Source organism: Neofelis nebulosa, chromosome 8, assembly GCF_028018385.1.
Source record: "Neofelis nebulosa isolate mNeoNeb1 chromosome 8, mNeoNeb1.pri, whole genome shotgun sequence".
In the NCBI taxonomy this organism is placed as follows: Eukaryota; Metazoa; Chordata; class Mammalia; order Carnivora; family Felidae; genus Neofelis; species Neofelis nebulosa.
In genome coordinates, this window is record NC_080789.1 from 87,529,400 (window position 1) to 88,610,874 (window position 1,081,475).

Sequence of the window (1,081,475 nt, forward strand, 5' to 3'; positions counted from 1 at the left end):
GATATCTGCCCCTTGTGAAACAAAGGGCTAATACCCCAAAATCTCTCTAATCCATCTCTTCTTCCTCCCAACTCCATCTCCACCCACCCATAGTCCCTGCCACTGCACCTGGAGATGAAGTCATATCTGGTTTCCAGCCCCTAGGGATTACAGGACCCTGCAGAGGTGTGATTCTTAGTTTTTGGACATAGGCCTGACCTTCTAAGTCAGTCCCCATCCTGTCTCACACTGTACCCTCTCTGAGTCATAGGCTCTTCCTAGAGCTAAGCTCTCTCTCATTTCTGCTCCCTTTTCACAGTGTCATTGACTAAGTCTCCATATCCCAGGCTCTGTCCCCTCAGTCCCTCCTTTTCTATCTCCTAACATACTTGAGCATTCCAAATTCTTCAGCCTCCAGCTTCCCATCCCACCCCCCCACCCCCAACATCATTTGGTTCTTGAACGAAAAATCCTACTGAAGTGTGGGGTCTGCTCATTCTGAGGAACACTCCACATGTATCAAGGAGTTATTTACAACACCTGAAATCAACAAATAATCTCTGAAAGTAATGGCTGAGTCTTCAGAGCTGGAAAATGGCTGGGGGGAACCAACAGCCCTATCCTCAGGCCCCTGAAGTCTCAGTTCTCTCCCCTCTATGAATTGTCTACCCCATGAATTGAAGGAAAAAAAAGGCTTCTGCTCTTATTCAAGACACAAAGGGAAAGGGAGATATAAGGAAAGGTTCTATCTCTCAACTTTGTTACTCCAGGATGTTGAGAATTCTGGAGGCGGCTGCTTCAAGAGTGGAGTGAAACATTCAATAGGACATGGTGGTGTGGGGAGATGGAATTTGGGAACCTGGAACCAGGAAAGTCCCATTCCCTGGTAGGGGATAGACTGGAAAGTGGGAAGTAAGGGGTCCTGAGAAGGGGAAATGTACATATATTGTGGAGAGAAAGGAGAGATAGTTCAAAAAGAACTTAACATTCTTTTTTTCAGGTCTTGCCAAGAACAGGACTAAAAACCTGCTGGTGTGACTATATGTGAACCCAGCTCTAGTATTTCTCTCCCCGTTTTCTCTCTGCCCCATTTAGCCTCAATTCTAAGTGCCTGGATAGGTAGTTGGAGGCATACTATAAGATGGGATTGAGAGAAAAAGGTGTTCCAAGTTAGGTGGGGAGAGTTAATCGAGAAATATGGGGTTGGGTGAGGAACAACAACAATCAGGAGAACTCCTCAGCCCAGAGCTGTGACATTGCCCTTCTCATCACTCCTTTCCAGCCTACTAATCTTCATCCTCTGTCAACCACAGTGGACAGTGTCCAATCAGCCATGGCCACTAGTCGTGTGCACACCCCCAAATATCACACCCCCAAGCCAGGCTGAAGTCAGAGGGTCAGGTAGAAACTTTAAAAGACAACAGAAACTCAGCAGAGAAGGAAAGGTGGGCCACCTCCAGACTTAAAAGAAGCAACTTGTTCCTCCAAAATAAGTACTAGATTGAGAACAAGGGGTTTCTTTGGGATTTCATCTCTGAGAAACCCCTAGTTAAAATTTGTCCATGTTTTCTCCAAATACAAATCTTCTGACTTTCTAAGTGGGGATGAATTGTCCCTAAAGATCTAAGCCTGAGGAACCTCAAATACTGCCCACAAATAAAATCCATAACAGTTGGAAACATTCATCAAATATGAAACAAAAGTCTTGATCGGGGGAGGAGTTAAGGTGCTAATACCTTCTGCATAATGCCTTAAAAGGGGCAGGATGTGTTTGCAGTGCACTCTCCTGTTTGCTTTACACCACAGGCTGTAGGATAGATAGTATTGTTGCTCACACTTTACAGATGAAGAAACTAAAGCCCAGAATGGTTATGGAACTGGTCTAAAGTATCAAAGGTATGAGATGGTAGATCTCCACCAGGGCTGCCTGACTCCATCATGGCTACCCACTGTTTAGGGGATGGGGAACTCTTAGCTGTGGTAGCAGTTTCTTCTTTGCTTCAACATCCAGGACAGTCCCTGTAAAAATCATGTATTGTGCACTGCTATTTTTTTCCCCAACTTGGTTTCTGTGTCAGGGGTCCTTGGATGGGGCTTTCCTAGAAAGTCCTCTAGGTCTAGTAAGGGAACTGGTTGCCTGAGGTGGTGGTGGTGATGGGGAGGTAAACAAAGAATAAAACTGAAAAGAGAGCCTGTAATAATTCAGGACCAGTCACAACTCACAAACAAGCCACTTGGAGGAGCTGGTTTGCCCAAACCTTTGAACTGGCTTAAATGAATTAGGATAACACATGTCCCGGCTCCTGTCTTTGTTTAGGAGAGGTGAAGGATTCACACTCTACCCACAACCCAAATCAAGTTAAAGACTTGGGCATCCTTCTCCCCACTTACTCCAAACCCACTTCCTGGACTCTCCAGATAGTCTGAGACATTCAAAATGATCTTTCTCCTTATCTGCTTTATTAAAGGATTAGAGTCAAAGGATTGATTTGCTCTTCCTGGATGCCTGCTTGTCTGCTGCACTAAGTTATGGAGCATCTGCCTTTTCCAAGTTATTTGATAGTATTTTGCTTTTATGACTAAATAGGGTGTCTGTTGCTTGCTTTTGTGTGCCTTTCACCTGAAGCCTCCAACCACTTAAAGCAGGCAGAGCCTACTATGTATTAGCAGAATCTCTTCCTTTCTTGTTCTTGAACACACACTGGACCACACTTTTCAGTTTCCCTTTGAGTAACATGTTCCACTTCCAGGCTTGGCCCGTGAAGCCTCCCAAGGGAGATCCTTCATGTTCCTTCCTTTGTGGTTTGATTCATATGACCTTAAGCACACGGACCTTGAAGGCCAAATGTTAAAGATGGTAGGGCCACAGGTCAGAAGGAACACAGTTCTCTGAATCGCTACCGGGCAGAGGACTGCTTGCTAATCAGGGTCATGTGTTTTGGACTTCACTTGACCAATAATCCATTTCTGTTTGTTACCACTCTAAAATTTTGGGCTGTATGTTTTATAGTAGTTAATGTTTTCCTAACCTATATGTCAAGTTAGAAGGTTGGACTTGATTGCCATCAGGAATAAGAAGTTAGTCACTGACAGTCTTTAACAAGGGGAATAATACCATGAAGACCAGTGGAAGTGACAGATACAAGGACTGAAGAATACTTACTGAGTGAGATTGTGAGATCTTGGGACAGTTGGTGTTGTCAGAATACAAGCTAACTCCTGACTATGTCAGAAAGAAGGTTGACGTGACTTTGAAAGTCTCTCGAGAGGCTTCCTCTCTAGAGGAAGGAGCTGCTGAAAAATGAATCCTATCTTCCCGAAGTTTAAAGTCTCTTTTCTCTTTTGTATAAGTCCTGACTCTGGGGGCATCTGGGTGGCTCAGTCAGTTGAGCATCTGACTCTTGATTTTGACTCAGGTCATGATCTCAGTCAGGGTCATGGGATCAAGCCCTGCATCAGTCTCTGTGCTGAGTGTGGAGCCTGCTTAAGATTCACTCTCTCCTCTCGTCTCTCTCTCTCTTTCCCTCTCTTTCTCTCCCTCTGCCCCTCTCCTCTGCTTTCTTTCTCTCTACAAAAATAAAAAAATAAATAAATAAATAAGAAATTTTTCAAATGTCCTGACTTCAGTATTGCTTAATCTAGCCCAGTGCCTGATACCTAATAAATATTGAATGGATGCTGGTCCTGGACTCTTGGAAGGCTTTAAGGAGCTACCACTAGCTGAGTGCTTATGGTGTGAAGAGGGTACTTTCATATACAGAATCATTACAACAACCACACAAAGTGCTAGCAAATTTTACAGAAGAAGTAATGTAAATTCTAAGAGTAACTTGCTCAAGGTCTCTTGGAACAATCTTATTATGAGACCCATATCTTTTCCAATATAACAAGAAACTAACTCAGAAAATCTTAATGGCTAGTGTTTACTGAGTGTCTGCCATGTGCCAGGCACTCTGCTGGGTGCCTTACAAACATACAGAAGCAGCTGGAGTATCAGATATTGCAGGCCTTTACTAGTGTTTCCAAACTGGGGATTCTGTGGGAATCAGGTATTATAGTCTTCTCAGGCTGCGATAACAAAATATCATAGGCTGTGTGGCACAATTTATTTCTCACATTTCTAGATGTTAGGAAGGAAGTCCAAGATCAAGGTACTGGTTGATTTCGTTCCTAATAAGGACTCTCTTCCTGCCTTGTTGAAAGCTGATTTCTCAGCGTGTCCTTACATGTCCTCACATCTCTGGTCTCTACTTGCAAGGGCACCAATTCCATCATGAGGGTCCCACTCTCATGACCTCATCTCACCCTGATTGCCTCCCAAAAGACCCATCTCCAAATCCCATCATATCGTGCTTTAGGGCTTCAAGATATAAATTTTTGGCGGACACAAATATCCAGTCCATAACAGTAGGGAAAACATTAACATAGTTTTAGATCAAAGCATGATTCTTTTGGACTTTTCTTTAGGGCTCCTGACTCATTTTCTTTTGTCCTCTTAGTTCTTTGGCTCCATTTTCCTTGCACTGGGTCGAAGGGTGGTTTAGGGTTCTCACTAATACTCTGGTCCTGCAACTCCTGCTTCGCTCCACAGACCCACACACCCACTCTGATCTCACGGTGTTCAGATTGCCTTGGCCTTCTTTTATTAGTGGGGAGCAAGATGCTAGTCTGAGCCTTCACCACCCATTTATTCACATTACATCATTCATATTTATTTATTCAACAGATTTTTAATAAGCAGTAAGTGTCACCTATTAGAAAATAGGCAGTGACGTTTGTAACTCTGGTTTCAAAGGACTTTAACATTCTTGGACTCCTCTGATCTTTACAACCAATACTATGAAGTGGGTCATGTTAATACTATGAATTTGTATCATTGAAGAAACCAAGCCCCAGAAATATTAAATAACTTGCCTAAAGTCACAAAGCTAGGATGAGATTCAAATAAAAATTTCTGACTTCCAATTGCTCTCTCCTGCCATCCACAGCTGTTAAAGTCCACATTCTACGGTGACTCCAGCCTCATTGCTTGCAGATGTGTCCTCATTACATTTATTCGTGTATTATTATTTTTTAAATGTTTATTTATTTTTTAGAGAGAGAGAGATACAGAGTGAGAACAGGAGAGGGGCAGAGAGAGAGGGAGACACAGAACCTGAAGCAGGCTTCAGCGTCTGAGCTATTAGTGCAGAGCCTGACGTGGGACTTGAACCCATGAACCCTGAGATATGACCTGAGCCAAAGTTGAATGCCTAATCGATTTAGCCACCCAGGTGCCCCTGATTCGTGTATTAGTTAGGGTATATATAATAGCTGCAAAGGACAAACCTCAGATCTCAGTGCTTCACATGATAAAGAGTTATGTATCATATAGTCCAGTGTGGAGATCTGCGATCAGGTAACTCCAGAATCCAGACCTGCTAACGTAGTGGGTCTGTCATCTTATATATGTGGCTTCAGGTGGCCCAACAATCACCTTTCCAGTAGATGGGGAGGGCATGTGGGAAAGGCACAAATGCTCTTAACTTCCTCAGCCTGGACAATTATATTCCAATGGTGATAACCAGTTATACAACTTCATCTGGCTACAGAGGGGCTAGAGGTCAAAAAATTTAGCAACTTTGTATCAACACTGAATTGAGATAACATCCTAGGGTTGAAAGAGTTGTCCTGGGAGAAAGATGCCTTTGGAGACAATGATTCTATTTTTTTTTTTTAATTTTATTTTTTCTTCAACGTTTTTTGTTTATTTTTTTTTTTGGGACAGAGAGAGACAGAGCATGAACGGGGGAGGGGCAGAGAGAGAGGGAGACACAGAATCGGAAACAGGCTCCAGGCTCCGAGCCATCAGCCCAGAGCCTGACGCGGGGCTCGAACTCACGGACCGCGAGATCGTGACCTGGCTGAAGTCGGACGCTTAACCGACTGCGCCACCCAGGCGCCCCTGGAGGCAATGATTCTAATCCGTCTACATGTTCACACCTCTTTGTCTCTCATTCATTCCACCAGAATTCACAGCGCACCAACTTTGTGAACCAGTCATAATTAAAAATTTTTTTTTTTTCAACGTTTTTTTTTTTTTTTTATTTTTATTTTTGGGACAGAGAGAGACAGAGCATGAATGGGGGAGGGGCAGAGAGAGGGAGACACAGAATCGGAAACAGGCTCCAGGCTCCGAGCCATCAGCCCAGAGCCTGACGCGGGGCTCGAACTCACGGACCGTGAGATCGCGACCTGGCTGAAGTCGGACGCTTAACCGACTGCGCCACCCAGGCGCCCCTTTTTTTTTTTTTTTTAAATTTTTTTTTTTCAGTGAACCAGTCATAATTAAAGATCTCCTGGCTGAAGAACAGATTAGAGCCCAGTCAACCAAAATGTTGGTGGGGCATTAGGCTATAGGCTGATTGGTGATAGAAGTGGTCTCTTCCCCTCAAGAGGGTGTTTGCTATTCCTACAATTTTATTTTTATGTTCTATCAAAAGCACTATCACAAAATAAAAAGGACTTTGTTGTGGTCACAACTTAAGTAGTTGATTTCATGTTCTTAACTGTTCTATCACCTTTTAGCAGTTTCCAAATACTTCTCTCTGGGAAACTGTAGTGGGCATATCCTATTTGCTTCCTGGGCCTCCCCAGTACAGGAGGAAGGGAGAAGGTTAACTTTGGAGCCTGGGAAAATAGGAAGGAGGCAGCTCAGTTATCTTGCTGAGAGTTACTCTCATCAGCTAGAGAATGGAGCAAAGTGGTTAGACTCAAGAGTTATTTAGGAGGTTGTCTGGGCAGCATGTAGGGGATGTAAGGGAGAGGAAGCAGGACATTTTGATTTGTGAAGTCATTTTGATGCCTGTGTATATGTGGCATACTAAAAATGCCACATTTTAAAAATGAACTAAAAATTTCATCTTTTAGTGCCTTAAAAAGGCACTTTGTCATTTTAATGTGGGCAACAGAGTCCCTTGTCCCATCCTTAACTCAGGGAGAAGGAAGAGTTGCGACCGATCCCATGTCCCTGGCTAGGTGCATGGTGGTCTTTCCTTGAGATAGGGACCGTGATAGGAGGAGCATGTTTGGGGTGGATCTGGGTGAGGTTGAGATGGGGGAGGTTGTTCCTCTACATCTGGACATAGAGGGTTTGAAGTACTTCTTGGTCCTCAGAAAGCCATTCCTTGTGCTGTGCAGCTCAGCCTTCTTGGCCAACTTTCTGTAACTCCAAACTTGCTCTTAAAGAAGAGGAAGGGTGGTTCAGAAATTTAGGTACTGGGAGAAGCAGAGGAGCCAAACGTATATAAAATAGGTAAAGTGTGTGTGTATAAATACCATTAGGAGTAGGTTGCAACTGTAAAGCCCATAGATGTTCATCTGCCTTGTGTATAACATTTGCAAACTAATTAGCACACATAAAAATGCAAGAAGACCCTCCAACTCTCAGCCCCTCTCCTAAATGAAGAATCATCCTTCTCTTTTTTTCTAGTTGCACCCTAAAGCCCTGGTTCCTGTTATTTAAAGTTGGGCTGGTCATACTGGAAAAGAAACAAGTGGTTGGCATCTGTCTTGTCAGTATAGGGTGACTTCCCCTTTGTGCCTGGGTCAGAGTTGTGGGGGAAGGAGTGGCTGTTGAGGGGCCAGGATGGGGACAGAGATTGGCTTAGTCTGGTCTCAGGGAATGTCCTTGTTTTTATCTATCTGGGTCCCTCTTTCTGTCTCTTTTCACTCACAGATTGTGTGGCATTTTGAGGGTGGAGTGCTTGGGCACCTAGCCCACTACTTCCCACTCCAATGTGGCCCTGGTCACAAGCCACATGGTAATGGCCATCAGCCTGGCCTCTTGGCCATCCATCATAGCCTCAGCTGCCACACTGGCACAAGTATTAAAAGGAACTTTTACTAGGTCCCTCCCACCCCCAGTTCTGTTCCCAAGGCTAAAGTGGTGGAGACTTATGTGTAAAGAGCCACTCTGGGTTGGAAACCAATGCCAACATAACCCTTTGATGACGGAGGGGGCTGTCTGTGCCTTGAGGAGGACGCTGAGGCATGAGGCTGTAGTCCATGGAGGAGGAGCACCTCAGTGTGCACTTGGGCCCTGCAGTGTTGGGAAGAGGCAACAATGGTTGTTGTGGTATGAAGGAAGACTCCCTACCAGATCCCAGGGGATGTTTTTTCCTCTCCCTCCATGTATGTGCAAAGCCTGTGGACTTGTGCTTGTTTCCTACTGAGGCTGCATCCCCAGGTGAGAGTGTGAGCAGGGCTCCAATATCATAGGGAGAGGCCCTTAGCTGTGTCCAGGCAGTGCCCAGGTGAACCTGGAGAAAACACTGCAGGTCAGCACATCTGAATCTGTCCTGTGTGGGAGTGAGAGCTGTCAGACTCAGGGCACAGGAAGAGCACAAGCATGGCTGAGGCATGAGACCTTTCAGTCCCATAGTACAGACCCCCTTTGTCTGCTATATGGGACACATGAATACTATATACATGGACCTCAGCTATGGAAGATGTGTGCCCTCCTTCCTGAGAGCAGTGGCCTGGTCCTGGTGTAGACTGCATCTGTGCAGGGGCAGTCAGGAGTGGTGAGAGATTGCTGAGAGATTGTGCCTATGGCTGATTGCACAAGCTAATTAATTAGTGCTCCTCTGGTGTCCAAGAATGAGAAGGATCTAGGAGGAGGTGGTGGTGGGGTGTCTCAAAGCCCAAGAGCTCAGCTCTTCAGAGCCCAGAGTGTTACCAAGACTCAATTTCAGCAGCCCATCGCTTGAAAAGCCATACTCAAGAGAAGAATTTTGATTGGAAACGAATATGAGCTTTATTCAGGAGGCCTGCCACCTGGGGAGAGGGTAGACTCTTGTTCAAAGGCCAACTCCCAGGTTTCTACCTGGCCCAGGGATTTTTAAAGGAGCTCAGGGCAGTCCATCAGTAAAGGCAATACAGTGGTCCCTAACATTTTTAAAAATATGTCCAGACTTGATGGTGCCAGCTATCCTAATTCCTGGGGGTGGTTCAAGGGGGTCTTGTTCCTTGGTGCGGGGGGTGGGGGGAGGTTATGCAAGAGTCTTTGGTTTCTGTTTCATGATGTGCATAGGGCTCTGTTCCTTTCTAGAAAAGAATGCATGATCTATATGTACACAAGAAAGATTAATCATCATTTGGGCTTAGGGTGCTAGCTAATGCTTAAAGACTCCTAGGTTGACTAGAGAGGCCCAGGTGACTCAAAGAGGTCACCTAAGATTCTGCCAGAATGGGGGCATTCAGCCTGGTATGCAAGGTGTGGGATCAGAGATCTGGGAGCCCTGGCTGAAGAGAGGATGTGTGTGGCTTGTGGGGTTGGAGTGCAGAGGCTGGGCTCTTGAGGATGGGTGTCCTGGTGTTCTGAGCTGGGCTGGGTGGAGGTGGATGGAGGGGAGGACACCCCCTCTGCTTAGGGAGGACTCCAGGCTCAGGTCTTATCTTAGAGCATGTTCTCTCCAGGTGGCCCAGAAGGGAAGGGAAGAGAATGGGGATCACACACTTCAGACCAGTCCAGCCTCATTCCTTCCCCTCTATCCTTGCTCACCTCACTAAGTTCAGCTTCACAATGGGCCATTTCACACTTATTACACACCCACTGTGTGCACTGAGCCCCAAAGTGTTCTTGTGCCATTCTCACCCCAGAAACCACTGCCTTCCCCTTGCAGCCCACACAGATCCTCAGACCCCTCAGCTCCTGGGTTGATCTCGGAGGCCAGAAGCTTCTTCTGAAGCCTGGGATCTGGAACCTAGATATTTGGGACATGCCATGAAGAAGTGGGGGAAGGGAAGGTTGGGAGACAGCCCCACAATTTCCTGGGGACAGGACTTACAGCAGCAAGAAAGATTCAAGTGAGGGGAGAGGAAGAACTTCCTAGGAGCAGACACTGCGGCTGGTTTTCTAGAGCAGAAATCCTGGGCCTGATACAGGGATGGAGCAAGATGAATAGGGGTGCATAGAGAGAGATCCTGTCCCCATGAGTGTTGGGGTTCAGCAAGGTATGGCGGGTGAAGGGGAGACCACATCTAGCAAACAGTCAGGAAACAAGGCGAGACTCTGGGGGAATTCTTGGCTTCCATGTGGAGGTGCAAGTCCGCTCCTGAACACACATGGCTAACTGGGAAATTATGGGCGTCTGCTGGGCTCTCAGACATCAGTAATCCTGGACCGGAAAAGATGCAGAGGACAAGTGGTTTCCTTTCTCTCCCACAAACCTCTGCTAGGAGCTGAGTGAGTCTCCCTCCAGCATGAGTGGAGGAGCAGGTGGTGGGACCAGCAGATATGAACAGTCACCATTTGCCTCTATTGTCTCCTGAGATGGAGTGGCTTTGGGGTGACCAGGTAATCAGGCCATCCTGAGATCCCAGGGCTGCCAAAGGTCCCATCTAACCTGGGGTGGGACTGAGCTGTGGGCTGTCCCTGCTCCCAGGCTACTCAGGAGGGGATGGCTCGCCACGGTAGGCAGACTTCTCCCAGGTGGGACTCAAGTGCTCTGCAGGTTTCCCCTGGTCACCCTGTTATTCTGTGAACCCCTGCCCATCACTTTCCTAATGGAGAGATGGCTCTTCAGCACCTGTCTGAATCTGCCCACAGGAAGAGAAGGGGGAGATGGCAGACAGAGGGCAGGAAGAGAAAGTAGGAGCCAATTGTCCTTCCTTTCATTGGGCTCTGAGTCCTGCTCTACTCCTTAGATTCTGGAGGGTGTGAGAGGTGTGAAAACAGACGTAGAAATGACTTGAAATTGGGCAAAATGGTAGGATAGCTGGGTGGAGAGATGGAGGTAATGGGAAAGTGGAGCCCACTGGGAGGTGGAGTTGTCTGGGGAAGTGAGCCAGGAGGGGAGGGAGGCAGGCTGGTGGGGTGGAAGGAGATCAAGGTGGGAAGGAACTGGTGGGAGGTGGGCAGTGCAGGGGTCAGAGGGATGGGGTTGGGCAGGCAGGAGGTGGAGGAACCAGGATAGGGCAATGCCAGTTGGAAAATCAGAGAGGGTCAGGGTGGTGGGTTGTCTGGAAGGAGGGCTGAAGGAGGATCCCACTGGGAGAAGGGGAAGACAGCACTTCAGAAGCAGTCAGGGCCTGGGAAGAATGTAGGGAGTACAGGCTGTGGCAGGGAAAGCAAGGGTGTTTGTGGGTCACTGGAGGGTCCCAGGAAGGTGAGGGTAGGACCTTCAGAGCCACTTCCCACTCAGGCTGAGGCTTGATTCTGAATGGGAGCTGAGGAGGCCACCTGAGCAATAGCGTAGAGGTATCATTCCTGCTTCCCCTTAACCCAGGGCAAGTGCATGGATTGCCCATCAGGGTGATGTTTCTGTTTCTGTTTCTGTTTCTGTTTCTGTTTCTGTTTCTGTTTCTGTTTCTGTTTCTGTTTCAGGGAAAGCAGGGTGGAAGGTTTTTGGGGAGATGCTCACCACAGGGACTGGGGTTTTGAATGGGACAGCTTTCCACAGTGGACATATGCCTTTCGGAAGCTTTATCTGTCTTTATCTTCACACAATTATTGGGTAAATTTTATTAATCCCATCTTACAGGTGATGAAACTGAGGCTCAGAGAGGCTATGTCAAGGGCCCAAGATAAATTAGCTTATTAATAGGCAAATCTGGATTCGAACTCAGGTCCTTGACTCCTGTGCTCTTGCTCCTTCCACCACACCACTGGGCAGAACGTCTTACTTTGTTATGTGTCTACGTCAGCTTCAGGCCTGGGGGTGGGGAGAGGTGGGAGACGGCGGATAGATGCTCAAAAGTGCTTGTTGTATGAATGAATGAATTACCTCTACAGGTTCCCCTTCCATGGTGTGGGCCAGAGTCTTAGAACACTGGTGGCAGGAAGGGAATATAGCAAAGGAGTGCCAGTGTGGGCAGAAAACTTGAAATAGGTTTCCTGTGGGTTTCCATGCTCTCTCCTGGACATTCTAGATCTCTAGAATCTAGAAGACTGGGCTCTGGATCCTTAGAAGAAAGGAATAGAGTGGAGTGTAAATGTGCACAAGTGTGTTTGATGAGTGTATAAAAGTGTGTATATTTGTGTGTGTTAACTATAGATGTGTGAGTTAGTGAGTATGTGTCTTTGTGTTGCATATATGTGAGAAGGTGATGTGTGGGTGTGTATATGTGTGTGTGTATGTATGAGTGTAAGCATCTGTGCGTGTGTGTGTGCATGTGTGCAGGTGTGTGTGTGCATCTGTGTATGTGTGGGTGCTGTCCCAGGGGAGCCTGAAACCTCATAGCCAAAGGTGTCTTTGATTTGATTTGTGCAAAGTTCCAGCAGGTTTCAGGCTGTAGTATGTGGTGGGGGAGGTACAGGGCAGAAGAGGAAGGCTGTCTGTGCTTGAGGTCTGGGGGATTGCATAGCCTGAGCAGTGGGTGCCTCTGTCCTGCCAGGCACAGGGGGATGGCATAAGGGTCCTGGGTCTGAGGCTGGGTGGAGACTGGGTCATGATCCCTTCACTCAGGGCTTGCATTGGAAGAGCTCACAGGCCCTGCTCTGACCAGGGAGGGCCATAAAGAGGTGGGGCCAAGGTGGGAAGGTGACCAGTCAGTGGAGGGTTCAGGCCTACTCTCTCCTCACCCCCACCCCCAAGATTTGGGAATGATGGAACCAGGCTGCAGTTCCTAACTCTAGGATCCACCCATTCTATCTGAGAGCCATAGAGTCCCCAGAAGTCTTTGAGTGCCACCTTCTGAGGCTGGGATGACAAGAATCACAGTGAAAACTTCTCTCTGTCAGTATTAGCCAGACAGGTCCCAACCAAGTCCCTGTCCCTTGGAAGCCATTGATAAGGCCCTGTATGCATTCTTAGTGAATGTCACAGAAACTGAGGCTTTCTCACACCTTGTGCTGGGAAGTTCTTACTGAGCATAATTCAGATCCTCTTGTTGACTTTGTGCCAGATAAGATCAGGCTGAGTTTGTGAAATTGGATCCCAGCACCCCTTCCCCCAAGTATGGAAGTAGCTTCTTCTAGACAGGGAAGTGGGTCAGAGTGTAGGGAAACTGAGAGGATGTGGGGCTAAAGCTGGTGGATCACAGATGGGCCAGACCTTTCCTGGGCAGGAGGGTGGTGATTAACAGGGCAGTTTCAGAGAAGGGAGCTCAGAGACCACCAGTTTTCCCTCTGTTTCCCCTGTTACTCCAAGCTCTGCCAGGGGAAACAGGGGAAACAGAGGCTGTGGAAGGAGGGACCAGATTCGAACAGGAAAGTGCTTCCCTGGCTGCAACTTTGAAGAGCCTCTGGAGACATAGGACAAAGAGAAAATGATGAATGAAGAGAAGTTCCTCTTGCAGCTCATGAAATAGGAAGAGAGGGGCAGGGGCCGTGGGACTCTGAGGGGCAGAGGGGTGTGTGTGCTGAGGGTGAGGGTGCGGACAGCACAGTGTTTGTGGTGTATGTGTCTGTGCTCCGTGGTTAACAGTCCTGTGTACATCAGTCATATATGTAAACATATATCACATGGGGAACGGTGCAGCTTTGGCGGGTTTTTTAAATCATGGTTTGTAAGCAGGCTTCCCACTGGGGCCTATGAAGTATGCTTTTCTGTTATAAGCAACAGTCAGAACAGATGGGAAGACCCCCAGATTGGGAAGCAAGAAAATGTGGGTTCTAGTTCTGGCTCTAATTATCAGCTGGGTCACTGTGAAGCATCACCTTTTGAGCTGGGATGTCACCTGCTATATGAAAAGCCACACAGCCCTTCTGTGCCAGCAGCCTCAGTGCTGGGACCAGAAAAGGGAAGGGGTCTGGAGTAGAGGAAGGCATTTCAGGGGCCAAAGGGAATAATGGATACAGGTGGAAAGGGCTGCAGGAGGGGAACCCAGAATTCGGAAATTCATGGGTTCTTGCTGGAGCCAAAGATTCGCCCAGCATGGGTAGCCCAGGCCTATCTCTGGACCCAGAGCCCAGGGCTGGCTCTGCAGGGAGAGACATTCTCTGCCGCCCTCTTGTGGCCACCAAGCCCTTCAGGGGTTACTGCTGAGAATGTTCCCCTCAAGTTCCCAGGGCAGCAGCATCCTTTACCCCTGGTGGAAATTGCCTACAAGTGGAAAAGACATGTTTGGTAGTCCAACCACACTTTCCCCCCATCTCCTCTGGTTTCTGGAGGCACTCACAACCTCCTTAAGGCTGAGAGAGTCTTCCCGAGATTTATCTCTCTTTTTTTTTTTTTTTTTGCCATTGTCTGAAGTTTTCTGCTTTTGGACATGTGCAGTGGAGACAGGGGGCTAAGATCAAGATATTGAACAGAGAAAGAAACTTCTCTTCCTCCTTGGATTCCATCTACACCCCCAGTTTCCCAGGGTGTTTGGGAGTTTTCAAAGAAAGATTGCAGGTGTAGTGACATTCCTGGAGAAAATGGGCCTGGGGCTGACCAAGCATTATGTTTCTAGGTTTCCATGAATTTGCACCTCAGTTCAGTCCCTCAGCCTCAACAGGGAGGTGGATTGGCAGGAGCCAGGAGGCAAGAGATGGGATGCTGGAGGGAGATGGCATATTTGGCAGATGCTGATGGGACTCCTTATCTGCTAGCTCTGGAATCCCCTCCCACCCACCAGGCTGCCCTTGACCCTCCCTTCTAGTGCTTAGTGCTCATTGGTGATTGCCTGTCTTTGGGGAGACACCGGGGGCCAAGTGCCATTTGGTGGGGAAGGGGGAGGTTAGGAGGAGGGAGTGACACCAGGTAAGTGATGGAGGAGGAGGGGTTGGAATGACTGGGATTTGAGCTGGTGTCTAATGATCACTGGGGTGCTTGGAAGGCTTTGCAGGGGAAACTGTCATGGCTGCAGATATTGACTTGCTGGGGGTGAGCGAGTAGAGGGTGGGAATGGGAGGGAATATTGAATGAGATTGAGTTCCACTTATTTAGGTACTTATTTTGGGGGACCCAGTGAAAAATGAACCAATGACTTTATTGAGAGCTTCCTATGTCCAAGAAGCGTTACAGTTGCCACAAGGGATAAAAGAGAGACATTTGAAAACCTGCCACATTCCCTCCCTGGACTTGTTGCCCCATGTGGGCTTCTCTAAGGGGTACAAGGAGCTGCTGGGAAGTTCTCACCCAGGATGCAGAGGCAAAGCTTTCAGGCTTTTTGTTCTTCACCTCTGCAAAACACCTCGAAGTGGCCTTCTGCCTCTCCTCACTCCTCTTCTCACAGAATGCTCCAGACTCATAGATACCTGGCTGAGGGGTACATTGAGTGCCCTCCCAGAATTTCCAGTAGCTCCAGTTGACAAAGTGGGCATGGGTAGGGCCAAGCCTCAATGCCTCACCTGCCAGCAAAGCAGACGGGGAGGTGACTCACATCTAGAGTCCTGGAGAATATTCAGTAAGAAACCTGTGCATTCTAATCTTCCAGCTGTCCATCTTCCACACAAAGGGCTGCCTGCCACACCCCATTGCACTCTCTATGACAGTCAATCCCTTGAATCACACAACAGCATGGGGGAGGCAGAGAAGGTTGCAGTTGGACACAGGGACATGGGCAGAAAGGCCCAGTAAATTCAAGCCAAAACCAACAGAATTGGAACAATAAGGCAGAGCGGGTAAGAGCACCATGGAGAGTCCAAGAGACAAAGATACAGAATCAAGAGAGACAGACAGAATCAAGAGAGACAGACAGGATCAATAGACACAGAGACAGACCCAGTGACAGGAGAGAGGAAAGAGAGGAGCGTCCAGAGAGCACAGCAGAAGATCCAAAACAGAAACAGAGAGATACCCAGAGGCCAGAGATAGTAGAGTCAGACATAGACTCAGGGACATGAATTGGACCCAGGCTCAGGGGTCTGAAAGCCATGGACCCAGAACCAAAGACAGATCTATGAGAAGAGACAGGTAGAACAGAAGGTTGGATGCAGACTTTGCGTGTGTGTGTGTGTGTGTGTGTGTATGGCAGGAACACAACCAGAGCTCCATACAAAATGGCAGCATCCTCTGGTGCTGAGGGAGACCCCACACCCCGCATGAAGGACTGCTCTGAGCAGTGGAGGTGAAGGGGGGAGAATAGGAATAAGATGCGAGTTAGAGAAAGACTGAGATGGAGAAGAAATGGCAGAGCCCTGACTGAGATCAGAGGGAGAGAAACAGAGTGAAGCAGGGAGTAGAGACATGGACAGAAGACAGAAGGAGACAGAGCAGGAGAAGGAATATGATGGAGGCTGGTGTGCAGAGACACAGGGAGAGGGAGGGGGGCCCTCACTACAGGAGGGAGAGAGGAGCAGGGAGAGAGACAGGCTGTTGAGAAGCAGATGAGGGTAAAGGGGGAGAAAGCAGGACACCTGTCTCCCCAGAGAGGCTGGGCTGGGATAAAACCACCCAGTGGGGGGCACTTAGTGAGTGCTTTTTTAGGGTGATCTTGTCTCTCTCTTGTTTTAAGTACAATGAACGTATTCCATGCAACCATCTTCTTCACAGGAGCACTTACAACTGCTGCTGCAGGTGCCTGGTCACCTGGCATCCTCTGTGGGGATCGGCTTCACAGCCTGCAGCACAGCCCTGAGCATCTTCACCAGAGACACATGGTCATCCTTGGGGTGTATCTGATTTTTCAGAGTTGCCAAGTTTTTTTCTGATGCTGGAGAGGAGGGTGAGAACCCAGTTGGGAAGCAGTATTTCCAGTTAAATACAAGGTGAATGTGGGAAGACACAGTGGAGGATGTGCCTTCCTCCAAAATGGCTCTGAAAGGTCATTGTGAAGGAGATGCTTGCAGCATGTGACAGGAGACATTCCTAGTGGCTGCTGGAGCCCAAGTTTAATGTTTCTGTGTGTTTCTGAAACCAGGTAGTGGTGCACCCAGGAGCATTCCCAGCCTCGTACTGGAGGGTGAGGCCTGAATTTGCCTGAAATACTTGGTCCAGTGGTCCTGCCCTTGGGGAGCTCACAGTCCTTTCCATACCAACTAATATGCAAAGTAACCTGGTGACACTGACACAACACAGACCAACAAGTGCAAAGGACAAAGGCAAATTGAGAATCAGAGTCAGTTAGTTTATCAGGGCATGCTGCCTGGAGGAAGGGAGTTATGAGTGGGCTGTAGAAGGAGAAACCCAACAGGGCATAGGGTGGAGGAGGAAAAGAAGAGAACCTGTCTCTGTTGTTTCTGAAGCAGGATAAGCAAACATAAGGCAGGCAGGAGACAGCTTTGCTAACTTGGAATAAATACTTGGACTGGGGAACCAGCATGAAGGGGAGTAAAGGGGGGCAGATGCTGAAAGCTAGGCTGGATGTTCTGAATTTGCTAGGAGAAGTATTGGGGCCCACTGGAGGGTGCCCTGAGTTGTGTTAGGCAGTGATGTGCATGAGCAAAATTGTCTGGAGAAGTGCGTACCCAGGTTTGCATGTCGTGTGTGTGTGTGTGTGTGTGTGTGTGTGTGTGTGTGTGTGTTGGGGGGTTGGGATGTACATCCAGGTGAGTTTGTGCCAAGTTGCTTTGTGTCCCAAGCTTGTCTATTACATCTGTGTGGGTGATTGGCATTCTGGTATGTCTGAGTGCCTTTTTCTTTGTGTTTCTCCGTGTAGTCACGTGTGATTGGTATCTCGGTTGCATATCGTGTATTTTATTTGGCTGCAGGCAGTGGGAGGGCAGCGTGTGTGCATAGGAGTGTGTTGTGCATGTGTGTGTGTGCATGAGCATGTCTGCAGGAGGAGTGGGACCAGTAGGGAGCCCTGGCTGCCCAAACATCACTGTCTGTCTCTCTCCCTCCATTGGCTCCGCCTGCCCTTGCTAAGGAGGTAAACAGCAAAATGGCAAAGTGCTTTGCCCAAGGAGACCTAAACATTGTAAACTGGGAGAGGACTCCCCCTGCAGGAGAGAAATGGCAGGAAGAGCCAGAGGACCAACACACAGAGTCCTGCAGGCACAGGCTTCTCCTTGGAGCAGGTGACTCACATGCACACACAACTCTCAGGCACCCAAAGGCATGCCAGGCATAGAAGGACACACACACACACACACACACACACACACACACAGAGAGTGGTTCATGACCTCCCGTTTCCCTCCCTTCCTCAAAGTCCTGTGACCTACTTTCCATCACTTCTAAAAGCCTCCGGGGTTTGGGGAGATGGGGCTGGGGGCACTGTCTTGGACTTAGGAGCCAATAACCAGACAGTTACTTAGCCTTGTAAGGCTGTACATGTGTGCGTGTGTGTGTGTGTGTGTGTGTGTGTGTGCACCCACGCCCCTCCCTCCTCCTTCACTCCTCCCACATTCCACCACCATCTACCCTGCACTCTTTGAGGCTGACTCCTGCTCCCCCTTTCTGAGCACTGCCTCTAGCCCTGGGTTCCTCTATCTGCCTCAGTCCCACACGTCTTCCACAGGGTCCCTCCCTTGGTCAGGCTTTTTGTAGTTTGGCCTGGACTTTATCTTTCTGCCCCAGGTCATCATTATCTCTCCCTCCCTGGTTCCATGGACTCTGTAGCCTGGTTCCTCCACCCTTTTCCTCCTTCTACACCCTCCTTGGCCTCCCCCTAGGGTTCTTCTTCCCTCCTCCCGTGCTCTACCTGAAGCTGCTGCCTCCTCCCAGTGTCAGTCCTGTCCCTCAGTGTATTTCTGCCTGGGTTCTTCTCCCATTCACCATTCTCCTGCTGGGTTTCAGATGTGGTCGCTGTGTTTTACTCCCCTTCCATGGGAGTTCTTCTGGCCCCTCCAGAGTTCCAGTTTCCTGTTTCCTCCTCCCCCTTCCTGTTGTGAAACTGCTGACACTGCCTTCTGGCTCCCAGTCTCTGCCAGGACTCCCCTGGTTGTGGGGGCCAGTGGTGAAGCAGGAGGTCCTGGGGTGAGCTGAAATCCCAGCCCTGTTCCTCCCCATGTAGCCTCTTCACCTGGACTCACTCACCTGTAAAAGGTGGCAAATAATGGCAGGGGCAACAGGAAATAACTCATGGGACTATAGTGAGAATTAGCACTGAAGAAAGGATGCAACATACTTGGCACATAGTATGTGCTTAATAAATATTAGCTCTTGTTATTTGTCCTTCCTCAGTCTGCTCCCCTGTCTCTTCAGCCTGGAGTCAAAAAAATATTAAGAAGAGAGAAAAGAAAAAGTAATAGACAATATAAGCCAAATCCAACTAAATATCAGGAATTTCTTATGGTTCAGCCTAATAAGTGCTCTAAGCTCTGAACACAGGAAATGCCCGTGAGTGTGGACAAGAAGGGAGGGTGGGTACTGACTGAACACAGAACACAGGAAGCCATGTGGATTGTGCACTGGAAGGACCAAATTCAACCCCAGGGAAGATGGGGGCTGCCCAAAGTCCAGCCTGTGTTCATCCTGAGGTGGCCATGCTGGCCGCACTCTGTCCCTGGGCTCATGGGCCTGTGTCTGCTAGGGCTGCAGAGTGTGGGAGTCCAGCTCCTAAAATACTCTCACTTCCAGACAGGACCTGGATTCCTGGAGACTTAGACCCACCTCTTCTTGTCCTCTCTTTGCATGTCAGGGACACACACACACACACACACACACCCTGGGATTTCTAAAAGAAAGCAGGGTCCCACTAGAGATGGATTCTCTCTAGCTGCTTGCTTTCCTGACACTAGACATCACAGGGCAGTGTAGGCCCAAATGATGTTCCTGCTTGGGTTTCTTTCTCAGTTCCCCCCTTTCTCCAAGGGAGCAGAATCAGTGAATCACACACTCTACCCTCTATATGTGTGTTGGGCACTGAAGGGAGACCCAGAGGGAGGAGCAGGGGCCCTGTCCTGCAAGAGCTCCTTGAAGTTGGTGAGATGAGTCTGAGAGCCAAGACAGAGAGGCATAGCACTCTGGCTGCTCCCTCAGCAAATGTTTGTGAGCTGAGTTGGTCAAGGGTAAGTGGACCAGGCCCCATGAGTCAGATGATGGGAAATAGGCAATGACCAAAAGAGGGAAGATGGAGGAAGACACAGAACTCCAGAAGGTTCCCTAGGAGACAAAGAGAATGATACTCACTTATTTAGCAAGGAGCAGGAAAATGGAGAGGAGAGGATCAGATAAGTCAGAGCTCTCAGTAAGTACAAGATCTTGGGGTAGGGAGTGTGAACCTTAGAGACAGATGAGGAGGGAATGTGTAGGTGTGAGTGAGTGTGCATGTGCACTAGGAAGCTAGGCTGACGTCCTTGGCCTTGATGTGTCCTCATAGGCTGTGAGGATGACTGAGCCTGGACTAGATAGACTAGTGAGCCATGGCTGGGGGGGAGACAGCTGCCAGGCCCATGCCAGGGGAAGAGGTCCCTGGGGACCAGGAGACAGAAAGAGGGAGAGGGAGACAGGGATGCAGGTGAAGAGGGGTAATGGGAAGACTGAGGTTTTAAGCCCTTTATCCTGGCAATCCCCTCACCCACCCCTTTCATGCACTGAATTCTGTGTTTTAAAGCTCAAGTCTTCAATAAATTATCTGGTTTAGCCTTTCATCTTCAGAGGGTAAGGTATGACTTCCCCATTTCTCAAATGAGGCCTCAACTTGGCCAAGCTCTCCTGGGCAGAACATGCTGAGAAGGGCCTCAGGAGGAAGGGCCTCTTTTGCCCTCTGGGGGTCACTTCTCCCTCACACAACAGGCCCCAAGCCTGGGTGCTTCCCAAGGCAGAACCTGCAGGAGTGCAGTCATTTGATTCTTTGCTCCTCCCCTTACCAGCTCTGTGACTTGAGGTAAGTTACTTAACCTCTCTGTGCCTTAGTTTCATTATCTATAAAATGGCAGCACTAATACCTGCCTCTGTAGCTTGTTATTGAGCATAAAATGAGATTTAGGCAAAAGAACTGTGTGCAGTTGTAAAGACTTATAAATCTAAAATCATTAGGCATTTTAGGGACACCAGTGTGGCTCAGCCGGTTGAGCATCTGCCTTTGGCTCACGTCATGATCTCACAATTCGAGGGCTCAAGCGCGATGTCAGGCTCTGTGCTGACAGCTCATAGCCTAGAGCCTGCTTCGGATTCTGTGTTTCTCTGTCTCTGTCCCTCCCCCGTTCACACTCTGTGTCTCTCTCTGACAATAAATAAATAAAACATTAAAAAATACATATTAGTAAAAACATTAGGCATTTTAAACCATCCTCATCCTCATCTTTGATATCTTCTTAGTTTATACTCTCTGTACCTACTGTGCACACCATCTCTGTTTCCAACCTCTTTTCCATAGGTCCCTCAGCCCTTGAACATTCTGGATACACTCTTTTAACTTATATGCTTTTTCCTTTTTTTTTTTTTTTCCCTTTCGTCCCTCCAACCCTCCCTCTCTTTCTCCTTCCCTCTCTTCCTTCCTTCCTTCCTTCCTTCCTTCCTTCCTTCCTTCCTTCCTTCCTTCCTTCCTCCTTTCCTTCCTCCTTTCCTTCCTTCCAGTCCGTCTCTAGCACTTTCTCCAGAGTTTGTCAACCTGGCTTCCTGCCTGGCTCTGCTTCTCTTTCTCCTTGACCCTCACTACCCCTTGCACTGGTTCTGCCAGGATGCATTAACTCTGTGAAATTTAAGACTGAGGTTCAGGGATCTTTTGATTGCAGCATTTTGGGGGAGATGGAAAGGGAGGCATATACATGTCAGAGTCTCTGGGATCCCCAAGTTGGCACTAGGAGGGGGCCTGGGGCAGTTATGACAGCAGCTTCACCCTGTCAGCTTTCTGGGCACATCCACCACCCAGCAGCACCTGAGAGGGGACTGGGCTCAGCAGGGATCAGGTACAATGGAAGAGGAAAATAAAGCAAATATATGTCCCTTCCCTGGCCTGGCTCCCTCCTCCTGCTCCACACTTGACTCCTTCTCTCTCTTTGTCATTTTCCCTCCCACGTCCTCCCTGCAGCCCTGTCTTCTTCCTTCCTACTTTGTGTCCTTCACCTTCATCTCTGTTAGGCAGATATGTCTGTCTATCTGTCTCTCTGACTCTAAATACTTTGTGGTCTGAGATTCTCCAGGACTGAGGCTGCCCTCAGCTCTTCCTTCTGGCTGTCTCCCTCCCTTTCCTCCCTCAGTCTCTGAGGATTTCTCTTCCCATCACATCTTTGTGAGTTTCACCCTGTTTGCCTTTTAGTTTCTCCTCACACATCTCCTCCCATCTGTCTCCATTTGCTGCCTCACCTTCCCTGTTCCCTCTCCTGCCCTCCTTTCCATCTCATTCTTTGCTCCTCTTATCTCTGTGTCTTTTAGTCCCTTCCCCTGTCTCTGGCTCACACACCCTCTCCTCTCCTCTTCCTCCTTCTCATCCCTCAAGGTTCACATACCTCATGTGAAATCATCTGGATGGGCTCCCCCTTCTTATGGCCCCAATCCTGCATCCTCTGCATTCCCCACCCCCCAGGTCTGGGCCAGTTCTTTTCCTTACCTGGTGATTGTCTGGGGTCCCTGGTATTTCACCCAGCCTCCCATCCATTACCTAGTAGGCAGTGTGTAGCACAGGGGGAAAGGGGAAGGATTGCTCTTGGGACCAGATACAAAGATAGACAGACTCCCTGCACTTGCCCTTCTTTCCCTCAAGCAGATGTACATCTGGGAAAATCCCCACTTGCCACAGGAGAACACAGCCTAGCACTGTTGGAACAGTGGCTTCATAGAATGAGTTTGGAAGCTCTCCTTCCATTTCTATTTTTTTTGGAACAGTTTGGTTCCAAAATGGTTGGATTAATGGTTATTAACTCTGCTCTGGTAGAGAATTCTGGTAGAATTCCCCTGGGAAGCCATCTGGCCCAGGACTCTTATTTGTTGGGAGATTTTTTGATAACCGATTCAATTTCTTTTCTGGTGATGGGTCTGTTCAAATTTTCTATTTCTTCCCATTTTAATTTTGGTAGTGTGTGAGTGCCTAGGAATTTGTCCATTTCTTCCAGATTATCTAGTTTGCTGGTATATTATTTTTCATAGTATTCTCTTAAGATTGTTTGTACTTCTGTGGTGTTGGTTGTGATCTCTCTTCTTTCAATTGTGATTTTATCTACTTGGATCCTCTCTCTTTTCTTTTTGAGAAGTCAGGCTAGGGGTTTATCAATTTTGTTTATTTTTTCAAAGAACTAGCTTTTAGTTTCATTGATCTGTTCTACTGTTTTGTTTGCTTGTTTGTTTGCTTTTTGTTTTGGATTCTATATCATTTATTTATTCTCTAATCTTTATTATTTCCCTTCTTCTGATGGATTTGGGCTTTAATTGTTGCTCCTTTTCTACCTCCTTTAGATGTAAGGTTTTATTGTGCATTTGGGACCTTTCTTAATTCTTGAGATAGGCCTGAATTGCAATGTATTTACTTCTTAGGACTGCCTTTGTTGCATCATAAAAGGGCTAACGTGTATTCATTTTTATTTGCTTCCATGTATTTTTTAATTCCATCTTTCACTTCCTGGTTAACTCATTCATTCTTTAATAGGATGTTCTTTACCCTTCATGTATTTGGGGGCTTCCCAAATTTTTTCTTGTGGTTGATTTCAAGTTTTTAGCATTGTGATATGAAAATATTCATGGTATGATCTCAATATTTTTGTACATATGAGGGTTGTTTTGTGACCTTATATGTGGCCTATTTTGGAGAATGTTCCATGTGCACTTAAGAATGGATTCTGCTGCTTTAGGATAGAAAATTCTGAATATATCTGTTAAGTCCATGTAGCCCAATATGTCTTCCAGAGTCATTGTTTTTTTGTTGATTTTCTGCATAGATGATCTGTCCATTGTTGCAAGTGAAGTATTAAAGTCCCCTACAATTACGGTATTATGAACAGTAAGTTTGCATATGTTTGTGATTAATTGATTTATATATTTGGGTGTTTCCACGTTGGGGGAATAAATATTTACAATTGTTAGCTCTTCTTGGTAGATAGACCCCTTAATTACGATATAATGCCCTTCTTCATCTTTTGTTACAGTCTTTGTTTTAAAATCTAGTTTGTCTGATATAAGTATGGTTACTCTGGCTTTCTTTTGATGTCCATTAGCATGATAGATGGTTCTCCTTCTCCTCACTTTCAACCTGCAGGTCTCCTCAGGTCTAAAATGAGCTTCTTGTAGGCAGTATTAGATGGATCTTTTTTGTTTTTTCTTTTTATCCATTCTGATACCCTATGTCTTTTGATTGGGGCATTTAGTCCATTTACATTCAGAGTGATTACTGAAAAAACTGAATTTAGTGCCATTGTGTTATTTGTATATTTCATACACCAGATGTTTTCTGGTCCTTTGTAGTCTTTGCTGCTTTCCACAGAGCCCCCCTTAGGATCACTTGCAGGAGCTTGTTTAGTGGTCACAGACTCCTTTAGTTTTTGTTTGTCTGGGGAAGTCTTTATCTCTCCTTCTATTCTGAATGACAGTCTTGCTGTGTAAAGGATTCTTGGCTGCATATTTTTCCTATCCAGCACATTGAATATTTCCTGCCATTCTCTTCTGGCCTGCCAAATTTCAGTGGACAGGTATGCTACTACCATTATGTGTTTACCCTTGTAGGTTAAGGACCTTTTGTCCCTAGCTGGCTTCAGAATTCTCTCTTTATCCTTGTATTTTGCCAATCACTGTGATATGTCATGGTGTTGATCATTTTTATTGATTTTGAAGGGAGTTCTCTGTGCTTCTTGGACTTGGATGCCTGTTTCCTTCCCCAGATTAGGGAAGTTCTCAGCTATAATTTGTTCCAATAAACCTTCTGACCCTTTTCCTTGCTCTTCTTTTGGGACTCCTATAATATGAATATTGTTTCATTTCATGGAATCACTTAGTTCTCTAATTCTCCCCTGGCGATATAATAATTTCCTTTCCCTCTTTTTTTTCCAACTTCATTATTTTCCATAGTTTTTTCTTCTTTATCACATATTCTCTCCTCTGCTTCTTCTATCCTCTCTGTCACTGTATCTAGTTTATTTTGCATCTCAGTTATAGCATTTTTTTCATTCATCCTGAGTCGTTCTTAGGTCTTTGATCTCTGCAGCCAAAGTTTCTCTAGTGTCTTCTATGCTTTTTTCAAGCCCAGCTATTGTTCAGATATATTGTTTATATCTGTTTATATTGTTTATATCTGCAGTTATTTGGCTGTGATTTCTTCTTGACCTTTCTTTTGGGGGGAATTATTCCATTTTATAATTTTGGGTAAGTTTCTATCTTTTGCATGTTTTAAAATCTTGTTATTTGTTCTGCACCTGAGAATACTACTATATTAAAAAGGGGTTATACATTGTTCAGGGCCTGTCACTCCAGGAAGTGTTTTTGGTGTATGTTCATGCACTCTGTTGTTGTGTTTTGGCTGGTCTATCCCACTGATGTCCTCTGAAGAGCTCCTACTTGCTTGTAGTGGTGGAGTTTTTGGACCTTTAACTAGGTGTGCCTTGATTTATTTGTTGAAGTAACCCTGGAAAAGAACAAAAAAACAGGGTGGGGAGAGTCTGATCCCATAAATGGAAAAAAAATGAAAGGGGAGAAAATAAAACCAACAGAGAATCAAAAACCTATAAGGCTAATTCCAGAAAAAGAGAAAGGAAAATAAAGAAGAAGAGAGAGAAAATATGTAAAAAGAATAGAATAAAAATGCCTGATATATCCATATCCATATCATCTATATCTATATCATCTATCTCTATCTCTATCTTTAGATATATATAAACAAAACAAATCAGAAACTATGAATCTGATTCCAAAAAGAAAATAAAAAGGAGGAAAGAAAAATAAAATAAAATAAAATAAAATAAAATAAAATAAAGGAGAAGGAGGAGGAGGAGGAAGAGGAGGAGAAAGAAACAGTTGTCTGCCTAGGATCAGTGGCAGTATTCGTTGGGAGGAGAGGCCAGCTGCATTGGGTCAGACAGTCTTGCTCCAGTAGATAAGCAGTTGCCAAGCACACAGGGCTGGGTTTGGCTTAAGTGTGTCTCACCACCCCTGAGAGCTGCTGTGCTGTTCTCTCAAGTCCACCATATGGGTGTTTGGGACAAAAATGACGACGGCCCAATCTCTTCTCCCCTCAACGGGTATCTCAACCCATGCTGTTCAAGCAGCCCTCCCAGAATAGTGAGGGCAGTCAGCTTGCTCTGCTCCATAGTTCTCCTGAACCTTCTAGGCACTCAGCTGGGATTCAAAACCTGAGGTCATAAAGAACCCAGTTCTGTGTGGCTCCTCTTCTGTTCCAGAATAGAGTCTCTCTACCCTGGTGATAAAAGGCCTTTGGCTGGCACCTGCATGGTCTTTTGTCCCTGGGGAGGCAATAAACCCTCTCCTGAAAGTACTCCAGGAAGGGACTTTTGTCTCCCAGTGTGCCCCTGATATAGCTACATGACATTATTCACTCCAGGGCTGGCTACCTCCTCCCCAGGAATGTGTGCCACAGCTCCCAGCTCCCTTCTGTAGAAAGTTGTGCACTTTTGAAACCTCTGAGTTTCAGTTCTAAAGGTTGTTTGCAAAAAAGAAACTGGCACTCTTCATATTTCTCATTCCCTAGTCTGTGGTCCAGAGAGGTTTTCCTCTTGTGCTAACTCGATGCTGCACTTTCACAACCCCTCTCTCTTTCTCTCCCTTTTGTGCCTCCACAGAAAGGGTTCTCTCCCCTCCCTGCCTATGCTTTTTTATCACCTTCAATTCGCATACTCCCACTTTGATCCTGCCAAGCTGTGTCCCTCCCAATGTGGAGATCCGTGTGTCAGTCCGCAGGTCAATTTCCTGGGTGTCCCAAGTGGTCTGACCTCAATACAACTGTGTTTGAGGGACGAGGAAAATCCCAGTCCCCCTACTTCTCCACCATCTTAACTCCTTCCCCCTATGCTTTGGTTTTATTCCTGGAGTGATGGGAAAGTTGGATGATGGGTTGAGGCTGGATGGTGCTGGTAGAGGAGCCTAGTAGGAGATTCTGAGAGGGGTGGTTGGATGTGCTTCTATTCTAGTTTAAATACTTCTTAATGGGCTTTTTAGATGGTCCTAGGACTGGCTTCCAAATCACAGGCTGGGCTTTACCTGGCTCCCCACACTCTCTTGCCAACCAGGACTTTCTCCATACCCAGGACCTTGGGAAGCTTGTTTACTTCTAAATTCACATCTTGCTGCCAGCAGAGTCTCCAGCAAAGTCCCATTTAAGTCCTCAGCCACCTCCTCACCAATGCAGAACCCCACTAGTCTTCCATTGCCCACCTCCAGCTTTCTTCCAGGATTCCAGCTAATCTACCTCCTTCATCCTTTTCCACTCTTTGGATGTCCCTGCCTCCCTATGGTCCCAACTCCCTGAGGGCCAGCCTTGCTAGTGCTCTGCCTCCCAAGAGCCCCTCCTCCCAAGGGCCCCACCTCTTTGAGGGCCTCAACTCCCTGAGGGCCTCACTAAGCTCCATTCCAAGTCCTGACACTGCTTGGCCAGCCTCCCTACTTGTCTCTGGGTTTGGCTTACACTTTCTTGTCAGGTCTCTCTCCTCCAAGGAAGAAAAAGCCTATAGGTAAGTGATTTCTCCTGTTTATGGGATTGTCAAGGAAACCGAGGCAGAGCCAGAGAGGAGGAAGGCTGGCCTTGGATAATAGCTGGCTGTCCAAACCCTATGGGTTTGAACAGAGGGTATTTCACAGCACCAGAGCTAGACTTTTCTCTGCAAGTGCAGATCAGAGGCCTTAGGAATTTGGGAAGGGCAGGTAGGTTTGCTGAGGCTAGAGTGATTTGGAGACCTACACTCTGCTGTCTTCCAGATCAGAAACATTCTCAGTTCTACTGAGGAAAATGAGTTAGGGGAGGTTATTCCTTGGTGCTTCTCCCCCAGAGTCCTTTCCCCCTCTTGGCCCTGCCTTCCTTCCTGGCCTTTCTTTTCTGACCTGGTGCAGAGCTTGCTTTCTTCATCTTTGTCTTTTCCACAGGGTCCAGCACATAGTATGCTTAGGCATGTTCTTTGAAGATTCTTCCACCTGGCTCTGCTGTCTTCTTGCAGTTTTGCCACACTTTTCTCACTGAAGGTTCTGAAATTGTATTCTATCTTCTTAGGGAAGGCATTGGTGTGGATTTTGCAGAATAGCATGTCAGGTTGATAAGGTGGTCCACCATCACAATGGAGGATTTGAGGGTCTTCTTCCTTCTTGCTTAAGGAGTTAGATATCTATTTTTACAGGTGCTTGAAAGTATCTATCAGCCTTTTTATTTTTTATTTTTTTTATTATTATTATTTTTTAACATTTTTATTTATTTTTGAGACAGGGAGAGACAGAGCATGAACAGGGGAGGGTCAGAGAGAGAGGGAGACACAGAATCTGAAACAGGCTCCAGGCTCTGAGCCGTCAGCACAGAGCCTGACGCGGGGCTCGAACTCACGGACCGTGGGATCATGACCTGAGCCGAAGTCGGCCGCTTAACCGACTGAGCCACCCAGGCGCCCCTCTATCAGCCTTTTTAAATGTAATTTGAAAAGTTGTTGTGCAGATTGATTACAGACCAGGTCAGGTTGTTGGAGGAAAGATTACCTAGTTCCCCTGGGGTACAGTTGCCTAGTGGTATTAAAACACTTGGTCTCAAAGAGGCAGTTTGCTGTTATTGCAAAGCATATTTGCAACTCTTTAATTTTAAACACGCTTTGAAGTCTTAAACTGTTCTTCACCCTCCCCCTCCTCCCCACTGCCATGTACACTGTGAGCAATACCCCAACACCAGAAGCCCAGACAACACTTATCCATGCATGACACTTGTTTTATGATTACATGTGGCAAATGTTTATTTCTAGATTGTTCCTCTCTTGCTCTTTAGCAGTCTTGTGCAAATTCACTCCATTATCATTGATATGCATTATTGCCTCCCAAAGGCAGATTCTTTTTAACCTCAGTTTAAACAAAATCACGTGGAAAGGGCTGGTTCTTTCACAAAGTATATTCTTAATTGATAAATATACTGTATTCTCTTGGTTTATCCTCATCCCTTTTTCTTTTATTATTGCCTAAATCTCAAAACAGAGCGGGGATTAAAAAGAATTAGGAACGAGGGATGAAGAGTGTCCCCTAAAAGTTGGTGGCAGTGGATCTTTGTTATAGATTATGTTGGCTGATCTGGGATGAGCCAAGTGGGTCTTGGTGGAGAAGTCATGTTGATCTATATTTGGAATAGAACTCAGGACTCTGACTCAGATGATCTGGTGTCTTTCCTATAACAAATCAAAACAAAACAAAACAAAATTAAACAAAACAAAGCAAAACAAATTAACTTTCCAAGGAAGATGGTGGCAGTGTGAAGCAGCTACCTAGGGCTGTGAGAGGAGCCAAGCAAGTCTGGTGAGAGATGACAGAGATAAAGAGACAGGTAAGTACTTACATGGGAGGACAGAAGGACACATTTAAAGATATGAATGAAGATAACCAGAGAGATAGTCAGTCTTTCTAAGCCACTTTGTGTGCAGTGTATTACTGAGGGTGTATACTGGGAGGAGGTACATGGAAGTAGTAGCCATGGGCTCTGACAACTCACAACTGCTAGTCTGAAGGTGGAGACAGAACTTAGGGATAGATGGGACCACTGGGTGGATCTAGATTCTGTGCTTACAAGAAAAAGAAGGATTTGTGAGAAGAAACAAAGCTATTTAGCAAGTGTTCTTGGAAAACATGTGTTTGGATCAGTGCTCATTGTAGACAAAGTCCATCCTCCATCATAGTTATATTTTGGAAAATAAGTTGGGTAGACAGATGGATTTCCTTCTACTGCTTTCTCCTGAGGACTTTTATTAGGTGTTCTATGTTGACAGGATCTGGAGCTGAGTAGAGAATCGTAGGGGGAAGTGGAAAAGAAGTTGATTTTCACTGTTGACATCAATGCACCACATCACTTTATTTTTAAAAATTTTTAATGTTTATTTATTTTTGAGAGAGACAGAGTGCAAGCAGGGGAGGGACAGAGAGAGAGGGAGACACTGAATCTGAAGCAGGCTCCAGGCTCTGAGCTGTCAGCACAGAGCCCGATGCAGGGTCCAAATTCATGACTTGTGAGATCATGATCTGAGCCATAGTTGGATGCTTAATTGATTGAGCCATGCAGGCACCCCAATCACATCACTTTCTAATCCCTTAATTGCACACACTCCCTGGCTTTTCCCAGCTCTCTTTCTGATTTCTGTTTGGAAAATCTAATTCTGATTCTTCCTGGTAGCCCACCTAGTTTCTGAAGACCTCTAGAAGCAGAAACTCAAGCTATTCTCATTTCTTAGGCTGATCATCTTGTTTTTGCGTGATAGAAATGTTAAGAATTTACATAACTGGATTCTGACTGAAATTAAACTTATAAATGTGTCAAATCATGAATGAGGAACATTGCATTTAACTCTGTCTTCTCTGAACTTATCCCAGAGAAACTAAGAAAAGCCGCTTTGTTCACAGCCACCCCAGAAAGATACTAGATAAGTATTTATAAGAGTCTATACAGTTTCTAGAGAAGCTCTGGCTATCTAATTGTTTACCCATGGTGGTACTAGTGTGATGTTTGCATGTAGCAAGGACTCCATAGGTATTGTGGGAAGGAAGCAAAAATGTTCTGGTCTACATCTACATAGATTTTGGTCTACATTTGTGTGGATTGGTCTACATACAGTTGGTCTGGTGTGTGTTAGTCTGCATCAGGATGAGTTTTAACTGACTTGGAATTCAGCCTCTGCCAAGGTGGGATCTCATTTGAGAGATGTATGACTGGGGTGGTAGGGTAGGTAGGTGAGTTGGAGGAGGTGGCTGTGTTTCCTCTTGGTCTAATGAGCAGGCAGTTTGGGGACTGTCATGCCTTCAAGTCTTGGTTTCACCTAGTAATGTTTACTTGCATGCAGAATTAGGGTTTTTAGCCTCATTCAGAATACATGAAGTAGGTTCTACCCTAAGGAGTTTCTATTTTAGAAAGGGGGGACAAAGTCTTCTTCCAAATAACATGCAAACAGAATACAGTACAAAGTAAGATCATAGATGGGAGGATGCTTGTTAAGGAATCAGTTGGTGAGGTTGTTCTCAGGAGACGCCTGGGAGAGAAGTTTGGATATTTATTTTCTTTAGTTTGAGGCGAATTTGGTTACTTCAGCTTTCTTTCCATCCTTTCAGGGAAGCTATCTGAGCTTTACTTCTCTTTCCCCAGGGGAGAAGTTACACATTTCTTACCATTGCAGTGGTTTGTCTCTTTTTTTATTTTTCTGCCCAGACCAAGACTGAGAATTATTGTTTTTAATTATTATTAATATTATATCATAGTATATAGATCTGTATCAATATCTCTAGCAAATATTTACCTGGATCTGTCTAGTTGGGCAAGCTGGATTTACTGGTTCAAGGTGTTATGGAGTTTGTTTCATGTTTTTGGTGGGGGGCATGGAAGGAAGCCCTAAATGAGGCTCTGTTTATTGGATCATGGCCCACGCTGAAGATGTAACTTGAACTGATGTTTTCCTGGGAAACAGTTATACACAATGCCAAGATAGCATAATTCCCCACTCTTCTATGTGGCCTTCAGGGTGACTAACGGTACACAGAAGGTATTCACAATTCTTGCCAACAATGGAAAATGAGGTCCTTACTACTCTTGCCTTCCATCTAGGAAGGCATCTGGGAACTTGACATGCCCTTGCCTTTGTTCATTTCTGATTGAGGAATATCTTCCTGGTTCATAGTGTATGTAGGTGGAAAGGCATTCATGAAGTGCCATTAATTGTAAGTTCCCAGGGTGGGGAATTCTAGATTTGCCACCATTGTCTTATGCTGTTGAAACTGAGTGTGTGATGATTTGGGGGGTAATAGTGGTGGTGTTGATAATTTAGGGGGAAGAAAATATTGTTTTTGCTTGAGTTCTTTTGTACAAAGAATCGCTGTGGTGCCTGAACTTTCTAATTTGGATTTTTTCTTTGTATTCACTTACAGTAGTTGAAATCTCGTCTGTAATAGATTGAATCCAGTGTATCTCACATAGAAACGTCCTGTGGTTTCTACTAGAGGGACCATCCAATTTTTCACTTTAGATCCAACTCAAAATACACTGAACCCACCTGTATATTTATTCACAGATAGTACAGGAAAAATGGTAGCCAATCCAGAAAATTCTTTTATCTAGGAGCTATTATTTAAGGGCATTTCATGGATACGTCCCTATCCTCCTTAAACAAGTTTAATCGTATTCTACACAGCATTTAGTCAATTGACTATTGTCCCACTCCTCCCTTTTGCAGACAAGACTTAACTATAGTTATTGTAGTTTGAGTCCTGTGTCATGTTGTCTAATTGCAAAGCATTAGGTGAATTATTTTCCAAATGAAGTAAATCAGTGAAAGTAATAAAACTTGGTGTTGATGTCAATTGTCACACATCAAGGGTATGACACTGGAGCAAATCATAAATGTGATAGATAATGCACTTTGTCTGAGCTCACTTGAGTTGCTTCCTTTGTACTTTCACTTTGTGGTGAAAGAGACTTGGACTTCAGTTCTTGTGTGAGACCCCTGATATCACCAAAAGGGCTCTAAATCCTGGGGTACTTCCTTAGCTGTGGCCAGTTAATTCTTTCTACCTCTGGCTTCAGCTGGAGAAGAAAAGGCAAGATGGAAGTGTCTTCAAGCAGAAGATCTGCTCCTCAGCTCCATCTCACCATCTTTGACTCCTACCCTCTTTCTTAACTGAGTGTCCTCTGAGTACAAAGTTCTAGTTCAGTGAGTTATGCCGCTGGACATTAATGAGGAGAGAGCAGGGGACAAAGAGAGCACACTGGAAAGATCAGATATCTATTTGTAGGTGTGCCCAGAGAAGCTTCCAGAAGGAGGGTCATGTTGAACAGGGTTTGGAGTGTTCTAGGCAGAGAAGGACAGTCTGTGTGAAGGCTGATATTAATGCTAGCAAGATGTACATGTGTGGGGAAAGGTTTATCCTGTTCAAGCAGGAGCCACAGAAAAGGTTAATAGGATAAGTAAGTGGTAGAAGAACTTTAAAAGAAAGCTTTAGAAATACAATCTTAGAAGTTTGGATGTAATAGCATGAAACTGCAGGTCTGGTTGGGACTGTGTGTGTGTGTGTGTGTGTGTGTGTGTGTTTAAGACTTGAAGAAGGGGCTTCTGGGTGGCTCAGTCAGTTACGTGTCTGACTCTCTCTCTCTCAAAATAAATAAACTTAAAAAATAAAAGGCAGCTCAAGTTAAAAAAAAGACTTGAGGTAAGTGTCATTTTCCAGAAGGATGGTAATGAGCACTTACATGTCACTTATCTGGTACAATGTAGTGATCAGAAAGAATGTGATTTAGGGCTTCATCCTACTTCAAGGGCAGTACTCTCTGATGGCTGCTGGTTGTTCAGAGTTACCAATTTTATGGACAGGAGGGTGGACCAGGGAGAATGGCAGGAGGCTGGCCCTGGGTATATATAGTTTTCCTTCTATTTTGTTAACTATTTGCAAACCATGGGATCCTTCTAGATGAAGGGGTAGCATGGACAAGGTGATAAGTGTCTAAGTGGCAACATGTAAAACTATCAGTTTTTCTAAGGTTTCCATCACACCCATAGGAATAGCCAAAGTCCTCACTGTGACTCTCAGATCCTACATGAAGGATCTGGCTTCCTGCTTTCTCTCTGATTTCATCCCCTACTGCTTCCCCCTCACTCACTCTGTCTTGGCTCTACAGGCTTCCTTGATATTTCTCAAAAGTAGCCATTTACCACCACACACCCATTAGGATAGCTGCTATTAAATAAAAACAGAGGATAATGAGTGTTAACTAGGATGTGGAGAAATTGGGAGGCTTGTGCATTGCTTGTGGGAATGTAAAATGGTGCAGATGCTGTGGAAAACAGTATGATAATCTCTCTCTCTCTCTCTCTCCATGTGTGTGTGTGTGTGTGTGTGTGTGTATACATACACACACAATTACCATAGGATCCAGCAATCCCACTTCCGGGTGTATATACTATTGAATTGTATGCAAGAACTCAAAAAGATATTTCTGTACCTGTATTCATAACAGCATTACTCACAAAAGCCAAAAGGTGAAACAACGCACATGCCCATCAGTGCATGGATGCATAAGCAAGATGTGGGATATACACAATGGAATATTACTGAGCCTTGAGGAGGAAGGGCATTCTGACATATGCTCCAACATGGGTGAACCTTGAAGACATTACGTTAAGTGAAATAAGCTGGTAACAAAAGGACAATATTGTTTGATTCCACTTACATAAAGTACTCAGATAGTCAAATTTATAGAGACAGAAAGTAGGTGGTGGTTGGTTGTCAGGGGCTGCGGGGAGGGAAGAATGGGGAGTTGCTGTTGAATGGGTACAGAGTTTCAGCTGAGGAAGATGAACAAGTTCTGGAGATGATGGTAGTGATGGTTGCACAAGAGTGTGCAGGTAAGGCTGTCTCAGATCATCCTTTTTTATAATCACAACACCCACTCTGAACACATCCTAACCTTTCCTTGTTTCCCTTTTCTCTGCAGCATTGATTGCAAATCCAACACAGTATATCTTCATAGTACTTATTTGTTTATTGTTTGCTTTCCACTGCAGGAACGTAAGCACGTTGAGTGGAGGGATTTTTGTGTTTTATTTGTTTTATGTGCAGTGCTGAATAAATGGGGAGCAGCATATTTGTTGAATGAATATATGAAGGACTATGATTGGACATAGACTTCTATTTTTTTTTAATTAAAAAATTTTAATGTTCATTTATTTTTGAGAGAGAGAGAGAAAGACAGAACACAAGTGGGGGTGGGGCAGCAGAGAGAGGGAGACACAGACTCTAAAGCAGGCTCCAGGCTCTAAGCTGTCAGCACAGAGCCTGATGCAGGGCTCACACCCACGAGACATGATCTTGCCAGATCATGACCTGAGCTGAAGTCGGATGCTTAACCAATTCTGCTACCCAGGTGCCCCTGGACACAGACTTCTAGAGAAGACAGAAACAGGGAAAATGGGAAGATTTCATTTTTCATTTGATTTTGTTAACTAATTTTTGGTACCCTTGGATATAAGACTTGGCCCCAGTGTTCATGGCAGCTTTTGTTCTGTTTAGCTTTTCATATGTACTCTGAACTGTTTCTACTTTGGAATGTTGGTGTACACATGTACCACACTTAGTATTATTTCAAGCTCTGGCCCTTAACTCAAACCTCTACTCCTGTATTCCTGACTTCCCCCTTCCAGAGTTGCAGGGCTGCTTGAGTTAGAAGTTCAGAAACTCCAGGGAAGCTCAGCTATCCAAAGAGCTTTATACTTGTTTGTTTGGGAGCCACTGGTTAGATTGGCTCCAGAGTTTTCCTTGTCTGGAAAATTTTAAGGAGGACGAGATAATTTATACACTCAGGAAGGAGCTGTCCTTGGATACAAAGAATTGTTATAATCTTTGGAGGTGTTTCATTTAAGTCCACTTCCCTGAATCATTGAGAACTGGAAAATAATTATTTAACAGCCTCATTAACACTCAAGAGTGTCTCAAACTTCTAGCAAAGTAACTGGTATCTAAACTCTCTTTGAGGCTATTCAAGAGGAGCCACTAGGCCAACTTCCTGATTGCAGGGGTGTTAACATCCAACCAAGAAAGCCAGTAGAACTTACTGCCTTGGAAAAATGTTTTGAAAAGGAAATGTCCAGAGTGAGGGCAGTACTCTTTTTAGAGACAGAGGAGTCTCTAGGACCTCCAGGACAAAGGAGAGCAGGTGGGGCTGGTTGAGAAAGCAAGACAGCTTGCAATTAAGTGAGTGAAATTTTGGACTTGACAGGAGTTCTTTTGGTGACTTGGGATGGAACTTTTGTATTGGAGTTTGGAAGGAGCTCAGAGACTGAGAGAAACCCAGGGAGGAGAGAGGGAAGGAAGTGGGGAGAACAGGGCATTATGGAATTTATATATGCTGTCTTCATATTCCCTGGCCTCTCTCTGCATTTCTTTCAGCACTTCCTCTGAACAAGCACCTCCTTTGGGAGAGACAGTTTCCTAATTAAACTGATATTCATATACTCTGGGGCCTCATTAGGAAATGCCCTTAGGAAATGCACTTGAAATAGATGATGATGCATGTTCTAGTTTCCTGTTTCCAACTAGGTTTGGCCCTTTCTCTCTCTCTCTCTCTCTCTCTCTCTCTCTCTTTTTTAAATACAACTTACAGGAATGTCAAGATGTAGTAGTGAATCAATACATCTGCGTATTCATTTTCTCTGTCCTAAATGCCTTTTGGTTTCTTGGTACAATTATGAGCAGATCCTTATCCTGGTTACTGTAGGTTGGGGGTGGGAGTGTGAAATTCAGAAAGAGGAGGTATATGAAACCTGGCCCTGCCCTCTGGCAGCTTTTAGAACTTAAAGGAATTTAAGTGACACACCCAGGACACCAGCTGACAGAAAGGGAAAACTAGTTTCAGCTAAGCATCAGGACAGGCTGTAAGTGCTGGCAGGAAGGGGAGGAGGTGGGCGATGGGGATCAATCAGGAAGTCTTAGGAAAGGCTTCTTTGATGTGTGTAGTGGGAAGGTTGTAGAATAGGGTTGAGAAGAGGTAGAGCATAAAGACTGGACAGAAAGGAGTGAGGAGGGCATCCCTTGCAGGACAGGCACTTACTTAGGCCAAAGGCTCATCCCAGAAAGGGTAAGTCAGGATCTGAGGAGCTGAGTCAGGAAGGAGGTGATGGGCTCAGGGTGGGGACAGAATTAGGGTGGGACTTTGACAGCTGGGTCAGAGTCTGGACTGAATATAAACTACTGGATATAAACTATTGGAATAATCATAGATTATTTCAAAGAGAGAGGGCATTTCTGAACATGGTGCTTGAGGACAGTGTTTCTCTCTGCTGTTATTATAAGCTGGATCCGTGGTACTTTCTCAGGATTCCCAATCACTGGTGTGCTTTCTCTTCTGTGAGTTTGCTTGTTCATTTGTTTGTTCGGCCTGCTTCTGTTGGAGTCATGAAATGTAATTGTTTCATTCCCAGATGTTTTGTTCTCTGGGTTGCGTCTCTGGTATCTTCATACTTTGCAGCCCACTGTCCGCCATCTTCAATAAAAGTGGGAAGAGCACAAAGACTGCCCTGCACAACACAGTTGTGGGAAACAGAAATTATCAAAAGCATTACCCATCTCCCACCCTGCCATTCAGATGGTCCTCCTCTGGGATTCCTCCTCAGGATCCATGGATGGACTTCAGAAGAGTGTAGGACATTTTTTTGAGGTGATCAACCTCAGAGGGGCATGTGACTCAACAAATGTTAGGACCCATTTTTGTGTCTTTGTTGTGAGGTAGGTGACTAGGGACAGTTCCCCAGAGAAAGAGATGTGGTACAAGCATCCTTAGTGTCCAGAAAGAAGCATCCAGAGACAGTTGAAGGATCTGAAGGAGAAAGAGGAATTGGGAAAAGGGAGATGGGTTCAGGGGGAACTGGTAGGGGACTCCACCCTCTTTCTAGCAGGTATTCCTTCTCTGTATTCTCTATATGCTGATATTATAGGATTCCAGTTCCCTTCAATTTAAATCTGTTGAGTTTCTGTCCTTTATTAGATTATTAACCAGCTGTTCTCACATTGTCTCATGCAATTCCTTTGTTGAACCTGAAGTGCGCAGAGTGGAGTCAACCCCTTCCTCAGTTATGGACTGCTAGCACCATTGCTTCCTGTCAGGCCCCTTTTCAGTGCATTTTTTTCACCTTTCATCCTGATCTTTATTCTCATTTTCCATCCTCACTGGAGGTACTTGTTTTATTATATTAACAAATGCTCTTCCAATCCATGCTCTATATGTGTATTTAGATACATTCAACCATTTAACAAATTCAAAGTGTCAACTGTGTAAGTCACAGTTACAGGTGTGGGGAATATAGCCAGGAGCAAAACAATAAAAAAGAAGTCCTGCTTTCATGGAGCTTACATTCTTTTGGAGTGAGATAAATCATGAACAAATAAATAGGTAAAACATATAGTACCTTCAATAGTGATAAGTCCCACATCGGGCTTTGCACTGACAGTGGGGAGTTGCTTCGGATTCTCTGACTCCCTCTCTGTCTGCCCCTCTCTTACTTCCTCTGTCTCTCTCAAAAATAAATAAAAATTAAGAAGGGAAACCAGTGGAAGACTTTGAGCAGAGGAATTTCATCTCATTTTTATCAAATGCACGTTTATCCTTGACAAATAGACGGCATTTTTTGGATGTTTTATAAATGTCCATAAATGGCATTGCGCTATACACCTCATCCTGCTTTTTACTTTTCCTACTAAACATCATCCTATCCAATTGCTATTGAATGTACTTTATTATATCTGAGTGCTGTGTAATGTTTCATTGTGCATGTAGGGCACTTTTTACTTACATATTCCTGTAGTAATAGACTCTGGCATAGGTTCCAACTTCCTGCTATCATAAACTTCCTTTGTTGAACGTGCTCATATGAGTCTCCTTATGGACTCAGGAGGGAGTTTCCTTGGGGTGTTGACCTCAGAGAGAGATTGTGGGGTGGGAGGGTGTGCATTCTTAATGGCGCTAAAATTGTGCTTCACGATGGTGGCCCCAGTTACACTCCCACCAGATAGTTTGTATCTTCTCATCCAATTCTCATGTTGATCCAGTAAGGAAAGTCCAGTAAGCTTCTAGGTGGATGAGGAAACTGAGGCTTACAGAGATTAAGCAAATTACTCTAGTTTATATAGTCAAGCAGAGGGGCTAGGTCTCAAATCCAAAATTTCTGATATAATATTCATTGCTCTTACCTCTATAGTACCCAGTACTGCCTCTTCCAGGAATAAGATGAGGCATCCATGGGGAAAGATATTATTATTGTATTTGAGCCTTGCATTTTTTGATGCCTGGTTGAACTCAGTCTTCCTGGGACCCGCATGTGTTTAGCACCAGCTTGTATGAGGGTGTTTAATTAGAGTCCTTAGAGTTTCAAGGTGAATTATATGGAATAAAACAGTTTTCATTTTCTCATTAGGGTTAGCTAACAAGCTCGGGTTTAGTGAGTCATTTTGAGGTTAGAAATTTATAAATACTAAATGATTTTCAAGGTTTGTGGACTTCGAATCAGATTTCAATATTAAACATTTAGGTAGATTATATTAAGTACATATTGTTTGCTAGGTACTGAGCTAAGTACTCCTTACTACAACCTTGTGAGGTATTTACTTTTACTCCCATTTAACTGTCATGGAAACTAAAGCCCTGAGAGGTAAAATAATTTGTTCAGAGTCACCAGGTATGAGGTTGAGATGTGATTTGATCCTAAACAGTTTACCTGCAGAGCTTTACTACTAATTACTAAACTGTGCTGCCTTCCTGTGAAGGAAGCTTTTAGAATATTTTTCCTTTGAGATTGACAGCAATTCCTGTCAATTGGGTGGCTTAGAGCAGTCATGGGAAGTATGGGGCTAGTGGAAAAGAATCTCCATAGGGAGAGGATATGACATTTGAAAATGTTCCAAGATGTCTTCATTATGCCTCCCTCTGTCCCCTGAAGTGAGAACCTCTACATTAGGACACCTCACCTAGATTATAGGGCTTGAACATGATGCCTTCAAAAAAAATAGGGATTCCCTAACTGGGCTTGGGTGGTTGGTTGCCTATAACCCAAGGGTGCCTGATAGTTTTAAAACAGCTGTCCTCAAAGGCAAACAATTTTTTTTATCACTCTTTGTGGTTTATACCTGCCATGAATGATGTGCAGTCTAGGTGTTATCACAGTTGGTTTTCTCTCCACACTTTTGATTTTGATTGCCTTTTATAGGAAAGGTAATGTCATTTATATCTTTACCTGGGCCAGATTTATAAAAGTTACTTGGCTACAAAGTATGTATCTCAAAGTAAAGTAGATAGGAATTCTGGATTATGTGTTCTTTCAGGATTCTCTTCTCTGTGTATTTGTTCAACAAATATTTATTGAGCACTTAACTCACACTCTGATGGAGGAGACAGGCAGCTGACCTGGAATTTTTGCTACATTATGATAAATGGCACATGAGGGAAGCCTGGGTGCTATGAGAACACATAAGAAAGGCAGCATAAGGGTCAGGGGAGGCTTCCTGGGGCAGCAACATCTGAGCTGGGAACCGAAAGAGAAGTGGGGTTAGCTAAGTGAAGGGGACAAGAAGGCATTAGAAGCAGGGGAACAGGGTGGGTGTAGGATTTTGCAGTTGCATTACGAACTGGGCAGGGGATGATGCTAGAGGAATAAGCACAGGTCAGATGATGAAGGAAGACAGGATTAAGAATGAAGGGCAATGGGAACCACTGAAGAGTTGAAGCCTGGGGGTGGGTGGGGGATACGTCAATCACATTTATAGTGTAGAAAATTTCCCTGAGTTAAGTATTGACTCTCTTTGTCTATGTTGTGTGCTTGTTAGTAAATCATAACATTAGAACTGGTGGGTGGCAAATAAGGAGTCTAGATGGATTTGTAGACAGAAGGTCCGACCCATAATCCAAGGGTTCCTTTTGATAATCTGTAGAGAAGACTTTTCAATTTTGACTTGTCTTTCCATCTTTAGAAACCTCTATTAACATTTCTTAAAATTCTCTCAAAATCCAATCCTGAATATAGAGGAGAGTGGGGGCTGCATGATTTTGTTTCTCTGTTCTCCACTACTCCTTTCTGGGGCATTGCTGTGAATTGTTCACCTAAAGTCTTGCTCCCCTTGAGGAGGGGCCCATTTGAATAGCAGCCAGGGGAGGAGGGGAAGGAGGAACCACACGTAGGATTCCTTCACTAAGAACACATTCAGACTATGGTTTAAGTGAGTTAAAAATAACTCCTTGTGAAAAATTAAAAGGGAGTTACAGGTGAGTGTTTTAATACAAGTCCACAGATCAATGCAGGGTCTCCAGGCAGTTGGCTACTGACACCACAGATGGTGCAGGGTGTTTATAAAGCACAATGTGGCCATTGAGGAGACTTTCTGCAGAAGTGAATTCACCTTCTTTCTTGGAAACCAGAGAGGAAGAAGACAGAAGGAATTGTTTTGGTCGTGAGATACTGAGCTAAATGACTTCTTTTCTTTCTACCCATCACAGTCTCAAAACTGTGGACATAAAAACTGTGGTGAATATTTATCTGGTTACTTTATGTGGTTTATTGCATATCAGATATCATAAAATGACTTTTCTGGCTCTTCTCCCCTCTTAGTAATGGACTCTTGGTTGCCTGCTGCACCCATTTCTCCAGTGTTTTCTTTCCAGAAATCCTGTTTCTTACCTTGCAGGTAGTTATCCCCCTTTCTCCCTTTTCCTCTCTTTTCACAGCACCCATGTGGGCCTAGGAGGGTAAAGTGAAGAGTTGGACTGTACATTCTGTGACATCAGTACAGCTAAATGGATGATGCAGAATGGGGATAAAGGGGGCAAAAATGACATCAGACCTTGGCTAGCTGATTTGGGGGTAAGGGTCTTAAAACTAGGGGCAAATATTTGTATTTTAAACTCAGATGATATTCTCAATATGGCTCTATAATTGCAACAAGGACCTCTAGTCTGTGAACTGTGTCATAACTCAAGCTCAAGCACCATGCAAATATCCCATGTGTAAATTATTGCACAATACATTCACCCTGTTATGTCTTAAAGCTTAATTAGTACACAAAGCTACATGAGTTAGATGAATCCAAATGGGATTATGTCATGTGGTGTGCAAAAAAAGGAGAATGTTGGAAGGTATTTGGCACTTTTTTATGGGGGAAAGCAGAGTTGATTTCTCTATAATTTCTTTTGGTGTCGGTTTCTGTGATATTTGGGCTGCAACAAGTTATATGCGACTTCTGAGTTTTTTTGTTTGGTTGAACAACATTATTCAATAAATATTTATTGTTTACCTAGGAATTATGGAAGAATACCACATACTAGAAGAAATATGAAGCAGCAGCTTTGAATCTTGAACAAGGGAAATTGGCTACCCCAACGGAACTCAGCTTAACTCAGCCTCACTGAACTGATCCAACACTCCCCAGGCTTGCTATAGCTCTCTAATCCTTAGAATCTTCTTCAATTCCAGCTAGAATGCTGTGTCAGGCATTTCACAGATTTGGCCAAAAGCTGGTATGCAGACGTCCACTGGAGGAAAAAGTATTTGAGATTTCCTTTGAAAGAAGCCTGAGCACTCTGGATTTAGTGGTCCTGGGTGTGGGCTGCACAATAGGCGCAGGTGTGTACATCCTGGCTCGTGAGATGATCAGCAATCAAGCAGGACCATCCATCGTGATCTGCTTTTTGGTGGCTGGCTTATCTTTTGTGTTGACTGGGCTGTGCTATGCTGAGATTAGTGCCTGGGTTCCCCATTCTGGCTCCTCATATCTCTATACCTATGTCATTATTGGTGAACTCTGGGCTTTCATCACTGGCTGGAACCTCATCCTGTCCTTTACTGCTGATACAGTTATTTATACCATGACCTGGGTCTTAACCTTTGAAAACCTGCTTGGGAACCAGATGTCTCAGACCCTGCGTGAAAGCATCTCTCAGCATGTTCCTCAAGTCCTTGCAGACAATCTAGGCTACTTTGCTGTGGCCCTTCTGTTGTTACTTAGAGAAATTGAATATATGAATTTTTATGAGTTATTTGCCCTTTCCAAAGTGTTCATATTGGTGAAAATTTTGGTTCTCAGTTTTGTCATCATCTCTGGCTTCATTAAGGGGGACCGCACAACTGGCAGCTCACAGAAGAGGACTACGTAAAGGCTGGACTCAATGACACTTCTAAGTTGGGCCCTCTGGGCTCTGGAGGATTTGCGCCTTTTGGCTTCCAGGGGATTTTCCGTGGAGCAGCTACTTGTTTCTATACATTTATAGGTTTCAGTATTATTGTTACCAGAGTGAAAGAAGTCCAGAATCCCCAGCGTTCTATCCCCATGGGCATTGTGATTTCACTGTTCATCTGCTTTGTGGTATATTTTGGTGTCTTTTCTGCACTTACACTTATGGTGCCTTACTACAAGCTTCAACCTGGGAGCACCTTGCCTGAGGCATTTCTCCATATTGGCTGGGCCCCTGCCTACTACGTTGTAGGTTTTGGATTTTTCTGTAGTGTTTGTGGCATTTTCATGGGCTTTATGACCCCCATACAGTGGGTGATATGCATGATGGCAGAAGATGGCCTCCTGTTTCCTGTCTTGACCAGGATCTATACCAGTATATACCCCCGATTCATGGCCACTGTGGTATTTACGATTATTGCAGCAATCACGATATTCTTCTTTGGAATCACTGATCTTGTGGACCTCAGGTCAATTGGGACGCTGGTATCTTATTCTATGGTTGCTTTTTGTGTTCTCATCATCAGGTATCAACCTGATAGGAGGAATGGGGGACATGAAGCAGAGGTGCAGCAACAGAATGTATCTGCAGCAGAGAGGCTGACTCTACAGGGACTACTTTTTCCATGCAGCCCCACCCCCACTCCACTCTCTGGCCGGGTTGTCTATGTTTGCTCCTCACTGCTTGTTCTTCTGCTCACTCTTCTTTGCCTGGTGCTGGCCCAGTGGCCAATTCTGCTTTCTGGAAACCTAGCGTGGATTTCAGTGGTTGTGCTCCTCCTGATGCTCATCACTGGGATCACTGGGGTCATCTGGAGACAGCCGCAGAGCTCCAGTCCCCTTCACTTTAAGGTCCCTGCTTTGCCTCTCCTCCCAGTACTGAGCATCTTCATGAATGTTTACCTTATGATGCAGATGACAGCTGGCACCTGGGCCCGATTTGGTGTCTGGACTCTGATTGGGTTTGCTATCAACTTTGCCTATGGAGTTCAGCACAACCTGGTCACTAACCCCACTTAAGTTAGGGCCCAAACTGTAGAACTTGAACTCAGCAGTGCCAGTACATATTTGTTTGAAATCATCACACCTGAATGCAGTAAGTTTTCCCTGCACAGTAATGGAATTTACTCCTGAGTTCATGGAAAGCTAGGCCTCCCATGGGATGTTGGTGGGGGAAACACTAAAAGAGCTGTGTATTTATGGTGAAGTGAAGGATATGTGTTTGCTCCCCCCACCTTTTTTTACTTGTCTCCTTTTCAGTTGTGTCATTAGCTGCTTTCTGACTTTAAAAAATTATTTTTTAAAAGAAAGTTGTAAAATGTTTTCCTTTTCTTCGTTAAATATCTACTAGTGGCTAGGAGGTAGGGAATGCCTGGCTGGTTCAGTCAGTATAGCTGACTCTTGATCTCAGCTTGGTGAGTGTGAGCCCATTTTGCATGTAGAGATTGTTTAAGAAAATATCCAGTAGCAGAATTACTGGATCATGTGGTAATTCCTTTTTCAAAATTTTTGAGGAACCTCCATACTGTTTTCCATAGTGGCTGCACCAGTTGACATTCCCACCAAAAGTGCATGAGGGTTCCTTTTTCTCCACATCCTTGCCAACACATTTTCTTGTTTTTTTTTGTTTTTTTGTTTTTTATTTTTTTTTTTATTTTAGCCATCCTGACTGGTATAAAATGATATTTGATGATGTGATTGCAGTTTTAATTTATATTTTCCTGATGATTAGTGATGCTAAGCATCTTTTCATGAGTCTGTTGGCAATCTATATGTCTTCTTTGGAAAAATATCTATTCAGGATCTCTGCCCACTTTTTAATTGGATTATTTGTTTCATTGGTGTTGAGTTGTATAAGTTCTTTATGTATTTTGAGTATTAATCCCTTATTGAATATATCATTTGGAAATATCTTCTCCCATTCAGTAGGTTGCCTTTTTGTTTTGTTGATGGTTTCCTTTTCTGGAAACCAAAAGCAAAAGCTTTTTGGTTACATTAATTTGTAAAGGTGTGGGGTGCCTGGGTGGCTCAGTCGGTTGGGTGACCAAGTTCACTCAGGTCATGATCTCACAGATTGTGAGTTTGAGCCCCATGTCAGGCTCTGTGCTGATAGCTCAGAGCCTGGAGCCTGTTTTGGATTCTGTGTCTCCCTCTCTCTCTGCCCCTCCCCTGCTCTGATTCTGTTTCTCTCCTTCAAAAATAAACATTAAAACATTTGAAAAGATATATGCACCCCTATGTTTATTGTAGCATTATTTACAATAGCCAGGACATGGAAGCAAACCCAAATGTCCATCAGTAGATGAATGGATAAAGAAAATGTGGCACATATGTATATATAATGGACTATTGCTCAGCCATAGAGAAGAATGGAATCTTGACATTTGTAACAACATGGATGAACTGGGTGAGTATAATGATAATTGAAATATGTCGATCTGAGAAAGACAAATGCCATATGTTTTTGCTCTTATGAGAAATTTAAGAAATAAAACAAATTAAAAAGAAAGAAAGAAAGGAGAAAAGGCAGACAAACAAAAACAAAACACACACACACACTCACTCACAAAACAGCAACAACAAAAACTGTCCCAGATTCCTAAATCAGGGAACAAACAGGTAGTTGCCAAAGGGGAGATGGGTAGAGAGATGGGTGATTTAAAATTTTTTTTAACATTTATTAATTTTTCAGAGACAGAGAGAGACAGAGTGTGAGTGAGGGAGGAGCAGAGAGAGACACAGAATATGAAGCAGGCTCCAGGCTCTGAGCTGTCAGCACAGAGCTTCTGATGTGGGACTTGAACTCACTGCCTTCGAGATCATGACCTGAGCCGAAGTAGGATGCTTAACCGACTGAGCCACCCAGGTGCCCCAGAGGGATGTGTGATTTAGATAAAGGGAATTAAGAGTATACTTAATATCTTAATGAGCATGGAGAAATGTGTGAAATTTTTAAATTATTATATTGTATATATGAGTAATATAACAACACTGTGTATTAATTATACTTCAATAAATAAAAGAAACTAGAAAAAAAACAAAAAAAAGATATAGCCCCTGCTTTTAAGGAGCTTATATTGTAATATAAGAGGTAAAGCATAGCTGTAACACAAAGTGGAAAGTGTTGTCATAAGGAATATGCAAATAAAGTGTGCTAGGAATTCAGAGTGGAGGAAGATCATCTGTGGCTGACACAGTGGTGAGGGTTGATCTGTGAAATCAGAGAAGACTTTGTAGAGGAATGCCATTTGAGTTCTCTCTCTCCAGGGACAGATAGGATTTTGCCACACATGGACAGCAGGGAGAGATTGTACGCAGAGTGAACACCACAAAGAAAAGCAAAGGAGAACGAAGCAGTGTTTAGACCATACTGAACATGGCGTGTCGCTTGAGCCTTGGCTGTGGGAGGGGCCAACAGAATGTGCACAGGTGGATTGGAGCCAGAGCTTTCCTCTGAGCACAAAGCACTTTGGCTTTGAACCCACTACCCATACTGAAAATCCCTGGGGTTAATTCTTCTACTTGGCAATATCTACATTTTTGGACTTCAAAATTTCTCTATGGTTGTCTGTTTTGGTCCAGTGCTCAGAAAGTGAACAGCTGAGAGCCAGGTGTCCTATGTTCTGGTCTTGTTTCTACCACTAATTGGCAATGTGACCTTGAGCAAGCCAGTCAGTGCCTTAAATGCTATGCTTATTTATCTGTAACATGAGAGGTCAGAACCAATACTTTCTAACGTTCTTTTTACTTAAAAGATTCTAGGATTTCCTCTGGTTCTTATGCCCTGTTATTATCTTAAATATGTCTCTCTACTGCATGTGATCTGAACCCACTTTTTACTACAACCCATTGTTGGAGCTGTAGAGGTACAATAAGTAACACCCCAATTTCCCCTACCTATGTTTGGAACCAATTGATAATCAAGACATAGAGATGATTAAACCATCAGCTGTAGATCTGCAGCCTAATTGGGTTGCCAATCCTGCATCATTAAATTCGATTTAATCCTCATTGCAAGTTGCGCTGAACATCCCCCACCCTCCACCACTAGAGAGAGTCTGATTTTATTAGATTTTCTCCTGTATGAGCAGGTTGGAATGCATGTGTTCTGGGCAGGTTGGTTCTGGATACAGAAAGAAAACCAACGAAAACTGGGGCTGAGCTGGGCATACTCAGTGCTGTCTCTTCAACTCACTAATCAAGTCACAGTGAGAAGGGTGGGTGGATAGAGGCCAGGAATAGTACTCTGCTCAGCGGTGCTCAAATTTTAGTGTATGTCACCTCGCCTGGAGGGCCCGTGAAGGCACTGCTGGGTCCCACCCCAGATTTTGGAATTCAGTAGGCTTGGGTGGGACCCAGAACTTGTACTTCTAACAAGCTCCTAAATGCTGCTGCTGCTGCTCCAGGGACCTCACATAGAAAACCAAAGTGCCAACTGATGTCCTTCGGTATGTAAAGATGAAGTGAGGGAAGCAAAAGGTGACCTTTGAACACTTACCTTCATTTAATGAAACACTTAAAGTACCATGTTAATCCTTTCACAGTGGGGAAATCATAGTGAATCATTTCACAATGAATATGTCCATAAAAATACCACAATGTACACTTTAAATATCTTACAATTTTATGTATCAGTTATACCTCAATAAAGCTGAAATTAAAAAAAAATTAAGATACCAAAGTTATCTGAGTGTCTTTATTTTCTTCATTTTGTTCTTGATTGTAGATCATAGGTAAGGAGTGTATCTTGTTCACCGCCCCAGAGCATCCAGCTGGGACCAGGCACATTATGAGCATTTAACAAATTTATGTTAAATTGAATTGAACCTTCCACATTTCTTTGGTACAGAAATTCTTCTACCTTTCAGGCTAGCACTGTGTTATTCCTTTAACTATCTTCTGTGAGAATTCTTCTGCAAGAATTGACAAACAGCATTCTCTCCATTCAAACTATATCTAGAACTGTATCTGGATCTGTACCCAGAATCTAGAACTGTACCCAGGCACTTCTACTTTTGCCTTAGTGTGGTTATGCCTGAGTTCTGGTGACTGCCCTGTTCCATCAGAGTGGAGTCTTGTTCAGGGCAAGGAGTAGGTTCTCTCCTTCCTCTAGACCCAACAGTAAGAACAGTGTTCATTCAAATAGCAACAGGGAAAATACAGCCCTGGGCAGGAAAATGCCTGACATGACCTCCTTTGGTCCCATTGCATCTATTCCCATGGGCTGTGGGGAGGGGAGTGAAGTAGCAAATTTATAGAAGGCCCAACCAGCTGGCTCCATGGAATCCCTGAAGATGAGACTGATTCCAACTTGGGCACGACAGGCATCTTTCTTGAGGCAGTCAGAGTTTTATGGTTGGTATAGAGGGCCAGTGGTTTTCTATTGTATTTATGTATGGATCTGCCCTGGGAGGGAGGGGTTGGAAGCTACTTTTTTACTTGTGGAATTTCTCATCTTCCCAACAGGTAGTAGGTGATTCCAGGGAAGCCTGCTAGAGGCAGGATTACCCATATACTTACTCACTCCTTTAGATGCTTTTTTGAGAGCCTGGTGCAAAAACCTTGTGAGAGCATCTAAGATTCTTTTGGGAGAGAGAACGTATAGTCCAAATGGGGAGAGACACAGACTGAAGTAGGAGGAATTAGTAACTGGACAGGGATTGAGACATCATTCCTTTGGAAGGAAGGTATGAGTAGAAACTGAGAAAGAGGCATTGATCAAGAGATACTTTGGTAAATAGAAGAGGGACAGGTGAGTTGGAAAAGAAATGGGACAGTAATCTGGGCTACACAGACCTCTAGCAGTCATGAAAGAATGAGAATATTGTGAGGGATGTGGGAATTTTGTGAGGGATTCACACTTGAAGGGAATTTGTGAGCCAGATTTGTATTGTAGATCGTGTCATGGAGTGAGATTCCTGAATCAGGAAGGAATGGAATACGATTCTCATTGTCATCTGGAGGATGTGAGAGAAGGAGGAAAGACAGAAGGATGTGGACAGATAGACTCTTCCTGGGAGACAGTTGTAGCACCTGCTCCAGTCATCTACATCCTTGCTCTTCAAAGTGTGGTCTGTGGACCAGCAGCATGGGTGTCACCTGGGAGCTTGTTAGAAATGCAGAGTCTTAGGGGCACCTGGGTGGCTGAGTGAGTTAAGCATCTTACTCTTGTTCTTAGCTCAGGTTTTGATTTCAGGGTTGTGAGGTCAAGCCCTGTATTGGGCTCTGCGTTGAGTGCGAATCCTGTATTAAAAAAAAAAAAAAGAAAGAAAAGAAATGCAGAATCTTAGACCCAAACCAAGACCTACTGATTCAGAATCTGAATTTTTAACAGGCTCCCAAGTGATCTGTATGATCAGGTTTGAGAAGCACTGACTTTAGATCCAGGATGATAGGTGTCTGGCCTCAGATGAGCACTATTGAAGGTCTGAAAACTTTGGAACTGGGAGCACAAGAGGAGGGTCTTAGGCTGGGGAAATTGAATTTGGGAAAGACAGAGAAATATGTGTCCTGGCTGCCCTCCTGTCCCCAAGCTTCGCACTCCACCCACTTTGGGAAAGTGCCTGCTGTGGCCACACTGGAGTCTGCCTGGTCCTCGGGGGCTCCCCCGGGGCAAGCATTGTGTGAGTCAGGACTGCTGCCAATTGTTTCCCCTACTTCATGTGATGGCCTGAAAGGGACTGGGGAGGTCATAGTAGTCATGCCCCGCCTCAGGGTTGTACTGTCTCTTAATCAAATGAGTAATAACATGATGATACTAAATGAGGAAACTATAGAGGTTGGGGGATGAAATAGGAGTTCTTAACTATCTGTCCTAGAAATTAGGGATACTTTCATCTATCAAAACCTTTAAGGAGAGACCAGACGATTGCATAAGGAGTTATATATACCCTGGTAAGGACCAAATTAATGCTTTTTAAGGGATCTTTTGGTGATTTTTAATAGGTCAATATTAAAATAAAAGAGACCAATATTTCCAGGGACCTTGGAGCATTGGCAATAAAACAATGTTACCAGGTGGGCATTGAAGAATTTTCTTCAGCGTTTGAGGGTTCGTGTACTTCATCTTCAATCATAATGGGTGATAAAGAGAGGCCAATATTAAAGTAAAAATGATTGATATTGAGCATGAGGTAGAATTTTCTGAGATTTGAGCATGACTAGAGGAGATGGGAGGGTGCAGGACCTCTGGCCATGAGGATGGTTGTCTTACTTGGGTTCGGAATGCCTCAGATGGGCTCCTGCCCAGAAACAAGGAAATTTACAAAATGAACTATCAAAATGTTTTTTATTCCAGAAACTCTCCAGTTAACTTCTTGAAATGGAAGATTGGTGTGGATGTGATGGGTATATGAGGTGGCGATTCATGAGGATGATGAATGACAGGAGAAAATCTTATTAGAGGCTTTAAATCTGGTAGAATTTTAAAACAGGGCTTGGATTATGGAGAATAAATGCATGTTAGGGCTCAAATAACAGTTTCAGGTTTTCATGTTGTGCCTCTCTCCATGTATTTATCTTGTATCATTGATGAGATTTAAAAACCTCCTAAGGGAAAAGAACACCTCTTTTATGTATTACTTCTTTACATCTCCAATATCCCCCAAATGATGATGATAATAATAGCTACCATTTACTGAATACTATACCCTATATTTTGTTCCAAACACTTGTCATAATCAACAATTTTTTAATGTTTGTTTAATTCTTTATTTATTATTTATTTTATATTTTCAATTTATATACCAGTTAGCACATAGTGCAACACTGATTTCAGGAGTAGATTCCTTAATTCCCCTTACCCATTTAGCCCATACCCCTCCCACACCCCCTCCAGTAACCTTCTCTTTGTTCTTCATATTTAAGAGTCTCTTATGTTTTTCTGCTTCCCTGTTTTTATATTATTTTTGCTTCCCTTCTCTTGTGTTCATCTGTTCTGTGTCTTAAAGTGCTAATATGAGTGAAGTCATATGATATTTGTCTTTCTCTGACTAACTAATTTTGCTTAGCATAATACCCTCTAGTTCCATCCACATAGTTGCAAATGGCAAGATTTCATTCTTTTTGATTGCCAAGTAATACTCCATTGTGTGTGTGTGTGTGTGTGTGTGTGTGTGTATGTGTATCTCACCTCTTCTTTATCCATTCATCCATCGATGGACATTTGGGCTCTTTCCATACTTTTGCTATTGTTGATAGTGCTGCTATAAACATTGGGGCACATGTGTCCCTTTGAAACAGCACACCTGTATCCCTTGGATAAATACCTAATAGTGCAATTGCTAGGTCATAGGGTAGTACTATTTTTAATTTTTTGAGGAACCTCCATACTGTTTTCCAGAGTGGCTGCATCAGTTTGCATTCTCACCAGCAGTTCAAAAGAGATCCTCTCTCTCTGCATCCTCACTAACATCTGTTGTTGCCTGAGTTGTTAAGCTTAGCCATTCTGACAGGTGTCAGGTGGTATCTCATTGTGGTTTTGATTTGTATTTCCTGATGATGAGTGATATTGAGTATTTTTTCATGTGTCAGTTGGCCATCTGGATGTCTTCTTTGGAGAAGTATCTATTCATGTCTTTTGCCCATGTCTTCCCTGGATTATTTGTTTTTTGGGTGTTGAGTTGGATAAGTTCTTTGTAGATTTTGGATACTAACACTTTATCTAATATGTCATTTGGAAATATCTGCTCCCATTCTGTTGGTTGCCTTTTAGTTTTGCTGATTGTTTCCTTCGCTGTACAGAAGCTTTTTATTTTGATGAAGTCCCAATAGTTCATTTTTGCTTTTGTTTCCCTTGCCTCCAGAGGTGTGTTGAGTGAGAAGTTGCTGCGGGCAAGATCGAAGAGGTTTTTGCCTGCTTTCTCCTCAAGGATTTTGATGGCTTACTGTCTTACATCGAGGTCTTTCATCCATTTTGAGTTTATTTTTGTGTGTATGGTGTAAGAAAGTGGTCCAGGTTCATTCTTCTGCATGTCACTGTCCAGGTTTCCCAGCACCACTTGCTGAAGAGACTATCTTTATTCCATTGGATATTCTTTCCTGCTTTGTGAAAGATTAGTTGGCCATATGTTTGTGGGTCCATTTCTGGGTTCTCTATTCTGTTCCATTGATCTGAGTGTCTGTTCTTGTGCCAGTACCATACTGTCTTGATGATTACAGTTTTGCAGTATAGCTTGAAGTCCGGGACTGTGATGCTGGCTTCACCCCTGAAGACCTTGTTCCAGCACCAGCGAATGTGGTTTCTCTCCTGGATCTTCTGGGGCCTTTGCCTGTGGAGTGTCACAGACTCTACCAGATGTCCTCCTAGCAGGGGAACCTCCTCTCCCTTTGTGGCCCGAAGACCCTGGACTTCACTCTGCTCCTGGGGATTCGCCCTTCTCACCAGAGCACCACCAGGTATCAAGCTGCGGAGTTTCAGACTCTGCGCTGCCCCTGTTTATAGTCTTAATGGAATTTAAACCCTCTCCATTCTCCTTTCTCCCTTTTTTGTTCAGTCCCTGTGGCTGTTTCCACCTTTCCACTCTCTCTCCAGCTGCTTGAAGGGGGATGCTTTTCCTGTATCCCCCCCACCCCACTCTGTCTTCTCGCTGATAGCAAAAACAGCTCCCTGCCCATGGTGGCTTCTCTCCCCCAGTTCACCTCTCTGCGCTGTGTACCTGCTGAATTCTGTGGTTCCGGTTGTGCAGATTGTTGTGTTAATCCTCAGATCAGTTTTCTAGGCATGCAGGATGGTTTAGCGTTGATTTGGCAGAATTTCATGGATGCGAGACACAAAAAAACTTCCATGCGGTTCTGCCATCTTGGCTCCTCCCCCAATGTTTATTTATTTTACAGAGAGAGAGAGTGAGAGAGAGTGAGCAAGAGCAAGCAAGAAACAGGCAGAGAGATATGGAGACACAGAATCCAAAGCAGGCTCCAGGCTCTGAGCTGTCAGTACAGAGCCTGACGCGGGGCTTGAACCCAAACATTGTGAGATCATGACCTTTGCTGAAGTCAGATGCTCAACCAACTGAACCCCCATAATCACCTATTTAATACAGAAGTGTATGAGTTGAGTAGTGTTATACTCATTTTACAAAAATTGAAACTAAGGCTCATTGAGGTTAAGTCATTTGTGTAAAGTGAATAGTGAAGGTAGGATTTGTCCCAAGTTTAAGCAAAGCTGGTGCCTTTAATCCCTGAGCTATATTCTGTATTGAGCAGACACTCAGTAAGGGATAAATGAGCACTGAAACTTGATGGCATAGAGGTAATTGAAAGATAGTGGATAATTCCAAATACTGAAAAAAAAAATTTCTTTTTGTTTTGTGGAGTGTAGTTGGAGAAACGCTTAGTGACACATGCAAACTTCTACTCAGACATTCTCTCATTCCCCCTCACCGGGCCCCACCCTGCAGTCAGGACTTTGGAAAGGGGGAGACGATGGGTATATACATTCACAAAGCACAACATTGAAAGTCATATATGTCCTACTCTCTGGACATATGTGCTTGAATTTGGGTGGAAATATGCACCAAGGACTGAGGTACATTTATCTCAGTGGTCTATAAACATAAGCATATTTGATAGACTCCTGTGTATGATGTGTGTGTGTGTGTGTGTGTGTGTGTGTGTGCGTGTATACAAATCAGAAAGGAGTTCAATGAATCATCAGGAACTGGCTGCCTTCCACTCTCAGCCATGGTTGGTGTGTTTGTACCAAACCCTGATATTTATTTTTTGTTGCCTCTCAAGGGAACATAAATGACTTTTATTTCTGGGAAGTTTATGGCTAAGATGCTGGGCTACTTGGAGGAGTCCCTATAAATCTTCTACAACCAGAAGAGGTTTGCATAGAAGGAGAAACAGTGACCACAATGCAATCCCCTCCTGTTTCTTACTTTCTAGCCTAATATACAGACTCCCTTGTATGTACACCACACACCTAACCACCTCTCCTCTCCTAGAACACCCTCATGGAAGGTACTAAGAGAAGCCATTTAATTTGCTTCTAAGTGGAACTCTCTGTTTGAGCCATCCCAGAAAGAGGAGAATGGAAAATTATGTTAATTAAGGAATCAAGAGTTGAGATTGTGAAAAACTGGTCATTTGTGCAACTAATTTTATAAAAAAGCAATGAGGTTTGACAGAAGCAAGGTTGGTAATAGGAACTGAATGTCTGCGTTTACATCTTTAGAAAAGCTGAAGCAAAGTTCCTGGAAATAGGAGGTGGGATGACCTGTGGTTTGAAAGCAGACACAGTCATGATAGGGATAAAAAAAAGGGCATGGGGATAAGTTATGTTGTGGGTGATTAGGATCAGACTGCAGATCTATATGGGGTGAATAAGGTAGGTCTTGTTATTAACGTGCTATTACACCAAATGTGGGGAAGGGAGCAACTACTTGGTTATCTGGGGTAAAGGTGGTGCAGTTATAGGGGACAGCAAGTACTAAGACCCTGAGGTAGAGTCTTGCCTGGTATTTTAGGAAGTCAGAATGGTTAGGAGACCAGTGGCTAGAGAATGATGAGTGGGAAGACAGAGAAACAGAGGCTGAGAGGTAGCTGGGTCAGTGACCAATACTGTGGGACTTTGTAGGCCATTGTAAATGCGAACTTTGGCTTCTACACTGAATCAAAAGGAAACCGGGGCGCCTGGGTGGCGCAGTCGGTTAAGCGTCCGACTTCAGCCAGGTCACGATCTCGCGGTCCGTGAGTTCGAGCCCCGCGTCAGGCTCTGGGCTGATGGCTCGGAGCCTGGAGCCTGTTTCCGATTCTGTGTCTCCCTTTCTCTCTGCCCCTGCCCCGTTCATGCTTTGTCTCTCTCTGTCCCAAAAATAAATAAAAAATGTTGAAAAAAAAATTAAAAAAAAAAAAGGAAACCAGTGGATTTCCACCAGCAGTGCAAAAGAGATCCAGCAATGGCACTACTAGGTATTTATCCAAGGGATACAGGTATGCTGTTTCAAAGGGACATATGCACCCCAATGTTTATAGCAGCACTATCAACAATAGCCAAATTATGGAAAGAGCCCAAATGTCCATTGATGTATGAATGGATAAAGAAGATGTGGTATATATATGTATAATGGAGTATTACTTGGCAATCAAAAATAATGAAATCTTGCCATTTTCAACTACGTGGATGAAACTAGAAGGTATTAAGCTAAGCAAAATTAGACAGTCAGAGAAAGAGAAATATCATATGACTTCACTCATATGAGGACTTTATGACACAGAACAGTTGAACATAAGGTAAGGGAAGGAAAAATAATATAAAAACAGGGAGGGGGACAAAACATAAGAAACTCTTAAATATGGAGAACAAACAGAGGGTTGCTGGAGGGGTTGTGGGAGGGGGAAAGGGCTAAATGGGTAAGGGGCATTAAGGAATCTACTTCTGAAATCACTGTTGCACTGTAGGCTAACTAGAATGTAAGTTAAAAAATATTAATTAATTAATTAAAAAAAGGAAACCAGTGGAAGGTTTTGAGCAGAGGAATGACATGACATTTTTAACAGATATATGTGTGTAGCTTTGACAAATATGCAGCATATTTTGGCTGTTTTAAAAATGTACATAAATAGCATTGTGTTATACCCCTCATCTTGCTTTTGTTTTTCCTCCCTAATATTGTTTGTGAGATCTACCCAAGTTGCTTTCTATAAATCTGCTGTATTATTTCTGGCTGCTGTGTAATATTTCACTGTGTACATACAACACATTTTACTTATATATGCCTCTAGTAACAGATGCTGGCCTAGCTTCCAACTTCCTCCCACCACAAACAGTCCTGTAATGAACATACTCATATGGGCCTCCTTATGGACTAAGGAGAGAGTTTCCTTAGGGTGTTTACCTCAGAGAGGGATTGTGGGCTGAGAGGGTGTGTGCATTCTTAATTCCACTAAGACTGTGCTTCAGGATGGTGGTCCCAGTTACACTTCCACCAGGAGTGCATGATAGTTTGTTTGTATCTTATCAAATTCTTATGTTAATCCAGTAAGGGAAGTCAGGTAAGGTTCCTTGTAGATGAGGAAACTGAGGCTTAGAGAGATTAAGCAAATAACCCTGTTTATACAGTCAAGTGAAAAAGTCAGGGATGTGGGTGCCTGATAGGGCACAGCACTACCAGGCACAGAAGGACACATACACAATGGCTCATGACATCCTTCTCCCCTCCCCTTCTCCAATCCCTGTGGTCCTGCCTTCATCACTTCCAAAATCCTGCTAGGATTTGGGGGGGTGGGGTGGGTATGCTTACTGGGACCTTGGAGCAAATGACCAGACAATTGTTCCTTTTGCCTTGGAAGGGCCTGTGAGTGTGTGTGTGTGTGTGTGTGTGTGTGTGTGTGTTGTCCCTGCTTCAATCCTTCCCCAATCCCACCACCCTGTCCACCCACCCCTGCCCTCTTTGAGGCTGACTCTTACTCCCTCACTGAGCACTGCCTCTAACCCTGGGTTCCTCTGTTTGCCTCAATCCCACATCTGTTCCACAGGGTATCTCCCTCCTTCCTGCTTTTTGTCCTTTTGCCTGGACTTTATCTTTCCTCCCCATGTAACCGCTATTGCTCCCTCCCTGATCCCCTGGACCTATAGCCCTGTTCCTCAGCATCATAGCATTTCTGCTCTGTCTACACAGGCCTCCCACTGCATTTCTTCCTTCTGCCCTCCCTTGCTCTGTCCCAGGCAGCTGCCACCTCCCATTTCCTGTCTAGGCCTTCTGTCTGTTTCTGCCTGGGTTATTTTTCAGACTGACCCTTCTCTAGGTGGGTTTTGGGTGTGGTTGCTGAGCTTCCAACCCCCTTCCATGGGGGCCTTTCTGGCCCCTCCAGAGTTCCAGTTTGGCCTGTTTCCTTCTCCCCCTTCCTGTTGTGAAGCTGCAGCCATTGCCTCTGGCTCCCAGTCTCTGCCAGGATTCTCCTGGTTGTGTGGGGCAGTGGTGAAGCAGGAGGTCTTGGGCTGAGCTGGAATCCCAGCCCTGTTCCTCTCCATGTAGCCTCTTCACCTGGACTCACTCACGTGTAAACGGTAAGAAATAATTGCAGGGGCTGCAGGGAATAATTCATGGGACTGTAGTAAGAATTAGCACTGTGGTAAGGGCACATAGTACGCTGTCAATGCATAATAGCTTTTATTTGCCCTTCCTCAATGTGCTTCCCCGTCTCCTTAGGCTGGAGTCCAGAAAAATGCTTAGAAAAGAGAAGAACCAAAGTAATAGATAGTATAAGCCAAAACCAATTGAATATCAGGAATTTCATATGATTCAGCCTAATAAGTGCTCTAAGCTCTGAACACAGGAAATGCTTGTGAGTGTGGACAAGGAGGGAGGATAAGAATGGGACTGAAACACAGAACACAGGAAACAATGTGAATTGTACCCTGAATAGAGCAAATTCAAACCTAGGAGAATGGAGGTTGCCCAAATTCCAGCCTGCATTCATCGTGCGGTGGCAGGACTGGCTGCCCTCTGTCCCTGCAGTCATGGGCCTGTGTCTTCTGGGGCTGCAGAGGGTCTGGGAGTCCAGCTCCTGAAACACTCTCACCTCCATATAGGACCTGGACTCCTAGAGTTTCACATACACATTCTCTTCTCCCATCTGTGGATGTCAGGTGTGTATGCGCATGTGTGTGTGTGCATGTACACACACACAGGTGCCCTGGGATCTCTAAAGGAAAGCACTGCCCCACTAGAGATGGATTCCCTCCAGTTGTCTGCTTCCCTGACACTACACCTCTCAGGCCAGTGTAGGCTCAGATGATGACCCTGCTTGGGTTTCTTAGTTCCCTCTTTCTCCAAGGGAGCAGAATCAGTGAGTCACACACTCTACCCTCTATGTGTGCTGGGCACACAGGGTAGACCCAGAGGAAGGAGCAGGGGCCCTGTCCTGCAAGAGCTCCTGGCAGCTGGTGAGATGAGGCTGAGACCTAACACAGGAAGGTACAGCATTCTGGGTGCTCTTTTTCAAATTTTTGTGAGATGAGTTGGTCAAGGGCAACTGGACAGGCTCCATGACTTAGATGATGGATGATGCAAAGGAGGGAAGATAGAGGAAAGCCCAGAAGTCTAGAAGGTGCCCTAGGAGATAAGTAGAACGATACTCATTTAGTTAGCAAGGAGCAGGAAAATGGAGAGGAGAGAGTCAGATAAGTCAGAGCTCTCAGTAAGTGCATAATGTTGGAGTAGGAAATCTGATTGCCTACTGAGGCAGAATTGTGTAGGTGTGCATGTGTGCATGTTGGGAAATGTGCGTTAGGGAGGCAGAAGTATGGAGGAAGCTGTGACTGCCCAAGAGAGGGTCAGGGAACTTGGGCTGAAATGACCTGGAGAGCTACCTCTCCAAGGGTGGGATGTGATGGTGTGGCAGTGGTGCTAGACATTTGGGGGCAGCAATGCAAAATGTGCCATGGTTGAAGCTCCACAGTGACCCTGGCCTGGGTGGACAAGAAGGCTGACTCTGTGCCCTGAGGTGACTTCATATGCTGTGCGGATGACTGAGCCTGGACTGCATAGGCTAGTGATCCATGGCTGGTGGGGAGACAGCTGCCAGGGCCTAGACAGGTGGGGAAGAGGCCCGTGGGGTCAGGAGACCAAAAGAGGGAGAGGGAGACAGGGATAGGTGTGGGGAAGGTAATGGGAAGACTGAAGGCTTTGGCAACGTTAACTTGACTATCCCCTTCACCCACTGTTTCCATGGCTTGAGTTCTATGTTTTAAAGCTCACAGATCTTCGATCAATGGTCTGGTTTAGTCTTTCATCTTCAGAGGGTAAGGTGTGACTTCCCCACTTCCCAGATAAGGCCTAAATTTGACAATGCTCTCCTGGTCAGAACATGCTGAGAAGGGCCTCAGGAGGCAGGTCTTTTGCCCTCTGGGGAGTAACTTCTCCCTCACACAACAGGCCCCAAGCCTGGCTGCTTCCCAGGGCAGAACCTGTAGGAGAGGGCACCACAGTGCAGTCATTTGATTCTTTGCTCCTCCCTTGCCAGCTCTGTGACTTGAGGCAAGTTACTTAACCTCTCTGTGTCTTAGTTTCATCATCTATAAAATAGTAGCACTGATACCTGCTCTGTAGCTTGTTATAGAGGATGAATTTTTTTGCATAAATGAAATTTATTCAAAAGAACTGTGTACAGTTGTAATGATTTCTAGGATTGGATTCAGTGTGCTTCATAAAAGATGTGTGTCCATGGGGGAGAGATGGATAAAGGGTAGGAGTTGGAGAAGAAATGTAAGTATGCAGTTCATGATTTAATTACATGGAAGCCCTGAACATCCCGAACTTTATCAAACTTCTTTATCAAGCTAAGCATCCATGTGAATGGGATGGACCTGCTGGGTTTTCTCCCTGGTCAACTCTGCAGGACTTTTCTAGAAGGTTCCCTCTCTACCTTCCCTCCTGCTGCTTAGGAGACTCATTGGGCTTTAGCTATAACCAGACTTCTGGTCTCTGGGACCTTCAAATGTGGCTGGCAGGGAACAAGACTGAGAGAACAACTCCCCTTTAGATTGCTTGAGTTAAGGTTCTTAGGGTCTCCCCTGGCCCTGAGAGGAGCTGGGGGAGCTAGTCTTTGCAGAGCCCCAGGAAAGTCTGGGAAAAATACTGTCTTCACATACTTAGCTGGTTGCTTCTTTACTGTTCCCTGAAAACCTAGATTCAAGCATGTACACTGGCCTCAGTGTCTCTATTTCTTTAAAAAAATTTTTTTAATGTTTATTTATTTTGGAAAGAGACAGACACAGAGTATGAACAGGGGAGGGGAAGAGAGAAAGGGATACAGAATCCAGAGCAGCCTCAAGGCTCTGAGCAAGCTGTCAGCACAGAGCCTGACTCGGGGCTCAAACTCACAAACTGCAAGATCATGACCTGAGCCGAAGTTGGATGCTTAACCAACTGAGCCACCCAGGTGCCCCTCAGTGTCTCTATTTCTGCCTTGTTTCTTCTTTTGGGAATTTCATATGTATATTTGTGGAGGCCTTATAGTGAAGAGCTGCTTGGAGGCTTCATTGTGACTGAAAAGAAGGTGTCTGCATGCTTGATCCCAAATTAATGGACAATCACTAGTATGTTATTTTGCTTATTCTTTGCATGTTGCTTGTTTAGCTCTCAATGCAGACATAGTCCCTGTCCTTACCCTCTCCTCCCTCTTCTCCATGTGATCCCTAACCAGTTGGTCCCCAGCACTTTCCCCAGAGCTTATTAGCTTCCCTTGCCCACCAGCCTCTGTTTCTGCTTCTCCTTGGCCTCAAATCCCCTTTCCTCTGGTTATGATTGGCTGCATTAACTCTGAAATATGTAGGCCTGAGTTCAGGTGTCTTTTGAATGCAGGATTTTGGAGAAAGGGGAAGAGAGGCAGTATTCATATCCATGTAGGGTCTCTGGGATCTGGGGTTTGCACTAAGAAAGAGCATGGGGCAGCTATGGCAATAGCTTCACAGAAAGAAGATGTACTTTCTGGGCACATCCACCACCTGGTAGCACCTGAGAGGAGACTGGGCTCAGCAGGGACCAGGTGAGATGGAAGAAGATCCTAAATGTATATCCTTCTCCCTGACCTGGAACCCTCTCCTGCTCCACACTTACCTCCTTCTCTCTCTCTTACTCCCCCCCCCACCCTGCTCCCCTGTCTTTACCTCCTTCACCTTCATCTCTGTCAAGCAGATCTGTCTGTCTGTGGGTCTGTTTGTCTCTCTGACTGCAAGTACTTTGTTGTCTCTGATTTTCTGGCCCTGAGTCCGCCCTCAGCTCTTCCTTCTGGCTGTCTCCCTCCCTACTTCCCTCCCTCAGTCTCTGAGGGTCTCTTTTCCCATCACATCTTTGTGAGTTTCATCCTGTGTGCCTTTTAATTTCTCCTCACACATCTCCTCCCATATGTCTCCTTTTGCTGCCTCGCCATCCCTGTTCCTTCTCTTGTCCTCCCTTCCATCTCTCTTCCTTGCTTCTCTTATCTCTGTCTCTTCCAGTCTCTTCCCCTGCCTCTGACTCCGCCCCTGCCTCCTCACCTCTTCCCTTCTCCCACCCCTCAAGTTTCAGACACTTCATGTGAAATCACCTGGATGGGCTCCACCTTCCAGGTCTCCACACTCTGTCCCCTCCTCCAGGAGAGACGTATGTCCCCTAACTCTGTATCCTCTGATTCCCCCAACCCTCACAGTCTTGGTCACTTATTTTCCTTTCTTCTTCTTTTTTTTTTAACTTAAAATGTTGTAATAGGCTCTGTACAAAAGGAGGGAGTGAAAGGTGGGGAACATGCAGGGTACACAATAACACAATGACATGGCAGGGCCACAGCTTCTGTCCTGTGGGAGGGGTATGAGAAGAAAGGGCCATGGCTGGAGCTGGGGAGCAAGAGGGATGGGGAGTCTGTAGCTGTATCCCTCTACTTCCAGGAAGCATCTATAGTTCCTGGGTCTTTCCCAGTTTACTCCGTAGCCTACAATTCTGTATCTTGTCCTGCCTCTGGCCCTAGTGCTCCTTCTTTTGCTCCCCCTGACTTTATTTACCCTGATAGTTATTCTAGTATAATGATGTTTAGGTCCTGACCCAAACAACCCCATCTTATGAAGGTACTACCTTTGCATCCCTGCTTTTGCCCCTTTTCCAGTCTCACATTTTCCTGTCTCTGGGACAGAACCTTGATTCTCCTCCTTCCTCTCTTCCCTCCCCCTGAAAAATATAAGTACTAACTCCCCAGGGAGAGGCAGCACACAGTAGTGGGAGTAGAAGGGGAAGAGTAGGGACCATCAAGGAGAAGGTCACACATCCCTCAAAGGGCAGAGCAGGGGGAAGGTATGGGGAGGAGGGGAGTGAGGACAGTGGTCACTCCTGTCCTCCACCACCCCTGCCCACTGTCCTGGGGACTTCAACACAACTGAGGGGGCAGGTGTGTGTGGGGTCAGGTATGATAGGGAGGAGAGAGGAGCAGGAGAGACAAATAAAAACCTAGGAAAATTCCCCTAAGGACGATCTCTTTCTCCTTTCCTTCTGGAGTCTCTTTGGTTGGTGGAGGAAGAGAGACGAGGCAGTGGGAAGAGAGAGGGGAGGAGGAGATGATTCCAAGGGACTTTCCTTCACTTTCCTATCCCTGCCTCCAAATGGTAGCTCACCAGGGCTGGGAAGGAAGTTCTGAGAGCAAGGGTGCCCTCTTTGGCTGAGAGGGAGCCCCCAGCTGGGGAAAGGTGTGCCACCACCATCCTCACTGCTGCCCTAGGACAGACCTCACCAGTACCGTGGTTGCATACCTCACAGACATGGTGAGAGTCCTGGCAGTGCACCTTCTTGTGGGCCGAAATAGAAGCTGAGCTCAACATCTTACCACGCATGACATGGCACCTTCTTCTCGAGTGGCACTGTGTGCGTCCACAGTGGATCCTTTGGGCAAAAGCTGCCTCACGTGGGCCACATGTGAAGGGTAGTCTGTGGAAGGCACTTGTGGGACATGACTGTTGAGATGATTCTGAGGAAGAAGCTTTCCCACAGTGGAAGAAGCTCTCCCTCCACAAGCTACAGGGCTTGTGCATTCTGCCGTCCTGTTCTATAGCTTGTGTGCACATGGTGGCTCCTGTGGTCCTTGCACTTGCAGCGCTGTTGGCACTTGGACATGGGTAAGCCTCCTCGTCTGAAGCCACAGCTAGTCTATGCTCAGGTGGGAGACGTCGCAGGGGTCTTGCAAAGCAAATCACAGGCGTGCTTCTCCTGGATGCACTTTCCAGAGGCAGTCCTGGTCACCCTTGGCTCCCGTGGCTCCTGAGGCTCCTGTGGCTTCTCTGCCTCCAGCATCCACATCTCCCCCTCCCCGACCAGCTCTGCTCAGCTAGGGATGCTCAGGAGGCTAGGGGACCATGGTGGGTGATAGGGTTTTGGAATGGTGGGAGTCTGGAGATCACGGCCAAGAAAGATTTTTGAGACATCTTTGGTGCAAAAGAGGTGATATTATTAAAGCACAGGGACAGGACCCCAGGGCAGAAAGAGCTGCCCTGGAAACATGAGGAGAGACTGATTATATACTTGGGAGTTGGGGGAGGTAAAGTCAAGGAAGTTTCCAAAGGAAATTTGATATGCTAAAGAAGACTCACAGGATACTGGAGGCCTAGCTATTGTCAAGCTAAAGTTCCTTTTCCCTTAGCAAAGCATTAACATTAAGACAGTAGGGAGTTCCTGGAGAAATGTTACACTCTGTCTGCCTCAAGTATTTGCCAATGGGCTGCAGGTTATAAGGAAATTTAATTTTATCAGTCATTTTCTTCTGCCTTTGTTTTCCATATCAGTGGGTATCTCCATAGTACCTGAGGTGACCTGGCCTGTCTTGACTCCCATGTGGATGATCTTGTGCCTTGCGGTTGTACCCATCCAGAACTCCTTGGCACAAGGGCACACATGTAGGGCCCCTTGCTCTTTGTCTCTTCCCAGGCAGGTGTGACCCGGGCTACAGCAATCATCCAGGTAGGGGCTATGAAAGCAGTGGTTTGGCTGTGGCAATGGTGGCGGCAGAGACAAGACTGTGGCCTGGGTAGTGGGCAGAGATCCTGGTTGGGGCGGCGGGGTTGGAGCCTCTGTGTCCAATATGGAAATGGCGGTTAAACTAGGGCTCAGCAGCAAGGGTAGTAGTGGTGGGGGCAGAATCTTGGGCAACAGCAGGAAGCCAGAGCACGTCCACTTGGAGGGGTTTGGCCTGTGGGCTGTGGCCTGGCTGCAGCCCTTGTCGTGCCCTGGAATGGACTCTGGTAGCAGCTCTGAGAGGCAAAGAAGGGGGACTAGAGCTCAGTCCTAAGTTGCAGGGTATTCTGGGCAAGACCCTTTAGTGGGTGGAAGGAGATCATGAGGCCGCCCACCAGGGAAGTCCAGGCCCTACCAGGGAAGCAGGGGTGAGCAGCATGCTAGGGAATACAGGGAACATGGCCTCAGCCACTGAGGGGCTCCATGGGGCTCAGTGGGTTCCAGGGGTGCAAGCCCTACAGGGTCTAGGCCCTGGATGCCAACCCTGGCTTGTTAGGCTGGGTCAAAGCATGGCCTTAAGTCCCCCAGGCTGTTTCAGGATGCCTGCTGGCCTATGGGAGGTAGGAATGGAGGACACCTGGGCCAGGTTTTTCATTACCTGAGCTGGTATTTCCCCAGCCCCCCACCCTCTATCTAGCAGGTAGTGAATAGCACAGGGAGAAAGGGGAAGGATTGTTCCTGGGACCCGATACAAGGATAGACGGACTCTCCCCCGCACCTGCCTTTCTTTCCCTCAAGCAGATGCACATCTGGGAAAAATCTCAGCTTGAGGCAAGGGAAGAGAGCCTAGGACTGTTGGAACAGATGCATATGAAACCCCCAGATGTCCCTACCCTACAGTTCTGTCCTGACAGCCATCTTTCCAATTCCTGCCTGCCTCCTTTGCCTATAGGAATTTTGGCTCTGTAGTCCTTTCTGGGCCACTCATCCACCACCCAGCATAGCACCTGGAGCAAAAGAGGTGCTCAATTAGTGCCCTTGGTCCATGCCTACTGGAGAAGTGTTAGGGCAAGGTCAATGTGATTTTTAGGTTTTCCTTCTTTAGAGGTTCTTCCTGACATCTGGAGCAATTCTTTCTGCTCAGAGTTCAGTGTTCTGTGTGAGTATAGTTAGTATAGACTCTCCCTATTAAGTATCTGCCACTACCCTTCTCTTCCCTCCCTCCACCTCCACCCCAGTCTTTAAGGAACCTAATGTAGGGTCTACAGGAATCTCAGCACTATCAAGAGATGGCAGTGATGCCCCTTTTCCTTGACACTGATGGTTTCTTGGGCCCATGAATTGTCCTCAGTCTCTGAGTGGGCCCCACCTTCTGCATATCTGAGAGGTCTTGCTTCTCTTTGAAGATTAACATTCTGGGAAGGAGGAGGTACCTTCCTTTGGTCACTGTTCCAGGGTCTTGGAAGCTTTATGTGTTGAATGTCTAGAGAATAAAACTCTCCAGGCAGGGACTATATCTTTTTTTTTACTTCCTCAGCACAATGCTCAATGGGTATTCAGTTAGAATATGCAATGGACATTGAGTGACTATCAGGAAATACCTTGTGGTGAAGCTTTAGTGAGTTCCCTTTTAGTTTTATTTCTGTAGTGAAGGGAAACAGGAATGAGGGGGCGGTGATGGATGATGCTGGTAGAGGAAACTAAAAGGAGATTCTGGAAGAGGTTGTGGGCAGGAGGTGCTTCTATCCTTGATGAAAGGGCAGCTGAGTGGGCTATTTAACTGGATCTGGGACTGGCCTCCAAATCACTACAGGCTGGGCTCCACCTGGCTCCCCATGCTCTTCTCCTGAAAACCAGGACCTCCTCCATACTTAAGACCCTGGAAAGCTTGTTTACCTCTAAGTTCACATCTTGCTGCCACAAAGCCTTCAACAAAATTCCATTTAAGCATTCAGTCCACCTCCTCACCCAGACAGGGCCCTACTAGTCTTCCATTGCCCAGCTCCAGCTTTCCTCCAGGATTCTGCCTAATCCACTTCCTTCACCCTTTCCCACTCTTCCCATAAGCCCTGCTTCCAGACACCTCAGCCTCATGATGGCCCCACCTCCTAAGGGTCCTGCCTCCTAGGGCCCCTTCTTTAAAAAAAAAGTTTTTTTAAATGTTTATTTATTTTTTAGAGACAGAGCATAGGCGGGGGAGGAACAGAGAGAGAGGAAGACACAGAATCCAAAGCAGGGGCTTGTCAGCACAGAGCCTGACATGGGGCTTGAACCCATGAACCATGAGATCATGACCTGAGCCGAAGTTGGACACTTAACTGACTGAGCCACCCAAGTGCCCTTCTCAGGGCCCCTTCTAAGCTCCACTCCAAGTCCTGACTGCTTGGCCAAGCTCCTTCCCTCTCCTGGGTTTGACTTGTACTTCCTTTTCAGGTCTTTCTCCTCTGAGATGGGAAAAGCCCATGGGTAAGTGATTTCTCCTGTTTATAGAGTTGGTCAGAAAACAGAGACAGAGTCAGAGACGATGAAGGCTGGGCTTGGAGTGCTTCTGGCTTTCAAGCCATGTGAGGTTTGAGCAGAAAGTATTTCATGGTGCCAGAGGTCTGTGGATTGGGGCGGGTAGGCCAGAGGCCTTGTGAGTTTCAGAAGGGCAGAGAGGTTTGCTGGGTCAGAATGGTTTGGAGGCCTACACTCTGTTCTCCAGACCAGAAAGGTTCTCTGCTCTGCTAAGGAAAATATGAATTAGGGGAGGTTATTCCTTGGCACTTCTCCCCCAGAGTCCTTCCCAACTCTTTGCCCTGCCCTCCTCCCTGGCCTTCTTTTCTGCCCTGGTGCAAAATTTGCTTTTGAAATCTGTCTTTCCCACAGGCCCCAGCACATCATATGCTTAGACCTATTCTTTGAAGAATCTTCCACCTGGCTCTGCTGCCTCCTTCATGTTTTGCCACACTTTCTCATTAGAGATTCTGAAAGACTCTGTATCATATCTTCTTAGGGAGGACATTGGTTTGTGTGGACTTTGCAGAACAGCAGGTCCAGTTTGATAAATTCTAGTGGTCCACTATAACCATGATGATTTGATGGGCTTCTTCCTCCATGCTCAAAGACCTAGATATCTATATTTATAGCTGCTGAGGGTATCTCCCTGCTTTCCTTTTCTAATTTTAAAAAGCTGTGGTGGGGATTGATTACAGACCAGGAAAAGCTGTAGGAGGAAAGATTACCAAGTTCTCCTGGGGTGTAGCTGCCCAGTGGTCTTTAAAACACTTAAGGAAATTTTTGTCTGAGGTCCCAAGTATATTTTAAATCAGCCAGTGCTAAATAAACCTTGAAACTTGATGGCTTTGTTCATTCTCTTGGAATCTATCAGTTTTATGTACATGATAGGCATATTCATTGACCAAAAAAGGCTTGGAGGAGAAGCTTGAAATAGGACTGGCTTCCTGGGTCTTCAAGAGGCAGTTTGCTGTTATGGCAAAACTCTTCAACTTATTTTATTAAAACTCTTTGCCACTCTTTAATTTTGAAGGCCCTTGGAGTTTAAATTGTCCTTCCCACTCCCCCACTCCCTACAACCATCTACACAGTGGGCAGTGCCACAACACCAGAAGCCCAGACAACACTTATCCATGCAAGACACCTACTTTATTGATTGTGTGTGGCAAATGTGTATTTCTACATTGTCTTTCTTGTTCCCTCAAGCAGTTCTGGGGCAACGTCTCTCCATTTCCAGTTGATAGGTATTATGTGCTTCCAGAAGACAGATTCATTTTAACTTTAGTTTAAGCAAAATCTTGTGGAAAGGGCAATTTCTTTCACCAAGTATATTCCAAATTGATAAATATGATTTTTGGATTATATTCTTTTGTTTTATCTTCATCCCTTTTTTCTTTTATTGTCACAGAAAGCACAAAGCAGAGTGGGAGTAAGAAAGAACTAGGGAAGAGGGACAAAGAGTGTCCTTGAATGTGATGTCAGAGGTTCTTTGTTGTAGATATGCTGCCTGCTCTGGGGTGAGGCAGATAGGTCTTGGTGAAGTCATATCAATCAATATTTGGGTAAGAACTCAGGACTTTGAGTCCTGACACAACTTTCATATGGCTTTGTTGATCTGGTGTCTTTCCTACCACAAAACAAAACAAAACAAAACAAAACAAAACAAAACAAATGAACTTTCCAAGGGAGATGGTGAGGATGTGGGATACCTGACTCTGAGAGGAACCAAACACTGGTGAGAGAGGACAGAGAAAATAATCACATGGGAAGACAGAAGGACATATTTAAAGATATGAAGTAAGATAAGCAGATAGTTGGCCTTCCCAAGCCACCTTGTGTGCAGTGTATTATTGAGGCTGTATATTGGGAGGAAGTACATGGAAAAAGAAGCCATGGATTCTGACAAGTCACAATTGCTTGTCTAAAAATGGAAACAGGTGGGGGTGCCTGGGTGGCTCAGTGGTTAAGTGCCCAACTTTTGATTTCAGCTCAGGTCATGATATGACAGTATGTGGGTTTGAACCCCTCATTGGACTCTGTGCTGACAGCAGAGTCTGCTTGGCATTGTGTCTCTTCTGTCTGCCTCTCCCCTGCTGGCTCTCTCTATTACTCTCTCAAAATAAATAAATAAACATTAAATAAAATAAAAATGGAGACAGGATACAGTGTTCGGTGGGACCACCGGATGGATTTCTAGATTCTGCTGAGAAGGAAAGGAAGGATTTGGAGGAAAAAACCAAAGCCGTTTAGCAAGGCTTCTTGAAAATGAGTTTGGATCAGTGCTCATTGTAGAACAAAGCCCATCCTACATTATAATCGTAGTATGGAAACTAAGGTGGACTGCACTTGATCTTAGCCAAAAGGCCGAGAACAGATAAACTAAGGTGGACTGGCAGATGGGTTTCCTTCTGCTGCTTTCTTCTGATGACTTTTATTAGGTGTTCTATGTTGACATGGTTGGGGGTTGAGAAATGGGGAATAGAGATTCACACAGGGAAGTAGAGAAAAAGTTGATTTTCACTGTTGAAATCAGTGTATCACATCACTTTCTTATCTCTTATTGGCACACCCTTCCAGGCTTTTCCCAGCTCTGTTTCCAATTCCCGTTTGGAAAATCTAATTCTGATTCTTCCTGGTGTTCATCTATTTTCTGAAGACCTCTAGAAAAAGAATATGAGGCTTTTCTGATTTCTCAAGTTAATCATCTTGTTTTGATGTGATAGAAATGTTTAGAATTTCCAAAACTGGATTCTGACTGAAACTAAGCTTGTGTCATATCATGAATGAGGAATGTAGCATTTAGTTCTGTCTTCTTTGCAGTTATCCCAGAGGGACTAAGAAAGGCCACATTGTTCAAAACCATCCTAGAATCATTCTAGATAATATGGAGTCTATACAGCCTCTGGAGAAGCTCTGGCTATTGGATTGCTTACCCACATAATGGCACAATGATACTTGTGTGGTGTGTGCACATAGCAGGGATCCAATAGGTTTTTTTTGGAAGGAAGCAAAAATATTTTGTTCTACATATACATAGATTCTGCTCTACATTTGTGTGGATGGATTTTGTCTACATATAGTTGATCTAGCTTGTGTTAGCCTGTATATGAATGTGTTTCATTGATGTGGAATTCAGCCTTTTCCAGGCTGAGATGGGATGTGAGAGGTGCAGTGCTGGGGGTTGTTGGTTAGGTAGGTGAGTTGGATGATGTGGCTGTATTTCCTCTTGGCCTAATGAGCAGACAGTTTGGGACCTGCCATGCCTTCAAGTTCAAGTCTTGGTTGCACCTAGAAATATTTACTTGCAGAATTCGAGTTTCTAGCCTCACTGAGAGAACATGAAGCAGGTTTTACCCTGAATAGTTTTTTTGTTTGTTTGTTTGTTTTTATTTTTAGAAAGGGAAACAAAGGCTTCTTCCAGGTCACATGTAAATAGAATACAGTACAAAGTAAGACCACAGGTAGGAGGATGCCTGGTAAATGATCCATTTGGTGAGGTTGTTCTCAGAAGACTCCTGGGAGATAAGTTTGGATATTTGTTTTCTAGTATGAGCTGAATTTGGTTACTTCAGATTTCTTTCCAACCATCAGGGAAACTATCTGACCTTTCTTCTCTTTCCCCAGGGGAGAAGTCACACATTTATTACTACTGCAATGGTTTCTCTCTTCTTTCCTATCCTTTTTTTTAAATGTTTGTTTGCTTGTTTGTTTATTTAAATACAATTTATTGTCAACTTAGTTAACATACAGTATATACAGTGTGCTTTTGGTTTTGGGGGTAGATTCCCATGATTCATCGCTTACATACAACGCCCAGTGCTCATCCCAACAAGTGCCCCCCTCAATGCCCATCACCCATTTTCCTCTCTCTCCTGCCACCCACCCCCTCCCATCAACCCTCAGTTTGTTCTCTGTATTTAGAGTCTCTTATGATTTGCCTCCCTCCCTCTCTGTGGGTAATTATTTTTTTCCCCTGCCCTTCCCCCATGATCTTCTGTTAAGTTTCTTAAGTTCCACATATGAGTGAAAACATATGATATCTTTCTCTGACCGACTTATTTCAGTTAGCATAATATCCTCCAGTTCCATCCACATGGCCACCAATGGCAGGATTTCATTGTTTCTCACTGCCAAGTAGTATTCAATAGTGTATATAAACCAAATCTTCTTTATCCATTCATCAGTTGATGGACATTTAGGCTCCTCCCATTTGGCTATTGTTGAAAGTGCTGGTGTAAACATTGGGGTACATGTGCCCCTATGAATAAGCACTCCTGTATCTTTGGATAAATTCCTAGTAGTGCTACTGCTGGGTCATAGGGTAGTTCTATTTTTAATTTTTTGAGGAACTTCTACACTGCTTTCCAGAGTGGGTGCACCAGTTTGCATTCCCACCAACAGTGAGAGAGGGTTCCCATTTCTCCAAATCCTCGCCAGCATCTGTTGTTTCCTGAGTTGTTAATTTTAGCCTCTCTGACTGGTGTGAGGTGGTATCTCATTGTGGTTTTCATTTGTTTTTCCCTGATGATGAGTAGTGTCGAGTATCTTTTCATGTGTCTGTTGGCCATCTGGATGTCTTCTTTGGAAAAGTATCTATTCATGTCTTCTACCAATTTCTTCACTGAATTATTTGTTTTTTGGGTGTTGAGTTTGGTAATTCTTTATAGATTTTGGGTATTAACCCTTTATCTGATATGTCACTTGAGAATATCTTTTCCCATCTCGTTGTTTGCCTTTTAGTTTTATTGATTGTTTTCTTTGCTGTGCAGAAGCTTTTTATCTTGATGAGGTCCCAATAGTTCATTTTTGTTTTAGTTTCCCTTGCCTTTGGAGATGTGCCAAGCAAGAATTTGCTGTGGCTGAGGTCAAAGAGGTTGTTGCCTGTTTTCTCCTCCAGGATTTTGATGGTTTCCTGTCTCACATTTAGGTCTTTCATCCATTTTGAATTTATTTTTGTGTATAGTGTAAGAAAGTAGTCCAGTTACATTCTTCTGCATGCTGCTGTCCAGTCTCTCAGCACCATTTGCTAAAGAGGCTGTCTTTTTTTCCATTGGATACTCTTTCCTGCTTTGTCAAAGATTAGTTGGCCATACATTTTTGGGTCCAATTCTGGGTTCTCTATTCTATTCCATTGGTCTGTGTGTCTGTTTTTGTGCCAATAACATACTGTCTTGATGATTACAGCTTTGTAGTAGAGGCTAAAGTCTGGGATTGTGATGCCTCCCCCTTTGGTTTTCTTTTACAACATTATTTGGCTATTCAGGGTCTTTTGTGGTTGCATACAAATTTTAGGATTGTTTGTTTTAGCTTTGAGAAGAATGCTGGTGCAATTTTGATTGGAATTGCGTTGAATGTGTAGATTGCTTAGTAGTATTGACATTTTAACAATATTTATTCTTCCAATCCGTGAGCATGGAATGTTTTTTCATTTTTTGTTTCTTCAATTTCCTTCATAAGTTTTCTATAGTTTTCAGCATACATATCTTTTGCATCTTTGGTTAGGTTTATTAGGCATTTTATGGTTCTTGGTGCAATTGCAAATGGGATTGATTTCTTGATTTCTCTTTCTGTTGCTTTATAATTGGTGTATAGAAATGCAACCAATTTCCATACATTGATTGTGTATCCTGCAACTTTGTTGAATTCATGTATCAGTTCTAGCAGCTTTTTGATGGAGTCTTTCAAGTTTTCCATGTTTTTCTTTCCTTTCCTGCACATACCAAGACTGAGAATTTATTATTATTATTATTATTATTATTGTTATTATTTAGTATCTAGATCTGTACTAATATCTGTAGCAAATTATTACCTGGATTTCTCTAGTTGGGCAAACTGGATTTACTGGTTCAAGGTGTGGTGGAGTTTGTTTTGTATTTTTGGTGCGGGGTGGGGTGGTGGTGGCATGGAAGGACAGTTTAAAAGAGGCTCTATTTAAAGACTAAGGTCCAAGCTGAAGATGTAGATTGAGCTGATATTTTCCTGGGAAACAGTTATACACAATGCCAAGAAGGGGTAACCCCCTCCCCATGCAATCTTCTTAGGCTGACCCATGGTGCACAGAAGATACTCACTAGTCTTGCCAACACTGGAAAATGAGGTCCTTACTACTTTCCTCTTTCATCAAGTAGGAGGCCATTTGAGATTTTGACATGCCCTTGCTGTAATCATGGGTTCGAGCCCCACATTGGGCTCTGTGCTGACAGCTCAGAGCCTGGAGCCTGCTTCAGATTCTGTGTCTCCCTCTCTCTCTGTTCCTCCTCTGCTCTCACTCTCTCTTTCAAAAATAAATAAAGATTAAAAAAAAATTAAAAAAAAAAGAAAATATGCACAGTATGATCTCGCTCTTTTTGTACTTACTTAGGGCTGATTTGTTTCCCAGTATGTGGTCTATTATGGAGAATGTTCCATGTGGACTGGAGAAGAATGCTGCTTTAATATGAAATGTTCTGAATATATTGGTTAAGTTCATTTGGTCCAGTGTGTCATTCAAAGCCATTGTTTCCTTGTTGACATTTTGATTAGATGATCTGTCCATTACTGTGAGTGGGGTGTTGAAGTCTCCTACTATTATGGTATTACTATCGATGAGTTTCTTTATGTTTGTGATTGATCTATATATTTGGGTGCTTTCACATTTGGCACATAAATGTTTATCATTGTTAGGTGTTCTTGGTGGATCGACGCCTTGATTATGATATAATGCCCTTCTGCATCTCTTGATACAGACTTTATTTTAAATTCTAGATTGTCTGATATAAGTATGGCTACTCAGGCTTTCTTTTGTTGACCATTAGCACGATTGATGGTTCTCCATCCCTTATTTTCAATCTGAAGGTGTCTTTAGATCTAAAGTGGGTCTCTTGTAAACAGCATATAGATGGATCTTGCTTTCTCATCCATTCTGTTACCCTATGTCTTTTGATCGGAGCATTGAGTCCATTGATGTATAGAGTGAGTACTGAATGATATGAATTTATTGCCATTATCATGCTTGTAGAGTTTGAGTGGCTGACCAGAGAACACCACCAGACACTCAAACTCTACAAGCTTGAGTGTAAGGGGGACTCTCTGAGGGGAGAAAAGATGAGAAAAATATGTCTTTTTTTCCTCATCTATTCTCCCCTCAGAGAGTCCCCCTTAAAATTTCTTGCAGGACTGGTTTAGTGGTCACAAACTCTTTTAATTTGTATTTGTCTGGGAAAATTTTTATCTCTTCTTCTATTTTGAATGACAGCCTTGCTGGATAAAAAATTCTTGGCTGCATATTTTTCTGACTCAGCACATTGAATATATCCTGCCACTCCTTTCTGGCCTGCCAAGTTTCTGTGGATAGGTCTGCTGAAAACCTGATCTGTCTTCCCTTGTAGGTTAGGGACTTTTTTCCCTTGCTGCTTTCATGATTCTCTCCTTGCCTGAGTATTTTGTGAATTTGACTATGATAGGCCTTGCTGATGGTCGGTTTTTGTTGAGTCTAACAGGGGTCCTCTGTGCTTCCTGGATTTTGATGTCTGTGCCTTTCCCCAGGTTAGGAAAGTTTTCTGCTATGATTTGGTCCCATAACCCTTCTGCCCCTATTTCTGTCTCTTCCTCTTCTGGGACCCCTATGATTCTGATGTTGTTCCTTTTCAATGAGTCACTGATTTCTCTAATTCTTAAATCGTGCTCTTTTGCCTTAATCTCCCTCTTTTTTCCTGCTTCATTATTCTCTATAAGTTTGTCCTCTATATCACTGATTCTCTGTTCTGCCTCATCCAATCTTGCCATCACTGGATCCATCCGTGATTGTAGCTCAGTTATAGCATTTTAAATTTCATTCTGGTTATTCTTTACTTCTTTTATCTCTGCAGAAAGGAATTCTAATCTATTTTCGACCCCAGCTAGTATTCTTATTATCGTGATTCTAAATTCTGGTTCAGACATCTTGCTTGTATCCTTGTTGGTTAAATCCCTGACTCATTTCTTCTTGCTCTCACTTTTGGGGTGAATTCCTTCATTTTGTCATTTTGAGGGGAGAAAAGGAATTAATGAGGTGGAAAAACTGTAATCAAAAAAATTAAAATTAAAAAATATTAATATTAAACATTAAAGACACACACACACACACACACACACACACACAAATCGAATAGATGATGCTAGATCCTAAGTTTGTTTTGGCCTGGGAGTTGAAAGTGGTTTGACAGATTAGAGAAAAAAAGTGGGAAGGAAGAAAAAAAAAGGAAATCGTTTGAGAATTGAAAAAATGAATACACTGAAGTCGACTAAAAGGAGATGATGGGGGTAAAGTAGAATTTGAAAAAATATACACAAAAGTAAAGAATATAGTAGGAAAAAATTAAATAAAAATATTTTAATAAAAATTAAAAATAAATATAAATTTTTTTGTTTTTCTGTATTCAAGCAAAAAAAAGAAACGACAGAGAAAAAAGATAAAAAAGAAAGAAAAAAGAAAACAAAGGAAATCATTTGAAAATTTGAAAAAGTGAATACACTGTAGGAGACTAAAATAGAATGAAGGAAGTAGACATTGAAAAAATTTACATAAACACAAAAAATATAGCGAAAAAATTAAATAAAAATATTTTTAATAGAAATTGAAAGTAAAAATGAAGTTTTTCTCTTTCTGCATTATAGAAAAAGAAAAGAAATGAAAAAGAGGAAAAAAGAAAAAGAAAAAAAGAAAAAGGAAATTGTTTGAAAATTTGAAAAGGTGGTACACTGAAGTAGACTAAAATAAAATGATGGAAGTAAAATAGAATTTGAAAAAAATTACACAAAATTAAAAGTATAGTAATAAAAATTAAAGAAAAATATTTTTAATAAAAATTGAAAATAAAAATGAATTTTTTCTTTTCCTGTATTCAAGAAAAAGAAGTGTAAAAGAGAAAAAGAAAAAAAAAAAGAAAGAAAATTGAATAGATGAACCTGCTAACAGATTGAAGTAGGATTGAAATTACTTTGTTTTCCCCTAGAAATCAGTCTATGTAGTGCTTTATAGTCCATAAGCTAAGCTGGCAGTGAGACTTGTGTTCTTGAAGAGGGAGGTTGGCCCAGTTGGGCGGGGCTTAGTGTAACAGCTCCGCTCTCCACTAGATGGCGCTGCTAGCCTACTGGGGTGGATAGTTGCAGTGCTCCTAGGTGCGTATGTGCATGCGCGGGAGTGGTCAAAATGGCTCCACTCAGCTACCCAGTCTGTTCTCCTGGATCAGCAATCGGGTATCGGTCCTCTATCTTCAGCTTTCATCCACTTTTTTCATCCCTGCTTTTTTCACTCTACGTGACCAGGCCCCAGGCAGTACCTCTCTCCCAAGTTTTGTCTCAGATGCGGCTGTTTTCCCTGGCCCCTTACTTCTGAAGGACTGTGGCTTTGACCCGTTCCGCCCCTCTGTGGGAGGGTCTCACGGAGCAGTGACTGAATGAATGTCAGCTGCCACCCAGGAATGCTTGCTGGACCCTACTGCTGCCGGTGCCCCGAGACCGCGACCAGGTGCCAGCCCGCCCCAGAAAAAGGTCGCGAGATAGTGTAACAGCACCATTTCAGGGATTATGGAAAATCATCACACACATCTGGCACCAGGCTTCACCCTTAACGACCTTGTTCCAACACCAGCGAATGTGGCTGCCTTCTGGGGTCTGCTGGGACCAGGTGGCTTCAACAGTCTCTACCAAATGTCCTTCCAGCAGTGGAACCGCTTTTCCCCATGTGACCTGAGAACCTCCCGGACTCCACTCTATTCCTGGGGATTCGCCTTTCCCACCAGAGCACCACCAGGTATCGAGCTGTGGAGTTGCAGACTTTGCACTCCCCTTGTTTACACTCTTAATGGAATTTAAACCCTCTCCTTTCTCCCTTTTTAGTTTAGTCCCTGCATTTGTTTCCAATTTTCCACTTTCTCTCCAGCTGAGCTTTTGGGGAGGGGTGCTTTTCTCGTATTCTCTGCCCCTCCTCCCCCCAGTCTTTGTCCTTTCTCCGCCCCCAAAAGCAGTTCCCTACCTTCAGCGGCTTCTTGCTCCTCAAATTCCCTTCCCTGCACCACGTGCCTGCTGAATTCTGTGGTTCAGATTGTGCAGATTGTTGTGTTAATCCTCCACTCAGTTTTCTAGGTGTGTAGGATGGTTTAGTGTTGGTCTGGCTATATTTCATGGATGGGAGACACACAAAAAACTTCCATGCTGTTCTGCCATCTTGGCTCCTCCCCCCTGGTGTTTGGCTTCTTATAACCCAAGGCAGCCTGATATTTTTAAACAAGTTTCCTCAAATGCAAACTATTCTTCATCACCCTGTGTTGCTCATACCTGCCACGAATGATGTGCGGTCAAGGTTTCATCAGTTGGCTTTCCCTTCACACTTTTCATTTTTCTTGCCTTCCACAAGGAAGGTAGTACCATTTATATCTTTACTTGAGCCAGGTTTATAAAGATTGCTTCACTACAAAGTATGTGTCTCAAAGTCAAGTAGATAGGAATACTGGATTATGTGCTCTTTCAGGTTTCTCTTCTCAGTTTGTGCATTTGTTCAACAATATTTATTGAGCATCTAACTCACAGTCCAAAGGAGACAGGCAGCGGACCTGGAATTCTGATACATTAGGAAAAATGGCACATGGGGTAAGCTAGGTGCTATGAGAGCACACATTAAGGGCAGCATAAGGGTCAGGGGAGGTTCCTGGGGAAGTAACTGGGCTGGGAACTGAAAGAGAAGGAAGGATTAGCTCAATGAAGGTGCCAAGAGGATATTAGAGACAGGGAACAAAACATGGTGAATGTAGAATTTCACAGCTGGAGCAGGAACTGGGTAGTGATGAGACTGGGGGAATCATCACAGGTCAGATGATGAAGGAAGGAAGGACTGTGCAGGAAGTGCAGTGGGAACCACTGAAGGGTTTGAAGCCTGGGGGTGGTTGGGGGACATGTCAATCACATTCATAGTGTAGAAAGCTCCATGAGTTAATTAATCCTCCTTATCTATCTCACGTGCTTGTTGGTAAATCATAACATTGGAACTGGTGGGTGGCAAATAAGGAGTATAGACGGAATTGCACAAAGATGTCTGACACATTTCCCAAGGATTCCTTTTGAATATCTCCAGAGAAGAGTTTTCAGTTTTGACTTCATCTTTCTGTCTTTAAAAACCTCTGACAACATTTCCTAAAATTCTGTCAATACCAAAGCCTGAGGAGTGAGGAGAGTGGGGGCTGCATGACTCTCTTTTCTCTGTTCTCCCCTACTGATTTCTGGGGCATTGCTGTGAATTGTTCATCCAAAGCCTTGTTCCTCTTGAGAAGGGGCCATCTGAACAGCAGCAGGGGAGGAGGGGAAAAGAGGAACCACAGGTGGTGTTTGCTCAACAAGAAAATATATTTTGCATATTCATAGTGTGAGTGAGTTAAAAATAACTCCATGTGAAAAATTAATAGGAAGTTACAAGTGAGTGTTTTCATACTAACACACAGAGAAAACCAGATTCTCCAGGTCGCTAGAAGCTGACATCACAGAGGGTACAGGGTATTTATAAAGCATGGTGTGGCCAGTAAAGACAGTGTCCACATAAATGAGCTCACCTTCTCTCCTAGAACCCAGAGAGGAAGGACACAGAAGGACTTGTTTTGGTTGTGAGCTACTGAGGTAGGTGACATTTCTTTCCTCTCTACCTATAACACTCTCATAACTGTAAGCATAACTGTAGTGATTTTTTTCTGGTTGCTTTGGGTGAGGTTCGTTGACTGTCAGATTTCACAAAACAGCATTTTTGGCTCTGCTCCCTTCTTAGTAATGGACTTTTGGTTGGCTTCTGTTCCCATTTCTCTAGGGTTTCCTTACCAGACAGCCTGTTCCTATGGTTTTTTTGCATGGTATGAAGGACTGCTCCTTTCTTCCTCTTCCTATTTTCACAGCACCCCTGTGAGCCTATATGGCTAAAGTGAAGGGTTGCACTGTTTATTCCTTGACATCAATACAGTTAAATGGATAAGGCAGAAAGAGGAGAGAGAGGGCCAAACTGACACCAGACATTTGACAGTTGATTTTATTGCTAAAGGTCTTTAAGAATGGGAGACAAATATTTGTGTTTTAAACTCAAATGATATTTAAAAATTTTTTTTAAACATTTATTTATTTTTGAGACAGAGAGAGACAGAGCATGAGCAGGGGAGGGTCAGAGAGAGAGAGGGAGACACAGAATCTGAAATAGGCTCCGGGCTCTGAGCTGTCAGCACAGAGCCCGACACGGGGCTCGAACTCACGGACCGCGAGATCATGACCTGAGCCGAAGTCGGCCGCTTAACCGACTGAGCCACCCAGGTGCCCCTAAACTCAAATGATATTTTAAAAACGATTCTGCATTTACAATGAGGCCCTCTGGTCTGTCCATGTGTCATGGCTCATGTCATGCAAGCGCCATGCAAACATCCCACGTGTGAACTACTGTACAATACATTCATGCCCTGTTGTGAGCTACAGCCCAATTAGTACATGAAGCTACATGAGTTAGATGAATGTAAAGGGATTGTGTCACATGGTGCACAAAGGAGAATGTTGGGAGGTATTTGGCACTGTTTCTGTGGCAATCAGGGTTGATTTTTCTATGATGACTTTTGGTGTCAGTTTCTGAGATATTTGGGTGGTGTGAGGTGACATGGGACTTCTAAGCTTTGGTTGGCTTGTTGAACACCATTGTTCAATAAATATTTATCGTTTGGGCACTTTGGAGGGATAGCACATACCTGATGAAATACAAAGCAGGAGATTTGAAGCCCGTGCAACAGAACTTGGCAGCCCAAAGACAACTTGGTTTAATTCAGCCTCTGACCCAGATGTGAGACTCTGCTTCCAGGCTTGCTAAGGCTCTCTGATCCTGAATCTGATCCTGTATCCTCTTCAATTCCAGCTACAATGCTGCATCAGGCACGTGGCAGATTTGGTCAAAAGTTGGTATGCAGACACACCCTGCAGCAAGATGTGGCTGAGCCTGCCCCTCTCAGAAGACTGAGCATTCTGGACTTAGTGGCCCTGGGTGTGGGCTGCACAGTAGGTGCAGGTGTGTATGTCCTGGCTGGTGAGGTGGCCAGAAATCAAGCAGGACCATCCATTGTGATCTGCTTTTTGATGGCCAGCCTATATTCTTTGCTGGCTGTGCTGTGCTATGCTGAGATAATGGCCCAGATTCCCCATTCTGGCTCTGCATATCTCTACAGCTATGTCACTATTGTCACTATAGGTCAACTCTGGGCTATCATCACTGGCTGCACTGTCATCTTTTCCCTTGTTTCTGATACAGCAATTTATGTTGACATATTTATCTTAGCTTTTGAGCACCTGCATGTGACCTGCATGAAATTATCTTACCGTATGTTTACCATTTCCTTAGAGAAAAATATCTAGACTTCATTGTTATGTGCCTTGTGTGGCCTCTCATGATTTTGTGGCATAATCACTTTTCTTCACTTATCAAGGTGCTCACTTTGGTTCTCAGTTTTGTCATCATCTATGGCTTTATTAAGGGGGACCTGCACAACTGGAGGCTCACAGGAGAGGACTACGTAATGGCTGGACTCAATGACACCTCTAGCTTGGACCCCCTGGGCCCTGGAAGGTTTTTGCCTTTTGTCTTTGAGGGGGTTCTCTGGGGAGCAGCTACTTGTTTCTATGCATTTATAGGTTTTGACAAAATTGTTACCAGAGTAACTCTGTTACACCAGAGTTTAAAAAGCCCAGAATCCCCAATGTTCCATCCCCCATTGGGATTTCACTGTTCATCTGCTTTGTGCGGTATTAAAAAAAATTTTTTAGTGTTTATTTATTTTTGAGAGAGAAAGAGTGTGAGTGGGAGAGGAGCAGAGAGAGGGAGACACAGAATCCAAAGCAGGCTCCAGGCTCCGAGCTGTCAGCACAGACCCCCGATGCGGGGCTCGAACTCACGAACTGTGAGATCATGACCTGAGCTGAAGTCGGACGGTTACCAACTGAGCCACCCCGGCGCCCCTTTGTGCCATATTTTGGTGTCTCTTTAACACTTAAGGTTATGTTCTCTTACTACCAGCTTCATCCTGTGAGCACCTTGCCTGAGGTAGTTCTCCTTATTGTCTGGGCCCTAGCCTACTATGTTGCAAATTTTGGATTTTTCTGTATTCTTTCTGAAAGGATCTTTCGCTTTATGTACCCATATGTCAGCTATCATACAAGATGGAACTAGATGGCCTCCTGTTCCCTGTCCTTGGCATGATATGTACCAGCACAAACTTCTGCATCATGGCCAAGGTGATTTTTGTCATTATTGCAACAATGATGGCCTTCTTCTTTTTTTTTAATTTTAATTTTGTTTTTTTAAATTTACGCCCAAAATAGTTAGCATATAGTGCAACAATAATTTCAGGAGTAGATTGCTTAATGCCCCTTACCCATTTAGCCCATCCCCCCTCCCACAACCCCTCCCGTAACCCTCTGTTTACTCTCCATATTCAAGAGTCTCTTATTTTTGTCCCCCTCCCCGTTTTTGTATTATTTTTGCTCCCTTCCCTTATGTTCAACTGTCCTCTGTCTTAAAGTCCTCATATGAGTGAAGTCATATGATATGTGTCTTTCTCTGACTAATTTTGCTTAGCATAATACCTTCTAGTTCCATCCACATAGTGGCAAATGGCAAGATTTCATTCTTTTTGATTGCCAAGTAATACTCCATTGTATATATATACCACCTCTTCTTTATCCATTCATCCATCGATGGACATTTGGGCTCTTTCCATACTTTGGCTATTATTGATAGTGCTGCTATACACATGGGGGTGCATGTGTTCCTTAAAAACAGCACACCTGTATCCCTTGGATAAATGTCTAGTAGTGCAATTGCTGGGTTGTGGGGTAGTACTATTTTTAATTTTTTGAGGAACCTCAATACTATTTTCCGGAGTGGCTACACCAGTTTGCATTCCCACCAGCATTGCAAAAGTGATCCTCTTTCTCCACATCCTTGCCAACATCTGTTGTTGCCTGAGTTGCTAATGTTAGCCATTCTGACAGGTGTAAGGTGGTATCTCATTGTGGTTTTGACTTGTATTTCCCTGATGATGAGTGATGTTGAGCATTTTCTCATGTGTCGGTTGGCCATCTGGATGCCTTCTTTGGAGAAGTGTCTATTCATGTCTTTTGCCCATGTCTTCACTGGATTATTTGTTTTTTGGGTATTGAGTTAGATAAGTTCTTTGTAGATTTTGGATACTAAACCTTTATCTGATATGTCATTTGCAAATATCTTCTCCCATTCTGTCGGTTGCCTTTTAGTTTTGCTGATTGTTTCCTTCGCTGTGCAGAATCTTTTTATTTTGAAGAGGTCCCATTAGTTCATTTTTGCTTTTGTTTCCCTTGCCTCCAGAGGTGTGTTGAGTGAGAAGTTGCTGTGGGCAATATCAAAGAGGTTTTTGCCTGCTTTATCCTTGAGGATTTTGATGGCTTCCTGTCTTACATCGAGGTCTTTCATCCATTTTGATTTTATTTTTGTGTATGGTGTAAGAAAGTGGTCCAGGTTCATTTTTCTGCATGTTGCTGTAAAGTTTTCTCAGTACCACTTGCTGAAGAGACTGTCGTATTCCATTGGATATTCTTTCCTGCTTTGTCAAAGATTAGTTGGCCATATGTTTGTGGGTCCATTTCTGGGTTCTCTATTCTGTTCCATTGATCTGAGTGTCTGTTCTTGTGCCAGTACCATACTGTCTTGATGATTACAGCTTTATAGTATAGCTTGAAGTCTGGGATTGTGATGCCTCCTGCTTTGGTTTTCTTTTTCAAATCTCTTTGACTATTTGTGGTCTTTTCTGGTTCCATACAAATTTTAGGATTATTTGTTCTAGCTCTGTGAAGAATGGTGGTGTCATTTTGATAGGGATTGCATTGAATATGTAGATTTCTTTGGGTAGTATCAACATTTTAACAGTATTTGTTCTTCCTGTCCAGGAGCATGGAATCTTTTCCCATGTTTTTTTGTGTCTTCTTCAATTTCTTTCATAAGCTTTCTGTAGTTTCCAGGCATAAAATTTTCACCTCTTTGGTTAGATTTATTCCTAGGTATTTTATGGGTTTTTGGTGCAACTGTAAATGGGATCGATTCCTTGATTTCTCTTTCTATTGCTTCATTGTTGGTATATAGGAATGCAACCAATTTCTGTGCATTTATTTTATATCCTGAAACTTTGTGGAATTAATGAATCAGTTTTAACAGTTTTTTTGGTGGAATCTTTTGGGTTTTCCATACAGAGTATCATGTCATCTGCGACGAGTGAGTTTGACCTCCTGGCCGATTTGGATGCCTTTTATTTCTTTGTGTTGTCTGATTGCAGAGGCTAAAGCGTCCAATACTATGTTGAGTAACAGTGGCAAGAGTGGATATCCCTGTCTTGTCCCTGACCTTAGGGGAGATGATATTAGCATTGGGTTGTTCATATATGGCTGTTATGATCTTGAGGTATGCTCCTTCTATCCCTACTTTCTTGAGGGTTTTTTATCAAGAAAGGATGCTGTATTTTGTCAAAGGCTTTCTTTGCATCTATTGAGAGGATCATAAGGTTCTTTTCTTTTGTTGATATGATGAATCACATTGATTGTTTTGCAGATATTGAACCAGCCCTACATCCCAGGTATAAATCCCACTTGATCGTGGTGAATCCTTTTTTTAATGTATTGTTGGATCTGGTTGTGTAATATCTTGTTGAAGATTTTTGCATCCATGTTCGTCAGGGAAATTGGTCTATAGATCTCCTTTTTAGTGGGGTCTCTGTCTGATTTTGGAATCAAGGTAATGCTGGCTTCATAGAAAGAGTTTGGAAGTTTTCCTTCCATTCCTATTTTTTGGAACAGCTTCAAGAGAAGAGGTGTTAACTCTTCCTTAAATGTTTTGTAGAATTGCCCTGGAAAGCCATTTGGTCCTGGACGCTTGTTTTGGGGGACATTTTTGATTACTAATTCGGTTTCTTTATTGGTTATGGGCCTGTTCAAATTTTCTATTTCTTCCTGTTTCAGTTTTGGTAGTGTATATGTTTCTAGGATTGTCCATTTCTTCCCGATTGCCCATTTTATTGGTGTGTAATTGCTCATTATATTCTCTTATTATTTGTATTTCTTTGTTGGTTGTGATCTCTCCTCTTTCATTCTCGATTTTATTTATTCTTTTCCTTTTTCTTTTTGATCAAACTGGCTAGTGGTTTATCAATTTTGTTAATTCTTTCAAAGAACCAGCTTCTTTCTGGTTTCATTGATCTGTTCTCCATTTGTTTGTTTGTTTATTTTGGTTTTGATAGCATTGATTTCTGCTCTAATCTTTATTATTTACTGTCTTCCTCTGGCTTTGGGTTTTATTTGCTGTCCTTTTTCCAGCTCCTTAAGGCATAATGTTAGGTTGTGTATCTGAGATCTTTCTTCCTTCTTTAGGAAGTCCTGGATTGTTATATATTTTCCTCTTATGACCGCCTTTGCTATGTCCCAGAGGTTTTAGGTTGTGGTGTTATCATTTTCATTGACTTCCATATATTTTTTAATTTCCTCTTTAACTGCTTGGTTAGTCCATTCATTCTTTAGTAGGATATTCTTCAGTCTCCAAGGATTTGTTGCCTTTCCAAATTTTTCTGTGGTTGATTTCGAGTTTCATAGCGTTGTGATCTAAAAATATGCATGGTATGACCTTGATCTTTTTGTACTTACTTATGGCTGATTTGTGTCCCAGTATGTGGTCTATTCTGGAGAATGTTCCATGTGCATTGGAGAAGAATGTATTTTCTGCTGCTTTAGGCTGAAATGTTCTGGATACATCTGTTATGTCCATCTTGTCCAGTGTGTCATTCAAAGTCATTGTTTCCTTGTTGATTTTTTGATTAGATGATCTGTCCATTGCTGTGAGTGGGGTGTTGAAGTCTCTTACTATTATGGTATTACTATTGATGAGTTTCTTTATGTTTGTGATTAATTGATTTATATATTTGGGTGCTCTGACATTTGGCGCATAAATTTTTCGCATTGTTAGGTGATCTTGGTGGATAGACCCCTTGATTATGATATAATGCCCTTCTTCATCTCTTGATACAGTGTTTATTTTAAAGTCTAGATTGTCTGATATAAGTATGGCTACTCCGGGTTTCTTTTGTTGACCATTAAGCATGAGAGACGGTTCTTCATCCCCTTACTTTCAATCTGTAGATGTCTTTAGGTCTAAGGTGGGTCTCTTGTAAACAGCATATAGATGGATCTTGTTTTCTTATCCATTCTGTTATCCTATGTCTTTTTATTGGAGCATTGAATCCATTGACGTTTAGAGTGAGTACTGAAAGATATGAATTTATTGCCATTATGTTGTTTGTAGGGTTGGAGTTTCTGGTGGTGTTCTCTCGTCCTTTCCAGTCTTTGTTGCTTTTGGTCTTTTTTTTTTTTTTTTCATCTTTTGTCCCCTCAGAGAATCCCCTTAAAATTTCTTTCAGGGATGGTTTAGTGGTCACAAACTCCTTTAATTTTTGTTTGGGAAACTTTTTATCTCTCCTTCTATTTTGAATGACAGCCTTGCTGGATAAAGAATTCTCAGCTGCATATTTTTCTGACTCAGCACATTGAATATATCCTGCCACTCCTTTCTGGCCTGCCAAGTTTCTGTGGATAGGTCTGCTGAAAACCTGATCTGTCTTCCCTTGTAGGTTAGGGACTTTTTTCCCTTGCTGCTTTCATGATTCTCTCCTTGCCTGAGTATTTTGTGAATTTGACTATGATATGCCTTGTTGATGGTCGGTTTTTGTTGAGTCTAACAGGGGTCCTCTGTGCTTCCTGGATTTTGATGTCTGTGCCTTTCCCCAGGTTAGGAAAGTTTTCTGCTATGATTTGGTCCCATAACCCTTCTGCCCCTATTTCTGTCTCTTCCTCTTCTGGGACCCCTATGATTCTGATGTTGTTCCTTTTCAATGAGTCACTGATTTCTCTAATTCTTAAATCATGCTCTTTTGCCTTAATCTCCCTCTTTTTTTCTGCTTCATTATTCTCTATAAGTTTGTCCTCTATATCACTGATTCTCTGTTCTGCCTCATCCATCCTTGCCGCCATGGCATCCAGCCATGATTGCACTTCAGGTATAGCATTTTTAAATTTCATTCTGACTATTTTTTACTTCTTTTATCTCCACAGAAAGGGATTCTAAACTATTTTTGACTGTAGCTAGTATTGTTGTGATTCTAAATTCTGGTTCAGACATCTTGCTTGTATCTGTGTTGGTTAAATCCCTGGCTGTCATTTCTTCGTGCTCTTTCTCTTGGGGTGAATTCCTTCATTTTGTCATTTTGAGGTTAGAAAAGGAATTAATGAGGTAGAAAAATTAAAATTAAATTTAAAAAATTAAAATTAAAAAAATAATAAAATTAAAAAAATTACCCCCCCCCCCCCAGACAAAAATCAAATAAATGATGTTAGATCTTAGGTGTGTTTTGGTCTGGGTGTTGAAAGGGTTTTGAAAGATTAGAGAAAAAAAGGGGGGGATGGGAATCATTTTAAAATTTGAAAAAATAAACACTTTGAATTAGATTATAATGAGATGATGGAGGTAAAATAGAATTTGAAAAAAAATTACACAAAAGTAAAGAATACAGTCAAAAAAAATTAAAGAAATATATTTTTAATAAAAATTAAAAATAAAAATAAATTTTTTCCCTTTCTGTATTCAATAAAAAGAAAAGAAATGAAAAATAAAGAAAAAGAAAAAAGGAAATAGTTTGAAAATTTTAAAAAGTGAATACACTGAAATAGAATAAAATAAAATGATGGATGTAAAATAGAATTTGAAAAAAAATACACAAAATTAAAAAATATAGTAAAAAATTAAAAATATTTTTAATAAAAACTGAAAATAAAAATGAATTGTTTCTCTTTCTGTATTCAAGAAAAAGAAAAGAAGTGAAAAAGAGGAAAAAGAAAGGAAGAAAATTCAATAGATGGGCTTTCAAACAAATCAAAATAGTACTGAAATTACTTCATTTTCCCCTAGTAGTCAGACTATGAAGAGCTTTATAGTCCATAAACTAAGGAGGTGGTGATACTTGTGTTCTTGAAGAGTGAGGTTGACCCAGTTGTGCGGGGCTCAGTGTAACAGCTCTGATCTCCACTAGATGGCGCTTTTAGCCTACTGGGGTGGGGTGTTGTGACTCTCGTAGGTGCATAGGCGTATGCGCAGTAACGGTGAAAATGGCGTCACCCAGATACACAGTCTCTAGTATCAGAACTCTGTTTTCCCCAATCAGCAATCAGGCACCCATCCTCTGTCTTCAGCTTTCGTCCACTCCCTGCCTTTTCACTGCCCATGACCAGGCCCTAGGCAGTACCTCTTTCCCGGGTTTTGTCTCAGATGTGGCTGTTTTCCCCGGCCCCTTAATTCTGAAGGACTGCGGCTTTGACCCGTTCTGCCCCTCTGTGGGAGGTTCTCACTGAGCAATAGCTGAATGTCAGCGGCACCCAGGAACATTTGCTGGACCCTGCTGCTGCTGGTGCCCCAAGACCTCAGCCAGGTGTCAGCCTGCCCCAGAAAAAGTTAACAAGATAGTGTAGCAGCAGCATTTCAGGGATTATGGAAAATCACAGCACACATTTGGCACCAGGCTTCACCCTTAATTACTTTTTTCCAGCACCAGCGAATGTGGCCATTCTCTGGGATCTGCTGGGACCAGGTGGCTTCAATAGTCTCTACCAAATATCCTTCCAGCAGTGGAACCAGTTTTCCCTGTGTGGCCCGAGAACATCCTAGACCTCACTCTGCTCCTGGGGATTTGCCCTTCCCACCAGAGCATCGCCAGGTATTGAGCTGTGGAATTGCAGCCTTTGTGCTCCTCTTGTTTACCATCTTAATGGAATTTAAACCCTCTCCTTTCTCCTTTCTCCCTTTTTAGTTTAGCCCCTGTGGCTGTTTCCAATTTTCTACTTTCTCTCCAGCTGCTTTTGGGGAGGGGTGCTTTTCCCGTATTCTCCCCCCACCCCAGTCTTTGTCCTCTCTCCACCCACAAAAGCAGTTCCCTACCTTCAGCGGCTTCTCACTCCCCAAATTCCCCTCCCTGTGGCACATACCTGCTGAATTCTGTGGTTCAAGTTGTGCAGATTGTTGTGTTAATCCTCCAATCAGTTTTCTAGGTGTGCATCATGGTTTAGTGTTGGTGTGGCTATATTTCATGGACATGAGACACACAAAAAACTTTCATGCTGTTCCGCCATCTTGGCTCCTCATGATTTTTTAATAGTCTCTTGAGGCCAGAAGCCAAGCCAGATGCCTGCCATCAGATTTTCCTGTGATACTTATATATTTGGGTGAATTTGTCTCCTGCAGTTTCCCCAAATATCCTGAGGTGTCCTGCACATGCCAGCAAGTGATATTGTTTAATCACCTGGTAAGAATGCTGGGAACTCTGTAAACAAGTTATCAGGCCAACATGTCCAAGAGGCTTTATTGGCTCCATAAAGTTAACCTTAGTCCTTAGAGATGTCTAGTGATATCTGAGTCTATGCATGACTCTCTCAAACATGACATTCTAGTCAAAGCCTTGGTGAAGTAACAAATGTTTCCACTGGTGTCCTGTTACAAGGAGAACATCTTTTTAATGAACTTATGCAAATAATGCACTTTCCTTGAAACAAAGAATACTCACAAAGAGTTTCAGTGACCAATGCTTTAGTGTTCTATCTTATTTTAAAAAGACTTAGAAACCCAATGAAATCAACCCAGTGTTGCATTTCATTTAGCAGAACTTTAAAAATTTCAAATTACTAAAGATTTTGAAAGATATAAACCTTTCTATTTCTTCACCCAACTTATTCCTAACAATTATTCATGAAAACTTTATGAGACAGGCATAATTAATCATCATTTAAGTCACCTTTTTGCTGAACAATGGCAGCTGAAAGAACATGAGCTCCTTTGACCTTTACTAAAACTTGCTGGAATAAAAGTTTTATATTTAATGCTGATATCTCTAAAGATGTGTCTTAACTTTTAATGAAACCAACAAATTTCAATTTACATTGGGGTGGTTTTTGCTCCCTGATAGTGAGGGTAGGAGGACCAGAAGCCTTTGGCACTCCAGGCAGGGAGGATGGCATAGGAGCCCGTTATATAAGTCCTGAAGATGCTGGGGCAGTAACAGGAGGAAAAGGAGTAGGTAGGGGTGCAAGGGAGTCTTCAGAAAGTTTGTTAGTTTGGACTAACATTCCTTGCTTGTCTTGGTCTTGTGTCCCCCTCCTGCAAAAAATAAAAAATAAAAATAAAAATAAGTGCCTCTGCAGCATTTATTTAAAATATTTCCTGATGGATGGATGAAGTACTTTCTTTGGGAACAGGAGTATTCCTGTTTTCTTCCTGGGCAAAAGTTGAGAAGCAACACAGAAATAAAAGTATGACTCCATGAAACCCAGAGTACCTCTTCTGACATTCCTTTTCCCTAAAAGTTGGGGCATGATGGACTGAACCAAATGGCTTCCTGGTTTCTTGTTCCTCCCTGAAAGTCAGAGTTCCACTAACTGACCAACGGTCTCCATAGACAAGCTAAAAGCCAAACCCAAACCCCCTATTTAGAGAGAACACAATGGGGGGAAGAGATCCAAGAGACCCATTTCATGGTCATCTTTCTTCTGAACCTAACATACATGACAAGGTGCTGTCACAATAAAAAATATCACTTTCTTAGTCATAGATCCCTGCCTATATTCCTTCCACATATTCCAATTTCGGTCCAGTGGGCTAACTGCTGGGATAGAGATGGAACTTGGCATTCTACACAAATTTAAACCACCACCTCTCCATACCAAAACAGATCTGTTACAACTTCCAAATAAATTGAACACTAGTCACATCCCTTTTAGTTCTTGGGAAAGCTGAGGCTTTCTAATGGGAAAAGTATGGACAGGAAAAAAACAACACACAGTGGTTTACATCTGAGAAACTTGTGTAGGTGAGCACTCTGAGGGACTTACCTGGTCCTGAAGCTCCTCAGCTTCCCCAAATGCTCCTTTCCTTCCACTCCAACCAAAAAGCAAAATTGGCAGTCAGCTTCAGTGAAGAATCATCAGGGAGTTTCTCTTAGGCAAAAAGAATCTGGGAAGCTGGAGGGACAGATGCCTCAGATTCCCTCCCCAAGAGCAACTAGCCTGGAGCAGCTAACCTCCTGCTGTAGTTCAAGTTACCTGCCCAGGAGACTAGGAAGGAAGCCCTGTCATGGTACAGACCAACTTCTCCGACTTTGGCATACAGGGGAACTGGATGGATGCCACAGAGACGTTGGCTCCCAGCTGGGGCGCCAAATTTTGTTACTTTAACCCAGTGCAGCTGCCCACCACTCCAAATGCTAATACTCAAGAGAACAGTTTATTTTTAATTGTTATTTATTTTAGAGAGGGGCAGAGTGCTAGTGGGGGAGGGGCAGAGAGAGAGGAAGACACAGAATCTGAAGCAGGCTCTGGGCTCTGAGCTGTCTACACACAGCCTGAATTGGGGCTTGAACTCACCAACCATGAGATCATGATGAGCTGAAGTCAGATGCTTAACTGCTTGAGCCACCCCAGTGCCCCTCAAGAGAAAAGCTTTGATTGGAAAGGATTATGAGTTTTATTCAGGAGGCCGGCTCATGGGGAGAAGAATACTCTTGTCCAAATGACAGATCTGAGGTTTTCACCTGGCCCAGGAGTTTAAAGGTGCTTTAGGATGTTCCTCAGTAAAGGGAGTACAGTGGTCTGTAACATTTCTTGAACTTGCAGATACACTGGTATCAGCTCCAAATTTTATCTCAGTGCAGGTGGGTGTGGTTGCTTGATGAGGGGTAAAGGGTTGTGCAAGAGACTCTGGTTTCTGTTTCATGATATGCATAAGGGCTCTGTTCTTTTCTCGGGAATAATACATGATCTATATTAGGAATACAAGGGAAGGTTAGTTAATCATTAATGCAGGCTAAGAGTGCTGACAAATGCTTCAGGAATACTAGGTGACTGGACAGGTCCAGGCTGCTTCTAGATGTCACTTAAGATTCTGCCAGAATAGGGGCATTCGGCCTGGTGTGCTAGGTGAAAGCTCAGAGATCTGGGTTCCCTGGCTGAAGAGAGGGTGTGTGTGGCTGTTGGGGTGGGGGTAGAGTGGCCTGAGCTCTTGGGCATGAGTGTCCTGGTGTCCTGAATTGGGCTGGGTGGAGGTGGATGAAGGGGAAGACATCCCCCTCTGCTTAGGAAAGACCCAAGGCTCAAGTCCTATATTAAAGCATATTCTTTCCAGGTGGCCCAGAGGGGAAGGGAAGAGAATGGGGATCAGACACTTCAGACCAGTCCAGCCTCATTCCTTCCCCTCTACCCTTCCTCACCTCCCCAAACCCAGCTTATTGATGGGCCTGTCACACATATTACACACCTGCTGTATGCACCAAGCTCCAAAGTGTTCTTGGGCCATTCTCACCCCAGGAACCACCGCCTTTCCCTTGCAGCCCAGGCAGATCCTCAGAGCCCACAGCCGCTGCGTTGATCTCAAGAGCCCAGAAGCCTCTTGGCTTGGAAACGTGGGATCTAGAACCTAGATATTTGGGACATACCAATGGAGACCCTAAATGCATGGGGGAAGGGAAGGTTGGGAGAGAGCCCCACAATTCCCTGGGGACAGAATGATGACTTAGAGCAGCAAGAAAGATCCAAGTGAGAGGAGAGATGAACTTCTCTTGAGCAGACAGCGGGGCTTGTTTTCTGAAGCAGAAATCCTGGGCCTGATACAGGGAGAGGGCAAGAAGAAAAGGAACCCATAGAGGGAGATCCTCTCCCCATAAATGTTGGGGTTCAGCAATGTGTGGTGGCGGAAGGGGAGTCCACGTGCAACAAACAGGCAGGAAACAAGGGAGACTCTGGGGGAATCCTTGGTTTCCATGTGGAGGCACGAGTCCCCTCCTGCACATACAAAGTAATTGCGAAACTACGTGCCCTCTGATGGGCTCTCAGACATCCCTGATCTTGGGAGGAGAAAAGATGCAGAGACTGCGCAGGTTACTTTTTTCTTCTGCAAACCTGCTCTAGCAGCTGAGGGGGAGTCTCCCTCCAGTGTAAGTGGAGGCACAGGTGGTGGGACGACCTGATGGGAACAGTCACCATTTCCTCTGTGCTCTCTGAAGATGGAGTGGCTTTGTGGTGACCGGGTAATTAGGCTGTCCAGAGTTCCCAGGTAGGCCAACGGTCCTGGGGCAGGGCCAGGCTGTGGGCTGACCCCGCCCTGCTGAGGCCATTGAGGAGGGGACAGGGCTCGCGATGGTGGGCGGGGCTTCCTCCTGTTGGGACTGAGTTACCTAGGAGGTTTTCCTTGGTCACTCCATTCCTGTGAGCACCCCAGCCCAGCACTTTGCTGACGAGGAGATGTCTCTTCCGCTTTCGTTAACACCCGATCAGGTCTGTCCCCAGGAAGAGAGGGGGGACAGCAGGCAGAGGGTATGAAGAGAGAGAAGGGGCAAATGTCCATCCTTTCACTGGGCCCTGAGCCCTGCTCTACTCCCTAGATTCTGAAGGGTGGGAAAGGTGTGAAGGCTGGCGTAGAAATGACTTGGAATGGGGCAAAACGGTAGGATGCAGCAGGGTGGAGAGATGGAGGTAATGGGAGAGTGGAGCCCACTGGGAGGTGGTATTGTGTGGGGAGGTGAACCAGGAGGGGAGGGAGGCAGGCTGGTTGGGGTGGAAAGTGGTCAAGATGGGAGAGGACAGGGTGGGAAGTGGGCAGTGGAGGGGGTCAGAGGGATGGGTATGGGCAGGGCAGGGAGGTGGAGGAACCAGGATGGAGCAATGCCAGATGGAAAGTCAGAGATGGTCAGGGTGGTGGGTTGTCTGGAAGGAGGACTTGAGGAGGATCCCACTGGGAGGAGGGGAAGACAGCACTTCAGAAGCAGTCAGAGCCTGGGAGGAGTATAGGGAGTACAGGTTGTGGCAGGGAAAGCAGGGTGTTTGTGGGTCCTTGGAGGGTCCTAGGAAGGTGAGGATAACACCTCCAGAGCCACTTCCCACTCAGGCTGAGGATTGACTCTAGAGGGGAGCTTAGGAGGCCACCTGAAGAGCAGGGATAGGGGTACGGTACCTGCTCCCCTTAGCCCAAGACACCTGAGTGTGTGCCAGTCAGGGTAGGGGTGGGCTGGGCTGCTTCTCAACTCTGAGGGCAGAATCTAATGGGGTTTCTCTGGAACAGTTTTTTAGTATTCATGTAGTGACACAATCTCACCCACATCTGCTTATCACCCCAAGTCCTGTCATATAACTGTCTCCTGCTCTGTGTATAAAGAATGTTTCAGATAGGAGTAATTTAGGGAATTTAAGGACAACTGGAGGACTCCCCTGGAGATGATTAAACCCTTCATGCCCATCTGTTGTGTGGGCTCAGTGCTCCATGGAGAACTTTGGGACAGTGGTTAGCCTCATTAAAGGTTTTAGGGAAAATGCAACCTGTAAAGGGGCAAGAGGCATGATGGACCAGGAGGGGCAGAGGCATAGTAGGTTGAGGGTGGGGGATGGAGCTTGCCAAGTTTGAGATCAGATTTCCCTTAGTGTGGGCACCTGGTGGTCTGAGCCTGAAGAAGACTGATTTCTATTTCAGAGACCCAGGACTAGAGAAATGTTGGGGAGATGCTCACCACAGGGGCTGGGGAATGGAATGAGATGGTTTTCCAAGGGTGGACACATGGCTGATGGAAGCTTTACCTGTTTTACTCTTCCACAATTATTAGGCATATTTTATTATTCCCACCATATAAGTGATGAAACCTAGACTTGAACCTAGTTCTAGGATTTGAACTCAAGTCCTTGGCTCCTGTGCTCTTGCTGTTTCTACCACACTACTGGGCAGAAGGTCTTACTCTGTTATGTGTCTGCCTCAGTTCAGGCCTGGGGGTAGGAGGTGTAGGACTGGTATGGCAGATAGATGCTCTAAAGTGTTTGGTGTATGAAGGAATGTATTGTATCCGCAGTTCTGCTTTGGTGGTTGGGCCCAAGTCCTAGAGACTCTGTGGCAGGAAGGGGAATGTAGCAAAGGGATTCCAGTGTGGGCCAGAAAGCTGGAAATAGGTTTCCTGTGTAATTTCATGCTTTTTCTGGGCATTCTAGTTCTCTAGAATCTAGAGGTCTGGGCACTGGATCCTTAAAAGAAGGAATAGAGTGGCATGTATGTGTGCAAGGTGTGTTTGATGAGTGCATGAAAGTATATAATTACGGGAGTGCATGCCTGTCTGTAAATAAGAGTTTGTATGTGTCTTTGTGTTGCACACATGTGAGAATGTTTGTGATGTGTGGGTGTGTATTTGTGTGTATTTTGAGAATATGTGTTTGTATGAGTGTGAGCATGTGAGTGTGTGTTGCAGACTAGGAGTCTGGAGTTCTTTCTTGTCTAGTAAGAGAGTGGACACAGAATTAAATACGAGAGAGGCTAATGTCCAGGAGGAGACAAGAGCCCCAAACAGGGGTTTTGTCTCCATATTTATTGATCTCCAATGATCTTAAACATGTGGAGAATGTGAAGAAAAACAATCATACTAATTATTAACTTGTGCAAGAAGCAAAGGGTCTGGGGATCAGGTGGAGTTTGTGATTGAAGTACATTTGTATATTGGTATCAAAAGGAAAGTAACTTCCTGCAGGTGATATAACAAGTTACTCATGATCCGATTACAATAGCTCCCTAGCTGACCTTGGGGACTTTTGCCCCGTGGTTTCGGTTTTCTGCCTTAAGCTTTTTCTAACCCATTTGTGTAAGTAGAACTTATTTCCCCATAGTTCCCCTTTTTTGTTTTTCTTCATTTTCTTAAGTTTACATGCAAGGACTGTCATGATGAGCTCCTGATCCATTTTTGCTATCAAGTGGTTTGGAGGGTGATTCTGCAAAAGCATAAAAAGAGACATAGTAAAAGTATTCTGCTTCCCAGAGTTATAATGGAGGATTAGTGCCTTTTGTCTTTTTCCTATAAATTCAACAGAACCTCAGGTGCTTTGAAGCATGCCAATATTTGTGTATAGAAGTTTGGGTTATTAGCTTTTTGTTAGTGTTGGCCATAACTTGGTTAAGTACATGGGCAATTTGATAGTGTGGTGAAGACTTATTCCAGTAACAGTAGCAGAGTCTATAATGCTTACTGCAACTAGGATCACAACGATTAAGAGGCTTATGAATCACCTTTGCCTGTTTAATGAATACCAGTGATGGAGATCATGGCCATCAGATGCAAATTGTGGATATATGCAATACCATTGTGTTTTAGGAAGATGCTGGCCTTGTTAGACAGGTGTTTAAGCCTTCCCCATGTTATATCAGGGGCAAGGACTTGAGTTTGTGGAATGGTTTCAGAATGAGGAGTCAATGAATAGGCTTCTTCCATCTTGAAAGAACGGGGTGGTGGTTGCTCATTCAGAGTCATTCTCTGGAAGTCCTGGTTTATTGAAAGATATCCTGGGGGGTCTCCACTCCATAGAGGCTCAAGATCTGAAAGAACACAAGCATATCCTCTACCCCAGGTGAGTTTAGTGGGTCCAATCCATGTGGGTGCCCCTTTGGGGGTTTTGTATAGCACTATAGGATGAGAGGGTTTATCTAATTTAGAAGAATGTTGCTCAGCTGCAGTTAGTCCTTGAGGGTCAAGATTTAAAATGTTAAGAGTGATCGTAGTGCAATCAAGGAGAAGTTGAGGTTGTAATGTAGACAGCCATGGGTAATTCCCCCCCCTTTTTTTTTTTTAAGGTATTAAGTTGACTATGTGCTCATCCTACAACTGCTTGGCTTTGCATATTATAAGGAATTTAATTTTGTCTTCCATTTCCCTCTGCCTTTGTATCCCACATCATCCCCCCCACCCCCACCCCCCCCCCCCCCGCCCCGAGCAATTTTGACTATTAAAGTCTTTAAGATTGCTGAGAGTGGATGATCTTCTCTTCTGTAACTTCTTCCTGATGAATAGGGGCATAGAGATGCTGCTACCTATGGGTCAACATTGCTCAGTTGGGATAGGTATAGGGAAGTTATGAAAGAGAAAGATAGAGTTGAGGGCAACCAGAGCCTTCTTGAGAAGGAAGGACTGTCTGTGTACCAGAAGTTATAGCAGTGAAGTCTTCCAACAAGAGTCACAGAACTATGACAGAAAGACTAAAAAATGGACATGATTAAAGATTTAATATAATTGATAAGTCAATTCAATTATTTCTGTGACACATAGCACTTAAACAATTAGAGTATCAAGTGATTACCTTGTACCAAAAAATATTAAAAGTAGGAGTTGCATATAATCTCTAGAATAGTTATAGCATTTACTCAAATGTAACCTAAGGATTATTATATGTTTGACAGTGCTTCCAGAGTAACTTAGCATACCAAAGAAGCCTAATTGGTCAAAAGGCTTAATTTACAAATTAAATCTTGGGAAATTCATTTAAAAAATTCTCAGAAAGTTATAAAGCACAAAGCATGTTTACCATCAGACCCAAATATCCTTAGTTTCTCTGCAATAAGAAGCCAAAAGCAGATAAGCCTTGTTTAGTAATCAATCCTTTCACATCCCATTCTAATTAGAAAAGGTGTAGATGTCCAACGAATTCAATCCCAATTTATCATGCAAGAAAAACTTTTTAGGTTACCGAAGTCTTTGATAGCTATTGTAACAATTACCCGTGAAAACTAGGAGACAAAGTCAACCATTACATTAAGTCATAACATGAGCTTAATTGACCTTTGATAGACATGTCTATCAAACAACAAACTTACATTTGAGTCCATCTAAGACAATTTGTTCCCCATGGTTAATTTTTACCTGGAACACTGTGGGAAGTCTGAAGTGGGTGGTCTTTGCTCCTTGACATCTCGGAGACAATATTTAAGGGTTGGAAAAAGGTTTCTATAGCTAATAATATGGCTCATAGTTCTAAATGTTAGGTAGCGACTGGTCCAGTGTATAATATATGTTTCCATTTTTTTCCAGTTTTACAAACACAAGAAACCTGGTGAGCTTTACCCGAGGCATCTGTAAACACTGTAAGGGCATTCTTAATAGGTTGTAGCATTGGGGTAAGGATGTCCTCAGAGGGAATCTTTTGATTCTTTAAAAGGTTAGATTTTTTTCCAATGACAAAGGGGATAGTCAGCGTTCTCTGGATGTAGGGATGCCAAAGGTGCTGGCTGACAATAAGGAGGCTTAAATTCCTTGGAAAAATTTTTATTTACTTTGGGTGGGTCTATATCTTCACAAACATTATTCGCACTCAGGGGGAGAATGACCGTAGGGACAATAGACCATGTAAGAATGACCTCAGGTGGAACATTGGTGCCTTCCATATGGCATGATTTTATTGTTTTACCTATTCGTTCCCAGATGTCTAGGTCAAAGTTTCCTTGCTCGGAAAATCAAGAGGAGTGTTGCTGGATAATCATTAATAATTTAAGGAGTGGTATATGAGTGTACTGTTCTGTCCTGGGGATAGGGAGTCTCCCATAAATTCTCTCAAAAGTTCCACAGCAGCAAATATTAATATAGTTTCACTTTTCTCTTACCTCGTCAGGAGAGATTAAAGTCCCATGCACTTTTTCTTTTATAGCTCTAGTCATTCCGTGGCATTCTTTTTTTTTTTTTTTTTTTAATTTTTTTTTCAACATTTTTTATTTATTTTTGGGACAGAGAGAGACAGAGCATGAACGGGGGAGGGGCAGAGAGAGAGGGAGACACAGAATCGGAAACAGGCTCCAGGCTCCGAGCCATCAGCCCAGAGCCTGACGCGGGGCTCGAACTCACGGAGCGCGAGATCGTGACCTGGCTGAAGTCGGACGCTTAACCGACTGCGCCACCCAGGCGCCCCTACATTCTGCAGTCCTTGAGTACACATTACTTTATAGCCACATTGAACTCTTGTCACATAGGCTTTTCTTCTCATCACGTCGGGGTCCCCATCTGTCACAGACTACGAGTCTGGAGTTCTCTGTTGTCCAGCAAGAGAGTGTGGATGCAGACTTGAATACAAGAGAGGCTAATGTCCTGGTTGAGACAAGAGCCCTGAACAGGGATTTTGTCTCTGTACTTATTGAGTGCTCAAGATCTTACACCTGTGGTGAACATGAAGCAAACAATCAGATAGTAATCATTAACTTGTGTGTGCAAGAAGCAAAGGGTCTGGGGGGCAAGTGGAGTTTGCGATCAAAGTACATTAGTATATTGGCATCAGATGGAAAGTAATTTCCTGTAGGTGATAAAACAAGTTACTTGTGATCCCATTACAATATCTTTCTAAGTAACATTGTGTGCTTGTGCCCCATGGTGGCAGCTTTCTGCCCTAAGCTTTTTTCTAACCCATTTGTGTAGGCAGAACCTATTTTCCCACACATGTGTATATGTGTGTCCTGTCCAAGGAGAGCCTGAAGACTCATAGCCGAAGATGTCTTTGATTTGTACACATTTGTAGCAGGATTCAGGCTGTGTTATGGGGTGGGGTGAGTTGGGAGGACAGAATAGAAAGGCTGTCTGTGCTTGGGGTGTGGGGGTTGGGTGGCCTGAGCAGTGGGTGTCTCTGCCCTGCCAGGCACAGGGGGATGCCATCTGGGTCCTGGGTCTGAGGCTGGGTGGAGACTTGGTCCTAAGGCCTTCAGTCGGGGCTTGCGTTGGAAGAGCTTGGATGTCCTGCTATGAACAGGGAGGGCCAGACAATGGAGGGTTCAGGCCTACTGTGTCCCCCAACTCCACCCCCATCAGGATTTGGGAAAGATTTAACCAGGCTGCAGTTCCTAACTCTAGGCTCCACCCATTCTGCCCGAGGCCTTAGAGTCCCCAGAAGTCTTTGTGTGCCACCTCCTGAGGCTGGGATGACTACAATCACAGTGAAAACTTTTGTCTCTGTCAGTACTAGCCAGACAGGCCCAAAACATGTCTTTGTCTCTTGGAGGCCTCTGGTAAGGCCATTCCTACATTCCTAGTGAATTTCACACAAGCAGAGGTTTTTCAGACCCCTTATGCTGGGAAGTTCTACTGAGTCTTTGTGTCTATAAGACCAGGTTAAGTTTGTGAAATGGAGCCCAGCACCCTGCCCCCAAATTATGGAAGTGGTCTCTTTGTAAGGGACATGGATCCAGAGTGTAGGGACGCTGAGAGGATGTGGGGATAAGTCTAGTGGTTCGTGGATGGGTCAGATGTTTCCTGGGCAGGTGGGCCATGATCAACAGGGCAGATTCAGATAACGGAGTTCAGAAACCACTGGTTTCCCCTCTGTTTTCCCTGTTACTCCAAGCTTTGCTGTGTCAAACAGGGACAAAGTTAGAATTTTAGAATTGGAAAGTGTTTCCCTGTCTGCAGCTTTGAGGAGCCTCTGGGAAAACAGGACAAAGAGCAAATGATGAATGAAGAGACATTGCTCTTCCAGCTCAGGAAGTAGGGGGAGAGGGTCAGGGGCTGTGGGACTCTGAAGGGCAGAGGGGTGTAAGTGCTGAGGGTGACGGTGTGCAGTGCATGGTGTTTGTGGTGTACGTGTCTGTGCTCTGTGGTTAACAGTCCTGTGTGTACCGTCATGTATGTGCACATGTATCACATGGGGAAGGGTGCAGCTTTGATGGGTTTTGTAAACCACGGTTTGTGAGCAGGCTTCCCACTGGGGCCTATGAAGTGTGCTTTTCTTTAGGTGCAACAGTCAGAACAGATGGGAAGACCCCTGGAATGAGAAGCAAGAAAATGTGGTTCCATTTCTGGCTCTAGGTATCAGCTGGGACCCTGTGAAGTGTCACCTCCATGCTGGGATGTCCCCTGCTGTATGAAAAACCACACAGCTCTTCTGGGCCAGCAGCCCCAGTTCTGGGACCAGAAAAGGGAAGGGGGCTGCAGTGGGTGATGGCATTTCAGGGGTCAAAGAAAATGAGGAATGCCATGGGCAAAGGCTGTACAGGGGTTCCAGAATTGGGAAATTCATGGGTTCCTGCTGGAGCCAAAGACTCCCCCAGTCTGGGCAGCCCAGCCTTATCTCAGCACTCTGGGTCCTGGTTGGCTCTACAAGGGGAGCTATTCTCTGCTGCCCTCTTGTGGCCTCTGAGCCCTTTGCAGGTCGCTGCTGAGAATGTTCCTCTCAAGTTCCCAGGGGAAGTACATCACCCTTTACCCTCTGGTACAAATTGCCTACAAGAGGAGAAGAGATGTTTGGCAGTCTAATCACATCTTTTCCCCATATCTCCTGGTTTCTGGAGGCACTCATGACCTCCTTAAGGCTGGAAAAGTCTTCCTGAGATCTATCTCTTTTTGCCATTGTCTGAGGTTTTAAGTTCTGCTTTTGGGGATGTGCTATGGAGACAAGGGACTGAGATCAAGATATTGAGCAGTGAGAGCAACTTCTGTCCTCCTTAGGATCCATCTAAAACCTCAGCTCTCAGGGTCTTCGGGAGTTTTCAAGGAAAGATGGCAGGGGTAGTGACATTCCTGGAGAAAATGGGTCTGGAGCAGACCAGAGATTATGTGTGTAGGTTTCCATGAATTTGCACCTGAGCTCAGTCCCTCAGCCTCAGCAGGGAGATGGGTTTGCAGGATCCAGGAGGCATGAGACAGGGATGCTGGAGGGAGATGTCACATTTGACAGATGCTGACGAGACTCCTTATCTGCTAGCTCTGGAATCTCCTCCCACCCACTACACTGCCCTTAACCCTCCCCTTCTAGTGCTCAGTGCTTATTAGTGACTGTTTGTCTTGGGGGAGACATCCAGGGGGCCAAGTTGCATTGGATGGGTAAGGGGAGAGGTGGAGGGAGGGACACCAGGTAAATGATGGAGGAGGAGCTGTTGGAATGACTGGAATTTGAGCTCAGGTCCCATGATCACTAGGGTGCTTGGAAGGTTTGGCAGGAAATTGTCCTGGCTGCTGATACTGACTTGCTGGGGGTGAGTGAGTGGGGGTGGGTGTGCGATTGATTATTGAAAGGGATTGATATCTACTAATTTAGACACTTATTTTGGGGGACCCACTGAACAATGAGCAAATAACTTTATTGATAGCTTCCTACGTACAAGAAGAGTTACAGGTGCCATGAAGAGACAAAAGGGGAACACGCATATTTTCTGTTCCCCTTCCCATATTTGAAGACCTGCCACACGTCTTCCCTTGACTGGTAGAACCAAGGTGACCTCTCTGAGGGGTTCAAAGAGCCGCTGGGCAGTTCTTACCCAGGATGCAGAGGCAAAGCTCTCAGTCTTTCTGTTCTGCACACCCTGCAAAGACCTTCTGTGAGCCTCCTGTCTCACCTCACTCCTCTTCTCACAGAATTCTCCAGACTCATAGATACCTGGCAGAGGGGGACCTTGAGTGCATTTCCAGAATTTCCAGTGATCCCACTTGATAAAGTGGGGAGGGGCAGGGCAGCCTCAATCCCTCACTGGAACCTGGAATCCAATAAGCAGACAACTGCTCCTTTCACCTTGTAAGAGTGTGTGTGTGTGTGTGTGTGTGTGTGTGTGTGTGTGTGTGTGCGTGCCACCTCCTTCAATCCTTCCCAATTCCACCTCACCCCCCTTCTCTGCACTCTTTGAGGCTGACTCCTGCTCCCCCTCTCTGAGCACTGCCTCTATCCGTGGGTTCCTCGATTTGCCTCAGTTCCACATTCCCTCTGCAGGTTCTCTCCCTTGCTCAGACTTTTCATACTTCCTCCTGGACTGAATCTTTCTGAGCCCAGGCCATCACTACCTCTCACTCCCTGGTGTCCTAGATTCTGTAACCTGGTTCTTCTGTGTCATTATCTTCTGCTCTGTCTACACCTTGCTTGGCCTCTCCTTGCAGGTCCTTCTTCCCCGCTCTCAGGTGCTGCCTGAAGCTGTAGTCACCTCCCAGTGTGAGTCCTGGTCCTCAGTGTACTTCTGCTGGGGTGCTCTCTCCCACTGACCCTTCTCCTGCTGGATTTCAGGTGTGGTTCCTGGGCTTTGCCCCTGCCGCTTCCATGAGGGCTCTTCCGCCCGCTCAGAGTTCCAGTTTGGCCTGTGTCCAAAGGATATCCTTTTATCCAAAGGATACAAAAATGCTGATTCGGGGGCACATGCACCCCACTGTTTATTGCAGCGCTATTGACAATAGCCAAATTAGGTAACATCCGTAATGTCCACCAACTGATGAATGGATAAGGAAGATATATATATATATATATATATATATATATATATATATATATATGTATATACACACACACACACACACACCACATATACACACACACATGCATACATACATACATACATACATCATACATACTGGAATACTACTCAGTGATGAAAGAATGAAATCTTGCCATTTGCAACTCTATGCATGGAACTACATGGAAGGAATTATGCTAAATGTAATAAGTCAGTCAGAGAAAGACAGCATATGATTTCACTCGTGTAGAATTTGAGAGACACAACAGATAAACATAGAGGAAGGGAAGGAAAAAATAAGATACAAACAGAGAGGGAGGAAAACTAGAAGAGACTTTTAAATACAGAAAACAAACTGGGGGGGTGATGTGGTAGGGTGATGAGCATTAAGGGGGGCACTTTCGGGGATGACACTGAGTATAATATATAAGTGATGAATCGCTGATGAATCCTTTATCCTGAAGCCAAGACTACACTGTATATTAATTAACTTGAATTTAAACAACGGCAAAAAATAAATGTACTAGGCACTTTCAACCTTCCTCCTCCTCATCTTTGTCATCTTCTCAGCTGATGCTGTCTATAACTGCTGCACACATCAGTCTTCTGTCTCCCAAGCACATTGCAACCCCAGCTTCTAAACCTGGCATTTCCTTCCTTCTGATCTTGCTTGGTATTCTCAATCTCTGTTTGCATCCTCCTCCATAGGTCCCTAGGCACTGGAAGGTTCTGTATACACTCTATTAGACTATGTGCTTCTCCCTACCCCTCAGGTTTCTTGTCTTAGGTGTCTCTCTTCTCACATCCCAGATAAGGGCCCTGTCTTCTCCTCACTTGGGATGCTTTTCATCCCCGTGGGCTGAATTTACAGAGTGAGTCCAGAGAATGGACACTGAGAGGGGCAGAGAGGTTGAAATCCAACAGCAGAGGTAGGCCTTGGGGGATAGGACAGCAAACTAGGCTTCTGCGTTTGGGGCTCTTACATAGGCTGTGTAATTCTTAAGAATGTTTGTGTTGACTGGAGGAAGGAAGCAATCATCTCCCTCCTGGAGCTTAGGCTTAGAGGAGAATTAATTTCCTAAAGTTCAGAGAGACTATGTTTTGTTGCCTGATGTAGGACACATTATGTGGAGGCCAATCCCACGGGGAAAGAAATAACAGTCAAGAGAGAGCTTTCTTTTTTTTTAATTTTTTAACAATTATTTATTTTTGAGAGCCAGAGCATGGGCAGGAGAGGGGCAGAAAGAGAGGGAGGGAGACACAGAATCCAAAGCAGGCTCCAGGCTCTGAACCGTCAGCATAGAGCCCTACATGGGGCTCGAACTCACGAACCACAAGATCATGACCTGAACCAAAGTCAGACGTCCAACCAACTGAGACACCCAGGAGCCCCAACAGGGAGATTTCTTTATCCTGTTTGGTGTGTGTGTGTGTGTGTGTGTGTGTGTGTGTATTTCTCTGGTTCTAGCACTCACCAACTCTGCTCTATGGAAATCCTTTCAAAGTGTATTCTAAATTTCTTTTGCTAAAATTAACCCCGTCTCTGGTAGAGGCGGTTTCTGAAGACAGGGTCTGGTCCTATGTGTTTCATAAATGATCTGTGTATATTTCTCTCGTTCTAGCACTACCAACTCTGCTCTATGGAAATCCTACAAAGTGCATTCTAAATTTCTTTTGCTAAAATTAACCCCATCTCTAGTAGAGGCAGTTTCTGAAGTACAGGATCTGGTCTGTGTGTTTCATAAACGATGTGTGTCCATGGAGGTGGGGAAGAGTAAAGGGTAGAACTTGGAGAATAAACGTAATTACCCAGTTCCTGGCTTTAATTACATGGAAGCCCTGGACATCCTGAACTTTATTAAACTTTTAAATGTCCATAGGGGTTGGATGGACCTGGTGGGTTTTGCTCCCTAGACTTCTCTGAGGACTTTTCTGGAAGGTTTCCTCTCTACTCTCCCTCCTGCTGCTAAAGAAACTCTTTCACCTCTGGCCAGACATCTGGCCTCTAGGACCTTCAAATGTGGCAGGCAGGGATGGGGGTGGGGAGAATAATTTCCCTTTAGATTGCTTGAGTTAATGTTCTTAGGGTCTCCACTGTCCCTGGGAGGAGCTGGGGGAGCTAGTCTTTGCAGAGCCCCAGGAAAGCCTGGTGAAAAAGACAGGGACCAGTGTTAGGTCTTTATACTTTTGCCTAGTTGCTTCTTCACTGGTCCCTTGAAACCCAGATTCAAGCATGTACACATGTCTGAAGGTTTCTGTTCTTTGCCTCAGTTTCTCCTTTTGTAGGTTGCATATATAGATTTGTGGGGTCTTTTAGTTCAGAGCTGCTTGAAGGCATTGATGGAGACTGCTCAGAAGGTGTCTACATTGTTGACCCCCATGAATGGACAGTCTCTAATATCTTATTTTGCTTATATTTTGCATGGTGCTTATTTAGCTCTCAATGCAGACATAGTCCTGGTCCTTACCCTCTTTTCCTTCTTCCCCACGTGATCCCTAACCAGTGTGTCCCTGCAGCACTTTCTCCAGAGCCTGTCAGCCTCCCTTGCCTGCCTGCCTGCCTTTGTTTCTCTTCTCCTTGGCCCCCACTCTCCCTTGCACTGGTTGTGATGGGCTGCATTGACTGTGAAAGATTTAGCACTGGGCTCAGGAGTCTTTTGTTTATAGCATTTTGGGGGCAAGGGTAGGGGAGGCAGTTTTTATATCCATGTAGGGGTTTCTGGGATCCCCAGTTTGGCACTGGGAGAGAGCCCGGGGCAGCAATGGCAGCAGCTTCACCCTGTCAGCTTTCTGGGCACATCCTCTACCCAGCAGCGCCTGAGAGGGGACGAGCTCAGCAGGGAGCAGGTGAGATGGAAGAGGGTCCTAAAGCAAATATATGTACCCCTCCCTGGCCTGGCTCCCTCCTCCTGTTCTGCACTTACCTCCTTCTCTCTCTTTGTCTTACTCCCTTCCCACTCCTTATCACAGCCCTGTCTTCTTCCTTCCTACTTTCCTCCTTTACCTTCATCTCTGTGAGTCAGATCTGTTTGTCTGTGGGCCTGTCTCTCTGACTGCCAATACTTTTTTGTCTCTGATTTTCCAGGACTGGTTCTGGCTGTCCTGGCTGGTTCCAGTGTGGTTCTGGCTGTCTCCCTCCCTGCTTCCCTCCTTCAGTCTCTGAGGGTGTCTCTTCCCATCATATCTTTGTGAGTTTCATCCTGCATGCCTTTTAGTTTCTCTCACACATCTCCTCCCATCTGTCTCCTTTTGCTGCCTCTCCATCCTTGTTCCTTCTCTTGCTCTCTCTTCCATCTCTCTTCCTTGCTTCTCTTATCTGTGTCTTCCAGCCTCTTCTTCTTTCTCTGACTCACACCCCTGCCTCCTCACCTCTTCCCTCCTCCCACTCTTCAAGGTTCAGACACTTCATGTGAAATCACCTGCATGGGCTCCACTTTCCAGGTCCCCACATTGTGTCCCCTCCTCCAGGAGAGACTTATGGCCCCAACTCTGTATCCTCTGATTCCAACCCCCCCTCCCAGTCTTGGTCACTTCTTTTCCTTTCTTCTTCTTTTTTTGACTTAAAATATTGTAATGGGGTCCACAAAAAAGGAGGGAGTGAAGGGTGGGGAACATGCAGGGGACACAGGAACACAATGACATGGCAGGGCCACAGCTTCTGTCCTGTGGGAGGGGGATGGGAAGAAAAGGCCAAGGCTGGAGCTAGGGGTCAAGTGGGATGGAGACACTGTGACTGTATTTCTCTACTTACGGGAAGCACCTATCATCCCTAGAGAACCCCAGTTTACCCTGTACCCTACAATCTATCTCTTGTCCTGCCTCTGGCCCTAGTGGTTCCTTGTTTTGCTCCCCTTGATGTGTTTTGCCCTGATAGTTATTCTAGTAGAATGATATTAGGTCCTGTCCCCAAACAACCCACCTTATGAACTGATTACAGTTGCCTTTCCTGCTTCTGCCCCGTCTCCAGTCTCACATTTTGTAGTCTCTGGGACAGGATCTTTCATTTCCCTCCTTCTCCTCCTCCCTCCCCCTTAAAAGAATAAAAGCACTACCTCCTCAGGGAGAAGCAGTAGACAGTAGTAGCAGTGGAAGGGGGAGAGGAAGGACCATCAAGGAGAGGTTCACTAATCCCTGGAAAGGCAGGCCAGGGGGAAGGTACAGGGAAGAGCGGGGGTGAGGGCAGTGGCTGCTCCTGTCCTCTGCCACCCCTGCCCACTGTCCAGGGGCTTTACCACAACCGAGGGGACAGGTTTTGTGGGGTCACGTCCGATAGGGAGGAAAGAAGAGCAGGATAAGCAATTTGTAAAAACCTAGCAAGTTCCCCTAAGAAAGATTTCTTCCTCCTTTCCTTCTGGAGGCTCCTTGTTTGGGGGAGGGGGCAGGAAGAGAGTGGAGGTGGTGGGAAGAGAGAGGGGAAGAGGAGAGGTTTCCAAGAGACTTTCTTTCACTTTCTACTCTCTCTGCCCCCAAAGGGTAGCTCAGCAGGGCTGGGACAGGACAGAAGTGGCTGAGAGTCAAGGGCACCCCCTTGGGCTGAGAGGGAGCCCACAGCTGAGAGATGTGTGTGCCACTGCATTGGAAAGCCAAAGCAAGTCCACCTGGATAAATCTGCAGTTGGGGGGCTTTGGTCTGGATGGGACAATGGGCAGCTTGGAATGAACTTGGCCAAGCCTTGCATGGCAAAGAAGAGGGACTGGAGCTCAGTCCTGACCTGCAGGGGGTTCTATGGGAGACCCTGTAGTGGGTGTAAATTCATGAGGTCACCCACCAGGATTGTTGAAGGCCCTGCCAAGGAAGGAGGGATAGCAACATGCTAGGATATGGGGGAATGTGGTCTAGGCCACTGAGGGTCCTCACAAGGCTCAGTGGGACCAGGGATATAAGCCCTGCAAGGTCCAGGCTCTGGGTCAAGTCTAAAGCATGGCCCTAAGGTCTCCAGGATGCCTGATCACCACTGCTGGCTTAAGGCAGGTAGGTAAGTAGGGCACCTGGGCAAGTTCTTCTCATTACCTGCTGATTATCTGGGGCTCCTGGTATTTCCCCAACCCCTACCTTCTACCCAGAAGGTAGTGAATAGCATAGGAAGAAAAGGAAAGCATTGCTCTTGGGACCTGATACAAGAATAGACTGACTATCCCCCTGAACCCTCTCTTCTTTCCCTCAAGCAGATGCACATCTGGGAAAATCCTACCTTGAAGCAGGGGAAGACAGCCTAGGACTCTTGGAACAGACACAAATGAAACCTCCAGGTGCTCCTTCCCTACTGTTCTGTCCTGACAACCATCCTTCCAAGCAAAGCCTATCTCCTTTGCTTCTAGGAATTTTGGCTCTGTAATCCTGGCTGGGCCACTCATCCACCACCCAGCATAGCACCTGGAACATAAGAGGTGCTCAATAGTGCTTTTGGTCCATGACTCCTGGAGATGTGTTAGGGCATGGTCAATGTGACTTTTTGGTTTTCTTCAGTTGGAGGTTCTTTCTGACATCTGGAACAATTCTTTCTGCTCCATTTTCAATGCTCTGCCTTAGTGTACTCAGTATAGACTCTGTCCCTTTAAGGACATCCCATTACCCTTCTGTCCCCTCCCTCCACCTGCACCTCAGTTTTTAAGGACCCTAATTTAGGGTTTAGAGGCATCTCAACACTATTAAGAGAAGGCAGTCATGCCCTTTTTCCTGGAGACGCATGCCTTCTTGGGTCTATGACAGGTGCGTTCAGCTCTCAGTCTTTAAGTAGGTCCCACCTTCTCCATCTCTGAGAAGTCTTGCCTCTGCTGGAAGATTAATGTTCTGGGAAATGTTCTTTGGTCACTGTTTCAGGATCTTGGAAGCCATGTTTTAAATATATGGAGAAGGAAGCTCTCTATATAGGGACTATATATTTTCCCTTACTTCTTTTAGCCCAATGCTTATTGCATATTAAGTTAGAATATGCTATTAACTCTGAATGACTGTTTCAGGAAATCTCTTGTGGTGAAGCTTAAGCCAGTTCCCTTTTAGTTTCACTCCTGGATTGATGGGGATTATGGGTGATGTGTTGGGAGTGGATGGTGGTGGTAGAGAAACCTAGTAGGAGATTCTGAGAGACGTGGCTGGTGAGGAGGGTGCTTCTACCCTTATTTAAAGAACTGCCGAGTGGATGCTTTAGCTGGATCTGGGACTGGCCTCTAAATCACCATAGGTTGGCTTCACTGGCTTCCCACATTCACCTCCTGAAAACCAGGATCTCCTCCATACCCAGAGCTCTGGGAAGTTTGTTTGCTTCTAAGTTCACATCTGAATGTCTTCTTTAGGAACTCAGTCCATTTTCTTACCCACGGAGGGCCCCTCTATTCTTCCATTGCCCACCTCCAACTGTAGGATTCTGCCTAATGTACCTCCTTTACAGTTTCCCACCCTTCCCCTTTGCCATACTGCCTGACACCTCAGCCTCATAATAGTCCTGTCTCCTGATGGCCCTGCCTCCCTGAAGGCCCAGTTACCTTTAGAGCCCCCTCTAAGCTCCATTCCAACTCTTTACTGTGTTTAGCCAACCTCCCTCCCTGTCCATGAGTTTGCCTTGAATATTCTTCTCAGGTCTTTCTCCTCTGAGTCTGGAACAGTCCACAGGTAAATGATTTCTTCTGTTTGTAGAGTTGTCAAAAAAACTGAGACAGAGCCAAAGAGGAAGAAGAAGGCTGGCTTGGAATGCAGGTTGGCTGTCCAAATGCTCTGGGGTTTGAGCAGAGGGTATTTCATGACTCCAGACTTAGACTTTGGATTGGGGGTGGGGGAGGTGTGCAGACCAGAGGCCTGGTGAGTTTGGGAAAGACAGGTAGATTTGCTGGTGTTGGAGTGATTTGGAATCCTACACTCTGTCCTTCTCCAGACCAGAAAGGTTCTCAACTCTGTTGAAGAAAATACAAGTTAGGGGAGGTTATTTCTTGACACTTCTCCTGCGGAGTTCTTCCGATCTGTTGTCCCTGCCATACTTCCTGGCCTTTCCTTTCTTACCTGGTTCAGAGCTTGCTTTATTAATCTTTGTCTTTCCCACAGGGCTCAGCACATAATATGCATAGACATGTTCCTTGAATGAAGATTCTTCCATCTGGCTCTGCTGCTCCTTCATGTTTTGCCACTTTCTCACTGGAGATTCTGAGAGTCTCTGTGTCACATTTCCTTAGGGTGGACATTGGCATTGACTTGGCAGATTAGCACATCCAGTTTGATAAGGTGGTCTCCTGTCACCATAGAGGAATTGATGTTCTTCTTCCTATAGGCTCTAGGAGTTAAATACCTATTTTTACTGCTGCTAAAGTTAGCTCTCTGCCTTTCTTATCTAATTTTAAAAAGTGTGGGGATGATTGATTACAGGCCAGGTCAGGCTATAGGACAAAAGATTACCAAGTTACCCTGGGGTGTGTCTGCCTAGTGGTTTTTAAAACACTTTAGGAAGGCCTCTCTGAGGTCCCAAGTATATTATAAATAAGTGAGTGCTAAATAACCTTGAAACTTGATGGCTCTGTTATTTCTCTTGGAATCTATCAACTTTATGTGCATGACCGGCATATTTTATTGATTGATAAAGGTTCATAGGACAAGCCTGAAATAGGTCTGGCTTTGTGGGTCTCCGAGGCTGTTTGCTATTATCTCTGAACATATTTGCAACTCTTTAATGTCAAAGGCCATTGGAGTCTTAAACTGTTCTCCCCCCTCTCCCCTCCCCACCACCATGTACATTGTGGGCTGTACCCCAACACCAGAAACACAGACAACAGGTATCCATGCATAACACCTGTTTTATTGTTTATAGGTGGCAAATATTTCTTTTTGGGTTGTCCCTCTTTTGCAGTTCTTGTGCAACTTCTCTCTATTATCATTTGATAGCTGTTATTTGCTCCCCAAAGGCAGATTCGTTTTAAATTTAGTTTAAGCAAAATCCTGTGGAAGGGCCAATTTCCTTCACACGTATATTTCAAATGGATAAATAAGACTTTTGGAATATATTATTTTATTTTATCTTCGTCCTTTTTTTCTTGTATTATCCCAGAAACCACAAAGCAGTGTGGAGATTAGGAAGAACTGAGGAAGAGGGATAAAGAGTGTTCTGTGAAAAGTGGTGGTAGATGTTCTGTGTTGTAGATTATGTTGCTTGAGCTGGGGTGAGGCAGATGGGTCTTGAGGTATGTCATGTGGGTCTATATTTAGATAAGAACCCAGGACTTTGAGGCATGATACAACTTTCATATGACTCAGATGATCTGGTGTCTTTCCTACAGCAAAGCAAAGCAAAGCAAAGCAAAACAAAACAAAACAAATTAGCTTTCCAAGGGAGATGGTGACAGTGTGGAGCAGCCACCTAGGGCTGTGAGATGAACAAAGCAGTGTGTTGAGAGAGGACAGAGAGACAGAGATAGCTAAGTACTTACATGGAGGAGTGAAGGACACCTTTACAGATATGAAGAAGATGACCAGAGAGATAGTCGGCCTTCCCTAATCCACTTTGTGTGCAGTGTATTACTGAGGGTGTATATTGGGAGGAAGTACATGGAAGAAGGAGCCATGGGCTCTGATCCCTCACAATTGCAAGACTAAAAGTGGAGACAGGACATAGTGTTGAGTAGGGTAACTGGATGTATATTCTGAATCAGCTTACAAGGAAAGGAAAGATTTGAGGGAAAAAAAACAAAGTTGTTTAACATTACTTCTTCAAAAAAATTTTTTTGCGGATCAGTGCTCATTGGAGACAAAGGCCATCCTGTATTACAGTTGTAGTTTGGAAAATAAGGTTGACAGGCAGATGGATTTCATTCTTCTTTCTACTGAGGGCTTTATTAAGTGTCCTGTGTTGACAGGACTCAGTGGCTTAAAAAGTAGAGAATCATATAGGAAATAGAGAAGAAATTGATTTTCACTGTTGATATCAGTGTATCACATCACTCTCTAATCCATAATTGCATAACCTTCCTGGATTTTCACAGCTGTCTTTCTGATTCCTATTTTAAAAATCTAGTTATGGTTCTTCCTGGTAGCCCATTCAAGTTTCTGAAGACCTCTAAGAGCAGAAGCTGAGGCATATCTGATATGTCAAGTTGAACATCTTGTTTTGGTGTGATATAAATGTTAAGAATTTCCAAAAGTAGATTCTCACTGAAACTAAACCTGTAAATATGTCAAATAATTAATGAGGAACATTGCATTCACTTCTGTCTTGTCTGAAGTTATCCCAGAATGACTAAGAAAAAGTGCCTTGTTGACAAACATCCCAGAATGATAGTGGATTATATGGAATCTATACAGCTGTAGTAAAGCTCTAGCAATCTGCTTGTTTACTCAAATAATGGTGCATTGATAATTGTGTGGTGTCTGTAGATAGCAGGGACTCCATATGTATTGTGGGAAAAAAGCAAAAACAAGTTGGTCTACATCTACATAGATTTTAGTCTATATTAGAGTGGATGGATTTGATCTACATACAGTTGATCTGGAGCGTGTTAGTTTATATCCGGACAGGTTTTCACTGACTTGGAATTCAGCTTTTGCCAGTCTTGGATGGGATTTGAGAGGTTAGGGCTGGTGGTGGTAGGGTAGGTAGATGAGCTGGAAGGCATGGCTGTGTTTCTTCTTGGTCTAATGAGCATACAGTTTGGGGGCTGTCATGCTTTTAAGTTCTAGTCTTGGTTGCACCTATTAATATTTACCTGCAGATTTAGGGTTCCTAGCTGGATTGAGAGACAATCAAGCAGGTTCTATCTTGAGGGGTTTTTATTTTAGAAAGAGAGACAAAGGCTCCTTCCCAGTAACATGCAAACAGAATATAGTACAAATTGAGATCATATGTGGGAGGATGCCTTGTAAGTAATCCGTTTGTCATGCTGTTCTCAGAAGAGTCGTGGGAGATAATGTTGGATATTAACTTTATTATAAACTGAGCTTTTTTACTTCAGTCTTTTTTCCAACCTTTGAGGGAATTTATCTGACCTTTCTTCTCTTTCCCTTGGAGGGAAGTTACACTTTTATTACTGCAATAGTTGTTGGTTTTTTTGTTGTTATATCTTAGTATATAGATCCATATAAATATATGTAGCAAATATTTAACTAGATCTGTCTAGTTGGTCAAACTGGATTTACTGTTTCAAGATGTGGTGAATAATGTTTTGTCTTTTTGGTGGGGGACATGGAAGGAAGACCTAAAAGAGGCTCTATTTATTAGATCATATATAGCTGAAGAGATACTTAAACTGATGTCTTACTGCAAAACAGTTATACATAATTCCAAGATGGGGCGATTTTCTGCTCTTCCATGAAACCTATTCAGATTGACTAACAGTGCACAGAAGATACTCACTACTCTTTTTTTTTTTAATATTTAAATTTTTTTATTTTTCTTTTAATTATTTTTAAATTATTTTTATCTTTTAAAATTTATATCCAAATTAGTTAGCATATAAGTGCATCAATGATTTCAGGAGTAGATTCTTTAGTGCCCCTTACCCATTTAGCCCACCCCCCTCCCACAACCCCTCCAGTAACACTCCGTTTGTTCTTTATGAGTCTCTTATGTTTTGTCTCCCTCCCTGTTTTTATATTATTGTTGTTTCCCGCTCCTTATATTCATCTGTCTTGTCTCTCAAAGTCCTCATATGAATGAAGTCATATGATTTTTGTCTCTCTCTGATGGAATAATTTCACTTGGCATAATACCCTCCAGTTCCATCCATGTAGTTGCAAATGGCAAGATTTCATTCGTTTTGGTTGCCAAGTAATACTCCATTGTGTGTGTGTGTGTGTGTGTGTGTGTGTGTGTGTGTATAGTGTATATATATATACATACTCCATTGTGTATATATATATATATATTGTATATATATATATATATATATATATATATATATACAGTTCCATCCATGTAATTGCAAATGGCAAGATTTCATTCGTTTTGATTGGCGACTAATAATCCATTGTGTGTGTGTGTGTATATATATATATATGCATATATATAAATACATATATATATAATATACATATATGTAATATATATAATATACATATATAATATACATATATGTAATATATATAATATACATATATACACATATATAATATATATATAGTGTGTATATATATATACACACTCCATTGTGTCTATATATATATTGTGTATATATATATTGTGTATATATATATTGTGTGTATATATATATATATATATATACTCCATTCTGTGTGTGTGTATATATATATATATATATATATATATATATATATATATATATATTTGTGTATATACCACATATATATACCACATCTTCTTTATCCATTCATCCATCGGTGGACATTTGGCTCTTTCCATACTTCGGCTATTGTTGATGGTGCTGCTATAAACATGGGGGTGCATGTGTCCCTTCAAAACAGCACACCTGTATCCCTTGGATAAATGCCTAGTAGTGCAATTGCTGGGTCGTAGGGTAGTTCTATTTTTAGTTTTTTGAGGAACCTCCATACTGTTTTCCAGAGCGGCAGCACCAGCTTGCATTGCCACCAACAATGCAAAAGAGATCTTCTTTCTCTGTATCCTCATTAACATCTGTTGTTGCCTGGGTTGTTAAGGTTAGCCATTCTGACAGGTGTCAGGTGGTATCTCATTGTGGTTTTAACTTGTATTTCCCTGATGATGAATGATGTGGAGCATTTTTTCATGTGCCGGTTGGCCATCTGGATGTCTTCTTTGGAGAAGTGTCTATTCATGTCCTTTACCCATTTCTTCACTAGATTATTTGTTTTTTTGGGTATTGAGTTTGATAAGTTCTTTATAGATTTTGGATACTAACCCTTTATCTGATATGTCATTTGCAAATATCTTCTCCCATTCTGTCCGTTGCCTTTTAGTTTTGTCAGTTGTTTCCTTCACTTTGCAGAAGCTTTTTATTTTGATGAGGTCCCAGTAGTTCATTTTTGCTTTTGTTTCCCTTGTGTCCGGAAGTGTGTTGAGTTAGAAGTTGCTGCAGGCAAGATCAAAGAGGTTTTTGCCTGCTTTCTCCTTGAGGATTTTGATAGCCTCCTGTCTTACTTTGAGGTCTTTCATCCATTTTGAGTTTATTTTTGTGTATGGTGTAAGAAAGTGGTTTAGATTCATTCTTCTGCATGTCACTGTCCAGTTTTCCAGCACCAAATGCTGAAGAGACTGTCTTTATTCCATTGGATAATCTTTCTTGCTTTGTCAAAGATTAGTTGGCCATATGTTTGTGGGTCCATTTCTGGGTTCTCTATTCTGTTCCACTGATCTGAGTGTCTGTTCTTGTACCAGTACCATACTGTCTTGATGATTACAGCTTTGTAGTATAGCTTGAAGTCTGGGATTGTGATGCCTCCTGCTTTGGTTTTCTTTTTCAAGATTGCTTTGGCTATTCAGGGTCTTTTCTGGTTCCATACACATTTTAGGATTATTTGTTCTAGCTCTGTGAAGAATGCCGGTGTTATTTTGATAGGAATTGCATTGAATATGTAGATTGCTTTGGGTACTATTGACATTGTAACAATATTTGTTCTTCCTATCGAGGAGCATGGAATCTTTTTCCATTTTTTTTGTGTCTTCTTCAATTTCTTTCATAAGCTTTCTATACTTTTCAGTGTATAGATTTTCACCTCTTTGGTTAGATTTATTCCTAGGTGTTTTATGTTTTTTGGTGCAATTGTAAATGGGATCGATTCCTTGATTTCTCTTTCTGTCGCTTCATTGTTGGTGCATAGGAATGCAACTGATTTCTGTGCATTGATTTTATATCCTGAAACTTTACTGAATTCATGAGTCAATTCTAGCAGGTTTTTGGTGGAATCTTTTGGGTTTTCCATATACAGTATCATGTAATCTATGAATAGTGAAAGTGTGACATCCTCCTAGCCAATTTGGATGCCTTTTATTTATTTGTGTTGTCTGATTGCAGAGGCTAAGACTTCCAATACTGTGTTGAATAACAGTAATAAGAGTGGACATCCCTGTCTTGTTCCTGACCTCAGGGGGGAAGCTCTCAGTTTTTCCCCATTGAGGGTGATATTAGTGCTGGGTCGTTCATATATCGCTTTTATGATCTCAAGGTATGCTCCTTCTATCCCTACTTTCTTGAGGGTTTTTATCAAGAAAGTATGCTGTATTTTGTGAAATGCTTTTTCTGCATCTATTGAGAGGATCATAAGGTTCTTGTCCTTTCTTTTATTGATGTGATGAATCACGTTAATTGTTCTGTAGATATTGAACCAGCCCTGCATCGCAGGTATGAATTCCACTTGGTCATGGTGAGTAATTTTTTTAATGTATTGTTGGATCCAGCTGGCTACTATGTTGTTGAGGATTTTTGCATCCATGTTCATCAGGGAAATTGGTCTATAGCTCTCCTTTTTAGTGGGGTCTCTGTCTGGTTTTGGAATCAAGGTAATGCTGGCTTCATAGAAAGAGTTTGGAAGTTGTCCTTCCATTTCTATTTTTTGGAACACCTTCAAGAGAAGAGGTGTTAACTCTTTTTTAAATGTTTGGTAGAATTCCTGGAAAGCCATCTGGCCCTGGACTCTTGTTTTTTGGCAGATTTTTGATTACTAAATCGATTTCCTTACTGATTATGGGCCTGTTAAATTTTCTATTTCTTCCTGTTTCAGTTTTGGTAGTGTATATGTTTTTAGGAATTTGTCCATTTTTTCCAGATTGCCCATTTTATTGGTATATAATTGGTCATAGTATTCTCTTATTATTTCTTTTATTTCTGCTGTGTTGATTGTGATCTCTCTTCTTTCATTCTTGATTTTATTTATTTGGGTCCTTTCCTTTTTCTTCTGATCAAACTGGCTACTGGTTTATCAGTTTTGTTAATTCTTTCAAAGAACCAGCTTCTGGTTTCATTGATCTGTTCTACTGTTTTTTGTTTGTTTATTTGTTTGTTTTGATAGCATTAATTTCTGCTCTAATCTTTATTATTTCCTGTCTTCTGCTGGTTTTGGGTTTTATTTGCTGTTCTTTTTCCAGCTCCTTAAGGCGTAATGTTAGGTTGTGTATCTGAGATCTTTCTTCCTTCTTTAGGAAGGCCTGGATTGCTGTATACTTTCTTCTTATGATCGCCTTTGCTATGTCCCAGAGGTTTTGGGTTGCGGTGTTATCATTTTCATTGACTTCCATATACTTTTTAATTTCCTCTTTAACTGCTTGGTTAGCCCATTCATTCTTTAGTAGGATATTCTTCAGTCTCCAAGTATTTGTTCCCTTTCCAAATTTTTCTTGTGGTTGATTTTGAGTTTCATAGCATTGTGGTCTGAAAATATGCACGGTATGATATTGATCTTTTTGTACTTAGGGCTGATTTGTGTGCCAGTATGTGGTCTACTCGGGAGAATGTTCCATGTGCACTGGAGAAGAATGTATATTCCTCTGCTTTAGGCTGAAATGTTCTGAATATATCTGTTTAGTCCATCTGGTCCAATGTGTCATTCGAAGCCATTGTTTCCTTGTTGATTTTTTGTTTAGATTACCTGTCCATTGCTGTGAGTGGGGTGTTGAAGTCTCCTACTATTATGGTATTACTATCGATGAATTTCTTTATGTTTGTGATTAATTGATTTATATATTTGGGTGCTCTGACATTTGGCGCATAAATGTTTACTATTGTTAGGTGTTCTTGGTGGATAGAGCCCTTGATTATAATATAATGCCCTTCTTCATCTCTTGATACAGTCTTTATTTAATTCTAGATTGTATGATATAAGTATGGCTACTATGTGTTTCTTTGTTGACCATTAGCATGATCCATTCCCTTACTTTCAATCTGTAGATGTATTTAGGTCTAAAGTGGGTCTCTTGTAAGCAGTATATAGATGGATCTTGCTTTCTTATCCATTCTCTTACCCTATGTCTTTTGATTGGAGGATTGAGTCCATTGAAGTTTAGAATGAGTACTGAAAGATATGAATGTATTGCCATTATTATGCTTGTAGAGTTGGAGTTTCTGGTGGCGGTCTCTGGTCCATTCTAGTCTTTGTTGCTTTTGGTATTTATTTATTTATTCATTCATTTATTCATTGATTCATTCATTTATTCATCTTTTCTCCCCTCAGAGTGTCCCCCTTAAAATTTCTTGCAGGGCTGCTTTGGGGTTACAAACTCCTTTAATTTTTGTTTGTCTGGAAAATTTTTTATCTCTCCTTCTATTTTGAATGACAGCCTTGCTGGATAAAGAATTCTTAGCTGTATATTTTTCTGATTCAGAAAATTGAATATATCCAGGCACTCCTTTCTGACCTGCCAAGTTTCTGTGGGTAGGTCTGCTGCAAACCTGATCTGTCTTCCCTTGTAGGATAAGGAGTTTTTTTCCCTTTCTGCTTTCGTGATTCTTTCCTTGCCTGAGTATTTTGTGAATTTGACTATGATATGCCTTGTTGATGGTCAGTTTTTGTTTACCTAATGAGGGTCCTCTGTGCTTCCTAGATTTTTATGTCTGTGCCTTTCCCCAGGTTAGGAAAGTTTTCTGTTATGATTTGTTCACATAATCCTTCTACCCCTATTTCTCTCTTCCTCTTCTGGGCCCCCTATGATTCTGATGTTGTTCCTTTTTGATGAGTCACTGATTTCTCTAATTCTTAAATCGTGCTCTTTTGCCTTAATCTTCCTCTTTTTTTTCCTGCTTCGTTAGTCTCTATAAGTTTGTCTCTATATCGCTGATTCTCTGTTCTGCCTCATCCATCCTTGCTGCTGCGGCATCCATCCGTGATTGCAGCTCAGTTATAGCATTTTTAATTTCATGCTGGCTATTTTTTACTTCTTTTATCTCTGCAGAGAGGAATTCGAATCCATTTTTGACTCCAGCTAGTATTCTTATTATCGTGATTCTAAATTCTGGTTCAGACATCTTGCTTGTAACTGTGTTGGTTACATCCCTGGCTGTCGTTTCTTCGTGCTCTTTTTTTGGGGTGAATTCCTTAGTTTTGCCATTTTGAAGGGATAAAAGGAATTAATGAGGTAGAAGCATTAAAATTAACAATTAAAATTAAAAAATTAAAATCACACACACACACACAAATTGAATAAATGATGCTAGATCTTAGGTGTGTTTTGGTCTGGGTGTTGAAAGTGGTTTGACAGATTAGAGAAAAAAAAGGGGGGGAGAAAAAATAAAGAAAAAAAGGAAATAGTTTGAGATTTTGAAAAAATGAATACACATCCCAAATGAGATAATGGGAGTAAAATAGAATTTGAAAAATATATACACAAAAGTAAAGAATATAGTAGGAAAAAAATTAAAATAGCTTTGATAAAAATTAAAAATAAAAATGAATTTTTTCATTTTCTGTATTCAAGAGAAAGAAAAGTAACGAAAAAGAGAAAAAGATAAAAGAAAGGAAATCACTTGAAAATTTGAAAAAGTGAATACACTGTAGTACACTAAAATAAAACAATGAAAGAAATATAGAATTTGAAAAAAATATACATAAAATCCAAAAATGTAGCAAGAAAATTAAAGAAAAATGTTTTTAGTAGAAATTGAAAGTAAAAATGAAGCTTTTCTCTTTCTGCATTCAAGAAAAAGAAAAGAAAGGAAAAAGAGAAAAAAAGAAAAAGAAGAAAAAAAGGAAATAGTTTGAAATTTTGAAAAGGTGAACACACTGAGGTAGACTAAAATGAAATGATGAAAGTAAAGTAGAACGTGAGAAAAATTTACACAAAATTAAACAATATAGTAATAAAAACTAAAGAAAAATATTTTTAATAAAAACTGAAAAAAAATTATTTTTTTCATTTGTGTATTCAAGAAAAATAAAAGAAGTGAAAAAAGGAAGAAACAAAATAAGAAAGATAATTGAACAGATGGACCTGCTAACAGATTGAAGTAGGACTGAAATTACTTCGTTTTCCCCTTGAAGTCAGACTATGTAGCACTTTATAGTCCATAAACTAAGCACGCTGTGAGACTTGTGTTCTTGAAGAGCGAAGTTGGCCCAGTTGGGCAGGGCTCAGTGTAACAGCTCTGATCTCCACTAGATGGCGCTGCTAGCCTACTGGGGTGGGGTGTTGCAGCGCTCATAGGTGTGTATGTGCATGTGCGAGAGCGGTGAAAATGGCACCACCCAGCTACCCAGTCTCTAGTTTTGGAACTCTCTTTTCCTGGATCAACATCATGCACCCGTCCTGTCTTCAGCTTTTGTCCACTCCCTGCTTTTTCACTGTCCGTGACCAGACCCCAGGCAGTACCTCTCTCCTGAGTTTTGTCTCAGTTGCAGCTGTTTTCCCTGACCCCTTACTTCTGAAGGACTGCAGCTTTGACCCCTTCTGCCCCTCTGGGGCAGGGTCTCACTGAGCATTGGCTGAATGAGCAGTGGCCGAATGTTGGCTGCACCCAGGAACGCTTGCTGGACCTTGCTGTTGCTGGTGCCCCAAGATTGCAGCCAGGTGCCAGCCCTCCCCAGAAAAGTTTGCAAGATAGTGTACCAGCAGTGTTTCAGGGATTATGGGAAATCATAACACACATCTGGCACCAGGTTTCACCCTTAATGACCTTGCTCCAGCACCAGCAAATGTGGCCACCTTCTGGGGTCGGCTGGGACCAGGTGGCTTCAACAGTCTCTACCAAATGTCCTTCTAACAGTGGAACCACTTTTCCCCATGTGGCCTGAGAACCTCCTGGACCCCACTCTGCTCCTGGGGATTCGCCCTTCCCACCAGAGCACTGCCAGGTATCGAGCTGTGGACTTGTAGCTTTTGTGCTCTCCTTGTTTATAGTCTTAATGGAATTTTAACCTTCTCCTTTTCCTTTCTCCCTTTTTAGTTTAGTCCCTGTGGCTGTTTCCAATTTTCCACTTTCTCTCCAGCTGCTTTTGGGGAGCGTTGCTTTTCCCATATTCTCTCCCCCACTGCCAGTCTCTGTCCTCTCTCCGCCCACAAAAGCACCTTCCTTTCCTGCTCCTTCTTGCTCCCCAAATTCCCCTCTCCATGCCGTGTACCTGCTGAATTCTATGGTTGGTTGTGCAGATTGTTGTGTTAATCCTCCAATCAGTTTTCTAGGTGTGTGGGATGGTTTAGTGTTGGTCTGGCTGTATTTCATGGATGCAAGACACCTGAAAAAATTCCATGCTCTTCCGCCATCTTGGCTCCTCCCCTCAATAATCACTATTCTTGCCAACACAGAAAATGAAGTGTTGTTACCTTCCATCAACTAGGAAACCATCTGGAATCTTACTATGCCTTAGTCTTGACTATTCATTTCTGATTGAGGAGTACCTGTTCTGGTTCATAGTTGATGTGTCTTTTATTTATTTTGGCATTTGGGGAGATATTCATGAAATGGTCTTACTTGTAAGTTCCTAGAGAGGGGAATTCTGTATTTGCCACTACTGTCTTGCTCTACATGTAACTGAGTGATGATGATTTGGGAGTAATGGTGGTGGTGGTAATGATTTATCGAAACAAAAATGTTCATTTGGTTTGAGTTCTTTTGCATAAAGAATCAGTGTGGTTCCTGAATTTCTAATTTCTAATTTGCCTTTGTATTCATTTAAGCTTAGTTGAAATCTCATCTTTTTTCTTTGAGATTCACAATTATATTTATTTATATTTTATTTATTTATTTATGTATTTATTTATTTATGTATTTATTTATTTATTTAATATATGAAATTTATTGTCAAATAGGTTTCCATACAACACCCAGTGCTCATCCCAAAAGATGCCCTCTTCAATGACCATCACCTACCCTCCCCCTCCCTCCCCCCCCCATCAACCCTCAGTTTGTTCTCAGTTTTTAAGAGTCTCTTATGCTTTGGCTCTCTCCCACTCTAACCTCTTTTTTTTTCCTTCCCCTCCCCCATAGGTTTCTGTTAAGTTTCTCAGGGTCCACATAAGAGTGAAAACATATGGTATCTGTCTTTCTCTGTATGGCTTATTTCACTTAGCATCCTACTCTCCGGTGCTATTCACGTTACTACAAAGGGCCATATTTCATTCTTTCTCATTGTCACGTGGTACTCCATTGTGCATATAAACCACAATTTCTTTATCCATTCATCAGTTGATGGACATTTAGGCTCTTTCCATAATTTGGCTATTGTTGAGAATGCTGCTATAAACATTGGGGTACAAGTGCCCCCATGTATCAGCACTCCTGTATCCCTTGGGTAAATTCCTAGCAGTGCTATTGCTGGGTCATAGGGTAGGTCCATTTTTAATTTTCTGAGGAAACTCCACACTGTTTTCCAGAGTGGCTGCACCAGTTTGCATTCCCACCAACAGTGCAAGAGGGTTCCCGTTTCTCCACATCCTCTCCAGCATCTATAGTCTCCTGATTTGTTCATTTTGGCCACTCTGACTGGCGTGAGGTGATATCTGAGTGTGGTTTTGATTTGCATTTCCCTGATGAGAAGCGATGTTGAGCGTCTTCTCATGTGTCTGTTGGCCATCTGGATGTCTTCTTTAGAGAAGTGTCTATTCATGTTTTCTGCCCATTTCTTCACTGGATTATTTGTTTTTTGGGTGCGGAGTTTGGTGAGCTCTTTATAGATTTTGGATACTAGCCCTTTGTCCGATATGTCATTTGCAAATATCTTTTCCCATTGCGTTGGTTGCCTTTTAGTTTTGTTGGTTGTTTCCTTTGCTGTGCAGAAGCTTTTTATCTTCGTGAGGTCCCAGTAGTTCATTTTTGCCTTTAATTCCCTTGCCTTTGGGGATGTGTCGATTAAGAAATTGCTGTGGCTGAGGTCAGAGAGGTGTTTTCCTGCTTTCTCCTCTAGGGTTTTGATGGTTTCCTGTCTCACATTCAGGTCCTTTATCCATTCTGAGTTTATTTTTGTGAATGGTGTAAGTAAGTAGTCTAGTTCCATTCTTCTGCATGTTACTGTCCAGTTCTCCCAGCACCATTTGTTAAAGAGACTGTCTTTTTTCCATTGGATATTCTTTCCTGCTTTGTCAAAGATTAGTTGGCCATACTTTTGTGGGTCTACTTCTGGAGTCTCTATTTTATTCCATTGATCTATGTGTCTGTTTCTGTGCCAATACCATGCTGTCTTGATGATTACAGCTTTGTAGTAGAGACTAAAGTCTGGGATTGTGATGCCTCCTGCTTTGGTCTTCTTCTTCAAAAGTACTTTGGCTATTTGGGGCCTTTTGTGGTTCCATATGAATTTTAGGATTGCTTGTTCTAACTTAGAGAAGAATGCTGGTGCAATTTTGATTGGGTTTGCATTGAATGTATAGATAGCTTTGGGTAGTATGACATTTTAACAATATTTATTCTTCCAACCCATGAGCATGGAACGTTTTTCCATTTCTTTATATCTTCTTCAATTCCCTTCAGAAGCTTTCTATAGCTTTCAGCATACAGATCTTTTATATCTTTGGTTAGATTTATTCCTAGGTCTTTTATGCTTCTTGGTGCAATTGTGAATGGGATCAGTTTCTTTATTTGTCTTTCTGTTGCTTCATTATTAGTGTATAAGAATGCAACTGATTACTGTACATTGATTTTGTATCCTGCAACGTTGCTGAATTCATGTATCAGTTCTAGCAGACTTTTGGTGGAGTCTATCAGAATTTCCATGTATAATATCATGTCATCTGCAAAGTGTGAAAGCTTGACTTCATCTTTTCCCAATTTTGATGCCTTTGATTTCCTTTTGTTGTCTGATTGCTGATGCTAGCACTTCCAACACTATGTTAAACAACAGCGGTGAGAGTAGGCATCCCTGTTGTGTTCCTGATCTCAGGTGGAAAGCTCTCAGTTTTTCCCCATTGTGGGCTTTTCATAAATGGCTTTTATGTTTAAGTATGTTCCTTCTATCCTGACTTTCTCGAGGGTTTTTATTAAGAAAGGATGCTGAATTTTGTCAAATGCTTTTTCTGCATCAATTGACAGGATCATATGGTTCTTATCTTTTATTAATGTGATGTATCACATTGATTGATTTGCGAATGTTGAACCAGCCCTGCATCCCAGGAATGAATCCCACTTGATCATGGTGAATAATTCTTTTTATAAACTGTTGAATTTGATTTGCTAGTATCTTATTGAGAATTTTTGCATCCATATTCATCAGGGATATTGGCCTGTAGTTCTCTTTTTATACTGGGTCTCTGTCTGGTTTAGGAATCAAAGTAATACTGGCTTCATAGAATGAGTCTGGAGGTTTTCCTTCTCTTTCTATTTTTTGGAATAGCTTGAGAAGGATAAGTATTCTCTCTGCTTTAAATGTCTGGGAGAATTTCCCAGCGAAGCCATCTGGTCCTGGACTCTTATTTGTTGGGAGATTTTTGATAACTGATTCAATTTCTTCACTGCTTATGAGTCTATTCAAGCTTTCTGTTTCCTCCTGATTGAGTTTTGGAAGTGTGTGGGTGTTTAGGAATTTGTCCGTTTCTTCTAGGTTGTCAGTTTGTTGGCATATAATTTTTCATAGTATTCCTTGATAATTGCTTATATTTCTGAGGGATTGGTTGTAACAATTCCATTTTCATTCATGATTTTATCTATCTGGGTCCTCTACCTTTTCTTTTTGAGAAGCCTGGCTAGAGGTTTGTCAATTTTGTTTATTTTTTCAAAAAACCAACTTTTGGTTTCATTGATCTTCTCTACAGTTTTTTAGATTCTATATTTTTTTTTTTTTTTAATTTATTTATTTATTTTTGGGACAGAGAGAGACAGAGCATGAACGGGGGAGGGGCAGAGAGAGGGAGACACAGAATCGGAAACAGGCTCCAGGCTCCGAGCCATCAGCCCAGAGCCTGACGCGGGGCTCGAACTCACGGACCGCGAGATCGTGACCTGGCTGAAGTCGGACGCTTAACCGACTGCGCCACCCAGGCGCCCCATTAGATTCTATATTGTTTATTTCTGCTCTGATCTTTATTATTTCTCTTCTTCTGCTAGGTTTGTGGTGTCTTTGCTGCTCTGCTTCTATTTCTTTTAGGCGTGCTGTTATATTTTGTATTTGTGATTTTTCTTGTTTCTTGAGATAGGCCTGGATTGCAATGTATTTTCCTCTCAGGACTGCCTTCGCTGCATCCCAAAGCGTTTGGATTGTTGTATTTTCATTTTCGTTTGTTTCCATATATTTTTTAATTTCTTCTCTAATTGCCTGGTTGACCCATTCATTCTTTAGTAGGATGTTCTTTAACCTCCATGCTTTTGGAAGTTTTCCAGACTTTTTCCTGTGGTTGGTTTCAAGCTTCATAACATTGTGGTCTGAAAGTATGCATGGTATGATCTCAATTCATGTATACTTATGAAGGCTGTTGTGTGACCCAGTATGTAATCTATCTTGGAGAATGTTCCATGTGCACTGGAGAAGAAATTAGATTCTGTTGCTTTGGGATGCAGAGTTCTAAATATATCTGTCAAGTCCATCTGATCCAATGTATCATTCAGGGCCCTTGTTTCTTTATTGACCATGTGTATAGATGATCTCTCCATTGTTGTAAGTGGGGTATTAAAGTCCCCTGCAATTACCACATTCTTGTCAATAAGGTCTCTTATGTTTGTGATTAATTGTTTTATATATTTGGGTTCTCCCGTATTTGGTGCATAGACATTTATAATTGTTAGTTCTTCTTGATGGATAGATCCTGTAATTATTATATAATGCCCTTCTTCATCTCTTGTTACAACCTTTAATTTAAAGTCTAGTTTGTCTCATATAAGTATGGCTACTCCAGCTTTCTTTTGACTTCCAGTGGCATGATAATTAGTTCTCCATCCCCTCACTTTAAATCTGAAGGTGTCCTCTGGTCTAAAATGAGGCTCTTGTAGATAGCAAATAGATGGGTCTTGTTTTTTTCTCCATTCTGATACCCTATGTCTTTTGGTTGGGACATTTAGTCCATTTACATTCAGTGTTATTATAGAAAGATATGGGTTTAGAGTCATTGTGATGTCTGTAGGTTTTATGCTTGTAGAAATGTCTCTGGTACTTTGTCTCACAGGATCCCCCTTAGGATCTCTTGTAGGGCTGGTTTAGTAGTGATAAATTCCTTCAGTTTTTGTTTGTTTGGGAAGACCTTTATCTCTCCTTCTATTCTAAATGACAGATTTGCTGGATAGAGGATTCTTGGCTGCATATTTTTTTGTTCATCACATTGAAGATTTCCTGCCATTCCTTTCTGGCCTGCCAAGTTTCAGTAGAGAGATCGGTCACGAGTCTTATCAGTCTCCCTTTATATGGTAGAGCGTGTTTATCCCTAGCTGCTTTCAGAATTTTCTCTTTATCCTTGTATTTTTCCAGTTTCACTATGATATATCATGCAGAAGATCGATTCAAGTTACGTCTGAAGTCAGTTCTCTGTGCCTCTTGGATTTCAATGCCTTTTTCCTTCCCCAGATCAGGATAATTCTCAGCTATTATTATTTCAAGTACACCTTCAGCACCTCTCCCTCTCTCTTCCTCCTCTGGAATACCAATTATGCATAGATTATTTCTCTTTAGTGTATCACTTAGTTCTCTAATTTTCCCCTCATACTCCTGGATTTTTTAATTTCTCTTTTTCTCAGCGTCTTCTTTTTCCATAATTTTATCTTCTAGTTCACCTATTCTCTCCTCTGCCTCTTCAATCTGAGCTGTGGTCATCTCCATTTTATTTTGCAGCTCATTAATAACATTTTTTAGTTGCTCCTGGCTGTTCCTTAGTCCCTTGATCTCTGTAGCAATAGATTCTCTGCTGTCCTTTATACTCTTTCCAAGCCCAGTGATTAATTTTATGACTACTATTCGAAATTCACATTCTATTATACTGTTTAAATCGTTTTTGATCAGTTCGTTAGCTGTCGTTATTTCCTGGAGGTTTTTTGAGGGGAATTCTTCCGTTTCATCATTTTGCATAGTCCCTGGAGTGGTGCGGAACTGCAGGGCCACAGTCAGACTGGTGTGTACCTTCTCTTCCCCTCTCCTAGGGGCAGGATTCACTGTGAGGTGGCGTGGCCCATCTGGGCTACTTGCACACTGCCAGGCTTGTGGTGCTGGGAATCTGGCGTATTAGCTGGGGTGGATTGGCAAGGTGCACAGGGGCTGGATGGGCAGGCTCAGCTCACTTTTCCTTTGGAGGTCTGCTTCGGGATGGGCCCTGTAGCACCGGGAGGGAATCAGATCTGCCAGAGGGATGGATCCGCAGAAGCACAGCATTGGGTGTTTGCAAGGTCAAGCAAGTTCTCTGACAGGAACTGGTTCCCTTTGGGATTTTGGCTGGAGGATGGGTGAAGGAGATGGCACTGGTGAGTGCCTTTGTTCCCCGCCAAGCTGAGCTCTGTCATCCGGGGCTCAACAACTCTCCCTCCCGTTGTCCTCCAGCCCTCCCATTCTCCAAGCAGATCTGTTAACTTATAACCTCCCAGATGTTAAGACCCGCTTGCTGTCAGAACACACCCTGTCCAGCCCCTCAGCTTTTGCAAGCCACACTCAGGGGCTCTGCTTTGCTGGCAGGCTGCCCCTCCGCCCCGGGTCCCTCCTGCCAGTCCATGTAGCGCGCACCACCTCTCCACCCTTCCTACCCTCTTCTGTGGACCTTTTGTCTATGCTTGGCTCCAGAGAATCCATTCTGCTCTTCTTCTGGCAATTTTCTGGGTTATTTATGCAGGTGAGGGTGGAATCTAAGTGATCCGCAGGACGCGGTGAGCCCAGCGTCCTCCTATGCCGCCATCTTCCCAGAAGTCTCTGAAATCTCATCTTTAATAGTTTGAATGCAGTATTTTTCATTTAGAAACTTTTTGTTGTTTTGACTTGAGGGACAACCCAATTTCTCATTTTAGATCCAACCGGAAGTACACAGAACCCATCTGTATTTACAGATAGTACAGGAAAAATGGTAGTAAATACAGAAAATTATTATCTCTTGGAGTTTTCAATAATTTTTTTAATGTTCATTTATTTTTGAGAGAGAGAAAGTGTGTGAGAAGGGAGGGGCAAAGAGAGAGGGAGATACAGAATCTGAAGCAGGCTCCAGTCTCTGAGCTATCAGCACAGAGCCTGACGCACAGCTCGAACTCATGAACCCGAGATCATGACCTGAGCCAAAGTCAGATGCTTAAGTCACTGAGTTTAGTCACCCAGGCAACCCTGTGGTCTTGCAATATAAGGGCATTTCATGGATACTTTCCTATCCTCTTGAAACAAGTGAAATCCTGTTGTACATATCTTTCAATCAATCGACTATGGTTCCACTCCTCACTTCTGCATGGTAGCCTTGAATGTTGTAGTTTGAGTCTTGTGTTATGATGCCTAATGTCAAAGCATTACATGACTTATTTTCCAATAAAATAAAGAAATGAAAATACAAACTCTGTGCTATTTATATGTTCAGTTGCCACACATCAAAGTGATGACACTGGTGTATATAATGACCCTCACAGATCATGTATATTCTCTAGGCTGACTTGGGTTACTTCCTCTGTACTTTCACTTTGTTGTGGTGGAAGAGACTTGGACCTCAGTTGTGTCAGATCTCTGACATCGCCAAACCTGGCTGTATATCCTGGGTTACTTCCTTGGCTGTGGCCAGTTAACTCTTTGCAGCTCAGACTTCAGCTGGGGAGAGAAAGGCAAGCTGAGAGGATCATCAGGCAGCAGCTCTGCTCCTCAGCAACACCTCCCCACCTACTACTCCTACCCTCTTCCCTAACTGTGTTCTCCCAGTTGAAAAGTTCTAAATCAGTGACGTATGCCACTGGATAGTATTGAGGGGAGAGAAGAGGGCAAGCAGAACATACTGGAGAGATCAGATATCTATCTTCAGTTATGCCCAGAGAAACTTCTGGAAGGAGGATCTTGTTGAAAAAGGTTTGGAAAGAGCATGTTCTTGGCAGAGCAGAACAGTCTGTGTGAGGGTGATGTTAATGCCAGCAAGATGTGCATGTGTGGGGAAAGATTTGTCCTGTTCAAGCAGGAGCCACAGAAAACATTAATGGTAGGAGTAAGTGGTAGAAGAACAGTGAAAAGAAAGACTTTCAAATACACTCTTAGAAGTTTGTTTTGTCAAGCTCTCTTCATTAAGCTGGCACCATCTACCCTCCTACCCCACTTTGTTCCAGTTGGGGCTGTCCTTTCTGACAGAAGTTTCCTAACAGTGTGTGTCTCCACCATCTGGAAGCCAGGGATTATGGCTGAAGTTTAGGAAGGTCAAACGTGAAAGTAATCAGGATATCAGGGAAATTTCAAGCATCTTCCTGTCATTGGGCTCCCATTTTGGAAAATGCCTGCACCCCAGACCTCCTGTCTTCCTTTATGCAATGAGAATCAAGGTTTCACTTTCTTCTCTAGAATTCCCTAAACTGCACTGAGGTGGTTCTTTTTCTTCTCTAGAATAAGGCAGTGACTAGAAAAGATTTATGATAGATCAATGAAAGAATTAGATGGTGAAAGAAGTCTCAGGAAGGTGCTACTTGTCATCTGGAGATCTATTATCCTATATTTCCACTAAAAGCCAAGTAAAAGGAGATAGGCTAAAGTTGTGAGCAGGAATTACAATTAGCTGTAAAATCATATTTGGGAAGTATTGGAATAACTAAGGGATACTTTGGAATCTTTCTTGGCATCTAAAAGGATAGTCTGGAGTTTTTGGGCCCTAGGTTATGTTTGGGACATGGTGTAGAGCTTTCAGATTTAATGGTTTCAGTAATTTTAACTCCTGCCTATCAGTATCTATTTGGGAGGAAAGGAAAGTGATTGAAAGTGAGTGACCTGGGCACAATGATAGGAACTGGCTGAAATACTCCTTTAATAGCTCTACCCTGAGTCTTCACTCTTTGTGGTGGTAGTGTTCTTCAGGAGAAAGAACATGGTCTTTGAAGTAACAAAGAACCAAGTTCAAATTCCACCTCTTCTTGTTAGTGGGTTATGGGCTTGGGACAGTTGTCTCACCTCTCAGTCTGTAAAGTGGAATAATACTTATTTCATTGCGTTGTTATGGGGATTAAATTAAATAACATCTCTGCATTACTTGCAGCTCAACAAATTCTGGTTCACTTTCACACCTCTCTCCATTTATCCCTAAATCTTGCACATACACCTGGTACCCCTATTTGCTAGATGCTATTTTTCTCTGCCCTCAGCCTCTGCATATGTTTCCCCAATGCTCCTAAGAGTTCAAGTCTTGGGCCTTTGTTTATTACTGTGTGTTAGTCCCACAAAAAGACAATAAGAGAATGGATTTTTTATAAGTGTACTTACATGAGCCAAGGTTGTGGTGTCTTTCCAGTCATTTTTGCTTGGTGACAACTTTGGTCTCAGACAAAGGAGTTCTACCTTCCCACCTACTCTTCTGATCCAATGTTCTTGATTTGAGGCTAGATCATTCAGGGTGGGGTTTGGTTCTAATTAAAAGTGATGGCAAGCTTGTTTATAAAAGGCATTCAGGGATGGGGAATCCATAATCTTTACTATCAGGATATACTTTTTTTCTTCCTGTGTTTTTAGTTTGCAAAATATCAATCCTACAGAAAGTTGCAAAAATAGTATAGTAAACACCCATTCATTTTTCACTAGGATCGACCAGTTGTTAATATTTTGCCACATTTGCTTGCTCTGTCCAATGTATATGTGTATGTGTGTGGGTGCATGTATGTATGAAATACAGTCTATACTTAAGGTTTACTAATTTCCTATTTTGCTTTGGTACTAAAGTGTTTCTCCATGATCCAGGTGCAACCCAGGATTATGCATTGTATTTCTTTGTCATATCTCTTTATTCTCATTTAATCTGTAATGGTTCCTCAGCCTGACATTGATAGTTTTGAACAGCACATGTCCGTTGTTTTATAGAAAGTCCACTTTCTGTAGAAAGTTGTTTTGTAGACTGATCATTTTTATCACCAGTATTAGGTTACACATTTTACACAGGAATATTATATAAGAACATATTAAAGACAATGAGTGCCATGCATGCAGGGAACATCTCTTTTTCCTCCCCATTGTGTTTGTAACATCAAACCCTAGGCTGACTTTTAATTTTTTTTAATGTTTTTATTTTTTCTTTTTTTTGAGATAGAGAGACAGAGTGTGAATGTAGAGGAGAAGAGAGAGAGGGAGACAGAATCTGAGACGGTCTCCAGGCTCTGAGGTGTCAGCTCAGAGACTCACACAGGGCTCAAACACATGTACTATGAGATCATGACCTGAACTGAAGTCAGATGCTTAATTGACTAAGCCACCTAAGTGCCCTTAGAACTGACATTTAGGAGTTTCTGAATATTTGTTCACTGAACAAATAAATGAATGAAATAAGATTTTCACTGCCACTTAGGTCTGTTATTTTTCTACTCGAGGAACGGGGAAGAGCAGCCTTCTCCTATATCTTGGTCCCCTTTTTATGATAAATGGGTGAAAGCTTAAGGATAACCCAGGACATATGTAAAGACCCACAGAAAAGGAAAATGAGATGGGCAGTATGTCATGAGGCAACCTGTGGAGTCTCTTTACCCTGGGAGTGGGTGGTGATCATCCTATGTTGTGAGTGGTTGCAACAATTCCCACAGAATTGAAGGGAGGGACTCAGAAAGACTTTTATTACATATGTATTATATGTATATGTATAAAATACACATATTTATTACAGCATTATTCATAACAGCTAAAAGGTATATCCATCAGTGCATGGACACATGAACAAGATATGGGATATACACAATGTAGTATCATTCAGCCTTAAAGAGGAAGGCCATTTTGACAACACGGATGAACCCTGAAGACAAGCTGTATGCAAAAGGACAATATTGTGTGATTCCACTATATGAGGTACCTACAGTAGTCAAATTGAGAGAGAGAAAGTAGAATGGTGGTGCCAGGGGCTGTGCGGAGGGAAGAACTGGGAGTTACTGCTTATGAGTGCAGAGTTTCAGCTGAGGAAGATGAACAAGTTCTGGGCATGAATGGTGGTGACAGTTGCACAACAGTGTGAAGGTGAGGCTCTCTTGGATCACCCATTTTATAATCACAACACCCACTCTGAGCACATCCTAACCTTTTCTTGCTTCCCTCTTCTCTGTCTCACTGATTGCAAATCCAACACAATATATCCATATTACTTATTTGTTTATTGTTTGCTTTCAACTATAGGATGTAACCAACTTGTGTGGAGAGATTTCTGTGCTTTTTCTGCTTTATCTATAGTGCTGAATAAATGAGAATCAGTATATTATTTGAACAGATAAATGAAAGACCATGATTGGACACAGACTTGAAGAGAAGGCCAAACAGAAGGAGAAATTGGGAAGATTCCATTTTTCATTTGATTTTGGAAACCAATTTCTTCTACCCTTGGGTATGAGACTCAGCCCCAGTGTTCATGGTGGCTTTTGTTCTGTTTGCCTTTCCATATGCCTGTGAACTGTTTCACTCTTGGACATGTTGCTGTACATGTACACGACATTTACCTTTACTTAAAACTCTTGCCCTGAACTCAAAGCTTCTACTCCTGTATTCATGACTGCCGCTACCTCAGTTGCAGGGCTGCTTGAGTTAGGACTTGAGAAACTCTGGGGTAGCTCAGCTTTCTAAAAACCTTTATAGTTGAATGTTTGGGAGTCACTAGTTTGATTGGCTCCAGAGTCTTCATTGTCCAGAAATTTTAAGGACAAAGAGTTTTCCTATACTTTGAGGTTAGAAAGGATCTATGCTTGGATACGGAGGATTGATATGATCTCTGCAGATGTTGTATTTAAATTCACTTCTCTGACACTTTGAGAAGTGAAATAATCATTTAACAGCCTTCTTAGCCTTCCTCTCAAGTCCTTATCAAACTTCTAGCAAAGCAGCTGGTAGCCAAACTCTCTTTGATGCAATTCAGTAGGAGCCACTAGGCCAACTTCCTGATTGGTAAGAGTGTTAACACTCAACCAGGGGAACCAGTAGAACTTACTGCCTTGGAAAATGCTTTGAAAAGGAAATGTCCAGAGTGAGGGCAGTGCCACTCTTAGAGACAGAGGAGTAAACACAATGACCTTCAGGACAAAGAGGAGTGGTTGGGGCCGGCTAGGAGAGGAAGGCAGCCTGCAATTTAATGGGTGGATTGTTGGACTTGACAGGAGTTGTTCTGGGAGCCTTGAGCTGAACTTTGGTTTTGGAGTTTGGAAGGAGCTCAGAGACTGAAAGAAATACATGGAGGAGTGAGAGGGAAGGGGGAGGTGACGGCATTATGGAATTCATACAAGCTGGTTTCATGTTCCCTAGCCTTTCTCTGCATTTCTTTCAGCACCTCCTATGCACCAAGCACTTCCTTTCAGAGAGACTGTTTCTTAATGAAACAGATTCACAGAGTCAAGGCCCTCAATGACTCTGGAAATGTGCTTGAAATACATGATTGTGCATGTTCTAGCTCCAGTTTACACCTCTGTTTGACCCTGTGTCTCTCAAAAATGAAAACAAAATCCCAAACAAACAAACAAAAAAACAAAACAAATTTCCTCTAGGAATCTCAGGATATAGTAGTCGATCAATACATCTATAAATTCATTTTCTCTGTCCTAAATGCTTCTTATCATTGCTTCGTACAATTATGTGTAGATCCTTGTCCTGGGTAGTGAGGGTTGGAGGTGGGAGTGTGGAATCCAGAAAGATGAGGTATATAGATCCTGGCCCTGACCTCTAGAAGCTTTTAGATTATAAAGGAATTTAAGTGACACACTCAGGACACCAGCAGACAGAAAGGGAAAATTAGTTTTAGCTGAGCATCAGGGTGGACTGTAAGTACTGATGGGAATTGGAGGGAAGTTGGAGGTGGGGACCTGTCAGGATGGATTAGGAAAGGCTTCCTAATCACCAGGGGAAACGTTGTACAATAGGACTGAGAAGACCTAGAGCATCAAGACTGGACAGAAAGGAGTGAGGAGGGCATCCCTGGCAGGTCAGGCACTTACTCAGGCCAAAGGCTCATCCCAGGAAAGGTAAGTCAGGATGTGAGGAGCTGAGTCAGGAAGGAGGTGATGGGCCTGAGGGTAGGGAGAGAATTAGGGCGGGGCTCTGACAGCTTGGTCAGAGAGTCTGGACTGAATATAAACTATCGGAGCAATTGTAGATTACCACGTGGAGAAAGGGCAGTCCTGAAAATAGCATTTGAGGGTGATGTTTCTGTATTGTTATAAGCTGGAATTGTGGTAGGGTCTCTCAGGATTCCCAATAATGGCTTTGCTTTCTCTTGTATAAGCTTGCTTGCTTATTGTTCTTGTGCCAGCTTGTGTTGGAGTAATGAAATATGATTATTTAATTACGAGATGCTTTGTTTCTTGGGCTGCTTCTGTGGTATCTTCATACTTTGTCTATAGCCCACTCTCCCTCATCTTCAGTAAAATTGGAAAGAGTACAAGGACCACCCTGCACAACACAGTTGAAGTAAACAGAAATGATCAAACCATTACCCATCTCCGACCCTGCCATTCACATGGTCCTCCTCTGGGATTCCTGCTCAGGGTCCATGGATGGACTTCAGGAGAGTGTAGGGAATTTTTTGAGGTGACCAAACTCAGAGGGCTCTGTGACTCAACAAATGTTAAGAACAACTCTTGTGTCTGTTGGGAGGGAGGTGGCTGAGGACTGTTCCACAGAGGGAGAAATGTGGTACAAGCATCCTTAGTGCCCAGTAAGGAGCCTCCAGAGACAGTTGAAGGAGTGAAGGAGAAAGAAATTGGGAAAAGGGAAATGGTTTCAGAAGGAACTGGTAGGAGGAGTGCCCCATCTTCCCTTGTTCTCCACCCTCTTTCTAGCAGGTATTTCTTCTCTGTGTTCTCCATGTCCTAACAATTACAGGATCCAGTTACCCTTCAACTTAACTCCCACAACATTATCTCATAAATTCCTTGTTGAATCTGAAGTGCGCAGAGTGGAATCAACCCCTCCCTCAGCCATGGACTGTTAGCATCATTGCTTCCTGTCAGACCCCTTTGCATGCAATGCATTTTATTTTACCCTTTCATCCTGATCTCTGTTCTCATTTCCCCTCTTCACTGGAGGCACCTGCTTTAGTGTATTTAACAAATGCTCTTCCAATCCACGCTCTGTATGTGTATTTGGATACATTCATCCATTCTACAAATACACAGTTGTAATGTGGGGAGTATAGCCAAGAGCCAAACGGTAAAAATGCCCTGCTGCCATGGAAATTACATCTTTTAGTGTGAAGCAAATAATAGACAATTAAGTACAACATATATTACCTTGAATGATGACAAGTGCTATGAGGAAAATGAGGGCAGGGGGATAAGGTATGGCTGGGTGGTTAGGAACAGATTGTAGTTTTATATGTGGTGATTAAGGAAGGCTGTGGTACACATGTGCTATTTTACCAAATTTAGTGAAGTGAGCAACCATGGGGCTATCTGGGTTCGAAGTGGTATGGTCATAGGGACAGCAAGTACAAAGGCCCTGAGGTAGGGTCTTGCCTGGTATGTTAAGAGTCCAGCATGGTTAGGAGGCTAGAGAAAAATAAGTGGGAAGAGGGAGAAACTGAGGCTGAGTAGTAGGTGGGTCACTGACAAATACTGTAGGGCTTTGTAGGCTATTGTAAATCCAGACTTTGGCTTCTCCTCTGAATGAAAAGAGAAACCAGTGGAAGATTTTATCAGAGGAATGACGTGACATTTTTAACAGGTATGTGTGTATCCTTGACAAATATGCAGCACTTTGTGGGTGTTTTATAAATGTATATAAATGTGATTGTGTTGTATACCTCGTCCTGCTTCTACTTTGCTACTTAACATTGTTTCTGAAATCTACCCATGTTGTTATCTTTAATCTACTTTGTTTCTGACTGCTATGTAATATTTCATTGTGTACATATGGCACATTTTACCTGTACATTCCTCTAGTAACAGAGGCTGGCATAGCTCCAAATTCAGAAACAGTCCTGTGATGAACTCGCTTATATAAGCCTCTTTACGGACTCAGGAGAGAGTTCCCTTGTGGTGTATATCTCAGGGAGAGATGGTAGGGTGGGAGGGTGTGTGCATTCTTAATTCCACTAATTGTGGTTCAGGATGGTGATCCCAGTTACACTCCCACCAGTGTTGGGTGATATTTTGTATCTTCTCATCAAATTCTTATGTGGATCCTGTAAGGGAAGTGAAGTAAGGTTCCTTGTGGTTGAGGAAACCTGAGGCTTAGAGAGATCAATAAAATAACCCTGGTTTATATAGTGAAGTGGAAGGACCAAGGCTCAAATCCAGAATTTCTGACATAATGTCCTTTGCTCTTAGCACTACAGTACCCAGCACTGCCCCTTCTAGGAATAAGATGAGACATCAATAGGGGAAAATATTGATGATGATGCTGATGGGGGTGATGTTTGAGGCTTGCATTTTTTTTTTTTTTTTTGATGTCTGGACTAACACAGTAATCCTAGGACCTCCAAGTGTTTAGCACCATGTATGAGGGTGTTTAATTAGGGTACTTAGCTTTCAAGGCAAAATATATGGAATAAAGCTGTTTTCATTGTCTCACGAGAACGAGCTAACAAGTTTGAATTTTAGTGGATGATTTGGGGGCCGGACATTTATAAAGACTAACTGATTTTCAAAGTTTGGCAGTTTGCATCAGGTTTCAATAATAAACATTAGGTAGATTATATTAATTATATATTGTTTGCTAGGCACTGTGCTAATTACTCTATAGGCATCATTTCTCTCATGCCTCATAATTACCCTTGAGGAACTTTTACTCTCATTTGACTGCTATTGAAACCAAAGCAGCAAGAGGGTAACTAATTTGTCCAGAGTAGCTGGTACAAGGTTGAGTTTTGATTTGAACCTGAACCATGTATCAGCAGAGCCTTACTCCTATCTGCTAAACTGTGCTGCTTTCCTGTGAAGGAAGCTTTTGTAATCTCTTCTCTTTGATATGAGGACAATTTCTTGTCATTTGAGGTGGTTTTGAGCAGCCATGGGAAGGATAGGGCTAGTGGATAAGAATCTCCAGAACGACTGGATATGAAGTATGAAAATATTTCCCAGTCTTCGTCATCCCTGTCTCTGTCCCCCAAAGTGAGAGCCTCGGCCTTAGAATATCCTGCCTAGGTTACAGGGCCTGAGCATGATGCCTTCAAAAAAAATTGACAATTCTTTGTCACCCTGTGTGGCTTATACCAGCCATGAATGATGTGTAGGCAAGGTTCATCAGTTTCCTTTTCCTTCACACTTTCATTTTCATTGCCTTCTACAAGGAAGGTAATACAATTTATATTTTTACATAATTCAGGATTATAAATATTGTTTGGCTACAAAGCATGTATCTCAAAGTCAATTAGCTAGGAATTCTGGATTATGCTCTCTTTCAGGTTTCTATTCTCAGTTTGTGTATTAGTTCAACACGTATTTATTGAGCATCTAACTAACACTTTGATAGAGGACACAGGCAGATTAGCTGGAATTCTGATACATTAGGATAAATGACACATGGGGAAGCCCGGGTGCTATGAGAACACACAGGAAGATCAGCATAAAGGTCAGGGGAGGCTGTCTGAGGCAGCAACTTCTGAGCCGGGAACTGAAAGAGAAGTGGGGGTTAGCTAAATGCAGGGGACAAGAGGACATTAGAGACAGGTAACAGGGTAAGTGTAGAATTTTGCAGTTGGAGCAGGGAGTGGGCAGCGGATGAGCCTGGAGGAATTAGCACAGGCCAGATGCTGAAGGACGAAATTAGCAGGGAGGGCAGTGGAAACACTGAAGGGTTTGAAGCCTGGGTGGGGGTGGGGGGGTGCACATCAATAACATTCACTGTGTAGAAAGATTCCATGAGTTAAGTATTGACTGTCCATGTTGTGTGCTTCTTAGTAAATCGTAACCTTGGAACTGGTTGCCACTGGTGGGTGGTTAATAAGGAGTCTAGATGGATTTGTACACAGAAGCTTTGACCCACAACATTAGGATTCATTTTGATAATCTGTACAGAAGACTGTTCAATTCTGATGTGATCTTTCTGTCTTCAGAACCCTCTGACAACATTTCCTAAAATTCTCTCAAAACCAAAGCCTGAGAAGTGAGGAGAGTGGGGGCTGTATGACTTTGTTTTTTCTGTTCTCCACTACTCATTTCTGGGGGCATTGCTGTGAATTGCTCATCAGAGTCTTGCTCCAATTCAGGAGGCAGCCGTTTGAATAGCAGCAGTGGTGAGGGGGAAGGAGGAACCATATGTAGGGTTCCTTCATTAGGAAAATATCTTTGGCATATTGAGACCATGGTTTGAGCGAGTGGAAAATAACTATAGTGGAAAATTAATAGGAAGTTACAAGTTAGTGTTTTAATATAAGCTCACAGAGCAGGGCAGGGTCTCGAGGTGCTAGCAGCTGACATCACAGATGGCTCAGGGTGTTTATAGAGGATAGTGTGACCAGTGAGCACAGTTCCTGCAGAAGTGAGGTTATCTTCTTTACTGGAACCCAGAGGAGGAGGAGACAGAAGGAATTGTTTTGGTTGTGAGCAACTGAGCTAGGTGACTTACTTCTTTCCTTCCTACCCATCATACTCTCATAATTGTAGATTATAGTAAGTTTTGCCTGGTTGCTTTGGGTGAGGTTTACTGAATGTCAGAATTCACAAAATGGCCTTTCTGACTCTTCTCCCTTAGTAATGGACACTTGGTTGGCTTATGCACCTGTTTACTCTAGTGTTTCATCACCAGACAGCCTGTTCCTGTCGTTCTTGCAGCTAGTTATGAAGGCCCTGCCTCTTTCTCCCTCTTCCTCTTTTCTCACAGCGCCCCCTGTGGGCCTAGATGGGTAAAGGGAAGGGTTGGACAGGATGATGCAAAATGGGGAGAAAGGTGGCTATCTGACCTTGGGAACTGATTTCGGGTCAAAGAGTTTCAAGACACTGGGACCAATATTTGTATTTTAAACTCAGATGATACTTAAGAAATGGTTCTGTAACTGCAACAAGGCCTGCTAGTTCATGAATTAATGTGTCATAACTTATGCTCAAGCACCACACAAACATCCCATGTGTAAATTATTGCACAAGAATTTCATGCCCTTTTGTGTCCTATAGCTTTATTAGTACATGAAGCTCCATTAGTTAGATGAATCCAAAGGGGATTTTGTCATGTAGTGTGTAAAAAGGAGAATTTTGGGAGATATTTGATGCTTTTCTGAGGGGAAAGCAGTGTTGATTTTTTTTTTTTAATGATTTTCTTTGATTTCAGTTTCTGTGATGCTCAGGCTGCAACAGGTGACTTCTGAGCTGTGGTTGTGAGCTTTCTTTAGTTGGTTGAACACCAACTCATTTCGGTAAATATTTATTGTTTCTTTAGGCATTATGAAGGGCTATCAAATACCAGATGAAATACAAAGCAGCAACTTTGAAACCTGAGGAAGGGACTTCGGCAGCCCCAACTCAACTTTGCTAAACTTAGCCTCACTGAACCAGATCCCAGACTCTGCACCCTGGACTTGCTACAGCTCTGTGATCCTGGAATAGTCTTCAACTCCAGCTAGAATGCCGTGTCAGACATTTCATGGATTTGGTCAAAAACTGGTACGCAGACGTAAGCTGAAGGCACACGTGGCTGAGAGTGACCCACGGAGAAAATTGAGCACTCTGGATTTAGTGACCCTGGGTGCGGGCCGCACACTGGGTGTAGGTGTGTATGTCCTGGCTTGTGAGGTGGTCAGCAATCAAGCAGGACCATCCTTTGTGATTTGTGTTTTGATTGCTGGCCTATCTTCAATGTTGGCTGCGCTGTGCTATGCAGAGATTACTGCCTGGGTTCCCCATTCTGGCTCTGCATTTCTCTACAGCCATGTCACTATAGGTGAGCTTTGGGCTTTCATCACTGGCTGGAACCTCATCCTCTCCCTTGTTGCTAATGCAGTCATTTATTTCCATGTAATGTTCTTAGTTTTTGAGTCACTGCGTGTGACACTGCAAGAATTTATCTTACCGCATGTTTCCCACTACCTTAGAGAAGACCATATAAGCTTCATCTTTATGTTCCTTCTGTGGTTTCTCATGTATTTCTGGTATGATTCAACTTCCTCACTTGCCAAAGTGCTCATGTTGGTGAAAATTTTGGTTCTCAGTTTTGTCATCATCGTTGGCTTCATTAAGGGGGACCTGCACAACTGGAAGCTCACAGAAGAGGACTATGTAAAGGCTGGACTCAATGACACCTCAAGCTTGGGCCCTCTGGGCTATGGAGGATTTGTGCCTTTCGGCTTCGAGGGGATTCTCCGTGGAGCAGCTACCTGTTTCTATGCATTTATAGGTTTTGAGAAAATTGTTAGCAGAGTTGAAAAAGCCCAGAACCCCCAACATTCTATCCCGAGGAGCTTTGTGATTTCAGTCTTCATCCTCTTTGTGCTGTATTTTGGTATCTCGTTAGCCCTTCCACTTATGGTACCTTACTACCAGCTTCAACCTGGGAGCACCTTGCCTGAGGCATTTCTCTTTATTGGCTGGGCTCCTGCCTACTATATTGTACTGTTTGGATTTTTCTTTAGTTTTTTTGGAAATATCTTTCAATTTATTGGCCCCATCTATGACCTCTTATACGATATGGCAGTGAATGGACTCTTGTTCCCTGTCCTTACCAAGATCCTCAGTTGGAGATACTTCTACCGCGTAATTTATTTTATTTTTATGATTATTGCAGCAATCATGACATACTTCTTTGGACTCACTGATGTTGTGGACCTCATGTTTATTGGGTCCATGATATCTTACTCCATGGTTGCTATTTGTGTTCTCATCCTCAGGTATCAGCCTGAGAGGAGGAATGGGGGAAATGAAGCAGAGATGCAGGAGGAGAACGGACCTGCAGCAGAGAGGCTGACTCTACAGGGACTACTTTTTCCATGCAGCCCCACCCCCACTCCACTCTCTGGCCGGGTTGTCTATGTTTGCTCCTCACTGCTTGTTCTGCTGCTCACTCTTCTTTGCCTGGTTCTGGCCCAGTGGCCAGTTCTGCTTTCTGGAAACCTAGCGTGGATTTCAGTGGTTGTGCTCCTCCTGGTGCTCATCACTGGGATCACTGGGATCATCTGGAGACAGCCACAGAGCTCCAGTCCCTTTCACTTTAAGGTCCCTGCTGTGCCTCTCCTCCCACTACTGAGCATCTTCATGAATATTTACCTTATGATGCAGGTGTCAGCTGCCACCTGGGCCCAATTTGGTGTCTGGATGTTGATTGGGTTTGCTCTGTACTTCAGCTATGCAATCCAGTCAGTACAGCCTGGCCTCTAACCATACTTATGCTAGGGCCAAAACTGTAAACTTTGAAGTTTGTAGTTCCAGTACCTAATTTTTTTTTTTTTTTTACTTATCTACTTTTCAATTGTGCCTGTGTCTGTTCACTGACTTAAAAATATTATTAAAAATGTGTGCCTTGGTGGCTCATTCGGTTAAGCATCCAACTTCAGCTCAGGTCATGATCTCATGGTTTGTGAGTTTGAGCCCGGTTTGGGCTCTATGCTAACAGTCAGAGTCTGTGTCTCCCTATCTCTCTGCCCCTCCCCACCCACACTCTCTCTCTCTCTCTCTCAAAAATAAATAAACATTAAAAAATTCATAAAAATATTTTTTAAAAAACTTAAAAAATATTTTTATTTTCTTTGTCAAAGTATCTGGTAGCAGTGGGGTGCCTTACTGGCTCAGTCAGTAGAGCATGTGATTCTTGAACTAAGAGTGGTGAGTTAGAACCCCACATTGGGTTTATAGATTACTTAAAAAATATGCAGTAGCAGAATTACTGGATTACATAGTAGATCTATTTTTAATTTTGTGAAGAACCTCCATACTGCTTTCCGTAGTGGCTGAACCAATTTACGTTCCTTCCAATAGTGCATGAAGGTTCCTTTTTCTCCATATCCTGACCAACATTTGTTTTTCTTGTCTTTTTTATTTTAGTCATTCTTACAGTTATAAAGTGACAACTTATGTGTATTATTAATATACATTTCCCTGATGATTAGTAAGGGTGAGTATCTTTCCCTGTGTCTATTGGCCATCTATATGTCTCTTGGAAAAATGTATATTCAGGTCATCTGACCATATTTTTAATTGGATTATTTGTTTTTCTGGTGTTCAGTTGTATAAGTTCTTTATGTGTTTTGGGTATTAACTCCTTATTTGATGTATCATTTACAAATATCTTCTCCCATGCAGTAGGTGACATTTTTGTTTTGTTGATGGTTTCCTTTTCAGTGCAAAACCTTTTAGTTACACGAGTTCAAAAACATAGATGCACCCCTATGTTTATTGCAGCATTATTTATCAAACCCTGGATATGTGGAAAGAAAAATGAAATACAGCCTCTGACCTTATAGAGCACATATTCTAATATAAGGGGTAAAGCATAGCTGTAACACAAAGTGCAAAGTGTTGTCATAAAGAATATACAAATAAAGTGTCTTCGGAATTCAGCGTGCAGGATGATCATTTGTGGCTGGCACAGTGACTAGTAAAATGAGAGAAGACTTTGTAGAGGAATGGCCTTTGAGTGGGCTCTCTACAAGGATGGATAGGATTTTGTCACATGTGGGCAGGAGGGAGGGACTCAGGCATAGAGAACAACACTTGGAAAAGCACAAGAAATGAAGTAGTGTTCAGAGCACACTGAACATAGAGTGTAGCCTGAGCCTGGCTGTGAGAGGGGGCAACAGAACATGCACAGGTGGATCAGAGCCAGAACTTTCCTCTTAGCACAAAGTTCTTTGTCTTTGAACCCACTACCCATGCTGAAAATTGCTGTGGTTGGTTCTTCTACCTGGTGATATCTGAATTCTTGGGCTTTAATTTTCTGTACTGTTTCTTGCTTTGGTCCACCTGCTCTGAAAGTGTACAGCTGAGACCCAGGTGTCCTGGCTTCTGGTGTTGTTTCCACCACGAATTAGCAATGTGACCTTGATCAAGCTGCTCAATTACTTCAGTGCTCTGCTTATTTATCTGTAACACAAGAGGTCAGAAGTTATTATTTATAAAGTTCCATTTCCTTAAAAATTCTAGGACTTCTGATTCCTCTGTCCTTTATTCTCTCCCTTAGGTGTCTCTACTGTGTGGGATCTGAATGTGCATCCTTCCCACTTTTCACTGAAGCCCATTGTTGGTGCTGTAGAAGTCCAATAAATAATACCCCAATTCCCCTGCCTGTGTTTAAAACCAAGTGATAATCAAGACATAGAGACATACTATTAAACAGTCAGCTACAGCCTAATTGGTTTGCTAAGCCCACATCATTAAATTAGACAGACTTACTCCTCACAGGTAGTGCTGAGCACACCCTGCCTCCCACCACAAGAGACAGTCTGCTTTTATCAGATTTTCCTTGTATGAGCAAGTTGGAATGCAAGTATCCTGTGGACAAGTTGGTTCTGGATAAATAAAGAAAACCAACACAAAACTGGGAGGGGCTGAGCTGGGCATCCTCACAGCTGTCTCTTCAACTCACTACTCAAATTCTCAATGAGAGAGGGTGTGGAGAGAGGCCAGGAATAGTACTGTGCTTAGTGATGGCTCAAATTTCAGCTCCTGCCACCTCAATTGGAGGGCTTGTGCAAACCCTGCTCCCAGTGTTTGGAATTCAGTAGGCTTGGGTGGGACCCAGAACTTGTACTTCTAGCAGTTACCAAGTGATGCTGCTGATGGTGGTCCAGGGACCACACTTTGAAAACCAAAGCTCCAGCTGAAGCCTCTCCACATGTAAAGATGAAGGGAAAAAAACAAAGTGCCTTTTATGTGGGAAATAGGTTCAAGAATTCCTTACACTTACATAAATGAGTTATAAAGGCTTAGGGCCCAAAGCCAATGCCACAAAGTGAAAGCGCCCACGGCTAGCCATTAAGTAGAACACAACATAGAGTGGAAAGCCACGTTTCCACAGGACAAAAGCATCTGAGAACCGCTAGAAGTGGAAAGCCACTTTAACAGGACGAAAGAGTCCAAGAACAGCCAATGGTACATAGGTTGTAATTGAATCTTGTGTGGCTTATCGTTCTCAGGATAGCATGCTCCATTTATCTTAGTCCTTATAAAAGTCAGATAGCCAGATGCAGTGCCTGCAGGAAATGGCCGTCTGCGTGGCCCCGAGATGTTATGACCCTAACCTCTAACACCGCATGCTTTTGAGACCCTTTATCTCTCACACCCAAGTTAATGATGACTGTTTTATTGTTTCTTTCTGCATGCCCATCATGTATTTAAGTTTTCAAGATCCTAATAAACATGGAGAAAGGACCCTTATTCAGGGCTCTTGTCTCCCCATAGACATTAGCCTCTCTCATTTTCATTTCTGTGTCCACTCTCTTGCCGGACAAGAGAGAACTCCAGATTCCTGATCTGTGACAACCTTCATAATTTAAACATTTAGATTAAAATATCATCATTAATACTTTCACAGTGTGGAAATCATAGTGATTAATCTTGCAATGTATGTGTATATGAAATCACTACAAAGTACACTTTAAATATATTACAGTTTTATATGTCAGTTATACCTCAATAAAGCTGAAACTTAAAAAAATAATATACCACAGTTATCTGTGATTATTTATTTATTTTATTCCCTGATTGCAGATCATAGGTTGTAAGTGTGTCTTATTCACTCCTCCTGACCATCCAGCTGGGGGCCAGGAACAGAATGAGTATATAATAAACTCATGTTAAATTGAATTGAGCCTTAAACATTTCTTTGGTACTGAAATTTCTCCTAACCTTTCAGGCTATATGGTGAGGGATGTGTTGTTTCACATTTGAAGGGAAATAATGGAACAGATTTGTATTGTGTATTGTGCTCTGGAGCAAGATTCCTGAATCAGGAAGGGATGAGATATGACTCTTGTGTCAGCTGGAGGATAGACAGAAGGATGTGGGCAGATAGACTCTTAATGGGAGACAGTTGTGTCAATTACTCTGGTCATCAAGATCCTTGCACTTTGAATTGTGGTCCATGGGTCAGCAGCATGGCTGTCAGCTGGGAGCTTGTTAGAAATGAGAATCTCAGCCCCACCCAGACCTACTGAATCAGAATCTACATTTTTAACAGGCTCCCAAGTGATCTATATGCTGTTTCCACTTTGAGAAGTACTGGCCTTAGATGATGGATGATAGACATCTGGCCTCAAATGAGCACTAAGGAAGGTCTGAAAACCTTGGTATTCGGAACACAAGAGAATGGGCCTAGGCTTGGAAATTGAATTTTGGGAAGAGAGGGAAGTGTAGACCCTGGCTGCCCTCCTGTCCCCAGGACTCCCACATTAGTCACTGTGGTAGGATTTGTCACTCTGCCCACGTAGGGAAAATGCCTGATGTGCCCTCTCTGGAGTCTGCCTGATCCTCAGGGGCTCCCCTGGGGCAAGAATCGTGTGGGTCAGGGGTGCTGCCAATTCTGTTTCCCCTACTTCATGTGATGGCCTGAAAGGGACTGGGGAGGTCATATTAGTCACACTGAGCCTCAGGGTTGTACTTTCTCTTAATTAAATGAGTGATAACTTGATGATGCTAATTGAGGAGGTTATGGAGGTTGGGGATATTGAAATTGGAGTTCTTAACTTTCTGTCCTGGAAATTAGGATATTTTCATCCTTCAAAAACTTTAAGGAGAGACAAGATGACTGCATGAGATGACTAAATCAATTCTTTTTGAGGACTCTTGAAGTTTTTAAAAGTTTACTAACAAAATGTATGAGACCTATAATTACAGAGACCTGGACTGATTGGCAATGCATCAGTGTTACCAGGCGGGCATTTGAGAATTTTCTTCAGCCTTTGAAGGTTTGTGTACCTCATCCCCAACCATAATGAGTGTAAAGAGAGGCCAATATTGAAGGAAGACAGATAGAGGTAGAAGAAAAGGAAGAATTTCTGAGATTGGACAGTGACCAGGAGAGATGAGAGGGAGCAGACTCCTCAGCCATGCACATGGCTGTCTCACTTAGGTTTGGAATGCCTCGGATGGGCCCCTGTCCAGAAAAAGGGTACTGTACAAAATGAACTCTCAAAATCTATTTCATCTCAAGAATTCTCCAGTCAACTCCTGAAATAAAAGGCTGGGGTGGACATTTTGTATGTATAAGGCAGTGAGGTATGTGGATGATGAATGGCAGAAGGAAAAACCAATTTTAGAGAATTGAAATCTGTTGCAAATTTTAAAACAGGGCTTGGATTTAGGAGAATAAGTTGCATGTTAGGGTCAAGTAAGAGTTTTAGGTTTTCATGTCCTTCCCATCTGTATGTATTTATCTCACCTCACTGATGAGATTTAAAAATCTCCTAAGGGAAAAGAACATTTCTTTCATGTATGACTTTTATATCTGCAATGCCCCCAAAATGATGACAAAAGTAATAACTCCCATTGGCTGAGTGGTATGCCCTGTACTTTGACCCAAATATTTTACATAATCACCTCTTTCATACAAGAATTGTATGAGGTGAACATCGTTATGTTTTTACAAAAGTTGAGACTAATGCTTAGAGAGGTTAAATAATTTGTGCAAAGTGAGTGTGAAGCTAGGATTAGTGCTGATTTTGAGCAAAGCTCATGCAGCTCAGCCCTGAGCTATACTCTCTGTGGGGTAGTGGCTCAAAAAGGGGTAGATAATCACTGACACTTGATGGCATAGAGGTAATTGAAGGGCAGTGGATAATTCCAAATAGTGAGTCATGAGAAAACAATTTCTCTTTGTTTGTGGAGTGTAGTTGGAGAAACACTTGGTGACACATGCAAGCTTCTACTCAGACATTCTTTCATTCACCTTCACTGTGCCACACCCTGCAGTCAGGAGATTGGAAAGGGCCTGAGGCTGGGTACATTATTCATAAAGCACCTCATTGAAAATCATGTATGTGCCTAGTATCTAGAACTATGTTTAAATTTGAGTGAAAATATGCAGCAATGTTGGGGTACGCTTTCTAGGTACATTTACAAACAAGCATATTTGTTAGACTTTCTGATTATGGGGTGTGTGTGTTGTGTGTGTACACAAATCTGAAGGAGTTCAGCCAGTTATGAGGAATTAGCTGCCTTCCACTCCCAGCCATGTAGGTGTGTTTGTATCAAAAACTGACATTTATTTTTCATCACCTCTCAAGGGAACCTCAGTGAGTTTTCTTTCTGGGAAGATTATGGCTAAGATGCTGGGCTGCTTGGAGCCCTAGAAATCTGCTACAATCAGAAGAAGTTTGCAGCCACAACACAATACCCTCCTGCCTTTTACTTTAGCCTAATACACAGCTGCCCTTGCATGCACACCACTCATAGAACCACCTCCTCTCTCCTAGAACCCCTCATGGAAGGTGCTAAGAGAAGACATTTTATTTACTTCTTTGCTTGCAAGTAGGACTCTCTATTTGAGCCATCCCAGAAAGAGGACAAATGAAAGTTTTACCAATGAAGGAACCTAGAATTGAGATTGTGAGAATCAAGTAATTTGTGAAACTAGCTTCATAGAAAGCAATGGGCATTTATGGAAGCAAGGATAGTGAGAGAAGTTGACTCTCTCTCTTTACTTCTTTAGAAAACCTGAAGCAAAGTTCCTGGAAGCAGGCAGGGTATGACCAGCAAGTGGTTTGAAGGCAGACAGAGCACAGGAACCTCCTCCTCCACCTTTCAATGCCAGTATTTGGGAGACTTTTATGAGGGATTTTATGACAAACTTTACTTCACATCTGACATTTCACAACCTCTCTTTTCCAGAGAAGAAGGAAATGTAGATAATTATTGACATATAGTATCAGAATATGAAGGAAAATGGACTCTGGAGATGGAAGAGGAGATTTTCTCCCTTTCCCCAGGAATGCAAATTACCTAACTTATTTGTGCAGTGTCTGCTTTTCTGTGCTTTGTGCTCTTCTCAGTAATGAGAGTAAGAAATCCTTTCATTGTTTATAAAGAACCCAGTGGGGGGAGACAGGAGATAAGAGACATATAGATGGAAGCATAATGGTTACATATGTTTACCATATATTCTTTATATCTATGGTGAAAATGTCCCATTTGAACTGTATACCTCTTCAATAAGATCAGGTGTAGGAGAAGTGGGGATAAAAAAGCTAAGCTGGGACCCAGGACCTGGCTCTGGTCTTCTGTATTTAACGCCTCCAATTTCTGCAATTTTGCCTGGAATTTCACTGGTCCTTTCAGTTCACTCTCCAGTGATGAAGAGAAGTTCAATATCAATTGATGCCCAAAGTCAAGAAATCCTTGCCAGTAGCTGTGTCTTTTCCTTGGAATGCCACTTCTCAGTCTCTGACTACTGAAGTCCTACACAGTCATCATGGTCCAATTTAAATGTTACCTCCTGTCACTGACTTTCTGGATAATCCACCTCAGAAGTAATTTATTTCCTCTGACGCTATCATTTGTGACAGTGTTACCATAGCTATCTTTTTTTCTTTCCTTTTTTTTTTTTTAGTTTACAAGAGTCAATTTATTAAAAGAGTAAAGTCATTATTTAAGATAAAAATCAAAATATTACATAAACATGCCATATTACTAAGAGTAACAGTATTTCTTTATAGAGAACATTTAATAACCAACATTTACTTTATTGTAACAAATCTTTTAATAACTTCAAGTTTAGTCACCTGTTATTTCTAACATTCGTCTTTCCCATGACAACAATATATCACTATTTTTTGGTTAAAAACTAGATGTTCAGTTTTAGGTGAATGCAAGTGCTACACTTTGTCACTTTACAGTACTCAAATGCAACCTGTAAGTTAGGAATACACTTTCAATTCATAACACATGAACAGTGATCAAAATCTGAGAAATCCTCCAAACTCTGATATTATCATTAACATTTGTTGCCCTGACATCTTAGTGAGTTCTTTAAAGGTTGCAAACATTGTCATTAGGCAATTATAGGGTAAGGGTGGGACAAGTTTGTCCCAGACAAGGGCACTGCGGACAGGAGATCATGGGTTACAGAAATGGAAAAGCTTCTGAGGCCTAGAAGGTGCTAAATTGGTGGAATCCACATCTCTTATGAAATGTCTCCACTCCAGCAGAGTGATGGGGCAGGGATCTACAGGGACAAAGAAAACAGGACTTAGAAGAAACAGGCGAAGAGGAAAACAGCACTTGCGCTGTCCCTTTTGGGGTCCAGGCATTAGATCAGAAGCCGCTGGGCTGGGGGTTGGAGGCTGGTGGGGTGCTGAGCTCGTGGGGCCAGGCAGGACCCCGAGAAGCGCGGGGCCACCACGTCCGCTCACCTAGCCAGGTCCAGCATGTCCCCAGTGACAGCAGCTCAAGGGGTCTGGGTCAGCTCAAGTGCCACCCTCCACCGCCCTGGTCCGCCTGTGTCTTACAGGCCCCTGCGCCACTTCTCCTCCTACCCACAGACCCCCTTGGGTCCCAACTTCTTCTGCTTTTCACCTCAGAGGGAGATGTCTAGAGTCCTGGGAGGAAGATAACCCCAGGTGGTTTCTTAGCTGAGGAAATCAGCAGTGGGCGTCCCCTGGAGCACTCCGCCCCCAGAGTCTCCTGTGCTGCCAATTCCCATGGCTGACTCTCCACAAACTGTCTTCAGTGGTGCTTCCCTTCCTCCCTCTTCTTCTCTTCCTCCCTCACTAGCCTGTGGGCTTCTGGAGGGCAGAGACTGCCTGAACATACTGATATTCTCTCCACAGTGCTTAACACAGAGCTAAAGACTTGTTCAACAACTCTCACGTGTGGATACAGTTGTAGGACAGAGGCCAGGGGTAGAGAGGTAGAGGTAGGGGCATTATGAATATTGATTAAGGTTATTGTTAATAGAGACCTACACCATACTTTCAGGTAAAGATCATATTAGCAGGAATATTTTATCCCACCGTAGATTTATTCCCATATAATATGTTTACTCATCATTCATTCTTTCTCTCGTTCATATATAGAGATTTTCCTAGTGGGAAAGCAAATGTTCACATAGTTACAGAGGGTTATAAACATCCCAAGGATATGAACAAGACTTGGGATAAAGAATAACAGAATTTTCTTTAGATAGGGAGGTTAGGAAAGGCGTTTATGGTCACTGTCATATATTTATCCTACTATAATTATGAGTTAACTCAATTTCTAATCTGAAGAGCAAGAAAGATAAAATCATTAACAGTATGAGAGTAACAGCCTTCCCACCAGGGGGTGTGTTAGCCAATCCAACCTTAGGAATGGCTCTTTCTCTGGTGGAGCTTCCCAACCTCCACCCTTGCTTTGACAAGAGGAAAGTCAGGGCCCTCCCCTTGCCTCAGGATGGACCCTGCCCCCTCTTCTCTAGCCTAGGAGTTGGGGGAAAAAAAACAGGTGTTAAGAGTTTTGAGCTTGCTAGAGACTTGGAGGCAGATCAGTGTAGTGGCCTGTGAATAATGCCTTAGGAGGTGAGAAGCTGAGGCAGAGATGGAGACAAAAGTACTCAGAGAGAGAGGGAAACTGCTGTCACAGAGATTCCCCTTTCACCTCCCACCTCAGTCTCAGTGGGTTGTGGGCTCTGTACACTTGGGGAGCTGGTCAGGGCTTTTAGGCTTTAGGGGAGGGGGTAGATATCCCATGAGGGACTTTAGAGAACCCCTCCTCCTCTCCTGCCCCAATCATTCTTGGATCCCCTCCAAGTCTGAAGACATGCAAGGCTGGGAGGAGCATGCAGTCTGCCAATATCCCAGCAGCCTCAGCTAGCTCTTTCATTACCAGGGTCTTTGACTACTTTCCTGCTGCCCACACCCGAGCACAAGTTGGTATCATTAGTTTTGGTCTCTTGCAGGGCAGGGGGCACATTAGGAAAGCTTTGGGAGTGGGTAAGAAGAATCTGAGACTGGTTCCCTGGAGCTTTTATACCCATTAACCCTTTCTTCCCCTGCTTCCTGTTGGGATAACACGTTTTGGTTGCTAGATCAAGAGGAATGGTTCCAGTTCACACGAAGGGCCTGACCTCCTTGGTCCTGCTGAGGGACACCACAGGCTGTTAAGAAGTTCTTACTGAGGTTACCATAAGTTCCTTGAATTCAAGTTGTTGCCTTAACCTCTCTTCAGCCTTCCCCCAACAACTGGAACCAGCTTCTCTGCAAGTGGTATCTTGCACAAGAGTAAAGGCTGTACTGCTTTAAAAAAAATTTTTTTAACATTTATTTATTTTTGAGAGACAGAGCATGAGTGGGGGAGACGCAGAGAGAGGCGGAGACACAGAATCTGAAGCAGGCTCCAGGCTCTGAGCTGTCAACACAGAGCCCCATGCAGGGCTTTAACACATGGACTGTGAGATCATGACCTGAGCTGAAGTTGGACACTTAACCAACTGAGCCACCCAGGAGTCTTTAGGCTGTACTTCTTCAAGAGGAACCTACCTCTCTGCTCCATAGTGCCTAGAGGACCTACATTGCTTTGTTTTAAAGAGATGCCTGTTCAGAGAGGAATAACTATACTTCTAGCTGCTCAGGGCACACACAAGACACACTCCTGATCCTCAAAAAGGACAGGCAATTTGGAGTAGTGGTACCTACAGAGTGCTTGAAGTCAAACAATCAAGTTCTCGTCCAAGCAGGTCCACTTGCTGTGCCTGAAGCAGGACTTATATCTTCTAACATCTGCACTAAGGCCGGCACCTGAGATGAGATGAAGTGGTTTTAGATCTGGCAAGGGACTTCAAACTATGGGTACAGGGAAGTGAGGTGGAAAGAATGAACACTGCTTGGAGAAGGAAAAGAAAGAGTGGGGCCAGAACACACATGGAGGCAGGGGAATGAGACACTTGACTCCTGAACCCAGGGAGCTCAGATTTGTATCCAGGGCAGAGTTCATAATCTGTACACTGTACTCATGCTCTAGTTCCAAGCTGAAGGTCCTTTCTGGAGTCTCTCCCTCAATGGCAGCAGACTTACTATCTCCCTTCTGTGGGAGACAGGATAGGGCATTAGGCTCAGGATAGGTCAGAGCAGATTCTGGTGGGAGAGCTGACATTAACGTGGGTGAATATAGACAGATTTTCCCAAGAGCTTTGTTCAAAAGTAGGAGGATTAGGGGATGGAAGACAGAGGAAGGAAGAAGGTCCAAGTATCCTCTCTGTGTTCACTGGATTAGGGGATGAGAGAGAAGGGGAGGCTTCAGTCAGATTCATGTCTCCATTAACTGTTTTGGTTTCCTACTTTATCCCTTTCAACCACAATCTAAGTGACTGAAAATAGAGGGTATATTGCTAATAACTTCCCTGGTCCTCCATTCCACATCATGTAAGTTTATCCTGTCACGTGTCCCCAGAGCAGATACTCCTGTGACCCATCTCCTTCAGGGGAAGGACTTTCAGTCCCAAGTCCCTCCCAGAACAGGCTCTACAACAGCAAAGCAGAATGTGTACTGGGGATTTCTCCTCATGCCTTAACTCATGTTGTTTTTCTACAGCAAAGCTGTCTGCCTACCTCCCCATTCCTCTCCTTTCTTCCTCTTTTCCCTCTTCATCACTCCTGTTTCTTTCTATAACCACCTGCTGGGGTTGGGGATTATGTTCTCTACATTTCACTCCCTCTACTCTTGCTTCTTCTGTCTTTTGATTCTCCTCTTAAAACCTCCCCCCCCCCCATCCCCCATCCTTGTCACTCCTCTCCTCTCCCTGCCTGGTCAGTTCTTCCTGTCTTCTTCTGGGTCATTTCACTTCTCTTTTTCCTCTCAACCTTCTTTATCTATGACTCCAACACTGAAGAGATGGGGAGATGAGTTTTATGGACAGCATCTGTGAGGGAGTGGGCTTTGGACACAGCAAGAGGCATGGTGGTCAGACATCCAGAGGAACCTGATAGGCACTGACAATGTGGCCTAAATGTCTTCTAACCCATCCTGTTTCTTAGATGGGACTGAGGTGCAAGTGACAGAGTCTAAAATAAAACTGGTTAGATTATGTGGTCAATAAGTCCTCTTTGCCTAAAGTCTAGGCTTAACAATATCCCAATATAAGGGGCACCTGGGTGGTTCAATCACTTAAACATCTGACTTCAGCTAAGGTCATGATCTCACAGTTTGTGAGTTTGAGCCTCACATTGGGTTCTGTGCTGACAGCTCAGAGACTGGAGCCTGCTTCAGATTTTGTGTCTCCTTCTCTCTCTGCTCTTCCCCTGCTCATGCTATGTCTCTCTCTGTCTCTCAAAAACAAACAAATGTTAAAAAAACAACTTAAAAAAACCCAAAAATAAATTTGAGGAGTCACTGGCAAGTGCAAGTGGGGATATGGGCATCCCCAGGTGCATCCTGCCTCTAGTCATAAGGAAAGTGGGGCCACCCACTACTTCCTCAAGTTCACAGGTAACCCCATGAAATGGGGTAAGTTCCTGCTTTTAGAGCTCAATTTTGTATCCCAGCCACAGAGAACTGGTCAAGGTGATAGCTGAATCACACAATTGTCAGGGAGTGCATGCTATTGTTCAATTGTTCAAGTAATTGTATGCCCATGGGGTCCTGTTATTATCCCCACAGAGTAATAAGCATGAAGTTGGTTATAGATGAGACAAATTATATACTGTGATGAATTCCCTGACATTTACTAGTTGCCTTGCTTAGACAAACAACAAATATTCAAAGACTAATTAGAACTAGAATTTATAAATAGAATAAATTTATAAATAGAATTTATAAATAGAATAAATTTATAAATAGAATTTATAAATAGAATAAATTTATAAATAGAATTTATAAATAGAATAGAATTTATAAATAGAATTTATAAATAGAATAAATTTATAAATAGAATTCAATATTTATAAAGGTGTGTTACTGAAAGATAAATTTTCTCTCTAAAATCACCTTCATTTCCAAAGAGAGTCAAATAGGGACTAAATCCTTGGAAAAAGAAGTCCAATTTTAACAAAGGTGACCTAATTATTTACATAAGCTCAGCAAGAATAGTGATTGATCTTATAGATTCTTTTAAACTTGCTTTGCTGGAACTTTTCATAAGGACTCTCTTGATGGCACTTTCAATAGTCTCTCGAGGCCAGAGGCCAAGCCGAATAAATACCTGCCATCAATTTTGCCAGTGTTACTTGTAGATTTGGGTGAATTTCTCTTCTGAAAATCCTCCAAATTTATCCTGAAGTATACTGCACCTGCCAGGAAGTGATATTGTTTAATCACCTGGTAAGGCTGCTGGGAACTCAGTAAGCAGGTTATCAGGCCAACATTTCCAAGAGGCTTTATTGCCTCCATAAAGTCAACCTTAGTTCCTTAAAGCTGTCTGGTCATATGTGAGTCGATGCATGACTGTCTTAAACATGACATTCTAGTCAAAGTCTTGGTAGAGTAACCAATGTTTCCACTGGTGGCCTGTTACAAGGAGAATACCTCATTGAACTTGTGCAAAAAATGCACTTGCCTTGAAACAAAGAATACTCACAAAGAGTCTTAGTAACCAATGCTTTAGTGTTCTATCTTATTTGGAAAAGACTTAGATATCCAGTGAAATCCACCCAAGTTTTTATATAACTTAGCACAACTTTGGAAATTTCAAATTACTAAAGATTTTGAAAGCTATACACCTTTTCATTTATTCACCCAACTTACTCTTAACAATTACTCATGAAAACTTTATGAGTTTAATTAATCATCATTTAATTCACTTTTTGCTGACAAATGGCAATGGAGAGAACATGAGCTCCTTTGACCTCTACTAAAACTTGGTAGAATAAGTTTTATACATAATGCTGATATCTCTAAAAATCTTTCTTAAATTTTAATGAAACCAATGAATTTGAATTTACATTGGGGTGCTTCTTGCTCCATGATAGTGAGGGGAGGGGGAGCAGGAGCCTTTGGCACCCCTGGCAGGGAGAATGGCATAGGAGCCCATTATGTAAGTCCTGCCAATGTGGGAGTAGAAACAGGAGTTTTCAGAAAGGCCAGAGGCAGATCTAAAGTTTGGACTAACATTCCTTTCTTCTTTTGTTCTTCTGTCTCCCTCCTAAAATAAAAACAAGGAAGTCCCTCCACACCATTTATTCAAAATATTTCCTGATGGATGGATGAACTACTTTCTTTGGGAACAGGAGTATTCCTGTTTTCTTCCTGGGCAAAAGTTGAGAAGCAACACAGAAACAAAACTATCACTCTGTGAATCCCAGAGTACCTCTGATGGCATTCTTTTCCCCCCAAAGGTGGTGCATCATGGACTGAACCAAATGGCTTCCTAGTTTCTGGTTCCTCCCCCAAAGTCAGAGTTCCACTGACTGAACAAAAGGTCTCCCTAGACAAACTTAAAGCCACACTTAAACTCCCTATTTGGAGACAACTCAATGGGAGGAGGAGATCCAAGAGACCCATTTCATGGCGATCTTTCCTCTGAACCTAACATACATGACAAGGTGGTATCACAATAAAAATTGTTTCTTTCTTCCTGCCTACATTCCTCCCACATATTCCAATTTTGGTCCAGCAGGCTAACTGCTGGGATAGAGATGGAACTTCCCATTGTACATAAATTTAAACCACCACCCCCACACACCAAAACAGATCTGTCGCAACTTCCAAATAAATTGAACATTAGTCATGTCCCTTTTAGTTTCTCAGGAAATCTGAGGCTTTCTAATGGGAAGAGCATGGGCAGGAAAGCAACAACACACAGTGCTTCACAATTGAGAAACTTGTGTAGGTGTGGAGTCTGAGAGACTTGCCAGGTCCTGCATCTCTTCAGCTTCCCCAAATGCTCCTTTACTTCCAATCCAACCAACAAGCAAAGTTGGAAGTCAGCTTCAGTGAGGAATCAGCAGGGAGTTTCTCCTAGACAAAAAGAGTCTGGGAGGCTAGATGGACAGATGCCTCAGATTCCCCCCCTAAGAGCAACTAGCCTGGAGCAGCTAACCTCCTGCTGTAGCCCAAGTTACTAGCCCAGGAGACTAGGGGGGAATCCTTGGCCTGGTATACATCAACTGCTCCAACTTTGGAGTCTAGGGGAACTGAATGGATGCCACAGGGACGTTGGTTCCTGGCTGGCTCGCCAAAATTTGTTACCTTATCCCAAGTGCAGCTGCCCACCACTCCAAATGCCAATACTCGAGAGAAGAGTTTTGATTGAAAAGGATTATGAGCTTTATTCAGGAGGCTGGCCCATGGGGAGAAGCTGACTCTTGTCCAAATGACAGATCTGAGGTTTTCACCTGGACCAGGAGTTTTAAAGGTGCTTAATTCATTAGTTAAGGGAGGACATTTCTGGAGCATTCAGATTCAATGGTACCAGCTATGGATGTTATCTCAGTGTAAGTGGGTGTGGTTCTTGATGAGGGGTAAAGTGTTGTGCAAGGTCTCTGGTTTCTGTTTCATGATGTGCAGAAGGGCTCTATTCTTTTCTAGGATAGAAGGCATGGTCTATTATAGGAATACAGAAAAGGTTAATCATTCATGTAGGCTAAGCGTGTTGATAAATGCATCAGGAATACTAGGTTTACTGGAGGGGCCCAGGTGCTTCAAGGTGTGATCTAAGATTCTGCCAGAATGGGGGCATTCATGCCAGTGTCCTAGGTGAAGGCTCAGAGGTCTGGGTTCTCTGGCTGAAGAGAGGGTTTGTGGCTGGTGGGGTGGGGGTACCGTGGCCTGAGCTCTTGTGTTAAGCATCCTGGTGTCCTGAGCTGGGCTGGGTGGAGGTGGTAGGAGGAGAGGACAACCCCCTCTGCTTAGGTAAGACTCAAGGCTCAGGTCCTGTCTTATAGCATATTTTCTCCAGGTGGCCCAGAGGGGAAGGGAAGAGAATGGGGCACAAGACACTTCAGACCAGTCCAGCCTCATTCCTACCCCTCTACCCTCCCTCACCTCACTAAGCCCAGCTTCTCAGTGGGTCATGTCACACTCATTACACATGTGCTGTGTGCACAGAGCCCCAAAGTGATCTTTGGCCATTCTCACCCCAGGAACCCCTGCCTTCCCCCTTCAGTCCATACAGATCCTCAGACCCCTCAGCCCCTGGGTTGATCTCAGAGCCCTGAAGCCTCTTCAGAAGCTTCGGATCTGGAACCTAGATATTTGGGACATACCATGGAGACCCTGAAGAAGTGGAGAAAGGGAAGGTTGGGAGATAGCCCCACAATTTCCTGGGGACAGGATGATGATTTACATTAGCAAGAAAGATTCAAGTGAGAGGAGAGGAAGAACTTCGCAGGAGCACACATCAGTGGCTGGTTTTCTGAAGCAGAAATCCTGGGCCTGATACAGGGAGGGAGCAAGAAGAAAAGGAACCCATAGAGGGAGCTCCTCTCCCCATGAATGTTGGGGTTTAGCAATGTGTGGTGGGGAATAGGAAGACCACATGGAGCAAACAGGCAGGAAACAAGGGAGACTCTAGGGGAATCTCTGGCTTCCATGTGGAAGCGCGAGTCCTGTCCCACGTACACACTGTAAATGCCAAATTACGAGGAATCGGCTGGGCTCTCGGACATCACTGATCTGGGAGGAGAAAAGATGCAGAGGCGGCACAGGTTACTTTCTCTCCTGCAAACCTGCTCTAGCAGCTGAGGGTGAGTCTCCCTCCAGCGTGAGTGGAGGCGCAGGTGGTAGGACGACCTGATGGGAACAGTCACCATTTCCTCTGTCCTCTCCAGAGACAAAGTGGCTTTGTGGGTAATGAGGCTATCGCGAGTTCCCACTAGGCAAAGGGTCCTGGGGCAGGGCCAGGCTGTGGGCTGGCCCCGCCCCACTAAGACAATGAGAAGGGGGCAGGGTTTGTGATGGGCGGGGCTTCCTCCAGTTGGGAAGGAATTACCTAGGAGGTTTAACTTGGTCACCACCATATTCCTCTGAGCATTCAATCCAGCACCTCGCTGATGAGATGTCTTTTCAGCTCTCCTTAACACACCCGACCAGGTCTGTTCCCAGGAAGAGCGGGGGGGGGGGGGGGGGGGCGGGGCAGACAGAGGGCAGGAGGAGAGAGAAGGGAGGGGGCAAATGTCCATCCTTTCACTGAACTCTGAGCCCTGATCGACTCCCTAGATTCTGAAGGGTGGGAAAGGTACGAAGACAGGTGTAGAAATGACTTGAAATGGGGAGGAAAGGTAGGATGCAGCAGTGTGGAGAGATGGAGGTAATGGGAGAGTGGAGCCCACTGGGAGGTGGGGTTGTCTGGGGAGGTGAGCCAGGAGGGGGGAGGGAGGCCGTCTGGGTGGGGTGTAAGGTGGTCAATGTGGGAGGGAACAGAGTGAGAGATGGGCAGTGCAGGGGGTCAGAGGGATGGGGGTGCGCAGGTGGAGGAACCAGTATGGAGCAATGCCAGATGGAAAGTTAGACATGGTCAGGGTGGTGGGTTATCTGGAAGGAGGGCTGAGGAGGATCCCACTGGGACAGCAGTTAAGAAGCAGTCAGAACCTGGGAGGAATGTAGGGAGTACAGGCTGTGGCAGGGAAAGCAAGGGTGTTTGTGGGTCCTTGGAGGGTCCCAGGAAGGTGAGGGTAAGACCTCCAGAGCCACTTCCCACTCAAGCTGAGGCCTGATCTGGAGGGGACCTGATGAGGCCACCTGAACAGCATGGGTAGCGGTGCAGTACCTGCTCCCCTTAGACCCAGGCACCTGCAGGGTGTGCCCATCAGGGTGGGTACAGACTGGGCTGCTTCTCAGCTCTGAGGGCAGAATCTAATGGGGTTTCTTTGGAGCATTTTTTTAGTATTCATGTAGCGACACAATCTCACCCACGTCTGCTTATCACCCCAAGTCCTGTCACATAACTGTCTCCTGCTCTGTGTATAAAGAATGTTTCAGAATAGGAGTAATTCAGGGAAGTTAAGGACACTGGAAGACTCCCCTGGGGATGATTCGCCTTTCATGTCCATCTGTTGTGTGGGCTCAGTGCTCCATTGAGAACTATAGGACAGTTTCCCCAGGTGTGGACACCTGGTGGTCTGAGCCTGAAGCAGACTGATTTCTGTTTCAGGGACACAGGACTGGAGTGGTGTTGGGGAGATGCTCAGCACAGGGGCTGGGGAATGGAATGGTGTGGCTTTTCATGGGTCGACACGTGGCCAATGGAAGCTCTGCCTGTTTTAATCTTCACAAAATTATTAGGTAAATTTTATTAATCCCAACCTATATGTGATGAAACTGAGGCTCAGAGAGGCATGGCAAGGACCCAAGATAACACAGCTTATTGATAGACAAAGCAGGATTTGAACTCAAGTCCTTGGCTCCTGTGCTCTTGCTCTTTCCAGCACACCTCTGGGCAGAAGGTGTTATTCTGTGATGTGTCTGCCTCATTTCAGGCCTGGGGGTGGGAGGTGAGGGACTGGGATGGCAGATTGAGGCTCAAAAGTGTTTGTTGTATGAAAGAATGTGGATATAGTATGGTCCTGCTTTGGTGGTTGGGCCTGAATCCTAGAGACTCTGTGGTAGGAAGGAGAATATAGCAAAGGGGTTCCATTGTGGGCAGGAAACTGGAAATAGGTTTCCTGTGGGTTTCCATGCTTTTCCTGGACATTCTAGGTCTCTAGATTCTAGAGGTCTGGGCACTGGATCTTTAGAAGAAGGAATGAAGTGGTGTATCTGTGAGCAAGGTGTGTTTAATGAGTCCATGAGTATGTAAGTTTGGGTGTGCATGCCTGTCTGTAAATACATGAGTTTGTGAGTAGGTGTCTTTGTGTTGCACACATATGAGAATGTTTGTGATGTGTGGGTGTATATATGTGTGTATTTTGAGAGTATGTGTGTAGGTATGGGTGTGAGCATCTGAGTGTGTATCTGCATGGGTGAATGTGTGTTGCAGACTAGGAGTCTGGAGTTCTCTCTTGTCCAGCAAGAGAGAGGCTAATGTCTGGGAGGAAGCAAGAGCCCCAAACAGGGCTTTCATCTCTGTATTTTTTTTTAAAAAATTTAATGTTTTTTTAATTTATTATTGAAAGACAGAGTAAGACAGAGCATGAGCATGAGTAGGGGAGGGGCAGAGAGAGGTGGAGACACAATCTGAAGCAGGCTCCAGGCTCCAAGCTGTCAGCACAGAGCCTGACACGAGGCTCAAACTCACAAACTGTGAGATCGTGACCTGGGCCAAAGTCCATCACCCATCCTACTAAGCCACCCAGGCGCCCCTCGTCTCTGTATTTATTGAGCTCTCAAGATCTTATGCATATGGTGAATGTGAAGAAAACAATCCAAAATGATCATTAACGTATGTGCGCAAGAAGCAAAGGGCCTGAGGGGCAATTGGAGTTTGTGATCAAAGTACATTAGGATATTGGCATCAAGTGGAAAGTAATTCAGTGCAGGTGATAAGACAAGTTACTTGTGATCCCATTACAGTATCTCGCTGGCTAACCTTGGGTACTTTCGCCCTGTGGTGGCAGCCTTAAGCTTTTTCTAACCCATTTGTTTAAGTAGAACGTATATCCCTACAATTCCCTCTTTTTTTGTTTTTGTCTTCTTCAGTTTACATGCGAGGACTGTCATGGTGAGCTCCTAATCTGTCTTTTGCTGTCAGGTGATATGGAGGGTGATTCTGCAAGAGCACAAAAACGACACAGTAAAAGTATTCCACTCCCAGAGTTATAATGGAGGATTAGTGCTTTTGTCTTTTTCGTATAAATTCAATGGCAGCCTCAAGGCTTGAAGGCATGCCAATATTTGTCTATAGAAGTTTGGCTTATTAGCTCTTTGGTAGTGTTTACCATAACTTGGTTAAGTACATGTGCAGTTTGGTAGTGTGGTGAAGGCTAATTCCAGCAATGGTAGCAGAGGCTATAATGCTTACTGTGGCTAGGATCCCCATGATTAAGAGGCTTATGAATCACCTTTGTCTGTTTAATGAATACCAGTGATGGAGATCATGGCCATCAGATGCAAATGGGGGATATATATGCAATACCATTGTGCTCTAAGAGGATGCAGGCCTGGTTAGACAGGTGTTTCAGGCTTCCCATGTTATATCAGGGGCAAGGACTTAGGTTTGTAGAGTGGCTTCAGGATGAGGAGTCAATAAAGAGCCTTCTTCCATCTTGAAAGAGGGGGACTGTGTCACTCATTCATATTCAGGGGGGTGTCTCCACTCCATAGAGGCCTGGAATCTGAAAGAACACAAGCATATCTGCGACCCCAGGTGGATTTTGTATAGCACCATAGGATAGGAGGGTTTATCTAATTTAGAAGAATGTTGCTCAACTGCATTAGTCTTTGAGGGTCCAGATTTACAAAGTTAAGAGTGATAATAGCGCAATCAAGGAGAAGTTGAGGTTGTAATATAGACAACCATGGGTAATTCTCCCTTTGTTTTTTTTTTTTTTAAGCATTTTTAAGTTTATTATGTGCTCGTTCTACAATTGCTTAACTTTGTGGATTATTAGGAAATTTCATTTTGTCTGCCATTTTCTTCTGCCTTACTCCCCCCCACCCCCACATCATTCCCCCCTGAACTATTTGACCCTTAAAATCTTTAAGGTTGCTGGGGGAAGATGGTCTTCTCTTCTGTAACTTCTTCTGGCTGAATAGGGGCATAGAGATGCCCCTACCAATGGGTCAACATTGCTCAGTTGGGGTAGGTATAGGGGAGTTATGAAAGCAAAAGATAGAGTTCAGGGGAACCAGAGCATTCTTGAGCAGGAAGGACTGTCTGTGTACTGGAAATTACAACAGTGAAGAGGTCTTCCAACAAGAGTCACAAAACTAGGAAAAAAAGACTCAAAAATGGACATGATTAAAAGATGTAATACAGGGGCGCCTGGGTGGCGCAGTCGGTTAAGCGTCCGACTTCAGCCAGGTCACGATCTCGCGGTCCGTGAGTTCGAGCCCCGCGTCAGGCTCTGGGCCGATGGCTCGGAGCCTGGAGCCTGTTTCCAATTCTGTGTCTCCCTCTCTCTCTGCCCCTCCCCCGTTCATGCTCTGTCTCTCTCTGTCCCAAAAATAAATAAAAAATGTTAAAAAAAAAAAAAAAAAAAAAGATGTAATACAAGTGACAAGGACATTCAGTTATTTCTGTGGCACATAACACTTCAATAATTAGAATATCAAGTGATGACCTTATACCAAAGAAATATTAAAACTAGGAATTGCATATAATCTCTAGAATAGTTATAGAATTTACTCAAATGTAACCTAAGGCTTATTCTGTGTTTGATTGTGCTTCCAGAGTAACTTAGCATACCAAAGAAGCCTAATTGGTCAAAAAGACTTCATTTACAATTTAAATCTTGGGAAATTTGTTAAACAAAACCTCAGAAAGTTATAAAGCACAAAGCATGTTTACCATCAGACCCTAATATCCCTAGTTTCTCTGCAGTAAGAAGCAAAAAGCAGATAAGCCTTGTTTGGTAATCAATGCTTTAGCATCCTATCCTATTTAGAAAAGTCCTAGGGGTGCCTGGGTGGCTCAGTCAGTTAAACATCTGACTTCAGCTTGGGTCATATGAGTTGGAGTCCAGCATTGGGCTCAGTGCTGACAGCTCAGAACCTGGAGCTGCCTCAGATTATGTGTCTCCCTCTTTCTCTCTGCCCCACCACAGCTTGCACTCTCTCTCTCTCTCTCTCAAAAATAAACATTAAAAAAAAATTTAAAAAGTCCTAGATTCAATCCCAATTTATCATGCAAGCAAAACTTTTTAGGTTCCAAAGGCTTTGAAAGCTATCTTAACAATTACCATGAAAACTAGGAGGCAGGAAAAATTAACCATTACTTTAAGTCCTAACATGAGCTTACTTGACCTTTGATAAACAGGTCTATTCCAAACCAACAAACTTACATTTAGGTCCACCTAAGACAATTTGTTCCCCATGGTTAAGTTTTACCTGGAACACTGGTGGGGAAATCTGAAATGGGTGGTCTTTGCTCCTTGACATCTCAGAGACATTGTTTAAGGGTTGGGAAAAGGTTTCTATAGCTAATAATATGGCTCACAGTTCTAAATGTTAGGTAGATCTCGGTGCAATGTATATTATGTTTCCGTTTTTTTCCAGTTTTCCAAAGGCAAGTAGTCTTGTGAGTTTTCCCCGAGGCATCTGTAAACACCATAAGGTCATTCTTAATAGGTTGTAGCATCGTGGTAAAGATGTCAGAGGGAATGTTTTGTTCCTTTAAAAGAACAGATTTTTTTTTCCAATGACAAAGCGGAGAGTTGACATTCTCTGGACATAGGGGTGTCAAAGGGTCTGGCTGACAATAAGGAGGTCTAGATTCCTTGGAAAAATTTGTATTTACGTTGGGTGGGTCTATATCTTCATAACATTATCCGCACTCAGGGGCAGAAGGGCTGTAGTGACAATAGACCATGTAAGAATGACCTCAGGTGGAACATTGGCACCTTATGTATGGCGTTCCTTTAGTGTATTACCTATTTGTTCCCATGTCTAGGTCAAATGTTCCTTGTTCAGGAAACCAAGGTCAGTGTTGCTGGATGATCATTAATAATTTAAAGAGTGCTATATGAATGTATTGTTTCTGTTCTGGGGATAGGGAGTCTCCCATAATAATTCTCTCAAAAGTTCCACGGCAGCAGCTCCTAATATAGTTTCACTTTTCTCTTACCTCATCAGGAGAGATTAAAGTCTCATGCATTTTTTTCTTTTAGAGCTCTAGTCAATCCATGGCATTCTGTAGTCTTTGAGTACACACTGCTTTCTAGCCACATTGACCTCTGGTCACATAGGCTTTTCTTCTCACCACATCGGGGTCACCATCTGTCACAGATGATGAGTCTAGAGTTCTCTCTTGAGAGAGGGGATACAGAATTGAATATGAGAGTGGCTAATGTCCAGGAGGAGACAAGAGCCCCAACAGGGGTTTCATCTCTGTATTTATTGAGGTCTCAAGATCTTACACATGAGGTGAATGTGAAGAAAGCAATCAGATAGTAATCATTAACTTGCTTTGTGCAAGAAGCAAAGGGCCTGGGGGGCAAGTGGAGTTTGTGATCAAAGTACATTAGTATATTGACATCATATGGAAAGTAATTTCCTGCAGGTGATATAACAAGTAACTCATAATTCCTCTACACTATCTCACTAGCCAAGCTTCGGTGCTTTTGCCCTGTGGTGGCAGTTTTCCACCCTAAGCTTTTTTCTAACCCATTTATGTAAGTAGAACCTATTTCCCCACACATGTGTATATGTGTGTGCTGTCCCAGAAGATCCAGAAGACTCATAGCTGAAGATGTCTTTGGTTTGTGCACGTTTGTAGCAGGACTCAAGCTGTTTTGTGGGGTGAGTGGGAGGCCAGAAGAGAAAGACTGTCTGTGTTTGGGGTGTGGGGGATTGCATAGCCTGAGCATGGGGAGTCTCTGCCCTGCCAGACACAAGGGGATGGCATCAGGGTCCCAGGACCTGAGACTGGGTGGGGCCTGAACTGAAGCCTTCACAAAGGGCTTGCATTGGAAGAGCTCAGATGTCCTGCTCTGACCAGAGGGCCAGACTACGGAGGGTTCAGGCATACTGTCTCCCCCAAATCCCCCGAATCCCATCAGGATTTTGGAATAATGTAACCAGGCTGCACTTCGTAACTGTAGGCTCCACCCATTCTGTCTGAGAGCCATAGAGTTCCCAAAAGTCTCTGTGTGCCACCTCCTGAGGCTGGGATGACCACAATCACAGTGAAAACTTCTGTCTCTGTCAGTACTAGCCAGACAGGCCCAAACCATGTCCTTGTCTCTTGGAGGCCTCTGGTAAGGCCATTCCTACATTCGTAGTGAATTTCACACAAGCTGAGGTTTTTCAGACCCCTTGTGCTGGGAAGTTCTACTAACTTAAATCCTCTTGTTGCACTTTGTGCCTATAAGACCAGGTTGAGTTTGTGAAATGGAGCCCAACACCCTGCCCCCAAATTATGGAAGTGGTCTCTTTGTAAGGGACATGGATCCAGAGTGTAGGGACGCTGAGAGGATGTGAGGATAAGTCTAGTGGTTCGTGGATGGGTCAGACGTTTCCTGGGCAGGAAGACCATGATCAACAGGGCAGATTGAGATAATGGAGTTCAGAAACCACTGGTTTCCCCTCTGTTTCCCTTCTGTTTCCCCTGTTACTCCAAGCTGTGCTGTGTCAAACAGGGACAAAATTAGAATTTTAGAATTGGAAAGTGCTTCCCTGTCTGCAGCTTTGAGGAGCCTCTGGGAAAACAGGACAAAGAGCAAATGATGAATGAAGAGACATTGCTCTTCCAGCTCAGGAAGTAGGGGGAGAGGGTCAGGGGCTGTGGGACTCTGAAGGGCAGAGGGGTGTAAGTGCTGAGGGTGACAGTGTGCAGTGCATGGTGTTTGTGGTGTACGTGTCTGTGCTCTATGGTTAACAGTCCTGTGTGTACCGTCATGTATGTGAACATGTATCACATGGGGAAGGGTGCAGCTTTGATGGTTTTTTTAAACTACGGTTTGTGAGTAGGCTTCCCACTGGGGCCTATGAAGTGTGCTTTTCTTTAGGTGCAACAGTCAGAACAGATGGGAAGACCCTTGGAATGAGAAGCAAGAAAATGTGGTTACATTCTGGCTCTAGGTATCAGCTGGGACTCTGTGAAGTGTCTCCTCCATGCTGGGATGTCCCCTGCTGTATGAAAAACCACACAGCCCTTGTGGGCCAACAGAAAGGGAAAGGGGCCTGCAGTGGGTGATGACATTTCAGGCATCAAAGAAAATAAGGGGTGCCATGGGAAAGGACTGCACAGGGTTTCCAGAATTGGGAAATTCATGGGTTCCTGCTGGAGCCAAAGACTCTCTCAACTTGTGCAGCCCAGCCCTATGTCAGCACCCTGGGCCCAGGGCTGGCTCTGCAAAGAGAGCTATTCTTTGTTGCCCTCTTGTGGCCTCTGAGCCCTTTGCAGGTCGTTGCTGAGAATGTTCCCTCAAGTTCCCAGGGGCAGTACAGCACCCCCTACCCTCTGGTGGAAATTGCCTACAAGAGGATAAGAGTTGTTTGGCAGGCTAACTATATCTTTTCCCCATCTCCCCTGGTTTCTGGAGGCACCCACAATCTCCTTAAGGCTGGAAAAGTCTTCCTGAGATCTCTTTTTGCCATTGTATGAGGTTTAAGTTCTGCTTTTGGGGATGTGCTATGGAGACAAGGGACTGAGATCAAGATATTGAGCAGTGAGAGCAACTTCTGTCCTCCTTAGGATCCATCTAAAACTTTGGCTTCTCAGGGTATTTGGGAGTTTTCAAGGAAAGATGGCAGGGGTGGTGACATTCCTGGAGAAAATGGGTCTGGAGCAGACCAGAGATTATGTGTGTAGGTTTCCATGAATTTGCACCTGACTCTGTCCCTCAGCCTCAGCAGGGAGATGGGTTGGCAGGAGCCAGGAGGCAAGAGACAGGGATGCTGGAGGGAGATGTCACATTTGACAGATGCTGAGGAGACTCTTTATCTGCTAGCTCTGGAATCTCCTCCCACCCACTACACTGCCCTTAACCCTCCCCTTCTAGTGCTCAGTGCTCATTAGTGACTGCCTGTCTTGGGGGAGACATCCAGGGGGCCAAGTTACATTGGATGGGTAAGGGGGAGAGGTGGAGGGAGGGACACCAGGTACGTGATGAAGGAGGAGGTGTTGGAATGACTGGGATTTGAGCTCAGGTCTCATTATCACTGGGGTGCTTGGAAGGCTTGGCAGGGGAAACTGTCCTGGGGGTAGATACTGAGTTTCTGGGGGTGAGTGAGTGAGGGTGGGTGTGGGATTGAGTATTGAAAGAGATTGATATCCAATGATTTCGGCACTTATTTTTGGGTACCTGTTGAAAGATGAACAAATAACTTTATTGAAAACTTCCTATGTACAAGAAGAGTTACAGGTGCCATGAAGTGATAAAAGACAGATACACATTTTTTTATCTTCCCCTTCCCATATTTGAAGACCTACCACATGTCTTCCCTTGATTGGTTGAACCAAGGGGACCTCTCTGAGGGGTTCAAAGAGCCGCTGTGCAGTTCTCACCCAGGATGCAGAGGCAAAGCTGTCAGTCTTTCTGTTCTGCACACCCTGCAAAGACCCTCTGTGAGCCTCCTGCCTCTCCTCACTCCTCTTCTCACAGAATTCTCCAGACTCATAGATACCTGGCAGAGGTGGACCTTGAGTGCCCTTCCAGAATGTCCAGTGCTCCCACTTGATAAAGTGGGGAGGGGTAGGGTAGACTCAATCCCTCACTGGGACCTGGAAGCCAATATGCAGACAACTGCTCCTTTCACCTTGTAAGAGTGTGTGTGTGTGTGTGTGTGTGTGTGTGCACGTGCCACCTCCTTCAATCCTTCCCAATTCCACCTCACCCCCCTTCTCTGCACTCTTTGAGGCTGACTCCTGCTCCCCCTCTCTGAGCACTGCCTCTATCCGTGGGTTCCTCGATTTGCCTCAGTTCCACATTCCCTCTGCAGGTTCTCTCCCTTGCTCAGACTTTTCATACTTCCTCCTGGACTGAATCTTTCTGAGCCCAGGCCATCACTACCTCTCACTCCCTGGTATCCTAGACTCTGTAACCTGGTTCCTTTGTGTCACCATCTTCTGCTCTGTCTACACCTTGCTTGGCCTCTCCTTGCAGGTCCTCCTTCCCCGCTCTCAGGTGCTGCCTGAAGCTGTAGTCACCTCCCAGTGTGAGTCCTGGCCCTCAGTGTGCTTCTCCTGGGGTGCTCTCTCCCACTGACCCCTCTCCTGCTGGATATCAGGTGTGGTTCCTGGGCTTTGTCCCTGCCGCTTCCATGGGGCTCTTCTGCCCACTCCAGAGTTCTAGTTTGGCCTGTGTCCTCCTCCCCCTTCCTTTTGTGTAGCTGCAGGCATTGCCTTCTGGCTCCCAGTCTCTGCCAGGACTCCCCTGGTTGGGGACAGTGGGTGGGATGGTGGTGGTGGGGCTGTGGTGAAGCAGGAGGTCTTGGGCTGATCTGGAATCCCAGCCCTGTTCCTCCCATGTAGCCTCTTCACGTGGACTCACTCACCTGTGAAAGGTGGGAAGTAATTGCAATGGCTGCAGGAAATAATTCCCAGGACTGTAGTGAGAATTAGTGCTGTGGTCAGGACGCAACACTCTCAGCATGTAGTATGTGCTCAGTAAATAGTAGCTCTTATTATTTGTCCTTCCTCAGTCTGTTCTGCTTATCCTGGAGTCCAAAAAATGTCTAGAAGAGGGAAAAACTAAAGTAATAGACTAAAGAAGCCAAAACCAAGTGACCATCAAGAATTTCATACAGTTCAACCTAACAAGTACTCTAAGCTCTGAACACAGGAAACGCCCGTAAGTGTGGACAAGAAGGGAGCATGGGGACTGGACTGAACCACAGAACACAGAAAACCATGTGAATTGTGCACTTAATGGAACAAATTCCAACCCAGGGAGGATAGAGCCTGCCCAAAGTCTAGCCTCCATTCATCCTGTGGTGGCTGTGCTGGCCCCCCTCTGTCCCTGTAGTCATGGGCCTGTGTCTGCTGGGGCTGCAGAGGGTCTGGGAGTCCAGCTCCCAGAACACTCTCACCTCCAGACAGGACTTGGACTCCTGGAGCCTCATATGCACATCTTCCTCTCCCCTCCATTTGTGTTGTTAGGTGTGTGTGCGTAAACTCATACACACACATACACACACATACACACATGCACACCCACCCACATGCACACACAGGTGCCCTATGATCTCTAAAGAAAGCATTGCCCCACTAGAGATGGATTCCCTCCAGCTTCCTGCTTCCCTGACACTAAACCTCACAGGGCAGTGTAGGCTCAGATGTCCCTGCTTGGGTTTCTTTCTCAGTTCCCTCTTTTCTCCAAGGGAGCAGAATCAGCGAATCACACACTCTACACTCTATATGTGCTGGTCAATGAGGGGAGACCTAGAGGGGGGAGCAGGGCCCTGTCCTGTGGCAGCTCCTGGCAGCTGGTGAGATGAGGCTGAGAGCCAAGACAGAGAGACACAGCACTCTAGGAACTCCCCCAGCAAATGTTTGTGACCTGAGTTGGTCAAAGGCAACTGGACCAGGCCTTGTGACTCAGACAATGGGAGACAGACAAACACCAAAGGTGGGAAGATGGAGGAGACACAGAACTCTAGAAGGTGTCCTAGGAGACAAGAAGAATAATAATCATTTATTTAGCAAGGAACAGGAGAACAGAGAGGAGAGGATCAGATAAGCTAGAGCTCTCAGTAAGTACATGACATTGAGGGAGATAATATGAACTTTATAGGCAGATGAGGCAGAAATATGTAGGTGTGGGGGGGGGGGTTAGAAAAAGTATGTTAGGGAGGCAGAGGGATGGAGGAGGCAGGGTCTGCAGGAGAGACAGAGAGCTTGGAGAACCCACCCTCAAGGGATAGTATATGACAGGGTGTTACAGGTGGTAGAGATGTGGGGCAGCAATGTAAAATGTGCCATGGTTGTAGCTCCACAGTGACCCTGGGCTGGGTGGGCAAGATGCTGGGAAGCTAGGCTGACGTCCCTGGCTGTGATGTGTCCTCATAGGCTTGAGGATGAATGAGCCTCAACTGCATAGGCTAGTGAGCCATGGCTTGGGGGAGACAGCTGCCTATGCCTAGACAGGTGGGGAAGAGACCCCTGGGGGTCAGGAGACAGAAAGAGGGAGAGGGAGACAGGGATAGGGTGAGGAGAGGTAATGGGAAGACTGAGGCTTTGAGCCCTTATCCTGGCTATCCCCTCATCCACCCCTTCCATAGATTGAATCTTGTGTTTTAAAGCTCAAATATCTTTAGTAAATGATCTGCTTTAGCCTTTCATATTCAGAGGGTAAGGTATTACATCCCCACTTCCCAGATGAGGCCTCCACTTGGCCAAGCTCTCCTGGGCAGAACATGCTGAGAAGGGCTGCAGGTCTTTTGCCATCTGGGGGTCACTTCTCCCTCACACAAGTAGGCACCAGGTCTGGCTGCTTCCCAGAGCCTAATTTACAGAAGGGGGCACCACAGTGCAGTCATTTGAATCTTTGCTCTGTCCCTTACCAGCTCTGTGGCTTGAGGCAACTTACTTAACCTCTCTGTGCCTTAGTTTCATTATCTGTAAAATAGCACTAATACCTGCTTCTGTAGTCTGTTACTGAGCATCAAATGAAATATATGCAAAAGAAATGTGTAGAGTTGAACAGATTTATAAAACTAAATGTACTAGGCATTTCCATGTGTCTGTATCCATCTGGTTGTTTGCTTTGGAACAGTGTCTATTCATATCTTCTGCTCATTTCTCCACTGGCTGATTTTATTTATTTATTTATTTATTTATTTTTTTGGTGTGAGTTTGATGAACTCTTTATAGATTTTGGATCCTAACCATTGATTCCATATGTCATTTGCAAATATATTCTCGTTGGTTGCCTTTTAGTTTTGTTGATTGTTTCTTTTGTTGTGTAGAAGCCTTTTATCTTGATGAGGTCTCAATAGTTCATTTTTGCTTTTATTTTCCCTGCCTCTGGAGACATGTCTACTAGGAAGTTACTGCGGCCAAGGTCAAAGCGGTTGCTGCCTGTTTTCTCCTGTAGGATTTTGACAATTTTCTGCCTCCCATTTAGGTCTTTCATTCATTTTGAATTTATTGTTGTGTAGAAAGTGGTCCGGTTTCATTGTTCTGCATGTTGCTGTCCAGTTTTCTCAGCGCCATTTGCCGAAAAGACTTTTTTCCATTGGCTACTCCTTCCTGCTTTGTTGAAGATTAATTGGCCATATATTTGTGGGCCCATTTGTGAGTTTTCTGTTCTATTCGATTGATCTATGTGTCTGTTTTTTGTGCCAATACCATGCTCTCTTGATGATTACAGCTTTGTCATTCAGCTTAAAGTACGGATGTGATGCCTCCACGCTTTTGTTTTCTTTCTCAACGTTACTTTGGCTATTTGGGTTCCATAAAAATTTTAGGATTGTTTGTTCTAGCTCTGTAAAGAATCCTGGTGTTATTTTGATACATGAAAAGATGGTGAGCCTCATTCATCATCAGGGAAATACAAATCAAAACTGCAATGAGACACCACATCTCACCTGTCTGAATGGCTAAAATGAACACCTCAGGAAACAACAGATGCTGGTGAGGATGTGGAGGAAGGGGAACTCTTTTGCACTGCTGATGGGAATGCAAACTGATGCAGCCACTCTGGAAAACAGTATGGAGATTCCTCAAAAAATTAAAAATAGAACCACCCTATGACCCAGCAATTGCACTAGTAGGTAATTATCCAAAGGATACAAAAATGCTGATTTGGGGCACATGCACCCCAATGTTTATTGCAGCGCTATCAACAATAGCCAAATTATGGTAACATCCATAATGTCCATCAACTGATGAATGGATATGGAAGATGTGGTGTGTGTATGTATATGTATATATGTATGTGTGTATATGTATATGTATATTTATATGTATATATATATACACACACATACATATATACATATACATACACATGGTGATGTCTCAAAAACTACATATCCAATTACCATAGGATCCAGGAATCCCACTTCTGGTTCTGGTCCCACAGAATTCAGGGAAGGACTCAAGAAGATATTTCTATTCACATATTCATAACAGCATTATTCATAACAGCTAAAAGGTGAATCCGCCAGTGGATGGAATGTGAACAAGATGTGGGAGATACACAATGGAGTATTATTCAGCCTTAAAGAGGAAGGACATTCTGACATATATTCCAACCCGGATGAACCTTGAAGACACATGCTAAGCGAAATAAGTTGGTCACAAAAGGAGAATATTGTGTGATTCCACTTATATGAGGTACCTACAGTAGTCAAATTCAGAGAGGGAAAGTAGAATGGTGGTGCCAGGGACTGCAGGGAGGGAAGAATGGGGAGTTAATGTTTATGGGTACAGAGTTTCAGCTGAGGAAGATGAACAAATTCTGTGCAACAAGTTGCACAACAGTGTGAAGGTGAGGCTCTCTTAGATCACCCATTTTATAATCACAACACCCTCTCTGAACACATCCTAACCTTTTCTTGCTTCCCTTTTCTCTGCAGTGCTGATTGCAAATCCAACACAATGTATATGCATACAACTTATTTGTTTATTGTTTGCTTTCAACTGCAGGATGTAACGAACTTGTGTGGAGAGATTTCTGTGCTTTTTCTGCTTCATCTGCAGTGCTGAATAAATGAGAATCAGTATATTAGTTGAACATATAAATGAAAGACCATGATTGGACACAGACTTGAAGAGAAGGCCAAACAGAAGGAGAAATTGGGAAGATTCCATTTTTCATTTGATTTTGGAAACCAATTTCTTCTACCCTTGGGTATTAGACTCAGCCCCAGTGTTCATGGTGGCTTTTGTTCATTTGCCTTTTCATATGCCTTGTGAACTCTTTCACTCTTGGACATGTTGCTGTACATGTACACAACATTTACCTTTACTTAAAACTCTTGCCCTGAACTCAAAGCTTCTACTCCTGTATTCACGACTGCCGCTACCTCAGTTGCAGGGCTGCTTGAGTTAGGACTTGAGAAACTCTGGGGTAGCTCAGCTTTCTAAAAACCTTTATAGTTGAGTGTTTGGGAGTCACTAGTTGGATTGGCTCCAGAGTCTTCATTGTCCAGAAATTTTAAGGAGGAAGAGAGTTTTCGTATACTTTAGGTGAGAAAGGATTTATGTTTGGATACAGAGGATTGATATGATCTCTGCAGATGTTATATTTAAATCCACTTCTCTGGAACTTTGGGAAGTAAAATAATTATTTAACAGCCTCATTAGCCTTCCTCTCGAGTCTTTATCAAATTTCTAGCAAAAAAACTGGTATCCAAACTCTCTTTGAGGCTATTCAGGTGGAAACACTAGGCCAACTTCCTGATGGGCAAGAGTGTTAACACCCAACCAGAGTAGCCAGTAGAACTTACTGTCTTAGAAAATGTTTTGAAAAGGAAATGTCCAGATGAGGGCCGTACCCTTCTCAGAGACAGAGCAGCAAACACAATGACCTCTAGGCTAAAGAGCAGTGGTTGGGGCTGGCTGGGAGGGGAAGACAGACTGCAATTTAATGGGTGGATTGTTGGACTTGACAGGAGTTATTGTGGGAGACTTGGGATGGAACTTTGGTTTTGGAGTTTGGAAGGAGTTCAGAGACTGAGAGAAATACACGGAGGAGAGGGAGGGAAGGGGGAGTTGGGGGCATTGTGGAATTCATACAAGCTGGCTTCATGTTCCCTGGCCTCTCTCTGCATTTCTTTCAGCACCTCCTATGCACCAAGTACCTCCTTTTGAGAGACTGTTTCCTAGTTAAAATGAGATTCACAGACCCAGGGCCCTCATTAGGGAAATATCCTGGAAATGTGCTTGAAGTAGATGATGGTGCTTGTTCTACTCTCCTGTTTACACCTCTGTTTGGCCCTTTCTCTCTTTCAAAAACAAAAACAAATACAAATACCCAAACAAATAAACAGAAAACAAAACAAGCAAAACAAATTATATATATAAATTTATTTTCTCTGTCCTAAATGCCTCTTACGGTTGCTTCATATCATTATGAGCAGATTCTTGTCCTGGGTAATGAGGTTGGAGGTGGGAGTGTGGATTCCAGAAGAAGGAGGTAGATAGATCCTGGCTCTGCCCTCTGGAAGCTTTTTAGACTATAAAGGAATTTAAGTGACACATGCAGGACACCAGCACACAGAAAGGGAAAATTAGTTTTAGCTGAGCATCAGGATGGACCTTAAGTGCAGATGGGTATTGGAGGGAGGTTGGAGATGGGACCAGTCAAGATGCCTTAGGAAATGCTTCCCTTACACAAGGGAAAACATTGTAGAATGGGACTGAGAAGACCTAGAACATGGCAACAGGATAAAACGGAGTGAGGAGGGCATCCCTGGCAGGACAGGCACTTACTCAGGCCAAAGGTTCATCCCAGGAAGGGTAAGTCAAGATGTGAGGAGCTGAGCTAGGAGGGAGGTGATGGGCCTGAGGGTAGAGGAAGATTTAGGGAAGGGTTCTGAGAGGTGGGTCAGAGAGTCTGGACTGAATATAAACTATTGGAATAATTGTAAGTTACTGCACAGAGAAAGGGCCTTTCTGAAAATAGCACTTGAGGATGATGTTTTTGTGTATTGTTATGAACTGGATTTGTGGTAGGCTTTCTCAGGATTCCCAATCATGGCTTTGCTTTGTCTTCTATAAGCTTGCTTGTTCATTTTTCTTCTGCCTGCTTGTGTTGGAGTAATGAAACGTGATAATTTAATTCCCAGATATTTTGTTCTTTGGGTTGTTTCTCTGGTATCTTCATACTTTGTCTGCAGCCCACTGTCCCTCATCTTCAGTAAATGTGAGAAGAGCACAAGGACCACCCTGCACAACACAGTTGAGGGAAACAGAAATGATCAAAAGGCTTACCCATCTCTGACCCTGCCATTCAGATGGTCCTCCTCTGGGATTCCTGCTCAGCATCTATGAATGGACTTCAGAAGACTGTAGGACATTTTTTTGAGGTGACTAACCTCAGAGGGGTCTGTGATTCAGCAAATGACAAGCACCACTGTTGTATCTTTGTTGGGAGGTTGGTGGCTGGAGATGGTTCCCCAGAGAGAGAAACATGGTACAAGTGTCCTTAGTGCCCAGTAAGGAAACTCCAGAACAGTTGAAGGAGATGAGGGCAAAAGAGGAATTGGGCAAAGGGAAATGGGTTTGGAGGGAACTGGTAAGAGGGGTGCCCCATCTTCCCTTGTTCTCCACCCTCTTTCTAGCAGCTATTCCTTCTCTGTGTTCTCCATGTCCTGACAATTACAGGGTACAGTTACCCTTCAACTAAACTCCCACAACATTATCTCATGCAATTCCTTGTTGAACCTGACGTGCACAGAGTGGAGTCAACCCCTCCCTCAGCCATGGCTGAGCATCATTGCTTCCTGTTGGGCCCCTTTTCAATGCATTTTATTTTACCCCTTTCATCTTGATCTCTATTATTTCCCCTCCTCACTGGAGGCACTTCCTTCAGTGTATATAACAAATGTTCTCCCAATCCCTGTTCTATATGTGTATTTAGATACATTCCTTCACTCTACAAATACACAGTTGTAGTGTGGGAACTAGGCCAAGAGCAAAACAATAAAAATTTCCTGCTTTCATGAAATATACATCTTTTGGTGTGAGGAAATAATACAATTATTTAAAAGATATAGTACCTTGAATAGTGACAAGTGCTATGAGGAAAATGAGGGCATGGGGATAAGGGATGGCATGGGTGGTTAGGAACAGATTGTAGTTTTATATATGGTGATTAAGGAAGGCTATGCTATACATGTTCTTTTACCAAATGCAGTGAAGTGAGCAACCATGGGGCTATCTGGGCTAGAAGTGGTATGGGCATAGGGACAGCAAGTACAAAGGCCCTGAGGTAGGGTCTTGCCTCGTATGTTAGGAGTTCAGAATGGTTAGGGGGCTAGAGAAATATGAGTGGGGGAGAGACAGAAACAGAGGCTGAGTAGCAGGTGGGTCAGTGACAAATACTGTAGGACTTTGTAGGTCATTGTAAATGCAAACATTGGCTTCTACTCTGCATAAAAGGAGAAACCAGTAGAAGGTTTTATCAGAGAATGACAAGAAAATTTTAACAGGTATGTGCGTATCCTTGACAAATAGGCAACGCTCTTTGGCTGTTTTGTAAATGTATATAAATGTAACTGCTGTATACCTCATCCTGCTTCTACTTCCATTACTTAACATTGTTTCTGAAATGTACCCATGTTGTTATCTTTAATCTACTTTTTAAAATTTCTGACTGCTGTGTAATATTTCATTGTATTATATGACACATTTTACTTACACATTCCTCTAGTAACAGAGGCTGGCATAGCTCCAAATCAGAAACAGTCCTGTGATGAACTCGCTCATATGAGTCTCCTTATAAACTCAGGACAGAGTTTCCCTGGCGTGTATATCTCAGAGAGGGATTTTGGAGTGGGAGGGTGCGTGCATTCTTAATTCCATGAATATTGTGCTTCAGGATGGTGACCCCAGCTATACTCCCACCAGCAGTGGGTGATGTTTTATATCTTCTCATCAAATTTTTATGTGGATCCTGTAAGGGAAGTGAAGTAAGGTTCCTTGTGGGTGAGGAAACCTGAGGCTTAGAGAGATCAAGCAAATAACCCTGGTTTATATAGTGAAGTGGATGAGGAAAGGTTCAAATCCAAAATTTCTGACATAATGTTCATTGCTCTTAGTACTATAGTATCCAGAACTGCCCCTTCTCGGAATAAGATGAGGCATCCATAGGCAAAAATATTGATGATGATGATGATGATGATGATGATGATGATGATGATGATGTTGTTGTTGTTTACGGCTTTCATTTTCTTGATGCCTGAACTAACCCAGTGAGCTTAGAACCTCCAAGTGTTTAGCACCATGTAGGGGGGTGTCTAATTGGGGTACGTAGCATTTCAAGGCAAAGTATATGGAATAAAGCTGTTTTCATTGTTTCATGAGGGCGAGCTAACAGGCTCGAATTTTAGTGGATGATTTTGGGGCTAGAAATTTATAAAGACTAACTGATTTTCAAATTTGGGAATTTGGATCGGATTTCAATATTAAACTTTAGGTAGATTATATTAATTGCATATTGTTTGCTAACTACTTTATAGGCATAATTTCTGTTATGCCTCACAAATATCCTATGAGGTACTTTTACTTTCATTTGACTGTTATTGAAACTAAAGCACCGAGAGGTTAACTAATTTGTCCAGAGTACCCAGTATAAGGTTGAGTTGTGATTTGAACCTGAATCATGTGCCTGCAGAGCCTTTACTCCTAAATGCTAAACTGTGCTGCTTTCCTGTGAAGGAAGCTTTTGTAATCTCTCCCCTTTGAAATTGAGGACAATTTCTTGTCATTTGGGGTGATTTACAGTAGCAATGGGAAGCACAGGGCTAGTGGACAAGAATCTCCAGAGGGACAGGATATGAAGTTTGAAAGTGTTCCCCAGTGTCTTCATTATGCCTCCCTCTGTCCCCCAAAGTAAGAACCTCTGCCTTAGGACATCCCACCTAGATTATAGGGCCTGATATCTTCAAAACATTTGAAAATTCTTTGTCACCATGTGTGGCTTATACCTGCCATGAATGATGTACAGTAAGGTTTCATCAGTTTGTCTTCCCTTCACACTTTTCATTTTGCTTGCCTTCTACAAGGATGGTAATATGATTTATATCTTTACCTAAATCAGGATTACAAATACTGTTTGGCTACAAAGTATGAATCTCTCAAAGGCAATTAGGTAGGAATTCTGGATTATGTTCTCTTTCAGATTTGTATTCTCAGTTTGTGTATTTGTTCAATAAGTATCTATTGAGAATCTAACTCACACTTTGATAGAAGACACAAGCAGCTGAGCAGAAATTCTGATACATTAGGATAGATGGCACATGGGGTAAGCTAGGTGCTATAAAAACACACAGGAAGGGCAGCATAAGGTCAGGGGAGGCTTCCTGGGAAAGCAACTTCTGAGCTGGGAACTAAAGAGAAGTGGGGTTAGCTACGCAAACTGGACAAGAGGACATTGGAGGCAAGGGACCAGGTTGAGTGTTGATTCTTACAGCTGCAGCAGGAAGTGGACAGGGGATCAGGCTGGAAGAATCAACACAGCTCAGATGGTGAAGGAAGGAAGAAAGGAAGGAAGGAAAGAAGGAGGGAGGGAGGAAGGAAGGAAGGAAGGAAGGAAGGAAGGAAGGAAGGAAGGAAGGAAGGAAGGAAAGAAGGAGGGAGGGAGGAAGGAAGGAAGGAAGGAAGGAAGGAAGGAAGGGAGGGAGGGAGGGAGGGAGGAGGTGGAAGGAAGGAAGGAAGAAAGGAAAGAAGGAAGGAAGGAAGAGGAAGGAAAGAAGGAGGGAGGGAGGGAAGAAGGAAGGAAGGAAGGAAGGAAGGAAGGAAGGAAGGAAGGAAGGAAGGAAGGAAGGAAGGAAGGAAGGAAGGAAGGACTATGAAGGAAGGGCAGTGGGGAACCACTGAAGGATTTGAAGCCTGGGGGTGGGTGGGCAACATGTCAATGCTATTCATAGTGTAGCAAGATTCCATGAGTTAAGTATTGACTCTGTCTATGTTGTGTGCTTGTTAGTAAATCATAACCTTGGAACTGGTGGGTGGCAAATAAGGAGTCTAGATGGATTTGTACACAGAAGCTTTGACCCATAACATTAAGATTCCTTTTGATAATATGTAGAGAAGACAGTTCAATTTTGACTTGGTCTTTCTGCCTTAAAACCCTTTGACAACATTTCCTAAAATTCTCTCACAACCAAACCCCAAGTAGTGAGGAGAATGGGGGCTGCATGACTTTGTTTTCTGTTTTTCTGTATTCATTTCTGAGACATTGCTGTGAATTGTTCACCAAAGTCTTGCTCCATTTGATGGAGGGTGCCATTTGAATAGCAGCAGTGGAGGAAGGGGAAGGAGGAACCACATGTAGGGCTCCTTGAGTAACAAAACATATTTGGCATATTGAGACCATGGTTTGAGCTAGTGAAAAATAACTATGGTAGAAAATTAAGAGGGAGTTACAAGTTTGTGTTTTAATATAAGCTCAGAGAGCAGGGCAGGGTCTCCAGGTGGCTGGCCACTGACATCACAGATGGCCCAGGATGTTTATAGAGCACAGTGTGGCCAGTGAGAAGACTCTCTCCAGAAGTGAGCTCACCTTCTCTCCTGGAACCCAGAGAGGGAGGAGACAGAACGAATTGTTTTGGCTGTGAGCAACTGAGCTAGGTGACCTACTGCTTTCCTTCCTACCCATCACACTCTCATAAGTGTGGACATATAAACTGTAGTAAGTTTTTCCTTGTTGCCTTGGGTGAGGTTTACTGAATGTCAGAATTCACAAAATGCCCTTTCTGGCTCTTCTTCCTTAGTAATGGACACTTGGTTGGTGTATGCACCTATTTCTCCTGTGTTTCCTCACGAGAGAGTCCTCTAGTTCTTTCTGGGAATTATGAAGGCCTTGCTTCTTTCTCCCTCTTCCTCTCTTCTCACAGTGTTCCCTGTTGGCCTAGATGGGTAAAGGGAAGGGTTGGACTGTACTTTCCTTGCCATCAGTACAGCTAAATGGATGATGCAGGATGAGGAGAAAGGGGGCCATCTGATCTCGGGTACTGATTTGGGGGTAAAGAGTTTTAAGACAGTGGGACCAATATTTGTATTTTAAACTCAGATGATATTTGAGAAATGGTTCTGTAACTACAGCAAGGTCCTCTAGTCCATGAATTAATGTGTCATAACTTATGCTGAAGCACCACACAAACATCTCATGTGTAAATTGTTGCACAATAGCTTCATACCCTTTGTGTCCTACAACTTAATTAGCCCATGAGGCTACATGAGTTAGATGAAACCAAATGGGATTTTGTCATGTGGTTTGTAAAAAGGTGAATATTGATAGATATTTGGCACTTTTCTGGGGGGTAAATGGCATTAATTTTTTATGATCTTTTGTTTCAGTTTCTGTGATACTCGGGCTGCAACAGGTGACATGGGAACTTCTGAGCTATGGTTGTGAACTTTTGTAAGTTGGTTGTATGCCATTGTTCAGTAAATATTTATTGTTTACTTAGGGTTTAGGAAGGGCTATTACATACCAGGTGAAATACAAAGGAGCAGCTTTGAAGCCTGAGTAACAAACCTTGTCAGCCCCAACTCAACTTGGCTAAATTCAGCCTCACCGATTCTGATCCCAGACTCTGCTCACTGGACTTGCTGCAGCTCTCTGATCCTGGAATCCTCTTCAGTTCCAGCTAGATGCTGCGTCAGGCACTTTGTAGATTTGGTCAAAAACTGGTACGTGGACCTACGCTGAAGGAACCGGTGGCTGAGAATGACCCACAGAGAAGATTGAGCACTCTGGATTTAGTGACCCAGGGTGTGGGCCACACAGTGGGTATAGGTGTGTATGTCCTGGCTGGTGAGGTGGTCAGAAATCAAGCAGGACCATCTTTTGTGATCTGCATTTTGGTGGCTGGCCTATCTTCTCTGTTGGCTGGGCTGTGCTATGCAGAGATTAGTACCCTCATTCCCCATTCTGGCTCTGCATATCTCTACAGCTTTGTCACTATAGGTGAACTCTGGGCCTTCATCACTGACTGGAACCTCATCCTCTCCCTTGTTGCTGAGAAAGCCATTGTGTTCATCACATGGATGTTAACTTTTGACAACCTGCATGGGAACCGGCTGTCTCAGACTGTGCAAGAGAGCATCTCAGCACATGTTCCCCCTGTCCTTACAAAATATCTAGAATTCTCTGCTCTGGGTTTTGTGTTGTTGTTCATGGAATTCAGGAGTCTTTGGTATTCCGCATCATTATTGAGTTCCACAGCTGCCAAACTGGTCACATTGGTGAAACTTTTGGCTCTCAGCTTTGTCATAACCTCTGGCTTCATTAAGGGGTACCTGCACAACTGGAAGCTCACAGAAGAGGACTATGTAAAGGCTGGACTCAATGACACCTCGAGCTTGGGCCCTCTGGGCTCTGGAGGATTTGTGCCTTTTGGCTTCAAGGGGATTCTTGGTGGATCAGCTACCTGTTTCTATGCATTTCTTGGTTTCAACCATATTGTTACCAGAGTTGAAAAAGCCCAGAGTCCCCAGCGTTCCATCCCCATTGGCATTGTGATTTCACTGTTCATCTGCTTTTTGGTGTATTTTGGTGTCTCTTCAGCATTCACGCTTATGGTGCCTTACTACCAGCTCCAACCTGGGAGCACCTTGCCTGAGGTATTTCTCCATATTGGCTGGGTCCCTGTCTACTATGTGGTAGCTTTTGCATTGCTGTGCATTCTTTCCGCCAGCCTTTGGAGCTTTGTGTGGCCAATGCGTCAGGTGCTATACATGATGGCAAAGGATGGCCTCCTGTTCCCTGTCCTTACCCGTATCTCTTTCTTCCAATACTCTCTTATCATGATCATTGTGTTTGTTGGAACTATTCCAGTCATTGTATTCATCTTTGGAGTCACTGATCTCTTGGACCTAAGGTCAGTTGTGTCCCTGATTTGTCATTCCCTGGTTGTGATTTGTGTTCTCATCCTCAGGTATCAGCCTGAGATGCAGAATGAGGAAAATGAAGCAGAGGTGCAGGAGGAGAATGGACCTGCAGCAGAGAGGCTGACTCTACAGCGACTACTTTTTCCAGGTAGTTCCACCCCCACTCCACTCTCTGGCCGGGTTGTCCATGTTTGTTCCTCACGGCTTGTCTGTTGCTCAAAGAAGTTTGCCTGGTGCTGACCCAGGGGCCAGTTCTGCTTTCTGGAGACCCAGTGTGGATTTTGGTGGATGTGCTGCTCCTGGTGCTCATCATTGGGATCACTGGGGTCATCTGGAGACAGCCTCAGAGCTCCAGTCCCCTTTACTTTAAGGTCCCTGCCTGCCTCTCCTCCCACTGCTGAGCGTCTTTGTGAATGTTTACCTTATGATGCAGATGACAGCTGGCACCTGGATAGTATTTGGTGTCTGGATGCTAATTGGGTTTGTTATCTACTTCGCCTATGGGATCCAGCACAGCTGGGTCGCTATCCCCACTTAAGTCAGGGCAAAAAGTGTAGACCTTGAATTCAGCTGTGTCAGTACATATGCAGTTTGACATCATCGACCCAGTCGGGTCCCCCTGCATAATAATGGAATACTCTTGATCACAGGGAAAGGTGGGCCTCCCATGGGATGTTGGTGGGTGAACACCAATAGAGCTCTGTGTATATTGTGGAGTGATGGGTGCATCTTTGTTAATTTTCCTTTTTTTTTTTTTTTACTTGTCTACTTGAATTGTATCTGTAGTTGCTTACTGGCTTTAAAATGTTATTATTATAAGAAACTAGAAAAAACATTTTTTATTTCCTTGCTTAAATATCCAGTACCCGTGGGGTGCCTGGCTGGCTCAATCACTAGGGCATGCATTTTTTTCTCTCAGGGTGGTAACTTTGAGCCCCATGTTGTGTGTAGAGATTATTTAAAAAAATAACCAGTAGCAGTATTACTGGATCATAGGTACTTTTATTTTTAATTTTTTGAGGAACCTCTATACTGCTTTCCGTAGTGGCTGCACCAACTGACATTCCCAACAAGAGTACCTGAGGGTTCCTTTTTCTCCACAATACTTGCTTATCTTTGTCTTTTTGATTTTAGCCATCCTGACAGGTTTAAAGTGATATCCAATTGTAGTGTTAATTTACATTTCGCTGTGATTAGTGATGGTGAACACCTTTCCGAGTGTCTGTTGGCCATCTGTATATCATCTTTAGAAAAATGTCTATTTAGTTCCTCTGCCCATTTTTCAAGTGGATTGAGTTGTATAAGTTGTTTCTGTATTTTGTGTATGAACCTCTTATTGGATATATCATTTACAAATACCTTCCCTTATTCAGTGGGTTGCCTTTCTCTCTTGATGCTGATTTCCTCTTCAGGGCAAAAGCATTTTAGTTACATGATTTCAAAAAGATATATGCACCCCTATGTTTACTGTGGCATAGTTTACAATAGCCAGGACATGGAAGCAACCCAAATGTCCCTTGATAGATGAATAGATAAAGAAGATGTAATATCTATCAAATTATCTATTTGTCTATCTATCTATCTGTCATGGAATATTACTCAGCTATAAAAAAGAATGGAATCTTGGCATTTGTAACTACATGGATGGACCTAGAGGAAATAATATTATGTGAAATAAGTCTGTTCAGAGTAAGACAAACACCAAATGGTTCCACTCTTATACCAATTTAAGAAATAAAACAACAACAAAAAAGGAAAAAGTGAGACAAACAGTAAAAACAACCCCATACACTCAAATATAGGGAAAAAAACTGTTGGTTGTTGCAGTGAAGTGGGTACAGGGATGGGTGAAATAGATAAAGGGAATTAAGAGTATACTTATCTGGATGAGCACTGAGAAATGTGTGGAATCAATAAATCATTATGTACTACACCTAGAATAATATAATGACACTGTATGGTAATTATACTTCAACAAAAACAACAAAAAAAGAAACTAGAATCAAACCAAAAAAAAAAAAAAAGATGAAATATGGCCCCTGCCTTTAAGGGGCTTATATTCTAATACAAGGGGTAAAGCATAGCTGTAACACAAAGTAGAAAGTGTTGTCATAATAAGTAATATATAAACAAAGTGTCCTGGGAATTCAGAGTGGTGGAGGATCCCATGGGGTTGGCACAGTGGTGAGGGTTGATTGGTGAAATCAGAGAAGACTTTGTAGAGGAATGGCATTTGAGTTGGCTCTCTCCAAGACAGGTTAGGATTTTTGCACATGTGGGCAGCGGTGAGAGACTGTAGGCTGAGAGAACAACACTTGGAGAAGCACAGGAAAATGAAGCAGTGTTCAGAACACACTGAACACACTGTAGTGTGTGTAGCCTGAGCCTTGGCTGTGAGAGGGGCCAACAGAACATGCACAGGTGGATTGGAGCCAGAGCTCTCCTCTGAGCACAAAACACTTGGATTTGAACCCACTACCCTTAATGAAAATCCCTAGGGTTGGTTCTTCTACTTGGCAATATCTGCGTTCTTGGACTTGAAAGTTTCTCCACTCTTGTCTGCTTTGGTCCACCTGCTCATAAAGTGCACAGCTGGGAGCCAAGTATCCTGGATTCTGCTCTTGTTCCCACCATTAACTAGCAATGTGACCTTGAGCAAGCCTTTTGTTTCCTTCAATGTTTTGCTTATTTATTTTTATTTTTTTGTAACACGAGACATCAGAACTGATTATTTCTAAAGTTAGGTTCACTTACAGAATTCTAGGATTTCCTCTGGTTCTTGTGTCTTGTTATTCTCTCAGCTAGGTCTCTCTACTGCAGGCAACCTGAATGTGCATCCTGCCCACTTTTCACTACAACCCATGTTGGAGTTATAAGGATGCGATAAATAACACACCATTTCTCACTCCTATGTTTGGAACCAACTGATAACCAAGACATAGAGACAGTTGATTAAACACTTAGCTTTTGATCTGTAGCCCAATTGGCTTGCTAAGCCTGCATCACTAAATTAAACAGACTTATTCCTCATCAGAAGTAATGCGAAGCAATCTCCACAAGACGCCACAAGAAAGATTCTGCTTTAATTAGATTTTTTATGTATGAGCACGTTGTAATGCATGTGCTTCGGTCAGTTTGGCACTGGATAAAAAAGGAAAACCAATAAAAAATGGAAGGGGCTGAGCTGGGCATGATTAGTGCTGTTTCTTTAACTCACTAATCAAAGTGACAGTGAGGGGGGCAGTTTTATTCCTGGAGTGGGGCCAGGAATAGTACTCTGTCAGTGGTTCTCAGTCTTCAGCAGGTGTCACCATACCTTGAGGACTTGTGACAAAACAGATTGCTGGTCCCTGGCCCCAGCATTTAGAATTCAGTAGGTCTGGGTGGAGCCCACAACATGTACTTCTAACAAGTTCCCAGTTGATGCTGATGCTGTTGGTCCTGGGACCACATATAGAAAACCAAGTCTCCACATGGAAAGATGGAAGTGAAGGACACAATTTGCCTTTTGAACACTTGCCTTCATTTCATGAAACATTTAGATTAAAATACAATTGTTAATCCTATCACCTTGGGGAAATCATTGTGAATCATTTCACAATGTATATGTATGCCAGATAACCACAATGTATACTTTAAATATCTTAAATTTTATGTCAATTGTACATAAATAAAGCTGAAATAAAAATGAAATACCACAGTTATCTGAGTGCCTTTATTTTTGTATATTGTTCCTGATTGTAGATCATAGATAAGGAGTATATCTTGTTCGCTCCCCCAGAGAATCCTCCTGTATCTAGACACACAATGAGCATTTAATAATTCATGGTGAATTGAATAGAGCTTTACACATTTCTTTGGTACAGAAATTCTCCTTCCTTTTAGGCTAGCACTGTGTTTCTCCTTTAAAACTATCTTCCTGGAGCCTTGCTTGACAAACAGCATTTGCACCCAGAACTACATCTAGAAGTGTATCTAGATCTGTACCCAACATCTAGAACTGTACCCCAGCACGTGTAGTTTTGCCTTTGTGTGGCTCTGCCTGGAGTTCTAGTGACTGTCCTGTCTGTTCCATCAGAGTGGAGTCTTGCTAAGGACAAGGAGCAGATTCTCTCCTCCCTCTAGAGAGGGTAAGAACAATGGTAAGAACAATGTTCACTCAAAGAGCAACAGCCCTGGTGCAGCTGATAGCCTGACATGACTCTCCTGGTCTTGCTGCATCCATACTCAAGGGACTTGGAGAGGGTCCAAGGTACCAAAATTAAGGGAAGTCTACCTGACTCCAGGGAATCCCTGAAGATGAGACTGGCTCCAGCTTGGGCACAACAGGCATCTTTCTTGAAGAGTCAGAGTTTTATGGTTGGCATATGGGAGCCAGTGTTTTCCTATTGTATTTATGTATGAGGCCTTAGTAGAAAAGAAGGATGGGAAGCTACTTTCTTACTTGTGGAATTTGTCACCTTTCCAACAGAGAGTAGGTTTTTCCAGGGAAGCCTGCTAGAGGCAGGACTACCCATATACTTATCCCTTCCTTTAGATGCTTTCTTGGGAGACTGGTGCAAAAATCTTGTTGAAGCATCTTCAATTCTTTTGGGTAAAGAGAATTTACACCCCAAATGGGAAGAAAAATGAACTGAAATAGGAGGAATTACTAACTGGACAGGGATTGAGACATCATTACTTTGGAAGGGAAGGTATGAGTAGAAACTGAGAAAGAGTCACTTCCTGGAGAGGGTGCCTATGGAGCAATTTGGGAAGTAGAAGAGGGACAGATGAACTGGAAAAGAAATGGGACAGTATTCTAGGCTACATGGACCTCTAGGAGGCATGAGATATTGAGACTTTTGTGAGGGATGTGTGTTGGCATTTGAAGGGAATTTATGACCCAGGTTTGTATTGTGTATTGTGCATCGTGTCATGGAGTAAGATTTCTGAATCAGGAAGGAATGAGAGGAGGAGTTAAGATGGGGGAGACATAGCTGGAACCTGGGCTTTCCTCATCCCTCAAACACAGCTGTCAGCTCACTTGGAAAACCCAGGAAACCTATCTGCAGAATGGCAGAAGGATTTCCACAGTTAGAAGGAGAAATCTTGGCAGGTGTGAGGTATGCGAAAGTGAATTGGGAGAAAGATGGCAGGCTGTAGAGGGGAGGGAACCCTTTCCATGGAGAGACAAAAGAGAAAAAGAGACCCCGTTTGAGACAGTGCTGCATCAAATTCACACAAGGGGAAAACCTCTCTGGACCATGGGCTGGGGAGTGAGAAGTACTGAGTGTCCCAGTTATTTTTTTGCTTGCATTTGGGGCTCAAAGTCTGAAATTTTGGAATTGCACAACTTTCTAGAGTTGAACTGTAGAGCTGTTGCTTGTGCTCATGGTGAGGTGGGAGCTGGCCCCACAGTGCTAGCTTGGTGTAGGGATCTCTGGGATGCACTGGGACAGTAAAAGTCCCCTTCTCGGAGTACTTGTGGTAGAGGATGTATTGCCTCCCCAAGGACAAAATACTCTGCAGGTGCCAGCAAAAGGCCTTTCATTAGTGGGGGACAGAGACACACTCAGATGGAATATAACCTTTGCGGTTTTTAGCATTGCTACTCCATAGATTCCTAACACTGCTCAGGTGTGGGACAGTTTTTCAGGGACAGAGAACTTCCAGCATGGAGAGGCTCTACTCTGGAGGAGGGGAGTGGATCTGCACAATGTCAGTCTCACACTGGGGTGCGAGAGTCCCAGACCAGGATGAGAGACTGGGGTAATGCCATTTTCCCCCTAACACCAACATGGTGGGACTTCAGAGATCAGACAGTGGCGCTCAGTAGAGTTGGGACCTGCATACACTGAACCCTGGTCCCGTGCTGGCAGCTGCTTATTAATTGCGGCAGGACTGACTCTGAGCCAATGCAGCAGACCTTTCCTCCAGACCAGCACAGCCAGCACCTCTCATGCACCAAGTGCACTGAAAATGAAGCGCTTCAAAATGACGCCTGCAGTCCTTTTTTCTTTTTCCTTCTTCTTCTTTTGTTTGGAGTCAGGCTTATAGTTTCTTGTTGGTTTCATTCAGTTGTCTTTCTTTTTCCCGATTTTTTTGTGTAATAGGCTTCTCCCTCATCCCTTTTATCCAGGGTTACTTCAACAAAGAAACCAAAGCACACCAAGTTAAAGGTCCAACACTCCTACAATGAGTGCAAGGAGGAACTCTGCAGAGGACTGACCAGTGGGAAAGAGCACCCAAAATGCAACAGCAGAGTGCACACCAAAAATACTGGAGTGCCAGGCTCTGGGCAGTGTATGGCCCCATTTTAATATAGTAGTAACTCTCAGTGGTAGGAAACACAACAAGCTTTTATTTTTTTATTACTTATTTATTTAATATTTAAATTTTATTTATTTATTTATTATTTTTTAATATGAAATTTATTGTCAAATTGGTTCCATACAACACCCAGTGCTCACCCCAAAAGGTGCCCTCCTCAATACCCATCACCCACCCTCCCCTCCTCCCACCCCCCATCAACCCTCAGTTTGTTCTCAGTTTTTGTTCTCTTGTGCTTTGGCTCTCTCCCTCTCTAACCTCTTTTTTATTTTTCTTCCCCTCTCCCATGGACTTCTGTTAAGTTTCTCAGGATCCACATAAGAGTGAAACCATATGCTATCTGTCTTTCTCTGTATGGCTTATTTCACTTAGCATCACACTCTCCAGTGCCATCCACGTTGATAAAAAAGGCCATATTTCATTCTTTCTCATTGCCACATAGCAGTCCATGGTGTATATAAACCACAATTTCTTTATCCATTCATCAGTTGATGGACATTAAGGCTCTTTCCATCATTTGGCTATTGTTGAAAGTGCTGCTATACACATTAGGGTACAAGTGCCCTTATGCATCAGCACTCCTGTATCCCTTGGGTAAATTTTCCCTTGGGTAAATTCCTAGCAGTATTATTGCTGGGTCATAGGGTAGATCTATTTTTAATTTTTTGAGGAACCTCCACACTGTTTTCCAGAGTGGCTGCACCAGTTTGTATTCCCACCAACAGTGCAAGAGGGTTCCTGTTTCTCCACATCCTCTCCAGCATCTATAGTCTCCTGATTTGTTCATTTTGGCCACTCTGACTGGTGTGAAGTGATATCTGAGTGTGGTTTTGATTTGTACTTCCCTGATGAGGAGTGACTTTGAGCATCTTTTCATGTGCCTATTGGCCATCTGGATGTCTTCTTTAGACAAGTGTCTATTTATGTTTTCTGCCCATTTCCTCCCTGGATTATTTGTTTTTTGGGTGTGGAGTTTGGTGAGCTCTTTATAGATTTTGGATACTAGCCCTTTGTCTGATATGTCATTTGCAAATATCTTTTCCCATTCCGTTGGTTGCCTTTTAGTTTTGTTGATTGTTTCCTTTGCTGTGCAGAAGCTTTTTATCTTCATGAGGTCCCAATAGTTTGTTTTTGCTTTTAATTCCTTTGCCTTTGGGGATGTGTCAAGTAAGAAATTGCTGTGGCTGAGGTCAGAGAGGCTTTTTTCCTGCTTTCTCCTCTAGTGTTTTGATGGTTTCCTGTCTCACATTCAGGTCCTTTATCCATTTTGAGTTTATTTTTATGAATGGTGTGAGAAAGAGGTCTAGTTTCATCCTTCTGCATGTTGCTGTCCATTTCTCCCAGCACCATTTGTTAAAGAGACTGTCTTTTTTCCATTGGATGTTCTTTCCGGCTTTGTCAAAGATCAGTTGGCCATACTTTTTGTGGGTCTAGTTCTGGGGTTTCTATTCTATTCCATTGGTCTATGTGTCTGTTTTTATGCCAATGCCATGCTGTCTTGATGATTACAGCTTTGTAGTAGAGGCTAAAGTCTGGGATTGTGATGCCTCCTGCTTTGGTCTTCTTCAAAATTACTTTGGTTATTCGGGGCCTTTTGTGGTTCCATATGAATTTTAGGATTGCTTGTTCTAGCTCAGAGAAGAATGCTGGTACAATTTTGATTGGAATTGCATTGAATGTGTAGATAGCTTTGGGTAGTATTGACATTTTAACAATATTTATTCTTTCAATCTATGAGCACGGAATGTTTTTCCATTTCTTTAAATCTTCTTCAACTTCCTTCATAAGCTTTCTATAGTTTTCAGCATATAGATCTTTTACATCTTGGTTAGGTTTATTCCTAGGTATTTTATGCTTCTTGGTGCAATTGCGAATGGGATCAGTTTCTTGATTTGTCTTTCTGTTGCTTCGTTGTTAGTGTATAAGAATGCAACTGATTTCTGTACATTGATTTTGTGTCCTGCGACTTTGCTGAATTTATGTATCAGTTCAAGCAGACCTTTGGTGGAGTCTATAGGATTTTCCATGTATAATATCATGTCATCTGCAAAAAGTGAAAGCTTAAGTTCATTGTTGCCAGTTTTGATGCCTTTGATTTCCTTTTGTTGTCTGATTGCTGATGCTAGCACTTCCAACACTATGTTAAACAACAGCGGTGAGAGTGGACACCCCTGTCGTGTTCCTGACTCAGGGGGGAAAGAGCTCAGTTTTTCCCCATTGAGGATGATATTAGCTGTAGGCTTTTCATAAATGGCTTTTATGATGTTTAAGTATGTTCCTTCTATCCCGACTTTCTTGAGGGTTTTTATTAAGAAAGGATGCTGAATTTTGTCAAATACTTTTTCTGCATCATTTGATAGGATCCTATGGTTTTTATCTTTTCTTTTATTAATGTGATGTATCACACTGATTAATTTGTGAATGTTGAACCAGCCCTGCAGCCCTGGAATGAGTCCTACTTGATCATGGTGAATAATTCTCTTTATATGCTGTTGAATTCGATTTGCTAGTATCTTATTGAGAATTTTTGCATCCATATTCATCAGGGATATTGGCCTGTAGTTCTCTTTTTTTTACTGGGTCTCTGTCTGGTTTAGGAATCAAAGTAATACTGGCTTCATAGAATGAGTCTGGAAGTTTTCCTTCCCTTTTTATTTTTTGTAATAGCTTGAGAAAGATAGGTATTATCTCTGCTTTAAATGTCTGGTAGAATTCCCCTGAGAAGCCATCTGGTCCTGGACTCTTATTTGTTGGGAGATTTTTGATAACTGATTCAATTTCTTCACTGGTTATGGGTCTGTTCAAGCTTTCTATGTCTTCCTGTTTGAGTTTTGGAAGTGTGTGGGTGTTTAGGAATTTGTCCATTTCTTCCAGGCTGTCCAGTTTGTTGGCATATAATTTTTCATAGTATTCCCTGATAATTGCTTATATTTCTGAGGGATTGGTTGTAGTAATTCCATTTTCATTCATGATTTTATCTATTTGGGTCATCTCCCTTTTCTTTTTGAGAAGCCTGGCTAGAGGTTTATCAATTTTGTTTATTTTTCCAAAAAAAGCAACTCTTGGTTTCATTGATCTTCTCTACAGATTTTTAGATTCTATATTGTTTATTTCTGCTCTGATTATTATTATTTCTCTTCTTCTGCTGGGTTTAGGCTGCCTTTGCTGTTCTGCTTCTATTTCCTTTAGGTGTGCTGTTAGATTTTGTATTTGGGATATTTCTTGTTTCTTGATACAGGCCTGGATTGAAATGTATTTTCCTCTCAGGACTGCCTTTGCTGCATCCCAAAGCGTTTGGATTGTTGTATTTTCATTTTCATTTGTTTCCATATATTTTTTAATTTCTTCTCTAATTGCCTGGTTGGCCCATTCATTCGTTAGTAGGGTGTTCTTTAACCTCCATGCTTTTGGAGGTTTTCCAGACTTTTTCCTGTGGCTGATTTCAATCTTCATAGCATTGTGGTTTGAAAGTATGCATGGTATGATCTTAATTCTTGTATACTTATGAAGGGCTGTTGTGTGACCCAGTATGTGATCTATCTTGGAGAATGTTCCATGTGCACTGGAGAAGAAGTATATTCTGTTGCTTTGGGATGCAGAGTTCTAAATATATCTGTCAAGTCCATCTGATCCAATGTATCATTCAGGGCCCTTGTTTCTTTACTGATCCTGTGTCTAGACGATCTATCCATTGTTGTAAGTGGAGTATTAAAGTCCCCTGCAATTACCACATTCTTATCAATAAGGTTGCTTATGTTTGTGATTAATTGTTTTATATACTTGGGGGCTCCTGTATTCGGCTCATAGACATTTATAATTGTTAGCTCTTCCTGATGGATAGACCCTGTAATTATTATATAATACCCTTCTCCATCTCCTAGTTTGTCTGATATAAGTGTGGCTACTCCAGCTTTCTTTTGACTTCTAGTAGCATGATAGATATTTCTCCATCCCCTCACTTTCAATCTGAAGGTGTCCTCAGGTCTAAAATGAGTCTCTTGTAGACAGCAAATAGATGGGTCTTTTTTTTAATCCATCCTGATACCCTATGTCTTGGTTGGAGCATTTAGTCCATTTACATTTCAGTGTTATCATAGAAAGATATGGGTTTAGAGTCATTGTGATGTCTGTAGGTTTCATGCTTGCAGTGATGTCTCTGGTACTTTGTGGCCCTTGCAACATTTCACTCACAGAATCTCCCTTAGGATCTCTTGTAGGGCTGGTTTAGTGGTGATGAATTCCTTCAGTTTTTGTTTGTTTGGGAAGACCTTTATCTCTCCTTCTATTCTAAATGATAGACTTGCTGTATAAAGGATTCTTGGCTGCATATTTTTTTCTGTTCATCACGTTGAAGATTCCCTGCCATTCCTTTCTGGCCTGCCAAGTTTCAGTAAGTAGATCTGTCACTAGTCTTATCAGTATCCCTTTATGTGTTAGAGCATGTTTATCCCTAGCTGCTTTCAGAATTTTCTCTTTATCCTTGTATTTTGCCAGTTTCACTATGATATGTCATGCAGAAGATCGATTCAAGTTACATCTGAAGTGAGTTCTCTGTGCCTCTTGGATTTCAATGCCTTTTTCCTTCCCCAGATCAGGGAAGTTATTAGCTATGATTTGTTCAAGTACACCTTCAGACCATTTCTCTGTCTCTTCCTCCTCTGGAATCCCTATTATATGGATATTGTTCCATTTGATTGCATCACTTAGTTCTCTAATTCTCCCCTAATACTCCTGGATTTTTTTTATCTCTCTTTTTCTCAGCTTCCTCTTTTTCCATAATTGTATCTTCTAATTCACCTATTCTCTCCTCTTCCTCTTCAATCCAAGCTGTGGTCGCCTCTATTTTATTTTACACCTCATTTATAGCATTTTTTTAGCTCCTCCTGACTATTTCTTAGTCCCTTGATCTCTGAAGCAATAGATTCTCTGCTGTCCTGTATACTTTTTTCAAACCGAGCGATTAATTTTATGACTATTATTTTAAATTCATGTTCCGTTACATTGCTTAAATAGTTTTCGATCAATTCGTTAGCTGTCGCTATTTCCTGGAGTATCTTTTGAGGAGAATTCTTCCGTTTTGTCATTTTGGATAGTCCCTGGAGTGGCAGGGAACTGCAGGGCACTTCCCCTGTGCTTTCTGGAGTAACTTGTGTTGGTGGGCAGGGCCACAGTCAGACCTGAAATCTGTCCCCAGCCCACTCCTGGGGCCACAGTCAGACTGGTGTGTACCTTATCTTCCCCTCTCCCAGGAGCAGGACTCACTGTGGAGTGGTGTGGGCCCTGTCTGGGCTACTTGCACACTGCCAGGCTTGTGGTGCTGCTTCTATGGGTTCTGGTGTATTAGCTGTGGTGGAGCTGCAAGGTTGACAGGGGCAGGAGGGGTAGGCTTAGCTTGCTTTACCATTGGTGGTCCCCTGCCAGAGAGGCCCTGCATAACTGGGAGGGAGGCAGGCAGACCCGTTGGAGGGAAGGATCCACAGAAGCACAGTGTTGGGTGTTTGCATGGTGCAAGCAAGTTCAGTGACAGAAACTAGTTTCTTTGTGGTTTCGGCTGGGGGATGGGCAAGGGAGATGGCGCTGGCCAGTGCCTTTGTTCACTGCGGAGCTGAGCTCTGTCCTCCAGGGCTCAACAACTCTCCCTCCCGTTGTACTCTAGCCCTCCAGCTCTCTGAGCAGAGCTGTTGACTTATAACATTCCAGATGTTAAGTCCCGCTGGCTGTCAGAACTCATGCAGTCTGGCCCTTCCGCTTTTGCAAGTCAGACTTGAGGGCTCTGTCTTGCCGGGAGGGCTGCCCCTCCACCTCCCCAGCTCCCTCCCGCCTATCCGTGTAGTGCGCACCGCCTCTCTGCCTTCCTAGCCTCTTCCGTGGGCCTCTTGTCTATGCTTGGCTCCAGAAAGGCCATTCTGCTAGTCTTCTGGTGGTTTTCTGGTTTTTTTAGGCAGATGTGGGTGTAATCTCAGCGATCAGCAGGACGCAGTGAGCCCAGCGTCCTCCTATGCCACCATCTTGTCCTTGCTCTAAATTTTTATTTATTTTTGACAGAGAGAAATACAGAGCATGAGCAGGGGAGGGTCAGAGAGAGAGGGAGACAGAATCTGAAGCAGGCTCCAGGCTCTGTGCTGTCAGGACAGAGCCTGATGTGGGGCTCCCACAACAAGCTTTTATATCACATAAAAGACAGAAACTTAGCTAAAATGACAAGACAGAGGACTTCTCCCCAAAAGAAAGGTTAAGAAGAAATCTCAGCCAGGGACTTGATCAAACATATAGAAGCAATATATCTGAACAAGAATTTAGAACAATAGTCATAAGACTACTAGCTGGGCTTGGAAAAAAAAAGCATAGAAGACACCAGAGAAACCCCTGATGCAGAGATCAAATACCTAAGAACTAGTCAGGATGAAATAAAAATTGTTATACCTAGGGGGGCTGGGTGGATAGTTGTTTAAGTGTCTGACTGTTCATTTTGGCTCAGGTCAAGATCTCCTGATTGTAATTCGAACCACACATCATGATCCCCACTGACAGTGTGGAGCCTGCTTGGGATTCTCTCTCTCTCTCTCTCTCTCTCTCTCTCTCACACACACACACACACAATTAAAAAACCACATAAACTTTTTAAAATTGCTGTAACTGAGATGCAAAACAAACTGCATACAGTGACGAGAATTGAAGAAGCAGAGGAGAGAATAGGTGAGATAGAAGATAAAATTATGAAAAATAATGAAGCTGGAAAAAAAGAGGGAAAGGAAATTATTAGATCACAAGCGAGACTTAAAGAACTGATTCCTTGAAATGAAAAAATATTCATATTATGGGAACCCAGAAGAAGAGTGAGCAAAAGTTGTAGAATATTGATTTAAACAAATTATAACTGAGAACTTCACTAATCTGGGGAAAGAAACAGGCTTTCAAACCCAACAGGAACAGAGAACTCCCCTCAAATGAACAAAAACAAGGCAACACCACAACATAGCATAGTGAAACTTGCAAAAATACAAATATGAAGATAATTCTAAAAGCTGCTAGGGATAAATTATCCTTAACCTACAGGGGTAGACTTTTAAGGTTAGTAGTACACCTGTACATGGAAATTTGGGAGGCTAGAAGAGAGTGGCAGGAAATATTCAATGTGTTGAATGGGAAAAATGTGCAGCCAAGAATCCTTTATCTAATAAGGTTCTCATTCAGAATAGAAGGAGAAAAAAAAGACCTTCCCAGACAAAAAATAAGGAGTTTGTGACCACTAAACCAGGCTTGCAGGAAATTTTAAAGAGGACTCTGAGTGGAGGGGAAAAAAAAAAAAGATCAAAGCAACAAGACTACAAAGTACCAGAGAATGTCACCAGTAACAGCAACTCTATAGGTAACACAATGGCACTAAATTCATATCTTTCAATAATCACTCTTAATGTAAATGGACTAAATGGTCCAGCAACAGACATAGGGTATCAGAATGGATAAACAAATGAAGATCCATCCATACATTGCCTACAAGGGACTCATTTTAGACCTAAAGGCACCTGCAGATTGAGAGCGAGGGGATGGAGAACCATCTGTCATGCTAATGGAGGTCAAAAGAAAGCTAGATTAGCCACACTTATATCAGACAAAGTAGATTTTAAACCAAAGACTGTAACAAGAGGTGAGGAAAGGCATTATCTCATAATTAAGGAGTCTATGCATCAGGAAGATCTAACAATTGTAAATATTTTTGTCCCAACTTGGAGCACCCAAATATAGAACTTAATAACAAACATGAAGAAAATCATTGATAATAATACAATAGTAGTCGGGGACCTTAGTACCCCAATTACAACAATGGACAGATCATTTAAACAAAAAATCAACAAGAAAACAATGGCCTTGAAAGACACTGGACCAGATGGACTTAACAGATACATTTAGAACATTTCACACTAACGTTCTTCTCAAGGGCACATGGAACATTCTCCACAATAGATACCATACTGGGTCACAAATCAGCCCTCAACAGGTAAAGAAAGATTGAGATCATACCATGGAGTTTTTCAGAGCATAACACTACGAAATTTGAAATCAACCATCAGAAAAAAATTGGAAGGCCCTCAAATATATGGAAAGTTAAAGAAAACTTACTAAAGAATGACTGGGTTAACCAAGAAATTAAAGAAGCAATAAAAAAAATTACATGGAAGCCAATGAAAATGAAAACAGGACAGTCCAAACCCTTTGGTATGCAGTAAAGGCAGTCCTAACAGGAAAATACATTGCAATCCATTCTTATTTCAAGAAACAAGAAAAGTCATAAATACACAAGCTAAGCTTACACTTAAAGGAGGTAGAAAAGGATCAGGAAATGAAGCCTAATGCTAGCAGAGGAGGGAAATAATAAAGATTAGAGCAATAATAAAGGATTTGGAAACAAACAAACAAACAAACAAACAAACAAAAAACCCCAAAAACCCAGTAGAACAGATCAATAAATCTAAGTGCTGGTTTTTTGAAAGAAGAAAGAAAATTGATAAATTCATAACCAGACTTACCATAATGAAAGAGGACCCAAATAGATAAAATCACAAATGATAGAGGAGAGATCACAGCCAACACCACAGAATTACCAACGTTATAAGAAAATACTATGAAAAATTAAATGCCAACAACCTGGGCAGCAAATGGACAATCTCCTAGAAACTCACAAACTACCAAAATTGAAATAGGAAGAAATAGAAAATTTGAACAGCAAGGTATCTATTATCAGAAATTCCAACAAATGAGTCCTGGGCCAGATGGCTTCCCAGGGGAATTCTACAACATATTTAAAGAGCGGTTAATACCTATTCTTCTCCAACTGTTCCAAAACATAGATATGGAAGGAAAGCTTCCAAACTCATTCTATAAAGCCAGCATTACCTTGATTCACAAACCAAAGACCTGACTAAAAAGGGGAATTACAGGCCAATATCCCTGATGAAACTGGATGCAAAAATTCTCAACAAGATACTAGCAAATTGAATTCAATAGTACACTAAAAGAATTATTCAACATGATCAAGTGGGATTTATTACTGGGCTGCAGGGATGGTTCAATAACCAGAAGTTAATCAACATTATATATCACATTAATAAAAGAAAGTATAAGAACCACACGATCCTCTCAATAGATGCAGAAAAAGCATTTGACAAAACACAGATTTCTTTCTTTGTAAAAAACAAAAGCAAAAACAAAATCTTTATAAAGTGGGTATAGAAAGAACATACCTCGAGATCATATAGGCCATATGTGAAAGACCCACAGCTAATATCATCCTCAATGGGGAAAAACTGAGAGTTTTCCTAAGGTCAGGAACATGACAGGGATGTCCACTCTCATGAATGTTGTTCATGGAGTGTTGGAAGTCCAGGATTGAGCAATCAGACAACACAAAGAAATAAAAGGCATTCAAATTGGCAACAAGAAGTCAAACTTTCACTCTATGCAGACGACATGATACTCTACATGGAAAACCTGAAAGACTCCACAAAAAAAATGCTAGAACTGAAACATGAAATCAGCCAAGTCATAGGATAAAAAACCAATGTACAAAAATCTGTGGCATTTCTATACACCAATAATGAAGCAGCAGAAAGAGAAATCAAGGAATTGATCCCATTTGCAGCAGACCAAAAACCATAAAATACCTAGGAATAAACTTAACCAAAGCGGTAAAGATTTATACACTGAAAACTGTACTCCCAAAGCCAATACTACACTGTATACACTGTTGAATAAGGTGTCTGGTTTGTCTGGGTTCTGTTTCATTGTGTGCAGGAGGGCTCTGTTGTTTTCCAGGAAAGAATGCACAATATATAGGTATACAAGGAAACATTAATCAATCATATGGGCTAAGGGTCCTGGCTAAAGCTTCAAGACTACTAACTTGATTGCAGTGGCCCAGGCAACTCAAAGAGGTCACCTAAGATTCTGCCGGAATGAGGGCATTCACCCTGGTGTCCTAGGTGAAGAAGGCTCAGAGATCTGGGAGCCCTGGCTGAACAGAGGTTATATGTTGCTGGTGGGGTGGGAGTACAGTGGCCTGAGCTCTTGGAGATGTGTGTCCTGGTGTCCTGAGCTGGGCTGGGTGGAGGTGGTTGGAGGGGAGGACAACTCCATCAGCTTAGGGAGGACTCCAGGCTCAGGGTCTGTCTTAGAGCATATTCTCTCCAGGAGGCCCAGAGGGGAAGAGAAGAGAACGGGAAACAGACATTTCAGACCCATCCAGCCTCATTCCTTCCCCTCTACCCTCCCTCACCTAGCTTAGTCCAGCCTCTCAATGGGCCATTTCACACATATTACACACTGGCTGTGTGCACCAAGCTCCAAAGTGTTCTTGGCCCATTCTCACCCCAGGAACCACTGCCTTCCCCTTGCAACCACACAGATCCTCAGTATTCTCAGTCCCTAGCTTGATCTCAGAGCCCAGAAGCTTCTTTGGAAGCCTGGGGTGTGGAACCTAGATATTTGGGACATACCATGTAGACCCTGAAGAAGTGGGGGAAGGGAAGGTTGGGAGAGAGCCCCACGATTTCCTGAGGACAGGATGATGGCTTACATTAGCAAGAAAGATTCAAGTGAGAGTAGATGAAGAACTTCTCTTGAGCAGACAGCACTACTTGTTTCTGAAGCTAAAATCCTGATACAGGGATGGAGTAAGATGAATAGGGGCCCACAGAGAGAGATCCTCTCCCCAGGAGTGTTTGGGCTAAGCAAGGTGTGGTGGGGGAAGGGGAGACCACCTGGAACAAACAGTTGGTAAACAAGGTGAGACTCTGGGGGAATCTGTGGTTTCCATGTGGAGGCCCGAGTCCTGTCCTGCACACACCATGTAATTGTGAAATTTTGCTGAATCCTCTGGGCTCTCAGACATCAGTGATCTGGGAGGAGAAAAGATGCAGAGGCTGAGCACATTCCTTTCTCTCCTGCAAACCTGTGCTAGGAGCTGAGGGGGAGTCTCCCTCCAGCGTAAGTGGAGGCAGAGGTGGTAGGACAACCTGCGGCAACAGTCGCCGTTTGCCTCTGTCCTCTCCTGAGACGAAGTGGCTTTGGGATGGCCAGGTAATCAGGCCTTCCCTGAGGTCCCTTTCAACCTGGGGCAGCACTGAGCTGTGGGTTGTCCCCGCCACTCAATGCCTGTCAGGAAGGGACAAGGTCACCATGGAGGTCCGAGTCCCCCAGGTGGGACTGAATTACCTAGGAGGTTTTTCTTGGTCACCTTATCCCACTCACCAATTTCCTGATGGAGAGAGGTCTCTTCAGCTCTCCTAAACACCTGACAGGGTTTGCCTAGAGGAAGAGAGAAGAGACAGTAGGCATATGGCAGGAAGAGAGAGAGGGGGGCAAATATCCTTCCTGTCATTGGGCTCTGAGCCCTGTTCTACTCCCTAGATTCTGAAGGGTGTGAAAGGTGCAAAGGAAGGTGTAGAAATGACTTGAAATGGGGGCAGATTGGTAGGATGTAGCAGGGTGGAGAGATGGAGGTAATGGGAGAGTGGAGCCCACTGGGAGTTGGGGTTGTCTGGGGAGGTGAGCCAGGAGGGGGGAGGGAGGCAAGCTGGGTGGGGTGGAAGGTGGTGAAGTTGGGAGGGAACAGAGTGGGAGGTGGGCAGTGCAGGGGGTCAGAGGGATGGGGATGAGCAGGGGAGGGAGGTGGAGGAACCAGGATGGAGCAATGCCTGATGGAAACTCAGAGATGGTCAGGGTGGTGGGTTGTCTGGAAGGACTGGAGCACGATCCCACTGGGAGGAGCCCAGAACCCCTTCCCCCAAGCATGGAAGTAGTTTCTTCTGGATAGGGAAGTGGGTTCAGGGTGTAGGGACGCTGAGAGGATAGGGGGTAAAGCTGGTGGATCACAGATGGGTCAGACATATCCTGGGCAGGAGGGCCATGATCAACAGGGCAGATTCAGAGAAGGGAGTTCAGAGATCACTGCTTACAACACTCACACTTTACAGACAGGAGCCAGAGGCCCTGCAGGAGGGAACACTCCATGTCCCCTGCTATGTGATGGCTGCCTCTGGAAAACCTGCCCCTGACTCCTAGTCTAGGAGTCCTTCTTGTTCCCCATTTGGAGGACCCTGGACTCTATTCCCATTCTCTTGGCTTTATGGGATGGGAAGAGGCAGAGAAGGACTTCAGCTAGACTGGGATGATATTCCCCTTCCTCCTCCTCTAGTGACTCCTTTCCAGCCTTCCAGCTAGACTTCCAGGCCTCCCATCCACTACACCCATTCCTTCTCCTTCCCACCCTCCCTCCACACTCTCCCAGGATCTGGTCTCTTAGCTCCTCCGGGCAGACATTGCAGTGTTTAGTCCTCCCTACCCTGCTCTGGCCTCATAGTCTGACTCCAGTCTGAACCACCCCCTCTCCTCCTCTTCCTGCAGATTAGCCTCCTAGTCCTTTGCAAAATCACTGCTTACTCTCCTCCTCTGGGATGTCTTCTATGATTAACTCTCCTGGTTTTGGATCCCACACTGTTTCTTTCTAAACCACAGGAAATGTACAAGGCCTTTCCTTGTTCTGGTCTCTTCTGTTTCCTGACTGAGAGCCTTGTCCCTGCTCCTCACTCTGACATCCTCCCCTGGCATGGGACATGGACCTGGGCCTCCCCAAAGGAGGGGCTTGGTTTTCTCCTTTCTCTCAGGACTCCATGTATGCACCAGGAGGGCCAGGACTGCCCTGGAGAATTGCCTGAGCCCCTCTGTGTTCTCTGTGTTCTGGGAATGGCAGAGATAATGATGTCCAACTGGGTCTCACCCCAAGGACGGAGGTGGCAGTGCAGACCCTTCCCTGTCTGTATCTTAGTGTTTTATTGGGGTGTAGACTTCACCTCCAGGTTGCATCCTCCTCCTGTTCCTGGTTGCCCTTGATCCAGTTAACAGGCTTCTTAAGGCTGCTGCCCTGGAGCTCCTGGGATGCTGGGACAGGCGTGTGTTGCAGGGAGTATGGCCGGAGTTGCAAAAGATGAGTCCATAAACAAAATGCAGTTAAGTGAAGGTTGGAATACTCATACTCATGTTGGAATGAGGCTCCAACTCCAGAAGGAAGCTTCTTTTTATTAGGATACTTGCTAAAGACTATGTGCATAAAGTCAGCTAAGCATGTGTATTAATCAATTTACTGGTTTAGCTTTTCAAGGTTGAATTTCGAGTTAATTGGTTTCTATAACACTAGGAAGGGTCAGGTGGGAAGAAGGATCCGGCCCTGGACAATGTGAATGGCTCTAGGCGTTCCTTGTTCCTTGGGGAGCTGCAGCTTGCTTTCAGCTGTGTAAATGCATCCTAAGGCCTTGCGCCTTCTCCAGCCTTTCCCTTTTGAAGTCTCTTCTTTTGATGCTTCTCTCCTGCATCTCACACAGGTGGGGGGAGTGGCAGGCAGTCCAACTATGATTTCTCAACTTGGGCTTCACACTGCACCTGACCACTTGCTTCCTGGTTGGGTCTCTGCAGACCCGTTTTCCCTCTCAGGCTTGTCTTCCACCCTCACTTTCCTTCCTCCACTCCCTCCTCACACAGCCCACCTATCTCCAAAGCCTGAGTTCTCTCTGCAAGCTCTCTCTTTCCTGAGAACCTTGGGGTTGTCCTCCTTTTCTGGCAAGGAGGATGTGTGGATGGAGATCTGGGTGGAGAAGATCTGGGTCCTGGCTCTGGTGAGGCACCAGGCCTAGTTCTGGGCCCATCTGTGCATTAGTTGCCACCTTATGGCCATTCTGAGAACTGCAGGGTTGGGGTCCTTGCTGAGAAAGGAAAGGGGGAGGGCCTGGTTGGCTTTTAGAGGGAAGCAGGCCTCAGAATTGCTAATTGACATTGGAGGTTTTCTCAGGGAGCCTTTGAATTCCTACCTGGCCTGGGAATGGAAGCCAGGGAGGAAAGTCAAATAGCAGGGATACACCTAGATGGAAAGAGATAATTGAAACTCTGTCCTCAAGTCTCAAACCTACAATTCAAATTCTCCCTCCCCAAAAGTGCTCTAAAAGGGAAACAATCTGAAACCAAAGCAGGAGGAGGTGATATCTGACCTGAGAACTTCCCAATAAATTCCAAAGTGTATTGGGATGCCACTACTTGTGACAGTTGCCCAATTTTACAATGCCTTGGGTCCCAGTGAGTGGCTCCTCCCTCTTCCCCAGGTTCCCTGATCTCATCATGCTCAGCTCATTGTGCCTATTCCGAAAAGCCCAGTTTCCTCAGCCTTCCCTACTCCAGTCTGAGTGTGGCTATGGGCAAGATGCTAATCTGGTAAGTCCCTTCTGTGGTCTAACTGCAGTCCTGCCTGGAGCACTGGAAGTGGAGAGAACTTCCATATGCCCAGAAGAACTGCAGATGGGAAGGAGGCCAGAGAAAGGACCCTGGGAGGAAGGTTCTAAGGGAGGGCAGTTCTACCTCAGGTTCTCCTCCATCCTCCTCTCTCCTGCCCCACTGGGTCTGTGGAGATGAAGACCATGGGACAGAGTGGTTCACACCCTGGAGAACTCTCTCTGCTTGGGTTCAGGATTCACAGGTGCTGGGGGGAGGGGAAGCTGAGTTCCATCATGGCCCTTGTTATTGTCTTCTGTAGAGTGGGTATACTGGGGAGGGAAGAGGGGAGGCAGTGTTTGTCTCAATCAGCCTGAGTCCTTCTGGTCTCACCCAGAGTCCCTTTGAAGCCATTTTCTCTCCAGGCCCCCAAATCCCAGTCTCTCATAAGCCCCATGATGATACCTCCTCCTCCATCCTGACCACCCAACCCAGCACCCATTACTGGGGGCTCAGAATCACTGAATCCTCCTGACCATCACCCCTCTGTTTCCCCTGTCACTGCTTGGACATCTTGTCCAGGAGCCTTGGCTCTGTGGTTGCAGGGTGGGAGCTGTGTCCACGCACCCTCCCTCTGAGGTACCATTTCTCCCTTGCCTCTTTTGCTGCCACCCACCTTACTGAGTTAAATTAAACCGTAATTCTGTGTGTGGCTCCAACCCCATGGAGCTTGGCTCTGGAAAATGGAGACAATTCCTGTCTCTGTCATCTGGTTGCCTTATAAGTTTTTCCCCTGCTACCTGGTATGCTCATTTCTGTATTTGATAACATCAGAATGGTTTTGACGTCAAGAATTTATAACAGAATGGGCACCATGAGAGCCCCTAAAGGTGATTGGCATTTGTCTCAATCCTAAGCAAGGAGGAGGCTCTGTCTGCTGCCTCTTCCATTTTGGGGAAGTTGTGTGGGAGCTGCACCCAGAAGGTCGAGGAGAAAATGCAAACACTAGAGTGGACAAGGAGGCACATGGGGAGAGGGAAAGAAAAGGAGAGGGTTTTGTCTTTTCAGGTTTCCCCCATGAGAGGAAGGTTGGAATAAGGTGTCGGAAAGCTTGGCATATTTTTCTCATCTGTTTTTATAAGGAAGGAGTCCTGGATTGGGGAATGGCAGGGAGTTCATGTGTGTGTGTGTGTGTGTGGGGGGGTGCTACGTAGAAGCAGTGGTGTGTGGCATGCCTGCATGCCCACATTCACCCTTCAGTTCACAAGTTTGCACATGTACCCCCCCCCCCAAACTTGCCCCATTCCACTGAGTCAATGCATTCAATCTAGTTACTATCACTGCCTCAGCTTAGCTCCCAGGAGAGGGGAGGAAGTAAGGCTAGTCAGAACACTGGTCATACTCAAGCCAGAAGTTCCCAGCTGAGGGTAAAGGGAACAGGACAGAGCCTTCCCTTGGTCTGCAGTTAGGTTTTCTTCCCTGTCCCTCCTATTCTTCCTTCTCTCTCCTTTCAGTGCTCACCTCCCTAGTTGACCCAGCTTTTGAGGTTAAAAGAGGGTCAGTGGCAGCAAGAAGGATCTGGAGGAGGAGTCAGTAGGTCAGAAGAGGGATGGGAGGGGCAAGGAGCATTGAAGGGCCTGAGAGAGAGGATCCCTGGGAAGAGAGACATGAAGACCCTGGATGGCCCCTCCTCTCCATGTGTACAGGGCTGTGGTGGGAAGGAACAAGATTGGAACAGGAAAAGCGCCTTTCTGTCTATAACTCTGAAGAGCCTCTGGAAACACAGGACAAAGAGAAAATAACGAATGAAGAGAAGTTTCTCTTGCAGCTCAGGAAGTAGGAAGAGAGTGGCAGGGGCCGTGGGACTCTGAGGGGCAGAGGGGTGTGTGTGCTGAGGGTGAGGGTGTGCACAGCACAGTGTTTGTGGTGTATGTGTCTGTGTTCTGTGGTTAACAGTTCTGTGTGCACAAGTCATGTATGTAAACATGTGTCACATGGGAAAGGGTGCAGTTTTGATGGGTTTCTTAATCCAAGGTTGTGAGCAGACTTCCCACTGGGGCCTATGAAGTGTGCTTTTCTGTTAGGAGCAGCAGTCAGAACAGATGGGAAGACCCCTGGATTGGGAATCAAGAAAACATGGATCTGGCTCTAGCCATCAGGTGGGACCCTGTGAAGCCTCACCTGTGTGAGCTGGGATGTCACCTGCTGAACAACCATAAAGGGAAAGCCATGTGGCCCTTCTGTGCCAGCCGCCCAAGTCAGGGGGACCAGAAAAGGGAAGGGGACTGGATGGGTGATGGCATTTCAGGGGCCAAAGGGAATAAGTGATTTGAGTGGAAAGGCTGTAAGAGGAGTTTCCTGAATTTTGAAATTCATGGGTTCATGCTGGAGCCAAGGACTCCTCCAGGCTGGGCAGCCCAGCCTTATCCCTGGGCCCAGGGCCCAGGGCCCAGGACTGGCTCTGCAGGGAGAGCTGTTGTCTGCCGCCCTCTTGTGGTCACCAAGCCCATCGCAGGTCTTTCCTGAGAAGTTCCTGCTCAAGTCCTCCTTCCAAGTCCCTTGCCCAATGGTGGAAATTGTCTATATTAGGAAAAGGGACTTTTGGTTCTCTAACCTCATCTTTACCACCATCTCCTGTGGTTTCTGGAGACACTCGCAATCTCCTTAAGGCTGGTATAGTCATCCTGAGATTTCATCCTCTTTGCCATTGCCTGAAGATTTAAGCTCTACTATTGGGTTTATGTGGTGGAGACCAGGGGTTGAGATCAATATATTGAGCAAAGAGAGAAATTGCTCTTCCTCCTTGGGTTCCATCTACAACTTCAGCTTCGCAGAATTTTGGAGTTTTCAAAGAAAGACTGAAGGGAATAGTTACAGTCCTGGAGAACATAAGTCTGGAGCAGACCAGGCATTATATGTCTAGGCTTCTGCAAATTTGCTCTTGAACTCACTCCATCAGCCTCAGCAGGGAGGTGGATTAGCAGGAGTCAGAAGACAAGAGACAGGGATGCTGGAGGGAGATGGCATATTTGACAGATGCTGACAGGACTCCTTATCTGCTAGCTCTGGAACCCCCTCCCACACACCAGGCTGCCCTTGACCCTCCCCTTCCAGTGTTCATTGCTCATTAGTGACTGTCTGTCTTTGGACAGACACCCTGGGGGCCAAGTTGCATCGAGTGGCAAGCAGGGAGAGGAGGAGGGAAGGTCACCAGGTAAATGACTGAGGAGGAGGGGTTGGAATGACTGGGATTTGAGCTGGGGTCCAATGCTTACTGGGTTGTTTGGAAGTCTTGTCAAGGCAAACTGTCCTGGGGGCAGATATTGACTTGTTGGAGGTCAGTGAGAGAGGGTGGAGTGGGAAGGATTATTTAAAGGGCTTGATTTCCACTATTTAAGGCACTGTTTTGGTTGTGAAATATGAGCCAATGACTTTATTGAGAGTCCAAGAAGGGTTACATGTGCCATGAAGAGATAAAAGAGGGACACACATATTTTCTCTTCCCTTCCCATATTTGAAGCCCAGCCCCATCTCCTCTCTCAACTGATTGACCCATGTGGGACTGTCTGAGGGGTGCACGGAACCACTGGGCCGTTCTTGTCCAGGATGCAGAGGCAAAACTCTCAGACTTTCTGTTCTGCACATCTCCCACCCCTTTGACAAATAACCTGCACAGGTTCTCCTGCCCCTCCTCACTCCTTTTCTAGCAGAATAATCCATTCATGTAGATCCCTGGACAAGGGAACTTGGAGTCCCCTTCCAGAATTTCCAGTGGCTCCCAGTGGAAGGATTTGGGAGGGGAAGGCCCAGACTCAAGGCCTGTCAGGCCAGCATAGCAGGAGGGAAGTGACCTGTATCTGGAGTCCTTGGGAATGTTCTGTGAGAATCAGAGTGCTGCAGTCAGGGCTGGAAGTGCATCCTAACCTGGCACAGACCACCTTCCACACAAAGGGCTGCCTGCCTCATCTCTCTGCCCTCTGAGCCAGCCCACCCCTGGAATCCCAGGGCAGCAGGGGGAGGGTGCACAAAAGGGGAGAGATGGACACAGGGATGGGGACAGTAGGGCTCAGTAATTCAAGCCAAGTCCAACAGTTGGGACTAGTAAGGCAGATCCAGTTCTAGCACCTTGAGTGTCCAAGAGACCAAGACACAGAGTTAACAGAGACAGTGGTCAGTGGAACAGAGAGACAGGCAGTCAGACTCAGAGACAGAAGAGAGGGAAGAGAGCATCAAGAGAGCAGAGAGAAATTTCCAAGACACACACAGAGAGACTTTGAGAGGCCAGAGAGAGTAGAGAGACACAGGGATTCAGAGACAGGAGTTGGACTCAGGTTCAAGGGGCCCAACAGCCATTGACCAAAAGCGAAAGACAGATCCATGCACCCAGGTCCAGGACTGAGGAGGCAGCCAGGGAAGTGAACACAGAGAGGGAGGGAGAGGGAGACAGAGAAGGGAAAAGAGGAGGTGGAGACCAGAGGGGGAGGCAGTGAGAAGGGGCAGGTAGAGGTTGCAGAGGTGGGATGCAGACTCTGAGTCAAGGGCTCTGCTGCTGCTGCTGCTGCTGTTGTGTGTGTGTGTGTGTGTGTGTGTCAGGAACACAACAATTCATAGCTCCATACAAAATGGCAGAGCCCTCTGGTGCTGAAGGAGACCCCACACCCTCCCTCTGCAAGATTGCTCTGAGCAGTGGAGGTGGAGGGGGGAGAACAGAAACAAAATGTGAGTTAGAGGAAGACTGAGATGGAGAAGAAATGACAGAGCCCTGACTGAGATCAGAAGGAGGGAAAGTGAGAGTGGAGCATGAAGAAGAGAGATGGACAGAAAACAGAAGGAGACAGAGGAGGAGGAAGAATATGTTGGAGGTGGGTGTGCAGAGGACAGGAAGAGGGAGGGCACCTCTCACTGCAGGAGGGACAGAGGTGAAGAGAGAGAGAGAGAGAGAGAGAGAGAGAGAGAGAGAGAGAGAGAGAGGCAGGCTGTTGAGAAGCAGATGAGGGAAAGGGGGGACAAAGCATGGCACCTGTCTCCTCAGAGACGCTGGACTGGAATGAAACAACCCTGTGGGGAGGTGGGGAGGAGGTCAGTGAGTGCTTTTTAGGGTGACTTTCTCTCTCTCATGTTTTAAGTACAATGAACCTATTCCATGCAACCATCTTCTTCACAGGAGCACTTACAACTGCTGCTGCAGGTGCCTGGTCACCTGGCATCCTCTGTGGGAATTGCCTTCACAGCCTGCAGCACAGCTCTGAGCATCCTCACCAGAGGCACATGCTTGTCCTTGGGGTGGATATGATTTTTAAAAACTGCCAAGTTTTGTTTTTTTTTTCTGAGGCTTGAGAATAAGGTGAGGACCCAGCTGGGAAGCAGTATTTCTGGTTAAATACAAGGTGAATATGGGAAGACGCAGTGGAGGGTGTGCCCTCCTCCAAAATGGCTCTGAAAGGTCATTGTGAAGATGACATTTGCAGCAGGTGACAGATGAGACATTCCTTGTGGCTGCTGGAGCCCAGATTAATGTTCCTCTCTGTGAAATCAGGTAGTAGTGCTTCTGGGAACATTCCCAGCCTGGTACTGGAGGGGGAGAACTGCATTTGCCTGAGATACTGGGACCAGTCCTGTCCTTGGGAAGCTTACAGTCTCTCCCTGCTAATTGATATGCAAATTAACTGATTACACTCACCCAGCTCAGACCAACAAGTGCCAAAGACTAGGGCAAATTCAGAATCAGGGCCAGTTAGTTTATCAGGAAAGGCTACCTGGGGGAGGGGACTCATGAGTGGGGTGTAGAGGAAGAAATCCAACAAGGCATGGGATGGAGGAGGAAAATAAGAGAAATTCCTTCTGTTGCTTCTGAAGCAGGATGAGCAAACCATAAGGCAGGCAGGAGTCAGCTTTGCTGGCCTGGAATAAACAGCTGGATTGGGAACCAGCATGAAGGAGAATGGAGAGGAGCAGATCTTATGGCCAGGGTGGGTGTTCTGAATTTGCTGGGAGATGTGTTGGGGCCCACTGGAGGGTGCCCTGAGATGTTTGGTCAGTGATGTGTATGCACTCAATTGTCTCACTCAATTGGAGTGTGTATTGGATGTGTATGCACTCAATTGGAGAAGTGTATACCCCAGTTTTCATGCCTTCTGTGTGTGTGTTTATTAAGGGGGAGAAGCTGTACATCCAGTTTGCTTTGTGTCAAGGGGCTTTGTAACCCCAGCTCTTGGCTTTCCATTTGTGTAGACTATTGGCACAGTGGTATGTTTGAGTGATTTTGTTCATTTGTGAGTCTCCTTGTGGTCACGTGTAACTGGTGTCTCAGTTTTGTGTGTGTGTGTGTATATATGTGTGTGTGTATGTATTTTTTTTTTTGTCTGCTATAGGTGCAGGGAAGTGTGAGTGCAAGGTTGTTTATTGTGTTTGTTTTGTGTGTGAGTGTGCATGCACATGTCTGCAGGAAGACTGGGGTTTTCAGTGAGCCCTGACTACCCAGCATCACTGTCTGTCTCTCTCCCTCCACTGGCTCCATCTGCCCTCGCTGAGGTCCTGACAAGGAGGCAATGGTAAATTGGCAAAGAGCTATGCCCAGAGAGCCCAGAACTATTGTAAACCATGCAGTGATTGCACTTATGGGAGAAACCCTCATGAAGAACCAGAGGACCAACAAACACAGAGTCCGGCAGGCACACAGTACTCCTGGAGCAGATGCACTCACATTCCCACATTCACAGACACCCACAGGCCTGCCACATAAGAAGGACACACACACACTGCCTCATGATCTCCCTCTCTCCTCCCCTCCTCTGAGTCCTGAGGCCCTTTATCTCATCAGCTCCAAACACCCACCAGGTTTTGGTTTGCTGGGGCTGGGGCACTCCCTTGGTCTTCAGAGACAATGACCATACAATTGCTCCCTTTCCTTGGAGGCTGTGTGTGTGTGTGTGTGTGTGTGTGCATGCACTTGTGCATGAGTCCCTTCCTTCATTCCTTCTCCAGGCCTACCCCCTCCCCCATCTTCTTTCCCTTCTCCAGGCTGACCCTGACTCCCCCCTCTCCACAAGCTGCCTCTACCCTGGGTTTCTCTATTTGCCTCATTCCCACATCCCTTCCAGAGTCTCTCCCTGCCTCCTGCTTTCCACACTTTCACCTGGACTTTATCTTTTCTCCCCCATACCTCTGCTATTGCTCCCTCCTGCTGTCCTGGACTCTGTAGCCTGGTTCCTCCAAGTCACTTCCATTTTGGCCTCCCCCTGCAGGTCCTCCTTCCTCTGTCTTGTGCTCTGCCCCTGGCTTCCTCCATTCCCATGTCTGCCCTAGGTGTATTTCTGCCCTGGCTTTTATTTGGACTGGCCTTTCTCCTATCGGGTTTCAGGAGTGGTCCTTGGCCTTTCTCCCAGCCCTTCCATGGGGGTTCTTCTGGCCCTTCCAGAGTTTCAGTTTGACCTGTTTTCTCCTCCCCCTTCCTGTTGTGAAGCTGCAGGCATTGCCTTCTGACTCCCAGTCTCTTCCAGGACTTCCCTGGTTGGGTGGTGGGACAGTAGTGAAGCAGGAGGTCTTGGGCCGAGCTGGAATCCAAGCCCTGTTCCTCTTCATGTAGCCTCTTCACCTGGACTCACTCACCTGTAAAAGGTGGGAAATAATTGCAGGGGTTGAAGGAAATAATTCCTGGGACTGTAGTGAGAATTAGCACTGTGGTAAGGATACAACATACTCAGCACATAGTAAGCACGCAGTAAATATTAGCTCTTACTATTTGCCTTTCCTCAGTCTGCTCCCCTGTCTCCTTAGCCTGAAGTAAAAAAATATGTTTGGAAGAGGGAAGAACTAAAGTAATAGACTGTAGAAGCCAAAACTAAGTGTCAGAAATTTCATATGGTGGAACCTAACAAGTGCTCTAAGCTCCGAACACAGGAAATGCCCATGAGTGTGGGCAAGAAGGGAGGATGGCGCCTGGACTGAACCACAGAACATAGGAAATCATGTGATTTGTGCACTGGACAGAGGAAATTCCAACCCAGGGAGGATGGAGGGTGCCCAAATTCCAGCCTGCATTCACCTTTGGTGGTAGCGCTGACCACCCTCTGCCTGCAGTCATGGGACTCTGTCTGCTGGGGCTGCAGATGGTCTGGGAGTCCAGCTTCTGAAATACCCGGACTCCTGGAGCCTCAGACCCACTTCTTCCTCTCCCCTCCATGCGTGTTGTTAAGTGTGTGTGCAGAAACACACACACACACACACACACACACACACACACACACACACACACACACTGGCACCCTGGGATTTCTAAAGGAAAGGACTGGCCCATTAGAGATGGATTCCCTCTAGCTGCCTCTTTCACTGACACTAAACCTCACAGGCTAGTGTAGTGTCAGATGATGTCCCTCTTCAGGTTTCTTTCTCAGTTTTCTCCTTTCTGCAAGGGAGCAGAATCAGTGAGTCACACACTCTACTCTCTCTGTGCTGGGCACCCAGGGGAGACCCAGAGGGAGGAGCAGGAGCCCTGTCCTGCAAAAGCTCCTTGCGGTTGGTGAGATGAGGCTGAGACCTAACACAGGGAGGCACAGCACTGTGGGTGCTCTCTTGCAAATGTTTGTGAGATGAGTTGGTAAAGGGCACCTGGACCCGGGCCCATGATTCAGATGATAGGAGGCTGGCAATGACCAAAGGAATATGAAGAAAGACATAGAAGTCTAGTAGGTGTCCTAGGAGACAAGAAGAATGATATTTATTTAGCAAAGATCAGGAAAATGGAGAGGAGAGGATCAGATAAGTCAGAACTCTCAGGAAGGGCATGATCTTTTTTTTTTCTCTCTCTCTTTTCTAATTTAATTATTTTTTTAAAAAATTTACATCCAAGTTAGTTAGCATATAGTGCAACAATGATTTCAGGAGTAGATCCCTTAATGCCCCTTACCCATTTAGCCCACCTGCCTCCTGCAATCCCTCCAGTAACCCTCTTTTTGTTCTCCATATTTATGAGTTTCTTAGGTTTCGTCCCCCTCCATGTTTTTATACTATTTTTTATTCCCTTCCCTTATGTTCATCTGTTTTGTATCTTAAAGTCTTCATATGAGTGAAGTCATGATATTTGTCATTTTCTGACTAATTTCGCTTAGCATCATACCCTCTAGCTCCATCTATCTAGTTGCAAATGGCAAGATTTCATTCTTTTTTTATTGCCGAGTAATACTCCATTGTGTGTGTGTGTGTGTGTGTGTGTGTGTGTGTGTGTGTGTGTGTATCACATCTCCTTTATCCATTCATTCATCAATGGACATTTGGGCTCTTTCCATACTTTGGCTTTTTCAATAGTGCTGATATAAACATTGGGGTGTATGTGTCCCTTCGAAACAGCATACCTAGATCCCTTGGATAAATACCTAGTAGTGTAATTGCTAGGTTGTATGGTAGTTCTATTTTTAATTTTTTGAGGAACGTCCATACTGTTTTCCAGAGTGGCTGCATCAGTTTGCAATCCTACCAGCAGTGCAAAAGAGATCCCCTTTCTCTGCATCCTCACCAACACCTGTTGTTGCCTGAGTTGTTCATGTTAGCCATTCTGACAGGTGTCAGGTGGTATCTCATTGTGGTTTTGATTTGTATTTCCCTGATGATGAGTGATGTTGAGCAATTTTTCATGTGTAGGCTGGCCATCAGGATGTCTTCTTTGGAGAAGTGTCTATTCATGCCTTTTGCCCATTTCTTCACTGGATTATTTGGTTTTTGGGTGTTGAGTTTGGTAAGTTCTTTATAGATTTTGGATACTAATCCTTTATCTGATATGTCATTTGCAAATATCTTCTCCCATTCCATCAGTTGCCTTTCAGTTTGGCTGATTGTTTCCTTCGCATTACAACAGATTTTTATTTTGATGAGGTCCCAAAAGTTTATTTTTGCTTTTGTTTTCCTTGTCTCTGTAGATGTGTTGAGTAAAAAGTTGCTGCGGCTGAGGTCAAAGAGGTTTTTGTCTGCTTTCTCCTCAAAGATTTTGATGGCTTCCTGTCTTACATTGAGGTCTCTCATCCATTTTGAGTTTATTTTTGTATATGGTGTAAGAAAGTGGTCCAGGTCCATTCTTCTGCATGTCGCTATCCAATTTTCCCACCACTACTTGATGAAGAGCCTGTCTTTATTCCACTGGATATTTTTTCCTGCTTTGTCAAAGATTAGTTGGCCATACGTTTGTGGGTCCATTTCTGGGTTCTCTATTCTGTTCCATTGACCTGAGTGTCTGTTTTTGTGCCAGTACCATACTGTCTTAATGATTACAGCTTTGTAATACAGCTTGAAGTCTGGGATTGAGATGCCTCCTGCTTTGGTTTTCTTTTTCAAGATTGCTTTGGCTATTAGGGATCTTTTCTGGTTCCACACAAGTTTTAGGATTATTTGTTCTAGCTCTGTTAAGAATGCTGACGTTACTTTGATGGGGATTGCATTGAATATGTAGATTGCTTAGGGTTGTATTGATATTTTAACTATATTTGTTCTTCCTATCCAGGAACATGGAATATTTTTCCATTTTTTTTTGTCTTCTTCAGTTTGTTTCATAAAGCTTTATAGTTTTCATTGTGTAGATTATTCGCCTTTTTGGTTAGGTTTATTCCTACGTATTTTATAGTTTTTGGTGCAGTTGTAAATGGGATTGATTCCTTGATTTCTCTTTCTGTTGCTTCATTGTTGGTGTATAGGAATGCAACTGATTTCTGTGCATTGATTTTATATACTGCAATATTGTGGAATTCATGGATCTGTTTTAGAAGTTTTCTGGTGGCATCTTTTGGGTTTTCCATATAGCATATCATGTCATCTGTGAAGAGTGAATGTTTGACCTCCTCCTGGCCAATATGGATGCCTTTTATTTCTTTGTGTTGTCTGATGACTGAGCCTAAGACTTCCAATACTGTTTTGGATAATAGTGGACATCCCTGTCTTGTCCCTGACCTTAGGGGAAAAGCTCTCAGTTTTTCCCCGTTGAGGTTGATATTAGCATTGGGTCTTTCACATATGGCTTTTATGATCTTGAGGTATGATCCTTCTGTCCCTACTTTCTTGAGGGTTTTTATCAAGAAAGGATGCTGTATATTGTCAAATGATTTCTCTGCATCTATTGAGAGGATCATGTCTTGCTTGTCCTTTATTTTATTGTTGTGATGAATCACAGTGATTGTTTTGCAGATATTGAATCAGGCCTGAATCCCAGGTATAAATCCCCCTTAGTCGTGGTGAAAAATTTTTTAATGTAGTGTTGAATGCAGTTGGCTAGTATCTTGTTGAGGATGTTTGCGTTCATGTTCTTCAGGGAAATTTGTCTGTAGTTCTCCTTTTCAGTAGGGTCTTTTTTCTGGTTTTGGATTCAAGGTAATGCTGCCTTCATAGAAAGAGTTTGGAAGCTTTCCTTCCATTTCGATTTTTTGAAACAGCTTCAAGAGAATAGGTGTTAACTCTTCCTTAAATGTTTGGTAGAATTCCCCTGGAAAGCTATCTGGCCCTGGACTCTTGGTTTTTGGCAGATTTTTGATTAATTCTATTTCCTTACTGGATATGGGTCTGTTCAAATATTCCGTTTCTTCCTGTTTCAGTTTTGGTAGTGTACATGTTTCTATGAATTTGTCCATTTCTTCCATATTGCCCATTTTATTGGCATATAATTGCTCATAATATTCTTTTATTATTGTTTTTATTTCTGCTGTGTTGGTTGTAATCTCTCCTCTTTCATTCTTGATTTTATTTATTTGGGTCCTTTCCTTTTTATTTTTGATCAAACGGGCTAATGGTGTATCAATTTGCTAATTCTTTCAAAGAAACAGCTTTTGGTTTCATTGATCTGTTCTCCTGTTTTGTTTTGTTTTTGGTTTTTATAGCATTAATTTCTGCTCTAATATTTATTATTTCCTGTCTTTTGCTGGTTTTGGGTTTTATTTGCTGTTGTTTTTCTAGGTCTTTAAGGTTAGGTTATCTTGTGTATCTGATACCTTTTTTCCTTCTTTAGGAAGTCCGGGATTGCTATATACTTTCCTCTTATGACTTCCTTTGCTGTGTCCCAGAGATTTGGGGCTGTGGTATTATCATTTTCATTGGCTTCTGTGTACTTTATTATTTCCTCTTTAACTTCTTGGCTAGCCCATTCATCCTTTAGTAAGATGTTACTTAGTCTCCAAGAATTTGTTACCTTTCCAATTTTTTTCTTGTGGTTGGTTTTGAGTTTCATAGCGTTGTGGTCTAAAAATGTGTACAGTGTGATCTTGATCTTTTTGTACTTGTTGAGGGCTGATTTGTGTCCCAGTATGTGGTCAGTTCTTGAGAACGTTCCGTGTGTAATGGAGAAGAATGTATATTCTGCTGCTTTAGGATGAAATGTTCTGAATATATCTGTTATGTCCATCTGGTCCAGTGTGTCATTCAAAACTATTGTTTCCTTATTGAATTTCTGATTAGATGATCTGTCCATTGTTGTAAGTAGGATGTTGAAGCCCCCTACTATTATGGTATTATTATCAATGAGTTTTTGTGTGTGTTTGATTAACTGATTTATATATTTAGGTCCTTACACATTTGGTGCATAAATGTTTATAACTGTTAGGTCTTCTTGGTGGATAGACCCCTTAATTATGATATAATCCCCTCCCTTATCTCTTGTTACAGTCTTTATTTTAAAGTCTAGATTGTCTGATTAAGTATGGCTATTCTGGCTTTCTTTTGCTGACCATTGGCATGATAGATGGTTCTCCATCCCCTTACTTTCAATCTGAAGGTGTTGTTAGGTCTAAAGTGGGTCTCTTGTAAACGGCATATGGATGGATCTTGTTTTCCTATCCATTCTTTCACCCTATGTCTTTTGATTGGAACATTTAAACCATTTATGTTTAGAGTGAGTACTGAAAAGTATGAATTTATTGCCATTATGTTGCTTGTAGAGTTTGAGTGTCTGGTGGTGTTCTCTGGTCCTTTCTAGTCTTCGTTGGTTTTGGTATGTATGTATGTATGTATGTATGTATGTATGTATGTATTTTTCTCTTCTCCCCTCAGAAAGTCTCTGTTAAAATTACTTGCATAGCTGGTTTAGTGGTCACAAACTCCTTTAATTTTTGTTTGCCCAGGAATCTTTTAATCTCTCCTTCTATTTTGAATGACAGCCTTGCTTGATAAAGAATTCTTGGCTGCATATTTTTCTGATTCAGCACATTGAATATATCCTTCCACTCCTTTCTGGCCTGCCAAGTTTCTGTGGATAGGTCTGCTGCAAACCTGATCTGTCTTCCCTTGTAGGTTAAGGACTTTTTTTTTCCCTTGCTGCTTTCATGATTCTCTCCTTGCCTGACTATTTTGTGAATTTCACTATGATATGCCTTGTTGATGGTGGGTTTCTGTTGAATCTGATGGGAGTCCTCTGTGCTTCCTGGATTTTGATGTCTGTGTCTTTCCCCAGGCTAGGAATATTTTTCACTATGATTTGCTCACATACCCCTCTACCCCTTTTTCTCTCTCTTCTTCTTCTCGGACCCCTATGATTCTGATGGTGTTCCTTTTTAATGAGTCAGTGATTTCTCTAATTCTTAAATCATACCCTTTTGCCTTAGTCTCCACCTTTTTTTCTGTTTCATTATTCTCCATAAGTTTGTCCTCTGTATCGCTGTTTTTCTGCTCTGCCTCATCCATCCTTGCTGCTGTGGCATCCATTCAAGAATGAAGCTCATTTACAACATTTTTCATTTCATCTTGACCAGGTTTTACTTCTTTTATCTCTGCAGAGAGGGATTCTAATCTATTTTTGACTCCAGCTAGTCTTCTTATTATCATGATTTAAATTCTGGTTCAGACATCTTGCTTGTACATGTGTTGGTTAAGTCCCTGGCTGTCGTTTCTTCCTGCTCTTTCTTTTTGGGTATATTTCTTTGTTTCATCATTTTGAAGGAAGAAAAGAATTAATGAGGTAAAAAGAAATTAAAATTTAAAAATTAAAATAAAAAAGTTAAAATTGAAAATTAAAACGCACACACACGCACACAGACACACACACAAATCAAATAAATGACACTAAATCCTAGGTGTGTTTTTTCCTGGGTATTGAGGGGCTCAATAGACTAGAGAAAAAAGAGAAAAAAAAGAGGAAATTGTTTGAAAATTAAAAAAAATGAATACACTGAAATAGAATAATATTAAATGATGTAAGTAAATAGATTTTAATAATTTACAAAAAAGTAAAAAAATATAGTTGAAAAAAGTTTTAAAAATATTTTCAATAAAAATTGAAAATAAAAATAGAGATTTTCTCTTTCTGTATTCAAGAAAAAGGAAATATTCGAAAAAGAGAGAGGTAAAAAAAAAATTGAATAGATGAATGAGTGAACAGACTGAAATATGATTGAAATTACTTTGTTTTCCACTAGAAGTTAAACTATGCAGCAGTTTATGTTCAGTGCACTAAGCAGGCAGAGAGATTTGTGTTCCTGAAGAGCGAGTTTGGCCCATTTGTGCAGGGCTTAGTGTAATGGCTCCGATCTCCACTAGATGGCTCTGTTTATCTTACTATGATGGATTGTTGTGGCGCTGTGGGTGTGTATGCACATGCACAGGAGTGGTGAAAATGGTGTCACCCAGCTACCCAGTCTCTAGTAATGGAACTCTGTCATCCCAGCTCAGCAATTGCACACCTGACCTTTGTCTCTGGCTTCAGTCCACTCCCTACTTTTACACCGTTTGTGACCAAGCCCCAGGCAGCACATCCATCCCGAGTTTTGTCTCAGATGCGGCTGTTTTTCCCATCCTCAAACTTCTGAGGGACTGTGGCTTTGCCCTGTTCTGCCTCTCTCCAGGAGAGTCTCACTGAGCAATGGCCAGGTGCTGGCTGCACCTAGGAACGTTCACAGGACTGTGCTACTGCCGTTGCCCAGAGACTGTGGCTGGTGCTAGCCCTCCCCAGAAAAAGTTCATGTGATCATGTAGCAGCAGCATTTCAGGGATTATGGCAAGTCACAACACACATCTGGTACCAGGCTTCACCCCAGCAACCTTGTTTCAGCACCAGCTAATGTGGTTGTTCTCCCGGGTCCACTGGGGCCTTGCCTGTGGGAGACCACCCAGCCTCTACCAGATTTCCTTCCAGCAGGGGAACTGCCTCTCCCATGTGGCCCAAAGACCCCATACTTCACTCGGCTTCTGGGGATTCACCCATCTCATCAGAGCACCACCAGGTATTGAGCTATGGAGTTTCAGACTCTGCATTCCCCCTGTTTATAGAGTCTTAATGGAATTTAAACCCTCTCCTTTCTCCCTTTTTTTGTTCAGTCCTGCAGCTGTTTCCACCTTTCCACTTTTTCTCCAGCTGCCTTTGGGAGAGTATTTTTCCTGTATTATCCCCCCACCCCATCCCCATCTTCTCTCCACAGCTCCCTGCCCTTTGCTGCTTCTCTCTCCACCAGTTCACCTCTTGGTGCTGTGTACCTGCTGAGTTCTGTGATTCAGGTTGTACAGATTGTTGTGTTAACCCTCAAATCAGTTTTCTAGGTGGGCAGGGTGGTTTAGTGTTGATCTGGCTGTATTTCATGGACACGAGAAATACTTCCATGCTGTTCTGCCATCTTTGCTCCTCCACCCCACATGGGTCTCATTTGAAGGGCCATTTGTGGATCACATGACTACTGAGGTGATTCTGAGGGAGAAGTTCTCCCACAGTGGGAACAGTTGCAGGGCTCATGCACTGTGCGATCCTGTCCTATATGCACACGTGGTAGCTCCCTGGGTCCCTGCACTTGCAGTGATGCAGGCACATTGGTCATGGATTGGTCTCCTCTTTGAAGCCACAGATTGTTGGCTCAGGTGAGAGACATCGAGGAGGCCTTGCCACGCAAGTCACAGGTGTGCTTCTCCTGGATGTGCTTTCTAGAGTGGGTCCTGGCCACCCTCCACCTGCTTCCCAGGGCCCCTGCAGCACCTGTGACTGCCCAACCTCTTATACCACCTTCTTCCCCTCCCCCACCAGCTCGCTCAGTTGGGATGCTCAAGGTTAGGGGCATCACTGTGGGCATCTCCATAGCACCTGAGGTGTGCCGGCTGCAGGCCTTGACTCCTGTGTGGATGGCCTGATACCTTGGGATGTTGTAGTCATCTGGAACTCCATGACACAAGTGCACATATGTAGGTCCCATGGTCTTTGTCTTCTCCCAGGTAGGTGCAGCCTGGGTCACAGCAACCACTGAGATTAGGGCTATCATGGCAGTGGCATGGCTGTGGCACTGGTGGCTGCAGAGAAAAAGGTGTGGCCTGGGCATGTGGCGTGGACACTGGTGGGGACAGGGGCGGAGACTTCAGAGTGGCTGTGTCTATTGTGAAGTGAGAGGCTGGGCCAGGGGCACGGTAACAAGGGCAGCAGTGGTGCAGCAGACTCCTAGGTGGCAGGGAGAACCCAGAGCAGTCCACCTGGAGGAGCTGGACTTTGGGGACTGGGCCCTGGCTAGCAGCATTGGCACAGACTGGAATAGAATTCCCTGGGATATAAAAAAGGGGAACTGGAGCTCAGTCCTGACCTGAAAAGGGTTCTGGGTATGACTCTGCGGTGGGTGGAAGGCATTCTTGAGGCTGCCTACCCCAGGGAAGTCCAAGCCTTGCAGGGGGAAGGCCATGGCAACAGTGTGCTAAGGAATATAGGGAATGTGGCCTTGGACACTGATGGGCCCCAGGGGTTCAGTTGGAGCCAGGGGCACAAGCCCCAAAGGGCCCAACACTGGCCTGCCATACTGGGTCAAGCTTAAAGCATGGCCTTAGGGCCCTCAGGCTGCCTGAGCACCTCTGCTGGACAATGGGAGGTAGGGAAGGAGGGATCCTGGGACAGTTTTTTCACTACCTGGTGATTGTCTGGGGGCCCTATTATTTCCCCAACCACCCACCTCTACCCAAGACAGTGAATAGCACAGGGAGAAAAAGGTAAAGATTGCTTTTGGGACCTGATACAAGCATACACAGACCCTCCCCCTGCACTTCCCCTGAGGTAGATGCATATTTGGGAAAAATCCCAGCCTGAGGCAGAGGAAGATAGCCTAGGAATACTGCAACAGACACAAATGAAACCCCTAGGTCTCCCTTCCCCAGTGTTCTGTCCTGACAGCCATCCTTCCAATTCCTGCCTGTCTCCTTTGCCTCTAGGAATTTTGGCTCTGTAGTCCTGGCTGGGCCACTCATCCACTACCAAGCATAGCACCTGGAACAAAGGAGGTGCTTAATTAGTGCCTTTGGTCCATGCCTACTGCACATATGTTAGGGCAGGATCAATGTGATTTGTAGGCTTTCCTCAGTTGGAGGTTCTTCATGACATCTGTAGAAGTTCTTTCTGTTCAAATTTCAACGTTCTGTCTTAGTATAGTTAGTATATACTCTGTCCCTTTAGGGTCCTGCTACAACTCTTCTCTCCCTTCCCTCCACCTCCACCCCAGTGTTTTTTTTTTTAATATAGGTTATCATCAAATTGGTTTCCATACAACACCCAGTGCTCATCTCAACAAGTGCCCTCCTCAATGCCCATCACCCACTTTCCCCTCTCCCACACCCCCCCGTCAACCCTCAGCTTGTTTTCAGTATCCAAGGGTTTCTGATCATTTGCCTCCCTCTCTGTAACGTTTTTTCCCCTTCCCCTCCCCCATGGTCTTCTGTTAAGTTTCTTAGGATCCACATATGAGTGAAAAGATATGGTATCTGTCTTTCTCTGCCTGATTTATTTCACTTAGCATAATACTCTCCGGTTCCATCCACATCGCTGCAAATGGCCAGGTTTCATTCTTTCTCATTGCCAAGTAGTATTCCATTGTATATATAAAGCAAATCTTCTTTATCCATTTGTAAGTTGATGGACATTTAAGTTCTTTCAGTAATTTGGCTATTGTTGACAGTGCTGCTATAAACATTGGGGTACATGTGCTGTATAGCTTGGGTAAATTCCTAGCATCCACCCGACTGTTTAAGGAACCTAATTTAGGGTTTAGGAAAATCTCAGCACTATCAAGAGAAGACAGTGGTGCCCCCTTTCCATGAGGCCAATGGCTTCTTAGGCCCATCATTTCTGCATTCAGCCCTTGGTCTTTAAGTAGGCCCCACTTTCTCCATCTCTGAGAAGTCTTGGCTTTTGTTTGATGATTAACATTCTTGGAAATGTCCTTTGGTCATTGTTTCAGGGTCTTGGAGGCCCTACGTTTTGAATGTCTAGAGCAGGAAGCTCTCTAGGTAGGAACTATATCTTTTTCTTTACTTCCTCCAACAAAATGCCCAATGCATGTTCAGTTAGAATATGCTATGAATTCTGGATGACTGTGTCAGGAAATCCCTTGAGGTGAAGCTTAAGCAAATTCCCTTTTAGTTTTAATCCTGGAGTGAAGTGAATGCTGAATGAGGGAGTGGGGATGTGTGGTGCTGATAGAGGAATCTAGCAGGAGATTCTGAGAGGTATCTGTGGTAGTGCTTCTATCCGTGTTTACAAGACTTCTGAGTGGCTCCTTAGCTGAAACTAGGACTGGCCTCCAAATCACCACAGGCTGGTACCACGTGGCTCCCCACACTGTCTTTCTGCCAACCAGGCCCTCCTCCATACCTTGAAAAGCTTGTTTACTTGTACACGCAGATCTTGGGTCAACAAAGTTTCCAACAAGTCCCTTTTAATCCCTCAGTCCACCTCCTTACCCATGCAGGGTCCCACTTGTCATCCTTTGCCCATTTCTAGCTTTCCTCCAGGATTCTGCCTAATCCACCTCCTTCACAGTTCCCCACCCTTCTCATAAGCCCTCCTCCCAGGCACACCAGCCCTCTGATGGCCCCGCCTCCTGATGGCTCTGCTTTCCTGAGGGCCTAGCCTCCCCACTGCCCTACCTCCCTGAGGGCCACCTCTAAACTCCACTTCAAGTCCTGACTCTGCTAGGCCAAGATCCTTTCCTTTCCCTTGGTTTGTCTTGCACTGTCTCTCAGGTCTTTCTCCTCTGATACAGAAGGAGCACATGGGTAAGTGATTTCTCATGTTTATAGAGTTGACATGAAAACTGAGACAGAGGCAGAGAAGAAGAAGGCTGGGCACGAAGTACAGCTGGCTGTGAAAGCCCTGTGGGGTTTGAGCAGAGGGTATTTTATGGCACCAGAGCTAGACAGTGGATTGGGAGATGGGGGTGCAGACCAGAGGCCTTGTGAGTTTGGGAAGGGCATGTGAGTTTCCTGGGGTCAGAGTGATTTGGAGGCCTATATTCTATTCTCTTCCAGACCAGAAAGGTTCTCAGCTCTGCTGAAGAAACTATGAAGTAGGGGAGGTGTATCCTGGGTGCTTCTCCAGAGTTCTTCTCAACTCTTTGCCCTGCCCTCCTTCCTGGCCTTTCCTTTCTGACCTGGCACACAGCTTGCTTTATTCATCTTTGTCTTCCCCACAGGGGCCAGCACATAGTATACTTAAACATGTTCTTTGAATGAATATGGATCTGGTGTTTCCTTCATGAATATGAATATGGATCTGGTGTTTCCTTCATGTTTTGCCACATTTTCTCACTGGAGATTCTGAGAATATCTGTGTCCTATCTCCTTAGGGAGGACATTGTCGTGGACCTTGCAGAATAGCAGGTCTAGTTTGATAAGGTGGTCCACCATCACCAGAGGGGATGTGACTGTTTTCTTCCTAGATGTTCAAGGAGCTAGATATCTATTTTTACTGCTGAAGGTACCTCCCTGACTTTCTTATCTAATTAAAAAAAGTTGCCTGGTGGGGATTGATTATAGGCCAGGTCAGGCTGTAGGAGGCAAGATTACCAAGTTCCCCTGGGTGTGGGTGCTTAGTGGTCTTTCAGTCACTTTAAGAAGGCTTCTCTGTGGTCCCACACATGTTATAAATGACTGCTAAATAACCTTGAAACTTAATGGCTCTGTTATTTCTCTTGGATTCTATCAATTTCATGTACATGATAGGCATATTTCATTGATTGATAAAGAATTGGAGGAGAAGCCTGAAACAGGTCTGTCTTCCCGGGTTTCCAAGAGGAAAAAGAGAGTTTGCTGTTATCTCAGAACATATTTGCAACTCTTTAACTTTAAAGGCCTTGGGAGTCTTAAACTATTCTCCACCCTCCACCTTCCCCAGTGCCATGTACACTGTGGGCTGTACCCAGCACCAGAAGCCCAGATAATAGTATCCATGCATAAAACCTGTTTTATTGATTATATGTGGCAAATGTCAATTTCTAGGTTGTCTTGTTCCCTCTAGCAGTTAGTTCTTGGGCAACTTCTCTCCATTATCAATGGATAGGTGTTATGTTCTTCTTGAAGCAGATTCATTTTAACATTAATTTAAGCAAAAACATGTGGAAAGGTCAATTCCTTCAAATGTATGCACTAAATTGACAAATATGATTTTTAGAATATATTTTCATTTTATCCTCCTCCTTTTTTCTTGTATTATCCCAGAAATCACAAAGCAGAGTGGGGAATAGAAAGACCTGGGGAAGAGGGATAAAGAGTGTCCCTTAAATAGTGGTGTAGATTTGTTGCCTGAGCTGGGGTAAGGAGGATGAGTTTTGAGGGAGAAGTCATATGAATCTATATTTGAACAGGAACTCAGGACTTTGATGCAGGATACAAGTTTCATATGACTCAGATGATCTAGTGTCTTTCCCACAACAAAAGAAAGCAAAACAAATTAACTTTTCAAGGCAGATGGTGGCAGTGTGGAGCAGCTACCTAGGGCTATGAGAGGAAACAAGCACAGTATGTTGAGAGAGGACAGAGAGAAAGAGACAGCTGAGTACTTACATGGAGGACACAAGGACACATTTGAAGATATGAAGTAAGGTGACCAGAGAGAGTCAGCCTTTCCTAAGCCACCTTGTATGCAGTGTATTACTGAGGATATATATTGGGAGGAAGTACATGGAAGAAAGAGCCATAACCTCTGACCACTCACAACTGCTAGTACGAAAGTGGAGATAGGATGTAGTATTGCATGGGATCACTGGATGGATATTCAGGATCAGATCGTTACAAGGAAAGGAAAGATCTCAGGGGAAGAAAAATAAAACTTCTTAACATGACTTCTTAGAAAAAAATATTGTGGATCAGTGCTCATAATAGACAAAGGTCATCCTATGTTGCAGGGTTTTATTTTGTTGTTTTGTTTTGTTTTTAGAAAATAAGGTGGACAAGCAGATGGATTTCCTTCTACTGATTTCTCCTGAGAACTTTTTATTAGGTGTTTCATGTTGACAGGATTCAGAGTTGGGAAGAAAGAGTGGTCAATTGTAAGGGAAGCAGAGAAGAAATTGATTTTAATCATTGACATTCATGTATCACATCACTTTCCAATCACTTAATTGTACACCCTTCCTGGATTTTCCAGATATGTTTGATTCCTGTTTTGATTCTTCCTGGTAGCCCATCTGGTTTCGGAAGACCTCTAGAAGCAGAAGTTCAGGCCTTTCTGATTTTCTCAGCCCAAGCTGAATATGTATCTTGAACTAATGTTTTCCTGGAAAACAGTTATACATAATGCCAAGTGGGGTAATTCTTCCCTCTTCTATGTGGTGTCCCAGGCTGACACATGATACACGGAAGATACTCACTAGTCTCATCCACAATGGAAAATGAGGTCCTTAATATTTTACTCTGAAGCCATCTGGGATCTTGACATGCCATTGTCTTGAGTATTTATTTCTGATTTAGGAATACACTTCCTCATTTATACTTTATGTATCTTTTAGTTCTTTTAGCAGGTGGGGAAGTGTTCATGAAATGTAATCTACAATTTCCAGAGAGGGGAATTCTGTATTTGCCACCATTGTCTTGTACTGTGTGTAACTGAGTGCATGATAATTTGTGGGTAATGGTTGTGGTGATGATAATTAAGGGAAAGAAAAATGTTTCTTTTGCTTGAGGGTTTTTTTTTTTCCACAAAGTATCACTGTGGTGCCTGAATTTGCAAATTTGGAATTGTCTTTGTATTCATTTACGTTTAATTGAAATCTCATCTTTAATTTTTTTTAACATTTATTTATTTTTGAGACAGAGAGAGACAGAGCATGAACAGGGGAGGGGCAGAGAGAGAGGGAGACACAGAATCTGAAACAGGCTCCAGGCTCTGAGCTGTCAGCACAGAGCACGACGCGGGGCTCGAACTCATGGACCATGAGATCATGACCTGAGCTGATGTCGGACGCTTAACCGACCAAGCCACCCAGGCGCCCCTAAAATCTCATCTTTAATAGGTTGAATCCAGTCTTTCTCACTAGGGCTTTTTGTGGTTTTGATTTGAGGGACCACCTGAATTCTCACTTTAGATCCAACCCCAAGTACACAGAATCCATCTGTGTAGTATGTATACATAGTACAAGAAAAATGGAAGCAAATACAGAAAATTATTTTCTGGGAGTTCACAATATAAGAGAATTTTATGGATACTTCCCTATCCACCTAAAACCAGTGAAATCCTATTCTACGTACACCCCATTCAATCAATTGACTATGGTCCCACTCCTCCATTCTGCAGGCCAGCCTTAAATGTAGTTATTGCAGTTTGAGTATTGTGTCATGTTGTCTAATGCCAAACAATTAGAGGACGTATTATACAAATAAAGTAAGGCAGTGAAAGTAGTAAAACTCTGTGTTGTCTGTCTTTTCCATTGTCACACATTACAAGGATGACACTGATGTAAATCATGAATGTCATTGATGATGTACATTCTCTTGGCTGACTTAGGTTACTTCCTTTGTACTTTGACTTTGTTGTGGTGAAAGAGACTTGGACCTCAGTTCTTGTGTCAGATCTCTGACATCACCAAATTGGGCTGTATATCCTGAGGTACTTCTTGGCTATCACCAGTTAACTCTTTGCACCTCAGGCTTCAGCTGGAAAGGAAAGGAAAGCTAAAAACTTCATTAGACAAAAGCTCTTCTCCTGGGCTCCACCTCAGCGCTTACTCCTTCTACCCTCTTTCCTAACTGGGTTTTCTTCCAATGCAAAGTTCTAGGCCAGTGAGTTATGCCACTGGACATTAACGAGGCAAGGAAACCATACTGGAGAGATCAGATACCTATCTGTAGCTGTGACCAGAGAAGTTTCCAGAAGGAGGGTCATAATGAACAGGGTTGGTAAAGAGCATATTCTAGGCAGAGAAGGACAGTTTGGGTGAGATCTGATGTTAACGCCAGCAAGATGTACATGTGTGGGGAAAGATTTGTGCCAGTAGGAGCCACATAAAAGGTTAATAGTATGTGTAAGTGGTAGAACAACAGTGAAAAGAAATCCTTGGAAATATAATCTTAGAAGTTTGGACTTAATAGAGAGCAGGAAACTGCAGGTTGGTTTTGTGTGTGTGTGTGTGTGTGTGTGTGTGTGTGTGTGTGTGTGTGTGTGTATGTGTGTGTGTGTGTGTGTGTATGAGTGCCTTTTTAAGACTTGAAGAAAGTGTCATTTCCAGAAGGAGCACTCACACTTCAATTCTTCTGCATGTAGTGATCAGGAAGAATGTGGTTTAGGGCTTTATCCTGCTTCAAGGGCAACACTCTCTGGTGACTGCTGAGTGAATCTGAGTGAGAGTCTAGAGGATCTCTGTTTAGAGTTACCAACTTTATGGACCAGGAGGGTGGACTAGGGAGTATGGCAGGTGGCTGGCCCTGGATATGCAGTATTTGCAAACCATACAAATCTACTAGATAGAGAACTAGTGTGGACAAGATGTTAAGTGTCAAATGACTTCATGTCAGCCGACTTGAAATGAGGGTTAGGCTAGTTATTTCCAAATACCTGGAACCAGTGAGGTTCAGGTGGAATTCCTTGCATTTATTCCAAGTTTTTATGCAATTTCCCTGGATAAGATCAGGATCCTAAGAAGCTGCTTTGCCAACCCCCTTGTTTCTTAACAAAATTTTGATTTTCTTCCTTTTGAAATTAAAACAGAAAGGCAATCCTTTATCTTCTCTGTTGATCTCCCTATACAAATAGCATGTTCAGAACACCTACTATTCCTTCTCTCATGGTCATATTCCTTCATAACTTTAAAAAAATAGCAAGGAGTCCAAAAGTAGCCATAGAGGTCTATATTCATGCCTTATGTTCGTTGGTCTTTGCTCTTATTTCCATGGATGATTAATAAATACTAACGATGCTCAGAGTTGGTCACAGGTATGAGTCACCATGGGGGATACAAATGCCCATTTTATATATTCTAGTTGGTCAGATGTCTTGTTGTCAACAATAGCCAGAATGATCAATCTGACATAGCTGAAATCTTTTTTCCAGCATCACCCTGATGTTTTACTTCTGAAATGGGTTTAATCATATTTTGGAGTGACTGTTGAACTGATATTCTTCTGGTACTGGATCTTCTGGGTTAAGGATAAGAGGACATTGCCATTCTCTGGCAAACATTCCCAATCTGCTCCTCATTGGCAGCCCAACCTGGAGAGCAAATGGCCAAGTGAGATAGGAAGCTTAAAAAGAGGTTTTTGTTAGGTGCACCTGGGTGGCTCGGTTGGTTAAGTGCTAGAATTCGCTGGGATCATGATCTCAAGCCCCATGGGTTTGAGCCCCGCATCAGGCTCTGTGCTGACAGCTCAAAGCCTGGAGCCTGCTTCAGATGCTGTGTCTCCCTCTCTCTGCCCTCCCCTGTTCATGCTCTGTCTTTCTCCATCTCTGAAAAATGAATAAATATTAAAACAAATTTAAAAGAAAAAAAGAAAAGTAAAAAAAAAAAAAAGATGCTCCATTAAACCACTTTCATTAAACTGGAGCAATCTACCCTCCTGTCCTTCTTTGTCCCAGTTGGGGCTCTCCTTTGTGACAGAAGTTTCCTAATGGTGTGTGCTGGCTACATCTTGAAGCCATGAATGATGGCTGAGGTTTGGGAAGCTCAAACCTGAAAGGAATTAGGTTGTCAGGGAAATTGCAACCATCTTCTTGCCATTGGGCTCCCATTTTAGAAAATGTCTGTTCCCCTGTCTGCCTATATTTCTTTACACAATGAAAATCAAGGTTTCATTTTCTTCTCTAGAATTCCCTAAGCTGCCCTGAAGATGGTTCTTTTTCTTCTTAAGAAGGAGGCAGTGACCAGAAAAGATTTGGAATAGAGTGGGGAAAGAATTGGATGATGAAAGAAGTCTCAAGAGTGTGACTTATATTTGGCATCTAGAGATCTATTATCCTGTATTTTCACTAAAAGCCAAGCAAAAGGAGATAGACTAATGTTGTGGGCAGGATTTTACAAAAGTTGTAGAATCTTATCTGGGAACTATTGGAATGGATATCAGATGCTTTGGAGACTTTTTCGGCATCTCGAAGTCTCTAGATTAGGTTTAGATTTTAGTAAGACATGGTTTAGATGGAACATTCAGATTTAACGTCCCAACACTTTTTTTGTTTATATATTTATTTTCAGAGAAAGAGACAGCACGAGTTGGGGAGGGGCAGAGATAGAGGGAGAGAGAGAATCCCAAGCAGGCCCCTCGCTGCCAGCACAGAGTCTGATGTGGGGCTCAAACTCATGAATCTGTGAGATCATGAGCTGTGCCCAAACCAAGAGTTGGATGCTTAACCAACACCGCCACCCAGGCATCTCTCCCTCACCACCTTCCCCCCCTCCTTTTTTTAAAGTTTGGTCCCAGCACTTCTAACTGGCTCATCAGTTTCTATTTGGGAGGAGAGGGAAGACATCAGCAGAGTGTGACCTGTGCACAAAGGTAAGAAGTGGCTTAAATACTCATTTAATAGCCATGCCCTTGAATTGTGTTTCTTTGTGGATGTCGGGTGCTGGAGGAGAAAGAACATGGTTGTTGAAGGAACAAAGAACCAAGTTCAAATACCAGTTCTTCTTTGTACCTGGTAAATAGTACAAAGAATCAAGTTCAAATTCCAGCTCTTCTTTGTACTGGCTAAATAGTAGTTGCCTAATATCTCAGATAGTAAGTGGAATAAAAATACTTACTTTATTGGGTTGTTATGGGGCTTAAATGAAATAACGTATGTACATTACTTGCAGCTCCACAAATCTGGTTCTCTTTCACTGCTCTTTCCACGTATCCCTAATTCTTGCACATATACCTGGTAACCTTATTTGCCAGATACCATTTTTCTCTGTCTTCAGCCTCTGCATATGTTCCCTTAATGCCTCTAGAGTTCAAGTCTAGGGCTCTGGTTTATTAGTGTGTATTAGTCCCACAAAATGTCAATGAGAGCATGAAGTTTTTATAACCATACTTACATGAGGCAAGGCTGTGGTATCTTTCCAGTCATTTTTGTTTGCTGACAATTTTGATTGTAAATCAAAGACAAAGGAGTTCTATCTTCCCACCCAATCCTCTGATCTAAAGTTACTGATTTGAGGCTAAAACATTCTGGGTCAGATTTGGTTATAACCAAAAATCATGTCAAACTTGTTTATAAAGGGCATTCAGGGAGAAGAATCCATAAACTTTACTTCTGGGACATTCTTTTTTTCTTCCTACATTTTTAGTGTGCAAAATATCAATCCTACAGAAAGTTGCAAGAACTTTGCAACATTTATTTTTCGCTAGGATTGACCAGTTGTTAACATTTTTCCACATTTGTTTGCTGTGTCCAATGTGTGTGTGTGTGTGTGTGTGTGTGTGTGTGTGTGAAATATGGTCCATAGTCTAACTTTTCTAATTGTCCATTTTTTTTTACTACAGTATTTCTCCATGATCCAGGTACAATCCTTGGTTATGCATTGCATTTCATTGTTATGTCTCCTTATTTTCATTTAATATGCAACATTTCCTCAACCTGTCATTCCTGACATTGACAGTTTTGAAAAGCAAAGTTCACTTGTTTTATAGAGAGTCAACTTTCTGTACAAAGTTGTTTTGTAGACTGATTGCTTGTATCATCAGATTAGATTACATATTTTGGAGGGAATATTATATAAGAACATGTTAAAGACAATGAGTGCCATGTATACAGGGAACATATCTTTTCCTCCCAGTTGTGTTTGTAACATCAAGCACTAGGAGTGGCATTTAGAAGGTGTTTAATATTTATTGAATGAATGAATAAATGAATGAAATAAGACTTTTGCTGCCACTTAGGTCTATTATTTTTCTACTTGAGGAAGGGGGAGGAGCAGCCTTCTCCTATATCTTAGTCCCGGTTTTATTATAAATGTGTGAAAGCTTAAGGATAACTCAGGACATCTGTAAAGACCTACAGAGAGAGGAAATTAGATGGACAGTATGTTGTGAGGCAACCTGTGGAGTCTCTTTACCCTGGGGGTGGGTGGCGATCATACTGTGTTGCCAGTGGTTGATGAATTAGGTGGTTGTCAGCTGGAAAGAGAACCAGCACAGAGAACCTATGGGAACATGGCCTATTTATTTGAAAGAGAAATTAATTATTTAGGCTTCCATATTTTACTATAATAATCTCCACCTACACCCATTTGAATCCTAAGAATACCATAGTGAAAATTGGTTCTGTGTCTCCTTCCTTTCCCGCAGGAACAACCCCATTATTCTCTCCTTATCTACCCTCCATGTCACCCCCACCCCCATTCACATACATGTGTATTTATAACATTTTTGAATGGTGGTTCAGTAGTCATTCCAGATTTTCGTTGTTGATAAAATATATAACTCCTTGGACTTCTCATGTGGATGTAGAAGTTTTCATTGCTCTTTCCCAGGGGGAAATGAGGTTATGAGAAGTATTCTTTACCTCTCAGAAATGTATTTTCATTTCTGAATGTACTTCCCTCTGGGGCCCTTTCTCTCTCCAGCCGTGAGCTACTCAGATGCTTCTGCCATTCCTTCCTGAGTCATCTGGGGCTTGGGAGTGGCTTAACCTATTCAATTTTTCAAGGCTTGCAAGTGACTGATGCACATGGTTACTGTCCCATTTCTGAGAGTCTCCCTACCCATATCTTTGCAGTCCTTAACTTCATAAGGTTCTGGAAAACCCACCCTTTATCTCCATGTCAGCTCGCCATTATTCACAATAATGGTGGAAATCATCTAAAATAACGAATGATACTAAAATGACTTTTGTTTGGTATTTAAGTATTTGAGTCCTGCCTAGAGATAATCCAGGGAGTGGACATTTACAGTAAAAGCAATCCATCATGTTACTCTCCCATAGTTATCTGTATGACATCTCTCCCTTGGCATGTAGAGAGGGAGGCAGCAGCAGGAACACAGCTTGTCCAGCTCTCATTGGGTTGTCAGATGCATCAGACATCTATTAAGAACTCTGCAAAACTTGTCTCCACGCTTTTTCTTCAAAATCGGGAGGAGGCCTTCCCTTAACCCAATACTTAATTCACAGAACATGAAAATCAGTAGGCAACCTGTGAAACTGTCACTTTTTCTAGGGTTTTCATCTCACCCAGAGTCAAACAGCCAAAGTCCTCACAGTGACTCATAGACTATACATGAAGGGTCTATCTTCCTGCTTTTTCTCTGACATCATCTGCTACTGTTTCCCCCTTCACTCACTCTGTCCTGGCCCATTGGCCTCCTTGTATTCTTCAAAAGTAAGCAAGTACCACTTCACACCTGTTAGGATGGCTAGTATTAAAAAAAAAAAAAACAGAAGATAACAAGTGTTGGGGAGGATGTGGATAAATTGGGACACTTGAGCATAGCTGGTGGAAATGTAAATGATGCATTCATGTGGAACACACTATGGTGATGTCTCAAAAAACTACATATCCAATTACCATAGGATACAGGAATCCCACTTCTGGTTCTGGTCCCACAGAATTCAAGGGAAGGACTCAAGAAGATATTTCTATTCACATATTCATAACAGCATTATTGATAACAGCTAAAAGGTGAATCTGCCAGTGGATGGAATGTGAACAAGATGTGGGAGATACACAATGGAGTATTATTCAGCCTTAAAGAGGAAGGACACTCTGACATATATTCCAACCCGGATGAACCTTGAAGACACATGCTAAGTGAAATAAGTTGGTAACAAAAGGAGAATATTGTGTGATTCCACTTATATGAGGTACCTACAGTAGTCAAATTCAGAGGGAAAGTAGAATGGTGGTGCCAGGGACTGCAGGGAGGGAAGAATGGGGAGTTAGTGTTTATGGGTACGGAGTTTCAGCTGAGGAAGATGAACAAATTCTGTGCAACAAGTTGCACAACAGTGTGAAGGTGAGGCTCTCTTAGATCACCCATTTTATAATCACAACACCCTCTCTGAACACATCCTAACCTTTTCTTGCTTCCCTTTTCTCTGCAGCGCTGATTGCAAATCCAACACAATGTATATGCATACAACTTATTTGTTTATTGTTTGGTTTCAACTACAGGATGTAACCAACTTGTATGGAGGGATTTCTGTGCTTTTTCTGCTTTATCTGCAGTGCCGAGTAAATGAGAATCAGTGTATTTGTTGAATGGATAAATGAAAGACCATGATTGGACACAGAGTTGAAGAGAAGCCCAAACAGAAGGAGAAATTGGGAAGATTCCATTTTTCATTTGATTTTGGAAACCAATTTCTTTTATCCTTGGGTATGAGACTCAGCCCCAGTGTTCATAGTGGCTTTTGTTCTGTTTGCCTTTTCATATGCCTTGTGAACTCTTTCACTCTTGGACATGTTGATGTACATGTACACAACATTTACCTTTACTTAAAACTCTTGCCCTGAACTCAAAGCTTCTACTCCTGTATTCATGACTGCCGCTACCTCAGTTGCAGGGCTGCTTGAGTTAGGACTTGAGAAACTCTGGGGTAGCTCAGCTTTCTAAAAACCTTTATAGTTGAGTGTTTGGGAGTCACTAGTTGGATTGGCTCCAGAGTCTTCATTGTCCAGAAATTTTAAGGAGGAAGAGAGTTTTCGTATACTTTAGGTGAGAAAGGATTTATGTTTGGATACAGAGGATTGATATGATCTCTGCAGATGATATATTTAAATCCACTTCTCTGGAACTTTGGGAAGTAAAATAATTATTTAACAGCCTCATTAGCCTTCCTCTCAAGTCTTTATCAAATTTCTAGCAAAACAACTGGTATCCAAACTCTCTTTGAGGCTATTCAGGAGGAAACACTAGGCCAACTTCCTGATGGGCTAGAGTGTTAACACCCAACCAGAGGAGCCAGTAGAACTTACTGTCTTAGAAAATGTTTTGAAAAGGAAATGTCCAGATGAGGGCTGTACCCTTCTCAGAGACAGAGCAGCGAACACAATGACCTCTAGGCTAAAGAGCAGTGGTTGGAGCTGGCTGGGAGGGGAAGACAGACTGCAATTGAATGGGTGGATTGTTGGACTTGACAGGAGTTATTGTGGGAGACTTGGGATGGAACTTTGGTTTTGGAGTTCGGAAGGAGTTCAGAGACTGAGAGAAATACATGGAGGAGAGGGAGGGAAGGGGGAGTTGGGGGCATTGTGGAATTCATACAAGCTGGCTTCATGTTCCCTGGCCTCTCTCTGCATTTCTTTCAGCACCTCCTATGCACCAAGCACCTCCTTTGGAGAGACTGTTTCCTAGTCAAAATGAGATTCACAGACCCAGGGCCCTCATTAGGGAAATATCCTGGAAATGTGCTTGAAATAGATGATGGTGCTTGCTCTACTCTCCTGTTTACACCTCTGTTTGGCCCTTTATCTCTTTCAAAAACAAAACAAACACAAAAACCCAAACAAATAAACAGAAAACAAAACAAGCAAAACAAATTATATATATAAATTTATTTTCTCTGTCCTAAATGCCTCTTATGGTTGCTTCATATGATTATGAGCAGATTCTTGTCCTGGGTAGTGAGGTTGAGGTGGGAGTGTGGATTCCAGAAGAAGGAGGTAGATAGATCCTGGCCCTGCCCCCTGGAAGCTTTTTAGAGTATAAAGGAATTTAAGTGACACATGCAGGACACCAGCACACAGAAAGGGAAAATTAGTTTTAGCTGAGCATCAGAATGGACCTTAAGTGCGGATGGGTATTGGAGGGAGGTTGGAGATGGGACCAGTCAAGATGCCTTAGGAAATGCTTCCCTTACACAAGGGAAAACATTGTAGAATAGGACTGAGAAGACCTAGAACATGACGACAGGATAAAAGGGAGTGAGGAGGGCATCCCTGGCAGGACAGGCACTTACTCAGGCCAAAGGCTCATCCAAGGAAGGGTAAGTCAAGATGTGAGGAGCTGAGCCAGGAGGGAGGTGATGGTCCTGAGGGTAGAGGAAGATTTAGGGAAGGGTTCTGAGAGGTGGGTCAGAGAGTCTGGACTGAATATAAAGTATTGGAATAATTGTAAGTTACTGCACAGAGAGAGGGCCTTTCTGAAAATAGCATTTGAGGATGATGTTTTTGTGTATTGTTATGAACTGGATCTGTGGTAGGCTTTCTCAGGATTCCCAATCATGGCTTTGCTTTGTCTTCTATAAGCTTGCTTGTTCATTTTTCTTCTGCCTGCTTGTGTTGGAGTAATGAAATGTGATTTATTTAATTTCCAGATGTTTTGTTCTTTGGGTTGTTTCTCTGGTATCTTCATACTTTGTCTGCAGCCCACTGTCCCTCATCTTCAGTAAATGTGAGAAGAGCACAAGGACCACCCTGCACAACACAGTTGAGGGAAACAGAAATGATCAAAAGGCTTACCCATCTCCGACTCTGCTATTTAGATGGTCCTCCTCTGGGATTCCTGCTCAGCGTCTATGAATGGACTTCAGAAGTGTGTAGGACATTTTTTTGAGGTGACTAACCTCAGAGGGGTCTGTGATTCGGCAAATGACAAGCACCACTGTTGTATCTTTGTTGGAAGGTTGGCAGCTAGAGGTGGTTCCCCAGAGAGAGAAACATGGTACAAGCATCCTTAGGTGCCCAGTAAGGAAACTCTACAGACAGTTGAAGGAGCTGAAGGAGAAAGAGGAATTGGGAAAAAGGAAATGGACTCAGAAGGAACTGGTAGGAGGGGTGCCCCATCTTCCATTGTTCTCCACCCTCTTTCTAGCAGGATTTCCTTCTCTGTGTTCTCCATGTCCTGACAATTACAGGATGCAGTTACCCTTCAAGTAAACTCCCACAATATTGTCTCATGCAATTCCTTGTTGAACCTGACGTGCACAGAGTGGAGTCAACCCCTCCCTCAGTCATGGACTGAGCATCATTGCTTCCTATCAGGCCCCTTTTCAATGCATTTTATTTTACCCCTTTCATCTTGATCTCTATTATTTCCCCTCCTCACTGGAGGCACTTCCTTCAGTGTATATAACAAATGTTCTCCCAATCCCTTCTCTATATGTGTATTTAGATACATTCCTTCACTCTACAAATACACAGTTGTAGTGTGGGGACTAGGCAAAGAAAAAAAAAACAATAAAAAATGCCTTGCTTTCATGGAACTTACATCTTTTGGTGTGAGGAAATAATAAACAATTAAGTAAAACATATAGTACCTTGAATAGTGAAAAGTGGTATGAGGAAAATGAGGGCATGGGGATAAGGGATGGCATGGGTGGTTAGGAACAGATTGCAGTTTTATATATGGTGATTAAGGAAGGCTATGCTATACATGGTCTTTTACCAAATGCAGTGAAGTGAGCAACCATGGGGCTATCTGGGCTAGAAGTGGTATGGTCATAGGGACAGAAAGTACAAAGGCCCTGAGGTAGGGTCTTGCCTGGTATGTTAGGTGGCCAAAATTGTTAGGGGGCTAGAGAAATAATATGAGTGGGGGGAGAGAGAGAAACAGAGGCTGAGTAGCAGGTGGGTCAGTGACAAATACTGTAGGACTTTGTAGGTCATTGTAAATGCAAACATTGGCTTCTACTCTGCATAAAAGGAGAAACCAGTAGAAGGTTTTATCAGAGAATGACATGAAAATTTTAACAGGTATGTGCATATCCTTGACAAATAGGCAGCACTCTTTGGCTGTTTTATAAATGTATATAAATGTAACTGTGCTGTATTCCTCATCCTGCTTCTACTTCTGTTACTTAACATTGTTTCTGAAATGTACCCATGTTGTTATCTTTAATCTACTTTTTAGGGGCACCTGGGTGGCGCAGTCGGTTAAGCGTCCGACTTCAGCCAGGTCACGATCTCGCGGTCCGTGAGTTCGAGCCCCGCGTCAGGCTCTGGGCTGATGGCTCGGAGCCTGGAGCCTGTTTCCGATTCTGTGTCTCCCTCTCTCTCTGCCCCATCCCCGTTCATGCTCTGTCTCTCTCTGTCCCAAAAATAAATTAAAAACGTTGAAAAAAAAATTAAAAAAAAAATCTACTTTTTAAAATTTCTGACTGCTGTGTAATATTTCATTGTGTATATATGGCACATTTTACTTACACATTCCTCTAGTAACAGAGGCTGGCATAGCTCCAAATTGAGAAACAGTCCTGTGATGAACTCACTCATATGAGCCTCCTTATAAACTCAGGACAGAGTTTCCCTGGGGTGTATATCTCAGAGAGGGATTGCAGGGTGGGAGGGTGTATGCATTCTTAATTCCACTGATTGTGCTTCAGGATGGTGATCCCAGTTACACTCCCACCAGTGTTGGGTGGTGTTTTGTATCTTCTCATCAAATTCTTATGTGGATCCTGTAAGGGAAGTGAAGTAAGGTTCCTTGTGGGTGAGGAAACCTGAGGCTTAGAGAGATCAAGCAAATAACCCTGGTTTATATAGTGAAGTGGAAGAGGAAAGGCTCAAATCCAAAATTTCTGACATAATGCTCATTGCTCTTAGCATTATAGTACCCAGAGCTGTCCCTTCTCGGAATAAGGTGAGGCATCCATAGGCAAAAATATTGATGATGATGATGATGATGATGATGATGATGATGATGATGATGTTGTTTAAGACTTTCATTTTCTTGATGCCTGAACTAACCCAGTGAGCTTAGAACCTCCAAGTGTTTAGCACCATGTAGGGGGGTGTCTAATTGGGGTACTTAGGATTTCAAGGCAAAATATATGGAATAAAGCTGTTTTCATTGTTTCATGAGGGCAAGCTAACAGGCTCGAATTTTAGTGGATGATTTTGGGGCTAGAAATTTATAAAGACTAACTGATTTTCAAATTTGGGAATTTGGATCGGATTTCAATATTAAACTTTAGGTAGATTATATTAATTGCATATTGTTTGCTAGGCACTGAGCTAACTACTTTATAGGCATAATTTCTGTTATGCCTCACAATTACCCTATGAGGTACTTTTACTTTCATTTGACTGTTATTGAAACTAAAGCACCGAGAGGTTAACTAATTTGTCCAGAGTACCCAGTATAAGGTTGAGTTGTGATTTGAACCTGAATCATGTGCCTGCAGAGCCTTTACTCCTAAATGCTAAACTGTGCTGCTTTCCTGTGAAGGAAGCTTTTGTAATCTCTCCCCTTTGAAATTGAGGACAATTTCTTGTCATTTGGGGTGATTTAGAGCAGCCATGGGAAGCACAGGGCTAGTGGACAAGAATCTCCAGAGGGACAGGATATGAAATTTGGAAATGTTCTCCAGTGTTTTCATTATGCCTCCCTCTGTCCCCCAAAGTAAGAATCTCTGCCTTAGGACATCCCACCTATGTTATAGGGCCTGATATCTTCAAAACATTTGAAAATTCTTTGTCACCATGTGTGGTTTATACCTGCCATGAATGATGTACAGTCAAGGTGTCATCAGTTTGTTTTCCCTTCACACTTTTCATTTTGCTTGCCTTCTACAAGGATGGTAATATGATTTATATCTTTATCTAAATGAGAATTACAAATATTGTTTGGCTACAAAGTATGTATCTCGCAAAGGCAATTAGGTAGGAATTCTGGATTATGTTCTCTTTCAGATTTGTATTCTCAGTTTGTGCATTTGTTCAATAAGTATCTATTGAGCATCTAAGTCACACTTTGATAGAAGACCCAGGCAGATTAGCTGGAATTATGATACATTAAGATAAATGGCACATGGGGAAGCCCAGGTTTTATGAGAGCACACAGGAAATGCAGCATAAGGTCAGGGGAGGTTTTCTGGGGAGGCAACTTCTGAGCTGGGAACTGAAAGAGAAGTAGGGGGTTAGCTAAGTGAAGGGACAAGAAGGCGTTAGAGACAGGTAATAGGGTGAGTGTAGAATTTCACAGCTGGAGCAGGAGCTGGGCAGGGGATGAGGCTGCAGGAATCAGCACAGGTCAGATGATGAAGGAAGGAAGGGCAGTGGGAACCACTGAAGGATTTGAAGCCTGGGGGTGGGTGGGCAACACGTCAATGAAATTTATAGTGTAGCAAGATTCCATGAGTTAAGTATTGACTTTGTCTATGTTGTGCGCTTCTTAGTAAATCATAACCTTGGAACTGGTGGGTGGCAAATAAGGAGTCTAGATGGATTTGTACACAGAAGCTTTGACCCATAACATCAGGATTCCTTTTGATAATCTGTAGAGAAGACTTCAATTTTGACTTGGTCTTTCTGCTTTTAAAACCCTCTGACAACATTTCCTAAAATTCTCTCAAAACCAAAGCCCAAGTAGCGAGGAGAATGGGGGCTGCATGACTTTGTTTTCTCTGTTTTTCTCTACTCATGTCTGAGACATTTGCTGTGAATTTTTCATCAAAGTCTTGCTCCATTTGATGGAGGGGGCCATTTGAAGAGCAGCAGTGGAGGAAGGGCAAGGAGGAAACACATGTAGGGCTCCTTTATTAACAAAACGTGTTTGGCATATTGAGACCATGGTTTGAGCGAGTGAAAAATAACTATGGTAGAAAATTAAGAGGAAGTTACAAGTTAGTGTTTTAATATAAGCTCACAGAGCAGGGCAGGGTCTCCAGGTGGCTGACTGCTGACATCACAGATGGCCCAGGGTGTTTATAGAGCATAGTGTGGCCAGTGAGGAGACTGTCTGCAGAAGTGAGGTCACCTTCTCTCCTGGAACCCAGAGAGCAAAGAGACAGAAGGAATTGTTTTGGTTGTGAGCTACTGAGCTAGGTGACCTACTTCTTTCCTTCCTACCCATCACACTCTCATAACTGTGGACATATAAACTGCAGTAAGTTTTGCCTGGTTGTTTTGGCTGAGGTTTACTGAATGTCAGAATTCACAAAATGGCCTTTCTGGCTCTACTCCCTTAGTGATCGATACTTGGTTGGCATATGCACCTGTTTCTCCAGTGTTTCCTCATCAGACAGTCTCGTCCTCTAGTTCTTGCAGGTAGTTATGAAGGCCCTGCCTCTTTATCTGTCTTCCTCTCTTCTCACATTGCCCCCTGTGGGCCTAGATGGGTAAAGGGAAGGGTTGGACTGTACTTTCCTTGCCATCAGTACAGCTAAATGGATGATGCAGGGTGAGGAGGAAGGGGGCCATCTGATCTTGGGTACTGATTTGGGGGTAAAGAGTTTTAAGGAAGTGATACCAATATTGTATTTTAAATTGAGATTTTATTTAAGAAATTGTTCTGTCACTGCAACAAGGCTCTCTAGTCCATGAATTAATATCATAACTTATGCTCAAGTACCACACAAACATCCCATGTGTAAATTACTGCACAAGAAATTCATGCCCTATTGTGTCCTACAGCTTCATTAGTTCATGAAACTACATGAGTTAGATGAACCCAAAGGGGATTATGTCATGTGGTGTGTAAAAGGAGAATGTCGGGAGATATTTGCCACTTTTCTGGGGTGAGGGGGGACAAGGTTAATTTGTTATGATCTTTTATTTCAGTTTCTGTGATACTCAGGCTGCAACAGGTGACATGGGACTCATGAGCTGTGGTTGTAAACTTTCGTTAGTTTGTTGAACACCATTTTTCAGTAAATATTTATTGTTTATTTAGGATTTATGAAGGGCTATCACATACCAGATGAAATACAAAGCAGGAGCATTGAAGCCTGAGTAACGGACCTTGTCAGCCCCAACTCAACTTAGCTAAACGTAGCCTCACTGAACCTGATCCGAGACTCTGCTTCCTGGGCTTGCTGCAGCTCTCTGATCCTGGAATCCTCTTCAGTTCCAGCTAGATGCTGCGTCAGGCACTTCGTAGATTTGGTCAAAAACTGGTACGCGGACCTACGCTGAAGGAACCGGTGGCTGAGAATGACCCACAGAGAAGACTGAGCACTCTGGATTTAGTGGCCCTGGGTGTAGGCCGCACAGTGGGTGTAGGTGTGTATGTCCTGGCTGGTGAGGTGGTCAGAAATCAAGCAGGACCATCCTTTGTGATTTGTGTTTTGGTGGCCATCCTGTCTTCTCTATTGGCTGGGATGTGCTATGCAGAGATTAGTGCCCGGGTTCCCCATTCTGGTTCTGCATATCTCTACAGCTTTGTCACTATAGGTGAACTCTGGGCCTTCGTCACTGGCTGGAACCTCATCCTCTCCCTTGTTGCTGAGAAAGCCATTGCGTTCAGCACATGGATCTTAATTTTTGACAACCTGCGTGGAAACCAGGTCTCTCAGACTGTGCAAGAGAGAATCTCAGGGCACATTTCCCATTTCCTCAGAGAATATCTAGAATTCTTTGTTCTTGGTTTTATGGTGGTGTTCATGGAGTTCAGGTATTTTTGGTATTTCTGGCCATTATCGACTTCCACACTTGCCAAAGTGTTCACATTGGTGAAAATTCTGGTTCTCAGTTTTGTCATCATCTCTGGCTTCATTAAGGGGGACCTGCACAACTGGAAGCTCACAGAAGAGGACTATGTAAAGGCTGGGCTCAATGACACCTCAAGCTTGGGCCCCCTGGGCTCTGGAGGATTTGTGCCTTTTGGGTTCGAGGGGATTCTCCGTGGAGCAGCTATCTGTTTCTATGCATTTATTGGTTTTGAGAGTATTGTTGCCAGAGTTGAAAAAGCCAAGAATCCCCAGCGTTCCATCCCGAAGGGCATTGTGGTTTCACTGTTCATCTGCCTTCTGGTATATTTTGGTGTCTCTTCAGCACTTACGCTCATGGTGCCTTACTACCAGATTCATTCTGGGAGCACCTTGCCTGAGGTATTTCTCCATATTGGCTGGGTCCCTGCCTACTATGTGGTAGCTTTTGCATTGCTGTGCATTCTTTCCACCAGCCTTTGGGGCTTTGTGAGGCCAATGCGCCGGGTGTTATACATGATGGCAAAGGATGGCCTCCTGTTCAATGTCCTTACCCGTATCTCTTACCGCGAATACATCATTATCATAATCATTGTGATGATTGGAACAGTTGCAGTCATTATATCATTCCTTGGCGTCACTGATCTCTTGGACCTCAGGTCGGTTGTGTCCCTGATTTCTTACTCCCTAGTTGCGATTTGTGTTCTCATCCTCAGGTATCAGCCTGAGAGGAGGAATGGGGGAAATGAAGCAGAGGAGCAGGAGGAGAATGGACCTGCAGAAGAGAGGCTGACTCTACAGCGACTACTTTTTCCAGGCAGCTCCTCCCCCACTCCACTCTCTGGCCGGGTTGTCTATGTTTGTTCCTCACTGCTTGTTCTCCTAATTATTCCTCTTTGCTTAGTGCTGACCCAGTGGCCAGTTCTGCTTTCTGGAGACCCAGTGTGGATTTCAGTGGTTGTGCTTCTCTTGGTGCTCATCACTGGGCTCACTGGGGTCATCTGGAGACAGCCACAGAGCTCCAGTTCCCTTCACTTTAAGGTCCCTGCTCTGCCTCTCCTCCCATTACTGAGCCTCTTTGTGAATGTTTGCCTTATGATGCAGATGACATCTGGCACCTGGGTGGTATTTGGTGTGTGGATGCTGACTGGGTTTGTTATCTACTTTGGCTATGGGGTCCATCACAGCTGGGTCACTAACCCCACTTAAGTTTGGCCAAAAGTGTAGACCTTGAACTCAGCTGTGTCAGTACATATGCAGTTGGACATCATCACACCTGAATGCAGTCAGGTCCCCTGCCTAATAATGCAGTACTCTTGATCACATGGAAAAGTAGGCCTCCCATGGGATGCTGGTGGGTGAATACTAATAGAGCTCTGTGTATATTGTGGAGTGAAGGATGTGCCTTTGCTCATTCTTTTTTTTTTCTTTTGTTTTTTTTTTCCTTTTTGACTTGTCTACTTATATTGTGTCTGTAGTTGGTTACAGGCTTTAAAATATTATTAAAAGAAACTAGAAAAAAAATTTATTTTCTTCGTTAAATATCCAGTAGCTGTGGGGTGCCTGGCTGGCTCAGTCAGTAGAGCATGCAATTCTTCTCTCAGGGTGGTAACTTTGAGCCCCATGTTGTGTATAGAGATTATTTAAAAAAATAGCCAGTAGCAGAATTACTGGATCATAGGTACTTTTATTCTTAATTTTTTGAGGAACCTGCATACTGCTTTCCACAGTGGCTGCACCAACTGACATTCCCAACAATAATATCTGAGTGTTCCTTTTTCTCCATATCCTTGACAATACTTGCTTATTTTGTCTTTTTGATTTTAGCCATCCTGACAGGTTTAAAGTGATATCCAATTGTAGTGTTAATTTACATTTCCCTGTCATTAGTGATGGTGAACACCTTTCCAAGTGTCTGTTGCCCATCTGTATGTCATCTTTGGAAAAATGTCTGTTTAGTTTCTCTGCCCATTTTTTAAGTGGACTGAGTTGTATAAGTTCTTTCTGTATTTTGTGTATTAATCCATTATTGGATATATCATTTACAAATATCTTCCCTTATTCAGTGGGTTGCCTTTCTCTCTTGATGCTGGTTTCCTTTTCAGGGCAAAAGCTTTTTAGTTACATGAATTCAAAAAGATATATGCACCCATATGTTTATTGTGGCATAGTTTACAATAGCCAGGACATGGAAGCAGCCCAAATGTCCCTTGATAGATGAATAAAGAAGATGTAATATCTATCAAATTATCTATCTATCTATCTATTTATCATCTATCTATCTGTCATGGAATATTACTGAGCTATAAAAAAGAATGGAATCTTGGCATTTGTAACAACATGGATGGACCTAGAGAAAATAATACTATGTGAAATAAGTCTGTTCAGAGTAAAACAAACACCAGATGGTTCTACTCTTATACCAATTTAAGAAATAAAACAATAACAACAAAAAAAGGAAAAAGTGAGAAAAACAGTAAAAACAACCCCATACACTCAAATATAGGGAACAAACTGTTGGTTGTCAAAGTGAAGTGGGTACAGGGATGGGTGAAATAGATAAAGGGAATTAAGAGTATACATATCAGGATGAGCACTGAGAAATGTGTGGAATCGTTGAATCATTATGTAGTACACTTAGAATAATACGACACTGTACGCTAATTATACTTCAACAAAAACAACAAAAACAAGAAACTAGAATCAAACCAAAAAAAAAAAAAAAGATGAAATATGGCCCCTGCCCTTAAGGGGCTTATATTCTAATACAAGGGGTAAAGCATAGCTGTAACACAAAGTAGAAAGTGTTGTCATAATAAGTAATATACAAATAAAGTGTCCTGGGAATTCAGAGTGGTGGAGGATCCCATGGGGTTGGCACAGTGGTGAGGGTTGATTGGTGAAATCAGAGAAGACTTTGTAGAGGAATGGCATTTGAGTTGGCTCCCTCCAAGACAGGTTAGGATTTTCCCACATGTGGGCAGCAGTGAGAGACTGTAGGCTGAGAGAACAACACTTGGAGAAGCACAGGAAAATGAAGCAGTGTTCAGAACACAATGAACACACTGTAGTGTGTGTAGCCTGAGCCTTGGCTGTGAGAGGGGCCAACAGAACATGCACAAGTGGATTGGAGCCAGAGCGCTCCTCTGAGCACAAAACACTTGGATTTGAACTCACTACCCATAATGAAAATCCCTAGGGTTGGTTCTTCTACTTGGCGATATCTGTGTTCTTGGACTTGAAAGTTTCTCTACTCTTGTCTGCTTTGGTCCACCTGCTCATAAAGTGCACAGCTGGGAGCCAAGTATCCTGGATTCTGCTCTTGTTCCCACCATTAACTAGCAATGTGACCTTGAGCAAGCCTTTTGTTTCCTTCAATGTTTTGCTTATTTATTTTTATTTTTTTGTAACACGAGACGTCAGAACTGATTATTTCTAAAGTTAGGTTCACTTACAGAATTCTAGGATTTCCTCTGGTTCTTGTGTCTTGTTATTCTCTCAGCTAGGTCTCTCTACTGCAGGCAACCTGAACCTGCATCCTGCCCACTTTTCACTACAACCCATGTTGGACTTATAAGGATGCGATAAATAACACCCCATTTCTCACTTCTATGTTTGGAACCAACTGATAACCAAGACATAGAGACAGTTGATTAAACACTTAGCTTTTGATCTGTAGCCCAATTGGCTTGCTAAGCCTGCATCACTAAATTAAACAGACTTATTCCTCATCACAAGTAATGCGAAGCAATCTCCACAAGACGCCACAGGAAAGATTCTGCTTTAATTAGATTTTTTATGTATGAGCAGGTTGCAATGCATGTGCTTCGGTCAGTTTGGCACTGGAAAAAAAAGGAAAACCAATTAAAAAATGGAAGGGGCTGAGCTGGGCATGATTAGTGCTGTTTCTTTAACTCACTAATCAAAGTGACAGTAAGGGGGGCAGTTTTATTCCTGGAGTGGGGCCAGGAATAGTACTCTGTCAGTGGTTCTCAATCTTCAGCAGGTGTCACCATACCCTGAGGACTTGTGACAAAACAGATTGCTGGTCCCTGGCCCCAGCATTTAGAAATCAGTAGGTATGGGTAGAGCCCACAACATGTACTTCTAACAACATCCCAGTTGATGCTGATGCTTCTGGTCCTAGGACCACATATAGAAAACCAAGTCTCCACATGGAAAGATGGAAGTAAAGGACACAAAATTGCCTTTTGAACACTTGCCTTCATCTCATGAAACATTTAGATTAAAATACCATTGTTAATCCTATCACCATGGGGAAATCATTGTGAATCATTTCACAATGTATATGTATGCCAGATCACCACACTGTATACTTTAAATATCTTAAATTTTATATGTCAATTTTACCTCAATAAAGCTGAAATAAAAGATAAAATACCACAGTTATCTGAGTGCCTTTATTTTTGTACATTGTTCCTGATTGTAGATCATAAGCAAGGAGTGTATCTTGTTTGCTCTCCCAGAGCATTCTCCTGTATCCAGACACACAATGAGCATTTAATAATTCATGGTAAATTGAATAGAGCTTTACACATTGCTTTGGTACAGAAATTCTCCTTCCTTTTAGGCTAGCACTGTGTTTCTCCTTTAAAACTATCTTCCTGGAGCCTTCCTTGACAAACAGCATTTGTCTCCACCCAGAACTACATCTAGAAGTGTATCTAGATCTGTACCCAACATCTAGAACTGTACCCCAGCACTTGTAGTTTTGCCTTTGTGTGGCTCTGCCTGGAGTTCTAGCGACTGTCCTGTCTGTTCCATCAGAGTGGAGTCTTGCTCAGGACAAGGAGCAGATTCTCTACTCCCTCTAGACTCAATGGTAAGAACAATGTTCACATAAAGAGCAGCAGCCCTGGGGCAGCTGATTGCCTGACACGACCTCTCCTGGTCTTGCTCCATCCATATTCATGGGACGTGGAGAGGGGCCAAGGTACAAAAATTAAGAGAAGTCTACCTGACTTCAGGGAATCCCCGAAGATGAGACTGGCTCTATCTTGGGCACAATAGACATCTTTCTTGAAGAGTCAGAGGTTTATGGTTGGCATATGGGGACCAGTGTTTTTCTATTGTATTTATGTATGAGGTCTTACTAGAAAAGAAGGATGGGAAGCCACTTTCTTACTTGTGGAATCTGTCACTTTTCCAACAGAGAGTAGGTGCTTCCAGGGAAGCCTGCTAGAGGCAGGATTACCCATATACTTATCCCTTCCTTTAGATGCTTTCTTGGGAGACTGGTGCAAAAGTCTTGTTGAAGCATCTTCAATTCTTTTGGGTAAAGAGAATTTACACCCCAAATAGGAAGAAAAATGAACTGAAATAGGAGGAATTACTAACTGGTCAGGGATTGAGACATCATTACTTTGGAAGGGAAGGTATGAGTAGAAACTGAGAAAGAGGTGTTGATCAAGGGTCATTTCCTGGAGAGGGTGCCTATGAAACAATTTGGGAAGTAGAAGAGGGACAGATGAACTGGAAAAGAAATGGGACAGTTTCTAGGCTACATGGACCTTTAGGAGTCATGAAATATTGAGACTTTTGTGAGGGATGTGTGTTGACATTTGAAGGGAATTTATGAGCCAGGTTTGTAGTGTGCATTGTGCATCATGTCATGGAGTAAGATTTCTGAATCAGGAAGGAAAGAGAGGGGAGTTAAGATGGGGGAGACGTAGCTGGAACCTGGGCTTTCCTCATCCGTCAAACACAGCTGTCAGATCACTTGGAAAACCCAGGAAACCTATCTGCAGAGTGGCAGAAGGATTTCCACAGTTAGAAGGAGAAATCTTGGCAGGTGTGAGGTATGCGAAAGTGAATTGGGAGAAAGATGGCAGGCTGTAGAGGGGAGGGAACCCTTTCCATGGAGAGACAAAAGAGAGAAAAAGAGACCCGGTTTGAGAAAGTGCTGCATCAAATTCACACAAGGGGAAAACCTCTGGGCCATGGACTGGGGAGTGAGAAGTACTGAGTGTCCCAATTATTTTTTTTGCTTGCATTTGGGGCTCAAAGTCTGAAATTTTGGAATTGCACAACCTTCTAGAGTTGAGCTGTAGAGCTGTTGCTTGTGCTCCTGGGGAGGAGGGAGCTGGCCCCACAGTGCTAGCTTAGTGTAGGGATCTCTGGGATGCACTGGGACAGTAAAAGTCCCCTTCTTGGAGTACTTGTGGTAGAGGATGTATTGCCTCCCCAAGGACAAAATACTCTGCAGGTGCCAGCAAAAGGCCCTTCTTTAGTGGGGGACAGAGACACACTCAGATGGAATATAACCTTTGCGGTTTTTAGCAGTGCTACTCCATAGATTCCTAACACTGCTCAGGTGTGGGACAGTTTTTCAGGGACAGAGAAACTCCAACATGGAGAGGCTCTACTCTGGAGGAGGGGAGTGGATCTGCACAGCGTCAGTCTCACACTGGGGTGTGAGAGTCCCAGACCAGGATGAGAGACTGGGGTAGTGCCATTTTCCCCCTAACACCAACATGGTGGGACTTCAGAGATTAGACAGCGGCGCCCAGTAGAGTCAGGACCTGCATACACTGAACCCTGGTCCCATGCTGGCAGCTGCTTATTAATTGCAGCAGGACTGACTCTGAGCCAAGCAGCAGACCTCTCCTCCAGACCAGCACAGCCAGCACCTCTCATGCACCAAGTGCACTGAAAATGAAGTGCTTCAAAATGACACCTGCAGTCCTTTTTTTCTTTTTTCCTTTTCTCCTTCTTTTCTTTGGAGTCAGTCTCATAGTTTCTTGTTGGTTTCATTCAGTTGCTTTTCTTTTTCCCGATTTTTTTGTGTAACAGGCTTCTCCCTCATCCCTTTTATCCAGGGTTACTTCAACAAACAAACCAAGCACACCTGGTTAAAGGTCCAAACACTCTACCACTGCAAGCAAGGAGGAACTCTGCAGAGGACTGACCAGTGGGAAAGAGCAGGAAAATACAACAGCAGAGTGCACACCGAAAATACTTACTGGAATGCCAGGCTCTGGGCAGTGTATGGTCCCGTTTTAATATAGTAGTAACTCTCAGTTGTAGGAACCACAACAAGCTTTTAAATCACATAAAAGACAGAAACTTAGCCAAAATGACTAGACAGAGGAATTCTCTCCAAAAGAAATATTAAGAAGAAATCTCAGCCAGGTACTTGATCAAACAGATAGAAGGAATATATCTGAACAAGAATTTAGACAACAGTCATAAGAGTACTAGATGGGCTTGAAAAAAAAAGCATAGAAGACATGAGAGAAACCCCTGATGCAGAGATCAAATACCTAAGAACTAGTCAGGATGAAATAAAAATTGCTATACCTAGGAGGGACTGGGTGGATAGTTGGTTAAATGTCTGACTCTTCATTTTGGCTCAGGTCAAGATCTCCTGATTGTAATTCGAACCACACGTCAGGATCCCCACTGACAGTGTGGAGCCTGCTTGGGATTCTCTCTCTCTCTCTCTCTCTCTCTCTCTCTCTCTCTCTCTCTCTCTCACACACACACACACACACACACACACACACACAATGAAACAACTACGTAAACTTTTTAAAATTGCTGTAACTGAGATGCAAAACAAACTGGATACAGTGACAACAAGAATTGAAGAAGCAGAGGAGAGAATAGGTGATATAGAAGATAAAATTATGAAAAATAATGAATCTGGAAAAAAAGAGGGAAAGGAAATTATTAGATCACAAGCGAGACTTAGAGAACTGATTCCTTGAAATGAAAAAAATATTCATATTATGGGAACCCAGAAGAAGACTGAGCAAAAGGGGTAGAATATTGATTTAAACAAATTATACCTGAGAACTTCCCTAAGCTGGGGAAAGAAACAGGCTTTCAAATCCAAGAGGCACAGAGAACTCCACTCAAATGAACAAAAACAAGGCAACACCACAACATAGCATAGTGAAACTTGCAAAAATACAAATATAAAGAGAATTCTGAAAGCAACTAGGGATAAAATGTCCTTAACCTACAGGGGTAGACTTTTAAGGTTAGTAGTAGACCTGCACGTGGAAACTTGGGAGGCTAGAAGGGAGTGGCAAGAAATATTCAATGTGCTGAATGGGAAAAATATGCAGCCAAGAATCCTTTATCTAACAAGGCTGTCATTCAGAATAGAAGGAGAAAAAAGACCTTCCCAGACAAAAAATAAGAAGTTTGTGACCACTAAACCAGGCTTGCAGGAAATTTTAAAGAGGACTCTGAGTGGAGGGGAAAAAAAAAAGATCAAAGCAACAAGACTACAAAGTACCAGAGAACGTCACCAGTAACAGCAACTCTATAGGTAACACAATGGCACTAAATTCATATCTTTCAATAATCACTCTTAATATAAAGGGACTAAATGGTCCAGCAACAGACATAGGGTATCAGAATGGATAAACAAATCAAGATCCATCCATACATTGCCTACAAGAGACTCATTTTAGACCTAAAGTCACCTGCAGATTGAGAGCAGGGGGATGGAGAACCGTCTATCATGCTAATGGAGGTCAAAACAAAGCTAGATTAGCCATACTTATATCAGACAAAGTAGATTTTAAACCAAAGACTGTAACAAGAGATGAGGAAAGGCATTATCTCATAATTAAGGAGTCTATGCATCAGGAAGATCTAACAATTGTAAATATTTTTGTCCCAACTTGGAGCACACAAATATAGAACTTAATAACAAACATGAAGAAAATCATTGATAATAATACAATAGGAGTTGGGGACCTTAATACCCCAAATACAACAATGGACAGATCATTTAAGCAGAAAATCAACAAGAAAACAATGGCTTTGAAAGACACTGGACCAGATGAACTTAACAGATACATTCAGAACATTTCACACTAACGTTCTTCTCAAGGGCACATGGAACATTCTCCACAATAGATACCATGCTGGGTCACAAATCAGCCCTCAACAGGTAAAGAAAGATTGAGATCATACCATGGAGTTTTTCAGAGGATAACACTACGAAATTTGAAATCAACCATCAGAAAAAATTTGGAAGGCGCTCAAATATATGGAAAGTTAAAGAAAATCTTACTAAAGAATGACTGGGTTAACCAAGAAATTAAAGAAGCAATAAAAAAAATTACATGGAAGCCAATGAAAATGAAAACAGGACAGTCCAAACCCTTTGGTATGCAGTAAAGGCAGTCCTAACAGGAAAATACATTGCAATCCATTCCTATTTCAAGAAGCAAGAAAAGTCATAAATACACAGGCTAAGCTTACACCTAAAGGAGGTAGAAAAGGACCAGGAAATGAAGCCTAACGCTAGCAGGAGGGAAATAATAAAGATTAGAGCAATAATAAAGGATTTGGAAACAAACAAACAAAAAAACCCAAAAACCCAGTAGAACAGATCAATAAATCTAAGTGCTGGTTCTTTGAAAGAAGAAAGAAAATTGATAAACTCATAACCAGACTTACCATAAAGAAAAGAAAGAGGACCCAAATAGATAAAATCACAAATGATAGACAAGAGATCACAGCCAACACCACAGAAATACCAACGTTATAAGAAAATACTATGAAAAATTAAATGCCAACAACCTGGGCAGCAAATGGACAATCTCCTAGAAACTCACAAGCTACCAAAATTGAAATAGGAAGAAATAGAAAATTTGAACACCAAGGTATCTATTATCAGAAATTCCAACAAACGAGTCCTGGGCCAGATGGCTTCCCAGGGGAATTCTACAAGATACTTAAAGAAGGGTTAATACCTATTCTTCTCCAACTGTTCCAAAACATAGATGGAGGGAAAGCTTCCAAACTCATTCTATAAAGCCAGCATTACCTTGATTCACAAACCAGACAAAGACCTGACTAAAAAGGAGAATTACAGGCCAATATCCCTGATGAAACTGGATGCAAAAATTCTCAACAAGATACTAGCAAATTGAATTCAATAGTACACTAAAAGAATTATTCAACATGATCAAGTGAGATTTATTCCTGGGCTGCAGGGATGGTTCAATAACCACAAATTAATCAACATTATATATCACGTTAAAAGAAAGTATAAGAACCACATGATCCTCTCAATAGATGCAGAAAAAGTACTTGAGAAAACACAGCATTCTTTCTTTGTAAAAAAAAAAAAGCAAAAACAAAATCTTCATAAAGTGGGCATAGAAAGAACATACCTCGAGATCATATAGGCCATATGTGAAAGACCCATAGCTAATATCATCCTCGATGGGGAAAAACTGAGAGTTTTTCTAAGGTCAGGAATATGACAGGGCTGTCCACTCTCATGAATGTTGTTCATGGAGTGTTGGAAGTCCAGGATTGAGCAATCAGACAACACAAAGAAATAAAAGGCATTCAAATTGGCAAAAAGAAGTCAAACTTTCTCTCTATGCAGACGACATGATACTCTACATGGAAAACCTGAAAGACTCCACGAAAAAAATGCTAGAACTGAAACATGAAATCAGCCAAGTCATAGGATAAAAAACCAATGTACAAAAATCTGTGGCATTTCTATACACCAATAATGAAGCAGCAGAAAGAGAAATCAAGGAATTGATCCCATTTGCAGCAGACCAAAAACCATAAAATACCTAGGAATAAACTTAACCAAAGCGGTAAAGATTTATACACTGAAAACTGTACTCCCAAAGCCAAGACTACACTGTATACACTGTTGAATGTAAGTGTCTTGTTTGTCTGGTTTCTGTTTCATTATGTACAAAAGGGCTCTGTTATTTTCCAGGAAAGAATGCACAATATATAGGTATACAAGGAAACATTAATCAATCATATGGGCTAAGGGTCCTGGCTAAAGCTTCAAGACTACTAACTTGATTGCAGTGGCCCAGGCAACTCAAAGAGGTCACCTAAGATTCTGCCAGAATGAGGGCATTCACCCTGGTGTCCTAGGTGAAGAAGGCTCAGAGATCTGGGAGCCCTGGCTGAACAGAGGGTGTATGTTGCTGGTGGGGTGGGAGTACAGTGGCCTGAGCTCTTGGAGATGTGTGTCCTGGTGTCCTGAGCTGGGCTGGGTGGAGGTGGTTGGAGGGGAGGACAACCCTATTAGGGAGGACCCAGGCTCAGGGTCTGTCTTAGAGCATATTCTCTCCAGGAGGCCCAGAGGGGAAGAGAAGAGAAAGGGAAACAGACATTTCAGACCCATCCAGCCTCATTCCTTCCCCTCTACCCTCCCTCACCTAGCTAAGTCCAGCCTCTCAATGGGCCATTTCACACATATTACACACCGGCTGCGTGCACCAAGCTCCAAAGTGTGCTTGGCCCATTCTCACTCCAGGAACCACTGCCTTCCCTTTGCAACCACACAGATCCTCAGTATTCTCAGTCCCTAGCTTGATCTCAGAGCCCAGAAGCCTCTTTGGAAGCCTGGAATGTGGAACCTAGATATTTGGGACATACCATGGAGACCCTGAAGAGGTGGGGGAAGGGAAGGTAGGGAGAGAGCTCCATGATTTCCTGGGGACTGGATGATGGCTTACATTAGCAAGAAAGATTCAAGTGAGAGTAGATGAAGAACTTCTCTTGAGCAGACAGCACTACTTGTTTCTGAAGCTAAAATCCTGATACAGGGATGGAGTAAGATGAATAGGGGCCCACAGAGAGAGATCCTCTCCCCAGGAGTGTTTGCGCTAAGCAAGGTGTGGTGGGGGAAGGGGAGACCACCTGGAACAAACAGTTGGTAAACAAGGTGAGACTCTGGGGGAATCTGTGGTTTCCATGTGGAGGCCTGAGTCCTGTCCTGCACACACCCTGTAATTGTGAAATTATGCAGCGTCCTCTGGACTCTCAAGACATCAGTGATCTGGGAGGAGAAAAGATGCAGAGGCTGAGCACATTCCTTTCTCTCCTGCAAACCTGTGCTAGGAGCTGAGGGTGAGTCTCCCTCCAGCTGTGGTGGAGGCACAGGTGGTAGGACAACCTGAGGCAACAATCACCATTTGCCTCTGTCCTCTCCTGATGAAGTGGCTTTGGGATGACCAGGTAATCAGGCCTTCCCTGAGGTCCCAAGGGTCCCTTTCAACCTGGGCAGCACTGAGCTATGGGCTGTCCCCACTACTCAATGCCTGCCAGGAAGGGACAGGGTCACCATGGAGGACCGAGTTCCCCAGGTGGGACTGAATTACCTAGGAGGTTTTCCTTGGTCACCCTATCCCCCTCACCAATTTCCTGATGGAGAGAGGTCTCTTCAGCTCTCCTAAACACCTGACAGGGTTTGCCTAGAGGAAGAGAGAAGAGACAGTAGGCATAGGGCAGGAAGAGAGAGAAGGGGGCAAATGTCCTTCCTGTCATTGGGCTTTGAGCCCTGTTCTACTCCCTAGATTCTGAAGAGTGTGAAAGGTGCAAAAGAAGGTGTAGAAATGACTTGAAATGGGGCAGATTGGTAGGATGCAGGTGGAGACATGGAGGTAATCGGAGAGTGGAGCCCACTGGGAGTTGGGGTTGTCTGGGGAAGTAAGCCAGGAGGGGGATGGGAGGCAAGCTGGGTGGGGTGGAAGGTGGTGAAGTTGGGAGGGAACAGAGTGGGAGGTGGGCAGTGCAGGGGGTCAGAGGGATGGGGGTGAGCAGGGGAGGGAGGTGGAGGAACCAGGATGGGGCAATACCTGATGGAAACTCAGAGATGGTCAGGGTGGTGGGTTGTCTGGAAGGACTGGAGCACGATCCCACTGGGAGGAGCCCAGAACGCCCTCCCCCAAGTATGGAAGTAGTTTCTTCTGGATAGGGAAGTGGGTTCAGGGTGTAGGGACACTGAGAGGATAGGGGGTAAAGCTGGTGAATCACAAATGGGTCAGACATTTCCTGGGCAGGAGGGCCATGATCAACAGGGCAGATTCAGAGAAGGGAGTTCAGAGATCACTGCTTGCAACACTCACACTTTACAGACAGGAGCCAGAGGCCCTGCAGGAGGGAACACTCCATGTCCCCTGCTACATGATGGCTGCCTCTGGAAAACCTGCCCCTGACTCCTAGTCTAGGAGTCCTTCTTGTTCCCCATTTGGAGGGCCCTGGACTCTGTTCCCATTGTCTTGGCTTTATGGGATGGGAAGAGGTAGAGAAGGACTTCAGCTAGGTTGGGGTGATATTCCCCTTCCTCCTCCTCTAGTGACTCCATTCCAGCCTTCCAGCTAGACTTCTAGGCCTCCCATCCACTGACACCCATTCCTTCTTCCCGTCCTCCCTCCACACTCTCCCAGTATCTGGTCTCTTAGCTCCTCCGGGCAGCCATTGCAGTGTTTAGTCCTCCCTACCCTGCTCTGGCCTCATAGTCTGACTCCAGTCTGAACCACCCCTCTCCTCCTCTTCCTGCAGATTAGCCTCCTAGTCCTTTGCAAAATCACTGCTTACTCTCCTCCTCTGGGATGTCTTCTGTGATTAACTCTCCTGGTTCTGGATTCCACACTGTTTCTTTCTAAACCACAGGAAATGTACCTGCAGGCCTTTCCTTGTTCTGGTCTCTTCTGTTTCCTGACTGGTTTTCCTGGTTTTTTCCTTTCTCTCAGGACTCCATCTATGCACCAGGAGGGCCAGGACTGCCCTGGAGAATTGCCTGAGACCCTCCCTGTTTTCTGTGTTCTGGGAATGGCAGAAATAATGATGTCCAACTGGGTCTCACTCCAAGGACGGAGGTGGCAGTGTAGACCCTTCCCTGTCTGTATCTTAGTGTTTTATTGGGGTGTAGACTTCACCTCCAGGTTGCATCCTCCTCCTGTTCCTGGTTGCCCTTGACCCAGTTAACAGGCTTCTTAAGGCTGCTGCCCTGGAGCTCCTGGGATGCTGGGACAGGCGTGTGTTGCAGGGAGTATGGCCGGAGTTGCAAAAGATGAGTCCATAAACAAAATGCAGTTAAGTGAAGGTCCTCATACTCATGTTGGAATGAGGCTCCGACTCCAGAAGGAAGCTTCTTTTTATTAGGATACTTGCTAAAGACTATGTGCATAAAGTCAGCTAAGCATGTGTATTAATCATTTTACTGGTTTAGCTTTTCAAGGTTGAATTTCGAGTTAATTGGTTTCTATAACACTAGGAAGGGTCAGGTGGGAAGAAGGATCCGGCCCTGGACAATGTTAATGGCTCTAGGCGTTCCTTGTTCCTTAGGGAGCTGCAGCCTGCTTTCAGCTGTGTAAATATGGTCCTAAGGCCTTGCACCTTCTCCAGCCTTTCCCTTTTGAAGTCTCTTCTTTTGATGCTTCTCTCCTGCATCTCCCACAGGTGTGGGGAGTGGCAGGAAGTACCACTGTGATTTCTCAACTTGGGCTTCACACTGCACCTGACTACCTGCTTCCTGGTTGGGTATCTACACCTGTTTTCTCTCTCTGGCTTCTCTTCCACCCTCACTTTTCTTCCTCCACTCCCTCCTCACACAGCCCATCTATGTCCAAAGCCTGAGTTCTCTCTGCAAGCTCTCTCTTTCCTGAGAACCTTGGGGTTGGCCTCCTGCCTGGCAAGGAGGATGTGTGGGTGGAGATCTGGGTGGAGAAGATCTGGGTCCTGGCTCTGGTGAGGCACCAGGCCTAGTTCTGGGCCCATCTGTGCATTAGTTGCCACCTTATGGCCATTCTGAGAACTGGAAGACGGGGGGTCCTTACTGAGAAAGGAAAGGGGGAGGGCCTGGTTGGCTTTTAGAGGGAAGCAGGCCTCAGAACTGCTAATTGACATTGGAGGTTTTCTCAGGGAGCCTTTGAATTCCTACCTGGCCTGGGAGTGGAAGCCAGGGAGGAAAGTCAGGTAGCAGGGATACACCTAGATGGAAAGAGATAATTGAAACTCTGTCCTCAAGTCTCAAACCTACAATTCAAATTCTCCCTCCCCAAAAGTGCCCTAAAAGGGAAACAATCTGAAACCAAAGCAGGAGGAGGTGATATCTGACCTGAGAACTTCCCAATAAATTCCAAAGTGTATTGGGATGCCACTACTTGTGACAGTTGCCCAATTTTACAATGCCTAGGGTCCCAGTGAGTGGCTCCTCCCCCTTCCCCAGGTTCCCTGATCTCTTCATGCTCAGCTCATTGTGCCTATTCCGAAAAGCCCAGTTTCCTCAGCTTTCCCTACTCCAGTCTGAGTGTGGCTATGGGCAAGATGCTAATCTGGTAAGTCCCTTCTGTGGTCTAACTGCAGTCCTGCTTGGAGCACTGGAAGTGGAGAGAACCTCCATATGCCCAGAAGAACTGCAGATGGGAAGGAGGCCAGAGAAAGGACCCTGTGAGGAAGTTTCTGAGGGAGGGCAGTTCTACCTCAGGTTCTCCTCCATCCTCCTCTCTCCTGCCCCACTGGGTCTGTGGAGATGAAGACCATGGGACAGAGTGGTTCACACCCTGGAGAACTCTCTCTGCTTGGGCTTCAGGATTCACAGGTGCTGAGGGGGAGGGGAAGCTGAGTTCCATCATGGCCCTTGTTACTGTCTTCTGTAGAGTGGGTATATTGGGAAGGGAAGAGGGCAGGCAGTGTTTGTCTCAATCAGCCTGAGTCCTTCTGGTCTCACCCAGAGTCCCTTTGAAGCCATTTTCTCTCCAGGCCCCAAAATCCCAGTCTCTCATAAGCCCCATGATGATACCTCCTCCATCCCAACCACCCAACCCAGCACCCATTATTGGGGGCTGAGAATCACCGAGTCCTCCTGACCATTACCCCTCTGTTTCCCCTGTCACTGCTTGGACATCTTGGCCAGGAGTCCTGGCCTGTGGTTGCAGGGTGGGAGCTGTGTCCAGGCACCCTCCCTCTGAGGTACCATTTCTCCCTTGCCTCTTTTGCTGCCACCCACCTTACTGAGTTAAATTAAACCATAATGCTGTGTGTGGCTCCAGCCCCATGGAGCTTGGCTCTGGAAAATGAAGACAGTTCCTCTCTCTGTCATCTGGTTGCCTTATAAGTTTTTCCCCTGCTACCTGGTATGCTCATTTCTGTATTTGATAACATCAGAATGGTTTTGACGTCAAGAATTTATAACAGAATGGACACCATAAGAGGCCCCTAAAGATGATTGGCATTTGTCTCAATCCTAAGCAAGGAGGCTCTGTCTGCTGCCTCTTCCATTTTGGGGAAGTTGTGTGGGAGCTGCACCCAGAAGGTCGAGGAGAAAATGCAAACACTAGAGTGGACAAGGAGGCACATGGGGAGAGGGAAAGAAAAGGAGAGGGTTTTGTCTTTTCAGGTTTCCCCCATGAGAGGAAGGTTGGAATAAGGTGTCGGAAATCTTGGCATATTTTTCTCATCTGTTTTTATAAGGAAGGAGTCCTGGATTGGGGAATGGCAGGGAGTTCATGTGTGTGTGTGTGTGGGGGGGGGCTACGTAGAAGCAGTGGTGTGTGGCATGCCTGCATGCACACATTCACCCATCAGTTCACAAGTTTGCACATGTGCCCCCTTTCCCCAAACTGGTCCCGTTCCACTGAGTCAATGCATTCAATCTAGTTACTATCACTGCCTCAGCTTAGCTCCCAGGAGAGGGGAGGAAGTAAGGCTAGTCAGAACACTGGTCATACTCAAGCCAGAAGTTCCCAGCTGAGGCTAAAGGGAACAAATCAGAGCCTTCCCTTGGTCTGCAGTTAGGTTTTCTTCCCTGTCCCTCTTATCTTTCCTTCTCTCTCCTTTCAGTGCTCACCTCCATAGTAGACCCAGCTTTTGAGGTTAAAAGAGGGTCAGTGGCAGCAAGAAGGATCTGGAGGAGGAGTCAGTAGGTCAGAAGAGGGATGGGAGGGGCAAGGAGCATTGAAGAGCCTGAGAGAGAGGATCCCTGGGAAGAGAGACATGAAGACCCTGGATGGCCCCTCCTCTCCATGTGTACAGGGCTGTGGTGGGAGGGAACAAGATTGGAACAGGAAAAGCGCCTTTCTGTCTATAACTCTGAAGAGCCTCTGGAAACACAGGACAAAGAGAAAATAACGAATGAAGAGAAGTTCCTCTTGCAGCTCAGGAAGTAGGAAGAGAGGGACAGGGGGCGTGGGACTCTGAGGGGCAGAGGGGTGTGTGTGCTGAGGGTGAGGGTGTGCACAGCACGGTGTTTGTGGTGTATGTGTCTGTGTTCTGTGGTTAACAGTCCTGTGTGCACAAGTCATGTATGTAAGCATGTATCACTTGGGGAAGGATGCAGCTTTGACGCGTTATTTAATCCAAGGTTGTGAGCAGGCTTCTCACTGGGGCCCATGAAGTGTGCTTTTCTGTTAGGAGCAGCAGTCAGAACAGATGGGAAGACCCCTGGATTGGGAATGAAGAAAACATGGATCCAGTGCTGGCTCTAGCCATCAGATGGGACCCTGTGAAGCATCATCTCTGTGAGCTGGGATGTCACCTGCTGGACAACCATACAGGGAAAGCCATGTGGCCCTTCTGTGCCTGCAGCCCAAATGGGAGGGGGTGCCAGAAAAGGGAAGGGGGCAGGATGAGTGATGGCATTTCAGGGACCAAAGACAATATGGGATGCTAGGGGGAAGGTTGTAAGAGGAGTTTCCTGAATTCAGAAATTCACAGGTTCTTGCTGGAGCCAAGGACTCCTCCAGCCTGCAGCCCAGCCCTATCTCAGCACCAAGGGCTCAGGGCTGGCTCTGCAGGGAGAGAGCCCTTCTCTGCCGCCCTCTTGTGGCCACCAAGTCTATCGCAGGTCTCTACTGAGAAGGTTCTGCTCAAGTCCTCCTGGCCAAGTCCCTTGCCTCATGGTGGAAATTGTCTATATCAGGAGAAGGGACCTTTGCTCCTCTAACCTCATCTTTCCCCACATCTCTCCTGGTTTCTGGAGACACTCGTGATCTCCTTAAAGCTGGGATAGTCTTCCTAAGATTTCAGCCTCTTTACCATTGCCTGAAGATTTAACCTCTACTTTTGGGGATGTGTGGTGGAGACAAAGAGCTGAGATCAACATATTGAGCAGAGCATGCAATTTATCTTCCTCCTTGGGTTCCATCTACAACCTCAGCTTTCCAGAATTTTGGAGTTTTCAAGGAGAAACTGCAGGAGTAGTGACATTCCTGGAGAAAATGGGTCTGAAGCAGACCAAGGATTATGTGGGTAGGTTTTCATGATTTTGCACCTGAGCTCAGTCCATCAGCCCGAGTAGGCAGATGGATTAGCAGGAGCCAGGAGGCAAGAGACAGGAATGCTGGAGGGAGATGGCATATTTGACAGATGCTGACAGGACTCCTTATCTGCTAGCTCAGGAAGCCCCTCCCACCCGCCAAGCTACCCTTGACCTGCTCCTTCTAGTGCTCAGTGCTCATTAGTGACTGCCTGTCTTTGAGGAGAGGGCCAAGAGGGGCCAAGCTGCTTTGGGTGGATAAGGGGGGTGAGAAGGAGGGAGGGACATGAAGTACACGATGGAGGAAGAGGGGTTGGAATGACTGGGACTCAAGCTGGGGCCCCATGGTCACTGGTTTGCTTGAAAGGCTTGGCAGGGGAAACTCTCCTGGGGGCAGATACTGAATTGCTGGAGGTCAGTGAGTGGGGGTGGGGTGGGAAGCAATATTGAAAGGAATTGAGTTCCACTGATTAAGGGACTTTTTTGCGAGACCTGATGAAATATAAGTCAATGACTTTATTAAGAGCTTCCTATGTCCAAGAAGGGTTACAGGTGTGATGATGGGATAAAAGAGGGACACACATATTTTCTGTTCCCCTTCTAATATTTGAATCCCAGCCCCATCTCCTCTCTGATTGATTGACCCATGTGGGCCTGTCTGAGGGGTGCAAGGAACCACTGGACTCTTCTGGTCCAGGATGCAGAGCAAAATTCTCAGACATTCTGTTCTGCATATCACCCACCCCTTTGACAAAGAACCTGCACTGAGTCTCCTGCCCCTCCTCATTCCTCTTCTAGCAGAATACTCCAGTCAGGTCCCTGGTCAAAGGGACCCTGGAGTGCCCTTCCGGATTTTCCAGTGGCTCCCAATGGAAGGATTAGGGAGGGGAAATGCCCAGCCTCAAGGCCTGTCAGGCCAGCATAGCAGGAAGGGAAGCAACCTATATCTGGAGTCCTGGGGTATGTTCTGTGAGAATCAGAGTGCTGCAGTCAGGGCTGGAAGTGCATCCTAACCTGGCACAGACCACCTTCCACACAACGGGGTGCCCTCCTCATCTCTCTGCCCTCTGAGCCAGCCCACCCCTGGAATTCTGGAGCAGCAGGGGGAAGGTGCACAAAAGGGGAGAGATGGACACAGGGATGGGGACATAAGGGCCCAGTAAATTCAAGCCAAGTCCAACAGTTGGGACTAGTAAGGCTGAGCTGGTTCTAGTACCCTGGAGTGTCCAAGAGACCAAGACACAGAATCAACAGAGACAGCGGGCAGTGGAACAGAGAGACAGGCAGTCAGACTCAGAGACAGAAGAGAGGAAAGAGAGAATCAAGAGAGCAGAGAGAAATTTCCAAGACAGACACAGAGAGACACTGAGAGGCCAGAGATAATAGAGACACACAGGGACTCAGAGACAGGAGTTAGACTCTGGCTCAAGGGGTCCGACAGCCCAAAGCCAAGGACAGATCCATGGACATGGGGCCAGGGCTGAGGAGGTAGCCAGGGAAGTGCACACAGAGAGTGGGAGGGAGAGGGAGACAGAGAAGGGAAAAGAGGAGGTGGAGACCAGAGGGGGAGGCAGTGAGAAGGGTCAAGTAGAGGTTGCAGACAGTGGGATACAGACTCTGAGTCAAGGGCTCTGTTGGTGTGTGTGTGTGTGCATGTGTGTGTGTGTGTGTGTGTGTGTGGCAGGAACACAACAATTCATAGCTCCATACAAAATGGCAGAATACTCTGTGCTGAAGGAGATGCCACAACCCTGCTGAAGGACTGCTCTGAGCGGTGGAGGTGGAGGGGAGAAACAAGATGTGACTTAGAGAAAGACTGAGATGGACAAGAAATGGCAGATCCCTGACTGAGATCAAAGGGAGAGAAACTGAGAGTGGAGCAGGGAGTAGAGACAGAAGACAGAAGACAGAAGACAGAAGACAGAGGGAGACAGAGCAGGAGAAGGAATATGATGGAGGCAGGTGTGCTGAAAGACAGGGAGAGGGAGGGCTCCTGTCACTGGAGGAGGGAGAGAGGGGTAGGGAGAGAGACAGGCTGTTGAGAAGCAGATGAGGGGAGGGGGAAAGCAAGCAGGGCACTTGTCTTCCCAGAGAGGCTGGACTGGGATGAAACAGCCCTTTGGGAATGTGGGGAGGTGTTCAGTGAGTGCTTTTTAGGGTAATCTTCTCTCTCTCATGTTTTAAGTACAATGAACCTATTCCACACAACCATCTTCACAGGAGGGCTTACAACTGCTGCTGCAGGTGCCTGGTCACCAGGCATCTTTTGTGGGAATCGCCTTCACAGCCTACAGCACAGCTCTGAGCATCCTCACCAGAGGCACATGCTTGTCCTTGTGGTGGATCTGATTTTTTAAATCTGCCAAGTTTTTTTTTTTCTGAGGCTGGAGAATAAGGTGAGGACCCAGCTTGAGAGACATATTTCCAGGTAAAAACCAGATTAATGTGGGAAGACACAGTGGATAATGTGCCTTCCTCCAAAATGACTCTGAAAGGTCATTGTGAAGGGGATGCTTGCAGCCTGTGACAGAATGAGACATTCCTAGTGGCTACTGGAGCCCAGATTAATTTTCCTGTTTGTTTGTGAAATCAATTGTAGTAGTGCTCCCAGGAGAATTCTTGGCCTGGTACTGGAGGGTGAGGACTGCATTTGCCTGAAGTACTTGGTCAAGTAGTCTTGTCCTTTGGGTCTCCTCCCTGCCAACTGATATGCAAAGTAACCTGGTGACAATCCCCCAGAACAGACCAACAAGTGCAAAGGACAAGGAAATTTGGAATCAGGGCCAGTTAGTTGTTCAGGGAAAGCTGCCTGGAGGAGGGGACTCATGGGTGGGTGTAGAAGGAGAAACCCAACCGAACATGGGGTGGAAGAGGAAGAGAACCTCTCTCTGTTGCTTCTGAAGCAGGATGAGCAAACCATAAGGCAGGCAGGAGACAGCTTTGTTGGCCTGGAATAAATAGCTGGATTGGGGAACTAGCATTAAGGTATATGGAAAAAGATCTCATGGCAAGGCTGGGTGTTCTGAATTTGCTAGGATAAGTATTGCAGCCCACTGAAGGGCACCTGAGATGTGTTAGGCAGTGATGTGTATGTGTACAATTGTCTGGAGAAGTGCATACCCAAGTTGTGATGTCTTCTGTGTGTGTGTGTGTGTGTGTGTGTGTGTGTGGCGGAAGTTTAGATGTACATCCAGGTGACTTTGTGCCCCAGGCCTCTTGTCTGTTACATCTGTGTGGGTGATTGGCACGTTGGTATGACTGAGCATCTTTGTTCATTTGTGTGTCTCTGTGTGGTCATGAGTGAATGGTATCTTGGTTGCATGTTGTGTACTTTATTTGACTGTATGCTATGGAGGGCAGTGTGTGCAAGAGTGTGTTGTGTATGTGTGTGTATGTGAGTGTGCATGCATGTGTCTTCATGGGGAGTGGGGCCCGCAGGAATTCCTGGCTGCCCAAGCATCACCTTCTGTCTCTTTCTCTTCCCTGGCTCCATCTGCCCTCCCTGAGGTCTTGACAAGGAGGCAAACAGCAAAAGGGCAAAGAGCTATGCCAGAGTGACCAGAACCTTTGTAAACCACATGCAGACTCCTCCAAGGGGAAGAAACTGGCTTGAAGAGCCAGAGGCCAGCAGACAGACACAGAGTCCTGCAGGCACAGACTGCTCCTTGGAGTAGGAGCACACACACTCTCAGGTGCCCACAGGCCTGTGAGGCATAGAAGGACACACACCAGCTCAAGACTTCCCTCTCTCCTCCCGTCCCCTGAGCCCTAAGGCCCTCTGTTCCATCCCCTCCAAACACTTGTCAGGGTTTGAGGTAATAAGGCCAAGGGTGTTGCCTCTGATCTTGAAGCCAATGACCAGACAATTGCCCTGGTGTGTGTGTGTGTGTGTTTGTGCGCGCGCAGATGCTCTCAATCATCCCTTCCTTCCCTCCTTCAATCTCCCTCCGACATTTTTCCCTCCTCACTGCTGACTCTGGCTCCTCTTCTGCACAAGCTGCCTCTAACCCCAGGTTCCTCTACTTGCCTCAGTCCCACATCTCTCCCACAGAGTCTCTCCCTCACTCACACTTTTCATACTTTGGCCTGAACTTTATCTTTCGTCCCCCATGCCACTGCTATCACTCCCTCCTTGCTGTCCTTGACTCTTGTAGCCTAGTTCCTCTAAGTCACCTCCCTTCTGCTCTGTCTACACCCGCCGTGGCCTCCCCCTGCAGGTCCTCCTTCCTCTGTCTTGTGCTCTGCCTGTGGCTTCCTCCAACTCCCATTCCCATCTCTGCCATAATGGTGTTTCTGCCCTGGCTTTTACTCAGACTTTCCCTTCTCCCCCTGAGTTGCAGGTGTGGTCACTGGTCTTTGCCCCTACCCCTTACATGGGGGCTCTTTTGGTCCCTCCAGAGTTCCATTTTGGCCTGTTTCCTCCTCCCCCTTCCTATTGTGAAGCTGCTGACATTGCCTTCTGGAGCCCAGTCTCTGCCAGGACTACCAGTGGTGAAGCAGGAGGTCCTGGACTGAGCTGGAATCCCAGCCCTGTTCCTCCCCATTAGCCTCTTCACCTGGACTCACTCACCTGTAAAAGGTGGGAAATAATTGCAGGGGCTGTAGGAAATAATCTCTGGGACTGTAGTGAGAATTAGCACTGTGGTAAGGATGCAAAATCCTCAGCACATAGTAAGCACTCAATAAACTCTTGTTATTTGTCCTTCCTCAGTCTGCTCCCCTGTCTCCTTAGCCTGAAGTAAAAAAATATGTTTGGAAGAGGGAAGAGTGAAAGTAATAGACTGTAGAAGCCAAAAACAAGTGTCAGGAATTTCACATGGATCAGCCTAACAAATGCTCTAAGCTCTGAACACAGGAAATTCCCATGAGTGTGGACAAGAAGGGAGGATGGGGACTGGATGAACCACAGAACACAGGAAACCATGTGAATTGTGCACTGGACAGAGCAAATCCCAACCCAGGGAGGATGGAGGCTGCCCAAAGTCCAGCCTGCATTCATCCTGCAGTGGTAGCACTGGCTGCCCTCTGTCCCTGCAGTCATGGGCCTGTGTCTGCTGGGGCTGCAGAGGGTCTGGAGTCTAGCTTCTGAAATACTTTCACCTCCAGACAGAACCTGGACTCCTGGAGCCTCAGACCTGCATCCTTCTCTCCCCTCCATGCATGTCAGGTGCACACACACACACACACACACACGCACGCACTCACGTGCCCTGGAATCTCTAAAGGAAAGCACTGCCCCACTAGAGATGGATTCCCTCCAGCTGCCTGCTTCTCTGACACTAAACCTTACAGGCCAGTGTAGGCTCAGATGATGTCCCTGCTTGGTTTCTTTCTCAGTTCCCTCCTTTCTCCAAGGGAGCAGAATCAGGGAGTCACACACTCTACCCTCTATATGTGTGCTGGGCAGTGAGGGGAGACCCAGAAGGAGGAGCAGGGCCCTGTCCTGTGGGAGCTCCTGGGCAGATGGTGAGATGTGGCTGAGAGCCAAGACAGAGAGGCCCAGTGCTCTGGGTGCTCCCTTAGCAAATATTTGTGAGGTGAGTTGGTCAAGGACAACTGAACCAGGCCCCATGACTTGGATGATGGGAGACTGGCAGTGACCAAAGAAGGGAAGATGGAGGAAGACACAGAACTCCAGAAGAACTCCAGAAGGTTCCCTAGGAAACAAAGAAAATGATATTCATTTATTTAGCAGGGAGCAGGAGAATGGAGAGGAGAGGATCAGATAAGTTAGAGCTCTCAGTAAGTCCATGATCTTGGGGTAGAGAGTATGAAACTTAGAGACAGGTGAGGAGGGAAAACGTAGGCATGTGTGTGTGTGTGTGTGTGTGTGTGTGTGTATGTGTGTGTGTGTGTGTGTGTGTGTGTGTGTGTGCGTGTGTTGGTAAACATGTCAGGGAGGCAGAGGGATAGAGCAGGCAGGGTCTGCTGACGTGGGGCAGCAATGTAAAATGTGCATCGGTTGTAGCTCCATGGAGATCCTCGGCAGGGTGGGCACGATACTGAGAAGCTAGGTTGACTCCACGGCCTTGATGTGTCCTCATAGGCTGTGAGGCTGACTGAACCTGGACAGCATAGGCTAGTGAGCCATGGCTGGGGGGAGACAGCTTCCAGGGCCTAGACAGGTGGGGAAGAGGCCTCTGGGGTCAGCAGACAGAATGAAGGAGAGGGAGACAGGACTGGGGGTGGGAAGGGATGATGGGAAGATTGGGGTCTTGAGAACTTTATCCTGGTGATCCCCTCACTCACCCCTTCCACGGACTGAATTCTGTGTCTTAAAGCTCAAAGACCTGCAATCAATGCTCTGGTTTAGTTTTTCATCTTCAGAGGGTAAGGTATGACTTCCCCACTTCCCAGATGAGGCCTAAACTTGACAATGCTCTCCTGGGCAGAACGTGCTGAGAAGGGCCCCATGAGACAGGTCTTTTGCTCTCTGGGGGTAACTTCTCCCTCACACAACAGGCCTCAAGCCTGGCTGCTTCCCAGGGCAGAACCTACAGGAGGAGGCACTACAGTGCAGTTATTTGATTCTTTGCTCCTCCCTTACCAGCCCTGTGACTTGAGGCAAGTTACTTAACCTCTCTGTGTCTTAGTTCCATTATCTGTAAAATAGCAGCACTAATACCTGCTTCTGTAGCTTGTTATACAGGATGAAATAAAATTTATACAAAAGAACTGTATGCAGGCATAAAGGTGTATAAATCTAAGTGCTTAGCCATTTTAAACCATACTTGTCCTAATCCTTGATATCTTCTTAGCTTATTCTTTCCAAACCTGCTATGCACATCAGCCTGTCTTCCAAGCCCTTTGCATCCCCAGCCTCTAAGTCTGCCATTTCCTTCCTCCTGATCTTACTTTTTATTCTCCATCTCTGTTTCCATCCTCCTTTCCATGGATACCTCAGCACTCCAAGTTTCTGGATACACTCTATTAACTTCTATATAACTTATATTAACTTTTTCTTTTCTTTCTCTCTCCCTTTCTCTTTCCCTTTCTTTCTTTCTCTCTTCCTCCATCCCTTCCTTCCTTCTTTTTCCTTCCTTTCTTCCCTCCTCTTTCTTTCTTTCTTTCTTTTTCTTTCTTTCTTTCTTTCTTTCTTTCTTTCTTTCTTTCTTTCTTTCTTTCTTTCTTTCTCTTCCTCCTTCTCTTTCTCTTTCTTTCTTTCTTTCTTTCTCTTTCTCTTTCTTTATTTCTCCCTCTTCCTTCTTTCCTCCCTCTCTCTTTCTCCCTCTTTCTTTTTCTTTTCTTTTCTTTTCTTTTCTTTTCTTTTCTTTTCTTTTCTTTTCTTTTCTTTTCTTTTCTTTTCTTTTCTTTTCTTTTCTTTTCTTTTCTTTTCTTTTCCTGTGTATCTCTCTTCTCACATCCCAGAGAACAGGGCCCTGTCTTCTCCTCACTTGGGAGGCTTTCCTCCTCCCTTCCCCCTGGGCTGGGTTCACAGGGTGATTCCAAGAATGGACATGGAGAGGTTCAGAGAGTTTGAAATGCAACAGTAGAGGGAGGCCTTGTGGAATCAGAGAGCAAACTAGGCTTCTGCATATGGGGTACTTACTTACAAGGTTGGGGATATTTCTTCCGAATGTTTGCCATGACTGGGGGAGGGAAGCAGTTATCTCCCTCTTAGAGCTAAGGGTTAGAGAGACTACATTTTGTTCCCTGATGTGCAACATATCATCGGCAGGTCAATCCCACAGGAAAAGAAATAGCAGTCAAGAGAAGGCTTTTCTTTTCCTGTTTGGGTTCTGTGTGTGTGTGTGTGTGTGTGTGTGCATGCATGTGCACGCACATATGTGTGTGTGTGTGTCTGCATCTATAATTTACCAACCCTAGCTATAATGAAATACTTTCTAGAATATTCTAAATTTATTTTGCAGAAATTAAGTCCATCTCTTCAGAGGAGGCAGTTTCTAAAGTCCAGATTCTGGTTCAGTGTGTTTCATAAAAAATGTATGTACAGGGTGGAGAGGGATGGTAAAGGGTAGTTTGGAGAAGAAAAGAACTTGGCAAAGAAAGCCTAGCTCCTTGGTTTAATTACATGCAAGCTCTGGACATTCTGAACTTTATTAAACTTCTAAGTGTCCATAGAGGTGGGATGGATCTGGTGGATTTTGCTCCCTGATCTTCTCTGCAGGACCTCTCTAGCAAGCTCCCTTTCCACCCTCCCCACCCTCTTGCTGCAAAGGAGACTCCTAGGGCTCTGGCCTCTAGGACCTTCAAATGTGGATGGCAGGAATGGGAGCCAGGAGAACCATTCCACTTTACATTGCTTGAGTTAATGTTCTTAGGGTGTCCCCTGGCTCTGAGAGGAGCTGGGGATCTAGTCTTTGCAGAGACCCAAGAAATCCTGGGGAAAAAGGCAGGGTCCAGCCTGTCATGTTAAGTCTTAGGTCTTCACACATTTGTCTGGTTGCTTCACTGCTGGTCCCTTAAACCTAGATTCAAGGATGTACACTGGCCTCAAGATCTCTATTCTCTGCCCCAGTTTCTCTTTTGTGGGTTGCATGTATATTTCTGTGGGCCCTTTAATGGAGAGCTGCTTGAAGGCATTAATGGTGATGCTCAGAAGGTATCTATGTTGTTGACCCCAAATTAATGGGCAGTCACTAGTATCTTATTTTTTTTTATACTTTGCATGGTGCTTAGTTAGCTGTCAATGCAGACATAGTCCCAGTCCTTACACTCTCCTCCCTCTCCTCCATGTGATCCTTAACCAGTCTGTCCCCAGCACTTTCTCTAGAGCTTGTCAGCCTCCCTTGTCCACATGTCTCTGTTTCTCTTTCTTCTTGGCGCCCACTCTCCCTCGCATTGGTTGTGTCAGGCTGCATTAACTCTGAGAAACTTAGGAATGAGCTTCAGGAGTCTTTTGATTGCAGCATTTGTAGGGAGATGATATGTGAGGCAGTCTTCATATCCATGTAGGGGCCTCTGGGATCCCCAGGTGAGCATTGGGAGGGAGCCTAGGACAGCAATGGCAGTAGCTTCACCATGTCAGCAGCTTCACCATGTCAGCTTTCTGGGCACATCCACCACCCAGCAGCACCTGAGAGAGAACCGCCCTCAGAAGGGGGCCAGGTAAGATGGAAGAGGATCATAAAGCGAATATATGTCCCTTCCCTGGCCTGGCTCCCTCCTCCTGCTCTATACTTGCCTCCTCTCTTTGTCCTGCTCCCTCTGCTCCTCCCTGAAGCCCTGTCTACTTCCTTCTAACTTTTCCTTCTTCACCTTCATCTCTGTCAGGCAGATCTGTCTGTCTGTCTCTCCAAGTCCAAATATTTTGTGGTCTGAGATTTTCCAGGACGAGTCTGCCACCAGCTCTTTCTTCTGGTTGTCTCTCTCCCTGCTTCCCTCCCTCAGTCTCTGAGGGTCTCTCTTCCTATCACATCTTTGTGAGTTTCACCCTGTGTGCCTTTTAGTTTCTCCTCACACATCTACTCCCATATGTCTCCTTTTGCACCCCCCCTTTCCCTGTTCCCTCTCTTGCCCTCCCTTCCATTTCATTCCCTGCTTCACTCTCTTTTTAAAAATCTATTTTGACAGACGGATGTGATGGGGGCAGGGAGAGAGGGAGACAATATCAAGCAGGCCCTGTGCTATCAGTGCAAAGCCCATTGGGGTCTCAAACCAGGAACCCTGTGATCATGACTGTGAGCTAAAGACTGGGCCACCAGGCACTCCTCCCTGCTTCTCTTATCTCTGTGTCTTTTAGTCCCCTCCCTTGTCTCTGGCTCAAATCCCTGCTTCCTTTCCTATTCTCTCCTCCCACCCCTCAAGGTTGAGGTACTTCATGTGAAATCATTTGGATGGGCTCTGACTGCCAGGTCCCCCATTCTGTACGCTGCCCTCCAGGATAGACTTATGACGACAATTCTGTATCTTCTGCATTCCCCCAGCCCTGAGCCAGTTCTTTTTCTTGCCTGGTGATTGTCTGGGGACCCTGATATTTCACCTGCCCCCCGCCTTCTACCTAGCAGGTAGTGACTAGTGCAGTGAGAAGGGAAAAATTGCTCTTGGGACCAGATGCTCTTGAGACCCTTCCCCCACACTTGCCCTTTTCTTCCTTAAGCAGATGAACATCTGGGAAAATCCCAGATTGAGGCAGGGGAAGACAGCCTAGGACTGTTGGAACAGGCACAAATCAAACACCCAGATGCCTCTCCCCTACTGTTCTATCATTACAGCCATTCTTCTAATTCCTGCCTGTCTCCTTTGCCTCTAGAAATTTTGGCTTTGTGGACTTGGTTGGGCCAATAATCCACTACCTGTAACGTAGAACATAGAACCTGTATCAAAAGAGGTGCTGAATTAGTGTCCTTGGCCCATGACTACCGGAGATGTGTTAGGGAAGGGCCAAGGTGATTTTTAGGTTTTCCTCCTTTAGAGGTTCTTCCTGAGATCTGGAGAAGTGGTGCCTCTTTTCTTTGAGATCCATAGCTTCTTGGGCCCATCACTCCTACATTCAGCTCTAGGTCTCTAAGTAGGCTCCACCTGCTCCACATCTCTGAGAAGTCTTGCCTTTGTGTGAAGATTAAATTTCTGGGAAGGAAGAGGACCCATCCTTTGGTCACTAGCTCAGGGTCTTAGAAGCCCTATGTTTTGAATATCTAGAGCTGGAAGCTCTCTAGTCAGGAACTGTCTTTTACTTTACTTACTCTAGCACAATGGTCAATGCATATTCAGTTAGAATATGCTATGGATGCTGAATGACCATCTCAGGAAATCCCTTGTGGTGAAGCTTAAGCCAGTTCCCTTTAGTTTTATTCCTGGAGTGATGGGAAATGTAGGTAATGGGTTGAGAATGGGTGGTGCTGGTAGAGGAAGCTGGTAGGAGATTCTGGGAGAGGTGGCTGGGGGTGGGAGGTGCTTCTATCCTTGTTTACAGGACTCCTGAGTCTGTTACCTTTAGCTGGATCTAGGACTGGTTTCCAAGTCTCTCTACAGGCTGGTCTCCACCTAGGTCCCCACACTCCTTACATCTAGGACCTCCTCCATATCCAGGACCCTGAAAAGCTTATTTACTTCTGAGTTCAGATCTTGCTGCCAAAAATGTTTCCAGCAAAGTCCCATTTAAGCCCTCAGTCCACCTCCTCACTCAGACAGGATCCCACTAGTCTTCCATTGCCCACCTCCAGCTTTCCTCCAGGATTCCAGCAAAGCCACTTCCTTCACCCTTTCCCACCCTTTGGATGCCCCTGTCTCCCTATGGCCCCAACTCCCTGAGGCCCAGCCTTCCTAACTCTCAGCCTCCCAAGGGCCCCTCCTCCCAAGGGCCCCACCTCCTAGAAGGCCCTGCCTCCCTAGTGCCTCAATTCCCTGAGGGTACCATCTAAACTCCACTCCAATTCTTAACTCCGCTGGGCCAAGCTCCTTACCTGTGTCTGGGTTTGACTTGCATTTTCTTCTCAGGTGTCTCTCCTTTGAGGAAGAAAAAGCACATGGGTAAGTGATTTCTCCTGTTTGTAGAGTTGACATGAAAACTGAGGCAGAACCAGAGAACAGGAGGGCTGGGCTTTGATCATAGCTGGCTGTGGAAGCCCTGTGGCATGTGAATGGAGGGAATTTCATGGCACCAAAGCTGGACTTTGAATTGGGGTGGGGGCTGTAGAGCAAAGGCCTTGTGAGTTTGGGAAGGACAGGTAAGTGTGAGGGGTCAGAGTGATTTTGAGGCCTATATTCTGTTCTCCTCTAGACCAGAAATTTTCTCAGCTCTGATGAGGAAAATATGAATTAGGGGAGGTTATTCCTGGCATTTCTCTTCCAGCATCCTTCCTACCTCTTTGCTCTGCTTCCTTGCTTTTCCTTCCTGACCTGGTGCAGGGCTTGCTTTACTCATCTTTGACTTTCCCACAGGGCCCAGCACAGAGTATGCTTAGACATGTTCTTTGAATGAAGATTTTTCCATCTGGCTCTGATGTTTCCTCCATGTTTTGCCACACTTTATCACTGGAGATTCTGAGAGTCTCTGAGTCATACCTTCTTAGGGAGGACATTGGTGTGGACTTGGCAGAATGGCAGGTTTGATAAGGTGGTTCCCCATCACCAGAGAGGAGCTAGATATCTATTTTTACAGCTGTTGGAGTTATCTCCCTGCCTTTCTTATCTAACTTTAAAAAGTTGTGGTGGGGATTGATTCATATGCCAGCTCGAGCTGCAGGAGGCAAGATTACCAAGTTTCCCTGGGGTGTAGCTGCCTAGTGGTCTTTAACACACTGGGTTTCCAAGAGGCAGTTTGCTGTTATCACAAAACATATTTACAACTCTAAAGGCCCCTGGAGTCTTAAATTGTTCTCCACCCTTCGACCCTCCCAACCACTTTGTATGCTGTGGGCTGTACCCCAAAACTAGAAGTTCAGACAACACTTATCCATAATTGACATCTGTTTTCTTGACTATGTGTGGCAAATATTTATTTCTAGGTTGTCTTTTTCTTGGCCTCTTTCCCTCTAGCAGTTCTTGGGCAACTTTTCTCCATTATTAAATGATATGTGTTATGTGATTCCAGAAGACAGATTCATTTTAACCTTAGTTTAAGCAAAATCATGCAGAAAGGTCAATTTCCTTCACCAAGTGTATTCCAAATTGATAAATGTGGTTTCTGGATTGTATTCTTTGGGGTTATCCTTGTCTCTACCCTTTCTTTTTGTGTTATTGCAGAAGTCTCAAAGTAGAAAGGGATTCAAAAGAATTAGGAAAGAGGGATAAAGAGTATCCCTTAAAAAGTGGTGTCAATGGATACTTGTTGTATATTCTGCTGCCTGAGCTGGGGTGAAGCAGATGGGTCTTGGTGGAGAAGTCATATGGATCTATATTTGGATAAGAACCCAGGACTTTGAGGTATGATACAACTTTCATATGACTCAGATGATCTGGTATCTTTCCTACAACAAAACAAAGCAACACAAATTTACTTTCCAAAGGAGCAGGTGGTGGTGTGGAGCAGCTCCCTGAGGCTGTGAGAGGAACCAAGCACAGTGTGTTGAGGGAGGACAGAGAGAAAAAGACAGCTGAGTACTTACAAGGAAGGATAGAAGGACACATTTAAAGATATGAAGTAAGATGACCAGACAGAGACTTGGCCTTCCCTAACACACCTTATATGCAGTGTATTACCGAGGGTTACATTAGGAGGAGGTACATGGAAGAAGGAGCCAAGGGCTCTGACCACTCACAAGTGCTAGTAAAAGTGGAGAAAGAGTCTAGTGAGAGATTGGACACTGGATGGATCTAGATTCTGTGCTTACAAGGAAAATAAGGATTTGGGGGAAAAACAAAGCTGTTTAGCAAGGTTTCTTGGGAAAAAATGAGTGTGGATCAGTCCTTAATGTAGACAAAATCTATGCTACATTACAGCTGTAATTTGGAAAATAATGTGGATAGACAGGTGGATTTCTTCTAATGCTTTCTCCTGAGGATTAAATTTTTTGTTTTAATTTTAGGGAGAAAGAGAGAGAGAGAGTGGGAGGTGAGGGTCAGAGAAAATCTTTTTTTAAGTTTATTTATTTTGAGAGAGAGAGAGAGCATGAGAAGGGAAAGGGAAGAGGGAGGGGGAGACAGAACCCCAAGTAGGTCAGCACAGAGCCCCACAGGACACTCAGCCTCATGAAGTGTCATGACCTGAGCTGACTGACCATGAGCTGAAACCAAGTGCCAAATGCACATCTAAGCAACTGAGCCACCCAGGCACCCCCAGAGAGAGAGAATCTTAAGCAGACTCCCTGATCTGTATGGAGCCCAACTCTGGGCCCTATCTCAGGACCCTGGGCTCATGAGAAATCAAGAGTTGGGAGCTTAACTGATGGAGCCACTCTTAACCAGTTAACTCTTCTTAACCAGAAGCCCCTCTCCTGAGGACTTTTATTAGGTGTTCTGTGTTGACATGATTCGGGGTTGAGAAAAGGGAGTAGAAAATTGTAGGGGGAAGTAGAGAAGAAATTGATTTTCACTGTTGACATCAATGTATCACACCACTTTCTAATCCTTTAATTGCACACCCTTCCTGGCTTTTCTAAGATTTGTTTCTGATTACTATTTGGAAAATCTAACGTTATTTCTTCTTGGTAGCCCACCTAGTTTCTGAAGACCTAGAGAAGCAGAATCTCAGGCTTTTCTGACTTGTCAAGTTGATCGTCTTCTTTTGGTGTGATAAAAATGTGAAGAACTTCCAAAACTGGATTCTGACTGAATATAACCTGAAAATTTATCAAATGATGAAAAATGTTGCACTAAACTCTGTCTTTCCTGCAGTTATCCCAGAGGGACTAAGAAAATCCACCTTGTTCACAAACATCCCAGAATGATACTAGATTATATGGAGTCTATACAGTCTCTAGAGAACCAGCATCTGCTTGTTTACCCAAATAATGGTGCAACAATACTAGTGTGCTGTGTGCATGTGACAGGGATTCCATAGGTATTGTGGGAAGGAAGCAAACATGTTTTGGTCTACATCTACAGAGATTTTGGTCTACATTTGTGTAGATGAATTTGGTCTACATAGATTTGGCCTGGATCATGTTAGGTTGCATCAGGATGGGTTTTCACTGACTTGGAATTCAGCCTCTGCCAGACTGCTTCATGAGAAGCAACATCTGAACTGGGAATGGAAAGAGAGTGGGGGTTAGCTACATGAAGGGGCCAAGAGGGCATGAGAGGAAGGGAACAGGGTGAGTGTATAATTTCTCAGCTTGAACAGGAACTGGGCAGGGGATGAGGCTGGAGGAATTAGCACAGGTAAGATGATGAAGGAAGGAAGGACTGTGCAGGAAGTACAGTGGGAACCACTGAAGGGATGAAGCCTGGGGATGGGTGAGGGACACATCAATCACATTCATAGTGTAGAAAGTTCCATGAGTTAAGAACTGACCCTCCTAATCTATCTTGTCAGCTGGTTGGTAAATCATAACATTGGAACTGGTGGGTGGCAAATAAACAGTCTGGATGGATTTGTACACAGAAGGTCTGACCCATTTCCCAAGGGTTCGTTTTGACCATCTATTAGAGAAGACTTTTTAATTTTGACTTCCTCTTTCTGTCTTTAAAAATATCTGGCAAGATTTCCTAAAATTCTCTCAAAACCAAAGTCTGAATAGGGAGGGAAGTGGGGGCTTCATGGTTTTGTTTTCTCTGTTCTCTACTACTCATTTCTGGGGCATGGCTATGAATTGTTCACCCAGAGTTTTCTCTCCTTGAGGAGGGGCCATTTGAATAGCAGCAGGGGAGGAGGGTGAAGGAGGAGCCACATGCAGTTTCATTCATTAAGAAAATGTATTTTGTAGGGGTGCCTGGGTGGTTCAGTAGGCTAACTGCTGGAGTTTGGCTCAGGTCATGACCTCAGAGCTCAAGAGTTGCAGCCCCACATCAGGCTCTTTGCTGTCAGCACGGAGCCTGCTTGGGTTCCTCTGTTTCCCCTCTCTCTCCCCCCTCCCTTGCTTGCACTCTCTCTGTCTCAAAAATAAATAAAAAAAACATTAAAGAAAAGAAAATGTATTTTGCATATTCACACTTTTGTTTGAGAGTCAAAAATAACTCCTTGCGAAAAATTGTTACTTATAAGTGAGTGTTTTAATACAAGCTCACAGAACAGGGAAGATTCTCCAGGCTACAGTAGCTGACATCACACAGATGATGCAAGGTGTTTTTAGAGGACAGTGTGGCCAGGGAGGAGAGTATCTGCAGAAGTGATCTCACCTTCTCTCCTGGAACCCAGAGAGGGAAGAGACAGAAGGAATTGTTTGCTTGTGAGTTACTGAGCTAGGTGACTTATTTTTTTTTTCTCCCTGCTCATCACACTCCCATGACTGTGGATGTAAAAATTGTAATGAATTTTGCCTTGTAGCTTCGGGTGAGGTTTATTAATGTCAGCATTCATAAAACCACCTTTCTGTGTCTTCTCCCTACTTAGTAATGGTTCCTTGTTGGCTCTGCACTCATTTTTGAGTGTTTTCTTATCAAATAGCTTTGTCCTCTAGTTCTTACAGGTAGTTATGAGGACCCTGACCCTCTCTCTCTCTTTCTCTCTTCTCACAGTGCCCCCTGTGGCCCTAAGTGGGTGAAGGGAAGGATTAGACTGCACATTCTTTGCCATCAGTCCAGCTAGGTGGATGACACAGAATGAAGAGAAAGGGGGCCAAAGTGACATCCGACCTTGGCTAGCTGATATTGAAGCTAAAGGTTTTAAGACCAAGAGACCAATATTTGTATTTTAAACTCAGATGATATTTAAACATTATTCTGTAATTGGAACACGGCCCTCTAGTCCATGAATTAATGTAACATAACTCACGCATAAGCATGGCACAAACATACTGCGTGTGAAATATTACACAATAAATTCATGTCCTGTGTGTCTTCATTAGTACATGACACTACATGACTTTGGTGAACCCAAATGAGATTGTGTCATGTGGTGTGTAAAAAGCAAAATGTTGGAAGGTATTTGGCACTTTTTCTGAGGGGAAATCAGGGTTGGTTTTTCTATGACATTTTTCATATCAACTTCTGTGATATTTGTGCTGCAATAGGTGACATGGGACTTGGCTTTGGTTGGTTGGTTGAACACCACTGTTCAGTAAATATTTATTGTTTATTTAGGAATTATGGAGCGATAGCACATACCAGATGAAATATGAAGTAGCAGCTTTCAAGCCTGAGCATGGAAACATGCAGGCCCAACACAACTTGGCTTAACACAGACTCACCAAACCTGATCCCAGACTCTGCTCCCTGAGCTTGCTACAGCTCTCTGATCCTGGAATCTTCTTCAATTCCAGCTAGCATGCTGCACCAGGCACTTCGTAGATTCGGTCAAAAACTGGTACGAAGACCTACGCTGAAGGAACCGGTGGCTGAGAATGACCCACGGAGAAGCCTGAGCACTCTGAATTTAGTGGCCCTGGGTGTGGGCAGCACAGTGGGTGTAGGTGTGTATGTCCTGGTTGGCGAGGTGGCTGCCAGTCAGGCAGGACCATCCATTGTGATCTGCTTTTTGGCGGCTGGACTATCTTCAATGTTGGCTGCACTGTGCTATGCAGAGATTAGTGCCCGGGTTCCCCATTCTGGTCCTACATATCTCTACAGCCATGTCACTATAGGTGAACTCTGGGCTTTCATCACTGGCTGGAACTTTATTCTCTCCTATGTTGCTGGTACAGCCATTGTGATCCAGGCTGGGACCTTAGCTTTTGACATTCTACTTGGGAACCAGAACTCTCACACCCTCCATGAGAGCATCACACAGCAAGTTCCCCGTGTTCTTGTAGAACATCCAAACTTCTTTGTTGTGAGCCTTGTATACTTCCTCATAGAATTGCAGACTCTGAGATTTAGTCAGTCTTTCATGGTTATAAAAGTGATCACATCGGTGAAACTTTTGGTTCTTGGTTTTGTCATCATCTCTGGGTTCATTAAGGGGGACCGGCACAACTGGAAGCTCACAGAAAAGGACTTCTTAAAGGCTGGACTCAATGATACCTCCACCTTGGGCCATATGGGCTCTGGAGGATTTGCGCCTTTTGGCTTCAAGGGGATTCTCCGTGGAGCAGCTGCCTGTTTCTATGCATTTATTGGTTTTGACAGTATTGTTACGAGAGTCGAAGAAGCCCGGAATCCCCAGCGTTCCATCCCCATGAGCATTGTGATTTCACTGTTCATATGCTTTTTCTTGTATTTTGGTGTCTCTGTGGCACTTACACTTATGGTGCCTTACTATCAGTTTCAACGTGGAAGCACCTTGCCTGAGGCATTTCTCCATATTGGCTGGGCCCCTGCCTACTATGTTGTAGCTTTTGGATTCCTCTGTAGTCTTTTGGCCAATGTCTTGGGCTTTATGGTCCCCATACGTCAGGCGATATCCAGGATGGCACAGGATGACTTCTTATTCCCGGCGTTTGCCAGGGTCCAAACTGGTACATGCACCCCTCTCATGGCAAATGTAATCTTTGGCATTATTGCACCAATCATGGCCTTCTTCTTTGGACTCACTGATCTTTTGGACCTCAGTTCAATTGGGATCCTGCTTACTCATAGCCTGGTGGCTATTTGTGTTCTCATCTGCGGATACCAGCCTGAGAGGAGGAATTGGGGAAATGAAGCAGAGATGCAGGAGGAGAACGGACCTGCAGCAGAGAGGCTGACTCTACAGGGACTACTTTCTCCACGCAGCCCCACCCCCACTCCACTTTCTGGCCGGGTTGTCCGTGTTTGCTCCTCACTGCTTGCTCTTCTGCTCACTCTTCTTTGCCTGGTGCTGACCCAGTGGCCAGTTCTGCTTTCTGGAGACCCAGTGTGGATTTCAGTGGTTGTGGTGCTCCTGGTGCTCATCATTGGGATCACTGGGGTCATCTGGAGACAGCCACAGAACTCCAGTCCCCTTCCCTGTAAGGTCCCTGCTCTGCCTCTCCTCCCACTACTGAGCATCTTTGTGAATGTTTTCCTTATGATGCAGATGACAGGTGGCACCTGGGCCCGATTTGCTGTCTGGATGTTGATTGGGTTTGCTGTCTACCTCGCCTATGGGATCCAGTACAGCCTGTTCACTTAACCCCAACTAAGTTAGAGCCAAAACTATAGGACTTGAACTCAACAGTGCCAGTACATTCAGTTTGACATCATTACACCTGAATGCAGTCGGGTCTCCTGCATAATAATGGAGGGTACTCTTGATCGCATGAAAAGCTAGGCCTCCTGTGGATTGTTTGTGGGGGAACACTAATAGAGCTCTGTATTTATTACAAAAGAATGGATGTGTCTTTGCTCTTAATCCTTTTTTTTTTTAATTATTCTACTTGCATTTGTGTTTGTAACTGCTAACAGGGTCAAAACATTATTAAAAGAAACTAGAAAAAGTGCTTCATTTCTTTAGTTAAATATTTAGTACTGGGAGAACATGGGTGGTTATGTTCCTGGCTGGCTCAGTTGGTAGAGCATGTGACACTTGATCTCAGGGTGGTGTGTTTGAGCCCCTGTTGGGTGTTGGCTGAAATTATTTAAAATAATATTGACTAGCAGAATTACTGGTTCATATGGTAGTTCTATATTTAATTTTTTGAGGAACTTCCATCGTGTTTTCCATAGCAGCTACATCAATTGATATTACCACCAATAGTGCATGAGGGTTACTTTTCCCCCATATCTTCACCAACACTTGTTTTTCTTGTCTTTTTTAGCCGTTCTTACGGGCATAAAATGATATCTCATTGTTCTGTTAATTTATGTTTCCCTGATGATTAGTGATGTTGGGTATCTTTTCATGTGTCTGCTGCCCATCTCTATGTCTTCTTTGAAAAAATGTGTATTCCTATCCTGTGTCCATTTTTTAATTGGATTATTTGTTTTTTTGGTGTTGAGTTCTTTAGTTTTAAGTTTTTTTTTTTTTCTGCATTTGGGGCATTAACCCCTTATTGGATATGTTATTTGCAAGTATTTTCTCCCAGTTAGTAGGTTGCCCTTTTGTTTTGTCGATGGTTTCTTTTTACATCCTTTTACAAGAAGCAAAAGCTTCTTGGTTAAATAAATTTGAAAAGATATATGCACCCCTATGTTTACTTTATTTTTAACTTTATTTGTTTTGAAAGAGAGAGGGAGCATGAGCAGGAGAGGGCAGACGAAGAGGGAGAGAGAGAGGATGCCAAGCAGGCTCCATACTGTCAGCATGCAGCCTGATATAGGGCTTGATCACATGAACCATGAGATCATTACCTGAGCTGAAATCAAGAGTGAGATGCTTATTCGATGGAACCACCAAGGCACCCCTATTGCACATTATTTACAATAGCCAACAACAACAACAACAACAACAACAACAACAACAACAAATAGCCCAATGTTCTTAAATATAGGGAATAAACTGGTAATTGCCAATGAGGGAGTGGGTAGAGGGATGGGTGAAATTGGTAAAGGGAATAGAGAATATACTTGATGAACATTTGAAAAGTGTGGAAGTGTTGAATCATTATATTCTACACCTGAGAATGGTATAATGACATTTATGCTAATTATACATCAGTAAAAAATAAATAAATAAACATAAAAGACCAAAAAACCCCCCAAAACAGATAAAATATGGCCCCTCTACTTACAGAGCTTATATTCTAATACAAGGGGTAAAGCATAGCTGTAATACAAAGTATAAAGTATTGTCATAAGTAATATACAAATAAAGTGTTTTGGGAATTCAGAGTGGAGGAAGATAATTTGTGGTTGGCACAGTAGTGAGATTTGATTGGTGAAATCAGAGAAGAATTTGTAGAGGGATGGCATTTGAGTTGACTCTCTCAGGGACAGATAGGATTTTGCCACACATGGGCAGGAGGGAAGGATAGGCAGTGAGAGCACCATGAGGAAAAGCACAGGAAAATGAAGCAGTGTTCAGAGCACACTGAGAAGGCTGTGTAGCTTGAGCCTTGGCTGTGTGTGTGTGGGGGGGGGTGGGGGGAGGAGAGGGGAAGTAACATGAGCAGGTGGATTTGAGGTGGAGCTTTCCTCTGAGCACAAAATGCTTTGGCTTTGAACATACCACCCATAATGAAAATCCCTGTGGTTGGTCCTCCTACTTGGAAATATCTGAATTCTTGGACTTCAAATTCCTGTACGGTTGTTTGCTTTTGGTGCACAGAAGGTGAACAACTGAGAGCTAAGTTGTGATCTTACTTCCACCACCAACTAGCAATGTGATCTTTTTTTTTTTTTTGGTACGCATTTTTTATATTGTGTGTATTTTAGGAAGAATATGTATACTTCTTTTCCTAAAAAAATATTGTTCCTTTTACTCATGTAGATTATTTAAAATTTGCATTTTAAATTTCTTTTTTTTAAATATGAAATTTATTGTCAAATTGGTTTCCATACAACACCCAATGCTCATCCCAACAGATGCCTTCCTCAATACCCATCACCCACCATCCCCTCCCTCCCACCCCCATCAACCCTCAGTTTGTTCTCAGTTTTTAAGAGTCTCTTCTGTTTTGTCCCCTCCCTGTTTTTATATTATTTTTGTTTCCCTTCCCTTATGCTCACCTGTTTTGTCTCTTAAAGTCCTCATATGAGTGAAGTCATATGACTTTTGTCCCTCTCTGACTAACTTCACTTAGCATAATACCCTCCAGTTCCATCCACGTAGTTGCAAATGGCAAGATTTCATTCTTTTTGATTGCCGAGTAATACTCCACTGTATATATATACCACATCTGTATCCATTCATCCATAAATGGACATTTGGGCTTTTTCCATACTTTGGCTATTGTTGATAGTGCTGCTATAAACATGGGGGTGCATGTGTCCTTTTGAAAGAGCATACCTGTGTCCCGTGGATAAATGCCTAGTAGTGCAATTGCTGGGTCGTAGGGTAGTTCTATTTTTAGCATGGAATCTTTTTCCTTTTTTTTTTTTTGTGTGTGTGTGTGTCTTCAATTTCTTTCATAAGCTTTCTATAGTTTTCAGTGTATAGATTTTTCACCTCTTTGGTTAGATTTATTCCTAGATATTTTATGGGTTTTGGTGAAACTGTAAATGGGATCAATTCCTTGATTTCTCTTTCTGTTACTTCATTGTTGGTGTATAGGAATGCAATCGATTTCTGTGCATTGATTTTATATCCTGCAACTTTGCTGAATTCGTGAATCAATTCTAGCAGTTTTCTGGTGGCATCTTTTGGCTTTCCCATATAGATTATCATGTCATCTGTGAAGAGTAAAAGTTTGACCTCCTCCTGGCTGATTTGGATGCCTTTTATTTCTTTGTGTTGTCTGATTGCAGAGGCTAAGACTTCCAATACTATGTTGAATAACAGTGGTGAGAGTGGACATCCCTGTCTTGTTCCAGACCTTAGGGGGAAAGCTCTCAGTTTTTCCCCATTGAGGATGATATTAGCGTTGGGTCATTCACATATGGCTTTTATGAACTCGAGGTATGCCCCTTCTACCCCTACTTTCTTGAGGGTTTTTATTGAGAAAGCATGCTGTATTTTGTCAAATGCTTTCTCTGCATCTATTGAGAAGATCATATGGTTCTTGTCTTTTCTTTTATTGCTGTGATGAATCACGTTAATTGTTTTGCTGATATTCAACCAACTCTGCATCCCAGGTATAAATCCCACTTGGTCGTGGTGAATATCTTTTTAATGTATTGTTGAATCCAGTTGGCTAATATCTTGTTGAGGATTTTTGTATCCATGTTAATCAGGGAAATTGGTCTGTAGTTCTCCTTTTTAGTGGGGCTCAGTCTGCTTTTGGAATCAAGGTCATGCTGGCTTCATAGAATGAGTTTGGAAGTTTCCTTCCATTTGTATTTTTTGGAACAGCTTCAAGAGAACAGGTGTTAACTCTTGCTTAAATGGTAGAATTCCCCTGGAAAGCCATCTGGCCCTGGACTCTTGTTTTTTGGCATATTTTTGATTGCCAATTTGATTTCCTTACTGGTTATGGGTCTGTTCAAATTTTCTATTTCTTTCTGTTTCAGTTTTGGTAGTGTATATGTTTCTAGGAATTTGTCTATTTTCCCCAGATTGCATATTTATATGCCTATAATTACTCATAATATTCTCTTATTGTTGTTTGTATTTCTGCTGTGTTGGTTGTGATCTCTCCTGTTTCATTCTTGATTTTATTTTGGTCCTTTCCTTTTTCTCTTTTGATCAAACTGGCTAGTGGTTTTTCAACTTTGTTAATTCTTTCAAAGAACCAGGTTCTTTTTTTCATTGATCTGTTCTACTGTTTTTTTTTTTTTTTCGGTTTCAATAGCATTGGTTTCTTCTCTAGTCTTTATGATTTCCTGTCTTCTGCTTGTTTGGATATTATTTGCTGTTATTTTTCCAGCTCTTTAAGGCATAAGGTTAGTTTGTGTATCTGAGGCCTTTCTTCCTTCTTTAGGGAGGCCTGGATTGCTATAACTTTCCTCTTATGACCGCCTTTGCTGTGTCCTAGAGGTTTTGGGTTGTGGTGTTATCATTTTCATTGACTTCCATATACTTTTTAATTTCCTCTTTAACTTCTTGGTTAGCCCATTCATTTTTAGTAAGATGTTCTTCAGTATCCAAGTATTTGTTACCTTTCTAAATTTTTTCTTGTGGTTGATTTCAAGTTTCATAGCATTGTGGTCTGAAAATATGCATGGTATGATATTGATCTTGTACAATTGGTATTGTACTTATAGGGCTGATTTGTGTCCCAGTATATGGTCTATTCTGGAGAACATTCCATGTGCACTGTAGATGAATGTATATTCTGCTGCTTTAGGATGAAATGTTCTGAATATATCTGTTAAATCCATCTGGTCCAGTGTGTCATTCAAAGCCATTGTTTCCTTGTTGACTTTTTAATTAGATGATCTGTCCATTGCTGTGAGTGGGGTATTGAAGTCTCCTACTATTATGGTATTACTGTCATTGAGTTTCTTTATGTTTGTGATTAATTGATTTATATATTTGGGTGTTACCACATTTGGCACATAAATGTTTACAATTGTTAGGTCTTCTTGGTGGATAGACCCCTTGGTTATGATATAATGCCCTTCTTCATCTCTTGATACAGTCTTTATTTTAAAGTCTAGATTGTCTGATATAAGTATGGCTACTCAGACTTTCTTTTGTTCACCATTAGCATGATAGATGGTTCTCCATCCCCTTATTTTCAATCTGAAGGTGTCTTTAAGACTAAAGTGGGTCTCTTGTAAACAGCATATATATGGATCTTTCTTTCTTAGCCATTCTGTTACCCTACATCTTTTTATTGCAGCATTGAGTCCACTGATGTTTAGAGTGAGTACTGAAAGATATGAATTTATTGCCATTATGATGCTTGTAGAGTTGGAGTTTCTGGTGGTGGTCTCTGGTCCTTTCTAATGTTTGATGCTTTTGGTATTTATTTATTTATTCATATTTTCTCCCCTCAGAGAGTCCCCCTTAAAATTTTTTGAAGGACTGGTTTAGTGGTCACAAACTCCTTTAATTTTTGTTTGTCTGGGAAACTTTTTATCTTTCTTCTATTTGGATTGACAGCTTGGCTGGATAAAGAATTCTTGGCTGCATACCTTTCTGATTCAGCACATTAAATATATCCTGCCACTCCTTTCTGGTCTGCCACGTTTCTGTGGATAGGTCTGCTTCAAACCTGATCTATCTTCCCTTGTAGGTTAGGGACATTTTTCCCTTGCTGCTTTCATGATTCCCTCCTTGCCTGAATATTTTGTGAATTTGACTATGATATGTCTTGTTGATGGTCAGTTTTTGTTGAGTCTAATGGGGGTCCTCTGTGTTTCCTGGATTTTGATGTCTGTGTCTTTCCCCAGGTTAGGAAAGTTTTCCACTATGATTTGCTCACATAACCCTTCTACCCCTATTTCTGTCTCTTCCTCTTCTGGGACCCCTATGATTCTGATGTTGTTCCTTTTTAATGAGTCACTGATTTCTCTAATTCTTAAATGATGCTCTTTTGCCTTAATCTCCCTCTTTTTTTCTGCTTCATTATTCTCTATAAGTTTGTCCTCTATATCACGGATTCTCTGTGCTTCCTTATCCATCCTTGCCGCTGTGGCATCAATCTGTGATTGCAGCTCAGTTATAGCATTTTTTATTTCATTATGACTAGTTTTTACTTCTTTTATCTCTGCAGAAAGGGATTCTAATCTGTTTTTGGGTCCAGTTAATATTCTTATTATCATGATTCTAAATTCTGGTTCAGACATCTTGTTTGTATCTCTGTTGGTTAAATCCCTGGGTGTCATTTCTTCGTGTTCTTTCTTTTGGGGTGAATTCCTTATTTTTGTAATTTTTAAGGGAGAAAATAAATTAATGAGGTAGAAAAATTAAAAATAAAAAAGTAAAAAAAATTAAAATTGAAGTTAAAATTAAAAACTTAAACACAAACACACACACACAAATTGAATAAATGATGCTACATTCTTGGAGTCAAAGGCTCTTCCTCTAGGTGTTGGAAGTGGTTGACAGGTTAGAGGGAAAACAAGGGGAAAAGAATGAAATCATTTGAGAATTTGTAAAAAATGAATATACTGAAGTAGACTAAAATAAGATGATGGGAGTAAAGTAGAATTTGAAAAAAATTACACAAAAGTAAATAAAGTAGTAGAAAAAAATAAAGAAAAATATTTTTAATAAAAATTAAAAATAAAAATGATTTTTTTCTCTTTCTGCACTCAAGAAAAAGAAAAGAAACAAAAAAGATAAAAAAGGGGAAAAAAAGGAAATTGTTTGAAAATTTGAAAAATTGAATACACTGAAGTAGACTAAAATAAAATGATGGAAATAAAATAGAATTTGAAAAAAAATACAGAAAAGTAAAAATATAGTGAAAAATTGAAAGAAAAATATTTTTAATAAAAATTGAAAATAAAAATGAATTTTTTCTCTTTCTGTATTCAAGAAAAAGAAAAGTGAAAAGGAGAAAAAAAAGAAAGAAAATGGAATAGATGGACCTGCTACCAGATTGAAATAGGACTGAAATTACTTCCTTTTACCATAGAAGTCAGACTATGAAGCACTTTATAGTTCATAAACTAAGCAGGCAGCGAGACTTGTGTTCTTGAAGAGGGAGGTTGGCCCAGTTGGGCGGGGCTCAGTGTAAAGGCTCTGTTCTCCACTAGATGGCGCTGCTAGACTAGTGGGGTGGAGTGTTCTGATGCAAGTAAGTGCCTATATCCATGTGCGGGAGTGGTGAAAATGTCATCAGCCAGCTACCCAGTCTCTAGTATCAGAAATCTGTTCTCCCCAACCAGCAATTGAGCACCCATCCTCTGTCTTCAGCTTTCGTCCACTCCCCACTTTTTTACTGTCTGTGACCAAGCCCCAGGCAGTACCTGTCTTCCGAGTTTTGTCTCAGAGGCGGCTGTTTTCCCTGACCCCTTACTTCTGAAGGACTGTGGCTTTGACCCGTTTTGCCCCTCTGCAGGAGGGTCTCACTGAGCAATGGCTGAATTTTGGCTGCACCCAGGAACACTTGCTGGGCCCTGCTTCTGCCAGTGCCCTGAGACTGTGGCCAGGTGCCAGCCCACCCAGAAAAAGTTTGTGAGATAGTGTAGAAGCAGTGTTTCAGGGATTATGGGAAATCACAACACACATCTGGCACCAGGCTTCACTCTTAATGACCTTGTTCCAACACCAGCGAATGTGGCCATTCTCTGGGGTCTGATGGGACCAGGTGGTTTCAACAGTCTCTACCAAATGTCCTTCCAGCAGTGGAACCGCTTTCCCCGTGTGGCCCGAGGACCTCCCAGACCCCATTCTGTTCCTGGGGATTCACCCTTCCCACCAGAGCACTGCCAGGTATCGAGCTGTGGAGTTGCAGACTTTGCATTCCCCTTGTTTACAGTCTTAATGCAATTTAAACCCTCTCCTTTCTCCTTTCTCCTTTCTCCCTTTTTAATTTAGCCCCTGCGGCTGTTTCCAATTTTCTACTTTCCCTCCAGCTGCTTTTGGGGAGGGGTGCTTATCCCGTATTCTCCCCCCACCATCCTTCCTCTGCCCGCAAAAGCCTGTGGCTTCTCGCTCCCCAAGTTCACCTCTCCACGTACCTGCTGAATTCTGTGGTTCAGGTTGTGCAGATTGTTGTGTTAATCCTCCAATAAGTTTTCTAGGTGTGTAGGATGGTTTAGTGTTGGTCTGGCTGTATTTCATGGATGCAAGACACAAAAAAACTTCCATGCTGTTCTGCCATCTTTGCTCCTCTAGAGGTATCATTCTTAGTCTTAGGACATAGGCCTGGCCTTCTAAGTCAGTCCCCATCCTGTCTCACACTGTACCCTCTCAAAGTCATAAGCTCTTCCTAAAGCTAAGTTCTGTCTTATTTCTACTCCCTTTTTACAGCCCCATTGACTAAGACTCAATATCCCAGTGTCTGCCCCCTCAGTCCCTCCTTTACTACCTCCTAACATCCTTAAGCATTCCAAATTCTTCAGCCTCCAGCCTCCCATCCTATCCCCCACATGTTTTGGTTCTTGAATTAAAAATCCTACTGAAGGGTGGGACCTGCTCATTCTGAACAAGTCTTCTTGTGCACTCCACCTGTATCCAGGAATGACTTAAAACACCTGGAAACAGCGACTAATCTCTGAAAGTAATGACTGAGTCTTCAGAGCTGGAAAGTGACTGGGGGAACCAAAAGCCCTATCCTCAGGCCCTGCAGGTCTCAGTTCTTTCCCATCTCTGAATTGTCTATCTCATGAATTAAAACAAAAACAAAAACATAAAGCACTCTCATTCAAGAGACAAAGGGAAAAGGAAGGTATAGGGACAGACAGGTTCTCTCTCTCAGCTTTGTTATTCCAGGATGTCAAGAATCCTGGAGGATGCTTCAAGAGTGGAGTGAAACATTCATCAGGACATGGTGGTGTGGGGAGATGGAATTTGGGAACTTAGAGCTGAGAAAGTCCCACCCCTTGGTAGGGGATAGACTGGAAGGTGGGAAGTAAGGGGTCCTGAGAAGGGAAATTGCATATAGGATATCAAGAGAAGGGAGAGAGAGTTCAAAAAGAACCTAACATTCTTTTCTTCAGGTATTGCCAAGAGTAGGACTAGAAACCTGCTGGTGTGACTATATGTGAACCCAGCTCTAGTATTTCTCTCCCCATTTTCTCTCTGCCCCATTTAGCCTCAATTTTAAGTGCCTGGATGGGTAATTGGAGGCATACTATAAGATGGGATTTAGAGAAAGAGGTGTTCCAAGTTTTGTGGGGAGAGTTAATTGAGAAATATGGGGTTGGGTGAGGAAGAACAACAATCAGAACTCCTCAGACCAGGATTGTGACATGGCCTGTGTCATCACTCCTCTGCAGCCCACTAATCTTCATCCTCTGTCAACCACAGTGGACAGAGTCCAATCAGCCATAGCCCCTGGTCATTTGCACACCCCCAAACATCACAACCACATGCCAGGCTGAAGTCAAGGGGTTGGGTAGGAGCTTTAAAAAATAACAGAAACTCAGTAGAAAAGGAAAGGTGGGCCACCTGTACATTTAGAAGAAGCAACTTTTTCCTCCAAAATAAGGATTAGATTGGGAACAAGTTTTCTTTGGGATTTCATCTCTGAAAAACCGCTAGTTAAAATTTGTCCATGTTTTCTCCAAATACAAATCTTTTGGCTTTCTAAGTGGGGATGAATTGTTCCTAAAGATTTAAGCCTAGGGAAGCTCAAATACTTCCCACAAATAAAATTCATAACAGTTGTGAACATTCACCAGACATGAAACAATGGTCTTGGTCGGGGGAGGAGTTAGGGTACTAATGACTTCTGCATAATGCCTTAAAAGGGGCAGGATGTGTTTCTGGTGCACTCTCCTGTTTGCTTTACACAACAGGCTGTGGGATAGGTGGTATTGCTGCCCACACTTTACAGATGAAAAAACTAAAGCCCAGAATGGTTATGGAACTGGTCTAAAGTATCAAAGGTTTGAGATGGTAGATCTCCATCAGGGCTGCCTGCTCCATCATGGCTACCTACTATTTAGGGGATGGGGAAGTACTAGCTGTGGTAACAGTTTTTTCTTTGCTTCAATATCAGGGGCAGTCCCTGTAAAACCGTGTGATGTACACCGCTATATATATTTATATATTATAATATTATAATATATTATGATATTTATGTATGTATGTATGTATGTATGTATGCCAACTTGGTTTCCATGTCAGGGGCCCACCGCTACTCACGCAGTTGGAGGGGGCTTCCCTAGACTGGCCTCTAGGTCTAGTAGGGGAAACCATTGCCTGAGGTAGTGGTGGTGATGGGGAGGTAAACAAAGAATAAAGCTGAAAAGAGAGCCTGTAATAATTCAGAACCAGTCACAACTCATAAACAAGCCACTTGGAGGAGCTGGTTTGCCCAAGCCTTTGAACTGGCTTAAATGAATTAGGGTAACATCACACGTACCTCCTCCTGTCTTTGTTTAGGAGAGGTGAAGTTAAATTAAAGACTTGGACATCCTTCTCCCCACCTACTCCAAGCCCCCTTCCTAGATCCTCCAGTTAGTCTGAGGCATTCAAAATGATCTCTCTTCCTATCTCTGTATTAAAGGATTAGAGTGGAAGGATTGATTTGCTCTTCCTGGATGCCTGCTTTAATTCTCTGTTGCACTAAGTTATGCATCTGCCTCTTCCAATTTGTTTGGTAGTATTTTCCTTTTATGACTAAATAGGGTGTCTGGTGCCTGCCCTTGGGTGCCTGTCATCTGAAGATCTCCAAGCATTTAACGAAAAGTCACCGGGCTCCACAAACATTAAGGTGACATGTCTATGCCATTAGTCAGGATTTATGAGTTAGGGAACAAGCTGTTGGATAAGGATCCTGCTCAAGGTTCTGGGGTGGATTAAGAGTGAGGCCTGTTCAGGGACCCAAGTCTCAAGTGTTCTTGGTTTTGTCTTACACTCAGAATAAAGCCCTGGAAGAAAAGTTGATCTCAGTTGGAGTTAAAAATTTCCATGTATTAGGTGCTTATGATGTGATCATACTAAGAATTTTTCCATTTAATACAATAGGCTTATATAGTAGGCCCTATTATTATCTTCATTTTACATATGATACTAACTCCAATTGTTCCAAGGAACAGGACTATTAATCAAGGGACAAATGTTCACTGAGCATTTGTGTCTAAGACATTGGTGATGTGAAACTGACTCATTCAACCGATATGTTTGTGAGGTATTGTGCTAGATATTCAATACATTTTGTTGAAAGAATGAACATAAAATACAGATGTTTGAAGGATGGATTGGATTTGGATGATTTGGCAAGACAAAGTGTAGGAAGGCTAAAGCTTATTCCAGGCTGAAGTAAAGATTCAGAGATGGGAATTTATGATATTTACAGAAACCTAGGAGGTCACATAATAACAGCATATCTATTTCAGCTTTTTGTCTCAAACATATATTGGCAGTGACTGTCTGAAGTGTCTTAAGGATTCTGAGGACAGAGTTCTGGGATTAATTAGCAATGTCCATAACTGTCAGAGGCATATACATAGGTCAGAAATGAACCCTTGTTGCTGTAAGCCACTGAGACTTTGTGGTTAGTTGTTAATGCAGCAAAGCTGACCGACAGCCATACCTGCATAATGGTATCAAGATTGAAAAGTTATTGGTATCATGTTTGGAAGGTAAAATTTGAAAGGTTTAAGCCAGAGTGTGGAGAATCTTGAATGCCAGGTGAGGCAGAGCCTGCTATGTATTTATCAGAATCTCTTCCTTTCTTGTTCTTGGACACACAACTGGACCACACTTTCCAGTTTCCTTGTAAGTAACGTGTTCCACTTCCAGGCTTGGCCCATGAAGTCTCCCAAGGGAGATCCCTCATGTTCTTTCCTTTTTGGTCTGATGCATATGACCTTAAGCACACTGATCTTGAAGACCAAATGTTAAAGATGGTAGGGTCACAGGTTGGAAGGATCCTAGTTCCCTGAATTGCCACCTGACAGAGAACAGCTTGCTAACCAGGAACACGCGTTTTGGACTTCACTTGACCCATACATCATCCACTTCTGTTTGTTACCACTCTAAAATTTTGGGCTCTATGTCTTACAGTAATTAATGTTTTCCTAACCAATATGTCAGGTTATCCATCTTTTTCAGACTTCCCACCCCCTCACCACCCAACATTTGTCCAGGGGATACACATATTTGAACATACAATTCACATGCAAAAGTAAGGGATAACCGGCACCCCCCAAGGACATACCACTCATCAAGACCACCCTCACTGCCCATACACAGATGTAGTCTACACCAGGACCAGACCAATGCTCTCAGGAAGGAAGGCACATGTCTTCCACAGCTGGGGTCCATGTATGTAGTACTTGTGTGTCCCATACAACAGACACAGCATGTCTCTACCATGAGACTAAAGGTTCCATGCAGCAGCAATTCTTGTGCTCCTCCTGTGCCCTGAATATGACAGCCATCACCCCCACACAAGACAGATTCAGATGTCCTGACCTACAGTATTCTCTCCGAGTTCACCTGGGGACTGCCTGGGCATAGCTAAAGGCCTCTCCCTATCCCTGCCCACACTCTCATCTGGGGAAACAGCCACAGTAGGAAACATACACAAGTCTACAGGCTTTGTACATACATGGAGGGAGAGGAAAAAACATCCCTTGGGATCTGGGAGGGAGTCTTCCTTCACACCACAGCAACCACTGCTGCTTCCTCCTAATACTGTGGGGCCCAAGTGCACACTGAGGTGCTCCTCCTCCATGGACTACAGCCTCATGCCCCAGCAGTCCTCCTCAAGGCACGGACAGCCCCCTCCACTATCAAAGGGTTATGTTGGCATTGGTTTCCAACCCAGAGTGGTTCTTTACACATGACTCTACACCACTTTAGCCTTGGGAATAGAACTGGGGGAGGGAGGGACCTAGTAAAATTTCCTTTTAATACCTGTGCCAGTGTGGCAGCTGACGCTATGATAGATGGACAAGGGGCCAGGCTGATGGCCGTTAACATGAGGCTTGTGCCCATGGCCACATTGGGGTGGGAATTAGTGGGCTAGGTACCCAGACACTCCATCCTCCAAAATGCAACACAGTCTGTGAGTGGAATGAGATAGAAAGAGGGACCCATATTGATGAAAACCAGGACATCTCCTGAGACCAGACTAAGCCAATCCCCATCCCCATCCTGGGGGAACCAGGAACCAGGATGGGGCAATGCCAGATGGAAACTCAGAGCTGGTCAGGGTGGTGGGTTGCTGGAAGAAGGGCTGGTGGAGGATCCCACTGGGAAGAGGGGAAGACAGACAGCACTTCAGAAGCAGTCAGAGCCTGGAAGGAATGTAGGGAGTACAGGCTGTGACAGGGAAAGCAAGGGTGTTTGTGGGTCCTTGGAGGGTCCCAGGAAGGTGAGGGTAAGACCTCAGAGCCCCTTCCCACTCAGGCTGAGGCCTGACTCTGGATGGAGCTGAGGAGGCCACCTGAGCAGCAGTGGAAGGGGTGCAATTCCTGCTCCCTTTAGCCCAAGGCACCTGCAGTGTGTGCCCATTAGGGTGGGGTGGGCTGGGCTGCTTCTCAGCTCTGAGCACAGAATATAGTGGGGTTTCTTTGGAGCAATCTTTTAGTATTTGTATGGCGACACAATCTTACCCACATCTGTTTATCACAGCAAGTCCTTTCCTATAACTGTCTCCTGTTCTGTCTGTCCATAACGAATGTTTTGGAGTAGGAGTAATTCAGAGAAGTTAAGGACTTTCTGCTGGGAGGACTCCCTTGGGGATGATTAACCTTTTATGTTCATCTGATGGGCGGGCCCAGTGCTGCATTGAGAACATTGGGGCATGGGTCATCTGCATGAAAGGTTTTAGGGAAAATGCAACCTGTAAAGGGGCAAGAGGCATGATGCCCCAGGAGGGGATGGGGTAAGGGCAAGGGGGAGGGATAGAACCTGCCAAATCTGAGATCTCAGGTGTGGGCACCTGGTCATCTGACCCTGAAGGAGATGGGGTTTCTGTTTCAGAGAGAGCAGGACTGTAAGGGTATTGGGGAGATGCTTACCACAGGGGCTGGGAATAGAATGGCATGGCTTTCCACAGGTGGACACATGGCAGATGGAAGCTTTACCTGTCTTTATCTTCACACAATTATTAGGTAAATTTTATTAATCCCACTTTATAGGTTATGGAACTGAGGCTCAGAGAGACTGTGTCAAGGGCCAAGATAACAGTTTATTAATAGGAAATTCAGGATTTGAACTCAGGTCCTTGACTCCTGTGCTCTCGCTCTTTCTGCCGCACCAATGGGCAGAAGGTCTTACCCAGTTATGTGACTGCTTTGGCTTAGGTGGGAGGTGAGGTGGGTGTTTGCAGACAGGTGTTTGTTGCATGAACAGATGAATTATCTGTGCAGGTTCCCATTTCATGGTTGGGCCCGAGTCCTAGAGACTCTAGAGGCAGGAAGGGAATATAGTAGAAGAGTTCCAGTGTGGGCCATGAACTGGAAATTGATTTCCTGTGGGTTTCTATGCTTTGCCTGGACACTGTAGATCTCTAGAATCTAGAGAACTAGACACTGGATCCTTAGAAGAAGGAATAGAGTGGGATGTATGTGTGCACAGTGTGTTTGATGAGTATATGAGAGTATATAAGTTTGCATGTGTTTAGCTGTAAATGTATGAGCTTGTGAGTATGTGTCTTTGTGTTGCATACATGTGAGAATGTTTGTGATGTATGGATGTGTATACATGTGTATTCTGAAGGTATGTATCTGTGTATATGTATAAGGTGTGAGCATATGTGTGTCTATCTGCATGTGTGCAGGTGTGCATGAGTGTGAGTGTCTGTGTGTGTGTATGCATGTATGTGTGTGTGCTGTCCCAGAGGAACTTGAAGATTCATAGCTGAAGATGTCTTTGATGTGGTTTGTGCAAGTTTCCAACAGGTTTCAGGCTATGGTGTGGGGTAAAGGAGGTGGGAGGCCAGAAGAGAAAGGCTGGCTGTGCTTGGAGTGTGAGAGGTTGGGTAGCCTGAGCAGTTGGTGCCTCTGTCCTGCCAGGCACAGGGGGATGGCATCAGGGTGTCAGGTCTGAGGTTGGGTAGAGACTGTGTCCTGAAGCCTTCACACAGGACTTGCATTGGAAGTGCTCAGAGGCCCTGCTCTGACCAGGGAGGGCCTTAAAAAGGTGGGGCCAGGATGTGAGGTTGGCCAGACTGTGGAGGGTTCAGGCCTACTGTCTCCATACCCCCGCCCTCAGGATTTGGGAATGATGTAACCAGGCTGCTATTCCTAACTCTAGGCTCCACCCATTCTGCCTGAGGGCCTTCGAGTCCCCAGAAGTCTCTGTGTGCCACCTCCTGAGGCTGGGATGACCAGAATCACAGTGAAGACTTCTGTCTCTGTCAATACTACCCAGACAGGTCCAAACCATGTCCTTGTATCTTAGAGGCCTTTGATAAAACCATATATGTATTCTTACTGAATTTCACACAAACTGAGGCTTTCATACCCCTTATGATGGGAAGTTCTTACTGAGTCTAACTCAAATCCTCTTGTTGTACTTCATGCCCTGTAAGCCCAGACTGCGTTTGTGAAAATGGATCCCAGTGCCCCTCCCCCAAGCATGGAAGTAGTCATTCTGGATAGACAGACAAGTGGGTCAGAGTGTAGGGATATTGAGAAGATGTGGGGTGAAACTGGTGGATGACAGATGGGTCAGATCTTTCCTGGGAAGGAGGGCCATGATCAATAGAGCAGATTCAGAGAAAGGAATTTAGAGACCACCGCTTTTCCCTGTTTCCCCTGTCACCCCATATATTACCAGGGGAAACTGGAAACAGGCTGTGGTAGGAGGAACCAAGATTAAAATGGGAAAAGTGCTGGAGCACCTGCGTGGCTCAGTTGGTTAAGCACCCGACTCTTGGTTTCGGCTCAGCTGTTGATCTCATGGCTCATGGGTTTGAGCCCCACATTGGTCTCTGTGCTGTCAGTTTAGAGTCTGCTTGGGATTCTTTCTCTCTCTCCATCTCTGTCTGGTCCTCCCCAAATTGTACTCTCCCTCTCAAAATAAATAAGTAAACTTAAAAAAAATGGGAAAAGTACTTCCTTGTCCGCAGCTTTGAGGAACCTCTGGAAACATAGGACAAAGATCAAATGATGGATGAAGAGAAGTTCCTCTTGCAGCTCAGGAAGTAGGAGAGGGGCAGGGACTGTGGGACTCTGAGGGGCAGAGGAGTGTATGTGCTGAGGGTGAGGGTGTGCACAGCATGGTGTTTGTGGTATACATGTCTGTGCTCCATGGTTAACAGTCCTGTGTGCACCAGCCATGTATGTAAACATATCACATGGGGAAGTGTGCCGCTTTGACCTAGGTTTTTTATTTTTTGTTTGTTTGTTTGTTTGTTTATTTATTTATTTTGAGAGAGACAGAGAGACAGAGAGAGAGAGAATGAGAGAGACCACAAACAGCGGAGGAACAGAGAGAGACAGGGAGAGAGAGGATCCCAAGCAGGCTCCATGCTGTCAGCACAGAGCCCCATGTGAGGCTTGAACCCATGAACTACAACATCACGAACCGCTATATCATGACCTAAGCCGAAATCAAGAGTCAGACATCGACTGAGCCACCCAGGTGCCCCTTGATGTGAGGGTTTTCTTGTTGTTGTTGCATTTTTTTAATTTTATTTTTTATTTTTTAAAATTTACATCCAAATTAGTTAGCATATAGTGCAACAGTGATTTCAGGAGTAGATTCCTTAGTGCCCCTTACTCATTTAGCCCATCCCCCCTACCACAACCCCTCCAGTAACCCTGTTTGTTCTCCATATTTGTGAGTCTCTTCTGTTTTGTCCCCCTTCTTGTTTTTATATTGTTTCCCTCTCTTTATATTAATTTGTTTTGTCTCTTAAAGTCCTCATATGAGTGAAGGCATATGGTTTTTGTCTTTCTCTGACTAAGTTCACTTAGCATAATACCCTCCAGTTCCATCCACGTAGTTGCAAATGGCAAGATTTTATTCTTTTTGATTGCTGAGTAATACTCCATTGTATACAAATACCACCTGTTTTTTATCCATTCATCCATCGATGGACATTTGGGTTTTTTCCATACTTTGGCTATTGTTGATGGTGCTGCTATAAACATGGGAGTGCATGTGTCCCTTCAAAACAGCACACCTGTATCCCGTGGATAAATGCCCAGTAGTGCAATTGCTGGGTCATAGAGTAGTTCTATTTTTTGTTTTTTAAGGAACCTCCATACTGTTTTCCAGAGTGGATGCACCAGCTTGGATTCCCACCAACAATGCAAAAGAGATCCTCTTTCTCCACATCCTCTCCAACATCTGTTGTTACCGGAGTGGTTAATGTTAGCCATTCTGACAGGTGTGAGGTGGTATCTCATTGTGGTTTTGATTTGTACTTCCCTGATGATGAGTAATGTTGAGCATTTTATCATGTGTCGGTTGGCCATCTGGATGTCTTCCTTGGAGAAGGGTCTATTCATATCTTTGCCCATTTCTTCACTGGATTATTTGTTTTTTGGGTGTTGAATTTGATAAGTTCTTTATAGATTTTGGAAACTAACCCTTTATCTGATATATCATTTGCAAATATCTTCTCCCATTCTGTCGGTTGCCTTTTTGTTTTGCCAATTGTTTCCCTCGCTGTGCAGAAGCTTTTTATTTTGATGAGGTCCCAGCAGATTTTTGCTTTTGTATCCCTTGCCTCTGGAGACGTGTTGAGTAAAAAGTTGCTGTGGCCAAGGTGAAAGAGGTTTTTGTCTGCTTTCTCCTCAAGGATTTTGATGGCTTCCTGTCTTACATTGAGGTCTCTCATCCATTTTGAGTTTATTTTTGTGTGTATGGTGTAAGAAAGTGGTCCAGGTTCATTCTTCTGCATGTCGCTGTCCAGTTTTCCCAGCACCACTTGCTGAAGAGACTGTCTTTATTCCATTGGATATTCTTTCCTGCTTTGTCAAAGATTAGTTGGCCATGCTTTTGTGAGTCTGTTTCTGGATCCTCTATTCTGTTCCCTTGATCTGAGTGTCTGTTCTTGTGCCAGTACCAAAGTGTCTTGATGATTACTGCTTTGTAGAATAGCTTGAAGTCTGGGATTGTGATGCCTCCTGCTTTGTTTTTCTTTTTCAAGATCGCTTTGGCTACTCTGGGTCTTTTCTGGTTCCATACAAATTTTAGGATTATTTGTTCTAGCTCTGTGAAGAATGCTGGTGTTACTTTGATAAGGATTACATTGAATATGTAGATTGCTTTGGGTAGTATTGACATTTTAACAATATTTGTTCTTCCTATCCAGGAGCATGGAATCTTTTTCCACTTTTTTTGTGTGTCTTCTTCCATTTCTTTCATAAGCTTTCTATAGTTTTCAGTGTATAGATTTTTCACCTCTTTGGTTAGATTTCTTCCTAGGTATTTTATGGTTTTTTGTGCAACTGTAAATGGGATTGATTCCTTGATTTCTCTTTCTGTCACTTCATAGTTGGTGTATAGGAATGCAACCGATTTCTGTGCATTGATTTTATATCCTGCAACTTTGCTGAATTCATGAATCAATTTTAGCAGTTTTCTGGTGTAATATTTTGGGTTTTCCATATAGAGTAACATGTCATCTGCGAAGATTGAAAGTGTGACCTCCTCCTGGACGATTTGGATGCCTTTTATTTCTTTGTGTTGTCTGATTGCAGAGGCTAAGACTTCCAATACTATGTTGAATAACAGTGGTGAGAGTGGACATCCCTGTCTTGTTCCAGACCTTAGGGGGAAAGCTCTCAGTTTTCCCCCTTAGAGCATGATATTAGCATTGGGTTGTTCACATATGGCTTTTATGAACTCGAGGTATGCCCCTTCTACCCCTACTTTCTTGAGGGTTTTTATTGAGAAACGATGCTGTATTTTGTCAAATGCTTTCTCTGCATCTATTGAGAGGATCATATGGTTCTTGTCCTTTCTTTTATTGCTGTGATGAATCACGTTAATTGTTTTGCTGATATTCAACCAACCCTGCATCCCAGGTATAAATCCCACTTGGTCATGGTGAATAATTTTTTTAATGTATTGTTGGATCCGGTTGGCTAATATCTTGTTGAGGATTTTTGCATCCATGTTAATTAGGGAAATTGGTCTGTAGTTCTCCTTTTTAGTGTGGTCTCTGTGTGGTTTTGGAATCAAGGTCATGCTGGCTTCATAGAATGAGTTTGGAATTTTTCCTTCCATTTCTAATTTTTGGAACCGTTTTAAGATTATAGGTGTTAACTCTTCCTTATATGTTTGGTAGAATTCCCCTGGAAAGCCATCTGGCCCTGGACTCCAGTTTTTTGGGAGATTTTTGATTACTAATTCAATTTCTTTACTGGTTATGGGTCTATTCAAATTTTCAATTTATTTCTGTTTCAGTGGTAGTGTATATGTTTCTAGGAATTTGTCCATTTATTCCAGATTACCCATTTTACTGGCATATAATTGTTCATAATATTCTCTTATTATTACTTTTATTTCTGCTGTGTTGGTTGTTATCTCTCTTCTTTCATTCTTGATTTTAATTATTTGGGTCCTTTCCTTTCTCTTTTTGATCAAACTGGCCTAGTTGTTTGTCAATTTTGTTAATTCTCTCAAAGAACCAGCTTCTGGTTTCATTGATCTGTTCTACTGGTTTTTGGTTTCTATAGCATTGATTTCTGCTCTATTCTTTATTATTTCCTGTCTTCTGCTGGTTTTGGGTATTTTTTGCTGTTCTTTGTCCAGCTCTTTAACATGTAAGGTAGTTTGTGTATCTGAGATCTTTCTTCCTTCTTTAGGAAGGCCTGGATTGCTATAGAATTTCCTCTTATGACCACCTTTGTTGTGTCCCAGAGGTTTTGGGTTGTGGTGTTATCATTTTCATTGAATTTCATATACTTTTTAATTTCCTCTTTAACTGCTTGGTTAGCCCATTCATTCTTTAGTAAGATGTTCTTAGTCTCCAAGTATTTGTTACCTTTCCAAATTTTTTCTTGTGGTTGGTTTCAAGTTTCATAGTATTGTGGTCTGAAAATATCATGGTATGATATTGATCTTTTTGTACTTAGGGCTGATTTGTGTCCCAGTATATGGTCTATCCTGGAGAACGATCCATGTGCACTGGAGAAGAATGTATATTCTGCTGCTTTAGGATGAAATGTTCTGAAGATATCTGGTCCAGTGTGTCATTCAAAGCCATTGTTTCCTTGTTGATTTTTTTATATGAAATTTATTGTCACATTGGTTTCCATAAAACACCCAGTGCTCATCCCAACAGGTGCCCTCCTCAATACTCATCACCCACCCCCCATCAACCCTCAGTTTGTTCTCAGTTTTTAAGAGTCTCTCCTTGTTGATTTTCTGATTAGATGGTCTGTCCATTCCTGTGGTTGGGGTGTTGAACTCTCCTATTATCATGGTATTACTATCGATGAGTTTCTTTTTTTTTTTTTTTTTTCACAATGAATCGCTTTTATTTCGGTATGCATCCACATCTCAGCATTTAGTGGTCCTGAACAGAAAAGTGGAAAAACGCAGCAATTTGCCAGGAAGTCAAGCCCGCCAATTTCGGGGATCTGCTGTGCACACCGAGTTCTTTTTCAATCCCTGCTGAGGACCGTGAGAAACAGCAGCACCAAAACCAAAGTATGCACCGAATTCAAGGTTCTTTTTGTTCCAGTTGCCACATTCCAAACTAGACCCAAACGGATTGCAAGATGACCACATGAGAACCCTGTGTAAAACTTCTTCAATTTTTAAAAGCAAAAGCAATTACAGGAAAAGAAAATTCATTCAGAGGGATCGTGTGTGCTTACGAGTGTCTTCTGTGGCCTTTCTCCAAGTTTAACCACCAAGAACTTTGAGAGCTGGCAGGTGTGAGTACCCCTGGTGACTGTTCTTTTCACTTTATCAAAACCTGAGCTAAAAAACCGCATCAGCTGACGATGACAGCAGAGGGTGGCAGGGCTGAGGACCCAATATTCCTTCCCAGGCTGGTGGAGAGTGAGTAAATGTGGTTCCAAAACTAAACGAGGGAAGTCAGAGACTCTTTCCAACCTTACCTGATGGCTTCTGGCCAAAGCAAGGAAGTATTGTGAAAAGTGTTGGGTGGTGATGGTACAAAAAGGGAGTTGAGGAGGAGGAAGGAAAAAGCAGCACCCCTCGATTAAGGTGGGGGAGAAGATATGGGGAGAGCCCTGAATTCCTCACCAAAGGCCAATTTCAGAGGGGAGCAGAGGGGGTTACAATCTATGCTTCGGCCAAGGGTGGTGGTGGAAAGTGAAGAAGGGACAATGGCTTGGGGGGGGGTGTGGTGGTGGGGGGCATCATTTAAGACTTAAAAAAAAGCAGGGGTGCAGCTGGAGCACCCCCACACACCCAGCAGTAGTCCCACAGGCTGTGACCTGAAACCTTCACACCTACTCTAGCAAGCCACCCCAAGCTGGAGGGCTGTTGCAGGGAGGGAAGGAGGGAGGGAGGGAGGCAGGGGGAGGAGAAGGGGAGAAGGCAGAGACCCCAGGCCATGTAATCAGCAGCAAGGTGATTGTGTGATGTGTCTTTTCACAGTTGAGTTAGATGTGCCCCACCAGTTATGATGGGAACCAATTTAAATATACTTTCTTGATCCCAGAAGTTCAACTATGTGGACAGTGGTTACACTTGACAGGATGATTTGTTATAGCACAACTTATATATTTTAAATGGACAAAAAAATTAGTATCGTTTACAGTATCTTAAGATAAATTGCCTTTGAATGGGAGCTTCCTTTCCAGTACTTTGAGGTCTACAAGACGTATCTAGAAAATTTACTACTGTGGAAAATGAAGACTGCTTAAATCGAATGGGAGGGGGGGGAGGGGGAGGGCCTGTGGTTTTTCTTTTTGATTAATTGCTGTAACACTGTCCTTCGGGCGGCTGAGGGAGTTTCATGTTTTCTTTAGACATCATTAGGCGCCGGAGCTCTTGCAGGACGACTTTGATGCTATATGAATTCTGCCACTTTGCTAGCACTGATATGGCTCTTGGGTCCACCACTCCATTAGAACTATTAACTCCATTCATATTAATTTTTGTTACAAATCTTACAAACGGGGGTGCTTCTGGGTATTTAGGTCCACATTCTATTTTAAGGCTGTATATTCGGTTTTCATAAATTGTTCTTGGAGGCCCAATTATCATCCCTGTCCATCTTGTAAGTGTCATGTCTTCGTCATCTTCTAGACCCCAGCTAACTGTGCCATCTCCTACTCCTTTCTGGCCTTCTTCCAGTTCTTCCAACAGTCGAAAATTGCGAGGGACTTTTACTCCCGAGCCCGTGGTGGCTGCCATCTTGCGTCGCTGTCGCTCCTCGATGAGTTTCTTTATGTTTGTGATTAATTGATTTATATATTTGGATGTTACCACATTTGGCGCATAAATGTTTACAATTGTTAGGTCTTCTTTGTGGATCGACCCCTTGATTATAATATAATGCCCTTCTGCATCTCTTGATACAGTCTTTATTTTAAAGTCTAGATTGTCTGATATAAGTATGGCTACTCCAGCTTTCTTTTGTTGACCATTAGCGTGATAGATGGTTCTCCATCCCCTTATTTTCAATCTGAAGGTGTCTTTAGTCCTAAAATGGGTCTCTTGTAAACAGCATATAGATGGATCTTGCTTTCTTAGCCATTCTGTTACCCTATGTGTTTTGATTGGAGCATTGAATCCATTGACATATAGAGTGAGTACTGAAAGATATGAATTTATTGCCATTACGATGCTTGTAGAATTGGAGTTTCTGGTGGTGTTCTCTGGTCCTCTGGTCCTTTCTAATCTTTGTTAGAAAGATACATATATATACATACATACATATACATATATATACATACATATATACACACACATATATATACACACATTTATATGTATATACATGTATATATGTATGTATGTGCATATATATGTGTGTATATATGTATATGTGTGTATATACATGTATATATATGTGTATACATATGTATATATGTGTATATATGTATATACGTTATGTGTGTGTGTGTGTATATATATATATATATATATATATATATATATATATATATATTTCATCTTTTCTCCCCTCAGAGAGTCCCTCTTAAAATTTCTTGCGGGGCTGGTTTAGTGGTCACAAACTCCTTTAATTTTTGTTTGTGTGGGAAACTTTTTATCTCTCCTTCTATTTGAATGACAGCCTTGCTGGATAAGCAATTCTTGGCTGCATATTTTTCTGATTCGGAACACTAAATATATCCTGCCACTCCTTTCTGGCCTGCCAAGTTTCTATGGATAGGTCTGCTGCAAACCTGATCTGTCTTCCCCTGTATGTTAGGGACTTTTTGTCCCTTGCTGCTTTCCTGATTCTCTCCTTGCCTGACTATTTTGTGAATTTGACTGTGATAGGCCTTGTTGATGGTCTGTTTTGTTGAGTCTAACAGGGATCCTCTGTGTTTCCTGGATTTCGATGTCTGTGTCTTTCCCCAGGTTAGGAAAGTTTTCTGCTATGATTTGCTCACATAACCCTTCTACCCCTATTTCTGTCTCTTCCTCTTCTGGGACCCCTATGATTCTGATGTTGTTCCCTTTTAGTGAGTCACAGATTTCTCTAATTCTTAAATTGTGCTCTTTTGCCTTAATTTCCCTCTTTTTTTCTGCTTCATTATTCTCTATATGTTTGTCCTCTATATCACTGATTCTCTCTTCTGATTCATCCATCCTTGCCGCCGCTGCATCCATCCGTGATTGCAGCTCAGTTAGAGCATTTTTAATTTCATTCTATTTTTTACTTCTTTTATCTCTGCAGAAAGGGATTGTAATCTACTTTCAACTCCAGCTAGTATTCTTATTGTGATTCTAAATTCTGGTTCAGACATCTTACTTGTGTCTGTATTGGTTAAATCCCTGGTTGTCATTTCTTCATTTTCTTTCTTTTGGGGTGAATTCCATCATTTTGTCATTTTGAGGAGAGAAAAGGAATTAATGTAGAAAAATTGATATTAAAAAATTAAAATTAATAAAAATATTAAAATTAAAAATTAAAATCTCACACACACAGAAAATCGAATAGGTGATGTTAGATCCTAGGTGTGTTATGGTCTGTGTGTTGAAAGTGGTTTGACAGATTAGAGGGAAAAAAAGGGGGGGTAGAAAAAAAAGGAAATCGTTTGAGAATTTGAAAAAATGAATAAACTGAAGTAGACTAAAATGAGATGAGGGGGGTAAAGTAGAATTTGAAAAAATATACACAAAATTAAAGAATATAGTAGAAAAATATTAAAGAATAATATTTTTCATAAAAATTAAAAATAAATATGAATTTTTGTTTTTATGTATGTAAGAAAAAAGAAATGAAAAAGAGAAAATATAAAAAAAAGAAAGAAAAAAGAGAAAATCATTTGAAAATTTGAAAAAGTGAATACACTGTAGTAGACTAAAATAGAATGATGGAAGTAAAATAGAATTTGAAAAAAATTACATAAATGCAAAAAATATAGTAAAAATTAAGTAAAATATTTTAATAGAAATTGAAAGTAAAAATGAAGTTTTCCTCTTTCTGCATTCAAGAAAAAGAGAAAAAACAACAAAGAAAAAATAAAAAAGGAAATTGTTTGAAAAGTTGAAAAGGTGAATACATTGAAGTAGACTAAAATAAAATGATGCAAGTAAAATAGAATTTGAAAAAAAATTGCACAAGAGTAAAAAATATAGTAATAAAAATTAAACAAAAATTTTTTTATTAAAAATAGAAAATAAATATGAATTTTTCTCTTTCTGTATTCAAGAAAAAGAAGTGTGAAAGAGAAAAAGAAAAAAGAAAGAATGAAAGAAAATTGAATAGATGAACCTGCTAACAGATTGAAGTAGGACTGAAATTTTGTTTCCCCAGAAGTCAGTCTATGTAGTGCTTTAAAATCCATAAGCTAAGCTGGCAGTGAGACTTTTGTTCTTTAACAGCGAAGTTGGCCCAGTTGGGCGGGGCTCAGTGTAACAGCTCTGCTCTCCACTAGATGGCACTGCTAGCCTACTGGGGTGGATTGTTGCAGTGCTTGTAGGTGCCTATGCGCATGCGTGGGGGTGGGGGTGGGAAATGGTGCTACCCAGCTATCCAGTCTGTTCTCCCAGATCAGCAATCGCGCATCCGTCCTGTCTTCAGCTTTCATCCACTCCCCCACTTTTTCACTCTCCGTAACCAGGGCCCAGGCAGTACCTCTCTCCCGAGTTTTACCTCAGATGCGGCTGTATTCCCCCAGCCCCTTACTTCTGAAGGACTGTGGCCTTGACCCGTTCCGCCCCTCTGTGGGAGGGTCTCACCAAGCAATGGCCCAATGAGCAATGGCCGAATGTCAGCTGCACCCAGAAACGCTTGCTGGACCCTGCTGGTGCCCCGAGACTGTGGCCAGGTACTAGCCCACTCAGAAAAAGTTTGCGAGATAGTGTAGCAGCAGCATTTCAGGGATTATGGGAAATCGCAACACACATCTGGCACCAGGTTTCACTGTTAACGACCTTGTTCCAACACCAGCGTATGTGGCCTCCTTCTGGGGTCTGCTGGGACCAGGTGGCTTCAACAGTCTCTACCAAACGTCCTTCCAGCAGTGGAACCGCTTTTCCCCATGTGACCTGAGAACCTCCCGGACCCCACTCTGTTCCTGGGGATTTGCCTTTCCCACCAGAGCACCACCAGGTATCGAGCTGTGGAGTTGCAGCCTTTGCTCTCCCCTTGTTTACACTCTTAATGGAATTTAAACCCTCTCCTTTTTCCTTTCTCCCTTTTTAATTTAGTCCCTGCGTCTGTTTCCAATTTTCCACTTTCTCTCCAGCTGCTTTTGGGGAGGGGTGCTTTTCCCGTATTCTCCCCCCACCCAGTCTCTGTCCTCTCTCCGCCCGCAAAAGCCACTCCCTACCGTCAGTGGCTTCTTGCTCCCCAAATTCACCTCTCTGCGCCATGTACCTGCTGAATTCTGTGGTTCAGGTTGTGCAGATTGTTGTGTTAATCCTCCAATCACTTTTCTAGGTGTGTAGGATGGTTTAGTGTTGGTCTGGCTGTATTTCATGGACACGAGATACGCAGAAAACTTCCATGCTGTTCTGCCATCTTGGGTCCTCCCTTGATGTGAGTTTTTTAAACCAAGTGCTGTGAGCTGGCTTTCCCCTGGTATCTATGAAGTATGCTTTTTTAGGAGTAGCAGCACCAATTGGAAGACCCCTGGATTAGGAATCAAGAAAACATAGTTCCAATTAAGGTTCTAGTTATCAGCTGGGACCTTGTGAAGCATCACTTGTGTGAGCTGGCATGTCACCTGCTGTATAACCATAAAGGAAAAGCCATTCTTTTTGCCGTCAGCCCAAATACTGGGGACCAATAAAATGAAGCGGACTGGAGTGGGTGATGGCATTTTAGGAGCCAAAGGTAATAAAGCATGCCAGTGGTAAATGCTGAAGGAGGGTTTTCTGAATTAGAAAATCATGAGAATTTGCTGGTACCAAGGATTACCCAGCCTGGGCAGCCCTGCCCTATCTCAGGACCCAGGGCCCAGCGCTGGCTCTGCTTGGAGAGCTGTTCTATGCTGCCCTCTTGTGGCCATCAAGCCCTTCGCAGGTCCTGCTGAGAAGATTCCCCTCAAGTGCTCAAGGCCCTGTTCCTTGCCACCTGGTGGAAATTACATATGAATCAGGAGAAGTGATCTTTAGTCCTCCAAGAGTGCCTTTCCCCCTCATGTCCTCTGGTTTCTGGAGGCATTCACAACCTCTTAAAGGCTGGGAAAGTCTTCCTGAGATTTCACCCTCTTTACTATTGCCTGATTTTTAACTTTGGCTTTTGGGGATATGTGGTAGAGACAAGGAGCGGAGATCAAGATATTGAGCAGAGAGCAATTTCTCTTCCTCCCTGGGTTCCATCTATAACCTTAGCTCCCCAGGGTCATTGGGAATTTTCAAAGAAAGACAATATGGTCTAGTGACATTTCTGGAGAAAATGGGTCTGGAGCAGACCAGGAATTATGTGTCTAGGCCTCTGAGAATTTTCACCTAAGCCCAGTCCCTCAGTCTCAGCAGGGAGATGCATTGGCAGGAGCCAGGAGGCAAGAGATAGGGATGCTGGAGGGAGATAATGTATTTGACAGATGCTGACGGGACTCCTTATCTGCTAGCTCTGGAGTCCCCTCCCACCAACCAGTCTACCCTTGACCCTCCCTTTCTAGTGCTTAGTGCTCATTAGTGACTGCCTGTCTTTGGAGAGACATCCAGGGAGCAAAGTTGCATTGGGTGGGTAAGGGGGTGAGGAGGAGGGAGGGACATAAGGTAAGTGATGGAGAAAGAGGGGTTGGAATGACTGGGATTGTCGCTGGGATCCCATGATCACTGGGGTGCTTGGAAGGCTTGGCAGGGGAAACTGTCCTGGGGACAGATACTGACTTGCTGGGGGTGAGTGGGGGTGGGGGTGGGAAGGAATACTGAAAGGGATTGAGTTCCATTGATTTAGGCACTTATTTTGGGAAATCTGGTAAAATATGATCCAAGGAGTTTATTGAGTATTCTTATGTACAAGGAAGAGTTACAGGTGTCATAGGGGATTTTAGAGGGACACACATTTTCTCTTCCCCTTCCCTTATTTGAAGACCATCCACATCTCCTTCCTGGACTCGTTGCCCCACATGTGCCTGTCTGAGGGGTGCAAGGAGCAGCTAGGCAGTTCTCACCTGGGATGCAGAGGCAAAGCTCTCAGTCTTCCTGTTCTACACACACCCTCCCCCCCTAGGCAAAGCATCTGCAATGGGCCTCCTGCCTCTCCTCATTCCTCTTCTCACAGAATGTTCCAGACTCATAGATACCTGGCCTACGGGGACCTTAAGTGCCCTCCCAGAATTTCCAGTGGCTTATAGTGGATACACTGGGGAGGGTGAGGGCCAACTAGCAGGGAGGTGAGGCGAATCTCAAGTCCTGGAGAATATTTGATGAGGAGCAGAGGGCTGTAGTCAGAGCCTGTGCTGCATCCTAATTTTCCAGCTTTTCATCTTTCACATGAAGGGCTGCTTGCACAGCCCCCTCTGCTCCCTCTGAATAGCTCACCCTAGATGCTGCAGGGCAGCACTGGGAGGCAGAGGAGAGGGCAGACAGACACAGGGACAGGGAGAGGGACAGCAAGGCCCAATAAATTCAAGGCAAGACTGACAGAGTGGGACCAAGAAGGCAGAGACAGTCTGGGCACCCTGGAAAGTCCAAGAGACCAAGACACAGAGTCAAGAGAGGTAGACAGTCCAAAGTGGAATAGAGAGATAAGGAGATAAACTCAGAGACAGGAGAGAGGGAAGAGAGGAACATCCAGGGAGCAGATTGAAAGATCCAAGGCAGACACAGAGAGACACCCAGAGGCCAGAGATAGTGGAAATACACATGGTCACAGATAAATGAGTAGGCCCAGGTTCAGGAGGTGGGAAAGCCATGAACCCAGATCCAAAGACAGATCCATGGACATGGGGCCAGGGCTGAGGCGATAGAGAAGTGCACAGAGAGGGAGTGAGAGGGAGACAGAGAAGGGAAAGGAGGTGGGGGCCAGAGGGGGAGGCAGTGAGAAAGGGAAGGTAGAGGTTGAAGAGAGTGGGATACAGACTCTGAGTCAAGGTCTCTGCTGCTGCTGGTGTGTGTGTGTGTGTGTGTGTGTGTGTGTGTGTGTGTGTCAGGAACACAACAATGTAGAGATCCATACAATGACCTAGTCCTGTGGTGCTGAAGGAGACCCCACTCCCCTCCCTCTGCAGAACTACTCTGGGCAGTAGAGGGAAGGGGGGAGAACAGAAACAAGATGTGTGTTAGAGAAAGACTGAGATGGAGAAGAATTGGCAGAGCCCTGACTGAGATCAGAGGCAGAGAAACTGAGAGTGGAACAGGGAGTAGATAAATGGGCAGAAGACAGAGGGAGACAGATCAGGAGAAGGAATGTGATGGAGGCTGGTGTACAGAGACACAGGGAAAGGGAGGGAGCCTCTCACTGCATGAGGGAGAGAGGGGCAGGGAGAGAGAGGCTGTTGAGAAGCAGATGAGGGGAAAGGGGGGCCAAGCAGGGCACCTGTCTCCCCAGAGAGGCTGGGTTTGGATGAAACAACCCTGTGGGAGGTGGGGAGGTGGGAAGTGAGTGCTTTTTAGGGTGACCTTCTCTCTCTCATGTTTTAAGTACAGTGAACCTATTCCACACAAGCATCTTCTTCACGGGAGCACTTACAACTGTTGCTGCAGGTGCCTGGTCACCTGGCATCCTCTGTGGGGATTGGCTTCACAGCCTGTAGCACAGCCCTGAGCATCCTCACCAGGGACACATGTTTGTCCTTGGGGTGGATCTGATTTTTCAGAGTTGCCAAGTTTTCTCCGAGGCTGGAGAATAAGGTGAGGACCCAGCTGGGAAGCCATATTTCTAGGTAAAACCAGGTGAATGTGGGAAGACAGAGTGGAGGATATGCTCTCCACCAAAATGGCTCTGAAAGGTCATTGTGAAGGAGACGCTTGCAGCATGTGACAGAGGGAGACATTCCTGGTGGCTGCTGGAGCCCAGATTAATGTTCCTGTCCATTTGTGAAATGCTTCCGGGAACATTCCCAGCCTGGTACTGGAGGGTGAGAACTGCATTTGCCTGAAATACTGGGTTTAGTGGTCCTGCCCTTTGGGAGTTTACAGTTCCCTCCCTGCCAACTGATATGCAAAGTTACCTAATGACAGTCAGCACAGGCCAACAAATGAAAAGGACAAAGACAAATTCAGAATCAAGGCCAGTTAGTTCATCAGGGAAGGCTGCCTGGAGGAGGGGACTCTAGAGTGAGGTATAGAAGGATAAACCTAACAGGACATTGGACAGAGGGGGAAAAGAGGAAGAGAACTTCTCTCTGTTGATTCTGAAGCAGGATGAGCAAACCATAAGGCAAGTAGAAGATTGTATTGGTGGTCTGGAATAACTTGGATTGGGAACCAGCATGAAAGGGAGTGGAGAGGCGCAGATCTTATGGCTAGGCTAGAGGTTCTGAATTTGCTGGGAGAGGTGTTGGGACGCCCTGGAGGGTGCCCTAAGATGTGTATTGGCACAATGGCATGGAGGAGTACCCAAGTTTGTATGTCTTCTGTGTGTGTGTGTGTGTGTGTGTGTGTGTGTGTGTGTGTGTGTGTGTTGGGGGGTGGGGGCAAGATATACATCAGGTCACTTTGTGCCAAGTGGCTTTGTGTCCCAGGTGCCTGTCTTTCCATCTGTATGGGTGTTTGGTATGTCAGTATGTCTGAGCGCCTTTGTTCATTTGTGTGTCTCCTTATGGTAACATGTGAATGGTATGTCAGGTGCATCTTGTGTATTTTATCTGGCTGCACTCAGTGGAGGGAAGCATGTGTGCATGGGGGTATGTTGTGTATGTGTTTGTGTGTGTGCATGTGTCTGCAGGAGATGGGGGAGCCCTGGCTGCCCAAGCATCACCTTCTGTCTCTTTCCTTCCACTGGCTCCATCCATCCCTGCTGAGGTCCTGACAAGGCAAACAACAAAATGGGAAACAGCTATGTCCAGAGAGACCAGAAAATTGTACACCAGGTACAGAGCCCCCCTGGGGGGAGAGGGGGCTCAAGAAGACCCAGGTGGCCAACAGGCAGACAAAGAGTCCTGCAGGCACAGGCTGCTCCTTGGAGCAGGTGCACTCACATGCACACACACTCTCAGGTACCCACAGGCCTGCCAGGCACAGAAGGACATACACACATTCATGATGTCCCTCTCCCCACCCTCCACCAAGCACAGTGACCCTGCCTTTCATCACCTCCAAAAGCCTCCCAGGGTTTGGGGATATGGGGCTGGGGATGCTCACTGGGATTTAGGAGCCAATTGCTCTTTTCTTGGAAGGGTGTGTGTGTGTGTGTGTGTGTGTGTGTGTGTGCGTGCGCGCACGCCCACCCTCACCTTCAAGCCTTCCCACATCCTCACCTTCCCCAGTGCTCTTTGAGGCTGACTTCTGTTCCCCCTCTCTGAGCACTGTCTCTAACCCTGTGTCTCAGTCCCACATCCCTCCCACAGGGACTCTGCTCCCCGCTCTTGCTTTTCATCCTTTTGCGTGGACTTTATCTTTGTCACCCATGCCTCCACTGTCACTCTCTACATAGTGCCCTAGACTCTATAGCAGAGTTCCTTCTGTGACCACCCTTCTGCTGTGTCTACACCTGCCTTGGCCTCCCCCCACAGGTCCTTTGTCCACCCTACTGCATTCTGCCCATGGTTGCCACTACCTACAATTCTGGTCAGAGGCTTGGGTGTGTCCCTGCCCAGGTTCTTCCTTAGATTGCCCTTTTTCATGTTGGTTTCAGGTGTGATCTCTGGGCTTTGCCCCCTCTCCTTCCATGGGGGCTCTTCTGCCCCCTCCAGACTTCCATTTTGGTCTGTTTCCTCCTCCCCTTTCCTGTTGTGTAGCTGCCTGCACTACCTTCTGACTCCCAGTCTCTGCCAGGACTCCCCTGGTTGGTGGGGGGCTGTGGTAAAGCAGGAGGTCCTGGGCTGAGCTGGACTCCTAGCCCTGTTCCTCCCATGGAGCCTCTTCACCTGGACTCACTCACCTGTAAAATGTGGGAAATAATTGCAGGGGCAACAGGAAATAATTCCTGGGACTGTAGGGAGAATTAGCGCTGTGGTCAGGATGCAACATACTTGGCACATAGTAGGCACTCAATAAACATTAGCTTTTGTTATTTGTCCTTCCTCAGTCTGCTCCCCTGTCGCCTTAGCCTGGAGTCAAAAAGATATTAAGAAGAGAGAAAAGAAAAATTAATAGACAGTATAAACCAAATCCAACTAAATATCAGGAATTTTGTATGGTTCAGCCTAACTAGTGCTCTAAGTTCTGAACACAGGAAATGTCCATGAGTGTGGACAAGAAGGGAGGGTGGGTACTGGACTGAACCCAGAACACAGGAAGCCATGTGAATTGTGGACTGGACCAATCAAAGTCAATCCCAGGGAGGATGGAGGCTGCCCAAAGTCCAGCCTGCATTTACCTGTGGTGGTAGTGCTGGCCACCCTCTGTCCCTGCAGTCACGGGCTTTGTCTGCTGGGGCTGCAGGGGATCTGGGAGTACATCTCCCCCAATAGTCTTACCTCCAGACAGAACCTGGACTTCTGAAGCCTCAGACTCACATCTTCCTCTCCACTCCCTGCATATCAGGTACACACACACACACACACACACACACACACACACACAGGGCCCCTGGTATTTCTTTTTTTTTAAATGAATTCTTTAAAGCCTATATTTATTTATTTTTTTAATTTATTATTATTTTTTAAATTTACATCCCATTTAGTTAGCATATAGTGCAACAATGATTTCAGGAGTGGATGTCTTAATGCTCCTTAACCAGTTAGCCCATCCCCCCTCCCACAACCTCTCCAGTAACCCTCTGTTTATTCTCCATATCTAAAAGTCTCTTATGTTTTGTCCCCCTCCCTGTTTTTATATTATTTTTGCTACCCTTCCCTTATGTTCATCTGTTCTGTGTCTTAAAGTCCTCATATGAGTGAAGTCATATATTTGTCTTTCTCTGACTAATTCTGCTTAGCATAATAACTTCAAGTTCTATCCATGTAGTTGCAAATGGCAATATTTCATTCTTTTTGATTGCTAAGTAATACTCCTATATATATATATATATATATATATATATATATATATACACTATATATATATATATATATATATATATATATATATATATATATCACATATTCTTCCATTTATCCATTGATGGACATTTGGACTCTTTCCATACTTTGGCTATTGTCGATAGTGCTGCCATAAACATTGGGGTGCATGTGCCCCTTCAAAACAGCATACCTGGATCCCTTGGATAAATACCTAGTAGTGCAATTGCTGGGTCATGAGGTAGTTCTATTTTTATTTTTTTTTTGAGGAACCTCCATACTGTTTTCCAGAGTGGCTGCACCAGCTTGCATTCCCACCAACAATGAAAAAGAAATCCTCTTTCTCTGTATCCTCGCCAACATCTGTTGTTGCCTGAGTTGTTAACATTAGCCATTCTGACAGGTGTGAGGTGGTATCTCATTGTGGTTTTGATTTGTCTTTCCCATTCATCTTTGATGATGAGTGATGTTGAGCATTTTTTTCATGTGTCGGTTGGCCATCTGGATGCCTTCTTTGAAGAAGTGTCTACGCATATCTTTTGCCCATTTCTTCACTGGATTATTTGTTTTTTGGGTGTTAAGTTTGGTAAGTTCTGTATAGATTTTGGATACTAACCCTTTATCTGATATGTCATTTGAAAATATCTTCTCCTATTCCATCAGTTGCCTTTTAGTTTTGCTGATTGTTTCCTTTGCTGTGCAGAAGCTTTTGATTTTGATGAGGTCCCAATAGTTAATTTTTGCTTTTGTTTCTCTTGCCTCCAGAGACATGTTGAGTAAGAAGTTTCTGTGGCCAAGGTCCAAGAAGTTTTTGCCTGCTTTCTCCTCAAGGGTTTGATGGCTTTCTGTCTTACGTTTAGGTCTTTCATCAATTTTGAGTTTATTTTTGTGTATGGTGTAAGAAAGTGGTCCAGATCTATAGTTCTCCTTTTTAGTGGAGTCTTTGTCTGGTTTTGGAATTAAGGTAATGCTGACTTCATAGAAAGAGTTTGGAAATTTTTCTTCCATTTCTATTTTTTGGAACAGCTTCAGGAGAATAGGTATTAACTCTTCCTTAAATGTTGGGTAGAATTCCCCTGGAAAGCCATCTGTCCCCGGACTCTTGTTTTTTGGCAGGTTTTTGATTACTAATCGATTTCTTTACTGGTATGGGTCTGCTCAAATTTTCTTTCTTCCTGTTTCAGTTTTGGTAGTGTATATGTTTCTAGGAAGTTGTCCATTTCTTCCAGATTCCCCATTTTACTGGCATATAATTTCTCATAATATTCTCTTATTATTGTTTGTATTTCTGCTGTGTTGGTAGTGAACTCTCCTCTTTCATTCTTGATTTTAATCATTTGTGTCCTTTCCTTTTACTTTTTGATCAAACTGGCTAGAGGTTTATCAATTTTGTTAACTCTTTCACAGAACCAGGTTCTGGTTTCATTGATCTGTTCTATTTTTTGTTGTTGTTTATTTGTTTCGATAGCATTGATTTCTGCTCTACTCTTTATTATTTCCTGTCTTCTGCTGGTTTTGGGTATTATTTGCTGTTCTTTTTCTAGCTCCTTAACGTGTAAGGTTAGGTTGTGTATCTGAGACCTTTCTTCCTTGTTTTGGAAGGTCTGGATTGCTATATACTTCCCTCTTATGACCGCCCTTGCTGTGTCCCAGAGGTTTTGGAATGTGGTATTATCATTTTCATTGGATTCCATGTCCTTTTTCATTTCCTCTTTAACCTCTCGGTTAGCCCATTCATTCTTTAGTAAGATGTTTTTTAGTCTCCAAGTATTTGTTATCTTTCCAAATTTTTTCTTGTAGTTGATTTTGAGTTTCATAGCATTGTGGTCTGAAAATATGCAGGGTATTATCTTGACTTTTTGTACTTCCTGAGGCCTGATTTATTTCCCAGTATGTGATCTATTCTGGAGAACGTTCCATGTGCACTGGAGAAGAATATGTATTCCTCTGCTTTTGGATGAAATGTTCTGAATATGTATGTTAAGTCCATTTGGTCCAGTGTGTCATTAAAAGCCACTGTTTCCTTGTAGATTTTCTGTTTAGCTGATCTGTCCATTGTTGTAATTGAGGTGTTGAAGTCCTCTACTTTTATAATATTACTGTCGATAAGTTTCTTTATGTGTGTGATTAATTGATTTATATGTTTGGGTGCCATCACATTTGGAGCATAAATGTTTACAATTGTTAGGTCTTCTTGGTGGATAGACCCTTTAATTATGATATAATGCCCTTCCACATCTCTTGATACAGTCTTTATTTTAAAGTCTGGATTGTCTGATATATGTATGGCCACTCCAGCTTTCTTTTGTTGACCATTAAGCATGCTAGATGGTTCACCATCTCCTTACTTTCAATCTGAAGGTGTCTTTAGGTCTGAAGTGGGTCTCTTGTAAACAGCATATAGATGGGTCTTATTTTCTTACCATTCTGTTTCCCTATGTCTTTTGATTGGAGCATTTAGTCCATTGACATTTACAGTGAGTACTGAAAAATATGAATTTATTGCCATTATGTTGCTTGTTGAGTTGGAATGTCTGGTTGTGTTCTCTTGTTTTTTCTAGTCTTTGTTGCTTTTGGTATGTATGTATGTATGTATGTATGTATGTATGTATGTATGTATTTTCATCTTTTCTACCCTCAGAGAGTCCCCCTTAAATTTTTTTGAAGGGATGGTTTAGTGGTCGCAAACTCCTTTAATTTTTGTTTGTGTGGGAAATTTTAATCTCTCCTTCTGTTTTTAATGACAGCCTTGCTGGATAAAGAATTCTTGGCTGCATATTTTTCTGATTCAGCACATTGAATATATCTTGCCACTCATTTCTGGCCTGCCATGTTTCTGTAGCTAGGTCTGCTGCAAATCTCATCTGTCTTCCCTTGTAGTTTAAAGATTTTTTTCCCTTGCTGCTCTCATGATTCTTTCCTTGCCTGAGTATTTTGTGAATTTGGCTATGATGTGCCTTGTTGATGGTTGGGTTTTGTTGGTCTAATTGGAGTCCTCTTTGCTTCCTGGATTTCAATATCTGTGTGTTTCCCCGGGTTATGAAAGTTTTCCATTATGATTTGCTCACATAACCCTTCTACCCCTATTTCTCTCTCTTCCTCTTCTGGGACCCCTATGATTCTGATGTTGTTCCTTTTTAATGAGTCACTGATTTCTCTAATTCTTAAATCATGCTCTTTTGCCTTAATCTCCCTATTTTTCTCTGCTTCATAATTCTCCATAAATTTGTCCTGTATATTGCTGATTTGCTGCAGTGTCTCTTCCATCTTTGCCGCCATGACATCCATTCGAGATTGTAGCTCAGTTATAGCATTTTTTATTTCATCATGAATAGATTTACTTTTTTAAATCTACACAAAAAGGGATTCTAATCTATTTTTGACCTCAGCTAGTATTCTTATTATCATGATTCTAAATTCTGGTTCAGACATCTTGCTTGCATCTGTGTTGGTTAAGTCCTTGGCTGTTGTTTCTTCCTGCTCTTTCTTTTGGGGTAAATTCCTTTGTTTCATCGTTTTGAAGGGAGAAAAGGAATCAATGAGGTAAAACCAATTAAAATTAAAAACTTAAAAACAACACACACACACACACACACACACACAAATCAAATAAATGATGGTAGATCCTAGATGTGTTTTGGTCTGGGTGTTGAAAGGAGCTTGATAGATTAGAGAACAAAAGGGGGAAAAAAGGAAAATGAAAATTTGAAAAATAAATGAATACAATGAAGTAGAATAATATGGAATGATGGAAATAAAATAGAATTTGAAAAATTGACAAAAACAGTAAAAATTAAGGAGAAATATTTTTAATAAAAACTGAAAATAAAAATATTTTTTTCTATTTCTGTATTCAAGAAAAAGAAAAGAACAAAAATGAATAGAGGGACCACTGAACAGACTGAAATACGATTGTATTGCATCGTTGTTCCCTAGACGTCAAACTATGAAGCACTTTATAGTCCATAAATGAAGCAGATGGAGAGACTTATGGTGTTTCTGAAGTGTGAGGTTGACCCCATTGTGCAGGTCTTAGTGTAATTGGCTCCATTCTCCAAGAGATGGTGCTGCTTAGCTTATTGGGGTGGATTGTTGTGGTGCTTGTAGGTGCACATGGCATGCACGAGAGGGGTGAAAATGGAGTCACCCAGCTACCCATTCTCTAGTATCAGAACTCTGTTCTCCCAATCAGCAATCGGACACCCATCCTTTGTCTCTGGCTTTTGTCCACTCCCCACTTTTACACTGTCCATGAGCAAGCAGTCAGGCTCCCAGGCAACACCTCCCTCCTGAGTTTTTTTTCTCAGAAGCAGCTGTTTTTCCTGCCCCCTTACTTCTGAGGGACTGTGGCTTTGACCCGTTCTGTCCCTCTGTAGGAGTGTCTCACAGAACAATGGCCAAGTGCTGGCTGCACCTAGGAACTTTCACAGGCCCATGTTGCTGCCAATCCCGAGACTGTGGCTGGTGCCAGCCACTCCAGAAAAAGTTTACATGATCATGTAGCAGCAACATTTCAGGGATTATGGAAAATCACAAGACACATCTGTCACCAGGCTTCCCCCTTAATGTCCTTGTTCCAGCACCAGCTGATGTGGTTGTTCTCTGGAGTTTGCTGTCACCTTTGCCTGTGGGGTAGCTACCCAGCCTCTACCAAATGTCCTCCCAGCAGAGGAGCCACCACCTCTCCCTGTGTGACCCAAGGACCCCTCGGACCTCACTTTCTGCTCCTGGGGATACACCATTTCCCGCCAGAGCACATCAGGTAATGAGATGTGGTGTTTCAGACTCTGTGCTCCCCTGTTTATAGAGTCTTAATGGAATTTAAACCTTCTCCTTTCTCCTTTCTCCATTTTTAGTTCAATCCCTGCAGCTATTTCCACTTTTCCACTTTCTCTCCAGCTGCTTTCGGGGGGGGGGGGTGCTTTTCCCATACTCTCCTCCATCTCCATCCTCTCTCCACAAAAAACAGCACTCTGCCCTCTGTGGTTTCTCTCTCCCCCAGTTCACCTTTCTGTATCACATACCTGCTGAGTTCTGTGGTTCAGGTTGTGCAGATTGTTGAGTTTATCATCACATTGGTTTTCCAGATGTGCAGGATGGTTTATTATTGATCTGGCTGTATTTCATGGGTGTGAGACACACACAAAAAAACTTCCATGCAGTTGCGCCATCTTGGCTCCTTCAGGGGTCCTGGGATCTCTAAAGGAAAGCACTGCCCCACTAAAGATGGATTCCCACAGCTGCCTGCTTTCCTGACACTAAACCTCACAGTACAGTTTAGGTTCAAATGATGTCCCTTGGGTTTCTTTCTTAGTTCCCCATAGTCCCCACAGGGGCTGTGGACCACCCTGGAGGCTGTGAAGTGGGTAGAGGGCTGGGCTCCTCCCCACCCGTCTGGCCCTCTCTGGTCTGACAGCTTCGTCCTCTTCTATGTGGCCTTAATTCTGTTGCTCTATGTCCTGTCCTCTACACTTGGCTCTTGGGTTCCTAGGGCCTGAATTCACCCTTTCCTCCATCTTCTTGACCTATTTCTAAGTCTCTTATGCAACCCCCATCCCTACCAGTGGTGTCTTCAGCCCCTACACTAATGAACCCTCTCCCCTCACACACACTGATCTCAGAGGCTCCCTAACTGTCTTCCCCCTGTTATGAGGAGATAAATTGCCTATATTTTGTAGATATACCTATATTTTTAGGGGATGCAGGGTCCCAGGCTTGGTCCCTGTCTTGTGCATAAATTGTACAGATCATGAAAAAAAATACAGTGAGTCACACACTATACCCTTTATGTGTGCTGCACACTGAGTTGAAACCCAGATGGAGGAGCAGGGCCCTGTCCTGTGGGAGGCCCTGGGCAGCTAGTAAGATGAGGCTGAGAGACAAGACAGAGAGGCCCAGTGCTCTGGGTTAGGAAGCTAGGCTGATGTCTCTGACCTTTTAGACTATGAGGATGGCTGAGTCTGGACTGCATGGGCTAGTGAGCCATGGTAGGGAGAGACAGTTGCCAGGGCCTAGACAGTGGGGACAGAGGCTCCTGGGGGTCAGGAGGCAGAAAGAGGGAGAGGGAGACAAGACTGGGGGTGGGGAGGGGTAATGGGAATACTGAAGTCTTTGAGACCTTTATCCTGGTTATCCCCTTACCCACCCCTTCCATGGGCTGAATTCTGTGTTTTAAAGCTTAAAAGTCTTCAATAAATGACCTGGTTTAGTCTTTCATCTTCAGAGGGTAAAGCATGACTTCCCCATTTCCAAGATGAGGCCTCAACTTGGTCAAGCTCTCCTGGGCAGAACATGTTGAGAAGGGCCCCAGGAGGCAGGTCTTTTGCTCTCTGGGGAGTAACTTCTCCCTCACACAACAGGTCCCAATCCTGGGTGCTTCCCAGTGCAGAGCCTGCAGGAGGGGGTACCACAGTACAGTTATTTGATTCTTTGATCCTCCCTTACCAGTTCTGTGACTTGAGGCAAGTTATTTAACCTCTCTGTGCCTTAGTTTCCATATCTGTAAAATAGCAGCTCTGATACCTGCTTCTGTAGCCTGTTATTGAGGATAAAAATAAATTTATGCCAAAGACCTGTGTACATTTATATTTATAAATCTGAATTCATTAGGCATTTTAAACCATCATCATCTTCATCTTTGATGTCTTCTCAGTGTATTCTCTCCACACCTGCTGAACACAGCAGCCTCTTGTCTGCCTAGTATTTTGCACACCCCCATCCTCAAAATCTGGCATTTCCTTTCCTCTGATCTTGCTTTGTGTTCTCAATCTCTATTTATATCCTCCTTTCCATAGGTATCTCAGTACTGGTAGAATCTGACATACTCTATCAGTCTATATGCATTTTTCTCTGCCAGGATTTCTTGTCTTGTGTGTCTTTCTTCTCACATCCCAGAATAAAGGGCCTTGTGTTCTCTTTCCTTGGGATGCTTTGCTTCCCTCTGTGCTGAGTCACAGTGTGAGTCCAAAGAATAGACACTACAGGGAGCAGAAAGATTGTGATAAAACAGGAGAGGGAGGCCTTGGGGGTATATAACAGCAATCTAGGCATCTGCATGTGTGGTTCCTACCTATAGGCTCTGTGATCCTTCTTCAGAGTGTTTTCCATGACTGGAGGAGGGAAACAATCATCTCCCTTCAGGAACTAAGGGTTAGAAGGGAATTAATTTCCTAATGTTTAGGGAGACTATATTTTATTCCCTGATTGGGATACATCATCTGGAGGTAAATGCCACAGAAAAAAAGAATACCAGTCAAGAGAGGGTTTTCCTTATACTGGATACTGTGTGTGTGTGTGTGTGTGTGTGTGTGTGTGTGTGCGCGCGCGCACGCATACATGTATTTCTCTGGTTCTAGTATTTTCCAACCCTAGGTCTAAGGAAATACTTTCCAAATTGTCTTGTAAATTTCTTTGCTGAAATTAAGACCATTTCTATAGTGGAGGAAGTTTTTAAAGTCCAGTTTCTGGTTCAATGTGTTCTATAGAAGATGTGTGTCCATGGGTGAGGTGGGGGTAAATGGTAGAACTTGGAGAAGAAATATAATTACCCAGTTCCGGGCTTTAATTAAATGGAAACCCTGGGTATTTTGAACTTTATTAAACTTATAAGTGTCCATGTGGTGGAATGGACCTGGTAGATTTTGCTCCCTGGTCTTTTCTCTGCAGGATTCTCCAGAAGTTTCCCTCTCAACCTTCACTCCTGCTGCTAAAGAGCCTTCTTGGACTCTAGTTATAATCAGATATCTGGTACCTGGGACCTTCAAATATGGCTGTCAGGGATGGTGACTGGGAGAACAACTCCCGTTTAGATTGCTTGAGTTAATGTTGTTAGGGTCTCCCCTGGCCCTGAGAGGCCCAGGAGAGGCCCCATCTCCTGAGAGGAGATGGAGGAGCCAGTCTTTGCAGAGCCCCAAGAAAGCCTGGGGAAAAAGGCAGAGTCCAGCCTGCCATGCTGTCTTGCATCTTCACACAGTTGGATGGTTGTTCATCACTTGTCTCTTATAACCTAGATTCAGCATGTACATTGGCCTCAAAGTCTCTATTATCTGCCTGAGTTTCTTCTTTTGTGGATTTCATGTGTATGTTTGTGGGAGCCCTTTATTCAGAGCTGCTTGAAGACATTGATTGTGACTGCTCAGAAGTGTCTACATTGTTGACTCCACATTAATGGACGGTCTCGAATATCTTATTTTGCTTATACTGTGCATGGTGCTTATTTAGTTCTCAGTACAGACATTGTCCCAGTCCTTAAACTCTCCTCACTTTTCTCCATGGGATCCATGACTAGTCTCTCCCCAGCACTTGCTCCAGAGCTTGTCAGCATGACTTGCATTCCTGCCTCTGTTTCTCCTTCTCATTGGCTCAAACTCTCCATTTCTACAGTTGTGCCAGGCTGCAGTTATTCTGAGAAATTTAGGGCTGAGCTTCAGGCCTCTTTTGATTGCGACACACACACACACACACACACACACACACGTGTATGTGTGTGTGTGTGTGTGTGTGTGTGTGTGTGTGTGTGTGGAAAGGGTAAGGGAGGCAGTTTTCACATCCATGTAGGGGCCTCTGGGATCCCCAGGTTGGCATTGGGAGGGAACCTGGGGCAGTGATGGCAGCAGCTTCACCCTCTCAGCTTTCTGGGCACACCCACCACCCAGCAGCACCTGAGAGGGGACTGGGCTCAGCAGGGATCAGGTGCAATGGAAGAGGATCATAAAGCAAATATACATCCCTTCCCTGGCCTGGCTCCCTCCTCCTGCTCCACACTTGCCTCTTTCTCTCTGTCATTTTCCCTCCTCCATCCTTCTTGCAGCCCTGTCTTCTTCCTTCCTACTTTTCCTCCTTTACCTTCACCTCTGTCAGGCAAATCTGTCTGTCTGTGGGCCTTTCTCTTTGACTCCATATAGTTTGTGCTGAGATTTTCCAAGACTGAGTCTGCCCTTAGCTTTCCTTCTGGCTGTTTCCCTTCCTGCTTCCCTCTATCAGTCTTTGAAGGTGTCTCTTCCATCACATCTTTGTGAGTTTCACCCTGTGTGCCTTTTAGTTTCTCCACCCACATCTCCTCCTATCTGTCTCCTTTTGCTGTCTCTCCATCCATGTTTTCTCTCTTGCCCTCCAATCCATCTCTCTTCCTTGCTTCTCTTATCTCTGTGTCTTTCATCCTCTTCCCCTGTCTCTGACTCACACCCCTGTCTCTTCTCCTCTTCCTTCCTCTAACCCCTCAGAGTTCAGACACTTCATGTGAAATCACCTGGATGGGCTCTAACTTCCAGGTTCCCCATTCTGTCTCCGCCCCCCCCCCTCCCCCGCCCCAGGAGACACTTATGGCACCAACTCTGCATCGTCTGTGTTCCCTCAGCCCTGGACAAGTTGTCTTACTTCTCTGGTGATTGTCTAGGGCCCTGGTATTTCCCCTAGCCTCTACTGAGGAGGCAGTGTGTAGCATAGGGAGAAAGTTGAAAGGATTGTGTTTGTGACCAGATGCAAGGACAAAGAGACCCTCTTCTTATACCCTTCTTTCCCTCAAAGCAGATGCACATCTGGGAAAAATCCCAGTTTGGGGCAGGGGAAGACAGCCTAATATTGTAACAGACACAAATCAAATACCCAGGTGCCCCTCCCCTACTGTTCTGTCATGACAGCCATCCTTCCAAATCCTGCCTGTGTCTTTTGCCTCTAGGAATCTTGGCTCTGTAGTCTGGCTGGGCCACTCATCCACACATAGTATAGCACCTGGAACAAAGGAGGTGCTCAATTAGCACCCTTGGTCTTGCCTACTGGAGATGTGTTAGGGCAGGGCCAATGTTATTTGTAGTTTTTTTCTCAGTTGGAGACTCATCGTGAGATCTGGAACAATTTTTTTCTGATTCAGTTTTAATGATTTGTCTTAGTATATTTAATGTAGACTTTAGGGACCTGCGGTTACTCTTTTTGCCCCTCCTTCCACTTCCACCCAATTCTTTAAGGAACCTAATTTAGGGTTTAAAGACATCTCAACACTGTTAAGTAGAGGAATCAGTGCCCCTTTTCCTTGACATCCATGCCTTCTTGGTACCATCACTTTTGCATTCATCCTTTGTTCTCTAAGTAAGCCCCATCTTCTCCATCTCTGAAAAACATGCCTCTGTTTGAAGGTTACCATCCTGGAAAGGAGGTGGCACCTTCCTTCGGTCACTGTTTCAGGGTCTTGGAAGCACTATGTTATGATTGTCTAGAGCAAGAAGCTCTGTAGCCTGGAACTATATATTTTTCTTTACTTTCTCCAGCACAATACTCAATGCATATTCAGTTAGAATGTGCTATGAATGACGAATGAGTGACTCAGGAAGTCCTTCATGATGAAGCATAAGCCAATTCCTTTTAGTTTTATTCCTGGAGTTTTGAGACATGTAGGTGAGGGTGCTGGGATGGATGGTGCTGGTAGAGGAACATAGTGAGAGATTGTTGGAGAGGTGGCTGGGGAATGTGACTCTATCATTGTTTATAGGGGTGCTCTTTAGCTGCTCCTGGAACTGGCCTCCAAATCCCACAGGCTGGGCTCCACCTGGCTCCTCACACTCTTCTCCTGACAATTAGGACCTTCTCTATACCTAGAGCCCTGGGAAACTTATTTACTTCTAAATTCACATCTTGCTGCAAATAAAGTCTCCAGCAAAGTCCAATTTGAGCCCTCAGTCCACCTCCTCACCCAGACAGCGTCCCACTAGTCTTCCATTGCCCAGCTCCAGCTTTCCTCCAGGATTCCATCTAAGGTACCTCCTTCATCCTTTCCCACCCTTCCCAGGCTGTGGTCTCCCCCATGGCCCTGTCTCCTGATGGCCCCGCCTCCCCATAGGCCCCACCTTCTTGAGGGCACCCTCCAAGTTCCACTCTTCATTCTGACTCTCCTTGGCCAAGCTCCTTCCCTGTCTCTGGATTTGACTTGCTTTTTCTTCTCCTGTCTTATCCTCCAAAAAGTCTATAGGTAAGTAATTCCTCCTATTTGTAGAGTTGGCAGGAAAGCTGAGACAGAGCCAGAGAGGAAGAAGCCTGAGCTTGGAGTGCTGCTGGGTGTCCAAGTGCTCTGGGGTTTGAGCAGAGGTTATTTCATGGCTAGATTGTGAATTGGGGGTACACACTAGAGGCCTTGTGAGTTTGGGAAGAGCAGGCAGGTTTGCTGGGGTCAGAGTGATTTGGAGGCCTACACTCTCTTCTCTTCCAGACCAAAAATGTCTCAGCTCTGCTGAGTAAGATATGAGTTAAGGGAGGTTATTTCTTGGTGCTTTTCCTCCAGGGTCTTTCTCACCTCTTTGCCCTGCCCTTCTTCTTGGCTTTCTTTTCTGACCTGGTTCAGAGCTTGCTTTATTCATCTTAGTTTTTCCCACAGGGCCTAGCACATAATATGCTAGACATGTTCTTTGAATGAAGATTCTTCCACCTGGCTCTGCTATGTCCTTCATGTTTTCCCACACTTTCCCACTTGAAGTTCTGAAAATGTCTGTGTCATATCTTTTTAGGGAAGACATTGGTGTGGACTTTGTAGAATGGCAGGTCCAGTATGATAAGGTGCTCCCCCTGACCATAATGATTTGAGGTACATCCTCCATACTCAAAGAGACATATCTATTTTTACAGCTGCAGAAGGTATCTCACTCCCTTTATCATTTAATTTTTAAATAGGGTGTGTTGGGGATTGCTTGTAGGGTAGGTCAGGCTGTAAAAGCAATAATTACCACGTTTCCCTAGGGTTTGTCTTCCCAATGGTCTTTAAAACACTTGTGATGGATTCTCTGAGGTCCCAAATGTATTGTAAAGGAGCCAGTGTTAAGTTAGCCTTGAAACTTGATGGCTTTGTTCTTTCTCTTAGAATCTATAAAATTTATGCTCATGATAGGCATATTTATTGATTGATAAAGCCTTGAAGGATAAGCCTAAAATAGGTATGGCTCTCTGGGTCTCCAAAAGGTAATTTGGTATTATTGAAAAACGTATTTGCAACTCTTTAATTTTAAAGGCCCTTGGAGTATTAAACTGTTGTTCATTCTTCCTGCCACCGCACTGCCACGTACACCGTACCCCAACACCAGAAGTCCAGACAGCACTCATCCATGTGTGACACCTATTTTATTGATTATAGGTGGCAAATGTTTATTTCTGGGTTGTCTTTCTCTGCCCTCTAGTATTTCCTGGGCAAATTTTCTCCATTGTCAATTGATATGTGGAAGTGCCTCTAGAAGACAGATTCATTTTTTTCTTTATCAAACACATCCAAATTGATAAATATAATTTTTGCATTATATTCTTTTGGTTCGTCCTTGTCCCTTGTTTTTTTTTTTTTTTATTATCACAGAAATCATAAAGCCAATTGTAAACTAGAAAGAACTATGGAAGAGGGATATACAGTATCCCTTAAATAGTGGTGGTAGAGGCTCTTTGTTATAATTTGTGTTGCTTGAGCTGAGTTGAGGCAGATGATCTTCGTGGAAAAGCCATATTGATCTATATTTAGCTAAGAACTCAGGAGTTAGAAACATAATACAACTTTCATATGAACCAGATTATCTGCTGTCTTTACTACAACAAAACAAAACAAAACAAAGCAATGAACTTGATAAAGGAGATGGTGAAGGTGTGGAACAATTACCTAGGGCTATGAGAGGAACCAAGCAAAATACGGTGAAAGAAGTCAGAGAGAAGGAGACATGTGAATCCTTACATGGAGGACAGGACACATTTAAGACATGAAGGAAGATAACCAGGGAGATAGTCTTTCCTAAGCCACCTTGTGTGCCCTGTATTATTGAGGATGTATATTGGGAGGAGGTACATGGAAAAAGGAGCCATGGGCTCTGACCACTCACAAATGCTTTTCTAAATGTGGATATAGAGTATAGTGATAAATGGGACACTAGATGGCTTTCTGGATTCTGTGCATAAAAGGAAGGAAGGATTTGAGGGGGAGGGGGAAGCTGTTTAACAAGGCTTTTTTGGAAAAAAATGAGTGTGGATCGCTCCTTATTGTAGGTAAATGTCATCCTAAATTATGCTTGTAGTTTGGAAAATAAAGCGGACAGGAAGGTGGGTTTCCTTCTACTGCTTTCTCCTGAGGACTTTTATTAGGTATTCTGTGTTGACAGGATTGAGGGTTGAGAAAAAAAGGATATAGAATTGTAGAGAGAAATGGAGAAGAAATGGATTTTTACTTTTGACATCAACGTATCACATTGCTTTCTAATCCCTTAATTTTACTCCCTCCCTGGATTTTCCCAGCTCTCTTTAATGATTCCTGTTTGGAAATTGTAATTCTGATTCTTCCTGGTATCTGATATAGTTTCTGAAGATCTCTGGAACGAGAAGCTCAGGTTTTTCTGATTTACCAGGTTGATCATCTTGTTTTGGTGTGATAGAAATGTTAAGAATTTCCAAAACTGGATTCTGACTAAAATTTAAGATTTGGAGCAATTATCACTGCTCTAATTTTAATGTTCTGTCTTTAGTGTAGTTATTATAGACTTTGTCACTTTAGAGACATGCCACTACCCTTGAATCCTTCCCTCCACCTCTACTCCAGTCTTTAAGGAAACTAATTTAGGGTTTAGAGGCATTTCAGCACTACTAAGAGAAGGCAGTAGTTCCCCTTTTCCTTGAGACCCATTCCTTCTTGGGCCATCACTTGTGCATTCAGCCCTCAGTCTCTAAGTAGGCCCCATCTTCTCCATCTCTGAGAAGTCTTGCCTCTGTTTGAAGATTATCATTCTGGTAAAGAGGTGGTACCTTCCTTTGGTCATGTTTCAGGGTCTTGGAAGCCCTACATTTTGAATGTCTAGAGCAGCAAGCTCTCTAGGCAGAGAGTACATCTTTTTCTTTACTTTCTCCAGCAGAATTTCAATGCATATTCAGTTGGAATTTTCTATGAATGCTGAATGCCTGTTTCAGTAAATCCCTTGTGGTAAAGTTTAAGCCAAATCCCCTTTGGTTTTACTTCTGGAGTGATGGGAAACATGGGTGAGGGAGCTGGAATGAATAGTGGTGGTAGAGGAACCCAGTAGGAGTTTCTGGGAGAGGCAGGTGAGTGGTGGTGCTTCTATGCTTGTTTAAAGAGCTCTTCAGTGGGCTTTTTAACTGGATCTGTAACTGGCCTCCAAATCACCACAGGCTGGGCTCCACCTGGCTCCCCACACTCTGTTTGTGCCAACCAGGACCAGGGGAAGATTGTTGACTTCTAAATGAACAACATCTTGCTGCCCACAAAGTCTCCAACAAAGTCTCATTTAGGTCCTCAGCCCACTTGCTCACCCATGCAAGGACACACTGGTCTTCCATTGCCCACTTCTAGTTTTCTTCCTGGTTTCCCTCTAAGCCACCTCCCTCCCCTTTCCCACCATTCCCATGCCCTGCATCCCTGAAGGCTCCAATTCCTAGAAGGCCTGCTTCTCCCAAGGGCCCGAATCCCTGAGGGTCCCCTGCTAACCTCCACTCTAAGCCCTGACTCTACTTGGCTAAGCCCTTTCCTCTCACGGGGTTTTGATTGCACTTTCTTCTCATGTTTCTCTCCTCATTGGCAGAAATAGCCCATGGGTAAGTGGTTTCTCTTGTTTATAGAGTTGGCAAGAGAACTGAGACAGAACCAGAGAGGAAGAAGGCTGTGATGGAGTGCTGCTGGCTGTCTAACTTTATGGTGTTTGAGCAGAGGGTATTTAATGGCACTGGAGCTAGACTTTGGATTGGGGAGTGCAGATTAGAGGCTTTGTGAGTTTGGGAAGGGCAGGCAAGTTTTCTGGGGTCAGAGGAATTTGAGTCCTGCACTCTGTTCTCCTCCAGACCAGAAAGGTTCTCAGATCTGCTGAGGAAAATATGAACTAGGGGAGGTTTTTCCTTGGTGCTTCTCCTCCAGAGTCCTTCCCGCATCTTTGTCCTGCTGTCCTTCCTGGTCTTTTATTTCTGACCTGGTGCAGAGCTTGCCTTACTCATCTTTGTCTTTCCCACAGGGTCCAGCACATAGTATGCTTAGACACATTGTTTGAATGAATGAAAATTCTTCCACCTGGCTCTGCTGCTTCCATGTTTTGCCACACTTTCTCACTGGAGATTCTGAAAGTCTCTGTGTCCTATCTTCTTAGGGAGGACACTGGTGTGGACTTCAGGACAGCAGGTCAAGTTTGATAAGGTGGTCCCCTGTCACTATGATGATTTGAGGGGCTTCTTCCTCCATGCTCAAAGAGACATGTATCTATTTTTACAGCTGCTGAAGGTATCTCCCTACGTGTACTATCTAACTTAAAAAGTTGTGGTGGGGATTGATTATAGGTCAGGACAGGCTGTAAGAGGAAAGATTACCAAAATCTCCTGGGGTATGGCTGCGTAGAAGTCTTTAAAACATTTTATGAAGGCTTCTCTGAGGTGCCAAGTATTTTATAAATGAGTCAGTTCTTTCAAGGTTTGAATAAACCTTGAAACCTGATGGCTCTGTTCTTAATATATAAATTTTATATTCATGAGAGATGTTTATGTTTATTTATCAATAAAGGTTTAGAGGAGAAGCCTGGAATGGGTATGACTTCCTGGATCTCTAAGAGGCAATTTGCTCCTATCACAAAACATATTTCCAACTTTTTAATTTAAAGGCTGTTAGAGTCTTAAATGGTTGTCTGCTCAACACTCCCTACCCCCAACAGGCATGTACGCTGTGGGCAGTAGCCCAACACTAGAAGCCCAGACTACCCTATACATACACAAAACCTGTTTAATTGATTATATGTAGCAAGTGTTTATGTCTAGGTTGTCTTTCTCTTGCCCTCCAGCAGTTCTTGGGCAACTTCTGTCCATTATCAATTGACATGTGTTATTACCTCCCAAAGGCAGATTAATTTTAACCTTAGTTTAAGCAAAATCATGTGGAAAAGCAAATTTCCTTTACCAGTATATTCCACATTGATAAAATATGAGTTTTGTATTATATTCTTTTGGTTTATCTTTGTCCTTTTTTCTTTTGTTATTACAGAAATCACAAAGCATCCTGGGGATTAGAAAGAACAAGGGGATAGGGATAAAGGGCGTCCCTTAAAAAAAGTGGTGGCAGAGGCTTTTTGTTATACACTATGATGCATGAGCTGGGGTGAGGCAGAGGGGTTTTGGTGGAGAAGTGATATGGATTTATATTTGGATAAGAACACAGGACTTTGAGTCATGATGCAACTTTCATATGATCTGATTTCTTTCCAACAAAACAAACAAACAAACAAACAAACAAACCTGATTAATTTTCCTACGGAGCAAGAAGCAGAATAGAGCAGCTCCCTGGTGAATGAGAAGAAGCAAGCATGGGGTGTTGTAAGAAGACAGAGAGAAGGAGTCAGCTGAGCACATCCATGGGGAGGATAGAAGGACACAGTTAACGATATGAAGAAAGGTAGCTGAGAGATAGTTGTCCTTTCCTAAGCCACCTTGTATGCCGTGTATTACTGAGGGTGTACATTGGGAGGAGGTACATGGAAGAAGGAGCAGTGGGCTCCCACCACTAACAACTGCTGGTCTAAAAGAGGACATGGGGTTTGGTGATAATGGGGCCACTGAATGGATTTCTGGATTCTGTTGAGAAGGCAAGAAAGGATTTGGGTGTAAATACAGATGTTAAGCAAGGCTTCTTGGGAAAAAAAAAAAAGTTTGGATCGGTTCTCATTGTAGACAAAGACCGTCCTACATTACAGTTGTAATTTGGAAAATAGAGTGGACAGCCAGTTGGATTTCCTTCTACTGCTCTCTTCTGAGGACTTTATTAGGTGTTTTGTGTTGACTGGATTCATGGTTGAGAAAAGGAGTAGGGAATCATAGGGGGAAGTAGAGAAGAAATAGATTTTTACCATTAAAATCAATATATCACATAACTTTCTAATCTCTTAATTGCACACCCTTCCTGGGTTTTCCCAGCTCTATTTCTGATTCTGTTTTTGGAAATTCTATTTCTGATTGTTCCTGCAGCCCATCCAATTTCTGAAGACCTCTGGAAGTAGAAACTAAGTCTTTTCTGATTTCTCAAGTTGATCATCTATGTTGTTTTTGGTGTGATGGAAATATTAAGAAACTCCAAAACTGGATTCTAACTGAAATTAAACCTGTAACTGTGTCAAATCATGAATGAGAAACATTGTATTTAACTCTGTCTTCTCTGAAGTTACCCAGAGAGACTCAGAAAAGTCTCTTTGTTCACAACCATCGCAGAATGGTAGTAGATGATATGGAGTCTATACAGCCTCTGGAGAAGCTCTGGTTATCTGCTTTTTACTCAAATAATGGTTCACTGTTACTAGTGTGGTGTGTGCATGAAGCAGTGACTTCATACATATTGTGGGAAGGAAGCAAAAATGCTTTGTTTTCCATCTACATAGATTTTTTTCTATATATACATAGATTTTGGTCTACATTTGGATGGATGGATTTGGTCTACATACAGTTGGTATGGAGTGTGTTAGTTTGCAGCAGGATGGGTTTTCAGTGACTTGGAATTCATGGTCTGCCAGACTGGAATGAATTTTAGGCGTGGATCTGGGGGTGGTAGGGTAGGTGGGTGAGTTGGACGAGATGGATGTGTTTTTGCTTGGTCTAAAGAGCATAAAGAGCATACAGTTTGGAGGTTGCCATCCCTTCAAGTTTAAGTCTGGATTGCACCTTGTATGATTGGCTTGCAGAATTCGGGTTTCTAGCTGTATTCAGAGACCATGAAAGAGGTTCTACACTATGGAACTTTTATCCTACAAACTTAGAGAATGGTTTCTTCCAAGTAACATGCAAACAGAATATAGTGCAAAGTAAGATTATAGGTGGGAGGATGCCTGGCAGGTGATCCATTCGGTGAGGTTGTTCTCAGGAGATTCTTGAGAGATAAGTTTGGATATTTATTTTCTTTAGCATAAGTTGAGTTTGGTTACTTCAGCTTTCTTTCCAACATTTCAGGGAAGCTATCTGAGCTGTACTTCTCTTTCCCCAGGGAACAACTTACACCTTTGTGGTTTTTCTCTCTTTTCCTTTTCAGCACAGAAAAAAAACCCTGAGAATTATTATATTATTATTATTATTAGTAGTAGTATTACTATTATTATATCTCAGTATCTATATCTGTATTAATATCTGTAGCAATTATTTAACTGGATCTGTTAAATCCAGTTAAAATTGGGCAAACTGGATTTACTGTCTCAGTGTGTGGTGGAGTTTGTTTTATATTTTTTCATGGGGGTCATGGAAAGAAGGCCTCAAAGAGGCTGTATTTATTGGATCATGGTTAAAGCAAAACATGTAGCTTGAAATGATAGTTTCCCAATGAACAGTTATGCATAATGCCAAGATGGACTAATTCCCACCTCTTTCATGAGGCCTCTCAGGCTGACTTGCAGTGCACACAAGATACTCACTTTCTTGCCAACACTGGAAAATGAGGTCCTTACTATTCTTACCTTCTATTGACTAGGAAGCCATCTGGGATCTTGACATGCCCTTGCCTCAACTGTTCGTTATGATTTAGGAATACCCTTCCTGGCTCATAGTTTATGTATCTTTTACATATTTTAGAAAGTTGGAGTTGTTTATGAAAAGCTCTTAATTATTCATTCCCAGAGAGGAGAATTCTCTATTCGCCACCACTGTCTTTCACTTTGTGCAACTAAGTGCATGATCATTTGGGGATAATAATGTTGGTATGATAGTTTAGGGGGAAGAAAAATGTTGCTTTTGCTTGAGTTCTTTTGAAGAAAGAATTACTGTGGTGCCTGAATTATCTAATTTGGAAATTATCTTTGTAGTGATTTATGCTTAATTGAAATCTGATCTTTAATAGATTGAATCCAGTCTTTCTCACTTAGAAAACTTGTGATTTCTATTTTATTTTATTTTATTTTATTTTATTTTATTTTATTTTATTTTATTTTATTTTATTTTATTTTATTTTATTAAGTTTATTTATTTTGAAGGAGAAAGAGAGAGCACAAGCCGAGGAGGAAAAGAGACATAGAGGGAAAGAGAGAGAATCTCAAGCAGGCTCCACACTGTTAGTGCAGAGCCTGAAGCTGAACTCAAATTTATGAACCATGAGATTATGACCTGACCTGAAATCAAGAGTTGGAGGCTTAACCAACTGAGCCACACAGGCACCCCCCCCCTTTCTCATTTTAGGCATAATCCAAACTACCCAGAAGCCATCTATGTAGCCATTTACAGAGAGTACACCAACAATGGTAGCAAAGAGAGAAAATTATTTTATGTGGGAGCTTACAACACAAAGGCATTTGATGGGTACTTCCCCATCCTCCTGAAAATAGTGAAATCCTATTCTCCATACCTCTCAATCTACTGGCTTTTGCCCCACTCCTCCCTTCTGGAGGCCAGCCTTAAATATAGTTGTGCAGTTTGAGTATTGTGTCATGTTGCCTAATGCCAAAGCATTAGGTGACTTATTTTCCAAACAAATAAAATCAATGAAAGTAATAAAACTGTGTGTTTTCTGTCTTGTTCAGTTGTCACACATCAAAGGGATGACACTGGAGCAAATCATAAATGTCATGGGTACTGTACTTTGTCTGAGCTGACTTGGGTTACTTCCTTTGTACTTTCACTTTGTTGTGGTGAAATGGACTTGGGCTTCAGTTCTTGTGTCAGATCTCTGACATCACCAACTGATATGTAGAGCCTGGGGTACTTCCTTGGCTGTGGCTAGTTAGTCTTCTCAGTTTCAGCTGGGGAAGGAAAGGCAAGCTGGAAGTATCATCAGGCAGAAGCTTTGCTCCTTGGCTCCACCTCATCACCTACTACTCCTACCCTCTTCCCTAACTGGGTGCCCTCCCAGTAAAGAATTCTAGTTCAGAGAGTTATGCCACTGGATATTAATGAGGGGAGAGAAGGGCAAGGAGAGCACAATGGAGAGATCATGTTTCTATCTGTAGGTGTGACCAAAGAAGCTTCCAGGAGGAAGGTCATGTTGAACACGGTTTGGAAACAGTGTGTTCTAGGCAAAGGGATGGTCTGTGTGAGGGCTGATGTTAATGCCAGTAAGATGTGCATGTGTGAGGAAAGGCTTGTCCTGTTCAAGCAGGAGCCACAGAAAAGGTTAATATAGTAGTAAGTGGTAGAAAAACAGTGAAAAGTAATCTTAGAAGTTTGGACTTAATAGAGAGCAGGAAACTGTGGGTCTGGTTGGAAGTGTGTGTGTGTGTGTGTGTGTGTGTGTGTGTGTGTGTATCTTTTTAAGACTTAAAGAAACTGTCCTTTTCCAGAAGGAGGTTATAGAACATTCACACTTCAGTTATCTGATGCAGTGTAGTGATCAGGTAGAATGTGATTTAGGGCTTTATCCTGCTTCAAGTGCAGTACTCTCTGAAGGCTTCTGGGTGAATCTGAGTTAGACCCGAGAGTTAGACCTAATCTTATTGTTTAGAGTTACCAATTTTAAGGACCAGCAGTGTGGTCCAGTAAGTATGGCAGGAGGCTGGCTCTAGATATGCTATATTTGTAAAGTATAGGAACCTACTAGGTATAGGTCTAGTATGGACAAGGTGCTAAATGTCTAAGTTACTTCATGTCAGCTGAATTGAATTGAGGGCTAGGTTGCTGATCTCCAAATATCTGAAACCAATGAGTTCAGTTGGAATTTCTTAGATTTATTCCAGATTTTTATGCAGTTTCCATGAATAAAGTCAGGATCCTTAGAGACTACTTTGTGAATTCTTTTGTTTCTGGATGTTTTTGTGGTTTTCTTCCTTTTGAATATAAAATGGAAAGGCAATCCTTTCTCTTTTCTGTTGGTCTTCTGTTGACTAATAGCATGTTCAGAATACCCATTATTTCTTAGCTCACATCCATATTCATTGATAACTGTAAAAAACAATGAGCTTCAAAAATAGACAAAGAGGTCTGAACTGATGCCTGAAGCCCATTGGTCTTTATGTTTATTTCCATGGATGATTAATAAATACTAACAATGCTCTAGGTGCTGTGAGCTCAGTGCTGGTCACAGATATGGCTCACGATAGAGAACGCTAATGCCCATTTTATATATTCTACTAGGTCAGATGTCTGGTTGTCAACAAGAACCAAGCAAGAATGATCAGTCTAACATAGGTGATGTCTGTTTTCCCAGCATCACCCTGACATTTTAGCTCTGAGACGGGGTTAGTCATATTTTGGAGTGACTGGCAAGCTGACATTTTTCTGGCGCTGGTTCTTTGGATTAAGGATGAAAAGGATATTTTCATTCCATGGCAAACATTCACAGTCTGCTTCCAATTGGCAGCCCAGTCTGGGGAGCAAATAGCCAAATGAATTAGGAAGCTTAAAAAGATGTTGTGTTAAACCATCCTTGTTAAACTGGTGCCATCTGCCTTCCTACCTGCCTTTGTAGCATTTGGGGCAGTCTCTTGTGACAGGTGTTTCCTAAATGTTTGTGCAGGCAGCATCTGGAAGCCCTGTATGATGACTGAGGTTTGGGAAGTCCAATCCTGGAAGTATTTAGGTTGTTAGGGAAATTGCAACCATCTTCCTGCCACTGGGCTACCATTTTAGATAATGTCTGCTACCCACCCCCATCTTCCTTTACACATGAAGCATGCCTGACAGAGCAGGTGATTTACCCAGGCCCAAGGCTCATTCCAGGAAGGGCAAGTCAGGATGTGTGGAACTCAGGAAGAAGGTGATGGGCCTGAGGGTAGAGGGAGAATTAGGGTGGGGGTGTGACAGCTGGGTCAGAGAGTCTGGACTGAATATAAACTATAGGAAAAATCACAGATTATTGCATTGACAAAGGGAATTTCTGAATATGGTGTATAAGGGCGATGTTTCTGTGCTGTTATCAGCTGGATTTGTAGTAGATTCTCTCAGAATTCCCAATCATGGGTTTACTTTCTCTTCTGTATGTTATTTTGTTCATTTGTTTGTTCGTACTGCTTCTGTTTGAGTCACAAACTATAATTATTTAGTTCCCAGGTGTTTTGTTCTTTGAGTTGCTTCTCTGGTATCTTCATACTTTCTGGCCCACTTTCCCTCATCTTCAGTAAAAGTGGGAAGAGCACAAGGACCACCCTGCACAACACAGTTGAGGGAAGCAGAAGTTGTCAAAAACATTACCCCTCTCCCACCCTGCCATTCAGATGGTTGTCCTCTGTGATTCCTACTTAGGGTCCATGGATGGGATTCAGTAGAGTGGAGGACATTTCTTTGAGGTGACCAGTGTCAGCGAGGTCTGTGATTCAACAAATGTGAGGAACTACAGCTGTGCCTTTGTTAAGAGGTAGGTGGCTGGAGACGGTTCCCCAGAGAGAGAAAAATGGTACAAGCATTCTTAGTGTCCATTAAGGAGCCTCCAGAGACAGTTGAAGGACTAAAGGAGAAAGAGGAATTAGGAAAAATGAGATGAGTTCAGAGTAACTGGTAGCAGGTATGCCTGATCTTCAGTTGTTCTCCACCCTCCTCTAGCACCCTCCTTCCTTGTATTCTCCATGTCCTGGAGATTATAGGATTCCAGTTTCCTTCCATTTAAATCTGTTTAGTGCCTGACATTTCTCAGGCTCTGAACCTCATCCTCTCACATCATCATCTCATGAAATTCCTTTGTTGAACCTGAAATGCACAGAGTGGAGTCAACCTTGCCTTAATCACGGATTATTAGCACCATCGCTTCCTGTCAGGCCTTGTATCAATGGATTTTATTTCCCCCTTTCATTATGATCTATTCTCGTATCCCCTCCTCAAGGGGGGTGACAATTTCTTTAGCGTATGTATAAATGCTCTTCCAATCTATGATCTATATGTGTATTTAGATACATTCATCCACTCAAACAAATTCACAGTGTTGACTCTGTGTCAGGCACAGTTGTAGATGCAGGGAATACAGTCAGGAGCAAAACAATAAAAAATCCTGTTTTCATGGAGCTTGCATTATTTTTGAATGAGAAAAATCATGAACAAATATATAACATGTAGTACCTTAAGTAGTGATAAGTACCATGGAAAAAAAAGGGGCGGGGTGATAAGGTACCTTGTGGGTGGTTAGTGGGAGACTGCATTTTTTTATGGGTTGCTTAAGGAAGGATATGCTACAAATGTGGTATGTCACCAAATGCAGTTAATGAATCAACCATGTGGATATGTGAGCTAGAAGTGGTGCGGTTATAGAGACAGCAAGTACAAAGGTTTTTATCTGGTATGTTAGGAGGCCAGAATGTTTAGGAGGCCAGTGGCTAGAGAACAATGAGTGGGAGCAGAGAGAAACAGAAGGCTGAAAGGTGGCTGGGTCAGTTACAAATACTGTAGGATTTGGGGGCCATTATAAGTGCAGACTTTGGCTTATACTATGAATAAAAAGGGAAAGTAGTGGAAGGTTTTGAGCAGAAAAACGATGTGATGTTTTTAACAGATACATGTGTATTCTTGAAAAACGTACATAATTTTTTTGCTTGTTTTTAAATGTACATAAATAACATTGTGCTATACACCTCATCCTGTTTTTACTGTTGCTACCTAACATTGTTTCTGAAATCTACCCAAGTAACGCTCTATAAATCTACAGTATTATTCCTGACTGCTGTGTAGTATTTCATTATGCATATACAGCACATATTACTTATACATTCCTCTAGTAACAGATGCTGGCAAAGCTTCCAACATTTTGCTTCCACACAGTCTTGTAATGAACTCACTCATATAAGTCTCCTTATGGACTCAGGAGAGACTTTCCTTGGGGTGTTTACCTGGGAGAAGTAGGAGGGTGTGTGCATTTATAATTCCACTAAGACTGTGCTTCAGGATGGTGGCACTCCCACCAGCAGTGTCAGATAGTTTATATCTTCTTACAGAATTCTCATGTGGATCCAATAAGGGAAGTCAGGTAAGCTTCCTTGTGGATAAGGAAACTGACACTTAGAGAGATTAAAAAATCACCCTAGTTTATGTTATCAAACAGAAGAGCCATGTCTGGAATCCAAAATTTCTGACATAATGTTCATTTCTCTTACCTCTAATGTCCCCACCACTGCCCCTGAAATAAGATGAGGCATCTGTAAGATGAGGCATCTGTAGGCAAAGTTGTTGTTGTTGTTGTTGTTGTTGTTGTTGTTGTTACTGTATTTGAGCCTTGAATTTTTCAATCCTGGTTTAACTCAGCCAGTCTAGGACCAAGTTTTTAGCACCAGCATGTATAAAGGTATCTAATTAGAGCCCTTAGAGTTTCAAGGAGAAATATATGGAATAAAACTCTTCCATTTTCTCATGAGGGCTAGATGACAGGGTTGAGTTTTAGTGGGTGATTTTGATACTAGACATTTATAAAGACTAATTAATTATCAGATTTTTGGTACTTTGGATCAGATTTCAATATTAAACATTAGGTGGATTATATTAACTACATATTGTATGTTAGGCACAAAACTAAGTACTTTACAGGCATCATTTCACTTACTCCACACATAAACCCTATGAAATATTTACTTTTACTCTCTTTTGACTGAGGCTTTTGATTAAGTTGTGGAAACTTAATCCCTGAGAGGTGAACTAATTTGTCCAGAGTCACCCAGTGTGAGGTTGACGTGCGATTTGAATCTGAACACTCTACTTGCAGAGCCTTTACTCCTAACTCCTAAACTGCGTTGCCTTCCTGTGATCAAAGAATTCAGAATCTCTTTCTTCCCTTTAATGTACTGTTGAACTCGATTTGCTAGTGTCTTGCTGACAATTTCTGCATCCAGTTTCATCAGAAATATTGGCTTGTAATTCTCCTCTTTAGTGGGGTCTTTGGTTTTGGAGTCAAGGTAATGCTGGCTTCAGAGAATGAGTCCAGAAGTTTTCCTACCATTTCTATTTTTTGGAAGAGTTTGAGAAGAATAGTTATTAATTCTGCTTTAAATGTCTAATAGAATTGCCCTGAGAAGCCATCTGGCCCAGGACTCTTACTTTTTGGGAGATTTTTGATAACGAGTTCAATTTCTTTGCTGGATATGGGCCTATTCAAATTTTCTATGTTTTCCTGTTTGAATTTTGGTAGTGTGTGAGTGTCTAGAAATTTGTCCATTTTCCAGGTTATTCAGTTTGTTGGCATATAACTTTTTATGGTATTTTCTTATAATTGTGTTTCTGTGGTGTGTTTGTGGTCTTTCCTCCTTTGTCATGATTTTATCTATTTGGGTCCTCTCTTCTTTTTGAGAAATCTAGCTAGGGGGTTATCGATTTTGTTTATTCTTTCAAAACACCAGCTCTTAGTTTCATTGATCAGTTCTGTTTTTTGTTTGTTTCTTTTTGTTTGATTCTATATCATTTATTTCTGCTCTAATCTTTATTATTTACCTTCTTCTGCTGGCTTTGGGATTTATTTCCTGTCCCTTTTCTAGTTCCTTTAGGTATAAAGTTAGATATATTTTAGGTATTAAGTTAGGTATAAAGTTACTTATATTTGGGAACTTTCTTCCTTCTTGAGATAGGCCTGAATTTCAATGTATTTTCTCTTATGACTACTTTTTATAAATCCCAAAGGGTTTGTATTGTCACGTTTTCATTTTCATTTGCTTCCATGTAAAGTATTTTTAAATTTCTTCTTTAATATCCTGGTTAACCCATTCATTCTTTAGTGGGATGTTTTTTAACCTCCTAAGTATTTGAGGTCTTTCCAAATTTTTTCTGGTGGTTGATTTCAAGTTTTATAGCATTGCGATCTGAAAATATGCACTGTATGATCTCGATCTTTTTGTACTTGTTGAGGGGAGTTTTGTGACCCAATATGTGATCTATTTTGGAGGATGTTCTATGCGCACTCGAGAAGAATGCATATTCTGCTGCTTTATGGTGAAATGTTCTGATATATCTGTTATGTCCATCTGTCCAAAGTGTCATTCAGAGCTGTTTCCTTATTGACTTTCTGCTTAGATGATCTGTCCATTGATGTAAGTGGAGTATTAAGATATCCCACAACTATGGTATTATTATCAATAATTTTGATTATGTTTGTGATTAATTGATTTATATATTTGGATGTGCTTAAGTTGGGAGCATAAATTTTTACAATTGTTATTTACCATGATCATGTAGGATTCATTCCTGGGCTGTAGGGCTGGTTTAGTACTCACAAATCAATCAGTATGATACACCACATTAATAAAAGAAAGGATAAGAACCATATGATCATTTCTATGGATGCAAAAATGTATTTGAGAAAACACAGCATCCTTTCTTGATAAAAACCCTGGAGAAAATAGGGATAAAAGGAATATGCCATAACATCATAAAAGTCATATATGAAAGGCCCACAGCTAATATCATCCTCATTGGGGGAAACTGAGAGCTTTCCCCCTAAGATCAGGAACATGACAAGGATGTCCCCTCTCACCACTGTTATTCAACATAGTATTGGAAGTCCTATCCTCAGCAATAAGACAACAAAAAAAGATAAAAGCCATCTGAATTAGAAAGGCAGAAATAAAATTTTCACTCCTCACAGATGACATGATGCCCTACATAGAAACCCTAAAGTCTACACCAAAAAAAAAAAAAAACCCAATAGAGCTGATACATGAATTCAGCAAAGTTTCAGGATATAAAAACAATGTATAGAAATTGGACACATTTCTATATACCAATGATGAAACAACACAAAGAGATATGAAGGAATCAATCCCTTTTGCAATTGCACCAAAAATTATGAAATACCTAGTAATAAACCTAACTAAACAGGAAATAGATCTATATGCTGAAAACTATAGAAAGATTATGAAAGAAATTGAAGAAGACCCAAAGAAATGAAAAATTATTCCACGCTCATGGATTGGAAAAAAATATCGGTAAAATGTCTATACTACCCAAAGCAATCTACATATTCATTGGAATTCCTATCAAACTAACACCAGTACTCTTCACAGAGCTAGAACAAACAATCCTAAAATTGGTATGGAACCAGAAAAGACCCCAAACAGCCAAAGTAATGATGAAAAAGAAATCCAAAGTTGGAGGTATCACAATTCTGGACATAAAGCTGTATTACAAAGCTGTAATAATTAAGACAGTATGGCATTGGCACAAAAGCAGATACATAGATCAACGGAATAGAATAGAGAACCCAGAAATGTACCCACAGATATATGGCCAACAAATCTTCAAAAAAAAGCAGGAAAAGAGTATCCAGTGGAAAAAAGACAGTCTTTTCAGCAAATGGTACTGAGAGAACTGGACAGTGAAATGCAGAAGAATGAAACTAGACACTTTCTTATGCCATACACAAAACTATATTCAGAAGAAATGAAAGACCTATATATAAGATGAAAAACCATCAAAATCCTATGGAAAAAAAAACTGGCAACAACCTCATTGACCTAGGCAGCAGCAACTTCTTACTTGACATGTCTCCAAAGGCAAGGCAAATAAAAGCAAAAATAAACTATTGGGACCTCATCAAAATAAAAATCTTCTGCATATTAAAGGAAACAATCAACAAAACTAAAAGGCAGCCAACAGAATCGAGAGGAGATATTTACAAATGACATATTGGATAAAGGGTTACTATCCAAAATCTATAAAGAACTTACCAAACTCAACACCAAAAAACAATTAATCCAGTGAAGAAATGGGAGGAAGATATGAATAGACACTTTTTCAAAGGAGACATCCAGATGGCTAATAGACACACGAAAAGATGCTCAACATCACTCATCATCAGGAAAATACAAATCAAAACCACAATGAGATATCACCTCACACCTGTCAGAATGGCTAAAATTAACAACTCAGGAAATGAGGATGTGCAGAAAGGGGAACACTTTTGCACTGCTGTTGGGAATGAAAACTGGTGCAGCCACTCTGGAAAGCAGTATGGAGTTTTCTCAAAAAATTAAAAATAGAAGTACCCTACAACTCATCAATTGCACTACTATGAATATATTGAAAGGATACAAAAATGCTCATTTTATGGGGCACATGCACCTCAATGTTTACAGCAGCACTATCAACAATAGCCCAAATATAGAAAGAGCCCTAATGTTCATCGGCTGATGAATGGATAAAGACAATGTGATACACACACACAAACACACACACACACACACACACACACACACACACACACACACACACAAGGGAATACTACTCAGTGATGAAAAAGAATGAAATCTTGTCACTTGCAACAATATGGATGGAACTAGAGGGTATTATAGTGAGCAAAATAAGTCAGTCAGAGAAAGATATTATATGGTTTCACTCATATGTGGAATCTGAGAAAGTCCACATATGAACATAAGGGAAGGAAAAATTAAAAAGAAAAAACAGAAAGGGAGGTAAATCATAAGAGATTCTTAAATACTGAGAATAAACTGAAGGTTGCTGGAGGAGCAGTGGGTGTGGGGATGGGGTAAATGGATGATAAAAATTAAGGAAGGCACTTTTATGGATGAGCACCTGGTGTTATGTGTAAGAAATGAATCACTAGGTTATACTCCTGAAGACAAGACTACACTTTATGCTAACTGACTTAAATTAAGAAAGAGAGAGAGAGAGAGAGAGAGAGAGAGAGAGAGAGAGAGAGAGAGAGAGAGAGAAACGAAACAAAGAAAGAAAGATTTTACTCTGACCTGCATGGCAAGCATGACAAACTCAGTCGTCATGACTCAGTAGGAAGTTTTGGGCTTCTTTTCTTAACTGCCTTTCAAAATGTCAATTATTAATACAAAAGTAAATTTATTATTATGTGATAAATGTATCATGCTATATCTTGCTATGCCAGAATGAACAGATTACTTGTAAATAACATTTTATGTTAAATAAGTTAGGTATCTTTTTCATTAAAATTTTATGTGTATTTATTTTTGAGAGAGAGAGAGAGAGAGAGAAAGAAAGAGAGAGAGAGAGAACTCACAAGCAGTGAGATCATGACATGAGCCAAAGTCAGACGCTCAACCAACTGAACCACCCAGGAGCCCCAAGAAATCTTTGTCATTGAACAACAACAACAACAACAAAACTTCAATCCTTTCCTATCACCAGATATCCCAGTGTGTGGCATACCTCTTTAGAGACCATTTGCCCATGCTTTTGAATATACATCTATAACTATATACTTATAGAGATAGATTTCATGGAAATTATGTAATATTACATAGAGTTGTACTGTACATATAATTTTGCAACTTCTTTTTTTCTCTCAATAATGTATATTGAATACATATTAATGTTACTTTACATAGATTTAACACGTACCTTTTAGTATTAACATAAAAAAAGAATCTCTTCCTTTTAAAATTGAGGACCATTTCTTGTCAGTTGGGTGGTTTAGAGCAATCATGGGAACTACTGGACAAGAATCTTCAGAGGGAGAGGATATAAAGTTTGAAAATGTCTCTAGGTGTCTCCATTATGCCTCCCTCTGTCCCCTGAAGTGAGAACCTCTGCCTTAGGACATCTCTCCTAGATTATAGGTCCTGAAAATGATGCCTTCAAAAAAATAGGAATTTTATAACAGGGTGTGGGTGTTGGCTGCCTATAACACAAGGCAGCCTGGTATTTTTAAAACAAGTCTTCTGGCAAATAATGGTTATCACCTATGTGTGGCTTATACCTTCCATGAATGATGTGTGGTGAAGGTTATATCAAAGTTGGTTTTCACATTATATTTTCATTTTGCTTTCCTTCTACAAGTAAGATAATACCATTTATATCTTTACCTGAGCCATTTTATAAAGGCTGCTTGGCTACAAAGTAGTTATCTCAAAGTCAAGAGATAGCAATTTTTGATTTTGTGTTCTTTCAGGTTTCTTTTCTCAGTTTGCACATTTGTTCAACAGATATTTATTGAGCACCTGACTCACAGTCTAATGGAGGAGGCAGGCAGCTGACTTGGAATTTGGATACATTAGGATAAATGGCACAAGAGGAAAATTCAGATTCTATGAGAGGTCACAGGAATGGAAGCATAAGGATCAGGGGAGGCTTCCTGGGGAAGCAACTTCTGAGCTGGGAACTGAAAGAGAAGTGGGGATTAGCTAAGTGAAGGGACAAGAGGATATTACAGACAGGTAACAGGGTGAGTGTGGAATTTCTCAGCTGGAGCAGGAACTGGGCAGGGGGTGAGGCTGGAGGAACCAGCACAGGTCAGATGATGAAGGAAGGAAGGACCATGAAGGAAGGACAGCAGGAACCACTGAAGGGTGTGAAGCCTGGGGATGGGTGGGAGACATGTCAATCACATTCATAGTGTAGTGTCCATGAGTTAAGAATTGATACTCCTTAGTTTTCTCCCATGCTGAGAGTAAATCATAAAATGGAATTGGTGAGGGGCACTTGGGTGCTTCAGTCAGTTAAGACTCTGACTCTTAATTTTGGCTCAGGTCATGGTCTCATGGTTTGTGGGATGGAGCCCTGCATTGGACTCTGAGCTGACAGCATAGGGCCTGGTTGGGATTCCCTCCCTCTCCTTCTCTGTCCCTCCCCTGCTCTCCCTCTCTCTCTCCAAAATATTAAAAATAAATAAACCTAAAAAAATTTGAATTGACCTTTCATTCTTTTGAAAGCTTTACCAACATTTCCTAAAATTCTCTTAAATTCAAAGCTTGAGTAGGAAGGAGAGAGGGGAGTTAATGGCTTTGTTTTCTTTGTTCTCCCCTACTCATTTCTGGGGAATTTCTGTGAATTAATTGTTCATCTAAAGTTTTGCTCCTCTTGAGGTGGAGACCATTTGAATAGGAGCAGGGAAGTAGGGGTAAAAAGGAACCACATCCAGGTTTCTTCATTGGGAAAATATATTTGGCCTCTTCAGATCACTGTTTAATCCAGTTAAAAATAACTCCTTTTGAAACATTAGTAGGCAGTTACAAGTAAGTGTTTCAACAAAAGCTCACAGAGCAGGGCAAATTCTCCAGGCTCCTGGCAGCTGACATCACAGATGGCCCAGGGTGTTTACAGAGTACAGTGTGGTCAGCAAGGAGACTGTCTGCATAAGTGAACTCACCTTCTCTCCAGGACCCAGAAAGGGAGGAGACAGAAGAAATTATTTTGGCTGGGAGCTACTGTGATGTAGGTGACCTAACTTTTTTCTCCCTATCCAGCATACTTTCATAACTGTAGACATAAATATTGCAGTAAATTTTGTCTGATTGTTTGGGTGAGGTTTATTCAATGTCAGAATTCCTAAAATGACCTTTCAAACTCTTCAGCTTTCTTAGTAATGGACCTTTGAATGACTGCTGCACCTGTTTCTTCAGTGTTTCCTTACACAGCCTGTCACTCTCCTTGTTGCAGGTAGTTATGAAGGCCCTGCCGCTTTCTCCCTCTTCCTCTCTTCTCACAGTGACCCTGTGGGCCAAGGTGGGTAAAGCAAAGGGTTGGACTGTATATTCTTTGACATCAGTACAGCTAAATGGATGATGCAGAATGTGGAGAAAGGGGGGCAAAGTAAAATTTGTCCTTGGATAATTGATTTTGGGGATAAATGTTTTAAGGCCAGGGACCAATATTTGTGTTTTAAACTCAGATGATATTTTTAAAAATGGTTCTGCAATTGCAATGAGGCTGTCTAGTCAATGAATTAATGTGTCATAGCTCATGCTCATCATACACACCACAGAAACAACCCACATGTGAATTATTGCACAACAAATTCATGCTTTCTTGTGTATTACAGCTTAATTAGTCAGCTACATGAGTTAGATGAACCTAAATGGGATAATGTCATGTGATGTATAAAACAGGACAATATTGGGAGGTATTTGACACATTTTCTGCAGGGAAAGCAGGGTTGATTTGTCTATGATGTCTTTTGATATCTGTTTCTGTGATATTTGTTTTGTAACAGGTGACATGAGATATCTGAGCTGCATTGGTTGGTTGAGCATCATTGTTCAAGAAGTATTTATTGTTTATTTAGATATTATGAAGGGATAGGACATACCAGATGAAAGATGATGCAGCAGATTTGAAGCCTGAGACTTGGAACTTGGCAGCCTCAAATCAACTTGGGTTAATTCAGTTCTCCAAACCCTATCTGAACACTCTCAGTTCCCTGGCCTTATTGCAGCTCTCTGACCCTGGAATCCTCTTCAGTTGCAGCTAAAATGCTGCATCAAGCACTTCACAGAATTGGTCAAAAGCTGGTATGCAGACGTAAGCTGGAACAACCAGTGGCTGAGGATGACCCATCCAGAAGTCTGAGCATTCTGGATTTAGTGGCCCTGGGTGTGGGCCGCACAGTAGGTGTAGGTGTGTATGTCTTAGCTGGTGAGGTGATCAGCAATCAAGCAGGACCATCCATTGTGATCTGCTTCTTGGTGGCTGGCCTATCTACTGTGTTGGCTGGGCTGTGCTATGCAGAGATTAGTGCCCGTATTCCCCATTCTGGCTCTGCATATCTCTACACCTATGTCACTATAGGTGAATTCTGGGCCTTCGTCACTGGCTGGAACCTCATCCTTTCCTGTGTTGGTGGTATAGCCAGTGTGGTCCGAGCCTGGATCTTAGCTTTTGCTAGCCTGATTGGGATCCAGATCTTTCAGAAACTGCATGAGAGCATTGCACCATATGTTCCCCAGGTCTTTTCAGAATACCTAGACTTCTTTGTTGTGGGCCTTGTGTTGTTGCTCATTGGATTGCTGACTCTGTGGGTGGATGAAATTTTCCTGGTTAACAAAGTGCTCACATTGGTGAGCCTTTTGGTTCTTACTTTTGTCATCATCACTGGCTTCATTAAGGGGGACCTGCACAACTGGAAGCTCACAGAAGAGGACTACGTAAAGGCTGGACTCAATGACACCTCAAGCTTGGGCCCTCTGGGCTCTGGAGGATTTGTGCCTTTCGGCTTTGAGGGGATTCTCCGTGGAGCAGCTACCTGTTTCTATGCATTTATAGGTTTCAGCAGTATTGTTACCAGGGTTGACAAAGCCAAGAATCCCTGGAGTTCCATACCCATGGGCATTATGATTTCACTGTTCATCTGCTTTTTGATATATTTTGGTGTTTCTGCAGCACTTACACTCATGGTGCCTTACTACAAGCTTCAACGTGGCAGCACCTTGCCTGAGGCCTTTCTTAATATTGGCTGGGCCCCTGCCTGCTATGTTGTAGCTTTTGGATTTATCTGTGGTTTTCCTGTCAGTATCTTAGGCTTTATGGTCCCCATACGTCAGGTGATATACAGGATGTCAGAGGATCACCTCCTGTTCCCTGTCCTTGCCAGGATCCAAACAGGCAAATACACCCCCATCGTGGCCACTGTGATCTTGAGCATTATTGCACCAATCATGGCCTTCTTCTTTAGACTCACTGATCTTGTGGACCTCTGGTCACTTACTTTCCTGATAGCTTACTCCCTGGTGGCTCTTTGTGTTCTCATCATCAGTTATCAGCCTGAGAGGAGGAATGGGGGAAATGAAGCAGAGATGCAGGAGGAGAATGGACCTGCAGCAGACAGGCTGACTCTACAAGGACTACTTTTTCCAGGCATCTACTCCCCAACTCCATTCTCTGGCCAGATTGTCCGTGTTTGCTCCTCACTGCTTGCTCTGCTTCTCATTCTTCTTTGCCTGGTGCTGGCCCGATGGCCAGTTCTGCTTTCTGGAGACCCAGTGTGGATTTCAGTGGTTGTGCTGCTCCTGGTGCTCATCACTGGGATCACTGGGGTCATCTGGAGACAGCCACAGAGCCCCAGTCCTCTTCCCTTTAAGGTCCTTGCTCTCCCCCTCCTCCCACTACTGAGCATCTTCATGAATGTTTACCTTATGATGCAGGTGACAGCTGACGCCTGGATCTTATTTGGTATCTGGATGTTGATTGGTTTTGCCATCTACTTTGGCTATGGGCTCCAGGGCAGCCTGGTCACTAACCCCACTTAAGTTAGTTCCAAAACTATAAACCTTGAACTCAACAGTTCCAGTACATATTTGGTTTAACGTCATCACACTGAAATGCAGTCTTGTCCCCTGCACAATTATGTAGGGTACTCTTAGCACATGGAAATCTAGGTTTCCCATGGGATGTTGATGTGGGGGAACACTAATAGAGCTTGTAGTTATCGTGAAGTGAAGGGTGTGTCTTTGCTCTTTCTCCTTTTTTTTTAATTGTGTACTTTTTATTTGTCTCTGTAGCTCTATACTGGATTTAAAAAAACGATTATTAAAATAAACTAAAAATTATTTTGCTTTCTTTGTGGTAATATCCAATGGTGGAAATACTGGATCATTTGGCAGTTCCATTTTCTAATTTTTGAGGAACTCCCATACTGTTTTCCATAGTGGCTGCACCAATTTACATTCCCAAAAAGAGTGCATGACAGTTCCTTTTTTTCTACATCTTCACCAATACTTGTTATTTTGTCTTTTCAATTTTAGCCATGGGGCAGGTGTAATGTGGTATCTCATTGTAGTTCTAATTTACATTTCCCTGATGATGAGTGATGCTGAGCATGCTTTCATGGGTGCTTTGACTTCTGTTTTTAATTTTTTAATGTTTATTTTTTTTGAGAGAGAGAGAGAGAGAGAGAGAGTGAGCGAGCGAGCAGGGGAGGTGCAGAAATAGAGGGAGACACAGAATCTGAAGAAAGTTCCAGGCTCCAAGCTGTCAGCACAGAGCCCGACATGGGGCTCAAACTCACAAACTATGAGATCATGACCTGAGCCAAAGTCAGAAGCTTAACCGACTGAGCCACCCAGGCACCCCTCTTGACCTCCATTTTTAAAATGGATTATTTGTGTTTTGGTGTAGAGTTGTGTAAGTTCGTTATGTATTTAATATATTAACCCCTTATTACATATATCATTTGGAAATATCTTCTGTCATTTTGTAGGTTGTCTTTTCATTTTTGATGGTTTCCTTTGTTGTGCAAAAGCTTTTTAGTTACATGAATTTGAAAACATATGTACACCTATGTTTATTGCAGTGTTACTTGACAATAGCCAGGATATGGAAGCAACACAATGTCCATCAATTGATGAATAGATAAAAAAGATGTGATACACACACACACACACACACACACACACACACACACAAATGGAATATTATTCAGCCATAAAAGTGAAATCTTGTCATTTGTAACAACATGGATGGACCTATAGGGTATTATGCTAAGTGAAATAAGTCAGCCTGATAAAGACAAATACCATATGATTTCATTCATATGTTGAACTTATGTCTTAAAACATAAAACAAATGAACAAACAAACAAAAAGAGACAAAAAAGCAACCTCCCCCAGACTCTTAAATACAAGGAACAGACTAGTGGTTGACAGAGAGGAGATGGGTGGGAGGATGGGTGAAATAAATAAAGGAACTAAGAGCACACTCATCTTCATGTGCAGAGAAATGTGTAGAATCATAGAAATATTATATAGTACACCCGAGAATAATAGAATGACACTGCATGTTAATTAATACTTCAAAAAATAATAAAGGGGAGACAAGAGGCCAGAAAGAGATGAAATACGGCCCCTGCCCTTAAGGAGCTCAAATTCTAATACAAAGGGTAAAGCCTAGCTGTAGCATAAGGTAGAAAGTGTTGTCCTAAGTAATATGCAAATAAAATGTCCTGGGAATTCAGAGTGGAGGATGATCATTCATGGATGACACAGTAGTGAGGATTGATCCGTGAAATCAGAGTAGACTTTGTAGAGGAATGGCATTTGAATTGGCTCTCCCCAGGGACACATAGGATTTTTGCCACACATGGGAAGCAGGGAGAGATTGTAGGAAAAGAGAACAACTCTAGGAAAAGCATGGGAAAAGGAAGCAGTGTTCAGAGCACACTGAGCATGTAGTGTAGCCTGAGTCTTGGCTGTAAGAGGGGGCAACAGAACATGCACAGGTGGATTGGAGCCAGGGCTTTCCTCTGACCACAAAGCACTTTGGCTTTAAACCTACTACCCATACTGAAAATCCCTGGGGCTGGTTCTTCTACTTGGCGATATCTGCATTCTTGGACTTGAAAGTTTCTCTACAATTGTCAGCTTTTGTCCACCTGCTCAGAAACACAGAGCTGAGAACCAAATGTCCTGGGTTCTGGTCTTGTTTCCACCACTAAGTAGCCATGTGACCTCGAGCAAGCCTCCCAGTTCCCTCAACACTCTGCTTATTTATCTGTAACATGAGAGGTCAGAACTGATCATTTCTAAAGTTTCATTTACTTAAATAATTCTAAGATTTCCTCTGGTTCTTGTGTCTTCTCATTCTCTGAACTAAGTCTCTACTGCATGTGATTTGAACCAGCATTCTGCCCACTTTTCACTACAACCCATTCTTAGAGCTGTAGAGGTCTAATAAATCATACCCCATCTCTCCCTCTTATGTTTGGAACCTATTGATAGAGACAGATAATTAAACCTTCAGCTTTAGATCTGCAGCCTAATTGGTTTGCTAATACTGCATCCCTAAATAAGCTAGACTTACTCCTCATCACAAGTAGTGCTGAGCACCCCCACCCTTCACCATAGGAGAGAGCCTGCATTTATTAGATTTTCTCATGTATGAACAGCTTGGAATGAAAGTGTCCTGTGGGCATGTTGTTTCTGGATAAAACACACACACACACACACACACACACACACACACACACACACACACACTCACCCACCACCACCACCACCACCACCACCACCACCATCACCACCAACAACAACAACACAGACTGGATCATGTTATGGTCTAAGCTGGTTATTCTCAGTTGCTGTCTTTTCAACCCACTAAACAAAGTCAAAGTGTGGGCGAGGGGAGGGGAGAGAAGCCAGGAATAGTACTCTGTTCAGGGGTGCTCAAACTTCAGCAGGTGTCACCTCACCTGGAGGGCTTGTGAAAACAGACATTGCTGGCCCTCACTCCTAGGATTTACAATTCAGTAGATCCGGTGGGGCTTAGAACTTTTACTTCTAACAAGTTCCCAAGTGATGCTGATGCTTCTAATACAGGGACCACACACTGAAAAGCAAAGCTCCAGCCGAAGCCCCTCACATGTATGATGAAGTGTTGGAAATAAAGTCGCCCTTTGGACATTTACCTATATTTAATCAAGATGTAGGTTAGTATTTCATCCTTAATACCTTCATAGTGGAGAAATCATGGTGAATCATTTCAAAATGTATATGTTTATCAAATCACCGCAATGTATACTTAGATATCTTATAATTTTATATGTCAATTATACCTCAATAAAGCTGAAATAAAAAAAATACCACAGTTATCTGGGTGTCTTTATTTTCTTCATTTTGTTGGTGATTTATATCTTAGGTAAGGAGTGTATCTTGTTCATTCCCTCAGAACATCCAACTGGGGGCCAGGCATATAAACAGCTTTTAATAAATTCATGTTCAATTGGCTGGATCCTTACACTGTTCTTTGATACAGAAAATGCTCCTTCCTTTCAGGCTAGCACTGTGCTAACTGTTTAAAACTATCTTCAGTTTTAGAAGACTTCCTTAACAATCATTATTTCTCTCCATTCAGAACTATCTCTCTCTCTCTCTCTCTCTCTCTCTCTCTCTCTCTCTCTCTCTCTATCTCTATCTCTATCTCTATCTCTATCTCTATCATCTCTTCATCTCTATATCTATCATCTAGAACTGTGCCCAGGCACTTTTGATTTTGCCTTTTTGTGACTGTGCTTGAGTTCTGCTGACTGTCCTGTCTGTTCCATCACAGTGGAATCTTACTCAGGGAAGGAGGTTATTCTTCCCTTCTCCCAGGCCCAACAGTAAGATCAGTGCTGTTCATTCAAAGAAAAACTATTCCCATGGGATTGGGGAAGGGTCCTGAAGTAGTAAAATTGATAGAAGGCCCACCTGCTTTAACCTGACTCAAGGGAGTCCCTGCAGATGAACTGGCTCAAGAATTTCCCAGAGTCATCTTTCTTTCTTTTAAAAAAAAAATAATGTTTGTTTATTTATTTTATAATTTTTTTTTACTTTTCTTTTTTAAGAATTTTTTTAATTTTTTATTTTTTTTTAAAGTTTACATCCAAATTAGTTAGCATATAGTGAAACAATGATTTCAGGAGTAGATTCCTTAATGCCCCTTACCCATTCAGCCCATCTCCCCTCCCACAACCCCTCCAACAACCCTCAGTTTGTTCTCCATATTTATGAGTCTCTTCTGTTTTGTCTCCCTCCTTGTTTTTTATATTATTTTTATTTCCCTTCCCTTATGTTCATCTGTTTTTATCTCTTAAAGTCCTCATATGAGTGAAGTCATATGATTTGTGTATTTCTCTGACTAATTTCACTTAGCATAATACCTTTCACTTCCATCCACGTAGATACAAATAGCAAGATTTCATTCTTTTTGATTGCTGAGCAATACTCCATTATATATATATATGTATACATATATATATACATATATACAATATATGTATATATATATGTACAATATATGTATATATATGTATGTATATTATACATATATACAATATATGTATATATTATATATATACATATATACATATATATATATACCACAACTTCTTTTCTTTTTTAATTTTTGTAACGTTCATTTATTCTTGACAGAGAGAGAGAGAGAGAGAGAGCATGAGCGGGGGAGAGGCAGAGAGAGAGGGAGACACAAAATCCCAAGCAGGCTCCAGGCTCTGAGCTGTCAGCACAGAGCCCAATGCGGGGCTCGAACTCACAGACTACGAGATCATGATCTGAGCCGAAGTCGGACACTCAACCGACTGAGCCACCCAGGCACCCCTATACCACAAATTCTTTATCCATTCATCCATCGATGGACATTTGGGCTCCTTCCATACTTTGGCTATTGTTGATAGTGCTGCTATAAACATGGGAGTGCATGTGTCCCTTTGAAACAGCACACCTGTATCCCGTGGATAAATGCCTAGTAGTGCAATTGCTGGGTCATAGAGTAGTTCTATTTTTCATTCTTTGAGGAACCTCCATACTGTTTTACAGAGTGGCTGCACCAGCTTGCATTCCCAAAACAATGCAAAAGAGATCCTCTTTCTCTGCATCCTCACCAACACCTGTTGTTGCCTGAGTGGTTAATGTTAGCCATTCTGACAGGTGTCAGGTGTTATCTCATTGTGGTTTTCATTTGTATTTCCCTGATGGTGAGTGATGTTGAGCATTTTTTCATGTGTCAGTTGGCCATCTGGATGTCTTCCTTGAAGAAGTGTCTATTCATGTCTTCGCCCATTTCTTCACTGGATTATTTGTTTTATGGGTGTTGAGTTTGATCAGTTCTTTATAGACTTTGGATACTAACCCTTTATCTGATATGTCATTTGCAAATATCTTCTCCCATTCTGTCGGTTGCCTTTTAATTTTGCTGATTGTTTCCTTCGCTGTGCAGAGGATTTTTATTTTGATGAGGTCCCAGTAGTTCATTTTTGCTTTTGTTTACCTTGCTTCCGGAGACGTGTTGAGTAAAAAGTTGCTGCAGTCAAGATCAAAGAGGTTTTTGCCTGCTTTATTCTCGAGGATTTTGATGGTTTCATGTCTTACATTGAGGTCTTTCATCAATTTTGAGTTTATTTTTGTGTATGGTGTAAGAAAGTGGTCCAGGTTCATTCTTCTGCATGTCGCTCTTCAGTTTTCCTAGCACCACGTGCTGAAGAGACTGTCTTTATTCCACTGGACATTCTTTCCTGCTTTGTCAAAGATTAGTTGGGCATAGCTTTGTGCGTCCATTTTGGGTTCTCTATTCTGTTCCCTTGATCTGAGTGTCTGTTCTTGTGCCAGTACCATACTGCCTTGATTACAACTTTGTAGTATAGCTTGAAGCCTGGGATTGTGATGCCTCCTGCTTTGGTTTTCTTTGTAAGATTGCTTTGACTATTCGAGGTCTTGTTCCATACAAATTTTAGGATTATTTGTTCTAGATCTGTGAAGAATGCTGGTGTTATTTTGATAGGGATTGCACTGAATATGTAAATTGCTTTGGGTAGTATCAGCATTTTAACAGTTTTTTTCTTTCTATCCAGAAACATGGAATCTTTTTCCACGTTGTTGTGTCTTCTTCAATTTCTTTCATAAGCTTTCTATAGTTTTCAGTGTATAGATTTTTCACCTCTTTGGTTAGATTTATTCCTAGATATTTTATGGTTTTTGGTGCAACTGTAAATGGGATTGATTCCTTGATTTCTCTTTCTGTCACTTCATTGTTGGTGTATAGGAATGCAACCGATTTCTTTTTTTTTTTAATTGTTTTTTTTTATTTATTTTTTATTTTTTAATATATGAAATTTACTGTCAAATTGGTTTCCATACAACACCCAGTGCTCATCCCAAAAGGTGCCCTCCTACCCTATGACCCAGCAATAGCCCTGCTAGGAATTTATCCAAGGGATACAGGAGTACTGATGCATAGGGGCACTTGTACCCCAATGTTTATAGCAGCACTCTCAACAATAGCCAAATTATGGAAAGAGCCTAAATGTCCATCAACTGATGAATGGATAAAGAAATTGTGGTTTATATACACAATGGAATACTACGTGGCAATGAGAAAAAATGAAATATGGCATTTTGTAGCAGCGTGGATGGAACTGGAGAGTGTGATGCTAAGTGAAATAAGCCATACAGAGAAAGACAGATACCATATGGTTTCACTCTTATGTGGATCCTGCAACCGATTTCTATGCGTTGATTTTATATCCTGCAACTTTGCTGAATTTATGAATCAATTCTAGCTGTTTTTTGGTGGATTGTTTTGTGTTTTCCACATAGAGTATCATGTCATCTGCAAAGAGTGAAAGTTTGACCTCCTCCTGGCCAATATGGATGCCTTTTGTTTCTTTGTGTTGTCTAATGGCTGAGGCTAAGGCTTCTAATGCTATGTTGAATAACAGTGGTGAGAGTGGACATCCCTGTCTTGTTGCTGACCTTAGGGGGAAAGTTCTCAGTTTTTCCCCATTGAGGATGATATTAGCATTGGGTCTTTCATATATGACTTTTATGATCTTGAGGAATGATCCATGTATCCCTACTTTCTTGAGGGTTTTATAAAGAAAGTATGCTGTATTTTGTCAAATGATTTCTCTGCATCTATTGACAGGATCATGTGGTATTTGTCCTTTCTTTTATTGATATGATGTATCGCATTGATTGTTTTGGGGACATTGAACCAGTCCTGGATCCCAGGTATAAATTCACTTGGTCATGTTGAATAATTTTTTTTTAAAATTTATTGTTGGATCCAGTTGGCTAATATCTTGTTGAGGATTTTTGCATCCATGTTCATCAGGGAAATTGGTCTATAGTTCTCCTTTTAGGGGTCTTTGTCTGGTTTTGAAATCAAGGTAATGCTGGCTTCATAGCAAGAATTTGGAAGTTTTCCTTCCATTTCTATTTTTTGGGGAAAAAAAGCTGTTTTTTGCATATTCTCCCCCCCCCCCCCGCCATTTCCATCCTCTCTCCACAAGCAAAAATAGCTCCCTGCCCTCGGCGGCTTCTCTCCCCCACTTCACTTCTCCACGCCATGTACTTGCTGAGTGCTGTGGTTCAAGTTGTGAAGATTATTGTGTTAAACATCAAATCAGTTTGCTACATGTGCAGGCTGGTTTAGTGTTGACCTGGCTGTATTTCATTGATGTGAAACACAAAAAAACTTCCATGCAGTTCCACCATCTTGGCTTCTCCAAAATCTCAGAAAGTTCTAAAGCAAACACCTAAATATAACTACAGACCTTTGCAAAAACTTAATATGTAATTATTTACTTAAGCTGGCAATAAGATTCTACAGAAGGTCATAGTTGTTAGAAAAACTTAGTTCCTTTAACATTGAGAAGTTTTAGTTCTCTTAAGTAACCAAAGACCTGATAAAGATAAAACACAGAAACTGGTTTTCTGGGCAAGGAAAAGAAGAAAAAAAACCCCTTACTTTATAATTTTTTATACAGAGGAGACCAAAAGTCCAAATAAACTTTGTCCTCTAATGGAGAGAAGAGCAGAATTTCCATTTTATACAAGTGTGGGGCTAGTTGTGGTGGGCAGGGCATCCCCCAGGTAGGACTGAAGTGCCTGCCAGGTTTTCTCCTGGTCACCCTGTTCCTCTGTGAGCCCCCGCCCATCACTTTGCTGATGGAGAGATATTTCTTCAGCTCTCCTTTACACCTGACAGGGTCTGCCTACAGGAAGATGGGGGGGGGGGGACATCAGGCAGAGGGCAGAAGGAGAGAGAAGGGGCAATGTCCTTCCTTTCATTGGGCTCTGAGCCCTGCTCTTCTCCCTAGATTCTGAAGGGTGGGAGAGGTGTGAAAGCAGATGTAGAAATGACTTGAAATGGGGCAAAATGGTTGGATGCAGTGGGTTGGAGAGATGGAGGTAATTGGAAAGTGGAGCTCACTTAGGAGTTGGGGTTTTCTGGGGGAGGTGAGCAAGGAGGGGAGGGAGGCAGGCTGGGTCAGGTGGAAGGTTGTAAAGGTGGGAGGGATATAGAAGGAGGTGGGCAGTGCAGAGGGTCAGAGGGATGGGAGGTGGGTAGGGCAGGGAGGTGGAGGAACCAGGATGGGACAATGCCAGATGGAAACTCAGAGATGGTCAGGGTGGCAGGTTGCTGGAAGGACTGGAGGAGGATCGCACTGGGAGGAGGAGAAAGCAGTACAGAAGCAGTCAGAGCCTGGGAGGATTGTAGAGAGTAAGCCTGTGTCATGGAAACAAGGATGTTTGTGGGTCCTTGGAGGATCCCAAGAAGGCGAGGGAAAGACCTCCAGAGACACTTCCCACTCAGACTGAGGCCTGACTCTGAATGGACTTGAGGAAACCACCTGAACAGCAGAGGAAGGGGTGCAATTCCTGCTCCCTTTAGCCCAAGAAACCTGCAGGTATTGACCATCAGGGTGGGGGTGGGCTGGGCTGCTTCTCAGTCTGAGCTCAGAATCCAGTGGGGTTTCTTTGGAGCAACTGTTTAGTATTCATGAGTTTAAGAAATCTCTCCCACATCTGCTTGTCACAGCTAGTCTTGTCATATAACTGTCCATAGTACTGTCCATGAAGAATGTTTCAGAATTGGAGTAATCAGAGAAGGTAATGATGACTTTCTACAGGAGGGCTCCATGCGGGATGATTAACCCTTCATGTCCATCTCATGCATCGGCCCAGCACTCCATTTGGAACATTTGAGCTTTTGTCAGTCGCTTTAAAGGTTATTATGGAATGGGATCAGAAGTTTGAAACTCAAGAGGTCTCACTCAGTTCTAGTACTGAATGTTCACCCTGCTATGGCTTGTGAAATGATGTTTTTACTCTTTAGAGAATTATAGAGATATTTAATTTTTATAATAAAAGATTTACTAATGTCTAATAACTGCCAACATGTACAGATACACAACAATGCAGTATGCTGATTACAGAAACAATATGCAATCAAAGAGGAGTTTCAGTTGGATCCATAATGCTATAGTATCTAAAATATAGATCTGATAGCATGTTCATATTTTCAACTTTTAGGTGTATGGGTGTTACATTATTCTTTTCTCTTTTTTAAATTTACATAAAGAATCAATAAATCATTATGATGTTAAAAAATAAAATAAAGACGGGGTGCCTGGGTGGTTCAGTCAGTTGGCCGTCTGACTTCGGCTCAGGTCATAATCTCGCAACTCATGGGTTCGAGCCCCACATCAGGCTCTGTGCTGACAGCTCAGAGCCTGGAGTCTGCATTCTGTGTCTCCCTCTCTCTCTGCACCCCCATCCCCTTCTCACGCTCTGTCTCTCTCCCTCTCTCAAAAATAAACATTAAAAAATAAATAAATAAAATAAAATAAAGTTTATTATGGAAAACGCAATCTGCAAACGAGCAAGAGACTGATGGAACAAGAGGAGTGGGGGCTGGTGTGGGAAAAGGGGAATGGGATAGAACCTGCCAAGTTGAGATCAAGTTTCCCCAGGTGTGAGGACTTGGTGGTCTGACCCTGAAGGAGACTGGGGTTTCTGTTTCATGGACACAAGACTGGAAGGGTGTTGGGGTGATGCTCACCACAGATGCTTGGGGATTGAAATGGGGTGGCTTTCACAGGTATACATAGTCCTGATGGACTGTCTTAATCTTCACACAATTATTAGGTATATTTTATTAATCCAACTTTACAGGTGATGAAATTGAGTCTCGGAGAGGCTATGTCAATGAGTCAAGATAACATAGCTTATTAAGAGGCAAATCTGGATTTGAACTCAGGTCTTTGACTCCTGAGCTCTTGCTCCTTCCATAACACCACTGGGCAGAAAGTTTTACTCTGTTATGTGTCTGCCTCAGCTTCAGGCCTGGGGATGGAGAGTAAGGTGGGTTGTGGCTGTTAAATGCTCAAAAGTGTTTGTTGTATGAAGGAATGAATTACTTATTCAGGTTCACCTTCCATTGTGTGGTCCTAAGTTCTAGAGACTCTGTGTCAGGAAGGAGAATATAGCAAAGGAGTTCCAGTGTGGGCCAGGAAACTGGAAATGGGTTTCCATCCTTTTCCTGGGCATTTCTAGATCTCTAGAATCTAGAGGACTGGGCACTGGCTCCTTACAAGAAAATAATAGAGTGGAGTATATGTGTGCACAGTATATTTGATAAGAGTATGACAGTGTGTAAGTGTGGGTGTGCATGCCTGTCTGTAAAGGTAGGAGTTTGTGAGTATGTGTCTTTGTGTTGGAAACATGTGGGAATGTTTGTGATAAATGGGTGTGTATATGTGTGTATTTGAGGGTATGTGTCTGTGTGTATGTATGAGTGTGAACATCTGGGTGTGTGTATCTGCATGTGTGCAGGTGCAAGTGTGCATATGTGTATGTGTGCAAGCTGTCGCAGGTGAGCTGAAGACTCATAGCTGAAGATGTCTTTGATGTGATTTGTGCAATCTTCTTGCAGGATTCAGGCTGTCATATGGGGTGAGTTGGGAGGGCAGAGGAGGAAAGCTGTCTGTGCTTGGGGTGTGAGGGGATTGGGTAGTCTGAGCAATGGGTGCCTCTGTCCTGCCAGGTACAGAGGGATGGTATCAGGATTCCAGGTCTGTGGCTGGGTGGAGACTGGGTCCTGAGGCCTTCACTCAGGACTTGCACTGGAAGAACTCAGACGCCCTATTCTGACCAGGGAGGGCCATAAAGAGGTGGGGTCAGGATGGGAGTGTGGCCAGACAGTGGAGGGTTCAGGCCTACTCTCTCCCCCACCCACACCCCCAGGATTTGGGAATGACGTAACCAGGCTGCTATTCCTACCTCTAGGCCCCACCCATTCTTCCCAAGGGCCTTAGAGTTTCCAGAACTCTTTTGTGTGCCACCTTCTGAGGCTGGGATGACCAAAATCACAGTGAAGACTTGTCTCTAGTCAGTACTACCCAGACAGGTCCAAAACAAGTCCTTGTTTCTTGGAGGCACCTGGTAAGCCAAATATGCATTATTACTGAATTTCATACAAGCTAAGGCTTCAGACCACTTGTGCTGGGAAGTTCTTACAGAGTTTAAACTCAAATTTCTGGTTGTACTTTGTGCCCCATAATCCCAGGCTAAGTTGGTTAAGTTGGAGTCAATCACCTTCAGCCAAAAGTATAGAAGTAGCTTCTTCTGGATAGGGAAGTGGGTCAGAGTATATGGACACTAAGAGGATGTGGGGCTAAAGGTGGTGGATCACAGAACTCTCCTGGGCAGGATGGCCATGATCAACAGGGCAGATTCAGAGATGGGGGCTTAGAGATCAACAGTTTTTGCTGTTTCCCATGTTATTCCAAGCTGTGCCAGGGGAAGGAGCAGAAACAGAGGCTACGGTAGGAGGGACCAGATTAGAAAGGGAATGTGTTTCCCTGACTACAGCTTTGAGAAGCCTGTGGAAACACAGGATAAACAGCAAATTATGAAAGAAGAAATGTTCCTTTTGCAGCTCAGGAAGTAGGAAAAGAGTTGCCGGGGCTGTGGGACTCTGAGGGGTGGAGGGGTGTGTGTGCTGAGGGTGAGGGTGTGAACAGCACAGTGTTTGTGGTGTACATGTCTGTGCTCTGTGGTTAACAGTCCCATGTGCACCAGTCATGTACGTAAACATGAATCACATGGGGAAGGGCGCAGCTTTGACATGGTTTTTTTAAACCAAGAATTGTGATCTGGCTTCTCACTGGGACCTGCAAAGTAAGCTTTTCTGTTAGGAGCAGCAGTCAGCACCAATGGGAAGACCCCTGGAGTGAGAATCAAGAAAATGTGGGTTCCAGTTCTGGCCCTAGTTATCAGCTGGGACCCTATGACGTGTCACTTCTCTGAGATGGGATGTCATCTGCTGTCCAAAAATAAAGGAAAAACCACAAATTCCTTCTGTGCCAGCAGCCTCAGTGCTGGGGACCAGAAAAGGGAAGGGGACTGGAGTGGGTGATGGCATTTCAGGGGCCAAAAGGAATAAGGGATGCCAGTGAAAAGGGCTGCATGAGGGGTTTCCTGAATTCAGAAATTCATAGGTTCTTGCTGGAGCCACTGATTTCCCCAATCTGGGCAACCCAGCCCTATTTCAGCACCCAGCATGGAGGAATGGCTCTGCAGCCAGAGACGTTCTCTGCCGTCCTCTTGTGGCTGCTGAGTACTATGTAGGTCTGAGAAGGTTTTGCTCTAGCCCACAGGCATCTTCCCCTGCTCCCTGGTGGAAATTGCCTATATTAGGAAAAGGGACCTTTGGTCCTCTAACCTTGTCTTTCCCCCCAACTCCCCTGGTTCCTGGAGGCACTCACAACCTCCTTAAGATTTAAGTCTGTCTGAGATTTATCTCTGTTTTCCATTTCCTGAGGTTTTAAGTTCTGTTTTGGTGGATGTGCAGTGGGGACAAAGGATTGAAATTAAGATACTGAGCCAAGAGAGCAACTTCTCTTCTCTGGGTTCCATCTATAACCTCATCTATAACCTTAGCTTCCCAGGTAGTAGGAATTTTTGAAAACATTTAGGGGCTAATGACATTCCTGGAGAAAATGGGTTTGGAGCAGACCAGGGTTATGCCTCTAGGCTTCTGTGAAATTGTACCCAAGTTAGCAGGGAGATGGATTGCCAGAAGCCATGAGGCAAGAGACAGGGATGCTGGAGGGAGATGGCATATTTGACAGATGCTGACAGGACTCCTTATCTGCTAGCTCTGGAGTCCCCTCCTACCCACCAGGCTGCCCTTGACTCCCCTTCTAGTATTCACTGCTCATTAGTGACTGTCTTTGGGGACACATCCAATGGGCCACATTGTATTGGATGGACAAGAGGGGTGAGTAGGGAAAAGGGGACACCAGGTAAGTGATGGAGAAGGAGGGGTTGAAATGACTGAAATTTGAGCTGATATCTGAGGATCACTCGGGAGCTTGGAAGACGTGGCAGGAGAATCTTTCCTGGGGGCAGATGCTGAGTTGCTGAAGAGGAGTAACTGGGGTGAGGGTAAGGGTGTGAAGAAATACTGAAAGATATTGAGTTCCACTTATTTTTGGAGACCTGATAAAAATTAGCCATGATTTTATTGAGAGCTTCCTATGTACAAGGAAGGGTTATAGCTGCCATGAGAAGATAAAAGAGGGACACACATTTTCTATTCTCCTTTGAGTATTGAAGACCTGCCTATCTCCTCCATGGACTGGTTGTCCCATGTGTGCCTATCTGAGAGGTGCAAGGAGCACTTGGGGGATTTCACCCAAGATGCAGAGGGAAAACTCCCAGGTTTTCTGTCCTGCACTCCCCACCCCTTTCTGGCAAAGCACCTCCAGTGGGCCTTCTGCCTCTCCTCACTCTTCTTCTCACAGAATTCTCCAGACTCATAGATACCTGGATGAGGGGGGACATTGACTGCCCTTCCAGAATTTCCAGTGACTCCTGGTTGACAAACTAGGGAGGGGATAGGGTCAAGCCTCAGTGCCTGAGTAGCCAGTATAACAAACAGGAAGGCAACTCGCATCTGGAGTTGTGGAGAATGTTAGGGGTGGAACAGAATGTTTCAGTGGAAACCTGAGTTTCATCCTAATCTGCCAGCCATCCATCTTCCTCATAAAAGGCTGCCTGCTGAATCCCCTTTATGTCCTCTGTGCCAGCCCACCCCATGAACCACAGGACAGCGTGTGGGAGGCAGAAGGGGGGAGATGGACACAAGGACAGGGACAGAAAGGCTCAATAAATTCAAGCCAAGACTAACAGGAGACAAACAGTCCACAGTGCGATGGAGAGACAAGGAGACAGACCCAGAGATGGGAGGGAGGGAAGAGGGGATCATCCAGAGAGCAGAGAGAAAGGTCCAAGACAGACACAGAGAGACACCCAGAGGTCAGAGATAGTAGAGATAAACATGGATGCAGAGAAGTGAGTTGGAATCAGGCTCAGAGGGTTTGAAAGCCATGGATCCAGAGCCAAACAGATACATGGGCATAGGGCCAGGGCAGAGCAGATAGCCTAAAGAAGTGCACACAGAGAGGGAGGAGAGGGAGACAGAGAAGGGAAAGGAGGAGGTGGGGGCCAGAGAGGAAGGCAGTGAGAAGGGGCAGATAGAGGTTGCAGAGGTTGGGATGCAGATTCTGCTTCAAGGGTTCTACTTCTCTCTCAGGATCTGGGAGTCCAGTGTGATGAGAGCCTTGTGTGTGTGTGTGTGTGTGTGTGTGTGTGTGTGTACGCACTTGCACACACACACACACACACACACACACACACCCTCTCTCTGTCTTCACTCCTTCCCAAATCCTATGCCTCTCCCCTGTGCTCTTTGAGGCTTATTCCTGCTTCCCCCTCTCTGAGCACTGCCTCTCACCCTGGGTTCCTCTACCTGCCTCAGTCCCACATCACTTCCACATGGTCTCTCCTTCACTCAGGCTTTTCATACTTTTGCCTGGACTTTATATTTCTCCCCCATTCTGCTGCTATCACTCCCTCCCTGGCACCCTAGACTCTGTAGGCTGGTTCGTCCAAGTCACCTCTGCCTTGGTCTCCCCTGCAGGTCCTCCTTCCACCCTTCTGCACTCTGCCTGAGGCTGATGTTGCCTCCCAGTCTCAGTCCCAGTCCTAGCTGTGTTTCTGCCCTGATTCTTTATCAGATTCTCTCTTTTCTTGCTCAGTTTCAGGTGTGGTTGCTGGCCTTTGCCCCCACCCTCTTCCGTGGGGGCTCTTCTGGACCTGCCAGAGCTCCAATTCAACCTATTTCCTCCTCTCCTTCCTGTTGTGAAGCTTCAGGTGTTGCCTTCTGGCTCCCAGTCTCTGCCAGGACTTCCCTGGTTGTGAAGCAAGAGGTCTTGGGCTGAGTTGGAATACCAGCCATGTTGTTCCTCATGTAGCCTCTTCACCTGGACTTACTCACCTGTAAAATGTGGGAAATAATATAGGAGCTTCAGGATATAATGCATGGTAATGTAGTGAGAATTAGCGCTGTTGTAAGGAATACAACAGACTCAGAGACTAAAGAGATGGTGGAGTATGTCTCGTCCCTGAAACACACCTAGTTCAGCATGAAACCATTTTATTTATTTTTTATGTTTATTTATTTATTTTGAGAGAGAGAAAAAGATAGAGAGTGAGCAGGGGAGGGGTAGAGAGAAAGGGAGACAGAATCTCAAGCAGCCTCCTCCCTGTGTAGGCACAGAGGCCAATGAGGGGCTCAAACCCATGAACTGTGAGATCATGACCTGAGCCAAAATCAAGTCAGATGCTTAACTGACTGAGCCACCCAGGTGCCCCTCAAACCATTATAAACACCTAGGAAATTGACCTGAGAAATAATGCAAAATCTGCATAATTTGAGCCAGAGAACACGACAGCTTTGTGGTGTGGAGAGGTGAATTGAGGGAGAGAAAAGCTACAGAGCTGCCAAGTGTAGGAAGCCATTTTCACAGAGGACAGAGAGAGAAAGAGAAGGGGGGAAAGTGAGGCGCATTGGGATCATGCAAGCAAAGCACTATCCCTGAAAGAGGCTAGACAGAAAGAGTGAAAACACTTGCAGGGAACTGGAAGTTCCCCAAACCATTGTTCCCCAAAACCATTGTTAGGGAGAATGGAAAGGGTTTCATTACTGCCAGCATTCTATAAACAGTGGAGCACAGAGTCTGAAGTTTCAGAGCTCAGTGCCTGGCTATGCTCTGGTGAGGAAGGAAAGCGAATCCTCAGGAGCAGGCAGCTTGGTATGAGTGGTCTGTGTGCCACATGGGGAGAAGTGGTTCCCCTGCTTGGACTGCATTTGGTAGAGGCCATACAGCTTCCCTGTGGACAAAAGTCACAGAAGACCCCAGAGAGCTACCACGTTTACTGCTATAGTGAAAAGATACCAGCTGAGTGCAGCAAAGCCTGGCACCAGGTATGTGTTGTGATTTACCATAAACTCTGAGCCTTTGCCACTGCACAATTGGGTGACTGTTTTCTGGGACAAGCTGGTACCAGGACATTGCTCAGCAAGATACACAATGGAATATTACTCAGCGATCAAAAACAATGAAATCTTGCCTTTTGCAACAACGTGTATGGAAGTAGAATGTATTATGCTAAGGGAAATAAGTCAGGCAGAGAAAGACAAATAAGGGTAATGATATGGCACCTTCTTTTGGTCACCATTCAGGGTCTTGGCAGCCCTAGTTTTGATTACTTAGAGTAGGAAGCTCTCTAGACAGGGACTATATATATATATATATATATATATATATATATATATATAATCTCCAGCACAATGCTCAATGTATATTCAGTTAAAATATGCTACAAACTCTGAAAGACTATCTCAGAAAGTCCTTTATGGTGAAGCCTAAGCCATATCTCTTTTAATTTTATTCCTGGAGTGATGGGAAACATGGGTGAGAGGGCAGGATGGATGGTGATAATAGAGGAACCTAGTAGGAGATTCTGGAACAGGCAGCTTTAGAGAGTGCTTCCATCCTTTTTAAAGAGCTGCTTAGAGGACTCTTCAGCTGGATCTGGGAGTGGCCTCCAAATGACATAGACTGGACTCCACATGGCTTCCCTCACTCTCCTCCTGCCAACCAGGACCTCCTCCAAACCCAGGACCCTGGGAAGCTTGTTTCCTTTTAAATTCCATCTTGCCTCCAAAAAGTCTCCAACAAAGTCCCACTTAAGCTCTTAGTCCACCAAGTCACTCATGTAGGGTCCCACTAGTCTTCCATCGCCCTCCTCCAGCTTTCCTCTAGATTTTGCCTAATCTACTTCCTTTACTCTTTACCATTCCCTTGTGACCGCCTCCTGAGGGCCCTGCCTCCTGAGGACCCCGCCTCTGGAGGGCCCTGCCTGTCTAAGGCCCTGCCTCTCATGGGCTCCACCTCCAGAAGGCCCTGCCTTGGGATGCCCCAACTCCCTGTGGGCCCAGCTAAGCTCCACTCCTGGTCCTGACTCTGCTTGGGTAAACTTCCCTCTCCCTGGGTTTTACTTACCCTTTCTTTCAGGTCTTCCTCCTCTGGGGTAGGAAAAGCACCTGGTAAGCGATTTCTCCTATTTACAGAGTTTGGCAAGAAAATGCAGACAGAGCCAGAGAGCAAGAAGGCTGGCCTGGAGTTCCACCGACTGTGGACTAGGGCTTTAGAGCAGAGGATATTTCATAGCGCCAGAACCAGACTCTGGATGGGGGGGAGGGCCGTGCAGATCAGAGACCTTGAGAGTTTGGGAATGGCAAGTAGGTTTGCTGGGGTCAGAGTGGTTTAGAGGCCTGCACTCTCTTCTCCTCCAGACCAGAAACCTTCTCAGCTCTGCTGAGGAAAATATTAATTAGGGGAGGTTATTCCTTTGACCTTCTCTGGCATCCTTCCTACTTCTTTGCCCTGTCCTCCTCCCTTGCCTTTCCTTTCTGACCTGGTGCCAAGCTTGTTTTATCCATCTTTGTCTTTCCCACAGCGCCCAGCACATTGTATGCTTACACCTGTTCTTTGAATTAATGAATATTTTTCCACCTGGCTTTGCTGCTTCCTTCGTGTTTTGCCATGCTTTCTCACTGGAAATTTTAAGTCTCTGTATCATATCCTCTTAGGGTGGACATTGTTGGGGACTTTGCAGAGTAGTAGGTCAGCTGTATAAAGTGGTCCACCACCATGACAGAGGATTTGAGGGACTTCTTCCTCCATGCTCAAAGAGCTAGATATCTATTTTTACAACTGCTGAATGTCTCTCCCTGCCTTTCTTATCTAATTTTCAAAAGTTGTGGTGGGGATTGATTATAGGCAAGCTCAGGCTGTAGCAGGCAATTTTACCAAGTTCTCCTGGGGTTTGGCTCCCTATTGGTCTTAAAACACTGGGTCTCCTAAAGGCAGTTTGCCGTTATCCCAAAGTATATTTGCAACTGTTTAATTTTAAAAGCAATTGGAATATTAAATTGTTCTCCACCCTCCTCTTGACTTCCATGTACATGTGGACAGTGCCCAAACACCAGAAGCCTAGATAACACTTATCCAAGCACAGCACCTGTTTTATTGATTATATGTGGCAAGTGTTTATTTCTAGGTTGTCTTTCTCTTACCCTCTGGCAATTCTTGGGCAACTTCTGTCCATTATCAACTGAGACATATTATGTGCTTCCAGAAGGCAGATTCATTTTAACCTTAGTTTAGCAAAATCATGTGGAAAGTCCATTTTTCTTCAACAAGTATATTCCAAATTAATCAAAATAGTTTTTCAATTATATTCTTTTGGTTTATTCTCATCCCTTTTTTATTTTATTACTGCAGAAATCACAAAGCAGAGTGGGGATTAGAAAGAATAAGGAAAAATAGATAGAGTGTCCCTTGAAAAGTGGTGGCAGAAGTTATTTGTTGTAGATTATAATGCCTGAGCTGGGGTGAGACAGATGGGTCTTGATGGAGAAATCATATTGACCATTATTTGGATAAGAACACAGCACTTTGAGTCATGATACAACTTTCACATGACTCAGATAATCTGGTGACATTCCTAAAACAAAACAAAGCCAAACAAATTAATATTACAAGGGAGATATTGAAGATGTACAGCAGGGCTATGAGAGGAAACAAGCACAGTCTTGTGAGAGAGGATAGAGAGAAAGAGACAGTTGAGTCCTTACATGGGAGGACAGAAGGACACATTTAAAGATATGAAAGAAGATAACCAGAGAGATAGTTGGCTTTCCAAAACCACCTTGTGTGCAGTATATTATTGAGAGTGTATATTGTGAAGAGGGACACAGAAGAAAGAACCAGTGGTTCTGACCACTCAAAATGACTAGTCTAAAAGTGGAGACAAGAGTATAGTGATAGATGGGATTATTAGATGGATTTCTAGAATCTGTGCCTTCAAGGAAAGGAAGGGCTTGGGGGAAAAAACAAAGTATTAAACAAAGCTTCTTGGAAAAAGTGGTTTTTGATCAGTGCTCACTGTAGATAAAGGCCATCCTACATTAAGTTGTTTGGAAAATAAGGTAGACAGCCAGATGGATTTCCTTCTACTGGTTTCTCCTGAGAACTTTTATTAGGTGTTCTGTGTTGACAGGATTTGGGGCTGAGAAAAGGGCATGGAGAAGCATAGGGGGAAGAAGAGAAGAAGTTGATTTTCACTGCTGACATCAATGTATCACATCCCTTTCTAATCCCTTAACTGCATGTGCAGACTGGCATTCCCCAGATCTCTTTCTTATTCTTTTATGGAAATTCTAATTCTGATTCTTCCTGGTAGTGCATCTAATTTCTGAAGACCTTTAGAAGCAGAAGCTCAAGCTTTCTGATTTGTCAAGTTGATTATCTTGTTTTGGTGTTTTTGAAATATTAAGAATTTCAAAAATGGATTATGATTGAAATTAAACCTGTAAATGTGTCAAATCATGAATGCGGAATGTTGCTTTTAACTTTGTCTTCTCTGCAGTTATCCCAAAATTACTATGAAAAGATGCCTTTTCACAACCATCCTAGAATGATACTAGAAAATATGGAGTCTACACAACCTCTACAAAAGTTATGGCTCTCTGATTGTATACCCAAATAATGGTTAAATGATGCTAATGTAGTGTGTGCATGTACCAGGGACTCCATTGTCATTGTGGGAAGGAAGCAGACATGTTTTGTTCTACATCTACATAGATTTGGGTCTATATTTGGCTGGATGTGTTTGATCTACATAGAGTTTGTTTGGATCATGTTAGTTTGCATCAGGATGGGTTTTCACTGACTCAGAATTCAGCTTTTGCCAGACTGGAATGGTATTTGAGAGGTGTAGGCCTGGAGGTGCTAGGGTAGGTAGGTGAGTAGGTGGAGGTGGATGTGTTTCCTCCTGGTCTAATGAGTTTGGGGGTTGCCATGCCTTCAAGCTGAAGTCTTGGTTGCACCTGGTAATATTTACTTGCATAATAAGGGTTTCAAGCCTTATGAGAAAAAATGAAGCAGATTCTACCCTAAGGAATTTTTATTTTAGAAAGGGAGACAAAGGCTGCTTTCAAGTAACATGCAAAGTATACCACAAAGTGAGATTCCAGTTGGGAGGATGTCTGGTAAGTGATCCATTTGGTGAGGTTGTTCTCAGAAGACTCCTGGGAGATTAGTTTGGATATTTATTTTCCTTAGTAAGAGCTGAATTTGGTTACTTCAGCTTTCTTTCCAACTTTTCAGGGAAGCTACCTGACCTTTACTTCTCTATCCCCAGAGGAGAAGAAACACATTTATTACTATTGCAATGGGTTCTCCTTTCCTTTTCTGCACAGACCAAGAATGAGAATAATTATTTTTATATTATTCTTATATTTTAGTATCTAGATCTTTACTAATATCTGTAGCAAATATTTATCTGGATCTGTTTAGTTAGGCAAAATGGATTTACTATTTCAAGATGTGATGAAGTTTGTTTTGTGTTTTTGGTGGGGGGGCATGGAAGGAAGGCCTAAAAGAGGGTCTATTTATTAGAGTAAGTCCAAGGCTGACAATGTAGCTTGAACTGATGTTTTCCTGGGAAACAGATATACACAAGGCCAAGATGGGGGTAATTCCCCTCTCTTCCTTGCAGCATTCTCAGGTTGATTCATGGTGCACAGAACATACTCAGTAGTCTTGCCAACACTGGAAAATGAGGTCCTTACTACTCTTACCTTCCATCAACTAGGAAGCCATCTGGTATCTTGACATACTCTTGCTGTGACTGAGGAATACCCTTCCTGGTTCACAGTTTATGTATCTTTCACTTATTTTGGCAGGGTGTAGGTCTTCACGAAATGCCCTTGGTTGTAAGTTCCCAGACAGGGGGATTCTGTATTTGCCACCATTGTTCTTGCACTGTGTGTAACTGAATGCATTATGATTTTGGCATAATAGTGGTGGTGTTGATAATTTATGGGGAAGAAAAATGTTGATTTTGCTACAGTTCTTTTGCACAAAGAATCAGTGTGGTGCCTAAATTTTCTAACTTGGAATTTTCCCTTGTATTCATTTATGCTTAGTTGAAATCTTATCTTTAAAAGATTGAATCCAGTCCTTCTCACTTAGAAATTTTATGTGGCTTCTACTTGAGGAACGATCAAATTTCTCACTCAGACCCAGCTCAAAGTACATTGAATCCATTTGTGTAGTTATTTATAGACAGTACAGGAAAAATGGTAGCAAATAGAGAAAATTCTTTTCTCCAGGAACTTAGAATCTAAAGGAATTTCAGAGATACATTCCTAAAATCCTGAAACAGGTGAAATCATGTTCTACACACCATTCAATCATTTGAGCATTGTACATTCCTCCTTTCTTCAGGCTAGCCTTAAATGCAATTATGCAGCTTCAGTCTTATGTCATGTAGCCTAAGGCGAAAGCATTAGTTGGCTTATTTTCCAAATAAAGTAAAGCAGTGGAAGTAATAAAACTCTGTGTTGTCTATCTGTTCAATTGTCAAACATCAAAGAGATGACACTGGAGAAAATCATAAAGGTCACAGATAATGCACTTTGTTTCAACTGACTTGGGTTACTTCCTTTGTACTTTCACTTTGTTGTGGTGAAAGCGACTTGGGCCTCAGTTGTTGTGTTGGATCTCTGACATAACCAAACTGGGATGTAAATCTTCGGACTTCCTTGGACGTGACTGTTTAATTCTCTGTACCTTAGGCTTCAGCTGGGGAAGGAAAGGCAAGCAGAAGCAACATCAGGCAGAAGCTCTGCTCCCAGTACCACCTCACCACCCACTGATTCCTACCCTCTTCCTTAACTGGGTGTCTACTTAGGGCAAAGTTCTTGGCTAGTGGACATTAATGAGGGGAGATCAGGGGGCAAGGAGAGCATACTGGAGAATACTGGAGAGATCAGGTATTTCTGTGTAGGTGTGCCTAGAGAAGCTTGGGGAAGGAGGGTCATGTTGAGTAAATTTGGAAAAAGCTTGTTCTAGGCAGAGAAAGGCAGTCTCTGTGATGGCTGATGTTAATGCTAGCAAGATGTGCATGTGTGGGAAAAGATTTGTTCTGTCCAAGCAGGAGCCACAAAAGTTAGCAGTAGGAGTAAGTAGTAGAATAACAGTGAAAAAAGAACCTTGGCAATACAATCTTAGAAGTTTGGACTTAACAGAGAAGAGGAAACTGCAGGTTGGTTGGGAGTGTGTGTGTGTGTGTGTGTGTGTGTGTGTGTGTGTGTGTGTGTGTGTGTGTATCTTTTTAAGACTTGAGGAAAGTGTCATTTTCCGGAAGGAAGGGTAGAGAGAACTTACACTTCATTTATCGGCTGCATGTAGTGATCAGGAAGAATGTATTTCAGGGCTTTATCCTGCTTCAAGGGCAGCAGGGTGAATCTTAGTGAGAGCTGAGGGCATCTCATTGTTCAGAGTTACCAATCTTATGGAGCAGGAGGGTGAACCAGAGAGTATGGCAGGAAGCTGGCCTTAGACATGCAATATTTGCAAACCATAGGAAGTTACTAGATACAGGTCTACTGTGGACAAGATTCTAAATGTCTAAGTGATTTCATGTCATCTGAATTGAACTGAGGTCTAGGTTGGTGATCCCCAAATATCTGAAACCAATGAGTTCAGATGGAATTCTTTAGATTTGTTCCAAATTTTTATGCACTTTCCCCGAATAAGGTCAGGATCCTTAGAGGCTGCTTTGTCAATCCCCTTGTTTCTGGATATATTTGAGGTTTTCTTCCTTTTGAAACTAAAATAGAAAGGAAACCCTTTATCTTTTCTGTTGATCTTCCTGTACCAATATCATGTTCATAATGCCCATTATTCCTTATCTCAAGTTCATATCCCTTAATAACTTAAAAAAAATAATGAAGAGATCCAAAAACAGACAAAGAGGTCTTACTGATGCCTGATGTCCATGGATGATTAATAAATACTAACTTTGTTTTAGGTGCTGTGAGCTCAGAGCTGGTCACAGACATGGGTCACAATGGGGAATCCTAATGCCCATTTTATATTTTCTACAAGATCAGGTCTCCTGTTTTCAACAACAACCAAGTCAGAATGATCACTCTGAAATAGCTGAAGTCCTATTGCAGCAACACTCTGCCATTTTAGCTCTGAAAGTAGTTAATCAAATTTTGGAATGATCAGCGAGCTGACGTTTTTCTGGTACTGGTTCTTCTGGGTTAAGGAGAAGAGGACATTTCAGTTTCTGGCACACATTCCTAGTCTGCCTGATTGGCAGCCACATCTGGGGAGCAAGTAGCCAGGTGAATTAGGAAGCTTAAAAAATGTTTTGTTAAACTATAGTCATTAAACTGTCACCATCTGCATTCTAACCTCCTATGTTCCAGTTGGGGCTGTCCTTTGTAACAGATTGTTCCTAACACTATGTGCCAACAGACTGTTGTCTGGAAGACTTGGGTGATGGCTGAGGTTTGGGATCCCAAACTAGAGATATTTAGGTTGTCCAAGAAATTGTAACCATCTTCCTGCCATTGGGCTCTCATTTTAGAAAATGTCTGTTCTCCATCTTCCTTTACACAATGAGAGTCAAGGTTTCATTTTCTTCTCCAGCGCTCCCTAACTGCATGAATGTGGGTTTATTTCATTTTAATAATGAGGTAATAACTAGAAAAAATTGGATAAAAGAATAGGATGATGAAAGAAGTCGTGGGAGGACAATTTATACTTGGCATCTAAAGATCTATTACCCTGTATTTCCACAAAAAGCCAAGTGAAAGGAGATGGGCTGAAGTTGTGGGTAGGAATTACAATTATCTGTAACATCATATCCCAGAACTATTGGAATAGCTACATGGATGCTTTGGAATCTTACTTGGTGTCTAAAAGCATAGTCTGGAGACCATTTGACCCTAGGTTAGGTTTGGAGTTTAGCAAGATAAGATTTAATTGTAGTTCTCATATTTGATGGTCCCAGTACTTGCAGCTCTGGCTGATCAGTATCTATTTGTGAGGAAAGGGAAGAGATTAGCAGAAGGTAACCCTGGCACAGATAAAATAACTGGCTCAAATACTCCTTTAATAGTTATTGCCTGAAGTCTTGACTTTTTGTGGAGGTAGCATGCTGCATGCAGTAGAAAGATTATCATCTTTGAAATAATAAAGAACAAAATTCAAATTCTAGCTCTTCTTTGTACTGGCTATATGAGCCTGGGACTGTTGTCTAAACTCTCAGTCTGTAAAATGAAATAATAATACTTATTTAATTGGGATGTTATGGGGGTTAAATGAAATAGCATGTGTACATTACTTGCAGCTCAACAAATGTTCGTTCTCTTTGTCCCCCCTCAATGTATCCCCAAATTTTGCACATATACCTGGTACCCCTATTTGCCAGATCCCATTTTTCTCTGCCTCATGCCCATTCACGTGTTTCCCAATGCCTCTAGAGTTGAAGTCTAGGGCCCTGATTTATTAGTCTGTGTTCATCCTACAAAATGACAGTAAGGATATGGAATTTTAAAAACCGTGCTAACATGAGTCATGGTTGTGGTTTTGTTCCAGTAATTTTTGCTGTTGAGTTTTGGTTGTAAATCAAAGCCAAGAGAGCTCTATCTTCTCACCCACTCCTCTCATCTAAAGTTCCTGATTTGGGGCTAGATCATTCAGGGTGGGATTCGATTCCAAACAAGTATAATGACAAGGTTGTTTATAAAGGGCATTCAGGGAAAAAGAATCCATAACGTTTACTATGGGGACATTCTTGTTTTTCTTCTACCCTTTTAGTTTGAAAAATATCCAACTTACAGAATGTTGCAGGAATAGTATAATTAACACCCATTTATATTTTACCATGGTTGAGCAATTATTAATATTTTGCCACATTTGTTTGCTATCTCCAGTGTGTGTGTGTGTGTGTGTGTGTGTGTGTGTGTGTGTGAATAAAATATGACCCATATTCAAAGTTTACTAAATGTCCAGTTTTTCTTTTTAAAAAAATTTTTTTAACGTTTATTTATTTTTAAGACAGAGAGAGACAGAACATGAACAGGGGAGGGGCGGAGAGAGAGGGAGACACAGAATCTGAAACAGGCTCCAGGCTCTGAGCTGTCAGCACAGAGCCCGACGCGGGGCTCGAACTCACGGACCATGAGATCATGACCTGAGCCGAAGTCAGACGCTTAACTGACTGAGCCACCCAGGCGCCCCAAATGTCCAGTTTTTCTATAGCAGAATGTTTCTGCCTAATCCCTGTGCAGTCCAGCGTTCTGCATTGCATTTGATTGTCATGTCTTTTTATTCTCCTTTAATCTGCAACAGTTCCTCAGCCTGTCATTCCTGACATGGACAGTTTTGAACAGTACAGGTCAGTTTTATAACAAATCAATATTCTTTGGAAGGTTGCTTTGTACACTGATCATTTTTTATCATTAGATTCAGGTTACACAATTTATATAAGAACATTGTTGACAGCAATGAGTGCCATGTCGGCAGGGGGCACATCTTTTTCTTCCCCATTGTGTTTGTAGCATCATGCACTAGGACTGGCTTTTATAAGGTGCTTAATGTTTATTAAATGAATGAATGACCTAAGATGTTCACTGCCACTTAGGTCTATTATTTTGCTACTTGAGGGCTACTCCCGTTTTTATTATACATGTTTGAAGTCTTAAAGATAACACAGGACCTCTGTAATGATCCCAGAGAGAAGGGAAATGAGATTGGGACTATGATGTGAGGCAATCTGTGGAGTCTCTTTACCCTAGAACTGGGTGGTGATCATAGTGTGCTGAGAGTGGAGGATGAGTAGATGGTCCTTAGCTGGGAAAACACAGCACACAGAAACTAGGAGTACATGGCTTGTTTCCTTGCCAAGAGAAATTAGGTTATTTACATTTCCAGATTTTACTATATTTCCCTCCCCTCACCCCCATTAGAATCCTAAGAATGCCATAGTGAAAACTGACTTCTGTCTCTCCTACTTTCCCAGCTGAGACAACCCCATAATTCTCTCCTTCTCTACACTTCATCTCTCCACACACACAAGTGTGTATTTTTTTAACATTTATAAATGGTGGTTGGGTGGCCATTCTTTCTTGATTTGTGTTAAGAAAATATATAACTTTTTGGATTTGCCATGTGGATATAGAAGCTTTCATCCCTGTTTCCTGGGGGGAAATGAGGTTATGACAGTTACTCTTTACTTTTCAGAAATGTGTATTCAGGCTTCCATTTGGGGCCCTTTCTCTCTCCAGCTCTGAGCATCTCAGACATTTCTGACAGTTCTTCCTGGGGCATCTGGGGCTTGGGACTGGATTCATAGATGTAATTCTTCAAGGCTTGCAGTGCCTGATTCACATGATTCCTACCCTCTTTCTGAGAGTCTACCTACCCTTATCTTTGCAGTCCTTATTTTCACCAGGTTACAGAAAGACATCTTTTTATCTTCATGTCAGCTCCTGATTATCCACAATAATGCTAGAGAATAACATTAAATAGTGAGTGATGCTAGAATGACTTTTGTTTGATTTATAAGTGATGGAGTCCTGTCTAGAGATAATCCAGAAAGTGAACAGCTTCAGTCAAGTCAATTCATCATGTTATTCTCCCATGCTGGTGAATGGAATTTCTTCTTTGGCATCTAGTCAGGGAGGCGGATGCAAGAACACAGCATGTTCAACCCTCATTTTGTTTCATACCCACAAGTTATCTATTGAGAGCTCTGCAAAACTTATTTTCATGCCTTGTTTAAAACTGAGAACCCAATATTTAGCTCACAAAACCTTTTTTTTCCCCAACGTTTTTTATTTATTTTTGGGACAGAGACAGAGCATGAACGGGGGAGGGGCAGAGAGAGAGGGAGACACAGAATCGGAAACAGGCTCCAGGCTCCGAGCCATCAGCCCAGAGCCTGACGCGGGGCTCGAACTCACGGACCGCGAGATCGTGACCTGGCTGAAGTCGGACGCTTAACCGACTGCGCCACCCAGGCGCCCCACAAAACCTTTTTAAAACTGAGAACCCAATACTTAGCTCACCAAACATTAAAATCAGTAGGCAACATGTAAAACTATCAACTTTTGTAGGGTTTCCATCACACCCAAAGTAACAGCCAAAGTCTTCACGGTGACTCTCAGACCCTATGTGAAGGATCAGGCTTCCTGCTTCTCTCTTTGATCATCCTCTCCTGCTTCCCCCTTACTTATTCTGTCCTGGCCCCACATGCCTCTTTGTTATTTCTCAAAAATAGGTGGTTTTCATGACTGAGATGTTGATATGACAGAGTAGTATAGGGACCCTGAGATTGTCTCATCCCTGAAACACTGCTATATCAGCATTAAACCATTTTGAACACCTAAGAAATTGATCTGAGGATTCACAGAACAATATAATTTTGCATAATTGGAGCCAGAGAACTTGCCAGGTATGTGGTATGGAGAAGTGATTTGGTAGAGAGAAAAGCTGCAGAGCCTTGGAGTGTAGGGAGCCATTTTCATGGAGAGAAGACAGAGAGAAAGGGGGAGAGTGAAGCACATCGGGATTGCACAAGTAAAGCACTCTCCCTGGAAGTAGCTGGAGAGAAAAAGTGAAAACACTCGCAAGGGACTGGACAAAAAATCTGTTCCCAGAAACCATTGACAGGGAAAAAGGAGAGGATTTCATTGCTGCCAGGATTCTATAAACAGTGGAGTGCAGAGTGTGAAGTTTCAGAGCTCAGTGCCTGGCGGTGCTGTGGTGAGGAAGTAGGATGAATTCCTTGGAGCAGGCAATGTGTTTTGAGGGGTGCCACATGAGAAGAAGTACTTCCCCTGATTACAGTGCATTTGATAGAGGTTATATGGCCTCCCCACTAGCAAAACTCCAGGCTGACCCCAGAGAGCAGCCATGTTTGCTGTGGTATTGGAACAAAGATGCCAAAGGACAGCAAAACTGCCCTCTGTGTGTTGCACAGGCTGTGTGTTGTGATTTGTCATAATCTCTGAACCTCTGCCACAGTGTAATTGCATTAATATTTTCTGAGACAAGCTGGCACCTGGACATTGCTGGGGAAGACCAATCTCCCAGAGAGTTGGCATGGGTCCAAGTGGAGTGGTCTCTGAAGTGTGGGGTTTTTGAAACACAGTTCCATCTCAGATAAAACTTTGGAGGAAGGTGCCACCTGGAAGACAGACAGTTTGGATACTGACAGGGAAGAGGTGGGGAGCAGATGAAAACCTGAGACAAAGGAGGGAGTTTACAGGTCGGTGAGGGCAAGGGGTTCCTGTGCCAGAGACTAGGGAGCTGGGTGAAGCCATTTTCACATCTAGCATGTGCATGTGTGCACACACACAGATGACCCTAGTAAGCTAAGTAGTGCCACCAAGTGAAGAAGGAGCCCTCACACAAAGCCCCATCCACCTGTGCCCTCCAGGCACAGCCCCAGAAGACCAGCACAAACCCCTTCCATAGGCTTATTAGTCTGCAGACTATAGTGTGCTGCAAAGTTTCAGTTATAGAAGAAACTGGATGTAACTTCATTTAGGTTTCATTCTGTGTGCTGGATCCTTTGTTTATTTGTTCATTTTCTTCCATTTTTGGTTAGGTTGTTCTCCTTTTTCTTTCTTTATTTTCTCTTTCTTTCTTGTATAAAGAAAGAGAAAATTCTTTTTATTGTTTTGTTGTTTTAACTTTTTAATTTTTATTCTATTTCATTTTCTTTATTTTATTCTACTTTATGGTTGAAAACTTTATTTTTTTTAACATTTTCCCTTTCTCTTTTTTTCTCTATTCTATCCAGCTTTTCTCAATAAGCATACCAAAACACACCTAATATCTAGCTTCCTTTATTTGATTTTTTTTGTTTTCATTTTTTAATTTTTATTAATCTTTTTCTTCCTTCACAATGAGAAGATGGAGGAATTCATGCCAAAACAAAGAATAGGAAGAAATGATGGCCAGGATTTTTTTTTTAATTTTTTAATATATGAAATTTACTGCCAAATTGGTTTCCATACAACACCCAGTGCTCATCCCAAAAGGTGCCCTCCTCAATACCCATCACCCACCCTGCCCTCCCTCCCACCCCCCATCAACCCTCAGTTTGTTCTCAGTTTTTAACAGTCTCTTATGCTTTGGCTCTCTCCCACTCTAACCTCTTTTTTTTTTTTTTTCCTTCCCCTCCCCCATGGGTTTCTGTTACGTTTCTCAGGATCCACATAAGAGTGAAACCATATGGTATCTGTCTTTCTCTGTATTGATGGCCAGGATTTAATCAACAGATATAAGTAAGATGTCTGAACTAGAATTTAAAACCACACTTACTGGAGAGAGTTAGACCTTCGGCTTGTGAGCAGGCACCTTCGCTTTGCGCACAAAGAGCAGTGAGCGCAAAGCCGGGAAGGGAGGCTGAAGCAGTGGCAGGGGAACCTCAGCCATAGGGGCACACAATTGCCTTGGTGGGTATATGGGTGGGGCCGAGGTTAGTGCCCAGGTGCTGCAAGTGGGGCCCACGCGGGTACAGCAGGCCTGGAAGTGAAGACCCCGGACTTCGGCCAGCCAGAACCCGATTTAAAAATGGGTGATGTTGAGAAAGGCAAGAAGATTTTTGTTCAGAAGTGTGCCCAGTGCCAAACTGTGGAAACGGGAGTGAAGCACAACACTGGGCCAAATCTCCATGGTTTATTTGGGCGAAAGACAGGTCAAGCCCCTGGATTTTCTTACATGGATGCCAACAAGAACAAAGGCATCACCTGGGGAGAGGAGACACTGATGGAGTATTTGGAAAATCCCAAGAAGTACATCCCTGGAACAAAAATGATCTTAACTGGCATTAAGAAGGCAGGGGAAAGAGCAGACTTGATAGCTTATCTCAAAAAAGCTACTAAGGAGTAATAGTTGTCCACTGCCTTATTTATTACAAAACAAAAAATGTCTCAGGACTTTTTTTTGTCTTTATCAAACTTCTAGTGAAGCAGCTGGTATCCAAATCTCTTTGAAGCTATTCAGAAGCCACAAGGCCAACTCCCTGATTGGCAGGAGTGTTAACATCCAACCACGGGAACCAGTGGAACTTACTGTTTTGGAAAAATGTTTTGAAAGGGAAAGGTGCAGAGTGAGGGCAGTGCCCTTCTTAGAGGAGTGTACACAATGACCTCCAGGACAAAGAAGGGTGGATAGGGTTGGCTGGGAAAGCAAGAAGGCCTTAATTTAGTGGGTGGATATTGGATTTGACAGTGGTTTTTCTTGGGGACATGGGATTGAACTTTTGTTTTGGTGTTTGGAAGTTGCTTAGATACTGAGAGAAACCCAGGGAGGAGAGGGAGGAAAGGGGAAGCCTGGGGTATTATTTCATACAACCTGGCTTCATGTCCTCTGGTCCCTCTCTGCAATTCTTTAAGCACCTCCCCTAAGGAAGCACCACCTTTGGGAGAGACAGTTTCCTAATTAAATGGAGATTCACAGACCCAGGGCCCTCATTAGGAATTGTTCTTGAAATAAATGATGGTGCATATTCTTTTTAAATTTTTTAATGTTTATTTATTTTTGAGAGAGAGAGAGAGAAAGAGAGAGACAGAGACAGAGAGAGAGAGAATGCAAGCAGAGGAGGGGCAGAGAGAGGAGACACAGATTCTGAAGCAGGCTTCAGGCTCTGAGCTGTGAGCACAGAGCCCAATGTGAGACTCAAAACGAACAAACTGTGAGACCATGACCTGAGTTGAAGTCAGACGTTTAACGGACTGAGGCATCCAGGTGCCCCTTTTTAAAATTTTTTAATGTTTATGATAGTGTATATTATAATCTCCTGTTTCCACCTGGGTTTGCCCTTTTCAATCTCTCTTTCTCTCTCTCTCTCTCAAAAAAAATCCTACTTATAGGAATCTCAAGATATGCTAGTCAATGAATACATCTATATACTCATTTTTTTTCTGTCCTAAGTGCCTTGTATGGTTGTTTCCTAAAATTATGAGCAAATCCTAGTCCTGTGTAGTGAATATTGGGGCTGGAAGTGTGGAATTCAGAAGAGGAGGTATATGGATCCTGGTCCTGCCCTCTGAAAACTTTTAGGCAATAAAGGAATTTAAAAAACACACCCAGGACACTAACATGCAGAAAAGGAAAGTTAGTTTCAACTGAGCATCAGGTTGGGCTGTAAGTGCTGGCAGGAAGGGGAGGATAGTTGGAGACGGGAATCAGTTTAGGAAAGTCTTTTTAGACATGGAATGGGGGAAATGTAAGATGAGGTTGAGAAGGGATAGTCCTGTCATAACTAGACAGGACTGAGGAGGGCATTCCTGGCAAGGCAGGTAACTTACCTAGGCCAAAGACTCATTCCAGGAACAGTAAACAAGGATGTGAGGAGCTGAGTTAGGAAGGAGGTGATGGACCTGAGGGTAGGGGGAGAATTAATGTGGGGCTCTGACAGCTGGGTCAGAGAGTCTGGACTGAATATAAGCTAATTGGAATAATTACAGGTTATTGCACGGAGAAAGAGCATTTCTGATCATGGTATTTGAGGCTGATGTTTCTCTGTTGTTATAAACTGAATTTGTGGTAGGCTTTCTCAGGATTCCCAGTCATGGATTTGCTTTCCCGTCTATAAGTTTGCTTGTTCATCTCTTGTTCTGTCTGCTTCTGTTGGAATCATAAAATATTATTATTTAGTTCCCAGATGTTTTGTTCTTTGGGATGCTTCTCTGGTATTTACATACTTTATTGTAACCCTCTTTCCCTCATCTTCAGTAAAAGTGGGAAGAGCACAAAGACCACCCTGCACAACACAGTTGAGGGAAACAAATGATCAAAAGCCTTACCCCTCTCTCACCCTGCCGTTCAGATGGTCCTCCTCTGGGATTCTGGCTCATGGTCCATGGATAGACTTCAGGAGAGTGCAGAACCTTTTTTTGAGGTGGTCAACCTCAGAAAGGTGTGAGATTCAACAAATGTTAAGAATCACTGTTGTGTCTTTGTTGGGAGGTAGGTGGCTGGAGACAGCTCCCCAGATGGAGAAATGTGGTACAAGCATCCAGAAACAGTTAAAGGAGCTGGAGGAGAAAGAGGAATTGGGGAAAAGGAAATGGGTTCAGAGGTAACTGGTAGGAAGGGTGTCCCATCGTTCCTTGTTCTCCACCCTCTTTCTAGCAGGTATTTCTTCTCTGTGTTCTCCAAGTCCTGGCAATTACATGATTCCAGTTCCTTCAATTTAAATCTACTGAGTTCCTGCCATTTATTAGGCAATGAACTAGGTCCTCTCACAACATCACCTCATGCAATTCCTTTGTTGAACCTGAAGTACAGAGTGGAGTCCACCCTCCCTCAGTCGTGGACTGTTAGCACCATCACTTCCTGTTAGGTCCTATATAAATGCATTTTTTTCCCCTTTCATTCTTATCTCTATTCTTATTTCTCCTCCTCACTGGAGGCACTTGCTTTAGTGTATTTAGCAAATACTCTTTCAATCCATGGTCTATATGTGTATTTAGAAGCATTCATCCACTCAACAACTACACAGTGCCAACTATATGTCAGACACAGCTGTAGGTACAGGGAATACAGCCAGGAGAAAAGAAAAAGTCCTGCTTTAATAGAACTTACTTTCTTTTGGAGTGAAACAAATCATGAACAAATGAATAAGTAAAACATATAGTACCTTAAATATTAAGTGCTATGGGAAAAAAGCGTGGTGAATAAGGTATGTTGTGGGTGGCTAGGAGTGGAGTGACTAATGAAGGCTGTGCTACAAATGTACTTTTTCACAAAATGCAGTTAAGGGAGCAACTATCCAAATATCTAGGTTAGAAGTGGTACAGTTATAGGGGACATCAAGTACCAAGGGTCTGAGTTAGGGCCTGCCTGGTATATTAGGAGGCTAGTGGCTAGAGAAAAAATGAGTGGGAGAAGAGAGAAACAGAATACTGAGAGGTAGCTGGGTCAGTGACAAATACTGGAGGATTTTGTAGGCCATTATAAATGCAGATATTGGCTTCTACTCTGAATAAAAAGGGAAACAGTGGAAAGTTTTGAGCACAAGAATTATGTGACATTTTTAACAGATATATGTGTATCCTTGATCAACATACAATATTTTTTGGGCTGTTTTTGTTTGTTTGTTTTGTTTCATTTTAAAGTTTATTTATTTTTGACATAGATACAGAGCAAGTGCAAGAGGGGCAGAGAGAGAGAGGGAAATAGAGAATCCCAAGCAGGCTCCACGTTGTCAGTGCGGAGCCTGACTTGGGGTTCAAACCCAAGAATTGTGAGATCATGACCGGAACCAAAATCAGGAGTCATATACTTAACCTACTGAGACACCCAGGAAACCCATGGCTGTTTTTTTTAATGTACATAAATGGCATTGTGCCTTACACCTCATCCCCCTTTTACTTTTCCTACCTAACATTGTTTCTGAGATCTACCCAAGTTGTTGTCTGTAAATTTACTTATTTCTCTGACCTGCTGTATAATATTTTATTATGCATATAGGACACATTTTACTTATATATTCCTCTAGTAACAGACTCTTGCATAGCTTCCAACTTCTAGCTACCACAAATAGTCCTGTGATGAATGTGCTCATATGGGTCTCCTTATGAACTTGGGAGTTTCCTTTAAGTGACTACCTCAGAGAGGGATTGTGGGGTGGGAGGATGTGTGCATTCTTAATTCCAAGGTTGTACTTCAGGTTGTACTTCAGGATGGTGGGCCCAGTTACACTCCCACCAACAGTGAATGATAGTTTGTATTTTCTCATCAGATTCCCATGTTGATCCAGTAAGGGAGGTCAAGTAAAGTTCCTGGAACTGAAGCTTAAAGAGATTAGACAAATCACCCTGGTTTATATAGACAAGCAGAAGAGCCAGGGCTGAAATCCAAAATTTCTGACATAATGTTCCTTGTTCTTGCCACTATAGCACCCAGCACTGCCTCTTCCAGAAATAATATGAAGCATCTGTAGACAAAGATATTGTTATAATATTAATTATAATAATTATATTATATAAATATATTATAATTATCATAATATATGTTATAATATTCTATATCACAATTATTCTAATTATGTAATAATACTTATTATTATCATTGTATTTGAACTTTGCATCTTTTGATGCCTGGTCTAATTCAGTAAGCCTAGGACCCCCATGTGCTTAGCACTAACATCTATGCCGGTGTCTAATTAAGTTTCAAGGCAAAGTATATGGAATAAAACTGTTTTCATTGTCTCAGGAGGACCAGCTAACAGACTTGAGTTTTAGTGGATGATTTCAAGGTTAGACATTTATAAAGACTAATTGATTTTAAAGTTTGGGCACTTGGGTCAGATTTTAATATTAAACAGGTAGAGTATATTAAGTATATATTGTTTGTTAGAAACTGAGCTAAGTACTACTTTACAGGTATTGTTTCACTTACTCCACACAACAACCCTATGAATTATTACTTTTGTTCCCTTTTGACTTGTGGAAACTAAAGTTCTGAGGGCTGAACAAATTTGTCCAGTCACCCAGTATGTGGTAGAGTTGTGATTTGAACTTGAACCATCTACCTGCAGAGCCTTTACTCCTAACTACCAAACTGTGCTTGCTTATTGTGAAAAGAAAGCTCTTAGAATCTCTTCCCTTTGAAATTGAGGACAATTTCTTATCAGTTGGGTAGTTTAGAGCAGTCATGGGAAGTATGGGGCTAGTTGGACAAGAATCTCCAGAGGGAGAGGATGTTTGAAAATGTGCGCAAGTATCTTCATTATGCCTCCCTCTGTTCCCTGAAGTGAGAACGTCTGCCTTAGGATATCCCACCTAGATTATAGGGCCTGGGTGTGATGCCTTCCAAAAAGTAAGAATTCTCTAATTGAGTGTTGGTGGTTGGCTGTGTAGAACTCAAGGCAACCTGATCTTTTTTAAACAACTGTCCTCAAAGGCAAACAATTCTTTATCATCGCATGTGCCTTATACCTGCCATGAATGATGTACAGTCAAGGTTTTATCACAGTTGGTTTTCCTCTCATACTTTTCATTTTGCTTGCATTCTACAAGGAAAGTAATACCATTTATATTTTTACCTGAACCAGGTTTATAAAGGTTGCTTGGCTACAAAGTATGTATCTCAAAGTCAAGTAGATAGGAATTCTGGATTATGTGCTCTTTCAGGTTTCTTTTCTCAGTTTGTGTATTTGTTCAACAAATATTTATTGAGCACCCAACTCACAGTCTAATTGAGGAGACAGGAAGCTGACCTGGAATTTTGATTCATTAGGATCAATGGCACATGGGGGAAGCCCGGGTGCTATGAGAGCACATATGGAGGGTAGCATAAGAGTTAGGGGAGGCTTCCTGGGGAAATAACTTCTGAGCTGGGAGCTGAAAAAGAAGTGGAGGTTAGTATGTGAAGGGGCCAAGAGGGCATTAGAGACAAAGGAACATGGTGAGTGCAGAAATCACCACTAGAGCAGGAACTGGGCATGGGATGAAGTTGAAGGAATAATCACAGGTCAGATGATGAAGGAAGGAAGGACTAGGAAGGAAGATCAGTGGGAATCACCGAAGGGTTTCAAGCCTGGGGGTGGGTGGGGGACATGTCAATCACATTCACAGTGTAGAAAAGTTCCATGAAATAAGAAGTGACCACCCCCCTTATCTATCTCATGTACTTGTTAGTAAATCATAAAATTGGAACTGGTGGTGGCAAATAAGGAGTGTAGATGGATTTGTACACGGAAGGTCTGATCCATAACCTAAGAGTTCCTTTTGATAATCTGTAGAGAAGACTTTTCAATTTTGACTTGATTTTTCTATCTTTAGAAACCTTTGACAACATTTCCTAAAATTCTCTCAAACCAAGTCTGAGTAGGGAGGAGAGTGGGGGCTGCATGACTTTGCTTTCTCTGTTCTCCACCATTCATTTCCAGGGTTTTGCTATGAATTTTTCATTCAAAGCCTTGCTTCCCATTGGGGAGGGACCTATTTGAATAGCAGCAGGGGAGGAGAGGGAACCTCATGCAAATTCCTTCATTAAGAAAACATATTTGGCATATTGAAAGCCTGGTTGAATGAGTTAAAAATAACTACTTATGAAAAATTAATAGGAGTTACAAGTGAATGATTTAATATAAGCTCACAGAGCAGGGCAGATTCTCCAGGCTGCTGGCAGCTGACATCACAGATGGTGCAGGATGTTTATAGAGCAAGTGTGTCCAGTGAGCAGAGTTCCTGAAGAAATGAGCTCATCTTCTTTACTGGAATCCAAAGAGGGAAGAGACAGAAGAAATTGTTTAGGTTGTGAGCTTCTGAGCTAAGTGACTCACTTCTTTCCTTCCTACCCATCATACTCTCATAACTATGGATATAAAAATTGTACTACATTTTTCCTGGTTGCTTCATGAAAGCACCTTTATATCTCTTCTCCCTTCTTAGAAATGGATTGTTGGTTGGCTACTGCACCTATCTCTCCAATGTTTCCTTACTAAACAGCCTGCTCCTCTCCTTTTTGGAAGTAGTTATGAAGGTCTTGCCCCTTTCTCCCTCTTCCTCTCTTCTCACAACACCCTGTGGGCCTAGGTGGGTAAAGGGAAGGGTTTGGACTATATACCCTTTGTCATCACTGCAGTTAAATGGAAGATGCAGAGTGAGGAGGAAGGGGGACAAAGTGACATCTGACTTTGGCTAGCTGATTTTTGGGCTAAAGATTTTAAGACTGGGAGACCAATGGGGCACCTGGGTGGCTCAGTAGGCTAAGCATCAGACTTCAGCTCAGGTTATAATCTCATGGCTTGTGAGTTCAAGTCCCGCATCAGGCTCTCTGCTGTCAGCACAGAGCCTACTAAGTTCCTGTCTCCCTCTCTCTCTCTGTCCCTTTGCATTTGGTGCTTTTTTTTGTCTCAAAAATGAAACCATCAAAAAAAATACTGGGGGGCCAATATTTGTAATTTAAACTCAGGTGATATTTGAAAATATAGTTATGTAATTGCAATCAGGCCCTCTAGTCAATGAATTAATGTGCCATAATTCATGCTCAAGCATGGCCCAAACATCCCACATGTGAATTGTTGCACAATAAATTCATGCCGTCTTGTGTCTTATAGCTTAATTAGTACATGAAGCTACATGATATGTACCCAAATTTAAATATGTCATGTAGTTCATTAAAAAGCAGAATGTTGGGAAGTACTTGGCACTTTTCTGGGGGAAAGCAAGGTTGGTTTTTCTGTGATGTCCTTTAGTGTCAGTTTCTGTGATATTGGGCTACAACAGGTAACCTGAGACTTCTAAGCGTTGGTTGAACACCATTGTTCAGTAAATACTTATTGTTTACTTAGGCATTATGGAAGAATAACACATATAAGATGAAATACGAAGCATCAGCTTTCAAGCCTGAGCAATAGAACTCAGCAGTGACAACCCAACTTGGCTTAACTGAGACTCAGTGAACCCAGCTCCAGACTCTCGGCTCTCCACACTTCCTGCAGCTCTCTGATCCTAGAATCTTCAACTCCAGCTACAATGCTGAGTCAGGCACTTTTCAGATTTGGTCAAAAGCTGCTACGCAGACGTCAGCTGGAACATTTGGTGACTGAGGATGTCCCATGCAGAAGACTGAACACTCTGGATTTAGTGGCCCTGGGTGTGTGCTCTACAGTGGGTGCAGTTATATATGTCATAGCTGGTGAAGTGGCTAGAGATAAAGCCGGACCATCCATTGTGATCTGCTTTTTGGTGGCCGGCCTAACTTCTGTGCTGACGGGGCTGTGCTATGCAGAGTTTGGTGCCCGTGTTCCCCATTCTGGCTCTGCATATCTCTACAGCTATGTCACTATAGGTGAACTCTGGGCTTTCATCACTGGCTGGAACCTCATCTTTTCCTATGTTGCTGGTACAGCCATTGTGGTCTTTGCCTGGAGCTTAGCTTTTGACAACCTGTTTGGGAACCAGATCTCTCAGACCCTGCATGAAAACATCTTACTGCATGTTCCCCAGGTCCTTGCAGAAATTCTAGGCTTCTGTGTTGTGGCCCTTGTGTTGTTGCTTATCGGATTGCTGACTCTGAGGGCTAGAGAGTCAGGACTGTTTACCAAAGTAGTCACATTGGTGAGCCTTTTAGTTCTCAGTTTTGTCATCATCTCTGGTTTCATTAAGGGGGACCTGCACAACTGGAAGCTCACAGAAGAGGACTACGTAAAGGCTGGACTCAATGACACCTCAAGCTTGGGGCCTCTGGGAACTGGAGGATTTGTGCCTTTTGGCCTCAATGGGATTCTCCATGGAGCAGCTACCTGTCTGTATGCATTTATAGGTTTTGACAACATTGTTACCAGAGTTGAAGAAGCCCAGAACCCCCAGCGTTCCATCCCTATGGGCATTGTGATTTCACTGTTCATCAGCACTTTGATGTATTTTGGTGTCTCTTCAGCACTTACACTTATGGTTCCTTACTACCAGCTTCAACCTGGGACCCCCTTGCCTGATGTATTTCACCATATTGGCTGGGCCCCTGCCTACTATGTTGTAGCTTTTGGATTTTTCTGTAGTCTTTCTGCCAGCCTCTTGGGCTATATGTTCCCCATACGTCAGCTGATATACATGATGGCAAAGGATGGCCTCCTGTTCTCTGTCCTTGCCAGGATCCAAACTGGCACATACATCCCCATAATGGCCACTGTGATCTTTGGCATTATCGCAGCAATCATGGCATTCTTCTTTGGACTCACTGATCTTCTGGACTTCATGTCAATTGGGACACGGCTAGCTTACTCCCTGGTGGCCTTTTGTGTTCTCATCCTCAGGTATCAGCCTGAGGTGAAGAAAGGGGGAAATGAAGCAGACGTGCAGGATGAGAGTGGACCTGCAGAAGAGAAGCTGACTCTACAGGGACTACTTTTTCCAGGCAGCTCCACCCCCACTCCACTCTCTGGCCGGGTTGTCTATGTTTGCTCCTCACTGCTTGCTCTGCTGCTAATTCTTCTTTGCTTGGTGCTGGCCCAGTGGCCAATTCTGCTTTCTGGAGATGCAGTGTGGATTTCATTGGTTGTGCTGCTCCTGGTGCTCATCACTGGGATCACTGGGGTCATCTGGAGACAGCCGCAGAGCTCCAGTCCCCTTCCCTTTAAGGTCCCTGCTCTGCCTCTCCTCCCACTACTGAGTGTCTTTGTGAATGTTTACCTTATGATGCAGATGACAGCTGGCACCTGGGCCCCAATTGGTTTCTGGATGCTGATTGGGTTTGCTCTCTACTTTAGCTATGGGATCCAATACAGCCTGGTTGCTGAATCCCACTTAAGTTAGTGCTACACTGTAGAACTTGAACTCAGGAATGCAGTACATATTTGTTTTGACATCATCACACTTGAATGCAGTCCGGTCCCCTGCACAATAATGGTGAATACTTTTGGGCACATGGAAAGCTAGGCCTCCCATGGCATGTTGTTTGGGGGAACATGAATAGAGTTGTGTATTTATTGTGGAGCAAAGAATATGTCTTTACATTTCCTCCCCCCTCTTTGTTTTTACTTGTTTCATTATCAGTTGCATCCATAATTGCTTACCGGCTTTAAAAAATTTTATTAAAATAAACTAGAAAAGGTGTTTTTGTTTTCCTTGGATAAATATCCAGTTGTTGAAATAGTGTATTTATGGTAGTTCTATTTTACTTTTTTGGGGAACTTCAATACTCTTTTCCACAGTGGCTGCACCAATTTACGTTCCCAATAACAGTGTACAAGTGTTCCTTTTTCTCCACTTCCTCTCCAACACTTTTTATTTGTGTTTTGATTTTAGCCATTCTGACAGGTATAAAGTGATATTTCATTGTAGTTTTAATTTACATTTCCCTGATGATTAGTGATGCTGAGCATATTTTCATATGTCTGTTGGCCATCTGTTTGTCTTCTTTCCAAAAATGTCTATTTAATTCTTCTGCCCATTTTAAAATTGGCCTGTGTGTGTGTGTGCATGTATGTATATGTACAAATACAAACAACGGGATACTACTTAGCCATAAAAAAAACATGAAATCTTGCCATTTGTAACAACATGAATGGACATACAGTATACAAGTGTAAGTGAAATGTTAGTCTGAGAAAGACAAATGCTATATGATTTAACTTTTATATGGAATTTAAGATATAAAACAAAAAAACAGACAAAAAAGAGAGACAAGCAAATAAAAAAAAATCCAAGACTCTTAAACACAATGAACAAACTGGTGGTTGCCAAAGTGGAGGTGGGTAGGAAAATGGGTGAAATATATAAAGGGAATTAAGAGTGCGCTTATCTTGATGCTCCTGAGAAATGTGTGGAAGTGTTGGATCATTATATAGTACACCTAGAGTAATATAATGACACCGTATCTTAACTATTCTTCAATAAGAAAGAGAAAAAGATGAAATAAAAAGATGAAATCTGAACTGTGCCCTTAAGGAGCTTATATTCTAGTACAGGAGGGAAAGCATAGCTGTAACACAAAAGAGTGTGGTATCATAAGTAATATACAAATAAAGTGCCTTGGGAATTCAGAGTGGAGATTGATCTTTTGTGGCTGGCACAGTGGTGAGGTTTGGTGAAATCAGAAGACTTTGTAGAGGAATGGCATTTAAATTGGCTCTCTCCAAGAAAAGATAGGATTTTGCTACATGGCAGCAGGGAGAGATTGTAGACACAGAGAACAACACTAGGAAAAGCCCAGAAAAATGAAGCAGTATTCAGAACACACTGAACAGGCTGTTAGCTTGAGCCTTGCTGTGAAGGGGGGGGGGGGGGGCAACAGAACACACACAGGTGGATTGGAGCCAGAGCTTTCCTCTGAGAAGAAAGGATTTTGGCTGTGAACCCACTACATATGCTGAAAATCCATGGTGTTGGTTCATCTACTTGACAGTATCTGTATTCTTGGACTTTAAATTTCTGTACTATTGTCTGCTTTGGTCCACCTGCTCAGAAAGTGCAGAGCTGAGACCCAAGTATCCTGGGTTCTGGTCTTGTTTCTACCACTAGCCTAGCATGTGACCTTGAACAAGCTGCTCAGTGCCCTCAATACTCTGCTTATTTATCTGTAATATGAGAGGTCAATTTTTTTTTACTTAAAAAAATCTAGGATTTCCTCTGGTTATTCTGTCCTGTTATTCTCTCAGCCAGGTCTGTCTACTGAATGCAATCTGAACCTACATCCTGCCCACTTTTCACTACAGCCCATTGTTGAAGCTACAAATGTCCAATAAATAACACCCCATTTCCCTCTCCTATGTTTGGAACCAATTGATAATCAAGACAGAGACAGATGATCAAACCATCAGCTTTAAATCTGCAGCCTAATTGACTTGCCAATCGCACATCACTAAATTAGACTTATTCCTCATCACAAGTTGTGCTGAGCACCCCCTGCCTCCCATCACAGGAGAGAGCCTGATTTTTCTTAAATTTTCTCCTGTATGAGCAAGTTGGAATACATGTGTCCTGTGAGCAGATTGGTTCTGGATAAAAAAAGGAGTCCTCCAAAAACGTGGAAGCCCTTGAAGCGAGCATGTCTCTTTGACTCACTAATTAAAGTCACAGTAAAGAGTGGGTGTAGGAAGGACTGGATTAGTACTGGATTAGTACTCTGCTCAGTGGTGCTCAAACTTTATTGGGTGCCACCTCCCTTGGAGGACTTGTGGAAACACAGATTGCTGAACCCTGCCCCCATCATTTGGAATTCAGTAACTCTGGGTGGGGTCCAGAGCTTGTCCTTCAATCAAGTTCCCAGGTAAGGCTGAGGCTGCTGGTCCAGGGACCCCACTTTAAAAGCCAAAGCTCCAATTGAAGGCCCTCCACAGGTAAAAATTAAAGGAGGGAAATGAAAGGGCCCTTGTAACACTTGCCTGCTTGCTTTCTTCTTTCTTTCTTTCTTTCTTCTTTCTTTCTTTCTTTCTTTCTTTCTTTCTTTCTTTCTTTCTTTCTTTCTTTCTTTCTTTCTTTCTTTCTTTCTTTCTTCTTTCTTTCTTTCTTTCTTTCTTTCTTTCTTTCTTTCTTTCTTTCTTTCTTTCTTCTTTCATGTTTATTTTTGGGAGAGAGAAAGACACAGAGCATGAGCAGGGAAAGGGGCAGAGAGACAGGGAGACAAAGAATCCAAAGCAGGCTCCAGGCTCTGTGCCCAACTTGGGGCTTGAACTCACAAACCACAAGATTATGACCTGAGTCAAATTCGGATGCTTAACCGATTGAACCACCCAGGCACCCTATCACTTGCCTTCTTTAAATGAAAGATTTAGATTAAAATATCATGGTTAATCCTTTCACAGTGGGGAAATCAGTGAATCATTTAACAATATATATGTATATCAAATCACCACAATGTATACTTTAAATATCTTTCAATTTTATATGGCAAGTGTACCTCAATAAAGCTGAAATTAAAAAAAAATACTACAGTTATTTGTATATTTTTTCATTCTGTTTCCTGATTATAGACTATATGTAAGGAGTATATCTTGTTCATTCCCCCAGAGCATCTACATGGGGGCCAGGCACATAATGAGCATTTAATAAATTCATGTTAAATTGAATTGAGCCTTACACATTTTCTTTTTTTGGAACAGAAAATTCTCCTTCCTTTCAGGCTAGCACTGTGCTACTTACTTCTTTAAAATTATCTTCTGGGAGGGGTGCCTGAGTGGCTCAGTTGGTTAAGCTTATGACTTCAGCTCAGGTCCTGATCTCAGGGTTTGTTCCAGCCCCATGTCAGGCTCTGTGCCAACAGCTCAGAGCCTGGAGCCTCCTTTGGTTTCTGTGTCTCCATCTCTCTATGCCCTCCCCTGCTCATGCTCTGTCTCTCTCTCTCTCTCTAAAAAATAAATAAACATTTAAAATAAATAAATAAATAAATAAATAAATAAATAAATAAATAAATAAAATTATCTTCTGGGAGACTTCCTTGGTAAACAGCATTTCTCTCCATCTGGAACTATATCTAGAAATGTATCTAGATCTGCACCCAGCTTCTAGACCTGTTCCCAGGCACTTGTAGTTTTGCCTTTGGGGCTATTTCTGAGTTTGGTGATTATACTGTCTCTTCTGTCACAGTGGAATCTTGCACAGGGCAAGGAATATTTTCTCCCCTTTCTCTAGACCCAAGAGTAAGAACAGTGTTGTTCATTCAAAGAGCAATAAGGAAAGTACAGCTCTGGGGCAGGAGAATGCCTGAAACGTGCTCCACTGGTCCCAGTCCATCTATTCCCAAGGGATCTGGGGTGGGGCCAGAAGTAGTGAAATTGGCAGAAGGCCCAACTAGCTCTAGCTGCCTCCAGGGGATCCCTGAAAATGAGACTGGGTCCAGTGTGGGCATAACAGGCTTTCTTGAAGGAGAGATTTATGGTTGGCATAGGAAGGCCAGTTTTTATCTATTGTATTTATGTATGGGGCCTGCCCTGGGAGTGAGGAATAAGAAACTAATTTCTTACTTTAGAATTTCTCATTTTCTCAACCGAGTAGGTGATTCCAGGGAAGCCTGCTAGAGGCAGGATTACCATATACTTACCAACTCCTTTACATGCTTTTTTGTTTGTTTGTTTGTTTGTTTGTTTGTTTGTTTGTCTGTTAATTTTCTGGGTTTTTTAATTTACTTTTTTATTTTTTTTAATTTACATGCTTTTTTGAGACTGGTGCAAAAATATTGTGAGAGAATCTAAGATTATTTAGGAAGAGAGAAATGGGGAGAAAAACAGATGAAAATAGAAGGAATTAGAAACTGGACAGGGATGGAGACATCATTACTTTGGAAGGGAAGGTAGGAGTAGAAACTGAGAAAGAGGTATCGATCAAGAGACACTTTCTGTTGGAGGATGCCTATGGAGAAAATTGGCAAATAAAAGAGGGTCAGGTGAATTGGAAAATAAAAGAGACAGTAATTCTATGCTACAGGCACCTTTAAGAGTCATGAAAGAATAAGAATATTGTGCGGGATGTGTGTTTTCACACATGAAGGGTATTTATGAGTTAGGTTTGTATTGTGTATTGTGCCATGGAGCAAGATTCCTAAATCAGGAAGGGCTAAGATATGATTATCATACCATCTGGAGGACAGACAGACAGAAGGGTGTGGACAGACAGGCTCTTTTGGGGAGACAGTTGTAGCACCTTCTACAGTCATCTAGATCTTTCTCTTCAAAGAATGGTCCATGGACCAGCAACGTGGGTGTCACCTGGGAGCTTCATAGAAATGCAGAATCTCAGACCTCAACCCAGAGCGACTAAGTCAGAATGTGTGCTTTTAACAGGCTCCCAAGTGATTTGTATGCTCTTTGGGGTGTGAGAAGCACAGGCCTTAGATAATCGATGATAGGTGTGTGGCCTCAGAGGAGCACTCAGGAAGGTTTGAAAACTTTGGAATTGGGAGCACAAGAGGAGACACCTAGGCCAGGGAAATTTAATTTGGGGAAGAGGGAGAAATGTGGGCCCTGGCTGCCCTCCTGTCTCCTGGCCTCCCACAACAGTCACTGTGCCAGGGTTTGGCACTATGCCCACTTTGGGAAAAGCTCTGCTGTGCCCATGCTGGAGCGTGACTGGACCTCAGGAGCTACTCAGCGGCAAGCACTGCATGGGTCCACTGCTGCCAATTCTGTTACACCACTACTTCATGTGATGGCCTGAAAGGGTCTGTGGAGGTCATATCAGTCATGCCCAGCCTCAGCTTGTACTGTCCCTTAATGAAATGAGTGATAAGGCGATGATAGTGATTGAAGAGACTATGGAGGTTGGGGGAATTGAAATAGGAGTTCTTAACTTACTGTCATAGAAATTAGGATCCTTTCATCTTTCAAAAGTTTAAGGAGAGACCAGATGATTGTGTAAGTGGCATACCCTGGTAACAACCAAATTAATGCTTTTTAAGGGATCTTTTGATGATTTTTAATGAGTTAATAACAAAATATATGAGAACATAATTCCAGACCCCTGGACTGATAAGCAATGTAATAATGTTACCAGAGGTCATTTGAGAATTTTATTCAGCCTTTGAGGGTCTGTGTACCACATTCGCAATCAGAATGAGTGATAGAGAGACCAATATTGAAGGAAAATAGATTGAGATTGAACATAAGGAAGAATTTTCCGAGATTAGAGGGTAATGGAGGGAGATGGGAGGGTGCAGTATCTTTGGCCGAGGACATGGCTATCTCACTTGGCTTTGGAATACTAAGATGGGCTCCTACCTAGAAACAGGGAAGTCTAAAAAATGAACTATTGAAATTTTTTTTATCCCAAGAAATCTTCAGTCAGCTCTCAAAATAAAAGGCTGAGGTGGATATGTGGTGTATGTAAGGTGGTGAGGTATGGAGATGATGAGTGGCAGAAGGAAAAAAAATATTTTTAGAGCATTGAAATCTGCTAACAATTTTATTTAAAAAAAATTTAACATTTTATTTAGAGACAGGGAGAGACAGAGCATGAACGGGGGAGGGTCAGAGAGAGAGGGAGACACAGAATCTGAAACAGGCTCCAGGTTCTGAGCAGTCAGCACAGAGCCCGACGCAGGGCTCAAACTCATGGACAGTGAGATCGTGACCTGAGCTGAAGTTGGACGCTTAACCGACTGAGCCACCCAGGTGCCCCTGAAATCTGCTAACAATTTTAAAATAGGGCTTGGATTTAGGGGAATAAATTGTATGTTAGGATTGAAATAAGAGCTTTAGGTTTCCATGTACTTCTCTCTCCATGTATTTATCTTGTCTCATTGATGAGATTTAAAAACCTCTTAAGGGAAAAGAAAAACTTTTTTATGTATTACTTCTTTATATCCCCAATGCCCCCAAAATGGTGATGATAGTAATAGCTACCATTTGTTCAGTACTATGCCCTATACGTTTCTCCAAATACTGTACATAATCACCTATTAAATACAGAATTTCTATGAGTGAATATTGTTATGCTCACTTTACTAAAGTTGAAAATAAGGCTCAGAGAGGTTAAGTAATTTGTGCCAAGTGAGTAGTGAAGCTAGGATTTGTATCAAGTTTGAGCAAAGTCTCCTGTTGCCAATCCCTGAGCTATACATAGTCTGCATAGAGTAACAGATCAGTAAGGATAGATGATCATTGAAACTTGATGGCATAGAGATAATTTAAAGGCAGTGGATAATTACAAATAGTGAATAATTAGAAAAAAATTTCTATTTCTTTTGTGGCATGTAGTCAGACACACACTCAATGAGACATGTAAGATTATATTCAGACATTCTCTTATTCACCTTCACTGTGCACCACCCTGCAGTCAAGAGCTTGGAAAGAGTGCAACTGGGTAAATATATTCATAAAGTACCACAGCCAAAGTCATGTGTGTGTGCCTACTATATGGACATATGTGTTTTAATCTGAATGGAATGTGCACCAAGTAGTGGGTATGTTTTTCTCAGTAGGTCTATACACATGAGGATATTTGTTAGACTTTTTGGGTATGGTATGTACGTGTGTGTGTGTACAAATCCTGAAGGAGTTCAATGGGGTATAAAGAACTAGCTGCCTTCCACTCTTGGCCGTGGTTGGTCTTTTTATACCAAACCCTGATATTCACTTTTCATTACTTCTTTAGGAAACATCAATGAGTTTTCTTTCTTGGAAGATTATGGCTAAGATTCTGGGTTACTTGGAGCCCCTATAAATATGCTACAATCAGAAGAGGTTTGCGGAGAAAGAGAAACAGCAGCTGCAAGGCAATCATCTCTTGTCTTTTACTTTCTAGCCTAATTCACAGCTGCCCTTGCATGCACACCACTCGTGTAACCACCTCCTCTCTCCTAGAACCCCTCATGGAAGGTACTAAGAGAAGACATTTTATTTACTTCTTTGCTTTCAAGTGGGACTCTATTTGAGCCATCTCAGAAAGAGGAGAATTAAATATTATACTAATTTAGGAATCTAGAGTTGAGATTGTGAAAAACTGGTCATTTGTGGAACTATTTTCATAAAAAAGCAATGAACTTTGACAGAAGCTGGGATGGTAAGAGGAGCTGAGTGTCTCTGTTTACATCTTTAGAAAACCTGCAGCAAAAGTCCTGGAAATAGAGACAGGATAATCTGCACTTGGTTTAAAAGCAGACAGAGCACAGGAACCCCCTCCCCTACCTTCCAATGCTAGTACCTGGGAGACTTTTTTATGAGGGATTTTTATGACAAACTTTACTTTACATCTGATATTTCACAACATCTCTTTTCCGGAGAAGGATGAAATACAGATATTTATTGACATACAGCATCAGAAGATGAGGAACATTTGCTATAGTGATGGACATAAAAAGGGTTTCTCCCTTTCCCTGGGTATGCAAATTTCCTGACTTAATTTGTGTACTTTATGCTTGTCTGTATTTTGTTCTCTCCTCATTAATGAGATTAAGAAATCATTTCATTAAGAAAGGACTTAGTAGATGGGAGACAGGAGAGGAAAGACATATAGATGGAGACATAATGGGTGCCCTGTACCATTTGAACCCATACCCCTTCAAGAAGACCAGGTACAAGAGAAGTGGGGATAAATGGAACCTGATATGGGACACAGGTCCTGGCTCCTGTCTTCTGTATTCATAACCTCCAGCTTCTGCAGTTTTACTTTGAATTTCACTGGTCTTTGCCTTTCAGTCTCTCATGTTGAACAGAAATTCAGTATCAAATGATGCCCAAAGTCAAGAAATCCTTCCTAGTAACTGTGTTTTTCCCTTGGAAAAACATGCTCTCAGTATCTGAGTACTGATATCCTACACAGTTATCACAGTCCAGTTTAAATGTTACCTCTGTTCACACCTTCCTGGGTAATCTGTATCAGAAGCAATTTATTTCCTTTGATATCCTCTAATCTTTTGTTTCAGTCTTAACCATAGCTGTCTTTTCCCACACTGTCTTCAGTTGTGGTTACCCTGTGTCTTCCCTTTCTCCCTCACTCAACTGTAAGCTTCTGGGGTGGGAAGACTGTGCCCTGTATATTTTTATATTCTCTCCACAGGGCTTAACACAGAGCTAGAGAACTGTTAAATAACTTTCATTCATGGTATACAGTTGTAGGGAAAGAGGCCATGGGTAGACATGTAGAAGTAGGAGCATTATGAATATTAATTAAAGATATATTGTTAACATAGGTCTCCACATGATACTTTCAGGTATAGACCATATTATTAGGAAATTTTTGTCCCACCAGTAAATTTATTCCTATACAAAGTATTTATTTACTATTAATTCTTTTCCTCATTCAAATATAGAGTTTTTCCTAGTGAGAAATAGACAAAAAAGAAGACAAATGTTGAAAAAGTACAGAGTGTGATAAACGCCTGAAAAAAAAAACAACAACAAGGTCTTATGAAAAGAAATAACAGGGATTTTTCCTTATTTTATTTTTATTTTTTTTAAGTTTATTTATTTTGAAAGAGAGAGAGTGAATGGGAAAGGGGCAGAGAGAGAGAGAGAAAGAGAGCAGGAGAGAGAAAGAGAGAGAGAGAGATAAAATCCCAAGCAGACTCTGCACTGTCAGTTCGCGGAGCCCAATGTGGGGCTTGAACTCATGAACAGTGAGATCATGACCTGAGCTGAAACCAAGAGTCAGATGCTTAACCGACTGAGCTACACAGATGCCCAGGAAATTTTTCTTAGAGGTTAGGAAAGGCATTTATGGTCTCTGTCATATATTTATCTGTCTGTTTATAATTGACTAATCAGCCCTTAGTACAGTCTGGATCACAGGTGTTTGCTTGGTGCAAAAATGGAAAATACACACCTAAGGATTACACGTTTGAAAACAACTCTCGCACTTCTTGCACTATTTCTGTGACTTCGGTGATCACTTATGTTTACTTTATATCAACAGAATAGTCCTTTTTGGAATGTATATATGTATATATTTTGTCTGATTATTCACTATAATCAGAAAAACATTCCCCAACTGCATTTAATCTATCTATATCTCTTACTAGACATAGGAAACAACATAAGGTCTTATCAATTATTTAAAATGAACTAAGGACCTATTATCTATGTGGAAGCTGAATTCAATACACTAATTAAGAAAGGAGGGTGAATTTTCTGACCAAGTATCACTAGTTTTAAGTCCTCTTGTCTGCTCTGCCATAACTAGGACCAGAGTTTGGTTCAGGCAGTTTTGGGGTTCCTCCTAACAACTTGCTCTCCCCTCCTCCTCCCTATGCCTAAGGTGAAACTTGTGAGGTACTAAGAACTTGGTCCAAGGGGCACCACACAGTCTCTAATATCTGAAAGCAAGAAAAGTGTGGGGGCACCTAGAACAAACAATCCTAAAATTTGTATGGAACACAAAAGACCCCAAATAGCTAAAGCAATCCTGAAAAAAATGGAAGCATCATATTCTGGATTTCAAGTTATTTTACAAAGCTATAATCATCAAGACAGTATGATACTATCAGAAAAACAGACAGATAGATCAATGGCACAGAATAGAAAACACAGAAGTGGGCCCACAACCATATGGGAAATTCATCTTCAACAAAGCAGGAAAGAATATCCAGTGGGAAAAGACAGTATCATCAACAAATGGTGTTAGAAAAACTGGACAGCAACATGCAGAAGAATGGAACTGGACCACTTTCTTACACCATACACAAAAATAAATTCAAAATGGAGGAAAGAACTAAACTTAAGATAGGAAACCATCAAAATCCCAGAATATATAGGCAGTAATCTCTTTGACCTTGGCTACAGCTTCTTACTAGAAATGTTTCCAAAGGCAAGGGAAACAAAGGCAAACATGAACTATTGGAACTTCATCAAGATAAAAAGCTTCTGCACAGCAAAAGAAACAATCAACTGGGGTGCCTGGGTGGCTCAGTTGGTTAAGCATCCAACTTTGGCTCAGGTCATGATCTCACGGTTCGAGAGTTAGGGCCCCGCATCAGGCTATATGCTGACAGCTCAGAGCCTGGAGCCTGCTTTGAATTCTGTGTCTTCCTCTCTCTCTGTTCCTCTCTCTCGCTCTCTCTCGCTCTCTCTCTCTCAAAAGTAAATAAAGGTTAAAAAAAAAGAACAATCAAAAAACTGAAAGGCAGTCTATGGAATGAGAGAAATATGCAAATGACATATCTGATAAAGAGTTAGTATCCAAAATCTATAAACAACTTATCAAACTCAATACCCAAAAAATGGACAGTTAAGAAATGGACAGAAGACATGAATAGATACTTTTCCAAAGAAGACACCCAGATGGATAACAGACACATGAAAAGATGCTCAACATCACTCATTATCAGGGAAATGCAGATCAAAAGAACCATGAGATACCACCTCACACAGGTCAGAATGGCTAAAAGAAACAATAAGTGTTACCAAGGAGTGGAGAAAGGAGAACATTCTTGCACTGCTGGTGGGAATGCAAACTGGTGCAGCCGCTCTGGAGAACAGTAGAGAGGTTCCTCAAAAAACTGAAAGTAGAACTACCCTATCCTTAAGCAATTGCACTATTAGTTATTTACCCAAAGGATACAAAAATATAGATTCAAAGGCCTACATGCACCCTGATGTTTATAGCAGCATCATCAACAATGGCCAGACTATGGAGAGAGTCCAATGTTCATCAACTAATGAATGGATAAAGAGATGTGGTGTATATATATATATATATATATATATATATATATATACACACACATATATACATATACACATATACATATGTGTATATATATACACATATATACACATACACACATATATACATATACACATGTATACACACACACACACATATATACATATAAAATGGAACATAACTCAGCCATCAAAAAGAATAAAATCTTGTCATTTGGAATGATGTGGATGGAGCTAGAATGCATTATGCTAAGTGAAATATGTCAATCAGAGAGAGAAAAATACCATATGATTTCACTCATATATGGAACTTAAGAAACAAAACAGATGAACATATGGGAAGGGGGTGGTGGGAAAGAAGAGAGGTAAACCAACCACAAGATACTCTTAATGATAGAGAACAAACTGTAAGTTGACGGAAGGAGATGTTTAGTAGATGGGTGATGGTATTAAGGAGGGCATTTGTTGGGGTGAGCACTGAGTGTTGTATGTAAGTGATAAATCACTAAATTCTACTCCTGAAACCAATATTGCACTGTATATTAACTAAAATTTAAATTTAAAAAAAAGTACGTGGGGGTGAGGGGCGGTTAGTAAGAGCTAAAGATGGATCTGGAAGAAGGACATGGAGAGAGGTGACAGGGTACCTAGAGAGCCACTGTCTTTGGGGTTGGGAAAGAGGTGGAACTCTGTGCTCCAGCCTATTTGCTCAGCACAGGTAATACCCAGGAAGCCACCCCCAACACCACAAACTTCCCACTGTGAAAGGAATTTGCACTACCTCCATGCTCTCACTCTCCTAGTGGTTTACTGACTAGGGGTGGCCCAGCTGGGAGAGTTTGTACTCTGCTAGCAGAAGTCAAGCCGAGAGACTGCGTCCTGAGCCTGTGCCTGATCCTGAGAATCTGAACTACAGGTGCCCAGCAGCTTACACTTAGTGTCCTTGCATACCGGTTTGGGCTGTGATTCAGAAGCATAAACATGTCTCTGATTCCAAGGTTTTATTTTACTGTCACTACACCTGAATGTAGTTTTTCCATGTAGATTTGATAAAGAGAAGACAGAAAGAAAGAAAGAAAAAAAGAAAGAAGAACGAAAGAAAGAAAGCAAAACAAAGTAAAGAAGATGGATTACCAAGAGAAGATTGGCAAACTGTCTAAACACAGACCAGAGTTCTCACAGGACAGAGCAGTCTCAGAATAAATGAACTGCCTCAAAGTTTTCACTATTCATTCCTGAGAGAAATTTGGCATAGGGACAGTTTTTAAACTCTTATGCTTTAAGCAATATTATCTTTCCCCACCTTTTGCTTAGCAATCCAAGATTGTATATTTTGGGAGCACATTATTCATGACATATTAAAGCAAAGCAATACTAGTGAATTATTCACTGAGAAGTTATTTCCATTTACAATTTTGACCTCAGCTAAAATTCCCAGTATTATAGCAAGTTTCTTGCCATTTTGTCAAAATAAATGAACATTCCTCCCAAGTTTCCAGTAAATAGCATGTGTGAAGGCTGAATTAAATATTCCCAATCTTAATTTAACTGCTACTACCATTTTGTAATATTCATTTGTTTTAAGAAATGACTAATTTTTTAAGAAATGTTTTTTACTATATTCTCATTATTCACTATTTTTCATTATTTTGCTATTTACTATTGCATTTACTGTCTCAAATGATATTTTCCCTTGGGGTTGTATTATAACATTAAGAAGGTACAATTTCTCTAAATGGCTCACTCTAAAACTGGTAATTACAACCCCCCTTTAATTCTTTAAATTCTGGAAATAGCCATTTTATATAAATGGGAAAACCTACCATGTAATTATTGATATTTACTGATACCCTAATAATTATTATGCTTTGAAAATAGTAGGCAATTCAATAGTGATTCTAATTCCCATTTCTAGCTTAGACAACCAAACAAAATGTTTCTGGGAGGAGGAACTAGTACTTTCAGCCCATTGTTTATTTCTGTAGCTTCTTATTTTCACATGATCTCACACTGCTCTAACTACATTGAACTACACTGGCAGACCCCAGGATATGGTATGTTCTTTCTTAACATTTGCACATAACTTTTTCTGTGAGGCTTTTCCTCCAACTAATTTCCCCTAGCTAAATCCTCACAGACCTTTGGTTTCAACAAGCCATCACCTCCCCTAAGAATCTTTATTGAATGTCCTTAAGACTGACCTAGGTGTCCTTTCTATATGTTTCAGTAACACCTTGTCATTCCCTGGATTTAGACTTATGTCAACCTGTCCCCCACCTCCAACCCATAAACTCCTTAATCTCAAGGATTATTACTAGCTTCCCTTTGTATCCCCAGTCTCCAGTTAGTAATGAGTGCTTAATGTAAATGCCCTGAATGAATTAGCAACTAGGTGGATCATGAGACTACCTGGAAGTCCCCTAAAGACCTTTCATTCATTTTCCAGGGTCAAGATCTTCCTGTATATTATGAAAGCTAGTTTCCCTTTAGGAAAGGCAAAGTGAAGAACAGACTGGAACTCAAGCTCCCAGAGGAAATGAGGAAAGGTCATTAATTGAATTATTGTTTAATTATCTTGATGTCTAACTAATTTCCATTTTAGTGTGTAAGGCAACATTTTAACATCAGTTATAGTGAAGATAAGAAAAATTCAGATTGTTTTCTGATAAATAAAATATTTCTCACAGCTAGTTATTATACTAAGGGAAAAGAAAGAACAACAGTTTGTATTTATACTTTTTGTTTATTAAAATTTCTTGTAGTTCCCATAAAATGAAGGTATAAAAAATAAAGCACATTTTCTTGCAAAAGAAAAGGAAGACTAAATTATGGTATCAAACAGATGTGGATGATTTATTTTAGTTATAAAATACTGACATTAGAAATAGGTTGTATCAAAGAATTTTATCTGTTTTAAAAAGAAAAAAATATTTTGTTTCAAAAAATACTGCAAATACTGCATCATCTTACCCATTAATTTTTTTTAAGTTCACATTAACCTGAGATAGATTTATATGAAAATTTTAGAAAATTTCTCCTTTTTAATGTTGAAAATATTTTCAGGTTTACTTTAGAATTCCAGCTGTCAAAATGATCTTCAATTAAATCATATTTGGTAGCAACAATGATTGACATTGAACATGTCAACTCAAACACATCAAGCTAAAAGTGAGAGAAAATTTGCATCTTGTCCTTAGACTTGGAAGACATAAATTCTACCAATTTGTAGTTTGGTTCAGGTGAGGTCCTTTATTGTATGGGTCACATTTTTAAGAAGAGCTATTTAAAAAACATTTTGTATGACACCAAAAGCCACACGACCCTTCTATGCCAGCACCTCCAGTGTTGGGGACTAGGAAAGAGAAGGGGGTTGGAGTGGGCGATGGCATTTCAGGAGCCAAAGGGAATAAGGGGTGCCAGTGGAAAGAACTCTAAGAGGAGTTTCCTGAATTCAGAAATTCATGGGTTCTTGCTGGAGCCAAAGACTCCCCCAGCCTGGGAAGCCCCAGGACCCAGGGCCAGATCTAAAGGGAGAGCCATTGTCTGCCACCTTCTTGTGGATGCAGAGCTCTTCCCACATCACTGCTGACAAGGTTCTGCTCAAGCCCATAGCATAGTGGTCCTTCCCCGCTGGTGGAAATTGCACATTTCAGGAGAAATGATGTTTGTTTCTCCTACCTCATCTTTCTCACCATCTCACCTGGTTTCTGGAGCCACTTGTGACCTCCTAAGGCTGGGAGTCTTCTTGAGATTTCACCCTCTTTGCCATTACCTGACATTTTAAGTTCTGCTTTGGGGGATATGCAGTGGAGACAAGGGCTGAGATCAAGATATTGACCCAAAAGAGCAATTTCTCTTTCTCCTTGGGTTCCATCTACAACCTTAGATACCCTTTGGAAACTACCTGGGAGTTTTCAAACACAGACAGCAGGGGCTAATGGCATTCCTGGAGAAAATAGATCTGGAGTAGAACAGGCATTATTCATCTAGGCTTCTGCAAATTTGCAGATAAACTCAGTTCATCAGCCTCAGCAGTGAGATCGATTGGCATGAGCCAGGAGGTTAGAGACAGGGATGATGGAGGGAAAAGGCATATTTGAAAAATGGTGACAGGACTTCTTATCTACTAGCTCTGGAATCCCTCCCACCCACCAGGCTGCCCTTGGCCCTCCCCTTCTACTACTCAATGCTCATTAGTGACTTCCTGACTTTGGGGAGACACCCATGGGGTCAAGTTGCATTGAGTGGGCAAGAAGAGGGGAGGTGGAGGGTGGGCACCAAGTAAAGAAGGCAAGAGGAGGGGATTGACTGAGATTTTAGCTGGGGACCTATGGTCACTGGGGTGCTTGAAAGTTTGGCAGGGGAAACTGTACTGGCAGCAGATACTAATTGCTGGGGGTGACTGAGCAAGTGTGGGGAGGGGAGGGAATATTGAAAGAGACTGGGTTCCACTGCTTTAGTTTTGAGAGACCTGGTGAAATAAAATCCAATGACTTTATTTGAGAACTTCCTATGTATACGAAGGATTATAGGTGCCGAGAGGGAATAAAAGATGGACACACATAGTTTCTGATCCCTTTCCTATCTCTTCCCTAGACTGGTTGCCCATGTGTTCCTATCTGAGGGGTGCAAGGAGCCCATGGCCAATTGTTGTCCAGGGTGCAGAGGCAAAGATTACAGGCTTTCTGTATTCACACCCCACTCCCCTCCAGCAAAGCACCTCCAGTGGGCTTCCTGCCTCTCCTCACTTCTCTTCTTACAGAATGCTCCAGACACATTGATACCAAGTAAAAGGGGACTTATAGTGCCCTTCCAGAATTTCCAGTGAATCCCAATTGATGGACTGGGGGAGGGGGGAGGACAAAACCTCAAGAAATGACCAGCCATCATGGCAGGAAGGGAGGCAACCCACATCTGGAGTCCTAGAGAATGTGCTGTGAGGAGAGTGCTTCAGTCAGAGCCTAAGCTACAGGCTAACCTGCCAACCAGCCATCTTCCACTCAAAGTGTTGCCGGCAAAGTCCCCTTCCCACCCTCCATGCCAGCCTACACTTGTAACCACAGGGTGGCAGGGGGAGGCAGAAGAAGGAAGAATGGATACAGGGACAGAAATGTCCAGTAAATTCAAGCCAAGACTGACAGATGGGATCATTAAGGCGAGTCAGTCTTAGCACCCTGTAGAGTCCAATAGATCAAGACACAGAGTCAACAGAGATAGTGGGCAGTGGAACATACAGGGAGACAGACCCAGAGACAAAAGAGAGGAAAAAGAGGAATATCCAGAGAGCAGAGTGAAAGATCCAAGACAGATACAAAGTGACACCCAGAAGCCAGAGATATTAGAGACAGACACTGTCTCAGAGACAAAAGTTGGACCCAGGCTCAGGGGGTCTGAAAGCCATACACCCAGAGCCAAAGACAGATCCATCAACATGAGGCCAGGGCTGAGGAAATAGCCAGGGAAGTGCACACAGAGAGGGAGGGAAAGGCAGACAGAGAAGGAAAGGGAGGTGGTGGGGACCACAGGGGGAGGCAGTGAGAAGGGACTGATAGAGGTTGCAAAAGGTGGGATGCAGAATCTGAGTCAAGGATTCTGCTGACCTCTCAGAGATAATTTAGGGTATAGGGGACCTATCTGGGATGTAATTTCGGGTATAAGGGGGGATTTCAACACTGTCAAGTAGAGGCAGTAATGCCCCTTTTTCCTGAGACTAATGGCTTCTTGGGTCCATCATTTGTGTATTCAGACCAGACTCTAAGTAGGCTCCATCTTCTCCATCTCTGATAAGTCTTGCTTCTGTTTGAAGATTAGTGTTATGGGAAGGAGGAGGTACCTTCCTTTGGTCACTATTCCAGGGTCTTGGAAGCTCTACGTTTTGAATGCCTAGAGCAGGAAGCTCTCTAGGCAAGGACTGTATCTTTTTCTTTATTCCTCCAGCACCATGCTCAATGCATATTCAGTTAGAATGTGCTATGAATACTGAGAGATTGTCTCAGGAAATTTCTCCTGGTGAAGCTTAAGCCAATTCTCTTTTAGTTTTATTCATACAGTGATGGGAAACATGGGTGAGGCAGTAGGATAAATGGTGTTGGTAGAGGAACCTAGCAGGAGATTTTGGAAGAGATGGCTGGGGAGGGTGCTTCTATCCTTGTTTAAAGGACTCCTGAGTGTTCTCTTTAGCTGGATATGGAACTGGCCTCCAAATCACCACAGGTTGACTCCAAGTGGCTCCCCACACTCTCCTCCTGCCAACCAGGACCTCCTCCATACCCAGGATCCCAGGAAGCTTTCTTACTTCTAAATTCACATTTTTCTGTCACAAAGTCCTGAACAAAGTCCCATTTAAGTCCTCACTCCACCAACTCACCCAGACAGGATCCCACTAGTCTTCCATTGCCCACCTCCAGCTTTCCTCCAGGATTCCAGCTAAGCCACCTCCATCATCTCCAACCCTTTCCTTGCCCTGGCCTGAGCAAGATAGGAGCCCCAGAAGCCACACCTCCCTAGGGTCCTGCCTCCCCAGGGCCCCACCTCCTGAGGGCCCCAACTGTCTGCCACTCTCTAAGCTCCACTCCAACTCCTGACTCTGCTTGGCCAACCTCCTTACCTGTCCCTGGGTTTGACTTGCACTTTCTACTCAGGTCTCTCTCCTCTGAGGTAGGAAAAGACCATGGGTAAGTGAGTTCTCCTTTTTGAGGTTGGAAATAAAACTGAGACAGAGCCAGAGAGGAAGAAGGCTGGGCACGATGTGCACCTGGATGTCCAAGCCCTGTAGGATTTGAACAGGAGGTATTTCATGGCACCATAAATAGACTGTGGATTGGGGTTGCAGACCAGAGGCCCTACAAGTTGGGAAGGGCAGGTAGGTTTGCAAGGGTCACAGTAATTTGGCCCTCCACACCAGAGAAATTATCAGCTCTGTTGAGGAAAATATGAAGCAGGGGAGGTTATTCCTTGGCACTTCTCCTCCAGCATCCTTCCCACCTCTTTTCCCTGCCCTCCTTCCTGGCCTTTCCTTATTGGCCCAATACAGAATTTGCTTTATTCATCTTTGTCTTTCCCACGGTGTTCAGCACATAGTGTGCTTAGACATGTTCTTTGAATTAAGGAAGATTCTTCCACCTGGCTTTGCTTCCTCTTTCATGTTTTGCCACACTTTCTCACTGGAGATTCTGAAAGTGTGTCACATCTTAGGGAGGACATTGGTGTGGAATCTGCAAAATAGCAGGTCCAGTTTGATAACGTGGCGCCCCCACCATCAGAAAGAATTTGAGGGTCTTCTTTCTCCATGCTCAAGGAGCTAGATATCTATTTTTACAGCTGCTGAAGTTATCTCCTTGCTTTTCTTATCAAATTTTAAAAAGTTGTGGTGGGGATTGATTAGAGTCTAGTTCAAGCTGTAGAAAAAGATTACCAAATTCCTCGGAGTGTGGCTGCCTAGTGGTCTTTAGAAACACTGGGTCTGCAAGAGGCAGTTTGCTGTTATCACAAAATATATTTGTAACTCTTTAAATTTAAAGGTCCTTGGAGTATTAAACTGTTCTCCACCCTCTTCCCTTCCCCACCGCCATGTATACTGTGGGCTGTACCCCAATACTAGAAGCACAGACAACACTTATCCATGCATGACACCTGTTTTATTGATTATATATGGCAAATGTTTATTCCTAAATTGTCTTTATCTTGCCCTCTAGCAGTTCTTGGGTAACTTCTCTACATTTTCAATTGACAAATGTTACATGCTTCCAGAAGATAGATTCATTGTAACCTTAATTTAAGCAAAATTATGTGGAAAGGACAATTTCTTTCACTAAGTATATCCTGAATTAATAAATATGAGCTGGGATTGTATTCTTTTGATTTATCGGCATCCCTTTTTTCTTTCAGTATCATAGAAATTGCAAAGCAGAGTAGGGATTAGAAATAATGAGGGGAGAAGGATAATGATTGTCCCTTAAAAAGTGGTGGTTGAAGCTCTTTGTGGTAGATTATGTTGCCTGATTTGGAGTAGGGCAGATGGGTCTTGGTGGAGAAGTCATATGGACCTATATTTGGATAAGAAATCAGGACTTTGAAGCATGATACAGCTTTCAAATGACTTAGATGATCTGGTGTCTTTCCTGCAAGAAAACAAAATGAAACAGTTAACTTTCAAAGGGAACAGGTGGTAGTGTAGAGCATCTACCTAGAGTCTATAGAGAAAAAAGAGCACAGTCTGGTGAGAGTGAACAGAGAAAAATACAGCCTGGTACTTACACAGAAAACAGAAGGACACATTTAAAGATATGAAAGATGATAACCAGCGACATAGTTGGACTTTCCTAAGCCACCTTGTGTGCAGTGTAGTACTCTGGGTGTGTGTTGGGAGAAGGTCCATGGAAGATGGAGCCGTAGGCTCTGACCTCGCACAACTGCTAGACTAAAAGTGGAGACAGGGTATTGGTGATACATGGGACCAATGGATGGACTTATAGATTCTCTTTTTACAAGGCAAGGAAGGATTTTGGGGGGAAAGAAGCATAGCTCTTTATCAAAACTTCTTGGAAAAAAATATGAGAAAATCAGTGTTTACTGTAGACAAAAACTATACAATATTGCAGTTGTAGTTTGGAAAATAATGTAGTGAGACACTTGGACTTCCTTCTAGTGCTTTGTCTTGAGGACTTTTATTAGGTATTCTGTTTGACAGGATTCAGGGTTGAGAAAAGGCAGTAGAGAATCATAGGGGAATATAGAGAAGTAATTGATTTTCACTGTTGACATCGATGTATATCACTTTCTAATCCCTTAATGGCACACATTTCCTGACTTTCTGTTTATCATTTGAAAAATCTAATGCTGATTCTTCCTGGTAGCCCAACTAGTTTCGGAATAACTCTAGAAGCAGAAGTTCAGATTTTTCTGATTTGTCAAGTTGACCATCTTGTTTTAGTGTGATAGAAATATTAGGAATTTCCAAAACTGGATTATGACTGAAACTAAACCTGTCAATGTGTCAAATCATGAATGAGGAATGTTGCATTTAACTGTGTCTTCTCTAGAGTTATCCAAAAGGGACTAAAAAAAGTACCTTGTTCACAACCATCCCAGAATAATACTACATAATACGGAGTCTATACAGCCTCTAGAGAAGCTCTGGCTATCTGCTTGTTTACCTAAATAATGGTGCAATGATACTAGTAAAGTATGTGTATGTAACAGGGACTTCTTGGTATTGTAAGAAGGAAGCAAACATGTTTTGGTCTACATCTACATAAATTTTGGTCTATATTTGGCTGAATGGATATGGTTTACATACAACTAGTGTGAAGCATGTTAGTTTGCCTCAGGATGGGTTTTTAGTGACTTGGAATTCAGCCTCTGCCAGACTGGAATGGGATTTGAGAGGTGCAAGCTGGGTTTGTAGAGTAAGTAGGTAGGTGAGTTGGAGGAGGTGGATGTGTTTCCTCTTGGTGTAACGAGCAGAATGTTTGGAGGCTGCCATGCTTTCAAGTTTAAGACTTGGTTGCACCTAGTAACATTTACTTGAAGAATTAGGGTTTCCAGCCTCACTGAGAAAAGATGAAGCCAATTCTAATCTAAGTAGTTTTTATTTTAGAAAGGGAGACAAAGGCTTCTTCCCAGTAACTTGAAAACAGAATATAGTACAAAGTAAGATCACAGGTGGGAGGATGCCTGGTAAGTGATCCATTTGATGAGGTTGTTCTCAGAAGACTCCTGGGAATAAGTTTGGATATTTATTTTCTTTAGTATGGGCTGAATTTGGTTACATCAGCTTTCTTTTCAACCTTTCAAGGAAGCTATCTGTCATATACTTCTCTTTTCCTAGGCGAGAAGATACAATTTTATTACTACTGCAATGGTTTCTCTCTCTTTTCCTTTTCTGCACAAAGACTGGGAATTATTATCATTCATATTATCATCATTATTATCACATCCTAGTATCTAGATCTGTATTAATATCTTTTGCAATTATTTAACTGGATCTGTCTAGTTGGGCAAACTGGATTTACTTGTTCATATAGTCATGGGGTTTATTTTGTGTTTTTGGTGGGAGGCATGAAAGGACGGCCTAAAAGAGACTCTATTTATTGGATTATGGCCCAAGCAGAAGATGTAGCTTGAAATGATGTTTTCCTAGGAAACAGTTATACATAATGCCAAGATGGGGTAATTCTCCCCTGTTCTATGTGGCCTTCCCAGGCTGACCCAGAGTGTACAGAAGATACTCACTAGTTTTGCCAACACCAGAAAATGAGGTTATTACTATTGTTATCTTCATCAACTACAAAACTATCTGGAATCTTGACATGCTTTTGCTGTGACTCATTTCTGAGTAGGAATACCCTTCCTGGTTAATAATTTATGTATCTTTTACTTATCTTGGCAAGTGGAGAAGTGTTTATGAAATTCTCTTAACTGTAAATTCCCAGAGAGGAGAATTCTCTATTTGCTACCATTGTCTTACAGTGTGTGTAACTGAGTGTGTGATGATTTTGGGATAATGGTGGTACTGTTGATAATTTAGGAGAAGAAAAATGCTGCTTTTTCTTGAGTTATTTTGCACAAAGAATCAGTGTGGTGCCTGAAGTTTCTAATTTGGAATTTTCCTTTGTTAACATTTATATTTAGTTGAATCTGATGTTGAATAGATTCAATCCAGTCTTTCTCACTTAGAAACTTTTTGTGGTTTCTACTTGAGGGACAATCCAATTTCTCACTTTAGATCCAACCCGAAGTTGATACCAATCTGGGTAGTTATTTATAGAGAGTACAGAAAAAATGGTAGCCAATGCAGATTATTTTTCCTGGGAGATTACAAGGACATTTTACAGATACTTCTCTATCCTTCTGAAACAAGTGCAATCTTATTCTACACACCATTCAATCATTTGACTATTGTCCCACTCCTCCCTTCTGAAGGCCAACCTTAGTTTTTACAGTTTGAGTATCATGTCATGTTGCCTAATGACAAAGCATTGGGGGAATTATTTTCTAAATAATGTAAAGCAGTGAAAATAATAAAAATCCATGTTGTCACACATCAAGATGATAACAGTGGATTAATCATAAATATGACAGACATTGTACTTTATCTCAGCTGACTTAGGTTACTGCCTTTGTACTTTCACTGTGTTGTGGTGAAAGACTTGGACCTTAGTTCTTGTGTCAGATCTCTGACATCACCAAACTGGGCTGTAGATGCTGAGGTACTTCTTGGCTATCACCCATTAACTCCTTGCACCTCAGACTTCAGTTGGGGTAGGAAAGGGAAGCTGCAAGCATCATCAGGCAGAAGCTCTGCTCATGGGAACGACCTCACCACCACCCTGACTGTATATTCTTGTGGAAAGTTCTAGGTCAGTGAGTTATACCACTGGGCATTAATGAAGTGGTGAAGGGGTGAGGGTAGAGCAGAGGGCAGGGAGAGCATACTGGTGAGATTAGATATCTTTCTGTAGGTGTGCCCAGTGAAGCTCAGGGAAGGAGGGTCATGTTGAAAAAAATTTGGAAAGAATGTGTTCTAAGTAAGGAGGGAAAGTCCATGTGAGGGCTATGTTAATGCCAGCAAAATGTGCATTTGTAGGGAATTATTTGTCCTGTTCAAGCTGGAGACACAGAAAAAGTTATTAGTAGGAGTAAATTGTAAAACAACAGTGAAAAAGATTTAGAAATACAATCTTATAATATTATAAGTTTGGATTTAGTAGAGAGCAGAAAAATGCAAGTTTGGTTGGAAGTGTGTGTGTGTGTGTGTGTGTGTGTGTGTGTGTGTGTGTGTGTGTTTAAGACTTGAGAAAAATGTCTTTTTCCAGAAGGAGGGTAGAGAGAACTCACACTTCAGTTATCTGGTGCATGTACTGATCAGGAAGAATGTTATTTAGGGTTTTGTTCTACTTTAAGGACAGCACTCTGATGGCTACTGGGTGAATCTGAGTGAGAGCTGAGAGGATATCATTGTTTAGAGTTACTAATTTTATGGACCAGGAGGGTGGACCAGGGAGTATGGCAGGAGGCTGGCCCTGGATATGAAGTATTTGTAAACCATAAGAATCTACTAGGTAGGGATCTAGTGTAGACAAAGTGCCAAGTGTCTAAGTGATTTCCTGTCAGCTTAATTGAATTGAGGGCTAGGTTAGTGATCCCCAAATATATGAAACCAATGATTTCAGTTAAAATCTTACATTCATTATTCATTTTTATTCAATATCCATGATTAAACCTAGGATCCTTGGAGGCTGCTCTGTCATTCCCGTTTCTGGACATATTTGGATTTTCCTCCTTCTGAAACTAAAATAGAAAGACAAACCTTTATCTTCTTTGTTGATCTTCCTATGCTAATACCATGTACATAATACCCATTATTCCTTATCTCATGCCCATAATAACTTTAAAAAATAGTGAGGAGATCCAAAAATATACAAAGAGTCTGTACCAATGCCTGATGCCTTTGTGCTCATGTTCGACATTGCTCTAGGTGCTGTGAGCTCAGAGCTGGTCACAGACATGGGTTACATTAGGGAACACTAATGCCCATTTTTATATTATACTAGGTCAGGTCTCTGGTTGTCAACAATAACCAAGACAGAATGATCAATCTGATATCGCTGAAGTCATTTTTTTCCAGCACCACCCTGACATTTCAGGTCTGGAATCGAGTTAATCACATTTTAGAGTTACTGGCAAACTGACATTTTTCTAGTACTGGTTCTTCTGGTTTAAGGATGAAGAGGAGATTGCCATTATCTGACAAATATTTACATTTTGCTCCCCTTTGGCAGCCAAATCTGGGAGCAAATGGCCAAGTGAATTAGAAAGAATAAAACGATGTTTTGTTAAACCATCTCCTGGAACCATCTGTCTTCCTACCCTCCTTTATCCCATTTGGGACAGTCCTGTTTTACAGATGTTTCCCAATGGTGTATGCTGGTGTATGCTGGCCATCAATGATAGCTGAGGTTTGGGAAGGCCAAGACTGGTGGTGTTAGGTTGTCAGGGAAATTGCAACCATCTTTCTGCCATTGGGCTCCCATTTTAGAAAATGTCCACTCGCCACCCCCATCTTCCTTTGCACAATGAGAACCAAGGTTTCATTTTCTTCTCTAGCACTCCCTAAGTGAACTGAAGGTGGTTTATTTCTTATTAAGAATGAGGTTGTAACTACAAAATATTTGGAATAGAATGATCAAAGAATAGGATGATTGAAGAAATCTCAGGAGAGTGACTTATATTTGGCCTCTAGAGATATATTACCTATATTTCCACTAAAAGCCAAGCAAAAGGGAATGGACTAATGTTGTGGGCAGGAATTACAACTAGCTGTAAAATCATCTCTAGGAAACTACTGAATTAGGTATAGGGATGCTTCAGAATCTTTCTTGGCATCTACAAGGATGGCCTGAAGACATTTTTACCCTAGATTAGGTTTGATTTTAGCAGGACATGGTTTAGATGGAACTTTCAGGTTTAATGATCCCAGTGCTTCTAACTCTGGCCCATCAACATCTACTTGGGAAGAAAGTGGATACATCAGCATAGGGTGACCTGGGCACAAAGATAAGAACTGGCTCAAATACTCCTTTACTAACCATGTCAGTCTTGACTCTTTGTGGAGGTAGGGTGCTGCAAGAGAAAAATTATGGTCTTTGAAGTAACAAAGAACCAAATTCAAATTCAAGCTTTTCTACATACTGGGTATGTGAGCCTGGGACTGTTGCCCAACCTCTCAGTCTGTAAGGTGGAATAATAATTATTTCATTGGGTTGTTATGAGGATTAAATAAAATAGCATGTGTGCATTACTTGCAGCTCAACAAAAACTGGGTCTCTTTGGTCCCCCTCAATGTTTCCTTAAATCTTGTACATATACCTGGTACTCCTATTTTCCAGATACCATTTTTCTCTGCTTCCTGAACCTGTACGTGTTTCCCAATGACTCTAGATTTGAAGTCTAGGGCCCTGGTTTATTTGTTTGTTTTCATCCCACAAAATGGCAGTAAGGATATGGAATTTTTAAAACTGTGCTAACATGAGCCATTTTTGGTGCTCCAGGCATTTTTACTGCTGACAATTTTGGTTATAAATAAAAACCAAGAGAGTTATATCTTCCCACCCACTCCTCTGATCTAAAGTTCCTGATTTGGGGCTGGATCATTCAGGGTGGGATTCAGCTCCAGTCAAGTGTAATGTCAAGCTTCTTTATAAAGGGCATTCAGGGAAAAATAATGAGGATATCTTTTCTCTTTCCAAAAAAAAAAAATCCTACTTCTTGGAGTCTTAAGATGTAATAGTCAATCAACATACCTATATATTCATTTTCTATGTCTTAAATGTCTCTTTTGGTTGCTTGGTACAAATATGAGCAGATCCTTGTCTGAGTAGTGAGAATTGGAGGTAGGAGTGTGGAATTCAGAAGGAGGAAATGTATGGATCCTGTCCCTTCTGGAAGCTTTTAGACATTAAAGGAATTTAAATGACAAACCCAGGATACCAGCTAACAGAAAGGGAAAATTAGTTTCAGCTAAGTGTCAGGATGGGCACTAAGTTCTGGCAGGCAGATAGGAAGGGTTTGGAGATGGGGACCAGTCAGGATGGCTTAGGACTGTGGGTGGAAAGGTTGTAAAATAGAGTTGGGAAGAGCCAGAAGGTCAAGACTGGACAGAAAGGAGTGAGGAGGGTATCCTTGGCAGGGAAGGTACTTACTCAGGCCAGAGGCTCATCCCAGGAAGGGTAAGTCAGGATGTGAGAAGCTGAGTTAGGAAAGGGGTCTGAAGGAAGGGGGAGAATTAGGGTGGGATTCTGACAGCTGGGTCAGAGGGTCTGGACTGAATATGAACTATTGGAATAATTGCAGATTATTTCACAGAGAAAGGGCATTTTTGGACATGGCATTTGAGGATGATGTTTCTCTGTGTTGTTATAAACTTGATTTGTGGTAGGCTCTTTCAGGATTCCCAGTCATGGATTTGCCTTCTCTTCTGTAAGTTTGCTTGTTCATCTGTTTGTTCTGCCTGCTTCTGTTGGAGTCATAAAATATGATTATTTAATTCCCAGATGTTTTGTTCTTTGGGTTGGTTCTCTGGTATCTTCATATTTTGTCTGTAGCCCACTGTCCCTCATCTTCAGTAAAAGTGAAAAAGCACAAGGACCACCCTGCACAACAAAGTTGAGGGGAACAGAAATTATCAAAAGCCTTACCCCTCTCCCACCCTACCATTCAGGTGGTCCTCCTCTGGGATTCTGGCTCATGGTCCACTGATGGACTTCAGGAGAGTGTAGGACATTATTTCAGGGTGACCAACATCAGAGGGCTCTGTGATTCAACAAATGTTAAGAACCACTGTTGTGTCTTTCTTGGGAGGTAGGTGACTGTGGATGGTTCCCCAGAGAGACAAACATGGTACAAACATCCTTAGTGCTCAGTAATGAGCCTCCAGAGACAGATGAAGGAGATGAAGGAGAAAGAGGATTTGGGAAAAGGGAAATGGGTTCAGAGGGAACTGGTGGGAGGGGTGCCCCATCTTCCCTTGTTCTCCAGCCTCTTTCTAGCAGGCATTCCTTCTCTGTATTCTCTATACCTCATAATTACAGATTTTGATCCTCCTTCAGTATAAATCTGTTGAGTGCCTGCCATTTATCAGGTTCTGAACCAGTTCCTCTCACAACATCACCTCATGCAATTCCTTTGTTGAACCTGAAGTGCACAGTGTGGAGTCCACCCTTCCTCAGTCATGGCTGTTTGCACCATTGCTTTCTGTAAGGCCCTGTATCAATGCATGTTATCTCCCCTTTCATCTGGATCTCTATTATCATTTCCCACCTTTAGTGAAGGCACTTGCTTTAGTGTATTTAACAAATACTGTTCTGGTCCATGCTCTACATGTGCATTTAGATACATTCATCCACTCAACACACAATATTGACTATGTGTCAGGTACAGTTGTAGATGCATGGAATATAGCCAGAAGCAAAAAAAAATGTGTTTCATGGGGCTTATATTCTTTTAGAGTGAAACATCATGGCCAAATAACTAAAACATATACTACCTTAAATTGTGATAAGTGCTGGGAGGGGGGAAGGACAGAGGAATAAGATATGTTGTGGGTAGTTGGGGGGATTGAATTTTTTATGGAGTAATTGATGAAAGCTGAGCTATATGTATGCTATGTCATCAAATGCAGTAAGGAAGCATCCATGTGGATATCTGGGTCCCAAGTGGTATAGTTATAGGGGACAGTCAATACAAAAGCCCTGATGTAAGGTCTTACCTGGTATGTTAGGAGGCCAGAATGGTTAGAGGCCAGAGGTTAGAAAAAAATAACTGAAAAGAGAGAGAAGCGGAGGCTGAGAGTTACCAACATCAGTGACAAATACTCTTGGACTTTGTAGTCCATTGTAAATGCAGACTTTGGCTTCTAATCTGAATGGAAATGGAAACCTGTGGGAGACTGTGATTAGAGGAATGATGTAACATTTTTAACAGATATATATATATATTCTTGACAAATATATGACATTTTTTGCCTGTTTTTAAATGTAGATAAATGGCATTGTGCTATACACCTCATATGCTTCAATTACATTACCTAACATTGTTTCTGAGATTTACCCATGTTGCTGCTTGTAAATCTACTTTATTATTCCTGACTGTTGTGTAGTATTTCATTGTGTGCATATGGCACATTTTACTTATATATTCCACTAGTAACAGATACTGGCATAGCTCCAACTTCTTGCTACCACCGTAGTACTGTGATGAACATGCTCATATGATCCTCCTTATGGATTCAGGAGAGTTTCCTTGGAGTGTTTACCCCGGTGAAGGATTGTGGGGTAGGAGGGTGTGTGCATCTTAATTCCACCAAGGCTGTGCTTCAGGATAGTGGCCCCAGTTACACTGCCCTAAGGAGTGCATTATGATTTATATTTTCTCATCCAATTTTCATGTTGATCCAGCAAGGGAAGTGAAGTTAATTTTTCTTGTGGATGAGGAAACTGAAGCTTAAGCAAATTATGCTAGTTTGTATAGTGAAGTAGAAGAGCCAGCACTCAAATCCAAAATTTCTGACATAATATTCATTGTTCTTACCAATACAGTGCTGACCACTGCCTCTTCTGGAAATAAGATGAGGCAACCACAGGGAAAGATTTTATTATTACTATTACTATTATTATTATTATTATTATTATTATTATATTTGAGCCTCACATACTTTTATATCTGGTCGAACTTAGTAAGCCTAGGGCACCATACAGTTTAGCACCAGCATATATGAGAGTGTCTAATTAGAGTCCTTAGCATTTCAAGTAAAATTAAACGGAAAAAAAAGTTTTCCTTGGTTCATGATGGCTATCAAACAGGCTTGAGTTTCTTTTTTTTTTTTTTTCAACGTTTTTTATTTATTTTTGGGACAGAGAGAGACAGAGCGTGAACGGGGGAGGGGCAGAGAGAGAGGGAGACACAGAATCGGAAACAGGCTCCAGGCTCCGAGCCATCAGCCCAGAGCCTGACGCGGGGCTCGAACTCACGGACCGCGAGATCGTGACCTGGCTGAAGTCGGACGCTTAACCGACTGCGCCACCCAGGCGCCCCCAGGCTTGAGTTTCAATGGATGATGTTGATGCCAATTATTTAGAAAGGCTGATTGTTTTTCAATGTTTGGGGACTTTAGATAAGAATCCAACATTAAATATTAGGTAGATTATATTATATTATATTATGTACATATTGTATGCTAGGCACTGAGCTAAGCACTTTATAGGCATCATTTCTCTTACTCCTCACAAGTACCCTATGAAGTAGTTACTTTTACTCCCATTTGACTGTTGTAGAAACTAAGTCCCTGATAGGTGAACTAATTTGTCCAGAGTTATCAGGTGTGAGATTGAGTTGCAAGTTGAACCTGAGCAGAGCTTTACTCCTGCAGAGCTTTACCCCGAACTACTAAACTGTGCCACCTTCTTGTGAAGGAAGCTTTTAAAATCTCTTGTTGAAATTTAGGACAATGTCTTGTCAGCTGGGGTGGTTTAGACCAGTCATGGGAAGTACAGTATTAGTTGGGCAAGAGTGTCTAGAGAGGATCTGAAGTTTGAAAATGTCCCCGGGTGTCTTCATTACGCCTCCCTGTGTCCCCCAAACTGAGAACCTCTGTGTTAGGACATCCCATCTATATTATAAGGCCTGAGTGTGATGCCTTCAAAAAAGTAGGTAATCTCTAACTGGGCGTGGGTGGTTGGTTGCCTGTAACCCCCAGCTGCCTTTTATTTTTAAAACAGTGTCCTCAAAGCCAAGCATTCATTATCACCAATGTGTGGCTCATCACCGGTGGTTTTCTCTCCACACCTTTTGTTTTGATTGTCATCTGCAAGGAATAAAGTACCATTTATATGTTTACCTGAGTCAGGTTTATAAAGGTTGCTTGACTACAAAGTATGTATTTCAAAGTCAAGTAGACAGGAATTCTGCATTATGTGCTCTTTTGGGTTTCTCTTCTCTGTTTGTACATTTGTTCAACAAATACTTATTAAGCACCTAAGTCACAGTCTGATGGAGGAGAAAGGCAGTTGACTGGAATTTTGCTACATTAAGATAAATGGCACGTGGGATAATCCCGGTGCTATGAGAGCACATAAAAAGGGCGGCATAAGTGTCAGGGGAGGCTTTCTGAAACAGCAACTTTTGAGTCAAGAACTGAAAGACAAGTGGGGGTTAGCTATGTGAAGGGGCCTAGAAACCATTAGAGGCAGGAAGGTAGGGTGAGTATAGAATTTCACAGCTGGAGCAGGAACTGGGCAGGGGATGAGGCTGGAAGAATCAGCACAGATCAGACGATGAAAGAAGGATTATGAAGGAAGGACAGTGGGAACCACTGAAGGGTTTAAAGCCTGGGGGTGGGTGGGAGACACACCAGTCACATTTATAGTGTAGAAAAGTTCCATGAGTGAAGAATTTACTCCTTATCTATCTTATCTATCTCATATGCTTGTTGGTAAATCACAACATTGGAACTGGTGGGTGGAAAATAAAGAGTCTAGATGGATTTGTAGACAGAAGGTCTGACTCATAACCCAAGGTTCCTTTTAAGCATCTAAAAGGAACACTTTTCAAATATGACTTGTTCCTTCCTTCTTTGAAAACATCTGTCAACCTTTTCTAAAATTGTCTCAAAACCAAAGCCTGAGTTGAGAGGAGAGTGGAGCTGCAAACTTTGTTTTCTATGTTCTCCACTACGCACTTCTGGGGTATTGCTGTGAATTGTTCACCCAAAACCTTGCTCCCCTTGAAGAGGGGCCTATTTGAATAGCAGCCAGGGAAGAGGAGGAAGGAGGAACCACATGCAGGGCTTGTTGACATATTCAGAAAATAGTTTGAGCCAGTTAAAAATAACTCCTGTAGGGGCACCTGGGTGGCTCAGTTGGTTGAGAGTCTGTCTCTTAATCTTGGCTCAGGTCTTAATCTCAACACTTTGCAAGCCCCATGTTGGGCCCCACACAGACACTGGACATGGAGACAACTTGAAAAAAAAAACAAAAACAAACAAGCAAACAAAAATTCCTTGTGCAAAATTAATAGGGATTTACAAGTGAGTGTTTTAATACAAGCTCACAGAGCAGGGCAGGGTCTCCCAGCAGCTGGCAGCTGACATCGCAGATGGCTGGTGCAGGGTGTTTACATAGCACAAGGTGAGCAGAAGTGAGCTCACCTTCTCTCCTGGAATCCAGAGAGGGAGAAGACAGAAGGAATTGTGTTGGTTGAGCTACTGAGCTAGGAGACTTATTTCTTTTCTCGCTGCCCACTGCACTCTCATAACTGTGGGCATGAAAGTTGTAGTTAATTTTTGTCTGGTTGCTTTGGGTGAGGTTTCTTGAATGTCAGGATTCATAAAATGGCTTTTCTAGTTTTGCAGGGCCTGATCTCACAACCATGAGATCATGACCTGAGACAAATTCAAGAGTCAGACACTTAACTGACTGAGCCATCCAGGCCACCCAATAAATAAACAGTTTAAAAAATGATTCTGTAACTGTAACAAAGCCCTCTAGTCTGTGAATTAATGTGTCTTAACTCATGCTTAAGCACTACACCAATGTCTCATGTGTAAATTATTGCACAACAAATTCATACCTTGCTTTGTGTCTTACAGCTTAATTAGTACATGGAACTACATGCTAGTGGAAACCAATTGGATTGTATCATGTAGTTCATTAAAAAAAAGCATGTTGGGAGATATTTTGCACTTTTGGGGGGGGAAAGCAAAGTTGATTTCTCTATGATGTCCTTTGCTATCAGTTTCTGTGACATTTGGGCTGCAAAAAGTGAAATGAAACTTCTGAACTTTGGTTTATTGTTTGAGCATTATTGTTCATTAAATACTTATTGTTTACTAGGCATTATGGAGGGATAACACATACCTAATGAAGTATGAAGCAGCAGATTTGAAGCCTGAGCAACAGAAGTCAGCATCCCCAACCCAACTAGGCTTAACTAGCCTCACGGAATCTAATCTGAGACTCTTGGATTTCTGGGCTTGCTACAGTGCTGACCCTAGAATCCTCTTCAACTCCAGCCACAATGCTATGTCAGGCATTTCACAGATTTGGTCAAAAGCTGATACGCAGACGTATCCTGCAGCAAGACATGGCTGAAGCTGCCCCTACCAGAAGCCTGAACACTCTGGATTTAGTGGCCCTGGGTTTGGGTCACACAGTGGGTGTAGGTGTGTATGTCCTGGCTTGTGAGGTGGCCAGCAATCAAGCAGGACCATCCACTATGATCTGCTTTTTGATGGCCGGTCTATCTTCTGTGTTGGCCGGGCTGTGTTTTGCAGAGTTTGGTGCCCGGGTTCCCTATTCTGGTTCTGCATATCTCTACAGTTATGTCACTGTAGGTGAACTCTGGGCTTTCATCACTGGCTGGAACCTCATTCTGTTTTTTGTTGCTGGTACAGCCATCGTGTCCTGTGCCTGGACCTTAGTTTTTGACAACCTCCCTGGGAATGAGATCTCTCAGACCCTGCATGAGAGCATCTCACCCCATGTTCCCCATGTTTTTGTAGAATATCTGGACTTTTTTGTTGTGGGCCTTGTGTTGTTATTCATTGGATTGCTGACTTTGAGGAATAGTGAGATTTTCCTTGTTACCAAAGTGTTCACACTGCTGAAAATTTTGGTTCTTGTTTTTTTCATCACCTCTGGCTTCATTAAGGGGGACCTGCACAACTGGAAGCTCACAGAAGCAGACTATGTAAAGGCTGGATTCAATGACACCTCAAGCTTGGGGACTCTGGGGTCTGGAAGATTTGTGCCTTTCGGCTTTGAGGGGATTCTCCGTGGAGCAGCTACCTGTTTCTATGCATTTATTGGTTTTGACAATATTGTTACCAGAGTTGAAGAAGTCCAGAATCACCAGCGTTCCATTCCCATGGGGATTGTGATTTCACTACTCATTAGCTCTTTGATGTATTTTGGAGTCTCTGCGGCACTTACGCTTATGGTGCCTTACTACAAGATTCAACCTGGGAGCACCTTGCCTGAGGCATTTCTTCTTATTGGCTGGGCCCCTGCCTACTATGTTATAGCTTTTGGATTCCTCTGTAGTCTTTCTGCCAGCCTCTTGGGCTTTATGTTCCCCATACGTCAGGTAATACATGTGATGGTGAAGGATGGCCTCCTGTTCCCTGTCCTTGCCAGGATCCATACTGGCACATACACCCGCATTGTGGCCACTGTGATCTTTGGCATTATTGCAGCAATCATGACATTCTTTTTTGGACTCACTGATCTTGTGGACCTCAGGTCAATTGTGACCCTGCTGACTTACTCCCTGGTGGCAGTTAGTGTTCTCATCCTCCGATATCAGCCTGAGATGCAGAATGAGGGAAATAAAGCAGAGGTGCAGGAGGACAATAGACCTTCAGCAGAACAGCTGACTCTACAGGGACTATTTTTTCCATGCAGCTCCACACCTACTCCACTCTCTGGCCGGATTGTCCGTGTTTGCTCCTCACTGCTTGCTCTGCTGCTCACTCTTCTTTGCCTGGTGCTGACCCGGTGGCCAGTTCTGCTTTCTGGAGACCCACTGTGGATTTCAGTGGTTGTGGTGCTCCTGGTGCTCATCACTGGGCTCACTGGGGTCATCTGGAGACAGCCTCAGAGCTCCAGTCCCCTTTACTTTAAGGTCCCTGCTCTGCCTCTCCTCCCACTACTGAGCATCTTCATGAATATTTACCTTATGATGCAGATGACAGCTGCCACCTGGGCCCGATTTGCTGTCTGGATGCTGATTGGGTTTGCTATCTACTTCAGCTATGGAATCCAACACAGCCGGGTCGCTTAACTTTACTTAAGTTAGGGCCAAAACTGTAGACCTTGAACTCAGCAGTGTGTGTACACAGTTGGCTTGACATCATCACACCTGAATGCAGTCTGGTCCCCTGCACAACAATGGAGAGTAGTCTTGAATACATGGAAAGCTAGGCCTCCCATAGCATATTGGTGGGGGAAAGTTAATAGAGCTTTGCATTTGTTGTGGAGTGAAGGATTTTGTTTTTGTTTTTGTTTTTTTGCTTTTTTAACTTGTCTACTTTTTTAATCTATTTTTCAGTTGTGTCTATAGCTGCTTGCTGCACTTAAAACAATTTTAATTGGGACCCTTGGGTGGCTCAGTCAGTTAAGCTTCTGACTTTTGATTTTGGCTCAGATCATGATCTCACAATTTGTGGGATTGAGCCCTATGTCAGTCTCTGTGATGACAGTGAGGGGCCTGCTTAGGATTCTCTATCTCCCCCTCTCTTTGCCCCTCACTCCCTTTTCTCTGGAAAGTAAACACACATTAAAAAGCAATTATTACTAAAAGAAACTAGAGAAAGTGTTTTTGTTATCTTAAGGTAAATATGTAGCAAGGAAAACACTGGATCATATGGCAGTTCTATTTTGAATTAGTTGCAGAACAAGCATACTGTTTTCCACAGTGGCTACACCTATTTACATTCCACCAACAGTGTATGAAGTTTCCTTTTTCTCCACATCCTTGCCAACACTTGTTATTTCTTATCTTTTTGATTTTGCCTATTCTTACAGGTATAAAGTGATATCTCATTATGGTTTTAACATCCATTTTCCTGATGTTTAGCAATGGTGAGCATCTTTTCATGTGTCTACTGACCATCTGTATGTCTACCAATAGACATTGGGAAAATATTTATTTAGGTCCTCTGCCCATTTTTAAATTGGATTATTTGTTTTCCTTGTGCACAGTTGTGTAAGTTCGTTATGTATTTTAGATATTAATCCCTTTTGAGATATATTTTTGTAAATATTTTCTATCATTCATTAGGTTGCTGTTTTGTTTTGATGATGGTTTCCTTTGCTGTGCAAAAGCTTTAGTTATATGAATTTGAAAAGATATTTGTACTTTTATGTTTATTGTAGTACAATTACAATAGGATAGGGTAGCAACCCAAATATCCATTGATAGACTAATGGATAAAGAAAATGTCACACACACACACACACACACACACACACAGGAATATTACTAAGTAACAAAAAAATAATGAAAATATCCCATTTGTAGCAAAAAGAATAGACATAGAAGGTATAATGCTAAGTAAAATAAGTTAGTCCCAGAAAGACAAATACCATATGTTTTCAACATATGTGGGATTTAATACATAAAACAACCAAACAAAGCAAAAAAAAAAAAAAAAAAAAGGCAAAACACCACACCCAAACTCCTAAATACCAATAACAAACACCAGAGCAGAGGTGGGTGGCATGGGTGAAATAGATAAAAGGAATTAAGTGTGTCCTTATCTTGATGCACACTGAGAAAGGTATAGAATTTTTGAATCATTATATTCTACACCTGAGAGTTCTATAACAACACTATATGTTAATTAATATTTCAAATAAAAAATAAAAGAAACTGGAAAAAGACAAAAGAAAAGAGATGAAATGTGACCCCTGCCCTTAAGCTGATTATATTATAATATGAGAGGCACAGCGTAGCTGTAACACAAAATAGAGTATGGTATCATAAGTAATATAAAAATAAACTTTCCTGGGAATTAAGAGGGGAGGATGATCACATGGGGTTGGCACAGGGGTAAGAGTTGATTGGTGAAATCAGAGAACAATTGGTAGAGGAATAGCATTTGAGTTGGCTCTCTCCAAGAAGAGATAGGATTTTGCATATATGGGTAGAAGGGAGAGATTGTAGGCAGAGAGATGGACACAAGGAAAAGCACAAGAAAAGAAAACAGTGTTCAGAGCAAACTGAGCAGGCTGTGTAGCTTGACCCTTTGCTGTTAGAGGGGCAACAGAACATGCATAAGTGGATTGGAGCCAGAGCATTCCTCTGAGCAGAAAGGACTTTGGATTTGAACTCACCACCCTGCTGAAAATCCCTGGGGTTTGTTCTTCTACTTAGTGATAGCTGAATTATTGGACTTGAAAATTTATCTACTGTTGTCTTCTTGGGTCCACCTGCTCAGAAAATGCATGGCTGAGAGCCAAGTGTCCTTGGTCTTGTTTCTACCACTAACTAGTAATGTGACCTTGATCAAACTTCTCAGTTCCCTCAGTGCTCTGCTTATTTATCTGAACATGAGAGTCAGAACTGATCATTTCTAAAGTTCCACTCATTTAAAAAATTCTAGGATTTCCTCTGGGGCTGTGTCCTGTTGTTCTCCCAAATAGGTCTCTATTGCATGCACTCTGAACCTTCACTTTGGCCACTTTTAAGTACAGCTCATTGTTGGAGCTGTAGAGGTCCAATAAATAATATCCCCTTTTCTATTCCTATGTTTGGAACTAATGGATTATCAAGACATAGAGACAGATGATTAAACCATCAGCTTTAGATCTTAGCCTAATTGGCTTACAAATCCTGAATCACTAGACAGACTTACTCCTCATCACGAGTAGTGTTGAACACTGCCTGCCTCCCATCACAGGAGGGATTTTATTAGATTTTCGAATCTGATTTTATTAGATTTTCTCATGTATGAGCAGGTTGGAATGCACGTGTCCTTTAGACAGGTTGGGGCTGAATAAAAAGGAAAGCCAACAGAAGATTGGAAAGGGCTGAGATGGGCATGTTCACTGCTGTCTCTTCAACTCACCAAAGTCATAGTGAGAGAAGGGGGTTGGAGAAAGAGCAGAAATACTTAGTGGTGTTCAAATTTCAGCAGGTGCCACCTCACCTGGAGGGCTTGTGACAAGAGATTGCTGGGCTCTGCCCCTGGTGTTTGTATTTCAACAGGTCTGGGTGGGGCCCAGAACTTGTACTTCTAACAAGTTTCCAGGTGATGCTGATACTGCTGGTCCAAAGACATCACTTTGAAAACCAAAGTTCCAGCTGAAGCATCTTCACATGTAAAGTTGAAACAAGGGAAACAGAGGTGCACTTTGAAACCTTACCTTTATTTAATGAAACATTTACATTAAAATATCGTTGTTAATCCTTTCATAGTGGGGGAATCTTGGTAAATCATTTCACAGTGTATATGTATATCAAATCATCACAATTTACACTTTAAATATCTTATAATTTTATATGTCAATTATACCTTAATAAAGTGGAAATAAAAAATACAATACCACAGAAAAAATACCCCTGTATCTTAATTTTCTTTATTTTATTCCCTTATCATAGATTATACGTTAGGAGTATATTTTGTTCACTCCCCCAGAGAATCCAGCTGGACACCAAGTATATAATGAGGATTTAATAAATTCATGTTAAATTGAATTGAGCCTTACACATTTCCATGGTATAGAAATTTCTTCTTCCTTTCAGGCTAGCAATGTGCTACTCCTTTAAAACTATCTTCTGGGAGACTTCTTTGAGAAACAGCCTTTCTCTCCATCCAGAACTATATCTAGAAATGTATCTGGATCAGTACTTAACATCTAGACCTGTGCTCAGGCACTTCTAGTTTTGCCTGTATGTGGCTCTCCCTGAGTTCTGGTGACTTTTCTGTCTGTTCCATCAGAGTAGAGTCTTGTTCAGGACAAAGACTAGGTTCTCTCCTTCCTGTTGACCCAAAAGTAAGTGCAGTGTTATTCATTCAAAGAGCAACAGGGTAAAGACAGCCCTGGGGTAGGAGAATGCCTAAAATGTCCTCCCCTAGTCCTGCTCCATCTATTCCCATGGGATTTGGTGGGGAAACCTAGATACTGAAATTGATAGAAGGCCCAACCTAAGCTACCTGTCTCCAAGCAATACCTGAAGATGTCCAGTGTGCACAAAACAAGTATCTTTTTTGAAACAGAGTTTTTGCTTGGCATACAAAGGCCCCTGTTTTTCTGCCATATTTACCTATATGGCCTGCCTTAGGAGGGAGGTATAGAAAGCTAATTTCTTACTCATGGAATTTATCATCTTCCCAAAAGGGAGTAATTCAGTCCAGGGAAGCCTGCTAGAGGCAGGATTACCCATATACCTACCAACTCCTTTGGATGCTCTTTGAGGGACTGATGAAAAAAACCTTGTGAGAGAATCTAAGATTAATTGGAGAGAGAATTTATAGCCCAAATGGTGAGAAAACTGCACTGAAATTGGAGGAATTAGTAACTGAAAAGTGATTGAAGCATCATTACTTTGGAAGGGAAGGTATGAGTAAAAACTGAGAATGAGGTATTGGTCAAGAGAGACTTCCTGGAGGAGGATTTCTGTGAAGCAATTTGGGAAATAAAAGAGGGACAGGTGAGTTGGAACAGAAATTGGACAATAATTCTAGGCTACATGGACCTTTAAGAGTCAGGAAAGATTGAGACTCTTGTGGCAGATGTGTGTTATCACATTTGAAGGGAATTTATGAGCCAGGTTTGTATTGTGTATTGTGTCATGGAGCAAGATTCCTGAATCAGGAAAAGATGAGATCTGATTCTCATTTTCATCTGGAGGAGAGACAGACAGAAGGAGATGGACAGATAGACTCCTCCTGGGAGACATTTGTAGTAACTGCTACAGTCATCTAGATACTTCTCTTCAAAGAATGGCCCATGGACCAGCAGCATGTGTATCACCTGCGAGTTTGTTAGAAATGCAGAATCTGGGGCGCCTGGGTGGCGCAGTCGGTTAAGCGTCCGACTTCAGCCAGGTCACGATCTCGCGGTCCGTGAGTTCGAGCCCCGCGTCAGGCTCTGGGCTGATGGCTTGGAGCCTGGAGCCTGTTTCCGATTCTGTGTCTCCCTCTCTCTCTGCCCCTCCCCTGTTCATGCTCTGTCTCTCTCTGTCCCAAAAATGAATAAAAAACGTTGAAAAAAAAATTAAAAAAAAAAAAGAAAAAAAAAAGAAGAAAAAAAAAAAAAAAAAGAAATGCAGAATCTGAGGCCCAACCCAGACCTACTGAATCAGAAACTGTGTTTTTAACAGGCTCCCAAGTGATCTGTATGCTCTTTCAGTTTGAGAATCACTGGCCTCAGATGATCCATGATAGGTGTGTGGCCTCAGATGAGCACTAAGGAGGTCTGAAAATTTTGGAATTGGGAACACAAGAAAAGGGATCTAAGCTGGGAAAATTGAATTTGGAGAAGAGGGAGAAGTATGGGCCCTGGCAGCCCTCCTGTCCCCAGGCCTCCCACAACAGTCACTGTGCCAGGGTTTGGCGTTCTGTCCACTTTGTGAAAATGCCTGCCATGGCCACACTAGAGTCAGCCTGGTCCTCAGGAGCTCCCCTGGGGCAAGCATTGTGGGAGCCGGGACTGCTCCCCATTCTGCTACCTCTACTTCATATGATGGCCTGAAAGGGACTGGGGAGGTCATATTAGGTCATGCCCTGCTTCAGGGTTATACTGTCTCTTAATCAAATGAGTGATAACTTGATGATACTAATTGAGGAGACTATGGAGGTTGGGGTAATTGAAATAGGAGTTCTTAACTATCTGTCCTGAAAATTAGGATATTTTCATTTTTCAAAGCTTTAAGGAGAGACAAGATGACTGCATAATAGATTATAACCTGGTAGAGACCCAAATAATACTTTTTAAAAATTAATTTATCTTTAAAAATTTACATCCAAGTTAGTTAGCATACAGTGCAATAATGATTTCAGGAGTAGAATCCAATGATTCATCCTCTACATATAACACCCAGTGCTCATCCCAACAAGTGTTTTCCCTCATGCCTCTTGTCCATTTAGCCCATCCCACACACACAACCCCTCCAGCAACCCTCAGTTTGGTTTCTGTATTTAAGTGTCTCTTATGTTTTGTCCCCCTCCCTGTTTTTATATTATTTTTGCTTCCCTTCCCTTATGATTATGTTTTATATCTTAAGTTACACAAATGAGTGAAATCATATGATATTTGTCTTTCTCTGACTAATTTCACTTAGCATAATACACTCTAGTTCCAACCATGTTGTTGCAAATGGCAAGATTTCATTCTTTTTGATTACTGAGTAATACTTCATTATATATATATATATATATATATATATATATATATATATATATATTACATCTTTATCCATCTGTTGTTGGACATTTGGGCTCTTTCCATACTTTGGCTATTGTTGATAGTGCTTCTATAAACATTGGGGTGCATGTGCCCCTTTAAAACAGCACACCTGTATCCTTTGGATAAATACCTAGTAGTGCAATTGCTGGGTTACAGGGTGGTTTTTATTTTTAATTTTTTTAGGAGCCTCCATACTATTTTCCAGAGTGGCTGCACCAATTTCCATTCCCACAAGCAGTGCAAAAGTGTTCCTCTTTCTCTGCATCCTCGCCAACATCTGTCATCCCCTGAGTTGTTAATTTTAGCCATTCTGACTGGTGTAAATTGGTGTCTCATTGTGATTTTGATTTGTATTTCCTTGATGATGAGTGATGTTGAGCCCAAATAATGCTTTTTAAGGGATCTTTTGATGATTCATAATGGATCAATAACAAAGTATATGAGACCTATAATGCCAGAGACCTGAACTGATAGACAATGGTATAATGTTACCAGATGGGAATTTGAGAATTTTCTTAAGGTTTTGAGGATTAATGTATCTCATCTCTAATCAGAATGAGTGATAAACACAGGCCAAATTAAAGGAAAACAGATTGAGAGTGAATAGAAGGAAGATTTTTCTGAAATTAGAGCGTGACCTAGGAAGATAGTAGGGTGCAGGCTGTCTTGCAGTGTGCATGGCTGTCTCACTTGGGTATGGAATGCCTCAGATAGGCTCCTGCCCAGAAATAGAAAATGCTCACAATTAACTCTCAAAATCTTTTTTATCCCAAGGGTTCTCCAGTCGACTTGTTATGTGAAAGGTTGGTATGGACGTATGGTGTATGCAAGTGGTAACACATAGGAGTGATGAATGACAGAATAAAAACAATCTTCTTACAAGATTGAAATCTGCTAAAAATTGTAAACGGAGCTTGGATATAGGAGAAAAAAGTTGCATTTTAGGCCTTAAATAAAGCTATAGGCTTCCATGGTCTTCCTCTCTCCATGTATTTATCTTGTGTCATTGATGAGATTTAAAAACCTCTTAAGGAAAAAGAATGTCACTTTTATGTTTTACTTCTTTATATTTCTAAAGCACACAAATGAACATAAGAGCTGCCACCGCTGAGTACTATGCTGTATACTTTCTTCCAACTCTTTACATAAATACCTATTTAATACAAAAATTGTGTGAGGTGAGTATTGTTGTGCCCATTTTACAACAGTTGAAACAAAGGCTCAAAGAGGTTAAGCCATTTGTGCAAAATTAAAAGTGAAGCTAGATTTATACCAAGTTTGAGCAAAGTCCCTGCTGCTAACCCCTGAGCTATAGTCTGCATGGAGTAACTGCTCAGTAAGGGACAGATGATCATTGTAACTTGATGACATAGAGGTAATTAAAAGGCAATGGATAATTCAAAACAGTAAATAATTAAAATACTATTTCTATTTGTTTTGTAGAATGTACTCAGAGACACACTTAATGACACATGGAAGCTCATACTCACATTCTCTCATTTACCATCACTGTGGCCCACCCTGCAGTCAGGAACTTAGAGAGGCAAAAGGCTAAATAACTATATTCATAAAGCATCTTATTGAGAGTTATGTGTGTGTGCCTACTATATTAAATTTGAGTAGAAATATGCCCCAAAGATTGGGGTACATTTATCTCGGTAGGTCTATAAAGATGAGCATATTTAGTTGACTTTTTGGTTATGGTGTGTGTGTGCATGTGCGTGTGTGTGTGTGTGTGTGTGTGTGCGTGTGTGTGTGTGTTCACAAATCCTGAAAGAGTTCAACAAGATATAAGTAGCTGCCTTCCACCCTTGGCCGTACTTGGTGTGTTTGTACCAAACCCTGATATTTATTTTCATTACTTCGCAAGGGGTCCTAATTGAGTTTTCTTTCCGGAATATCATGCCTAACACACTGGGATACTTGAAGCCTCTGTAAATCTGCTACAATCAGGAGAGGTTTGCAGAGAAAGAAAAACAGCAGCCATAAGGCAATCATCTCTTGTCTTTTACTTTCTAGCCTAATAAATACACAGCCACCCTTGTATGCACAACACTCATGTAATCACCTTCTCTCCTAGAACTTGTAATGGAAGGTACTAAGAGAAGAAGACCATCCTGGAAGAAGAAGAATTGAAAATTATACCAGTGAAGGAGTCTCGAGTTGAGATTTAAAAACAATGGTTATTTGTGAAACCAACTTAATAGAAAGCAATGAGCTTTGACAGAAGCAAGGATGGTAAGAAGACTTAAATGTCTTTGTTTACATCCTTAGAAAACCAGAAGCAAAGCTCCTGGAAGCAGGAAGCTCCTGGAAGCAGGAGGCAGGCCAACCTGAATGTGGTTTGAAGACAGACACAGCACAGGAAACTCCTTCTCCACCTTCCAATGCCAGTACCCTCTTCTAGAAAAAAATACATGATCTGTAGATATACAAAGAAAGTTAGTTAATCAATCATGTGGCTAAGGATGCTGACTAATGCTTAAAGACTAGTAGCCTGACTGGAGGGACCCAAGTAGCTTAAAGAGGTCACCTGAGATTCTCCCAGAATGGGGGTATTCAGCCTGATGTGCAAGGTGAGGAGTCAGAGATCTAGGATCCCTCGCTGAAGAGAGGATGTGTGTGGCTGGTGGGGTTGGAGTGCAGAGGCTGGGCTCTTGAGGATGGGTGTCCTGGTGTCCTGAGCTGGGCTGGATGGAGGTGGGTGGAGGGGAGGACACATCTCCCCCCTCAGCTAAGGGAGGACTCCAGGCTCAGGGCCTGTCTTAGAGCATATTCTCTCCAGGTGACCCAGAGGGGAAGGGAAGAGAATGGGGAGCAGACACTTCAGACAGTCCAGCCTCATTCTTTCCCCTCTACCCTCCCTCACCTCCCTAAGTCCAGCCTATTGATGGGCCATGTCACACTTATTACACACCTGCTGTGTGCACCAAGCTCCAAAGGGTTCTTGGGCTATTCTCACCCCATGAACCACTGCTTTCTCCTTGCAGCCCAGGCAGATCATCATACTCTTCAGCCCCTGGGTTGATCTCAGAGCCCAGAAGCCTGTTCTGAAGGCTGAGATATAGAACCTAGGTTTTGGGACATACCATTAAGACCCTAAAGAAGTGGGGAGAAGGGGAAGGTGGGGAGATATATCCACAATTTCTTCAGGCAGTATGATTACTTACAGCGGCAAGAAAGATTCAAGTGAGAGGAGAGGAAGAACTTCCCAGGAGCAGACAAAGCTGCTTGTTTTCTGAATCAGAAATCCTGGGCCTGATACAGCAAGGGAGCAGGATGAAAAGGGACACATAGAGGGTGATCCTCTCCCCAGGAGTGTTGGGGTTCACCAAGGTGTGGCTGGGGAAAGGGAGATGACGTGGAGCAAACAGGCAGGAAAGAAGGTGAGGCTCTGGTGGAATCTTTGGCTTCCATGTGGAGGAGGGATTCCCGTCCCCACACAAACTGAGCAATTATGCAGCATCTTTGTGGCTATTACACATCAGTGATCTGGGAGAAGAAAAGCCCCAGAGGCTGTGCAAGTTCCTCTTTCTCCTCAAGCCAGGCTAGTAGCAGAGGAGGGTCTCTCTCCAGCAGGAGTGGAGATGAAGGTGGTGGGGCAATGTTATGGGGAATAGTTACCATTTGCCTCTGTCCTCTCCTGAGATGGAGTGGTTTTGGGGTGACCAAGTAAACAGGCCTTCCTGAAGTCCCAGGGCTGCCAAGGGTCCCTTCAGACCTGGGTCATGATGGAGCCAAGAGCTGGCCTGCCCGCTCCCCTAGGCTACTCAGGAAGAGGCGGCGCTCGCCCCAGTGGGAGGGGCTTCCCCCAGGTGGGACTGAATTGCCCGGCAGGTTTCCCTTGGTCACCCTCTTCCTCTGTGCACTCCTGCCCATCACTTTCCTGATGGAAAGACAGGTCTGCCCACAGGAAGAGAGGGAGGAGAGCAGGTGGAGGGTATGAAGAGAGAGAAGGGGCAAACATGCTTCCTTTCATTGGGCACTGAGCCCTGCTCTACTCCCTAGATTCTGAAGGGTGTGAAAGGTGCAAAGGCAGGTGTAAAAATGACTTGAAATGGGGCAAAATGGTAGGATGAAGCAAGGTGGAGAGATGGAGGTAATGGGAGAGTGGAGCCCATGGGAGGTGGGGTTGTCTGGGGAGTGGAGCCAGGAGGGGAGGGAGGCAAGCTGGGTGGGGTGGAAGGTAGTGAAGGTGAGAGGGGACAGAGTGGGAGGTGGGCAGTGCAGGGGGTCAGAGGGATAGGGGTGGGCAGGGCAGGGCAGTGGAGGAATCAGGATGGGGCAATGCCTGATGGAAACTCAGAGATGGTCAGGGTTCTGGGTTATCAGGAAGGAGGCCTAGAGAAGTGTCCCACTGGGAGAAGGGGAAGACAGACAGCAGTTCAGAAGCATTCCTGGGAGGAATGTAGGGAGTACAGGCTGTGGCAGGGAAAGCAAGGGTGTTTGTGTGTCCTTGGAAGGTCCCAGGAAGGTGAGGGTAAGACCTCCAGAGCCACTTCCCACTCATGCTGAGGCCTGACTCTGGATGGGAGCTGAGGAGGCCACCTAAGCAGCAGGGGGAGGGGTGTGATCTCTGCCTCTCCTTCCACCCCTTCAGTCCCCTCTACCCTACGTGACTGGCCCATGCTTTCTCCCAGACATTCTACATCTCTGGAATCTAGAGGACTGGGCTCTGGACCCTTAGAAGAAAGGAATAGAGTGGTGTATATGTGTGCACAAGTGTGTTTGATGAGTGTATGAGAGTGTAAGTTTGTGTGTGCATGCCTATCTGTAAGTGTATGAGTTTGTGAGTATGTGTCTTTGTATTGCGTGCATATGAGAATGTTTGTGATATATTGGTGTGTATATGTGTGTATTTTGAGGGTATGTGTCTGTGTGTATGTATGAGTGTGAGTATATGTGTGTGTATCTGCATGTGTGCAGGTGTATGTGTGCATGTGTATATGTTTGGGTGCTGTCCCAAGGGAGCCTGAAGCTCACAGCTGAAGATGTCTTGATGTGATTTGTGCAAATTTCAAGCAGGTTTCAGGCTGTGGTATGGGATGGGTTGGGTGGGAGTCCAGAAGAGAAAGGCTGTCTGTGCTTGGGGTATGGGGAGTTGGGTAGCCTGAGCAGTGGGTGTCTCTGTCCTGCCAGCCACAGGGGGATGGCATCAGGGCCCTGGGTCTGAGCCTGGGTGGAGACTGGGTCCTGAGGCCTTCACTCAGGGCTCGGAAGAGCTCAGGGGCCCTGCTCTGACCAGGGAGGGCCAGAAACATATGGAGTCAGGGTGGAAGGTTGGCCAGACAGTGGAGGGTTCAGGCCTACTCTCTCCCCCACCTCCACTCCCAGGATTTGGGAATGATGTAAGCAGGCTGCAGTTCCTAACTCTAGGCTCCACCCTTTCTGCCTGAGGCCATAAAGTCCCCAGAAGTCTTTGTGTGTCACCTTCTGAGGCTAGGATGACCAGATTCACACTGAAAACTTCCCTCTCTTGTCAGTACTACCTGGACAGGTACAAAACAAGTCCTTGTCTCTTGGAGGCCTCTGGAAAGGCCATATGCATCCTTACTGAATTTCATACAAGCTGAGCCTTTCAGACCCTTGTGCTGAGAAGTTCTTACTGAGTCTAACTCAAATCCCCTTGTTGCACTTTGTGCTGGACAAGCCCAGGCCGAGTTTGTGAAGTTGGAACCTAGCACCCTCACCTGCAACCGTGGAAGTAGTTTCCTCTGGATAAGGAAGTAGGTCTAGAGTGTAGGCACACTGAGAGGATGGGGGGTAAAGCTGGTGCATCACAAATGGGTCAAACCTTCCCTGGGCAGGAGGGCCATGATCAGGGCAGATTCAGAGAAGGAAGTTCAAAGATCACTGCTTGTAACACTCTCACTTTACAGACAGGAGCCAGAGGGCCTGCAGGAGGGAACACTCAGTGTCCCTTGCTACATGATGGCTGCCTCTGGAAGCCTGCCCCTGACTCCTGATCTAGGAGTCCTGCTTGTGCCCCATTTGGAGGACCCTGGAATCTGTTCCCATTCTCTTGGCTTTATGGGATGGGAAGAGAGGGAGAAGGACTTCAGCTAGACTGGAATGCTGTCCCCCTTCCTCCTCCTCTAGTGACTCCATTCCAGCCTTCCAGCTGGGCTTCTAGGCCTCCCATGCACTGACACCTACTTCTTCTTCTTCCCGCCTTCCCTCCAGACTCCCAGGATCTGGTGTTTTAGCTCCATCTGGGCAGCCATTGCAGTGTTTAGTCCTCCCTGCCCTGCTCTAGCCTCATAGCCTGTCCCCAGTTTGAACCTTCTTCTCTCTTCCTCTTCCTGCAGATTAGCCTCTCAGTCCTTTACAAAATTGCCCCATACTTTCCTCCTGTGGGAAGTCTTCCATGATTAATTCTCGTGGTTCTGGATCCCACCTTTTTTCTTTCTAAGCCACTACTAGGTACTCACAGGCTTTCTCTTGTTCTTCTGTCTTCTCTTTCCTGAGCCTTGTCCCTGCTCCTCCCTCTGATTTCCTCTCCTGGCATGGACTTGTGCCTCCCCACAGGCAGGGCTGGTTTTATCTTCCACCCAGGTCCCCCTCCATTTACCAGGAGGGCCAGGACTGCACAGGAGAATTGCCTGAGCTCCTCCCTGTTCTCTGTGTTCTGGGAATAGCAGAGATAATGGTGTCCAACTGGGTCTCATCCCAAGGAGGAAGGTGGCAGTGCAGACCCTTCCCTGTGTGTATCCTAGTATTTTATTGGGGTTTAGGCCTCACCCCCAGGTCTGCATCCTCCTTTTTCCTTGTTGCCTCTGACCCAGTTAACAGACCTCTGGAGCTGCTGCCCTGGAGCCCCTGGGATGCTGGGTCAGTGTGGGGAGCAGCAGGCAGTCCAACTATGATTTCTCAACTTGGGCTTTACACTGCACCTGACTACCTGCTTCCTGGTTGGGTCTCTGCAGACCTGTTTTCTCTCTCAGGCTTTTCTTCCACCCTCCCTTTCCTTCCTCCATTCCCTCCTCACACAACCACCTGTCCCCAAAGCCTGAGTTCTTTCAGCAAGCTCTTTCCTTCCTGAGAACCTTGGGGTTGGCATCCTGCCTGGCGAGGAGGATGGGTGGGGGAGATCTGGGGGGAGGATGGTCCTGTCTCTGCTGAGGCACAGGACCTAGCTCTGGACCCATCTGTGCACTGACTTCCACCTTGTGGCTATGATGAGAACTGCAGGTAGGGATCCTCAAGTGGAGAGGGGAAAGGGGGAGGGGGACGCCCACCTGGGCATGCCTTAGGAAGAGAGCAGGTCTCAGAATTGCTAATTGATATAGGAAGTTTCCTCAGGGAGTCTTTGAATTCCTAACTAACCTGGCAGTGGAAACCTGGGTGGAAAGTCAAGTAGCAAAACCCATCTAGATGGAGAGAGATAATTGAAACTGTCCTCAAGTCTCAAACCTTCTATTCAAATTCTCCTTCCCCAAAAGAATCCTAAAAGAGAAACAATCTGAAACTAAGGCAGGCAGAGTTGATATCTGACCTGGGAAGAGCTTCCTAATAAATCCCAAAGTGTATTTGGATGCCACTGTTTCTGAGAGTTGCCTAACTTTTTCAAGGCCCCCTCCAGTGAGCTTCTCCCCACCTTCACCAGTCCTCCTGATCTTGTTAGGGAACCAGGCTGGAATGCTGGCAGAATAACCAAGTGGCACTCAGAGATCTTGGTGGGTTGGAGATTTATTCAACACCGGTGTTTCTCCAGAAGAGACCGTTTCTCCAAAAATCTGAGTGCCAAATGCAAACGGGGAGGGTAATTTATAGTCGTCAGCTTCCATATCTGTGGGGGGTTTTGCACCCGCAGCAAACAAAGGAAGAAGAACCCAGAGGAGGGGTCTCTAAACTAGAGACCAGAGTTTGTTTTAGCCCCATTGGCCATCTTTGGCGTACTTTATTCATTTCTCCAACATTCCCCCCCACCCCCCACCTTTGATGTCTTTCAAAAAAACTTTAGTAGGCATCACCTTTCGGTTTTACAGGTTGGTACTCTTGGAAGGCTAAGATATGTGCTGTAGTTTGGTAAGCAACAGTATTTTCAATAAAATGTACCATGGTATTCAGTATACTGGGGACGATGGATACAAGTAAAATTATGGAGAGGAGGGGCCCCACCAGGCAGGAAGCCAGGACTCTCAATCTGTGAGATCCCATCTTTTCCATTGATTAATACTTTCCTGTTGTCTACCTTGAATTCTTTCCTTGAGTTCTTAACCTTAGTTGTAAGTATTCCTGACTGGTTTACAAAATAGCAACATTCCTCCCCCAGATATGCAAGTCCCTCCTTTTTCTGAAGTGAGGAGGTAGAGGGCTCACCTATTTTGGAGGGTCACTGCCGCCAAAGAGTTTATTTGGCTTCGTAAGCTTACCAGAGAATCTGCCACCCGTTCCATGTCTTCATTTAGCTCTTGAGATAGTCTATGGTATAGTCCTACAGATGAACCTATGCCCCCTATTCTGGCTCCTATTCCTGTCTCAATTCCTGCTCCTATCAGAATGGGTAGCAATACTGCCCATTTAGCCTGGGACTTGGGGCTAAAGGCTGTTAGGAGCTGATCTTCAGTGTATACAGATATCTCTGGGGTTAGGAAGATGGAATATAACATATCTGAGTCCAGTTGGCCTCTAAGCATCCGTAGGCTGAATTAGAACACAGATAGAACACCCTAGGGGTTGAACACAGTGTTGCATTCCTCTTTAAGGTTATATTTCTTCTGCATAGAGAGGTACCATTCATACCTTCAGGGACTGTACAGATTAGATTGTTGGCATTTGTGAGACAGGTCCCAGTGGCCAGGGGTCCAATTAAGACAGAGGTGTTGGTTTTGAGATTTTCAGGAGCTTCCCAGGTCAAAGGCATAGGAGTGGCTAAATAAGCCCTCTGGCTGAGGGGCAAGCACATCCAGCAGGTTTGGGTGTGATTATCTATTTTATGGAGGACTTGTAGAGTAGTGTTGGCCCAATGCTGGAGTGGGGAATTGGTAGGTGTCTGATTGAGGGTTGAAAATTTCAAACCCTGGTAGGCTGCCAGGGTAGTGGTCACCTTTATGGCTTGTATTACCCTGTCCTGGGTATTCTTTTTTTTTTTTTTTCAATGTTTTTTATTTATTTTTGGGACAGAGAGAGACAGAGCATGAACGGGGGAGGGGCAGAGAGAGAGGGAGACACAGAATCGGAAACAGGCTCCAGGCTCCGAGCCATCAGCCCAGAGCCTGACGCGGGGCTCGAACTCACGGACCCCGAGATCGTGACCTGGCTGAAGTCGGACGCTTAACCGACTGCGCCACCCAGGCGCCCCCTGGGTATTCTTTATAACTTTTTTAAGGGCCCTGTCTTGCACCCCTCCCCCATCCGAGATCCCCTTTGAGGAAGGTAAGTGTAGCAAGCTCGCTTCCCTCTCTGGAGGCCCTTGTTGTGACATGGGTTCCTGACATTTTGTGTTATCTCCACAGCCTAATACTTAGTTCTTGGGACACTGGGTGATTGACAGAGAGGGGGTGTTTTTCCCTTGTAGCAATCTTTGTGGAGGGAGGTGAAGGCGCTGAATGCCCTTGACCCCCTTATTGCCATATAACAATCCTGGGGACAAAGTGGGTAAGCAGCAGTTGTGAGGGTGAGAGAGGTTATCATAATATACAGGCAATACTTAACAATCCTCCCACCCAGAGGAGGTATGTGAGACTTAGCATGCATCTTTTGTCCCATGTCCAGCTTGTTGGTGCAGTCTCTATCAGCCCAACAGTAAGAAGTAAGATAAGGGCTATGACACCAGTAAGGGGCAAGGGCTGGCAGAGTTGCATCCAAACCCCTGGGTTAGGTTCATGTGTTGATTCCTCAAGCTTCTGCCATGCGCAGGCCAGCCAGCTTCCGGGGTGTAGCTGGAGCAGGGCTGGAGTTCTCAGGGATCAGTTTCCCTTTTGAGGGTCAGTTTAAGCGGGTTGACTGGATCTGGATCACTTTGCCAGGTTGTGGGTTCTTCTGAGTTGGCCTTCTTAACTCTGTAGTGATGGACCCATAGGGTGATACCTGAAACTTTAAGGGCTGTAGGAGTTGTTAGAATAACAGTATTAGGCCCAGGCCACCATAGTTTAAGAGGTTCCTTCTTCCAATCTTTGACCCACAGAGAGTCTCCTGGCGGAAAGGGGTTAAAGAGGGTCCCTAAGGAAATTGGGACCCTCTCTATGATGTATCTCTGTAACTTGTTTAGGACTGCCCCCAATGTCTGGAGCTGTTCCCTTATTCCCTTGTCTCCAATCTGGTGTAGGTTTACTGTGAGTTTTCCTAAACATGGTGGGGGGGTGCCCATATAATAACACAAAAGGGGAGAATCCTAGTGTCCCAGACATGCATCGGGGATGCATGAGGACCAGTGGTAGTAAATCTGGCCATGGGAAATTAGTCTGTTGGTGGAACTTAGCCAGGGTTTCCTTGAGGGTGTGATTCATCCGCTCTACTTTCCCTGAGCTCTGGGGTCAGTAAGCAGTGTGCAGTTTCCAGGTAATGTTGAGGGACTTTGTCAGGGTTTCTATAATGTCTGCCACAAATGCGGGTCCATTATCACTGTGTATGGTTTAAGGGTAGACCAAACCAAGGCACAATCTCCCATAGAAGAGCTTTGGCCACCTTGCGACTTCATTCCATTCTGGTCGGGAATGCTTTGACCCATCCCGAATATGTGCAGATTATTACAAGAAGGTACCTTAACCCTTTATTTGGTTGTATGTTGGTAAAGTCCACCTCTAAGTCTTCTAAAGGGGTGGCCCCCATCCTTTATGTGCCAGGCGGGGGCTGTGGGACAGACCAAGCATTGTTTTTGGCACATGTTACACATTGTTCACTGACAGCTCGGCATAATACCGGCAGCTGGATAATATAGTAGTTCTTTTTGAGGAAGGCCTCTAGGGAAGTTTTTCCTAGGTGTGTGAGTTGTTGATATTCATTCACTAGGTGTTTTCCCATAGACAATGGGACAAAGATATGTCCATTTGGCATGACCCACCATCCCTCTTTACTTAGTGTGCCCCCTTCTTTTGAGGCCCAACTTCTTTCTTCATTTGTGTACAGGGGCGGGGAGGCTTCCCTCTGGGAGGCAAGAGTCATAGTGTAGGTAGGAGCTTTGCCTGGGTCACCACAGGCGGCAGCTCTGTGATTTCCTTGAGTTATGGTGTCATTTCCTTTCTGATGTCCTTTACAGTGTAGGATAGCTACCTTGTCTGGCAGCCATATGGCCTCAAGAAGCTTTAGTATTTCTTCCTTGTTTTTGATAGTTGTCCCTGCAGCAGTAAGGAGGCCTCTTTCTTTATAGATGGCCCCATGTACATGCACAGTAGTGAAGGCATACCAGGAATCATTGTAGATGTTAACTCATTTACCTTTGCTAAGGATGAGGGCTCAGGTTAAGGCATACAGTTCAGCTCATTGTGCTGACCATCCTTCCGGCAAGGCCTTGGCTTCCAGAACTTCAGTGGTTGTGGTTATCTTGCTCTTCAGCTGCCCTCTTGTAAATAGCTGCTCCCATCTCTGAACAGGGTGATCTCCAGGCTTGGTCAGAGAGGTCTTATAGCCTGGTCTTGGAGTTCTGGGCAGCTGGTGTAGACTTCATCCACTACTTCAGAACAGTCATGGTAAGGTTCTCCCTCCTCCATGGGAAGTAAGGTGACTGGGTTTAGTGTTCTTACTGTTTCGAGAGTGACACTTGTGTTTTCATAGAGAAGGCCTTTGTATTGTGTCAGCCGAGAATTGGAGAGGCAACAATATCCTTGGGTGCTCATGAGGGACATGACTGTGTGTGGGACCTTAACATTAAGTGTTTGTCCCAGTGTGAATTTGTCTGCCTCCTTGATGAGCAGGACTGTGGCTGCCAGCGCTCTGAGGCACGGTGGTCATCCTGCAGTCAAAGGTTCAAGTTTTTTTTGACAGGTAGGCTACTGGCCATTGCCAAGGCCCCATGCTCTAAGTAAGCACTCCAAGGTCTATTTTGTCCTTTTCATGTATGAAGAGGTTAAAGGGCCTTTGTATGTCAGGCAAACCCAGGGTTGGGGCTCGTCCCAGAGCAAATTTTATTTCTGTGAAAGTGGCCCTTGCCTCCTCAGTCCATGTGAGGGGCTCCCGGTCTGGCCCTCCCAACTGGTCATAGAGGTGCCTTGCTATGGCTGAGAATCCGGGAATCCAAATGTGACAGAATCCTGTGGACCCTAAAAATTCACGCAAGCCTCATTTTGTTTGGGGCTGTGGCAGTGTGGTGGTAACTTTCTTCCTTTCCGGTCCTAGTTCTCTTGTTCCTTATGTGAGGAGCAAGTCTAAGTATTGGACCTGGTGCTGAGAAATCTGTGCCTTTTTCCAAGAGGCCTGGTACCCCAAAAATGACAGGAGCTGCAGAGAGCCTTGGTACCTTTTATGCAGTCTTCTTGGGTGTCGCTGGCAAGGAGGCAGGCATCTACATATCTACAAACACACCCTGTGGTTTCCCTCAGAAAGTCAGTGAGGTCTGCAGCTAATGCTTCCCAAAAAAGAGTGGGAGAGTTCTTGAAACCTTGGGGAGATTGTGTCCAGGTCAGCTGCCTCTGGCACTCTTTAACGGGCTCAGTCCATTCAAAGGCACACAATGGTTGACTTTGAGGAGCCAGGTGGAGGCAGAAGAAAGCGTCCTTTAGGTCAAGGCATGTAAACCATCTGGCTGACCCAGGAATTTGGCTGAGGAGATTATACAGGTTCAGAACCACTGGGTGTAAAGAAACAGTCACTTTGTTAACGGCCCTTCAAATCCTGTACTGTCAATATCCTCCTCCTGGCTTCTTGACTGGAAAGAGAGGGGTATTCCAAGCCGATTGGCACTCAATTAGAATACCTGCTTCTCTGAGCTTGGTCAGGTGCTCTTGTATACTCATTCTAGCCTTGAGTGGAAGGGGGTACTGCCTTTGTCTCTGAGGTTGGGCTCCAGGGATCAGGTCAACAATGATGGGGACCTAACTCCGAGCTAGTCCAGGTGGGTTATCATCAGCCCATACAGAGGGGAATGTAAGCCTAAATTCTGAGGGGCTACAGGGTAAGGCCCTGGCACAGATTTGTCTCCATTCTTCTTCCCTTGGCAGGGTAATCACCAAGACCAGGGTTTCCTTCTGTCTTGGGTTTAATTGGAGGCTAGTGTGTCCAGTGGGTTCAAAAGTTATCTGGGGTCCAAGTTTGGGGAGCAGATCCTGGTCCAGGAGAGGAATTGGGCAGTCAGGTAAGTAGAGAAACTCATGCTGGACCTTGTGACCCCCAAGTTCACATTGTCAAGTTTGACAGAAGGGCTGTTGTATCGCCCGTGTCCCAGTAGCCCCTTTTGGTTGCCGTCTTTTGGCTTAAGGCCGCCACCAGGGAAGTAACAATGGACTATTCAGCTCCTGTGTCAACCATGAAAGTTATTGTCTGTCTCCCTATCTTCATTTCGACCGTGGGCTCATGGGGGCCAAGACAGAAAGAGTCCAGTCCCCCTCAGTCTGATTCTATCCCAGAAAGACCAATGAGGTTCTCGCCTCAAGGTTCCTCCCAATATCGGCTGCGTTTTGAGGGCCCCTTCTGATTCCAACGTTCATTCTTCCAGTGTCCCTTCTCTTTTCAGTATGCACATTGGTCCTTTGCTAAGGGAGCTCTGGGCTTCCCCCCTTTTGGTGGTTGGGGTCTTCCCATCTTTGCAGCATCTGTTTCTTTTAGTGCTGCTGTGAGAAGGGTGGCCTTCTTTTTTAGTCTTCTCTCCGCTTCTCTTTTGGCTGTGACTTCTCTGTTAATGAAAACTTTACTGGTGACCTCTATCAGCTGAGTGATATTCATCCTGGCAAAGCCCGCCAACTTCTGGAGTTTTCTTCTGATATCTGGGGCATCTGTGCCACAAAAGAGGTATTTACCATTTGTTGACTTTCTGGTGCCTTGGGCTCAAATGGGGTGTGTACATGGTATGCTTCACATAATCTTTCATAGTAGTCTCCAGGAGACTCTCCAGGGCGCTGTGTGACTGACAATATTTTAGTCATGTTCATGGGCTTTTTGGCTCTAGCTCGGATTCCCCAAAGAAGGGCTTCCTGGTATCATCGGATGTGGGCTTGTCCTTCTTCTGTAGTGAATTCCCATGTTAGGTGTTCTTCAGCTGTGGCAGCTTGAGCCCAGACAGCAGAGTCATTAATCCCTGGAGGTGCATGACTTTTTAGGTATTGTTGTGTTTCTCCCATTCTTCTTCTTTTTTCTGTATTAAACAGAGTACGGAGTAACTGTTGACAATCTTTCCAAGTTGGTTGGTGGGTCTGGAAGAGGGACTCCATCAAGTCGACCATTGCTTTGGCTTTTCAGAGTATGATGGAGTGTTGTGTTTCCAACTGAGGAGGTTGGTTGTAGAGAAAGGTTGATAACACATCATGGAACATCTGGGCTGAACTATTCCATCCTCATTCTGTCTTTCAGGCTCTCTCGTCTCCCTTGCAGGAATTGGGAGAATGTTAGGTCTGGGTCTGGGGCACAGTCTGGCTGCTGGCCCCTGTGGGGGAGTGTTCTCCATGTCCAAAAGGGGCAGGGAGATGGGTAGCAGCGACTGCAGCAGCAGCAGCGGTGATAGTGGCCGTGGTGGTGGTGGTGGTGGTGAGACAGATGGAGGAGGACTTTCAAGCTCAGGGAGAGGGGGAGGGAGGGAGCTTGATGAGTCATAAGGAGGCAGAAAGACAATATCTTTTTTGTCTCCTTTAAATATTAGAGAAAGAGTGGGTCACTTCTTTGGCTCCCTGGGCGAGCCTCCGGATAAAGTGGCTAAAACCTTTGGCTGTTTGCTAACGATGAATCGCACCCAGGGCGGGGGAGTTTGGGCAATTTCAAGCCAGGAGTCAATGTATGGAAACTGATCAGGGTGGCCTGGGTTCCCAGTGACTATTAGCCAAACCTGCTGCACTATTTAAGCATCTAGTGTCCCTTCTGGGAGCCATCCTACATTGAATATGGGCCATTCTAGTTCACAAAAAGTCCTTGACTTCATGGGTGTCATTTTCACCCTGTAACTGCCTGAAAATCCCTTTTTAAAATTTTTGAGCATGACCTCTAAAATCGTAGGCTTACTCTGTTTTGATCCCATTATTAATTTCTTTCTCCTGTTCGGTGTCACAAAGACAGACAAAAGGAGGGTATCCCCTCAGATGAGAGGACCAATCAGATACTCCTCTGGTTGCATTCCTGAGGGAAACTTTAGGTGAGGTTTGGCCATAGCCGACTCAGCTTTGTGACTTGCCATCGGAATCTGATCTGATACCGCCCTAGGCCTTATACACTCACCACGACACAGTATAGCCCATTCAGACTCCATAGACTTTTGGGTACCTTAAGGGTGCCCATCCATGGAGCCACAAACTCAAACTTGACTGGCAAGCCTGGCCGAGCCGCACATTCACACACACACACACACACACACACACACACACACACACACACCAGAGTCTATTACATTCCCTCCCATAAAATTTTCTACCTGTGAGACCATTAAGGCCTCTGGGGATTGATCATGTCCCCCTTCCACCCTTTTGGGTGGGCCTTCTTTGGGGCCTCAGCCTTACCAGTTCCAACGTCGGGTCCAGGTCCTCACCTACCAGGTCTCTTTGAGTCCGGCGGGAACGATGGAGTGGGGTGGGCCCAAGATGACTGAGTAGGAGACTGCTGAAATTCAGGCAGAGCGCTCCTTCTCCCCTGCGATCACTTGCTCTGTCACTGCCTCACCGTTTTTCCAAACCGGTGACAACAATGGGCCAGTTTGATTGGGTTTCCTGGTCAGGGAACCAAATATGTTATGGAACAAGTCTGGAATGCTGGCAGAAAAACCAAGCAGCACTCAGAGATCTTGGTGGATAGGAGATTTATTTAACACCAGCAGGCTCAGAGGAGACCATTTCTCCAAAGATCTGAGCGCCAAATGCAAGTGGGGAGGGTAATTTATAGTAGTCAGCTTCCATATCTGTGGGGGTTTTTGCATGCACAGCAAGGGAAAAAGAACCCGGAAGAGAGGTCTCTAAGCTAGAGACCAGAGTCTGTTTTAGCCCCATCGGCAATCTTTGGCGTACTTTATTCACTTCTCCAACAATCTCATCATGCTCAGTTCTTTGGGCCTATTCAGAAAAACCCAGGTTCCTTAGCCTTCCCTACTCCAGCCTGTGTGTGGCTATGGTTAAGATATTAATTTTAACCATAGACCTGGGAAGTCACTTCTCTGGTCTGACTGAAGTCCTGCATGGAGCACTGGAAGTGGAGAGAACCACCATATACCCAGAAAAACTGCATATGGGAAGGAGGCCAGAGGAAGGACCCTATGAGGAAGGTTCTGAGGGAGGGCAGTTCTACCTCAGGTTCTCCTCCATCCTCCTCTCTCCTGCCCCACTGGGTCTGTGGAGATGAAGACCACGGAACAGAGTGGTTCACACCCTGGAGAACTCTCTCTGCTTGGGCTTCAGGATTCACAGGTGGTGGGGGGAGGGGAAGCTGAGTTCCATCATGGCCCTTGTTATTGTCTTCTGTACAGTGGGTATATTGGGGAGGGAAGAGGGGATGCAGTGTTTGTCTCAGTCAGCCTGAGTCCTTCTGGTCTCACCCAGAGTCCCTTTGAAGCCTTTTTCTCTCCAGGCACCAAAATCCAGTCCCTCATAAGCTCCCATGATGATACATCCTCCTCTACTCCCCCCCCCCCCCCACCAAGTACAGCACCCTTTACTGGGGGCTGAGAATCACCAAATTCTCCTGACTACCCCCCTCTGTTTCTGCTGCCACTGCTTAGACATCTTGGCCAGGAACCCTGGCTCTATGGACTCAAGGTAGGGGGCTGTGTCCAGGCACCCTCCCTCTGAGGTACCATTTCTCCCTTGCCTCATTTGCTGCCACCCACCTTACTGATTAAGTTAAGAGGTATGCTCTGTACGGGACTCCAGCCTAGTGGAACTTGACGCTGGGAGCACAAGGACAAGGACTGGCTCCTCCTGCTCCCTCCCAATTGGCTGTCTTACAGTTTTTTTCCCTGCTGCCTAGCATCCATTTGAAAACATCAGATGGTTTTGACTTGAGAATTCATAGCATAATGGGTACCTTGAGAGGCCCCTAACATGACTGGCATTTGTTTCAGTCCTTTGCAGGAGGAGGCTATATCTGGTGCCTCTTCCATTCTGGGGAAAGTGTGTGGGGGCTGCAACCAGAGGGTCTAGTGGGAAACTGCACAGTGAACAAGGAGGCACATGGGGTGAGGAAAAAAAAAAAGGAGACTTCTGTCTTTTCAGGTTTCCCCTATGGGATGAAAGTTGGAATGAGGTTTTTGGAAGGTTGGCATATTTTTCTCATCTTGTTATATAAGGAAGGAGTCCTGGATTGGGGAATGGCAGGGAATTCATGTGTGTGGGGGCTACATGGAAGGGGGTAGGTAGAGGGGTGGCATGCCTTTTTTCATGCATTTATCCCATCAGTTCACAAGTTTGCACATTTGCTCCCCTCCCCCAAACTGTCTCTATTCCAATTAATCAATGCATTCAGTCCAGTTACTATCCTATTTTTTAGCTCTTTAGCTCCCAGGAGAGGGGAGGAAGTAAGGCTAGTCAGAACACTGGGGTCATCATACTGAAACCAGAAGTTCCCAGCTGAAGGTAAAGGCAACAGAACGGAGCCCTCTCCTGGTCTGAAGTTAGGTTTTTCCTTGTCCCTTCTATCCTTACTTCTCTCTCCTTTCAGTGCTCACCTCCCTAGGAGACCCAGCTTTTGAGGTTAAAAAAGGGCCAGTGGCAGCAAGAAGGATCTGGAGGAGGAGTCAGTAGGTCAGAAGAGGGATGAAAGGGGCAAGGAGCAGTGAAGGGCCTGAGACAGAGGATCCCTGGGAAGAGAGAGGTGAGGACTCTGGATGGCCCTTCCTCTCCATGTGTACAGGGCTATGGTGGGAGGGACTAAGATTCAATATGGGAAAGTGCTTCGCTGTCAGGCAGTTTTGAGGAAGCTTTGTTAACACAGGAAAGAGCAAATTATGAAAAGAAGTTCCTCTTGCAGCTCATGAAATAGGAAGAGAGAGGCAGGGGCCGTGGGACTCTGAGGGGCAGAGGAGTGTGTGTGCTGAGGGTGAGGGTGCGCACAGCACAGTGTTTGTGGTGTACGTGTCTGTGCTCCGTGGTTAACAGTCCTGTGTGCATTGTCATGTGTGTAAATATATCACATGGGGAAGGGTACAGCTTTGACACACTCACAAGTGAAGTGAGCAGGCTTCCCACTGGGGCCTATAAAGTATGCTTCTCCGTTAAGAGCAGCAGTCAGCACAAAATGGGAAGACCCTTGTATTGGCAAGCAAGAAAACGTGGGTTGCAGTTCTGGCTTTAGTTATCAGTTTGGATCCCGTGAAGCATCACCTCGGGAAGCTGGGATGTCACCTGCTGTACAATCTTAAAGGAAAACCTATGTGTCTCTACTGTGCCCCCAGAAAATGGAAGGGGGATGGATGGGTGATGGAATTCCAGGGGCCAAAGTGAATAACGAATGCCAGTGGAAAGGGCGGCGGGAAGGGTTTCCTAAATTTGGAAATTCTTGGGTTATTGCTGGAGCCAGACTCCCCCAGCCTGGGCAGTCCAGCCCTATCTCAGCACCCAGGGCTGGCTCTGCAGGGAGAGCTGTTCTCTGCCGCCCTCTTGTGGCCGCCACGGTCTTCGCAGGTCGAAGCTGGGAAAGTTCCCATCAAGTTCACAGAGTTATCTCCCTAGACCCCTAGATGGAAATTGCTTGTATCTGGATGCACAACACTGCATCCTAATAAGGTCATCCAACCTCATATTTCCCCCCCATATCCCCTGGGTTCTGGAGCACTCACGATCTCTTTAGGGCTTGGAAAGTCTTCCTGAGATTTAACCCTCTTTGCCATTGCCTGAGGTTTTAAGTTATGCTTTTGGTAATGTGTGGTGGAGACAAGCAGCTGAGATCAAGATATTGAGCAGAGGGAGCAATTTCTCTTTCTCCTTGAGTTCCATCTACAACCTCAGCTTCCCAGAATCTTCAGGAATTTTCAAACCCTGTCTGGCACGGGTAGTGAGATTGCTGGAGAAAATGGGTCTAGAGCTGAGCATGCTTTGTGCATCTAGGCTTTTGTGAGTTTGTGGCTAAACTTAGTCCCTCAGCCTCAGCAGGGAGATGGATTGGCAGGGAGTGATATGGCATATTTGACAGATGCTGACAGGACTCCTTATCTGCTAGCTCTGGAATCCCCTCCCACCCACCACACTGCCCTTGACCCTCGCCTTCTAGTGCTCAGTGCTCATTAGTGACTGCCTGTCTTTGGGAAGACACCCCGAGGGCCAAGTGTCATTGGGTGGACAGGGGGGAGAGGTGGAGGAAGGGGCACCAGGTAAATAAATGACCGAGGAGGAGGTGCTGGAATGACTGGGATTTCAGCTGGGGTCCCATGATCACTGGGATGATCAAGGAGGGTTACAGTTGACATGAAGAGATAGAAGAGAGACACACATATTTTTCGTTCCCCATCCTGTATTTGAAGACCTGCTGCATCTCCTCCCTGAGCTGGTTGCCCATGTGGGCCTGTCTGAGGGGTACAAGGAGCCCCTGGGCAGTCTGGCCCAGGATGCAGAGGCAAAGTTCCCAGGCTTTCTGTTCTGCACACTCATGTGCCCCTCCAGCAAAGCACCTCTAGTGGGTCCTCTCACATCTCCTGAAACCTCTTTTGACAGAATGTTCCAGACAAGTAGATACCTGACCAAGGGGGACCTCCAGTGACTTCCCAGAATTTCCAGCAACTCCTAATGGACAGACTGGGGATGGAGAGGGCCAAGCCTCAGGGTCTGACAGGTGAGTATAGCAGGCAAGGAGGCCACCAGCATCTGGAGTCCTGGAGAATCTTCTGTGAGGAGCAAGGGATGCATTTGGAGCTGGCACTATATTGTAATGGGCCAGCTGTCCATCTTCCACACAAAGTGCTGCCTGCCATGTCCCTTCTGTGCCCCTAGCGCCACCCCACCCCAGGAACGATAGGGCAGAAGTTGGAGGCAGAGATGGGGTTTGGGAGCACCAATACATTGATAGGGACAGAAAGGCCCAGTAAATTCAAGCAAAGACCAGCAGAGTGGGAACAAGAAGACAGAGCCTGTATGAGCACTGTGCAGTCCAAGAGATGCAGATAGAGTCAATAGAGACAGTCCATAGTAGAAGAGAGAGTGGAAGACAGACTGAGAGACAAGAGAGAGGAAAGAGAGGAGCATCCAGAGAATAGAGTGATAGATCCATGACAGAGATACCCAGAGGTCAGAGATAGTAGAGGCAGATACCTGAGACACATGAGTTCAACTCAGGCTTAGGGGGTCCAAAAGCCATGGACCCAGATCCAAAGACAGATCCATGCACCCAGGTCCAGAACTGAGGAGGCAGCCAGGGAAGTGCACACAGAAAGGGAGGGAGAGGGAGACAGAGAAGGGAAAAGAGGAGGTGGAGACCAGAGGGGGAGGCAGTGAGAAAGGGCAGGTAGAGGTTGCAAAGGATAAGGTCTCAGCTGGTGTGTGTGTCTGTGTGTGTGTGTGTGTGTGTGTGTGTGTGTGTGTGGCAGGAACACAACAATTCAGAGCTTCATACAAAATGACCTAGTCCTCTGGTGCTGAAGGAGACCCCACTCCCTTCCCTCCGCAGGACTGCTCTGGGCAGTAGAGGGGAAGGGGGGAGAACAGAAACAAGATGTGAGTTAGAGAAAGACTAAGATGGAGAAGAAATGACAGAGCCATGACTGAGATCAGAGGGAGAGAAACTGAGAGTGGAACAGGGAGTAGAGAAATGGACAGAAGACAGAGGGAGACAGAGCAAGAGAAGGAATATGATGGAAGCAGGTGTGCAGAGACACAGGGAGAAGGAGGGAGCCTCTCACTGCAGGAGGGAGAGAGGGGCAGGGGGAGAGACAGTCTGTTGAGAAGCAGATGAGGGGAAAGTGGGGAGCAAGCAGGGTGCTTGTCTCCCCAGAGGGGCTGGGCTGGGATGGAACAACCCTTTGGGGAGGTGGGGAGGTGGCCAGTGAGTGCTTTTTAGGGTGACTTTCTCTCTCTCATGTTTTAAGTACAAGGAACCTGTTCCACACAACCATCTTCTTCACGAGAGCTTCACTTACAACTGCTGTTGCAGGTGCCTGGTCACCTGGCATCCTCTGTGGGGATCACCTTCACAGCCTGCAGCATGGCTCTGACCATCCTCACCAGAGGCACATGCTTGTCCTTCAGGGTGGATCTGATTTTTAAAAACAGCCAAGTTTTCTCTGAGGCTGGAGAATAAGTTGAGGACCCAGCCGGGAAGCAGTATTTCCAGTTAAATACAAGGTGAATGTGGGCAGACATGGTGGAGGATGTGCCCTCCTCCAAAATGGTTCTGAAAGGTCATTGTGAAGGAGATACTTTTGCAGCATGTGACAGAAGGAGACATTTCTGGTGGCCACTAGAGCCCAGATTAATGTTCCTGTCCATTTGTGAAAAACAGGTAGTTGTACTCGTGGGAGTTTTCCCAGCCTGGTACTGGAGGCATGAAACCTGCATTTGCCTGAAATACTGGGACAAGTGGTCTTGCCCTTGGGGAGCTTACAGTCTCCTCCCTGCCAACTAATATGCAAAGTTACCCAATGATACCCACTCAACACAGATCAAGTGCAAAGGACAAGGGGAAATTCAGAATCAAGTCAAGTTAGTTCATCAGGGAAGGCTGCCTGGAGGAAAGGAGTTATGAGTGGGCTGTAGGACAAACCCAACAGGACATGGGGTGGAGGAGGAAAAGAAGAGAACGTCTCTCTTGATTCTGAAACAGGATGAGCAAACAATAAGGCAGGTAGGAGACAGCTTTGTCGGCCTGGAATAAATACTTGGATTGGAAATCAGCATAATCTATCCTCAGAGGCTATGAGGATGACTGAGCCTGGACTGCACAGGTTAGTGAGCCATGGCTGGAGGTACTGCCAGGGCCAAGACAAGTGGGGAAGAGACCCCTGGGGATCAGGAGATAGACAGAGAGGGACACAGGATTGTGTGGAGGGGTATTGGGAAGACTGAAGGCTTTGAGACCTTTATCCTGACTATCCCCTCACCCACCCCTTCCATGGACTGAATTCCGTATTTTAAAGCTAAAGGAATTTCAGTAAATGATCTGGTTTAGCCTTTCATATTCAGAGTGTAAGGTATGATTTCCCCACTTCCCAGATGAGACCTCAACTTGGCCAAGCTCTCCTGGGCAGAACATGCTGAGAAGGGCCTCAGGAGGAAGGGCCTCTTTTGCCCTCTGGGGGGTCACTTCTCCCTCACACAACAGGCCCCAAGCCTGGGTGCTTCCCAAGGCAGAACCTGCAGGAGGGGACACCACAGTGCAGTCCTTTGATTCTTTGCTCCTCCCCTTACCAGTTCTGTGACTTGAAGCAAGTTACTTAACCTCTCTGTGCCATGGTTTTATTATGTGTAAAAGAGACCTACTCTGTGTCCTATTATTGAGAATAAAATGAAATTTATACCACAGAACTCTGTACAGTTGTAAAGATGTATATATCTAAATGCATTAGGCATTTTATTTTATTTTTTATCTTTTTAAAGTTTTATTTATTTTGAGAGAGAGAGCGTAAGCAGGGGAGGGGCAGAGAGAGAGAGAGAAAGAGAGAGAGAGAGGGAGAGAGAAAGAATCTTTCTTTAGCAGGCTCCGAAGCATCAACGCAGAGCCCAATGTGAGGCTCAAACCCACGAACTGTGAGACCATGACCTGAGCCGAAACCAAGAACTGACTGAGCCACCCAGGCGCCCCACGTTAGGCATTTTAAACCACCTCATGCTCATCTTTGATATCTTCTCAGCTTATTGTCTCCATATCTGTTGAGCACAACAGCCTCCTGGCTCCCAAGCCCTCAGCACTCCCAGACTTTAAATCTGGTAATTCTTCCCCTCTGATCTTGCTTTGTATTCTCAATCTCTGTTTCCATCTTCTTTCCCTCAGCCCTGGAAGGATCTGGCTACACTCTATTAATTTATATGTTTTTTTTCTCTGCCAGGTTTCTTGTCTTGTGTGTCTGTCTTCTCACATCTTAGAGTAAAGGGCCCTGCTAATCCTCCCTTGGAATGCTTTCTTTCCCCCTGGGCTGGGTTTACAGGGGGAGTCCAAAGAATGTTCACTGACAGGTGCAGATTGGTGGAGATCCAAAGTTTAGGGAGGCCTTGGGGGATAGAACAGCAAAGTAGGCTTCTGCATACCGGGCTCTTACCTACAGACTCTGTCACCTTTCTTCAGAATGTTTGTCATGACTGGGGAAGGGAAACAACCATCTCCCTCCTGGATCTAAGGGTTAGAAGGGAATTGATTTCCTAACGTTTAGAGAGACTATATTTTCTTCCCTAATGTGGGACAGATCATGAGGAGGTGAAACCCACAGGCAAAAAAATAGTTATGAGAGGGCTTTCCTTTTCCTATGTGGTGTGTGTGTGTGTGTGTGTGTGTGTGTGTGTGTGTGTGTTTCTGGTTCTAGCATTTACCTACCTGAGGTCTAAGGAAATCCTTTCAAAATGTATTCTAAATTTCTTTGCTGAAATTAAGGCCATCTCTCTAGTGGAGGCAGTTTTTAAAGTTTCTGACTCAATGTGTTTCATAAAAGATGTGTGTCCATGGGGGAGGAGGGAGGTCAAGGGTAGAGCTTAGAGAAGAAATGTAATTACCCAGATCCTGGCTTTAATTACCTAGTAGCCCTGGACATTCTAAACTTTATTAAACTTCTATGTGTCCATGGGAGTGGGATGGAACTGGTGGGTTTTGCTGTCTTGTCTTCTCCAAAGGATTCTGTGGAAATTTCCCTCTCCACCCTCCCTCCTGCTGCTAAAGAGAATCCTTGGGCTCTAGTTATAACCAGACTTCTGGCGTCTGGGACCTGCAAATGTGACTGTCAGGGAAGTGAGCCAGAGAGAACAACTCCCCTTTAAATTGCTTGAGTTAATGTTCTTAGGGTCTCCCCTGGCTCTGAGAAGAGCTGGGGAGGGTAGTCTTTGCAGAGACCCAATAAAGCCCGGGGAAAAGGGCAAGGTCCCACTTGCCATGCTAAGTCTTGGGTCTTCACAAATGTGTCTGGTTGCTTCATCACTGGCCCTTTGAAACCTAGATTCAAGCATGTACACTGGCCTCAAGGTCTCTGTTCTTTGCCTCAGTTTTTCCTTTTTCATGTTTCATATGTGTATTTGTGGGGGCCCTTTAGTGAAGAGCTGCTTGAAGTCATTGATGATGACTGCTCAGAAGGTGTCTACATTGTTGCCCCAAATTAATGGACAGTCACTAGTAGGTTATTTTGCTTATACCTTGAATCGTGCTTATTTAGCTCTCAATGCAGACACAGGCCCAGTCTTTACCCTCTCCTCCCTCTTCTCCATATGATCCCTAACCAGTCTGTCCCCAGCACTTTCTCCAGAGCTTGTCAGCCTGACTTCCTGCCTGGCTCTGTTTCTCTTTCTCCTTGACCCCCAAACCCCCTTGCACTGGTTCTGCCAGGCTTCCTTAACTGCAAAATTTAGGGCTGAGATTCAGGGGTCTTTTGATTGCAGCATTTTGGGGGAGACAGAAGGGGAGGCATATACATGTCAGAGTCTCTGGTATCCCAAGGTTGGCACTGGGAGGGAGCCTGGGCAGTGATGGCAGCAGCTTCACCCTGTCAGCTTTATGGGCACATCCACCCCCAGCAGCACCTGAGAGGGGGCCAGACTCAGCAGGGACCAGGTGAGATGGAAGAGGATCATAAAGCAAATATATGTCCCCCTCCCTGGTCTGGTTCCCTCCTCCTGCTCCACACCTGCCTCCTTCTTTCTCTTTGTCTTACTCCCTCCCCCATCTTCAATGCAGCCCTGTCTTCTTCCTTCCTACTTTGCTTCCTTCACCTTCATCTCTGTCAAGCAGATCTGTCTATCTCTCTGTATTTCTGACTCCAAATATTTTTTTTTTGTCTGAGATTTTTCTGGGACTGAGTCTGCCTTCAGCTCTTCCTTCTGGCTCTCTCCCTGCCTTCTTCCATCCCTCAGTCTCTGAGGGTCTCTCTTCCCGTCATATCTTTGTGAGTTTTACCCTGTGTGCCTTTCAGTTTCTCCACCCACATCTCCTCCTATCTGTCTTCTTTTGCAGTTTCCCCATCCCTGTCCCCTCTCTTGCCCTCCCTTCCATCTTCCTTGCCTCTCTTATGTCTGTCTTTTAGTCCCTTATCCTGTCTCTGGCTCACACCCCTCACTCCTCTCCCTTCTCTCCTTCCACCTCTCATGGTTCTGATATTTCATGTGAAATCACTTGGATGGGCTCCAACTGCCAGGCCCCTCATTCTCTACCCCTCCTTCAGGAGAGACCTAGGGCCCCAATTCTGCATCCTCTGCATTCCCTGCAAACCTGAGATACTTCTTATACTTACTTGTTGATTATCTGGAGGCCCAGGTATTTCACTAGCCTCCCACTCTCTACACATGAGGCAGTGAATAGCACAGCAAGAAAGGGGAAGGAATTGAATCTTGGGAGCAGATGCAAGCCCTTCTTGCCCTCAAGGAGATACAGCTTTAGGAAAATCCCAGCTTGAGGCAGGGGAGGACAGTCTAGAATTGTTGGAACAGACACCAACCAAACATACAGATGCTTATCCCCAGGAATTCTTCCAATTCCTGCCTGTCTCCTTTGCCTCTAGGAGTTTTGGCTCCTTAGTATTGGCTGGCCTCTCACCCACTACCCAGCATAGCACCTTCTACAAAAGAAGTACTGGATTAGTTCCCTTGGTTCATGCCTACTAGAGATGTGTTAGTGCAGGGTCAGTGTGATTTGTAGGTTTTCTTCAGTTGGAGGTTCTTCCCGAAATCTGGAGAAATTCTTTCTGCTCCAGTTTCAATTATCTGCTTTAGTATAGTTAGTATAGACTCTGTCCCTAGAGAATCCTGCCACTACCCTTCTCTCCCCTCCTTCTATCTCCATCACAGTCGTTATGGCAACTAATTTAGAGTTTAGAGGAATCTCAGTATTATTAAGTAGAGGCAATGGTGCCCTTTTTCCTTTAGATCAAATGCTTCTTGATAATCCTCCATTCAGTTCTGGGTCTCTAAGTAGACCCCATGTTCTCTATCTCTGAAAAGTCTTGCCTCTGTTTGAAGATTAATGTTCTGAGAAGGAAGAGGCACCTTCCTTTTGTCACTGTTTCAGGATCTTGGAAGACCTACCATTTGAATGATTAGAGCAGGAAGCTGTTTAGGCAGGGAGTCTGTGGCTTTATTTACTCCAGCACAATGCTCAATGCATATTCAGTTACAATGCACTATGAACTCTGAATGACTGTCTCAGAAAATTCCTTGTGGTGAAGCTTAAGCCAGTTCCCTTGTAGTTTTAGTTCCAGAGTGATGGGGTGAGGAGATGGGGATAGATGGTGGTAGAGGAATCCAGTAGGAGATTCTGAGACAGGGAGCTGCTGGGGTGGGGGATGTTTCTAATCTTGTTTAAAGGACTGCTGAGTGGGCTCTTTAGCTGGATCTGGGACTTGCCCCAAAGCACCACAGGTTGGGCTCCATCTGGCTCCCCACACTCTCCTCCTGCCAACCAGGACTTCCTCCATAACCAGGACCCTGGAAAGCTTACTCTAATTTCACAACTTTCTGGCAACAAAGAGTCAAATAACGTCCCATTTAAGTCCTCAGTCCACCTCCTCACCCATGCAGGGCCTCCAGGATTCCAACTAATCCACATCCTTTACCCTGTTCCACCATTCCTCTCACCTGCCTTTGGAGGGCCCCGCCCCCCTGAGGGCCCGCCTCCCCGAGGACCCGCCTCCCCGAGGGCCCCCTGAGCTCCCACTCCAAGTCCTGACTCTGCTTGGCCAAGCTCCTTTTCTTTCCCTGGTTTTGCTTAAACTTTCTTCTCAGGTGTTATCCTCTGAGGAAGAAAAAGGCCATGGGTAAGTGATTTCTTGTGTTTATAGAATTGGCAAGAAAACTGAGACAGAACCAGAGTGGAAGAAACTGGGCTTGGAGTGCCGCTAGCTGTCAAAGCTCTGGGCAGTTTGAGCAGAGGGTATTTCATGGCTCCAGAGCTAGACTTTGGATTGGGGGGTGCAGGCCAAAGGCCCTGCAAGTTTGGTAAGAGCAGGTAGGATTTCTGGGTTATTCCCTGGCCCTACTCCTCCTTAGTCCTTCCCACCTCTTTCTTTGCTTTGCCCTCCTCCCTGGCCTTTCCTTTCTGACCTCGTGCAGAGCTTGCTTTATTCATCTTTGTCTTTCTCACAGGGCCCAGCACATAGTGTGCTTAGACATGTTTTTTGAATGAATGAAGATTCTTCTACCTGGCTTGGCTGCCTCCTTCATGTTTTGCCACACTTTCTCACTGGAGATTCTGAAAGTGTCTGTGTCATATCTTCTTAGGGAGGACATTGCTGTGGACTCTGCCGAATAGCAGGGCCAGTTTCATAAGGTGGTCCATCCACCATCAGAGAGAATTTGAGAGTCTTCTTCCTCCTTGCTTAAGAAATTAGATATCTATTTTTTACAGCTGCTGAAGGTATCTCCCTGCCTCTCTTATCTAATTTACAACAGTTGTGGTGGGGATTGATTATAGGTCAGGTCAGGCTGTAGGAGGAAGAGATTACCAAGTTCCCCTGGGGTGTGGCTGCCTAGTGGTCTTTAAGACACTGGGTCTCCAAGAGGCAGTTTGTTGTTATCTCAAGCATATTTGAAACTCTTTAATTTTAAAGGCCTCGGCAGTCTTAAAATGTTCTCCACCCTTCTCCCCTCCCAACTACCATGTACACTGTGGGATGTACCCCAACACCAGAAGCCCAAGACAGCACTTATCCATGCATGACATCTGTTTTATTGATTATATGTGGCAAATATTTATTTCTAGTTGTCTTTCTCTTGCCTTCCAGCAGTTCTTTTCAATGTTTCTCCATCATAATTTGATACATGTTATGTGTTTCCAGAAGGCAGTTACATTTTAACCTTAAAGAAAAATCATGTGGAAAAACCAGTTTCCTTCACAAAGTATATTCCAAATTGATAAAAGTTATTTTTATGGTACATTCTTTTGCTTTATGCTTGTCCTTTTTTTTTCTTGTATTATACAAACCACAAGGCCAACTGGAGACCAGAAAGAACTAGGGAAGAGGGATAAAGAGTTTCCCTTAATAAGTGGTTATAGAGGCTAGTTGTTATAGATTATGTTGCCAGAGCTGGGGTGAGGTAGATGGATATTTGTTCAGAAGTCATATTGATCTATATTTGGATACAAACTCAGGACTTTGAGGCGTTATACATCTTTTATATGACTCAGATGGTCTGGTGTCTTTCCTACAACAAAACAAAACAAAACAAAACAAAACAAAACAAAACTGACTTTCCAAGGGAAATGGTGAGTATGTGAGCAGCTACCTAGGGCAATGACAGGAACCAAGCCAAGTCTGGTGAGAGAATACAGACAGAAAGAGACATCCAAGTACTTACATGGAAGGACAGAAGGTTGCATTTAAAGATATGAATGAAGATAACCAGAGAGATAGCCGGCCTTTCTAAATCCCCTTGTGTGTAGCATATTACTTAGTGTGTACATGGTAGAACAAACCATGGGCTCTGACCACACAAAACTGCTAATCTAAAAGTGGATACAGAGTAGAGTGATATATAGGACCACTGGATGGTTTTCTAGATTCTGTGCTTACAAGGAAAGGAAGGATTTGGTTGGAAAAAAAAAGCTGTTTACAAGACTTGGAAAAAATGAGTGTAGATTAGTGCTCATTGCAAACAAAGACAAAGTGTTCATTGTAACTACATTACAGCTTTAGTTTGGAAAATAAGGTGGATAGGCAGATGTGTTTCCTTCTGCTGTTTATTCCTCAGGATTTTTTTGTATTATTTTTATATTCAGATAATCTTATTTAGTTAACATACCGTACAATATTGGTTTCAGGAGTAGAATTCAGTGATTTTTCCCTTACATATAACACCCAGTGCTCATCACAGCAAGTGCCCTCCTTAATACCCATCACCCTTCTAGCCCATCTCCCAACTACCTCCCTCCATCAACCCCCAGTTCTCTATCATTCTCTATCATTCTCTACCATTCTCTACCATTCTCTATCATTAAGAGTCTCTTGTGATGTTTTCCTCTCTCCTCTTCCACCCCATATGTTCATCTGTTTTTTCTTATATTCCACATATGAGTGAAATAATATGGTATTTGTCTTTCTCTGACTGACTTATTTCACTTAGCATAATACATTCTAGCTCCATCCACTTCATTTCAAATAGCAAGATGTCATTCTTTTTGATGGCTGTAATATTCCATTATACACACACACACACACACACACACACACACCACATCTTCGTTACTCATTCAACAGTGAGTGGACATTTGGGTTCTCTCCATAGATAAGCTATTGTTGATAATGCTGCTATATACATAGGGAGACATGTACCCCTTCGAATCTGTATTTTCATATCCGTTGGGTTAATACCTAATAGTGAAACTTCTAGATCATAGGGTACTTCTATTTTCAGTTTTCTGAGGAACCTCCATAGTGTTCTCCAAAGTGGCTGCACCAGTTAGCATTCCCACCAATAGTGCAAGAGGGCAAGAGGGTTCCCTTTTCTCTGCAGTCTTGCCAACACATACTGTTTCTTGTGTAGTTAATTTTAGCCATCCTGACAGGATGAGGTGGTGTAAGGTGCTCAACATCACTCATCACCAGGGAAATAAAAATCAAAACCACAGTGAGATTCCTGAGGACTTTTATTAGGTGTTCTGTGTTTATAGGATTCAGGGTTGAGAAAATGGAGTAGAGAATCATAAAAGTAACTGGAGAACACATTTATTTTCACTGTTGACATCAGTGTATCACATCATTTTCTCACTTTTCCCAGCTGTCTTTCTGATTCATGTTTGGGAAATCTCACTTTGATTCTCCCTGGTAGCCTATCTAGTTTTTGAAGACCTCTAGAAGCAGAAGCTCAGGCTTTTCTGATTCGTCAAGCTCATCATCTTGATAGGTGTGATAGAAATGTTAAGAATTTATAAAACTGGATTATGACTGAAACTAAACCTGTAAATGTGTCAGATCATGAATGAGGAGCATTGCATTTAACTCTGTCTTCTCTGCAGTTATCCCAGAGGGACTAAGAAATTTGCCTTGTTCACAACCATCCTGGAATGATACTAGATTATGTGGTGTCTATACAGCCTCTAGAGAAGCTCTGGCTATCTGCTTGTTTACCCAAATAATGGTGCAATGATACTAGAGTGGTATGTGCATGAAGCAGTGACTCCAAAGATGTTGTGGGAAAGAAGCAAAAATTTTTTATCCTTCTCTACCCTCTGTCTCCCCTGCTTCCCACACATACAAGTGTGTATTTTTTTAACATTTATAAATGGTTGGGCAGCCATTATCTTCAGATTGTTTATTGTTGAGAAATTGAATAACTCCTTGGACTTCTCATCTTGATGTAAAAGCTTTCATCCTTTTTGCCCAGAGGAAATGAGGTTATGAAAGTACTCTATGCCTCTCAGAAATGTGATTTCAGGCTTCCCTTTGGGGCCCTTTCTCTCTTTCCAGCTCTGATCATTTCAGACATTTTTTGACAGTCCTTCCTGAGGCATCTGGGGTTTGGGACTGGATTCATCTATTTAATTCTGCAAGGCTTGTGAGTACCTAATTTACATGGTTCCTGCCCCCTTTCTGAGAGTCTCTCTACACCTGTCTTTGGGGTTCTTAATTTTACCAGGTTCCAGAAAAAGCCCTCTTTATCTCCATGTCAGTTCTTGATTATCCATGATAATGGTGGGGATAACCTACAATAATGAATTGTACTAAAATGATTTTTGTTTGATTTTTAAGTGATGGGGTCCTGTCTAGAGATAATCCATAAGTGAACAGCTTCAGTGAAAGCAATCCATCATGTTACTCTCCCATGGGTGGCCGTATGGCATCTCTGCTTTGGTGTCTAGAGAGGGTGGCAGATGCAAGAATGCAGATAGTTCAGGGCTCATTGTGTTATCAGAAACTGCAGATCTATTGACAGCTCTGTGAGCTGTCTCCATGCCTTTGTTCAAATCCTGGAGAAGTCCTCTCCTTACTTTGAGAATCCAATATGTAGTTCACAGAACATGAAAATCAGTAGGCAACATGTGAAACTCACGTTTTCCTAGGGTTTCCATCACACCTAGAGTAACAGTCGAATTCCTCACAGTGACTCTCAGATCTTCCGTGAAGGATCTGGCTTCCTGCTTTCTCTTTGTCCTGATCCCTGACTGCTTTCCTCTCGCTCACTCTGTCCTGGCCCCACAGGGCTTGTTATTCCTCAAAAGTAGCCAAGTACCACTTCACACCCATTAGGATGGTTGCTATTAAAAACAAAACAAAACAAAAACAGAGGCTCACAAGTCTTGGTGAAGATGTAGAGAAGTGGGACACTTATACATTGCCTGTGGGAATGTAAAATGTTGTAGCTGCTGTGGAAAACAATATGATGATTTCTCGATTATGTATACAGTTACTGTATGATCCAGCAACCCAAATTCTTGGCATATATTGCAAGGAATTGAAAGCAGGGACTCAAAAAGACATTGTTACTCACAACAGCTAAAAGGTGAAAGAGCCCACATGCCCATCAGTGGATGGATGAATAAATAAGATGTGGGATATACAGGCAATGGAACACAATTCAGCCTTAAAAAAGAAGGACATTCTGACATATGCTATAACATGGGCTATAACCTTGAAGACTTTATGCTCAGTGAAATAGGCCAGTGACGAAAGGATAATATTGTATGATACCACTTATACAAGGCACATAGTATAGTCAAATTTATAGAGACAGAATGTAGAATGCCGGGTGCCAGGGGCTGCAGGGAGGGAAGAACTGAGAGTTATTGCTTATGGGTGCAGAGTTTCAGCTGAGGAAGATGAACAAGTTCTGGAGATGGATGGTGGTGACAGGTACACAACAGTGTGAAGGTGAGGCTGTCTTGGATCACCCATTTTAAAATAATAAAACCCACTAGAGAACATCCTAACCTTTTCTTGCTTTTCTTTCCTCTGCTGCATTGATTGAAAATCTTACACAATATATATTTATCTTATTTATTTATTTATTTATTTATTTATTTATTTATTTATTTATTTTTAATATGAAATTCTTGTCAAATTTGTTTCCATACAACACCCAGTGCTCATCCCAGCAGGTGCCCTCCTCAATGCCCATCACCCACCTTCCCCTCCCTCCCACCCCCTATCAACCCTCAGTTTATTCTCAGTTTTTAAGAGTCTCTTATGGTTTGGCCTCCTCCCTCTCTATCTTCTTTTTTTTCCTCCCTCTCCCCTATGGTCTTCTGTTAAGTTTCTCAGGATCCACATATGAGTGAAAACATATGGTATCCATCTTTCTCTGTATGACTTATTTATTGTTTGCTTCCTACTGAAGGAATGTAAGCAACTTGAGTGGAGGGATGTTTGCGTTTTTCTTTGCTTTATTTGCAGTGCTAAATAATTGGGGACCACTATATTTGAATAAATAAATGAAAGACTATGATTGGACACAGACTTCTAGATAAAGTACAAAGAGAGAGAGAAAATGGGAAGATTCCATTTTTCATTGGTTTCGTTAACCAACGGTTTTCATTGGTTTTGTTAACCAAGAGTCTTTTACCCTGGGATATGAGACTCAGCCCCAGTGTTCATGGTGGATTTTATTCTGTTTAGCTTTTCATATATATTCTGAATTGTTTCTGCTTTGGAAGTATTGGTTGTGCACATGCACCACACATTATTATTTAAAGCTCTTGCCCTGAACACAAAGCTTCTACTCTTGCATTCCTGACTGCCCTCTACCAGAGATGCAGGGCTGCTTGATTTAGGACTTTGTAACTCTGGGGAAGCTCAGCTATCCAAAAAGGCTTATACTGGTTTGTTTGGGAGCCACTGGTTGAGTTGGCTGGAGATTTTATTGTCTGGAAAACTTTTAAGGAGGCTGAGAGAATTTATATACTTTGGGATCAGGAAGGAGTTGTACTTGGATACAAAGGGATTGATATAAACTCTGGAGATGTTGTATTTAATGTCCATTTCTCTGAACTTTTTAGAGCTTGATTTAATTATTTAACAGCCTCAGTGCACTACTCTCAAGTCTTTTTCAAACTTCTAGCAAAGCAACTGGTATCCAAACTCTCTTTGAAGGTATTCAGGAGGAGCCACAAAGCCAACTTCCTGATTGGCAGAAGATTTAACACCCAACCCTGAGAACCAGTATAATTTGCTTACTTGGAAGAATGTTTTGAAAAGGAAACGTCCAGAGTGAGGGAAATAATCTTCTTAGAGACAGAGGAGTGAACACAATGGCCCCCAGGACAAAGGGGAGCGAGTGGTGCTGGTTGAGAAAGGAAGACACCCTTGCAACTTAAGTAGTGTACTGTTGGAATTGACAGAAATTCTTCTTCTTAGTTATTTGGGATAGAACTTTTGTTTTGGAGTTTAGAAGGAGCTCAGAGACTGAGAGTAATATGGGCAGGAGTAAGGAAAGAAAGGGGAGCTGAGGGCATTATAGAATCCATAAAAGCTGACTTCCTTTTCCCTGGATCTTCTCTGAATTTCTTTCAGCATCTCCTTTTGCTAAGCACCTCCTTTGGGAGAGACTGCTTCCTAATTAAACTTAGATTCACAGACCCAGGTCCCTCATTGGGAAATTTCCTCAGGGAATTCTCTTGAAATAGATGATGGTGCATGTTCTAGTGTCCTGTCTACACCTTGGTTTGGACCTTTCTTTCTTTGAAAAAGAAAAGTCCTACTTCCTGGAATTTTAAGGTATAGTAGTAAATAAATACATCTATATATTCATTTCCTCTGTCCTAAATGTCTCTTATAGTCGTTTGGCACACTTATGAGCAGATATTTTTCCTGGGTAGTGAGAGTTGGAGATGAGACTGTGGCATCCAGAAGGAGAAGGGATATGGATCCTGGCCCTGCCTCCTAGAAGCTTTTAGGAGAAGCTTTTAGCTTTTAGACTGTAAGGAATTTCAGTGACTCACACAAGGCACCATCAGACAGAAAGGGAAAATCAGTTTCAGCTGTGCATCAGGATGGGCTTTAAGTACTGGTGGGAAGAGGAGGAAAGTTGGAGATGGGCGTCAGTCAGGATGGCTTAGGCAAGGCTTCGTAGATGCAGAGGAAGGCTGTAGAATAGGGTTGAGAAGAGCTGGAGGGTCAATATGGACAGAAAAGAGTGAGGATGACCTCCATGGCAGGACAGGAAACTTTCCCAGTACCAAGTCTCATCCGACGAAGAGTAAGTCAGGATGTAAGGAGGTGATGAGCCTGAGGGTAGGGGGAGAATTACAGCAGGACTCTGACATTTAGGTCAGAGAGTCTGGACTGAATATAAACTGTTGGACTAATTGCGGATTATTTCACAGGGAAAGGGCATTTCTAAACATGGAGTTTGAGGGTAATGTTTCTCTCTGTGTTGTAATAAGTTGGGTTTGTGGTAGGCTGTCTTAGGATTCCCAATCCATGGGTTTGTTTTGTCTTCTATAAGTTTGGTTGTTCATTTGTTTGTTCTCCCTGCATATGTTGAAGTAAAATAGACATGATTATTTAATTCCCAGATGTTTTTTTTTTCCTGTGGGGTGCTTCTCTGGATCATCATACTTTGTCTTTATCCCACTTTCCCTCATCTTCAGTAAAGGTGGGAAGAACACAAGGGCGACCTTGCACAACAAAATTGAGGGAAACAGAAATGATCAAAAGCATTAGCCATCTCTAAACCTTCCGTTCAGATGGTCCTCTGGGATTTCTGCTCAGGGCCCATGGATGGACTTCAGAAGAGTGTAGAATATTATTTTGAGGTGACCAACCTCAGAGGGCTCTGTGATTCAACAAATGTGAAGAACCGCTGTCATGTCTTTGTGGGGAGGTAGTTGTCTGGATATGGTTCCTCAGAGGGAGTAAAGAGGTACAAGCATCCTTAGTGCCCAGTAAGAAGCCTTCAGAGACAAGGAGCTGAAGGAGAAAGAGGAATTGGGAAAAGGGAAATGGGTTCAGAGGGAACTGGTGGGAGGGGTGTCCCATCTTCCCTTGTTTTCCACCCTCTTTCTAGCGGGTAGTCTTTCTCTGTATTCTCTATGTCCTGATGATTATAGGATCCAGTTACCCTTCAATTAAAATCTATTGACTGCCTGCCATTTATCATGCCCTAAACCCTGTACTCTCACATTTTCTCATGCAATTTCTTTGTTAAACCTGTAGTGCAGAGTGGAGTCAACAGCTCCCTCAGTCATGAACTATTAGCCCCATTGCTTCCTGTCAGACCCCTTTACAAAATGTATTTTATTTTCCCCTTTCATTCCTATCTCTATTCTCATTTCCCCTCCTCACAGTGGGGGGTGGGGAGGGTACTTACTTTCCTGTATTTAATAAATGATCTTCCAGTCTATGCTCTACATGTGTATTTAGATACATCCATCCACTCAACAACTACAGTGCTGACTATGTGTGCATTCTTAATTCCACTAAGATTGTGCTTCAGGATGGTGGACCCAGTTAATTTCCCAAGAGCAGTACATTACAGTTTGTATCTTTTCATGGAATTATCATACTGATCCAATAAGGGAAGTAAAGTAAGGTTCCTTATGGATGAGGAAACTGAGGCTTAGAGATATTAAGCAAATTACCCTAGTTTATGTAGTCAAGCACAAGAGCCAGCGCTGATATCCAAAATCTCTCATATAATGTTCAACGCTTTTACCACTGTAGTACGCAGCACTGACTCTTCCAGAAATAAGATGAGGCATCTGCCTCATTATGTATTATTATTATTATTATTATTATTATTATTATTATTATATTTGAGCCTTAGATATTTGGATGCCTGGTCTAACTCAATAAGCCTAGGACCCCCAAGGGGTTAGCACCAGCATGTAAGAGGGTGTCTAATTAGAGTTCTTAGGGTTTCAAAGTGAATTATGGAATAAAACTGTTTTTATTGTTTCATGAGGACTAGCTAACAGGCTTGAGTTTTAGTGGGTGATTTTGAGGCTAGACATTTATAAAGACTAATTTTCAAAGTTTGGGGACTGTGGATCAGATTTGAATATTAAGTATTAGGTAGAATATATTAAGTACATATTATATGCTAGTTACTGAGCAAAGTACTTTACAGGCATCATTTCACTAAATCCTGACAAAAACTCTATGAGGTATTTACTTTTACTCCCATTTGACTGTTGTGAAAACTAACACACTGAGAGGTGAGTTAATTTGTCCACAGTCACTCAACTATGAGGTTGATTTTTGACTTGAACCTGAACCATCTACCTGCAGAGCCTTACTCTTGACTACTAAACTGTGCTGCCTTCCTGTGAAGGAAGCTTTACAATATCTTTGCTTTGAAATTGATGATAATTTCTTGTCATTTGGGGTGGTTTAGAGCAGTCATGGGAAGTACATTGCTAGTTGGACAAGAATTCCAGAAGGAGAGGTTATGAAGTTTGAAAGTGTCCCCCAGTTGTCTTCATTATGCCTCCCTGTGTCCCATGAAGTGAGACCTCTGCCTTAGGACATCCTACCTAGATTTTAAGGCCTGAGTATGATGCCTTCAAAAAAGTGGGGATTCTCTAATTGGGCATGGGTGGTTCATTGCATATAACCCAAGGCAACCTGATAGTTTCAAGACAAGTGTCCTCAAAAGGAAACAATTCTTTATCACCCTGTGTGAATCATACTTGCCAGGCATTATCTGTGGTCAAAGTTTTATTACAGTTGGTTTTTCTTCCACACTTTACATTTTGCTTGCCTTCTACAGGGAAGATGATACCATTTATATATTTACGTTAGCTGGGTTTATAAAGATTGCTTGGCTACAAAGTGTATACTCAAAATCAAGTAGATAAGAATATTTGATTATGTGCTCTTTCAGATTTCTCTTCTCTGTTTATACAATTGTTCAACAAATATTTTTTGTGCACCTAACTCACAGTCTAATGGAGGAGACTGGCAGCTGACCTAAAATGTCGATATATTAGAATAAATAGCACATGGGGTAAGCCGGGTGCTAGGAGACTCATAAGGGTAAGGGCAGCATAAGTGTCAAGGGAAACTTCCTAGGGAAGCACCTTCTGAGCTGGGAACTGAAAGAGAAGTGGGGGTTAGCTATAGGAAGAAAACAAGGGGGCATTAGAGGCAAGGGGATGGGGTCAGTGTAGAATTTCATGGCTGAATGCAGGAACTGGGCAGGAGATGAGGTTGGAGGAATCAGTAACAGGTAAGACTATGAAGGAAGGGCATTGGTGAACCACAAGAGGTTTGGAAGCCTGGGGGTGGGTGGAGACACATCAATCACATTCATTGTGCAGAAAGTTCCATGGGTTAATTGACCTTCCTTATTGGTCAGATGTGTTTGTTGGTACATCATAACATTGGAACTGGTAAATGGCAAATAAGGAATCTAGATGGATTCGTAGATGGAAGTCCAACCAATACCAAGCATACCTTCTGATAATGTATAAAAAATATTTTTCAATTTTGACTTGATTATTCTGTCTTTACAAACCTCTGACAACATTTGCTAAAAATTCTCTCAAAATCAAAGCCTGAGTAGAGAGGAAAGTGAGGGCTGCATGACTTTGTGTTCTCTGTTTTCCACTACTTTTCTGGGGCATTGCTGTGAATTGTTCATCCAAAACTTATTCTCCTTGAGGAGGGGCCATTTGAATAGCAGCAGGGGAGGAGGCAAAAAGAAGAACCACATGTGGTGTACATTAATTAAGAAAATATATTTAGTATAGTCAGACAATGGTTTGTGGGAGTTAAAAATAACTCCTTGTGAAAAATTACTGAGGAGTTACAGTTAGTGTTTTAATACAAGCTCACAGAGCAGGGCAGATTCCAAGGCTGCTGAAAACTGACATCACAGATGGTGCAGGGTGTTTATAGAGCACAGTGAGGCCACTGAGGAGACCATCTGCAGAAATGAGCTCACCTTCTCTCCTAGAAGCCAGAGAGGGAGGAGACAGAGGGAATTGTTTTGGTTGTGAGCTATGAGCTAGGTGACTTATTTCTTTTCTCTCTACCCCTCATACTCTCTTAACTGTGGACATAAAACATGTGGTAAATTTTTGTTTGGTTGTTTTGGGTGAGGTTTATTGAATGTCAGAATTCACAAAATGGCCTTTCTGTCTCTTCTCCCTTTCATGGACCCTTGGTTGGCTGCTTCATCCATTTCTCCAGTGTTTTCTCACCAGACAGCATGTTTCTCTCTTTCATACTGGTGTTTATGAAGGCCCTGCCCCTTTCTCCCCCTTCATGTCTTCTCACAGCACCCCATGTGGGCCTAAGTGGGTAAAGAAAAGGGTTGGAGTGTATATTTTTTGCCATCAGTACAGCTAAATGAATGATACAGAATGAGGAGAAAGGGGGCCATAGTGACGTCTGACATTGGCTAGCTGATTTGGAGGCTAAGGGTTTTAAGATTGGGGGACCAATATTTGTATTTTAAATTCAGATGGTATTTAAAATATGGTTCTATAACTGCAATGAGGCCCTCTCGTCTGTGAATTAATGTGTCATAACTCATGTTCAAGTACCACACAAACATCCATGGTGTGAATTATTACACAATAAATTCAAACCCTGTTGTGTCTTACAGCTTAATTAGTACATGAAGCTACATGAGTTAGTTGAATCCATGTGAGATTACGTCATATGGTGTGTAAAAATGGAAATGTTGGGAAGTATTTTGCAGTTTTTCAGGGGAGAAAGCACGGTTGACTTTTCTATGATGTCTTTAGTGTCAGTTTCTATATTTGTGCTCAACAAGTGATGTTGGACTTCTGAGCTTTTGTTGCCTGGTTGAACACAATTGTTCAATATGAATTTATTGTTTATTTAGGCATTATGGAGGGATGACAGACACCAGAAGAAATACAAAACAGCATCTTTGAAGCCTGACCAATGGACTGTGGCAGCCCCAAGTCAACTTAGCTTAATTCAGCCTCACCAAACATGATCCCAGACTGATCCCAGACTACATGGGCTTGATACAGCTGTCTGATCCTAGAATCTTCTTCAATTCCAGCTAGAATGCTGTATCAGATACTTCGCAGATTTTTTCAAAAGCTGGTACGCAAAAATATGCCAACAGAGCATGGGATTCAAGTTAACATCCACCTGAGCACTCTGGATTTAGTTGCCCTCGGTGTGGGCCGCACAGTGGGTATAGGTGTGTATGTCCTGGCTGGTGAGGTGGCTAGCAGTCAAGCAGGGCCATCCATTGTGATCTGCTTTTTGGTGGCTGGCCTAACTTCTGTGTTGGCTGGGCTGTGCTATGCAGAGATTAGTGCCCGTACCCAGGTTCCCCATTCTGGCTCTGCATATCTCTACAGCTTTGTCACTATAGGTGAACTCTGGGCTTTCCTCAGTGGCTGGAACCTCATCCTCTCCTTTGTTGCTGATACAGCCATTGTGGCCTGTGCCTGGACCTTAGTTTTTGCCAACCTGTTTGGGAACCAGATCGCTCAGACCCTTAATGAGAACATCTCACCTCATGTTCCCCAAGTACTTGCAGAATATCTAGGCTTCATTGTTGTGGGCCTAATGTTGTTGCTCATCGAATTGCAGACTCTGCCATTTCATACATTTTTCCTGGTTGCCAAAGTGATTACATTGGTGAAACTTTTGGTTCTTGGTTTTTTCATCATCTCTGGCTTCATTAAGGGAGACCTGCAAAACTGGAAGCTCACAGAAGACGACTATGTAAAAGCTGGACTCAATGACACCTCAAGCTTGGGCCCTCTGGGCTCTGGAGGATTTGTGCCATTTGGCTTTGAGGGGATTCTCCATGGAACAGCTACCTGTTTCTATGCATTTATAGGTTTCAGCATCATTCTTACAACAGTCAAGAAAGAGCAGAATTCTCAGTGTTCCATCCCCATGGGCATTATGATTTCACTGTTCATCTGCTTTGTGCTGTATTTTGGTGTCTCCTCAGCACTTACGCTTATGGTGCCTTACTATCAGCTTCAACGTGGGAGCACCTTGCCTGAGGCATTTTTCCTTATTGGCTGGGCACCTGCATACTATGTTGTAGCTTTTGGATTTTTCTGTAGTCTTTCTGCCAGCCTTTTGAGCTTTATGTTCCCCATTCGTCGGTTGATACACATGATGGCAAAAGATGGCCTCCTGTTCCCTGTCCTTGCTAGAGTGCGTACTGGCTCATACTCCCGCATCATGGCTTCTGTGATATTTAGTATTATTGCAGCAAACATGGCATTCTTCTTGGAACTCACTGATCTTGTGGACCTCAGGTCACTTGAGTCTCTGCTAGCTTACTCCCTGGTTGCTCTTTGTGTTCTCATCCTTCGATATCAGCAGAGTGAAGGAAATGAACCAATGGTTCAGGAGGAGAGTGGACTGGCAGCAGAAAGGCTAACTCTACAAGGACTACTTTTTCCAGGCAGCTCCTCCCCAACTCCACTCTCTGGCCGGGTTGTCCGTGTTTGCTCCTCACTGCTTGCTCTGCTGCTAATTCTTCTTTGCTTGGTGCTGGCCCAGTGGCCAATTCTGCTTTCTGGAGACCCAGTGTGGATTTCAGTGGTTGTGCTGCTCCTGGTGCTCATCACTGGGCTTACTGGGGTCATCTGGAGACAGCCTCAGAGCTCCAGTTCCCTTCACTTTAAGGTCCCTGCTCTGCCTCTTGTCCCACTACTGAGCATCTTCATGAATGTTTACCTTATGATGCAGATGACAGCTGCCACCTGGGCCCGATTTGGTGTCTGGATGCTGATTGGGTTTGCTATCTATTTCAGCTATGGGATCCAGCACAGCCTGGTCTATTAACCCCACCTAAGTTAAGGCCAAAATCGTAGACCTTGAACTCAGCAGTGCCAGTACATATTCTGTTTGATAAAATAACACCTGAATGCAGTCTGGTCCCTTTGCATAATAGTAGAGAGTATTTTTGAGCACATAGAAAGTTAGGTCTCCCATGGGATGCTGATATGGGGGAACACTAATAGAGCTCTGTATTTATTGTGGAATGAAGGATGTGGCTTTGCTTTCTTCTTTATTATTTCTTACTTGTATATTTGTTAATTATGTCTATAGTTGTTTACTGCCTTTTAAAAAAATATTTAAAAAACTAGGGGTGCCTGGGTCTCTCAGTCAGTTAAGCATCCAACTTTGATTCAGGTCATAATCTCACAGTCCGTGAGTCTGAGCCCCATGTCAGATCTGTGCTGACAGCTCAGAGCCTGGAGCCTGCTTCAGATTCTGTGTCTCCCTCTCTCTCTGAACATACCTTACTTGTGCATGCTGTCTCTCTCTCTCAAAAATAAATAAATATTAAAAAATTCTTAAATTATTTTCATTTTATTTGGTTAAATATTCAGTAGCTGGGGGAGGGGACCTGGTTGGCTCAGAGCATGCAACTTTTGATCTTGCAGTGGTGAGATTGAGCTCTTCATTGAGTATAGGGATTACTTTAAAACACATCCAGTAGTATAATTACTTGATTGTATGGTATGTATTTTAATTTTTTGAGGAAGCTCCATACTGCTTTCCATAGTAGCTGTACCAATTTACATTCCCACCAACAATGCGTGAGGGTTCCTTTTTCTCAATTTCCTCAACAACACTAGTTATTTTGTATTTTTTATTTTATCCATTCTTACAGGTGTAAAGATATATCTCACAGTGCTTTTAATTTACATTTTCCTGATGATTAGTGATGCTAGTACCTATTCTTATGTCTTTGGCCATCTATTCCTTCTTTGGAAAAATTCAATTCATGTCCTATGCTGAACTATTTTTTTAATTTGGATTTCTTACTTGGATTATTTGTTTTTTTGGTGTTGAGTTATATAAGATATTTATGTATTTTATATTAAACTTTTTTTTGGATCTATCATTTGGAAATATCTTCTCCCATTCAGTAGGTTGCCTTTTTGGTTTGTTTATGGTTTCCATTTCTGTTGCAAAAGCTTTTTAGTTTCATTAATTTGAAAAGATATATGCAACCCTACGTTTATTGCAGCATTATATACCAAAACCAGGAAATGAATGCAACCAAAGTATCCAAGTATCTATTGATATATGAATGGATCAAGAAGATGTGAGATACACACACACACACACACACACACACACACACACACACAATGGAATATTACTCACCCAATACACACAGTGGAATATTACTTGGCCACTAAAAGGAATGGAATCTTGCCATTTTTAATAACATGGATGAACCTACAAAGTATAATGCTAAATAAAATAAGTCAGTCAGAGAAACAAATACCATATGTTTTCACTCTATGTGGAATTTAAGAAATAAAACAAACTTTAAGGAAAACAACACATAAAAAAATAAAAAAAATCCACTCCAGACTCCTAAATACAGGAAAAAAAAAATACTGGTGGTTGCCAAAGGGGAGGTAAGCAGGGGAATAGGTGAAATAGATAAAAGGAATTAAGAGCACACTTGTCTTTTTTTTAAATTTTTTAAATGTTTTTATTTATTTTTGCGACAGAGAGAGACAGAGCATGAGCAGGGGAGGGGCAGAGAGAGAGGGAGACACAGAATTGGAAGCAGGCTTCAGGCTCTGAGCTGTCAGCACAGAGCCCGATGCGGGGCTCTAACCCACAGACTGTGAGATCATGACCTGAGCCGAAGTCGGATGCTTAACTGACTGAGTCACCCAGGCGCCCCAAGAGCATGCTTGTCTTGATTACACTGAGAAATGTGTGGAATTGTTGAAACATTATATAGTAGACATGGAGCATATAATAACCCTGTATATTAGAAATAAAATACCTAGAAAAAAACTGAAATAAAAAAGATGAAATGGCCTCTGACATTAATGAGGCTATATTTTATTTTATTTATTTTAATTATTATTATTTTTTAAATTTACATCCCAGTTAGTTAGCATATGCTGCAACAATAATTTCAGGAGTAGATTCCATAGTGCCCCTTACCCATTTAGCCCATCCTACCTCCCACAAACCCTCCAGTAACCCTCTGATTGTTCTCCATTTTTATGAGTCTCATGTTTTGTCCCCCTCCGTGTTTTTATATTATTTTTGTTTCCCTTCCCTTATATTAATCTGTTTTGTCTCTTAAAGTCATCATATGAGAAGCCATATAATATTTGTCTTTCTCTGACTAATTTAACTTAGCATAATACCCTCCAGTTCCATCCATGTACCTGAAAATGGCAAGATTTCATTCTTTTTGATTGCTGAGTAATAATCCATTGTATATATACACCACATCTTCTTTATCCATTCATCCATCGATGGACATTTGGGCTCCTTCCATACTTTGGCTATTGTTGATAGTGCTGCTATAAACATTGGGGTGCATGTGTTCCTTTGAAACAGCACACCTGGATCCCGTGGATAAATAACTAGTAGTTCAATTGTTGGGTCCTAGGGTAGTTCTATTTTTAGTTTTTTTGAAGAACCTCCATACTGTTTTCCTGAGTGGCTTCATCAGCTTGCATTGCCACCAACAATGCAAAAGAGATCCTCTTTCTCCGCATCCTCACCAACATCCGTCATCGCCTGAGTTGTTAATGTTAGACATTCTGACAGGTGTCAGGTGGTATCTCATTGTGGTTTTGATTTGAATTTCCTGATGATGAGTGAAATTGAGCATTTTTTCATGTCGGTTGGCCATCTGAATGTCTTCTTTGGAGAAGTGTCTATTCATGTCTTTTGCCCATTTTTTCACTGGATTATTTGTTTTTTGGGTGTTGAGTTGGATAAATTCTTTATAGATTTTGGATACTAACCTTTTATCTCATATGTCATTTGCAAATCTTCTCCCATTCCGTTGGTTGCCTTTTACTTTTGCTGATTGTTTCTTTCACTGTGCAGAAGCTTTTTATTTTGATGAGGTCCTAGTTGTTCATTTTTGCTTTTGTTTCCCTTGCCTTTGGAGATGTGTTGAGTAAGAAGTTGCTTCGGCCAAGATTAAAGAGGTTTTTGCCTGCTTTCTGCTCGAGGATTTTGATGGCTTCCTGTCTTACATTGAGGTCTTTCATCCATTTTGAGTTTATTGTGTATGGTGTAAGAGTTTATTTCATCCATTTTGAGTTCATTGTGTATGGTGTAAGAAAGTGGTCCAGGTTCATTCTTCTTCATGTCTTTGTCCAGTTTTCCCAGCACCACTTGCTAAGGAGACTATTTTTATTCCATAGGATATTCTTTCCTGCTTTGCAAGGATTAGTTGGCCATACATTTGTGGGTCCATTTCTGGGTTCTCTATTCTGTTCCATTGATCTGAGTGTGTTCTTGTGCCAGTACCATACTGTCTTCATGATTACAGCTTTGTAGTATAGTTTGAAGTCTGGGATTGTGATGCCTCCTGCTTTGGTTTTCTTTTTCAAGATTGCTTTGGCTATTCAGGGTCTTTTCTTGTTCCATACAAATTTTAGGATTATTTTTTCTAGCTCTGTGAAGAATTCTGGTGTTATTTTGATAGGGATTGAATTGAATATGTAGATTGCTTTGGGTAGTATTGACATTTTAACAATATTTGTTCTTCCTATTCAGGAGCTTGGAGTCTTTTTCTATTTTTTTGTGTCTTCTTCCATTTCTTTCATAAGCTTTCTATAGTTTTCAGCATATAGATTTTTCACCTCTTTGGTTAGATATATTCCTAACTATTTTATGGGTTTTGGTGTAATTTTAAATGGGATCGATTCCTTGATTTCTTTTTCTGTTGCTTCATTGTTGGTGTATAGGAATGCAACCGATTTCTGTGCATTGATTTTATATCCTGCAACTTTGCTGAATTCATGAATCAGTTTTAACACTTTTTTGGTGGAATATTTTGGGTTTTCCATATAGAGTATCATGTTATCTGTGAAGAGTGAAAGTTTGAACTCCTGGCCAATTTGGATGTCTTTTATTTTTTTGTGTTGTCTGATTGGAGAGGCTAAGACTTACAATACTATGTTGAATGACAGTGGCGAGAGTTGTGACAGGTCCCTGTCTTGTTCCTGACTTTAGGAGGAAACCTCTCAGTTTTTCCCCATTGAGTATGATATTAGCATTGGGTCGTTCATATATGGCTTTTATGATCTCGAGGTATGATCCTTCTATTCCTACTTTCTTGAAGGTTTTTATCAAGAAAAATGCTGTATTTTGTCAACTGCTTTCTCTGCATCTATTGAGAGGATCCTATGGTTTTTTTTTCCTTTCTTTTTTTGATGTGATGAATCTCATTGATTGTTTTGCAGATATTGAACCAGCCCTGCATCCCACGTATAAATCCCACTTGGTCGTGGTGAATATATACATACACACACACACACACACACACACACACACACACACACACACATATATATATATATATATATATATATATATATATATATATATATATAATGTATTGTTGGATCCAGTTGGCTAATATATTGTTGAAGATTTTTGCATCCCTGTTCATTAGGGAAATTGGTCTATAGTTCTCCTCGTTAGTGGGGTCTCTGTCTGGTTTTGGAATTAAGGTCATGCTGTCTTCATAGAATGAGTTTGGAAGTTTTCCTTCTATTTCTATTTTTTGGAACACTTTCAGGAGAATAGGTGTTAACTCTTCCTTAAATGTTTAGTAGAATTCCCCTGGAAAGCCATCTGGCCCTGGATGCTTTTTTCGGGGGAGATTTTTTATTACTAATTCGATTTCCTTACTGGGTATGGGTCTGTTCAGATTTTCTATTTCTGTTTCGGTTTCTCTTCCTGTTTCGGTTTTGGTAGTGTATATGTTTCTAGTAATTTGTCCATTTCTTCCAGATTGCCCATTTTATTGGAGTATAATTGCTCATAATAGTCTCTTATTATTGTTGTTATATCTGCTGTGTTGGTTGTGATCTCTCCTCTTTCATTTTTGATTTTATTTGTTTGGGTCCTTTCCTTTCTCTTTTTGATCAAAGTGGCTAGTGGTTTGTCAATTTTGTTAATTCTCTCAAAGAACCTCATCCCTAGTAGTGCTGAGCACCACCTGCTTCCTACCACATGAGAGAGTCTGCTTTTATTAGATTTTCTCTTGTTTGAGCAAGGGAGTTGTCCTTTGGGCAACTTAGCACTAAATAAAAAAAGAAAATCAACAAAAAACTGGAAGAGGCTGAGCTGGGTATGCCCAGTGCTGTCTGTCTCTTCAACTCACTAATGAAAGTCATGGTGAGGGAGGCAGAGGTGGAGTGAGTCCAGGAATAGTTCTCTGCTCAGTGGTGCTCAACCTTCAGCAGGTGTCCCATACCTGGAGGGCTTGTGAAAACAAAGATTGCTGGACCTCACCCCTAGCATTTGGAATTCAGTAGGTCTGGATGGATCCCAAAACTTGTACTTCTAACAAATTCCCAGGAGATGCTGAGGTTCTAGGGATCACTCTTTGAAAACCAAAGCTCCAGCTGAAGCTCCTCCACATGTAAAGATGAAGTGAGGAAAGCAAAGGTACCTTTGAACACTTATCTTCACTTAATCTAACATTTAGATTAAGATACCATCTTTAATCCTTTCACAGTGAGGAAATCATAGTGAATCATTTCACAATGCATATGTCTATCAAATTACCATAATGTACATGTTAAATATCTTATAATTTTATGTCAATTATACCTTAGTAAAGCTGGAATGAAAAAATAAAATACCACAGTTATCTGAGTGTCTTTATTTTCTTTATTTTGTTCCTGATTGTAGATCACAGGTAAGGAGTGTATCTTTTTTTTTCTATTAATTTTATTTATTTTGAGAGAGTGAGAGTGAGCGGGGAAGGGGCAGAGAGAGAGAGAGAGAGAGAGAGAGAGAGAGAATCCCAAGCAGTCTCAGACCTGTCATTGCAGAGCCAAAGAGAGGCTTGATCCCATGAACTCTGAGATCAAGACCTGAGCCAAAAGTAAGAGTCAGAGGCTTAGCTGACTGAGCCACCCATGAGGCCCAAGGAGTGTATCTTATTTACTCCCCCAGAGCATCCAGGTGGGCTTCAGGAACATAATGAGTATATAATAAATTCATGTTAAATTGAATTGGGCCTTACACATTTCTCTGGTACAGAAAATTTTTCTTCCTTTCAGGCTAGCACTGTGCTAGTCCTTGAAAACTATTTTCTGGGAGACTTTCTTGACAAAAAACATTTCTCTCCATCCAGAACTATACCTAAAAGTTTATCTAGATCCATACCTCATCTAGAACTGTACTCAGGCACTTCTAGTTTTGCCTTTGTGTAGCTATGCCTGAGTCCTGGTGACTGTCCTGTCTGTTCTATCAGAGTGGAGTCATGTTCAGGACAAGGAGTAGCTTCTCCCCTTCCTGTAGACCCAACAGTAATAACAGTTGTTCATTCAAAGAGCAACAGGGAAAATATGTCCCAGGGCAGGAGAATGCCTGACATGTCCTCCCATGGTCCTGTTCCATCTATTCCCATGGGATGTGGAGAGGGGCCAGAAGTAGTGAAACTGATAGAAGGCCCAACCTGCTCTACCTGATTGCAGGGGATCTTTGAAGATGAGACTGGGTCCAGCCTGGGAAAGTATGCATCTTTCTTGAATCACTCAGGGTTTTATGGTTGGCATAGAAAGGCCAGTGTTTTCTATTATATTTACGTATGGGGTCTTCCATAGGAGGGAGGGATGGGAAGATGCAGGCACTCTTGCTGTGTGCATGGCTGTTTCACTAGGGTTTGGAATGCCTCAGGTGGTCTCCTGCCCAGAAACAGGGAAATATAGAAAATACACTCTCAAAATACTTTTTATCCCAAGAGTTCTCCACTCAACTTGTTAAGTGAAAAGCTGGGATAGACATGTGGTGTATGTTAGGCTGTGAGGCATGGGAGTGATGAATGACAGAATAAAAATCTTATTAGAGCATCCAAATCTCCTACAAAGTGTAAACAGGGCTTGGATTTAGGAGAATAAGTTGCATGTTTGGACTCAAATAAACAGCTATGGGTTTCCATGTTCTTCCTCTCTCCATGTATTTATCTTGTGTCATTGATGAGATTTAAAAACCTCTGAAGAGAAAACACCTCTTTTATGTATTACTTCTTTGTATCTCCAATGCCAACAAAGTGATGATGAAAACATAGCTATCATTTGCTGAGTACTATAGCCTATACTTTTTTTTTCCAAACACTTCACATGATCACCTATTTAATACAAAAGGTGTATGATTTGAGTATTGTTATGCTTACCTTACAAAATTTGAAACTAAGCCTCAGAAAGGTACAAAGTGCAGTGAAGTAATTTGTACAAAGTGAGTAGTGAAGCTAACATTTGTACCAAGGTTGAGCAAAGCTCATGCCACTAACCCCTGAGCTATACTCTTCGTGAAGTAGCAGCTCAGTTAGGGATAGATGATCACTGAAACTTGGTGGTATAGAGATAATTGAAAGACAGTGGATAATGCAAAATAGTGAATAATGAAAAAACAATTTATATTTGTTTTGTGGCATGTAGTCAGAGACACATTCAGTGACAAATGTAAGCTTATACTCATACATTCTCTCATTAACCTTCGCTGTGCCCCACCCTGTAGTCTGGAAAGGGGGAGAGGCTCAATATATTATATTCATAAAGTACCTCATTGACAGTCATGTGTATGTGCCAGATATGTGGACATATATTATTGAATTTGTGTGGAAATAAGCACCAGAGAGTGGGGTACACAAGGAGGAGGGGTACATTTTTCTTGGTAGGACTATAAACATGACCATATTTGTTAGAGTATTTGGGTATGGTGTGTGCATACCTATGTGTATGCGTGTGTGTGTGTGTGTGTGTGTGTGTGTGTGTGTGTGTGTTTGTGTGCATGTACACAAATCCTGAAGGACTTCAACTAGCTATAAAGAACTGGCCTCCTTCCTTTCCTGGCCCTGGTCTGTGAGTTTGTACCAAATCCTGATTTTCACTTTTCATCTCCTTTCAACGGGAACTCAATGAGTTTTCTTCTGTGAAGTTTATGGTGAAGATGCTGGGCTTCTTTGTAGCTCCTATAAATCTCCTACAATCAGAAGAGGTTTGTAGAGAAAGAGAAATAGCATCCACAACGCAATCCCTTCCTGTCTTTTACTTTCTAGCCTAATACACAGCCACTCTTGTATGTACACCACCCAGGTAACCATCTCCTCTCCTCCAACCCCCTGACAGAAGATAATAAAAGAAGCCACTTTATTTACTTCTTTACTTCCACGTGAGACTCTCTTTTTGAGTCATCCCAGAAAGAGGAGAATTAAAAATATACTAACTAAGGATACTAGAGTTGACATTATGAGAAACTGGTACTTTGTTAAACTAATTTCATAGAAAGCAATGAATTTGACAGATGCAAGGTAAGAGGAGTTGAATGTCTCTGTTTACATCTTTAGAAAACCTGCAGCAAAACTCCTGGAAGCAGGAGGTGGTATGACCCGCACGTGGTTTGAAGGCAGACACAGAACAGGAACCCCCTCCCCCACCTTCTAATGCCATTGCTGGACTTTTTTATGAGGGATTTTATGACAATCTTTACTTTACATCAGACATTTCACAGCATCTCTTGTCCAGAGAAGGAGAAAATACAAATATTTATTGACATATAATGTCAGAAGGTGGAGGAAAATTGACTATGGAGGTGAAAGGAGGAGAGATTTCTTCCTTTCCCAAGGTATGCAAATCACCTGACTTAATTTGTGTAGAATATGCTTTTCTGTGCTTTGTGATCTTTCAGTGATTATATTAAGAAATAATTTCATTGTTAATAAAGAACACAGTGGAACACAGTGGGGGGAGAAAAGAGATGGGAGACATATAGATGGAGGCATAATGGATATCTTGTCTCATTTGAAACCTACATCCCTTCAGTGTGACCAGGTGCAAAAGAAGCTGGGAATCAGGTCCTGGGTCCTGTTTTCTGTATTCAAAGTCTCCAGCTTTTGCGGCTTTTTCTTGAATTTTACTGGTCTCTGTACTTCACTCTCTATTGATCAAGAGAAGTTCAATATCAAATGATACCAAAAGTCAAGAAATCCTTCTCAGTAGCTATGTCTTTTCCTTGGTATTCCTTCCTCTTAACCTCTGACTACTAAAATTCTGCACAATGATCACAGTCCACTTTAAATATTACCTCCTACCCATGCCTTCCTGGATAATCCACATAAGAAGAAATTTATTTCCTTTGACTTCCTCTACTCCTTTATGTCAGTCTTACCATAGCTCATTGTCCTCATTTGTGTTACTGTATCTTCCCTTTCTCCCTCATTCAACTGTAAGCTTCTGGAGTGGGTAAACTGCATCCTGTATATTTTTATATTCCTCCATAGGGCTTAACACAGAGCTAAAGAATTGTTAAATAACTTTCATGCATGGTGTACAGCTGTAGAGAAAGAAGCCATGGATAGAGATGTAGAATAGAGTCATTATGAATATTGATTAAAAGTACTATTAATATAGGTCTGGACATGATACTTTCAGGTATTGATCATATTATAAGGAAATTTTTATCCAACCAGTAGATTTGTTCACATATACCATATTTATTCATAATTCATTCTTTTTGTCATTCAAATATAGGTTTTTTTTTTCTCTTGGGAAACAGACAATAAGCAAAAAAAAAAAAAAACATAGTTCAAATAATTACAGAGTATAATAAACATCCAAAGGAAATAATCTTGGTATTGTGATAAAGAATAATAGGAAATATTCTTTAAATAGGGAGGTCTGGAAAGGCCTTTATAGTCACTGTCATATATTTACCCTTCTATGATTATAAGTTAATTCAATTTCTAACCTGAAGAAAAATATAATAAAATTAATAACAGAATGAGAAGAACAGCCTTCCCACCAGGAAGCATTTTTGTCAACCCAGCCTTAAGACTGGTTTCTTCTTTAGTCCAACCTCCCAACCTTCCCCCTGCCTTAGGCAGAGAAGAAGTCAGGGCCCTCCCCTTGCCTCAGGATGGATCCTGCCCTCTTTTCTCCAGCCTAGGAGTTGGCAAGCACAACAGGCGTTAAGAGATTTTATCTTGCTAGACACATGGCGACAAATCAAAGTGGAAGCTTCTGAAATGATGCACCAGTATGTGAGAAGCTGGGAGAGATGGAGACAGAAGTACACATAGAGAGAGGCAAATTACTGTCATAGAGACTCCCTTTCATCTCCCACCTCTGTCTCAGTGGGTTCTAAGCTCTGTACTCCATAGTGGACCTAGTCAAGATTTTCAGGCTTTGAGTGAGGGGAAAGATATCTCCTGAGTTACTTTGGAGACACCATCCCAAGCCATACCTGGATCCCTACTCCAAGGTTGAAGACAACAAAGGCTGTGAAGAGCATGCAGTCTGCTAACCTCCTGGCAGTCTTCACCTAGTTCTTTCATTTCAGGGTCTTCCTTTGACTACTTTCCTGGCCCCCTCCTCCTGGCACAATTGGTAGTTTTAGTTTCTGTGCCCTGCAGAGCAGTGGTCATATTAGGAAAGGCTTGGGAGTGGGTAACAGGAATGTGAGACTGGCACCTGGAACTTTCACACCTTTACTGAGCCTTGATTCCTGTTGTTAAAAAATAGTTTGGTTGGTAGCTCAAGAGCAAATGTTTCCCTCCTCACAAAGGCCCTGGCCTCCTTGGTAGAGTTGGGGACAAGGTCCTATATATTTAACTCCCTCTGCTCTTGCTTCTTCAGTCTTTTGATTCTCCCCTTGCAACTTCTCCCCCACTTCCTCCCATCCTTGTAACTCCTCTTCATTCCCTGTATGGTCAGTTCTTCTTGCTTTCTTTCTGGGGCATTTCATTTCTCTTATTCCTCTCAGCCTTCTTTATCTATTACTCCAACTTTGAAGAGACAGGAAGATGATATTTAAGGGAAGCATCTGTGAGAAAGTGGGCTTTGGACACAGCAAGAGGCATGTTTGGCCAGGCATCAGAAAGATCCTGATAGACACTGAAAAAGTAGCTGAAATTCTTGCTGATCAATCTTCCCTAGTAGATGGGGCTGAGGTGCACATGACAGAGACTTACAAAAAATTTGGTTAGATTAAAGGATCACACAGCCCTCTTTGCCTTATGTCTAGCCTTAACAATATAATAATTATGAGGACTCATTGGAAGTGGGAGAAGTTTTGTCTGTGAATATGAGTGTCTCCAAGTGCATCCTCTATCCAGTCATAAGGAAAGTGGGGCCATCCACTACTTCTGCAAGTTCACAGTTACCCCAAGGAGTGAGGTACACTTCAGATTTTAAGGAGCAATTTGGTTATCCCAGTCACATATATCTGGTCAAGGTGATAGCCGAATTACCCAATTTTTTGGGAGTCTATCCTATTGTTCAGTTCTTCAAGTAATCAAATGCCCATGGGGTGTTATTGTCCCCATAGAGTGACAAGCATGAAGATTGTCTACACGTGAACTATTGTGGCAAGTATTTGAAGTTTCCCTCAAGTTGTCTAGCTTAGGCAGACAACAAACATTCAAAGAATGTTAATCTAATTAATCAGAACTAGAATTTAACATTCACAAAAGTGTATTATTGAAACATAATTTTTCTCTCTAAAATCACCCTCATTTCCAAAGAGAGCCAAGTTAAGACTACTTTATTTGAAAAACAAGTCCCATTTTAACAGTTTACCTAATTATTTACATAAACTCAGCAAGAATAGTTATTGACCTTATAGATTCTTTCAAACATGATTCACTGGAACTTTTCATAAGGAATCTGTAGATTGAACTTTTAAAAGCCTCTCCAGGCTTGAAGACAAGCCCAATACTTGACATAATACCTGCCTCTAATACCTGTAGATTTGGGTGAATTCTTCTAGAGATCCCCCAAATATCTTGAGGTGTCATGAACCTGCCAGGAAACGATGTTCTTTACTTTCTGTACTCACCTGGTAAGGCTGCTGGGAGCTCTGTAAGGAAGCCATCAGGCCAACACTTCCAAGGGTCTTTATTGGATTCATAAAGTCAACCTTAGTTCATTAAACCGGTCTGGTCATATCTGAGTCTATGCATGTCTCTCTCAAACATGACATTATGTCAAAGCCCTTGTGAAGTAACTAATGTTTCCAGTGGTGTCCCGTTACAAGGAGAACAGATTCTTGTTGAACTTATGCAGACAACTGCAATTGTCATGAAAGAAAAAAATACCAGGAGTTCCTGAGCTCTAGAGTGTTTCAGGTAGAGAGAAAAGCTAAAATTGTTCAATTTTCTCACAAAACAGTATTTTATCATGTCTTAGATATCTTAAAAGAAAGTCTCTTTAGATCTGATAGACCCGATGTACAGAACCAGCAGTTTCCAACAAGAATCACAAAAACTAATCATCTTCCTCAATTCATACAGTCTCATGTTACTAAGTATTGTTCTGTTTGAATTAGATTTTCCATTAGTTCCAGAAAGTCTTACCCAGTTTAGTTTTGTGATTTTAAAGATATCAAAACCCTATATCTGTCAAAAATCCTTTACATGAATTTCCTTGAAGACAAAACACATTTTGCAAGAGCATCAGAACAATAAGTATAAATGATGAAACACTCAAAAATGGATATGGTTCAAGATCTGATGAGAGTTCACTATAATGCAGTTGATGAGGAAATCTAGTATTTCCGTGAATGCATTTCCTAATTAGAATATCAAGTGATGACCCTATACCTGAACATATTAAAATTTCAGTAATTTCTGGGCACCTGGGTGGCTTAGTCTGTTGAGCGTCTGTCTTCAGCTCAGGTCATGATATCACAGTTCATGGATTCAAGCCCTGCATTGGGCTCTGTACTGACAGCTCAGAGCCTGGAGCCTTCTTCAGATTCTGTGTCTCCCTCTCTTTTTGTCCCCTCCCCCACCCCCTGCCTTGTTTTCACTCTCTCTCTCTTTCAAAAATAAATAAACATTAAAAAATAAAACTTCAGGAATTTCCTATATTTTCTAGAACAGTTACAGTATGTACCCATACAACACAATCTAAGAAGGTTTATTATCATTGTGTTTGATAATGCTTCCCATGTAATTAACACACCAAATGAACCAGCCTGATTAGTCAAAAAGACTTAATTGAGAATTCGAATCTTAGGAAATTTGTTCAACCTCAGAAAGTTCTAAAGCACACACCTAAATAGGATTACAGATCATTATAAAACTTAATATTTAATTATCTATTTAATGAAGCTGGCAATAAGAGCTTCTCCATAAAGTTTTATGGTTGTTAGCATAACTTAGCTCCTTTACTATTGAGAAGTTTTAGTTCTCTTAAGTAATCAAAGAGCAAATAAATGCAAAACATAGAAACATTGGTTTTTTGGCAGACAAAGGAAACAAAAAAAAATCTTCTATAGAATTTCTTATTAAGAGCAGAGCAACAATCCAAGAAAACTTTGCCTTTTTTTAAATTTAAATTTTAGTTAACATACTGTGCAATATTGGTTTTAGGATAGAATTCATTGATTCATCACTTACATACAACACCTAGTGCTCATCACAGCTGCCCTCTTTATTACCCATCATCTATCTAGCCCATCCCCCACCCACCTCCCTCCAACAACTCTCAGTTTGTTCTCTATCATCAGGAATCTCCTGTGGTTTGATTCCCCTACCATCTCTCCCCATCTTCCCATATGTTCATCTGTTTTGTCTCTTAAATTCCACATATGAGTAAAATAATATATTTTTGTTTCTCTGATTGACTTATTTCACTTAGCATAATTCATTCTAGCTCCATCCATGTCATTGCAAAAAGCAAGATTTTATTCTTTTTGATGTTTCAGTAATATTCCACTGTGTGTGTGTGTGTGTGTGTGTGTATTCTCACATCTTCTTTATCCATTCATTACTCAGTGTACATTTGGGATCTCTCCATAGTCTGGCTATTGTTGATAATGCTGCTATAAATGTTGGGGTACATGTATCCCTGCAAATATGTATTTTTGTATCCTTCAGGTAAATACCTAATAGTTTAATTGCTGGATCATAGGGTAGTTCTATTTTCATTTTTTGAGGAACCTCCATATTGTTAAGAATGGCTGCACCAGTTTGCATTCCCACCAACAGTGCAAGAAGTTTCCTCTTTCTCTGCATCATCACCAACATCTGTTTTTCTCTGTGTTGTTAATTTTAGACATTCTGACAGGTGTGAAGTGGTATCTCATTGTGGTTTTGACTTGTATTTCCCTGATGATGAGTTATGTTGAGCATCTTTTCATGTGTCTGTTAGCCATCTGGTTGTTTTCTTTGGAAAAGTGTCTATTCATGTCCTCTGTCCATTTCTTCACTGGATTATTTGTTTTTTGAGTGTTGAGTTTGATAAGTTCTTTATAGATGTTAGATATTAACGCTTAATCAGAAATGAAAATATCTTCTCCCATTCCATAGGCTGCTTTTCAGTTTTGTTGATTGTTTTCTTTGCTGTGCAGAAGCTTTTTATCTTGACGAAGTCCCAATAATTCATGTTTGCCTTCAGCAATGTGTCTAGTAAGAAGTTGCTGCAGTTGAGGTCAAAGAGGTTGTTACCTGTGTTCTACTCTAGGATTTTGATGTGTTCCTGTCTTACATTTAGGTCTTTCATCCATTTTGAATTTTTTTTTGCATATGGTGTAAGAATGTCGTCGAGGTTCATTCTTCTGCATGTAACCATCTAGTTTTCCCAACACCATTTGTTGAAAGTACTGTCTTTTTGCATTGGATATTCTTTCCTGCTTTGTCAAAGATTAGTTGACCATAAGATACCTAGGAAGAAACCTAACTAAAGTGGTAAAATATATGTACTCTGAAAACTACAGAACACTTATGAAAGAAACCATAGAGGAAACAAAGAAATGGAAAAGCATTTCATGCTCATGGATTTGGAAGGACAAATATTGTTAAAATGTCTATACTACCCAAAGCAAATTTTTATCTCTCCTATTTTGAATGACAGTCTTGCTGGATAAAGAATTCTTGGCTGCATGTTTTTCCAATTCAGCACATTGAATATATCCTGCCACTCCTTTCTGGCCTGCCAAGTTTCTGTGGATAGGTCTGCTGCAAACCTGATCTATCTTCCCTTGTATGTTAAGGACTTTTTTTCCCTTGCTGCTTTAATGATTCTTTCCTTGCCTGAGTATTTTGTGATTTGAATTTGACAAAGTTTGATATCCCTTGTTGATGGTCGGTTTTTGTTGAATGTAATAAGAGTCCTCTGTGCTTCCTGGATTTTGATATCTGTGTCTTCTCCCTGGTTAGGAAAGTTCTCCACTATAATTTGCTCACATAACCCTTCTACCCCTTTTTCTCTCTCTTCATCTTCTGGGACCCCTATGTCTAATGTTGTTCCTTTTTAATGATACGCTGATTTCTCTAATTCTTAAATCATGCTCTTTTGCTTTAGTCTCCTTCTTTTTTTTTTTTTTCCTGCTTCATGGTTCTCCATAAATTTGTCCTCTATATCACTGATTTGCTGCTTTACTTTATCCATCCTTGCCACCGTGGCCTCCATTCGAGATTGCAGTTCAGTTATAGCATTTTTATTTCATCCTAACTAGCTTTTATCTCTACAGAAAGGGATTCTAATATGTTTTCGCCCCAGCTAGTATTCTTATGATCATGATTATAAATTATGTTTCAGACATCTTGCTTGTATCTGTGTTGGTTAATTCCCTGGCTGCCATTTCTTCCTGCTCTTTCTTTTGGGGTGAATTCCTTTGTTTCATCGTTTTGAAGGAAGAAAAGAAATAAGGTAAAAAAATAAAATTAAAAAAATTAAAACAACACACAAAAAAATCAAATAAATGATGGTAGATCCTAGGTGTGTTTTGCTCTGGTTGTTGAAAGGAGCTTGATAGATTAGAGAAAAAAGGGAAAGATAAAAAACAAACAAACAAAAGAAAAGGGGAAAAAAAAGAAAGAAAAAATGAAAATTATAAAAAATGAATACAATGAAATAGAATATGATGAAATGATGGAAGTAAAATAGTATTTGAAAAATTTGCAAAAAAAGTAAAAAAGTATAGTAGAAAAAATTAAAGAAAATACTTCTAATAAAAATGGAAAATAAAAATAAATTTTTTCTCTTTCCATATGTGAGAATAAGAAGAGAAAAGAAAAGAAAAGAAAAGAAAAGAAAATTGAATAGATGGACCAGCAAAGAGACTGAAATACAATTGAAATTACATCGCTTTCCCCTAGAAGTCAAACTACGAAGCATTGTATAGTCCATAAACTATGGAGGCAGAGAGACTTGTGTTCCTGAAGAGTGAGGTTGGCTCAGTTGTGCAGGGCTTAGTGTAAGGACTCTGTTCTCCACTAGATGGCGCTGCTTAGGTTACTGTGGTGGATTGTAGTGGCATATGTAGGTGTGTATGCGCATGCACAAGAAAGGTGAAAATAGTGTCACCCAGCTACCCATTCTGTAGTATCAGAACTCTGTGCTCTCGCTGACCAGCAATCACACACCCCTCCTTTGTCTCTGACTTCCATCCACTCCCTGCTTTTACACTATGACCAAGCAATCAGGTTGTCAGGCAGCATCCTCCTCCTGAGCTTTATCTCAGATGCAGCTGTGTTTCCTAACCCCTCACTTCTGAGAGACTGCAGCTTTGACCATCTCAGACCTTCTGGGGGAGAGTCTCACTGAGCAATGGCCAGGTGCCAGCCACACCCAGGAAAGTTCTCAGGACTGAGCTTCTGCCAGTGTCCAGAGACTGTGGCAGGAGGGCCAGCCCGCCCTGGAAAAAGTTCACATGATTGTGTAGCCGCAGCATTTCAGGGATTATGGAAAATTACAACACACATCTGGCACCAGGCTTCCCCCCCCTTAACGTCCTAATTCTAGCACCAGCCAATGTGGCTGTTTTCTGGGGTCTGCTGGGAACTTTGCCTGTGGGATGGCCTCACAGCCTCTACCAAATGTCCTCCCAGTAGGGGAACTGCCTCTCCCCATGTGGCCCATGGACCCCTCAGACATCACTCTCCACTCTTGGGGATTCACCCTTCCCATCAGAGCTCCACCAGGTATCGATCTGCAGAGTTTCAGACTCTGCGCTCCCTGTTTATACAGTCTTAATGGAATTTAAACCCTCTCCTTTCTCCTTTTTCCCTTTTTTGTTCAGTCCTTGTGTACTCTTTCTTTTCTCTCCAGCTGTTTTCATACTCTACTGCCATCTTCATCCTCTCTCTGAAAGCAAAATAGTTCCCTACCCTCCGTGGCTTCTCTCTCCCCCCAGTTCTCCTCTCTGTGCTGCACACTGCTGAGTTCTCTGGTTCAGGTTGTGAAGATTGTTGTGTTAATCCTCAATCCGTTTTCTAGGTGTGCAGGATGGTTTAGTGTTGATCTGGCTGTATTTCAGGGACAAGAGATGCAAAAAAACTGTGCTGTTCCACCATCTTGGCCCCTCTGCCTAAAATTATTATATTAATGCAGATAATGCTACATATGTATCTATTTCAATTAAACCAACAAACTTCAATTAGCTTTAATATGGAATATGTTGTACCTGTCTCCACTAAAAGTTAATCAATTTGTTCCCAACTGGCAATTTTTACCTAGGGCGCCTGTGGGGAAATCTGCAGTGGGCAGTTCAAGTTCTGTGCAGCCCATGAATGCCTTCATGTTAATTTGGGAGGTGCTTTATCTTGAACCTCATGAGGAAGGGACCCAACAGTTTAGGTGTTTTTGCTCCTTGATAGTGAGGGTAGGAGAAACAGGCACCAATCATGCCCCAGGCATTGGGGATGGGGCCCATTATCCAAGCTGCACCCATGCTGGTGCAGGAAGAGGAAGAGGAAGAGGCCAGCGTGAAAGGGTACCTCTTGAAAGGCCAGAAGTAGATTCAAATATTGGTATAACATTTCTATATTCTTTTGGTCTCCTGTCCCTCCTCCTGCAAAACAAGAATTTTTTTTTTCATGATTGTTTTCAGGCCTATGCACCTTTTATTTAAAATATGTTCTAATGTATTTTCTTTGGGAAGAGAAGTGTCCTCATATTCCTGGGAGAAAGTTCGGAAAGAACACGGTAGAAACAAAACTATGATTACATGAAGCCCAGGGTACCTCTGTTGGCATCCTTTTCCCCCCAAAAGTTGGGGCATTGCCAACTGAACCAAATGGCATCTTAGTTTCTGGTTCCTCCCCCAAAGTCAGAATTCAATGACTGAACCAAAGGACTCCCTAGACACGCTGAGGGACCCAAACCTAAACCACCTATTGGAGACAACCCAATGGGAGGAAGAGATCCAAGAAAGCCATTTTATGGCCATCTATCCTCTGAGCTTAACATACATGACAAGGTGGTGTCACAATAAAGATTATCTCCTTCTTTGTCATGGGTTCCTGCTTGTATTCTTTCCCATTATTCCAAATTTGGCCCAGTGAGCTACTGGGTGGGATAGAGATGGAACTTCCCAATATGGACAAAGTTAACACTACACAACACAATGCCTGCACACACACCAAAACGATCTCCAGATTCCAAATAAATTAATAATTATTGAAACAACTTTTAGTTTTTCCTCAAAGCCATGCCTTTTGAATGGGAAAAGCATGAACAAGTAAACAAAAACACATAGTGCTTCATGAATGAGAAACGTGTGTAGGTGTGCACTCCAAGGGATTTACATAGCCCAGAAGCTCCTCAACTTCCCCAAATGCTACTTTTCTTTCCAATCCAACCAAAATGAAAACTTGGCAGAGAACATGTGTCTGGAAGCAACAGTGAGGTTCCCAGAGACAAAAAATAGTCTAGGCAGCTGCAGGAACAGACCCTCAGATTCCCTCCCTGAGAACAACTAGCCTGGAATAGCTAATTTCCTGAAGCTGTCCAAGTTACTAGTCCAGAAACCAAGAAGAAAGCTTTGGTCTGCTACTGGCCAATGGCTCCACCTTAAGATTCTGGGGGAATTGGATACCACAGGGTCATCGGTTTCTGGCTGGTTCAACAAAATTTGTTACTGAAACCAAATCTCAGCTTCCCATTGCTCCAAAATCCAATATTCAAGACAAGAATTTTGATTGGAAATGGATATGAGCTTTATTCAGGAGTTCAGCTAGCTGGAGAGAAGAGGAAATCTTATTCAAAGGCCAACTCTGAGGTTGCTGCCTGGCCCAGAGGTTATTAAAGGAGCTTAGGGCAGTTAATAAGAAAAAGTAGTACAGTGTCCCTAACATTTTCTGATTACATGTATACTCAATGGTACCAGCTACAGATGTTATCTTGGTGCTAAGAGGTTGTGCAAGGGTGTCTGATTCCTTGGTGTGGAGAATGGGGTTGTGCAACCGTCTCTGGATTATTTTTCATGATGTTCAGAAGGCTCTGTTCTTTTCTAGGAAAGGATGCATGATCAGTAGGTATACAGAAAAAGGTTAGTTGATCAATCATGGGGGCTCAGAGTGCTGGCTAAAGCTAGAAGAATAGGAGGACAATTTTCTCTGGCATGGCTCCCTGGTGATAATTAGCACTTCATTTCCTTCTGATAGGTAGGCTCTGTGCTCCATTGTGAAAATTTGGACCTTCGTCAGCTGCATCAAGGCTTATTATGGAAAACTCAACCTGCAAAGGGGCAAGAGTCATGATGTAACAGGGGGGTGGGGACCTGGATTGCGGCAGGGGAGTCCTATGGAGCCAGCCAAGACAGGATCAAGTTTCCCTAGGTATGCCTAACTGAGAGTCTGAGAGTAAAGGAGACTGGGTTTCTCTTTCAGGGACAGCAGGACTGGAAGGTAGCTGGGGAGATGCTCAAAACAGGGGCTGGGGAATGGAATGGGGTCCCTTTTCATGTGTGGACACATTGCTTATGGAAGTTTTACCTGTTTTTTAATCCTCAGAGAATCATTAGGTAAATTTTATTAACCTCAGCTTACAGGTGATGAAACTTAGGCTCAGAGAGGTTATGTCAAGTGCCCAAGATAACACAGCATATTAAGAGTCAAATCAGGATTTGAACTCAGGTCCTTGACTGCTGAGCTCTTGCTCTTTCCACCACACCACTGAGAAGAAGGTCTTACTCTTTTATGTGTCTGCCTAGGCTGCAGGCTGTGGGATGGGAGTGGGGTGGGAGGTGGCAGATAGGTGCTCTAAAATGTTAGTTGTGTGAAGGAATTAATTATCTGTGCAGGTTCCCCTTCCATGGTTGGGCTAGAGTCCTAGACACTCAGGAAGGGGAATATAGCAAATGGGTTCCACTGTGGGCCAAGAAACTATAAATAGGTTTCCTGTGGGTTTCCATGTTTTCTCCTGGACATTGTTGATCTCTAGAATCTAGAGGACTGGGCTCTGGATCCTTACAAGAAAGGAATAGAGTGGCATGCATATGTACATAGGTATATTTGATGAGCATATGAGAGTGTATAAGTTTGGGTGTGCATGCCTGCTTGTAAATGTATGAGTTTGTGCTACCTCCTGAGGCTGGGATGACCAGAATCACACTGAAAACCGACAGGTCCAAACCAAGTTCTTGTCTCTTGAGTACTCTGAGAAGGCCATGTATGCATTCTTTCTGAGTTTCACACAAGCTATCTTTCAACCATTTGTTCTGGCAAGTTCTTCCTGAGTCTAACTCGAATCTTCTTGTACTGCATTTCAGATAAGCCCAGAATGAGTTTGTGAAATGGATCCCAGCACCCCCTCCTCCAAGCATGGAAGTAGTTTCTTCTGGATAGGGACATGGGTACAGAGTGTAGGGACACTGAGAGGATGTGGGCTAAAGCTGGTGGATCACAGATGGGTCAGACATTTCCTGGGAAGGAGGGCCATGATCAACAGGGCAGATTCAGAGAAGCGAGTTCAGAAACCAACGGTTTTCTCTCTGTTTCCCCTGTGACTCCAAGTTCTGCCATGTCAAACAGGGGTGAAATTAGAACTGGAAAGTGCTTCCCTGAGTGCAGCTTTGAGGAGCTCTGGAAACACAGCACAAAGAGAAAATGATGAATGAAGAGAAGTTCCTCTTGAAGCTCAGGAAGTAGGAAGAGAGGGTCAGGGGCTGTGGGACTCTGAGGGGCAGAGGGGTGTGTGTGTTGAGGGTGAGGGTGTGCACAGCACAGTGTTTGTGGTGTACGTGTCTGTGTTCTGTGGTTAACAGTCCTGTGTGCACCAGTCATGTATGTAAACATATATTACATGGGGAAGAAAGCTCAGGGACCACTAATTTTCCCTCTGTCTTCCTTGCACTTCAAGCTGTGCAGGGGGGAAACATGAGAAGAGCCTGTGGTAGGAGGGACTAGGTTAGACTGGGAAAGTGCTTCCCTGTCTGCATCTTTGAGGACACTCTGGAAACATAGGGCAAAGAGCAAATGATAAATGAGGAGAAGTTCCTCTTGCAGCTCAGGAAGTAGGAAGAAAAGGGCAGGGGCTGTGAGATTCTGAGGGGAAGAGGGGTGTGTGTGCTGACGGTGAGGGTGTACACAGCATGGTGTTGTGGTGTATATGCCTGTCCTCCATGGCTAAAGTCCTGTGTGCACCAGCCACGTACATAAACATGTATCACATGGAGAAGGGTGTAGCTTTGGCATTGATTTTTTACCTTTTTAATGTATCTTTTTAATTTTATTTTAATTTTATTTTTTTAATTTACGTCCAAATTAGTTAGCATATAGTGAAACAATGATTTCAGGAGTAGATTCCCAATGCCCCTTACCCATTTAGCCCATCCGCCCTCCCACAACCCCTCCAGTAACCTTCAGTTTGTTCTCCATACTTATGAGTCTCTTCTGTTTTGTCCCCCTCCCTGTTTTTATATTATTTTTGTTTCCCTTCTCTATGTTCATCTGTTTTGTCTCTTAAAGTCTTCATATGAGTGAAGTCATGATTTGTGTCTTTCTCTGACTGACTAATTTCACTTAGCGTAATACCCTCCAGTTCCATCCACGTAGTTGCAAATGGCAAGATTTCATTCTTTTTGACTGGCATTGATTTTTTTAATGTTTTATTTATCTTTGAGAGAGACAGAGAGAGCATGAGTGGGGAAGGGGCAGACAGAGAGGGGCACAGAAGATCTGAAAATTTCTCTGCACTGATAGCAGCGAGCCCAAAGCAGGGCTTGAACTCACAAACTGTGAGATCATGACTTGAGCTGAAGTCGGAGGCTCAGCCGACTGAGCCACTCAGGCACCCCTTGACCTTGATTCTTAAACCATGGGTTGTGCGCTGGCTTCCCACTGGGGCCTATGAAGTGTGATTTTCTGTTATGAGCAGCAGTCAGCACAAATGGGAAGACCCCTGTTCTGGGAAGCAAGAAAATGTGTGTTCAAGTTCTGGCTCTAGTTATCAGCTGGGATCCTGTGAAGCGTCACCTTTGTGAGCTGGAATGTCATCTGACCTTGTGTTCCAGCAGCCCCAGTGCTGGGACCAGAAAAGGGAAGGAGTCTAGAGTGGGTGATGGCATTTCAGGGGCCAAAGAGGATAAGGGATGTCAGTGGAAAAGGCTGCAGAAGGGGGTTCCAGAATTCAGAAACTCCTGAGTTATTGCTGGAGCCAGACTCCCCTCACCTGGACAGCCCAGCCCTTACCCAGATCCTAGGGCCCAGGACTGGCTCTGCAGGGAGAGCCATTCTCTGCTGCCCTCTTGTGGCCCTGAGTTCTTCACAGGTTACCTCTGAGAAGGTTCCCCTCAAGGGCTCAGGGCTGAGTAACTACTCCCGTGGAAATTGCTTATATCACAAGGAGAGATCTTTGTCTAAGAGCATCTTCTGCCTGCCTGCCATTTTCCCTGGTTTTTGGAGGCACTCAGGACCTCCTTAAGGCTGGGGTAGTCTTCTTGAGATTTCCCTCCTTTGCCATCTGAAATTTTAAGTTCTGCTTTAGGGATGTGCAGTGGAGACAAGGGTATGGTATCAGGATATTGAGCTTAAAGAGCAATTTCTCTCCATCCTTGGGTTTCATATAAACCTCAGATTCCAAACTCTTCAGAGATTTCAAAAAAATATATTAGGAGTAGTGACATTCCTGGAGAAAATGGGTCCGGAGCAGACTGGTCTTTGCCAAAATTGCACCTAAGGTCTGTCCACCAGACTCAGCAGAGAGATGGATTGTCAGGAGCCAGGGAGCAAGAGACAGGGATGCTGGAGAGAGATGGAATATTTGACAGATGCTGACAGACCTCCTTATTTGCTAGCTCTGGAATTCTTTTCCACCCACCAGGCTGCCCTTAACCCTTCCCTTATAGTGCTCAGTGCTAATTAGTGAGTATCTGTCTTTGGGGAGACACCCAGGGGGCAAGTTGCATTGGGTGGATAAGAGGGTTGAGGGGGAGGAAGGGACATGAAGTAAGTGATGGAGGAGAATGGGTTGGAATGACTGGGATTTGAGCTGGAGTTCCATGATCACTGGGGTACTTGGAAAGCTTGGCAGGGGAAACTGTCCTGGCTGCAGATACTGGCTTGCTGGGAGTGAGTGAGTGGGGGGTGGGGTGGGAACAATATTGAAAGGGATTGAGTTCTACTGATTTAGGTGCTTACTTTAGGAGACTTGGTGAAATACAAGCCAATGACTTTATTGAGAACTTTCTATGTACAAAGAAGGGTTACAGGTACCATGAGGGGATAATAGAAGGACACACACTTTTTGTTCCCCTTCTATTTCAAGACCAGCCACATATCCTCCCTGGATTCATTGTACCAAATGCATCTATCTCAGGGATGGAAGGATCCACTGGTTAGTTTCTCCCAAGATCCAGAGGCAAAGCTCCCAAGCTTTCTGTTCTGCGCAACCCTAACCCCCTCCAACAAAGCACCTTCAGTGGGCCTCCTGCCACTCCTCACTCCTCTTCTCATAGAATGCTCCAGATACATAGATACCTGGCCTAATGGGACTTTGAATGCCCTCCCAGGATTTCCAATGGCTCCCAGGGGATGAACTGGGAAGGGGAGGGGCCAAGTCTCAGGGCCTGGCTGTCCAGCACAAGAGGCAGGGGAGGTGATCCGAATCTAAAGTCCTGGAGAATGTTAGATGAGAGTGCTGAAGTGAGAGCCCAAGGTACATCCTGATAGTCCAGTCATCCATCTTCCACATGAAAGTCTGCCTTCCCAGTCACCTTTACTCCCTCCCCACCAGCCTACTCCAGGAACTGCAGGACAGCACTGGGAAGCAGAGAAGAGGACAGATAGGGACAAGGATAGGAGCAGGAAGAAAATACAGTAGATTCAAGCCACACCTGACAGAGAGGGACCAATAAGGCAGAGCTGGTATGAACACCATGAAGAGTCTAAGAGACATAGACATGCAGTCAACAGAGGAAGACAATAGGCAGTGGAATGGAGAGACAGGGAGCCAGACCCAGAGACAGGAGAGGGGAAAGAGAGCAGCACCCAGAGAGCAAAGCAAAAGATCCAAGACAGTCAGAGAGATGCTCAGAGGCCAGAGATAACAGAGGCAGACATGGACTCAGAAACAGGAGTTTGACCCAACTTCAGGGCTCTGAAAATCATGGACCCAGAGCCAAAGACAGGCCCATGGACATGGGACCAGGGCTGAGGAGGTAGTCAGGAAAGTGCACACAGAGAGTGAGGGAGAGGGAGAGGGAGACAGAGAGTGAAAAGGAAGAGGTGGGGACCAGAGGGGGAGGCAGTGAGAACGGGCAGGTAGAGGTTGCAGAGGGTGGGATGCAGACTCTGAGTCAAAGGCTCTGCTGGTGTGTGTGTGTGTGTGTGTGTGTGTGTGTGTGTGTGTGTGGCAGGAACACAACAATTCAGAGCTTCATACAAAACGGCAGAATCCTCTGGTTCTGAAGGAGATGCCACAACCCTCCTGAAAGACTGCTCTGAGCAGTGGAGGGGGAGGGGGAGAGAACAGAAACAAGATGAAAGTTAGAGAAAGAGTGAGATGCAGAAGAAAAGGCAGAGCCCCGACTGAGATCAGAGGGAGAGAAACTGAGAGTGCAACAGGGAGTAGAGAAATGGACAGAAGACAGAGGGAGAGAGTGGACGAGAAGGAATATGACGGAGGCAGGCGTGCAGAGACACAGGGAAAGGGAAGGCGCCTCTCACTGCAGGAGGGAGAGAGAGGCAAGGAGAGAGACAGTCTGTTGAGAAGCACATGAGGGGAAAGAAGGAAACAAGCAAGGTACCTGTCTCCCCAGAGAGGCTGGGCTGGGATGAAACAGCCCTGTGGGAGGTGGGGAGGCAGTCAGTTAAGTGCTTTTTAGGGTGACCTTGCCTGTCTCTTGTTTTTAAATACAATGAATTTATTCCATGCTTCATGCATTTCAGAAGTGTGAGAGCACATACACACACATGCACACACACACACGTACACACACAGGTATCCTGGGATCTCTAAATGAAAGCACTGCCCCACTAGAGATGGATTCTCTCCAACTTCCTGCTTCCCTGACACTAAACCTCAAAGGGCAGTGTAGGCTCAGATGATGTCCCTGCTTGGGTTTCTTCCTCAGTTCCCTCCTTTCTTCTAGGGAGAAGAATCAGTGAGTCACACACTCTACCCTCAGTGTGTGCTGGGCAGTGAGGGGAGACCCAGAGCGGGGAGCAGGGGCCCTACCATGTGGGAACTCCTGGAAGCTGGTAAGATGAGGCTGAGAGCCAAGGCAGAGAGCTCTGGGTGCTCCCTAGCAAATGCTCTGGGTGCAAATGTTTGTGAGCTGAGTTGGTCAAGGGCAACTGGACCAGGCCCATGACTCAGATGATGGGAGACTGGCAATGACCAAGGAGGGAAGATGGAAGAAGACAAGTCTAGAAAGTTTTCTAGGAGACAAGGAGAATGATACTCATTTAGTTATTAAGGAGCAAGAAAATGGAGAGGAGAGGATCAGATAAGTCTGAGTTCTCAGTAAGTGTATGATATGGAGAATGTGAATGTGAACCAGATGAGGAGGAAGTGTGTGTGTGTGTGTGTGTGTGTGTGTGTGTGTGTGTGTGTGTGTTGGGGAAAGTGTGTTAGGGAGGGAGGCAAGGGATGGAGGAGGCAGGGTCTGCTGGAGAGAGGGGCAGAGAGCTTGGGCTGGGATGACCTGGAAATCCCACCTTCCAGGGGTGGGAATTGATAGTGGTAATATTGGGCAGTAATGTACACTGTGCCACAGTTGTAGCTCCACAGTGACTCTGGGCTGGGTAGACAAGATGCTGGGAAGTTAGGCTGACATCTCTGATATGTCCTTATATGCTGTGAGGCTGACTGAGCCTGGGCTGCATAGGCTAGTGAGCCATGGCGGGGGTGGGGGGGAATACATCTACCAGGATCTAGACAGGTGGGGAAGAGGCCTCTGGGGTCAGGAGACAGAAAAAGGGAGAGGGATACAGAGATGGGGTGTGGAGGGGTAATGGAAACACTGAAGGCTTTGAAACCTTTATCCTGGCTATTCCCCTCACCCACCACTTCCATGGATTTAATTCTGTTTTAAAGCTCAAAGATCTTCAATAAATGATCTGGTTTAGCTTTTCATCTTCAGAGGGTAAGGTATGACTTCCCCACTTCCCAGATGAGGTCTAAACTTGGCCAAGCTCTTCTGGGCAGAGGATGCTGAGAAGGGCCCCAGGAGGCAGGTCTTTTGCCCTCTGTGGAGTAACTTCTCCCTCACACAACAGGCTTCAAGCCTGGGTGCTTCCCAGGGCAAAACCTGTAGGAAGGGGCACCACAGTGCAGTCATTTGATGCTTTGCTGTGCCCCTTCCTAGCTCTGTGACTTGAGGCAAGCTACTTAACCTCTCTGTACCTTAGTTTCATTATCTGTAAAATTGTAGCACTAATACCTGCTTCTGTAGCCTGGTACTGAGGATAAAATGAGATTTATGTAAATATTTATGTGTACATCTATAAATATTTGTAAATATAAATGTACTAGGCATTTTAAATCATCTACATCTTTGTTATCTTTTCAGCTTATTCTCTCCAGACCTGCTGAGCACATCAACCTCCTGTCTCCCAAGCCCTTTGCACCCCAAGCTTCCGAATCTGGCATTTCCTTGTCTTTAATCTTGCTTTGTATTCTCCATGTCCATGTTAATCCTCCCTTCCATATGTCCCTCAACACTGGAAGGATCTGTTTACAGTATATTATCTTACATGTTTCATTTCTTCTTATTTATTTATTTATTTATTTATTTATTTATTTATTAATGCATGTATGCATGCATGCTCTCCCAGGGTTTCTTGTTTTGTGTGTCTCTCTTCTCACATCCCAGATATGTCTTTTCCTCCCTTGGGATGCTTTCCTTCCCCCTGGGCTGGGTTCACAGGGTGAGTCCAAAGAATGGACACTGAGAGGTGCAGACAGGTTGAGATCCAACAGGAGAGGGAGGTTTGGGGGATAGGGCAGCAAACTAGGCTCTGGATTTGGGGCTCTTATATAGACTGTGTAATTCTTCAGAATATTTGCCTAACTAAAGGTTAGGGAGGAATTAACTTCCTAAAGTTTAGAGAGACTATATTTTGTTTCCTGACGTGGGACACATCATCTGGAGGTCCATCCCATAGACAGAGAAATAGCAGCTAAGAGAAGGCTTTCCTTTTCCTTTTGGTTGTACATGTGTGTGTATGTGTTTCTCTGGTTCTAGCATTTAATAACCCTACCTCTAAGGAAATCCTTTCCAAATGTATTCTAAATTCCTTTTCCTAAAATTAAGTCCATCGCTTTAGTGGAGGCAGTTTCTCAAGTCCTCTGGTTTAGTGTGTTTCATCAGATGTGTGTCCATGGGGAAGAGGGAGGGTAAAGGGTAGAACTTGGAGAAGAAGTGTAATTACCCAGCTCCTGGTTTTAATTACATGGAAGCCCTGGACATTCTGAACTTTAGTAAACTTCTAAGTGTCTGTGGGGTGGGATGGACCTGGTGGGTTTTGCTCCCTTATCTTTTCTTCAGGATTTTCTGCAAGGTTCCCTCTCTGCTCTCTTTCTTGCTGCTAAGGAGACTCCTTGAGCTCTGGCTATAACCAGACATCTGGCCTTTGGGACATTCAAATATGGTGGTCAGGGAAGGGGGTGGGGAGGACGACTCTCCTTTAGATTGCTTGAGTTAATGTTCTTAGTGTCTCCACTGGCCCTGAGAGGAGCTGGAGGAGTCAGTCTTTGCAGTGCCGCAGGAAAGCCTGGGGAAAAAAGGCAGAATCGAGCTTGCCATGGCTAGTTGCTTCATCTCAGGTCCATTGAAACCTACATTCAAGCATGTACACTGGCCTCAAAGTCACTGTTCTCTGCCTCAGTTTCTCCTTTTGTGGGTTTCATATGTATATTTGTGGGAGCTCTTTAGTGAAGAGCTGCTTCAAGGCCTACATCATAACTGCTCAGAAGGTATCTACATTGTTGACCCCAAATTAATGGACAGTCACTAATGTGTTATTTGCTTATACTTTGCATGGTGCTTATTTAGCTCTCAATGCAGACACCATCCCAGACCTTACCCTCTTCTAACTCTTCTCCATGTGATCCCTAACCGTCCTGTCCCCAGCACTTTCTCCAGAGTTTTTCATCCTTGCCTGCCTGCTGCCTCGGTTTCTCTTTCTCCTTTGCCCCCACTCCCCCTTGCACTGGCTTCTCAAGCTACATTAACTCTGATAAGTTTAGGGGTACGCCTCAGGGGTCTTTTGATTGCAGCATTTTGGGGGAGAGTAGGGGTGGCAGTTTTCATATCCATGTAGGGGTTTTTGTATCCCCAGGTTGGCAATGGGAGGGAGTCAGGGGCAGTGATGGCAGCCGCTTCATCCTATCAGCTTCCTGGACACATCTACCACCCAGCAGCACCTGAGAGAGTACGGGGGCTCAACAAGTACCAGGTGAGACTGAAGAGGATCATAAAGTAAATATATGTCTTCTCCCTGGCCTGGGTCCCTCCTCCTGCTCCACACCTGCCTCCTTCTCTCTCTCTCTTGCTCCCTCCCCCCTCCTCCCAGAAACCTTGTGTCCTTCCTTCCTATTTTGCTTCTTTAACCTTCATTTTTGTCAGGCAGATCTGCCTGTCTATAGACCTTTCTGTTTCTCTGACTCCAGACATATTTTGGTCTGAGATTTTCAGAACTGAGTCTACCCTCAGCTCTTCCTTTTGGCTGTCTCCCTCCCTGCTTCCATTTCTCACTCTCTCACGTGTCTCTTGCCATCACACTTTTGAGTTTCACCTTGTGTGCCTTTTGGTTTCTCCATGCCCATCTCGTGTCTGTCTCCTTTTGGTGTCTCCCCACATCCCTGTTGCCTTTCTTGCCCCACCTTTTATCTCTCTTCCTTGCCTCTCTTATCTCTATGTCTTTCAACCTCTTCCCCTATCTCTGGCTCACACCCCTGCCTCCTCACCTCTTCCCTCCTCCAACCCATCAAGGTTCAGATACTTCATGTGAAATCACCTGGATGGGCCGCAACTACCAAGTCACCCCATGATGTACCCCTTTCTCCACGAGAGAATTATGGCCCCATTCTGTGTCCTTTGTATTCCCCAACACTGTACCCATTCTTTTCTTTACCTAGTGATTATTTTGGGGGTCCTGCAATTTCTCCCCAGCTACCCACTCTCTATCCAGTAGGCAGTGAGTAGCATAGGGTGAAAGGGGAACATATTGTCATTGGGACCAGATGCAAGGACAGGAAGACCCTCCCCCTACACATTTCTTTCCATCAAGCAGATGCACATCTGGGAAAATCCCAGCCAGAGGAAGGGGAAGGCAGCCTAGAACTGTTGGACAGACACAAATCAAACATCCAGATGCTCTCCTCATACTGTTCTGTTATGGAAGCCATCCTTCAAACCCCTGACTGTCTCCTTTGCCTTTAGGAATTTTAGCTCTGTAGTCCTGGCTGGGCCACTCATCTACTACCCAGCTTAGTACCTGGAACAAAAGAAAGAGGTTCTCAATTAGTGCCCTTGGTCCATGCCTACTGGAGATGTGTTAGGGCAGGGTCATTGTGATTTGTAGGTTTTTCTCACTTGGGGGTTCTTCCTGAGGTCTGGAATAATTCTTTCTACTCTAATTTTAGTAATCTGTCTTAGTATAGTTAGTATAGATTTTGTCATGTAGAGACAAAATCTGCTACCCTTCTCTCCCATCCCTCCACCTCCACCCCAGTGTTTAAGGAACGTAATTTAGGGTTTAATGGAACCTCAGCAATATCAAGTAGAGAGGCAGTGGCACCTCTTTTCCTTTGAGGGATTCTTTGACCCATCATTGGTGTATTCAACCCTCAGTCTCTAAGTAGTCCCCCCCTTCTCTATCTCTGACAAGTCTGCCTCTGTTTGAGGATTAACATTATAGGATGAAGGAGACACCTTCCTTTGATCACCATTTCAGGGTCTTGGAAGTCTGATGCTATGACTGTCTAGACCAGGAAGCTCCGTAGGCAGGGACTATATCTTTTCATTTATTTCCTCCAGCACAATGCTTAATGCATATTCAGTTAGAATGTGCTATGAACTCTGAATGACTGTCTCAGGAAATCCCTCAGGGTGAAGCTTAAGCCAGCTCTCTTTTAATTTTATTCCTTGAGTGATAGAAAACATGGGTGAGGAGACAGGGATGGATGGTGGTGATAGAGGAACCTAGTAGGAAATTCTGGAAGAGGCAGCTGGGGGAGGGGGGGATGCGGTGCTCCTATCTTTGTTCAAAGAATTGCTGAATGGGCTCTTTAGCTGGATCTGGGACTGGCCTCTGAATCACCACAGGCTGGGCTCCACCTGGCTCCCCCCCACCTCCTCCTGCCAATCAGCACTTTCTCCATACCCAGAACCCTAGAGAGTTTATTTACTTCTAAATTCACATCTTTTGCAAACAAAGTCTCCAATGAAGGCCCCCCATTTAAGTCCTCACTCCACCAACGCACCTAGATATGGCCCCACTTGTCTCCCATTGGCTACTCCCAGCTTACCACCAGGACTGCAGCTAATCTATCTAGTGCACCCTTTCCCACCCTTTGCATGTATCCCGCCTCCCCAGTGGCCCCACCTCCTAGAGGGCCTGCCTTCCAGGGCCCCTGCTAAGATCCAATCTAAGTCCTGATTCTGGCTTGCCAAGCTCCTTACCTCTCCCTGGGTTTGACTTGCACTTTCTTCTCAGGTCTTTCCCCTCTGAGGCAGAACAAGTCCATGGGTAAGTGATTTATCCTTATATAGAGCTGGCAAGAAAATGGAAACAGAGCCAGAGAGCAGGGCTGGACTTGGAATGCACCTGGCTATGGAAGCCTTGTGGGGTTTCTAGCCCCATGGCTAGACTGTGGATTGCAGGGTGCAGACCAGAGGCCTTGTGCATTTGGGAAGACAACTAGGTTTGAGGGGTTAGAGTGATTTAGAGCCCTACACTCTGTTCCCCTCCTGACCACTGAGGTTCTCAGCTCTGCTGAGGAAAATATGAGTTAGGGGAGGTTATTCCTTGGTGCTTCTTCTCCAGAGTCCTTCCTACCTCTTTGTCCTGCCCTCCCTCCTGGCCTTTTTTACTGACCTGGTGCAGATCTTGGTTTCTTCATCTTTGTGTTTCCCACAGGGCACAGCACTTAGTCTACTTAGACATGCTCTTTGAATGAAGGAAGATTCTTTACCTGACTTTCCTGCCACCTTCATGTTTCTTTATACTTTCTCATTTGATATTCTGAAAGTCTCTGTATCATATCTTCTTAGGGAGAGCATTGGTGTGGACTTTTCAGAAGAGCAGGTCCAGTGTGATAAGGTGGTTCCCCATCACCAAGCTCCAAGCTTAAGGAGCTAGATATCTATTTTTACAGCTGCTGGAGGTATCTCCCTGGCTTTCTTATCTAATTTTAAAAAGTTGTGGTAGGCATTGATTATAGGCTAGTTCAGGTTGTAAGAGGAAAGATTACTATGTTCCCTTGGGGTGTAGCTGCCTAGTGATCTTTAAAACACTTTATGAAGGCTTTTATGAAGTCTCAAATATATTGAGTCAATCTTGAATAAACCTTGAAATTTGATGGCTCTGTTCTTTCTCTTTGAATCTGTCAATTTTATGTATATGATAGGCATATTTGTTGATAGATAAAATGGGGGTGCTCAACACCCCCCAACCACCATGTACACTATGGGCTGTATCCTAACACTAGAGCCAAGAAAACACTTCTGCATGCATGACACCCATTTTACTGATTATGTGTGGCAAATGTTTATTTCTATGTTGTCTTTCTCTTTCCCTCTAGCAGTTCTTGGGCAACTTCTCTCCATTATCAACTGATACATGTTATATGCTTCCAAAGGCAGATTCTCTTTAACCCTAGTTTAAGCAAAATCATGTGCAAATGCCAATTTCCTTCACCAAGTATCTTCTGAATTGAAAATATGATTTTTGAATCATATTTTTTTGATGTATCCTCATCCATTTTTTCTTTTATTATCACTGAAATCACAAAGCATACTGGAAATCAGAAAAAAAAGTAGGGAAGAAAGATAAACAGTGTCCCTTGAAAAGTGTTGGTGGAGGCTCTTTGTTGTAGATTGTGTTTCCTGAGCTGGGGTGAGATAGATGTGTCTTGGTGGAGAAGTGATGTAAATCCATATTTGGATAACAACTCAGAATTTAGAGGCATGATACAACTTTCATGTGACTCAGATGATCTGGTGTCTTCCCTACAACAAACAAAACAATTAACTTTCCAAGAGAGATGGTGGCAATGTGGAGCAGCCACCTAGGGCTGTGAGAAGAACCAAGCAAAATCTGTTGAGGAAGGACATAAAGAAATAGCTTAATCCTTACATGGGAGAGCAGAAGGACACGTTTGAAGATATGAAGGAATATAACCAGAGATAATCGACCTTTCCTAAGACACCTTGTGTGCATTGTATTACTGAGGGTACATGATGAGAGGAGGTACAAAAAAGAATAAGCCACGGCCTCTGACCACTCACAACTGCCAGTCTGAAAGTGGAGATGGACTGTAGTTATAGTTGGGACCACTGGACAGATTTCTAGATTCTTGCTTACAAGGAAAGGAAGGCTTTGGGGGGAAACCAAAGGTTCCTTGAAAAAAAAATGAATGTGGATCAGTGCTCATTGTAGACAAAGGGAATCATATGTTACAGCTGTAATTTGGAAAATAAGGTAGAGAGGCATTTGGATTTTCTTCTGCTGCTTTCACCTGAGTACTTTTATTAGGTGTTCTCTGTTGACAGGATTCGAGGTTGAGAAAAGGGAGTAGAGAATCATAGGGAGAAGTAGAGGAAAAATTGTATTTCACTGTTGAAATCAATGTATCACATAATTTTCTAATCCCTTAATTGCACTCCCTTCTCGGATTTTCCCAGCTCTCTTTCTGATTCTTGCTTGGAAATTCTAATTCTGATTATTCCTGGTAGCCCTTCTAGTTTCTGAAGACCTCTAGAAGCAGAAGCTCAGGCTTTTCTGATTTGTCAAGTTCATCATATGTTTTAGATAGTAATAGAAATGTTAAGAATTTCCAAAACTGGATTATGACTGAAACTACATCTGTAAATGTGTCAAAATCATGAATGAGAAACATTTCATTTCACTCTGTCTTCTCTACAGTTATCCCAGAGGGACTAAGAAAAGCTGCTTTGTTCACAACCATACAAGAATGATACTAGAAAATATGGAGTCTATACAGCCTCTAGAGAAGCTCTGGCTATCTGATTATTTATATAAATAATGGTGCAATGATACTAGTATGATGTCTGCATGTGTCAGGAAATCCATAGGTATTATGGGAAGTAAGCAAAATGTTTTGTTCTATGACTACAGAGATTTGGTCTACATCTGGCTGGTTGGATTTGGTCTACATACAGTTGGCCTGGAGCATGTTATTTTTCATCATGATGGGTTTTCACTGACTTGGAAATTCTGCCTCTGCCAGACTGGGAGGTGGTTCGAGAGGGGTAGTGCTAGCAGTAGTAATGTAGGTAGGTGAGTTGGAGGAGGTGGCTGTGTTTCTTCTTGGTCTAATGAGCAGACAGTTTGGAGACTGCCATGCTTTCTAGTTCAAATTTTGGTTGCACATAGTAATGTTTACTTGCAGAATTAGGGTTTGCAGCATTATTGAGTGATAATGAAGTAGGTTCTACCTTAAGGATTTTTTATTTTAGAAAGGAATGCAAATCTTCTTCCAGGTAACATGCAAAATGAATACAGAGCAAAGTAAGGTTATAGATGGAGGATGCCTGGTAAGTGATCTGTTTGGTGAAGTTTTTCTCTGAAGACTCTTGGGAGATAAGATTGATACTTATTTTCTTTATTATGAGCTGAATTTGGTTACTTCAGATTTCTTGCCAACCTTTCAGGAAAGCTATGTTTCTCCAGGGAAAAAGTTACACATTTATTACTACTGAAATGGTTTCTCTCTCTTTTCCTCTTTGGCACAGACCAAGACTGATAATTATTATTGTTGTTGTTGTTGTTATTATTACATTTACATCTATATCTGTATTAATATCTATAACAAATATTTACCTGGATCTCTTTAGTTTGGCAAGCTGAATTTACTGGTTTAAGGTGTTTTGGAATTCGTTTTGTGGTTTTGGTGGGGGAGCATGGAAGGAAAGCCTGAAAGAGGCTCTAAGCTTTGGATCCTGGCCACACTGAAGATGTAGCTTGAACTGATATTTTCCTGGGAAACAGTTACACGTTTTGCCAGCGTGGGGTAATTTCCACTTCTTCCATGAGGCTTCTCAGGCTCACCCATGGTGCACAAAAGATACTCACATTTTTTAAATTTAAATTCAAGTTAGTTGACATACAGTGTAGTCTTGGTTTCAGAAGGAAAACCCAGTGATTCAACTCTTACATATGACACCCAGTGCTCATTGCAAAAAGTTTCCTCATTAATGCCCATTACCCATCTAACCATTCTTCCCCCACCCACCTTCCCTCCAGCAACCCTCAGTTTGTTCTCTGTATTTAAGATTCTCTTATGGTTTGCCTCCCTATTTTTATCTTAATTTTTCTTCCCTTCCCCTATGTTTATCTGTTGTGTTTCTCAAATTCCACATGAGTTAAATTGTATGATAGCTGTCTTTTTCTGACTGACTTATTTTGCTTATTACACTCTGGTTTCATCCACATCGTTGCAAATGACAAGATTTCATTTGTTTTCATCGCCAAGTAGTATTCTATTGTGTGTGCATGTGTGTGTGTGTGCGTGTGTGTGTGTGTGTGTGTGTGTGTGTGTATAGATAGATAGATAGATAGATAGATATAGATATAGATATAGATACATAGATATATAGATATATACATGTATATGTACACATATACATTTACATACACACACACACATCTTTATCCATTCATCAGTCAGTGGACATTTAGAGCTACAAGAAACAATCCTAAATTTTTTATGGAACTTCAAAAGACCCCAAATAGCTAAAGTAATATTGAAAAAGAAAACCAAAGCTGGAGGCACCACAATTTCAGACTTTAAGCTGTATTACAAAGCTGTAATAATCAAAGCAGTGTAGTATTGGCACAAAAACAGACATGTAGATCTATAGACTAGAATATAGGACCCAGAAATGTGTGTGTGTGTGTGTGTGTGTGTGTGTGTGTGTGTGTGTGTAAAACCAACTATCTTTGACAAAGCAGGAAAGGGTATTCAATGTAAAAAAGATAGTCTCTTTAGTAAATGGTGCTGGGACAACTGGATAGCAGCATGCAGAAAAATGAAACTGGACCACTTTCTTACACCATACACAGCAATAAATTCAAAATGGATCAAAGACCTAAATGTGAAATAAGAAACCATCAAAACCATAGATGAGAAAACAAGCAGCAACCTCTTTGACTTCAGCTGCAGCAACTTCTTACTTGACCTGTCTACAGAGGCAAGGGAAATAAAAAGAAAAATAAACTATCGGGACCTCATCAAGTTACTCACTTTCTTGCCACCAGTGGAAAATGTGGTCCTTCCTACTCTTACTTTCCATCAAGTAGGAAGCCCTCTGTGATCTTGACATGCCCTTGTGTTGACTGTTGCTTTTTGCTTTAAATACCCTTCCTAGTTCAGTTTATGTATCTTTTATGTATTTTGGAAAGTTATGAATTGTTCACAAAAAGCCTCTATTGTACATTCCCAGAAAGTGAATTCTCTTTTTCCCATCATTATCTTGCACTGTGTGTAACTGAGTGCATGATGATTTGGGGGTAATGTTGATTGTGTTGATAATTATGGGGGAATGTTGCATTTCCTTGAGTTCTTTTGCGCGAAGAATCAGTGTGGTGCATGGATTTTCTAATTTGGAATTTGTGTATTTATTTATTCTTAGTTGAAATCTGATCTTTAATAAATTGAACCCAGACTTTCTCACTTAGAAACATCTTGTGGTTTCAGCTTGGGAAACCATCCAATTTCTCACTTTAGACCCTACCCAAGTACATAGAACCCAACTGTGTAATTATTTATAGACAGTACAAGAAAAATGGTAGCAAATACAGGGCATTCTTTTCTCTGGGAGCTTACACTATAAGGGCATTTCATGGATACTTCCCTATCCTCCTGAATGAAGTCCTATTCTACACACCAGTCAATGATTTGACTATATTCCCACTCCTCTCTTAAGCAGGTTAGCCTCAAATGTAGTTATTGCAGTTTGAGTATTGTGTCATTTTGCCTAATGTCAAAGCACTAGGTGACTTGTTTTCCAAATAAATTAAAATGGTGGAAGTAATAAGATTTTGTGTTGTCTGTCTGTTCAGTTGTCTCACCTCAGGGGATGACACTGGTGCAAACCATGATCAGTTGACTTTGGTTACTTCCTTTGTGCTTTAACTTTGTTGTGGTGAAGGAAATTTGGGACTTAGTTTTTGTGTCAGATCTCTGACACCACTAAACTGGGCTGTAGATCCTGAGGTACTTCCTTGGCTGTGGCCAGTTAATTCTTTGTACCTCAGGATTCAGCTGGGGAAGGAAAGGCAAGCTGAGGGCATCATCAGGCAGAAACTCTGTTCCTCAGCTCCACCTCGCCACCTACTACTTATACTCTCTAACTGGGTTTTCTTCCAATGCAAAGTTCTAGGCCAGTGAGTTTACCACTGGAGATTAGTGAGGGGAGAACAGGGGTCAAAGAGAGCACACTGGAGAGATCATATATCTATTTATAGGTGTGGACAAAGAAGCTTCCAGAAGGAGGGTCCGTTGAACAGGGTTTGGAAACAGTGTGTTCTAGGAAAAGAAGGACAATCTATGAGGGCTGCTGCCAATGCCAACAAGATGTGCATGTGTGGGGAAAGATTTGTCCTGTTCAAGCAGGAGCCACAGAAAAGTTTAGTAGTAGGAGTAAGTGCTATAAGAACAGTGAAAATAAAACCCTGGAAATACAATCTTAGAAGTTTGGATTTGATAGAGAGCAGGAAACTCAGGGGTGTGTGTGTGTGTGTGTGTGTGTGTGTGTGTGTGTGTGTGTGTGTTTAAAACTTAAATAAAGTGTTATTTTTTCCAGGAGGGTAGAGAATAGCCACACTTCAGTTATCTGCTGAATGTAGTGATCAGGAAGAATGTGAATTAGGGCTTTATCCTGCTTCAAAGGCAGCACTCTCTGATGGCTGCTGGGTGAATCTGAGTGACAGCTGTGAGGACCTCATTGTTCTGAGTTACCAAATTTATGGACTGAGAGGGAGTATCAGGGAGTATGGCATGAGGCTGGCCCTAGATATGCAGTATTTGAAAACCATAGAAACCTACTAGGTAGGGTCTAGTGTGGACATGGTGCTAAATGTCTAAGTGACTTCATGTCAGCTGAATTGAATTTAGGGTAAGGTTGGTGATCCCCAATATCTGAAACCAATGAGTTCACTTGGAATTTCTTAGATTTATTACAAATTTTTATGCAATTTCCCTGAATAAAGTCAGGATTCTTAGAGGCTAGTTTGTTAATTCCTTTATTTCTGGACATATTTGGGATTTTCTTCCTATTGAAACTAACATATAGAGGCAATCCTTTATCTTTTCTGTTGATCTTCCTATACTTACAGCATGTTCAGAATACTGATTATTCCTTACCTCAAGTTATTCATGAATAATTTTAAAAAAATAATGAGGATATCAAAAAATAGACAAGGAGGTCTTACTGATACCTGATGTCCATTGGTCTTTGTGATTCTTTCCATTGGTGACTAATAAATACTAACGTACTCTGTGCTGGGAGCTCAGAGTTGGTCACAAATAAGGGGCAAAATATATATTATACTAGGTCAGGTCTCTAGTTGTCAACAACCAAGCCAGAATGATCAACCTGACATAACTAAAATCCTTTTCACTAGAATCACCCTGCAATTTTAGCTCTGGAATTGGGTTAATCATATTTTGGAGTGACTGGGCTAGCTGTAATTTTTCTGGTACTTGTTCTTCTGGATTAAGGATAAACAGAAGATTGCCATTTTCTGGAAACCATTCCCAGTCTATTTTTGATTGGAAGCCAAGACTGGAGAACAAATGGCCAGGTGAATTAGGAAGCTTAAAAAAATGTTTTGTTAAACTATCCTCATTAAACTGACACCTGCTTCCTACCCTCCTTTGTCCCAGTTGGGCCTGTTCTTTATGACATATTTTTTCCTAATGGTGGAAGCTGGTAGCATCTGGAAGCCACAGATGTTGGCTGAGGTTTGGGAAGGCCAAACCTATAGTTATTTAGGTTATCAGGAAAATTGTAACCATCTTTCTGCCATTGGGCTCCCATTTTAGAAAATGTCTGCTCCCCACCCCATCTTCCTTTACATAATGAGAATCAAGGTTTCATTATTTTCTCTAACACTCTCTAACTGCACTACTGATAGATCTTTTTATTCTTAATTATGAGGCAGTGACCAGAAAATATTTGGAATAGAATGATAAAGAAATAGGATTATGAAAGTAGTCTCAGGAGGGGGACTTATATTTGCCATTTAGGGATCTATTATCCTCTATTTCCACTAAACCCTAAACAAATGGGCATGGGCTGAAGTTTCAGGCAGGAATTACAATTAGCTGTAAAATCATATCTGGGAACTATTGGAGTAGGCTAAGGGATGCTTTGGTATCTCTCTTGGCATCTAAAAGCATAGTCTGGAGACATTTTGGCCCTAGATTAGGTTTGGATTTCAGCAAGACATGGTTTAGATGTAGCTTTCAGATTTAATGGTCCCGGTAATTCTAACTCTGTGCTATAAGTATGTATTTGAGAGGAGAAGGAAGACATTGGCATAGGGTAACCTGGGCAAAAAAATAAGAACTGGGTCAAATATTCCCTTAATAGCCATGCCCTAGAGTCTTGATTCTTTGTGGAGGTAGGGTGCTGCCTTTGAAGCAACAAAGAGCCAAGTTCAAATTCCAAGTTCAAATACTGGCTATATGAGCTGGGTACAGTTCTCTCAGTCTCTCAGTCTTTAAAGTAGAGTAATAATACCTATGCCATTGGGCTGTTATTGGGATAAATGTGTACATTACTCACAGCTCAACAAATCTGGTTGTTTTCTTACCCTCTCTCCATATATCTCTAAACCTTGCACATATACATCATACCCCTATTTGCCAGATACCATTTTTCTCTGCCTTCAGTCTCTGCACATGTTTCCCAATGCCTCCAGAGTTCAAGTCTAGGGCTTTGGTTTATTAGTTTGTGTTAATTCCACGAAATGACAATAAGACTATGGAATTTTTACAACCATACTAACATGAACCAAGATTGTGATTTCTTTCCAGGCATTTTTTTTCTGACAATTTTGGTTGTAAATCAAAGACAAGGGAGTTCTATATTACCCACTATTCTGATATAAAGGTCCTGATTTGTGGCTAGAACATTCTGGGTAGGAACTACCTCCAACCAAAGGTGATGACAAGCTTGTTTGTAAAGGACATTCAGAGAAGAAGAATCCATAACACTTACTGCTCAGACATTCTTTTATTCCTCCTACCTTTTTAGATTGAAAAAATATCAAACCTACAGAATGTTGCAAGAATAGTATAATTAACACCCATTTATCTTTTACCAAGATTGAGCAACTGTTAACACTTTGACTACTCTAATGGGGTGTGTGTGTGTGTGTGTGTGTGTGTGTGTGTGTGTGTAAAATATGATCCTTATTCAGTTTACTAACTGTGCATTTTTAGGTAGAATGTTTCTCCTTGATTCAGGTTCAATCCATGGTTTTGCATTGCATTTCATTGTCACATCTCTTTATTCTCCTTTAATCTGCAACAGTCCCTCAGCCTGTCATTCCTTATATGGACAGTTTTCAACAGCACAGGTGAGTTCTTTCATAGAAAGTGAACTTTCTGTAGAAAGTTGTTTGTAGACTGATCATTTTTATCATCAGATTCAGGTTACACATTCAGGGCACGAATATTACATAAGAACATGTTAAAGACAATGAGTGCCATATAGGAAAGGAACATGTGTTTTTCCTCCACATTGTGCTTGTAATATCAAACGCTAGTATGGGCAATTGGAAGGTGCTTAATATTTTTTGAATGAATGAATGAGTGAATGACCCAAGACTTTCACTGCCATTTAGGTCTATTATTTTTATTCTTGAGGAAAGAAGGAGGAGCAGACTTCTCCTATATCCTAGTCCTGTTTTATCATATGTTTGAAGAGTTAAAGGTAACCTGGGACCTCTGTAATGATTCCACAGAGAGAGGAAATGAGATGAGACTATGATGTAAGGCAAGCTGTGGAGTCTCTATCCTGGGGGTGGGTGGTGATGATAGTATGTTGAGAGTGGAAGATGAATAAGGTGATCCTCAGCTGGAGAGTAACACAGCACACAAAATCTAGGAGTACATGGCCTGTGTCCTTGCTGATAAAAATTAGTTATTTATGTTTCCATATTTTACTATACTTCCCTTCCCTAACCCCAATTTGAATCCTAAGACTGTCATAGTGAATATCAATTTCTGCCCTTCCTCCTTTCCCATCAGGGATAACCCATAATTCTCTCCTTCTCTACCCTACATCTCCCCCACTTCCCACACATGCAAGGTGTATTTTCTAACATTTATAAACAATGGTTTTTGGCCGTTCTCTCCAGCCTATTTGTTATTGAGGATGTGTATAACTCCTCGGACTTCTCATTTTGATGTAGAGCTTTCATTCCTGTCCTGAGGGGAAGTGAAGTTATGACGGGTACTCTATGCCTCTCAGAAATGTGGTTTCAGGCTTTCTTTGTGGGCCATCTCTCTTCAGCTCTGAGCATCTCAGACATTTCTGTCCTTCCTGAGGCATCTGGGGCTTGGGACTGGATTCCTCTATTTAATTCTGCAAGGCTTTGTGAGTGCCTGATGCACATGGTTCCTGCCCCCTTTCTGAGAGTCCACCTACCCCTGTCTTTGCAGTCCTTAATTTCACCTAGATCTAGAAAATAAACTCCCTTTATCTGCATGTCAGCTCTTGATTATCCACAGTACGGTGGGGAAAAAAAAAAAAAAAACTAAAAGAGTGAATGACACTAAAATGACTTTTGTTTGATATTTAAGTGATGGACTCCTGCCTAGAGATACTCTAGAAAGTGAACAGCTTCAGTGAAAGCAGTCTGTCATATTACTCTTCCATAGGTGGCTATATGGTATCTCTGCTTTGGCATGTAGGGAGAGGCAGAGGCAAGAACACAGCTTATTCAGCCCTCATGGTGTTGTCAGAAGCCCCAGACATCTATTGAGAACTCTGCAAAACTTGTCTCCACACCTTGTTTTCAAACTCTGGAGGAGGCCCTTCCTTAGTCTGAGAACACAGTACTTAGTTCACATAACAGGAAAATCAGTGGGCAACCTATGAAACTATCACTTTTTCTAGGGTTTCCATCTCACCTAGAGTCAAACGGCCAAAGTCCTCACAGTAACTCTCAGACCCTACCTGAAGGATCAGGCTTCCTGCTTTCTCTCTGACCTCATCCCCTACTACTACCCCCTCACTCACTCTGTCCTGGCCCACAGGCCTCCTTTTTATTCCTCAAAATAACCTCTTAGTATCACTTCACACCCGTTAAGGTGACTGCTATTAAAAAAAAAAGTCAGAGGATAACAAGTGTTGGTGAGGAAGTAGAGAAAGTGGGACACTTTTGCACTGCTGGCAGTATGATGATTTCTCAAAAAATTACCTACACAATTACCATATGATCCAGCAATCCCACTTCTAGGTATACAACCCAAAGAATTGAAGACAGGGACTCAAAAAGATATTTGCAAACCCATGTTCATAATAGCATTACTCAAAACTGCCAAAAGGTGAAAGAACCCACATGCCTATCAGTGGATGGATGCATAAGCAAGGTGTGGGATATATACACAATGGAATATTATTCAGCCTTACAGAGGAAGGGCATTATGACACATATTACAATGAATGAACCTTCAATATATTATGCTAAGTGAAATAAGCTGGCCACAAAAGGAAAATATTGCATGAATCCACTTATGTGAAGGAAGCCCATTTCAACACCCAGACCAAAACACACCTAGCATCTATCATCATTTATTTGATTTGTGTGTGTGTTTTGTTTTTAATATTATAATAATAATTTATTTTAATTTAAATTTGGTGAGCTCTTTATAGATTTTGGATACTAGCCATTTGTCCGATATGTCATTTGCAAATATCTTTTCCCATTCCGTTGGTTGCCTTTTAGTTTTGTTGATTGTTTCCTTTGCTGTGCAAAAGCTTTTTATCTTCATAAGGTCCCAGTAGTTCATTTTTGCTTTTAATTCCCTTGCCTTTGGGGATGTGTCAAGTAAGAAATTGCTGCAGCTGAGGTCAAAGAGGTCTTTTCCTGCTTTCTCCTCTAGGGTTTTGATGGTTTCCTGTCTCACATTCAGGTCCTTTATCCATTTTGAGTTTATTTTTGTGAATGGTGTAAGAAAGTGGTCTAGTTTCATTCTTCTGCATGTTGCTGTCCAGTTCTCCCAGCACCATTTGTTAAAGAGACTGTCTTTTTTCCATTGGATATTCTTTCCTGCTTTGTCAAAGATTACTTGGCCATACGTTTGTGGGTCTAGTTCTGGGGTTTCTATTATATTCCATTGGTCTATGTGTTTTTATGCCAATACCATGCTGTCTTGATGTAAATCATCCTCATTTTGAAAGATAGCCAAAGAAAGACTAATTCTCTTGAAAAACAACCCAATTTTAACAAAATTGGCCTAATAAGTTACATAAGCTCAGCAAGAATAGTGATTGACCTTATAGATTCTTTCAAACATGCTTTGCTTGAACTTTTCATAAGGGATCTCTAGATTGAACTTTCAATAGCCTCTCAAGGACAGAAGCCAAGACACATACCTACCATCAGACTTGCCTACAATACCTGTAGTTTTGGATGAATTCCTCTTCTTGGGGTCCCTCAAATATACAGAAGTTTCCTGCACCTTCCAGGAAGTGAGATTCTTTACTCACCTGGTAAGGCTGCCTGGAGCTCCATAAGCAAGGTATCTGGCTAACATTTCCAAGGGGCTTTATTGGCTCCATAAAGTCAACCTTAGTTCCTTTAAACTGTCTGGTCATATCTGAGTCTGCTCACGTCTCTCTCAAACATGACATTCTAATCAAAGCCTTGGTAAAGTAACCAATTTTTCCAATGATGTCTTGTTACAAAGAGAATACATTCTTATTGAAGTTATGTAAACAACTGCAATTGCCATGAAAGAAAGAATACTCACAGTTTCCGAACTCTGGAGGGTTCAGTTAGAGAGAAATTTAAATGTTTCAATTTGTTCACAAGAATATTTTGTCATGTTTCTGTAAGTCATAGATACCTTAAGAGAAAGTTTCCTTAAGTCTGGAAAAGCCAACATTAGAGAATCAGCAATGTTTCAAAGGAGAGTCCTAAAAACTATAACCATATTCCTCATTTCATTCAATCCCACATTACTAATACTTGTTCTGTTTGAATGCAGCTTCTCCATTAGTACCAGAAAGTATTAACCACTTTAGTTTTATGATTTTAAAGATATCAAAATCCTGTATTTGTCAAAAGTTCTTTTCAATAATCTCATTGACAGTGAAACACATTTTTCAAGAGCTCAAAACAATAAGTGACAAGATTCAAAAATAGACATGATTCAAGATCTGCTGAAAATTCACTAACAATACAGTTGACAAGAAAATCTTGTCATTTCTGTGACACACACCATTTTAATTACTAGAATGTCAAGTGATGACTCTATACCAGGACATATTATAACTTCAGAAATTCGATATATTTTCTAGAGCAGTTCTAGCATACGCCCATAGAGTACAACCTAAAAAGGTTTATCATCATTTTGTTGGATGATGCTTCCCATATAATTTAACATAAAAAATAAACAAGCCTAATTAGTGGAAAAGGTTTCATTTAGAATGCAAATCTTGGGAAGTTTGTTCAAAACCTCAGAAAGTTCAAAGCACATATCTAAATAGGATTACAAATCATTACAAAACTTAGTATTTAATTATGCATTTAACCAAACTGGCAGTAAGAGGGCCTACAGAAGTCTATAGTTGTTAGCAAATCTTAGCTCCTTTAGTATTGAAAAGACTTAGATCTCTTAAGTAATCAAAGATCCAATAAAACAAAACGTAGAAAGCTTGGTTTTCTGAGAAAACAAAGAAAAGAAAAAACAACAACTTTGTTTACAATTCTTTTTTTTTTATTTTATTTTTTATTTTTAAAATTTTACATCCAAATTAGTTAGCATATAGTGCAATAATGATTTCAGGAGTAGATTTCTTACCCATTTAGCCTATCCTCTCTCTCACAACACCTCAAGTAACCCTCAGTTTGTTCTCCATATTTATGAGTCTCTTCTGTTTTGCCCCCTGCCTGTTTTTATATTATTTTTGTTTCCCTTCCCTTATGTTCAGCTGTTTTGTCTCTTAAAGGCCTCATATGAGTGAAGTCATATGATTTTTGTCTTTCTCTGACTGACTAATTTCACTTAGCATAAAAAGCTTCTGCACAGTGAAGGAAACAATCAGCAAAACTAAAAGGCAACCGAGAGAATGGGAGAAGATATTTGCAAATGACATATCAGATAAAGGTTTAGTATCCAAAATCTATAAAGAACTTATCAAACTCAACACCCAAAAAACAAATAATCCAGTCAAGAAATAGGCAAAATAGGGCGCCTGGGTGGCGCAGTTGGTTAAGCGTCCGACTTCAGCCAGGTCACGATCTCGCGGTCCGTGAGTTCGAGCCCCGCGTCAGGCTCTGGGCTGATGGCTCAGAGCCTGGAGCCTGTTTCCGATTCTGTGTCTCCCTCTCTCTCTGCCCCTCTCCCGTTCATGCTATGTCTCTCTCTGTCCCAAAAATAAATTTAAAAAACGTTGAAAAAAAATTAAAAAAAAAAAAAAGAAATAGGCAACATACATGAATAGACACGTCTCCAAAGAAGACATCCAGATGGCCAACCAACACATGAAAAAATGTTTACAATTCTTTAGCAAAAGCAGACCAACAATCCAAGAAAACTTTGTCTTTTATTTTTTTATTTTATTTTATTTTATTTTATTTTATTTTATTTTATTTTATTTATTTATTTTTAAAAATTTACATCCAAATTAGTTAGCATATAGTGCAACAATGATTTCAGGAGTAGACAGGGAGAGTGACAAAACCGAAGAGACTCATAAATATGGAGAACAAACTGAAAACTTTGTCTTTTAACAGAGAGTAAAGCAGATTTCAATCTTATACCAGTGTGCTTTCAAAATACATTTCACTCCCTCTGTGTAACTTTTTTTTTTCTTCCAGTCTGAGTCAGTCCTGAAGTCCAAAGCCTTCCCTTCACAAACCTTCTACAATTTTTTTTCTCATTCATATTTTGCCCTAAGCTTTTTGTTTCTACATAACAGTCTCATTTTAAGACAAGATTACTTTGTTTTACCTCAACAAACATGTATTCTCATTTCTATACTTTCCTTACACGTCAAATTTCCTACATACTGAACTGATTTCCTTATAATTTATATCAGTCTTGATGACATTTAGCAGAATTTTAACACTTAGAAACCTTAATCTCCAGAGAATATTAAACAGTAACCAATTGTGAACCGTCTGTTTCACAAGAATTCTTTAGGCTGGAAATTTATGAACACATTTCATAATTTCTAGAGACGTGTGCTTCTCCATAGTATAATCTTTTAGTAAAGCACAAAGCACGTTTACCAACAGACCCAGGTAGCTTCAGTTTCTCCATAATAAGAAGCCAAAGCAGGTAAACCACGTTCAGTAACCAATCTTGTAGTGTTCTATCCTTTCTGGAAAAGACTTAAATGTCCAGTGGATTCAACCCAATTTATCATTTAATTTAGCACAACTTTAAAGTTTCAGTTTACCAAAGATTTTGAAAACTATAAGCCCTTTTTTAAAGTTTCTTTGTTTGTTTGCTCATTTGTTTATTGAGAAAGAGAGGGAGAGAGAGAAAATGCACGACCAGGGGAGGGGAAAAGAGTGAAGGAGAGAGAGAATCCCAAGTAGGCCCCGTATTATCAGTGCAGAGCCAGATGCAGGACTGGATCACACAAACTGTAAGATCATGACCTGAGCCAAAATCAGGAATCAGATGCTTAACTGACTGAGCCACGTAGGCACCCCAAGCTATAAACCTTTTTATTTAATCAGTCTAGTTGTTCTTACCAATTACCCATGAAAACTATGAGACAGACACAATTAACCATCATTTAAATCACCTTTCAGCTGCCAAAGTGCAACAGAAATAACAGGAGCTCATTTGATCTTTATTAAACCTCAGTAGAATAAAAGTTTTATACTTAATGCTGATAAACTCTAAAGATGTGTCTATTTTAATTAATCCAATAAACTTAAATCAGCTTTAATACAGAATGTGTTGCACGTGTCACACCAAAAGTCAATTAATTTGTTCCCCATTGTCAATTTTTACCTGGGGGTACCTATGGGGAAATCTGGAGTGGTGGTTTAAGTCCAGGAGATTCCATAGACTTCTTTAGGTTGATTTGGGAGGGAATTAGTTTAAGTTTTATAAGGAAGGGGCTCAACATTTTGGGGTGCTTTTTTGTGATAGTGAAGATAGGAAGAACAGAACCCTATTGGGTCCTAGGCAGCTAGGATGGAGCCATTTATGTACAACATGCCAATGGTGGTGCCAAAATAGGAGTAGGAAGAGGAAGAGGAGGGGGAGGAGGAAGGGGAGGAAGGGGGGAAGGAGGAAGCAGAGGACCAAGGATGCATCCTGACAGGTCAGAGGGAGGTCCAAATCTAAAATTCCTTTATTCTTTTGGTCTCCTGTCTCTCCCTCCTGCAAAACAAGGTTTTTGAGTGCTTTCAACTCCACTGCACTATTTTTTTTTTCAAAATGTTTACCTGTTTATTTTGAGAGGCAGGGGGAGGAGCAGAAAGAGAGGGAGAGAGAATCTCAAGCAGGTTCCACACTCAGTGCAGAGGTGATGTGGGGCTCAATCTCATGACCATGAGATCATGACCTGAGGCAAATTCAAGAGCTGGAGGCTTGACTGACTGAGCCACCCAGGTGCCCCAAGTCCTCTCCACTATTTATTCAAAATATGTCCTAATTTGTGAATAAAAGGAGTATTCCCATCTTCCTGGACAAACGTTCAAAAAGAACACAGAAGAAACAAAACTATGACTACATGAAGTGCAGAATGCCTCTGTTGGCATTCCTTTTCCCCAAAAGCTGGGGCTTGACTGAATGAATGAAATGGCTTCCTAGTTTCTGGCTTCTGCCCCAGAGGCAGAGTTCCACTGACTGAACCACAGGGCTCCTTAGACAAGCTGAGGGAGCCAAATCAAAACCCCCTATTGGTGGCAACCCAATGGAAGGAAAAGATCCAAGAGAGCTATTTCATGGCCATCTTTCATTTGAGCTTAACATACATGGCAAGGTGGTGTCACAATGGAAATCATCTTTTTCTTAGTCATAGGTTACTGGCAATATTCCTTCCACTTATTCCAATTTTGGCCCAGTTGTCTACATGTTGGGATAGAGATGGAACTTCCCCTTATACACAAATTTAACACAACACAACCTCTCCGCACACACCAAAATGGAGTTGCTCCTAATTCCAAGTAAATTGACACTTATGCAATTCCCTATCAATTTCTCCCCAAATTGGGCCTTTCCAGTGCGAAACACATGGATAAGAAAACAAGAAGACACAGTGCTTCGTGAATGAAAAACTTACATTAGTGTGCATTGTTGGGACATATCTGGTCCAGAACTGCTCATCTTCTCCAAATGCTCCTTTCTTTTCCACTCCAAACAAAAATCTAAATTGGCAGCTAGCATAGGTCTGGAATCAGCAGAAAGTTTCTCCAAGACAAAAATAGTCTGGGAAGCTGCAGGGACAGATCCCTTAGAATCCCTCCCAGACACCATCTAGCCCAGAGCACCTAAACTCATGTGGTCTTCCAAAATATTAGCCCAATATACTAAAGATGAGGCCCTGGCTTGGTATAAGCCAACAACTCCACCTTGGGGTTCCCGGCAAACTGAAAACCACAGGGGCATTTGTTCCTGGTTGGCTCACCAAAATTAGTTGCTGAAACCCAAGTTCAGCTGCCTGTTGCTCTAAAAGCCCATACTTGGGGCGCCTGGGTGGCTCAGTCGGTTGGGCGTCCGACTTCAGTTCAGGTCACGATCTCACGGTCTGTGAGTTCGAGCCCCGCGTGGGGCTCTGGGCTGATGGCTCAGAGCCTGGAGCCTGCTTCCGATTCTGTTTCTCCCTCTCTCTCTGCCCCTGCCCCATTCATGCTGTCTCTCTCTGTCTCAAAAATAAATAAAATGTTAAAAAAAATAAAAAAAAATAAAAAAATAAAAGCCCATACTTAAGACTTTTTTTCTAATGTTTATATATTTATTTTGAGACAGAGAGGGAGAGAGGGTGTGCAAGTGGAGGAGGACAGAGAGAGAGAGGGAGATACAGAATCCTAAGCAGGTTCTGCACTGTCAGCCCAGAGACCTACTCAGGGCTCAATCTCACAAACCATGAGATAATGACCTGAAATGAAATCAAGAGTCAGATATTCAACTAACTGAGCCACCCAGGTGCCCCACAAGTGAGTAGTTTTAATTGGAAAGGAATGTGAGCTTTATTCAGGAGTCCATCCACCTGGGCAGAAGGTAGACAACTCTGAGATTTCTGCCTGGCCTGAAGATTTTTTAAGGAGCATATGTCCTTTAATCAGTAAAGGGAGTACAGTGGTCCCTAATATTTCTTGATTACGTGCAGACTCGACGGTACCAGCTATAGATGTTGTCTCAGTGCTCTGAGGTTGCCCACAGGGGTCTGGCTCCTTTGTGCATGGGTGTTGTGCATCATTTCTGTTTCATGATGTGCAGAAGGGCTCTGTTCTTTTCTAGGAAAGGATGCATGATCTATAGTTATACAAGGAAAGGTTAATCGATCATGTAGGCTAAGGGTGGGTGCTGCCTAAAGCTTAAAGACTAGTAGATTGACTGGAGAGGCCCAGGCTGCTTCATGAGGTCACCTAAGATTCTGCCAGATGGGAGGCAGTCAGCCTTGCATGCAAGGTGAGGGGTCAGAGATTTGGGACCCCTGGCTGAAGAGAGGATATGTGTGGCTGGTGGGGTAGAGGTACAGTGGCTGGGCTCTTTGGGTGGGTGTTCCGGTGTCCTGAGCAGGGCTCAGTGGAGGTGGATGGAGGGGAGGGCACCCCCTTCAGATTGGGGAGGACTCCAGGCTCAGGGCCTGTCTTAGAGCATATTCTCTCCATATGACCCAGAGGGGAAGGGAAGAGAATGGGGAGCAGACACTTCAGGTAAGTCCAGCTTCATTCCTTCCCCTCTACCCTCCCTCACCTCACTAAGCCCAGCTTCTCAGTGGGCCATTTCACACTTATTATACAACTGCTGTGTGTATTGAGCTCCAAAGTGTTCTTTGCCTATTCTCATCACAAGAACCACTGCCTTCCCCTTGAAGTCCATGCAGATCCTCACACTCTGCAGCCCTTGGGTTAATCTCAGACCCTAGAAGCCTCTTCAGAATCCTGGAATCTGGAACCTAGATATTTGGGACATACTATGGAGACTCTGAAGAAGTGGGGAAAGGGAAGGTTAGGATAGAGCCCCACAGTTTCCTGGGGATAGGATGATGACTTACATTAGCAAGAAAGATTCAAGTGAAAGGAGAGGAAGAACTTCACTGGAGTAGACAGTGCTGCTTGTTTTCTGAAGCAGATTCTCAGCCTGATACAGCGAAGGAACAGGATTAAAATGGACCCATAGAGAGAGATCCTCTCTAGGATTGAGCACTGGATCCTTAGAAGACAGGAATAGTGTAGAGTGTATATTTGCACAAGTATGTTTGATGAGTACATAAGAGTGTGTAAGTTTGGGTGTGTATGCCTGTCTGTAAATATATGAGTTAGTATGTGTCTTTGTGTTGCATACATGTGAGAATATTTGTGACATATGTGTGTATTTTGAGCATATGTGTCTGTGTGTATGAGTGTGAGCATCTGTGTGTGTGTATCTGCATGTGTGAAGGTGCATGTGTGCATGTGTATATGTGTGTGCTTTTCCAGGGCAGCCTGAAGACTTCACCTAAAGGTGAAGATGTCTCTGATTTGATTTGTGTAAATTTGCAGCAAGTTTCAGGCTGTGGTATGGTGTTGTGGTGGGGAGGCCAGAAGAGGAAGGGGTGTTTGTGCTTGGCATGTGGGGGTTGGGTAGCCTGAGCAGTGGTTGTCTCTCCCCTGCCAGACACAGGGGATGGCATCAGGGTCCTGGGTCTGAGGCTGGGTAGAGACTGGGTTCTCAGGCCTTCACTCAGGGTTTGAACTGGAAGAGCCCAGAGACCTACTCTGACCAGAGAGGGCCAAAAAGAGGTGGAGCAAGGGTGGGAGGGTGCCCCTACAGTGGAGAGTTCAGGCTTACTCTCTCCACACCCCTACCAGGATTTAGAAATTATGTAACCAGGCTGCAGTTCCTAACTCTAGGCTCCACCAATTCTGCCTTAGAGCTTTAGAAGTCTTTATGTGCTACCTTCTGAGGCTGGGATGGCCAGAATCACACTATAAACTTCTCTCTAGTCAGTACTACCCAGACATGTCCAAAACAAGTCCTTGTCTCTTGAAGGCCTCTGGGAAGGCCATGTATGCATTCTTACCGAATTTCACACAAGCTGAGGGTTCAGATCCCTTGTGCTGGGAAATTCTTACTGAGTCTGACCCAAATCCCCTTGTTGCACTTTGTGCTCCATAAGCCAAGGCTGTGTTTGTGAAACTGAACTCTGGAACCCCCATCCCCAAGCATATAAGTAGTTTCTTCTGGATAGGGAAATGGGTCCAGAGTATAGGGACACTGAGAGGATGTGGGCTAAATCTGGTGGATCACATATGGGACAGGCCTTACCTGGGCAGGAGGGCCATGATCAACAGGGCAGATTAAGAGAAGGGAGTTCAGAAACCACTGATTTACCCTCTGTTTCCCCTATGACTCCAAGCTCTGCCATGCCAAACAGGGATGAGATTACAACAGGAAAGTGCTTCCATGCTGCAGCTTTGAGAAGCTCTGGAAATACAGGACAAAGAGCAAATGATGAATGAAGAGAAGTTCCTCTTACAGCAAAGAGAGGGGCAGGGGCTGTGGGACTCTGAGGGGCAGAGGGGTGTGTGTGCTGAGGGTGATGGTATACACAACACGGTGTTTGTGGTGTACATGTCTGTGCTCTGTGGTTAACAGTCCTGTGTGCACCAGTCATGTATGTAAACATATATCACATGGGGAAGGATGTAGTTCTGGCATAATTTCTTTTAAAGTTTATTTATTTATTTTTGAAAGAGAGAGAGAGAGAGAGAGAGAGAGAGAGAGAGAGAGAGAGAGAGAGAGAGGGAAAAGGGCAGAGAGGGAGGGAGAGAGAGAACTCCAAGCAGGCTCTGCTCTGTCAATGCAAAGCCCAGCTCTGGGCTTGATCTCACAAACCTTGAGATCATGACTGGAATGATGAGCTGAAATCAAGAGTTGGATCCTTAACTGACTGAGGCACTTTATGCATTTTTTAAACCAAGTGCTGTGAACTGGCTTCCCCCTGGGGCCTATGAAGTATGCTTTTCTGTCAGGAGCTGCAGTCAGCACCAATGGGAAGACCCCTAGACTGGGAATCAAGAAAATGTGGGCTCCACATTTCCACATCAGCTCTAGTTATCAGCTGAAACCCTGTGAAGCATCACCTCTGTGAGCTGGGATAGCACTTCTGTACAACCTTAAAGGAAAAGCCACAAGGCCTTCTGTTCCAACAGCCCCAGTACTGGCGACCAGAAAAAAGAAGGGGGCTGGAGTGTTTGATGGTATTTCAGGGGCTAAAAGGAATAAGGGATGGCAGTTAAAAGGGCTGCAGGATGGGTTTCCTGAATTTGGAAACTCATGAGTTCTTGTTGGAGTCAAAGATTCCCCCAGCCTGGACAGCCCAGCTCTATCTCAGCACCCAGGACCCTGGGCTGGCTCTGCAGGGAAAGCCGTTCTCTGCCGCCCTCTTGTGGCCACAGTATGCTTCTCAGGTCGCTGTTAGAAGCTTCTGCCTGCCCCCTGGTGGAAATTGCACACATCACAAAAAGGAATCATTGGTTGTTCAAGAGCAGCTTTCTCCCATCTGCTCTGGAGGCACTCAGGATCTCTTTAAGGCTGGGAAAGTCTTCCTGAGATTTCACACTCTTTGCCATTGCCTGAAGTTTTAACTATGGTTTGTTGAAGTGTAGTAAATACGTGTGCTGAGATCAAGATATTGAAGAGAGAGAGCACTTCCTCTTCCTCCTTGGATTCCATCTACAACCTCAGCTTCCCAGGGTCATTGGGAGGTTTCAAAGAAAGATGGCAGGGGTAGTGAAATTCCTTGAGGAAATAGGTCCGGAGAAGACAAGGCATTATGAGCCTAGGCTTCTGCCAATTTGCACCTGCTCTTGGTCCCTCAGCCTCAGCAGGTAGATGGACTGGCAGGAACCAGGAGGCAAGCCACAGGGATGATGGAGAGAGATGGTATAATTGACAGATGCTGACAGGACTCCTTATATGCTAGTTCTGGAGTCCCCTCCCACCCACCAGGCTGCCATTGGTCCTTCCCTTCTAGTGCTCAGTGCTCATTAGTGACTGCCTGTTTGGGGGGAGACACTTAGGGGGGAAAGTTGCATTGGGTCGGCAAGAGGGGAGAGAAGGATACAGGGATACCAGGTAAGTGATGGAGAAAGAGGGGTTGGAATGACTTGGATTTGAGCTGGGATCTAATGATCACTGGGATGCTTGGAAGGCTTGGCAGGGAAAACTGTCCTGGGGGCAGATACTGAGGTTCTGGGGGTGAGAGAGTGGGGGGTTGGTGAGAAAGAATGTTGAAAGGGATTGAGTTTCACTGATTTATGTGCTTACTTTGGGAGACTTCGGTAATAAGAGCCAATGACTTTATTGAGAGCTTCCTATGTACAAGAAGGGTTACAGGTTAATGAGAGGATAAAAGAGGAACACATATATTTTCTGTTCCTCTTCCTGTGTTTAAAGACCTACCTCATCCCATCTCTGGACTGGTTGTCCCACATGTGCATGTCTGAGGTTTGAAGGATCCACTGTACATTTCTGGCCAGGATGCAGAGGCAAAGTTCCAAGGCTTTCTTTTCTGCACACCCTGTGCTCTTATGCAAAGCACTTCCATTACGTCAGCTACCTCTCCTTGTCTCTGTCTTTTATTTAAGTACAATGAATTTAATTGAACCCATGACATCTTCTTCACAGTAGGGCTTACAACTGCTGCTGCAGGTGCCTGGGGGATTCTTGGCTTCCTCTTTGGGGGTCACCTGTACAACCTGCAGTACATCTCTGAGCATTCTCACCACATTTTTGTCCTTTAGGGTGGATCCGAATTTTTAAAACCACCTAGGTTTCTCTGAGGCTGGAGAATAAGGCAAGGACCTAGCTGTAACGCTGTATTTCCAGTTAAAATCAAGGTGAATGTGGGAAGACATAGTGGAGGATGTGTCATCCTCCAAAGTGGCTGTGACATCTCATTGTGAAGGAGATGCTTAGAGCATATGACAGAAAGAGACATTCCTTGTGGCTGCTGGAGCACAGGTTTAATTTTTCTGTCTGTTAAAACCATGTACTAATGGTTCCAGGAGTACTGACAGCCAGTACTGAATTGTATTAAACTTCTAAGTGTCCATGGGATGGGATGGACTTGGTGGTTTTTGCTCCCTGGTCTTCTCTACAGGACTTTTCTTGAAGGCTCCCTCTCCACCCTCCTTCCTGTTGCTAAGAAGACACTTAGGACTCTGGCTATAACCAGACATCTGGCCTCTGGAACCTTCAAATGTGGCTGGCAAGGAAGCAGGGGAGAGAGTAATTCCCCATTAGATTGCTTGAGTTAATGTTCTTAGGGTCTTCCCTGGCACTGAGAGGAGCTGGGGAGCTAGTCTTTGCAGAGCCCCAGGAAAGACTGGGGGAAAAGGCAAAGTCCAGGTTTCCAGGCTGTCTTGGGTCTTCACACACTTGGCTGGTTGCTTCATTTTTTGTTGCTTAAAGCCTAGATTCAAGCATGTACACTGGCCTCGAGGTCTGTATTCTCTGCCTCAGTTTCTCCTTTTGTGGGTTGCATATGTATATTTGTGGGGGCTCTTTAGTGAGGAGCTGCTTGAAGGCATTGATCATGACTGCTCAGATGGTGTCTACATTGTTGACCCCAAATTAATTGGCAGTCACTAGTATGTTATTTTGCTTATACAGTAAAACCTTGGTTTGTGAGCATAATTCATTCTGGAAGTATGCTTGTAATACAAAGCACTTGTATATGAAAGTGAATTTTCTCACTAGAAATAATGGAAACTTAGATTATTTGTTGCACAACACAAAAATATTCATATAAAATGATTACAATACTGTAATATAATACAAAATTATAAAGAAAATACAAAATATAAAGAAAAATAAATTAACCTGCACTAATCTTTGAAAACCTTCATGGCTGGTATGAGGGAGACAGGAGATAGGAGGGTTATTGTGTAGGACAACTTTCACTATCACTAACAGAATCACTGCTATCGGTTTGCTCAATGGAATCTTTTTCTTTTTGTACAACTTTAACAAGGAACCTATCCAATTATCTAGAATGAAGCAAAGCATTCTGAACCTTACTCTTGTATGGAAAAGCAAAAGACTGTCCATAGGTGCTTTGAAGTGACAAAAAAAAATACACTACTGTCAGTTGTGGGCACTTTCAAAGTTCTGAAAAATCACTCATTTCTGCCAAACACTTGATACTGAGCATCTGAGCATGGGAGATGATCACCCACAATCCCACAGTGAGAATGAGAGAGAGAGAGAGAGTGAGAGAGAGAGGAGAACCTTGGCTCAGTTGTGATCATGTGACATTTGGTGTCACATAATACTCATTGCAAGACATTGCTCTTTTATCAAGTTAAAATTTATTAGAAATGTTTGCCCCTCTTGCAGAACACTCTCAGAATAAATTACTCACAATCCAAGGTTTTACTGCATTTGCATTGTGATTATTTAGCTCTCAATGCAGACATAGTCCTCGTTCTTACCCTCTCGTCGCTCTTCTCCATGTGATCCCTAACCAGTCTGTCCCCAACACTTTCTCCAGAACTTGTCAGCCTTGCTTGCCTTCTGCCTCTGTTTCTTTCTCCTGGGCCCCCACTGTCCTTTGCACTGGTTGTGACAGGCTGCATTAACCCTGAAAAAGAGGTCTGAGCTTTAGGAGCCTTTTGATGAAAGCATTTTGGGGGAGAAGATAGGGGAAGCAGTTTTCATATCCATGTAGGGCTCTCTGGGATCCCAGGTGGTGGATCACAGAGTGTGGGGCATCCACCACCAGCAGCACTTGAGAGGGAACTGGGCTCAGGAGGGATCAGGTGAGATGGAAGAGGATCATAAAGTAAATATGTGTCCCCTCCCTGCCTGGCTCCCTCCTCCTGCTCTACACCTGCCTCTTTGTCTTGCTCCCTCCCTCATCCTCCTTGCCACCCTGTCTTCTTCCTACTTTGCCTCCTTCACCTTCACTTTTTTTCAGTCAGATCTGTCTATCTGTCTGTCTCTCTGACTCCAAATATTTTTGGTCTGAGATACTCCAGGACTGAATCTGCTATCAGCTCTTACTTCTTACTGTCTACATCCTGGCTTTCCTCCCTCAGACTCCCATCCCTGTTCACTCTCTTGCCTTCCATTTCATCTTTCTTCCTTGCTTCTCTTATCTCTATCTCTTCCAGCCTTTTCCCCTGTCTCTGGCTCACACCCCTGCCTCCTCACCTCTTCCCTCCTCCCACCTCACCCCTCAAGGTTCAGATACTTCATGTGAAATCAGCTGGGTGGGCTCCACCTTCCAGGTCCCCACATTGTGTCCCCTCTTCCAGGAGAGACTTATGGCCCCAACTCTGCATCCTCTACAGTCCTCCCCCAGCACTGGGCCAATTCTTTGCATTTCCTTTTTTTTTTTTTTTTTAATTTTAAATTTATTGTAATGGGTCTGCACAAAAGGAGGGAGAGATGGGTGGGGAACATACAGTGGACACAGGAACACAATGACATGGCAGAGCCACAGCTTCTGTCCTAGGGGAGGCAGATGAGAGAAAAGGCCAGGGCTGGAGCTGGGGTGGAAGAAGGATGGGGACATGGTGGCTGCTTCCCCCCACTTCCAGGAAGCACCTGTAGTCCCTGGGTCCTTCCGTTTACCCTGCACCCTGAAATTCCATCTCTTGTCTTTTCTCTTACCCTAGTGGCTCCATCTTGTGCTCCCCTTGGCTTGTGACAGATTTTAAGTGAAGGAGGTTTAGGGCCGACTCCAAACAACCCACCTTATGAATTTACTACAGTTGCCTTTCCTGCTTCGGCCCCTTCTCCAGTCTCATGTTTTCTGGTCTCTGGGACAGAATCTTTCCTCCTCCTCCTCCTCCTCCTCCCCCCTCCCCCCTCCCCCATGAAAAAAGAAAGCACCAACTCCATAGGGAGAGGTAGCAGACAGTATTGGGGACAGAAGGGGGAAAGGAAGGACCATCAAGGAGAAATTCACCCATCCCTGAAGGGCAGGGCAGGGCAGGGAGGGTACAGGGGAGAGAGAGGGTGAGGGCAATGGCCATCCCTGCCCACTGTCCTGGGGACTTCAAAACAACCAGGGCAACAGGTGTGTGTAGGGTCAGGCCTGATAGGGAGGAGGGAAGAGCAGGAGAAACAAATAGTGAAAATCTAGCAAATTACCCTAAGGAAGATCTCTTCCTCCTTTCTGGAGGCTCCTTGGTTGGTGGGGGAAGAGAGAGGAAGTGGTGGGAAGAGAGAGGGGAGGAGGAGAGGTTACTGAGAGAGCTTCCTCCACTTTCCACTCTCCCTGCCATCAAGGTGGAGCTCATAGGGCTGGGAGAGAAGTGGCTGAGAGTTCATGGGCACTCTGTAGGCCAGAGGGGGTGCCCACAGCTGGGGCATGGAGTTGGGGGGAGGGCAGTTTTGCCACTGCCAAGTCCGCTGTAACTGCCTCTGGTGCCTAGACCTCACAGGTACCTCTGTACAGGGCTCACAGACATGGTGAGGGTCCTAGCAGTGCCCCTTTCTGTGTTCTGAAATATAAGCCTCACTCAGCACCTTGCCACACACATAAATGGCACAATCTCCTCATGTTGCACTGTGTGCATCTGCAGTGGATCCCTCAGATCAAAAGCTACCTCACATGGGTCACATTTGAAGGGCCGTCTGTCAAGGGAACTTGTGTGACATGACTGTTGAGGTGATCCTGGGGGAGACACTCTCCCACAGTGGGAGCAGTTGCCAGGCTTGTGCACTGCGCTGTCCTGTCCATGCGCACACATGGTAACTCCCGTGGTCCATGCACTCGCAGTGCTGCTGTCACACTGGGTGCAGGTGGGGTTCTTATTCTGAGTCCCACAGTTTGTCTAGACTCCCGCTCCAGTGGGAGACACCTCTGAAGCCTTGCCACACACATCACAGGGGTCCTTCTCCCAGATGTGCTTTCCTGAAGTGTTCGCTATCACCTGCCACCCTACAAATATGTATGGTGTCTCTGCTGCCCTCACCTGAGTCTCCCACTCCCCACTGGCTCTGCTTAGCTGGAGACACTCACTTGGCTCGGGGGCACCACAGTGGGCATCTCCATAGCAGCTGAGGGGACCCCGCCAGCCTTGGCTTCCACTGTGGATGGCCTCCTGGCTCTGGAGGTTGTGGCTATCTGGAACTCCTTTGCAGGCAGGGCACACATGAAGGGCCCCTTTCTCTTTGTCTTCTTCTCCCAGATAGATGCGACCCAGGACGTGGCGACCATCAAGGTCAGGGCTACAAGGCCAAGGCTGCAGGGATGATGGCGGCAGAAACAGGGGCGCAGCCTGGGCCATGAGTTCAGAACCATTGTGTCCTCTGTGTAGGCCTGGCCTGGGCGCTGCAGGAGAGGCAACAGTGGAGGTGGCAGACTCTTGGGCAGCAGTGATAAATGGCAGCAAGTTCTCTTAGAGGGGCTTGGCCATCGGAGCTGGTGCATGGGTACAGACCCAGGCTGAGCACCCCTGCTGGCCTGTGGGAGGGAGGGAAGGAGGGCTCCTGGGACATTTATTTCATTAACCGCTGATCGTCTGGAGGCCCTGGCATTTCTCCCAGCATCCCACTCAGCAGGTAGTGAATAGCACAGGTAGAAGGGAAAAGATTGCTCTTGGGACTAGGAAAGTGAGACCCTCCCCCTGAACCTGCACTTTTCTCATTGAGCAGATGTACATCTGGGTAAATCCCAGCTTAAGACAAAAAGATATCCTACGATTGTTGGAGCAGACACAAATCAAATATCCAAATGCCCCTCCCCTACTTTTCTATCATTACAGCAATCCTTCCAACTCCTGCCTGTCTCCTTTGCCTCTAGGAAGTTTTGCCCTGTAGTCCTGGCTGGGCCACTCATCTACTACCCAGCATAGCACCTGGAACAAAGGAGGTGCTCAATTAGTGCCCTACTGAAGATGTGTTAGGGAAGGATCAATGTGGTTTTTAGATTTTCTTCACTTGGAGGTTTTCCCTGACATCTGAAGCAATTCTTTCTGTTTCAATTTCTTTTTTTTTTTTTTTTATTTATTTTTGGGACAGAGAGAGACAGAGCATGAACGGGGGAGGGGCAGAGAGAGGGAGACACAGAATCGGAAACAGGCTCCAGGCTCCGAGCCATCAGCCCAGAGCCTGACGCGGGGCTCGAACTCACGGACCGCGAGATCGTGACCTGGCTGAAGTCGGACGCTTAACCGACTGCGCCACCCAGGCGCCCCTCTTTCTGTTTCAATTTCAATGTGCTGTCTTAGTATAGCTAGTAAAACTCTATCCCTTTAGGGGCCTGCCACTGCCCTTCTCTCCCCTCCCTGATCTTCCACCCCAGTCATTAAGAACCCTAATTTAAGGTTTAGAGGATCTCAGCACAATCAACTACAGGCAGTGGTGCCCCTTTTCCCTGAGGCACAAGACCTCTTGGGTCCATCACTTGTGCATTTAGCCCTTGGTCTCTAAGTAGGTCTCACCTTCTCCATCTCTGAGAAGTCTTGCCTATATTTAAAGATTAATGTTCTGGGAAGGAGGAGGCACCTTTCTCTGGTCACTGTTTTCAGGGTCTTGGAAGCCTATCTTATGAACTGTCTATAGCAGGAAGCTCTGTAGGCAGGGACTATATCTTTTTCCTTACTTCCTCTGGAACAATGCCCAATGTGTATTCAGTTAAAATGTGCTATGAACTCTGAATGACTGTATTGGGAAATCCCTTGTGGTGAAGCTGAAGCCAGTTACGTTTTAATTTTATTTCTTGAATGATGGGAAACCAGGATAAGTGGAGTGTATGCATGGGGTGGTAGAGGAACCTAGTAGGAAATTCTGGGAAAGGCAGCTGGGGGTAGTGGTGCTTCTATCCTTGTTTACAGAACTTCTGAGTGAGCTCTTTAGCTGGATCTGGGACTGCCCTCCAAATATCAACATGCTGGGCTCCACCTGGCTCCTCACATCCTCCTCCTGCCAAATAGGACCTCCTCCATACCCAGGACCCTGGGAAGCTTGTTTACTTTAAAAATTCACATCTTGCTGCTATAAATCTCTAACAAGGTTAAGCCCTCAGCCCACCTCCTCACCTATGCAGGGCCTCACTAGTCTTCTATTGCCCACCTCCAGCTTTCTTCCAGGATTCCAGATAAGGCACCTCCTTATCTGGAGGGAAAGGGAAACCTCCCTTTCCCTCCCCACCTCCCCAGGGCCCCGCCTCCTTAGAGCACCAACACCTTATGGGCCCAGCTGAGCTCCACTCTGAGTCCTGACTCTACTTAGCAAGCCCTTCCCTGAATTTGCTTACAGTTTCCTCTCTGAAGGATTAAAAGCCCATGGGTAAGTAATCTCTCAAGTTTATAGAGTTGGCAGAAAACTGAAAAAGAGCCAGAGAGAAAGAAGGCTGGGCTTGGAGTGTCACTGGCTGTCCAAGCCCTGTGGGTTTGAGCAGAGGGTATTTCATGGCTAGACTGTGGATTCAGGGATGTTGACCAGGGGCCTTGTGAGTTTGGGAAGGGCAGACAGGTTTTCTGGGGTCAGAGTGGTTTGGAGGCCTACATTCTCTTCTCCTCTAGACCAGAAAGTTTCTCAGCTCTGCTGAGGAAAATATGAGTTAGGGGAGTTTATTCCTTGTCCTTTCGCCTCCAGTGTCCTTCCTACCTCTAAGCCCTGCCCTGCTTCCTGGCCTTTCCTTTCTGACCTGGTGCAGAGCTTGTTTTCTTCATCTTTGTCTTTCCCACGGGGTCCAGCACATAGTATGCTTAGACATGTTCCTTGAATGAAGATTCTTCCACCTGGCTCTGCTGCCTCCTTCATGTTTTGCCACATCTTCTCACTGGAGATTCTGAATGTCTCTCTGTCATATTTTCTGTGGACTTTGCAGAATAGCAGGTACAGTTTGATAAGGTGGTCCACCATCAAGAGGGAGTATTTAAGGGTCTTCTTCTTCAATGTTTAAGGAGCTAAATATCTATTTTTTTTAGTTGTTGAAGGTATCCCTTTACCTCTCTTATCTAATTGAAAAAAGTTGTGGTGGGGATTGACTATAAACCAGGTCAGGCTGTGGGAGGCTAGATTACCAAGTTCCCCTGGGTGTAGCAGCCTAGTGAACTTCAAAATTCTGTATGAAGGCTTTTCTGAGTTCCCAAGTATATTGTAAATGAGCCAGGGCTAAATAAACCTAAAACTTGAAGTCTCTCTTCTTTCTCTTGCAATCTATCAGTTTTATGTCCATGATAGGCATAGGTATTGATTAAGGATTGGAGAAGTCTGAAATAGGTCTGGCTTACTGTGTCTCCAAGAGGCAGTTTGTTCTAATCACAAAACATATTTGCAACTCTTCAATTTAAGGCCCTTGGAGTCTTAAATTATTCTTCACCCTCCCCACCTCCCCACCAGCATGTACACTGTGAAAAACAGAGACCCATACAATGCTTATCCATGCATGGCACCTGTTTTATTGATTATATGTGGCAAATATTTCTACATTGTCTTTCTCTTACCCTCTATCATTTTTATTTTTGTTTTAGAGAGAGCAAGAGTGGGGGAGAGGGACAAAGGTGGGTAGAGAGAAAGAAACTCAGGCAGGCTCCATGCTTAGAGCCCAATGTGAAGCTCAAAAACAGGACCCTAGGACTGTGAATTGAGCCTAAATCAAGAGTCAGATGCTTACCCGACTGAGCCACCCAGGCATCCCTACCCTCTAGCATTTCTTGGGTAACTTCTCTCCATTATCAATTGATACGTGGTAAGTGCTTCCAAAAGGTGGATTCATTTTAACCTCAGCTTAAGCAAAATCATATGGAAAGGCCAATATTCCTCACCAAATATATTCCAAATTGATAAATATGAATTTTGGATTATAGCTTTTAGTTTTTCCTTGTCCTTTTTTTTTCTTTCATCACACATAAATCACAAAGCAGACTAGAGATTAGAAGGAACTATGGAACAGGGATTAAGATTATCCCTTAAAAACTGGTGGCTGATGCTCTTTGTTGTAGATTATGTTGCCTGAGCTGAGGTGAGGCTGATGGGTCTTGGTGGAAAAGTCATATTGGATATGAAATCAGGACTTTGAGTCATGATACAACTTTCATATGACTCAGATGACCTGGTGTCTCCCCTACAATAGAACAAAACAAAACAATTAAGTTTCCCAAAAGAGATGGTGGCAGTGTGGAGTGGCACTATGAAGGAAACCAAGCACAGTGTGGTGAGAGGACAGAGGGAAAGAGACAGCTGAGTCCTTCCATGGGAGGACAGAAGGACATATTTAAAGATCTTAAGGAAGATAAACAGATAGCCTTTCCTAAGCCACCTTCTGTGCAGTATATTCCTGAGGGTATATATAGGGAGGAAGTACATAGAAAAAGGACCCATGGGCTCTGACCAGTCCTAAATGCTAGACTAAAAGTAGAGACAGAGGCACTTGGATGGCTCAGTCAGGTAAGCATCAGACTTCAGCTCATGTCATGATCCCACAGTTCATGAGTTTGAGCCCCGCATTGGGCTCTGTGCTGACAGCTCAGCCTGCTTTGGATTCTGTGTCTCCCTCTCTCTCTGCTCCTCCTTCACTCATGCTCTGTCTCTCAAAAATAAATAAATGTTAAAAAATAATTAAAATAATAAAAAATAAAAGTAAAGACAGAGTATAGTGACAGATGGGACACTGGATGGTTTCTAGATTCTTTTATTACAAAGAAAGCAAGGAACTGGAGGCAAAATATATCTGTTTAGCAAAGCTTCTTCATAAAAATGAGTGTAGATCAGTGCTCACTGTACACGAAGGCCATTCTATGTTACAGTTGTAGTTTGGAAGGTAAGGTGGGCAGGAATATGGATTTCCTTCTAACACTTTCTCCTGAAGACTTTATTAGGTGTTCTGCTTTGACAGGATTCAGGGTTGAGAAAAGAAGAGTAGAGAGTCATACAGTGAATTATAGAGGAAATTGAGATTCACTGTTGACATCAATGTATTGCATCATATTCTAATCCCTTAATTGCACACCCTTCCTGATGTTCCCCCCTCTCGTTCTGAGTCTTATTTGGAAAATTTCATTCTGATTCTTCCTGTGGCTCATCTAGTTTCTGAAGACCTCTAGAAACACAGGCTCAGGATTTTCTGATTTGTCAAGCTTATCATCATGTTTTGGTATGATAGAAATGTTAAGAATTTCCCAGTGTGCAAGTAGCCCAGACAGGGGCCACACCACTCCACAGTGATTCCTGCCCCTGGGAGAGGGGACGATAAGGTACACACCAGTCTGACTGTGGCCCCAGAGGGGGGCTGGGGGCAGACATCAGGTCTGACTGTGGCCCCACTCACCAACACAAGTAAATCCAGACAGCAGAGGTGAAGTGCCCTGCAGTTTGAAGCTACCACAGGGACTACCCAAAATGACAAAATGTAAGAATTCTCCCCAAAAGAAACTCCAGGAAGTAGTGACAGCTAACGAATTGATCAAAAACTATTTAACCAATATAACAGAACAAGAATTTAGAATAATACTCATAAAATTAACCATTAGGCTTGAAAAAAGCATAGAGGACAGCAGAGAATCTATTTATACAGAGATGAAGGGACTAAGAAATAGTCATGAGGAGCTACAAATGCTATAAATAAGGTACAAAATAAAATGGAGGCGGCCATAGCATGGATTGAAGAGGAAGAGGAGAGAATAGGTGAATTAGAAGATAAAATTATGGAAAAAGAGGAAGCTGAGAAAAAGAGAAATAAAAAAATCCAGGAGTATGAGGGGAGAAATAGAGAACTAAGTGATGCAATCAAAAGCAACAATAACCATATCATAGGAACTCCAGAAGAGGAAGAGAGAGAGAAAGGGGCTGAAGGTGTACTTGAACAAATCATAGCTGAGAACTACCCTGATCTTGGAAAGGAAAAAGGTATTGAAATCCAAGAGGCACAGAGAACCCCTTTCAGACGTAGCTTGAATCGATCTGCACAACATATCATAGTGAAACTGGAAAAATACGAGGATAAAGATAAATTCTGAAAGCAGCTAAGAATAAGCAGGCTCTAATTTACAAAGGTAGACACATAAGAATAGCAGCGGACCAATCCACTGAAATTTGGCAGGCCAGAAAGGAATGGTAGGGAATCAATGTGATGAAAAGAAAAATATGCAGCCAAGAATCCTTTATCCAGCAAATCTGACATTCAGAATAGAATGAGAGATAAAGGTTTTCCCAAACAAACAAAAACTGAAGAAATTCATAACCACTAAACCAGCCCTACAAGAGATCCTAAGGGGAATTCTGTGAGTGAAATGTTGCAAGAACCTCAAAGTAGCAGAGACATCACTACAAGCATGAAACCTACAGACATCACAATAACTCTAAACCCATATCTTTCTATAATAAGGCTTAATATAAATGGACTAAATGCTCCAAACAAAAGACATAGGATATCAGAATGGATTAAAAAAAAAAAACAGGACCCATATATTTGCTGTCTACAAGAGACTCATTTTAGACCTGAGGACACCTTCAGATTGAAAGTGAGGGGATGGAGAACTATTTATCATGCTACTGGAAGTCAAAAGAAAGCTGGAGTAGCCATACTTATATCAGACAAACTAGACTTTAAATTAAAGGCTGTAACAAGAGATGAAGAAGGGCATTATATAATATTACAGGGTCTATCCATCAGGAAGAGCTAACAATTATAAGTGTCTATGCGCCAAATATGGGAGCCCCCAAATATATAAAATAATCACAACCATAAGCAACCTTATTGATAAGAATGTGGTAATTGCAGGGGACTTTAACACTCCACTTACAACAATGGATAGATCAACTAGACACAGGATCAATAAAGAAACAATGGTCCTTAATGATGATACATTGGATCAGATGGACTTCACAGATATATTTAGAACTCTACATCCCAAAGCAATAGAATATACTTTCTTCTCAAGTGCACATGGAACGTTCTCCAAGACAGATCACATGCTGGGTCACAAAACAGCCCTTCATAAGTATACAAGAACTGAAATCATACCATGCATACTTTCAGACCACAATGCAATGAAGCTTGAAATCAACCACAAGAAAAAGTCTGGAAAACCTCCCAAAGCATGAAGGTTAAAGAACACCCTACTAAAGAATGAATGAGTCAACCAGGCAATTAGAAAAGAAATTCAAAAATATATGAAAACAAATGAAAATGAAAATACAATGATCCAAACACTGGGATGCAGCGAAGGCAGTCCTGAGAGAAAAATACATTGCAATCCAGGCCTATCTCAAGAAACAAGAAAAATATAAACATTGGGGTACAAGTGCCCCTATGCATCAGTACTCCTGTATTCCTTGGGTAAATTCCTAGCAGTGCTATTGCTGGGTCATAGGGTAGGTTTATTTTTAATTTTTTGAGGAACCTCCACACTGTTTTCCAGAGTGGCTGCACCAATTTGCATTCCCACCAACAGTGCAAGAGGGTTCCTGTTTCTCCACATCCTCGCCAGCATCTATAGTCTCCTGATTTGTTCATTTTGGCCACTCTGACTGGCGTGAGGAGATATCTGAGTGTGGTTTTGATTTGTATTTCCCTGATGAGGAGCGACGTTGAGCATCTTTTCATGTGCCTGTTGGCCATCTGGATGTCTTCTTTAGAGAAGCGTCTATTCATGTTTTCTGCCCATTTCTTCACTGGGTTATTTGTTTTTTGTATGGAGTTTGGTGAGCTCTTTACAGATTTTGGATACTAGCCCTTTGTCCGATATGTCATTTGCAAATATCTTTTCCCATTCCGTTGGTTGCCTTTTAGTTTTGTTGGTTGTTTCCTTTGCTGTGCAGAGCTTTTTATCTTCATAAGGTCCCAGTAGTTCATTTTTGCTCTTAATTCCCTTGCCTTTGGGGATGTGTCAAGTAAGAGATTGCTATGGCTGAGGTCAGAGAGGTCTTTTCCTGCTTTCTCCTCTAGGGTTTTGATGGTTTCCTGTCTCACATTCAGGTCCTTTATCCATTTTGAGTTTATTTTTGTGAATGGTGTAAGAAAGTGGTCAGTTTCAATCTTCTGCATGTTTCTGTCCAGTTCTCCCGGCACCATTTGTTAAAGAGACTGTCTTTTTTCCATTGGATAGTCTTTCCTGCTTTGTCAAAGGTGAGTTGGCCATACATTTGTGGGTCTGGTTCTGGGGTTTCTATTCTATTCCATTGGTCTATGTGTTTGTTTTTGTGCCAATACCATGCTGTCTTGATGATTACAGCTTTGTAGTAGAGGCTAAAGTCTGGGATTGTGATGCCTCCTGCTTTGGTCTTCTTCTTCAAGATTACTTTGGCTATTCGGGGCCTTTTGTGGTTCCATATGAATTTTAGGATTGCTTGTTCTAGTTTTGAGAAGAATGCTCGTGCAATTTTGATTGGGATTGCATTGAAGGTCTAGATAGCTTTGGATAGCATTGACATTTTGACAATATTCTTCCAATCCATGAGCATGGAATGTTTTTCCATTTCTTTATGTCTTCTTCAATTTCCTTCATAAGCGTTCTATAGTTTTCAGCATACATATCTTGTACATCTTTGGTTAGATTTATTCCTAGATATTTTATGCTTCTTGGTGCAATTGTGAATGGGATCAGTTTCTTTATTTGTCTTTCTGTTGCTTCATTATTAGTGTATAAGAATACAACTGATTTCTGTACATTGATTTTGTATCCTGAAACTTTGCTAAATTCATGTATCAGTTCTAGCAGACTTCTGGTGGAGTCTATCGGATTTTCCATGTATAATATCACGTCATCTGCAAAAAGCGAAAGCTTGACTTCATCTTTGCCAATTTGGATGCCTTTTATTTCCTTTTGTTGTCTGATTGCTGATGCTAGAACTTCCAACACTATATTAAACAACAGCAGTGAGAGTGGACATCCCTGTTGTGTTCCTGATCTCAGGGAAAAAGCTCTCAGTGTTTCTCCATTGAGGATGATGTTAGCTGTGGGCTTTTCATAAATGGCTTTTATGATCTTTAAGTATGTTCCTTCTATCCAGACTTTCTCGAGGGTTTTTATTAAGAAATGTTGCTGAATTTTGTCAAAGGCCTTTTCTGCATCGATTGACAGGATCATATGGTTCTTATCTTTTCTTTTATTAATGTGATGTATCACACTGATTGATTTGCGAATATTGAACCAGACTTGCAGCCCAGGAATGAATCCCACTTGATCATGTGAATAATTCTTTTTATATGCTGTTGAATTCGATTTGCTAGTATCTTATGGAGAATTTTTGCATCCATATTCATCAGGGATATTGGCCTGTAGTTCTCTTTTTTTCCTGGGTCTCTGTCTGGTTTAGGAATCAAAGTAATACTGGCTTCATAGAATGAGCCTGGAAGTTTTCCTTCCCCTCTATTTTTTGGAACAGGTTGAGAAGGATAGGTATTATCTCTGCTTTAAACGTCTGGTAGAACTCCCCTGGGAAGCCATCTATTCCTGGACTCTTATTTGTTGGGAGATTTTTGATGACTGATTCAATTTCTTCGCTGGTTATGGTTCTGTTCAAGCTTTCTATTTCCTCCTGATTGAGTTTTGGAAGCGTGTGGGTGTTTAGGAATTTGTCCATTTCTTCCAGGTTGTCCAATTTGTTGGCATATAATTTTTCATAGTATCCCCTGATAATTGCTTGTATCTCTGAGGGATTGGTTGTAATAATTCCATTTTCATTCATTATTTTATCTATTTGGGTCATCTCCCTTTTCTTTTTGAGAAGCCTGGCTAGAGGTTGATCAATTTTGTTTATTTTTTCAAAAAACCAATGCTTGGTTTCGTTGATCTGCTCTACAGTTTTTTTAGATTCTATATTGTTTATTTCTGCTCTGATCTTTATGATTTCTCTTCTTCTGCTGGGTTTAGGCTGCCTTTGCTGTTCTACTTCTATTTCCTTTAGGTGTGCTGTTAGATTTTGTATTTGGGATTTTTCTTGTTTCTTGAGATAGGCCTGGATTGCAATGTATTTTCCTCTCAGGACTGCCTTCGCTGCATCCCAAAGCGTTTGGATTGTTGTATTTTCATTTTCTTTGGTTTCCATATGTTTTTGAATTTCTTCTCTAATTGCCTGGTTGACTCATTCATTCTTTAGTAGGGTGTTCTTTAACCTCCATGCTTTGGGAGGTTTTCCAGACTTTTTCCTGTGGTTGTATTCAAGCTTCATAGCATTGTGGTCTGAAAGTATGCATGGTATGATTTCAATTCTTTTATACTTATGAAGGGCTGTTTTGTGACCCAGCATGTGATCTGTCTTGGAGAATGTTCCATGTGCACTCGAGAAGAAAGTATATTCTATTGCTTTGGGATGCCGAGTTCTAAATATATCTGTCAAGTCCATCTGATCCAGTGTATCATTCAGGGCCTTTGTTTCTTTATTGACCGTGTGTCTAGATGATCTATCCATTGTTGTAAGTGGAGTGTTAAAGTCCCCTGCAATTACCACATTCTTATCAATAAGGTTGATTCTGTTTGTGAGTAATTGTTTTATATATTTGGGGTCTCCCGTATTCGGCGCATAGACATTTATAATTGTTAGCTCTTCCTGATGGATAGACCCTGTGATTATTATATAATGCCCTTCTTCATCTCTTGTTACAGCCTTTAATTTAAAGTCTAGTTTGTCTGATATAAGTATGGCTACTCCAGCTTTCTTTTGACTTCCAGTAGCATGATAAATAGTTCTCCATCCCCTCACTCTCAATCTAAAGGTGTCCTCAGTTCTAAAATGAGTCTCTTGTAGACAGCAAATAGATGGGTCTTGTTTTTTAATCCATTCTGATATCCTATGTCTTTTGGTTGGAACATTTAGTCCATTTACATTCAGTGTTATTATAGAAAGATATGGGTTTAGAGTCATTGTGATGTCCGTAGGTTTCATGCTTGTAGCGATGTCTCTGGTACTTTGTCTCACAGAATTCCCCTTAGGATCTCTTGTAGGGCTGGTTTAGTGGTGACAAATTCCTTCAGTTTTTGTTTGTTTGGGAAGACCTTTATCTCTCCTTCTATTCTAAATGACAGACTTGCTGTATAAAGATTCTCGGCTGCATATTTTTTTCTGTTCATCACATGGAAGATCTCCTGCCATTCTTTTCTGGCCTGCCAAGTTTCAGTAGAGAGATCAGTCACGAGTCTTCTAGGTCTCCCTTTATATGTTATAGCACGTTTATCTCTAGCTGCTTTCAGAATTTTCTCTTTATCCTTGTATTTTGCCAGTTTCACTATGATATGTCGTGCAGAAGATCGATTCAAGTTCCATCTGAAGGGAGTTCTCTGTGCCTCTTGGATTTCAATGCCTTTTTCCTTCCCCAGTTCAGGGAAGTTCTCAGCTATTATTTTTTCAAGTACACCTTCAGCACCTTTCCCTCTCTCTTTCTCCTCTGGGATACCAATTATGCGTATATTATTTCTCTTTAGTGTATCACTTAGTTCTCTAATTTTCCCCTCATACTCCTGGATTTTTTATCTCTCTTTTTCTCAGCTTCTTCTTTTTCCATAATTTTATATTCTAGTTCACCTATTCTCTCCTCTGCCTCTTCAATCCGAGCCGTAGTTGTCTCCATTTTATTTTGCAGTTCATTGATCGCATTTTTTTAGCTCCTCCTGGCTGTTCCTTGGTCCCTTGATCTCTGTAGCAAGAGATTCTCAGCTGTCCTTTATACTGTTTTCAAGCCCAGCGATTAATTTTATGACTATTATTCTAAATTCACTTTCTGTTATATTGTTTAAATCATTTTTGATCAGTTCGTTAGCTGTTGTTATTTCCTGGACATTTTTCTGAGGGGAATTCTTCCGTTTTGTCATTTTGGATAGTCCCTGGAGTGGTGCGGGACTGCGGGGCACTTCCCCTGTGCTGTCTGGAATAACTTGTGTTGGTGGGCGGGGCCGCAATCAGACCTGATGTCTGCCCCCAGCCCACCACTGGGGCCACAGTCAGACTGTTGTGTGCCTTCTCTTCCCCTCTCCTAGGGGCGGGATTCACTGTGGGGTGGCATGGCCTGTCTGGGCTACTTGCACACTGCCAGGCTTGTGGTGTTGGGGATCTGGCATATTAGCTGGCGCAGATTGGCAAGTTGCACAGGGGCGGGAGGGGCAGGCTCAGCTTGCATTTCCTTCGGAGATCCGCTTTGAGAGTGGCCCTGCAGCACCGGGAGGGAGTCAGACCCTCCGGAGGGATGGATCCACAGAAGCACAGCGTTAGGTGTTTGGGTGGTGCAAGCAAGTTCCCTGGCAGGAACTGGTTCCCTTTGGGATTTTGGCTGGGGGATGGGCAAGGGACATGGTGCTGGCGAGCGCCTTTGTTCCCCGCCAAGCTGAGCTCTGTCGTCTGGGGCTCAACAACTCTCCCTCCCATTGTCCTCCAGCCCTCCCATTCTCTGAGCAGAGCTGTTAGCTTACAACCTTCCAGATGTCAAGTCCCACCTGCTGTCAGAACACACTCCATCCAGCCCCTCCGCTTTTGCAAGCCAGACTCGGTGGCTCTGCTTGGCCGGCTGGCCACCCCTCCTCCCCGGCTCCCTCCCGCCAGTCCGTGGAGCGTGCACCACCTCTCCGCCCTTTCCTACCTGCTTCCGTGGGCCTCTCGTCTGCCCTTGGCTCTGGAGACTCTGTTCTGCTAGTCTTCTGGCGGTTTTCTGGGTTGTTTAGGCAGGTGTAGGTGGAATCTAAGTGATCAGCAGGATGCGCGGTAAGTCCAGCGTCCTCCTACGCCGCCATCTTCCTCCCCTCAAGTCTTTATGAAACTTCTAGAAAAGCATTTGTTATCCAAACTATCTTTGAGGCTATTTAGGAGGAGCCACGAGGCTTATTGGCAGGAGTATTAACACCCAACCACATAAACCAGGGGAACTTAATGCCTTGGAAAAATGTTTTGAAAATGAAAGGTCCATCAGGAGGGCAGTACCCTTCTTAGAGACAGAGGAGTGAACACAATGACCTCCAGGAAAAAGGCGAGTGGATAGAGCTGGATGGGAAAGCCAGACAGGCTAAAATTTTCTGGGTGAAATGTTGGATTTGACTGGAGTTCTTCTTGTGGACCTGGGATGAAACTTTTGTTTTAGAGTTTGGAAGGAGCTCAGAGGCTGACAGAAACGTAGGGAGGAGGAGGGCAGGAAGGCAGAGCCAGCATTATTATGGAATTCATACAAACTGGCTTAATGTTCCCTGGCCCCCTCTCTGTTTTTCCTTAAGCACATTCCCTGAGCATGCACTTCCTTTAGAAGACACTATTTCCTAATAAAACTGAGATTCATAGACCCAAGATCCTTATTAGGAAATGACTTCAGGAAATGCATTTGAAATAGATGATGGTACCTGTTCTAGTCTCATGTTTACACTTTTGTTTGCCCCTTTGTAACTTTCAATCAATCAATCAATCAATCAATAAGCAAACAAATAAATATTCTAGGAATCTGAAGATATAGTGGTCAAATGCATCTACGTATTCACTTTTTCTGTCCTAAATGCCTTCTTGGTTGTTTCCTACAATTATTAGGAGATCTTAATCCTGGGTAGTGAGAGTTTAGGATGGGAATGTGGAATTCAGAAGGCATATGGATGTTAGCCCTGCCCTCTGGAAAGTGAGACTCTAAAGAAATTTAAGTGACATACCCAGGACATCAGCAGACAGGGAAAATGTTTCAAATGAGCATAAGGATATTCTGTTAAGTTCTAGAGATGTGGATCAGTTAAGATGGCTTAGGAAACCCTTCCTAGACATGGGAAGAAACTTTGTAGGATAGGGTTGAAAAGAGGTAGAGGGTCAAGACTGGGAAAAAAGGAGTGAGGAGGGCATCCATGGCAGGGTAACTTACCCAGGCCAAAGACTCATCCCAGGAAAGGTAAGTCAGGATGTGAGGAGCTGGGTTAGGAAGGAGGTGATGGGCCAGAGGGTAGGGGGGATTAGGGTGGGTTCTGACAGCTGAGTCAGAGGGTCTGGAGTGAATATAAACTATTGGATTAATCACAGATTATTACAGGGAGAAAGGGTATTTCTGAACATGGCCTTAGAGAATGATATTTCTCTGTGTTTTTATAAGCTGGATTTGTGATAGTCTCTCTCAGAATTCCTAATCATGGGTTTGCTTTCCCTTCTATAAGTTTGGTTGTTCATTTGTTTGTTCTTCCTACTTATGTTGGTGTCATAAAATGTGATTATTTAATTCCTAGAGGTTTTGTTCTTTGGGTTGTTTCTCTGATATCTTCATACTTTGTAGCCACTTTCACTCGTCTTCAGTACAAGTGTGAAGAACACGAGGATCACCCAGAACAACTCTGTTGAGAGAAACAGAAATTATCAAAATCATTACCCATTTCTGTCCCTGCCATTTAGATGGCCATCCTCTGGGATTCCTGCTCAGGGTCCATGGATGGACTTCAGAAGAAAGTGGGACATTTTTAAAAAATGTTTATTTATTTATTTTTGAGAGAGAGAGAGACAGAGAACAGGGAAGGGATAGAGAGAGAGAGGGAGGGGACAGAGAGAGAGAGGGAGGAGACAGAGAATCGAAGCAGGCTCCAGGCTCTGAGATGTCAGCACAGAGTCTGACGTGGGGCTCAAACTCACAAACCATGAGATCATGACCTGAGCCAAAGTTGGACACTTAACTGACTGAGCCACCCAGGCAGCCCTAGGATATTTTTTTTTTGAGGTGACTAACCTCAGAGGGGTCTGTGACTCAACAAATGTGAGGAATAACTGTTGTGTTTTTGTTGGGAGGTAGGTGGCTGGAGATGGTTCCTCAGAGGGAACGTGGTACAAGCATCCTTAGTGCCCAGTAAGGAGCCTCCAGAGATAGTTGAAGGAGCTGAAGGAGAAAGAGGAGTTGGTAAAAGGGAAATGGGTTCAGAGGGAACTGGTGGGAGGGGCTCCCCATCTTCCCTTGTTCTCCACCCTCTTTCTAGTGGGTATTCCTTTTCTGTATTTTCCATGTCCTGATGATTACAGATTCCAGTTCTCCTTCAATTTAAATGTATTGATTGCCTGTTGTTTATCAGTCCCTGAACCAGGTCCTCTCATAACATCATCTCATGAAATTCCTTTGTTGAATCTGAAGTGCACAGAGTGGAGTCAATCCCTTCCCTAGTGATGGACTATTAGCACCATAGCTTCATGTCAGGCCCCTTTACAATGCATTTTACTTTCCCCATTCATCCTGATCTCTATTCTCATTTCTCCTCCTTATGTAAAGGGGGACTTTCTTTAGTGTATTTAATAAATGCTCATATGTTAAAAAATAAATAAAAAAATAAAAATAAAATAAAATAAAGGAAAATCACAATCACAAAAAAAATAAATAAATGCTCTTCCAATCCATGATTTATACATTTAGTTAGATACATTCATCCAGTCGACAACTACACAGTGCTATGTGTCAGGCACAGCTGTAGGTGCAGAGAATACAGCCAAGAGAAAAAAAATTCTCCTTTCATGCAGGTTACAAATCATGAACAAATAAGTAAATTAAAAATATATTACCTTAAATAGTGATAAGTACTAGGGGAATAAAGGGGCAGGGGATAGGGGCGCCTGGATGGCTCAGTGGGTTAAGCGTCCAATTTCAGCTCCAGCTCAGGTCATGATCTCACACTTCGTGAGTTCAAGCCATACATTGGGCTCTGTGCTGACAGCTCAGAGCCTGGAGCCTACTTCAAATTCTGTGTCTCCCTCTCTCTCTGCCCCTCCCTTCGCCCCCCCTCAAAAATAAATAAATAATTTAAATTTTATTTTTATTTTTTTAATTTTATTATTTTTTTGTAAATTAGAATATAGTTCAACAATGATTTCAGGAGTAGATTCCTTGGTGCCCCTTACCCATTTAGCCCATCCCCCCTCACACAACCCCTCCAGTAACCCCCAGTTTGTTCTCCATATTTATGAGTCTCTTCTGTTTTGTCCCCCTCCCTGTTTTTATATTATTTTTATTTCCTTTCCCTTATGTTCATCTGTTTTGTCTCTTAAAGTCCTCATATGAGTGAAGTCATAATTTTTGTCTTTCTCTGGCTAATTTCACCTAGCATATACCCTCCAGTTCCACCCACGTAGTTGCAAAGGGCAAGATTTCATTCTTTTTGATTGCCGAGTAATACTCCACTGTATATATATGTACCACATCTTCTTTATCCATTCATCCATTGATGGACATTTGGGCTCTTTCCATACTTTGGCTATTGTTGATAGTGCTGCTATAAACATGGGGGTCCCTTCCAAATAGCACACCTGTATCCTGTGGATAAATGCCTAGTAGTGCAATTGCTGGGTCGTAGGGTAGTTCTATTTTTAGTTTTTCTGAGGAACCTCCATACTGTTTTCCAGAGTGGATGCACCAGCTTGCATTGCCACCAACAATGCAAAAGAGATCCTCTTTCTCCACATCTTCGCCAACATCTGTTGTTGCCTGAGTGGTTAATGTTAGCCATTCTGACAGGTGTGAGGTGATATCTCATTGTGGTTTTGATTTGTATTTCCCTGATGATGAGTGATGTTGAGCATTTTTTCATGTGTCGGTTGGTCATCTGGATGTCTTCTTTGGAGAAGTGTCTATTCATGTCTTTTGCCCAATTCTTTACTGGGTTATTTGTTTTTGGATGTTGAGTTTGATCAGTTATTTATAGATTTGGGATACTAACCCTTTATCTGATATGTCATTTGCAAATATCTTCTCCCATTCTGTCCGTTGCTTTTTAGCTTTGCTGATTGTTTCCTTTGCTGTGCAGAAGCTTTTTATTTTGATGAGGTCCCAGTAGTTCATTTTTGTTTTTGTTTCCCTTGCTTCTGGAGATGTGTTTTAAAAAAGGCAGGGGGAGAGGTCTGTTTTGTATGGTTAGAAGCAGATTATAGTTTTATATAGGGTGATTAGCAAGATGTGCTACACATGTGCTATTTCACCAACTGCAGTGAAGGGAGCAACCATGTAGATATCTGCACTACAAGTAGTATGGCTATAGGGAACAGAAAGTATAAAGGCCCTGAGGTAGGATCTTGCCTGGTATGTTAGGAGGCCAGAATGTTTAGGAAGCCAGTGGCTAGAGACCAATGAGTGGGAAGAGAGAGAAACAGAAGGACTTTGTAGTACATTGGAAATGCAGACTTTGGCTGCTACTCTGAATTGAAATGGAAACTGGTGGAAGATTGTGAGAAGAGGAATGTCATGACATTTTAAACAGATATATGTGTATCCTTGACAAATATAGTGTTTTTTGGCTGTTTTTTAAATGTACATAAATGGCATTGTGCTATACAACTCTTCCCGCTTATATTTTCCTACTTAACAATGTTTCTAGGATCTACCCAAGTTGGTATCTATAAATCTACTTTGTTATTTGTGACTGCTGTGTAGTATTTCATTGTGCACATACACACATTTTATGTATATATCCCTCCAGTAACAGACACTGGCATAGCTTCCAATTGCCTGCTATCACAAACATTCCTGTGATAAACATGCTCATATGGCCTCTTTATGGACTCAGGAGAAAGTCCTTGGGGTGTTTACCTCAGGGATTGTGGGGTGGGAGAGTGTGTGCATTCTTAACTCCACTAAGACTGTGCTTCAGGATGGTGACCCCAGTTACCTACTTCTACCAGCATTGCATGATAGTTTGTATCTTCTCATGAAATTATGTTGATCCAGTAAGGGAAGTGAAGTAAGGTTCCTTATGGATGAGGAAACTGAGGCTTGGAGAGATTCAGCCAATTACCCTAGTTTTTGTAACCAATTGGAAGAGCCAGGGCTCAAAGCCAAAGTTTTTGATACAATTTCCAGATATAAGATGAGTCATCCATAGGCAAAGATATTATTATTATTATTATTATTATTATTATTATATTTAAGCCTTGTATTTTTCAATGCCTGGTCTAACTCAGTAAGCTTAGGAGTCCCAAGTAATTAGCACCAACATGTATGAGGGTGTTTAATTAGACTCCTTAGAGTTTCAAGGTAAAATATATGGAACAAAACTGATTTCATTTTCTCAGGCAGACTATCTAACAGGCTCAAGTTTTACTGGATGATTTTGAAGCTACAAAATTGTAAGGAATAACTGATTTGCAAAGTTTGGGAATGTTGGATCAGATTTCAATATTAAGTATTAGATAGATTACATTAACTACATATTGTTTACTAGGAACTGAGCTAAGTACTTTACATGCATCATTTCACTTACTCCTTAAAACAACCCTATAAAGTATTTTCTTTTACTCCCATTCGACTGTAGTGGAAACTAAATTTTAAGACATGAACTAATTTGTCCAGAGTTACCAGGTATGAGGCTGAGTTGCAATTTGAACCTGAAGAGTCTACCTGCAGAGCCTTACTCCTAACTAAACTGTGCCGCCTTCCTGTTAAGGAAGCTTTTACAATGTCTTTACATTGAAATTGTAGATAATTTCTTGTCCGTTCAGGTGGTTTAGAGCGTCATGGGAAGTACAGGGCTAGTTGGACAAGAATCTCCAGAGGGAAAAGATATGAAGTCTGAAAATGTCCCCAGGTCTCTTCATTATGTTTCCCTCTGTCCCCCTAAGTAAGATCCTCTGTCTTAGGAAATCCCACCTAGATTATAGGGCCTGAGAATGATGCCTTTACAAACGTAAGGATTATCTAACTGGCATGGGTGGTTGGTTGCCTATAATTCTGATAGTGTTAAAACAAGAATCCTGATAGTGTTAAAACATGTGTCCTCAAAGGCAAACAATTCTTTATCACCTTGTGTGGCTTATACCTGTCATGAATGATGTGTGGTCAAAGTGTTTTCATAGCTGGCTTTCCCCCCACACTTTTCATTTTGCTTGCCTTCCACAAAGAAAGTAATTCCATTTGTATCTTTACCTGAACCAGGTTTATAAAGGTTGCTTGGCTACAAAGCATGTATCTCAAGTCAATATATAGGAAGTCTGGCTAATGTTTCTGATTTCTCTTATCATTTTGTGCACTTCTTCAACAAATACTTACTGAACAGTCTCATGGAGGACACAGGCAGTTGATGGAATTCTGATACATTAGGATAAATGGCACATGGGGTAACCTGGGTGCTATGAGAGCACACAGGAAGGGCAGCATAAGGGTCAGGGGAAGTTCCTGGTGAAGTAACCTCTGAGCTAGGGACTGAAAAACAAGTGGGGGGTAGCTAAGTGATGGGACAAGAGGCCATTAGAGGCAAGGGAGCAGAGTGAGTATAGAATTTCACAGCTGGAGCAGGAACTGGGCAGGGGGTGAAGCTTGAGGAATCAGCACAGGTCAGATGATGAAAGAAGGAAGGACTAGAAAGGAAGGGCAGTGGGAATCACTGAAGGGTTTGAAGCCTGGGTGTGGGTGGAGAGACATGTCAGTCATATTCATAATGTAGAAAGACTCAAATTCTTAGCCCTCCTTATCTACTGACCCTCCTTATCTATTTCACATGCTTGTTAGTGGAACTGGTGAGTGGCAAATAAGGAGTCTAGATGGATTTGTAGACAGAAGGTCTGACTCATAACCCAACCTATAGAGTAACCTATAGAGAATATTTTTGGTAACATATAGAGAAGACTTTTCAATTTTGACTTGATCTTTCTGTCTTTACAAACCTCTCATAACATTACAAAATTCTCTCAAAACCAGAGCCTGAGTTGGAGGAGAGTGGGGGCTTTATGGCTTTGTTTTCTCTGTCCTCCACTACTCATTTCTGGGGAATTTCTGTGAATTGTTCATCCAAAATCTTGCTCCCCTTGAGGGGGAGGACCATTTGAATAGCAGCAGGGAGTAGAGGAAAAGAAGAAGCACTTGCAAGGTGTGTATATATATATATATATATATATATATATATATATATATATATATATTGGCATATTCAGAGAGTGGTTTGAGTGAGTTAAAAATAACTCCTTGTGAAAAATTAATAGGGAGTTACAAGTGAGTGTTTTAATAAAGCTCACAGAGCAGAGCAGATTCTCCAAGCCATTGGGAGCTGACATCAGAGATGGCTCAGGGCGTTTACAGAGCATCTTGGGGCCAGAGAGGAGACTGTCTGCATAAGTCAGCGCTCCTTCTCTCCTGGAACCTAGGGAGGGAGGAGACAGAAGTAATTGTTTTCATTGTGAGCTACTGAGCGAGGTGACTTAATATTGTTTTTCCTTATCCATCATACTCTCTTAACTGTAGATATAACTGTAGTTAATTTTTGTCTCATTGTTTTGGGTTAGGATTATTGAATATCACAATTCACAAAACAGCTTTTCTGGCTCTGCTCCCTTCTTAGAAATGGACCCTCAGTTGGCTGCTGTATCCGTTTCTCCACTGTCTCTTCACCAGACAACCTGTTCATCTGGTTCTTGCAGGGAGTTATGAAGCCCCACCCTTTTCTTCTTCTTCTCCTTCCTCTTTTCAAAGTGCCTCTGTGAGCCTATATGGCTAATGTGAAGGGTTGAACTGTACATTCTTTGCCATTAGTGCAGCTTAATGGATGATGCCGAATTATGAGAAAGAGGACCTAAGTGACACCTAAACCTGGCTAGCTGATTTGGGGGTTAAGAGTTTTAAGAGTGGAGGACCAACATTAGTATTTTAAACTCAGATTATTATTTTAAAAATGGTTCTGTAATACAATGAGGCCCTTTATTCTGTGAATTAATGTGCATAACTCATGCCCAAGCACTGTGCAAACATCTGGTGCATGAATTATTGCATAATACATTCATGCTCTGCTGCATTTTACAGCTTGCTTAGTACATGAAGCTACATGACTTAGATGAACCCAAATGGGACTATATCATCCAGTGTGTAAAAAAGGAGAATGTTGGAGATATTTGTTACTTTTTGTGGGGGGAAAGCAGGGTTTTTTTTTTTTTTTATGATGTCTTTTGGTGTCAGTTTCTGGGCTGCAACAGATGACATGGGACTTCTGAATTTAGGTTGGTTGGTAGAACACCATTGTCTACTAAATATTTATTGTTTACTTAGGCTTTATGGAGGGACAGCATAAAGCAAATGAAATACAAAGCAGCAGATTTGAAATCTGAGCAACAGAACTCGGAAGCCCCAACCCAGCTCGACTTAACTCAGCTTCATCAAACTGAATCCCAGACTCCAGGCTTCCTGTGCTTGCTACAGCTCTCTGCTCCTAGAACCCTCTTCAATTCCAGCTACAATGCTGTGTCAGGCATTTCGCAGATTTGGTCAAAAACTGGTTCGCATACTTCCTAAGGAGCAACAGAGACCTGAGACCGACACTGCCATAAGCCTGAACACTCTGGATTTAGTGGTGCTGAGTGTAGACCACATATTGGGCGCAGGTGTGTATGTCCTGGCTGGTGAGGTGGCCAGCAATCAAGCAGGACCATCTTTTGTGATCTGCATTTTGGTGGCCGGCCTATCTTCTGTATTGGCTGGGCTGTGCTATGCAGAGATTAGTTCTCAGGTTCCCCATTCTGGCTCTGCATATCTTTACATCTTTATCACTATAGGTGAAATCTGGGCTTTCATCACTGCCTGGAACCTCATCTTCTCCTATGTTGCTGATACAGCCATGGTGGTCCGGACATGGAACTTAGCTTTTGATTACTTGCGTGAGAACAGGATCTCTCAGACCCTGCATGAGAACATTGCACCACACGTTTCCCGTGTCCTTACAGAATATCTAGATTTCTTTGTTGTGGGCCTTGTGTTGTTCCTCATGGAATTGCCGACTCTGAGGATTAATAACTTTCTCCTGGTTAACAGAGCAGTCACAATGTTGAAACTTTTGATTCTTAGCTTTATCATCATCACTGGCTTCATTAAAGGGGACCTGCACAACTGGAAGCTCACAGAAGAGGACTACATAAAGGCTGGACTCAATGACACCTCAAGCTTGGGCCCCCTGGGCTATGGAGGATTTGTGCCTTTTGGCTTCGAAGGGATTCTCCGTGGAGCAGCTACCTGTTTCTATGCATTTATTGGTTTTGACAATATTGTTACCAGAGCTGGGGAAGCCCAGAATCCCCAGCGTTCCATCCCCATGAGCATTGTGGTTTCACTGCTCATCTGCTTTTTCGTGTACTTTAGTGTCTCTGCAGCACTTACACTTATGTTGCCTTACTACAAACTTCAACCCGGGAACACCTTGCCTGAAGCATTTCTCCATATTGGCTGGGCCCCTGCCTATTACATTGTTACCTTTGGATTTTTCTGTAGTCTTTCTGCACGCATCTTGGGCTTTATGTTACCCATTAAGCAGTTGATATACAAGATGGCAACAGATGGCCTCCTGTTCCCTGTCCTTGCCTGGATCCATGCTGGCACATACACCCCCATTATGGCCTCTGTGATCTTTGGAATTATTGCAGCCGTCATGATATTCTTCTTTAAACTAACTGATCTCTTGGACCTCAGGTCAATTGGGTCCCTGATATCTCATTCTCTGGTTGCTCTTTGTGTTCTCATCCTCAGGTATCAGCCTGAGGTGAAGAATGGGGCAAATGAAGCAGAGATGCAGGAGGAGAATGGACCTTCAGCAGAGAGGCTGACTCTACAGCGACTACTTTTTCCAGGCAGTTCCACCCCCACTCCACTCTCTGGCTGGGTTGTCCGTGTTTGCTCATTACTGCTTGTTCTGCCGCTCACTCTTCTTTGCCTGGTGCTGGCCCAGTGGCCAGTTCTGCTTTCTGGAGACCCAGTGTGGATTTCACTGGTTGTGGTGCTCCTGGTGTTCATCACTGGGCTCACTGGGGTCATCTGGAGACAGCCACAGAGCTCCAGTCGTCTTCACTTTAAGGTCCCTGCTGTGCCTCTCCTCCCGCTACTGACCATCTTTGTGAATATTTGCCTTATGATGCAGCTGACAGCTGACACCTGGGCCCCTGTTGGTATCTGGATGCTGATTGGATTTGCTATCTACTTTGCTTATGGGATCCAGCACAGCCTAGTTGCTTAATTCCACTTAAATTTGGGCCATGATTTTATATACTGCAATTTTGCTGAATTCACGTATCAGTTCTAACAGTTTTTTTTTTTTTTTTTTGGTGGAGTCTTTTGGATTTTCCATGTAGAGTATCATGTCATCTGCAGTGAGTGAAAGTTTGACTACTTTGCCAGTTCGTATGCCTTTTATTTCTTCTTGTTATCTGATTGCTGAGGCTAGGACTTCCAGTACTATGTTTAACAACAGTAATAAGAGTGGACCTCCCTGTCATGTTCCTGACTCTAGGGGGAAAGCTGTCAGTTTTTCCCCACTGAGGATATTAGCTGTGGGTCTGTCATATATGTCCTTTATGATGTTGAGGCATGTTCCTTCTACTCCTACTTTCTTGAGGGTTTTTATCAAGAAAAGATTCTGTATTTTGCCAAATGCTTTTTCTGCATCTGTTGAGAGAATCATATGGTTCTTATGTTTTCTTTATTAACGTGGTGTATCCATTGATTGATTTGCAGATATTGAACTATCCCTGAAGCTCAGGAATAAATCCCACTTGACGGTGGTGAATAATGCTTTTAATGAATTATTGGAATTGATTTGCTAATATCTTGTTAAGAATTTTTGCATCCATATTAATCAGGGAAATTGGTCTGTAATTCACCTTTTGGTGGGGTCTTTGTCTGGTTTTGGAATCAACATAGTGCTGGTCTCATAGAATGGGATTAGAAATTTTTTCCCCATTTTTTGAAACAGCATCAAAAGAATAGGTGTTAACTCTTCTTTAAATATTTGATAGAATTCCCCTGGGAAGCCATTTGGTCTTGGACTCTTGTTTCTTGGAAGATTTTTGATTACTGATCCAATTTCTTTACTGGTTACATGTCTGTTCAAATTTTCTATTTCTTCCTATTTCAGTTTTGGTAGTTTATATTCCTAGGTATTTATCCATTTCTCTCAGATTGCTCAATTTGTTGGCATATTATTGCTCATAATTTTCTCTCAGTATTGTTTGTATATCTGCATTGTTGGTTGTGATCTCTCCTCTTCCATTTGTGATTTTATTTATTTGGGTCCTTTCCTTTTTCTTTTTGATAAATATGGCTAGGGGATATCAATTTTGTTAATTTTTTCAAAGAACCAGGTCTTAACAACTGATCATTTCTAAAGTTATCTTTACCTAAAAAATTCTAGGATGTCCTCTGGTTCTTCTGTCCTGTGATTCTCCCAGTCAGATCTCTCTTCTGCATTAACTGTGAATATGAAGCATGCCCACTTTCACTATAACTAAGTGTTGGAACTGTAGAGGTACAACAAATAACACTCCATTTCCTCCTCCCATCTTCAGAAGCAATTGATAATCAAGACCTAGAGACAGACGATTAAACCATCAGCTTTAGATCTGAAACTTGATTGTCTTGCTAATCCTGCCTCACTAAATTAGAAAGACTTACTCCTCATCTCAAGTAATGATGAGCACCCCCCAACTCCCACCACAGGAGAGAGTTTTCTTTTATTAGATTCACTTGTGTTTCAGGTTGGACTGCAGGTGTTCTTTGGGCAGGTTGACCCTGGATAAGAAAAGAAAATCAACTAAAACTGGAAGGGGCTGAGCTAGGTATGCTCAGTGCTGTCTCTTCTACTCACTAATCAAATTCACAATAAGAGAAGTCAGGAATATTACTCTTCTCAGTGGTGCTCACTTCAGGAAATGACACCTTACCTGTAAAGTTTGTGAAAACACAGACCTTCCAAATGCTGAATTCCAGCATTTGGAATTCAGAGGGCCTGGGTGAGGCCCAGAACTTGTACTGTTAACAAATTCCCAGGTGTTGTTGACACTGCTGTTCCAGGGACCACACACGGAAAACCAAAGCTCCAGCTGAAGCTCTTCCACGTGTAAAGATGAAGTGGTGGCAACAAAGATGCAGTTTGAACACTTATCTTCATTTAATGAAACAATCAGATTAAAATGCCATCATTAATCCTCTCACAGTGGGGAACTCATAGTGAATCATTTCACAATGTATATGTCTATCAAATCACCACAATGTACACTTTAAATATCTGACAACTTTATGTGTCAATTTTACTTCAATAAAACTGAAATTAAAAAATATGTATATGTATATATATACATGTACATATTTACATATATACAGTTATCTGTGTGTCTTTATTTTCTTTATTTTATTCCCTGATTGCAGATCATAAGTTATGAGTATATGTTGTTCACCCCAGGGCACTCAGCTGCCTTCCAGGCACATAATAAATACATAATAAATTTATGTTAAATATAATTGAGCCTTACACATTTTTTTGGTTCAGTAAATTTCCCTTCCTTTCAGGCTAGCAGTGTGCTACTCCTTTAAAACTTTCCTCTGGGAGACTTCCTTGACAAACAACTTTTCTCTCCATCCAGTACTATATTTAGAACTGTTTCTAGGGCTGTACCCAGCATCTAGAACTGTACCCAGGCACTTTTAGTTTTGCCTTTGTGTGGCTCTGCCTGAGTTCTGGTGATTGGCCTGTCTTTTCTATCAGAGTAGAATGCTGCTCAGGGCAAAAGTACATTCTGCTCTTCCTGTAGACCCAACAGTAAGAACAGTGTTGTTTACTGAAAGAGCAAAAGGGGAAATACAGCCTCACAGAACCACCCCTGGTCCCACACCAGCTATTTCTATGGGATGTGGGGAGGGGGCCAAAGTACCAAAATTGATAGAAGGCCTAACCTGCTCTATCTGACTCAAAGGAATTCTTGAAGAGGAGACTGGCTCCAGCATGGGTACAACAGGTACTTTCTTAAATCACTTAAAGTTTGAGGGAGGAGTTAAGATGGCAGAGAAATAGGGAGACCCTAGGCTTTCTTCATCCCTCAAACACAGCTATATTGAGGTCAGATCACTTTGAACACCTAGGAAATTGATCTGTAGACTGGAAGAAGGATTTCCAAAGTTGGTGGGAAAGTGTGGCTTGTACAAGGTGCATAGAAGTGAATTGGGGGAGAGAAAAATGGCGGTGTCTTGGTGTAGAGATCGCTGGGGCTCACTGGGAGAGAACAGTCCCCTTCCTGGAGTACTTAGGACAAAAGACCCCTTAGGCATCAGCAAAAGGCCTTTCACCCAGAGGGCTTGCCAAGAGTGCATATAACCTTGTTGCTGCTTTTTTAGATATGCTACACCATAGATTCCACGCACTAAGCAGGCAGGGGACTATTTTTCTGGGAAAAGGACAACAGACACAGCGTGGAGAGGCTCTAATCTAAGGGATTGGGGGGGGAAGGGGGGCGGATCTGCGTGGTGCCAGATCCTTTAAGACTTTGAATTTTGAATCCCAGCCACTTGCGAAAGAAAAACGCTGGATAGTTGTGTCACAGGGCATGCTGATTGCCCTAGCTATTCTATAAGGGCTGCCTGAACAAGGGAATGGGGTGGCTCCACTTTCCCACCAACACCAACATGGTGGGACCCTAGAGAGCAGCACAGAGACCCCCAGGGGAGGCAGGACCCCCTTATGCCAAACTCCACCCCTCTGTACCTGGCAACTGCTTATTTACTGGGCAGGACTGACTCTGAGCCAACTCAGCAGCCTCTCCTCCAGACCAGCACAGCCAGCACTCTCGATGCACCTAGTGTACTGAAAGTCAAGTGCTTCCAAATGACACCTGCAGTTCTGGTTAAAATAGTCTAAGTTTTATGGTTGGCATAGAAGAGCCAATGTTTTTCTGTTGTATTTATGTTTGAGTCCTGCTTGGCAAGCGAGGGATAGTAAGCTACTTTCTTACTTGTGAAATTTCTCATATTCCCAACAAGGAATTGGTGATTCCAAGGAAGCCTCCTATGGGCAGGATTACCCATACAGGTACCAACTCCTTTAGATGTTTTTTGTTTCTTTGTTTTGTTTTTAAAGACTGGTGCATATAAACCACATCTTCTTCATCCACTCATCAACTGAGGAATAATACTTGACAATGAGAAAGAATGAAATCTGGCCATTTGCAGCAATGTGGATGGAACTGGAGGGTATTATGCTAAGTGAAATAAGTCAAAGAAAGACAGATACCATATGTTTTCACTCACATGTGGATCTTGAGAAAGTTAACAGAAGACCATGGGGAGGGGAAGGAGGAAAAAAGTTACAGAGAAGGAAGGAGGCAAACCATAAGAGGCTCTTAAATACTGCGAACAAACTGAAGGTTAATGGGGGTTGGGGGAGAGAGCAGAACAAGCAGTGATGGGCATTGAGGAGGGCACTTGCTGGAATGAGCACTGGGTGATGTATGGAAACCAATTTGACAATTATATTTATTTTTTAATATGAAATTTATTGTCAAATTGGTTTGCATACAACACCCAGTGCTCATCCCAACAGGTGCCCTCCTCAATGCCCATCACCCACTTTCCCCTCCCTCCCACCTCCCATCAACCCTCAGTTTATTCTCAGTTTTTAAGAATCTCTTACCTCTAGCCAGACTTCTCAAAAATAAAAGGTAGATGACCCAAATGGATAAAATAATGAATGAAAATGGAATTATTACAACCAATCCTTCAGAAATACAAGCAATTATCAGGGGATACTATGAAAAATTATATGCCAACAAACTGGACAACCTGGAAGAAATGGACAAATTCCTAAGCAACCACACACTTCTAAAACTCAAACAGGAATAAATAGAAAACTTGAACAAACCCATAACCAGTGAAGAAATTGAATCAGTTATCAAAAATCTCCCAACAAATAAGAGTCCAGGACCGGATGGCTTCCCTGGAGAATTCTACCAGACATTTAAAGCGGAGATAATACCTACCCTTCTCAAGCTGTTCCAAAAAATAGAAAGGGAAGAAAAACTTCCAGACTCATTTTATGAATCTAGCTTTACTTTGATTCCCAAACCAGACAGAGACCCAGCAAAAAAAAGAGAACTACAGGTCAATATCCCTGATGAATATGGATGCAAAAATTCTCAACAAGATACTAGCAAATCGAATTCAACAGCATATAAAAATAATTATTCACTATGATCAAGTGGGATTCATTCCTGGGCTGCAGGGCTGGTTCAACATTCACAAATCAATCAATGGAATACATCACATCACATTAATAAAAGAAAAGAACCATAGGATCCTGTCAGTCAATGCAGAAAAGGCCTTTGACAAAATTCAGCAACGTTTCTTAATAAAAACCCTCAAGAAAGTCTGGATAGAAGGAACATACTTAAATATAATGAAAGCCATTTATGAAAAGCCCACAGCTAACATCATCCTCAATGGGGAAAAACTGAGAGCTTTCCCCCTGAGATCAGGAACATGACAGGGATGTCCACTCTCACCGCTGTTGTTTAACATAATGTTGGAAGTTCTAGCATTAGCAATCAGACAACAAAAGGAAATCAAAGACATCGAAATTGGCGAAGATGAAGTCAAGCTTTCACTTTTTGCAGATGACATGATTTTATACGTGGCAAACCCGATTGACTCCACCAAAAGTCTGCTAGAACTGATACATGAATTCGACAATTATGTTTAAAAAAATAAAGACTGGTGCAAAAACCTTATAAGAACATCTAATATTATTTGGGAAGAGAAAACTTACACCCAGAATGGGAAGAAAAATATACTGAAATAGGAGGTATTAGTAGCTGTATAGGGATGAAGCCATCTTTACTTTGGAAGGGAAGGTATGAGTAGAAACTGAGAATGAGATATTGGTCAAGAGACACTTCATGGAGGAGGATGCCTATGGAGCAATTTGGGAAATAAAATAACATAGGTGAATTGGAAAATAAAAGGGACAGTAATTCTAGGGTACACAGACATTTACAAAGAAGTCATGCAAGAATGAGACTCTTGTGAGGCATGTTTGTATTTGCATTTGAAGGGAATTTATGAGCCAGGTTTGTATTGTGTATTGTGTCATGGAGTGAGATTGCTGAATCAGAAAAGGATGAGATATGTTCTCATTGCCATGTGGAGGACAGACAGACAGAAGGATGTGGACAGATAGACTCTCCCTGGGAGGCAGTTGTTACAAGTCACATATGTCTTGGTCTTCAAAGTGTGGTCCATGAACTAGCAGCATGCTATCATCTGGGAGCTTGCTAGGAATGCAGAATCTTAGGCCCCAACCCAGACCTATTAAATCAGAACCTGCATTTTCAACAGTCTCCCAAGGTATTTGTATGTTCTTTCAGGTTTCAGAAGAACTCACCTTAGATGATGGATGATAGTTGCCTCAGATAAGCACTATGGAAGGTCTGAAAACTTTAGAATTGGGAGCACAAGAGGAGGGGCCAAGGCTGGGAGAATTGAATTTGAGGAAGGGGGAGAAGTCTGGGCTTTGGCTGCCCTCCTGTCCCCAGGCCTCCCACACCAGACACTGTGCCATGGTTTGGCACTCTGCCACTTTAGGAAAATGCCTGCCGTGCCCATGTTGGAGTCTGCCTGGTCCTCGGGGGCTCTCCTGGGGCAAGCATTGTGGGGGTAGGAGAACTGTCAATTCTGTTACCCCTACTTCATGTGATGGCCTGAAGAGTTATTAGTTCATTTTAGTCATGATCCACCTCAAGGTTGTACTGTTTCTTATTCATATGGGTGATAATGTGATAATACTAATTTAGGAGGCTATGGAAGTTGGGAGGATTGAAATAGGACCTTTTAACTATCTTTCAGGAGAATTAGGGTGCTTTCCTCTTTCAGAAGTTTTAAGGAGAGACAAGATGACTACATAAAGGGCTGTACCCTGGTAGGGACCAAATTAAACCTTTCTAAGGAATATTTTGATGATTGTATTGGGCTAATAACAAAATATATGAGACCTATAATTCCAGAGACCTGAACTGATAGGCACTGGAACAATGTTATCAGGGGGCATTTGAGAATATTCCTCAGGCTTTGATGGTTTTTGTACCTCATCCTCAATCAGAATGGGTGATAAGAGAGACTGTTATTCAAGGAAAACATATTCAGATAGATGATAAGGAAGAATTTCTGAGATTAGAGGGTGAAGGGGGAGACAGGAGGGTGCAGGCTCTTTGGCCATAGGCATGGCTGTCTCATTTGGGTTTGGAATCCTCAGATGGTCCTCTGCCAAGAAACAGGGAAATCTACAAAATGAACTCTCACAATCTCCTTTACCCAAAGAATTCTCCTGTCAACTTGTGAAATGCAAGGGTGGGATGGATATGTGGTATATGTAAAGTGGTGAAACATGGAGATGATGAATGACCAAAGGAAAAAAAAATCTTATTAAAGCATTGAAATCTACTAAAAATGATAAAACAGGGCTTTGATTTAGGAAACAAATTTCATGTTAGGGCTCAAATAAGAGTTTTAAGTTTCCATGTCCTTCGTCTCTTCATGTATTTATCTTGTCTCATTGAAGAGATTTGAAAACCTCCTAAGGGCACCTTTTGGGATGAGCACTGGATGTTGTATGGAAACCAATTTGACAATAAATTTCATATATTGAAAAAAAATAAGATAAATAAAAACCTCCTACGGGAAAAGAACATCTCTTTCATGTATTATCTCTTCATATCTCTAATTCCCACAAAGTGATGATAAACATAATAGCATAATAACATTTGTTGATTACTATGCCTATACTTTGTTCCAAACACTTTACATAATCATCTATTTAACGCAAATGTTCTATGAGGTGAGTATTGTTTTGGTCACTTTACAAAAGTTGAAACTATGGCTCAGAGAGGTTATGCCACTTGTGTAAAGTGAGTAGTGAAGCTAGGATTTGTACCCAGTTTCAGCAAAGTTCATGCCTCTAACCCTTCAGCTGTCTTCTGCAGGGAGTAGTGGCTCAGTAAAGGACTGATGATCATTGAAACTTGATGGCATAGAGTAGTTGAAAGACAGTAGATAATTCCAAATAATGAAAAATGAAAAAACAATTTATTTTTTTTTGTGGCATGTAGTCAGAGAGACACTTAGTGACACATGGAAGCTTATATTCACAAATTCTCTCATTCACCTTCACTGTGCCCCACCCTTATTCAATGAATTTTCAATGAATAAAGAACTTCATTGAAAGTCATGCGTATGTGCAAACTATATGGACATATGTGTTTGAATTTGTGTGGAAATATGTGCCAAGGAGCGGGCCACCTCTTTCTGATAGGTCTAGAAACATGTGCATATTTGTTAGACTTATTGGATATGGTGTGTGTGTGTGTGTGTGTGTGTGTGCAGTGTATTGTGTGCATGTGTGTGAGTGCGTGTACACAAATCCTGAAGGACTTCAACCAGCTATAAGGAACTGCCTGCTTTCCGCCCCCCACCCTCATTGATATATTTGTACCAAACACTGATATTTACTTTTCATCACCTCTCAACAGAACCTGAATGGGTTTTCTTCCTGGGAAGATTATGGCTAAGACACTGGGCTGCTTGGAGCCCCTATAAATCTGCTGCAGTCATAAGAGGTTTACAGAGAAAGAGAAACAGCAGCCACAATGCAATCCCTTCCTGTCTTTTACTTTCTAGCCTGATACACAGCAGCCCTTGTATGCACACCACCCATGTAACCACCTCACCTCTCTCCTAGAGCCCCTCATGGAAGGTACTAAGGGAAGAAATTTTACTTCTTTACCCCCAAGTGAGACTTTCTATTTGGGCCATCCTAGAAGGAAGAGAATTAAAAACTATACCAGTGAAGGAATTTAGATTTGAGATTGTCAGAAATTGGTCATTTGTGAAACTAATTTCATGGAAAGCAATGGACTTTGACAGACGCAAAGTTGGAAAGAGGAGTTGAATGTCTCTGTTTACATGTTTAGAAAACCTGAAGCAAACCTCCTGAAGGGGGAATGATCTGCACATGATTTGAAGGCAGACACAGTGCAGGAACTGCCCCACCCCCCCACCCCGCTCCAATGCCAGTAATTGGGAGACTTTTTTATGAGGGTTTTTTATGACAAACTTTACTTTACATCTGACATTTCACAGCATCTCTTGTCCAGAGAAGGAGGAGATACAGATATTACATAATATAGCATCAGTACATTGAGGAAAATGGACTATGGAGATGGAAGAAGAGATTTCTCCCTTTCCCAGGTATGCAAATTACCTGACTTAATTTGTGTACTGTGTGCTTTTCTGTGTTTGTACTCTTCTCGGGAACAAGATTAAGAAGTCCTGTCATTCTTAAGAAATGACTCAGTGGGGGAAGAGAGGAGATGAGAGACATATAGGTGGAGGTATAATGGATATGCTGTCCCAATTGAACCTTACACCCCTTCAAGAAGACCAAGTACAAGAAAACTGGGGATAAATGGAAGTTGAGCTAGGACCCAGGTCCTGGCTCCTGTCTTCCATATTCAAAGCCTCAGCTTTTGCAGTTTTACCTTGAAGTTCACTGGTCCTTGCATTTAACTCTCCAATAATGAATAAAAGTTAAATACCAAAGATCCTCAGCATCACCAAATTTTCCTTTCCTTTCCATTCAAAGCAAAAACAAAATTGGCACTTTAGGTTTGGAATCAGCAGGCCTTTTCCCTAAGACCTAAATAGTCTGGACATCAGCAGGGACAGATCCCTCAAATTCCTTCCCAGAGACCAACTAGCCCAGAACAGCTATTCTCTTGTGGTCTTCCAAGGAATTATTAGCCCAATAGACTAGGAGGGATCCCTGGCATGGTACAGGCCAACTGCTCCACGGTGGGTTGGACACCAGAGGGGCACTGGTTCCCAGCTGACTCAACAAAATTTGTCACTGAAACCCAAGTTCAGCTGCCCATCATTTCTCCAAAAGCCAACACTCAAGAGGGGAGGTTTGTTTGGAAAGGAATATGAGCTTTATTCAGGAGCCCATCTACCTGAGGAGAAGGCAGACTCTTGTCCAAAGAGCAACTCCCAGGTCTCTGCCTGGCCCAGGGATTTTAAAGGAACTTAGGGCAGTTAATCAGCAAAGGGAGTACAGTGGTCCCTAATGTTGCTTGATTACATGCATACTTGATAATATCAGATACAGATGTTATCTCAGTTCTGGGAAATTGTGCAAGGGGGTCTAGTTCCTTGGTGCACAAGGGTGGGTGGTGTGGTGCAAGTTTCTGTATTCTTTTTCATGATGTGCAGAAGGCTCTGTTCTTTTCTAAGAAAGGATGCATGATTTATAGGTATACTAAGAAAGGTTAGTTAATCATGTGGACTCAGGGTGCTGGTAAGGGATTAAAGAATAGTGGAAGATTTTCCCTGGGACGGCTCCCTTGGAGATGATTAGCACTTCAAATCCTTCGATGCACAGGCTCAGCATTTCTTCGTTAGTATTTTGGCTGAGGTCAGCAGCATTAAAGGTTATTAAAGAACATCTAACCTGGAAAGGGACAATAATGGGCCAAGAGGGGTGGGAGTCAGGGTTGGGGCAAGTGAGTTCCATGGAGTCAGGAAACCCAGAGATCAAGTTTCCAGAAGTTTTCACAACTGAAGATTTGTGGCTGAAAGAGACCAGGTTTCTGTGTCAAGGACAGCAGGACTGGAAGTGTGTTGGGGGAGATAATCACCACGGAGGTTGGGAGATGGAATGTGGTTGCTTTCCGTGGGTGGACACTTTGCTGATGGACATTTTACCTGTCTTTTAATCCTCCCAGAATTATTAGGGAAATATTATTAATTGAATCTTACAGGTGATGAAACTGAAGATCAGAGAGTTTGTATCAAGTGCCCAAGGTAACAGAGCATATTAAGAAGCAAAAGTAGAATTTGAACTCAGGTCCTTGGCTCTGAGCCATACCACTGGGAAGAAGGTTTATAATTTCACAATACAACTGGGCAGAAGGTTTTATTCTTTTCTTTTATGTGACTGCCTTAGCTGAAGTTGTGGGAGTGGAAGGTGAGGCAAGGAGTGTCAGATAGGTGCTCAAAAGTGTCTGTTGAGAGAAGGAATGAGTTATCTCTGCAGATTCCATTTCCATGGTGTGGGCCAGAGTCCTACAGACTCTGTGGCAGGAAGGGGAATATAACAAAGGAGTTCCAGTATGGGCCCAGAAACTGAAAATATGTTTCCTGTGGGTTTACATGTTTTCTCCTGGATATTCTAGATCTCTAGAATCTAGAGGACTGGGCACTGGATTTTTAGAAGAAAAGAATATAGTGTACATGTGTACAAGGGTGTTTGATGAGTGTATGAGAGTGTATAAGTTTGGATGTGCATGCCCTTCTGTAAATGTATAAGTTCATGAATATGTGTCTTTGTGTTGCATACATGTGACGGTGTGACGTATAAGTGTGTATATGTGAATATTCTGAGGGTATGTTTGTGTGCATATATATAATTGTGAGTATCTGTGTGTGTGTGTGTATCTGCATGTGTGCAGGTGCATTTGTACATGTGTGTATGTGTGTGTGCTGTCCCAGTGAAGCCTGAAGACTCATAGCTGAAGATGTCTTTGATTTGTGCAAACTTCTGCCAGATTTCAGGCTGTGGTATGGGGTGGGGTGAAGCAGGAAGCCAGAAGAGAAAGGCTGTCTGTACTTGGGGTGTGAGAGGTTGGGTAGCCTAAGCAGTGGATGTCTCTGTCCTGCCAGGCACAAGGGGATGGCATCAGGGTCCCAGGTCTGAGGCTTGGTGGAGACTGGTTCCTGAGGCTTTAGCTCAGGGCTTGCATTAGAAGAGCTCAGAGGCCCTGCTCTGACCAGGGAGGGCCATAAAGAGATGAGGACAGGGTGGAAAGGTAGACAGACAGTGGAGGGTTCAGACATACTTTCTGTACCCTCCCACCCCCAAGATTTGGGATGATGTAACCAGGCTGCAGTTCCTGGCTCTATGCTCTACCTATTCTGTCTGAGGCCATAGAGTCCCCAGAAGTCTTTGTGAACCACCTTCTGAGGCTGGGATGACCAGAATCACAGTGAAAACTTCTTTCTGGCCAGTACCACCCAGACAGGTCCAAAACAAGTCCTTGTCTCTTTGAGGCTTCTGGTAAAGCCATATGTGTTTTCTTACTGAATTTCACACAAGCTGAGGCTTTCAGACCCCTTGTGCTGGGAAGTTATTACTGAGTCTAATTCAAATCCTCTTTTTGCACTTTGTGCCCAATAAGCCCAGGCTGAGTTTGTAAAATTGGAGCCCAGCACCCTCACCCCCAAGAATGGAAGAGGTTTCCTCTGGATAGAGAAGTATGTCAGAGTGTAGGGACATTGAGAGGATATGGGGCGAATCCTGGTGGATCACAGATGGGTCAGACCTTTCCTGGCAGGAGGGCCATGGTCAACAGGGCAGATTCATAGAAGAGAGATCAGAAACCACCAGTTTTTCCTGTTTTCCCTGTGACTCCAAGTAGTGCCAGGGGAAACTGTGGCTATGATACGAGGAACCAAGGATAGAGCCAGGAAAGTTCTTACCTGTGTGAAGATTTCAGGAGCCTCTGGAAACACAAGACAAAGACCAAATGATGAATGAGAAGTTCCTCTTGCAGCTCAGGAAGTAGGAAGGGAGGTGCGGGGGCTGTGGGACTCTGAGGGACAGAGGGGTGTGTGTGCTGAGGGTGAGTGTGTGCACAGCATGGTGTTTGTGGTGTACGTGTCTGTGCTCCGTGGTTAACTGTCCTTTGTGCAGCAGTCATGTATGTAAACATACATAAAATGGGAAAAGGTATAGTTTTGACATGAGTTTTATAAACCTCACATTCTGAGCTGGCTTCCCACTGGGGACTACAAAGTAGTCTTTTCTTTTATGAGCAGCAGTCAGCACAAATGGGAAGACCCTTGTATTGGGAATTAAAAAAACATGGGTTCCAGTTCTGGCTCTAGTTATCAGCTGGAACCCTGTGAAGCATCACCTCTGAGGCAGGGTGTCATCTGTTCTCTGAAAAGTGGTACACCCCACAGTACTGGGACCAGAAAATGGAAGGGGGCTGAGTAGGTGATGGCATTTCAGGGGCCAATGAGAATAGGGATGCCAGAGGAGAGGACTGCAGGAGGGATTTCCAAAATCAGAAATTTGTGGGTTGTTGTTGGAGCCCAGGGCTCCCCCAGCCTGGGAGCACAGCCCTATCTCAGCGCCTGGGGCCCAGGGCTAGCTCTGCAGAGAGAGTCATTCTCTGCCACCGTCTTGTGGCTGCCCAGGCTTCTCAGGTCTCTGCCAAGAAGTTTCCCTTCAAATCCAGAAAGGCTTGCCACTCATCTCAATGGTAAAAATTGCATATATCAGGAAATGATGTTTGGTCATCCAACCACGTCTTTTCCCCCATCTCCCCTGGTTTCAGGAGGCACTCACGACCTCATTAACACTGAAAAAGTCTTCCTGATATTTAACCTTATTTGCCATTGCCTGAAGTTTTAAGTTTGGCTTTTGGGGATGTACAGTGGAGACAAGGCGCTGAAATCAAGATATTTGAGCAGACAGAGCAATTTCTCTCCCTTCTTGGATTCCATCTCCAACCTCAACTTCCAAGTGTCCTTGAAAGTTTTCAAAGAAATAAAGCAAGGATAGTGACATTCCTGGCAAAAATGAGTCTGGAGTGGACCAGGCACGAGGAGCCTAGGCTTCTAAAGATTTGCACCTGAGCTCAGTCCCTCAGCCTCAGCATGAAAATGGATTGGCAGGAGCCAGGAGGGAAGAGAGACAGGGATGCTGGAGGGAGATGAAATATTTGACAGATGCTGACAAAACTCCTTATCTGCTAGCTCTGGAATCCCTTCCCAGATTTGCACCTGAGCTCAGTCCCCAGCCTCAGCATGGAAATGGATTGGCAGGAGCCAGGAGGCAAGAGACAAGGATGCTGGAGGGAGATGATATATTTGACAGATGCTGACGAGACTCCTTATCTGCTAGATCTGGAATCCTTTCCCACACACCAGGCTGCCCTGACTCTTCCCTTTCAGTGTTCAGTGCTCACTAGTGACTGCCTGTCTTTGGGGAGACTCCCCGGAGGCCAAGTGTCAAAGTGTCATTGGGTGGGCAAGGGGGAAGAGGAGGAAGGAGGAATGCCAGGTAAATTACTGAGGAGGAGGTGGAATGACTGGGATTTGGGCTGGGATTCCATGATCACTGGAGTGCTTGGAATGCTTGGCAGGGGAAACTCCAGGGGGCAGGTACTGAGTTGCTGATAGTGAGTGAGTGGGGCTGGGAGTAGGAAGGAATATTGAAAGGGATTGAATTCCACTGATTTAGGTTCTTCTTTTGGGAGACCTGGTGGAAAATGAGCCAGGGACTTTATTTCCTATATACAAGAGAATTTCATATATATATGAAATATATATATATATATATATGAAATATATATATATATATGAAATATATATATATGAAATATATATATATGAAATATATATATATGAAATATATATATATGAAATATATATATATGAAATATATATATATGAAATATATATATATGAAATATATATATATGAAATATATATATATGAAATATATATATATGAAATATATATATATGAAATATATATATATGAAATATATATATATGAAATATATATATATGAAATATATATATATGAAATATATATATATGAAATATATATATATATCATATATATATATATGAAATATATATATATATATATATATATATATATATATATATACACACACACACATATACATATGAAGGGTTACAGAGGCCATGAGGTGATAAAAGAGTGACACATAATTTGTGTTCCCCTTCCTGTGTTTGAAGATATGCTACATCTCCTCCCTGGACTAGTTGCCCCATGTAGGCCTGTCTGAGGGGTGCAAGGAGACATTGGGAAGTTCTGGCCCAGCATGCACAGGCAAAGCCCCCAGGTTTTATATTTTGCACACACCTCTCACTTCTGGCAAAGTACCTCCAGCAGGCCTCCTGACTCTCCTCACTGTACTTCCCATAGAATGCACCAGATGCAAAGACACCTGGCCCAAGGGGACCTTAAGTGCACTCCCAAAATTTCCAATGGCTCCCATTGGACTAACTGGGGAGTGGAAAGGGGAAGATTCAGGACCTGAATGGCCAGCATAGCCAGAAATGGGGCAATCAAAATCTGTTCCCCCATTTCCCCTCATCTGCTTCTCAACAGCCTCTTTTCCTGCCCCTCTCTCCCTCCTGCAGCAAGAGGCACCCTCCCTCTCCCTGTGTCTCTGCACACCCACCTCCATCATATTACTTCACTTCCTCTGTCTTCTGTCCATTTCTCTACTCCCTGCTCCACTCTGTTTCTCTCCCTCTGATTTCAGTTGGGCTTTGCCAATTCTTCTCCATCTCAGTCTTTCTCTAACTCACATCTTGTTTCTGTTCTCCCCCGTCCACCTCCACTGCTCAGAGCAGTCCTGCAGAGGGAGAGGTGTGGGGTCTCCTGTCTCCCCAAAGAGGCTGGTCTGGGATGAAACAACCCTGTGGGGAGGTGGGGAGGTGGGGAGGTGGTCAGTGAGTGATTTTTAGGGTGACTTTGTGTCTCTCTTGTTTTAAGTACAATGAACGTATTCCATGCAACCATCTTCTTCACAGGAGCACTTACAACTGCTGCTGCAGGTGCCTGGTCACCTGGCATCCTCTGTGGGAATTGCCTTCACAGCCTGCAGCACAGCCCTGAGCATCCTCATCAGAGACACATGTTTGTCCTTTAGGGTGGATCCAATTTTTTTAACACTGCCAAGTTTTTTTTCTGAGTCTGTAGAATCAAGTGAGAACCCAGCTGGGAACCAGTATTTCCAGTTAACATAAGGTGAGTGTGAGAAGACACAGTGGAGGATGTATCCTCTTCCAAAATGGCTCTGAAAAGTCATTCTGAAGGGGCAGTTTGCAGGATGTGACAGAAGGAGTCATTCCTGGTGTTTGCTGGAGCCCCAGTTTAATATTCCTGTCTGTGAAAAACAGGTAGTATTGCTCCCAGGAGCATTCCCAGCCTGGTACTGGAGGGTGAGGCCTGCATTTTCCTGAGATACTCAGTCCAAAGGTCCTGCCCTTGGGGGTCTTATAGACACCCTCCCTGCAACTAATATGCAAAATTACCTGGTGACACTCAGCTCAGACCAACAAGTGCAAAGTACCAAGGCAAATTCAGAATCAGATCCAGTTAGTTGATTAGGGAAAGCTACCTGGAAGAGGACTGTTATGAGTGGGATGTAGAAGGAGAAACCCAACAGGGCATGGGATGGAGGAGGAAAAGAGGAAGAGAACCTTTCTCTGTTGTTTCTGAAGCAAAATGAGCAAAACTTAAGCCAGGCAGGAGAGAGCTTCGCTTGCCTGGAATAAACAGTTCTATTGGGGAACCAGCAAGAAGGGGAATAGAGGCAAGCAGATGTGGACAGCCAGGCTGGGTTTGTGTGTCTCTATTCTCACATGCCAGAGAACAGGGCCTTGTCTTCTCCTCTTTTGGGATGCTTTCCTTCCCCCTGAGGTGGTTTCACAGGGGGAGTCTAAAGAATGGACACTGAGAGGTGTTGAAAGTTTGAGATCAAACAGGAGAGGGAGGCCTCGGGGGATAGGACAGCAAACTAGGATTCTGATGTGTATCTCTTACCTACAGGCTGTGTAATCCTTTTTGAGAGTGCCATGGCTGAGGAAGGAAATAATCATCTCCTTCCTGGAGCTGAGGGTTAGAGGGGAATTAACCTCCTAATGCTTAGATCTTTTATTCTCTTATGTGAGGCACATCATCTGGATTTCAATCCAACGGGCAAAGAAATAACAGCAAAGAGAAGACTTACCTTTTCCTGTTTGGGGTGTGTGTGTGTGTGTTTCTCTGTTTTTAGCATTTACCTACTGTAGCTCTAAGGAAATCCTTTCCAGAGTGTCTGATGAATTTGTTTTGCTGAAATTAAACCCATCTCTTTAGTGGAGGTAGTTTCTGAAGCTCAGGATCTGGTTCACTCTTTCATAAAAGATGTGTGTCTGTGGGGGAGGAAGAGGGTAAACTTGGAGAAGAAGTTTAATTACCCAGTTCCTGGTTTTAATTACATGTAAATCCTGGACACACTGAAATTTATTAAACTTCTAAGTGTCCATGGGAGTGGGATAGACCTGGTGGGTGTTGCTCTCTTGTCTTCTCTGCAAGACTTTTCTGGAAGTTTCCCTCTTCACTCACCCTCCCTCCTGCTCCTAAAGAGACTCCTTGGGTTCTGGATATAACCAAACATCTTACCTCTGAGACCTTCAAATGTGGCTGGCAGGGATGGAGGCAGAGAGAAAAATTCCCTTTAGATTGCTTGTGTTAATGTTCTTAGGGTCTCCCCTGGCCCTGAGAGGAGCTGGGGAGCTAGTCTTTGCAGAGTCCCAGGAAAGCCTGGGGAAGAAGGCAGGGTCCAGATTGCCATGCTAAGTCTCAGGTCTTCACACACATGTTTGTTTGCTTCATTGCTTTTCCCTTGAAACCTAGATTCAAGCATGTATACTGGCCTGAAGGTTTCTAAACTCTGCCTCAGTTTCCCCTTTTGTAGGCTGCATATGCATATTTTGGGGGGTCCTTTAGCGAAAAGCTGCTTGAAGGCATTGATGGTGATGCTCAGAAGGTGATTACATTGTTGACTCAAATTAATTGACCATCACTAATACATTATTTGCTTATATTTTGCATGGTGCTTATTTAGCTCTCAATGCAGACATAGTCCTGGTCCTTACCCTCTCCTCCCTCTTCTCCATGTGATCCCTAACCTTTCTGTTCCCAGCACTTTCTCCAGACCTTGTCAGCCTGGCTTGCCTGCCTGCCTCTGTTTCTCTTTCTCCTTGGCCCCCACTTTCCTTTGCACTAGTTGTGTCAGGCTGCATTCACTTTGAAACATTTAGGGCTGATCTTTAGGGTCTTTTGATTGCAGCATTGTGGAGGACATGGTAGGGGAGGCAATTTTCATATCCATGTAGGGATCTCTGGGATCCCCAGGTGACACAGGGAGGGAGCAGGGAGCAGCAATGGCAGCAACTTCATCCCGTCAGCTTTATGGGTGCACCCCTCACCCAGCAGCACCTGAAAAGGGACCAGGCTCAGCAGAAAGACAGGTGGTATGGAAGAGGATCCCAAAGCAGGAAATTCTCTAGGCAAGGACTATGTTTTCCTTTATTTCCTCTAGCACAAGCTGAATATGTTATTCAGTTACAATGTGCTAAGAACGTTGAGTGAGTGTCTCTGGAAATCCCTGTTGGTAAACCTTAAGCCAGTTCCCTTTTAGTTTTATTCCCGGAGTGATGGGAAACAGGTGAGGGAGCAGGGGTGGATGGTGGTGGTAGAGGAAACTAGTAGGAGATTTCTCAGTGGGCCATTGGGGGTTGCTTCTGTCAGTGTTTAAAGGGCTGCTGAGGAGGCTCTTTAGCTGGATCAGGGACTGGCCTCCAAATTACCACAGGCTGGACTCCACTTAGCTCCCCACATTCTCCTCCTGCCAACCAGTACAACCTCTATACCCAGGACTCTGGAGAATTTATTTACTTCTAAATTCACATCTTGCTGCCACAAAGTCTCCAACAAAGTCCCAATTAAGCCCTCACTCCACCAACTCACCCAGATATGGCCCCACTAGTCTTCCATTCCCCACCTCCTGCTTTCCTTCTGAATTCTGTCTAATCCAACTCCTTCACTATTTCTCAACCTGCTGGTGTTCCCCCAAATGCCCAGCCTCCCCAAGGGCCCTATCTCTAGAGGGCTCCTGCCAAGCTCCACTTCAAGTGCTGACTCTGCTTAGCCAAGCCTTTCCCTGTCCCTGGGTTTGGCTTGCACTTTCTTCTCAGGTCTTTCTCCTTTGAGAAATAAAAAGCTCATGGGTAAGTGATTTCTCATTTTTATAGAGTTGACAAGGAAACTAACACAGAGCCAGAGAGGAAAAAAGACTGGGCTTGGAGTTCTGCTATGGGGGTTGCATATTTTATGGCTGACTTTGCTTTGGGGGGTATAGATAGACCAGAAGCCCTGCAAATTTGGGAAAAGCAGGTAGGTTTGCTGGGGTCAGAGTGATTTGGAGGCCTACACTCAGCTCTCCTGAGGAAAATATGAGTTAGGAGAGGTTATTCTTTGGCACTTCTCCTACTTAGTCCTTCCCACCTCTTTGCCCTGCCCTCCTTCCTGGCCTTTCCTTCCTGTTATGGTACAGAGCTTGTTTTATTCATCTTTGTCTTTCCCACAGGGTCCAGCACATAGTATGCTTAGACATGTTCTTTGAATGAAGATTCTTTCATCTGGCTCTGCTGCCTCCTTCATGTTTTGACACACTTTCTCACTTGAGATTCTGAAAGTCTCTATATCATATCTTCTTAGGGAGGATATTGGTGTGGACTTTGCAGAATATCAGATCCAGTTTTATAAGGTGGTCCACCATCACCAGAGAGGAGTTGAAGATATTCTTCCCTCATGCTAAAGGAGCAAGTTATCTATTTCTTACAGCTGTGAAGGTATCTCTGTGCCTTTCTTATCTAATTTTTAAAAAGTTGTGGTAGGATTGATTATAAGCCAGGTCAGGCTGTAGGAGGAAAGATTACCAAGATCCCCTGGGGTGTGGCTGCCTACTGATCTTTAAAACACTGTATGAAGACTTGTCTGAGTTCCCAAGTATATTGTAAATGAGCCAGGGCTAAATAAACCTTGAAACTTGATGGCTCTGTTCTTTCTCTTGGAATCTATCAATTTTATGTACATGAATTTATTAATTTATAAAACCTTGGTGGAGAAGCCTGAAATAGGTCTGGCTTCCTGGGTCTCCAACAGGCCATTTGTTCTTATCAAAGTACATATTTGCAGCTCTTTAATCTAAGGCCTTAGGGTCTTAAACTCTTCTCCACCCTTCTCTGCTCCCAAGACCATGTACACTGTGGGCAGTACTCCAACACCAGAAGTGCAGACAATGCTTATCCATGCATGACACCTATTTTATTGCTTATATGTGCCAAATGTTGATTTCAAGGTTGTCTTTCTCTTGCCCTCTAGAGTTTCTTGGGAATGATTCTCCATTATCAATTAATATGTGTTATATGCCCTCAAAGGCAGATTCATTTTAACCTTAGTTTAAGCAAAATCATGTGGAAAGTCCAGTATCTTTAACCAAGTATATTTCAAATTGATAAATATGATTTTTGGATTATATCTTTTGGTTTATCCTTGTCCCTTTTTTCTTTTATTAGCACAGAAATCACAAAGCAAAGTGGGGATTAAAAAGAACTAGTGAAGAGGGATAAAGAATATTCCTTAAGAACTGGTGCCCAATGTTCTTTGTGTAGACTATGTTGCCTGAGCTGGGGTGAGGCAGATGGATCTTGGTGGAAAAGTCATATTGATCTATATTTGGGTAAGAACTCAGGACATTGTGGCATAATACAACTTTAATATGACTCAGATGATCTGTTCTCTTTCCTACAGCAAAACAAACACAACAATTAACTTTCCAAGGCAGATGATAGTGGTATAGAACAGCTACCTAGGGCTATGACAGGAACCAAGCACATTCTGGTGAGAGAGGACACAAGAAAGAGACAGCCAAGTAATTTCATGGGAGGACAGAAGGACACAGTTAAATATATGAAGGAAGATAACCAGGGACATAGTCAGCCTTTCCTAAGATACTTTATGTGTAGCATATTACTGAAGGTGTATATTGGGAGGAGGTACATGGCAGAAGGAGCCATGAGCTCCGACAATCCCTAGCTGCAATTCTAAATGTGGAGACGGGGTATAGTGGTGGATGGGGCACTGGATGGATTTCTAGAATATGTGCTGACAAGGAAAGGAAGGACTTGAGGGGGCAAACAAAACTGTTTGCAAGGCTTCTTGGGAAAAAAATGAGCATGGATCAGTGTTCATTGTAGACAAAGGCTGTCATATGTTATAGTTTGGAAAATAAGGTGGACAGGATTTCCTTCTACTGCTTTCTCCTGAGGATTTTTATTAGGTGTTCATTGTTGACAGGATTCAGGGTTAAGAAAAGGGAGTTGAGAATCATAGGGGGAAATAGGGAGGAAACTGATTTTCACTGTTGACATCAATGTATCACATCACTTTCTAATCCCTTAATTGCACATCTTTCCTGGTTTTTCCCAGCCTTTTCTGATTCGTGTTTGAAAAATGTCATTTTTATTTTTTTCTGGTAGCCCATCTAGTTTCTGAAGGTCTCTAGATGCAGAAGCTTATGCTTTTCTGACTTGTCGGGTTGATCATCATGTTTTGATGTGATGATAGAAATGTTAAGAATTTCCAAACTGGATTCTGACTTAAAATAAAGATGTAAATGTGTCAAATCATGAGTGACAAGTTTTGCATTTCCCTGTCTTCTCTGAAATTATCCCAGAGGGACTAGGAAAAACCACCTTGTTCACAACCATACCAGAATGATACTAGATAATATGGAGTCTATACAGCCTCTAAAGAAAAGCTGGCTACCTGATTATTTACCCAAATAATGGTGTAATGATACTAGTGTAGAGTGTGAGTATAGCAAGAACTCTATAGATATTGTGAGAAGGAAGCAAAAATGTTTTGGTCCACATTTACATAGATTTTGGTCAACATTTCAGTGGATGGATTTGGTCTATACACAGTTGGTGTGAAGCATGAAGTTTACAACAGGATGGGTTTTTACTGACTTGGAATTCAGCCTCTGCCAGACTGGGAATGAATTTGAGAGGTGTAGGGCTTGGGGTGGTCATGTAGGTAGGAGAGCTGGAGGAGGTGGCTGTGTTTCCTCTTGGTCTAAGGAGCAGACAGTTTGGGGGCTGCCATGCCTTCAAGTCTTGGTTAGTAATATTTACTTATAGAATTAGGGTTTCTAGTCTCATTGACAGACATGAAGCAGGTCCTACCCTACAGTGATTTTATTTTAGAAGGGGAGACAAAGTCTTTTTCCAAGTAACATGCAAACAGAATATAGTACAAAGTAAGATCATGGGTGGGAGGACGCCTGGTAAGTGGTCTATTTGGTGAGGTTGTTCTCAAAAGACCCCTAGGATATAAGTTTGGATATTTATTTTCTTTACTATAAGCTGAATTTGGTTAGTCCAGCTTTCTTTCCAACTTTTCAGGGTAGCTATCTGACTTTTACTTCTCCTTCCCTAGGGGAGAATTTACATATTTATTATTACTGCAATGATATTTCTCTCTTTTCCTTTCCTTTACAGACCATGGTTGAGAATAATAATAATTATTATATTTTTATAATATATTTAACTGGATCTGTCTAGTTGGGTAAACTGAATTTACTGATTCAAGGTGTGGGTGGAGCTTGTTTTGTGTTTTTGGTGGGGGGCATGGAAGAAAGGCATAGATACGCTGTATTTATTGGGTAATGTCCAAAGTTGAAGACGTAGCTTGAACCATGTTTTGCTGGGAAACAGTTATACACAATGCCAAGGTGGGGATATCCATGCAAGCTTCATCATCCATGCAACTTTCTCAGGCTGACCCATGGAGTATACAGAAAGATACTCACTAGTTTTACCAACCTGGAAAATTAGGTCCTTACTACTCTTACTACTACTCTTACTTTCCATCAACTAGGAAGATATCTGGGATGTTGACATGCCTTTGCCTTGACTATTCATTTCTGACTTAGGAATACCCTTCCTCATTTATACTTTATGTATTTTTTTAACTTATTTTGGCAGGTGGGTAAGTATTGATGAAATGCCCTTAGTTGTTTGTTCCCAGAGAGGACTATTTTGTATTTGCCACCATTGTGCACTGTGTGTAACTGACTGTGTGATGATTTGGGGGTAATGGTGGTGGTGTATATTATTTATGGGAGGTAAAAATGTTGATTTTGCTTGAGTTCTTTTGCACAAAGAATCACTGTGGTGCCTGAACTTTATAATTTGGAATTTGCCTTTATTTTCTTTTACATGTAGTTGAAATCTTATCTTTAATAGATTGAATCCAGTCTTTCACACGTAGAAACTTTTTGTGGTTTTTACTTGAGGGATCTTCCAATAGCTCATGTTAGATCCAACCCAAAGTACACAGAACCATTCTGTGTAGTTTTTTACAGATAGTACAGGAAAATTATGATAAATACAGAAAATTATTTTTTCTGGAAGCTTATATTATAAGGACATTTCAGGGATACTTCCTTATCTTCCTGAAACAAGAGAAGTCCTATTCTAGACATCATTTAATCCTTTGACTATGGTATCCCTCCTCCCTTCTTCAGGCTACCTTTAAATGAAGCCACTGCAGTTTGAGTATCATGTCATGTTGCCTAATGACAAAGCTTTAGGTGACTTATTTTACGAATAAAGTAAAACAGTGGAAGTAATAAAACTCTGGATTGTCTGTTCAGTTGTGAAATGTTCAGGGAGATGACACTGGAGGAAATCATATATCTCACAGATATTGTACTTTATCCCAGATGAGTGGGTTTCTTCATTTATACTTTTACTTTGTTGTGATGAAAGAGACCTAGACCTCAGTTCTTGTGTCAGATCTCTGATATCACCAAAGTGGGCTACAGAGTGTGAGGTACTTCCTTGGCTGTAGCCAAGTAACTCTTTGTACCTCAGGTTTTGGCTGGGGAAGGAAATGCAAGCTGAAAGCATTATCAAGCAGAAGTTCTGCTCCTCACAACACTCCCACCCCCACTTATTACTTCTGCCCTCTTCTCTACCTGAGTGTTCTTGTGCAAAGTTCTAGGCCTGTGAGTTATGCCACTGGACGTTAATGAGGGGAGAGTAGGAGGCAAGGAAAGAATACTGGAAAGACAAGATATCTATCTATAGGTGTGACCAGAGAAGCTTCCAGAAGGAAAGTCATGCTGGACAGGGTTTGAAAAGAACGTGTTCTAGGCAGAGAGGGACAGATTATATGAGGGCTAATGTCAATGCCAGCAACATGTGCAAGTGTTGGCAAAGATTTGTCCTGTTCATGCAAAGAGCCACGGAAAAGTTTAATAGTAGGAGTAAGAGATAGAACAACAGTGAAAAGAAAGACTTATAAATACAATGTTAAAAGTTTCAACTTAATAGAGAACAGAAAATTGCAAGTCTGTTGGGGAGAGAGAGAGAGAGAGAGAGAGACAGAGAGACAGAGAGAGAGAGAGAAAGAGAGTGTGTGTGTATGTGTGTGTGTGTGTGTGCATGCATGTGCACGTGCACACGCGCACGAGTGTCTTTTTAAGACTTGAGAAAAGTGTCATTTTCCAGAAGGAGGGTAGAGAATACTCACACTTCAGGTATCTAATGCAGTGTAGTGATCAGGAAGGATGTAATTTAGGTCTTTATCCTGCTTTAAGGGCAGTACTCTCTGATGGCTACTTAGTGAATCTGAGTGAGAGCTGATAGGATCTCTGTTTAGAATTACCAATTTTATGGACAGGAGGGTGGACCAGGGAGTGTGGCAGGAAGCTGGCCCTGGATATGCTGTATTTGCAAAGTGTAGGAACATACTAGATAGATGTCTGTTGTGGACAAGATGCTAAAAGTCTAAGGGACTTCGTATCATCTGAATTGAATTGAAGGTTAGTTTGGCTATCCCCCAAAATCTGAAACCAATGATTTCAGTTGGAATTTGTTAGATTTGTTCTAAACTTTTTATGGAATTTCTCTAATAAAGTCAGGATCCTTTGAGTCTTCTTTGTCAACCCTTTATTTCTGGACATATTTGGTGTTTCCCTTTGAAACTGAAATAGGAAGGCAATCCTTTATCTTCTCTGTTGATCTTCCTATGCTAATAGCATGTTCAGAATACTGATTATTCCTTATTTCAAGTCCATATTCATTAATAAGTTTAAAACAATAATAAAAAATCATAAAATACACAAAGATATCTGTGTTGATGCCTGATGTCCATTCTTCTTTGTGCTTATTTCCATGGATGATTAGTAAATACTAACAATGTTCTAGGTGCTGTGAACTCAGAGCTGGCCACAGACATGGGTCACAATGGGGAACACTGATGCCCATTTTTATATGTTCTACTAGGTTAGGTCTCTAGTTGTCAATGACAACCAAACAAGAATGATCAATCAGACATAACTGAAGTCCTTTTCATTAGAATCACCCTCCTATTTTAGATCTGGAGGGTTAATCATACTTTGGAGTGGCATGAAAGCTGAAATTTTTCTGGTACTTGTTCTTCTGAATTAAGAATAAAAAGGAGATGGCTGTTCTCTGGAAAGCATTCCCATTCTGCTTGTGATTGGCAGCCAAGTCTGGGGAGCAAATGGCCAAATGAATTAGGAGGCTTGAACAGATGTTTTGTTAGGGCCACCTGGTGGCTCAGCTGGTTAAGCGTGTGACTTTTGGTTTCAGCTTAGGTCATGAACTCACGGTTCCTGAGTTCAAACCTCACGTTGTGATCTTCACTGACAGTGCAGAGCCTGCTTGGCATTCTCTCTCGCCCTCTTTCTCTCTCTCTCAAAATAAATAAACTTTTAAAAAGATGTTTTGTTAAACCATCCTCATTAAACTGGCACCATCTGCTTTCTTACCCTCCTTTGTCCCAGTTGGACCTGTCCTTTTTGACAGATGTTTCCTAATGGTGTGGGCCAGCAGCAACCAGAAGCCTCAGTGATGGCTAAAGTTTGGGAAGGCCAAATCTGTAGGTATTTAGCTGTCAGGAATATTACAACCATCTTCTTACCATTTGGGTCCCATTTTAGAAAATGTCTGCTCCCCACCCCCATCTTCCTTTACACAATAAGAATAAAGGTTTCATTTTCTTCTTTAGCACTCCCTAACTGTACTGAAGATTGTTCTTTTTCTTCATAAGAATGAGGCAGTGACCAGAAAAGATTTAGAATAGAATGGTGAAAGAATAATATGATGAAAGTATTCCTATGAGGATGACTTATATTTCCTGTTGAGATCCATTATCCTTTAATTCCACTAAAAGCCAAGCAAAAGGAAAGGGCTAACGTTGTGGGCAGGTATTACAATTAGCTATTAAATCATATCTGGGAACTACTGGGGTAGGTATAGCAATTCTTTGAAATCTTTCTTGGCATCCAAAAGGACAATCCGAAGACATTTTGGCCTTAGATTAAATTAAGTTTGGATTTTATCAGGACAATGTTTATTTGGAGATTTTAGTTTTGATGGTCCCACTACTTCCAGTTCTGGCTCATCAATATCTATTTGTGAGGAAAGGAAAGACATTAGCAGAGGGTGACCTTGGAGCAAATAAAAGAACATGGCTCAAATACTCCTTTTATAGCAATTCCCTAGAGTCTTGCCTTTTGTGAAGGTAGGGTGTTCAGGAGAAAGAACATGGTCTTTGAAGCAATAAGGAACCAAATTCAATTTCTAGCTCTCCTTTTTACTGGCTATATGAGCTTGGGACAGTTATCTAAACTCTCTGTCTATAAAGTGGAATAATTATGCTTATGTCATTGGGCTGTTATGGGGGATAAATGAAATAACATATGTGCCTTACCTGCAGCTCAAAAAATTCTGGTTCACTTTCACCCCCCTCTTAACACATCCCTAAATCTTGCACATATACCTGGTACTAATACTTGCCAGATACCATTTTTCTCTTCTTCCAGTTTCTTCCCATGTTCCCAATTATCTCTAGAATTGAAGTCTAGGGCCCTGGTTTATTAGTTTGTGTTAATCCCACAAAATGATAATAAGAATATGGAATTTTTATAACTGTACTAACATGAGCCATGGTTGTGGTTACTTTTAAGGTTTTTTGGCTGGCTGACAATTTTGGTTATAAAGCAAAGTCAAGAGAGTTCTATCTTCCATCCACTCCTTTGATATAAAGTTTCTGATTTGGGGCTAGACCATTCTGGGTGGAATGATCCAACCAAAATGATGGCAAGCTTGTTTATAAAGAGTATTTAGGGGAGGAGAATCCATAACCTTTACTGCTGGGATATTCTTATTTTCCTCCTATCTTTTTGGTTTGAAAAAATATGAAAACTACAGAAAATTGCAAGAATAGAATAATTAATACCCATTTATTTTTCACCAGGATTGACCAAGTGTTTTAATATTTTCCCACTACTTGCTCCCTCCAATGTGTGTGTTTGTGTTTGTGTGCTTGTGTGTATAAAATATGGTCCATATTCTAAGTATACTAATTGTCTGATTTTTTTATAGTAAAATATTTCTCCCTGATGTAGATGCAGTTCAGGGTTCTGCATTACGTTTCATTGTCATGTCTCTTTATTCTCCATTAATCTGCAACAGTTCCTCAGACTGTCATTCCTAATATTAACAGTTTTGAACAGCATGGGTCAGTTGTTTTATAGAAAGTCAACTTACTGAGGAAAGTTCATTTGTAGACTGATCATTTTATCATTAGGTTCAGGTTACACATTTTGGGCAAGAATATTATAAACAAATATTCTTAATGATAATGAGTGCCATGCAGGCAGGGAACACATCTTTTTCCTCCCTATTGTGTTCCTCCCTATTTGTGTTTCCTCCCTATTGTGTTCCAGTCCCAATTCCCTAGGACTGGCCTTTAAAAGGTGCTTAATATTTTTGAATGAATGAATGTGTGAGTGAATGAATGAGTGAATGAATGACGTAAGATGTACACTGCCATTAAGGTCTATTATTTTTCTACTTGAGAGGAGGAAGAACACCCTTCTCCTATATCCTAGTCCCATTTTTACTGTACATGTTTGAAGGCTTAAAGGTAACCCAGGACCTCTGTCAAGATCCACAGAGAAAGGAAATGAGATGGGACTATGAGGTGAGGCAAGCTGTAAAGTCTCTTTACCCTGGGGGTGGGTGATAATCATAATATTTTGAGAGTGGACAATGAATAAGATGGTTCTTAGATGGAAAGAAACACAGGACACAGAAGCTAGGAGTACATGGTATGTTTCCTTGCTGAAAGAAATTAGTCATTTGGATTTCAAGATTTTATTATACTTTCCTCCCCTAACTCCCATTTGAAAATATAGAATGTCATTATGTACATTGATTTCTGTCTCTTTTCCTTTCCCAGAAGGACAACCCCACAATTCTCTCCTTCTCCACCATCCATCCCCATCCATACTCACACACAGAAGTCTGTATCTTATAGCATTTATAAAAAGTGGTTGGGCGGTGATTCTCTCCAGATTATTTGTTGTTGGGAAACCGTAGAACTCCTTGGAATACTCATATGGATGTAGAGATTTTATCTCTGTCACCCAGGGGAAGTGAGATTATGAGAAGTACTCTTTACTTCTCAGAAATGTGTTTTCAGGCTTCCCTTGGGGCCCTTTCTCCAGCTCTGAGCATCTCAGAAATTTCTGACATTCCTTTCTGAGGCATATGGGCCTTGGGATTGAATTCACCTATTTAATTCTGCAAGGCTTCAGAGTGCCTGATGTATATGGTTCTGATATACAGAACCCCTTCTGAGACTCTACCTACCCTTGTCTTTGTAATCATTAATATCATCAGTTCCAGGAAAGCACCCTTTATCTCCATGTCAACTCTTCATTATCCTGAATTATAGTGGGAATAATCTAAAATAGTGAAAGGTACTAAAGTGACTTAGTTTTCAGTGGTGGAGTCCTGCCTAGAGATAATCCATAAAGTGAAAGTCTTCAGGGAAAGCAATCTGCCATTGTCCTCCCCCATGGGTGGCCATATGGCATCTCTGCTTTGGGATCTAGAGAGGGAGGCAGAGGCAAGAACACAGCTTGTTCAGGCCTCATTGTGTTATCAGAGGCACCAGGCATCTATTGAGAGCTCTGCAAAACTTATCTCCATGACTTGTTTTCAAACTCTGGAGGAGGGCTTTCCTTATTAGAGTATCCAATACTTAGTTCAAAAACACCAATCTGTAGAAAACTTGTGAAACTATAATTTTTTCTAGGGTTTCCATCTCACCCAGAGTAATAGCCAAAGTTCCCACAGTGACTCTTAGACCCTACAGAAGGATCTGGCTTCCTGCTTTTTCTCTGACCTCATCCCTTACTGCTTCCCCCTCACTCACTCTGTCCTGGCCCCACAGACCTCCTTATTATCCTCAAAAATAGCCAAGTACCACTTCACACCCATTATGATGATTGATAAAACAAAAACAAAAACAACAACAAAAAAAAGAGGATAACAAGAGTTGGCAAGCATATGTAGAAATTGGGATGCTTGTGCATTGTTAGTGGGAATGTAAAATTGTGTAGCCACTGTGGAAAAAAGTATTGTGGGTTACAAAAAAACTACATATACACTTCTGGGTATATATCTCACAGAATTTAAAGGAGGAACTCAAAAAGACATCTGTATACCCGTATTTGTAACACCATTATTCACAACAGCTAAAGGTGAAACATCCACATGACCATCAGTGGATGGATGGATAAACAAGATGTGGGATATACAGACAATGGAATATTATGCAGCCTGGAAGAGGAGGGACATTCTGACATATGCTATAAAATGGATGAACCTTGAAGACGTAATGTTAAGTGAAATAAGCTGGTCACAAAAGTACAAATTGTATGATTCTACTTATATGAGGTATCCAGAGTAGTCAAATTCATGAAGACAGAAAGCGCACAGAGACAGAAAGTACAGGAACTACAGGGAGTTACTGTTTAGTGGGTACAGAGTTTCAGGTGAGGAAGATTAACAAGTTTTGGAGATGGATGGTGGTGATGGTTACACAAAAGTGTGAAGGTGAGGCTCTCTTGGACCATCCATTTTAAAATCACCACCTACTCTGAACACATCCTAGCCTTTGCTTTGTTTCCATTTTTTTTTTTATCTGATTTTGTTAACTAATCCCTTTTTCCATTGGGTAAGAGACATGGCCCCAGTGTTCATGGTGGCTTTTCTCTGTTTACTTTTCTTATGTATTCTGGACTGTTTCCAGTTTAGAAGTGTTGGTGTGCACAGACACTACATTATTATTATTATTATTTAAAGTTCTCACCCTCAACTCAAACCCCTACTCTTGTTCATGACTGCCCCCTATCAGAGTTGTAGGGTTGCTGAGTTAGAAGTTCAGAACCTCTGGGGAAGCTAAGCTATACAAAAAGCTGTATACTTGTTTATTTGGGAGCCACTGGTTTGATTGGTTCCAGAGTTTTTGTTGTCTGGAAATTCTAAGTAGGACAAGAGAATTTACATACTTTGAGATCAGGAAGGAGCTGTGCTTGGATACAAAGGGTTTGATATAATCTCTAGAGAGGAATGTTGCATTTAAAGTCCACTTCTCGTGCCTGTTGGCTAGGAATTTACCCAAGGGATACAGGAGTACTGATGCATAGGGGCACTTGTACCCCAATGTTTATAGCAGCACTCTCAACAATAGCCAAATTATGGAAAGAGCCTAAATGTCCATCAACTGATGAATGGATAAAGAAATTGTGGTTTATATACACAATGGAATACTACATGGCAATGAGAAAGAATGAAATATGGACTTTTGTAGCAATGTGGATGGAACTGGAGAGTGTGATGCTAAGTGAAATAAGCCATACAGAGAAAGACAGATACCATATGGTTTCACTCTTATGTGGATCCTGAGAAACTTAACAGAAACCCATGGGAGAGGGGAAGGAAAAAAAAAGAGGTTAGAGTGGGAGAGAGCCAAAGCATAAGAGACTGTTAAAAACTGAGAACAAACTGAGGGTTGATGGGGGGTGGGAGGGAGGGGAGGGTGGGTGATGGGTATTGAGGAGGGCACCTTTTGGGATGAGCACTGGGTGTTGTATGGAAACCAATTTGACAATAAATTTCATATATTAAAAAAAATAAAATAAAGTGAAAAAAAAGAAAAAAGAAAAAAGAAAAAAAATTAAGTCCACTTCTCTGAAACTTTGAGGACTTGAAAATAATTATTTAACATCCTCTGTAGCCATCCTCTAAAGTCTTTATCAAACTTCTAGCAAAGCAACTGATATCCAAACTATCTTTGAGGCTATTCAGGAGAAGCCACAAGGCCAACATACTGATTGGCAAAAGTGTTAATGCACAAGCATGGGAAACAGTGGGACTTACTGACTTTAAAATTTTTTTGAAAAGGAAAGGTCTAGAGTGAAGGCAGTACCCTTCTTAGAGACAGAGGAATGAACACAATGACCTTCCAGGACAAAGGAGAGCAGGTGAGGCTGGCTGGGAAAGTAAGACAGCCTGCAATTTACTGGGTATATATTGTTGGATTTAGCAGGCGTTCTTTTTGGCCATTTGTGATGGGTATTTTGTTTTGGAGTTTTTAAGGAGCTCAGAAACTGAGATAAACAAAGAGAAGAAGTAGAAAGAGAGAGCCAGGGGTATTTTGGAATTCATAGAAGCTGAATTCATGTCCCCTGTCCCCTGCTCTGTATTTCTTTAAGCACATCCCCTGTGTAAGCACCTTCTTAGGGAGGGATTGTTTCTTAATTAAAGTAAGATTCACAGACACAGAGCCCACATTAGGAAATGTCCTCAGAGAATGCACTTGAAATAGATGATGGTGCCTGTTCTAGTTTATTTACAACTTACACCTTTGTTTGGCCCATTCTATCTTTCCAAGCAAACAAACAAACAAACAAACCTTCTAGGAATCTCAAGATATATTAGTTATTCAATACATCTCTATATGCATTTTCTCTGTCCCAAATGCCTCTTAAGTTTCCTTGCTACAATTATGAGAAGATCCTTATCCTGGGTAGTGAGAGTTAGAAGGGGAGTGTGGAATTCAGAAGGAGGTATATGGATCCTGGCCCTTCCCTCCCAAAGTTTTCGGGAATTTAAGTGACACACCCAGGACACCAGCAGATAGAAAGGGGAAATGTTTCACATGAGCAGCAGGATGCCCTGTAAGTGTTGGTGGGAAGAGGAGGAAGGTTGGAGATGGGGCTCAATCATGATGGCTTAGAAAAGGCCACCTAGATGTTGAGAGGGGGGAGTTTGTAGAATAGGTTTGAGAAAAGCTAGAGCATCAAGACTGGACAGAAAGGAGTGAGGAAGACATCCCTGGCAGGACAGGCACTTACTCAGGCCAAAGGCTCAACCCAGGAAGGGTAAGTCAGGATGTAAGAAACTGAGTTAGGAAGGAGGTGATGGACCTGAGGGTTGGGAGAGAATTAGGACAGGGCTCTGACAGCTGAGTCAGAGTCTGGACTGAATAAAAACAATTAGAATAACTACAGATTACTGCACAGAGAGAGGGCATTTCTGAACATTGGTTTTGAAAACAGTGATTCTCTGTGTTGTTATAAACTGGATTTGTGATAATCTCTCTCAGGATTCCCAATAATGGGTTTGCTTTCTCTTCTGTAAGCTTGCTTGCTTATTTTTTTTTCTTCCTGTTGGTGTCATAAAATATGATTATTCCCAGATGTTTTGTTCTTTAGATTATCTCTCTGATATCTTCATAGTTTGTCTGTAGTCCACTTTTCCTCATATTTAGTAAAAGTGGGAAGAGCACAAGGACAACCCTGCACAACCCAGCTGAAGGAAACAGAAATTATCAAAAACATTGCCCCTCTCCAACCCTGACATTCAGATGGTCCTCCTCTGGCGTTCCTCCTTAAAGTCCGTGGATGGACTTCAGAAGAGTGTAGGACATTTTTTTGAGGTGACCAACCTCAAGGGGTGTGTGATTCAACAAATGAGAGGAACCACTCTTGTGTCTTTGTTAGGAGGTAGGTGGCTCCCCAGAGGGAGAAACATGGTACAAGCATCCTTAGTACCCAGAAAGGAGCCTCCAGAGACAGTTGAAGGAGCTGATGGAGAGAGAAAAATTGGGAAAAGGGAAATGGGTTCAGTGGGAACTGGTAAGAGGGGTGTCCCATCTTCCCTTGTTCTCTACCCTCTTTCTAGCAGGCATTCTTTCTCTGTGTTCCCCATGTCCTGACGATTACAGCATTCTGGTTCCCTTGAATTTAATTCTATTGAGAGCCTGCTCACAGTGTCATCTCATGCAATTCCTTTGTTGAACCTGAAGTGCACAGAGTGGAAACAACCCTCCTTTAGTCATGGGCTTTTAGCACCATTGCTTCCTGTCAGGCACCTTTACAAAGCATTTTATTTTCCCCTTTCATCCTGATCTCTATTCTCATTTTCTCTCCTCACAGTGGGTGTGTGTGTGTGGGGGGGGGATTACTGTCCTGTATTTAACAAGTGATCTTCCAGTAAATGCTCTACATGTATATTTAGATACATTCATCCACTCAACGACTACACAGTGCTGACTCTGTGTCAGGCAGAGTTGCAGATGCAAGGAATACAGCCAGGAGCAAAATATTTGAAAAAAAAAAAAAAAGTCCTGTTTTCATGGAGCTTACATTCTTTTGAAGTGAGACAAATCATGAACAAATAAGTAAGACATATAGTACTTTGGGCAGTGATATGAGTTATAGAAAAAAGAGCAGGGATAAGGTATGTTATGTGGGATTGGGAGAAGATTGCAATTTTATATGGGGTGATTAAGAAGGCCATGCTGCACATGTCCTATTTCACTAAATGCAGTTAAGTGAGCAACAATGTGGATATGTGGGCTATAAGTGCTGCAGTTATAGGGGACATCAAGTACAAAAGCCCTGAGGTAGGGTCTCGCCTGGTATGTTAGGAGGCCAGAAGGTTAGGAGGCCAGTGGTTAGAGAAAAATGAGTGGGAAGAGAGAGAAAGAGAGACTGAGAGATAGCTGGGTCAGTGACCAATACTGTAGGACTTTGTAGGACATTGTAAATGCAGATGTTGGTTTTTACTCTGAATAAAAGGGAAACCAATGGAAGGTTTTGAGCAGAGGAATGATGTGATATTTTTAACAGATATGTGTGTATCCTTGACAATTATACAGCATTTTTGTCTGTTTTATAAATGTACATAAATGGCATTGTGCTTTACACCTCATCCTGCTTTTATTTTTCCTACTTGCATTGTTTCTGAGAGGTACCCATGTTGTTAACTGTAAATTTACTTTATTATTTCTGACTTCTGTGCAGCATCTCATTGTGCACATACCACACATTTTATTTATATATCCCTCTAGTAACAGATGCTGGCATAGCTCCAACTACTTGCTGCCACTAATAGTCCTGTGATGAACATGCTCGTATGAGCCTCCTTATGGACTCAGGAGAGAGTTCCTTGGAGTGTTTACCTGAGAGAGGGATTGTAGGGTAGAAGGGTGTGTGCATTCTTAACTCCAATAAGATTGTGCTTCAGGATGGTGGCCCCAGTGACACTTCCACTAATGGTGCATGATAGTTTGCATCCTCTCATCAAATTCTCAGGTTGATCCAATAAGGGAAGAGAAGTAAGTTTCCTCATGGATGAGGAAACTGAGGCTTAGAGAGATTAAGCAAATTACCCTGTTTCTATAGTCAAGCAGAAGATCCAGGGCTCACATCCAAAATTTCTAACATAATGTTCATTGCTCCTCCCTCTCTAGTACCCAGAATTGCCTCTTCCAGAAATAAGATGAGGCATCTGTGATTACAGATATTATTATTATTATTATTATTATTATTATTATTATATTCAAGCCTTATACTTTTCAATGCCTTGTCTAACTCAGTAAGCCTAGGACCCCCAAGTGATTAGCACCAGCATGTAAGAGGGTGTCTAATTAGTGTCCTTAGAGTTTCAAGACAAAATATATGGAATAAAACCATATTCATTATCTCACGATGGCTAGCTAACAGGCTTGAGTTTTAGTGGATAGTTTTGAAGCTAGACATATATAAATACTAATTTATTTTCAAGGTTTGAAGACTTTATAGTAGATTTTAATATTAAATGTTAGGTAGATTATATTAATTACATACTGTTTGCTAGGCACTGAAGCTATTTTATAACCATCATTTCATTAACACCTCACAATTATCCTATGAGGTATTTACTTTTATTCCCATTTGATTGTTATGGAAACTAAAGCCCCTGGAGGTAAACTAATTTGTCCAGAGTAACCTGGTATGAGGTTGAGTTGTGATTTGAACCTGAGTAGTCTACGTTTAGAGACTTACTCCTAAGTACAAAACTGTGCTATCTTTTTGTGAAGAAAGCTTTTAGAATCCCTTTGCTTTGAAATTGAGGACAACTTATTGTCAGTTTGGTGGTTTGGAGCAGCCAGGGGAAGTACAAAGCTAATGGTCAAGAATCTCCAGAGCGAGCGGATATGACATTTGAAAATGTCCCAGGTATCTTCATTATGCCTCCCTCTGTCCCAAAGTGAGAACCTCTGCCTTAGGGCATCCCTCCTAGGATACAGGGCCTGAGCATGATCCTTTCAGAAAAGTAGGGATTCTCTACCTGGGCATGGGTTGTTCATTGCCAGTAACCTGATATTTTCAACTAAGTGTCATCAAAGGCAAACAACCTATGTGTGACTTATACCTGCTGTGAATAATATGCAGTCAAGGTTTTATCACAGGAAGTTTTCCCCTCACTCTTTTCATTTTGCTTGCCTTCCACAAGGAAGGTAATACCATTTATATATTTATCTGATCCATGTTTATAAAGGTTACTTGGCTATAATGTATGGATCTCAAAGTCAAGTAGATAGGAATTCTGGATTTTGTGCTCTTTCAGGTTTCTCTTCTCAATTTGTACATTTGTTCAACAAATATTTATTGGGCACTTAACCCACAGTCTAGTGGAGGAAACCAGCAGCTGAGCTAGAATTTTGACATATTAGGAAAAATGGTACATGGAGTAACCCTGGCGCTATAAGAGCACACAGGAGGGGCCGCATAACGGTCTGGGGAAGCAACATCTGAGCTGGGAACTGAAAGAGAAGTGGGGGTTAGCTACGTGAAGGGGGCAAGAGGGCATTACAGGCAGGGAACAGGGTGAGTGTGGAATTTCGCAACTGGGAAACTGTGCAAGAACTTGGCAAGGGATGAGGCTGGAGGGATCAGCAGAGGTCAGATGATGAAGGGAGGAAGGATTATGAAGGAAGGGCAGTGGGAATCACTGAAGGGCTGAAGCCTGGGGGTAGATGGGAGACACATCAATCACATTTATAGTGTGACTGACACTTATAGACATTATAGACATTTATAGAAAGTTCCATGAGTGAAGAATTGACCTTCCTTATCTACCTCATGAGCTTGTTGGTAAATCATAATGTTGGAGCTGGTGGGCGGCAAAGAAGGAGTCTAGATGGATTTGTAGACAGAAGGTCAGACCCATAAGTAAAGGTTCCTTTTGACAATCTGTAGAAGAGACTTTTCCATTTTGACTTGACCTTACATCTTTAGAAACCTATGACATTTGCCAAAATTCTCTCAAAACCAAAGCCTGAGTAGGAAGGAGAATGTGGGCTGCATGACTTTGTTTTCTCTGTTCTGCACTACTCATTTCTGGGGCATTGCTGTGAATTTTTCACCTGAAGCCTTGTTCCTCTTGAGGAGGGTGCCATTCGAATAGCAGCAGCAAAGGAAAGGAAAAGGGGAACCAGATACCAGATCCTTCACTAAGAAAATATATTTGGCATATTCAGACAATGGTTTGAGCAAGTTAAAAATTCCTTGTGAAAACTTAATGGGGAGTTTTGAGTATTTAATACAAGCTCATAGAGCAGGCAGGGTCTCCAGGCTGTTGACAGCTGACATCACAGATGGCCCAGGGTGTTTATAGAGCACAGTGTGGCCAATGAGGAGAATGTCTGCAGGAGTGAACTCTCCTGGAACCCAGAGAGGGAGGAGACAGAAGGAATTGTTCGGTTGCGAGCTACTGAGCTAGGTGACTTACTTCTTTTCTCCCTACTCATCATATTCTCATAAACTGTGGACATAAAAGTTGTAGTAAATTTTGCCTGGTTGCTTTCGGTGAGGTTTATTAATGTCAGCATTCATAAAACCACCTTGCTGGCTCTTCTCTCTATTTAGTAATGGACCCTTGATTGGCTGCTGCACCTATTACTCCACTCTTTCCTCACCAGATAGCCTGTCTCTCAAGTTCTTGCAGGGAATTATGAAGGCCTTGCCTCTTTCTCCCTCTTCCTCTCTTCTCATAGCACCCACTGTGGGCCTAGGTGGGTAAAGTGAAGGGTTGGGCTGTACATTCTTTGCCATCAGTACAGCTAAATGGATGATACAGAATGAGGATAAAGGGTGCCAAAGTGCCATCTGACCTTGGGTAGCTGATTTGGGGACTAAGGGTTTTAAGACTGGGGGACCAATATTTGTATTTTAAACTCAGGTGATATTTAAAAATGTTTCTTTAATTGCAATGAGACCCTCTAGTCTGTGATTTAATGTGTCAAAACCCATGCTTAAGCACTGTGCAAACATCCCACATGTTAATTATGCACAATAAATTCATGCTCTGTTGTGTCTTACAGTTTTTTTTCTTTCTTTCTTTCTTTCTTTCTTTCTTTCTTTCTTTCTTTCTTTCTTTCTTTCTTTCTTTCTTTCTTTTTCTTTCTTTCTTTCGAGAGCATGAGTGAGTGAGGCAGAGAGAGAGAGAGAGAGAGAGAGAGAGAGAGAGAGAGAATCTTAAGCAGACTTCCCGTCCAGCATGGAGACCAATGCAGGGCTCAATCTCACAACTGTGAGATCATGACCTAAGTCAAAATCAAGAGTCAGTTGCTTAACTCACTAAGCCACCCTGGCGCCCCTCTTATAGCTTAATTAGTACACGAAACTGCATGAGTTAGATGAACCCAAAGAGGATTGGGTCATATGATGTGTAAAATAACAGAATGTTGAGAGGTATTTGGCACTTCTTTTGCAGGGAAAGCAGGGTTGATTTGTCTCTGATGTCTTTTGATGTCACTTTCTGTGATGCCTGTGCAGGTACTATGGGACTCCTGAGCTTTGGTTGGTTGGTTGGAAATGGGTTCAGCAAATATTTATTGTTTACTTAGGCATTGTGGAGGGACAGCACATACCAGAAGAAATACAATATAGTAGCTTTGAAGCCTGAGAAGCTGAACTCAGCAGCCCTGAGCCATCAGTTTAACTCAGCCTCACTGAAGATAATCCCAGACTCTCCACACCCTGGACTTGCTACAGCTCTCTGAACCTACAAACCTCTTCAGTTCCAGCCAGAATGCTGTGTCAGGAACTTCACAGATTTGGTCAAATGCTGGTACGCAGACGTACGCTGGAGGAAAAGAAAACTGAACCTACCCCTCTCAGATGGCTGCGAACTCTGGATTTAGTGGCCCTGGGTATAGACTACACACTGGGTGCAGGTGTGTATGTCCTGGCTGGCGAGGTGGCTAGGAAACAAGCAGGACCAGCCACTGTGATCTGCTTTTTGGTGGCTGGCCTATCTTGTGCATTGGCTGGGCTGGGCTATGCAGAGTTTGCTGTCCGGGTTCCCCATTCTGGCTCTGCATATCTTTACACCTATGTCACTATAGGTGAACTCTGGGCTTTCATCACTGGCTGGAACTTCATCCTCTCCTATGTTGCTGGCACAGCCAGTGTAGCTCGGGCATGGACAAGAGCTTTTGACTACCTGATTGGAAACCAGATATCTAAGACCCTGCATGAGAGAATCTTACTGCATGTTCCCCAGGTCCTTGCAGAATATCCAGACTTCTTTGCTATGGGCCTAGTGCTGTTGCTCACAGGAGCACTGACTCTGACGGCTAGGGAGTCAGTACTGCTTACCAAAGTGATCACATTGGTGAGCCTTTTGATTCTCGGCTTTGTCATCATCTCTGGATTCTTTAAAGGGGAACTGCACAACTGGAAACTCACAGAAGAGGACTACGTAAAGGCTGGACTCAATGACACATTAAGCTTGGGCCCCCTGGGCTCTGGAGGATTTGTGCCTTTTGGCTTTGAGGGGATTCTCCATGGAGCAGCTACCTATTTCTATGCATTTATAGGTTTTGACAATATTGTTACCAGAACTAAAGAAGTCCAGAATCCCCAGCGTTCCATCCCCATGGGCATTGTGATTTCACTGTTCATCTGCTTTTTGGTGTATTTTGGTGTCACTTCAGCACTTACACTTATGGTGCCATACTACCAACTCCAACCTGGGAGCCCTTTGCCTGAGGCATTTCTACATATTGGCTGGGCCCCTGCCTACTATGTTGTGGCTATTGGAGCTCTGTGTACTCTTTTTACTACCATCTTGAATGATATGTTCTATGCACGTCGGGTGATCTCCATGGTGGCAAAGGATGGCCTCCTGTTCCATGTCCTCACCAGGACCCACACCAGCAAACACATCCCCATTGTGGCCACTGTGGTCTTGGGCATTATGGCAGCAGTCATTGCATTCTTCTTTGAACTCATTCATCTTGTGGACTTCGTGTCCATTGGGACCCTGTTTAATCATTCCCTGGTGGCTGTTTGTGTTCTCATCCTCAGGTACCAGCCTGAGAGGAGGAATGGGGGAAATGAATCAGAGGTTCAGGAGGAGAATGGACATGCAGTAGAAAGCCTGACTCTACAGGGACTACTTTTTCCAGGCAGCTCCACCCCCACTCCACTCTCTGGCCGTGTTGTCCGTGTTTGCTCCTCACTGCTTGCTCTGCTGCTAATTCTTCTTTGCCTGGTGCTGGCCCAGTGGCCAGTTCTGCTTTCTGGAGACCCAGTGTGGATTTCAGTGGTTGTGGTGCTCCTGGTGCTCATCATTGGGATCACTGGGGTCATCTGGAGACAGCCACAGAACTCCAGTCCCCTTCCCTTTAAGGTCCCTGCTCTGCCTCTCCTCCCACTACTGAGCATCTTCATGAATGTTTACCTTATGATGCAGATGACAGCTGCCACTTGGGCCCAATTTGGTGTCTCCATGCTGATTGGGTTTGCTGTCTACTTCAGCTATGGGATCCAGCACAGCCGAGTCGCTAACCTCACTTAATTTAGCACCAAAACTATAGACCTTTGTCTCGGCAGTGACAGTATATATTCACTTTTACATCATCACACCTAAATGCAGTCTTGTCTCTGCACGATTTTGGAGGGTACTCTTGAGTGCATGGAAAGCTAGGACTCCCATGGGATGTTGGTGAGGGAATACTAATAGGGTTCTGTACATATTGTGGAGTGAACGATGTGTCTTTGCTCTCTCTCTCTCTTTTTACTTGTCTACTTTACAGTTGTGTCTGTAGCTGCTTAGTGGCCTTACTGGCTTTGAAAAATTATTATTAAAAGAAACTAGAAAAGTGTTTTTGTTTTCTTAGAGTAAATATCCAGTACTGATATTACTGGACTATATGGTAATTCTATTTTTAATTTTTTGGGAACCTGCACACTACTTTCCCTAGAAACTGCACCAATTTACATTCCCACCAACAGTGCACGATAGGTTTTTTTTTCCCTCTACATTCTTGCCAACACTTATTATTTCTTATGTTTTCTTTTAGCCAATTTGACAAAGTAAGTGATATCTCATTGTAGTTTTAATTTGTGTTTCCTTGATGATTACTGATGATTAGTATCTTTTCATGTGTCTGTTGGTCTCTGCCCATTTTAAAAATGGATTTTTTGATATTGAGTTGTGTAAGTTTTTTACATATTTTGGATATTAACCCTAATGGATATATAATTTTCAAATACTTACTCCTATTCAGTATGTAGCCTTTTTGTTTTGTGGATGGTTTTCTTTGCTGTGCAAAAGCTTCTTCTTTACATGGATAGGAAAAGATATATGTACTTTTATGTTTATTGCAACATTACATACAATATCCAGAATATGGAAATAACCCAATTGTCCATTAATATATATATTATAGAACATACTCAGCCATTGAAAAAAATGAAATGTTGCCATTTATAATAACATAAGTGGACCTAGAGGGTGTAATGCTAAGTGAAACAAATCCATCAGAGAAAGACAAATACTATATGATTTCACTCATATATGGAATTTAAGTAATAAAAAAAAAATAGTGTGGCAAACATAAAACCAGACACTTAAATACAAGGATCAAATGGGAGGTTAATGGAGGGATGGGTGACATATATAAAGGGAATTAAGAGTACATTTATCTTGGGGTGACTGGTGTCAGTCGGTTAAGTGCCTGACTGCAGTTCAGGTAACATTCTCACAGTTGACAAGTTCAAGCCCTGCATTGGTCTGTACTGACAGAACCTGGAGCCTGATTCAGATTCTGTGTCTCCCTCTGTCTTTGCCCCTCCCCCGACTCATGTTCTGCCTCTCTCTCTCTCTCTCTCTCTCTCTCAAAAATAAAATAAACATTTAAAAAAAGAGTACACTTATCTTTATTATTACTCATCAATGTATGGAATTGCTGAATCCTTATGTTGTACACCTGAGAATAATATAATGACACTATATGTTAATTATACTTCAATTAAAAACATAAAACTAGAAAAAATACAAAAAATAAATATGAAATATGGCCCATGCCTTTAAAGAGTTTATATTCTCTTTTTAAAAGTTCATTTATGTATTTTGAGATAGAGAGAACCAGTAGGGAAGGGAAGAGACGGGGGACAGAGGATCCGAAGGAGGCTCTATGCTGACAGCAGAGAGGCTGACACAGGGCTCAAACTCATAGGCCATGAGATCGTGACCTGAGCTGAAGTCAGACACTTACCCTAAGGCCATCCAACGACTCCAAGAGCTTATATTCTAATACAAAGGGTAAAGTATACCTTAACACAAAGTATTAAGCTTTCATAAGTAATATACAAATAAAGTGTCTTGGGAATTCAGAGTGGAGGGTGATCATTTGTGGCTGGCACAGTAACGAGAGTTGATTGGTGAAATCAGAACGTCTTTGTAGAGGAATGGTATTTGGGTTAGCCCTCTCCAAAGATAGGATTTTGCCACACATGGGTACTAAGGAGAGATTGTAGGCAAAGAGAATGGCACTAGGAGAATGAAGCAGTGTTCATTCAGACTCCAATGAGCAGGCTGTGTAGCTTGACCCTTGGCAGTGGGCGGGAGGGGAGTGGGCGTGCAACAGAACACACACAGGTGGATTGGAGCCAGGGCTTTCCTCTGAGCACAAAGCACTCTGGCTTTAAACCCACTACCCATGCTGAAAAGCCCCGGGGTTTCTTCCTCTACTTGGCTATTTCTGCATTCTTGAGCTTTGAAGTTTCTCTACAGTTGTCTGTTTTGGTCCACCTGCTCAATAAATGCACAGCTGAGAGCCAAGTATCCTGGGTTCTGGTCTTGTTTCCACCACTAACTAGCAATGTGACCCTGAGCAAGCCACTCAGTACCTGCATTCTGCTCAATTAAAAAAAAAACAAAAAACAAAAAACAAAAACCACTGCATTTCCCCCTCCTATGTCTGGAACCAACTGATACCCAAGACATAGGTGAATAAACTTTCAGCTTTAGATCTGAAACCTGATTGGCTTGCTAGTCCTGCATCACTAAATTAGGCAGACTTAGTCCTCATCATAAGCAGTGCTGAGTAACTTCTGCCTCCCACCACAGGAGAAAGCCTGCTTTTCTTCTGTATGAGCAATGTGGAATACATGTGTCCAGTGAGCTGATTGGTTCTGGAAAAAAAGAAAAAAAAAAAAACTTAAACCAAAGAACTGGGAAGGGGCTGAGCTGGGCATGCTCAGTGCTGTCTCTTCAATACACTAATCAAAGTCACAGTGAAAGATGGTGGGTGGAGAGGAGCCAGGAATAGCAGTCTGCACAGTGGTGCTCAAACTTGAGCTGGTGTCAGCTCACCTGGAGGGCTTATGAAAACACACATTGCTGGGCCCCTCCTCTAGCATTTGGAATTCAGTAGGTCTGGGTGGGGTCTGCTCCAGGGACCTCACATTGAAGACCAAGACTCCAGCTTGTCCATGTGTAAAGATGAAACCATTGAAATATGGTGCCCTTTGAACATTTACTTCATTTCATGAAACATTTAGATTAAAATACCATCATTAATGCTTTCACAGTGGGGAAAGCATAGTGAATCATTTCACAATGTATATGCTTATCCAATCACCACAATGTACACTTTAAATATTTTTTAACTTTATATGTCAATTATACCTCAATAAAGCTGAAATAAAAAAAGAAAATACCACAGTTATCTGTGTGTCTTTATTTTTTTTCCTGATCATAGGTAAGGAGTGTATCTTGTTCACTTCCCCAGAGCATCCACCTGGGACCAGGCACATAATGAGAAATGAATTGTTAAATAGAATTAACTCTCACATTTTTCTTTGGTATAGAATACTGTCCTTCCTTTCAGGCTAGCATTGTGCCTCTCCTTTAAAACAATCTTCTGGGAGACTTCCTTGAGAAACAGCCTTTCTCTCAATCCAGAACAATATATCTAGACATGTACCTGGGTCTGTACCTAGATACATCTAGACCTGTACCCAGGCACCTCTAGTTTTGCTTTGTGTGGTTCGGCCTGAGTTCCGGTTACTGTCCTGTCCAATTCATCAGAGTGGAGTCTTGTTCAGGGCAAGGAGTAGTTTCTCCCCTTTCTGTAGACCCAACAGTAAGAACAGTGTTCATTCAAAGAGCAACAGGGAAAATACAATACTATCTGAGGAGAAAGGCTGAACGGGCCTTCCCTGGTCCTGCTCTGCATATCCCCATGGGATGTGTGGAGGGTCCAGAAGTAGCAAATTCATAGAAGGCCCAACCAAATTTACCTGACTACAGGGACTCCCTGAAGAGGAGACAGACTCCAATATGGGCGCAACAGGCATCTTTCTTGACAGAGGTTTATGGTTGGCATAGGAGGGTCAGTATTTCTCTATTTGTGTAAGTGTCCTGCCCTGGAAGGGAGGGATATGAAGCTACTTTCTTACTTGTGGAATTTCTCATATTCTCACAGGGAGTAGGTGCCTCCAGGAAAGCCTGTTAGAGGCAAGATTACTATATATTTACCAACTCCTTTAGATGCTTTTTTAAGAGACTTGTGCAAAAACCTTGTGAGAGAATCTAAGATTCTTTGGGGAGAGAAAATTGACACCCCCAAATGGGGTGGAAAATGAACTTAAATTAGTAACTGGATAGAGATGGAGACATCATTACTTTGGAAGGGAAGGTATGAGTAGAAGCTGAGAAAGAGGTATTGGTTGAGAGACACTATCTGGAGGAGGATGCCTATAGAGCAATTTGGAAAATAAAATATGGATAAATGAGTTGGAAAAGAAATGGGACAATACTTCTAGGGTACATGGACCTTTAGGACTCATGAAAGAATGACACACTTTTTAGGGATGTATTTATTCACATTTGGAGGGAATTTATGAGCCCTATTTGTATTTTGTTTTGTGCCATGGAGTGAGATTCCCGAATCAGAATGGGATGAGTTATGATTGTCTTTGCCATATAGAGGACAGACAGAACAGTGTGAATAGATGGACTTCTCCTGGGAGACAGTTATAGCACCTGCTACAGTCATCTAGATCCTTGCTCTTCAATGTATGGTAATGGACCAGCCATGTGGGTGTCACCTGGGAGCTTGTTAGAAATGCAGAATCTTAGGCCCCAACCAGATCTACAGAATCAGAATCTGCATTTTTAACAAGATCCCAAGTGATTTGTATGCTCTTTTGGATGTGAGTAGTACTGGCCTTAGATGATGGATGATAGGTGTCTGACCTCAGATGAGTACTCTGGAAGTTCTGACAACTTTGGAATTGGGAACACAAGAGGAGGGGTCTAGGCTGGGGAAATTGAATTTGGGGAAGAGGGAGACATGTGGGCCCTGGCTGCCCTCCTATCCCCAGGCCTCTCAAACCAGTCACTGTGCCAGGTTTGGCACTCTGCCCACTTTGGGAAAATGCCTGCCATCTTATGCTGGAGTCTGCCTGGTCCTCAGGGGCTCCCCTAGGCCAAGTGTTGGACACAAGCTGTTGGTCAGGACAGCTGCCAATTCTGTTTCCCCTACTTCATATGTTGGCCTGAAAGGGACGGGGGAGGTCATATCAGTCACTCCCCACCTCAGGGTTGTACTGTCCCTTAGTCAAAAGCATGATAACACAATGACACTAACTGAGGAGGCTATGGAGGTTGGGGAATTGAAATAGGAGTTCTTAACTATCTGTCTTGGAAATTAGGATAATTTAATTTTTCAAAATCTTAAAGAGAAACCCAATGACTTAAAAAGGGTTTAAACTCCTGCAGGGACAAAACTAATTATTTTTAAGAGATCTTTTGATGATTTTTAATGGGCTAATAACAAACTATATGAGACCTATAATTACAGAGACCCAGAGCAATAAGCAATGGAACAATGTTACCTGGTGGGCATTTCAGAATTTTCTTAAGTGTTTCAGGGTTTGTGTACCTCATTCCCAATCAGAACGAGTGATAAAGAGGCCAACATAGAAGGAAAACAGATTGAGACTGAACACAAGGAAGAATTTTCTGAGATTAGAGGGTGACAGGAGAGATGGGAGGGAGCAGGCTCTCTAGTCGTGTGCATGGCTGTGTCACTTGGGTTTCAAATGCCTCAGATGGGCTCTTGCCCAGAAACAGAGAAATGCACCAAATGAAGTTTCAAAATGTTTTTTTTTATCCAAAGAATTCTCCAGTCAACTCCTGAAATGAAAGGCCGGGGTGAATGTGTGATGTATGTAAGGCAGTGAGGCATGGGGTTGATGAATGACAGAAGGAAAAATTATTAGAGCATTTAAATCTGCTGAAAATTTTAAAACAGGGCTTGGATTTAGGAAAATAAATTGCATGTTAGGGCTCAAATAAGAGTTTTAGGTTTCCATGTCCTTTATCTCTCCATGTGTTTATCTTGTCTCATTGATGAGATTTAAAAGCCCCTAAGGGAAAAGAAAAACTCTTTTATGTATTACCTCTTCATATCTCCATGCCCACAAAATGATGAAGATAATAGCTCCATGTGCTGAGTACTATGTCCTATACTTTTTTACAAACACTTTTTGTGATCACCTATTTAATACAAAAGTTGTATAAGGTGAGTATTGTTATGCTATATGTTCTGTTATAGCACAATATTTTAATGAAGTATAAAACATCTTCACCAATAGACCAAAGTGTCTTCAGTTTCTCTGCAACAAGAAGCCAAAGCAAATAAACCTTCAGCAGGGTGGTGGGTACTCTGCAAGGACTGGAGGAGGATCCCACTGGGAGAAGGCGAAGACAGACAGCACTTCAGAAGCAGTCAGAGCCTGGGAGGAATATAGGAAATAAAGCCTGTGGCAGGGATAGCAAGGGTGTTTGTGGGTGTTTGTGGGTCCTTGGAGGGTCCCAGGAAGGTGACGGTAAGACCTCCAGAGCCACTTCCCACTCAGCTGAGTCCTGATTCTGGAAGGGAGCTGAGAAGGCCACCTGAGCAGCAGAGGAAGGGGTGTGATTCCTGCTCCCCTTAGCCCAGGCACCTGCTGGGTGTGCCCATCTGGGTGGGGCGGGCTGGGCTGCTTCCCAACTGTGAGCGCAGAATCTAATGGGGTTTCATCTGAGGAATTGTTTATATTCCAGGGGACACACTCTCTCTTCCACATCTGCTTAGCATAGCAAGTGCTGTCCTATAACTCTCCTGCACTGTCTGTTCATAAACAATGTCTTGGAATTGGAGTAATACATAGAAATTAATGATGACTTTCCTTGGGATGGCTCCCTGGGGGATTATTAACCCTTCAGTCCATGTGATGTGCAGGCCCAGTGCAGACATTTAGGCCATGGGCAGCCCCATTAATAGTTACTAAGGAAACTGCAACCTGCAAATGGGTGCCAGATGAAATAGACCAGGAGGGGCAGGGGCCAGTGTTGGGGTGGTGAGTTGAACGGAGCTGGCCAAGTTGGAGATCATGTATCCTGAGGTGTGTACCACTGAGGGTCTGAGGCTGAAAGAGACTGGGTTTCTGTTTCAGGGGCAGAAGGACTGGAAGGGTGTTGGGGAGATGATCAGCACAGAGTTTGGGAGGATGGAATGGGGTCACTTTCTGTGGGTGGACACTTTGCTGATGAAAGCTTTACCTGTCTTTTAATATTCAAAGAATTATTAGGTAAATTTTATTAATTCCACCTTACATGTGATGAAACTGAGGCTCAGAGAGATTGTATCAAGGGCTCAAGGTAATACAGCATATTAAAAGGCAAAGCAGGACGTGAACTCAGGTCCTTGAATCCTGAGCTTTTGTTGTTTCCACTCTACCATGGCCAGAAGTTGTCTTTAATGTGTCTGCCTCAGCTTCAGGCCTGGGGATGGGGGCAGGAGGTGAGGTGGGGAATGGAAGGTAGAGGCCCAAAAGTGTTTGTTGTGTGCACGAATGTATTATCTCTGCAGGTTCTGCTTCCATGGTTGGGCCCAGGTCCTACAGATTCTGCAGCAGGAAGAAGAATATAGCAAAGGAATTCCAGTGTGGACCAGGAAACTGGAAATGGGTTTCCGGTGGGTTTCCCTCCTTTTCCTGAACATTCTAGGCCTCTGGAATCTAAAGGACTGGGCTTTGGATCCTAAGAAGGAATACAGTGGCATGTATGCACATGTGTGTGGTTTGAGTGTTCGAGTATGTATATGTTTATGTGTGAAGCCTGTCTATAAATATATGAGTTTGTGAGAAAAGTGTCTTTGTGTGCATACATGTGAGTATGTTTGTGACATATGAGGGTGTATATGTGTATAGTTGAGGTTATGTGTCTGTGTGTATGTATGAGTATGAGCATCTGTGTGTGTGCATGTGCAGGTGTGCGTGTGTGTGTGTGTGTGTGTGTGTGTGTGTGTGGTCCCAGGGGAGCCTGAACTCAGAGGTGAAGATACCTTTGACTTGTGCAAACTTCCAGCACATTTCAGGCTGTGTTATGGGGTAGGGTGAGGTGGGAGGGTAGAACAGGAAGGCTCTTAGTGCTTGGGGTGTGGAGATTGGGTAGCCCGAACAGTGGGTGTCTCTGCCCTGCCAGGCACAGGGGTATGGCATCAGGGTCCCGGATCGGAGGCTGGGTGGAGACTGGGTCCTGAGGCCTTCACTCAGGGCTTGCATTGGAAGAGCTCAGAGGTCCTGCTCTGACCAGGGAGGGCCATGAAGATATTGGGCCAGGGTGGGAGCGTGGCCAGACAGTGGATGGTTCAGGCCTACTCTCTTTACCTGTCCCTACCCCCAGTTCTAGGGGAAGATCTAACCAGGGTGCTCTTCCTATCTCTAGGCTCCACCCATTCTGCCTGAGGCCTTAGAGTCCCCAGAAGTCTTTGTGTGCCACCTTCTGAGGCTGGGATGACCACAGTCACAGAGAAAACTGTTGTCTCTAGTCAGTACTACCAGACAGGTCCAAACCAAGTCATTGTCTCTTGGAGTCTTCTGGGAAGGCCCATATATGCAATCTTATTGAATTTCACACAAGCTGAGCTTTCAGACCCCTTGTGCTGGGAAGTTCTTGATGGGTTTAACTCAAATCCTCTTGTTGAAATTAGTGCCTCATAGGCCCAGGCCACATTTGTGAAATTGAACTCTGACACCTGCACCCACAAGCCTGGAAATAGTTTCTTCTCGATAGGGAAGTGGGTCCAGAGTATAGGGACACTGAAAGGATATGGGGCTACAGCTGGTGGATCACAGATGGGTCAGTCCTTTCCTGGGCAGGAGGGCCATTGATCAACAGGGCAGATTCAGAGAAGGGAGTTCTGAAACCACCAGTTTTCCCTCTGTTTCCCCTGTCACTCCAAACTATGCCAGGAGAAATGGAAACAGAGGCTGTGGTAGGAGGGACCAGATTCAAACAGGGGAAATACTTCCCTGTTTGCAGTTTTGAGGAGCTCTGGAAACACAGGAAAAGAGCAAATTATGAATGAAGGAAAGCTCCTCTTGCAGCTCAAAGTAGGAAGAGAGGGGCAGGGGCTGTGGGACTCAGGGGCAGAGGGGTGTGTGTGCTGAGGGTGAGGGTGTGCACAGCATAGTGTTGTGGGCATTTCAGGTCCCAAAGACAATAAGGGATGCCAGTGGAAAGGGCTGCAGGAGGGTTTTCCTGAAATGAAAATTCATGGGTTCTTGGTGGAGCCAAAGACTCCCCCAGCCTATCTCCGCACCCAGGGCCCAGGGCTGGCTCTGCAGGGAAAGCCATTCTCTGCTGCCCTCTTGTGGCCCATGAGCCCTTGCAGGTCACTGCTGAGAAGGTTCCCAGAGCTGCTCCCTAGAGCTGCTCCTCTGCCCACCACCCCCCCCCCCCACCCAGTGGAAATTCCTTATATAATAAAAAGGTATCTTTGATCATCCAACTACATCTTTCCTCCCACCTCCGCTGGTTTCATGAGGCACTCAGAACCTCCTTAAGGCTGGGATAGTCTTCCTGAGATTTCACTCTCTGTGCCATTGCCTGAAGTATTCACTTCTGCTTTTGTTGAAGTGCAGTGGACACATGGGCTGAAATCAAGATATTAAACAGAAAGAACAATTTCTCTTCTTCCTTTGGTTCAATGTACACCCTCAGTTTCCCAGAGTCTTTGGGAGTTTTCAAAGAAAGATGGCACGGATAGTGACCTTCCTGGGGAAAATGGGTCTGGAGCAGACCAGTCTTCTGTGAGTTTCCACCTGAACTCACTCCATCAGACTCAGCAGGGAGATGGATTGGCAGGAGCCAGGAGTCAAGAGGCAGGGATGCTGGAGGGAGATGGAATATTTGACAGATGCTAACAGGACTCCTTATCTGCTAGTTCTGGAGTCCCCTCCCACCCACCAGGCTGCCCTTGACCCTCCCCTTCTAGTGCTCAGTGTTCATTAGTGACTGCCTGTCTTTGGGGAGACACCCAGGGAGCTAAGTTGCCCCCTGGAAAGGGAGAGAGGAGGAGGGAGAGACACTGAGTAAATGATGGAGGAGGGGGTCTGGAATGACTGGGAATTGAGCTGGGGCCCCATGATCACTGGGGTGCTTAGAAGGCTTGACAGGGAAACTGTCCTGGGGACAGATACTGAGGTTCAAGGGGTGAGATAGTTGGGAGGACTGTGAGAAGAAATATTTAAAGGGACTGAGTTTCACTGGTTTGAGTGCTTATTTTGGGAGACCTAGATAATAAGAACCAATGACTTTATTGAGAGCTTCTTATGTACAAGAATGGTTACAGGTCATGAGGGGATAAAAGAGAGACACACATATTTTCTGTTCCCCTTCCTGTAGTAAAAGACATGCCGCATACCCTCCCTGGACCCGATGCCCCACGTGCATGTGTGAGGTTTGTAAGGAGCCACTGGGCAGTTCTGGTCAGGGATGCAGAGGCAAAGCTCCCAGGCTTACTGTTCTGCACACCCCACACTCTTCAGGCAAAGCACTTTCAGCGGACCTCAAGCCTCTCCTTGTCTCTCTCTTTTATTTAGGTACAATGAACTTATTCTACACAAACATCTTCTTCACTGGAGCACTTACAACTGCTGCTGCAGGTGCCTGGTCACCTGGCATCCTCTGTGGGGATCGCCTTCACAGCCTGCAGCACAGGTCTAAGCATCCTCACCAGAGACACACGTTTGTCCTTTAGGGTGGATCTAATTTTTGAGAATTGCAAAGTTTTCTCAGAGGCTGGAGAATAAGCTGAGGACCCCGCTGGGAAGCAGTATTTCCAGTTAAAAACCAGGTTAATGTGGGAAGACACAGTGGATGATGTGCCTTCCTCCAAAATGGCTCTGAAAGGTCATTCAAAGGAGATACTTGCAGCATGTGACACAGGGAGACATTTCTGGTGGCTGCTGGAGCCCAGATTAATGTTCCTGTCTGTGATATCAGGTAGTAGGGCTCCCTTCCCAGCCTGGTGCTGGAGGGTGAGGCCTACATTTGCCTGAAATACTTGCTTAAATGGTCCTGCCCTTGGGCAGCTTATGTTTCCCTCCCTGCCAGCTAATATGCAAAGTTACCTTTGAGTGGTGACACTCACCCAGTACAGACCAACAAGTGCAAAGGACAAGGGCACATTCAGAATCAGAGTCAGTTAGTTCATCAGGGAAGGCTGCCTGGAGGAGGGGACTCATGGGTGGGTGTAGAAGGAGAAATGCAACAGGACATGGGGCAGAGGAGGAAAAGAAGAAGAGAACCTCTCTCTGTTACTTGTGAAGCAGGATGAGCAAACCATAAGGCAGGCAGGACACAGCTTTGCTGGCCTGGATAAACAGTTGGATTGGGGAACCAGAGTGAAGGGGAATGGAGACAGGCAGATTTTGACAGCCAGGCTGGATGTTCTGAATTTTCTAGGAGAGGTATTGTGGCCCGCTGGAGGGTATCCAGAGATGTATTTTGCATGTCTTCTGTGTGTGTGTGTGTGTGTGTGTGTGTGTTAGAGGGCAAGATGTATATGCAGGTAGTTTTGTGCCAAGTGGCTTTGTGACCTAGGCTCTTGTCTTTCCATCTGTGTGGATGCATGAAATAGAGGGCAGCATATGTGCAAAGGTGTGTGTTGTGTATGTGTGTCTCTGTGTCTGTCTGTCTGCAGTAGTGGCACCTGGCAGGAGCCCTGGCTGCCCAAGTATCATTATCTCTTCTCTTCCTTCATCTGTCCTTCACTAAGGTCATGACAAGGAGGCAAACAGTAAAATAGCAAGCTGTTATTTTCAGCTGTGGTCACTGGTCTTTGCCCCAGCTCCCTTCCACAGGGGCTCTTCTGGCCTTGCCAGAATTCCAGTGTGGTTGTTTCCTCCTCTCCCTTCTTGTTGTGAATCTGCAGGCATTGCCTTCTGGGTCTCATCTCTTCCAGGACTCCCCTGAGTGTGTGGGTGGGGAGTGGTGAAGCAGGAGGTCTTGGGCTGAGTTGGAATCTCCGTTACTCCCCATGTAGTCTCTTCACCTGGACCCACTCACTTGTAAAAGGTGAGAAATAATTGCAGGGGCATAATTATTTCTAGGGGCAAAAAATAATTCATGGGACTGTGGTGAGAATTAGTGCTGTGGTAAAGATGCAACACACTCAGCACATAGTATGTGTTCAATAAATATTAGCTCTTATTTTTTGCCCTTCATCAAACTGTTCCCCTGTCTCCTTAGCCTGGTGTAAAAAGGATTTTTAAAAGAGAGAAGAACCAAAGTAATTGACTGCATAAACCAAAACTGACTATCAGGAATTTCATATGGTTCAGCCTAACGAGTGCTCTAAACTCTGAACACAGGAAATGCCCGTGAGTGTGGACAAGAAGGGAGGGTGGGGACTGGACTGAACCAGAACACAGGAAACCATGTGATTTCTGCACTGGACCCCAGGGAGGATGGAAGCTGCCCAAAGTCCATCCTACATTCATCCTGTGGTGGCAGAGCTGGCTGCCCTCTATCCTTGCAGTCATGGGTCTGTGTCCGCTGGGGCTACAGAGGGTGTGGAAGTCAGCTCCCCATGTACTCTCATCTCCGGACAGGATCTGGACTCCTGGAGCCTCATATCCACATATTCCTCTCCCCTCTCTGCAAGTCAGGTGCGCTTGCACGCGAGGACACACACATACACACACACACACACGCACATGCACTCACACAAATGCACAGGTGTCCTGGGAATTCTAAAGGAAAGCACTGTTCCACTAGAGACTGATTCCCTCCAGCTGCCTGCTTCCCTGATACTAAACCTCACAGGGCAGTGTAGGCTTAGATGATGTCCCCACTTGGGTTTCTTTCTCAGTTCCCTCCTTTCCCCTAGGGAGCAGAATCAGTGAATCGCACACTCTACCCTCTATATGTGTGCTGGGCACTGAGGGGAGACCCAGAGGGAGGAGCAGGTGCCCTGCCCTGGGGGAGCTCCTGGCAGGTGGAGATGAGGCCGAGAACCAAACAGAAAGGCATACAGCTCTGGGAGCTCCCTCAGCAAATGTTTGTGAGCTGAGTGGTCAAGGACTACTAAACAAAGCCCTATGACTTAGGTGATGGATGACTATCAATACCAAAAGAGGCAAGATGAAGGAAGGCACAGAACTGCAGAAGGTTTACTAGGAGACAAGGAGAATGATACTCATTTAGTTAGCAAGGAGCAGGAAAATGGAGAGGAGAGGATGAGATAAGTCAGAGCTCTCAGTAAGTGCAAGATCTTTTGGTAGAGAATGTGAACCTTGGAGACAGATGAGGAGGAAATATGCAGGTGTGCATGTGTGTGTGGGGGTGGTGGTGCATGTGTTAGGGAATGTGTGTTAGGGAGGTAGAGGGATGGGGGAGACAGGGTCTGCTCTCTGTGGGGTAGCAATGTAAAATATACCATGGTTATAACTCCGCCGTGACCCCGGGCTGGGTGGACAAGATGCTGAGAAGCTAGGCTGATGTCACTGGCCCTGATGTGTCCTCATGTTCTGTGAGGCTGGCTGAGCCTGGACTGTATAGGCTAGTGAGCCATGGCTGGGGGAAGACAACTGCCAGGGCCTAGACAGGTGGGGAAGAGGCCACTGGGGGTCAGGAGACAGAAAGAAGGAAAGGGAGACATAATGGGGTGTGGAGGGGTAATGGTAAGACTGAGGCTTTGAGACCTTTATCCTGGTTATCCCCTCATCCACCCCTTCCATGGACTGAATTCTGTATTTTAAAGCTAAAGGAACTTCAGTAAATGATCTGGTTTAGCCTTTCATATTCAGAGGGTAAGGTATGACTTCCCCACTTCCCAGATGAGGCCTCAACTTGGCCAAGCTCTCCTGGGCAGAACGTGCTGAGAAGGGCCCCAGGAGGCAGGTCTTTTGCCCTCTGGGGGTCACTTCTCCCTCACACAACAGGTTCCAAGCCTGGCTGCTTCCCAGGGCGGAACCTGCAGGAGGGGGTACCACAGTGCAGTCATTTGATTCTTTGCTCAGCCCCTTACCAGCTCTGTGACTTGAGGCAAGTTCCTTAACCTCTCTGCCTTAGTTGTGTCATGTGTAAAATAGCCACACTAAAACCTGCTCCTGTAGCCTGGTATTGAGGATAACATGAGATTTATGCCAAAGAGCTGTGCATAGTTGTAAAGATGTACATATCTAAATGCTTTAGGCATTTTAAACCATCCTCATGCTCATCTTCGATATCTTCTCAGCTGATTCTCTCCATTCCTGCTGAGCAGATCAGTCTCCTGTCTTCCAAGTCCTTCACACACCCACTCTCTAAATCTGGCATTTCCTTCCCTCTGATCTTGCCTTGTACTCTCCATCTCTGTTTCCATCCTCCTTTCCAGAGTTCCCTCAGTCCTCAACAGATCTGGCTACACTCTATTAACTTATATGCTTTTCTCTCCCCAAGGTTTCTTGTCTTGTATGTCTCTCTTCTCACATCCAAGAGAACAGGACCCTGTCTTCTCCTCCCTTGGGCTGCTTTCCCTCCACCTGGGCTGGGCTCACAGGGTGAGTCCAAAGAGGGACACTGAGAGGGGCTGAGAGGTTGAGATCCAATGGGAGAGGGAGGCCTCAGGGGATAGGACAGCAAACTAGGCTTCTGCATGTGGGCTTTTACATACAGGCTGTGTAATCCTTCTTCAGAAGATTTGCTATGACTGAGGGAGGGAAAGAATCATCTCCCTCCTTGAGCTAAGGGTTAGACACTAATTAACTCCCTACTATTTAGAGAGACAATATTTGGTTCCCTGATGTGGGACACATCATCTGGAGGTCCATCCCACAGGCAGTATAGGAAGGTCTTTCTTTTTCTATTTAGGTGCTGTGTGTGTGTGTGTGTGTGTCTGGTTTTAGCATTTACCAACCCTACCTCTAAGGATATTCTTTCTAAAGTGTATCCTAAATTTCTTTTGCTGAAATTAATCCCATCTTTCTAGAGAAGACAAATGCTGATGTCCAGGATCTGGCTCAGTGTGTTTCATAAAAGATGTATGTTCATGGGGGAGGGAGAGGGTAAAGGGTAGAACTTGGAGAAAAAATATAATTGCCCAACTCCTGGCTTTAAATGCATGGAGCCCTGGACATTATAAAATTTATTAAACTTCTATGTGCCCATGGGGTGGGATGGAGCTGGTGGTTTTTGCTCCCTGGTCTTCTCTGCAGGACTTTTCTAGAAGGTTCCCTGTCTCCCCTCCCTCCTGCTGCTAAAGAGACTCCTAGGGCTCTAGCTAGGCTTCGGGCCTCTGGGACCCTCAAATGTGGCTGGCAGGGAAGGCGGGGGAGAGAGAGTAATTCCCCTTTAGATTGCTTGAGTTAATGTTCTTAGGGTCTCCTATGGCCCTGAGACGAGCTGGGGAGCTAGTCTTTGTAAAGCCCCAGGAAAGCCTTGGGGAAATGGTAGAGTCCAGCTTGCCATTAAACTCTTAGGTCTTTACAAATTTGGCTGGTCGCTTTATCACTGTTTCCTTGAAACCTAGATTCAGGCATGTACACTGGCTTCAAGGTCTCTAATCTCTGCCTCAGTTTCTCCTTTTGTGAGTTTTATATGTATATTTTGGGAGGGCCTTTAGTGAAAAGCTGCTTGAAGGCATTGATGGTGACACCTCAGAAGGTGGCTATATTGTTGACCCCAAATTAATGGACAGTCACTAGTATGTTATTTTGCTTATACATTGCATGGTGCTTATTTAGCTCTCAATGCAGACATAGTCCCGATTCTTACCCTCTCCTCCCTCTTCCCCATGTGATTCCAAACCAATCTGTCCCCAGCACTTTCTCCAGAGCTTGTCAGCCCCTCTTGCCTGCTTGCCTCTGCTTCTCTTTCTTCTTGGCCTCCACTCCCTCATTCACGCTCTGTGCCAGGCTGCATTAACCATGAAACATTTAGCACTGCACTTCAGGAATATTTTGACTGTGGCATTTGGGGGGAGATGGTAGGGGAAGTAGTGTCATATCCATATAGGGGTCTCTGGGATCACTGTTTGACACTGAAAAGGAGCCTGGGGCATGATGGCAGCAACTCCACCTTGTCAGCTTTCTGGGCACATCCACCACCTAGCAGCACCTGAGAGGGGACCAGCTCAGCATGGAGCCAGGTGAGATGGAAGAGGATCATAAAGGCAATATATGTCCCCCTCCCTGACCTGGCTCTCTCCTCCTGTTCCATACCAGCTTCCTTCTCTCTCTTTGTCTTCTTCCCTCCCCACCGCCAACCCATAGCCCTCTCTTCTTCCTTCCTACTTTGCCTCCTTCACCTTCATCTCTTTCAGGCAGATCTGTCTGTCTGTCTATCTGTCTGTGTCTCTGACTCCAAACAGTTTTTGATCTGAGATTTTCCAGGACTGAGTCTGCCATCAACTCTTCCTTCTGACTGTCTCCCTCCCTGCTTCCCTCCCCCAGACTCAGATCCATGTTCCCTCTCTTATCCTCCCTTCCATCTCTCTTCCTTGCTTCTCTTATCTCTGTGTCTTTCAGACCCTTCCCCTGTGTCTGCCTCACACCTTTGCCTCCTCCCCTCTCCCCTCTTCCCACACCTTCAGGTTCAGATACTTCATGTAAAATCACCTGGGTGGGCTCCAACTGTCAGGCCCCCATTCTGTTCCTTTCTCCAGGAGAGACTTATGCCCCCAACTCTGAACCCTCTGCATTTATCCCCCACCCCACCCCTACCCCCAGCCTTGGGACAGTTCTGTCCCTTTCTTTGTTATTTTAGTTTAAAATTTATTGTAATGGGTCAAAGCAAAAGAAGGCAGTGAAGGATGGGAACATGCAGGGGATACAGGAAGGCAATGACATTGTGGGGCCACAGCTTCTGTCCCAGGGGAGGGAGATGAGAACAGTCCAGAGCTGCAATTGGGCTGGGAGAGGGATGGGGACAAGGTGGCTGCATCCCCCCACTTCTAGGAAGCACCTGTAGTCCCTGGGTCCCCCCAGTTTAGCCTGTACACTGAAATTCCATGTCCTTTCCTGCCTCTCACCCTACTTGCTCCTTCTTTTTCTCCTCTTGACTTGTTTTACTGTAACAGATTTTCAAGTAGGAAAATGTTCAGGGCCTGACCCCAAACAATCCTACCATATGAAAGCAAAACCTTTGCCTTACCTGCTTCTTTCACCTTCTCCAGTCTCACGTATTCTGGTCTCTGGGACAGAATCTTTGATTCCCCTCCTTCCACTCATCCAACCCGCCAAAAAAACAAAAGCACCAACTTCCCAGGGAAAGGCAGTAGACAATAGTGGGGGGTGGAAGGAGGAGAGTAAGGACAATCAAGGAGAGACTCACACATCACTGGAGGCAGGGCAGGGGAGAGTACAAGGAGGAAAAGGGGTGAGAGTAGTAGCCACTCCTTTCCTCTGTCACCACTGCCCACAATCCTGTGGGCTTCAACACAACTGAGGAGAAACAGGTGGGTGGGGTCAGGTCTGATAGGGAGGAGAGAGGAGAAGGAGAAACAAATCATTAAAACTTAGCGAGACCAAGTTAAGATGGTGGAGTAGCATGGAGACCCTGAGCTTGTCTCATCCCTGAAACGCAGCTAGATCAGCACTGAACCATTTTTTGCACACTCAGGATTAACACCAAAATCTTAGGATCTTAGGATTAACACAAAAATCTGCATAACTTGAGCCACAAAACTTGGCAGGTATGAAGTGTGGAGAGGTGAACTGGGGGAGAGAGAAACCTGGGGGAGTAGGGAGCTGTTTTTGTGGAGAGAGGACAGAGAAAGGAAAGAGTGCAGTGCATCAGGAGATTGCAGAAAAGCCTTGCCAAGCATGTCATTTCACAGGTGTGCTTCTCCCAGATGTGCTTTCTCAAAGCAGTCCTAGTCACTGTCCAGCAATGGACTCTCCGCTGCCCCTCACCCACGTCTCCCCTTCCCTGCCAACTCTGCTCAATTGGCAACTCTCAGGTGGCTCAGGGCACCACAGTGGGCATCTCCATAGGACCTGAGGGGACCCCGCCAGCCTTGGCTGTCACTGTGGATGCCCTCCTGCCTCTGGAGGTTGTAGCCACCTGGAACTCCTTTGCGGAAAGGGTGCACATGTAGGGCCCCTTTCTCTTTGTCTTCTTCTCCTAGACAGATGCAATCCAGGCTTGGGCGACCATTGAGGTTGGGTCTACAAGGCCAAGGGTGCAGAGACAGCAGCCTGGGGTTGTGGGTATGGACACAAGTGGGGGCTTCAGAGCTGTTGTGTCCACTGTGGAGGCAGTGGTCAGGCCGGGGCACCACAGCAAAGGCAAGAGTGATGGTGGAAGACTCCTTGGCAGCATCGAGAAATGGCAACAAGTCCACCTGGAAGGGCTTGGCCACCAAAGGTGGTGCATGGATACAGATCCAGGCTGAGGACCCCTGGTAGCCTGTGAGAGGGAGGGAAAGAGGGTGCCTGGACCAGTTTTTTCATTACCTGCTGATTGTATGGAGGCCCTGGCATTCCCCACACCACCACCCCCTGCCACCTACTCTCTACCCAGCAGGTAGTGAATAGCACAGGGAGAATGGAAAAGATTGCCTTGGGACTAGATGCAAGGAAAGGGAGACTCTTCCCCTGCACCTTCCCTTCTTTCCCTCAAGCAGATGCACATCTGGGAAAAATTTCAGCTTGAAGCAGGGGAAGACATCCTAGGACTGTTGGAATAGATGCAAATCAAACACATAGATGCCCCTCCTCTACTGTTCTGTCATGACAGGCATCCTTCCAGTTCCTGCCTATTTCCTTTGCCTCTAGAAATTCTGGCTCCATAGTCTTGGCTGGGCCTCTCATCCACTACCCAGCATAGTACCTGGAACAAAGGAGGTGCTCCGTTAGTGCCCTTGTCCCATACCTACTTGAGATGTGTTAGGGCAGGGTCAATGTAATTTGTAGGTTTTCCTCAGTTGGAGGTTCTTCCTTACAAATGGAACAATTCTTTCTGTTCCAATTTCAATGTGCTGTCTTAGTATAGGTAGTAAATACTCTGTCCCTTTAGGGACCTGCCACTGCCCTTCTCTCCCCTCCCTGAAACTACACCCAAGTCTTTAAGGAACCTACTTTAGGGTTTAGAGGACTCTCAGCACTATCAAGCAGCAGCAGTGGTGCCCCGTTTCCCTGAGGTACAAGGCTTCTTGGGTCTATCACTTGTGCATTCATCCCTCTGTCTCTAAGTACCTTCTTTGTCTCTGAGAGTCTTGCCTCTGTTTGAATATTAATGTTCTGGGAATAAGGAGGAACCTTTCTTTGGTCATTGTTCAGGGTCTTACAACCCTATGTTTTGAATGTCTAGAGCATGAAGCTCTGTACCCTGGGACTATATCTTTGTCCTTACTTCCTCTAGCACAATGCTCAATGCATACTCAGTTAGAATGTGCTATAAACACTGAATGACTGTATCAGTAAATCCTTTGTGGTGAAGCTCAAGCCAGTTCCCTTTTAGTTTTATTTCTGGAATGATGGGAAACTAGGTGAGTGGGTGGATATGGATGGCATAGATGGGAGTGTTTGAGGAACCTATGGATAGGAGTGTTTGACGAACATAATAGGAGATCCTGTGAGAGGTGGCTGGTGGAGGAGGGGTGCTTCTATCCTGTTTAAAGGACTGCTGAGTGGACTCTAACTGGATCTTGGACTGGCTTCCCAATTACCACAGGCTTGGCTCCAACTGGCTCTCCACAATCTCCTCCTGCAAACCACCACTTCCTCCATATGCAGGACTCTGTGAAGGTTGTTTATTTCTAAATTCACATCTGGCTGTCACAGTCTGCAACAAAGTCCCATTTAAGCCCTCAGTCCACCTCCTCACCTGTGCAGGGCCCCACTAGTCTTCCATTGCCCACCTCCAGATTTCCTCCCAGATTCCAGTTAAGGAATCTCCTTTACCCTTTCCCACCCTTCCCAGGCCCTGGCCTCTCCAAATCCTTACCTCCCCGAGGGCCCAGCCTCCTTAGAGCCCTGCCTCCACAGAGGCCCCACCTCCCCAGTGCCTGACATCTCCAGGGCCACGACTCCCCGACTCCCCGTGGGCACAGCTGCACTTAACTCCCAAGCCTGACTCTACTTGGCCAAGTTCTTACCTTTCCCTGGGTTTGGCTTGCACTTTCTCATCAGGTCTTTCTCCTCTGAGGTAGGAAAATTCCATTGGTAAGTGACTTTTTTGTGTTTATACAGTTGGCAAAAAAAACTGAGATGGAGCCAGAGAGGAAGAAAGCTGACCTTGGAGTACTGCTGGCTGTCTATGCCCTGTGGGTTTGAGCAGAAAGTATTTCATGGCTGGACTGTGGACTGAGGGGGAAGACCAGAAGCCTTTCAAATTTGGGAAGGGCAAACAGGTTTGTTGGGATCAGAGTGATTTGAAAGCCTACACTCTGTTCTCTTCCAGACCAAAAATGTTCTCAGCTCTGTTGAGGAAAATATGAGGGAAGGTTATTCTTTGGTGTTTCCTCTCCAGAGTCCTTCCCACTTCTTTGCCCTGCCCTCCTTCTTGGCCTTTCCTTTATGACCTGGTGCAGGGCTTGCTTTATCAGTTTTGTCTTTCCCACTGAGCCAAGGACATAGTATCCTTAGACATGTTCTTTAAATGAATGAAGATTCTTCCACCTGGCTCTGCTGCCTCCTTCTTGCTTTGCCACACTTTCTCACAGGAGATTCTGAAAGTCTCTGTATCATATCTTTTTAGGGAAGGCATTGGAATGGACTTTGTAGAATAGCAGGTCTAGTTTGATAAAGTGGTCTATCATCAAGAGGGAGTACTTCTTTCTCCATGCTTAAGGAGCTAAATATCTATTTTTTTTAAATTGCTGAACATATCTCACTGCCTCTCTTATCTAAGTCAGAAAGGTGGTAGGGATTGATTATAGGCCACGGCGGGCTGTAGGAGACTAGATTATCAAGTTCCACTGGGGTGTGGCTGCCTCGTGATCTTTAAAACTGTATGAAGGCTCATCTGAGTTCCCAAGCATATTGTTATGAACAGTGCTAAATAAACCTTGAAAACTGAAGGCTCTGTTTTTTTTTATTTTGGAATCTATGAATTTTATATTCATGATAGGCATATTAATTAATAAGGATTGGAAGAGAAGTTGAAAATAGGTCTGACTTACTGGGTCTCCAAGAGGCAGTTTGTTCTTATCACAAAATCTATTTGTAACTCCTCAAGGCCCTTGGAGTCTTAAACTGTTCTCCACCCTCCCCCACTCCCCAATGTCATGTATACTGTGGGCAGTACTCCAACACCAGAATCCCAGACAACACTTATCTATGCATAAAGCCTGTTTTATGGATTAAATGTGGCAAATATTGATTCCTAGGTTGTCTTTCTTTTACCTTCTAGAATTTCTTGGGCAACTTTTCTCCATTATCAGTGGGTATGTGGTAAGTGCTTTCAGAAAGCAGATTCATTTTAACCTTAGTTTAAGCAAAATCATGTGTAGAGGCAAATATCCTTCACCAAGTATATTGCAAATTGATGACTATTATTTTTGGATTATAGTTTTTGGTTTATCCTCTTCCTTTTTTTTTCTTTTTTCATCACAGAAATCACAAAACAGATTGGAGTTTAGAAAAAACTAGGGAAGAGGGATAAAGATTATCCCTTAAGGCTGGTGGCTGTCACTCTGTTGTACATTATGTTTCCTGACCTGGGGTGAGGCAGATGGATCTTGGCAGAGAAGTCATACTGATCTATATTTGGATAAGAACTCAGGACTCTGAGATATGATACAACTTACATATGACCCAGATGATCTGGTGTCTACCCTTCAACAAAACAAAACAACTTTCCAACGGAGCTGGTGGTAGTGTGGAGCAGATACCTAGGGTTATAAGAAGAACCAAGCACACTCTGGTGAGAGAGGACAGAGAGAAAGACAGCTGAGTCCTTACATGAAAGGGGAGAACACATTTAAAGATAAGAAAGATACCAGAGAGATAGTAGGCCTTTCCAAAGCCACCTTGTGTGCAGTATATTACTGAGGGTGAATATTGGGAGGAGGTACATGGAAGAAGGAGCCATAGGCTCTGACCACTCAAAACTGCTAGTCTGAAAGTGGAGCCAGAGTGTAGTGATGGATTGGACACTGCATGGATTTCTAGATTCTCTTCTTACAAGGAAAGCAAGGATTGGGGTGGGGGGGGCAAAATATAGCTATTTAACAAAGCTTCTTGATAAAAATGAGTGTGTATCAGGGCTCATTGTAAACAATGGCCATCCTATGTTACAATTGTAGTTTGGAAAATAAGGTGGACAGGAATATGGATTTCCTTCTAATACTTTCTCCTGAGGACTTTTATTAGGTGTCAACAGGATTCAGGGTTGAGGAAAAGGAAGTAGAAAATCACAAGAAGTAGAGAAGAAATTGATTTTCACTGTTGACATCAATACATCATATCATTTTCTAATCCCTTATTGCACACCCTTCCTGGATTTCCCCTGGTCTCCTTAGGATTCTTGTTTGGAAAATCTCATTCTGATTCTTCCTGGTATCTCATCTAGTTTCTGAAAACCTCTAGAAGCAGAGGCTCAGTATTTTCTAATTTATCAAGATGATCATCTTGTTTTGGTGGGATAGAGAAATGTTAAGAATTTCCAAAACTGTGGGGCACCTGGGTGTCTCAGTCAGTTAAGCATCCAACTCTTGGTTTCGACTCAGGTCCTGATCTCATGGTTTTGTGAGTTTGAGCCCTGCATTGGGCACTGCGCTAGCAGTGTGGAGCCTGCTCATTATTTTCTCTCTCCCGATGCCTCTCTCTGCCCCTCACCTGCTCGTGCTGTCTCTGTCTCTCTCAAAGAAAATAGGTAAATAAAAAAAAAAGAATTTTGAAAACTGGATTCTGCCTGAAACTAGCCTATATGAGTGAAAACATGAGTGATTAATGTTGCATTTAATGCAGTTATTCCAAAGGGACTAAGAAAGGGTGTCTTGTTCACAACTACCCCAGAAAGATACTAGAGAATGTAGAGTCTATACAGCCTGTAGAGAAGGTCTGGCTATCTGATTGTGTACCCAAATAATTATTCATTGATACTAGTGTTGTGTCTGCATGTAACAGGGACCCCATGGGTATTGTGGGAATGAAGCAAAGATTATTTGGTCTACATCTAAATAGATTTTAATCTACATTTGGGTGGAGGAATTTGGTCTACATACAATTGGTGTGGAGTGTCTTAGTCTGCATCAGGATGGGTTTTCACTGACTTGAAATTCATACTTTTCCTGACTGGGATGTCATTTGAGAAGTGTAGTGCTGGGAGTGTTAGGGTAGGTAGGTGAGTTAGAAGAGGTGGCTGAGTTTCCTCTTTATCTAATGAGCAGGCCATTCGAAAGCTTCCATGCCTTCGAGCTCAAATCTTGGTTGCACCTATTAATATTTTACTTGGACTTCAGTTCTCGTGTCAGATCTCTGACATCGCCAAACTGGGCCATAGAGCCTGGGGTACTTCCTTGGCCGTGGCCAAGTAACTCTTTGTATCTCAGATATCAGCTGGGAAAGGAAAGTCAAGCTGAAAGCATCATGAGCCAAAAACTCTGTCCCTGGGCTCCACCTTACCATCTACAACTCCTACCATATTCCTTAACTGGGTGTTGTCTAAGGGCAAAATTCTAGGCCAGTGAGTTACACCACTGGACATTAGTGACAGGACAGCAGGGGGCAAGGAGAGCATACTGGATAGATAATATACTTATCTGTAGGTTGCCAAGAGAAGCTTCTGGAAGGAAGCTCATGTTGAACAGGGTTTGGAAAGAGTGTGTTGTGGACACAGAGGGACAGCCTGTGTGAGGGCTGATGTTAATGTTAGCATGATGTGCATGCATGATGAAAGAATTGTCCTGTTGAAGCAGGAGCCACAGAAAAGTTTAATTGGAGTAAGTGATAGAAGAACAGTGAAAAGAAAGATGTAGAAGTATGATCTTAGAAGTTTGGACTTAATAGAGAATAGAAAACTATACATCTGGAGAGAGAGAGAGAATGTGTCATGTGTGTGTGTGTGTGTGTGTGTGTGTGTGTCTTTTTAAGACATGAGGAAAGTGTCATTTTCCATAAAGAGGGTAGAGAGCACTCATACTTCAGTAATCTGGGTGCAATGCAGTGGTCAGTAAGAAGGTGATTTGGGGCTTTATTCTGCTTCAAGGGCAATATTTTATGATGGCTGCTGGGTGAATGTGAGAGCTGAGAGACTCTCGTTATTCAAGTTACCAATATGGACAAGGAGGGTGGACCAGGGAGTATGGCAGGAGGTACACTATTTGCAAACCATAAAAACCTACTAGATCGAGGTCTAGTGTGGACAAGGTGCTAAGTGCACCTTGTGACTTCATGTCAACTGAATTGAATTGAGGGCTAAGTTTGTGATTCCCAAATATCTGAAACCAATGAGTTCAGCTGGAATTTCTCACTTCCAATTTTTTATGGAATTTCCCTGAATAAAAAAGTCAGGATCCTTAGATGCTTTGTCAATCCTCTTGTTTCTAGACATATTTGGGGTTTTCTTCCTTCTTAAACTAAAATAGAAAGGCAATCCTTTATCTTCTGTGTTGATCTTCCTATACTAATAGAATGTTCAGAATGTCTACTACTCCTTATTTCAAGTCCATATTCATTTATAAGTTTAAAAAAATAATGAGGAGATCCAAAAATAGACAGAGGTGTGTAGTAATGCCTGATATGCAGTGGTCTTTGTTCTTATTTCCATGGATGATTAATAAATACTAAATATTCTAGGTGCCATGAGCTCTGAGCTGCTCACAGACATGGGTAACAATGGGGAACACTCATGCCCATATATAATATATACATAATACTAGGGCAGTCTCTAGTTTTCAGCCACAATCAAGCCGGAATGATCACTCTGACATAGCTGAAGTCCTTTTATCAGCATCTGTCTTCCATTTTAGCTCTGGAAAGGATTAATCACATTTTGGATTGACTAGTGAGCTGACATTTTTATGGTACTGGTTCTTCTGGGTTTTGCCATTCTCTGGTGAACATTCTCAATCTGCTTGTGATTGGAAGCCAAGTCTGGGGAGCAAATGGCCAAGTGAACTAGGAAGCTTAAAAAGATGTTTTGTTAAACCATCGTGCTTAAACTGGCACCATCTGCCTTCCTACCCTCATCTGTTCCAGTCAGGGCTGTCGTCATTTGTGGCAGATGTTCTGTGGCGGTGTGTACCAGCAGCATTTGGAAACCTAGAGAGAGACTGAGGTTTGGGAAGCCCAAACTGGAGATTTTTATGTTGTCAGGGAAATTGCAACCATCTTCCTGCCTTTAGGCTACCATTTTAGAAAATGTCTGCTCCCCATCCCCATCTTCCTTTACACAATGAGAATCAAGGTTTCATTTTCTTCTTTAGCAGACCCTACCTGCACCAAAGATAGTTCTTTTTCTCAAGAATTAGGTAGTGACTGGGGTGCCTGGGTGGTTCAGTGGGTTAAGCATCTGAGTCTTGTTTTGGCCCTAATCATGATCTCATGGTTTGTGAGTTCAAGTCCTGCATTGGACTCTGTACCAACCTTGAGTAGCCTTCTTGGGATTGTCTCGCTCTCTCCTTCTCTCTCTTTCTCTCAAAATAAATTAATAAACTTAAAAAATAAAAAAAGAATGAGGTAGTGACTAGAAAATATTTGGAATGGAATGATGAAAGGAGTCTCAGAAGGGGACTTTTATATTTGGCATCTAGAATTCTACTATCTTATATTTCTACTAAAAGCCAAGCAAAAGGAGATGGGCTAATGTTGTGAGCAGAAATTATAATTAGCTGTAAAATCATATCTGGGAACTATTGAAATAGCTATGGTGATGCTTTGGAATCTTTCTTGGCAGCTAAAAAGATAGTCTGGAGACATTTTGGCCCTATATTAGGTTTGGATTTTAGCAAGACCTGGCCACATATCACTTTCAGATTTAATGATCTCAGTACCTCCATTTCTGGCCCATCAGTATATATTCGGGAGGAAAGGGAAGACATTAGCAGAAGGTGACCTTGGCATAAATAAAACAACCAGCTCAAATACTGCTTGGATAGCTATGCTGTACAGTCTTCACTCTTTGTGGAGGTAGGGTGCTGCAGTAGAAAGAACATGGTTTCTGAAGTAACAAAAACCCGATTTTAAATTCCAGCTTTTCTTTGTACTGACTAAATGAGCTTGGGACAGTTGTCTAACCTCTCAGTCAGTAAAGTGGAATAATAATACTTTTTTATTGGACTGTTATGGGGGTTAAATGAAATACCATGTACATTACTTTTAGCTTAACAAATCTTGTTCTCCTTCACCACACTCTTTATGTATCCCTAGGTCTTGCATATACCTTGTACCCCTATTTGCCAGATACAATTTTTTCTCTGCCTTCAGCTTCTGCACATGTTCCCAAATGCCTCTATGGTTGAATTCCATGGCCTTGGTTTACTAGTGATCCCACAAAATGATAATAAGAGTATGGAATTTTTATAACTGTATTAACATGAGCCAAGGTTGTGTTTCTTTTCAGGTATTTTTGCTTGTTGACAATTTTGGTGTAAATCAAAGATAAATTAATTTTACCCGCACCCACTCTTCTAATCTAAAGTTCCTGATCTGGTACTAGGTCATTCTCGGTGGGGTTTTGTTCCAGCCAAAAGTGATGGCAATCTTGTTTATAAAGGGCATTCAAGGAAGGAGAATTCATAACATTTACTAGTGGAACACTCTACTTTTCCTCCTACATTTTTTAGTTGGAAAAATATACAACCTACAGGAAACTGCAAGGATAGTACAATTAACACTCTTTTAGCTTTCACCAAGATTGAGCAATTGTTAATATTTTCCCACATTTGCTTGCTCTGTCCAATGTATGTGTGTGTGTATGAAATATGATCCATATTCAACATTTACTAATTGTCCAATTTTTTATACTAAAATGTTTCTCCCTGATCTAAATGCAGTTCAGTTATCTACACTGCATTTCATTGTCATGTCTCTTTATTCTCCTTTAATCTGCAACAGTTCCTCAGACTGTCATTCCTGACATTGACAGTTTTAAACAGCACAGGTCATTTGTTTTCTAGAAAGTCAACTTCCTGTAGAAAGTTGTTTTGTAGACTGATCTTTTATATATATATTTTTATTTATTGACAGAGAGAGAGAGAGAGAGAGAGAGAGAGAGAGAGAGAGAGAGGATGAGTGGGGGAGGGGCAGAGAGAGGGGGGAGATAGAATCCCAAGCAGGCTCCCCACTATAAGCAGCAGAGCCTGACGTAGAGCTCAATGTCACAAACCATGAGGTAATGACCTGAGTCAAAATCAAAAGTGGGATATTTAACTAACTGAGTCACCCAGATGCTCCTATAGACTGGTCACTTTTATCATTAGATTCAGATTACACATTTTGGGCAGGAATATGATATAAGAACATTGTGAAAGACAATGAGTGCCATGTAAGAAGGGAACATGTCTTTTTCCTCACCATTGTTTTTTGTAGCACCAAGCACTAGGACTGGCTTTTAGAAGGTGTTTGGGGCAGTGTCTGGGTCGCTCAGTCAGGTAAGCATCAACTCTTGGTTTTGACTCAGGTCATGAACTCATGGTTTGTCAGTTTGAGCCCTGCCTCAGGCTCTGTGCTAACAGCATGGAGACTGCTTGGGATTCTCTCTGCCCTCCTCCACTCGCTCTCATGAGCTTGCTCTTGTGTTCTCTCTCTCTCTCTCAAAACTCTTAAAAAATAGAAGGTGCTTAATATTTATTGAATGAATGAATATTTAAGACTTTCACGTCACTTTGCTACTTGAGGAGAGGAGGAAGAGCAGCCTTCTCCTATATCCTAGTTCCATTTTAATTATACATGTTTGAAGGCTTAAAGGTAACCCAGGAAACAAAAGGACAGTATAGTATAATTCCACTTATATGAGGTACCTAGCCTAGTCAAGTTTATAGAGACAAAAAGTAGAATGGTGGTGTGCAGGGTCTGCTCAGAGGGGAGAATGGGGAGTTACTGTTAAATGGGTGCAGAGTTTGACCTGAGGAAGTTGAACAAGTTCTAGACCTGATGGTGATGATGGTTGCACAACAGTGTGAAGGTGAAGCTGTCTTGGATCCCCATTTTATAATCACAACACCCCTTCTGAGTACATCCTAACCTTTTCTTGCTTCCCTTTTCTCTATAGCACTGATTGAAAATCCAACACAATCTATATTCATATTATTTATTTGTTTATTGTTTGCTTCCTACTGCAAGATATATGCAACATGAATGCAGGGATATTTGTGTTTTCCTTCGCTTTATGTGCATAGCTCAATAAATGGGATCAGTATATTTGTTGAATGAATAAAAGAAGGACTATGATTGAACACAAACTTCTAGAGAAGGCACAAACAGAAAGAGAAAATGGGAAGATTCCATTTTGCATTTGGATTTGTTAACTAATTTTTTCTACCTTTGGATATGAGACTCAGACCCAGTGTCGTAGTAGTTTTGTCCTGTTTACCTTTTCATATGTATTCTGACCTGTTTCCACTGTGGAAGTGTTGATGTACTCATGCACCACACTCACTATTAATTAAAGCTCCCACTCCAAACTCAGAGCTTCTACACTTGTATTCCTGACTGCCCCCTACTTCATTCCAGGTCTGCTGAGTTAGAAGTTTGGAAACTCTGGGGAAGCTCAACTATCCAAGAAACTTTATACTTGTTGGGGTGCCACTGGCTTGATTGGCTCCAGAGTTTTCATTGTCTTGATATTGAAGAAGGCCGAGAGAATTTATATACTTTGGGAACAGGAAGGAGCTGTGCTTGGATACAGAGGGATTGATATAATCCCTGGAGATGCTTCATTTAAATTCCATTTCTCTGAAACTCTGAGAACTTGAAAATAATTATTTAACAGCCTCATTAGGTTTCCTCTGAGGCAGGGTTAGGAGACCAGAATGGTTAGGAGGCCAGTGACTACAGAAAAATGAGTGGGAAGAGAAAGAAACAGAGGCTGAGAGGTAGCTGGGTCAGTGATAAATACTGTGGTATTTGTAGGCCATTGTAAATGCAGACTTTGGCTCAAATCCTGAATAAAAAGGAAACCAGTGGAATGTTTTGAGCAAATGATCTGACATTCTTAATAGATATATGTATATCCTTGACAAATATACTCATTTTGGCAGGTTTTAAAATGAACATAAGTGGCATTGTGCTATACACTTCATCATTCTTTTACTTTTCCCACTTAACATTGTTTCTTAGCTCTACCCATGTTTCTTCCTGTAAATCTACTTTATTATTCTGAGTGCTGTGCAGTATTTAATTGTGCATATATGACACATTTTACTTCTATATCCCTCTAGTAACAGACTCTGGCATAGCTTCCAACTTCCTGCTAACACAAATAGTCCTGTGATGAATATGCTCATAAGGACCTCCTTATTAATTCAGGAGTTTCCTTGGAGTGTTCACCTTGTAGAGGGATTGTGGGGTGAGAGGGTGTGTGCATTCTTAATTCCACTAAGACTGTGCTTCAGAATGGTGACCCCAGTTACACTCCCACCAGGAGTGTGTGATAGTTTGTATCTTCTTATCCAATTCTCACATTGGTTCAGTAAGAGAAGTCAAGTAAATTTCCTTGTAGATGCGGAAACTGAAGCTTAGAGAGATTAAGCAAATTACCCTAGTTTACGTAGTCAAGCAGAACCAGGGCTCAAATTCAAAATTTCTGACATAATGTTTATTGCTCACACCACTGTAGTACCCATCACTACCTCTTCCAGAAATAAGATGAGACATCTGCAGGTAAAGATACTATTGTCATTGTTGTTGTTGTAGTTGTGATTGTTGTTGTTGTTGTTGTTGTTGTATTTGAGCCTTGAATTTTCTTTTTTTTTTTTTTTTTTTTTTTAATGTTTTTTATTTATTTTTGGGACAGACAGAGACAGAGCATGAACGGGGGAGGGGCAGAGAGAGAGGGAGACACAGAATTGGAAACAGGCTCCAGGCTCCGAGCCATCAGCCCAGAGCCTGACGCGGGGCTCGAACTCACAGACTGCGAGATCGTGACCTGGCTGAAGTCGGACGCTTAACCGACTGCGCCACCCAGGCGCCCCGAGCCTTGAATTTTCAATGTGTGGTCTAACTCAGTAACCCTAGGCCCCACAAGTATTTAGCACCAAGGAATAAGGCTAGAGAAATAATCACGGGTCAGATGATGAAGGGAAGGAAGGACTAGGAAGGAAGGGCAGTGGGGCATCAGTGAAGGGTCTGAAGCCTGGCGTTGGTGGGGGCGGGGGGTGGGTACATCAATTACATTCATAGAGCAGAAAATATTCCATGAATTAAGAAGTTATTCTCCTTATCTATCTTGCATGCTCGTTAGTAAATCATAACATTGGAACTGGTGGGTGGCAAATAAGGAATCTAGATGGATTTGTAAACAGGTCTGAACTGTAACCCAAGGGTTCCTTTTGATCATCTACAGAGAAGACTTTTCAATTTTAACTTGACCTTTCTCTCTTTAGAAGCCTCTGACATTTCTTTAAATTCTTTCAAAACTAAAGCCCGAATATGGAGGAGAGCGTGGGCTATGTGACTTTTTTCCCTCTGTTCTCCAGAGCCTTTTTCGGGGCATTGTTGTCAATTGTTCATCCAAAGCTTTGTTTTCCTTGTGGAGCTGATCGTTTGAACAGCAGCAAGGGAGTAGGGGAAAAGAAGAACCACATGCAGCGTTCATTCATTAAGAATGTATATTTGTTATATTCAGACCATGGTATGAATGAGTTAAAAATAACTCTTTGTGAAAAATTAGTATGGAGTTCCAAGTGAGTATTTTAATACAAGCTCATAAAGCAGGGCAGCTTGCTGCTCTCCCAGTCTCCAGGCTGCTGGAAGCTGACATCACAGATGGTGCAGGGTGTTTATTGAGCACAGGGTAGCCAGTGAGGAGACTGTCTGCAGAAGTGAGCTCATCTTCTCTCCTAGAAGTCAGACAGGAGGAGACAGAAGGAATTGTTTTGATTGTGAGCTACTTCTTTCCTCTCTACACATCACACTTTCACAATTGTAGACATACAACCATAGTGAACTTTTTCCTGGTTGCTATGGGTAAAGTTCATTTAAGGTCAGAATGCATGCACACACACACACACACACACACACACAAAGGCTGTTTTGGCTCTTCTCCCTTCTTAGTAATGGACCTTTGGTTGAATGCTGCACCTATTTCTCCAGTGTTTTCTTATCAGACAGCCTGTTCTTTTTCTTCTTGCAGGTAGTTATGAAGGCCTTGCCTCTTTCTCCCTCTTCCTCCCTTTTTGCAGTGTCCTGTGGGCCTAGGTGTATAAAGGGAAGGGTTGGACTGTACTTTCTTTGCCATCAGTACAACTAAACAGTTGATGCAGAATGAGGAGAAAGGGAACCAAAGTGACATCCAAACTTGCTACTGATTTCAGGGCTAAGAGTTTAAAGACCAGGAGACCAAATTTGTATTTTAAATTCAGTTGATATTTAAAAATTTTTTTTATTTATTTTTGGGACAGAGAGAGACAGAGCATGAACGGGGGAGGGGCAGAGAGAGAGGGAGACACAGAATCGGAAACAGGCTCCAGGCTCCGAGCCATCAGCCCAGAGCCTGACGCGGGGCTCAAACTCACGGACCGCGAGATCGTGACCTGGCTGAAGTCGGACGCTTAACCGACTGCGCCACCCAGGCGCCCCTCAGTTGATATTTTAAAAAATGGTTCTGTAATTGCAACAAGGTCCACTAGTCTATAATTAATGTGTCATAACTCGAACTCAAGCACCATGCAAACATCCCACGTGTGGATTATTGCACATTATATGCATTCCTTCTTGTGTCTTACAGCTTAATTAGTACATGAAGCTGCATCAGTTAGGGGAACCCAAATGGGAAGATATCATGTGGTGTGTAAAAAGGGAGAATGTTGGGAGGTATTCAACCCTTTTTTCTGGGAGGAGAAAGCAGGGTTGATTTTTCTATGATGTCTTTTGTGTCAGTTTCTGTGATATTTGTGCTGCAACAAGTGACATGGGATTTCTGAGCTTTGGTCGGTTGGTTGAACACCTTTGTTCAGTAAATATTTATTGTTTTTCTAGGCTTTAAGGAGGGATAGCACATAGAAGAAAAAATATGAAGCAGTAGCTGTGAAGCCTGAGCAATGGAACCTGGCAGCCCCAACCCAACTCAGTTTAACTCAGCCTCATCAAACCTGATCCCAGACTCATGGCACCTGAACTTGCTGCAGCTCTCTGATCCCAGAATCCTCTTCAATTCCAGCTAGAATGTTGTGTCTGGCACTTCGCAGATTTGGTCAAAAGCTGGTACGCAGACATATGCTGAAGGAATACCCGGCCGATATGGGCCCTGACAGAAGACTGACCACCCTAGATTTAGTGGCCCTGGGTGTGAGCTGCACAGTGGGTGTAGGTATATATATACTGGCTGGTGAGGTGGCTAGAGATAAAGCAGGACCATCCATCGTGATCTGCTTGTTGGTGGCCGGCCTATCTTCTGTGTTGTCTGGGCTGTGCTATGCAGAGTTTGGTGTCCAGGTTTCCTATTCTGGCTCTTCATATCTCTACAGCTACGTCACTCTAGGTGAACTCTGGGCTTTCATCACTGGCTGGAACCTCATCATCTTCTTTGTTGCTCATACAGCCACTGTGGCCCGGGCTTGGACCTTAGCTTTCGACAATCTGCTTGGGAACCAGATATCTCTGACCCTGCATGAGAGCATCTCACCAAATGTTTCCCAGGTCCTTGGAGAAATTCTAGGATTCATTGTTGTGGGCCTTGTGTTGTTGCTCATGGAATTGTTGATTCTGAGGAGTAGTTGGATTTTCCTGGTTTCCAAAGTGGTCATATTGGTGAAACTTTTGACCCTCAGTTTTGTCATCATTGCTGGCTTCATTAAGGGGGACCTGCACAACTGGCAGCTCACAGAAGAGGACTACGTAAAGGCTGGACTCAATGACACCTCAAGCTTAGGCCCTCTGGGCTATGGAGGATTTGTGCCTTTTGGCTTCAAGGGGATTCTCCGTGGAGCAGCTACCTGTTTCTACTCATTTATAGGTTTCACTATTATTGTTACCAGAGTCGAAGAAGCTCGAAATCCCCAGTATTCTGTCCCCATGGGCATTGTTATTTCACTGTTCATCTGCTTTTTGATGTATTTTGGTGTCTCTTCAGCACTTACACTTATGGTGCCTTACTACAAGCTCCAACCTGGGAGCACCTTGCCTGAGGCATTTCTCCATGTTGGCTGGGCCCATGCCTGCTATGTTGTAACTTTTGGATTCCTCTGTAGTCTTTCCATCAGCATCTTTGGCTTTATGTTCCCCATACGTAATCTGATATACATGATGACACAGGATGGGCTCCTGTTCCCTGTCCTTGCCAGGATCCAAACTGGCACAGACACCCCCATCGTGGCCACTGTGATCTTGAGCATTATTGCAGCCATCATGGCCTTCTTCTTTAGACTCACTGATCTTGTGGACCTCATGTCAGTTGGGGCCCTGCTAGCTTACTCTTTGCTGGCTACTTGTGTTCTCATCATCAGGTATCAGCCTCAGAGGAGGACTGGAGGAAATGAAGCAGAGGTGCAGGAGGAGAATGGACCTGCAGCAGAGAAGCTGACTCTACAGGGACTACTTTTTCCAGGCAGCTCCACCCCCACTCCACTCTCTGGCCAGGTTGTCTATGCTTGCTCCTCACTGCTTGTTCTGCTGCTCATTCTTCTTTGCCTGGTGCTGGCCCAGTGGCCAGTTCTGCTTTCTGGAGACCCAGTGTGGATTTCAGTGGTTGTGGTGCTCCTGGTGCTCATCATTGGGATCACTGGGGTCATCTGGAGACAGCCACAGAACTCCAGTCACCTTCCCTTTAAGGTCCCTGCTCTGCCTCTCCTCCCACTACTGACCATCTTTGTGAATGTTTGCCTTATGATGCAGATGACAGCTGACACCTGGGCCTTGTTTGGTGTCTGGATGCTGATTGGGTTTGCTATCTACTTCAGCTATGGGATCCAGCACAGCCTGGTCAATTAATCCCACTTCAATTAAGGTCAGAAGTGTACACCTTGAACTCATTAGTGCCAGTACAGATTTGGCTTGGCATCATCACACGTGAGTGCAGTCAGGTCCCCCTGCATAATATGGAGAGTACTCTTGAGCACATGGAAAGCTGGGCCTCCATGGAATGGTGGTAGGGGAAAGAGCTCTGTGTGTATTGTGTAGTGAAGAATGTGTCTTCTCCTCCTATTTTTTTCTTTTTTTTTACTTGTGTACTTTTCAATTGTGTCTGTACTGCATACTGACTTTAAACAAGTTATTTTTAAAAGAAACTAGAAAAAATGTTTTTGTTTTCTTTGGGTAAATATCCAATAGCAGAAATACTGGATCATATGGTAGTTCTATATTTAATTTTCTGAGGAATTTCCATACTGATTTCCATAATGACAGCAACAATTTACATTCCCACCAACAGTACATGAGGGTTCCTTTTTCTCCATATCCACACTAACACGTTATTTCTTGTTTATTTTTATTTTAGCCATTCTGACAGGTGTAAAGTGATATCTCATTGTAGTTCTAATTTATACTCCCTGATGATTTGTGATGCTGAGCATTTTCATGTGTCTGTTTGTCATCTAGTATCTCTTCTTTGGAAAATATTTATTTAGGTTCTCTGTCTACTTTTTAATGGATTATTTGGCCTTTTGGTTTTGAGTTGTGTAAGTTCTTTATATATTTTAGATATTAACCCCTTATTAGATATATCATGTGTCCTGTGGCTAATTTGGTTTTGGATAAAAGAAGAAACCCAAGAAAAAAAGTGAAAGGGACTGAGCTGGGAATGCTCAGTGCTGTATCTTTAACTCACTAAAGTCACAGTGAAGGGGGTGGAGAAAGGCAAGGAATAGTCCTTTGCTTAGTGGTGCTCAAACTTCAGTGGGTGTCACCTCACCTGGAGGGCTTGTGGAAACACAGATTGCTGTGCCCAGCCTCCAACTTTTGGAATTCAGTAGGTCTATGTGGGACCCAGAACTTGTACTTCTAAGGAGTTCCCAGGTGTTGTTGATACTGCTGGTCCAGGGACCATGCACAGAAAACCAAAGCTCCAGCTGAAGCCCCTCCACATATAAAGATGAAGTGAAACCAAGGTACCCTTTGAACACTTACCTTCATTTAATGAAATAATAAGATTAAAATACCATCACTAATCCGTTCACAATGGAGAAATCATAGTGAATAATTGCATAATGTTTATGTTATCAAATCACCACCACAATGTACATATTAAAAACCTAACAATTTTATATATCAGTTATAAATCAATAAAGCTGAAATTAAAAAAAAAAAAAAAGAAATACCACAGGTATCTGTGTATCTTTGTTTTCTGTATATTGTTCCTGATTTGAGATGACAGGTAAGGAGTGTTTCTTGTTCACACCCCCAGAGCATCCAGCTGGGACCAGGCACATAAGCAGCATTAATAAATTCATGTTAAATTGAATCAAGTCTTACACATTTCCTTGGTACAGAAAATTCTCCTTCCTTTCAGGCTAGCACTGTGATACTCCTTTAACTATCTTCAGAAAGACTTCCTTAACAAAGTATTTCTCTCCATGCTGAACTTTAAAACAGTATCTAGATCTGTACCCAGCATCTAGAACTGTACCCAGGCATGTCTAGTTTTGCCTTTGTGTGACTATGTCTGAGTTCTCATGACTGTCCTGTCTGTTCCATCAGAGTAGAATCTTGCTCAGGGCAAGGAGTAGGTTTTTCCCTTCCTGTAGACCCAATAGTGAAGAACAAGATTGTTGATTCAAAGAGGAACAGAGAAAATACAGCCCTGGGGCAGGAGAATGCTTGACATAACTCTGCCTGTTCCTGCTCCATTCACTCCCATGGAATGTGGGGAGGGGATGTAAAACTATTAGAAGTCTCAGCCAGTTCTACCTGACTCCAAGGACTCCCTGAAGATGAGACTGGCTCTGCCATGGGCACAAAAGGAATCTTTCTTGAAGCAGTTTTACAGTTGGCATAGAAGGGCCAGTGGCTTTCTATTGTATTTATGTATGGGGCCTGCTCTGGGAAGGAGGGATAGAAAGCTACTTTCTTACTTGTAGAATTTCTCATCTTCCCAACAGGGAGTAGATGACTGCCTGCTAGAGGCAGGATTACCCATATACTTACTAAATGCTTTAGATCTTTTTTTTGAGAGACTGGTGCAAAAATCTCATGAGAGAATCTAAGATGCTTTGGGGAGAGAGATTGTACACCCCAAACTGGGGAGAAGAACAAACTGAAATATGAGGCATTAGTGATTAGATAGGTAGTGAGGCATCATTACTTTGGAAGGGAAAGTACAAGTAGAAACTGAAAAAGATGTATTGGTCAAGAGGATGCACACGAAGGAATTTGGGAAAGAGGGATAAGTAAGTTATAAAAGAAATGGGACAGTATTCTGAGCTACACGGACCTTTAAGACATGAAAGAATAAGACTCTTGTGAGGGATGTGTGTTTCCACACTTGAGAGGAATTTATGAGCCAGGTTTACATTGTGTATTGTGTCATGGAGTGAGATTAATCAGGAAGGGATCAGGCATGATTCTCATTGCCATCTGGAGGACAAAAGACAGACGGATGTGGACAGATAAACTCTTTGTGGAAGATAGTTGTAGCAACTGCTACAGTCATGTAGATCCTGGTCTTCAAAATATGGTCCATGGACGAATAATGTGTGTGTCACCTGGGAGCTTGTTATAAATGTAGAATCTCAGGCCCAACCCAGACCTACTGAACCAGAATCTGCATTTTTAACAGGCTCCCAGATGATGTCTATGCTCTTTCAGGTTTGAGAAACACTGGCCTTAGATGATTGATGACAGATGTCTGGTCTCAGATGAGCACTATGGAAGGTCTGAAAACTTTGGAATTGGGAGCACAAGAGGAGGGACCTAGACTGAGAAAATTGAATTTGGGGAAGAGGGAAAAGTGTGGGCCTTGGCTGCCCTCCTGTCCCCAGGCCTTCCACACTAATCATTGTGCCAGGGTTTGGCACTCTGCCCACTTTGAGAAAATGCCTGCTGTGCCCATGCTGGAGTCTGCCTGGCCCTCAGGGCTCCTCTGGGGCAAGAACTGGTGGGTCAGGACCGCTGCCAATTCTGTTTCCCCTACTTCATATGATGGCCTGAAAAGGACTGGGGAGATCATAGTAGTCATGATCGGCCTCAGGGTTGTACTGTCCCTTCATCAAATGAGTGATAACTTAATGACTATAATTGAGGAGGCCATGGAGGTTGGAGGATTGAAATAGGAGTTCTTAACTATCCTGGTAATTAGGGTACTTTCTTCTATTAAAACTTTAAGAGAGTACCAATGAATGACTCCAGGAGGGGTTATGTTCTGGTAGGGACCAAGTTAAAGATTTTAAGGGATCTTTTGATGATTTTTAACCAGTTAATAACAAACTATATGAGAGGTATAATTACAGAGACCCAGACCAATAGGCAATGCAACAATGTTCCCAGGTGTGCATTTCAGAATAGTCTTAAGCTTTTGAGAGTTTGTGTACCTCATTCCCAATCAGAATCAGTGATAAAGAGAGGCCAATATTTTAAGGAAAACAGATTGACATTGGACATAAGGAAGAATTTCTGAGATTACAGGGTGACCAGGGAAGATGGGAGGGAGTAGGCTCTCTGTCCATGCACATGGCTGTCTCACTTGGGTTTGGGATGTCTCAGATGATCTCCTTCCCAGAAATAGGGAAGTGTACAAAATGAATTCTCAAAATCTTTTTTATCCCAAGAATTCTCTGGTCAACTTCTTTTTAAAATTTTGTTTATGTTTTATTTATTTTTGAGCAGGGCAGGGGCAGAGAGAGAGGGGAAGACACAGAATCCGAAATAGTCTCCAGGCTCTGAGGTGTCAGCACAGAGCCTGACGTGGGGCTCAAACACACAGACTGTGAGATCATGACCTGAGCCAAAGTTGGACGCTCAACCGACTGAGCCACTCAGGTGTCCCTCCAGTCAACTTCTTAAATGAAAGACTGGTGTAACTGTGTAGTTTATGTAAGGTGGTATAGCACGGGAATAATAAAAGAAGAAAAAAAAGCAATCTTATTAGAGCATTGAAATCTGCTAAAAATTGTAAAACAGAGCTTGGATTTCGGATAATAAGTTACATGTTATGGCTCAAATAAAAGTATTAGGTTTTCATATGCTCCTCTCCATGTGTTTATCTTGTCTCATTGATGAGATTTAAAAACCTCACAGGGACAAGAAAATCTCTTTTATGTATTACTTCTTTACATATCCAATATCCACAACGTGATGATGAAAATATGGCTATCATTTCCTGACTACTATGCCCTATACTTTGTTCCAAACATTTTACATAATCACCTACGTAATACAAAAGTTAAATGAGTTGAGTCCCATTATGCTCATTTTTTTAAAGTTTAAAGTAAAGCTGAGAGAAATGCAAAGTGCAATGAAGCAACTTCTGGAAAGTGAGTAGTGTAGCTAGGATTTGCACCAAGTTGGAGGAAACCTCATACCACTAGTCCCTGAGCTATACTCTGCACTGAGTAGCAGCTCAAAAAGAGATATATGATCACTGAAACTTGATGGCATAGAGATAATTGAAAGACAGTGGATAGTTCCAAACAGTGAATGATGAAAAAACAATTTCTATTTGCTTTGTGGCCTGTAGTTAGAGAGACACTTCATGTCACATGCAAGCTTATAGTCGCACATTCTCTCATTCACCTTTACTGTGCCCCATCCTGTAATCAGGAGTTGGAAAAAGGGAGAGGCTGGGTGTATTATACTCATAAAGCACCACATTGAAAGTCGTGTGTGCTGCTTATATGGACATATGATATTGAATTTGAGTGGAAATATTCACCAAGGATATTCACATATTTTTTAGAATATTTGGGTATGATATGTGCATGTGTATGTTCGTGCACGCAAGCACATGTGTGTGTTTGTGTGCACACAAATGCTGAAGGACTTCATCCAGCTATAAGGAACTAGCTGCCTTCTTTCCCTGGCCCTGCTTTGTGTGTTTGCACCTAAATTTTCATCCCCTTTCATCCCCTTTCAAGAGAACCTCAATGAGTTTTCATTCTGGGAAGTTTATGGCAAAGATGGTGGGCTGCTTTGGAGCCCCTATAAATCTACAATCAGTAGTGGTTTGAAAGAAGAAAAAAGAAAAAGAGAAACAGCCTCCACAATGCAATCCCCTCCTGTCTTTTACTTTCTAGCCTAATACACAGCTGCCCTTGTATGTACACCACTCATGTAACCAGCTCTTGTCTCCTAGAACCCCTCATGGAAAGTACTAAGAGAAGACATTTTATTTACTTCTTTGGTACCAAGTGGGACTTTCCATTTGAGCCATCCCAGAAAGAGCAGAATTAAAAATTATACTAATTAAGGATTCTAGAGTTGAGATTGTGAGAAACTGGTTATTTGTGGAACTAACTTCATAGAAAGCAATGAGCTTTGACAAAAGCAAGGTTGATAAGAGAAGTTGAGTGTCTCTGTTTACTTCTTTAGAAAACCTGCAGCAAAGCTCCTGGAAGCAGAAGGCAGGATGATCTGCACGTGGTGTGAAGGCAGAGGCAGCACAGGAACCCGCTCTCCCAAGTGGGTGGGAAAGATGCTGGTCCTTGTCTCACGGAGTCAAAGAATGCATCTCGTGGTCAAAAAAGAGTGAGTAAAGCTATAGAGTTTATTGAGGGAAAGTATAAAGTTCTCAAGAGTGAGAGGGGTCCCGACTGGGTAGCCGCCAAGGATTTCTGTCTCTGACTTTTTATTGGGACATTATCAGAAAGTTTGTGAGACTCCACACATGGCACCTAGCCTAGACAGGTCTGGAATACGTTTATCCTTTTTGTTTTTTGTTTTTGTTTGTTTTTTTCCAAATCCCATGTCTTCTTCAACTTCCCACTTGCAGCTGCAGCCTGCCTCCCTGAGGATCCCTTATCTCTCCCTGCCTAATGTTAACCCTTTCCCCACTCATTCCTCCCTCTGGAATAGGGCCCCTGACTGCTGTCAGGGAACAGGGACGATGACCACTCTGGCTTCTTCAAACTGACAAGGGACTGTGTAGGGGTACGGTAGTCAGAGTCTACCCAAGGGTTGGTCGAGTGGTCCACAGGATGGTTCCACAGGAAGGTTGGCAGGCATAAGGTAGCACAAACATTGGCAGACACAAAGATAAAGACACGAAGATTATATTGACCAATAAGATGCCATCTTTAAGATACTGTCCTCAGTTTCCAAACCAGTTAAACAATCCAGGAGAGACTCTGACTTTGTCCAGTTGTGCCCAAATGTCATCTATCAGTTGTGAGACTTTATGGGAATTACTGGTTATATTGAAACAACACATGTGAGGGAATCTCTCACAACACAGGTGATGGAAGATCAGTAAGTAATCAATGGAGCTCAATTATCCAAGAGTCCTTCCCTAAATTCACTTAATTCTTTGATTTAAAGAATTTAATGCTTGTGAGGTGTCATTTAGAGTTCTGCTGAGTAAGCAGACAGTTTGCTTTATTTCTAGGTGTTAAACTTTTCCAAGGGCCAGGAGTCGTACCAGAGAAAGAGCCAACACAGTTGGTTACCATTATTACTTTGCAAATTTTTAGGTAAGCCAAACCTTGGTATTATTTTATAAAACAGAGCTTTCATTACTTTTTGTGCCTTTTTTGTTTTGCAGGTGAAGGCCTGTACCCAATTAGTAAAAATATCAACTCATACCAACAGATGTTGGAACCCCTTTGACCTTTGCATATGAGTGAAATCAAAATGTCAGTCTTCCTCTGGATAGGTTCCAATTCCTTGATTACCTTGGAGAGCAAGTCTGTGGTTGAGAGGATTGTTTCTAATACAAACTTCACAGGCTACTTCTTGTTGAACTGTCCTTAAGAAAATTTTCCCAGTAAACATCCTTTGGGCCATTTGATAAGTTTTATCCCTCCCTAAATGAAAGGCTGGATGTAGTGCTTAATGATCATCTAGCTCTGTGAGCTAGGTAACAATAATTGCCCTGCTCTGTTTGTAACTATCCTGAGGGCTGAATACAGTGTCCATGTGTCAGACCCCAGTTCATTTCCTTAGGAGAATAGGTGGGATTGAGTCCTCTAATTGATATAGTGGGCGAGATATTTTCCTGAACCCTGGTATCCACAGGCTACAATATACCGTAATTCTAAAACTCCACACAATTGTTCATCTGTCATCAGGCTAGTAATGCTATAGTCTCTAATTCAGTTATAATGCCCCTTCCTAGCAAGGGAGTGTGGCTTTCTGGCATTATCAAGAAAGAGTGAGAAAAAGTTAGGTTTCCCCATATACATCCCAGAGGCTGAGAGAAAAATTTAGTCATAAGTTTTCTGGGGATGTCTCTAATTGTTATGCTGCATTTGGATAATTGTCCTGGAGTGGAAAGGAGGACAGAAAAGGTGTCTCCATTATTAAGAAGTAAATCAACTGGTTTTTCTTCTACATCCAGAGTTACCCAAGGCTCTGGGTTTCCAATGGACAGTTGGTTTAGGGGAACCACCATGAAGAGCCCGAGGCCCCATCATCCCCTTTCAGGGACACTGGTTATCTGAGCCCTCAAAGATAGAGGGCCCCAAGGGCAAACTTAAAGTGACTGTATACACATAGGGGCATTGCTTGTGGGGCTTTGACTTCCGTTGTCTCTTCTGAGGACATTTTTCTTTCCAATACCCTGAATGGTCACATAAATGGAATTTGGTGTCAGGACCTCAGGGAGTCTCATCTGACATAGTACATAAGGCTGTGACTAAGGCCTCTGATTTATTCTTAAGTTGTAATATTCCAGAGTCCTTCCAGGCAAATGCCAATTTTTGTATCTTCCTCTGAATATTTAGAGCTGATTGAGTGACAAATTTGTCCTTTAAAATTGTCTCAGTCTCAGGGGTGTCAGGGGAGATAGACACCCTTTGTCCTTAATGAGAACCTCCTTCAACCTCTCCAGGAAGGCCATTGGGCTCTCATTCTCTGTTTGTAAAATACTGGCTAATTCGGCATAATTTAAGGTTTAACCTTAGACCTCCTTAATTTCTCCAAAACACGAGCTTGGAAGTGGTGACAATACCATTCCTCAATGGGATGGTCATAATCCCAATTAGGATCTTGGGATGGAACTACCTAGGCCCCAATAGGAAACTGGAAATTCCCTATAGGACCTCCAGTCCCATGATAATTAATGAGTTGCTCATCCCCCTATCTTCCAGCTGCTGCCAGAACCCCTTGCTTCTCTATCTCATTAAGAGTCTGTTTTAACAAAAACATTATATCTTTCCAGGTGAACACAAAAGCATATGTAATATTTTGAAAAGTCTCTATATACTTATTGGGATCATCATAAAATTTGCCTAGATTTCCTTTTATCTGTCTTAAATTGTGTAATGAAAAAGGTACTGGTAATCTTATCATAGTGGTACCTCTTTGTGTCCCTCCTTCGGGCACTCCATCTTCTTGTAGGGGAAACATGCCTGTTACATTATGGGAAGGGCCTGGATAAGGTGGGCAGCAGGGAGCAGATGTGCACATTTTTAAGTCTGGATATATAGACCGAGGACCCAAGGGGAAGGAGGTGGAGGTGAAAGACGACCCTCCTTCTTCTCTAGGTCTGCTTTGGTACAGGCAAAGGGCCCTTAATTGTTTCCCCTCCTGACTGCTGGACTTTGGAGAGTTGCCATTAAGTCAGGATTGACCTTACATTGCTCATACCTACCTCGATTTTTTCTTAAGGTCCAAAAACCCTGAACGTAGGGGACTTTTCCCCATTTCCCCCTCATGTTTGCAAAACAAGTCCAATTGTAGGATAGTATTACGATTGATACTTCCCTCTAGCAGGCAGTTTGTACTGGGGCCAAGCCTCAGTGCAAAAGAAAAAGAGTTGCTGTTTCTTCAGGGTTTGTGGATCAAAGTCTTCCCAGTTTTTCAGAATGTACCCCAAAGGAGTATTGGCCTTGGTTGGGGACTTGCCCTTCTATAGGAAAAAGGAGGAAAAGGTGTCTTATATCTTAACTCTTATAGCTGGCCAGGAGAAACCTCATCTCCTGGCCCCACATTTTGGCTGGCTATGTTACTGTCAGCCAAAAGCCCTGTCAGTCTTGTGAGGTGCTGAGAGTAGTCACTCTTACCCAGGCTTGATCCTACCTTCAAGAGCTGACCAGTCTTTTCCAATTTCTCCTACCTCTCTGTTTCCCACCTGCAGGACTTTGAGGGTATTCACTGTGACCAAGCAAGACTCCCCCAGTTGTAGAAGGATGCACTAATTTTATTTTGCCCCAACAGTAATTCTCTTCACAAATATATTTCAAAAGGCTGGCAAAAACCATGTTTTGCAAGGAAAAATCTGCCACTGAGGGGTGCAAAAAGGGCCAAAATTGAGGTTTATTCTTCTGCCTTTTTCAGCAATACCCACATAAATATGTTCCAGCCCATGTGGATATCCATTTTAGAATATCTAGTTTGTTACAAATAGGCATACCCTGGGCTAAGTGTAGCAAAATGGCTCCTATGTATCCCAGTAAAAGCCCTTCTTCATATGCTATCCATTCCTCATATGGCACAGGCACCCATTCTTTTGCTAAGCAAAAACACCACAATGTGGAGCATTCGGAGGTCTGCAGCAAGGACATTGCCATGGTCTCCCAGTCTTCAGATCCAAGGAGGGGCAATTTCAACCAAGGCTTGAGCAAAACAACTCAAAAGGGTTTGCTGTCCTGCCCCTTTGGTTAAAATCATAGTTCTTGAAAAAGAGAGGGCAGATGGCGGCGTAGGAGGACGCTGGGCTCACCGCGCGTCCTGCTGATCACTTAGATTCCACCTACACCTGCCTAAAGAACCCAGAAAACCGCCAGAGGATTAGCAGAACGGAGTCTCCGGAGCCAAGCGCAGACGAGAGGCCCACGGAAGAGGGTAGGAAGGGCTGCGAGGCGGTGCGCGCTCCACGGACTGGCGGGAGGGAGCGGGGGCGGAGGGGCGGCTTGCCGGCCAAGCAGAGCCCCCGAATCTGGCTGGCAAAAGCGGAGGGGCCAGACGGACTGTGTTCCGACAGCAAGCGCGACTTAGCGTCTGGGAGGTCATAAGTTAACAGCTCTGCTCAGAAAGCGGGAAGGCTGGAGGACAAAGGGAGGGAGAGCTGCTGAGCCCCCGGACGGCAGAGCTCAGCTTGGCGGGGAACAAAGGCGCTCGCCAGCGCCATCTCCCCCGCCCATCCCCCAGCCAAAATCCCAAAGGGAACCAGTTCCTGCCAGGGAATTTGCTCGCGCAGGGCAAACACCCAACTCTGTGCTTCTGCGGAGCCAAACCTCCGGCAGCGGATCTGACTCCCTCCCGCTGCCACAGGGCCCCTCCTGAAGTGGATCACCTAAGGAGAAGCGAGCTAAGCCTGCCCCTCCAGCCCCCGTGCACCTTGCCTACCCACCCCAGCTAATACGCCAGATCCCCAGCAACACAAGCCTGGCAGTGTGCAAGTAGCCCAGACGGGCCACGCCACCCCACAGTGAATCCCACCCCTAGGAGAGGGGAAGAGAAGGCACACACCAGTCTGACTGTGGCCCCAGCGGTGGGCTGGGGGCAGACATCAGGTCGGACCGCGACCCCGCCCACAAACTCCAGTTATACACCACAGCACAGGGGAAGTGCCCTGCAGGTCCTCACCACTCCAGGAACTATCCAAAATGACCAAACGGAAGAATTCCCCTCAGAAGAATCTCCAGGAAATAACAACAGCTAATGAACTGATCAAAAAGGATTTAAATAATATAACAGAAAGTGAATTTAGAATAATAGTCATAAAATTAATCGCTGGGCTTGAAAACAGTATACAGGACAGCAGAGAATCTCTTGCCACAGAGATCAAGGAACTAAGGAACAGTCACGAGGAGCTGAAAAACGCTTTAAACGAAATGCAAAACAAAATAGAAACCACGAAGGCTCGGCTTGAAGAGGCAGAGGAGAGAATAGGTGAACTAGAAGATAAAGTTATGGAGAAAGAGGAAGCTGAAAGAAAGAGAGATAAAAAAATCCAGGAGTATGAGGGGAAAATTAGAGAACTAAGTGATACACTAAAAAGAAATAATATACGCATAATTGGTATCCCAGAGAGGAAGAGAGAGGGAAAGGTGCTGAAGGGGTACTTGAAGAAATTATAGCTGAGAACTTCCCTGAACTGGGGAAGGAAAAAGGCATTGAAATCCAAGAGGCACAGAGAACTCCCTTCAGACGTAACTTGAATCGATCTTCTGCACGACATATCATAGTGAAACTGGCAAAATACAAGGATAAAGAGAAAATTCTGAAAGCAGCAAGGGAAAAACGTGCCCTCACATATAAAGGGAGACCTATAAGACTCGTGACTGATCTCTCCTTTGAAACTTGGCAGGCCAGAAAGGCTTGGCACGATATCTTCAGTGTGCTAAACAGAAAAAATATGCAGCCGAGAATCCTTTATCCAGCAAGTCTGTCATTTAGAATAGAAGGAGAGATAAAGGTCTTCCCAAACAAACAAAAACTGAAGGAATTTGTCACCACTACACCAGCCCTACAAGAGATCCTAAGGGGGATCCTGTGAGACAAAGTACCAGAGACATCACTCCAAGCATAAAACATACAGACATCACAATGACTCTAAACCCGTATCTTTCTATAATAACACTGAATGTAAATGGATTAAATGCGCCAACCAAAAGACATAGGCTATCAGAATGGATAAAAAAACAAGACCCATCTATTTGCTGTCTACAAGAGACTCATTTTAGACCTGAGGACACCTTTAGATTGAGAGCGAGGGGATGGAGAACTATTTATCATGCTACTGGAAGCCAAAAGAAAGCTGGAGTAGCCATACTTATATCAGACAAACTAGACTTTAAATTAAAGGCTGTAACAAGAGATGAAGAAGGGCATTATATAATAATCACAGGGTCTATCCATCAGGAAGAGCTAACTATTATAAATGTCTATGCGCCAAATACCGGAGCCCCCAGATATATAAAACAATTGCTCATAAACATAAGCAACCTTATTGATAAGAATGTGGTCATTGCAGGGGACTTTAACACCCCACTTACAGAAATGGATAGATCATCTAGACACACAGTCAATAAAGAAACAAGGGCCCTGAATGATACATTGGATCAGATGGACTTGACAGATATATTTAGAACTCGGCATCCCAAAGCAACAGAATATACTTTCTTCTCGAGTGCACATGGAACATTCTCCAAGATAGATCATATACTGGGTCACAAAACAGCCCTTCATAAGTTTACAAGAATTGAAATTATACCATGCATACTTTCAGACCACAATGCTATGAAGCTTGAAATCAACCACAGGAAAAAGTCTGGAAAAACTCCAAAAGCATGGAGGTTAAAGAACACCCTACTAACGAATGAGTGGGTCAACCAGGCAATTAGACAAGAAATTAAAAAATATATGGAAACAAACGAAAATGAAAATACAACAATCCAAACGCTTTGGGACGCAGCGAAGGCAGTCCTGAGAGGAAAATACATTGCAATCCAGGCCTATCTCAAGAAACAAGAAAAATCCCAAATATAAAATCTAACAGCACACCTAAAGGAAATAGAAGCAGAACAGCAAAGGCAGCCTAAACCCAGCAGAAGAAGAGAAATCATAAAGATCAGAGCAGAAATAAACAATATAGAATCTAAAAAAACTGTAGAGCAGATCAACGAAACCAAGAGTTGGTTTTTTGAAAAAATAAACAAAATTGACAAACCTCTAGCCAGGCTTCTCAAAAAGAAAAGGGAGATTTCCCAAATAGATAAAATCATGAATGAAAATGGAATTATTACAACCAATCCCTCAGAGATACAAACAATTATCAGGGAATACTATGAAAAATTATATGCCAACAAATTGGACAACCTGGAAGAAATGGACAAATTCCTAAACACCCACACTCTTCCAAAACTCAATCAGGAGGAAATAGAAAGCTTGAACAGACCCATAACCAGCGAAGAAACTGAATCGGTTATCCAAAATCTCCCAACAAATAAGAGTCCAGGACCAGATGGCTTCCCAGGGGAGTTCTACCAGACGTTTAAAGCAGAGATAATACCTATCCTTCTCAAGCTATTCCAAGAAATAGAAAGGGAAGGAAAACTTCCAGACTCATTCTATGAAGCCAGTATTACTTTGATTCCTAAACCAGACAGAGACCCAGTAAAAAAAGAGAACTACAGGCCAATATCTCTGATGAATATGGATGCAAAAATTCTCAATAAGATACTAGCAAATCGAATTCAACAGCATATAAAAAGAATTATTCACCATGATCAAGTGGGATTCATTCCTGGGATGCAGGGCTGGTTCAACATTCGCAAATCAATCAACGTGATACATCACATTAACAAAAAAAAAAGAGAAGAACCATATGATCCTGTCAATCGATGCAGAAAAGGCCTTTGACAAAATCTAGCACCCTTTCTTAATAAAAACCCTTGAGAAAGTCGGGATAGAAGGAACATACTTAAAGATCATAAAGGCCATTTATGAAAAGGCCACAGCTAACATAATCCTCAACGGGGAAAAACTGAGAGCTTTTTCCCTGATATCAGGAACACGACAGGGATGCCCACTCTCACCGCTGTTGTTTAATATAGTGCTGGAAGTTCTAGCATCAGCAATCAGACAACAAAAGGAAATCAAAGGCATCAAAATTGGCAAAGATGAAGTCAAGCTTTCGCTTTTTGCAGATGACATAATATTATACATGGAAAATCCGATAGACTCCACCAAAAGTCTGCTAGAACTGATACATGAATTCAGCAAAGTTTCAGGATACAAAATCAATGTGCAGAAATCAGTTGCATTCTTATACACTAACAATGAAGCAACAGAAAGAAAAATGAAGAAACTGCTCCCATTCACAATTGCACCAAGAAGCATAAAATACCTAGGAATAAATCTAACCAAAGATGTAAAAGATCTGTATGCTGAAAACTATAGAAAGCTTATGCAGGTAATTGAAGAAGATATAAAGAAATGGAAAGACATTCCCTGCTCATGGATTGGAAGAATAAATATTGTCAAAATGTCAATACTACCCAAAGCTATCTACACATTCAATGCAATCCCAATCAAAATTGCACCAGCATTCTTCTTGAAACTAGAACAAGCAATCCTAAAATTCATATGGAACCACAAAAGGCCCCAAATAGCCAAAGTAATTTTGAAGAAGAAGACCAAAGCAGGAGGCATCACAATCCCAGACTTTAGCCTCTACTACAAAGCTGTCATCATCAAGACAGCATGGTGTTGGCATAAAAACAGACACATAGACCAATGGAATAGAATAGAAACCCCAGAACTAGACCCACAAACGTATGGCCAACTCATCTTTGACAAAGCAGGAAAGAACATCCAATGGAAAAAAGACAGTCTCTTTAACAAATGGTGCTGGGAGAACTGGACAGCAACATGCAGAAGGTTGAAACTAGACCACTTTCTCACACCATTCACAAAAATAAACTCAAAATGGATAAAGGACCTGAATGTGAGACAGGAAACCATCAAAACCTTAGAGGAGAAAGCAGGAAAAGACCTCTCTGACCTCAGCCGTAGCAATCTCTTACTCGGCACATCCCCAAAGGCAAGGGAATTAAAAGCAAAAGTGAATTACTGGGACCTTATGAAGATAAAAAGCTTCTGCACAGCAAAGGAAACAACCAACAAAACTAAAAGTGAACCAACGGAATGGGAAAAGATTTTTGCAAATGACACATCAGACAAAGGGCTAGTATCCAAAATCTATAAAGAGCTCATCAAACTCCACACCCGAAAAACAAATAACCCAGTGAAGAAATGGGCAGAAAACATGAATAGACACTTCTCTAAAGAAGACATCCGGATGGCCAACAGGCACATGAAAAGATGTTCAACGTCGCTCCTCATCAGGGAAATACAAATCAAAACCACACTCAGATACCACCTCATGCCAGTCAGAGTGGCCAAAATGAACAAATCAGGAGACTATAGATGCTGGAGAGGATGTGGAGATCAGGAACCCTCTTGCACTGTTGGTGGGAATGCAAATTGGTGCAGCCGCTCTGGAAAGCAGTGTGGAGGTTCCTCAGAAAATTAAAAATAGACCTACCCTATGACCCAGCAATAGCACTGCTAGGAATTTACCCAAGGGATACAGGAGTACTGATGCATAGGGGCACTTGTACCCCAATGTTTATAGCAGCACTCTCAACAATAGCCAAATTATGGAAAGAGCCTAAATGTCCATCAACTGATGAATGGATAAAGAAATTGTGGTTTATATACACAATGGAATACTACGTGGCAATGAGAAAAAATGAAATATGGCCTTTTGTAGCAACATGGATGGAACTGGAGAGTGTGATGCTAAGTGAAATAAGACATACAGAGAAAGACAGATACCATATGGTTTCACTCTTATGTGGATCCTGAGAAACGTAACAGAAACCCATGGGGGAGCGGAAGGAAAAAAAAAAAAAAAGAGGTTAGAGTGGGAGAGAGCCAAAGCATAAGAGACTGTTAAAAACTGAGAACAAACTGAGGGTTGATGGGGGGTGGGAGGGAGGGGAGGGTGGGTGATGGGTATTGAGGAGGGCACCTTTTGGGATGAGCACTGGGTGTTGTATGGAAACCAATTTGACAGTAAATTTCATATATTAAAAAATAAAAAAAGATCATAGTTCTTTCCATCTTTTAGGACAGACAAAAGAGAAAAAAAAAACCTTTGTTTACCTCTTTTTTTTTTAATCTAAAACAGACCAACAATCCAAGAAAACTTTGTCTTTTTAAGAGTAAAGCAGAATTTTAATCTTATAGCAGTGTCTTTTAAATCCATTTATTTTAACCTTAGTTCTGATCACACATAAAATTCCTTTACAAAGATTTCCCTTCACAAATCATCTATAACTTTCCTTTACTTTCATATTTTGACCCAAGCCCCTTTCCTACATACAACCAGTCTAATTTAGGACAAAATTACTTTTTTTAAACCTTTGACAAAAATGTATTCCCATTCCTTATATCTTTCTTACATATCTCCTACTTTTCCACATACAGAGTTACTTTCCTAATTTCCATCAGTCTTAATTACAATTAGCAGAATTTTAACTTAGAAACCTTATCCTCCAGTGAAAACTAAGTAGTAACCAATTGTGAACTGTTACATCATATATTTTTTATATGGCAAACTTATAAATCAATTAAGCATAAAGCACGTCTTTCAACAGATTTAAGTATCCTTAGTTTTTCTGCCATAAACCAAAACCACAAACCTGCGTTTGGTAAGCAATGCTTCAGCATTCCATTTGATTTAGAAAAGGCCTAAATGTCCAATAAATTCAATACAGTTTATCATCCAAGCAAAATGTTAAAGTTTCAGGTTACCAAAGACCCTGAAAGCTATGTTAACAATTACTCATGAAAACTTTGAGACAGACAAAATTACCATTATTTTGAGTCACTTTTTGTTGACAAATTGTAACAGAGATATTCATGAGCTTATTTGACCTTCATAAACCTAGGTAGAAAAAGTTTTATATATTTAATGCTGATAACTCTAAAGACATGTCTATCTTAATTAAACCAACAAATGTTAATTAGTCTAAAAACAGAATATGTTCCACCTGTGTCCAACTAAAAGTCAATCAACTTGCTCACCATTGTTAATTTTTACCTAGGGCACCAGTGAAGAAATCTAAAGTGGGAGGTGTAAACTAAGGTCGTGTTCTTTGCTCCTTGACAGTGAGGGGAGAAGGAGGAGCCCATGGTGCTGGAGGCATCCAGATAGTATAGGAGTCAGTTATGGAGGCTGCACCCATGGTGGTGCAGAAACAGGAGAAGGGAAGGGAAGGCAGTAGAGGTGAGGTACCATCAAGAAGCGGGGGCAGATAAAAGGCCCAATGGCAGAGAAAGAGTTCTCCTGGTATTAAAGCTTGTCAGCTAGGACAGATGAGCCAACAAGTGGAATTAGGCCATGTCAGGCCAGAGAAGACAGGGAAGTTCCCTGAAGCAAAAGGAGTTTCCCTGTCTGCTTGGGAATATTCCTTAAAGTCCCTGGCCTGAGGCAGACTAACCAGAGACAGTTGGCTCTAATCATCATAATCATTAACCCAGGGAATGAATGAGGGAGAAGCCCCCACATACAACTAGATTAACCAGAGTGTACTAGGAGAAACAGTGAGAGTATTAGAGTCCCCTTCATTAGGGATGGCCTGTGTTTTCTTCAGCAACCTAGATTAGGTTTTGGAACATTTCTGTGTGTTGATCAGGGTTGTCTGCAACTTTGCCCAGGTCCTTTTTATTTGCTTAGAATCTTGCAAGGAAAATGGAACATGGACCTTCGTGGGGCCAAATTCACATTTCAGTCAATGGATACATTGAATGTGCCTTCCTTTCAGGGAAAAGATTTCTTCTCCCTTAGAAATCCTGGATAAGGAGGACATGAGGGTTTAACAGGTGGCCTTTCCTGAGGAGAGGCCTCAGGAGGCAAGACTGTAAGTACTCGCTCTTCTGTATCTCTTGAAGAGGCTGGGAGGTTGGCATCTATAAGTCTTACATAAGTCTGTCTGGTCCTGTAACGCAAAGACCTGTACATAGGGAACTTCTGACCATTTACCCTCTCTTCTACAATATAGATCTAACTGTAAGATAGTACTGTACTGAATACTTCCCTCAAGAGGCCAGGATTCTCGGGGCGCCTGGGTGGCTTAGTCAGTTAAGGGTCCGACTTCAGCTCAGGTCATGATTTCGCCGTCCGTGAATTCGAGCCCCACGTCGGACTCTGTGCTGACAACTCAGATCCTGGAGCTTGTTTCTGATTCTGTGTCTCCCTCTCTCTCTGACCCTCCCATGTTCACGCTCTGTCTCTCTCTGTCTTAAAAATAAATAAACGTTAAAAAAAATTTAAAGAGGCCAGGATTCTCCATCCTCCGGAAGATACTGAGGCCAAGCCTGGGAGAAAAAAAAAAAAATCCATGCACTTCTTTTTGATCATTTGTATATCAAATCATTTCCAATTTCTCAGAACATGTTCCAGAGGAGTACCCACAGAGAATGGTTTGTTTCCCATCTTGTGATGCAGGTAGGAGTCAAGAACCTCAAGAACCTCTGTACCTGTTATATTAGAGAAGTGACTATGAAGGCATCCCAACATATTAGCTCTCCCCTTTAGAATCAAGACATCCCTTGATCTGCCTTCCCCAGGGTGAGAGAATGGCCTGACACCTTGGGTTGAAGAAGGATTGGGCCAGTGGAAGTAGCCATTGTGACCCACTGCTTCAGCCCATACACAACCCTTCTTCTCTCCTCTGGATCCTTCTAAATCTCTTAAATCTTTTTTTAATTTTTGTTTTATGTTTGGGAAGAGCAGACTGCAAGCAGGGGATAAGCAGAGAGACAGGGAAAGACAGAATCAGAATCAGTCTCCAGGCTCTGAGCTGTCACCACCACGCCCGACATGGGGCTCGAAACCACAAACTGTGAGATCATGAGCTGAGCTGAAGTCAGAGGCTTAACCAACTAAGCCACTCAGGTGCCCCTAAATCTCTTAAATCTTAAGGAGTTTGGTAAGGTTAGTGAATCAAGGTTTGTTATTTATAAAGATTATGGGTGCAAGCAAACCTGGGGTGACTATGAAGGAGGCTTCCCTGGGCCATGGCCCCCAGGGCTGGTCTCCATTCTTTTACATCTCAGGTGTCCAGTGGAAACCATAGGGCAGGTGCAGAGCACTTGCATTGCCAGTCCTTATGTGCGTCCCCCAGATGAACCTTTCATGTAACCAAGGAGGCCCCTGATGACCTCATTCTTTGGAGCTCCCTTGATTGAGCCCTCATTTCTTGGTCGTACTAATTTTCTCACACCCCCAACCCATGGAATCTAGCCCATAACTCAATTATTTCTTCACCTCACCCCCAAGCATCTTTCCTTCCTGGATGCCTGATGTCCCATCAGCCAACAGGTCCCAATTATTAAGGTTCCCACTGCTATTGTGCACAAAGGCACTGGTGGTAGATCTGTGCTCCTGTTTTTAATGTCCAAAACCCAGGGGATACAGAGGGATGAATCTGCTGATATTTGAAGCCTAGAATCCTGGCCACATTTAAGCCTGAGTTGTGTCTGACTGAAAAACATATCTCACCAAACAAGTCCCTAATTGCTGGAGCATATTGATCATCAGGACTTGGAAAGGTTTTAAAAGCCATTTAAGAAGGATAGGTGAAGAAAGAATAAGCAACAGCAGAAAATGGAACTGGTTGGCATTAGGCCAACGTTCGCCTTTCACAAGGGGGGATTGACTAAACCTTTACCCAGCAACTTGTCACCTGAAACTTAAGACCTGCAGCTGTGCTACCCGCTTTTAACTGGCTCACACGTGCCTGGTTTTGAGAGTCTTGGTAAGGAGATCCTCTGCTCAAAAAGGGAAAGGAAAGAGTCTGCTGTTACCCTCCGATGATTCCCAAGTTTGGGCATCAAAATATTTGTTTCAGGAGTGTGGGAGAGACACTGGTCCTTGTGTCATGGAGTTGAAGAATGAATCTCGAAGACAACAGAGAGTGAGCAAAGCAATAGAGTTTATTGAGGGAAAGCATAAAACTCTCAAGAGTGAGAGGAGTCCTGACTGCGTAGCCTCTTAGGTTTCTGTGTCTCACTTTTTATTGGGACGTTATCAGAAAGTTTTTGAGACTCCACGCATGGCACCTAGATCAGGCAAGTCTGAAATACGTTCATCTTTTTTTGTTTTTGTTTTTGTTCTCTTTTTCCCAACCCCCACGGCTTCTTCACCTTCCCACTTTCAGCTGCAGCCTGCCTCTTTGAGGGTTCCTTATCTCTTGCTTCCTAATGTAACCCTTTCCCAACTCACCAGTACTTGGGAGACTTTTTTTATGAGGGATTTTTATAACAAACTTTATATCTGACATTTTACAGCACCCCTTGTCCAGAGAAGGAGGGATTACAGATATTTATTGACATATAGTGTCAGAATATGGAGGAAAATTGACTAGGGAGATGGAAAGAGAAGGGGGTTCTTCCTTTCCCAGGTATGCAAATGACCTGACTTAATTTGTGTAGTATATGCTTTTCTGTGCTTTGTGGTCTTCAAAGTAATGAGATTAAGAAATCCTATCATTGTTAATAAAGACCTCAGTGGAGGGTAGAGAAGAGATGAGAGACAATTAGATGGAGGCATAATGGGTACCCTGTCCCATATGAACCTTACACCCCTTCAAGAAGATCAGGTGCAAGATAAGTGCAGATAAGTGAAAGCTGGGAGCAGAGATCTAGGCACTGGCTCCTGTATTCTGTATTCAAAGCCTCCAGCTTCTGCAGTTTTACCTTGAATATCCTGGTCCTTTCATTTTACTCTCTCATGATGAACAGAAATTCAAAATCAAATGATGCCCAAAGTCAGGAAATCTTTCCAAACAGCTATGTCTTTTCCTTGAAATTCTGTCCTCCCAATCTCTGACTAGTTAAAATCTACACAGTCATCATGGTCCAGTTGTTACCTCCTGCCCGCGCCTTCCTGGATTTTCTGCACCAGAAGCAATTTCTTTCCTTTAACCTCCTCTACTCCTTTCTGTCAGTCTTACCATAGCTGTCTCTCCACACACCATCTTCAGTTGTAGTTACCCTGTATCTTCCCTTTCTCTCTCACTGAACTGTAAAATTCTGGAGTGGAGACACTGTGCCCCGTATATTTTTATATTCTCTCCATGGTCCTTAACATAGACCTAAGGAATTGTTAAATAACTTTCATGTGTGGTATACAGTTGCAGAGGAAGAGGCCATGGGTAGGGATGTAGAAGTAGGGGCATTATGAGTATTGATTAAGGATATTATTGTTAATATAGGTCTGGACATGATACACTCAGGAATAGGTCATATTATAAGTAAATTTTTACCCCACCAGTATATTTACTCCCATATATTTATTCACCATTCATTCTTTCTCTCACTCAAATATAGAGCTTTTCTTAGTGGGAAATAAACAATAAGAAAACACTTAAATAATTACAGTGTGATAAACACCTGAAGGAAATAAATTGAGTCTATTGATAAAGAATAAAAGGGAGTTTTCATTAGATATGGACGTTAGGAAAGGCTTTTGTGGTCATGGTCATATATTTATCATCCTATCATTATGAGTTAATTCAATTTCCTATTTGAAGGGCAATAATAATAAAACCAATAACAGAATGAGAAGAACGACCTTGCTAATGGGGGGTGGTGGGGGGTGGGAGGGGCGTGTTTGTTAAACTAACCTTAGGATGAGTTCCATCTTTGGTCCATCTTCCCAACCTTTCCCCTGCCTTGGGCAGAGGGGAAGTCAGGACCCTCCCCTTGCCTCAGGATGGACCCTGCCCTCTCTTCTCCAGACTAGGAGTTGGCAAGCAAAACAGGTGTTAAGAGCTCTGATCTTATTAGAGACCTGGAAACAGATCAAGGTAGAGACTTCTGAAATAATGCCCAAGGATGTGAGAATCTAGGGAAGAGATGGAGACAGAGATACACAAACAGAGAGGCAGACCGCTGTGACAGAGACTCCCTTTCACCCCCCACCTCAGTCTCAGTGTGTTCTGGGCTCTGTACTCCTTGGGGGAGTTGGTCAGGGCTTGTGAGCTTTGGGGGAAGAGAAAGACATCCCCTGAGTGTCTTAGAGATAACTCCTTCCACCCTTGCAGTCATTCCTGGATTCCTGTCCAAGGTTGAAGACAACCAAACCTCTGAGGAGCAGACAGTCAGCTGACCTCCCAGCAGCTTCAACACCAGGGTCTTCTTTTGACTACTTTCCTGCCACCTTCCTGCCAGCACAGGTTAGTAGCATTAGTTTCTGTCTCTTGCAGGGCAGTAGTCACATTAGGAAAGGCTTGAGAGTGGATAAGAGAAATCTGAGACTGGTACCTGGAGCTTTCACACCTTCACTGAGCCCCGTTTCCTGTTGATATAACATGTTTTGGTTGGTAGCTCAAGAGTAAATTTTCCCCTTCTCACAAAAGCCATGACATCCTTGGTAGAGTTGGAGATAATGCCTTATACATTTCACTCCGTGTACTCTTGCTTCTTCAGTCTTTTGATTCTCCCCCTGCAATCTCTCCCTCACTCCTCCCATCCTTGTCACTACTCTCTTCCCCCTGACAGGTCAGTTCTTCCTGCCTTCTTTCTGGATCATTTCACTTATGTTTCCTCTCAACCTTCATCTATGATTCCAACTTTGAAAAGATGGGAAAATGAGTTTTAAGGGCACCATTTGTGAGGGAGTGGGCTTTTTTTTTAATGTTTATTTTTGAGAGAGGGAGAGAGAGACAGAACGTGAGTGGGAGAAGGGCAGAGAGAGAAAGATACACAGAATCCAACGCATGCTCCAGTCTCCCAGCTGTCAGCAAAAAGTGTGACATGGGGCTGAAACCCACAAACTGTGAGATCATGACCTAAGCCGAAGTTGGAAGCTTATTCAACTGAGTCACCCAAGTGCCCTGAGGGAGTGGACTTTGAACACAGCAAGAGGCATGGTAGTCCGACATCAGAAAGAATCTGATAGTCACTGACAAAGTGGCCTAAGTGCCTCCTGATCCATCTTCCCTGATAATGGGGCTTATGTACACATGACAGAGACTTTAAAAAATGGTTAGATTAAGGGGCCAAGAAGCCCTCTTTGCCTGATGTCTAGTCTTAACAATATTATAATTATGAAGAATCACTGGAAGTGGGAGAAGATTTGTCTGGAGATATGGGCATCCCAAAGTGCATCTTCTATCCAGTAATAAGGAAAGTGGGCCCATGTACTACTTCCACATGTTCACAGTTAACCCCATGGAGAAGGGTACGTTTGGGCTTTTATGGAACAATTTTGTTATCCAAGCCACATAGAACTCCTTTAAGGTGATAGTTGAATTATATAATTTCATCCTATTATTGAGTTATATAATATATCTTATTGTTATGTTGTTTAAGTAAGCCTATAAGGTCCTGTTTTTATTTTCACACAATAACAAGGATGAATATTGCCTATACATGAGCCACTGTGGCAAATTCTCTGATGTTCAACATCACTCATCATTAGGGAAATACAAATCAAAACCATAATGAGTTACCACCTCACACCTGTCAGAATGGCTAAAATTAACAACTCAGGAAACAACAGATGCTGGTAAGGATGCAGAGAAACAGGAACCCTTTTGCACTGCTGGTAGGAATGCAAACTGGTGTAGCAACTCTGGAAAACAGCATGGGAGTTCCTTGAAAAATTAAAAATAGAGCTACCCTACCACCCAGCAACTGCACAGCAGGTATTTATCCAAAGGATACAAAAATGCTGATTCTAAGGGGCACACGCAACCCAATGTTTATAGCAGCCAAATTATGGAAAGAGCCCAAGCGTCCATCGACTGATAAATGGATAAAGAAGATGTGGTATATGTATATATACAAAGGGATACTACTCATCAGTCAAAAAGAATGAAATCTTACCATTGCCAAAAATGTGGATAGAAGTAGAGTTTATTATGGTAAGTGAAATATTTCAGTCAGAGAAAGATAAATATTATATGATTTCAGTCATATGTGGAAAACAAGAAACAAAACACATGAATATAGGGGAAGGAAAAGAAAAGGAAAATAAGAACAGAGAGGGAGGCAAACCATAAAAGACTCTTAAATACAGAGAACAAACTGAGCATTGCTAGAGGGGTGTTGGGTGGAGGGATGGGCTAAACGGGCGATGGTCCTGAAGGAGGACCATTGTTGGGATGAGCACTGGGTGTTATATGTAAGTTATGAATCACTAAATTCTAGTCATGAAACTATTATTATACTACATATTAACTAACTTGGATTTAAATAAAATTAAAAAAAAATAAAGGTGTCCTCTTGGACTTTCTTTGGGAACAGAAGGAGTACTCTCATCTTTATTGGCAGCCAGCTTGGGTCTGGAATTGGGAGTGAGGTTCCCGAAGACAAAGTAGTCTAGGCAGCTACAAGGACAGATCCATCAGATTCCATCCCCGAGACCAACTAACTTGGAACAGCTAATGTACTGAGGCAGTCCAACCTACTAGCATAGGAAACAAAGGAGGGAGCCCTGGCCAGCTACTGGCCAACTGCTCTACTTTGGGATGCCCAGGGAACAGGATGCTGCAAGGGATTTGGTTTTTGGCTGACTTGCCAAAATTTGTTACCAAAACTCAAATTCACCTGTCCATTGTTCCAAAAGCCAATATTTAAGAGAAGAATTTTGATTCAAAAGGAATATGAGTTTTATTCAGGATACCAGCCAATTGGGGAAAAGGGGGACTCTTGTCCAAAGGCCAACTCTGTAAGGACTCTGCCTGCCCAGGGTTTATAGAAAGATCTGAGGGCAGTCAATCAGTAAAGGCAGTATAGTAGTTCCTAATATTTCTTGATTACCTGCAGACTTGGTGATGCCAGAAACAGATGTTATCTCATCTCAGTGGTAAGAGGTTGTTCAAGGGGGTCTGGTTTCTGTTTCATGATGTGCAGAAGGATTCTGTTCTTTTCTAGGAAAGGATGCATGATCTATAGGTATACAAAGAAGGGTTAGTTGGTGAATTATGTGGGCTCAGGGTGCTTGCTAAATCTTAAAGACTAGGAGGTCAGTTTTCCCTCAGCTCCCTTAGGGGTGATAAGCATTTTGTGTCCTTTTGATGCATGAGATCAGTGCTCCATTGTGAACATGTGGTCGATGGTCAGCAGTATTAAAGGTTAATATGGAAGAATCAACCTGCAAATGGGCGAGAGGCATGATGGACCAGAAGAGGCAGGAAAGGCAGGGTTGGGGCAGTCTGCCAAGTCAGAGATCACATTTCCCTAAGCGTATTCAACTGAAGGTCTGAGGCTGAAGGAGACTAGGTTTCTGTGTCAGGGATAGCAGGACTGCAAAGGTATTGGGGAGATGCTCACCATGGGTACTGGGGACTGAAATGGGGTTGCTTTCGACAGGTGGACATATTGCTAATGGAAGGTTTAACTGTCTTTTAATCCTCATGGAATTATTAGGTAAATTTTATTAATACCACATTACAGGTGATGAAACTGAGGTTCAGAGAGGCAATGTCAAGTGTCCAAGATAACACATCATATTAAGAGGCAAAGGCAGGATTTGAACTCAGGTCCTTGGGTTCTGAGCTCTTTTTCTTTCCACCACAGCACTGGGCAGAGAGTCTTAACTCTTTTATGTGTCTGCCTAAGTTTCAGACCTGTCTGGGAGTGGGAGATGAGGTGGGAGGTAGCAGGCAGGTGTTCTAAAATGTTTCTTATATGAAGGAATGAATTATCTGTGCAGGTTCACCATTCATGGTATGGGCCAGAGTCCTAGAAACTCTGTGGCAGGAATGGGAATATAGCAAAGGAGTTCCAGTGTGACCCAGGAAACTGGAAACAGGTTTCCTGTGGGTCCCCAAGCTTTTCCTAGACATTCTACATCTCTAGAATCTAGAGGGCTGGGCTTTGGATTCTTAGAAGAAGGAATAGAATGGTTTGTATGTGTGCAGTGTGATGAGTGTATAACAGTGTATACATTTGTGTGTGCATGCCTATGTAAATGTATGAGTTTGTGTGTCTTTGTGTTACATACATATGAGAATGTTTGTGATGTATGTATATGTGTGTATTTTAAGGGTATGTGTCTGTGTATATGCATGAGTGTGAGCATTTGTGTGTGTGCATCTGCATGTGGGCATGTGTAAATGTGTGTGCACTCTCCCAGGGGAACCTGAATACTCATAGCTGAAGATGTCTTTGATGTGGTTTGTGCAAATTTCCAGCAGGTTTAAGGCTGTGGTATGGGGTAGAGGAGGTGAGAAGCCAGAAGAGAAAGGCTGTCTGTGCTTTGGGAGTAGGGGCTTGGGTAGCCTGAGCAGTAGGTGCCTCTGTCCTGCCAGGCACAGGGGGATGGCATCAGGGTCCCAGCTCTGAGTCTGGTTGGAGACTGTGTCCTGAAGCCTTCACACAGGGTTTGCATTGGAAGAGCTCAGAGGCCCTGCTCTGACCAGGAGGGCCATAAAGAGGTGGGGCCAGGATGGGAAGGTGCCAGATAGTGGAGGGTTCAGGCCTACTCTCTCCCCCCAACTCCACCTCCAGGATTTGGGAATGATGTAACCAGGCTGCACTTCCTACCTCTAAGCTCCACCCATTCTGCCTGAGGGCCTTAGAGTCCCCAGAAGTCTCTGTGTGCCACTTCCTGAGGCTGGGATGATGAGAATCACAGTGAAGACTTATATTTCTAGTCAGTATTACCAAGACAGGGCCAAACCAAGTCCTTGTCTGTTGGAGTCCTCTGGGAAGGCCATATATTCATTCTTGCTCTATTTCACACAAGCTGAGTCTTACAACCCCTTGTGCTGCGAATTTCTTACTGAGTCTAAGTCAAATCTGCTTCTTGCACTTTGTGGCCTATAAGCTCAACCAGAATTTATGCAGTTGAAACCTAACACCCTCATTCCCAAGCATGGAAGTAGTTTCTTCTAGATAGGGAAGTGGGTCAGAGTGTAGGGACACTGAGAGGATGTGGGGCTAAAGCTGGTGGGTCACAGATGGGTCAGACCTTTCCGGGGCAGGAAGGCCATGATTAAAGAGACAGATTCACAGAAGGGAGCTCAGAGACCACCAATTTTCCCTCTGTTTTCCCCTGTCACTCCAAGCTGTGCCAGGGCAAATGGGAAACACAGGCTGAGGAAGGAAGGACTAAGATTAGAATGGGGAAAGTGCTTCCCTGTGTGTAGCTTTGAGGAACCTCTGGAAACACAGGGAAAAGAGCAAATTGTGAACAGAAGTTCCTGTTGCAGTTCAAGAAGTAGGAAGAGAATGGCAGGGGCTGTGGGACTCTGAGGGGCAGAGGGGTATGTGTGCTGAGGGTGAGGGTGTGCACAGCACGGTGTTTGTGGTGTACGTGTCTGTGCTCCATGGTTAACAGTCCTGTGTGCACCAGTCATGTATGTAAACATATCACATGGGGGAAGGGTACAGCTTTGACATCAGTTTTATACACCAAGGGTTGTGAGCAGGCTTCCCACTGGGGACTACAAAGTATGTTTTTCCTGTTAGGAGCAGCAGTCAGCACAAATGAGAAGACCCCTGTATTGGGAATCAAGAAAACTTGGGTTCCAGTTCAGGGTCTAGTTATCAGCTGTGACCCTGTAAAGCATCATCTCTTTCAACTGGGATGTCATCAGCTGTACAGTCATAAAGGAAAAGTCATTCTGTGTTTGAGACCAGAAAAGGGAAGGGGGCTAGAGTGAGTTAAGGCATTTCAGGGCCCAAAGGCAAAAAGATATGTCAGTGGAAAGGGCTTCAGGAGAGGTTTCCTGAATTCAGAAATTTGTAGGTTCTTGTGGGAGTCATCCCCCAGCCTGGGCAGCCCAGCCCTATAACAGCACCCAGGACCCAGAGCTGGCTCTGCAGGGAGAGCTGTTCTCTGCCACCCTCTTGTGGCTTCTGAGCTCTTCACAGGTCGCTCCTGGAAAGGTTCCCTCAAGTTCTTAGGAAAGAGTCCCTGACACCCTGGTGGAGATTGTGTAACAGAGGTGATCTTTATTTGTCCAAGACCATCATTCTCAGCCATCTCCTCTTGTTTTTGGAAGCACTCAGGACCTCTTTAAGGCTGAGACTGTCTTCCTGAGATTTAACCCTCTTTGCCATCTCAAGTTTCAAGCTCTGCTTTTGGGCAGGTGTGATGGAGAGAAGAGGCTGAGATCAGGATACGGAGTGAAGATAGCAATTTCTCTTGCTCCTTGGGTTCCATGTACAACCTCAGCTTCACAGAGTCAACAGGAGTTTTCAAAGAAATACTGTAGGAATAGTTATAGTCCTGGAGAAATGGCTCTGGACCTGACCAGGCACTATGAGTCTAGACATCAGTAAATTTGAGCCAGGAGACAAGAGGCAGGGATGCTGGAGGGAGATGGCATATTTGACAGATGCTGATGGGATTCCTTATCTGCTAGCTCTGGAACCCCCTCCCACCCACCAGGCTGCCCTTGACCCTCCCCTTCTAGTGCTCAGTGCTCATTAGTGACTACCTGTCTTTGGAGAGACACCCAGGGGGCCAAGTGCGATTGGATGGGCAAGGGGGAGAGGAGGAGAGAGGGGCATCATGTTAGTGATGGAGGAGGAAGAGTTGGAATAACTGGGATTTAACCTAGGGTCCCATGATCACTGGGTGCTTGGAAAGCTTGGTAAAGGAAAACTGTCCTGGGGGCAGATACTGAATTGCTGGAGGTGAGTGAGTGAGAGTGGAAGTCAGAAGGAATAATGAAAGAGATTGAGTTCCCCTGTTTTAGGTATTTTAGGTGCTTATTGTGGGAGACCTGGTGAAATAAAATCTTTATTTTAACTTTAACAGCTTCCTATGTACAAGCAGTGTTACAGGTGCCATGAGGGGATGAAAAAGGGACACACACTTTGTTACTCTTCCCATTTTTGAAGACCAGCCCTATCTCCTTTCTGACTCATTGCCTGCATGTGCCTGTCTGAGGGGTACAAGGAGCTGCTGGCAGTTCTGGTCCAGCATGCAGAGGAAAAGCTCCCAGTCTTTCTGTTCTGCATACCCCAGGCCCCTCCTGCAAAGCACTTCCAGGGGGTCTCTCACCTCTCCTCACTCTTCTTCTCACAGAATACTCCAGACAAACAGATACCTGGCCTAGGGGGACTTTGAATGCCCTCCCAGAATTTCCAGTGGGTCCTGTGGACTGACTGGGGAGTGGACAGGGAAGCCCCAGGCCCTGACCGACCAGCACAGTAGGCATGGAGACAACCCAAATCTGGAGTCTTGGAGAATGTTCTGTGAGGAGCAGAGTGCCGCAGTCTGAGCCTGCTCTGCATCATTCCAGCCTTCCATCTCCACACAAAGGGCCACTTGCTTTATCACCTCTGTACTTTCCACATCAGCTCACCTCAGGACTCAGGGCAGCACTGGAGGGGATGGGAGAGAGAAGAGGGTAAACAGATGCATCTGTCAGACGCAAGGTCATTGAGAAGATGCTTGCAGCATGTGGCAGAGGGAGACATTCCTGGTGGCTGCTGGAGCCCATATTAATTTTTGGTCTGTCTGTGAAAACCAGGTAGTGGTGCTCTCAGGAGCACTCCCAGCATGGTACTGGAGGGTGAGGCCTGCATTTGCCTGAAATTCTTAGTCAAATCGTACTGCCCTTAGGGAGATTACAGTCCCCTCCCTGCCAACAAATATGCAAAGTTACCTGGTGACACTCACCCAGCACAGAGGAACAACTGCAAAGGACAAAGGCACATTCAGAATCAGGGCCAGCTAGTTTATCAGGGAAGGCTGCCTGGAGGAGGGGGTCAAGAGCAGGGTATAGAAGGAGAAACCCAATAGGACATGGGATAGAGGAGGAAAAGAGGAAGAGAACTTCTCTCTGTGTTGCTTCTGAAGCAGGATGAGCAAACCATAAGCCAGAAAGGAGACAGCTTTGCTGATCTGGAACAAGTACTTGGATTGGGGAACCAGCATGAAGGGGTATAGAGAGGTGTAGATCTTACGGCCAGGCTGGGTGTTCTGAATTTGCTGGGAGAGGTTGGGACCCACTGGAGGAATCCCTGATATGTGTTAAGCAGTGAAGTGTATGCACACAATTGTCTGGAGCAGTGTGTACCCAAGTTTGCATGTCTTCTGTGTGTGTGTTGTGGAGGGGAGAGGGAATGTACATCCAGGTAGCTGTATGCCCCAGGCTCTTGTCTTTCCATCTGCGTGGGTGATTGACCTGTTGGTATGTCTGAGCACCTTTATTCACTGTGTCTCTATATGATCATGTGTGAATGGTACCTAAGTTAATTTTGTGTATTTTATTTGGCTGCATGTGGTGGAGAGCAGCATATGTGCAAGGGTGTGTGTTGTGTATGTGTATGTGTGCACGTGCCTGTGTAAAAAGTGAGGCTGGCTGGGACCCCTGACTACCCAAACATCACCTTCTGTCTCTCTCCTCCACTGGCTCCATCTGCCCTGGCTAAGGTCATGACAAGGATGCAAAGAGCAAAATGGCAATGTGCTATGCACAGGGAGACCAGAAACATGGTAAACCATGAACAGACTTCTTTCGGGGGAGAAACCTGCATGAAGAATTATAGGGCCAACAGACAGACACACAGTCCTGCAGGCCCAGGCTGCTCCTCAGACATATACACTCATCTGCATGTACACTCTCAGGCACCCAAGGCCTATCAACCACAGGACACAACAGACATTGTCTCATAACCTCCCTCTCCCTACCCCTCCTCTGAGCCCTGTGGCTCTGCCTTCCATGAACTTTAAATTCCTGCCAGGGTTTGAAGCTATGAGGCTGAGTTCACTTACTTGGACCTCAGAGCCAGTCATCAGACAATTGCTTCTTTTGCCATGGAAAGGTGTGTGTTTGTGTGTATGTGTGTGTGTGTGTGTGTGTGTGTGTGTGTGTGTGTGTGTGATTATGGGTGTGCTCCCTCATTCACTTCCTCCCCAGTCCTGCAATCACCACCGGTCCCCCCTTCTCACCCTGGGTGCTGCTAACTCAGACTCACCTCTATGGGCTCTGCATCTACTCTGGGTTCCTCTATTTGCAATAGTCCCACAACTCTTCTACTCCCTCCTACTTTCCAACTTTCCCTTGGACATTATCTTTCTCCCCCATGCTTCTGCTATCACAGCATCCCAGGAGCACACTATTCGCAGTTTATCTTGCCCTTCTGCTCTGTCTACACCCACATTGGCCTTCCCTTGCATGTCCTCCTTCCACCCTCCCGCACCCTGCCTGTTGCCACCACCTCCCAATCTACGTCCCAACACTCCCTGTGTTTCTGCCTGTGTGTGTTCTTTCTTGAACTAGCCCTTTTCCCACTTGATTTCAGGTATGGTCTCTGGTTTTTGCCACCACCCTTTCCATCGGGGCTCTTCTGGCCCCTCCAGAGTTCCATTTTGGCCTGTTTCCACCTCCCCCTTCCTTTTGTGTAGCTGCAGGCATTGCCTTCTGGCTCCCAGTCTCTGCCAGGACTCCCCTGGTTGTGGGGGGCAGTGGTGAAGCAGGAGGTCCCAGGCTGAGCTGGAATCCCAGCCTTGTTCCTCCCCATGTAGCCTCTTCACCTGGACTCACTCACCTGTAAAATGTGGGAAATAAATGCAGGGGCTGCAGAAACTAATCCCTGGGACTGTAGTGAGAACTAGTGCTGTGGTAAGGATGTAACATACTCAGTACATAGTATGCAATCAATGCATATTAGCTCTTATTATTTTCCTTCCTCAGTATGCTCCCCTGTTTCCTTAGCCTGGAGTCAAAAATGTTTAGAAGAGAAGGAACTAAGTAAGAGACTCTATGAGCCAAAACCAAGTATCAGGAATTTAATATGGTTTAGCCTAACAAGTGCCCTAAGCTCTGAACACAGGAAATGCCCATGAGTGTGGACAAGAAGGGAGGGTAAGGTCTGGACTGAACCACAGAACACAGAAAACCATGTGAATTGTGCACTGGATGGAGCAAATTCCAACCCAGGGAGGATGGAGGCTGCCCAAAGTCCAGCCTCCATTCATCCTGTGGTGGCACTGTTGACCACCTTCTGTCCCTGTGGTCATGGGGCTGTGTGTGCTGGGGCTGCAGAGGGTCTGGGAATCCAGCTCCTGAAATACTCTCACCTCAAGAAGGGTCTGGACTCCTGGAACTTCAGGCTTGCCTCTTCTTCTCCCCTCCCTGCATGTCAGGTACACACAGACACACACACACACACACACACACACACACAAAGACACACACACACACACACACACACACACACACACACACACACATGCTCTGGGATCTCTAAAGGAAAGCACTGCCCCACTAGAGATGGATTCCCTCCAGTTGCCTGCTTCCCTGACACTAAACCTCACAGGGCAGTGTAGGCTTAGATGATGTCCTTGCTTGGGTTTCTTCCTCAGTTCCCTCCTTTCTTCTAGGGAGAAGAATCAGTGAGTCACACTCTCTACCCTCTATATGTGTGTTGGGCACTGAGGGGAGACCCAGAGGGAGGAGCAGGATCTCTGTCCTGCAGGAGCTCCTGCACCTGGGAGGATGAGGCTGAGAACCAAGACAGAAAGGCACAGAGCTCTGGGTGCTCCCTCACCAAATGTTTGTAAACTGAGTGGGTCAAGGGCAACTGGACCAGGCCCTGTGACTTAGATGATGGATGACTGTCAATGACCTAAGAAGGAATATGGAGGAAAACACAGAATTCTAGAAAATTTCCTAGGAGACAAGGAGAATGATACTCATCTAGTTAGCAAGGAGCAGGAAAATGGAGAGGAGAGGATCAGATAAGTCAGAGCTCTCAGGAAGGGCATGATCTTGAGGTAGGGAATCTGAACCTTAGATACAGATGAGGAGGGAATGTCCAGGTGTGAGTGTGTGTGTGTGTGTGTGTGTGTGTGTGTGTGTGTGTTAGGGAATGTGTGTTAGTGAGGCAGAGAGATGGAGGAAACAGGGTCAGAGTGCTTGGGCTGAGATGACCTAGAGGGCCACCCCTCCAGGGATGGGATGTGACAGGGGAGCAGAGGTGGTGGGGATGTGGGGCAGCAATGTAAAAATATACCATTGTTGTAGCTCCATGGTGACCCTGGGCTGGGTAGACAAGATGCTGGGAAGCTAGGCTAATATCTCTGGCTGTGATGTGTCCTCACATGCTGTGAGGATGACTGAGCCTGGACTGCATAGGCTAGTGAGCCATGGCTGGGGGGAAACAGTGGCCAGGGCCTAGACAGGTGGGGAAGAGGCCCCTGGAGGTTAAGAGACAGAAAGAGGGAGAAGAATACAGGGATGGGGTTAGGCAGGAGTAATGGGAAGACTGGAGGCTTTGAGAACTTTATCCTGACTATCCCCTTTACCCACACCCTCCATGGATTGAATTATGTTTTAAAGCTCAGAGATCTTCAATCAATAATCTGGTTTAGCCTTTAATCTGCAATGGTAAGGTATGATTTCCCCATTTCCCAGATGTGGGAAATTTGGCCAAGCTCTCCTGGGCAGAACATGCTTGAGAAGAACCCCAGGAGGCAGGTCTTTTGCCCACTGGGGGTCACTTCTCCCTCGCACACAAGGCCCTAAGCTTGACTGCTTCCCAGGGAAAAACCTCCAGGAGGGGTCACCACAGTGCAGTCATTTGATTCTTTGCTCTGCCCTTAACAGCTCTGTGACTTGATGCAAGTTACTTAACCTCTCCATGCCTTAGTTTCATTATCTGTAAAATAGCAGCACTAATACCGCTTCTGTAGCCTATTATTGAGGATAACATGAGATTTATGTTATTATGTAAACTAGCCATTTTAAACCATCCTCATTCTCATCTTTGATATCTTCTCAGCTTACTCTCTTCAAGCCTGCTGAGTATATCAGCCTCTCACCTACCAAGCCTTTTATATCCCTCTGCCTCTAAATCTGACATTTCTTTCACTTTGATCTTGCTTTGTAGTCTCAGTCTCTATTTCCATCCTCCTTTCCATAGGTCCCTGAGTACTAAAAGGATCTCGCTACACTCTATTAACTTACATGGTATTTCCCCCCAAGGTTTCGTGTCTTGTGTGTCTCTGTTCCCAGAGAACAGAGCCCTGTCTTCTCTCCTCCTTTGGGATGCTTTCCTTCTCCCTGGGTGGGTTGACAGGGTAAGTCCAAAGAATGGACACTGAAAGGTGCTGGAAGGTTGAGATCAAACAGGAGAGGGAGGCCTTGGGGGATCAGACAACAAACTAGGCATCTGCATGTGGGCTCTTACCTACAGGTTGTGTAATCCTTCTTCATAATGTTTGCCATGACTGGGGAGGGAAACAATCATCTCCCTCCTGGAGCTAGGCTTAGAGGGGAATTAGTTTCCTACTATTTGGAAAGAAACTACATTTTGTTCCCTGATTGGGACACATCATCTGGAGGTCCATTACACAAAGAAAGAAGCTGTCAAGAGATGGCTTTCTTTTTCCTGTTTGGGTTGTGTGTGTAGATGTGTATATGTGTGGGTGTTTCTCCCATTCTACCATTTACCAATCCTAACTCTAAGGGAATCCTTTCAAAAGTGTATTCTTAATTTCTTTTCCTGAAATTAAGCCCATTTCTCTAGTAGAGGAAGTTTCCGAAGTCCAGGGTCTGGTTCAGTGTGTTTCATAAATGATGTGTGTCCATGGAGGTGGGGGAGGGTAAAGGGTAGAACTTGGAGAAGAAATGTAATTACTCAGCTCCTGGATTTAATTTCATGGAAGCCCTGGACATTCTGAAGTTTATTAAACTTCTAGGAGTCCATGGGGGATGGGATGGACCTAGTGGGTTTTTCTTCCATGTCTTTTCTGGAGGACTTTTCTAGAAGGTTCCCTCTGTACCCTCACTCCCCCTGCTTCTAGAGACTCCTTGGGCTCTGGTCAGATTTCTGGCCTCTGGGACCTTCAAATGTGGCTGGCAGGGACTGGAGTGGGGGAACAATTTCCCTTTAGATTGTTTAAGTTAATGTTCTTAGGTTTTCCACTGGACCTGAGAGGAGCTGGGGGAGCTAGTCTTTGCAGAGCCCCAGGAAAGCCTGGGGTGAAAAGGTAGGGTCCAACTTGCTATGCTAAGTCTTAGGTCTTCACACACTAGGCTGGTTGCTTTATCACTGTTCCCTTGAAACCTAGATTCAAGCATGTACACTGGCCCCAAGGTCTTTAATCTCTGCCTCAGTTTCTTCTTTTGTGGGTTGCATGTATATATTTGTGGGAGCCCTTTAGTGAGGAGCTACTTGAAGGCATTGATCATGACTTCTCAGAAAGTGTCTACAATGTTGAACCCAAATTAATGGACAGTCACTAGTAAGTTATTTTCCTTATACTGTGCATGGTGTGTATTTAGCTGTCAGTGCAGACACAGGAGGAGATGTGAGTGGAGAAACTAAAAGGCATACTGGGTGAAACCCATAAAGATGTGATGGGAAGAGAGACCCTCAGAGACTGAGGGAGGGAAGCCAGGAGGGAGATGGATAGAAGGAAGAGCTGATGGCAGACACTGTCCTGGAGAATCTCAGACCACAAAACATGTGGTCTAAAAGGTCAGATAGACAGATGATAGGCCCACAAACAGACATATCTTCCTGACAGAGATAAAGGTAAAGGAGGCAAAGTAGGAAGGAAGAAGACAGGGCTACAAGGAGGAGGTGGGAGGGCGGAAGACAAAGAGAGAGAAGGAGGCAGGTGTGGAGCAGGAGAAGGGAGCCAGGCCAGGGAGGGGGACATATATTTGCTTTATGACCCTCTTCCATCTCACCTGGTCCCTGCTGAGCCTGGTCCCCTCTCAGGTGCTGCTGGGTGGTGGGTGTGCCCAGGAAGCTGACAGGGTGAAGTTGCTGCTATAGCAACAACCTAGGAGTCGAGTACCAACCTGGGGATCCCAGAGGCCCCTACATGGATATGAAAACTTCCTCCCTTACCCTTTCCCCCAAAATGCTGTAGTCAAAACAGACCTGAAGCACAGCTGAAATTTCTGAGAGTCAATGCAGCATGGCACAACCAGTGCAAGGGTAGTGGGGGCCGAGGAGAAAGAGAAACAGAGGCAGACAGGAAGCCAGGCTGACAAGCTCTGGAGAAAGTGCTGGGGACAGACTGGTTAGGGATCACATGGAGAAGAGTGAGGAGAGGGTAAGGACTGGGACAATGTCTGCATTGAGAGCAAAATAAGCACCATGTAAAGTATAACAAAATAATTTACTAATGACTGTCCATTAATGTGGGGTCAACAATGTAGAAATAATTGAGCAGTCACAATCAATGCCTTCAAGCAGCCCTCCACTAAAGGGCCCCCACATATATATACATATTAAACCTATAAAAAGAGAGACCGAGGCAGAGAATGGAGACCTCTACCAAGCAGGCAGTGAATAGCACCGGGAAAAAGGGGAAGGGATTGATCTTGGGACCAAATACAAGGATAAACAGACTCTCCCTTTGTATCTGTCCTTCTTTCCCTCAAGAAGATGCGCATCTGGTAAAATCCCAGCTTGTAGCAGGGGAAGACAGCCTAGGATTTTTGGAGCAGACACAAATGAAATCCCCAGGTGCCCTTCCCCTTCTGATCTGTCATGACAGCCATCCTTCCAATTCCTGCATGTTTCCTTTGCCTCTAGAAATTTTGGCTCTGTAGTCCTGGCTGGGCCTCTCATCTACTACCAAGCATAGCACCTGGAATAAGTGAGGTAGTCAATTAGTGCCTTCGTTCCATGTCTACTGAAGATGAGTTAGGGCAGGGTCAATGTGATTTTTATATTTTCCTTAGTTGGAGGTTCTTCCTGACATCTGGAGCAATTCTTTCTGCTCCTATTTTAATGCTCTGTCTTAGTTTAGTTAGTATAGACTCTGTCCCTTTAGGAACCTGCTGCCACACTTCTCTCCCCTCCCTCCACCTCCATCCCAATCTTTAAGCAACCTAATTTAGGCTTTAATGGAATCTCAGCACTATTAAGTAGAGTCAGTGGTGCTCCTTTTTCTTTGTCTGAAGTCTTGTTGGGTCCATCACTTGTGCATTCAGCCCTCAGTCTTTAAGTAGGCCCCTCCTTCTCCATCATTGAGAAGTGTTGCTTCTTTTTGAGGATTAACATTCTGGGAATGGGATGGCACTTTCCTTTTGTAACTGTTTCAGGGTCTTGAAAGGTCTGTGTTTTGACTGTCTAGAGCAGAAAGCTCTCTGGGCAGGGATTATATCTTTTTCTTTACTTCTTCTAGCACAATGCTCAACACATATGTGGTTAGAATATGCTATGAATGCTAAGTGACTATCTCAGGAAATCCCTCCTGGTGAAGCTTAAGCCAGTTCCCTTTTAGTCTTATATCTGGAATGATGGGAAATATGGGTGAGGGGTAGGGATGGATGGTGCTGGTAGAGAAGACTGGTAGGAGTTTCTGGAAGAGGCTGCTGGTGGGTGCTTCTATCCTTGTTTAAGGAACTGCTGAGTAGGATCTTTAGCTGGATCTGCAACTGGCCTCCAAATCACCTAAGCCTAGGCTCCACACAGTTCCCCACACCTTCTTCCAGACAACCAGGACCTCCTGCATTCCCAGGACCCAGGAAATCCTGTTTACTTCTAAATTCACATCTTGCTGCCAAAAAGTCTCCAACAAAATCCCATTTAATCCCTCAGTCCACCTTCTTCAGCCTTTCCTACTATGCCCTTGCCCTTGCCTCCTGGGGGCCCCACCTCCTCAGTGACTCCACCTCCTGTTCACTCCAACTCCTTGAGAGCCCAGCTAAGCTTCACTCCAAGTCCTGACTCTAATGGCCAAGCTCTTACCTCTCCTTGGGTTTGGATTGCACTTTCTTCTCAGGTCTCTCTCCTCTGAGGCAGAAACAGCCAATAGGTAAGTGATTTCTCATGTTTATACAGTTGGCAAGAAAACTAAGAGCAAGAGAGGAAGAAGGCTGAACTCGGGGTGTGGCTGGCTGTTTAGCCCTGTGGGGTTTGATCAGAGTGTCTTTCATGACACCAGAACTAGACTTTGGATTGGAAGTTGCAGACCAGAGGCCTTGGGAGTTTGGGAAAGGCAGGTAGATTTGCTGGGGTCAGAGTGATTTGGAGGCCTACACTCTGTTCTCCTCCAGACCAGAAATATTCTCAGGTCTGCTGAGGAAAATATTCCTCAGGGGAGGTTATTCTTTGGCGTTTTCTCTCCAGAGTCTTTCTCACCTCTTTGCCCTTCCCTCCTTCCTGACCTTTCCTTTCTGACCTGTAGCAGAGCTTGCCCTATTCAGCTTTGTCTTTCCCACAGGGCCCAGCACATAGTATGCTTAGACATGTTCTTTGAATGAATGAAGGTTCTTCCACCTGGCTCTGCTGCCTCACTTTCTCATGGAAATTCTGAAAGTCTCTATATCATATCTTCTTAGGGAGGACATTGGTGTGGACTCTGCAGAATAGCAGGTCCAGTTTGATAAGGTGGTCCACCATCACCAGAAAGGATTTGAGGGTCTTCCTCCTCCATGCTGAAGGAGCTAGATATCTATTTTTACAGCTGCAAAGGTAACTCCCTGCCTCTTGTATCTAATTTTAAAAAGTTGTGGTGGGGATTGATTATAGGCCAGATCAGGCTATAGGCGGCAAGATTACCAAGTTCCCCTAGGGTGTGGCTGCCTAGTGGTCTTTAAAACACTGGGTCTCCAACAGGCAGTTTGCTGTTATCATGAAACATATTTGCAACTCTTTAATTCCAAGGCCTTTGGAGTCTTCAACTGTTCTCCAACCCCACACCTCCCCACCACCAAGTACACTGTGGGCTGTACCCCAACACCAAAAGCCCAGACAACATTTATCCATGTGCAACACATGTTTTGTTGATTATATGTGTCAAATGTTTATTTCTAGGTTGTCTTCCTCTTGCCCTTTAGCCACTGTTTCACAACTCCTCTTCATTGTCAGTTGATACATGTTATGTGCTTCAAGAGGGCACATTCATTTTAACCTTAGTTTAAGCAAAATCATGTGGAAGGTCCAATTTCCTTCACCAGGTATATTCCAAATTGATAAAAAATTATTTTTACAAGACATTATTTTGGTTTATCCACATCCCTTTTCTCTTTTATTATTACATAAATCCCAAAGCAGACTGGAGATTAGAAACCATTAGGGAAGAGGGATAAAGAGTATCCCTTAAAAACTGGTAGCAGAAGCTGGTTGTTTTAGATTCTACTGCCTGAGCTTAGGTAAGGCAGACAGATCTTGGTGGAGTAGTCATATTGATCAGTATTTGGATAAAAACTCAGGACTTTGAGGCATGATAAAATTTTCATTTGACTCAGAGGATCTGATGTCTTTCCTACAAAACAACAACAACAACAACAACAACAACAACAACAACAACAACAGTTAACTTTCCAGGGAGATGGTGGCGGTGTGGAGCAGCTACCTAGGGCTGTGAGAGGAACCAAGCACAGTCTGCTGAGAGAGAACAGAGAGAAAGAGACAGCTGAGTCCTTACACAGGAGGACAGAAGGACACACTTAAAGGTATGAAGGGAAGATAACCAGAGAGATAGTTGGCCTTTCTTAAGCCACTTTGTGTGCAGTGTATTACTGAAGGTGTATATTGGGAGGAAGTACATGGAAGACGGAGCCATGGGTTCTGACCACTCACAAATGCTAGTAAATGTGGAGAGAGAGTATACTGATGGATGGGACACTGGATGTATTGCTAGATTCTTAGCTTAAAAGAAACAAAGAATTTGGCAGGGAAAGAAAAGCTGTTTAGCAAGACTTGGAAAAAAATAATGTGGATCACTGATCATTATAGACAAAGGCCATCATACATTACAGTTGTGGACTGGAAAATAAGGTGGACAGGCACATAGATTTCCTTCTACTGCTTTCTCCTGAGGACTTTTATTAGGTGTTCTGACAGAATTTGGGATTGGGAAAAGTGTGTAGATAATCATAGGGGGAAGTAGAGAAGAAATAGATTTTCACTGCTGACATCAATGTGTCACCTGTAAATGTGTCAAATCTTGAATGAGAGACATTGCAGTTAACTTTGTCTTCTCTGTAGTTTTCCCAGAGGGACTAAGAAAAAATGCCTTGTTCATAACCATCCCAGAATGATACTGAAAAATATGGAGTCTACACATCGTCCAAAGAAACCCTGGCTATCTGACTGTTTACCCAAATAGTGGTGCAATGATACTAGTGTGGTGTTTGTATGTAGCAGGGACTCCGTAGGTATTATGGGAGGAAGCAAAAATGTTTTGGTCTACATGTATATAGATTTTGGGCTAAATTTGTGTGGATGCATTTGGTTTACATACAGTTGGTCTGCATGTTTGTGCGTGTTTGTCTGCATCAGGATGCATTTCACTGACTTGGAATTCAGCTTCTGCCAGACTGGGATGGGAGTTGAGAGGTGTAGGGCTGGGGGTGGTAGGGTAGGTAAGTGAGTTGAAGGAGGTGGTTGTTTCCTCTTGGTCCAATGAGCAGACAGTTTCGGGACAGCCATTCCTTCAAGTTCAAGTCTTCTTTGAACCTAGAAATATTCACTTGCAGAATAAGGTTTCTAGCCTCATTGAGAAAGCACATGATAACCTAAGGAGTTTTTATTTTAGAAAGGGAGACAAAGGCTTCTTCCCGGTAATATGCAAACAGAATACAGTACAATGTAAGACCATATATGGGAGGATGCCTGTTAAATGATCCATTTGGTGAGGTTGTTCTCGGAAGACACCTGGGAAGTAAGTTTGGATATTTATTTTCTTTAGTATGAGCCGAATTAGGGTACTTCAGCTTTGTTTCCAATGTTTCCAAGAAGCTAGCTGACCTTTACTTTTCTTTCCTCAGGGAAGAAGTTACACATTTATTACTACTGCAGGGGTTTTTCTCCTCTTTCCTTTTCCCCACAGACCAAGACTGAGAACTTTATTATTATTATTATTATTATTATTATTATTATTATTATTCTTTAGTATCTAGATCAGTACTAATTATCTGTAGCAAATATTGTACTGGATATGTCTAGTTGGTAAAACTGGATTTACTGGTTTAAGGTGTGGTAGAGTTTATTTTGTGTTTTTGGTGGGGGCATGAAAGGACTGTCTAAAAGAGACTCTATTTATTGGATCATACTCCAAGCTGAAGATGTAGCCTGAACTGATGTTTTCTTGTCAAACAGTTATCCACAATGCCAAGATGGGCTAATTCCCCACTCTTGCATGTGGCGTTATCAGGCTGACCCACACTGCACAGAAGATAATCCTTATTCTCACCACACTGGAAAATGATGTCTTTACTACTCTTACCTTCCATCAATTATGAGTTCATCTGAGACCTTGACATGTCCTTGCCTTGACTATTGACTTCTAATTTAGAAATATCCTTCTTGTTTCATAGTTTATGTATCTTTATTTTATTGGCTGATGGGGATGTATTCATGAAATACCCTAAATGTTAAATTCCCAGAGAGGAATTATCTATTTATCATCATTGTCTTGCACTGTGTATAACTGAGTGTATGATGATTTGGGGGTAATTGTGGTGGTGTTGATAATTTAGGGGGAAGAAAAATGTTGCTTTTGCTTGAGTTCTTTTGCACAAAGAATCAGTGTGGAGCCTGAGTTTTGTAATTTGGAATTTGCCTTTGTATTCATTTATACTTAGTTGAAATCTGATCTTTAATAGATTGAATCCAGTCTTTCTTGATTAGAAATATGTTTTTTTTTTGTTGTTTCTACTTGAGGGACCATCCAATTTCTCATTTTTTACCCAACCCAAAGTACCCCAAACCCATCTGTCTAGTTATTTATAGAAAGCACAGGAAAATGGTAGCAAATACAGAAAATTCTTTTCTCTGGGAGCTTAAGATATAAGATCATTTCATGGTCCTATCCTCCTAAACCAAGTGAAATACTAGTCTATCTTCATTCAGTCAATTGACCATTCCTCCTTTCTGCAAGCTAGCCTTAAATGTAGTTATTGGAGTTTGAGTATCCTGTCATGTTCCTTACTGCTAAAGCATTAAGTGACTTATTTTCCAAATAAAGTAAAGCATGTAAGTAACAACACACCTCATTGTCCACCGTTCAGTTGTCACATATCAAGGGGATAACACTGGAGCAAATCATAAATGTCACTTTACCTCAGTAAACTCAGGTTACTTACTTTGTACTTTCACTGTCTTGTGGTGATAGATATCTCCAAACTGGGCTGTAAATGGTGGGGTACTTCCTTGGTTGTGATGAGTTACTTCTTTATACCTCAGGCTTCAGGTGGGGAAAGAAAGACAAGCTGAGTATCATCAGGCAGAAGCTCTTCTCCTCTGCTCCACCTCATAACCTACTATTCCTGCCATCTCCCCTAACTGGGTGTCCACCAAGGCAAAATTCTAGGTCAGCGAGTTATTCCACTGGGTATTAATGAGGGGAGAGCAGGAGACAAGGAAAGCATACTGGAAATATCAGTTATGTATCTGCAGATGTGACCAGACAAATTAGCAGAAGGAGGGTCATGTTGGACAGAGTTGGGATAGAGTAAGTTCTATTCAAGAAAGGGCAATCTGTGTGAGGGCTGATGTTAATGTCCTGTGTATGGAAAGACTTGTCTTAATTCATGCAGGAGCCACAGAGAAGCTAATAGTAAGACTAAGTGGTAGAAGAACAGTGAAAAGAAAGCCTTGGAAATATAATATTAGAAGTTTATATTTAATAGAGGGCAGGAAACAACTGGTCTGGCTGTGAGTGTGTGGGGGTATGGGGGTGTCTTTTTAAGAGTTGACAAAAAGTGTCATTTTCCAGAAGGAGGGTAGAGAGTACTCACACTTCAGTTATCTGGTACAGTGTAGTGGTTGTGAAGAATGTGATTTAGGCTTTATCCTGCTTCAAGGGCAGCTTGAATGTCTACTGAGTGAATATGAGTGAGAGATGAGAGGATCTCATTGTTTAGAGTTACCCATTTTATGGATCAGGATGGTGGAACAGGGAGTATGGCAGGAGGCTGGCCCTTGATATGCTATATTTGCAATGCATAGAAACACACTAAATAGAGGTCTAGAATGGACAAGGTGCAAAATGTCTAAGTGATTTCATGTCACCTCAATTGAACAGAAGGCTAGAGTGGTGATCCCAAAATATCAGTAACCAATGATTCAGCTGCAATTTCTTAGACTTGTTCCAAGTTTGTATGTAGTTTCCCTGAATAAAGTCAGGGTCCTTAAAGGCTGCTCTGTCAATCCTCTTCTTCTGCACATATTTGGGGTTTGCTTCCTTAGAAACTACAACAGAAAGACAATCCTCTATCTTCTCTGTTGATCATCCTATACTAATAGTATGTTTATAATACCAATATTCTTTTTCCAAGTCTATATTTCTTAATAAGTTTTAAAAATAATGATGAGGGCCAAAAAATGGATAAAGAAGTCTGTAATGACACCTGATTTCCACTGGTTTTGTGCTTATTTCCATGGGTGATTAATAAATTTTTGTTTTCAGTTTTTTAATGTTTTTTACTTATTTTTGAGAGGGAGAGAGAGAGAATGAGCGGTGGAGGGACAGAGAGACGGGGGTGGGGGGACACAGAATTCAAAGCAGACTCCAGACTCTGAGCTATCAGCACAGATCCCAATGCAGGGCTTGAACCCACGAACCTTGAGATCAAGACCTGAGCCAGAATCGGATGCTTAACCAACTGAGCGACCTAGGCGCCTGGATGATTAATAAATATTAACAACGCAATAGATGCTGTGACCTCAGGGCTGATCACAGACATGAGTCACAATCCGGAACACTAATGCCCAGGAAAGTGTCTTATATTTGGCATCTAGGGGTCTACTATACTATATTTTACTAGAAGCCAAGCAAAAGGGGGATGAGCTAAAGCTCTGGGCAGGAATTACACTTAGCTGTAAAATCATATCTGGGAACTATTGGAATGGCTACGGGGATGCTTTGGAATCTTTCTTGGTATCTAAAAGGATAGTGTGGAGACACTTTGGCCCTAGATTAGGTTTGGAGTTTAGCATGACATTGTTCAGATAGAGCTTTGAGGTTTAATGACCCCAGTACTTCTAGCTCTGGCCCATCAGTATGTATTTGGAAGGAAAGGGAAAACATCAGCAGGTTTCCTAGGCACAAAGATAAGAACTAGCTCAAATATTCCTTAAATAGCCACACCCTAGAGTCTTGACTCTTTGTGGAGATAGGGTGCTGCAGTAGAGAAACAAGGTCTTTGAAGTAACAAAGAACCAAGTTCAAATTCCAGCTCTTCTTTGGACTGGTTATATGAGCTTGGGACAATTGTCTAGCCACTCAGTCTGTAAAGTGGAATAATAATACTTATTTCATTGGGTTGTTATGGAGGTTAAATGAAATAACATCTATGCATCACTTGCAGCTCAACAACTTCTGGCTCACTTTCACCACTCTCTCCATGTATCCCTAAATCTTATACATTAACCTGGTACCCCTATTTGCCCGATACCATTGTTCTCTGCCTCCAGCCTCTGCAGATGTTTCCCAGCACCTCTAGGGTTCATAACTGTGCTAACATGAGCCAAGGTTGTGGTTTCTTTCCAAACATTTTTGCTTGGTGACAATTTTGACTGTAAGTCAAAGACAAGGGAATTCTGTCTTCCTGCCCAATCCTCTGATCTAAAGTTCCTGTTTGGGGGCTAGATCATTCTGGATGGGGTTTTGTTCCAACCAAGTGATGGCAAGCTTGTTTATAAAGGGCAAGAGGGGGGGCGCCTGGGTGGCGCAGTCGGTTAAGCGTCCGACTTCAGCCAGGTCACGATCTCGCGGTCCGTGAGTTCGAGCCCCGCGTCAGGCTCTGGGCTGATGGCTCGGAGCCTGGAGCCTGTTTCCAATTCTGTGTGTCTCCCTCTCTCTCTGCCCCTTCCCCGTTCATGCTCTGTCTCTCTCTGTCCCAAAAATAAATAAAAAAAAACGTTGAAAAAAAAAAAAATTAAAAAAAAAAAAAAAAAAAGAAAAATACCGTCGTGAATGTGTACGGTGTACAACACGATGTTAAAAAAAAAAAAATAAAATAAAAAAAAAAATAAATAAAGGGCAAGAGGGTAAGGTAAGAGAGTAAGAGAGTCCATAACCTTTACTATTGTGATATTCTTATTTTTATCCTCCCATTTTTGTTTGACAATTATCAACCCTACAGAAAGTTGTAAGAATAACATAATTAACACCCATTATCTTTCACCAAGATTGACCAGTTGTTAATATTTTGCCACATTTGCTTATTTTCTCCAATGTTTGTATGTGTGCACATGTGCATGTATACATGATATATGATCCATATTCAAAGTTTACAACTTGTACAATTTTTTTATAGTAAAATGTTTTTACCTAATCCAGCTGCAGTCCCAGGTTCTGCATTGCATTTCATTGTCATGCCTCTTTATTCTCCTGTAAATTGCAACAGTTCCTCATACTGTCATTCCTGACATGGACAATTTTGATATTCAGCAGGAATATTGTATAAGAACATTGTTAATAACAATGAGTGCCATGTAGGCAGGGAAATGTCTTTTTCCTCCATATTGTGTTGGTACCATCAAACATTAGGACAGGTATTTAAAGGGTGGTTAGGGGCTCCTGGGTGGCTCAGTCGGTTGAGCGTCCGACTTCCGCTCAGGTCACGATCTCGAGGTATGTGAGTTCGAGCCCCGCGTGGGCTCTGTGCTGACTGCTCAGAGCCTGGAGCCTGTTTCGGATTCTGTGTCTCCCTCTCTCTCTGACCCTCCCCCGTTCATGCTCTGTCTCTCTCTGTATCAAAAATAAATAAACGTCAAAAAAAATTAAAAAAAATAAAATAAAGGGTGTTTAACTATTTTTGAATGATCAAATAAATGAATGACCTAAAATTTTTACTGTCACTTAGACTTATTATTTTTATACTTGAGAGGAGGAAGAGCAGCCTTCTCCTATATCTGAGTCCCATTTTTATTATACATGTTTGAAGGCTTAAAGGTAACCCAGTACATCTGTAATGATCCAGCAGAGAAGGGAAATGAGATTGGGACTGTGGCATAGGCAAACTGTGGAGTCTCTTTACCCTGGGGGCGGGAAGTGATCATAGTGAGTTGAGAGTGGATGATGAATAAGGTGGTTGTCAGCTGAAAAGAAACATAGCACACAGGACCTAGGAGTACATAGCCTGTTTCCTTGATGAGAGAAATTAGTTATTACATTTCCACAATATACTTCCCTCTATACTATACTTACTTACTTCCCCTGCCCCCATTTGAATCATAAGAATGTCATAGTGAAAATTGATTCCAGTCTCTCCTCCTTTCCCAGCATGGACAATCCCATAATTCTCTCCTTCTCTACCATCAATCTCCCCACTACCAACACACAAGTTTATATTTTCTAACATTTATAAATGGTGCTTTGGCAGCCATTCTCTCCAGATTATTTGTTGTTGAGAAGCTGTATACCTATTTGGACTTCTCATTGGGATATAGAAGCTTTCATCCTTCTGGCCCAGAGCTAGTGAGGTCATGGGAGGTACTCTTTGCTTCTCTGAAATGTGGTTTCAGGTTTCTCTTTGGGGCCTTCTCTCTCTCCACAAATGCATCTCAGACGTTTTTGACAGTCCTTCCTGAGGCATCTTGGGCTTTGGACTGGATCCATCTATTTAATTTTGCAAGGCTTGTGAGTATCTGATGCATATGGTTCCTGCTCCCCTTTCTGAGAGTCTCGCTACCCCTGTCTTTGAAGTCCTAATTTCACCAGATTCCAGATCCACAATAATGGTGGGAATAACCTGAAATAGTGAATGACACTAACATAAATTTTGTTTGATTTTTAAGTGATGGGGTCCTGCCTAGAGATAATCCAGAAAGCAGAAAGTGAACAGCTTCAGTGAAAGTAATCCATCATGTTACTGCCCCATGGGTGGCCATATGGCATGTCTGCTTTGGTGTCTAAGAGGGAAGTAGAGGCAAGAACATATCTTGTTCAGCCCTCAATGTGTTACCAGAAACAACAAAGATCTGTTGAGAACTCCACAAAACTTCCCTCCACGTCTTGTCTTCAAACTCTGGAGGAGGTTTTTCCTTGGTTTTAAAACCCAATACTTAGCTCACAGAACATGAAAATCAGTAGGCAGCATGTGAAACTATCAGTTCCCATCACACCCAGAGTAACAGCCAAAGTCCTCACAGTGACTCTCCGACCCTATATGAAGGATCTGACTTCCTGCTCTCTCTCTGACCTCATCCCCTACTGCTTCCCCCTCATTTAACTCTGTCCTGGCCCCACAGGCCTCCTTGTTATTTCTCAAAAATAGCCACTTAGTACCACCTTATACCCATTAGGATGGCTACTAGCCCAAAGGATAACGAGTGCTGGGGAAGATGTGGAAAAATTGGGACACTTGTGCATTACTGGTGAGAATGTAAAATAGAGCAGTCGCTGTGGAAAACAGTACTGTGATTTCTCAAAAAATTACCTATACAATTACCATATGATCCAGCATTCCCCACTTCTGGGTATATATCTCAAGGAATTGAAAGCAGGGACTCAAAAAGATATTTGTACACCCGTATTCATAACAGCCTTATTCTCAACAGTTAAAGGTGACACAAACCACATGCCCACCAGTGGATGGATAGATAAACAAGATGTAGGACATACACACAATGGAATCTTATTCAGCCTGAAGAGGAAGGACATTCTGACATGAGCTACAACATGAAGATATTGTGCTAAATGAAATAACCCGGTCACAAAAGAGCAATATTATATAATTCTACTCATAGGAGGTACCTGTAGTAGTCAAATTAATAAAGACATAAAGTAGAATGTTGGTTGCCAGGGGCTGTGGGGAGGGAAGGATGGGGAGTTTAATGGGTACAGAGTTTCAGCTAAGGAAGATGAACAAGTTCTGGAGATGGATGGTGGTGACGGTTGCACAACAGTGTGAAGGTGAGGCTCTCTTGGATCCCCATTTTATAATGACAACACCCACTCTGAGCACATCATAACCTTTTCTTGCTTCCCTTTTCTCTGCAACACTGATTGCAAAGCTAACACAATATATATTCATATTACTTATCTATTTATTGTTTGCTTCCTACTGCAGGAATGTAAGTAACTTGAGGTGAAGGATGTTTGTGTTTTAAGGAGGATGAGAGAATTTATATACTTTGGGATCAGAAAGAAGCTGTGCTTAGATACAGAGGGATTGATATAACCTCTGGAGATGTTGAATTTAAAGTCCACTTCTTTGAAACTTTGAGAACTTGAAAATAATTATTTAACAGTCTCAGTAGCCTTCCTCACAGGTCTTCATCAAACTTGTAACAAAATAGCTGGTATCCAAAATATCTTTGTATGTATTTGGGAGAAGCCACAAGGCCAACTTCCTGATTGGCAGGAGTGTTAACACCCAACCATGGGAAAGAACCAGTGGAACTTACTGCATTGGAAAAATGTTTTGAAAAGGAAAGGTACAGAGTGAAGGCAGTACCCTTCTAGAGACAGAGGAATAAGCACAGTGACCCTCCAGGACAAAGGAAAGTGGGTGGGGCTGGCTGGAAAAGCAAGAGGGCCTTAATTTAGTGGGTGAATATTGGATTTGATGGGAGTTTTTCTGGGATGGAACTTTGTTTTGGAATTTGGAAGGAGTTCAGAGACCAAGAAAGGCAGGGAGGACTGAGTAAATGGGGAGCTAGGGGCATTATGGAATTCAAAGAAGCTGGCTTTATTTTTTCTGGCCTCTCTCTGCATTTCTCTAAGAATCTTTCCTGAGATAACACCTCCTTTGGGAGAGACTGTTTCCTAGTGAAATCGACATTCACAGACCCAAGACCCTCATTAGGAAATATCCGAAGGAAACACTGTTGGAATAGATGATGCATGATCTGGTCTCCTGTTTCTACCTGGGACTGGCTCTTTCTCTCTTTCCAATGGAAAATAAAATCCTACTTCTAGGAATCTCAAGATATAGTAGTCAATCAATCAATCAATCAATTCATTTTATCTGTCAAATTCCTCTTTTAGTTGCTTGGTACAATTATGAGTAGATCCTTGTCCTGGGTAGTGAGAGTTGAAGGTGGATCCTGGTGCTGCCCTCTGGCAGTTTTTAGACTATAAAGAAATTTAAGTGTCACACTCAGGACACCAGCAGGTAGAAACAGAAAATTAGTTTTAACTGAGCATCATGATTGGCTGTAAGTGCTGATGGGAGGGGCAGAAAGTTGGAGACGGGTATCAGTCAGGATGGCTTAAGAAAGGCTTCCTAGACACAAGGGGTAAAGTTGTAGATTAGTGTTGAAAAGAGCTAGAGCATCGACTGGACAGAAAGGAGTGAGGAAGACATCCCTGGAAGGGAGGGTACTTAGTCAGGTGAGGGCTCATGTCAGGAAGGATAAGTCAGGATGTAAGAAGCTGAGTTAGGAAAGAGGTGATAGTCCTGAGGGTAGGGGGAGAATTAGGGGGCGGTCTCTGATAGCTTAGAGAGTCTGAACTGAATATAAACTATTGAAATAATCATATATTATTGCACGGAGAGAGGGCATTTCTGAACATGGTGTTTGAAGACGATGTTTCTCTGTGTTATTATAAGCTGTATTTGTGGTAGTCTTTCTCATGATTCCCAATCATAGGTTTGCTTTCTCTTCTATAGGTTTGCTTGTTCATTTGTTTGTTCTGTCTGCTTTTATTGGAGTCATAAAACATGATTATCTACTCCCAGATATTTTGTTCTCTGGGTTGCTTCTCTAGTATCTTCATACTTGATCTGTAGCCCCCTGTCCCTCTTTAGTAAATATGGAAAAAGCACAAGGACCACTCTGCACAACACATTTGAAGGGAAAAAAAATTATCAAAAGCATTACCCATCTACACCCCTGCCATGCAGATGGTCCTCCTCTGGGATTCCTACTCATGATCCATGGATGGACTTCAGAAGAGTGTAGGACATTTTTTTGAGGTGACCAACCTCAGAGGGGCCTGTGATTCAATAAATGTCAATAACTACTGTTGTGTCTTTGTTGGGAGGTTGGTGGCTGGAGACAGGTCCCCAGAGAGAGAAACGTGGTACAAGCATCCTTAGTGACCAATAAGGAGCCTCCAGAGACAATTGAAGGAGCTGAAGGAGAAAGAGGAATCGGGAAAAGGGAAAAGTGTTTGGAGAGAATTGGTAGGAGGGGTGCCGGATACCCTTTGTTCTCCACCCTTTTTCTAGCAGGCATTTCTTCTCCGTATTCTCCATGTTCTGATGATTATAGGATCCAGTTGCCCTTCATTTTAAATCTATTGAGTGCCCACCATTTTCAGGCTCTGAACCAGGTCCTCTCACAACATCACCTCATGCAATTCTTTTGTTCAACCTGAAGTGCACAGAGTGGAGTCAACCCCTCCCTCAGTCATGGACTCTTAGCACCATCGCCCCATGTCAGGCACTGTATCAATGCATTTTATTTTCCCCTTTCATCCTGATCTCTAACCTCATTTCCTTTCTTCACTGGAGACACATGCTTTAGTGTATTCAATGAATGCTCCTCCAATCCATGCTCTATACATTTATTTAGATACATTCATCCACGCAATAAATTCAGAGTGGTGATTATGTGTCAGGCTCAGTTGTAAGTGCAGAGAATACAGCCAGGAGCAAAATAATAATAATAATAATAATAATAATAATAATAATAATAAATCCCTGCTTTCATGGAGCTTATATTCTTCTGCAGTGAGATAATCATGAACAAATAAATAGGTAAAATTTATAGTATGTTAAATAGGGATAAGTCATGAGGGGGGTAAGGTACATTGTGAAGTTTTTTATGTGGTGATTAAGGAAGGCATTGCTACACAGTTTTGTGCTATTTCATGAAATGCCATTAAGGAAGCAACCATGTGAATATCTGGGCCAGAAGTGGTACAGTTATAGGAGACAACTAGTGCAAAGGCCCTAAGGTGAGGGCTTGCCTGGTATGTTAGGAAACCAGAATTCTTAGGAGGCCAGTAGTGTGAGGAAAATGGGAAGAGAGAGAAACAGAGGCTGAGAAGTAGCTGGGTCAGTGACAAATACTCTAGGACTTTGTAGGCCATTGTAAGTGAAGACTTTGGCTCCCACTCTGAATAAAAAGGGAAACCAATGAAAGCTTTTGAGCAGAGAAATAATGTGACATTTTTAACAGATATATATGTATCCTTGACAAATATACACATTTTTTGGCTGTTCTTTAAATTTACATAAGTGATATTGTGCTATACACTTCATCCTTCTTTTGCTTTTGCTTCCTAACACTCTTTTTGAGATATACCCATGTTGCTGTATGTAAATCTACTGTATGATTTCTGACTGCTGTGTAGTATTTCATTGTGCACATACAGCACATTTTACTTATGTATCCCTCTAGTAACAGATGCTGGCATAGCTTCCAACTCCCTGCTACCACAAACAGTCCTGCATTGAACGTGTTCATATTGGCTTCCTTATAGACTCAGGAGAGAGGTTCCTTTGGGTGTTACCTTGTAGAGGGGTTGTGTGTGTGTGTGTGTGTGGGGGGGTGTACATTCTTAATTCCGCTAAGATTGTGCTTCAGGATGGTGGCCCAGTTACACTCCCACCAGGAGTTCATGATAGTTTGTATCTTCTCATGGAATTCTCATTTTGATCCAGTAAGGGAAGTGAAGTAAGGGTTCTTGTGGATGAGGAAATCTGGGTTTAGAGGGATTAAGCAGAAGAGATTATATAGTCAAGCAGAAGAAACAAGGCTCAAATCCAAAGATTTGACATAATGTTAATTGCTCTTACCTCTATAGTACTCAGCCCTGCCTCTCCCAGAAATGAGATGCGGCATCTGTAAGCAAGGATGATATTATTATTATTATTATTATTATTATTATTATTGTTATTATTATTTTCAACTCCTTCATTTTTTGATGCCTGGTATAACTCAGTAAGCCTAGATCCCCCACGTGTTTAGCACCAGCATGTATGAGTGTGTCTAATTAGAGTCCTTTGAGGTTCAAGGCAAAATATATAGAATAAATCATTTATTTTTTTTCCTTTTATTTATACTGTTTTCATATATATAAGTTTAAATTTTAAATCTTAAGTCTTTCCACATCTCCTTTGTGGTTTCTCTATTCCAAATCATTCTTTTTTTAAATATAACTTCTTATCATATTGGTTTCCATACAACACCCAGTGCTCATCCCAACAGATGTTCTCCTTAATGCCCATCACCCACTTTCCCCTCTCCCCCACCCCCCATCAACCCTCAGTTTGTTCTCAGTATTTAAGAGTCACTTATGGTTTGCCTCCTTCCCTCTCTGTAACTTTTTTTCCCCCTTCTCCTCCCCCATGATCTTCTGTTAAATTTCTCAGGATCCACATATGAGTGAAAACATATGGTATCTGTCTTTCTCTGCCTGACTTATTTCCCTTAGCATAATACTATCCAGTTCCAGCCACATTAATACAAATGGCCATATTTCATTCTTTCTCATTGCCAAGTAGTATTCCATTGTATATATAAACCACATCTTCTTTATCCATTCGTCAGCTACTCGACACATCTCCAAAGGCAGGCAAATTAAAAGCAAACATGAACTATTGGGACCTCATCAAGATAAAAAGCTTCTGCTCTGCAAAAGAATAAAACTTGTAATTGTCTCATGACAGCTAGCTCACAGGCTTGAGTTGTAGTGGGTGATTTTGAGGCTATATATCTATAAAGACTAATTGATTTTCAAAGTTTGGAAGCTTTGGGTCAGATTTCCATATTAAACATTAGGTAGATTATATTAAGTACATGTTGTTTGCTAGGCACTGAGGTAAGTACTTTGCACGCATCATTTCACTTACTCCTCACAATTACCCTACGAGGTATTTACTTTCATTTTTACTTGACTGTTGTGGAAACTAAGTCCCCAGGAGGTGAACTACTTTGTCCAAAATCATCTGGTATAAGTTGAGTTGTGATTTGAACCTGAACAGTCTACCTGCAGAGCCTTAACTCCTAACTACCAAACTGTGCTGACTTCCTGTAAAGGAAACTTTTAGAATCTCTTCCCTTTGAAATTGAGGACAATTTCTTTTCATTTTGGGGTGATTTAGAGCAGTCATGGGAAGTACAGGGTTAATTGGACAAGAATCTCCAGAGAGACAGGATATGAAATTTGAAGATGTCCCCAGGTACCTTCATTATGCCTCCCTCTGTCCCCCAAAGTGAGAACCTTTGCCTAAGGACATGCTACCTAGATTATAGGGCCTGAGCATGATGCCTTCAAAAAAGTAGGGCATTGGTGGTTGGTTGCCTGTAACCCAAGGCAGCCTGGTAGTTTTAAACAAGTGTCCTCAAAGGCAAACTATTCTTTATCACCTATGTGTGGCTTATACCTGCCGTGAACAATGTGAAGATCAGGGTTTTATCACAGGTAGATTTTGCTTCACACTTTTCATTTTGATTGACTTCTACAAGGAAGGTAATACCATTTATATCTTTACCTGAGCCAGGTGCATAAAGGTTGCTTGGCTACCAAGTATGTATCTCAAACTCAAGTAGATAGGAATTCTGGGTTATTTGCTCTTTCAGGCTTCTCTTCTCAGTTTGTACGTTTGTTCAACAAATATTTATTGAGCTAACTCACAGTCTATTGGAGGAGACAGGTAGCTGAACTGGAATTCTGACACATCAGAATAAATGGAATATTGGGGCGCCTGGGTGGCGCAGTCGGTTAAGCGTCCGACTTCAGCCAGGTCACGATCTCGCGGTCCGTGAGTTCGAGCCCCGCGTCAGGCTCTGGGCTGATGGCTCGGAGCCTGGAGCCTGTTTCCGATTCTGTGTCTCCCTCTCTCTCTGCCCCTCCCCCGTTCATGCTCTGTCTCTCTCTGTCCCAAAAATAAATAAAAAACGTTGAAAAAAAATTAAAAAAAAAAAAAGAATAAATGGAATATGGGGGAAACCCAGGTGCTATGAAAGCACACCAGAAGGGCAGCATAAGGGTCAGGGGAGATTTCTGGGGAAGCAACTTCTGAGCTGGGAACTGAAAGAGAATTGGGGGTTAGAATGTGAAGTGCTAATAGGGCATTAGAGGCAAGGGAACAGGGTGGATATGGGATTTTGCAGCTGGAATAGGAAGTGAGAAGGGCAAGAGGCTGGAGGAATAAGTAAGGGTCAGATGATGTAGGAAGGAAAGACTATGAAGGAAGGAAGGACAGTGGGGAAGCACTGAAGGGTTTGAAGCTTGGACATGAGTGGGGATACATCAATCACATTCATAGTGTAGAAAGTTCCTTGAGTTAATTGACCTTCCTTATCTGTCTCAGGTGTTTGTTGGTAAATCATAACATTGGAACTGGTGAATGGCAAATAGTCTAGATGGATTTGTAGAAAGAAGGTCTGACCCATAATCCAAGGGGTCCTCTTGATCATCTATAGAAATTTTTTTTAAGTTTGACCTGGTCTTTCTCTCTTTTGAAACCTCTGACAACATTTCCTAAAATTCTCTCAAAACTAAAACCTGAGGGGCGCCTGGCTAGCTGAGTCATTTTAGCGTCCAACTCTTTATTTCAGTTCAGGTCATAATCCCAGGACTGCATTGGGCACCAGGCTGAACATGGAACCTGCTTAAGATTCTCTCTCTCTGCCCCTTTCCCCTGATCCTGCTCTCTCTCTCTTAAAAATAAAAATAAATAAATAAATAAATAAAAATAAATAAAACACAAAGCCTAAGTAGGGAGGAGAGTGGGGGGCTCCATCACTTTGTTTTCTCTGTTTTCCACTAGTTATTTCTAGGACATTCTTCTGAATTGTTCAACTAAAACCTTGTTCCGCTTGAGGAGGGGGACATTTGAATAGCAGCTGGGGGAGGGGAGGAGGAAACACATACAGGATTTGTTCATTAAGAAAATATAATTGATATATTCAGATAATACTTTAAGCCAGTTAAAAATAACTCCTTGTGGAACTTAATAGGGAGTTACAAGCTCACAGAACAGGGCAGATTCTGCTGCAGGATGCCAGCAGCTGACATCACAGATGGTTCAAAGTGTTTATAGAGCACAGTGTGGTCAGTGAGGAGACTTTCTGCAGAAGTGAGCTTACCTTCTCGCCTAGAACCCAGAGAGGGAAGAGACAGAAGGAATTGTTTTGGTTGTGAGCTACTGAGCTAGGTGAATTACTTTTTTTTCTCTCTACCTATCACATTCTCATAATAACTGTGAACATAACTGTAGTGAATTTTTGTCTGGTTGCTTTGGGTGAGTTTCATTGAATGTCAGAATTCACAAAATGGCCTTTCTGGTTCTTCTCCCTTCTTAGTAATGGACACTTGGTTGGCTGCTTCACCCATTTCTCCAGTGTTTCCTCACCAGACAGTCTGTAGCTCTCCTTTTTGCAGGTAGTTATAAAGACCCTACCCCTTTTTCCCTTTTCTCTTTTCACTGTACCCTGGTGGCCAGGTGGGTAAGGGAAGGGTTGGACTGTACATTCTTTGTCATCAATACAGCTAAATGGTAATGCAGAATGAGGATAAAGGGGGCCAAAGTGACATGTGACCTTGGAATCTGATTTGGGGGCTAAGGGTTTTAAGACCATGGGACCAATATTTATATTTATACTCATGATATTTCAAAAATGGTTCTGTAATTGCAATAAGACCCTCCATTCTGTGAATAAATGTGTCATAACTCATGCCTAAGCACCACGCAAACATCTTGTATGTGAATTATTGTGCAATAAATTCATGCCCTGATGTGTTTTACAGCTTAATTAGTACATGAAGTTACATTAAGTTGACAAACCAAAATGGAATTATGCCATGTATTATGTAAAAGAAGAGAATGTTGGGAGATATTTGGCAGTTTTTCTGGGTGGAAAGCAGGGTTGATTTTTCTATGATGTCCTTTTGTGTCAGTTTCTCTGATATTCAGGCTGTACCAGGTGACATGCGACTTCTGAGCTTTGGTTTGTTAGTTGAACACCATTGTTCAGTAAATATTTATTGTTTACCATGTCTTAGGCATTATGGAGGGATAGCACATAGCAGAAGAAATATGAAGCAGCATCACTGAAGTCTGAGCAACCAGCTCCAACATCCGCAACCCAACCCAGCTTACCTCAGTGTCACGGAACCTGATCTGAGACTTACGGCTCCCTGTTCTCATCACAGATCCTAGAATCTACTCCAATTCCAGCTAGAATGTTGTGTCAAGCACTTTGCAGATTTGGTCAAAAGCTGGTACGCAGACGTACACTGGAACAACCTGTGGCTGAGACTGCCAGAAGCCTGACCACTCTGGATATAGTGGCCCTGGGTATGAACTATACAATGAATATAATTGTATATATCCTGCCTGGCGAAGTGGCTAGAGATAAAGCAGGACCATCCATTGTGATCTGCTTCTTGGTGGCTGGCCTAACTTCAGTGTTGACTGGGCTGACCTATGCAGAGATTAGTTCCCGAGTTCCACATTCTGGTTCTTCATATCTCTACAGCTATGTCACTGTAGGTGAACTCGGGGCTTTCATCACTGGCTGGAACCTCCTCCTCATAAATACTGTCTATGTAAGCATTGTGACCCAAGCCTGGATCTTAGGTTTTGACAATGTTTTTGGAAACCAGATATTTCAGATGCTGCATGACAGCATCTCACTAAATGTTTCCCGTGTTTTTGCAGATGTTCTAGTCTTCTTTGTTGTGTTCCTTGTGTTGTTAGTCATAGGATTTCTGACTTGGAAGATTAGGCAGCTTCCTGTGGTTACCAAAGTATTCACATTGATGAAAATTATTGTTCTCATTTTTGTCATCATTGCTGGCTTCATTAAGGGGGACCTGCACAACTGGCAGCTCACAGAAGAGGACTACATAAAGGCTGGACTCAATGACACCTCTGGCTTGGGCCCCCTGGGGTCTGGAGGATTTATGCCTTTTGGCTTCGAGGGGATTCTCCGTGGAGCAGCTACCTGTCTCTATACATTTGTGGGTTTCACTTTTATTATTACCAGAGTTGAAGAAGCCAAGAATCCCCAACATTCCATCCCCAGGGGCATTGTGATTTCACTGTTCATCTGTCTTTTGGTGTATTTTGGTGTCTTTTCAGCACTTACACTCATGGTGCCTTACTACCAGCTTCAACGTGGGAGCACCTTGCCTGAGGCATTTCTCCATATTGGCTGGGCCCCTGCCTACTATGTTGTAGCTTTTGGATTCCTCTGTCTTTCTATCAACTCCTTTGACTTTATATTCCCCATACAACGGGTGATACATATGATGGCACAGGATGGCCTCCTATTCCCTGTCCTTGCCAGGATCCAAACTGGCACAAACATCCCCATCGTGGCCACTGTGATCTTTGGCATTATTGCACTAGTCATAGTATTCTTCTTTGGGCTCACTGATCTTCTGGGCTTCATGTCACTTGGGCCCCTGCTAGCTTTCTCTCTGCTGGTTTTTGGTGTTCTCATTGTCAGGTATCAGCCTGAGATGCATAATGGGGGAAATGAAGCAGAGGTGCAGGATGGGAATAGAGAAGTTGCAGCAGAGAAGCTGACTCTACAGGGATTACTTTTTCCAGGCAGCTCCATCCCCACTCCACTCTCTGGCCAGGTTGTCTATGTTTGCTCCTCACTGCTTGTTCTGCTGATCATTCTTCTTTGCCTGGTGCTGGCCCAGTGGCCAGTTCTGCTTTCTGGAGACCCAGTGTGGATTTCAGTGGTTGTGGTGCTCCTGGTGCTCATCACTGGGATCACTGGGGTCATCTGGAGACAGCCTCAGAGCTCCACTCCCCTTTACTTTAAGGTCCCTGGTCTGCCTTTCCTCTCAGTACTGAGCATCTTCATGAATGTTTACCTTATGATGCAGATGACAGCTGGCACCTGGGCTATACTTGGTGTCTGGATGCTAATTGGGTTTGCCATCTACTTTAGCTATGGGATCCAGCACAGCCTGGTCAATTAACCTCACTTAAGACCAAAACTGTGGACCTTGAACTCAGCAGTGCCAGTACATATTTGGTTTGACATCATCACACCCTAATGCAGTCTGGTCTTCCTGTACAATAACGGAACATACTCCTGAGTGCATGGAAAGCTAGGCCTCCCACAGAATGTTAGTGGAGGAACACTAATAGGACTTTGTATTTATTACATAGTGAAGGATTTGTCTTTGCTTTTTCTCCTTTTTTAAATTTTGTCTACTTTTTAATTGTGTCTGTAGCTGCTTACTGGATTTTAAAAAGTTCTTATTAAAAGAGCTAGAAAATTGGTGCCCGGGTTGCTCAGGCAGTTGAGTGTCTGACTCTTGATATAAACTCAGGTCATGATCTCATGGTTCAAGTTCCACGTTAGGTTCTGCACTGACAGCACAGAGTCTGCTTAGGATTCTCTTTCTCTCCCTCTCTCTCTGCCCCTCCCCTTCTTGTGTTCTCTCTCTCAATCTCTCTCTCAAAATAAAAACTAAAACACATTTTAAAAAGGAGCAGTTACCATATGTTTTCACTCTTATGTGGATCCTAAGAAACTTAACAGAAGACCATGGGGGAGGGGAAGGGAAAAAAAGTTAGAGAGGGAGGGAGCTAAACCATAAAAGACTCTTAAAAACTGAAAACAATCTGAGGGTTGATGGGGGGGTGGGAGGGAGGGGATGGTGGGTGATGGGTATTAAGGAGGGCACCTGTTGGGGTGAGCACTGAGTGTTGTATAGAAACCAATTTGACAATAAGTTTCATATGAAAAATAATAATAATAAATAAATAAAAAGGAGCTAGAAAAAAATTTGTTTTCTTTCTGTTAATACCCAATAGTGGAAATACTGGATCATATGATAGTTCTATTTTTAACTTCTTGAGGAACTTCTATAGTAATTTCCATAGTGGGTGCACCAATTTACATTCCCACCCACTAAGCATAAGGGTTCCTTTTTCTCTACATTCTTACCAGTACTTGTGATTTCTTGTCTTTTTTATTTTAGCCATTATGATAGGTGTAAAGTGATACCTCATTATAGGTCTAATTTACATTTCCCTGGTGATTAGTAATGCTGAGCATCTTTTCATGTGTCTGTTGCCCATCTGGTATGTCTCCTTTGGAGAAACATTTATACAGGTCCACTGCCCATTTTGTAGTGGTTTATACTTTTTTTGGTGTTGAGTTATACAAGGTGTTTATTTTGTCCATTAACCCCTTATTAGATATATCATTTGCAATATCTTCTCCCATTAGGTTGTTTGCCTTTTTGTTTGGTTGATGTTTTCCTTTGCTGTACAAAAGTTTTTATTTACATGAATTCAAAAAGATATATGCACTCCTATCTTTATTGTAACATTATTTAAAATAGCCAGGATATGGAAGCAACCCAAGTGTCCACTGATGATGAATGATGAAGAAGATGTGGTGTGTGTATGTGTGTGTGCGTGTGTGTGGAATATAATCAACAATAAAAAAGAATGAAATCTTGCCATTTGTAACATGGGTGGACCTTGTTGTTATAATATTAAGTGGAATAAGTTACAGAAACACAAATATCAAATTATTTCACTCATATGTGTACTTAAGAAATAAGACAAACATACATAGAAAGAGACAAATGAAAAAAACACCTCAGGTTCTGTTTTATTTTTTATTTTTGAGAGAGAGAGAGTGCAAGTGCTGGTGAGGAAGAGAGAGGATATTTTCTTTTAATGTTAATTTGTTTTTGAGAGAAAGAGAGAGAAAGACAGAAAGAACATGAGTGGGAGAGGGGAAGAGAGAGGGAGAGAGAATCTCAAGCAGGCTCCACACTCAGCACGGAGCCCAACACAGGGCTTGATCCCACAATGCTGGGATCATGGCCTGAGCCTAAATCAAGAGTTGGACGCTCAACCTACTGAGCTACCCAGGTGCACCAACCATCACAGACTTGTAAATACAAGGAACAAACTGGTGGTTGCCAAAGGGGAGATGGGTGGTGGGTAGGTGAAATAGATGAAGAGAATTAAGAACGCATTTATCTTCATGAGGCTGGAGATATGTATAGAATTGTTGAATCATTATATTGTACATCTGAGAAAAATATAACACTGCTCTATGTTAATTATACTTCAATAAAAAATAAAACAAACTGGAAAAAGACCAAGAAAATTATGAAATATGATCACTGCCTTTAAGGAGCTTATATTCTAATATAAGGGGTAAAGCATAGCTGTAACACAAAGTAGAAAATATTGTCATGAGTAATAGCAAAAAAATGTGTCCTGGGAATTCAAAGTGGACGATGATCATTTGTGGTTGACACAATGGTGAGAGTTGATTGGTGAAATCAGAGAAGACTTTGTAGAGGAATGTCATTTGAGTTGGCTCTCAAGTAAGGTTTTCTACATATGGGCGACATATGACATATAGAGATTCTAGGCAGAGAGAGCAGCACTGGGAAGAGCACAGGAAAATGAAGCAGTGTTCAGAATACGCTGAGCAGGCTGTGTAGCTTGACCCTTGGCTGTGTGAGGGTGGATTGGAAACAGAGATTTCCTCTGACCACAAATCACTTTGGCTTTGAACCCACTGCCCATGCTGAAAATCCCTGGGGTTGGTTTTTCTACTTAGCCATATCTACATTCTTGGTCCTAAAGTCTTCTCTATTATTGTCTGCTTTGGTCCAACTGCTCAGAAAGTGCACAGCTGAGAACCAGGTGTTCTGTGTTCTGGTCGGTAATATTTCCACCACTAACTAGCAATGTGATCTTGAGCAAGCCACTCCTTTCCTTCAATGTTCTGCTTATTTATCTGTAACACAGGAAGTCATAACTGATCATTTCTAAAGTTCCATTTACTTAAACAATTCTAGGATTTCCTCTGGTTCTTCTTTCCTGTTGTTCTCTACACTAGGTCTCTCTACTGCATGCGATCTGAACACACATCCTGACCACATTTCACTACAATCCATTGTTAGAGCTATAGAGGTCCAATAAATAATCCCCTTTCCCCCCTCCTATGTTTGGAACCAATTGATAATCAAGACATAGACACAGATAATTAAACCATCAGCTTTAGATCTGCAAGCTAATTGGCATGCTAGCCCTGCATCACTCACACAGACTGATATACTCCTCATCATAAGTAGTTCTGAGCAACCCCTGCCTCCCAACACAGAAGAGCACTTATATTAGATTTTCTTGTGTATGAGCAAGTTGGGAAGCACGTGTCCTATGGGCAAGTTGGTTCTGCACAAAAAGTGAAAACCAATAACATAATGAAAGGGGCTGAGCTGAGCATGCACACTGCTACCTCTTTAATTCACTAATCAAAGTCACAGTGAAAGACTGCATGGAGACAGGCCAAGAATATTACTCTGTTCAATAGTGCTCAAACTTTAGCAGGTGTCACCTCACCTGGAGGGCTTGTGAAAACACAGATTGTTGGGCCCGGCTCCCAGTGTTTGGAATTCCGCAGGTCTTGGTGGGCCCTAGAACTTGTATTTCTAACAAGTTCCTAGGTGATGCTGATGCTGCTGGTCCAAAGCTCCCTCTGAAACCCCTCCAAATGTAAAGATGAAGTGAGGGAAACAAAGGCACACTTTGAACACTTACCTTCATTTAATGAAACATTTACATTAATATACCATCATGAATCCTTTCACAGTGGGATATTCATAATCATTCCACAATGTATATGTATATCAAATTATCCCAATTTACACATTAAGTATCTTATAATTTTATATGTTAATTAAACCTCAATAAAGCTGAAATAAAAAAATAAAATACCACAGATATTGTGTGTCTTTACTTTCTTTATTTTGTTTCTGAGATTATAGATCTTTAGTAAGGAGTGTTTCTTATCACTTCCCTAAGCATCCAGCTGGAGGCCAGGAACATAAGGAGCATTTAATAATTCATGTTAGATTGAATGGAGCCTTACACATTTCTTGGTACAGAAAATTCTCCTTCCTTCCAGGCTAGCATGTGCTACTCCTTTAAAACTATCTTCTTGGAGATTTCCTTAACAAACAGCATTTTTCTCCAGTGCTAGATCTAGATCCGTATCTAGCATCTAGAGCTGTACTCAGGCACTTGTAGTTTTGGCTTTCTGCTGCTATGCCTGAGTTCTGGTGATTGTCCTGTCTGTTCCATCACAGTAGAGTCTTGCTCAGGGCAAGGAGTAGGTCCTCCCCTCCTCTAGACCAAACAGTAAGAGCAGTGTTGTTCATTCAAAAAGCAACAAGTACAATACAGCCCTGGGAAAGGAGAATTCCTGGCATGAACCTGCCCTGGTCATGCTCCATTTATTCCCATGGGATGTGGGGAGGGGATGGAAACAGTGAAACTGTTAAAAGGCCCGACCTGCTCTACCTGATTCCAAGGAATACCTGAAGAAGAGACTGGCTGCAGCATGGCATAACAGGCATCCTTGTTGAAGCAGTCAGAGTTCTAAGGTTGGCATAAAAGGGCCTGCGGTTTTCTATTGTATTTGTGTATGGGGCCTGCCCTAGGAGGGATAGCTTGGAAACTGCTTTCCTACTTGCAGAATTTCTCATGTTCCCTACAGGGAGTAAGTGACTCCAGGGAAGTGTGCAGGACTACTAACATACTTACCAACTCGTTTAGATGCATTTTTGAGAAGCTAGTGCAAAAACCTTGTGAGAGCATTAAGATTCTTTGGGGAGAGAATTTACACTGTAAATGAAGAGACAGATGGACTTGAATAGGAGAAATTAGTAACTAGATAGGGATTGAGGCATCATTACTTTGGAAAGGAAGATATGAGTAGCAACTGAGAAAGAGGTGTTAGTCAAGAGACACTTCCTTGGGGAACGGTGTCTATGGAACAATTTGAGTAATAAAAGAGGGACAGGTGAATTGGAAAAGAAATGGGACAGTAATTCTAAGCTACATAGACCTTTAAGACTCATGAAAGAATGAGACTGTTGTGAGCCTATGGAACAATTTGGGTAATAAAAGAGGGATAAGTAAATTGGAAAAGAAAAGGTCCATGTAATTCTACGCTGCATGGACCTTTGAGAGTCATAAAAGATGAGACTCTCATGAGGGATGTGTGTTTTCACATTTGAAGGGAATTTATGAGCCAGGTTTGTATTGTGTATTGTGCCATGGAGTGAGAATCCTGAATCAGGAAGGAATGAGATATGATTCTCATTGCCATCTGGAGGATAGAGAGAAGGATGTGGACAGATAAACTCTTCCTTGGAGACAGTTGTAGCACCTGCTACTCTCATCTATATCCTTGCTCTTCAAAGTGTGGTCCATGGACCAGTAATGTGGGTGTCACCTCGGGGCTTGTAGAAATGGAGACTCTCAGGCCCCAACCCAGACATACTGAACCAGAATTTTCATTCTTAACAGGCTCCCAAGTGATTTGTATGCTCTTTCAGGTGTGAGAAGCACTTGCCTTTAGGTGATTGATGATGGGTGTCTGGACTCATATAAGCATTGTGAAAGGTCTGAAAACTTTGGAATTGGGAGCCTAAGCTGGGGAAATTGAATTTGGGGAAGATAGAGAAGTGTGGGCCCTGGCTGCCCTCCGGACCCCAGGCCTCCCACACCAATCACTGGGCCAGAGTTTGGCACTCTGACCACTTTGGGAAAGTGCGCATGCTGAGGTCTGCCTGGTCCTCAGGGGCTCCCCCTGGGGAAAGCATTGGGTGGGTCAGGACAAATGTGAATTCTGTTACCCCTACATCTTATGATGACCTGAAAGGGACTGGAGAAGTCATATTACTCATTCTCCACCTCAGGGTTGTACTGGCCATTAAGAAAATGAGTGATAATGTAATGATACTAACTGAGGATAGCATGGAGGTTGGGGAATTGGAATAGGAGTTCTTTATCTTTCCTGGAAATTAGGATACTGTCATATTTCAAAACTTTAATTAGAAAACAGATGACTGCATAAGGTTTTATATTTTTGTATGGACCAAATTAATGCTTTTAAAGGAATATTTTGATAAATTTTAATGGGTTAATAACAAAATATATGAGACCTAAAATTCCAGACACCTGGACTGATAGGCAATGGAATCATGTTACCAGGTGGGCATTTTAGAATTGTCTTCAGCTGTTGAGGTTTTATGTATCTAGTCCCCAATCAGAATGGGTGATAAAGAGAGGCTAATCCTGAAGGAAAACAGATTGGGATTGAACATAAGGAAGAATTTTCTTAAATTAGTGGGTGACCAGGGGAGATGAAAGGGTGCAGCCTCTCTGGCCATGTGCAAGGCTGTCTCACATGTCTTTTCAATGCCTCAGATGGGCTCCTGCCCAGAAACAGGGAAATGTACAAAATGAAATCTCAAAATCTTTATTATCCCTAGAATTCTCCAGTCAGTTCCCGAAGTGAAAGGCTGGGATGTATGTGTGATTGATGTAAGGTGGTGAGGCATTGGGTTGATGAGTGACAGAAGGAAAAAAATCTTATTAGAGAATTGAAATCTACTAAAATTTTTATTTTATTTTATTTTTGAAATTTACATCCAAATTAGTTAGTATATAGTGCAATGATTTCAGAAGTAAGATTCCTTAGTTCCCTTACCAATTTAGCCCATCCCCCCTCCCACAACCCCTCTAGTAACCCTCAGTTTGTTCCCCATATTTATGAGTCTCTTCTGTTTTGTCCCGCTCCCTGTTTTTATATTCTTTTTGCTTCCCTTCCCTTATGTTCATCTGTTTTGTCTCTTAAAGTCCTCATATGAGTGAATTCATATGATTTTTGTCTTTCTCTGAATGACTAATTTCACTTAGCAAAATACCCTCCAGTTTCATCTATGTAGTGGCAAATGGCAAGACTTCATTCTTTTTGATTGCCGAGTAATACTCCATTGTATATATATACCACATCTTCTTTAGCCATTCATCCATTGATGGACATTTGGGCTCTTTCCATACTTTGGCTATTGTTGATAGTGCTGCTATCAACATGGGGGTGCATGTGTCCCTTCAAAACAGCACACCTGTATCCCATGGATAAATGCCTAGTAGTGCAATTTCTGGGTCATAGGGTAGTTCTATTTTTAATTTTTGGAGGAACCTCCATACTGTTTTCCAGAGTGGCTGAACCAGCTTGCATTCCCACCAACAATGCAAAAGAGATCCTCTTTCTCCGTGTCGTCGCCAACATCTGTTGTTGCCTGAGTTGTTAGCCATTCTGACAGGTTTGAGGTGGTATCTCATTGTGGTTTTGAGTTGTATTTCCCCGATGATGAGCGATGTTGAGCATTTTCTCATGTGTTGGTTGGCCATCTGGATCTCTTCCTTGGAGAAGTGTCTATTTATCTCTTTTGCTCATTTCTTCACTGGATTATTTGGTGTTTGGGTGTTGAGTTTGATAAGTTCTTTATAGATTTTGGAAACTAACCCTTTATCTGACATGTCATTTGCAAATATCTTCTCCCATTCTGTGAGTTGCCTTTTAGTTTTGCGGATTGTTTCCTTCACTGTGCAGAAGGTTTTTATTTTGATGAGATCCCAGTAGTTCACTTTTGCTTTTGTTTCCCTTGCCTCCAGAGACATATTGAGTAAGAAGTTGCTGCGGCAAGATCAAAGAGGTTTTTGCCTGCTTTCTCCTTGAGGATTTTAATGGCTTCCTGTCTTACATTGAGGTCTTTCATCCATTTTGAGTTTATTTTTGTGTGTGGTGTAAGAAAGTGTCCAAGTTCATTCTTCTGCATGCCTCTGTCCAGTTTTCCCAGCGCCACTTGCTGAAGAGACTGCTTTTATTCCATTGGGTATTCTTTTCTGCTTTGTCAAAGATTAGTTGGCCATATGTTTGTGGGTCCCTTTCTGGGTTCTCTATTCTGTTCCATTGATCGGAGTGTCTGTTCTTGTGCCAGTACCATACTGTCTTGATGATTACAGCTTTGTAGTATAGCTTGAAGTCTGGGATTGTGATGCCTTCTGCTTTGGTTTGCTTTTTCAAGATTGCTTTGGCTATTCAGGGTATTTTCTGGTTCCATACAAATTGTAGAATTATTTGCTGTAGCTCTGTGAAGAATGCTGTTGTTACTTTGATAGGGATTGCTTTGAATATGTAGATTGCTTTCGGTAGTATCAACATTTTAACAATATTTGCTCTTTCTATCCAGGAGCATGGAATCTTTTTTTCCGTTTTGTGTGTGTGTGTGTGTGTGTGTGTGTGTGTGTGTCTTCTTCCATTTCTTTCATAAGCTTTCTATAGTTTTCAGTGTATAGATTTTTCACACCTTTGGTTAGATTTATTCCTAGGTATTTGATGGGTTTTGGTGCAACTGTAAATAGAATTGATTCCTTGATTTCTCTTTCTGTTGCTTCATTGTTTGTGTAGGAATGCCCCCAATTTCTGTACATTGATTTCATATCCTGCAACTTTGCTGAATTCATGAAATAATTCTAGCAGTTTTTTGGTGGAATATTTTGGGTTTTCCATATAAAGTATCATGTCATCTGCAAAGACTGAAAGTTGACCTCCTCATGGCCGATTTGGATGCCTTTTATTTCTTTGTGTTTTCTGATTGAAGAGGCTAGGACTTCCAATACTATATTGAATAAATGTGGCGAGAATGGACATCCTTGTCTTGTTCCTGACCTTAGAAAGAAAGCTCTCAGTTTTTCCCCATTAAGGATAATATTAGCTTTGGGTTGTTCATGTATGGCTTTTATGATCTTGAGATTTGATCCTTCTATCCCTTTTCCTTGAGGGCTTTTATCAAGAAAGGATGCTGTATTTTGTCAAATGCTTTCTCTGCACATATTGAGAAGATAATATGGTTCTTGCCCTTTCTTTTATTGATGTGATGAATCACATTGATTGTTTTGTGGATATTGAACCAGCCCTACATCCCAGGTATAGATCCCACTTGGTCGTGGTGAATAATGTTTTTAATATATTGTTGGATACAGTTGGCTAATATCTTGTTGAGGATTTTTGCATCCATATTCATCAGGGAAATTGGTCTATAGTTCTTTTTAGTGGGGTCCCTCTCTGGTTTTGGAATCAAGGTAATGCTAGCTTCATAGAAAGAGTTTGGAAGTTTTCCTTCCATTTCTATTTTTTGGAACAGTTTCAAGAGAATAGGTGTTAACTCTTCCTTAAATGTTTGGTAGAATTCCCCCTGGAAAGCCATCTGGCCCTGGACTCTTGTTTTTTGGCAGATTTTTGGTTACTTATTCAATTTCCTTACTGGTTATGGGTCTGTTCAAATTTTCTATTTCTTCCTGTTTCAGTTTTGGTAGTGTATATGTTTCTAGGAATTTATCCATTTCTTCCAGATTGCCCATTTTATTGGCATGTAGTTGCTCATAATATTCTCTTATTTTTGTTTTTATTTCTGCTGTCTTGGTTATGATCTCTCCTCTTTCATTCTTGGTTTTTTTTGGGGGGGGAGGTCTTTTCCTTTTTCTTTTTGATCAAGCTGGCTAATGGTTTATCAATTTTGGTAGTTCTTTCAAAGAACTAGCTTCTGATTTCATTGATCTGTTCTACTGTTTTGTTTGTTTGTTTGTTTGTTTGTTTCAATAGCATTAACTTCTGCTCTAATCTTTATTATTTCCTATCTTCTGCTGGTTTTCGGTTTTATTTCCTGTTCTTTTTCAGCCCTTTAAGGCGTAAGGTTAGGTTGTGTATCTGAGATCTTTCTTCCTTCTTTAGGAAGGCCTGGATTGTTATATACTTTCCTCTTATTTATGACCGCCTTTGCTGTGCCCCAGAGGCTTGGGGTTGTGGTGTTATCATTTTCATTGACTTCCACATACTTTCTTTTAATATAAAATTTATTGTCAAATTGGTTTCCATACAACACACAGTGCTCATCCCAACAGGAGCCCTCCTCAATGCCCATAAACCACCCACCCCCTCCCTCCCGCCCCCCATCAACCCTCAGTTTGTTCTCAGTTTTTAAGAGTCTCTTATGCTTTGGCTGTCTCCCTTACCTTTTTCTTCCTTCCCTTCCCCCATGGTCTTCTGTTAACTTTCTCAGGATCCACATAAGAGTGAAAACATATGGTATATGTCTTTGTCTGTATGACTTATTTCACTTAGCATAACACTCTCCAGTTCCATCCACGTTGCTACAAAAGGCCACATTTCATTCTTTCTCATTGCCAAGTAGTATTCCATTGTGTATATAAACCACAATTTCTTTATCCATTCATCAGTTGATGGACATTTGGGCTCTTTCCATAATTTGGCTATTGTTGAAAATGCTGTTATAAACATTGGGGTACAAAGGCCCCTATGCATCAGTACTTCTGTATCCCTTGGGTAAATTCCTAGCAGTGCTATTGCTATAGTCATAGGGTAGATCTATTTTTAATTTTTTGAGGAACCTCCATACTGTTTTCCAGAGTGGCTACACCAGTTTGCATTCCCACCAACAGTGCAAGAGGATTCCCATTTCTCCACATCCTTGCCAGCATCTTTAGTCTCCAGATTTGTTCATTTTAGCCACTCTGACTGGTGTGAGGTGGTATCTCAGTGTGGTTTTGATTTGTATTTCCCTGATAAGGAGTGACATTGAGCATCTTTTCATGTGCCTGTTGGTCATCTGGATGTCTTCTTTAGAAAAGTGTCTATTCATGTTTTCTTCCCATTTCTTCACTGGATTATTTGTTTTTTGGGTGTGGAGTTTGGTGAGTTCTTTATAGATTTTGGATACTAGCCCTTTGTCTCATATGTCATTTGCAAATATCTTTTCCCATTCTGTCGGTTGCCTTTTAGTCTTGTTGATTGTTTCCTTTGCAGTGCATAAGTTTTTGTTTTCATGAGGTCCCAATAGTTCATTTTTGTTTTTAATTCCCTTGCCTCTGGGGATGTGTCAAGTAAGAAATTGCTGCGGCTGAGGTCCGAAAGGCTTTTTCCTGCTTTCTCCTCTAGGGTTTTGATGGTTTCCTGTCTCACATTCAGGTCCTTTATCCATTTTGAGTTTATTTTTGTAAGTGGTGTAAGAAAGTGGTCTAGTTTCATTCTTCTGCATGTTGCTGTCCAGTTCTCCCAGCACCATTTGTTACAGAGACTGCCTTTTTTCCATTGGATATTCTTCCCTGCTTTGTCAAAGATTAGTTGGCCATATATTTGTGGGTTCAATTCTGGTGTAACTATTCTATTCCATTGGTCTATGTGTCTGTTTTGTGCCAATACCATCCCGTCTTGATGATTACAGCTTTGTAGTAGAGGCTAAAGTCTGGGATTGTGATGCCTCCCGCTTTGGTCTTCTTCTTCAGTATTACTTTGGCTATTCGGGGTTTTTGTGGTTCCATACAAATTTTAGGATTGTTTGTCCTAGCTTCGAAAAGAATACTGGTCCAATTTTGATTGGGATTGCATTGACTGTGTAGATAGCTTTGGGTAGTATTGACATTTTAACAATATTTATTCTTCCAACCCATGAGCATGGAACGTTTTTCGTTTCTTGATATCTTCTTCCATTTCCTTCGTAAGCTTTGTATAATTTTCAGCATAGATCTTTTACATCTTTTGTTAGGTTTATTCCTAGGTATTTTATGGTTCTTGGTGCAATTGTGAATGGTATCGGTTTCTTTATTTGTCTTTCTGTTGTTTCATTTTTAGTGTATAAGAATGCAACTGATTTCCGTACACTCATTTTTGTATCCTGTGACTTTGCTGAATTCATGTATCAGTTCTAGCAGACTTTTGGTGGAGTCTATCGGGTTTTCCATGTATAATATCATGTCATCTGCAAAAAGTGAAAGTTTGACTTCACCTTTGCCAATTTTGATGCCTTTGATTTCCTTCTATTGTCTGATTGCTGATGCTAGCACTTCCAACACTATGTTAAACAACAGTGTTGAGATTGGACCCCCTGTCATGTTCCTGCTCTCAGGGGGAAAGCTCTCAGTTTTTCCCCATTGAGGATGATATTTGCTGTGGGCTTTTCATAAATGGCTTTATGCTTTTTCTGTATCGATTGACAGGACCATGTGGTGCTTTTCTTTTCTTTTATTAATGTGATGTATCACATTGATTGATTTGCAAATGTTGAACCAGCTCGGCAGCCCCAGAATGAATCCCACTTGGTCATGGTTAATAATTCTTTTTATATGCTGTTGAACTCGATTTGCTAGTATCTTGTTGAGAATTTTTGCATCCATATTTTTAAGGGATATTGGCCTGTAGTTCTCTCTCTCTCTCGTGTTTTTTTTTTTTTTTTTCTGGGTCTCTGGCTTGGGAATCAAAGTAATGCTGGCTTCATAGAATGAGTCTGGAAGTTTTCCTTCTGTTTCTATTTTTGGTAACAGCTTGAGAAGATAGGTATTATCTCCACTTTAAATGTCTGGTGGAATTCCGCAGGGAAGCCATCTGGTCCTGGACTCTTATTTGTTAGGAGTTTTTTGATAACTGATTGAATTTCTTTGCTGGTTATGGGTTTGTTCAACTCTATTTCTTCGTGTTTGAGTTTTGAAATTGTGTGGATGCTTAGGAATTTGTCCATTTCTTCCAGGTTGTTCAGTTTGTTGACATATAGTTTTTCATAGTATTTCCTGATAATTGCTTGTATTTCTGAGGGATTCGTTATAATAATTCTATTTTCATTCATGATTTTATCCATTTGTGTCCCCTCCCTTTTCTTTTTGAGAAGGCTGGCTAGAGGTTTTGTTTATTTTTTCAAATTTTGTTTATTTTTTGAATTTTATTTATTTTTTCAAAAAACCAACTCTTGGTTTCCTTGATCTGCTCTACAGTTTCTTTAGTTTCTATATTGTTTATTTCTGCTCTGATTTTTATTGTTTCTCTTCTTCTGCTGGGTTTGGTGTGTCTTTGTTGTTCTACTTCTATTTCCTTTAGGTGTGCTGTTAGATTTTGTATTTGGGATTTTTCTTGTTTCTTGAGATAGGCCTGGATTGCAATGTATTTTCCTCTCAGGACTGCCTTTGCTGCATCCCAAAGCTTTTGGATTATTGTATTTGCATTTTCATTTGTTTATATATTTTTTAATTTCTTGTCTAATTGCCTGGTTGACCCATTCATTCTTTAGTAGGTTGTTCTTTAACCTCCATGCTTTTGGAGATTTTCCAGACTTTTTCCTGTGGTTGATTTCAAGTTTCATAGCATTGTGGTCTGAAAGTGTGCATGGTATGATCTTAATTCTCTTATACTTATTAAGGGCTGTTTTGTGACCCAGTATGTGATCTACCTTGGAGAATATTCCATGTGCACTTGAGAAGAAAGTAGATTTTGTTGCTTTGGGATGCAGAGTTCTAAATATATCTGTCAAGTCCATCTGATCCAATGTATCATTCAGGACTCTTGTTTCTTTATTTATCCTGTATCTAGATGATCTATCCATTATTGTAAGTGGGGTATTAAAATCCCCTGCAATTACCACATTCTTATCAATAAGGTTGCTTATGTTTGTGATTGTTTTATATATTTGGGGGCTCCCATATTCGGCGCATACACATTTATAATTGTTAGCTCTTCCTGATGGATAGACCCTGTAATTACTATATAATACCCTTTTTCATCACTTGTTACAGCCTTTAATTTAAAGTCTAGTTTGTCTGATGTAAGTATGGCTACTCCAGCTTTCTTCTGACTTCCAGTAGCATGATAGATATTTCTATCTATCGGATAGAATAGAATAGAATAGAATAGTCGGATGCTTAACCAACCAAGCCACCCAGGTGTCCCCATCCCCTTTCAATCTGAAGGTGTCCTCAGATCTAAAGTGAGTCTCTTGTAGACAGCAAATAGATGGGTCTTGTTTTTTTATCCATTCTGATGCCCTATGTTTTTTGGTTGGAGCATTTATTCCATTTACATTTGGTACTATTATTGAAAGATATGGGTTTAGAGCCATTGTGATGTCTGTAGGTTTCATGCTTGTAGTGATATCTCTGGCACTTTGTGGTCCTTGCAACATTTCACTCACAGAATCCCCCTTAGGATCTCTTGTAGGGCTGGATTAGTGGCGATGAACGCCTTCAGTTTTTGTTTGTTTGGGAAAACCTTTCTCTCCTATTCTGAATGACAGACTTGTTGGATAAAGAATTTTCAGCTGCATATTTTTTTCTGTTCATCACATTGAAGATTTCCTGCCATTCCTTTCTGGCCTGCCAAGTTTCAGTAGATAGGTCTGCCACTAGTCTTATGGGTCTCCCTTTGTAAGTTAGAACCTGTTTATCCCTAGCTGCTTTCAGAATTTTCTCTTTATCCTTGTATTTTGCCAATTTCACTATGATATGTCATGCAGAAGATTGATACAAGTTACGTCTGAAGGGAGTTCCCTGTGTTTCTTGGGTTTCAATGCCTTTTTCCTTCCCCAGATCAGGGAAGTTCTCAGCTATGATTTGTTCAAGTACACCTTCAGCCCGTTTCTCTCTCTCTTCTTTTTCTTGAATTCCTATGATATGGATATTTTCCATTTGATTGCATCACTTAGTTCTCTAATTCTCCCCTCATACTCCTGGATTTTTTTTTATCTCTCTTTTCCTCAGCTTCCTCTTTTTCCATAATTTTATCTTCTAATTCACTATTCTCTCCTCTGTCTCTTCAGTCCGTGCTATGACCACCTCCATTTTATTTTGTACTTCATTTATAGCATTTTTAAGCTCCATTTCTTAGTCCCTTGATCTCTGTAGCAATAGATTCTCTGCTGTCCTCTATGATTTTTTCAAGCCCAGTGATTAATTTTATGACTATTATTCTAAATTCTTATTCCATTATATTGCTTAAATTGTTTTTGATCAATTCCTTAGCTGTCGCTACTTCCTGGAGTTTCTTTTGAGATTTCTTCCGTTTTGTCATTTTGGGTAGTCCCTGCAGTGGCTCCAAACTGCAAGGCACTTCCCTTGTGCTGTCTCAAGTAACTTGTGTTGGTGGGCAGGGCCACAGTCACACTGGATGTCTGTCCCCAGCCCACCTCTGGGGCCACAGTCAGACTGGTATGTACCTTATCTTCTCCTCTCCCAGGGGCAGGACTCACTGTGGAGTGGTGTAGCCTCTGTCTGGGCTACTTGCACACTGCCAGGCTTGTGGTGCTGCTTCAATGGGATCTGGCATATTAGCCAGGGTGGATCTGCAAGGTGCACAGGGGCGGAAGAGGTAGGCTTAGCTCACTTTGCCATAGGTGGTCCCCTGCAGGAGGGGCCCTGCAGCACTGGGAGGAAGGCAGACCCCTTGGAGGGATGGATCCACAGAAGCACAGCATTGAGTGTTTGCAGGGTGCAAACAAGTTCGGTGATGGAACTGCTTTCCTTTGGGATTTCGGCTGGGGGATGGGAGAGGGATATGGTGTTTACCAGTACCTTTGTTCCCACTGAGCTGAGCTCTGTCTTCTGGGACTCAGCATCTCTCCCTCCTGGTGCCTTCTCACCCTCTCCAGTCTCCGAGAGCAGAGCTGTTGACTTTTAACATTCCAGATGTTAAATCCCGCTAGCTGTCAGAACTCAAGCAGTCCAGAGCCTCCACTTTTGCAAGCCAGACTTCAGGGGCTCTGCCTTGCCAGGCGGGCTGCCCTTCCACTACCCTGGCTCCCTCCCGCCAGTCCATGTAGCATGCACCACCTCTCTGCCCTTCCTACCCTCTTCCATGGGCCTCTTGTCTATGCTTGGCTCTGGAGAGTTGATTCTGCTAGTCTTCTGGTGGTTTTCTGGGTTATTTAGGCAGATGTGGGTGGAATCTTCTCAATCAGCGGGACTTGGTTAGCCCAGTGTCCTCCTACATCGCCATCTTCTGAGAATCCTCTGACTTCCATATAACTTTTAATTTCCTGTTCAACTTCTTGGTTAGCCCATTGACTCTTTAGTAGGATGTTCTTCAGTCTCCAAGTATTTGTTACCTTTCCAAATTTTTTCTTGTGGTTGATTTTGAGTTTCATAGCATTGTGGTCTGAAAATATGCACAGTATGACCTGATCTTTTTGTACTTACTTAGGGCTGATTTGTGTCCCAGTATATGGTCTATTCTGGACAACGTTCCACATGCACTGGAGAAGAATATATATTCTGCTGCTTTAGGATGAAGTGTTCTGAATATATCTGTTAAGTCCATCTGGTCCAGTGTGTCATTCAAAGCCATTGTTTCCTTGTTGCTTTTTGATTAGATGATCTGTCCATTGTTGTGAGTGGAGTGTTGAAGTCTCCTACTATTGCGGTATTACTATCGATGAGTTTCTTTATGTGTATGATTGATTGATTGATATGTTTGGGTGCTATCATATTTGGCGCATAAATGTTTACAATTGTTAGGTCTTCTTGGTGGATAGACCCCTTGATTATGATATAATGTCCTTCTGCATCTCTTGATACAGTCTTTATTTTAAAGTCTAGATTGTTTGATATAAGTACGGCTACTCCGGCTTTCTTTTGTTGGCCATTGGCATGACAGATGGTTCTCCATCCCCTTACTTTCAATCTGAAGGTGTCTTTAGCTCTAAAGTGGGTCTCTTGTAAAGAGCATATAGATGGATCTTGCTTTCTTATCCATTCTGTTACCCTATGTCTTTTGATTGGAACATTGAGTCCATTGATGTTTAGAGTGAGGATTGAAATATATGAATTTATTGCCATTATGTTTCTTGTAGAGTTAGAGTTTCTGGTGGTGTTCTCTGGTCCTTTCTAGTCTTTGTTGCTTTTGGTCTTTTTTTTTTTCTTTCATCTTTTCTCCCCTCAGAGAGTCCCCCTTTAAATTTCTTGCAGGGCTGGTTTAGTGGTCACAAACTCCTTCAATTTTTGTTTGTCTGGGAAACTTTTTACCTCTCCTTCTACTTTGAATGACAGCCTTGCTGGATAAAGAATTCTTGGCTGCATATTTTGCTGATTCAGCACATTAAACATATCCTGCCACTCCTTTCTGGCCTGCCAAGTTTCTGTGGATAGGTCTGCTGCTAACCTGATCTGTCTTCCCTTGTAGGTTAGGGAAGTTTTTTTCCCTTGATGCTTTCATGATTCTCTCCTTGCCTGAGTATTTCGTGAATTTGGCTATGATATGCCTTGTTGATGGTCAGGTTTTGTTGAATCTAATGGGAGTCCTCTGTGTTTCCTGGATTTTGATGTCCTTGTCTTTCCCCAGGTTAGGAAAGTTTTCTGCTATGATTTGCTCACATAACCCTTCTACCCCTATTTCTTTCTCTTCCTCCTCTGGGTCCCCTATGATTCTGATGTTGTTCCTTTTTAATGAGTCATTGATTTCTCTAATTCTTAAATCATGCTCTTTTACCTTAATCTCCCTCTTTTTTTCTGCTTCATTTTTCTCTATAAATTTGTCCTCTATATCACTGATTCTCTGTTCTGCCTCCCATCCTTGCTGCTGCAGCATCCTTCTGTGATTTCAGCTCAGTTATAGCATTTTTTATTTCATTCTGACTAGTTTTTACTTCTTTTATCTCTGCAGAAAGGGATTCTAATCTATTTTCGACTCCAGCTGGTATTCTTATTATCATGATTCTAAATTCTGATTCAAACATCTTGCTTGTATCTGTGTTGGTTAAATCCCTGGCTGTTGTTTCTTTGTGCTCTTTCTTTTGGGGTAAATTAATTTGTTTTGTCATTTTGAAGGTGAACAATGAATTAATGAGGTATAAAAATTAAAATTAAAAAATATTAAAATTAAAAATTAAACACACACACACACACACACACACACACACACAAATCAAATAAATGATGGTAGATCCTAGGTGTGTTTTGGTCTGGGTTTTGAAAGTGATTTGACAGATTAGAGAAAAAAAAGTGGAAAAAGAAGGAAATTGAGAATTTGAAAAAATTAACACACTGAAGTAGACTAAAATTAGATGATGGGAGTAAAATAGAATTTTAAAAAATTTACTCAAAAGTAAAGTATATAGCAGAAAAAAATTAAAGAAAAATATTTTAATAAAAATTGAAAATAAAAATAAAATTTTTCTCTGTCTGTATTCAGGAAAGAGAAAAGAGATGAAAAAGAGAAAAAAGAGAAAGAAAAAGGAAATTGTTTACAAATTGGAAAAAGTGATTACACTGTAGCAGACTAAAATAAAATTATGGAAGTAAAATAGAATTTGAAAAAATTTATATAAAGGTAAAAAATATAGTAAGGAAATTAAAGAAAAATATTTTTACTAAAAATTGAAAGTAAAAGTGAAGTTTTTCTCTTTCTCTTTCTTAAAAAGAAATTAATGAAAAAGAGAAAAAAGAAAAAGAAAAGAAAAGGAAATAGTTTGAAAATTTGAAAAAGTGAATACATTAAACTATACTAAAATAAAATGATGGAAGTAAAATAGAATTTGAAAAAAATTACATAAAAGTAAAAAATATAGTAAGAAAAATTAAAGAAAAATATTTTTAGTAGAAATTGAAAGTAAAAATGAAGTTTTTCTCTTTCTGTATTCAAGAAAAAGAAAAGAAATGAAAAAGAGAAAAAAGAAAAAGAAAAAAAGGAAATTGAAAAATTTGAGAAAGTGAAGACACTGAAGTAGACTGAAATAAAATGAGGGATGTAAAGTAGAATTTGAAAAAAATTTACACAAAAGCAAAAAATATAGTAAAAAAAATTAAAGAAAAATATTTTTAATGAAAATTGAAAATAAAAATGAATTTTTTCTCTTTCTGTATTCAAGAAAAAGAAAAGAGGTGAAAAAGAGGGGAAAATAAAGAAAATTGAATAGATGGACCTGCTAACAGATTGAAATAGGACTGAAATTACTTCATTTTCCCCTAGAAGTCAGACTATGAAGTGCTTTATAGTTCATAAACTAAGCAGGCAGTGAGACTTGCAGTCTTGAAGAGAGTTTGGCCCAGTTGGGTGGTGCTAAGTGTAATGGCTCTGTTCTCCCCTAGATGACACTGTTGGCCTACTGGGTGGAGTGTTGTGGTGCTCTTAGGTGTGTATGCACATGCGCAGGAGTGGTGAAAATGGAATCACCCAGCTACCCAGTCTCTAGTATTGGAACTCTGTTCTCCCAGATCAGCAATCGCATACCCGTCCTCTGTCTTCAGCTTTTGTCCATTGCCCGCGTTTTCACTGTCTGTGACCAGGCCTCAGGCAGCACCTCTCTCCTGAGTTTTGTCTCAGATACAGCTGTTTTCCCTGTCTCCTTACTTCTGAAGGATTGTTGCTTTGACTCATGCTGCCCCTCTATGGGAGGGTCTCACTGAGCAATGGCCAAATGTCAGCTGCACCCAGGAACACTTGCTGGACCCTGCTGCTGCTGGTGCCCCGAGACTGCTGCCAGGTACCAGCCTGCCCCAGAAAAAGTTCATGAGATAGTGTAGCAGCAGCTTTTCAGGGATTATGGAAAAATCACAACACACATCTGGCACCAGGCTTCACCCTTAATGACCTTGTTCCAGCACCAGCGAATGTGGTCGTTCTCTGGGGTCTGCTGGGACCAGATGGCTTCAACAGTCTCTACCAAATGTACTTCCAGCAGTGGAACCGCTTTTCCCCGTGTGGCCCAAGAACCTCCCGGACCCCACTCTGCTTCTGGGGATTTGCCCTTCCCACCAGAGCACCATCAGGCATGGAGCTACAGAGTTGCAGGCTTTGCCCTCCACTTGTTTACAGTGTTAATAGAATTTAAACCCTCTCCTTTCTCTTTTCTCCCTTTTTAGTTTAGTCCCTACGGCTGTTTTTAATTTTCCACTTTCTCTCCAGATGCTTTGGAGGAGGGATGCTTTTCCCATATTCTGCCCCCCCATCTCTGTCCTCCCTCTGCCTGAAAAATCACCTCCCTGCCCACTGCGGCTTCTCGCTCCACAAGTTCACCTCTCTGCACCACATACCTGCTGAATTCTGTGGTTCAGGTTGTGCAGATTGTTGTGTTAATCCTCCAATCAGTTTTCTAGGTGTGCAGGATGGTTTAGTGTTGGTTTGGCTGTATTTCATGGATGCAAGACACACAAAAAACTTCCATGCTGTTCCGCCATCTTGGCTCTCTCCTCTACTAGAAATTTTAAAACATGGCTTAGATTTAGGAGAATGAGTTGCATGTAATGGGTCAAATAATAATTATAGGTTTCTGTGTCCTTCCTCTCTCCATGTATTTATCTTGTGTCATTGATAAAATTTTAAAACCTCATAAGGGAAAAAAAAACATCTCTTTTATATATTACTTCTTTATATCTCCAATGCCCACAAAATGATGATGAAAACAATAACTACCATTTCCTGAGTATTATGTCCTATAGTTTTTTCCAAACACTTTCCATAATACCTGTTTAATGCACAAGTTCTGTGAGGTGAGTATGGTTATGCTCATTTTACAAAAATTGAAACTAAGGCTCCAAGAGGATTAATTAATTTGTGCAACATGAGAAGTGAAGCTAGGATTTGTACCAAGTTTGAACAAAATTCATGCTGCTAACCCCTGAGATACAGCCTCTATGGAGAAACAGCTCAGTAAGGGACCAATGATCACTGAAACATGATTGCATACAGGTAATTAAAAGACAGTGGATAATTCGAAATAGTGAATTAAAAAATATTCTATTTGTTTTGTAGTACATAGTCAGAGAGACACACTTAGTGACACATGCAAGCTTATTCTCATACATTCTTTCATTTACCTTCACCCTGCCCCAGGCTGTAGCCAGGAGTTTGGAAAGGGGGAGAGTCTGGGTATGTTACATTCATAAATCACCTCGTGAAAGTCATATGTGTGCCTTCTGTATGGACATATGTGTTTGAATTTGAGTGGAAATATGCAGCAAGGTGTGGGGTATATTTATCTCAGTAGGTCTATAAAAATGAGCATATTTGTTAAACTTTTGGAACATGGTGTGTGTGTGTGTGTGTGTGTGTGTGTGTGTGTGTGTGTAAACAAATCCTCAGAGTTTAACCAGCAATAAGGAACTGGCTACCTTCCTTCCCTGGCCTTAGTTGTCGTGTTTGTACCAAATCCTGATATTTATTTTTATCACCTTTCAAGGGAACTTCAATAAGCTTTCTGGGAAGCTTACGACTAAGATATTGGGTGCTTTGGTGCTCCTGTAAACCTGGCATAATCCGAAGAGGTTTCCACAGAAAAAGAACAGTATTCACAACACAATCCCCTACTTTCTTTTTCATTCTAGCCTAACACAGCCTCCATGTATGTACACCACCCACGTAACCACCACCCCTCTCTACAACCCTCTCATGGAAGGTACTAAGAGAAGCCATTTTATTTATTTCTTTGCTTCCAAGTGGGACTCTTCTATTTGAGCCATTCCAGAAAGAGGAGAATTAAACATTTTACTAATTAATGAATCTAGATTTGAGATTGTGAGAAACTCATCATTTGTGGAACTAACTTCATAGAAAGCAATGGGCTTCAACAGAAGCAAGGACGGTAAGAGGAGCCAAGTGTCTCTGTTTACTTCTTTAGAAAACCTGCAGCAAACTTCCTAGAAGCAGGAGGCAGGATGACCTTCCCGTGGTGTGAAGGCAGATGCAGCAAAGGCACCCCCACCCCCACCTTCCAATGCCAGTACTTGAGACACTTTTTTATGAGGGATTTTATGACAAACTTTACTTTACATATAACACTTAACAGCATCTCTCATCCAAGGAGGAGGAAATATAGATATTTATTGACATATAGTATCATAAAATGGATGAAAATTGACTATGGAGATGGAAGAGGAGGGGTTTCTTCCCCAGGTATGCAAATTATCTGACTTAATTTGTGTAGTTTATACTTTTCTGTGCTTTGTGTTCTTCTCAGTAATGAGATTGAGAAATTATCTCATTGTTAATAAAGAACACAGTGGGGGGAAGGGAGGGAATGAAAGACATATAGATGTAGGCATAATAGGTACTTTTTTTTTTTTAATTTTTTTTTCAACATTTTTAATTTATTTTTGGGACAGAGAGAGACAGAGCATGAACGGGGGAGGGGCAGAGAGAGAGGGAGACACAGAATCGGAAACAGGCTCCAGGCTCCGAGCCATCAGCCCAGAGCCCGACGCGGGGCTCGAACTCACGGACCGCGAGATCGTGACCTGGCTGAAGTCGGACGCTTAACCGACTGCGCCACCCAGGCGCCCCGGCATAATGGGTACTTTGTCTCATTTGAACCCTACACCCTTTCCATCAGTCCGGGTTCAGGAGCAGTGGAGACAAATGGAACCTGACAAGGAACCCAGGTCCTGGCAAACAGCTTCTGTACTCAAAACCTCCAGTTTCTTCAGTCTTACCTCGAATTTCACGGGTCTTTGCATTTCACTCTCTCATGAATAACAGATGTTCAGTATCAAATGATGTCCAAAGTGAAAAAACAAAAACAAAAACAAAAACAAAAACAAAAACTTGCCTATAGCTATGTCTTTTTTTTTGGAATTCCATTCTCCCTATCTCCGACTACTGAAATCCTACACAGTCATTACGGTCCAATTTAAATGTTACCTCCTGCCCATAATTTCCGGGATAATCTGTGTCAGAAGCAATTTATTTCCTTTGACCTCCTCTACTCCTTTCTGTCAGTCTTACCATAGCTGTCTCTCTGCACACTATCTTCAGTTGTAGTTATTGTGTCTTCCCTTTCTCCCTCATTCAACTATAAGCTCTGGAGTAGAGAGACTGTGCCCTGTATTTTTTTTTTTTTAATTTTTTTTTTCAACGTTTTTTATTTATTTTTTGGGACAGAGAGAGACAGAGCATGAACGGGGGAGGGGCAGAGAGAGAGGGAGACACAGAATCGGAAACAGGCTCCAGGCTCCGAGCCATCAGCCCAGAGCCTGACGCGGGGCTCGAACTCACCGACCGCGAGATCGTGACCTGGCTGAAGTCGGACGCTTAACCGACTGCGCCACCCAGGTGCCCCTGTGCCCTGTATATTTTTATATTCTCTCCACAGTGCTTAACATAAAGCTAAAGAATTGTTAAATAGCTTTCATGTATGGCATACAGTTGTCTGGAAAGAGGCCATGGGTAGAGAAGTAGAAGTAGGAGCATTATGAATATTGATTAAGAATATTATTGTTAATGTAGGCCTGGACATGATACTTTCAGGAATAGATCATATTATAAATAAATTTTTATCGCGCCAGTCTAATTATTCCCATATTATATATTTATTCATCATTCATTCTTCCTCTTATTTAAATATAGGGCTTTTCCTAGTGGGAAATAAGCAATAAGCAGGAAAACAAATGTTCAAATGATTACAGAGTATGATAAATACCTGAAGGAAATAAACTGGGTCTAGTGATAAAGAATAACAAGGATTTTTCATTAAATATGGAGATTAGTAAAGGTCTTTATGGTCATGGTCATGTATTTATCATACTATGATTATGAGTTAATTAATTTCCTACTTGAAGGACACTAATAATAAAACCAGTAACAGAACGAGAAGAATACCTTGCCACCAGTGGTGTGTTTGTCAACCCAGCCTTAGGATTGGTTCCTTCTTTGTACCAACTTCCCAACCTCTCCCCTGCCTTGGGCCATGGGGAAGTCAGGACCCTCCCCTTGCCTCAGGATGGACCCTGCCCTCTCTTCTCCAGGCAAGGAGTTGGCAAACAAAACAGGGGTTAAGAGCTTTGATCTTGCTAGATACTTGGAGACAGATTAGGCTGGAGGCCTCTGAAATAATGCCCCAGGATGTGAGAAACTGGGGAAGAGATGGATACAGATGTATGCAAAGAGAGAGGCAAATTGCTGTTACAGACTCCCTTTCACCTCCCACCTCAGTCTCAGTGTGTTCTGGGTTCTGTACTCCTTAGAGGAGCTGGTCAAGGCTTTTGGGCTTTTGGGAAGGGGGACGAAGATATCCCCTGAGTGACTTTAAAAGAAACCCCCTATACCCCTTGCAGTCATTCCTGGATCCCTTCTCCAAGGCTGAAGACAACCAAGGTTGTAAGAAGCAGGCAGTCTCCCAGTATCCCAGCAGCCTCAGGCACTTCTTTCATTAGCAGGGTCTTCCTTTGTCTACTTCCCTGCCCCACTCCTCTTGGTACAGGTTAGTAGCATTAGTTTCTGTCTCTTTCATACCAGTGGTTGCATTAGGAAAGTCTTGGAAAGAGATAAAGAAGGAGAGAGAGAGAGAGAAAAGAAAAGAGAAAAGTGAAGAAAAAAGAAAGGAAAGGAAAGGAAAGGAAAGGAAAGGAAGAAGGAAGGATAGGCTTGGGAGTGGATAAGAAGAATCTGAGACTGGAACCTGGAGCTTTACACCCACAAATCCTTTCCTGACCTTGTTTCCTGTTGGGAGAACACATTTTAGTTGGTAGCTCAAGGGTAATGGTTTGCCTTCTGACAAAGACCCTGGCGTCCTTGGTCATGCTGAGGGACACCTCAGACTGTTGCGAAGGGCTTACATAGGTTGTCATAAGTTCCTCTAATTGAAGTTGTAGACCTCACCTCTCTTCAGCCTTCCCCCACCCCATTGGGACCAACTTCTCTGCAAGTGGTGTCCTGGACAAGGGTAAAAGCTTCAAGAGGAGCCCTACCTCTCTGCTCCATAGTCCAGAATTGTGTCTAGAGTACTTTCACTACTTTGTTTTGAGATCCTTGTTGCAGAAGGAAGACCTATACTTTCTTCTAGCTGCTCAGGGTGCACATAAGACACACTCCTGATCCTCAAAGATGGACAGGCAGTTTGGGGTAGGGGTACATATAGAGCCCTTGAAGTCAAACAGCCAAGTTCTTGTCCAAGCTGGGCCACTTGCTCTCCCTGAAGCAGGAGGTACATCTAACATCTGCATTAGGGCTGGCACCTGAAATGAGTAAGTAGGTTTTAGATCTGGCAAAGGATTTCATACCATGGGTACAGGGAAGTGCGGTGGGAAAAAAAAAAAAAAAAACACCGCTTGGAAGAAGGAAAGGAAGAAAGACTGGAACATACACGGAGGCAGGGGAATGGAGAAGCTGACACCTGAACCCAGGGAGCCCAGATTTGTATCCAGAGCAGAGTTCATAATCTGTCAACTGTACTCATACTCTAGATCCCAGATTATAGTCCTTTCTGGAGTCTCTCCCTCAATGGCAGCAGCATTATTGGCTCCCTTCTGAGGCAGACAGGATAGGACCTGTGGCTCAGGGAAGGTCAGGACAGATTCTGGTGGCAGAGCTGACATTAATGTGTGTGAATATGGACAGATTTCCCCAGGAACTTTGTTCAAAAGATAGAGAGGAGAGGATGGGAGACTGAGGAAGAAAGAGGATCCAAGTATCCTCTCTGGGCTCACTAGATTAGAAGATGAGAGAAGGAAAGGCTTTAGTCTGGAAAATTCCCTCTCCACCCTCCCTCCTTCCTGCTGTTAAAGAGACCACTTGGGCTCTAGCTATAACCAGACATCTGGCCTCTGGGACCTTCAAGTGTGGCTGGCAGGGAAGGGGGCAGGGAGAGCAATTCCCCTTTAGATTGCGTGAGTTAATGTTCTTACAGTCTCCATGGCCCTGAGAGGAGCCAGGGAGCTACTCTTTGCAGAGCTCCAGGAAAGCCTGGGGGAAAAGATGTGGTCCAGCTTCCCATGCTAAGTTATAGGTCTTCACACACTTGACTGGTTGCTTCATCGCTGTTCCCTTAAAACCTAGATTCAAGCACGTACACTGGCCTCAAGGTCTATATTCTCTGCTTCAGTATCTCCTTTTGTGGATTTCATATTATATTCAGGGGGGCAGGATTTAGTTCAGAGCTGGTTAAACTCATTGATCATGATGGCTCAGAAGGTGTCTACATTGTTGACCCCACATTAATGGACAGTCATTAGTATCTTATTTGTTTATACTTTGCATGTTGCTTATTTAGCTCTCAATGCAGATATAGTCCAGGTCCTTATCCTCTCCTCCCTCTTCTCCATGTGATCCCTAATGAGTCCGTCCCCAGCACTTTCCTCAGAGCTTGTCAGACTCTCTTGCTTGGCTGCTTCTGTTTCTCTTTCTCCTTGGTTCCCACTCTCCCTTTTACTGGCCGTGCTAGCTTGCATTAACTCTGAGAACTTTAGGGCTGAACTTCAAATGTCTTTTGACTGCAACATTTTTGGGGAGAGGGTAGGGAAGGCAGTCTTCATATCCATGTAGGGCTCTCTGAGATCACAACTTGGCACTAGGAGGGAGGCTAGGGAGGCAATAGCAGCAGCTTCACCCTGTCAGCTCTCTGGGCACACCCATCACGCAGCAGCACCTGAGAGGAGACCAAGCTTAGGAGGGATCAGGTGAGATGGAAGAGAATCATAAAGAAAATATGTTTTCCTTCCTGACCTGGCTCCGTCCTCCTGCTCCACACTTGCCTCCTTCTCTCTTTGTCATGATCCCTCCCCATTCTGTCTTCTTCCTTCTTATTTTGCTTCCTTCACCTTAATCTCTGTCAGGCAGATTTGTATGTCTGTGGGCCTCTCTGTCTGTCTCTCTGACTCTAAATAGTTTGTGGTCTGAGATTCTCCAGGGCCGAGTCTGCCATCAGCTCTTCCTTCTAGATCTCTCCCTCCCTGTGTCCCTCCCTCAGTCTCGGAGGGTCTCTCTTCTCATCACATCTCTGAGTTTCACTCTGTGTGCCTTTTAGTTTCTACACCCACCATTTCCTCCTGTCTGTCTCCTTTTTCTGCCTCCCCACCCTGTTCCCTCTCTTGCCCCCCTTCTCTCTTCCTTTCTTCTCTTATCCTGTGTCTTCCAGCCTCTTCCCCTGTTTCTGGCTCACACCCCTGCCTCCTCACCTCTTCCCTCATCCTACACCTCAAGGTTCAGATACTTCGTGTGAAATCACCTGGATGGGCTCTGACTGCCAGGTCCCTCATTCTGTACCCCCTCCTCCAGGAGAGACTTATGCCCCAACTCTGCATACTCTGCATTCCTGCAGCCCTGGGAAAATTCTCTTACTTACCTGGTGATTATCTGGGGCCCTGGTGTTTCCCTTAACCTTCCAGCCTCTACCAAGAAGGCAGTGAATAGCACAGGGAGAAAGGGGAAGGGATTGCATTGGGGACCAGATGCAAGGATAGACAGCCTCTCCCCCTGCACTTGCCCTTCTTCCCACAAGCAGATCCACATCTGAGTAAATCCCAGCTTGAGGCAGGGAAAGCAGCCTAGGATGCTGGGACAGACACACATCAAATACCCAGATGCCCTTCCTCTATTGTTCTGTCAAGACAGGCATCCTTCCAAATCCTGCCTATCTCTTTTGCCTCTAGAAATTTTGGCTCTGTAGTCCTGGCTGAGCCACTCATCCACTAATCAGCATAACACCTGGAACAAAGGTGATTCTCAGTTTATGCCCTTTGTCCATGACTACTGGAGATGTGTTAGGGTAGGGTCAATGTGCTCTGTAGGTTTTCCTCAATTGGAGGTCCTTCCTGACATCTGGAGCAATTCTTTCTGTTCCTATTTCAATGCTCTGTCTTAGTATAGTTAGTATAGACCCTGTCCCTTTAGGTAACTGCCACTGTCCTTCTCTCCCCTCCCTCCACCTCCTCCCCGGTCTTTTTTTTTTTTTTTTATGAAATTTACTGTCAAATTAGTTTCCATCCAACACCCAGTGCTCATCCCAACAGGTGCCCTCCTCACTGCCCATCACCCACCCACCCCTCCCTCCCACCCCCCATCAACCCTCAGTTTATTCTCAGTTTTTAAGTCTCTTATGGTTTTCCTCCCTCCCTCTCTCTCTTTTTTTCTTCCCCTCCCCCATGGTCTTCTGTCAAGTTTCTCAGGATCCACATAAGAGTGAAAACATGTGGTATTTGTCTTTCTCTGTGTGACTTATTTCACTTAGCACAACACTCTCCAGTTCTATCCATGCTGCTACAAAAGGCCATATTTCATCCTTTCTCATTGCCAAGTAGTATTCCATTGTATATATAAACCACAATTTCTTTATCCATTAATCAGTTGATGGACATTTAGGCTCTTTCCATCATTTAGCTATTGTTGAAATTGATGCTATAAACATTGGAGTACAAGTGCCCCTATGCATCAGCACCCTAGTCTTTAAGTAAACTAATTTTGAGGATCTCAGCACTATCAGGTAGAGGCAGTGGTGCCTCTTTTCCTTGAGACCCATGCCTTCTTGGACCTATCACTTGTGCATTCAGCCCTTGGTCTCTAAGTGGGCCCCACTTTTTCCAATGCAGATGTCTTGCCTCTGTTTCAAGACTAAAGTTCTGGGAAGGAGGAGGCACCTTACTCTGGTCATGTTTCAGGGTCTTGTAAGTTCAATGCAATGATTGTATAGAGAAGGAAGCTCTCTAGGCAGGGACTATATCTTTTTCATTACTTCCTCCAGCACAATGTTCAATGCATATTCAGTTAGAATATGCTATTTACTCTGAATATCTGTCTCAGAAAATCTCTTGTGGTGAGGCTTAAGTGAGTTCCCTTTTGTTTTTATTCCTGGAGTGATATGAAACATGGGTGTGGAGACAGGGATGGATGGTGGTAGAGGAACCTAGTAGGAGATTCTGGGAGAGGCAGCTGAGGGGAGAAGGCTGCTTCTATCCTTGTTTACAGGGCTGCTGAGTGGGCTCTTAGCTGGTCCTGGGACTGGACTTCAAATCACCATAGTCTGGCTCCACCCAGCTCCCCACATTCTCCTTCTGTTAACCAGACCTCCTCCATATTCAGGACCCTGAGAAGCTTGTTTACTTTTAAGTTTATATCTTGATGCCAACAAAGCCTCCAACAAAGTCCCATTTAAACCCTCAGTCTACCTCTTACCCATTCAGAACCCCACTAATCTTCCACTGCCCATCTCCAGCTTTCCTCCAGGATTCTAGCTAAGCCACCTTCTTCACCCTTTCCTGCCTTACCCATGTATCTACTTCCAATGGTCCCAAATCACTTAGACACAGCCTTGTTAGGGCCCCACCTCCTGAGGGCCCAGCTAAGCCCCACTCCAAATCCTGACTCTGCTTGGCTAAGCTCCTTACCTGTCACTGGGTTTGGTTTCCACTTTTCTTTTCAGGTCTTTCTCCTCTAAGACAGAAAAAGCCGATCAATCAGGAAGTGATTTCTAGTGTTGATAGAGTTGGCAAGAAAACTGAGACACAGTCAGAGAGAAAGAAGGCTGGGCTTGGAGTATCACTGGCTGTGAAAGCCCTGTAGGGTTTGAGCAGAAAGTATTTCATGCCACCAGAGCTAGATTTTGGATTGGGGGTGCAGACCAGAGGACTGTGAATTGAGAAAGGGCAGGTACGTTTGCTGGGGTCACAGTGGTTTGGAGGCCTATACTCTGTTCTCCTCCAGACTAGAGGGTCTCACCTCTGCTGAGGAAAATATGAGTTAGGGGCAGTTATTCCTTGGTGCGTCTCCTGAAGAGTCCTTCCCACCTCTTTGCCCTGCCCTCCTCCCTGGCCTTTCCTTTCTGACCTGGTGCAGAGTATGCTCTATTCAGCTTTGTTTTTCCCATAGGGCCCAACATATAGTATGCTTAGACATGTTCTTTGAATGCATGCAGATTCTTCCACCTGCTTTGCTGCCTTCTTCATGTTTTGCCACACTTTCTCACTTGAGATTCTGAAAGTTTCTGTATCATATCTTCTTAGGGAGGACATTCGTATAGATTTTGCAGAATAGTGGATCCAGTTTGATAAGGTCGTCCACCATTATCAGAGAGGATTTGAGGGTCTTCTTCATCCATGCTGAAGGAGACAGATATCTATTTTTACAGCTGCTGAAGGTGACTCCCTGTCCCTCTTATCTAATTTAAAAAGGTTTTAAAGGGTATTGATTAGAGGCTGGGTCAGGCTGTAGGAGGAAAGACTACTAAATTCCCCTGGGGTGTGGCTACCTAGTGGTCCTAAAACACTGGGTCTGCAAGAGGCAGTTTGCTGTTATCACAAAACATATTTGCAACTCTTTAATTTTAATGGCCCTTGGAGTCTTAAACTGTTCTCCACCTAACCCACTTACCCACCACCATGTACGCTGTGGCAGTACCCCAATACCAGAAGCCAGACAACACGTCTCCATGCATAACACCTAATTCATTGACCATATGTGGCAAATATTTATTTCTAAGTTGTCTTTCTCTTGCCCTCTAGCAGTTCTTGGGCCACTTCTTTCCATTATCAATTGATGTATGTTACAGTATTCTAGAAGGAGATTCATTTTTTAAATATTTTTAAGCTTATTTATTTATTTTGAGAGAGAGTGAGCATAGGAGGTTGAGAGAGAGAGGGAGGGAGAAGGAGAGGGAGAGGGAGAGAGAGAGTTGGAGAGAATCTCAAGCAGACTCCATATTGCCAGGATGGAGCCCAATGCAGGGCTTGAACTCATAAATCATGAGATCATGACCTGAGAGGAAATCAAGACTCAGGTGCCCAACCGACTAAACCACCCAGGCACCTCAAGGTAGATTAATTTTAACCTTATTTTAAGCAAAATTGTGTGGAAAGCCAATTTCTTTCACCAACTATATTCCAAATGGATAAAAATAATTTTTGGTTATATTCTTTTAATTTATCCTCACCCCTTTTTTCTTTAATTATTGCAGCAAAAACAAAGCAGGGTGGGGAAATGGGGTGGATGGTGACAAAGGTGGTCATCAGCTGAAAAGAAAAACACATAGAACCTATGAGAACATGGCCTATTTCCTTGCTGAGAGAACTTAGTTATTTAAGGTTCCAGATTTTACTGTACTTCCCTTCCCTGACTCCCATTTGAATCCTAAGGATGTCATAGTGAAAACTGATTTCTGTCCCTCCTCCTTTCCCAACAGGTATAACCCCATCATTTTCTCTTTCTCTACACTTTATCTCTTACCTGTACCCACACACAAGTGTGTTATTTTCTAACATTTATAAACAGTGATTGGGCAGCCATTCTCTTTAGATTATTTGTCGTTGAGAAACTGTATAACTCCTTGGACTTCTCATTTCAGTATAAAAGTTTTCATCCCTGTCACTCAGGGGAAGTGAGTCATGACAGGTACTCTTTGTTTCTCAGAAATGTGTTTTCATGCTTCCCTTTGCGTCCTTTCTCTCTCCAGCTCTGATCATTTCAGACATTTCTGACAGTCCTTTCTGAGGCATCTGGATCTGGGAATGGATTCATCTATTTAATTGTTCAAGACTTTCAAATGCCTGATTCACATGGTTTCTGCCTCCTTTCTGAGAGTCTACCTACCTCTGTCTTTGTAGCCCTTAATTTCACCAGGTTCCAGAAAAGATACCCTTTATCTTCAGGTCAGCTCTTGATTATACACAATTTGTGGGAATAACCCAAAATGGTAAATGATACTGAAATTACTTTTTTTGATATATAAGTTATGGAGTCCTGCCTAGAGATAATCCAGAAAGTGAACAGCTGCAGTGAAATCAATCCATCATGTTACTCCCCCATGGGTGGTTGTATGGCATCTCTGCTTTGGCACCTAAAGAGGGAGGCAGACACAGGAAAGCAGCTTGTTTAGCCCTCATTGTGTTCTTAGAAGGCCCAGACATCTACTGAGAGCTCCACAAAACTTGTCTCCATACCTTGTTTTCAAACCTTGGAGGAGGCCTTTCCTTAGTTAGAACCCTGTACTTAGTTTACAGAACATGAAAATCAGTAGGCAAAGTGTGAAGCTGTTTTTCTAAGATGTCCAGAGTAACAGCCAAAGTCTTCACAGTCACTCTCAGACCCCACATGAAGGATCTGGCTTCCTGCTTTCTTTTTTACCTCATCCCCTATTGCTTCCCCCTCACTCACTCTGTCTTGGCCCCAGAGTCCTCCTTGTTATTCCTCAAAAGTAACTACTTAGTACCATTTCATGCCCACTAGGATGACTGCCTTTAAAAAAGACCAGAAAATAACAAGTGTTGGTGAGGATGTAGAGAAACTGGAACACTTGTGCATTGCTGGTGGGAATACAAAATGGGGCAACTGCTGTTGAAAACGGTATGGTGATTTCTCAAAAAAAAACTACATAAACAATTATCATATGATCCAACAATCCCACTTCTAGCTGTTCCAACGAATTGAAAGCAGGGACTCAAAAAGATATTTCTATATCTGTATTTATAATAGCATTATTCACAACAGCTAAAAGGTGAAACAACCCCCATGCCCACAATTTAGTGGGTGGATTGTTGAATTTGACAGGAGTTCTTCTTGGAGATTTGGGATGGAACTTTGTCTTGGATTTGGAAGAAGCTCAGAGACTGAGAGAAATACAGGGAAGAAGAGGGAAGAAGTGGGGGACTGGGCCTTATGGAATTCATAAAAATTGGTTTCATGTTCCCTGGCCTCTGCCTGCATTTCTTTAAGCACCTCCTATGCACCAAGCACCTCCTTTTGGAGAGACTGCATCCTAATGAAACTGAGATTCACACCCATGGCCCTCATTAGGAAATATTGTCAGGGATTAAAAGAGATGAGGGTGCATGTTCTAGTCTCCAGTTTGTACATTGGTTTGGCCTTTCTCTCTTTCAAAAAAAAGTCCTACTTCTTGGAATCTTAAGATATAATAATCAATCAACACACTTATATATTCATTTTCTCTGTCCTAGATACCTCTTTTGGTTACTTGGTACAATTATGAGCAGATCCTTGTCCTGAGTAGTGATAATTGGAGGTGGGAGTGTGGAATTAAGAAGGAGGTATATGGATCCTGGCCCTGCCCTCTAGAGGCTTTAAAGCAACTTAAAGGACACAGCCAGGACACCAGCAGAATAAAAGGGAAAATTAGGCGAGCATCAGGAAAGGCTGTAAGTGCTGACAGGAAAGGGGGTAAGGTTGGAGATGGGGATCAGTTAGGACGTCTTAGGAAAGGCTTCCTAGACACAAGGGGAAAAGTTGTAGAATAGGGTTGAGAAGATAGAGGGTCAAGACTGAAAGAAAGGAGTGAGGAGGGCATCCTTGGCAGGGCAGGTAACTTACTCAAGCCAACGGCTCATCCCAGGATGGGTAAGTCAGGATGTGAGGAGCTGAGTTAGAAAGAAGGTGATGATCCTGAGGTTAGGGGATAATTAGGTCAAGGCTCTGACAGTGGGGTCAGAGAGTCTGGACTGAATATAAATGATTGGAATAATTGCAGATTATTGCATGGAGAAAGGGCATTTCTGAATGGCATTGAAGACAGTGTCTCTCTGTGTTGTTATAAGCTGGATTTGTGGCAGGCTCTTTCAGGATTCCCAGTCTTGGGTTTGCTTTCTCTTCTATATATTTGCTTGTTCATTTGTTTGTTCTGCCTGATTCTGTTCAAGTCATAAAACGTGATTTTTTAATTCCCAGATACTTTGTTCTTTGGGTTGTTTCTCTGGTATCTACATACTTTGTCTGTAGCCCACTGTTCCTCATCTTCGGTAAAAGTGGGAAGAGCACAAGGACCACCATGCACAACACAGTTTAAGGAAACAGAAATTATCAAAAACATTGTCCCTCTCCAGCCCTGCCATTCAGATGGTCCTCCTCTGGGATTCCTGCTCAGGGTCATGGAAGGACTTCAGAAGAGTGTAGGACATTTTTTTGAGGTGACCAACCTCAGAGGGCTCTGTGATTCAATAAATGTTAGGAATCAGTGTTGTGTCTTTGTTGGAAGGTAGGTGGGTGGGGACAGTTCCCCAGAGAGAGAAACGTGGTACAATCATTCTTAGTGCCCAGTAAGGAGCCTCCAGAGACAGTTGAAGAAGCTGAAGGAGAAAGAGGAATTGGGAAAAGGGAAATGGGTTTGGAGGGAATGGTAGGAGGGGTGCCCCATCTTCCCATGTTCTCTACCCTCTTTCTAGCAGGCATTTCTTGTCTGTGTTATCCATCTCCTGACAATTACAGGGTTCCAGTTCCCCTTTAATTTAAATGTATTGAGTACCTGCCCATTTATCAGGCCCTGAACCAGATCCTCTCATGATATCACCTCACGCAATTCCTTTGTTGAACCTGAAGTGCACAGAGTGGAGTCAACCCTCCCTCAGTCATGGACTGTGATCACTATTGCTTCCTGTCAAGCCCCTTTTGAATGCATTTTATTTTCCCCTTTCATCCTGATCTCTATTCTCATTTCCCTTCCGCAGTGGAGGCACATGGTTTAGTGTATTTAACAAATGTTCTTCCAATCCATGCTCTACATGTATATTTGGATACATTTATCCACTTAAGAAATATACAGTGCTGACTATTTCAGGGACAGTTGTAGGTGTGGGGAATACGGCCAGGAACAAAATAATAATAATAATAATAATAATAATAATAATAATAATAATAAAAGTCCTGCTTTCATGGAGCTTATATTCTTTTGGATTGAGATAAATCATAAAGAAATAAATAAGTAAAACATATAGTACCTTAAATAGTGATGTGCAAAGGGGAAAAAAAGAGCAGCGGGACAAGATATGTTGTGAGTGGTTAGGTGTGGACTGCAATTTTATATGGGTGATTAAGAAAGATCATGCTATATACATGCTACTTCACTAAACGCGGTTAAGGGGTGTGGATATCAGGGCCAGAAGTGGTACAATTACAGGGACAACAAGAACAAAATCCCTGAGGGAGGGCCTTTCCTGGTATGTTAGAGGGCAAGAATGGGTAAGAGGCCGGTGGCTAGAGAAAAATGAGTGGAAAGAAAAGAAACAGAGTCTGGGTAGTAGGTGAGTCAGTGACAAATGGTGTAGGGCTTTGTAGGTCATTGTAAACGTAGACTTTGGCTTCTACTCTGAATAAAAGGGAAATTAGTGGAAGATTTTGAGCAGAGGGATTTCATGACATTTTTAATAGATATATATGAATTCTTGACAAATAAACAGTGTGTTGCGGATGTTTTATAAATGTTCATAAATGCCATTTTGCTATGCGCCTCATCCTTTTACTTTTCCTACTTAACATTGCTCTCTATAAATCTACTTTTATAGATGTACCCAAGTTACTCTCTATAAATCTACTGTATTATTTCTGACTGCTGTGTAATGTTTCAGTCCACATATAGCACATTTTACTTATATATTCCTGTAGTAACAGACACTGGCATTGCTCCAACTTCCTGCTACCACAAAGAGTCCTTTGATGAGCTCGCTCATATGGGCCTCCTTAGGGACTCAGGAGAGACTTTCCTTGGGGTGTTTACCTCAGAGAGGGATTGCAGGGTGGAAGGTTGTGTGCATCTTAATTCCACTAAGATTGAGCTTCAGGATGGTGGCCCCAGTTACACTCTCACCAGCAGTGTGTGATAATTTGTATCTTCTCATCAAATTCTTACGTTGATCCTGTAAGAGAAGTCAAATAATGTTCCTTGTGGATGAGGAAGATAAGGCTTACAGATAGTTAGCAAATTACTCATTTATATAGTCAAGCAGAAGATTCAGGTCTCGCATTCAAAATTTCTGACATAATATTCATTGTGCTTATTAACCCCTATAGTACCCAGCATTGCCTCCTCCAAAAATAAGATGAGGCATCCATAGGAAAAGATTAGTAGTAGTAGTAGTAGTAGTAGTAGTAGTATATTTGAACCTTACATTTTTTGATGCCTGGTCTAACTCAGCCTGCCTAGGACCTCCAAGTGTTTAGCACCGGCATGTATGAGTGTGTCTAATTAGAGCCCTTAGGGTTTCAAGGCAAATTATATGGAATAAAGCTGTTTGCATTGTCTCATGATGTCTCAAGCTAACAGACTTGAGATGTAGTGGATGATTTCGAGGCTAGACATTTACAAAGACTAATTAATTTTCTAAGTTTGGGAACTCTGGATCAGATTTCAATATTTAAGTATTAGGTAGATTATATTAAGTACACATTGTATGCTAAGCACCGAGCTAAGTACTTTACAGGCATCATTTCACTTACTCCTCACAATGACCCTATGAGGTATTTACTTTCACTCCCATTTAACTGTTGTGGAAACTAAAGTCCAAAGAGGCAAACTAGTTTGTACAGAGTCACCTGGTATGAGGTTAATTTGTAATTTGAACCTGAGCAGCCTACCTGCAGAGCCTTTACTCCTAATACTAAACTGCGCTGTCTTCCTGTGAAGGAAGCTTTTAGAATCTCTTCCCTTTGAAACTGAGGACAATTTCTTGTCACTTGGGTGGTATAGAGCAGTCATGGGAAGTGTGGGGCTAGTGGACAAGAATCTCCAGAGAGAGAGGATATGAAATTTGAAAATATTCCCCACTGTCTTCATCTATGCCTCCCTCTGTTCCTCAAAGTGAGAACCTCTGCCTTAGTTTATCATACGTAGATTTATAGGGCCTGAACATGATGCCTTCAAAAAAGTAGGGATTCCCTGAGTGTTGGTGGTTGGTGCCTGAAACCCAAGGCAGCCTGATATTTTTAAAACAAGCGTCCTCAAAGGCAAACAATTCTTTATCACCCTGTGTGGCTTACACCTGCAATGAATGATCTGCAGTCAGCATTTTATCACAGTTAATTTTCCTATCACACTTTTTATTTTGCTTGCCTTCCACAGGGAACATGATATCACTTATATCTTTACCTGAATCAGGTTTATAACGGTTGCTTGGCTACAAAGTATGTATCCCAAACTCAAATAGATATGAAATCTGATTATGTGCTCTTTCAGGTTTCTCTTTCAGTTTGTGTATTTGTCCCTCAAATATTTATTGAGCACCTAACTCACAGTCTAAAGGAAGAAACAGGTAGCTGACCTGGAAGTTTGATACTTTAGGATAAATGGTACCTGCAGTAAGCCCAGGTGCTTATGAGAGCACACAGGAAGGGTAGTCTAAGGGTCAAGGGAGGCTTCCTTGGGATTTTTAACATCTGACCTGGGAACTGAAAGACAAGTGGGGGTTAGCTAAGTGAGGGGGACAACAGGATATTAGAGGAAGGGAACAGGGTGAGTGTACAATTTCACAGCTGGAGCAGGAACTGGGCAGGAGATGAGGCTGGAGGAATCAGCACAGTTCAGATGATGAAGGAAGGAAGGACTGTGCAGGAAGTGTAGTGGCAACCATCGAACAGATGAAGCCTGGGGATGGGTGAGGGGCAAATCAATCACATTCATAGTGTAGAAAGATTCCATGAGTTAGGAATTGACCCTCCTAATCTGTCTTGTATGCTCATAGTTCCAATCGTAATTGGAACTTGAGAGTGGAAAATAAAGAGTCTAGATGGATTTGTACGCAGAAGTTCTGACCCATAAACCAAGGGCAACTTTTGATAATCTGTAGAGAAGACATTTCAATTTTGACTTGATCTTTCTGTCTTTAAAAAACCTCTGACATTTCCTAAAATCCTCTCAAACACAAAGCCTGAGTAGGGAGAGAAGTGGGGCTGCATGAGTGTGTTTTCCTGTTCTCCACTACTCATTTTTGGGGCATTGCTGTGAATTATTCACCCAAAGTCTTGCTCCCCTTGAGGAGGAGGCCATTTAAATAGCAGCAGTGGATGAGGGGGAAGAGGGAACCACATGTAACATTTGTTCATTAAGAAAATGTATCTGGTATATTCAGACAGTGTTTTGAGCAACTTAAAAATACCTCCTTGTGAAAATTAATAGGGAGTTGCAAGTGAGTGTTTTGATACTCTCCAGGGAAAATTCTCCAGGCTGCTGGCAGCTGACATCACAGATGGTGCAAGACACAGTGTGGCCAATAAGGAGACTGTCTGCAGAAGTGACCCCTCCTTCTTTCCTGGAACCCAGAGAGGGAAGAGACAGTAGACATTGTTTTGGTTGTAAGCTACTGAGCTAGGTGACTTATTTCTTTTCTCTCTGCCCTTCACACTCTCATAACTGTGGACATAAAAATTGTAGTGGATTTTTGTCTGCTTGCTTTGGGTTCATTGAATGTCAGGATTCACAAAATGGCCTTTCTGGTTCCTTAGTAATAAACACTTTGTTGGCTGCTGCACCATTTCACTGGTATTTCCTCACCAGACAGCCTGGTTCTCCACTTCTTGCAGGTAGTTATGAAGGGCCTGCCTCTTTTTCCCCTCTTCCTCTCTTCTCACAGCGCCCCCTGTGGGCCTGGGGTGGGTAAAGGGAAGGGTTGGACTAAACATTCTTTGACATCAGTAGAGCTAAATGGATGATGGAGAATGAGGAGAAAGGAGGCTAAAGTTAGCTCTGACCTTGGCTATATGATTTTGGGGTCACTGGTTTTAAGGCCTGTGGACCAATATTTTTATTTTAAGCTCAGATGATATTTAAAAAATGGTTGTGCAGTTGCAATGACACATTCCATTCCATGAATTGATGTTTCATAAGTCACACCTAAGTACTGCACATACATCCTGTATATGGATTGCCACACAAAAAATTCAAATCCTTATGTCTTATAGCTTAATTAGTAAATGAAGCTACATGAGTTTGATGAACCCACATGGGATTATGTCATGTGGTGTGTAAAAAAGCAGAATGTTTGGAGATATTTGTCACTTTTTCTGGGTAAAAAAAAACTTTTTCTGCTTCTTCTATGATGTCTTTTGGTATCAGTTTCTGTGATATTTGGGCTATAACAGGTGACATGCAACTTCTGAGTTTTTGTGCATGGGTTGAATAATGAATTCAGTAAATATTTATTGTTTACTATGTCTTGGGCATTATGGAGGGATAGCAGAAAGCAGAAGAAATACGAAGGAGCAGATTTGAAGCCTGACCAAAGGAATTCTGCAGCCCCAATACAACTTGGCTTAACTCAACCTCACAAACCTGATCTGCAACTCTTGGTTCCCTGGGCTTGCTACAGCTCTCTGATCCCGAAATCCCCTTCAACTTTAGTTAGAATGCTGTGTCAAGCATTTCACAGATTTGGTCAAAACCTGGTACACAGATGTAATCTAGAGCCACTGACAACTGTAACTGACTCTGCCAGAAGTCTGAACACTCTGGATTTAGTAGTCATGAGTGTGGGCCACACAGTGGGTATAGGTGTGTATATCCTGGCAGGTGAGGTGGCTAGAGATAAAGCAGGACCATCCATTCTGATCTACTTGTCGGTGGCCGGCCTATATTCTGTGTTGGCTGTGCTGTGATATGCAGAGTTAAGTGTTCAGCTTTTCCATTCTGGCTCTGCATATCTTTACATCTATGTCACTATAGGTGAAATCTGGGCCTTCATCACTGGCTAAAACCTCATCCTTGCTGATGTTGCTGAAACAGTCATTGTGACCTGGGCTGGAACCTTAGCTATTGACAACCTTTCTAGGAAATGGATCTCTCAGATCATGCGTGAAAGCATCCCACTTCATGCTCCCCATTTCTTTGCAGAAATGCCAGGCTTCTTTGTTGTGGGCCTTGTATTGCTGTTCATGGAATTGCTGACTAAGAACTTTGGGTAATCCTGGTTACCAAAGTGATCACATTTGTGCTCACATTGATGATACTTTTGGTTCTCAGTTTTATCATCATCTTTGGCTTCATTAAAGGGGATGTGTACAACTGGAAGCTCACAGAAGAGGACTACGTAATGCCTGGACTCAATGACACCTCTACCTTGGGCCCTCTCGGCTCTGGAGGATTTGTGCCTTCTGGCTTCAAGGGGATTCTTTGTGGAACAACTACCTGTTTCTATGCTTCTAAAGGTATCAGTGTTATTACTACCAGAGTCAACGAAGCCCAGAATCCCCAGCGTTCCATCCCCATGGGCATTGTTATTTCACTGTTCATCTGCTTTTTGGTGTACTTTGGTGTCTCTAGCACTTACGCTTATGGTGCCTTACTACAAGCTTCAACCTGGGAACACCTTGTATGAGTCATTTCTCTATATTGGATGGACCCCTGCCAACTATGTTATAGCTTTTGGATTCCTCTGCAGTCTTTTGGCCAACATCTTTGGCTTTATGTTCCCCAAACTTCAAGTGATATACATGATGGCACAGGATGGCTTTCTGTTCCCTGTCCTTGCCTGGATGCAAAATGACACATACAACTCCATCATGGTCATTTTGATATTTGTCATTATTGTAGCAATCATGTCATTCTTCTTTGGATTCACTGATCTCTTGAATCTCATATCAATTGGGACACTGCTAGTTTCTTCTCTTCTGGCTTTTTGTGTTCTCATCATCAGGTATCAACCTGAGATGAAGAAAGGGGGAAATGAAGCAGATGTGCAGGAGGAGAATAGAGCTGCAGCAGAGAGGCTGACTCTACAGGAACTACTTTTCACAGGCAGCTCCACCCCTACTCCACTCTCTGGCCGGGTTGTCTATGTTTGCTCCTCACTGCTTGCTCTGCTGCTCACTCTTCTTTGCCTGGTGCTGGCCCAGTGGCCAGTTCTGCTTTCTGGAGACCCACTGTGGATTTCAGTGGTTGTGGTGCTCCTGGGGCTCATCATTGTGTAAAGGTGCCTTTACAACACTTACCTTTGTTTAATAAAACATTTAGATAAAAATACCTTCCTTAATTCTTTCACAATGGGGAAATCATAGTGAATCATTATTTCACTATACACACCACACACACACACACACACACACACACCACCACAATGTTTATGTTAAATATCTTATAAAACATGGGTTCATTATACCTCAATAAAGTGGAAAATTTTAAAATACCATAGTTATCTGTGTGTCTTTACTTTATTTTGTTCCCTGATTGATCATAGGTAAGGAATGTATCTTGTTCACTCCCCCAGAGGATCCAGCTGGGGGGACAAGTACATAATGAGCATTTAATAAATTGATGTTAAATTAAATTGAACCATACACATTTCTTTGGTACAGAAAATTCTCCTTTTCAGGCTAACACAGTGCTACTCTTTTTTTTCCTTTTCCTTTCTTTTCTTTCTTTCTTTCTTTCTTTCTTTTTTTTGTGCAAAAGGTGATTTTATTATAGCATGGGGACAGGACATGTGGGCAGAAAGAGATGCCTTGGGATTGTGAGAAGTGACTTATTTCATACTTTTAAGTTTTTGGAGGGAGTGGGGCTAGAGATGAAGTAAGTTTCTAAGGAATTTTGGAAGCAAGGCTTTCAGGACCTTGAGGGGCTAGCTGCTATTAAAAGGAGGTTACTTTCAGTCTTTAATAAAACATAAACATTGAGACACTAAGCCATGAGTTCCTTGAGAAATGCCATACTCTGCATGTTTCAGACATCTACCCATGGGCTCCAAGCTATAAGGGGATTTAATTTAAACTACATTTCTTTTGACTTTATTTTCCTCATCATTTTCCCCCATGAACAACCTTGACCCTTAAGTTGTTAAGATTGTTGAAAGTGGAAGATCTCATCTTCTGTAGCTTTTTCCTGCTGAGTAGTGGCATAGAGATGTCTCTACCTATGTGTCAACATTGGTCAGATGAGATGTAATAACAGTCAATAAAGGCTGAGACAGCTGCACCTAGAGCTGATGACATATGGGAGTCTCCTCGAGCAGAAAAGATCACCTGTCCCCTGAAGTTATGCCAGTGAATGAATTCCAGCACCAAGCTGAAAGACATAGGAAAAAAAAACAAAACAGCAAAACATAATTAAATTAAGAAGGAGAAAAAAGAAGCCCAATAAAAGACCTTTAATAGTTAATTAAAATCCTCCAGATTTTAACGAATTATTAAAGGAGAGGGAGGGATTGTTTAAAGACAATTTGAGTATATATATATATATATATATATATATATATATATATATATATTTTATAAATCCTGTTATATTTTGTGGTAATCTGGACTATATACATAATATTCCATTTTAATTATGGTGCATATTTCACCTTGTGTAGCTGTTAAAATATCTAATACCATTTTATTTTGTAGAACTGTTTTATGTATTTGAGTTATTTTAGTGTTTAATAACATAATGTTATTTTGAGAGTCATTTAAGTCCTAAATCATGTACCAGGTGGTATTTACCAGCATAGAGACTGTTTTGTTTAGCAAAATATCAGATAATTAATAAGAGACATTTTATGAAAATAAAAGAAAAATATGGGTGAATAGAGCAAATTATAAACCCAGTGTCCGAGCCTTGAGTGTAGCCAATGAGAAGATTTTAGATGTCAGGCTTGAAGCATTCTAGATGGAGTCAAAACATTTAGTGGGAATCAGATGAGTTTTTCTGGTTTGTAATTCAAATGTCTTTGGTGATTCCTTTGAATGTCCCATAGAACAACAGGCACAAAGAAGATCTGTACATGAGTTTTGTGGGAATGTCTCTGAAGTTTACTTTAAGTTGTCTAGTTTAGGCAAACCAGAAACATTTAAAGATAATCAGAACTAGACTTTATTTAACACCCACAAAGATGTGTTATTGAAACAAATTTTCTCTCCCAAATCATCCTTATTTTCAGAGATAGCCACGTCAAGACTACTGTGTTTGAAAATAAGTTCAATTTTAACAAACTTGGCATAATTATTTACATAAGCTCAGCAAGAACATCGATTGATCATACAGATTTTTCTTAATTTGCTTTGCTGGAACTTTTTATAAGGAATCTCGATTGAACTTTCAGTAGGCTTTCTAGACCAGAAGCCAAGCCCAATATTTGCCATCAGACATGCCTGCAATACCTATATATGTATATGCCAACTCCTCTTCTCGAGGTCCCCATAATGTCCTGAGATTCCTGCACCTGGCAGGAAGTGGCATTCTTTAATCATCTGGTAAGGCTGCTGGGAAATCTGTATGTACTACTCCTTTAAAATTATCTTCTGGGAGACTTCCTTGACAAACACCAATTCTCCCCACCCAGAACTAGATCTAGAACTCAATGTGGAGCTATGTCCAGCTCCACTTCTAGTTTTGCCTTTGTGTGGCTCTGCCTGAGTTCTGGTGACCGTCCTGTCTGTTCCATCAGGATGGAATCTTGCTCAGGGCAAGGAGTAGTTTCTCCCCTTCCTCTAGACCCAAAAGTAAGAACACTGTTGTTCATTCAAAGAACAACAGTAAAAATGCAGCCCTGGGGGAGGAGAGTGCCTGAAATGTCCTTTCTTGGTCCTATTTCATCTATTCCCATGGGATGTGGGGAGAAGCTGGAAGTAGTGAAATTGATAGAAGGCCCAACCTGCTCTACCTGACTTCAAGGGATCCCTAAGTAGGAGAAGGGCTCCATCATGGGCACAACATACATCTTTATTGATGCAGTCAGAGCTTTATGCTTTGGTATAGGAGGGCCAGGGTTTTCTATTGTATTTATGTATGGGGCTGGCTCTGGGAGGGAGAGATAGGAAACTACTTTCTTATTTCTCATCTTCCCAACAAGGAGTAGGTGACTGTAGGGGAAGGACTCCAGGGGAAGGATGACCCATACACTTACCAAATTCTTTAGATGCTTTTTGGAGATACTGGTGCAAAAACCTTGTGAAAGTATCTAGGATTCATTGGGCAGAGAGAATTAATATCCCAAATTGGGAGAGAAATTGACCAGAATAGGAGGAATTAGTAACTGTACAAGGATTGAGGGATCATTACTTTGGAAGGGAAGGTATGAGTAGAAACTGAGAAAGAGGTATTGGTCAGGAGATATTTCCTGGAGGAGGATACCTATGGAGCAATAAAGGAAGAATAAGTGAGTTGGAAAAGAAATGGGACAGTAATTCTAGGTTACACAGACCTTTAGGAGTCATGAAAGATTAAGACTCTTATGAGGGATATGTATTTTCAAATTTGAAAGAAATTTATGAGCCAGGGTTTGTATTATGTATTGTGCCATGGAGCGAGAATCTTGAGTATGGTGTGAGAAAGTGGTCCCTGCTCATTTTTCTGCATGTCGCTGTCCAGTTTTCCCAGCACCACTTACTGAAGAGACCGTCTTTATTCCATTGGATATTTTTCCCTACTTTGTCAAACATTAGTTGGCCATAGGTTTGTGGGTCCATTTCTGGGTTTTCTATTCTGTTCAACTGATCTGTTTGTTTTTGTGCCCGTACCATACTGTCTTGATGATTACAGCTTTGTAATACAGCTTGAAGTCCAGGATTGTGATACCTCCTGTTTTGGTTTTCTTTTTCAAAATTGCTTTGGCTATTTGGGGTCTTTCCTGGTTCCATACAATGGAGTGATTCAAGACAATCACTCCAGGGATGTCTTGAATCAGGAAGGGATGAGATATGATTGCCATCTGGAGGATAGACAGACAGAAATATGTGGACAGATAGATTTTTACTGGGAGATAGTTGTAGCACCTGCTACAGTCATCTAGACCTTTGCTCTGCAAAGTAAGGCACCATGGACCAGCACCATGGGTGTCATTTTGGTTTGGAATGCCTGAGTTAGGCTCTTGTCCAGAAATGGAAAAATGTACAAAATAAACTCAAAATCTTTAATATCCCAAATTCTCCTGTCAACTCCTGAAATGAAAGCCTGGGGTAGATGTTAGTGTGTGTAAGGTGGTGAGACATAGGGATGATGAGTGATTAAAAAAATCTTGTTAGAGCATTTAAATCTGCTAAAATTTTTATGTTTTTAATTTTTTAATGTCTATTTATTTTTGGGAGACAGAGAGTGAGTGGGGGAAGGGCAGAGAGAGAAAGAGACACACAATCCAAAGTAGGCTCCAGGCTTTAAGCTGCCAGCACAGTGCCCGACACGGTGAAGCCATGAACTATGAAATCATGATGTGAGCTGAAGTCAGAGGCTTTACCAACTAAGCCGCCCAGGCACCCTGGAATCTGCTAAAAATTTTAAAACAGGGCTTGGATTTAGGAGAATAAGTTACATGTTAGGGATCAAATAAGAATTTCAGGTTTACATATTCTTGCACTCTTCATATATTTATCTTGTCTCACTGATGAGATTTTAAAAAGCCTCCTAAGGGAAAAGAACCTCTTTTATATAGTACTTTATATCTCCAATGCCCACAAAGTGATGATGAAAATATAGCTATCATTTGCTGAATACTAATACCCTATACTTCATTCTAAACACTTTACAAAATCACCTGTTTAATACAAATGTTCTATAAGGTGAATATAGTTATCCTCATTTTACAGTTGAAACTAAGGTTCAAAGAGGTTAAGCCATTTGTGCAAAGTGCGTAGTGAAGCTAAGATTTGTATCAAGTTTGAGCAAAGCTTGAGCCACTAACCTCTGAACTATACTCTGCTTGGAACAGCATCTTAATAAGGTATAGATGATTCTTGAAACTTGGTGGTGCCGAACTAATTGAAAGAAAGTGAATAATTCCAAATAGTGAATAATGAAAAAAAAATTTCTACTTCTTTTGTGGAATGTAGTCAGAGACACATTTAATGACACATGGAAGCTAACACTCAGACATTCATCTTCCTGTGCCCCACCCTGCAGTCAGGATCTTAGAAAAAGGAGGAAGGCTGGGTACATATATTCACAAAGCACCTCACTAAAAGTCATGTATGTGCCTACTATATGGACATATGTTTGAATTGAGTGGAAAGATGTGCAAAGGAGCAGGGTATGTTTATCTCCATAGGTCTATAAACAGGAGCATATTTGTTGGAATTTTGGGGTATGTATGTGGTGTGTGTGTGTGTGTGTGCGTGTAAACACATCCTGAAGGAGTTCAATCAACCATGAGGAACTGGTTGTCTTTACACCACCCTCTCACTTGGTGGTGTGTTTGTACCAAACTCTGCTTTTTATTTTTCATTCCCTCTCAAGGGAACCTCAGTGAGTTTTCTTTCTGAGAAGTTAATGGCTAAGATGCTAGGCTGCTGCAGAGCCACTGTGAATCTGCTGCAATCAGAAGGGGTTTGCAGAGAAAGAGAAACAGCAGCCCCAAGGCCATCCCCTCTTGTCTTTTATTTTATGGCCTAATACACAGCCGCCCTTGTATGTACATCACCCACGTAACCTCCTCCCTTCTCCGAGAACCCCTCATAGAAGGTACTAAGAGAAGCCATTTTATTTACTTCTTTGCTTACAAATGGGACTCTCTTTTTGAGCCATCACAGAAGGGACACTTAAAGATTATATCCATTAAGGAATCATTGTTAATACGGAACTCGGTGAGGGGAGAGAGATGAAAGACATATAGATGGAGGCATAATGGATACCCTATCTCATTTGAACCCTACACATCTTCAATAAGAGTAAAGAACAAGGGAAGTGGACATGGAACCTGAGCTGAGACTCAGGTCCTGGCTCCTGTCTTCTATACTCAAAACCTCCAGCTTCTGTGGAAGGCTGAGGTCAAGTGACAGTGACTTAAATAAAATTGGTTAGTTTAAGAGGTCAAGAAGCCCTCTTTGCCTGATATCTAGCTTTAACAATATCCTAGGCACACCTGGCTGACTCAGTCAGTTAAGCCTCTGACTCTTGATTTTGGTTCAGTTCATGATCTCAGGGTTAGTGAGCTTGAGACCCACATTGGGCTGTACGCTGACAGCATGGAGCCTGCTTGGGATTCTCTGTCTTCTCTCTCTCTCATTCTCTACCCTTATCCGGCTCATATTCTCTCTCTCTCTCTCTCTCTCTCTCTCTCTCTCTCTCTCTCAAAATAAAATAGACTTAAAAAAAAAACAATTTCCTAATTACTGGCAAGTGGGAGAAGACTTATCTGGAGATATGGGCCAGGAGGCACTTAAGCTACTTTGTCAGTGCCTATCAGGTTCTTCCTGATGTCTGACTACCATGCCTCGTGCTGTGTCTAAAACCCACTCCCTCACAGATGCTGCCCTTATATCTCATCTCCCTTTCTTTTCTAAACTGGAATCGTAGATAAACAAGGTTGAGAGGAAACAGAAAAGTGAAATGCCCCAGAAAGAAGGCAGGAAAACTGACCAGGTTGGGGGGGGTACTTGGGGAGGGAGGAGAGGAGTGGTAAGGATGGGAGGAGGGGAGGAAAGGTTGCAGGGGATCATCAAAAGACTGCAGAAGCAAGAGTAGAGGAAATGAAGTGTGTAGAACATTATCCCCAACTCCAGCAGGTGGTTATAGAAAGAAACAGCCTTGGTGAAGGAAAAGAGGAAGAACGGAGAGGAATGGGGAGGGAGGCAGACAACGTTTTTTGTAGGAAAACAACATGGGTTCAGGTGTGAGGGAGAAATCCCCAATACACGTGCTGCTTTGCTGTTGCAAAGCCTGTTCTTGGAGGTACTTGGGACTGAAAGGCCTTCCCTTGAAGGAGATGGGTCACAGGAGTATCTGCTCCAGGGAGACGTGACAGGATAAACTCACGTGATGGGGAATGGAGGACCAGGGGAATCAGGGAAGTGATCTTCCCACTTTCTATCTACTTTCTATTTTCAGTCACTTGAATTGTGGTTGAGAAGGGATAAATAGGAAAATCAGTTTCTAATAATGAACAGAAATTCAACATCAAATGATGCCCAAAGTCAAGAAATCCTTCCCAGTTGCTATGTCTTTTCCTTGGAATTCCATCCTCCCAATCTCTGACTACTGAAATCCTACACAATCATCATGGTCCAGGTTAAATGTTACCTCCTACCCACAACTTCCTGGATAGCCCGCCTCTGAAGCAGGCTCCACACTCAGCATGAAATCCAACACAAGGCTCTATCTCAGGACACTGGGATCGTGACCTGAGCTGAAATCAAGTCAGACCCTCAACCAACTGAGCCAGCTAGGTACCCCCAGAATTTCAATCTTATACCAGTGTCCTTTCAAAATCCATTTGTTTCAATCTGAGTCAGTCCTGACAACACATAAAATTCTTTTCCAAAGCTTTCCCTTCACAAGCCTTCTACAACTTACTTCCTTTTTTCACTCAGATTTTATCATAAGCCTTCTCTCTCTAAATCACCACTCTCATTTTAGGGCAAAATTATTTTCTTTTACCTCAACAAGAATGTATTCTCATTTTTTATACCTTCCTTACACATCTACTTTCCTTGTAATTTCCATTGGTCTTAATGACATTTACCATAATTTTAACCCTTAAAAACCATAGTATCCAGTAAAAATTAAGCAGTAATCAATTATGAACTATTTGTTCCATCAGAACTCTTTAGATTGGAAATTTATGTATGCATTTCATAATTTCTAGAAACATGTACTTCTCCAGAGTACAATCTCTTAATTAAGCATAAAACATGTTCACTAGCAGTCCCAAGTGTCTTCAGTTTCTCTGCAGTAAGAAATCAATGCAGATATATCTCCATTCAGGAACCAATGCTTTAATGGTCTGTCTCATTTCTAGAAACATGTACCTCTCCAGAGTACAATCTATTAATTAAGCATAAAACATGTTCATTAGCAGTCCCAAGTATCTTCAGTTTCTCTGCAATAAGAAATCAATACAGATATATCTCCATTCAGGAACCAATGCTTTAATGGTCTGTCTTATTTGGAAAAGTCTTGGATATCCAATGAATCCAATTTATCATTTAACTTAGCACAACTTTTAAATTTCTGATTACCAAAACCTCAGTTCAACTGTCCATTACTCCAAAAACCAATACTCAAGAGAGTATTGATTAGAAAGGAATATAAGTTTTGTTCAGGAGCCTGTCTACCTGGGGAGAAGGGGGAATCTTGTCCACATGACAACTCTGAGATTTTTGCCTGGCCCAGGAGTTTTTAAAGGAGCTTAGGGCAGCTAATCAGTAAAGGGAGTACAATAGTCCCTAACATTTCTTTATTACATGCACACTTGACCTATCAGCTACAGATGATATTTCAGTGCTAAGAAGTTGTGCAAAGGGGTCTGGTTCCTCAGTGCCTAGGGGTTGTGCAGAAGGTCTGTTTCCTTGGTATGTGGCAGCTGGGGGCAGGTGTCATTGTAACAGTCTCTGGATTCTGCTTCATTATGTGCAGAAGGGCTCTGTTCTTTTCTAGGAAAGGATGCATGATCTATAGGTATACAAAGAAAGGTTAGCCAATCAATCATGTAGGTTCAGGGTGCTGGTAGAAGCTTAAAGATTAAGAGGAGAGTTTGTCCTGGGACAGCTACCTTGAGGGTGATTAGCACTTCATGTATTTCTGATAAGTAGGCTCAGTGCTCTATCACAAACATTCAGGCCTTCATCAGCTGCATTAAAGTTTATTGGAAAACGCAACCTGCGGAGAGGCAAGAGGTATGATGGACCAGGAGGAGCAGGATGGGCCAGGGTGGGGGCAAGGGAGTCTTATGGATTTGGCCAAGACAGAGATCATGTTTCCCAGTGGTGCTGACAACTGAGGCTCTGAGGCTAAGCAGACTGAGTTTCTGTTTCAGGGACAGCAGGACTCAAGGATGTTGGGGAGATGCTCACCACAGAGACTGGAGAATGGAATGGGCTCACTTTCCATAGGTAGACATATTACTGACAAAACATTTACCTCTCTTTTAATCCTCACAGAATTATTAGGTAAATTTTATTAACCCCACCTTACAATTGATGAAACAGGCTCAGATAGTTTACATCAAGTGCTCAAGGTAACACAGCATATTAAGAGGCAAAGGCAGGACTTGAACTCAGGTGCTTGACCCCTGAACTATTGCTCTTTCTATTGCACCACTGGACACATGGTCATACCCTTTTATGTGTCTGCCTCAACTTCAGACCTGGGCAGTGGGAGGTGAGGGGAGGTAGCAGATAGGTGCTCAAAAGTGTTTGTTGTATGAAGGAATGAATCACCACTTCCATGGTGTGGGCCAGAGTTCTAGAGACTGTGGGGACAGGAAGGGGAATATAGGAAAAGAGTTCCAATGTGGGCCAGGAAACTGGAAATAGGTTCCCTGTGGGTTTCCGTGTTTTTCCTAGACATTCTAGATCTCTAGAATCTAGAGAATTGGGCTCTGGATCTTTAGAAGAAGGAATAGAAGGGGATGTGTGTGTGCACAGGTGTGTTTGATAAGTGTATAAAAGTGTGTATATTTGTGTGTGTTAACTATAAATGTATGAGTTTGTGAGTATGTGTCTTTGTGTTTCATACATGTGAAAATGTTTGTGACTTATGTGTGTGTACTTGAGGTTATATGTGTATATGTATGAGTATGAGCATCTGTGTGTATCTGCATATGTGCAGGTGTATGTATGCATGTGTGTATGTGTGTGTGCTGTTCCTGGAGAGCCTGAAGACTCATAGCTGAAGATGTCTTTGATTTGTACAAATTTCCAGCAGGTTTCAGGCTGTGGTATGTGGTGGGTGGGGTGAGGTGGGAGGGAAGAGGAAGAAGGCTATGTGTGTTTGGCGTGTGGGGGGTTGGGGATCATGAGCAGTGGGTGGCTCTGCCCTGCCAGGCACAGAAGGATGGCATCAGGGTTCACGGTCTGAGGCTGGGTGGAGACTGGGTCCTGAGGCCTTCACTGAGGGTTTGAACTAGAAGAGCTCAGAGGCCCTACTCTGACCAGGGAGGGCCATGAAGATATTGGGCCAGGGTGGGAGGGTGGCCAGACAGTGGATGGTTCAGGCCTACTCTCTTCACACCCTCAGGATTTGGGAATCATGTAACCAGGCTCCACCCATTCTGCCTGAGGGCCTTAGAGTCCCCAGAAGTGTTTGTGTTCCACTCCTGAGACTGGGATGACCAGAATCATAGTGAAGACTTCTGTCTCTGTCACTACTACCCAGACAGGTTCAAACTAAGTCCTTGTCTGTTAGAGGCCTCTGGGAAGACCATATACACATTCTTACTGAATTTCACACAAGCTGAGGTTTTCAGACTCCTTGTTCTTGGAAGCTCTTACTGAGTGTAATTCAAATCCCCTTGTTGTACTTCATGCCCTATAAGCCCAGGCTGAGTGTGTGAAATTGAATCCCAACACCCCAACACCTATGCATGGAAGTAGTTTCTCCTGGATACGAAAGTGGGTCAGAGTGTAGGAACACTGAGAGGATGTGTGGAGAAAGCTGGTGGATCACAGATAGATCAGACCTTTCCTGGGCAGAGGAAAGATTCCGAGAATGGAGTTCAAGAACCACCAGTTTGCCCTCTCTTTCCCCTGTCACCCTACATAGTACCCTACATAGGGAGGACTAAGATTAGAATGCAGAAAGTGCTTCCCTGTGTGCAGCTTTGAGGAACCTCTGTAAACACAGGGTAAAGAGCAAATGATGAAGGAAGAAGTTCTTCTTGCAGCTCAGGAAGTAGGAAGAGAGGGGCAGGGGCTGTTGGACTCTGAGGGGCAGAGGGTGACAAGGGTGAGAGTGTGCACAGCACGGTGTTTGTGGTGTACTGTGGTTAACAGTCCTGTGTGCACCAGTCATGTATGTAAACATGTATCACATGGTGAAGGGTGCAGCTTTGATGGGTTATTTAATCCAAGGTTGTGAGCAGGCTTCCCACTGGGGCCTACAAAGTATGCTTCTCTGTTAGGAGCAGCAGTCAGCACAGATGGGAAGACTCCTAGATTGGGAATCAAGAAAATGTGGGTTTCAGTTCTGGGTCTAGTTATCAGCTGGGTCACTGTGAAGTATCACTTCTGTGAGGTGGGATGTCACCTGCTGTGACAACCATAAAGGAAAACCTATGTGGCCCTTCTGTGCTAGCAGCCACAGTGCCGGGGACCAGAAAAGGGAAGGGGACAGGATGGGTGCTGGCATTTCAGGGCCCAAAGGGAATAACGGATGCCAGTGGAAAGGGCTGCAGGAAAGGTTTCCTAAATTTGGAAATTCATGGGTTCTTGCTGGAGCCAAAGATTCCCCCAGCCTGGGGAGCCCAGCCCTGTCTCAGCTCCCGGGGCCCAGGGAGAGCTGTTCTCTGCTGTCCTTTTGTGGCCTCAGAGCCCTTCACAGGTCGCTGATGAGAAGATTCTGCTCTGGTCCACAGGGAGACTTTCTTTCTTTCTTTCTTTCTTTCTTTCTTTCTTTCTTTCTTTCTTTCTTTCTTTCTTTCTTTCACCACTTTAATGACGAATGATTAACATACAAAAAGCTATACATATTTAATGTGCACAACTTGGTGGTTTAAGATGCAGCTATTTGTTTGTTTGTTTTAATTTACATCCAAATTAGTTAGCATGTGGTGCAACAATGATTTCAGGAATAGATTCCTTAATGCCCCTTACCCATTTAGCCCATCCCCCCTCCCACAACCCTTCCAATAACCCTCAGTTTGTTCTCCATATTTATGAGTCTCTTCTGTTTTGTCCCCCTCCCTGTTTTTATATTATTTTTGCTTCCCTTCCCTTATGTTCATCTGTTTTGTATCTTGAAGTCCTCACATGAGTGAAGTCATATGATATTTGTCTTTCTCTGACTAACTTCACTTAGCATAATACGCTCTAGTTCCATCCACATAGTTGCAAATGGCAAGGTTTCATTCTTTTTTATTGTTGATTAATACTCCATTGTGTGTGTGTGTGTGTGTGTGTGTGTGTGTGTGTGTATATATATATATATTATATATATACATACATACATACATACATACAACATCTTCTTTACCCATTCATCCATCGATAGACATTTGGGCTCTTTCCATACTTTGGTTATTGTTGATAGTGCTGCTATAAACATGGGGGTGCATGTGTCCCTTCAAAACAGCACACCTGTATCCCGTGGATAAATGCCTAGTAGTGCAATTGATGGGTCGTAGGGTAGTTCTATTTTTAGTTTTTTTAGGAACCTCCATACTGTTTTCCAGAGTGGCTGCGCCAGCTTGCATTCCCATCAACAATGCAAAAGAGATCCTTTCTCCACATCCTTGCCAACATCTGTTGTTGCCTGAGTTGTTAATGTTAGCCATTCTGACAGGTGTGAGGTGGTATCTCATTGTGGTTTTGATTTGTATTTCCATAGGGTAACATTTCTACACCGCTAGTGGAAATTGGTTACATTACAAGCAGTGATCTTTGGTTGGCCAAGAGAATATTTCCACCCAAACCCCTGGTTTCTGGAGGTACTCAGTACCTCCTTAAGTCTGGGATACTCTTCTGAGATTTAACTCTGTTTGCCACTGCCTGAGGTTTTAAGTTCAGCTTTTGCAGGTTAGGGTGAAGACCAGGGGCTGAGATCAGATATTGAACAGAGAGAGAAATTTGTCCTCATCCTTGGGTTCCATCTACCACTTCAGCTTCCCAGGGTCTTTGAGAGTTTTCAAAGAAAGAGGGCAGGAGCGAGTGCCATTCCTGCAGAAAATGAGTCTGGAGCAGACCAAGGATTTATAAGCCTAGGCTTCTGCTTATTTGCACCTGATCTCAGTCCCACAGCCTTAGCAGGGAGATGGATTGGCAGAAACCAGGAGTCAAGAGACAGGGATGCTGGAGGGAGATGGCGTATTTGACAAATGCTGACATGACTCCTTTTCTGCTACCTCTGGTATCCCCTCCCACCCACCAGGTTGCCCTTGACCCTCCCCTTCTAGTGCTCAGTGCTCATTAGTGACTACCTGTCTTTGGGGAGACACCTTGGGGGCCAAGTGCCATTGGATGGGCAAAGGGGGAGAGGAGGATGGAGGGACACCAGGAAAATGACTAAGGAGGAGGCGTTGGGATGACTGGGATTTGAGCTGGGGACCCATGATCACTGGGGTGCTTGGAAGTCTTGGCAGAGGAAACTGTCCTGGGGGCAAATAGTGAGTTGCTGGGGGCAAGTGACTGGGGGTTGGTATGGGAAGGAATATTGAAAAGGATTGAGTTCTACTGATTTAGTTGCTTATTCTGGGAGACCTAGTGAAATATGAGCCAATGACTTTCTTGAGAACTTCTTATGTATGAGGAAGTATTACAGGCACCATGAGGGGATAAAATAGGGACACTCACTTTCTGTTCCCTTTCCCTTATTAAAGATGTGCTGCATAATCTCCCTGAACTCATTGACCCACATGGGCCTGTCTGAGGGGTGGAAGGAGCTTCTGGGAAGTTCTTGCCCATGATACAGAGGCTATACTCCCAGACTGCATGTTTTGCACATCCTGCCCCCTTTCTGCAAAATACCTACAGTGGGCCTCCTACCTCTCCTCACTCCTCTTCTCACAGAGTGTTCCAGACACACAGATACCTGGCCAAGGGGACCTCAAGCGCCCTCCCAGAATTTCAAGTGGCTCCCAGTGGACTAACTGGGGAGTGAGATGGGCAACCCTAAGGGCCTGAGCAGCCAGCACAACATGCAGGGGGTCAACCTGAATCTGCAGTCTTGGAGAATATTCTGTAAGAAGAAGAGTGCTTCAGGCTGAGCCTGCTCTGCATCCTAACCTCCATCTTCCACACAAAGGGCCACCAGCCTTGTCCCCTCTCAACCCTCCTTATCAGCTCACCCCAGAGACTCCAGGACTACACTGGGAGTCAGAAAAGCAGGGAGATAATCCCTGGACAGAGACATAAAGGTAAATTCAAGCCAAGACCAACAGAGTGGGACAAAAAGGCAGTACTGGTCTGAGCATCCTGGAGAGTCCAAGACACATAGACACAGAGTTAACAGACACAGACAGTCCACAGTGGAAGAGAGGAACAGGGAGTCAGATCCAGACACAGGAGAGAGGAAAGAGAGGAGCATCCAGAGAAGAGCCAGTGATCCAAGATCAGACACAGACACCCAGCGACCAGAGATGGTAGAGTCAGACAGGGACTTAGAGTCAGGAGTTGGGCCCAGGCTCAGGAAGTCTGAAAGCAATGGACTCAGATCCAAAGACATATCCATGGACATGGGACTAGGGACTGAGGAGGTAGCCAGGGAAGTGCACCCAGAGAGTGAGAGAGAGGGAGACAGAGAAGGGAAAGGAGGATGTGGGGACCAGGGGGAAGGCAGTGAGAAGGGGCAGGTAGAGGTGGCGTAGGGTGGGATGCAGACTCTGAGTCAAGGCCTCTGCTGGGGTGTGTGTGTGTGTGTGTGTGTGTGTGTTTGTGGCAGGAACACAACAATTCAGAGATCCGTAAAAAATGGCAGAGTCCTCTGGTGCTAAAGGAGACCCCACTCCCCTCCCTCTGAAGAACTGGTCTGAGCAGTAGAAGGGGAGGAGAGAGAACAGAAACAAGAGGTGAGTTAGAGAAAGACAGAGAGGGAGAAGAAATGGTAGAACGCTGACTGAGACCAGAGACAGAAACTGAGAGTGGAGCAGGGAATAGAGAAATGGACAGAAGATGGAGACAGAGGATGAGAAGGAGTATGATGGAGGTGGGTGTGCAGAGAGACAACCAGAGGGAGGGAACCTCTCACTGCAGGAGGGAGAGAGGGGCAGGGAGAGAGACAGGCTGTTGAGAAGCAGATGAGGGTAAGAGGGAGCAAGCAGGGCACCTGTCTCCCCAGAGAGGCTGGGCTGGGATGAAACAGCCCTGTGGGAGGTGGGGAGGTGGTCAGTGAGTGCTTTTTAGGGTGACCTTGTCTCTCTCCTGTTTTAAGTACAATGAACCTATTCCACACAACCATCTTCTTCACTGGAGCACTTACAACTACTGCTGCAGGTGTCTGGTCACCTGGCATCCTCTGTGGGGATCAGCTTCACAGCCTGCAGCACAGCTCTGAGCATCCTCACCAGAAGCACATGTTTGTCTTTAGTGTGGATCTGATTTTTGATAATCGCCAAGTTTTTTTCTGAGGCTGAAGAATAAGGTGAGGCCCTAGCTGGGAAGCAGTATTTCCAGTTAAAAACCAGGTGAAAAAAACAAAAAACAAAAAACAGGTGAATGTGGGAAAATACAGCGGAGGTTGTGCCCTCCTCCAAAATGGCTCTGAAAGGTCATTGTGAAGGAGATGGTTGCAGCATGTGACAGAGGGAGACATTCCTTGTGGCTGCTGGAGCCCAGATTAATGTTCTTGTCTGTGAAAAACAGGCAGTAGTGCTTCAGGGAACATTCCCAGCCTGGTACTGGAGGGTGAGTCCTGCATTTGCCTAAGATACTGGGTCTAGTGGTCCTGCCCTTGAGGAACTTACAGCCACCTCCCTGCCAATTGATATGCAAGGTAACTGGTGACACTCACCCAGCACAGACCAACAAGTGTAAAGGACAAGGACACATTCAGAATCAGGGCCAGTTAGTTCATTAGGAAAGGCTGCTTGGAGGATGGGGGGTCATGAGCAGGGTGTAGAAGGAGAAAACCATAGGACATGGGGTGGAGGAAGAAAAGAAGAGAACCTCTCTGTTGCTTCTGAAGCAGGATGAGCAAACCATAATACAGGCAGGAGACAGCTTTTCTGGCCTGGATAAACAGCTTGACTGGGGAAGCAGCATGAAGGGGAATGGAAAGGGGCAGATCTTATGACCAGGCTAGGTGTTCTGCATTTGCTAGGAGAGCTATTGGGACCCACTGGAGGGTGCCCTGAGATGTGTTAGGCAGTGGTATGTTTGAGCACAATTGTCTGGAGAAGATATACCCAGGTTTGCATGTCTTGTGTGTGTGTGTGTGTTTGAGGGGCATGATGTACATCCAAGTGACTTTGTGCCCCAGGTTCTTGTCTTTCCATCTGTGTGAGTGATTGGCATATTACTATGTTTGAGCACCTTGTTCTTTTTGTGAGTCTCCATGTGGTCATGTGTGAATGGTACCCTGATTACTTTCGTTGTATTTTCATTGGCTGCAGTGGACAGCAGTGTGTGTGCAAGGGTGTGTGTGTGTGTGTGTGCGCTCCTGTCTTCAAGGGAAGTGGGGGGATCACTGACTGCCCAAGCATTACCATCTCTCCCACCACTGGCTCCATCTTTCCCTGCTGAGGTCCTGACAAAAAAAGCAAACAGCAAAATGGCAAATGGCTATGCTAGAGAGACCAGAAACATTCATTGTAAACCATGTGAAGACTCTTCCTGCTGAGGAGTAATGTACATGAAGAGTCATAGGGGCAACAGACAGACAGAGAGTCCTGCAGGCACAGGCTGCTCCTTGGGGCAGGTGCACTCACATACACACACACCCTCAGGTACCCATAGGCCTTCCAGTCACAGAAGGACACAGAAACACTGGCTCATGATTTCCCTCTTCCCAGCCATCCTCCAAGTTCTAAGGACCTTTGTACCATTGCCTCAAAAAGCCTGCCAGCATTTGAGGAGATGGAGCTGATGTGCTCACTGGGACCTAGTAGCCAATAACCACATAATTGTTCCTTTTGACTTGGAGAGTGTGAGTGTGTGTGTGAGTGTGTGTGTGCACCCTCCTCCTTCACTCCTTCCCCAATACTACCACCTCCCCTTTCTTCCCTTCTCTCTCTCCTCTAGAAAGATGCCTGCTCAGGGGCGCCTGGGTGGTTCAGTCGGTTAAGCGTCCATTTTCAGCTCAGGCCATGATCTCACGGTCTGTGAGTTTGAGCCCCGCGTTGGGCTCTGTGCTGACAGCCTGGAGCCTGCTTCACATTCTGTGTCTTCCTCTCTCTCTGCCCTTCTCCTGCTCATGCTCTGTCTGTCTCTGTCTCAAAAATAAATAAAACATTAAAAAATTAAAAAAAAAGAAAGATGCCTTCTCCCCATCTCTGAGCACTGCCTCTAACCCCAGGTTCCTCTATTTGCCCCAGTCCCACATCTTTCCCACAGAGTCTCTCCCTCACTCCTGTTTTTCATGCTTCAGTCTGGACTTTATCTTTCTTCCCCATGCAGCTGCTATTGATACCTCCCTGGTGGCCTATACTCTATAGACTGAATCCTTTCCTTTGTCTCCCTTCTGCTCTGTCTACACTGCCCTTGGTCTCCCCCTGCAGATCCTCCATCCCCCCTCCTGCACTCTGCCCACAGCTGGCTCTGTGTCCTACTCTCTTTACTGGCCCTCCATGGAAATGGCCCTTATCCCACTTGGTTTCAGGTGTGGTCCCTGGGCTTTTCCCCACCCCCTTCCATGGGGGCTCTTCTGGCCCCTCCAGAGTTCCAGTTTGACCTCTTTCCTCATCCCCCTTCCTGTTGTGAAGCTTTGGGCATTGTCTTCTGGCTCCCAGTCTCTGCCAGGACTCCCCTGGGTGTGGGGGGGCAGTGGTGAAACAGGAGGTCTTGGGCTGAGCTATAATCCCTGGGACTGTAGTGAGAATTAGTACTGTGGTAAGGATGCAACACTCTCAGCACACTGTATGCACTCAAATAGTAGCTCTTATTATTTGTCCTTCCTCATTCTGCTCCCCTGACTCCTTAGCCTGGAATCAAAAAATATTTTTGGGAGAGGGAAGAGTGAAAGTAATAGACTGTATAAACCAAAACCGAAGGAATATCAGGAATTTTGTATGATTCAGCCCAACAAGTGTTCTAAGCTCTGAACACAGGAAATGCCTGTGAGTGTGGACAAGAAGGGAGGGTGGGGACTGGACTGAACCCAGAACACAGGAAACCATGTGAATTGGTGTCCTTGCAGGAGCAAATTCACTCCCAGGGAGCATGGAGCATGGAGGCTGCCCAAAGCCCATCCTCCATTCATCCTATGGTGGCAGCGTTGACCACTCTCTGTCCCTGCAGTCATGGCCTGTGCCTGCTGGGGCTGCAGAGGGTCTGAGAGTCCAGCTCCTGAAAAACTCTCACCTCCAGACAGGACTCCTGGATGTCAGATCCACTCCTCCTTTCCCCTTATGCACGTCAAGTGAATACACACACACACACACACACACACACACACTTAAACACACACATACACACACTCATACAGGCACCTTGGAATTTCTAAAGGAAAGCCCTACCTCACTAGAGAGGGATTCTCTCCAGCTGCCTGCTTCCATGACACTAAACCTCACAAGTCAGTAATGTTTAGTGTCAGGAAAGTACTAAACCCTTCTGTCTCTCTGATTCCAAATATTTTGTGGTCTGAGACTTTTCTGGACTGAATCTGTCCTCAGCCCTTCCTTCTGGCTGCTATCTCCCTGCTTCACTTCCTCAGTCTCTGAGGATCTCTCTTCCCATCACTTTTTTTGTGAATTTCACCCTGTGAGCCTTTTAGTTTCTCCACCCACATCTCCTCCAGTGTGTCTTTTTTTTTGCTGCCTCCCCCTACCCTTGTTCCCTCTCTTGCCTCCTTTCTATCTCTCTTCTTTGTTTCTCTTATCTCCGTATCCTCCAGCCTCTTCCCCTGTCTCTGCTTGACACCCCTGCCTCTTTCCTCTTCCCTCCTCCCACCCCTCAAGGTTCAGATAGTTCATGTGAAATCACCTAGTGAGCTCCAACTGCCCCCATTCTGTACACCCTTATATAGGAGAGACTTACGACCCCCTTGCTGTGTCCTCTGCATTCCCCCCAACCCCACCAGTCCTGGGTCAGTTATTTTCCTTACCTGGTGATTGGCTGGGGGACTTGGCAATTCTCCCAGCCCCCTGTGTTAGTGAATGGCACAGGGAGAAAGAGGAAGGATTGCTCTCAGGACCAGATGTGAGGATAAATAGACCCTCCCTAGTATCTGCCCTTCATTCTCTAGGGCAGATGCACATGTGGGAAAATCCAAGCTTGAGACAAGGGAAGACAGCCTAGAATGTTGGAACAGGTGACCCAGATGCCTCCAAATCAAACCCCCAGAAGCCCCTTCCCTACTGTTCTGTGATGGCACACATCCTTCAAATTCCTGCCTGTCTCTTTTGCCTCCAGGAATTTTGGCTCCATACTCCTGCCTGGACCACTCATCCACTACGCAGCATAGTGCCTGGAACAAAGGTGATGCTCAGTTAGTGCCCTTGGTCCATGCCTAATGGAGATGTACTAGGGCAGGATCAATGTGATTTGTAGGTTTTCCTCAGTTGGAGGTTCTTCCTGAAACCTGGAACAATTCTTTCTGCTCCAATTTCAATGCTCTTAGTATCATTAATATAGACTATGTCCCTATTGAATCCTGCTGCTACCCTTCTCTTCCCTCCCTCCACCTCCACCCCAGTCTTTAAGTAAACTATTTTAGGGTTTAGAGGAATCTAGCACTATCACAGAGAGCGAGTGGTTCCCCTTTTCCTTGAGACTGTTGGCTTCTTGCCCCATCATTTGTCCATTCAGCCTTCAGTCTCTAAGTAGGCCCCACCTTCTCCATCTCTGAGAGTCTTGCCTCTGTTTGAAGATTAACATCCTGGGAAGGAGGAGGCACCTTCCTTTGGTCACTGTTTCAGGGTCTTGGAAGTCCTATGTTTTGAATGTCTTGAGCAGGAAGTTCTCTAGGCAAGAACTATGTCTTTTTTGTTACTTCCTCCAGCACAATGCTCAATGTACATTCAGTTAGAATATATTATGACTATCTCAGGAAATCCCTCATGGTAAACTTTAACGAGATCCCTTTTGGTTTTATTCCTGGAATATAGGAAACATGGGTGGAGGACTGGGATGGATGATGGTAGTAGAGAAATCTAGTAGGAGATTCTGGAAGAGGTGTCAGAGGGGGTGCTTTTATCCTTGTTTAAAGGGCTGCTGAGTGGACCCTTTAGGTGGATCTGGGATTGGCCTCCAAATCACCACAGGATGTGCTCCACTCAGCTCCCAACACTCTCCTTATGCCAACCAGGACCTCCTCTATATCCAGGACTTTGGGAAGCTTCTTCAGTTCTAGTTATTTTTATTGTTTTAATGTTTATTTTTGAGAGAGAGAGAAAGAGAGAGAGAGACAGAGTGCAAACACAGGAGGGGCCAACAGAGAAGGAGACATAGAACCAAACAGGCTGTAGGCTCTGAGCTATTAGCACAGAGCCCAATGTGGGACTTGAACTCACAAGCAGTGAGATTGTGACCTGAGCCAAAGTCAGATGCTTAACCAACTGAGCCACCCAGGAACCCCTAGAAACTCCTTTACTTCTAAATTCAGATCTTGCTGCCACAAAGTCTCCAACAAAGTCCCATTTAAGCCCTCAGTCTACCTTCTCACAATGAAGGCCCCCACTAGTCTTCCATTGCCCAGCTCCAGCTTTTCTCCAGGATTCCAGCTAGGCCACTTACTCCACCCTTGCCAAACCTTCCCATATACGTGCCTCCCAATAACCCCAACTCACTGAGGCCCAGCCTTCCTAGGGCCCCGCCTCCTGAGGGCCCAGCCTCCAGGAGGGCCTTGCCTCTTAGGGCCCCAACTCCCTGAGGGCCCAGCTAAGCTCCACTACAAGTCCTAACTCTGCTTGGCCAACCTCCTTACCTGTACCTGGGTTTGGCTTGCACATTCTTCTCAGGTCTTTCTCTTCTGAGACAGGAAAAGCCAATTGGTAAGTGATCTCTAATATTTGTAGGGTTGGCAAGAAAACTGAGACCGTGACAGAGGGAAAGAGGCTGGGTTTGGAGTATCACTAGCTGTGGAAGCCCTATAGTGTTTGAGCAGAGGATATTCCTAGCACCAGAGCTAGACTTTGGATTGGGGGTGCAGACTAGAGGCTTTGTGAGTTGAGGAAGGGCAGGTAAGTTTGTTGGGCTCAGAGTGATTTGGAGAACTACACTCCGTTCTCCTCCAGACCAGAAGTTCTCATCTTTGCTGAAGAAAATATAAGTTATGGGAGGGTATTCCTTGGTATTTCTCCTCCAGCATCTTTCCCACCTCTTTGCCCTGCCCTCCTCCCTGGCCTTTCCTTTCTGACCTGTAGCAGAGCTTGCTCTATTCAGCTTTGTCTTTCCGACAGGGCTCAGCACATAGTATGCTTAGGCATGTTCTTTCAATGAATGAAGATTCTTCCACTTGGCTTTGCTGCCTCCTTCATGTTTTGCCACACTTTCTCACTTGAGATTGTGAAAGTCTCTGTGTCATATCTTCTTATGGAGGACATTGCTGTGGACTTTGCAAAATAGCAGATCTGGTTTGACAAGGTGGTATACCATCACCAGAGAGGATTCAAGAGTCTTCTTCCTCCATGCTGAAAGAGACAGATATCTATTTTTACAGCTGCTGAAGGTACCTCCCCACCCTTCTTATCTAATTTAAAAAATTTTGTTGTAGATTGATTATAGGCCAGGTCAGGCTGTAAGAGGAAAGATTACTAAGTTCCCCTGGGGTATGTCTGCCTAGTGGTCTTATAACACTCAAAGTGGCAATTTGCTGTTATCTTGAAACGTATTTACAACATGTTAATTTAAGGCCCTTAGAGTCTTAAATTATTCTCTGCTTACCCTCCTCCCCACTGCCATGTACACTGTGGGCAGCACCCCAACACCAGAAGCCCAGACAACACTTATCCATGCACAACACGTGATTCATTGATTGCATGTGTCAAACAAATGCTTATTTCTAGGTTGTCTTTCTTTCTCTTGCGCTCTAGAAGTTCTTAGGCAGATTCATTTTAACCTTAGTTTAAGCAAAATCATGTGGAAATGCCAATTTCTTTCATCAAGTAAATTCTAAATTGATAAAAATGATTTTTTGATTATATTTTTTTTGGTTTATCCTCGTTCCTCTTTTATTTTAGTACTGAGCAGTGATAAAGCAGAGTAGGGATTAGAAACAACAAGGAGAGAAAGATAAAAAGCAGTGGCGGAGGCTATCTGTTTTAGATTATGATTCCCAAGCTGCGGTGAGGCAGTTGAGTCTTAGTGGAGAAGTCATACTGATCTATACATGGATGAGAACTCAGGACTTTGAGGCATGATACAACTCTCATATGACTCAGATGATCTTATGACCCTCCCACAACAAAACAAAGCAAAACAAATTAACTTTCCAAGGGTCATGGTTAGGGTGTGCTGCAGCTACCTAGGGCTATGAGAGGAACCAAGCACAGTCTGGTGAGACAGGACAGAGAGAAAATGATGGCCAAGTACTTATATGGGAAGACAGAAGGACATATTTAAAGATATGAAGGAAGATAACCAGAGGGATAACAGCCTTTCCTAAGTCATTTTGTATGCAATGTAATACTAAAGGAGGTACAGAAGAAGGAGCAATGGGCTCTGACCACTCATAACTGCAGTCTAAAAGTGGAGACAGAGTATAGTGAAGTCTGCATGACTTTGTCTTTTCTGTTCCCCACTACTCATTTCTGGGGCATTGCTGTGAATTCTTCATTTAAAGCCTCACTCCCCTTGAAGAAGGGCCCATTTGAATAGTAGCAGTAGAGGAGGAGAAAGGGGGAGCTACTAGAAAGTTTTCTTCATTAAGAAAACATATTCAGACAATGATTTGAGAACGTTAAAATAACTCCTTGTGAAAAATCAATAGACAGTTACAAGTGAGTGTTTTCATACAAGTTTACAGAACAGGGCAGATTTTCCAGGCGGCTATCAGCTGACATCACAGACGGTGAGGTGTTTACAGAGCACACTGTGGCCAGGAAGGAGACTGTCTGCAGAAGCGAGCTCACCTTCTCTTCTGAAATCCAGAGAGAGGAGACAGAAGGAATTGTTTTGGTTGTGAGCTACTGAGCTAAGTAACTTACTTCTTTCCTCCCTACTCATCACACTCTCATAACTGAGGATGTAAAACTGTAGTTAATTTTTATCTGGGAGCTTTGGGTGAGGTTTACTGAATTCCAGAATTCATACTATGGCCTTTCTGGCTCTCCTCTGTTCTTAGTAATGGATTCTTGGTTGGATGTTGCATTCATTTCTCCAGTGTTTCCTTACCCTGCAGCTTGTTCTTATAGTTCTTGAAGGTAGTTCTTGCAGTCCCTGACCATTCCTTCCTCTTCCTCTCTTTTCACATTACATCTGTGGGCATAGGAAGCTAAGAGTGAAGGGTTGGACTGTACATTCTGTGACATCAGCACAGCTAAATGAATGATTCAGAATGAGGGTAAAGGGAGCCAAAGTGACATCTGACCTTGGCTAACTAATTTTGGAGGTAAGGGTTTTGAGACCCGGGGAACACTATTTGTATTTTAAACCCAGATGATAGTTAGAAATAGTCCTATAACTGTAGTGAGGCCTTCTACTCCATGAATTAATGGGTCATAACTCATGCTCAAGCACCATGTAAATATCCCATGTGTGAATTATTCCATAATATATTTATGCTGCATTGTGTCTTATAGTTTAATTAGTATATGAAGCTACATGAATTAGATTAACCCAAATGGGATTATGTTATGTGGTGTGTAAAATAGGAGAATATTAGGAAGTATTTTTCACTTTTTCTGGGGGGAAAAGCAAGATTGATTTTTCTATGACATCTTTTGGTGTCAGTTTCTGTGATTCTTGGGCTGCAAAAAGTGACATGGGACTTCTGAGTTTTCTGTGGTTGGTTGAACATCATTGTTCAGTAAATATTTATTGTTTCTTTAGGCATTATAGAGGGATAACACATACCAGATGAAATACGAAGCAATAGCTTTAAAGCCTTGAGAGCAACAGTACTTGGCGGCATCAACCCAACTTGGCTTAACTCCGGCTCACCGAACCAAATCCCAGATTCTATGCTTCCTGGGCTTGCTATACCTTTCTGATCCTGGAATCCTCTTCAATTCCAGCTAGATGCTGCGTCAGGCACTTCGCAGATTTGGTCAAAAGCTGGTACATAGACCTCCGTTCAAGGAACCAGTGCCTGAGGATGACCCACAGAGAAGACTGAGCACTCTGGATTTAGTGGCCCTGGGTGTAGGCCGCACAGTAGGTGTAGGTGTGTATGTCCTGGCTGGTGAGGTGGTCAGCAATCAAGCAGGACCATCCATTGTGATCTGCTTTTTGGTGGCCGGCCTATCTTCTGTGTTGTCTGGGCTGTGCTATGCTGAGATTACTGCCCGAGTTCCCCTCTCTGGCTCTTCATATCTCTACACTTATGTCACTATAGGTGAACTCTGGGCTTTTATCACTGGCTGGAACCTCATCTTCTCCCTTGTGGCAGATACAGCCAATGTAACCCGGGCTTGGATTTTAGCTTTTGCCAATCTGCTTGGGAACCAGATCTCTCAGACCCTGCGTGAGAGCATCTTACTGTATGTTCCCCAAGTCCTTGCAGAATATCTAGTCTTCTTTGTTGTGGGCCTTGTGTTGTTGCTCATGGAATTGCAGACTCTGAACCATAGTCAGTTTTTCCTGATTACCAAAGTGATCACATTGGTGAAACTTTTGGTTCTTGGTTTTGTCATCATCTCTGGATTCATTAAGGGGGATCTGCACAACTGGATGCTCACAGAAGACGACTACATAATGGCTGGACTCAACGACACCTCGAGCTTGAGCTCCCTGGGCTCTGGAGGATTTGTGCCCTTCGGCTTCGAGGGGATTCTCCATGGAGCAGCTACCTGTTTCTATACATTTATTGGTTTCCACAATATTTTTGAAAGAGTTGAAGAAGCCCAGAATCCCCAGCATTCAGTCCCCATGGGCATTGTGATTTCACTGTTCATCTGCCTTCTGGTATATTTTGGTGTCTCTTCAGCACTTACACTTATGGTGCCCTACTACAAGCTTCAACCTGGGAGCATCTTGCCTGAGGCATTTCTCCATATTGGCTGGGCTCCTGCCTACTATGTTGTAGCTTTTGGATTCCTCTGTAGTCTTTCATCTAGCCTCTTGGGCTCTATGTTACCCATACGTCAGTTGATACACAAGATGGCAAAGGATGGCCTATTGTTCCCTGTTCTTGCCAGGATAGAAACTGGCACATATGCTCCCATCGTGGCTACTGTGATCTTTGGCATTACTGCACCAGTCATGGCAGTCTTCTTTGGACTCACTGATCTTGTGAACTTCAGGTCACTTGGGTCCCTGCTAGCTTACTCCCTGGTGGCTCTTTGTGTTCTCATCCTCAGGTACCAGCCTCAGAGGAGGAATGAGGAAAATGAAGCAGAGGAGCAGGAGGAGAATGGACCTGCAGCAGAGAGGCTAACTCTACAGGGACTACTTTTTCCAGGCAGCTCCACCCCTACTCCACTCTCTGGCCGGGTTGTCTATGTTTGCTCCTCACTGCTTGCTCTGCTGCTCACTCTTCTTTGCCTGGTGCTGGCCCAGTGGCCAGTCCTGCTTTCTGGAGACCCAATGTGGATTTCAGTGGTTATGGTGCTCCTGATGCTCATCACTGGGATCACTGGGGTCATCTGGAGACAGCCTCAGAGCTCCAGTCCCCTTTACTTTAAGGTCCCTGCCCTGCCTCTTGTCCCACTACTGAGCATCTTCATGAATGTTTACCTTATGATGCAGATGACAGCTGGCACCTGGGCCAGATTTGGTGTCTCCATGCTTATTGGGCTTGCTATCTATTTCAGCTATGGGATCAAGCACAGTGTGGAGGGAGTTGGAATGGCTAACTCCACTTAAGGTATGGCCAAAACTGTGGGCCTTGAACTCATCAGTGCCCATACATATTTAGTTTGACATCATCATACCTGAATGCAGTCTGGTCCCCCTACACAATAATTTTGAGTACTCTTTAGCAGATGGAAATGAGGTCTCCTATGGGATATTTGTGGGGGAATAATTTATTGTGAGTCAAGGATGTGTCTTTGCTCCTTCTTTTTTTCCCCCCTTATCTACTTTTCAGTTACGTCTGTAGCTGCATATTGGCTTTAAAAAATATTAAAAGAAACTGTAAAAAGTGTTTTTGTTTCCTTTGGGTAAATACCCAGTCAGGGAATTACTGAATTATATAATAATTACATTTTTAATTTTTTTTAGAAACCTCCATACTGTTTTTCAAAGTGGCTGCACCAATTTATATTCCCACCAACGGTATATGAGGGTTCCCTTTTCTCCATATCTTTGCCAATACTTGTTATTTCTTGTCTTTTTTTTTATTTTAGCCATTCTGACATGTGTAAAGTAATATATCATTGCAGTTTTAATTTGCATTTCCCTTATGATTCATGATGCTGAGTATCTTTTCATGTGTGTGTTGGTGTCTGCCCATGTTTTGAATGAATTTTTTTTGGTGTTATGTCAGTTCATTGTATATTTCACATTAACCCCTTATTGGATATATCATTTGCAAATATCTTCTCCCATTCAGTAGGTTGCCTTTTTGTTTTGCTGATGGCTTCTTTGCTATGGAAAAGTTTCTTATTTACACTAAGTCCAAAAGATTTACGCATCCTTATGTTTATAGCAGCACTATATACAATAACCAAGATATGGAAGCAACCCAAGTGTCCATCAGCAGATGAAGGGATAAAGGAGATTATATATATATATATATACATATACATATATATATGAATATTAATCAACCATTGGAAAAAAACAAAAGAAACCTTGCAATTTATAACAACATTGATGGAACTAGAAGATGTAATGCTAAGTGAAATAAGTCAGTCAAAGACAAATACTATATGATTTCACTCACATGTAGAATTTAATAAAACAAACAAACAGACAAACAAATAAAAAAAAAAACAGACTCTTAAATACAAGGAACAAACAGGTAGTTACCAAAAGGGAAATGGGTGGGAGGATGGGTAAAATAGACACAGGGAATTCCGAGTACACTTAACTTGTTGAGCACTGAAAAATGTATGGAATTGTTAAATCATTTTATTCTACACCTGAGAGTAATATAATGACACTATGTGTTAATTATACTTCAATAAAAAATAAAATTAGAAAAAGACAAAAGAAAAGATGAAATATGGCCTCTGCCCTTAAGGGGCTTATATTCTAATACAAGAGGTAAAGCACAACTGTAACAAAAAGTAAAAAGTGTTGCCATAATAAGTAAATACAAATGAGGTGTCTTAGAAATTCAGAGTGGAGAATGACCATTTGTGGCTGCCACAGTGATGACAGTTGGTGAAATCAGAGAAGACTGTAGAGGAATGACATTTGGGTTAGCTCTCTCCATGGACAAATAGGATTTTGCCACACATGGGCAGCAGGGAGAGACTGTAGGCAGAGTGAACAACAGTAGGAAAACGAAGAAGTGGTCAGAGCACACTGAGCAGGTTGTGTAGCTTGACACTTGGCTGTGGGGGTGGGGGGGAGTAGGAAGGAGGATGGGCAACAGAACATACACAGGTAGATTGAAGCCAGATCTTTCCTCTGATCACAAAGTACTTTGGCTTTGAACCCACTGCCTATGCTACAAATCCCTGGGGTTCCTTCTTCTACTTGGTCATGTATGCATTCATGTACTTTAAAGTTTCTCTACTATTGTCTGCTTTGGTCCACTAGTTCAGAAAGTGCACAGCTGAGAGCCAAGTGTCCTTGGTTCTAGTCTTGTTTCCACCACTAACTAGCACTGTGATCTTCAGCAAGCCCCTCAGTTCCCTCAGTGCTCTGTTTATTTGTCTGTAACATGAGAGTTCATGACTGATAATTTCTAAAGTTCCCTTTAGTTAAAAAATTGTAGGATATTGTCTTGTTCATCTGTCTTGTTTTTCTCTCAATTTGGTCTCTACTACAAGTGATCTGAACCTGCATTCTGCCCACTTTTTACTACAACCTATTGTTGGAGTTGTAGAGGTACAATAAATAACACCACATTTCCCCCTCCTATGATATTCAAGACATAGAGACAAATGATTAAACCATTAGCCTCAGCCTAACTGGCTTGTTAATCTGGCATCACTAAGTTAGATAGTCTTACTCTTCATCACAAGCACTGCCGAGCACACCCTACCTCCTACCACAAGAGAGAGCCTGTTTTTATTAGATTTTCTTGTGTCTGAGAAAATTGGAGTGCATTTGTCCTGTGAGCATGTTGGATCCAGATGAAAAAAAGGAAACCACCAAAAAAACCCCCAAAAAAACCTGTAAGAAGCTTAGCTAGGCATGCTCAGTACCGTCTCTTTAACTGACTGATAGACACAGAGAGAGAAGGAAGCAGAGAGAAGCCAGGAATAGTACTCTGTTCAATGAGGCTCAAACTTCAATGGATGTCACCTCACCTGGAGGCCTTCTGAAAATACACATTGTTGGGCTCTGACCCCAGCATTTGGAATTCAGTACATCTGGGTGGGACCCAGAATTTGTTCTTCTAACAAGTTTTCAGGAGATGCTGCTGCTGCTGCTGCTGCTGCTCCAGGGACCTCACATTGAAGACCAAGGCTCCAGTTTAAACTCCTCCACATACATGTAAAATGAAGCAAGGGAAATATGGCACCCTCTGAACATTCACTTCATTTCATGAAACACTGAGATTAAAATACCATAATGAATGCTTTCACAGTGGGGAAATCATAGAGAATCACTTCACAATGTTTCACAATCCCTACAGATTCTTCCCAATGCCTAGCCTTAGTTAAAGTAATATCATTTTTTTGGCTTCCATTTATTCACTTGTAGTTTTAAAAATATGAGCATCATAATACTAATGCCTACTTTTCCCATCCCCATATGAGATGTTTGTGAAGATTGGTTGAAGTAATGGGTATAAAAATTCTCCAAATAAACTTTGTGAATGTTAGTGATTCCCTCTTAACTTCTCAGTAGAAATATAGAGCCTTTTCCTCCTACAAATAGTACATCTCAAAAGACTATTTTATTTGTATTTATTTAAATTCAAGTTAGTTAACATCGTAGTATTGGTTTGAGGAGTAGAACCCAGTGATTCATCACTTACATGCAACACCCAGTGCTCATCCCAAGTGCCCTCTTTAATGTCCATCATCCATTTAGCTCATCCCCACACAAACCTCCCCTCTAGCAACCTCCAGTTTGTTCTCATATGATATTTGTCTTTCTCTGCTTGACTTATTTCACTCGGCGCAATACACTCTAGTTCCATCCATGTTGTTGCAAATGGCAAAATTTCATTCTTTATGATTCATGAGTAGTAGTATTCCATATAAATGTGTGTGTGTGTGTGTGTGTCTACACATATATATGGAATGGAACATATTTCATATGTGGAACATGTGTCCACATTTTCTTTATTCATCAATCGATGGACAGTTGGGCTCTTTCCATAATTTGACTATTGTTGATGGTGCTACTATAAACACTGGGCTGCATGTGCCCCTTCGAATTCAGCATTTTTATGTCCTTTGGATAAATACTTAGTAGTCCAATTGCTGGATCATAGGGTAGTTCTATTTTTAATTTTTTGAGGTAATGGCATACCGTTGTCCAGAGTATCTGTACCAGTTTCCATTCTCACCAACAGTTCAAAAGGGTTCCCCTTTCTCCTCATCCTCACCAACATCTGTTGTTTCCTTGGTTTTTAATTTTAGCTATTCTGACAGGTGTGAGGTGGTATTTAAGTGTGGTTTTGATTTGTATTTTCCTAATGATGAATGGTGTTGAGTATATTTTCATGTGTATGTTAGCCATCCGAATGTCTTCTTTGGAAAAGTGTCTATTCATGTCTTTTGCCCATTTCTTCAGTGGATTATTTGTTTTCTGGGTGTTGATGTTGATAAGTTCTTTATAGATTTTGGATACTAACTGATAAATATACTAACTGATATTTATTCCATATGTCATTTGAAAATATCTTCTCCCATTCTATTGGTTGCCTTTTAGTTTTGTTGATTGTTTCCTTTGCTGTGCAGAGCTTTTTATCTTGATGAGGTCCCAATATTTCATTTTTGCTTTTGTTTCCCTTGCCTCCTGAGACATGTTTACTAAGAAGTTGCTGTGGCCATACTTTGGCTATTGTTGATAGTGCTGCTATAAACACAGGGGTGCATGTGTCCCTTCGAAACAGCACACTTGTATCCCTTGGATACATGCCTAGTAGTGCAATTGCTGGGTCGTAGGTAGTTCTATTTTTAGTTTTTTGAGGAACCTCCATACTGTTTTTCAGAGTGGCTGCACCAGCTTGCATTCCCACCATCGATGGATGAATGGATAAAGAAGATGTTGTATATGTATGTATACACACACACACACACACACACACACACACACAATGGAGTAGTAGTCAGCAATCAAAAAGAATGAAATCTTGCCATTTGCAATTATGTGGATGGAACTGGAGGGTGTTATGCTAAGTGAAATTAGTCAGAGAAAGACAAAAATCATGACTTCACTCATATGAGGACTTGAAGAAACAAAACAGATGAACATAAGGGAAGGGAAACAAAAATATAAAAAAACAGGGAGGGTGACAAAACAGAAGAGACTTATAAATATGGAGAACAAACTGAAGGTTATGGAAGGGGTTGTGGGAGGGGGGATGGGCTAAATGGGTAAGGGGCGCTAAGGAATCTACTCCTGAAATCATTGTTGCACTATATGCTAACTAATTTAGATGTAAATTTTAAAAAATTTTTAAAAAGTTGCTGTGACCAAGGTCAAAGAGGTTGTTGCTTGTTTTCTCCTCTAGAATTTTGATGGTTTCTGTTTCACAGTTAGGTTTTTTTCTATTTTGAATTTATATTTGTGTGTGGTGTAAGAAAGTGGTCAAGTTTCATTCTTCTGCATGTCGCTGTCCAGTTCTCCCAGCAGCATTTGCTGAAGATATTCACTTTTTCCATTGGATAGTCTTTCCTGCCATATAAGAAAGATTAGTTGGCCATACATTTGTGGATCCATTTCTGGGTTCTCTATTCTGTTCCATTGATCTATGTGTCTGTTTTCATGCCAGTACCATACTGTCTTGATAATTACAGCTTTGTAATACAGCTTAAAGCCTAGAATTGTGATGCCTCCAGCTTTGCTTTGCTTTTTCAAAATTACTTTGTCTATTTGGGGTCTTTTCTGGTTTCATGAATTTTTTTAGGATTGTTCTAGCTCTGACAAGAATGCTGTGATTGGGATTAAGTTGAATGTATAGATTGCTTTGGGTAGTATTGACATTTTAACAATATTTTTTCTTCCAATTCATGAGCATGGAATGTTTTTCTATTTCTTTGTGCCTTCTTCGATTTCTTTCATAAGCTTTCTATAGTTTTCAGCATACAGATCTTTTACATCTCTGGTTAGGTTTATTCCTAGGTATTTTATGATTCTTGGTGCAATTGTGAACGGGATCAGTTTCTTTATTTGTCTTTCTGTTGCTTCATTATTAGTGTATAAGAATGCAACTGATTTCTGTACATTAATTTTGTATCCTGCGACTTTGCTGAATTCATGTATCAGTTCTAGCAGACTTTTGGTGGAGTCTATCGGGTTTTCCATGTATAGTATCATGCCATCTGCAAAAAGTGAAAGCTTAACTTCATCTTTGCCAATTTTGATGCCTTTGATTTCCTTTTGTTGTCTGATTGCTGATGCTAGAACTTCCCAAAACTATGTTAAACAACAGCGGTGAGAGTAGACATCCCTGTCGTGTTCCTCATCTCAGGGTGAAAGCTCTCAGTTTTTCCCCATTGAGGGTGATATTTGCTGTGGGCTTTTCATAAATGGCGTTTATGATGTTTAAGTATGTTCTTTCCATCCCGACTTTCTTGAGGGTTTTTATTATGAAAGAATGCTGAATTTTGTCAAATGCTTTTTTTGCATCTATTGACAGGATCATATGGTTCCTATCCTTTATTTTATTAATGCGGTATATCACATTGATTGATTTGCAAATACTAAACCAGTCCTGTGGCCCAGGAATAAATTCCACTTGATCTTGGTGAATAATTCTTTTAATGTACTGTTGAATTTGACTTGCTAGTATCTTGTTGAGAATTTTTGTATCCAGGTACATTAGGGATATAGGTCTAATTCTCCTTTCTACTGGGGCCTTTGTCTGGTTTTGGGATCAAGGTAATGCTGGCTTCATAGGATGAGTTTGGACTCTTTCCTTCTATTTCTATTTTTTGGAACAGTTAGAGAAGAATAGATATTGACTCTTCTTTAAATGGTAAAATTCCCTGGGAAGACATCTGACCCAGGACTCTTATTTTTTGGGAAATTTTTGAAAATGTATTCAATTTCTTTGCTGGTTATGGGCCTGTTCAAATTCTCTATTTCTTCCTGCTTGAGTTTTGGTAGTGTGTGTGTCTCAGAATTTGTCCATTATTTCAGATTGTCCAGTGTGTTGGCATATAATTTTTCATACTATTCTCCTAAAATTATTCGTATTTCTGTGGTGTTGGCTGTGCTCTCTCCTCTTTCATTCATGATTTTATCTATGAGTCTTCTCAAAAGATAATTTTAAATAATTAATGGTTGTATCAATCTTTGGTCTCTTTTCAATTTACTCATTTGTAGATGGCATTTTTGTTTTTACTTCAATGAGATCCATGTCCCTTCAAAAAAATGTCCTTGAAGAAAATAAATGCTTCTTAAATAGTAGTAGGCATTGGGGGCAAACTTCAGAAAGAAGCCCTTAACTACCTAGCTATAAGGACATAAATAATAGGAAAAATTCTCCCCCGTCACAATATGATCACTTGTATTATCATTGGAGGCCAGGGGATTGCTATGATGATCAGGGAGGAGCCTGAGGATTACATGGGTGCTATGACTTGATCACAGATAATGGATTTTGAAAAAGAAATCCATTAGGCTGCCCTAAGTCAGAAAATATCATCAAACTCTGTGCCTAAGCTGACTTAAGAGCAGCTGCTGGATTCACCATTACTTACAGAAGGTGGAGGCAGAGAGTAGGGGTAGAAGCTGATTGGGCCAGAAGCCTTCCCTGGATCCCAGGGTAGGAAGCCAGCTTATTGGAGCCCTTACTGTCTGGGCTTACCTATATGGATAGGTTGCAGTGGGGGATACAATCTGGTGCTTCCCCATTGGATGAATCAGCATAATGAGTTTCAAACAACTGAATGACATTTCCAAGCTTTCCTTTCTCCACTATCTTCCTCCAGACTGACCCAAAGAAATGGTTTTCCAAACTCCCTTCTCAGCACTGACCCACCCTGAAAACACATACACCACAATCCTGTCAGAAATGTCTCCCAGTTGTCAAGCAAGCCTACTTCACAGCTTGTGCCTGGTAGAAACGTTTGCACTTTGTGCTGGTGTTATGTTGTGTACCCCTTCTCTAGCCAAAGTTATACTTTTTGGGTTTTTTCCAATTTTTTGATCTGTGTCTTCCATGCCTTTGACTTTAGTCCTTTATTGGTTTCTTTGTTTCTCTGGCCTTTTAAGACAGCCATCACTATCTTCTTGGGAGTGTTTCCAACTTTAATGGTTGGTAGGTTCTTCTCAAAGTTTGTTTTCATCCTCTATCAGTTTGGCACATCCCTTTTCTCTCCAATTCCCTTGTGGAACCAGAAAATAGTCCCATGTTCCCCAGGACTCTGAGCATGGGCATTTTCAGAGTTTGCCTTTCCTCATTTTTCACCTGGTTCTTTCATCTGCTGGCTGCTGAGCAAGGAGATCCATGCATGGCACCTACAGAGCACCTCATAGTGACTCAGGCTGAGCAGGTTGAGCTCAAAGGCACATCATAAACCCATTTGTAATATGGTTGCTTTTCTTTCAAATCCTTAAGAACATAAGTGACCCAAATTATGGTAGAATAGTGAAATGGAGGTGGTGGGTTGGGGTTGAGAGGTGGTTCCAAATTTTATTTTCACTTCAGGAGGCCCATTTTTCAGCATTTCCTCAGAAGCTCTTCTGGGCCAACAAGAGGACAGTTTGTCAAAATATGAACGACCAGCTACCCTGATCATTTCCCAAGCCAAGTACCCCAGAGCCTTACCTTGTCTGATGCCTTTCTTTGGCTAATTGTACAGCATTAATGCTTTTCAGCTTCCTTCTGTTCATTCTCACTGATGTGTTTCAGTCAGGGCATCTCTGATGACAGAGCCTGCATTTGCATTTTTTGCTTTATTCCACACCACTCATAGTGCAACTGAGAGCTTGAATTCATAATAACCCCAGGTGCTAGACGTGAATAGTTACCTAGATAATTTGATCTGTGTAGACGATGCTTGTCTTTCTGAAACATGTTTAGAGGCTTAGAATATCTAACTCCTGTTCCTCTTGCTTTGCTAACAGATCAAGTCCTCTTGAAAAGCAACATGACACCACACACTCCCCCTCCTCACTCATGCCATACCTTTTTATTAAATAAAAGTAAGTGGAGCTATAAGATGTGACTGGCCTGGATCCCAGATTCATAAAACAAAACACACCCTGTTTATCAAGGGGCTGAAGCATCCAGAGATTTCTTAGGCCATTTTGCTGTCATGTAAGTGGGAATCAATATTCAATAAGCCCTTGATGCGTTTCACTGCTGCTTTACTTAATACCAGCTTCTGGTATAGTAAGTGTCATTGATATAGGAAGGGCTTATTTGTAAAATAACACTGCAGCCCTCACCTTCTGGATTTTGGACCTGGCTTCTCCTAGAAAAGAAGAGTCAAGCCACTGAACAAGGAAGAGAGTCATCTTGCCAGGCCTGGTGCCTCAGCACAGATTCTCCTATAACCTATCTTAAAAAAGAAGACAGATTCTATGCTTTTAAAGCAACCAGTTTAACAGAGCCTAGAGGTTAACAGTCCTGCATGCCTATTAGGAAAATATCCACTGTGTCTGGTCTGATAGTCTCCCCACTTCCAATAAATTAGTCAAATTGAAACCAATTGAGGGATAGAATTGATTCCACTATTAACAGATGAGAGTAGACTTTCCAGGGCTCTCAGAGCCTACAGGAGTTAGTAATAATACTTCATTTCCCTCACCTCCTGTGTTTCTGCAGGGGAAGACTGCTGACCACCTGGCCTCCTGATAGGTGCATGGTAGGTCTGAGTTTCTCTGTGTCTAGTGATGGTGAGTACGGTAGGAAACTGACCATTGGTCAATTTTTTAGTTTCAATTCTCGGATATCTTTGCAAGGAATTTGTAACGTTAGACTTCCCTCACCCACACAGCTCCAAGGAGGCACAGGTTAAGGAAAAGTGATCTCATGTCTGCCTGAATAACAGATACGTTGTATAAAATTTTCATATAATATATTTCTGAGCCAAATGGATTTTATATAATTTATCAACAGTTTTGGTTGTCTCCATTCTCAGTTTTTCTGAGAGTTTTTCTCCATTCTCAGTTTTCACAGAGTACAGGATTCACAATCTGGGGTAGAAGTGGAATCTTTCAGAGATTCATCCTGCATCATGGTCTTAGCTATTTCTTATCCTATTAGGGGGGTTGACAGTTTGGGGCAAGCCAGGGATAGAAGATTTTTTCCATTCATTACTGTTTGGGGATACAGTGGAGGTCAGACCTGCTCTCTGCTCTCTGCAGTGATCCTATAGTTGTCACTACAGAGAGATGTCCTGGCTTAAGTCTCCTAGGGCCATTTTAGACCAGACCATTAGAAAGTTCCCAACCTGTTGCAAATAGGTTTAGTGAATCTAAGGCAAGAAGCTTGTATTTGGCCTCTCTGTATGGGCACAAATAGGAGTGAGCTGTTCTGCAGCATTTGCTTATGTTAAGTTATTCTTATGGGGTGAGCCCTCCAAGGATATTTAGTGGGTGCATGTTTTAAAGGAGGGATGTCTATAAACTCTTATGGGTTTCTTGTCTTCAAAATTTCTACTTGGCAAAGAATACCCAGGAGTGCTGAGTTTAGAAGGGGCTCAGAGATTTCATAGTGTGGCTTGGGGTTTTTACAACCAGTTTCTGGGGTACTAAATGAAAGAGAAGGGTCTTCCTTTTCTCCTTTTCCAATAAGAGGAAAAGAGATCATTTAAAGCTCGAGGTGCTGAGGTTAAACTTAGTAAAGGACTTCCCAACAGTAAACACAACATGACCAACTCATTTAGTTTAGAGGTCATTCTGACCTTCCTTCCAGACCTCCTTTTCTGCTGCCCTGCCATCAGGTGTTATGGCATCTCCCACTGCATCAACATCCAGAGTTGACTGGACGGGAGTCCCTACCTCCCTATCCCTTTCAAGTCCATCCCTCTTGCAGCTACATAAGAGAGAGAGAGAGAGACAGAGAGACAGAGAGACAGAGAGAGACAGAGAAGTGCTTTTCTTTTGTTAGACATTTTTTCTTGGGCTAGACAGGAGCAGTCTTCCCTGCCACACCTCCAAACAAGCTCCCTTGTTTTAGTGAGGTGTGCACATAGGATGAAGTCAGACCAAAAATATGGACTGAGAGCTAAGATTTCAGGATATGGACCTCCTAGGGGATAGTGAACTCTCAAGTTACTTTTTTTTTTTTTTTTAATTTTTTTTTTCAACGTTTTTTATTTATTTTTGGGACAGAGAGAGACAGAGCATGAACGGGGGAGGGGCAGAGAGAGAGGGAGGCACAGAAATGGAAGCAGGCTCCAGGCTCCGAGCCATCAGCCCAGAGCCTGACGCGGGGCTCGAACTCACGGACCGCGAGATCGTGACCTGGCTGAAGTCGGACGCTTAACCGACTGCGCCACCCAGGCGCCCTCAAGTTACTTTCTTAAAGAAAGAGGTAATGGAACAAGACTTCAAATTTTCACTTTCTGAGATGGTTGGGCTTCTCTCAGCAAAGGGATATATGGCCAAATGTTGCCTTAAAGAGTCCTACTAGTCCATACACTAGTCTTTTCCCTTGCAGTCTGCTTTATGCTAGTAATAGACCACTTATCCTGTAGCAGTACATCTCAATGTAGGGTGTTACTGAGGACCACCCCCCTCTGCTCCTCTGCTAAAAAACTTTTAATCACTCGGTATCTCTGGAGGTTCATTCTTGCCACAATGTATGTTCTGGCATCAGTGTTTCCCCCATGCAGCAGCTGATTACATCTCTGGGCCTCCCTCTTCCCCAACCTGCCCCAGCCTGTAACCCTGATCTCATTTTCTCCTATCTCACACATTGTTCTGGGACCTCCTGTGCTTGCACACCTTTGGAGCCCTTCTCTTCCTTAGGAGAGCCTGCTCCTCACTGATCTAATATCCCCTGTATTTTGTACCTTCCCCAACACTTTTCGGAACCAGAGGACTCTCCCAAGAGGAGGGTGGCTCCTATCCCTGAGATTGCCTCCAGCTCCTCAGGAGGAGGAGGTGGATTTCATGCCTGGGTTATGTGTCGTCTGTCTCAGACTTTGCAGCCTCTGAGCAATGGCTCTGTGTGCAGGCTCAGGGAATCTTTGGAACCAGCAGATAATAAGTACTCTGGAAACACCACCTGCAACTTGCTAATGAGTGTCTTTCCCCTGCACCCCTCACCTCTTGGAGGTTGACCCTGATTTTGGAGAAATGGATGCCTTCTTTTTACAGTCTGGGAGAATTGAAGTTGGAATATAGGGGCAGGTTCTTTTTAGGGGCAGAGGAATATAGAAATGACCTTGAGGAGTATACTAAATAAAAATATGAGTATATATCTAATATTTCTTCTGATTGCAGAACTTTGGAGATGGAAATCTTTAGGAGTGGGACAAGTCTGGGGTTCTTTGGATTTGGAGGGAACTCCTGGGCTTTGGTTCCACAGGCAAACTGGGGAGCTATCACCTGAATCCCATCTCTTTCCTCCAGTCATGTGTTTTCCTAAGTAATTGGTGAGTTTGATACTCAAGGAGTCATCTTCTTCCAAGTCCATAGTTTAAGCCACTAAATGACTCTACTGTCTTCATTCAGTTTTGGAATATTAAAGTTAGCACACTACAGGAATTTTTCTTGAAGGTACCTGTACCTGAAATTCCAGCAGTAGCCACCAGGTCAATCAGTGGTGATTTGACTTTGGGTCATCAAAAGCAAGCCGGACAGGTATACAGTCTTGTCCATTTATGCATTTTCAAGCTGTCAACAAAAATGCCCTTATTTTAAAGTATATTTTCTAGTGTGGGTTTGACTCTATACAAGCTACATATGCCACCAGGCAAAGGCCCTTTAAACCTTTGTTGTGGTAAGTGTAGAAGCAAAAAGGAGTGGAGTATAGGATTTTCTGAGATTGTCTAATGACCCAGCCAACTGTGGTCTGTATCAGAAAGAGCCATTCAAAATGATTTTGGCTTCATTCCAGTGTAGTGACGTCTGTGGAAATGGAGAGGTAGGTTGGGATGTTTTTATTTACTTGATCCACATAGCTCTTGGAGTGGTGTTATGGAGGCTCTAATGTGGGGCAGAAAGTAGGTTTGGTGATAAATAGAAATCACATTCTGATGTACACACTATGGGTCTGAATTCAGGCTTTGTACGTAGGCTACTTCTGCAGGAAAACTGATGTTGCCTCTTTTGATATCCAGGAAAATGAAGACCAGCCCTTCCTTGGTTTGCCATCCAGTGCTACTCTTAAGACTTCAGTTTCCCAGAACTATCCTCCTCAGACTCTCTTGATCCAGGAAGTATTTCTTCAGCTACTTTCCATCTCCTTTAAAAGATGTTTCCCTCATTTCTGTTTCTGACCTCCAAAATTACTCAATGGGCAAGTGCAGAGCCTACTTAAGATCTTGTCTCCCTCTCTCTGCCCCTCCCCTGCTCACAACGTATCTCTCTCAAAATATAAATAAACATTTAAAAGAAAGTCTGAAATGAAGATTTCAGGTATTCTAAAATCTTAAAAATCTCACTTAACCACAAATAGTCTTCTTTTACCTTGCTTTTTTTTTTAAATGATTATTTATTTTTGAGAGACAGAGCACAAGTCGGGGAGGAGCAGAGAGTGAGGAAGACACAGAATCTGAAGCAGGCTCCAGGCTCTGATCTGTCAGCACAGAGCCCAACATGGGGCTTGAACTCAAGAATCATGACATCAAACCCTGAGCTGAAGTAGGATGCCTAACTGACTGAGCCACTCAGGCGCTCCTCTTTTACCTTGATTTTAAAGCCACAAATTACAAATAGCGCCATCTTCTTCACTTACATCCCTCCCAGTATGGCCCTCCCAGTCATAGGTCCTTGGGGTCTATGTGCACTGTTTTCTGGCAAAAGTGATGAATGTTCGAATGATATGCTTTACCCACTCTGAATTAAGTGATATTCGTTACAATGGTTAAGGGTTCTAGAAAAGTGTGTGTGTGTGTGTGTGTGTGTGTGTGTGTGTGTGTGTAAGTCACATGGCTTTGAAAAGAGGATATAAATAAGAAAGTTGTGATTGGTATGGAGAAGAGAAAGGTCAGAAATGGAGAGGAAGACAGAAGTAGAGGGGAGAGAGAATACTGACCAGGGGATTTAAGGTGTTGAAGCTCAAGAAAAGGAAAACCCTGGCTTTCCCTGAGGCCAGCGCAGAAGCAACTGGGACTTTTGGACTGAGAGATTAGGGGTAGACTAGGAGAAGCACTGCTTTGCTGGGAAGTTGATGGGGTTCACTCTAAGAGACTGTGGAATCTACTGCTGTTAGGAGCCTTGTGCAAAGGAACAGTGACTGGCAGAGGGGGCAGTGTAGAAAGAGAGCTCACTACAGTGATCCCCTGCCGCCCTCCTCCGGAGCTATTTGCTGCCCTCCCTTATCAGTCAGGACTGTCCAGTCCCACTGTCTGAAACAGATTCTATAACAATGACCAATTAGGCATTAACACATCTACCTCTGGGGTTATCTAGACATCCTTATGGAGAACAGGATCTAAAATCCCTGCCCATCAGGGCAGACAGAGGCTTTGCCTGAATGGTGTAAAGAGCCATAAACATTTTTTTGTAATTACAATGACATTTTACAGGGAGAGCCATAACTGCCGCTCCATAACTTTAGTGTGGGGAGGAATGCACTGTAGACTCTGTGATGTGGGGAATGGAGCCATCTGATGACTGTCTTCTTCAGATTGTGCTTTTCTACCATGAACAACTTCTGGGAACAAAACTCACAAAGGAGAAGAAGATGATTTCTATTCCAGAAGCCCTTCTACTGAGAAGAGACAGACTGCAAATCTCCAGAGGTAGACGATGAGTGGCAGCAGGTCAGCAAATGAATGAGTAGTACATAACTTGGCCAACCTCCAAATATCTATGTGCAGGGAAGGGCATTTAGGGGGTTGTTGGTTCTGAAAAGCTTCCTGGAAGAAGCATATGTGCAGAGGGGGAGGTCATTCTTAGAGGAAATGGCCCTTGTCTAGACATGGGTAAGATGGAGATGTAAAGCAACTCAGGAGCATAGATCCCACTATAGGTCACCCAGTCTTGTCATCTTAGTCTTCCAATCGATTAGTTAGCTTATATTCAATCTCTCTCAGTGATCCCCTATGGTTTTGTAAAAATTTCATAACACACCATGAGTCAGGCCCAAGATCTTCCTGTCTCACCACCCTCTCTCCTTGGTCCACCTCGTTTAATGACTTTTTGGTCTATTTCGTCTTCCCCTGTAAGACATATGTGAAAATATGAACATTCTTTCATACTGCACTTCAGTAGTTTGATTTCCCCCAAACTACCAAACAGTCTTTTTCTCAGCCTTCTAGCAGCCTGTGCTTTCTTCACTACACCTCAGAAGCTCTTCTGGGCCAAAAAGAGGACAGTTTGTCAAAATATGAACGACCAGCTACCCTGCTCATTTCCCAAGCCAAGTACCCCAGAGCCTTACCTTGTCTGATGCCTTTCTTTGGCTAATTGTACAGCATTAATGCTTTTCAGCTTCCTTCTGTTCATTCTCACTGATGTGTTTCAGTCAGGGCATCTCTGATGACAGAGCCTGCATTTGCATTTTTTGCTTTATTCCACACCACTCATAGTGCAACTGAGAGCTTGAATTCATAATAACCCCAGGTGCTAGACGTGAATAGTTACCTAGATAATTTGATCTGTGTAGACGATGCTTGTCTTTCTGAAACATGTTTAGAGGCTTAGAATATCCATGTGATTGCTTCTGCAAGCCTCTCCTTTGGTCAAGTAGGCACAATGTTATGGGTATATCTTTTGTCAAAGAGATTGACCTTTGATATACTAAAGGGTTCTTTCTTTGGTCATAACACTGGAAACATAAGCTTCTTGCTTCTTGGATTCAGTCAACAAATAGACTTATTTATATTAGCTACTACTGCGGACAAGGAGGGCAAAAATGAATAAGACAAGGTCTCTACCTTTTAGGTGGCTTCAGGTTGGTGGGAAGATAGATAAGTAACCCAGCATTTCTAATACAGCATGATCAGAGCTTTATGATGGAAGTGTGCATGAGGTACGGGGATGAAGGGTAGATCTCTAATTCTGATGCAAGAGGTGCCATTGGCCCAGGAAGGCAGAAGGGAGTGAGTGACTGTGTAGCATATGACTAAGCTAAGTTATTGGCCCAGGAGGCAGAAGGGAGTGAGTGATTGTGTAGCATATGACTAAGCCTAGACACTACAATGTCTTTCTCAATTAGGTTGCCATTTCTTTATGCATTCATGCACTGAACAAATATACAAGTACCAACCAGGTACTAGTCACTATACTAGGTCTTATTTGAAGATGTACAAGTCACCAGGGAGCTTGCAGCCTAGGGTGGTAGACAGAAAAATAAACATTTAAAATCCACCATAAATCCTGAGGCAGAAGCATGGGAAAGCTGACACTTCCTTAATTAAAGCCAGTTGAAGTGTTACACTATGTAGAATGCTTTGAAGGGGCAATATCAATAACTTACTGTCTTGCCCCATTGTAGTCTGTGAATAGGTTGATTCACTTCCACTGTGCAGTTTATCATCTAAAATCCCAGCAGTTAAAGGATCTGGAATATATCAAACTTTTTAAGGTCCCTGCCTGGAGAGCCTTCCTAGTTCAGGAAGCAAATCATCTGACAGAGAGAGAAGTGAGAGTGTAGACGCACAATCCTTTTAAAATAATTTAGTAATGGTCCTACGTAACTGACCAAGAATTTACAGAATCTGTTCTTTCTGTAGAGATATTTCCTTGCTGCTCAACCAGTGAGCTTGCCAAGTTTAGAGGATTAATCTTTGACATTGTAAATAAACTCAAGTTGTAATTCAGTCGCAGGGATGAAGGGAACTTAGACTTGTTTTATATAAGGGAAAAATATTAAATGGATTTGTGGAAGAACAACTATGGCAGTCCATATTGTCTCTGGTACCTTAGCACTGAGTTTTGGAACTACAAGGGACTCTCTAGGTCTTCTGATCCAATGGTCTTTTTTTTTTTTTTTTTTTTAATCCTAATATAGTTAACATACAGTATTAGCTTCAGATGTAAAATACAGTGATTTAACAATTCTATACATTACTTAGTGATAATCAAGATAAGTGTACTCTTAATCCCTTTCACCTACTTCACCCATCCCCTCCATCTACCTCCCATCTAGTAACCATCAGTTTGTTTTCTATAGTTAATAAAGTGGTTTCCTTTTTTGTTTGTCTTTTTGTCTTTATTTGTTTGTTTCTTAAATTCCACATGTGTGAAAATATATGGTATTTGTCTTTTTCTGAAAAATTACTTAACAATATATTCTCTAGATCCATCCATGCTGTTGCAAATGGCAAGATCTCATTATTTGTTATGGCTGAATAATATTCTATTCTATATATAATATTCCATTAAATACACACACACATACACACACGTACACACTACATCTTCTCTATCCATTCATCTATCAATGGACATGGGCTGTTTCCATAATTTGGCTATTGTGAGTAAAGCTGCAATAAACATAGGGCTGTGTACATCTTTTCAAATTAGTGTTTTTGTATTCTTTGGGTAAATACCCACTAGTGGAATTACTGGATCACAGGGTAGTTCTATTTTAATTTTTTGAGGACCCCCCCCCCATACTGTTTTCCACAGTGGCTGCATCAGTTTGCATTCCTACCAATAGTGCTTGAGGGGTTCCTTAGTATCCTTATCCTCACCACCACCTCTTGATTACTGTGTTTTCTATTTTAGCCAATCTGATAGGTGTGATAGCTCATTGTGGTTTTAATTTGCATTTCTCTGATGATGAGTGATGTTGAGCATCTTTTCATGTGTTTATTGTCCAATGGTCTTATTTTATACATGAGAAGACTAAGACCTATAGTACCTGAGATGGTAGCAGATCCAGGACTGGAACCCATGTCTTTTGACTCATACTTCAAGACTCCTAATACTACACCATGCTACTGCTTGTCACATTCAGACTCTAGTTTTACTTGCAAGACTCTACTGTCAACTTCCTTCTACTCAGTTCTTTTCTGTCCCTCCCTATGGTCCACATCAGCTGATTTAAGCTGCTTCCTGGCCTCCTATCCATGCTACACATTTTCTGGCCTCTGAAACATCCCTCACACATTTCCCCTTCTCCATCAGGCTGGCATATCTTCATCTTTTTCTCCTTTCTGCCCCTTTCTTCTCCAAACCAGCTTCATACCCCCTCTTCCTGGAAGCCTTCTCTAACTAACTTCTTCTGTCTTTGAATGGTTCTTGGTTCTTCCTCTTTTCAAGCCTTTTTGTTGGTTTGTATTCACTGCTTTGTTGCTTAGTAAGCATTTTGACAGAAGTAAATATAGATATTTACATTCCATAAGAAAACTTAGATTAGGTGCTTCCTAAAGGTAAAACTTGGAACACGCAGGGGGCATTTTACATCATTGTGTGACTATAGCTGGGAATGGACAGTCTGAGAAAGGTAAATTACTTCTGTATTTGGGAAGAGGAAAGAAGACTGCCTTCAAGGTGGGTGGGTATGGTGATCCTCTTAGAGGTGGGGGGGTATTTGAAATGACTTCTTAAGATTATTTCCAGTCCTGGGACTCTATACCCTTTTGCACCAACTTGTATATACCAGAGCCTTAGCCTGATGCTGTTACCAATTTTGTGGCCTGTGTTGAAGAATAAGAAATCCTGCAACTAATAGGTGACAGACTGGTGTGTCCACTGCATGTTATGAAGAACAACAAAAGAGCTTGGTAAAAGGAACTTCCCACATGGAATGCATTGTTAGGTGGATCACCTGGCTGCCCTGTGGATGACTTCATTTACTGCCTGGAGATCTCTACCTCAGGGAAGGAAGGCCAAGAGCCCTTTTGAGCCAAGTTCAAATTCTCTTGCCTGATTGATACCTTGGTCAATGGTGTCATTAACAATGCTTCAATAGCCTGACTGGCTGATTTCAAAATGGGAGAGGTGATTAATGTCAGAAATCCAGTTGGGGAGAGCATTGAAGGGATGTCCCAGAAAGAAAAAATGGGGGAGGGGTCCACCTGTGCCCCCAGAGGCCCATCCACTGTCTGCAACCAAAGGGAAGATCGTGGGGATAAGAGTCTGATTTCCAGCCCTTTTTTGCTTTGCTGATTGCTCTCCATCTCCCTTCTCCTATCTCCTCCAACAGCACACATTCTGACACCTACAAGCTCATTACATGATGATGACCTATTTTTTCATCTTTTTTTTTTTTTTAAATTTTTTTTTTCAACGTTTTTTATTTATTTTTGGGACAGAGAGAGACAGAGCATGAACGGGGGAGGGGCAGAGAGAGAGAGGGAGACACAGAATCGGAAACAGGCTCCAGGCTCCGAGCCATCAGGCCAGAGCCTGACGCGGGGCTCGAACTCACGGACCGCGAGATCGTGACCTGGCTGAAGTCGGACGCTTAACCGACTGCGCCACCCAGGCGCCCCTATTTTTTCATCTTTTCCATGAGCATCAAACACATATCATCTTGCAAGCACATGTATTTTTTTTTTTTTCCCTACCAATGCTGAGTGCCTTTGAAGTCCAATTTATTGTAGGATTAAGCAGCCAGGTCTTGATTGTACCCTAAAATTGCTTATAATTTTGATGCCTCCAAACTATTTCCCAAATCTACCTTTTTTTCTACAGAAGGGTGTGGCACAACCCCTTTTTACTATCTTCTGTGGCAGAATGTGGAGAATAGAGAGGACTTGGGGAGCAATTCTCCAGGTGGGTTTCAGGAACGACTTAGTCCCTAGCTTCTAATTGCAGTTGGGCTGTATTAAAGTTGTACTCTACTCAGCAAAACTGAATTCAGTTTTTCCTTCAAGGTTGAGGGCCAATATGGCTTTACTGATTGCTCAGAATGGTCACTGAGAAGTTTCTACTTCAGTATTCAGACTTTTCAGGATATTTCCATTGTGGCCACTTACATCTGTGAATCTAAATGGGATTAGAAATGAAAATATCGTGCCTTAATCTAGGGAGTCAGGGCTGTGGCAGGCAGCTAACCCAAAGCATAGTAGTCTTTCTGAAATCATTCTGTAATAACTTCTACTTCCACATCTAACCATTCCCTCACCTGGCTTAAGTGGAATTCAGCATCTCCTTAAGTGATGTTCAGGGGGAAGAGAGGAAAATGGAAGATAAGCAGTGAAATCCTAAGAACATAGGGGCACCTGGGTGGCTTAGTCGGTTGAGTGTCTGACTTTAGCTGAGGTCTTAATCTTGCAGTTCATGAGTTCGAGCCCTGCAACAGGCTCTGTGCTGATGGATTGGAGCCTGGAGCCTGCCTCAGATTCTGTCTCTCCTTCCCTCTCTGCCCCTCCCCGACCTGCACTCTCTCTCTCAAAAATGAATATTAAAATAAAACAATAATAAATCCTAAGGATATAAATTGAGCCCAAGCAGAACTCAGCTCTTAAATACAATTCAAATTTGGATCCAATAGTCTTCTCTGCTCCAGGCTTCACTTTATCCCTTAGTACAATAGAGAGGAGCATCATACCTTTGAACACTCAGATTCATTACAGGAGGACGAGTCTGTGTGTCCAAAACAACCAGGAATGCAACCAACATTTCCTTAAAGTACAAGGAGAAAATGGAAACTAAAATTCCTACTTCTCTTTCTGGAGAGGCCAACAGTAGCATTCAATGTTGACCCATGCTGTTGGGCTGGAGACTGGCCTACCTATAGTCTGACTCCTTGTTAGCTCTTGTTATAGACTGTCTACAGCTGACTTCATTTGTTGTGTGTCTCCCACACATGACACTCACCACATATGCTTGCTGGGACTTGCCTCCAAACATTTATACTGGCCAGTTCCCTCCTCCCCCAACCTTAGGTACTATCTTCCCATCCTCTCTGTTCAACTGTGTCCCTTTCCTCTTTGTATAACTGGTCCTAAAGTCTCTTCTCTGCCTTGTTGGTCTTAGCTGGCTCTTAGGACTCCATTACTCTATGGTTCCTCCACATATTTTTGGAAACCCAGTTTGAAATACACTATTAATGATTTCTGATCTGTTATTTAACTTTTGGCCTTGGCTCCACAAAGCCAAAATCAAGGGCACAGCTATTTAAAAATGTTGAAGCCTTGTAAAATATTCTGATGAGTTGAATACTTCTATCATATACCTTTTCTACATCCTCCACCTCCTCAATTTACAGTTAACTACTGCCTTCCATTTCAACTATCTTTTTCTTGCAAATTCTCCTAAAAGAATTCAGTTATCTGTTTGTAAATATACTGAGAAGTATATTCCAAAGAGACAAAATCCTATGAAAATGTTTGGCTAATATTTCCATGTTTAAATTCCTTAAGAGAATTGACCAAAATAACTTTACCTGTCAGACATAATTTCCTAGAGAAAAATATGGACAAAAGAATAAATTCCATTATATAACTATTTAGTGGTTAGGGTTTAATCACTGGCAGCTGAGTTATTTGAATATGACTAATTTCTATCTATTCACAAATTATATTAATGATTACATAAAAATTTTGAGATGTTTGTTCATTAGAAAGGAAATTATATGGAAATATACTATGTACTGAGAATTTGTCATGAATTATCTCTGAGGTGATTTACATGCCTTATAGAATTAAATCCCCCCCAGTACTATTACAAGATAGGTATTTCATTACATCGTTTTAGGGATGGAGAAAGTTGAGGTTTAGAGAAATAACTTGCCTGGAGTCATGCTTCTGGTTAAGCATTTTAACAGTCCCTGTGTGTAACCATTATGTCACACTGCTTCCTATGGGATTTTTTTTTTTTCAGGTTAAATATGTTTTATTAAATGAACCTCAAGGGTATTCGAGTATTCTGAACTTCTGGGGGAAGCATCTAGGTGATTCAAGTTCAATATGATTAGTTTATTATCTAATACAACTAATTAGGTATTAGAAGTATTAAAAATTGATTACAATGAAAAAGGACAACGTGTGGCTATGGTTTCACATGTACTGAAATTTTTACACAAATATGTTGTAATGCCTTTAACAAAATTTTGAGGTGAAGAGTAGCACCAGCCCCATATTTCATAGATATAGTGATTAGGAATTACCCTTGCTTCAGGGTGCCTGGGTGGTTCAGCTGGCTAGGTGTTCACTCTTGGTTCCAGCTCAGGTCATGGTCTCATGGTTCGTGAGTTCGAGCCTTGCATGGGGCTCTGTACTTCCAGGGAAGGGTCTGCTTGGGATTCTCTCTCTCTCCTCTCTCTGCCCCTTCCCAGCTCATGCTTTCTTGCTCTCAAAATAAATAAACTTAAAAAATTATATAAAAAAAGAATTATCCTTGCTCATAGAATCAGCAAATGTATGTATGTGTGTGCATTGGGGCTGGGGGCAGATGGGCAGGAAGAGTGGTGGTTGTGTGGATTCAGGCCAGAATTCAAACCCAGTTTTGGACTCCATAGCTTAAAACCATAACATGGGAACTAAAACATTCCTCCTATTTCACTCAGTGTAGTCCAGGAGGCAGTTGCCTATAACATTATTTGCCAAAACTGGCATTGGTTTTGATGGGGTTTTGGAGTGGTGGGGGTCCAGAGCCAAGGGCCAAGAAAGAATTCTGGAGACATCTTTGGTGCAAAAAGGTGATTTTATTAGAGCACGGGGACAGAACCCGTGGGCAGAAAGAACTGTACTGGGGTTGTGAAGAGTGACTGATCATATACTATGGAGTTGGGGGAGGTAAAGGCAAAAAGGAGGCTTCCAAAAGGCCTTCATATGCTAAAGAGGACTCATAGGATACTGGAGGCCTAGCTATTGTCAAGCTAAGGTTGTTTTTTTCTCTAGCAAATCATTAACATGATAGTAGGGGGTTCCTGGAGAACTGTTATACTCTGTATTTGCCTCAAATTTTTGTCAATGGGCTACAGGTTATAAAGAAATTTAATGTTACCATTTCCTTCTTGCCTTTGTTCCCCACATCACTATGGAGGGGAGGGTGATGTTGGGACTCCAGGAGACTGAGTCCATAGGTTTCTGGAGATTAGGCTATTGATAAGATTGCCACTGTCTTGTCATTTACAAAGACATTTAGAGATTTCATGTCCTGCATCTCTATCAGTGAACCAATTGTTTTCTGCTTCTCTTAGCTTTAGGGCAGCTAGGAGTGCCTGAGGAATGTCACACATATCCCACGGGGCAGGGGTGGGGGGCGGGGGTGTTTGCAGGGTGTCAGCTTGCCTTATGCATCCTCATCAAAAGAACTGCATCATTCTTAGATCTCAAAGTTTATATCAAGGCTTCTTAGATGCTAGTAAGGTACAGGGGAAAAAAAAAGTTTCTAGACCAGCAGACCTGGGATCAAGCCTTATTTCTATCACTTTCTTTATAACCATACACTGAATTTCTTTTGAGCCTCTTTTATTTTTTTAAATGTTTGTTTATTTTGTGAGGGGGGCGGGGGAGAAGGGGCAAGAGAAAGGGAGAGAGAGAATTCCAAGCAGGCTCCATGCTCAGTGTGAGGCAACACGGGGCTCAATCTCAGGATCATGAGATCATTACCTGACCCGAAATCAAGAGTCGGATGCTCAACAGACTGGAGTTGGGGGAGGTAAAGGCAAAGGCAAAGGTAAAGGGGTGCCACCCAGGCACCCCTGGGCCTTGTTTAATATATAAAAGAGGTATACTCCTCTCTGCCTTACAGGACTCATAAAAATTCAGTGTAATGATTTACATATGAAGGCACTTAGTAAAATGAAAGAAGATGACTTTATACAATTGCTAGTTTTTATTATAACAGTAAAAAAAAAAAAGAAAGAAAGATAGAAAGAAAGAAAGAAAAGAAAAAATAAAAGAAAAGAGACTTTATATGTTCTCACATCAGAACAGGTGAGGCCAACAGACCAACAGACCAAAATGGGCACCCTTCCTGTGCCAGTGCAGGTGGCCCCAAGGTGCTGACCCATCTAACCTCAGGAAGGAAGAAAGCCTGATTGGGGTCGTAGTGTATATAGGAGCCATTAGAAGCTCTGTTAAGTTCAAGCCAGCTATGACTTGAACCCAAATCTTAAGACTCCACTTTAAAATAGGGCATTTTAAATGAAGTTCTGTTTTCAAAGGACTTTTTAATACTTAAAATTTTGAAAATCAAAGGAAATTAAGCAAAGTAAGAAACCCAGAGGATGGCAGAGAAAGCGAAGTGAGACAAAAAGACTATTATGACCATTAAAAAATATAGGACCAACAAGGTTGGGCAGATATGTAAATACTTAAGATTGACAAAGTGGTAGAGAAGTAGGAGTGTTATGAAAGAAAGGAAAACAGCAGTTCTAACCTTAGAGATAAGAAAGGCGTGGAGAACTGTTGTCAGGCAGAAAGAGATTCTAAAATAATAAAATAAGCCACAAAGCACAATATACAACATTGAGGAAAGGCACTGTATAACTGAACACAATGTGGCTTTTTACTACTGCGGAAACATTAGGTGGTAGAAAAGTGAAATCGTTTAAAGAAATTTTTCGAAGTTTCTTTCCAGAGGTGGCAAACGGCGAAATAGTAAAAATATTAAAGTATAAGCATATTAAGAGAAAAAAAAAAAAAAGAAAAAAAAGAAAGAAAGAAAGAAAGAAAGAAAGAAAGAAAGAAAGAAAGAAAGAAAGAAAGAAAGAAAGAAAGAAAGCCAAAACCCGATAACTGGTGACATTTAAAATACCGCCTCCCAAACAACGGGCCTGTAACTTGTAGAGGAGTCCAAGTTTGCAGTAACGTCCCCAAGGATGAACCGCGGACATCGCACATCAAACTTTCTCTTGTGGCCATCTGCAGGAACAAAGCGCCCATCTCACTGGGGGTGAGAGCGGCGAGACCCTGGTGCAAGACAGACGCTCAGCAAAGGCTTCCCCCCACTCCCGATCGGACTTCTCCCCAGACCCCGCCGACCCGCCTCCCAGACCAGGTCTGCCACTGCAAGTCCAGCCCCGACCCCTCAAGGCAGCCCTCCCAGTCCCGCATCCCTGGCTCAGTTCCGCAGGCCGCCGCCCCCAACACGGAGCTTCATTCATTGACCCGGGCAGAGGGGCGGGCGAGCGAGACGAGCTCGGGCAACGGGCGTGTGAGGCTCCGGCGGGGATACCCGGGCGAGTGCTTACTCTGGGTGTCCGTTAAGGAGATCATGGCTCCAGCGGTGAGGGCAGCGGCGACAGCACCCTGCAAGAGCCCAGGGGACGAAGCAACGCGGAAAAAAAAAAAATAATAATTAATTAATTAATTAATTAATTAATTAATTAATTTAAAAAACGCGGTAGGCAGCCAAGGGTACAGCCCGAGCATCTACAGAACACTCGAGCCCCCCCACAAGAGCTTCAAGACTGCTTCCCATTGGCGAAACCCTCTCAATAGCAACCAATCATCCATAGTCTTGTTCGGTGATACACATGGTGGCCACACCCCTTCACCAATTAGAGAAGAGTGTTACTTGCAATTGGTTGAGGAGACCAAACCAGAGGGCGAATGCTCCCAGCTGGAGAAAAAGGGAAGCTTGGTAGGGAGGTTTTGTTTGGAGAGCGGCTGAAAGCCTACTGTTCCTGAGCTGGGCTCTTTGAGGTCGGAGACCTAAGAAGCAGGGGGTGGGGGTGGGGGTGCGGGTGGAGGGGCTGGAGGGTGGAAGGGGTGGAGGGTGGATGGGTGGGAGAGGATCTGGGGTGATTCGGCTTTGAAAGGGCTAATCTTTTCTTTCTCCTTACTGAGGGCGAGGGCGGTCTATCGCGGATCACTTACTTTCACCAATATACTGGCAGGAGAGAAAAGGGCGTTAATCCTCGCCCATCTCTAGTGGAACTCGGGCCTTTAGGGGCACCTTGGACTTTCTACTCCTTTTTATCTCCAACATTTCCCATGCAGGAAGTTTGGTTTCCAAAGTCTGTTTATTGGCAACCACCATTTATTGTGAACGGTACAGGGACCACGCAGGCATAGTGGAGGATTGCTGTTGTCTTTAAGCAGTTGGTGGGGAGAGGAGGGGTGTGTTTCTGATTTATCCTGTAGTACCTCAAGGGTATTTACTCCAACATAAATGACTGGCTGTGACCCCATACAACATTTACTGTGGCTGCTGTCAAAGTTCAAAAATGGCAGAAAACCAATGAATCATTGATGTAGCAATTAGTAAAGTTTGTTGAGCATCCACCAAAGAACAGCTGGGGAACCAGGAGCACTCAAGCCAAAACAGAATTAGGCGCAGGGCTATGTTGTTACAAAGCAGCTTGGGGAGAAAGAAGTCTAAGGATTTTTTTTTTTTTTTTTTTTTTACAGTGATAAGAATATTTACATTTTCTTAAGTGATAGGGAATTGGTTAGTTGTTACCTCATATCAACTTTGGGAAACAGTTTAAGTTGTGCTTATGATTTCCACGGGAGTAAACAAGTAATTATCCAGGTGAAGTTAGTCTTACAAAATAAGCTAAATTAAGCTTTGTATGACAAAACTGGTTTGTCTGCCAGGGAAGTTTCAAGGCTGGTCTCTGTTGGTTTTTTATTTTAACAATTCCCCCCTTTTGATTATTTTCTCATGTACCCAGTCTGAAGAACCACATATTTGTTTTTGCCATTCGTTGAATAATCAGCCTGAAGGCCATGTAGTAACCGACTTCATCATTTATGTGTTTATTGTTTATTTCCTCTGGTAATCTGATCCTGATGGATACCATTTGGCATATGAGTGGCTGCTGGCAGGCATTTAAGAACCCTTAGGAGTAGACAACATATTAAAGAAGTATATATGATGACTTAAGGAGAACCATAGCCAAAGACTGAAAAATTCCCCAGAGCAGATTCCCAGGTGTCAAGATTTAACTGACTAAATAAATCAAATGATTTGCAATTTTTTTTTTTTAATTTTTTTTTTCAACGTTTTTTACTTATTTTTAGGACAGAGAGAGACAGAGCATGAACGGGGGAGGGGCAGAGAGAGAGGGAGACACAGAATCGGAAACAGGCTCCAGGCTCCGAGCCATCGGCCCAGAGCCTGACGCGGGGCTCGAACTCACGGACCGCGAGATCGTGACCTGGCTGAAGTTGGCCACTTAACCGACTGCGCCACCCAGGCGCCCCATGCAATTTTTAAAAAGTTATTTACATAAGCATAACATGATGTATTAACAGTCACATCCTCATGATGACTTAGGACTGGATGAACGTGAGGATGTTTTATTTTAGGAGGCAATGTTGCGGATGAACTTCCACCCCAATTAGGCCTCTTTATGATGTGAGCAGTCAAGTAATTTAATAAGAGAGATTTCTGTGGAAACGAAAGAGAAACAAAGGTTAATAGTTCAAGGAAATTATAAATTCACTGAGTTTGGAGGGCAGCCAGTTGAGAAAATTTATAAATATTGGGTTCAAAGCATCTTCAGATGGAGTGAGGGCAAGAGTGGCAGTTGACAGATTTTCCTGGTTTGCAGTTTGAATGTGTCTGGTATCTTGCTGCGTGACCACAGAGCAACAGACACAACGACTGGCCTCACATGAGCTGTTTTGGTGGTTTCTCTGAAGTTTATATTCAGTTGTCCAGCTTTACATTGCATGGCTTTGAGAAAATGACAACTTTATTTCCATAGTGATTCCAGGTGAGAAGAGTGGGAGGAAACTGGAAATGTTAGTTTGGAGAGTTCTAGTCAAGTATTGGAGGAAACTAGAATAATTCAGGATCCAGTTCATTTTGTTCTTATTTTTATCAAAAATAACCACGGTAAGACTAGCTTGTTTGCAAATTAAGTCTAGTTTCAAAAATTTGGCCTGATTATTTACATAAGTGCAGCAAAAATAGTGACTGACCATATAGGCTCTTTTAAATCTGCTCTGCTGGAACTTTTCATAAGGAATCTTAGATTGAACTTTTCAAGTCTTTTTAGGTTAAGAAGCTAACATTAGGACGTTTCTAATTGTGTCCTAATACAAAGAGAAGAGTCAGTTGAGCTTATGTAAATATATGTATTGTCATGAAAAATAAAGATATTCAATATGAATTTCTGAATTCTGGAGGGATCAGGGAGGGAGAAAAATATACATGTTTCAACCTTTATTTACAAAATTATATTTTACTGAAGTGCTGCTGTAAGGTATAGGTAGCTTAGAAGAGAGGAGAAAATGGGACCCTTTAAATCTGGACAACAAAACATTAAGGAACCAGCAGTGTTTTAAATGAAGTCATAAAAAAATTATAATCATCGTCATCAGTTCAGTCTCTTATAATTCTTGTTTTGCTTCAGCTTAGGTCAGCAGCTTTACGTATCAGTTTGAAATTCTTACCCATTCAGTGTCATGATCTTAAAGTTATGAGAAACCTGTACTTGTCAGTCTTTTCCATGAATTTCCTTGTAAATGAAGCACTTTTATAGGAACACTTTTGTGAGAGATCAGAGTAAAACAATCACTGCCAGAGAGTGAAAACAAATTAAAAAATAGCCATGGTTAAAGATCTGGTGAGAGTTCATACACATACATACACATGCACATGTGCAGACATGCAATTGAGAAATAAAATTGGTTATTTTTATGATATATGATATTTTAAGATAAAAGCTGGAATTATGACTAGAATTATGACTATAACAGGAAATGTCAGGTATTTAGGAATTTCAAATAATTTTTGAATTAATTATTTAATATATCCTATATATAAATTATGATCTAAGGTAAAACTATTTGACAGTGTTTCCCATGCAATTTAATATATCAAATAAGTCTACATAAATTAACATTCCTCTTTTTACTTTATTTAGAAGTTGATTTGGGGAAGTTTGTTTAAAATGTCAAAAGATTTAAAACATTTGGTCAAATAGGATCATAGGTCACTCTGAAAGAATACTTAGGTACCCATTCAACCAAAATAACAATTAAAAGATTCCAAAGGCAAATACAAAAATCTACATAGTTATAAAAAATTGAGCTCTTGTAATAGAGAAGACTCAGTTTTTCTAAGTAATCCAAGATGTGATGAAGAATTACACAAAATTATTTTCATAAGACCCAGATCTTTGTTTCATAAATAGATTACCTTAAAGGTACAGAAAAAGTTTTATTTATAATTTCTTAGGAAGAACTGATCAATACTCAAAACAAAACAAAACTTTATCCTTTTAACAGAAAACCAAATTCTAATTTTGTACCAGTATACTTTTGATATTAGCACTTTTTTTTTTAACTTAAATAAATCCATTTCACTTGTAGCTAGACCATACAAATTCTTTTCTCAAGATTTCCAGTTTTGCCCCATCTTTTTTTTTTTTTTTTTTCTTTTCCTCATTCTGGAACAATTATTTTACTTGAGGACGAAATCGCTTTATTTGTTTCTCTTACCAAACACCACCACCACCACTACTAACAAAAACCCATGCCCTTCATTTCTTTCCTTGTCCAAAAAACACATTCTATTTTCCTTTCCTACTTTTCATATGAAGTCGTTATCTTTCTCCTGTATTATTTCTATTAGCTTTAAATTACATCTATTAATTAGGATTTTTAATGCTTATAATCTTGAATTCCTAGTAAAAACTAAGAAGTAAGTAATTGTGGACTGGCAAATTTATAAATACACAATTATAAAAACTTTTTAGAGATACGTGTTTTGTTTTTTTTAGATACATTTTTTTATAGTATGTTTATTAGTGTGGCAAAGGACATAGTTATTAACAGACCCAAGTATCCTCTCTCTGTAAAAATTAAAAAGGCCAAAAGTTGGGGTTGTTCTAATGAATCCTCAGCTACTAAAGCTTGAGTGACTCTTTTGAGACTGAGCAAGCAAGGCTAGGGTAAAAGAATGTTGGCAGGTGCTAATAGAAAGAATATAGTGATTTCTCATAAGTAAAAGGATAGTTGCCATAGCTTGAATTTATTGGAAGAGTTTTCCTAGAAGATGAAGAACTAGATTTAGGTTACCTTGTAGCAGATGATACAAATGGCAACAAATTAAACATAAGTAAGAACCTTGCATAGTAGTGCAAGGGAGGTGCTTAATAAAAACCATTCACTCTGAGGTAGATTTGAGGCAGTGTAGTAGTACTGAGGGACTGCCATGATGGGAACCAATTCAGAGAGCTGACTTAAATGTATTTAAATGGCATTTCCAAAACACTGATTTGCTCAGGTCAGTTTTAGTTGTAACTCAGATGTGATAAAAAGTACATTGAATCACATAGCTTAAATACACAATTAAATTAAATACACAATTAAATACACAATTATAAAAACTTTTTAGAGATATGTTTTTAACTTTTTTTAGTTCTTATTAGCTTCAGGGAAAAATTATTAGTTGAGGTTGTATGTCTTTAGTAATTCTCTTATATCTGCTGATTCCTCATTTTAACAAAAAGAGCAATACCCAAGCTCCAAACTCCCAGTAGGCAAAAAATATCATTGGTTACATTTATCATTTATTACAATTATAGGTGTGGTTACTTTTTACTTATAGCAATGACTGTTTTGTTTTGTTTTTTCCTCATTTCTGGTAGTGATGTATAGTTTTATTTCAGTAGGAGTTTAAATAAAGTTAGTTTCCTTAAATAAAATATTAGCAATACTACAATACAGAAAAAAAAGAAAGCCCAAAGTAGATAAACTTATGTTTAACATTTAATGATTCAGTATATTTATTATCTCATTGGGAAATAATTTAGATAGTCAACGAATATTCATTATTTAATTTAACTTAGTCTGTACTTTTCTGTATGGGAAATAGGTTCAAGAATTCCTACACTTACATTAACGGATTATAAAGGCTTAGGGCAGAAAGCTGCCCACAGGGCTAAAGCTCCCACTAGCTAGAACAGTAACCGGTTATCCTTAAAGCTGCATGCTCCATCAATCTTAAACTTTAAAGATAACTGCTAATTAGTTGTATTGCCTACAGGATACTACTTTCCATCTGGTGACACCAATATATTATTGTGCTTTGATCACAACTTCAAAAGCCACTTGCCCCCCCAGACTCTTTGCTTCCACAAATTAATGACTACTATCTGATTGTTTCTTTCTGCACATTCACCACGTCTGTAGTCTTGAGAGGTCAATAAATATGGAGATGAAAGGAGACAGAAATCTCTGTTTGGGGCTGTTGTATCCTTCTAGATATTAGCCTCTCTCGTTTTCATTTCTGCATTTACTCTCTTACCAGACCAGAGAGAACTTAGGATTCCTGATAGGCAACATTTCTGTTATTTACATTTATTTAAATTATTTGTTTTTAACAGTTAAGCTTGGATTAAACATTAAACACCTAACCATCAGGGCGCCTGGGTGGCTCAGTCGGTTGAGCATCCGACTTCGGGTCAGGTCGTGATCTCATGGTTCATGAGTTCGAGCCCCTCGTCGGGCTCTGTGCTGACAGCGCGGAGCCTGGAGCCTGCTTCAGAGTCTGTGTCCCCCTCTCTCTCTGCCCCACCCCTGCTTGTGTTCTGTCTCTCTCTGTCTTTCAAAAATGACTAAACATTAAAAAAGAAAAAAAAAACACCTAACCATCATCCTAAGTTATTTTTCTTGTTGGCAAATTTTGAAGACATGCTTGCTTATATTAAGCCAACAAACTTAAACTAGGTTTTACTTATCAAAAGTTATATCAGGTCAGGTGAACTTGAAAACATTTGGGTTAGTTTTTATATTTTTGAGGGTTTCAAGAGTACTTCATTTATAAGGACTTATTTTTTCTTTAAGCCAATTAAATAGCTCCTTACACATTAGTTATGGCAATACCATCTGGAGTTAGAAAACTATCACACATCTATAACATGTATAGATAGACAAATATATAGACAGAGGCAAACAGATCTTATAACTTTTGTTTAAAAAAAGGCATGAACTGATAGCCATAATAATGCAAAACTCATTAGTTTATAAAAGAATAGTTGGATCCAAATTGTGTTTCTGGCAGATGGGCTAAGTTGAGGCTACCTGCTCAGATAGCAAAGCAAAGTTTGTTTGTTTGCAACCTGTAAGGATCTTTTAGAAGCTTCTGCTTATCAAAGAATGCATTCCATTGTCTCTGAGAGGTTTGAAGTCCTCTCTTGTCAAAGGCACAGCTTAAGATACACTTCAAGTTAAAGTTGCCCTACAGTGACCACTACAATTCTATAAGTTCACCCATTTTCCAAAAAGGCACAAAATCCTGATCCATAGACCAACCAGGTAGAACACATCTTTGCCTTTAGATTCCCTAAGAGTTCATTTGAGGCGCTCTGTTTTCTAAAAGCTGTTCTCAAACACAGGGAACCATGTGTTTCCCCGCCCTCTTCCCTTTGGAATAGAATAAGATGATTTAGGTAAATAAGCTTCAACAAACAAATACAGGTATGCAAATTAAAGTCAGCTCAAAATGGAGAGAACAGAGCTCAGCTATAAGAGAGACTTACCTTCAAACTCTAGAGTAAATGAGAAAGCACTGAACTCAGTAGACTCTGGGTTCCATCACCATAGGGGCCTCAGTTGAGGAGGAAGGGGAGGTAAGGGGTATTTTCTTTGGATCCCATTTTGATGCCACAAACTGTCAAAAGTTTAGAAATAACAGAGGTAAAACTAATGAATCATTGAAGTAGTAATTAGTAAAAGTTTATTGTGCACACACCAAAAAGACAGTTTGCAAACCAGGAGCTTTCAAACCAAAACATGGAAGGAAGCTCAGAGGTATATTGTTAGAAAGTGGTTTATATAGTGAGAAATTCCTGCCCTCAAGCGTCTTCTACTTGTTCATAGGTATGTACTACTAAATTTTAGTCGTTCACAGGTATTTGAAGTTCCTTAATTACGCACCGTATGGTTCCCCCACTTCTGACCTTTTCATGTTTTCGTCTGAAATCTAATCCCTCCATAGAATAGGAGTTCCTCTTTTAAGATTGAATTGTAACTCTTTAAAGCAAGTATTGAATGAAACGTTGAATGATTAATTTGAGTATTTATGTGGATGGATTTTGCCTAATCTGGGACATTTGAATCTGTTATTTATAAGATAGGTTTTGCCATCTCAATTTTATAGACAAGGAAAGAGGTGAAGAGGAACAGGTTAAGTTTGCTAAGATCATACAATAATTTCTTGCTAAAATTCAATACAGTTGAGTTAATAAAAAAAAGCCTCAAAGCTTTGGTCTTTTTTGCTAATCATTTTGTATGTGGTGTTTAAGTATCATTGGTGTTATACTTGTTTATGTGATTTTGGACACTTCTCTGAAATCTGGAGAATTCTCAGTCAAAATTAGTGTGGGAATAACCATGTAGTCATTTTAAAAGTCACTATAATATATGGTTTACTTTCTAACATTTTTTTGTGCTTAATAGTGACAAATTATCATTGGTTAGGTTTAAAAATCTTGCTATGATTTTTCTTTCATTTTTATAAAGAAGTTTGAATCTCCAATTCAGTTTTAGAATGGCATCCATTTCAAGTTAGTGGAAATGATTACATTGTATAGTATATTCTGTTTTATTTCTAATTGCCTGCTCTTTGAAAAAAAAATTTTTTCTCTCTGTACTTTCAACTTTGCTGTGAACCTTAAACTGCTCTAAGAGGAAAGTCTTAATAAAAATAAAGAAAGATAAATTATAAAAATATTTGTTTTGGTGTGCCTGGGTGGCTCAGAGTTAAGTGTCCGATTGTTGATTTCAGCTTAGGTTATGATCTCATGGTTTGTGAGTTCCAGCCCTGCATCAGACTCCGTGCTAGTAGTGTGGGGCCTGCTTGGGATTCTCTCCTTCTCCTTCTTTCTCTTTCTCTGCCTCTCCTGCACTCTCTCTCTCTCTCAAAATAAATAAATACACTTTAAAAATGTGAAATATATATTTGTTTTAAAAATTCTGAGTTTTGTTTTGTGAGTTTTTTTTTTTATTGTGGTAAAACATATATACCACAATGTACCATTTTAACTAATTTTAAGTATATAGTACAATGGCAGCAATTCACATTATTGTGTAACCATCACTAGTATCCATCTCCAGAACTTTTTCATCATTCCAAACTGAATTTCTGTACCTATTATACAGTAATGCTCCCTTATTCCCTTTCCTCCAGTTGCTGGTAACACTACTCATATTCTGACCATATAAAGTTGACTACTCTAGGTACCTCATATAAGTGGACTCATGCAATATTTTTCCTTTTGTTTCTGGCTTATTTCCCTTAGCATAATGTCTCTGAGCTTCATCCATTTTGTGATATATATCTTTTTAAGGCTGAATAACATTGCGTTGTATGTATATACCACCTTTTGTTTATCAATTTGTCTGTCAGTGTACATTTGGGTTGTTTTATCTTGTGGCAGTTGTGTATGATGCTCCTATAAACATTGGAGTACAAATGTTTTTGAGCCTCTGCTTTCAGTTCTTTTGGATATATACCTAGAAGGAGAATTGCTGAATCACATGGTATTTCTGTGTTTAAATTTTCAAGAACTGTCATATTATTTTCCATACTCACTGTTTCATTTTTTATTCCCCCAAGCAATGCATAAGAGTTCCAAGGAATGATATGTTTTTTCATAGAATTCTAGGAACCTAAGAAATCATAAAGTAGAAAACATAAGTCACTCCTAGTCTCACTACTCAGATTAATATCATAACATAAAGATATATTATTTTTCCACAAACATTTTAGTTTGCAAAGAGTTTTTATTATGTTTTTTTATTTGTTGTTGACATATAATTAACATATAATGATATTATTTCCAGGATTGCAACATGATAACTATAGTCACTACGTATCACCATATGTTGTTATAATATTATTTATATTCCGTATGCTGTACTTTTCATCTCCAGGACTTATTTTACAGCTGGAAATTTGTACCTCTTATTCCCCCTCCACCTATTTCACCATTTCCTCCACCTCTCCACCTTCCTCCCCTCTGCCAACCACCAGTTTGTTCTCTGTATTTCTTTTCATTTTTTTTTAACATTTCACCTATAAGTGAAATCATATGGTATTTGTCTTTCTCCGAGTTATTTCACTTAGCATAATACCCTTTATGTGTGTGTGTGTGTGTATATATATATATATACATATATATATATACATATATATATATATGTATGTATATATATATATATATGTATATATATATATATGTGTGTGTGTGTGTGTTGTTGCAAATGGCAAGAGCTCATTCTTTTTTATGATTAATATTCCATTGCACATGTATATCACATCTTATCCATTCATCTGTCATTGGACACGGGTTGCTTTCCTATCTTGGCTATTGTAAATAATGCTGCAGTGAACATAGGGGGGCATATATCTTTTTCAATCAACAATTTCATTCTCTTCATACCCAGAAGTAGAATTGCTGGATTATATGGTATTTCTTTTTTTAATTTTCCAAGGAATCTCCATACTGTTTTTCATAGTGGCTGCACCATTTTACATTCTCACCAAGAGTGCACCAAGGGTCTTTTTCTCCATATCTTTGCCAACACTTGTTATTTCTTGTGTTTTTGATACTAGCTATTTGGACTGATGTGAGGTGACACTCCATTGTTGTTTTGATTTGCATATCTTTTGATGATTTGTGATGTTATGCATCTTTTCATATGTCTGTTTGCCATTCTGTCTTCTTTGGGAAAATGTCTATTCAGGTGTTCTGCCCATGTTTTAATTGGAGTGTTTGTTTGTTTTTTGGTGTTGAGTTATATAAGCTTTTTATGTATTTTGGATATTAATCCCTTATCAAATTTATCATTTGCACTTATCTTCTATCATCCACTAGGTTGTCATTTTGTTTTATTGATGGTTTCCACTGCTGTGCAAAAGCATTTTATTTTGATGTAATTAGCATTTGTAATTTACATTTGCATTTTTTTCCTTACCTAAGAAGATATATCCTTAATTAGGTTGTTAAGGGCAATGTCCAAGAGATCACTGCCTATGTTTTCTTTGAGGATTTTTGTGGTATCAGGGCTCACACTTCATTCTTAATCCATTTTGAGTTTGTTTTAGTATTTGGTGTAAGAAAGTGGTCCAATTTCATTCTTCCTCATGTATCTGCCCAGTTTTCCTAACCATTTATTGAAAAGGCTATCTTTTCTCGATTGTATATACTTGCTTCATTTGTCGTAAATTAACCGTATAGATGTGGAGTTATTTCTGGGCTCTCTATTGTGTTCCATTGATCAGTGTGTCTGTTTTGGGACCAGTACCATACTGTTTTGGTTACTGAAGTTTTAGAATATATCTTGAAATCTGAGATTGTAATAACTCCAGTTTCGTTTCTTCTTTGTCAAGATTGCTATTTGAAGTCTTCTGTGGTTCCATACAAATTGTAGGATTATTTGCCCTAGTTTTATGAAAAATGCCATTAGAATTTTGATAGGGATTTCACTAAATCTGTAGATTGCTGTGGACATTATGAACATTTTAACAATGTCACTTCTTTTAGTCTGTGGGCGGAGAATATTCCCATTTATTTGTGTTTTCTTCAATTTCTTTTAGCAGTGTCCTGTAGTTTACAGGTCTTTCACTTTTTTTGCTTAGGTTTATTCCTAGGTATTTTATTCTCTTTGGTACAGTTGTAAATGGAATTGTTTTTATAATTTTTCTTCTACTTCATTATTAGTGTATATAATTGCAATATATGTCTATATATTAATTTTGTATCCTGCAACTTTATTGTTCTAATAGTTTTTCAGTAGAGTCTTTAGAGTTTTCTATATATAGTATAGAAATCTACAAATAGTGACAGTTCTACTTCTTTACCAATATGGATGGTTTTTATTTTTTTGTCTGATTGTTGCAGCTAGGACTCCCAACTGTGTTGAATAAGTGGTGAGAGTGGACATTCTTGTCTTTTCCTAATCTTAGAATAAAGGCTTTCAGTTTTTCATCATGTGTATGATATTAGCTGTGGGTTTTTCATGTATGGCTTTTATTATGTTGAGGTATGTTCCCTCTAAACCTAATTTGTTGAGAATTTTTATCCTGAATGGAAGTTGTATTTTATCAAATGCTTTTTCTCCATCTATTAAGTTGAGCATATGATTTTATTTTTCCTCTTGGTGATGTGATGTATCGTATTGATTGATTTGCAAATAATTGAACCACCCTTGCCTCTCTGGAGTAAATCCCACTAGATCTTGGTGAATGATTTTTTTGTTTTTTAGTGTATTGTTAAATTTGGTGTGCTAATATTTTATTGTGGGTTTTTGCATCTATGTTTATCAGAGATATTGACCTGTGGTTCTCTTTGTAGTGTCTTTATCTGGTTTTGGTATCAGGGTAATGCTGGCTTCATGGAATGAATTTGGAAGTTTTCCGTCCTTTTCTATTTTTTGAAATAGTTTGAGAAGAATAGGTATTAACTCTTCTTTAAATATTTGTAAGAATTCATCTGTGAAGTCATCCGGTGCTAAACTTTTGTTTGCTGGGAGTTTTTTGATTAACTGATTCAATTTCATTTCTGGTTATCATTCAGTTCAAATTTTCTATTTCTTCGTGATTCAGTTTTGGGATGTTATTGGTCTGTTTCTATTTCTTCCTGATACAGTTTTGGAAGTTGTATGTTTCTAAGAATTTATCCATTTCTTCTAGGATCAAAGTCTTCTTCTTCTATCAAATTTGTTGGCATATGATTTTTCATAATAGTGAATGATTGTTTTGATATATTGTTGAATGTGCTTTGCTAATATTGAGAATTTTTCATCTGCATTTATCAGGGATATTGGCCTGTAGTTGTGTGTGTGTGTGTGTGTGTGTGTGTGTGTGTGTGTGTGTGTGTGTTTCTGTGGTATCTGTCTGGATTTGGTATGAGGGTAATGCCAGCCTTATAGGATGTATTGGGAAGCTTTCCTTCCCCTTCTATTTTTTGGAATAGTTGAGGAGAATAGGTATTAACTCTTTTTTAAATGCCTGATAGAATTTGCCTGTGAATCCATCTGGTCTTGGATTTTTCTTTGTTCATAGTTTTTTGATATCCTAGTTGAATTGCCTTACCTATAATTGGTCTGTTTCTATTTCTTCCTGATTCAGTTTTGGAAGGTTGTGTTTCTAGGAATTTTTTCATCTAGATTGTCCTATTTGTTGGCATATGTTTTCATAGTAGTCTCATAATCTTTTGTATATCTGTGGTATCAGTTATTTACCTTTCATTTCTGAATTTATTTGGTTCTCTCTCTTTTATCTTGATGAGTTTGACTAAAGGTTTATCAAGTGTTTTTTTTATGTTTTCAAAGAACCAGCTCATGGAAACCACATTTTACTGAATTTCTTTTCTTTTTCCTTTCTTTTCCTTTTTCCCTTTCCCTTTCCCTTCTCTTCTTTCTGTCTCTATTTCATTTATTCTTCTTCTGGTGCTTATTATTTCCTTCCTTGTACTAACTTTGGGCTTTGTTTGTTCTTTTTCTAGTTGCTTTAGGTATAAGGTTAGAGTGAGATTTTTCTTTTTTCTTGAGGTAGGCTTGTAGTGCTATAAATTTCCCTCTTTGAACTGCTTTCACTGTGTTCCAAAGATTTTGGACCATTGTGTTTTTATTTTCAGTTGTCTCCAATGTGTTTTTTTTTTTAATTTCCTCTTTGCTTTTTTTGTTGACCTGTTGGTGGCTTAGTATCATGTTATTTAAGCTCCATGTGTTTGTGTCTCCCCCCACCCCCTTTTCTCTTATAAATGATCTCTGGTTTCATACCATTGTGGTCAGAAAAGATTATTTATAATATTTCAATCTTTTTAAATTTTTTGAGGCTTTTTTTGTAGCCTAACGTGATTTATCCTGAAGAATATCCTATGTGCACTTGAAAAGAATATGTATTGTGCTGTTTTTTGATGTAATATTCTGTATGTATGTTAGCTCCATCTAGTCTAATGTGTTACTCAAAGATATTGTTCCCTCATTGATTTTCTGTTTTGATCTGTGTGTTGATGTAAGTGGAGTGTTAAAGTCTCCTATTATTGCATTACCATTAATTTCTCTCTTTATGTCTCTTAATATTTGCTTTATGTATTTAGATGTTCCAATGTTGGTTGCATAGTGAATTATAGTTGCTATATACTCTTGTTGGATTGATCTCTTTATTGTAATGTAATTCCTTTCTTTGTTATAATAGTCTTTGTTTTAAAGTCTATTTTGTCTGATATGTTGCTATCTCCACTTGTCTCCACTTGCATGGAATATTTTGTTTCATCTCTAAATTTTTAGTCTGTATTGTTTTTTTAGGTCTGAAGTGAGTCTCTTGTAGGCAGCATATAGATGGGTCTTGTTTTGTGGTTTGTTTTTTTTTTTTTTCCTTTCAGCTCCTAGGTTTTGATTGCAGCATATTTAGACTGTTCACATTTAAGGTAATTATGAGTAGATATATACTTATTGCTATGTTGTTACTTGTTTTCTGGTTGTTGTTGTCGTTCTTTGTTCCTTATTCTCTTGCTCTCTTTTTTTGTAACTGATGACTTTCTTTTTTCTCTTTTTCTTTTTGATGACTTTCTTTAGTGTTATGCTTGGGTTTCTTTCTCTTTATTATTTATATATCTCATAGAGGTTATTGGCTTGTGGTTGCCATGAGGTTCATATATAACATGTGTATACCAATGTAAATTAAGCTGATGGCTACTCAAGTTTGAACTTTTTTTTTAATGTTTGTTTATTTTTGAGAGAGAGGCAGACAGAGTGCAAGTGGGGAAGGGCAGAGAGAGGGGGAGACAGAATCTGAAGTAGGCTCCAGGCTCCAAGCTGTCAGCACAGAGTCCCACATGGGGTTCCAGCTCACAAACTGTAAGATCATGACCTGAGCCAAAGTCGGACACTTAACTGCCTGAGCCACCCAGGCACCCCGAGTTTGAACACATTCTAAGAGAATTTCAATTTTACTATCCTCCTCAACGTTTATGTATATAGTAGAAGTTTTTACATCTCTTTATTTTGTGAGTTCCCATAATTTATTTTAGGTACAGTGGATTTTACTTCTATTTTTTAACCATACTAGCTATATAAGTGATTTCTCTAATACCTTACTGTTATGTTTGATTTTACTAATGGAATATTTTTCCTTTCATAATTGTTTAAATTTTTAATTATGGCCTTTTCTTTTCCACTTAAAGAATTCCACTTAACTTTTTTTTTTTTTTTTTTTTTTTTTTTTTTTTTTTTTTTTTTTTTTTTTTTTTGGTAAGGCCAGTGTAGTGGTGATGAACTCCTTTACTTTTTATTTGTCAGGGAACTCTTTATTCCTTCTTCAATTCTGAATGATAACCTTGTTGTGTAGAGTATTCTTGGTTCCAGGTTTTTTCTTTTCACCACTTTGAATATATCATGCCATTCTCTTCTGGCTTGCAAAGTTTCTGCTGAAAAATCAGCTGATAGCCTCATGGGGTTTTCCTTGAATATAACTTTTTGTTTCTCTCTTGCTCCTTTTTAAAACTCTCTCTTTAATCTTTGCCATTTCCATTATGTGTTTTGTGTGGACCTCCTTGGGTTCATGTTTTTAAGGGCTGCCTGTACTTACTGAACCTTGGATGTCTGTTTTGTTCCCCATATTAGAGAACTATTTTAGCTATTATTTCTTCATATGAGTTTTCTGCCCCTTCCTCTCTTTCTTCTGTTTCTTGCACCCCTCTAATGCAAATGTTACTATGCTTAATGTTGTTACAGAGGACCCTGAATCTATCTTTTTAAATGATTATTTTTGAGAGAGAGAGAGAAAGGGAAGGAAGGAGGAAAAGAAACAGAGAATCCCAAGCAGGCCCCGTGCTGTTAGTGCAGAGCCTGACATGGGGTTCAAACCATGAACCGTGAGATCATGACCTAAGCCAAAATTGGGAGACAGACGCTTAATCAACTGAGCTACCCAGGCACCCCTATTCTCTTCTGGGTGGCTCAGTCAGTGAAGCATCCTTCTGACTTCAGCTCAGGTCACGATCTCACAGTTCATGGTTTCAAGCCCTGCATCAGGCTCTGTGCTGACAGCTCAGAGCCTGGAGCCTGCTTTGGATTCTGTGTCTCCCTCTCTCTCTGCCCTTTCCCTGCCTTCTCTCTCTCTCTCTCTCTCTCTCTCAAAAATACATTAAAAAAATAAATAAAATAAAACATTCAGGTTGGGTGTTCTCTATTACCCTGTCTTCCAGATTGCTGGACTGTTTTTCTGCTTACTGTGATCTACTGTATTTTATTTCAGTTACCATATTCTTTGGCTCTCATTGGTTCTCTTTTATATTTTCCATCTGTTTGTTGAAGTTCTCACTGAGCTTATCCATTCTACTTTGTAGTCCGGTGAGCATTTTTATGACAGTTACTTTGAATTCTTCATCAAGTAGATTTGCCATATCCATTTCATTTAGTCCTTTATCTGAGGTTTTGTTTTCTCCTAAATGGAGCATATGGTCTGTCTCATTTTTTTTTTTTTTTACTTTTTTGTGTTTGTTTCTGTGAATTAGGCTGAGCAGCTACATCTCCTAAACTTGAAAGAATAGTCCTATGTATATGTGTGGTTGTCCCCTGTGCAGACTGTGTGTGCCTGGTGGCTTTCATTGACTTGGAGCTTTGCCTGGCATGGGCCAGGGATGCTGGGGTCCTCTGTACTGGTGCTGCCTTGGTGGGATGGCCAGAGCTGAGGTGGCCACTGGCCTGGGCAGTCCTCTCTGTACAGATGGTACCCTGGCACAAGAGCTGAAACTGATGTGGGTTCAAGCCAGGGCGTCCTAGGGTGTTCAGCATAGGGGACACCTACATGGGGTGGCTGGAGCTGAAGTGGGCATGACCCAGGGTGTGCTGGGATGCTCCGCACATGTTGTGTCCTGTGGGGCCGTGAGGCGGGACGGGGGCAGGGAGTCTCCCAGGGCACTCCCAAATCGGTGGTTCCTGGGCAAGGTGGCTGTAACCAAGGCGGGTGCAAGGCAGAGATTCCTGTGGTGCTCTGTGGCTAGAGCCACAGAGTGGCTAGAGCAGAAGAGAGCAAGAGCCAGGAGGTCCTGGAGTGCTGTGCACTGTGGTGTCCTAGCACATATCATCTGGAGTCAACATGGTAAGGTCTGCGTGGTTCCCAGGTGCTTTGTGCCTGTGTCACTTTGGCAGGTTGGCTGTAGTTGTAGTGAGCGCTGACCAGGGTGCTGCAGTGTGCATTGCATTGGGGCTGCCTTGGTAGGATGACTTGGGATGGTGTAGACTAGGGACCAGTGCTCACTGAGGCAGTAGGCTAGCTAGGGTGCCTGGATTGTGCTCCCATCCATGCTAGCAAGGTGGAAGAGAACACAGGATCTGGCACTCACCAGGCCCTCCAATCCAGAGATTTCCAGCAGCTCCCTTGCCATTTGGTGGAGTTCTAGGGCTGGATCCTTTATATTTCAGTTGTTCTGTTAAACTGTGGCTTTTTTTCTGTGTCCTAGGGGGTTCAGGGCTAGTATGACCAGGGCTCGCAGAGGCAGCAGGCCAGCTATGGCTTCTGGAACCCGCTCCCGTCTGTGCTGTCAAGGTGGACTGGGAACGTTAACCATGGCACTTGCCAGCACCTCAGATCTGGAGAGAGTTCTAGGAGCTGCCCCACCATTTGGTAGTGGCCTAAGGATGGTTCCTTTATATTCTAATTTCCCTTCCAAACTGTGGCTGTTTTTCTGTGTCCCAGGGCAGATGAACCTGCTCCCGGCCCTTCAATAGTATCCCTTCCCACTCTAGTTTGCAGCATAGGGGCTGGGAGTTTTCTTTGTTTCACTGTGTGTGTCTTGCTGTTTTTCACGTGCTCTATCTTTTGTTGTGCAGAAGCTGTTTAGTCTGCTTGCAGTTCTTCAGAAGGAATTGCTCTGTTAATAGGTGTAGATTTGTTGTGTATGTGGAGGAGATGAGTTCAGGGTCTTCTATGTTGCCATCTTGGATCGGAAGTTCTCTGTCAGTTAGGGTTTGATCAGAGAAGCAGAGGCACTATGCATGATACAAGGGATTTACTGGAGGGATTTAACCTTATGTGATTGTGTGAAGTGGTCAAGCTCTTCCCTGGTGTTTGTCACCTGCGTGTGTGGCACTGAAGTCCACGCCAACGGTCAGGAAGAGAAGGTGATGTACAGTGGGGGTGCAAAGGCAAATTGCAACCTGTGAATCGTGAATCATATTTCTTAGCAGAACCTGTATTAGTCTCAGTGCCTCATAGTCTCCAGTGTGGATGATTCAGGAGTGGGTGTACATGCACATGGGCCAGCATACTGCTTGGCTGAGGGTTCAGAGAAGCTGAAGGAGAACCAACAGCATCTGGGGGAGCTGCAGACTCTGCTCTTTCCCCGAGGATATCTAGCAGCACCCAGAGTTGTGGGCTCGGTGCTGCCCTGTGCCAGTGAGGTCATCAATCCTGGCCTTAATTAACCTTTTCACATATGGAAAACAAGGGCACTCTTTCACTTCTACCTTCCATATATCTGGCTGTCCAAGGAAACAACTGTCCCTTGTACAACCAAAGATAAACTCTTCCTCTCCCCCTGAAAAGGGCACAGGTTCTTGTTATTCATCTTTGGATGATGCTCATTCCTCTTCCTGCTGAATCACATCCTTCTTTGGTAATCCTCTAACTTAACTCCTGAGATGTGAAGTCAGCTACTATTAACACATTTTATTTAGATGTTAGGAAAATAGGAAAAGGGACCTAAATACATACATACATACATACATACATACATACATACATACATACATACCACCAATGACAAGAAAATAAGAAACGCTTATAGTTATTACAGTCCTGTTTCTCACTTGATCATGTGGTCATTAGATGTTATTTTATAACTGTCTTCTTCAGTTTCCCATTCCTTATTCTTTTGCTCTCAGCAAGCATCTTAATTAGTCACACATCCTTGCCTGGTGTGTGGACTTGCCTTAGCAGTTTGCTTATATTTGGGTTTTGTTTGTTTGTTTGTTTTGTTTTTTAAAATTTTTTTTTCAACGTTTTTTATTTATTTTTGGGACAGAGAGAGACAGAGCATGAACGGGGGAGGTTATATTTGGGTTTTGTAGTTTTGTTTTGTTTTGTTTTTATTTTTGAGAGAGAATGCATGTGAGCTTAGGTGAGGGGCAGAGAGGGAGACAGAGGATCCAAAGCAGGTTCTGCATTATCAGTGCAAAGCCCAATGTGGGGCTCGAACTCATGAACCATGAGATCATGACCAGAGCAAAACTTGGATGCTTAACCAACTGAGCCACCAAGGCACCCCAGGTCTTGCAGTTTTGCATTAACTTTTTTTTGTTATTTATGTTTTAATGTTTATTTATGTTTGAGAGAGAGAGAAAGAGAGAGAAACAGACAGACAATGTGAGCAGAGAGGGGCAGAGAGAGGGAGACAGATTCCAAAGCAGGCTCCAGGCTCTAGGCTCTGAGCTGTCAGCACAGAGCCCAATGCGGAGCTTGAACTCATGAACCGTGAGATCAAGACCTGAGCTGAAGTCAGATGCTTAATTGACTGAACCATCCAGGTGCCCCTGCATTAACTTTCTAATCACAGGACTTGGGAATATCAAAAGGTACTCTAGAGGTTCCCCTACATTTCAGTCATACTCCTCCTTAATTTTCAGTAGTGTTGTAGCAATCCAATTTCCCTTGAATAGTCAGAATCACTCACCCAAGCCAGTACAGTAAACCCTTCTTTGCCTGCTGATTTACTGGCAACCAGGAGCTCAAGGTGGTCAAGAGGCAGTCCATTGCCATTTAAATGGAACCATTGCTTTTTCCCCTGGTAGAAGCATTTCTTCCTTGCTTTTGACCTCTAATTTTTTTTTAAATGTTTTGTTTATTTTTTTGAGAGACAGAGTGTGAGCAGGGCAGGGGCAGAGAGAGAGGGAGACACAGAATCTGAAACATGCTCTAGGCTCTGAGCTGTCAGCACAGAGTCTGATGTGGGGCTCGAACCCACCAACCATGAGTTCATGACCTGAGCCAAAGTCAGACGCTTAACTGACTGAGCCTCCCAGGCGCCCCAGACCTCTAAACCAGCAAAGTTCAATATTTCAGGGATGGGAAGCAAGCATTTCACTGGTGGATCACTAGGAAGCAATTGTAAGAGGAGCCACTCCCATTTCCACCCTGATCCCTAGACCCAAGAATCCTATCTATGGGACAAACAGTATTGTATTCACTGTTTTGGTAGGTAAGGGCAGTTATGCTGGCATCTACTTGATCTTTCCTACCATAATAGTCATTAGTCATAGGCCAGGGGACCAATACATGGATTTGGTTAGTTGCTGAATATGTCTGTTCTGATAATATGATCTGGAACCGGGGAAATAACCGTAGAGTAGGTTAGAGGACCTCCTGGGCCCACTCTGTAATGAACCTGAGCAAAACTGCATCGATCATGTGACTTTTATAAAGTCCAGTCCGTGTTTTGACTGGTGGATCACCATGGCATTTTAGTCTTCCAGAAACTGTCATTTCAGAGTTAATGTCCAGTAATTTCTGAGAAGTTATTTTCCTTTCCCCAGTATGTAATTACTCTGATAAGTTCCTCTGGAGAATACTAGTGTGAAGACTTACTACATAAAATTTTAGTTATGTAATAGAATTCTTCCTCAAAGGGTCCCAACCTCCACTTTATTCAAGGGACTCTTTGTCTATAAATTGGGTCATTTCTGGGAACTGGTTGAAGGACTCTGACTCTGTAGTGATTCAGGTCAAACTTCCATTTACCAGAATCAGGGCTTTGTATTCTGCATATTCAGATTGAGTAATCTGTTTCAAGGACATCATGACCAACTAGCCAATGCCAGAGTTTTCTGTGGACTATTGTGATTACTGCTTCTGTTCTCTTGCCTCTTATAGCAACACATGTACCTTTTCTTTGGTTATGAATTGAATTGCTACCATTTAGCTCCCATGCCTTGGAATCCATCATTCTTGTTGATTCTGTTGACCTAGTTCAAAGGCAATACTTTCCTTACTGTCATTCCTAGCTTACAGAGAACAGCCACTATGAGTTCTTCAGGGATGCTGGGGCTCCCTTATTAATGTATTTTTCACAACCTTAGTGAAGGGAGTGTCCTCCGGATTTTCCTGGTGGACACAGCAAGAGAGTAGATAGTAATCTACCTGATAATCCACTCTAGCATTCCCATCTCCCTAAGCCTCTGGACTCCCTTTTTAGACTATACCTAGGAAGTTCTAGCACTTCAGTGTCATTGGAATCTACACCTGTGTCATTCCAGCCCAACTTTCTGACATTCATCATTGGAGCCAGGTTTCTGGCAAACAGCTAAGTAAATTATTAGAGCCACTCCTGGCCACTGTATTTAATGCACTAAGCCAGAATTTTTGTATCAGTAAATTTAGCTTTTTACCTATTTTGTTCTGTTCACTCTGATTTAGTATCCTTAGAATCTATTCCCACATATATTCCCTACTTTTCTGGTGATACAGGTATACCTCAGAGATCTTATAGGTTTGTTTCTAACCACTACAATAAAGCCAATATCATAAAGCAAGGCAAATGAATTGTTTGGTTTCCCAGTGCATATAAAAATTATATTTATACTGTGATCTATTAAGTTTGCAATAGAATGTCTCAAACAACAATGTTCATATCTTAATTAAGAATACTTTATTGCTGGAGTGCCTGGGTGGTTCTGTCAGTTGAGCATCCAATTTTTGGTTTTAGCTCAGGTCATGATCTCACGGTTCATGGGTTTGAGGCCTGCTTCAGGCTCTACTGTCAGCATGGGGGCCTGCTTGGGATTTCTCTCTCCCTGCTCCTCCCCAACTCACACTCTCTCCCCCTCTTTATCTCTCAAAATAAGTAAATAAACTTTAAAGAAAAAGAATACTTTATTGCTGAAAAATTAGTTTTCAGTTAGCTTTCAGTGAGTGTAGTATTTTTGCTGGTCAGGCGTCTTCCCTCGATGTTCATGGCTGCTGACTGATCAGGGTGGTGGTTGCTGAAAGTTGGGATGGCTGTGGCAATTTCTTAAAACAAGACAACAATCAAGTGTGCCACATTGGTAGGCTTTTCCTTTTTTTCATGTATGAGTTCTCTGTACATGTGGTAGCATTTTACCTATAGTAGAACTTCTTTCAAAATTGGAGCCAGTCCTCTCAAAACCTGCTGCTGCTCCTTTATTAACTAGTAAGTTTATGTAATACTCTAAATCCTTTGTTGTTCTTTCAGCAATTTTTACAGCATCTTCAAGAACCACTTTATTCGCTCACCCCTAAGATGACTCCTGTTATTTTTATCATGAGAGTATAGCAGTTCACTCCCGTCTTCAGGCTCTACTTCTAATTCTAGTTCTTTGGCTGTTTCTACTGTATCTGCAGTGACTTTGTCCAATGAAATCTTGAAAACCCTCAAAGTCATCCATGAGGGTTGGAATCAACTTCTTCTGAATTCCTGTTAATATTGATATTTTGACTTCTTCCCATGAATAATGAATTTTCTGAATGGCATCTAGCATGGCAGATCCTTTCCAGAAGGTTTTCAATTGACTTTGCCCAGATCCATGAGAGCAATCCCCATCTGTGGCAGCTATAGCCTTATGAAATGTATTTTGTAAATAATAAGACTTGAAAGTCAAAAATGACTTATTGACCCATGGGTTGCAGATGGATGTTGTGTTATCAGGCGTGAAAACAAGATGAAACTCTTGGACATCTCCATCAGAGATGGAGCTCCATCAGAGCTCCTGGGTGACCAGATGCACTATCAATGGAAAAAATCTTTCTTTGCTTTATTCCCCCTGAGCACTAGGTCTCGACAGTGGGCTTAAAGTACTTAGTAAACATGTTATAAACAAATGTGCTGTCATTCAGGCTTACTGAACATAGACAGAGTATATTTAGCATAATTCTTGCCCCTATGAGTTTTGGAATGGTAAATGAGCATTGGCTCTGTTAGCTCCTAACAGAAAATCAGCCTATTCTTTGAAGCTTTGAAGCCAGGTGTTGATTTTTCCTCTCTAGCTCTTAAAGTCCTATTGATCTCTGTTTTACAATATAAATAAATAAACTTTAAAAAAAGTTAATGAAAAACAGTTGTTCTTGTAGACATTGAAAATTAATAGAGAAAAGTGTAGGGATTCTTTAAATCTTTTTTTTTTTTTTAATTTTTTTTTCAACGTTTTTAATTTATTTTTGGGACAGAGAGAGACAGAGCATGAACGGGGGAGGGGCAGAGAGAGAGGGAGACACAGAATCGGAAACAGGCTCCAGGCTCCGAGCCATCAGCCCAGAGCCTGACGCAGGGCTCGAACTCACGGACCGCGAGATCGTGACCTGGCTGAAGTCGGACGCTTAACCGACTGCGCCACCCAGGCGCCCCAGGGATTCTTTAAATCTTAATCATTAATCTACTCAACCTACATAAAACCATGTAGAAAAATATTAGATGAAAATTAAAACTTTATTTACCCAAACAAGCAGCCAGTTCTTAGTTTATTGACCCCAGTCTAGTGAGTATAGGTAATTGCAAGCAATTGCAGTGAAGGTTTTGTGATAAAGGTGTTAATAGGGAATTAAGTCAGTGCAAAGATCTGGTCTAGGGGCTGTCCAGAGAAGGCTGTCTGAGGAAGTGGCATTTGAGCTAAAAGCTGAAGGATAAGTAGGCAAAGAAAGGATAGCAGAGTAAGGAAGAATGTTCACTCAGCGGACCAGTATTTCTGAGAGCCCAAAAGTAAGAACATGTGTGTAGGGAATATCAGTAATCTGGAAGAATTTCAGTGTGGCAGGCAGTGAGGGGCAAGGCACGTGGAAAGAGTTTTGAAAGATACTATAAAATCTTCCTTAGATTAGTGGGAAACCCTGGAAGGGTTTTATACTGGTAAGAGACTTGTCAGAATTGTGGTTTAGAAGACGGAGGAATTATAGAAATAATTAGGAGTTAGATTCAGAAGGACTTGGTATTCATTGGATGGGGGTAGGAGAAGGGATAGTCTAGAATGACGCCCAAATTCTAGGCTGGGACAAATGGTGAAGTTGTTCACTGAAGTAGGGTACATTTGGAGAAAGAATTTACGTGGGAATGGAGAGAGAGGGGAGAGAAATTGAGGATGGGGGGCTAGTGAATGGGATATTCTTTGGAAAGAACTGCTGTGAAGGGAAAAAGAGAGGGTGTCCTAAATTAGGTATCCAGGGTTTTTCAAAGATGAGAGAGGCTTGCCCATGTTTAAATGTAATGATAAGTTACCATTGATGAGGGAGAATGTGAAAATACAGCAGAGAGACTATTTGAGATGGTAAAATCCCTGATAAAGTCTGAATCTGAGTATAGTTTTTAATTTATCTGCTCTCTGTCTCAGGTTATTTTAAGGAACAAACTACAGAGGTCAGCAGTTTTACTAATGTAGAATAGCTATATAGCTGCAGACAGTTTCAGTAATAAGAGAAAGGGATATACTTTCAGAACTTCAGTCAAGGGGTGCCTGGGTGGCTTAGTCAGTTGAGCATCCAACTCTTGATTTCTGCTCAGGTCATGATGTCATTGAGTGCTCCCAGTGTAGAGCCTGCTTGGAATTCTCTGTCTCTCTGCCCCTACTCTGCTCATGCCATCTCTCTCTCTCTCAAATAAAATAAATATTAAAAAAAAAAAGAACTTCAGTCAATAAACTATTCATCAGTTTCTACTCAGCATAAATTAATCTGGTACAGTGAGTGTGGAAGAACGCTTATGTAACTACCATTCTTAACTATACAGGTTGCTATCTTTTCTTTGGAAAGCTTTGTAGTAATTTTTTCCTGATATAACTGGGCAGTATTTGACTAGATTTATGTTATTTTGCTGAGATTACCAATACTGATTGTTAAAAAATGATAAAGTAAAAATTCAAAATGATACCTATTTTAATTATTATTTTTTAATGTTTGTTTATTCTTGAGACAGAGACAGAGCGTGAACACGGGAGGGGCAGAGAGAGACAGGGATACATAGAATCTGAAACAGGCTCCAGGCTCTGAGCTGTCAGCACAGAGCCCCACGCAGGGCTTGAACCCACGAACTGTGAGATCATGACCTGAGCCGAAGTCAGATGCTTAACAGACTGAGCCACCCAGGCGCCCCTATTTTTATAGTATTGAATAAAGGAGGAGATTTCCCTGTAATTTTCTATTTGCTTATTTGGTTAATGATCATTTGTTTATCGCCTCTATTAATGAGGCTAAAAAATAGGAAGTATATTAATGTGTGATGCCCTCAGGTGAGTGGTAGAAACTTATTCTGGAGAAAGTGTAAATTTTAAGGTAGTTACTTTTTCTTTTAGGTTTTACCCTTGTGATTTGCCCATTGATCTCTCTTAGGGAAGACCAGTTAATGGTTTTATTTATTTATTTATTTATTTATTTATTTATTTATTTTTTAAAAGGAATCTTCCCTTTTTTTTTTTTTAACGTTTATTTATTTTTCAGACAGAGAGAGACACAGCATGAACGGGGGAGGGGCAGAGAGAGAGGGAAACACAGAATCGGAAGCAGGCTCCAGGCTCTGAGCCATCAGCCCAGAGCCCGGCTCGGGGCTCGAACCCGCGGACCGCGAGATCGTGACCTGAGCCGAAGTCGGACGCTTAACCGACTGAGCCACCCAGGCGCCCCCAGTTAATGGTTTTAAAACATTAGGAATTTCAGCTACCATGTTAAATGTTTCTAAGGTATGCTTCTGTGGTTCTTTTTTTTTTTTTTTTTTTTTTTAAGTTTAAACCCTTTACTGAAGTAGAGCCTTGGTTACAATTCAGTTGGTTCTAAAATTATAGACTGATGGGGCGCCTGGGTGGCTCAATCGATTAAGCCTCCAACTTCAGCTCAGGTCATGACGGTTTGTAGGTTTGAGCCCCGTGTTGGGCTCTGTGCTGACAGCTCTGAGCCTGGAGCCTGCTTCAGATTCTGTGTCTCCCTCTCTCTCTGCCCCTCCCCTGCTTATGCTTTGTCTCTCTCTGCCTCAAAAATTAAAAAAAATAAAAAAAAATTAAAAAAAAACATTAAAAATATTTTAACTTAATTTAATTAACATAAAGTGTAAAAACAGATTAGATAGTAGTGGCCATGGTTGCATTTGATATGGGAATTAATATAACAACATGGGAGGTTTGTTATTCATCAGTGAGTAAATCTATTGAATTATTACCAAGGATGTGCAGGTATGTATAACTCCTATTCAGAAGTAACTTTTAAAAAAGCTTTTCTAGAGAGCACACTACAGATGATGTTTAATAATTCTGTATTTTGAATCTTAATTATTAGCTAGTATTTTTAGAACAATGAAGTCATTTTTGCAGGTTTTTTTTTACTTTTACTTAAGTGCCTATTTTACTTGTATTGCAGTGTTATGAATTGTTTCCTATGTTTGCTAAGATAATTTGGTGTCCCATCATTGCCTTCTGAATTTTTAATTAGTGGTCTCTAATCTATAACTTCAATAACTGGATTATTTATGTATGTATTTTTTAACTCATAAAGTAGATTAAGTTTCTATAGTCATTTTTTTCTTTTTATAATTTGAGGGAAGCTGTTACAAATTAACTTTCACATTTCTGAACTTTGTAGATGTGATATATTTAAACTATAAAGCATTGCTACCTGATTTTATACATACTATTTTTGCATATTTTGAAATTTTTAAGTAGCTATGCAATCTCAAGATTTCTCACACTACCAGCTGAGATGACATGAAAGTGACTGTATTTTGTATTACAGCTTTGGAGATATATTCAGAATAAGTTCAATGGTGGTGATGGAAAATGTGGGACAACAGAAGCTTTATGAGATGGAGTCATGGTGTCAAAACATAACCAAGTAAGCCACATACCTTTTTTATTTAACTTTTTTTATTTATTTGCATTTAAACATAAGCACAATTTGAAAATCTAAGAAATTACTTTGAGTACTTGTTCACTAAGTAAATACACCGGTAGAGTATCAAGTATAAACCTGAAAAGCAAGTGTCTGAAGGATGGGAGCCAGTACATGAACTCTTAGGTCTGCCTTAATTCAAGAAAATATATTCTCTCTCTCTACCTGATAATCCTCCAAAACTATTTTTTTTGTAGTTTTTAAGTAAAACAAGTATACTAAGATGGTGATTTTTTTAGTTGAAGAATAATTGAAGTAGAATGTTGTATTAATTTCAGGTTTATAACATAGTGATTCAGTATTCTCATACGTTACAAAATGGTTACCACAAGAAGTCTAGTTACCCTCTGTCTCCCTACAGAGTTGGTACAATATTATGGACTATATTCCCTCTACTGTACATTATATCCTGCGGTTATCTTTATACTAGAAGATGATACCTCTTAATCCTATTTCATTCATCCCCTCTTTCATTGAAAGTTTTGATATAAATTGACAATGAACTTAAGCTTTTTCTCTCTGGCACTGGCATACAGCTACATGCTTTATAATTTTGAAAAGGTGTATATAATAGGTTTTGAGAATTGAGCTTAGTAATGTATCATCTCACCAGCTGATGGGTTGATGAAATAAGAACATAGTTAAGCTTCTCCATAAGAAATAAATTTTAAGGCAATTTAGGGTGGTTTTAATGAGACCATATAATTCCCCAATGGCTTCTTAGTATTAGTCATCTTTATACTACTCAAAAATTTTGAACTGATAAGCAGTAGCTGGACAAAAATGCCATTTCTTTCCTATAGAGGGCACAATAATCTAGTTAAATAAGAAAATGAAAATTTCATTAGACATCCAGTAGACTCCCAAGAAGTACATTTTGCGATTTAAATTTTTTGTTTAATGTTTATTTTGTTTTTGAGAGAGAGAAAGACAGAGTGTGAGCAGGAGAGGAGCAGATAGAGAGGGAAACATGGAATCCGAAGCAGGCTCCAGGCTCTGAGCTGTCAGCACAGAGCCTGATGCGGGGCTCGAACCCACGAACTGTGAGATCATGACCTGAGCTGAAGTTGGACGCTTAACCGACTGAACCACCCAGACGCCCCTACATTTTGCGATTTAGAGTGAAACTGATACTGTAAAAGAAACTGCTTTGCTAATCAGGAAGATTATTTAATAGTTGCAAAATACTGAATTTCAAAGTGAATCTCTGACAGCTTCATAAAGCAATGTTTAGGGTACATATGGAAAAAATTATACGTGGTGGGGAGAAGACCAGTGCCCCAAAGATGTCTAAATCCAAATTCCTGTAAACTGTAAGCTACCTTGAATGGCAAAAGGGGATTAAGATTGCAAATGGAATTAAGGCTGACAATCAACCTTAAAGTAGGGATATAACTCTGGGTTATTTGAGGAGTCTGGTATAATCCAAAGGGTCCTTAAATGTGGAAGGAAGCAGGAAAGGTCAGAATGATACTTATTGGCCTTGAAGATGGAGGAAACGGGGGCATTAACCAAGGAATTTAAGGCAGTCTTTAGAAACTGGAAAGGACAAGGAAACAGATTCTTCCCTAGAGCCTCCAAAAGAAATCCATCCCTGCTGACACCTTGATTTTAATCTAGGGAGACCCATGTCAGACTTCTAACCTATAGAAATGTAAGATAATAAATTTGTGTTTTTTTAAGCCACTAAGTTTATGGTAATGTTATGATAAGCAATAGGAAAGTAATAGAACATATAACTGTGTTTTGGAATAGGAATTTTTAAAACTTGTTAGGTCATTTAATAATTTTTATCTCTAAATGTGTTTGCAATGTCACTGTGTATTGATAGCTCAACATTTTGATGAAGCATGCAAGAAAATGTGTGATAACTGATGTAAAGGCATTTGTTGAGTTCACTTTTTTCCTCACTGAAGTATAGGTGACATATAAGGTTATTTTCAGGTGTACAACACAGTGGTTTGGTAAGTCTATACATTGTGCTGTGCCCACTATAAGTGTGGCTACCATCCATCCCCATATAGTGCAATTACAATACCATTGACTACATTCCCTGTGCTGTACCTTTCATCCCCATTACTTATTCATTCCATTACTGTTAAGCTGTATCTCCCACTCTCCTTCACCCATTTTACCCTCTCTCCCCTCTAGCAAACATCAATTTGTGTTCTGTATTTATGGGTCTGTTTCTGGGTTTTGTTTATTCCTTTGTTTCTTAGTTTCTACATATAAGTGAAATCCTATGGTATTTGTCTTGGACTTATTTCGCATAATACCCTCTCTAGGTCCATTCATGTTGTTGCAAATAGCAAGATCTTTCTTTTTATGGTTGAGTAATATTCCATTGTGTACGTATACCACATCTTCTTATCCATTCATGTGTCAACAATGGACACTTGAGTTGCTTCCATATCTTGGCTGTAAAAACAGGAGTGCATAGGTATTTCTAAATTAGTGCTTTCATTTTCTTTGGGTAAATACTTGGTAGTGGAATTACTGGATCATATGGTAATTCTATTTTTAATTTTTTGAGTAACTTCTGTACTGTTTTCCACAGAGACTGTACCAATTTGCATTGGCATCAACAGTGCACAAGAATTCCTTTATCTCCCCATCCTCACCAACACTTGTTTCTTGTGTTTCTGATTTTAACTATTCTGGCAATGTGTGAAGTGATCCCACATTGTGGTTTTGATTTGCATTTCCCTGATGACTAGTGATGGTGAGCATCTTTTCATGTGTCTGTTGGCTATTTGTAAGTCTTCTTTGGAAAAAAGTCTGTTAAGGTCTTCTGCCCATTTTTTTAATTGGATTATTTGGCTTTTTTGGTTTGAGTTTATAAGCTCTTTACATATTTTGGATACTAACCCTTTATTGGATATGTCATTTGCAAATATCTTCTCCCATTCAGTAGGTTATCTTTCAGTTTTGTTTTTCTTCATTGTGGAAAAGCTTTTTTGGTGTGGACCCAATAATTTATTTTTGCTTTTGTTTTCTCTTGTGTTAGGAGACATATTCAGAAAAATTATACTATGGCTGATGTCAAAGAAATTATTGCCTAATGTTCTCTTCAGGCATTTTGTGGTTTCAGCTCTCATGTTTAGGTCTTTATTCCATTTTGAGTTTGGTTCTATGTATGGTGTAAGAAAGTGGTTCAGTTTCAGTCTTTGCATGTAGCTGTCCAGTTTTCCCAACACTATTTATTGAAGAGATTTTTTCTTTATTGTGTATTCTTGCATTCTGTGTCATAGATTAATTGACCATGTAAGTGTGTATTTATTTCTGGGCTCCCTATTCCGTTCCATTGATCTGCATCTGTTTTTGTGCTAGTATAATACTATTTTGGTTATTCCAGTTTTCTACTACATCTTGAAATCTGGGATGTGAAATCCAGCTTTGTTCTTCCTTCTCAAGATTTATTTGGCTATTTGAGGTCTTCTGTGGTTCCATACAAATTTTAGGATTATTCTAGTTCTATGAAAAATGCTATTGGTATTTTGATAGAGATTGCATTGAATCTGTAGATTGCTTTGTGTATTAGGAATTTTATCAGTATTCTTCCAATCCATAAGCATGGAATATCTTTCCATCTGCTTATGTTATCTTTAATTTCTTTCATCATTGTTTTTTTTCATTAAAGTACATGTTCTTTCACCTTCCTGGTTAAGTTTATTCCTGGGTATTTTATTATGTGTAGTGCAATTGTAAATGGAATTATGTTTTTAATTTATCTTTCTGCTACTTCATTATTAGTGTATAGAAACATAATTGATTTCTGTGTATTAATTTTGTATCCTGCAACTTTACTGAATTCATTCTAATACTTTTTGGTGAAGTCTTTAGGGTTTTCTTTGCATAGTTCTTTTTACCTACATATAGTGGCATTTTAATTCCTCCCTTACCAATATGGGTTTCTTTTATTTCTGGTTGCTGTGGCTAGTACTTCCAGTACTATGTTGAACAAAAGTGATGAGAGTGGACATCCTTGTCTTGCTCCTGATTATAGTGGAGAAGCTCCCAGTTTTTCATCATTAAGTGTAAGCCGCAAATTCTTCACGTATGACCTTTATTATGTTGAGGTGTGTGCCCTCTAATCTCACTTTGTTGACTTTTCGTCATGAGATGTTGAATTTTGTCAGATGCTTTTTCTGCATCTATTGAGATGATATGGTTTTTACTCTTCCTTTTATAAATATGTAATAGATTTGCCAGTATTGAATTATCCATGTATCCCCAGAATCAATTCCACTTGACTGTTGAATGATCTTTTTAATGTATTGTTAAATATGGTTTGCTAATATTTTGATGAGGATTTTTGCATCTTTGTTCACTGGGGATATTGGCCTATAGTATATTCTTTTTGTCTGTTGTCTTTGGTTTTAGTATCAAGGTAAGTCTGGCCTCATGGAATGTATTTAAAAACTTTCCTTTCTCTTCTATTTTTTTGGTATAGTTTGAGGAGAATTAACTTTAGAAACTGGAAAGGACAAGGAAACAGATTCTTCCCTAGAGCCTCCAAAAGAAATCCATCCCTGCTGACACCTTGATTTTAATCTAGGGAGGCCCATGTCTAACCTATAGAAATGCAAGATAATAAATTTGTGTTTTTTTAAGCCACTAAGTTTATGGTAATATTATGATTAGGGTTAACTCTTAATTTTAAGTGTTGGGTAGAATTTACCTATGAATGCATGTGATCTTGGACCTTTATTGGTAGTTTTTAGATTATCACTTCTGTATTGTTCCTAGTAATTGGTCTGTTCAGACTTCCATTTTCCCTGATTCAGTTTTGGAAAATTACAGGTTTCTAGGAATTTACCTATTTATTCTAGGTTCTTCAATTGTTGGCATATAATTTTTCATAATACTCTTACAAGCTTTTGTATTTCTATGGTGTCAGTTGTTACTTCTCTTTCATTTCTGATTTTATTTGGGTCCTCTCTTATTTTTTCTCAATGAGTCTGGGTAAAGGTTTATCAATTTCATTTATCTTTTCAAAATACCAGTTCTCGGTTTCCTTGATCTTTCTCTTAAACTCTGTTTCATTTACTTCTGCTTTTATCTTCATTATATCCTTCCTTCTACTTATCTTGGGTTTTGTTCTTTTTCTAGTTCCTTTGGGCGTAAGGTTAAATTTCTTGTTGTTTGAGGTAGGCTTTTATTGCTATAAATTTCTTAGAACAGCTTTTGCTGTGTCCCAAAGATTTTGAACCATTGTGTTTCCGTTTCCCTTTGTCTCCATGTATTTTTTGTGTAGTAGCATGTTGTTTACCCTCCACGTGTATATTTTTTGTTTTTTTTTCTTTAGATTGATTTCTAGTTTCATACTGTTGTGTTCAGAAAAGATGCAGTCTTCTTACATTTATTTAGACTTATTTTGTCCCCTGATGCTATCTGTTCTAGAGAATGCTCCATGTGCACTTGAAAGCATGTGTATTCTGCTCTTTTGGATGGAATGTTCTGTATGTGTCTATTGTGTGCATCTAGTCTAATGTGTTGTTCAAAGACAATGTCCTTGTTGACTTTCTGCCTTTATGATCTATCCATTGATATAAGTGGAGAGTTAAAGTTCCCTACCATTACTACATTACCATTAATTTTTCCCTTTGTCTGCTTATGTTTGCCTTATGTATCTAGATTCGTATGTTGGGTGCATACATAGGATTGGTACCTTTATTATTATGTGATGCCCTTCTTTGACTCTTGTTACAGTCTGTTTTAAAGTTTATTACGGGGCGCCTGGGTGGCGCAGTCGGTTAAGCGTCCGACTTCAGCCAGGTCACGATCTCGCGGTCCGTGAGTTCGAGCCCCGCATCAGGCTCTGGGCTGATGGCTCGGAGCCTGGAGCCTGTTTCCGATTCTGTGTCTCCCTCTCTCTCTGCCCCTCCCCCGTTCATGCTCTGTCTCTCTCTGTCCCAAAAATAAATAAAAAACGTTGAAAAAAAAAAATTTAAAAAAAAAAATAAAAAAAAAAAATAAAGTTTATTTTAACTGCTACTCTGGCTTTTCTTTTTGCTTTCATTTGCCTAATAAGTTTTTCCATCCCTTCACTTTCAGTCTGTATGTGTCTTTAGGCCCAAAGCAAGTCTCTTAGGCAACAGATAGATGAGTCTTGATTTTTTAATCCATTCCACCATCCTATGTCTTTTGAGTGGAACATTTAGACCATTTACATTAAAAAAAAAATTTTTTTAACATTTTATTTATTTTTGAGACAGGGAGAGACAGAGCATGAACAGGGGAGGGTCAGAGAGAGGGAGACACAGAATCTGAAACAGGCTCCAGGCTCTCAGTTGTCAGCACAGAGCCCAACGCGGGGCTCAAACTCATGGACCGAGAGATCATGACCTGAGCTGAAGTCGGCCGTTTAACCGACTGAGCCACCCAGGCGCCCCTAGACCATTTACATTTAAAGCAATTATTAATAGCTGTATACTTACTGTCATTCTGTTGATTGTTTTCTGGGTGTTTTGTATCTTTTCTCTGTTCCTAGCTTTCTTTGTGATTGCTGACTTTCTGTAGCGTTATATTTGGCTTTCTCTTTTCTTTTTCATTAAATTTTTTTTTTTTAATGTTTATTTATTTTTGAGACAGAGAGACAGAGTGTGAGGGGGCAGGTGCAGAGAGAGAGGTAGACAGAGAATCTGAAACAGGGTCCAGGCTCTGAGCTGTCAGCACAGAGGCGGACACAGGACTCGAACTCACGAACCATGAAATCATGATCTGAGCTGAAGTTGGACCCTTAACCAACTGAGCTGCCCAGGAACCCCTCATTTCATTTCTTTTCTTTTCTTTTTTAATATTTATTTTGACAGAGAGAGAGAGGGAGAGAATGAGTAGGGGAGGGACAGAGAGTGAGGGAGGGGGAGAGAGGAGCCCAAAACAGGGCTCAAACTCATGAACTGTGAGATGAGGACATGAGCCAAAATCAAGACACTTAATTTAACCTACTGAGCCACTCAGGCACCCCCTTTTTTTCACTTTGAGTGTAGTTGACACACAATATTATAAGTACAACATAATGATTCAGCAACTCTGTTATGCTGTGCCCATCACAAATGTAGCTACCATCTGTCCCCATGCAACACTGTTAAAATACCACTGACTATATCCCATATACTGTACTTTTTCCTTTTTTTTTTCTTTTTTTCTTTTAACCTAATTTGGTTTTGGGTTTGTGGTTAGCATGAGGTTCATAAAGAACATCCTAAATATAAAGCAGTCTATATTGAATTCATGGGCATTTATAACACATTCGAAAAGAACTTCCTTTTCACTCCCCTCTCCATGGTTTATGTTTATGTTGCCAGTTTTACATCTTTTTATATATAGTTTCCTTATGTCTAATATGTTTTTTTCTTTTCCATTTAAAGAAGTCCCTTTTGCATTCTTGGAAGGCCAGTTTAGTGGTGATGAATTCCTTTACCTTTTGTATGGGAACTCTCTCTCCTTGAATTCCGAATGATAATCTTTTTTAATTTTTTTTAATTTTTTTTTTTTAACATTTATTTATTTTTGAGACAGAGAGAGACAGAGCATGAACAGGGGAGGGGCAGAGAGAGAGGGAGACACAGAATCGGAAGCAGGCTCCAGGCTCTGAGCCATCAGCCCAGAGCCTGATGCGGGGCTCGAACTCACGGACCGCGAGATCGTGACCTGAGCCGAAGTCGGACGCTCAACCGACTGAGCCACCCAGGCGCCCCCCGAATGATAATCTTGTCAGGTATTCTTGAATGTAGGGTTTTTTATTTGTTTTTGTTTTTTTCCGTTCAGCACTTTGAATGTATAATGCCACTCTTCTGGCCTGCAAAGTTTCTGCTGAAAAATCAGCTGAGAGCTTTTAAGGGGTTTCCTTCTTTCTTACTATTACAATTCTCTCTTTAGCCTTTGACATTTTAATTATGTGTTGTGGTGTGGACCTTGAGTTCATCTTAGGGAGGGCTCTAAAATGCTTCCTGAATCTGGATGTCTAGGTCTTTCCTTAGGTTGGGAAGTTTCCAGCTATTATTTCTTCAAATAAATTTCTGCCCCTTTCTCTCCTTCTGGGGTCCTTATAATATGAATGTTTGTTCACTAGATGTTGTCAACAGATCCCTTAACCTATCCTCATTTTAAAAAATTCTTTATTTGGGGCAGGTGGCAGGAGGGGGACAGCTGACTAGCTCAATAGGTACAACATGCGACTCGATCAAAGAGTTGTGAGTTCAAGCCTCACGCTGGGCATAGAGTTTACTTAAGGAAAAAAATAAATAAATCTTTATCTTTGCTGTTCAGTTTGGCTGCTTTCCATTACCCCATCTCCCAGACTGTTCTTTTGCATCATTAATCTACTTTTGATTCCCTCTAGTGTAGTTTTCATTTCAGTTGTATTCTTCAACTCTGGTTTTTATTTTCCAGTTCTTTGTTAAAGTTCTCATGGAGTTCTCCCACTCTTTTCTGTAGTCCAGTGAACATCTTTATGATCAATTACTTTAAATTCTTCATCAAGCATATTGCTTATCTTGATTTCATTTTCTTTTTCTGAGGTTTTGTCTTGTTCTTTCATTTAGAGCACATTCCTCTGTCTCATTTTGCTTAACTTTGTGTTTGTTTCTATGAATTAGACAGTAGAGCTACTCCTCCTAAACTTGAAGGAATGGTCTTTATGTGTGGTTGTCCTCTGTGTAGACTGTATGTATCTGGTGACTTTTGCTGTCTGGCATGGGATGGGGGTTGCAGTGTACCCCCTGCTGGAGCTGCCCTGGTAGAAGAGTGGTAGATTAAGTGGGTGTGGGCTGGGGGCGGGTCCTGAGGCTCTTGGCATTGGGTGCCCTGGCAGGAAAGCTAATGCTGAAGTGGGTGCAAGCCATGGGTAGTCCTGGGGTTCTCCGTGCAGAGGGCACCCTGGCAGGATGGCTGAAATCCAAGTGGGTGTAAGCTGGGGTGTTCTGGGATGTGCAGAAGGTACTTTGACGGGGGCAGTTGGAGCTGAGGTGGGTTGCTGGCTGGGCACGTCACTGGGTGCTTTGTAAAGGGGACAACTTGGACAATTATAGCTGAAATGGGCATAGGCTGGGGTCACTCTAGGGTTCTCTGTATGGAGGGTGCCCTGCAAGGAAGCTCAAGTGTGGGTGTCCTGGCAGGGCAGCTGGAGCTGAAAAAAGGCATCAGCTGGGGGTGTGCTGAAAAGCTGTCTGAAACCACAGTGGTGCAGGCCTGAAGTGTTCCAGTGTGCTTTGTGCCTGCCTCAGTGTGGTGAGATAGTTGGAGCTATAGTGAGCACCGACCAGGGCTTCCTGGTATGCACCACCATGGGGCTGCCTTGGTGGGACAGCTGGGGCTGGTGTCAGGGCTTACTGAGGTGGCAGGCTGGTTAGGACACCTGGACCCTGCTCCCATCTATGCTGTCAAGGTTGTGGGAGGTGCATAAGCTGTGGCACATGTTAGACCTTCCAACCCAGAGAGAGTTGCAGCAGCTCCCCTCCCGTTTAGCAGGGTTCAAGGGCTACTTTATATTCTAGTTGCTCTTTTAAGCCAGGGCTTTTATTTTCTGTGGCCCAGGGTAGATGAATCTGCTCCTGGTACCTCATTACTATCCTCCTCACTACAGTCTGCAGCATCAGGGGTGGGTACCCTTGGTTACCATGTCTGTCTCTCTTGCTGTTCTCCATGTGGTGTATCTTTTATTGTACAGAAGCTGTTCAGTCCTCAGTTCTTCAAGAGGAGTTGCCTACAAACAGGTGTAGATTTGGTGCGCCCAGTTCAGGATCTTCCTATGTTGCCATCTTGGATTGGAACACATCCTAGTTCATTGTTTTTAAATCTTTATAGGCTAATATATATAGCTAGGACTACATGGGGGCAATACTAGATCCCAAAATGGATTTAAAAGATTAAGCAAGCTGTGAACAGCATGTTCTAGATTCAAAAGTAACACAGTTTTAAAACAGTAAAATAATAAAAGGAAAAAAGGATAAGTGGTATGTGTATGATCTATATTGCTGTACTAAGGGCATGTTAAATTTTTAAGAAATGAAGGGAAAAGTTTAAATCTCTCTGAATAGAAATGCTATTTAAGAAAAGACTAATCTCTAAGAGTTTATAGTGGCTGATTGGAAAGAGAAATTTCATGCAAAAGAGTGAATTATTTTTGAACCAGGTAATGGCTAATCACTCATAAGACACTAATATATATAGCAGTGTTTGGGTGCTGTAGTTTAACTTTTTTTCATCCTGCATGTTTGTTCTATCTGAAGAGCTGGACTAACCAGTTCCCCCTCACAGAGTTCTGACACCTGGTGGGTGAAGGTAACTATGGTCTTAAATTTGCAGCCAGAGAAACTTCTGCGTTTATTATGCTGTGCTATACTCACCAGTTAACAAGAGTCTGATATATAAATCAGGGTACTAGAATCAATAATTATGAATATCTGATGATGAGGACATCCTTGTCTCTAAACTGTGTACCTAGGAAGCCACAGTTTCCAGAATATTGTGTAATGAGCACAAATCAGGTAAATATGAAGAATAGACTGATTCTAATCATGTCTGGCAGACACTCTGGTTCCTAGAGCATATCCAAAGGCCTTCTGGTAACCAGGTTATTTTCTTTACATCTCTGTAAATCTTACAGAGACTATAACAGTTTAGTGACAGACTTGAGGAATAGCCTAATTTTAGTTCAGAACAAATTAACAAATCAGTGTTTAGGGTGGCTCATGTTGAGGACTCATTTTAAGCCAGTTTAATAACTAGAATAGCCTGTCCTTGTAATTCCCAAATCCCAGTTGCCTATTTCATTATAGCATGTGAAAGAAGAAACATCTAACAGCATACTGCAGAGATCTAATCAAGATCCTGAAGTAGGCAGAGGACTTGTTCACAATACCGGTTGTGATCAACACTGGTTGAGAAGTCTGCCTGCACAGCAAAGGTTGAACCAATACTCTCAAGCCTGTGAAACCATGCTGTGTCCATAGATTTAGGGTTTCTCAGACAACATATCCCTTCAAGATAGGGCTCACATTTGAGTAGATATTTGAAGACCAAAAACTAGGCCACCGACACTTAACTAAAGAGCTAACCGATATAGAAGGACCCAGGAGGACTATTAATCTGAAGAGAGTTTGTTTTTGTTTGTAGACTGAATCACTTCAAACGTATCATTCTAAAGGAGCTGATAAAGAGGGAAGAAAACAATTCAGATTACTTCCAAAAGTCTGCAAACATGCTTCAGCAATCTAAGAAGAGAGTGTTTCCGAATTTTCCAAGAAAACATTTTATGCACGTATACACCATTATTTTGTAGTTTAAGACAATTTCATTAATATTGAAGGCTTGAACACTTGAGATCATGATTTATAAAAATTGACAGTATAAAATGAGACAAATGTAAAGTTCACATAAACTCATTATTTTTACATAACTGTTGATAGCAGTGTTATCACATGGAATATATAGGCTTATTACAAAGGGAGTGATTTCAGCTTTTAACAGCTGTGGAATCCAAATGCAAAAGGAATAAAGTATCAATACAAATGATATTAGTAAGTAAACTATTGCTACATTTCTAGAAGTAAAACCAAACTATAAGCCTCTTGAAACCACAGCCCTAACATTTCAATCAGAATGATTCTGGTGTACCAGGCCAAGTTGTTGGCTAAGTAGATCACAACCTAGCTGAATCTGCCCCAAAGCTAAATTAGAAATGAATAACTTAAATTTACATTAAGTGCTAGGTTTTAAGTTAGAAAAAATATATTTTAAAACTTTGCCACTGAAATCATTATCACTTCTATTAAATTTTACCTTATTGTGACTTTGTATTATTTGGAACATTATGTAGCTCTTGAAATGCTTTTATTAATCAAAATAATCTTCTAAATCAATATTGGGATCTAGCAGATCTTCTCCATATGATGAAAGATCCATTTGATTTAAAATTAAGTTTTCAAATGTTTCTTCTAAATCAGTTTCACCAATTAAGACAGCTCCCATCATGCGCCCATTCTGCATGACGACTTTGATGTATTCTTGTCCTTTGGTACATCTCAGCATTAATTCATGATCTGAACCTAAGCCCTGTGCATTGTATTTTCCCAGCAATACAACCTAAATGCAGGGATAAAGTACAAAAAGGAAACACAGTATGTAGTTACACTGTATTATGCTAGAATAGCACTGCATTTATTATACAGATGACACTAACACACAATCTATATATGAACATTAAAAATATCTAGTGAATTAGCAAATATGCAGGATCTGGACTACATTAGCTTAGAGTCATGATTTAATCTCCTTAAGTCTTACCTGTGTTCTTCCTTATCAGTCAATTATCAAGAAAAAACTTGCCTCAGAGTAAAATAAGTATGGCAGAGTACCTAGTTCATTCTTGAGTATGACAGCTATTAGTTCCCCTTACAAGGCAAGGATGGATCTCAAATGAAATGCAGAAATGCATCAACAGGGAGTAAGTCTAGAAGAGATGCCCCCCCACCCCCACCTTTAACTATAAAATAGTATCGTAGGAAGGTAGGTGGTGATTAGGAATTAAGACCAGCAGTAATACCAGGTACTGATTTGCAAGAAATGAGATGTCATTTTTTTGTAAAATGACTAAAACCATACATTTACTTACTCAAATGATAAAATTACATAATTAAAGGCGAACAAGCAGAAAAAGGCACTACTTTGTTTATCTTACCTTATAGTTGAAGAATTTTGTTATGTGAGCAAAAAGTTCAAAGCTGAAGTCCATGTCAGTAGATTGTCCTAAAGTAGCTGCGGCCATGCACTTGGCTGCGTACCACCCCATCTGTCTAGCCTGGGTCCACAGCCTCATCTGAAATAAAAAAATGAGATATAATGTTCATTGTCCACACTTAAAAAATGCTAGCACCTTAACCTTACAGAATTGCTTAAAGGGCTTCAATATTGAGAGTCCTTGAGATTGATTACATCTAGCTAGTCAGATGACCAGCTGGATTGTCTTTGCCATAGAAACAATCACCATTCCACACTAACCAAAACGGATTCCGCTATTTGAGAATTCTAAAATTAAAGGATGATACCAACTCTGTATGTTTCAATAAACTATAACAACTAAAACATTTCAGGGTACACCAGGGAAGAATAATACTAATTAACTGGTCTCCTCTCACAGAGTAAGTTTATCATCAGCATAAATAGAGATGAGCATTCCTTTTCCTAATCCTTAGATTTTGGTGCTATATAGTTAAGGCTTCTCATGCAATAAAACCTCAGTGGTCAGGCAGATCGATATATTAGTTGGTGTCCTAACAGCCTCAAGAAATGTTACCAGATTTCAGCAACCAATGCTGGGAATTCATTTTAAATTCTTCCCTTAGGTTATCAGTGATCCTGCATAGAACACTGGCTTTGGAAGTCAAGAGATTTAAATACCAACTCTTCTACATATTTAAGTTTTTATTTCTACTTATTTAACTGAGCCTCAGTTTCTTCGCCTGAAACAAAAATGTATACCACCTATTCAATGGCTATTAAGAGATTTAAATAAGCTAGCCTACACTAAGCAATTAGTAATGTCCTTTTGTGTGCAAAACTAATACCACAATCATTTCTGATAGATTTTTTTTTTAATTCAGTCTCCTCTATAAACATAAACAATGTATACCAGCTTCAAGGTCCCTTCAGTCTGTGTCTCGGACTGTGTAAAACAAATGAATTAGTGTACTTTATTATTTACTGCTTCTGCAAATTAAGAGACAGGGTCTATTAGATTCACTCAAGAGACCCTTGTCATTTTTGGACACGGACTATACGAGAGTTTATGACACCCATTAAGGATGTAATTTATCCTAAACGGTTTAAAAGCGTTAAAAAAATCCCACAAACTCAGAGTTTATGACAGATCTGTCACAAAGGGAAAGAGAATGATTACAGAGAAAACTGAAAACAAGCTAGACTCTTTTTAAAAAAAAATTAAAAAAAATTTTTTTTAACATTTATTTTTTGAGAGACACAAAGCATGAGTGGAGGGTGTGCAGACAGAGAGGGAGACACAGAATCCAAAGCAGGCTCCAGCCTCCCAGCTGTCAGCACAGAGCCTGATGCGGGGCTAAAAACTCACGAACCATGAGATCATGACCTGAGCTGAGTCTGACACTTAACTGACTATACCACCCAGGTGCCCCTAGGCTAAAAGCACTTTTATATGATTGTCAGCTCTGCTGTAGGTAAAAACACACAAAGTAATGAAGCTGCCTCTTAAAATACATCTAGCTCTTCTGCTACTTCACACTCCATGGTTGATCTGAAGGAGTAATATCCCTACCTGTGGAGCTGGTCTTACACGGAGTGTTGCCTGGGTCTTTTATCTGTAACATCTACTGTGTCTCTCCTCCCCCTGAGACTACCTCTCCTATGACCACGGTCTGAGTATCTTCCTCAAGGATTTCTCCTCCACCATTAGGAGGAAGTCTATGTCCAGTTCAGTGGAGGTGTTCAGCTGAGGAAGGCTGTTTACTATAGGAAATTTTTTCAGTCACAGTTCTCACAGGGACAGAATAGGGTCATCATTTATCTACATGGTTTAACCTCAGTAATTATTAATCTAAAGCTGTGCTGTCCAGTCTGGCAGATGCTAAATACATGTAGCTATTTAAATTTAAGTGCTCAATAGAGATACGTGGTTAGTGATTACCTGACTAGACACTGCAAAGGTACAGAACATTTCTGTCATCGCATAAAATTCCACTGGACAGTGCTGATAAACTACTGTTCCATCACTATATAATAACTTACCAAAAGGGAAAATTCTTTAATTGTCACAAAAAACTCTATGACAGCTTCTTAAAGTAAAAAAGTTGGAAAACCAGATATTTAGATTTGCTGGTAGCAACTCCTTTACCGTCAGATGGAATCTCTGATACGAAGATGTGATCCTGGATGCTGGCTTACCTGCTGCCACACTGGGCTGGGCTGCCATGATGCAGTGCAGATGTCACCTGCAGCATAGATATCAGAGAGAGACGTGTGCATGTGATCATCCACTTTCAGGCCACCATCTTCGCCTAGATCAAACTAAACAATGTTCCTTATGAGAACACATGGGAAGAAAAGTGAAAGATGGCTTTGTCATTCTAAAGTAAAAGAACAAGTCACATTTGTACACCTTGGTATGCTGATCTTTAATGAGAAAGTAAATAATAGCTGAAAGTTTAGATAACTCAGCTCAATTTCCAGGGGATCAAAATGCTACTAAGACCAACTCAAAAATTCTTAGACTTTCAACATCAGGAACGCTCAGTAACCGTGACTACCCCACTCATAATTACAATATTCCAGTTTTGTGAGCTTTAAATGCTAAAAGGCATTTAGCATTTTAGCATTTCTCTACAAGAATCACTTGTAAGAATTCATAGGTGTCAGTCTCTTACCAACCTTTAGACAAATGAACTGTGCATTATGTTCCATCAATGATGACATTTATGCTGGGATGTTAGCTGCTTAAGGACTTTACGCAATAAGAAATACTGCAAATCCAAACATGAATATGATCTAAATTGTTTTCACCTTCCATAAATTACAGTTTTACACTTAAGCAAGGAACAGTTACTTATGCTTGAAAGTTAAATTTCATACAGTACTTTAAAAATATTCACAGCATGAGGCACCTGGGTGGCTCAGTCAGTTAAGCATCCGACTTTAGCTCAGGTCATGATCTCACAGTTTGTGAGTTTGAGCCCCGTCTCAGGCTGTGTGCTGACAGCTTGTTCAGAGCCTGGAGCCTCCCCTGAATTCTGTCTCCCTTTCTCTCTGCCCCTCCCCCTGCTCATACTCTTTCTCTGTCTCTCTCAAAAATAAATAAACATTAAAAAAAATATAAAAATATTCACAGCAGGACAAAAAAAAAAAAAAAAAAAAAAACCTTCACCTTACATTGTTGCCACAGAGAAAAGGTTCTATATTTGGTGTAACTCCTGTAGCACTGACAATGAAATCACAGCCGTATATCTTTTCACTGGTCAATTCCACATATACAGGCCATACTTCTAAAACAAAACAAAATAAACAAAACCTTTATTCTCCAATGTAATCACCACAAGTTATCCATAGCATTATGTGACTATAATACCTAGAATAAAGGGTGAAAGAAAATGGCAGGAGAGTACTTTAAAACAACACTGCTTAATAATTTTTATAAGGCACATTTGCTAAAACAATTATAATACAATCAACATTATCTCCTTGTTTTGGGTATACTGATAACATTACAGCATTCTAAACATTTTCCCTTCAAATTTAGACCTAGACCTTTTCTAACAAAGTAAATTTAAATTGATAATCACTTTATAAATTATTCATCTAAAAATATTAATACATTATATACTCCAGAGAGTTTAGCCCAACTACATTACTCATTTTTCAATGTTTTCCCTTACTGTTCTTAGTCAAACTGTAACATTAACTCTTCCCGTGGAAAAATTCAAAGAATTCAAAACAATGGAATATTACACACTAGTTTGAGTGTATTTCTTCAAATAGTGGTAGGTCTCACAGGAGATGTGGAACAGGAATTAGTCCCAAATTACAGATTTTCAATCTGATTTGGGGGAAGTCACTTCATCTCTGAAAGCATAAAGGTTTTTTTAGTTTCTTTTTTATCTGCAAGATATTTCATTTGACTCACAGAGTTGTGGTGGGCAAAACACCATGAATGCCATGTAAAATGTGATGCTCACTATATCAATTATTAGGAAACTTGAAGATTAAGTAGTGAAAAGGAAATGACTTACATTAAGTAATGATTTCATGTTTACTCTTTTTTTTAAGTTTATTTTTGAAGGAGAGACACAGCATGAGTGGGGGAGGGGCAGAGAGAGAGAGGGAGACACTGAATCCAAAGTGGGCTCCAGGCTCTGAGATGTCAGCACAGAGCCCGAAGTGGGGCTCAAACTCACAAACTGTGAGATCATGACCTGAGCTGAAGTCTCACACTTAATGGATTGAGCCATCCAGATGCCCCTCATGTTTATTTTTTATGTTTAAGTTTCCTCCTTTTAAATTACTGGTTATTACATTTTTTCTTAATTACTTACCTTTATCAGTTGTGACTGGCTGATTATGATGGTCTCTCGGAAAAGGCAAGGACTTTTTCCTCAAAATTCTAAATTCTTCCTGAAGGTAGATTTTCTTTACTTCACACATAGTTTCAATGTGAATCTTACGAGAAAACTAAAAGAAACAATGGTTACCGTAAATAATACTTCCCAAAAGACTGATTTGGGTTACTGATAAAAAAAAAAAAATTACAATACACTTGTAGAAACATATGGAAAATATAAATGAAAACACACTGGATGCCCCCATATAATCTCGATTTCTGTTTGTGAAGGCAGTAAGAAGAAATCCATTCAGAACTTAAGAGAACAAGTAGTTGCACTGACAGGTAACACCAAAGGATGCTTTTTAAGATCAGCCTCACTGATAATTACAAATATATTTTCTAAAAATTTCCACTGTTAGAGAACTATAAAACCCTCTTGAGGGCAGATCTATGTTGATTTACATACTATTATATCCCAGAACCTTAGTAAAGTACCAAGTATGTAGGAGATAATGTTTACTGAACCAAACTGCTGCTCAGTTTAAAAATACTACTAAACTTAGAATCTGAAGGTGCAGAAGAACTGATTTTGCATAATTTCTATCACAAAAATGAGGTATAACATGAAGCCAGCTCCTCTCCAAACTACCTGAGGCTGAAATCATACAAAGTAATAAGAACTCCGTGTATGCTTCTTACAGTATTTATATATCATAGCCTTTTAGCAATTATTTAAAAACAAATACCTAATAAATGAGTAAAAGCAAATCATCTTATCCAATTAAGGTATTAAATGTGTATTTAGAATTTATCAAATAACCTGTAAAATATTATAATGCATAGGAGGTGACCTTTAAGAAAAGATTAATTTAAAATAGGACAGGTATATTCACTGTAGAAATCTCTGTGCCTGGAGAATTAAAAAGAAGGGCAACAGTTTGTTTGTTTGTTTGTTTGTTTGTTTGTTTGTTTGTTTTTAATATGTGAAATTTATTGTCAAATTGGTTTCCATACAATACCCAGTGCTCATCCCGAAAGATGCCCTCTTCAATACCCATCACTCACCCTCCCCTCCCTCCCACCCCCCATCAACCCTCAGTTTGTTCTCAGTTTTTAAGAGTCTCTTATGCTTTGGCTCTCTCCCACTCTAACCTTTTTTTTTTTTTTTTTCCTTCTCCTCCGCCATGGGTTTCTGTTACGTTTCTCAGGATCCACATAAGAGTGAAAACATGGTATCTGTCTTTCTCTGTATGGCTTATTTCACTTAGCATAACACTCTCCAGTTCCATCCATGTTGCTACAAAGGGCCATATTTCATTCTTTCTCATTGCCACGTAGTACACAATGGAGTACTATTCTTTATCATGGAGCACAATTTCTTTATCCATTCATCAGTTGATGGACATTTAGGCTCTTTCCATAATTCGGCTACTGTTGAGACTGCTGCTATAAACATTGGGGTACAAGTGCCCCTATGCATCAGTACTCCTGTATCCCTTGGGTAAATTCCTAGCAGTGCTATTGCTGGGTCATAGGGTAGGTCTATTTTTAATTTTTTGAGGAACTCTACACTATTTTCCAGAGTGGCTACACCAGTTTGCATTCCCACCAACAGTGCAAGAGGGTTCCCGTTTCTCCACATCCTCTCCAGCATCTATAGTCTCCTGATTTGTTCATTTTGGCCACTCTGAACAGTCAGTTTTTGAGGAATTAAATATCCACTTATCTCTTAAGGTAAGGAACTGGGCCAGCTGCTATTGGTTCTATCCTAGCACTATGGATTTTAAGTGACCTAGCAGTTGTTGGACTATATTTGTAACCAGTCTTCAACGAATGGTTCAAGAATTTAAAATTCCATCTACACATGTTTAATTAGTGTATGAACACATACCTCTTTTGTTCCTTTAAGATTCAAGCCTTCATGCCAATCAGGTCCCAAGGCACTGCCCATATTGCCAGCACTACCTTTGGTTTGTCTTTCCTTTTTTCTTCCTGAAAAGATAAAACTCAATTCAAAATTCAAATGATAAAAAAACTTCCAGGCAGAGAAGCATACTTGTGTTCTCAAGCTTTTAGGCAATGTCATGATTCTCATATATAGCATAAACTAACTTATCTGTATTGATCGTTTTAATATTTTGTGATATAGAGCTATAGAACAGGTAATTTTTCAATCAAGTGTTGAATATAAACCATACTATATACATGGTCAATATGAAGGGTGAGATCTGATAAAAGGTTGATATCCAAAATGTATAAAGAACTCCTACAACTTGGTAACACAAATACAACCAAAATAAAAAAACAGGCAGAGGACCTGAATAGACATTTTTCCAAAGACATATAGATGGCTAACAAGGACATAAAAAAGTGTTCAAAATCACTAGTCAGAGAAATACAAATCAAAACTACAATGAGATAGATCACCTTACACCTGCCAGAATGGCTAGAATCAAAAAGACAAGAAATTACAAGTGTTGGCAAGGATGTAGAGAAACAAGATACCTCGTGCACGTTGGTGGGAATCCAAATTGGTACAGCCACTATGAAAAACAGTATGGAGGTTCCTCAAAAAATTATCAGAATTACCACATGATCTGGTAACTCCACTACTGGGAATTTACAAAAGGAAATGAAAACACTAATTCAAAAAGATGTATGCTCCCCTATGTGAACTTGCATAATTTACAAGCAAGATAAGGAATCAACTCAAGTGTCCACTGACAGATTTATGGATAAAGAAGATGTGGTGTGCATGTGTATGTGTACACACACATACACACAATGGAATATTACTCCACCAGGAAAAAGAATGAGATCTTACCATCTGCAACATGGATGGACCTAGAGGATATTCTGCTAAGTGAAATAACTCAGAGAAGGACAAGTACCGTATGATTTCACTCATACGTAGAATTTAGGAAACAAAGAAAAAGGAGACTCAAAAAAACCCACTCAAAAACTGAGAACTGGGGGTTGCCAGAGGGGAGGTGGGTGAAGGGATGTGTGTGTGGAATAAGGGGGATTAAGAGTGTACTTATGATGAGCAGAGTAATGTATAGAATTGTTGAATCATTTTACGGTACACCTGAAAATAACAGAACACTGTATGTTAATTATACTTCAATAAAAATTTTACAATAAATGCAGGCAAGTTAAACTAGAAAAATAATTAAAAAAAAAACCAAACTCAAAACACAGCAGAAGCAGACTCAGATATAGAGAATAAACTGGTGGTTGCCACAGGGGAGGGAACTGGTGCACAGGATAAACAGGTGAACGGGATTAAGAAGTATGAACTTCCAGTTATAAGTCATGGGGATATAAAGTACACACCATAGGAAATATAGTCAATACTGTAATAATTTGGTACAGTGACAAACGGTAACTAAACCTACAGAGGTGATCACATCATAATGTATAAAAATACTGAATCACTATTGTACATCTGAAACTAATATATGCGAGTTATAATTCAGTTAAACAATTAGCCAACAGTTTTTAAACATTTTGTCAACTTTTAGCACCCTCAACACTTACAGAATTTTTTGAATTTTATAAGCCAAAAGTTAAAAATTTTAAAAAGCCTCTTAAATAAAAATCTAGGTTTGTATTTCCTTTTTAAATCATTGCATTTTTTTTTTTTTTTTGTAAAATTACCTAAGGTGCTGTCCAGTTGTACCATCTGTTTGCAAAGATGCAGATGGGCTGGTTTAATTCACTTTAAATTTCCAGTCTTAATTATACACAGTTTTCATTAAAAAAAAAAAGGTCCTGGATAGGAGCTCCTAGATGGCTCAGCTGGTTAGGCATCCAACTTTTGGTTCTGTCTCAGGTCATAATCTCAGGGTTTGTGGGCTTGAGTCCTGCACTGGGCTCTGCACTCACAGCCAGAGCCTGTTTGGGATTCCCTTTCTCTCTCTCTCCTTCCCTATTTCTCTCTGCCCCTGCCCCATCCGTGCTCTCTCCCTCTCAAAATAAATAAACTTTGAAAAAAAAAAAAAATCCTCGAAAGTCTAAATCCTGTGTATGGAGACAGGAAATAAATATTATCTATATATCTGTCTCTCAACTGTAGTATTTTTTACTCCATGTTCTTATAGCCTTTTTCTATATGGCTAAGAAACAGTTTCATCTGTGAATTAATGAATAGATGCTATACTAACCTTCAGTTGTATATCTGGTTCTTTTATGTGCAATTTTAGCCTCTGGTTTTTCATCAATGAGCTTTGAAGTCAAGAATTCAGCTGCACCTGCATCGAAGAAAGTATTCCCAATGGCTTTGTCTTTAATGGCCCAAATGACTTCACAGCCTTCAATTTCATACCTAAAAGGAATAAAGTTACTCAGAGCAATTTAAAAAGTCTGAGTAGGAATCTTTTTTTTTTTTTTTTTTGTAAATAACAGTTTTCTCCAAAGGCAAAAGAGTGTTTTAAGGCAAACAGAAATAAGGAAGAATGTAATATTCTTTCAGGATAATAAGAGCTAAAGTAGAATAAATAATAAATTTATCCAGTTTATTTTAAAGAACATAAAAATGACAAGCATGTGTAAGTGAGTATCAAATAAAATTTCATTACAATGAGCATTACTTCTAAGGGTTCAATTTCTCCAACAGTTACTATATGAATGTTCCCCACGGTTCCCAGGAGTGAGCAGTGCTTTGTTGATGTGGTTATAGTGTAATCAATAATGGATGAATGGATCCATGGTATATGGTTACAGTATTGACAATAGCATACTCTTTGGTAACAAATATTTTGTGTACTCAAAGGAGAGAATCAGAGTTATTAACTACAATTTTAACTTTGTTATAAAGGAACCATTACCCTGCAATCCCTTCCCTTCACCTCAATAATTTCTAAGCCATTCAGCCGAAGAAAGATCCGGTTCACAGAAAAATCAAGAAAGAACAGAATGGCCATGGTGTGTATAGGCCATCACCACTAATGAGACAGCTGGAGCTCCTGGGGATCTATTTTATCTCTACGTTTAGTCACAGAGAATGTGGTTTGCTTAGTATTCATTTCACTAAGTCCCTGAAGTCCATTATATTTTTCTGCTATTATTGTTTTGGTACAACTGATGAACTGAGACCATCCATGATAAACAGGATATATGGTCATCCTAATTATACTAGGACTTTATCAGAACCTATAGAGGTAATAAGAATATTATGTGTTAAGAAGTTTTAACATTTACTTATGGTACAAAGTACTGCCATGTTTATTTCACAGACTGCTATAATGTAACACATTAACTTCTCAGTAAATAAATGATTCAAACTAATCAATAAATAAATGATAGAAAAAAAGGTTTAGTACATCTGATTTCAGGTCACCTGACATTCATGCTTTGTGACAATTGCTCCCTTACCGCAGAAAAAAATATTTAGTTACTAAATTTCAGATTATTTGGTGAATATTCTATGTTGCTCAGATCACATAGGATTGCTGATGAGCAGAAAGTAGAATACACATTCAGTAATAAATTTCATATTTTAATTTACATATAGGCACATAGTTATTATGAAACACTTTCCTTAGTTTTTATTAAGAAACTCCTCTACCATTTTTTTAAAATTTTAAAGTAATATAATAGTATAACACAGTATCAATATAGTTTAAAATACTAATGCTTGACTAGTAGGCCACAATTATAAGTAACCGCGAGTAACATCTATATACGTCCTACCTCACAAGATGCCCTTAGACTATGAACCATGCCCTCAGCGAGATGCATAACCATGGAGGTAGTATCACATATATAGCAGAAATACTTTCATTTTTAAAACCACTTTTAAAAAATAAACAGTGAAGTATTATGTTTTTTTGAAATCATTAAAAAAATGTCTGAAAAGAAAAGACTAACCTACACTAGTAAAGAAGAAAACAGAGGTAGTAATTGAAATAAAAGTACACTGAAGAAAATCAGCATTAGCCTCAAGGAAACACAAGGGCTATTAAAGAGCAAAAAGGGTTTGTATATAGCATTTTTCACCATGAGATGAAACACCTGATCATTCAGTGGACCTAAGCGGAGACAATCGCATTCTATGCAGCCTTTCTTAAACTATCAGAGTTTAGGGGCGCCTGGGTGGCGCAGTCGGTTAAGCGTCCGACTTCAGCCAGGTCACGATCTCGCGGTCCGTGAGTTCGAGCCCCGCGTCAGGCTCTGGGCTGATGGCTCGGAGCCTGGAGCCTGTTTCCAATTCTGTGTCTCCCTCTCTCTCTGCCCCTCCCCCGTTCATGCTCTGTCTCTCTCTGTCCCAAAAATAAATAAAAAAAAAACGTTGAAAAAAAAAATTTAAAAAAAAAAAAAAAAAAAAAAAAAACTATCAGAGTTTATTCAATACAAAATTATAAGCTTTGTCCGATTAGTCTTATATCTCCAACCTCAAGAAAATGAGGAATAGGATTACACGTTTTAAGACTGAGCATTTCTGAATGCAAGAAAATTTTCCAGTGTAAATAATAATAGTATTAAATTACACTTTTGGTGATAGCTGATGGAGAAAATTTGTCATGTGCCTCCTTCTTAGACCTGTTTGATTTGGAATCTCCAGTTTTTTCTGTTCTCCATACAGTGCCATAAATTTCATAATTACAAGAATGATTGCCATCTCTAGTACTCAGGCAATCTAGGAACTCATAGAAACTTCCACTGGGAATCACTATCCTGTCAAAAAGAAGAGCAAAAACCTAGTCTGCGAATAGGAATGGACAAAGCTTTGGCAAATTCATTACTTTGATTCAAATTTGTCCTCTTTGTAGTTGGACTCAACTTTCTGCCCTAAAAATGTCCAGACTATTCCATCTCAGCCATCCAATGGAAGATAAAATCATAAAGAAAATGAATGCTCTGTAGACCATAGCAGGATATTTATTCTTCAGTGTTCTTTAAACTTGAAATATCATTTTAAGAAAGTATTTCACATTAATTGATGGGTTCACATTTTTCAACTTCCAAAAAAACAAGAGCTGGGAGTACCACATCTTAAAATAGGGAGTCAAACACACTGTGGGTTTCATGGGCCCAACAGGTAGCATTATAAATGAATGAAGCAGGATGGGTGTAAACAATAAAACGGGTAGATATTGTGACTAGAAATCTCTAAAGGTGTGCACATTTAAATTGTTTTTCAATATAGTACATGCCTACCAAACACATGTATGGATCACATCTGTCCAGTCACCTGTGACCCCTTGAGACCTAAAACCTTCCCTAAACTCATGTTTTACAATGACATTTCTACAACTATGAATTCCATGAAGCTAAAAATATAAAATGGATTTTTTTCTCCTTGAAAATCTATGAAAAACAATTCTATTTATCTTTGAATTTCAGAACAGGATGTTTTCTAGTCTGCCAACAATTATGAGTCATAGAGTAGTGTTTAAATGATATTTAAAAATATATACTTACACTAGTTCAAGTGCAATGCCACCATTCCCTATGATCATTATTCTTTTAGCTTTAGTAAGCTGTTTCTGAAATTCCTATATTAAAAAGAAAATGAGATAGTATTTTGTAATAGTGGGCAATACTTGAAGAAAGGCTTCACTGATAATGTTCTTAAAATTGTACAAATTTTACCTGATTTACAAAGGAACAAAAATCTTTCACACTCTGCCAGGAACAGCCTCCCAATATTACAAATGTTTTCCTCTATCTGTCACACAGACTGCCTTTATAGCAATGCCTCTTATGATTTGACTTTTTACGTCATTACATCTAGAGTACTTCAGAATTGCAGCAAGAGGCACTAGCTCTAGTTCATCACATTCCTAACTACTTGATCAAACCAACTTACTAACATGACACTGATCTGTATACATACAGGGTTATTCCTTTTCTTCTAGTCTGTCAGTTGGCACTTCCCTGGACTCACTCAACACCGAAACTTACGGGAATGAGAAGCACAACAGCTTGGTGGTTAAGAGTCCCTGGAGTTACTAATTTCCCCCAGTTAGTAACTTGGTCAAGTTGCTTAACCCTTCTGTGCCTCAGCTTCTTCAATATAAATGGAAACAAGAAGTGACTGTATTTTATTACGTCTCTGTAAGCATTAAGATAATGTAAATAAAGCTGTTAAGAGCAGGCACGATAATGTCTAAATTAAAAAAAAAAATGCTACTTTCTTATCATAAGACAATCAATTGATGGCTCTACCCCCCTCTTCTGCCCCCTAAAAAAAATTATCACAATGAGCTTAGGGAAGCCATGGTCATTTTTATGGCACTTTTGAAAGTACAGAATAGTCTCACTGGATCAGGATGACATCTCAATAGCTAAATTTCCTCTTCCTACCATGTCAAGTTACCATTTCTATTAAATTCACCCAAAAACTTATTGTAATATTCAATAAATAATCACTGAAACTGACTGGTTTAAAATTCTACCAGAAAAAAAAAAAAAACCTTAAGTTAATTTCAGTCAGCCTTTCTCTGAGGACAGTAAATAAGAAAGATCTGTTAAAAGCACTGGATGTGGAGATGAATGGCATAAGTTTATATTGTACTTCTGGTAACAGCTATTTAAGTGTAGGTAAATAATTAATCTATTGGAGTTTGCTATTTGTAAATTGGGAGTAATACTGTCACACAGTATTATCATAAGCAGTCAGTGAATTCATGTATGTAGGCAGCCTCGCTGGAACACAGCTATGCTCATGGTTTGTAGGATCGAGCCCCATGTTGGGCTCTGCACTGACAGTGCGGAGCCTACTTGGGATTTTCTTTCCTTCTCTCCCTGCCACTCATCTGCTCACACACACATTCTCTCTCTCAAAATAATAAACTTTAAAAAAGTTTTAAATTAAGAAAGATTGAAAGAAAACATCAATTTCAAGAATATAAAATATTATTAGTATACATAAAATTATCACCTTAGGGACAGAACTACAACAATAAGCTACAGGTAAGACAAAGTATTATAACTGGAAACCAGGAAGAGCTTCTTGGCAAGAAGGGTCAATAAACCTTGAAGCCCTGCAATAAATTATCAGAAGAAGTTGTAGAAGGTTCCACACAGTTTTCACCTTATTGGGATAGTTTACTATGGTTCTTGAGCAGAACAATAAACCAAATGAATTTTTTAGTTCTGGGATTCTGTCATGATTCTGGACCATAAAGATCTGAATATTAATTTCTTTGCTAAGGAGTACAGTAAGTTTGGAATATGCCTTACCTTTGTAGAAAAAGATTGCTACATTATTTAGGCTACAAATCACTATTCCCAATCAAAATACAGTAATGAATGTGTGTATAATTTAAGTTATAACCTTCAGCTTAGTCATTATATCTGGGATAGTGCACAACGGAAAGAACACAGAACATCAGCATGGGACTAAAAACAGGAAAAATTATCAGCTACAACCAAACTGAAATTGGCAATACTAAAACATTATAACTATTTCTTGGTTTATGGATCACAAAACAAACCTCTTCTGTAATTTAAGAATTAACACTGTAAGTGGAATACTTTGATTCAAATAAAGGAAGTCTATGAAATATTCATGTTCCTTTCCCGTGGCCCCATCTCAGAATGTTACCTGAGCACTGTCTGTATCACGGATTCCTAATACATAAGGATTTCCTTCACATATCAACTTTGGCTTAGCTCCAGCACACAGACAGAGTTTCTTATATACATGCTGACTGCCATCTCCTGTTAAAATGCACTGTAAAAACAGGGCAAGGAAGGGGAGAGGAGAAACATATTTATACATGGGTACAGTTTCATTTTAAATACAAAATTCAGTAAGACAAAAGCAAAAAAAATACATTAAGGCTGCCTCTTGGTGGCACTCAATACGTTGTTACAGCAATTGCAAATCAGAGTAAACATGAGAATGCATTCTCCAACCCAGTGATTCACCATCATTTTAGGGCCACGAACCATTTTGAGAATCTAGGGCAAAACAGTCTTTCTTCCCTGGAAAAAAAACATACATTCACACCAGATTTTGCCTAAAACTTAGGGAATCTTATTATATTCAGGGAGGTATGTTGACCTCAGGTTAAAAACTAAACATTCAGAAATTTTTAAATCAAGCATTCTGATCATATACCTGAGGTAGGCCTTAATGAATATTTCTGATCTCAATGGAAGTTATTGTAGGAAGATCTAGTAATTCTAATGGCATCATACCTTAGTATTTGTTATGGGTACAGAGGAGTACAGTGCAGTAAAAAGGTTACACTATGTCTTCTTAATCTAAAAATATTAAAAGTGTTTGGGAAGCTTGGGTGGCTCAGTCTGTTAAGTACCTGACTCTTGATTTTGGCTCAGGGTCATGATTCCTGTGTCATGGGATCAAGCCCTGTGTCAGGTTCTGTGCTGAGCATAGATTCTAAGAATCTCAATGTCTCAATCTCTCTCTCCCTCCCTCCCTCCCCCACTCTACCTCCCCAGTTTGCATGTGCATGCATTCTTCTTAAGTACAAATAACAATCACCTAACCACAAACAAATATTCTTTGGGGATATTTTCATATTAAGTGAAAAACATTAACCTTAAATCCTAACATGTACTAGCTTTTAAAGTCATTTATATTAATTTTTAATAATATTATTGAGTCTAAAAATATATATTTGTGATCCATTGTTTTTATTCTTTAAAATCAAATGGAAATCTGCACATAAGTAGGAGCTTTTAATAAGCATATATGTATGTGTATGTATATATACACACACATGTGACTATGACACAAGACTTTGTTGGAATGGTTTAGAGATTAACACTGTGACATGTGTTTGACTTATAAAACATAACAAATCATAAGATAGCACTTGATACCCACTGAGCCATTTGTTACCCACTGTAACTCTTCAGCTGCATAACAAATACATAAAACTGATGATAATTCAACACAGTATAACGCATACAGAAATTCTGTGCAATTCTTTCTGAAGATAATGTAATGTGGTGGGAATTTTATCTGACAAACAGTAATTAACAGAAACTGACCAAATTTAAAAAATAATTTACATTTTATGTTGTAAAAACAAACACAAAAACTCCTTTCATTGGCTACTGCTAAATTTTTGTAAGTAGACATGAAGATAAAACACACAATCTCTAATTCATCAAAGAATATAAAGGACAAATAAGAGAATACAGACATGAGCTCATACAGGACACTTCAAATGGTAATGGGTGGCATTTGGATTTATTCAAATGCCCTAATATAAATTCCCTCACAATTTATTAGTCTACATTTGAGCCCACCTCAATTTACAAATTAATGGACATGGATGTTAGATAGGATATGTACTACTGTAAATGTTAGAAATTTATTCCAGTTTTGGGATTCAGATTTTTTATTTTTTTCTCATAAAATTTAGTCCTTTTTCTTATTTTTTTACTGTCAAATTATTTGTGTTTCAAATGTATTATGTATGTGTTTTCTCCATAAGGGTGAAAAATTAGAGCTGCTGTAGAGAAACAACTAGAAACCCTACTTCTCATCTTGCCTAAAGCTCACCTGAGGATATTGTTAATCATCTGACAACATGTTTCCTTCGACTGCCTTATTCATTCCCACATCCAATGCGTTACTGAGTCCTGCTAAGTTTACAGGAGAAATCGCACTCATACCTGCGCCATTCTTTCCAATTACACAGTTCTGGTCTTCGTTCAGGCCTTCTATCAGTTTGGACTATTGCAACCACCTTCTGGTTTGGTTGCTGGCCACTATCACTCACTCCACCCCATTTTATCCTCAACATTGGTATCAGATCTTTCTTCCTAAAAGAATATATTACCATCCCTGCCTCCACTTTATTTCTCCACTGACTGTAAAATAAATCATCTTGGCATGATGTAAACAGCTCTTCACAGTCCTATTCGTTTGCCCTAGTCTGCCAATCTCCTCTCTTTATCTCCACCACAGTACCTCTGACGATGTTATTCTTCCACGTGCTGCTTTTCTTTGGGTTTCTGAACAAGCAACCTCGTTTTCCTACAATGTCCTTAATTAAGAACTCTTAATTCACCCACCTTTTAAACCCAGTTCAAACATTTTCTCCTTCTGTGAGGTCCTCCAAAATCCCTAATATCAGAGCTTTGATAATACTTCAGTGACTGTGCTTTTCACATGTATATATAATTAATACATGTGCATGTCTATATTCCCTATGACAATGAGACCTCCCAGGCCAAGTTCACTGTAATGTTCCTGTTGTATCCCAGCACTTATCGCAGTGCCCAGAACACAACAGACACTATGTAAATGTTAATGCTAATTTGAAATGTAAAACCTAAAATGTTAAATCAAACTAATTATATAATCCCAATAAATTCGGAAATAGTATAAATTTTCCTAATAAAAAGAAATCAGTGTTACTAAACTTTACATGCTAGGGAACTTAGTAGTGGTGGGGGTACAGATGGGTTCAAAAGAAAGCAGGGAAAGCTCATCAATATTTAACAATGGACCATCATTAAGAAAAACATCTTCTAGGGGTGCCTGGGTGACTCAGTCAGTTGGGTGTCCAACTTCAGCTCGGGTTATGATCTTGTAGTTCGTGGATTCGAGCCCCATGTCGGGCTCTGCACTGACAGCTCAGAGCCTGGAGCTTGCTTTGGATTCTATGTCCCCCTCTCTCTCCGCCCCTCCCCTGCTTGTGCTCTGCCTCTCTCTCTCAAAAATAAGCAAACATTTAACAAAATTAAAAAAAAAAAAAAAAAAAAACTTCTTACATGTTCTTTACTCTTCAGTTGCTTTACTCCAGATTCTATAACCTTAATGTTGGGAAAGCGATTTTCTAACATGGTATTCGGTTGCTCTTCAACATCAAATTCCTCCAATACTTTAGAAACCTGTATTAAATCAAAAAGGTGAAAATGTAAATTTTCAAAAAAATATTTCCTTTTAAGAATTTTAAATAATGAAAATATTTTCATTTATTTTTATATACTACTTAATGTTCATAAAACAAGAACGTCGGCCAACTGTACTGTATACAGTGAAAAAAGGGCTAACTCGCATTTTAAGACTTGAACTCAAATGACAATCCTACCACTGGGGCAAGTCAGCCAAGTACCTGCACCTTAGTTTCCTAGCCTGGAAAATGAGGGCTAACTCTACTTACTTCTGCATATTTTAATTACACAGCTTGTCTGTTTCTGTATCCTTATAGTTTTCTCTACTTACTAACTAACTCTATTGTGAGCTAGTCTTTGGACTCTTTCCTGTTGTCCAAAACCATCAGCATCCTCTTGGATTCACTTTTCTTCCTATGCAGCCAAGACTCCATTGTAGATCATTTCGTGTTTTGCCCACTTATACTTCCTTGCTCTCGTCTTTAACCATTAATTACCCTGAAAACTCACAACCACAGATTGAACAACCTGCTTTCTCCAGTCCTATATCCAGTATGCAGTGGAAAGACCACACCTTGCAGACTAGTATTTGACCTCAGCTACCCCTTCAATACTACTTGTAAGACCTACTACATGGCCCTACCAGTTCTCAAACGTTTCAGTCTCAAGACTCTCCCTTTATATTCTTACAATGGACTGAGGACTCCAAAGAACTTTAGTCTGTGTAAGTTAAACTCAGTGATATTTGCAACTACTAGAAATGAAAACTGAAAAATTTAAAACATTTCTTAATTCACTTAAGAATAATAGATCCAATACATGTTAAACAGATATAATATCCTTTTAATAAGAGAACTTTTTTTTCCAAAACAAATTAAGTGAGAAGAATGGCAGTTTTGCATTTTTACAAATGTCTTTAATATCTGGTCTTAATAGACCTGCTTTTGCATTCAAACTGCTTCCATACTCTGCATCTGCATTCAAACTATTGCAGTATGTTAATTTGGTTAAATTTATGAAGACAGTTCAGGCTGACAGAGATGTGCAGCCTTTTTAGAGAACTGTATATTCTTCTTTGATGTTATACTAAAACTCAAGTGTGGTTTCTTAAAGATTAGTTGCAGTGTAGAATTTGAAACCATTATCAAAGAATTTTTCATACCCTACTACTCTGAAATCTATTGGTCTATCCTGCACTTTGAATGGATCGTGTAACATCACATTTGTCATCTGGACAATAGTGGTTCACAAAGTTATGGAGATCTTCCACATGTTAATTTCAACTCAATACAATATCAAAAACCACATTCATTATTGTCACAAACAATCTCATCAGAAAAGTCTTTAAGTACCGTGAGCCTCACAGTGAATAGGAGTTTTCCAAAATTCTTATATTGGCCTAAAAGCTCTAATTTTGTTATACTGGCAACAAATACTGTCACTTGTTTTCACTCATTTTCCAAATATGAAATTAGTTTGTCAGTTGTTCTTTCAAGTAAAATTGGTATTCCACAAAAAAGGTAATTAATTCTTCTTGCAACTCAGCAACTGCACAATTGCTTTTCCCTCCTAGCCCCATATGTGGAACAAATGTTTTATGCATACATCCCATCTCATCACACAGAACATTAAAAAGATGTGCACTGAAGAGTCAGGATTTAATAAAATTACCATTTTTTACTAGCTTTAATTTATTTCACTGAGTGCCTGGAAGTGAAGAATACACAACCACTAGTTCAGTTTAGCCACCAAAGCTTTTTTAAACCATCAGTGTTTATGTGTCAATGTAGTGACAAGAGTAACATCGAAGTAACATCTTCCAACCCTTGGTGATTTTTTTTTTTTAATGTTTATTTATTTTTGAGACAGAGAGAGACAGAGCATGAATGGGGGAGGGGCAGAGAGAGAGGGAGACACAGAATCGGAAGCAGGCTCCAGGCTCTGAGCCATCAGCCCAGAGCGTGACGCGGGGCTCGAACTCACGAACCGTGAGATCGTGACCTGAGCTGAAGTCGGACGCTCAACTGACTGAGCCACCCAGGCGCCCCCCTTGGTGATTTTTCTAAACGTTCACCATTCTAATGCTTCCCAAACACATTCCATCCTCAGCACTCCCAGCAAATCACTTTACTTCTTGGCTCAAAGAGACTACTAAGAACTCTTATGACTTCTTTCCCACCATCTATATACATTTCCGTACTACAGTCCACCTTCCATGACCCATTTCTACCTTTTCAAGGTGAATCCAGTAATCTGTGCTCTATATGCCATCATCTCTCACCTCCTCAGGACTCCTTCCTTATTATGTACTCCTTGCTTTCCTTCATCTTCAGCCTTTCCTACTGGTTTCTAAATCTCAATAGGTAAACACGCTAAAGTGTCTTCCACCTTAAAAGAATAAAACTCGGGGCACCTGGGTGGCTCAGTTGGTTAAGGATGTGACTTTGGCGCAGGTCATGATCTCGTGGTTCATGAGTTCGAGCCCCACGTCGAGCTCTGTGCTGACAGGTCAGAGCCTGGAGCCTGCTTCAGATTCTGTGTCTCCCTCTCTCTGCCCCTCCCCTGCTCATGTGCTCGCTCACTCTAAGAATAAATCAACAGTAAAAAAAAAAAAAAAAAAGAATAAAACTCAACTTAATGCTAGTCTTCATGTTCTCTATTTGCTGCCACCCTATCTTTTCTCCTTTTGCAGCTAAATTTCAAAAGAGAAAAGTTTATCGTTACTGTCATTTTAGAGTTACCCCCCACTAATTTCTGAAAATGGTGTAAACTGTCTCAAAGTCACCAATAATTTACTAGATATAGGCACTTTTGAGTCATTATCTTACCTGCTATCCTTGGATCTGACACCACTGACCACTGCACTTAATTAAACTTTTGCCATCTTTGGCTTCAGGGAAACAAACTCTTCTTCTCTCATAGTTTTCCTCTCTGACTTAAGACTAATAGGGTGCCCACTTTCAGGGCTTCCTTTCTCTCTGATCTTCCTTTAAATGTCGGTGTTCCATAGAACACTACTATTGGGCTCTTCTCCCTGAGAAGTTGCAGCCAATGCCTATGGCTTAGCTGGTACTGAGACAATGATGAATACCAACTTGTTATATCTCCAATTCAGTGTTCTCACCTGCTAAAAATGCTCCAAAAGTTTGGCATCATCTAAATTTTGGATAAAATACAATTCCACATCATAGCATACAAGCCCACCATGGTCTGCCCTCTGACTATTGGTTCAGCACTGAATTTACATTCCAGCAGAACTGAACTGATACCTATTACAACATATTATATAGTCATATACTTTCATCATCTTGGCACATGCCTGCCTCCATTCAACCTCTTGCAAACATGGCAAAACCTACTTATTCTTTCAGTCTCAGTTTCAATCCACCCTCCTATGTAAAGCCTTTCTTGATCTCAAAGGCAGGCTCTGACACTCATTCAAAATATATTTATAAAAATAAATACATATGTATTGCAATACAACTGCAATTTTTTTTGCCACTATAAGGATAATTACCACATTATAATGATAACTTTGTCTTGCAGATTTGTTACCATTCTGAGAAAGTGCTACTCATTAACCATGAGGGTTACAGAGCCAACCTGAATTCAAAACCTATCTATACACACCTTGGAGATTTACCCAGCCTCACTGACTCATTTACCTCATCTGTAAGTGGGGATAATATAAGAACCCATTTCATAGGATTACTTTAAGGATTAAATAAGTTAATGTATTTAAAACATTTAGAAGAGTGTTTAGTACATAGCAAGTACTCCATATATAACATGTTATTATTAATCTTTTTTCCCCTTTAGAAATTACACATGCCATGAAAACATGTTCTTTAACATTAAACAAACAATACCTATATAAAATAAAGTGTCACTTTTACTCTTCCCTAAATCTCACACTACCCCACCATGACTGCCATTCCCCAACTCCAGAGATGACCATTAGTGACTTTTTGGTGTATGTTCTATACTTTCAATCTGTCTTCTGGGTACTCAGCACACTGGCTCATACATAATATAGATGTTCAATAAATGATAAAAAGGATGCAATTTCCTACTTCTGAATATTAAGAATAACTGACATTTGCATAATGTTTGTTATTCCAATTCATTTTCACATATATTAGTATATCTTAAACTCCCAACCTCCTTCAAGTAAACAAGGAAGATACTATCCTAATATTAGAAGTGAAACAACTTAGATACAGAGGTTTGCCAAGGCTACACAGGCAGTAAATAACAGGTAGGCCTAGAATCCAAAATTGTTTTTCTTCTATTATACAAAATTTACAAAATCAGCAAAAAATTAAGTCTTATAACTCTGGAATAGTCACACTGAATTAAGTCTTCCAGAAAAACACTTATAAGACACAGCCAAACATCTTTCTCTTATGTATGTGCTCCTGGCCTATAATTGGATTTTTTTTTTTTTTCCCATTAGAGATTAATAGCCACAATTTGTTCTCTAGTTCTCCCAATCCCTTAAGTCCTTTGGCCATACCTCAGTAGTAAGATATCTTACGTATCTCTAAGAAGGTTATAAAGGAAAAACATATCACACTAAATTACCCTTGGTCTTAGGGGTTTACAACATGAGAAAGTTTTATTTTATTATCAGGATCTAAAGGAAAACTTGTATTAAAAACTATAGTAGTATTCTTCACTGAAGTATCAGAAGAAATACTTCAGTGAAGTATGATTTACTTAATTTTTTTGCATAGCCATTATAACATTCATAAGTAGAGCACTATAGTATATACATAGTTTATAAATATATAAATATACATATATTACAAGATCAGCCAAAACTTTTTAACAGGTGAGGTATCAGATCAAAAATGTTTATAGATCACTTTTCTATAACACTAAGACCCAAATGATCTTAGACTCCTAATGTAATGCTATAATGTGTGTAATATAAATTCATGGAACTACAAAGTGTTCTGAGATGCTTATTACACATCTGAAACATTAATTACCTACAAGTGTAAACTTAGCTGAGAAGTACTCTTCTGATATGCAAACACACAATTTACACACACACAATTACTTATAATAATTACATGTATGTACTGGTATTCATATTTACATTTGCAAAGCATTTTTCCTCAAAAGAACTTTATTTAAAAATTCCTGAAAAGTAACTCTGAGTGGGAGGAAAAGATAGGAAAAACAAGACTAGGAATTCAACATCAGTTGGGTGCTTTTGGTATTTAATTGTATGTACGTATGTATGTATGTATTTATTTATTTATTTGGAGAGCGAGAGGCAGAGAGAGAGTGAGAGAGAGAAACATAAGCAGGCTCCACCCTGCCAGTGCAAACCCAATTTGGGGCTCGAACTCACCAACTGTGAGATCATGACCTGAGCCAAAATCCAGAGTCAGACCCTTAACCAACTGAGCCACCCAGGTGCCCTGGTATTTAATATAATTCTAAACGTGGGGCTTTGGTTTTAAAATGACCATCAAAAGAACATTTATCATTTTAAACATTTAAAAACTATAATTACACTAACTGCTGGGCAAGTTACTGAAATTACAAAAATATATATGACTAAGAAAGTTATATAAAGGATTCTTACCTGCTTGAAATTTGTAACTGCTTTAATAACAGGAGAAGCTGTTACCAGGAGAATATCTTCTGATGGAAAGTGAATAGCCAACTTATTTAAAGAAAAAAAAAATTGGGAGAAAAAATTTCATAAGTAACTTTAGGTATTAATATATATGACATGGGGGTGAGATAGGGATAATGCAATTTTAATAATGTTATTATTAACCTAGAAAACTAAAGTCACTTTTCCTCATCCAAAGGTCTCCATTATTCTGTGTCTTGTTCCTATTTATGGGGTAGTAGTGACTAACGTTCAACTCTGATACTGATAAAATGTATAATATGTTTATAATAAACACTAACAAAAACCTCCTGAATAAGAAAAATATAAAGAGGTATCCCTTACTATCTTGCATACCAATGTAAAGTTGTCATTCAGAGAATGAGAAAAAAAAATCTTCCTAATTAACAGTTAAACCAACTTTTATTTCTTTTAAAATAGTATTTTCATTTCCCTTCAGTGCCATGAAATTATAGTAAATCCTTACTCATAAATATTCAGAATCTTAGCCTGACTTTTCCCAAGTGTTTTGGAACTCCTATTCTGCCTCTTCCAAATGCCCAACCAGTGTATATTCTGGAAAAACAAAACCATTTTAGTAGTAGCTTCAACAGTATTTAGAGGCTTAACTTGCTATTTTTTTTCCATCATTCTCCTCTGGCTACAACCTCTCTTTCACTTTAAACTTCTTGAAAGAATTTTCTTAAATCATACTCTGGTTCCTCAACCAATTCTATTTCTCCACCAATTTCTATTTCTTTCCCTACTATACTGTTAAAACTGGCATGTTCAATAAAAAAAACAAACAAAAATAAATAAATAAATAACCAAAAAATAATCTTAGAATGAAAAAATGAATCTAGTAAAACTACAGGATACAAAATTGACATACAGAAAATGCATGTCAAGTTTCTGTATACTAGTAACAATCTATCTGAGAGAGAAATTAAGAAAACTATCTCATTTATAACCACATCAAAAGAATAAAATACCTAGGAATAAATTAAACCAAAGAAGTGAAAGACCTGTACTCTGAAAACTATAAGCCACCGATGAAAGAAATTGAGTCAGACGTAAATAAACGGAAAGATCATGCTCATGGATTGGAAGACTTAATATTAAAATGTCCATACTACCCAAAGCAATCTACAGATTCAATGCAATGCCCACCAAAATAGCAATGGCATTTTTCACAGAACTGGAACAAAGAATCCTAGAATTTGGATGAAACTGCAAAAGACCCCAAACAGCCAAAGGAGAAAGAACAAGGCTGGAAGTATTATGCTTCCTGATTTCAAACCACACTACAAGGCTGTAGTAATCAAAACAGTATGGTACTGGCACAAAAACAGACACAAAGATTAATGGTACGGAACACAGAGCCCAGATATAAATCCACACATAGATGGTCAATTAATCTATGACAAAGGGGGCAAGAATATACAGTGGGAGTGGGGGAAGTTTCTTCATAAATGATGTTGGAAAAATGGGACAGCTTACATGCCAAAGAATGAAACATGACCACTGTTTCATACAAAAATAAAGTCAAAATGGATTAAAGACTTGAATATGACTCGAAACCATAAGACTCCTAGAAGAAAACATAAGCAGTAAGCTCTTGAACAGCAATCTTAGCAATATTTTTTGAGCCATTTTCCTCAGGCAAGGTTAAACAAAGCTAAAACAAACAAAAGAAATTACATCAAACTAAAAAGCTTTTGGAAAGAGAAGGAAACCATCAACAAGACGGAAAGACAACCTACTGAATGGGAGAGGATACTTGCAAATCATACATCCAATACGGGTTAATATCCAAAATATATTAAAAACTTACACAACTTACTATTAAAAAAATTTGTAAATGGGCAAAACTTGGATAGACATTTTTCCAAAGAAGACAGATGGCCATTAGATACAACAAAACATGTTCAGTATCACTCATGCAAATCAAAACTACAATGAAATATCACCTCGCCCCTGTCAGATTGGCTATTATGAAAAAGACAAGAAATAGCAAGTGTTGGTGAGGATGTGGGGAAAGGGAACCATTGTACACTGTTTTTCAGAATGTAAATTGGTGCAGCCACCATAGAAAACAGTATGGAGGTTCCTCAAAAAATTAACAATAGAACTACCATATGATCCAGCAATTCTACTTCTAGGTATGTATGGGAAGAGAACCAAAACACAGCTCAAAGAGATACATGCATTCCTATGTTCACTACAGCATTATTTACAATAGCCAAGATATGGAAGCAACCTAAGTGTCTACTGATGAATGGATAAATATATTCAATGAAATACTATTCAGCTATAAATGAAATCTTGCCATTTTTGACAACATGAATGGACCCAGCGGGTATTATGTTAAGTGAAGTAAGTCAAAGAAAGACAAATATTATATGATTTCACTTATTTGTGGAAAACGAAAAAACAATGCAAACAAAACAGACTCATAGATACAGGAAACAAACTATTAATGGAGTGGAAAGGGATTGGGGCTGGGGGGAAGAGGGAAAAATAGGTTAAAGAGATTAAGAAGAACAAATTTCCAGTTATAAAATAAATAAGTCATAGGGATGTAATGTACAGCATAGGGAATATAGTCAACACTGTAATAACTTTGTGTAGTGACAAGGGGTAACTATGCCTATTGAGATGATCATTTCATAATGTACAGAAATAGCCAATCACTATGATGTACACCTGATGAATATTGTATGTCAATACTTCAGTAAAGAAAAAAGGAGCATCTTGACTTCACCTCCAGACTCTTAAAATTCACTAAATTTTTTTAAATATCACCCTATTTGAACTTTCCATAATATCTGATGATATTACCATTCTTTCCATCTTTCTTCTCTTTATATATTGTTATTTCCCCACTTTGTTTTCATTGCTATACCTGGCTTCAAAATTTCTTTATACCACTAAATTCACCTTCCAGTTGGCCGTCCAGTCTCATTTTAACCAGCTGCCCCTGCCCCAAACATACTGGAGCTAATCAACTCTCAAAATATTTCATTTGATCACATTACTCCACTGCTTAAAATCACCTCACTTCTTGCAAGTTCTGGCTAAATTTTTTTGTTTTAATTTTATTTTAGAAAGAGAGCACAAGCAGGAGAGAGGGGCAGAGGGAGAGAGAGAATCCCAAGCAGTCCCCTCGCTCAGTATGTAGCCTGCCATAGGGCTCGATCCCACAACTGTAAAATCATGACCTGAGCTGAAATCAAGAGTTGGACATTCAACTAAATGAGCCACCTAGGTGCCCCACTTGTTAGTTATTAGCAAGACTTAATAAGATACTTCATGATGTGGTCTCTACCAGCCTTCCCAGCTTCATCTCTGGTCACCTCCCCAAGCACCATGTTCTTTAAGCTTTGCTGCTCTCAGTAGTACTTTTCTACCTGAGATTATACATCCTTGCCTCCCTTTGGACCATCTAGTTTTTCTTGTCCACCTGGTCAACTTTTACTCATTTTCTATACTGAGACAAAAGGACACCTCCCCCTAATTCATGCCCTGTCAACTCGCCAGACACCCTTAAGCTGGCAAACACACTGATGAAATGGTTCATTTACATGTCTCTTCCACTAGATTTCGAGTCCCTAGAAAGGAGGTACCATGCTCTGTTTATAATTGATTACTCAGCTCTTAGTACAGTACCTGGATAACAGGTGTTTACTTGGTGAAAACATGGAAAATACACACCTAAAGATTAAAAGTTTGAAAACAATACTTGGATTTCCTAAACTACTTCTGTGACTTCAATGATTGCTTATATTTACTTTATATCAACAAAACGATTCTTTTTGGAATGTGTGTGTGTGTGTGTGTGTGTGTGTGTGTAGTGTGTGGTGTAGTCTGATTATCCACTATAATTAGAAAAGCATTCCCCAGCATTAATCTAAAAGGCAACCAACGGAATGGGAAAAGATATTTGCAAATGACATATCGGACAAAGGGCTAGTATCCAAAATCTATAAAGAGCTCATCAAACTCCACACCCGAAAAACAAATAATCCAGTGAAGAAATGGGCAGAAAACATGAATAGACACTTCTCTAAAGAAGACATCCGGATGGCCAACAGGCACATGAAAAGATGTTCAACGTCGCTCCTTATCAGGGAAATACAAATCAAAACCACACTCAGATATCACCTCACACCAGTCCGAGTGGCCAAAATGAACAAATCAGGAGACTATAGATGCTGGAGAGGATGTGGAGAAACGGGAACCCTCTTGCACTGTTGGTGGGAATGCAAATTGGTGCAGCCGCTCTGGAAAGCAGTGTGGAGGTTCCTCAGAAAATTAAAAATAGACCTACCCTATGACCCAGCAATAGCACTGCTAGGAATTTATCCAAGGGATACAGGAGTACTGATGCATAGGGGCACTTGTACCCCAATGTTTATAGCAGCACTCTCAACAATAGCCAAATTATGGAAAGAGCCTAAATGTCCATCAACTGATGAATGGATAAAGAAATTGTGGTTTATATACACAATGGAGTACTACGTGGCAATGAGAAAGAATGAAATATGGCCTTTTGTAGCAACGTGGATGGAACTGGAGAGTGTGATGCTAAGTGAAATAAGCCATACAGAGAAAGACAGATACCATATGGTTTCACTCTTATGTGGATCCTGAGAAACGTAACAGAAACCCATGGGGGAGGGGAAGGGGGAAAAAAAAAAAAAAAAGAGGTTAGAGTGGGAGAGAGCCAAAGTATAAGAGACTGTTAAAAACTGAGAACAAACTGAGGGTTGATGGGGGGTGGGAGGGAGGGCGGGGTGGGTGATGGGTATTGAGGAGGGCACCTTTTGGGATGAGCACTGGGTGTTGCATGGAAACCAATTTGACAGTAAATTTCATATATTAAAAAATAAAAAATAAAAAATAAAAAAAATAATAAAAAAATAAAAAAAAAAAAAGAAAAGCATTCCCCAGCTGCTTTTAATCCCTTGTTGGTTGTTTTACAAAACATTACTACAGATGAAATCTCTTCCATCTTGGGAGTTCAAAGCATAGGAAACTACGTAAGGGTTTATCAATTATTTACTAGGAACTAAGGACCTGGCATCTACCTGAAAGCTGAATTCAATCAGCTAATGAGCAATGGAGGCTGAATTTTCTGACCAACTATTTACCAGTTTAAGCCCTCTTGTCTGCTCTGGCATAACTAGCACCACAGTCTGGTTCAGTCAGCTCTGGGGTCCCACCTGCCAACAACTTGCTCCCCACTCCTCTTCCCTAGGCCTAAGGCGAAGCTTGCGAGGTACCAAGAACTTCGTACAGGGGCCGCCACGCAGTCTCTAGTATCTGAGAGCAATTGAGTGCGGGGGCGGGGGGAAAGAAGCGGCTAAAGCGGGATCTGGAAGGACAAGGTGGGGGCGAGAGGGTGCCTTGAGTGCCACCGCCGCGGGGTCAGGGAAGAGGCGGAACCATTGGCGCGTCAGCCTACCTGCTCAGCACAGGTGACACCCGCGATGCCACCGCCAACCACCACAAACTTTCCCGCCGTCAACGGAGGGCGCGCTGCCTCCATCATCTCAGACTCCTAGCGGTTTTCTGGCAACCGGTGGGCGAGCCGCAAGCCTTCCTACTCGGGGAGCGGAAGTCAAGCTGGGCGGCCACTTCCGGTGCCGGGGCCTGAACCTGAGACTCTGAGCTACGGGTGCCCAGCAGTTCACACTTAGGGTTCTCGCGTATCCGCTTAGAGCCTCGTTTCCGCGGTAGGAAGACGTCTCTTTGATTCCAGGGTTTCGTTTTACTGTCAGCACACCTGAATAGAATTTTGACACATAGATATGATAAAGAGAAGACCAAAATAATAATAATAAATAATAATAATAATAAATTTAAAAAAGAAAAAATCTAACAAAATTAAAGTAAGAAGATGAGTCGTCAAGAGAAGCTTGGCAAATTGTCTAAACACAGACCAGAGTTCTCACAGACCGGGCACTCTCAGAATAAATAAACTGCCCTGAAGTTTTCACTATTGGTTCTTCGAGGAATTTGACAGTCAATTTTAAACTCTTATATCATAAGTAATATAATCCTTGCCTACCTTCTGCCTGGCAAACCAAGATTTGATATTTTGAAAGCACATTCTTCATGATATATTAAAGCAAAGCAATACTACTGAATTGTTCTGAGAAGTTATTTCTATTTACAATTTTGACCTCAGCTAAAATTTTCAGTAGTATAGAGAGTTGCTCACCATTTTGTCAAGATAAATGAACATTCCTCCCAAGTGTCCAGTAAATAGCATGTGTGAAGGAATTTAATATTCCCAAGGTAATTTTATTGCTAATACCTTTTTTGTTGTATTCGTTTTGAGAAATGACTAAGTTTTTTAAAAATGTTTTTTATATTCATATTATAGTATTCACTATTTTCATTATTTTGCTATTTACTATTGCCTTTACTGTCTCATATAACATGTTTCCATAGTGTTGTACTATAATATTAAGAACGTACAATTTCTCTAAGTGGCTGACTCTAAAACTGGTAATTGCACCCCCCCCTTTAATTCTTTAAACTCTGTAAATAACCTATTGGATAAATAGAAAACCCTGCCATGTAATTATATATATTTGCTGATATTCTAATAATTATTTAATAATTATTAAATACTTAATTTCACAAATTAAATAGTTCAATTGTGAGTTTAATTCCCATTACTAGCTTAGACAACCAAACAAAACATTTCTAAGAGGAGGAACTAGTACTTTAAGCCCATTGTTTACTTCTGTAGCTGCTTATTTTCACATGATCTCACTCACACTGTGCTCTAATTAGATTGAACCGCACTGGCAGCACCCAGGATATGGTATGTTCTTTCTTTTCTGAGCATTTGAACATAACTTTTTCTGTGATATTCTTCCTCCAACTAATTTCCCCTAGCTAAATCCTTGCTGACCTTTGGTTTCAACCAGCCATTACCTCCCTTAAAAAGCTTTATCAAATGTTGTTAAGACTGAGCTAGGTGTCTTCTCTGTATGTCCCAATAGCACCTTGTCATCCCCTGAGTTTAGACTTATATCACTTTATTTTATTTTATTTATTTTTATTTTTTTTAATATATGAAATTTATTGTCAAATTGGTTTCCATACAACACCCAGTGCTCATCCCAAAAGGTGCCCTCCTCAATACCCATCACCCACCCTCCCCTCCCTCCCACCCCCCATCAACCCTCAGTTTGTTCTCAGTTTTTAACAGTCTCTTATGCTTTGGCTCTCTCCCACTCTAACCTCTTTTTTTTTTCCTTCCCCTCCCCCATGGGTTTCTGTTACGTTTCTCAGGATCCACATAAGAGTGAAACCATATGGTATCTGTCTTTCTCTGTATGGCTTATTTCACTTAGCATCACACTCTCCAGTTCCATCTACGTTGCTACAAAAGGCCATATTTCATTCTTTCTCATTGCCACGTAGTATTCCATTGTATCACCTTATTTTAAAACTACCTATTACTCACCCTAACCCTCACACCCCACCACAATAAACTCCTTAATCTTAGGGATTATTACTAGTCTCCCTTTGTAGTCCCAATCTTCAATTAGTAGTGAGTGCTCAATGTAAATGTCCTGAATGAATTAGTAATTAAGTGGGGCATGAGACTGCCTGTGAGTTCCCTAAAGACTTTTAGATTCATTTTCCAGGGTCAAGATCTTCCTGTATATTGAAAGCTAGCTCCCCTTTAGGATGGGCAAAGAGAAGAACAGCCTAGAACTCAAGCATCTGGAGGAAATGGAGAACGGCCAGTGGAATGGAATTATTGTTTACTTATCTTGATACTTAACTATTTTTCATTTTAGTGTATAAGGTAACATTTTAACATTAGCTATGTTGAAGATAAGAGAAATTAAAATTGTTTTCTGATAAATAATTAAAATATTTCCCAGAGCTAGTTATTATAGTAAGGGAAGAAAAAGGAACACCGCTTTGTATTTATACTTTTTTGTTTATTGAAATTGTAGTTCCCATAAAATAAATGGAGGTATAAAGAAGGTAAAGCATATTCCCTTCCAATGAGAAAAATGCTAAAATAGGGTATCAAGTAGATATGGCTAATTTAATTGATATAAATACTGATGTCAGAACAGTTGCACCAAAGAATTTTACCTGTTTTTAAAAGAAAAAAATACGTTGTTTCAAATACTACAAACACTGCATTATCTTCTCCATTATTATTTTTTTAACTTCACATTAACCCAAGACAGACTTACATGAAAGTTTAAGTAAATTTTCCATTTTCAGTCTTGAAAATTCTTTCAGGTTTACATGAGATTTTGGAATTCTAGCCATCAAAATGATCTCAATCAAAATATATTTGGTAGCAACAATGATTCATATACATGCCAACCTGAACATATCAAGCTAAAAGTGAAAAGAAATTCAAATTTCATCATTAGCCCTGGGAGACACAAGTATATAACCAATTTCTGGTTTGGTTCAGGTGAGGTTATTTATTGTATAGATCACATTTTGAAAAACAGCTGTTTAAAAAAAACATTTTGGGGGTGCCTAGGTGGCTCAGTCAGTTAAGCATCTGACTTTGGCTCAGGTCATGATTTCCCCGTTTGTGGGTTCCAGCCCCGTGTTGGGCTCTGTGCTGACAGTGCAGAGCCTGGAGCCTACTTCAGTTTCTGTGTCTCCCTCTCTCTCTGCCCCTCCCCTGCTCATCCTCTGTGTGTCTCTCTCTCTCAAAAATAAACATTAAAAAAATTTTTTTAAAAAGTTCTAAAAAATCTTGTTATTATTGTGACTGTGGAACTGCATTCACAAAGGGAAATATTTTTCTTCAAGAAGGTGAACATGTATTTAAAGAGACACATTAGCTGGCCGTGCAATGATTTCACTTTTTGACATCTTTGAAGTAATCTAATGTATTACCAGTTATAGAATAGTTACAGCATCTAGTGTTTGTAGAGAATTACACAACCATTTATTTCCTCCTTTTTTTTTTATTTTTTATTTTTTAATATATGAAATTTACTGTCAAATTGGTTTCCATACAACACCCAGTGCTCATCCCAAAAGGTGCCCTCCTCAATACCCATCACCCACCCTGCCCTCCCTCCCACCCCCCATCAACCCTCAGTTTGTTCTCAGTTTTTAACAGTCTCTTATGCTTTGGCTCTCTCCCACTCTAACCTCTTTTTTTTTTTTTTTCTCCTTCCCCTCCCCCATGGGTTTCTGTTATGTTTCTCAGGATCCACATAAGAGTGAAACCATATGGTATCTGTCTTTCTCTGTATGGCTTATTTCACTTAGCATCACACTCTCCAGTTCCATCCACGTTGCTACAAAAGGCCATATTTCATTTTTTCTCATTGCCACGTAATATTCCATTGTGTATATAAACCACAATTTCTTTATCCATTCATCAGTTGATGGACATTTAGGCTCTTTCCATAATTTGGCTATTGTTGAGAGTGCTGCTATAAACATTGGGGTACAAGTGCCCCTATGCATCAGTACTCCTGTATCCCTTGGATAAATTCCTAGCAGTGCTATTGCTGGGTCATAGGGTAGGTCTATTTTTAATTTTCTGAGGAACCTCCACACTGCTTTCCAGAGCGGCTGCACCAATTTGCATTCCCACCAACAGTGCAAGAGGGTTCCCGTCTCTCCACATCCTCTCCAGCATCTATAGTCTGCTGATTTGTTCATTTTGGCCACTCTAACTGGCGTGAGGTGGTATCTGAGTGTGGTTTTGATTTGTATTTCCCTGATGAGGAGCGACGTTGAACATCTTTTCATGTGCCTGTTGGCCATCCGGATGTCTTCTTTAGAGAAGTGTCTATTCATGTTTTCTGCCCATTTCTTCACTGGATTATTTGTTTTTCGGGTGTGGAGTTTGATGAGCTCTTTATAGATTTTGGATACTAGCCCTTTGTCCGATGTGTCATTTGCAAATATCTTTTCCCATTCCGTTGGTTGCCTTTTAGTTTTGTTGGTTGTTTCCTTTGCTGTGCAGAAGCTTTTTATCTTCATAAGGTCCCAGTAATTCACTTTTGCTTTTAATTCCCTTGCCTTTGGGGATGTGCCGAGTAAGAGATTGCTGCGGCTGAGGTCAGAGAGGTCTTTTCCTGCTTTCTCCTCTAAGGTTTTGATGGTTTCCTGTCTCACATTCAGGTCCTTTATCCATTTTGAGTTTATTTTTGTGAATGGTGTGAGAAAGTGGTCTAGTTTCAACCTTCTGCATGTTGCTGTCCAGTTCTCCCAGCACCATTTGTTAAAGAGACTGTCTTTTTTCCATTGGATGTTCTTTCCTGCTTTGTCAAAAATGAGTTGGCCATACGTTTGTGGGTCTAGTTCTGGGGTTTCTATTCGATTCCATTGGTCTATGTGTCTGTTTTTATGCCAATACCATGCTGTCTTGATGATGACAGCTTTGTAGTAGAGGCTAAAGTCTGGGATTGTGATGCCTCCTGCTTTGGTCTTCTTCTTCAAAATTACTTTGGCTATTCGGGGCCTTTTGTGGTTCCATATGAATTTTAGGATTGCTTGTTCTAGTTTCAAGAAGAATGCTGGTGCAATTTTGATTGGGATTGCATTGAATGTGTAGATAGCTTTGGGTAGTATTGACATTTTGACAATATTTATTCTTCCAATCCATGAGCAGGGAATGTCTTTCCATTTCTTTATATCTTCTTCAATTACCTGCATAAGCTTTCTATAGTTTTCAGCATACAGATCTTTTACATCTTTGGTTAGATTTTTTTTTTTTTTTTCAACATTTTTAATTTATTTTTGGGACAGAGAGAGACAGAGCATGAACGGGGGAGGGGCAGAGAGAGAGGGAGACACAGAATCGGAAACAGGCTCCAGGCTCCGAGCCATCAGCCCAGAGCCTGACGCGGGGCTCGAACTCACGGACCGCGAGATCGTGACCTGGCTGAAGTCGGACGCTTAACCGACTGCGCCACCCAGGCGCCCCATCTTTGGTTAGATTTATTCCTAGGTATTTTATGCTTCTTCGTGCAATTGTGAATGGGATCAGTTTCTTTATTTGTCTTTCTGTTGCTTCATTGTTAGTGTATAAGAATGCAACTGATTTCTGTATATTGATTTTGTATCCTGCAACTTTGCTGAATTCATGTATCAGTTCTAGCAGACTTTTGGTGGAGTCTATCGGATTTTCCATGTATAATATCATGTCATCTGCAAAAAGCGAAAGCTTGACTTCCTCTTTGCCAATTTGGATGCCTTTGATTTCCTTTTGTTGTCTGATTGCTGATGCTAGAACTTCCAGCACTATATTAAACAACAGCGGTGGGAGTGGGCATCCCTGTCGTGTTCCTGATCTCAGGGAAAAAGCTCTCAGTTTTTCCCCATTGAGGATGATGTTAGCTGTGGGCTTTGCATAAATGGCTTTTATGATCTTTAAGTATGTTCCTTCTATCCCGACTTTCTCAAGGGTTTTTATTAAGAAAGGGTGCTGGATTTTGTCAAAGGCCTTTTCTGCATCGATTGACAGGATCATATGGTTCTTCTCTTTTTTTTTGTTAATGTGATGTATCACGTTGATCGATTTGCGAATGTTGAACCAGCCCTGCATCCCAGGAATGAATCCCACTTGATCATGGTGAATAATTCTTTTTATATGCTGTTGAATTCGATTTGCTAGTATCTTATTGAGAATTTTTGCATCCATATTCATCAGGGATATTGGCCTGTAGTTCTCTTTTTTTACTGGGTCTCTGTCTGGTTTAGGAATCAAAGTAATACTAGCTTCATAGAATGAGTCTGGAAGTTTTCCTTCCCTTTCTATTTCTTGGAATAGCTTGAGAAGGATAGGTATTATCTCTGCTTTAAACGTCTGGTAGAACTCCCCTGGGAAGCCATCTGGTCCTGGACTCTTATTTGTTGGGAGATTTTTGATAACCGATTCAATTTCTTCACTGGTTATGGGTCTGTTCAAGCTTTCTATTTCCTCCTGATTGAGTTTTGGAAGAGTGTGGGTGTTTAGGAATTTGTCCATTTCTTCCAGGTTGTCCAATTTGTTGGCATATAATTTTTCATAGTATTCCCTGATAATTGTTTGTATCTCTAAGGGATTGGTTGTAATAATTCCATTTTCATTCATGATTTTATCTATTTGGGTCATCTCCCTTTTCTTTTTGAGAAGCCTGGCTAGAGGTTTGTCAATTTTGTTTATTTTTTCAAAAAACCAACTCTTGGTTTCGTTGATCTGCTCTACAGTTTTTTTAGATTCTATATTGTTTATTTCTGCTCTGATCTTTATGATTTCTCTTCTTCTGCTGGGTTTAGGCTGCCTTTGCTGTTCTGCTTCTATTTCCTTTAGGTGTGCTGTTAGATTTTGTATTTGGGATTTTTCTTGTTTCTTGAGATAGGCCTGGATGGCAATGTATTTTCCTCTCAGGACTGCCTTCGCTGCGTCCCAAAGCGTTTGGATTGTTGTATTTTCATTTTCGTTTGTTTCCATATATTTTTTAATTTCTTCTCGAATTGCCTGGTTGACCCACTCATTCGTTAGTAGGGTGTTCTTTAACCTCCATGCTTTTGGAGGTTTTCCAGACTTTTTCCTGTGGTTGATTTCAAGCTTCATAGCATTGTGGTCTGAAAGTATGCATGGTATAATTTCAATTCTTGTAAACTTATGAAGGGCTGTTTTGTGACCCAGTATATGATCTATCTTGGAGAATGTTCCATGTGCACTAGAGAAGAAAGTATATTCTGTTGCTTTGGGATGCAGAGTTCTAAATATATCTGTCAAGTCCATCTGATCCAATGTATCATTCAGGGCCCTTGTTTCTTTATTGACTGTGTGTCTAGATGATCTATCCATTTCTGTAAGTGGGGTGTTAAAGTCCCCTGCAATGACCACATTCTTATCAATAAGGTTGCTTATGTTTATGAGTAACTGTTTTATATATCTGGGGGCTCCGGTATTTGGCGCATAGACATTTATAATTGTTAGCTCTTCCTGATGGATAGACCCTGTAATTATTATATAATGCCCTTCTTCATCTCTTGTTACAGCCTTTAATTTAAAGTCTAGTTTGTCTGATATAAGTATGGCTACTCCAGCTTTCTTTTGGCTTCCAGTAGCATGATAAATAGTTCTCCATCCCCTCACTCTCAATCTAATGGTGTCCTCAGATCTAAAATGAGTCTCTTGTAGACAGCAAATAGATGGGTCTTGTTTTTTTTTTTTTTATTTTTTTTTTCAACGTTTTTTATTTATTTTTGGGACAGAGAGAGACAGAGCATGAACGGGGGAGGGGCAGAGAGAGAGGGAGACACAGAATCAGAAACAGGCTCCAGGCTCCGAGCCATCAGCCCAGAGCCTGACGCGGGGCTCGAACTCACGGACCGCAAGATCGTGACCTGGCTGAAGTCGGACGCTTAACCGACTGCGCCACCCAGGCGCCCCGGGTCTTGTTTTTTTATCCATTCTGATACCCTATGTCTTTTGGTTGGCGCATTTAATCCATTTACATTCAGTGTTATTATAGAAAGGTACGGGTTTAGAGTCATTGTGATGTCTGTATGTTTTATGCTTGTAGTGATGTCTCTGGTACTTTGTCTCACAGGATCCCCCTTAGGATATCTTGTAGGGCTGGTTTCGTGGTGACAAATTCCTTCAGTTTTTGTTTGTTTGGGAAGACCTTTATCTCTCCTTCTATTCTAAATGACAGACTTGCTGGATAAAGGATTCTCGGCTGCATATTTTTTCTGTTTAGCACACTGAAGATATTGTGCCAAGCCTTTCTGGCCTGCCAAGTTTCAAAGGAGAGATCAGTCACGAGTCTTATAGGTCTCCCTTTATATGTGAGGGCACATTTATCCCTTGCTGCTTTCAGAATTTTCTCTTTATCCTTGTATTTTGCCAGTTTCACTATGATATGTCGTGCAGAAGATCGATTCAAGTTACGTCTGAAGGGAGTTCTCTGTGCCTCTTGGATTTCAATGCCTTTTTCCTTCCCCAGTTCAGGGAAGTTCTCAGCTATAATTTCTTCAAGTACCCCTTCAGCACCTTTCCCTCTCTCTTCCTCCTCTGGGATACCAATTATGCGTATATTATTTCTTTTTAGTGTATCACTTAGTTCTCTAATTTTCCCCTCATACTCCTGGATTTTTTTATCTCTCTTTCTTTCAGCTTCCTCTTTCTCCATAACTTTATCTTCTAGTTCACCTATTCTCTCCTCTGCCTCTTCAATCCGAGCCGTCGTGGTTTCCATTTTGTTTTGCATTTCGTTTAAAGCGTTTTTCAGCTCCTCGTGACTGTTCCTTAGTCCCTTGATCTCTGTAGCAAGAGATTCTCTGCTGTCCTGTATACTGTTTTCAAGCCCAGCGATTAATTTTATGACTATTATTCTAAATTCACTTTCTGTTATATTGTTTAAATCCTTTTTGATCAGTTCATTAGCTGTTGTTATTTCCTGGAGATTCTTCTGAGGGGAATTCTTCCGTTTGGTCATTTTGGATAGTCCCTGGAGCGGTGAGGACCTGCAGGGCACTTCCCCCGTGCTGTGGTGTATAACTGGAGTTGGTGGGCGGGGCCGCAGTCTGACCTGATGTCTGCCCCAGCCCACCGCTGGGGCCACAGTCAGACTGGTGTGTGCCTTCTCTTCCCCTCTTCTAGGGGCGGGATTCACTGTGGGGTGGGGTGGCCCGTCTGGTCTACTTGCACACTGCCAGGCTTGTGGTGCTGGGGAGCTGGCGTATTAGCTGGGGTGGGTAGGCAAGGTGCACGGGGGCGGGAGGGGCAGGCTTAGCTCGCTTCTCCTTAGGTGATCCACTTCAGGAGGGGCCCTGTGGCAGCGGGAGGGAGTCAGATCCACTGCCGGAGGTTTGGCTCCGCAGAAGCACAGAGTTGGGTGTTTGCGCGGAGCGAGCAAGTTCCCTGGCAGGAACTGGTTCTCTTTGGGATTTTGGCTGGGGGATGGGCGGGGGAGATGGCGCTGGCGAGCGCCTTTGTTCCCCGCCAAGCTGAGCTCTGCCGTCCGGGGGCTCAGCAGCTCTCCCTCCCTTTGTCCTCCAGCCTTCCCGCTTTCTGAGCAGAGCTGTTAACTTATGACCTCCCAGACGCTAAGTCGCGCTTGCTGTCGGAACACAGTCCGTCCGGCCCCTCTGCTTTTGCCAGCCCGACTCGGGGGCTCTGCTTGGCCGGCGAGCCGCCCCTCCGCCCCGGCTCCCTCCCGCCAGTCCGTGGAGCGCGCACCGCCTCGCCGCCCTTCCTACCCTCTTCCGTGGGCCTCTCGTCTGCGCTTGGCTCCGGAGACTCTGTTCTGTTAATCCTCTGGCGGTTTTCTGGGTTCTTTAGGCAGGTGTAGGTGGAATCTAAGTGATCAGCAGGACGCGCGGTGAGCCCAGCGTCCTCCTACGCCGCCATCTTCCGGAACTCCCTATTTCCTCCTTTTTTTGCCCCAGCCATCTGCCCCAGGAACCTACACTATATTTTTGTTGTTCTTTGTATTGATTAATGCTCCATTTGAATTTTTTTAACGTTTATTTATTTTTGAGACTGAGAGAGACAGAGCCTGAATGGGGGAGGGCCAGAGAGAGAGGGAGACACAGAATCTGAAGCAGGCTCCAGGCTTTGAGCTGTCAGCACAGAGCCCGATGTGGGGCTGGAACTCAGAATGCGAGATCATGACCTGAGCCGAAGTTGGACGCTTAACCGACTGAACCACCCAGGCGCCCCGATTAATGCTCCATTTGAAAAGGAATGTTAATACCAATTATCAGACAGCCATGACTTATGGAATCATGAAGTAATTATTTTCCTCATATTTAAAAATAATTTAGAAAAGTGTCATAACATTATATAAACCTAATAATATTATAAAACTTGAATAACTCTTTGAACAATGCTCCTATTTTCCTTTTACATATTTAAGTCTTTTTGCTTTCTGTCCTATGATGATCCATTTTCTTTCACCTGCCCCTAAATGCACTTGTTTCTCAAAGTTCTATTCTCTGTGAAGTTCTCTTCCCTTTCTATTTTCCATTTCTAACATATCTGCTCCTCTGTTGCCTATTGGATATACATTCTTCCCCTTTTTCCTTGCTAACAGAATCCTAATTTTGTTTAAATTTACAATGTGCTATCTACCTGGAGCAGAGACCTGAGGGGGAAAGAGTAAGATATGAGGTGAGAAAGGATAATGAAAGAAGTAGACAGATTAAATAGAGCTTTGTAGGCTATGTGAGAACTTTGGTACTTATTTAATGAAATGAGGAGGCATTGCAAGGTTTTGAACATAAGAGTGACATGCTCTGAAGGCAAGGTCAAAAGCAGAGAGACAAAATGCAGCAAGTGAGAGGAGATGGTGGCTTGCATCAGGAAGAAGTACTTGAATTCTGGATATATTTTGAAGGAAGAACCAACAGGATTTGGAGGGTTGACCATATACTTTTTATCATGTCTATTAGATATTCATAAAACTGAAAAGGGATTCTATTAAATATTATGCCAAGACAAGAGACATAAATCAGAACTGTCCTGGACAAAAGTAGACATAAAATCATTAGTCATTAGTGACCTTGAAAGAACTTCCCCTCCCTGCCCTCTGCAGAGCATTTCTTTCTCTTCTTTCCTCTCTAGTCAAACTGTCCCATAATCCACAAAAATTTATACATTTTGAAACTGTTTATCATGGGTCAGAAAAACGTCTTCTGAGAAAAATCATCATTGAATGAGAAAGAGAAGGAAGTATTGCTTTAGAGTTTTTGGCTTAAGTAGCCAAATGGATGATATACCATCCACTGAGATGGGGGAACCTGAAGGTGGAATGGCACCTTTTTGTTTGTTTTTGTTTTGTTTTGTTTTGTTTTGTTCTGTTTTGTTTTGTTTTTGAGTGAGAGAAGGAGGAAGGAGAACATCAATTCTAATTCAATTTTTTACATGTTATCTTTGATATATCCGGTAGAGATGATAAGTAGACATATATCTGAAGTTTGGTAGTAACATCCAGCCTGGATACATCAGTTTGGGAATGATCAGCCTATAAGAGGTGTTTATAAGCCATTAAATTAGATGAGATCACTGAGGAAGTTTATATAGATTAAATAAAGAAGAGAACCAAGGACTGAGCCATGAGGTATTCTAGTGTTACAAGATCAACCAGAGGAAGGGGGTGGGAGTCTCACCAGAGGAGACAGAAATAAATCACCCATAATACAGGAGAAAAATAAGAGATGTAGTGTCCTAGAAGCCAAGTGAAGAGACTTTTCAGGAGAAAGGAATGATAGCCTTTGTCAAATGCCACTAATAAGTTAAGAGAAGACTGAAAAATATCCATTAGATTTAATAATGGAAAGGTCATTGGTAGGTTGACCATATGAGTTATCATTCAAACTTGACTTTTCAAAAACCAAAAGGGAGGGTGGATGTTAATTATGATGCTAAGGTAATAGGCATAAATCAGAACTGACCTGGGCAAGACTGGACATAAGTTCACCTTTGTCATTTGTGACCCCTTCACGGAAATACTACTTCTTTTCTCCTTTTCTCTTAAGTATGCTCCAGTCAGGCTTTTGGACCCACATTCTATAGAAATTGATCAGTTTTGCAATTGTTTTTCCTAGATCAAAAACAAATGTCTTCTGGACAAAGGTAGTATTGAATGATTGAATTCTAGGATTACATAACATTTTATCTTCTGCTAGATTTTGGTCAGAAAATATATATATAAATAAACTTCAGTAGGTTGATCTAATTTACCTAGATCAAAGGTTCACAAACTTCCCTTGTGAAGGGCCAGATAAATATTTTGGCTCTACAGAACATATGGTCTCTCTCATAACTACTCAACTCTCCCATTGAAGCATGAAAGCAGCCATAGACAATATGTAAACAAATTATCATGACATTCTTCCCATACAACTCCATTTATGGACAATGAAATTTGAATTTCATATAATATTTACATACTTTTTAAAATTAAGCATTGTATATTGATACAATTGAAGATTCACATACAGTTATAGGAAGTACCATAAAAATATCCACGTACCTTTACCCAGTTTCCCCCCAATGGTAATGTCTTGAAAAGCTACAGTACAAATCATTTTGTACTGTACAGTACAGAACATTTCCATTACCACAGGATTGCTCATGCTTCCTCTTTATAGCCACACCTACTTCTCTACCACTGTCATCTCCTTAACTCCTAGCAACCACTAATTTGTTCTCCACTTCTGTTATTTTGTTATTTAAATAATTCCATTCTATAAATGGAATAAGACAATAAGTAAACTTTTAGGATTAACTTTTTTCACTCAGCATCATTCTCTGGAGATTCATCGAGGTTGTTGCATGTATCAATAGTTAAATGTTCTGTTTTCAAAAGTGGAAGCTCCCTTACCTCTTTAAATCTTTATACATAATTGTTCTATATTCTGTGCCTGAAATTTCCAGTATTTGCAGTTCTCAGTAGTCTAATTCTGTTTGTTATTTCTTCTCTCACTCACTTTTTCTTCTGTTGAAACCCAGAGGCACTGGTGACTTGGAACCTTCCTCTAGAATTTTGGCTTAATGAAGGAGACTCATATTTAGCTTCCCTCTGTTGCTTTTGGAGTAAGGTATACCATCCCAATACTGGTATTTTTCTGGCCTTCAGTTTTAGAACAACCCAGGTGCAGGTTGGGAGTGGGAGTAGGGTCATAAAGTTTTACTATCCTTATAGACCTCCTCTACTTCTGTGGAGACCCATGACATGTTGAAAAAAAAGTATGTTTTCTTTCCACAAGCTGGAGGTGTTCTGGAGATGATATTGTGTAGTGAGAAAGTCTTTCAGTACACTTATCTGACATAATGCTGGAAACAAAGGTCAACATTCCATTTCTATATGTTTACTGATTATCCTCACATTTCAATACATATGTACATTGTACTATCCTCAAATGCGTATATGCTTCCAATATTTTCCCAAACAACTCAGGAAATTTAGCATGATTTAACTTCTCTTTGATATGCACCATCTCTCATCTTTACACATAGTTTTAGCCATTGAGTATATGTATCAGTTTGTATAGTTTTTATTTTTTATATTTTGTTTACATTTTTAATAAATTATTTTTATAAGTATCAAAATTATGCATGAAAAATGTCAGGAACTACAAATCTTTCAGCAAAAATAATAGTATTTGTTACTTTTCTCCATTCACAAACACCCCTCATTAAAGAAAATTACTTTTAATATTTTTTTTTTCTGGTATCACCTCTTTTTTCTTTCCAACTAAGAACTGGCTTTATGCTTTTTATCTGCTTCTTCCTATGGAAGATGTAATTCTCTTTAACCCATTGTATATGTAACTACACAGACAAATACTCCTTTTGATAGCATCCCAATATAGTCAATTATCATTTTGATTAAATGTTTGTCAATGTTTGTATAGTTATGACTGTGTAAATATTATTCACAGTTGATATTACAATATGAATACCTTTCTTGTATAACTTTTTTGTTTTCCTGGAATCAATGGTTGCCTTGCCTTTTTACTTGCTTACTTTACTTGCTTAGTGTTCTTATCACTAATTTCTTCCCAAACTGTCCGAAAAATGAAGATATGACAGGGACATAGAAAATTAATATATTGAGTACCTACTATGTGCTACTTACTTCCCTCATGGAGTTAACATTCTAAATCAGTAAGTTCAAACAGTTAATATTCCAGCTCAATAACTTCAAACACATCAGTAATGTAACAGTTTTGGGTTTTCCTTAGAATTTTCCTTCATTGAGCCCTTCATTCCCCTGATTCAGTTGAAATGAATTAATACGAAACTTAGTAAAAGGGAGACAAACTGAAATTATGAATTAACATGGTAGAAGCAAGTCCAAGTATATCACTAATTAAAAGAAATATAATTACTCAACTCACCAGTTAAAAGATACAGATTAATAAATAGGGCAAATAATCTAAATGTATAGTGTTTACAAAAGAAACACCAAATATAAGAACATGCAAAGATCAAAAGTAAAAAAAATTTAAAAAATATTTACATCAGGCAAATGTTAGCCAAGATAACATTGGTATAGTTATTTATATCAGATAAATTAGACTTTGAGGCAAAAAAATTATAAAGAATAAAATAAATCATCACATAATGATAAAGATTGCAATACATTTTGAAAATGTAGAATTTTAACCCTTAAAATACATGAATCAAAATTGATAGACATTAGAGACATTGATACATCCACTATTGTACTGCCAAATAAAACTAAAACAATTTTGTGACAAGTTTGATGTCTTTTATTCGAGGGAAAACAATTCATGGGTTGGGGGGTTACACTGCCTCATAAGCAGTGGAACAATGTTCCCAAAGGATTTGGGACAAGAGGGAGTTTTGTAGAACTTTAGAGGAGGCCGCTTTGAAACAGGACATGATTGGCTGGGAGGTCAGGGTAGCAGCTCCTATTTTCTAGGGTAAAGTAAGCTAGCTAAAGCTAAGTTGGAGGACTGTGTTTGGTGTATGTTAGGATTCTTTGACAGGTGCTTCTTGTAAGTGCAGGCTGAATTGGGTTTACATTTGTGACATGGGCCAGGTACTGGGGTGACCTCCATTTTGAGGGGCCTGACATACAAATTAAGTTTAACAGTACTGAATGTCAGTACACTCTTGTGATTATTGATAAGTCAAATATAGAAAAGGCTAGAACAATTTTAAACACCTAAACAATACTATTAACAAGCTAAAACAAGTTAGAAGTTAGAAACAACAAAGCATAAATACAAACTCCCCACATTTGGAAATTGAAAATGCTACCAAACAAGTCATAAATTAAAAAAAAATAATGTAAACTAAAAATGGTCTAGAACTGAATGGTAAGAAAATAGTATTCACCAAAATAGTATTTACCTTAAGGACTTACATTAGGAAAAAAAGAATATCACAATCAGTGAACTAAGCATCCATCTTAAATAAGTCATAGGACCTTTCTTCTGGACTGAAGTCCAAGAGTGAAAGTCACAGCACTGTAACATGGTAGAATCTTGGTCTTTAACCCTAATCCTTTACTATGGCATTCATTAATGGGAAAGCAGGAGCCCTCAGGGCTGAGATCCAAAAGTTACAGAACTTGGGGTCTGAGCCTTCACCTTAACACTCTATCAAGAATGATTGCCTCAAGGACTAAACAGGAGCTGATTTCCAGTGGAGCTTTGCAGGGACTAGTTTACAGAGAATTAGTTTTGAACAAATTAACTCTTACTTCTCAACGAAGGAGAAAGCTCAAAATTGGTTCTTTTAGAAAACTAACAAGACAAATTCATCAATGCAACTCAACAGATTAAGAGAGGAAAATATATTATCATTTGATTAATAACTGAAAAAATCCAACAGGAAATCATGGTAAATATTCTAAGTAACTCAGGAATAGAAAGAAAAGGATCTTAAACTTATAAAATTATTTATGAAATGATTAAATTTGACAAAAGATATTTGTTATATCTATAAGGAAATTATGAAACTTTATTTAGAAATACTTTTTTAAATTCCAGATAGAGATACTATGTTCATAGATAGAACCAAATATCATACAGATGGCATTTATCACCAAATTGATCTATAGATTCAATGCAATTCACAAACATGACACTTGATAAGATTATTCTAATTTTATATGGTCAAGTAAAAGGACACAAATAGGGTGTTTCTAAAGGAAAGTCTGTGGGAGGGTGGACTTAGTCTATCGGATTCTAATAATTATTATAAAGACATAATAATAAACACTGTGTAGTAACATTGCAGAAATAGATAAATTGACAAATGGAATAAAATTAGAGCCCAGAAAGAGGCCCAGATGTGCTTGGAATTTTGGTATGACTGTGATGACATGAGAGATCAATGGGGAAATGAGAAATTGTCTAATAAATGGACCTGGAGAAAAGTATATCCTTATTGAAAAAGATAATATTGGATTAGTATATCATATCATATAGAAAGATCAACTTTAGATGTATTAAAGATCTACTTATCAAAAACAAAATTTTAAAACATGACATGAAAAAATTTAGTTAAAAAAATATTTTTGGACAGAGTTTTATTGTCACAAACAGGCATTGGCAATACATTTTTAAAAATTGAAAAATTTGGGGTGCCTGGGTGGCTCAGTCAGTAAAGCATCCGACTTCAGCTCAGGTCATGATCTCACAGTCTGTGAGTTCGACCCCCGCATCGGGCTGTGTGCTGACAGCTCAGAGCCTGGAGCCTGCTTCTGATTCTGTGTCTCCCTCTCTGTCTGTCCCTCCCCCACTCATGCTTTGTCTCTCTCTGTCTCAGAAATAAATAAACATTTAAAAAATTTAAAAAAATAAAATAAAAATTGAAAAATTTGACTATACTAAAAAGTAAGAATTTTTGTTCATCAAAAGCCAACATAAAGAATGAAATGACAAGTAAAAAAGTTGGAGAAAATATTTACAATGCATACAACTAATATATTAGAATTAGTAATATACAAAGAACCTTTACTCATTAATAAGAAGAGTACAAACAGCCCAATAGAAAAATAGATCAGAGAAATAAGCAGGCATATCACAGAAGAAACATATAGCCAATAGACATATTAAGAAAATGTTCAGGGGCGCCTGGGTGGCGCAGTCGGTTGAGCGACCGACTTCAGCCAGGTCACCATCTCGCGGTCCGTGAGTTCCAGCCCCGCGTCGGGCTCTGGGCTGATGGCTCAGAGCCTGGAGCCTGTTTCCGATTCTGTGTCTCCCTCTCTCTCTGCCCCTTCCCCGTTCATGCTCTGTCTCTCTCTGTCCCAAAAATAAATAAAAAACGTTGAAAAAAAAAATTAAAAAAAAAAAAGAAAATGTTCAATCTTCTCAATTAATCAGTAAATTATACATCACAATCATGAGATATCATTTTATACCCATCCTTTTGAGAAAAATAAAAAAGTCTGAAAATACCAAGTCTGTATTTCAATAACATTTTCCATGCATTGCTGTTCAGTATAAAGTAACTACTAGAAGAGTTTGCATTTACTTCCCTAAGTTGAACATTCACATACCTTCAGTTGCATCCTTCCACAGGGTAAGTCTATTTTCAAAATAAAATTTTGCACTTGTATAATAAGAGCTGTTCTTAATAGCAAAACCCAGATAAAGAGTTTTGTGTTCGAAAACCCTACAGTTCTCTCTTTTCAGTAGGAAATAATCCTGTTCTTTCTTTGTATGTTCCTCTCCAATGTGTCTACTATGACATCACTAACCCACTCATACATAACACTTGACTTCTGACACTCTGGTTACCAAATGTATATGGAGTTTTCCCCACATCAAGCAATTCTCTGCAACCGCATCTGGGTGTTCTATAATTTTACTCAATTCCAACACTATCTACCTGGAAGTAGCATAAGACCCCACTAAGGCTTCATTCCCACAAGACTGCCCCCACCTGCAGATTCCAATCACAACTAGTAGATCCCCAGGTTACCCACAACTTCTTTTCAATTTGGTTACACATCAGAGGTTCGTATGATCCTTCCTGAGGTTTGATTAATTTTCTAGAGCAGCTCACACAACTAAGGAAAACACTTATTTACATTTACAAGTTTATTAAATGATATGATAAAGAACACAGATGAATAGCCAGATGAGGATATACATATGGCAAGGTCTGGGAGGATCTTAAGTGCAGGTGCTTCTGTCCCTGTGGAGATGTAGTATGTCACCCTCCTGGTATAAGGGTGTGTTCTCCAAACTGGATGTTCTCTGGGCCCACTGCTATTGGGATTTTGTGGAGGCTTCCTCACATAGACATGATCAATTATTAAGTCTATTCCCAGCCTCTCTCCCCACACTGGAAGATGAGGAGGGAGGTAAGGCTGAAAATTCCAAGCTTCTAATCATGGCTTGGTCTTTCTGGTGACCAGCTGCCATCTAGGAGCCATCCCAGGAACCCACCTTGAGTTGCTTCAATAGAATATACAGGAGCCCTGTGTCAGGGATAGGGTCAAAAACAAATATTAGAAGAAGATATTCTTAGTGCTCTTATACCTTAGAAAATTATAAGGGTTTGGGGAGCTCTGTGCCAGGAACAGGGGGAGAGACCAACAAACCTTCATGCCTTCAAAGAGAAAGTAGGTAATTTAACTGTGGTACATTCACCCAATGGAGTTTTATGCAGCAATAAAAACAAATTAATTACCATGATACAATATCCAACAAAATGAATGAATCATAGCAATAAGTGAAAAAAAATTGAGTCCCCTCAAATTACATACACCCTGAAACACTTTATAAAGTTTGAAACAAACAGATATATGCATGCATGGTTGTGCTCTCTCTCTCTGTCTCTCTGTCTCTGTCTCTCTCTCTCTCTGCCCCTCTCTCTTTAGGAATATTCATAAAAACAAAACTGCATAAAAATGAAAGCAAAGGAATGATGAACAAAATATTCATGATGAACATAAGATTCAGGTGGATGGTTACCTTGAACTGGATGAGACAGGAGGTGGGTTGGTGGGAAAATCAGACAGATGCAGTTTATTGATAAGGTGTTAGGTTTTGCAAATAAAAGCATCCATGCATGGGCAATGATGAGAACAAGTTGTAAACCAAGGGGTGTTATTAATGTAATTCTAGGTTCCTGAGGCCCCATAAGTTTTTTTTTTTTTTTTTTGTCCAAATGAAGGATTTCCTAAAAGGGTACTTTTATATTTATTTATTTATTTATTTATTTTTAGAAAGAGAGCACAAGTTGGGGAGAGGGGCGGAAGGAGAGAGAGAGAAAATCTTAAGCAGGCTCCACTCTCAGTGCAGAACCTGACATGGGGCTCTATCCCATGACCCTGAGAACATGACCTGAGCCAAAATCAGGAGTTCGAGACTCAACCTACTGAGCCATCCAGGTGCCCTGAGGGCTACATTCCACATTTTAAAAACACAACACCCACAAAAAAAATTATGAGGGATACATGTATCCCTTGGAACTATTATATATTTTTTTGTATTCTTTGGGTTAATACCCAGTCCTGCAATTGCTGGATTGGAAGGTAGTTCTATTTTTAACTTTTTGAGGAACCTCCATACTGTTTTCTAGAGTGGCTGGCACCAGTGTGAACTCCCACCAAGAGTCTAGGAGGCTTCCCTTTTCTCCGCATCCTCACCAACACCTGTTGTTTCTTGTGTTGCTGATTTTAGCCATTCTGACAGGAGTGAAGTGATATCTCATTGTAGTTTTCATTTGTATTTCCCTGATGATGAGAGATATTGAAAGTCTTTTCATGTGTCTGCTGGTCAGGTGTATGTCTTCTTTGGAAAAATGTTCATGTCCTCTGTCCAATTTTTAAAATCAGATTATTTGGGGGGTTAAGTTTTATAAGTTATTTCCATATTTTGGATACTAACCCTTTATCAGATATGTCATTCTCAAATATCTTCTCTCATTCTGCAGGTTGCCTTTCAGTTTTGTTGACTGTTTCCTTTGCTGTGCAGAAGCCTTTATTTTGATGAAATCCCAGTAGTTTATTTTTCACCTTTGTTTCCCTTGCCTCAGGAGACATATCTAGTAAGAAGTTATTGCAACCATGAATGGATAAAGAAGATGCCATATATATATATATATATATATATATATATATATGTGTGTGTGTGTGTGTGTATGCTACGTTTTTATAAAACTTGATAAAAATAGATAAAAAATTGATAAAAAATAGATGTCAAGCTGTACAGTTACCAGAAGTACACAGTTATCAAAAATGCACACACTTCACTTGGCATCTCCAGCACCTTCAGCTTTCTGTGTCTAGTCTGTTTTGGCATCTCCATTTTCTGCAGGGTTACTCCCATATTTGCCAGCATCAGCTTTTCCTCTTTTTCCTCCGGGAATCTTTTCTCCTTTCTTTACAGGGGCCTTTTTAGGTTTGGGCTCTGGATTTGGAGGAATAGGTTTAGCAGATAACTTTGCAGATCTTCTCTGTGGCTTATCCTTCACCTTGGCTTTATCTCCTTTAGCATCCCCTTCAGCCTTTCTCTTGGGCATAGTGGTGACAGTGGTAGGACATAGGCACTGGGCACATGGATGAAGTGGTGTGTGGGCTTTGGCCAGTCTGGGGGTCATTCTTGCCCCCACTTCTTCACACTGCTCTTTTATGTACATATGAATATAATGGAGTATATAGAAAGAATAGAATATATAATAGAATATTACTCATCCATAAAAAAGAATGAAATCTTGCCATTTGTAACGATGTGGATGGAGCTAGAGACTATTATGCTAAGTGAAATAAGTCAGCAGAGAAAGACAAATACCATATGATTTCACTCATATGTGGAATTTAAGAAACAAAAGAAATGATCAAGAGGAAGAAGAGAGAGAGACAAACCAAGAAACAGACTCTTGGCTATAGAGAACAAAATGATGGTTACCAGAGGGGAGATTGGAGGGGGGGATTGATTAAATATGTGATGGGGACTAAGAAGGGCATTTATTGTAATGAGCACCAGATGTTGTAGATAAGTGTTAAATCACTAAATTGTGCACCTGAAAATAATATTACACTGTGTTAAGTAACTTGGATCTAAATAAAAACATTAAAAAATAAATAAATACTATTTAAATCCACATGATTTTAATGATAAGCCACATGATTTTTAAAAGTCATGGGGAACTACCTGACTAACCAGTGCTCACTGAGAGGAAAGAACATGTGCAACGGAGTGAAGAGAACACACATAAATAGTTTAAAGTTCAGAGAGAGATAATCAGGAGGTGCAGATTCTGAAGGAAGTTTCTGAACTGTACAATTCTGTGATATAACCATGATCTCAAAGCTTATTTTCAAAGGCAAAGATGGTAGTTCGTCATTAGCCACACATGGATTCATTTCAACATTTCATGTTGGTATCTGTATAGCTCTAAGTCCAATTTTTATCAGAAATTTTGCTGACATGACACCAAACTGGCATTGCTGTTACCAGGAGCATTATTCTATACTGGGAGTCAGCTAACCTATACTGTAAAGGGCTAAACAGTAAACATTTTAGGCTTTGCAGGCTCTATGATCACTGTCACAACTATTCAAAGCTGTCATTAATAGCAGCCATGGATAAAATGTAAATGGCTGAGTGCAGCTGTGTTCCAATAAAACTCAAAAACAAGTGGCAGGCCAGATTTGGCCCCAATGCGTACTTTGCTGAGCTCTGTTCAATCCTATCCATGCAATGGTTAATATGGATACCTTATAGTGGGGGAACAGGTATCAATACAGCATCCTTGCCAGCGTGGTGAGATGGTGTCTAGGTCAGAACTTAGAGTTTAATGAGTTATCCCTTCACGGGTGCTACATCTTCCAACGTGAGAAGAAACATAACCCTCTGATCCAGGCTATAGGAATCTTTATAGTGGAATTACCAAGAAACACTATCTCCATTGCTGCAAGTTAGAGATGAGGACTTGAGGGAAGTAAACAGTAAAAAGAGTTTAAAGGAGACTTCTCAGTTATTTTTGGATGTCTCCTCTTTGAATAAATATTTATCCAAGATCATCATCCCTCCTTCAGCAGCAGTGAAATACAGAAGCCCTTTATACTGTCACTGCTGCCCCTGCCTCTGCTTACAACATTTAATGTGACTTCTTAACATGCAGTAGTATTTTACCATATGCTTTGTTGCACCCAAAGACCTGTGCATATGTTCCTCCACACTTTGCTGGTGAGTCCACTGGAGAAACCGTTCACTAACGAAGATTTCCAATCCCTTCCCTGCAGGTGAAAATCCAGTGTACCATGTTGAAGATGCTGGTCCTATAAGTTGCCAGATAAAAGTTCTAGGCAGGAAGGCACATGAATCAGGAAAGTAGGCCACCCTTTCAGCGTGTGTGTGTGTGTGTGTGTGTGTGTCCACATGCATGGGGTTGGTGGTACTTACAGACAAGACAGAGCACAGTCACTCACTTTAAAAATGAGGATGAAAACAATGTGTTCAAAGATCCCCAAAGCTATCTTAAAACAAGTCTGAATGGCTGGCAGAATTAAACCTACTTTTGTTTCCAAACAGATTCAAACTTATAAGTACATAGGCAATGAAGGTGTAGACAGAACTCGTAGATTGGCCTCAGAAAGACATCCTGGGTTCTGAAAGCATTGATAAGTCCAATCTTGATCCAGCCTCTCTCCCAGCCCTTTATAGTTTTTAAAATATATTTATTAAATAGGCCTAGTGAGGGGGAAATATTCTCTCTAAATCTTATTATGTTGACTTGCTTATATCTTCCTTCCTTCAGTCAGAACAAACAATGCCTATGACTTCTTACCACCTAGGATAGTATTTTGCATAGAGTAGGCACTTAAGCAAATGTTTGTTGAATGAAAGAACAATAATCACATCAATTATTTGAGGTAGATGCTATAATTATCCCTTAGCATAGGTTAAAAAAACGAAGCTAATGATCTTGTCCAAGAACACAACTCATCAGTGCTGGAGCTGGTTTAGCTGGTGCTTGTAAACATTCCATAGCATTTGTTTTATGTTAATCCAAACCATCCTTTCCACTTCATCCTGAATTTTACCTGGATCTGACCACCTCAGCACATGACATAGCTAATCTTTCACTCACTCGATCTGGCTGGCAAGTTACCAATGGAATAACTTGTAATCATTGTTTTTCTCCCATCGGCCTACTGTTTGGAAATGTTGGTGGCTGACGGGAGAAAATCAATGTTTGATAGAAATGAATGGTCCTATCCACAGCATTGCTCCAAGTTTATTCCTATTTTGGTATCATCTTTTCTTAGGTTATCCAGTTACCCAGAATTGAACTAATGCTCAACATATTAAGTTTGTTCAATACATGAGTAAATCAGTAAGCAATTCTTTGATTTACAAAAGATTTGTTAATATACAAAGAAAAATACTGAAGTCTAAGAAAGTTAAGTACTTATTATTTAACTTATTATGTACTCACTGAGTTTTTCTTTACTCTTTTAATACAATGCTATAGTCTGAACCACAACCATATAAGAGTTAACTTAAGAAAAAACAGCCAGGGAGAGGAGCCTCTGTTTCCAAGTGATTAATCTTTTCTTTAACCTGTTTTACGTAACCCTCAGAGCAAAGAAACTTTATCAAAGGATTAAAAGTTATATAAACAAAGATCCCTTTATTTATAACTCTGATTCTCTGCGGGACAGGAAGTTCCAGCTTACATGTGTGCAGAGTGTTATACATATTGGTTACTCAATGTGTACTTTTAAAAAACTGTGATGATCTTACACAAGTGTAGAAGCAGCAGTGAATGGAGATGATGGTGAATGCTAAGGTAAAGGGAGTTCATTGACTTGGGTTGTTGTGAGTGCATTTCAGTTATTTTTGCTTAGAAAAAAATATAAGGCCAATTTAATACTCGGAAATATAAGACTCTTTGGGTTTTCTAATTATCTTGTCTATAATTTTCTGGTAGTGACAAGAATTCTGTGTAATGCAGGATCATGTAATTATAATAATATTGCTTGTTCACTCACAAATATATGGATATATACTTGGATTTTTTCTAAATATGCAGTTATAAGTGATTTGGAGCATTTGAAGTGAATCTAAATGATTCTGGATAATACTGCTTTCCTCTTGTTTTGCCCATGGTCTGAAAGACTTCTTTTTGTTTATCTGGTTCCTCCAAACCCATCCTTCTAGTTCTGATCAAGCTCCATGTTCTCCATATCCCTGTCTCTCTCCCATGAAATCCTAGAGCATTAGCTGTCTATATTATACACATACAACACACACACACACACACACACACACACGGGTGTTTTCTTTAAAAATTCAAAAGTGAGAGTTATATTTTTAATAAAGCCAGATGACACAAATAGTATAAAAAGAAAAAGTCAATTTGGTATATATCTTTTTACATTTCTTCCTATAGTCACATAAAATATACATATATCATATATAATTATACATATTTATATACAAATGTTCCCCCTACTTTTATTCACATGAATAGAATCATCATTATATATGTGACTTACCTTGTTGCTGTATTCATTCAACTGTGTACCATGAAATATCTAAATCATTCTTGGCCTGTATCTCCTTAGAAAGAAACATGTCCATTTCTAGAGAACAGATTTCCAAAAGGGAAATTACAGAACCATTGCACCCTGCAATTCACAACTTACCATTTTTATACCTAATTTGATTAAATATTAGAAATTTCCATAAATTTTTTAATTTATTATATTAATAAATGAGAATATTGTGTTGTGCTAAGTTGCATTTCCTTAGCTATTAGTGAGATTTGACATTCTTTTACAAAAAGCTTTTTATAAATTTTTTGGGCCATTGCATTTCCTCTTTTATGAACCCCAGCTCATACCCATGTTTGTCTCTTTTCTTGTCAATTTGTAAGAGTTCTTTTTTCACATTAGAGATATAAACCTCTGCCTCTTGTATATATTTCAAATCTTTCCTCTATCTCTTTCTCTTTCTTTCTTTCTTCTTTTTTTTTTTTTAACCTTACTTATGGTACTTTTTGGCCTTTGTGTAATTTGCATCATTATGAAGTCAACTCTAAATTTTTTCCATTATTGTTTCTTGGTTTTTTTTTTTCTTTTTGGAAGAGTTTTTTCCCAATCCTAACACTCCTACTTTTAAAAAATATTTTCATTTTTTACATTAAATCTTCAATCTATTGCTCTTTTCACTTTTGAACATGACATTAGGGAGGGCTAACAGTCTATTTTCTTTCCAGAAGGAGATCTAATTATGATACAATATCATTTATTACACAAGATATATTTTTTTCCTGATGAACTATTATTGAAGTATTTATCTTTTTTTAAATGTTTATTTATTTTTGAGACGGAGACAGAGCACAAGTGGGGAAGGGGCAGAGAGAGAGGAAGACACAGAATCTGAAACAGGCTCCAGGCTCTGAGCTGTCAGCACAGAGCCTGATGCTGGGCTCGAACCCATGAACCGTGAGATTATGACCTGAGCTGAAGTCGGACACCTAACCAACTGAGCCACCCAGGCGTCCCTGAAGTATTTATCATATATTACATTTTCAATTTTATTGGATCTAGTTATGGACTCAGTCTGTGCCAGAGACTTGTTTGCCTGCTTTTTTGCTCATGACTTACTCTTTGAATCACATTAATGCTACAGAAGATTTTAGCATCTCCTATGGCAGGTGCCTACCATCCTTTTCAATTTCAGGGCAAAGACATTGTTTTGCCCAACCTCAAGCTTAGTGAGCATGATTTTAGAGGTTTGCTCAGAGTGCTTTATATTTGTCCTCTACAGTTTGGAGGATTCAGAGACTGGTCTGATTCCTGCTAAAAAGTCTAGAAGGCAAAGAGCAGAGGTGGATCCTCCTGCCAGGAGGTGGAAGGAAGCAAGGGCTACATTTGAAAAGGAGCAACATCCCAGTCAAGGGTGGGTCAACTGGTTTGGGTCTGTCTTAAGTCTGGCTAATTGGATTATATGGAGCAATGATGAGACATGAGTAGAGAGGCTAAAAGTGTGTCCTACAGGTAAAAATTTGAAGGAGAACTTGTGTGTGACTAGTCAGAGGAAGTGCATTTACCCCACCGAAGATACTGCACATTAGAGATCACAAATGAAGGGTAACATCTCCAAAGACCCACAGAAATGGCCGGGAGAGTCTGTTTTAAATTGCTCTCTAGGCCAGAGAAAGAAAAAATGACATTACCTGCCTCTTTAACTTCCCACACCAAGTTTCAACTCCGGAGGACACAGAAGCAGCCTTGCTTCACTGTGTGGGAAGAGCTGCAGTGGGGCTAGGGAGAGAGGCCAGGAGAAGCTAGAGCAGAGCATAAACAAACTACCTGAACCCTTTTTCCCACCTGGAAGATTTGGATATGTTGTAGTGGGAGGAAAGAAGCTTCAGTTTAAATGAAGTTCGAAGTCATTTTTGTGAGACTAATGTGACCAGAGGGCTTTTATTTTTCTTTTGAAAGTCAACAGAAAGTAGTGCAAACTGAAATTCCACTTAGTATCAGGAGAAGAACAGGTCCCATAAAATACATTTTATAGTCAGTGGAGGGAGAAGAATAAGGCTTATTCTCTGATGTTATAAAGACCATTTGTTCAAGGGATTTGTACTTGTGATCAATTTCTAATGTAAATAATAGGGTGGATTATTTAAATTTTAAAGTCTTTTTTCAACAACACATCCCTTTCAGTAAACATTGGCCTTCTTCTCAGAAAGACACCAGGATTATATATTTGCCTGCCTTCAACCTTCCCTTTACTTCAGTATACTGTTGCTAGTTGCTCTACTGAAGTATTTTCTACACATATGTAGTATTTTACCATTTAACCTAAAGACATCTTTATGAATCATGAGAATAGATTTAGCTTTACAAGTATGTCATCAATTCCACAGGATAGGGATTAGTAAGGACAGTTGAAGCATGTGACTCAAACTTGGGCCACGTTATAAAGGGAGTTGTTTTCTAAGTGGAATTATCATTTATAGTAATGATGATAATTTCAGAGATTTATATAGTATTTTAAGTCTCCAAAATAGCCATTTGTTTTTTAAAAGACAGGATATAAATAGAATTGCATGTCCTATACTGAAATGAGGACAGAATGTAGAAAATATCTCAAGAGTTACAGGGGTACCTGGCTGGCTCAGTCAGTAGAACATGAAATGCTTGATCCTGGGGTCATGTGTTTAAGCTCTGCATTGGGTGCAGACATTACTTTAAAAAAAAGTTACTTAATACAGCTATTCAAATGCAGAACAGGATAAGATGAAGCTCAAGCTTGACAGCTTTTTAGTCATTTTGTCTAGCAACAGAGGCAGCAAGAGCTACCAATTATTGAAACTTATAATGTGTCAGGCTTTCTGACAAGTACTTTGCATCATTTGTCTCCTTTTTCATTACATGCCATGTGGATGTCTAATCTTTTCAGGATCCACCAAGAAGATTTATACATCCCTATTTGAGTCAATTCTAGAAAGCCTGACAAGATCTACCTAGATGGTCCTTTAGCAGTTCTGGAAAATCAGAGGTATTCAGGTTACTTGGGTTTAAAAATTAGAATTAATTCAGATATGGCAGTGGGAGCTTAGGTGCTACAAAATGTCATCTAATATGTAATGTAAATCGCATCATATTTGTAATCCAGGAAAAGAATGAGAGAAAGTAGAATGGGTTCTATATTAGTTTGGTTCACCAACATTTTTGTCTTATAAATTATAAATATTTTTGTCAGTAATAATATATGACTTCATATACTTTATGAGGATATAATATGGCAATCCAGCGATCACCAAACTGTATAACTTTTATTTACATTCTCAATGGAAAAACAGCTAATGAAATAAAACTGTGAAAAACCCATAGGAAATACCTCATTGTAAAGACATCCTGGTTTCCTTTCACATCCATATTCTTTTATTTATGTATGAATGTTATTTTTTCTTCATTTGCTAGTGACACATTGTGGTTTATGTACTCCTTTATGCTGTGAATCTTGACGTTAAAGTCCAGCAATTGGGGACAATTATAGGACTACTTAATATCTAAATTCACTATGAACTACAATGTCAGAAATATATATTTGAGTAGTGAACAAATCTTTGATCTTGCTATCCCATCTTTTGCCATATTTATCTGACAGAATAAATTGTTTACATACATAAGGAAAGGACAGAGGGTAGACTATGTTCCATGTTTCTGTTTTCCAGATGGGACCCTGATCATTTGCTAACCTCTTACATCAATATTGGATCTTAACTTCTTAATAATCTCATCTGTATATGCAACTCATAATCACGTTTTTGTGTATTTCTATCAGCTAAATTAAGTTTTAAGTATTCATTCCTAGAAAAGGCTAAAAAGAAAGGTAAGTGGTAATAACGCCTTAGCTTTTGTGAGGCAAAGTTCCAGATAAAAACTTGTAGTAAAATGTAACTGTATGTGTTATGACTATTTTTAGATATGTAAACATTTTGTCCTGATGCTTTCCTGTATTACAGTTGGAAAAACAATTTAGCTCAGATTACTGGTCACAGTGACTAAGCTCATTTGGTAGAGCAGCACATTATCCGTTTTAGGTGATTCTGCTCTTAAACGCAAATATACCAAAAGGGCAGCATGTGCTAGAGATGTGTAGACGTAAAGGATGGTTAAGTACCTGAGCACATGATGGGCTAAAACAGCCACAGTCAAGCGTTCGTTAGATTGTTGTATGAGGATGTTCATGATGATGAAGAACAAATGGGTCTTCTCTATATTTGAATAGGCTCTAGAAGACGAATCCTACACTCACAACTTTTCTCAGCTGTAGCTGTAGGGTCTCCTAAGCATCCTGATTTGAGTTTACTGTTTTCTTATTTTTTACCTGGAAGTCTTAGAATCAAGGTGCAGCCAAACGTGAACAGAGTGAAGTTGTATCAGTATTTAATACCTCATGATCTGGTCAAGGCCGTATCTTGGAATTGAGCTAATAATAATCACAGCTCAAAGTTGCCAAATGTAGTATAGCCAGGTATAATTATATACTAAGTGATTTCCATGCATTATCTCTATCCTTTCATCTCTACAGAATAGATTATCTTTTTCATATATTAATGAAGGAATTGAGGTTAAAGAAACTACGAAATGTTTTCAAAGTTTCGAAAAGAACCAGGATCCTAACAAAGGTCAGCCTGATTCCAAAACCCACCCTTCCCACCACACCAGTAACCTCACTGTAGTAGCTTCCAGAGTCCTGATGAGTTTTTGTTTTTCAACATAATGATAGGACATCCTTCAAATGATTGATTTTACTTTTCTATTATGGAAGTTGAACACACCTAGAGCAATATCTCTTGGGTATAGACATCTGCTAATTATAAACTCAAATTCAAAGAAAGCTCCAGAAACTGGCATTTAATGTCCTGGTCCTCAAAGAACTTGGTTCTGTTTCGTAGCCTCTTTCCAGTTCCATTTTTGTAGGTGGGGGACTCTGGGAAAAAAGAGTCCCAAGGATTCAATCCTGTCTGAGGAACCCCGAGGAAGCTTCAGAGAAACAAATGGTTTCCATTGTGTTGCTCTTTTCCCTGCTTTGTCCTGTCAGCCTTCTCTACTCCACTGACCCAGGCTAACAACATTTAGGATATTTAAAAAAAAATCTTATTTATTTATTTACTTATTTTATTTGAGAGAGAAAGAGAAAGAGAGAATGAGAATGAGCAAGGGAGAGGGGTAGAGGGAGAGAGAGAGAGAGAGACAATCCCAAGTAGGCTCCATGCTGAGCAGAGCTCAGGGCTCGAGGCAGGGCTTAAAGCTGGCTCCTGTGGGTCTTCCACAACCCTGATCTAAGCCAAAATCAAGAGGCTGTCACTCAACTCACTGAGCTACTCAGGCTTCCCACATTTAGGATCTTTATAGCCAAAGTAGAATCAGTGCTTTAAACACTGATCATGCCTAACTCTGTGCAAGAAAATGGTTACAAATGAATGTAGGTCCCAAAGCCTGACCAGAGGAATTGTAAAATAACCAGGACCCTTTAAGTCTTTTCCTTCTATTCTTTCTCCTTTTTACCCCTTGCAACTTGAGCCTCCTGCCCACCTTTTTTTTCTTGACTTCAAGTGCTGATTCTATTCTCCGAGGGTTTGTTATTAGCTAATCAGTACTGTACTTCATCTAGGGTATTATTTGATAGTAAGGATTTCTCTGTCAAGAGAGATTTGTCTTTTATTGAGGGACTTTTAAGCTAAAAAGCCTTTAAAATGCAAAGTAATAGATTTCAAATTGTAAAAAAATTATGGGGGTTAATTGGGGTAGGGGTTTTACTCAAGCAAGACCTGTTGCTTATTCAGATTATTCATATTTCTGGTAGTGGAGGCACTTACCGAATAAAAGAAAGTCAATTGTCACAAACAGTTTTATCACACTTATATGTGTGTAGGGCCATAGGCTCCTAGCCCTCAGGTAAGCTCACACTACTTATTACAGCATTTCAGTTTCCCAGACCCCACATTCACATATTTATAGGATAAAATTACATTGGAAGATAAAAGATTTTTTTTACCTATGTCTACAAGTTTTTGACAAAATTAATTTCCCTTTTTACAGTGACTGTCCATGATTTCAATTTAAAAGTATTAAACTTATTAATATATGGTTTGTTATATATGTGGTGACATTTCTGGCTGCTTAAATTCCAGCCTTTAAAAGTTTGAGTATTTGCTCTTGCTCTTCTAACCTACTTCCAACCCAGGTAAACTCTACCAGATGTGCTTTTTCTATATTGTCTGTGATTTCCTTATTAGGGTTTGTGTGCCACTTCTTACTGATCATGACCTTTGTTCTAAAAACAAAAGGAATGTTTTTCTCAGCAAAGAGGTGGATTCTCAGAAACTGCATCTTGTATGGCTCTGTCAAAATTTTGTAATTCTAGACATGGTTGTGCAGGACAAGTGCCTTTGCATTGGTTATTGGAGCAGGAAAGGCATCTTGTGATACAAATCCTATTTAGGATTTGGGTAGATTATTGTCATTATTCTATTTTCCTTTCTGTTTCTTTGAATGTTTCTCCACATTGTTTTGAGCCCCTTTTTGTTATCTACCTTTATCATTTTCCTCCCCCTCTCTCTCTTTTTAAATTCCTTTTGTTTGCTATCAATAACAAAAGTACCAACTTTTGTTGGTCCAATATTGTTTCTTTCTTTGTGTACAGTGGCCATGACTGTAATAGCTATCACTGATGGAACACCCAAGATGCATATTTTCTTCCTACTCTTTAATAATAAAACCCTACAATTATTATCCCCTGTTTACAAAAGGTGGGAGTTGCCATACTGTATCAACTTTATCATACTGTATTAAATCATAACTTTATATTAGGTTTCATTCATTCATTTGTTCATTAGGCATAGAGTACATTTATTTAACAACATATATTGAGTGCCTGTTATGTCAAGTAGTGGGCTTACATATTACAGGAATTACAGAGATGACTCATATGTCTTTGTCTGCAGCTAGTTTACAGGCTAGATCAGGAAATAACACCTGGTCATACGAACCAAAATGCAAAGTAGAAACTAGGAACTTCCTCAAGATGTCCTCGAAATTGTAACCACGAAAGTATTATCAAATACCAAAGTGAGCTAAATAATCATTTGTTGAGTGACTGAGTAAATGTTTGAATAAACTGGTATCAGAAGAGTAATACAGATAAAAGTCTATGCAAATTCAGAGGAGAGCTGAAAACATCATGAGAGATTCCTCGGAAAACGTGGATTTTAGCAGAACCTCGAGGTAGATTTCCGAAGGGTGAAGAAAGACTACAAGTTCAGTAAATTATATGACCAAAGTTGTGGAGGTGGGTGAGTGTGAGGTGTGAAATATATAGAGATTAATATGAAAGACAGGCGGTAGCAATGAAGATAAAAATATAGTCTGAGAACCCTCATAGGAGAACCTCAATAGATTGGCTACTGAATGAAGGCCTATTCACTCAGCAGAGTTTCATTAAGCCATAAAAGAAAATTTTCGTAGTTGTATACAGAGCAAAGAAATAAAATCTCAATAGAAAACTAAATATGAAAATCTAAGTTGAATTTGGTGAGGGGTGGGAATCAAGATAAGCTACAAGCAATCTTTCAGTATTAGACATATTTAATAAGTATATTCGATTTTTCAAACTTTCTTTCAGTTGAAACCTTAAAAAAAACAAGGCAAAACTATCTCATACTGGGTAATGATTGTTATTCTTAACATCAAACAAGTTCTTCATATTTTGAAAAGATATTTTTGTCCTATTATTCTTTTGCCTGACCTGTTTATCCAGTTCCAAGACAAACTGATTTGGCAAGGTTCTACATAAAATAAATCACAGGACATAGTGGAAGTACAATAAAAATATTTTTGTTTGGACATGATGTAGAGAAATTGTCTGGACTTTGGAGACTGATAAACCTGGGTTCCAATATTGTAACGACCCTTATTAACTGTGTGATCCCGGACAAGTTGCTTTATTTTCTTTAAAGAAATAATCGCTTTATTTTGAAATATACAGCTGTTTTGAGACAGCAAAGAAATCCTTATTATTATCATCTATTTTTCAGAATGAAATTTTTATGCCAGCTCATTTTTTGCTCCTTAATTTTTATCAGCAAATGGTATAACAATATTTGGCTCATAGAGTTTTCTGAAAATTAACAATCATATATATATATATATATATATATATATACACGTGTATATATGAGTATGTGTAGATGGTACTTAGAAAATACTTTTTTTTCTAATACTGCCCAGATATTTTGTTTCCTTAAAATCTTTGTGGTTTAGTTTGTTAGGCTGTGAAAGCAAGATGATGGTTTTGCAAATTAGGAAATAATTTTTAGGGAATTGAAGTTGGGGGAAGCAATATAATATAGTGGCTAACAGCATAGCTCTTGTACCTAGCACCCCAAAACTAGGATGCAAATTCCATGAGGATAGGGATTTTGTCTGGATTACTAATACATCCCAAGCACTATGAATGGCATATAACAGGCCTCAGCAAACATGTGGAATGATGAGTATTTGGGTTAATACCTTGGCTCTGCTATGGGACTTGGATTGTATTTGGTCCAAACTGAGGCAGAAGGTAAAGTGACTTTCTCAAGGTCAAACAGCCTCAGTTTCTTCATTTGCAAATGGGGATACTAAGTGTATTTTTTATTGAGACATAATTGACATATAACATTATATTAGTTTCAGGTGTACAATATAATGATTCAATATATGTATATATTGAGAAATGATTGTCATAGTATGTCTAATTGATATCTATCATCACACATGGATACAAATGTTTTTTCTTATCTTTTTATAATTTTTTTTAAATGTTTATTTTTTGAGAGAGAAAAAGCACAAGCGAGAGAGGGGCAGAGAGAGAGGGAGACACAGAATCTGAAGCAGGCTCCAGGCTCTGAGCTGTCAGCACAGAGCCAGATGCAGGCTGGACCCCACGAACTGAGATCATGACCTGAGGCCAAGTCGGATGCTTAACCGACTGACCCACCCAGAACCCCGAAATGTTTTTTTCTTAAGATGAGAACATTTAAGATCTACTTTTTTAAAAACACCTTTCAAATATACAATACAGGTGATTTTTTTTTTAATGTTTATTTTTGAGAGAGAGAGATAGAGTGCAAGCAGGGAAGGGGTAGAGAGAGAGACAGAGAATTTGAAGCAGGCTCCACGCTGTCAGTGCAGAGCCAGTCATGGGGCTTGAACTCGTGAACTGTTTTGCCCTGAGCCAAAGTTGGAAGCTTAACTGAGTCACCCAGGTGTCCCACACAATACAGTATTAACTATAGTCACCATACTGCACATTACATCTCCAGGAGCTATTTCTTTTAAAACTGGAAATAATAGTATTTATTTCATAGGAGGATTTAGTCAGATAATAGATGTGAATAAACTTAAAATAGCATCTGACACTTAGTAAGCATGCCATAAATATAGCTCTAAACAGGAAGGCAATGAGTGCTTAGCAATCGATGGGTATCAATTAAATTGTACCGAGTATAAGCTGATGTAGATAAACAGATAGGGACATTCAGATGTAGGGTAGAGTACCTGCTATTAAGAAAATAAATAAAAACATGTTAAATGCTCTCTCAAGCACCTGGCTTAGTTCTACAGTGGGCAGGTACCTCTCCCTTACAAAGTGTAGCCCAAGGTCATTGTGCTCTGGCAAGGTGGCCTTTGTGGGAAATGATTTGTAGGGAGAGAGGAGGCTTCCTCTCCAAGGGGAAAGGGAGAGAACCAGCATTTATTGCAGAGTAGATTTGTAGCCAAAAATCCCAGCTGTTTTCATTAATGATACAATCTCTTTTCATCTTCACAGCCAATCTCAGAAATATTTTTTCATGCCATATATGAGGAAAGAGAGGTTCAAAGTAATTTGACCTTAGTCACACAAGTGTACATGACTCCAGACCATCTAGCTTTCCTATCTTAAGGCACTAATGAGGACACATAGTCATCAGCTCTCTCCTAATCACTCCAAGGAGTGTTGCTGTGGAACAAATGCAAATCTCCCATCTGTCATTGTGAAGAAATAGCAGGTCTGAAATCATCATTTTTTCCTATGCAAATAAGAAGTGAAGAATTTGACAGCAATTTTTAAAGAATCTGCCATTATTTACCCAACATAGGTGCATTTCACACCATTTGTAGACACGAAGGGGCCTTGGAAACAACAATGGAATTTTTAACTGGACTTCGTTACCCAGTGACTTCTTCAGCAGTAGAAAACTGGCACTGTATTATAAAGCCTAGGTATATGAAAAACCCCTTTAAATAATTATCAGATAAGTAGTAGCATTTTGGAGATGTCCAGAAGATCTCATTATTCACTATCAAATGTTTCAAAGTAGAGATCTTTCAGCTAGTATACTTTCCAAATGATATAGGTTAAAGAGCCGCATGAATAGGAATGACAAATATACACTACATTCTCACAAAAGTGATCAATAAATAATTTTCAAAGTTTAAGCAATAGGCAAAGATTCAAATTTTGTTTAGGAATTCAGTGTATAGTCTAAGTCAATAATAAGGGGAAAGGGAAGGTTGATAGCATATTTTATCCTTTTTCAAATGAAAAGGCATTTTTCAAACAGTAAGGTGAGAATCATGGCCATTTGCTCCTGTCCCACTCCACCAGAAGACCCATTTTCTATGGAAGTTACTTAATCTCACTTAATATGGAAATTTAGGATTTTTATTTCAATAGTTATCTTACGGAATTTAAATATTTAATTGTGTAATACTATGTTAACTTTATTGGGTGATGGATTTCATTTCCCAAGTGTTTAGTAATTCAAATCAAGGCAAGAAAACCATAATTAATATGTTCTAGTCTATGTAAGGTATATTCCATACCAAAAGTGAATGTCAAGTAATTTTCAGAAAACAAAAACTGTTAAGCTCTGTGCCAGAACAATATCAAGAACAGAAAAAGGAAATTGTTCAAGTAGCTTACCTTTCTCCAGAATGTGCAAATAGGTTTAAGCTCCTTGATTGTAAAATAGAAAATTCATGGAATGGAGACTAAGTCCTAGTTTCTGCCCTTAGGAACCTAGCAATGTTGAAGAGAAATGTGTCAGTTACCCAAATAAGACAGCAACAACATAACAACATAGTATTTTTAATACAAATAATGATATAATATAAAATAATGTATTTCTTTTGAATCTGAAATATATCCTCAAAGTGTGATGGCAGCTCAGTGGGTGGAGAAATCATATTCAGGAAAAGAATGATGAAAGATTCTTGACTTTGTCATTAAAAGGTTTAAAAAGGCTGCACTGGGGACAGTTTTTCAGCTTAGAGGGAATGGAGGGAAGAGACAGAGACTGGAAAAGAAGAGGATATGTGATGATATCAGTTTAGGAACAACTAAAACAACCAGAGTTTGACAGGGAATAAATGTATAAAGTGAAATGCTACGCAGTATAGCTGGAAAAGAAGACTGGGGTTAGTTTGTGGTGAGACTTGAATGTCAGGCTAAAGAATTTGATGGATTTTAGTAGATTAACAACATGCCTTTTAAAACTTCTGTGTAGAAGACTGATGTAAGAAATGTGCTTTAGGCATTGGTGTATAGAATGGCAGAAAATACTGGACCTTGGAGAACTATCTGCAGGTTGCTGTAGGGTCCTGACTTGCAGTAAAGAGGTTGAAGTTACATTATTGGCAATGGGAGAAGAAAGGAGAAACATACCTTAGTAGCAAGGGGACTTTCAAGTACATGTGTCCTGGTAACTGATTTGAATGTGTGGAGTGAGGAATTTGAGCAATTGGTGATAATTCTAAGATGTCAAGACTGAGTTATAGTGAGAGAATGCTTATGCTATTATTCATAAAGCCGATAGGAGAAGCAGGTTTGTTAGGTTGAGTAAAAGTTAGAGTTTGGTCATTGTATTATGGTGGGTTGTAGATAAGTTATAAAAGTTTATTTCTTGATAACACTCCGTGTCCAAGAATGGAATGCTCTCCATGAAGTCACTCAGAGCTCCCACCTGATGGATGTGTCCATCCTCATCAGGAACTGCTGCAGTAGAGGAAAAAAAGATTGAAAACTGTAGGCTTTTTACCTGCTGGATCAGCCTGAAAATGACATATCACTTTGCTAATATTTGGCCAGAATTAGCCAAATGGCCTCATGTAAATGCAAAAGGGTTGAGACTATAATCTCTTGTAGGTTCAGGAAAGAGAGGGTACTGGTGAGCACTACAATGTCTACTAGAAATGCACTGAGTGTAAGATGAATCTTTCCATAGCTTTGGATAGTGTGTGTGTGTGTGTGTGTGTGTGTAAAGAAGAATTGGTAGACAAAGAATACTTCCTCCTACTTTATTTAAAAAGTCTGTTTTGTACTCAGCTTAAGGAGCTTTGGACCCACAAGCTTTCCTTCTCTTGACCAAAAGGTATTCTACATAATATTGCTAGGTAATGATATTCAGGCTTCACAGAAGTAAGATGTTCATTGCATAACGTTTCTCAAAATGCTCAAGAGAACTTCCAGAAGTTTTTTTTTTTTATTAATTTATTTATTTTGAGAGAGACAGAGACAACATGAGTGGGAAAAGGGCAGAGAGAGAGAGAGAAAGAGAGAGAATCCCAAGCAGAATCCAGGCTGTCAGCACAGAGCCAGACACGGGGCCTGAATTCACGAAACCATGAGATCATGACCTAAGCCGACCAAGAATCAGACAGGACACTTAACCAACTGAGCCACCCAGGCACTCCAAGAGAATTTCCAGAAGTTTTAAATGGAGTTTTACTAAATAAATTCTTGTCTAACTCTGTATTTCAACATGGAAGATAGGGAAATCATTTGTACTTTTAGTAGTTTAGTGAAATATAACTTGTGCCATGCATGTGAGTATTTGGGGGCTTAACTCACTTCTAGATTATTCAAAAGTACCTATGATTTCAAGTATCCAAGACACAATGAGAAAGGTTGGGATAAATGTAGTCCCCAAAATTTACTGTTAATATCAGCAATTGTATCAATTGAGTTTTACTCATTGTTTTCACAAGGCAATTATAAAAAAGCAGGGAAAGTATTTGGTAAACTGCATGCAATAAGGCATTTCCAACTTTTATGAGATTCCTATTGGCCTACCAACCAAGAAAATAATCCTGAATTTGTTCAAATGTTTCACTTTGATAAATTTAATGAATAAATTTATATGGACATCTAATGTTAATATCTCTTATATCAATATAATAAATTCTTTTCTTTCCCAAAATCTCCCGCTTAGAATAAGTTACATAGCTACCCTAACTACATTTCACTCCTTAGCACCAGAGGTTGTTAGGTTACTATAATCACACATAATTTTGCTATAGAGTTGATATGCAATACAGTTTTATTTAAAGTAGACTGTTATTGGAGCACCTGGTGGCTCAGTCGGTTAAGTGACTGACTTCAGCTCAGGTCATGATCTCACGGTTTGTGAGTTCGAGCCCCACATTGGGCTCTGTGTTGGGCTCAGAGCCTGGAGCCTGCTTCAGACTCTATGTCTCCCTCTCTCTCTGCCCCTCCCCCACGCACACTCTGTCTATGTCTCTCTCTCAAAATAAATAAATATTAAAAAACATAAACTAGACTGTTATGGGAAATTTTTTAAATAACTAAGTGTAAGAAATTATAATTTAATCATACCTTGCTTAATTTAAAATGTTGAGCTCAACTCCACTTTGAAAGAAGGGCCAACAGTTTAATATCACAAATAGGAATTTATACATTAACTTATTTATTTCAAAATGCAACTTATGACATAAATCATTATAAATATCATCTCCTGTTTCTATACACCTATACACACAAACAACTATAATATGACAATATAAGGCATACTTCATAAGGGGAAATTTTAATGTATAAATCAAGTCAATGAGTCAGATTCTCACTAACATTGAGATGCTTTTTTTTTCTACTTTTTTTTTAAATACAAGTTGAGTGCTTTTAGAAATGGCATAATACAACATGATAGCAATTTATCTCAGTTAATGCTGTTTCCAAAGGTAACTAACTCACAGAGAAAAGCAGATACCCCTATATAAATGAGACTTAGAGGGAAACATTACAGTTCATAGCCAATTCTACAGCTTCCTTCAAAAAAAAATGTATCATACATATGTAATCTCTGCCAGAAATGTCCAATTGGTTTAACAAACAAAATAAATCACCATACAGTATACAATTCCCAGAAGTCTGTGGTCTTTTAGTTGAAAACATGATTAATAGGAACACAAGTTGCTTTTGCAATACGCTGCATCAGAATATGACTGAGGTTTGCTGAAAGTCACTTGAGCAGAATAAAAGGCATATATGTTTAACAAAAGCACATCGATGATAACACACAATGAAACCCTCATGAACACAAGTTGCTTTAAGATTTTTAAATAACCTCTAGTACCAGCAAATCCAGCAAAGAATATAATTTCAAAAAAATATTTTGACTGAGTAAGAGCAAAAATTAATTAAAATTTTTACGTAGCATTTTATCTCATTTTAGAAATCTAATGCAAAATGAATTACTTAACAACGGTCCTTATGATTACTGGTTTTTTAATGTTCTTAACTTTACTCTTAGCTGTTTACAATTTACCAAGTTTCCAAATACCATTTTCTCCTTTGTTCTCAAACTCAAGCCATAGCAATACAAGCTAAAGAGTGACTTTTTAATGTTTTTAAAATAAAAATCTATAACAAGAACACTTCACTTTTAAAGATACTGACTTTTTATTACGGGACCTTAATTAGTGTTAAATTTAAAACAATTCTTTTCAAGACAATTTATATGTACTGGCAACAAACATGGGACACACAGACGCAGGTTCATGCTAATGTTAAATTACACAGGAAATCACTAGAATATTTGTACATGAAACAAGAAGAATTCTAGAGGTACATTGACCTCTAAAAGGGTAAGTAATTCAATGGTTCCCTGTTTAAAATATCAATTGTGCTCCTCTTTCCATATGTATTGGATCCCACATTGGTAGGAGAAAGAATGGCACCAAGATTGTTGCTGGAACGAATTAAGAAATTTGCCAGGCGTTGGGTCGCACATGTGGCAGTGTTGCATTTCCGCTTTTCCACTTGGTTACTGGTGGCATAGAACAAATATGAAAGGTTAGAGACTTAGACTCATGGTTGGATATATTAATGTGACAACAAATATATCAATGGGAACTGGTTACTTTTACATAAGTAACTCAGTGTTTTGGTTTGGAAACAGCTGGATAACAGATTTTTTTTGACACCTTGAAAATGCAGCAGAATCGATTTTTGACGAGGAAATCATAGAGCAAAATTTCCATTATAGTCAATGTGGAATTTCCTAGTATTATCCTTTGAAACTTTAGAATATATTCCAAACAGTAACAATAATAAAAGGTTTCCTTATGTTATATTCTTCTAAATCTTGATGAATCTAGTTCCCAATATGTAAAAAACATTTAGAATAGAAAATGTATATGGAATCTGGAATATGTAGAATTAAACACATATATATTCATTTCCCACATCTTTCTAATAAAAATTAAGCAGTGGAAGATATTTTTGTTAAGTTCCCTGAGATCATCAAATCAGGGGTGTTAAGAAAGAAATTTCAAGTATTATAAAGTCTCAAGAGAATCAAATTTACCATCTGTTCCTACACTTGGACTATTGTAGTGTGGGAGTTCTGTTACTCTTAATATAAATACATGAATGTTACTATCTTTCTGCCACCTACTTAGTTCCTTTTAACAATTTTAATGATAAGACTACACTGAATGTTAAAATAAAAGACTTTTTATATTAATAGTATTAATGTTCACCACATTCTTTCGGCCAGCTGGAACAATTGCATAATAATATTATGGGTAAGTCAGAAATGATCACTATGGTTAAATAATTGATTTGAATTTTAACTTTTGTTTCTTTTTACAGAATTTATTTATGTCAACTCTACATTTTTGTACCACCTTTTGTTTTAATGCGCTCTCAAAATGATATTGGAAATGGATACAGAATAATAACATGCTTCCTTTTTGTAGATGATTATAAAAGCTAGGGAAATGTTTTAATTTCAGCTCCATAGAAATAAAAATATTGCTAAAACTTAGGATAAGTATAAACTGAGAAAGAAATATAGGTATGAAGCAATGTTCAGAAGCCAATGCATATATTTTATTTCAATGTGTTTACTTTATGTGGAGAGTACTTCTTACCTGTATCTCTGTATAGTGATAGCCTCAGGGTGTTTTTAAATCTCATGTGAAACTTGAGAGTTTTTATTCTCATATGTTTTCCTAAATACAATAATTTCTTATGGCATTAGGTATCTGGATGATACCTTCTGGTATTAGGTATTGGGTTGAGTCTAAGTGTATGCTGACAAACCAATTATTCAGGCAAAGGAAATCCACTCTGAGACATAATTACTTGGTATATATGATAGTATTATTCATATTATCTATTTAATTATTTCTCTTTGCATGTGTCGTAAGCATGGCCAATGTGCATTTCCAAAGAATGATTTAATGCTTTTTAAGGATTAAACCAATAATTCATACATCAGACATTTAATTCTGAAACAGAATAAACCTTTCTTGAAAAAAGCAGAAATTAGAATTTGACCCAAACACTTCAAATTAATAAATATAAAGAAATAAATAAAGTTCTGAGTGAAATTGGAAAGATGATATCTGTTCCAAGATATGTTTGGCAAATGCTTGGAGTAGAGTGTGAACTAGTCTATTTGCTAAAAATCTGAGTGGTACTTTGATAATTGCTCTCAAGCTCTGTAACAGGATTTAAAATTATTCCAACCAAAATGTTATCTTATTTGGATTAGCTAGAAGAACCATCATTCTACTAAACAGAAATATTAAGAGCTTTTATGATGACTGATTTCATTATTGTGCAAATGCTTTCACAAACACAACTTTTCATGTAAACATAGCAACAGTATGTACAAGATTCTATCCCAAACTATTATTAGGATGGAAAAAGACAGATTAAATGGTTAGTAAAAGGCATCACGCCCCTACTTTCAGGCATTTTGTTCTCTTTAACTACTTGGGTAGGCAAGGCTTGCCATCTAGTAACAAACACTGGTTCAAAACTATTGACAATTTATACACATGCATATGTCCTTAACTTTAAGAGTTTAAAAAGGGAAGACTGTAAGCTAAAGTATCACTCTTAAATTGTCTCTCTTTAAAAACACCTCAGTTTCAGGGTTTTTAAAAGTTTTAAACTGTATCCCTGCTCTAGCTCCCAATATTCATTTGTGGAAGTATAAGAATTCCTACAGCAAGCTCCTATGTGTATAGCTTGGAAAACTCTGTTAATTATACTGTTAGATAATCTCTGATTATCTGCTAAGCAGGTTTACAACTGAGTGTTTAAAAGGTGTGGGCAAATGTATGATCCTGTTGCTCCAGTCAAGAGTATTAAATAACTATTTTTTAGTATGACTTGTAAAGTCTGTTTGTTACTTCTTTTTTTTTTATTTTAAGATTTTTTGAACTGTTTATTTTTTTTATTTTAGAGAGAGAGAGAGCACTAGGGGGAGCAGAGAGAGAGGGAGAGAGAGGATCCCATTGCAGGCTCTGTGCCATCAGCCCAGAGCCCAATGTAGGGCTCAGTCCCACCAACTGTGAGATCATGACCTGAGCTGAAATCAAGTGTCTGACGCTTAACCAAGTGAGCCACCCAGGTGCCCCAAGTTTGTTACTTCTTAGTCTCACCTCATACATGTGTAGAAGTTAAAAAAGATCTCAAGTGAGATGATTAAATTTTATGAGAAAAATCACATTCAATGAATGATAAATTAACATCAGCTTTGTCTTTTAAAGGTGTTTGAAATTTGAGTCATTTTCTGAAGAAGATTTTTTTTGAGGTTATAGAATATTACATGGTTGAACAGCTCAGGATGATAAATTTTCATTAAAAAAATGATGAGACATACTCATTTCAGGAAACCCATTAAAAAGCAATTTGAAGAATGCTTTACAAGTATTTCTAATAAAGATTCTAAGTAAGAGATTGTGAAAATAACTTGATAATAATGTTATATACTATTTTATTTTCAAGTGAAATTCACTTCCTAATAAACTAATATCCATGAAGCCATACTGCATAAAGGTGCTTATCAAATGTCTATACCTAATGAAAGAAAAGATCAAGATATAGACAGAATTATGAAGTAATACTGCTAATTTTCCTGTCATTCTATTGTTCTGCTGGTTTACCAGAAACTTCATGTCAGTTTTAGTTATTTTTATCCACAAAAATCCAATTGAAAATCAGAGTCAATTCTGAGAATATCCTGTAAATTTGATAAGCCTGAAAGGACAAAGGAAGTCTGATAACTCCTGCTATTTGTTTCATGTGGGTGCTGTAGAAATATACATATCACCACAGATTGCCACCTCAGTGAAAAAACACCCCAAGGGAAAATGGACAAGATGCTAATAATTCTATGAGAAAAGTTCTAATATGACTTAAAGCAAACTCTTCAAATATAAACTTAACTCTCTTTGGTGTTAAAGAATGTGTAAGTTCAGTCCTAAAAGACTACAAGGAGTCAAACTGATTTAAGTACAAACAAATCCTCACTATATTGTATATGACATATGTATGCATTTGGACTTGAGAATCTTTTAAATAAAAGAATTACCGTTTTAAAGGCTTTCCACTTGAAAGTTGTAATTACTGCTAACATTATCACCTGATAATTTTTAGACTTCCTTAAAATATTACCAGTTAAATGACATGACACCTTCTCAAATAAACCTTTTTAGGAAATCCTGGTGAATATGCTACCTACTGAATTCATTTTTAAGAAGTATTAATTTACATTTAGTTAAGCTCAGAAGTAATCTTATGAAGAATATATTTTTTTTATAATTTTATTTCATTAACAGAACAGTTAACAATATAGAAAAAAAAACCCTAAGAGCAAATGGCTTTTTTAAAATTTTTTTTTAACATTTATTTATTTTTGAGACAGTGAGAGATAGAGCATGAACGGGGTAGGGGCAGAGAGAGATAGGGAGACACAGAATCCAAAGCAGACTCCAGGCTTTGAGCCATTAGCCCAGAGCCCGACGCAGGGCTCCAACCCATGGACCGCAAGATCGTGACCTGAGCTGAAGTCGGACGCTTAACCGACTGAGCCACCCTTTTTTTTTTTTTTAATTTTTTTAAAACGTTTATTTATTTTTAAGACAGAGAGCATGAACGGGGGAGGGGCAGAGAGAGAGGGAGACACAGAATCTGAAGCAGGCTCCAGGCTCTGAACCATCAGCCCAGAGCCTGACTGCAAATGGCTTTTTAACTAGTTCTTAAAATTTTTAATTTGCCCCCTGATTATTTCTATGTATTTTGATTTCCAGAAAGAGATGTAAAAGTTCTGGATATTGCCAGAGCGCTCCAAGGAGAAAAAGAAATCTGTAAATAGACAATAAAATCCCACCTGTTATAAAATATATGCTTTAATTAAGTTTTTACAGTTTGTTTTAGAATCAGGTTAATATAGTGGAAAATACTACCCTTGGCTTTTCCTGCTTCATGTTCTGGTTTTGCCCCTCTAGTTTCCAAAAGCATTTTTCTTTTTCTTTTTCTTTTTTTTTTAATATGAAATTTATTGTCAAATTGGTTTCCATACAACACCCAGTGCTCATCCCAAAAGGTGCCCTCCTCAATAACCATCACCCACACTTCCTGCCCTCCCACCCCCCCTCAGTTTGTTCTCAGTTTTTAAGAGTCTCTTATGCAAAAGCATATTTCTTGATAAAACTGGAACTATTCCATTCCTTTCTGTCAGTTCTGTCAGAAAGTCATCAACCACTGGTGTTATTCTTTAAAGAACACAGAATTCAAGGAACAGATAAACAGTTTAATGTACTGTTCTTAAGCATGATTTCATCAGAAATCTAATGGCATAAGGGCTGTTAGTTATATAGCAGTTTTTAATTCTAATTTTCCCACATTTTACAAAAGAAACAGGATTTTTTGTTACTAACCTTTCAATGGGGGTAGCTTTCAGATGGTGTAGTGCAACCAAGAGCACAATGAGAACTACTGGAAGTTTCAGGAGGCACATTGCTTCTCAAATTTTCTGAAAAGAATAATTCAGCATCGAAATCAAGAAATGTCTTATAGCTCTGATTGATGGAACTTGAGACTAGAGCCTACTTTAAAAAAAATCTCTTTAAACATAATCTCCAAATATAGCAATTTTATTGATACAGTCTCTTGATACTGTTTAAACAAATTCAAATATTTTCAAAATTTTCAATTTCCCAATTTCCTTCTCTAAACAATCTGGAAAGTTGATATTATACCACATTATTGCTTTAGCCTTTCTTTGAAATAAGTATATATTTGATCCCAAATCTAAGCTTCCCTAAACGATATTTTCCCATAAACAGGAAGCTCTTTACCTTTTAGTGTTTCAGCGTCAGCAATATCAGAGAATGCCTCTAATGGTAAGAAAGCTTTATAAACAATCCCAAGCTTGCATCCACTGGAGTATTTGCCCCCACACTTGCCAATGAGTAATCCAGCTCTTATATACTCTTCACACCTTTCCCGGCTCTGACATCAGGCAGCTCAGAGAAACTGTCATTAATTTCCATCCCTATAGAAAGTGCCTCATAGACAGCAGAAGCAGATGGGTCATTACTATATTACATTAACACATCAGTAAATATTAAGGTAGCAGATACAGAGTGTCTTTGTGCAGTTAATGGTGTGTCACACACAGCAGAAGTTTGAATTTTCCATTTTTGTGAAATACAAGAGTGGATTTTCAAAGATTAAGTGGTATGCTCTAGTAAAGGATTGATAGAAAGAAGTGATTAAGAATAACAAATGTGTTTATATGCAAAGAGTGAAGCCAGGGACATTGAAGAATCTAATGAGGAAGCTAAAGCCAAATGACCCCAATGGCTTAATTCCATGAACATTCAGTAGTAGAGTAAACTATGAGGCCAGGGTGGATAAAAAAAAGACACTTAAAAAGATGGGGGGGGGGGGAAACAGAAAGAAATCGAAAGCTACTTATAATGAAATGGGGATGGAAGATTAAAGGCAGCAAAACAATAATTTTCAATCCCCAAATTCATTTGTCAGCATTTAAATAGAGACACATATCTGTGTGATTAAGAATTTTTTTTGCTGACTTTTTCTATTATTACATAGAAACATCACAATTACTTTGAAAGAATATTTAATTTGTTATTTTTATTTTCACCAAATTGTTCTTTCTTTTCTTGTATTTCTAAGTCATATTTAAGTTAATGTTCTAAGTTATGACAATAGCCGATGTAGCAAGTAAGACAAATTCCAAATGCTTGTGGAAATATGCATATCTATGCAATCTAAAAAAGATGGAAGTACTCCAAGTAAAAAAAAAATAAGTTCACTGAACTCATATAATTCTTTAAAGCTTAGTAATATAGTTTGAGGGTGGTTAGTAAAAATTTCAGGAAAAAAATCAGTTTTCCCAATCCTTATTCTAATTATCCAATGATTCTGCAATTTTAATATTTCTGTAAAATTTACTGATATTCCAAAAAGAAAGAAAACATAAACTCAAATGATTTGGGTTATACCTGGGTGGCTCAGTTGATTGAGCGTCTGACTCTTGATTTCGGCTCGGGTCATTAGCTCATGGTTCGTGGGTTCAAGCCCTGAGTGGGGGAGGTTCATACTGACAGTTGGGAGCCTGCTTGGGATTCTCTCTACCTCGTTCTCTGCCCCTCCCCCACTCATCCTCTCTCTGTCTCTTTCTCTCTCTTAAAATAAATAAATAAACTTAAAAAATATTTTTAAAAATCAAGTGACTTGGAAGAATGATAATTTCCTGTAAGAAAATGATTGATGTATTTAACAAAGTATATACAATGATTTAGAAAATATAACAGAAGCCCAGAGATGTTAAATAGCTTATTCAGCATTATACATCTAGTTCATTTTGAAACCTTGAGCCAAAGCTTGGTTTTTCTGATTTATGGTCTAGTGTTCCTTTAAACCAAAATACCTGCTTTTAGCTACATACTTATTTTATTTCCCTATTTTTTTTTCCCCTCTGAGATGTTGAAGGTGCCAAACATAACATTCAAAAATTGGTTTTCTCTCCCTGTAGGAAATTAATGTTATAAGGAAAATGTTCTACCTAAGAAAGGAACAGGAGAACCTGAATCTTTTTAAGGGCTACCTTATGTCAGTCATAGTTATTTAATTGATATATGATTCCTCACTTCATCTTCACACGTCTGTTTTCATCATTAGATGGTGATACAGTGATTCAGAGAATGTAAGTGGCTGCTTAAAGTTGCACAGCTACTCAGGGCAAAGTGAAATTCAAATTCTCATCTCCTTGTTCCATGATATTTATTTCTTTGTTATAAAGGATCTCTGTTCTCATATACTGAATTGCTAATTCCTTCCTGTAAATGTTGTATCTTATTATAACACTTCAAATGACTCAGTTGCAGCCAAATATGGCCTTAGGCAGTCTTGTATAATGTTTGGTAAGGTCAACATCTATCCCAATCTCTAACAGCTTTAGGTCTTTCATGCTTCCTACACTATTGAAAGTGGAGGTGGTAAATTGTCTTTATGAGGTAACTCCATTTCCAGATAATAAGCTCCTTCCTACATGACAAACATTACTGTCACTCATCTTTGTACCCACTTTAGCCTTGCTAGTCCAAGCGTAAGTAATGCCATGGCAGTTTTGGCCTTATTTGGAAGCTTGTTAGAATTTCAGACCCCACCCCAGAGCTACTGAATCGGAATGTGCATTTAAGAAAAGATTTTCCTGGGGTGCCTGGATGGCTCAGTCAATTAGGTCTCTGACTTCGGCTCAGGTCATGATCTCATGCTTTGTGAGTTTGAGCCCAGCTCAGAGCTGGAGCCTGCTTCAGATTCTGTGTCTCCCTCTCTCTCTGCCCCAACTCCCATTCATGCTCTGTCTCTCAAAAATAAATAAACATTGAAACAAATTTTTTTTAATTTAAAAATATCTTCCCTGGGTGACTGTATGCACACTAAAGTTTGAGAAAATCTGGTCTATTGCACACTCCATTTATTCAGTGATTCAATAAACACTGATTAAGGACACATTCTATGATAGGGAATGTTCTAGGGACTAGAGCTACAACAGTGAACAAAGCCAAGTCCCTGCTGTCATGGGAGCTTAGAGCCAGTGAAGGAAACAAAATCAAAAAAGTGAACAAGTGAATATGTAATTACAAGTGTGAAGTGCTGTGGAGAAAACTAATTTGGTAGTGAGAGAAAGAAAAGTGGTGATGTTTAAGTTGAATCCTAAACCGTAAGAGATGACAAAGGAAAAAGTAATGGAAAGTGTTTAAGATCTGAGAAACAACATGTGAAAATTCAGGTAATTGAAGGAGAAATTGGTGTAAAGATGATTATAGCGTTAAAAAATCAATGTGGTGTTGTACATCTGAAACAAATGTAACATTGTACGTCAACTACACTCAAATAAAAAAAGTAATAAAAAAATAATAAAGAAAACATCAGGCTGACTACTGTGGGTGGACTGGATCAGAGGGGAGCAAGAGTAAAAGCAGGAAATCTGTTGGAAGACTATGGCAGCGTCCAGATGTGAGACAGTGATGCCACACATAGGGTGATAGCAGAGCAGTAGAAAAGTAAATGAGTTCAAATCACATTTGGGATCATTACATGATTTGACAATGGATTAAGTATGGAGAACAAGTGAATGGGAACAGAGCATTAAAATGAGAGCCAGGTTAGGATATAATTAATAATACAAATTAATGGGCTTTTCATCAAATTTATAAAATATATTTTATAAATCTTTTAGAAAATAATTTCTATTTTTTATCAAATTTGTGTTTATACAATTTTTAAAAATCAAATACTAACAGAAGTCTAATAATAAAAACAGCAGTCTTCTGTCTTCCTTCAGCCTACCTCTGAATTTTGCTCTCCATTGGTAATCAATTTTAGCGATTTTAGCTGTTTTCTCCATATTTTGAAAATAATCTCTTCTTAGGACACCTGGGGGGCTCAGTCAGTTAAGTGTCTGACTTGGTTTCAGCTCAGGTCACGATCTCATGGTTCATGAGATCAAGCCTTAAATCAGGCTCTGTGCTGACAGCACATACTCTACTCTGGAAGATAAAGAGCTAGTTAGTTAGTTAGTTAGTTTATTTACTTGATTGGTTGATTGATTGATTGATTTTTAAGTAATCTCTATACCCAACATGGGGTTTGAACTCAACCCCGAGATCAAGAGTTTCATGCTCTACCAACCGAGCCAGCCAAGCACCCCAAGAATTAGCATTTAACAGCACACTTACTTTTCTTCTTTATCCTGTTCCTCTAATATTTGAATAAAACATTTTGAGGGGCGCGTGGGTGGCTCAGTCGGTTGAGCGTCCGACTTCGGCTCAGGTCATGATCTCATGGTCTGTGAGTTCAAGCCCCTCATTGGGCTCTGTGCTGACAGCTCAGAGCCTGAAGCCTGCTTCGGATTCTGTGTCTCCCTCTCTCTCTGCCCCTACTCTGCTCATGCTCTCTCTCTCTCTCTCTCTTTCAAAAATAAATAAACATTTAAAAAAATTTAAAAAATAAAACATTTTGATTGTATCAATATTAGATGGATTTTTAAAATATTTGCATTTAAATTTTTTGTTACAGAAACTTTCAAATGTATATAAAGTTTTGATAATTATCAAATCACAAATATATCTTATTTTCTCTATATTCCTACCTACTTTCCTCCCACTCCATACCAGATTGTTAAAAACAAATCCTAAACACTATACAATTTTATATGTAACATTTTTCAGGTTTATATTCATGAAAGACAAGGATACTTTATACAACACAGCTACAAAATTGTTGGTATAGCTAAAGTGAAATTTTACAGTAATTCCTTAATATAATTAAATAATCCAATCAGTATTCACATTTTTCAGTTGTCTATAAAATATTTTTAATTAGTCTGTTAGAGTCAGAATCTAAATAAGATTGCATTTGTTTTTTTGTCTCTCATGACTCTTTTAATATATAATTTTCCTTCCTTTCTTTTTCCTACCATTGACTTATTAAAGAAACCAGGTCATTTATTGTATAGAATGCCCCACATCCCAGATTTTGCTGATGGAAATCATGAGGTATCATTTAATGTGTTCCTTTCCCACTTGTATTTTCTTTATACTGGTTGTTTGGTCTAGAGGCTTGATCACATTCAGGTAAGAATGCTTACCTACTGCATTACAACATCTGGTTGAATCTTTATTCCTACTGCATTACAACATCTGGTTGCATCTTTATTCCTACTGCATTACAACATCTGGTTGCATCTTTATTCCTACTGCATTACAACATCTGGTTGAATCTCTTTTATGGCATTAAGACTGATCAGCGAGGTCAAATTTTGTCAGCCACATTGTCCATTCTGAGTTCTCCATTAGCCTTTCACTCTGATTTTAGGAACCATTGGTTATAATTGCCTAGAACCATTGTTTTATTACAGGCTTCCAGTGATAGTCTAATTCTGTTATTCCCTCTACATTTATTTGCTGAAATTCTCCAATAAAGGAGAGCATTCTTCATTATTTCACTACCTTGAGGTACAGTTTTAAAGAAAAAGCAGGATATATACTTCATTCTTTCCTCTCATTCATGAGTTTTCTGCATACAGTAATGAGATGGTTCTCAAGCATCCTCTAAATATGAACTTAAAGGTTTTTTGGGGGGGATGGGGGTGGTTCTCATTGTGAACCCATATATTTTAACATACATGTATTTTGATCCCCACTTTTTTGATGTTCAAATTATCCTATGTTGGAACTCTTGCACAATGCTGGTAGATTAGTTCAGCCACAATGAAAAACACTATGAAGCTTCCTTAAGAAATTAAAAATGGAACTAGCGTATGGTCCAACAATCCCACTTCTGTGTATATATCCAAAGAAAACAACATCATCATCTTGAAGATATATCCGTACTTACATGTTCATTGCAGCATATTCACAATATCCAAAGTATGGAAACAACGTAAGTGCCTGTTGACAGATGAATAGATAAATAAAATATTATTTTCTAGAGAGATAAAATATGATATAAGATTGTCTATATACAATGGCTAAACTATACACAATATTTTCATATAAAAATAGAAAACATAAAAATAGTAATAGTTTATAGCTGATTTTTCACTAAACATTTTTTTGTTGTTGCTACATAGTTGTAAAACTATCTTGGGTACTTATAAAATGGCAGAGTAGGAGGATCCCAAATTCACCTCATCCCGTGTATACACCTAGATAATACCCACATCAGTGTATATAACCTAGAAAATGACCTGAAGCCTGGCAGAATAGACTCTCCACAGCTAAACATAAAGAAGAAGCCAAATCAAAAAACGGTAGGAAGAACAGAAATCCAGTGAGGAACTAAACTGACTTCAGGACTGTCCCCAGGAGGGAGGGACTCTGCAAGCAAAGAGAGGGGAGAACAGACCCCATACTGGGCATCTTAAGTAAGGGGAACCTGTTCAGAGAAGACAAATATCCATACCATTTGGCTTTGAAAACCAGAGGGGATTAACATCATGAGTTTTAACAGTCAGTAGAGCTTAACAGTTGGAATTTTAAAAATCAGTTCTGGGAGAGCTGAAAGGTGATAGGAAACTGAGTCACTACCCTTAAAGAGACAGCATAACAAACAATCCTGCTTAGATATAGCATAGAAGCAGCAGTTTGAAAGATGTCTGGGGTATATAGAAAGGAGATTTATTTACTAATCTCAGAATATGTGCAGGAAGGGCAGGGATCTTTGGGAGACTACACCAAGAACAAAGGAGCTGGCAGGCACTATTTTCCTCCTACACCGCCCAAGCTAGACACATGGACACCTGTGGGAAATAGCACATGAACACTCTCCACCTAGCTGCCTAACAACATGCCCCCACCTCCATGCTCTTCTGCAGACTCGCCCCCTCCAACTCAGCCTCTGCAGCTCTCCAAAACAGTGCCATCTCTCCTCTCATGGCAGACTTGTGCAAAATTTGCTAACACTTCATGCCATGTCCCCACACTGTTCTGTGGACACACTCTCTCCAACCCTGCCCTCAGCAGGAGTCCATCCAAAGTGGTACCACAAATGTGGTGGTGTGCAAGCAGCCTTGACAGTAGCCAGCACCACCACAAAGTGACACCTACCCTGAGGAGAGGGGAAGATAACCACACACAGCAGTTTGACTGCAGTCTGAGCAATGGGCTGGAGACAGATATCTTGTCTGACCTCAGGCCCTGCCCACCAACAAACTTCTTAGGGGGACAGAAGAGGGATAATGTTCTGACTTTGGTGGGACCACACCTCTGTCAAAAGCCTAGTCTCACCCAATTCATACCCAAAGTGGCCCAAGACTGGCCCATTAATAACACAGGAACCAAACCCTGGGCACTACAGGCAAAGAGAACCACTGCAGATGGCTGGACTGAAGGCAAATGCACTTAGCCACAGCAGTAGGGTGCACACTACACCTATAGAAAGTGACAGGTTCTGGTGAGCAGGGGACATGCACTACACAGGGCACTACAGGGCTTCTTCTTCATAAGGCTACTACTTTCAAGAACAGGTGACATTGCTGACTTACCTAACACATAGAAATGGAGAGTTAGATAGAATGAGGAGTTAAAGGAATATGTTCCAAATGAAAGGAAGGGAAAAATCAGACAAAATGGAGATAAGTAATATGTCTGACAGAGATTTTAAAGTCATGGTCATAAAGATATTCACTGGATCTGAGAAAAGAGTGAAGGACCTCAGTGACATCCTTGACAAAGAGAAAATTTAAAGAACCATCAGAGATAAAGAATTCAATAACTGAAATAAAAAATACACTAGAAGGAATAAATAGTAGACTAGAGGAAGCAGAAGAATGGATCAGAGATCTGGAGGACAGAAAAATGGAAAGCAATCATGCTGAACAAAAGAAGAAAAAGGTAATAAAAAAATAAGAATAGATCAAAGGAACTCCGTGACACTATCAAGCATAATAACATTTGTATTATAGGGATCCCAGAACAAGAGAAAGAAAGGGGGGCAGAATTTTATTTGAAGAAATAATAACTGGAATACAGGGAAGGAAACAGAAATTCAGATCCAAGAGGCACAGCGAACCCCCAACAAAATCAAGCCAAGGATATCCACACTAAGGCATGTAGTAATTAAAATGGCAAAAAGTAGTGATAAAGAATCTTTGAAACAGCAAGAGAAAATAAAATAGTTATAAACAAGGAAAACCCTATAAGGCTCTTAGCTAATTTTTCAGCAGAAACTTTGCAGGCCAGAAGGGAGTAGCATGATATATTCAAAGTGCTGAAAGGAAAAAACCTGCAGCCAAGAATATTCTATTGATCAAGGCTATCATTCAGAATAGAAGGAGAGCTAAAGAATTTCCCAAACAAAAGTTAAAGGGATTAACCACCAGTAAAACAGACTTACAAGAAATGTTAAAAGGGATTTTCATTTTTTTTTAATTTTTTTATTTATTTTATTTTTTTTTATTTTTTAATATATGAAATTTACTGTCAAATTGGTTTCCATACAGCAAAAAAAATTAAAAAAAATAAAAAAAATAAAAAATAAAAAAAGGGATTTTCAAGTGGAAAGGAAGGACTATAACTGGGAGTAAAAAAATTTGGAAGCACAAAAGTAGCAAAATTAAGTATATCTATAAAAATCAGTCAAGGGATTCACAAAATAAAAAGATGTAAAGTATGACACTATATGCCTAAAAGATGGCAGGGGGGAAAGCAAAAATTTAGTGCTTTTAGAATGTGTTCAGACGTAAGTGACCATCAGTATAATATAGACTGTTATATGCATAAGATGTTATATATCAACCTAATGGTAACCACAAATCAAAAACCAGTAATAGAAATGCAAAAAATAAAGAGAATAAACTTAAGTATATCATCAAAGGATGCCAGCACAAGAGAAGAGGGCAAGAGAAGACAGGAACAAGAACTATAAACACAACCATAAAACAAGTCACAAAAGAGAAATAAGTACACAGCCATCAATAATTACCTTGATTGTAAATGGATTAAACTATCTAATCAAAAGACTAGGGTTGGGGCGCCTGGGTGGCGCAGTCGGTTAAGCGTCCGACTTCAGCCAGGTCACGATCTCGCGGTCCCTGAGTTCGAGCCCCGCGTCAGGCTCTGGGCTGATGGCTCGGAGCCTGGAGCCTGTTTCTGATTCTGTGTCTCCCTCTCTCTCTGCCCCTCCCCCGTTCATGCTCTGTCTCTCTCTGTCCCAAAAATAAATTAAAAATGTTGAAAAAAAAATTAAAAAAAAAAAAAAGACTAGGGTAATAGAGTGGACAATAAAACAAGACTTATCTATAGACTGCCTGTAACAGATTTGTTTCAGTCCTAAAGACATGTGCAGATTGAAAGTGAAGGGATATTAAAACATTTATGCAAACAGAAGTGAAAAAAAAAAGCTAGGAGCTAGGGGAGCAATACTTATAATGGACAAAATAGATTTTAAAACAAAGACTCTAACAAGAAGGACACTACATATTCATAAAGGGAACACCCCAAGAAGTTATAACAATTATAAATATTTATGCACCCAATATAGGAACACTTAAATACATAAGGCAGCTATTAACAAACATAAAGGAAGCAATCGATAGTAATACAATAATAGTAGGAGACTTTAACATTCCACTTACCTCAATGAATAGATCATCCAAACAGAAAGTCAACAACTAAACAGTGGCTTTGAATGATACATTGGACCAAAAGGATCTAACAAATATATACAGAACATTCCATCCTAAAACAGTGGAATGTCATTCTTTTCAAGTGAACATGGAACATTCTCTAGAATAGGTCACATGTTAGGCCACAAAACAAATCTCAAAAAATTCAAAAAGATTGAAATCACATCATGCCTCTTTTCTGAACACAACACTATGAAACTAGAAATCAACCACAAGAAAAAAAAATCTAGAAAGAACACAAATACATGGAGGGTAAATAACATGCTAATAAACAATGGATGGGCCAATCAAGGATTTAAAGAGGAAATAAAAAACTACATGGATCCAAGTGAAAATGAAAACATGATGGTCCAAAATTTTTGATGCAGCAAAAGCTATTCTAAGAGGGAAGTTTATAGCAATACAGGCCTACATCAAGAAGCAAGAAAAAACTCAAAAAAACAACTTAAACCTACACCTAAAGGAAGTAGAAATAGAAGATCAAACAAAACACCAAACTATCAGAGGAAGGAAATAATAAAGATTAGAGCAGGAATAAATGATGTAGAAACAAAAAAACAAAACAAAATAAAAACAAACAAACAACAAAAAACAAAAACAATAGAACAGATCAATGAAGCCAGAAGCTGGTTCTTTGAAAAGATCAACAAAATTGATAAACCTCTAGCCAAATTAATAAAAAATAAGGACTCAAGTAAATGAAATCACAAATGAAAGAGGAGAAATCACACAACCAACACCACAGAAATACAAATAATTGTAAGAGAATATTATGAAAAATTATATGCCGACAAATTGGACAACCTAGAAGAAATGGATAAATTCCTAGAAACAGATAAATTACAAAAACTGACAAGAAATAAAAAACTTGAACAGACCAATAACCAACAATTAAATTGAATCAGTAATCAAAAACTTCCAACAAACAAAAGTCCAGGGCCAGACAGCTTCACAGGTGAACTCTATCAAACATTTAAAGAAGAGTTAGTGTCTATTCTTCTCAAACTATTCAAAAAATAGAAGAGAAAGGGAAACTTCCAAATTCATCTTATAAGGCCAGCACTACCTTGACACCAAAACCAGATAAAAACACCATCAAAAAGAGAACTATAGGCCAATATCTCCGATGAATATAGATGCAAAAATCCTCTATGAAATACTAGCAAATTGAATCTAACAATACATAAAAAAATTCACCATGATCAAGTAGGATTTATTCATGGGAGGCAAGGGTAGCTCGGTATTCACAAATCAATCAACATGATATATCACATCAACCAGAGAAAGGATAAAAACCATATAATCATTTCAGTAGATGCAGAAAAAGCATGTGACAAAGTACAACATCCAGTCATGACACAAACCCTCAACAAAGTAGGTTTAGAGGGAACATACCTCAACATAATAAATACCATATATGGAAAATCTGCACCTAACATCATACTCAATGGTGAAAAACTGACAGCTCCTTTCCTAATATCAGGAACAAGACAAGGTGCCCACTTTCACCACTCTTATTCAGCATAGTACTAGAAGCCCTAGCCACAGCAATCAGATAACAGAAAGAAATAAAAGTCATACAAGTAAGGGAAAAAAAGTCTCAGTATTTGCCAATGACATGATACTACACATAGAAAACCCTAAAGACTTCACCAAAAAATACTAGCACGATAAGTGATTTTATAAATTCACAGGATACAAAATTAATATACAGAAATCTATTGCATTTCTATACACTAATAATGAAGCAACAGAAAAAGAAGGTAAGAAAACAATCCCATTTATAACTTTACCACAAAGAATAAAATACCTAAGGATAAACTTAGCCAAAGAGGTGAAAGACCTGTACTCTGAAAAGTATAAAACATAGATGAAAGAAATCGAAGATGACACAGAGCAATAGAAAGATATTCCATGCTGATGGATTGGGAAAACAAATATTTTTAAAATGTTGATACCACATAAAACAACCTACAAGTTTAATGTAATCCCTAACAAAATATCAATGGCATTTTTCACAGAACTAAAACAAATAATCCTAAAATTTGTATGGAACCACAGAAGGCCCCAAATAGCCTAATCAATTTTGAAAAAGAACCAAACCGGAGGTATCAAAATCCAGATTTCAAGATATATTACAAAGCTGTAATAATCAAAACAGTTTGGTACTGGGATAAAAAGGGATACATAGATCAAGAGAACAGAATAGAAAAACCAGAAATAAATCCATAATTATATGGGTATTTAATCTTTGATAAACAAGACAAGAAAATACAATAGGGAAAAAGTCTCTTTGACAAATGGTGCTGGGAAAACTGGACAGCTACATGCAAAAGAATGAAAGTGGACCACTTTCTTACACTGTACACAAAAAATAAACTCAAATGAATTAAATACCTAAATGTGAGACCTGAAACCAAACAAAATCTAGAAGACGGTACAAGCAGTAATTTCTCTGATGTTGGCCATAGCAAAATTTTTCTGGATATATCTCCTGAGGCAAGGGAAACAAAAGCAAAAATAAACTTTTGGGACTACATTAAAATAAAAAGGTTCTGCATGGCAAAGGTAACAATGAACAGAACTAAAAGACAACTTACTTAATGGGAAATATATTTGCAAATGGTATACCTGATAAGGGCTTAGTTTCCAAAATATATAAAAAAAATCATCAAGTAATTCAATTAAGAAATTGGCAGAAGGCATGAACAGACATTTCTCCACAGAAGATATCCAGATGTCAAACAGACACATGAAAGATGCTCAACATCACTCATCATCAGGGAAATGCAAATCAAAACCATAATGAGGTTGGGGCGCCTGGGTGGCGCAGTCGGTTGAGCGTCCGACTTCAGCCAGGTCACGATCTCGCGGTCCGTGAGTTCGAGCCCCGCGTCAGGCTCTGGGCTGATGGCTCGGAGCCTGGAGCCTGTTTCCGATTCTGTGTCTCCCTCTCTCTCTGCCCCTCCCCCGTTCATGCTCTGTCTCTCTCTGTCCCAAAAAAAATAAAAAAAAAACAAAAAAAAAAAAAACAAAAAAAAAAAACGTTGAAAAAACCATAATGAGGTATCACCTTACACCTGTCAGAATGGCTAAAATAAAAAACACAAGAAACAACAGGTGCTGGTGAGGATGTGTAGAAAAAGAAACCCTAATGTCTTGGTGGGAATGCAAACTACGCAAACTATGCAAAATTATGGAAAACAGTATGGAGATTCCTCAAAAAATTAAAAATGGAATTGCTATACCATCCAGGAATTCCACTGCTGGGTATTTACTCAAAGAATACGAAAACACTATTTCAAAAAGATGTATGCACCCATATGATTATTGCAGCGTTATTTACATAGCCAAAACATGGAAGCAATTCAAGTGTCCATTGATAGATGAGCGGATGAAGAAGTTGTAGTATATATACACAATGGACTATTACTCAGCTAAAAAAAAAAAAAGAAAAAGATTGAAATGTTGCCATTCGCAACAACATGGATGGATCTAGAGGGTATACTACTAAGTGAAATAAATCAGTCAGAGAAAGACAAATACCATATGATTTCACTCATATGTGGAATTTAAGGAACAAACAAATGAACAAAGATAGAAAGCAATGAACAGAAAAACAGACTCTTAACTATAGATAACAAATAGTTACCAGAGGGGATGTGGGGGTTGGGGAATGAGTGAAATATGTGATGGGGATTAAAGAGTACAGTTATCGTAATGAGCACTGAGCAATGCGTAGAATTGTTGAATCACTGTATTGTACATCTGAAACTAATATAACCCTGTATGTTAACTATACCAGAATTAAGAAGATAAATTAATGTTTACAAACTTATTTTTAAGTTTTAATGAATTGCCACAAATGGTGTGGAAATAATATTATTGTTCTAAACATTTTCAGAGGGAAAATGTGTTTTTATTTTTATTTTTATGTTTTTTAATATTTTGGTAGATCATGGCTTTATATATTAAGCCCAATGGGTTAAGAAAAAAATAGCTGAGGGATCATCATGAGGGCATTATTTATTTTCTCTTCTTTTTTTTAAATTTAAATTTTAGGTAGCCAACATTACAGTGCAGTATTTGTTTCAGGAGTAGAATTCAGTGATTTGTCACTTACATACAACACCCAGTGCTCATCACAAGTGCCCTCCTTAATACCCATTACCCATCTAACCCATCTCCCACCCAGCTACCTCCGTCAACCTTCAGTTTGTTCTCTGTCATAAGAATCTCTTGTGGTTTGTTTCCCTCTCTCCCCTTTTTCTCCCCCACCCCCTTCCCATATGTTCATGTTTTGTTTCTTAAATTCACATGAGTGAAATCATATGGTATTTGTCTTTCTCTGAGTGACTTATTTCACTTAGCATAATACATTTTAGCTCCATCCACATTGTTGCAAATAGCAAGATTTCATTCTTTTTGATGGCTGAGTAATATTCCATTTTATATCCACATTTTCTTTATCCATTCATTGGTCAATGGACATTTGGGCTCTCTCCATAGTCTGGCTATTGTTCATAATGCTATATGTACACCTTAGAATCTGTGAAACAATTTGTTTATAATCTATGCCACTTTGCATCAAGTAATGTTTTTTTCATTCCACTCCACTCTGAGGGTTTAAGTAAGATTATTTTTTATGCAAAAAGCTACAAATTAACAACGTGGGTAATTTTTCCAACATACATACTTTCACCTCTGTAAAATCACAGAAGCACTTTGCTGGAAAGCAATCTAGAATTGCCATTGTTTTCACACCACATGTAGCCATTCTTTCCTGCCATCCTTTAAAATGCAGCACTGAGGGACTCCTGGGTGGCTCAGTCGGTTGAGTGTCTGAACCTGATTTTGGCTGAGGCCATTGATCTCACGGTCATGAGATTGAGCTGTATATTGGGCTCTGCACGGAGCGTGGACCCTGCTTGGGATTCTCACTCTCCACCCTTCCCCCACTCATGCACATACTCTCCTCTCTTTCTCTCTCCCTCAGTAAATAAATAAATAAATAAATAAATCTATCTATAATCATTTTAAAAATGTAGCACAGAAAAATTTAAGTCCCTAAAGTGAATAATGTCTTCTCCAACACTTTCTTCACATCTCCTCTTACCAGATTCAAAAAATGTGAGTAATATTTTGAAAAGAGACAGGAGCCCACTGCACCCCACCAAAGTCTAGGGGAGTGTGAGCAATGCCTTTCCCTCACAGCTTCAATTCATTTGTAAGCTTCCGTGGAGAGCTCAGTATGCGAGGTTTGCATCTTTATATTTTAAAAGTTTCTCAAGAAGTTATCTTAATGAACATGTGTTCTTTCTATACTATTTTAGTATTTTTAAAAATAATGTATTTTCAATGACTTCTAAGATCCTAATACAGATTAGGAGCTTTTGAAAGGCCTATTATGTTCCCCCCAAATCAAAACAAAATAAGCACACAAATGAACAAAAATCTTTGAGTTAGAAGAGGCTGTAGGGAGAATTTAATTTACTCACTTTGATGCTTGACTTATTTATTTAATGATATTACAGCATTATTTGGTACTAAACTCTGAAATATGGTGTAATTGGAGATTTGGGCGACTGAACAGAAAATAACAGTGATGTTTTCAATCCGCTGAGTAAAGTACTGCAAACAGAGTGACTTACAAACAGAAATGTATGGTTTCATAGTTCTGGAGGCTGGAAGTCTGAGATCAAGATGTGAGCAGGATTGCTTCCTTCTGAGGGCTGTTCCATGCCTCTCCCCTAGCTTCTGGTGATTGCCTGGCAGTCTTTGGTGTTCGTTGGCTTGAAGAAGCATCACATCCATCTCTGTATTCATTTCTATGTGGTATTTGTGTGTGTGTGTGTATGTGTGTGTGTGTGTGTGCGTGCACGCATCCAATTTACCCCTCTTTCATTAAGACACCAGACATATTGGATTAGGGGATGAAACTACTCCAGTTGACCTCATCTTAACTAATTACAACTGCAATGACTCTATTTCCAAATGTGGTTGCATTCGTGGGTACCGTTAGGACTTCAACATATGAATTTGAAGGGAACATAATTCAACCATAACAGTTGTTTTCTAGAAATTCTGAATATGAATTTTAAATATGAAATTTATTGTCAAATTGGTTTCCATACAACACCCAGTGCTCATCCCAACAGGTGCCCTCCTCAATACCCATCACCCATCCTCCCCTCCCTCCCACCCCCATCAACCCTCAGTTTGTTCTCACTCAGATACCACCTCATGCCAGAGTGGCTAAAATGAGCAAATCAGGAGACTATAGATGCTGGCGAGGATGTGGAGAAATGGGAACCCTCTTGCACTGTTGGTGGGAATGCAAACTGGTGCAGCCTCTCTGAAAACAGTGTGGAGGTTCCACAAAAAATTAAAAATAGATCTACCCTATGACCCAGCAATAGCACTGCTAGGAATTTACCCAAGGGATACAGGAGTACTGATGCATAGGGGCACTTGTACCCCAATGTTTATAGCAGCGCTCTCAACAATAGCCAAATTATGGAAAGAGCCTAAATGTCCATCAACTGATGAATGGATAAAGAAATTGTGGTTTATATACACAATGGAATACAGGTTTGTTTTTAAAACTTCAGTGGAGGAGTATCTTTTTATTGTTTTGTGGTCAAACAATGTTTTCTGTATTGATTTTACTTTACACTTTAATAAATTTTTCTTGGTGACCTAATAAATGATCAGTTTTAGTCAAGGTTCCAAAAGCATGTTTTTAAAGCCATACTTTTCTACTTCAGTTACCAAATTTCAATATATGTGCATATCATGTAATTTATTAAAAATGTAATTCAAGTCTTCTAAATCTTTTTTTAATGCTTTTCATCTTGTTATGTCTTAGACTGGGAAGAGAATTAAGGCCACTTATTGTTTTTACTGATTTATCTTTGTACCTCCTGAATTTTCTGCTGTGTGAAATTGCCTGACTGTTGCTGGGTGCACAGAAATGTATCACACATATTTTTCTGTGAATTGTCCTGTTTAGTACCTTTAAACTACCTTTCTGTATTTTTTCTAATGCTTTTTGTTCTGAATTCTAGCTTGTTAGACATTATCTTGTTTTTTCTTGTCTACCTTGTTAGACTCTTGTTTTTTTCTTTTTCTCTTTTCTTTTTTGCATATGCTGTGTATATCATTGCTCATCTTTTATTTTAATCTTTCTGAATAATTTTATATTTAGTGTGTTTCTTACACAGCATAAGGTGAGATTTCATTTGTGAGTTATCTGAAAAACTCCTTTTGGTAAGGAAGTTAAGCCCATGTGTTTCTTGATATAATAGATATTTTGGAATTACCTCTGTCATATCAATAATATTTGTTCTATAGGCTTAATATTATCAGCTTTGGTCCAAGCACTTCATCCTTACACAAACCCCTATTTTTTAATATATCATAAAACTGAAATACAAGAGGATAGTAACATACCTAAGGTCACAGACCCAGTTAGTGATAGAGCCGGAATTCAAATTGAGTCTGGTTCCTGAGTCTTTTATACTAATTCTGAGTATTATCCTGAAATCTCTTCTTCAGTTCATGAATTGTCTCTTTCATCTCTATCTGATATGCTGTACCCATTAAATGAGTTTTTAATATCAAAGGTTAAGTTGTTTTACTTTTAAATATTTATTGTTCATTTATAATAGTCTTTTTTTGGTTGATTTTAAAATAATCCAACTTTAGGTTTTTAATCATTTGATATATGTTTAATGTTGTGTTTCTGATAATTTCAGCATATGAATTTCCTTAGAAATTTAATCTGTATTTTGTTTCTGATAGCTTTCAGTCAAAATGGCTTGATTTATATGTATAAGATCATATGCTTTTAAATTCAATCTGTAGGGGGTGGCACCTGGGTGGCTCAGTTGGTTGTGCTCAACTTCAGCTCAGTCCATAATCTCATGGTTCCATGAGTTGAAGTCCCTCATCAGGCTCCCAGCACATAGCCTTCTTCAGATCACCCTCTCTTTGTGCCCCTTCTTCATTCTCTCTGTCTCTCTCTCTCTCTCAAAAATAAATAAATAAATAAATAAATAAATAAGTTAAAAATACGGATAAATAAATTCAATCTGTAAGAATCCAAGGGGCCCATAGTGGGATGTTCCCTTAGAAAGGATATTTATGGTTTCATCTGCCACTATCAGAATTTGCCAGTATTTGGGATCACTTTAGCTCCAAGGAAGGTCCAGAGTTATATAGAAGACTCACATTAGTTCTCCAACCTTGAGGTTAGGACTTCATGATTTCAGGATTTTTATCAGTATTTGTTTCCAGGGCAACTTTCTTTCACTTACTTACTTGTGGCTGTGCTCAAATTTTAGTTCATTGTCTCACCCCTCCTACTTTGAGATTTCCTTTTCTTCTTATGAGTTTAGCCATGCCTATCTGTATCTATATCATCTATATCTATCACCCATCATCTATCATCTATCTATCTATCTATCTATCTATCTCCTAATGTATCCAATTTCTTGCTACCTTTTTATTAAGTTTATTTATTTTGTGAGAGAGAAAGGGAGAGAAATATCAAGGAAGAGAATCTCAAGCATGCTTCATACTGTCCGTGCAGAGTCCATGTGGGACTCAAACTCATGAAACTGTGAGATCATGACCCGAGCCAAAGTCAGGTGTCTGACGCTCAACCAACTGAGCCACCCAGGCACCCTCGTTCTAGTTGTCTTTTAGTGGGAGGGTCCTTTTGTATAACTTCACAGTATAGAAGCAGAACTGTGTAGGTATATTTCAAAGAATTCTGAGCTATAGAGCCAAATTCCTCTGTATAAAGGTTGTAATAATCTGCTCATCTTTAGAAATGCATTAGTGTATCTGTTCGTCCTTAAATTTTTCAACACAGTTATATTATTTAGAAAAAAAAAAACTACCCATCACTTGTATGGTAAAAGAACGCAATATTTTTATAATAACTTGAATTTCTTTGATTACCAATGAAACTTAAAACTTTAGTGTATTTGTGCAATTTATTTTTAAATTGCCTTGAAATATGGATTTGGATTTCAGGATAGGTCTAACCTAGAAATGTAGGATGTTTTTGGACATAAATTATACAATGAAAAAAGAGGATGTACAACAAGAATAAATTAAAACAAAGAATATCTTGGGGCACATCAAAATTTAGGAGTCATACTGAAGAGTAGGAGCAGAGAAAGAAATAGGAGTGCACAAACATGACTTATTGGGAAATGAAAGTAATTTCAAAAATGAAGTGATGGGAAAGTTCCAAGAAGGAAAGCTTGGGATGAATGTCACATGATACAAATACATTATGTAGGATGAAGACTAAAAATAGAAATTGCAAGCTGGCAAGTAAAAATTCACTGATGACAGGGCACCTGGGTGGCTCAGTCGGTTTAGTGTCTGACTCTTGATTTTGATTCAGGTCATGATCTCACAGTTGTGAGCTGTCAGCACAGAGCCTGCTTGGGATTCTCTCTCTGCCCTTCCCCTGCTCACACGTGTGCGTGCTGTCTCTCTCTCTCTCTTTCTCTCTCTCTCTCAAAATGAACGAATAAACATTAAAATAAAGTTTACTGATGGCTATAGCTAGGAAAATTTCAATTCATAGTAAGGAGAGAAGCAGATATAAAGGAATAGTGTGACAGTCCTGAAATGTTACTGATGTCTATCAGTGGATCTCAACATATTGAGGATAAGGATTCTTTTAAGACTATGATGGGAAAATAGTATGTGGAAAATATGCACTTGAACATGTCATCTAAATTTTGGGCACAGCACCCAGACATTTATACTTCCCCTGACAATACTTTTTATATGGATTCTTCCACTACAGCCTCTTTGAAGAGCTTTCATCATAAAGAGGAGAAAGAAAGACCAATAGCTTCAGGAGAGGTTAGGGTTAGGTTAAAATAACATGGGAAAAATACCTGGCCAACTTGCTAACTACACATTCAATAAATGTTTATTGATCTTTCAGGAGCCATCAGGAAAGGGGAGTTTGGTGAGCGGGGAGAGAAAGAGACAATTGTTGGCATAGTGTTCTCAAAGAGTTGGAAAGCAATGTTTTATGGGGAAGAGGGAGGTGGACATTAAAAATGTATGGTTATCTAGAATCTGCTCTGTGTCAGGCATTGTGTTAGGATCTTCTGTATAATATCTCACCTGATCTTCAAACAACCCTGTGAAGTAGGAAATAATTAACTTCTACTGAAGATCATTTGAATGCTTTGAGAGATTATATAACTTTTCACATTCATGTTAGGGTATGGAAAAAAGAGTCTAACATCCATTTCCACACACTACAGCTGCCACACAGTTGGAACAATTATATATAAGTTAGGAAATTAATTTTTTTAGGAAATTAAGTCTTATAACTAAGATTGGAGTTTGAAGGAAGGTAAATTTGGGAAATTTGAACTGTCAAATGGCAGAAAATGACCACTTGAGAATAATTATTAGCCTGACCTTCTTTCTATTGACTCATCAGAAATGCTCCTTAGCTATGCTAAAGGGGTGTCCTTACATCCTAGCAGACCTGCAGTCGCTTGGCCTGTGCTTTGACCTCCACTAGATCTGATAGCAATGGAACCTGGGGTTGGACCAAACCTCTGGGAAAGAGCCAAGTTGTCTGCAGGAGATTTTCAAATATGACTTAAATAAAAAGGAAGAACAAAAAAGAATATAATAGGCCCATTAGAGCAATCATATATTATCTCCTACCAAAGCCACTGAACACTGACTGCTCTTGCTCTTATATTTCCTTAACACAAATCAAAAAGTATGGAAAGAAGCTGTAAACCTTCCATGTTGTAGAAGTCTTGGGAGTAACCTTTATTCCCCTCTATACAATATTACTGTCTATTACTGTCTATCATGGTTCTAGTTAGCTCTTTTAAATCTTGTTTAAGATTTTAAATCTTGTTTAAGATTAAATCTTGTTCATTAGCTCTTTTAAATCTTGTTTATATTTTTTTGTTTTGTTTTATATTAGAAACCTTTTATAAATAATATTACTTTCTGTTGTTTATATTTGAGTTTTATTGCAATTTGATCTAAGTAACTTCCAACCTAAGTAGATATGCAACAAAATTAATTGGCTCCAAATAGTAATTTCTTTTAGTTATGAATGCTGTGGTTGGATCTAATTACAAAGATGAGTTTTGTTTTTTTTTTAATTTTTTTTCAACGTTTATTTATTTTTGAGACAAAGAGAGACAGAGCATGGACAGGGGAGGGGCAGAGACAGAGGGAGACACAGAATCTGAAACAGGCTGCAGGCTCTGAGAGGTCAGCACAGAGCCCGACGCGGGGCTCAACCTCACGGGCCATGAGATCATGACCTGAGCCAAAGTCCCAAAGTCAGATGCTTAACTGACCAAGCCACCCAGGCGCCCCACAAAGATGAGTTTTAAGTGATACTGTGTATAGTCAAAAGAACTCTGATTAGGATTTGCTCATTTACACAGGTCCTATAATAATTTAAGAAGAGACCCTGTGATTATGTCATGGCACTGCTCAGAGTAACATAAAATTTAAGTTGAAATCTATCTATTTTATATCCACTGTTGAGAAGTTTAATAACTTATGCCAAAAATTGCTTTAAAGATTAGTGGTTTAGGGGCGCCTGAGTGGCTCAGTTGGTTAAGCGACCAACTTCAGCTCAGATCATGATCTCGCAGTTCATGAGTTTGAGCCCCATGTCAGGCTCTGTGCTGACAGCTCAGACTCTGGAGCCTGATTCAGATTATGTGTCTCTCTCTCTCTCTCTCTGCCCCTCCCCCACTCATGCTCTGTCTCTTTCTGTCTCTCAAAAATGAATAAACATTAACAAAATTTTTTTTTAAATAAAAACAGATTAGATTAGTGGTTTCACTTTAAGTGTAAATTCATTGGGTGACAAAATTGCCAAGCTCACAGATATTTTTGCCTACATTCACCCATACTCCTTCTACCCCCAGACAGATTAGTTAGAAACAGCTAATTAATCAGTGAACCAACCAAATATGTACAGCACAGGGAAAGAGTGTTTTTATTTCAGTGTGTTTTAGCATAGATGGACTATTGATATTTGTTGTACTATACCTTTGGCTGTGGATGGAAGAGCCAACACCTATGTATTCTGGACAAATATGTTCAGTTTCAGAGGCTCACAGCAAGAAAATTTTATCTATAAACAGATGATAGGCAAAAAGGAGTGATTATACATAGGCAGACTTGAAGGTCTCATGATGATGACTGTGTTGTTGAACACATCTAAACACAGCCATAGTAACACCCCTACTAGGGGGCCCCAAATGTTCAATTTAGAGATTCTCTCAGTCAGATGACCTTACTGAAACAGGTGAAGGTGGAGAAATGGGGGTGGTGACCCAGTTACTGGGAAAATGGAGTAGGACTCTTTGAGATTTTACTGACAATATAGAATTGGAGCTACCACACTAAAGCCCCCTAGGCTTTTAATGGCTTGAATTTCTTAGAATCTTATCTAATTGCTACCATTCACCCATCTTAGTATTTCCTCTCTTTGCATTTCCAGAGATAAATTCAGTTTACCTCTGGATAAACTGTGGGTCTGGTGTAGGCTTGGTGTAGGTCTGGACTGAAGTGCTTTGGTGAAGTGCAAGTCTAACCTGTCAGTCTGTGAAATAAAACAGAAGACCTTCCCTTTTAAAGGCTATCCTTAAATGCAAAGGGAAGAAAGACCAGGAGGGGTGGATGATATCAGTTAGACAAAGTTCTAAGAAGTTTGAGCCATTAAAAACCATTAAGGTGCCTTAGTCTATATGTGACAACATGGATGAACCTGGAAGATATTATGCTATGTCAGAAACACTGCATGATTTTCCACTTATATTAGTATCTAAATAGTTAAACTCATACAGAGTAGAATGGTGGTTGCAGGGGCAAGGAAGGGGGAAATAGGGATTTGTTGTTCAAGAGGTATAAAGTATCAGTTATATAAGATGAATAAATTCTAGAGATCTGCTGTACAATATTGTGCTTATAATTAACAATACTGTATTGTGTACTTAGAAATTTAAGAAGTTAGGACTCATGTTAAGTGTCCTTACCACAGTAAAAAATAAAATTAAAATGTCATCTAGTACAAACAAGACAAAACAAAACAAAACAAAACAAAACAAAATTCTAGCAGAGCTTTTAAGATAGTGACTAAGAGGCTGATGCAATCGGGAGCCTGACATTTTCCATAAGAATAGAGGTATTTGGAGGTATTTTGAATCCACCTCAATCTGTCCTTCAAATTTGTCCCAAGATGTGTTTGAAACCTAGGAGAAAACTTCCTAAGGCCAATTTCAAATCAGTACAAACCAAGACCCAAAGGCCCAGGAGATGTTGGTGGGTTACACGGCATTTGTCTGACCTCAGGTATTTGGGAACACAATATAGCCTGGTGTTGGTACACTTCTTATATTCCCTTGACCAAGAATCAAGCTTTCAGTATTATATTGCTAGTAACGTTTATAAGTATTGTAAGGCATTTTTTTAAAAATGCAAGATACCAAATGTATGATGTTCATGGAAATCATTTGAATTCTCCTGAGTTGGTAGGGATTTTTTTCTCCTGAGATGAACTGATAAATATGTGGCAGATGGGCTGAAGGCCACATTTTGAGAAACCACACTAATAAAACAAGATGACGTGCTTGTTATTCCCAAAACACCCCTGAATTTTTTGACCTCCAGGTTTGTACCTCTCATGTTATAAAACACATTTTCCCATGTTGTACAGTAGTCTACATGTCTTACTTATTGACTGCTAAGCCGCTTGAAAGTGAGAGCTACTAATTGCTAACTTCTTATTCACCCAATGACTCTTAGCACAGTGTCTTGTACACATTTAGGCACCTTGTTATTATAGTGTAATGATTAAAAGTTAGGCTTTGGAGGCTGACAAAATTGGATTGGAATCCAGGTTGTGTGGCCTTAAACAAGTTAATATCTCTAAATCTCTATTTCCTCATTTATAATACTGAATAACAAAAGCAATCTTTTATGGTTATGTGGTAAATGATAATGCATATGAAATATTTTCCACAGTGCCTAGAAGTTTATAAACACTCAATATATGGTAGCAATTTTGTGAGGAAAAAAATTTAAATCACCCAGTATTTTCATTAAAAAAACATAGAAAATACAGATAAGCAAAAATATTAAAGTAAAAACCAACTTAGTCAAACCTCCAAGATACAATAAAACATAATATTTTGATGAATATTCTCCCAACATAGATTTTTAATCTCTATATATCTTCATGTAGACTTAAAGTGACATCATATCTTTCATACCATTTTGTAACATGCCTTTTGTTATTTAAGAACATGCTATGAATACTTTTTTTTCTCAGTAGATCATATGATTTATTTTTTAATATGAAATTTATTGTCAAATCGGTTTCCATAAAACATCCAGTGCTCATTCCAACAGGTGCCCTCCTCAATGCCCATCACCCACTTTCCCCTCCCTCCCATCTCCCATCAACCCTCAGTTTATTCTCACTTTTTAAGAGTCTCTTATGGTTTGGCTCCCTCCCTCTCTAACTTTTTTTTTTCCTTCCCCTTCCGCGTGGTCTTAAGTTTCTCAGGATCCACATAAGAGTGAAAACATATGGTATCTGTCTTTCTCTGTATGCCTTATTTCACTTAACATAACACTCTCCAGTTCCATCCACATTGCTACAAAAGGCCATATTTCATTCTTTCTCATTGCCAAGTAGTGCTATGAATACTTTTTCCATGTCAATAATAACCTTGTAATAATGTGGCCACATTTTATTCTATTGCATATGCATAAAATAAACAATCCCTATTGTTGGACATTCAGGCTTTTTTTCTGTAATTTAAAAATATTTTATGGAAGCAAAGCTGTGGTAAATATTCCCTTCTACATTATTTTGTCCATAATTTTTTCTTAATCTTTCCAGAAATAAAATTGTCAGGTCAAAGACTACAGTTTTAAATACCTGATATCTTCTACTCAGTTGCCATTTCAGTACTTTCATCATCAGTACATGAAAGATCTTTGCCAATGTTGAGTATTATAATAAAGCAAACTTTGACAATTTGATGAGTAAAAAATGGCAGCTCATTTGTATTTTAAAATTCAGTCTCAATTCAGCAAATACTAATAGGCATCTATTGTGTTCCAGGCACTGAATTGGGTGATGGTACGAAGTGGGGGAGATGATTCAGAGGTAAGACAGATCAGGTTCTTACTTTGATAGAACTTAAAGTTTAGCTGGTTTAAAAGTATAAATGATATGATGTCACTCTAAATTTATATTAAGCATGTAGCAGTTAAAGGCGTGATGACGAAGAACATATCTAACGGAGCTATAATTTAGGCCAAGGTGTTAGACTCAGCCTCCTGGAATACACTTACAGATGAGCAGAAGTTGACCCAGCTGGAAAGTGAAGGAAATGCAGGGAAGCACAGAAGTAAGTGCTTTTCAGACTGACTGATGTTTGAGGAAGTGAAGAAAATATAGTGTGGCTAGAACATGGACCCCAATCGAACGATTCAAGACACAGTGTGAGAGGTATTTAGAGGTCAGATCACAAAAAGGCCTTGGAAGCCACATTAAGATTGAGGACTTTATTTTAAGGATATGATTTTTCATTTTTAAAATATAATTCTAGTTGCATTTTGCTAATGGAGAGTAAGAGTGCATTTGGGGAGAGTAAGGGTGCATTTGGGGAGATTAGGTAGGAGGCAACAATGTGGACAGGAGTGACTTGCAGCTTGTATTACAATTCTTTGGTTACAAGTGATAGGAATCTAACTTAAACCAGCTTAAGGCAAAAGGGAGAACTTTTGGCTCTTTTAACAAAACATTAAAGTAAAAATTTCACCTGGTTCTTAGGAACAATGGAAACCCCAAACTCCAACAGTCTCTTCCTCATTCCCTCTCCCTTTCTTTTCCATTCTCTTTGCTGTCATTATCCATCTTTTTCCTTTTTTTTTTTTTTTTGTACTTTCTACTTTTCAGACTGATTGTCTCAGACTGGTTTTTTCCACATGGCTACAAACAAGGCCACAGGTGGCTCTAGTAATGCAACTATTACTGCTGCATCATCTATAAAAGGACAGACTCATATTTTCAATGAGTTAAAAACAAATCCAATAGAGGACTTCTGGTAACAAAAAGAAGTGGAGGGGTGCTAGAAAGTCAAAACAACAGATGTCCATTATAGAGCAGGGATAAGTGGATGGATTCAGAAGATATTTATAAAGCAGAATTGACAGACTGAGCAATTCATTGAATGTGGAAGTGAGGTAGAGAATATAATCTAGGAGGACTCCAAATTTTCTGATTTAGACAGTTTGGTAACAATAAATTTGAAATGTTTGCAAAATATCCAAGTTGAGTAGTTTAGCAGGCAATTGTTGGAAGAGTCTGATGTTTGTGTCTTTATAGATGGCAATGGAGGCAATAGGAATAAGTAATCTCCACAGGGGTAAAATGAGGAAGGGAAGAATAATAACAGAACAGAGTCTTCAAAATTTCCAGCATTTATGGAGTGGGTAGAAGAGGAGCATCCAAAGGAGAGTAAGAAGGAGCAGATAGAGAAAGAAAGCTATGGAAGGTAGCATCACTATTAATATAAATGGCTGAATCAAATTAATATTAATTCAAGTGATAAAAATGTCTTCTGCCTTTGATCTCTGGTGGTTGATAAATGACTCAAAATGCAGTGAGGGTACAGGTAAGAGGTGATACATACGGAACATGATATCATGAAGCCAAGGGAAGATAATATATATATTTTTAAAAGAGAATGGTCCTCAGTGTCCAATATTGCTAAAAGGTGAAGAAAAAGAAGGACTAAAAGGTAGATGTTTGTTGGATTTAGCAACAGTGAGCTCACTAGGGGTTCTGATGAAGGATTTTAGTGCAACAGTTTGGCTGGAAGCCACAGTGGTTGAGAAATGAGGTCAAGAAATAAAGATACTGATTATAGGTGATTTATTGAAAAAGTTGTTAAAGTTTATAATTTTAAATGTATGGTAATTTACTTGCTATTTATTCTTTTGTGAATATGTTCTTATTTTTTTGTCCATGTTTCTGTTGATGGTATATCTTTCTTATTGATAGGTAAGCATTATTAATATAAAGCTATTAAAATTTGTCATATGTATTTCAGTGTTTCCCAGATTCTTATTTGCTATGAATAGACTTTATTTTCTTTATTTATTGTTGTTGCTCTAAATTTTAACTTTTTAATACTTAATATAAGTATTTTTGCCTCTACTTTTATATTTAGAAAGGTCTTTTCTTCCATCATAACCTATAAATAATGCAAAAATTTTCTTCCAGAACTATTTTTTTGAATTTATTTTGGGCTATGGAATGAAGTGGGAATTTAGTATTTTTCTTATGGTAACCAACTATCTCAAGAAAAGTGATAATAATAAATGACTGAGTTGAACTGATAATAAAGTAAAGAGATAAAAGAGTCATGTGCTTGATCATTTGTGGATTGATATAAGACTCAATGAGCACTGGGCCTAAAGATGAGGAGAATGATGTATGTAAATTCCTACTTACTCTAGCAGTCAAAACAGTTCCAGTAAAGTGAGACCAGCCATTCATTTAGTCATATTTGATTTGGTTGAGATCTCTTGAATCCACATTATTGTACTGACTGGCAGTATGAATGCAGTACATATTTGAAACTCAGCACTAACTAGGAAATATGGGTGTAAAAATAAGGTAAAACCATAGTTCTAGGCCACAGGGAAACTTAAATATTGTTGAGACCTAGGCATATGAAACAATAAGCATGCCTGATGAGCTATAATACATGGTAATTGTGAAGTAGAGACAATTACTGCAAATGGAGTTAGAAAAGGTGATGAAATGGACCAAGGCTACCGCTTAACTCTAATGCCCAGTGTGCCACTTTGTACTCTGTGTACACCGAATAAATTGTACTTGAGGAAATAGATCAATTTGGGCTCATTGACAATGAATTTTAAGCAAGTTATCTTCAAAGGTGTTTCACTTTCAACAATTTCTTTCCATATGAAGTTAGCAAAAAGAAAGACAACTCCTCTGTATCTTAAAACAGTCCTCATCTTTCAATAACACAGTTTTGACTGTCTATAAATAGCAGCTTTCTCCCCCCCCCCCCACTGTAGTTTGAAATAAGTTTGAATTTGAGATCAGTCATGTTACTAAGAGATTTCCACAAGGAGTGAAGGAAATGCTCTACCTTACACAAGGGGATTTACATTGGGCAATTACTGCAAAACACACTGGACCTATTGTTAATGGCACAATGTCATTTGTATGGCTTGCTAGCTAGCTCATCTTGTGTCCAAATGAGGTACATTGGAAAATGTGGGTGTTTCTTTCATAAGGAAGTATGCAAATTCAGTATATACAACATCTGATGATATTGGAGGTTGGGTCACACAACAGGCCAAAATTCAGTCAAAGAGAAATTGCTCTGGAATCTAAAACGAGATATTTATCACTACTGGAAAGATGGCTATGCCCGTGGCTTCCGCTAAAGCAGGGATAAAAGATAGTTATTGTTCCATATATGTTTTCTTTTGGGGATATATCTTCTCAGTATAAAATCACATAGTTAGCAGTTTTAGTTTGATTGACTGTACATACAAAAAGGCAAATTCTTTCGAACACAATAACCCATTTTTGATCTACATCCTGTGCTCAAAAAACATGTTTCTGTGTTTGACTGCTCTTTAACACATACTACCTTTTCACCACAATTTTATGGAAGTAGGTGAATTCTTCAAAGATCAAGGCATTGAAAGCCATTAATGGAACAGACTTTAAATTTACTAGTTTACCAAAAATATTGTTTTAAGGATTAATCTCTATGAGCACATTAAATGTTTTTTTGTATGGTTTCCTATAAACATAATTTATTGGTTATATAAAGTGAATATGATTATTTTTTTCTTGAATATAGTCAAGAACCTATTGAAGAATATGTTATATGAATACATTCTTCATAAATGCATTCTTCCTAATTGTATTCTTCATGAATATATTTATCACAAATATTACTATTCAATGAATTTATTCATATGTATCATGCTTATAATACCATCTTATTAGGCTGTATTTAATTAATATACTTATATTTTAGAACATATTAAATTTTAATATATTTAATATATTCTATACATTTATTAGAAAATAATTAAGACCAAATAAGCCTAGGACTCAGCTTTTGACAGATTGAATATTCTTTAAAATGTATTTATACAGAGAAAGACAGATACCATATGGTTTCACTCTTATGTGGATCATGAGAAACTTAACAGAAACCCTTGGGGGAGGGGAAGAAAAAAAAAAAAGAGGTTAGAGTGGAAGAGAGCCAAAGCATAAGAGACTCTTAAAAACTGAGAACAAACTGAAGGTTGTTGGGGCGTGGGAGGGAGGAGAGGGTGGGTGATGGGTATTGAGGAGGGCACCTTTTGGGATGAGCACTGGGTGTTGTATGGAAACCAATTTGACAATACACTTCATATATTGAAAAAAAATAATAAAATGTATTTAATGAAAATATATGTATGTTTAAAAACAATATGCCTTATGACAAGTTTTTAAAATTTTTTTTTTTTCAACGTTTTTTTTTTATTTATTTTTGGACAGAGAGAGACACAGCATGAACGGGGGAGGGGCAGAGAGAGAGGGAGACACAGAATCGGAAACAGGCTCCAGGCTCCGAGCCATCAGCCCAGAGCCTGACGCGGGGCTCGAACTCACGGACCGCGAGATCGTGACCTGGCTGAAGTCGGACGCTTAACCGACTGCGCCACCCAGGCGCCCCATGACAAGTTTTTATAAGTTTGCAAATTTGGTAAATTTGGAAACTTTGTCATTTGGTAAACTGACTTTGTAACTGATGTCAGATTTAATTCTATTATCAGTTCATTTGCTTAAAAAAAACACATAATTTGTGATTGTCTTTCATGACTTGGAATGGAAAAATGCATTTCAGTTTTACACCTTTGGTTCAGTTTTGACTACTTGGCTTCAGTGATGACGTGGCAAAAACCAATTTAAAATCAATTACAATTCATAACATTATACTATAAATCCATTTCCACAAATTGATAGTGAACCTAAATTTTTTAGGATTACCCATTCACCTAAAATTAACAAACATAGTTATTATTGTTTGTGCCAAAGGAAAAAAAAAAAGATAGTATGGGGCTTGCTTGCAGATAAATCTGTTATTCTTTCTCTGGTTCTAAACTTTTAGAATAGTCTATTCTCAGTCTCTAGACTGCTATGCTCATATGATAAGCATTGATCCACAGATTTACAATAATTTAGTTTTTCTAGTGCAAGGAGCAGGTAGAGTCTATATGAATATGCACATACATTTAGACTTCCACATACCTTGATTATCTGAGCTTAGGTAAAGAATGAATTAAATTTGGACTATAAAAAGTCTTAGAAAATTCTGCAACTGTGCTTAACAAAATCAAACATAAAACAAAAACAGATCAAAATCAAAGCAAAGCAACAAGTAACTGAAGATTGAATATTAATCTGCTTCTTTGAAGGTATTGTTATAGTTTAGTTTTGTGTGTGTATTTAACTACCATCTACTGTCTCCTATAGATTAATTGTTCTGTATTTACAAAACATGGATTCGAAAAATCATTCTGTTCATTTGAGCTAGGGATTTTGAAGAAAGAACCTTTATTATCAACACTGATCTTACCAAGAAAAAGGACAAACAGTACTACAGTTCGTTATTAAAGAGAAAAGGGCTGGGGTTTACTAACATCTGAATTCAGTGTACAGAAAAACTTACTCTAAATCTAAAACCTCAGACTGCTACCTTACCTTTAAAAAAGAAAATTGTGGGGCACCTGGGTGGATCAGTAGGTCAAGCATCTGACTTCAGCTCAGGTCATGATCTCATGGCCCAGGAGTTCAAGTCCAGTCCTGTGTCGAGCTCTGTGCTGACAGCTCAGAAACTGGAGCCTGCGTTGGATCCTGTGTCTCCCTCTCTCCCTGCTCCTCCTCCACTCATGTTCTGTCTTTGTCTCTCAAAAATGAATAAACATTAAAAACAATTAAAAAAAGAAAATTGTTTATAACTTGATGAGCCAAATGCATTATTGTGCATAGAGTGGGACTTTAATTAATATGTTCATTTTCTTTCATCTTTCTCTCATGAATATAATTTTCTGCTACATTCATCAGATAAATTACAGTATAATATGAAGGATCTTAAAGGGTTTTCCTATCAAATATTCATTTGCCTCTTTGGCTTCTTGTGTGCTAAAATTCCCAACATTCGAGCCAGTCTTTTTAATGAAAAACTTTAACAAAAGGCCCATTAAAATATGCACCTGCCTGGGAGGAGCATAGTAAATTCAAAATTAAGAGGCAGCAGAAGAGGATGTTACCTCTTAGTGAGAATGGTGTCTTTAGTTAGCTGGCATCACATTGGAAAGTAGCAAAATGAGGCACCTGAGGGACATGTCTGAAGAGTTAAGGGAAAGGGAGAAGAGCAAAAGGGACTGAAAAATATTTTGCTATATGGAAACCATTTTGACAATAAATTTCATATATTGAAAATAAAATAAAATAAAATAAACAAAAAAAAAAAGAAAAATATTTTTCCATAGAAGTTAGTCCTTGGGGCACCTGGGTGGCTCAGTCAGTTGAGCATCCGACTTTGGCTCAGATCATGATCTCACAGCTCAGTGAGTTCGAGCTCCACATCGGGCTCTGTGCTGACAGCTCGGAGCCTGGAGACTGCTTCGCATTCTGTGTGTGCATGTCTCTCTGTTCCTTCCCTGCTCACACACTGTGTCTCTCTCAAAAATAAATAAAGATTGGGGCGCCTGGGTGGCGCAGTCGGTTAAGCGTCCGACTTCAGCCAGGTCACGATCTCGCGGTCCGTGAGTTCGAGCCCCGCGTCAGGCTCTGGGCCGATGGCTCGGAGCCTGGAGCCTGTTTCTGATTCTGTGTCTCCCTCTCTCTCTGCCCCTCCCCCGTTCATGCTCTGTCTCTCTCTGTCCCAAAAATAAAAATAAAAAATGTTGAAAAAAAAAAAATAAATAAATAAAGATTAAAAAATTAAAAAAAAAAGACCTCAGTCCTTGATGTAGCCTGTCATCTCTCATACAGACTAAGGAAGGAAAAATAAATGACAATGACAATTTGATTTTCAAGATGACAGGTGTATATCACATTGGTATGTGGCACATGTGTGTGGATTTTTTTACAGTATATATAGGTGTTTTAGCTTAACTGGAGGCATGAGGTACAACTTCATAAGTGATTAGCTGTATCTACTGACCAAATATTTCACTGTGCATAAGGGAACCTGATAGTGGCTAATATACTATTATCCAATCTACACATATTTGCTGAGTCTCTTTTATTCATGGAACTACATTTTTAACAGAAACTGTAATATCTTATAAAGGAATATAGGAAATTTTTAACCTTTTGAGAGTAATATTTTGGAATTAGTTTACTTAAAATCCCATCATAGAGACAACCATTTATTCTGGCCCAGTCCAAAGAAAAGAGTTAACCGACCACCAAAAGATGCTTAATTAAAAATTTTCTATATTGGTAGGTCCAATGATATTTTAAACAAAAGATACATTAGTAAGTTACATATATTAGCTATTCTGCTAACCAAGAATGTTTTTGCCATTATATGATGAATTTGAAGACAGTCACATTTCCACAAACTCAGAATCATGGCCTGGTGAGTAATGAAAGTAAAATATTATCTGGTTTCATTAGCCAGTGATTGATGAATCATAACTGATGACCTTTTTGCGAAAAACTTTAGGAAAATGAAGTCTTTGAGCTACAGTCAACTTACATCACATTTCTTTCTTTCAGTTATATTAATCAAATCTCTTTGTGTAACATAGCTAAATTTGCAAGCAATTCAGATGATCCAGATAAACTCAAATGTATTCCACGTCATATTTTAATACATGTATCTATCCTAAATGATATCATTAAGGGGTCTGCTTAAAAATTTGGTTGGCTAACTGGAGCTAATACTTTGACCGCTTGGGATACTGATGTCCATTCCATGTAGTTTCAAATAAACAACAAAGTTGGCAAGAATCTCCTAACTTAAAATGCAGACAGCTAGCGTGAATATGTCCTAAGTGACTTTTCCAAAGTATTTTTATTCAGCTTCCTCTAGTGTTAAGCAATGGGTTTTGTGCCTGACTTATTCACTTCTTTTTGGGGATACAGACCAGACTTTCATCAGCTCTACTTTCTCCTTCATACCCAATAAGGTTAGCTACACCTGGTTTGCATGAAGTTCTTTATGGTTCTTCCTACTTAAAAAAACATGCCTGTAACAGCAGACTACAGGGCTACTTTTTTCTTCTGTTTGGTTTGAAACCAGTCATTACTTTCAGTTAATAGAGACAAAACTGGAGTCATTACCTCTAGGTGTTCACATTAGAATGTACATTTATCTACCTGTGTATAGATGCAAAATAAGATGTGTGCGTGGATATGCGTGTATGTGTGTGCACATGTACATGTGTGTTGGGGCCTTAGGAAGACAGTGTTGGGGAGAAACTAAAGGCCTGTAGGTAAGGGACCGCTTTGGGAGCCAGGCAAGTGATGGCTCTCCCCTGCAAATATCTAGTACATGACTTTCAAGTAATCTCATAATGAATTTGGTTTCCTATTCAGGAAATTAATATAATCATCTAATCCATCCTTGTCTTTTTACACACAGAGAAATCATCATCCTGGTAGAAATAGCAGAAGAGGGAAGGAGCCAGAAAAGAAGCAATCATAGATCATATAGTCTAATTACCAGTTGCCCACATTAAGATATTTACCCCATTTTCTGGGAATGAAGAGCTTCTTGAAGGAGCCTGCTTATCTCATGACAGACTTGCTTTTTCACTTTCCTGTCAAGAATGCCTAACCTCTACCTTTCAAGTTCAGTTTGAGTGCTGCCTAAATCATGAAACTTTCTGTGATTCCCTAAGTTGAAAGTGATCTTTTTCTCCAGTAATAATAGTAACTAATATTTATTTAGTACTTTTTGCAATCCAGGAATGATGCTTGGATCTCTGCACATAGTAACTCATTTGATTCTCAAAACAAACCTTCAAGGTAGGTACTCTTACTGAGTACATTTCGTTGATGAGGAAATAAGTTGGATAATTTTTCCAAGGTCATGTAGCTAGACAGTTGTGAGTCAGGATTGAAATCAGTCTGGCTCCAGAACTTACATTCTTGTTCCTTAGTCTATGCATTGGCATGACATAACTTTACATTATAGTTACTTCTATAGATATTTTATTTAATAAGCCATAGGCCTCATGTAGATAGAAACTGCATTTTCTAAAGCTACATGCATCTAGAAGAGTGTTCTGTATGGGTATATATGTTTACTAACCAAATCTGTACAAAGCAGGATGGGGAGAGCTATATAATCAAGTAAAGGAGAAATAATTGTTTCCCTTAATAAATAAAAATGCTAGCATAGAGAACATTAGACAAGATGGCAAATTGGACAAAGGTGGTGGCAAAGGAAATAAAATGGAATTGATTCAAGGACTAGTTAGAAGGGAAACAGATGGGATTAAATAAAGCTTTACCTATAAATCTTTTTAACAGTCTCCTCTACCATGGTGGCAGATCTCTAAACTAAGAGAAGTGCCTCATATTTTTATCTATCTCATCTGCATTGGTATGAGTGGCACGAATACAAGTAAGATGTAGGTGCAATACTAAGTAAGAGACAGCTCCATAGTTTCAGACATAAGATATGAGACAGCCCATTCTTTAGCTTGTATCATATTTTCAGATTTCTGGCCTTGTAGGAGGGAAAATCAGATCAGCCAACATTCAGATATAGACAAAATGGACACACAGAAATTAGTTTATATCGTAACTCACCTTGGCATGTTTTCATTAGCCCCAAGGAAATATAATTCTCTCCTAACCAGAAAATTGTGCTGAACAATTTTTCTTAGGCAAATTCTATTTATTATTATCTGACTTATTCCTATTGGTTGACTTCAAAATATTTAATAAAGAAAAATACTTAGTTAATAGCGCCTTTCTAAATGGTATTCAAGCATGTACTTTTTCTATAAATTGCACAATCATATTTGTTATGTGTATTAACATCATATTTAAGAAATCCCATGACAGCTTATTTAATTTATGCATCTTAAGCTCCAAGAAAATGTGTGATTCACACTGATCTGTAGTATTTTGAACTTAGAATGTTTGTTTCAAAATACATGATTTTAAAGTGCTATTTAATTTATAGAAAGGATTTACAGTTTGTTATTCAGTGAGTATTTATGAACTATTTATTAACAGAGCAACACTTGTCTAGGTGCTTTAGAGCTTTTTCTATAGCACACATAAAAAATAACTATTTGTATTGTATATCGGTACAAACAAAAGTGGCTGCTCCCAGCTAGAGGTGACAGTCTTAGGGACTCTGGCTGTTCCAGGCCCAGAATGGCCCTCTTTTGGCTGGGCTATTAGCATCTTACTACACCTTTAACCTGTTCACTAAATAAGTGACACATAGTCTGGGAAGGCTTTTTGTACAAGAAGCTCTTTTTTATGAGTAAAATGTTGTATCTTCCTTTAAAGAGATTGTAATCTGCCTGGAGATACACATACCTATGTATTTTATAATGCAGAAACTGATTCAGTGAAAAACAAAAAAAATTGTATGAAAGTAAATATTGATGAAGATGGGATGGGGGAGACTTCAAAGAATGGTACTTTTGGAGTTAGACCTTGAAGAATAAGAGGAATTGGCAGAGAAAGCAGAAAAAATTTCTATTAAGATGGAAGAACATAGTGGTAGGTGAGTTTGAAAAAGTAAGTAGCAGATACAGATAGCTGGAGCATAGGGTGAGTATAGAAACGAATATGGATCTGACAGTTAGGGCCATATGACTTTTCAGATCCTCTGGCTATGGGTGAATATACTCTGATCCCTGACCCCCATCACTGACTTGGCCATTTGGCATGCTCTGGCCATTTGGCACAGAATACAAGCAGAGTATACTGTGTAGGTTTAGCACAAAGCACTAAGGAACTCTGCAATAGCATCTTCTGCTTGCTTCACTTGCACTCTTGTCATCTAATGTGAGAAGAATATGCTTAAAAATAAAACTGCCCTATGACCCAGCAATTGCACTACTAGGTATTTATCCAAGGGATATAGTTATGCTGTTTCAAAGGGACACATGCACCCCAATATGGAAAGAGCCCAAATGTCCATCGATGGCTGGATGGAAAAATAAGATGTGATACACACACACACACACACACACACACACACACACACACACACACAATGGAGTATTACTCAGAAATCAAAAAGAATGAAATCTTGCCATTTGCAACTACATGGATGGAACTGGAGGGTATTATGCTAAGTGAATTTAGTCAGTCAGAGAAAGACAAATGTCATACGACTTCACTCATATGAGAACATTATGATACAAAACAGATGAACATAAGGGAAGGGAAACAAAAATAATAAAGAAACAGGGAGGGGAACAAAACACAAGAGACTCTTAAATATGGAGAACAAACAATAGGGTTACAGGAGGTGTTGTGGGAAGGGGGATGGGCTAAATGGGTAAGAGGCATTAAGGAATCCACTCTTGAAATCATTGTTGCACTATATGCTAACTAGTTTGGATGTAAATTTAAAAAAAAAATAAACAAATAAATAAAAGAAGAATATGCTTCAGGTAACCTGTATTTCTAAGTGAAAATATGTGGAATAGAAATAAACCATGACAGAAGCCTAGGCTCCAGCCTGTCTCAGCTAAGTACCGCCTATGTCCAACCCACAGCCAAACAACAGAGCTATAAATGTGAAAATACTTCTTGTTTTGATGCCACTGAGGTTTTTGAGGTTGTTATGTGGCATTATTGCACAACACTGTATACATACAGAAATTGGTACTAGAAATAGGGTTCTTCTGTAACAAAAACATGAAGTATGCGTCACTGGTTTTCGAATCAGATGGCAAAAACCTATAATATGATTTAGGAAAATGGTGACTCATGTTACATGGTGGTAAACCATTTGGTCAGTTTGCCTGCAACAGCCTAGAAAATGAAAAAAAGTACCTAATGAACTTGTGGCACAGGCAAGGAGGTTTTTGTGGCAGAAATGATAGCATGAGCTGGTTGTTGCTAACTGGAATTGATAATAGGCACTACAAAAGAGAGATGTGCTCAGACAATGGTGTGTTTCCAAGCAGAATTCAAAGGAATTATTTAGAGCCCAGTAATCTATGATTGTAAAATAAAATTCTTTCCATTGAAGATGTCTTGGCCATTAAGGCAGGTCCCCAGGGGGAAAACTTTATATACTAAGTGTTCTTTAGGGACAACTGCATCAAATTCACATATTGAGCTTACCCATCTATTTATTTTTTGTCTCAAGCTTATATTTTTTGTCTCCTCTCTCAGCTGATACTAAGGGACGTTGCTGATAGTGTAGATATGATCTGATGGAGAGATGTAGGTGCAATACTAATCGATGACATGGAGTATGGTCTATCTGCTTGCGCATGCCCTCTGAACTTGCTTGTGCCTGATAACAAAGGCATTACTTTTATCTTGATTGATTGCTTGGCTCTTACCTCACTCCATAGCTTGGTGAGTCTGACAGAATCCAGCTCATCATGGGTGTCTCTGGTCACACGGTCACTTGATGTGTTCTAGGCAGTCAGTCGCTCTTTCATTTTCAGGGCCTGGTAGTTGCAGAGAGCAAGGCCTTGCTTTAGAAACACAGGGGGATAGGGGCGCCTGGGTGGCTCAGTCGGTTGAGCGGCCGACTTCAGCTCAGGTCACAATCTCGCGGTCTGTGAGTTCGAGCCCCGCGTAGGGCTCTGTGCTGACAGCTCAGAGCCTGGAGCCTGTTTCAGATTCTGTGTCTCCCTCTCTGACCCTCCCCTGTTCATGCTCTGTCTCTCCCTGTCTCAAAAATAAATAAAACGTTAAAAAAAAAAAAAAAAAGAAACACAGGGGGATCAGTGCACCTGGGTGGCTCGGTCCTGGGTGGCTCGGTCAGTTAAGCATCCAACCTCAGCTCAGGTCATGATCTCACAGTTTGTGAGGTTGAGTCCTACGCACCAGGCTCTGCGTTAACAGCTCAGAGCCTTGATCCTGCTTTGGATTCTATGTCTCCCTCTCTCTCTGCCTCTCCCCTGCTTGTTCTCTCCCTCCCTCTCTCAAAATAAATAAACATTAAAAATTTTTATGGGGCGCCTGGGTGGCGCAGTCGGTTAAGCGTCCGACTTCAGCCAGGTCACGATCTCACGGTCCGTGAGTTCGAGCCCCGCGTCGGGCTCTGGGCTGATGGCTCGGAGCCTGGAGCCTGTTTCCGATTCTGTGTCTCCCTCTCTCTCTGCCCCTCCCCCGTTCATGCTCTGTCTCTCTCTGTCCCAAAAATAAATAAAAAATGTTGAAAAAAAAAAAATTAAAAAAAAAATAATAAACATTAAAAATTTTTAAAAGTAAATAAATATCCTAAGAAACTGAGGGGCGGGAGTGTCTCTATTGTGATTCTCATACCAGAGCTTGCCATTACCTCCACACGTCTTTTCCCATTACAGCTATCTCTGTAAGTGTGAATGTAAATGCAAATCATTTTTTCTCCCACACAAATATGAGCAACTTCTGGTTCTTTTTTTCTGATAAAGATAGAAAAGAATATATTTTACAGATGAATGGTTGCATAATATACATGTATAACATGTACCTGAGACCATGTTAATCTTCCCTAGAAAAAATAACACACTTTCACAGCAGCTGTAAATGGGATTACTGATAGTTTGAGTTTGTGATGATCTATTGTCATTCTCCAGAATTTGTCTATTTATTGCAGGGACAAGAGCAGTGTGTAAATGGGGCATAGGAAAGGAATCCTGCACTTTTGGTCTTTTAAGGTGGCATTATTTTCTGCTGTTCTCCACAGATCACTATGATAGATCTTACCCCATAAGCCAAGGAACAAATGTGGGGGTTCTACCATTTACCAAGAATATCCATTCTAATTATTGATGATCAAAAAAAACCATGGCCATGAGTGTCTCTGTGGACCCACTGCAAGCTAGACATGGACTAGAACTCCATTTATTGTCTGCCCACATGTGGCCCCAAACTAACAAGAAGCCTGTAATGACTATTATGGTCTCTAGGTATCAATGTCAATTCAGATCCTACATACTAGTCCCTGAAATACTTGAGTATATCCCTTTCCCCAACATAAGAATACTCTAATAAATGTTTAAATAGCTCAATTAGGAAGGACTGGAGGAAACCATATATATGTGTTGAGATGTCACAATCTTTTCCTCTTGGGGACCTGGCCTCGCCTTCAATCAATAGTTTCCAGTCTGAAAAATGGCTCATTTGGGGAAAGTGAACAAGATATTATAACATTTTCTTAGGGATGGCTTCTTTCAACCTCTGGAGAATCTATCCTTGATTTCTTTTGATTGTGTAGGTTGAGTAACATTCATGTTGGTTACCATCTATCTTGCACCTATGGTTGTCATGTTCTGTTAACCATCCCCATAACTTTCTGCAGTTCAAATCCCACTGATTACTACTCCAATGTTGACACTACTTAAAGTTGTTGTACCAACTTTGCTTCTGATATTTAAATGCTACCATTTGGCCTCTACTGTTTTATGATTTTATCATCCTCTTTGTTCTTAGAGACCAATATTCTATAATAGCATCTCTTAATGTTATCGCAGGTAATCATCTCTGAATTTCTCAAAAAATGCTTACCAATGAATTCCATAATGCTTGGGCAAATACAATATCCTTTGGAGTCTCCTGTGTAACACAGCTGACTGGTGGGGTTTTTGGCCTTATGTGACATATCTACTTTAGCATGCTTGCTTCTTTGAGCTTTTTGATTCCTTCTCCTACCATCTCCATAGAAGTTCTGGAATGTCTATTTCGCTTATTGTAGGCTATCACTTTTCTAAGGTTCTAAGACATATTATAGAAGCATTCTAACTTAACCCTTGTCAATTATTAAACCTTAAAAAAACCTTTATATGTAAGGGGTGCATCAGGAAAGGAAAGGGGAAAATAGTTATAGATTGTTTTAAAATGTCAGCTAGGAGAATTTTTTTTAATGTCGGAAGAATCCATAACCTTGCCAAATACTAATTATAAATTTTACCAAAATTTTTAGAAACAATGCATTTGAAAATTTTTTGATGTATTTGAGAACATTTTTGCTTAGCCTGGGCAAATTTCACATCCTGTATCAAGCATTCAAACCTTGGTGGTGCTTTTCTGAGTACTCTTCTGATATCTTGCACCAGGAAATGCATCTGAATTGTTTTCTTTAATAATAATATTTTATTTATCTAACTCTCTAACCTTTTAAATTAGTCAACTTTTCATCTGTCTCACGTTACTCATAACCTGACCCACCCTGTGGTTTCAGTCTGTTTCTTCCTTCCTTCTTCCCTTTCTTCTGCACTCAAACTTGGCTTTATGGTACATAATTTCAATTCTATACTTACTGGCCTCTTAACTTCCTTTACTCTCCTAACCAATTACTGAATCAAAATTGCCAATTCCAAATTCTAGATAAGCACATTTTTCTATTTATCTCCCTATTTTTCTATTTCTATTGAATATTTCTGGCACTAATTACACAATGGTATTTATGATCTTCTATAAAATTGTATCATCAAATCTTAGTCTAGCAATCAGTGCTATTCACCAATCTTTTTACTCACTTCCATTTCACCTTTTGTTTTTAACCTCAACAGTGACCATTTTTAACTTGTTTCATTCTACTGTGGTCTTCCAGCATGTCCCTGACCCATTTGCTTTCTACTGACAAACAATTCTCCTCACTGAGAATGTGGTAGTCATTCCACACATATTCTCTTAACTTCCTCTTACCTCAAAATTTCTTTAGATTTCAATCAACTGTGCTTTTTCTAATGTGCCCACATATCCTTCCTCATACAAAGAACACCCACATGAATAGACAAATACTTGTATAAATACGTGTAGACAATGTCATTTAATAAGGAGAAAGAGTTAAACAGCAAAACCATCCATTGGTGTCTGTATCTGCTGAATGGAGTGAGAATGTGTTTGTCTTGGACTTAGTACAGAGGTTAAACTTCTAGCAAAAAGCAAATAAGAAAATAAAAAAAAATTAGAAAACAAGCAAATACAAAAAATACAAAAACAAACAAAACAAAAACAACAACAACAAAATAAGTACAATAAAGACTTTTCCATTGCTTAAGCTCAGAAAACACAGAGGCAATCAGCCAGAGGACAGAGTGCTCAGAACAGATAAATGAGCAAAAAACAAGGCAACAAAAAAAAAAAAAAAGAGAGAGAGAGAGAGAGATACTTGTCAGCTGGGGAAAATATTTAAAAAGTGGCAAGCTATTTTAGAAGTTTAGTTTTACTTTAAATTATTGAACTAAGTAAGGACATGAATTTATTGACAAATAAATCCAAAGACATGATATTATATTAGCTTTTGGAATCAAGTATATTGAGGAAAAATAATGCCTTGTTATAAGAACTTGAGATAAAAAATTATCTGCAGTTAATAACAGAGAGGATGAATTTTTTTCCAAGAAGAAAAAAAATGATTATTTCAGTACAAATCAGTGTTGTCATCATGGAAAATGTTTTGGATTGGAATTGGAAGTATCAGTTTGAACCTGTGTTCAGTATCTATACATTTTCCTATATCTATATTACCTATCTTTACTTGTTGATATAGACATCTATTTCCTGGGAGTACATATGTATATATCTCTATCTTGGTTTGTAAATATTATTTCCCCCTAAAGAAACTGGGGTTTCTTGGAGAAAAAGTTAACCTGAGAGCTGTGCCAGGGAGAATGAAAATGAGCCTAGAATATTTTCAAGAGCCAGAAAAAAAGGAAATGCCCAAACAATGATGGAGACATAGCCAAAAAATAGAGTAACCAGTTGGAAGGGATTTCTATTGGGAAATTTGAACATGAATATATACAATGAAGGCAATAGATTATAACTCATCAAATAAAATAAAACTCATGAGTCCATATTGAAGTAAATGAATAAATAAACATTGAGAGAAAAATGATAGCTCTTTTTTTTTTTAATACCAGAATGCCTACTAATAAATTTAACAGGAATAAAGGGATTAGAAAACCATCAATGGATACTAAAACTAGAGGATCAAAATCTGAGGAGAAACAGGATATTTACACAGATCTCAAAGTATCTCCACAGAAATTATTTATGAATTACAAAAGGAAAATAATAATTATATAGAAAAAAATGGCAGCTATACTTTCACCAAGTGATCAAAGCTAACATTTGCAAAATTGCAACAAGCTGACATCATGTGCCTCAAGATTATATGCCCTGAGGAGGACACATCACTTCAGTGGTATTCCTATCTAAAATGTGTAACCAGAACTTAATCAGGAAGAAACATCAGACAAACTCATTTTGAGAAATATTTTACAAAACAGCTAATTTATGCTCAAAAAAAATTCAAGGTCAGGAAATACTTAAAAGAGGGAAAAATGGAAAGAAAGAAAGAAAGAAAGAAAGAAAGAAAGAAAGAAAGAAAAAGGAAAAAGCTGAATAACTAACTGTTTCTGATCAAAATAAACTAAGATATGACAATGAAATGCAGGGTATGGTGCTGGATTGGATCCTACATTATTAAAACAGAAAAGTTATAAGACCTTATTAGGACAACTGATGCAACTTGAATACAAACTATGGATTAGATAAGAATATTGAACTAATGTTAAATTCTCAGGCTTTGATAATTGTGTTCTGGTTATATAAAAGAATATCTTTAAGAATATCTTTGTTTTTTAGGAAATACACACAGATATCTTTAATAAGAAAGGATCACAGTATCTCCAAAGTATTCAAGCGGCTTAGGAGTGGGAAGGGAAGAACATATACACAAAGAGAATGAGAGAGAAAGAGGGGGGTAGAGGAAAAGGGAGAGAATGTGGAAGCAAATGATGCAAAATGTAACTAACAGGTGAATATGAGTAAAAAGTATATGGAAATTCTGTATATTCTTGCAACTTTTCTCTATGTTTGAAGTTATAACAAAATAAACACTGCTAAAACAATACTGCTGCTTAAAGGAGCAGATCCAATAAATGAAACTGTTCATGAAAGCTCTGCTTTAACAGCATTCATTTCTGGTGGGGAGTGTTAGATCATAGGAATAGGTAAAAAGATAGACCAGTAGGTTGACTATTATGTGTTCTGGCTAAGAACCATGGACTTTGGCAATATTTTGGCTTTTAGTCAATCACTGTGTAAAAGTGTTTTATTAGGTATTTTGTGTGCATAGATACATATGATGTTTATTTCCATATTTTCCAAGTGAGAACTTGACTGGACCAGTGTTCATCCATCTCTTTTGGCTTATATAAGATTCTTATTCTCCTTCACGATAATGCATAATCTTTTGAAAATTCTTATAAATTAAAAAAAGCTTATTTAATAGTAGACAATTATACCTAAATGTTTAATTTTATTTTTTTATTTTATGTTTTAGAGCGAGGGAGAGAGCATGTGTGGGGAAGAAGGGCAGAGGGAAAGTGAGAGAGAATTTTGAGAAGGCTCCACACTCAGTGCAGAGCCCAACATGGGGCTTGATCCCACAACCCTAGGATCATGACCTAAGCTGAAACCAAGAGCTACCCAGGTGCCCCTAAATGTTTAATTTTAAATTGATATTGGTAGGCAATTATTAATTTTATTTAATTATGATATTTGGTAATATTAAGTATGAATGCAAATTTCTTGTCATGTACATCATATTAACAAAAGGTGTACACTCTTAATTTTAAACTAATATTGTGAGTAAATGTTTGATCTGTGAAGAAATAAATCCAAAAATGACATTATGTTGTCTTTGGCTGTGGGGAATCACATATGAAAATGTAGATTTTTGTGTTTATTATATTTCTTAAGGTATTTAAAAAGCTGATATGATGTTAGGAATTTCTATGCTTAGATTGTTTAAAAATTTTTTAAAAATCAGAAAAGTTAGTTTTATAATGCTTGACTTTTTTTCAAATTGAGGAAATAGGGGAATGGCTTTTAAGTTATTATTTGCAGATATGTCTCTGAGTGTGAAAAAAAACATCTAGGTTCAATTTTCCACCTATTATTCCTTTTCAAAATTGATTTTGGAACAATAAGGCCATAAGATAAGGTCCTAGGTAAAATTTTTGATTAGATGAATGAAACTTAATGATCCAGTGAAACTAACCTTATGGGAAATTTATAACATTATTATTAATGTTATTAATAATAACATTATTATTATTATTGAGGGTCTGACTCTTGATTTTGGCTCAGGTCATGATCTCACAGTTCATGAAATCGAACACCACACTGGGCTCTGTGCTGATGGTGCAGAGACTCCTTGGGATTCTTTCTCCCTTTTTCTCTGCTCCTCCCCACTCTCTTTCTCTCTCTCAAAGTAAATAAATCAACTAAAAAAATTACTATTTTTTAATGCTCCTCATTAGGTTATATTTTAACATTAGTGCTTCTCAAGCTTCCTGTGGCCCATTCAGTGGCCCATTAGAAGTATAAATAAAAAAGCATACGGCCATGAATAAAGATAATTTAAAATTGTCTAATGACCCAAGCCACCATGCTGACAAATTCAGCTGAGGGGTAACTTGAAGGAGATGCCAGTCATGTGCACATTCATGTGACTGACACTAGCCCCCGAGCCTCTCTCTTGATATTTATTCAGGCCTCTAAACTGTTCCCTTTATATAATTTAAACAATTGTTTCACTTACTAATCCCAGAGTAGAAATAGGAATGGATACCTTCATGGCCTGTGCCAACATGCAGCCAGTGTGAAGTGCTAAGTAGTGAGCCCAGATACCTTCTAGCTCTTTCAGTGGCTTCAGTCAGGAAATTTATAAATGCATTGGGCTGAATAGCTAAAATAAATACCAAATAATCAAAGAGAAGGGAGAGAAAAGGAGACAAAATATATTAGTGAAAGCAAAATAATTAAAGAAATAAGAAAAAATAGAAGTAGTTAGGAATACAATATGAACATGAAGTAGAAGTGTGCTACATTCTTATTACATTAAAAAAAATCAATTCCAAAGATGGGTGTTCTTTTTCTCTATTTTTTTTAAATAAAAAAAGTATAACCATTCTTGTGGAAAACAGCACAGAAATTTCCAAAGGAAAAACAAAGCAAAATCAACCATAACCCATCCAGAGAGAACTGCTTTTAAGATTCTGGTTTAGGTCTTTCAGTATTTTATCTAAATGAATACCACAATGAACACACACACACACACACCCCACATCCTAATGGAGAGGCAGCCTAGGTTAATCTCAAAGGCATACTGCTTGGATCTGAATCCTGGCTCTGACACTTACAAGCTATATGTCCTTGCACACATTACTTGACCTCTCTGTGCTTTAATTCCACATCTTTAAAGTTGGGATGATATTATTGATGTCATAGAGTTTTAGGAAAATTAAATGGATTGACATTTATAAAGCTTCTAGAGAGGGCCTACAATATAAAAATTATGTACAAAGTTTATATTTTTTATTATCTCCAATTATATATAGTTTTACAAAAAATGGTATCATATTGTATATGTAATAATAGATCTTGTGTTTTTCTAATCTGGTCATAGCCTTTTAGGAAAACTGTTTCTCCATGCTTTCTTTGTTTGTTGGGACCTTTGAGAGTGTCCAATAAATATCAATAAATACCAGATTTCCCCCATCCTAATTTGAGTCAATTGAAAAACAAGACAGAAAAGTATAACACACAGAGTCCAAAACATCACTTTTAGCACTTACCAAGCTGATAGGGAATGTAGCTTACTTCTGTTAGCACACTTTCTTACAGTTGACCTCCAAATAAATAGGCTTTCCCAAGTAGTCTTTCAATCATATCAGCCATCTCACATGGAGTAGGTGAGGTTACAGAGAGAGGATTTGGTTGTGAATTCTATCCACATAGAAGGAAATAATGAGAATAAGGAATAATAATAATGCTAGTCTTTTCCCTTTTTCTTATTCCACCATTGAAAGGTTTACTTCTGACTGTACTTTTAAAAATCTGGTTGTTGAAACATTCTAACAAAGCACTTAGTGGTAACTAAGAGTATATAGCTCAGTTCTCTTTGGACATTTTTCCTACATATAACTTAAATAAGAAAGCTGGATATGTACCTTTCTATGTGAAGATTTGGTGACTGAAACTGTGTTTACATAATATAAAAATAATTGATTTATGTATGAGTCAGCTGAAAATCAGTTCATTTGATGACAAAGTCTCATGTCTTACTGGTTATCACATATAGATTGCAATGTCTACATATGTAAAGTTGAGAGCTGGCCAATTATGGAACTAGTTAAATCTCCTGAGTCTATTACTGAGAATTAAAAAGACATTGAGGGGGCACCTGGTGGCTCAGTCAGTTAAACATCTGACTCTTGATTTTGGCTCAGGTCATGATCTCATGGTTCATTAGTTTAAGCCCCTCATCAAGCTCTGCACGAATGGTGCAGAGCCTGCTTGGGATTCTCTCTCTCTCTCTCTCTCTCTCTCTCTCTCTCTCTCTCTCTTTCTCTCTCTCTCTCTCTGTAGCTGCCCCTCCCATATGCTCTCACTTTCTCTCCCTCTCTCAAAATAAATAAATAAGCTAAAAAAAAGAGTATTGAGGATTGAAAGTATATTATCCAATAATATAAATAGCAACCCTTCACTGCATGTTGATTATCCTCTAGCATCATATTACACTTTTATTACATATTATTTTAATTCTACTCCAACTGATTGTGGCTGTCTTGGTTATTTGTTTTTCTGCCTCCCATCCTCTGATCCTCTCTGTATCCCAAGAGACTGAATCTCCCAGGCACCCTTGCATCTGATTTCATGTTAGGTTGTCAGAGGCAAGTATTGGTGTGAGACTGGAATTGTTAAAATCAAAACAAACAAGATCAGCCTTGGAAATTCCTGGAGCAGAGAAAACCAGTTTACTCATTTAATTTAGTTTATTTTTTTGCAAGGCTAACTGGATGTGGGTTATTTCTTGCTTGTGCTTCTGGAAATCATAAGCAAAACTTAAACTATTTCCCAAAGTTGATATGAAATAACCACTGACCAATTCACTATCACTTAAGAAAATTCTAATATTCTGACCAACCATTGTGAAAATAAAAGTCACTGTTTTCTTACTATGCTTAGATGCTTTATAATAATATACTGCTGAGCCACATTCCATGTTTTCGTTTGTGTGATAAATAAGCCCACTGACCCAATCAACAGAGTAACACAGAGACTCAGAGCACAGTGAAGTGAGGATTTAATCAACATTCTTACAAGAGTGGGTGCCTGATGAACAAGCACACTTGGTACAGTTACACAGGCAATTTATCTCATAGCATGCAGTTCCCTCTCCTGATTCCTCATCGGCTGAGTACTATACAGGTTACAGCCTTACCTGGAAGTCACCTATGCCCGTGTAAGGCAAAAAGTAGTCTGATTGGAACAAATGTACATTCCTTGAGGTGATGCAGAGACTTCAGTTCTTTGGCGCATACTCATTGCAAAGCGAAAAATAAGTGAAATGAAGAGGGGAAGAAGAACCAGAAAGTGAAGTGTCTAAGGGTTTGGGTTCCATTGCAGGGGAGCGGTTTGTACATATTCCCAATAGGTTGTAAGCTTATTATTAACTACATAGCACAGCTTTTATTTGGTATTTCTGAAAATTAATCATCTCACTTCTCACAGTTTTAGTGCTCCTGGTTTTGCAAACTATCTTTTTTGGTCTGTGCACAGTAAACTTTTATTAATTACTACTCGAGTGATTCATTGGTGTTACTTCTGTTATTTCTGAACTTTTGACAGGAGTGCAAAGAGAAAAAAACAGCCAGGGCATATCCACCCACTTTAGGTAGAGCCTCTGACAGTGGCTGTGTGTCCTTGAAGGACACCAGCTCCTGCAGCGCAGTCTTTTTCCCTTTTTGATAACAGCGTTAGGCATGGGAATGACTTCCTACTGGTATATGGCTTTTTAACTCTTCTAATACCTTTATGGCACTTTTTCATATTAAATTCCTTTACTGAACTACCTGTCATGAGCTCTGTTTTTCTGTCCGAACCTTGGCTGATACAAAGGTAGAGGCTATCTTCCTTGTGTGGATAGATTAAGGTAACCTGTAAAAATCACACAGCTAGTTTAACACCAGGCTTTCAAACCAGTTGTGCTTCACTTCAGAGCCCAAGTACTTAAACTGCTGTGCTGTATTCAAATGATATTCCAAATGAGTATTCAAAAAAACAGTTTTCATGAATCACTTCTTCCCATTAGTTCAAATTGTCTGCATTATGGCACTAACTAGCTATGAGTATCATTTAATTGTCTATCCCCCCAACCCCAATAGCTTATGAGATCTCTTGAGAGCAAGAACATATGTTATTCATCTCTGTATCCCTAGCACCAACTACTGTGCTTGGAATGTAGTAGAGTCTTAATAAATATTTGGGGAATGAATGAATAATAATCATTGCCATTTATAGAGTAACTGTTTCATTCCAACAACAAAGCTAGGGATCTTATGTAAATTTTATAACTCAATCTTCATTAACAATCTTGCAAGATAGGCATAAATAGTCCAACATCATTGTTAAGGAAAAATAGGCTCAAGAGATTAAACAATTCACAACTAAACTAGGATTAGCTAAATGGGCTTCATGTCCTGACATTTTTATTATATCTAGCTGCCTCTATTAATATGAATGGACAAATACATATATCAATGGTTTGGGGGGGAAAAGTAAACATTTTATTTGGGGAGCTTTATAAACAGACAAAATATTATGTCTATGAGAAAAAGGAGCAGCTCAGTATTTACTTGCCATAATTAAACGAAGGAGCACACTTTTGTATACAAAGTTATGTCTATGAAGGCAAAAGGAAAAGAAGAATTGGAGTAATAATCTAAATAAATGAAACAGTTTATATGACAAGTGTGGAAAGTGTTAGCTATTCCCGTAATTATCTAGTCATTCTCTAGAATAAATTGGCATGAGGTAACAATGATGATATTTACAATCAGTTCTCCTAAAGATTTAGAAGTCAGGTTTCAGTTTTACTTTTTCCACATATTGGTCTATTACCCAGAGTTAGACAGTATGTTACCCAAAGTAACACGGTAGGTATATTTATTTCTGGATTGCTAATGGAAGCTTTTGTTTGTGTTTTTGTATGTTCTATTTTTCACTTTGCCTGGTGAAATCCATGTACGAGTCTATGACCCAGTTAAGTTTCTACCCTACTTTGTCTGCAGTCATGCATTTCTTGTACCTCCTCTGCATGTAGGAAGGAAAATATAACTATATTTATGATGCTGATTTGCAGAACCCATTATCTTATTTTTTGATTTCTGATGGAAATGAACTAATAGAAGAAAAATAATTTGGTAGGCATCATACAAAGAGTTATTGTTGCTTCCACACATGCCTGATTGGCACTACTTGTTGTGCTATTGGTTGAAATTATTTCAGCTGGACAGCACCAAGAGGCTGTTCTCTTCTTGCAGGGCTAGTAGGAACCATTTGAAGATTCTGGAAATAAACAACTTTCATAAGATTTTTGCTGGTGCAGCCCTCTCTTTTTTTTCCCGGGAAAGGATGTTCTCCTAAGTCTTCTTCATGTATGTATTGCTAGTTTTGTCATGATAAAGGAAAGCCTTTATTTTCTTAATAGTATAGAATAATGTAAAATTAAATGTATACATGTTTCTTCAGTGATTTATAGTAACAAAAAACTGTGTCTAGATACTTAACATTGGGGGGAAAGCACAAACAGGACCATTTATTCATTTTGTAAAAATTGCACTATTTTGTGACTGAAACATATCATTAAGGGCTGACAACCAAGGGGTGCCAAAACCCCCAGGGTGTTGCTATTCAATGGTTATAGAATTTCAGTCATGCAAGATGAAAAAGTTCTAGAGATCCAAATACCAAAAATGTGCATTTAGTTAATTCTATAATGTGCCTTTACCACAACTAAAAAACAATACAAAAACAAAAACCCCCAGAGTCATGACCACTAGGTATGGAAGACACTCAACCACATTTGTATGAGAACACATACTAAAGAATTACCTGCTTTCATTTGAATGCTGAGAAGGAGTTAGTGAAAGAAAATGCTTCTCCACTTAATAAAACTCAAGCAAGTTGTTTTCATTAACAGTAATGATTGATGGAGATTTATTGGTGACACTGTAGTCCCAGGAGCAGAAGTCACCATGTAAACAACACTGTGCTAACAAAAAGGGACTGTTCACATGTCTGGCACTTGCAGGGCCATGAGATATGAAGAAACAACACGTGCATTCCCTGATTCAGAGCCACGGTGCTCAAAAGTGATGGTGACATTAACCATTGGATTTCATGAATTTTGTTAAACAAACAGAATAAATTTTATTCATTCCTTTATTTATTTTCCTTCATTAAAAGTTTTAAACATATCTGAAAAGCCAAAAAATTTTTAGGGAAAGTTTACTATTAACTCAATCACATTTAATTTCTTCCAAGTGCTTAGCTTCACATACTACCTCTTACCCCAGTCAAGACAACTGTTTATAGAACTTCTCTCAAGATAGTAAACACATTTCAAACAAATCTTTGAGGCATGGTGATAAAACCTGCTCAAGATGGTTACATAGTATCACAACACATAGAAAGAACTACAGAATTCCCCTTTGTAGTGACTTTCTGTGTCACTAACTCCACCTTCTATGTTCTGTGGCTGCATAGGAAAATAGGCATTTAGAATAGTCATGACTTTAGCCACTAAAGAGTAAAGCCAACTTTGACATGGAAGAGGAATAAGTTTTCTCCCTCTTGTACTGTTTCATTGGGTGACCATAATTGGGCTCAGATATTAGCAAGGAGAACAGAAGGAAAAAAGACAGAGGAAAGACCAGATTCTAAATCATGAGAAGGAAGGAACGAGAGCAGCTGAGAGGTTTATAATACAGGTATAAAATAAAAAGCAGGTATAATACAAATGAGAACCAAAGAATAGCAGTTCCCATTCTTTCGAAAAATTAACCCTATCTATTGGTTTTTCCAAAACTAGGGCCATGTACTTGTTCTATAGTTAAGGTGACTTGGCATTTTAGGTGGGGGATTTCAGCATGAGTTCATGTGTATGCCATTCAGATTTGCCAAGATTGTCTCTAATAATTTTCATGTATGATCTATGAATTTCTCACCTCTTACATACCAAACAATTTGTATTTGATCTGATACTATTCAGTTCTATTCCACTGTGTTTTATTTAAAAGTTTTATGTTTTTCAATAAAAATGGAATTTCCTTGGGATCTGGGTCCAAGTACTTTCCACAGAGACTCATTAACTAGGTTATAACTAGTTTCTGTTGTCTATAAGACAGCCTATCTGTCTTAAACACTGCTGAAATCTTGTGATTAGCACTATGTCTGGTACATAGCAGACATATTTGTTGTCTGTGAGAGAATGAGTAAAGAAAACTAAGTTCATACATAATTGTTTAGACTGTTGCCTTCATGTATGTAGGGAAGTGGGATTCAGCAAATGTATAGAGGTAAGACAATTAAGTTTTGGAAAATGGGAATCATTGAGGATCACTTATTAAATGGATTTTGTTCAGAGGATTTTAATAAATGAACATTGAAGATACTACTAAAATATCATTCTGGCAACCTGAAGTGGATTTATGAAAATAAATATTGTCAGAGTGAAACACTTTAGTTTTGGGGCAAAATAATGCCCTAGTTTCTTTCTTTTTTTTTTTTTAATATGAAATTTATTGTCCTAGTTTCAAGACACAAATAGACAAAATCTTTGAGAAAGGGTTAGTAGAATTTAATAGAGTTTAACTCATCTTCTTGTTTTACAAATAAAAATGTGTGCCTATGTATTATATACAAGTACACATATATCTGTATTTATTACATATGTAGGCATATCGCTCTCCACTTATATATTTGGTCTTCTTATACACCTCACATTCTAACTTGCAACTGTAGGATTCTTTTCCAGATCACAGAATTATTTGTTATTTTTACTTAGACTATTTCCATGATTAAAATTCCATATCTCCCCAGGTTTCCTTGAATCAGCAGTGCCCCAGAAAGTGTTTCCCTTCCTGAGACTCCAGGGACGTCTTGGAACGCAAAGAACTTGAAGAGGGAGCCTGGCCAAATAGAGATTTTTGAGCCTTGGTAGGCTTGCTGAAGCAGATTTTTAGCACAAACACAAATCAAAGTCTTTGTGTTCTTAAAAGCAGCATTTTCATGTAAGTCCAAAAAGCTCACTTTGGTTCTATTTGTTTTGGCTAAAGAAATGAAAACCTTTGTTTTAACCACGTGGTCATTATTTTGCAAGGGGACCATAGCAAATTATTATAATATCTTTAATCTAGCTAAAGACTAACTAAAGTTATTTGATGTAACTTTCTCAGTGGAAAATTAGCAACTAAATCTTCTCTAACATCATTATTTTCTGGATCTGAATAAAAGCTTCTAAGGTATTTTTGTAATACAGTAGAATCTGATTGTTACTCAGATTCTATATTTTCTTCAAAAGAATGACGACTTATGATTTTGCCAGTTAACAGATTTTTGTCTTCTTAAAAGGATGAACTAAGAAATTTCAAGCTTTGAAACATAAATATTTGGAACACTCAGAAGAACAACATGGCAGAAAATGAGAAAAGAATTAAAACCCATAGAATAAGATGTCTTTCCAAGATGAAGGTATGGACTTTTGTGTGTATGGATATATGTATGTGTACTTTTTTTTTTTTTTTTTAGTTTAGAGTTTGTAAAGTTGCTCACATGAAGTGCTTTAATGTTAATGTCACATTACCTAATATATTGATAATTTCTTGCTTTAATTAAGTTGGTTTTATAACTGAGGGTTAAACAGGGCTACTGATTCAGGTAATTTAATCAGAAATGATTTTGAGGAACTTAAATGGAAGACAAGTTCTTAAAAGTTTTCAGGCGATAATATGTTACAATAGGATTTGATTTTCTGGATAAAACGGCTAATTTAATGTTCACTCTTTTAGGGTTTTTAGTCCAGGGGAGTGTGGGGGTCTCACCTAGAAAATGGTTCATTGTACAGAAATGCTTTGTTGGTCTGTTTGTAACGATTAATTCACAATGACCTAGTAAAACAAATATTTACTTCAAGCTTTGGCAACATATCAACCATTGTCTGCAAGAATAATGCCCATTTTGTTAGCTGTTTCTGGTACTCTTGACCATTTCAGAACAAATTCTTTTTGTATAGCTTCAAAGCCATTTGCCTTCAAAGAAAATTTTAATTTGTTTTAAACCAAGGGATCTGGATATTTGTCTTGATTCTAAAGCTAGTGACTGCAAGTGGTTTTTAGACTAATGTCACCAATATTCTCCTTATCAAAGTTTGTTTTCTCTTCATACATGTGTAGGGAAAATCTATACATGTGCATAAAAGTGGAGAATGATGATTTAGATCTAGCAAGCTACATTTGCCTGAAATGCTGTATTAATTATTTATTTAAAAAATCCCCTTACAAAAAAAAAAATTCCCCTTAAATTATCCCTCAATTCTCATGCCCTTATCCTAAAACTGAATGGTTAAAAATAAGGATCTAGGCTCAGGCTCCCCGTGTTCATGCCTAGGTTCAACTGCTTTCTTGCCATATGACCTTGGACAAGTTGCTCTTTGTGATTGCTTCAGCTTTCTGATTTGAAAAAGGTAATAACAAAACTCCTATTTCATAGGATTTTTTCCTTTTTACATACTTGGAAAATGACTAGAATATTATATACATTCTATAAATATTAGCTATTATTAATAGTACTATATTTTCACTAACTGGAATTTAAATAAAAACTTGGAAGTAAAAAATTAGTATTAATAGCATTTGTGTATAAAAGTCGTGTCATTTATTTAAAAAAAGGTTTTAATGTAATATTTGCTTACTTAGGGGTATGACAAGATTAGATATTGATGTTCACATTATGGTAAAATGTTGCAAGGACAAATTTATCAGGTAAATTGGGAAGCAACTGTTTAATAGCCAGATTTTTTTTTTTGGCTTCTTTGAACTTAAAAATATGCATGTTAAGCAAAATTCTTTTTTTTTTTCAGTAGATAATCACATGGTTTATTTAAACTTGAGGATAACTGGATACTCTTCATTTTTTATTATTTTTCAAAGCTCAGTAGCTCCTAAACTTTTAACTTGTGCCCTTATGGTAGTAAATTTTAAGCAAAATTCTTAAAAAAGCATCAGTGGACTGTCCTCAGTAAGTTTGCTTCAAACTCTGTGGCATTACTGTTAACAGCTAGTAGAACTAGCTTCACAAGTATAGAGGTTATTTCGTACTAGACATGAGTCAGAATAGCCACTGATTGCTTTTACTTTGTGACTAGAACCAAACAGTTTAGGTAACCCATCTAGGCGTTTTAGGAAAGAACACTGGGGCCATGATTCTTCTAGTGTCTGTTCTTAAAATATTAAATAAAATAAATTATACCCCTAAATATGATTTGTACATTATTTGGTAGACCTTGCTTTTAAATATAAAACCTGAAGGGGCACCTACGTGGCTCTGTCGGTTAAGCATCCGGCTTCAGCTCAGGTCATGATCTCGTGGTTTGTGGGTTTGAGACCCACCTCGGGCTCTGTGCAAACAGCTCAGAGCCTGGAGCCTGCTTGGGATTCTGTGCCTCCCTCTCCCTCTGCCCCTCCCCCACTCATGATCTCTCTCTTTCTCTCTCTCTCTTTTTCAGAAATAAACACTTAAAATTAAAATGAAATATAAAACCATATGAATTTTTTTTTCTCAATAATGTGCTCTGCAAAGATTTATAGTGTGGAGACAGTTTCTACAAATGACATTTACTATAAAAGAATAAACAGAGATATAGCCATATAATGGTTTAGTTCATATTGAGCTTTATATTTAAATTTCTCAGGACTTTTTCCACATAAATTTCTATTCAGATTTCTCCAAATGAATTGGTACAGCCAATTCATCTCAGTTGTATTTAATTCTATTACATTTCATCTTATATTCAGCTTACTTTCAGCTCTGACCACTTCTTCAAGATGTTTTTGAATACTTATTCTGTTATTAATTCAACAAACCTGTATTAAGTGCCTAGACACCAATGATCTAAAGATAAATAATATATGTATCCCATATTTGAATTGTTCACAGTACAGTGAAGGAGGCATCCAAGTACATACATAAAGTGCACGGCGATAAGGGCTATAATAGAGGCAGTACACAGCAGGATGAGAAGGTAGAGTGAGTGGTCAAGGCTACTTGGGGAGCAGAACAAGAAGTCTCGATGATAGAAATGATGATAGAGTTGACTTTTAAAAATTGAGTATATATTTATCATATACACAAGAGGAAGAAAAGTATTACAAGTGGAATACCATCCTGTAAAATACACTGAGATGTAAAATGGCATGGTGAATTAAAGAAACTTTAAGTAGAACATTATGTATAGGGATAAGCAGCAGGAATGTTACTGACATATAGATGAAACATGGTTTGCCATCTAAAAAAGTATAAATGTTTGTTTTTGAGAAGTCATTAAAACATTTTAAGAAGTGAAATCACATGCCAGTTATGGTGGCAGGTGGAGGGAGTTTAGGTGTGGACAAGACTACAGGCAACTAAGGAATGCTGACAATTGTCTCATCTAAACTGTTTGTACATTTGAGGGATTTCAGCATTTGGGTGATAGGGAAAGCTATGGGAATAAATAAGATTTCCTAAGGAGAGCACAGATAGCACAGAGTAGAGAGTGCAAGACAAATCCTGAATGAGCTGGCCAAAGAGAAGACTGAATAGAAAGATGCTAGCAGGTAAGTGGACATATAGGTGTATGTGTGGGGGGAAGGGGTGGAGGGTGGGAACCTCAGGAAGAAAAGAAAGATTAATGGAGTCAAATGACTCAGAGACATCAGAAAAGCTGAGAACTGAGATGTATCTATTGAATTTGGAACTCAGGAAGTTGTTTTTGACCTTTAATGGAGTAGCTTCAGGAGAGGCTAAACAGTAGGAAGGTAAAGGGTGAATGGAAAGTTAAACAGTCTAGGCAATAAACTTAGACTGTTCTTCCAAACATCCTGTTGGTAGCTGGAGTTGCAACCATCAGGGGGTAGGGAAAAATACCATATATATATATATACACGTATATCACACACATACACACACACACACACATATATATATATATATATATATATATATATATGAAGACAGAAGTATTTTAAATACATTTATAAATTAGTAGAGAGGTGGTAAAGAGTGTGAGGTTGAAAATAGAGGAGAGAGTAGTAGTTGATGAATCAAGATCTCAAATGGGAAGAATGGATTCAAAAGCATGGGTAGAGGGATTTTATTGTACTGGAGAAGGGACACCTATCCTTCTAAGGTAGGAAGGGAGTTAGAGAGGCAGTGATGGGGGAAAGTTTGATGGTGATGTTGCTGAGATCAAAGACTGAGAAATAGAAAAGATTGTGAATAACTGTGAAGGGAATGTACAAGGTGCAATATAAATTGTGGGGTTGGTTTAAGATTGAGAATTTGGAAGATGAAGGGGTGAGGATTTTACAGATTTGAGTCTGCTGGCTAGAGAGTAGATTGAATGGTCTCCAGGATGGAAGTTTCATCAGGAAACATCTTTAAGTAAGACCAAGGAAAAAGTCCTTTGGCCTAGGGTTGGAAAACCACCATTCAGGATGACCTAAATCTATTTATCTCTATTGTGTATTTACTTAACTATGCTATCACTCAGAATACAATACTCCTTTGCCAAATCTTCTACTAAAATCTAAGTCTGCTTCTTCCTAATTTAATAAATCTGTCAAAATTGTGACTTTTCCACATTTTCAGTAAAACCATACTAGTTTTTGGTGATCACAATGGTTCTGTTTGTTAAGTTGCCCTTGGTTTTTGTTATGGATCACATCAACCTGACTGTCCTCTAAAACTGTATCAGTAAGTAGGAAATGTGATTCAATAAATAGAAATTTATTGCATTCATACTTGTTTCTTATAGCAAATACCTGTTCCATTTAGAAACATTTTTATAACGGTTTATAATTACTTTATAATATATTTTATTATAATATATATAATATTGTTTTAAATAAATAAACTGGTAGTGAGCAGCAATCTAATGTTGCATAATTTGCATATTACTTTGGAGATACCTTGAACAAATTTGCTACAGAAATAATGTCTTTGTGTAATGCTGTGTTCCTTTTTTATCATATATGTATTTCTTGTACTATAGATGGCAGTGTAGTGTTGAAGATCTATTTAAAAGCTATCTCTTATTTATAATGACTGTTTCTGCATATGTAAAAGAGGTACCTATAAAATAATGAGGCTACAACTACCCACAAAATTCAATATTACTAATCAGTCCTACTCTGAGTTTTCAGAGACAACATGGCATGAAAGTCCAGATGAAAAGACTGCATTAAAAGTTTCTTGCAAATTTAAGGGTTACTTATGTTGGAGATGATCAGTCTTGTGTTAGAAGAAATTTTGTCAACAAATGGAAAATATACAATTTAAAAATAATTTTTTTCTATGTTTTCTTATATTCTTTTCTCCCTAGATGTTTCTGTTGGCAATAACATGTGCATTTGTATCCAAAACACTATCTGGATCTTATATGAATTCCATGCTCACACAAATAGAGAGACAATTCAACATTCCTACATCTCTAGTTGGATTTATTAACGGGAGCTTTGAGATTGGTATGAATTATTTTTGTATTACTCCTTTTTATATTTTATCTATAAAGCTAGCCTGAATTTTATTCTCCTCATTTGCAATTTTAGGCCATCTAATTTGACTGAATAATATGTTTTCCAAAATGGGTGAATAGCCTTGCTAACTTTGGATTATGCTTAGAGACAATTCATTTAAATATTATCTCCCAAATAACACCTAAGTATTGCCACATATCCCACCACTGGACTTTTTATTCTAATAGTTTTTTAGTTAGCTAGGATAAGTAGCAGAGTATTTAAATTTTTTAAATTTAATCTATCATTTGAGAATTCTTAAAAGCTCTATCTTCCTATTTAGAAGACATATGTCATGGAAAACAAAAGAATCTGTTTTCCAAAGGAAACATGAATATTTTTATTTTCCTGATGTTTCTGGGAGGTTAACAATTCTTCTGAGTGCAGAAGGAAGAAGAAACTGTTTTTCACATCTCCCTGAATTTATTTCAGAAACAGACTCTAGGAAGGGATAAAGTCTGTTCTTACTCTCTGAATTTTGTGGAGGACTGGGAAGATGTGAACATAGGGAGGACTGAGGAAGAGAAAGATTTCTCTTGTAAACAAAGCTACATAGAAATACGAATGCCATTCTTTTACAGTTTTAGAGTGACTTCTATTTCCTCCAAGGTGAATTTTGCTTTCAATATACTTAATATCCGGAAGAAAAATCAGGATTGAGGGGGAGGCAAAACTGAAACAGGTGATGCTTGATTGTATATTCTAGCACTTAACTCCCTGAAACTAAACTCGGCACCACCTGTGTGCTGGATCCTGGTGATGGAGTTAGATACAACTCTTTATATAGCCCTGCCTAGACTGTGCTCACAGTCAAATGGAGGGCATAGAGACACAATAATAATTTTAATTGAATGCAGTACATTTGGTGACATAGATAGATGCAAGGTCCTATAGAAACATACAGCAGGGACATAGCCTTACTGAGGGAAGATCTTGACAGATGAGTAAAAAGTTGTCTAGGTGAAGAAACAGGGTTAGATGAGCGTGAAGGGAATTCCAATAGAAAAAGAAGCATAAGGGTGAGTCAGAGTAGTAATTTGTGTGGGGAGTAACATTCAGCCCAATATTGTTGACTCACAAAGCTTATGTGGGAATTATTAAGGTATGAGTCTGGAGAAATGGGCAGGGGTGAGAAATGGAATATGGTTGGTCTTCTGTGCTAATTACGGCACTTGCATGAAATAAAAACCATAACAGTAAAAAGGGAAAAAAAGGTAAAAAGAAACACAGTTTTATTTGAATAAAGTTACCAAAATATTAAAACAACCTGCCATATAATAATATTTGTGCTTGCCAACACACTAAATACAATATCTACCCTAATTTTGAAGTAATGAGTAGTGTCAATATTTTGAGGTATTTACAACAATGTAATGTCATATGCCAATATCTATAACTTTTATTGGTGACAATCTGTGACAAAATCGTAGGTACTGTTAAGGCTACCATAGTTTGCGTCTACTCTCACTATCAAAGAAAATGCTAATATAACTTTAATTATAAGTTAGTGAAAATAAAGACGCATTTTTTTTTCTCACTCAAGATCATAGAACCCCTGATTTCTATCCATGGACTCCATGGGTGTTTGTTTATATATGGCAGGTTAGGCGGGCCTATTTAAAACAAAGGTCAGATGGGGTGCCTGGATGGCTCACCTAGTTGAGCCTCTGATTTGGGCTCAATTCATGATCTTGCAGTTTGTGAGTTTGAGCCCCACATTGGACTTGCTGCTATCAGCACAGAACTTGCTTCAGATCTTCTGTCCTCTCCACCCCCTCTCCCTCCTCCACTCCTACTCGAGCTCTCTCTCTCTAATATAAATAAAATATTAAAAAAAATTAAAACAAAGGTCAAATTTGCTTTCTAGCAGGGCCATGCTTGTGGCTGTGTTGGAGATAGATTTGAAGGTGGCCAGCCAGCCAGAGAGGATTCTAGCATGGCAAAAGCACAAGAGAGAGCTATCTGGATCTGAGTCACGGATCATGCTGGTAGGAATAGAAAGAAGAGAGTGACCTAAGAAATATTTAGGAGTTAAATTCCTGAGAACTTAGTGACAGACTGGATGTGGTGGATGAGAAAAGTAGGCATCCCCAGATTTACAGCTTGGGTAGTAGAGTGGATAATGGGGAAGGGGGACAAGATTGTGGTAGTGGCTATGGGAATGATGGCGAGTTCTGTTTAGGAAAATTGTGGTAGTAGCAGTGAGATTTTGAGTAGTGATGTCCATGTTGCAGTTATAGGAGTTGGAAGCATTGGAGGAACTGTCTGAGCTGGAGGAACTGATTAGTGAGTAAACAGGTAGTTGTTAAAACTAGAGAACAGATGAGGCTATTTAAGAAGAGGGTATATGGTGACAAATACCATGGGCAGAGTGCATCCTGAGGTACACCAATATTTCATGAACAGGTGGAAGAAAGTAACCCACGAAAGTGTTAAGAGAAGAAATAGAGAATTAAGAGGGGAAACAGGAGAGAACGTATAGATACCAAGGGAGTACAAGTTCCCAAAATAAAAATTTCTCAACGGTCTCAAAAGCATTAAAAAATATCCCATTAGATAAGGATATAAAAATATTCCCTGGGTGTTATGAGATAATTGATGATCTTTGCCAGGGCATGTTTAGCTGAATAGTGGATATACAAGCTAGGAGGCAGAGAGAGAGAGAGCAGTGACTTTGGGAAAGAACAAGAGGGAAAGAAGTGGAATCTGCATCAGTTTGGAGAGAAACTAGAGAACATCTGTAATTAAAATGCATCAGAGAGGAAGACATTTAACATATACAAGAGATATTATAATTAGTGGAGTAACTTGTTGGAGGGAATGGAAGTGCCCAGGTTGTGTGTTAGTCTGTGGGTGGTAGGATGGGCACCACAACCTCTGAAACAGAAGGAAAGTGGTAAGGCCATAACCTGGGAACTGGACTGCCCCAAATTTCTTGACAAAGTAGAAAGTATTAACTATGGAAAGTGAGTGGTGATAGGTGGCTTGAGAGCAATGATGCAGATCTGAAATAATCGCTGAAGAGAAAAGGAGAGGTAATTTACAGATGCCAATAAATGTATTACTTTGCTTACCTTTCCTCAGTAATGTTTATAGATAGCGTTCTCCATACCCTTGACAAAATCTTGTCTGTCCTTTCCTATTCCCTCTCATGGTAATTATTTTATTGACAGAGAAATGCAATTTGAAATATCAGCTTACCCTTATGTGGAGTGAAGTCTCTTCCTTTCTTCTCCTTTCAAAAATGGATATGGATTTCAAACTGTGGCTTTCTAGAGATGATACTGTCAACATGGATGGCTTTGATGATAGGAATTTTAGAGACTTAGGTAGGACAAGGTGGTTGTACTTGGTGAGGCACTGTCCATTTAAATAATGTAGGCACTGACATCTCTTCTACTTACAAGGCAGACTAGAGAGAAACAGATATGGAAAGAAAAGTTTTCAAAATATACATTACTACATAGAAAACTATTAACAAATTGAGGGAAAGTTTTTAAAACTTTTATAATTCTTGAGCTCATCATAGAGGTTTTCCTTATGCATAATAAGATTAGGGAAAATATTGATTACTGAATTTAAGATGTATGATATGAGAACTTCCTCATGTGTTTGGTTCTTTTGACCCTTTACACCATACTTATCAAGGACCTGTTCATCAGAATGAGGCCTCCCCAATTAGTTTCTTTATCCTTAAACTTCATTCTAAGACATGTGGATAAATTTTTCATTGAATTATTTACTCCTCAAAGCAAGTGTTATTTCTAAAACTCAGTGGAGAAGTGGGTATCTACTCTTTTTTACTTCTAAGGAGAGAAAAACAAACATAGATCTCTGGCTTGATTATATTGACCAATACAAAGTTATATCTAAACAACGAGTTATAAAACATATATATATATATATATATATATATATATATATATATATATATATCTGAATTTTACTTTTGCTTCTCTTTTCCGACATAGGAAAACATTATAAACATTATAATATTCTCTGGAGCAGGAATGGAGGGAAAGACCAGAGGTGACACACCTAAGACTAGATAATAACACACAAAGTCTTTAACATCTCTCAGAACTATCCTTCAATCCCTTCTACTCACTTCTCTTCTGCTGTTCTCTTAAACCGTTGGGGTTCCACAGATACCTGTTTGTGTATTTGTCGACATTGTAAAACAGAGTCCTTCTTCAAGGCAGGAATTGTGTCTTATTCATTTATTGTTTCATGCATCCCTAGTACCAGTTCTAGTATTTGGAATAGGTTTTATAAAAGAAATGCTAGATAGTAAATGATTGAATGAAGATAAGATATTGTTCATGCTTAATTGAAATATTCATTTCAATATCAATTTTCTCCTAGGAAATCTTTTGTTGATTATCTTTGTGAGTTATTTTGGAACCAAATTACATAGACCTATACTGATTGGTGTTGGATGTGTGGTTATGGGTCTAGGGTGTTTCTTACAATCTCTACCTCATTTCCTCATGGAGCGGTAAGTACTCAAGTTTCTGATTATTTCATAGATTCAACTTTGGACTGTATGGAATGAAACTTGAAGTTTCCTTTCTAGGAGTAAAGTTTCCTAAAAGCACAGAACACTGCAATGGGAACTGGAAGATGCAGATTCCATTCCACTGGTCCACTGTGCTCTTGGCTGCCTCACTTCATTTATATAGTCATATTTTGTCCATATATGAAATAGAGATTTGGGATTTTATGGAGTGAAGTCTGATGAAATGATTTTTAGGACCAGGCAAAATTATCATATTGCACAAAGAGTTGTCCCCTGCCCCTTCACCATTGTCCATATTACTAGTTTTGAAGAGAAGTTACTTGCAATTCTTTTAGTTCTTTCTTCTTCAATTTGCCTCCATAGTTCTAAGTAAATATTTAACCTTTTAGTTTTTAATACTTTCATGTTATGTCATATATTTTGATATCTTACTATAAAATTATATTCACTATTTCCATGTGGACAATTATGTAAGTATCTTTCACCACTGAACCATGCTATTATTTTCTTTTAATATTTTTCATTTTTATTGGACTTCATAATTGCTCCTTTTTTATTTGATTCATTTTCTTTTTATCTCTCACTAATCATCAGCAAACTCTCCACTGGCAGGGCAACATCTCAAAATACTCATACATATCACAAGTTTTCATTTTTGCCTTACAGATACCTCTATGTCACCAATTCTCCATTTTCAGTCTGAACTGGAATCTCCTTAGGCTTGGTGCATGGCTCCTTCCTTGAAATTTTTCCTCACCATTATCCTTGGGAATTTGCTTTGCTTCTTTCCTGTATTCAGTTAACTTAGATCCTGGATATCATATCTTCTACTTTTTTACTCACTCCTTTTTTTGGAAAACATAATCTAATAGGTTTCTGAGAAAATGTGTAAGAGACATAAAAATTTTAAGACCTTGAACATTTGGAATTCTACTCTCACACCTGATTAATATTCTGGCTGATATAAAATTCTAGGTTGGAAATATTTTCCTACGGATTTTGAAGACATTGTTCCAATGTTTTCTAGTTTACAGTAGTACTGTTGAGAATCTTGTGCCACTCTAATCCCCATGACCAGTTCCTTTTCTCTGGGAGCTATTGGGATTTTCTTTTAAGCTACAGAGTCTGGATTCATGATAATTGTCTTAGTATAAATCCTTTTCCTCCATCATTCTAGGTGTATTCAATCTGGGCATTTGGAGAATTTGTATTGTTTCTTTGATAATATGTCCCCTCCCCATTTTCTCTTTCTAGAACTTCTACTGCTTGAATTCTGCATATCCTGTTATATATTTCTCATCATTTTCTCCAATTTTCTATCTTCTTGTCTTTTTGTTACTTTTTGGGAGATTTCTTTAACTTTATCTTCTAAAGCACTGAATTAATTTCTAACTTTTGCTATCCCATTTTTAATTCCCAAGGACTCTTTTGTTCTTTGTATCTTTTGAAGGAATATTTTGTTCTTCTTTCAAGAATATGATGTCTTTTTCCAACTAAATTTGTTCATCTATCTTCTTTGTCTCTGTCTTCTCTGAGTGTATAATTTTTATTTGTCTCTGTCTTTACTATTATAGGCTTTCCTCATATATCTGGTGGTTCTTGGTTATCTATACATATTTAAGAGAGAGGAATAACACAAGCTACCTGGAACTTCTGTGTATGTGTGTAAGACTTAATTAATGGAAAATTTCTTTGTAGGGTGATTGTACATGGCCTGGCTGTGTATTAAGTGACTCATAACTGCCCATAAACTATCTTAGGGATTCTCCAATCTGTTTTCCGGGAGGTAGGAGCTTGGTTACCAGCACATGGGAATGGAAATCTCACTTTTCATTATATGGATTTTTTAAACCTAATATCCCCAGTTTTTAGTATATCTTCCCTATCCTCACTGTGTTTATTCAGACTCTAGAGTCAAAAGCCATATTCAGTTGAAATGACAGAGGATGTCTAAAAAGGCCTAACTGCTCCTTATACATACTTGAAAGCAATCCCCTTTTTGGACCATGCATCCTCTCACCTTTAGAAGTATCTTCTCTCTTGACTGAAGCTTTCCAGGGATGTGCGGCATGTGTTCAGTTGCTCTCGTACAGGCAATTACTCAGTTTTATGTTTCTCATATCTACTAATTCAGTGATCATTCATTTATCTACTTTTCCATTTTCAAAATCCTATTAAACTCTCTCTTCTTGTCAGATGTTCCCTTTTCTTTATCCTCATGGCATTATGTCTTTTCCTTTTCTATTTTAAAATCCAGTTACTGCCATTTTGCTGATGTTTTGGGAATGAACGGACATGTGATGTGTTATTGGGTTTTAACTCAATAATCTAAATGAAAAAGATATTTTAGCTCTCAGATATTTCTGAAGGGATCAGAGGCATCAAGACAAAGAATATCTACTGTTCTTTTATTTCCTATCATATCCTATCCTGTTCAAGACAATGTTGAGTAATATTCAGCAATTTTGTCATTTCTTTCTATACTCTGCCAAAGGTATTATTTATTTTGTCTGAAACTTCCATGTCTCATGGGACCATGGGTGTGGAAAACAGAAGCCTTAGTCCACAGTTCACAGCCAAACTCTATGGGTATGACTGGGCAGTGTTTCTAAGGGGAAGGTATTTTAACCATTTTTATTATGTTCTGTAACATATTAATTAGGACTCTTGGTGACATCCAAGTATAACACTCTTGAGCTCATTTGAAACTCAGAAAGGCAAGTTTTCTTTTGGCTTTCTCTTATCTAATAGAAATATAGAAACCAATCCAGTGTAATTTCTAACAAAGAGAGACTTAGCTGGACATATTTCCTCCATTGTTGCAGCATATAATTTACTTTCTGAGAAAGGGCATGTGGATCTTCTGGTAATATGCCTAAGATAAATGGTCACAGTTTATTAACACTTTTGTTTTCATGAGAAGAGAAAAAGTCATTAAATTGTGCTGTCACAGTGTTTAAGATTCTTCTATGGTTTCTCATCATGGGTAAATGCTTTGTTTCTTTTAGAGGGTTAATGAACAGGTGAAGGAATTATTGTTTGGATTCTCAGAAAGTGAGAGTATATTTCTTATTAGGAAACTTTAGAGAATCCAAAGTTAGAGAACTGCTTTATTGTGCTGTTTTTTTCTCTCCCCGAAGCCTTTATCTTCTTAATTATGCTTTGTTGAGTCTATTATTTTTCTTGGTTCTTGTTTCTTATCACACAGTAATTAGTTCCAGGAAATGATCACCTAAAAACCACCAAAGGTTGATGTCAGATGATTTAGAAGGTAGATCATCCACATACAGATAATTGCAAACTAGCTATCAAGGGATTGTACATTGAGAGTGAGTGGCAAGTTCTTTTCAATAATATTAATTTATGATGATTAGGTGGCAAAGACAAAAAGATACTTTCTTTTCTGGATTTGGATGTTGTGTCTTAAGTGAAGCAGGAGTTAATAATCTGCACAATGCTCACATTGTCATCGTTGGCTCCTTAACATCAACATGTTTTCCCTGTGTTCATACAGATATGAATATGAATCTACAGTTTCAGTTTCAGGCAATTTGTCCTCAAACAGTTTCTTGTGTATGGAAAATGGAACCCAGATTATCAGACCAACAGAAGATCCATCAGGTTGTCCACTTCATTGTATTGCTTTCTGTTCAGTGAATTTGTAACTGGACACTTTCTGCTGGGGGGCTTTGAATGTTATTAAGTTTGGTTAAATAAGCAAGTAAATGAACAAAACATATTTTATTTTTTTCAGGGATTTTGGAGGAGATCGTGGAGGGGATTAGGAATGGCTTATATCCATTGGCTTATATCCATCCAATAACATTATAAAATGTTATTCCTCTTATATTTGAATATATTTAATAACAATGCCTTATCTATTCTTTGAAATGGTTATTTAAAAATAAGCCGAAGACATCTGTTCGAGGACCACTTAGAGTTAATTCCACAGAGGAAAACACGTTAGAAAGATGGATTTATGCTGATGATTTGTAAATGAATAATAGAGATAGAAACAAAAAGATTTGTGTTATATCACTGATCTTCTATAGCAGAGAAAGGAAGCAAGTATGCTCTAACTCTGATTTACTCTATTCTCTTTCTGCTGAACTAGGAACTTGTCTTTCTGCCCTACTTCTTCCTCCCTACCAGAGATACTACTTTACAGTCTGACACAATAGTGGTGCTTCTTCTGGCTTCCTGCAATCCCAGGCACCAACATGCCAGCTTCTGCTCCTTCATATGCTAAGAGACAAACAAACAAAACCAAAACAGTGACATCAAGAGTGGCCTATATACTCTTCTTTTGCCAAAGACTGACTAGGTCCTATTTTCTATTTTTTTCTTTAAATATGCATTGTAGTGGATAAATAAAAATTTTTTGATCACCAGATATTTTATATTTTGCCCTGTGGTAGGCCTAGAGTTTGACTATGACCTCTAGATACAACTTGTTATTCTCACCACAGAAAAAAATTATGAATACCCAGAAATTGACATTATGATTTTCTGGACTAGGAATGACTGAGAGATAGACATATAGATAGATATATAGATAGATATTTCCAGGCCCAGCTGTGCTCAGGACCCTCACATCTTTGGGTACCCAGCCAGATTATAGAAGATGAAAATAAGTTGTCATTCACGTTCCTGAACATGACCCTACAGAGTGTCCTCCTGGCTTGGTAGCTATTTTGGCTTAGAAAAGAATTGGCTGTTTTCAGACATGTGCTTATCTTCATCCCCTTCAATAACCTTTGGCCTAATATTTATTATTCTACTAAGCAGTGCTGCTCCAAGGATTGGGGTGGATTTCTTTGTTAAAAGATTATTTGGCGGTTACAGTAAACAGTAGGTTCTATAGAGAAAATGTGATTACTACCAGTTAAATATTTTTAGTTTTTGTGAAGTGGTTAGAGCTGTAGAGAATTAAAACTTCAGTGAGATTATTATTTAAATCATATAGTATCAGTTCTAGGGAGAGATATTTGTAGGTTTATTTTCTCTTCCCAAAGTTAGTGTAGAAATCGGACAGCTCTCATAGTAGCTAACTGGGTCTAGTAGCTAGTGGCAAACTGTTTCTTTGGAGGGAAAAATAGTTCTGGTTTTTAGTGTTTGTCAATTTCCGTCAAATACTGCCATCAAACTGCCAATATGTTGTCACTAAATACTAAACTGAAGAGAGATGTGTATACTACTCATCTCTCCCAACCTAGTAGTAACTGGCTCCAACATACCATTTATATTTGCCATACCTAAGTACACTGTCAGAAAATGCAGCTGGAATGGCCCAATGATTCACTGCTGACATAGTAATACAAGTAATTGAGAAGATGCCATGTCACATAAGAACTGTGAAATGTTTAACAAAAATTTAGAATTAAGTATTACTAATACTTTACTACCAAACCATGAATACAATGTATCTTTTTTCTTTTAATACAGAGTGTGTGAAAGAAGTTAAATCATTAATGTGGATGTATGTACTAGTAGGCAATATTATACGTGGAATTGGTGAAACTCCCATCATGCCTTTGGGTATTTCCTACATAGAAGATTTTGCCAAATCTGAAAACTCTCCTTTATATATTGGTGAGTTTGAAAATCTGCCTTAGCCTCCTTTCAGGAAAGTTAGTTTCTTAAGGGTGGATATCAGTTATTTGGAGTCAGTGATTTCCAGAATGACGAGCAAAGTACCTCGGCACAGCTGGCCATCAATGAAAGTTTGCTGAATGGAGCAATTACATGCTAACTCCAAATAAGCCACTTTGCTAATTCTGCTTCTTTCTATTGAAAATACTATTAATCTAGTGCCCCAGGAGTTCTCTTTGATTTGTCCATTTCTTTGGCACCATTCTACATCAAATATATTAAGTGATTTACCAATATTTTCTTTAAAATGTCCCTTATTATTCAAAACCTTTCTTACAATTTTCATTACCTCTATTTTTTGTTCAGGTCTTCATTACTCCATCTGTAGATTATTATAACATCTCCATTGGTCATTTTATTGCTAGGATTTTTAATATCAATTTCTTATCAATGTTTTTGCAGTACAATTTTCTCAAACATTGTTTTGATTATGTCTTCTCTACCAGTTTATATAACATACTGGCTTTTTATTTACTATCTCTGATCTCTCCACTTATTACAGCTCTGTACTCTATTTAGTTTATTTAGTTTTTTGTATAGTTTCTCTTCATCACAGTCTCTCCATGCTAGTCAGATTTTTCAGATTCTTCACAAATCTCTGGTTCATATTCTTGGTTGTGCTTCTGAAAATTTTCTTTTCTAAAATTGATCAGTGTCATCTCTGACAATAATCAATTTAAGATCTACCCTCTTAGGTTGTCTTCCAATCTCCTAAATAGTCTTCATTTATTATGAATAACTTATTTATATTTTTTAGTTATTCCATCTGTTGCTAGCATAAAAGCATAACTTTTAGTACAGGAACAATTTTGCCATTACTGTAGACATATCTTTTAAGAACTGGCAATGTCAAAGAAGGTCAAAGAAGACAGGAACAGAGCTACACATAATTGGAAAAGATCAAAATATTTACAGATCCTTTACCCCAACGAACCTTTGGCACTTTTTGATGATGCACTGATTTTGCAATAACTTTTTTCAATGTTTTTCTTTTTGGTACTTTCAAATCCCTTCACATACTTATCTTGAAAGAATACAAATGCTTGCCTGTAATAAATTAATGAATACCTTTTTATATGTATTTCTTTATTCAATAAATACTAGGATGTATATTATATAGAAATAACTGTGATAATATCTATATGTTCTAAGGTCAATAAGACAGTCCATATGAGGTTTAGTATATAAATCGCTACATAATTATAAATCAATCGAATTTGATAAATATCTCTGTGTAGTTAATTTTTTTAAATAGACTTAAAAATTAAATAAATAAATGTGTGTGTGCATGTAATTAAATAACTATAAATCAGTTAGCTATACAATTGAGGAAAATACTTCCATGTATGGCTCTGAAGTTTAGAAGAGAACATAAAATCTAGAAATGAATTTTGAGAATCATATATAGAGAAAATAAATTAAGAGGGAGAAATGAGTTTTCCAAAGGAAGCCATATATATAGTGAGAAATCCTACATTAAAATACTAGAGAAAACTTTTAGTTAGTGAGTAGAATATAAAGAAGAAAAAGCAGGGGCACTTGGGTGGCTCAATTGGCTACTGTCTGACTTCAGCTTAGGTAATGATCTCAGGGTCCATGAGTTCAAGCTCCACATCAGGCTCTTTGCTGACAGCTCAGAGCCTGGAGCCTCCTCTGGATTCTGTGTCTCCCTCTCTCTCTGACCCTCTCCTGCTCACACTCTGCCTCTCTCTCTCTCTCTCTCTCTCATATAAATAAAAATTAAAAATTTTTAATAAAAAAAAAGAAAGAAGAAAAAGCAAAGGAGTGGTCACATGGGGAGAAAGTAAAACAATAAAGGCATAGTTTTATGAAAGTATTAGGAGGAAATGTCAAAAGAGGAACTAGCAAGCAATGTCAAATAACATGAAGACTAGGAGGATGGAGACCAGAAAAGGACACTGAATTAGTGACAAAAATAACACTGGTCTTGCCTGCAAGTGCTTTGAGAAGAATGTGGAAGAATTTGGGTAGATTCAGTGAGTGGTGAGCCCATAAGTGTAGAGTGTAGTGAAAGGAAAGAAAGCAGGGTAGATGTGAGATAGTATAACCAGAGGGTAGGAGAGATTGAACAAACACAAATAAAGACATGTTTAATTGAGCAAGATCTCTGAGAAGATAGAAGGGGATGATGTCAAGAAATGTGGTGTGTATACTGGGTGGGCTAGCCTATGGAACGGTGGAGAAGGCAGAGACACTGGTGGAGACATATTTTGAAGTAAGGAGGAACAAAGTTGAAGAAGGTCATGTCTTGGTTTTCAGGAGCTGCAAGAGCTCAGCCTTGATTCTGAATTGTAGATATGCTAAGAACTAATTGATGATGAAATTCCAGATGAGTAAGCAGTCATGAGGAAAGAGGGGACTGATGAGTATGGAAGATAATGTGGAGAGTAAGAAAGGAGATCATGATGAAAGTGAAGAGAAGGATCAGTGACAATGAGGACACAGCCAGAGGAGGCTTCAAGTTGGAGATGTGAGAGTAAAGCTTTCCTGAGGAATATGCCACAAGAAATTTACAGGGTGTTACTTTAGAATTCCTCCAAAAATGTGCCTATAGAAAGCAGTAAAAGAATCTTGCTCTGTATTGTGGCTTTGTCAACAGCACGATCCCAGCCTATGCTGCCACAGCAGATTTTTACCTGCAATTCACCATGAAAGAGAATTTAGACGCCTAGAGAATGAAGTTTTACATTTTGAGGCTCTTTTTTTCCACATTTACAGAACAAACTTGTTACTTATATGTACACTAAGCTTCATTTTCTTACAAACTGAAAGTTTAAGGCAAACATATCTGAGCCAAAAACAAGTCAGGCTCTAGACTTATGGAATTAGGACTCTTTATGGGGGTATATAACTATATTATAACTTTATATTTTCATTTATTTTTAGGGTTTGTAGAAACAGGAGCTATCATTGGTCCTTTGTTTGGACTTTCATTAGCATCATTCTGTGCCAATGTTTATGTTGACACTGGATCTGTGAACACAGGTAATTCAATATGATTATTTATAGTATCAATAGTAACAGAAAGTAACGTCAGTTGTCATCACAGTTAGTTGTTGCCTTATTTGACCCTTGGTTAGGTAAATTGATTCCACTTTTCAGGTTCACAAATTGAAGTGAAAGAGTTTAAAGAATTTTTGAAATATTTCAAACCAGTGATCAGGAAAATAAGTTAAAGTGCTGACCTTCAGACTCAAAATCCCGTGCTCTTTCTATGGCACCACAATCACGTTTCTTATTTTCAAGAGATTTAAAGATATAGGTCTGAATTTCTTTTAATCAAATAATCATTTGTTTATAATTAAATAGAGCTTGTAGTTATTTAATAAGTATCTACTAATAAGTTCCTTATAGGATAGGCCAGATAAGCAAAATAATTTATTGCTAGACAATACTGTAATACCACATATTGTCAGACAAATGTTATGAATGTCTAAGTTGCATACAAATTCTGAACTTGAATAAAACCTGAGAACTGTAATGTTAAGAATTTTCTACAGTTCATGAAGGAAATAGTGACAAGCTAACAAAAATGTGTATATTTCTTTACAGATGATCTGACCATAACTCCCAATGATACTCGTTGGGTTGGTGCATGGTGGTTTGGCTTTTTGATTTGTGCAGGAGTGAATGTGCTCACTGCCATTCCGTTTTTCTTTTTGCCCAAATGGCTTCCAAAGGAAGGACTAAAGAATAATGCAGACATCATTAAAAATGACAAAGAAGAGAAACAAAGAGAAGAGGTCAAGAAGAAAAAGGATGGAATCACTAAAGGCAAATATAAATACTATATAATTTATTTTTTATTTTATACAGATGTGTGTGTGTCTGTATTTCAGTCTAACACTATAACATGCCAGGCTGCATTAAGACAATTTGTCATTAATAGTGAGTAGTCAATAATGTCTAACTAGTCTGAGTCTTCCTGTGCTACTATATGGAAATAAGTGATATAATTTCAAGACAAATTATCTGTGGTCAGCATTTATATAAAATTTTATATCAATTCAGGCACTAAATAAATAAATAAATCCCCATTTGCCTTTAAAAAATCTATTTTATACAGAACATAAGTCTAATTAAAAAAAATTCAAACAGAACAAAAGGAGGAAAAAATATACACTATTTCAAAGTGTATACTTCTGAAACAAAAACTGTTAGCTTAACTTGAGCTTCCTGGAAGTTAAGGCATAAAAAGAATACATGAAAGGTCATATAATTCTCTATATTTGATACAGAGAGGAATAATAGTTCTTAAAGAGAAACTGTTCTCAAGTAACACATTGCAATTAAAGAAAAACATTCTCATATGATGTATGATACAGTAATACTGAACCACATAGTAGTTCTTTTCCAGCAAGTGCAAGTGCATATTTCATAGAACAGGTTTTTTTTTTTTTTGGATAATCTTCAATAAAAACTCAAAGAATAATTTACAGAAAGTGTTTCTGTGGAAAACTAAGCTAAGGTAGTCTAAGTATTTAGTGTTCAAGAACACTGATTCTCAAACTTGGCCATATATTGGAATTACTTGGGAAATTAGAAAAAAATATTGATGCCTAAAATTCTGTAGTATTCCCAGGTGTGATTTAATTAGTATGAGTTATCACCTGGGCCTTGGAATTCTTAAAGATTGTTCATTTACAAGATGAAGAGAGACTCAGTTTACTTATCTGTAAAATGAGGTAATAATAGTACTTTTAATATAGAGTTGTAGTGTGAGGGTAAAAGGAATTCTGGCACATATTACTGTTATTACTGCTAATAGTAATAGTGTCATTACTGTTGATGTTGCTACTTCTACTATCACCCATAAATTATAATACCAATTTGCACAGAACTTTTATTAACGATTACACATTAACTTAAGCTAGTATTAAACATAATACTTCTTAGATCATTAGGAGTCAATTCAGAACCTTTAAATTTTCAGTGATCATGATTAACAATTCTTTTTGAAAGGCTGATGTGGACTCATAGAGGATTTTAACATAGAATATTGTTTGTGATCTGCAAGGTCCATTTTCAAAACTAGGAAAGAGGTGAGCTTAGTATGAGAGATAGAGAAAGGAAATTTGAACTACTGAGACTCGTTTACTAGGACAGAGATGTCAACAAACACGTACAACTTAAAAAGCTCCAAAGTGCTCTGAACACAACTCTCTCACCCACCATGTACTTTATTCATATTTGTGATATGAATTCTACAGCTAAAATAGTTTTCTTTGCATCGAGTTGTTCTTCCTTCTCTCCCAATTTATTTGTTCTTTGGATTTTGACAGTTTATTGAGAAAAAAATACACAATAAGGAAGGAAATCAAGACAAAAAAACATGAAGATAGGAAAAGTGAAAAGTAACTATACATGAAACTTTGATCCCAAAAAGGTGGCAGGGCAACCCAGAATATTTGCAAGAGATGGGCCACAAATTTGGCTTCGAGCTGTGTCAGTCCACACCGACAGGGAAAGTTTGGGTTATATCATTTACATAACCCTTAGTATGTTGTACCAAATGAATCAAGATCTCAGAGAGTGGGACCTGGGCGTTTGTATCTTAAAAGATCCCCAGGTGATTTCATTGTGTACCCAGTATGAACCACTGGCAGGACCAAAACTGTTGTTCTGAGGAAGAAGAAAAATACCCGGTACTTGGCAAAATTATATCCCATGAATACGCACATATATCTTCATTTTGAATGTTGAGGAATGATAATATCAATATTTGAGTGTGAACTTTATCAAGTTGACCTCCTTCTAAACTTTAAAGAACAGAACAAGCATCCTTCATTCTCGATGATCTCTAGAGAAGAGAGGATATTCAGAGAAGGAAAAAGAGAAGGAAAAAAAAGGAAATGGTGTGAATGCAGACAATATTTTCCCTAAGACACAATAGTAACTTAATGATGGTAAAACCGTTGTGTTCTGATCCCTACCCACCCAACTGCATTATTGACATGCAGAAGGTACCAAAAGGATATAGCTTTAGCTTTCAAGAGGTACAAACAAAACAAAACACACATTTAAAAAACAGTATGAGCATTATAAATAGAAAAATGTAATTTGGAAGGGAAGTTGATGTTTTAGAAAAAGTAAATCTTAAAATGTAAAGCCAAGCTAGTATAATACTGCTGTCATTCTTTCATTTCAGATTTTTTGCCATTCATGAAAAGTCTTTTATGCAACCCAGTTTACATGCTTTTCATACTAATAAGTATTATACAGTTCAATGCATTTGTTAATATGTTCACCTTCATGCCCAAATATCTGGAACAGCAACATGGAAAATCAGCTTCAGATGTAATCTTTCTAATTGGTATGTTTATTCTCCTCTGTATTAGTAGCCCACTTGTTTTTTTTTTTTAACCATGAAATGGTGAACAGTGTGATGATGTGTCTAGGAGACTCCTAAATTGAAATACATTGAGATGTTTCTGTCTCTGGTACATTTCCCCCTTCCATTCTTCCGGGAAATCAACAAAGGGAAGGAAGGAAAGAAGCCAGGAAATCCTGGCTTTTTTTTCTTCTGCTCTCTCTCCAATTAGAATGCAAATTCAAAATATTTGTGGAATTCTTGGGGAATGTACAAATTAGAGACAGTTTTTAGGTAGGCAAGCCATTAATATACAAAGGAAACCAATGCTAATTTATCAGGAGTCTGTTTTACTTTTTTAACTCCAGTTTACGAATTCTGTCTCTCCTTAGTTCCCTGGCCCTCTGGTGGTGTCTTTGCAGCACAGGCATTCTTATTTTCCTGTGACCACATTAACTTCGGTGGTATTCCTCCACCTTGGGTTTCTCCTGAGATCTTTTGATTGATCTGAAAAGTGAATTTCTTAGACTACAAGGATCCACGTCACATAGAGTGCTTGTTAGAAGTTAAGATACCTGGCACCCACCTCAGACATACTAAATTAGACAATCTGGTGTGGGACTCTGGAATGGATTTTTAAACACTCTCCCAAGTAGAAGTGATGTGCTTCTGTGACAGACCCTGACATTAAGAATGCCATCAAGGGCTGTCTTTTTCTTGTTTGTTTTTTTTTTCTTTTCTTTTTTTAGGGAGAGGGACATGAAATGTAAATACACTTGACAATCACAGGCTCAGCAAAGTAACCTTCTAAGGTACCTTGAATGAAGTCAAATTCTTAACAACTAGAGTCGGTACAAACAATGGCAAAATCATATTAATCATAAGCTACTGGTTAACTTTGAATTGCCACTCCTGCCTGAATCATTAGAAAAGAGATATAGATCATGATCCCTGCATATAAGAAATTTACAACCTACTACAATAAATTAAATGAAGGACAGTGATAAGAGTCTTAATATACTTTGACATTGTGGAGCATTTGAAAATCTCTCTGTATGTAATATGTAAATAAGTGGAGATAATAATCAATCAGCTTTCTTCACTGTGAGTTGGACCTAGATGGTTTCTTATGTAAGACATATTAGATACCATATTTGTTCTTTTGCTAAATCACTTTGTAAACAACATTTTACTTACATTTATAGGTATTTATAACTTACCTCCAATATGCATTGGATATATAGCTGGTGGTTTAATTATGAAGAAATTCAAGATTACTGTCAAACAAGCTGCCCACATAGCATGTTGGTTATCTTTAACTGAATATCTTCTTCATTTTTTGTGTTTTCTCATGATCTGTGATAATTCTTCAGTTGCTGGCATAACCACCACTTATAAAGGGTATGTTGTTTTCTAATGAATGTCATACTTTTAGAACAGTTAATGACATATTTTATTCAATGATTACCCAATGACCAGATCATTTGCTAATTGGAATTGATAGCAATAATCCATGGTCTTTCTCTTTCCTCCATCTGTCAGTTATAAGCCTATCTCTCCAGGCTAATAGGGTTAGTTAGTTTATGAGTACACATGTATGTGTGTGGGCTTGTTTTTGGATATCCTAGTAGACATTAAAGTGGATATCAAAGAAACTGCCAATAGTTTTAGGTTGCATTAGGGTATGTTGTTCATATATTTTATACTCTCATAAGTGGGTAAAATTAAGAATTAACTACACAATCTTAATCACATTTATATATTTCCACAATGGGCTTAAATCCAGCATAACTGAATCCGAATACATGATATTTTAATTCATATGTAAATTCATACATTTGTGTAATTATGTCTCTATCATTGAATAGTTTTAGATTTATATTTGAGGGTAATCTGAATTTATAGGAAGGTTATGCATACTGATATCATCTCTTGTATTTTGAAAATACATATCCTAACAGGTGTGAGGTGATATCTCATTGTGGCTTTCATTTCTATTTCTCTTATAACTGGTGATATTAAGCATCTTTTCATTTACTTATTGGCCATTTGTATGTCTTCTTTGAAAAATTTTCTATTTAATTCCTCTGCCCATTTTAACACTTTATCTTATCCAAAAGACCAAGAAGCAATCTTCTGCCTATTTTAAAATCAGATTGGTGTTTTTTGTTACTGTTGTTATTGAGTTTGATTAGTTTTTATATATTTTGGATATTAATCCCTATCAGATATATGATTTGTAAATATTTACTCGCATTCCATAGGCTGCCTTTTCACATTGTTCATGATTTCCTTACTGTCCAGAAGCTTTTTAGTGTGATGTAGTTCCGCTTGTTTATTTTTGTTTTTGTTACTTGTGCTTTTTGGTGTCCAATCCAAAAAATCACTGTCAAGGAGTTCACCCACAATGTTTTATTCTAGGAATTTTATGGTTCTGGGTCTTAAATTTAAGTCTTTAATCCATTTGAGTTTATTTTTGTGTATATAAGTTAGGGATCTGCTTTAATTCTTTTGCATATGGCTGCCTAGTTTCCCAACATCATTTATGAAGTGAGTATCCTTTCCCCACAGTAAATTCTTAGCTTGTTTGTTGTAAATTAATTCACCATATATGCATGGTTTATTTCTGCATTCTTTATTCTGTTCCTTAATCTTTGTGACTCTTTCTTATGTTAATACCAAACTGTTTTTATTACTATTACTTTGTAAAATAGTTTGAAATCAGGAAGTGTGATATCTCTAGCTTTGCTCTTTCTCAAGATTGCTTTGGCTATTTTTTTGTGATTCCATACAAGTTTTAGAATCGTTTTCTATGTCTATGAAAATGCCACTGGAATCTGTATAGGGACTGCACTAAATCTGTAGATTACTTTGGGTAGTATGAACATTTTAGCAATAATAATTCTTCCAATGCATGGGCATGGAATAAATATCTTTCTATTTATTTATGGCCTATTTTGTCTTTAACAGTGTCTTATAGTTTTCAATGTAGAGATTCTCACATCCTTGGTTAAATTTATTCCTTAAGTATTTTATTCTTTTCATTCAATTATTGGATTGTTTTCTTTTTTCTTTTAATAGTTTGTTGTTATTGTATAGAAACAGAACTGATTTTTGTATACTGATTTCCCATCCTTTAACTTTACTAAATTAATTTATTAGTTCTTGCCATATTTTGATGGAGTTCTTAGGGTTTTCTATATATATCATGTCACCTACAAATAGAGATAATTTCACTTCTTCATTTCTGATTTGAATGCTTTTTATTTCTTTATCTCATCTAATAGCTCTGACTAGAATTTCTTGAATAAAAGTGGACAGGATGGACATTCTTACGTTGTTCCTGATCTTAAAGGAAAGCTCCCAGCTTCCCATCATTGAGTATGTTGTTAGCTATGGACTTGTCATAAATGGCCTTTGCTATGTTGTTAAATTTCTTCCATATGTAATTTGTTAAGAGTTTTTTATCATGAACGGATGTTGAATTTTGTCAACAAAATAGATGCTTTCTCTGCATCTATTGAGATGATCATATGATTTTTATCCTTCAATTTGTTAATGTGATGTATCACATTGATTGGTTTATGTATGTAGAAACATTCTTGTATCCCTGGAATAAAACCCACTTGATCATGGCATATGATCTTTAGAATGTGTTGTTGAATTCATTTTACCAGTATTTTATTGATAATTTTTTGCATTTTATATTCATCAGGGATATTGTCCCATAGTTTTCTTGTAGTGGCTGCATCTGACTTTAGTATTAATATGATTCTGGCCTCATAAATGAGTTTGGGGATGTTTCTCCTCTTCAATTTTTGGAAGAATTTCAGAAGAATTGGTGTTAATTCTTTAGATGTTTGATAGAATTCACTAGTGAAACCATCTAATGCTGGGCTTTTCTTAGTTGGGAGGTTTGTGATTATGATTTAATCTCCTTGCCAGTAATTGATCTATTCAGATTTTCTATTTCTTCATGATTGATCTTGGTATGATATGTGTTCTAGAAATTTACTCATTTCTTCTAAGTTGTCCAATTTATTGTTGTATAATTAATAGTTTTGTCTTATGATCGTTCATATTTACGTGGTGTTGGTTGTAATATTTCCTCAATTTATAATTTTATTTATCTAGTTTTGCTCTTTTTGTGTTTTTCTATTTCCTTGATTTGTAAAGTTAGGTTGTTCATTTGAGGTCTTTTTTTTCTTCTTAATTTATGTGTTCATACTATAAACTTTCTTTTTAGAATTCCTTTTGTTGCATCCTAGAAATTTTGGTATGTTATGGTTCCATTTATTTGTGTCAGAATATTTTTTTATTCCCTTTTGATTTCTTCTATGATCCAGTGGTCATTTAGGAGTGTGTTGTTTAATTTCCATATATTTGTGAATTTTCCAGATTTCCTTCTTTTAATTGATTTCTAGTTTCCTATCATTGTGGTCAGAACAAAAACTTGATATAATTTCTATTTTATTGAATTTCTTGAAAATTGTTTTGTGGACTAACACATGATATATCCGAGAAAATGTTTGTGTCCTTTTAAAAAAAAAATGTGCATTCTGTTGCTATTGGATGGAATATGTTGGATTTGTGTATGTCTTGTAGGTGTCTATTGTATCGTTCAAATCTGCTATTTCCTTATTGATTCTCATCTAGGTGATCTATCCATTGTTGATAGTATGGTATCAAAGCCTCTATTATTGTATTGTTGTTTATTTCACCTTTTAATTATGTTAATATTTGTTTTATATACTTGGGTACTGCAATATTGGGTACATAAGTATTTACAATTGTTATATCTTCTTGATGAATGAATTTCCTTTTGATTTGATAACTTTTTGTGGCAATATGCCTTCACAACTTTAGCATAATCTTTTATGTATTACTATAGTTCTTTCCTTTGTATGAGGCTTACATTAAAGTATATTTATAGCATCCTATTTTATGTTAACAACTTGACTTTGATAGCATATGGAAAATATATTTGTATTTCTCCCCACTCACATTTTAGGTTAACATTAAAATTTACATCATTATTACATGGTGTATCTAATAATGTATTATTCTAATTATGCTTATTTTTTTTTAACTTTAAAACTAGAGTTGTTAGTGAATTAATTATACACCATAATCATGATGTTAGAGAATTTGACTTTGACTATATATTTACCACTACCAGTGAGCTTTACACATTCACATGTTTCTATAATGTTAGTTATCATCATTTTATTCCAGTTTAAAGAATGTCCCTTAGCATTTCTTGTAATTCAGGTCTAGTAGTGATGCACTCCCTCAACTTTTGTTTGGGAAAATTTTTATCTTTCCTTCATTTCTGAAGGACAGCTTTGCCAGGTATAGTATTCTTGATTGAGAGTTTTGTCTTTCTATATGTTGAATATATTATCCCACTCTTCTGACCTGCAAAGTTTCTGTTGAGAAATCTGCTTATAGTCTTATGCGAATGTACATGAAGTGACAAATAATTTTTCTCTTGCTGTGTTCAAAATTCTCTCTTCATCTCTGACTTTTGTCAGTTTAATTACTATGTGTTTTTGTGTACTTTAGTTTTGAATTCAAACTATTTGGGATTCTTGGCTGGGTTACACATTCAAATGAGGCTACCGGTGGGCATTTTGATTGGGAAGGGCTTCTGACTGTGCTCTGCAGTTCAGTGGGACCACTGATAGATCTTTGCAATCACCTCTGGTTGGACAAGGTTGTAGGCTATATTCCCTGGCAGGATGATGCCACTGGTTGGACTTTACCACTGGTCAGAGCAATGGGCTGGGCTTGCAATTGCTCCTGGTCAGCTTGGGTCTCCGGCTGTGTTCTGTAATCAGAAAGGGCCACAGGTGTGCCCTGAAGTTGGGTGGGCCATAGACTGGGCTTCATAATCAGGTAAGCTGCTGACTGTGCTCTGCTGTTGGACAAAGTTGCTGGCCAGAATCTCTAGAGGAGAGAGGCTTCTAGTTGTACCCCAGAATAGGGTGGTACTAGAAACTGCATCTTCTGGTTGGGCAGAATTGCTCTCCAGGTTCCCTCATCAGGTGAGGCTTTAAGTTTGTTCCATGATTTGACAAAGTCACTGGATAGGTTCCCTGCCTGATCAAGGCTTCAGGCTGTGTTCAGCAATTGGGTAAGGCCAAGGACTGGGCTGTGTTGCTGGGTGGTGCTGTAGTCTGGGGTCTGAGGCTTCCCAGGGTTACTGTTCAGGCTCCTTGGTTATGTGGGGCCAGAGGTTATGTTTAACAATGGGGCAGGGCTATTTGCTTAGCTTCCAGACTGAGCAGGCTGTAGGATGGACTCTATGGCTCCCTAGGTTCTTTGGCCATGCTTTCTGGGTGGGTGGAACATGAGGCTATGCTCAGCAGTTAGGGAAGCCTGTGAATTTGCTTCCCTGCCCAGATGTGGCAGCTGAATGGGCTCCACAGCCAGTATAGTCTGTTGACTGTAAATAAAGCAGAACTGCCAACTGAGTTTCTTGGATAAAAGGAGCCATCATTCAGCTCTGTAGATCAGTAGAACTACTGGCTGGGATCTGTACTTGGATAGTGCTGCAAGTAAGGATACTGTCTATCAAGATCTGAGTGCTGGTTGTTGTAATCGCTGTCCCCCTTCTCTATCTAATCCCTAATAAGTGAAGCCTGCAGATTCTTCTAGTCATCCTCATGAAGTGAGACCTGAATGGGTCTCCTGGGTAACATCCCACAATGCTGAAGGTACTTGATGTCCACCTTGGGCTCTCTTTTCCCACTGGAGAAATTGTAGACCCAAGGAGGTCTTCTCAGTGTGGTGTTGTGCTGACCTGGGGGATGCACAATTTGATCAGAGTCTAACTGTTCCTCTTACTCTTCCAAAGTGGTCCTTCTAGGTCTTTGTGCTCCAGGAAGGTGCGTTAGCCTCATTCCCAGATTCTGGGATTTTCACAATGGTATCTTGTCTATAGATAGCTGCTAATTGGTCTTCTTATGAGGGAGATTCATCAAAAACAAACTGTGTTGCCATTTTGATAACCTCTGGACACTCTTCATACTAGAAGAATGTCTTTATTTACTCAAGTAGTTAGATTTCTGAAGCTAAATGTAATTAATATCTGCATTATAAACTGAATTTATAGATTTTGATCTTCAAGCTTGCTTTAATAACATATGATCTCTTGTTAAATGCTACCATATGGATCAGTCACAGGGATTAGGTCATCTTCATTTTTGAGTGCTAATAATACCTGGAAAAATACCTTCCATATGGTCAACACTCAATTAATACTTGTTTATCGGCTATTTGTTTATCTGAAATAAATCATTGATAAAGTGGCTATGTGATCACCAAAGCAGGTGTATTTTATGCCAGAGATATAGTATTGAGGCCACACATTGGTGGTTGGAAGATTTCTGTTTCTATTTTGGGAAGGAGAGGAAATATAATTTTGGATTAAGATGAAAAGAAGAAAAAGAAAATGATCTTTCAATAGCCATGAATTATTTTAAATTATTTCAGAATGCAACAAGATTTATATATGGAAAATGCCATTCTTGCTGACTGTAATAGGGATTGCAACTGTCCAACTAAAACATGGGATCCTGTGTGTGGAAACAATGGTGTTTCATATATGTCAGCTTGTCTTGCTGGTTGTGAGACATCCGTTGGAGCAGGAATAAACATGGTAACACATTCTGTTGGCTTTCTTTTTCCCACAAAACTTTGTTTTTATGTATTGCACTAGAACATTCCCACATGAACTGGGCCACATTTGATAAAAGTAAAAGTAAAGTTTTTCTGTATGTTCACTTGATTTACCTTTTATTTCATAAATCTTATTTTAAACCTTTGACCACTGATCTTATTTTTAATAAAAAAATTTTTGAGTATAGCAGACATCGATCACTGAAATTTAATTTCATAGCTGTTGGCATTATTACTCAGGTAATTTATTTTAAAAATACTCCGGATTGAAATATTTTTATCATGGAGATAAAGTTGGTGGTTTTGATATCAATTATTTACCTAATTGCTTTTTTTCCCCTTTTTTCCCCTGTATGTATGCTTGCATGTGCTTTCTGTGTTTTTCACATTCTGACAGCTCTTTTAAGAAAATGTAACTAGCTTTTGTTTTGTTTGCCTAAAAATATATTACAACATTTAAATGTTGGTTGGTTATAAAGTAAAATATAACTTTTAATTCCAATTAAAACCTGGAAACATAAAAACTTTAAAAGGACTTACTTTACTCTGTTTTTGAAATAAACTGTATTTTTGAAACAAAGTTTTATTAGTAAGTACCTAAAATATTTTAACTGACTTCCAAAACAATTTTGTTTGTCATACTTCATTTTGTAACAAAAGAATATGTGTTTTTAAAAGGCTCGTCTTTAAGGTAGCTGAGTTACTGCAAATTTACTCTATTTATTTAGAAATAAATACCATTTTTCTAAAACAGTCATTCAGTAGTTTGTTTTGCTATAATCCTGAGAGGCACCACAAAGGAGATGAGAATAAAGAGAATAAATGGTCTCTGCCTTGATCCAGTTGCCTATGTACAAAATATTTGTGATTTGTGTTCAAAATTTTACTTTCTTTAAATAGGATAATATTATTTTCTGATAGGTATTCCAAAATTGTAGCTGCATTCAAACATCAGGAAATTCATCTGCAGTTCTTGGGCTGTGTGACAAAGGACATGACTGTTCCATGATGCTCCAGTACTTTTTAATCTTGTCAGCAATTGGCAGTTTCATTTATTCCTTATCTGCCATACCTGGATATATGGTTCTCCTAAGGTACAGAAAATATTTTCTTTATTTATATTCCTTTTGGATCCTTTATTAAAGAGCCTTTTTCTAAGAAATCCCCCTGAAGCCCACATTATCTAAGAATCCTGTGCTCATATATATCATTTATTAAGAGTTTAACACTAGGCATTGTCAGATTTTACAAAATTTTAAAAGTATAGGAATATAAATATTCATATTTTGCCATTTTCCTCCCTATCTTTCCTTCCTTATATTTTGCAGTTAAATTAGTGACCCTCTCATTGTTTCACACAAAAGGAGACACATTTATATTTTAGTGTAAACCATATGAAATGGTCATTTTGATGGGTAAAGAGCGGTTGCCTTGCAGTCATTTCAGATGGTTCAAAGTACTGGGCAGCAGAGTGCAAAGCTGTCAGAGCCTGTGTCACCAATTCCTATCTACAGGGACTTAAACAGGTCCCTTGATTTATTTGAGCTTCATTTTAAATAAACAATAGGCATAATAATAAATGCTTGAGTCTTTTACAAAGCTATTGTTAGATACAAATGATGAAGGGCTTTGCAACACTAGGAAATTGTAGAGCAAAAATTCAGACTTAGGTGTGGCATACATGTGTTCTTGTTATTCCAACATTCTTCATGTCTAGTAAACGATTGTAAACATCCCTAGTAAATAAAATTTGCATTTTCTCCCTTTTTTTCATCATATTTCATTGGAACTTAGAAGCAGAGTTAAGTTCATTGTGATTCTCAGTTCACAGCACATTATCCTCATAGGCTGGGATAAGTTTTCACTCTTTCTTGATTTTGCTTTTTTTCATTCTATTTTTCACCTCCTCTCACCATAGCCACCCATATTAATATGATAGCTACACGAACTTAAATATGTATTTTCTTTTGTAAAATACTAACATCTTTTTGTGAGTATGTGTTGCTATATTCACATGTGTGGTGTTGTGCTTTAAATCTTGCTTTGGTTCATAAGACTCACGAGTACATACAGTCACCAAATACTGCTTAGTATGTATATGTATGAGTTCTCACACATTCCCCACTTGAGAGTTCCTGCCTTCTTACAGCCTCACTAACACTTGACATTATCTAACATTCTGACTTAGACTAGTCCAATGACTGTAAAATGGTAGTTCACTGATGTTTCAATATGTGATTTCCTGATCCAGTGTGTTTAGGCATCTTCAAAATTTATTTTTTAGCTATTTAGGCTTCTGATTCAAGATGCTTATTGATTTTCTTTGCTCATTTTCTATTATATGTCATATATTTTTCTTGGTGATTTTGCTGATTATTGTCTAAATTATAAATGTTAATGTAATATTGCTTACATGATACAATTATCTCCTAGTCTCTCATCTTTCTTTTAATTTCTCCATACTCTCTTTTATGAAATTAAATCCTAAATATTGTTGTACTGAAATCTTACAATTTTCTTCCCTTAGGGTTTGTGTGTTGGGGAGTCACATTTTAAAAATGTTTTTATGTTCCTAATCTATACAAATATTCACCTAAATTTTATCCTAATAGCTTTATAACTTTACCTTTTACATATGGTCTTGTGTTTTTTTTTAACATTTATTTATTTTTGAGAGACAGAGACAGAGCACGAGCAGGGAGGGGCAGAGAGAGAGGGGGAGAGAGAGAATCCTAAGCAGGCTCCGTGCTGTCAGCACAGAGCTCAACATGGCACTTGAATTCACGAATCATGAAATCATTGCCTGAGCCGAGGTCAAGAGTTGGACTCTTAACCAACTGAGCCACCCAGGTGCCCCTGTCTTTTCACTTCTAAACCTTACACATCTTAGGCTTTTAAATTTTTCTTAAAGCATCAACGTGGACCTCCAAAGCTATGTGAAATGATAGTGATGATAACGAGTATTCTTGTACTTTTCTAATCTTAATGGAAAACATACACATTTTTCCTTGATGATATTTGCTGTAGATTTTTCAGTATACAGTTTTCATGTAGTTTCTAAGTTTTTAATAATGAAATAGGTATTAAATGTTATTAGATGTATTTTTCTGCATCTATGATTCTATAATTTTTCTACTCAGTATTTTTGGTGTAGTAAAATAAAATGGTAGGTATTTTCATGTTGAACTGTTTGCATGGATGAAAAAAACCATACTTAATTATATTTTTATATATGATTTGGTTTGTTTAAATAATACTTTATTTAAAACTCTTACTTCTATGTTGATAAATAAAATAGACATATTTTATTTTTTTTCTTTTCATTCTTTTTTTGTTTTGGAATCATCATAGGCCCCACAAAATGAATTAATAAATTTTCTATTTTTTAATTTCTGGCACTACTTACACTAAATATTTGTTGAAAGCTATATGAATCCATCTGTGAAAGTATTTATACTTTGGGATTGTTGGGACAGTGATACTATTTATTATTTTCATTTATTTAATATTAGTGCCTATTCATATTTTCAATTTCTACTTAAACCTGTTGTATGTAGGTGTTTACAATATTCCTTATCTGATATTCTCTGATGTATCTGAAAGGATTTCCCTTTTCTTCTTACGTATTTTTTTATTTGCCTCCTCTTTACTTTTTCTTGATCATGGTTGTCAGAGGCTTGTCTATTTTATTTTTCTCTTTTTAAAGAATGAGTTTTGGTTTTGTTAATCTTTATTTCATGTAATCCTGTTCTTCTTGATTTTTTTTTCTTTTAGGCTTGCTCTGTTTTTCTTTATCCAACTGTTTGAGTTTAATACTTAGATCATTTGTTCATTCTGACTACTGTACATAAATCTATACATTTCTTTCCAAATACTGATTTAGCAATGCCTCAACTAGTATTTTCTGTGGAGTTTATTTCTATTTTGTAGTGATTTGCCCCACCAGACCAAAGATTATTTATTAATGTGTTATGTAATTTCCATATCTTTAAGAACTTTCTATAGGTATAATTTATTATTATTGTTCTATTTTTATGTTCAGACAACTTAATCTGAAAGATTACAGGTTGGGGAGATGGAATATCAAGGTTTTATTTGGGGCCTAGTGCATTTTTTTTTTAGTATTTCATGTCTTTTTGAAAAGAATGTGTAACTGAATTTTGGGTATATAGTTCCATATCTCTTGCATTGAAGTAAAGCATTGTGTTATCTAAATTTTGCAAATGTATTCTTGTTTTTGTCTGCATTAATTCATCAGTTTTTCAGAGATGTTCAAATCTATAAATATTGCTGGTGTATTTCTCCCTATAAATCTCTCAGTTTTTTAATTCATATATTTGGAGGCTATATTATATGATGAAAATGTGTCTTTGATCATTATATTTCTATTGTTAGCATCACTTAATTTTCTTTATCTTTTAGTTATTTCTTTTAGGGAATTGTATTTTGTTTTTCATTAAAATGGAAGTTCTAGCTTTCTTTTGGTTCGTTGTTACCTGTTATATCTTTTCCCTTTCCTTTATTTTCAATCTTCAGTCTTTCATTTTGCTTCATAGGCAATTTGCTAGGTATCATTTTATAATCTGAGATAGGTACATGTAGCTCATTTATATTTATTTATTTTTAAAAGTTTATTTATTTTGAGAGAGAGAGAGAGAAAGAGAGAGAGAGAGTGAGAGTATAAGCGGGAGAGAGAGGGAGAGACAGAGAATCCCAAGCAGGCTCTGCATTGACAGCACAGATCCCAATGCAGGGCTCAAACTTATGAACTGTGAAATCAAGGCATGAGCCAAAAGCAAGAGTTGGACACAACTACTCAGCAACCCAGGCACCCCTCACTTAGATTTCTTGTAATTATTGTGGTAAGACTCTTTTTGCTATTTTATTTAATATACTCTATTTATTGGACTTTCTTTTTACTTCTTTTTTTTTTCTTTTTTCTTTTTTCTTTCCATTGTACAGTGGTACCCCTTTATCTGCAAGGGACATATTTTAAGATCCCTAGCAGATGCCTGAAGCCATGGATAGTAACAAACCCTAAATATTTGATATTTTTTCCTAAAGATACATAACTGTGATAAAGTCTAATTTATAAATTAGGCACAGTAGAGATTAAGAACAATAATAATAAAATAGGACAATTATAACAATATACTACAATGAAAGTTAAGTGCATCTCGTCTCTATCAACATATCACATTGTACTGTACTCACCCTTTTTCTCCTTGAGATGATGTGAGATGATAAAATGACTACATGATGAGATGAAATGAGGTGAATGATGGAGCTCTTGTGATATACAGACTGTAGCATTCAGCTGCTATTGATCTGATATGTCAGAAGGAGAAATATCTGCTTCCACACCACAGTTCAATGTGGGTAACTGAAACTGTGGAAAGTGAAACCATAGATAAGAGGAAAGTACGGTATATATTGGATTTTCTTCTGCTACTTTGATTATTGAAATGGTCAGACCGATTATTGATATTCTTAATTATACTTATATTTTGCTCATCAATTTTAAAACTTTTCAGTATTAATATCTACTTCCTAATAAAACAAGTACTTAATCATGCTCTCTTCATGTCCCTCCTCTCTTCCCCCACCTCTTTCCAGGGTCATATTGTAGAATTTAATACCTGGATTTTTGTTAATATGCTTGTGTTGTCTCTATTTTTGCGGGATCTCCCTGGATTTCCTACCATGATGGCAAAGGGATGCAACATCATTGCTATTCTGCCAATTTAAAGAAAAATTTGAATTTCTCTCAGCATTTTCCCATGATGTGCATGCTAACTTTTCTGATTCCTGGATTCTAGAAATTGTTATTATCAATGCCAATCAATGATAGAGTTTGTAGAATAGTTTAAACTGTTTCAACAGTTTAAATAATAACAGTTTAAATTAGTATTTCACATTTCTGTGAGATCATTCAGTAGTATATTAGATATAGAGAGGAAAGAAAAATTCTTCAGTAAAACTTAAATGCCTTATTTTCTGTATTAAATGGAAATCATGTGACCTAGAGGGTCATGCTGAGTCTCTTGGCTTCTCTTCCTTCTGAGTAAAATCATTGATGTTGTCTAAATAACCTATGTGTCAGGTAGATAATGTCTAGATCAATCTATAAGGTTTCTGAAAATTCAGTAAAACATTTATGTTAAGAAAATGCCAATAAGATGACATTTTTGCTAAAAATGTATGCTTTTGCGAAGAAAGCTACTTTTATTTTCTCAGCTTTGAGTTAGTCAGGGAAGAAAAGAGAATACAGTAGAACTCTCAACGTGAATTCTTTAAGGAGCTAGCCATGGTGATGCTGGAGTGAGTGGGACACATGAAAGTCCATTGTAGAATTATAGTCTCTATTTCTGCATATAGGAATTTCAGGCAACAGTGCAAAAGAGTGGGGATTTTGGAGACAATGGAGAGATCTTTGTGACTCTTGAAATGATACCAAATCACTTAAAATATGTTTGCCTTGGATTTCTTCATCACATTCCTTTGAAAATTTCTATCCTTGTTTTCTTTCTGCCTTTCATTTATTTATATAATTCTTGGCTTTTCTGTATTTTGTTAACACAAATAATTTAAATACAGCTAGGGTTGCATTATTCTTGTTTTAGGCTGAAGGTTTAATCAAGAACTACTGTTTCAATAAATGGATACTGGGGTAGAAACTGATATGAAATATTTTCTTCTTTGATAATTTTCTGATAATAATGAGCAAAAAAATGATAGGTAAAATGCCAAGAATCAAAAGTAGGGCTCGTGTGTAGACTACAAACTGGATAATCAGGCCTTGGATAACCAAGATCTGAGCATGCAAAAAAAATGTTCTAGTGCCCAGTGTGTTACCAGCATTTACAAACAATTTTTTAAAGAAACTACAACAGCGTTTAAATCTCTATTTTCATTTTATTTATGAATTTACTTATTTTTTAGGTGTATCAAGCCTGAAGAGAAGTCTCTTGGTGTGGGGTTACATACATTTTGCACAAGAGTATTTGGTAAAAATTGTTATTTTTTTCCAGCATCATATCAGGCCACTATTAACTACCAAGAAAATGAAATCATTCTCTCCAAGTCTAGCAAATATCCCTTCTGTTTGCAGCACTTAGTAATTTGTATGAGAATAAGGTACAAGAAGAAATGGAGAATTTCCCCTTTTTCTTGAAAAAGACCTATCTGAACTTAATTTTGCTTTTCAGCTGTTAGAAGATTTGAAAAGCAAATGAGCGAAAAATACTTTGTTAAGGTAAAATGTATACATGATTTGTACAAAAAATTGCAGAAAAAATATAAAGAGTCATTAATTCAATGATTTTCAATATCAGTGATTTTTATGTTGCATTTATCCATCACATTACTTATCCTTTATAACTTAGAAATGTTATAGTAAAAGTAACAACTTCTGATATGTAAAAATAAAATTAAAGCATTCTATTCATACTTTATTCTACAAATAGAGAAAACGGAAATGTTTACAAACAAAATAACGTACCTTAATTCTTACCTTGTTGATGTTTTTTTTTCTCCCCTCTTTAACTGTAGCTGGAATTCCTGCACCTATTTATTTTGGAGCTTTAGTGGATTCCACATGTTTACACTGGGGAACTTTGAAATGTGGTGAGTCAGGAGCATGCAGGATATATGATTCAGCCAATTTCAGGTAAATATAATGATCTTTTTTTTAAAGAATTGCTTTCTAAGCACAGACTGTACATAAAATGACAACATTCATGTATAACACTTTCTTTTTCAGTTACTAGACTACTTTTGGCTATGCTTCCAGAACATATGCTAATACTACATCTCTATTCCTTATTTATATACCAGAATTTTATTTCCTCAATATTTTCAAACTACTTGGTAAATATAAGCATGGATAACTCCCTTAACCTAGCCTTTCAAAATAATCTTTGTTAAATTGTTTGCAATCAACGCATTATTGAAGGTAATAGCTATACATAAACTACCTTTAAAAATTATATTACTCTTTAAAGTATTCTCATTGCATCCTACATCATTTCAGCATCTTACTAGCCTGAATCTTTACTTCTTTTTACATCTACCTCTACTTTTTGAAATATTTTTCCTTCTTCGTTAAATTTTGCTGACACAAAATTCTTCATGTCTCATAAAGTCTTATTCTTTTGTTAGTATAAATCTGATTTTAAACAAAACTCAACATAATGTGTTTTTGAACAAAATACTTCCATTTGCTCTATTTCCATGTTCTTTTTTATCTGGAGACCTGAATTTTGTTTAGATCTGTATCAATTTCTCTTGATCGTACAAAATTGAAAGTACAAAAATTCATTTACTAAAAAACAATTTAGCATTGTTTAAAACATTCTAAGGTCTTATTTTGATTAGTAAAAGGATATATGGCAAGTACTATGAAGAGATCAGACAGCATGAGATTCATGTTTTCATCAGTTCTCTGTTCCCCAAAAGCTCTTCAGAGGTAATGTGAAGGTGGGCCCGCGTACATACCTTCACAGTTGAGAAACACTGAGGATCACTGATATAGATTGGCCTCATCCTGCTACCAAGATTCCTGTTGATAGTAGCCTTAATTAAATGCTATTTTAGACAAGATGATTTTATTTGTTAGCATCCTCTATCAGTCAGATTAATTAGAGTGGCTGATAAAGTGTACTCGTGAGAAAATTTACCAGATGGTGTAGAGTAGAAACAGAGGTGGATATTGTTGGTAAACAGTTCTCCATGGGTCTCTTACATTTCTGCAGATCTTATTAGCAGAGGATTTTGTTTTGGACTATCTTTTCAAGGATGTTTGAATAGTAAATGATCTTGGAGTATGTAGATGACGTTTTCCTATGGAGCAGAGTTTGCTGTCTAGGATGATAAAAGTAATAACTCTCTCTAAGGCTGGCAGATTTTCTTCCAACCCATTTAAAAGAATGGGATTTCCTAAGTTCAGGTTTTCTTAGCTGTGAACCAAACCCATCGTATGCACAAAATTCACATAGGTTTCCCATGGTGTGATTTCTTTGGGACTTGAAGGTTAAGGAAAACCAACCTGAACATGAAGCTTGTGATGATTGTTGTACTGTGAGTAAAAATGTCCTTTGTCTCTGGCCTGGAAGTCTCGTATCTCCAGCCAGCATCCATGCAACTATGTCAGGCTAAACTGTCAGTTTAAAATCCAGGGAAAATCTAGGACTCTTTTACAGTTTGAAGAATAGAAATACTGACCAACTTTAAGTTATGCCAAAAATGTAAAGATATAAGGATGGCCACTTACATTTATTCCAAGTTAGTAGAAAGGAATAAAAGGATTAAGGAAAATTCAAGGAAAGTAAGAAATAGGGAAATAAAAGCACACAAAATAAGTTGAAAAAATAAGCCTAAATACATCAGGTTTCATAATAAATGTGAACCAACTGAACTTGCTTAAAAGATACTTTCATGTGAGTTTCAGTGTTTTCAAAATTCCAGCTATATGTTGCTTACAAGACATAGCTTAAAATATATATGTGAAGAAAGATTGAAGATAAAGGTCAGGAAAAAAAATACCAGGCAGATATTAAATCAAGCTTTTGTGATTATATTAATGACTGTAAGACAAAATAGAATTTAAGGTGAAAAGGATTAACAGTTAAATAAGGATATTACTTAGTAATAAAAAAACACTTTATCAATAATGTGTAACAGTCATCAACCCATATATATTTATCGACCTAATCTCAAGTATATAAAACAAAAAATTTACAAAATTACAAGAAGAAATCTACAGAGTAGAAAATTTCAACACACTTTTCCAAAAGGAAATATAAAATATAGGCAAAAAGTTACTGAGGATACAGAAAAATTTGAATCGCCAAATTGTACAAGAGTTATCTAATAGATATACAGCAATTTAAAAAACCCCAACCAATAGAATATATATTTTTCTCAAGCCTATAAAAAACATTACAACTAAGTCTAATGTCACAAAGTTTAAAAAAAAGTTTGATACCTTACAACCATTGTTTTCTGTCCATAATGCAATGCAATTAGAAATCTATGATAAAATGTTCCCAAAACCTCACATTTGAAATTACTTACAGGTCAAAGCATAAATTATAATAAAAATAATGAAATAACTAAAACTCTACATCAGTGAAAGCACTGCAGAGGAAAATTTGTGGGACAAAGCTAAAACAATACTCAAAGGTATATTTAGAACTTTATATGTATATATACATATTTTTTAAAGACTAAAAATTAATGAACTAATTATTTATAAAAAGGACAACAATGTAATTTCAAATAAGGTAGAAAAGCCTGATAAGTAGCTCAATAAGTTATGTATTGATATATTTCTTATTTCAAATAAGAACAATAGATATAATTTTAAATTTGAAAGGGATATATCCGGGTTCAAAGATAATACATGGGGCGCCTGGGTGGCTCAGTTGGTTAAGCGTCTGACTTCAGTTCAGGTCGTGATCTCACGGTTTGTGGGTTCGAGCCCCACGTCAGGCTCTGTGCTGACTGCTCAGAGCCTGCAGCCTGCTTCAGATTCTGTCTCTGGTTCTCTCTGCCCCTCCCCCATTTGTACTCTCTCTGTCTCTAAAATAAAAATTTAAAAAAAAAAGATAATATAAACATCATTCTGGACATCCAGTTTTCCTGAAGTAGAAATTGAACAGCAACATAAAGGAATAAATAAAAGCCGAATACAAAGGCTAATGCAAAGCCTCTAAGCCTAGAAACAGGAAGTGGTTTCTGGGTGATCAGTTTCCAAAGAAAAAATAAAGTACTTCCAAGGAGTCAAGAGATTAGATCCAGATTCAGTGCTTAATCCATGAGGTGGTGTTGAACACCCATGAACTGGGTTGAGTAGTGTCCCTCAAAATTTCATGTCCACTCATAACCTCAGTATATGACTTTATTTGGAAATAAGTTGTTTGTAAATAAGTCTTTAAATTAGTGAAATTAAGATGAGGTCCTTCTGGATTAGAGTGGGCCCTAAATCAAATCACCAGTGTCCTTATAAGAAGAGGAAAAGAGGCATAGAGACACGTATATACAGGACGAATCCTGTGTGAAGGCAGAGGTAGAGATTGCAGTGTTGCATCTACAAAACAAGGAATGCTATGGATTGCTGCCAGTAGGTAGGAAGAGTCAAGGAAGGATTCTTTCCTGGAGTCTACTGAGGAAGCACACTTTGGCTTCAAATTTCTAGCCTCCAGAACTGTGAGAGAATAAATTTACTTTGTTTTAAGCCATCAAGTTTGTGGTGCTTTGTTACAGAGGTCCTAGGAAACAAATACAAACCTCTTTGTAAAAGAGGTTTTAAAAGAATCTCTTTAACACATCATTGTTATATTACTAAGGAGGAACTAAGACATAGATGTATCCAAGAACCAGACCAAACAATCTGTTCTCCTTGTGATTAATCCCAGTATCACTATAAAAAAATCACCCTTATAAAAACTCAGTCTGGCCTCAGGAACAAAGGGAAAGCTATTAGATTTAGAAGAATAAGTACAGAGAAAGAGCAAACAGAACAAATTTGGGAGAATAAATACACAGGAAGAAAACCAGAACAGTCAACAAAAACAACAACAAAACATTCAAAATTGTTTAGTTTTGCAAGCTAAAACTTAAAAACACATGAACAAGAGGAGCCAAGATGGCAGAAGAGCATGGAAGTTTTTTGAGTGTCTTGCATCCATGAAATACAGCCAAACACTAAACCATCCTGCACACCTAGAAAACTGATCTGAGGATTAACACACACACAATCTGCACAACCTGAACCACAGAATTCAGCAGGTATGTGACATGGAGTGGTGAACTTGGGAAGACAGAAGCCACAGAGGGCAGGAAGCTGCTTTTGCATGTGGAGAGAAGACAGAGACAGGGGGAAAATATGGGAAAAGCACCCCTCCCCAAAAACAGCTGGGGGAAAAGAGGAAAATTGGAAACAGCCACAGGGACTGAAGTAAAAAGAAATGAGTAAGGAGAGGGTTTAAATTCCATTAAGACTGTAAACAGGAGGAGCACAGAGTCTAAACTCTGCAGCTTGATACCTGATGGTGCTCTGGTGGAAAGAGCAAATCCCAAGGAGCAGAGTGGGGTCCAGGAGGTTCTCAGGCCACACGGGGAGAAGCAGTTCCACTGCTGGAAGGACATTTGGTAGAGGCTGTGAGACCACCTGGGCCCAGCAGGCCCCAGAAGGCGGCCACATTCGCCGGTGTTGGAACAAGGTCATTAAGGGTGAAGCCTGGTGCCAGATGTGTGTTGTGATTTTCCATAATCCCTAAAATGCTGCTGCTACACTGTCTTGTGAACTTTTTCTGGGGTGGGCTGGCATCTGGCCACAGTCTCAGGGCACCAACAGCAGCAGGGTCCAACAAGCATTCCTGGGTGCAGCCAACATTTGGCCACTGCTCGGTGAGACCCTCCCACACAGGGGCTGAATGGGTCAAAGCTGCACAGAAGTAAGGGGCCTGGGAAAACAGTCGCATCTGAGATAAAACCCAGGAGAGAGGTATTGCCTGGGGCTTGGTCAAAGACAGTGAAAAAGCAAGAAATGGACAAAAGCTGAAGACAGAGGACGGATGTATGATTGCTGGTGGCAGAAAACAGAGTTCCAATACTAGAGACTGGGTAGCTGGGTGACACCATTTTCACCGCTTCCACGTATGTGCATACGCACCTGCAAGCACCACAACAATCGACCCCAGTAGGCTAACAGCGCCATCTAGTGGAGAATGGAGCCAGTACACTAAGCCCTGCCCAACTGGGCCAACCTCTGTCTTTAAGAACACAAGCCTCACCACCTACTTAGTTTATGGACTATAAAATGCTTCATAGTTTGACTTCTAGGGGAAAATGAAGTAATTTCAGTGTATTTCAGTCTGTTAGACAGTCAAACTATTCAATTTTCTTTCTTTTTTCTCTTTTTCGTTTCTTTTTTCTTGAATACAGAAAGAGAAAAAAATCATTTTTATTTTCAATTTTTATTAAAAATATTTTTTAAGTTTTTTCTACTATATTTTTTACTTTGTTTAATTTTTTTTCAAATTCTATTTTACTTCAATCATTTCATTTTAGTCTACTTCAGCGTATTCATTTTTTCAAATTTTCAAATGATTTCTTTTTTTCTCCCCTTTTTTCTCTAATCTATCAAGCTACTTTCAACACCAAGACCAAAACACACTTAGGATCTAGCATCATTTATTCGATTTGTGTGTGTGTGTGTGTGTGTGTGTGTGTGTGTGTGTGTTGTTTGTTTTTAATGTCTTAATCTTAATACTTTTTTAATTTTAATTTTTTCTACCTCATTAATTCCTTTTCTCCCTTCAAAATGACTAAATGAAGGAATTCACCCCAAAAGAAAGAGCAGGAAGAAATGACAGCCAGGGACTTAACCGGCACAGATACAAGCAAGATGTCTGAACCAGAATTTAGAATCACGATAATAAGAAGACTAGCTGGAGTGGAAAATAGATTAGAATCCCTTTCTGCAGAGATAAAAGAAGTAAGCTAGTCAGGATGAAATAAAAAATACTATAACTGAGCTGCAATCTCAAATGGATGCTGTGGCAGCAAGGATGGATGAGGGAGAACAGAGAATCAGCGATACAGGACAAACTTATGGAGAATAATGAAGCAGAAAAAAAAAGAGGGAGATTAAGACAAAAGAGCACGATTTAAGAATTAGAGAAATCAGTGACTCATTAAGAAGGAAGAACATCAGAATCATAGTGGTCCCAGAGATGAAGAGAGAGAAAAAGGGGTAGAAAGGTTATGTGAGCAAATCATAGTGGAAAACTTTCCTACCCTGAGGAAAGACAGAGACATCAAAATCCAGGAAGCACAGAGGACTCCCATTAGATTCAACAAAAACTAACCATCAACAAGGCATATCATAGTCAAATTCACAAAATACACAGGCAAGGAGAGAATCATGAAAGCAGCAAGGGAAAAAAAGTCCCTAACCTACAAGGGAAGACGGATCAGGTGTGCAGCAGACCTATGCACAGAAACTTGGCAGGCCAGAAAGGAGTGGCAGGATATATTCAATGTGCTGAATCAGAAAAATATGCAGGCATGAATTCTTTATCCAGCTAGGCTGTCATTCAAAATAGAGGCAGAGAGGGGCACCTGGGTGGCTCAGTTGGTTAAGTGGCCGACTTCGGCTCAGGTCATGATCTCACAGTCTGTGAGTTCGAGCCCCGTGTCGGGCTCTGTGCTGAGAGCTCAGAGCCTGGAGCCTGTTTCAGATTCTGTGTCTCCCTCTCTCTGACCCTCCCCCGTTCATGCTCGGTCTCTCTTCTGTCTCAAAAATGAATAAACATTTAAAAAAATTTAAAAAAAAACAAAATAGAGGCAGAGATAAAAAGTTTCCCAGACAAACAAAAATTAAAGGAGTTTGTGACCACTAAACCAGTCCTGCAAGAAATATTAACGGGGGCTCTCTGAGGGGAGAAAAGATGAAAAATACATACATACATACATACATACATACATACCAAAACCAACAAATATTAGAAAGGACCAGAGAACACCACCAGAAACTCCAACTCTACAAACAGCATAATGGCAATAAATTCATATCTTTCAGTACTCACTCTAAACATCAATGGACTAAATGCTCCAATCAAAAGACACAGGGTAACAGAATGGATAAGAAAACAGGATCCATCTATATGCTATTTACAAGAGACCCACTTTAGACCTAAAAACACCTTCAGATTGAAAGGAAGGGGACAGAGAACAATATATCATACTAATGGCCAACAAAAAAAGCCAGAGTAGCCATACTGATATCAGACTATCTAGACTTTAAAATAGAGACTGTATCAAGAGATGAGGAAGGGCATTATATCATAATTAAGGGGTCTATCAACCAAGAAGACCTAACAACTGTAAACATTTATGTGCCAAATGAAGAAGCACCCAAATATATAAATCAATCACAAACATAAAGAAACTCATTGGTAGTAATACCATAATAGTAGGAGACTTCAACACCTCACTCACAGCAATGGACACATCATCTAATCAAAAAATCAACAAGGAAACAATGCTTTGAATTACACTTGGACCAGATGGACTTAACAGATATATTCAGAACATTTCATCCTAAGGCAGCAGAATACACATTCTTCTCCAGTGAACATGGAACGTTCCCCAGAATAGGCCACATACTGGGATACAAATCAGCCCTCAGCAACTACAAAAATATCGAGATCATACCGTGCATGTTTTCAGACGACAATACCATGAAACTCAAAATCGACCACAAGAAAAAATTTGGAAAGGTAACAAATACTTGGAGACTGAAGAACATCCTACTAAATATGAATGGGCCAACCAAGAAGTTAAAGAGGAAATTAAAAATTATATGGAAACCAATGAAAATGATAACACCACAACCCCAAACCTCTGGGACACAGCAAAGGCGGTCATAAGAGGAAAGTATATAGCAATCCAGGCCTTCCTAAAAAGGAAGAAAGGTCTCAGATACACAGCCTAACATTACGCCTTAAAGAGATGGAGAAAGAACAGCAAATAAAACCCCAAAACAGCAGAAGACAGGAAATAATAAAGATTAGAGCAGAAATTAATGCTATCAAAACAAAAACAAAAACAAAATGCAGCAGAACAGATCAATGAAAGCAGAAGCTGGTTCTTTGAAAGACTTAACAAAATTGATAAACCACTAGTCAGTTTGATCAAAAAGAAAAAGGAAAGGACCCAAATAAATAAAATCAAGAATGAAAAAAGAGAGATCACAACCAACACAGCTGAAATAGAAACAATAATGAGGATATTATGAGCAATTATATGCCAATAAAAAGGGAAATCTGGAAGAATTGGACAAATTCCTAGAAACATATACACTACCAAAACTGAAACAGGAAGAAATAGAAAATTTGATCAAACCCATAACCAGTAAAGAAATTGAATTAGTAATCAAAAATCTCCCCAAAAAAACAAGAGTCCAGGGCCATATTGTTTTCCAGGGGAAATCAACCAAACATTTAAGGAAGAATTAATGCCTATTCCTTTGAAGCTGTTCCAAAAAATAGAAATGGAAGGAAAACTTCCAAACTCTTTCTATGAAACCAGCATTACCTTGAATCCAAAACCAGACAGAGACCCCACTAAAAAGGAGAACTATAGACCAATTTCCCTGATGAACATGGATGCAAAAATCCTTAACAAAATATTAGCCAACCAGATCCAACAATACATTAAAAAAAATTATTCACCATGACCAAGTGGGATTTATACCTGGGATAGAGGGCTGGTTCAATATCCACAAAACAATTAACGTGATTCATCACATCAACAAAAGAAAGGACAAGAACCATAAGATCCTCTCAATAGATGCAGAGAAAGCATTTGACAAAAACAGCATCCTTTCTTAATAAAAACCCTCAAGAAAGTAGGGATAGAAGGATCATACCTCGAGATCATAAAATGCCATATATGAACGACCCAATGCTAATATCATCCTCAATGAGGAAAAACTGAGCGCTTTCCATAACGAGACAGGGATGTCCACTCTCACCACTATTATTCAACATAGTATTGGAAGTCTTAACCTCTGCAATCAGACAATACAAAGAAATAAAATGCATCCAAATTGTCCAGGAAGAGGTCAAACTTTTCACAGATGACATGACAATCTATATGGAAAACCCAAAAGATTCCACCAAAAAACTGCTACAACTGTTTCATGAATTCAGCAGTTGTAGGATATAAAATCAATGCACAGAAATCGGTTGCATTCCTATTCACCAGCAATGAAACAACAGAAAGAGAAATCAAGGAATCAATCCCATTTACATTTGCACCAGAACCCATAAAATACCTAGGAATAAATTTAACCAAAGAGGTGAAAAATCTATACACTGAAAGCTATAGAAAGCTTAGAAAATAAATTGAAGAAGATACAAAAAAAAATTGAAAAAATTCCATGCTCCTGGATAGGAAGAACAAATATTGTTAAAATGTTGATACTACCCAAAGCAATCTACATATTCAAGGCAATCCCTACCAAAGTAACACCAGCATTCTTCACAGAGCTAGAAGAAATAATCCTAAAATTTTATGGAACCAGAGAAGACCCCGAATAGCCAAAGCAATCTCGAAAAAGAAAACCAAAGCAGGAGGCATCACAATCTCAGACTTTAAGCTATAATACAAAGCTGTAATCATCAAGACAGTATGGTACTGGCATAAGAGCAGACACTCAGGTCAATGGAATGGAATAGAGAACCCAGAAATGGACCCACAAATGTATGGCCAACTGATCTTTGACAAAGCAGGAAAGAATATCCAATGGAATAAAGACAGTCTCTTCAGCAAGTGGTACTAGGAAAACTGAACAGCTACATGCAGAAGAATGAACCCAGACCACATTCTTACACCATACACGAAAATAAACTCAAAATGGAAGAAAGACTTCAATATAAGACAGGAAGCCTCAATCCTTGAGGAGAAAGCAGGCAAAAACCTCTTTGATCTTGGCCGCAGCAACTTCTTACTCAATACGTCTCCGGAGGCAAGGGAAACAAAAGCAAAAATGAACTATTGGGACCTCATCAAAATAAAAAGCTTCTGCACAGTGAAGTAAACAATCAGCAAAACTAAAAGGCAACCGACAGAATGGGAGAAGATATTTGCAAATGACATATCAGATAAAGGGTTAGTATCCAAAATCTATAAAGAACTTATCAAACTCAACACCCACAAAACAAATAATCCAGTAAAGAAATGGACAAAAGACATGAATAGACACTTCTCCAAAGAAGACATCCAGTTGGCCAACAAACATATGAAAAAATGCTCAACATCATTCATCATCAGGTAAATACAAATCAAAACCACAATGAGATACCACCTGACACCTGTCAGAATGGCTAACATGAACAACTCAGGCAATAATAGATGCTGTCAAGGATGCGGAAAAGAGGATCTCTTTTGCATTGTTGGTGGGAATGCAAGCTGGGGCAGCCACCCTGGAAAACAGCATGGAGGTTCCTCAAAAAATTAAAAATAGGACTACCCTAGGACCCAGCAATTGCACTACTAGGTATTTATCCAAAGGATACAGGTGTGCTGTTTCAAAGGGACATATGCACCCCAATATTTATAGCAGCACTACCAACAATAGCCAAAGTATGGAAAGAGCCCAAATGCCCATCGATGGATGAATGGATAAAGCAGTGGTAGATATATACAATGGAGTATTACTAGGCAATCAAAAAGAATGAAATCTTATCATTTGCAACTACTGTTGCCATTTGCAACACTTATGCAAAGTGAAATTGATCAGCCAGAGAAAGACAAATATCATATGACTTCACTCATATGAAGACTTTATGAGACGAAACAGATTAACATAAGGGAAGGGAAACATATAATATAAAAACAGGGAGGGGGACAAAACAGAAGGGACTTTTAAATATGGAGAACAAACAGAGGGTTACTGGAGGGGTTGTGAGAGGGGGGATGGGATAAATGGGTAAGGGGCATTAAGGAATCTACTCCTGAAATCATTGTTGCACTATATGCTAAATAACTTGGATGTAAATTTAAAAAAAATTAAAAATTCTGAAAAAAAAACATGAACAAATCTAATGGTAAAAAAGATAAGCATATAAATTCCCAATGAAACATGACTTCGTTCCTGATTAAATTTCATATAATGTAGGAGTTTGACAAAGACTTTAAAATAAGTATGCTTATCCAGCTCAATAGGATTAAAATTAATAAATGGCATAATATCCATTAAAAGTTAACAAGAAATGATAGGAAAAATCAAGCAGAAATAAGAATATTAAGAACTCAGAAACATTATAGATTAAATGCATGTTATTGAGATAATAAAAGGAATCCTAAGTATATAATAAATTTGAAGGCAATACAGTTGAGAATTGGTGAACTGGAAGAGAGTACGGAAGAATTTATCTAGAATGTAGATCAACAATGTGAACTGATTCAACAAAAATAAACACCTATGTAATATTAAAGACCAGTTAACAATTAAAACATACACCTCAAAAAAATTTCTAGAAAAAGAATAGAGGAAATGGCAGATATAAATTTAAAAAAAAATTAATGGCTTAGAATGTCCTACAATTTGAGGCATGAATTTTCACTTCAAAATACTTTTTTTTTATATTTATTTATTTATTTTTTAATATATGAAATTTATTGTCAAATTGGTTTCCATACAACACCCAGTGCTCATCCCAAAAGGTGCCCTCCTCAATACCCATCACCCACCCTCCCCTCCCTCCCACCCCCCATCAACCCTCAGTTTGTTTTCAGTTTTTAACAGTCTCTTATGCTTTGGTTCTCTCCCACTCTAACCTCTTTTTTTTTTTTCTTCCCCTCCCCCTAAGTTTCTCAGGATCCACATAAGAGTGAAACCATATGGTATCTGTCTTTCTCTGTATGGCTTATTTCACTTAGCATCACACTCTCTAGTTCCATCCACGTTGCGACAAAAGGCCATATTTCATTCTTTCTCATTGCCACGTAGTATTCCATTGTGTATATAAACCACAATTTCTTTATCCATTCATCAGTTGATGGACATTTAGGCTCTTTCCATAATTTGGCTATTGTTGAGAGTGCTGCTATAAACATTGAGGTACAAGTGCCCCTATGCATCAGTACTCCTGTATCCCTTGGATAAATTCCTAGCAGTGCTATTGCTGGGTCATAGGGTAGGTCTATTTTTAATTTTCTGAGGAACCTCCACACTGCTTTCCAGAGCGGCTGCACCAATTTGCATTCCCACCAACAGTGCAAGAGGGTTCCCGTTTCTCCACATCCTCTCCACCATCTATAGTCTCCTGATTTGTTCATTTTGGCCACTCTGACTGGCGTGAGGTGATATCTGAGTGTGGTTTTGATTTGTATTTCCTTGATAAGGAGCGATGTTGAACATCTTTTCATGTGCCTGTTGGCCATCCGGATGTCTTCTTTAGAGAAGTGTCTATTCATGTTTTCTGCCCATTTCTTCACTGGGTTATTTGTTTTTTGGGTGTGGAGTTTGGTGAGCTCTTTATAGATTTTGGATATGTCTGATATGTCATTTGCAAATATCTTTTCCCATTCCGTTGGTTGCCTTTTAGTTTTGTTGGTTGTTTCCTTTGCTGTGCAGAAGCTTTTTATCTTCATAAGGTCCCAGTAATTCACTTTTGCTTTTAATTCCCTTGCCTTTGGGGATGTGCTAAGAGATTGCTACGGCTGAGGTCAGAGAGGTCTTTTCCTGCTTTCTCCTCTAGGGTTTTGATGGTTTCCTGTCTCACATTCAGGTCCTTTATCCATTTTGAGTTTATTTTTGTGAATGGTGTGAGAAAGTGGTCTAGTTTCAACTTTCTGCATGTTGCTGTCCAGTTCTCCCAGCACCATTTGTTAAAGAGACTGTTTTTTTTCCATTGGATGTTCTTTCCTGCTTTGTCAAAGATGAGTTGGCCATACGTTTGTGGGTCTAGTTCTGGGGTTTCTATTCTATTCCATTGGTCTATGTGTCTGTTTTTGTGTCAATACCATGCTGTCTTGATGATGACAGCTTTGTAGTAGAGGCTAAAGTCTGGGATTGTGATGCCTCCTGCTTTGGTCTTCTTCTTCAAAATTACTTTGGCTATTCGGGGCCTTTTGTGGTTCCATATGAATTTTAGGATTGCTTGTTCTAGTTTCGAGAAGAATGCTTGTACAATTTTGATTGGGATTGCATTGAATATGTAGATAGCTTTGGGTAGTATTGACATTTTGACAATATTTATTCTTCCAAACCATGAGCAGGGAATGTCTTTCCATTTCTTTATATCTTCTTCAATTTCCTTCATAAGCTTTCTATAGTTTTCAGCTTACATTTTAAAGGCATAGTCAAAAAATATATAAATGAGCATATCAGAGTAAAATTATAAACATTCAAGATAAAGAAAAATGAATATAAAAATTACCAGAGAAATAAATAGGTGACTTACAAAGAAATAACAATTAAACCAATAGTAGATTGGTTGTTTACAGCAACAACACAGCCACATATCTCTGATCCTTATTGCTTTGGGTTTGAGTTGAAAAAAAAACACACACAAACCAAAGAGCAAGAAATGAGCCAATATCACTAAATATAAATCTAAAAATTTTCTTTATGACAGAAGACACTATAGACTATAAAGAATGTTGGTTTTAAATAAAAACTGTTGAAGAAAACGTCTGGACAATTGCTGAGTTGGGTACTCTAAGACCCTGAGACATTTTAGAGAAAATCTTGCTAACATACACAGGGAGACATGTAAAAGGAGGTTTACTGCAGTATTGTTGATAACAGAAAAAAAGTTAAACAATACAAGTGTCCAGTCTTGATATTCAGATTGGACAAGTTCAGCATAAGGAAAAAGGTATAGGCTGGCTTAACTTATAAATAGACATGCAAAAATTCTAAAAAATAATAAATCAAATGTAATAATGTATAAAGCCTCACTGATAGAGTTTAGTCATGCAAGGATGGTTCAACATTAGAAAAATCTATTAACCTAATATACTCTATTAACACAATTAAGGGGGCAAAATCTTTGATGTTCTGCTAACTATAGGAACAAAAATAATCTGGTGATACTTTATGCATTCATAATTGAAACTCTGAGCAAATTCAGAATAGAAGAGGAACTTTCTTAATCTGAGTAAAATCATCCAGGGGCGCCTGGGTGCCTCAGCTGATTAAGTGTCCAACTCTTGATTTTGGCTCGGGTCATGATTTCATAGTTGTGAGATTGAACACCGTGTCAGGCTTCATACTGAGCATGGAGCCTGCTTGCGATTCTCTCTCTACCTCTCTCCCTCTCTTAAAATAAATAAACCTTTTTTAAAAAGCCATGAAAAAGACCCCCACAGAATATATAATATAATACAATTGATGGTTATTCTTTGGAAGCATTCTTATTAAATACTAGAATACAACTGCTGCCATTATCAGTATTGCATTCAAACCAGAGGTCAATTTGTTGTAAAAAGATTTTAAAAAACCCAAAGATAAGAAAAGAAAATAAGTGTGAATTTTCTAGATGAAAATTTGCAAAAAAAAATTTAACAAACAATTAATAAGTGAGTTCAGCAAAGTTGCTTATATAAGATTGACATGCAAAACAGCTGCGATTGTCCTCATGGGAATGAAATATTAATAATTAAAGATACTCAAAACTAGCTTGTACTCATCACACTATGTAAGCTTAATATTTAAAAACATTTTTTTTATAGATACATCTACCTTGGTTTGCCAGCAGCTCTAAGAGGATTAAGCTATATCCCAGCCTTTTTAATCCTAAATATTTTGAAGAATCGTCATCTACCTGGTGAAAATGCCTCTTCAGGAACTATACTTACAGAGGCAAAAACTACAAAGAAGGAAAATGAGTGTAAAGATATGGACCAAAATTCCAAAGTTTTGAATGATAATGAGTTGAAAACTAAATTGTAATGCCCTATTATATCATGCTTCCCAGAGTTGTGGACTACACTTATAACCAAACTGCTTTTAAAATCAATAGGGGTAAGTGCGTAACTTTTTCTTATCTTTATGAACCTCAATTTTTTTTTTACCCAAGATAAAAAAATGTTCACTGATGGTATTTCTGAGGCATCCACGGCACCTGAAATTTTCCTCAGAGGACATTTATAACAACCTTCAAAACAGGATATTAGACCCAGTTTTATTTTTTATGTTAAAATAGCAATTTCTCTTTTAACTCATGTGAAATAAGGGTATATATCCCACATCTCCTTTTCCAATTGATCTTAAAAATTTCCTATTAGGAAAATCTGTTTAATTTCATTGAATTTCTGCTTTGTTATTGGGGTTAGAGACTGAAATTCTTATCCTGCTTACATGACTATTTAAATACTTTATTCAAGTTCATCATTTTTATGTGAAAGAAGCTGATGTCTTCTAATTATTTAACTTTTCCTTAAAGAATTTTTCTTTTCTTTAACTGTTAACTTTTCCTATTCATTCCAGACATGATTGTTTTAAAAATAGATTACTCATTACTATGCCATCACCTACTATCAATTTGTTTTCTGCTTTATTACTCAAGTAATATATTTGCTCATTTTGTTCAGAATACTGAAAAACTGAGTCAGTTTATTAAAAATCATGTAACAAAGATTGTTGGAATTTTTTTTTAGCAGTTCAAACCTGGTGACTAAATTCTCTCTGAAAAACAAGTATCTGTGTCAAAGGATGAAAGTATAATATTAGAAAAAAATAATCCTTAAAAGTTATAGTGTCAGATATTGTCAGAGGAACATTTTCCCAGAAGACAGAGGGATTTATCACAAATAAAGAAAACAAGCTAAGGCCACAGCCAGAGAGCTCAGCAAAACAAATATAAATAACCTTCTTAATGGAGAACTTAAAGCAATGATCATAAGGATAGCCCCTGGGCTTGAGAAAAGAAGACATCAGTGAGAGCCTTACAAAAGAGATGAAAGAGTTAAAAAAAAATTATCAATCAGAGATGAAGAATCAATAAATGATATTGGAAGCAGGCTTGATGTAATGAACAGCAGGCTGGAAGAAGCAGAGGGATGAATTAGTGGCCTAGAAGACAAAATAATGGAAAATAATGAAAGTGAACAAAAGAAAGAATTATACAACCCAAGAATAGACTTAAAGAACTCAGTGGCTCCATCAAATTTATTACCATTCATATTATAGAAGTTTCAGAAGAAGAGGAGAGTAAAGGGGGGCAGAAATTTTATTTGAAGAAGTAATAGCTTAAAACTTTCCTAATCTTGGGAAGAAAACAGATATCCAGATCCAGGAGGCACAGAGAAGTCCCACAAAAATCAACAAAAGCAGGCCAAAAATAAGACATATTATAATTAAATTTGCAAAATATAGTGATAAAGAAACACTCTTAAAAGAAGCAAGAAAAAAGAAGTCTTTAACTTACAAGGGAAGACTCATAGGATAGCTGGATATTTCTCAACAGAAACTTGGTAAGCCAGAAAGGAATGGCATGGTATATTCAACAGGCTGAATGAGAAAAATCTGTAGCCATGTATATTCTATCCAATTATCTATGTAACTATAGAAGGGAATTTTATAACGTTCCACTGACATCAATGGACAGAACATCTAAACAGAAAATCAACAAAGAAACAATGGCTTTGAATGACATACTAGAGCAGATTGACTTAAAAGATATATTCAGAACATTTCCTCCTAAAAGAGCAGAATCCACATTGTTTTCAAGTGCACATGGAACATTCTGAAAATATAACTTATATTAGGCCACAAAACAGGCCTTAAAAATTTTTGTAAAGAATGAAATCAAACCATGCACATTTTCTGACCACAAGCTATGAAACTAGAAGTCAACCACAAAAAAAAAAAAAAAAAAAAAAAAACTTGGAAAGACCACAAGTACATTGAGGCTAAACAACAAGCTACTAAACAACAAGTGGGTCAACCAGGAAGTCAAAGAATAAAGGTAAAACAATACATGGAAACAAATGAAAATGAAAAGATAACACTCCAAAACCTTTGGGATGAGGCAAAAGCACTCTAAAAAGTAAAGAGCAGTATAAGCCTATCTCAAGAAGCAAGAAAAATCTCAAATAAACAACCTAGCCTTATATCTAAAGGAGCTAGAAAAAGAACAACAAATGAACCCTAAAGCCAGCAGAAGAAAGGAAATAATAAAGATTAGAGCAGAAATTAATGATGTAGAAAGTAAAACAAACAATATAAAAAACAAAAAACAACAAAAGACAAGCAAAGAGAAAACAACAAAAAAACCCAACAATAGAACAGATCAATGAAATCAGAAACTGGTTCTCTTTGAAAAAAAATAATAAAATTGATAAACTTTCAGCCATATTTATCAAACAGAAAAGACAAAGGACCCAAATAAATAAAATCACAAATGAGAGAGTAGAAATAACAATCAACACCACAGAAATACAAACAATTATAAGAGAATAGTATGAAAAATATATGCCAACAAATTTGACTACCTAGAAAAAAAGAGACATGGTTTTGGACCCAGTGCTTTGGGCTCATTCTTATCTCCTCCTGGCAGACGGCATTTTACCCTGAGAGCATAGGGTTCTCTCTTGACATTTCTTGGTGGAGGAAAGAAAATTGGAGAAAGTAGTTGGAGTGCTTTGTGATCTAGGAGATCTGTGGAGGTCAGTTCTTGCTCTGAACACTTAAACTTCTTCATGATAGGGTAGACGTAATGTCATAGCAGATAAAAGTGGAGAAGAGAAAAGGAGAAGATAGATAGAGGGAAGCCTAGGATCACTTACTTTCTTAATTAATATTGTGGAGAGTCTAAGTTAATGGAAATAGAAATAGTAATTTAATGTGTTATTTATAATTCTAACTATAATCAATGCTTACAAGAACCAAAAAATAAGAACTTAAGAAAATATAAAAGTTGGGAATATATATGTAAAGGGAAAGAGAGGGAATAACTATTCTTCATATTTCATAACACGAAGTTAACAAATATTTTCAACTTGATAAATTAACATAAAATTAGCATACACATATTATTAGAACTGCTTAAAATGGTTGCCTCTGCAGCACTGGACTATCAGGAGGAGAAGAAAAAATAATATATATGTCCTTCATTTTAGTTCATTTTGCACTCTGAATTTTCCCCCTGTGCATATAAATCATGGTTAAAAAATAGTACTTCATGAAGAATAATAACACATCAGCAAAAACAATAATAATAATAAAAGAAATAAGATGATGCATTTTACAGAAAGGGACAAACTGAGTCTTCCAGTTTGAAGAGTTGTTGAGGTTTTTCAATGGGTGTTTATTGAACAACTACTTTTGCATTTGTTGGTCCTAGAGGATATATGGTCCTAGAGGTCCTGACAGTGATGTGAACTAACTAAGTGTAGTCTGTAGAATTTAAGTAGAATGAAAGTTGGCGCCATTTTATTAGGTGAATATACACAGAAAACAATTATAGAACAACAAATAATAGCACAATGTAATTTCCAACACTGTGAATGTGTAATGGGTCACTGAGTAATTGGAGTTTTTGCATAAGCTCGCCATTCAGGTCTTGGTGGGAAATGATGACTCCAGATTGATAGAGAAAGAAAAAAAATCCAGTCCTAATTGAAGGAATGATTGAAGGGAATGAAGAATATCTCCTTTAACTACAGATATGAGTTATTGGAAGAAACTTGCTAATTGGTAATTTTTTTTCCAAAATAAAAAGACAAAACTTTCTGAGAATATATTGTGTGGTCTTTCTTCCTTCCTACCTGAACTGTGGATATTAGGCCTTGAGGAGCAAGAGCCACCTTGCAACCAGACAACAGGCATAAGAATGGAGACCAACATTTGAGGAAGGTGGAGCAGGAAGACAGCCAGAGCCTGGCCACCTGATGTAGTGCTGAAAATCTGCACCAGCAGGGTCAGGGCTAAGTTTTGTGGAATATTAAGGTTATAATGTAGAGTTTATATAGAAGAGAGCCTATATAAGAAAGCTTATAATATAAGCTTATAGAGAGGAGAGCCTATATAAGAAATAATTAAATGAATACAAAATAAGGTTAAAAGTGAATATTTAAGATGAGAAAAAACCCACAACAAATTCCATGTAATATGCTTCAGGACACAATCATGATAAAAAATGACAACAACAAAAAAACTTACTGCAAATATTACAGTTTAATGAGAAATATTAAAAGCTTTCCTGCTGAGGATGAGTGTGAGAAGAAAACACTTGCTGTCATCATTTCCATTTAACATTATGCCCAATGTCCCAGCCAGAGAAACAGGAGGGGAAAAGAATGAATGAAAATTTGTAAGGATAGGAAAAGAAAAAATAAAATCATCAGTGACATGTTGTGTAAGCAGAAAATCCAAAAGTTACTAGACATAAACTGTCCAAATAAGTGAATTTTAACAAATCTGGATACACAAAATCAAACACAGATTTTCAAGTATCAATAGCAATTAGGAAATGATATTAGTAAAGCATACTATGTAGTATAGTATCAAAAAAAAAAAAACCCACCACATTGAAATCTTAGGGATAAATCTCATGGCAGGTATCCAAGACCTCTACCCTCAAAGCTACAAGAGAGTATCCAGAGAAATGAATATCTATATCATATTTATTGGTTAAAACTTTTAATACTGTAAGGATGTCAGTCTTTCCAAAATTTATCTACAGATTCAGTGAAATCTTAAACAAAATCCCAGTACTTTTTGAAATGCAGACACTGACAAGATTATTTGGCTTTTACATGGAAATATAAAGGGTCAATGCAATCTTGAAGAAGAATGAAGTTGGAGAAGCCCACCACCAGATACTAAAACCTATAAAACTAAAATAATTAAGGCAATGTGGCATTGGCAAACAATCCCCCATCCTGGGTGCCACCCAATCTTCCACTTCTGGTGCCACTCTCTCTCCCTTGCAGATGCCCTCTTCACTCAGAGTCCAACACTATGTACTGTAATTGCTCTCCTACCTGGAAATCTTTCTCACTCTACTGAAGTTCCAACACCTCACATCATACCTCTGTCCTGCTTCCTCCTACAGGGATGTCTACCTCTATTTAGATTTTGTCACCCATACCAGAATGCCCATGTGTTATTGTCCTCTTTACTCCTGTGATGGTTAATGTTATACGTCAACTTCGCAAGGTCATAATACCCACATAGTAAGCCAAGCATTATTCTAGATGTTTCTATGAAGGTATTTTTTTTAGATGAGATTAACATCTAAACCAGTAGACTTTGACTAAAGTAGATTACTTTCCATAGTGAGGGTGAGCCTCAACCTAACAGTTGAAGGCCTTAATCAAAAAAAGACTACCGTCTCCTGAAGAAGAGGAAATTCTGCCAGCAGACTGTCTCTGGACTCAAAGTGCAACATAAACTCTTCCCTATGTCTCAAAATTGCTTGCCTAATATCTATATCTATATCTATATCTATATCTATCTATCTATCTATCTATCTATATTATTGATTTTGTTCCTCTAGAAAACCCTGATCAATATTCATTTCCTCGGGTTCTGGCACCCATGTTGGTCCATCCCTCTTATGGACACTCTCCTAGCATTGCTTGAACCCTTGAGCTTTTACATGCCACTCAGTTCCCTGTAGTTCCCTCAATAGCTAACGTTTCCTATCTACCTACATGCTTACTTTTTTGACTCCATCTAATGGCTCAGGATTGAATTATTCAGTTTAGGGAAAAGAAAGACAAGACTAAGGAAAGGAAAGAAAAAAGGAGAGAGAGAGAAGAAGGGGAAAAACACAATTAAAATATTGATAAATTTTATTAAAATTGATAAATATCTAGAAAGTAGATGCATGTTGCTAATTATATTTTCACACTAAGCTCACTTACGTCCAGGGTTAGATTAATAAATGCTTCTACACAATACTGTGGTCTTGAAACTTAAGTTGATTTCATATTATCTCCTGCTCTAGAATAGAAACAAAGAGTTTTATTGACTAAATATTTAAAATGTTTTTCAGTTTGTTGAACCATACAGTGAGCATAGGAAATCCTGGAAGTGATTTTAAAATTTATGACTCCTGTATCTACTTCTTAAATTTATTGCTCAAGAGATTTGTGGATCCAACAAACAACTATCTCAGTAGATTGTTTTTATGTTGTTAAACAATAAGTTTACTTTACTTTTACTTTTTCTGTGTTATAGCCTGGTTAATATATGTATATATACAACTCATACCGGACAATAGTGCCCAGAACTTTGTTAGAAACAGTGATATTCTTTTTTGCATTTGGTCTTAATAAAAATTTAAACAAATGTTACTTAAAAGAAAAGAAAATCACAGTAGCACTGAGAGGGATATAATTCTTGTTGCAGTCAATTTCCAAATAAGATTATAATTTGATTGGTCCCAATGATATGTCAACTTGGTAAATTCAAAAGACATCTTTCACCAATATCATTTTTTATAAGTAAATGACAGTAGTGTAAGTTACTTGAAAGGGAGGAAAGGATGTTGCTGGGGAGAGAGAAAGAGATACATTCTTCCAAACAGTACATATATACCTAATGTGCTAAGTTTCTTAGAATAGGCTAATATACAGAAAAGATATTTAGTTGGCTTTCACATGATGGGAAAACCTCATTGTTTTCATAATTCTGTATATTTTCCTAAAACATGTGAGAAAAATAACTTATAGACCTGGTGTAATATACACCTAATGACTTCTAACAAGTTCACCACATTGGATATGTTTGTACAGGCATTCCAAATATCAGGTGTATTTGCAAGATTACGCCTTTTCTTCTACCTTCATCCTTAATGGCATTATTTGTGCTTTTCCTTATCAGTTTGTTTAGAGACTTCATATTAATGAAAAGATCATATTAAGAGTATGGGAAATATTGCTAGAAGAACATCACTAGAACTATTTATGCACAGTTGCTAGGGATAATTTTTTGAGTTAATAAAAAGAGACTCTAATTTAAAAAATCCAATCTTTAAAAGAAAAAATTAACTGAGAAGATAGATGGAACTCAATAAAAAAAAAATTAAAAGCCTTCTTGTTTGATGACTTGAGCTTATAGAATGAGTTACTTTAGAAATGATATGTGTACTAAGATCTGTTTACCAAATAGATAAGATACTAGTTATTGGAGAATCTACTGACTAGAATCAAATGAGGGAAAGGAAGAGAACTACTCTCTAGTTATCTAAAATGGTCTTGCACTGTTAAAAACTGAGAACAAACTGAGGGTTGATGGGGGGTGGGAGGGAGGGCAGGGTGGGTGATGGGTATTGAGGAGGGCACCTTTTGGGATGAGCACTGGGTGTTGTATGGAAACCAATTTGACAGTAAATTTCATATATTAAAAAATAAATAAAAAATAAAAAAAAAAATAAAAAATAAAATGGTCTTGCAAATTCATAGTTAATTGAAACACATTTTCTTTTTCATTAAAGGAATAAGAGTGAGATTTCCGGTTTCAGTTCAGGCATGCACAGAGCAGGAAGGATTGTTGCACCTACAACTTTACACTAAGAAAATGCAAATTATAACTTTTCTCAAACCCATCAGTGAATTGCTATTAGTGTGCAAGCAGCTAACTAGAAAGCTGAAGAAGGAGAGGCTTCTGCAGGGAGAAACAGAATTTGAACATTTAGTCGCTTAGGGGAGAAGCCACTCAATGCCGTATAAGTTAGTAAAATGATTCAGCTAGAAATTTTTAATGAGTACCTAAAGACCATATGTGGGTTGGCATGTGAAGGTCCTGAAGGTGGCAAAGAGAAGGGTTTTACACCTCTTGCAGGTGATTCCTCCATGAGCCCAACCAGGCACCCTCAGGGAACATTAGAGAGAATCTTGTAAAAGCACTATTAATGCTGGCTGGGGGAGAGAAAACAGCAGGCACTGCTCAAATTCTACACAGACCAGTACCCCCTCTTTCCACTAAGTAACAACAGCCTTTCTTTCCAGTGGGGAATGGCAACAAAAACTGTAGCTCAGGGTTACTGGTGAAAACTACTACAATTGGGAAGGGAAGCAAGAAAGAAAAGTTTCACTCCCAAGACCTAGGTTCACAGAGTTTGTTTCAGTCTCCCTCCTCCATACCTGTAAACCCCACTATAGTAGCAAGCATCTAGTAAGAATAAGAGTGGAATACAGTGGGAGAGCTAGAAGACACAGATTATTTCTGGGTAACAAAACAAAAGGGAGAAGCAAATCCATATAGGGAGTAGAACTCTAAACACAAGGTTTCCCTGGAGGAATCTGAAGCCCTAGGTACACTGAGGTTATCTATAGCAAAAACAAACTCCAAACCCAGCTCTACTTCTGCAACAAACCCCACAATACAGTCCTGGCCGAAGGAAAGATGGACTCATCTACGAATAAAGAAGATATTCACCTCAGTATTATTGACTGTCCTATAATACATTTATGGACTTCAACAAAAAAGTATAAGACACACAAAAAAACAACAAAACACACTGTCTGAATAGACAAATCATCAGAATCAAGCTCAGATATTAAACAGATTATGAGACAAATGATTAGACAAATTCATTAGACAAATGAAGACATTTATTTAAGTGAATGTGACTCAGTGGAACATTTTTGTAGGTTTAAAATGTATAGGACTGTATCATTAGTATCAATCCTAAAAATAGACAAAGGATATTTTGGTGTTTATAATCTCACTTTTCTGTGACCTTTTCTCTTATTTCCGGAATATCCTGTTTTCCATTCCCATTATGGAAACCTGCTTCTAGAGAAAAGATTGGAATCTCACTCACACTATTACATGACTAATAATACGTGATCCCTTCCAATTTAAGTGAAGACCAAGTGTTAATTCAAAAGAATAAACTTCTAATGATGGAACTTGGGGCAACATCAGGTTTAACAATGGAGATTGGTTTGGGGTCAAAGATCCATCTATGACTTAGGGGCAGGAGTGCTCCACAGTGTTGCTGAAAATGCACCACTTGCATAGTGCTCTCACTGGAATTTTTTTATTATTAATTCTCAATTTTTGGTAAAATATCCAAAAATACCTATGTTGAAATCGAAACAGAGATGAGAATGGTCCCTGTGAATGAGAGACAAGGACATGTTTATTCTAGAATAGTATTTATTATAGTGTATATTATCATATGTTTACATGCCTGTTTCTCCAACTCTTTTGTGGGCTCCCATAGGGCAAAGACTGTTTCATAAATGTTTTTGTTACATGTGCTTAGCATGTAGATGGCAGTCAAAAGATATTTTTAACATTTTGAAAAGTATTTCTTAGGGACACCTGGGTGGCTCAGTTGGTTAAGTGTCCAACTCTTGATTTCAGCTCAGATCATGATCCCATGGTTTGTGGGATTGAGCCCCATGTCAGGCTCTGTGATGACAGTGCAGAGCCTGTTTGGGATTCTCTCTCAACCTCTCTCTCTTTGCCCCTCCCCTGATCATTCTCTCTCTCTCTCTCTCTCTCTCTCTCTCTCTCTCTCTTTCAAAATAAGAAAATAAATGTTTTAAAATTTTATTTTTTCATTTAAAAATATTAAAGAAAAATTTCAAAACATCTAAAGTCCCCACTCCCTATCCAATGACCTTAATGGAGCTTTAAAATGTTTGCATATTGTTTTTATGAGTGGCATTTTTGGAGTTCATTTATTCATTCACTTATTCCTTCATTCAAAAATAATTGATGAAGCACCTGCTATGTGTAGGACACTGAGCTGAATGCTGGAAATAAAATAGGTAAAATGAGTTTAATTTCTACCTTCCTAGAGCTTATGACTGTGAGGGAGACAGTTAACAAATCATAAATACATGTAAAATCACTATTTTTTTAAGTCCTATGTTGCTACAAATATAATTGGAGGACTTTTAAGCAGAGAAGTCAGAGACACTGAAGGAATGGTGATTGAGCCTAGATCTGAATGCTGAGACGCAGTTAATTAAGTGGAAAAAAATTCAGAAGGAAAAAATATAGTAAAAGTTCCCCCTGCATGAAAATGGATGGGATTGTAAAGACAGGGTGCAAATAAAAAGTCTTAGGCTGTATACTGAAGTCTCTCTTCACAGCAGAAAGGCATTCTGCCACTAAATTTTTAATGTTTCTTTTCTAGATCTGATTTCCTCTTCAAATATATCAAATTTCCTAGGTTGGTGCTTTAGTTTGTCCTCTAAATTGCCATCTGACTTCTAAATAACCTACCTTTTTTTCCATAATTTGCTTTTTTATCTTTTTCCTCCACATTTTCACAAATTTTCAAATTCAACTTCATCATTGATAAGGTTTTTTGGCCATTGTCTTCTTTTAACCTTATCCAATGTATGTCTTAATTACACTCTTGCATTATTTTGCGTCCTTGCAAACTTTCCTTATTCATATTTTTGTAGAATTCCCACTCCCCTCTGCTTTCCCCTAGGATTTGTATTCCTGTTTAATAAATGTCATTGAATTAAGGATTCATATTCTGGATTCTTGGATTCTGAACTAGATCAAATAATCTGAGGCATATTTTAATATTCTTTTCCTTCACTGCACATATCAAATTTATAAATATAAATTTATTCTTTTAATTTATATCATTTTATAATTTTATAACAGTTAATTTTATAACATTGGTAATGTTTGTTTCCTTTAAAGTATAAGCTCCACAAGATAGGGTCCTTTTGTTTTGTTTTGTTTTGTTTACTATTATATTTCATTTTGCTTGACAGATATTTTATACTTGAAATATATTTGACACTCAAAAATTGTCGAATAAATATTCAAGATGTTGCCTTTATTTTTTTTATAATGCTTTAAAAAACAGCTTCATAATTTTCTCTATTTTTTGAGACAAGGTCACACCAGACTTGTAACATAGTAACTGAGCATGTTGGTGGTTTTTCCAAATCTCTGTTTGTGGGAGGAATAAATCTTCTCAGGGCTACAGTTTGAGAATAGTTGAATATACATAGCATGTAGGCTAATTCTCAGATTCTAGCAAGCATCATATTATGTGACTTTGTCATACTCGGGAATACCTTCTCCTATCCTGTGGTTTTCTGTATCTCTTTATCAGGGACTCTATGTAGACCTTTTTTTTAATATTTTTTTTAATTTTTTTTAACATTTATTTATTTTTAAGACAGAGAGAGACAGAGCATGAACGGGGGAGGGTCAGAGAGAGGGAGGCACAGAGTCTGAAACAGGCCCCAGGCTCTGAGCTCTCAGCACAGAGCCCGACGCAGGGCTCGAACTCATGGACCACGAGATCACCACCTGAGCCGAAGTCGGACGCTTAACCGACTGAGCCACCCAGGTGCCCCTAGACTTTTTTTTTTAAAGGAGATGTCTAGGATACATGAAAAATTGTTTTGAATCAGAATCTCTGGGGGTGGGTACATAACTGGTTTCTTTTAAAAAAAGTTTTACAGGTTATTCTAATGCCAAAAATTGTCCTTTAACCTTATTGAGTATAAAAACTACAAATTTTTAGCAGTCAGTATAAAGCTGTTGTCACTTAACAAACACAATATTCAAACATTTGTTCTCATCCACCCTTATCTTATTTGTGAAAGCTGTCTCTTGGTGCACCAAAAACAAACAAACACACACAGACACACATACACACACAGACACAAACACACACACACACGTAATTGAGAAACAGCTGGTAAGTTATCTGGTACAAACTCCATGTCTTCCAGGGAGCAAATGGAATGAAGATACATCTTGTAATGGGCTTTGGTTTCTCAAGTTAATGTCAGTTTTCTTAATCCACTTCCATGGGCCTGAAAGAAACTTAACACATTCTGTAATATGCTGTCTGACAATCATAGCTTGCAAATTCTCAATTATGTCTACTTCTTCACTAGTATTTTAATGGAAAGTTGGAAGAGGATACATCAGGGGTTCATGGTCAAATGCAATTTCAAATTATAAATTAATGAGGTCTGTGAAATACATGGCTTAATACATGAATGACAGATGTCATCATAGTATAAAGCCTCCATCACATTAACTTCATGTTTGAGTAACATGGGCCAAACTGGTTAAAAAAAAAAAAAGTATTAGGCTTTTTTTTAAGGTTATTTATTTTTCTCCTTCCTTTTTACTTCTATTTTCTAGTCACTGGTTTTATTGAGTTACAATTACCTGGGCAAAAATTTTTTATTACATACTAACCATACCTCTCACTATAAATTTGTATGGGTCATCTGCATTAATGTTCACCTAAAATGCATAGTCATACCCTGAACAAAGAGTACTCTCATTCCTTTTTATATATAGTCTGGTTCATTATGACAAATTCATAGGTGATTTGCTGTACTTTCATAAGTGAAGAGTGTGAGGACTCTCAGTGAAAAGACCAAGAACTTCTCAAAATAACATCCTACTACTTTAATACAATGTTAGTGTAAAACACAGCAACATATTTTTTTCTTCCCCTTACATATGTGCTTCATTGTCTGCAGAAGGTACAAAATATCCATCATTATTTAAGGGTTCTAAGTTTGCTTCATTCATATCTTTTCTTCCATTTTCTGATGCCTTGGTATTTTTTTCTTGATATATTTTCTTCATAGTGAAAATTAATACAACAAGCAGAATAAGTGCTGAAAATCTTAAGCTCACAATCAAGCCCAAGTAGGTATTTCTGTTAAAAGAGAAAAAAATTGAATTTCCATTTTCAGTCATTTAAAACAATTTACAGTGTTGTTCTCCAGTATGCAGAAGACCTTAAGAGGAAAAAAAAATGGGATTTGAAATTATACATAAGAATATTCAGTCAGCAATTCTAGTGGTTATTTTTACTGATACATAGGAGGGTTTTTAAAATTATTTTAAAAGGAATATATAAGCCACAGAAACTAAGCATGATTAATGATCTACCTAAATGCTTTCCATAAAAGTAAGGTATACTTGGAATGTTTAGCTTTCTCAAAGATGGATTAGTTCATGTGTAATGGAAAGAGACTATGAAGGAAATGAATTAACTAACAGATCATCAAATTGAATTCATTTAGATTGAACCAGGAGCCAAAGTTTAGTTTATAGGCTAAATGCAGTCCACAGCCCATGCTGTATGGCCTAGTGGAAGTGGGTTTTTTTTTGTTTGTTTTAGTTTTATTTATTTATTTATTTATTTATTTATTTATTTATTTGAAATTTGTTGTCAAATTGGTTTCCATACAACGCCAGTGCTCATCCCAACAGGTGCCCTCCTCAATACCCATCACCCACTTTCCCCTCCCTCCCACATCAACCCTCAGTTTATTCCCAGTTTTTAAGAGACTCTTATGGTTTGGCTCTCTCCCTCTCTCTTTTTTTTGCCTTCCCCTCCCCCATGGTCTTCTGTTACATTTCTCAGGATCCACATAAGAGTGAAAACATATGGTACCTGTCTTTCTCTGCCTGACTTATTTCACTTAGCATAACACTCTCCAGTTCCATCCATGTTGATACAAATGGTCAGATTTTATTCTTTCTCATTGCCAAGTAGTATTCCATTGTGTATATGAACCACAATTTCTTCATCCATTCATCAGTTGATGGACATTTAGGCTCTTTCCATAAATTGGCTACTGTTGAGAGTGCTGCTATAAATATTGGGGTACAAGTGCCCCTATGCATCAGTACTCCTGTATCCCTTGGGTAAATTCCTAGCAGTGCTATTGCTGGGTCATAGGGTAGGTCTATTTTTAATTTTTTGAGGAACCTCCACACTGGTTTCCAGAGAGGCTGCACCAGTTTGCATTCCCACCAACAGTGCAAGAGGGTTCCCGTTTCTCCACATCCTCCCCAGTATCTATAGTTTCCCGATTCGTTCATTTTAGCCACTCTGACTGGCATGAGGTGACATTTCATTATGGTTTTGATTTGTATTTCCCTGATGAGGAGTGACGTGGTGCATCTTCTCATGTGCCTGTTGGCCATCTGGATATCTTCTTTAGAGAAGTGTCTATTCGTGTTTTCTGCCCATTTCTTCACTGGATTATTTGTTTTTTGGATGTGGAGTTTAGTGAGTTCTCTATAGATTTTGGAATCTAGCCCACCTACTGGAAGTTTTTAACAAAGCTACATCAAATTATCTTGCACACATGGTCGATTCTTATGATTCTCAGCTTTGGTTGCACATTAGAATTATACCAGGAGATTTTTTTAAATCCCATGCCCATGCCACAGTCCCTGAACAATTAAATAAAAATTTCTTAAGATGGGACACAGATATTTGCAGTTTTTAAAGCTCCTCAGGTGATTATAATGAACAAGAAAGACTGATTGTCACTGACCTAGTAGGTTAGGAAACATTCACTGGCCTCATGACATTGTTAACTAATTGACAAGCTTTACACACAAAAAATATTTGAACAATTATTAGGCTTAATTGAAGCTGAATGGATTTATAGAATTTTGAGCCATATAAGCTTAAATTTATTAAAATTACAATAGAATGTTGTGGTGTCCCACATATAACAAAAGAAATATTTTAAACCTTCAAATATATTTGTCTCATCCTTGGGTTATGTCAAGTAGTTCTACAACAATGTTAAACTTTTCAGAATTTCTATTGTTACTGAGAAAAATTACTATGTGTTTCTGGTTATGTAACTGTTGCTAAGAAAACTTGAGTAAACTGGGTTTAGGTTAGGGATTGATATCATAATGTAGATTTCTACTTCTTGGAGTAGGAATTGTTTACATTATTTTTATGCTAGATAAAATGAATGAACAATTATCTGGTTACCTCAAATATTAAATCCAAAAAAATCATAAGGTGACTAGGTTTTGCTGTTTCTTCACTGGGGAACACACTGCTCTTTTTTAAAATTCCACTTTATACAATGTCTAGGCAGTACTTTTCAAAGTACTTTAGGCAATGAACACAACTGACCAAAAGGAAAGTGAGTGAGCTTCAAAGTGTTAAGAGTTCTAAAGAGGGTTAGTTATCTCCAGCTGGTTGCAATATTTCAAACTTCATGACAGAGAGTAGTAGCTTTCTTAGACTGCCTTCTTTCACTTGGCAATGTGCATTTAAGATCCTTCCTAGGAGGGGGGCCAACATTGTGGAGAAGTAGGGGGATCCAAAGGTCCCTCGTCTCACAAAGTAGTGTTGAAGCTAAAGGACTTTGAACTCCAAGAGTCCAGAAGGAAAAGAGACTGTGGCTTCCAGGGACCCACCAGGACAACCTGATGGGTCATAGGTGTGTGACTGTGAACTGGAAGAGACAAAATGAACCGAGGGGAGGGATCCCCTTCTGCAGAGAGACAAAGGGAAGAGAAGAAGCAGCTGGGGAAGCATAGGTCTGTATCTAGACAAGAAAAATCACAGACTGGGACAGAGAAAGAGGCAATCTGTAACTGAGGGGCTTTCTCCGGACTGGGACTGGGGTCAGCTGCCTGGCCTGTGCCCACCAGTTAGGGACCACCTATTGGGCAGCATGGAGTGCTGCTTCCCCAGTACTGGGCGCACAGAGTGGGAGTTTGAATTCCAGCCAAGCACCAGGACACTGGAATTGGCGGAGCAAGACAAACCGCCTCATTTGCAGCTGAAGCACAGTGAGGACAGCTCAAACAGAGTGGTTTGGGACACCTGGCCCATGGAGGAGAGACTGGGGTGTCACCATTTTGTCCTCATCACCAACAAGGTGGGACTTCAGCAACGGACAGCTGGGGGGGGCGGGGGGGACACAGTGGAGGCAAGGCCAGCTCACACCATGCCACGCCCCTCTGCACCTGATAACTTTGTATCTGCTGGAGTGAGATTGATACTGATGAACCAGATGGCCCCTACTCCAGACCAGCGCTGTCACATTGCCTGATTTAATTCTCAGACAATTCTTATTATATAGATACATTCTTCTTTCCTTTTCTCCTTCTTATCTCTTCCCTCCTCTAGTCTGGTTACTCTGGTTGTTGGCTTGTTTAAACAGACATATTTAATCCATTCTCTTGATACATGTTCCACATCTCTTTCTTTATTCTCCTTTCTCTCTCTCTGGATTAAGCCCTACAGTTTCTTTGTATGGATAACTTTATTTTTTCTTTTTCCCTTACTCCTTCTTTATTTATGTTACTCTTTCTCTCTGGATTAAGCCATATAGTTTTTCTGGTCAATTTTTATTCTTTATTTTTCCCATCCCCTGTCATTTCTCTCTTTGTATGGGATAAGGCCTCTTCCATCAGTACCTCCTCCACCCTTTTATTTACTTGTAGCTCATGTTTGTTTTTTTTGTTTTTGTTTTTGTTTTTTTGTTTATGCGTGTGTTTGAGTGTTTTTGTTTTCTGTGTGTTTTTTGTTTGTTTGTTTTCCTTTCTGGGGATACTTCAAGGAACAAATCAAAGCACACCTAGTGAAGGGTTCAAAACATCACTATGAGTAGGGAGATAAAGTAACCAAACTCACAACAACAGACAGCAAGTACACTCTCCAAAAAACACCTCCTGAAGGGCCAGGCCCTGGACAGTGTATTACCCCTCTTTAATATAGTAGTTCTCAGAGGCGCAAGACACATAACAAGCTTTTAAAACACATAAGGGACATAAAACTAGCCAAAATAATGAAACAGAAGAATTCTCCTCAAAAGAAATTCCAGGAAGAAAGGACAGCTAAAGAATTGCTCAAAACAGATATAAACAGTATAACTGAATAATAATTTAGAATAACAGTCATAAGATTAATCTCTGTACTTGAAAAAAGCATAGAAGACAGCAGAGAATCTATTGCTGCAGAGATCAAGGAACTAAAAAATAGTCATGATGAATTAAAAATGCTGTAAATGTGGTGCGAAATAAACTAGAGGTGGTGACAGCAAGAATTGAAGAGGCAGAGGGGGAGACTGGTGAAATAGAAGATAAAATTATGGAAAAAGATGAAGCTGAGAAAAAGAGATATAAAAAAATTCTGGATCACAAGGGGAGAATTAGAGAACTAAGGGATTCAATGAAATGAAACAATGTATGTATCATAGGAGTTCCAGAAGAAGAAGAGAGAGAAAGGGGCCAAAGGTGTGCTTGAACAAATCATAGCTGAGAACTTCCCCAATCAGGGGAAGGAAACAGACACTGAAATCCAGGAGGCACAGAGAACTACCTTCAGACATAACTTGAATTGATCTTCTGCATGACATATCATGGTGAAACTGGCAAACTACAAAGATGAAGAAAGAATTCTGAAAGCAGCTAAGGATTAACAGGCGTTAACCTACAAGGATAGACACATAAGGGTAGTAGCAGACCTATCTACTGAAACTTGGCAGGCCAGAAAGGAGTGGCAGGAAATTTTCAATGTGCTGAATAGGAAAAATATGCAGCCAAGAATCCTTTATTCAGCAAGTCTGTCATTCAGAATAGAAGGAGAGATAAAGGTTTTCCCTAACAAACAAAAACTGAAGGAATTCATCACCACTAAACCAGCCCTACAAGAGATCTTAAGGGGGGGCTCTGTGAGTGTTGTAAAGACTGTAAAGCACCAGAGACATCACTACAAGCATGAAACCTACAGATAACACAATGACTCTAAACCCAATCTTTCAATAATAACACTGAATGTAAATGGACTAAATGCTCTAATCAAAAAACAAAGGGTATCAGAATGGATAAAAAAAAGACCCATCTAATTACTGTCTACAAGAGACCCATTTTAGACCTGAGGACATTTTCATATTGAAAGTGAGGGGATGAAGAACCATCTATCATGCTATTGCAAGTCAAAAGAAAGCTAGAATAGTCATACTTATATCTGAAAAAAAATAGATTTTAAACTAAAGACTCTAACAAGAGAGGAAGAAGGGCATTATATCATAATTACAGGGTCTATCCATCAAGAAGAGCTAACAATTATAAATGTTTTTGCACGGAATACAGGAGCACCCAAATATATAAAACAATCACAAACATAAGCAACCTTATTGGTAAGAATGTGGTAATTGCAGGGACTTTAATATTCCATTTACAACAATGGGCAGATCATCTCTACAGAGAATCAGTGAATAAACAATGTCCCTGACTAGTACATTGGACCAGATGGACTTGACGGATATAGATAGAACTTTTCATCCTAAAGCAGCAGAATATACATTCTTCTCAAGTGCACATGGAACATTCTCCAAGATAGATTACATAGTGGGTCACAAAACAGCCCTCAGTAAATATAAAATAATTGAGATCATACCATGCACACTTTCAGATGACAATGCTATGAAACTTGAAATTAACCACAGGAAAAAGTTTGGAAAACCTCCAAATGCATGGAGGTTAAACAACATCCTACTAAAGAATGAATGGGTCAACAAGGCAATTAAAGAAGAAATTTAAAAATATATGGAAACAAATGAAAATGAAAACACAACAATCCAAACCCTTTGGGATGCAACTAAGCCAGTCCTAAGAGGAAAATACATTGCAATCCAGGCCTATCTCAAGAAACAAGAAAAATCCCAAATACAAAATCTAACGGCATACCTAAAGGAACTAGAAGCAGAACAACAAAGAAACCCCAAACCCAATAGAAAAAGAGAAATAATAAAGATCAGAGCAGAAATAAACAATATGGAATCCAAAAAAAAAAAAAAAACCCAAAAAACTGTAGAACAGATCAATGAAACTGGGAGTTGTTTTTTTGAAAAAATAAGCGGGGCACCTGGGTCGCTCAGTCGGTTAAGCATTCGACTTCAGCTCAGGTCATGATCTACCAGTCCGTGAGTTCAAGCCCTGCATCAGTCTCTGTGCTGACAGCTCAGAGCCTGGAGCCTGCTTCGGATTCTATGTCTCCCTCTCTCTCTGCCCCTTCCCTGCTCATGCTCTGTCTCTGTGTCTCAAAAATATAAAAACATTTTAAAATTTTTTTAAAAAGAAAAATAAGCAAAATTGATAAACCCCTTGCCAGAGTTCTAAAAAGAAAAGAGAGAAGACCCAAATAGATAAAATCATGAATGAAAATGGATTTATCACAACCAATTCCTCAGAAATATGAGGAATTATCAGAGAATACTATGAAAAGCTATATGCCAACAAATAGGAAAACCTGGAAGAAGTGGACAATTTCCTAGACACCCACACACTACCAAAACTCATATGGGAAGAAACATAAAATTTGAACAGACCCATAACTAGTGAAGCAATTGAATCAGTTATCAAAAATCTCCCAGCAAATAAGAGTCCTGGACCAGATGGATTCCCTGGGGAATTCTACCAGATATTTAAAACAGAGTTAATACCTATCCTTCTCAAGCTGTTCCAGAAAATGGAAATAGAAAGAAAACTTCTGGACTCATTATATGAAGCCACTGTTACCTTAATGCCTAAACCAGACAGAGACCCCACAAAAAAGGAGAACTACAGGCCAATACCCCCGATGAACATAGATGCAAAAATTCCCAACAAGATACTATCAAACTGAATTCAACAGCATATAAAAAATATTATTCACCATGATCAAGTGGGATTCTTTCCAGGGCTGCAGGGCTGGTTCAATATTCACAAATCAATCAATGTGATATATCACATTAATAAAATAAAGGAAAGGAACCATATGATCCTGTCAATAGATGCAGAAAATGCATTTGACAAAATACAGCATGGTTTCTTAATAAAAACCCTAAAAAAGTTGGGATAGAAGGAACATACTTAAACATCATAAAAGCCATATATGAAAAGCCCTCAGCTAATATCATCCTCAATGGGGAAAAACTGAGAGCTTCCCCCCTGAGATCAGGAACACGACAGGGATGTCCACTCTCACCACTGTTGTTTAACATAGTGTTGGAAGTCTTAGCATTAGCAATCAGACAACAAAATGAAATAAAATCCATCAAAATCAGCAAAGAAGAAGTCAAACTTTCACTTTTCACAGACCACATGATATTCTACATAGGAAAACCCAAAAAGACTTCACCAAAAGACTCCTAGAACTGATACATGAATTCAGCAAAGCTTCAGGGTACAAAATCAATGTACAGAAATCAGTTGCATTTCTGTACACCAATAATGAAGCAACAGAAAGAGAAATAAAGAAACTGATCCCACTTACAATTGCACCAAAAACCATAAAATACCTAGGAATAAACCTAACCAAAGATATAAAAGACCTGTATGCTGAAAACTATAGAAAGCTTATGAAGGAATTTGAAGAAGACACAAAGAAATGGAAAAAGATTTCCTGCTTATGGATTGGAAGAACAAACATAGTTAAAATGTCGATAGTACCCAAAGCAATCTATACATTCAATGCAATGCCAGTCAAAATTGCACCAGCATTCTTCTCAAACCTAGAACAAATGATCCTAAAATTGTTATGGAACCATAAAAGACCCTGAATACCCAAAGTAATATTGAAGAAGAAGACCAAAGAAGGAGGTATCACAATCCCAGACTTTACCCTCTACTACAAAGGTGTAATCAAGACAGTATGGTATTGGCACAAAAACAGACACATAAACCAATGGAATAGAATAGAGAACCCAGAATTGGACCAAAAAATGTATGGCCAACTAATCTTTTACAAGGCAAGAAAGAGCATCCAATGGAAAAAAGACAGTCTCTTTAGCAAATGGTGCTGGGAGAACTGGACAGCAACATGCAGAATATTGAAACTAGACCACCTTCTTACACCATACACAAAAATAAACTCAAAATGGATGAAAGACCTGAATGTGAGACAGGAAACCATTAAAACCTTAGAGGAAAAAGCAGGGAACAACCTCTTTGACCTCAGCTGCAGCAATTTCTTACTTGACACATCTCCAAAGGCAAGGGAATTAAATTACTAGTAAAAATGAACTATTGGGACCTCATCAAGATAAGAAGCTTTTGCACTGCAAAGGAAACAACCAACAAAACTACAAGGCAACCGACAGAATGGGAAAAGATATTTGCAAATGACATCGGGTAAAGGGCTAGTATCAAAAATCTATAAAGAACTTACAAAACTTAACACCCAAAAAACAAGAAATCCAGTGAAGAAATGGGCAGAAGACATGAATAGACACTTTTCCAAAGGAGATATCCAGATGGCCAACAGACACATGAAAAGATGCTCAATGTCACTCCTCATCAGGGAAATACAAATCAAAACCACACTCAGATATCACCTCACGCCAGTCAGAGTGGCCAAAATGAACAAATCAGGAGATTATAGATGCTGGAGAGGATGTGGAGAAACGGGAACCCTCTTGCACTGTTGGTGGGAATGCAAACTGGTGCAGCCTCTCTGGAAAACAGTGTGGAGGTTCTTCAAAAAATTAAAAATAGATCTACCCTATGGCCCAGCAATAGCACTACTAGGACTTTACCCAAGGGATACAGAGTGCTGATGCATAGGGGCACTTGTACCCCAATGTTTATAGCAGCACTCTCAACAATAGCCAAATTATGGAAAGAGCCTAAATGTCTATCAACTGATGAATGGATAAAGATGTGGTTTATATATTTGATGGAATACTACTTGGCAATGAGAAAGAATGAAATCGTGCCATTTGCAGCAACGTGGATGGAACTGGAAGGTATTATGCTGAGTGAAATAAGTCAAAGAAGGACAGATATTATATGCTTTCACTCATGTAGATCTTGAGAAACTGAACAGAAGACCATGGGGAAGGGTAAGGGGGAAAAATAGATACAGAGAGGAAGGGAGACAAACCACAAGAGACTATTAAGTACAGAGAACAAACTAAGGGTGGATGGGGGGATGGGAGAGAGGGAAAATGGGTGATGGGCACTGAGGAGGGCACTTGTTGGGATGAGCACTGGGTGTTGTATGTAAGCCAATTTGAAAATAAATTATATTCATAAGAAAATAAAAATAAAAATCTTTTCCATCAAAAAAAAAAAAAAAAGATCCTTCCTGTCTCAGGGTACCTGGGTGGCTCAGTTAGTTAAGTGTCTGACTCTTGATTTCAGTTCAGGTCTTGATCTCAAGATGATGAGTTCAAGTCTCTGTGGGGCTCCACACTGGGCAAAAGATTCTGCCTTGCCTTTCTGTAGCCTGATAGCTCATTTCTTCTTATGGTTGAATAGTATTCTGTTGCATGAATGTACCATAGTTTGTTTATCCATTTACCATGGAAGACCATCTTAGTTGCTTCATTTTTTTTGCCAATTATGAATGAAACTGCCATAAATATTTGCGTACAGATTTTGTATGAGTGTAAGTTTTCAGCTTATTTGGGTAAATACCCTAGAAGCACAATTACTTGACCATATAGCAAGCCTATGTTTAGCTTTATAAGAAACTGTCAGACTCTTCTAAAGTGCCTGTACCATTTTGCATTTTCACCAGCAAAGCAAAAGATTTCCCATTGTTCCATATCTTTGCCAGCATTTGGAACTGTTTATTTTTTATTTTTTAGGAGCTCTTTATATATTCAGGACATTTGCCTTGTGTCTGGTTATAAGTTACACCTTCTTTTTCCAATTTACCTTTTCTCTTTGAACTTTGCTTCAGTTTTGGGACACAGAGTTTTGTTTTGTTTTTTCTACTGTGGTTTTAGGGGCTAGGATCATACTGAGCAACACATTCCTGCTTCCTAGATAATTAAAAGTATTTCTACCAGAGTTTTTTTTCTAATACTTGTAGTTTCATATTGTAAATATATGTGTTTGATTAATGTGCATTTATTTTTCATGTAAGGTTAAAGTACTATTGCAACTATTTTTTTTCTAGATGACCATCCAGTTGTTTCCCCATGAATAGAAGATTGTAGAAACAAAATTTTTCCTTTTTTTTCCAGACCTATGACCAGAGCTCCGGCTGATAATTTTATATCATCTTAGAGAAGCCAGAATGTCACTGAAAATAGTTTTCTTTAGTATTAGGAGAGATTTTAGAAACAACAACAACAACAACAAAAAAACCTGAGTACAAATCCCAGATCTTTTTGTTATTTACTGTTATTTGTTATTTGTTATTACTGGTTTTGAACAAATTACTTATTCTTTTTGAGTCTTTATTTCTTCATATTTAAGGAAAAAGGAAAAAAATCCATTTCCTACAGTTGCTAAGAGTATTAAAATGAGATACCATGCTGCCTGATACAACATGAATACAAAGTTCATTAAATGGTGTTTATAATCATTATTATACCGAAAATGACATGTCATCTTTTAGGCATTAATATAGTCAAAGGAAAAAATCAATTCAAGAAATATATTTATGACATCTTACCCATATAATCTGGAGTTATACAACCTGCAAAACCCTCGTTTCCCACAGCTGCTGGTAGACCACTTCATACATGCTTTATCAATCAGAGCCCCAAAATATATAGGAGCTGGAATTCCTCCTGCAACATGAGATGAGAAAAGGTCAATTCAAGGAACATGTTTCAAACATAACTATGTGATATTCCACACCGATACATTTTAGATTAAGTAAAAGTTGAAAATTTTAAAGCACTCTTCCATTGTTTTGACCTAAATTTACTCAATAATTGAAACTGTTAGGAATCTCAAAAGCTCAAATCACATATAATAGCATAGATATCTGTTATCTACCTCACCCGCTACACATAGGGAAGAGAAGATGGAACATTAAACGCATGTACACTCTGTTCTTCTGATTCCCAAGTAACTTAAGCCTGACTGGTGAAAAGGAGAATGTTGTGAGTAAAACATGAAAGTTATGTTGGTTCGTACATAATTTTTCTTAGGCAAGGAAAGCTGAGGAATGGGAGTAGAATTATAACTTCACAGGGAAAGGTAAATGTTCTCAATTACTGCAAAGTCAGGAGAGTCTTGTACGCTATTTTTAAGAAAATTAGAAGGTAGGGGCACCTGGGTGGCTCAATTAGTTGAGCGTCTAGATCTTGATTTCTGCTCAGATCATGATCTCACAATTCAAGCCCTGTGTCAGGCTCTGCACAGAGTGTAGAGCCTGCTTGGGATTCTCTCTCTCTCTCTCTCTCTCTCTCTGTACCTCCACGGCTCATGCTCAATTTCTCAAAAGGAAATAAACAAACAAAAAATTAGAAGGTAAATGCCAACACTAGCTCTTCCTCCGCAGACAAGCACAGGCTCAGATTCACAGAATTCTAGGCATCTTGGCAGGTTGTCCTTTCTTGGCTTAGAGCTCCCCTTCCACTTTGTTGGTGTCATTAAAGCCCACAATCCTGCATTTTCTCTCCATTGATTGTGCACATTTTTAAAATCTCCTGAAGGAGCATGGGCTGTTCAAGTTAGGGCTGGTGGCTGAATTTTGTTTCTGTTAATGTTCTGATGACAATGATGCCTAGGTGTCTAGTGGTCTGTGCCTAACCCAGGTTTTATTTGTAGTGTACAGTTTTACAGAATGTAATGCTTTTTAGAAATACATATGCTGCCTTATAGAAGAAGTGCCCATCTATTCCTACTGCTATTTTAATAAACTCTGAGATAAACTCCTAGTTCAAAGGACTAGTAATTTGAATAAAATTTTAGGGACATGCCAGTAGAGATCTATATTGCATATGGTGGAACTGAAGTGGCCATGTTTTTACTTTGTTCTTTTTGTATTTTGATGAGTGGCTGACAATTTTTATTTTGTTACATAAAAGTGGTAGTGATTCATATTTCACAAATTTTATTAATTCCATTTACTTTTAATTAGTCTCAATTTTCTGAGAGTGAAAAATCGGAGATGACAAAAGTCTGGTGTCTGGGCTAAACATATCTGAGGAAAACTGGTACTGAGAAAATGGGTGAAAAATTTGCAGCTTTCCACAAATCACAGCCACCCTTTGAAAAATGAAAAATGCATGCCAATAATTTATTTTCCCCATATAGTACCACCAGTCTGACCAAACTGACCAAACTTAATGCATTAAATGTTTTAGGTAACAACCTTCGTCTTAAGTCATTACTAGAATTTTAAAACTTCAAATTATCTATTTTTTGATTATCCTTTTCAGTTTAATGATTCTCTATGGACTCCTCACAATTTACACATATTTTGTATTCAAGAAAATTATTTGTGAAAGTTCACTACTCAGGATGCACTTTTTTTCTCCCCATAAAAGCAGTTAGGTTCTATTGCACCATATATTGGACACATCAAAATAATGTGCTCAATTAGGATGGTAAAATTCCTTGCTTTCTGTTTTATGGCATTAGAATAATTTCCTCTAGTCTCAATCTTATTTCAGAATCTAAGGAGGAGTGCTTGCTTCCACATTCTATTTCATCTGCTAGCTTCTATGGCTTAGCTTCTAGGAGTGAGGCATCTCCATCATATCTGGAGGCAGGAAGCTTCTAGGACAGACAGAGCTGTGAGATTAGAGAAGAACAGAAGGAAGGCTGGGTCGAGAACTAAGTGGAATCCTGCAGCACCTCCATCTTCTTCTCTCCATGTGTTTTGTATTTCCTCTTTCTACCTTTAAGGATCTGTGGCCTTCTCAAATATACTTCCTGCACAACTTCTCCAATGCAATTAGCCATAGAGTTATGTTTCTTCCTTTTGCTTGCACGGATCCCAGGGACTGGCCCCTCTCGCTTACTTTTCCTTCTGCCATCAGTGGCTGCCTCCAGGCCATGATCAGTCTTCTACCCCAATCCCTACAGGAATGGTGCTCTTTTCCTACTTCCCAGGAATGAGCATATTATGTTAATACATCTTACAAAGGGGCTTGCACAGGAGTTAAGTTAGGAGTTGTTGAGCTAGCAAGGGAAATCTGTGTGGTATAAATGGCAAATGACAACAAGGGAAAAAGGGCGATATCCTATATCTTGTACTAATCACCTCATTTGAATATTTAGAAATAGGACTCTAACCTCTGGAGTCTACAGCCCTACTCTTTAACAACATAAAACATTACTTCCTGAGCTTTCTTTCATTCAGAACACTCCTTTAGTCCCAGATGTTCAGTCCTACCATTTAGTTCCCATTTCCTCTCTCATTTTTAACTTCTGATAAAGGTTAGGGTCCCCAGCCTTAGAGAAGAGGAAAGCAAAAAGTCTGCTCCTGTTGTTTCACACAATCTCAGCCTGACCGGATACCCAGTACTTCCAAGCTGTTTTGGGCATTAACGTCTTTGTGTAGAAGGAAGGCCCTCCACTTTGCCTATGGGAAGTAATATTCCTAATTCTAAAAGTAGAGAAACTTGGGGGATCACTTATCTTTGTGTTAAAAAGAGTGTAAAACAAATATGATGACTCTTTGTCCTAGTTAAACCTTGACATTAACTAGAATGAACAATCAAATTCTCTTTTAATAGATTTTGGATACTAGCCCTTTGTCCGATATGTCATTTGCAAATATCTTTTCCCATTCCGTTGGTTGCCTTTTAGCTTTGTTGGTTGTTTCCTTTGCTGTGCAGAAGCTTTTTATCTTCATAAGGTCCCAGTAATTCACTTTTGCTTTTAATTCCCTTGCTTTTGGGGATGTGTCGAGTAAGAGATTGCTACGGCTGAGGTCAGAGAGGTCTTTTCCTGCTTTCTCCTCTAGGGTTTTGATGGTTTCCTGTCTCACATTCAGGTCCTTTATCCATTTTGAGTTTATTTTTGTGAATGGTGTGAGAAAGTGGTCTAGTTTCAACCTTCTGCATGTTGCTGTCCAGTTCTCCCAGCACCATTTGTTAAAGAGACTGTCTTTTTTCCATTGGATGTTCTTTCCTGCTTTGTCAAAGATGAGTTAGCCATACGTTTGTGGGTCTAGTTCTGGGGTTTCTATTCTATTTCATTGGTCTATGTGTCTGTTTTTGTGCCAATACCATGCTGTCTTGATGATTACAGCTTTGTAGTAGAGGCTAAAGTCTGGAAAGAGCTCACCAAACTCCACACCCGAAAAACAAATAACCCAGTGAAGAAATGGGCAGAAAATATGAATAGACACTTCTCTAAAGAAGACATCCGGATGGCCAACAGGCACATGAAAAGATGTTCAACGTCGCTCCTTATCAGGGAAATACAAATCAAAACCACACTCAGATATCACCTCACGCCAGTCCGAGTGGCCAAAATGAACAAATCAGGAGACTATAGATGCTGGCGAGGATGTGGAGAAACGGGAACCCTCTTGCACTGTTGGTGGGAATGCAAATTGGTGCAGCCGCTCTGGAAAGCAGTGTGGAGGTTCCTCAGAAAATTAAAAATAGACCTACCCTATGACCCAGCAATAGCACTGCTAGGAATTTATCCAAGGGATACAGGAGTACTGATGCATAGGGGCACTTGTACCCCAATGTTTATAGCAGCACTCTCAACAATAGCCAAATTATGGAAAGAGCCTAAATGTCCATCAGCTGATGAATGGATAAAGAAATTGTGGTTTATATACACAATGGAATACTACGTGGCAATGAGAAAGAACGAAATATGGCCTTTTGTAGCAACGTGGATGGAACTGGAGATTGTGATGCTAAGTGAAATAAGCCATACAGAGAAAGACAGATACCATATGGTTTCACTCTTATGTGGATCCTGAGAAACGTAACAGAAGCCCATGGGGGAGGGGAAGGAAAAAAAAAAGAGGTTAGAGTGGGAGAGAGCCAAAGCATAAGAGACTGTTAAAAACTGAGAACAAACTGAGGGTTGATGGGGGGTGGGAGGGAGGGGAGGGTGGGTGATGGGTATTGAGGAGGGCACCTTTTGGGATGAGCACTGGGTGTTGTATGGAAACCAATTTGACAGTAAATTTCATATATTAAAAAAAAACAAATTCTCTTTTAAGTTACTTAGTTTTCCTCTCATTTTTTATTTACAACAAAAATAGAAATTATTTTGAATTGTAACTTCTAAACATTTCTTATAATTGGAAATTAATTATATTCAGTCTGTGAGCTTTGGCATGAAAATTTATATCTTAAATTTTTAATCTCTATATTTAGCATACCTAATGCTCGTATAGTTAGTGAATGGAAACCCACTGCAAGGGATTTCAGCTGAGGTTGAACATTTCTGAAATAAAATAAGGGCAAAGAAACATTAAACATCTCCAAAATACCAAACCAAGTTCAATACTTAAACATTTCTTGGGGCTCCTGGGTGTCTCAGTGAGTTAAGCATCTGACTCTTGATTTCAGCTCAGCTCGTGACCCCAGGGTCATGAGATCAAGCCCCGCATCAGGCTCCATGGTGAGCATGGAGCCTGCTTAAGATTCTTCCCCTCCCTCCCTCCCTCTCTCTCTCTGCCCCTATTTACTCTTTCATAAACAAACAAACAAACAAATACTCAGTGGCATTGTTCTTCATGATCAAATGAAAACCCTCAAGTGAATGGCTGACATTTCAAGTTGTCTTTCAGTTGTTTTAAAACGGGAACATATGAGTGATAATAATTATTATTCTCTTATTTTTCAATATGTTGAGATTTCAAGACAGTTTAGCATTTTCACATTTGATCCTTTGAAATCCTATCAGTTTGTGATTGGAACAGACTTTATTATGCCTACAAAGAAACAGATCTCCTGTGACCCATTCAGTTGACACAGGCCACGTGATACAGCAGATGCTTTTATTGAGGTCTTGGTGTGAGGAGAACTCTTTTACCATCTTATTTCTGCCATTTATGCTAAAAGCAAAGTTCACTAATATGATTCATAAACCATGGAATATAACCAGGAGGGTCAAAAAAGATTCCTGTGTATTCTAGTGTCTAATGTATGTAAATGGCATTTTAAAGGGAGCAAGCACATTTGTATCCTCTCTTTTAGAAATTAACTCACTCTTCCATTTAGAATATTCTTTCCACCATTCCATTTTTCTGTGTCCAATGAGATGATGACACTACCATAACTGTGATAGCCTAATACATTTCAAGTGAAATGAATTATGCAGCAGTAATGGCAGGATAGGGAGGAGTTGACTGTTTCTATGGAACATTTCTATGGAAATACTTGATTAACTAATACAAAGGTTTTTTTTTTTTATTTGAACTGTTTGGATGACTGTATTTGTTCATAGAGATAAGCAGATTTAGTCATTCAACAGATGTCTAAGTGTCTCCTATGACATTCCATGCTAGTTCTTGTTCTTGAATAAGGAGATAATGGTGGTTCATATTGAATAAGTGACTTGGAGAAATCATGTAACCTCTCTTAGTATCAGTTTCCATATTCCTGAGTCCCTGGGTTCCTACATGGTTTAGTTCATTCTTTAATCACACCCAGTCTCTTGTTCTTACAGCACTCAAACTCTTCCATTATATCCCTTGTTACCAGGAAAATCTTTAGATCATATGTTCTTAGGAAATTTTTCACTTTCTTGTTCTAACAAAGCCTGGCTTCCCCCTGATGGTTCTCTTTCTATGCAACTCTTTCAAGTGGGGGCTGTTTTTCTCCCATAGCCTGCAGTCTCACTGGGCCTCAAGAATAGATGTCCTTCTTGCCTTTTCCTTTACTTATTTTTTTTACTACCTGCAGACCCTAGTGCCTCCTCTGAAAGACCTCTAACTTCCCTCAAGTATTGTGCCATTCTAATATATCATTCTCTAACTTACTGGCTGAAATATCTATGGACTAGCACAACACTCCCTGCCCCCCCAATATTCCTTGGCAATTTTAGTACTAGGCTGTGATTTTTTTCCCAAAACTATATATGCCACTCTTCCTAGTTATTTTAATAATCCATGTAAACCATCCTCTCAAAGCTCCGGCCTACATGTTTCTTGACCTCTTCACCCATTTGGGGTTATCTCACCCACTGCATGGTCATGCCAATCAGTACATACTTCCCTAATTATCAGCTTTGAGCTCCCTTCTTCATAACACCTCTTAACTTCACTGTATCCACTAAACCATCTCCAACAAAGTTCAGACCCACAGGGCTCTTCAGGACCTTGCCACCCTCCACCTTGTCCCCACCCATCTCCATTTTCACCGTCTCATTTCTTTCCTACCATGTTCTCTCATTATCATCCTTCCTTTCATATACCTTAAACTTTCTTGTCCCTCTCATCCGTTATTGTCCCAGGCAAGCAAAAATGCTTTCATCCAACCCCTACCTTTTTCATTAGACCCCTCCAGAGCTGTGCTGACTTGAGGAAATCATTCAAACATTCTGACTAAGCTCATTTTAAATTCATAAGTACAACCCCCCCAGGGCCTCTGGTACAATCCTACTGTATTTTACTAGCCCACTTTCCCAGTTTATTCTCCCAACCTTAAAGATGATTAGTTCCCACTTTCTGATCTCATTTCAAGCCACTTCTTTTTCCTCCTCTTTCTTAGTTGATTACCTTGCATTTTATTTAGCAGAAAAAGTAGAAGCAATCAGAACAGACTTTCAATACCCTTGTATGAGTAAAGCTAAACATGTAACTCTTTTTTTTTTACTCACATAGAAGACATTCCTTTCTGTTATAGAATAAACTCCATGCACTTGTTCATATCCCCTTTCACCTTCCCCTGTCATGTTCCCTTTCTTTCCTGTACCATCAATTTCCTTAAACTCTACTGGATAATTCTCATCAGTACACAAGCATGCTATAATATCTAACATAAACAGAAATCTTGACACCACACCCTTGCTAACTTACCACATCTCTTCTCTGCTTCTTTATATAACATTACTAATATGAAGGATTTTCCCTGAGTATCTGCACTTCCCCTTCTTGCATTTTCTCTTGGTTCTTTGCAAAACAGCCCTTCTTTCCTCCCATCTTTATGCATTACTTTTGTTAAATCTACTGACAAGTACATAATGAAATCCAACAATTACTTCCTAATCTTTAACTGCCATGACACACCTTCTTGGTTTCTCTCCAACCTCATGGAATCTCTTTCCTAGTTTCCTTCAATGGATTCTCCTCCTATTCTTGGTTTATGAGATTAGAGTGCCTGGCTCTTGGTTCTAGAATCTTATTTCTATCTGTATTCAATCTTTAGAAGGTCTCAACATTGCCAAGATTGTAAATAACATCTGTGTGTTATTCATTCCAAATTTAATGTCTCCTGCTCCAATATTTCATCAATAGGCATCTCAGACTTACAGGAATAGAACAAATTCTTGCTTATCCACTATCTTCAACTACCCTTCCTTAGTCTGCCTCAGTTTGTTGAAAGTACCACCATCTTCTTAGAGCTGAGCCAGAACCTTGAAATCATCCTTAAATTTTTCTTCTTACATGCCACATTCAATCCATCAGCAAATACTATTGACTTGGTTTTAAAAACAGATCAAAGACAAACTCATATCACTTTCTAATTCCTTTACCATCACTATCCTCAATCAAATTCCCATCCTGTGAAGAACTATCAAAGCCTTCCATTCTCCCTGATTCCATCCTTGAGTCCCAAAAACTTGATCTCCACACAACAGCCAGAGTCATCTTACAATTGGATAAGTCAGGTGTATAATTTTAATGCCTAATGGCTCTGCTGGCTTCTTAATACAATTAGAATAAATTCCAAAGTTGTTTCTGTGACCCACAGGGTATGTTTTATCTGGACCATGCTCTTCACTTGTACTCAGATCAGCATAGCTTATACCCTCATTTTTTATTGTGCTCTCTTATCAAGTGACTTCCAATGCACAATATTTGAATTATTATCATTTATTTGCCCCACTTCTATATTCTTAGTCTGAGTTATTTTTCTTCCTAGTGCTTAATACTTCTATTTTACATATTTACTTGCTTATTTATTGTTTCTTCTTTTATGCTCATCCAGTCTTTCACCCTCACTGGAAGCTAGTAAAAGAGGAGCCTTTATCACTTATGTTCATAGTTCTGTCTCAGCTCCTAGAATTGTGTCTGACACATAAAATGAATATAATGAATGAGTGAGTATCATCATTCCTGCTTAGTCTAGTTTTAATAATAGCCTTATGATGTAAGCATTGGAAAATCATTAATAGACTGAAGTTCATATTTTTATTCTACAGTCTGCTTCACAAAAGTTTTCTTTCATTAAAATTAAAGGCTGGTGAGAGATCAGTAAATGTTTTTGATGGTAATGTTTATCTTAACCACTTAATAAGGTAAAATATAAATGTCATCAATGATGAAACAGTGTTCTCTAAAACCCTCTATTCACTCTGCAAATATTTTAAATTAAAAAGCTAAGACTTAGGGGCACCTGGGTGGCTCAGTCAGTTAAGTGTCCGACTTCAGCTCAGGTCATGATCTCATGGTTCGTGGGTTAGAGCCCCGCATCAGGCTCTGTGCTGACAGCTCAGCGCCTGGAGCCTGCTTCAGATTCTGTGTCTCCCTCTCTCTCTGCCCCTCCCCCTGCTCTTTCTCTCTCTGCAAAATAAATAAACATTTTTAAAAAAATAAAAAATAAAGTACTAAAACATTTTTTTTAAAAAAGCTAAGACTTAGATAAAGCTAATGCAGAATTTTGAGGGAGTTTTTTTTCTGATAATTAATGTGTAATTTGGCAAATATGGAAGAGTTCTGTTTTTGAGTAGACATTTTATATTAAGGTGGAGACATAGCTGTAGAATAAATTAGCATAAATAATTTAACAAGATTTGGAGTAAGAATAAAATTTAAACAATTATAGACTCTGTCTGCTCATGTATATTCATTTTAACACAACTTATCACATTTGTTTTCTTTCCCTTCCATGTCATGTTGTTGGCTGACAGTGAACTTGTGGTTAACTACCTAGGTCCTAAAAGTATAATTTGGATGTTAACCCAGGTTACCATATTTACACCTGTATATTTTTGAGATATGCATGCAAATTTTAATATGTTTTCAGTTTTAGGTAACTGAACAATTAACCTCATCAACATGGTCTGTGTGATCTTCTCCTTTCCTAACTCTCCAATCTTATCTTATGTCATAGACCTCTCACTCATGATGTTCCAACCAACTCAAACACTCCAGTTCTTTCTGGTCTTGAAGAATTGGCACTGATGCTCTTTTTCTATAAAGTTCTTCATTTGGCTAATGTTAACCTATTCTTTAGGATTCAATGTTGCTTTTTTTGAGAAGTCTCTGAGTCCTCTTCTCACTGCTCTTCACTTCAATCCTCAATTAGGTTTTCCTCTTTATTTTCTTTAATGTTGTTCTTTTTCCTTACTAGTACTAATGACAGTTTCTAATTATGTATATATTTTTAAACTTATTTTTCTTACATCATTATTTCCTGTAATAATCTAATGTGTATCTGTTTTATTCACCATGGAATATTCTTTAAGCATGGTGTAAGTATTAGTCTAATGAGTGAAAAAAGGAATGAATTCTGCTCATATATTTTTTTCTTATCTATGAGGGTAATTGAGAGACCAAGTCAAAAGCAATTTTGATGGTATATGAAAACTTTAGAATATTGTGGATGGTTTACATTACACAGTCTGGCTCCCAAATGTTTTCTTTCGATTAAATCAATGGTTGATTCACTCTGACAGGCTTATCCTGGTGTAAGGCATCTCAAAATTAGAAGTTTTTTTAGAATCACAACACGGATTTTTTTTTCAGAATTGAAGTGATTTTCAGTCACTCCATGTCACAAAATTCTTCATAAGAGGAGAAAATATGAAATCTTGTTATCATTCATTATGGCATTGGAGTATCACAATAATCCTAAGAAAATGCATTCTTAGAAAATTAAAATGTAACAAAATATAAATTCATGTTCCTAATATATTATGGAAAATATGTACATTATTAGGTGTGTTTATTGTCTAAATATACATTAAAGTGCATTTAAAAAGTCATACTTACTTAAAAACCAGCATGATAGTTGGGGTGCTTCCCAATGAAGAGAAAAAATAATTCAAGACTTGCACCAGTACATAAATATAAAATTTTTTTGTACAATGATTGTCTCTTGGGCATTCACCCAAATTCACTGAATTATTTTTGTTCTGGATACCAGTTATTTCCACACAACTACAGTTATAAAACACCTAAAAAATAGTTGTTGAGATATTACAGAATATATTTGTAAATTATGACTGGGTTATAAATCATTTCATTATAGCTAAAGAAGTCTCACCCATCAAGCTAAAATGTTTAGTTTTAAACATACAGTTGTTTAATAGATGAAAGGCAAAATTGTTTCCTCTATTACTCTAGAAAAAAAACAATTCACTATTAACATTTAACTCATTACTAATTTAAAAATTAGAAAAGAATAGAAAAATTAATGTTTGAAACTGTAAATAATTTCTCATTAATATAAATTCTTTTAAATAATTTTCTCCCAGTCAATTTTACTTTCTATAAAACATCTAGTTACTCTCCTTAACAATCCTAAGTGTCCGAAACATCTTCTGGGGAGAGGCTACTCAGAGAATCCAGAAAATATAGTTTTGTGGGGGGCAAAACCTGGAGCTACCCATTATAATTGGGGCAGAATCTAGGGGAATAGGAACTATGCAGGCATAATGGAACTACTTTGCACAGCAAACACAACATCCAAGAACATAATGACAGATTAGAGGATAGATGATGTTATCACCAGGGAGGTTCAACACAACAGAATATCCTAATGAATGGAGCACAGGAGAAGAAATCCTAGGAACAAATGATTTTAGAGATTTGATTCGGCAGGCAGTTTATTTATATAGGTGGCTTAAATAAATCCTGTTTTAAGGCTAGGCTAAAAAAAGCAATTCACTTAAGCTTAAACTTCTTAGTACTCTAGACTATTTATTGAAGAAGGAATTGGAAGAGAATTTGAATCAGTACTTATCTGATGATCAAACTTTACTTTTTCACTAGGAATAATATGGAGGAATCCTTTATGTATCAAGCCTATTGACCAATATAACCAAACTCAGGTACAAAGGACGTTATTTTGAGTAATTAGGAAGGGATGATTTCTTACTAAGGATTTGGTAAAAGAACTCCCCAGTAGTCCCCAAATGTTATAGTCATGCCAGTATTAAGAAAATGTCTCCACAGTATACAGAGTTCTCTTTAGGATTCTAACATCATGTCTCTTCCAGGCCTTCACTAAGGGGCCAAGTGGGACCATGGATTAAACAGGGCATTTTCAGTGAAAAGCACTAGAGCCATGAATATAAAATAGGGGTTTTTAAGTATAGTCCTTGGATGTTAATTTATGGCCTGGCTTCAAAGACTCTGGGTGCTTTATTCTTCAAATTCCCAATACCCTTCAATAATACAATTAGTAGGGTTATGGACAAGGAAAAAATGGAAAAAGTTTGAAAATCAAAGACAGAAATGTGTGGAAGAGGGCAATGATTGATCATAAGCTGATTATATTGCTAATGTTGGTGATAAGAAAATGGCTCCCAACTTTGTGTGTGAGTACTCAGTAGATTGTAAGTAGAATATCTGATCCCCAACTACTGGAAATTAACCCAGAGAATTAGGGAGAACCCATAGTTTGCATGGAAGGGAATATTTTAAGTGAAGAAGGATACGGTATTTCTATGAAAGTTGTCTGGAATAGGTAGGCAAATGACTAAGTTATACTGGATAGAAGTGCTGCCCTTGGAGATATGAAAATTGGAAGCCAAGAATTGGATAGTCAAGTGAGCATGAAGCCTTGATTAATTTTTTGGAAAGTCAAAAGGGTGGTGAGCCTAAAGGCAATTTTGCATATAGATTGTTGTACTGGAAAGGCAGAAAGTACTGACAAATTGTTGGGTCAGGACTTTCCCCTAACTTCTGAAGGGTAGAGGATAAAGTAAACCTAATTGAATCTAATTAGTCAAATGAAGTGCTTCCTAGAGATCTTAAATGCATTTAAATTCCAGACAGTCATATTCTCATAAATTCAAGGGGGAAAGTATGAATAATCTCAATGAGAATTCAAGCAACAGAAAAACCCATTTGTGTTTCAAACAGGATTTTATTGGAGGTTTTTGTTTACACAACCCCACAACTATCACAATGACAGACAATACTGGGAGTCTTTTTCTTTTATCTTTTTACTGGAGACTTCACTTTCAGAAAGATTTGATAAGTAATAGGTAAACCAAATACATGATTTTTATGAAGGAGAGAAGAGAAAGTAAAAACAAATACTCACTATAGACTTTTTATTGCCACTTGAAGATTTGCAACCTGCTAGACAAGGTGACATGTAAGTTACTCCATTGGCTCCACAGACAGGTTCCCAGTGACTTTCATCACAATTGCAGTCTGAGTTGCAATAAGAAAGTGGTACATTTATGTGAGATGCCACTGGATTATTTCTGGAAATATAAGGCAGACATATATCAAAAAGAGAGCGAGAGAGAAAGAAGAAGGAGAAATAGGAGAAGGAGGGAAGAGAGAAGAGAAGAGAAAGGAAGGGTAGAGTAGGAAAGGGAAGCAAAGGGAAGGGAGGAAGAGAGGAGGGCACCAGGGGAGAGGGAGAAGGATGAGGAGGGCAGGGGAGGAGAAAGCAGGGGAGGGCAGAAGAGAAACAAGGAAAACAGTTGGGCTTTAACCAGAGAAATTTGATGAATGATGATGCAAAAATGGCATTTTAATACTGCTTATTAACTTAACACATACCCCCATCTTCACCCAGACATAATTTATGACCTAGAAAAAGTAAAACGTAAAGAAAAAAAAAAGATCAATAAGACTTAGATAGGAGATCTTTGTGATCCTACCAAGAAATTATTCATTAAACAAGTCACTTTATTTTTCTCAGACTCAGTTTCTCTTCAGTAAGGCAATAAACTAAGGTTCTCCCCAGCTTTCTATAAAGTCCCATGAATCTGTTAGTGCTACTTAGTTTGAATTTTAACATCTATATTTCAACTACATAAGAAAATAATTCAATATGGTCAAAGCAGAACTCCTAAGGATCAATTTTTAAAAATCAAGAATAATAAAATCACTCGAAAAAGACAAGAAAAACTCCATATAATTTTTAAATGCAATGAAAACATGCTTTAAAATGATGGACTATAAAACATGGTTGTATTTATAAGATATGATTTCATAACATGGCTAAAATTATAAAATGGATTATTTGTATAATTTTCTGCTTATAGATTTTTAAAATTATGCTTTTGGTTTTGATAAAAATCTTGATAACAGAGAACTGATGAATTATCTTTGAATAAGATACTTGTGACTACTCTTCCTAAAACAGTTTTGCCATTTGTAAGTCAGAGATAATAACATCAATCGCATAGGGACTTTTTGGAAAAAAAATTAATAAGGAAGTTCTCAAGTTTTTATTCTCAGTAGCCCTTCATAGTATTGAGGACCCCAAAGATTTTTTGTTCAAGTGGGTTATATGTATTGGTATTGGTATATATAGACTCTAATTAGAAATTAATACTACAAATGTTTAATACATGAGAATACACAAGCACACATCATTAGCCACCAGACTGATGTTATCATTACATTATTGTAGCCTTTGAAAATATCACTTTACACTCATGAGAAAATGAGAATAAGAAAAACAAATACCATTCTGGTATTATTATAAAAATAGTTTAGAATCTGCTGAGACTTCAATAAGGTCTCAGGGACTCCTATTGACCCTCAGGCCACATTCAAAGAAACTCTGCACTTATTTATATTTTAAAAAGTTAGTTCTGTTACTAGCACTTCATAAATGTTGAATATATCTATTCTATTATTTACTATGATTAAACTATGATTTTCATGAAGGCAGCGATGTATCCTATAAATCTTCTTGATCTTTAAGGAGGCACTCAGTAAAATTACTGAAGGAAAATAATCCCACACAATCTAGCTGCTTTCTTTTGAATAGATAGCACAGTTAGTATACATGATTTTAGGAAACTGGCTTTAGGCTAACGCATATCTGACAACTTGGGAGCCCTTAGAACTACTAATGTGATATAGCATCAGTCTGGAGTCATTGTGTGACTTCAAATAAGTTATGGTTCCTCTGGGTCTCAACTAATAAATTAAGAGGATTTAAGAGGTTTGAGCTTCATGATCTCTAAGGTTCTTTTTTTAAAATATTTTTTAAGTGTTTATTTATTTTGAGAGACAGAGTGGGGGGGGGCAGAGAGAGAGGGACACACAGAATCCAAACCAGGGTCCAGGCTATGAGCTGTCAGCACAGAGCCCGATGTAGGGCTCAAACCCGCAAAGCATGGGATCACAACCTGGGCTGAAGTCGGACGCTTAACTGACTGAGCCTCCCAGGTGCCCCTCTAAGGTTCTTTTACCTCAAAAGTTCAATGTTCTAGAATGTATTATGATGAGTGAAATACATCAGTCACAGAAAGACAAATATCGTATGATTTCACTCATGTGAAATTTAAGAAGCAAAACAGTTTAACATAGGGGAAGGAAAGGAAAAATAAGATACAAACAGAGAGGGAGGCAAACCACAAGAGACTTTTAAATACAGAGAACAAACTGAGGGTTGCTGGAGGGGGTGTTGGGTAGGGGGATGGGCTAAATGGGTGAATAGGCATTAGGGGGGTCCAACTTACTCTGACGAGCATTGGGTGCTACATGTAAGTGATAAATCACTAAATTCTACTCCTGAAACCATTATTATACTATATGTTAACTAGCTTGGAATAAAAAAAAAAAATCAATGTTCTAAGTACTCTGTATTTACTGGAGTGGGTAATGCTGGGTGGATAGGAGTAATTACCAACAGTCAGGATTAGGAGGAAGCAGAGAGATAATTCAAGACCAGGTTGACAAGTATCTAAGAATAGGATGGTGTTTAGGTAAGCAGTTGTGGGAAAATTTGACACGTTCAAACTGACACCTCATGAGATCGAGACTTTAGAAGCTCAGAGCCAACAATAAACAGCACTACGTAGCATAGTTATACAAGCATAATCCAAAGATCTTTCCTTGTTGTCTGAATGTGAACCTTTCCAAGCTTAAATTCTTGGCTATATTCTGGAGATTATAAGAAATCTACTCCAGAATCGTGCCCCTAATTTGGGGTAGAGACTGGCGTACTGGGAATACTTCACAATACTTGATAATACTACAAAGTAAAGGTTTTCCAGGGTCTAATATACAATCATATATAGGATATTTATTAATTCTACTGCTAATAAAGATAATATCATAAGAAACAGTATTAGCTTTCAGAAAATGAGAATTCAATACAATGTAAGGAAGTAGACTTAAGTAGAAAGTCTACAACTTAAGTAGAAAGCCGATAGCCCTGCATGGAGGTAGGAGACCCAGTGTATCACATGGGAGAAACAAAAATAACTTCTTGATGCCAGTGCTGGGGATTTGGGTCCCTCTATAGCAAAAGTCGGGGACTGAGAATATTTGAATATCTGAACAGATGGTTTCTATGAGGGAGTTTATTCTTCTGGAAAACAGCAACAAAATATCACCTGCCTATGAGACTTGCATTCTACCCTCTAAATCCTTTACACCTCTTCAAAATGAAGAGTTCCAATCCTTAAAAACTCATTCTAAATTTTTCTATCACTTTAAAATAAAATAGATAGTTGTTAAACATTACAGTTAACTGTAGATAAGAATTTTTCAGTCGCTTTTGGAAAATGTTATTTATATTCCTCTTATAATGCATCCAAAATTGTAGTGGTTAAGACTAAAAGTTTTGGAGTCAAAACTCCCCAATTTAAGTCAGAATCTTAACATTGCTAGTCTTGTAATATGTGTATTTCTCTACACCCTGCTTTCCCTATCTATAAAATGAGGGTAAAAGTACCTGTCAGTCATTATAAACAAGCCCCAAAAGATAACTATTATTATTACAACTTATGTAGTTTTTCTTTTAGGAAGGAATAAAAGGAGAACTTTTTGAGATTTTAGGAAGTGGAGGTTTTAAGAATTTGTAAATTGAAATTTCAATTAAAAAGTTTATCTAAGATTGTTATCTTCCCTGTTTTACTTATAGTCTTTTACATTGTATAGCTTATACATTGTGCAATTAATATATTGACATATACAAACCCATCATAGGTCAATGTTAGGCCAGCAACTGATTTGCTTTCACAAATTACTGCAAAGTTGAATTGTTGAATTATGAGGGCCAATGCACTGGTATAAAATGATAATTTGGCAATTCCAAGCAAGCTAAGTTTGAATTTTTTAATGATATATCCTCCTGTAAATATTCCAGTTGCAACAGTTGGTAAGGTTATGGTTCCTAGAAATAAGAGAAAAAAATTGTTGTTATATAAATATGGTTATTCTGAAATGTGTTATAATATGAAACACAGAGTACATCAACCAAATGTATCCCATCTTACGACTTAAGTAGAAAGCCGATAGCCCTGCATGGAGGTAGGAGATCCAGTGTACCACATGGGAGAAACAAAAATAACTTCTTGATGCCAGTGCTGGGGATTTGGGTCCCCCTATAGCAAAAGTCGGGGACTGAGAATATTTGAATATCTGAACAGATGGTTTCTATGAGGGAGTTTCTTCTTCTGGAAAACAGCAACAAAATATCACCTGCCTATGAGACTTGCATTCTACTATCTAAATCCTTTACACCTCTTCAAAATGAAGAGTTCCAATCCTTAAAAACTCATTCTAAATTTGTCTATCACTTTAAAATTAAATACTAGAATTAATATCTCTTCTTTATTCATCCCAACACACATATACCCTAAAATGATAAATAGGCCTAAATATGGTATTAAAAATGACCCCTATTATAACTTTTCCATGTCATTGTCCTGCAAGAGTTATTAAAGGTAAAGATCCCTCTAACAATAACAAACCACAACAATAACAACAACAACAACAACAACAACATAATTCAGGCTGGGAACCTTACTGGGAGTCAAACTCAACTTTTACCATTTAAACTTTTACCTTAAGTTCAATAAAAGTATTGAACAGAATTATCATTTTCTTGTTTATTTATGACCACTCACATGCCACTTGAGACGTTCAGTTTAATTTATCAAATATTTACTGAGTTTCTACAATGTGCTGAGTATTGTACTAGGTAATGTACTGCTCTTAAAAATCTCATATTGGGGCACGTGGGTGGTGCAGTCAGTTGAGGTCTGACTCTTGATTTCAGCTCAGGTCATGACCCCAAGGTCGAGGGATTGAGCCCTGTGTTGGGCTCTGCACTGAGCATGAAGACTGCTGAAGATTCTCTTTCTCTCTCTCTCTCTCTGCTCCTCTCCCTAACTCATGCTCTCTCTCTCTCTTTCCAAAAATAAATAAAATAATAGTAATCTCATTTTATACTGGTGGTGAGGGAAGAATTATATAAGAAAACCTTTTCTTCAAAAGCAAGTCTCAATATGTCACTGGAAACAGATATTATAGCAAAATAACTCATAAAATATGATACTTGTTTGAATTATGCAGACATCAATGATGTGTTTGTTTTCTCTTTCCTATTTTTTGTAGGTAGTGAGTTCTGATTTAAAGTCAATGAATTATGAAATTATGATTACATTACAAAAGGATTTGTCTCAGGATCTCAACACTAAACTATAAAATTCAATTATGCAGATACTATATCTAAATAGTTCATTCACGTGCAACTTTTCTTCTAGGAATTCATCTTCTCAAAAATAGCATGATATGTGACTTCAAATGCAGAACAATGATGACACCATGAGACAGACAAATTCAACAAGATTTGCAAAAAAATAATTAGAAATTATACTTACTAAAATATAAAATTGCCTTCACAACGAAATATCACTTGAAACTCAATTACTTGGTAGTATATAGCTTATCAAACAAACATAAATAACGTGTCTTACCAAGAAAAACGTTAGCCTCAGATGTTGACTGACCATACTGTTGCTCTATGTATTTGAAGACATAAGTAATAGCACCAATATGGCTGCTGGCCAGTAGCAATGATGAAAACAGTAATATAACATATAGGGGATTGGTAAGGATGCTTTTCAAGGACTGGAAAAAATCTATAAAATTATAAAGATAAGATATTACAATGCAGCTTAAGTATACATTAATATCTTAATTTCGTAAATATAATAAAAGTTAAATAAGATTGAAAATTACTTAAATATATAACATAGAAAATCAGAGTACCCTACAATTCTACTGTCAACAGTTTTTATATTTTCCTTCATTTTTCCATATGTTCATTAATATCTATTCAATTAGTTTATTTTACCCAAAGTGAAATCATACATACATGCTGTTTTGCAACTTGCTCAGTTCACTTCATATTTGGTTATTCTTAGCACACTACCATACAACTGCATGTATCATTAATTCATTTATTCATTCATTCAACAAATATTTGGTTTTCAACTGGGTCCCAGGCAATATGCTAGGTGCTCAAGAAACAAAAGTGAATAGACATGCAATGTCTCTTATTTGTTAGCACTTAGTATTAATTTTTATGTTAATAATACAATTATTAAGTAGAATTTTACCTTTAAGTAGAAAGTTCACAGAAATGAGAAGACCAAAGTTAAAAAATTATAAAGTTCTATTTAATGCAGGACTCAGATCTGTTTCTTGGTATGCAACTTTTCTGCTTTAAAATACTATATAGTATTATAAATCACCTTTCTTGTGGTACAAGGAGAAGAAGAGAATAATGATGTTGTGTCTCAGGTGACATTATTACAACAATAGTAGAACAATCTGTGCCTACAAACAGGTGTGTGAAAAATTAATAACTTCAGTGCATGGCATGAATTTTGTGGTCTGGGTCTATAATTAGAGGGGTGACTAATTGTAACGGATGTTAAAAGTGGAAGGACTTTCTTAGAAATAATTGTAGTAAGTGTTAGAGTCTAGCAAGACAGGACCAGGTATGGTTATTTAGAGATGGATGACGTGGACCTTGAAACATCTCGCTCTATAGGTCTCTAAAAGTTTCCATCAAACAGAGTCAGAACTATGCTTTCTCCCCAGTGGCAACTAAGAAATAGTTTTGTCTACTTTCATTTGAAATTAATAATTCCAAATTGACTATAAATGTGAAATACTTACCAGTCATATTTTCACTAATATTTTGCCCATGGTTGGTCACATTAGCTACTTGACTCCTTTTCTCATTTGTTTTGGGGAGATGCGAAGATACTAAATCTTTACTTTCTTTCTGTGGTTTATCCAGATTTTGGGGCAGGAAAAAGAATGGAATGGAGGACATAATGGAGAATAGTCCAGCCACAAGGAAACCAAGCCACCAAGCACCAACCCAACGAGAGTCCTTAGGAGTAATTCTGATACTGCCTAGAATAAAGAATTATAAGTAGCCAGTCAAAAAATCATTTTGAAATGCAATAAATTCTGAGCAATAATAATGACTGCTACCCTTCGTAGATACAGAAATTAAACTCTATTACATCAATTCTGAGACACTATTTTTTTAATTTTGTTCACACTTCATCACACATATAGTCAGTAAAGAACTACTGAAAAAAGTGGATTCAGTATTTGGAAGGATGATGTCCTGTACTTGAAAAGTATTATTATGTTACCTTGTTCTTATTATACTTACTGAGATCTACATATCCAATATCCACGTACATTTTAGCAAACAGAGATCCCTGTATAAAGCCAATGATTGGACCAATCATTGATATTGCATGCAAAGTACCTAAAAATATTATAAAACAATTTTATCAGATGCAAATAACAACATTATACAGGTCTCCAAAGAATTTTTTAGTAAGTAAAAAAATGAATTTAGGAACACTATTATTTCAAGGGTGGACCCAGGGAAAGTAATCATAAAATCTAATATTTTCTGTACATTACCTAAATAAAAAGAAGAATGTCCTGTTTCAGCAAAATCATCAATATAAGAAATCCCCAAGGGTACTATGGGGGTTTCCCCAATTCCACGGAGCATATTACCCAGTAGTACATATATCCATAGATATGATCCAGATTCCTTTTCACAACCTATGCAGACGAGAGTGTTTTATTTTAAATATTAATTTTAGCATTTATATAAGAAACTCAACTGCTTTAACCCCTTAATTATTCCATATAAGATTTTTTTTTATTTTTTCGAATTATAAGACTGATTCATAGTTACTTTACAAAATTTGACAATATAGGAAAGCAAAAAGTAAACAAGTAAAAACTAAGTTATCTATAATCCCACCACATGCAGAGAGCTACTTCTCATGTTTGTATGTATCTTCCACATTTTCAGTTCACATAAAAATATGCATAATATTTATGTACATTATATTTTTAAATGTCCAGATCATATTATAATCTCCTTTTACACTTAACACCATGTTATGTCAATTTCCCCATGTTTTTCAGATTTCTTTTATATCAGGGTTTTAATGACTGCATGGTGGTGTGCTGAATAAGTTTTGTAATAATTAATCCCTTACTTTTTACTCACAAAATATTTTGAAGTTTTCATTCTGTTAAACAGGTATGCTGTAGCTAGAACTGTAAATAAATCCGGTCACATTCCAGATTATTTCTTTAAGAAGTCAGTAAAAGTAGAATTGCTGATTTAAGCATGTATGCTCTTTACTATATTGAAAATTAACTTTCAAAAATCTAGAAATTTATATACTCCCAGCAATACATAAATGTTTCTCCCTCTATATCATTTCTTTTTATTTTTAATAAAAACAGGTAGAAAAATCTTTTTTGAAATGTTTTCCTAATAAGTAGAAACACCCAATAGGCAAAAAAAAAAAAAATAACTATAATTTACAATTTGTGTCTTAATAGGTAAAAATAATCTTTGATTGTAATAATTGTGTAATAATTGTGTAATAATTGTGTTTTTCCTAAGGAGTAAAGTCGCATTTTTAACATATTTATACCACTTTCCTAATTTAAATGTATATATTCTTTGCCAATTTCTAACTGAAATATTCTTTTTTTAAAAATTTTTAATGTTTATTTATTTTTGAGTGAGAGAAAGAGACAGAGACAGAGCATGAGAGGCAGAGGGGCAGAAAGAGAAGGAGACACAGAATCCGAAGCAGGCTCCAGGCTCTGAGCTGTCAGCACAGAGCCCGACGTGGGGCTCGAACTCATAGACTGCAAGATCATGACCTGAGCCGAAGTCAGAGGCCCAACTGACTGTCACCCACGTGCCCCAAAATATTCTTCTTTTCTTATTACTTCTAAAAGCTTTTTATATATAACATATATTAGCATGGTTTTGTCATATATACATAATAATGCAAATACTTTTCCTATTTTTAGCCACTTTTGCTAATAAATCTCATAATAATTTTCACAGATATAATTAAATTGACCAGTTATAGAATTAGTGACATTATCAATTCTTACCTTTTTCTACTATCTTAGGTGATGTACTATTGAGTAACAAATTTTCACTAATTGAACAGGTTGAAAAGCTTGTTGTTAAATTTTTTGATGGATTGACAAGACTTTCTGTAGAATACCTGTAACTGTAAGAATATCACCAGATTTAAAGCTTTGCTTACCTACTGAATAGTTTCACTTTCCCAGAAATACAGATAAATTTTCCCACTTTATTTGCACAGTTTTTTTCTCTAAGTTATCAGAATCCCTTTTGTGAATTTCCCAGCTTGTATTTTAGGAGAAGAAATGGGTACAAATGAATGGGAATGCCCACTAAGAATTATTATTCAATAATCCCCAGGAAAGGAGGATTATCATTCTAGGAGTGCTTGTATTATGTTCAAGAGGTACAATATCTTGGTTTCATGCTTTGTTAAAAAACGAAACAAAAAAATCCCCTGCTAACTATACCTATCCACCCATTTGAATTATCCTCAAGTGGCCCCAATCTAAACCTCCTGGTAAACTTTCTGATAACATTTAATAAACTTTAGTGTTTTATAAGTCAATCTATAATGCATACCAGTTCATCTATATATTTTATCAATACCTGTCTGATCTTCTGTCACAGATATTCGTACCCCCATCTCCCCCCCCACACACTCAAATGTCTGACTACAAAACTTAGTTTTAAAAAATTCTAGGGGCGCCTGGGTGGCGCAGTCGGTTAAGCGTCCGACTTCAGCCAGGTCACGATCTCGCGGTCCGTGAGTTTGAGCCCCGCGTCAGGCTTTGGGCTGATGGCTCGGAGCCTGGAGCCTGTTTCTGATTCTGTGTCTCCCTCTCTCTGCCCCTCCCCCGTTCATGTTCTGTCTGTCTCTCTCTGTCCCAAAAATAAATAAAAACCGTTGGGAAAAAAAAAAAATTTTAAAAAAAAAAATAAAAAAAAATAAAAAATTCTAGTCTATTTCAATTGAGTGAGGAAGAACTTAATAAGAACAACAGAGATGGAGCTAGTATAGGGACAGTGTTGATCCAAAAATACTGAGGTGTCCTGTGAGCTCCAAGGGCAGCCTACTGCAGGCTGGGCTTTATGCTCAGCTCCAGGGAACTAGAAATAAAACACACAGCTTTTGTACCGAGGGCATTTTATTCTCTATAAGATAAACATATACAATAAAAGACATGATAATTTTAATATAATAGGTCCTGAGTTGTCATAAAGGAAAAGGGGATGATCATCTTTCCTCTGAATTGGGGAAGGTGGTAAACTAAAGAAGAATTCACAATGAAGAGGACATGCAAGATAAACCTTAAAAAAGGATAGGAGCTCAACAGTTAGACGAAGAAGGAAGATTATGCAAGGCTATAGAAACACCATGCACAAAGATATAACATTATCATGCATGGCACATGGGGGAACACCACAAGCCTTGAGTATGATTCTCCACTCTGGGGAGCAGTGTAAGATGAAGCTAGAAAGATAGTCAGGTTATATGTAAATGAGTTTGGATATTAATCCATAGGCAAGAGGCATTCAACATTTTCAACTATGACCAACAGTAAGAAACACATTTTGCATCACAACAACATATACATATGCGTGCGTGCACACACATACACACAAATATATATATATATATATATATATATATATATATATATATATACCAAATATATATATATATATATATATATATACACAATCAAAATAAAAGTTTCATAGAACAATATTTGTTTTCATACTGTATATTCTTCTATTTTATTCTATCCAATCCTCTCAAAAGTTGTTGGTCTCGATAATCTGAATTGGTCCCCTAGTGGGTCAGAATCTGAAGCTTGAAAAACACTGCTGTAGGAAATTGGGAATTTTAAGCAGGAATAAAATAATTAGATTTGTGTTTGAAAATGAATAGTATGGAATATGAGTTATAATGGAGTTGAGACTGAAGGCAAAAACTCTAGGCCCGAGATGTGGGAAGCTTAAGTTAGGTTAGGAAAAATAGGGATGACAGAAGGAGACAATCTGACACATTGGAAGTAGAATAAGGAAGATTTGGTGGCCACTTGTCATCTGTGTCAAAATAGAGAATCTAGAATGAGCCCCTTGACTTTGGTTTGAGTTCCACTGTGGTTAAATTAATCATTATTGAGAGAGTGAATGTGAAAAATCTGAACTGGTTTTGACACAAGGATGAATTTAGTTTTGAATATATGAATGGGAAATTCTTATCGGATGTTAGGCTGGAGATACCCATGAAGTGGTTGACTATATAGAGACTAAGTGTAAGAAAAAATTAATGTATATATGTGATTGATACGTATAATGCACACACTTCATACAAAAAATCCAGAATGAAAAATGAAGAAGACTGAAAAGGGAGGTTAGGGGATACTGACATTATGGTGTCAGCAACAGAATAAAAGTATAGGCATGATGAAGAAACCACATATATAGAAAATAAATCAAGAAACAGAAATATAATGAAAATAAGAAGCAGCAGCACCAGGAAGAAGAAAATTCTTATGACAGTCAAATAAAGGTGGGGAAAGGAATTAGTATGCCAAAAGACATGACTGTTTGTGTTGACAATGAATAAGTAATATCTTTAGCAGAAATTGTTCATTAACTCTCAATATCTATTCTTCTCTCTTTCCATTGTAATAGTAAGTGGGATTTTTAGCTAGGAGCATGGTAGCCTGGAATAAAGTCTACTTTTTCCAATGTCTTTATATCTGGATGTGAAATGTAACAAAGTTCTGCCCAATGTGAAGTTAGGAGAAGTGTTATACTTCTGAAAATATTTCTTAAGCCCCAGCCAGCATGCACTGTTTTTCTGGTTCTTCTTCCCTTCTTTCATCTTGTTGCCTGGAACAACATTGCCAATTTGGAGCATGAGGTTAACACCATGCAAGGCAGAGAAATATTGGGGCACCTGGGTGCCTCAGTTGGTTAAGTGTCTGACTCTTGATTTTGGCTCAGGTCAGATCTCAGGGTTCATGGGATCAAGTCCTGCATCAGGCTCTATGCTGACAGCACGGAGTCTGCTTTGGATTCTCTCTTTCCCTCTCTCTCTGCCCCCACCCACTCATGCTGTCTTTCTCCCTCTCTCAAAATAAATAAACATTTTTTTTTAAAAAAAAGGCAGAGCAATATGATAAAAAAGAAGGATGAATCTATTATGCCTAGTCTGGCTACATTAATTTTTTATGTGGAAAATAAGTTTCTATCTTATTTAAGCCATCACTATTTTAGGTTTGCTGTCATTAGTATTTGACTCTAATCATAATGATACAATGACCTTAAGAAGAATACTCTCAATGGATATGGTAGTGGGTTAGGTGATAAACTCTTATTGAGCATTAAAAAAAAAAACTTGTAAGCAAATACATGCAGTGTATGTCGTATCAAAAGGCCATAAAAAGTTCATTTACTTCCTATGAAAATGTATACCTTCTTTAGTGCTATTCATATCTGAAAGTCAATGAAAGCCATGGCTGATAAAGCAATAAGTTACTTATACAAAATATACTTCATTTCTACACATGCTTACTGGGTATTCCTCTTAAAAGATGACTGCTTGTTTAAAAGGAAAAAAGATGAAATTCTACCATTAATTTATAGTTAAATGATAATTAAGGACAGAACTGTTTAACACTTACTAGCCCATAAAAAAATGTGGTAAAGCAGTCAAAATACTTCCAGTTCCCATAATGAAGCAACCAATTCCAATTATCTTTGGTCTGTGTAGTTTGGATCCAAAGTAACTCACAAATACAATCACAAACAAATTTCCTAGAAAGAGAATAAAATTATTTTGACATGATTAATCATAGCAAACACTGACAGTCCAATTGTGTGTCCAGTAGAATGGAAAGCCCCAGAATGAATACAAGTAAATCATAAGACATAGTACCTTCCCCCAAAGGTCATGTAATTCAATTGAGAAGATGAAACCCACTTATATTAAATCACTCACTGTAAAATTATATGTTATTAATAATAAGAAGAATGAGTTTTAGATAGGAAAGAAATCACTTGAATGACCAGGTAATATTAGTGACATAAAATTTTACTGAAGAATTTAGATTGGTTTGAATTGTTTTTGGCTGGAAAAAAATGCAGAAAATCTTCCTGACCTGAGAGAAAGGTGTTCATTCAGGGATTTATTGATTCACTCCTATAATTTTTTAAATTCTTATTAAGTACCCGCCATAGTGTTAAGAGCTAGAAATTAAAAAAAAAAAAAAGGAATAAACGATAGTATTTGTCCTCCAGGAACATATATACCAGTGATAAAAATAAATAGATGAACAGAGGTGGTATTAGATCACAGAAAAGAAGAGCTTAAATTAAGTAGGGGTTACAAGAAAGTTTCCTGGAGGAGAGGCCATTTGAGATTTAATGTCTAGTATAAATTAGATTAAAAAAGGGGAAGAAGAGCATTCCAAGTAGAGGAAGTCATGACCAGCCTAATCCATCTGGAGCTACATGTATAGCAGCAAATAGACACAAATCAAGAATTGCTAAAGCAGTTGATAGGGAAAAAAATTAAATAAAAGTGCCAAAACGAACTGGTAGATAAAGTAACTTATGGAGAAACAGTTAAATAAGGAAACTAAAAAGAGGAGGAACTGAAAAAATCCAGTTAGTATCTCTAGAGGTACTATGGTATGGTGCATCCATAAAATAAGAACTGGCAGACTAAAAATAGAGAATAATAAGAATTTTTGTAAATCAAAAATAGTAAGGGATGTCTGGGTAACTACATTGGTTAAGTGTCCAACTTCAGCTCAGGTAATGATCTCACAGCTAGTGAGTCTAAGCCCCAAGTCGGGCTCTGTGCTGACATCTCAGAGCCTAGAGCCTGCTTCAGATTCTCTCTCTCTCTCTCTCTCTCTCTCTCTCTGCCCCTCCCCCCTCAAAAAAATAAACATTAAAAAAAAATTTAAATAGTATAGAGAAATGTACATATTGGGACCTAATAAGATAGAAGACAGCATCAGAGATTGATGGAAAATAAAGTCAATACAAGTAGAATTTTAATGCTTATTTATTTTTGAGAGAGAGAGAGAGAGAGAGAGAGAGAGAGAACACAAGCAAGTGGGGGATGAACAGAGAGAGAGACAGAAACCAAAGCAGGCTCCAGGCTCTGAGCTCTCAATGCAGACCCTGGCATGGGGGCTCCAACCTATGAACCGCGATATCAAGACCTATGCTAAAGTCGATCGCTTAACTGAATGAGCCACCCAGGTGTTCCAAACAAAGATAATTTTAGACAGAAAAAGTTAAAGGAACCAAACTGTGAGGAAATTTAATATCTGTCTTATATATGTTCCAGAAGAAAATAAATAATAGAGAGAAAGATACACATCTAAAAATAGAAAATAAATTCCCTGAGTTAAAGGGAAACCTTCAGTTAAAGTTAACCCCTCAGATACATTTCTCCAGAAGTAATATAAAAAAAAAAACCCAAAAAAAAACAGCCCTGATACATGTTAGTAAAATTTCTGAAATTCAGAGATAAAGAAGAGGTACTCATCAGTGCATGACAATGATATTTATAATGATGTCTTATATGTAATATTGGGTGTTAAAAGGCAGTAGGTAAATATTTTAAATGTACCAAGGAAAAGATTTTGAAATTTAAATTCCATACTCAAATTATTACTTGAATACAATGGTAAATACATTTTCCAACAAGCAAGAGCTTGGGAAATATGTTATGTGTTCAATTATTTCTGGGAAAAAATAACAATTTAAAGATCTACTCCAGAAAAACTAAAGATGAGATTTGAAGTCATAAGATTCAAGTAACAGTGGTAAGCAAAGAAACCAGGAAAACCTAAAACCATGCCCACATAATTGCTGTCGAATAGCTACAAAGTTTAACAAAAATATTAAGAATCCATTGCTCAGTAAAAAGAGACACACAGAAAATTACAATTTAAAGTTAATAATAATCCAAAACTAAAATTCTAGATGGTTTCATTAAATCTCAGAGGTGAAGAGTGAAGGATGCAAGGTGTCGATAACCTCTTAATCATGAAAAGGCAGAATTCATAATAAAAATATAGATGGGTCTTTCTTTATACAATAGCTTTATTCAATAGCTAAATACACTTTAAATTAACTTAAAAGATAAACAGCAAACTTATAGAAAATATTTGTAATTAATAAAGCATACATAATTTTTGAGTCCCCTCAAATCATTAAGAAGTCTAAAAAGGGACCAAAACGGTGGCCACCACGAAGAAGGGGGATGCAGAAGATGTCAATGTTACTTTTGAAGACCAATAAAAAGATGAGCAAACATGCACAGAATGCAAGTAGAACCACAGAGCTGAAGGAAGAAATAAGATGTGAAAAAGATACAACTGTAAAATTTACAAGTTGTTGTGAGGACATCACGCTTACAAGGTGATGACCACTTAATCATATCTTATCAAATCGGTGATATTTTCACCAGTCATCCTCAAGAAGAAACACAGGACATGTTAGGAGAAGCAAAGAAAAATTTGCAAAAGTAAACTAATGCCTTAAAATCCAGAATGGAATTAATTCAGTGGGTGTTAGCAGATTCAATTACATGCAAAATTCGAGAGCAACATAAACCTTGAAGCTGATGAAAGTTAAACATTTTGTAATACTTTTTAATATTTGCTCAATAAACTTGGATATTATTTAAAATGAAAAAAATTCTGAAGGGAGGAAGGCAAAGGTAATAAGCTATGAATTCACAAAGTAAGAGAAAATATTGTCCAGTAATAATATAAAACCTCACTGTTATTAGAGATATCTGAATTAAAGAAAACAAAGCAATACATTCAATGTTCTATAAAAAAAAACTTTCACCCCAAATTTTATACCCAGTAAAACAGTAGAACAGAGGTTGCTCCAAAACTGTTCCTCCTTCCTCAAATCATCAGAATCATAATCCTCTCTCCCAAATTTAAAAAAAAAAAATTTTTTTTTCACTAGGGCACCTTGAGAGAGGAAAGGTACAGCCCTAAAAAGTATTAGCTGCTAGCAATGAGTTTGTATAAATCAGCATTTCTCAACCTCTACATTATTGACATTCTAAGTTAGATTAATTCTTTTTTGTGGGGATTGTCCTGTGCATTGTAGGATTTTTAGTGGCACTCTTATCCTCTACTACTAGATGTCTATAACAATCTCCCTCCCCCCAGTTATGACAACCAAAAGTGACATCAGGTATCATCAAAATGCCCCTGGGGTGGGGGATAGAATTTACTCCTAAGAATCAATGGTGTAGAGCTTTTATGAACAGTTTTACCTCAACAAATCTGGTTACTAAGTAATAATAAAAATAGAAATGAAAATTACCAATTTCAAAGCCTCCATCAATTAAGCCAGAAACAGAAGATGATATGTCAAATCTCTTTTCTATCTGAGTGATGGAACTTTTCATAACAACTCCACCGAGTGCCTTACACATAAAGCTGAGTGACAGGGCTACTAAGAACATCTATGAAAAAGCAGAAAGAAAAGTTAAAATGATTAATAAAAAGACTATAATGCTTATGTATGCATAGAATTAAAAATGGCTTATCTTATTTACTTAAAAACATTATTTTTATCATAAAAAGCATACCCACCTTTCCTCTATACCAATTGGTACTTTAACATTACCTAGTCCTTTAACATTACCATCGCTACAGTGATAAACATCATTTTCTAATTTGGTTACAACATCAGGTAATTAGAGCAGGACAGTCAAGGCTGTTATTTTGTATTTAATATTATTAAAGATTTCTAGATGATGTCTGAGATGGCCATGGTGATAAGCTATTCTTTAGTCCTTCATGAACAGTATAGACTGAGAGGGAAGTGGCTAGACATTCTCAAAGGTGGCATTTCCAGGAATTCAGCTAGAAATGGAACTTTTTTTTTAATTTATAAATCATCACTATTATTGGAGAACAAATTAAAATGAAAACAACAAAGTATTCAATGTTCTAAAAAATACTTTAACTCTAGTGGTTATAGGTGTTTTATTTTCAAATTAATTTTAACAAAATTTGTTGATTTACCCATAAGCAAATTCCTTTTAAATCTAGCATTAAAATATTATTTTGTTATTGACTGGATGTTTGTGTCACCACCAAATTCATATGCTAAAATCCTAATCCCTAATGTGATCATATTTGGAGATGGGTTCTTTGGGAATTAAGTCATAAAGGTAGAGCCCTCATGATAAGATTAGTGTCCTTATAAGAGCTTACTTTCTCTTTCTGCTCTGTGAGGACACAAGAAGGTACTATCTGAAAATGAGGAAGAGTGTCCCACCAGAACCCAACAATGCTGGTATCCAGATCTTAAGACTTTCAGCCCCCAGAACTATGAGAAATAATTTCTGTTGTTTAAGCCACCTTGTCTGTGGTATATTCTTTATAGTAACCCAAGCTGATTCAGACAGGTCTTTCTCATTGCCTTCTACACCACTGCGGGTAGCCACCATCATGTTCAGCCTATTAGATCTTTCTGCTTCTGCTTTCATCCTCCCTCTCAACACGGTAACTACAAAAATTCTTTCAAAATAAAAATTGGATCATGCCATTACTCCCTGTTTTCCCATCTCACTCTTAGTAATATCTAGTTTTTCCAATGGCCTACAAGACCCTAAATGATCTGTCCTCCCCACCCCAACTATCTGTTCCCCACAAGTATTCCCTCTTACTCTTCTGATCTCATCTTCCGTTACTCTACTTCTTACTCATTCCTCTCCATCCACACTAGTCTTCTTCTTGTACCTTGAGCATCCCAGGCTTATTATTTTGCCTCAGGTTATTTGTTCTTGCTTTTATTCCTACAAGGAAAACTCTTCCCCATAGTTATGTCCCTATCACTCACTACCTCACATCCTTGAGGGTTTTGCTCAATGAAACTGTGTTGATCTTTTGTCTAACTATAACCTAGTATGTGTCTTGCATGAGGTCATGCTTGGAAAAAGAGATAAAAGGCCCAATACAGCCGTTCCATGGCTGGAAAGATGTGTGTACTTTCATTCTGCATATGGAATTTTGATGAAGTTGAAAAGACTTGAGAAAAGGTATAAATGTTACCACTTATTAGAAATAATTAAGTGTTCTTATATAAGATATAGGAAGTCATCCAAGAGTGAAACACAAAAGGTGGAATGATATCAAAATCAATTTTACTAAATTGGTGAAGGGAACAACAAGACTCACAGGACAAAGATATTAAATTTGTCGAGCAGGATTAGAAAAAAATTGTATGAATATTTTCTTCAAGGAACGCCAATTGGGAATTCTTGTAGAATTATTTACTGTCTTTACATTATAAAAGAGAAATTAAAATTTTCAGGTTCTAATCATTTCCCAAAAATAATCATGTTACTGACATCAGAAATTAAGAAATGTAGATGGGAATGATGTCAGCAAGATGACAGAGGAGCCCCCAACCCACCTTCCCCCATGGATACATAGATTTAACAACAACAACTGAACAAATATCTCTATGAGAAATCCAGAAACCACTTAAAACATTTTTGCATCCTAGAGAGTGTAAAGCCAACCATGCAAGCCCAGTAGGAAAATCTGACACTGTCAACTTTCTTGCCAATTGGGACAAAACCCCCAACTCCTATCTTCTCTATGGGGACTTAAAGCAGTAGAACTTATATCCAATGTTCTGACTTGTAAGGGGGCTGCATGAGGGACCAGTTTGTATCCAAGTACTGACAAGAGTAGATGGCCAGATTTGAGGCTCTGGGAACAAAGACAATAAACCATGCACCAGAATCATGTAGTACCATGGATAGACACTAGGTGGAGAACCAGTACTGTAGTTTACTAACACAGGGAGGCTGCAGTATCTCAGACACCAGGAAGAACTTCTAAGTAGACACCAGCAAACTTCTTCAAATAGCCCAGGGAGGAAACACACCCAGAAAAAAGTTGAGAGGTCTAGAGAATCTCTAGTCTGGCTAAGTAGTGAAACTTATCCCTGTACAAAACCACAGAGAATTGGCTGATTCTTCAAATGCCAAAATTCCAACAAGAAATAATAAGACATATAAAGAAACAGGGGACCACAACACATTTAAAAGAAGAAATTAAATCTCCAGAAATTGTTCCTAAAGAAATGGAGATATATGAATTGCCAGAAAATGAATTCAAATTTACCATCAAAGGGATATTCAATGGATTAAAATACAGAATAAATATACCTCTAAATGAAATCAGAAAAACAATGCGTAAGCAAAGTGAAATTATTAATGAAGAAATAGAAACTAGAAAGAAGAACCTAAGAGAAGTTCTGGAACTGAAGAAGATATTGCCTGAATGGAAACTTCACTAGAGAGATTCAAAATTAAACAGAAAAGAATCAACAAATTCAAAGACTGACCCAAGGGGAAAAAAATTAATAAAAATGAAGAATATAAAAGACCTATGGTACACCATCATGAAGCAGAACAGTATATGCATTATGAGAATGCCAGAAGAAGAAAGAGAAAGAGGCAGAAAAATTATTTGACGACAATGGACCCAAATTTTCCTAATCTCAGTGAAGAAATTTTAGGAATTTAAAGAAGTTCATCTAGGATAAAATATAATGAGATCTACACCAAGACACATCACAAATTGTCAAAAGTCACAGACCAAAAGAAAATCTTGAAAGGAATAGGAGAAAAGTAACTCATCACACACAAGGCAATTTCCATTAGATTATTGTCAGATTTTTCAGCAAAACAACCTTTCAAGCTAGAAAAGAATATAATATAATATTCAAAATATTGAAAGTAAAAGACTGCCAACCAAGAATACTGTATCTGGTGAAATTGTCCTTTAAGAGCAAGGAGAAATCAAGACTTACTCAGATAAGTCAAAGCTGAGGGAATTCATCACACTGGATCTGCCCTACAAGAAACACTGAAGGTTCTACAAGTTGAAGTGAATGGGTGATGAATAGCAACACAAAACGATATCAAATGAAAAATTCCCTAGTAAAGGAAATATAAATTCCCGTATTATTGTAATGTAGGTGAGTAAATCACTTATAAATCTAATTTAGATTTTTAAAAGCATAAAGAGTCATTGTAAATTTATGTTAATGGACATGCAATATAAAAAGGATAATTGTGTCATTAACAACAAAGTGGGATGGAGGCAAATACATAAAAGTGTAATTTTCATATGCAGTTGAAGTTCAGTTGTTCTCAGTTTAAAATAGAGAACTGGGTGACTCAGTCGGTTAAGCGACCAACTTCAGCTCAGGTCATGATCTTGCCATCTGCAAGTTTGAGCCCTGCATCAGGCTCTGCGCTGATAGCTCAGAGCCTGGAGCCTGTTTTGGATTCTGTCTCCCTCTCTCCCTGCCCCTGCCCCATTCATGCTCTGTCTCTGCCTCTCGAAAATGAATAAACATTAAAAAAAAATTAAAAATGGGGTGCCTGGGTGGCTCAGTTGGTTAAGTGTCCGACTTTGGCTCAGCTCACGATCTCATGGCTCGAGCCCACATTGGGCTCTGTCCTGAATGATTGCTCAGAGCCTGGAGCCTGCTTCAGATTCTGTGTCTTCTTCCCTCTCTGTCCCTCCTCTGCTCACGCTCTGCCTCACTGTCTCTCAAAAATAAGTAAATGTAAAAAAGAATTAAAAAAAAATAAAATAGATGGTTATAACTTTAACTTGTTTTATGTAGTTGCAATGGTACCCACAAAGAACATGTCTATAGAATATACATAAAGGGAAATGAGAAGAGAATCAAAACATGCCATTACAAAGAAAGAAAGAAAGAAAGAAAGAAAGAAAGAAAGAAAGAAAGAAAGAAAGAAAGAAAGAGAAAGAAAGAAAGAAAGAAAATCAGCAAGAGAGGAAATGAGAACAAAAAATTTAAGAAAGGTAGAAAAACAATTGACAAAATGGCAATAGTTCTTTTCTATCCACAATTACTTTAAATGTAACTTGATTAAGTGCATCAATTAAAAGACATAGAATGTCTGAATTTATTTAAAAAATAAGATTCAACCATATGCTGTCTATAAGAGATTCACTTTAAATCCAGGATACCAAAAGGCTAAAAATGAAAGGGTCTGTAATAACCTGGATGTTTCTGTCCCTTGAAAATTCATATTGAAAATCTAATCTCCAAAGTGATGGTATAAAGAAGTGTGGCCTTTGGGAGGTTATTATGTCATAAGGGCAGAGCCCCCATGAATAGGATTACTGTCCTTAAAAAAAGAGACCCCAGGGGGACTCTCATGCCCTTTTTCCATGATATGAAGACACAATGAGAAAACAGCCATCTGTGAATCAGGAAAAAGCCATCTCCAGTAACCTAATCTGCTAATACCTCAGTCTCGGATTTCCCAACCTCCAAAACTAGGAGAAATAAGTAATTATTATTTAAGCCACCCAGTCTATGATTTTTTGGTTATAGTTACCCCACAGGTGAGAAACAATATTTTATGCAAACAAAACCTAAAGAAAACAGGGATGACCATACTTTTAGCAGACAAAATAGTCTTTAAGCCAAAAAGTATTGCAAGAGACAAAGAAGGACAATATAATGAGAAAAGGGTCAATCATCAGGAAGATATAACAATTATAAATATGTGTCTAACATTAGGGCACTCAAATACATAAACGCTGACAGAACTAATAGTAGAAACAGAAACATATTAAGAATAAGAGATTCAATACCCCACTTTCAATAGTACAACCAGACAAAAACCAACAGGGAAACAGAAGACTTGAACAACACCATAAGCCAATTAGACTCAATTGCACCCAGACATTTATAGAACACTCCATCTGTCAGAATATACATTCTCCTCAAGTGTACATGAAACATTTTTCAAGACAGACCATATGTTAGGTAATGAAGCAGTCTTAACAAATTTAATAAAATTGAAATCATACAATGTATTATCACTGACTGCATGGAGTGACATTAAAAAATAATAGCAGAAGGAAACCAGGAAAATCCATAAATATGTAGAAATTAAACAACATCACCAACAGATCAAAGAAGAAATCACTAGAGAATTTAGAAAAAATCTGGAGACAAATGAAAATGAAAACACAACATACCAAAACATATGGGATGTAGTAAAAGCACTGCTAAAATATAAGTGTATAGTGATAAATGATAACATTAAAAAAACAGAAAGATCTCAAATCAACAACCTATACTTATACCTCAATGGTCTAGAAAAAGAAGTAAGCCCAAAGTTATCAAAAATAAGTAAATAATCAGGATTAGAGGAAAGATAAATGAAAAAAGGAATAGAAAAACAATAGAAAAAAATCAGTGGAACTACGAGTTGGATTCTGAAGAAATCACCAAAATTGACAAACTCTTAGATTAACTGAAAAAAAAAAAAGAGGAGGCTCAAATAGCTAAAATTAGAAATAAAAGAGAAGACATTACAAATAGTATCACAGGAATAAAATAAATTATAAGACACTGCTATGAACAGTTATATGCCAACAAATTGGGTAGCCTAGAAGAAATGGATAAGTTATTAGAGAAACAATTTACCAGGATTTAATAATGAAGAAATAAAAAAAAAAATCTTTAACAGACCTATATCTAGTGATGAGACTGAAGCTGTAATTAAAAACCTCCCAACATAGAAAGCCCAGGACAGTTTCACTGGAGAATTCTACCAAACATTTAAAGAATTAATGCTAATCCTTCTCAGATTCTTCCAAAGAATTGAAGAGGGCACAAATTCATTAAATGAGGCCACATTACCTGATATCAATGTCAGACAAAGACATCACAAGGAAAGAAAACTACAGACCAATATCCCTGAAGAATATTGATATAAAAATTCTCAACAAAATACTAGTAAACAGTGTCCAATAGCACATTAAGAGGATCGTACATCATAAACAAGTGGAATTTACAATTAGAATGCAAGTCTGACTCAACATATGAAAATCAATCAATGTAATACATCACATTAACAAAATGAAGAATAAAACCACAATCATCTCAATAGATACAGAAAAAGCATTTCACAAAATTCAACACTCTTATGATAAAAGCACTCAACAAACTAGGAATAGAAGCAAACTAACTCAACAGAATGAAGGCTGTATATAAAAAGCCCATATCTAACAGACTCAATGGGTAAATATTGAAAACTTTTCCTCTGAGATTAGGTACAAGGCAAGAATGCCAACTCTAGCCACTACTATTCAATGCCATACTGGAAAGTCTAGCCAGACCAATCAGACAAGAAAAAAAAAAAAATTAAAGGCATATAAACTGGAGAAGAAGTAAAATCATATTTTTACTATATTATTTATTTATAATTATACTTCCTACTTATTTATAATTTATATAATTTATACTGTTACTATTATTTGCTCACAGATGACATGATCTTATATGTAAGAATCTATAAAGATTCTACACACAAAAAACTATTAGCATTAATAAGCAAGTACAACAAAGATACAGGATAAAAAATTAACACTCAAAAATCAGTTGTGTTTCTATACACTGAAAATAATCAATCTGAAGAGAAAATTGAGAAAAGAATACCATTTATGATAGCATCAAAGTAATAAAATATTTAAGAATACACTTAACAAAGATGGTGAAAGCCTTGTACACTGACAACTACAAAACATTGCCAAAGAAATCAAAGATCAAATAAATGGGACATCTGTGCTAGCAGACTGGAAGATGTGATATTGTTAAAAGGTCCGTATTACCCAAAGTTAAAATGTGCAACCTACTAAGTGGGGGTATGTTGATGATAAAGAGAGGCATGTTAAACAAGGAAAGATGTATGTTTTCATGTATTGAGTGGGATACCCTAACTAACCACCTGTGAGTTTTCCCTGGGACCTCTCACCAGTGTGTTGTGGCTTGAAGCACCCTTGGAGCCACTTCCATGCTTTTCAGTTTTCTTCTCCTGCACAAGTCTTAGACTAGGATTTTTTTCTAATTCTTTTTACTAATTATCTTTCAGAAAACCCTCATGGTTTCTGATTTACAGAATATATCTCTTGTTTTCTAACACAGTTATGAGTTGCTTTTAATACCTTTTAGACTATTTATTAAAATTGGAGGGAGGAAGAGGTGGCTTCTGCCTTATTATTCTTAGCCTGCTATGAAGAACTGGAAAGCTTCAAGTTAGAGCTCTCTTCTAATGAATAAATAGAAAAAATGTCATCAGGCTCTCCATCAAACTCAGATGCCTGACACATAATGAGCAAATACTCAATAAATGTTTTTGGGTTGTTGAAAAAACTATTATTCCTCCAATTCAGATTATAAATCTGGTACACAGTCAACATGTAGTGAAACCTCTCATTTCTTGGTTTCCTCAGTTCTTAGATGGCAATTATTACAACATGTTTATTATAATAAACAATGAGGATTAATTGAAAAGACATACATAAAATTTTTGACTTGCAGAAAGTGCTAGCCACACAGAAAGCACTCACAAGTGTGTTTTTATTTCCATTGCGAACTACCATCAACCAGTTTTTAGGTTTAAATTCATTTAGACCAAAACAGGATTTATGATCATTTAGCTAAATACAGTTTCATGCCATACACTATTATAGGCACTGCAGAATCAATAATGAGCATATTGACAATATGATTTATTATTTAAGAAATACAAAAGTGAACTCTCATTGAAATGCTGACCATCAAGCTCTCATTTGTGAAATCAAAGAAGAAAATTTCAGAAAAGTAATGGAACATATCATTAAAGCATATGTAAGTATAACTAAATACAAACTCTGTCCTGTAGAAGGAATTTCTAAAAGTTCAGAGAAAACTTTTGTATAGTCCATGTCTCCAATCTTAAAAGGAAAATTAGCTCAAGATAAGAGAGGGACCTAAAAAAGTAAAAATCTCACAGTATAATTCTAAATTCCTTTTACAAATAAGAAAAAGGTAATAGATGGAAATACATAGCCATCATAGAATCTCTCCAACGAGCTGGGATTTTAGAAGGATATGAAATGAATTAATATAGATAGATTTATAAATGAGCTTTAAAATTTTTTTAATGTTTATTTATTTTTGACAGAGGGAGAGGGAGAGCGAGCGAGAGAGCATAAGCAGGGGAGGGGCAGAGAGACAGGGAGACACAAAATCCGAAGTAGGCTCCAGGCTTTGAGCTGTTTGCACAGAGCTTGATACAGGGCTTGAATTCATGAATGGTGAGATGATGACCTGAGCCAAAATTGGACATTTAACTGACTGAGCCACCCAGTTGCCCCAAATTGGGTTTTCTTTTAATCTATAACCCTATAAGATGGGCATTTTTAACCCTATTCCTAACACAGAACTGAGGTTCAGAGAAAGAATGACACGATGATTTTCTTAGAACTTAAAAAAAAAATCAAAAGGAATAAGAAAGCTGAAATCTTGAGTGAAAAACATATAAACACCTGTGCCATTAGGTAGAGAATTTAAGATTGAAAGATTTCAAAATAGAGATATAAATGTTCACAATTATCAAATAGAATTTAAAGTATCACAGATAAAAAGAGACAACTGGCATGCAGATAAGAGATCAAGTTGATATTTACCTGCAATCATGGCAAGTCAGCCCTTTAGCTTTTTGGCAAGAGTTCTGGAACTGAAGTATGAAGACAGTTCCAAGTTTCCAATTGGTTACAAGTACAGCCAAGATTAACTCTGCTAACTCATTTGAACCTCAATTCATTTACTCAGCATTTATTGAGCAACTCCAATACAGCAATTACTCTGCTACATCTTGGAGTTGAGACAGGTGCAGAGTAAGAAGGGCAGAAAAAACTAGATGAAATCAATGTCCCAAATGAAGTAGTAATTTCCTGGGACAAAAACAATAAATAATTCCAGCATAATAATGTAATGAGTACTATAAATTTATAATGTTATGAATACATAGAAAAGATGATTAATTCTGTCTATAATGGTTAAAGTGTCTATAGGTGTGGTGACATGTGAACTAAGTCTTTAAGAGATAATAGAAACTGGCGTGCCTGGGTCGTTCAGTCAGTTAAATGTAGGACTTCAGCTCAGGTGATGATCTCGCAGTTCATGGGTATAAGCCCCGCATTGAGCTCTGTGCTGACAGCTGAGTCTGGAGTCTGCTTCAGATTCTGTGTCTCCCTCTCTTTCTGCCCCTCCCCTGCTCATGCTCTCTCTCTTTCTCAAAAATAAACAAACATTAATTTTTTTTAAAAGAGACAATAGTAACTTATAAATTGAAGAAGAAACACATTTAAAACAAAAAAGGAAACATATGAAAAATCTGAGCAGTGGAAGAACACAGATCATTTGAAAAACAAAAAGAATATCGGTTAGGTGGAACATAAAAATAGAAATTCACAGACACTGGGAGATGAAATTGTATTTTTAAATGTAACATAAGGAGATCAAATTTTAGAGGGCCAATTCTGATATCCCTGTGGAATATGTACTTACGACAAATTTATTTGAAAGCTGATTTCAGAAAATAAAGATGAGTTGGAAAGAAGGAAACAAAAAATCACAGACACTTTGGACTTTAAGAGGAGAATCAATAAGATGTGGGAATAATAGAAAATGAGTTTTCTGATCTTGTTTTCTAGGTTTCTAGTTTGGATAACTGTATGTTATGAGCAATAGTTATGAGCAAATAACTATTATTGCTATTTGGGATGAGAAAAAGAGAGGTTTTGGGGTTAAAAACAATGAAGTCACAAATCAAGTTTGAGATTCCTAAAAATAAACATACATCAAGTAGACACATCTGGCAGGTTTGGGGCTCAAGAGAGAGTTTTGTCTGGAGGCCCTTTGCAGATTTACTAGGGAATAGCTATACAATCCATTTTCAAGTTTATTCTGATGAGGGACGCTGCGGCAAGCTGAGGGCAAAACATAGGCTAACATTACCACCCTCCCCCGGGGTGGAATGTGTGTGATATTCCTCGGACACTTCTGGCTACCCAAAAACAAAGGAAAGGGGTTTAAGTGCTTGCCATAGTAATGTGGAAAACTAAGAAAAATGAAAAGATTAAATTCCCTTACTGCCTATAACCCAATGACAAGTCCTTGAAACCCTCAGAATGACCTCCCTCTAGGATCTCAGCTGCTTCAAGGATGACACTTTGGTAGGGGCAAAAGAGAATCTTAGTTTAACATTATCCCAACCTTGAGTATCTTGTAAGTCTACTTCCTGTATCTCTACTGTCCCAAGGTATGTGCTGGCAATCATACTCCAAACTTACGACCCCCTGATATACATCTGAAGGGTCTCATGATTGCCGTTTTATTAAAAGGTAATAAATGGCATTTTCCTAGCAACACCTAGCCCCTCAAGGTCCTGGAAACCTTGCTTCCAAAATATCTTAGAGACTTACTTTACCCCTAACCCCCTCCCAAACTGAGGGTATATAATGAGTTACCTGTCACTACCCCAGCGCAGTTCTTCTTGCCCACAGGGCCTTTTCCCATGTTTTAATAAAATGACCTTTTTGCACCAAAGATGTCTTCAAGAATTCTTTCTTGTCTCTGGGCTCCAGACCACCCCACCCACCATCACCCCAAAACTTCATCAATTCCATTAAAAAATCTCATACCCTTTTTAAAAATATTCCTGTCCTTCCAACTACAAAATGAGAGTTGTTTACATTTGCATAAATCAAATCTTATTTTTTGCATCACTTCTCAAGTATCCTTAGCAGGCTATATTATTCTCACTTTTCAATTTGTTTTTTCAGGGTTTTGTTTCAGGCTCTCTTTTTTTTTAACTCCACATACTCTTTCTAGGAAAGCTCCACAATTGCCATTGTTTTTGTTACCACCTAGATGCTGATGATTACCAAATCTATATCTTGAGCCAAGATTGCTTTTGCTGAGTTTTAGATTGCTTTTCCAAAGTGCCTACATTTGAACTCCATTCAGGCTCTTCATTGTTATGCACAGATCTCACTGTCTTCTTCCTCATTTTTCACCTCCTTTTCCTGGATCACCACATTCAACCTGCTGCCCAGGCCAGAGCTACTCTCTTATTGATTACCTCCAATCAATATTCCAAAGCTAAAAACGTAACCTTATAAATATCTCTTTTCAACATACTTCACTTTTATTTCTACTTAAATGACCATCATCTTTCACCCAGATTACCACCTTTTCTAAGCAGTATTTCTCATTCCTCATTGTTATTCTTTTCACACTGCAGCCAGGGTGATTTTTAAATATATATAACCATTTCCATTTCTAAAAGACCTCAGTAAATTCCCACTAACCTAATCCTCCAACAAATAACAATTATAAAGTCAAAGGGGAAAACAAAATCACCTGGAGGAACACAGGGGAGGGCAAACAAAAGCAGTCAGATTCTGGATGGGAGATGATACTTAGAAGAAGAAAATGGTTAAGGTTAGTTTCTCATTCTTATGGCTTTGAGGTGAGGTCACAGTACCTTCAAAGCTAAAACTCTTTTTGAAAACCTATAGTCCTTTTAATCTGAAGAATGAGAAAGGAGAGTTTAGTTTAACCACAGTCACCTAAAAGTTAGGGGGAGATTCTTATAAAGAGATCCAGAGAAGGTAGGTGGTGGGATGGTGGGGGGAGGGGTGGAAAATTGGAAAATAGGGTGATTGTATACACTCATTAAATCTTTGTTGAAATTTAATCCTTCAATGTTTTCATTTTTATTCTTAGATTTCTTATGTTTCAAAACTTGTTTATTTTCCATGTTAATATGGTGATATAAGGCACTCTTAGCATGTTTTACTGAAAACCAAAATTTTCATGGTTGAAATCTACAAATTATTATTTGATTTATTTTGTTTTTAGTTATCTCTTGAAAACTACATTTAATGTTTTTCCTGCCTTTTAAGGTCAAGGTATACAGCTTTTAAATTTATCTTAATTCAAAAATATTTAGAATGTAAAATTATTATGCTATTTGCTTTAGTGAAATAAATTTATTTTTCTCTCATCTTCATGCTGTGCAAAAGAATTTCTAGTTAGAATGCTTTGTGAATGTCTTTGTTGTTAGCTCTCAACTTCCATAAGTTTTAATTTAATTTAGAATTGAATGTAAATATTATAAATTTAATACACTATTTCCAATTAGGATTCGAGGACAATATACTGATGTGTTTCAGAAAAATTAGGCTTCAGATACATTCTTTCTCTCTTCACCTCATTTTATTTCATATCTGGATTCTATATCTCATATTTTCCCCCTTCTTTTTCCTTATACCTCTTTCTCTTTGCATTGTTTTCTTATTGGCAAAAGAAGAAAACTATCCATGGACTTGGTGTGCATGTGATGCAAGAAAACAAAATCTACTTTGCAATGACAAAGTCTAGATCCAGATGCCCCTTTTCCCACTTAATAACCTAACAAAGATGGAAATGTTACACTGAACTTCAGTTGCCTCATACATACAAGAATAATATATAACTTTTAACTTATTTCATAGAAGTACTCTCAGTTTGAAAGGAAATTATGTCCCTGAATTCATGGAAATGTTTGTGAACGTTTGTCAGTACACCAAACATGTATGAAATTTGGAAGCCCTTTATTGATTTATCCTTTTTCTCTATTTATGAATATAAGACCTGTTTCTGAAACTTCGCTCCATTCACACTCTCTGTTTATATTAATTGTTCTTGGCAGTGGGAGAAGAATAGGAATAGTGTTGACTGTCAAGACCCTGCCTACAAGCTCTATAAGATATACTATAACTGAGTTAGAAAGATGTATATTATAGACTGAAAAATTATAAAGCACTTGTCTGATGCATAAATTGGGCAGTGCATCCCATACCTAAAGATTTAAGCAGTATTAAGTATCAACCTTATGCTTTAAAAAAAAAAAAGGTCTATGTCTTATTTTTATTTTTATTTTTCTCATGTTTATTTATTTTTGAGACAGAGAGAGACAGAGCATGAATGAGGGAGGGTCAGAGAGAGAGGGAGACACAGGATCTGAAGCTGGCTGCAGGCTCTGAGCTGTCAGCACAGAGCCCGATGCGGGGCTCGAACTCATAGACCATTAGATCATGACCTGAGCCGAAGTTGGATGCTTAACCAACTGAGAGCCACCCAGGTGCCCTGGTCTTTGTCTTTTTAAATCTACATTTCTTTTATTTAATATTGCTTTATATAATTTTAATATACTGAGACTTTTTAATTTTTTGAAATTTCCTTTTTTTCTATTACTAACTAGTTGTGAGCAACTATATTCTCATTAGCAGTCACTTTGGCTAAATAAACATCTTACAGTTAATTCCACTTGCAGTTTTTACAGTTTGTCATTTAAAAAAACTTTTTAAATTTATCTATTTATTTTGAGAGAGAGAGGAAGAGAGAGAGAGAGGGAGAGAGGGAGAGAGGGAGGGAGAGCATGTGAGTGGGGAAGAGGCAGAGAGGGGGGGGAGAGAGAGAATACCAAGCAGGTTCCGTGCTGTCATCTCAGAGCCCAGTGTGGGGCTCAATCTCACAAACTATGAGTAGATGACCTGAGCCAAAATCAAGAGTCAGCCACTTAACTGACTGAGCTACTCAGGTGCCCCTAAAATATTTTTTAAGTTCATTTATTTATTTTGAGAGAGAGAAAGCATGTAAGTGAGAGAAAAGCAGAGCAAAAGGGTGAGAGAGAATTCCAAGCTGGCTCTGGGCTGTCAGTGCAGAGCCTAACTCGGGGCTCAATCCTAGAAACCATGAGATCATAACCTGAGCTGAAATCAAGAATCAGATGCTTAACCAGCTGAGCCACCCAGGTGCCTTACAGATTGTCATTTTTATTTCCGTGCATTTCCATCTTTCTTACTCAATTCATTTCAGTCAGTTTTATGTATTCACTGTCATAATCCCTAGCTTTTTGTGCTATCTTGGCATTGATTATGTGATTACCTTTAATTGCTTACAAATTTTAAAATGCTTTATTAAAAGGTGAACTTCAAAAAAAGTGTCATAAATTATGTCTTTAATGTTTTAATGTTTTAATATGTACTAGAGTTTCAAAATGGCAGACTTTGACATAATTCCTTAATCATTTACTGGCACTTCCCTTTAAAAAGAATTAAGAGAAACCTCCTAGCAACTAAAGGCCTCTGCTCTGAAATCTTCGCAAGTTTATCTTCAACTTCACTTTTGTACTTTGGACTTGGTCTTGATCTTAGTTTCCCTGCTCAGCAATTACTCAACCTATTATATAATACACAGCGGTTACATTTTTTTTGGCTGCATTCAATATAGTTCTTATGACCCAGGGCAGCCTTGGAAGTCAATGTCTTCCACCTCAATGCAGGGAATGGTAATTATTGACCATACCTCAGTAGTAAGTGCCCCCCACAGTAAAATCAGGGTCTCTCAAAAGTCCTGACCAACAGAGGAGCTAAGCAAAGGAGGTAAGCCTGACTAATCTCAGGTATTTTCTTCCGTGGATATTTCCCTCAAAATTCCTAGACCAGTTTCTTCTTAGAAGACTGAAAGAGCATTGTCAGAGGAATTTGGAAAAGTAAAGTGACATGTGTTTACTAGTGACTACTGTTCTTTACCCTAAGGTTTATCTCCCTCCCTTCTTCTTGAGCTGTTGGGGTTGACATCAGCAAGGGTCTGTTGTTTAGTCTCCCTGCTGTTGCATTATCAAAAAGAGGTAATCACCAGGACCCTTGGGTGGCTCAGTTGGTTAAGCAATCGACTCTTGATTTTGGCTCAGGTCATCATCTCGCTGTTTGTAAGATCAAGCCCCATATTGGACTCTGTGCTGACAGCAAGGAGCCTGCTTGATATGCTCTCTCTCCCTCTCTCTTTGCCACCCCCCCCTTCTCTCTGCCCCTCTCCTGCTCATGCTGTCTCTCTCTCTCTCAAAATGAATAAATGAACATTATAAAATTAAAAGAAAAAAATAATTTAAAAATGGTAACCATCAAAACCAGAGACATATGACCTTAGGACAAAATAGTGAGAATGTAAGGAAGATAAAGCTCTTCAAAAGTAAGAAAAGAAAAAAAAAATACCTGGGATGTAGACATAAGTAGTAGATGTTTTTAGAAGATACATCAAAGGAGTTTAAAGCAAGCATAATAAATACACAAAATGGATGAGGAAAAATATTAGCAAAATGAAGGCAAAATAAAATAACAAAAAGAATAAGTGGAAAAGATGATATATGGAAAGTATAATACTTTAAAAATAATATTTGAGATAAAAATAAGAAAGGATGATTTGGAAAATCAAATTGAGGATCTCATTCATAAAGAACTTAACTAAATAATAAATGCCTTGGGGCGCCTGGGTGGCGCAGTCGGTTGGGCGTCCGGCTTCAGCCGGGTCACGATCTCGCGGTCTGTGAGTTCGAGCCCCGCGTCAGGCTCTGGGCTGATGGCTCGGAGCCTGGAGCCTGTTTCTGATTCTGTGTCTCCCTCTCTCTGCCCCTCCCCCGTTCATGCTCTGTCTCTCTCTGTCCCAAAAATAAATAAAAAACGTTGAAAAAAAAAAAAAAAGTTTAAAAAAAAATAAAAAAAAAAAAAAAAAAAAATAATAAATGCCTTAAAAGGGAAAAGGAATACAGAGCAGAGGAGGAATATTTAAAGAAACAATTTAACTTTACCAATATTCAGCAAAGATGAAAAACTTTAGGTTGAAAGGGACAATAGAATATCCAAAAAGGGTGATAAGGAAGAACCCATGCATGTATATGAGAAAACTAGGCACAGTGGATTGAAATTTAAGAATATTAACAGTAAAGAAAAATTTGAAGTCTTCCAGGAGAGATAGCACATCGCTTTTAAATAGCAAGAGTGGGTATAAAAACAAATAAACAAATAAACACAAAAAACCCAAAACCACAAAACAGATGCAAAGAATAATATTTTTTAAGTACTGGAATAAAAGAACACTGAACCTAGAATTTTACATTTGTCCAAATGGCCAATCAACTATAAAGATATATGTTCTTAAGCATATAAGTTTTCAAAACATTTGGCACATACAGACCCACATTGGAAACAGTATGGAAAGAGGTGCCTGGGTGGCTTGGTTAGTTAAGCATCAACTTCAACTCAGGTCATGATCTCAGAGTTCATGAGTTTGAGCCCCACATCAGGTTCTGTGCTGACAGCTCAGAGCTTGAAGCCTGCTTCAGATTCTTTGCCTCTCTCTCTCTCTCCCTCCCCCATTCACTCTGTCTCTCTTTCAAAAATAAATAAACATTATAAAAAAGAAAAAAGAAAAAAATTGGGGAAGATTTCCTTAAATAAAAGGAGAACCAGAACCAGGAGATGATGCATGAATTTGTAAAATAAGGTGGATAAATTTACATGGTAAATTTTGTTATTGTATTTAGAAAAATAAGACCAAAAATAGGAAAGGAGGAAAAATAGTTATGATATCTAAAAATTAAAATTTTAGATTTAAGACCCAAAGAGTATCAGTATGATAGAGGATAAGGAGACACATCAAAGGATAGGGAACATGCCTTTGGGTTTGCATTGTTATGGAAAAAGATAATATATCAATTAAAAAGTATAAGAAAACATTAAAAGGAGCATATAAATTAGGATAAATTGGTATAATAAGCTAATATAAACATTCCAAATATATCAACACATACAATACATGCAAATGGACACAAATATTTTAGTTTTGCTTTTTAAAAACAATATCCAACTGTACCCTTTTTATAAAAGATGCCTCTAAATCATGAGGAAGTTCCGATCATAGTAAAGAGAGAGAAGGCACAGTTACTAAATAAAAACTCTCTTAGCCATAATAATATTAGCCAAAGTAGACTTAAAGAAACATTATCAGTGATAGAGGCAGTTTCTATATATTGATATAGGTATATATCTACTTAGAAGATAAAACAGTTAAGGGGTGCCTGGCTGGCTCAGTCAGTTGAGCATCTGACTCTTGGTTTGAGCTCAGGTCATGATCCCAAGGTCATGGGATCAAGCCCCCTGTTGGGCTCCACGCTGAGCATAATACCTGCTTAAGATCCTCTTTCTCTCTCTCTCTCTCTCTGCCCCTCTCCCTTGCTTATGCTCTCTATAAATAGAAAAAAGAATGAGGAGGAGGAGGAGGAGGAGGAGGAGGAGGAGGAGAAGGAGGAAAAGAAGGAGAAGGAGGAGTGAGGAGGGGAAACAGTTAAAAAATAATGTACTTCATAGCTCCCAAACATATAAACAAAAATCAATAAGGGGGTACATAAGCAAGATAGTGAAGTAGATTTTCACAGAAAAATTCCCTTTGTGAGAAATCCAGAAATAAATTGAACAGCTTCTGCACACATGGAGAATGTGAAACCAGATTCACAGAAGCTGGTTGGGAAATTTAGGATACCCTCTCACCAGAGTCCCTGCACTGACATAGCACCATATGATCAGGATGAGATCCCTAGCCCCGAGCCTCTCCCAGGGGAGGAAGAAAGTTGACTTATACATTCAGCATTCCATTTTTTTCCAAGGGTTTTTTTTTCTAGAGGACTGGCTTCTGTGTTACCAGTCTTAGAGCTCTGATAGATCCAGAATAGTCTAGCCACTGTGGGGGAGAACAGAGATAGCAGTAAGGACTGGTAGACACAATAGATCCTTTTCCCTGCTCAGCACAGTGTAAGCATGTAAGAACAAATCCCCAGTTCTCAGCTTCTCAAAGGTAAAATTGGTAGAGGACCCCAGAAACTGGCTGAGCTTATTAGTGGGGGTCTTATCTTTGTGAAGCCAGTATGTGAAGACTAGGAGATATGACTGCTTTGTCTAATATACAGTCAACACAGAGAATCAATGAAAATGAAGAATCCAGCAAAAATGTTCCAAACAAAGGAGCAAGATAAATCTCCAGAAACTGACCAAAATGAAATAGAGTTTGATCATTTAATGACAGTGAATGCAAATGACTCATGAAGATGCTCACTGAGGTCAAGAAAACAATGTATGAGCAAAGTGAGAATTTCAACATTCTTGGAGATAGAAACTATAATAAAATGTCAAACAGAAATCATAAAGCTGAAGAATACACTAACCAAACTAAAATATTCATGACAAGGATTCAGTATAAGACTAGATCAAGCAGAAGAAAGGATCAGCAAACTTGAAGATAGGTCTTTGGAAGCAATTCAGTCCGAATAATAAAAATAGAAAAGAATGAAAAGGAGCAAAGAAAGCTTAAGAGACTTAGAGGGCACCATCAAGCAGAACAATATACATGTATGAAAGCCTCAGAAGGAGAAGAGAGAGAAAAAAGACCAGAAAGCTTATTCAAAGAAATAATAAAAAACTTCCCAAACTGGGGAAGGACACAACATCCAGATTTAGGAAGGCCAAAAAACACAAATAAGTTAATTTCAAAGAAATTCACACCAAGACACATGATAATCAAGTTGTCAAAAGTCAAAAGTAAAGAGAGAATTTTTAAAGAATCAAGAGAAAAGCAACTTGTTACATACAAGGGAACCCCAAAAAGATGAATACCAGATTTTATGAGGACCTTGAAGGCCAGCGGGAATGGGACAAAATGTTTAAAGTGCAGAAAGAAAAAAAAAAACCCTGCCAACTAAGAATACTATACCTGGCAAAACTGTCCTTCAAAAGTGCAGGAGAGATAAAGACTTTCCCAGACAAAAACTGAAGGAGTTTATCAAGACTAGACCTCCCTTACAAGAAATGCTCAAGAGAATTCTTTTAGTTGAAATTAAATTATGCGAAGTAGCAACAGGATAGCATAAGAAAATATGAAACTGTCAGTAAGGTATGTACATTAACAAATACAGAACACCATATTACTATAATAGTGGTGAATAAATTCACTGATAATTCTAGTATAGAAGTTAAGAGACAAAAATATTTTTAAATAACTGTAACTAAAATATTTAAAAGGTACACAATATAAATAGATGCAAAATGTGACAACAATAGCATAAAGTAGGTAAGGGAGTTAAAATGTTGAGTTTTTGTGTGCTATTAAACATAAGTTGTTATCAGTTTAACATAATGGTATAACTATTTTATGTAAACACCAATTTAACCACACACACACACACACACACACACACACACACACACACACACTTTCTATAGAATTTACACAAAAGAAAAAGAGAGGGGCACCTGGGTGGCTCAGTCGATTAAGTGTCCTACTCCCGATTTCAGCTCAGGTCACGATCTCACGGTTCTTGGGTTTGAGACCCATGTTGGGTTCTGCACTGCTAGTGTGGAAGATTCTCCCTCTTTCCCTTTCTCTTTGACCCTCCCCCACTTGTGCATGCTCTCAAAACAAATGAACTTTTAAAAAAGAGAGAGAGAGAAAGGAATCAAAGCATATCAATTTTAAAAAATAACAAAACACAAGGAAAGACAAGACTGAAAAAAAACAGATAAAAGAACTATAGGCATACCTCATTATATTGAGCTTTCACTTCATTGTGCTTTGCAGATGTTGTGCATTTTACAAATGGAAGGTTTGTGGCAAGCAAGTTTATTAGCATCATTTTTCCATCAGCATTTTATCACTTCATGTTTCTGTGTCACATTTGGATAATTCTTGCAATATTTAAAACTTTTTTCATTATTATTATATTTAATAAGGTGATCTGTGATCAGTGACCTTTGATATTATTATTGTAACGTTGTTTCAAGCCTGTTAACACAGCATCCATTCTGCAGCCCATGGATCAAGGAGTAATTTCTACTTTCAAGTCTTACTATTTACCAAATACATTTCATAAGGCTAGAGCTGCTATAGATAGTCATTCTTTTGATGGATCTAGGCAAAGTTAATTGAAAACCTCTGGAAAGGATTCACCATTCTGATGCCATTAGAAATACTCATGATTCATGGGAAGGAGTCAAAATATCAATATTAACAGGAGTATAGATAAAGTTGATTTCAACCATCTTGGATGACTTTGAGGGTTTAAGACTTCAGGAGAGGGGCGCCTGGGTGGCGCAGTCGGTTAAGCGTCCGACTTCAGCCAGGTCACGATCTCGCGGTCCGTGAGTTCGAGCCCCGCGTCAGGCTCTGGGCTGATGGCTCGGAGCCTGGAGCCTGTTTCCGATTCTATGTCTCCCTCTCTCTCTGCCCCTCCCCCGTTCATGCTCTGTCTCTCTCTGTCCCAAAAAAAAAAAAAAAAAAAAAAAAAAGACTTCAGGAGAAAGTAATTGCAGGTGTAGTAGAAATAGCAAGAGAACTGGACTTGGAAGTGGAGCCTGAAGGTTTGACTGAATTGTTGTAATCTCCTGATCAAACTTTAATGGAAGAGGAGTTGCTTCTTGTGGATAAACAAAGACAGTTAGTTTCTTTAGATGGAATCTACTCCTGGTGAAGATGCTATGAAGATTGTTGAAATGACAATGAACAATTTAGAATATTACATCAACTTAGCTGATAAAGCAGGAATAGGGTTTGAGAGGATTAACTCCAATTCTGAAATAAGTTCTACTGTGGGTGAAATGCTATCAAACAACATTTCATGCTGCAGAGAAATTGCAAAAGGAAGAGTCAATCAATGTAGCAAACTTTGCTGTGTCTTATTTTAAGAAGTTGCCACAGCATGGGGCACCTGGGTGGCTCACTCAGTTAAGCATCTGACTCTTGATTTCAGCTCAGGTCATGATCCCACAGTTCGTGAGTTCGAACCCTACTGGGGCTGTCAGCACAGAGCCTGGTTGGGATTCTCTCTCCCCACCACCCCTCTTTCCCTGCCCCTCCCCCTGCTCATTCTCTCTCAGTCACTTTCTCTCTCTCCCAAAATAAATAAATGAGCATTTTTAAAAAAGGAATTGCTATAGCTGTCCCAACCTTTAGTAACTACCACCCTGATCTTTCAACAGCCATGAACTTTGGGGCAAGACCCTCCACCAGCAAAAAGATTATAAATTTCTAGTTAACATTTTTTAGCAATAAAGTATTTTTTTAGTTAAGGTATGTACATTATTGTTGTGTTTTTTTGACATAACGCTATTGCACACTTAAACTACATTGTAGTGTAAACCTAACTTGTGTGCACTAAGAAACCAAAAAAATCACTTGGCTCCCTTTACTGTGATTGTTGCTTTATTGGGGTGGTCTGGAACCAAAGCCTAAATATCTCTGACGTATACTTGTATAAGACTAACAGAAAACAATACTTTAGCAATAGTAAATCATTTCTATCAATAATTACTTTAAATGTAAATGGATTAAACTCCCCAAACAAAAGACATAAAGTGGCTGAATGTATAAAAAAGAGAAACAAGACTCCACTCTGCCCTGTTTACAAGAAACTCACTTTAGATTTAAGGACACATATAGGCTGAAAGTGAAGTGATGGAAGAAGCGATTTCACACAATTGGTAACCAAAGGAGAACAGGAATGGTTGCACTGATGTCAGGCAAAATAGAATTTAAATAAAAATGTCACAAGAAGCACAAAAAGACATTATATAATGATAAAGGTGTCAAATGACCAGGAAGATATATTATATATATATATATATATATATATATGTATTTATGTATTTATATATATGTATATGTATATATATGTATTTATATATATATATTATTATATATAATACACACACATATATATATATATATATATATATATATATATATATATATATCTCCAACATCAGAATGCCTAAGTATTTAAAGCAAACATTGACAAAACAGAACAGAAATATGTACAATACAGCAGGAAAATATATGGCAATACAGTAATAGTAGGAGACTTTAATACCTCATTTTAGATAATGGATAGAACATCTGGATAGAAGATCAGTAAAGAAATAGAGAACTTGAATGATACTATAAACCAAATGAACCTGAACAACATATATAGGACATTCTACCTAACAACAACAAAATATACATTTGTGTTAAGTGTACACATATCTTTTTCCAAGATATATCACATGTTAGGTCATAAAAATCCTTAACAAATTAAAGATTGAAAACATATAGAGTATCTTTTCCCCCCACCAATAGAATAAAGCTAGAAATCGACAGCAGAAAGGAAATTGGAAAATTCACAAATATGTGAAATTAAACAACACGTTCTCAAATAAAAATGGGTCAAAGAAAAATTCAAACAAAAAATTGAAAATACCTCAAAACAAACAAAAATGAAAACACAATGTACCAAAAATTATGGAATGCAGCAAAAGTAGTATTGAGAGACGTTCATAGTGATAAGCACCCAAGTTAAAAGAAGGAGGAAAGACCTCAAATAAACCATCTAACTTCACATGTCAATGAGCTAGAAAAAGAACAAACTAAGACCAAAGTTAGCAGAAGGATGGAAATAACAAAAGGTAGAACAGAAATAATAAATAACATAAGAAAACCATAGGAAAAATCGGTAAGTTGGTTATTTTAAAAGAGTAAAAAATTGACAAACACTTACATTAAGAAAAAAATAAAAATAAAAATAAATAAATAAATAAAATCAGAAATGATAAAAAAATACATTATAATTGATGCCATAGAAATAAAAAGGATCATTAGAAACTAATATGAAAAGGTATACACCAACAAACTGGGTAACTTAAAGGATATGAATAAATTACTAGAAACATACAATGTACCAAAGCTAAATATATAAATATATTAAATATATAAGTATATTAAACATATATAATATACAAACAGTGCATACACACACACACACACACACACATAAATATAAATAAATAAGTACATATACAAACTATATATTTTTTTTCACAAGTTTTGGAGATTAGGACCTAGACATCTTTCTTTGAGGGCTGTTATTCTGCCTATCTATGAATATATTATGTAACATGGTATTAAGGTTGCAAATGTAATTAAACTTGTTAATCAGATGACCTTAAAGAGATTAACCTAAATTATCCTGGTTAACCCAATGGGATCACAAGGGTCTTTTAAATGTGGAAGAGGGAGGCCTAACAGTCAGTGTTCATGTGATGCAGTGTGAGAATTACTTGACTGACCATGAGCTTTCCATATGAAAGAGAGCCTAGCCACAAACTTTGGGCAACCTCTAGAAGCTGGAAAAGGCAAGGAAATGGCTTTTCCCCCTAGAGACTCCAGAAAGGAACACAGCCCTGCTAACACCTTGATTTTAGTACATTGTGACTCATTTCAGACTTCTGAACGTCAGGACTTTAAGATTATGAGAGAACTCTAACACATTTATTTTTTGAGCCATTAAGGACATATGTATGCACACACACATATACATATGTGTATTTGTGTATCAGTGTCAGGTGGTGATAATGCTTTGAAAAAAATCTTATCAAAGTGTCATGAATAACTAAGGGTATTTTATACAGGGTGGCCAAGGATGAGGTAATGTTTAAATAGAAATGTGAATAAAATGAAGGAGCAAGGTATCTGAAAATAGAACATTCAGATGGGAAAACAAGTGCAAACTTCTCCAAGTCAGAAGTTTGCTCAGCATTTTTGATAAATAGCAAAAAGGCTAATAAGGGTAAAGGCTAATGTGAAAAGTGAGTCAGAGGAAACACAGGATATGAATACCACTGATGATTACATAAGGGATGGTTATTCTGGTTATTTTTGGAGGGTGAGTAGGAATGAAGGCAAAGAGGGGGGACCTTTACTTTTGTCCTATTATATATGGGTTTTGATGATGATACATTACTATTTTCTTGTCTTGAAATTTTATTGTAACATAAAAGTATAAGAAATCTGAAACACAGAAATATCAAGTGTAAAGATGAAGAATATATATATATATATATATATATATATATATATATATATATATACATACATACATATATGATGAAAATATACATGATGTGGTTGGTTTAGTCCAAAAATTGAGGAAAAGGGGGATGAAAGAATCAAATTATGTTGTTTTTATTTTTAAAAACCTATTATCTATTTGCACTTTTATACATCTCTGAGTTTGTATATACATGCCAATAATAACATGTGTAAATGTGTGTGCCCATGCACATAAACAAGTGTAAGAATCCTATGGTTGCCTGATACTGAAAATAGTTGGTCTGAAGGTGAATATTTGAAAATGTAAAATGAGGAAGATGATTAAATAGCCTACTTATAAATCCCTACCTACCAGAACATCGTAAGGGGTCTAATATTATGGAAAGCTATAGTTACTTCAGAAATGTGGAATAGAATTGGGAGCATGGGATTTGGAATCAGACTGCCTAAGTTCAGACAGTGGCTCCACCACTTACCAGCTTTGGGACTGAGAAGTATTCATTTGCCCTCTCTGTATCTAAGTTTTTTCATCTGTAAAAGAGAGATAATAGCATCTGGCTGATGGAATTTTGGTAAGGAATAAACCTACTAAAAGACACTAGAACAGTGTCTGGCATATAATATGTGCTCAATAAATGTTAACTTCAATTGTTATCTCTGGTCTAGATTACTAGGCTGCAATTAATATACATTATACACACAAACTTTCTAACTTCTAGCTCCTCTCCAAATATGCTGCAAGGGACTGTTCTAGCAATTTTAATTGTTTCAGCCAGATTGTTGTCACTTTACTATGCATATGCAAATGAAATTACTGTAACCCTTAATGTTAAAAAGAAGCAGAGAGATTTTTTTTTTCCATTGGATATCCTTTCCTGCTTTGTCAAAGATTAGTTGGCCATACTTTTCTGGGTCTAATTCTGAAGTCTCTATTCTATTCCATTGGTCTATGTGTCTGTTTTTGTGCCATTACCATGCTCTCTTGATGATTACAGCTTTGTAGAAGAGGCTAAAGCCTGGGATTGTGATGTCTCCTGCTTTGGTCTTCTTCTTCAAAATTACTTTGGCTATTTGGGGTCTTTTGTGGTTCCATACAAATTTTAGGATTGCTTGTTCTAGCTTCGAGAGAATGCTGGTGCAATTTTGATTGGGATTGCATTGCATGTATAGATAGCTTTGGGTAGTATTGACATTTTAACAATATTTATTCTTCCAATCCATGAGCATAGAATGTTTTTCCATTTCTTTATATCTTCTTCAATTTCCTTCATAAGCTTTCTATAGTTTTCAACATACTTTAACAAATGGTGCTGGGAGAACTGGACAGCAACATGCAGAAGAATGAAACTAGACCACTTTCTTACACCATTCACAAAAATAAACTCAAAATGGATAAAAGACCTGAATGTGAGACAGGAAACCATCAAAACCCTAGAGGAGAAAGCAGGAAAAAACCTCTCTGACCTCAGCCGTAGCAATTTCTTACTTGACACATTCCCAAAGGCAAGGGAATTAAAAGCAAAAATGAACTATTGGGACCTCATCAAGATAAAAAGCTTCTGCACTGCAAAGGAAATAATCAACAAAACTAAAAGGCAACCAACGGAATGGGAAAAGATTTTGCAAATGACATATCGGACAAAGGGCTAGTATCCAAAATCTATAAAGAGCTCACCAAACTCCACACCCAAAAAACAAACAATCTAGTGAAGAAATGGGCAGAAAACATGAATAGACACTTCTCTAAAGAAGACATCCAGATGGCCAACAGGCACATGAAAAGATGCTCAACACAGCTTCTTATCAGGGAAATACAAATCAAAACCACACTCAGATACCACCTCACACCAGTCAGAGTGGCTAAAATGAACAAATCAGGAGACTATAGATGGTGGAGAGGATGTGGAGAAATGGGAACTCTCTTGCGCTGTTTGTGGGAATGCAAACTGGTGCAGCCGCCCTGGAAAACAGTGTGGAGCTTCCTCAAAAAATTAAAAATAGAACTACCCTATGACCCAGCAGTAGCACTGCTAGGAATTTACCCAAGGGATACAGGAGTGCTGATGCATAGGGGCACTTGTACCCCAATGTTTATGGCAGCACTTTCAACAATAGCCAAATTACAGAAAGAGACTAAATGTCCATCAACTGATGAATGGATAAAGAAATTGTGGTTATATACACAATGGAGTACTATGTGGCAATGAGAAAGAATGAAATATGGCCTTTTGTAGCAATGTGGATAGAACTGGAGAGTGTTATGCTCAGTGAAATAAGACATACAAAGAAAGACAGATACCATATGTCTTCACTCTTATGTGGATACTGAGAAACTTAACAGAAGATCATCGGGGAGGGGAAAAACAAACAAAAAAAGGTTAGAGAAGGGGAGCCAAACCATAAGAGACTCTTAAATACTGAGAACAAACTGAGGGTTGATGGGGGGTGGGAGGGAGAGTAGGGTGGGTGATGGGTATTGAGGAGGGCACCTGTTGGGATGAGCACTGGTGGTGTATGGAAACCAATTTGACAATAAATTTCATATAAAAAATAAAAATAAAAATAAATAAAAAGAAGCAGAAACAGCCCAGCACACCATATTACCCTTAGACTTACATTTACCACTACCTTTTACCTGTGACTGCTGTTCAAATATTTCATCAGAACAGACTTTATCAGTAATATCTGAAAACAAACAAAACATGTTCTCTGGACAAAGTTAAAAGGGGCCTTACATAACATTATTGCAATTGAGCCTGACTTCTGTAGTCCTTATTCAGCAATTAAGACTACATCTGTGAGTAAAAAAAACCCAAAAAAACAAAAAACAAAAAAAATTCAAAATATTGATAAAAGGCAGCCATGATTATTATTATTATTTTTTATTTATTCAAAACTTCTCTACAGGAGTTTAAAGGCTTTGACGTGGGTTTAAAGGTTTTTGATTTAAAAGCTAGATGAATTTAGGGAAACTTCTCAATTTTCCTCAATCTTTGTTTCTTCAACACTGTGCTCAGGGAGTACTTTATTCTATGAAAATCCCAATACAGTCTACTGTTTAATGTCTCATAGTTTTAAGACAAAATCAAAACACAAGATTATTATTTTCACTAACTTGCATGTGAAAAAATTAAATGGCTGTCCTAAGTTAGTAGTTAGTAACTAGGTGTTTGGACGTCTTTCGATTATTACTACAAATCTCTTTTCCACCATACTCTGTTATTTAAATTATTAGAATGAAAAATGCCTTTCTCTAAAAGAAAAAAAAATTAATAGGTCAAGACCACAAAGTGATTCACAAGAATAAATAATCCATTGCTTATAAGTCAATTCTAAGAATATATTTATATATTATTCATTATATAGTGACTTAAATGACATCTATAAATATCTTTTGGTCCATCAAGTACCAAAGAGAAGATTTCTAAATCAAAAGACTTCTAAATTTTTAACATTAACAAACTCTTAGCCAGTGGTAGTATCACTAAGAAATTCCTTTTTTCAGATTTAAAGACTCATTTAAATCATGATATAGATCATTCTAGTAATATTTTAGTGTATGCTTTCATTAAAAATGCTAATTTGAAATGAAATATTCTTTTTAATTTTTTTTTTTTAATGTTTTTTTATTTATTTTTGGGACAGAGAGAGACAGAGCATGAACGGGGGAGGGGCAGAGAGAGAGGGAGACACAGAATCGGAAACAGGCTCCAGGCTCCGAGCCATCAGCCCAGAGCCTGACGCGGGGCTCGAACTCACGGACCGCGAGATCGTGACCTGGCTGAAGTCGGACGCTTAACCGACTGCGCCACCCAGGCGCCCCGAAATATTCTTTTTAAAAACTGGCTGTGTTTTTTTTTTAATTCCCCCTTCACTTGTTTTAATTTGGAAACATGAAATTCTTTCTACCTTGAATCCATTGCAGCATCTAGTTTCCCTTTTCTCTGAAGGTGTTGTCTCTGCTGTCTTTTTCAAAAGTTGATTTGGGTCCATCATTGAGTGTTTTCAATTGTGGTTGATGCTTGGTTTGAAACGACCACCTATTCAGGGAGAAAAAGGATAACTTATTTCACTTCGACAATATATAATTCAGAAATATGCTGTAAGGCTGACATTAATCAATAGATAAACCCACTAATACTCATTCAGGGTCTTCAATGTCCAGAGCAGTAGGCAAATGCTAGACACCAAAGGAAGGGGGAAACACATGCCCACACAGAGTCCTAATTTCCAGGGATTATAATTTGATTGGGAAGATAAATTTCTGAAAATAATTTGAAACAACAAATGAATAGTATAGATCATACACTAGATGAGATCAAAAATTTAAAGTACTGAAAGAAAAATTTAAATGTTTCACATATCTCCATCATAAAATTTAGGTAGGCAAATATATATTTAATTCATCTTTATAGTTTTACAAAGGGTCAAACCGTGCCTTGTACATAGTAGACAGTCAAAATGGGTAGACAGAAAAATAATGTAAGGAATTGGAATTAGAGTGACCTATGAAGGTTTCATGGAAGAGATACCTCAGGAACCAGGTATGAAATGCAGGTCGAGTTTGGACTTGTTAAAGAGTACCTCTCAGAGAGACTCTGGCCATGCTTGACCTTACCACTATCACAACCCTACTTTATTTTTATTTTGTTCATTTACTTTTGAAGGTAAAATGTATGCAGTTGCATGTATGTAAAATATATGTATTTGAAAGTACAAAACATCAAAAAGACGTATATTAAAGAATCTTTCTGTAGCCCTTGTCTACCCAACATCCAGTCTCTTATTCTGAGGACTAATTTAACCAGTTCTCAGTGAATATTATCCAGAAATGTGATATGCATTTTTAATTAAATACATAATAGCTTCCTTTTTTAACACAAATGGTGGCATACCATTAACACTGCTCTCTACCTTTTTATGCTACTTTATATTAATAAATGACTTTTTTCAGTTTCTTTATGGTTGTAGTTATCCTATTGTCCATAATATATCTAGTTACATGTTGATAAACATTTAGTGTCTAAATATTTCATACTAGAAATTTTTTAAAAAAATTTTTTAACGATTAATTTGTGAGACAGCGAGAGATAGAGCATGAACGGGGGAGGGTCAGAGAGAGACACACACACACACAGAATCTGAAACAGGCTCCAGGCTCTGAGCTGTCAGCACAGAGCCCCACGTGGGGCTCGAACTCACAGCAGCGAGATCATGACCTGAGCTGAAGTCGGACGCTCAACTGACTGAGCCACCCAGGCGCCCCTAGAAAAATTTTTTAATATGTCATTTTATTTATGTGTAAGATAAATTCTTATGAGTTTTGAGGTCGAAATGCAAGATAAATTATAATTTTGTAAATTGTTACGCCTCTATTTTAATTTTTTGAGTTTTTATTTAAATTCCAGTCAGCACAGTGTAATAATTAGTTTCAGGTGTAATACATTGTGATTTAATAATTCCATACAACACCCACTGCTCATCATAAGTATACTTCTTAATCCCCATCACCTATTTAACCCATTTCCCCCCACCCATCTCCCCTCTGGTAACCATCAGTTTGTTCTCTATTGGTAAAAAATCTGTTTCTGGGTTTCTCTCTCTCTCTCTCTTTGCTCATTTGCTTTGTTTCTTAAATTCTCCATATAAGTAAAATCATATGGTATGTATCTTTCTCTGATTGACTTATTTTATTAAGCCTCTACTTTAAAGACTAGTAAAATGAGTCAACTTGTTCCTTAGATTTGCTCTTTTATATGGAACAGTGAGTTCTTTGCTGAGGTTTAGAAAATGTATTCTTGTTTATACATATCTGCATAATACATACTTATGTATCTAAGATATTTATATATAGAAACACACATAAGCATAGATATATGATAATTAATAGGGCTATAATTATACAATATATTTAAAATATGTCATATGTGCAGTTGATTCTTATTATTTGCAGTACTTGTGTTCTATAAAGTTGATGCAAACAGCAAGACCTGAACATTGTTCCTAATAGAGGGTTAGATGTCCGTGTATCTCTGGCCACATCATTTTCATCAACCAATCAATTTATAACCCTGTTTCATGTGTGCTTCTGTTTAAAGATATCTTATTTAATGTATATTGTTGATCCATTAATTTTAAGTTTGTGGCCAATAGCACTGTCTTGCTCATGCCTGAGGGATGCCTATGTAACTCATATATTCTTTCCATCATGTGCATCACGTCCTTCTTGCATTTAGGAACACTGGCCCACACTTCAGCACTATACTTGGGAGCTGTTTAAACAGCAAAATCATCAAAAAAATTCACAAAAGTGAAAAATTATGGCTCTAAATAAACTGTGAAAAGAACACTTATTTAGAACATGAGAGCTAAAAAAAGAAGGCAGAGCCACATTTGTCTGACCTCAGCTGGGACCATGTGTTTTGGACAACTCAGATTTTTTGCCACTCTGGACAAGTTTATGAATGACCATAAAGAACATTAGTATTGATTTTGGGGTTACAAATAAATTTTAGTGAGAAGGCAAGTTCACAAATACTGAATCCATGAATAATGAGGATCAACTATGTATTTTATTAATTTATTCAATCAGGATTTATTGAGTCCTTATATTATAAAGACAATGAATATATATAATGCCAATTTAATAGATAATGTATAACTGTAGAAGTGATAAATATCTGAAGATGTTATCATGTGTATGTAAACATATGCATCAATGCAAAAACCCACGTCTATGTACATCTAAGTAAATCCTAGTTATTCCACTTTTTTTGCATGTGCTCCAAACATGCCTATACCTTTTCAGTTACTAAGTGGAGAAGAATGAGGAAGAAATCAGTAGTTAGGGACCCCAAAATCATAACCAGCCCTTTGATAAATTTCCTGTTATATTTTTCATGAATACCTTTTTCTGTATCTTTCCCCAGAATTTAAATGGTTAGGAAGTCATTTTTTCCACTTAAATCTATTACTGAAAATCTCTTTGAATGATTTATGAGGTGTATATACACCCTATAGCTTTAGTTCTGTTTGTTGTGCTTTGTTTTTTGGCTACTGAACAAGTATTCTTTTTCTTTTTTCTTTTTCTTTAATTTTTTTTTTAGAGAGAGCAAGTGAGCAGGGGAGGGGAAGAGAGGCAGAGAGAATCTCAAGCAGGCTCCCCAATGATCCTGAGACACTTAACCAACTGAGTCACCCAGGAGCCCTGTGAACAAGTATTCTTTAAGGTCATTATCTCACCAGTCTAGCCCTGTTTATTGCGTTTGATTAAATTATTATTTCTTATTTTATTTCTATCATATCTGTCTTCAGAGTCTTTCAGAGGTCCCCTGTATCATACAGAATAAAATTCACACTTCCTATTTGAGATTCTTTACAAACTAAACCCAGCCCTTGTTTTTAGTCTCATTTCCCAACACATCCATTAGCACCTACAGCCATTTGGAACCAAGTGTCCCTAGAACGCTCTGCCCTATGTTTCTTCTTAACCTGTAATGTTCTTCCTCATCTTTTCATTGTAATTCTGCCCCAAATCACTCTTGTTAGACATTTTCCCAGTTACTCCCAATTGAAAAAAACCTTTCTCACACTGCTGCTTATAACTTGTAACACAGTCATTACTTTTCCCTGTTATTTCTACAACTTTCTCAGATAGATTACAATTCCATACCTCTCTCCTAGATACCAAGAAAAAATAGCAAAAGAGTGGGAAATGTAGGACTTCCCCCCCTCATGTCTGAGAAAGACTGAATTGTAATAGGTAACCTCAAAGTAATAACGGAGTTGGAGTATCAATTTAGGTTTGACTCTTACCACCACACTTTTTACTTCACCATGGCATTTTAAACCTGATTGGAGAATTTAACTTACTTTTCTCTGGACGCTTTTTTTTCCCCTCAGGGCCCCAAACAACTGACATTTAAATACACTTTGGAGACACAATATGTTTCTAAGACAGAACCACAGGCATTCAGACACAGCACTGCCATTCTTTCTTCAACAGAACAGCCCAGTTCTGCCTCGTTTGATTGGGCTGGAGTGTAGGGCAGAATCTCACTAGCCTCTCCTTACCTGCGTCAAGCTTTTACTGTTAGAGAGATCATAAAAAAACAGTGCAAGCCAGGTGACCCAGTCTCTACTGTGTACCTATGGAACCGAGGAGGAAAAAAAGAGAAAACAAATTTAACTTTTTAGACCTTTTATGAAGGATTTTCTTCATTTTCTACCTCACTTTTGCAGTCACAATGGTCTATTAAGAGTAGCCACCTTCCTGAATTGGAGAAGGGAACTAATATTTATTGAATTCTTAGTTTATGCCAGGAACCATGCTGGGAAAAATTTTTTTCTCATTTGATCAGAGACAAAATTATCTAGAAAACTTCTTTCTTTGTCCTCACCTTGAGTCAAATGAGTTGAAACAGGAACGTAGAGGTGGGTAAGTGACTTTGAGACATGTCCCATTTTTTTTATGTTTGCCAACTAACTCTCCACCCTATATTATCCAGTTAATATGGGATAAAAAAAAGTAGGGAATACATCTAATTATTCCATATAGTCAGTGAAAATAAATGCCTTGTAGTATATTTTGAGAAGGTAAACAGAGATCCATTTTTTTTAACTTGAAGTTTCACTTATCTAGAAAGTAATGGTAACAGGGTTTCAAAATTTATTTTTAAATTATGAATGTCTTATTTTCTACATTTTAACTTTCAGAGCATAGAAACCTGAGGCTCATCTATCTCCAGAAGTCATATTTAATAAATTTTATAGGCTTAAATATAAGTGTGCTGAAGACAAAGCATAAAACATGTAATATTTATCATGTTCATCAAAACATTTTTTTCCCTTGAAATCTGTGGCAGTTTCTCACATAGAAGAAACACTGAAATTAGAGGTTCTCAAAGGTTCTTACCTGGACTTAGATCCTACACCAGTAGCAAGGAGTCCATCCCTTTATCTGTTGTTAAAATCTCTCTTTAAATAGTGAGTTGGCTTTTTTTTTTTTTATCAGTTCAGTGATGATTAACCATATTATTAGGTCATTGTCCTAAGTAAACAGAAGAAAATTAATTATTCTAAGAGCCTGCTCCAGACTTCTACATTTTAAAAGTTATATATTTTGTGATCTCAGTCTATTAATTACCAATGTTGTGGTTGGACCCATTCGGGTGGTTTTTATTATGATTTCAAGATGCCTCTCAGCAATAAACCATCAGGGAACTTTGGAAAAATACAGGTTTATTTCTTATAGGACTGGGGATTTACACAACACACATGGGGGCAAACAACAAGGTCATAGGTAGAGGGAGAGAGCGCAAAGCCTGGGGTTCTGCTTTTATTCAAGATGCTCCTCAGCAATAAGCATCAGGGAACTTTGAAAAACTACAGGTTTATTTCTTATAGGATCTGGGATTTACACAGCACACGTGGGGGCAAACAGCAAGGTCATAGGTAGAGAGAGAGAGTGCAATGCCTGGGGTTCTGCTTTTATTCAAGATGCTCCTCAGCAATAAGCATCAGGGAACTTTGAAAAACTACAGGTTTATTTCTTATAGGATCTGGGATTTACACAGCACACGTGGGGGAAACAGCAAGGTCATAGGTAGAGAGAGAGAGTGCAATGCCTGGGGTTCTGCTTTTATTGGGGGTGAAGGTTGAGGCCTAGGGTTTTACCAAATCACTCTTATTGGTGAATTTAAAACATAAGAGTGAAAATGTAAAGCTCAGGAAAAGTAAAAGAAAAGTGACCCCAAATGGTCAGTTTTTGAAATCAACCAAGATCTCTAAAACAAAGATGCCTCAAAGGTGGAGGATGGGGGATGGCTCTTTATCTGTTCTGTGGCTGGCAGCTGTTTATTTGAGATAGCCCTCTTTGACGTGTCTGCCTCTTTGAAATGGATGCTTTGGCAATCAGAGCTTAACCTAGGCACTTGTGTTACAGAAAAGGAAAAAAAATGTCAGGTTTTACACTACATTACATTAATTTCTCAGAATTTATAAATTATTTTTATGTAAAAGTTTAATTATTAAACTTCATTTCTGAGAATAACTTATATTTGCTTGAGTTGGTTGCATAATATTTTTTCTTTAAAAATACAAACATAGATTATCTAAGATATTTAGAACTAGAAAAGAATTCAAGGCAGTTTTTTAAATGTGTCTACTGGTTCCTTCAGCATTTAAGATAAAACATGCTCTTTTGCTTGATACTTTGGTACAGTTCTAATACAGTGTCAATGAATACTGCATACATACACACACACACACACATATATATATATATATAGCTATTACTTAGAGAACACCATATATATATGTGTATATATGTATATATGTGTATATATATGTGTATATATACATATATATGTATATATATGCTTGTATGTATACGTGCACACACACACATGCATATATAGCAATGTGAGACTGCATATATGAAAACATTACCCCTTAATCACTTCTATAAGACAATTACTGGAACAGCTGCAGCAATATCTATTTAAATTCTGTATCTCAGTTATTTGATACATCAGCTCTGTCCATGTTTATTTTTAGAAGCATTGGAATCACAGGAGGAACCAGAGATTGTGGAGGGATAAAAGAGTTGGGAGACCTCCAATTTTCCAAGTAAGGGGAACTGAGAAATATAGAACTGGGACAAAGAAAATTAAGATCTGGTTTTCCAGATAGCCTTCTGCTGAGTCAGAATCTATAGTAGTCCAGGCCCACCCCTCCACCCAACAATCTCCCCACAGGAAATTTTGATTCCATTTACAAAAGTTTTTTTTTTTTTTTTAAATAAGCACTTCATTTAATATTTACTTATCTCTAGATTTTGAGAACCACTAGAGCAGACCTAGAGAATACTTTCAGGACATTATGGACTTCGCTATTATTCAGAGTGGAAATAAGTTTAGGGGCTTCTACGGTAGTGATTCTCTCTTCAAATTTTCATTCTACCAAGGTGGAATGAAGGTAAAATAGTACAAATTAAGAACCGTCCTAATCCCTAAACTAAAGCCTTCTGGTGAAATCCTGGAGTGTTTTCATAGGTCAAAGAGCGTCTTCCATGCTCTTCCTTCCGTATGACTGTTTAATTACTAATTAGACCGTGCTTGTGCAACTTGTGGAGAAGCAAGGTGGTCAGAGGAAAGATGTTACAATAGTTCCTTTAAGATCCATATAATGCTAACATCCATGGGTCAGGAGAATTGTATAATTTTATAAAAATATTCTAGTGATATTTGTTTCAGAGATTATCATTACAGTTCTGATGGCATATCATAGTCCTTGAAATCTGATAAACTTCAATGCCAATTTGTCTCTGCTACTTGCTAGCAGTATGCGCTTAAGGTTATTTAAGATTTCTAAGCATCAATATCCTTATCTGTAAAATACAATACTTGGAGTAAGGATTAAATAATGTGTATAAAGTGCTTTACACAGTACTTGACATTATAGTTCAATATCTACTTTCTAATAGGATTCATTATATGATGTTTGTGTATTATAAATATTTACAGCAATTAATTCACATAAAATTAGTAAAAATAACATCTCTAAGACATGTGCCTAGCAGTTTCTTCTGGCAATTTTTATTGCCCGAGTTCTCAGGCATGCTTTGAGAGAAAGGCTTCAAGCTCAAAGCAAACATGTTGCCACCTGTCTACCCCACTTCCCTTGGCAATGGTTATGAGGCAGCTCCAGGAGTTGTATACTCCTGGAAAGAACCCAACATTTCTGTATGTACTGATGCTAAAGCCCTTGTGTCATTATGATTACTCTTACTTGACCATCACCTTTGTTATTATAGGTACCACCATAAGAAGGAAGGTATTTCCTGATCAGTCTCATCACCTCCTCTCTAATCCCCATATGGCTCTGCCAAGTCTAAGACCCTTTTCTTGAGTCTTTTGGAACTCACGGTTAATCAAACATAGAATTCCCTTTACCTTCAGTCTCTTCTCTGAATTTCTTGCTGTTGTTCATCTCTTGCTCTAACTTAAACCTGGCGCTTTCCTGAAGACTGCCTCTCCAGCTGCTGTAATCAGTGGGAGCTGCACTATTCTCCATATTGCTCCATACCAGATGGGCTGGTTTTCAGTTTGCTCTACTTTGCTACTTCCCTTCTGTGTTCATTCCCTCTTCTCTCAGAAGGCATAGTTTTCAATTTCATATCAAAAGACACTATCACTTATTCTTCTTCTTGTTGGAATCATCTACTAATCCTTCAGTCACTTCCACTTATTCTGTGACAGTTTAAGCTCCTGGTTCAAAGTCAATCTCTCAGAATGTTACTGTTATCATAATTATTGGTGATTTCAATGATCATGGAGATAATCCTTTTAATTTTCTGGCTTCTTGGTTTTTAACCTTTCCTTCTCCAATGATCTTGCTTTTCTATCTACTCCAATGGATATATCCTAGACCTTGTTACACAAAAAACTGGAACTTCCCCCGTAATATCTTTCCAAGGATTGGTTTACCACTGTCAATCTTTCCAGCATATACTGCGTTACACCTCAGATGCAAAAACACTTTCACTAATCAGGATCTATAAACCACTGATTGATTCTACCAGAGATTGCATTGTTCCTGGTTTAATGTCCTCATTTTCCTGCATTTCTGGGTTAGATTCAATGGTCATGGTAATAATTTTTTTCCATATCTCTTCAAGTCATTATTGACCTTTGCATCATCTTAATTGCTTAACTACAACCTTGATTAACCCCAACTCTCAGACTACTCTGTCAATTCATCCATGCTACTGAATGAGGTTGAAGAAAAACCCTCAACATGTTGACTTTAAGTTTAGGATTAAGAAACTCAAATGAGCCTTTGTGTAGGTATCATGCTGCATTTTCCTAACTTGTGTCAGCTTGTTTTTGACTCTTTTTAAACTTCATTTATCTCCTCAAAACTCTAAAACATCTTCTCGTATCTTTACCTTCAGCTGGTGACTATTTCACTGACAAAAAATGAAGAACAAAACTCAAAACCTCCTTCCAATACATCTATCTACCTATAGCATCAGTGCCACATATTTTGCCTTGAGGAACTGTCCATGCTGCAGCCAAGATCATTCTCCATTTGTGCACCAGATTGTCTCCTCTCCTTGTGTTCCAAAGGATATCAATTTTCCTGCTCTAAAGAAATGTTCCCATCAGCATATAAGCATCCTGTCACTCTCCCATCTTCATAAATCCCTCTTTTGATTCTGTACCTTTTACAGGTATTGCACTATTTTTGTACTGTTAAAAAGTCTTCTCAAAAGACTTATCTATAATATTGCTTTCTATTCCTTTTCTCACATTCTTTCCTGAGTACACTCAATCAAGTTTATACCCCCAATTCCACTCAAACTACTCTTCCCTAAGTCATAAATTACCTAAATGCTATAATGTGATGGTCTTTATCTGACTTGAACTATTAGCCATCTTTCAGAGCTGACTATTCCCTTCTCCAGGAAACAGTTTTCAGGATACTATCCTTTGTGGTTTTCCTCTTAACTCATTGGCTTCTATTTCCACTTCATGTACTAAATATTCTATATATCTTTGGCCTCTTAATGGGAATGTCTCAGGATTCAATTCCCACTTATTCCATGACAGTCTTACAAGTCACTCCCAATTATTCCATGACAGCCTCAGAATTCAACCACTATATTTTGGTGATCTCATCTATTCTCATATCTTTAATATTCTCTATATGTTGAGAATTCTAAAATTTTTACCTCTGGTAAAGACTTTATTCCTGAGATGTTTCCTCAAGACTTTATGGTAGATTTTTCCATTGCCTGCTCACCATCTCCCTTTACATAGATAAAGGCTTCTGATACTAAAAAATTTTAAAGCTGTTCCTCTCATCTTCCTTTCCCAAACCACTCCTATAATATTCCCCATCTCAGTCAATTGTAGTTCTATCCTTTTAGTTGTGTGTACACATGCGCACATGTACACACACATGCACACACACTATTGGAATAATTTTTGACTCTTCTTTTACTCAAAACGTATGTTCTAATTTCAAAATATACCCAGAATCTGACTCTTTCTCACCACCACCATGGCTATCGTTCTGGTCCTGAATTATTGCGGCATTCTCCAATTCGTGTTTCAGCTTATCTCCTTAAATTCACCAACTGGACTCTCCCATGTAAACTTCACCACAGCAGCCAGAATTTCATCATGTCAAAACAGATCATATCATGACACTGATCTGCTCAAATCCTCCAATGGCTTCCTACCATTCAGCTTAAAGTCCAAAGAATGGCCTTAAGACTTTTAAGATATAGACCCCATATTCAGAGTATTTGTGTTTGCTGTTCTTCCAATCTATTCTTCTCTAGATATCTGCATAGCTCACTCCATCACCATCTTTTATCACCCACACAAATGATACCTTTTATCTTACTTTCATTCAACATCATTATTGTGAAATTCAATCATATTGTTGTGTATATCAGTTCATTCCTTTCTATGCTGATTAGCTCACATTATACAAATTATTTCAATTTCTTTATCTACTCAACTGTTTATAGAAATGTGAGTTGTTTCCAGTTGGCTATTACAATTAAGTGTTATCAATATTTGTTTATAAGCCTTTGTGTGGGCATATGCTTTCATTCTCTTGAAAAATGCCTACTGGTGGAATGCCTGGGTCATATGAGAGTTGTGTACTTAAGTTTTTAGGAAATTTCTAACATAGTTGTATTATTTTACATTCCCAATAGCAATGTATAAGAGTTTTGTTTCTCTCCCTCCTAATAGTTGGTATGAATAGTCTTTAAATTTTATTCCTTCTAATAGATATGTAGTAGTATGTAATTCTGATTTCAGATTTGCTTTTACCTAATGACTAATGATGTTGAGCATCTTGTCATGTGCTTATTTGCTATCCTTCTCTCTTTCTTTCTGTCTTTGGGTAAAATGTCTGCTCAATTTTTTTTACTCAGCATTTACTGGGATGTTTGTCCTCTTATTACTAAGTTGTAAGAGTTATTTAGATGTCTACAAACAAGATCTTTGTTGGGTATACGTTTACAAATGTTTTCAAGTCAGAACCTTAAAATTTTGATGAAGTCTAATTTAATTTTTTTATGTTTATTTATTTCTGACAGAGAAAGCGAGAGAGAGCTAGTAAGAGCAGGGGAGGGACAGAGAGAAAGGGAGACACGGAATCCAGGCTCCAGGCTCTGAGCTGTCAGCACAGAGTCCAATTCAGGGCTCAAACCCATGAACCCTGAGATCATGACCTGAGCCAAAGTCAGACGCTTAACCATCTGAGCCACCCAGGTGCCCCTGATGAGTTCTAATTTATCAATTTTTCTTCACCTTTTGTGCTTTTTGTGTTCTGAGAAATCTTTGCCAAAATCAAGGTCAATAAATTTTTCTTGTTTTGTTCTAGAGCTGTTAGCTATTATGTTGAAGTCTATACTCCATTTTGAGTTGTTCTTGGTATAAGACATGAGGCAAGGTTCAAGGCTTATTATTTTGCATATCATTATCCAATTTATTTAGCAGCATTTGTTTAAAACATTATTTCCCTATGAACTTGATTGGAATCTTTGTAAAATATCAGTTAAATATAAATGTGTGGGCCTATTTCTAGACTGTTTATTCTTTTATTGATCAACATGTCTATCTTTATGTCAATACCATACTATCTTCATTGTTATAGCTTCATAACAAGTCTTGAAATCAGATAATATAAGTCTTCCTACTTTGTTCTTCTTTTTCAAGAATGTTATGACTATTCTAGGTCCTTGACATTCCCATAAACATTTTTTAATACACTTGTTAACTTCTGAATAAAACTCTGGTGGAATTTTGGTAGAAAATGCAGTGACTCTATAGATCAATTTTGGAATAATTGGCATCTTGGTAATAATAAGTCATATAATCCATAAACATGGTGTATCTCCCCCTTGCTTAAGTTTTCTTTAATTTTTCATAGCACAGTTTTGTATTTTTTAGTGACAATTCTTTCACATATTTTGTCAAGTTTGTTAAGCATTATTATTTTTATACTATTATAAATTATATTATTTTAATTTCAATTTCTGATTGTTTAATGCTAGTGTATAAAAACTTACATATGTATATTGAACTTATGTCCTGCAATCTTACTAAACTCAGCTGGATTTTTAAAAACATATTTCTTAAAATTTTTAATGTAAATTACCATGCTGTGTGCAAATGAAAATAGTTGCCCTTCTTCCTTTCCAATTTAGATGCCTTCCCCCCTGCCTTATTGTACTGTCTAAGACCTGCCGTGTTCTCTCTGGACTATCATATTATAAAATAGAAATGGTGACAGCAGGTCCCTGCCATGTTCCCAATATTAAGAGGAAAAGTTTTCAGTCTTTCACAATTAAGAATAATGCTAGCTGTAGGTTTTTGTACTTACAGGTTAAAGAGGTTCTCTTTTATTTCTAGTTATCTGAGAATCTTAAATCACTAAGGTCAATCAAAAGTCAATTCAAAAGTCTAAAGTCAATCAAGGTAATTCATTGCATCTATAGAATAAAGAGGAAAAAAACCCCTAAAATTATATCATCTTAAAATATGTAAAAAAGGCATTTGATAAAACTCTTTTTTAACTCATGATAAAACTCAGCAAACCGTGATTAGAATTTCCTTAAAGTAATGAAGAGTGTCTATCAGAATACCTATATAATCATCATACTTCATTGTATTTTTATTGGACATCATTGTACTAATGAATAGGAAGAAAATAGAAGGGCCAATATATTGAAAGTCCAATGAATTAGGAAGAGACTAATTGAGGGAATGAGATGAGCGGGAAAAGTGGAAATCTAAATGTATTATTGTGAAGCAGTTCCAGGTGATGATAAATAACAGAAAGTAGCTACAAGATGGGGTAACAAAAGTGAAATAGATTACAATTTTTCCAATACTCAGAAAGGTGTCGAATTTCTCCTCAGTTATCTGTGTTGAGTGTTCAGGGCAGCAGATGATGATATATTCTATAAGTACACTCTCAAATCTAGTAGTAACTAACTATGTGTGGTAAGGGAACACTTCAAATGTGGCTTGTGTGACCAGGAAACTGAATTTATTTTATTTAATTTAGATCTAAGTATCTAGTGCCTACCTTATTGGGCAACATAACTTCAGGTTATCAGTCTGTAGCACGACTGAGGTAGAGCAGAGGAAAAATGGTCTTTTCCTACAAGTGTCACAAAATCTTACTTAAACCATTTCTAAGGCTTTTACCTTTTATCTAATTCTTTTCAAGGGCTGAAATACCAAATCATTAGGCTGTTAGGAAACATAGGGGATAAGTAATTCTCTATTATTTCTATTTTCTTATATTATTCCTTTTTTCTCCTTCTCTTTTCTCTCCCTTTACTTTCCTGCTGTATCTCAGGATCAAGGATCAAGCACAAATGACAGAAACATTATAATCACTCATTATGTGGTAGCTATTGTAATAGGCCTTTCTAATTTTATTTTGTTAGAGTGTGTGAGTGGGGGAGAGGGGTACAGGGAGACAGAGAATCTTAAGCAGGCTCCACGCTCAGTGTGGAGCCCACCATGGGGATGTGAGCTGAAATCAAGGGGGACGCTCAGCCAACTGAGCTACCAAGGCTCCCCTAGACCTTTTATGAGTTTTTCTAATTTTAAACAATGCTATAATGAATATCCTTTTATGTAAACATTTAAATATATCTATGATTATTTCTATAGTGTATATCCTAGAATCAATATTACCAAATCAGAGTATAAGCTTTTCAAAGCTCACTTTTCAAACTGCTTTCCAAAAAAGAATATCTCAAGAACAATGCCTACAAATATATTGCACCTCTGATGGATTATATCCCTCAATCATATATTTGTTCAATCTTAGGCAATTACAAAATGAAATCTTACTGTTTCATTTTTGCATTTATTTGATTACAGGCTACATTAATGCTAATTCATAAGACTTTATGACAGAGTCCTCTATTATATTTCATATGCTACAAATCTTCTTTACCTCAAATCTCTCTAGGTCACTTTGGCTCAAATTCAGAATAATATTTTTCAAATATTATTCAAATGGCAAAAATGTGTGTCCTCTTGAATAGCACCAGTATAACATTTGGTTTTCTGAAAGAGAAATCCTAATTAACCCTGTTTTCTGAAAGATTCTTAACACCTCAGAGCACAAATATTATTTTTTTTCTGGAAATTATAACTTTCCTAGAGAATTCTCAAGTTGTTCTCTCTTACACAACATAACAAAGACTAGTCACAATCCCCAAAATTGTCTTTGGAGCAACAGAATTCTCCTGTCCTCAATGACTGCTAACCCCAGGCCTCCAGAAATTTCAGTCATGCCCTTACCTCCTGGGATTGCCTTGTTCCTTTATTCTTGGGCCTTTATAAGTGTGTTTTGTGTACCATGCACTTCCTCATGGCTTCAGATGTCCTCTTAGATACCTTGGCTATCTGTAGCTACCTAACAATTTTCATAAGACAACACATTGGTTAATTTAATCAACCACTCCAGAAGGTAGGACTAGAAAGAGCTGTTTAATTTTGGAGTAATGAAGGCCTAGGTAGACAAGAGCTGATAGTGTGCCTGTAAATCAGAAACAAATACAATAATTCAAGTAAAAATTACCTGTGTGGTACTGAAGATTGTAAAATTCGCCAGCCAGTAGATGGAAGCAGAATCCTATCTGTAAAGATGAATGCTATAAATAATTCACACATCTGAGTAGTCATTTAGCACTTTACAGTAAAAGCAGCTTTCATTCTCCAGGGATCAGCTCTTTCTTGGGCAATATTTATGCAGTCACTAATCCCTATTCAAAGGAGATTAGGGCCTTTCACTAATTTAACCCATGCCTAGGATATGACATTTTTTCCACATAATTTCAAGTTAGGTGAAGTAAACATCTAAAGAGTAAAATATCGTCTGAGGCTTTCAATGCTAAGAAGCTAATCGTGCTACATGTTTAAATGAATTCTGTTCTTGGTCCATCCTCTCAGAAAAAGAGTGCTACTTGGTTTAAGATCAGGAAGGCAGGATTAGACAAGGATGGGCAAATTCACAGAAGAAAAAGAGTAAGGGGAAGGGCATACATAATTTAGTAAAGGGAATAATGTGGCCTGTGAGTTCCATGAGTGAAAGGATATATCTGTGATGTTTGCTTCATAGGCTAACACAGTTCCGGACACCTGGTAGATATCCATCAAATATTTGTTGAATAAAAGTGAATGATTAAACAGAAGTTCAAATGGTGTCTCCATATGATTTGCTATCTCAGCAGGTCACTTGTAAAATTTATGTAATGTATAAAACAAAGTTGAAAGGTAGTGGAAAATGATGTGGGAGGCTGAATAATGTCCCCCAAACATATCTGTGTCCTCATCACTTGAACCTGTGAATGCTCATTTATGTGACAAAAGGGACTTTTCAAATATGATCAAGTTTAAGGAACTTAACATGGGGAGAGTATCCTGGATAATCTGGATTGGGCCTAAATGTAATGGAAAGTGTTAAGAGGGAGGTAGAGGTAGGCTTGACTACACTCAGAGGGGAATGTGGTGTGGTGATAGAAGCAGACTGGAGCTACACATTTTGAACAGGGAGGAAGAGGCCACAAGCTAAGGAATACAAAAAGGCACTACAAGCTGGGAAAAGCAAGAAAATAGACTCTTTTCTCTGAGTCTCTGAAAGGAGTCAGCCTTGCCAATGCCCAACTTTAGCCCAGTGAGATTGATTTCAGACTTACGACTTCAAGACTCAGAAGAGAATAAATTTGTGCTGTGGTAAGCCACTAAGTTTGTGGTACCTTGTATAGTACCAGTAGGAAAATAACATAGGTGGTGACTGCCTTCGTCAACCCTCCTCTCACTTCCTCTGCTGTCCTCCATATACCTACCTCTTACAGAAACTGTCAATAGTGAAATGTTCAAGTAACGGTCACTGAATGTTGTATATAAAAAAATCTCTGGTGGGTGAGGTTTGTGATAAGTGTTCCTGTACTATATCCAGGATTCACAGCTCATAGGTGGGTTCCAGGTACCATTCAATGGGATTTCTATTGTTAGCAGCTACTCTAAATTCTCTCCACTTATATTATCATAGTAAATTACTATATTTTCTTATGGTCTTGGTGGCTAAGAGGATGCACCTCACATATTTCTAACTGCATGAACATAACTGACCAATGGTCATGAAATTTGTTATTTCCTTCTTGGAGAATAAATATATTTGATATTCTGAACATAATCTAGTTTCTTTTATCATGCTCCACTCTAGAAACCCTAGTTGTCTAGACCTTTGACCATAGTTCCATTTAGCTGATCCTCTTCCAAGAAACTGAATTTGTTTCATTTGCTATTACCTCAGATTGAGATCTCACTCCATACTGGGCATGCCAGCTTGATCATAATATCATTCACTCAACCATAGATATTCTATTTCCCCACAGACTCCAGTTGCTATTCTGCTCATCCTTGTTCACTCTGGAGATAAAGTTTGATCAATCTCCTTGGATGAAGGAGAACTTACCATCTAGTGGGAATACGATATAGAAAAAAGCTAGAAACTGAAGCAGCACTTTATTTCAGAACCCAGAGCTTGAATAAGCATCCTGTGTACAGAAATCAAGTGCTTGAGCAACCTTGCCCCTACAAGTTGGAGGAATAGGAAGCACAGAGATAATAGGAAGGAGGAACCATTCAGGAGCAGGGGCACATTTGCGGGAACTAATGTCCCTGGCTACATGAAAAATTCCTAGGGACTATAGAATGTTTTGGTGGAGGCAAAGAATCAGGGAGCCCCTGTCATGAGAGTGACTAGATTCCCTGAGGTGCGGTGAAGTGGACAGGAGAGTAGGTGACATTCATGTACAGTGATGGCACTTTGCCAGCTCCCAGGAAATCCATACTCAGATTTATAATGGCAAATTCACAGATTCACAATAAACACTCATCACAAGCAGAATTGCAATAAAGTAAACACTTTCAAAATGGCCAGGGTTCTGGCAGGGTTTTAAAAAAATATATGCATTTCTGAATAAGGCAAAACAGATGCAGTCCTGAATACTTTTCTGTCTTGGAATTGGAATATTTCACTACTTTGGATTTTGCTTATGAAGGATGGAGCCTTAGGCATGAAATAAATCAATGCCTGAATTTTTAAAATATGGATTTAATCCACTCCGGACCTGGCCGAAAGCACTGTATAACCTAAGATTGAGTTCTACTGATGTTGGAGGATGAATGTTAGAAAATGAAATCTGTTAAAGAATCTTATGTGTGGATGCACCTGAATAACCTCAGTAATAAAGTCCAATTAATTGTAAATAATACCTTAATAAAGCCTTTTGGTAAAAATTAATCATATAAAACTTTGTGTGGAAAGTTTGTAAGCTTCTATCATGTGATGTCTATTTACACATTTTTGTAGGGGCGATTTCTACACCTTCTACACCTCCAAATTTTTACTCCATTATTCGATTTCTCTCAAATCTAGGATGTTTCCTTCATTAATTCACTGGGTACTTCTATGCCAAGACCATTACAGTGGGGGAAAACTATTTCTTGACACACTGTGGGACTTGCAGGCAGGAAAGAAATTAGCAAGGGGATACATATATTAAGGAGGAATAATTACTATAAAGAGAAATAAGTAAGATTAGTGAAATAGAAACAGACAGCACATACTATTTTAGATGGGGTCTTTAGGGAAGGCCTTCAAGAAGCTGATGTTTGAACAAAGAGAGAGTGAAGGATCAAGTCATAGGGGGCAAAATGTTCCAGATAAAGGGCTTAGGAAATGCAAAGATCCTTATATAGAGGCTGCGTGATATGTTGGAGGAACATGGGAAGGCCTGAGTGGAGCATAGTGAGGCGGGGAAGAGGAGAATAGGAAATGAGAGGTTACAGGTAACTGTGCTTAAAACATGTAAGGCCTGGGAAGGCCATGGTAACATTAAATATACATATATGATGCCAAAAATTATATGTTGTATCAGTGTGAGTGCTTTATAAAGTTATCAGCGTTTCTCAAACCAGTTTTTATCCAGATTAGTCTACTTTGAACTTCAAAGGCCTTGATTTTCAACTCAGGTTGGTCAATGACAGGTCTTGGTGGTAAGAGGGCACCCAGCTAGCACAGCAACCCACACTGCTAGTAAGTAACTTGATTTTGTGTCTATGAGAACTTTCACTTCAGTGGTCCTGATCCTCCTGCCTGTTGACTAATGACTTCTGAGTTCACCTCCAGTGCTGACACTGATTACTGTGGTGGTAGGTACTCTGTGTTCATTAGTCAGCCCTACTATCATTGTGAGGTTCTTTGCGTTGTATGAGCTACCAAATATAGAAATTTTTTTTTTTTTACAAGTCAACCACTTTAGCCAGCCTAGAAATCTATACCAGAAAGAAAAAGGAAAAATAAAAACAACAACGTAGGCAAACTAATTTTATTGTTTAGATAGAGGCAAAAATTGTGGAACAGAGTTGAAAACTTGATTCTTTCAAAATCAAAATTGAATATCCTGGATATATGGTACCCTGTATCATATCACTATCTCTGCTGGTTGGGGGCTTTAAAACAATATCAACCACGTATAGTGAGTGTCAAGAGCACTAGACTAGGCATCAGCAGATATGGGTTTAAGCTTCTACTCTGTCAAAACCTGACACTACAACCTTAGCAAGTCAGGTATATTTATATAATCCTTTTATGGACTCAAGTTTTTAATCTACAATGGAAAGAAACATTGATCTTTAAGATTATGTGGAGTAAAAAAATGCATATACTAACATGCATTATGGACTCCAAGGAAATATGCATTATGTATAAATGCCATATATATAAAGATTATAAATAAATGGTCTCTTAGGTCTCAACTAGTTTTAGAAGCTGACAAAACAATCATGAGTGTATCTAGAAGAAAAAAAATTAATATATCTAAGAGACTTTGAGAGGGAATCATATGAAGAAAGGCATATGCTGTCAGAAATTAAAATGTATTTTTATACTTTATATATGTAATTCTTATACTGTGTGATCCTGGACAGAAATAGGCATAATAATGAGATTAGAAAACCCAGACACTCATAATTTAATAATTTGCAAAGGCAGCGAATATAGATTATTAAACACATAGTATTTAGGGCAAGTGGCTAACAATTTGTTGAAATAATTAGGTTCCTTATCTCAAAATACTACATCAAGGGGTACCTGCATGGCTCAGTTGGTAGAGTATGCAACTCTTGATCTTAGGATTGTGAGTTTGAGCCCCACATTGGGTGTACTTTAAAAAACCTTTGTAAACACTACTATATCAAAATAAATCCAGATACATTAAATATTTTTAGAACTAAATCATAAAACACAGATAAATGCAGGTAATCATATCATCATAAGGCAAGAAAATTATTTTAAGCACATTTATAAATTTAGATTCTATACAGGAGTATATGATTATAGAATTTAAAAATATACTTAAGTCAAAATTCACATTAAACAAAATTTATTTTTTTAGTGTTTATTTTTGAAAGAGAGAGAGAAAAACAGAGTGGAAGCTGGGGAGGGGCAGAGTGGGAGGGAGACACAGAATCCAAAGCAGGCTCCAGGCTCTGAGCTGTCAGCACAGAGCCCAGTGCAAGGCTTGAACCCACAAACCACAAAACCATGACCTGAGCCCCGAAGTTGGACGCTTAACTGACTGAGCCACCCAGGCGCCCCGATATGTAAGTTTTAATACACTAGCAAAAATGAAAATCAAAACAGTGAAATGCCATTTTTAATTTTTAAATTTGATAAATTGGTGAAGTTTGAGCACAGCTAATCTTTCAAATGCTGTTTGTGAGGTTCTATTGTCTTTCCCTTTTGGAATGCCACTGGTTAGTATATTTGAAACATTCTATCTCTAGGAATGTATTTTAAAGAAATAAATATAAAGCAAAAGGATGCATGCATGAAATTTTCCTTGTGGATTTGTTTATATACCAAACAGAAGACACATAAAATAATTTATTAATAATTTATATCTTAGATCTTTGATTACATTAGTAAAACAAACTTGGAATTGTGAAAAGAGGAAATAGAAAATAAAAACAATTTTTTAGTTTAATTTTTAAAATTAAACTGCAATTCTATTGAGGTAAAATTGACATACAAAATTGTAAGATATCTAAAGTGTACACAGTTGTGATTTGATATACATATGTGTTGTGAAAGAATCCCCCATCTAGTCAATTAACCCATCCATAACCTCACTTTTTTGGTGTGTGAGAACATTTAAGTTCTACTCTTTTAGCAATTTTAGTTATACAATACAGTGTCATCAACTACAGTCACCATGTTTAATAGTAGATCCACAGATCTCATTCCTCTTATATCTGAAAGTCCATACACTTTTACCAACCTCTCCCTATCTCTCCCACCCTCTAGCCCCTGATAACCGTTCTTCTACTGATTCTAAGAATTTAATCTTTTTTTAAAAAGATTTCACAGGTAAGTGATACCATGTAGTATTTGTCTTTCTCTAGCTGACTTATTTCACTTAGCACAGTGCCCTCAAAGTCCATCCATGTTGTCACAAACGGCAGGATTTCCTTCTTTCTCATGGCTGAATTACATTCCATTGTATATATATACCACATCTTCTTTACCCATTTATCCACTGATGGACACTTGGATTGTTTCCAAATCTTGTCTGTATGAATAATGCTGCAGTGAACATGGAAGTGCATATGTCTCTTCAATATCCTGTTTTCTTTTCTTTGGATAGAAGTGTAATTCCTGGATCATATGGTAGTTCTACTTTTATATTTTTGGGGAAATTCCATACTGTTTTCTATCATGGCTGCACAAATTTATATTCTCACCAATAGTTCACAAGGGCTTCCTTTTCTCCACATTTCTGTCAACCAGCTATTATCTCTTGTCTTTTTGGTAATAGCCATTTAAACAAGTGTGAAGTGATATCTTATTGTGGTTTTGATTTTCATTTCCATGATGATTAGTGATACTGAACATTTTTTTCATTTACTTGTTGGCTATCTGCATGTCTTCTCTGGAAAATGTCTACTTTGTTCTTCTGTCCATTTTTAAATTGGATTGTTTAAGTTGTTGTTATTGAGTTGTAGGAGTTCTTTATATAGTTTGACTATTAACCCTTTATCAGCTATGTGATTTACAAATACTTTCACTCATTTTGTAGGTTGCCTTTTCATTCTGTTGTGGGTTTCCTTTGTTGTGAGGAAGTTTTTTTTTTTTTTTTAATTTGATGTCATCCCACTTGTTTATTTTTGCTTTAGTTGCTTTTGCTTTTGGTGTCAAATCCAAAAAAATCGCTGCCAATATTAATGTCAAGGAGCTTACCTCCTATGCTTTCTTCTAGGAGTTTTATGGCTTTTTCTTACATTCAAGTCTTTTAAATTTAACATTTTAAATGTTTAATCTTACACAAAGGGAGTCAATAGACAGCATTTATTATTTGATTCTTTTGCATTTTTCAGAAGAGAAAAATAGTATTAATGTATATTTTTATAATTTTTAGACAACCAATTGCAAAATATTTTTCAAATTGCTAAAGAAGTGGCTATGATTTCCATACTGTTAGTAAAAACTAAAAGCAAAAATATAGCACATATACATATGGAAGAATAAAGGAAGATACCGGGAAAAGTAAAACCAAATGCAATACATAATATAAAAGAGGAAAACCAAACATCAGGTATGACAATTAAATATATTTGCTAATAGACAAAATTTTAGATAAGGTAAAATTTTAGAAAATTCAATTTTATACTGTTAATAAATTTCTAACCTTAAACAGAACACAGAAAATTGAAAAAAATAAAGGCAGGAACAGAGATACATCATGTAAACATAATCAATGAAGACAGAAGTAGCAATATTTTTATTAAAATAAAATTCAAAAAATTAACTATAAATATTAATATAACATATTAATATATATTACACATTTTTTTTAGAAAATCAAATCTATACTTCATAAAGACATGATAGCTATAAAACACATTAAGTTCTACAAGTAAAAATTTTTGAAAAAATGGAATTAATTCATAAAACTTTTTCAATTATATTGAAAGATTTTAATATATGATTACTCTCAAGCTTTAAAAAACAGGAAAGAAAATAATATCAAAAGATGGGAGGTGCATAATTAATTGGTTTGATATGGTACATATATATTTATTATTGTCCTTTATCATTAATAAACATCCTTTATTTTCAAAACCTGAACTTATTAATATTCATAAATTAACTTCTTTGGTTTAAACCTTTTATAAATTTCCAAAAGGATAAAATGAATAGGCTACATTCCCTAATTGTAAATGTGATTAATCTGAAAACTAAAAGGCAAATTTAAATTAAAATTTCCAAACAGAGAAATTTTAAATCATTCTCCTTTTAGAGCAAATAGGAATTTTAAATCAAATTGAAAATCAAGAATGTATTTGTAAACAATTACAAAAACATCATTGGTACTACATCAGGGCAAACCTTTTAATTATACACAAATTTTTACTGTAAGAGATATTGTTTACTATGGTAAATGATACAAGCTTACAAATCAAGAATTTAGGTAAAGATTTTTTTAAAGCATGACTAAAGAAAGCAGAAGTAAAGTAAAAAACAAAAATTAATCAATTAGGTAGCAGAGAAACAGAATCCAAAAGCCATTTCTTTGAAAATTTCAAGAAAAGAATTCCCTGTGAAGCAAAATTCAGAAAAAAGCCAAACTCGGTCATAAAATTAGGAATGAGAAAAGAATGTAATAGATGGTTGAGGCTTATGTGCTCTAATTTTATGAAATTAAAAAATCTGGGGGTGCCTGGGTGGCTCAGTCAGTTAAGCGACCGACTCTTGATTTCAGCTGGGTCATGATCTCACCCACTCCAGCCCTACATCCAACTCTGCACTGACAGCATGGAGCCTGCCTTGGATCCTCAGTCTCCCCCTCTCTCTGTTGCTTCCCTGCATCCTCTCTGTCTCAAAAATAAATAAGCAGTTAGGAAAAATTTAGAATTTCCTAGAAAACATACAATTTGTTGAATCAGGAAGCAGATTTCAAAAAAAAAAAAGCTACAATAACCAATCAAAAACTTTTAAAAATATTTTTCTTTAAATATTTAAAAAATATTTAAATTTAAAAATATTATTTCTTTAAAAAGCTAGAAGCACTC

The 1,081,475-nt window shown here is 40.9% G+C and overlaps 21 protein-coding genes, 1 long non-coding RNA gene and 4 pseudogenes across 70 annotated transcripts; 19 read left to right on the forward strand and 7 right to left on the reverse strand.

The window, feature by feature from the left end:
- Positions 1-26,791: 26,791 nt before the first annotated feature.
- LOC131519886 (cationic amino acid transporter 3-like) lies at positions 26,792-44,200 on the forward strand. The gene is given in 3 exon segments (XM_058743437.1): positions 26,792-27,322; positions 41,635-42,451; positions 42,454-44,200. Coding segments are annotated over 2 exon segments (1,770 nt in total). The 5' UTR covers positions 26,792-27,322; positions 41,635-41,814; the 3' UTR covers positions 43,587-44,200.
- An 11,574-nt stretch (positions 44,201-55,774) lies between these two features.
- Positions 55,775-240,721, forward strand: LOC131519889 (cationic amino acid transporter 3-like). 4 transcript variants are annotated; one of them, XM_058743444.1, is made up of 7 exons: positions 55,775-56,577; positions 74,114-74,189; positions 178,343-178,443; positions 227,629-227,817; positions 228,182-228,332; positions 230,272-230,511; positions 235,569-240,721. In XM_058743444.1, the coding sequence occupies exon 7, from the start codon at positions 235,753-235,755 to the stop codon at positions 237,529-237,531; it is 1,779 nt and encodes a 592-aa protein (XP_058599427.1). In that variant the 5' UTR covers positions 55,775-56,577; positions 74,114-74,189; positions 178,343-178,443; positions 227,629-227,817; positions 228,182-228,332; positions 230,272-230,511; positions 235,569-235,752; the 3' UTR covers positions 237,532-240,721. The 4 variants fall into 4 exon arrangements, with proteins under 4 accessions (XP_058599427.1, XP_058599426.1, XP_058599428.1 ...); XM_058743443.1 differs by lacking the exons at positions 55,775-56,577; positions 74,114-74,189; positions 178,343-178,443 and adding exons at positions 168,729-169,067; positions 224,446-224,531; XM_058743445.1 differs by lacking the exons at positions 55,775-56,577; positions 74,114-74,189; positions 178,343-178,443; positions 227,629-227,817 and adding exons at positions 168,729-169,067; positions 224,446-224,531.
- Positions 61,556-64,397, reverse strand: LOC131483869 (myc-associated zinc finger protein-like; annotated as a pseudogene).
- Positions 76,581-87,655, forward strand: LOC131519903 (cationic amino acid transporter 3-like; annotated as a pseudogene).
- Positions 90,772-138,990, forward strand: LOC131519901 (cationic amino acid transporter 3-like). The gene is made up of 2 exons (XM_058743470.1): positions 90,772-90,880; positions 136,800-138,990. The coding sequence occupies exon 2, from the start codon at positions 136,985-136,987 to the stop codon at positions 138,728-138,730; it is 1,746 nt and encodes a 581-aa protein (XP_058599453.1). The 5' UTR covers positions 90,772-90,880; positions 136,800-136,984; the 3' UTR covers positions 138,731-138,990.
- On the forward strand, positions 177,057-179,856 carry LOC131519888 (cationic amino acid transporter 3-like). The gene is given in 3 exon segments (XM_058743442.1): positions 177,057-178,503; positions 178,506-178,667; positions 178,670-179,856. Coding segments are annotated over 3 exon segments (1,773 nt in total). The 3' UTR covers positions 178,834-179,856.
- Positions 204,169-441,070, forward strand: LOC131519895 (cationic amino acid transporter 3-like). 4 transcript variants are annotated; one of them, XR_009265866.1, is made up of 6 exons: positions 396,646-396,767; positions 410,481-413,228; positions 419,334-419,362; positions 420,640-420,797; positions 438,269-438,386; positions 439,636-441,070. XR_009265866.1 is itself a non-coding variant. In XM_058743459.1 (2 exons), the coding sequence occupies exon 2, from the start codon at positions 410,665-410,667 to the stop codon at positions 412,426-412,428; it is 1,764 nt and encodes a 587-aa protein (XP_058599442.1). In that variant the 5' UTR covers positions 396,646-396,767; positions 410,481-410,664; the 3' UTR covers positions 412,429-415,707. The 4 variants fall into 4 exon arrangements, 1 of the variants encoding a protein (XP_058599442.1); XR_009265867.1 differs by lacking the exon at positions 419,334-419,362; XR_009265868.1 differs by lacking the exons at positions 396,646-396,767; positions 410,481-413,228; positions 419,334-419,362; positions 420,640-420,797 and adding an exon at positions 204,169-204,247.
- LOC131519897 (cationic amino acid transporter 3-like) lies at positions 271,101-273,855 on the forward strand. Its single transcript, XM_058743464.1, has one exon. The coding sequence runs from the start codon at positions 271,101-271,103 to the stop codon at positions 272,862-272,864; it is 1,764 nt and encodes a 587-aa protein (XP_058599447.1). The 3' UTR covers positions 272,865-273,855.
- Positions 271,170-340,318, forward strand: LOC131519892 (cationic amino acid transporter 3-like). Of its 5 annotated transcripts, XM_058743449.1 has the most exons (6): positions 297,864-298,171; positions 298,294-298,455; positions 310,003-310,184; positions 327,554-327,665; positions 336,641-336,706; positions 337,194-340,318. In XM_058743449.1, exon 6 carries the CDS (start codon positions 337,453-337,455, stop codon positions 339,223-339,225), a length of 1,773 nt encoding a protein of 590 aa, XP_058599432.1. In that variant the 5' UTR covers positions 297,864-298,171; positions 298,294-298,455; positions 310,003-310,184; positions 327,554-327,665; positions 336,641-336,706; positions 337,194-337,452; the 3' UTR covers positions 339,226-340,318. The 5 variants fall into 5 exon arrangements, with proteins under 5 accessions (XP_058599433.1, XP_058599432.1, XP_058599437.1 ...); XM_058743450.1 differs by lacking the exons at positions 297,864-298,171; positions 298,294-298,455 and adding an exon at positions 271,170-271,245; XM_058743453.1 differs by lacking the exons at positions 297,864-298,171; positions 298,294-298,455; positions 310,003-310,184 and adding an exon at positions 316,299-316,382.
- LOC131519904 (ubiquitin-conjugating enzyme E2 variant 1) lies at positions 293,293-295,096 on the reverse strand. The gene has a single exon (XM_058743475.1). It carries the CDS (start codon positions 295,080-295,082, stop codon positions 294,639-294,641), a length of 444 nt encoding a protein of 147 aa, XP_058599458.1. The 5' UTR covers positions 295,083-295,096; the 3' UTR covers positions 293,293-294,638.
- On the forward strand, positions 316,313-380,213 carry LOC131519890 (cationic amino acid transporter 3-like). 2 transcript variants are annotated; one of them, XM_058743448.1, is made up of 2 exons: positions 316,313-316,382; positions 376,852-379,094. In XM_058743448.1, exon 2 carries the CDS (start codon positions 377,036-377,038, stop codon positions 378,812-378,814), a length of 1,779 nt encoding a protein of 592 aa, XP_058599431.1. In that variant the 5' UTR covers positions 316,313-316,382; positions 376,852-377,035; the 3' UTR covers positions 378,815-379,094. The 2 variants fall into 2 exon arrangements, with proteins under 2 accessions (XP_058599431.1, XP_058599430.1); XM_058743447.1 differs by lacking the exon at positions 316,313-316,382 and adding an exon at positions 356,173-356,710 and having other exon boundaries at positions 376,852-380,213.
- Positions 368,852-369,464, forward strand: LOC131519905 (cytochrome c-like). The gene has a single exon (XM_058743477.1). The coding sequence runs from the start codon at positions 369,117-369,119 to the stop codon at positions 369,432-369,434; it is 318 nt and encodes a 105-aa protein (XP_058599460.1). The 5' UTR covers positions 368,852-369,116; the 3' UTR covers positions 369,435-369,464.
- A 4,323-nt stretch (positions 441,071-445,393) lies between the features above and the next one.
- On the forward strand, positions 445,394-542,361 carry LOC131519898 (cationic amino acid transporter 3-like). The gene is made up of 2 exons (XM_058743465.1): positions 445,394-445,488; positions 538,267-542,361. Exon 2 carries the CDS (start codon positions 538,454-538,456, stop codon positions 540,215-540,217), a length of 1,764 nt encoding a protein of 587 aa, XP_058599448.1. The 5' UTR covers positions 445,394-445,488; positions 538,267-538,453; the 3' UTR covers positions 540,218-542,361.
- LOC131519899 (cationic amino acid transporter 3-like) lies at positions 446,070-671,006 on the forward strand. Of its 2 annotated transcripts, none has more exons than XM_058743467.1 (2): positions 446,070-446,087; positions 669,015-671,006. In XM_058743467.1, the coding sequence occupies exon 2, from the start codon at positions 669,195-669,197 to the stop codon at positions 670,950-670,952; it is 1,758 nt and encodes a 585-aa protein (XP_058599450.1). In that variant the 5' UTR covers positions 446,070-446,087; positions 669,015-669,194; the 3' UTR covers positions 670,953-671,006. The 2 variants fall into 2 exon arrangements, with proteins under 2 accessions (XP_058599450.1, XP_058599449.1); XM_058743466.1 differs by lacking the exon at positions 446,070-446,087 and adding an exon at positions 491,104-491,147.
- On the forward strand, positions 457,420-459,903 carry LOC131519900 (cationic amino acid transporter 3-like). The gene has a single exon (XM_058743468.1). It carries the CDS (start codon positions 457,651-457,653, stop codon positions 459,403-459,405), a length of 1,755 nt encoding a protein of 584 aa, XP_058599451.1. The 5' UTR covers positions 457,420-457,650; the 3' UTR covers positions 459,406-459,903.
- On the forward strand, positions 549,158-582,023 carry LOC131519893 (cationic amino acid transporter 3-like). 4 transcript variants are annotated; one of them, XM_058743455.1, is made up of 3 exons: positions 549,158-549,261; positions 559,384-559,517; positions 577,798-582,023. In XM_058743455.1, the coding sequence occupies exon 3, from the start codon at positions 577,983-577,985 to the stop codon at positions 579,753-579,755; it is 1,773 nt and encodes a 590-aa protein (XP_058599438.1). In that variant the 5' UTR covers positions 549,158-549,261; positions 559,384-559,517; positions 577,798-577,982; the 3' UTR covers positions 579,756-582,023. The 4 variants fall into 4 exon arrangements, with proteins under 4 accessions (XP_058599438.1, XP_058599441.1, XP_058599440.1 ...); XM_058743458.1 differs by having other exon boundaries at positions 577,972-582,023; XM_058743456.1 differs by lacking the exon at positions 549,158-549,261 and adding an exon at positions 558,809-558,893.
- Positions 558,800-614,846, forward strand: LOC131519896 (cationic amino acid transporter 3-like). 3 transcript variants are annotated; one of them, XM_058743462.1, is made up of 2 exons: positions 558,800-558,893; positions 611,591-614,846. In XM_058743462.1, exon 2 carries the CDS (start codon positions 611,777-611,779, stop codon positions 613,538-613,540), a length of 1,764 nt encoding a protein of 587 aa, XP_058599445.1. In that variant the 5' UTR covers positions 558,800-558,893; positions 611,591-611,776; the 3' UTR covers positions 613,541-614,846. The 3 variants fall into 3 exon arrangements, with proteins under 3 accessions (XP_058599445.1, XP_058599446.1, XP_058599444.1); XM_058743463.1 differs by lacking the exon at positions 558,800-558,893 and adding an exon at positions 599,550-599,654; XM_058743461.1 differs by lacking the exon at positions 558,800-558,893 and adding an exon at positions 599,556-599,671.
- A 29,364-nt stretch (positions 671,007-700,370) lies between the features above and the next one.
- Positions 700,371-730,053, forward strand: LOC131483870 (cationic amino acid transporter 3-like; annotated as a pseudogene).
- A 1,106-nt stretch (positions 730,054-731,159) lies between these two features.
- LOC131519887 (cationic amino acid transporter 3-like) lies at positions 731,160-817,120 on the forward strand. 21 transcript variants are annotated; one of them, XR_009265850.1, is made up of 5 exons: positions 731,393-731,532; positions 736,000-736,132; positions 740,925-740,988; positions 787,541-787,639; positions 798,818-798,883. XR_009265850.1 is itself a non-coding variant. In XM_058743439.1 (4 exons), the coding sequence occupies exon 2, from the start codon at positions 734,720-734,722 to the stop codon at positions 736,502-736,504; it is 1,785 nt and encodes a 594-aa protein (XP_058599422.1). In that variant the 5' UTR covers positions 731,160-731,532; positions 734,531-734,719; the 3' UTR covers position 736,505; positions 787,541-787,639; positions 798,818-798,883. The 21 variants fall into 21 exon arrangements, 3 of the variants coding, with proteins under 3 accessions (XP_058599422.1, XP_058599423.1, XP_058599421.1); XR_009265851.1 differs by lacking the exon at positions 731,393-731,532 and adding an exon at positions 734,750-734,864; XR_009265853.1 differs by lacking the exons at positions 731,393-731,532; positions 736,000-736,132; positions 740,925-740,988 and adding exons at positions 734,788-734,864; positions 736,862-736,915; positions 755,651-755,731.
- On the reverse strand, positions 798,938-847,159 carry LOC131519902 (pyridine nucleotide-disulfide oxidoreductase domain-containing protein 1). 4 transcript variants are annotated; one of them, XM_058743471.1, is made up of 13 exons: positions 846,240-847,154; positions 828,695-829,015; positions 823,195-823,275; positions 817,473-817,592; positions 814,321-814,449; positions 812,193-812,266; positions 808,934-809,094; positions 806,659-806,759; positions 804,760-804,895; positions 803,600-803,712; positions 802,619-802,741; positions 800,382-800,519; positions 798,938-799,786 (listed from the first exon to the last, which is right to left on the reverse strand). In XM_058743471.1, exons 2-13 carry the CDS (start codon positions 828,779-828,781, stop codon positions 799,538-799,540), a joined length of 1,512 nt encoding a protein of 503 aa, XP_058599454.1. In that variant the 5' UTR covers positions 828,782-829,015; positions 846,240-847,154; the 3' UTR covers positions 798,938-799,537. The 4 variants fall into 4 exon arrangements, with proteins under 4 accessions (XP_058599454.1, XP_058599456.1, XP_058599455.1 ...); XM_058743473.1 differs by lacking the exon at positions 846,240-847,154 and adding an exon at positions 828,453-828,604 and having other exon boundaries at positions 828,695-828,769; XM_058743472.1 differs by lacking the exon at positions 823,195-823,275 and having other exon boundaries at positions 846,240-847,159.
- Positions 847,160-848,885: 1,726 nt separating this feature from the next.
- LOC131519907 (non-histone chromosomal protein HMG-17-like) lies at positions 848,886-849,763 on the reverse strand. The gene has a single exon (XM_058743487.1). The coding sequence runs from the start codon at positions 849,329-849,331 to the stop codon at positions 848,978-848,980; it is 354 nt and encodes a 117-aa protein (XP_058599470.1). The 5' UTR covers positions 849,332-849,763; the 3' UTR covers positions 848,886-848,977.
- Positions 849,764-852,330: 2,567 nt separating this feature from the next.
- On the forward strand, positions 852,331-978,304 carry SLCO1A2 (solute carrier organic anion transporter family member 1A2). 8 transcript variants are annotated; one of them, XM_058743485.1, is made up of 18 exons: positions 852,331-852,490; positions 922,667-922,780; positions 925,227-925,417; positions 925,758-925,877; positions 930,766-930,907; positions 935,324-935,456; positions 937,052-937,138; positions 938,992-939,098; positions 940,923-941,069; positions 944,037-944,135; positions 944,703-944,924; positions 947,299-947,463; positions 948,666-948,861; positions 954,958-955,123; positions 956,065-956,237; positions 962,086-962,150; positions 962,695-962,812; positions 977,398-978,304. In XM_058743485.1, the coding sequence occupies exons 4-18, from the start codon at positions 925,818-925,820 to the stop codon at positions 977,615-977,617; spliced, it is 2,100 nt and encodes a 699-aa protein (XP_058599468.1). In that variant the 5' UTR covers positions 852,331-852,490; positions 922,667-922,780; positions 925,227-925,417; positions 925,758-925,817; the 3' UTR covers positions 977,618-978,304. The 8 variants fall into 8 exon arrangements, with proteins under 8 accessions (XP_058599468.1, XP_058599461.1, XP_058599464.1 ...); XM_058743478.1 differs by lacking the exon at positions 937,052-937,138 and having other exon boundaries at positions 852,332-852,490; XM_058743481.1 differs by lacking the exon at positions 937,052-937,138 and having other exon boundaries at positions 852,332-852,490; positions 948,834-948,861.
- IAPP (islet amyloid polypeptide) lies at positions 866,934-879,256 on the reverse strand. The gene is made up of 4 exons (XM_058743488.1): positions 879,223-879,256; positions 873,648-873,844; positions 873,228-873,322; positions 866,934-868,315 (listed from the first exon to the last, which is right to left on the reverse strand). Exons 3-4 carry the CDS (start codon positions 873,305-873,307, stop codon positions 868,126-868,128), a joined length of 270 nt encoding a protein of 89 aa, XP_058599471.1. The 5' UTR covers positions 873,308-873,322; positions 873,648-873,844; positions 879,223-879,256; the 3' UTR covers positions 866,934-868,125.
- Positions 910,684-919,056, reverse strand: LOC131519909 (uncharacterized). Its single transcript, XR_009265869.1, has 3 exons — positions 918,917-919,056; positions 917,911-918,027; positions 910,684-910,783 (listed from the first exon to the last, which is right to left on the reverse strand). It is a non-coding gene; the product is annotated as an uncharacterized LOC131519909 (long non-coding RNA).
- An 11,721-nt stretch (positions 978,305-990,025) lies between the features above and the next one.
- LOC131519913 (solute carrier organic anion transporter family member 1B3-like) lies at positions 990,026-1,063,320 on the reverse strand. 2 transcript variants are annotated; one of them, XM_058743498.1, is made up of 16 exons: positions 1,063,196-1,063,320; positions 1,062,355-1,062,429; positions 1,058,191-1,058,321; positions 1,029,961-1,030,102; positions 1,026,276-1,026,408; positions 1,022,637-1,022,758; positions 1,021,122-1,021,268; positions 1,020,862-1,020,960; positions 1,020,351-1,020,593; positions 1,019,141-1,019,305; positions 1,017,357-1,017,552; positions 1,013,503-1,013,668; positions 1,011,222-1,011,406; positions 1,005,441-1,005,505; positions 1,000,803-1,000,920; positions 990,026-990,296 (listed from the first exon to the last, which is right to left on the reverse strand). In XM_058743498.1, exons 3-16 carry the CDS (start codon positions 1,058,275-1,058,277, stop codon positions 990,089-990,091), a joined length of 2,076 nt encoding a protein of 691 aa, XP_058599481.1. In that variant the 5' UTR covers positions 1,058,278-1,058,321; positions 1,062,355-1,062,429; positions 1,063,196-1,063,320; the 3' UTR covers positions 990,026-990,088. The 2 variants fall into 2 exon arrangements, with proteins under 2 accessions (XP_058599481.1, XP_058599482.1); XM_058743499.1 differs by lacking the exons at positions 1,062,355-1,062,429; positions 1,063,196-1,063,320 and adding an exon at positions 1,056,898-1,056,966 and having other exon boundaries at positions 1,058,191-1,058,220.
- Positions 1,026,499-1,029,384, forward strand: LOC131483712 (prefoldin subunit 4-like; annotated as a pseudogene).
- Positions 1,063,321-1,081,475: the final 18,155 nt, after the last annotated feature.

What these genes read in the sequence shown, in the direction of transcription:
- LOC131519901 (XM_058743470.1), top strand. Translation starts at nt 136,985, where the DNA reads ATGCCGTGTCAGACATTTCATGGATTTGGTCAAAAACTGGTACGCAGA.
- LOC131519889 (XM_058743444.1), top strand. Translation starts at nt 235,753, where the DNA reads ATGCTGCGTCAGGCACTTCGTAGATTTGGTCAAAAACTGGTACGCGGA.
- LOC131519897 (XM_058743464.1), top strand. Translation starts at nt 271,101, where the DNA reads ATGCTGCACCAGGCACTTCGTAGATTCGGTCAAAAACTGGTACGAAGA.
- LOC131519904 (XM_058743475.1), bottom strand. Translation starts at nt 295,082, where the DNA reads ATGGCAGCCACCACGGGCTCGGGAGTAAAAGTCCCTCGCAATTTTCGA.
- LOC131519892 (XM_058743450.1), top strand. Translation starts at nt 337,453, where the DNA reads ATGCTGCATCAAGCACTTCACAGAATTGGTCAAAAGCTGGTATGCAGA.
- LOC131519905 (XM_058743477.1), top strand. Translation starts at nt 369,117, where the DNA reads ATGGGTGATGTTGAGAAAGGCAAGAAGATTTTTGTTCAGAAGTGTGCC.
- LOC131519890 (XM_058743448.1), top strand. Translation starts at nt 377,036, where the DNA reads ATGCTGAGTCAGGCACTTTTCAGATTTGGTCAAAAGCTGCTACGCAGA.
- LOC131519895 (XM_058743459.1), top strand. Translation starts at nt 410,665, where the DNA reads ATGCTATGTCAGGCATTTCACAGATTTGGTCAAAAGCTGATACGCAGA.
- LOC131519900 (XM_058743468.1), top strand. Translation starts at nt 457,651, where the DNA reads ATGCTGTATCAGATACTTCGCAGATTTTTTCAAAAGCTGGTACGCAAA.
- LOC131519898 (XM_058743465.1), top strand. Translation starts at nt 538,454, where the DNA reads ATGCTGTGTCAGGCATTTCGCAGATTTGGTCAAAAACTGGTTCGCATA.
- LOC131519893 (XM_058743455.1), top strand. Translation starts at nt 577,983, where the DNA reads ATGCTGTGTCAGGAACTTCACAGATTTGGTCAAATGCTGGTACGCAGA.
- LOC131519896 (XM_058743462.1), top strand. Translation starts at nt 611,777, where the DNA reads ATGTTGTGTCTGGCACTTCGCAGATTTGGTCAAAAGCTGGTACGCAGA.
- LOC131519899 (XM_058743467.1), top strand. Translation starts at nt 669,195, where the DNA reads ATGTTGTGTCAAGCACTTTGCAGATTTGGTCAAAAGCTGGTACGCAGA.
- LOC131519887 (XM_058743439.1), top strand. Translation starts at nt 734,720, where the DNA reads ATGCTGCGTCAGGCACTTCGCAGATTTGGTCAAAAGCTGGTACATAGA.
- LOC131519902 (XM_058743471.1), bottom strand. Translation starts at nt 828,781, where the DNA reads ATGATGGAGGCAGCGCGCCCTCCGTTGACGGCGGGAAAGTTTGTGGTG. An exon ending in AACTGAAGAGTAAAGAACAT is followed by an intron (nt 814,450 to 817,472) that starts GTAAGAAGTTTT and finishes CTGTTTTTACAG; the next exon opens with TGCATTTTAACAGGAGATGG. An exon ending in GCCAGTCACAACTGATAAAG is followed by an intron (nt 803,713 to 804,759) that starts GTAAGTAATTAA and finishes GTTTTGTTTTAG; the next exon opens with AAGTATGGCCTGTATATGTG.
- LOC131519907 (XM_058743487.1), bottom strand. Translation starts at nt 849,331, where the DNA reads ATGTACATAAAAGAGCAGTGTGAAGAAGTGGGGGCAAGAATGACCCCC.
- IAPP (XM_058743488.1), bottom strand. Translation starts at nt 873,307, where the DNA reads ATGTGCCTCCTGAAACTTCCAGTAGTTCTCATTGTGCTCTTGGTTGCA. An exon ending in AAAGCTACCCCCATTGAAAG is followed by an intron (nt 868,316 to 873,227) that starts GTTAGTAACAAA and finishes CTATGCCACCAG; the next exon opens with TAACCAAGTGGAAAAGCGGA.
- SLCO1A2 (XM_058743485.1), top strand. Translation starts at nt 925,818, where the DNA reads ATGGCAGAAAATGAGAAAAGAATTAAAACCCATAGAATAAGATGTCTT. An exon ending in AAAGGATGGAATCACTAAAG is followed by an intron (nt 944,925 to 947,298) that starts GCAAATATAAAT and finishes CTTTCATTTCAG; the next exon opens with ATTTTTTGCCATTCATGAAA. An exon ending in AGATGTAATCTTTCTAATTG is followed by an intron (nt 947,464 to 948,665) that starts GTATGTTTATTC and finishes TTACATTTATAG; the next exon opens with GTATTTATAACTTACCTCCA.
- LOC131519913 (XM_058743498.1), bottom strand. Translation starts at nt 1,058,277, where the DNA reads ATGATGGACCCAAATCAACTTTTGAAAAAGACAGCAGAGACAACACCT. An exon ending in ACCTAAGATAGTAGAAAAAG is followed by an intron (nt 1,021,269 to 1,022,636) that starts GTAAGAATTGAT and finishes TCGTCTGCATAG; the next exon opens with GTTGTGAAAAGGAATCTGGA. An exon ending in TATAACTCCAGATTATATGG is followed by an intron (nt 990,297 to 1,000,802) that starts GTAAGATGTCAT and finishes CTCTTTTAACAG; the next exon opens with AAATACCTACTTGGGCTTGA.